A 1,144,256-nucleotide genomic window follows, 5' to 3' on the forward strand; every position below is an offset into this window, starting at 1 on the left:
GTGGCAAAGAGATTTTTATAGTACTTCATAATCTTCTGACCTGCTCGACGCATATTTTAACGGGCTTAAAGTATAATACGCATATTTTATTGTATAGTGCAGCAGTTAACCTTCAATACCGATGTGTTGTTGTAGGTGTGATCTGTGGATTTTGAAATGTCACAGAAGTGATTTGGATAAGGTGTACCAGAAAGAAGGGACGTTACGCTTATATAAGAATTATAAGATCTGTTCAGATCATTTCCAGGCCAGCGACTTTAAAAATCCTCGACTATACAGCCAAAGGTATGTTACATTTTTACTCTAATTGTACGTAAATATTCCTCAAAGCATCACTATCGACAACATTTTCATACTTTTCTTTCTTCTATCCCTCTTCTCAGATTAAAGTCGGGATTTTATAGATTTTCTTTCTGATAGTAGGCTTCATGTTAAGAGAAAAATTGCCCAACTTTTCAATATTAATTCATTGCACCATGTGTGTAAGGAATGTGCCGGTATTTTTATTGACAAGTGTCTTATTGTGATGATACAATGTTTTTTAATGAGAAGAAGGACAAATCTAACCGTGGAAGTTCAGGCAGGAATGCTAAAGCAAAAAAAAGAAAGTAATGCGTAAATGAAAGATCGACCCATTTCACAGCCGTCCATTTCACATCTTGTTTATATGTCCATTTTCAGTCTTTAAATAATAACCTTTTAAATAATTCTTCATTAATTTAACCAGAATTGCTTTAGCAACTTCGAAGTTAATATCTCAATAGTACGTTCTTTCTAGGCGTAATTTATTTATCCATTTTCGTATATGCATTTACAATAATATTTGAATTTAGCGCGACTTTTCAGGTCAAGTCACTAGGAGCGCTACCGTCGAATTGTCTTCCATTTTAACAAGGCTAAATCTGTAAGTGTTGCGTATTGTCTCTACTGTATTTGGAGTTACCAAGGGTGGAACGTGCAACTATAATTCCAAGCATTTCCGACAATAGTTGATAGATGGCGTTACTGCATCAGTGGAGTCGAGAGTGTCGGTTCCAGAGGTAGCAGTCTCGACTCTTCGCAACTCCGTTCGCAGCCCATCCCTAGTAGTGGGGGAGTCACTTGACTGCCGCTTCCTGCTGACGTCCTCTCCTCCTACACGTCATCGTCTGTGGAGTTCACGTTTGTGAATGAAGCTAGCAGCACCAAACAGTCTTTGATTGTAGAATGTTCTGAGCGCAAAGTGTGTTTAACTACCGAAGCTTCTAGATGAGGGTGACAAGCATGAAAATACGACTGCCGTTGATTACTACGCCCTACTTAAGACTAGAATTTCTAGACACGAAGCACATTATTATTATTATTATTATTATTATTATTATTATTATTATTATTATTATTATTATTATTATTATTATTATTATTGACGTTACTCAGTTCATCTTTCTCCTAACGCATCATCTTAGCTTCAGTTGTTTGTCTCTGCAACTCCACACTTTATCTTTGCTATTTTTCCCTTTATTTAGTCCTTTTGTCGTCCTCGCGGAGTTTTAGTGCATTGGATGATCGGCTCATTTACAATTCGTTCATTTAACACAGGAAATTCATAGAACCTTTGACGATCGAAGATTCTTTTCAAGTGAGACTTCATATTTTTTTGTTCTTTCGAGGGATATCTGCTGAAGATGATAGATGTAGCAAAAGCGATGGCATAAACTCCACAATCGGTCATGTTAGGTTACACGGTAATAAAAACATTGGGACAGGAGGTAATCTTTTTGTCCTGGAAACAGAATATTGTAAATATTAAGCCATCATGAGAAATACATATACAGTGCGTAAAATAATCAGCGTTTCCTCTCATTTTCTGTATAGAACTCCTAGCTGCAATGGAAAGAAACAGAGTTTTGTGACTTTCTCTAGAGACAACATCGTGAAACAAAATTAACTTGTCTGATGAGCAGTTTGGGAGACATGCAACGATAATGGCACTAGAAAACTTGATGACATGCATTCGACAAAGGCTGGATACTGTTCTCAGAATCACTGGCGGGAAGGTCTGTAATTTTCTGGCAGAAAATTCTGTGCAACTGGATGATAATGTGGGGAGTCTTAAAAGGGAGCGCATGACGTAAGGAACAGTAGGGTAGGGTGGTGGGATCGGATACCAGTAGCTGTCAAGTTGGGCGCGTGACGAGAAGACAGAGTGACTGTAAGCTAACGATCCAGACAACCCATTCGCGTCATACGTAAAATTTAGTACCAAATGTTGATGTCACTAAGCAATAATAATTGTTCCGGGGATTGGTGAAAGAGATGCGGCCAATTAGAAGATTGATTTAAAACTTTAAAATTATTGTGATATTTTTCCCAGCTCTTTTTTTCTTTTTTCCGAAATAAGACTTCACAAAATTCAGGTACAAAAGATCATAAGATAGAGTAACAATTTTAGAATATCGAATAACAACAAGCTTGAGCGTGAGGCTCACAAATGATACATTCTCCAATAAGCGCTGCGGATCTTTTCAAGGAGACGACCCTCCCAATTTCGTTTACAGAATATACAATGTTTCAAGAGCACCTTATAACACCCAGAGCGTCTGCGCTCTGTACAATGTCCAGGCCTATTAAAGGCACGATTTACATTTTTCAATTCCAACAGTATTTATTGTCTTAGATGCTCAACAGTCTAATCTAACGTTTGTACAAAGGATGGAATAGAATTTCACAGGGTTATCGAATACCGGGCCTAACAGGTTAAAGTTACTGACACATGCAATTAAAAGATTAAAACTCCACGGCACGAAGTTACAGAGGCTACTGAAGTGACTAGATAGTTACAAAGTCACAGTCACACTCTCTATTCCCCGGCCAATTTCTTTTGCCTAGTTTCAAAGTTACATTTTAGAAAATTACAGTTACATTAGTAAACCTTCCCCTCGAGCTAGGACTGCCATTACCTTGAGCTGCTGGTCTGCTGGACGATGGACGAGGCCCTCGCCTCCTTAATAACCACACACAGTAAACCGCAGCGATAAATAAGACAGTCTGGTCGAAAATGTGACAGATTTATTCCCGAGAGGAAGGTTCTAGAGAGCTCTGCGCTAAGGCCCGACACCCCCAATTTCTATCGGATAATTAAATAGTAACAAGATAAATGTAATTGGACGAAAAATAAATACACACAATTTTTCAATCGGCGGAAAGAGATTGAAGTATTGACAACTTCAACATGCCAAAAACAAAGAATAATCAGCTCAGTGTAGTAAACCTTAAAATAAAAAACTTTAGGATTTTAGTAGTTCCTCTTCACACCAGAGGGCATAACATAAGTTTTTTTTTTGGTAGAGACATCTGTAGAGAAAAGTCCAAACTTCTTGCGCTAGTTGTTGCGAGTTTTACATTTAAGATGGCATTTTCCACGGAGCTTCACTTAAATGAACGGGGCAGGGTGTACATCCCGGTATAATAATAATAATAATAATATTAATAATAATAATAATAATAATAATAATCGCGTTGGGCCCCCGAAGAGGCCTGTTTCCGCCGTATAGGCGACCTGCGCGTTTATAAGGATGGGGCCCTACGTATTATGGTTAACTAATTCAAGTTAAAATTCTCCACAGGACAGGGAATCGAACTTGAGAGCCTTTGGACCAAAGGCCAGCATGCTATGGAGCCAGACAGTAATGTAATGAAACTATTGGAAGCAAAAGTATGCCCGACACTTGGGAATACTTCTCTACAAGCCAGCTGAGATCAATAGGAGGACTAAAAGTAAGATATCTTTATCGAAATTCGCTACTTCGAGACTAGTTTATCCTCGAGCAACGGAAACATACGTTGTGGAGGATCTGAGGTAAAATCCCTATTACACCTACAGACTGCTGCAAGCGGAAATTTGGGAACCGAGCAGGGTCACGGCTATACGCCTCTACATTCCGGAGACGGGACAGCGCTGGTCCCACCCGTCGGCTGTCCTGATAATGGTTTTCCGTGGTTTTCCATTCTCCTGCACTAAGGCGAACGCCGAGATAGTTCCTAGTATAGGCCACCGCCGCCAGCCCCTTCACTTTCTCCGAGCATCTCCTTCACCGTAACAAACCTCCCGGCCTGAGAGACGACGTCACCGTCTAAGAGGCCCACCTCCCCCTTCAGGGGTGGAATGGAACATTTTAGTAGTAGTAGTAGTAGTAGTAGTAGTATAAACAGTATGAAAAAAGAATCAGTAGCAGGCAGCGGTAACCTTTCAGTTAGCGTTCTCAAACTTGCTGGTGATGAATAAGCCACTTGGCAAAAATATTCACGTCTTGTCTACACAATGCATTCATCCCTCCATCTTGAAACAGAGCAATGATAATTCTCCAGCACAAAAAGGGGAACGTACATGACATCAGAAACTATCGTCCTATTAGCTTGCTTTCTGTCCTTTACAAGGTTTTCACCAAGGTACTGACAAATAGAATCAGTTCAACGCTTGATTTTGCCCAACCAATTGAACAAGCAGGTTTCCGCCGAGGTTTTGGAACAATCGACCATATACTCACCCTTCGTGAAGTTATCAGCAGAAGTAATGAATATCAAATGCCGCTCTGTCTAGCCTTTGTGGACTTTGAAAAGGCTTTTGACTCGGTGAGCCATGCTGCTGTTATGCAAGCCTTAGCTGAACACGGCGTCGATGCTGCCTTCATAAGAGTACTCCAGCATATCTACGAAACCTCTTCAACCTTCGTGAACGTCAAGGTGCCGAGTACGGATTTTCCAATTCAAAGAGGTGTAAAGCAAGGCGACCCCATATCTCCCAAACTGTTCTCAGCAGTATTAGAAATGCCCATGTTAAAAATCAACTGGCAAAATACAGGAATCAAAATCAATGGGAAAAGGCTGAATAATTTAAGGTTTGCAGACGACATTACACTTTTGGCCAACGACATCGATGAACTACAAAGTGTAATACAAGATCTTGTCTCAGCCTGTCAAAAAGTGGGACTATCCATGAACCTTTCTAAAACCAAAGTAATGCTCAACAAATGGGCCCCAGCAGGAAAGCTGCATCTGGGAAACTCCACATTACAACAGGTCAATGAGTTTGTCTATCTTGGGCAGCTTGCAAATATGAAAGGGGACTTAAGACCGGAAATCTTCCGACGTATCAAAATAGGACGGCAAGCTTACGGAAGAAATTCTTCAATCTTCAAATCCAACATGCCAACCCATCTGAAGAAGATAGTCTTTGACCAGAGTGTCCTCCCTGTACTAATTTACGGTTGTGAAACCTGGACATTGAGCGAGTTTGTTAAGCAAAAACTCAGAACAACCCAAAGAGGTATGGAACGGTTCATGCTAGGCTTGACGAAGAAAGACAGGAAGAGAGCAGATTACATCAGATCAGTCACAAAGGTCAGTGACATTTTAGAAAGGGTGTTTACCCTAAAATGGCAGTGGGCAGGCCATGTGGCTCGGAGAACTGATGGTAGGTGGACAAAGCTTGTGTTTGAGTGGAGTCCAAAAGATCATCTGAGACCTAGGGGAAGACCACCGGACAGATGGGATAAAGACATCCGTAAGAGTACTGGGATCAGTTGGCAGAACATAGCTCAAGACCGTCCCAGATGGAGAGACCTCATGAAAACCTACCTTGCTTCGGAGTTAAAGAGACCGCATCGTAAACACGATTGAATATGGCTGATAGTGATAGGAGCAGTAGTAGTAGTAGTAGTAGTAAATTTGGGAAACGTTCTGTTCGATGGACGAAATGGTGCTGTGGGAGTGGACGCTAACTACGAGAGTGATCCAAGCTGATGTGTGGGAGGTGCCATTGTGTTTAAGGAAGTGTTTGGTTAGTGACCTAGCTAAGCACATTTTGCGCATTTCTACTAATAAACATAATATCCCAATAAAGAATCACCAGATTCATTACAGTGCGAGTACATGGAGATGATGTGGCTTCAGGTCGTGGAAGTGGCTCAGCGTTGTTTCTAGAGAGAAATTTCCCAAATAAGCTCGTTAATTTCTAACGAAATAACTACACCACAATAATTCTAAACTGCGTTCAGAATCCTAATTACAAAAAGTTATTGCATGACCTCATCATCGAGAACACTTACTTGACCATCGCACCTCATTGCATATAGGTAGTGATGGCCGACTATTGGTTACTCCGTCGGTGTGAGCTCAAGAGATTGTCCGCTGCCAAAGTCATCCCATCAGACAGCAACGCGCCTCAGCCACAGATTTCTCACCCTTAACTTCATGCGGAATCAACAGGACCATGTCGTACGAAATGGTGGAAACTTGCTAACTGCAAGGAAGATCTACGAGCTGCCCTTCTCAATGCACCATATTCAGATACAGGTCAGCCAGCTAATTTGGTTTGGGAAGACCTCGCCGCATCTAATATCCTGAGAACTACAAAACCAGACAAACCACAAACATGGTGGTGGAATGACGATGTGCAGGCTGACACTGGCATTGACGGCGACCTCAAACAATCCTGAGACCCAAAAGGATGCTTATTTAAGGATCTGTATTAGCGTTTGGATACGCCAGGAGAGAAAGGTATTTACCGTCTGGCTTGGTCACGTCATCACCTAAGCCGAGATATTGTCCAGGCTTTTCAGTCTGTCAAACACACAGCAAATACAATGTAAATTAAAACACTATAAACATATCTGTAAAACACACACTAACATACAAAGAATGACATGTTTCGTTCTACAAGAACATCCTCAGATTCTATCAAATCACTTAAAAATAAGCTTATATATGTACAGTATTGTTTACGTAGCGTAAACACTGGGTGTTTGGTGACAACAGACTTAACATCGGCAGTCTAGATAAATACGTAAGTTTTCATTATATTAATAATTGTATATATATTATTTTTGTCTTTACTGTTTCATGTTATCACTAATCTCTCTATCATTGACAAGTTTACGCTACGTAAACAATACTGTACATATATAAGCTTATTTTAAAGTGATTTGATAGAATCTGAGGATGTTCTTGTAGAACGAAACATGTCATTCTTTGTATGTTAGTGTGTGTTTTACAGATTTGTTTATAGTGTTTTAATTTACATTGTATTTGCTGTGTGTTTGACAGACTGAAAAGCCTTTGTTACGTTTAACTAAGTCAACACTGGAAAACATGGCTTCATTTTCTTTTTTAACAAACATGTAGACCTAATACATATCAGGGAGGAAACGAGCAAGCCCAGCGCTCGAACAGGCAGTTTTCCGAGATGTGCAGCGAAAAATTCCCGCATCCTCCAATAACAGTGCAACACCAATCTCAGGACCTGTCAGTACGGAGGCTACAGGATACCAGATCCAGCGCTGATTGGCTGTTGCCAGTCTCGTGACTGATGACGTCTCAACGCGTGCTCGCTCCTGATTGGCTGAGAAGCGTGACCTAAAAACGCGGGAAATTTGAAATTGTGTTGACGGGCGATTTGAAAAGTGGGCGCGGTTGTGTTTGACAGCTGTCATGCCACGTGAAGGGGCGTGTGCTGCGATCTTGTGGACGATGTTAAAACTAGATAGGTGCATGTGTGCCAACATTGCAGAGGGATTGCCAACTTTACAGGTTTGGGTGCGGGTAATTTGAAAAGTAGGATGACTGGCTTGTACAAGCTCGAACTCGACCCAACTTGTCAACTTGATAGAGGGATTGAAAACCTTGTAGACCCTAATTCAATGCTCATAAGACTGCTTAGCCGGCTTACTGAGCCAGATGGCTACTGTACCGCCCCAGCAGCTTCTTGTTCATAACCTATACTGGCTTGTAGGGTTCTGGCGCTACGCTCCTAGGCAAGGTGGCCGCTATATATTACTGTATGGAAGGTTTCATGCTTTCTTATGAACGACCTTTGAAGTTGATTTTAGGAGCTTTATAACATCGTGGTCATCAGCCCTGTGTACTGGTTTGATAACCTGTGTTACTGCAGTAACTGTAGTAGTGTGTTAAAAAGGTTTAATGTGCATGTATTGCTTATATACGAATAACTTTGGAGAGCAACGTCAGGGATTCGGAGCTGAGTTCCAAAATGGCGTCTATGCCTGGTTCGTATGGAACTAGAGAGGTGGTGAAAGGTGTTGCTTATAGAAGAATAACAAGGAGGGTAACTTCAGGGTTTCAGAGCTGAACTCCAAGATGGCGACTATACCTGGTTCGTACGGGACTAAGGTACGGGTGTAAGGGGCCAATTAGTATGCACTGCTTACAGAAGAAGATCTGAATGACTTGGAGTGACTAGCGACTATACAAGGTTCGTATAGGAGTTGGGAGGTAGTGTAAGGCAGGGTATCGGAGCTATGCTCCAAAATGGTGACTATACATGGTTCGTATGGGACTTAGAAAGTGGTGTAAGTCTAATACGTAAGCATTACTTATAGAGGAATAATATGGAGGGCAACGTCATGGCATCGCAGTTCCAAGAAGGCGACTCTTCATGCTTCGTATGGGACTAGGGAGGTTGTTTAAGACTGTATACACATATGCGTTGCTTATAGGAATACTTTTGAAGGATGGTTTCAGGAACCCGGAGCTGAGCTTGGAATTCGGAACAAGGTAGTGACTATACATGGTTTTTGTGGAAGGTGCTGTAAGGAGCTAACTTAGGGGCTTACACTCCAGCCTCAACTTGCAAACTTGTAGGACCTTGCTTGTGTATTATACTGAGGATCACAAGCTTTGGGACTTGTTTGGCCATGATTGGATCTTAGTGAGTGCTATAGGACATCATATAGGCGCTACAGAGCTTTGTGCGGCAGGGTAGTGCCGTCACGACCGGTTGAGAAGTTAAGGGTTCTTTTCACCATCACTCTAAACATTATCTAAAGAGTCATCCAAACCCTTTTTAACATTCAAAGTCATTCTTACACCAAAAGTTTGAAAAGAAACAGTTTGAAACAGTCTGCAATCACGACATCCACCTGAAGACGTCCACCAGCTTCAATGCTTTGGAGGAGTGGAAAGGCCGTTGACTTGCCCCTGCATAACATCTTCAGAGGGGAAAATTGCGACAAGTGCAGCGAACTTTGTACCATCTCCAGAGGCCCTCGCCACACTAGCTGTTTGAAGTAAGACACTTGGGGTGGGTTCACATGTTAGAGGATAATTTTTGGTACATTTTAAGCTAAAAACCATTTTTTTGCGACCAAGTGTTTAGGAGGTAAGGGATGAACCTTATTTTAAAATTAAAATGTACTTCAAGTATCATTTGAGAATTTGTAACGTTAGAAGTTATTTTACGCTAATATTTAGAAAAGTAGCAGTGAGTTGATATATATCACTTTTTAGAGCACATACACACTCGATAGGTTTAAACATAATTTAAGTTAGTAAGGAATCTTTGAATAATAATAATAATAATAATAATAATAATAATAATAATAATAATAATAATAATAATAATAATAATAATAATAATAATAATAATGCCGTAATAATAATATTCAAAAAGCTACAACTTCAGTTGGGTATCGAGCCTTGGCTACCAATAGACTGTCGTAGCCAGTGCTGCCTCTATATCAAACACACGGCAATGGGTTACTCGTATGTGTAGGTTTGAACATAATTCAAGTTAGCAATCCAAACTTTTGGACTCCGCCCATCCAGACAAAGAAGAAATAAAATAAATTATTAAGAACCTAAAAAATCATAAAACGTATGGTAAAGATTCAATCGTGGTGGAACTTCTAAAATACTCAGGGGACAAAGTATTAGAACAGTTAGTGAGACTCTTCCAAAAGATTTGGGAAACGGAAAATATATCAGATGAATGGAAAGATGCTATCATTCACGCATTACATAAAATAGGAGACAAAACTAATGTTAATAGGTTTAATAACTATAGAGGTATATCACTCCTGTCAGTCGCATACAAGATATTGTCTAAAGCGCTCCAGAATAGAATAGATCAAGAGTTGGGGGAATATCAAGCAGGATTCAGGAAAGAACGGTCCTGTGCGCAGCAGACAAGAAGGTCGCTATGACATTTGTAGATTTCAAAAGGGCATATGACTCCGTCTACAAAGTCACATTAATAAAAGTGCTGAAAGAATTTGGAATTGATGACAAAACAACTAATATAATACAACAGACATTAACAAACACCCAGTCGCAAGTAAAATTCCTTGGAGATCTATCAAAACGGCTTGAAATCAAGACAGGTGTGAGGCAAGGAGATGGCCTCTCCCCAGTCCTTTTCAACGGTGTCTTGGAGAAGGTGAAAAGGCAATTACGAAAAAGAAATGAGTCAGAATAATGTACCGAACGGAATCAAGATAGAACAAAAAAGGCTGGACTTAAATTTGAATGTCTTGCATTTGCAGACGACTTAGTGTTCTTTGCTAAAAATATAGAGGCTGCCACTACGCAAACAGCAGGAAACAGCAGAAAAGGCAGGACTGTAAATATCCTTTGAAAAAACTAAGTACATGAACATACATCCCAAGGAACCAAGTATGATGACATAAAGAGAGTCCACAAGGGGAGATTCTGACTCCTAACAGTAACCAGAAGCCAGCTACCGAAGAAAGAGCAAAGAAGATGTAGATTGCATTCAGACTATGCCAGGAAACTTATAAGTCCAAATCACTCTGATATCAAGCCAAACTCGGACAGTATAATACCGTGGTGAAATCTGAATGCCTCTATGCAGCAGAGAGAGACAATTGCCAGAAAGGGCATTACCGAAATAGAAAAGAAAGAGCGTCAATTTCTGAGGAAAATTATGGGACCCAAGAAAGCAGCGGGCAATGAGTTTGACCTTCTATGAACACCTGAGAAGAATGGGACCGGATCGCCTAGCAAATAAGATCCTCGTCTTCCAGGAAAGAGGAAAGACCCAAGTACCATGGCTGAAAGAAATATATCAGGATCTTAAAAACTGTGGCATTGTGGAGGGAGATACTAAAAACAGAACAGTGTTCAGAACGAGGGGATGGCGGATCTGTTCGTAGAGAAACCCAGGAGAACAAGAAGGGTGGGCGAAAGTGAGCCAGAGAATGAAGAAGTATTGGCGAAAAAAGAAAGAACATCAACAGTGAAGGAAGTTGTGTAATCGTACCCCATAGAATGTTGAAACGATCCTAACAACAACAACAACAACAATAATAATATTATTAATAATAATAATAAGAAGAAGAAGAATAATACCCGTGTGGGGAATTACCGGTTACCTCCGTCGGGCGCGTCCCATTGGAATTGGGGAAGCTCGCTGGCTCTGCCGCCAGCAGAGTCAGAGGGTAGTAGGGAAATAAAATACCACCGTGAGAAAAAAACTGGTCCCTTGCCAGGGTTACAGCGAAGACTGGTAAATGACCAGAAGCCAGAAAACATCTTGAGGCAACCTCTAGGGCTAACAACCCTAGTTGTAAAAGGATGGGTACCCGTCCAAAGCAAAGTCAAGTCAAAAAGCATGATGGCACAACATTTCCAGAAACATACCCCAGGGGTAAATCTTCGGATAAATCCCTCGTCGTGAACGCCACGGCGCACGAGTCTCGTTCGGATTCTGGGGGAGACTCGACATCATGCAAGAGACGAGTCGGAGCGTCTCGGTGTACCCCGAAGAGTCAAAAACTCAGGCCAAAATCTAAAACCTTTCTAGCAACTTTCAACATAAATTCACTTACACAAACTGGCAAGCTGAAAACCCTCACCAAAGCTCTTCACGAAAATCAGATATCCATAATGGCCCTACAGGAAACAAGGTACCCAGATGAAGAGATTTTTGAATCCGAAGGCTACCGATTTTTCAAGAGCAAAGCGCAAAGAGGAATCCTCAATGGAGCTGTGATGCTTGGAACCGCGTTTGCTGTTAGAACCCAGATCCTTAAGTCGGTTGCAAATTTCGAACCTGTGAATGACAGATTGTCTATACTCACAATTAAATGCGCAAACAAAACCTACGCCCTAGTTAACGCACATGCTCCTACAAACGATAAGAACAAGTCTGATGCAGACGAAGTTGATAATTTCTGGGACCTACTGGATGAAAAATTAAACAAAATCCCCAAACACCATGTCAAGCTTCTTTTAGGTGACTTCAATGCCCAACTAGGTGGTGAACAGAAGTACGAGAGAGTTATAGGAAAGTACCCTGCTCACAAAAGAACCAATCCCAACGACAAAAGACTGGTGTCCATTTGCGAAAATCACAACCTGCAGGTCATGTCGACCCACTTTCGCCATCTACCCAGAAATCAAATGACTTGGCGTTCTCCCGTCCAAGCTCTCGGAGAGTTACAAATTGATCATGTTGTAATCTCCAGGAGAAACAGCCCTGAGATTATGAATGTCAAGGTAAATAAAGGCATCAATGTGGCCTCAGATCATTATATGTCTCTTATCAAATTCAAACCAATTCCCGCAAACACAAGGAAGACAATCAAACAGATCACACGCTTCGACAATGTTAAACTTCGGCAAAGGGTCGAGGAGTTCCAGGAGAAGGCTAGACCAAATGACTGTGACTTTAACGCCAAAAGTCTCCTTGTTGAGGCCGCCAAAGACGTTGCAGAAATCAAGAGAGGCAAAAAGCATGCCTGGTGGAATGGTACCTGCGAATCAGTCCTCCAAGAAAGACTCAATGCGTGGAAACAGTACTACTCTACGAAATCAGAAAATGATTGGGAAACCTACAAAACCCAACGTGCCCAAGCAGCTAGGGTGTTCAGAACTGAGAAACGTAAATACGAAAAATCTCTCATTGAAAAGATAGAACAAAACTTTAGGAAGAATGAAAGCAGAGAGTACTACAGAGCCTTCAAACGCAAACTCACTGGCTATAAACCACCATCTCTATGCTTTGAGCGAAAGGACGGCACACTGGCGAATCAAATGAAGAAAATTGCAGCATTCTGGCAGATTACTTCAAGAATTTACTTAATTGCTCTAAACCTCAAAGCGCCATTGAGACCAAGGAACCCTTACTCAGGTACCCAGATCCCAGACCACCCGACAGAGATGAAATCACGCGCCACATTGCCCGTCTCAAAAATAACAAAGCGCCGGGTGAAGACTCAGTAGTAGCAGAACTATGGAAATATGCCCCAGAGGAATCACTTGATATCTTGCAAAAGCAAATAGAAGAAATTTGGAACAAGGAGACCCTACCCGAAGATTGGAAAATAGCTTTGATCCATCCATTACACAAAAAAGGCAGCATGAAGACCATCAAAAACTACCCGTGAATTACAAAATTTTATCACTTGCCATTGTGGACCGTTTGGAAGCACAAGTCGAACATCAAATAGGTGAATACCAAGGAGGGTTCAGAAAAGGTCGCTCAACAGCTGAACAGATCCAAAATCTCAAAACGATCATCAGATATTGTACACTAAGGTCCAAGCAGTATGTGTCTGTCTTTGTGGACTTTAAGAAAGCGTACGACTCCATTGACCGGGAAGTCCTGCCAAACATCTTAAATGGATTTGGAGTTGATTTGAAACTGCTAGCATTAATTAGAGCCACCCTGACCGATACAAAATCCAAGGTGAAGTTCCACGGATGTCTCTCGCATTCCTTTGACATCAAAACAGGAGTCCGACAAGGTGATGGGCTATCCCCGATACTCTTCAACTGTGTTTTTGAAAAGATCATCAGAACCTGGCGGGTGAGATTACAGGAAACCAACTACAGTCCATTTAGAATAGGAACCAAATCCAAGGGGATCGCAACAGACTGCTTAGCATTTGCCGATAATATTGCTTCTCTCTCAAACGACATAGAAACCGCTAGAGCTCAAGTTGAAATTTTAAAGGAAATTGCCGAACAAACTGGTTTGCAGATATCATTTGAGAAAACAGAAGTAATGACTAACATCAAAGAGGCTCCACCAAAACTCCATACGAAATACGGGGACATCACCCGAGTAGATAAATTCAAATACCTGGGTGAGATCATAATGAAAAATGGACTGGACAAAGAAGCACTTCAGGAGCGAGTACGCAAACTGGAAATAGCAAACTGGAAAACATCCCGCACAATCTACAACAAAAAATGCCTTTCCCAAAACACCAAGATACGTCACTATGAAACAGTTCTGCAGCCAGTAGTTCTATATGCAGCCGAAACCCTGTCTCTGAATGCCAACAAAGGACTCCTTGAAGAACTGGAGAAAAGAGAACGCAAAATTGTGAGAGGAATCTTGGGATCAAAGTACAGAAGTGGAATCCATCAAAAGAGATCCAACAAGGAAGTCTACAGCAAAATAGAGAAAATTACCGACACAATCAGAAAAAGACGGGCACGATTTTACGGTCATCTGAAAAGAATGGTCGGAAGAAAGTTAACTAAAGAAATCTTTCATTTTCTTGATTCAAACCCCAAAACCACAATTCCCTGGTTTAGAAATACCAAAGAAGACCTGCAAATGCTACATTTCTCAGCTGAAGACGCCCTTAACAGAGATCTCTTCCGCATACGAGCTCAAAGTGTATAGAGTGCCGCTTTCAACCGGTTTATTAGTGATCTGCGCCTGGTTCATTTCGAGAGGACTCTCTTTCGGGCAAATCGTACTCAAATGACATGAAATGTTAAAGGTCATGTGTTCAAGTTGTATAATATGGAGTGCAAGATGCTCATATGTTAGACCACTCATGTATTCCTTTCTATTGTTTCACAGTGCCCCCCCCCCCAGACTACAAGAGATTCACTCTGCTGTTGAGCGCTTATTTCTTAAACGATTATTATGTTCAAACATAACCTAAAAACATGTGCATGCAGAATGTGTTCTACTACATTTAACAGACGTGCGTCATGAAAACTCTCGTTCAAAACTTTTGCTATGTGAAATTTGCGATACCTATTACCGTAATGTAGAACAGTATCTCTGTCATATAGCAGATGTCCACCATGAAGACGGAATATGTGAAATCTCGAAACCAGGGAGTAAAAGTGATCTACCAGTAAAACGCTAAAAACTGACTCTAAATGTCAGCAGCGTGATCTAAATGAACTAAGGTACGAGAGAGGTGTAACATCGTGCTACACGTCCTCTCTCCAGAATGAAGAACATGATCATAATTTCAATCTCTCTTTACCATTAAAGTAAATTAATATTTTACCTACAGACGCCATACAGTTTCACCATTTCCTACACACGAACTATCTGCATGTGCACTCAATTTTAAGAACACGCCTCTGTTACCCGATGTAGGTGTTAGATACTATAAAGACCCCAACCTACTCGTAAAACGTTTCCGAGGTAGAGTAGATAGTTTAGAAATAGAGCACGAATTACGTCGTGCGGGTATTATTGAGTACCTAATAGCTCTTCAGAGTGAAGACGTCACCTGTAAGCTATCTCTATCTAGAGTACATTCCTACATTACACACCCCACCCTCACCGAAGTCTTCCTTTAATAGCATTTGGTGGATCGAGTAGCTAACCTTTCTCTCCTTAGGGTGTTAACTCCGCCTCTACCTGTACAGCCGGTCTCACGTCCGGATAAAGGAGGAGAGACACCCTACCAAGGTCGAGCCCTCACCTGAGCTACTCAGCCTAGCATTAGTCAGAGTTCAACTCTGCAGCCTGTTAGGCCAAGAAGTAGAGGAGGAAGAGGCATACGATACTAAGTTTATCAGGAGGAGGAAAAGGAGAAGGTTGGAGCCTTGTGAGAACAAAGCCCTTTGTCAGGAGAAAGAGGTCATACGTTACTTTTATGGGGAGGAACAGTAGAAAAGACTATGAGGAGGAGGCTAAAGCATCTTGTGAGGAGGATAAACCCCTTTGTCAGAAGGAAAAGGAGAAAAAAGAGAATGTAGCCTCTTCCAGCAGCTGTAGTCTACAAGAATCGAACCCTTAATCCCAAGCTCAAAAAGCGTACACTACTTCACCGCTGTCAAACTCGAACATGTTAGGTTAAAGAAGAAGTCGAACTCTAGTCTACAATGTTAGCCGAGCTGTCGATCCCGAAGTTAAAAGTTCCTAAGGTAGCTCTCTAGGGTTAGGCTCTGAAACATAGTGGATATCAGCGTCTGGCCTAGTAGCCCTTCCCTCAGTTCCTAAAAGTTAGGCTGATAAAACGAATAGGTCCCAAGCTACAAGTTGTGAGGCCCTGAGCTACCTAGGCCCGTAAGAATAGTGTATAGGCGTCATCTTGTCTGCGGTTAGCCCGTTTGTCAAACTTTAAGCCTGTTAGGTGCTTGCATTCTTTGAATCGAACTTGAGTATGTAAGTTTAAAGCTGGAGTTGAGCCCAATATTGTACAAGCCTGCACACCTAGCAAGGATCCTCTGAGAAGGTCTCAGGTAATCGGGGGTGGTTGCGCGCGGCAAGCGAATGAAACTAATAGGTCATAAGTTACAAGTTGTAAGACACCAGTTGTAAGCCCATAGTACATAGAGGTCAGGTGGGATATTTCATTCGTGTTAACTGTAAACTTCTTCACCAGCCTAGAAGCTGTAACCGTCAGTTAGCAAGCGGATATCCTCTTCACATGTTATTTAATCCTGATACTAACTGATGCAAACTTCACTTTGCGTTACACTTCCAAAAATTCAGGCGAGCTGGCCCCATTACATATCACACTCTATTCGAACAAAGTGCCTAGTCCCCGAGTGCGTCGTCTCTACAAACGCGGACAGCATGTGCTGTTTGTGGGAATCTGCGTGTCATTGTAGTAGAAGATTATTATTGAGTGAGGAGAGTTAAAATCTACCACCCAGCCGAACCCTCGTTTCCCTATTCAGAGAAGGTTAAATATTAAAAATAATGCCAGACTCGACTAGGAGTCCTATAGCCGCTAAAACACGCTCGGATGTTAAGATCCTCTGGAGCCCATTTTAATCGCTTCGTACAGCAATATTCCATCACTCTCCCTACCCAGAAAGGAAAATGCCACAGTTACTACACCACCCCAACAGTTGGGAAGGGCAGTCGGTTAGAAGACTGAGGCCACCAAATTAGCCTAATACACATTAGCCCACAACTCCTTAAAGTTAGTCTCATATAATCAATGTGATCTTGCCTCGGGAACCCCAGCACAGTTCTCCCGGGTTAGTCACACATGAGCCCATATAAACGTACTGTACTAGCCTCTGTGACATCTCATACTTATTATAAGTACTCCTGTCCCACGTAAAACTTCCGCGGAAATTCAGGAGGTCATGCAGAAAACGTAACCAACCTTGCAAGGCCACTATATTCCAGCTGAAACATGGAAAACGCTTGAATAAAACATTGCAACCTTGTTCAACCAGTCTATCAGAGAAGAATTACTGCCGTCTTCGTCGTCAACGAGCACTACTGTGCCTAATTGGAAGGGCAAGGGCGACGTCATCGACCTATTCGCCTACTATGCCATGCCATGAAGATCTTCGAACGCATCATAGATCAGCGCCTACCGGGTATTGCCGACGTGACTCTGAACCAGTGTGGATTTGTGTAAGGATGTGGAACGATTGATTCCATTCATACAGCTCGATTGCATATGGAAAGACACCGAGAAAAGAACAACAGGCCACTCCACATTGCCTTCCTGGATGCGGAAAAGGCCTTTGACTGCATTCCTCATGAACTGATTTGCATGAACTTAGATCACGCGGCCTCCCTGAAGAGTATGTCCGTTGGATAAATTTGCTCTATCAAAGCTCTAGCAGCGCCGTCTGATGCCCTGCTGGAATTTCATCGCCATTCCCCATTCGGGTTGGTGTCCACCAGGGATCTGATCTCTCCCCGCTTCTCTTCATTTTGTGTATGGACACAGTCATCACCTCCATGGTCTCTTCTGTCCTACTGGATGCTCAGGAGGGTCAACAGCAGGTTAAGAAGAGGAACATGGACTCCGACTGAATACCAAGTACATGGAATGCGGTCCACAGGATGGCCAATATCGCAATTTAGTAGAACAGTTTACGTTCTTTGGTCAACGCTGAGTGCGACACTATTTCAGACGCCCGTGCACGAGGACAAACCACTGGTGTTCTCTGCGATCGTCGGATACCAACCACAAAACTGACGATTACGGGCTTCACACCGTTTTTAACCAAAGAAGAAACTCTGTGAACAGTGTCGATATTTCTGGATGTATTGGTACATCCAGGATGTCTCCAATTTTCTGGGTAAGTTCAGTCAAGTTTTCTTCTGAGTGGTATGGAATCGAGGATATTTTCAGATTAGTTGCTCTTGAGTATTGTTTTAATTCTTCGACGTCGAGTTTCTGCTGTGTCACTTCTCCGGAAAGGGTGCAGTTATTTGTACCGTGGTGTTCAGCACTATCAGTTGAGATTGCATTCTGCCCACGTCAGTACTAAAATCGTCAAATTTGTCACTGACAAATTGCGACAGGAGTTTTTAGTTCCTTATACGCTGACTCCAGTTCAACGAGTTTGCTTAATATTGCATTGGATTTTGCGGAAATGGAGTCCTGCAAATTCGAGTCTGGTGGAACGCCAAGCTCAGATTCGAGTGTCGCCGAGTTGCAGGTCAAACATATCCGGAGCCTATCCCGTTTTGGAAGACTAAGGAGGCGATCTATTTCATGTTTGGTTTATCTAATGCATTCTTCCTTCATGTGAAACCACTTTAGGCACTTTACGTTCATATTATTATCTTTAAATTTCTGGGAGCACTTCACACATCTATCCGTCATGTTGAACCTCAACAGTAACGTTAAAAGTTTAAATTCGGAAGAACTACACAAGAATTTCACAACGGAGTTAAATACGTAGACAGATTATTAGTGCTATTTCTCCCTACTATGGTCTAATGGAAATTGAAACTGCTGAAATATGGAAAGGGTTACCGTACGCAAGGACAACACACGAATATAGCAGGCAAAGTACTAATAAAATAACTGCACTTAAGCGTATCCTAATTACAAGTTTACTGAAACGTAGAACTAGAGTTAAAAGTAAATACATGTTAAGTACTCTAGTACTTGAGTGTCTTTGAAAACCGTAAAGCCATGTTGTACTGCAATAACACGACGATGAGAGTGTGCTGACGTGTACAAGGAAATGTAGTTCATAACCGCTACGAAAACTGAATGAGATGCGGCTACACAATGCTCTCCGAGGGAATTTCGACAGAGAAAAAGGTTGACAGTTTACCAACTTTACTGCAATAAAAATACTTTTTTTAAAGTTTCGATTCAATACTGTAGAGTAAAGTTTTGATTACTCATGTGCGAACTAAGGTTTGTGCCATCAGACACTAATCGCGCTGAGCTGTGTCCAATGACATTTTGTGAGTATTTCCGGTAAATGAGAGAATTAGCTAACAGCCAACAGGGTTTGCATATACCGTATTGCTTTCTTTCATAATTCCTAGTTTTAAGTTGCAAAAATGGAATGTATTTTAAATATTTCTCCACAAAAATTGAGAGGGGAACGTCTCACTTCGCTCTTCTAATCACCACCATTGGCTACTCAATGCTTCTTAAAAGTATCTACTTAGCTACACAGGCAGGTTGACTTCTCTCATCAAGGGTAGAGGGTTGCCTACAGAGTCACATTTGACTAAACAGAGGTCTGGGTTGGACTCTCGCTTCCAAGCAGCAGATCTAAACGTGCCTTTGTCTTTTGCATCAAATATAAGATGTGCATTTCGGTCTTCTGACAATTCTACTACAGCCATACTGCAATAATCGTTTCTTGCATATTTCCAAGTTTCATTATGGCTGTTGAAGTCGCCAGCATAGATAGTTGGATGACTTGCATCTGGAAGAGCTGGGGTTGGCCAGCAGATGGCTGGAGGTTTGTAGATATTTATGATGGTTACATCTTGCAGTATTATTGTTAGCTATGAATATTATTAATAGTACTAGATGAGATGAATTCAAACTGCTCCAAGTTGTTTCGGGCATATGTAGCAATATCATATACATTGTCAAAGGTAGCACCAATAATACTATAACCATAAATCTTCCCTCTCTTGCTTACCTCATCTACTGTAGCAGCATATGTTTCTTGAATGAGTACCGGATCAATGTCATTATTACGTACCAATTTTGACAAAACGTCACACTTAGATCTACTGATGCCTTCAATATTCAGTTGGCAAATTTTAGTACCATGTTCAAGCTTTCGAGTCAGTTGGCTCTTAATAGAGCCGTTGAGTGGATTACTTCGTACAGTTTGCATATTTGCTGGGAGATCTTTAGAAGATAGGTCCAGCAGCCAATGTTGTTTCTTTCTTAGCACCACCCAGGGGTCAGGTGTAGGGCTTTTTAAGGTTTAATCTACGGACGTGAAGCAACAGTATACCCCACAATCTGTGATAAGAATCGAGGGCTTTGGAAAAGGAGTAGAAATACAGAAAGGAGTGACGCAAGGCTGCAGTTTTCCCCTCTACTTTTTAATGTTTACATAGAACAGGCTGTAAAGGAAACCAAAGAGGAATTTGGAAAGAGTATCAACATCCAAGGAGAGGAAATCAAAACCCTGAGATTTGCCGATGATATTGTTATTTTATCTGAGACTGCAGAAGATCGAGAAATTGCTGAGTGGTATGGACAGAGTCTTGGGGAAGGAGTACAAGATGAAAATAAATATGCCCAAAACAAAAGTAATGGAGTGCAGTCAAACGAAGGCAGGTGATGCAGGAAATATTAGATTAGGAAATAAAGTCTTAAAGGAAGTAGATGAATATTGCTACTTGGGTAGTAAACTAACTAAAGATGGCAGAAGGAGGACATAAAATGCAGACTAGCACAAGCAAGGAAGAGCTTTCTTAAGAAAAGAAATTTGCTCACTTCAAACATTGATATCGGAATTAGAAAGATGTTTTTGAAGACTTTCGTGTGGAGCGTGGCATTGTATGGAAGTGAAACATGGACGATAACTAGCTCAGAAAGAAAGAGAATAGAAGCTTTTGAAATGTGGTGTTACAGAAGAATGCTGAAGGTGAGATGGATAGATCGACTAACAAACAAAGAGATACTAAATCGAATTGGTGGGAGGAGATAGATTTGGCTAAATTTGACGAGAAGAAGAGATAGAATGATAGGACGCATCTTCAGACACCCAGGACTTGTTCAGTTGGTTTTTGAAGGAAGTGTAGGTGGTAAGAACGGTAGGGGTAGGCCAAGGTATGAATATGACAAGCAGATTAGAGCAGATGTTGGATGTAATGCAAAGGTTAGCACAGGATAGGGTGGCATGAAGATCTGCATCAAACGAGTCTATGGACTGATGATCCATTATTATTATTATTATTATTATTATTATTATTATTATTATTATTATTATTATTATTATTATTATTATTATTACATCCATTTAGGAAGGCTTGGCTTGTGCTGGTAACATAATGGGCTGACTCGGCCTAAGGAAGGTGTCACCCTCTTCATTATGAAACTATAGAGATATCTACAAATATTCACAACAAATGCCCATAAATAATGTCGCTAAACAACATTTTGTTTCCCCGTTCCTTCAGTATCAATAGAACTGCTGTTTGGTGTAACTCAGAGGAAAAGTCGTTCCTAGAAGCTTTCTCACAATGTTGCAGATGCTCAGGAGGGTGGCTTTTTGTAGTTGAACGTACCGTACGTGTGATGATGCAGATTAAATGAGGCCAGAGAGATATGCAAGCTTTTAGGAATAACACCAGTACATATTGAAACAGGCGTTGCATTTCTAATGCCAGTTCTCTGCATTTTGATATCTTTGTTGGTATCGTTGTTTGCAGATTGGGACAAGCGGATCCTTTTGATTTATCGATTAGAGCAATATATGGCCTATTGTTGCTGAGCGTGACATCGGTTACGTCTTCTCGGTCCCATAGAAGCTTGTATGAAGAGTTTTCCAGAACAGGTGGAGGCGTGTACTTCCAATATGCAGTTGACTGAAGAAATCCACATTTTACAGACAGCTTCTGGTGAATGATTTTAGCTACGGGACCTGATCTTGTCGGTATGGTCAGCCAACAACAATTGTCTGTGACAGATATTGGATCATTCCGTGGAGCAATTACTTGATGCTGGATGGCCAGAATTAATCTTCCTGTTTCTGGGAAAAGGCCAGCCTAGCATGCGATGCAGGTTTGTCCAGTTCGTGCGTGCTATTTTCCACGTTCACGTCGCAATAGTTTTCTCCTTTAAAGGTGGGGTAGATAGATTATTATTATTATTATTATTATTATTATTATTATTATTATTATTATTATTATTATTATTATTATTATTATTATTATTATTATTATTATTATTATTATACAATCATCGTACTCATATTCTGTTTTTAACATACGTTTTATTATCGTGTGCAAACCACAAATGGCGAATCAGAGTCCCGTGCACGAGCCGCCATCTTGCGCTCACCTTTGCTTCCGCGAATTGATCTAGTACTAATTTTTGACTAGGGTAAGTGAATTCCAGGGCCATATACACCTCCTGAAGTAGAAATCTCATTTCTTAAATTTTTCGATTTCCTGACGGGGCTCGAACCCACGTCCTTCTGGTGAACCGTGAGTACCTCGGTTAGGCAGTCCTCATTGCGTTTCACCGTCGCTGTTAAGAATTGAGAATTGCGACTTAAAGACTATCCGTAAGCGAAAGCGAAGAATCGTCACCTACAAGTCCACATATACAGACTAGAGTCGATCCCTCCGTGCAGCTGCCACACGCATCAAGAGAGGAAGTGTTGAACACCCCGTAATGTTAATGACTTCCCTTAGTGTTGCACCTCCAAGAAATTAAAGCGGGGCTAACTTCCAGTAACAGAATTACCGAAATCTAACAAGAATCGGAACTTTTGAACTTGAGGTCAAAACTCTAACCACTAACCTTCTTTAGCCGGGATCAAACCGCAATAATAGACCGCTGGCGCACACACAACGGTCATGTATCTCCTATGAAGAGTCCATAAGAACAATATATACGCATTAGCCTCCTGTCAGCTCCTCACAGTTAGTCAAATAAGAGCATTGTGTAGCCACCGTGTTCTTCAGTAGTCCTAGCACCGATCCGAGACCCTGGGGTAGCCCTGTGGTAGGTCCCTACGATTAGTTCCATGATACCAATCTATACGCTTTGGCTACTGTGCTAGCTTCCTAGAGCTGAACCATAGGAGCAATGTATAGCAGAAGCTAACTTCAAAGCAAGCGATTTGTCTATGTAACTTGATTCTCTCTAACGAATTTAGTGTAAACATCAGGCGGGCGATATCTTCACGATTAAGATCTTCCTCGACAAGGGTCCATGTTCTTTTGCAGTATTATTAGTTTTACTTTTTACGGTTTTCAGAGACGCCGAAGTACTAGAATTTCATTGCACATGAGTTCCTTTACCTGACACCAAGCTAGCACCCTCAATTATCACCAGAATGAGCCGCTAATTACAGTTCTAAAGGCTGGGATCGAACTAGAGCCCCTTCAAGTAACATATTAATCTCATTCCTACAAGAATCAAACCCTCAATCCTCAGCTCAAAAAGCGTACACTACTTCAACCGAGGATCTAACTAGAGCTCCTTACAGTAATAGAACTCGCTGAAGCATACAAAAATCGAACCCTTGAACTAGAGATCAGAAAGCGTACTCTACTTCGGCCGAGGATCGAACTAGAGCCCGTTACAATAATAGAACTCACTAAAGCATACAGGAGTCGAACCCTTCAACTAGAGATCAGAAAGCGCTAGCTATTAATCTATTACCACGTTTCCATGGGGATTGAAATCGATGTGAATACGCTCTCCGTACTCAGTACGTTACCTGTTTCCAGGTAAGATTCAATCCGTAATCAGATCTATTTGAATACGTTAGTTTTGACACTCGTGCGAGGCCGTACGAGAATACTCCGAGATGTAGCGCTCGACAGCAACGGCCAACCCTAACCAACGTAGACTAAATAAAGAAGTCCTCGTCCATTATTACCAAAGGAATTTGAAGTCCATGATACAAATTTGCTTTTTATGTAGCCTACAGCCCGTACAATCACCGAAAGTTGTGGTATTGTGCCTAATAGTAAATCAGTTTTTTGTAAGTTTAGTCCTTTAATTTGAGAGATGGGAGAATGAACGATTGGAGCGGCGGATGGAAATGGTATTCTTCCTGCAGCAGTTGCAGGCACATAACATGGCTTTCCGTCAGTCTAAACTAAACAAAAAGAAGCGTATGAAGAGAAGGTGCTACTGTATAAAAGAAAGGAGGAAGGAGTGGTGGGAACGTGTAGTATAACGTTACTCCACAGAAGATGATTGGTTGACAACTACGGGATGAGTTATTCAATATTTAAGTTCATATGAAGACATATCTGTGTCGGTGCGACGTAAAGCCACTAGAAAAAAAAGTTCATATATCTGTGTCTTAAACACACCTCAAATCAAACACGTTTTTCGCGAACAGACCAATATCTGTTGAGAAACAAAGTTGCAGTCACTTCTTACGTACTAACTTCATCTGCTGAATATGCAGTAGAATTCCTGCAAATCATTTTCCGTCGAAGAGGTTCAACATTTCCTTTTCTCGTATTATTTCCAATAACGTTATACTCTCCTCCGGCGTCCACAGATTTATATTAACACTACACATAGTAAAATGTATTATAAGGAGCAGTAAGCTGAAATCAAATGAACACGAACGGAATTACAGGAAGCATATGATAAACAAACTACAGTCGAGCATCCGTAGCATTTTCAGATCGATTTCAATACGTACGATTCGATCCCACTTTCTAGGAAGATCGACTCTGAGACTCAATCCGAACTGAGTCCCCGTTTCCATGAGGTATTCGATACGGAAAGCGTATTCAAATCGATTTGAATTCCCCATGGAAACCACATATCGAGCTCGTGAGGTTAGGTGTAGCCAAGGAATCGAACTCGAGCCTGGGAGGTTGAGGTTAGCCAAGGAGTTGAACTCGAGGCTGGAATGTTACGCGGGATGCCGAACTTGGCCCTATGAGATTAGGGTTAAGCTGGACGTTGAATCCAATCCTGTGAGGTTAAGCTTGCACTCTTAAGCATCACCGTTAGGTTATGATGTCAAGTGAGGTTAAGGTAGCATCATGTTTATGCGGCAGAGGTGGCCTCTCACACGCTTCTGGTGGTGGTGGTGGATGTGCTTGCACCTAAGATATAAATTGAGGTCACAGCACATGATTGCTTTGAATAATAAGTTCAAACGCAAAGGTGAACCGCCTCACCGAGTTGCTACCAGCTAAAACAAACAGTTCAGAAACGCAGTAGAAATGCTAGTGAATACAGACCGGGGGTTTATGACATCAGTAATCATCAAAAATACAGAGGGGTCCAGAAAAATGAGACACTGTTTGATAGTTAATATCTTTGGAAAAAAACACATATCGTTGCAATTCTTGCGGATTAGTGTATTCCATTGTTTTCTCAACAGATGTTGGAGGTCACGTGAATGGAGCGACAATCTTGGCGCGCGTTTTCCAGCAGACGACAGTGCAGCAACGAATGAAGTAAGATTGTCGTTCGAGCAACGCAAGGCCGTATTGTAGTGGTACTGGAAGTACGAAGACAACGGCAATGGCGTACTCGCCACCAACACGTATCGTATTCGGGACGGTACTGTTCAGGATATGCATAAGAGAAGATCTGGCCGACCAAAAACATCAACAAGTCCAACTTCCAGCGCTGCTGTGTTACAACATTTTATAATCAGGGTGCACGTCAAAGCGGGGTAAGCCGATCAGCCGTGCGACGAATTCTGAAGGCTGCAAAGTGCAAGGTGTACATTCCAAGATCGCTGCACTTATGAACGAGGACGACGCGGATAGAAGATTGGAGTACTGTGAGTGGTTTGAAGGCATGCTTTGCGAGGATGAACGGTTTGCAGGGATGGTTGCCTGATCTGACGAGGAGCAATTCAAACTGAACGGTACCGTGAACCACCACAACTGCGTGTACTGCGCTCGTCACATTCACGTGGACAAACATGTCAATGTGTGGTGTGATCTGTCATCGCGCGGTTTGATTGACCCATTCTTCTAGTGGAGTGTATCTTCACATGCTGCAAACATCTATTTCACGTGTCACCGAGAGGTGTTTGAAAATGAAAGATTTTGCCTACAACAAGATGGCGCTCCGCTTCACAAGCACAGAGACGTCAGAGCCTACTTGGATGAAAATCTACCTGGACGATGGATAGGTCGAAGAAGAGCTGTTGAGTACCCACCACTTCTCCAGACCTTACATCTCTTGACATCTACCTACGGGGAACCTTGAAAAACGAAGTTTATCGACAGAAGCCAGCTAAACTGAACGAGCTATATGAAACCATCGAGGCGTCCTATGAGGCTATCACACCGGCAACACTCGACAGCCGTAGTTAAGCGACTTCGACGTTGTTTGGCTGCTAATAGCGATCACTTTCGACACAGAAAATAACATTCCCCACGTGAAGAGTTGTAACTATCAAAGAGTGTCTACATTTTTCTGGACCCCTCTGTAAAAAGAAGAGTCACTTAACTAGGAAAGCCTAACTACCAAATGAAAGAGGATGTCCTATAAATAAAAAGGAATCATATATAAAGGGAGAAAACTCCTGTGCACATATAAACATTTAGTTACTCTTAGACGTTCAGTAGAAACTTTGGTTTGTGGGCAATAATGGGAGACACATACCACACACATACAAGAGCTAAGATTCGAGGAATCTTTCAAATGTCAAAACAATACAGTTGCAGTAATCGCAATATATATTGCAAATATTACAATCAAATATAGGATGAGTGGTCCAACAGCGATTATGTAATTACCACGTCAAACTGCGCCCACACAACGAAACACACTTCGGGAAGAATCTTAAAAACAAAAATGCACCGAGGGGAAAACTGATGTAAGGGAGGGTCATGACGCGAATAAATGGTCTATGAAGGACATAAAAAACACGGAGGACAGGAGCAAGTAGCAGAATTCATGAAATCGGAATCTTTCACGTATATTCTAGAGAACCCTGTGCGGCAGACCAGACTCATAATAGATACCTTGTCGAAAGACAGCACGAACATAACCCTGCAGATCAGTCCATGTTCAACATACATCGTCAATAGCTTCTTGCCGTCATCCCCGAAGGCCACTCAAGGTATGTTCCAGCAATACAATCAATCCATAGAGACATAAAGAGCACAACAAAATATTCAGATGCAGAGATGATGGAGCTCATGGAAACGTACGCCTTGCTTAACGTCATAGGAAGTCCAATTAAACACACATCTAAAACGCGAAGATACGAGTAAGCTAGTGAGAAATGCGTGTCCTACACGCCAATGAGACCTTTTGCCAAGAAAATCACTATAACATTACAGAACACAATATACGACCATCACAAGGAAAACTAAAATTGCATCTCATGTGAATACGGACACTAAAACTCTCCGGTGGCCCCAGTTTTCCTTCGAAGACCACACACAAATCCCCTGAAAAAATGAAATACAAACCCATCTTCTTCTTATGGATATTTATGGACTCTTGACGTATCGCCCAGTCACAAAAACATAATTTTAAAACAATAGACACATTATAACACATTATAGAAACGTTGAGGTACCGATATTCGCACACAGACTTCTCAAGGGCAGTAACATATCGACATCATTGAGTCAGATAACCGTATATTGTTATCCCATCCAAGAGATACGTGTATATAAACAAACTACAAGTGCAAGTAGGAGCAAAATAGCTTACAGGGAAACAAATGCATTTGTAATGATTACAACGTTAGACGGGAGTCGTCAAGAAAACGATTGATTATCTGAATCATTACAGGGGTGGGGTCAAGCAATATACAAGAAACACTGGTTGGGAAAGGAGTGTGTATGAGTGCTAATCGTTCTAAAAATAATCTCCATGCGGAAGAATAAACAGGACATTGGAAAAGTAGGTGGTTAATGTCACCATCTCGATCTCCACATATACAGTGCGCTAGTGTGGCGAGATGAAAGTGATATTTATATTGTGGGGTAAGCGTAACCGGATTATGTTGGTAATGTGTCGTCTAGTGTATGAACCTTGTGTGTACCAAGACTGTGAGGTTGAAGTTGATAATAAAATTTTCCTTTATGTCGGGCAGAGTTACACCATTCCTGTTACCAAGCACGGTTGGCTGAGTCCTTGAGAACGTTACAATAGTCCGTGGGCGGGATTACTACATTAACAGGATCTGTCTGAAGATGGGCCGCGTATTTTTCTGCAGAATCCGCTCGTTCATTATCTATGATTTCGGAATGTCCAGGGGTCCATACTAGGGGTAAGGAAACTCCAGATTGTTCAAATTGATAAATAAGATGTTTGACATTGTACAGGTACCAATTAAATGATGACTTACAGGACGTTATTGATTGTAACACACTTAATCATCAGTATATATGGTTGCCTTCGGAAAGGAGTGGTTTTCAATATAAATTAACGCTTGACGGATCGCGAATAATTCAGCGGAGTAGCTGGAGAAAGTTTGTGGTAAGTGATAATGCTCGGTAACAAAGGTGTTGGAAACAAAGAGTGCAGCTCATACTCCCTGTTTAGTTTTGGATCCATCAGTGTAAATGTCAATACCACAATCCGTAAGAGGTACTTTGAGTTTTTTATACCTGGGTGTAATATTTTGCGACGAGTGAGAACGTCCTGGAAAATTCTCCGCAGGAGGTATTATAATGTAGGCTTTATAACAAAGACTATAATAGGAAAAGTAATACATAGGCAAAGGGGTTCTTAATAAGGAAGTGCGGTAGATATGTAATTCCTTGTATGTAAAATATAGTGCTGGCGCTCGCGCATTTCTAGGAGGTCTTGTATTGTAATATTCATTCAAAATTTGTAGTTTTGGAATGAGTGGGGAATTCAAAAGGGCGACTTTTTTAAGGAGGTATTTTTGGCTATCATTTGACGTCGAATTAAAAGTGGGTGTTCACCCGATTCTACAAGTAATGCGTTAGTAGGTGTAGATCGAAGGGCTCCTAAGCAGATACGTATAGCTCGACATTGTAAAGTATCAAGGTGTTGTAAAGTGGCAATGGGTGCAGTGTCAATTATAGTTGCACTATAATCAAAGTATGCCCTAATGGTCGCGCGATATAAGGAAATAACTGTTATAGAATCTGATCCCCAATTACGTCGTGTGACTGTTTTCAATATTTTGATATTCCCGTTAGCCTTTTGTCATAAAATATTGATATGGATCTTCCAATTAAGTTTATGATCAATGGTAATGCCTAGGTTGGGTGGTGGTGTCCAGCAAACGTGATAAGGAGCGCTCATAAGAGCAGCATCGCCGAACTTTTAAACCATCAATCAATCAATCAATCAATCAATCAATCAATCAATCAATCAATCAATCAATCAATCAATCAATCAATCAATCAATCAATCAATCAATCAATCAATCAATCAATCAATACTGATCTGCATTTAGGGCAGTCGCCCAGGTGGCAGATTCCCTATCTGTTGCTTTCCTAGCCTTTTCCTAAATGATTTCAAAGAAATTGAAAATTTATTGAACGTCTCCCTTGGTAAGTTATTCCAATCGCTAACTCCCCTTCCTATAAATGAATATTTGCCCCAGTTTGTCCTCTTGAATTCCAACTTTATCTTCATATTGTGATCTTTCCTACTTTTATAAACGCCATTCAAACTTATTCGTCTACTAATGTCATTCCACGCCATCTCTCCACTGACAGCTCGGAACATACCACTTAGTCGAGCAGCTCTTCTTCTTTCTCTCAGTTCTTCCCAACCCAAACATTGCAACGTTTTTGTAACGCTACTCTTTTGTAGGAAATCACCCAGAACACATCGAGCTGCTTTTCTTTGGATTTTTCCAGTTCTTGAATCAGGTAATCCTGGTGAGGGTCCCATACACTGGAACCATACTCTGGTTGGGGTCTTACCAGAGACTTATATGCCCTCTCCTTTACATCCTTACTACAACCCCTAAACACCCTCATACCCATGTGCAGAGATCTGTACCCTTTATTTACAATCCCATTTATTTGATTACCCCAGTGAAGATCTTTCCTTATATTAACACCTAGATACTTACAATGATCCCCAAAAGGAACTTTCACCCCATCAACGCAGTAATTAAAACTGAGAGGACTTTTCCTATTTGTGAAACTCACAACCTGACTTTTAACCCCGTTTATCAACATACCATTGCCCACCGTCCATCTCACAACATTTTCGAGGTCACGTTGCAGTTGCTCACAATCTTGTAACTTATTTATCACTCTATAGAGAATAACATCATCCGCAAAAAGCCTTACCTCCGAATCTACTCCTTTACGCATATCAGTTATATATATAAGAAAACATAAAGGTCCGATAATACTGCCTTGAGGAATTCACCTCTTAATTATTACAGGGTCAGATAAAGCTTCACCTACTCTAATTCTCTGAGATATATTTTCTAGAAATACAGCAACCCATTCAGTCACTCTTTTGTCTAGTCCAATTGCACTCATTTTTGCCAGTAGTCTCCCATGATCCACCCTATCAAATGCTTTAGACAGGTCAATTGCGATACAGTCCATTTGACCTCCAGAATCCAAGATATCTGCTATATCTTGCTCGAATCCTACAAGTTGAGCTTCAGTGGAATAACCTTTCCTAAAACCGAATTGCCTTCTATTGAACCAGATATTAATTTCACAAACATGTCTAATACAATCAGAAAGAATGCCTTCCCAAAGCTTACATACAATGCATGTCAAACTTACTGGCCCATAATTTTCTGCTTTATGTCTATCACCCTTTCCTTTATACACAGAGGCTACTATAGCAACTCTCCATTCATCTGGTATAGCTCCTCCGACCAAACAATAATAAAATAGAGTGATAATAGAGTGATAAATAAGTTACAAGATTGTGAGCAACTGCAACGTGACCTCGAAAATGTTGTGAGATGGACAGCAGGCAATGGTATGTTGATAAACGGGGTTAAAAGTCAGGTTGTGGGTTTTACAAGTAGGAAAAGTCCTCTCAGTTTTAATTACTGCGTTGATGGGGTGAAAGTTCCTTTTGGGGATCATTGTAAGTATCTAGGTGTTAATATAAGGAAAGATCTTCATTGGGGTAATCACATAAATGGGATTGTAAATAAAGGGTACAGATCTCTGCACATGGTTATGAGGGTGTTTAGGGGTTGTAGTAAGGATGTAAAGGAGAGGGCATTTAAGTCTCTGGTAAGACCCCAACTAGAGTATGGTTCCAGTGTATGGGACCCTCACCAGGATTACCTGATTCAAGAACTGGGAAAAATCCAAAGAAAAGCAGCTCGATTTGTTCTGGGCGATTTCCGACAAAAGAGTAGCGTTACAAAAATGTTGCAATGTTTGGGTTGGGAAGAACTGAGAGAAAGAAGAAGAGCTGCTCGACTAAGTGGTATGTTCCGGGCTGTCAGCGGAGAGATGGCGTGGAATGACATTAGTAGACGAATAAGTTTGAATGGCGTTTATAAAAGTAGGAAAGATCACAATATGAAGATAAAGTTGGAATTCAAGAGGACAAACTGGGGCAAATATTCATTTATAGGAAGGGGAGTTAGGGATTGGAATAACTTACCAAGAGAGATGTTCAATAAATTTCCAATTTCTTTGAAATCATTTAGGAAAAGGCTAGGAAAACAACAAATAGGGAATCTGCCACCTGGGCGACTGCCCTAAATGCAGATCAGTATTGATTGATTGAAAATAAGTACTTCAGATATCGTACTATATCCCAAACCATTGTCTTTAGTATATCCCCAGAAATCTGATCAATTCCAGCCGCTTTTCTAGTTTTCAACTTTTGTATCTTATTGTAAATGTCATTGTTATCATATGTAAATTTTATTACTTCTTTGGCCTTCCTCTATCTCGACATCATCCTTGTAACCAACAATCTTTACATACTGCTGACTGAATACTTCTGCCTTTTGAAGATCCTCACATACACACTCCCCTTGTTCATTAATTATTCCTGGAATGTCCTTCTTGGAACCCGTTTCTGCCTGAAGGAACCTACCCATACACTTCCGTTTTTCACTAAAATTTGTATGACTGCCAATTATGCTTGCCATCATGTTATCCTTAGCTGCCTTTTTTGCTAGATTCAATTTTCTAGTAAGTTCCTTCATTTCCTCCTTACTTCCACAGCCATTTCTAACTCTATTTCTTTCCAGTCTGCACCTCCTTCTTAGTCTCTTTATTTCTCTATTATAATAAGGTGGGTCTTTACCATTCCTTACCACCCTTAAAGGTACAAACCTGTTTTCGCATTCCTCAACAATTTCTTTAAACCCATCCCAGAGTCTGTTTACATTTTTATTTACCGTTTTCCACCGATGATAGTTACTTTTTAGAAACTGCCTCATGCCTGCTTTATCAGCCATATGGTACTGCCTAACAGTCCTACTTTTAAGACCTTCCTTTCTATCACATTTATTTTGAACTACGACAAAAACAGCTTCATGATCACTAATACCATCTATTACTTCAGTTTCCCTATAGAGCTTATCTGGTTTTATCAGCACGACATCCAGGATATTTTACCCTCTGGTTGGTTCCATCACTTTCTGAATCAGCTGTCCTTCCCATATTAACTTATTTGCCATTTGTTGGTCATGCTTCCTGTCGTTCGCATTTCCTTCCCAATTGACATCTGGCAAATTCAGATCTCCCGCTACAATCACATTTCTTTCCATGTCGTTTCCCACATAGCTGACTATCCTATCAAATAATTCCGAATCGGCGTCAGTGCTACCCTTTACCGATCTGTACACTCCAAATATATCAAGTTGCCTATTATCTTTAGAAATGAGCCTTACACCTAGAATTTCATGTGTCTCATCTTTAACTTTTTCGTAGCTTACAAATTCTTCTTTCACCAGAATGAACACTCCCCCTCCCACCATTCCTATCCTATCTCTACGATACACACTCCAGTGCCTTGAGAACATTTCTGCATCCATTATATCATTTCTCAGCCATGATTCAACTCCTATTACAATATCTGGTAAATATATATCTATTAAATTACTTAATTCTATTCCTTTCTTTACAATACTTCTACAGTTCAACACTAACAATTTTATGTCATCCCTACTTGATTTCCAGTTCCCTGTTCCCTTATCACCGCTCCCTAGGCCATCCCGTTTCCCTGAATGTACCTCCCTATTACCCTTCCAAACAAATTTCCTAACTTATACGTACCACTGCGGTTTAAATGAAGGCCATCCGAGCGCAGATCCCTATCTCCTACCCACCCATTAGGATCTAGAAATTTCACTCCCAGTTTCCCACATACCCACTCCATAGTCTCATTTAAATCCCCAATCACCCTCCAGTCAGTATCCCTCCTACACAGTATTCCACTAATAACAATCTCCGCTTTCTTAAACTTCACCCGTGCTGCATTTACCAGATCCCACACATCTCCAACTATGTTGGTACTTATATCAGCTTGCCTTATGTTGTTGGTACCAACGTGAAACACTACCACCTTCTCCTTCCCCTCCTCCCTCTCTTCTACTTTCCTCAACATCTGTCTCAACCTAATTCCTGGATAACATTCTACCCTGGTTCCCTTTCCTCCACACACTTTCCCCACGTGTCTAACGATGGAATCCCCCATGACCAGAGCCTCAACCCTACCTACCTCATTTGATCCCCTCCCCTCCTGGTCAGCCCTATCTTTCCTGATAGCTGCAGAAGCTACTTCCTCCCCCCTTTTCTCCTTCCCATGATCCTGTTCCACCTGTCGTTTCCTATCCTCTACTCTACATTTCCCTTTCCTACCTTTTCTCTTCCTCCTACTTCCACACATCTCAGCAACAGTTCCCTGTCCCTCATCTTCCTTCTGTTGTTCTACCTGGAGTGACTCGTACCGATTTCGCACAGACACCTGTCCTGAATTCTGATCCTGAATAGAGCCCTTAGCCTGCAATCTCCTTCCCCTTAGAACATTAGACCACCTGTCTTCTACAACTCCTCCCTTTCCTTCCCCTCCTCCTTGTACACCTACTGTAACCTGTACATTGTTTGAGGGAGTCCTCTGTCTTCTGTGAGAATCCTAATTATCTCCCTCAAACTTTCCAACTCCTCCCTCATACCCCTCAATGCCTCGCCACACCCACAGTAAGGACAGTCGCGCTCTTTAGCCATTCTTTACGGAAAAAATGAAATTAAAAATAAAATAACTTATTTCCAAAAAATAAATGAACGGAGGGATATATTGTCTGGGATAGTACACAACAATAAGGTAATTAATATACGACTACACTACAATACTACTTAGTCGTGTTCTATTTTTTATCCTACAACCCCTAACAGGATAAAAACTGCTGTTAATTACTGAATATCGAAAGTAATACACAAGAACTACACAATTCCAAACTGCAATTAAGCCTATCCTAATTACAACAACAGTATTTTAGTAAGAGTTTCTACGGATACCTCTACTACACCAGTACTACACAAATATTTTACAATAATAAAATAAGCACACTAAATTCTAATAGGATATTACTCGTATACTACTGTACAGTACACTACAGTAATTTTAAACTACTTTCAGACGTAGTAGTTTGAGCCAGGTGAAGACTTTACTCATGACACGCATCTATACTATGATGAGAGAAATATAAAACAAAATTATCCGTATATACTAGTAATCTAGTAGATTGTAAGATAATTTGTTTAAGGTCACATATATAAAGGGCAAAAAGTAGCCCACTTAGTATGTCTCCTTGAGGGTGCCCATGTGACGATTGGTGACTAGGAATGTGGTGTGTAGGGGATTTCATTTCAGTTTTCGATAAGTACATAATTGTTTCATAAGATATACGAATTTGAGAGGGAAGCCTTTTAATGCAAGTTTTCCCAAAGAAGGTGAAGGGGAACAGAGTCATAAGCTCCTTTAATGTCCAAAAATATTGCAATAGTACTTTGTTTTCGATGTCTGGCTAATGGGATGTCAAGAATAAGAGTATTTATTGGGTCTTGTGTGCTTTCCCCTTTGAGAAATGCATATTGGGTTTTAGAGAGCAGATCGTAATGTTTTAAAGCCCAAACTAAGCGTTGGAGTATTTGTAAGAAGGTCTTACGGATGCACGACCCTAAAACAATGCCACGATAACTGGCGGGGTCAGATGATATTTTAGGGGTTTTTAAGATAGGTAGTAACAAGAATTCATTCCACGAGGGGGGTTGTATGAGTAGTTATTAAAAGACAAAGACACCTCCATACAGGCCATCAAAGCCCTTGGAGGAGTGGAAGGTAAAGGCTTCCACCATTGTTAACCGCGGCACGTGATGGGGTAGAGTGGTTAGCTCTACGCCCGGCCGCCTTTGCCCCCAGGAATCAACCTGGTACTCATTTTTGGCGATGAGTAGTTATTAAGATAGTATTATAGAAGGTAAGAAAAACCTGTTTAGCTCGATCGGGCAATAAGCGCAGCATATTATTCGTAACATAATCCTGGCCAGGTGAAGAATTAGAGGCATTAGTGAGGGTCATGTCTAATTCCCGTAAATTAATAGGTTGGAGTAAAGTTTTAAATTGAGGGCGTGATGAAGGTTCAGTGAAGATGGAGGTTGGTACTGTCTAATCAGGAGTTAAAGAAGTAAGGAATGGGGATAGAATTGAGCTGGGAACTGGTTTTGGTATTGAATGTTGTGATGCACGGGTAAGGGCACGGATTGCATTCCGCAGTTGAGTGGATGGGATAAGGGTAGAAAGGGACGTAATAAACTCTATCCAAGCTTTTCTGCGTTTAGAGTTGAAATTTTTTTTGAATACGCAATATGTCGTTTATGTTTGATATAATTGGAAGGTGTTAAATCGTTTCGATATGTTCTAAATAGCGGGCGACGCGTCTGTATCAGATGATGTCCCACCAATAAATACATTGGGAGGGGCGAGTGTTATAGTGTGTTACCGATTTGTAGGGGTGAAACTATTTATATAATCGTTCAGAATTGTAATTAATGTTGAATACGTTAATGGATGACCATTTCATTGGTTGAAGTGGGTAAAGAGATAGGTGTTGTATATTTGAGGATCGAAGTTACGGAGTGTTTGGATATTGCCCACGCGTGCTGGTGCGCAGGTGTGAGGAATAGGGTTGCCTAAACCATATGTGATAAAAATAGGAAACTGGTCGCTAGTAAAGGCATCGGATAAAGTGTTCCATGCGATGATGGGAGCCAGAAACCTATGACATAGCGTGAGATCAACCGCGCTTGGAGGGGAGCCGAGAGGAGATAGTCGTGTGGGGGAACCATCATTTAAAATAATAAGATCACGTTGTTGAGAGGCTATGAGGAGATGAGTGCCCTTAGAGGTACCTATAATACTTCCCCACATCGTATGATGGCTGTTTAGGTCTGCGAGAAAAACAACATGCGACAAATGATCGAATTGGTTATAAAATTGAGACCACTGTGATTCGGAAATAAAAATATCAGTGGGGCAGTAGATATTAATAAAATGTAAGTTCTTGTATGTTATTCCTAGAGCAAAAGTATTGGGGATGATATAAGGGAATAGTAGTATGCGATAAGGAAGGGTATGATGAATGAAGATCGCTACACCTCCACAACCTTGACCATCCTGTCGTTCAATGTGATAGCCTGAGATACGAAAATTGATATGGGGGAAAACCAGGTTTCTTGTATTGCGAGAGTTTGCGGGGAGGTGTCTTGGATAATCAATTGCAATTCATACTTTTTACGAAGGACGCTCCTAGCGTTCCCTTCTATGAAGTTGATCATATAAATTAATTATATGGGATATACAGTCACGAAGTTGGTAAATTACGGAGAATATCTGGGGTTGATCCCCTAATCTTTGTAAAACAAGCATCAATGTTTGCTGTATTTGGTTTTGTAAAAAGTCTTTGTGGCGCTGGACGGGGCAAAGGGGGCTTGTCACATGCCGTGGACGTTTCTTTCTTTCTTTCTTTGCTAGTTGCTTTATGTCGCACCGACACAGATAGGTCTTATGGCGACGATGGGACAGGGAAGGGCTAGGAGTGGGAAGGAATTGGCCGTGGCCTTAATTAAGGTACAGCCTCAGCATTTTCCTGGTGTGAAAATGGGAAACCACGGAAAACCATTTTCAGGGCTGCCGACAGTGGGGTTCGAACCTACTATCTCCCGAATACTGGATACTGGCCGCACTTAAGCGACTGCAGCTATCGAGCTCGGTGTTGTGGACGTAGAGGGTGAGGATTGGGAAGGAGGTGATGGGGGTAAATGGGGTCACTACTGGTTGTGATGGCGGTACGTTCCGCTCTTTTGTTCGGGACATTCAGAATAGCCGGTTGAATGAGGTTCTTTACAGTGTGCACATTGACGAAAGTTTTCGTAACACTGATTGGGTGCATGCTGTAAAGCACAGGAACCACATCTGCGCTCTACAATTTCTCTCAGTGTGCCCATACCGCTGGCATTTTTTATATATTATGGGAGCAAATATAAATGGTTCAACGTTCAAGTATAATTGAAATAATAAAACTTGCTGGGGTAAGTTCTGGGTGCGAAGCACGACTTTTACGGATCCTGTGCGAATGTATTCAATATTATCATTTTGAACCACTTTCCTATTAATTCGTTGTACGGATTTCACCGGAGCTAATGATTTCAAGTTTTTGAGAATTTCAACATCCTTCAAAGACTTATCAACACCACGAATAATGCCAACACGAAGAACATATGAACTACGGAGTAGTAAGTAGAGGGTTACGTAAAAATCATTTGCTTGGACCGCGTAGTTAAATGTGACCTGCAAACGATTACGCCCCCTGCGTGATATGGACCTCACTTAAACATCCCTATCATAAAACATTCGTCCTAAAACTATAGGGTGCAACTGACGAATGTTTTTGTCATTGTTGGATTCAACAAATACAACAAATGGGCCACAATATGAGTCTGGATAACATTCTTGATCAAAATTGGATGGGGTCTATTGACTATCACTGTCTGTCTGATTAGTGAGAGGTTGCACATGATCGTTTTCCCTTTGATTAATGGATGATTGAGCTTATTCGGGCTCTCCCTGATTAAGTGGAGTTTGCACGTGGTTAGAAGTCACAGAGAGAGGATCCACGATAGCGTCTTCCTCCATATTCACTATTTCTTCATGACTCACTAGTAGGGCTAACTGTACAGGCGGTTTTAACCCTCCATTGGAGGCCGCCATCACTCACACTTAGCACAATCAATAGGTATGTTACAACACTCGCACCGGTCATTACACACACACTTCCGACCTCGTACTGGACCAACCGACTTGTAGCGCTGTTCAAACCTGAAGAGGACCGTTGGTATGGTGAGGTGAGTCTAGCTACTGCGTCCCTAGAGGTTGTGTTAGATGCTATCCGCCATAACACACGGGCGTCTCTTATGCGGATATCACATACCCATACCATCTGCACTTATACCAGAAGTTCCATGGTCATGATTTCGAAGCCCAGGCGGCAGTTTGTCAATGGACCCTTCAGCATGAGGACACCGATACTGCTTTTCTAGCGACCATTTTATTTACGGACGAAGCGTGGAACCGTTATTCATTACTGGAGTATAGATAATCCACATTGGGTACGACAGGCAGCTTTTCAGGTATGTTGGGACGTGAACCTATGGTGTGGGATCGTGCGGGATCACCTTGCTCCCCATTTCTTTTAGAGCTACCTGACGGGAGAACACTATCTGCGGTTTCTCCAGTATGAACTACCACAGCACAGAGCTCGATAGCTGCAGTCGCTTAAGTGCGGCCAGTGTCCAGTATTCGGGAGATAGTAGGTTCGAACCCCACTGTCGGCAGCCCTGAAAATGGTTTTCCGTGGTTTCTCATTTTCACACCAGGCAAATGCTGGGGCTGTACCTTAATTAAGGCCACGGCCGCATCCTTCCCACTCCTAGCACTTCCCTGTCCCATCGTCGCCATAAGACCTATCTGTGTCGGTGTGACATAAAGCAACTAGCAAAGAAAAAAAGAAAAAAACTACCACAGCTTTTGGAACATGTGCCATTCCTTGACGGCTGCAGGATGCGGAGCTCCACCGCACGCGGCAGTGGTCGTCCGAAACCATCTCCATGCGACGTATCGTGGTAAATGGATAGAAAAGGGAGGACCTGTCCCCCTTACCCGTAAGATCACCCGATCTTATGCCCATGTAAGGCTTGTTTCACACCTACCCGGCTGCCGGGTAGGTGTGAAACAAGCCTTAAACAAGTGGTGTATGCACAGGACCCGGCCGGTCCCAACAAGTCGATCCGTTTTGCCGGATATGGTCTTGCAACATTGCGCGCAGCTCTGTATTACGACGGAGGTCGTCAGTTCGAGCACGTGCTACGTTGTAAAGCGTGGATAATGAAAATCCTGTCACATGTTTTCTAACATCTTCTAACCCAGATCCATAACCATATGTGACCATACAAACGGCCCCTTCCAGGGCAAATAAACAAATCGGTCTGTGGAAACTATTAAGTATGCAACCTTGCTACACCCCAGGAAACTGGCTCTTAAAAATACTTGAGTGGGATTCGAACCTCCTACCTCTTAACCCACTGCGCTCTTGCGAGACTTGACATGCTCGTGGTCGGTGTAAGGTACGAGTTCATTCGAGGTACCCAAGGCGCTCTTTGAAGCCCGTAAACATACATCCCCCGTTTAGTGAGCGGGACCGATGCATTTCAGAATTGAATAAAAGCGGCGGGATCCATAAAACTAAACCGACCGGACGAGTTGGCCGTGCGGTTAGGGGTGCGCGGCTGTGAGCTTGCATCCGGGAGATCGTGGGTTTCGAATACCATTGTCGGCAGCCCTGGAGATGGTTTTCCGTGGTTTCCCATTTTCACACCAGGCAAATGCTGGGGCTGTACCTTAATTAAGGCCACGACCGCTTCCCACTCCTAGCCCTTTCCTGTCCCATCGTCGCCATAAGACATATCTGTGTCGGTGCGACGTTAAGCCACTAGCATTCATTCAAAAGTAAAACGAAATGGGGTTGGTGAACCACCCGGTCATTGCTCCTCACTGATGTCCATGTTATTAGCAGTTAAACTGCATATCCAAAATTGAATGAAATACAATAACATGTTATGCGATACTGGCGGAGACCAAGTAGTGAATGTAACGAAACATGCCATGTATAAAGCGCGTATTAAAGATACGAAGGTTAATCAACAAAGACTGGGACTGCTTTTTTCCACAGATGTTTATTTCTCAATTTCAATGTTTACATGATCTTTTTTAAAGCAGTCCCCTCTTACTTCAATGCAATTTTATAGCGTCTCCGCCAGTCCTTGAACACATGCTGCAGACCATTCTTTGTTAGGACCTTGAGAATCGCTTCACTTTTATTGAGCACTGCTTCAGAGTTCTCAAATCGAATGCCCCTAAGCTATATTATCTAGGACAACATGCGGTGAGGCCTGAGTGTGCTTCCTAGCCAATACTGACGTGTAAGTGGGGACTGCATGCTGGTAAATCATTCCATTACATAATTACCATCACTTTCCCTGCAGATGGAACAACTTTTCCTTTTTTTTTTTTTTTTTTTTTTTCGATTTCCACACTGTGCTGGCTTGTTTTCATTCAGGATCATAATGATGCTTCAGCTTTTCGTAAGTTTCAGTGGCTGTATGGTTTAAACGAAAACAGAATTTGATTGCGCTGTATTGCTCCTCTCGAGTCACCTCCATTGTCAGGTATGCGAAATGCACGTACCGATACGACAGCGCTGCCGCCTACGTACATTATACATAAAAACCCGCTCTTTTCAAATATCTATGTTACAGACAGGAAACTATCACGGAAGCTTTGTTGGTCAGCCCTCGTAGCTGAAGTGGCATTCTCACATACCTACGTGTTTCTATCGAAAACTAGGACATAATCAATGTTGTAGAAAATACATTTTGTCTTAACATATCTCCTATCCAACTCACTGACTAGCACCAACTACTGTAGCCTACCAGAAAAAGTCAGTGAGTCATGCATGACACTTTGCTTGGGGCTTAGCGCACCGGACCAACCATTCTGTAGTTTACATTGAAACAGGATACTTCGGTTTTTGTTGCACTGGTTTATGGTAATATCTCCGAACTCTAGCGAGGTTGTTCATAGCCAGGACTATATCATCAGCATAAAAGAGGCCAGTACTCGGCGTTCAGCTTCCTCCGTTTGCTGACTCTTGCTCTTAGGATGACGCGGAAAACGCTGAGCCGTCCGTCCCTCACTTCCTACTGCAGCCATGTTCAGCTGAAGTTGAATGCCAGACGCTATGTGGAATATTAAAGCAAGAACTTGATCTCAGCAACTACGATTGGACCTGAAATCTGCCTGCTCCACAGAAATATGCTGCATGATGGTAGGACTTATCCCATCAGCCTTTCAAGAAGATCGTAGCCGCAGCTTTGGGGTAGGACTTCAAGTTTCCCACATTTCAAGAGAGCAATTATTTTACTTTAATTGAACTCTTTGGGTAGAGCCCCTGTGCTTAATGTCAAAATCATTATTTTATTTGTTCTAAAGAGATTATTTCTGAGAAATGTTTAAAAGTGCTAAGGGTCATCATCTACTGGGAAACATTTATTTATTTATTTATTTATTTATTTATTTATTTAATCGTATGGTGATTATAACTACAAATTCATAAGTCCAGGTCCAAGTGTTTCAGCCATTCTACAGCACTTTCTGAAAGATGAAATAGGTCGCTGGGGCTTCCGGAGTAGGCATGAAGAGGGCAGCGCAGGATGACATGGTCCATGGTCTGCTCCTCCTCACTGCATTCACACATTGGAGAATCCAGCCAAACCCACTTATGGCGTAAGAAATTGCAGCGTCCATGCCCAGTTCTCAGTCTGTTGAGGCGACACCATAGTTTATTGGGAGGTTGGTGTTAGGTCATGAACATTTGTTCCAGATGTTGAAATTGACCACTCATCCCGCCAGCTCTCGTTTAGATTAAAATTATCCCTCAAGAGTCGGCCGGCGAGTATACTTGTTGGTCTCCTAGATCGAAGTCGTCGTGGCGATGGGTAACAAAATTCCTGATGAACTGGTAATGAGGGAGATGACCAGATCTTCTTTGCTTCTCTCAGCAGAGCTTCCTTTCTTCTCAGGTGGGGTGGTGGGATATGACTAAGTACTGGTAACCAGTGGCGAGGTGTTGACTTTACAGTACCAGTTATGCAGCGCATGGTATCATTCAACTTAGTATCCACTTTATGCACATGTGCACTTTCCAGCCATACCGGGGCACAGTATACAGCTGAAGAGTAGACAAGACTGATACCCGTTAATCGTAAGCAATCATCCGAGGCTCCCCAAGAACTGCCACAAAGCTCGTGTAGGATGTTATTCCTTGTAGCGATTTTGTCAGAGAGCTTGGTGAGATGTTCTTTGTGGCTCAGAGTTCTGTCCAGTGGGACTCCTAGATATTTCGGGAACGGGTTGTACTTTACACCAAGGAATAAGACAGATAGCTCATAGTTTTTGAGTCGGTTGCTGAGATGAAAACATGAAACCTCGGTCTTAGAAGCACTTGGGATCAAACACCAAGACTTGAAGAATGTTGCCATTTTGACCAAGTCTGCTGAAAGAATGCCTTCTCCATCCTCAAAACTTCTGCTTTGAGCCACCAGGGCAATGTCGTCCACATAGATGAACTTAGTAGCTGTGGTTGGTGGTAAGTCATGGATGTAGAGGTTGAAGAGAACTGGGGCCAATACTGATCCCTGTGGAAAACCGTTATTTAATTTTCTTTTGCGACTTTTAGAATCACCTAGGAATACTACAAACTCTCTCTCACAGAGCATGTTGGAAATTAGGTTTGCAATTTTCAAGCAGGGAATTACTTCCAGCACATTAAGAATTAGTCCATGTCGCCAGACAGTATCATATGCACTTGTCAGATCAATAAAGACAGCTGTTGATTTTAACTTCTTTTGGAAGCCTGCCTCGATGTGAGTGGTAAGAGACAAAACTTGATCAGTACAGCTACGATTTCTTCTGAAACCAGCTTGCTCTGGGGGGATTACAGCGTCAATGAGTGGTGTTATCCTAGTGAGGAGGACTCGTTCCAAGAGTTTATAAATGCAACTGAAAATTTATATTGGGTGGTAGTTTTCTGGTCTCTCCTTCGACTATCCAGGTTTAAGAAGGGGGATCACCTTTGACCGTTGGAACTGCTTCGGCAGGTTGTTAGTCTGAAGGATGTAAGTAAAAAGAGAAGTGATCCACTTTATGCTATGTGGATCCATATTTCGAAGGAATTCGTTGTAGATATTAGCAGGGCCAGCAGCCTTACCGGTTTTCAGCATTTTGATAGCAGCTTCAACTTCCTGAATAGAGAATGGCCTAGACAGTTCCTCATTCTTCTTTGTTCCATGTTTGAGCTCGGTGAGCATACGTTTCACAGTTTTCGTATGGCATTTATTTCTCTTGGCTCGGGTGACTTCAACCATTCTATTTGCAATGACATCCGGGCTCAAGTTAGTGGACTGCTTTTTAGAATAATGTTTTCCAGTAAGTCGATTTAAGACTCTCCAAGCTTTTCTGCTCGATTTTGCAAAGTCCATGTCTTTCACTGTTGCTTCCCACTTTTCTTTCCTACTCTTGTCTAATGACTGTAGAAGCTGTGAACCTACTTCATGGCTGCCTGTTATTTGATATTCTTCATACAGGGCCTCACTTTTTGGATTCCAACCTGGCACATAATATTTTCTGAAACCTCTCGGAATGTTCGATTTGGCAGCTGAAATGACGAAGTCATCATAGGTCCTGGCAGTTGGTTCTAGATTTGTATCACACAGCTTCTGATCAAGATCTTTAGAGAATTTATCCCAATTTGCACGATTAAAGTTCCGCCTGGGTAAAGGTACTGAGGTCACCAGGGGTATCTTCCAACAGGACAGGTCGATACTGGCTGTTTGGGAAACTCGACAATATTGTACGTGTAATACTGAGAGGTTGATCAAAGCAATTCTTGTACTCTCTTCTCCAGCGAGCAGAATTGAAAGTGCCCTTGTCTTTCGTATCAAAAACTAGGTGCAGATCGGATATTTCAGCCCACTGCGTTAATGCCTCACCATTTTCATCAACTGTTTCATATCGCGAATTAGTATGGTAGCTGTTAAAATCTCCAGTGTAAATGCAGGGATGGCTGAATGTTGTCAAAAGGAGGTCACCTGATGCTAGGAGGCTTAACAACTGTTACGTTATTAACCTGTATTACTGTAGAGATCCTTTACACTTGATTCAACAACACGAACTCCTGTAAGACTGGATTTAGCATAGGTGGCAATTCCATACTGTTGATGGTGGATAGCGTCGACTATCAAAGTCCTGTTCATCTGTTGTGTGTGTCTCCTGGATGTTGACCATATCAATGTCGAGGTTGTTCAGCTAAGATATTCACACTTGGCACGACTTAAGCCTTCAATATTTAGTTGGTAAATACGGACTGAAGGTCCAATGTCTATTGTTGAGTGGTTATGAAAAGAACCGTTTTTTTTGCTAGTTGTTTTACGTCGCACCGACACAGATAGGTCTTATGGCGACGATGGGATAGGGAAGGGTTAGGAGTAGGAAGGAAGCGGCCGTGGCCTTAATTAAGGTACAGCTCCAGCATTTGCCTGGTGTGAAAATGGAAAACCACGGAAAACCATCTTCAGGGCTGCCGACAGTGGGATTCGAACCCACTATCTCCCGAATACTGGACACTTGCCGCAATTAAGCGATTAGAACCGTTATTACCAAAAGTTTGATGCATTAGGTAGTTGAACCTGCCCGGGGGACACGTGCAGGGCAATCAATAGGCACAATCCTGGGGACATGAGTAACGGTCATGATAAGATAAGCAGAAGTTACAAGTAGTCATGTACATTATCTCTAACTTGTAGTGATGCATGCAATAGGTTCTATTTATTTCTTTTACTCTTCACTCATTTCCAGATGATAGTCACCTGTTCGATTCTTCCTTACAGTATATTTTGCGCTATGTCCTGCGGATCAAAGATGAATCTCTCTTAGCGAAAACGTTGTGACTCCTAGGATTGTCGTGTTCTGTTTATTTCTATCTAGAATACGTGCCACTTTGCGCAAGACATTGATTGCTGGCGCACCTAGCGGGACGGCGTATGCACTATGAATTGTGCCGAAAGAGTCTTTAATTAAAGAGTGCTTACAGGAGTTTCACATCGGTTGGTAAGATTTTATTCTGTGACGTTCGTAGCAAAGAGTTGAATGAAAATGGTTTTATATTTCCCCCAAACGAGTTTAGGAAAGTAAACATTGACGCATATTAACATGCGTAAACACGAAGCTGTCTAGAAATATTTTAGAACCTACTTGAGGGTATTAGTCCGCGGTTAGTATTAATCATTCTGTGGTGGTCGGAAGTGCAATGTGTTGTCTGAATATGAAGAGGACCTTGTTTCGGTACAAACACAAACACAAACTCCCAGTCCCCGAGCCAGAATAATTCATAAGACGCGATGAAAATCTCCGATACAGCCGGGAATCTAATCCGGGACCTTCTGAACTGAAGGCCTCAACGCTGATCATTCAGACAAAACGAAATCATTATTTAGTTTCATTATTTCTATTAACATGCAACTTTCAATCTTGCCGCCAGGTGTGCCACTATCAACACGTATCTCAGTTTAGTACGGGAGTTGGGGCCGATGATCTAGATGGCATCATCATCAGTACATCCAGTATTGTTTTTGTTTCTATTCATGTTTATATCTAGTTCCAGACTAAACATTACACCATGGCTTCTTCGCACACAGTTACCAGAACAAGTACTCCAACGGGCACTAGTTACTTGATATAGATTTCTTATAACTATAATTCACAACACATTCCAACACTCTCCCCTTTTCTCTAAACAAATTAGAGACTGCACTTCACTCATCGTAAGCCAATAAGATTACAGAAGCTACGTCTTAGTAAACAGATCTGCAGCATTTCTCTCTGATGCTACACACACAAACTCAATAAACCATTTTTCTACAAACATGATACATGATCCCAATATGTTTTGACTTTTCACCAGAGCCATCTACAGTTAAAGCCGGAAGGTACGATCGCCAACGCTGTATCTATCTGTCAAGCGGAGGCCGAGAAAAAAGGGGGCGTGTCCGATTTAGAATGACTTCACCCATATTCACTACATATAGTCTCCAACACGATGATTATGATACATGCAAACTCTTCGTAAAATGGTACTAAGAAACACACACATCAGTAAATGCATTCACTGAAGTTAGAAATACACATTTTACATGAATAAAAACAGAACACTTTAGGAACAGTACTCACAAGCTCTGCGATGACATACCTCGTGTTCTTCATCTGCTTTCAGCACTTATTTAACACGAAATTGGAAAATGTTTATCGCACCATTATTGTTACGCCCACAATGACGGCGTTCAAACCAGAACTGTTGATTGTCATCTCTTCCTAAAGCAGCTCAGGATAGAGAGAACATAAATTCTTTATAATTTTCACAATCCAGATGGTCTTCGTATACCACTGTTCTGCAGACACACACAACACAATGTGATGGCACCACTAAAGCACCTCTTTCATTACTCTGCAGGAGACCTAAACAAGTGCCACAGCTTGTCCTTAGTGCAAATCCAGAAATGTACAACATATTACCCCTGACATCTCAAACTGCCCACCAAAAAAAATTCACGTGATAAAAGTGAGCCTAACTTGTTTATTACTTCCATACTGAGCCCAATAACATCTGTCTTGATGAAATCAGACATTTCTAATTGGCTGCAACCAAACTTCACTTTTCCGTACTATCACCACCACCACCACCACCACCACCACCGCCGCAACCCTAAAACACCCTTAATCCTAATTTTTATCTCACTTCCTAAGACTTGAAGTGCAGTAACATTGTAGTTACAACAAATTAGCTGAGTAAACCTTCTTTATAAGTTATCACTTTGAAACTTTCTTGACAGTATATAATTTGCTGTCACAGTTCCAAACGAAACTCTTCTTCCTTTTAGTGCAAATAATAATAATAATAATAATAATAATAATAATAATTATAATAATAATAATAATAAGAAGAAGAAGAATAAAATAATAAGAATAGGAGTCAACCTAGGAGGGGTCTTTACGGCTCTGGCAAATGGGAGTGAAATGCGTCGTTGCGACCATCTGCAACAATAAACTATTGGATTCAGCAAGAGAATCCAACTAGCCTCTTTCACTCCAACTCCAGCACGTAACCTACAAGAGGTGCCCCTGTTAAGCCGAGCAACCCAGTGGAAGGTTGGGTAACCAATCCCAGCGGGAAACTGGGTCGGTGAACCGATCAGTGCTGGGGGCTCCAAGGCTCACAACCTTGGTAGTACCTTGGTCGGTGAGAAATATCACCGACCCCAATCTACAGTTTTTCAACTGTGAAAAGCATGGAGGAAATTTCAGCTAAAGCTACTACCCCAGGTGGTAACCAATCCACCGTCGTCTTGTACGACGTTAGCGGGCCTTCGGATTCTGGGGAGCCTGCACCGACATGCTCGGAGGTATCGGAGACTCCACGAAAGATCAAACATAGAGCCAAGAATTTCTTTGCCACCTTTAATGCCAATTCTCTCCAGAAGGTAGGAAAACTGAAACAGCACACAGATTGCCTATCGGAACAGCAAATTTTGATTGCAGCAATTCAGAGAATGAGATTTACAGATAAGCAGGCCTTTGAATCTGAAGGTTACAGGACCTTAAAGGGTAAACCTGGTAAACGTGTCATACAAACTGTCCCCCACTTCGACACAGGATTTGTAGTCAACAAAATGATTCTGGACTCAATAACAAATTTCACCTCTGTGAATAGCAGAGTCTCGACTCTGTCATTTCGAAGCACAAACAAAATGTATACCATTGTGAACGTTCATACGCCGATCAACCAAGCGAACAAGAGAGACCCAGAGGGAACTGATGGATTCTGGGAAGAACTTGAAGAGATTTTATCCAAGATTCCAGACAAACATACCATAATCGTGCTTGGAGATTTCAATGCCCAGGTAGGCAAAGAGAGAAAGTTCCGAAACATCGTTGAAAACTGTCCTGCTCTCCAGAGAACAAATCGTAATGGAGAAAGGCTAATAGAGCTGTGTAAGGCATTTAATCTCGTAATGAGGTCTACTGCTTTTAAACACCTGCCCAAGAAAGAGAAGACCTGGAAATCCCCAAATCACCACCTTGGTGAATTCCAGATTGATCATGTCGCGATCGCGCGGAAGGCTCAAAGAGAAATTCAGAATGTGAAAGTTCTAAGACAAGCAAAACTAGACTCAGATCACTATCTATCCAAGATAAAAATCAATCTACTCCCGAGAAACACAAGGAGAGTTCGAGCCAAAAGGACTGAAAGAATTGATAGAGAAAAACTAGGATCTAACCATGAGTTCTCTCAGAAACTACAATCGGTGGATGCAGAGAACTGGGAACAACTGCGCGAGGCCCTCGTCAAAACAGCTAAAGAAACGGTTCAGCTTCCTAAGCCCAGGAAGCATGCTTGGTGGAACAGTGAATGCGATGCAGCGATAAGGCAAAGACAGTTCGCCTAGCAGAAATGGAACTCAATAAAGAACTAAGATAACTGGACAAATTTCTTGAATGAGAGAAAGTGTGCAGCAAAAACCATCCGCAGCGTTAAACGTGCTTTTGATAAACACCAGCTGGCTCAAATTGAGCAGGATTTCAAGACGAACAATACCCGCGACTTCTATAAAACATTTAAAAGCAACTTTCTACAGTTCAGAGATTCCAATGGAAAACTACCCCATAACGACAAGGAAAACTGTCGGATCCTAGCAAAATACTTCGAATCGCTTCTTAACTGCGAGGCCCCGATGTCCAGATTCACATTTGAAGATAAAACAACTGTCCACCGAGATTCAGCTCCAGGAAGTCAAACAGATTATCCAATCCTTGAAGAATAATAAAGCGCCGGGTGAAGATTCAATAATAGCTGAATTGTGGAAGTTTGCTAGTGACAATGTAGTGGAGAAATTAACGGACATCATACATGAAATCTGGAACACTGAAAGACTTCCAAGTGGCTGGACATCTGCCCTAATCGACCCGCCCCAAGGGCTCTGAACTTTGGAGCGTGGGTTGGCGACCACGGGGCCCTCAGCTGAGTCCTGGCATTGCTTCCACTAACTGGTGCCAGGCTCCTCACTTTCATCTATCCTATCCGACCTCCATTGGTCAAATCTTGTTCTTTTCCGACCCCGACGCTATTAGGTTTGCGAGGGCTAGGGAGTCTTTCCATTTTCACGCCCTTCGTGGCCCTTGTCTTGCTTTGGCCGATATCTTCATTTTTCGAAGTAACGGATCCCTTCCATTTTTCCGTCTGATTAGTGTTATATAGAGGATGGTTGCCTAGTTGTACTTCCTCTTAAAACAATAATCACCACCATCACCACCTAATCCACCCACTTCATAAGAAAGGCGACAAGTCCGATGTTAACAACTATCGCGGCATCTCCCTCGTACTTATAACCTACAAATTTCTCTCGAAAGCTCTTCAAATCAGGGCAGAAGAACAGCTAGATCCAGAGCTGGGTGATTACCAAGGAGATTTCAGGAAAGGACGGTCATGTGTGGAGCAGATTACGAATCTGAAATCTGTCCTTTCATATATTAAACTAAGGAGCAAGCCTTCTGTAGTAACGTTCATCGACTTTAAGAGGGCCTATGATTCAATTGATAGAACTACCCTACTTCAGATCTTAAAGGAATTTGGCTTGGACGGTAAAACAAGAGTGATCATCCAACAGACTCTCACCAACACCATCTCAAAAGTGAAGTTTCGAGGAGAGACTTCAGATGCCTTTTTAAAATTCGGACAGGAGTTGGGCAAGGATATGGTCTCTCACCTCTGTTGTTCAACTGCGTTCTTGAGAAAGTGATCCGTGAATGGCGCAGAGAAATGAGTTATGAACGAGTCGAAAGCGGAGTCAGACTAGGCCACAAAAACAAGAACCTTTCAATTGACTGTCTAGCATTTGCAGACGATCTCGCGGTTTTCGCTGACTCCTTGGATGTGGCCACGAAGCAGATCACCAGCTTCAAAAACAAGCTGCAGAGGCGGGCCTCCAAATCTCCTTTGAGAAAAGGAAATTAATTACAAAAATCAAACTGGCGCCAAGTGAGCTAGAAGGGACTCACGGAAAAGTCAAGCGAGTTGAAAAATTTAAGTATCTTGGTGAATGGATAGAACCTAACTTGTCCGAAAAAGAAGCGTTTTCTTCACGCATGAATAAAATGGAAATGGCTTACCATCTGACTAAAAATGCAAAATCAAACACTATTGCAGTGTCGTACGGCCAGAGGCTCTATATGTCTCGCTTGATGGAGAAATTGGAGGCCAAGGAAAGAAAGACAACGGCGAGTTTAGGAGACGACACAGCCAGGAGTTGTACTCGCATGTGGCGAAAATAACTGATGTGATGCGAAAAAGGAGGATTACTTTTTATGGACACATGGCCCGAATGAATTCAATACGGTTAACCAACCGCATTTTCACTTTCCTCCAAGAGAAAAGGCAAAGTGGGCATGGTTCAGTGAGGTACAGAAAGATTTGCAGTAGATTGGGATCTCATTTGAAGATATCCAGGAGTGTGTCCCACTTAAGAAAAAACTCCAAAAACATCAGAGTTTCCTACCAAAGCCGAAGATGAAAACTGCAAAGTCATGGACGGTAGAGTGAAAGGAGCAACACCGTATACGAATGAAGGAATAGTGGACCAACAGTTGAAATGACGTGGTCCTTAGTTGGCCGGAACGAAACAAGAAAATAATAATAATAATAATAATAATAATAATAATAATAATAATAATAATAATAATAATAATTACGGGGATGCCCGTAAAGCAGAAAGATGTTGAAGGTGCTGTGGGAATGGGTCTATCAACAACCCAAGAATAGGGAATTTAACAATTTTGGGCTTCAGCCCTCGATTTACAAGATCCGAGCTACAAGATCAAGTTTACAAAATTTACAATTCAACATGAGGAATAATTTAGTCAAGGGCAGAAATCCCCCAACTGAAGGGCACTTGCTCCAAAATTTGCAATTTTTATCCTTCCATAGGCACCTCACACTATAACAAAACTTATGAAAGAGCTTACATGCTGTCGATTTCTTACAGCCCACTCAAGGCAACACTACCACTCTCTGGCCTCACACAGGGGTATCTAGTACCCAACCTACTGGGCCTTTGCGGAAAAAGAACAGGTTAAATAAATGGCCCGAACACAAACTGAATGGAGGCGAACACTGCGCTCCTAGATAATGAAATATTAAAAACCTACAGGGCTCTCGGCCGATGAAACTGGGGCTAGTCCCAAGCTATTGAGGTGACTCGCATGGAAATAAATTTAATACATTACAGGATGAAAACAGTTACGAAAACGTAGTCGCCTCAAACCAAGATGAAGGGGAGCTCGAGAGGGTAACTCACTCTCTATCCCCGATTTAGAGTTAAAGAGTTCATGAAATTTTACATGAAAGGAAGAAGTTTACTTTAAAACGGTTACATAATTAGAAATTCGGACCTTCCCCTCGGATAAGCATGCGGAAACAGCAAGAAAGATCGAATTTATGTGGCCATTACCTGGTAGATGTTCTGCCGGCCGAACAAAGAGGCGCACCGCCTCCTCCATTAACACATACACACTCAGAAAGACGACGATCAATAGGCAAGGAAACTCGAAAAGCCGCAACCTATATGCCCTCAGTGAAGGTTCGAGAGAATGCACATACACCCTCTCAATTTTATTGGCTAATTCAAAGTGAACAAGAAATGCGGGATTGGTTGAAAATTAATTACAAAAATTCGTGATTGGCCAGATTCAAAACTGGCGGAAAGGAAAGGAAAGGAAGTGTTGCCAACCCAAAAATAAATGAACATAGATTCAGTAATGAAAGTCTAGAAATACGAAACTTCTTTAAGTTATTTCTTCCACCTTGCACCAGAGTGCATGCCTGTAGTTTTTTGTAGTGCCATCTGTGGAAAAATGTCCAAACGTCTTGATGAATAGCGAAACAAAACAAGGAGAAACTCAATCAGTTTAGGAAACTTCACAATAACACAATTATTTAATATTTCAGTAGTGACATCTTCCGATTGAAGTTCCAACTTCATGTAGTATCAGTTTCACCTTTTGATCGATAGAGGAGTTCATTAAGGCGCTTATTTTGAATGAGCGAAGTTGAGGTGTACCTCCCGGTATAATAATAATAATAATAATAATAATAATAATAATAATAATAATAATAATAAATTATTATTATTATAATTATTATATAATATATAATTCCTCCTCTGCGAAGCATGTGACCTTGCCGCGGTGGGGAGCCTTGCGCGTCCGAATGATGCAGATAGCAGAGCCGCAGCTGCAACCATATCGGATGGGTATCTGTTGAGAGACCAGACTAACGAATGGTTCATCGAAAGGGGGGTAGCAGCCTTTCGGTAGTTGCAAGGGCGGCAGTCTAGATGATTGACTGATACGATCTTGTAATAATACTCAACATGGCTTAGCTGTGTTGATACTGCTACACGGCTGAAAGCAATGGGAAACTACAGCCGTAACTACCTCCCGAGGACATGCAGCTCTCTCTGTATGAATGATGTACTGATGATGGCTTCCTCCCGGGTAAAATATTCCGGAGGTAAACTAGTCCCCCATTCGGATCTCCGGGTGGGGACTACACGAGAGGGGGCGATCATCAGGAAGATGGATACTGACATTCTGCGAGTCGGAGCGTGGAATGTTAGAAGTTTGAATCGTTGTGGTACGTTAGAGAATCTGAAAAGGGAGATGGATACACTAAAGTTAGATGTAGTTGGTATAAGTGAAGTACATTGGCAGGAAGAACAGGATTTTTGGTCAGGCGACTACCGAATTATCAACACGAAATCAAACAGGGGAAATGCAGGAGTTGGTTTATTAATGAATAAGAAAATAGGGCAGCGGGTAAGCTACTACGACCAGCATAGTGAAAAAATTATTGTCGTCAAGATAGACACCAAACCAATGCCCACCACAATAGTGCAGGTCTATATGCCTACTAGTTCAGCGGATGATGAAGAAATTGAAAGAATATATGAGGAGATAGAAGATTTAATACAATATGTAAAAGGTGACGAGAATCTAATTGTAATGGGAGACTGGAATGCAGTGGCAGGCAAAGGAAGAGAAGGTAGTACAGTAGGAGAATTTGGATTGGGACAAAGGAACGAAAGAGGAAGTCGGCTGGTTGAATTCTGCACTGATCATAATTTAGTCCTTGCCAACACTTGGTTCAAACACCACAAACGACGGCTGTATACGTGGACGAGACCTGGAGACACTGGAAGGTATCAAATAGACTTCATTATGATTAGACAGAGATTCAGAAACCAGGTGTTGGATTGCAAAACTTTCCCAGGAGCAGACGTGGACTCTGACCACAACTTGTTGGTCATGAAATGCCATCTGAAGTTGAAGAAATTGAAGAAAGGAAAGAATGCAAAAAGATGGGATCTAGACAAGTTGAAAGAAAAGAGTGTGAGGTATTGTTTCAAGGAACATGTTGCAGAAGGACTAAATGAAAAGGCTGAAGGAAACGCTATAGAGGAAGAGTGGAGAGTCATGAAAAATGAAGTCAGTAGGGTTGCTGAAGAAATGTTAGGAAGGAAGAAAACGACGAAAATACAAGAATGCTAGAAATGAAGAGGGCAGAAAAGAATACAGGCGATTAAAGAATGAAGTGGATAGAAAGTGCAAGGTAGCTAAGGAAGAATGGCTGAAGGAGAAGTGCAAGGATGTCGAAGGTTGTATGGTTGTAGGAGAGGTAGATGCTGCATACAGGAAAATCAAGAAAACCTTTGGAGAAAGGAAATCTAGGTGTATGAATATTAAGAGCTCAGATGGAAAACCACTTCTAGGGAAAGAAGACAAAGCAGAAAGATGGCAGGAGCATATCCAACAGTTGTATCAAGGTAAAGATGTAGATAATTTGGTTCTGGAACATGAAGAGGCTGTTGATGCTGATGAAATGGGAGACCCAATTTTGAGGTCAGAATTTGACAGAGCTGTGAGTGACATAAATAGGAACAGGGCACATGGAAGTGATAACATTCCCTCTGAATTACTGACTGCCTTAGGAGAAACCAGCATGGCAAGGTTGTTTCATTTAGTGTGCAAGATGTATGAGACAGAAGAAGTCCCATCCGATTTTCGGCAGAATGTTGTTATACCTATTCCCAAGAAAGCCGGTGCTGACAGGTGTGAAAACTACCGTACCATTAGTTTAGTATCTCATGCCTGCAAAATTTTAACACGTATTATTTACAGAAGAATGGAAAAACAAGTTGAAGCTGAGTTGGGAGAAGATCAATTTGGCTTCAGAAGAAATGTAGGAACACGTGAAGCAATACTGACTTTACGTCTGATCTTAGAGGATCGAATCAAGAAGGACAAGCCCACGTACATGGCATTTGTAGATCTAGAAAAAGCATTCGATAATGTTGATTGGACCAAGCTATTTATGATTCTGAAGATGATAGGGATCAGATACCGAGAACGAAGAATTATCTACAATCTGTATAAAAATCAGTCTGCAGTGATAAGAATCGAGGGCTTTGAAAAAGAAGCAGCAATCCAGAAAGGAGTGAGGCAAGGCTGCAGTTTGTCCCCTCTCCTTTTCAATGTTTACATAGAGCAGGCAGTAAAGGAAATCAAAGCGAAATTTGGAAAAAGGAATCACAGTCCAAGGTGAGGAAATCAAAATCTTGAGATTTGCGGATGATATTGTTATTTTATCTGAGACTGCAGAAGATCTCGAGAAGTTGCTGAATGGTACGAATGAAGTCTTGGGCAAGGAGTACAAGATGAAAATAAATAAGTCCAAAACAAATGTAATGGAGTGCAGTCGAACGAAGGCAGGTGATGTAGGAAATATTAGATTAGGAAACGAAGTCTTAAAGGAAGTAGATGAATATTGTTACTTGGGTAGTAAAATAACTAACGATGCAGAAGTAAGGAGGACATAAAATGCAGACTAGCACAAGCAAGGAAGAGCTTTCTTAAGAAAAGAAATTTGCTCACTTCAAACATTGATATCGGAATTAGAAAGATGTTTTTGAAGACTTTCGTGTGGAGCGTGGCATTGTATGGAAGTGAAACATGGACGATAACTAACTCAGAAAGAAAGAGAATAGAAGCTTTTGAAATGTGGTGTTACAGAAGAATGCTGAAGGTGAGATGGATAGATCGAATCACGAATGAAGAGATACTGAATCGAATTGGTGAGAGGAGATCGATTTGGCTAAATTTGACGAGAAGAAGAGATAGAATGATAGAACACATCTTAAGACACCCAGGACTTGTTCAGTTGGTTTTTGAAGGAAGTGTAGGTGGTAAGAACGGTAGGGGTAGACCAAGGTATGAATATGACAAACAGATTAGAGCAGATGTAGGATGCAATAGTTACGTAGAAATGAAAAGTTTAGCACAGTATAGGGTGGCATGGACTGCTGCATCAAACCAGTCTATGGACTGATGACTCAAACAACACAATATATAATTATAATATTATAATTATTATTATTATTATAAATTATAAATTATTATTATTTGGAGAAATTATTCTGCCCTCTGGTTTAAACCGCAAAGCAAATAAAGAATTTCCAAATTACAGAAAGCATACAGGATCACTTGGAACAGGTATAATAAAAAATCATTATCTCGGAATGCAAAACTTAGACACTATAATACAGGGATCAAACCTGAAGCGTTATATGCCTCAGAAACCTTAATCATTGGTGGTGGATCTTTAACCAAAGACATTGAGAAACAAGAAAGGAAAATTGTACGAAAACTTTTGGCCCAGTTTGTATAGATGGAATATGGAGAAAAAAATCATCCCAGGAGATATATTGTCATTCTGAAAAAAATTCTCACACTTTTCGGAAAAGACGATTGAAATTTTATGGACACATTATCAGAATGAACACTAACAGGCTAACTAAAAGAATTTTCAACCTGGCCCTTTCGTCTAAAAGCAAGAACAGCTGGCTTCGTGAAATTGAAACAGATCTCCAGTAAATCAACATCTCAGAAGACATTGTACAGGACAGATGTAAATTCAGAACCAAAATCCACAATCACCACTTTGAAGACAAACCCAACACCGGAGCTACTATAACTTGGACAGAAGAACGAAGGAAGAAGCTCAGCGAGAGGATGAAGAGATTTTGGGAGGAAAAGAAGGCCAACACATCAGCTAAGCAAGTTCAAGCGTGCTCCTGAGTAGGGCATAACGATGTAAATAATAATAATAATAATAATAATAATAATAATAATAATAATAATAATAATAATAATAATAATAATAATAATTTATTTACAACAAACTCTACTTTTACGGTTTTTGGAGACGCCAAGGTGCCAGAATTTAGTCCCACAGGAGTTCCTTTACGTGCCAGTAAATCTACTGACACGAGGCTGACGTATTTTAGCAACTTCAAATACTACCGGACTGAGCCAGGATCGAACCTGCGAAGTTGGGGCCAGAAGATTAGCACCTCAACCCTCTGAGCCACTCAGCGCGACCCTTTTAGTGCAAAGGTCGAATTGTTCCCTTAAAAATATGAGGCAAGACAAAGAGTGAGCTTACCTCACGATACTTTATGAGATTGTGAAGCATTTATCACTAACACTACAAGAAGTGGTTCCTATATAATTTAATAACTATGCATTTAGTTGAGACCACTTTGATATTTTACCATCTGGTAAAGATATCATTTCTTTCATTAACACCTGATAACTTACCATATACAGTGACATTCATATCTTGCTGAATTTTTACTAAATGGGTTACATTTGGCATATCATCCATCTTGTTGTTTACCAGGCTCCTACCTTCAGTATCTTTTCTTTTAACACTTTTCGATGACAAATATTTTGGCAAGATAATTGAACATGCATCAGGGAGAAGCACAAATGTTATCTCCCTCGTGTGTGACATGTTCCTTCCCGTTTAAAATGACAAATTCATTTTTTTAAATTCCCCGTCTGACAAACCCTTTCTTAATGCTATAGTAGTTACGATACATGGAAGCTCAACATTTTCTCAGCATCTGCAAATACACGAAATATTTTATTAATGAGCCAAATTCAGTCCGCACCTTCACAAATAATAACGTTATTGTCCCAGTAACTACTTTTACGGTTTTTGGGAGACGCAGAGGTGCCGGAATTTTGTCTCGAAAGAGGTCTTTATCGAGCCAGTAAATCTATACCGACACGAGGCTGACGTATTTGAGCACCTTCAAATACCACCGGACTGAGCTGGGCTTAGAAAAACAGCTCTGCAGTCCAAGTTACTCAGCCCTACTTAGCCTTCACATTATTTCGATAATAAACTCTACGTATGCTTATTCTATCACTTATCTTGTTATATATACTCGAACCTATCCGTGAAAAATTAAACGAAACACGAGACGTTGCCAAACTTACTTGACTCCGGCTTGTAACTGTAGTCGGCTATGCTTTTCACTCATATTATCGCTTTTTATCTTAATTGCTGCTGCATTGTCAGAAAACATTTCGCAAGGAGTATCCATAAACCTTTCCAGCCCTAGCTCTGATAGCCATTGCCGTGTGTTCAGCATCCATAGTTGATCTAGGAATACAGCTATCCCTGCCACTGTAGCTACATACCCACTCACCGATTTCCTTGATTCAATATCCCCTCCCCAATCTGCATCGTAAAATACTTGCGCAGACTGTCGACAAACATTAAAACTTATGCCTCTAGTATCACTTCCCTCCAATCTCTAATCTTGGGCTTTTGATAAAGGTCTAGTATACTGCACTGCGACAGATGGTACAAATTCCTGCTCTATGTACAACCGCTTGATCAAACAGAGAGTTGCTTATGGAAAAATCACCAAGTTATTTGTCTATGTACAGACTTTGACTCAACATGAATCCTTCTTTGGTCTGTTCCATTTTGATTGATAGTAATTTTGTGACTTTCCCTAGATCTTTAATATCTAGCTCATCTGCCAACCTTATTTTCACAACCTCTTACTTGCTTGCACAATATGCAAACCAATGATACAACTCTTCTTCACATACACACATGAGACATCTCTTAAAATTTAGCCTTATTATTATAGCATCAACACACAAATTACAGTATTTACCGGAATTTGATGATCCATAGATAGTTTTTTCAACTTACATACATAGTTCTGGGCATCATTTTCTACAAACAGCACAACTGATTTCGTCATAACTAATGTCCATCTGTCCCTTAAAACCTTGGGTAACCAATCTGCCCTTATGTTTCTGAATATTACCCTCACACTCATATTTCAATGAAAACACCCACTTGGAACTAATTACCTTCGTATTATCTCGTCCCTTTACAATCTCCCAAACATCTCATCTAAAGAACTCGATCCCGATCCTTATTTAGAATCCCGGAATTTCAGGATTACACTAAGTCAATCGCGGTATTCCGGGATTATTCCGGTATTGATGGTTACAAATAAAACATAGGAAAATCTTACAGAAACCAACTCTTTAATCAACATATCAAAGTTTTGTCAGAAATCAACGTATTTTACGGTATACATCTAGCTAATCAAATCACTGTAACAAATTAGACTTAAACTCACTCAGTCTCTATGTTAAAGTGGTGAGATATCTTCAAATTGAATAAACTTTTATGTCACAAACCATACAAATAAACTTTGAAAATTACCAAAATTCTCTCTTAACATCCACTGAATAGACAGACGGCTTTCATGTAACAATATATCAAGTAGGTGGTAAGTTTCTTAGCAAAAAGTATTTAAAAATAATATTAATCAGTCACATTTCTCTTAAATATAAAGAAAAGGAATCTAATAGAACATTCTAATTTGAACTACAAATATATGATCTGAGAAATAACAACGTGTCCAGTGTCTCATCACCAAGGCAGCTTCTCAATTTGTTGCCGAGAAAGCGCGTTCAGGTTCGATGGAACTGTTTTTTTATCGGGATTTTCTTTGAGTATCAAATCACTTTTTTCTGTATTTGTAGGCTCGACTTGCATTTTTTCTTCCTCTTCGTCATTTTTTACCATTTAATCTCTGAATTAAAGAAAGAATCTGGTTTTTATCAGGAATCCCAATACTCACTTTTCATTTCCTTGGAAATGGGAAATTGGTTACTCCCTGGGGGTAAAGTCTCTTACAAAGTTCATATCAATAGTTGATTGCTTGGTGGGTTAAGGGGACAAGTCCCTTAAAAATTCTACTCGAGGTTGTTAGCTCCAAGGAAATAATTTCAGCCGCACCTCTGGTGAACAGACGCTGACCATTTAGCCACTTGTAACAAGTCATACGTGAAAAGGATTTTGCTTTTTTAGCTGTCTCTTTCGCTAATTCCACTGTATCGAGATCCATTCCCTCCGTCTCCACTACCGTTGAGATTAGCGCCCTCCATATGTATAACCCCTGGAGGGAGTGTGACTCAGTATTTTAAATCACCCAAGATTAGGCTACCTGTTGGTCCGCGGGTCCTAATACCATCCCAGCAGAAGTGCCTATGACTTATTGTAAGTTAAGCCAACCCATCGAAGCTTCTTCCTTTCATTAATATTTCATCAATAATGAAGTCTGTTCGCTAATACTTGCGTTGAAATCACCCGTTATAATTATTCCCGCTTCTTCATTTTTTAAAATTTAATCTGATTTACAACTTCAATAAGACCTTCAAAGAATTTTTTCTTCAGACGGGAACCCCGGTGGGTGGTTGTAGCCAAAATATATGAAAATCTCTCTCCCACTCTGATTTCCGTTCTTTATTTTTGCCCAAATCATTTCCTCACTTCCCGATTCCCACAGCTCTACCTGATTGCATATTTTATCTTTTATGATAACTGATATACTTCACGGGTAACGCCCTTTTAGGCTCCTTTTATGTTTCATTCTACTCCAGGCCTTTGTACATAGTTAAACCCCGGCAACCATGTCTCTACCATCCCAGTAATCCCGTTATTCCGCATTAGATCTCTAACTTCCCAGTTTACTCAATATACCCTCGATATTAATAACCCTACGACCAGTCTAGTTATCTGCTGTAGCCAAGGTGCTTTTTCTAACACTGTATAACAGATCCACTGCCTCACGTTCCTTCTCCGTGCGTTGTCTTAAAGACCCCTCTTCTTCGTGAGTTGTTTTTCTGGATTGATGGCGCCGAGTCTAACACACACTGCTGCTGTCGTCACTAACTAGCCTTCTGTATAGCTGACAAATCAGGCCAATGTTCCGGATCCATTTCCTGCTCCAAGAATCGCCCTTATTATAAGCCTGTATAGACGGATAAATGCTTTCAGACCCTTGATAAAAACGTAACTTAATGTTCTCATATTTCCCATTTCTTCTTGATCTAATTATTTTTAAATCCATATTCTTGTTCCACTTGTCTTTACACTCGACCTTCAATTTCTCCCCGATTAAGGAAAGCACTCTGTCTAACATGTCATTAAAGTTCTCTTTGTCTCTACCAGTCCGTTAAATTATTATATATCGCTTCCTGTCTTCCTTCACTCGTGTCCGTTCCTTTTCTTCGAGTTTTCTTAGTTTTTCTTCTAGATCCAGGACTTTAATCCTCATTTCATCTATTTAGTTCTTTTTCTGCAGTAGGGTCTCCTTGATATCCTTAAGTTCTGTTTGTGTGAAGGTCTTCAAATCCTTAAATTTATTTTTTGTTCCATTAACATTTCCTCGGTCTATTCCACTTGACATTCTTGCATGACCTCCTTAAGCTTCTCTATATCTTCCTAGGATAACCCAGGGCCACCCCACCGATCAGCACAACTTGCGTGATGTTGAAGCTATTGCCCTGCCACCTGCCTATATATTGCTCAATTGAAACTGCCACACTCGCACACTGCGTCCTTTCACCTCGCAAGCTGAACTGCAACTGATACGTCTTTATGTCTATCGCCCTTTCCTTTATACACAGGGGCTACTATAGCAACTCTCCATTAATTTGATATAGCTCCTTCATGCAAACAGTAATCAAATAAGCACTTCAAATATGGTAATACCCCAACCCATTGTCTTTAGTATTTCACCCGAAATCTTATAAATTTCAACTGCTTTTCTGGTTTTCAAATTTTGTATCTTATTGTAAATGTTCTTATAGATAAATTTTAATACTTCCTCCCTTATATGGATATTATCCTTTACATACTGCCGACTGGAAGATGCCCGCATACACACACCCCTTGTCCAGCAATGATTCCTGGAATGTCCTTCTTGGAACCTTAAATTACCTATACATATTATCCCATTCTTCACTAAAATTTGTATGACTGCCAATTATGCTTACCATCATGTTATCCTTAGCTGACTTCTTTGCTTGATTCTGTTTCCTAGTAAGTTCCTTCAATTTCTTCTTATTTCCACAGCCGTGTCTAACTGTTTCTTTCCAATCTGCACTTCCTTCTTAGTCTCTTTATTTCTCTGCTGTAATATAGTCCCCCCGCGGGTGGGGGTGGTAGAATAACACCCACAGTATCCCCTGCCTCCCGTAAGAGGCGACTAATAGAGGCCCCAGTGGCTCTGAAAATTGGAGCGTGGGTTGGTGACCACGGGGCCCTTAGCTGAGTCCTGGAATTGCTTCCACTTACTTGTACCAGGCTCTATCCTATCCAACCTCTCTTGGTCAACTCTTGTTCTTTTCCGACCCCGACACTATTAGGTTTCCGAGGGCTAGCGAGTCCTTCATTGTCACCCCCTTCGTGGCCCTTGTCTTCCTTTGGCCGATACTTTCATTTTTCGAAGTGTCGGATCCCTTCCGTTTTTTTCCTTCTGATTAGTGTTATATAGAGGAGGGTTGCCTAGTTGTATTTCCTCATAAAACAATAATCACCACCACCACCTGTTGTAATATAGTGGATCTTTACCATTCCTTACCACTTTTAAAGGCACAAACAAATTGAACAATTGCTTTAAACGTATCCTAGGGTCTGTTCACATTTTCATTTGCCGTTTTCCACCGATCATATTTACTTTCTAAGAGCTCCCTCGTGCCTGTTTTATCAGCCATATGGTACTGCCTACTAGTCCTTCCTTTCTGTCACATTCATTTTTAACTACGACGAAAACAGCTTCGTGATCACTAAAGCTGAGATCTGTGCGGAGTCTCTTTTAAGGAATGTTTACTGTATGATGTGGAATGTTGTAAAATATTTTGTTTGCATTCCCTTCACCTACCTAGCCTGTATGGTGCAGAATATTATTGTGGAATGCTTTGTTTGTATTCCCTTTATCTACCTAAGTAGCTACTATAATTATAGTAAGCGATATTTTGTAACCCTCCGCGGACTTGTCTTGGGCCCTGTCTATTCTAGAAGCATGTCCTTACTAATTCTGGAAGATGGAAAGTTCGCGATTAATGTCTGACTATGTTCTGAAATATTGTGAAAACATCGCGACTTGATGAAGAATTTTGATTGGTGGATCTGGGTGGCGATAGGGAGGCTCCTGTGCTCTGATTGGTCACTCGGTAATCACACTGGGGCCAGCTTTGCCCTTTTAAGAGAGTGAGGCAAGATTTCATGGTCTTTGGTTCTCTCGTCAGTCCAACGATCAGACGCACCTCGGCGAATCCTTGGGGTGCGCACTCAGTACCACTTTAATTCATATTTAATGTTCGCTTGTATTTTCACATAGGAGTTTGCCCAGACTCGCCGCTCAATCTCTCAATCTTGTGTTTCGTCTTACCCTCAACTTGGATTGTGCTAATAGTTAACCTCTTGTCAAACAACATCTAATCTGTAAGTGGATTGTTTGAAACTTACCTTGTAATGTTTATTTTGGAAAATAATATCTCAAATCAAGGGATCAGCGTTGATTTTCTGGAAACCCGAAACTTTCCCATCCCAATGCCCCTGGTAGGTTTCCCAGCCCCCGCTCCACATTCATAGCCGTCACGTTGTCCAGCCTGATACTGGCGTATGTGGTGTGTTAAGGTGTAACCACGGAATACGGTTACAATACCATCTACTGTAATACTTCAGTTTCTGGTTTTACGAGCAATACGTCCAGAATATCACTTTCTGAATCAGCTGCCCTTCCCATATTTACTCATTGGCTATTCGTTGGTCATCCTTCTTGTCGTTCGCATTACCTTCCCAATTGACATTTCGTAAACTGAGATCACCCGATACAATCACGTTCCTTTCCATATCGTTTTGCCACATTGCTGGTTATATTATCAAATAATTCTCAATGAGCATCAGCGCTACTTTTTCCCGGTCTGTACACTCCAAGGACATCATGTAGCCTATTATCTTTAGAGATGAGCCTCACACCGAGAATTTCATGTTTGTCATCTTACTTCTAAAAAACTTACTACAGATGCTAATTGGGTGGTATTGTCAGTGATAGTGGATAGAGCCTCATCAATTTCCTTCTCCCCTAAAATTGGAATACAAATTGGCAATTCTAATGACTCTTTAAGTTTGGCAATATCTGCCGCAACCGTGCCTCCAGATTAAATATTTCTAAAGAGTAACTCATAGATCAATTCCTCCTTGCGCATGTACATGGGAGCGAGGACTTCCTCGAGGCCCAGACATGTTGACAGAAAGTTAATAATTTGGAAAAATTCCCAGCAACCGAGAAAATTCTTAGGGTTCGGCACGGATTCGGTTTTAGCCGTCAAAGATGACATCTCTAACGCTTTCCTGGATTATTCTTCTTTCACCAGAATGAATACTCCCCCTTCTACCATTCCTATCCTATCTTTACGATACAGATTCCACTTCCGTGAGAAAATTTTTGCATCCATTATTTCATTTCTCAGTCATGACTCAACTCCTATTACAATAGCTGGTAAGTAGGTCTACATGAATATAAAAATGACTTAATTCTATTCCTCTCTTTATGATACTTCTACAGTTCAACACTAACCTTTTATGTCATCCCTACTTGACTTCCAGTTCCCTGTACCCTTATCACCGCTGCCTAGATCACCTCGGTTCGCTGAACGTACCCCTCTATAACTCTTCTTTCCTAACTTGTACGTACCACTGCGGTTTAAGTGAAGGCCATCTGAGCGCAGATCCCCGTCTCGTACCCACCCATTAGGATCTAGAAATCTCACCCCCACTTCCCCACATACCCACTCCATAGTATCACTTTAATCCCCAATCACCTTCCAGTCAGTACCCCTCCTACATACTGATAACACTGATAGCAATCTCCGCTTGTTTAAACTTCACCCGTGCTCCATTTACGATATCCCACATATCCTCAACTATGTTGGTATTATGCCTGCTTGCCCTACGTTGTTGGTACCAATGTGAAAGACCACCAACTTCTTCAGTCCATCCTCCTTCTTTTCTACTTTCTTCAACATCTGCCTTAACCTAATTCCTGGATAACACTCTACCCTGGTTCCCTTTCCTCCACACATTTTCCCCACATGTCTAACAATGGAATCCCACATAACATACCTCAATCCTACCCAACTCATTTGATCCCTCCTCTCCTGGTCAGCCCTATCTATCCTGATGGCTCCAGAAGCTACTCCCTTCCATGATCCTATTCCACCTGTCTTTTCCTATCCTCTACACTACATTGCACTTTCCTACCTTTTCTTTAATCCTACTTCCACACTTCCCTGTTCCTCATCTTCCCTCTGCTGTTCTACCTGCAGTGACTCGTACCGATTTCTCTCAGACACCTATCCTGAATTCTGACGCTGAGTAGAGTGCTTAGTCTGCAATGTGCTTCCCCTTAAAACATTAGACCAGCTGCCTTCTGCAATTTCCCCTTTCCTTCCCATCCCTCTTTTACACCTACTGTATCCTATACATTCTTTTGAGAGAGGCCTACTTTCCTTCCTGTCCTCTGTGAGAATCCTAATTATCTCCCTCAAACTCTCCAACTCCTCCCTTTTACTCCTTAACGCTTGGTAACATCCACAGTCCCTACACTTGCACTCCTTAGCCATTCTTTACGGAATAATGAAAAGGGAAAAAGAAAAGCTTAGTACACAAAGATCATATGATAGTAAGGTGATTAATGTACTACTACACTACTTAGTCGCACTATATTTTATCTTCCAACACCCTAACAGTCCCGTCAACTTCAGATATTTATTTATTGTCATTGCTTCCTTGACAATTTATACACCTAAGCCTTCATATTTGGACGAATGCCCTTTTTCTGAAGGTGATCTCTGGCATCCAGTGAAAATAAGAAAGCCTACTAAAACCCTTAGTTCGTGAGAGCTGAGAGTACAATCTGATATATTATTTTACTTATAAGATATTGAACAGTCTCCATTGCAATATGTTAATGGTGTGGGTTACTGTTGTCACGTCCTAGTTCGTGAACCATGGGCAACGACTGAGTGGCCTAGTAAGTGATCCTGAGAGTCGGGATACCAGTTGCTATGGAATGGGAGTGGGCATCTCGGACATATTCTGAGCCATGGCCCTCCTTGTGCTTAGGCGGCCAGGACTATACAATTCACCGGTGGTCCATAACCCGTTAGAGGAGAGATCATCACATGGACTATGTGCAAGTAGGATAGCATCCTGCTCCATGAATTTACCGAGCTCAGAACATTTCAAGCAAGCCTCGGACTTATGGGAGTAATGGAGTCCCACTCCAATGTGACAGGCGAGGGACTCCTTGGAAACAACTTGGCAAACGAAATGAAATTCGATGGGGAGCTATCAACATTAATAGGGCTTATGGAAGAAAGAAGATAGTACTGGCTGAGTCAGCAAAGAGGATGCATCTGGATGTGCTAGGAGTAAGTTATGTTCGAGTAAGGAGGAAGAAGTGTACCTCTCGGTTGTTGAAAAGGGAAAGGCAGAGTGTGGGGTTGGGCTGCTCATCAGGAATACTATTGCACGCAACATAGTTTCTGTTAGGCTCGTAAATGAGCGAATAATGTGGGCAGATTTGGTAGTTGGAGGAATTAGGGCGAGAATTGCCTCTGTATATCCACTATGATGTACGTAGATGGAAGAAACAGAGTGAAACAAATAGTTGTTGAATTCAAAAAAAGCGGAAGGAAGATTTTGGTAATGACCTGGAGAGGCTAGGTCAAGCAGCAGGGAAATCTTTCTGGACAGTAATAAAGAATCTTATAAAGGGAGGAAAAAAGGAAATAAATAGTGTTTTGGATAATTCGGGTGAACTCATAAGTGATCCCAGGGAATCACTGGACAGGTGGAAATAATATATTGAAAATCTTCTCAACATAAAAGGAAATCTTCCTGGCGACGTCACGAACAACCGAGGTCATGGGGAGGAGGACGATGATATTTGTGAAATGACGCTTGAGGAAGTGGAACGGATGGTAAACAAAATCCAGTGCCATAAAGCAGCAGGAATAGATGAAATTAGACCTGAAATGGTGAAGTTACAAGGCAGGGATGAAAATATCATTCATGAGTATAGCAGGCAAAGTGCTGGAAGAGAGGATGCGATCCGTGGCTGAGAGTAAGTCGGATGGAAACCGTTGTAGTTTCAGGCCACAGAGGGGCTGTCAGGATCAAATTTTCAGTATGCGGCAGTTAATTGGAAAATGCTACGGGATAATTAGACAGTTTAGTTTATATTTCGAATATATAGAGAAAGCATATGTCAGAGGGAAAAGGTGCTCGCCGTATTGAGGGACTATGGAATAAAGGTATGGTTATTAAAATCAATCAAAGGCATTTATGTTGACAATTGGGCTGCAGTGAGAATTGATGGTAGAATTAGTTCTTGGTTCAGAATACTTATAGGGGTTAGACAAGGCTGTAATCTTTCACCCTTGTTGTTCGTAGTTTACGTGGATCATCTGCTGAAACCTATAAAGTGACAGGAAGGGATTCAGTTGGGTAGGAATGTAGCAAGTAGTCTGGTCTATGCTGACGACTTGGTCTTAATGGTAGATTGTGCCGAAAGCCTTGTCTAATATCTCGGAACTTGAAAATAGGTGTATCGAGTATGGACTAAATTGATGACAGTAGGTAAGAAATCCAAGAGGACTCAATGTCAGATTGGTGATACAAAGCTGTAACAGGTAGACACTTTCAAGTTTTTAGGATGTGTGTTCTCCCAGGACGGGAGTGTAGTAAATGAGATTGAATCAAGGTGTAGTAAAGCTAATGCTGTTAGCACAGATTTCACCGAGAGAACCAGTCGTGATGTAAACATAAGCACGTGCTTGGGTTAACGTTTATTGGTTAGTGCTGCCGCGGGACACCTACGCGGAGACATGAAACTAGTTCGTTAGCCACATCATGGCTAATGCGATCCTAGATGCAAAATGTCCGAAATATAATTCCTCAAATAATTTAAGTCAGAGAAATATACAAAAACTATTTGTATTCAATGTTATTTAAAATAAACAAGCGTTTCAACTTGAAGAGCACGAGGGACGCATTCGCTCATGCTTGACCCGCCATTTTGTTAAGCTGTGAGCTTGGGAAGCAAGCAGTACAGTGAGTGAGACATTACTTGTTCTTGTGCAATGTGGATCACCGAGTTGAGTTCGTTAAGCATCGCAAAGGGAAATCTTTGAAAAGCGGCGAGAAGGCAATAGCATTGAATGTGTTTCAGAAATTTTGTAAGAAATACCCGACTTTAACTTTAGAGGATTTGCGAAGCTGACATCCGAGTTCACTTGTGTTTCGGAGTGGAGCATTAATACCGCACGCAGCGAACGACAGCACCAAGGACTGGTAAGAACACCTGGGAAATCGAAGAAGCGCTTACTTGGAAGGCGTTCGTCCTTTATCATATTCTGATTAGGTAAAGTACCGGTACTGTACATGTTATTGTTTTAATATTGCCTCTTCTAAGTTCCTCGCTAGAATTTTACTTGATTAGAATATTAAATGTGTGAAGTTTTACTTATATGCGCTGTTATGATTGAATTATTACGTATTTACGTTTCGGCCATAAATTCAAATCTATCTTTCTTTTCTGATATGTTAAATATCGAGATGCCATTTATCATTCATTGTTGTTTATTTTTCGCGGACAGTGAGTATAATTTGTGCCGTAATCCGCAACACAATTGCCTGTCAACTACTGTACATGTTGACGTCAGTGGTATCCGGAAACAATCTATGTAGAGCTAATCCTGATGTAATAGCCGCAGTCAAGCGAAGTAACGGCAGTTTCAAGACTGCCCACGTGGTTCCTGCCATGTGTCCGGAACTAGCCCAGTGATTCTCCAGTCAGCGTTTAGACCGCGGATGGATACATACGGATACACATTTTTCTTTGTTTACATCAGGTTCGGTTCTCTCGGTGACGCGAGAATCGCAGTTGCGGTCAGCAGTACTCTGTAACAAGGGAATCATCTCCTGGACGAAACTATTTTTACACCGGTCTGTTTTCTGACCAACTTTTCTGTACGGAAGGCTGGGTGGACTCAAGATACCTTATTCACTAGCTTCCTCTGTGGATCAGTTGGTAGAGTGTCGGCCTCCGGATCCCAAGATAGCGGGTTCAAACCCGGCAGAGGTAGGCGGAAAAAGTCCATTAGACACTCCACGTCGTACGATGTCGGCATGTAAAAGATCTCTGGTGACCCATTTGGTGTTTACCCGACAAAATTCGTTAAATCTCAGCCATAGACGCCCAAGAGAGTTTCGGTTTACTCGGTCTGCCATCTAGTGGGCCTACAGTAAAACGGAACGTCGAAATTGACGAGCAGACAGCCAGATGGCGTCAAATTGAAATGTCTGCATACGGTAGCTGAGGCCATACGATTATTATTATTATTATTATTATTATTATTATTACCTTATTCACTACTTAGAAATAACAGACATGAAGGTAGCGAGAATTATTGTTGGCACAAACGGGTGGGAACAGTGGCAGGAGGGTACTCGCAGTGAGGAGATAAACGCTAAGTTAGGAATGAACTCGATGGATGAAGCTATACGCATAAACCGCCTTCGGTGGTCGGGTCATGTATGGCGAATGGAGGAACTAGGTTAACTAGGAAAATAATTGACTCCGTTATAGAAGGTAACAGAAGTAGAAGGAGACAAAGATAACGATGGTTAGATTCAGTTTCTAATGATTTAAATATATGAGGTATAGATCTAAATAAGGCCACAGCACTAATTACACATAGAGGATTGTGACCGCATTTTTGTAAATTCACAAAGTTGCAGACTAAACTCTGAAAGGCATGACAGTTTACAATGAAGATGTATGTATGTTTATTTATATGTAAATGTATGTATGTATGTATGTATGTATGTATGTATGTATGTATGTATGTATGTATGTATGTATGTATGTATGTATGTATGTATGTATGTATGTATGTATGCATGTATGTATGTATGTATGTATGTATGTATGTATGTATGTATGTATGTATGTATGTATGTATGTATGTATGTATGTATGCATACCTTAAAAGACTAGAGATAGGCAGGACATGTTCATTAGTATGTTCTGCAGAAACGATTAGCATTTCAGTCACCTACGCTCAGCATGTGTCCTGTTGCCGAGTAGGAACTGGGTCCTCCATGGGCACTGATAACTTGTTCCATACGTGATGGCATCGGCGCCTATAAGGTGCGAATTGCGTTATGAGGTATAGCCATCCATCCTGCATTCACCTGGTTCCACAGTTCATCTTTGGTGGTTGGCACTGGGTCACAGCACCTCACCCGTCATTTCACCATATCCCACACCTTTTCGATTGGTGACAAGTCCGGTTATTGGGCAACAGTCTCACATCCTGTGACAAAAGGATGGCGGGTGTTCGTGCAGCAGAATGTGGTCGCGCATTGTCCTGGGGTGTCGTGAAGAAAGGGTATGGCTACGGGTCATTAACGTAGCTCAAATTGGTCACAGTGCCCTGGACACGCACCAACTGTGATTTGTGGTTGTACCCAATAGCACCCCACATAATAAGGCCTTGAGCTGACTCTATATGTCTTCTGCGAATGCAGTCAATGTGATGCCTCTCCACCTATCTGCGGCGAACCAAAATGGGGCCATCATTTTCAAACAAACAGAACCTGGATTCGTCCGAAAATACTGTCTGCTGCCATTGCTGTCCCCAGTGACGTCGTTCCATACACCATTGCAGTCCAGCATGTGGGCGGCGAAGTAGACGACGCGCCGGAAACCCAGACTGTTATAAACGGCGATAGACTTTCACTCCTGGTAGTGTACGATGTATTACACTGTTCCACTGTTGCCCCAAAGCCGAGGAAGACGCAGATCTGTCCTGCAATGCCATTCGGATAAGGTGTCGACCTTCTCGGGCGTAGCCGAACCAGACGCATCTCGTCGTGTTCTACGGCCTTGTGTGAACCATTCTGTAGACACCCTTCGCAATGCCGACACACTTCGTCCCACACGAACAGTAATTTCTCTGATGGATGCATCTCGTTCTCTCATGCCAATAATGTGCCTTCTTTCAAACTCACTCAATTGACGGTACGGTTCTCGCATACGTCTGCTCAAGTCTTCGGTTTATAGCGACATTGATGTGCACCTTGAAACTATGACGTGATGTGTTTGGCTACCCTTTCTGTACGGTGGAGCCACCTAGCCGCGTGCAGCGAACTTGTCAACTCATGTGTAGTCCGACAATTACTAGAGTTGCAGTTCACTTTACAATGGCGAAAAATGAAAGTATCCTCCTATTCAATACATCATATATTCCGTCATTAGACGGAGTCACTTTCATTTTTCGCCATTGTAAAGTGAAAACCGTCAATACGGAATGATTCTAATATCTTGTAATAAGAGTTGCAGTTGTTATTTTGATCGTTTAAAGGGAAGCTTCAGCCCTTGCTGTGCTGGTGAACGCAAAAAAATTGAAATTTAAATGAAACAAGAGGAAATGGAGATGGAGTTTGATACTGGATAAAATTATCGTCGCCCGGCGAAATGCCAAATATATATTGGATTATTTTTATTTAATTTGTTTCCAGCCAGTTGTTAGTTACATAGCCAGTTCTTCTTTGTCCCAAGATGAAATGAGTTTCTTCTGAATATCGGCGTCTAAACTGTATTATGGTAATGCTGAATTACTTCGGTGATAAAGAAATTACGTTTGGGCAATAATGATATTGTGTTTCTGGTCACCAAATTCTTGTAGATTTATTCCTAGTTAATTCTGGGGTTTATTTTTTGATGTAATTGTTAGATGAATGATTTTGGACGGATGACGGTTCGAAATTGGTTAAACTTTGTGTTATTTGTTAAATATTATATACACTACCGGGTCGTCGAGACCGGCATAACTCGTTGCTGTAACATCTAGAATGCCTATCCTGTTATTAAGTCAAAGGTGTTTAAACCTGGTAGTTCGTTAATTATTTTGTAAGCCATCCAAAGAAAACACCGAGCTCATGTGTAAATGAATGAGCTGAAATCCTGCTTCTTTTGACTAACTCGGCTTGTTTTGAGCAGCCATGTTTCTTTTCCGGTGTCACGTGATTTGGTTTCCGTGGTTGCTTTTGAAAAACTGTTTGTGGATGTTTTGACATTTAACGTGCAACTCCTCTGTTATGGGTTTGACGTTCGACGATTGAACAATGTGATATGCTTCGTGGTAACGGATGTTCATGTGGAACGAGTCTGTGTAGAGCCGTGCTTTTCGCTATTGCTGTTCTGGAGTGTTAACTTCTTGTGTGTCCCTTGAATTACTTTCTGATACTTGCTCCTTGTAGAACACATCGTTATTTGGTTTGGTTTTAAGGTTCGCTAGGGATAGCCATAATGAGACTGTTTCCTACTCTAATAGTCAAATCAAAGAATTTTCCAAGGTCATTAAAATATTACTAACATCCGTTTGGTTACCTATTTGATTAATTGGTTATATACCCAAAACGTGATGTGGGTATAATTTTCATCGGTTCTGCTTAGGGACTGCTGTGCGAAAAATGGTTGATATGTGAATTCATTTTAAGTAGTCTTGAAGACTTAATATTCGAGTTAATTTGAAGTGATGGTTAATTTATTTTATTTTCTGAGCTAATGATTGTTGGAAACTACATAAGCTTATTTCACTTTAATTAAAGTTATTTGCTTTCTTGAATCTGGTATCCTTATTTTAGTCAGTATATCTGAATTATTTTTTTTCGTCCACCTGACCTCTCGCACCCAGTTTGTTTCCACATATTAGTGCGACTTATTTATGGAACTGTGGCGGTAAGTGTTATTACTAATTTATGTTATTGTTTATTTATTTATTTATTTTTTTATTTATTTATTTATTTATTTATTTTCTTTGGTCGTGCGACAACTATCGCAGGAAATATCGTGGAAACTACGCGATAAAACTGAACGCCATCATGCTAATCATTTCTTCAGAACATAGTAACGTACGTGTCCTGTGAATATGAACTTCATATCTATACTCTCTCAAGGTGTTCTTGTTTTTATGAACATGCGTGTGTGTACGTATGTACTTTCGGTGAGAGAACTGGAGTTCCTACTTCATTCTCTCCACTTTCTCTTATCTCGCAGTTTTGTGTATTGGGCCAGTCTGCGTTCTCCTCAGTAAAGATGCACCATTTTCTTGATTTAACTAAGTAACCAGCTGGAAACTCGGAGCAAACTCTTCTCTCTCACCACTTGTGTCTGTAGAAGAAGCAACATGCAGACACAGTGAACAGAGTGGTGACTAGTTCTCACATGAGCATGAGTCCTCTCTCAGGTTAGAACAAAAACTACTCAACAACAACGCAGAAAACAATGGCTGTACAACAAACTAGAGGCGTTATCTGCAATATTTTAGCAGTATATGAGTCGCAGACGGAAATCACGGAAAACAGTACTCTAATATATGGGGACGTGCAAAACACTTCTTTACATGCCATGAGAAAATTTCACTTGAGATATCTCAATAGTTTACTTCATAATGATTGAATGAACGATTGCCCTAAAATCTCTAACGAAAGTCAAGAAATATCGAATATGAGGACACGCTATTCTTTCTCTAGTATTCTTAGCCACATTTAACGTCTGGCAATCTCATTGCTCTCTTCTTCCCCAACGAATTTCCTTCAAGTCTTCAAAAAAAATTAATCTACCCTAGTTGAAGTTTCTCTTACTTTCTTTTAGGAATGTTTCTGCGAGTGGGAAGAGCCGCCATACATTGTCGCAAGGCGAAGAACAAGTTCTGTCTGGGATTAACGACGACGTAAGCCTTATTGGTCTCCATGCACTAAAGAAATTCTTCAGGAAAAATCAAAACGCGAAGGAAACGAAGCTGCATCCATCTACTTCATGGCCGAACACAGAGGATCACAAATACTCAGACGAAAATGAAACCACAGAACAAATGGTTACGACCCATGTTACAACCCATGTTACACGGGATGAAACAATCACAACTAGCTCTTTCACCACTGCTCAAATTGAAGTGAAAATGCCCAACAGCTATTGCCTGAATAGAAAAAAGGTAACTTCTCCCGTCCCAAGCGAAGAAAATGTGTCCCACTATCATCTGAACAAAAATAAGGCAACTTCTTCAGTCTCGAGCAAAGAAAACATGTCCCACTGTCGGCTAAACAAAAACAAGTCAACTTCTCCTGCCATGAACAAAGAAAATGTATCCCACTGCCACTTGGACAAAAACAAGTTATCTTCTCCTGCCCTGAACAAAGAAACCTATCACCTACATTCTGCTGTCCTGTGCAAAGGGAACTTGCCCCACTATCACCTGTACAAACACAAGGTAACTTCTGCTGTTATGAGCAAAGAATATGTGCCCCACTACCACCCGAACAAAATCAAGGATAATTCTCGTACCTTGAGCAAAGTAAACGTGCCCCACTATCACTTGAACAAAGTCAACGGAAGCTCCCCTACCTCGAGCAAAGTTGCTCCATCGCACAGAAGAAACAACCTGCCATACGGAACACCAATGTTCAACTGGACTGAGGGTGAGATGCAGTTCAACTGGAAAGAATTCTGTAATAAATTTACTACATTTGATGATGAAGATGAGTGCACCATGAAGACCAACCTCATAGCGCGTTATGGTGAGGACGATAAATTCACAACCAGAATGGAGTATAACAATAAACCCGCAGGAGATCTGGGACACTACGATGTGGGGTTCAGAACTAAGGGTGTTGCCAACATGTTACATAGCACACCAACTACTGTCACTGAACAAACAATTGACCAATATGATTACATCGTTCACTGTGGTGACTTAACACCAAACACAGAAGACTTTGAAACATATTCTGAAATCATAGCTGGCAAGGCAGTGCAAGAATCAGCCGCTATAATAGGAAACAACTTAGGAACTCCTGGCATAGTTAACATTTTGTCAGGCGATTCTGGCAGTACGAACAAAGTCATGACAAACTTGTTACCATGCACAAGTGCGACGTGTTCCTCCACCTGTAGTGCTGAAATCTCCAGCACAGAGTCAAACACGGCTTGCAGCAGTTCGAGCACTGAAACCTGCAAGAATGAAACTAGTGTTATATTTCCTGAAGGAATGGGGGCAACTAAAAGTCGTGAAGAGATTAACTACTATGAAAATACTTACGACAAATGGAAAAAGTACTGGAACATTCATGGTGCAGAGGAACACACCTCCTTACAAAGCCCAGAGAAGACAATTCCGGTGATTTCCTCCACCTGTGATACTGACACAAATAACACAACAGATGCCAGCTTATGTCAGAAAAATGTAACCTTGCCAATTAACGCTATGAATGTAACAGAAAATGAGAAGTCAACCAAGGCGGAAGATATACACAATTCACGATCAACAAAACTTGACGTCTGGAAAGATATTACAAGATCCTGGACAGACGAGGGAACTCCGCCACTAGCACGCACTGGATATACAGAAGCTGATGCCTACAAAGCAACAGATACTGGTATCTGCCGGTTAAATGACGACAAAACTAACATTCATACCGTGGAAATAATTCCTAAGGAAAACTGTCGAGAACCAGTGAATCATACGGATAGAACACCAATGAACTTCACTGCAGGATTTCTTTAGAATTCACCAAGGTAAATTGTACAGAGTTCTACACATGTTCTGGGATGTACGAGTACCTGCAATCTAGTTAACTGTTTGACTTATGGAAGAAGTCCTGGTAGAGTATCGTGAGTTCAGTTACCTCCTTTTAAATTACGGAATAGGAAAACGTCCGCCAGGATTCTGTCAGATATTCACGGTGTTGTCATGGTGTTGCATCTCTCAAGATTTCGAGCCCAAGTCTGAAGCAGAAGTGAATGTTTATACTGAACACACTGCTGAGTTATGCAGAAAACTAGTTAATTAGGCGCCAGTGCCACTGAAGGCTTAACCTGGCGCGGTTATCTTTCGAACAACCTTGGTTGAGTGGTTGGTGTAAACACGTTTGAGAGAAATGCCCAACACGAAGATAACTGTAACCACCGTAAAGTAGCACTGGCGACATTTTCCACTTCCCCAACTGAATAAAGTTAAGTAGGAGCAAGTACCTCACGTAGACCGACGGTGTTACAACAACAAACTGTAAAAAAACAACTTTGTTTCAGCAGAAGAAAGAAGAAGGAAATGGAGAAAGCGATGGACAAGGGGAGGGGTTCGCATCATTTGATGCCAAACGTTTTATGAAGATGATTTCAAAGACGAAGAGGCTGAGCCTGCCATGAAGAGGAAATCTCTTAAAGAAGCTGCTCGTAGCAAAGGTCAGCGGACGATTCAACGACAAATACCTTCTAGAAGATGTTGGTAGGACATGAAAGACAAGCTTCGAAACATATTCATTATATAAAGTGCTAAGTTTAATGCAGTATCTATTTGTAATGACGAATATAATAAAGTAGCTAAACTCATATTACTGCTTACCTGTTTTTTGTTTATAACAAATAGCTCGGGACTAGTTTATACCCATAGTGACAGTTTCAAACCTTTGAAATATTTTTACCTCTGGTGTATAGAATGTGAAAGCTGCTTGTTCTGGAGGAACAATTTCTAGGAAGAGACATTCGTATTTTTCGTGGTAAGTTCATTGTTATTGATACGGACTTACTTTTCATAAGTTATACATAGCTTTCAAGCAAGAAGCAAGGAGAGACGTGCGAGCGAGAAGCAAACTCCGTTCCATCATATGTAAACAAAAAGAAAATCCATGTGACGAGGTCAGTTGTTTACCTAACGTTTTCAAAGAATTTGGAATTTTATCGAACATCTCCCGCGGCAATTTATTCCAATCCTTTACTCCTCAGCCTATAAAATAAAATTTGCTCCAATTTGTCCTCTTGAATTTCCAACCTTATCATCATCCTACATATAATAGGTCCGTTCAAGCTCTAATGCCATCTCTCCGCTGACAGCTCGGAACATACCACTTAGTCGAGCAGCTCATCTCCTTACTCCCAAGTCTTCCCAGGCCAACACTACTCCTACACTTCGTGCTGCTTTCCTTGGATCTTCTCCAGCTCTGCTGGTTACACTCTGCCATCCTATCCTTAACATCTTTACCTCCAAATACTCTCATAACCATTTGAGGAAATGTGTAAGAAGCTCGTTACAACTTGTCCTCTTGTGGTTCCTTATCGGTGATACTCATCGTGCTTGCGCTCCTCTCGACCTTGCCGGGAGCATTTTCACTGTTTACAAGTTGAACTACTTTATAATGAAATGATGGGTGCGAAATGCTGTCCAATAATATTGCCCTGCGGGACCTCCCCCTCCCCCGCACACCCCTCTTAATCATTACGAAATCACATAACTCTTCAACTACGTACTGTAATTCTGTGACATTTAGGCCCTCTTTCGTCTAAAAGCATTGGATAGGCAAGTAGCACTACAGTCCATTTGACCCCTGAATCTCAAATATCTGCTATATCTTGCTGGATTTCTACAAGTTGAGCTTCACTGAAATATCCTTACCTAGTCATTTCACATAAGACACTATATCCCAACACATAGACTTTAATATATCTCCACAATTCTCATCAATCCCAAATGCCTTTCTAGCTTTCAACTTTTGTATATTTCTGTAAATGTCTTTATTATTACGGCAGTATTACTCGGCTCCTCTATCTGGACATTATATCCAACTACTTTTACACACTCCTGACTTCTGGAAGTCCTATATGTTACATGGAATGTCCTTCCTGGAACTTGTTTCAGCCTCGCACCAAATAAGTGATTCCGGGAATAATTTTCACATCGACGAAACCTTCACTTACATGGTGATCTTCTCGACATTATATTTTAATAAATATTAACCTTCATAAATGAAATTATTATCAGTAATGAGTAAGGAAAAAACTCGATAAAGCACACTTAACAGTTGTACGTACACCCTTACACCAAGATGACACTCAAAGTCCAACATCACAGCTGCCAACGAGTACGGAATCGCAGATCAAATCCTTACACCAGAGGTGCATGACAGGACGTAACAACGACCTCTTCACAAGCACAGCACTCAAAGGGTCAATCACAAATTTTTAAATAATAATAATAATAATAATAATAATAATAATAATAATAATAATAATAATAATAATAATAATAATAATAATAATAATAATAATAATAATAATAATAATAATAATAATAATAATATTTTACTTAACTCCGAAGAAAAATGGCCAAGGGAATAATCTAATACCGGTATAAGCAACTCAACTAAAAAAATATTTACAGCATGAATAACTAACCTCTCTAATAAAACATACCAAACGACAATAAAACCTACGATATGTGATTATCCAGAATATGAAATTATTATTATTATTATTATTATTATTATTATTATTATTATTATTATTATTATTATTATTATTATTATTATTATTATTATTATTATTATTATTATTATTGTACCGGGAGGTACACCTCTACGCCGCACATTTAAATTTTGCGCCTAAAAGAACTCCTCTACAGGAGAAACACTGAACATGAAACTAGACCTATTTAAACCTTTACTCAGAAGATGTCACTACCGTAATTTTGTAATGGTGAAGTTTCCAGTACTGTGTGAATTTCAACTTGTTTTTGTTTTCCGTTCATCAAGAAGTTTGGACACTCTCTCATACATGTCACGGCTAGAAAACTATAATCGTGCACCCTGGTGTGAAGTGAAATAACTTTTTTGAAGAAGTACTGTATTCATAAATTAATTTTTTACTAAATTATGTTCATTCATTTTTGGGTTGGCAATATTGATCTTTCTTTCCTCCAGTTTTGAATTTAGCCAATCACGAATGTCTGTAATTAATTTTCAGCCTATCACAGGCTTCTTCGATTTTGTGTGTAACTTTTATATCCACCAATAAAACCCTGTGGGTGTGTCTTGATTATTCATGAAAGGTCTCGAACCTTCCCCGAGGGCTTATGAACTGCGGATTTTCACGTCTCTTGGACTTTTGATCAACATATAACTAAGTGTGTGTGCGCGTGTGTGTGTGTCAAGCAGGAGGCGGGAGGCGCTTCTCTCATCAGGAAGCAGTTCTTCAGCAAGGTAATGGCCAGTTAATATCTTTATTTCTTGCTAGCTCTGCAGTTTAACCTGAGGGAAAGGTCCGAAAATTTAACTATGTAACCTTCTTTTCTACAAATGTAATTTTCTGCCGGCTTATGTAAAAACTTCATAACATCTTTAACTGCTAATCATGGATAGAGAATGATGCATCCTCTCGAGCTCCCCTTCATTGTGGTTTGAGGTGACTACGTTTTGTAATTGGTTTTCTTCCTTTCCGTAATGTCTTAAATTTCTTTCTTAATCGAGTCACCTCCATAGTGTGGGAATAGCCCCTATTTCATTGTCCTAGTGCCTTTTAGGTTTTAAGAATGCATATTTAGGAGTGCAAGTTCACGCCTCCGTTCAAGTTGTGTTTTGGGCCATTTACTTAACCTGTTCTTTTCCGCTACAGCCCAATAGGTTGGGTACCAGATACCCCTGTTTCAATTGGAAAGTTGTGCCTTGGTGGCAAATGATAGTAATTTTCTGATATCGCCTTGAATAGGCTGGGAAAAGGGAGAGCACGTTAGCTTTTGTTTTAGTACTGCTAAAGTGCGTCTAGAAGGCTTCATATTGTAAATTACGGAGCAAGTGCTTCAGGTAGTAGGGGATTTCTCCCTTTTGTAAATTTATGTTCTTTGGTAAAGTTGGAGCTGCAAGCTCAGAAATTGTAAAACTAGGGGCTTATAGGCCAAGTGTGTTAAAGTGTCGAAATCTTGAATTTTTTCTAAGTTTTGCTTCTCAATTGCTATGTCATCGTCATCTCACTAAGTGAAAAGTTGTTAAAGTTTTGTTGTTGATTGTCGAAATTCAAAAAATATAAACTTTGTTAAAGTTTTAAATTAAGTTTGATTTTATAGTTAGACCCATTCACCCCGGCACCTTCTTTCACCTCTGTTGGTCCACGGGTAACCCCGAAACAAGTGGTAGCAGGGGACTATTTCGAAGGACAGTAAGGTCACTGTCGTGCATCGTCCATCTATGTTGATAGTTCAGGACTATTCACCGAACTTTATTGTCACAGGTTGTTTTTAAGTGTTAGTCTTTGAAAGCTAGCTCGAGGGGAATGTTTCGAATCTCTACTAATGTAACTTTCCAAGAAGTCAATAGAACTTAGCCGAACACAGCGAATAGAGAGTGTGATACCCTCTCGCGTTCCCTTTCAATTTGATTTTGAGGTGACTGTTTCACTTTGAAATATGTGTAATTTAAATTTTCTCTCTGTCTAGTCACCTCGGTAGTTTAGGCTGAGCCTCTGTAACTCCGGAAAAAAACCAAATAGAGTTTTAGACTTTTAATTGCAAATTTCAAGGAGTGCAAATGTCCGCCCGCACATCATTTTGATTTTTGGGCCAGTAACTTGAACCTGTCTTTTTCCACAAAGGACGAGCACTGTAAAATTCAATGTCATTATTTTATGTAAAGAGGTTAGACTGTTGACTGTTTGTATTGTCGTGCCTTTGACAGGCCTGGAACTAGGTTTCCATGTGGAGCAAGGACGCTCCGTCTCTGTAACGGTGTGGAGAGTGCTCTTGAAACATTGTATTCTTTGATTACTCTATAAAAGAAATTGGGAGGTTCGTGTCCTGGAATAAGGAGCAGCAGTGCTCATGGAGAATGTATAATCAGGGAGCTTCAAGCTCAATGTTGTTGTTACCGAGCTCGATAGCTGCAGTCGCTTAAGTGCGGCAAGTATCCCGTATTCGGGGGATAGTAGGTTCGAACCCCAGTGTCGGCAGCCATGAAAATGGTTTTCCGTGGTTTCCCATTTTCACAGCAGGCAAATGCTGGGGCTATACCTTAATTAAGGCCACGGCCGCTTCATTCCCACTCCTATCCCTTTCATGTCCCGTCGTCGCCATAAGATCTGTACGTGTCGGTGCGACGTAAAGCAACTAGCAAAAAAAAATGTTGTTATTCGATATTCTACAAGTGTACCCTATCTTCTGAACTTCTGTGCCTTTGAGAAAAGAAATATAACACTAATTTTAAAATTTTAATTAATCTTTTGACTGTCTTAGATAAACCGCACCTTCTTTCACCTTTGACCACTACGGTATCCCGTAATAATAATAATAATAATAATAATAATAATAATAATAATAATAATAATAATAATAATAATAATAATAATAATAATAATAATAATAATAATAATAATAATAATACATTTACAGGACACGAGCTCAAAACAATGGTAGTGAGTTGATGCCATTGGTGCATAAATAGTTCATGTTTAAGAATTTTAAAAATTAAACTCTATTCTTAGTATTAAATTACGATAGGGCTACCACGGTTTTTTGACTAAATAACTGTTTACGGCCTTGAATCTAACATTTCAAATCTTCTATAAAAATGAAAGGAAGTGTCTGCCTGCCTGCCTTTGCAGGATGCCTAGCCAAGGCACACAGCGATGTGAAATTTTTAACATGGGAGAGGTCCAAATACACCCCGAAGACAAATTTTTATTTAAGCGGTCGTTGATTTATGGAGGGAAAGTGTCTGGCAATCTGTCGTGCTGTAGGATGTTGTGAGGACGGGAAAGTTTCAGCCATGATGATGTAGCTACGTGCTACAGGTACAACAACAGTGCAATGATCACCATAAGTGGAGAGTTCTGCCGCAGAGATTTGAATTTGCAAACAAAGCCACGTGCTTTTTGACAGCTATCCTTAAGCAACAACCCATCGCTAACCTCACTGCTGCCATCTTGACGGGTCTAAACCTCAGTGCTGCCAACTAAACCCCACTAGCGCGAGATTTGAATTGGTACACAAAGCCACGTGCTTTTTGACAGCTGTCATCGACAACAACGCATCGCTAACCTCGCTGCTGCCATCTTGACGGACCTAAACGTCAGTGCTGCCAACTAAACCCCACTAGCGCGAGATTTGAATTGGTAAACAAAACCACGTGCTTTTTGACAGCTATCCTTGAACAACAACGCATCGCTAACCTCACTGCTGCCATCTTGACGGGCCTAAACCCCATTGCTGCTAACTAAACCTTACTAGCGCGAGATTTGAATTGGTAAACAAAGCCACGGGTTTTCTGACAGCTGTCATCGACAACAACGCATCGCTAACCTCACTGCTGCCATCTTGACGGGCCTAAACGTCAGTGCTGCCAACTAAACCCCACTAGCGCGAGATTTGAATTGGTAAACAAAACCACGTGCTTTTTGACAGCTATCCTTGAACAACAACGCATCGCTAACCTCACTGCTGCCATCTTGACGGGCCTAAACCCCATTGCTGCTAACTAAACCTTACTAGCGCGAGATTTGAATTGGTAAACAAAGCCACGGGTTTTCTGACAGCTGTCATCGACAACAACGCATCGCTAACCTCACTGCTGCCATCTTGACGGCTCTGAACGTCAGTGCTGCCAACTAAACCGCACTAGCGCGAGATTTGAATTGGTAAACAAAGCCACGTGTTTTTTGACAGCTGTCATCCGCCATCTTGCATCGCTATAGTGCTGCCCTCTCTACGGCACTGCTGGTAATTTGAAAAAATCCACGTGCTCTTTTGACAGCTGTCATCCGCCATCTTGCATCGCAAACCTCAGTGCTGCACTCTTTAGCTACTTACCTTTGAAATGTAGTGCCGGGTAATTTCAAAAAATTCCGTTAGCTAATCTTTAAGGAGACCATCCTTAGTTTACGACAAGATGGCCTTTCCGACGCTAATTAGAGCAAGATGGCGGCGGCTGTTATGGCTACCTCCTCCACCTCCATCTCCTCTACCTCCTCCGCCTCCTCTACCTCCTCCTCATCCTCTGTCAAGGCATAGCTTTATCGAACATGCATCGCCAAGGCAAGAGTGTGCAGCGATAACATCGTTGTGCATGTTTAGACTTGTAGATTACAAAAGAAACATAACAAGACTAGAATCGAACACTGCACTCGATACAACATGTGTTTAGAACGTGTCAGGGAATACCTTTGTTCGAAGAAAATCAGATTACAAAAGAAGTGATTAAGACTAGAATCGAACACTGCACTCGATGTCGTTAAGTTCAACATGTGATCAGAACATTGATTGATGTGTTCAGATCGCTAAATATCAAGACTAGAATCGAACTCGATACAACATGTGTTTAGAACATGTTAGGGGGTACCTTTGTTTTAAGAAAATCAGATTAAAACATAACAAGACTAGAATCGAACACTGCACTGGATGTTGTTAACTTCAACATGTGATTAGGTTATTGATTGATGTGTTCAAAACACTAACTAGAATCGAACACTGTACTCGATACAACATGTGTTTAGAACATGTCAGGGGATACCTAAGAAGATTAAATTCAAACGTAACAAGACTAGAATCGAACACTGTACTCGATGTCGTTAACTTTAAGATGTGATTAGAACACTGATTGATGTGTTCAGAACACTAAATAAGTGATCAAGACTAGAATAGAACACGATACTCGATACAAAATGTGTTTAGAACATGTCAGGGGATACCTTTGTTCTAAGAAGATTATATTGAAACATAACAAGACTAGAATCGAACACTGCACTCGATGTTGTTAACCTCAACATGTGATCAGAACATTGATTGATGTGTTCAGATCACTAAATAAGTGATCAAGACTAGAATCGAACACTGTACTTGATACAACATGTGCTTAGAACATGTCAGGGGATACCTTTGTTCTAAGAAGGTCAGATTGAAACATAACAAGACTAGAATCGAACACTGCACTCGATACAACATGTGATCAGAACATTGATTGATGTTTTCAGAGCCAAAGTACAAATTCAATGATTTGCCTAGTGTGAAAATCAAAAACACACTGTGCCATTATCGCGTATCTAACTCGCCCAGTAAACGATATATATCTTCAATGATTTGCCTAGTGCGAAATTTAAAAGACCATACTGCGTAGCTAACTCGCCCAGTAAACGATATAGCAACACTTCAAATGATTTGCCTTTTCTTGTGCGAAAATCAAAAACCATACTGCGTAGCTAACACGCTCACCGCACTGGTAAGACGCTCAGCAATTGCAAATACACGGGCAATCGACTAGAACACTAATATACGTTATGTAAAAATAAAAAACCATACTGCGTAGCCAACTCGCTCGGTCACTCGCTTAGTAATTGCAAATACATCACAACACGACTAGAACACTGATATTCGCATACAAGTTACTCGAAACACACATGGGCAAGAATGTTGCGAGATACTACACCTACCATACTTACATGTTAAAAAATGGGACGAAGAAAAATCATAAATTATTATTAACGCATGTTGTCTCCTCCAAGTTGTAAGAGCAAATGGAAGCAGTACTGTGAGTTTCTGCTAGCTTAGAACGTGAACGGAAGTGGCATGTTATCTCAGCAAAAAATACGCATGACCTTGTTCCTGCATACACGCAAGTCAGACACAATGATGGATACCGCGATTTAAATCCTGGCAACTATTGCCGTCAGGAAGGGCATCCGGTCAGATCCTTATGTTTTATGTAATTACGCGTTGCCAGGAAGACTGACGATCGCGCAGGAAAGGGCTAGGAGCAGCTAGCTACCCCCTAGCATTTGCTATTTTTAGGGCTGCTGACAGTACGGGTTCGAACCCGCTATCTCTATATTTCATTCACAAACATGATAGAAGTAGTGAGAATGATTGCGGATACAAGATGTTGCCGGTGATTCATCTGTCGGATGGGGGCGTCAAGCCTTGTGCAGGCTTCTTCGACAGGAGTAGCCTATGTGCCTGCACCGGGTTTTACTAGGACATCTAGTTATAAAACCCGCCACAACAGATTTATCTTATTTCATATCGCGTATGAATCCTAGTCTTTGCGTTAGGAAGGGTATCCAGCTGCAAAACTACAAAACCATGCTTTAACTGTCTGTTCCTTGCTACGGCATTTTTTCGTAAAGTCAGACATTAAATACTGCGATTTAAAATCTTAGTTGCGTCAAGAAGGGCATCCGACAGTAAAACAGATACTTGATCCCGATTCATGTGTTAAGAAGGGCATCCGGCAGTAAAACAGATTCTTGCGATTTAAAACTGCGATTCTTGCGTCAGGAAGGGCAACTAGTTTTAAAACAGACTCTTACGATTTAAAACTCCGATTCTTGCTGAGCAGGAAAGGTAGAAAGGTAGAAAGGAAGCAGCCGTGACCTTTACAGCCCCAGCATTTGCTTAGTGTAAAATTAGCAGAGCTGACAACCATGTAGTTCGAACCCTGCTAATTTATAACGCTGTAAATCCTAGTCCTAGTATCAGTAGGGCAACTAGTCGTCGTAAAACAGATTCTTGTGATTTAAAATCCTGCGTCAGGAAGGACATCCGACTGTAAAACAGGTGTAGTATCTCGCAACATATGTAAACTGCAATGTCGAAATAACCTTAGTGTAAAAGAAACATTTGTAGAGTAAAGACATCATGTCATTTCTAACAGATACTAAGTGTAACGCAGTTGAAAAGGCAATCGTAAACTTTTATGCATGCAAAAAAAACTAAACACTTTTACTGAAGAAGAGTTAAATGGTTTACCAAAGGCATTTTTGGTTAATGTAGCTGCGAATTCTGTAAAGAAGATTTGGGATACGGTGCCTCGTGAGTGGACTCAAGATCCTGTTTTGTCAGAGCTTCAAACGTGTAGTTTACATCATGAACACGTGAGTTTAGGTAGAAGATCTTCTGTGAGACAGTGCCGTACATGTCAACTAATTAAACTGTATCACGGACCTAAAACTAACGAGTTGTCATCGCTTATAAACACTTATCATGGCTGCGGAGAGAGTAAACAAGGAAAAGGTGAAGAAAAGTGCTGGGAAAAAGATGAGGAAGCATGTTGGGCGTGGACTCATCAATAAAGTGATTGATCTTCTTTTCTTCGTGCTTCATCTTCCCTGCGGCCCTAGAACACGTTCGCCGGACCCGTAGTTACATGCTGCCTGCAAAGAGTATGTCGACAAAACAATCCTAAACTAAGACGTGTAGCTGATAAAATCTGCTTCGTAAAGTTATGCTGTGTGTGATATTACCTAGTGCTTCAGCTGTTCAGAAGATAGCAGCACTTGTTGTTGTTGGTGCAATAAAAAGATAACTGAGTGACAAAGACTGTAAGGCAAACAAAGGATAAAAATGTATATATATTCTAAAATAAGTACACTGACTGACAGAGCAAATGCAACACCAAGAAGGAGTGGTCAGAACTTTATGCCAATTGCAGGGTAGACTGACGTCACTGAGGTATGCTCATGATGTGAAATGCGCCGCTGTGCTGCGCACGTAGCGAACGATAAATGGGACACGGCGTTGGCGAATGGCCCACTTCGTACCGTGATTTCTCAGCCGACAGTCATTGTAGAACGTGTTGTCGTGTGCCACAGGACACGTGTATAGCTAAGAATGCCAGGCCGCCGTCAACGGAGGCATTTCCAGCAGACAGACGACTTTACGAGGGGTATGGTGATCGGGCTGAGAAGGGCAGGTTGGTCGCTTCGTCAAATCGCAGCCGATACCCATAGGGATGTGTCCACGGTGCAGCGCCTGTGGCGAAGATTGTTGGTGCAGGGACATGCGGCACGTGCGAGGGGTCCAGGCGCAGCCCGAGTGACGTCAGCACGCGAGGATCGGTGCATCCGCCGCCAAGCGGTGGCAGCCCCGCACGCCACGTCAACCGCCATTCTTCAGCATGTGCAAGACACCCTGGCTGTTCCAATATCAACCAGAACAATTTCCCGTCGATTGGTTGAAGGAGGCCTGCACTCCCGGCGTCCGCTCAGAAGACTACCATTGACTGCACAGCATAGACGTGCACGCCTGGCATGGTGCCGGGCTAGAGCGACTTGGATGAGGGAATGGCGGAACGTCGTGTTCTCCGATGAGTCACGCTTCTGTTCTGTCAGTGATAGTCACCGCAGACGAGTGTGGCGTCGGCGTGGAGAAAGGTCAAATCCGGCAGTAACTGTGGAGCGCCCTACCGCTAGACAACGCGGCATCATGGTTTGGGGCGCTATTGCGTATGATTCCACGTCACCTCTAGTGCGTATTCAAGGCACGTAAAATGCCCACCGCTACGTGCAGCATGTGCTGCGGCCGGTGGCACTCCCGTACCTTCAGGGGCTGCCCAATGCTCTGTTTCAGCAGGATAATGCCCGCCCACACACTGCTCGCATCTCCCAACAGGCTCTACGAGGTGTACAGATGCTTCCGTGGCCAGCGTACTCTCCGGATCTCTCACCAATCGAACACGTGTGGGATCTCATTGGACGCCGTTTGCAAACTCTGCCCCAGCCTCGTACGGACGACCAACTGTGGCAAATGGTTGACAGAGAATGGAGAACCATCCCTCAGGACACCATCCGCACTCTTATTGACTCTGTACCTCGACGTGTTTCTGCGTGCATCGCCGCTCGCGGTGGTCCTACATCCTACTGAGTCGATGCCGTGCGCATTGTGTAACCTGCATATCGGTTTGAAATAAACACCAATTATTCGTCCGTGCCGTCTCTGTTTTTTCCCCAACTTTCATCCCTTTCGAACCACTCCTTCTTGGTGTTGCATTTGCTCTGTCAGTCAGTGTATTATTTGTCAAAACATACTACAGGTGTTGTTTAATCCTACAGCATGTCCTAGTGACTTAGAAGACCAGAGAGCTAGTGGACTAAAAAACACACATAAGATTTAAAGTACATCGTCTTTAATAATCCATGAATTAAAGCTGTTATTAAAACCAAGCCATTTAACATACAGTTTATTCCCACGACGTCGAATAACACATTCAACTAAATGGTGATCAGGATATTTTGTTTTCTGCAGTTCTTCGATGTAGAATCCTCCTTCAATAGTTTGTCGACTGAGATCGCGAAGTAAATACGTTACTGGATTAGTAAGCTTAACACTTCTGATTTGGAAAATTTCAGTGCTCCAGTTAGGTGTGTATCCTTTTGCAAATATAGACTTGTGTTAGCTGATGCGAACAAAATCACCTTCTTTAAAACGATAGCGACGTGGATCAGCTGTTTTAATTACAAGATGAATAGCATCTAGACGAGGTGTATTCCTTCTAACAAGACGTGGCTTTGTTCCGATAGTGCGATGAGGTGTGTCGTTGTAGGTAGATAAAAGTCTAGGTAGCAGATCAATCCAACGATATGAACCTTGTGCTGTAAATTCTCGCCACATCATTGTTTTGAGTGTACGATTAAAGCGTTCTACAACACTTGCCTTGAGATTGCTCAACGTAGAGTAGTGTTGAATGCCAAGTAACTTGAGGTAAGAAGAAAAATCCTTGTTGTAAAACTCTGTACCTTGATCAGTTTGAAAAAGCCTTGGGCAGCGTTTCGATTCTTCAACAATATGTTTATATTCTTCTTTAACTTGAGCTGCTGTTTTAGAACGTACGGGTTGTGCAAAAGCAAACATCGAGTACACATCGATAACAGTAAGTAGATACTTATACCCCTTATTACTAGAGGCATATGGAATCATTTCTACTAAGTCTGCTTGCCAGAGATCATCTTTTCCTCGTGTAATAACGCGTCTGCGACAGTAGGTGCGACGTGCTGGTTTACGTAACTCATGTGCGATGTTTACCTTTACAGGAGAGATCTTCTCTTGACGAGCCATTACAAAATAATACCGGCATAACGTAATTCTCTTTCTATTTCTAGAATTTCTGATTCGTGACCTGTGTAACCAGCCTCTTACGATGCTCTTAAAAGGTGTAATCGTTCAACGAGTAAGTTTGGGTCATTCCAGTATCTTACATCCACATACGGCAACAAAGGCTTGTAGAAAACATCTAGACTACGTGCAGTCGGAAACGGCTTAGAAATAAACTCACGATACTTGTAACTCTAATTTGCATTTGAATTTCCTATCCAGAAACAGTCATCTTCGTAGCGAATACTGTAGGTAGTGTCAGTTTTTCTTGTAAAACGTTTTTCTATATAAGGTGCAAAGAAAGATCCATAGGTACCTTGAATAAAAGTTCTAAACTGATTGCGATACTCTGGTGTTATCATAACCTCAGACAAAGATGGTAGATTTTGCGTTGATGTAGTAGGTGTTTCAGCAATAACATTTGTATTGAAAAACTCAACACGCTTAGATGGTGATGTATCATTAAGTTCTTCTTCCCTATCCTCCTCTTCCTCTGCTTTATCTACATCCTGCTTCTTCTTTTCCTTATCTTATTCATGCTTTCCTTCTTCTTCATGCTTCTCTTTATGATATGATGTTTGCATAGAAGCGGTAATGAAGTAGAATTCAAAATTTCTTTGTGTGGTGTACTGAGTTGTGTTTTGAAAAATAAATCCGTGTCTGCTTGAATACGTTTAAGCTCTTTAAATTTCTGTGAATATTGTTTCGAGCTTGGATGATATGTTTTGTAATCTCCTTGCTGGATGTTAACATTATGATGGTTTTTAATCAAGTAGTTACTGTAATTCTGTGTTAGTGCATATAAAAGGATCGAAACCCATGCGATATCGTCCATGCTGAACATCACTTTCTTTATCAATAACTAAAAAGCTGTAACTGTGTAATGACCAACATTTAGCACACATACGTTTAAAGTCATCGAATGTCATATCAGTGTTAACATGATCGTTATACACATGTCGCATGTTGCGCTCATCTTGCCGAAAAAGCACAATGACATTTGCGTTGTCGCGTATCAACTGCTTAGGCACACGAGAATAGGTTTGGCACAAATAGATGCAATCAACATATTTATGCCGATCCATACTAAAGAATGCACGAATAACGTTTTGCTGTTCTGTTGCGACATCATCAAGGATCATGAGAGATTTAGGAAGCACATCGTCTGGTGATGGTACATGTTCATGCGAATTAAATTTAAAATATATTATTCCATCTTTAACTAGATCGTGCATTACAGTTTGTAGAATAGCATATAGCGGTTGATAGATTGACTTTGCAAAAACGTAAATATTCTCGAAGTGTATACCATTTACAGAAGTAATAAGTGTAAGTAAAAGATGTGTTTTCCCGCCTCCCGACGGACCTCATATAATAAATCGAACAGTAAAAGGAAACAATGTTCCATGACGTTTTCTTGTAGTTGTAGTAGAACTAGGTAAGAGATGTGGTACAATGTCGGTAACAGGAAGTGTGTCTTACTGCTTTATAATTTTCATGATAATGAATCATTAAGTACGTAATAGTAATATATATATTTATATTAAACGAAACAAGAGGTAACGGTTAGTTCATGATTTTCTCTTGACCAGTAAAGTCGTGTACTGCATGGTGAAACAACGATATCCAAACGACATGAAGAAGAAGAAAGCAAAAACTCTTGGATGGAAAGATGTTATAAAGGCTGCGCAAAAAGCTATTCGAGGGGAATACAATCATCGTGTAACTATTACTAAGGCATTACGCGCAGAAAGAGCGAGAATTTCTCCAAAGTGCAGAGCAATATTTAGTAAACGTACACGAATTATTCCAGTACCAAAACGAGGAGGATTTCTTCCTGCGCTGTTTGCTGGCCTAGCAGCTTTAGGGTCATTGCTAGGTGGTGCTAATGTTGTAGCGAGAACTGTTAAAGCTGTAGAAGAAGCGAAACAACAGTTACAAGAGAGTGAACGTCATAACAAGACGATGGAGGCAATTGCATTACGAGGTAAAGGTGTGAACATGAAGCTAGCACTATACAACAAAGGGCTTGGTATTTACAGTTCTCCAAAAAACGTCTACTGAATGCACTACCACATCGAGCTCTCGCGCATGATGAAGTTTTTACGTTTGCTAAACAACTAGGAATTAATTATTTTCGAGGTGTGTATATGCGCGATCAACTACCAGCGCGCCCACGTGAACGTGAAAGTGCCGTAATTAACTTGGACGACAGTCGTGGACCTGGAACTCATTACGTTGCTTATGTAAAACGTAAATTTAAAGTATGGTATTTTGATAGCTATGGAGACTTACCTCCTACTTTTGAGCTCATACGTTATTTCGGAAGCAGTGCAGACATTATTTACAATAAAAACCGTGCGCAAAACTTTAATACACGCATATGCGGACGATTGTGTCTTATGTTCTTATATCAAACCCAGACAGTAGAGAAAGTGCATTAGTGTCTACGTGATGACGAACAGTGAAAGAACGTTTGCTGGACGTGGAGAAGGACCTGAAACAACCGTCTACTTTAATCCGCCCATCGAACTTGGCTATCAGCCGCATAGTCTTGGACCAGTATCGTTTGAAATCTACAATAATCTATAATGTGCGTGATGGTGTAAACAAGTTCTATTACGATGAGTATGTGGTAACACTACCCTCAGGTAGGTATTCAGTAGACGATATTCATGACTATATTGAAAGTACGTTAATTGATCAGTTTGGAGAAGATAGTTTTAGTAATCATAATTACAAGTTCTCAATCACTATAAGCAACATTACACATAAATGTGTTATTGAATCATCATTTAAGATTGACTTCAAATCACAACCTGATTCGATTGGACCACTGCTTGGATTTTCATCGAGGGAGCTCCTACCGAACGTACGTTACGAGTCTGATCAACCTATAACACTCTTCGATGATTATCATGTGAACATTTCTTGTAATATTATTGCAGACTTGGATAGTAATCTACAACCTTCGCATGTCCTGCACGACTTTATTGTTACAGAGGAACGTGTATATACTATTTGTGAGAAACCAGCAGTAGTTCTTTATCATCCTGTGTCTGTAAAACACATTAGCAACATTACTCTTAGACTTGTAAATAAACATAATCAGCTTATACATTTAGATCGGCATGCGTACGTAGCTGACAAACTACATCTCAAACCAGTATGAAAAATATCCATAAAACATGGTGTACATTCCGGAGACATACTACATGTGTGCAGAGACTAATCGAGTTAACAGATACCCATACGCAGATACTCCAAGATTTAGGATATACTCTACTACAAGAGAATGGAAGAAATGCCAGACATTACGAATACAGTAGAAACTCGTGAAGGTGTAGTAAAAAGTGAGCTTCATTCCTATCAACCTTTTACGTCTGGATTAAATAACAATGATGAAATTCATTTTATTATTAATCAGCAAGATGTATACACCTTACCACACGAAAGCTACCTTTATATTGAAGGACGACTAGAAAAGTAGGATGGAAGTGGACCAAGCACATCACAACTATACAACCATGCCCTAGCTATTCTCTTTTCTGAAGCGCGATATGAAATAAATAATGTTGAAATAGATCGAACGAAGAATGTTGGTATTACAAGTGCAATGAAACTCTACCCTTCTTTCTGTGATGAAGAAAGTAATCTTTTGCGGATGGCTGGATGGTGTCCAAAAGCTACTAACAACTGGATGATTAATGAGGATAGTACTTTAACGGGTATGTTATCACTGAAACATATTTTTGGATTCGCAGAAGACTTTACACGTATTATAATCAACGCAAAACAAGAGCTTATTCTAATCCGTCATCGAAGTGATTACAATTCTCTTAAAGCAGTAGAAACACCAGTGGAATCGAAAATTACACTTCATCGTATACTGTGGAGGATTCCACATGTAACCTTATCTGATCGTGGAAAACTTCGATTGCTCAAGATTGCAGAAAATGATACACCATTACCTATACATTTTCGAAGTTGGGAACTGCATAAATATCCTGTGTTACCACCTACAAACAAGCATAGCTGGGCCGTTAAAACATCACGTTTTACTGAGAAGCCCTTGTATATTATTTTTTAATTTCAAACTAATCGTAAATTCAATCACGAAAAACATAGCTCACTGTTTGATCACTGTAAATTAAGACATGTTAGACTATATCTCAACAGAATTACGTATCCCTACGAAAACATAGACATTCACTTTGAGAAAAATAAGTTTGGGATGCACTATGACATGTTTTCGTAAATTTCAATCATCGTATTATCAGAAAGAAGGTCATCCGCTATTTACACCTCAAGAATTTAAAAATAAAGCACCGATTGTTGTTATAGACTGCTCTTATCATGAAGAATCTATAAAATAATCTCCAGTTGATCTTCGTTTAGAATTTGAAACATCTGAAAACATTCCTGCTAACACAGCAGCCTATTGTCTTATTATTCATATGAGTGATGTTACTTACCATCCGCTAACGAATATTGTTACGAGACTATAAATAAGGATAGCTCTTTATCATTAACATTAGTGTGTGCTTCGACATCGTACGTTATGGAACAAAACTGTAAATGTGCGTGCTGTTTACATGCTCATACGCAACATCTTATTTACCTTACACGAGTGAGTGACGCTATTATGATGTACTATAAACATAGATCGTCGATGCCGAAACATCTTATTTAATACTTACCACCAGGATTGTTATCTACGTACGCTGCCTCTTACGTACATAATTTTTGGGGCATCCTTCCTCTACACAGTAAGATGTCGATCAAAGTAGCTTTATGCAGAACTTGTCAACGACATTACAAGCATCGAGGAGAAAATGGTGATGATGATTGGAATGGACCATGTCCGAGGATTGAACACTGTAAACAGTGTATGAATGAACTTTCTCTTGTACCTCATGATGATGATGATGATTCCGAAAAGAAATAACAAGGTAAGAAGTGTATGATCTTCTCTGTAAAGCATAACATACTTAGTATAATATATTTCTAAATGTTTTGTTTAATTTGAATGTTGCAGAAGGCATTTCAGAAGCATACGTTCTTAAGAAGCATACCAACCTTGTCAGGAGCAAAACGAACACTGTTGTAGTGCATTGTAAATAAATATTTGATCGCATTCAAAATGTTGTAAGAAAACGATCAAGTCTAAACATGCGAAATGAAATCATCACTGCAGCGCGTGCTTAATCTAGCTATCCCAATGCATGTTTAAACTTGTCCGATAAAGCTATGCCTTAACAGAGGAAGAGGCTATAACAGCCACCGCCATCTTGTGTAGTATTGTCTAGGTGGTAATTAGCGATGTAGTAGCTGTAAGGATAGCAGCACGGTGCTCTGTTGATTAAAGATGGCAGCATGTCAAATAGAATTTTTTAAATTGCCGCCACCACATTTCAAAGGTATGTAGCTAAAGACGGCAGCACGGTGCTCTGTTGATTAAAGATGGCAGCTTGTCAAATATAATTTTTCAAATTATCCGCCACCACATTTCGAAGGTAAGTTGCTAAAGAGGGCAGCACTGTGTTTCGCGATGCAAGATGGAGGATGACAGCTGTTAAAATATCACGTGGATTTTAAATTACCAGCAGCGTCGTAAAGAGGGCTGCACAAAGGTTAGCGATGCAAGATGGCGGATGATAGTTGTCACGTGGAATTGCCCGCCACCACATTTCAAAGCTAAGTACCTAAAGAGGGCAGCACGATGCTCTGTTGATTAAAGATGGCTGCTGTCAAATAGAGTTTTTCAAATTGTCCGCCACCACATTTCAAAGGTAAGTAGCTAAAGAGGGCAGCACGATGCTCTGTTCATTAAAGATGGCTGCTGTCAAATATAATTTTTCAAATAGTGCACCACCACATGTTAAAGGTAAGTAGATAAAGAGGGCAGCACTAAGGTTAGCGATGCAAGATGGCGGATAACAGCTGTTACGTAGAAACTACCCACTACTACGATAAAGATAGCAGCACGGTGCTCTGTCGATTAAAGATGGCAGCATGTCAAATAGAATTTTTTAAATTGCCGCCACCACGTTTCAAAGGTATGTAGCTAAAGACGGCAGCACGATGCTCTGTTGATTAAAGATAGCAGCTTGTCAAATAGAATTTTTCAAATTGCCCTCCTCAAAGGTATGTAGCTAAAGAGGGCAGCACGGTGCTCTGTAGATTAAAGATGGCTGCTGTTTTCCCGCTACTACGATAAAGATAGCAGCACGGTGCTCTGTTGATTAAAGAAGGCTGCTGCATACTACTTTAAATTGCCGCCACCGCATTTCAAAGATATGTAGCTAAAGACGGCAGCACGGTGCTCTGTTGATTAGAGATGGCTGCTCTCAAATAGAATTTTTCAAATTGTTCGCCACCACATTTCAAAAGTATGTAGCTAAAGATGACAGCACAGTGCTCTCTTGATTAAAGATAGCGGATGACAGCTGTCAAAAAAGCACGTGGGTTTGTTTCCAAACAAGAGCACGTAGATTTTTCAAATTGCCGACACCACATTTCAAAGGTATGTAGCTAAAGAGGGCAGCACGGTGCTCGTCGATTAAAGATGGCTGCTGTCACGTGGAATTGCCTGCCACCACATTTCAAAGGTATGTAGCTAAAGAGGGCAGCACGGTGCTCTCTTGATTAAAGATGGCTGCTGTCACGTGGAATTGCCTGCCACCATATTTCAAAGGTATGTATATAAAGAGTGCAGCACGGTGCTCTGTCGATTAAAGATGGCTGCTGTCAAAAAGCATTTGGATTTGTTTACCGATTCAAATCTCGCGCTAATAAGGTTAAGATGGCAGCACTGTGGTTTAAGCCCGTCAACATGGCAGCACTGAGGTTAGCGATGCGTTGTTGTAGATGGCAGCTGTCAAAAAGCACATGGATTTGTTTACCGATTCAAATCTCGCGCTAGTGAGGTTAAGTTGGCAGTATTGAGGTTTAGGCCCGTCAAGATGGCAGCAGTGAGGTTAGCGATGCGTTGTTGTCGATGATAGCTGTCAGAAAGCACGTGGCTTTGTTTACAAATTCAAATTTCCCGCGGGAGGAGGAGCGGGCCCCTCGGAATCCCCCTCGGCTCCTCGGAACGCCCCTCGGACGGCCTCCAGTGCGGAGGAGAAGGCTCCTGGGAGCCCGGTGGGGACCGCGGCGGTCGAACCATCCAATATACCTATTAGCGTCGGAAAGGCCATCTTGTCGTTAACTAAGGATAGTCTCCTTCAAGATTAGCTAACGGAATTTTTTGAAATTACCCACCACTACATTTCAAAAGTAGTAGCTAAAGATAGCAGTACGGTACTCAGTAGATTAAAGATGGCAGCTGGATAAAATTTCTAATTGCCGCCACCACGTTTCAGAGGTAAGTAACTAAAGAGCGCAGCACTGAGGTTTGCGATGCAAGATGGCGGATGACAGCTCTCAAAAAAGCACGTTGATTTTTAATTACCCGCAGTACCGTTAAGATAGCAGCACTGAGGTAAGCGATGCAAGATGGCAGATGAGAGCTGTCACGTGGAAATTACCACTACCACATTTCCAAAGGTATGTAGCTAAAGAGGGCATCACGGTGCTGTGTTGATTAAAGATGGTTGCAGTCAAATATAATTTTTCAAATTGTCCGCCACCACATCTCAAAGATAAGTAGCGAAAGAGGGCAGCACGATGCTCAGTTGATTAAAGATGGCTGCTGTCAAAAAAGCACGTAAGTTTGTTTCCAAACAAGAGCACGTGGAAATCGCCGCCACCACATTTCAAAGGTAGGTAGCTAAAGAGTGCAGCACTGAGGTTTGCGATGCAAGATGGCGGATGCCAGCTCTCAAAATAGCACGTGGAATTTTTCAAACTACCAGCAGTGCCGTAAAGAGGGCAGCACTAATGTTAGCGATGCAAGATGGTGGATGACTGCTGTCAAAAAACACGTGGCTTTGTTTACAAATTCAAATCTCGCGCCAAAATTCAAATCTCGCGCCAAAATTCAAATTTCCTGCGGGTGGTGGAGGCCTCTGCGGTGATGACGGCGGAACTCTCCACTTATACTACTCACCATCATGTTTATTATCTGTTAGTGAAATGAATGATTTTTTTCATTTAGGGCATCAAAACACATTATTTTCGTCAACAAGTACAGCGCGTCTGACACTGTATTTAGAGAGTTCGAGGCCTGGAGAGGTTCAATCTGTAGATTGCGTGTCAAAACCCTGGATTATGTTCCGAACCTTTTCGCAGTGTTCATATGGAGTGAGGGAATATGACTCTGGTGATTGTGATTCGTCCGTCCGATGCAGACGTCAAGCCTTGAAGAGATCTTTTGGTGCTATTAGACAGGAGTAGGCTATGTGCCGGCACGCTTCCTACTATCATATGGCACGTCATCTGACGCCAGGAAGGGCATCCGGTTGTAAAAACTCGCTATCTCACTTCATACCCGAGCCCGTATTGGTTGGGATAGGAATGATATATTATCAATGTTGATCTTGGATGATTCGTTGTAGGTAGAGAGGTGGTTCGGCTGAGATGGAATTTCGTATGCCTTGTTCTTTCGTGATAAAATGCCTCTCATTCAACGCGGTGAGATTGTCATTTTCTTGCAGATAACATTAACGCCATATATTTGCATAAGACTAAAAATCAAGTTGTTCTCTCTGGTTTGAAGCATTGGCTATAGCTCCACAGAAATCCGTCCGGAGAACATTACGTCCATTAGGTCTCATCTCAAAAGAATCTTTGATCGTCAAAGGTTGTATAACATTCATGTGTTAAATTAACAACCATCTAACGTACTAAAACTGCACGAGGAAGAGAAAAGGTGTAAACAAAGGCAAACGACTGAAGCTAAAACGAGTCATGTTCCCGTCAAAATAGTGCTCTCCATGTCGTGTGCGTCATTTGGAAGATATTAGTGGGAACAGGTGTCGCCATTATGTTACAGTATGTTTCCACTCTGCATGCGAGATCAAGTCTACCGAGTGTGCGCCATGTTGGAAGCAAAGTGAACCAATTGTGTAGTGAAGACGCTAATCATAATGTGCCTTCAGACCAAGGGATATTTAACCCCAGTTAAAACGACCGGACCTTCCTTACATTCCAGTTATTCTTAAACTATTCATCGTAAAGGGGCGTGGCAAGAACGTGTCGTAATTCTCGTTTGTCACTTTCACCTTACTAAATCATCTGGAAGAGGAATGGATTAACAATGCCATCTTTAATTCCAAGAGGGCCACTTTAATCAGCGAGGGATTCATCGCCAATTGCAAAATTGTTGCACTAAAAATGTAAGCGCCGACAGCACTGAAGGGAGGAACATAAAAGAGCAAGGAACCTAGCAGGCCGCAAACGGGAATCGAGTTTCATCATTTAAAAAAGTACTCTTTCATGAACATATGTGTCGATTTATTTAGAAAATCTAACGATCTTCTTCAGTAGAATTGTAATTCTGTTATTTTGTTGTAGTTTTGAAATATCTTCTTACTTCATTGTCACCGAAAGTGAACGTGTTATCTTCTGAAGTGTTATCATCGTAATAATGTATTGCCCTCACGAATAAATGAGGTTTTAAAGGAACGTTTGTGAATTTCATGAAACATGGTGGGATAAACTCTAGCACGGAGTAGTTGAGCTTCATTCATTGCATTGCAACGTGTGTCATCTTCTAGTAATGTGTATTTCAGACCTCTACAGTAAATTTACAAAATCAAGAATAATAATAAAAATAATTGGAGATGGGGCTAAAATAAGATACAAAGTTCGTGAGTGATAAATGAAACTAGATTTGCTTCTGTGGAATAAAAATGTGCTCAGCTGTAGAAATACTATGTTTAGGGTCAAATTGAAACAGGTGATAGTGGGGAACCAATGGTCGAACAGGTTAGGGACAGCACGTGTGACACCGCCGGGGCCTTACTGTGTACAGTGTGCATAAAGCAGCACGAATCAGGCGTCATCCTAAGTTTATCTCCGTGGATACCAACTTACGAGGGCCGGCCAAGTTTCCCGACAAAGACATATCCGAACACCAGACTTTGAAGAGATGGCCGACCACCCAGCAATAAGCACACGTCAACTTGCCCGTGAAGGATGCAGGGAGGAGAGAACAGCTATTACACCCCTATCATAATGAAGGTGTGCAAACACTCGGACCAACGGATCTTGAACCCACGTTCATTTCTTTCAATGGATTATCCACCGCGATCCATTAATGCCAAACTTTGTACAGTTTGTGTTGTTCACGGATGAGGCCTCATTCACCCGCAACGGCCATTTCTGAACTGAGGACAATCCCACGTCACCCACGTAGGTGGCCACTAGCAACAAGTACGGGCGGGCATAGTCCAAGTTCACCTAACACGCCCTTATTTGCTGCCTTCCCGTTTGACTGGTGGTCCTGCGAGATGTGCTCCCATAGTTCCTGGAGACCGTGCCCCGTGTTGTCCGCAAAAAGGATGTGGTTTCAACACGACGGCGCACCAGGCCACTTCGATGTTAATGTCCGCAAGCACCTGATCGCTGGATTGGAATGGGAGGTCCTGTTCCATGGCCAGCGCGATTGCCGGATCTTACACCTATGGACTTTTTCCTCTGGAGTTACGTCAAATCTCTGGGGTATGATACCCCGTTAGTAGTATAGGTCAGGGATTCTGCCGCCGCCACCGCCACCGGCTCTCCGAAGAGGCCTCCACCGCCACACACTCTCGGGAGGGGCCTCCTCATCACGCTGGCTAAGAGCGCAAGCCTAACCTCACATCCGCCATATTGGAGGGGCTTAACCTAACTTTTTATCCCTAAGAGAGCTAGCCTAACCTCATGGAGGGGCTTAACCTCAGTTATACAGCCGGGTGCCCTTCCTGACGCCTAAGAGCGCGACCCCAAATTCATATTCGCTATCTTGGAGGGGCTTAACCTAACTCTTATGCGTAAGAGAGCTATTATAACCTCACGGAAGGACCTAACCTCAGTTTTGGGGCCCGATGCACTTCTCGACGCAAATTGCACAAGATGGCGGCTATACATGACTCCTTATGAGACTCCCTAAGGGTGCTTGCGCAAGATAGTGGCTGCAAGATGGCCGCTACACATAGGCTCTTATGAGAACCCCTTGGGATGCTTGTGCAAGATGGCGGCTATACACGGCTCCTTATGAGACGCCTTAAGGGTGCTTCCGCAAGATGGCGGCTATACATAGCTTCTTACGGGACTGCTTAAGGGATCTCGCACAATCGTGCTGCTACCTTTAGCTACATACATTTGAAATGTGGTGGCGGCAATTCGAAAAATTCCACGTGCTTTATTGTCAGCAGCCATCTTTAATCAACAGAGCATCGTGCTGCCAGCTATTACCTTTGAAATGTGGTGGCGGCAATTTGAAAAATTCTATGTGTTTTTTGACAAGCTGCCATCTTTAATCAACAGAGCAGCGTGCTGATATCTTTAGCTACTATCTTTGAAATACGGTGGCGGGCAATTTCCACGTGACAGTTGTCATCCGCCATCTTGCATCGCTAACCTTAGTGCTGCCCTCTGTAGCTACTTACCTTTGAAATGTGGTGGCGGACAATTTGAAAATTCCACATGCTCTTTGACAGCAGCCATCTTTAATCAACAGAGCATCGTGCTGCCATCTTTAGCTACTACCTTTGAAATGTGGTGGCGGCAATGTGAAAAATTCTATGTGTTTTTTGACAAGCTGCCATCTTTAATCAACAGAGCACCGTGCTGCTATCTTTAGCTACTACCTTTGAAACGTGGTGGCGGGCTATTTCCACGTGACGGCTGTCATCCGGCATCTTGTATCGCTTACGTTAGTTTTTTTGCTAGGGGCTTTACGTCGCACCGACACAGATAGGTCTTTTGGCGACGATGCTTACGTTAGTGCTGCTATCATTACGGTACTGCGGGTAATTTAAAATCCACGTGCTTTTGACAGCTGTCATCCGCCATTTTGAATCGCAAACATCAGTGCTGCCATCTTTAGCTACTACCTTAAAATGGTGGCAGATAATTTAAAACATTCTTTTTGACAGCAGCCATCTTTAATCAACAGAGCACCGTGCAGCCATCTTTAGCTACTACCTTTGAAATGTGGTGGCGGAAATTCCCACATGATAGCTGTCATCCACCATCTTTAATTAACATAGCAAACAAATCCACGTGTTTTTCTGACACCTGTCATCCGCCATCTTACATCGCTTACCTCGGTTCTGCTATTTTTAGCTACTACATTTGAAATGTAGTGGCGGACAATTTAAAATATTCCACATGCTTTTTGACAGCAGCCATCTTTATTCAACAGAGCATCGTGCTGCTATCTTTACTGCTTCTACCTCGCTAATTAGCACTTAGAGGCTACTACACAAGATGGAGGTGGCTAGTATAACCTCCTCCACCTCTATCTCCACCACCTCCTCTACCTCCTCCTCCTCTGTTAAGGTATAGCTTTATCGAACAAGTTTAAACATGCATCGCGATAGCTAGAGTGAGCACGTGCTGCAGTGATGACGTCATTGTGCATGTATAGACTTGATCGTCTTCTTGAGAGTAAGTAGGTGTAAGGAATGCAATAAATAACGACACTAAACCTATCCTTATACATGTGGTAGAGGGTAATTAAAAAAATTCCACGTGCTTTTTGGCATCTCCCATATTTAATCAACAGAGTATAGTGCTGCTATCTTTACAGCACTAAACCTCATACCTTTGAAATGTGATGGCGGATAATTTAAAAAATTCTACGTGCTTTCTTGACGGCTGTCATCTTTAAACAATGGCGGCTATACATAGGCAGTTAAGGCCTCATCCTTCTCCTCTTCCTCCTTATCCTCCTCCTCCACCTCCTATGTCAAGGCATACCTTTATATCTCTTTAGAACAAGTTTAAACCTGCATCGCGAGGGCAAGAGTGTTCAGCGATAACATCATTGTGCATGTTTAGACTTGTAGATCACAAAAGAAGTGATTAAAACATAACAAGACTAGAATTAAACACTGGACTCGATGTCGTTAACTTCAAGATGCGTTCAGAACATTGTTTGATGTGTTCAGATCACTAAATAAGTGATAATACTAGAATCGAACACTGTACTCGATACAGTATGTGTACAGAACATGTCAGGGGATATCTTTGTTCTAAGAAGATCAGATCACAAAAGAAGTGATTAAGACTAAAATCGATCACTGTACTCGATGTCGTTAACTTCAACATGTCATCATAACATTGACTGGTGTGTTCAGAAGTGATTTTAACATAACAAGACTAGAAAAGAACACTGTACTCGATACAACATGTGTTCATAACATATCAGGGGATACCTTTGTTCTAAGAAGATGCATTCGAACAGAGAAAAAATAATAAGAATTCTGTACAGCTTATGCAAGATAGCGGCTGTTATAACGTCCTCCTCCTCTTCCCGCTCGGTTAAGGCATAGCTTTATCGAACATACAACGCGATCTTATGCATATAAATTTGCACATACTGCGTAGCCAACTCGCTCGGTAAACGATAATCTGATTTAATTACAATAGAAAAAACATAGATTCAAACCCTGTTCTATTATCGCAAACACGGAAAGTGAAATTAAACAGAACCATTGGTGCTATAAGAAATACATTGGTTACATTTAAGCCCCTAGCAGTCGAACAAGTTACTACATAAACATGTAACACGAAATATCGGATCGGAAACATATTGTTTCAATCTGTTGGCATGGGTTACAAGCATGTAGCTTGTGCAGGAGAGGACTACTATGCAAAATGCTGAATCGAAAAAATAATCGTGCTACACACATGATAGAGAATGGAACACAGGGGTTACGTCTTATCATAAGGGAAAAAGGATGAAAGGACTCTTCTTCCACCTCCTCCTCCTGACTGCGTCCTCCTCCTCCTCCTCTCCTAGGGCTAATGGGCTATAGGGCTAATGGACTAAACGGCCAAAGGGCTCCTTCACCACCTCACCACGCCCTCCTCCTTCCGGAAGGAGTTAGCTGAAGTTGGTATATTTTTAACAGCAGCAACACCCTCATCGATTGTTATGAGCAAGAACGCTTCTACGTTCTTAAGTGTAGCAAATTAATCTCTATTCGTAAATGGTTTTGTGTTCAGAATCGAAGACATTCATATCACACATAACAGGTAATGGAACCCAAGGGTCACGTCTTATCAGAATTACCTAATAAAGAATAAAATCCCCGACCTATTAGTGGTGCGATGAGTTGCGTTTTCCTAACAGAAATCAGTATTTGATTGTTTTAAGTGTTTGGGACACTGAACTTTTGAAGATGGCAGCAGTGAGGTTAGCGATGTTCTGTTGCTGGATTTTAAATTCAGCGCTACAACATGCATAAGGTGGCAGCTTTGAGGTTTAGTGCCGTAAATATTGCAGCAGTGAGGTTAGCGATGCTCTATTGTCCTTAAAAGTGACGTTAAGGTCCGTCAAGATGACAGCTGTCAAAAAAGCACGTGGCTATATTTACAAACAGTAGCACGTGGTCGTGACGTTACGGTCACGTGGTATGCTACGTCAGCACGCGAAGTTCAAAATCCACGCCTACGTGGTTAGAACTTTGCTATGTTTACAATATTTTTACACATAGTTATTCTTTATGCTTTAAGTTCGTGCACATTCGTTATGTTAAGATAGCAGCACACACAAGCGATGGTCGCACGCTCTAGTGGAAGAATTTTAGTACGATAGTACGCTTTTAAACCTTGTTATTCTTATTGCTACTATGTTCGCAAGATTTTTAAACATCGCTATTCTTACTGCTGCTATGTTCACAAGATTCATAAACATAGCTATTCTTTATGCTTTAAGTTCGTGCACATAGGTCATGCTAAAATAGCAGCACACTTATACGATTTTAGCACAATGTAGCGGAAGAAATTTAGTATGATAATCGATGCATGGATAATCGACAGGTGATGTGTACACGCTTTTTAAACATGGCTATTCTTTGTGCTTTAAGTTAGTGCGCATAAGTTATGGTAAGATAGCAATGCGATTGCCGCATGCTCTAGCGGGAAAGTTTAGTACGATAGTCGATGCATGTATCATCGATACGTAATGTGTACACGCTTTAAAACATAGCTATTCTTTCTGCTTTAAGTTCATGCAGATAGGTTATGCTAAGGTAGCAGCGATCGTTGAACACTCTAGCGGAAGAAGTATTATAGTCGATGCATGCAAAATCGGTAGGTGATGGGTACACGCTTTTAAACATCGCTATTCGTACTGCTGCTCTGTTTACAAGATTTTTAAACATGGCTATACTTAATGCTGCTCTTAAAGACGTAGAGCTTAGAATTGATTACCTTTGTGCTTTTAGCGAGTTCTAAATACGTAGGCGTGGATTTTGAACTTCGCGTGCTGGCGTAACATACCACGTGACCGTAACGTCACGACCACGTGCTCTTGTTTGTAAACAAAGCCACGTGCTTTCTTGACAGCTGTCACCTTGACGGACCCTAACCTCGCTTTTAAGGACAATAGATCATCGCTAACCTCACTGCTGCCACCTTTAAGGCGCTAAACCTCAAGGCCGCCACCTTATGCATGTTGTAGGGCTGAATTTAAAATCCAACAACAGAACATCGCTAACCTCACTGCTACCATCTTCAAAAGTTCAGTGTTCCGAACACTTAAAACAATCAAGCAGATGCTCATTTCTGTTAGGAAAACGCAACTCATCTCACCAGTAATAGGTCGGAGATTTTATTCTTTATTAGGTAATTCTGATAAGACGTGACCCTTGGGTTCCATTCCCTGTTAGGTGTGATATGAATGTCTTCGGTTCTGAACACAAAACCATTTACCAATAGAGATTAATTTGCTACACTTAAGAACGTAGAAGCGTTCTTGCTCATAACAATCGATGAGGGTGTTGCTGCTGTTAAAAATATACCAACTTCAGCTAACTCCTTCCGGAAGGAGGAGGGCGTGGTGAGGTGGTGAAGGAGCCCTTTGGACCTTTAGCCTTTTAGCCCATTAGACCTTTAGCCCATTAGCCCTAGGAGTTGGAGGAGGAGGACGCAGTCAGAAGGAGGAGGTGGAAGAAGAGTCCTTTCATCCTTTTGCCCTTATGATAAGACGTAACCCCTGGGTCCATTCCCTATCATGTGTGTACCACGATTATTTTTTCGGTTCAGCATTTTTTTGCTAGGGACTTTACGTCGCACCGACACTGATAGGTCTTATGGCGACGATGGGATAGGAAAGGCCTAGGAGTTGGAAGGAAGCGGCCGTGGCCTTAATTAAGGTACATTTGCCTGGTGTGAAAATGGGAAACCACGGAAAACCATTTTCAGGGCTGCCGATAGTGGGATTCGAACCTTCTATCTCCCGGATGCAAGCTCACAGCAGCGCGCCTCTACGTGCACGGCCAACTCGCCCGGTGGTTCTGCATTTTGCAATCATCTTGCATAGTAGTCCTCTCCTGCACAAGCTACATGCTTGTAACCCATGCCAACAGATTGAAACAATATGTTTCCGAACCGATATTTCATGTTACATGTTTATGTAGAAACTTGTTCGACTGCTAGGGGCTTAAATGTAACCAATATATTTCTTATAGCACCAATCGTTCTGTTTAATTTCACTTTCCGTGTTTGCGATAATAGAACAGGGTTTGAATCTATGTTTTTTCTATTGTAATTAAATCAGATTATCGTTTACCGAGCGAGTTGGCTACGCAGTATGTGAAAATTTATATGCATAAGATCGCGTTGTATGTTCGATAAAGCTATGCCTTAACCGAACGGGAAGAGGAGCAGTATGCTATAACAGCCGCTATCTTGCATAAGCTGTACAGAATTCTTATTATTATTTTCTCTGTTCGAATGCATCTTCTTAGAACAAAGGTATCCCCTGACATGTTATGAACACATGTTGCATCGAGTACAGTGTTCTATTCTAGTCTTGTTATGTTTTAATCTCATATTTAGTGTTCTGAACACATCAAACAATGTTCTGAACGCATCTTGAAGTTAACGACATCGAGTCCAGTGTTTAATTCTAGTCTTGTTATGTTTTAATCACTTCTTTTGTGATCTACAAGTGTAAACATGCACAATGATGTTATCGCTGTACACTCTTGCCTTCTCGATGCAGGTTTAAACTTGTTCTAAAGAGATATAAAGCTATCCCTTGACATAGGAGGTGGAGGAGGAGGATAAGGAGGAAGAGGAGAAGGATGAGGCCTTAACAGCCTATGTATAGCCACCATGGTTTAAAGATGGCAGCTGTCAAGAAAGCACGTAGAATTTTTTAAATTATCCGCCACCACATTTCAAAGGTATGAGGTTTAGTGCTGTAAAGATAGCAGCACTATACTCTGTTGATTAAATATGGGAGATGTCAAAAAGCACGCGGAATTTTTTAAATTACCCTCTACCACATGTATAAGGATGAGGTTTAGTATCGTAAAGATAGCAGCACGATGCGTTGTTGTTTAAGGATGGTGGTCGACAGCTATCAAAACCACGTAGAATTTTTCAAATTGCCGCCACTACATTTCAAACGGAGTAGCTAAAGATGGCAGCACGGTGCTCTGTTGATTAAAGATGGTCGCAGTCAAAAAGAACGTACCTTTGTTTACAAACAAGAGCACGTGGAATTTCAAATTGCCCTCTACCGCATGCATAACAGCAGCCGCCATCTTGCGCTTAGCCTCTAAGCTAGCTTTCTTCATAACAGCCTGTGTATAACCGCGGTCTTGTGCGAGCACCCCTAGGACGTCTCATAAGAGCCTATGTATGGCAGTCGTCTTGTGCAAGCACCCTTAAGCAGTCTCACAAGAAGCTATGTATAGCCGCCATCTTGTAGCCGCCATAATGCGCAATCATCCTTAGGGAGTCTCATAAAAGCAGCAGGCATCTTGTACAAGCACCCTTAAGCAGTCTCATAAGAAGCTATGTATAGCCGCCATCTTGTAGAATTAGATGGCTGTCAATGCGAAAGGGCTTGGGTATTGGATGGAGTAATTTTGTCCGTTTTGCTCTACGATGCACCGTTTTCGAGATATTTAACGTTTTGCATTTAAGCCCCAAATTTAATGAATCGAACTGGCACGGCACGTTAGCCTCTAAGCTACCTTTCTTTATAAGAGCAGCCGCCATATTGCGCAAGCACCCTTACGACGTCTCATAAGCAATAGAAAAGCCTCCATCTTGTAGCCGCCATCTTGCGCAATCATCCGAAGGGCGTCTCATAAGAGCGGCAGCCATCTTGTTCAAGCACCCTTACGCCGTCTCATAAGAGCAGCTGCCATCTTGTTCAAGCACCCTTAAGCCGTGTCATATGAGCAGCAGTCATCTTGTTCAAGCACGCTTAAGCCGTCTCATAAGAGCAACCGCCATCTTGCGTAAGCACCCTTAAGCCGTCTCATAAGAGCAGCCGCCATCTTGTTCAAGCACCCTTAAGCCGTCTCATAAGGATCCATGTATAGCCGCCATCTTGCGCAAGCATCCGAAGGGCTTCTCATAAGAGCCTATGTATAGCAGCCATCTTGCAGGCACCATCTTGCGTAAGCACCCTTAAGCCGTCTCATAAGAGCAGCCGCCATCTTGTTCAAGCACCCTTAAGCCGTCTCATAAGAGCAGCAGTCATATTCTTCAAGCACCCTTAAGCCGTCTCATAAGAGCAGCCGCCATCTTGTGCAAGCACCCGAAGGGCTTCTCATAAGAGCCTATGTATAGCAGCCATCTTGTGCAAGCACCATTAAGCCGTCTCATAAGAGCAGCAGCCATCTTGTTCAAGCACCCTTAAGCCGTCTCATAAGAGCAGCCGCCATCTTGTGCAAGCACCCCTAAGCCGTCTCATAAGAGCAGCAGTCATATTCTTCAAGCACCCTTAAGCCGTCTCATAAGAGCAGCCGCCATCTTGTGCAAGCACCCGAAGGGCTTCTCATAAGAGCCTATGTATAGCAGCCATCTTGTGCAAGCACCATTAAGACGTCTCATAAGGATCCATGTATAGCCGCCATCTTGCGCAAGCATCCGAAGGGCTTCTCATAAGAGCCTATGTATAGCAGCCATCTTGCAGGCACCATCTTGCGTAAGCACCCTTAAGGCGTCTCATAAGGAGTCATGTATAGCCGCCGTCTTGTGCAATTGGCGTCGAGAAGGGCATCCGGCCGTAAAACTGAGGTTAGGTCCTTCTATAACGTTAGACTTGCTGTCTTGCGTGTCAAAAGTTCTTGCGCAAGTACCCTTAAGGCGTCTCATAAGGAGTCATGGATAGCCGCCATCTTCTGCAATTGACGTCGGGAAGGGCATCCGGCCGTAAAACTAACGTTAGGCCCTTCCATGAGGTTAGGCTTGCTCTCTTACGCATAAAAAATTAGGTTAAGCCCCTCCAAGATGGCGGATGTGAGGTTAGGCAGCGTGCGGGGGAGGCCTCTCCCGAGAGTGTGTGGCGGCAGAATCCCTGACTTATACTACTCCCGTTAGAAACGGATGAAGACATGCCTCTCTTGCGACAGCAGACACCGGGTGCAATGAGCTACGTTGTTGTTGTTATGCTGTGTATGTCCATAACAGTATTTCCTACCATCGGTTACCTATCTTATAATAATCGGTTCTGGACCCACTGACCCCAGCTGCTGCGGTAAATAACTTTTTATTTATATTTTCTTGTCATTCCTTATAACGCTTCATATACATTTTTAAAAACTGCGAACATGTAAGCCAAGCCAAGTACAGCTCGCACTAGCGCAGTTCAGCTTCTCCAGCGAGCCGGCGTGACAGAGCGCTTGTCCTGGGAGCGGGGCGGGGCTGTGGGCCCTCTGCCGACGACAGGCCAGCTAGACTGGGTAAGAAGTGTTCAGCGCTGCGCACTAGAGACTACAAGAACCTGTTAACTTGCACATCGTCTTGCTAATACAAATCGAGCCAGTTTATGAAATCAATCGTAATAGCGGTACTGAAGAATATACCGGTATTTTATTTTTTATTTCGGTATGCACAAAGTTTTTCCGAGCAATTCATTGATGGCATATGTAGAGTATATTTTCCGATAACAGCAGAAAAATATATCGGTTGCACAGCGTTAACACAGAGCTAAGCGCAAAGTGAAAGAATTATGTATTTGGTTGTGTTAAATGGTGGGATGTAGTGAATATTTGGAGTGTTCCTCTTGGATTATAGTTGAAGGTTTCGCGAGTTCTGTGGAATTCTTCATGAATATGACGTGTGTCATACGTCCTGCCCTCGTTAGTCGCTGATGCAAGTACACATAAAACCTCGGCGACAGTTACATTTTGATTAGTCAGTTTAGGCTGGGCTTTTAAAATTAAAAACAAATAGTTAATTCGAGTGTATGTCTTTGTGAAAACCGAAGCGTTACCGGGTACAACTCTGCTATGAAAATATGTGGGGCTACGGTTACTTATATTTAAAACACATGTCTGAACGTGTTCACCGCACGCCATTGAGTTTCAGACACTCTGTATTCGACAAAGGGCCTAAATCTAGGGGAGAATCTGAAATTTGAAAAATTCTATCTTAGTACACCTTCAGGGCAGAAGATGAACCTACGTACCTAATTTCAGCTTTCTAGGTATTTTGGACCTGGAGATTTGATGGTTAGTGTATGGTATTTGGCTTTTATATATATATATGAGGTGCCTAGTATCAACCATGGACAAAAGCCATTTTATTAATTTTTCAGTAAAGCCACATTTTTTTCCCTCTCTGTTAAAACCCTGTTATATGTGTGAAACTTTCCAGCCCTATGAACAAGAAAAGCATGGCCGACACTTCAGTCTAAGTCCGAGATTGGCTTTTCTCCATGTAATTGTCCACCTTTGAAACGAGCTATCCCAATATTTGGAAAAAAAAGTTGAAGGATGACACTGAAGTAAACTTCCATTTTAAAAGAAATAATGCTACGTTTTAAATATTTATTTCAGTTCTTTCTTCACTGTATTTCTGGGCAAATAACCTCTGGTTCATCACAAGGGTCTTCAAAACAATCAGATTCATAACAGCTTGTTCATTTTCACTACAAATGTTTTTATTGATGACTTCGACATACCACTTAGGAGAGGCATTAATTTCCAATCTTTTCCGAAGTGCTTTCCCAGTAATTTGTCAACATCTTTAAGTTTCTGTGTGTTTACATTCATGCCAATATCAGTAGGTAAAGGATTCATTAACATTAGATTTATCTGTGATGCTTTCGTGATCTTACGCTCAATACCTGTTCCCAAATAGTAGCCTACCTCATCTTTAACTGCAACAATGCCTCTTTTCGTGCTCCTGAGTACAATTCTTTTACACTGTGAAGTCTTGAAATGTAGTTGACTAGCAGATTTCAGATAAATCTGTGTTTGTTCTTTCCAATTCAGTGGTTCCAAGGTTTCTCCAATAACTTTCACTGTGCCGTACATTTTGAACACCTCAAAATATTCATCAGGACTTACTATGGTCATCATCTTCTTAAGGTCTTTCTCAATGAGTGCAAAAATCCTATCTGGAGGAAAATGTGAGTGTTCAGTAACTGGAAATAACAGTTTTAATTTGTCAACAGGGGATGGTGCCACTTTGCACACATCGCCAACATATTACTGTTTTTATTTTGGCCGGCGCAGCCATCAGCAATCAACTCGACTGAAGTGAAGCCTTGTAAATCATTAGATCGTAACTCATTGACAACCGCTGATGCCATTTCGTTTGATGATTTCTTTTCCTCATTCTCCAGCCACGTATAAACAGACACATTATCAGGGCGCAGTTTGCTTTGAGATGTGCCTATTACAACAGACAGATTGTAATACTAGAGTTGTCTGGAATAATGAACCGACTGATCACTTAATTTTGGCAAAACAAGGTTCTTTTGGCAATCATAGGACACTAAAAAGCAGTCCTCCCCTTTTTTCATTAATATGTCGAAAAATATTCTCTGGTCGCCATGACAGTTTGATGTAGCAATCTGATTTGCTGACACGTTCATACAAACTACGTCTGCAGGTGTCCGATTATGAAAGAAACTGCATATTTCTATGTTAAAATTACGTACAAATATTCGTTTACGAAAGACACGGACCACTAATTCAGAGAGAGCATTAAAAATACTATAAGGATCAATCCTTAACTCAATTGTGATATAGGTGGCGCATGTGCATGTTTGATATTAGTCACCTCATATATATATACACTCATGTTCATAAAAAAACAGAACACCTTGAAAGACTAAAGATAGAAAGTTCATATTCACAGGACGTGTTCATTAGTATGTTCTGCAGAAGCGATTAGCATTTCAGTGACCTATGTTCAGCATGTATCATGTTGCCTAGTGGGCACAGGGTCCTCCACGGGTAGAAGGCGTGAATGGCGTCCTGGGATATCACCATCCATTACCTGGTTCCACTGGGTCACAGCGCCACACCCGTCGTTTCACCATATCCCACACATTTTCGATTGGCGACAAGTCCGGTGATCGGGTGGGCCAGGTCGAGAGTCTGACATCGTATGACAACATGTGGTCGCGCATTGTCCTGCTGAAATATGGTCTCTGGGGTGTTGTGCAGGATGCCATTCACGTAGCTCAAACTGGTCACAGTGCCCTGTTCTACACAATAGCACCCCGAGCTGGCGCTGTGTCTGCAGGGAACCAAAATACGGCTATCATTTTCAAACAAACAGAACCTGGAACAGTCCGAAAACACTATCTGCTGCCATCGCTGTCCCTAGTGACGTCGTTCCATACACCATTGCAGTCTAGCATGTTAATGCACATTAGTCAAAGGTAGGCGGAGAAGTGGACGGCGCGCTGGCGGTAACCCAGACTGTAATACACGGCGACGGACTGATAGTGTGCGATGTGTTACACTGTTCCACTGTTGCGCCAGAGCTGAGGAAGACGCAGATCTGTCCTGCAATGCCATTCGGATCAGGTGTCGACCTTCTCGGGGGTGGTCTGGGTGGTGTGACCAGACCCATCTTGTCGTGTTCTACGGCCTCCTGTGAACCATTCTGTACACACCCGTTGCATTGCCGACACACTTCGTCCCACACGAGTAGCAATTTCCCGGATGGATGCACCACGTTCTCTCATGCCAATAATGCGCCCTGATTCAAACTCACTTATTTGACGGTACGGTTTTCGCATACGTCTGCGAGGTATCCTGCATGTCTGCTCAAGTCACACTGATCCATTACATTCGGTTTATAGCGGCAGGCACATTTTACCAGCCGGTGCTGGTCTGCCGGGATATCGATGTGGACCTTGAACCTGAGGGCCGAGATGGTTCAAATGCTAATCATTTCTTCAGAACATACTAATGCACATGTCCTGTGAATATGAACTTCCTATCTCTATTCTTTCGAGGCGTTCTGGTTTTTAACAACACGAGTGTGTGTGTGTGTGTGTGTGTGTGTATACTCATATATCTATATATATATATATAGATAGATAGATAGATAGATAGATAGATAGATAGATAGATAGATAGATAGATTTCGTTATAATTTTCTAATAAATATGTACGGCAATTTTATCTCCTCTTGTCATTAAATATCGACTGAAAGAATGATTTAAAACCTCCAGAATCCGGAGGAAAAACAATTGTAATGAATGAGACTGCACGCGACCTGCTGCTACATTGTTGCACATTACTATGACTGAAACTATGGTTTTATTCTTATTGTTAAAGGAAATGATGAGAAGAAAACTTAGGAAGCTTGTTGTTCTACTCGTCGTCTTGTGTACTGAACTGTAAGTGTTTATATCCAATCAGTAGCTTTATTCACCGTTAACGTTTATCTGAAATGTTGAGTGGTACAACTTGACGTTCAGAATGTCTTTGTGTGGTGGTGGAGAGGAGCGTCCAGTCCCGTCCCTGATATGGGGTCAGTGAACGTGTCCTTTCTTGAACGAAGTGTGGATCCATGTTAAGAATATTGAGTAGAAACTTAATTTTCTAACAAAATGAAACATGTCCTATCAGAGTTCAACACGTCCATCCGTTTATTCTTTTAGTAGTAGGTTTATTACTAACGTATCCCGTGCCATGCAAAATTAGCATCACGGGTCACCAGTTGTGTAACAAACATCTATGCGCGAAACGACTGTCGTTTGTTTCCTTCTGGTAAGAGGGCGGTGCACAAGGCTGCCTACTTACGAACTTGCGGACAGAATGGAGGCGCCGCTGTCTTCGCATTCTATGTGTGGGTCTCTCTGGTTAGTGTTACATAGAGGATGGTTGCCTAGCTGTACTTCCTCTTAAAACAGTAATCACCACACCACCACCAATAGTGGTGAAAAGCTGAATTTACAAAGCCATTCCTGTGGGTTCGTTACAAAATGTCACATTGTTTTGGGCAGGTTACTTTTCCAGCTCATTGTTGATTCATGAAATGTCTGCGTGCATTGGATGTGTTATTAATTCCAGAGGTTTGCACAAGATTACAAAAACAATTTGAATGGTTTACTCCAGTTGTATCAACGTCACGATATAAATTGTCAGAAGTTTGGCTGTGAGGTTAAATTGTCTGTGAATATTCTATGCGTGTCGTCGCCGAGTCCAATAGGGTGGCGAACGCCGTTGATGTGTGAATGCCAGTAAAATGACTTTCTTTGAAGTTCAAATTTGAACTTGTATAAACAGGTTATTTTGCATTCTGTAGTGTATTTTACCTAAAGACCTGAGCTCTGTTGTGAAGCTCGAGTTCGGTTTTATTAATAATGTTATTGTCGATAATTGGTGCGGGTGTTTGGGGGTTTGTGTAGTCTGCGTCGAGGTCAATAAGAAAAAATAGGTGGTCGGGAGTTGTCGTTGAAATTGATGGAAGTTAACATACCATAGAGGGAGGCATTGGTTATTTACAGAGGTGCAGAGAGAAAGCCACAAAAACTGATTTGTTATATCTGTAGATAATAGGGCCCAGGATATTTTCCTGGCAGTGATTAACGATTGGAACAAAGATTATATCCGACTGTAGGAAGGCCTGGAGCACGAGGGATTCGGGAGCCACTCAATTCAGTTAATCGACACAGTGAATACAGCGACAGGTCTGCGTGTATAGTCAGGCGACGGCATGGTTCTAGGGTTCGGCAGGAGAACGCATCATTTTGTGGGATTCCGAGCCGATTGACTGTTCCCCTTACATACGAGGGTGGCCTCCACTGTATTCTACATTGCTTCCTTTGCACATTCCATCTAGGTACTTGTAATTCTCATTAATCCTGGGAATGTCATCACGACGCACCGAGCTCGATAGCTGCAGTTGCTTAAGTGCGGCCAGTATCCAGTATTCGGGGGATAGTAGGTTCGAACCCCACTGTCGGCAGCCCTGAAAACGGTTTTCACACCAGACCAATGCTGGGGCTGTACCTTAATTAAGGCCACGGCCGTTTCCTTCCCACTCCTAGCCCTTTCCTGTCCCATCGTCGCCATAACACCTATCTGTGTCGCTGCGACGTAAAGCAACTAGAATCACGACGCATTTTACGTTACCGAATAGCAATGCTAGTAGCTACTTCAGCAGTGGAGAACGCCGTGTGTAGGTTATGACAGTAAATGTGCACATCTCTCCCCTGAAAGTAACATTAACATGATACTGGCTTATGCCGTGTCAAAAAAATATAAGGTGAAGTTCTTTACGTTCCGCAGAGAACTGAGCTCTATCCACGAGAAAGGCTTCTTAAACAATGAGCTTTGAAATTTAGACGCTAAATAGAAGTGGAAATGGTACGTTCATTCGTCACCAGATGGCTCCACAGCGCTAGCGTTCGAAGTGGAAGCTCACCGAACCATCAGAATCAATCTGAGAGGGTCATGTAGCGTGTGTACGTACCATATGACATTGACACAAGCCTGGAGTGAAACATCTGGCGACGGGAAACGTACGAAATTGGAAAACACCGAGACGAAATAACAAAAATGAAGGAACAGGGAAGGGAACTACCTACATAAATCCTTAATGGCTGGCATCTAGGTATTACTTAATAGATAGCCGGTGTCCCTGTAGAAATTGTTAGGATTTCTACGTATTTCCACAGCTTCCCGTATAATCCTGGACATGTAGTGTCTAGTGTGGGTAAGAGCTCGACCATCTTGGAACATGACATCATGACCCGACAATAGAGCGTGCTCAGCTATTGCCGATTTGTCTGACTGGTTGAGACGAATATTACGTTCCTGTTCCTTGATACGAGTACCAATGGACAGGCATGTTTGGGCGCTGTATATCTTACCGCAAGTACAGGGAATTTCGTATACCCAGGATGTAAAAGTGCGGACAATTTGTTCTTGCTTTTACTCAGACTGTGAGCAATTTTAGTGGCGGTGCCAAACACAGTTTTATATTGTGTTTGCGGACCTTGGTAATTCCATCTGTGGTGTTGTGAATGTAAGGCAAGTAGGCAGTTCCCTTCACTTCTTCCTTCTGTTAGTTTGCATGGTCGTTTCTCTAGGATGCAGGGCTCTATGAATCTGCAAATCGCCAAAACCATTACATTTGAAAGTGAGCGTGTCCATCTCTACCTGTATACATTATGGCTCACAAATTCGTCTCATCCTCTTCGCGATTGTCGTGAGAATGCCTTGTTTTTGTTCTGGATGGTGGTAAAAATCTATATGAAGATAGCGATTTGTATGGGTAGGCTTACGATGGACGGTATATCCTAAGGAGCCGTCTGGTTTCTTTCTTACTAGAACATCCAAGAAAGGAAGGCATCCGTCCGACTCCATCTCCACAGTGAATTTAATTCAAGGATTTTGCTGATTTAGGTGGTTTAGAAATAGATGAAGTTTCTCATTACCTTCTGTCCAGACCACAAATGCATCATCAACATACCTCCACCATATCATAGGTTTGACGGGCGCCGAAGCAATTGCCTCCTCCTGAAAATGCTCCATAAAAAAATTAGCCACTACAGGAGAAAGTGGACTTCCCATAGCCACTCCGTCCGTCTGTTCGTAAAAATGCCCACCCCACAAGAAATAGTCGGAAGTCATGCAGTGGTAAAATAGCTTACTAATGTCCTCAGAGAAAAGGTGTTCAATGAGAGACATGACCGAGTCAATCGGCACTTTAGTGAACAAGGACTACACATCGAAACTCACCAAAAGTGCATTACATTGAAGGGTTATGGTAGACAGCCTGTTGACGAAATACCGACAGTCCCTGACGTATGATTCAGTGTGTAGCTGAAGCAATTTGCTTAGTTATTTAGCCAGAACATACGTAGGAGGACCTATTGCACTAGCAATAGCTCCGAGAAGAACTTCTTCTTTATGGGTCCTAGGCAGTCCATATAATCTAGCTGGCACTGCATCCCCCGGGGACAGGGTGACACTGTATCCACCGGGAACAGATGTTTAGCCTCCTCTTTTGGAACTAAAGATTGCCTTAAGAGCTTCGCAGTGGCGTTGGACACATGAGTAGTGGGGTAACGTGAACTCACTTTGTAAACAGGTTCTAACAATATCGCCGAGATCTTATACACATCAGTGTCCATAACCACTGTCGCACAACCTTTATCAGCTGAGAGAATGGTCAGTTCAGAATCATCTCTAAGTTCTTTCGGAGCTCTCTTTTCGCCTCTTGTTAAAATTGGGCGTGGGTACAACAGCGGACCTTACGAGTCTCGCACATTTCTATCTTAACTCCTCAGCCTCATCCGTAGGTAGTTTGTGGATGGCTGCCTGAACGGAAGTAATTAACTGCTCAGTGGGAATTTTTGAGGAAGCGGCTGCAAAATTAATACCCCTAGCTGTAACTGCCATTTGGTTTTCGTCCAAGGATTCCTTGAAAAGTTGAAGACAGTTTTGCTAGCATCCGGGTTCATGCGAGAGACGGCCTGTTTCTGAGCTAGTCAGAGGAACTTCGATTTCTGTCCGAATGACATCTGGTTGAATTTTCGTTCAGCCTGTATAGCAGTAATGCGATCGAAGGTCAACCACAATTCCTGCGAGAGAGTGTTGCTTAACAGCAGGTGTAAACGAAACAACTCTCGAGAGACTGAGTCCAGTTCCTTAAGAGTGTAATGCACTCTCTCGATCACGAGAGCCTCGCTAGCCCGTTGATATGCATATTCCCCTAGCCTTCGGTGTATTTACATGTGCTTCAGATTCACACAGTTGGGAATGATGTTATGGTCCCTGCATCTCAGTAGAAAGCACAAAGAAGAAAGGAGAATAGAATTCTTTCACCTTAATTTGCTGAGTTTTGAAGCCTTCTTAGAAGTATCCTCCCCATAGAGGGTTGTAATGTTGCCATTAATGCTTTCACGGCCCGTAATTATAGACATGATACTGTGGGCTTAAGTAGTGCCAAGAAAATAAGGTGAAGTTCTTAACATTCCGCAGAGAACTGTGCTCTGTGTTATCAGAAAGAAAACCAGACTGTCCATGAGGAAGGCTTCTTAAACAATGATTTTTTGAAATTTAGACGTGAAATAGAAGTGGAAATAGTAAGTTAATTCGTCACCAGATGGCTCCCCGGAGGTGGCACAGCGCTAGCTTTCGAAGCGGAAGCTGACCGAACCATCAGAATCAGTCTATGAGGGTCACGTAACGTAAGACAATGACAAAAGCCCGGAATGAAACATCTGGCGATGAGGAACGTACGAATATGGAAAACACCGAGACGAACAAACGGTAGTAAAGGGACCTACGTAAATCCTTAATGGCTGGCAGTATCCGTGTTGAAATTGTTAGCATTTCCACGTATTTTCACAGCTTCCCGTATAATCCTGTGTGGGTAAGAGCTCGAGCATCTTGGAACATGACGATAGAGCATGCTCGCTCAGCTGTGGCCGATTTGTCTGGCTGGTTGAGACGAATATTACGTTCATGTTCCTTGATACGAGTACCGATGGACCGGCATGTTTGGTCGATGTATACCTTACCGCGAGATGGAAAAGTGGCAGAACTAACGTAAATATGCCCGGTCATATACATTTTTGGACCTGGGTTTTATTCCCATTGAAATTCATCGTCAGTAGTATAAGTGGACAGTTCAGCAGCCTCCTTCAACAGGCTCTCGGGAGAGGCCTCCTCCTCCTCCACAGACCCCTCCGCAGAGGCCTCAAGGTGGCGTTTATACATCGCTCCATATGAGACTCTTTAAGGGTGCTTGCGCAAAATGGCGGTCGCAAGGTGGCTGCTGCTCTTATAAAGAAAGCTAGCTTAGAGGCTAACGTGCTGTGCTAGAAACAACGGGTCGATTCGTTAAATTCGGGGCTTAAATGCAAAATGTTACAAATCTCGAAAACGGTGCGTCGTAGAGCAAAACGGACATTTTTTGCCTAATATTCAGGTTAGCTGTATCAGGAACATGATACCATAAGAAGAAAGTAGTCTAATGATGAGATCAACGGTTCGGTTCCTACTTAGGCCCTTTGGCGTTTGTCTGCTTTAGCCTGTTATGTTGTGTCTTGAAGCAAGTTTTCGTAACTTGATCAGGTCTTGCGACGGTAGAGAGTATAACGTGCGTGCTAGAAACAACGGTTCGTTTTATTAAATTTGGGGCTTAAATGCAAAATGTTAAATATCTCGGAAACGATGCGTCGTAGACCGAAACGGACAAATTTTTTCTGCCTAATACCCTGGTTCGCTGTATCAGAAACATGATAGCATAAGAAAAAGTATTCTAATAATGAGGTCAACGATTCGGTTCTTAGTTCACCCTTTGGCATTGACAGCTATCTAATTCTACAAGATGGCGGCTATACATAGCTTCTTATGAGAAGGCTTAACGGTGCTTGCACAAGATGGCTGCTGCTCTTATGAGGCACCGTAGGGATGCTTGCGCAAGATGGTGGCTATCAAATTCTACAAGATTTCGGCTATACATAGCTTCTTATGAGACTGCTTAAGGACGCTTGCGTAAGATGGCGGCTATACACAGGCTCTTATGAAGAAAGCTAGCTTAGAGGCTACTGCGCAAGATGGCGGCTGTACATGGGCTGTTGTGGCCTTCTCGTCTATCATGGCATATCCCTATCGAACAAGTTTAAACATGCACCGCGAAAGAAAAAGTGAGCACGTGTTGCAGCGGTGACGTCATCATAGTTGTGCATGTTTAGACTTGATCGTTTTCTCAAGAGTAAGGAGGCAAAGGAATGAAATAAGTACAACATTTTGAATGCAAAATTATTTATTTACAATGTACTACAACAGTGTTCGTTTTGCTGCTGACAAGGTTGGTATGCTTCTTAACAACGTTTTGCGAAGAGGTAGCATGCTTCTGAAATGCCTCCTGCAACATTCAAATTAAACAAAACATACAGAAATATATTATACTAAGTCTGTTATTGTTTACAAAAAAGATAATGCACTTCTTACCTTTTTGTTATTCATGCGGTTTATTCCTTTTATGAATCATCGTCATCGGGCACTGGAAAAAGTTCATCCATCCACTGTGTACAGTGTCCATCACCATTTTCCCCTCGATGCTTGTAATGACGCTGCATAAAGCTACATCTTACTGTGTAGAGGAAGGGGCATTGAATCAGAACATCTTAATAGCCTCACTTACTCGTGTGAGATGTTGCGTACGAGCATGCGAAATTGACACGCTGTATGTCTTTATCCGACAAGACAAAACATGTTGACTATTAAACAGATCGCTGCTGTGCTTCATCAAGACAAGTTACAATTAACGCACACTAGAATTGATTGTTTAACAAGACAAAACATGTTGGCTATTGATGTTCAGGGCAGAAAAACTTATAACGTAAAACTTTATAAGATGAATCTCTTTGTTGATACAGTCGCAGATGTTGTACATCTCTAACCGACATATTTCTCCATCTTAATCACTGCAGAGAAAATAATTACTACATAGCAGAGGATACCTTTGTCCTAAGGAGATGGATTTTTGTCGGATTAGAACACATGCAACACACAAAATCTGTATAGATTTCGAACTCTGAAGGATGAAAAGAATCTTCCTCCTCCTTACTGCACCTTCCTCGTAAGGCTAAAGGCCTAATAGGCTAAAGGGTTAATGGGCAAAGGGACTAAAGGGCTAATGGGCTAGGGAGCCTCTCCTCTCTTTATCCGGGCTTGTGACCGGCTCTACAACTAGAGGCGGAGTTAACACCCTAAGGAAGGGAGAATGTTGGAAAATAATATATACGGATATAGCTACTCGATCGACTATATACTACAGAAGGACGGCTTAGGTGGGGGTAAGCGCTGGGATTGTAGGAAGGTGTTTAAGCTGTTGTACTGTCGAGAGAGAGCTATTACATAATAATACCTACACGACGTAATTCATGCTCTATTTCAAAAATATCTGCTCTATACTGTGTGTAACCAGCCTGATGATAGGCTCTTAGCGGTTGCAAACGTTTTACGAGTACGTTGGGGTCTTTACAGTATCTTATATCTACACAGGGTAACAGAGGCTTGTTGTGAACTTTGAGTCTATATGCAGACAGTTGATGTGTAGGGACTTGTTTTGATGTAATACGTGCTTCAGCAGTAGCGTTTCTAGGTACAAACTTAACTTGTTTCGATAGCAATGAAGCGTTGAAATTTTCTTCTTCTTCTTCATCTTGCATCTCTTCTTGAGATGTTTGCACTGCGACAGAACGGGTAGTAGGCTTAGGAAATGAACTGTAATGGCAATGAAACATTGAGATATTCGTTTTCTTCTTCTTCTACTTTCCCTTAAACATGCACAACTATGATGACGTCACCGCTGCAACACGTGCTCACTCTTTCTTTCGCGGTGCATGTTTAAACTTGTTCGATAGGGATATGCCTTGACAGAGGAGAAGGCCACAACAGCCCATGTATAGCCGCAATCTTGCGCAAGCGTCCCTAGGGAGTCTCATAAGAGCCTGTGTATCAGTGGCGGCGCGTGACTTTCGTCACTGGGGGTTCAACAACCCCGTCGCGGGCCGTAACCTCCTAAAATAAGATGATAGAAGTGTTGAAAATGTGATCGAATACGAGAGAAGCAGACAATACATGCCGTCATTTACCATGCAAAATAAGAAATGTTTCACAATCTTCTGGGAAGACGCGATATCCGGCAGCAACTTGACTGTGCAGATTGTGGAAAGTCACAACGATCAAGTACGGAAAAAATCGTTATGTGCTGTCAAAAATTATCGACTGTGTAAAGTTCTGTGGCGCGTTTCAGTTGGTATTGCGCGGGCATGACGAAACAAGATTTGAAGACGATCTTCGACGATTGTAACTTCTTTATATCCTAAAAATTAAGTTTCTGAACGGCACAACAGTGCAGAAAAACACTCACACGCTTGCACAGCGTACAATAATATTACGAATTATGATAATTACTACGTACAAACACTAGTTTCACACTCGAAAAACACGAGGAAATGTTCGCAATTTTCACAATGTTGGTAACTTCATGTTAAGAACTAGTGTGAGCTGGTCAATTAGCGTTTTTATTGGTATTACCTTCCCGCTACGTTTTGCTTCAATGATTTTTAAGCTTTGTTTCTCTCCAAAAAAAAAATTATTCCAAAGAAGGCAAATGAATAGATGTTTAGTAAGTATTGATATATTTGGGACAAGGTATCGATTGGAATTTGGCAGTTTAATATGACTTTTGGTGGTAATGATGCTGTTCAACACTAGCGCTAATTATGTGCACTATTCTCTGCTGCCTGGTTAAATTCCTGTAAGGGCAACAGATGGCAGGTACATACTATTACAGTTTTCTTACCCCAACAACACTACTTGCGACAGACTTGAGAGAGTGGCATACTGCGCATGCTTACAGCACGGATATTCAGGTCTTGCCTTAATGTCGACAGACCTTTCCCCGCACCTCACTGGTCCCTTTGCCTAGGTACGGATGGAGATGTCGCCTAGTATGGGGGTTCATTCCAGACGAGTCTCCAGCCACAGACTATGCGCAGCTCACATGAATTGAAAGCCAGTGCGAGTGTATTACGGACAGATGGGCTTAGTACGAGCTTTGAGAATGACAAGGGAATCGTGAAAATTAAGTAGCTGAGTACAATGTGATATAAACTGGAGGTGCATTGCGCTATACCACCACTGCTGTGTATAGCCGCCATCTCGTGCAAGCGTCCTTAAGCAGTCTCATAAGAAGCTTTGTATAGCCGCCATCTTGTAGAATTAGGTAGCCATCAATGCCAAATGGCCTAAGTAGGAACCGAACAGTTGATCTCATTATCAGACTACTTTTTTATTATGCTATCACGTTCCTGATCCAGCGAACCTGGGTATTTGGCAGAAAAATGTTGTCCGTTTTGCTCTACGACGCACCGTTTTCGAGATATTTAACATTTTGCATTTAAGCCCCAAATTTAATGAATGGAACCGTTGTTTCTAGCACAGCACGTTAGCCTCTAAGCTAGATTTCTTTATAAGACCAGCAACCATCTTGCGACCGCCATTTTGCGCAAGCACCCTTAAAGCGCCTCTTATAGAGCGATGTATAAACGCCATCTTGCGACCGCCATCTTGCGCAAGCACCCTTAAAGCGTCTCATAAGGAGCCATGTATAGCCGCCATCTTGTGGCCACCATCTTGCGGAAGCACCCTTAAGTTGTCTCCTAAGGAGCTGTGTATAGCCGTCATCTTGTGTAATTGGCGTCGGGAAGGGCATCCGGCCGAAAACCTGAGGTTAGACCCTTCCATGAGGTTAGACTTGCTGTCTTGTGCGTTAAAAGCTAGGTTAAGCCCCTCTAAGATAGCGGATGTCAGGTTAGGCTCGCATTCTTAAGTGTCAGGAAAGGCATCCGGACGTCAAACTGAGGCTAAGCCCTTCCATGAGGTTAAGCTGGCTCTCTTACGCATAAAATGTTAGGTTAAGCCCCTCCAAGATGGCGGATATGAGGTTAGGCTCGCACTCTTAGTGTGGAGGAGGCCTCTGCGGAGGGGTCTGTGGAGGAGGAGGAGGCCTCTCCCGAGAGCCTGTTGAAGGAGGCTGCTGAACTGTCCACTTATACTACTGACGATGAATTTCAATGGGAATAAAACCCAGGTCCAAAAATGTATATGACCGGGCATATTTACGTTAGTTCTGCCACTTTTCCATCTCGCGGTAAGGTATACATCGACCATGCCGGTCCATCGGTACTCGTATCAAGGAACATGAACGTAATATTCGTCTCAACCAGCCAGACAAATCGGCCACAGCTGAGCGAGCACGCTCTATCGTCATGTTCCAAGATGCTCGAGCTCTTACCCACACAGGATTATACGGGAAGCTGTGAAAATACGTGGAAATGCTAACAATTTCAACACGGATACTGCCAGCCATTAAGGATTTACGTAGGTCCCTTTACTACCGTTTGTTCGTCTCGGTGTTTTCCATATTCGTACGTTCCTCATCGCCAGATGTTTCATTCCGGGCTTTTGTCATTGTCTTACGTTACGTGACCCTCATAGACTGATTCTGATGGTTCGGTCAGCTTCCGCTTCGAAAGCTAGCGCTGTGCCACCTCCGGGGAGCCATCTGGTGACGAATTAACTTACTATTTCCACTTCTATTTCACGTCTAAATTTCAAAAAATCATTGTTTAAGAAGCCTTCCTCATGGACAGTCTGGTTTTCTTTCTGATAACACAGAGCACAGTTCTCTGCGGAATGTTAAGAACTTCACCTTATTTTCTTGGCACTACTTAAGCCCACAGTATCATGTCTATAATTACGGGCCGTGAAAGCATTAATGGCAACATTACAACCCTCTATGGGGAGGATACTTCTAAGAAGGCTTCAAAACTCAGCAAATTAAGGTGAAAGAATTCTATTCTCCTTTCTTCTTTGTGCTTTCTACTGAGATGCAGGGACCATAACATCATTCCCAACTGTGTGAATCTGAAGCACATGTTAAATACACTGAAGGCTAGGGGAATATGCATATCAACGGGCTAGCGAGGCTCTCGTGATCGAGAGAGTGCATTACACTCTTAAGGAACTGGACTCAGTCTCTCGAGAGTTGTTTCGTTTACACCTGCTGTTAAGCAACACTCTCTCGCAGGAATTGTGGTTGACCTTCGATCGCATTACTGCTATACAGGCTGAACGAAAATTCAACCAGATGTCATTCGGACAGAAATCGATGTTCTTCTGACTAGATCAGAAACAGGCCGTCTCTCACACGAACCCGGATGCTAGTAAAACTGTCTTCAAACTTTTCAAGGAATCCTTGGACGAAAACCAAATGGCAGTTACAGCTAGGGGTATTAATTTTGCTGTCGCTCCCTCAAAAATTCCCACTGAGCAGTTAATTACTTCCGTTCAGGCAGCCATCCACAAACTACCTACGGATGAGGCTGAGGAGTTAAGACAGAAATGTGTAAGGCTCATAAGGTCCGCTGTTGTACCCTGCCCAATTTACCAAGAGGCGAAAAGAGAGCTCTGTTGCTTCAGCGCCCGTCAAACTTATGATATGGTGGAGGTATGTTGATGATGCATTTGTGGTCTGGGCAGACGGTCCTGAGAAACTTCATCTAAACCATCTAAATCAGCTACATCCTTCAATTAAATTCACTATGGAACTGAATTCGGACAGATGTCTTCCTTTCTTGGTTGTTCTAGTAAGAAATAAGCCCGACGGTTCCTTGGGACATATCGCCTATCGTAAGCCTACCCACACAAATCGCTATGTTCATGCCGATTCTCACCACCATCCAGAACAAAACTCACGACACTCGCCAAGAGGGCGAGATGAATTTGTGAGCCGTCAAATATCCAGGTGGAGATGGGCACGCTCAAAGTCACTTTCAAGGGTAATGGTTACAACTATTTGCAGATTCATTTAGCCCTGCATCCCAGAGAAACGACCAAGCAAATCTCACAGAAGGAAGAGGTGAAGGGAATTGCCTACCAGCCGCACATTCACAACCCCACAGCTTTATCTCTTCCTGTTAAAATTAAGAGGGGAATTCCTCAAGGCAGTATTATTGGACCTTTATGTTTTCTTATATATATCAATGATATGTGTAAAGAAGTTGAATCAGAGATAAGGCTTTTCCCAGATGATGTTATTCTGCACAGAGTAATAAATAATAAGTTACAAGATTGTGAGCAACTGCAACGTGACCTCGATAATGTTGTGAGATGGACAGTAGGCAATGGTATGATGATAAACGGGGATAAAAGTCAGGTTGTGAGTTTCACAAATAGGAAAAGTCCTCTCAGTTTTAATTACTGCGTTAATGGGGAGAAAGTTCCCTTTGGGGATCGTTGTAAATACCTAGGTATTAGTATAAGGAAAGATCTTCATTGGGGTAATCACATAAATGGTATTGTAAATAAAGGGTACATATCTCTGCACATGGTTATGCGAGTATTTAGGGGTTGTAGTAAGGATGTAAAGGAGAGAGCATATTTGTCTCTGGTGAGACCCCCATCTAGAGTATGGTTCCAGTGTATGGGACCCTTACCAGGATTACTTGATTCAGGAACTGGAAAAAAAATCCATAGAAAAGCAGCTCGATTTGTTCTGGGTGATTTCCAACAAAAGAGTAGCGTTAAAATATGTTGCAAAGTTTGGGCTGGGAAGACCTGGGAGAGAGGAGACGAGCTGCTCGACTAAATGGTATGTTCCGAGCTGTCAGTGGAGAGATGGCGTGGGAGGACATCAGTAGACGAATGTTTGGATGGTGTCTTTAAAACTAGGAAAGATCACAATATGAAGATAAAGTTGGAATTCAAGAGGACAAATTGGGGCAAATATTCGTTTATAGGAAGGGGAGTTAGGGATTGGAATAACTTACCAAGGGAGATGTTCAATACATTTCTCATTTCCTTAAAATCATTTAAGAAAAGGCTAGGAAAACAACATATAGGGAATCTGCCACCTGGGCCACTGCCATAAATGCAGATCACTAGTGACTGATTGATTGATTGATTGATTGATTGATTGATTGATTGATTGATTGATTGATTGATTGATTGATTGATTGATTGATTGATTGATTGATTGATTGATGGATGGATGGATGGATGGATGGATGGATGGATGGATGGATGGATGGATGGATGGATGGATGGATGGATGGATGGATGGATGGATGGATGGATGGATGGATCGATTGATTGATTGATTGATTGATTGATTATTGATTGATTGATTGATTGATTGATTGATTGATTGATTGATTGATTGATTGATTGATTGATTGATTGATTGATTGATTGATGGAATTGCCAAGGTCCTCCGCAGATGCAGTATAAAAACCGTGCATGGGACCGCCATTAAAATTGCTCTCAATCTGAGTAAAACCAAGGAAAAGTTGTCCCCAATTTTTCATGCTGGGTTATACGAAATTCCCTGTACTTGCGGTAAGGTATACATCGGTCAAACATGCCGGTCCATTGGTACTCGTATTAAGGACCATTAAGGTAATATTCGTCTCAACCAGTCAGACAAATCGGCAATAGCTGAGCACGCTCTACTGTCGGGTCATGATGTCATGTTCCAAGATGCTCGAGCTCTTACCCACACTAGACACTACATGTCCAGGATTATACGGGAAGCTGTGGAAATACGTAGAAATCCTAACAATTTGAACAGGGACACTGGTTACCAGGCATTAAGGATTGATGTAGGTAGTTCCCTTCCCTGTCCCTTCACTATTGTAATTTCGTCTCGGTGTTTTGCAAATCCGTACGTTCCTCGTCGGCAGATGTTTCATTCCAGGCTTGTGTCTATGTCATATGGTAAGTACACACGTCATGTGAACCGCTTAAACTGATTCTGATCGTTCGGTGAGCTTCCGCTTCGAATGTTAGCGCTGTGCCAGGTCCGCGGAGCCATCTGGTGACGAATGAACGTACCATTTCCACTTCTATTTAGCGTCTAAATTTCATAACTCATTGTTTAAGAAGCCTTTCTCGTGGACAGAGCACAGTTCTCTGCGGAATGTAAAGAATTTCACCTGATTTTCTTGACGCAGCATTACAGTGCGGGCCGTGAAAGCATCATTTCTACTTCCTTACAATGAATGTGGCATAAGTTTTGAATTGCGATATGGAGAAATTAAGTGAAAATTATTGGCCTCTGACTCAATGTGTGGGAAGAAGAGACCGTAATGTCGTTTTGCTACTGAACTCATGTGGAATAGAAAAATGCTGTATTCTGCTCAAGGAATAACGCATTTCTGGCCGTATCTACAATGATCGACACAGGAAATGGCTACGAAAAGTGTGACTGAAATAGTTCCTGAAAGTCTTGGTGTTCATCTGCTTTGTTTTGGGAAGGGACTGCTGCGGGATGGTAACAGAGTAATGCGAAGAACAAACAACTCGAATCTTGGAAGAAAGAAGAGTTTTCGGCTAGAAACGGCAGCCTTACATTTTCCCACATCTTTCTCTTGACCTTCGCAACTTCGACAGAAAAGAGAAGAACAAATTAAGTATCGCATTAATAATGTGTTCGACCTTATGAGCCGTGTTTACATGTACACCGTACACAAACTAGAGTAGGTATTCAGTGTCGAACGTGATTGGTGTGCGGCAGCACGCATCAGGACACCCAGCAATAAGCACACGTCAACTTGCCCGTAAAGGATTACACCCCTATCATAATGAAGGTGTGCAAACACTCGGACCAACGGACCTTGAACCCACGTTCATTTCTTTCAATAGATTATCCACTGCAATCCATTAGTGCCAAACTTTGTACAGTTTGTGTTGTTCACGGATGAGGCCTCATTCACCCGCAACGGCCATTTCTGAACTGAGGACAATCCCACGTCACCCACGTAGGTGGCCACTAGCAACAAGTACGGGCGGGCATAGTCCAAGTTCACCTAACAGGCCCTTATTTGCTGCCTTCCCGTTTGACTGGTGGTCCTGCGAGATGTGCTGCCATAGTTCCTGGAGACCGTGCCCCGTGTTGTCCACAAAAAAGGATGTGGTTTCAACACGACGGCGCACCAGGCCACTTCGATGTTAATGTCCGCGAGCACCTGAACAACACGTACCCTCATCGCTTGATTGAAAGGGGAGGTCCTGCCCCATGGCCAGCGCGATTGCCGGATCTCACACCTCTGGACTTTTTCCTCTGGGGTTACGTCAAGTCGTTGATGTATGAAACCCCCGTAGAAACGGATGAAGGCATGCTTGCTAGGGCGCGCGTTACCTCTCTTGGTACAATAGACACCAGGTAACTTTGAGAGAGTGCATGCATTGAGACTGGCCGTCGTAACTTTGGACAATTACTACGAGCTAAATGCTGTGTATGTCCATAACACAATAAATAACCACTTCCGACCATTGGTGAACTATCTCTTTATAATCGTTTGTGGATCCACTATCACCTGCTTCAACCTGATCCAAAATATTTGAGACATCCTATATATGTCATCCCGTAAAGGAGGAAGACCAGCATCACATGACACAATGCCTTTAAGATAAAGAGATTAAGATGGTAAATTCTTTCAAATGTCTCTGAATTACATTGCAGTCGACATGCTATACATTAAGAAAAGGTAACAGCAGCCATCAGAAGAATGTATGATATAGAGAATATCTCCAGGCATTCAACCATAATCGTATTTCATACCAGAAACCTTTTGAGAGACAAAGCGTCAAATGCAGGGGAGTATTGAATTCAACTAGATCCTGAGTGGTCTACGAGTTAACGAGGAAACCACTTCATATAGAAGATCAACTATTATAAGCCTCCTGATCGCGCAGGGAAAAGATGACTAGATCTGGAAGACTCTTACCCTGTAACTACGAGTAAGGGTTCGAAAATTGCTAATGTTTGTCATAAACCTCTGGAACCCAAATTTCCCACGAATGATAATCGTATCTCTGCTGGTATTTCTATGTGTGAACTAATTGTAGCTATCAAAATTAATAACGAACCTTCAACCGCAACATATCATTTTATGGTACGTTTGCCTTTTCTGAAGTCTTCACGTTCCTAGCGAACTCTTGTATTTATTGTGAACTGTTAATCTTTCCCATCATATGTTGTTACCACTACGTAATCTTTCCTTATTCCGGTAAATGGCATCTCACGCGTTAACATAGTTCAAAGCATTTATTTTCTGCCCCGTCTTGTTGGGTTCTCTTTGTGGTTGGTAGTGTGGAGAGTTTTGAAGATGGAAGGATTGGATTTCCAAGTTACCTTTATGACATACAAAGGATGTTTTAACAGATTCAAGATGTCTTTGTACACATCTCGGCCTTTTGAGAATGTTAATTGCTTTTGTAATCGAGGTATTTATTTTTCTTTAATCTTCTCTTGTTCTATTATTGCTTCGTTCTGTGCTTACCATGGTTGGGTTAGAAATGTTTCCCTCATTACGTGTGTTGCTAATTTATTTGTTTATTTGAATTTCCTTTCACGATTCGCTATGTTTGTTTTCAGAACAGAAGATGATAGGGATTCGTGTGTGTGTGTGTGTGTGTGTGTGTGTGTGTGTGTGTGTGTGTGTGTGTGTGTGTGTGTGTGTGTGTGTGTGTGTGTGTGTGTGTGTGTGTGTGTGTGTGTGTGTGTGTGTGTGTGTGTGTGTGTGTGTGTGTGTGTGTGTGTGTGTGTGTGTGTGTGTGTGTGTGCGTGTGCGTGTGTGTGTGTGTGTGTGTGTGTGCGTGTGTGTGTGTGTGTGTGTGTGTGTGTGTGTGTGTGTGTGTGATTGTTTGCTGTGTGCCGTCCGAGACCTTTTACTCGTGTCGCTTCATTAACATTCCGCTTGAGCTCATGTTGTGTCATGTTCTGTATAATTGATGTTCACTACATAGACTTGGTATGAATACAAGCTAACAACGCGATTGGCCAGTTTCTGTGTGTTTTGGTGTTGGAGTCTCTCCCTCTCTTTAAGATGGACCACTTTCTGGTTCATATTGTCTGAGCTCGAGAGCAGTTGTTTATTTTGTTATGTGCTGTGCGTTGACGTTCTTATACGTCCATTTATTCTTCGACCTAACCCCTTGGTCTCTGTGTGAGCGTGTGTGGTTCTGACGCTTGGATCTGTGATACCTTTTGTGTCTAGTTTACTTATTTATTGCTCGTTTTACTTTGCCGGCGTTGGCTTTCTTTAACTATTTTCTAGTTTAATATGTTTTATTCTTTGCGGGATGGCTTTCCATTTTATTTTAGTTGTTTGGCGTAAAACGATCGTAACTTGCCCTTTTCTCTTTGCTTCAATTTTATGAGCTCGGTGCACCGTTCCCTCTTCTCCCGTTTATATTCTCGGGGGACGTGGGTTTTGATTGTTGAGAGCTTTGTGTCTTACCTTAGAAATTAAAAAGGGAGAATGTTACGATAAGGTGCTCTTACTCCCTAAACTTATGGTTGTTTAGACCTGATGTGCATAAAAGAAATACTTTGTGCCCACCTGAATTTATATTCTTCAATTAATGATGGTAGATGCCAAGCCCTTGCACCTTTTATCAAGGTAAGCGAGTGCGAAGGTGAATCTTGTGTATTCTGATAACGAGCCAGGTGTGATTAATATAATCCAATTTATTTTGGCCCCTTTGTTTCGCGTATGCGACCTTTTCTTGATTTTCTCTTTATAATAAATTTATGTTCTTGCCCCTATTCCTGTTATATTTTTATTTCCTTGCGTCTCTTATATATATGTTATCTGTAAGAGGCCCGGTTCCAGTTCCTGGCAGTCTTTGCTAGTTTTGACCAAATCCACCGCACTGGGTCTTGGTCGTGTTCTTAGTGTCAGTTCAACCTGTTGGGGCTCTTTTTGACACTGGTAGCATTGTATGTCTGAATGTAAACTTCCTTCCATTAAACCCGAGATCCTCAATTGTATCAGTGCTGATGGTAGACAGCTAGAAATGCTGGGATCTATTTTAAATTCGCTTCTTCAATTTCTCTTGGAAAATTAAAAGTTTTGTGATTCAGAATCTATATTGTCCTTTCATCATTTATACCCAATGCAGGGATGTTGTTGAATTTACGAGACAAGTGTCTCAGTTTCAAATTTTGCCCATCTGCTAACTTTCCAATGCGTGTCACCTCTTTATGTACCGCTATGTCTATCATGGATGTGGATGATCTCGATGGGGTGGATCTAGATTTAAGTCATCTGAATGATAACCAGGCTAGTAAAATTCGTGAAATCTGTGATCAATTTAAAGATGTATTCACTGATCGCTTAGGTTGTACCAATGTACTTAGTTATAACATTGATATTTCTGATAATATTCCGTTAGATATGCACCACATAGTTTGGTTCCTCGCAAAATGAAAATCCAAATGACATGCTCCTCAATGGCATTATTCGACCCTCCACATCACCATATGCTTCCCCAATATTGTTGGTACCGAAACCTTCTGGTGTGTTCCGTCCGACCATTGAATATAGACAGTTGAACAGAAAAGTAATACTTCTGTACCCCTTCCTTACCTAGACTCATGTTTATCTTGGTTTCATGGTGCTAATTTTATGAGCGTGTTTGATTTGAGTAAGGCTTATCATCAGATCCTCCTCGATGACGAAAGCAAACATCTCACAGCCTTCTTTACGGATTGGAACTAGTATTAATTTAATCGTTTGCCGTTCGGTTGTCGGTGGTCACTGCTGTCCTTACCATACTCCTGGATTCTATCTTGGGATCATTTGATTACGAAAAGCACTATCTTGATGATGTCATTGTATACAGTGAAACTTTTAAAGCTTATCTTGTACATATCAAGGAAGTGTTAAGCTGGATCTCATTTCTAGGGCACATTGTATCCAAAAAACGACGTCTCAACCCTCCTAAAACGCAAAAGGTATAAGCCGATTTATTGGCATGGCTGTATTTCTCCGGAAGTTCATACGTAAATAGTAAATTTGCAGATATTCCTGCGCCCCTAAATTTACTCCGTAAGAAGAGCCAGAAGTTCATCTGGGGAAACCCCAATAAAACGCTTTTGACCAGCTGAAAATTGCTCTGCCTAACGCTCCAATTTTGCCTATTCTGACTTTTCCAAAACCTTTTGTATTCAAACTGATGCTTCAACTAAAGCTGTTGCCGCGATCTCGGTCGTAGAATAATCTCCTATGCTTCTCGATGCTTGTCACCGCTCCATCTATGAATAGGAGGGATAAGCAGTCCTTTTTGCACTCGATAAGTTACGCATGTATGTCAAACATGTCCACTTTGAGCTTACAACCGACAGTATGGCATTTTCATGGGTTCTTAGCCGACCCATAGATTCAGTAGATTGACCCGATGGGCCGTTAGGATCTCTTCTTTTAAATTCGCTGTCCGGCACATCCGACGATCAGAAAATTTTGTCGCTGATAGCTTAAGCCGCATGTTCAACTTCAAGTTTTCTAAATCTGCCTAAATCTTGTTCCGGCGCAACTGTCCCTATTAATGCCATTCTTACAGATGTTCCGGTTCTGTATCAGAACATTAGTAAGTGTCAGGCTAATGATTGTATTCTTGATCAAATTTCTGCTGGTACTACCATTAAACCGTATACCATTGTCATTGGTGTTTTGGGTTGCACGTCACGTAGTAACATGTAACTCAAAAAAGTTGTTGCAGCTGATCTCATTTCTGCTATCTTCAAATACTACCCCGAGGATGTTTTTGGAGGACCCCTCGGTGTATTTAAAACCTGTCAAAGTATCAGATCCTATTTCATTTGGAAGGGTTCGTACTTTGAGATTCGTAAAAGGGTCAAATCTTGCTCCATCACGCTCTATGGAGAGGTTACACGTCTATACTCGTCTTCCCAACTCGTCTTGCTAACGCTCTTGTAAGTTCATTGTTTCTGATAACGCTAGAGCCTTTCGATGTAATACATTTCAGAAATTCTCCTTCGACCTGTCTAATCTCCCATGTCACTACTACCGCCTACTCTCCTTAACCCTCCCTTGCGGAGAGATTTGAGATCAGCCCTCGCTGCATTCTCAACGCTCTGATCAATCTAAATGGGACACCAGTTTTCATTGGTTGCAATATGCATTCAACACCACTGTTCATGAATCCCACAAGCAGTTTCCAGTTAATACGATGTTGAATTACGAACTATATTCACCATTGTCCAATGCATTGAAAGTCAATGATATTCTTCCTGAAAATACGTGCGCTCATGACATGCGCAAGGTATGGGACTGTGCCAAGGGTAGGTTAGCAGGCAGGTGTTAAGACTTATAGCAAAATGAATTGGCTCCTCGTTTCAACGGTCCTTGCACTGTCTTATTTTTCATCCCTGTCTCTTTCCTTGTCAGTGACCCTGTTGCCATAAGAATAAAAGGATTCTTCTGAGTCAGGTGAAGACTTTGTAAGGATTTTATAAACTCCTCAACGAACAGAAATTGTAAACACACCATTGTAAACTTCTTGTAATTGTAATAAGTTAAGTCATGTTACATTTTCCATTGTATAAGCGTCAGGCACATCGGACCACAGTACCGTAAGAAGTTCATTTCTCCAAAGGTTTAATACTACAGTAGTGAACTTACATTAATGAACAGTATCCGTATGGCTGACTGATGGTTGCTGTGTTACCGCTGCTCTCATAAAAATGTGACTCGATCGTTTCGAGGAGAAACTCCATCATCTATGCTGTTATGTGGACGAGGTAACCCTTCTATTATGCTTAAGGTTGACTGCATGAGGAGCCTTAATCTGCGTAAGTTTCTCACCGGCACTTCGTGGAGGGGGGGGGGGCAGACCTGCGGTGCTGCTACGGTTTTACACGGTGACGGTCCTCTCCAGAACTGTGCGACTTATGCCTCAGCATCAAAATCTACGCTGAGCCTTTTAGACGGCATTCACCGCAGTGGAGTTAGGCTGGCAACGGGAGCTTTCCGTACTAGCCCCATTTGCAGCCTACTCGCTGAAGCGGGAGTTCAACCTTTACGGGTATCGAGGCGGCAGTTAGTCCTCACGTACGCTGCCAAAATTCGTGAAATGGACTTCAATGTAAGCAGTGTATTTCTGATAGCACTAGCGTTCTGTTTAATTTTACTTTCAGCATGAGCTACATGCGTGTAACCCACAGACTGAAACAATGTGTTTCCGAACCGACATTTCAAGTAACACGTTTATCCGATAATTTGTTTGACTGCTCGGGGCCGTCACCTTAGGTCCTATGTCTCCCCTGAGCCAGATTTCCCCGCCGCCATCTTGTTCCAAGTTCAACTCCAAGTCCTGGGAGGTTAATGCGTGGTCAGCGCAACGTTAGACCTGCAGGGGGTATCGAACGTTAAGTGCAGGTGGGGGATTTATTCTGTATTTGTGAATTCTGATAATACGTGAAATCCTACAGAGCTGAATTCCGCCACCACATTACTTTTACGAATTTTATTGAGTATTCAGCGTGAAGATAGGTTAGGTCTTCCTGCGTGATTGTACCCAAGTCGCGAACTTGTAAAAACAATTAACTTTGTATTTCCATTGTGAGCAAATATTTTCAAGGCTAGCCAACTTACCTGTGCAGTCTTGCTGATATGTTCATGCTAGTCTAAAAGGTAAAAAAAACAAAAAACAATAAACTCGCTATTTCATGTCCCAGCAAAAACTCCTGACAGGTACTTTTCCCGTTACGACTTGATATTAGCAGCCAAAAGCTGCTTTTCCCCACCGAGACCCGATCTAATCTTTCTGTACGTTAATAATATTGGCTTTACGTCCTACTAAATACGTTTCAGAGTTGGAATTTAGCCCCGCAGTAGTTCAAACTCAATCTCCGTTTTAGAACTTCAAAGATACTTCCCAGTATTACACCCGCTATAAATAAAGCATTCGTATTACACCTTACACTATATCCCTAGTCCTATATGTAGCGGTCAGTTTCTACCAATCTCGACACCAAAGTCCCTGGACCACGTCTCATTTCCTCTAGTTAGGTTGAGCCTCAAGCGTGAGACTGTAACGCCCTTGTAAAGTTAAGTCTGGCGTCGAATGCGTGGGTTAACCTAGCACTCTTAACCATAATCACGTTAGTACTTGGGTTAAGCTTGGCGTCAAATCCGTGCCTATAAGGTTACGCTTACATTATAATCACGATGGCAGTTGAGTCCAGATTTTTAGCCTCTAGGCAAGCTTTCTCCATATACCGTAAGCCTGTGTAAAGCCGCCATCTTGCGCAAGCGCCCCTAAGCCGTCTCATAAGAGCCTATGTATAGCCGCCATCTTGCACAGTAAGCTCTGATCCGGGTTCTAAGAGTTAGTCTCATAAGAGCCTGTGTATAGCCGCCATCTTATGCAATTGACGTCAGGAAGGGCATCTAGACGTAAAACTAACGGTACTCCGTTCGAGATGGCGGATGTAGGGTTAGGCTCGATCTCTTAGGCGTCGGGAAGGGCAGCTAGCCGATCGCTACCACGTGCATAATGTAGTAGCTATAAAGTTTAGTGACGTCAAGATGTCAGCAAGGGAGTTTGTGATCGCCTGTTGTTTAAGGATGGCCATTGACAGCTGTCAGAAAAGCACGTGGCTTTGTTTACAAACAAGAGCACGTGGCTTGTCAAAAAAGCACGTGGAATTTCAAATTGCCCGCTACTACATGCGTAAGGTGGTAGCCTTAGGTTTAGTGCCGTAAAGATAGCAGCACGATGCTTTTTTAAAAAAGATGGGAGCTGTCAGGTTGACAGCTGTCAAGAAGCACGTGGGTTTATTTACAAACAAGAGCACGTGGTCATGACCTTGACAGAGGTCAATGCGGCGGAGGCCTCTCCCGACGTCATGTGGCGGCTGAACCTGTGTAAAACATCAATTCACCAAGACCTTAAAAGAATGTATTTCATAGTTAAAGGCAGGCATAGAAGTGCGAGACAAGGCAAGCTCTGCCTCTTCTTTGGAATGAGAATCAAACATAGGGTAGGCCTATGCTAACGGCGATGTCCTTGTTCTACAGCAAAATAAGACATTTATAAACTCGAGCCCCAAAGTTAGACAAAATTCTTTTTTTTAATTTGGGTGTTTATATTGAAGCATCAAATGGAGACAAATATGTTTGGAAACGGTAGGACCGGTTTTTATCTTGCTTTTTGTGCCTATTTTAGTTTCCGTTGCCTATTTAATAGTTTAATGCATTTTCTTGTCTCCTTTTGAGTTGCTGTGAATATTTTCTGCTGTTATTTATTGCACCCATAGCCTAAGAATTTAAAGGGTACATTCTAGGCTACAGTAAAATTAGTCAATGGAAAGAGAATATGATTCCAAAGTACTCTGTTAATAGAGAAGGCAATTTTATTTTAATACATAAGAAATAATATTCACGTAAACAATATTTTAATATGAAACAACTTTCTGCTGAAAAAACTCACCCCACAAGGCAAATGGTCCGGTCCCGTTCCTACTACGTGGTGGTGCTGATAGTTGTTTTAAGAGGAGAGCCCTGACACTCGAGCGCTCTAAGCACAAGAGTTGATCAACGGTGTTAAGGTATCGAGAAACCCGACACAAGTAAGTGGAAGCAACGCCAGACTCAGCTAGGGGAACCGTAAGTAGTATAATTGGATGGTTCGCCCACCACCTCCACCTCCGGCTCCCAGGGGCCGGCTCCACCTCCTCCTCCCGCGGGATATTTGAATTGGTAAACAAATCCACGTGCTTTTTGACAGCTATCATCAATAACAAAGCATCGCTAACCTCACTGCTGCCATCTTGACGGGCCTAAACCTCAATGCTGCCAACTTAACATAACTAGCGCGACATTTGAATCGGTAAACAAATCCACGTGCTTTTTTGACAACCACGTATTTTTTGACAGCTAGCATCGACAACAACGCATCGCTAACGTCAGTGCAGCCATCTTAACGGGCCTAAACCTCAGTGCTGCCAACATAACCTCACTAGCGCGAGATTTCAATTGGTAAACAAAGCCGCGCGATTTTTTTGACAGATACTATCCGCCATCTTTAATCAAGAGAGCACCGTACTGCACTTTTTAGCTACTTACCTTTGAAATGTGGTGGCGACAATTTGAAAAATTCCACGTGCTCTTGTTTGGAAACAAAGCGACGTGCTTTTTTGACAGCTGTCATCCACCATCTTTAATCAACAGAGCACTTGCTGCCCTCTTTAGCTACATACCTTTAACATGTGGTGGCGGACAATTTGAAAAATTCTTTTTGACAGCAGCCATCTATAATCAACAGACCACCGTGCTGCTATCTTTATCGCAGTAGTGGGCAATTTCTACGTCACAGCTGTCATCCGCCATATTGCATCGCAAACCTCCGTGCTGCACTCTTTCGCTACTACCTTTGAAATATGGTGGCGTATAATTTAAAAAATTCTACAGCAAACATCTCTCGACGCTAATTGCATAAGATGGTGGCTATACATGACTCCTTCAGGGTGCTTACGCGAGATGGCTGCTATACATAGGTTCCTATGAGACTCCCTTGGGATGCTTGCGCAAGATGGCGTCTATACATGGCTCCTTATTAGACTCCCTAGGGATGCTTGCTCAAGATGGCGACTGCTCTTATGATACGGCTTAAAGGTCCTTGCACATGATGGCTTGAGACGCCCTAAGGGTCCTTGCGCAAGATGGCGGACAAAAGATGGCAGCTATACACGACACCTTATGAGACGCCTTAAGGGTGATTGCGCAAGGTAACTGCTGCTCTTATCAAGAAAGCTAGCTTAGAGGCTAGCGTGTCGTGCTAGTTCGATTCATTAAATTTGGGGCTAAATGCAAAATGTTCAATATCTCGTAAACGGTGCGTCGTAGAGCAAAACGGACAAAATTTTTCTGCCAACTACCGAGGTTCGCAGTATGAGGAACATGATAGCATAATAAAAACATAGTCTAATGATGAGATCAACGGTTTGATTCCTACTTAGGTCCTTTGACATTTGCTTTGTTTTAGCTTGTATTGAAGCAAGTTTTTGTAACATGATCAGGTCTAGCTATGGTAGAGAGTATAACGTATCATGTTGGTTCGATTCATTAAATTTGGGGCTTAAATGCAAAATTTTAAATATCTCGAAAACGGTGCATCGTAGAGCAAAACGGACAAAATTTTTCTACCCAATACCTAGGTTCGCAGTATCAGAAGCATTATAACATAAGAAAAAAGTAGTCTAATGATGAGATCAATGGTTCGATTCCTAGTTGGCCCTTTGACAAGCCAGCTATCTAATTCTACAACATGGCGGCTACACATAGTTCCTTATGAGACGACTTAAGAGCGCTTGCACAAGATGGCTGCTGCTCTTATGAGACTCCCTAGGAGTGCTTGCGCAAGGTACCGGCGACAAGACGGTGACTATACACAGCTCCTTATGATATGGCCTAGGGGTGCTCACACAAGATGGTGGCTGCTCTGATGAAGAAAGGTAGCTTAGAGGCTACTGCGAAAGATGACGGCTGCTGTTATGCATACGGTGGAGGGCAATTTGTAATTCTACGTGCTCTCGTTTGTAAAATCCCACGTGCTATTTTTTACAGCTCTCATCTTTAATCAACAGAGTATCGTGGAGGTATCTTTACAGCACTAAACCTCATACCTTTGAAATGTGGTGGCGGGTAATTTAAAAAATCGACGTACGTTTTCTTGACAGCAGCTATCTTTAAACAATAGCGGCTATACATAAGCTGTTAAGGCTTCCTCTTATGTCAAGGCATAGCTCTATCGAACAAGTTTAAACCTGCATCGGGAAAGCAAGAGTGAACACGTGCTGCAGTGATGACGTCACGGTGCATGTTTAGACTTGCAAATCACAAAAGAAGTGATTGAAACATAACAAGACAAGAATCGAACACTGCACTGGATGTCGATAACTCTATCAAGAGATCGGAACATTGGTTGAAGTGTTTAGAACACTAAATAAGTGGTCAAGACTAATATAGAACACTGTACTCGATACAACATGTGTTTGGAACATGACGGGGGATACCTTTGTTCTAAATAGATTAGTTCACCGCACTTTCCTTAAGGGCTAAAGGGCTAATAGGCTAAAGGGCTAATGGGCAAACGGGCTAAAGGGCTAAAGGGCTAAAGGCTAATGGACTAAAGGGCTAATGGGCTAAAGGGCTAGGCTGCCTGTCCTCTCCTCTCCTCTCCTTATCCGGGCTTGTGACCGGCTCTACAACTAGAGGCGGAGTTAACACCCTAAGGAAGGGAGAATGTTGGAAAATAATTTATACGAATATAGCTACTCGATCGACTATATACGAGAGAAGGATGACTTAGGTGGGGGTAGCGCTGGGATTGTAGGAAGGTGTTTAAGGTGTTGTACTGTCGAGAGAGAGCTATTACTTAATAATACCTAGACGACGTAATTCATGCTCTATTTCAAAAATATCTGCTTTGTACTGTGTGTAACCAGCATCATGACAAGCTATTAGCAGTTGTAAACGTTTTACGAGTACGTTGGGGTCTTTACAGTATCTTATATCTACATAGGGTAACAGAGGCTTGTTGTGAACTTTGAGTCTATATGCAGACATTTGATGTGTGGGGACTTGTTTTGATGTAATACGTGCTTCAGCAGTAGCGTTTCTAGGTACAAACTTAACTTGATTCGATAGCAATGAAGCGTTGAAATTTTCTTCTTCTCCTTTATGTTGCATCTCTTCTTGAGATGTAATGGCAATGAAACATCAAGATTTTCTTCTTCTTCTACTTCCCCCTTACTACTGTTTTGATCAACATCATTATCCTTATTATCATAATCATGAAATTGCCTCTCTTTATTTGAAGTTTGTGCTTAGTAACAGAACTTGTAGCAGGCATAGACAACAAGGGAGAATTAAAAACCTCTCGCAGAAATGTCCTTTTTAAAAATAAATCAGTGTTCGCTTGAATACGGTTGAGCTCTTTGTATTTTGTTCCCGATGAAGCTACATTACACGCGGCTTCATGACGTTGAGCGTTGTATGCGTTCTTAAAATCTCTTCTACAATGTTTGCAATAACAAATTGTCCTACACGTGTGATAGTACATATATCACACCCCCGAATTATATGTAGAAGTTAGAGATATTATTGTCAGTATTCGATTTATTATTATTATTATCAGTATTTCATTTGTATATTTAGCCATTTATATTCGTAAGCTGGAAGATATCCACATATGTAGGTATGAGTAATTTGTTTTGCACGAGTGGAAAACATTGCTTTAATAACTCTGGTAATTTGGTTGAGTCATGTGGCTACTCCAGTGTTTGTTGTGATGTACTTGTGTCGGGATATTCAATGAGTCATGTATATATCCCAGCCTGATGAGATGAGCTTGTTGTTGTATTAGGGAAGTTCGTTGACTCATCCGAGGCAAACCCCAGAGTTTGTTTATCTCTTGGAAGCAAGGAGAAGTTCAGGGCTTGGTCTTGACTAGAGATCACTCATGATTGGTGGGCAAGGACCAATCCAGACGTATCATCTGAGAGGAGGGGGATGTTGATGTCTATAAAGGTTGATCATACGGCGGCAACCGAGGTGTTTGTAAAAGAACGAGAAGGAAGGTAACTACAACCTGTGACACTGTATAAGAGAACTACAACTGACGCACTGTACGGGAAGGAAGTGGTGCTGATACACGGTACTGGAGTGACACGGCTGCAATGGACTGGACTTCAAACGTTCGTGGAGCGTAGTCTTGTTATGTTCGTGGAAAGTGGATGATTGTGGAGAGTGCTTGCGCATTAAGTATTGTAGCACTTGTGGCGGCCTAGCATTATATGTTGGTGAAAGCTATCTCAGACTTTCCATAATTTATGTTGAGGATCGACAGACGTGTGTATATATCTTTACAACAAGTGTTAAATATGTGAACACAGTAGTACAAGGTACAGTACCTGTGTGATGTGATAACTGCCGATTATGAGAATCGGTAAGTCGAATTGATATAGAGACAGTGAAGGGTATTTATCTTCATACATGTACATCGTTCATCGGACTATCTACAAATGGTAGCTTAGTTCTCGCTTTCGTTTTCCCACGATTTTCATTATTGTTGTTGTTATAAATATGGAGTCTTCCAGCAATATTTTATGTGTGTATTATATGTATAATGTTGTATGTTGATGAGGTGCTCATGTACGGAATTTGTTATGAATATAGTTAGCTACTTTAGAATCAGTGTTATTGATGAACCTAGGTGCAGTTCCTACTTAATTAGTCGTTTTAGGAGGTTAGGTAAGGCCTGCAGCAGATGTACCAGTACGCAGCATTATGTACACGCCCTGAGATATACAGTTTATCATGCTCTTATCTAAATTCGAGGGATCCATTCTGGTGAACTCTGGCGCCCATACTACGGAAATTTCGGTTAATTATGCTTAGTAATTTTATTAAGTTTTTGAGTAATTTTAATTTTATATATTTATTCATGATTTTATATATTATTATCATCTAAATGTTACACATGATATCTCATGACGTCTCTTGTGATAGCTTAGGGAAAATGCTTTCCCACACTCTTCGCAAATATACCTAGAAATAGGTTTTTTCATGACGGACTTTTATCTTCTACTAACAGATTCTTCTTTAAATCTACTTGACACTTGTTACTCTCTACTTCGATGATGCGAACAGCTTAGCGATTAACAGTAAACTAACACAAAAGTGTATAACCAAGGTAGCAACAGTAAGGTTTAAGCCCGTCAAGAGAGAAGCAGTGAGATTAGCGATGTTCTGTTGTTGGATTTTAAATTCCGCGCTACGACATGCATAAGGTGGCAGCCTTGAGGTTAGCGCTGTAAAGATGACAGCAGTGAGGTTAGCGATGTTCTGTTGTTGGATTTTAAATTCCGCGCTACGACATGCATAAGGTGGCAGCCTTGAGGTTAGCGCTGTAAAGATGACAGCAGTGAGGTTAGCGATGTTCTGTTGTTGGATTTTAAATTCCGCGCTACGACATGCACAAGGTGGCAGCCTTGAGGTTTAGCCTCGTAAAGATGGCAACAGTGATGTTAGCGATGCTCTATTGTCCTTCAATTTGAGGTTAGGGTCCGTCAAGAAGACAGCTGTCAAAAAAGCACGTGGCTTTGTTTACCAACAAGAGCACGTGGCTGTGACGTCACGGTCACGTATTCAATTTTTGGCTCTACGTCGTTAAGAGCAGCATTAGGATTAGCTATGTTTAAAAATCGTGGAAACAGAGCAGCAGTAAGAATAGCCATGTTTAAAAGCATGCACACATCACCTATTGATAATGCATGCATCGACTCTCGTACTAAACTTCTTCCGCTAGATTGTGCTGCTATCTTAGCATAACCTATACGCATGAACTTAAAAGTACAAAGAATAGCCATGTTTTAAAGCGTGTACACATCACCTATGATTTTGCATGCATCGACTATCCTACTAAACTTCTTCCGCTAGATTGTACTGCTATCTTAGCATAACCTATACGCATGAACTTAAAGTACAAAGAATAGCCATATTTCAAAGCGTGTACACGTTACCTTTCGATTTTGTATGAATCGACTATCATACTAAACTTTTTTCATTAGATTCTGCTGCTATCTTAGCATAACCTATACGTACGAACTTAGAGCGCAAAGAAAAACGATGTTTAACAGCGTGTACGCATCACCTATCGATTTTGCATGCATCGACTATTTTTTCCGCCAGAGTGTACAACGATCTCAATTGTGTGCCACTAACCTATGTGCATAAACGTAAAGGACAAAGAATAGCGTGTACGCATCACCTATCTATTTTACATGCATCAACTATCGTACTAAACTTCTCATGCTAGAGTGTACAACGATCGCAATTGCTATCTTAACATAACCTATGTGCACGAACTTAAAGCCCAAAGAATAGTTATGTTTCAAAGCGTGTACGCATCACCTATCGATTTTGCATGCATCGACTATTTCTCCCGCGAGAGTGTTCTGCTATCTTAGCATAACTTATATACATGAACTTAAAGCACAAAGAATAGCGATGTATAAGAAATCTTGTGAACATAGCGGCAGCAGTAAGAATAGCCATGTTTAAAAGCTAGTATGCTAATAAATGCATCGACTATGATACTAAATTTATTCTACTAGAATGTACAATGATCGCATGTGTGTTCTGCTATCTTAGCATAACTTATGTAAGCGAACTTAAAGCACAAAGAATAGCTATGTTTAAAAATCTTGCGAACATAGCAGCGGTAAGAACAGCAAGGTTTAAAAGCGTGTAACCATCAACTTTTGATAATGCATACATCAACTCGAGCGTGCGACCATCGCTTGTACGTGTGCTGCTATCTTAACATAACCTATGTGCATGAACTTAAAGCATAAAGAATAGCTATGTGTAAAAATCTTGTGAACATCGCAGAGTCTTAACTACGTAGGCATGGATTTTAAACATCGCATGATGACGTAGCATAGCGCATAACCGTGACGTCACAGCCACGTGCTCTTGTTGGTAAACAAATCCACGTGCTTTTTTGACAGCTGTTTTCTTGACGGACCCTAAACTCACTTTGAAGGACAATAGAGCATCGCTAACCTTACTGTTGCCATCTTTACGGCGCTAAACCTAATGGCTGCCACCTTGTGCATGTCGTAGCGCGGAATTTAAAATCCAACAACAGAACATCGCTAACCTCACTGCTGCTATTTTGACGGGCTTAAACCTTACTGTTGCTACCTTGGTTATACGCTTTTGTGTTAGTTTACTGTTAATTGCTAAGCTGTTCCCTTCATCGAAGTAGAGAGTAACAAGTGTCAAGTAGATTTAAAGAAGAATCTGTTAGTAGAAGATAAAAGTCCGTCATGAAAAACCTATTTCTAGGTAAATTTGCGAAGAGTGTGGGAAAGCATTTTCCCGAAGCTATCATGTAGGACAATTTGTATTGCAAACATTGTAGAAGAGAGTTCAAGAACGCATACAACGCTCAACGTCATGAAGCCGCGTGTAATGTAGCTTCATCGGGAACAAAATACAAAGAGCTCAACCGTATTCAAGCGAACACTGATTTATTTTTAAAAAGGACATTTCTGCGAGAGGTTTTTAATTCTCCCTTGTTGTCTATGCCTGCTACAAGTTCTGTTACTAAGCACAAACTTCAAGATAAAGAGAGGCAAGGTCATGATTATGATAATAAGGATAATGATGTTGATCAAAACAGTAGTAAAGGGGAAGTAGAAGAAGAAGAAAATCTTGATGTTTCATTGCCATTACAGCTTGATGATTTTACTTTATTTCATAAGCCTACTACACGTTGTGTCGCAGTGCAAACATCTCAAGAAGAGATGCAACATAAAGGAGAAGAAGAAAATTTCAACGCTTCATTGCTAACGAATCAAGTTAAGTTTGTACCTAGAAACGCTACTGCTGAAGCACGTATTACATCAAAACAAGTCCCCACACATCAAATGTCTGCATATAGACTCAAAGTTCACAACAAGCCTCTGTTACCCTATGTAGATATAAGATACTGTAAAGACCCCAACGTACTCGTAAAACGTTTACAACTGCTAATAGCTTATCATGATGCTGGTTACACACAGTACAAAGCAGATATTTTTGAAATAGAGCATGAATTACGTCGTCTAGGTATTATTAAGTAATAGCTCTCTCTCGACAGTACAACACCTTAAACACCTTCCTACAATCCCAGCGCTTATCCCCACCTAAGTCATCCTTCTCTAGTACATAGTCGATCGAGTAGCTATATTCGTATAGAATATTTTCCAACATTCTCCCTTCCTTAGGGTGTTAACTCCGCCTCTAGTTGTAGAGCCGGTCACAAGCCCGGATAAGGAGAGGAGAGGAGAGGACAGGCAGCCTAGCCCTTTAGCCCATTAGCCCTTTAGTCCATTAGCCCTTTAGCCCTTTAGTCCTTTAGCCCGTTTTCCCATTAGCCCTTTAGCCTATTAGCCTATTAGCCCTTTAGCCCTTAAGGAAAGTGCGGTAAACTAATCTTTTTAGAACAAAGGTATCCCCCGTCATGTTCTAAACACATGTTGTATCGAGTACAGTGTTCTATATTAGTCTTGACCACTTATTTAGTGTTCTAAACACTTCAACCAATGTTCCGATCTCTTGATAGAGTTATCGACATCCAGTGCAGTGTTCGATTCTTGTCTTGTTATGTTTCAATCACTTCTTTTGTGATTTGCAAGTCTAAACATGCACCGTGACGTCATCACTGCAGCACGTGTTCACTCTAGCTTTCCCGATGCAGGTTTAAACTTGTTCGATAGAGCTATTCCTTGACATAAGAGGAAGCCTTAACAGCTTATGTATAGCCGCTATTGTTTAAAGATAGCTGCTGTCAAGAAAAAGTACGTCGATTTTTTAAATTACCCGCCACCACATTTCAAAGGTATGAGGTTTAGTGCTGTAAAGATACCTGCACGATACTCTGTTGATTAAAGATGAGAGCTGTAAAAAAGAGCACGTGGGATTTTACAAACGAGAGCACGTAGAATTTCAAATTGCCCTCCGCCGTATGCATAACAGCAGCCGTCATCTTTCGCAGTAGCCTCTAAGCTACCTTTCTTCATCAGAGCAGCCACCACATCCTGGAATACCAGGTATGAAATTGGCAGCAGAGAGACCGCATGGACTATATGGTAGTGCAGTCTTCGTCAAGCCAGATCTCCAGATTCTCTCTATAATCAATTACAGAAGAAAATGATATAGAATTGATCGCAGTGGAATTGAGCAATTCGGTTATAGTTTCCATCTATAAACCTCCTAATGTAACATTCTCATTCATGCCACGTAACAATCTCGATGATTGGAAGGTATCTTTCTTCATTGGTAACTTCAATAGCCATAGCAGTATTTGGGGCTACGAACAAGACAACGAGAGTGGTGAGAATGTTTTAGAATGGGCTGAGGAACACTATCTGTCTCTTATCCATGATAGCAAGTTCCCTTCTTCTTTTAACACTGGTGGATGGAAGCGGGGTTATAATCCAGACGTAATATTTGTGAGCGAAAAGATAGCACATCAGTGTGTTAAATCTGTATGTGCTCCTATTCCGAATACGCAGCATCGCCCAATAATGTGTCAACTGGTAGCTGCCATTAGACCTCAAGAGGTCTACTTTAAAAGGAGGTATAATTTTAAGAAAGCTAACTGGGAAAGATTCACCAACTTACTGGACGAGAAGATCAAACCACTCAATCCAATTCCAGAAGCATATGAACAGTTTAATAATATCATCAGGGAGTGTTCTAGAGCTACAATCCCTAGAGGATGTAGAACAAACTACGTACAAGGTCTAACTCAAGAAACCTCTGCCCTCTTAACAGAGTATCATAAACTCTTCGAAGAAATCCCTTTCAGCAATGACACCATCACAATGGGACAACAAGTAATCTCTTCTATTTCTGAAGTAAAACGGGCACAGTGGTTAAGGTTGATGGAAGAGATTGACATGGGTAGAAGTAGTCAAAAAGCTTGGCGAATACTTAGACGACTCAGTAGTGATCCTAATAAAACTTCAACACATTCCAGTGTCACAGCAAACCAAATAGCACGTCAACTTCTACGAAATGGACAACCATCAAATCCATGTCGGCTTCAGAATAAAGGAATTGAGAGGGATTATGAGCAGGAGACAGATACACTCACTAAACCTTTTACTTTATCTGAGCTGAACAGAGCAATAAATCAGTGTAAGAATGGTAAGGCTGCCGGCCTAGATGAAATATGTGTTGAGCAAATTAAGCAATTTGGACCTGTTGCTAAACAATGGTTACTAGAACTGTACAATTGTATAAACACCTGCAAATTACCACGTGTGTGGAGGAAATCCAGAGTAATCGCAATTCTCAAACCAGGAAAAGACCCAAATTATCCAAAAAATTACAGACCTATCTCACTGTTGTGTCATCTGTACAAGATCTTAGAACGGATGATCCTGGAAAGACTTACTGTGATCATTGAACCACTTCTTATTCCAGAGCAAGCAGGATTCCGTAAAGGAAAAAGTTGTACTTCACAGGTCCTCCATCTGACACAGTATATCGAAGATGGATATGGAAATCATAAAATCACAGGGGTGGCTTTTATCGACGTATCTGTTGCATATGATACAGTTAATCATCGTATACTTTTGCGCAAATTATACAACATGATAAAAGATTACAAGATGACTCAAGTAATTTGCAATCTTCTCCAAAATCGTAGGTTCTTCGTTGAATTTCAGGGTCAGAAAAGTCGATGGAGGAAACAAAAGAATGGTCTGCCACAAGGCAGTGTTCTCGCCCCTATGCTCTTTAATATCTATACGAATGACCAACCTCTTCCAGTTGGCACCAGAAGCTTCACATATGCGGATGATCGGGCTATTGCTACTCAAGCAAACTGCTTTGAGGTTGTAGAAGAAAAGTTATCAGAGGCTCTTTCTGAACCATCCTACTACTACAGAGGAAATCAATTGAAGCCTAACACATCTAAAACTCAGGTATGTGCCTTCCATTTAAAGAACAGACAGGCGTCAAGGAAATTGCAGGTAGTATGGGAAGATACTCAACTAGATCACTGCCCAACACCTAAATATCTAGGTGTAACATTGGATCGTGCTCTCACCTACAAACAACACTGCGTGAACATCGAGCAGAAAGTGTCGGCTAGAAACAACATCCTTCGCAAGTTGTCTGGAACCAATTGGGGTACACATCCAAAGACGTTGAGAACTACAGCCCTGGCTCTGTATTACTCCGCTGCAGAGTACACTTGCCCTGTTTGGTACAGATCAAGTCATGCTAAACAAGTTGACATTTCTCTAAATGAAATATGTCGACTCATTACTGGCTGCTCGAGACCAACTCCACGAGATAGAATCTACTGTTTGGCTGGAATCGCCCTACCAGATATAAGAAGAGAAGTTGCATCAATGAATGAGAGAACTAAAGCACTTACCTCATGTGGACACCCATTGAATGGATATGAACCTGCCCACCGAAGATTGAGGTCTAGGAGGAGTTTCCTGAATACAACCGAAGATTTAAACGAATCTGCTCAATCCACAAGGTTGAGATTATGGAGAACTAGAAATCCTCAACTTGCTGATTGGATGCTACCAATTGTACATCTCCCTCCAGGACACGAGGAACATTGGTCTACGTGGAAATCGTTGAACAGGCTTCGCACTGGGGTTGGTAGATCAAGAACCAATATGGTTAAGTGGGGCTTTCCTGGCACATCCAGACAATGTGAATGTGGTGAAGACCAAACCACAGCCCATTTCATGAACTGTAGTAAATGTCCTTTAAGTTGCACAATAGAGGACTTGATGGCTGTGACACCTAATGCCCGTGATTTGGCAAAATTCTGGGCAGACACTATTTGATATGTATGTCATTAAGTACCATCATGCCATGTAAAATGTATGCTTCTGATACGCATAAATAAATAAACCCCTAGGCCCTATCATAAGGAGCTGTGTATAGTCACCGTCCTGTCGCTGGTACCTTGCGCAAGCACCCCTAGGGAGTCTCATAAGAGAGCAGCCATCTTTTGCAAGTGCTCTTAAGTCGTCTCATAAGGAACTATGTATAGCCGCCATCTTGTAGAATTAGATAGCTGCCAATGTCAAAGGGCCTAAGTAGGAATCGAACCGTTGATCTCATCATTAGACTACTTTTTTCTTATGCTATCATGTTCCTGATACTGCGAACCTAGGTATTCGGTAGAAAAATGTTGTTTGTTTTGCTCTCCGATGCACCGCTTTCGAGATATTTAACAGTTTGCATTAAAGCCCCAAATTTAATGAATCGAACCAACATGGTACGTTATACTCTCTACCATAGCTAGACCTGATCATGTTACAAAAACTTGCTTCAGTACAAGCTAAAACAGAGCAAATGCCAAGGGACCTAAGTAGGAACCGAACCATTGATGTCATCATTGGACTATGTTTTTCTTATGCTATCATGTTCCTCATACTGCGAACCACGGTAAGGGGGTACGGAATGCCCTATGCTCCCAATGATAAAATCGGCTGTTTATATTGTACCTTTTCTCTGAAACCACTGGAGGTAGACACTTCGAATTTTTGCAGCTTATAGTTGAATATCTTGGTTTTCTACTGAAACAAGCATAATTTTTATAACGACCTACTAAGGAAGAATTTTTTTATTTTGAAACTAGATATTTTTGGTATTTTTAGAATATATTTTTGCTAATACAATTTGTAATATTCAGACAAATTAAAAACTGTTGTTTCAGCAATTGAAAGAGGTATTTGTAAGTATGTCCTACAAATTTCAAGTTCATGTATTCAAAACTGGCTGAGAAAATGCACCGTAAGTATTAAAAAAGTAAATTTACAGGAAACGGGCTTCAAAGTTAACACATCAATGCATGCCAGGTCCATAGCTTGGATTATCTTTATCTTCTTCAAATTCCTCTTGTAGTCTCTTCTTGGCACCTCTCCTGTCCTTTTTGTCTTGAAAAGCTTTTCTTTTAAAGGGCATTTTCATCAGACCTTAGCCTTACCTGCATCAACAGTACGACACCCAACATTCAACCCTAACACTTTCAGAACTTTGCAACTTGTGATGTTTCCCTGGTTAAAACTTGAAACAGCATCATATACACCAAAATGAAGAGTGCTGATACCCACAAACACTGTTTTGGGTAGGCGGTCCCAGATGACACTATTGACACATTCCTTTGGCTTTTGTGTCCTGCCGTGCAGGCATTTTGTCAAGAGATTTTTGTCAAAAAGATCCCTGAAAATTGGTTTGATTTCATCCATAATGGCTGGTGGCAAACTATGAGAATGGTTATATTTCTCCCCTGTTACTTTGCTCCTCTTATATTTGCACCAGCTGTCTGTGCCTGAAAGACGCAAGCCATGTACAGGATATTCATTACTGGAATAAATGTTGAAATGTGATGCCCTGACAGCTTTCCTCATTGCTTCCACATTATCAGTATTTTTCCTGATGGTCCGACCACTGTAATTATGGAGAGTATCAATGACTGAATCAGTCAATCTGTTCTTACCCTCTAATATTCTACCATCACTAAGTTTCTTTCCCTTTATGCTTGATTTTAGTCTTCCCAATCTTGTCCCCAACTTTTCCGAACGTGACCAGCACATTCCAGTTTGGTTATATTTACATCATTTCCATAGGGCTTAGAATCCTGAACAACTTTGTAAGCCTTAGAGTCACCATCCCGTAAGTAATACAAATACCTAGCATTGTACCACTGAATAGAACGTTGATCAAGTGACTTGCAAGAGACCGTCATGTCTACTCACAGCAGAAATCTAGCGTGCATCATCATATAAATTATTTTTAAAAGCACACTTGTAGTTATCATATCATCATAATTCATACACCATTTTAATGAGGGCATTTGATATATTAAGAAATAACAATAATATAAAAATGACAATTTTTTGGCAAATTACCCATTGCAGAAAAATTTTGTCCGTTTTGCTATACGACGCACCGTTTTCGAGATATTGAACATTTTGCATTTAAGCCCCAAATTTAATGAATCGAACTAGCACGACACGTTAGCCTCTAAGCTAGCATTCTTGATAAGAGCAGCAGCCATCTTGCGCAAGCACCCTTAAGGCGTCTCATAAGGAGTCGTGCATAGCCGCCATCTTGTGTCCGCCATCTTGCGCAAGCACCCTTAGGGCGTCTCAAGCCATCTTGTGCAAGGACCCTTAAGCCGTCTCATAAGAGCAGTCGCCATCTTGAGCAAGCATCCCTAGGGCGTCTCATAAGGAGCCATGTATAGCCGCAATCTTGCGCAAGCATTCCAAGGGCGTCTCATAAGAACCTATGTATAGCAGCCATCTTGCGTAAGCACTCTTAAGGAGTCATGTATAGCCGCCATCTTGTGCAATTAGCATCGAGAGATGGTTGCTGTAGAATTTTTTAAATTATCCGCCACCATATTTCAAAGGTAGTAGCTTCGAATTTGCCGCCACCACATTTCAAAAGTATGTAGCTAAAGAGTGTAGCACGATGCTCTCTTGATTAAAGATGGCGGATGACAGCTGTCAAAAAAGCACGCGGCTTTGTTTCTAAACAAGAGTGCAGCACTGAGGTTTGCGATGCAATATGGCGGATGACAGCTGTGACGTAGAAATTGCCCACTACTGCGATAAAGATAGCAGCACGGTGGTCTGTTGATTATAGATGGCTGCTGTCAAAAAGAATTTTTCAAATTGTCCGCCACCACATGTTAAAGGTATGTAGCTAAAGAGGGCAGCACGGTGCTCTGTTGATTAAAGATGGTGGATGACAGCTGTCAAAAAAGCACGTGGATTTGTTTCCAAACCAGAACGAGTGGAATTTTTCAAATAGCCGCCACCACATTTCAAAGGTAAGTAGCTTAAAAGTGCAGCACGGTGCTATCTTCATTAAAGATGGTGGATGTTAGCTGTCGAAAAGAAGCACGTCGGATTGTTTCCAAACAAGAGCACGTGGAATTTTTCAAATTGCCGCCACCACATTTCAAAAGTATGTAGCTAAGGAGTGTAGCACTGTGCTCTCTTGATTAAAGATGGCGGATGACAGCTGTCAAAAAAGCACGTGAGTTTGTAAAGCACTTCGAATTTGCCGCCACCACATTTCAAAAGTATGTAGCTAAAGAGTGTAGCGCGGTGCTCTCTTGATTAAAGATGGCGGATGACAGCTGTCAAAAAAGCACGTGGATTTGTTTACCAATTCAAATTTCCCGCGGGAGGAGGAGGAGCGGGCTCTGGGAAGGCCTCCCGGGAGGAGGAGGAGGAGCGGGCCCCTGGGAAGGCCCCTCGGGAGGAGGAGGAGGAGCGGGCTCTGGGAAGGCCCCTCGGGAGGAGGAGGTGGAGCGGGCTCTGGGAAGGCCTCCTGGGAGGAGGAGGTGGAGCGGGCCCCTGGGAAGGCCCCTCGGGAGGAGGAGGAGGAGCGGGCCCCTGGGAAGGCCCCTCGGGAGGAGGAGGTGGAGCGGGCCCCTGGGAAGGCCCCTCGGGAGGAAGAGGAGGAGCGGGCCCCTGGGAAGGCCCCTCGGGAGGAGGAGGTGGAGCGGGCCCCTGGGAAGGCCCCTCGGGAGGAGGAGGTGGAGCGGGCCCCTGGGAAGGCCCCTCGGGAGGAGGAGGAGGAGGAGCGGGCCCCTGGGAAGGCCCCTCGGGAGGAGGAGGTACAGCGGGCCCCTGGGAAGGCCCCTCGGGAGGAGGAGGTGGAGCGGGCCCCTGGGAAGGCCCCTCGGGAGGAGGAGGTGGAGCGAGCCCCTGGGAAGGCCCCTCGGGAGGAGGAGGTGGAGCGGGCCCCTGGGAAGGCCCCTCGGGAGGAGGAGGTGGAGCGGGCCCCTGGGAAGGCCCCTCGGGAGGAGGAGGTGGAGCGGGCCCCTGGGAAGGCCCCTCGGGAGGAGGAGGTGGAGCGGGCCCCTGGGAAGGCCCCTCGGGACGAGGAGGTGGAGCGAGCCCCTGGGAGCCGGAGGTGGAGGGGGCGGCCGAACCACCCAATTATACTACTACCGTGGTTGCCCCTTGTTCCGTTTTTAGTCGCTTGTTACGACAGGCAAGGGATACCGTTGATGCCATTCTATCACCCCCAGTCACAAAGTGGGATGCATTAAAGCATCTTGCCCGTTTTTGTCATTACACATGCATATTTTAATTATTTTATTACTTGTTTACTAAATTTTAAGTGTTTATTTGCCTGCCTCTTTAACCTGTAGTCATGTACAGGTACTACTGGTTTGCTTCTCGTCTACTATAGACATTGAGAGTTTACAGTGCCGTTCACTGCACGGCGAGAAGAACTGTGTGTCACAACCACAAACACCCAGCTAGACATAAAAAGGAAGGACGTGACTGAACCTGAATTTTTAAACTATATGCATTTATTTTGGTGGAGGTGACTTGGGGCATTCCATTCAGGAATGGCTACGTAAGAAGTTCTTAAGGAAACAGGGATTTTATTCTCTGGGTAACTTTGGTCGGGAGGGGATCGTCATAAAACCGACCTAGGTCCCTGATTATGCAAAAATATGACTCTAAAATATCTCGGATACATCTCGATGTTAGTCGATATTGATATCCTTCAGATTTTACGTTTCGAGATAATCCCTACAAACTACAGAGCCAGAGGGTTCCTTTCGTCTTGCCGTTCACTACCAGTTAGCAAACGTTGTTCGGTTATTTTGTGAGTGAATCTTTAAGTCCGCAATTTTCTGGTACAGTACTAAGTCTATATATACCTCATGAAACAGTTTTGCCAAATACAAACGTTGGTCTAACAGATGGTTTCTTATTAACTGAAGATGTGAGGAACGTCACACGGTCATCAGTAGATGGACTTCCCTGGACTTATCCCCAGATCGATGCTTAATGTTCGGTTGGAACCACCCATACCACTCTTAAAAGTCGTCAGTACGTTGCTTTTTTTTAAAGATGGGAGCTGTCAGTTTGACAGCTGTCAAAAAGCACGTGGCTTTATTTACAAACAAGAGCACGTGGCTTTGTTCATTTACAAGAGCACGTGGCTTTGTTCACAAACAAGAGCACGTGGCTTTGTTCACAAACAAGAGCACGTGGCTTTGTTCACAAACAAGAGCACGTGGCTTTGTTCACTTACAAGAGCACGTGGCTTTGTTCACAAACAAGAGCACGTGGCTTTATTTACAAACAAGAGCACGTGGCTTTGTTCACAAACAAGAGCACGTGGCTTTATTTACAAACAAGAGCACGTGGCTTTGTTCACAAACAAGAGCACGTGGCTTTATTTACAAACAAGAGCACGTGGCTTTGTTCACAAACAAGAGCACGTGGCTTTATTTACAAACAAGAGCACGTGGCTTTGTTCACAAACAAGAGCACGTGGCTTTATTTACAAACAAGAGCACGTGGCTTTGTTCACAAACAAGAGCACGTGGCTTTGTTCACTTACAAGAGCACGTGGCTTTGTTCACTTACAAGAGCACGTGGCTTTGTTTACAAACAAGAGCACGTGGCTTTATTTACAAACAAGAGCACGTGGCTTTGTTCACAAACAAGAGCACGTGGCTTTGTTCACAAACAAGAGCACGTGGCTTTGTTCACAAACAAGAGCACGTGGCTTTGTTCACAAACAAGAGCACGTGGCTTTATTTACAAACAAGAGCACGTGGCTTTGTTCACTTACAAGAGCACGTGGCTTTGTTCACTTACAAGAGCACGTGGCTTTGTTTACAAACAAGAGCACGTGGCTTTGTTCACAAACAAGAGCACGTGGCTTTGTTCACTTACAAGAGCACGTGGCTTTGTTTACAAACAAGAGCACGTGGCTATATTTACAAACAAGAGCACGTGGCTTTATTTACAAACAAGAGCACGTGGCTTTATTTACAAACATGAGCGCGTGGCTTTATTTACAAACAAGAGCACGTGGCTTTATTTACAAACAAGAGCACGTGGCTTTATTTACAAACAAGAGCACGTGGCTTTATTTACAAACAAGAGCACGTGGCTTTGTTTACAAACAAGAGCACGTGGCTTTATTTACAAACAAGAGCACGTGGCTTTATTTACAAACAAGAGCACGTGGCTTTATTTACAAACAAGAGCACGTGGCTTTATTTACAAACAAGAGCACGTGGCTTTATTTACAAACAAGAGCACGTGGCTTTATTTACAAACAAGAGCACGTGGCTTTATTTACAAACAAGAGCACGTGGCTTTGTTCACAAACAAGATCACGTGGCTTTATTTACAAACAAGAGCACGTGGCTTTGTTCACAAACAAGAGCACGTGGCTTTATTTACAAACAAGAGCACGTGGCTTTGTTCACAAACAAGAGCACGTGGCTTTATTTACAAACAAGAGCACGTGGCTTTGTTCACAAACAAGAGCACGTGGCTTTGTTCACTTACAAGAGCACGTGGCTTTGTTCACTTACAAGAGCACGTGGCTTTGTTTACAAACAAGAGCACGTGGCTTTATTTACAAACAAGAGCACGTGGCTTTGTTCACAAACAAGAGCACGTGGCTTTATTTACAAACAAGAGCACGTGGCTTTGTTCACAAACAAGAGCACGTGGCTTTGTTCACAAACAAGAGCACGTGGCTTTGTTCACAAACAAGAGCACGTGGCTTTATTTACAAACAAGAGCACGTGGCTTTGTTCACAAACAAGAGCACGTGGCTTTATTTACAAACAAGAGCACGTGGCTTTGTTCACAAACAAGAGCACGTGGCTTTATTTACAAACAAGAGCACGTGGCTTTGTTCACAAACAAGAGCACGTGGCTTTGTTTACAAACAAGAGCACGTGGCTTTGTTCACAAACAAGAGCACGTGGCTTTGTTCACTTCCAAGAGCACGTGGCTTTATTTACAAACAAGAGCACGTGGCTTTGTTCACAAACAAGAGCACGTGGCTTTATTTACAAACAAGAGCACGTGGCTTTGTTCACAAACAAGAGCACGTGGCTTTGTTCACAAACAAGAGCACGTGGCTTTGTTCACAAACAAGAGCACGTGGCTTTATTTACAAACAAGAGCACGTGGCTTTGTTCACTTACAAGAGCACGTGGCTTTGTTCACTTACAAGAGCACGTGGCTTTGTTTACAAACAAGAGCACGTGGCTTTGTTCACAAACAAGAGCACGTGGCTTTGTTCACTTACAAGAGCACGTGGCTTTGTTTACAAACAAGAGCACGTGGCTTTATTTACAAACAAGAGCACGTGGCTTTATTTACAAACAAGAGCACGTGGCTTCATTTACAAACAAGAGCACGTGGCTTTATTTACAAACAAGAGCACGTGGCTTTATTTACAAACAAGAGCACGTGGCTTTGTTCACAAACAAGAGCACGTGGCTTTGTTTACAAACAAGAGCACGTGGCTTTATTTACAAACAAGAGCACGTGGCTTTGTTTACAAACAAGAGCACGTGGCTTTATTTACAAACAAGAGCACGTGGCTTTATTTACAAACAAGAGCACGTGGCTTTATTTACAAACAAGAGCACGTGGCTTTATTTACAAACAAGAGCACGTGGCTTTATTTACAAACAAGAGCACGTGGCTTTATTTACAAACAAGAGCACGTGGCTTTATTTACAAACAAGAGCACGTGGCTTTATTTACAAACAAGAGCACGTGGCTTTGTTCACAAACAAGAGCACGTGGCTTTATTTACAAACAAGAGCACGTGGCTTTATTTACAAACAAGAGCACGTGGCTTTATTTACAAACAAGAGCACGTGGCTTTGTTCACAAACAAGAGCACGTGGCTTTATTTACAAACAAGAGCACGTGGCTTTATTTACAAACAAGAGCACGTGGCTTTGTTCACAAACAAGAGCACGTGGCTTTATTTACAAACAAGAGCACGTGGCTTTATTTACAAACAAGAGCACGTGGCTTTATTTACAAACAAGAGCACGTGGCTTTATTTACAAACAAGAGCACGTGGCTTTATTTACAAACAAGAGCACGTGGCTTTATTTACAAACAAGAGCACGTGGCTTTATTTACAAACAAGAGCACGTGGCTTTATTCACAAACAAGAGCACGTGGCTTTATTTACAAACAAGAGCACGTGGCTTTATTTACAAACAAGAGCACGTGGCTTTATTTACAAACAAGAGCACGTGGCTTTATTTACAAACAAGAGCACGTGGCTTTATTTACAAACAAGAGCACGTGGCTTTATTTACAAACAAGAGCACGTGGCTTTATTTACAAACAAGAGCACGTGGCTTTATTTACAAACAAGAGCACGTGGCTTTGTTCACAAACAAGAGCACGTGGCTTTATTTACAAACAAGAGCACGTGGCTTTATTTACAAACAAGAGCACGTGGCTTTATTTACAAACAAGAGCACGTGGCTTTATTTACAAACAAGAGCGCGTGGCTTTATTTACAAACAAGAGCACGTGGCTTTGTTCACAAACAAGAGCACGTGGCTTTATTTACAAACAAGAGCACGTGGCTTTATTTACAAACAAGAGCACGTGGCTTTATTTACAAACAAGAGCACGTGGCTTTATTTACAAACAAGAGCACGTGGCTTTGTTCACAAACAAGAGCACGTGGCTTTATTTACAAACAAGAGCGCGTGGCTTTATTTACAAACAAGAGCACGTGGCTTTATTTACAAACAAGAGCGCGTGGCTTTATTTACAAACAAGAGCGCGTGGCTTTATTTACAAACAAGAGCACGTGGCTTTGTTCACAAACAAGAGCACGTGGCTTTATTTACAAACAAGAGCACGTGGCTTTATTTACAAACAAGAGCACGTGGCTTTATTTACAAACAAGAGCACGTGGCTTTATTTACAAACAAGAGCACGTGGCTTTATTTACAAACAAGAGCACGTGGCTTTGTTCACAAACAAGAGCACGTGGCTTTGTTCACAAACAAGAGCACGTGGCTTTGTTTACAAACAAGAGCACGTGGCTTTGTTTACAAACAAGAGCACGTGGCTTTGTTCACAAACAAGAGCACGTGGCTTTGTTCACAAACAAGAGCACGTGGCTTTGTTCACAAACAAGAGCACGTGGCTTTATTTACAAACAAGAGCACGTGGCTTTGTTCACAAACAAGAGCACGTGGCTTTGTTCACAAACAAGAGCACGTGGCTTTATTTACAAACAAGAGCGCGTGGCTTTATTTACAAACAAGAGCACGTGGCTTTATTTACAAACAAGAGCACGTGGCTTTGTTCACTTACAAGAGCACGTGGCTTTGTTCACAAACAAGAGCACGTGGCTTTATTTACAAACAAGGGCACGTGGCTTTGTTCACTTACAAGAGCACGTGGCTTTGTTCACAAACAAGAGCACGTGGCTTTATTTACAAACAAGAGCACGTGGCTTTATTTACAAACAAGAGCACGTGGCTTTATTTACAAACAAGAGCACGTGGCTTTGTTCACAAACAAGAGCACGTGGCTTTGTTCACAAACAAGAGCACGTGGCTTTGTTTACAAACAAGAGCACGTGGCTTTGTTCACAAACAAGAGCACGTGGCTTTGTTCACAAACAAGAGCACGTGGCTTTGTTCACAAACAAGAGCACGTGGCTTTATTTACAAACAAGAGCACGTGGCTTTGTTCACAAACAAGAGCACGTGGCTTTGTTCACAAACAAGAGCACGTGGCTTTGTTCACAAACAAGAGCACGTGGCTTTGTTTACAAACAAGAGCTGGTGGCTTTATTTACAAACAAGAGCGCGTGCTCATGACCTTGCCAGAGGTCAACGCGGCGGAGTCCTCTCCCGACGCCATGTGGAGGCGGTGGCGGCTGAATACATCAGACCGGTCGAACCGATAGTAAATCAGCTGATTTCATTTATTAGCTAAACTTTTTATTACAATAACCACCGGATGAGTTGGTCGTGCGGTTAGGGGCGCGCAGCTGAGAGCTTGCATCCGAGAGATAGTGGGTTCGAACCCCAATGTAGGCGGCCGCAAAGATGTTTTCCCGTGGTTTCCCTTTTTATACTAGGAAAATGCTGGGGTTGTACCTTAATTAAGACCAAGGTCGCTTCCTTCCTACTCCTAGCCCTTTCCTATCCCATCGTCGCCATAAGACCTGTCTGCGACGGTGCTAATAGAGCCATATGACATTTCTCTTAAAATCATCATTCATAATATTTGCTTCGCCTTTAGACAAGCGCCGCGTTATTGTTGTTCCCTTAACAAGCTTTGTTTGGAGATACTCCGAATTGTAACAGCCTTGGCTACATCTTCAGGTGACCAGTTTTTACAATTTCCCTTTAGTAAACATTATTTTTGACATTTAGAAAGAATCCTTATAGCTTTTTAAAATTTTCTCCATGTTTTAAATTTTTTATTTGAATTTTTATATCTTCAGTAAGTAATTGGATTCTTTCCTTTAATTCTTCATTTTCGACCATCACAACCAGTTCACACTTTGGAGGCAGTGACTAGTCCTGAGAAAGCTCATTTCATTCCTTTACCCGCCTTTCCGCAAGTGTGTTTCTTTCTGTTTTTTGTTGATGCGAAAAATGTGGGAATATTTGAGAAGGAACTGCACTTTTTATCAACATTTGCTTAGGGGGTAGGCCTAGCAGTTCGGACTGGGTATGTCTTTCAGCATCAAAGGGCAGAAAATATTCGAGGCATATACGTGCGATTTCAGATTTTAAAACATATTCTCTTTTACAAAAATGTACCCAATATTTGTGCAGGGTTGGGTCTTTTGGAAATCGATACAAGGGCAACTTACATTTCTTCGCATCGTTGAGATGGCTTGTACAGCCTGCAACCGCACAGGAATTAATTTCATTCACGAACGGTACACATTAATTCACGACTTGTAAAACATTCGCAAATCTCGAAATTAATTAAAGAAACAATGTGCAGATCGCAGACGAACAGTAATGCACGGAACTTCACAGCTGGCACCGAAGAGTATATACACTGACTGAGCAAATGGCATGGGATAGCGGAGCACTGATGCGCAGGTGTGTTGTCTGCGCACCACACGCCCCCTGTGCCAGCGGCAGTTGTATAGGAGACCTTGTGAGCAGCGGCTGTGCATGTGACAGGTGTAACATGGAACGTCGTCGTGAGCTGACACCGTTCGAACGGGATATGGTGGTCGGTGCCCGACGGATGGGAAGTGCGATTTCGGAAGTGGTGCGGGAATTCGGCTTCGCACGATCAACCGTGTCCTGGGTGTATCGTGAATGGTTGAATGCGGGTGTCACCGTCCACAACAGACGAACGACCGGCCGTCCAGCCACCCTCGATGACCGTGACGAGTGAGCTCTGAGACGGATTGTCAATAGTGACAGGCGGGCAACCGTGCAACAAATCACGGCTCAATTCAACACAGGCCGTGCTAGACACGTCTCCAAGTGGACAATCCGTAGGAACATGGGTTATGTGGAGAATACGAGCCGGCGCCGAACACGGGTGCCACTGTTAACCCAACGTCAGCGGGCACAACGACGCGCATTTGTCGCCAGTCACCAGGGATGGACACTGGAACAATGGCGTAACGTGATATGGTCGGACGAATCACGATTTGAACTGCAGCATGCCGATGAGAGGCACCGTGTATGGCGCAGATCACATGAAGCGATGAATCCCGCCTGCCTCGAAGGTGTGGTCCAGGGCGCTAGTGTCACTGTTATGGTCTGGGGTGCATTTTTCTGGTACGGAATTGGCCCCCTAGTTGTTCTGGAAAAGACTTTGAATGGTACACGGTATGTTAAGCTGCTCGGAGACCATCTCCACCCATTTTTGGCCTTCCAGCGCCCAGACGGTTCTGTGGTGTTTCAAGATGATAACGCGCCACCACATCGCTCCCACGTCGCCCGGGAATGGTTCCAGGAACATGCAGCGGAGGTCCAACGGCTGTCATGGCCACCCAGGAGCCCCGATACGAACCCTATCGTGCATATCTGGGTTGTCCTGGAACGCAGGCTCAGTGCCATGGATCCACCACCCAAGAACAGACCAGCATTGGCGGCCGCTCTGCAAACGATTTGGTGTCAGCTGCGTCCAGAGGACTACCAGGGACTTATCGACGCACTTAACGGCGACTCACTGCAGTTCGCAGGGCCAGAGGAGGCCCCCCACACGCTATTAGGTGACTATCCCATGACATTTGCTAAGTCAGTGTAAGTAGTATAATTGGATGGTTCGGCCGCCGCCTCCGCCTCCGGCTCTCGGGAGAGGCCTCCGCCTCCCGCGGGAAATTTGAATTTTGCCGGGAAATTTGAATTTTGGCGCGAGATTTGAATTTGTAAACAAAGCCACGTGCTTTTTGACAGCTGTCATCGACAACAACGCATCGCTAACCTCACTGCTGCCATCTTGACGGGTCTAAACCTCAGTAGTACCTAACTAGCGCGAGATTTGAATTGGTAAACAAATCCACGTGCTTTTTGACAGCCACGTGCTTTTGACAGACAACAACGCATCGCTAACCTCAGTACTGCCATCTTGACGGGCCTAAACCTCAGTAGTACCAACTTAAACTAACTAGCGCGAGATTTGAATTGGTAAACAAATCCACGTGCTTTTTGACAGCCACGTGCTTTTTGACAGACAACAACGCATCGCTAACCTCAGTACTGCCATGTTGACGGGCCTAAACCTCAGTAGTAACAACTTAACATAACTAGCGCGAGATTTGAATAGGTAAACAAATCCACGTGTTTTTTGACAGCCACGTGCTTTTTGACAGACAACAACGTATCGCTAACCTCAGTGCAGCCATCTTGACGGACCTAAACCTCAGTGCTACCAACTTAACCTCACTAGCGAGAGATTTCAATCGGTAAACAAATTCACGTGCTTTTTGACAGCTGTCATCCCCATCTATAAACTACAGAACACCGTGCTGCCCTCTTTATCGCAGTAGCTGTAAATTCGTCACCTGTCATCGGCAGTGCTGCCATCTTGGCGGGCCTAAACTTTAGTGCTACCAACTTAACCTCACTAGCGCGAGATAAACAAATCCACGTGCTTTTCTGACAGCTGTCATCCGCCATCTTCAATCTATAGAGCACAGTGCTGCCCTCTTTAGCTACTTACCTTTGAAATGTGGTGGCGGATAATTTGAAAAATGCTTTTTGACAGCAGCCATCTTTGAGCACCGAGCTGCCCTCTTTAGCTAGATACCTTTGAAATGTGGTGGCAGACAATTCCACGTGACAGCAGCCATCTTTAATCAAGAGAGCACCGTGCTGCCCTCTTTGTGGTGGCGGATAATTTGAAAAATTCTTTTTTGACAAGCAGCCATCTTTAATCCAGAGAGAACAGTGCTGCCCTCTTTAGCTACTTACCTTTGAGGCGGTTAATTTGAAAAATTCTATTTGACAAGCTGCCATCTTTAATGAAAAGAGCATCGTGCTGCTATCTTGCGGGTAATTTTTACGTCACAGCTGTCATCCACCATCTTGCATTGCTAACCTTAGTGCTGCCCTCTTTAGCTACTTACCTTTGAAAAATCTATTTGACAAGCTGTCACCCGCCATCTTGCATCGCAAACTTCAGTGCAGCACTCTTTAGTTGAAATGTGGTAGCGGATAATTTGAAAAAAACCTTTTTTGACAAGCGGCCATCTTTAAACTACAGAACACCGTGCTGCTATCTTTATCGTAGTAGCGAGCAATTTAATACCTAGATGCTTTTCTAACAGCTGTCATCCGCCATCTTGCATCGCAAACCTCAGTGCTGCTCTCTTTAGTTGAAATGTGGTGGCGGCAAATTCTACGTGCTCTTGTTTGGAAACAAATTCTACGTGCTCTTCAGCTGTCATCCACCATCTTTAACCAAGAGAGCACCGTGCTGCCCTCTTTGTGGTGGCGGATAATTTGAAAAATTCTTTTTGACAAGCAGTCATCTTTAATCCAGAGAGAACAGTGCTGCCATCTTTAGTTACTGCTATCTTACATCGCTTACCTCGGTGCTGCACTCTTTAGTTGAAATGTGGTGGCGGTAAATTCGAACAAGTGTAAACATGCATCGGGGGAGCTAGAGTAAGCACGTGCTGCAGTGATGACGTCATCATGAATGTTTAGACTTGTCCGTTTCCTTAAGAGTAAGTGGTGTAAAGCAATGCAATAAGTACGACATTTTTAATGCGATCAAATATTTATTTACAAATGTACGACAACAGTGTTCGCTTTTGCTGCTAACAAGGTTGGTGTGCTTCTTAACAACGTATGCTTCTGAAATGCCTCCTGCAACATTCAAATTAAACAAAGCGTTTAGAAATATATTATACTAAGTGTGTTATGCTTTACAGAGAAGATCATACATTTCTTACCTTGTTGTTATTTCTTTTCGGAATCATCATCATCATCCTGAGGTACTAGAGAAAGTTCATTCATACACTGTGTACAGTGTTCAATCCTGGGACTTGGTCCATCCCAATCATCATCACCATTTTCTCCTCGATGCTTGTAATGTCGTTGACAAGTTCTGCATAAAGCTACTTCGATCAACATCTTACTGTGTAGAGGAAGGATGCCCCAAAAATTATGTACGTAAGAGGCAGCGTACGTAGATAACAATCCTGGTGGTAAGTATTGAATAAGGTGTTTCGGCATCGACGATCTATGTTTATAGAACATCTTAATAGTCTCACTCACTCGTGTAAGATAAATAAGATGTTGCGTATGAGCATGCAAACAGCATGCACATTTGCAGTTTTGTTCCATAGCGTACGATGTTGAAGCACACACTAATGAAAATGATAAAGAGCTATTCTTATTTATAGTCTCGTAACAATATTCGTTAGCGGATGGTAAGTAACATCACTTATATGAATAATAAGACAATAGGCTGCTGTGTTAGCAGGAATGTTTTCAGATGTTTCAAATTCTAAACGAAGATCAACTGGAGATTCTTTTATAGATTCTTCATGATAAGAGCAGTCTATAACTACAATCGGTGCTTTAATTTTAAATTCTTGAGGTGTAAATAGCGGACGATATTCTTTCTGATAATACGATGATTGAAATTTACAAAACATGTCATAGAGCATTCCAAAATTATTTTTCTCAAAGTTAATGTCTATGTTTTCGTAGGGATACGTAATTCCATTGAGATATAGTTTAACGTGTCTTAATTCACAGTGATCAAACAGTGAGCTATCTTTTTCGTGATTGAATTTACGATTAGTTTGAAATCCAAAAATAATGTACAAGGGCTTCTCAGTAAAACGTGATGTTTTAACAGCCCAGCTATGCTTGTTTGTAGGTGGTAACACAGGATATTCATGCAGCTCCCAAATTCTAAAACGTATAGGTAATGGTGTATCATTTTCTACAATCTTGAGCAATCGAAGTTTTTCACGATCAGATAAGGTTACATGTGGAATCCTCCACAGTATACGATGCAGTGTTATTTTCGATTCTACTGGTGTTTTTACTGCTTTAAGAGAATTGTAATCACTTCGATGACGGATTAGAATAAGCTCTTGTTTTGCGTTGATTATAATACGTGTAAAGTCTTCTGCGAATCCAAAAATATGTTTCAGTGATAACATACCCGTAAAAGTTCCATCCTCATTAATCATCCAGTTGTTAGTAGCTTTTGGACACCATCCAGCCATCCGCAAAAGATTACTTTCTTCATCACAGAAAGAAGGGTAGAGTTTCATTGCACTTGTAATACCAACATTCTTCGTTCGATCTATTTCAACATTATTTACTTCATATCGCGCTTCAGAAAAGAGAAAAGCTAGAGCATGGTTGTTTAGTTGTGAAGTGCTTGGTCCACTTCCATCCGACTTTTCTATTCGTCCTTCAATATAGAGGTAGCTTTCGTGTGGTAAGGTGTATACATCTTGCTGATTAATAATAAAATGAATTTCATCATTGTTATTTAATCCAAACGTAAATGGTTGATAGGAAAGAAGCTCACTTCGTACTACACCTTCACGACTTTCTACTGTATTCGTAATGTCTAGCATTTCTTCCATTCTGTTGTAGTAGTGTATATCCTAAATCTTGGATTATCTGCTTATGGGTATCTGTTAACTCGATGAGTCTCTGCACACATGTAGTATGTCTTCGGAATGTACACCGTGTTTTATAGCTGGTTTTCATACTGGTTTAAGATGTAGTTTGTAAGCTACGTACGCGTGCTGATCTAAATGAATAAGCTGATTATGTTTATTTACAAGTCTAAGAGTAATGTTGCTAATGTGTTTTACAGACACAGGATGATAAAGAACTACTGCTGGTTTCTCACAAATAGTATATCCACGTTCCTCTGTAGCAATAAAGTCGTGCAGGACGTGCGAAGGTTGTAGATTACTATTCAAGTCTGTAATAATATTACAAGTAATGTTCACATTATAATCATCGAAGAGTTTTATAGGTTGATCAGACTCGTAACGTACGTTCGGTAGGAGCTCTCTCGATGAAAATCCAAGCAGTGGTCCAATCGAATCAGGTTGTGATTTGAAGTCAATCTTAAATGATGATTCAATAACACATTTATGTGTAATGTTGCTTATAGTGATTGAGAACTTGTAATTATGATTACTAAAACTATCTTCCCCAAACTGATCAATTAATGTACTTTCAATATAGTCGTGAATATCTTCTACTGTATAACTGCCTGAGGGTAGTGGTAGCACATACTCATCGTAATAGAACTTGTTTACACCATCACGCACATTATAGATTTTATTGTAGCTTTCAAACGATGCTAGTCCAAGACTATGCGGCTGATAACCAAGTTCGATTGGTGGATTAAAATAGACGGTTTTTTCAGGTCCTTCTCCACGTACAGCAAACGTTCTTTCAATGTTCGTCATCACGTAGACACTAATGCACTTTATCTACTGTCTGGGTTTGATATAAGAACATAAGACATAATCGTCCACACATGTGTGTATTAAAGTTTTGCACACGGTTTTTATTGTAAACAATGTCTGCACTGCTTCCGAAATAACGTATGAGCTCAAAAGGAGGAGGTAAGTCTCCATAGCTATCAAAATACCATACTTTAGATTTACGTTTTACATAAGCAACGTAATGAGTTCCAGGTCCACGACTGTCGTCCAAGTTAATTACGGCACTTTCACGTTCACGTGGGCGCGCTGGTAGTTGATCGCGCATATACACTCCTCGCAAATAATGAATTCCTAGTTGTTTAGCAAACGTAAAAACTTCATCATGCGTTAGAGCTCGATGTGGCAGTGCATTCAGTAGACGTTTTTTGGAGAAATGTAGATACCAAGCCCTTTCTTGTATGGCGCTAGCTTCATGTTCGCACCTTTGCCTCGTAACGCAATTGCCTCCATCGTCTTGTTATGACGTTCACTCTCTTGTAACTGTTGTTTCGCTTCTTCTACAGCTTTAACAGTTCTCGCTACAGCACTAGCACCACCTAGCAATGACCCTAAATCTGCTAAGCCAGCAAACAACGCAGGAAGAAATCCTCCTCGTTTTGGTACAGGAATAATTCATGCTCGTTTACTAAATATTGCTCTGCTCTTTGGAGAAATTCTCGCTCTTGCTGCGCGTAACGCCTTAGTAATAGCTTACACGAGGATTGTATTCCCCTCGAATAGCTTTTTGCGCAGCCTTTATAACATCTTTCCATCCAAGAGTTTTTGCTTTCTTCTTCTTCATGTCGTTTGGATATCGTTGTTTCACCATGCTGTACACGACTTTACTGGTCAAGAGAAAATCATGAACTAACCGTTACCTCTTGTTTCGTTTAATATAAATATATATATTACTATTACGTACTTAATGATTCATTATCATGAAGATTATAAAGCAGCAAGACACACTACCTGTTACCAACATTGTACCACATCTCTTACCTAGTTCTACTACAACTACAAGAAAACGTCATGGAACATTGTTTCCTTTTACTGTTCGATTTATTATATGAGGTCCGTCGGGAGGCGGTAAAACAAATCTTTTACTCACACTTATTACTTCTGTAAATGGTGTACGCTTCGAGAATATTTACGTTTTCGCAAAGTCACTCTATCAGCCGCTATATACTATTCTACAAACTGTAATGCACGATCCAGTTAAAGATGGAATAAGATATGTTAAATTTAATTCGCATGAGCAAGTACCATCACCAGACGATGTGCTTCCTAATTCTCTTATGATCTTTGATGAAGTCGCAACAGAACAGCAAAACGTTATTCGTGCATTCTTTAGTATGGGTCGGCATAAATATGTTGATTGCATCTATTTGTGCCAAACCTATTCTCGTGTGCCTAAGCAGATGATACGCGACAACGCAAATGTTATTGTGGTTTTTCGGCAAGATGAGCGCAACATGCGACATGTGTATAACGATCATGTTAACACTGATATGACATTCGATGACTTTAAACGTATGTGTGCTAAATGTTAGTCATTACACCGTTACAGCTTTTTAGTTATTGATAAAGAAAGTGATGTACAGCATGGACGATATCGCATGGGTTTCGATCATTTTATATGCATTAACACAGAATTACAGTAACTGCTTGATTAAAAACCATCATCATGTTAACATCTAGCAAGGAGATTACAAAACATATCATCCAAGCTCGAAACAATATTCGACGGAAATTTAAAGAGCTTAAACGTATTCAAGCAGACACGGATTTATTTTTAAAAACACAACCAAGTACACCACTCAAAGAAATTTTTAATTCTACTTCATTACCGCAGTATACTTCAAGTTTTGCTTCTATGCAAACATCATATCATAAAGAGAAGCATGAACAAGATAAAGAAGAGAAGAAGCAGGATGTAGATCAAGAAGAGGAAGAGGAAGATAAGGAAAAAGAAGAAGAACTTAATGATACATCACCATCTAAGCGTGTTGAGTTTTTAACTACAGATGTTATTGCTCAAATACCTACTACATCGACGCAAAATCTACCATCTTTGTCTGAGGTTATGATTACACCAGAGTATCGCAATCAGTTGGAACTTTTATTCAAGATACCTATGGATCTCTCTTTGCACCTTATATAGAAAAACTTTTTACAGGACAAACTGACACTACCTACGGAACAATCAAAGGCATGAACAAAGGAAAGGCCATGTAAATAAGCACACACGGAAGAGACTACACATAAACAGCCATAGGGTACCAAGGAAATCTTCACCTTACACAATTTTTTCACAAAATTACCAGATCACATACAACATCTGACCCATAGATACAAATCCAAAGAGACATAAGCTCTCATATCATAAGACATAAAATGAAGACATGATCAAGCCAGTGTACATCCATACAATGACAACGTTTACTAAGTACACTCCCATCACCCATAGAAAAATAAACAAAAAGGAAGATTTAATGTAAAAGGTTAATTTTTAAACAGATTCCATAATTATTAGGCAATGAAGTATACCGATGAGAACATGGTGTTTACGAGACCCGCAACGAAACTCCAGAATGGAAACACAGTAAAAACGAAGGACGTTTCAGCCATGCGCCATGAGACCACACAACAGCAACGGTAAGTAAATATTTGAATGACAGGTATGAAGGACCAGGAATTTATACATGCAACGACCAACCAGCACGAACAATGAAAAATGAGAAAGAATGAGAAATACATGCAAGCACATGGCTAAACTGATATCCGTCAACCAGGACAAGAAGATCACATAACACGCATGACACTAGTCACTCATCATAAGTAGCAAAGAATATAATACCAGACAATAAATTCGATACACAGACAGTGATAAGAAGGGATGAAACACAATGCAGAATTACATGGCAAGAAGTAGAGACAATCAGGTCGAGACAGGTTACAGTTTAAATAAAGACGCTAAGCTGGTAACTACCAAGGCTGAAGAATCAAGGCAAGTAATTCATCTCCATATACAATTAATTTAATTAAGCACAGCCACAACACTTGTGTACCATCACAACCCGTCAGATACTAAAAATAAGTCCCTGGATATACCAGGGCTAATAATATGGGGGCTTAACGAAGACGCACTCTATGCCATTTGGGACAAATGCACATAGACAGCCTTCCTAACACTAGGAATACTAGGGATATAATAAGTGAACTAAGAGACAGAGCAATGAATATGTACACGATGAAATAGGTGCAATAGTTAATGATGAATGATTTACAGTGGACACAGAAGATCCCGTATTCACAGCTGACACAAAATTTAAGCAGTAGCTGACCGACATAGATAATACCAAGCTGACATGCGTACGATTCAACAAGCTGACCATAGAGCAGTCCTGAATAAAGACAGATTACCAATGAGGAAATATTACATTAGACAACAGCAAAAGATGTACAGACTGGTTCACCATACGGCTGAAAGAAATACAATTTAAGGATTATGCAATCAACGTTAGAGGACAATCCCCTAATTTACCATCCGTCCTAATAAGGACACAGAGAAACTAATTCAGTACTCGAAACACAAAATGTGAACCCTGTCCCTTCAACCAATCAATTTAGTACTACAAGGGTACCAATACATGTAAACAACTCCATTAAATCATGCAATAAATTCCTAATAAGAACGTTTCTCACTAATATCCACAGCACTGGAAAATAGTGCGACATCACAAGCAGTGGCACCTGGGCAGCGGAGCTCGTCATTCATCTCAGCTCTCCTCAGCAAACAAGGATCAGGTATAATGGATCAACATGAAACACAAGTTGCCAGAATGCATGCGGCCAATATATACCGTTAATTTCATTGAATTGCTCCACCAATGTAATGGGTGAGGTAAACATACAGGCAGAAAAGGTTAGGAAGTAAGAATGAGGAGCGTACCACCAATTACTGACTTTCAGTGATAATCATTTCTCAAGGTGATAATTATATCGCTCACTTCGGTAGTCATAGCAACAGCGTAGTCAGAGCAAACCACGCTCCTGCCGCTACCATTCACTCCCTGCGGCATACTAACAATCGAAGAAGTGGGCAATCAAACAACTGAAGCCACAATACCGCAGCCCAAGTCTTCGACTGCCAGCATAACCACCAAAGAGATAAGCGGCGCCTCCCAGAGCGGATTCACGCCAACTACGGAGAGAAGGGTGTCGATAAAACACAAACACGGAAAGGGAAAGTGATGGAATCTGGGCAACGACCATAACAGACGGTGGAAGAGGTTAAAAGGGTAGAGAAATTCACTATAATAACACTCTCTGTCACACTTAAAGACCAAAATTTAATATAATATAAGAAAGACAATGAGTCGGGTGGGTGATGCAATTTAAGTAAATAAAACAAATTAAAATCAATTCAGTTTAAAAGGAAAACTAATGACAGGGCATATTTTCAGAGAATTACTACCAAGCTAGAATACCGACAATCTCAGCCAATTTAAAAGGTTCAATAATATTTTTCAGAAGGATTTGACCTTTAATTTCATAACAAACTATTGTTCGAGCTCGAACCCCTTCACTTCTAAAAGAATATATAATGCTTTTTAAAGTCATTTGTACCTAAGATGCACCAATCTCGCTACGCACGCGCCCCTATTAATTTACTCATTTACAATTTTTGGAATTGTTAATAAACAATTAAAAGCCAACAGGCATTAATACAATTAAAAATTACATTGTTTGAGATCCCTCAGTGAACACGGAAGCGTTTCAAATGAAAACATCTATCTGCGTACGCCAACAGAACGACAATGTCCTCAAGTAACAAAAAGTAGGCTAAAATAAAATTAACAAAGAGCACACATCAAAAGAGAAACAAAAAGATTGAATGAAATCAACAATACGGTATTAAAAATTATTTAAGTAATTAAAACTCATCTAGTGACCCAGTTCATCACACCAACGGCATGAGTTCACGTCATAACAACGAACGTCAGAAGATCTCAAGTATTGTTACAACACTGACTACGCCGCGATAATGCCAGCTAATCAAACCGTTATCAAAAAGACGGAAGCATACCACAACAATGCAGTTAAATGGAGTATAGCTTCAGAAACCGTAGCCATACATCAAAATTTAAAGAAGGGAAATTTTAATAATAATAATAATAATAATAATAATAATAATAATAATAATAAAAGAAGAAGAAAACAAATAATTTTAAAAAGAAAATGAAATAAAATTCAATTCAGCCCAAAGCACGCTTCAGTATTCACGTGGGTTTAAAATCAGGAAACGTTACATTAATTTTAAATAACCAGTCGCCTTCATGAAGGCTAGTTATACCAACAGACTACACACTATTTTACTTGTCACAGCTCCTGTTAAAAGAGCAGGTCATTTGAAACCACACTGTTCCCGTGACGAAGAAGTATGTCCTTTCAATTTAAAAAAAATCTTGCTCAAATATAACGTAATTGGTAGGGCATATTTAAATTGGCGGAATTCCATAATGTTAACCACAAAAAACTTCAGTTCCTATGCTTTAACATGGTTGTAAGTGCGAATGGATCTTCAGTCCACCCCAACAAAAATATTTCATGTCACATGGCGAGCAGACATGTTGAGTTGCGTACAGCAGCAGCTGACGAAGTGTCGCAGGACAATTTGGCCTAAATATTTATATGGTATACAAGGTTATACTTACCCACGGTGCTGAGGCCTTTTCACAATGTACAGATTTGAAAACTTACGACCCTGGCGACGTTATATCTATGTATTACGGTATGCTTCGATGGCGAATAGAACGGTCTATTAAAACCATTAAAATAAGAACTGCACACGAATAATTGTATCAACCACCCACCACAAATACTAATTCAACTTGCGTCGAAAACACCTGTTAGGGTGGTTTGAATACACACACCGACCGTTTGCTGGCCATTATAACAGGAGGTCGTAACGTAGACATCTTTCCTCAAGCGAGGATGGCCCACACCTACCACGGTATTAGTAGCTTACGCCAGGGCGCACTGTAGAAAATAGACAACAGTCAAGTGGCGCGGTAACCAATACCAACTTCATAACAACAAAGCTCCACGGAATATTCAATGGTGAGGGGTCATCCCACCATTATAAGTTATTACAATTTACACCAATAAAAACTTTAAATGTACAACAATTAGCAATCTCAGAGCTGCGATACATTAGGAAAGTTAAAAAATAGTTTCCTTTCTCTTTTTCTTTTAAATTCCACACAAACTGATTTCCGGTGTATCGGTAATTTCACATAGTCCCCATAATTATACCGCTACAGTGACTGTAGGTTTGCAACACATTAACCATTTTCAATATTATCAAAGTCTAAAACCTCTTTAACTAGTGCGTAAAGACTGTTTACTAATATTCGTAACAGACCATACCATCTGAAGCCAATTCGTGTGAATAGACTCTTTAATAAACTATAAATAGGTCATAGTACATTACACATACTTCTTAATTCAGTGACATTGTGAATTATAGGATTCGTACAAGAATACTTGAGGAACTGTGACAGTGAGAAGGTACATTACGATATATTACGAGAGAGAGCTATTTATTTATTTATTTACTCTGAAAGTGAGTCATGGTGAACGGTGGTTCGAATGAGAGTTATTTCTGACAACACGAACGGTGTGCAGTGAGTGTAAAGATTTCCAATTATTGCAACTTATGAAAATAAACAGTGCTTCGACACATTTCTCATCTAGTGAATGGTGATTATTTCTGAAGCAGTTACTGTATAATCAGTTCTAGTGCCACAAATCAAATTGTGCTCGTTTCAACAGTCAGATGGTCTTTCTCGTGTTAAAGCCACTCTTTTGTTAACATGAGAAATCCTGACTCAAGACGACGCAGATCGACGGAGATTGATGCAGATCAACGCGGAACGTGGACTTGGTACTACGAGGGACGGTTCCTGGGACGTGGTACTATGGAACATCGTGGTGTTAGCTGAGTTCCAGATTGCTGCTTGCAGAGCAATATTCAACAGTTCGAGCTTAACAAGAAGACATAATTCAGGTGATATAAGTGTCTTTCCATTCAGAAACATAATTCAGATTTCAACAAAACTCTTATAGACGATGTCATTGCTGACAAGGAACATTAACTCAATTCAAAATCTCACTTCCCTAATATTTTGATGAACAATTATTAGCAGAACGCAAACTTTAAAAATTAACGTTTTACAATACTTAAAAATAGACAGACAGTGCGCTCTCGTATGCTCCCACTTGTTGGGACTTTAGAATTTCAATTCAGTGCTTTATTTATAGTGAAAGCGTACAATGAGCTCTTAATTCGCAATTTAAAGAGTATTATAAGTTACGTAAAATAGGACAATACTTAGAACCTTCTACCCGAAGATCGAATATAAATAGTTTGAGAATTTCACGAGAAGAAATTTTAAAATTTACTTTGTTTAATTTACGTAGAAAACATACTCTGAAGTCACAAATGACAGTAGAAAGGACTTTAGGATTTTGTTAAAATGGAATATTAACTTACTTTCAAAATGCTTTATTGTTTTACACCAAGAAAATCATAATGGACATAACTGGTTGAGAAAAATATTACTCATTTGGAGTTTTATACGATCATAATTTTTCGTAATTTTGTTATAGGAATAGGAATATATTTTCCAATAGCCTTGATCACTAAAATTCAGCGATATAATAAATTTCATGGATTGAATAAATGTAAGAAAGTTATGATATCTATTATTTGGCTTTCTACCTGAAGGACTAGGCACCCCTTAGAAAGATCTCATGCTCTTTGCAAACAATTTTTCCTGGTACAATATCTTGTGTTAATTGTAAGATATCTAAATTAAGGTTATGTGTTGTAACCCAGGTGTATTTGTGCCGCGTTGCCTACCTTCAACTGTGGGGGCAACAGAAGATGATGCTGGTGTTTTTGTCATAAAATGTGTTTTTCTGAACTGGTGTTATGAGCTAAAAATGAAATAACAACATAAAATCTCCTCCGTAGTTGATGTTTAGTTATAGAGCCAGTGACTGGATAAACCGCTATCAGCGATGCCCATTAAATTATAAAGAAGAAGGAGATGAGGAAGAATTTTCATGTGTATGTCTTAGTTTTGTTCTAGTTGTGTATTCCCTGTGTACTGTGAGTATTTCTATTTTATTCATTTTGTAAATTTGAAGAAGGAACGTTACACGCTGATTACCCAATTGATGATTTGTACCTTTATAAAATTTTTCTAGTCTCGTAACTTTGGTAGAATTTAAATTAGTAAAACTGTTATCGAAATTCTATTTTGTATCCTCTTTCAAATATATATTATTCTCAAATATTATCTAATGAAGGTTCCCCTAGGTTGTCATAATGGCGGTGAGGTTAGTTTTTGTAACATCCTGTACTCTTTTTGAAACAGTTGTTCACGGCCCCCTCTCGGCTGAAGGCATACAATCATTATGTGCTTCCACTTTTATGGGAGTTTTTCAAAAATGAATTGTATGATCGGACTTCTTCCTCGTTACGAGATTATCTTTGGATTTACCAACTTTTGTTGCATTTACTATATTGTGTAATGAGCTCATATTATGTAGGTGCTAGATTTACAATCCGTGGTATTTTTACTGGCATTCTGGTGTGCATAAAGACACTTGTTTATATTTATAGCAGCATTGGCTGCGAATTATTCCTTACAGTACAATTATCTACTATATGTATGTGTTTGTTCTAATTTTGTATCCTCTGTGTACTGTGAGTAATTCTATTTTATTCATTTTGTAGATTTGAAGAAGGAAAGCTACACACTGAATACCCAATTGATGATTTGTACCTTTATAAAATTATTCTAGTCTCGTAACTTTGGTAGAATTTAATTAGTTAAACTGTTATCGAAATTCTATTTTGTATCCTCTTTTAAGTATATATTATTCTTAAATAAGATACCAAAGATACCAAAGATTGTCTGTTTCATGCCTGTAATTGGTTGATAATGCTGATGGTATTCCAATCTCAAACTCGACCTTTATGAGTGGAGAGTGCCGAGAATATAATTTCGGATTGATAAATCTTATCATGATGAGTTACTATTTATTTTAAGACTACCTGTAATGTTTTATTTTCCAGGGACCTATCTATTAGTAGAAAGAACAAGATCAGCGTCGTCAGAGAAATTATCGAGGACGTGAATGAAGGTCCGCTTCGCTTACATCCAGTTAATGGTAAACATAGGTTTAAAGAAGAAACGATGTCTTCTACCACAGATCAACTAAATAAGGGCGCAACGCTTATCTGGATGTGGAATTCGCACATAAATGAAGACAGCGTAGCTCCAGGTGGAGTCGTGAAATCATTAGAGAATGAACATTTGATTACGACTAGAAGTCACAGGGATTCCTTCACTAGCTCTGAGGTTGGAACAATTAAAGTAGTTACAAAATGTAAAGACAAGCCAAACAAAAGAGGATACCATTTGAAACGCAGGACAGTACGTGATACGAGTACCAAAGATACTGAAATATTCTCCGCTGAAGAGAAGCTAATTGAAGACGAGGAATGTAGAAATAACACACGTCCGCTATTCGAGGACCACGAAATGACAAGCGGAGAGTTTGGGGACACGCAGGCTTCCACAGTGGTCCTTATCGACAACGAAACATCGTCAGAATTCCAGAAGAACTTGGCAACAACTGATTTAATAAACTGTTCAAACTCAAATGCGGAGGAAGCAGAGGATATCACACTGTCAGTGAAGGGAGAAGGCACTGCATCCAACATAGCAAGACCAGTTATAAGTGCATTTCATGCAGAAAGGAGGACTGATTTAACTACTAAAAGACCAGTCATCAGTACACTTCATGGAAGAATGAGGACGAAATCTGAGGATAACTCTTCTGTATTTGACGAGAAAGACAACACTGCGCTAACTACTAAAAGACCAGCAATTACTACACTTCATGGAGGAAGGGGGACAATATATGAGGTCAATACTGGTGTATTAGCCAAGGAATACGACACTGTGCCAAGCATCACAAGACCACCTGTCGGCAAACTGGATGGAGAAAGGAGGACAAAATCCCGGGTTAATACTGCAGCATTAGCCAATGAAGAAAACGCTGAGCCAACCTTTACAAGGCCAGCTATGAGTACACTTCATGAAGAAGGAGGGGCAACATATGCTGTATTAGCCGAGCTAGACGACACTGTGCCAAGCATCACAAGACCACCTGTCGGCAAACTCGATGGAGAAAGGAGGACAAAATCCCGGGTTAATACTGCAGCATTAGCCAATGAAGAAAAGGCTCAGCCAACCATTACAAGGCCAGCTACCAGTACACTTCATGAAGAAGGGGGAAAATCATATGAGGTGAATACTAGTGTATTAGCCGAAGAAGACAAGACTGTGCCAAGCATTACAAGATCAGCTATCGGCAAACTCGACGGAGAAATTAAGACAAAATCCCAGCTTAATACTGCAGCATTAGCCAATGCAGAAAACGCCGAGTCAACCACAACATCCCACGAAGAAAGGAGAAGTAAATCTCAACTGAATACTGCTGTAACTGGAAATAAACTCAGAGCCAGTCAATATCATCTAAGGACAAGAAATCATCACGATTTATACACGAATAAATTAGGCTGGGAATGGAGTGGACTTTTTGTTAGGTATGAGATTCCTCCGATGATAGCAAGTACTGGTGTAACACGTCTTCAGTGTACAGACAGACAATCTGTAACATGTTTGCACAATGAAGACAAACAAAATCACAGGAGGCCCTCTCTGTCTATTAAGAATACTAGCAGCTATTTGAAGTTTACGGATCAACAAGATACAAGAGGAACAACTGTTAGAAATGACGGTGAAAACTTTACGCTCAGCTACGAGATGTGCGACATAGACAGAAACGCGACAGACCATACAACTTCCACCAACAAATTGAATAATATAATCACAACTCCTTCGGACCAGTACGAGTCACCTGTTGAAAGTTGTCAACGAAATTTCAAGACGAAACACCAGAGCAGCAATAATTTCACAACTCCATTCGTTCCGACAGTAAGCAATGAACCTGAGCAGTATGATTTTGAAGGCGAATACGCAATCTTGAGTGAAGATGAAAGTCATTCAGATCACACAACTTGTGAATGGAACATCGTCAACGCGTCTACGAATGGAAATTACAACAGAACCGGAACTCTTCGTATGCCAAGCACGAAGCGTGTAAACAAATACAGCAAGCTTTCTACTGCGCAAGATCAATACGACTATGTTATCATCTATGACGATTTGAATATGAATCCTCATAGAGGAAGCCAGCAAGATCAATGTGGTGAAACAAAACCTGAACTACCTGCGCAAGAGATTCTGCAGGCAATAATTTGTACACGCGAGAAATTACAAAAGAATAATAAAGATGTGAAAAACAATACATCCCAGAGTTACAAGAGAACAACTCATATTCCACAAGCAGCTTTGGAATGAAAACAATTGGTTATTCAATTATGAGCAAAGCACCAAGTGAAATAAATTGTTTCGCAAGATCAAAACGTCGTTACTACAGCTTACTCTGCTGCATGGTAACAACATCAAATGATATCCCTTGGATAAAACCACACGAACGTCTAATGAGCGACAAAAATGAAATCTAAGAAACACAACATAAAATCTACTGCAGAAGCAGCAGTACATCGACTTGAATAAAACTCGAGAATGAGTCAATAAGTGAGATCTATTCTAACACATCGGATGAAAACGAGTGAATCCATCACATCAAGTATACCATCAGAAGTACATGATATCTCGATGAAATATTTCAAAACACTTTACTGATAGTTAAAAGTTCCATTGTACTTTATTTTATTAATCAGAGATGAACATCGATCGATAAAATGAGCTTTAATATTACGATGAGAGGTGAATTGGCAGGTTTGTTAAGAGATTGTAGTGTATGTTCAGCCAAAAATACATTCCAATTAAATTATCACAAGAACAGCCACTCTTCGTATCACACGTCAAAAAAATCTCAGCTTGTAATGTAAAACCTTCGTGTGGTATACAGTTTGTAAGCGACAAGTGGGGCCGTACCGCGGCGACTCTTGATTCACCTTGTGAGTGACAAGTGGGGCCGTACCGCGGCGACTCTTGATTCACCTTGTGAGTGACAAGTGGGGCCGTACCGCGGCGACTCTTGATTCACCTTGTGAGTGACAAGTGGGGCCGTACCGCGGCGACTCTTGATTCACCTTGTGAGTGACAAGTGGGGCCGTACCGCGGCGACTCTTGATACACCTTGTGAGTGACAAGTGGGGCCGTACCGCGGCGACTCTTGATACACCTTGTGAGTGACAGGTGGCGTCGTACCGCGGCGAAAGCTTTACTTACACATTTACTGCATAAGTCCGGGGCGACGCGTCCGCCTGTCATCCGGCGGCCCCGGGTTCCATTCCCGGCCGGGTCAGGGTTTTTTAATTGTATTGATTAATATCCCTGGCCTGAGGACTGGGTGTTTGTGACGTACTTAATCTTCCTTTCCTCAGACACGACATTCCACACTACCGCCATTCCAATTTCACACAGGTTCGTACAATATGGTGCCAGTAGGGGCAAAAGATCCACATGGGTCGACGCCCCGAAGAAATAGCAAAAACAAAAAAGGGCTGTATAATGTCGACAAATATAGCACGAGGGTGCTGCGCCTGTGTGACCTGGAACATGTAACCCGAGCAGCAAAGTATGAGGATACTGTGCTTCACTATCGACAACCGTAAAGTAGAGAGCAGCAGTGCCCACTTATAGAACAGGGAGTGGTGATGTTAAGATGCATTCCAAAAGCGATGGCGTTTCGTTGGAAAAGATGCACTTTGGGAAGGAGGCTTTTAACAGACAGGGAAGATATTGTACATTGGAGGCGTTCCTACCTAGAAAGAAGCTGGAATTCTGCGAGGAAGGTATGCTACCTTTTTTTCTGCGCGAAACTTGGGTGGATGGAAACTTCACATTTCGGAAGCGGGTTGTGGATGTAAATGCCAGTACCCAGTTGATTGTAGCACATCTCTTTGAAGATACTTGCTTTTATGAAGAAGGACGCTAACTCCTACAGCTGACTATCACGGTGTTGAACATACAGTTCAACAAATGACACAACATGGGTACAATTCCACAATACTCGAACACGCTTGTTCAAGCATGGAACACATCTTATAACACAACAAGAAAATAGCTCAATGCAAAGAAATTCTACGCACATAAACCGTTGACAATGATTGAAAAGTACTATTCAAATCATATAATTATTTCTATATCTTCTTCTGCCTAAGGTAACGGGGGTCAGTCCAACGACAACTTATGCGACACAAAGATTAAGTTTTAGGGGCTGAGCCGCACCCTCTCCCTCATCGACAATCTACGTCACCATAAAACACGCCCGTCGGGAGATTCGAGGCGTGGACCACGATTAGGAAAGGCCGAAGACACAGCCCCGAACGGGAAACGACCCTCACTTCAATCCAGAACAGGAACGAGATTAGGGCTACTAGCAATAAAATTCAAACTAAATTTAAATGAGGGTTTATTGATATAATAAAATTCAAAACAGAAACAAGAAATGAAGCCAGCAGTTAAAAGATAGGATACGTACATGTGCAGAGTTCATCCAATTGGAGTCCTAACATTAATGCCTGAGCACAGCTTTTCAAACACCAAGCTTAAATTATTCATACGATGGGCTCACCGTCTCACTAGCAATCTCGCTACATAATGTGGTAATGTGAATACAATCCACACGGATCAACTCGGTCATTCTTTCCGCGAGATTAATAAAATGCTTTACATACGCGTCTATTTAACTTCCACATCGTCTCAACAATTACCACAGATCAAGGATCCCACGCAGCAAGGTGAAGAAAAAACCCAGAGAAGGTAAAATAAAATGTGAAAGATCACAACATAGCACAGAGAGAAACATCTCCGGACCAAAGAAACAATATTCAAACCCAAAGAGAAACACAGGCATGTGGATAGCCTGAATATAAGAAAACAAACATGGCGGCCTCGTGGGCAAGCAAACGGCCATGACGGAGACCAAGGCAAAATAAATATCACCGTACCGGCAACAAGCATGAGGCTCAGAAACCAAGTCAAAAATATAAATCGAGCTGACCGATACGTCATCCGTTCTCTCCTTCCACTCACCAACACACCCAAACATTCAGACATTGCCGGTATCGGCAAACAACACGAGCAGTTGCTCCAGTTAATAAGATGAACAGCAACTAATATAGTATGACTCTCATGGTCACAAACAAAGATCTCACATATGTCAGAGATAGCGTGCACGGCGCAGACAATTAGCAGTAGGATTAGAGGGTCCCAGTGGTCACGCATAAACCCATGAGCTTCTGCACTTCGTACGACACGAATGGACCTCCGCGTCGACGGGCAGGACGTACATTCATTCGATGGCAAAATACTTTACAATGTAGTGCACGTAAATAAAATCAGTTAGAGACCCAGCTATGAACACATCACAATCACGTCAACAACAGACACACAGCTCATTCTCGCTGTAGAGCAGAAGGATGCATATCAATCGGCCATCATTAAAAGAGGCGAATGGCGAAACAGAACCGTAGAAATAATATTAATACAAGGATTACCATACCTGTAATATCAATAATCAAAATAACAAGAAGGATGGTAGTATGGGTCAAGTTTAAATCTATTAAACCCTCAGAGTCGCAACCATTTTAGGAGCTTCCTACCCCGCGGCCGGATGAGATTTCAACTACGCGCGACTGAAATACATTGATTCACTTAAAGCGTTACTACAAATATAAGAGTAGCCCGATATTCACGAAATTTTGAATTCCTTATGATAGAACCATGTACATGCAGATAATGACATAATTACTTCACATTATCTTAGTAATTTAGTTTCATGTGATAGAGTTCGAAGCACTCTTCGAGACAGAGACCTACGTCACACTCCTGGCAGCAGTACACCGACGTCGTCTTTTCTCCGTGTTTTGAACACACGATACAACGTCTCTGAGGTTTGTATTTCTTACACTTGTGTGATAATTTCATGATAAAATGTCTTTCCTGCAACCTTGGAACTGTATTATCTGATGCGCGCCGGCCTTGAATATTTCGTTTCCCGGCCCGAGCGAGTATATTTTGTAAACAAACCTTCCATCAGCTGAACCCGATAAGATAACTGCTCAATGTTTGTCCCTGTGACTTGTCTGGATGTTATTAGAGAATTTAGGAATCCTAATTTACTGTTGAAAACGTCCCTTTGACCTGTATAATTATATATAGTCTCCTACACGAAATTTCCAAATACTGGTTCCTCCTCATCGTCACTCTCGTCATTTACCACTGCATCCGCCACAGCCGCATCATTTATTTAATTTTCACTACTACTAATACTGTCACTACTACTTCCGACTAAACTCTCATCTGAATTATACAATATTTCAAGCACATTACTGTCAGTCAAACCACGTCAGAGCGCGACGCGTCACACGGACTGATGAAGCTGCAGCGAGGCCAAAAGCAGCAGGACGAATCTGAATGAGGGGAATAACATTCATGACGAAACAAACCAACTCGATACATATATCAGATAAAAGGTCGAGACATCGTCTTTCATGCGAGATATATACCATGAACAACTGGTTCTCGTATCGTATGACAGAAAGCAGCACTAACTGATGTCTCGTGGAGAGTTACGAAAATATTACAAGCTGAGAAATAAAGACAATATGATAAATAAACCGCACTCCCAATGTACAAATAGAGCAAAGAACATCACACGAAAAGACAAACTTCTCAGATCATCATTTGTTTATTTTATTACGTGGGAAAGAATGAAGCAAACAGGCTTTAAAAAAGCAGAGATTACTAGTGCTCAGACTTACTTGACAAATATTTACCCTTACAAAAACAACTACATTTTAACGATCTTCATTCTTATTTTACAACACTGATAAACCCCAACATTTCATCTTGGAAACAAAACAATTTGCAAATCCATAACTCCAAAACTCTTCGCGCTATAGCCGTAAATGCGAAACCATGCATGGGTCTATACCACGTATAGAGGTCGGCGGCTACGGAAGAAAAGAGGGTCTATACAACGTATAGAGGTCGGCGCTGAGGGGTTAAAAACCCATTTATGGCATAAAATCGCCACTCCAATCTGCGTGGGATCCATGTTTATATTCCACACACATAACAATGCAAAGATTCGCTCCAAAGAGATAAAACAACAGTCTCGCCGAAATAATGATCTTCCGTGCTCATGACCGAGGGAGCTGCTCCCTCTGGTACAATCATGGAAACACTTAACTCGAGCTGAGGCCGATACAAGCCCTTTTGTAATACGGGAAACAAACTTTTTATGAACATGCCATTTTAGGATGGCTCATCATCTCACTGCCCCTTTTCAAAATATGTCTTTTCTTTGATCAGACAAGGAGACACATTTTAAAGCGAGGATCAAACCCTTAAACCTAAAGTGCGCGCACTGATAAATACTAAAGGACTTAAAATCTAACCAAAACTAGCAATATACACGTTTCATACATAATTACAAAAATGAGTTACAACAATACACAATAAAATGCAGTACGCCTCGATCTGAGGTCCTGTACTGAAAGTGATAAATAATCTCTTCTCATTTTTGATCCTACATCTAGTATTATAAATTTATCCCTCAATTGATTAAGAACATTCCTTGGACTTTTAATACTACCCCTTATTTACTGATTAATTCCATCACGTCTCACTATTACTTGATTTTCAATTACAAATACCCTTCATAATGAGTTCAAAACTTTAATTGGACCAGCTAGTCATAATGGAAGAACTTTCATCTTCATTTCATTGTTCTCACTTATTTTATTTAATATTTTTCTAGTGTTATTTCCATATATTTTCACAAGCTCTAGTCATTTAGTTTTGACACTTACATTAGCACTACCTTGATGATTATCTTTCATATTGTATGGGTGAATCAACCATACAACTCATATATTCGGACATAAAGTCCCCCAAGGCACTCCCCCAGTTCTTATCCCTTTCATAGTTTGTATTGAAACTATTAGAAATATCACGCGCACCAATCAGTACTTCCATGAGTTGGTGTCAGGTAGCCAAGGGAAATTTGTAATTAAACATAACATCCTCACGCCTCCGAGGGATTCGCAACTTATTTCGTCTCATCTTCAACCAATGACACCGATATTCCTCTCCATTCCCCCTTTTCTTCCTCTATATTATTTTCCCTGAAAGAAAAAGGACTTTAGAACACTGGTAATTATACAACAAGCAAAATAAACATGTGTTACTACTAAAATAAAATGGAAAATACATAAAGCTTTACTGGCTCCGTTGATGATATGGCTTCAATAAAGACACATGAGCCTTCGATAACTCGTCAGATCCTCCAATTCTACAGTTACAGGTCCCAGGAACCTTAAAATTCTTTTGGGATTAAACCATTTATGGCAGAGTTTGGCCGCAATTTGGTTCGCTGCCGAGCTTATAGGGAACATTTTTACCACAACCAGGTCTCCAACTTTCAGGGTGACCATTTTCCTCCCCTGGTCTCGGGCTGTGACCATGTGTGCAACGGCTTACTTCCATTTTGCCTCCATATTCATGTTTCTCGATGGCTCGGGCAGATACCCAATGTCCCATTTCAACTGGAGCGGGTCAGCAAGGCTTCTCCCTAGAAGCAAATCTGCTGGGGTGCGGCAGTGAGATTCGTGCACAGCACTGTTGAAGGCTAAAACAAAAAATTCCAAATTATCATCACAGCTGCGCTGATCAGCGCTATGGAAACCACTCAGACACGATTTCAGATTACGGTGAAATCTTTCATCGAGAGAAGGTTTGGGGTAGTGGGGACTCAGAAAAACATGCTTCACTCCCCGCCCAAAACACAGGTGACAAAATTTACGACAGCTAAAGGTAGACGCGACGTCCGAGACTAAGACCTTCAGGGGCCCATAAACTCCAAAAATATGCCGAGATAAAATGTAGACGGCGCTGCTCGAGTTTATTTTGCGGATTGGGAACAACCATACGGATTTAGAAGAAGCGTCGACAACGGACAGGATTTCAACGTTGCCATTCTTGGATTACGTGAGAAACCAAAATAATCATCAAATAACTTTCCCCCGGGTACATCGCGACGTCAGCGGAGTGGGGTCCAATTTGAGACGATTGCGCAGGTTTACACCGTTGGCATACGTCACAGCTCCTCACATATTCTAATACGCCCTTTTTGAGATTAGGCCAAAAGAAATCACGAGAGATAGGATGAAGGTTTTCTATTACCTAGGTGAGCACCCAGGTACGAATCATGATGATAGTGCAACATCATGGATCTTAATTTGAGAGGAACGTAAATTTTGTCATTACAATTTTTACGGTTACGACGAACCAACAACCCTCGTTTGATACCAAACGACTTGTCCCGAAGAGACCAATCAGCGATTCCTTTCAGCAGTTCTTGACACTCGGTGTCATCCTTTTGGTGCTCAGAAATGTCCGTGAAGGACCGAGGATAATTTTGCAAAATGTTGATACTTTCAACACTATCAGACTGACGACAGTTTTCCTCGGACTCGACCTCACACTCATTTACCCAGTCGAACATACGCGACAGACAGTCGGCCACAACATTCTCCTTACCACGAACGTGCACAACTGTGAATTTGTACGCTGACAACCGGAGGATCCATCTAGCTGTCCTACCAAGACGCTTGACGTTGGCGCTCATCCACGATAGGGCTTGTTTGTCCGTATGGACGAAGAAATGACGGTGCTCCAAATAAGAACGGAATTTCTCTGCACCTAAAACTACGGCCAGGCATTCCTTCTCGTAAATGGAATATCGTAATTCAGCTCCATGCAACAACTTGCTGAAATACGCAATAGGGACTAGCTTCCCGTCCTCATCGGATTGTCCAAGTACAGCAGAAACGGCAAGTTCGCTGGAGTCACATTGCAGGACAAAGTCAGGGGAAAATTTGGTCTGTGGAGGGCAGGGGCTTGGCAAAGGGCATTCCTCATTTCATCGACGGCACGGTCTTGGGTATCATCCCAGACAAAACGGCAGTTTCTCCTTTTCAGGAGATGTAAGGGGGCCAAAATTTGGGATTTTTTGATGAAACGGCTATAAAAACCAACCATACCTAGGAATCTTCTCACCCAGCGAACATTCTTGGGCCGAGGAAACTCTTCCCCCTGTGGGTGGGAGCGGTAGAATAACACGCACGGTATCCCTGCCTGCTGTAAGAGGCGACTAAAAGGGGCCTCAGGGGCTCTGAACGTTGGAGCGTGGGTTGGCGACCACGAGGCCCTCAGCTTAGCCTTGACATTCCTTCCACCTACTTGTGCCAGGCTCTTCACGTTTATCTATCTTATCCGATCTCCCTTGCTCAACTCTTGCACTTTTCCGACCCCGAAGGTATTACGTATGGAGACCTAGGGATTCCTTCATCGTCACGCCCTTGGTGGCCCTTGTCTCCCTTTGGCCGATATCTTCATTTTTAGAAGTGACGGATCCCTTCAAATTTTTCCTCTGATTAGTATTATATAGAGGATGGTTGCCCAGTTGTACTTCCTCTTAAAACAATAATCACCACCGCCACCACCACCACCACCACCACCAAGGAATCTCTATGATACATTTAACCCCGCCGGGATTCACAGAGATTCCGGAATCGGATATGTCATGACCAAGGAAATTTAAGCGCTTAGAGCAATGCGACAATTTGTTCGAATTTATAGTGAAACCGAGCCTGCGCAAGGGACCAAGAACTTCACGCAGATGAGCTAGGTGCTCGTCAAAGCTTGGTGAAAAAATGAGGAGATCGTCCAGAATATTGAAGACGTACGAAAATTTCAGATATCCAAAGATCGAATCCATCACGCGGCTGAGCGCTTGTCCGCCAATAGAGATGCCCATCGGTACTTTATTGAATTCAAATACTCCAAAAGGAGTGGCGAAGGCAGTGCAAGGGCGGCTTTTGGGATCCAAAGGGATTTGGTAATACGCTGAATTAAAGTCAATAACGGTGAAGAATTTAGCGCAATGAAAATTTTGAAAGGCACTTTCAATGGTGGGTAAGGGGAAGCTGTCGAAGATAATATTCTTATTGACCTTCCGATAATACACAATAAATCTAAATCTGTCATCCCTTTTGGGGACAAGGAAGGCGGGACTACTGAAAGGAGACTTGAAGGGACTAATTACCTTCTTTTCCAAGAGGTCGTTAACACATTCTCTCATAGCAGATAGTTTTGGGGGCGAGCAAACGAATGGAGGCGCCGTATTAGGGGTATCACCTTTCAGTTCGATGGAATAGGAGAAATTCTTAGCACAACCCAAATCATCCGTTAAAACATCAGAAAATTCTTCCAACAGACCGTTTAACATCAAGTTTTGGTTGTCAGTCAAATCACATGAGGCGTTGGGAAGTTCAGATTTCGAAAGGACGCATACGGTTGCACGTTGGAAGGGGGCTTCAAAAGGGTAACTTACGCCTCATTTGAATCGAAACGAAAAGGTACGAGTGATAAAATCAATAGATAGACCAGTAGCCAGGATAAAATCGGTTCCTAAAGTAACCGGGACAGATAGATCGGGAACAATATTAAATGCCCAATCACACGAAAGATTATGAATTTTAATATGACATTTGATTTGACCCACGGGACATACCTGGCGGCCATCAGCAGACATTAACTTTCCCAAGCTCTCACAGGTTTGGAGATATTTTAAATCCATAGAAGACACAAGGGATTGGTTCACGAAGGAAACGCAGGAACCGGTGTCTAATAAGGCATACAGTACGCGCGATCCAACATAAATCTTGGCCCAGGGTGTAGACGAGGGAAGGCCCCAGATCCTTTTATTACCACCAACATCAGGCGCCAACGACGGGCCAACACGCCCATTTAGTTTCCCTGCCGAGAGTTGCACCGAGGACACACATGCTGAGTGACACCATTAAGACCACACTTCGAACATTTCAGAGGAGGCTTAGACCGACAGTTCTTTGAAACATGCCCTAGTTTCCCACAATTCCAGCACTTCCTTGCTGCAGTATCGCTTACTATAGGCGAGTTAGAAGGTTGAACAGCGTTTACACAGCGTTGAGGCGGAGACACAACGCTGGACCTGCGATCGGGACTACCAAAGGGGCGAGACGGCGAAGGGATTGCACCAAAAGAGACCGATCTGACGGGCGTACGACAGGCAACGTCGGGAAATGAACAATCGGACGGAGTAGGAGGCGGACGGTACAATTTATTCTGACTGACTGTCGACACGAACTCACGAACTAAATTGATAATATCTTCAACACATTCAACCTGAGATCTTTTTTGTATAGTTTATAATCAGGGGCTAGATTTCTGTAAAACTGGTCGAAAATTTCAGATTCAGGCACCTTGACACACAAACGGTTGAACAAGAGTAGTATAATAGGACAGTTCGGCTGCCGACTCCGCCTCCGGCTCTCGGGAGAGGCTTCCGCCTCCTGAGGGAAATTTGAATTTTGGCGGGAAATTTGAATTTTGGCGCGAGATTTGAATTTGTAAACAAAGCCACATCTTTTTGACAGCTGTCATCGACAACAACGCATCGCTAACCTGCCATCTTGACGGGCTTAACCTCAGTGGTACCAACTTAACCTAACTAGCGCGAGATTTGAATCGGTAAACAAAGCCACGTGTTTTTTGACTGCCACGTGCTTTTTGACAGACAACAACGTATCGTTAACCTCAGTGCAGCTACCTTGATGGACCTAAACCTCAGTGCTACCAACTTAACCTCACTAGCGCGAGATTTGAATTTGTAAACAAATCCACGTGCTTTTTGACAGCTGTCATCCGCCATCTTTAAACTACAGAGCACCGTGCTGCCCTCTTTATCGCAGTAGCTGTAAATTCGTCACCTGTCATCGGCAGTGCTGCCATCTTGGCGGGCCTAAACCTTAGTGCTACCAACTTAACCTCACTAGCGGGAGATAAACAAATCCACGTGCTTTTCTGACAGCTGTCATCCGCCATCTTCAATCTATAGAGCACAGTGCTGCCCTCTTTAGCTACTTACCTTTGAAATGTGGTGGCGGATAATTTGAAAAATGCTTTTTGACAGCAGCCATCTTTGAGCACCGAGCTGCCCTCTTTAGCTAGATACCTTTGAAATGTGGTGGCAGGCAATTCCACGTGACAGCAGCCATCTTTAATCAAGAGAGCACCGTGCTGCCCTCTTTGTGGTGGCGGGAAATTCCACGTGCTCTTGTTTGGAAACAAACTCACGTGCTTTTTTCTGACAGGTGTCATCCGCCATCTTGCATCACAAACCTCAGTGCTGTACTCTTTAGCTAGATACCTTTGAAATGTGGTGGCGGCAAATTCTACATTCTCTTGTTTGGAAACAAACCTATGCGCTTTTTGACAGCTATCATCCGCCATCTTTAATCCAGAGAGCACCGTGCTGCCCTCTTTAGCTACTTACCTTTGAAATGTGGTGGCGGCAAATTCTACGCGCTCTTGTTTGGAAACGAACCCACGTGCTTTCCTGACAGCTGTCATCCGCCATCTTTAATCCAGAGAGAACAGTGCTGCACTCCTTAGTTGAAATGTGGTGGCGGAAAATTCCACGTGCTCTTGTTTGGAAACAAATTCTACGTGCTCTTCAGCTGTCATCCACCATCTTTAATCAAGAAAGCACCGTGCTGCCCTCTTTGTGGTGGCGGCTAATTTTAAAAATTCTTTTTTGACAAGCAGCCATCTTTAATCCAGAGAGAACAGTGCTGCCCTCTTTAGCTACTTACCTTTGAGGCGGTTAATTTGAAAAATTCTATTTGACAAGCTGCCATCTTTAATGAAAAGAGCATCGTGCTGCTATCTTGCGGGTAATTTTACGTCACAGCTGCCCTCTTTAGCTATTTACCTTTGAAAAAAATCTATTTGACAAGCTGTCACCCGCTATCTTGCGTCGCAAACTTCAGTGCTGCACTCTTTAGTTGAAATGTGGTAGCGGATAATTTGAAAAAAATATTTTCTTGACAAGCAGCCATCTTTAAACTACAGAACACCGTGCTGCTATCTTTATCGTAGTAGCGAGCAATTTAATATCTAGATGCTTTTGTAACAGCTGTCATCCGCCATCTTGCATCGCAAACCTCTTTGCTGCACTCTTTAGTTGAAATGTGGTGGCGGCAAATTCTACGTGCTCTTGTTTGGAAACAAATTCTATGTGCTCTTCAGCTGTCATCCACCATCTTTAACCAAGAGAGCACCGTGCTGCCCTCTTTGTGTGGCGAATAATTTGAAAATTTCTTTTTGACAAGCAGTCATCTTTAATCCAGAGAGAACAGTGCTGCCATCTTTAGCTATCGCCATCTTACATCGCTTACCTCGGTGCTGCACTCTTTAGTTGAAATGTGGTGGCGGTAAATTCGAACAAGTTTAATCATACATCGGGGGAGCTAGAGTAAGCACGTGCTGCAGTGATGACGTCGTCATGCATGTTAAGACTTGTCCGTTTTCTTAAGAGTAAGTCGGTGTAAAGGAATGTGGTGGCGGTAAATTCGATCAAGTTTAAACATGCATCGGGAAAGCTAGAGTAAGCACGTGCTGCAGTGATGACGTTATTGTAGGTGCGCATGTTTAAATCGGTTCGTTGACTAAAAGCTTTAGTCTTCGAGAAACAGTGATAGAGAGTGGAGTGCAAGCATGACGAAAACATTAATAGTTGATGTGCAAGGCTTTAAAGTAAACGGAAACAAATTTGTGTTTAAAGAGGTGGCTGTGTTAGATTGCAGTGTGTTGTGGGCACCAAAACTTGTTAGTTTAGTATTTAGCCCACCGTTCCCTTACTGTTTGCAAACAGATGAAGATAAAAAGCAGATTCAGTGGATTGAAAACAATTTAGGTTTGAAGTGGGAAGAAAAAGGAATACCTTATCGTTTTCTTCCTTTAATGACGAATGCACATTTGTCAAGAGCAGATCTTGTTCTTTTAAAGGGTTGTGAAAAGAAAAAATGGTTGCGTGATTTTCTACCATCATCGTGTGAAATTATCGACATGCATGAATTGGGGTGCCCATCATTTATAACTCTTCCGAAAGAGCATAGTAGAGAAACAAGTAAACAGTCTTTACAACATGTATGCATGCTCTTTGATTGGTTGTGTTGCAGTGCGTGCCGGGAAGTGAACAACATATGTAAACTGCAGTGTCGAAATAACCTTAGTGTAAAAGAAACTAGGTAAATCATTGAAGTTGTATCGTTTACTAAGCGAGATAGCTACGCGATATGTGTACATTGTGTTTTTGATTTTTACACTAGGTAAATCATTGAAGTTGTACTTTTGCTCTGAACACATCAAACAATGTTCTAATCACAAGTTGTATCGAGTACAGTGTTCGATTCTAGTCCTGCTATGTTTCAATCTAATGTTCTCAGAACAAAGGTATCCCCTAACATGTTGTATCGGATCACATGTTAAGGTTAACGACATCGAGTGTAGTGTTCGATTCTAGTCTTGTTATGTTTCAATCTAATTTTCTTAGAACAAAGGTATCCCCTGACATGTTGTATCGAGTACAGTGTTCGGTTCTACTTGTTTAGTGATCTGAACACATCAATCAATGTTCTGATCACATGTTAAGGTTAACGACATCGAGTGCAGAGTTCGATTCTAGTCTTGTTATGTTTCAATTTGATCTTCTTAGAACAAAGTTATCCCCTGACGTGTTGTATCGAGTACAGTGTTCGATTCTAGTCTTGTTATGTTTCTTGTTATCTTGTTATGTGTCTTGTTATCCCCTGACGTGTTGTATTGAGTACAGTGTTCAATTCTAGTTGTTTAGTGATCTGAACACATCAGAGAATGTTCTAATCACATGTTGAAGTTAACAACATCGAGAACAGTGTTCGACTCTAGTTGTTTAGTGATCTGAACACATCAATCAATGTTCTGATCACATGTTAAGGTTAACGACATCGAGTGCAGTGTTCGATTCTAGTCTTGTTATGTTTCAATTTGATCTTCTTAGAACAAAGTTATCCCCTGACGTATTGTATTGAGTACAGTGTTCAATTCTAGTCTTGTTATGTTTCAATCTGATCTTCTTAGAACAAAGGTAACCCGTAACATGTTGTATTAAGTACAGCGTTCGATTCTACTTATGTAGTGTTATGAACACACCAAACAATGTTTTACTCACATGTTGAAGTTAACGACATCGAGTACAGTGTTCGATTCAAGTCTTGTTATGTTTCAATCTGATCTTCTTAGAACAAGGGTATCCCCTGACATGTTGTATCGATTACAGTGTTCGATTCTAGTCTTGATCACTTATTTTGTGTTCTGAACACATCAATCAATGTTCTGATCACATGTTGTATCGAGTACAGCGTTTGATTCTACTCTTCTTATGTTTCGCAAGTCTAAACATGTACAATAATGTTATCGCTGCACACGCTTGCCCTCGCGATGCAGCTTTAAACTTGTTCGATATAAAGCTATGCCTTGACATAAGAGGGGGAGGAGGAGGAGGAGGAGGAGGTAGAGAAGGAGGAGGAGGAGAATGATAAGGTCTTAACAGACTATGTATAGTCGCCATTGTTTAAAGATGACACCTGTCAAAAGAATTTTTCAAATTATCCGCCACCACATTTCAGCTAAAGAGGACAGCAGGGTGCTCTGTTAATTAAGCACATAGAATTTCAAATTGCTCTCCACCGCATGCATAACAGCAACCGTTATCTTGCGCAGTAGCCTCTAAGCTAGCCTTCTTCATAAGAGTAGCCGCCATCATGTGCGAGCACCCCTAGACTGTCTCATAATGAGCTATGTATAGTCACCATTTTGTGTCCGCCATCTCGCGTAAGCATCCCTAGGACGTCTCAAGCCATCTTGTGTCTCATAAGAGCAGTCACCATCTTCTAGAATTAGATAGCTGTCAATGCCAAAGGGCTTAAGTAGGAATCGAACCGTTGATCTCATCATTAGACTATGTTTCTATGGTTCTATTCCTGTGATTTTATGTTTTTGTTGTTCCTGATACTGCGAACCTAGGTATTAGGCGGAAAAATTTTGTCCGTTTTGCTCTACGATGCACCGTTTTCGAGATATTTAACATTTTGTATTTAAGCCCTAAATTTAATGAATCGAACTAGCACGACACGTTAGCCTCTAAGCTACGAGCGGCAGCCATCTTGCGCAATCACCCTTAAAGCGTCTCATAAGGAGTCGTGTATAGCCGCCATCTTGCGTCCGCCATCTTGCGCAAGCATCCTTAAGGGCGTCTCTAGCCATCTTGTGCACAAGAGTCTAGCTCCTGAGGGAGCAGTAGTTTCGTGTTTTGCCGCATAGCGCTGTACGAAAATAATCGGAAGACATCGGTAACTTTCGTGAGGGAGCTTTAGTTTCAAGCTATGGCACGTTACGTCGGGAGCGCGCTGGTGTAGTGGATCTTGCGAACCAGCTATGAAACGGGTCGTTGTCTACGAGGCCTCTGCATGCGCGGTCTTTTCAAGCAGGCCTACTAAATTGACAGAGAAGCAACAGTTAAAGCAGTGCCGCTAAGTATACGGCTATCGCTCCATTCCTCAGCGCGATTCCAATTGGCAGTGCGAGAATGACTTGCACACAAAAGCAAATTATTTTTCATCACCTTTTTATCATCATCATCATCATCATCATCATTTCAATGGTTTCTTCGAAGATACAGGCGACTCTGAGTGCCTGTGTTGTTGTAGAGACGAAGTCTCGGTTCGCTCCAATGTCCTGGTCTCCCCATGAAAGCACATTAGAAAGGTTTTTTAAAATGCGTTTTGAATAGAAAAGTTATATTCCTATGACGATTAATGAAGAAGAGTAAATGTATCACACAATAATTCAAGAAGAGCCCATACGAATCAGGTCGTTGCGACTGCAAAGTTCACGTCCTGGTAGAAATTAAAATACTACATAGTGTATATATATTTACAATTGGCTTTACGTCGCACCGACACAGATAGATCTTATGGTGACGATGCGATAGGAAAGGGCTAGGAGTTAGGAGGCGGTCGTGGCCTTAATTAAGGTAGAGCCCCAGGTTGTGGTGGTGATAATTGTTTTAAGAGGAAATACAATTAGGCAACCATCCTCTATATAACACTTATCAGAAAGAAAAAATGGAAGGGATCCGACACTTCGAAAAATGAAGGTATCGGCCAAAGGAAGATAAGGGCCACGAAGGGCGTGAAAATGAAAGACTTCCGAGGCCTCGAATGCTCTAATACCGTCGGGGTCGGGAAAGAACACGTGTTGACCAAGGGAGATCATAGGATACATAAAAGTGAGGAGCTTGGCACAAGTAAGAGGAAGCAGTGCTAGTACTCAGCTCAGCGCCCCGTGGCCGCCAATCCACCCTTCAAAGGTATGAGCCCCTGGGGCCCCTTTTAGTCGCCTCTTACGGCAGGCAGGGGATACGTGAGTGTTATTCTAAAGCCCCCATAGCATTTGCCTGGTGTGTAAATGGGAAACCACGCGAAACCATCTTCAGGGCTGCCGACAGTGGAATTCGAACTCCCGAATGCAAGCTCACAGCTGTGCGCCCCTAACCACATTGTTCCCACAACGAATTACTTTTTCTTCTTGGTCGTTATTGGAATCCGCATCTACGGCATAACCACAGTCCAGCCACAGAAACTCTTATGTTATACTGTTAGTTTGCTTTCGTGAAGGACATGAACGATCGAATTTGCTAGTTGAACTGTAGGTTTATATAACAGGCAAGAAACATTCAAGGGCAGTTGCAAACCCAAATTCATTCATTTCGAAAGAAATTTGTTCCGTTAGTGATTGAATTTTTCAGACTGGAAAAGAATCTGTGTATTTGCCGCCACGAAGTGCCGTAGGAAAATAAATGCCATTCTTCGGGAGAGCCATAGTTTCGTGTTTCACCGCATAGCGCCGGAGGAAAATAGTAATCGTAGCCCTTCGGAAAACTTCGGTGAGTTTGGCGCCGCGTAGCACCGTAGAAAAATAAAAGTAATTCGGGTGACAGATTAAATAGTATTTTCATTCTGTTTTCGTTCTTCATTAGTCCGCGCTCATGTTTGAATGAGGGATTAGCTAGAGTAGTGCCATGTAAATGTATGTTACAATTTAGGAAGTGCATATAACGCGTCTAATTTAAAGTGATTATACATCAGGCGATAGATTATGTTTATCCGCGCTCGTGTTTGAAGGAATGTTGCGGTGATTAGCCAGCACTGTAACATGTAAATAAATGGGTATTACTGTTTTATAAGTGTATAAATTTATGTGGATAATTTCAGGCGTCTTTTTACAGTGTTCAAGTGTAGTGACTGTGGTTTATTATACAGGCATAGACAAAGTTTAAATAGACACATTAATAGTACACATAAGGAAATTAACTCAAGTGGCCCTAATGCTTCTAGTGCCGGTAATTTTACATGCAGTGTATGTTCACATACATATTCTAAAAAGTCAGATATATTGTTACATTTCCGAAATATTCATGACATTGTTGTGATAAGTGAAAGCAAGTCATTTAATTCTTTTGAAGAGTTTAAGGAATGGAAAAGAAATTATGAAGCAAAAAACCTTGTGAAATATGTTTTAATGTTTGGTTCTGAGGACATTGCAAAAAGTGGAACAGTATATTACGATTGTCATCGTTCAGGACACTTTAAATCAAAGGGGTCGGGTGCCCGTCATTTAAAGAGCCAAGGCACCAAAAAGACTGATGGTTTCTGCCCTTCGACAATAAAAGTTTCTTTAGTTGAAGAGGGAAGGTGTGAGGCTGTGTTTTCACCTACTCATGTGGGGCATCAAAATGATTTAGAGCTTTTATTTTTAACTCAGGATGAAAAGAGTTCTTTGGCAGCTAAAATAGCATTAAAAATTCCTTTTGATGTCATATTAGATGATATTCGAAGCAGTCTGAAAACTCCAGAAGAACTGCAAAGAATTCATCTCCTCACAAGAAAAGACTTGCATAACATTGAGAAGTCTTACAATTTGAGCTCAGAAGCTGTGAAGCATTCTAATGATGCAGTGAGTGCTGATGCCTGGGTGAATGAGGTGAGAGCAGGAAGTGGGGATTGTGTGTTATTCTATAAGCCTCAGGGGAAGGTTTCTGAAGAGTATCCTTTCTTGGCTAAAAATGACTTTGTGTTAGCATTAATGAATGATGCACAAGCTTTTGTGCTGGAGAAATACGGAGGGGATGCTGTATGCATTGATGGTTCCCATGGACTCATTGCATATGATTTTGAATTGATAACTCTCATAATTATTGATGATATGCGTCAGGGTTTCCCATGTTCATTTTTATTTACAAACAGAACTGATAAAGAAGTCTTAAAGATTCTATTTTCAAAAATCAAAGACCAGCTTGGCAATTTGTCTCCAAAGATTTTTATGTCAGATATGGCAGATTCATTTTTTAATGCTTGGATTGAAGTTATGGGGGAACCAAATCAAAGGCTGTATTGCTCCTGGCACATTGACAGGGCATGGCGTAAGAACCTTGGCAAAATCAAATCTAGAGACAAACAAGCAGAAGTGTACAAAATGATAAGATCACTTATGCAAGAGCGAGATGTGAATACATTCAGTATTATTTTTGAGCCAGCTGTTCAGAAATTAACTGATGACCCTGACACCCATGATTTTGGTAAATATTTTTTAGAAAATTATGTTCCCACAGCCAGACAGTGGGCATATAGCTATCGGATGCACTGTTGTTTGGACACAAATAGGCCTATGCACATTGAGAACCTGCGCAAGTGCATAAAACATATCTACTTGCAAGGCAAGAAAATAAAGCTCCTGGACAAATCCATTTGTGCAATAATGAGATTCCTCAAAGATAAGATGTTTGACAGGGTCATCACCATGCATAAAGGTAAAGTGACAAGTAAGCTGAGGGACCTTAGGCAAAGACACAAAACTAGTCTGACATTAAGAAAAGATTTAGTTATACAGGAAGGCAACATATGGACTATTCCATCAACATCCAGTTCTGATATATACACAGTTGTCCCCCTGAAACAAAACTGTGAGTGCCAGTTAGTATGTAATGACTGCAAGTCATGCATTCACAGCTACTCTTGCACATGCATCGATTCTGCCATATGATTCAACATGTGCAAACACATTCATCTTGTATGCCAGATTATTTCAAAGGTAGAGGTCCAGCCTAAGGAATACCAAGAACACCTTCAAATATGTTCTGAAAAAGAGTTACAAGTTGTTGAAAAAGAAGTATTATTGAAACAAATCTCTACCAATGCCTTTCAAAGCACCAGTACTACAGAAACCAATAATCAACCATGGTTAGATATCAAGAAACAAAAATTATTATCTCAGTTAAATGAAATCAAGGAATTGGTGCAAAATTTTACAACCATTCAAGAAGCAGATGCTTTAGAGAAGTTATTGTTACCAATTAAGCCTACATTAGCAGCAGTTCAAAGTTTTAACATGCCCTATAATCAAACAGACACATCTCAGAAAAGAAAAATTGAACCTCAACGGGGACTCATCTCAACCAAGAAGAAAAGATCGACAAAAAGTAGTACAGTGACCAAACCATCTCCAGCGGAGCAACAAGCTATTACGTTGGATTTAATCAGTTCTGTTGACAATGAGGGACATTCTGCATGGAACCAATAAATGCCCTATGAACAATACCTACTGCTTCTGAATGCTCATGTTTAGATCAATTCATTCAAGTGCATTATTAACCATCCTACATCTAAGTTAAGACTGACTGAGACACACACCTCAGTAAAAAGTATTTTATAGGTTAAGAAACTGTCTTATGGTACCACACTGAACTAATATTTTGTAGTACAGTAGCATTAGGGCATCTAGTAAGCTTAGAAATGCATATTTGACAGTTATCCGAACTTAATTTTCGGACAATGACAAGTGTTTTATTGCCTATAGTATGTGCGCGTTTGTAATGTGCTACGACAAGTCGCCGTTCTCCCATACGCTAGTCGTCAATGGTGAGTATTATATTTTTATTATAATTTCTTCTTGTTCTGTTGACAAAAGTCCTTACTTGGTGACTTCACTGTAGTTTCATTCGGTATATTCGTTTACGAAGTTATTTTATAGCCCTAGTATTATATATAGTAACGACGACCGAGTCGCACTCCGTATCAGCTGTTTGTGTTTACGTTGTACCAAAGAGAATACAAGCATGTCTCTCAGCTGCTCGCGCTTCACCAACGCGCTCGCAACATTACGTGCCATAGCTTGAAACTAAAGCTCACTCACCGAACTTTCCCGAAGTTGTCCAATTATTTTCTTACAGCGCTATGTGGCGAAACATGAAACTATTGCTCCCTCAGGAGCTAGACTCTTGTTCTTGTGCAAGGACCCTTAAGCCGCCTCATAAGAGCAACCGCCATCTTGCGCAAGCATCCCTAGGGAGTCTCATAAGGAGCCTTGTATAACCGCCATCTTGCGCAAGCATCCCAAGGGGGTCTCATAAGAACCTATGTATAGCGGCCATCTTGCATAAGCACCTTTAAGGAGTCATGTATAGCCACCATCTTGTGCAATTAGCGTCGATAGATGGCTGCTGTAGAATTTTTCTTTTTAAGTTATCCGCCACCATATTTCAAAGGTATGTACCTAAAGAGTGTAGCACTGAGGTTTGCGATGTAAGTTGGCGGATGACAGCTGACAAAAAGCGCGTGAGTTTGTTTACTAAACAAGAGCACGTGGAATTTTTCAATTTGCCACCACCACATTTCAAAGGTATCTAGCTAAAGATGGCAGCACGGTGCTCTCTTGATTAAAGATGGCGGATGACAACTAACAGAACTTTTCAAATTGCCCGCTACTACATGTCATAAAGAGGGCAGCACGGTGCTCCGTGGATTAAAGATGGCGGATGACAGCTGACGAAATTACCCGCATGATAGCAGCACAGTGTTCTATTGATTAAAGATGGCGGATGACAGCTGTCAAAAAATCACGTGGCTTTGTTTCCAAACAAGCGCACATAGAATTTTTCAAATTGCCGCCACCACATTTCAAAGGTATCTAGCTAAAGAGTACAGCACTGAGGTTTGTGATGCAAGATGGCGGATGACAGCTGTCAGAAAAATGCACGTGAGTTTGTTTTCAAACAAGAACACGTGGAATTTGCCACTGGCACAAAGAGGGCAGCACTGTGCTCTCTGGATTAAAGATGGCGGTTGACAGCTGTCAGAAAAGAACATGTGTTTGTTTCCAAACAAGAGCGCGTAGAATTTGCTACCACCTCATTTCAAAGGTAAGTAGCTAAAGAGGGCAGCACGGTGCTCTCTGGATTAAAGATGGCGGATGATAGCTGTCAAAAAAAGCGCATAGGTTTGTTTCCAAACAAGAGCATAAAGAATTTTTCAAATTGCCGCCACTACATTTCAAAGGTATCTAGCTAAAGAGTGCAGCACTGAGGTGTTTGCGATGCAAGATGGCGGATGACAGCTGTGACGTACCACATTTCAAAGGTAAGTAGCTAAAGAGGGCAGCATGGTGCTCTCTGGATTAAAGATGCCTAATGATAGCTGTCAAAAAAAGCGCATAGGTTTGTTTCCAAACAAGAGCATAAAGAATTTTTCAAATTGCCGCCACTACATTTCAAAGGTATCTAGCTAAAGAGTGCAGCACTGAGGTTTGCGATGCAAGATGGCGGATGGCAGCTGTGACGTAAAAATTACCCGCCACCACATTTCAAAGGTAAGTAGCTAAAGAGGGCAGCACTGTGCTCTATGGATTAAAGATGGCGGATGACAGCTGTCAGAAAATCACGTGGATTTGTTTATCTCGCGCTAGTGAGGTTAAGTTGGAAGCACTAAGGTTTAGGCCCGCCAAGATGGCAGCACTGCCGATGACAGGTGACGAATTTGCAGCTACTGCGATAAAGAGGGCAGCACGGTGCTCTGTATTGTAAAGATGGCGGATGACAGCTGTCAAAAAGCACGTGGATTTGTTTACAAATTCAAATCTCGCGCTAGTGAGGTTAAGTTGGTACCACTAAGGTTTTGGCCCGTCAAGATAGCTGCACTGAGGTTAGCGATACGTTGTTGTCTGTCAAAAAGCACGTGGCTGTCAAAAAGCACGTGGCTTTGTTTACAAATTCAAATCTCGCGCTAGTTAGGTTAAGTTGGTACCACTGAGGTTTAGGCCCGTCAAGATGGCAGCAGTGAGGTTAGCGATGCGTTGTTGTCTGTCAAAAAGCACGTGGCTGTCAAAAAGCACGTGGCTTTGTTTACCGATTCAAATCTCGCGCTAGTTAGGTTAAGTTGGTACCACTGAGGTTTAGGCCCGTCAAGATGGCAGCAATGAGGTTAGCGATGCGTTGTTGTCGATGAAAGCTGTCAAAAAGCACGTGGCTTTGTTTACAAATTCAAATCTCGCGCCTAAATTCAAATTTCCCGCCAAAATTCAAATTTCCCGCCAAAATTCACATTTCCCGCGGGAGGTGGAGGCCTCTCCCGAGAGCCGGAGGAGGAGGTGGCGCCCGAACCATCCAATTATACTACTAATTATGTATGGAAAAAAGAACTTAACTTACGATATTAAACATGGTATAGTAACAAAAAAATTATAATTTTTATGAGGTTTAAATGAATAAAAAGTTGACAGAATTTCTTGATTTCTGTTTGTTTTGACTCTTTAAATAAATTGGTTAGGTATCAGAAAAAAATAATTTTTATAAATATTTTTATTCCCGGATATATTAATTTTTTATTCTTTAATATAATGCGCTTTTTAATACATAGTTAAATAAACTTTTTTCATCAAAATGGGTCCATAAATGGTTGAGTTATAGGCATTAAAATTTTTACTCGCTTTTAGAATCGGACTGATGTACTGCCGATATTGGAATACACATAAGTGATAATAAATACTCATATTTTTGTGGTAATAGAGATTGTAACTCACCAACTTCCGCAATTATAATTAACTGATGCGCGAGCGGAGCAATGCAGTGGTTGACCGGAAGAGATAGGCCTAAGAGATAACAGCGAGCATAAGGAAAAAATGAGATTTCTGGAAATCTCCACGCACGCAATTACATTCCTACATTTATTCTGTCTGTTTCGCTATGCGAACATTTCGCGTCTGTCCAGAATTAACTTACATTATTCCGAAGAGCTGTTAGCTTAGTGTGCTCACTGCTTCATTCATTTGATTTCCTGCCTTTCAGCCATTTTCGCATCCTAACATTCGCATTCGCATCTACCTATCCTAACAAGTGCTCAAATTTTCTGGAACTATTGGGATTCGAACTTCAATATACGGGCGCCTCATACATTAAAGAACGGAAGCCAACAGATTCCTGCCTCAACCAACTGAGCTATTGGAGAGGACGAGAATCGAATTTGCAACAGCGGTTTTATTAAGTTACATTTAGTATTGAAACTGATATAGTTCTGAACTTTGGCCTATAGAGGGCTCTGATCAAAACATTATTTATTTTTGCTAATCGATCGCGCTATATTAATTGAAACTATTATTTTCTGAAATATCCACCAGATGCCAGTAGCTAGTTGGTTGTCAGCCGGCAGACGGCGGCCATCATAAATCTGCGGTTATCTGTTATCAGCGAGCCACTTCCTACTTGAAAATAGCTCCACCTTCTTGGTGAAAAGGAAAATGGAGGATATATACAAGCTTCAGTGCAAAATCTGACGGCGCATAAATCTACGTTTATACTTTTTCATTCCTTTTTCTTGTCTCCCCACGTGAAGTTAGTAAGAGTCATAAATTTTAGTATCTTATCGTGGATTTTCATGTATTTTTGTTAATTTTTACAGTTTTTAGCAATTTTCCCACGATTTTAGCAATTTTTGCTGATTTTTAGGGGATGTTTGTGATTTTTTTAAATTTTATAGAAATATTAATTTTTGGTCTATCTTACGTAAAATTTTAATTTTTGTAATTTTTGCTGAAATACGCGGTTTTTGGAGGAAAAGAAGCGATTTTTAGTTGATTTTTTTATTTTTTTGAAATTTAAACATTTGTAATGTTTTGCTAAAATGCGTGATTTTTGGGGAAAAGATGTAAAATTCTAAAGAAATGAGCGGAAAATCATGAAATATTGAGAAAAGTTGCGAGTGCGCTAGAACCCGGGATTTACATCTACTTGTGTAAGAGCTATCTCACAACATTCTTGTGTTCCGTTTTTCAAAAAAGTAGTGATGTGTATGCGTATATCAGAGTTCTGCACGATAACCCGTGTTGTGATGTATTCATATTTTAAAATTTGCAATCACCGAGCGCGTTAGCTGCGCGGTATGTGTTTCCGCGGTTTCTAATTTGCAAAATGATGGAAGTTGTACGTTTGCTGTATTCATATTATGTAAATTAGCGTATACCGAGCGAGTTGGCTACGCAGTATGAGTTTCCGTGGTTTCTGATTTTCGCACTAGCTAAATGATGGAGGATGTATCTTTGCTGTATTCAGATTTTGTAAATTTACTGTCCATTGGTGACTGAAGAAAAATTTCTCACTTATATTATCTATAAAGCCTTCAGTTAGTAAGTAACATTCATAACGATGAAATCCAAACATGCATAACTATGATGACGTCATCCCTGCAGGTTATAGCACGTGCTCACTCTAGCCTTATGCATGATATCGCGTCGTTATAGTAATGCATGTTTAAACTTGACCGATAGAGACATAAAGCTATGCCTTGACAGAGCGGGAAGAGGAGGAGGAGGTCATAAGAGCCTATGTATAGCCACTATGTTGCGCAAGCTGTTCAGAATTCTAGTCTTGTTACCATTGCAGTATGCGATATTTTTGTTCTCTGTTCGAATATTATAAAATCCATCTTCTTACAACAAAGTGCTAAGCAGTAAACATGATTTAATCAGGTATTTAGTGTTCTTAACACAACAGTGTTCTCAAAACCTGTAACGGCAACAGCAGATTCGTTTTAAGACAGTAAGTAAGTAGTATAATTGGATGGTTCTGGCGCCTCCTCCTCCTCCGGCCCGCACAGGCCTCCTCCTCCTCCTCCTCCTCCTCCCGAGGGGCCTTCCCAGAGGCCTCCTCCTCCTCCCGAGGGGCCTTCCCAGGGGCCCACTCCTCCTCCTCCCGGGAGCCTTCCCAGCGGCCACCTCCTCCTCCTCCCGAGGGGCCTTCCCAGGGGCCCACTCCTCCTCCTCCCGGGAGCCTTCCCAGCGGCCACCTCCTCCTCCTCCCGAGGGGCCTTCCCAGGGGCCCGTGCCCCTCATCCTCCTTCCGGGAGCCTTCCCAGCGGCCACCTCCTCCTCCTCCCGAGGGGGCTTCCCAGGAGCCCACTCCTCCTTCTCCTCCTCCCGAGGGGCCTTCCCAGGGGCCCGTGCCCCTCATCCTCCTTCCGGGAGCCTTCCCAGGGGCCTGCTCCTCCTCCCGCGGGAAATTTGAATTGGTAAACAAAACCACGTGCTTTTTGACAGCTGTCATTGACAACAACGCATCGCTAACCTCACTGCTGCCATCTTGACGGGCCTAAACCTCAGTGGTACCAACTTAACCTCACAAGCGCGAGATTTGAATTGTAAACAAATCCACGTGTTTTTTGACAGCCACGTGCTTTTTGACAGACAACAACGTATCGCAAACCTCAGTACTACCATCTTGACGTGCCTAAACCTTAGTGCTGCCAACTTAACCTCATTAGCGCGAGATTTGAATCGGTAAACAAATCCACGTGCTTTTTGACAGCTGTCATCCGCCATCTTTAAACTACAGAGCACCGTGCTGCCCTCCTTATCGCAGTAGCTGCAAATTCGTCACCTGTCATCCGCAGTGCTACCATCTTAACGGGCCTAAACCTTAGTGCTACCAACGTAACCTCACTAGTGCGAGATTTGAATCGGTAAACAAATCCACGTGCGTTTTTGACAGCTGTCACCCGCCATCTTTAATCAACAGAGCACAGTGCTGCCCTCTTTAGCTATTTACCTTTGAAATGTGGTGGCGGATAATTTGAAAAATGCTTTTTCACAGCAGACATATTTGAGCACCGTGCTGCCCTCTTTAGCTAGATACCTTTGGTGGCAGGCAATTCCACGTGACAGCAGCCATCTTTGAGCACCGTGCTGCCCTCTTTGTGGTGGTGGTAAATTCCACATGCTCTTGTTTGGAAACAAACTCACGTGCTTTTTTCTGGCAGCTGTCATCCGCCATCTTGCATCACAAGCCTCAGTGCTGCCCTCTTTAGCTAGATACCTTTGAAATGTGGTGGTGGCAAATTCCACGTGCTCTTGTTTGGAAACAAAGCCACATGCTTTTTTGACAGCTGTCATCCGCCATCTTTAACCAACATAGCACCATGCTGCTATCATGCGGGGAATTTCGTTAGCTGTCATCCGCCATCTTTAATGAACAGAGCACCAGGCTGCCCTCATGCGGGGCAATTTCGTTAGCTGTCATCCGCCATCTTTAATGAACAGAGCACCGTGCTGCCATCTTTATGGTGGTGGCGAATACCAAGTGCGCACTCTTCGTGGTGGTAGCAAATTCCACATCCGCCATCTTTAATCTACAGAGCACCGTGACGCACTCTTTGTTGTGGCGGACAATTTAAAAGAATATGTCAAGGAATACCTTTGTTCTGAAAGAAAAAATAATAAAACTACAGTTCTGAACAGCTTGCCTAAGATAGCGATTGTTATAACCTCCTTTTTCCCTGCTCCGTCAAGACATAGCTTTATCGAGAATACAACGCGATCTTATGCATAAGACAACACACATATTGCATACCCGCAGTGATGCATGTTTAGACTTGAACTCACATACTACTGTTCAAAACTTATTACAACTTGAACCGCATACTAGAGTTCGATGTTGTTGAACACTGCATTGTATGACTAGAATCAAACACTGTTTAGAAAGAAAAAATGTCTTCTCAACATACTTACTAAGCTGCTCTTCCTCCTCTATCAAGGTACATCTCTATCGAACGTGTATCGCAAAAGCAAGAGTATTGCAAGTTTAGACTTGAACACATACTACCGTTCAAAAAACATATATACATACTACAGTTCGATGTTGTTGAACACTGCATTGTAAGATTAGAATCAAACACTGTTTAGAAAAAGAAAAAAATTCTCTTCTGAACATACTTACCGAACTAGACAATAACATACTTACGAATCTGCTCAACACCTTTTTTCTTGCTTTTCTTCTTTGAGTAATAAACAAAACTCTATCTTGCAAATAAGGAGCGGGAAGAAGGTAATACCTAATCTAAAATAAAAGAATATGCCAATTCTACATTATTTATTTACATCTTGTATGTACAAGTTTTATCTCGAATCATTTTACCGTAGTGATGTTTGCGTACTTCTCCTATCCTCGACGCAATTCTTGAATGTACAAGTTTAAACTTGCCGTACTACGCTCTCAGCGTACCTCTCCCTATCTTTATACAATATGTACGGTGAATTGTGATGTAAGACAGTTTAACGTATATATTACAAAGTACACACCTCTAGCATAATGTTTTTCACAAACACACACACACACACATATGCATCTGCTTTATGTAAAGTAGTACCTATCAATACTACTATGCCCCCAGGCTAGAGTGTTGGTAGAATTTGGAATGACAAACCGCTTGCAATCAACATTATTAAGGGCTGCCTTACTAATTAAATGAGTGTACAACTGGCGCTTCTTGCTTCTAATGACAGACATTTACTTATGCAAAATAGGTGGATTACTTTTAATGCAATTGTTATAGTTTTCAAAACTTAGCTGATTCTGAACGACATTCTATTTAATCCCCTTCAATCTCTTTATTTGTAGTTCATTTAAGAGTTTTATGCAATATGACTTGGATTTAGTACCTACAAATGAATCAATAATATTTCCAGCACATTCATCATTCATTTTACCTAGAACCTTTTTGTTCACTAGCGGTAGATGATATTGATTATTTGCAGGATAGTTACTAGTATCAAACCTACCCAAGTCTGGCTTTATATAATTGTAATAGTCATCAGTTTTGATTTGATAAATAAACGAATCGGTATCTGTATAGAGCAATTGCGCATTATGCGCGTACTTCTTCATCATATAATCGTAATGGAATTCATACATGAGTGTTTTAGCCAATTCAAGTACTGCAAAGCCGAAGTAGGTAGGTTTGTCGTACTTAACCCTAACACGATTCATCTGTATAATAACTAAATTCTCATGTATGATGGTACAGCTGTGGAAATTTGGTTTACTTATTAAATAGTTAGCACCATACCTTTTCTTAATATTTTCCCAGTTTGTAATCAATTTTACATCAACGCGTTTGTCAACATTTTCCATAGTCTTCCCAAACACACTGTTATTCATGAGCTTGTAGAAATCTCTCTCAAACTCGTTAACTGCATTTGTTCTTAAATTATTATTCAGATCGATATATGGCTTTAGCCACGGTGACTGATTAAATTCTAGTACGCGATGAATTTTGGATAACTTCAAACCATGCTGCAAACACTGTTTTTTAAATTTCGGTAATGAATGATATACTTAGATTTATCACACAAATTAGCAATTAGCATTTTCGTCGTTGATGCGACGTACGGGGGCTTCATATTTTCAGGGCAGAACGGTAAGTCATTATGAGAAGTGTGTAACTCTTTACGATACTGTAAGTCAACTTCGAGGAAATAGCCTTTATCAGCTTCATCGCCTAGGGCGTGCAGCTGTAAAGCATCAATTTCGCACTGCGTTAGCCAGCGGAAACCGCTCACCGGTAGATGCTGACTCATTGCCCACCCATACTGATTATTAGCATCGAAATAAACAATATACTGAGATTCCTGACTAGAATCGAAACTCGGCATGTACTTATTATTTGCCTTAGAATACCGCCCGCTGCACTGACTTAGACCGCCTCGAATAGACGATTTTATAAAGTGCACCATATCAATATCAGTTAGCAGTTCCAAATTCACCTGCGTGTATTTTAACATCGCATCCCAACTTAACCCAGGCGCTGTAAAATACTGACATGGGTCAAGGCTGTAGGTTTTCTTGCAAACACAGCGAAAATTTTCAAAAACATCAGCTAACAAAAGTACATCCGTTTTTAAATATAAGTCTGAGTATTCACCTAGCGTTTGAATGTGGAACTGCTCCCAGATATGTTGTGCATGTATTAGTCATTATCACTAATATCTGCTGAATTCAGCGAGCTGTAAAAGGATTGTTTCGATGGTAAGGCAGGTTCTTCGAGGCGTTCTAAGCAGTCAAGATATTCATAACAAAAACACCCTTACGCCGAAGTAAATTAAACTGCGCTTCTTCAGGGAAAACGTATCGAATTTCTGTAAATTGTTCTGACTGTAAATGACTAGAAAGTTTATCGAGGCTACTCGCCATAAAGCGAAAAGTGTCAAGGAATATCAGTTTTATAGAATGCTCCGCATCTACTTTTACAGACTTTGCAAACGCAATGTACCGCTCTTTATTCTGAGGGATTATATCTACTTTTTCATCTGAAGCTCCAAATTGTGAAATGATGAAATGTGAGTCGTAACCAGATAAGTTATGAAAAATTACAGGGATAAATTTTGGAACTCTGTACTTAAGATTACAGCTATAATGAGCGGCACATCTGTAGAAACCAGTTAAATGATCATGATCAAAAACTTTACTGTCATTTTCGGAAAATTCCCCATTACAAATACTACATTTTGTAGCACGTTCATGATCATTTAACTGAATTTCGGTGAGTTGCTTCATAGGAATATGACTATTTAGAATACGACCAAGATGTACTGCATCACTTTCAAGTCTTTCTAAAAATACTTTAGCAGCATCAGGTCCTCGATACAGCTCTAACATGTTAAGCGTACTATCATAACTACACTTGATGTAAACGCAAAGCTATACGGGACATGCGTGTGTGTAGTATTAGTGAAAGAGTTGTCAGGGTTAGGTGAGCATGTGCTGCACGGCTTGAGGATGGCTTCAAAGTCTGCGTAAATCACGAAAGGTACCCACATCTGCTTGTCATAATTTGTAAATTTTAAAATATTATTGCCTGAAGTAGGTATCTCTGTATATACATGATTGCAGTCATTCTTGGAATGGTTCGTTAACTGATCTTCAGTTCTAAAATACTGCAAGCATCCATCGCATAGCCACTTTTTACCATCATGTTTTGACAAGTGACTACTAACAAGTCTACTCAGATTTTTAATCCAGCAAAAGTGGCTATTCTCACTGTTTTCGATATAGAGTAAGTTAACATGAGTACTCTTCTTATGACATGTATAATACAGAGGACCCACTACAGACTTTTTCCTACACCATACACATTAATGCTAATGTTATTTAGTTCTTCAAAGCGCTTAATGTCCTTCAACTGCACAGGAAATTCTATGCTATCTAAGTTTAGTTGCGTTGAATAGTGTGGATAAGATGATGTTCTCTTAGCTACGTCTGATTTCGCAGGATTTAAAGCCGACATCACCGCCCATGCAAAACATGCTTCGTCATTGTTTTAGATGTTTACAACAGCTTTTCTTTGCTCAATCCATGTCGGCAGCTCGATGTGCGAAGATCCTCGCATAGGATTGTACTTATTGATGTTAACTTCTAGACACATTATTTCAACTAAAGCCCACCCTGATTCCTTTTCCTGAAATTCCTCGCTCTTAGTTGAAATAATGTTCGAGATATCCCTAAGTACATCACCAAAATTATTTGACTGACTTATGACGAAATGTTTCGTATTAAATGATTTAATGTCCGTTATTTCCGATTCATCCGTGCTTTTAATGTACAAGGCGAAAAGTTCAAAATTAACTTTAAATAAATTTTGATTGCACAAAGTTTTAGCGAGAAGCTGTTGTACATCCAGTTGAACACAATTTAAAAAGTTTGAAGTGCTCTGAAACTTTTGACTGGCACGAATTCTACAACTAAAAATCCTGCTTTTAAATGCAGTATTAATTTCCCCGATGTTTGCATTACAGCCACTTCTACTAGCATTATTTTTATGCTCATTACTGCGTAAGTGCCCCTGAAAATGCGAAGATGGTACATCAGTGTTACAGTGCTCGCAGTGAATAGTTTGAAGTTCATGATTTTTTCTAGGTTTTTTACTACTAGTACTTTCTACAGCTACATCCGTTTTTTACGCTTTTCTCCTATTACCTGAGGGTTATAATTGCAAGTAGATACCTGATGCGCTTCTACTAAGTGAGCCTCGTATCGCTCTGCGTTAGCGAAATACACACCACAAAATTTACATAAAGCACATGTTATGCTAGGGTGTTTTGATTTCATATGGCGCATGAAGTTATCTCGCCTTGTAAACGTTACATTGCATTCCTCACGGCAGGGGAATATCTGAAAAGAGACCAACCAATAGAGATTAGGCGAAAGTTGCTATGTTCGAAAGAAACCAAGTTTCAACCTATAGAACTCAGACATTGCTGAAAGTTTGAAATTATAAGATTAACCTCTTCTACAGTATGTGGATTGAAGAGAATAACTATTTATCAATAGACTAAAGTTACGATGTTCGGAAGAAACCAAGTTTCAACGTATAGAGGTCGGACATGACTGTGAGTTTGAAATTATAAGATTAACCTCTTCTATAGCATGAGGATTGAAGAGAACAACTATTTATCAATAGACTAAAGTTGCTATGTTCGGAAGAAACCAAGTTTCAACCTATAGAGGTCAGACATTGCTGTAAGTTTGAAATTATAAGATTAACCTCTTCTACAGCATGTCGATTGAAGAGAATAACTATTTATCAATAGACTAAAGATATGATGTTCGGAAGAAACCAAGTTTCAACGTATAAAGGTCAGACATTGCTGTAAATTTGAAATTATAAGATTAACCTCTTCTACAGCATGTGGATTGAAGAGAATAACTATTTATCAATAGACTAAAGATATGATGTTCGGAAGAAACCAAGTTTCAACGTATAGAGGTCGGACATGGCTGTGAGTTTGAAATTATAACATTAACCTCTTCTATAGCATGAGGTTTGAAGAGAACAACTATTTATCAATAGAGATTAGCTTAAAGTTACAATGTTCGGAAGAAACCAAGTTTCAACCTATATCCCTTTCCCACCTGAAGAATTCTTTTTAGAAATTTTTGATTTTAACAGTATATTTGGGGTCAGAATAAGGTTTAGTACATGGGAAAAATATGCAAAAAATTCTCTCTCGACTCACCTTGTCACAATAGCACCAGCACAATTGTGGTGGTCAGGACTTAATTGAGTAAATATTACCTACATTTGGAGCTCAAAACAAAGTAATACCAATGCTTGATTCGCAAACAGAAAAAAGATTTCACTTAATCCAATCACTACAAATCAAATACAGCACACATATAACATTTCTTTTGTAACTGTTCAGGTTTTTCCACCGCAAATTTAAATAATAAAAAATGAAATTTTTAAAAATTAAAATAACAAAAATAGTCTACTACTTTCGTCCCAGAAGAACATTTTGATTTCCATTCACTTAGAAGTATGGAACACCACAAAACAGTTCTTTTCTTTAGAAAGACACAAATAAACATCACACTTGGAACATCGTGCTTTTGTACGACTCTTACATCCTTCAAGACGGCAAATTCTTGGAGATTTAATGTCGTCTATGACTGGCCAGTGGTCATACCCATCAAACCTCTTGTCACATCCGGGTTTTAGCCATGGGGTGTAAATCTAGCAGTTCTTTGCAGATTCATTGTCATTGACATAATTCCCATCTTCTTCAGGAGCACACAATTTTCTCTTTTTCTCTGGTGTCGAAATAAGAGCTTCAGCTACGTCCATTCGAAACTGCAATAGGTCCTTCCTTTCTCTTCTCTTTTTCTGATTTCTTAACCAATCTCTCCTGTATACCATCCAACTGTTAACAGTTAACAGTTGCCACATCAAGGAAATGTAAAATACATTTTAAGGTCCATTTCCTTGTCCTAAACCAAGTGCGGTAATATTCAGTTTGTTGATTGCTAACATCAACACCACCCATGCACTGATTATACCTAAAAACAATAGATGGGCAGTCTATATCAATGTATTTCCCCTCTGCCTTTGACCACCTTCTAACTTTCTTTTCTGGTTTGATGCCAGAACATGTGGAAGCCATAATAACCTTCTGACTGTTTTTCCACTCTACTACTACAACCTTTTCATCGCTTCTGACGTATTCATGGCTCTCACCTCTGCTCATTTTATCAGATTTCAGTTTCACATCCCTAATTCTATTGACCATTATGGTCCCTGTGCCCTCAATACCCCTGTCAGTTAAATACCCTAGCAGGGGAATGGTAGTGAAATATCTGTCAAAGTAGACAAAGCTACCAATTGGCAGATTCTACCAGACGTATCACAACAGATGGTCCTAAACCTAGTTCTCTACAAGGCAGAAGTGTGGTTTTTCCCTGGTATACTTCAAAATCAAGCAGGATTCCTGTGGAAGTTGTTAAAAGAAAGTTCTTTAATCCCACAGGACAGGGCTTATTTTTAACGTATTGTTTTAATTTACATCTGCCTGTAAATGGAATCATTTGCTCATCGATGGAATATGTACCATGGTCCCTAGGAATCTGTAAGCATGCTCCCCTAACACAGTTAATAATGGGTTGAATCTTCCACAGAGCATTGTTTTCTGAATCATGTGGTTTATTAACTGTATCCACAACATGCAAATTTTTTCTGAGAGCAAAGAACCTATCTCTGGACATGGTAGTACTGACTAATTTTAATTCAATGCCCTTCTGCCAATACATTGAAAGTCTAGGATAAGGGATGCAACCCATGTACAAATTAATGCCAAAAAACTTTTTTAACTCAACAGCTGTGGTCAGGAGAGACTTGCCAGTTTTGGCTACAGAATACATGTTTGCCTTTTCTGCAGCATTTTCAAAAAATTATAACCGAAGTACTCTTGAAGGTATTGCAAAGGTGATAATATAGCAGGAGGGCTCTGGGAATATAAAACATGCATTATTACACTGTTCTTGTCTCTTTGGAAACATATCCAGGCTGATTAGAGTAATAAGCATTTTACTTACTTGTAAGTTTCTATCAATGTCAGGGGTGGGATGCAGCTTTTCAGAAAATTCCTTCTTTTTCCAAATAAGCTTACGTAATGGAGCTGTTGATTTGCATATTTCCGGCACATCTGATGTGACATCTTCTGTAACCCCTTCTACCTCACCCTCAGAAGAGATATTGGAAGCATGAGGATCATAACTTGGAGGAAATGAATCTTCAAATTCATCAACCTCACTAGACAGATCATCAACATCAGAGTTTTCAAGTACGGTAACTGTAAAATGTAGTCGTCATTCACTGAAATAAAACCAAATACATATTAACATTATCATTTCAGTACCGGTACCTACAACACACTTCATAAAAGTTCCGTAACGCATAATCCCAGAAAAAGTCATGGAAACAGCACTTATTATTGCTGGCGCCATGAGGCTTGGATGCAGTCAACGAGCTTAACCTAGTTCTGACCAGCACAATCGTGCTACTCTAATTTGATGAGCTCGTAGCATATCATACAAAAATTATCTCTGGTTGATATTAGTTTTATTCCCTTCTGCAGTATTTTCACACTGTATTCAAATGAAGAAAAGACATATAGAGCAAGTAATAGTGATAAAATCTAACTTACCTTCAGCACGCGCCATACTGTTGAACCAACGTGATGTTTACAAGACTCTTCTGCCATCTGAAGGTTGTAGTATGGAACTAAAACAGATGAAATACGTTACGCGGGACCCGCACAAGCGATGTATTCCGTTCGGACGCGGTGAAAGAGTTTCATTCGCTCACAAGGATTTTTTGAACTCAACCCGCACGATCGTGCTGGCTAGGTGGGAAAGGGACAGAGGTCAGACATACCTTAAAATCTTCGCGCTGCAAACTGTTACTCGGATGAATAAAATGCGTGCGTTCAAGCCTGAAACTCGAATGATAATATTCTGGTCGTACCTAAAAAGAACAAACATATATGAATGTAGTGTAGGGTACGTCAGCTAGCCTAGCTATCTTTACAACTCAAAGTTCGAAACATACCTTAAAATGTTCGCGCTGCAAACTGTTACTCGGATGAATAAAATGCGAACTTTCAAGCCTGTAACTCGAATGATAATATTCTAGTTGTACCTAAAAAGAAAAGAAAATATATATGAATGTAGATGTTTATTACCTAGCGTAGAAGTTGCTTTACAAACACCAACTAACAGTTCAGGCTTACCTTAAGTTGAAGGCTGAAGAATAATATTCACAGCCGACGGAAATTAGACGGTTGGTAAAAAAGTAGAGGTTGTGCATACAATTAACGCACACAGAGAACTGTGAGCGCTTCACGCAGACTGCAACGAGTAAATATGCTGCTTGTTACCAAGCGGATGTGAAAGTTGCAGACGTTTGCAGTACAGTTGGAACGAAATGTTTATGCAACAAGAGCTCTCCTGAGTGCCTTACGCTGAGTTCTGCAGGCTGACGTATTTAAGCCGGGATCGAACCTGCTGTTGATGCCGAGGTGTCAGAATTTAAGAGTTCTGCAGCGGATCGAGCCTTGGAAAGTTAGCGCGCGATCCTCGACCTCAGGACTTAAACGGGAGGGTACTAAGCTAAGCAAGAAGCCGACATCCGCGGTATTCCTTACCTGTAGGCACTTAAAGGTATTGAGCTAAGACCGCATCCGGCTAGATCATGTAATTACACGTTATGACGATCGCGCAGGTCCCTCGCCTAGCATTTGCTTTTTTACGGCTTCCGACAGTAGGGGTTCAAACCCGCTATCTCCCGAAGTAGCGAGAATGATTGCGGGTACAACAGTGTTGAGGGTGATTCATTTGTCGGATGGAGGCGATCCTACTGTTGCATATTACATTCTCAGGTAGTTTCGAATAACCAGAGGGCGTGCAAAAAGCCAGCATTAAGTAAGGGCATATAACGCTGTTGATAGGGGCGTTAAACATTGTGCAGGCTCCTTCGAAAATGATTGTGAGTACAAGATGTTGATGGTGATTCATCTGCCGGATGGAGGTGATAAGCTATGTGCAGGCTTCTTCGGTAGGAGTAGGCTATGTGCCGGCATCGAGTTTTACCCTCTCCCTACTGTTGTATATTACATTCTTAGGCAGTTTCGAATAACCAGAGGGTGTGCAAAAAGCCAGCATTAAGTAAGGGTATATAACGCTGTTGATGGGGACGTTAAACCTTGTGCAGACTCCTTCGAAAATGATTGTGAGTACAAGATGTTGATGGTGATTCATCTGTCGGATGGAGGCGATAAGCTGTGTGCAGGCTTCATCGGTAGGAGTAGGCTATGTACCTGCACCGGGTTTTACCCTCTCCCTACTGTCGTATATTACATTCTTAAGCAGTTTCGAATAACCAGAGGGTGTGCAAAAAGCCAGCATTAAGTAAGGGTACATAACTCTGTTGATGGGGACGTCAAACCTTGTACAGGCTCCTTCAACAGGAGTAGCCTATATGCCGGTACCGTGCAGGCTCTTTAAATAGGAGTAAGCTATGTGCTGACACTGTGTTTTAACCTCTCCGTACAATCATAATTTTATCTTAGGAACTTACACCAGAAGGAATTACTAAAACGATTAAGAAAATGTTCCGTGAGTTACAAGTAGCTTATCATACACGCACTGTCCTCGCTGAAGGTTACTACAGCCGGAAGACTAGCGTATAATTTCAGTCAACGCATGCATTCCGCACATCGCTCTAACTACACAGGTACAACTTCAAAGACAGTGTTCTAAGCAGCGGAACAAAAATGTAACCTGGTGTGAGCACGTAGCCTATTCCTAAAGCTTAACACTGTAAATGTTTGGAGCTCCTGTTTTTACAGCTAGATGTGGTTCCTAACATAACATGGCCGGGATTAAAAATATGTTTTACAGCAGAGTGCCCCCTCATGACGCAAGAGTTTAAATTGCAAGAATCTGTTTTACGGCTAGATGCCCTTCCTGACGCTGAAAGACCAGGATTTAGCCAGTTACCCTTCTTGATGTAACAAGACTAGGATTTATTTTTAGACTGCACTTGGCTAGAAATAGCCACACGAAATTATTATATAGAAAGAGAATTGCCGGCTCCTACGGTTTGGTTTAGTGTGCTTGCCTCTTACCCGGCAGTCTCGGGTTCGATTCTCTTAGAACGAAGGTGCACCCCAAACACATCAATCAATGTTCTGATCATATGTTGTATCGAGTACAGTGTTCGATTATACCCTTAATCACTTCTTTTGTAATATAATCTTCAAGTATTCGATAAAGCTATACCTTAACAGAGCAGGGAAAAGGAGGTTATAACAATCGCTATCTTACGCAAGCCGTTCAGAACTGTAGTCTTTTCTTCTCCTATATCAAAGGTATTCCTTGACATGTTCTTTTAAATTGTCCGCTACTACGATCAAGAGCGCAGCACGGTGCTCTCAGATGGCGGATGTGGAATTTGCCGCCACCACATGTCGAAGAATAAAGATGCCAACACGATGCTCTCTTGGCAGCTTTTCAAATTGCTCGCATGACAGCAGCACGATGCTCTTTTGAATAATGATGGTGGATGACAGCTGTCAAAAAAGCACGTGGGTTTGTAAAGCACGTGGAATTCGCCACCACCACAAAGAGGGCAGCACGGTGCTCAGAGATGTCTGCTATCAAAAAGCATTTTTCAAATTATCCGCCACCACATTTCAAAGGTAAGTAGCTAAAGAGGGCAGCACTGTGCTCTGTTGATTAAGGATGGCGGATGACAGCTGTCAAAAAAGCACGTGGATTTGTTTACCGATTCAAATCTCGCACTAGTGAGGTTAAGTTGGTAGCACTAAGGTTTAGGCCCGTTAAGATGGCAGCACTGCGGATGACAGGTGACGAATTTGCAGCTACTGCGATAAAGAGGGCAGCACGGTGCTCTGTAGTTTAAAGATGGCGGATGACAGCTGTCAAAAAGCACGTGGATTTGTTTACCGACTCAAATCTCGCGCTAGTGAGGTTAAATTGGCAGCACTAAGGTTTAGGCACGTCAAGATGGTAGTACTGAGGTTTGCGATACGTTGTTGTCTGTCAAAAAGCACGTGGATTTGTTTACCAATTCAAATCTCGCGCTTGTGAGGTTAAGTTGGTACCACTGAGGTTTAGGCCCGTCAAGATGGCAGGAGTGAGGTTAGCGATGCGTTGTTGTCAATGACAGCTGTCAAAAAGCACGTGGCTTTGTTTACCAATTCAAATTTCCCGCGGGAGGGGGAGCAGGTCCCTGGGAAGGCTCCCGGGAGGAGGAGGAGGAGGAGGCACAGGCCCCTGGGAAGGGCCCTCGGGAGGAGGGGGAGGAGTGGGCCCCTGGGAAGCCACCTCGGGAGGAGGAGGTGGCCCCTGGGAAGGCTCCCGGGAGGAGGAGGAGGAGTGGGCCCCTGGGAAGGCCCCTCGGGAGGAGGAGGAGGAGAAGACCTCTGGGAAGGCCCCTCGGGAGGAGGAGGAGGCCCCTGGGAGCCAGAGGAGGAGGAGGAGGAGGTGGCCTCTGGGAGCCGGAGGAGGAGGAGGCGCCAGAACCATCCAATTATACTACTTAAGTACGTCAACAAAAACAAAGTCTTAGAGTGTTGAAAAGAGCAGCTTGGTTTAAAAACTAGGTTCTCTAAGATAATAGTATGCTGAGAAGAGCAGCTGGTAAGTATGTGTCGACAAGGGCAGCTTGATTTATAACTAAAACAGTAGTAAGTTCAGAAGGGCAGTTTGCTTGTCCGCAGCATAGCTAAGTCCCGTTAAATTCTGCGCTTAAGGAATACTTCCGTCAAGAGAGCAGCACTGAAGTAAGTCATGTGCACGTGGTTTAAGATGGTGGCTGTTAACTTGACAGATGTCAAAAAAAGCATATAGAATTTCAAATTGTCGCTACCACGTGCATAAGGTAGCAGCCATGAAGATTTAGACCAGTCAAGATGCCAGCACTGAAGTTTGCGATAGTCTGTTGTTTAAAGATGTCACCTTGACAGTTGTCAAGAAGCACGTAGAATTTTTCAATCTGCCTGCCACTACATGCCTAACGTAGCAGCTATAAGGTTTAGTGCCGTAAAGATGGCAGCACTGAGGTTAGCGATGCTCTGTTGTTTAAAGATGGCAGCTGTCAGCTTGTCAGCTGTCAAAAACGCACGTGGCTTTGTTTACAAATTCAAACTTCGCGCGCGCCGAACTCAAATTTCCCCCTTTGTTGACGTCAGCAGACATGTGACCCGCTCTGCGGTCTCTGATTGGCCCGCTGTGGGACGCGCCTAGCCCTACTACTATAGACGTAGAAATGAACGAAAATTATCACTTCATTACAATGATCGAACAGTTACCAGTGTTGTTAAGTAAATCGCAAACTCTTTCGAAGAAAGCAGCTGAATTACGTGAGAAGACTCTTGGGCTGCAATTTACAGCAGATCCATAACATGAAGACCGAAGTGAAAAAGAAGAGAGACCGTAACACTACAGGTAACAGGAAATTACAGTCGAAGAAATGAGGAGGAACTTCTCAATTTATTGGGAGGACAACAAAATCCAACATTCACTCCTGTACCAGGTATGTTCATTAATTAATTTTAAAATCAATTTGCTTTACGTCGCTCCGACAAGGGTAGGTCTTATGGCGACGATGGGATAGGAAAGGCCTAGGAGTGGGAAGGAAACGGCCGTAGCATTAATTGAGGTTCAAACCCGGCATTTGTCTCGTGTGAAATGGGAAACCACGGAATACCATATTCTGGGCTGCCGACAGTGGGTTTCGAATCCACTATCTCCCGGATACAACTAAACAGCTGCGCAGCCCTGACTGCTCGGCCAGATTGCCCGGTATTAAACTTTACTAGACTCATTGATGAAATACCGTACCATTCCGCAAGCTGTGTGGTAATTAGAAAAGGAACAATTAGGTCTAACGTATTTCTTTCTTTTATGAATCATTTATGTTGAGTTAGTTTTATTGATCTGATCAAGGTCAGTAAATCTATTTCATCAATATTTCAGGAGGATGTGCTGTAGGAGGTAGTAAGGAACACGCAGTTGATATCAATGATGACAGCATACCGCTACAGAGGATGACACCACCACCAAGAAAATAACGTTAGCTGCAGAGACTGGAGCTCGCATCGAACAACAGGAAGTAGAAGAACGGAAATTGGCTTCAGTGAACAAACCTGCAAACACGTTGAATGAGGTGTGGAGATAAGTGTTTGTATTTGTATTCAACTGAGGCGAAATGATGCAACATGAAGTGAATCACAAGTTAAACGAGCCACACAACTGTTAAATATTGTTGTCTTTCCAGATCACAGTGCTTCACTACTTTCACAGCAACTTGTTGAAACAAAACATTAGCAATTTCATTTCTTCTCTGAGCACCACGTCTTCTGGTCAGCTAATGATGGAAATCTATAAGCACATTATAATGTACGCATCTGACACATTGTTCCATTTAAAAAATTGAAAGAAGTGAGAAAAAACGTCACAAGTACTTCTGCGAGGAAGGCATCGGAGACTGACATTGCAGCGCAGACTCTCACCCATAGAGTTAGTAAATAATTCACTAGAGGTAGCATTGGCGCTGCAGTTGAACGAGAGCGCTGGATTGTTTGCAACTGTCACTAATGGAGATTTCCGAAACATTTCTCTGAACGAAAATGACAGTCTCCTGTGCAGCTTGTGGCTTTATAGAGAGGTTCATAAAGTACAATGGCGTATCATTTCACAGGTATTTCCCTTGAAATTCATTTCCGTGCGTATAAAATAATACTTTGCGTGGCACTTATTGTCATGTGAATTGGCCTACTTGGGCTGACTTTGCGACTGATTCCCCTGTCGGCGTGAATGAGATACTTGGATCTTACCTTAAATTAATGTTTTACGGAATGGCCATGCCTTTGAAAGCGAATGCCCAGAAAAATCATGTGCATGATAGCGAGCGATTGGCTGGTCAAGTAGCTGTCAGCTTGCATTCGGGATATAGTGGGCATGATCCTCACTGTCGGCAACCTTGAATATTGTTTTTACTCCATGCAAATGCCGGGGCTCTACATTAAAGTCGTTTCCTCTCTGGCCCCATAGTCATCGTATGTCGGCGCCACGTAAAGCGAATGTGCACGATAACGTGGAATTGTGGTCCGTTTTTCACTTTCTGTGTGTGTTTATAGCAGGCCTGATAAAAGCTATTGAATATACTTCTGTATATACAGTTTGTAGCTTTCCCTTCGTACAATACGTGTAGCAGTCCACATTCATACCAGAGACTAGATGTGCAATACCGTGTGAACATCTAAGCCCTTTAATTTCGTCAATATTATTACTCCTTTAAATGTCATACAGGACTATATACAAGCATAATAAAATATTGACCGAGTGAGTTGGCCGTGCGGTTAGGGCCACGCATCTGTAAGCTTGTTTTCGGGAAATAGAGGGTTCAAACCCCACTATCGGCAGCCCTGAAGTTGGCTTTCCGTGGTTTCCCATTTTCACACCAGGCAAATGCTGGGGCTGTAACTTAATTAAGCACACGGCTGCTTCCTTCCCACTCCTAGAAATTTCCTATACGATCATCTCCATAAGACATATCTGTGTCGATGTAAAGCAGATTAAAAACAATATTGTAAGTCATTTTTCAGTTCTCTTCAGTCATATAATTTACCACTCTCCCTTTCCATTAACGAAAATCATTTTACAACTTAAAATCTTAAAGCAAATCAAAAATATCAGTAAAAGCTAAATAAAACATCCATAATAGGCTGAAACCACAGCCGAGTGTCATATTTCCACTTGTAATCACGTTAATAATGTGCCCATTGCATTTTCAGACGTATTACAAAATGGCGTCAATTAATGTATGGACCACACAGGCCAAGAGCAGGACGAATAGAAGTTCATAGTGTGACGACTTCTGCTGTTTGATATGTTCCTACACTACGCGGCGCTGGTGTAGGTAAACAGGTATCAGCTGTCCCTGAACATGTGATTTTAAATGAGATCTGATGTGACTTAATTCGGAATTTATTATTTAAATAAATTATTTAAAACCGTGTGTTTATTATTGTTATGTTTCAGGACTGTGCATTCTGTTTACTGACCGATAACTGTGTTTATGTGCGATCTGTGTTTCTTGCAAATTAAGATTATAGTGTTCCTTGTTTTGAAAGTAATATGTGACAAATTCGTAGGAAATATTTTACATTTAGTAATGATTTAATGGCATTACTTCTGAAATTGGTTCGTCAGTGTCGTAACGAATATCTCAAACGGGTATGTGTGTACAGAGCTAAGTCATATTTCATTAATTCACCACGAAATCAAACTCAGTTGCTATTATTAATTATAACCTTAAAAATACACATGTTCAACTGTTAGTGTACATGCGACGTAATATAAGCATATTAAAACTCTGCAGGCACCCACATGATGTAACGTACCGTTATGTCATACATATGTAATTCCTACATGACTACTTAAGCTAAATTATATGTTAACATGCTCAGATTAATGAATCTTACCAGCACTTCACCCCATCAGTCAGTTAACTGGACACCTTGGACATTTTCCGAGTATGTTTTGCGGTCGTACAAGCTTGCATTTCTTTGCGTACTTCTTTTATTCGGAAATACAATCGGCATCGTATGTAATGAAAAATTAATTTTGGTACCAAGTCCTGAGCATGTTCAGTACAACACCCAAGTCCATGAGAAACATGGCAGATGCAACTTCTGGAAACACAAGTGGAAAATTATCAGCGACCCTTACTGCGACTGCTCTGACGTGCCTCGGACCGTTCAACATATCGTCACTGAGTGCCCACTCCGAAGATTCAGTGGGACAATAAAGGACATTCACGAGGCCAGTGATGAAGCTGTGAGTTGGCTAACAAAACTGGACATTCAGCTTTAGCAGCTCAAATGTGCAAATATTGTTTGTTTTATTACGTACTTGTTCTGTGTGTATAGATGAAACTTTTTTCCTGTAATTGTACATATTTGTAAATAACCAAATTGTACCAATGTATCCTCATGCCATACGAAATATATATATAGTAATTGAAGGTAAACTATCCAGGCATTCTTGAAATATTTCGTTCCATAGTGCTTCTTGTACAACTTCCCTTACATGAGAAAACATCAATAATAATTCACTTGATGGGTAAATGAGATAGTTGGATGAGTTACAATATTCCTGTAGACTTGTTAAGGCTGAAAACAGGCTACATTTTGCCTCCTCGGTATTGTTTTGCAGAGATCCAATACATGCTGTACAGTCTGTCACTTTGCTTGCATGTTTAACAATATGCCCACAGAAGTGATGACTAGCATTCATTTTTGAACTGGCGAAAGGAACTATTTGTTCATCTTCCCAACTTGATAAGGATGGCTGATCAAAGGTAAGCTTGCTGTAAATTTTCTCCTGGGCTGTACTTATGATTTTGGCATTACCTTTGGCAAGAGCTTTTGCCATGGTTCTGATCTGACTGAAAAATGTTAAGGGTACTTCAACTTCAGACGTCCTTTAGGTATAGCATTGCTTAGTGGGACATACACTGATTGTAACATCTGCAGGTGCAAAAAGTCCACAGTAGAAGGGTGATCATCACAGCTTATGGATCGTAGGATACCAAAGTGCTTTTCCAAGGGGTCTTGGTTGAATTTGCCTGCAAGCACATAAGAAAAACCGCGGCTCCACAAATACTGTGTAAGTTCTATTGTGCTTTTAAGTGTCACACGCATGGACTCAAGAGTTCTCTCAGAGGCGAATGTATTGTTTGGTGCTTTTAAGATCTCACTCATTTCACATAAACGATAAAATTTCTCACAATCAGGAAATAATGCTTCGTCAGGAGTTTTGGCATTCAATGCATCAAAAACATCATTGAGGTCCCTTGTTAAAATTTCTGTGGCTTCACTTCCTTCAAAACCATTGGTGTGACTGTTTCTAAAAATGAATTGCGTTTGCCATAGTCCTGCTGAATAACTGGAACGCCAAACGAGCATTCGTTTTCTGAAAACCTTTAGGGTTGATATGTGATGATGTTATTTTTTGGACATACTCGCAAACCTGCAGAATCCTGGAGGGTGTCATTTTCATAAACTAGCCTGTAATAGTTGAAGCTGATATTGTGGTCTTGACAGGTAGAATTTTCTTTGGCAAGAAAATAGTTTCTAATGCATTTCAGGACATGAACTGCATCTGAAAATGCCCAAACCTTTCTGGAGGAGCTCACAGGATTGGGAATGCTTACATTTAAGTTATTTAGTTTACCACTGATATCAAGATTCTGCCAAGCTTTCTTGTTTGTCTGACTCCCATCGCACACAAATCCCAGTATTTTCCAGTTGAATAATAACTTGGATTATTATTTTTGACAGTATGTCACCAGGTGTGAAATTGTGACTTGCATATATTGCAATAGGTTGCACCCAGTGCTTTAAGGATGGTACACACATAAACACTAGGGCATGATTTTCAATATTTGCTTGTTGATCTTCTGGTGTGAGATCATCAAAGTCCACGTACCCATCTATTTTTAAAGAAGTGACATTAAACTGTATTTCTTCTTTTAGTTTAACTTCATCGAATATTAATATTCCTAACGAGTTTTGTCATCATCATAAGTGTTAAAAGCTTGAGAAATGGCACTGACTGAATGATTATTGATACCGTATGAACACTTCAGGCCTTTCAACAGACTGCGAAGATGTGATGGTGATGGCAGTGGCAGAAGGTCATGCTGTCTGCAATGCCTGTAACCTTTTGGGGACTTAATTTTCAACATGAGTGCTTCCAGTAGAAGTTCCTGATCATAACGCATGCCTTTTGAACTTCTGGTATTGCTCTTCTTCAGTATGGTATCAATTATTATCTTCTGCTTCCTACTTAGTCTTTCATTAGGGGTATTTGCCTGTTTTTTGGGTGATTTAATTTCTTCAAGTTATATTTCTAGTTCAGCATTCTTTTTCTTTTCTTCTTTTAATCTTCTGCTACAAAAGTAACTTTCCTCTGGAGATGTTTAATTCTGTTTTTTTAAAATATAAATACCCTCTTGTTATCAGCACTAACCTGTGATTTATCACCAGCACTAGGGCATAAAGTGCTAAAACTAGGGGAGTCTATTATGGAGTAATCACCTGTGGAAGGAACATCGAATTTGGTAGACTGGCGTTGATATGGAGATCTTCTTACTGTGGTGTTTCGTGATAAATATTTCGGAAGACTGCTGTAGGATACAGTTTCCATCTCTGTCTTGGAATTTCCACTTTTTCACCATTAATAATGAAACTGTCACATTTTTTGATAAGTTCGGCCGCAAAATGCAAATCACAGATGCGACTTTTATCACTTAAAGGCAGATCTTGACGTGGGATAGCTTTCGACCACTTCGAGAACAGAGTGGGATCTTTCGGGGGTGAAAAATAAATGCCGCTTCTCATTCGATTTTTTATCGTAACCCGACTTGCAACCCGGGACGTAGCAAGTTGGAGGCATATTCAGATGCGGAAGTAAATTGAAGAATATGCCCAAGTATACGTCCTACTTCTCAAATGCCTAAATATTTTTAACTTTTTAGTTCACGGAAAGTTAACACCGGATATTTTGCACGTATTAAACTGGAAAACGTGTAAAACTACCGAAAAAGACCACAAACTGTTTACACACTTCCACATAAAGCCGACAAAATGCGCGCGTACTTGGACCTTTTATCGACAGCAGGTGGCGGGGAACATGTAACATGTGATTCAGAGGGAGTCGTCACACTATTCATTTCTATTCGTCCTGTACAAGAGAATTTCAAGATATAAGTATATTAGGAGGCCATGACTAACTTGGGACATACACTTTTAAAAGGCTGTGAAGAACAGAGCAATATCAGATGAATTGTTTCAAAAAACAAGTAAAATATTACATATTATTAATATTCTCAGTTACAAAATCGAACTGAAGACGATAGGAAGTAAGTCGTTACTACTATGTCGGAAAGGAGGAATACGGTAGTTACGATTATATCGGAATTTCAGAAATATTACTGCTTCTAAATAAGAAAATACGGCAAGATACTTGCTATAGTACAGTAAAAGTATAAGGACGGCGTAAAATACGAGTATTTAATTTAAATACATTCGCCGATACGCAATATAGCAACACATCGGAGCTCATTAACTAGAAGTGTTAAAAGAAGAGAAAGATAAGCAAAAATCATTCCTTGAGAAGAAGAATTAAGGAATAATTAAGTTTTTTAGAAGATAAATAATTTAAAATAAGGATATACTTGGAATACAAGACCGCAGATACAAAGCAGATGTAGATTGACCATAGCACAAGGAAAAATAATAGAATACTTTAGAGGAAAATATTATTTTAAGAAATCTGAATGGTTACTTGTCGAACTTGTTTGATGATATTGACAGCTGCAGTATGAAGAAGATGATGTCTTGCTAAACTCGAGATGGAGTGAGAGAAGGACTCCAGCCGATGTGACGGAGAAAGGAAGCTACGAGCTAAGTTCTAAATTTAGCTAGGCATATGCATATATTATAGATTACTATAAGTGATACAGTGAGGTGATATGTGAATACATAAAGTTTGTTGATATTATATTAAGTTAGCATGTAACTAGATCGATATCTCGAAGGAAATGGCTGTGCATAAATCAAGTGGATAATCATTGTAATTAAGTTTACGAGAAGGAACGTAGACTATCGAACAGCTAAATATGAATATTTGCGTATATTAAATATTATTTACGGATATTCGTGAAGCCATTCACGTTAAGATTACGTCACAAACGGGTGATATGAGAAGAAGTGAGATATATATATATACACGAGTTATTCCTTGTCAAATAACGTCACTAGATGCATGAATGAAATATTCAGTTTAAGCATCGATATATGAGAAGAGAATTGATCCATATATGGAAGAATTAATGCAAAGAGCAATGGCAAAAAAATGTAAATACCGATATATCGATATTGCGATATATTGAAAACTTATTTTCGATAATCGATATTTATTGCACATAATATATCGGTATATTCAAACGATATCGATATATTGTTAACGATAATCTAAGAGTCCAAGACCAACAACAATATCACCAGACCTCAACGCATATTTATCAATATTGGTATTCTGCCTGTGCACGCGACTGGTTGGTTGAGTTTATCTTGCTACTGGAATTCGCGGTTTAATTATCCATGGAATATATCCATCAACGGCTGCTAATTTCAGATGAGCACCAGCCTGCACGGTGCTAGGGTTATACTTCCGACTACAAATTTTCATTGACCCTCAGCCACAAGATATACTTATGTCAATAGGCGCTAGGAGTCGAGGCACAGACCCTGAATAATTAGCTTTTTGAAAGAACTAAGTACACCTGTGAAGGAGAGTGAAAAAATAGTGTCAGTAATGCTTGATGAAGTCCGTATAAACCTCGTAAATTAGTAGGAATGGCCGAAAATAGTTAAGAATATGATGCAGAATCTACCGTGCAAGTATTTATGGCTTTATCATTGCATTCTGGGAAAAAGATATCATTGTTTTTTTTTTTTTCCTGGTGAATAACAATAACTCAGACACTTAACGTGTTAGAATTCATGGTTGAATTAGGTTTTGATGTTTTATACTTTACTGCTGATGCCATTTTACAGAAAATATTTTGGTCATTATATTTGATTCCCTTAATTATCTTGTTTTTCTTGGAACTGTCGTGGTCCCCGTTTTATAGAACTTCAATATAATTTCAAATCCTTGTATTATGAAAAAAAAAATGATATCGAGATATATCGATATTTTGTTTTGATAGTAGTAATCGATATTTTAGTATGGTATATCGAAACGTCCCTAGATGTTATCGTTACCTACGAGATAAGTAAAGGCCTCCGCATGCACGGTCTCTTCAAGTACTAAACTGACAAGAGTAGCAGCAGTTCAAATAGCGCCGCTGGGTGTCAGGTTTTCCCTCTATTCCTCAGCACGATTCCAATTGGCATTACGAAAATAACTTGCAGATAAAAGCACATTACAAATATAAAACATTGCGTTTTGAGTAGGAAAGTGATATTTCTATGACGTTTAATGAAGAAAAATAAATGTACCACCCAGTAATTCAAGATGAGGTAGTATGATTGCAACCGGAAAGTTCACGTCCTAATAAAAATGAAAATACTCCATAGCATATTTTAAAACACTGCAGTATCAAAGCCTACTAGATACTAGAAGGCCTGGACAGAGAGCCAATTTCTTGAATTAAAAGCGGGGTAATAGTTTTTCTCTTTTCCACCGCTAGGTTCGCGTTTATGTTCTGTTGTTTGGCGCGAATTCTGTGATTACCTGTGTTACTGCAACATGTTTTATGAGAAGAAAGAACATATTAAACTTCATTTTATAAGGAAAGGCCTTCTCTAACATGAAATATGAAGAGTTTTGTCGTTTTTTAATTTATTTGTTCTCACGATTTGCAATATATGGATGGTTGCTGAGATGCGCTTAACATTTGTTTAGTTATGTGCTTCCAAATTACCGTGAAGGTGGTGGTGGTGATTATTGTTTTAAGAGGAAGTACAACTAGGCAACCATCCTCTATATAACACTAATCAGAGAGAGAAACTGGAAGGGACCAGACACTTCGAAAAATGAAAATATCAGCCAGAGGAAAATAATAATGGCCACAAAGGGCGTGAAAATGAAAGACTCTCTAGCCCTCGGAAACTTAATAGTGTCCGGGTCGGCAAAGAACCAGAGTTGACCAAGGAAGGTCGGATAGGATAGATGAAAGTGATGAGCCAGGCACAAGTAAGTGGAAGAAATTCCAGGACTCAGCTAAGGGCCCCGTGGTCGCCAACCCACGATCCCAATTGCCGTCAAGTTTCTCTTTCCATTCTGTGGGTTAAGGTGGTTTATTGTTGCGTGCCTAACTGCACATCTGATACAGCGAAGAAATATACACAGATATAAATTTTCATCTTTTTCCTAAAGGTCCGAGTTTAGGGGACAAATGGAGGCTTGCTATTTTTCGACAGGGCAGCAGAAAAGGATCTCTTTGGGCTCCTAATGATAACTCCAGAATATGTAGCTTGCACTTTGTCGAATCAGATTACAGTATAAGTACAGTGAGGGGAATTCTGCTCCCCGACAAAGTGCCGGCGCAAATTCGTCTTCTTCTTAAAAATGTATTAATATTTACAATGCGGGCGTTAGGATATCTCGGAAAATGTAACCTTGTCCAAAAGCTGAAATTCCTCACCGCTCCAAAGTTTAAAGAGACGTTTCAGTGCCGCGGCTGTGATCAAGCACACATCACATACGTTATACTTACAAAAATTTTCAGGCCTGTTCTTGATACTAATGCAAAGAAAGAGACTAAAGACTGTGATTTATTAAACAAATTCAAGAGCAAGTCTCCGAGCAGAAAAGTGTTGAAATTATAGAAATAGGGAAAAATCTTGTGAGTACTTCTATTTAGGCCTATTTCCCTATTCTTTATTCTTGTACGATAATCAAGTGCTAAAATATATGTAGTGTAGTGTGTTCTAAGTTGTTTTATATATTTATATTTGATTCACACCGGGCATAACGATAATAAAATGTATTATTTCGCGTTATTGTATGAATTTTCAATATAAGGATATAGACAGAACATGAGAACAACAGAACATAAACGCGAGCCAAGCGGCAATCGCCTGAACTACTTTGTTCGCCCAGAAATGTGTCGGCTTGTCCAGGCCTTCTATTATAGCGTAGGCAACGGCAGTATTCACATAGCGTACGTCGATGAATGCAGAGTAGGTCTCGGTCCGCAAGTGGCCACGGCTGGCCCGTGGTCCCACAGCTCTGCACTCCGACCGGCCAACCGAACAGAGGAGGGGTGGCCACGGCTCTACCGTGGCTCTTCACCTCTGTATTCGGAAGACGGGACAGGGCTGGACCTCACGGCTGGTCCCCACTGTCGATTGTCCTGAGAATGGTTTTCCGTGGTTTTCCTTCTCCTGCACTAAGGCGAATGCCGGAACAATTCCTAGTATAGGCCACGGCCACCAACCCCCTCACCTTATCTGAGCATCTCCTTCAACGTGACAAATCTCCCAGCCTAAGAGACGCCGTAACTCTAAGAGGCCCGCCTCCTCCTTCAGGTGAGGAATGAGAACATTTTAGTAGTAGTACATAGCCTGGTCTTGCCATGTAAATATGATGGATACCCTGAAAAAAGTGCTGGCATTGATTGCGGCTAGTTTTAGTGGAAATGCTAAAGCATGTGCTTTCAAAATGTTCACTACAGACTACAGACTTCGAGGAAGGTTGCCACATGCTATTCTTCTCGTCACCCCGACATGATATAATTTTGACCCATTTTTCTCGTAGTTCTACATTTGCTCGCGGAAAGAAATGCCACTACTTTTCTGAAGTTTACTTTGGCAGAATGGTACACAGCAATAAACCATTGTTTATCACGCGCAATAACCATCCTGTGAATATAATGTTTAAAAAAAACTCTTTCGGCTCTTGCATATTTATCAATATGCACAAAACATTTTCTTAATGTAAATCCTCAGCTTGTTTAACATATAACCGGGTCAGGAATGGAACGAATAAGGCCTCATCTAGCGGCGAGGATGGGAACTGTGTCGGCTGCCGAAGCCCGTCGTACTTCTTGGGGCAATGATTAATGGCTGACAGATGAAATGAAATGATAGTGGAGGGTGTTGCTGGAATGAAAGATGACAGGGAAAACCAGAGTTCCTGGAGAATAACCTGTCCTGCCTCCGCTTTGTCCAGCACAAATCTCACATGGAGTAACCGGGATTTGAACCACGAAACCCAGCGGTGAGAGGCCGGCGCGCTACCACCTGAGTCACGGAGGCTTCTATTTTCTTAATGTTACGTTTAAATATAAACCATATACTCATCCCAAGCTGAATACACAAATCAACGCCTCTTATAATTAATTTTATGGCTTATCTCACCTAAAAACTCACTGACACCTTTTTGCCTTACAGTTTCCTTATACGTCTGTGTTGTTAAACAATGGAGGGCTAACACGATGTCTAGCGGCAACACTGGAACTAGAACGTATTTCGCGCTGTGTAAACTGCCATGCGGAGGCCTTATTACTAATCACGTAGGCAACGGTGTTACATATTCCACCGTTTGTATTCGAATTATAATCCAGCCTATCAGAGGCTCAGAGCAAGGTATTGATTAAATTGGATATTTCCAGGTTGCAATTCCACTTTCATTAGCACCATTTCTTGAAGAATTATCGGCGTTCTCTAGTGCGGATGTATTTATGAAAATAATAATTTAAAGAAAAATACATTTACGGAAAAACCGATATATTATTCGGTAAATTGAATCAAAATTTCGGTATCGATGTACCGATAAATCGAAAGGAAAATATCAGTATTTCGTAAAAACCGATATATCGTTGCCATCCCTAAATACGTCTTAATAAATGCATTTATTTAGGAAGAGGTTATGAGATATGTAATGTGGTATTGGTAATGATGATATTGAATTGATGGGAGGTTAAATAGTTGAGAATGAGTTACGTGAAGTAATTTGAGAAAGGTAATGTGAATTTAGGTGGTAATAAGACGTAAATATAGTCGGTAAATGTCGAGATATTCATAGAAGGATCAAATAAGCGATGCAAGCACAATGAAGGATACACGTCGTGGGAATAATATAATGCAAGGTATGAATGGTGGATATATGTGTTTAGTTAAGAATAAAGGGTTACCATAATGTCAAATACAGCTGTTGATGTTAGAATATTTGTAAAATATGGCATATTCTCGTAATATGTATGCAGTGAAAGATATATATTAAGTCGATATAGCCATCGTAAACAACGTAGATAAAATTATATCGGGATGTCTTCATGCAAATTTTTGCGAAGTCACTTGGACAAGCTTGGTGTAATAAATATGAGTCTAGTGAGTGAGTGTATGCATACTGAGCCATATAGTAGCGAATTAAGAATGATTTAGTTAGAAATGTGTTGTAGGTTATTTCTATATTTTTGAGTGGAGATTGATAATTTACTTAATATTTTAGATGTTAGGCTAGGATGCTGGGAGCCTAGATTTTGGTAAGCAATAGGGATAGTAACCTTAGCCCGTCAATCATCAGAAAACATTTCTACGCCAGTGAATGAATTAAATAACAAATTTAGATTGCAAATATTCAAAATGTATCAATTTTTAAGGAAATATTTGAGTTTTAACTTCAATGTTATTGTGTTATTTATATGAATCATGAATTGTCTTTCAAGTCAATTATTTATCTACTCGTCAATTGAATAATTGAATTAATTCTCAGACATGATGAAATGTTAGAAGGCACAAGTTCATTTCAGAACCAATGAATTCATTATTTTTTATTAGGATATTGTGAATAGTGATTTATTTCAAACGTCGATGATGGAATTTACAACAATTCGAGTTCTCTATTCTTTCATTCGTGATCAATTCAATAAATGTTTTCCTTTAATATTTTCTTAATTAAATGAGTTATAATTTATAGAGTTTGGTTGTAGATAGGCTTAGTTGATAAGACATATTCATACGATTTTCTTCGAATTTTTGTTGTGAATGAATGATTTATTCGAGAATTCGATAGGATGCAGGCGTTCATCGATAATTGTCGCGTGTGGTCCCTATCTTCTCCTTGGAGCTCACGTTAAATTAAGCCTAAAAAGAAAAATTAGATATTTTTCTTGCAAGAAGAATTGCCCTGAGATTACATCTGACTGTCGGGAAATTCTACTGAGTCGAGTCGTACCTGGACGCGGGAAGGGCAAAATAATAATAATAATAATAATAATAATAATAATAATAATAATAATAATAATAATAATAATAATAATAATAATAATAATAATAATGGTTTCACGTCCCACTAACTACTAGCACGGTTTTCGGAGACACTGAGTTGTCGGAATTTTTATCCACGGAGTTCTTTCATGTACCGCTAAATCTATCTACAAGAGATTGACATATTTGAGCACCTTCAAGTATCACCGGACTGAGCCAGGCTCGAACCTGCCAACTTGAGCTCAGAAATTTAGGGTCTACATCGGCGATGACAATATTTTGTCTACTTTACTCCAAAATTTCCCCAACGTTTTTAGACCTAAAAACTCGCTCATCCGCTTCGTACGAGAGAGGATATTTTCGGTCGTTGGGCAGAATTATATAAAATTCTTGGCCATTTACACAAAAGATAGCGAAATATACGTGCCCAACTTCTAAACGTATGTTGTTAGAAGACTCAATATGAACGGTAAATTGATTTTGTGTTACTGAACTGCACCTGAACACCGTTCTCTTTTATCACGCATTTAGTACTGTATTCATGCTTTTTGGGCTTTCTTTTTTACTGGAAAGAAGCATGGCAAGTATACTGTAGTATCTGACAAAATTTACATGTAAGAATTTTAAACCTTATCTATATCCCCACAAGTAGATAAAGTCAGGGATTCTGCCGCCACCTCCGCCTCAGGCCCTCGCAGAGGCTTCCTCCTCCTCCTCCTCCTCCGGCCCTCAGCAGAGGCCTCCTCCTCCCGCGGGAAATTTGAATTTTGGCGGGAGATTTGAATTTTGGCGCGAGATTTGAATTTGTAAACAAAGCCACGTGCTTTCTGACAGCCGTCTTCCGCCATCTTTAAACAACAACGCATCGCTAACCTCAGTGCTGCCATCCTGAAGGGCCTAAACCTGAGTGCTGCCATCCTTACAGCACTAAAACATCACTAGCGCGAGATTTGAATTTGCAAACAAAGCCACATACCACGTGAATGTAACCTCACGACCAAGTGCCCTTGTTGGTAAACAAAGCCACGTGCTTTCTTGACAGCTGTCATCTTGACGGACCCTAACCTCACTTTTAAGGACAATAGAGCCTCGCCAACCTCACTGCTGCCATCTTTACGGCTCTAAACCTCAAGGCTGCCACCTTATGCATGTTGTAGCGCGGAATTTAAAATCCAATAACAGAACATCGCTAACCTCACTGCTGCCATCTTCAAAAGGGGTTCGAGCCATCTATCTCTATATTAAGTTAGAAGTAAAAGTCATGATAGAAGCAGCGAGAATAATTGTTGGTACAGGATGTTGATGGTGATTTATCTGTCGGATGGGGGCGTTAAGCCTTCAGCAGGCTCCTTCGACAGGAGTCGACTAAGTGTCGGCAGCGGGTATTACTATCTCCCTACTCTCGTATATTATATCCTCAGGGAGGTGGTAGCATATATAACTAGAGGGTGTGCGAGAAGCCTTTAACTATTCTTGTGCGGCAACTGTAAGAACGTATTGAACATAACAGGAGAGATAAGCATGTAGAATAAATCATATGCATTCTGCTCTTTGCTACTGCATGTAAACAGATGTAACTTAAGACACTAGATACTGCGATTTAAAATCCTAGTCCCTGCGTTAACAAGGGCATCCAGCTGTAAAACAGATTCTTGCGATTTCAAACTCCGATCCTTGCGTTAAGAAGGGCATCCGGATGTAAAACAGATTCTTGATCCCGATTCTTGAGTCAAGAAGGGCATCCGGCTGTGAAAAAGATTATTGATCCCGGTTTTTGCTCCAAGAAGGGCATTCGGCTGTAAAACAACAACAACAACATGCTTTAACTGCCTGTTCCTTGCCACTGCTGTTTATCGCAATGTAAGACATTAGATTCTTGCGATTTAAAATCTTAGTTGTTGCGTCAAGAAGGGCACCTGGTTGTAAAACAGATTATTACGATTTAAAACCCCGATCCTTAGACTTTTGACGTTAAAAAGGGCATCCGACTGTAAAACAAATTCTTGCTGAGCAGGAAAGGTAGAAAGGAAGCAGCTGTGACTTTAATTAAGGTATAGCCCCAGCATTTGCCTGGTGTAAAATTAGCAGAGCTAACAACGCTGTGGATCTTAATAGGCGTTCAATGCTTGCAAATCCTGATCCTGGCGTCAGGAAGTGCAACTAGTCGTGAAACAGATTCTTGTGATTTAAAATGTTAGTTGTTGCGTCAAGAAGGGCATCCGTACCAGACACTGGCAGTACTGCTCACTACTTGGAGGAGACAACATGCACACACATCCACCCTGTAAGTATCTCGCGACATTCTTGTCCGTCTATGCGTATATCAGTGTTCTAGTCGTGTTGCGACCGAGCGAGTTGGCTACGCAGTATGGTTTTTATTTTTACATAACGTACATTAGTGCTCTAGTCGATTACCCGTGTATTTGCAATTACCGAGGGTGTTAGCTGCGCGGTATGTGTAAGCGAGCGAGTTGGCTACGCGGTAAGGTTTTTACTAGTTTTTATTTTCGCACTACGCAAATCATTGGAATGTTGCTATATCATTTACTGAGCGAGTAAGCTAAGCAGTATGTGCATAGTGTGTTTCTATAGTTTTTGATTTTCGCACTAGGCAAATCATTGAAGTTGCACTTTCGCTACATCGTTTACTGAGCTAGTTAGCTAAGCGATATGTGCACAGTGTGTTTCTATAGTTTTTTGATTTTCCTACTAGGCAAATCATTGAAGTTGCACTTTCCTGTATCGTTTACTGAGAGAGCTAGCTACGCGATATGTGCACAGTTTGTTTCCATATTTTTTTATTTTTATACCAGCAAATCATCGAAGTTGTACTTTTGCTCTGAACAATGTTCTGATCACATGTTGAAGTTAATAACATTGAGTACAGTGTTCGATCATAGTCTTGTTATGTTTCTTTTGTAAACTGATCTTAGAACAAAGGTATCCCCTAACATGTTCTAAACACATGTTGTATCGAGTACAGTGTTCGATTCTAGACTTGATCACTTATTTAGTGATCTGAACACATCAATCAATGTTCTGATCACATGTTGAGATTAACGACATCGAGTGCAGTGTTCGATTCTCGTCTTGTTATGTTTCTTTTGTAATCTAATTTTCTTCGAGCAAAGGTATCCCCTGACATGTTCTAAACATATGTTATATAGAGCACAGTGTTCGATTCTAGACTTGATCACTTATTTAGTGTTTTGAACGCATCAATCAATGTTCTAATCACATGTTGAAGTTAACAACATCGGGTGCAGTGTTCGATTCTAGTCTTGTTATGTTTCAATCTGATTTTCTTAGAAGGAAGATATCCCCTGACATATTCTAAACACATGTTGTATCGAGTACAGATTTCGATTCTAGTCTTGATTACTTATTTAGCGTTCTCAACACATCAATCAATGTTCTAATCACATGTCGAAGTTAGCAACATCGAGTACATTGTTCGATTTCAGTCTTGTTATGTTTCTTTTGTAATCCGCAAGTCTAAACATGCACAATGATGTCATTGCTGTACACTCACGCCTTAGCAATGCATAACCGATAAAGCTATGCCTTGGCAGAGGAGGAGGAGGCAGTGGAGGTATACGAGGCCATTACAGCCACCACCTTCTTGTGTAGTAACCTCTAAGTGCTAATTAGCATCGGGAGGGGCATCTTGTTGTAAACTAAGAGTAGTCTCCTTCAAGATGGTAGAAGAGAGGTTAGTTTCGCTAATGCATTAAATTTTTACTGTTTAATGATGATAGCTAAAGGATTTTTTTCAAATTATCCACCACCACATTTCATAAGTAGTACCTAAAGATAGCAGCACGGTGCTCTGTTGATTAAAGATGGCAGCTGGATAGAATTTCAAATTGCCGCCACCACATGTTAAATGAACGTACTAAAGATAAAAGCACGATGCTTTGTTGATTAAAGATGGCGGATGACAGCTGTTTAGAATGTTTCAAATTACCCGCTACTACGTGCTTAAGGTAGTGGCCGTAAAGATAGCAGCACGCTGCTCTCTTGATTAAAGATGGCTGATGACAGCTGTCAAAAATCACGTAGAATTTTTCAAATTATCCGCCACAACATTTCAAAGGTAGTAGCTAAAGAGGGCAGCAATGAGGTTTGCGATGCAAGATGGCGTATTACAGCTGTCACGTAGAAATTGCCGCCACCACATTTCAAAGGTAGTAGCTAAAAATAGCAGCACGGTGCTCTGTTGATTAAAGATGGTTGCTGTCCAAAAGCACGTGGAATTTTTAAAATTGCCGCCACTACATTTCAAAGGTAAGTAGCTAAAGAGGGCAGCACTAAGGTTAGAGATGCAAGATGGTGGATGACAAATGTCAAAAAAGCACGTGCCGGGCTGAGTGGCTCAGACGGTTAAGGCGCTGGCCTTCTAAACCCAACTTGGCAGGTTCGATCCTGGCTCAGTCCGGTGGTATTTGGAGGTGCTCAAATACGACAGCCTCGTGTCGGTAGATTTACTGGCACGTAAAAGAACTCCTGCGGGACTAAATTCCGGCTCCTCGGCGTCTCGGAAGACCGTAAAAGTAGTTAGTGGGACGTAAAGCAAATAACATTATTATTATCATCAATAAAAGCACCTGGCTGTCAAAAAAGCACGTGGCTTTGTTTACAAATTCAAATCTCGCACTAGTGAGGTTTAGTGCCGTAAAGATGACAGCACTGAGGTTTAGGCCCGTCAAGTTGGCAGCACTGAGATTTGCGATGCGTTGTTGTTTAAAGATAGCGGCTTGACAGCTGTCAAAAAGCACTGGCTCTCAGTAAAGCACGTGGCTTTGTTTACAAATTCAAATCTCGCGCTAGTAAGGTTTAGTGCCGTAAATATGACAGCACTGAGGTTTAGGCCCGTCAGGATGGCAGCACTGAGGTTTGCGATGTGTTGTTGTTTAAGGATGGCGGATGACAGCTGTCAAAATGCACGTGGCTTTGTTTACAAATTCAAACCTCGCGCCAAAATTCAATTTTCCCGCGGGAGGGAGAGGTCTCTCCCGAGGGCGTGAGGAGGAGGAGGCCTCTGCGGAGGGCCTGAGGCGGAGCTGGCGGCAGAATCCTATCGTCATGTAGTCCAGATCCTATGGGACCGCACCTTCTTATGGTTTTTCCAGTGATAATTAACGGTACAATAATAATAATAATAATAATAATAATTTTTTACGAGGGATTGTAGAAAATCTTCAAAAGACACTTGTGAAGGGTCCGCACTCCACAAGTGTGTGGGATTCTTACCCACTAAAAACCACACACCCTTTTCCCACGATGTGAGTCATCACCCCCGAAACCGCTCTCACATTACTTCAGGATGATATCATGCTTTGTCTTTCAGACTTCTTCTTATTTTATTTCTCCTTTACGAACGTCCGTATGCTTCCAAATCCTTCTTCATCTGACGAAGGACATCCTCCACATACACTGCCACGATATCGCAGGATTCCTGATTTCGCAGCATCGCCGAAATAATGTTATCTGTTGTCAATTCTCCTAGTTCAGTTTCCACGCATCTTCTCTGTATCGTCCAGTGGCCGCACACAAAGAAGGTGTGAAATACGTCGTCGATGTCATCACAGTATATGCATGCTGAGTCAATCGCTCTGCTCACTTCATGCAGGAATTTCCGAAAATATGCATGTCCTGTTAGGAACTGCGTGAGATAGTAATTTACTTCACCATGGACCCTTTCAACCCAGATATCCAAGCGTGGTATCAGTCGCTTGGTCCATTTACCCCGAGGGTCGCTATCCCATCTGACTTGCCAGCGCCTGATCCGTTGATTGAAGGCACGCTTCTTTGCACATTTCTTTCCCAGCTCTCCTTGGGTACGCCAGATGCGAGTAGGTCTATTGGGGCTATTGCTGCCACCGTGAGGATTGCCGGTTCGGAAATCGTGCGGTATGCACAAGCCGCTCTCCGTAGTACGGCAGCGATCCTTCTCCGATGCCAAGCAAATCTCAAGGATTCAGCCGAGATTTCAGAGCCATATAGGAACACTGACTGAACCGTTGTCATGAGAAGACGCCGTTTACTGGATTTCGGACCTTTAATACTTCCCATCAGTCTGATAAGTGCAGCCATGTATTTTACTGCCCTGTCTGTCGCTGTCTGAATATGATTCCAGAATGTCAGTTTGGAGTCAAGAGTCACTCCTAGATATTTTGTGCTCGCAGATGTTTCATCACTAACTCTCCAACAGTCATTGGTACAAGAGTTTCGATCCTTTATCTCGTCAGAAGAACTATCTCCGTTTTGTGTTCGGGTAATGTTAAACTGTGGCTCATCATCCATTCTTTTACGCGCCGCATCACCTGGTTCAGTTTGATTTGAGCCATTTCAACATTACGAGCTACTATCAAGGCGGCCACATCATCAGCGTAGCCCACAAGCTTCTTGTCCTCGGGCATCTCCAAACGTAACAAGCCATCATACATTATGTTCCAATGATCTGGACCAAGGATCGATCCCTGCGCTGCACCAGCCGTCAGACGTTTTGTCTTTTGTCCATCTTTCGTATCATACAGCAGAGTGTGATCTTTGAAGTAATCTCTCATTATGCGCATAAGATATTGTGGTAGCTTGAAAGTTTCTTCAAGAGCTACCAACAGGTCGCTCCACCTTGCCGAATTGAAGGCATTCTTCACATCCAGGGTCATAAGAAGTGTCAATTTACGGGAATGATGGTTGCCCGTTTGTGCTCTTTCTTCTGTATTCACCACCTCCCACACTGCATCTAGCGTCGAGTGTCCTCTTCGAAATCCATGTTGGCGAACAGATAGATCCCCTGCTAGTTGAACTGCTGAGATGATTCTGGGCTGCAGAAGTTTCTCCAGGCGTTTTCCAGCTGTGTCCAGCATACATAAAGGTCTATAACCACCAAGTTTTCCTTTGCTGATCAAAACCAAACGAGCCATTTTCCATAGGGAACTAAAAACACCCGCTTGCAGGCAATGATTGTCCATATTCAGCAACAGTTCTGGACATAGTTCTGATATTATCTTTAGTAGCACTTCTGTAGGTATACCATCTGATCGTGGAGTTTTCTTGTTTCTAAGAGAGCTAATAGCTCTATTCAGCTCTTCTACTGTGAAGAGGGGTATATCATCCAGTTCGTTTTCATCGTCACAGTCAATCCTCTCTGGATGGTCCGGGAATAGTGTATCCACAATTTGTTTAATGGTTTGCGGATCCGCACTCGGGGTTGAAAATGTCCAGAGTTTCTTCATTACAATCTTATAACCTAGTCCCCATGGATCATCTTCTACTTCTTTAGCCAGTGCCCACCATTTATCGGCTTTACTTTTTCTAATTGCATTACAGAGTTCCTTTTTCGCTGACTTGTACTCCGCTGTGACTGAGGTATTCTCTGGACTGCCTCTCATCCTCTGAGCCCTGCGTCGAAGTCGCAGACAATTCCTTCTCAGTTCAGCAATCTCCTCGGTCCACCAGTACGCCGGGCGCTTGCTATTTCGCAATCTCTTTCGGGACATTGACGCGTTGCATGCTTGATGGATTAGCTGCATTGTGAGTTCAACACATACACCAGCTGCTTCTTTCCCTCTACGATCAAAACATTTTTCAGTTATGTTCTCCATTCCATTCCGTATTACATCAATGAACTTTTCCTTGTCGATACCGGCTACGTTCCACCGTGCTGGCCTGCGGAATATGTTTCTTTATTGAGGAGATTCTTGGAGCACTCGAAAGATGATATATTGATGATCAGTCTCCGCGTAGTTCTCGATCACTTGCCATTCAGTAATCTTAGGCGCGATATCCTCTGATGAGAAGGTCACGTCCGGTATTGTTCCCTGGCATCCAGGCCGTCGAAATATTGGCACATTTCCAATGTTGTTGACCACCAAACCCGTTCTGGCTGCCATCTCCATTATACGCCGTCCTCTGGAGTCTGTTTGTGGCATGCCTCATTCCGACGCTTGAACATTTACGTCACCAGCGACCACTAGATTTTTTCCACTCTGCGTATTACATCCTCAAGGCCATCAAGTTTCATCTGAAAGTTGGAAACAGATTCATTTGGCTTAAAATAACAGCTTACAATAGTGATTCCCCCAGTCTATACCCAAATAAAACCGTCATCGCATCCATGCTGTGTTACTGGAAATTTTCCTAGATCTGGTATCCAAATTGCAGCTGTTCCGAGGTTATCCACAAACCACCCTAGATGGTCCCTCTCTTGATATGGTTCGCTAATAATAACGATGTCTACTTCCATCTCGTAAATCAGCTGTGTCATAAGATCGTTAGCTGTTTGACTCCTGTGCATGTTTGCTTGAAGTATTCGCATCATTTACTGTGATTTTTTGCCTTTTCCAGACCTTCATGAAATATTGCACATGCTTCCGATCCAAGAACATGATTTAGTTTAGCTTCATTGACACCCTTGTCTGTGCAAAGCATGCATCGTGGATTGTTCTTTTTACAGTCAACTGCCTTGTGGCCAGATTCTTCACACTTAAAACAGAGCTTACTTCTGTCGGGGCCTGTGCAGTTTCTTGCCACTGTGTCCATATGATAGGCATCGAAAGCAGCGAGGTAACATGGTTCTAGCTCGTACTCTGCAGTATAGCCATTTTATCTTAATTCTTCCTGCTTCCAGTAGTTTCTGAGCATCCTCGTCTTTGGTTTCGAAGATGGCAAGTTTCTGTTCCCAGCTGTTTGGTTTGTGGACCGATATTTTCAGCTCTCCATGGGGATTATCGGAATCTCGTCTTGCAGCTTCCTCCACGTCTGCAGCAGTAGAGACGCGACCCATGTCTCGAATCTCCAGTGTAGTTCGGGGGGATTAAAGCCTTTACATCGCCATCTCGTCCGAGGGCATCCCTCCGAGAATTACTGAATATCTCGCTGTTTTCAATCTTTGTTGTTTTATTGAATTCAAGAAGAACGTCTCCAGCTCTTGTTTTGCGGATAGATCGAATGCCTCCTCCACTGTCTTCCGGCTTCACCCTGTTCCTTATATCCTTCAATACATCAGCGAAAGTCTTACCGTTCATTGGTTTGATGATTACGGCTTCTGAGCGACTCCTAGATTTAGAATGAGGTCGTTTCCCGCTTTCGCTAAACGCTGTACTTTCAGGATCATTACTGGCCTGTTTCGTTGGAATATCTTCGTGCTTCCTATCCTCACTCTTCTTCTTGGATAGAAACGTTTCCTATTTTCCTTGGTCTTCCTCTGAATCATTTGTCACTGGTGATGTTTTGGACAATTCCTTATTCTCCGCCGTAGTTGATCTCTGCTTTAGTTCTTCTGCAGATTTCTTCAACGACATCCTGCATGTTGCTTCAGCCTCTAAAGCTTCTTCCAGCTTCATGAGGCCATTCTGTATTTCCGTTTTAGGTTCTTGAGAGGAATAGCCGTTATGTTCTTGAACAGTGATCTTGCAGTCTCTAGATGCACCTCTTCTTTATATTGATTCTCCATTATCTGCCGACTGATATTATCAGTCAGATTTAGGTCAATACTCCTACCGTTTCGGCCATTGTGGATGCTTTCCCTTGATATTCGAGGGAGCTCCACTGTATCACACAGAATGTTTGCTTCTGCCATCATGCCAGTGAGGGAGTCTAGTTGGCCGTGTCTTGAGTCAAGGGGATGATGTGAGTGGGCGCTGGGAGCGCTTACACTAGAAAACGATCGTCTATCCACCGCAGTATTCCTGTTCCTTCTACGTGATTTTGATCTTTGGCAAGATGGCTGCTTACAACAGGATTATTTCGCCGCAAACTATTCAATATTTCACTCAACATTCTGTCGTTCCAGTTGTAAACAAGCACATCTACCGTGCATTGGGGCTTAAAATAACCATACAAACTTGTTTCGGTAAGTACTTTCACAATATAAACCCGCTTTTTGAGCTATCTTGCAGCTGCGAAGTTCACGCGTCCTTTCATGTCCAACAATCCCAATAACAATAAAAAAATAATCGTATGGCCTCAGCTACCGTCTGCAGACATTTCAATTTGACGCCATCTGGCTGTCTGCTCGTCAATTTCGACGTTCCGTTTTACTCTAGGCCTCCATTAGATGACCGACCGAGTGAACCGAAACTCTCTTGCGCGTCTATGGCTGAGATTTAATGAATTTTGAAGGGTAAACGCCAAATGTGTCACCAGAGATCTTTTACATGCCGATATCGTAAGACATGGAGTGTCGAATGGACTTTTTTCCGCCCTTCAAAAATCCGACTACCTCTGTCGGGTTTGAACCCGCTATCTTGGGATCCGGAGGCTGACACTCTACCACTAATCCACAGAGGCAGTTATAATAATAATAATAATAATAATAATAATAATAATAATAATAATAATAATAATAATAATAATAATTTATTATTGTGATTATTATTAAGGGTTGATTTTCTTAATATAGTTAAAATATAGTCAAACGTCATTTTTGATACTGCTAAGGGGATATCCATGGAGCAGAAAGAGGTTAAAGAAGGTGCCGGGGTGAATGGGTCTATCTATAATATCAAAATCAATTTAAAACTTGAATTAAAGATTTTATTTTTAGAACTTCAAACTTAACAATTTTTCATAACAATGAAACATCAGGTACAATGGCAATCTTGAAACAAGTCAAGGAAAATACAAGATTAGTGAATTCTACAGGTCCTGGGCTTCAAGACCCTCGCTTTAAAATTCCTGAGCTCCCAGCTCAAAATTTACAAAAGGTACAAATTTATTCAAGGGCAATATTCCCCTAATTTACAGATCACTCGCTCCCAAACTACTCGTTAATCGTACACAACCTTTGAAAACAGCAAAAAGGCTCTCAGTTCCTTACTGCCTACTCAAGACAACATTACATCAATCTCTGGTCTCTCAAACCACCATTTACAAACTGAACCTACTTTTACAGGGGTATTTAATACCCAATCTACGGCGCCTTCATCCAAAGAATAGGTTAAATAACTGGCCCATACACAAAAGGAATGGAGGCATACACTGCGCTTCAAGATAATGAAAACTTAAAAACCTAAAGGGCTCAAGGCCGATGAAACAGAGGCATTCCCAAACTACCGAGGTGACTCGTATAGAATTTACTTTAACACATTACAGAAGGAAAAACAGTTACAGAACGTAGTCACCTCAAACCAAGATGAAGGGGAGCTCGAGAGGGTAATTCACTCTCTATCCCCGATTCACAGTTAAAGTTTTTATGAACTTTTTACATTAGCCGGAAGAAAGTTACATTTTACAAAAGTAGGTTACATAACTAAAGATTCAGATCTTTCCCTCCGATTAAACTGCGGAGGTAGGTAGCAAGAATGAAGTTATGTGGCCATTACCTTATAGATGTTCTGCTACCGACGAAAGAGGCCGCCCGCCTCCTGCTTAAGCACACACACACTCAGATAGACGAGGATCAATTGGCAAAGAAACGTAAAACACCGCAGTTTATAAACCCTCAGCGAATGTTAGAGATCCTTCAAGATTAATTAGGACACGTCCACTTAATTTTTATTGGGTAAACACAAAGTGAACAAGAAATGTTGGATTGGTTGGAAATTAATTACAAAAATGTTTCATTGGCCTGATTCAAAACTGGCGGAAAGAAAAAGGAACTATTGCCAACCCAAAAATAAATGAAAATCAGTCAGTTACAAAAACCTAGAAATACAAAACTTCTTTAAATTATAACTTCTTACATCTCGCTCCAGGGTGCATGATCATAGTTTTTTGGTAATGTCATCTATGGAAGAATGTCCAAACTTCCTGATGAATGGCAAACAAAACAAGAAGAAATTCGCTCAGTTTAAAAATTTTACAACTAAACAATGATTTAATTTTTCAGTGGTGACATCTTCTGATTAAAGTTCTAAGTTCCTCGTGTAGCAGTTTCCACTTTTGTTCGATGGAGGAGTTAATTAGGGCGCGGCCTTGAGATGTACCTCCCGGTACAGACACTGGCAAATAAGATCAATGAACATTTCAGTAGTGGAAATACAGGGATTCGGCCGCCGCCTCCGCCTCCGGCTCTCGGGAGAGGCCTCCACCTCGCGCGGGAAATTTGAATTTTGGCGGGAGATTTGAATTTTGGCGCGAGATTTGAATTTGTAAACAAAGCCACGTGTTTTTTGACGGCTGTCATCGACAACAACGCATCGCTAACCTCACTGCTGCCATCTTGACGGGCCTAAATCTCAGTGGTACCAACTTAACCAATTAGCGCGAGATTTGAATTTGTAAACATAGCCACGTGTTTTTTGACAGCCACGTGCTTTTTGACAGACAACAACGCATCGCTAACCTCAGTACTGTCATCTTGACGAGCCTAAACCTCAGTGCTACCAACTTAACCTCACTAGCGCGAAACTTGAATCGGTAAACAAAGCCACGTGTTTTTTGACAGCCACGTGCTTTTTGACAGACAACAACGAATCGCTAACCTCAGTACTACCATCTTGACGGGCCTAAACTTTAGTGGCTCCAACTTAACCTCACTAGCGCGAGATTTGAATCGGTAAACAAAGCCACGTGTTCTTTGACAGCCACGTGCTTTTTGACAGACAACAACGTATCGCTAACCTCAGTACTACCATCTTGACGGGCCTAAACCTTAGTGGTACCAACCTAACCTCACTAGCGCGAGATTTGAATCGGTAAACAAATCCACGTGCTTTTTGACAGCTGTCATCCACCATCTTTAATCTATAGAACACTGTGGTGCCCTCTTTCGCTACTACCTTTGAAATGTGGTGGCGGATAATTTGAAAAATGCTTTTTGACAGCAGCCATCTTTGAGCACCGTGCTGCCCTCTTTAGCTAGATACCTTTGAAATGTGGTGGCAGGCAATTCCACGTGACAGCAGCCATCTTTAATCAAGAGAGCACCGTGCTGCCCTCTTTGTGGCGGTGGCAAATTCCACGTGCTCTTGTTTGGAAACAGACTCACGTGCTTTTGTTCTGATAGCTGTCATCCGCCATCTTGCATCACAAACCTCAGTGCTGCACTCTTTAGCTAGATACCGTTGAAATGTGGTGGCGGCAATTTGAAAAATTCTATGTGCTCTTGTTTGGAAACAATGCTACGTGCTTTATTGACAGCTGTCATCCGCCATCTTTAATCAATAGAACACTGTGCTGCTATCATGCGGGCAATTTCGTCAGCTGTCATCCGCCATCTTTAATCCACAGAGCACCGTGCTGTCCTCTTTATGACATGTAGTAGCGGGCAATTTGAAAAGATCTGTTAGCTGTCATCCGCCATCTTTAATCAAGAGAGCACCGTGCTGCCATCTTTAGCTAGATACCTTTGGAATGTGGTGGCGGCAAATTGAAAAATTCCACGTGCTCTTGTTTAGTAAACAAACTCACGCGCTTTTTGTCAGCTGCCATCCGCCACCTTACATCGCAAACCTCAGTGCTACACTCTTTAGGTACATACCTTTGAAATATGGTGGCGGATAATTTAAAAAGAAAAATTCTACTGCAGCCATCTCTCGACGCTAATTGCACAAGATGGCTGCTATACATGACTCCTTAAAGGTGCTTATATAAGATGGCCGCTATACATAGGTTCTTATGAGACTCCCTTGGGATGCTTGCGCAAGATGGCGGTTATACAAGGCTCCTTATGAGACTCCCTAGGGATGCTCGCGCAAGATGGGGGTTGCTCTCATGAGGCGGCTTAAGGGTCCTTGCACAAGATGGCTAGATACGCCTTAAGGATGCTTGCGCAAGATGGCGGACACAAGATGGCGGCTATACACGACTCCTTATGAGACGCCTTAAGGGTGCTTGCGCACGATAGCTGCTGCTCTTATGAAGAAAGCTAGCTTAGAGGCTAACGTGTCGTGCTAGTTCGATTCATTAAATTTGGGGCTTAAATGCAAAATATTAAATATCTCGAAAACGGTGCATCGTAGAGCAAAACGGGCAAAATTGTTCTGCCCAGTACCTCGGTTCTCAGTATGAGGAACATGATAGCATAAGAAAAACATAGTCTAATGATGAGATCGACGGTTCGATTCCTACTTAGACCCTTTGGCTTTGGCAGCTATCTAATTCTACAAGATGGCGGCTATACATAGCTTCTTATGAGACAGCTTAAGAGCGCTTGCACAAGATGGCTGCTGCTCTTATGAGACGCCCTAGGGGTGCTTGCGCAAGGTAGCAGCGACAAGACGGTGACTATACACAGCTCCTTATGATACGGTCTAGAGGTGCTCACACAAGATTGTGGCTGCTCTGATGAAGAAAGCTAGCTTTGCATCGTGCAGGTATCTTTACAGCATTAAACCTCATACCTTTGAAATGTGTTGGCGGGTAATTTGAAAAATTCTACGTGCTTTTTCTTAACAGCAGCTATCTTTAAACAATAGCGGCTATACATAAGCTGTTAAGGCCTCCTCTTATGTCAAGGCAAAGCTCTATCGAACAAGTTTAAACCTGCATCGGGATAGCTAGAGTAAGCACGTGCTGCAGTGATGACGTCATTATGCATGTTTAGAATTGCAAATCACTAAAGAAACATAACAAGACTAGAATCGAACAATGCACTCTATGCCGTTAACTTTATCGTGTGATCGGAACATTGATTGAAGTGTTGAGAACACTAAATAAGTGATCAAGACTAAAATAGAACACTGTACTTCGTACAACATATGTTTAGAACATGTCAGGGGATACCTTTGTTCTAAGAAGATTAGATTACCGCACATTCCTTTTAGGGCTAATAGGCTAAAGGGCAAAAGGGCAAAAGGGCTAATGGGCAATAGGGCTAATGGGCTAAAGGGCTAGGGTGCCTCTCCTCTCTTTATCCGGGCTTGAGACCGGCTCTACAACTAGAGGCGGAGTTAACACCCTAAGGAAGGAAGAATATTGGGAAATAATCTATACGAATATAGCTACTCGATCGACTATATACTACAGATGGATGACTTAGGTGAGGATAAGCGCTTACTTAATAATACCTACACGACGTAATTCATGCTGTATTTCAAAAATATCTTCTTTGTACTCTGTGTAACCAGCATCATGATAGGCTCTTAGCAGTTGTAAACGTTTTACGAGTACATTGGGGTCTTTACAGTAGCTTATATCTACATAGGGTAACAGAGGCTTGTTGTGAACTTTGAGTCTATATGCAGACAGTTGATGTGTAGGGACTTGTTTTGATGTAATACGTGCTTCAGCAGTAGCGTTTGTAGCTACAAACTTAACTTGTTTCGATAGCGATGAAGCGTTGAAATTTCCTTCTTCTTTACCTTCAATCAATCAATCAATCAATCAATCAATACTGATCTGCATTTAGGGCAGTCGCCCAGGTGGCAGATTCCCTATCTGTTGCTTTCCTAGCCTTTTCCGAAATGATTTCAAAGAAATTGGAAATTTATTGAACATCTCCCTTGGTAAGTTATTCCAATCCCTAACTCCCCTTCCTATAAATGAATATTTGCCCCAGTTTGTCCTCTTGAATTCCAACTTTATCTTCATATTGTGATCTTTCCTACTTTTATCGACGCCATTCAAACTTATTCGTCTACTAATGTCATTCCACGCCATCTCTCCGCTGACAGCTCGGAACATACCACTTAGTCGAGCAGCTCTTCTTCTTTCTCTCAATTCTTCCCAACCGAAACATTGCAACATTTTTGTAACGCTACTCTTTTGTCGGAAATCACCCAGAACAAATCGAGCTGCTTTTCATTGGATTTTTTCCAGTTATTGAATCAGATAATCCTGGTGAGGGTCCCATACACTGGAACCATACTCTAGTTGGGGTCTTACCAGAGACTTATATGCACTCTCCTTTACATCCTTACTACAACCCCTAAACACCCTCATAACCATGTGCAGAGATCGGTACCCTTTATTTACAATCCCATTTATGTGATTACCCCAGTGAATATCTTTCCTTATATTAACACCTAGATACCTACAATGATCCCCAAAAGGAACTTTCACCCCATCAACGCAGTAATTAAAACTGAGAGGACTTTTCCTATTTGTAAAACTCACAACCTGACTTTTAGCCCCGTTTATCAACATACCATTGCCTGCTGTCCATCTCACAATATTTTCGAGGTCACGTTGCAGTTGCTCACAATCTTGTAACTTATTTATCACTCTATAGAGAATAACATAATCCGCAAAAAGCCTTACCTCCGATTCCACTCCTTTACTCATATCATTTATATATATAAGAAAACATAAAGGTCCGATAACACTGCCCTGAGGAACTCCCCTCTCAACTATTACAGGGTCAGACAAAGCTTCACCTACTCTAATTCTCTGAGATCTATTTTCTAGAAATATAGCAACCGATTCAGTCACTCTTTTGTCTAGTCCAATTGCACTCATTTTTGCCAGTAGTCTCCCATGATCCACCCTATCAAATGCTTTAGACATGTCAATCGCGATACAGTCCATTTGACCTCCAGAATCCAATATATCTGCGATATCTTGCTGGAATCCTACAAGTTCAGCTTCAGTGGAATAACCTTTCCTAAAACCGAATTGCCTTCTATCGAACCAGTTATTCATTTCACAAACATGTCTAATATAATCAGAAAGAATGCCTTCCCAAAGCTTACATACAATGCATGTCAAACTTACTGGCCTGTAATTTTCAGCTTTATGTCTATCACCCTTTCCTTTATACACAGGGGCTACTATAGCAACTCTCCATTCATCTGGTATAGCTCCTTCTGCCAAACAATAATCAAATAAGTACTTCAGATATGGTACTATATCCCAACCCATTGTCTTTAGTATATCCCCAGAAATCTGATCAATTCCAGCCGCTTTTCTAGTTTTCAACTTTTGTATCTTATTGTGAATGTCATTGTTATCATACGTAAATTTTATTACTTCTTTGGCCTTAGTCTCCTCCTCTATCTCGACATTATCCTTGTAACCAACAATCTTTACATACTGCTGACTGAATACTTCTGCCTTTTGAAGAACCTCACATACACACTCCCCTTGTTCATTAATTATTCCTGAAATGTCCTTCTTGGAACCTGTTTCTGCCTTAAAATACCTATACATACCCTTCCATTTTTCACTAAAATTTGTATGACTTCCAATTATGCTTGCCATCATGTTATCCTTAGCTGCCTTCTTTGCTAGATTCAATTTTCTAGTAAGTTCCTTCAATTTCTCCTTACTTCCACAGCCATTTCTAACTATATTTCTTTCCAGTCTGCACCTCCTTCTTAGTCTCTTTATTTCTATTATAATAAGGTGGGTCTTTACCATTCCTTACCACCCTTAAAGGTACAAACCTGTTTTCGCATTCCTCAACAATTTCTTTAAACCCATCCCAGAGTCTGTTTACATTTTATTTACCGTTTTCCAACGATCATAGTTACTTTTTAGAAACTGCCTCATACCTGCCTTATCAGCCATATGGTACTGCCTAACAGTCCTGCTTTTAAGACCTTCCTTTCTATCACATTTATTTTTAACTACCACAAAAACAGCTTCATGATCACTAATACCATCTATTACTTCAGTTTCCCTATAGAGCTCATCTGGTTTTATCAGGACCACATCCAGGATATTTTTCCCTCTGGTTGGTTCTATCACTTTCTGAATCAGCTGTCCTTCCCATATTAACTTATTTGCCATTTGTTGGTCATGCTTCCTGTCGTTCGCATTTCCTTCCCAATTGACATCTGGCAAATTCAGATCTCCCGCTACAATCGCATTTCTTTCCATGTCGTTTCCCACACAGCTGACTATCCTATCAAATAATTCCGAATCCGCATCAGTGCTACCCTTTCCCGATCTGTACACTCCAAATATATCAAGTTGCCTATTATCTTTAGAAATGAGCCTTACACCTAGAATTTCATGTGTCTCATCTTTAACTTTTTCGTAGCTTACAAATTCTTCTTTCACCAGAATGAAAACTCCCCCTCCCACCTTTCCTATCCTATCTCTACGATACATACTCCAGTGCCGTGAGAAAATTTCTGCATCCATTATATCATTTCTCAGCCATGATTCAACTCCTATTACAATATCTGGTGAATATATATCTATTAAATTACTTAATTCTATTCCTTTCTTTACAATACTTCTACAGTTCAACACTAACAATTTTATGTCATCCCTACTTGATTTCCAGTTCCCTGTTCCCTTATCACCGCTCCCTAGGCCATCCCGTTTCCCTGAATGTACCTCCCTACTACCCTTCCAAACAAATTTCCTAACTTATACCTTGCATCTCTTCTTGAGATGTTTGCACTGCGACAGAACGTGTAGTAGGCTTAGGAAATGAAGTAAAATCATCAAGCTGTAATGGCAATCAAACATTAAGATTTTCTTCTTCTTCTTCTACTTTCCCTTTACTACTGTTTTGATCAAAATCATTATCCTTATTATCATAATCATGATCTTGCCTCTCTTTATCTTGAAGTTTGTGCTTAGTAACAGAACTTGCAGCAGGCCTGGACAACAAGGGAGAATTAGAAATCTCTCGTAGAGGTGTACTTTTTAAACATAAATCAGTGTTCGCTGGAATATGGTTGAGCTCTTTGTATTTTGTTCCCGATGAAGCTACATTACACGCGGCTTCATGACGTTGAGCGTTGTATGCGTTCTTGAACTCCCTTCTATAATGTTTGCATTGAAAAATTGTCCTACATGATATCTCATGACGTCTCCTGTGATAGCTTCGGGAAAATGCTTTTCCACACTCTTGTCAAATATACCTAGAAGTAGGTTTTTCCATGACGGTCTTTTATCTTCTGCCAACAGATTCTTCTTTAAATCTACTTGACATTTGTTACTCTCTACTTCGATGATGCGAACAGCTTAGCAATTAACAGTAAACTAATACAAAAGCGTATAACCAAGGTAGCAACAGTAAGGTTTAAGCCCATCAAGATGGCAAGAGTGAGGTTAGCGACGTTCTGTTGTTGGATTTTCAATTCCGCGCTATAACATGCATAAGGTGGCAGCCTTGAGGTTTACCGCCGTAAAGATGGCAGCAGTGAGGTTAGCGACGATCTATTGTCCTTCAGTGTGAGGTTAGGGTCCATCAAGAAGACGGCTGACAAAAAAAAGCACGTGGCTTGATTTACTAAACAAGAGCACGTGGCAGTGACGTCACGGTCACGTAATCAATCCTTAGCACTACGTCTTTAAGAGCAGCATTAGGATTAGCTATGTTTAAAAATCTTGGGAACAGAGCAGCAGTATGAATAGCCATGTTTCAAAACGTGTACACATCACCTATCGATTTTACATGCATCGAACCTCGTACTAAACTTCTTCCGCTAGATCGTGCTGCTATCTTAGCATAAGATATACGTATGAACTTACAGTACAAAGAATAGCCATGTTTCGGAGCGTGTACACATCACCTACCGATTTTACATGCATCGACCCTCGTACTAAACTTCTTCTGCTAGATCGTGCTGCTATCTTAGCATAACCTATACGCATGACCTTAAAGTACAAAGAATAGCCATGTTTCAAAGCGTGTACACATCACCTACCGATTTTGCATGCATCGAATCTCGTACTAAACTTCTTCCGCTAGATTGTGCTGCTATCTTAGCATAAGCTATACCCATAAATTTAAAGTGCAAAGAATAGCTATAGCGTGTACACATCACCTATCGATTTCGCATGCATCGACTCTCGTACTAAAACTTCTTCCGCTAGATTATGCTGCTATCTTAGCATAACCTATGGGCATGAACATAAAATGCAAAGAATAGTCATGTTTCAAAGCGTGTACACATCACCCTGAACTTCTTCCGCTAGATTGTACTGCTATCTTAGCATAACCTATACACGCGAACTTAAAGCACAACAAATAACGATGTTTAACAGCGTGTACACATCACCTATTGATTTTGCATGCATCGACTATTTTTACCGTTGGAGTGTACAACGATCGCATATGTGTATTGCTAACGTATCAGTTCAGCTTAAGCCACGAAGGAGAGCGGACGCATGAGTAGAGAGCTCGGGAGTGGGAGTAAGGAGTGAGAGCTGAGTGCAGGAAGCTTGTGAGGAGTTTGACAACAACGATTGGAGTAGATCAATACAGGGCGGCTATTGGAGGATGGCAGAGGAGAATCAAGAAAGAAGAAGTAAAATCAGGTGGTTGTAAAGTGGATTTGGTAATCAAAGGAGAAGTAGTGTTAACAGCGGCGGTGGTTATAATGTTGCTACTGATTGGAGGTGTAGAGCCGAACCCAGGCCCGACATCTAGTGGAAATGAGGGATGGGAAGACATAGAAGAATTCAAAAAATGGGTAAAAGAGACGGTGGTAGAAGTGTGCCCCTTTGAGCAAATTAAGAATATGATACAAGAACAAACCAGGGAGTTTGGAAAAATGAAGTTATGGCTGCGAGAAATGACGGACGATATAACATCACAAGTGAGAAAGAACGACGAGGAAGTGGCAATATTAAGAGAAAGAATAGGACGACTGAAAGAGGAGACGTTGAAATTGAAAGCGGAAGTGAATGCCAATACATTGAATCGCAGGAAGAAGTGCTTATTTATTTATGGGGTGCCTGAGGAGGTGAGAGAAGACAAAGTACGTCCAATTTACAAAGTTTTCGACTTAATACAAGGGAAATTGAAACTTAACTTTAGCGAAGTGGACATAGATGACGTACAGAGCGTGGGAAGAACTAGGGGCAACAGGCCTATCAAAGTAGAACTGTTTTCTACGTTGATGGCTGATGCAGTGATAGGCAATTCGAGTAACATGCAGAGAGAAAAAATATGGATCAAGAGAGACGTGGGATGGGAGGCTATTAGGAATGAGAAAATACTCAGAAAACACAAGATACGTGCGATAAATCAAGGACTGAGAGCTACTATTAAAGGACAAGAGCTAGTGGTATCAGGCAGAAATTGGAAGAGGAACTGGTCTTTGAATAGACTGCTGGACTTAGAAATGAAGATTAAAAAAGACGAAGAAAAAATGAGCAGTGCAACGAGAGATGGGGAAGTGAGGAGAGATAACAGTAACAGGGTAATGTGTGAAGAGGGTCAGAGAGAGGCGCTAAGTGAAAATGTAACCATTAACAGTGAAGAAGTCCAGGAAGAGGCGACAAGTGAAAGGGTGACCATAAGCAGTGAAGAAGAAAGGCAGGGGAGTGAAAGCAGTGAAGTAAGGGAAGTGACGGGTAAAAAGGTGACGTCAGAGGCAACCGGAGGATGTCTCAATAGGAGTTGGGAAAGAGGCAAGGGCAGAAGATTAACGAAGATGATGGGAGCTGAAGGTGGAGGCAAAAGTACACAACAGAGTGAAGATGGTGATGAAGCGGCGGCCAAAAGAGGTGGCAGAGAAACAGGAAGGTATAGAAAACTGACAGACATGTGGGATTCAGGTAGAAATGAGAAGGGTGTAGTCACTAGAAGTAAAAAGAACAATAGTATAGGGAGTAGTGAAAATAAAGATTGTTAGATGTAAGAATGTAGTGTTGAGGAATGAGTGTTTGGTATTTGTAGGTGAATATGAAGTGATATTTTGAAGGTTGTGATGGTGTGTGAGTGTGTGGTATTTGTAGATGGAGATTTATTTGATGGTAGACGAGTGTGTGCTAGGGCTGAAATGTGGTGTTGGAAGTAGAGGTGGTATATGCTGAAATGTGGTGTTGGAAAGGTATGGAGAAGTGGTGGTGCACTCATGAGTAAGTTGTATTTAATGTGATGGTATATGATTGTGTGGTATTTGTAGATGTTGAAATGTGGTGTTGGAAAAGTATGAAGATGTAGTAATGTAATTTGGCTATTTGTAAATTTTGGTTTGGTGGAAGATGGAGTTTTCGGTAGGTAATTATGATGGGTATTAGGATGAGTATGAGTGTATGGTAAATTGAGTATGGTAGATGAGTGTGTGCTAGAGATGAAAGGTGGTGTTAGAAATAGAGGTGGTATATGTTGAAATATGGTGTTGGAAAGGTATGAGAAGTAGTGGTGCACTCATGAGTAAGTTGTAAATGAAGGTGGTTTGGTATTCAATGTGATATGAAATTTGAAGATGGAGAAGTGGTGGTACTTTTCAATGGCAGATTTTAAGTGTTGAGAGGGACGAGAACTGAGAAGTGGTGTTTGTTTAAGTGTTGAGAGGGATGTGAACAGAGAATTGATGTTTGTTTGTAAACTTTGGTTTGGTGGACGTGATGACAAATGGATGGTGGACGTTTAATTATTGCTATATTATGTGAGCGTTAAGTGATGATGTATTGGTATTAAATTGCAGTAGAGACGGTAATTTATTGCTGAAATGTGGAGATGGAGAAAGGGTGGTATATGTAATGGCAGAATTTAAGAGCTGAGAGGGAGGAGCATTGAGAATTGGTGTTTGTTTGTAAACTTTGGCTTGGTGGACGTGATGACAAATTTCAGGTGGAGTATGGTTTGGTATTTAAATTGATTAAGCATGGCTGACAAGGATAAAATTGCAACGTGAACATACGTGAGCATGAATACGCAATGGCAGAATGTAACGTAAGTCTGGACTCATCAACCTAGAGTGGGTCAAGTAAAATAAGGTAGCAGGAATGGAATGTGCAAGGGTTTGCGTGTCTAGTTAAGAGAGGCATGAAGGTCTTTGACATTCTTAATACTGCTGATTTTATTTCAACTTTATTATGTATTTTAATTATGTTTATTTAAACTACACATTCTGGGAAGACAACAGGAATATTCAGCAAGGACGTTGGACGTGGCATGAAAGGGCCGAGGATGACTACCGTGGTGACCCTCACTTTGGGGGTTACGTTTCCGGAGTATCTGAGGAATTTCATGGCATGTCCATGGAGTACGTTTGATTTTTTTATTAATATTGTTTTGTTTGCTCATTTTTGTTCTCCGCGTGTTTTATTTTTCTTTTCTTTTTTCTGTACAGTATGTAGAGTTTGAAAGAGTGAATTTTGGCATGGGCTGAACATGTTATTTTTCTCATTTAAAGGATCAAATGGGTATTATTACTGTAGATCTAGAGAAAAATAATAAAGTATCAAAGTATCAAAGACTATCGTACTAAACTTCTCCCGCTAGAGTGTACAACGATCGCAATTGCGTGCTGCTACCTATGTGCGTGAATTGAAAGTATAAAGAATAGCGTGTAAACATCACGTATCGATGATGCATGCGTCGACTATCGTACTAGGCTTCTTCCGCTAGAGCATGTAGCAATCGTTTTTGTGTATCCCTAACCCATGTGCACGAACTTAAAGCACAAGGAAGAGCTATGTTCCAAAGCGTGTACACATCACCTATCGATGATGTATGCATCGACTATCGTACTAAACTTCTTCCACAACAGCGTGAGCTCATCGCTTGTGTGTGCTGCAATCTTAACATAACCTATGTGCACGAAGTTAAAGCACAAAGGATACCCCAAGTTCAAAGCATGTACACATCACCTATCGATTTGGCATGCATTGACTTTCGTATTAAACTTCTTCCACTAGAGTGTGCGACAACCTTATAAGTATGCTGCTAACTTAGTATAACTTATACACATGAACTTAAAGCATAAAGAATACTGATGTATAAAAATCTTGTGAACATAGCAGCAGCAGTATTTATTTTGTATTTATTTATTAGTGAACAAAACAGGCGTTCAGCCCCGAATACATGTTCACAATAATAATAATAAATAACAAATAAGATTAATAAGAATAGTCCAACCTGAGCCACCCCTCTCCACTATATACTAAATAACATAAAATGAAATAAACAATACCGTCCCGGTTTTATACCAGAACCAACTCCATCTACATCAATTCACAACAGCCTGGTCAATGTTTACATTCTACTGCTGGTGTTACAACTCCATGCTTGTTATCACTCTCACGTACGCAACCTTCTTACTTCAGCATTTTCATCACCTCTATTGTTCCCTGACCTACTCCAGCATAAGCTGCAACAGCAGCATTACCACGTTACATTCCAAACCAGCCATTACATGATTGCATACCAAACCGGCCATCTTATTCCGTCATTACGTTCCAATCAACCATACCGCAACTTTTACCAATCTGCGTTAACATTGCTTCATTTCATTTCATTCCGTCATAACACTCCATAATAAAATTACCTCTCATCTCCAGAAATTTCGGCAATGAATAACAAATACCAATCACGCCTCCAAACATTTTGGCCAGCAATACTCCAACACCACATTTCAGCAATACCACACTAACCCTACCTCATATACCACCTCTACTTCTTCTACAAATACATTCACCTTCTGCCATCCACCATCTTATACCACCACTTCTCCAACACCACATTTCAACCCTATAACATATCATAATTTAATACTTCCAACACCACACTTCAGCATACCAGCTCTACTCCTTCCACAAATACACTCACCTTCTGCCATCCACCATCTTATACCACCACATCTCCCACACCACATTTCCACCCTATAACATATCATAACTTGCATTTACCATACACTCATACTCCTCCTACCCGTCATAATTACCTACTGAAGACTCCATCTTCTACCAAACCAAAATTTACAAATACCACCTCTACTTCCAACACCACATTTCAGCCCTAGCACGCACTCGTCTGCCATCACTCAGCATTTATACCAGTCACCAATACAATACAAAATGATAATAAACTCACCTGTTTCCAGCTCCAAAAATTAAATAGCCATCAACACCACATTTCAACCCTATAACATATCATAACTTGAATACTAAGCCTTCAATACTTCCAACACCACACTTCAGCATACCAGCTCTACTCCTTCCACAAATACACTTACCTTCTGCCATCCACCATCTTATACCACCACTTCTCCAACACCACATTTCAACCCTATAACATATCATAACTACATCTCCATACCTTTCCAACACCACATTTCAACATATACCACCTCTACTTCCAACACCACAATTCAGCCCTAACACACACTCATCTGCCATCACTCAGCATTTATACCAGACACCAATACAATCTCAGTACCACCACCTCTACTTCTTCTACAAATACACTCACCTTCTGCCATCCACCATCTTATACCACCACTTCTCCAACACCACATTTCAACCCTATAACATATCATAATTTGCTCAATTTGCCATACACTCATACTCATCCTAATACCCATCATAATTACCTACCGAAAACTCCAACTTCCCCCAAACCAAAATTTACAAATAGCCAAATTACCACACTTATCCAACACCACATTTACCATCACTCCTCCAGCTCCAAATATCAACAAACTGCCATCCACCATCTTATACCACCACTTCTCCAACACCACATTTCAACCCTATAACATATCATAACTTATATACCACTTCTCCTTCACAACATTTCAGCCTCCACGCCCTTAATTACTTACTCACTCGCTATATTATTGTTTTTTACTTCTTGTAACAAAACCCTCACTACTTTTCATTGCTCTCATCATGTCCGTATATCTTCTATCTCTCCCTGCGCTCATACTCAAATTCTGTGCGAGGTACTCACGGGTTAACACTGGCCTTACTTTTATACCCTGATCTTGTCTAACTACACCACTACACTCAGCTCTCTCAGCTTCTTGTTGCTCACTCTCCTTTCCCCCATCACCCCTTTGATCTTCAGCCTCTCTCCTGCATTGCCCGTCCACTGCTCTTTCCTTACCGTTGTTCATACTTCCACTTAGCACCTCGCTCTGTCTCTCTTGACACTTTTCAGTACTACTTCCTATAATTACACTTCTACCCTCGTTATCTTTCACTTGCCTATTATCTTCCACTCGTTTGTCATCCCCGTTATTCACTACACTTCTCTTAGCCTCCTCATCTTGTTTCATCCTCCGTTCTAGGTCCATCAGTCTATTCACCGACCATACTCTCCTCCATCTGTTGCCTGTCCCCACTAATTCCTGTCCTCTGATGACTGCATTCAACCCTTGCTGCCTAGCTCGTATCATGTGTTTTTTAAGAGTTTTTTCATTCCTCCACTCTTCAGCTCCTATGTCCCTCCTTATCCATATTTTTTCTCCTTGCACGTTACCTGCATTACGCACCACTATATCAGCCATCAGTGTAGAAAATAATTGAACTTTGATAGGCCTATTACCTCTAAATCTTCCCACTCTTGTCACATCATCAATGTCCACTTCACTGAAATTTATTTTCATTTTACCCTGAATTATGTCCACTACTTTATAAACTATACTCGTCTTATCTTCCTTCTTACCCTCTTGCACTCCATATATAAATAAGCATTTATTTCTGCGACTTCGGGTGTTAACAACTACGTCGGCTTTCAGTTTCGATATCTCCTCTTCCAATCTCCCTATCTCCTCTCTTAATGCTGAAACTTCTTCACCATTTCTTCTCACCTGTGAAGCAGCAGCAGCAGTAAGAATAGCAATGTTTTAAAAGCGTGTACGCATTGCCTATCGATTTCGCATGCATCAACTATCGTACTAAACACATCCCGCTAGAATGTATAACGTTCACATGTGTTTGCGCTGCTATTTTAGCATGACTTATGCGAACGAACTCAAAGCATAAAGAATAGCGATGTTTGAAAATCTTGCGAACATAGTAGCAGTAAGAATAGCAAGGTTTAAAAGCGTGTACATATCACCTTTTGATAATGCATACATCAACTATCGTACTAAACAACCTCTACACGAGCGTGCGACCATCGCTTGTACTTGTGCTGCTAACTTAACATAACCTATGTGCACGAACTTAAAGCATAAAGAATAGTTATGTGTAAAAATCTTGTGAACATAGCAGAGTGTTAACTACGTAGGTGTAGACATTGAACTTTGCATGCTGAAGCAGCATACTACGTGACCGTGACGTCACGACCACGTGCTCCTGTTTGGTAAACATAGCCACGTGCTTTTTTGACAGCTGTCTTCTTGACGAACCCTAACCTCACTTTGAAGGACAATAGAGCGTCGCTAACCTCACTGCTGCCATCTTTACGGCGGTAAAACTCAAGGCTGCCACCTTATGAATGTTATAGCGCGGAATTTAAAATCCAACAACGGAACATTGCTAACCTCACTCTTGCCATCTTTACGGCGGTAAACCTCAAGGCTGCCACCTTATGCATGTTGTAGCGCGGAATTTATAATTCAACAACAGAACATTGCTAAACTCTCTGCTATCATCTTGAAAAGTTCAGTGTTCCAAACACTAGTTCGAAAAAGGTAACTCATCGCACCTCGAGGATTTTATTAGGTAAGACGTAACCCCTAGGTTCCATTCCTTGTTCTGAACATGAAACCATTTACAAATAAAGATTAATTTTCTACACCTAACAAAGTACAAGCGTTCTTGCTGATAGCGATCGATGAGGTTGTTGCTCCTTTAGCCCTTTAGCCCTTTGGCCTATTAGCCCTTTAGCCCATTAGCCCTTTTGCCCATTAGCCCTTTAGTCAAGGAATGTGCAGTAAGGAGGCGGAAGAGTCCGTTCATCCTTTTTTGCCCTTCTGATACGACGTAACCCCTTGGATCATTGAAGTTGTAGTTTTGCAATATCGTTTACTGTGCGAGTTAGCTATGCGATATGTGCACAGTGTGTTTCCATAGTTTTTGATTTTACACTAAGCAAATCATTAAAATTGTACTTTTGCTCTGAACCCATCAACAGTGTTCTGATCATATGTTGAAGTTAACAACATCGATTACAGTGTTCGATTCCAGTCTTGTTATGTTTCAATCTGATCTTCTTAGAACAAGGGTATCCCCTGACATGTTCTAAACACATGATGTATTGAGTACAGTGTTCGATTCTAGTCTTGATCACTTATTTTGTGTTCTGAACACATCAATCAATATTGTGATCACATGTTGTATCGTGTACAGCGTTTGATTCTACTCTTCTAATGTTTGGCAAGTCTAAAGATGCACAATAATGTTATCGCTGCACACGCTTGCCTTCGCGATGCAGGTTTAAACTTGTTCGATATAAAACTATGCCTTGACATAAGAGGCGGAGGAGGGGGAGGAGGAGGAGGTAGAGAAGGAGGAGGAGGAGAATGATAAGGCTTTAGCGGCCTATGTATAGTCACCATTGTTTAAATATGACAGCTTTCAAAAGAATTTTTCAAATTATCCCCCACCACATTTCAGCTCAAGAGGGCAGCAGGGTGCTCTATTGATTTTGCACACAGAATTTCAAATTGCCCTACACCGCATGCATAACAGCAGCCGTTATCTTGCGCAGTAGCCTGTAAGCTAGCTTTCTTCATAAGACTAGCCGCCATCTTGTGCGAGCACCCCTGGGCTGTCTCATAAGGAGCTATGTATAGTCACCATATTGTGTCCAACATCTTGCGTAAGCATCCCTAGGACGTCTCAAGCCATCTTGTGTCTCATAAGAGCAGCCACCACCTTGTAGAATTAGATAGCTGCCAATGCCAAAGGGCATGAATCGAACCAGCAAGGTACGTTAGACTCTCTACCATAGCTAGACCTGATCATGTTACGAAGACTTGCTTCAATACAAGCTAAAACAGAGCAAATGCCAAAGGGCCTAAGTAGGAACCGAACCTGTGATCTCATCATTAGACCATGTTTCTCTTGTTCCTGATACAACGAGCTTGGGTACTAGGCGGAAAAATTTTGTCTGTTTTGCTCTACGATGCACCGTTATCGAGATATTTATCATTTTGCATTTAAGAACTAAATTTAATGAATCGAACTAGCACGACACGTTAGCCCGTAAGCTAGCTTTCTTCATAAGAGCAGAAGCCATCTTGCGCAAGCAACCTTAAGGCGTCTCGTAAGGAGTCGTGTATAGCAACCATCTTGTGTCCGCCATCTTGTGCAAGCATCCTTAGGGCGTCTCTAGCCATCTTGTGCAAGGATACTTAAGCCGCCTCATAAGAGCAACCGCCATCTCGCGCAAGCATCCCTAGGGCTTCTCATAAGGAGCCTTTTATAACCGCCATCTTGCGCAAGTATCCCAAGGGAGTCTCATAAGAATCTATGTATAGTGGCCATCTTGCATAAGCAAATTTAAGGAGTCATGTATAGCAGCCATCTTGTGCAATTAGCGTCGAGAGATGGCTACTGTAGAATTTTTGTTTTTAAATTATCCGCCACCACATTTCAAAGGTAAAGAGCGCAGCACTGAGGTTTGCGATGTAAGCTGGCGGATGACAGCTGACAAAAAGCGCGTGAGTTTGTTTAATAAACAAGAGCACGTGGAATTTTTCAATTTGCCGCCACCACATTTCAAAGGTATCTAGCTAAAGAGGGCAGCACGGTGCTCTCTTGATTAAAGATGGCGGATGACAGCTAGCAGAACATTTCAAATTGCCCGCTACTACAGAGGGCAGCACGGTGCTCTGTAGATTAAAGATGGTGGATGACAGCTGACGAAATTGCCCGCATGATAGCAGCACGGTGCTCTATTGATTAAAGATAGTGGATGACAGCTGTCAGAAAAGCACGTGGCTTTGTTTCCAAACAAGAGCACATAGAATTTTTCAAACTGCCGCCACCACATTTCAAAGGTATCTAGCAAAAGAGTGCAGCGCTGAGGTTTGTGATGCAAGATGGTGGATGACAGCTGTCAGAAAAAAGCACGAGAGTTTGTAAAGCACGTGAAATTTGCCACCGCCACAAAGAGGGCAGCACGGTGCTCTCTTGATTAAAGATGCCTGCTGTCACGTGGAATTGCTTGCCACCACAGGTATCTAGCTGAAGAGGGCAGCACGGTGCTCTCTGGATTAAAGATGGCTGCTGTCAAAAAGCACTTTTCAAATTATCCGCCACCACATTTCAGCTAAAGAGGGCAGCGCTGTGCTCTATAGATTAAAGATGGCGGATGGCAGCTGTCAAATAAGCATGTGGCATTGTTTCCAAACAAGAGCACGTGGAATTTTTCAAATTGCCGCCACCACATTTCAACTAGAGAGTGCAGCACGGTGCTCTCTTGATTAAACATGGCGGATGGTAGCTGTCAAATAAGCATGTAGCATTGTTTAGAAACAAGAGCACGTGGAATTTTTCAAATTGCCGCCACCACATTTCAACTAGAGAGTGCAGCGCTGTGCTCTCTTGATTAAAGATGGCGGATGGTAGCTGTCAAAAAAGCACGTGGCTTTGTTTCCAAACAAGAGCATGCGAAATTTTTCAAATTGCCGCCACCACATAGAGTGCAGCCCTGTGCTCTCTTGATTAAAGATGGCTGCGGTCACGTGGAATTGTCTGTCACCAGAGTGCAGTACGGTGCTCTGTCGATTAAAGATGGCTGCTATCAAAAAGCATTTTTCAAATTATCCGCCACCACATTTCAAAGGTAAGTAGCTAAAGAGGGCAGCACTGTGCTCTGTTGACAAAAGATGGCGGATGTCAGCTGTCAAAAAGCACGTGGATTTGTTTACCGATTCAAATCTCGCGCTAGTTAGGTTAAGTTGGTACTACTGAGGTTTAGGCCCGTCAAGATGGCAGTACTGAGGTTAGCGATGTGTTGTTGTCTGTCAAAACGCAAGTGGCTGTCAAAAAGCACGTGGCTTTGTTTACCTATTCAAATCTCGCGCTAGTTAGGTTATGTTGGTACCACTGAGGTTTAGGCCCGTCAAGATGGCAGCAGTGAGGTTAGCGATGCGGTGTTGTCGATGACAGCTGTCAAAAAGCACGTGGCTTTGCTTACAATTCAAATTTCCCGCGGGAGGCGGAGGAGACCTCTGGGAAGGCCCCTCGGAGGCGGAGGCGGAGGCGGAGGAGGCCTCTGGGAGGGCCATCCGTGAGGCGGAGGCGAAGGGGGCCTCTGGGAGGGCCTCCCGTGAGGCGGAGGCGGCGGCCGAACCATCCAATTATGCTAGTCATTTCAAATTTTTTTTAAAACGACAGATGTTTCAAAATGATTATAGGTCATTCGCATCTTAGGGGAGAATTGCACACAAAATGCTTTCATTTTCCGAGTTGGGAAGTAAATGGGTAAAAGTTATTGGATTACTTGTAACGATTACATTCATAGCAAATTTTACTTGTAACCGTACGAGTTGCAAAAAAAAGTACGGTAATTCTTACTTGACATTTACTCCTTGAAATAAATTGTGCCGGGCGGAGTAGCTTGGTCGGTACAGCGCTGGCCTTCTGCCCCAACTTTCCAGGTTCTATTCTGGCTCAGTCCAGTGGTATTTGAAGGAGCTCAAAACGTCAGCCTCGCGTCGGTAGATTTATAGGCACGTAAAACAACTCCCGCGGGTCTAAATTCCGGCACCTCGGCATCTACGAAAACCGTATAAGTCGTTAGTGGGAAGTAAAGTAAATCTAGTATTAGTAGATTTACTGGCCAGTTGAAGAACTCTTGCAGAACAAAATCCCGGCACCGGTCTCTGAAAACCGTAAATGTAAATATTGCGACGTAAAACAAATAACATTATTAAGCGTGTATTTATTATTTGAAGATAAAAAATCCATTTTCGAGTCTTTAAACCTACCACCAATGAGACAGGCCTGAACATGACACCATCAAAGAACAGAACAAATCGTGCATCCCGTGGCTACGTAGGCCTGCTAGGCTCCTCTTGTGCTTGTAACGGGAGCGTGTCACCGTGCTATGCCATGCTCCTCAGCTCCATCTGTGGTTGGACAGGCAGCGTGTCACCGTGCTATGCCATGCTCCTCAGCTCCATCTGAGGTTGGACAGGCAGCGTGTCACCGTGCTATGCCATGCTCCTCAGCTCCATCTGTGGTTGGACAGGCAGCGTGTCACCGTGCTATGCCATGCTACTCAGCTCCATCTGTCACTGGACAGGCAGCGTGTCACCGTCCTATGCCATGCTCCTCAGCTCCATCTGTGGTTGGACAGGCAGCGTGTCACCGTCCTATGCCATGCTCCTCAGCTCCATCTGTCACTGGACAGGCAGCGTGTCACCGTGCTATGCCATGCTACTCAGCTCCATCTGTCACTGCACAGGCAGCGTGTCACCGTGCTATGCCATGCTCCTCAGCTCCATCTGTGGTTGGACAGGCAGCGTGTACCCGTCCTATGCCATGCTCCTCAGCTCCATCTGTCACTGGACAGGCAGCGTGTCACCGTGCTATGCCATGCTACTCAGCTCCATCTGTCACTGGACAGGCAGCGTGTCACCGTGCTATGCCATGCTACTCAGCTCCATCTGTCACTGGACAGGCAGCGTGTCACCGTCCTATGCCATGCTCCTCAGCTCCATCTGTGGTTGGACAGGCAGCGTGTCACCGTCCTATGCCATGCTCCTCAGCTCCATCTGTCACTGGACAGGCAGCGTGTCACCGTGCTATGCCATGCTACTCAGCTCCATCTGTCACTGGACAGGCAGCGTGTCACCGTGCTATGCCATGCTCCTCAGCTCCATCTGTGGTTGGACAGGCAGCGTGTCACCGTGCTATGCCATGCTCCTCAGCTCCATCTGAGGTTGGACAGGCAGCGTGTCACCGTGCTATGCCATGCTCCTCAGCTCCATCTGTGGTTGGACAGGCAGCGTGTCACCGTGCTATGCCATGCTACTCAGCTCCATCTGTCACTGGACAGGCAGCGTGTCACCGTCCTATGCCATGCTCCTCAGCTCCATCTGTGGTTGGACAGGCAGCGTGTCACCGTGCTATGCCATGCTCCTCAGCTCCATCTGTGGTTGGACAGGCAGCGTGTCACCGTGCTATGCCATGCTACTCAGCTCCATCTGTCACTGGACAGGCAGCGTGTCACCGTGCTATGCCATGCTACTCAGCTCCATCTGTCACTGGACAGGCAGCGTGTACCCTTCCCATGCCATGCTCCTCAGCTCCATCTGTGGTTGGACAGGCAGCGTGTCACCGTGCTATACAATGCTCCTCAGCTCCATCTGTCACTGGACAGGCAGCGTGTCACCGTGCTATGCCACGCTCCTCAGCTCCATCTGTCAGTGGACCTGCAGCGTGTCACCGTGCTATGCCATGCTCCTCAGCTCCATCTGTGGTTGGACAGGCAGCGTGTACCCGTCCTATGCATGCTTCTCAGCTCCATTTGTGGTTGGACAGGCAGCGTGTCACCGTGCTATGCCATGCTCCTCAGCTCCATCTGTGGTTGGACAGGCAGCGTGTACCCGTCCTATGCCATGCTTCTCAGCTCCATCTGTGGTTGGACAGGCAGCGTGTCACCGTGCTATGCCATGCTCCTCAGCTCCATCTGTCACTGGACAGGCAGCGTGTCACCGTTCTATGCCATGCTCCTCAGCTCCATCTGTCACTGGACGGGAAGCGTGTCACCGTGCTATATCATGCTCCTCGGCTCCATCTGTGGTTGGAGAGGCAGCGTGTACCCGTCCTATGCCATGCTCCTCAGCTCCATCTGTGGTTGGACAGGCAGCGTGTCACCGTGCTATGCCATGCTCCTCAGCTCCATCTGTGGTTCGACAGGCAGCGTGTCACCGTGCTATGCCATGCTCCTCAGCTCCATCTGTCACTGACCTGCAGCGTGTCACCGTGCTATGCCATGCTCCTCAGCTCCATCTGTCAGTGGACCTGCAGCGTGTCACCGTGCTATGCCATGCTCCTCAGCTCCATCTGTCACTGGACAGGCAGCGTGTCACCGTCCTATATCATGCTCCTCAGCTCCATCTGTGGTTGGACAGGCAGCGTGTCACCGTGCTATGCCATGCTCCTCAGCTCCATCTGTCAATGGACAGGCAGCGTGTACCCTTCCCATGCCATGCTCCTCAGCTCCATCTGTGGTTGGACAGGCAGCGTGCCACCGTGCTATGCCCTGCTCCTCAGCTCCATCTGTCAGTGGACCTGCAGCGTGTCACCGTGCTATGCCATGCTCCTCAGCTCCATCTGTGGTTGGACAGGCAGCGTGTCACCGTGCTATGCCATGCTCCTCAGCTCCATCTGTCACTGACCTGCAGCGTGTCACTGTGCTATACCCTGCTCCTCAGCTCCATCTGTCAGTGGACAGGCAGCGTGTACACTTCCCATGCCATGCTCCTCAGCTCCATCTGTGGTTGGACAGGCAGCGTGTCACCGTCCTCTGCCATGCTCCTCAGCTCCATCTGTCACTGGACCTGCAGCGTGTACCCTTCCTATGCCATGCTCCTCAGCTCCATCTGTGGTTGAACAGGCAGCGTGTCACCGTGCTATGCCATGCTCCTCAGCTCCATCTGTCAGTGGACAGGCAGCGTGTACCCTTCCCATGCCATGCTCCTCAGCTCCATCTGTGGTTGGACAGGCAGCGTGTCACCGTGCTATGCCCTGCTCCTCAGCTCCATCTGTCAGTGGACAGGCAGCGTGTACCCTTCCCATGCCATGCTCCTCAGCTCCATGTGTGGTTGGACAGGCAGCGTGTACCCTTCCCATGCCATGCTCCTCAGCTCCATCTGTCACTGGACCTGCAGCGTGTACCCTTCCCATGCCATGCTCCTCAGCTCCATCTGTGGTTGGACAGGCAGCGTGTACCCTTCCCATGCCATGCTCCTCAGCTCCATCTGTGGTTGGACAGGCAGCGTGTACCCTTCCCATGCCATGCTCCTCAGCTCCATCTGTGGTTGGACAGGCAGCGTGTACCCTTCCCATGCCATGCTCCTCAGCTCCATCTGTGGTTGGACAGGCAGCGTGTACCCTTCCCATGCCATGCTCCTCAGCTCCATCTGTCAGTGGACGGGCGGCGTGTAGCCTTCCTATGCCATGCTCCTCAGCTCCATCTGTGGTTGGACAGGCAGCGTGCCACCGTGCTATGCCCTGCTCCTCAGCTCCATCTGTCAGTGGACCTGCAGCGTGTCACCGTGCTATGCCATGCTCCTCAGCTCCATCTGTGGTTGGACAGGCAGCGTGTCACCGTGATATGCCATGCTCCTCAGCTCCATCTGTGGTTGGACAGGCAGCGTGCCACCGTGCTATGCCATGCTACTCAGCTCCATCTGTCACTGGACAGGCAGCGTGTCACTGTGCTATGCCATGCTCCTCAGCTCCATCTGTCACTGGACCAGCAGCGTGTCACCGTGCTATGCCTTGCTCCTCAGCTTCATCTGTCACTTGACCTGTAGCGTGTACCCGTCCTATGCCATGCTCCTCAGCTCCATCTGTGGTTGGACAGGCAGCGTGTACCATTCCCATGCCATGCTCCTCAGCTCCATCTGTCACTGGACAGGCAGCGTGTCACCGTGCTATGCCATGCTCCTCAGCTCCATCTGTGGTTGGACAGGCAGCGTGTCACCGTGCTATGACCTGCTCCTCAGCTCCATCTGTCAGTGGACAGGCAGCGTGTACCCTTCCCATGCCATGCTCCTCAGCTCCATCTGTGGTTGGACAGGCAGCGTGTACCCTTCCTATGCCATGCTCCTCAGCTCCATCTGTGGTTGGACAGGCAGCGTGTCACCGTGCTATGCCATGCTCCTCAGCTCCATCTGTCAGTGGACAGGCAGCGTGTACCCTTCCCATGCCATGCTCCTCAGCTCCATCTGTGGTTGGACAGGCAGCGTGTCACCGTGCTATGCCCTGCTCCTCAGCTCCATCTGTCAGTGGACAGGCAGCGTGTACCCTTCCTATGCCATGCTCCTCAGCTCCATCTGTGGTTGGACAGGCAGCGTGCCACCGTGCTACGCCCTGCTCCTCAGCTCCATCTGTCAGTGGACCTGCAGCGTTTCACCGTGCTATGCCATGCTCCTCAGCTCCATCTGTGGTTGGACAGGCAGCGTGTCACCGTGCTATGCCATGCTCCTCAGCTCCATCTGTGGTTGGACAGGCAGCGTGTCACCGTGCTATGCCATGCTCCTCAGCTCCATCTGTCAGTGGACCTGCAGCGTGTCACCGTGCTATGCCATGCTCCTCAGCTCCATCTGTGGTTGGACAGGCAGCGTGTCACCGTGCTATGCCATGCTCCTCAGCTCCATCTGTGGTTGGACAGGCAGCGTGTCACCGTGCTATGCCATGCTCCTCAGCTCCATCTGTCAGTGGACAGGCAGCGTGTACCCTTCCCATGCCATGCTCCTCAGCTCCATTTGTGGTTGGACAGGCAGCGTGTCACCGTGCTATGCCATGCTCCTCAGCTCCATCTGTGGTTGGACAGGCAGCTTGTCACCGTCCTCTGCCTTGCTCCTCAGCTCCATCTGTCACTGGACAGGCAGCGTGTCACCGTGCTATGCCATGCTACTCAGCTCCATCTGTCACTGGACAGGCAGTGTGTCACTGTGCTATGCCATGCTCCTCAGCTCCATCTGTCACTGGACCAGCAGCGTGTCACCGTGCTATGCCTTGCTCCTCAGCTTCATCTGTCACTTGACCTGTAGCGTGTACCCGTCCTATGCCATGCTCCTCAGCTCCATCTGTGGTTGGACAGGCAGCGTGTCACCGTGCTATGCCATGCTCCTCAGCTCCATCTGTGGTTGGACAGGCAGCGTGTCACCGTGCTATGCCATGCTCCTCAGCTCCATCTGTGGTTGGACAGGCAGCGTGTCACCGTGCTATGCCATGCTCCTCAGCTCCATCTGTCAGTGGACCTGCAGCGTGTCACCGTGATGTGCCATGCTCCTCAGCTCCATCTGTGGTTGGACAGGCAGCGTGTCACCGTGCTATGCCATGCTCCTCAGCTCCATCTGTGGTTGGACAGGCAGCGTGTCACCGTGCTATGACATGCTCCTCAGCTCCATCTGTCAGTGGACAGGCAGCGTGTACCCTTCCCATGCCATGCTCCTCAGCTCCATTTGTGGTTGGACAGGCAACGTGTCACCGTGCTATGCCATGCTCCTCAGCTCCATCTGTGGTTGGACAGGCAGCGTGTCACCGTCCTCTGCCTTGCTCCTCAGCTCCATCTGTCACTGGACAGGCAGCGTGTCACCGTGCTATGCCATGCTACTCAGCTCCATCTGTCACTGGACAGGCAGCGTGTCACTGTGCTATGCCATGCTCCTCAGCTCCATCTGTCACTGGACCAGCAGCGTGTCACCGTGCTATGCCTTGCTCCTCAGCTTCATCTGTCACTTGACCTGTAGCGTGTACCCGTCCTATGCCATGCTCCTCAGCTCCATCTGTGGTTGGACAGGCAGCGTGTACCCTTCCCATGCCATGCTCCTCAGCTCCATCTGTCACTGGACAGGCAGCGTGTCACCGTGCTATATCATGCTCCTCAGCTCCATCTGTCACTGGAACAGCAGCGTGTCACCGTGCTATGCCATGCTCCTCAGCTCCATCTGTCACTTGACCTGTAGCGTGTACCCGTCCTATGCCATGCTCCTCAGCTCCATCTGTGGTTGGACAGGCAGCGTGTACCCGTCCTCTACATTGCTCCTCAGCTCCATCTGTCACTGGAACAGCAGCGTGTCACCGTGCTATGCCATGCTCCTCAGCTCCATCTGTGGTTGGACAGGCAGCGTGTACCCGTCCTATGCCGTGCTCCTCAGCTCCATCTGTGGTTGGGCAGGCAGCGTGTACCCTTCCCATGCCATGCTCCTCAGCTCCATCTGTGGTTGGACAGGCAGCGTGTACCCTTCCCATGCCATGCTCTTCAGCTCCATCTGTGGTTGGGCAGGCAGCGTGTACCCGTCCTCTACCTTGCTCCTCAGCTCCATCTGTCACTGGACAGGCAGCGTGTCACCGTCCTATATCATGCTCCTCAGCTCCATCTGTGGTTGGACAGGCAGCGTGTACCCGTCCTCTACATTGCTCCTCAGCTCCATCTGTCACTGGACCGGCAGAGTGTCACCGTGCTAAATCATGCTCCTCAGCTCCATCTGTGGTTGGACAGGCAGCGTGTACCCGTCCTATGCCATGATCCTCAGCTCCATCTGTGGTTGGACAGGCAGCGTGTACCCGTCCTATGCCATGCTCCTCAGCTCCATCTGTCACTGGACAGGCAGCGTTTACCCGTCCTCTACCATGCTCCTCAGCTCCATCTGTCATTGGACCGGCAGAGTGTCACCATGCTATACCCTGCTCCTCAGCTCCATCTGTGGTTGGACCGGCAGCGTGTACCCGTCCTATGCCATGCTCCTCAGCTCCATCTGTGGTTGGACAGGCAGCGTGGCCCGTCCTATGCCATGCTCCACAGCTCCATCTGTCACTGGACAGGCAGCGTTTTACTGATCTGGTCGTGTCACTGGAGCAGTTGGTGTAGAGGTAGCTTATTTCTGGACCGTCACACCTCTGATAAGTATGATCAAAATTGTCCTCATCTCTTAAATATTTAGGGTCTATATGCAACACAAAGAAGCAGATGATAATGCCTGACATTTTCTGTAGAGAAGTTCTGTCATTGTTTGCCGGTACAGTAGAGGGCAACGTCTCTTCAGCTGATCAAAGCATCTTTCAATAATTACTCTGTTTTTAGCATGCATGCGATTGTAATGTTCTTGCTGTGGATTTAGAGGGTTTTCGTAAGGACTTAGCACCCGAATCACCCAACAGTATTGCGGTTGCTGCGTGGCCTCGCAATCCTTCATACACAAGTGAATTCTTAAATATGCGACTCTCGTGAACAGAACCAGAACACTTGTAAAATGTTCACTTGAATTGCATGTTGCTTGTACATTGATAGAAGCGATTTTTTCGAGTTGGCTGTAGCGGTGGCTTTTAAATTGGTCAAGAGCACCGATCACACAAGGAAAGTTAAAGCGCTGCTGCCGATCGTCTCTATCTATATTGATTTATTGTGGCCGTGATGGAAACTTTATCCAATGATGTGCTTTTTGAAAAATGTTCTCGCTGACAGAATTAATGGGTCTACTAATAGTACTTTGAGGCACTCCCATATCTTCTCCTAACCCGACTTGGAAATTCGGATCGCCAAAAAGAAACGAAGAAATATCTGCATTCGTTCCTTCGATGTTAATGCACCAGCACGCGCCTCGTCACTTTCTCCCAAGAAAGAGCTCGAAATTAATTCAACATTTTCTTCGTTAAATCTATACAAATGCTTATACGCACGTTCATCACTACGCCTTCTGGGATTGTAGAGTTTCCTGCGTCGGATATCCCCAATTTGCGCCATTAAACCAACCAGAAGGCAACACTAAGTAGTCACAGAACAAACTTCAACCTAACTGAGACCGGCTTGGTAAATCTTAAGCAAACGGTTGCATACTACTAGCACGTGCTAGGTTTTATTCATGTAGAATTCAGCATTTACTGGAAAATTAAGCAAAAATTCTTGCTGGCAACTACTCGTAAATGCCAGTAAGTTAAGCAACTGTTAGGTGCATACTTATTCCAGCATATGCTTACAAAGGAGGTTGCAAAAGCTTAATAGACTTTTGAAATTGCGAGTTCATTGTACATTATCTGCCTCTACAAAGATCTTTCTCAAATTTATGTATAAAGAGGGAAATATTGCCTGACATAAAACTTGGTGTAACTTGAAAATGCCATTGCACTGCTAATTAAGCTACTTAGAGCTAGAATCGAACTTTGAGTTACAGGTGTGTAAACTGTATGCCTACAGCCGGAAGAGCAGTGTATGTGTTTGCTCTGACTGACTGTGTAGCACACAAAGACAGTGTTCTAAAGAGTTATACTTTCGGTTGGGAAATAAAACTAGTACCTGCCCTAAGCGGCTTTACCTGCTATGCGGAACAAGGGCCTTTACAAGCTAACGCTCTATATCTTCGAACATTCACCCGGATGCCCTTCCTGACAAAAACCCTACAATGTAATTACTATTGAACAGAAACAAACCCAAGTTCCTGAACCAGAATTATTGTGTTTGCGTCCTACTTACTACTTACGCGGTTTTCGGAGATGCTGAGATTTTTTCCTACGGGAGTTCTGCTAGTAAATCAACCAACACGAGGCTGACCGTACAGAGCTAGGATGTTGACACCCGGTGGCGGGACTCCAAGGTCTGCTCAAGTCCTGTGCTGGCACATAGCCTACTCCCAAAGCTTAATGCCTAAATACCGGAGTTCGAACTACACTGTAAATGCTAAGAGGCGGCTGACCGCTTCCCCGCTCCAAGCCCTTTCTTCTTAAGAATCTGTTTTACGGCCGGATGCCCTTATTAACGCCAAAAGTCTAAGGACCGTGATTTTAAATCGCAGTACCCATCATGTGTAGGCAATAATCTGTTTTACGGTCGGATGCCCGTCTTAACGCCAAAAGTCTAAGGACCTGGATTTTAAATCGCAGTATCCATCATGTGTGGTTGAGCCTTTTTAGCAAGAAACAAAGATAGCTTTGTTGACTACAACGCAAGGATCTGTTTTATAGCCGGATTCCCTTCCTGTCGCCGAAGATATAAGGACTGGTATTTTGCAAGAATCAAAGATAGCTTTGTTGACGACACGCAAGAATCTGTTTTACGGCTGGATGCCCTTCGTGACGCTAGGGATGGGATTTTTAAATCACAGTATCCAGTGTCCTACTTCACGAACAACGTCATGTGCATTTTTTTACATGCAGTAGCAAAGAGCAGACTACATATGATTTATTCTACATGCTTATCTCTCCTGTTATGTTCAGGTCTAAACAATACGTTCTTACAGTTGCCGCACAAGAAAAGCTAGGCATGTTGTTGTTGTTCTGACGCCAAAGATATAAGGACGTTAAGTTACCGGGATTTGCATCGCAGTATCCATCATTTCATTTCTGTAAGTGTCTGACTTGTGTATGCAGGAACAAGGTAATGTGTATTTTTGCTGAGATAACATGCCTCTTCCGTTCACGTTTTCGCAAGCGGTAGCTGAAACTCACAGTACTGCTCCCATTTGGTCTTACAACTTGGAGGAAACAACATGCATACAAAAAAATTACGATTTATTCTTTTTCCTCCTCCCTTTTTCTACATGTATGTATCGTAAGTGTAGTATCTCGCAACATTCTTGTCCGTGTGTTCCGTGACGTGTATGCGTATATCAGTGTTCTGGACGATAACCCGTGTTGCGATGTATTTGCAATCACTGAGCGTGTTAGCTCTGCGGTATGTATGACCGAGCGAGTTGGCTACTGAGCCATGTTTGAATGGCTGTTTCATAAAGTCACCTTTCTATTATTACTAAAGGCCTCTTGCGGCTTATCATTGATTGACTTAACTATTTCCAAGGTTGTACTAGAGAGGGCAGCACCCTCAGTTGTGAACACGGAGGGTCATTCTTTCCGGCGAGACTGTAACTTTATCTCTTTGATTCGAATGTTTGTTGAGGTTATAAGAGAGGAATATAATATGGACTCCACACCGATCGGACTGGCTTTTCTGAGCTATAGATGGGTATTTATTATTATTTAAACTCAGCCAATACTGCCATCCTTCTTTTTATTTTGACGGCTACTATTGCAGGTATGGTGAACCTTGTTTTAATATATTTTTCTACGGTTCTGTAGTGATATTCTCTGATTGATATGCACCTTTCTGCTCTGCGGTGTGAATGGGCCGCGTGTTTGTTGCTGTCATTGTGATTGTGTGATGTTGGTAACTGGGTCTCTGATCAATTCTACTTATGCGCACTGCGATCTAATGTACTTCGCCATCAAATGAATGTATGCCCTGCGTGTCGACGCGGCGTCCATTCGTGTCGTATGGAATGCGTAAGCTGATGGGTTTATGCGTGACCACTGGGTCCCTATTATTCTACTGTTAATTGTCTGCGCCGTGCACGCTATCTTTGACATATGTGAGACCTTTGTTTGTGACCGTGAGGGTCACAGAATATGAGTTTGTGTTCAACGTATTGACGGGAGCTACTGCTCGCATTGTTTGCCGGTACCGGTAAATGTCTGAATGTTAGTGTGTTAGTGAGTGAGGAGAGTGAAAATATGGCATATCGGTCAGCTTAATTTTTTCCCTTTGATCTTTTTCCGGTACCTTGTGTTTGTTTTCGGAACGGTGTTAATTATTTTCCCTTGGTCACTGTCTTAGCCGTTGGCTTGCCCACCAGTCCGCCATGTGTGCTTTCTTATAAGTAGGGGAGCAGTGGGCGTTCTGAACCTTCCTCCTCCACCACCGCCACACGCACTCGGGAGCGGCCTCCTCCTCACGCTGGCTAAGAGCGCGACTCTAAACTAACATCCGCCATCTTGGAGGGGCTTAACCTAACTTTTTATGCGTAAGACAGCTAGCCTACCTCACGGAAGGGCCCAACCTCAATTTTACAGCCGGCTGCCTTCCTGACGCCTAAGAGCGCGACCGTAACCTCACATGCACTATCTTGGAGGGGCTAAACCTAACAATGAGAGCTAGCCTAACCTCATGAAGGGGTTTAACCTCAGTTTTACGCCGGCTGCCTTTCCTGAGGCCTAAGAGAGTAAGCTTAACCTTACATCTGCTATCTTGGAGGAATTTAACCTAACTTTTGACGCACAAGACAGCAAGCATAACCTCATGGAAGGGCCTAATCTCAGTTTTACGGTCGGATGCTCTTCTCGATGCCAATTTCACAAGATGGTGGTTATACTTGACTCCTTATGAGACCCTTAAGGGTGCTTGCGAACCTCAGTTTTACGGTCGGATGCCCTTCTCGACGCCAATTGCAAAAGATGGCGGTTATACATGACTCCTTATGAGACGCCTTAAGGGTGCTTGCGCAAGATGGCAGCTACAAGATAGTGTCTATACATGATTCCTTACGAGAGGCCTTAAGGGCGCATACGCAAGATGGCGGCTGCTCTTATGAGACGGCTTAAGGGCTCTTGCACAAGATGGCTTGAGACGCCCTAAGGATGTTTGCGAAAGATGGCGGACACAAGATGGCGGCTATACACGGCTCCTTATGAGACACCTTAAGGGTGCTTGCGCAAGATGCCTGCTGCTCTTATCAAGAAAGCTAGCTTCGAGGCTAACGTACCGTGCTGCTTCGATTCATTAAATTTGGGGCTTAAATGCAAAATGTTAAATATCTCGAAAACGGTGCGTCGTAGAGCAAAACGGACAAACATTTTCTGCCTAGTACGCGGGTTGGCAGTACCAGGAACATCATAGCATAAGAAAAAGTAGTCTAATGATGAGATCAACAGTTCGGTTCCTACTTAGGCCCTTGGGTATTGACAGCTATCTAATTCTACAAGATGACGGGTATACATAGCTACTTATGAGACTGCTTAAGGGTGCTTGTACAAGATGGCTGCTGCTTTTATGAGACGCCCTACAGATGCTTGCGCAAGATGGCGGACACAAAATGGCGGCTATACATAGCTTCCTATGAAACTGCTTAAGGGTGCTTGCACAAGATGACTGCAACAATATGGCGGCTATACACAGCTCTTTATGAGACGGCCTAGGGTTGCTCGCACAAGATAGCGGTTATACACAGGCTCTCATGAAGTAAGGTAGCTTAGAGGCTACTGCGCAAGATGACGGCTGCTGTTGTGTATGCAGTAGAGGGCAATTTGAAATTTCACGTGTCGAGATAGAACTATTACTTAATAATACCTGCACGACATAATTCATACTCTATTTCACGTTATTTTTGACAAGCTGCCACCTTTAATCAATAGAGCACCGTGCTGCTATCTTTGGCTACTACTTTTGAATTGTGGTGGCGGCAAATTCTACGTGTTCTTGTTTGGAAACAAACCTAGGTGCTTTTTTGACAAGCTGACAGCAGCCATCTTTAATCGACAGAGCATCGTGCTGCCATCTCTATCGTAGTAGTGGGAAATTTGAAAAATTCTAAACAGCTGTCATTCGCTATCTTTAATTAGCAGAGCACCGTACTGCCATCCTTAGCTACTATCTTTGAAATGTGGTGGCGGCAATTTAAAATTGTATCCAGCTGCCATCGTTAATCAACAGGGCACCGTACTGCTATCTTTAGCTACATACCTTTGAAATGTGGTGGCGGGTAATTTGAAAAAATCCGTTCGCTATCATTAACTTTAGTGAATATGTGAACCTAACCTCGCATCTACCATCTTGAAGGAGACTATCCTTACTCTACGACAAGATGCCTTTCCCGACGTTAATTAGCACTTAGAGGTTACTACACAAGATGGTGGCTGCTGTCATGAACTTCCCCTCTGTTAAGGTACAAGTTTAAACATGCATCGCGAAGACTACAGTGAGCACGTGTTGCAGTAATGACGTTATTGTACATGTTTAGACTTGATCGTTTTCTCAAGAGTAAGGAGGCAAAGGAATGCAAAAGCAAGATTGTGCATGTGCTGCAGCGATGACGATCATAGTTGTGTACGTTTAGATTTGCAGATTAAAAAATAAGTGAATGAAACAACAAAACTAGAATCGAACACTGTACTCGATGTCGTTAACTTCAACATGCGTTTAGAACATTGTTTGATGTGTTCAGATCACTAAATAAGTAATAACAAGACTAGAATCGAACACTGCACTCGACACAACATGTGTTTAGAACATGTCAGGGATACCTTTGTTCTAAGAAGATCAGATTGCCGCACATTCCTTGTAGGGCTAAAGGGCTAAAGGAGTTAAAGGAGTTAAGGGCTAATGGGCTTAGGGGCTAATGGGCTAAGGTGCCTCCTTCTCTCTATCCGGGCTTGAGACTGGCTGTACATCTAGAGGCGGTGTTAACACCCTAAAGAAGGGAGAATGTTGGAAAATAATCTATACGAATATAGCTACTTGATCGACTATATACTCCAGAAGGATGACTTAGGTGAGGGTAAGCGCTGGGATTGTAGGAAGGTGTTTAAGCTGTTGTACTGTCGAGAGAGAGCTATTACTTAATAATACCTGCACGACATAATTCATACTCTATTTCAAAAATATATGCTTCGTACTCTGTGTAACCAGCATCATGATAGGGTATTAGCAGTTGCAAACGTTTTACGAGTACGTTGGGGTCTTTACAGTATCTTATGTCTACGTAGGGTAACAGAGGCTTGTTATGAACTTTTAACCTATATGCAGACAGTTGATGTGTAGGGACTTGTTTTGATTCAATACGTGCTTTAGCAGTAGCGTTTCTAGGTGCAAACTTAACTTGTTTCGATAGCAATGAAGCGTTGAAATTTTCTTCTTTTTCTTGCATCTTTTCTTGAGATGTTTGCACTGCGACAGAACGTGTAGTAGGCATAGAAAAATGAAGTAAAATCATCAAGCTGTAATGGCAATGAAACATTGAGATTTCGTTTTCTTCTACTACTACTACTTTCCCTTTACTTCTGTTTTGATCAACATCATTATCTTTATTATCATAATCATGATCTTGCCTCCCTTTATCTTGAACGAATTCTTTTTTAAAATTACCCGCCACCACATTTCAAAGGTATGTAGCTAAAGATAGCAGCACGGTGCCCTGTTGATTAACGATGGCAGCTGGATACATTTTTAAATTGCCGCCACCACATTTCAAAGGTAGTAGCTAAAGATGGCAGCACGGTGCTCTGTCAATTAAAGATAGCGGATGACAGCTGTTTAGAATTTTTCAAATTTCCCACTACTAAGCTAAAGAGGGCAGCACGATGCTCTGTCGATTAAAGATTGTTGCTGTCAAAAAGCATGATAGTTTTTTCAAATTGTCCGCCACCACATTTCAAAGGTAAGTAGCTAAATAGGGCAGCACTAAGGTTAGCGATGCAGGATGTCTGATGACAGCTGTCACGTGGAAATTGCCAATTACGAAGATAAAGATAGCAGCTCAGTGCTCTGTTGATTAAAGATGGCAGCTTGTCAAAAACAGCACGTGGAATTTCAAATTTCTGTTTACCGCATACATAATAGCAGCCGCCATCTTGCGCAGTAGCCTCTAAGCTAGCTTACTTCATAACAGCCTGTGTATAACCGCCATCTTGTGCGAGCACCCCAGGCCGCCTCATAAGGAGCTGTTTATAGCCGCCATCTTGTCGCAGCCATCTTGCGCAAACATCCCAGGGAGTCTCATAAGAGCAGCAGTCATCTTGTGCAAGCACCCTTAAGCAGTCCCGTAAGAAACTATGTATAGCCGCCATTTTGTGTCCGCCATCTTGCGCAAGCATCCCTAGGGAGTCTCATAAACGCAGCAGCCATCTTGTGCAAGCACCCTTAAGCAGTCTCATAAGAAGCTATGTATACCCGTCATCTTGTAGAATTAGATAGCTGTCAATGCCCAAGGGCCTAAGTAGGAACAGAATCGTTGATCTCATCATTAGACTACTTTTTCTTATGCTATGATGTACCTGATACTGCGAACCTGCGTACTAGGCATAAATATTTTGTCCGTTTTGCTCTACGACGCACCGTTTTCGAGATATTTAACATTTTGCATTTAAGCCCCAAATTTAATGAATCGAACCAGCACAGCATGTTATAATCTCTACCATAACAAGACCTAATCAAGTTACGAAAACTTGCTTCAATACAAGCTAAAACTAACTAAATGCCAAAGGGCCTAAGTAGGAATCAAACTGTTGATCTCATCATTAGACTACTTTTTTTATGCTATCAGGTTCCTTATACTGCGAACCCTGGTATTAGGCAGAAGAATTTTGTCCGTTTTGCTCTACGACGCACCGTTTTCGAGATATTTAACATTTTGCATTTAAGCCCCAAATTTAATGAATAGAACCAGCACGGTACGTTAGCCTCTAAGCTAGCTTTCTTGATAAGAGCAGCAGTCATCTTAAGGTGTCTCATCAGGAACCGTGTGTAGCCACCATCTTCCGTCCGCCATCTTGCGCAAACATCCTTAGAGCGTCTCAGTGGTGGTGGTGGTGATTATTGTTTTAAGAGGAAGTACAATTAGCCAACCATCCTCTATATAACACTAATCAGAGAGAAAAAATGGCAGAGGTCCGACACTTCGAAAAATGAAGATATCGGCCAAAGGGAGACAAGGGCCACGAAGGGCGTGAAAATGAAAGACTCCCTAGCCCTCGCAAGCCTAATAGCGTCGGGGTCAGAAAAGAACAAGAGTTGACCAAGGGAGGTCGGATAGCATAGATGAAAGTGAGGAGCCTGACACAAGTAAGTGGAGGCAATGCCAGGACTCAGCTAAGGGCCCCGTGGTCGCTAACCCACGCTCCAAGGTTCAGAGCCCGTGGGGTTTAGAGCGTCTCAAGCCATCTTGTGCAAGCACCCTTAAGCCGTCTCATAAGAGCAACCGCCATCTTGCGTAAGCGCCCTTAAGGCGTCTCATAAGGAGCCATGTATAGCCGCCATCTTGCGCAACCATCCTAAGGCAGTCTCATAAGAGCCTATGTATAGCAGCCATCTTGCAGCTACCATCTTGCGCAAGCACCCTTAAGGAGTGTCATAAGGAGTCATGCATAGCCGCCATCTTGTGCAAATGGCGTCGAGAAGGGCATCCGACCGTAAAACTGAGGTTAAGCCCTTCCATGAAGTTAGGCTTTCTGTCTTGTGTTAGGTTAAGACCCTCTAAGATAGCGGATGTGAGGTTAGGCGGTGTCTCATAAGGAGCCATGTATAGCCGCCATCTTGTGCAATTGACGTCGGGAAGGGCATCCAGCCGTAAAACTGATGTTAGGTCCTTCCACTAGGTTAGGCTTGCTGTCTTGTGCGTTAAAATTTAGGTTAAGCCCCTCTAAGATAGTGCATGTGAGGTTAGGGTCGCGCTCTTTGGCGTGAGGAAGGGCATCTGTCTGTAAAAATGAGGTTAGGCTCTTCCTTGAGGTTAGACTAGCTCTCTTACGCATAAAAAGTTAGGTTAAGCCCCTCCAAGATGGCGGATGTGAGTTTAGAGTCGCGCTCTTAGCCAGCGTGAGGAGGATGGCTCTGCGGAGGGCCTAAGGAGGAAGAGGGTTCAGAACGCCCACTGCTCCTCTTCTCTTATATTCAGGCTATGTGATTGCCTGTGATTCTACTTGGGTTTTAATTTTGTTTCCATGGTCCAGAGATGTTTTCTCTCTGTGCCATGCTGATACCTGCATTCCATTATTTCTCTGCTCTGAGTTTTTCTTCCGGATGCTTGGGGATCTTTTTTCTATAGCTATAGTTGTTGAGATGATGATGGAGTTTGAAGGACGCGTATGTAAACAATGATTTAATCTCGTGGAAAGAAAGACCGAACTTATCCGTGTGGATTGTATTCATATTAGCTAAATATGTAGTGAGATTACAATTGAGACGGCGAGCACGTCGAAAATTTAATATTAAGGTTGGTGTTTTCAGAAATGCTGTGCTCACGCATTTACGTTAGTACATCGACTGAACCAAATGAACTCATGTGCGTATCTTTTTAATCCCCAAATTGCTGGCTTCATTTTCTTTTCCTTTGAAAAATATTACATCAATCCTCATTTAAATTTAATTTGGATTTTATTGCCACTAGTATTAGTCTCATCCCTGTTGTGCATTGTTGATTAGGGTCATTTCCAGTTCAGGGCTGTGTCTTAGACCTTTCGTAGTCACGGTCCATGCCTCGAATCTCCCGATGTGCGTATTATATTATGTCATATATTATCGGTAAGGGAGGGGTGCTGTTCACTACGCAGTAAGGTTTTCTCAGTAGTTTTTGATTTTCGAACAAAACAAGGCAAATCATTGAAGTTGTACATTTGCTATATTCATATTATCTTTTACTGAGCGAGTTGGCTACGCAGTATGAGCACAGTGTGTTTCCGTAATTTTTTATTTTCGCACAAGGCAAATCATTGAAGTTGTACTTTTGCTATATTCATATTATCGTTTACTAAGCGAGTTGGCTACGCGATTAGTGCACAGTGTGTTTCCGTAGTTTTTGATTTTCGCACTAGGCAAATTATTGAAGTTGCACTTTTGATATATTCATATTATCGTTTACTGAGCGAGTTAGCTACGCGATATGCGCAGTGTTTTCCGTTGTTTTGATTTTTACTCTAGGCAAATCATTGAAATTGTACTTTTCTTGTATACATATTATCATTTACTGAGCGAGTTAGCTACGCGATATGAGCACAGTGTGTTTCCATACTTTTTTTACTACTATGCAAATTATTGAAGTTGTACTTTTGCTGTATACATATTATCGTTTACTGAGCGAGTTGCCTAAGATTGCGTTATATGTTCGATAGAGCTATGCCTTGACAGAGCAGTTAGAGGAAAAGGAGGTTATAACAGCCGCTATCTTGCGCAAGCTGTTCAGAATTCTAGTCTTATTATTCTTTTCTCATAGAACAAAGGTATCCCCAGACATGTCGTACCGTGTATCGTGTTCTATTCTAGTCTTGTTATGTTTTAATCACTTATTTAGTGTTCTGAACTCATCAATCAATGTTCTGAACGCATGTTGTATCGAGTACAGTGTTCGATTCTGGTCTTGTTATGTTCTAATCACTTATTTAGTGTTCTGAACACATCAGTCAATGTTCTGACCACATGTTGAAGTTAACGACATCGAGTACAGTGTTCGATTCTAGTCCTGTTATGTTTCAATAATTTCTTTTGTAATATGATCTTCTTAGAACAAAGGTATCCCCCCTGATAGGTTTTAAACACATGTTGTATCGAGTACAGTGTTCGATTTTAGTCTTGTGTTTTAATCATTTATTTAGTGTCCTGAACACATCAATCAATGTTCTGATCACATGCTGAAGTTAACGACATCGAGTACAGTGTTCGATTCTAGTCCTGTTATGTTTCAATCACTTCTTTTGTAATCTACAAGTCTAAACATGCACAACTATGATGACGTCATCGCTGCAACACGTGCTCACTCTAGCCTTCGCGATGCATGTTTAAACTTGTTCGACAGAGACATATGCCTTCTCTGAGCTAGCTTTCTTCCTATCTATCTATCGAACTCCAACTGTAGCATGAGCCAATTCTCCAGCATACATAGGTAGATGTGCCCTGCAATGGATTTTTCAGCGAAGAAGAAAAGACCGTAAACTTTACATTTCGAGATGGCACAGAAAATATTGAGCTTGCGAGAGTCACGAACGTGCTGCACACAGGCACGGGGATTTTCAGTCCCCCAAATTCGTACATTGTGCCTGTTAACTTCACCACTCATAAAAAATGCTGCCTCATCATTGAAGACAAGGTTGTCACGAAAGATTCATCTTCCATACGCTCCTGAAAACTTGAGCAAAACCCAAAACGGTTCACTTTGTCAGCTGGCGACAATGCTTGGAGCAGATGAAAACGGTAAGGGCGCATCTGCAATCTTTTCCTTAAGACTTTCTAAACGGTCGAATGAGGCATGTTCATTTCCCTGTTTGCTCGACGAGTTGACTTTCACAGGCTACGTTCAAAACTGCGTCGCATACGCTCAACCGTTTCTTCAGGCACACTAGGCCGGCCTGTTGATTATCCCTTGCACAGATATTCCGTGGTTTTGAACTGTTCATATCATCGGCGAATGGAGTTGACACTGGGCCGATCTTTCCGATACTTTGTTCTATAGTTTCGCCGCACAGTTGTCACAGATTGGCTGGCATAAAATTCAAGAACAGCATACACCTTTTCACTGTTAGTGACCATCTTTGCAACTGTTGGAGTAGAGGACGCATCATGTCTGCTGGATGTTGCAACTGTTGTGCTCTCGTGGGCGTTGAGGGAAGCACAATGTATGCATGGCTCTTCAAACAAAACAAAACAAAACAAAACAAAACAAAACTTTGAGGGATACTTGCCTTACAACATCAAACTCCATCACCATATCTCTAATAATATGGCTGGATATAATTGACAAAAAGGCTCAAATCATTTATGCGCACCCTGTAAGTTGTTAGAATTAGAACACTTTTGCCAAACCGAGCAAGTTGATGTGATTCGTGTACCTGAGCATTGGCTTTCTGAAAATCAAGTAGAATATTTCGTGCCCCAACGATATACTGTTGCAGATATATTTTGTAGGAGTAAAAAGAATGGCTCTAGTAGGAGTAACCCTAAATCCTGGGAGGTTTGCCATTTTGTGTTGAGTTGCTGATTTTCTCAGTCTGAAGCATGTGTAGCACGAATGAATGCATTTTTCACGATTTGGCGAATCCTCGGTATCCAATATCTCTGTCGCAGCGATGAAATGAGTAATTGAGGTCCTGCGTGTAGTAATCTTACATGTTCACTCAGGCAGACAAGTTTGGTGAGGTGATGTTCAGGAGGAAATATAAGTTAATGCTTGGCTTCGTATGGAACTGGTGCGTTTTGTAGTCTTCCTCCGACTCGAAGATAACTATTCTGGTCCAGAATTGGGCTCAGACTCTTCAGTGTGCTATTTGCATCAACAGCTTTGCCTTGTTTGAGGCAGAGTATTTCTCTTTGATAAGAGACCGATTGTACGATTTTGATACAGACTCTGAGGGCATTATTTAACTCTTGTGGTTTCAGTGGTGATGTATCGCGCTCACTGCGAGTTTTCTTGCACTTGGAAGAGAATCTGAGACACTGACCAACTGTTCTGCGTGATCTGTTTAAGGATGAGAATCTATTCAGGAATGTATCATCGTATTTTATGACAATAAGTGATGTTATAATTCTTTGGTCAGGGATCTTCGAGGTGTCGCATACTGATTGTGCTGGCCATGATGCAGGGTCTAGACGCAGCCAGCTGGGGCCTTCCCACCATAGTGCACTGTCTTGAAGAAGCCGTGGCTGTACTCCTCGTGATGCAAGATCTGCAGGATTGTCCAGTGATCCAACATGACGCCAATGGGAGGCTGGTACAGTGTCTTGAATTTCTGCCACCCTGTTTGCCACGAATGTTTTCCATTTTGTAGGACATGCGCGTAACCAAGCTAATACGATTGCTGAATCAGTCCAAAGTAGCACACCATCGGGGATAGTGCGTAGAGTTTCAAGCGTTTTCTTGATGAGGCGAGCCAAAATTAAGGCACCACATAATTCGAGACGGGGAATTGAAATCTGTTTTAGAGGTGCAACCCTTGATTTTGCACAAAGAAGTTTCGTGAGAACCTCGGCTTTTTGGTTAACAGATCTTATGTACACGGCAGCCCCGTAAGAAGTCTGTGAAGCATCGCAGAAGCCATGTATCTCGATATTCTTCACTATCCTTTCACTGAGGACCAGTCATCGAATTTTGAAATTATTAAGTAGTGGTATTTGTTGATATAGGTCGATCCAGGCATCGAGCACATTCCCGAGTAGTTGATCATCCCATCCTGAACCTTTTTGCCACAGGCGTTACATTAAGACTTTGAAGAGAACAACTACGGGAGTTATCAGCCCAAGTGGGTCGAATATTAATGATATTATGGACAGCACCATACGTTTTGAGCACTTGGATTCCCTTGAGATCGATTGATGTGACTTCAGGCTACAGTTGATTTGAAATTGGTCCGTTGAAGGGTGCCAAGTTAAACCCAACGTTTTTACTACGCTGCTCTCACTGTCAGTCAATGAAGTTCTCTGGGATGCAATCATCCACATAAAAATCATGGCGAAGGACTGAAGCCGCTCGAGCTGTACCAGGCTGCCGATGATGTGCCATACGTGACGGTAGTGAGGGCGTTCGTCCTGAGGGTTTTCTCCCCATAATATGCATTGCAGGGTGCACTCTTACTTGTCGGTACATTTTCTCTATGCCAGCTCATGACCAATGAGCGTAAGTCGTCTTGTACTGTTGGCCCTACCATTAAAATGTAATTTAGTGCCACGCCTTTGTCAGTTCTTGTAGAGGCATCAAAAACCACCCTTGTCTTGGTAGTACTGCTCGAATGCTTGTGAACCGCGTGATGAGGAAGGTAATATTCTGTTTGTCTTAGCGTGGAATGTGGTTGAAGTTCGACCATGTGTCCAAGTGCTTCATATTCCCTCATAAACTCGACATAATCTTGACGAAGTTTGCTCTTCACTTGCAATTTTCTCTCCAGAAAATGAAAACGTTGTCTTGCAATCTCCTTTGAGCTTACTAGGTTTATTTCCTTTTTCTGGGTTAATTCTACTACATATCTTCCACTCTCATCACTTAAGGTTGTGTCGATGAAATTTTTCTCACATTCCGCATGTTCCGGTGAACGAATTTCATAACTTATTTCCTCTATGGACCAGAATCGTTGTATTTGAATCTCAAGACTGAGGTCAGACCTAATAAAGAATGAATTAGATCTTTGCCCATTGTCTTCTCCTTCATTCATTTGCTGTGGATACTCCCCGCTTAGAATCCATCCTAACTGAGTGTTCTGCAGTGTGGGATATCGCCTGCGCGAAATTTCCTCCCCCTCCTTCATGGGATGCAAAAAGAACTGAGCTCCGATTAGTAAGTGAGTACTCTAAGGAAGGTGGAAATCTGCATCAGGGAGGATGGCATCCTTTGGGATATTCCATTCCCTGAGGTCGTGTTTGATGCAGGGATATTGCCAGTTATCCTAGATAGTACTATACATTCCATATTGAAATGAAAGTCACTGACTGTCGAGTGCACTTCTACGTTTACCGATGAATCAGCTTCGGATGTCAGTTCACCGAATACTTTCAGGGATATAACGTTCGTTTTTTTCTTCTTCTTGAGTTTAAGTTGTTGTACCGCCTGCTCGGATATGAAGTTGCTTTGGGAACCGCTATCTAATACGCCTCGCATGCGATGATATCTTCCGTTTGAGTCCTTGATTTTAACCGTGACTGTGCTTAGAAGAACCTGAGTGTTTGGAGTACTTCTGAGAGAGTGATAAGACGATTGGAGTGTGTCGTTACCCTGTGGATTTTGTGCCGTAGTGTTGTTTATGTTAGTTTTTCCTCATTCTGATCGTTTTGGTGTAGTAACGTGTGGTGGTATTTCTTGCATACCTTACATGTAGTACTGGATCTACATGCCTTCCAAGTGTGTGGTGAAGTAAGGCAGTTACTGCAGTGCTTGCTGTCTTTGATCAATTTGAACCTTTCACCAGAACTCAAATTCAGGAAATCAGGACATTTATACAGTCTGTGCTCTTCTGAGCTGAGGTAACCTCTCTCTGCTGTCGAAATGTGACTGTTGCTGTGTTAACAAGCATGGCGCTGATTTGGGGTAATTGTTAAGATTGACTGCAGGTGATTGGGTAGAAGAGCAGAGTTGTAGTGTCTGACAGCGTGGTTTTCCGTGGTTTCCCATTTTCATACCAGGCAAATGCCGGGGCTGTACCTTAATTAAGGCCACGGCCGCTTCCTTCCAATTCCTAGGCCCCTCCCATCCCATCGTCACCGTAAGACATATCTGTCGGTGCGACGAAAAGCAAATAGCAACAAATGACAGCTTCTCTAATGAGCTCCTCGAATTTAATGAGAATGCTCCTTTTCAAATTCTAACCTTAGTTTTTGTCTAGTCGAGAGAGTAGGAGTTCATTAAGTAGTAAATCTAGGATACTTGGTTGGGCGTTTAGGGCATTAAGAGCATCTATACTGCCCTTGAATATATTGATCAGTTTGCGTATTTCACTCTCCGTTGAACCTATTTTATGTTAAGTTCCCGTAATTTGCCTAATGTGTTCAGCTGCAATTAATTTGGGTGAATGATAACGATTGACCAGAATGTTGTAGGCTACTTGAAAGTTGGAGTCAGAAATGCTGATATTTCTTACGCTGTCCTTGGCTTCGCCTTTCAGAGAGGAGAGCAAGTAGTGGAATTTCTCTATGTTTAAGAGGTTATTATTGTTGACCACCAGGCCTTCAAACGTGTCTTTGAAATGCAGCCAGGTAATTAGTCTCACTAAAGGTAGGGAGATTTATTTTCGGTAATTTGATATTTCTAGGCATGTCATGTGATGACTGAGTGAGCACTTCAACATTACCTGACATGTTTTGTAGATTGGTGGCCTTCCTTAATTTAGCCTCCAGCAAGTTGATTGTGTCTTCGAATTCTTCTCGGTAGATCGTGTTAGATTCCTCATTTTCTTCATCATACGACTCTAGTTGGCTTTGAACTTACTTGAATTCTTCGCTGGTGGAGAGCAATCTGTTTAATTTAACCTGAATGAGGTTGATATCGGCAGAATTTATTTCCGACTCAACGAAGTGTTGAATGCGAGTTACACAAGCCTTCAAGGTTGCTCTCCTTTTGGTTAATGTTCGTTTGTTGGAGTCTTCCATATTTATAAAATATCGTGGTGCTATAAAATGAGTAAGATTTCGATAAGTTATCAGTGTAGTGGATAATAATTCCGAGGTAACACGTAACTTTCTGGATGAACGGAAGAGTAAGTAGGAACTAATTACAAGATTTTATAAAGGTTCGTGAATTTGTTAATAGATGGTACTAGCCAGTGTAGTTGTAGCAGTGAACGGTTGTGAACCTTGTAAGAAGTTATGACTTTGGGCGGAAGGTAGCGCTAGTTGTACCATAACCTAGCTGAAAGTTCCTTGATAAGTTATGACTTTGGGCGAAGTTTGTGCTAGATTAACTTGGTTAAGCATCTAATATTCGTTTGAATTCGATTAGAACAATGAAATTTTATACTTAAGTGACTGTAATCCAATGGTTGCGTTAATTACCTTACATAGGACGGTGGATTGTAGGAGTTTGAGGCATGTTCATCCGGGCTGCGAGGACCAGTAAATAAATGTGAACTAAGCTTTCCGACATCTTGTATTTTTAATAATGCACACATTTTGTACAGCTGCCAACCTACAAAACAAAGACTATTATAGGGAATAAATTTACCTAACAGAAGGTATAACGAAGATAAAAAGTCTGACTCAATATTATGAATTTATCAATCTAGATACACACTATAAGCAATAAACATGTAGTTAAAAGACAGTTTGCCCCTTTCCTACTTATATTTCTTTTTCGTGTGGTACTTCTCGAAGCAAATTCCAGGATGAAGTCCAGGTTTCTTTGTGCAGGTGTTGTAAAAATACACTGTTTCTCTTCTTCTGTCCTTTTTCCGCCTGTTGCTGCACAATCTTTGGAATTTCCCTTGGTGTTTGAATATATGAAGTGAGGCTTCCCATTCAGCCGTTCTTCTTCGTTGCTGGTTGCTGGTCTTCGTCTCTTGTTGACATTTCGGTTACGGACATCACCAACCAACTCTCGTACCAGTTCTTTCCTGTACTGCCTTTGCTTCAGTGGCTTATGCTGCTGCGATTTCCTCTCTATGTCGAATAATAAGAAGCTATTGACCACACAAACACCCAGCAACCAAAAGAAACGTTTACGCCACCATTTTTAAGATTTCCTCCCAAAATTATATGTTGACGTGTAGTGGTCGGATATGTCCACTCCTCCCATATTGTCAGTGTAATGGCAGATCTTCACAGGCTTCAGAATAGGATCAACATCCTTCCTACTTTTAGGTATGTACTGCTGCATGCTGATGTGCCATGTGCCATGTACTAAAAATTGACACAGTCCTTTTGTTCTTCCATGAAAGAGCAACCATTTTATCCTCCTTCCTGAATGCCACAACATCATGCTTCTTCATCTTCTTCAAAGCGGTTGATTACATTTGAGTTGGCAATCCTTTCCTGTTTGTATTCACTGTTCCCGTTATGTGAAACCCTATTTTCAGCAGTTCCTCTGCCAGATCACAACTGGTATAGAATCTATCGGTGTAGATGTGGAAGGCAGCAGTACCATTGATATTATGAAGCATCTGTTGGCATAACTGAAGAACAATTCTTGTTGTAAACGGATGATTCGGATGCGCTAGTGCATTTGTTGTGGGAGCAACGTAGTATGAAATGAATGAACATACAAATGCTGTCTTTGAATCTGCTGCTACAAATATGTGCAGTCCCCATTTAGTCGGTTTCTGGGAAGCCCATCTTACTTTCATCTATAGAAATTTTACGCCCTGGAACATAATACTCTCTAAATTTCCCTTCCAAATAGTCCACTATATTACGTATTTTGTCGCCCCTGGTTATAGCAGCAGCAGGAATAGGAGGGCATAAGTGAAACATCCAAACCATGGTCAGAAAACGCTCTGGAAAACACATCTTGCAAAAATGAGCATTTGTCTACCAATCTTCAGCAAAATAATCCTTTATATCTGGTTGAGGATTCATGCCCATATTGATTACCACACCGAGAAAAGCCCTCATTTCTGCAATTGTCACAATCAGTCCAATGAGCCCAGATGCTCCTCTCCCTCAATGGTGTATTCGTATTTTTTTTTTCCTGCATAGCGGTTAGTCTCATCAACAATTTGTTGTACCAATTCTACCGTAAAGAATAGTGTAAAAAATTCAACGGCAGTAGATGGCTTTTTACCTGCGAAAGGTGAGAAACCACTAATCAAAGTATGTATTTCTTTACAAAGTTTGGATCAGATGGGCGATATGGTACTCTCCAACCATTGTCTGGTTCGCTACTATTTGTATCGCTTTCATTCTCACTTTGAACTACTTCCACTTCACTAAAATTGTCATCATCACTCTTAGAAACATCGAACTCACTGTCCATAACGGATAATTCGTCATCACTGCTGTCAATTTCATCTAAAAATCGAGGTATATCAGACGGAGTAGCCCTACCCTGTCTGGGCGCCGCCATTTTCACAGCTGACCAATGTAAACAACAGCTTGTTCTTGATTTACCTGTAAAACTCGTAAACAAATGTTTTAACGCATCTAGAAGGCTGTGGCATTCCTAAAGATTCTATACAATAACTACAGATAGCAGCAGCACGCATAATTGCTTCACACGCGTATATATTTTCCGTGAAAACAGCTGGCGGGTATATCCAACACCTCCTAGTAGATATATAAGGCCTCACAACTGATCTGGGAATATATTGTGACGTCAGCAAAAGGAGGCAAGCTTGAACCTTTTCAGTAAATAACACTGCAATGAGTTTGGTCATGTAACGCTGAAATTAGAAGAGTTTTAATTCGTTTAATGATGCCAATTGCTAATACCATTGTACGTAATGGTACTGATGTGTTGCGTACTCAACTGTAAGGAGAATTCCGACAGTGATAACGAAGTGCATGCATTAAGTTTACGAAAGACGAGGTTATGCGGCAGATATGTGTACGTGCAATTCCAAGACAAGACTACAGATTTACTAATAACTCAATGGTGAGTAACTATTATCATCATTACATTTTCACACAATCATAATGAGTATAGGCCTACGACGTATTTAACTACACGCAACATCTGGTGATATATAGACCTATGCATATTTACTCTTCAATGATATAAGCTTATGATAGCTCACAATCATGGGATACATTATTTCAACGGTATTTTTATTTTTATTATACGCATTAAAACATACACCTACGAGAGCTGCTGGTGCAGGCCGAATCACTCTGTAAATGCACGAATTTCGCTCACGGTGATACATTATTTCACAGGTATGCCACAGACATTTCAAAGCCGCTGATATTTTATGGGAAGTAACTGGTACTGATCCTCAGAAAAAAAAAAAAAAAAATTTTTTTTAACTACTCCTCTTCCAAGACCATGACTGCCAGAGACTGCAGTGGCTTATATCTTTTCCAACTGCCCATCATATTTATATTCACATTCTGGGAGGTGAGGAGAAAAACCAGGCAAAAATGTAAAATAGAATGAGGAGCAATAAACAGAGCCACTGAAGATAGTACATATCTCATACACAGAATTTCAATCCACAATCTTACACAGCTGAAAAGTACAATATACATGTTGTTACCTGATGGTTGTTGTACTGTGATGAAGGGAACGTAAGTAGTTTTTCTGTACGTCGATACATCAAGGCAACCATACTGCATAGCATATGTAATCAACTTATAGGGCAATGCCTTTGTTCTAAACGGGTTTTATTAAAGTATAAAATATTTCTAATGTATATGTGGACAAATTTACTGATACAAATGCGGTATATTCTTTAGTTACAAAACATCATAGCTTCATCACAAGGAATGAGTGTAACAATGTGTAGAAAGATTCAAACAATAAGTTAATTCTAGTCCAAGTTGGTGAATTGAACACCAAGGATGATGTCTCCACAGTTCATTTGATAGACATAGTTCAAACATTTCTTAGATCATAAAGGAGTATGTGTATGATTTTCTTGTTATTTGTTGAACCTTCTGTTTGATATCTCCTCATGTTTACAAATTTATGGCCAACCCCGTGGCGAAGGGGTATAATGCCTGCCTCTTACTCGGAGGCCCCGGGTTCGATTCCCAGCCAAGTCAGGGATATTTACCTTTATCTGAGGGCTGGTTCGAGGTCCACTCAGCCTGCGTGATTACATTTGCGAGCTATCTGACGGTGAGATAGCGGCCCAAGTCTAGAAAGCCAAGAATAACGGCTGAGAGGATTCGTCCTGCCGAACACAAGACACCTCGTAATCTGCAGGCCTTCGGGCTGAGCAGGGCCAAGGCCAAGCCCTTCAGGGATGTTGCGCCGTGCGATTTTTACAAATTTATGAGACATAGTAGCAATTTAATGTTGCCACGTGTCAATACTTAGGCTCCAGTCTGAATGGTAGTCCAATATTAGGACAGAAACTTACATACTTTCTGGAATACATAACACATAAAGTTCAAGGTTTCGAACAGAATGTCAAATTGGTAAAATCGATGGTAGGTGAAATTCTCATCAAACCATACGTGAACTTCAAGGGAGGAAATACTGCAAATACTGCCAGTGACGTTTCATCAGCTTAGATGTTAGGCCTATGCTAATATTATACGTGCTAAATTTCTTTTAAGATCATGTAATGCCTCTTTAAATTGAAATATGTTTGTAACACCCTGTTGTGTTGTGAGCAATTCGGCCTAAGTAAGTTAACATTGCAAAATGCTGTCATGTTTTACAACTGTTTGCTTTTTTTTCTTTAATGGCAGAGTCACTAAAATACGGTAATAACGACAGTATAATTCAATATCCTTTAAATTTGAAATGCTATTTGTTAGTAAATAAATTATTCCATTGGCAAAAAATATTAAAATCATGTCTGTGTTTAACCATGTTCCGCGTTTCTCTGCATTGCCATCGCCTCCTTAGCGTGACGTCACCACGCCGTTGTTAGGCCTTATTATCTAGGAAGTGTTGGTATATCCCGACATACATCCAGAACAGGAAACTAGGATGTCGGGAAATGCCCGACAGTCTCCGCTGAGGGTTAATCAGATATTAACAGCTTTTGTCAACAAGCAGGCCATCTCTTAGGTGTTATGTGATCTAAGTAAAGCTTCCGATTGTATTAATCATGAAATTTTACTTGCAAAGCTTGAAATGTATGGTGTCTAATATCCCTCACTGCACATAATTAAGTCATACTTAAATAACAAATATAAGTTTGTCTCGATTAAAAATTGGTATTCCACTTTGAAGAAAGTTGCAACTGGTGTGCCACAGGGCTCTGTCCTCGATCATTTTTATTCATTCTGGCAATCAACGAATAATCGCAAAATGTCACAGCTCATGCTCTTATATCCTATGCGGACGATACAATGTTAATTACAAACACCAGAGTATCTCGGGTTTGCATCAGATATCGCAGGAAGCTCTTGCAACTACATTGCATTGTTTTCATCCAATAGGCCATTGTGCAATCAGAATAAAACTCAATTTCTCACACTAGGTTTATCCAAAGATATTGAAAGTAAGTCAGTCAAACTGTTGGGTTTTCATATTGATACCAAATTGAACTCCGAAACACACACTGATCATGTTTGTAAAAAAAAATCACAAGTGGCCTATTTGATATGGAAATTGAGGGATTTAGTTAGCAGTGACTACCTAAGGATGGCATATTTTGGTCTCTTCCAGTCACACAATACTTATGGACTGTTGTCATGGGGGCATTCTTCTTACGTATATAATATTCTTCTAATACAGAACACGGTTATCCGAACAATGTGTAGGGCTGGTGCAATTGACCGTTGTCGACCCTCTCTTCATTATGCTTAAAATACTGACAAGTATAAATTTGTATATTTATAAATTTTTCACATTTGTTAAAAACATAAATGAATTCAATACTAGGGAAAACATTCACCTTCATGATGCTCAGGACATCCCAATTCACATGCTGTCAAAAACTGCTCACTCACATAAAAATCATTTAAGATTATTTAATAAATTACCACATTCTGCATGGTCCACTCCTTCAAGTAATTTTAAAAGGAAATTGTGATTGGTTAATAGAAAATCCATTTTATAATACCTCTGAATTCTTAGAAATGCATAATGTTAGTATTAAGTTTTAATAAAAGGTGTATGTTCACTTAGCCTTAGTAATATTAAGTACCAAATTATTTTCAGTTGACGAAGCCTATTTCATTGCATATAGTCAATGGCAAATAAAGATTCTTGATTACATCGTCTTCAGAATTTTCACTTACAGTTCCAACAGCATACCATCATTTTTATCCTTGTCATTGCATGAGTGTTATATGTTTGGATCCTGTGAAAAAACAAGTTTAATTTTGGTGTTTGAGAGAACAATTTTCACTTTCCCTCTTCTCTACTGCTAATCTGCGATAATTTGCGGCACTCACCGTAATCGTTTTCGACCATCTATGTGTACATGACACGAAACACACGTGATAAAACTCGCAAAATGAATAAAATGGCTTTCACTGTCACGGTATTTTGGTATTATGCGAAATTAGCGGTCTTCTCGATTCACTCAACAGCAAGCGATTGTGTCTAGCTGGTGCTGATTTGATGCCTGCTTGACTAAGATGCAGCCCCAAGTCCTCTTGATATTGCTACGCAGAACCGAGAGGGCTATGTTTCAACATTGAGGTGGTATTTATAATATCAACGACAGCTTTCATATAAGCGGAACGAAAATTCCGCTATCCATCTCTGGAGCTTTCGCTTTTGAATACTACAAAATGCGGACATTTTAAAAACTAGTTTTCAAACCTTTTCATTTGTGCCGCCCATTCGACTCTGACAGATCAAAACATTACAAATATGATCGATTGATTGTAGTCGCTTCTGCTTGCTATCCACATAGCTTATCGGTTACTTCACATTCAAGATCACTTTATTTTTGTTTATTAAGTTTTCTAAACAATTTTTTCCTGGTATAAAATACATGCCTTATATTCATATTATAAAAACTGAAAAAGTTGTTCTATTACGCAGATAAATACGGTATATCCATTTTATCTGGCAGAAGAAATAATTTAGAGATTTTTCTGAATTCCCTGACATTTCCCAATTTTTCTGTGATTTGTCTAATTCCCCAGTTTTCCATACGGGTGGACACCGTGACATATGGTTATGATACTGCAGGCTGTGAAGTATTTATTATTTATTTATTTATTTGGCGTATGATGGATAATGACAACCTATAAACTATTTACACAACCAGTGAAAGATGAGTACAAAGTAAATACAAATTATCATATCTATACAGTCAAAGAAAACAATTTACAAAGTTAAGAAAACACAATATATTTACAACACTACCTATCAACTCTGACAGTTCGTCTATACACATTGAGTGTGAGTGATAATAAACCCGCCACCCACTTCACTGCTTCAGGTGTTGCTGAGTTGAGATCTCCCATGGTGCCAGTGAAAGCACGGAGTGGGCATTCCTGCACTACATGTTTCATTGTCTGTCGAACCTCCCCACAATCACAGTATGGAGAAACTGACCAGTCCCAGATGCTGATCTACCTACTCCACATCTCATGCGATTTAGTCTACTCCACGTGCAGCGTGGCAGATCGAAGCCTGCCAGTTTTGTGGATGGGTTATTAATATCCACTATTGCCCGAGGTGGGGTTGAAGTCACTGGATGTTATCTTCACGGCAGTCTTCCAAGCAGGCTGGCGAGATTTAAGGCGTGTGCATTTCTGTCTGATATCCTCACGAACAGCATTCTTCAGCATTCTGGTCCAGGGCCTTCTGTCTCCTGATATGTGGAGGTAGTATATTGCTGAGAACCGGTAACCACTGGGTCGGTGTAGCACGAAGTGTACCAGTTATGATCCGCATGGTTTGACGAAGTTGTGAATCTACTAGCTGTGTGTGAGCACTGTTAAGCCAGACACCAGAGCAGTATTCTGCTGCAAAATAGACCAAAGCCAGAGATGTTGTCCTTAATGTGTTTCCATCCGCTCCCCAAGAAGTTCCAGCCAGTCGTTGAAGTATTAACGGACGGCCATAACAGACACTTGTTGAAGGCCTCATCTTATTAGAAGAAGCTGCAAACATACCTTGGTATAATGTACATATTTTAGGTAATATAGATGATAAAGTGGAGTTTTTAAACACACAACTGCTAGCTCTTCTTAATAAACACGCGCCAAAACGCACTGCTCGCGTAACACGCCTAGCGGCTCCATGGATGACTCAGAAAATACGAGACTTAATGACAGAAAGAGACAAAGCTTTCAGAAAATTTAAAACTAGCCAAATACTAAACGATTTTGATCTGTACAAGACCCTTCGTAACAGGACCACACAGGCCGTAAGGAATGCTAAAATAAGACACTCACAGAACATTTTGCTAACCCGAAACACGACAACAATCTGGAAAAGCGTTAAAAAATGGGCATAGGTGGAAATAAAATACATACTGCTGACATTAAACTATCACTGGATGATTTAAACCAATACTTTACTACAAGACCCGTTAACATTGACGAGACAACAATAGAACAGACGATTAACAAAATTCTACACAATGGCAATACTAACAATGGAGGAGAACAGTTATATTTTTCCCTCGTAACTCCTGCAGAAGTGAGACAAATTGCACGATCAATAAAGACAACGTATAGACAAGATATGTGTTTTTCCACCCATCAATACACGATTTATTGTAAATAGATTACACTAGTACCGGTTTCGGCCCTTAACGGCCATCATTAGCTAGTACATGATTAGTTTCCAGTCATTAGACAAAATCACAAGTTGTTATTGTGTTAGACATCCGGATGTCTAATGGGGGATGGAAATGCAGTATACAGTAGCATGAAGTTAAAATATCTGTGGTCAAAGGTAAAAAGTTACAATGAGTTAGAACATGAGTATACAAAACACATTAAAACATATGGGCCACAATATAAAACACTTTAAAAGTTTTAACACATTAAAATGCTTATTACAAGTTCATGTTGCTTAGATTCCATTCTTCTATCTTTTGTGTGGTTCCTTTGCTTCTATGTCATGTTGGTTTAGCTGTGTGAGGTAATCTCCGAGAATGTTCTGAGGCTGATATGTGTCATGTTGGTATGAACCTTCGTCATGAAAAAATTTTGTGTTATATAATCCAACTGTGATGTACTCCAGTAAATTATAATATAATAAACTGTACGTCTTGAGTTTGAATTTAGAAGCTGTTGGTGGAAACACCTCTCTCGTCTATGTTCGTTTGTGGTGTAGTCTGTAAAGATAAGCTAATATAAGTAAAGTGTATGTATGAAGGAATGTCTGGTGTGTATATGGAAAGAGTACTTACTATTGTTGTTGTGGAGGTCTTGTACCAATATGTCTGAAGGCTTGCTGTGTTCTACTACGAGTGCGTCTGGGGCTCAAGTTAGCTGTGGAGGGGTTTGTAGGTAGAGGGGAAGGAGTGACTACTGGGGAAGTCGGGGCGGGATCAGGCTTGTGATTCGTTGGTTTGTTAGAGCGTGTGTTTACTATTTTGAGGTAATTATTCTTTAATGCCGGAATGGCTTTATAAAAAATGATGCTGGTTTTCTCTGTAATATCGTTAATGTTATGATTAGGGTTAGCGTATTGGTCCAAAGAAATATAGAAATCTTCAGTTATTTTGAGCAGGGGGCCCTTAGAGTTTATGTTTAGTATCTTCATATCGTTAATGATGTCTGTGAAGCTATGCTTAGATTCTTCTACATGATGGCCTATTGATGAGAAATGGTTATGTTTTACTGCATTTATATGTTCATTATAGCGGATGGTGAAGTTTCTGCCTGTACGTCCAATATAACTTGTGTCACAGTTGTTACATTTGATACGGTAGACACCTGATTGGTTGTATTTGTTATTATTGACTGTTTTAGTGTTATGTATAATGTTGGTGCTGTTGTGTGTGGTTTTGAATGCTATTTTCATGTTGTGCTTCTTATAAATATTAGTTATGGTATATATATGGGTGTTGTTAAAGGTAAATAGGGCATAATCTTTTTTGGGTTTGGCTGTTTTTCATGACGAAGGTTCATACAAACATGACACATATCAGCCTCAGAATATTCTCGAAGATTACCTCACACAGCTAAACCAACATGACATAGAGGCAAAGGAACCACACAGAAGATAGAAGAATGGAATCTAAGCAACATGAACTTTTAATAAGCATTTTAATGTGTTAAAAATTTTTAAGTGTTTTATACTGTGGCCCATATGCTTTAATGTGTTCTGTATACTCATGCTCTAACTTATTGTAACTTTTTACCTATGACCAGAGATATTTTAACTTCATGCTACTGTGTACTGCATTTCCATCCTCCATTAGACATCCGGATGTCTAACACAACAACAACAACAACTTGTGATTTTGTCTAATGGCTAGAAACTAATCATGTACTAGCTGATGATGGCCGTTAAGGGCCGAAACCTCTATTTACAATAAATTGTGTATTGATTGGTGGAAAAAACATTTCTTGTCTATACATTGAACCTATCAATACGGGAAATGAAATGTATAAACAACAATAAAGACAACTGCGACAGGATGTGACGAGATTGTTCCATAGTTACTGTTAAAAACTCTAGACGTAAGTCTACCAACTCTAACCCACATCATTAATACCTCACTGATAACCGGCACACTGCCTTCCCTTTGGAAATATTCAACTGTTCGCCCACTCCAAGACCAACAATCCCGTGTAACCCAAAGACTTTCGATCCATTTGCATTTTACCATTTCTGTCCAAAATTTTGGAGAAAATAGTTCACAGACAAATAACCGCATGTTTAATTAACCCTTTGGCACTCAGCCTATATGCAAGGGTTTCCTCGAAGACACTCAGACTAATTTCTGTCATTTTCCGAACCAAATTACAAAAAAATCAACACGCAAAAAGTTTAACACACATTAAAATAAAATAAATCACACTAATACAGGAAACTAAGAGCATTTCAGAAATGAATATACTGTACCAGGAACTGTTGCAGCCCTGTACATTGTTTTATAATTGCGGGAACATGTGGAAACGGCACGGCGATAATATCTATTCGTATGCCCGACATCTTGTGCTAGCGCAATACGAAGTTCCTCGTGGAGAGCTGGACACGTCACGAGCAAGGAACCTGCGGGTGACGTCACTGCCACATGTTGCACACCTCTCTATCGAATGTGCTGGAAGGAAATATCTACCATTTCAGCCGATTAAGTTACGGAAATGAGACATACATCATCGTATAGCTCATGTTCTAAATGTAAACATATGTTAATTTCAATAAAATCCATCACGGCATTCAAGAGATATAAGCACATTTCCCCTCCGTGACGTGGTAAGCAGCCTTGAGTCGTACGAGATATAAGCAGCAGGCCAGACCACAGCAATTCAAAGGAGCAGCTGACTGTCGTAGCGAGAGGTCGTACGTGCCTGTCGCTCCGCTGTCTCTCTCCTTTCACCGAGACCTTCAAGACTTCGAGAGACTACACTACCTGTCCCAATCGGTTACCGCTTCTCGGTACCTAGGGTTAGATAGGGAATCTGTAGGCCAGGGACCCGCTTAACAACGGATCATCCCGCGTCTACTAGCTCGCTCTAGAATGTCCCCACACAGAAACACACGGCAACAGACTCGTAACCTCCAAAAGAGCAATTGTCATGCACTTAGGAAAGAGCAATTTGTCAGCGAGTCTGGAGCCACTACAGACATATGCGACGAACTTCAAGAGCTGACGGAGAGTGAGGAGATGCCGTTATCACGGCTCCCTACCCACTCTACGGCCGTCAGTCCATCAGCGGTGGGTACAGCGCTGTTCTCACAGCGCAACCCTCCGCCAACCACTCACAGTACGGTGGGGCTGACCAGCCCCAGATCACTACACAAGGGCACTTTTAAGGACTACCTCCATTTCCTGCCTTCAGGTAGCCCTACCCAGGCCGCCAAAGGCCATACCATGTTGTGCTCCACGGTGCTATCACCGCAGTTGAGCAACATAGGCCTTGGTTAGTGCTTGGATGGGTGTCCACAAGCGCGCAGCTCAGCGCTAACGGCCCCCGCTACGGCCACGGACCCGGCCGAGCGGGGACCGTTGGCGACCCACCACTGCGTGCCCCCCGTGAGCAGTGAGCGAAATGCGCCAGAGGAGCACAGAACAGTCTTCACCCCCTGATTCTGTGCAAGTAAACCTGACGCACGAACCTCACGTAACGGGGTGCGCCACGCAGTACTTTGCGCTTACCACCACCACCACCACCCCCCCATAACCACCCCGTCAGTAGCCGCTGGCAAGCACATACCTGTGCAGCTGCTGCCCACTCGGCCGGCTGGCTCTATTCGAGCTGAGCCCCGAGAAAGGAGCGCGCAGCGCGGGGAAAGCGAATCAGGAGGCCTGACGTTATGTGCGAGTGAGCGGGAACCGGGGTTCGACCCTGAAGTGCCGGAACTCGCACTTGGGAAAGTGACTGGGGAGATACCTGAACACAAACAGGAGACTACCTCTCCCCCTAACACAAATCTTGCCACCAAACCCAACCTAGCGGCAAGCCAGGCGGACGCCGGGAAAGTGGGACCCAGTTCCGCCAACCTGTGTGATGAGGCGGCGCCCAAGGTAAGGAAAGAGGGCAAGAATAAACGGACTGGGCGAAAGGCGCAACGTAAAGTTCAACCCCACCACAAGCAGATGAGGAACAACTGGTGATAGATGCATCAAGCACATCCCAGGATGCCGACTCTGAAGGCTCGGAGGGAGAGGAACCGTGCGAGCGCGTGACGACCGAACCCGAGGTCCCAGCCACCTGGCCGGGAAACCAGGGCGACGGCTTCAGGGAGGCAAAAGGGAGGAAGAGGGGAAGGGGAAAGGCAAAGTAGCCCAGCCCCTGAGCCGCAAGGCTCAGAAAGGCGGGGTACGTAAACCAAGTACCCAAGCCGATAGCAACACACAAACACCTATCGGCTCAACCCAGCCCCAACACGCCACACACACGAGGCAGGCTCGGCTGAGCCCACCTCAACCACCACCACCACCACCACCACCACGAACACAACCAAGCACCCGTAAGGTGACAACCCCCCACCCCTTACTGTGTACACCAAGAACACAAAGTCACTTGAAGAGGAGCTCCTCAAAAAGCTAACGCATGACCAGAGAAACTACTACTTCTCTAGGCCGAGAGTTGACGCGCACGAAGCGATCCGGCTACACATGACTAGCTTTGAGAGCTATGAAATCGCTATCGAGGTGCTGAAAAGGCTAAATATTAACTTTGTAAGAATATTGCCCAACAGCACTATGAAGCGGTTCGTAGTGAGGACTCCCATTAATGGAAGTAATGCGGACGAAATCCAACTCGCCCTGAAAGCACAGGATATCCCCGCATTATCCGTGGTGCGAATGAGACCAGGAAATAGGCCTGCCAAGGGCAACCTATTCCTAGTTGCCGTGGCGGATACCCCAGGAGCGGACAACCTGCGGAAAATGAGGATGCTCGCGAACATGCTGGTGTCAGTCGAGCCGTACCGCCCCCCAGCCACTGACCCCCAATGTGGAGTGTGTCAGAGGCATGGCCATCCAGGGGCGGGGTGCCAACTGGAGCCTTGGTGCTGCAGATGCGCCGCCTCCCACTTGTCCCGCGACTGCCCCCATGGCAACGACCCTGCGTACTCCAAGTGCGCAAACTGCGGGAAGAAACACGCGGCTAATTTCAGAAACTGTCCCAGCCGCAGGACCTTCGAAGCCGTCAATCAAGGCAAAGGGCCAAAGGGTAATAAGCGTGGCAACCCTAAAGCCCAAGCAGGCCCTTCAGGCAAAGGCGCATCACGCAAAAATAAACCAGGCCAGTCAGGCAAAAAGGACCCTTCAGGTCCTGCAGGTCCCTCAGACACAAAGGGCCAAGAACAAGGCCCTTCAGGCATAAGAATATTAAATTTTAAACCCCTAAGGACGGTGGGTGAACACAACCCCGGGCCCTCAGCCCAACCAGCCCCCACCACCGTTCAAACCAAGACCTCCAATCTGAACAAAAAGAAGGCCCAGACCCAGGCAAGAAATCAAAGGCAGGCTAAGCCCACGCAAGCACATCCCGAGCAGCCACAGGCCCCCCCCCAGGCCAGCTCCACCCTCCCCCCGCAGTGAACCTGCCACTAGTAAACCGGCATTCGCACCACCACCCCCAACGCCCGCCCCCAGCACCACACCAACCACAACACCTACACAAGAACAGGCACAGAAGCCAGAAGGGAAAATGGTACTAAAGGCGTTCAGGGAAAGGATCGAAGAAATCCTGAAAACCTTCTTCCCGAACCTGAACCTCACGGCAGCCATAACCACTGGGGTTATGATGGCCAGCATGCTACCATTCCCCTGGCTGAAGGACCTGATTAATGCCATTGCTGACCTCCTAACCCTAGATGGCTGAACAACCAAACGAGGACGATGATAATATTATTATTATTATTATTATTATTATTATTATTAATAATAATAATAACACGCAGGAGCTTCGAGTTCTAATATGGAACTGCCGGGGCGTTAGGTCTAGGAAATACGAACTCGAAGCCTTCCTAGCCGCGAACACTATACACGTAGCCCTCCTAACCGAAACCTTCCTCCCACCGGGGAAGAAGTTCACTATAAGAGGCTACAAAATACACAGAAGCGATAAGGCTAATAAGAGTCGGAGGAGTGGCAGTTCTGGTAAGGAAGGACATTAAACATATGGAAATATACTTACCAGAACTGGTAGAGCTGGAAGCGTGCGGAATTGCCATGCCAGTGCGAGGAACACTCGTCAATGTAATATCGGCATACTCCAGACCTAAACACCTTAACACACAAGATATAGAATCGGTATTAAGGCAAAATCGAAACACGATCCTAGGAGGAGACCTAAATTCAAAACACGCCAGCTGGGGGTGCCTGAAACCTAACGCAGACGGCGAAAGGCTGTACAACCACATGCTATCCCAGGACTATGTGGTAACAGCCCCCAGTGAACCCACGTTCCTAGCACCAAACGAACAGGTCGACGACATATTGGACATCGCCCTACTGCGAAATATTCCTCAAAGACACACCATAAAGGTCATTAACGACCTAGGGTCGAGGCATCAACCAGTAATATTTACACTGGAAGCGAACCCGGAGGAATATGAGAATAACCCCAAGCGCCGACTCAACCATAAAGCAGCCAAATGGGGTAAATTTGAAAGAAAACTCGATTCACTCCTACAGGGGACTGAGGACATACAAATAGTAAACCCAGCCCAAACGGACGAATCCCTAAAAACTCTCGTAAATGCGATCCAGGCAGCCACAACTGCGAGCATCCCGGTACACAAACCTAGACAAAACACTAACATTGAAATACCGGCCCACATTAAAGATCTAATACGCCAGCGCAACTGGGCCCGACACCACCGCGATGAAGACCGGATACGTAAAAATGAACTCAGGGTCGAAATCGAAACCGAAATAATGGAGTATAGGTCTCGGATCTGGAATAACAAACTGAGTACGTTTGACACAAATACCAGACCGGTGTGGAACTTAGCGAGATATTTCACGCGAGAACCACACGTGATCCCAACAATTAAGGGACCTAACGGACCAGTATATGAAAATCAAGATAAAGCTGAGGTGATAGCCGACTCACTCGAAGAGGCCTTTAAGCCCAATGACGAACCGTCGGACCCCGCGTTCATTAGGCAAACAGAGGCCAAGGTAGCGGAATTCCTAACAAACGCACCTAAGCCTGAGGTTAAGAAGACTAATATCCGCGAAATTAAGTGGATAATAGGTCACCTTAACCCGAAGAAGGCACCCGGCCCAGATGAGATTCAGAACATAATACTCAAAAAGCTAACCCCAAAAGCCCTCCCACTACTCACTAAAATATACAATGCAATGTTCCAATTGCAGTATTATCCGGAACAGTGGAAAAAGGCGAGAATCCTTGTATTCGGCAAACCAGGCAAGGACAAATCCAACCCTAATAATTACAGGCCCATCAGTCTCCTGGACGCCCTCAGCAAAGTATTCGAGAAAATACTGCTGAAAAGGCTCATAGCACATATCAAGGAAAGAGGAATCATTCGAAACGAACAATTCGGTTTTAGAAACGGCCACTCCGCCCCGCAACTGCTTACCCGGGTCCTAGAACAAGCGACCATCGGACTAAACAAGCGGAGAGACACAGGCACGGTATTCCTTGATATCCAGAAGGCATTCGATAAAGTCTGGCACGAAGGCCTATTAGCGAAATTAATAGACTTCGAATTCTACCCAGGGTACATAAGATTAATTAAATCATACCTGGAAAGCCGAGAGTTCCAAGTAGATGTTCATAACACACTGTCAAGCACGCGACCGATCAGGGCGGGCGTAGCCCAGGGGTCACTAATAGGGCCACGCCTGTTCATTTTATTTACGAATGGCATGCCGACAGCGGAACTCACTACCACGCACCTCTACGCGGATGACACTGCTATCACAGTACAACACTTTCAGCTAGCATGCACCCGAAAGAGACTACAAGTAGCACTGCGAATTCTCGAGCCCTGGCTAACCAAATGGCGTATCAAGGTCAACGTTGACAAATGCCAAGCTGTGATGTTTACTAGGAAGAACAGACGCACACGTAGGCCAGCCAACATAAAACCGCTCAAACTATTTAATCGAGATATAGCATGGCACGACAAGGTCAAATATCTAGGAGTAGTCCTAGATAGAAAACTAACCATGCTATATCACATTAAAGACATCCAGCGGAAAACAAACGCACAACTGTCACAGCTCTATCCGATACTGAATAAAAGATCCAGTATTAACAAGCGAGTAGCAATAAAAATGTACAAGGCCCTAATTAGGCCGATAATAACGTACGCAGCTCCCGCCTGGGGCTACACTGCTATGACGAACCTGGATAAGCTGGAACTAATACAAAACAAATGCATTCGAGCAGCGGCTAGACTCCCGTATGACACACCAATACGGCACCTACGCGCAATTGCGAAAGTCAGCTCGATAAGGCAACACATACGAAAGCAAACACTCCGAATGTACAAGAAGTCATGGGGTAGTAAGGTCAACCCACTAGTCAGTGGAATAGGACGCTATGACGTCGACCTATACACCAAATACCCCACACCGAAACACATTCTGTTCAGGCACAGGGCTAGGAGGCCGGGGGCCCAAAACCGCCCTCGCTCTTACTGACACCAACTCACTACACCGCACCACTTAACACTATGCACACACACCACAACACCTGTATATATGTGCATGCTTGTTTACTACCTACATCCTTGTCCTAGATTATGTTATTGCTATGTTACAGATTTAGCCAAGCGAGGGAGGATTGAGAGAAGAAATACAACACGAAGGCAACACAGCCAAGAAAGAGACGATCCAATCCAACCCCGCCCCCACCAGCGACAAAGGAGTGGACGAAAACCCCACCCCTGCTAATAACATTAACTATTAATCTACTAATTGTACTTGTACTTGTGCAACAGGACACGAGAGCGGAAAAGCGGCCCGCACTCTACAGAAGAAAAGTAATAATGTATATATAATAGGATGTGTGTATATATTTACAGCGAGAAGTGTGTGACACCAACACCGTAATGAAGGGACGTCATCAGACGGGAAAGAAGATAAGATGCCCCTTACAAGTAAGGCTTGGCACTACTCCCCTTCTCCTTAAAAGGAGACTTGGCACCAGGGACTGCTGGACCAAGGGACTAACCTGTGGCCCAAAGCCCAGACGCCAGCGGACCCGAGCCGCACCAGGCAGTGACAAGTAGGACTGATCCCCCATAATAATTGACAAAAGCTAGGTAAATGGTTATGATTGCATGACACATATTCCTAACAAACACAACCTCTGGTCTTTATCCAGCCCACATCCTTGCATGTGCTATCAAAAGATGTCAGGTTTTACATGTAGGCTCTTTCTTCTTTCTGCCTATGTGGTTTTTCCCTGACCCTTCAATACCATACTTCAACACCATATACCTAACACAATCTCGCCTGGTAACGTGTCTTGACATGGAAACAGGCAGATACTCCTTGTATCACTTCCCACTCTACCCAGCTATCTCTTTTCTACTTAGAAATTAATAGCATGTCGGAGGCCATGTAGATTGAGTCGATGGTCACGGCGGGGGAGCGGGCTACGGGGGCCCCCCGTAAAAAAAAAAAAAAAAAAAAAAACACCACACAGCAATTCAGTTCACATTCTTCACAGCTGGCTAGCATGTCACGCTGCACGCGACGAGTCGAACTCAGTATTCCTGCTGCCGGACATCGTAATACTTAGAAAATTTCGACTACAAGTTGACACTTAGTTTCTGTGAATACCAGTGAGTAATTTATAAATTGTGGGACTTGCATTTCGTCACACATTCGGACTCAGGAAATTAACGTGTGTGTAACATCAAAGTCATAAAGACTGGTAATATTTCACCAATATTTGAACTCGACAAATATCTTAGTTTTCGTGTGAATAACCATCACCAACTTGAAGTGAGCACGGCTACTTCGCATTGTAATGATCTTGAACTATTTTAAATTTGAATATCATGAGTGTAGGTTGCAACACGCTATTCTGAATATCATTAAAGCCTAGAACACTTTAATTTGTGCCGAAACAGACTGTACCATTTAAAACAACGCGTGTGGATAGATTGTAGAGTGAACTTCGTAATTCAGTGAAGTATAGGACTTATACATGAATAATTGTAGAACTGTGTTAGTGAGAATTAACATTACGAGAGAGAGTGAGCCATTTATTTATTTCTTTGCTGTGAAGGTGAGCCACAATAAACTGTGCTTCAGATGAAAGTTATTCTGACTATACGAACAGTGAGCAATAAGTGTCTAGACGAACTGTGCAGTGAAGTGTATGTCTCATTATCGTGATTTACGATAATAGACAGTGCTCCGACGTATTTCTCATCGAGTAAATGGTGATTATTTATGAAACAGTCATCAGTTCTAACAGTGCAAAATCAAATGGTGCACATTTTCAACTTAGTCAGTTGGACTTTCTCGTCTTAAAGCCACTCTTTTAATAACATGAGAAATCCTGACTCGAGACGACGGAGATTTGGTACTACGCGGGATAGTTCCAGGGACATGGTACTATGGAATATCTTGGTGTCTGCTGACAGCTGAGTTCCAGATTGCTGTTTGCGGAGCAGTATTCAACTGTTCGAGCTCAACGAGAAGGCGTATATCAGGTGATATCAGTGCTTTTTCCATTCAATTCTGACTTTGAGCAGAACTTTTACAAACAGTGTCATTACTGACAAAGAACATTAAAAGTTCACTTAATATTTTACTTGGAAGACAGACTTTCGTATATTCTCATTCATTGGAACTTTGAAATATCAATTGAGTGCATTATTCGTAGTGGAAGTATATCAAACTCTTAATACACAATATTTTCATAAAGTGTACAATAATTTACAAAAGAGTAGGACGATAAACTTTATGCAAGAAGACTAGATTTGATTTCAAGTGTTTTCATATTTGAGTTTGATGTGTTCTCGAGAAGGAATTACCAAATTTACTTTATTCATTTCATGTAGAAAGTGTAATCTGAAATCGCAAGTGCCAATAGAAAGACTTTAGGATTTCTTATTTACTTAGAACATTCTCTATTATTAATTTATGCCTTGAAAGTTATAATGGACATAATGGATTGAGAGATATTATTCAGTTGAATTTCACTTGAATTTCGATATTCTGTTGTGGAAATTGGAATTTATTTTCTACTAGCTGTAGTACCCGGCGTTGCCCGGATAGTTTTTGAATGTTTATATTTAATATTTGTATTACCAGTTAGTTGAGTGTGAAGTGAATGCTTATAGAATTCTTTTTGAGATGTTGATTTTACGACTTATGTAGTTTTATAGTTATTTAGATGTATCTGACTTCAAGTTTTAGATTATTTAATTATCGAGTAAACACTAATCTCGGTCATTTTATACTATTTACTTTTAAGCCCTTCTCAGCTCCTGCCTCGATGGAGGCTGAACGTGGACTTAAACGCTATCCACAGCGTCGCGGTTCGTATCAGCGACACATAAGCAATGGATTTCGACATTAATATTGGTTATTTTCCTTATTTTTGCACGTCAGCCCCTCTCATTCCCCAACACCAGCGGGGGCTAGGTGTATCTGACCTCCACAGTAATTTTTTCTATATAGTAAGTCATGTGTATACCAAGTTTGATTGAGAGATATGCTAAAACATACACACATCCTTAAACTCTGTCCCTTTGGACGTTTTCAATTTTTTGCCAGTTCTCATCCGCCTGCCGAGTAGGACTGAGCTTTATCTTAAACGGCATCCAGAGTGTTACAGTTCATCTCAGAGACCCCGAAAACTATGGATTAGACACAAATTTCGGTCATTTTCTGTTAATATTTACATTTCGCCCCTACTTTAGTGGCTAGGAGTCTCTTACCCCTAGGGTATATTTCTCGAGACAGTAGGTCTAGTATACACACATGCGTCCATTCTCTCGGTCATTTTCGAAATTTTGTTTTTCACTTTTTCTCACCGCTATGCGAAAGGAGGCAGAAATTTGACTTCTAAAAAAATTTGAGCGTTACTATTCATCTCAGCGACCCCGAAAAGAATGGATTCGACACTATTTTCGATTATTTCTAAATCGCATCCCGTCGTAGGTGTGCTAGGGTTGTCATACCTCCACGCAGTTTGTCTCCTGATAATAAGTCATAAGGGACCAAGTTTGTTTGAAATTGTTCCCGTAGTCCCGAAACGTATGGATTCAACACTAATATCGGTCATTTTCAGTCTTAATTACATTTCGTACTCTTATCTAAGGATTCAAGGGGTGTCTTTCCCCCTTAGTATTTTTTTCAGGTAGTAGGTAATATGTGTATTAAGTTCTGCTGACAGTTATACTGGAACGTACAAAAAAACACCCTTAATCTCGGTCATTTGGATATTTTCTGTTCTTGACTCCTTCTCACCCGCCTGGCAATTGGGGATGAATTTGGACTTAAACGACAACCGGAGTGTCACTCCTCATTTAAGCGACACCTTAAACCATGGATGTGACATTATTTTCGATTATTTTATATCTAACTCCCTTCCTAACCACTCACCACAAAAGGGGCCTTAATTTGGACTTTAAAAGTCCAGAGTGCCACTATTCACCTCAGCGACCGTAAAAACTGTGGATTCGACACTAATTACGATTATTTTTATATATCACTCCCCCCTTGCCCCCCACCCTAGAGGGGGCTGAACTTGAAATTAAGAATTTCCCGGGATGTCACTGTTCATCTAAGCGACCCCGAAAAGTATGGATTCGACACTATTTTCGTTTATTTTTATTTATGACCCCCCCCCCCTTGCCCCCCGCCCCTAATGGTTACTGGGTTGTCTTATCCCCATGTGGTTTGTCTCCTGATACTAAAAATCCGGAGTGTCGCTATTCACTTTGGCGACCCCGAAAACTACGTATTCGACACAATCTTCGATTACATGTATATATCACTTCCCCCTCGCTCCCACGCCAAAGGGTCTGAACTTGGACTTAAAAAAATTGCAGTGTCACTATTCATCTCAGCAACCCGAAAAAGTATGTATTCGACACTACTTTGATGATTTTCATATCTCAAGCCCCCCGCCCCCCACTCCTAATGGTTTCTGGGGTGTCTTATTCCCACGTGGTTTGTCTCCCGATATTAAAATTCCGGAGTGTTACTATTCACCTCGGCGACCCCGAAAACTGTATATTTGACACTAAATACTATTATTTTTACATCTCACCCTCCTTGCTCCCCGCCCCAAAGGGGGATGAACATGGACTTAAAAAATCCCGGGGTGTCACTATTCATCTAACCGACCCCAAAAGTATGCATTCGACACTACTTTCGATGATTTTTATATCTCACCCCTTCGCCCCCCGCCCCTATGGGTTCCTGGGATGCCCTACCCCCACGTGGTTTGTCTCCTGATAGTAAAAATCCTAAGTGTCAGTATTCATCTCAGCGACCCCGAAGAGTACTCGACATTCTTTTCGATTATTTTTATACATCACTCCCCCCTTGTCCCCCATCCTAAAGGGGGCTGAACTTGGAATTTAAAAATTCCCGGGATGTCACTATTCACCTAAGCGACCACGAAAAGTATGGACTCGACACTATTTTCGATTATGTGTATATATCACTCCCCCCTCGCCCCTACTCCAAAGAGGGCTGAACTTGGACTTTTAAAAAATTCGGAGTGTAACTATTCATCTCAGCGACCCCGAAAAGTGTGGATTCGACACTATTTTCGTTCATTTTTATATATGACCCCCCTCGCCCCCCGCCCAAAAGGGTTCCTGGGGTGTCATACCCCCACATGGTTTGTCTCCTGATACCAAAAATCCGGAGTGTCGCTATTCACTTTGGCGACCCCGAAAACTATGTATTTGACACTATTTTCGATTATTTGTATATATCACTCCCCCCTCGCCCCCACCCTAAAAGGGGGCTGAACTTGGGCTTTTAAAAAATCGGACTGTCACTATTCATCTCAGTGATCCCGAAAAGTATGGATTCGACACTATCTTAATTTATTTTTATATATGAGCCCCCTCGCCCCCCGCCCCTAAGGGTTCCTGGGATGTCTTACCCCCACGTGGTTTGTCTCCTGATACCAAAAATCCGGAGTGTCGCTATTCACTTTGGCGACCCCGAAAACTATGTATTCGACATTATTTTCGATTATTTGTATATATCACTCCCCCCTCGCCCCCACCCCAAAGGGGGTCTAAACTTAGACTTTAAAAAAATTGGAGTATCACTATTCATCTCAGCAACACCGAAAAGTATGGATTCAACACTATTTTCATTTATTTTTATATATGGCCCCCCTCTCCCCCCGCCCCCAGGGGTGTTTGGGATGTCTTACCCCCACGCGGTTTGTCTCCTGATACCAAGTCATAAGTGTATCAAATTTGGTTGAAATCGCTCCAATGGTTTGGGAGGAGATGTGGTACAAACCCACCCACCCACATACATACAATGACTTTTATATATATATATATATATATATATATATATATATATAGATTAAAAATTTATGATTCGGCGACATAATAGGGTGGCCTTCAAGAGATTGAATAAAGGAAAGAAAAGATAAAATATCCATTTCGCCTTCTCTCTCTGTACCATCTCCTAAGGACTAGGTACGGTACCCCTTTGAAAGACCTCATGCTCTTTAAAGTCAACTTTTCCTGGTACAATACCTAGGACGTATTGTTACTGATAAAGCCAAAAAAATTATTAAATTTTGAAAATAAATTTAAAAAATAATTTTTGGTTTTCAATGACTGAAAAATCAGGCATTATTGCGTCTTCCTTCTTTACTCTTAGACATGAAAGAAAAAACATTTAATTCTGTATAATTTGATATCAGTATTGTATATGCTGCAATTCACTCATGAAGCATGGCAAAAAAGTTATTCAGTGTACATGTAACGGTCATCGATGTCAGGTCCTCGCGGTCCGATGCACGGTGAGCAGCTGTGACTGTCATTTCCCACATAATGCGAATCACTTTCGGCAAAAGAAGGTCATTATCATTTGAAAATTCAAGGATATCGGCCTTGAATATGGCCCAGCCATTACGATAAAAAAAAGATGACGCAACACGTGCAACAACGGAGTTATGAAAAGGAGTAAAATTATAGTTTGTGAAGTGCAGCGAACACACGATATATCAAAGAAACGAAATATACTCTAACCTAAACTCATATCAAGATCAAATTGTTGTATTCATAAGCCAACCAAAACAGATCCACGCAATAACTTCAAATAACCACAACATAAACATTCACGGTCAACAGATTTCATTTATCGAAAATAAAAATATTTTGTATGGCTGGTGGATATATCTGTAGAGTAAAACACAAATTCAACGCTTTAAGGTACCGTCACGATTAACTGTTACGATTTAACAGCCACGCAAATGACCAAAATCCCTAACTACGACAGAGCCGATGTATCGGCGCCGTGAGCTTTCTCGCCATAACCTCTTACGCTTATAGATAGCTATCAGCGCGCTGAGTGCGAAAAGGTTAAATAACAATATGCTTCTTGACAAATACCAGTCTGGTTTTAGAAGCAATCACAGCACAACTACTGCACTGCTTAAAGTTACAAACGACATAGGAGTAGCTATGGATAAGGGAGAAATTACTGTTTTAACTCTTCTAGACCTTAGTAAGGCCTTCGACTGCATTGACACGGATATACTAATAGCAAAATTACGTGCTCTTAATTTCTCACAAAGCACACTATCCTGGATGTATTCCTATCTCTCTGATCGCCGGCAGTGTGTATCTACAGGTGAAAATTTCTCTTCATGGCAATCTGTAGCGACTGGAATACAACAGGGGTCAGTGCTAGCACCACTCCTTTTTTCGATCTTCATTTCAGGACTAACAAAAGTAATTAAACATTGTCAATATCATGTGTACGCACACGACATACAGATATATACACATGCACATCCTTGTGACTTACCGACTACAATAGATAATATGAATGACGACCTAGGAAGAATAGGTAGGTGGACCGATGACCATGCACTAAAAATCAATGCCCAAAAATCGCAGTGTATTCTTTTAGTTACCCAAAAAATCCATGCATGCCTCACAGACGTGCATACCCACTCAGTAACATTAAGAGGCACTCGGTTACAATTCAAAGACACAGTTAAAAACTTAGGGATGATAATGGATAAAAACCTCAGTTAAAACGATCATGTAACAGGTATATGTCAGCGAGTGTTTTATTCCTTACATTCCCTTAAAAAACTGATATTTACTACCCCAAAATGTGAGAAAACTGCTTATCCAAAGTATGGTAATGCCAATATTCGACTACTGTGACGTAGTATACAGAAACCTGAACGCCTCACTTTCCATCAAGCTCCAAAAGGCACATAACGCATGCGTTCGATTTATTTCAGATATACCAAGGTTTAGCCATATTTCCCCCACATTTGGTAGGCTTCCATGGCTACGCTTCAGAGTGTGACAAAATTTACACACTCTTTCCCTGTTACATTGTATACTGAACCTTAACACACTTGAATACCTTGCCACCCAATTCCATTACCTAGCATCACCTTCTAGTATTCCTACCAGATCATCATCCACCACAGTACTAAGCATTCCCATTCACCGCTCAACTGGCTACAATAGATCATTTGCAGTCGCCGCCAGCCGAATTTGGAATTCCCTACCTGCTGAAATTAGGAGCGTGTCAAACCACCTCCACTTTAAGACACTCTGTCAAACCTGGTTAACTATAATCCATTAGTTTCATGGTCCGTATTGATAGTTCAAGTACAAGTATGAATAAAGTATTGATTAGGTGGAGAACTCATCCTTCATACTTAAACCTAGTTATTATTTATTTATTATTTACATATTTTACGCCCACATTGGAGCACTGAAATCAATACATTTGAGTTAATTTCTTCTTCTTCTTCTCCCAGAACTTTTTCATCCTCTCCGACCTGGAAGCCCTTTGTGTGTCCGATATAGTATATTGTTTCCGTTCAACTGCTTTTAGTTTGAGACTTATGCTTTTGTTCTTCAAAATCCTCTTCTCTTTTCTGTCTTTGATTTGTTGCCGAGTTATACCCAATTCTTCCAAATCGTCCTGAACTTCTTTGAACCAATTATTATTGATTTTATTCTTCAAAAAGTAATCGAATAGTTGTTTCAATATCCTGGTGTCTGCTAATCTTGATATGTGACAGAAAAAGGAAATTCTTCTTTTACGCATTGTAGATATTATTGATTCACATTCACGATAGACAATGTTGTTAGGCAACAATCTCCACTGTCCATCAACTTGGTGTTTTTTATTAATAATTGTTCTAAGAATTCTTCTCTCAGTTTTCTGTAATTTGTCTGTTGTAGATTTTACATTTAATTTGAATAAAGTTTCACTAGCATAGGTTGCCTCTGGTTTAACTATGGAATTATAGTGTTTCAGCTTAGCGTTTATCGAAAGAGATTTTTTTTTATAGGTTGGCCAGGTAAGTCTTTGTGCTTGTTTAAATTTAGTTGTTCTGTGTTCTATTGCTTCTTTTTCATTTGTGTTCCATGTTATTATTTCCCCAAGATATTTGAATTTCTGAACAATTTTAATCTCTTTATTACTGTTCAGCTGAATAACTGGTAAATCAACTTTAAAAGTTGGCATCATTTCTGTTTTTTCAAATGAAATTTGTAATCCCATTTTTTTAGCTATAATTTCTAGTTGTTCAATTTGAAATTTAGCCTCTTCTATTGTATTTGCAAGTAATGCTAAATCGTCCGCAAAAGCAAGGCAGTTGAGTTTAATATTTCTACCGATCTTGATAGTTGGTTGGCATTTCTTGTTCCATTCACGCATAACCTTCTCCAATGCACAATTAAATAACAATGGTGAAAGTCCGTCTCCTTGTCGAAGTCCAGTTCTTATAGTGAATGATTCTGATAATTCACCTCTAAATTTAACTTTTGCCTTCGTATTTTTAAAAGTCATATTAATGAGGTTAACAAGTTTTTGATGTAAGCCAAATTCTTTAAGGCTTTTTAATAATGAGTCACGATGAATACTGTCGTATGCTTTTTTAAAATCTACAAACGTGATGACCAGACCCTTACTTCGAACTCTTTGGTGCTTCATTATCCATTTTAAACTAATGATTTGATCTGGACAGCTTCTACCTGGTCGAAATCCTCCCTGATATTCTCCAAGTTCTTGGTCGAGTTGTTCTTGGATTCTTGTGTATATAATCTTGGATAAAATCTTGTATGTAATATCAAGTAAGGATATCCCCCGATAATTATTTGGATCGGAGCGATCACCTTTCTTGTGCAGCGGGTGGATTATAGCTGTATTCCATTCCTCAGGAAGCTTCTCCGTGTTCCAAATATCAATGATGTATTTATGTAGGTTTTGAATAGTCTGATCATTAGCATTCTTCCATATTTCTGCTACTATTTGATTCTCTCCTGCTGCTTTGTAGTTTTTAAGTGCATTAATTGCCGTTTTCACTTCATTGTAAACTGGTGGTATAATCTTTTGTAATGGAGTTTTATTTTTTGGGTTAGGATCAAATTCTAAATGTTCCACAGGATCCTCACAATTAAGTAACTCTTTAAAGTATTCTGCAAGAATGTTAGCATTATCCTGATTATTGTGTGCCATTTTACCATTTTTATTTCTTAACATAAGTGTGGGAGGGGTAAATTTAGATTGATATTGCTTGAATGTTTTGTAATAGTCTCTTGTTTTATGCTGATTGAATGTTTCTTCTATAGTGCTAAGCATTTCCTTTTGATAATTCCTTTTAATTGTCCTAATTTCTTTAGCTGTTTGTCTTCTGGCATTAATTAGTTCTTCTCGAGATTTTTCCGTTTTCCTCTGTTGATCATTTATCCATGCCTTGTGTCTTGCTTGAATTGCTTTGTCACATTCCTCGTTCCACCACGCATGTTTCTTTCTCCTTTTGATTGGGGCAATTTCTTCAGCTATGGTTTTAAGTTTGTTGATCATTGTCTCTAATTTGTCATTTAAAGGTGTTTTGGATCTCTCTAAATATATTTTATTATTTATTAAGTAACTGGGATCATAATTTCTCCTTGCTTTGAGATGATTATGTTTGTGTTTCTTTTTTGGTGTTAACTTGATTTTTATTTTTGAGATATAATGATCCGAGTCAATGTCTACCCCACGGAGGACTCTGACATTATAAATTTCTTTATGATAATCTTTATCCATGGCAACATGATCAATCTGAAACTCTCCCAATTTTACGTTAGGGCATTTCCATGTCATAAGTTTATGTGGTCGCCTCATGAATCTGGTGGTTTCCAAAACGAGTCTATGATCTGCACAAAGTTCAATTAATCTTTGGCCATTTTTGTTCGTTAATTTATGAGCTGGCCATTTTCCTACAACTGTGCGATACTTCTTTTCTCTGCCTATTTTAGCATTGAAATCTCCAAGTAAGATTTTTATATGCTCATCAGGGATCTTCGCTAATATGTAATCAAGTTCCTCCCAAAAGTTTTCAACTCCTTCTCTATCTTTATTGTTTTTGTCATTTGTTGGTGCATGGACATTTATTAAAGTATAAGTTTTATTCCCTACTTTAATTGTTAGAAGTGCCATCCTCGAAGATTTTGAAGAAAATTCTTCAATTGAGTCTATTATGCTACTATGAACAAGAAAACCTAGTTAATAAATAATAATAATTTCTTTCTTATAACATAGGATTAGATCATAGCTAAGTTATTAGGTTAATTAAAACATTTAATTGATGCCTTAAGATATTAAACTGTAGATAATTTAGTGTACTCTTCATGTAGGTGTATGTATGGTTGGACAGAATAGCAGGCTTCATAGCCCAAGTCCCGCCATATAAAACAAGACAATAAATAAAAATTACGGTATACTCTACAGAACTGATTATTCATTCATGGTAATTTCATAGCCACTTTACTCCAAATTCGATATAGATATCTCTTGAAAACAATTTGTTAGATGCAAATATATTTTCCTCAAAGGGACATTTCTTTAACTACTAAATTAAACAAATAACCTTCTCATTGAAAACTTTTATTTACAATAAATTCATTCACATATATATATATATATATCATGATTTATACACAACATTTTCTACAATTTGTACACTATACAAAACTATGAACAAATGCATTTTTTAAATCATTTGCCCAAAACGGAGAAATTTATTACATGCTGACCGCTCTGCTACTAAGACTGTGTTCATGTCGTGATGTCAGTTTATGATTACAACAGTGAATTTATGCCACAATTGGTCTGCTTGATATGTTGAGCTACGCAAAGCATACAGAGTTAAACATCGACAGAGTGCGTGTGTACTTGTTGCTTCAACACCATATTGACTCTTGAGCAGCAGTATTATATAGCGTTCTGCAAGCGTTTAACCTCACAAATGTACAAGGAATGAAAAAGCAATTAGTACATATCATCGTATATTAGAGATATACACGGCATGACCTGGTGTCAACATTCCATTTCTAACACTGAGTTGTCTTAACAGCTTGGTGTCATAGACCCGTTCAACTTCTAAGATAGTGAAACAACACTCAAATATGTGACGGACAGAATGTCAACAGGGTTTGCAGAGTTATAAGGACAGGAACAACAATATCAGAAATATAAGGTCTTCTCACTTAATTCCCAGTCTGTAGTTCCCATACTTTTAAGAAGCATTGTTATGTCAGCCGCCATAAATAATACTGCTGTACTATGATGAGTTCATGCTTGCTGGGAGTGACTCTGCACGTGTCTACTAACAGAGAAATGGAAGATGTACATGAACTCCTGTGTGTGACAAATACTACTTCAAGCTTCAAAATGTGATAAAATACTGCAGAGCAGGGAGAGAGCACTTCAACATGAAGACAGCCAAACAACTTTCTGCATCTAAGTTTTCAAACCACCTGAACAGTGGTGAACATAAAGCATGACAATGCACATACCCATCTGCTACCCTGACTTGCTTTTTGCTCAAGAATAACAGATTCCTGGTGTCACTTCTCCCTACCTCCCTATTCATCTGACATTCTACCCTGAAACTTCTTCCTATTCACAAAACTGAAAATGCAGCTGAAGTGGCAAAAACTTCAGACTGTGGAACAAATTCAAACTGAACAGTAGTCCTTTTTCGAACACACTGTCAGAATATTACTTCCTGGAATACTTTAGATCAAGGCAGTGCCCTAGAAATCTGTGCCCCAGACTCAAAAGGGAACTACTCTGAAGGTGAAACGAGCCAATAATGTCTACGGTAAACAATGAACTATTTATGAGAACAGTCCAGGAATTTATTGACTTGACCTTTTATCTTTGAAATTCTTGTGATAGTAAATGCGAGAACTAAAAATATACCGAATACTGAAATTCTTTGCTACCACTGTGGCCTGCATTAAAACTGATGTCCAGACAGCAACTGAGCTACAAAATGCAGTCACCATTTCAGTAGAGAGATTCATTTATGAAATATATTCATTTTGTAAAAATATTGTAAAAAATATAATGCATACCTGCCAACTTTTAGAAACCAAAAATACGAAGATTTTTTTTTTAATTCTTGGATTTCATCAGATATATACAGTTACAATGTGAACTGACCATTAAATTTTAAACTAAGAAAACACAAAAATGGTTACAAGAAAATGTACCTAATCATTCTCATATATGACATGAATAATAATATTCGTCAAACTGACACATGCAACAAAGTGCGTAATACCGTATTTTCTAGCGTAATTAACGCACTTTTCTGACGAAAAATACAGGCGAAAACTTTGGATGCGTAAATTATTCAAGGAATTCATATATTTTAAAAAATTTACTATCCATTTACATTTAAAAGATACCTACATCAAATATAATATAAACAAAACTGGTTGAACTCATTTGCGGTTATCGTCATTTGGCATAAAATTCCGGCGTGAGATTTTCCCTGAAAAGTCAAATAAGGGCACATTAGGTAAGTTAGACACGTGGGTTTGAAGTACCGACACTGGAAAATATTCTCCCCATTACAAGCTGACAATACGACCTGAAGTGAAATAGGCCTAAACATGAACTAATAAAAATACACTTCATGTAATGTCGTAACTGACATACCGCCAAACACTGTCCAACACTAGAAGGGCCGGGCATCGAAGGAGGGACCCTGCTAGATTACACCAAGTGACATGTACAAGTTAGGCGTCCATCCACCCTTTTTCTTGAATAAGAACGTGGATGACTCGCAGAAATTTTGTTTTACGCACTGTTTTTCGTTTTAGAACAATGTAAGATGCAAGCTTTCTGCCATCAGTTGTTACTGCAAACACTGCAGTACATCGTTGTTTTTCGCTTCCGGTAGCGCGTACGATAACACTCTAGGTTCCTCTTTTCATAGACTGTTCGACTTTGTGGCATATGGAAAGTGATTGGAGTCTAACCTGCGGTTCCTATTTGGGAGATCAAATATTCCTTCACCTTACGCTTCTCAATCACAAAGCGATGAAAATGGTTGAAATCATTCGTCATTTTTTGGCATAATATTGTTCTTCGTCGAAGGGAAAGTCCATTTTTCTTCATATAATTAATCAAGCCTCGGCTAACCTTCAAATCCGAGGCAGCGGCTATTTCTCATTCTTTAAAATACAGCATTTCGTGAGAAACAGCTTACCCAACGTTGTGTAACAAAATCATATATTTAAGCAGATACTCCTCTACTTGCAGAAACTTGCCGCTTTTTGGTCCGCGAAATACTTTGCGAGATTTGTTAGTCGCTCGAGGTGCACTTCTCTGTTAACATGGTAGCGCACGTTGTATTTGGACACTGAATACTTGCTGCCCATTGCCCTATTCCAACATGTTTCGGCGTAACCGATCACAACGAGTTTGTACGATGCAGTATTACTCGAATACTGAGGACTAACTAACAATGTTGATATCACAGAATGTCCCATAACCTAAACACTCGCAAAATATGTTTGTATCAGACTGGAATAGTGTCACTACTCACTTCTGGGCTGATTCTCTCACTGAAGGAGTGCAGTGGGATTTCCTGCCGGCTAATAACAGCACGTTGCCTTGTATTTGGAATGCCCACTTTCGCAATAGGAAGCCTGCTACTTGAGTAGTTCACATCTTTATTTCGAAACGCATCTGGAGCTGCGGGGTGGATGTTCGAAGTTGTAGGTGCGTCAAATACACGAACATTTCCTTTTCTCCACTTTGGACCCAAAAATATTGGGATGCGTAAATTATATAAGGGCGTTAATTATGCGAGAAAATACGGTAGTTTCCTTTATCAGACGGTAAAATGAACGTAAATTTATAGGTATCTCTGAACACTTGGAGATAACATTTATTATACGAGTATTTTTTGGCCATAACGAGAAGAGAAAATACCAGGAACTGTCACCGACATAACGCTCTCAAAAACATTCAACTCATTCAAATTATGCACTTAAATATGCGAAACTACCACATACAAAACAATTTAATATATCCCATATATTATTGACACACGACTTTGACAGAGGGGGAAAGCACAGAAATGCAAGAAAAAAAGCACGTGGCCTACAACTCCGACGAAACTACACACAGAAACAATGTCAACAGCGCGCGAACAACACAATAACAAACGCATTCTTTCGTCCCGATTAACTGAGTCACTAGCGCGCACTACCTCTCTTCCTTGCAGGACGATTGCCGTCCCAAATCCTCAGCTGTATAAATCGCACATGCTGCTGTGGTGAGCGGTGAACATGATACACGAAGGCGAAGGAACACTCGCGAAATAAAGCATCAAATAAATACGCTTGAAAATGAGGTTTCGTAAAGTACACAAGCTCATAAGAATGTATCTTTTATCCTAGGGGATAAGAATTGGCCATACTGGAGGTTATATTGGTCAAAAATAGGAAGTAAAAATAAATTGGAAAATGAATTTAAAAAACGGAAAGTTTTCGGGTAAATCGGAAGGGTTGGCAGGTATGATAATGGATGATTCCAGATTAACAAAAAGGATTTTCAAGTACCTTTGGGACAAAAAGGCAACAACTAGCTGGATTCAAGAAGTAAGGAAAGATTTAGAAAGAAATAATATAAGAGAAGAAACTATGGACAGGGAAATGTTTAGAAAGAGGGTAGTAACTATGGAAGGATTCCAAGGAAGTTTGAAGAAGAAGCCTGGTGCGAAGTGGTCCGAAGACAGAAAGAAACAGCATAGTGAAAGGATGAAAGAATATTGGAAGGAGCAGAAGAGAAAACAACACAGTATGAAGAACTGAATTGAAATTGGAACGTGGTCCTTAGCAGGCCTCATCGGAAAGAATAATAATAATGGTTAAGGCTTGCATAATTGTGCGCTTTAATGTTGTACATATAACTGTTTTATTTACTCACATATTTTTCTATTATTGTGTATTTATTCATAAGTACATATTACCTATATTGTCTCCTGCCCATATGTTAATTCTAGCAATTGGCTTGTGTGTTTCATCTTCAAGAAGGGAAAGGACAGGAGGGGGCTGTCCTTTGCCCCTCCACTACATGCAAGGCACAGACTGACAGTCTGAAGTTCTGATCTCAATTCATAATGTTCCTCCTAAAAATATGAAGAGTTGCTCTGAATCGTTTTGTGCAGGACTTTGGAGAAGTTTTAAAAACTGACGGAACTACATTACTTTGCAACATTTAAGAGAAACCCGTAGCTGCAGACATACATTCCTTCATTCATAAGTTATGTAACACATGAAATGTTCGTTGTTAAAGTTTGCTTCCCAAAACACAAACTGCCAGTTCTCACAAGAAAGCTTTACTCTGAGAATTCGTAGTGAAACTGGTGATAACAGATTACAACGTCCTAGTTGGTGAATTAAAATGCAATCCATCACAGTTGTGTACTGACAAATATACATCCTGAGAAAATTAACAGTCATACACTAGCTGAAGCTTTACATAATACTGTGGTGCTTCTGTCGCCTGATGGCATCCAATATGATAAAATGCATTTAATACAGAACCTCGATGCATTGTTCTCAGGACTGCCATTTGTCCATATTCATTGTTCAATTTATTAGGTTCCAAAAATTGTTCCATATCAAATAATGGGAAATTTCCCCACATCTATCCTTCCTTGAACTATCATTTTGCCATACCGATTGTGAAAAATATTTGTCATCCATTACACATTAGCTTTGATCTGACATTTTCAACTGTGAAATGCATTTGTGTGTTCAACTTTAATAACATTTACTCTAAAAGTTTTCAAGTGCGATCAGATTTCAGTGACATTCTGTCGTAACTAGTGATTTACTTTGAAACCATTACTACTGATAACTTTGTTTGTGCAGAAGTCAAACGAGTACATTTCGCATTGCCGTATTCTATTTCCACACCTACAAGAGCTTCTGGACCTTCTAGAATTTTGAGAACTTCAAGACCTCCATCGGGAAATGGTGCAGGGATGAACAAGTAATAGCAGGACCGCAGTGTACATTACCAGCCCAGATCAAGCAGAGCACACAAAATCTACCGTACCAAGGTGATGTGGAATGTAACATTTATTTTGTTAATAAAAATTCTTCAACAATTTTAAAACGGATTCTATTATACTTATTTCATGCAAACCTCTCCTCTCTGTAATGCTTCAGATAGGGACCGGGTACACCGTGTCAATCTCATGCTTAGCTAGCCGACTTTAACAATAATTCCGGTTACAATATATAAATTAAGAGTTTTGTCTGTACATTGCTCAGAATTAAAAAAGAATGGTATTTCTGTATTGGTCGTGTCCACAGTAACAAGGAAATGCACTTTTAATTTTCCGGAATTTCTGTCTGTCTATATGTACAAGCATCACAAGAAAACGGCTGGGGGGAATTTATGAAAATCTGTATGTAAAGTCTGGGAATAAGTCGCTACAATCTAGGCAATAAATAATTTTATTCACGCTGAGTGAAATAGTAGTTTAGGGGAAGGTCTACAATTTAATTCACAAATATTCATGTTATTAGTGGTCCTATCGATAAATACTACATAACTAAAGTTATGTACAATTAAATTTTCGATCATTTATGTCTTATACATTTTTAATGTACCGGGTATGATAACAGATATTCATGAATTTGGATTTTTGTTGCTAAGTCCATATTGTACCTGGGTGAGAGGGAACATAGTGTCCCCTTCAAATTTGGAGATATTTAGAATATTTACGACAAGTTAACATTAAAAGTTTTATTGTTCGCCGGGAGCTGTATTTGTCATTTGGGAAGCAGTGAGCGAACTCCAAACCAGGTTTTTTTTTGTCGTTCAGAGGGGCGATGTATTGATCCACGTTCGACTGAGTGTAAGGTAGATCACATGACGAGCCTGAGTTTCCAGCCTGCCATGCACGGACGACCTGGACTGCGAGCAAGCTTCGAGAACAGTCGTAGCCAATTATAAGAGACCCCGTGAACCAATGATCGTCTTAAAAAGATACACACCTCCCGCGCCTAGGCTATAAAAAGCAATGCTCAAAGTAAATCGTTCTCTACTCTACTCTGCACTGCTCCGCTGTTCATCGTAACCACGTGGAAGGAGAACTTTGCCATGCAAGCAGAATTCTGCTGAATTTAGTGAAGTTTATTAACAACTCTTATGGAGTGAATTCCAACTTAGGAGATCCAAGTTAAGTGTATTTATCCAGGAGAACATTCAGTAATTCTGCATGTGTGAGCACATCTTAATATTTGTCGTCTTAGTTACAGCCCGCACTTCCGGAACGCGACTGAATTCATCCCAGTGATTGCTGTGTACATCAAGATGGATTACTCCTCTACTATGTGCATCTTAATTTCATCGTGGGACGTCTACTGCCATGCCTCCATGATCTTCTAAGTATGTGAGGCGCTTCTGGACAGGGAAGGTGACTGACCGGGCAAATGCCGGAATGATTGACTGCAACCAGGGATCGAACCTCATCTAAAACTTGAGTACCATCTAAAAATTTATTTTCTTTCTCATCTTTGTAAAACTAGAGGATCTTTCTTCTTTAAATCGTAGCTCTATTAGTTCTTGTTGTAGATAGAAATATTTCATTTTTCCATTTCTTGAGGTATAATGGTAGTCGAGTTACATGTGTGTGACTGAAAATTGGAACCTATTAGATTAGATGTGTAGTCTGTCTTTGAGTGAGATCCCATGCATTTATTTGCCTGTGATATTGAATTTAATCTGGATTGGAGTTATGGGTAAAGTTTGTGAGATAGGATCGAACCTAGTGTCATTTTAAGATCACTTGTATTCTTTAGGATTGAGTCATCTGATTTATGATATTTCAGGAGGATGGATAGATATAATAACCACTTGAATAATAATAAAATCAAGTAAAGATCGGGTTAAACGGTCATGAGCTATAACTTATTTAAGATTCCTTATATGTGAGATTTAATGTGCCTGGAATGCGGCTATCCTGCGGGATGTTAATTGAGTAATTTATTAATTGGAGATTTTATTATTGATAAATGACTTCTTGTGTCTTTGGGAGCACAATAATTTATTGTAAGTGGAGCACATGTTGTGTACGTATTTCGCGATTAGGGAATAATAATAATGCGATTGAGGCTCACGAACGCGATGTTTGCGACTTGTAACCCATGTGATGGTGATGATTATGGAATCTTATTGGAATCTTCAAATAAATTTTGGAAATTTAGATGAATCTCCATCGTTGCTCAAGGAATATTTCAACCCAAGTGATATCACGAATTTCGATCACTAGCCACTATTGGAGAAGAGTATTTTCCAAACACGAATTCATTCTCTGGGAACTATTGACGTGACCATGCTTAAAAATAAAGAATAAATTTATGAGGGCAGGATTCGCTGTAAATAATGTATATAAAAAGTACATGTTACCTTGTATGAATGTGGTGTGTGTGTGTTATAAATATAAATATTTTCCATGTATTTTGATTGTTCAATATGATTTAATCTGGTCGTGCATTTATGGCAACGGCACAGATTGTGTTCAACGTTGTTTGCCACCATGAGGATTTATTTAGCACCTTAAAGAAAAGTTTAATGAGATTAGTGTCAAGTAAGACTAGACTAGGATTTAATTTGTTGTTTATTAAGATTTAAGGGAAAGATCGTCTCGTTATTTTTCTGCAAAGGCAAGCGATTTGTAAATTAATTTCCAATAAACTCACATGGATAACAAATTTTCCAATACACTTATATTTAAATTTTGAAATATTTTCAAATTAATTTGAAATTTTGAACGCTATGCAAATGTAAGAATTAAATGTTCACGAATGACATAATCAACTTGGATTCTGTGATAATGAGTAATAGTAATTAATTAATTGAAGAATAATCATTTTAAAATGTGAATTATTATTATTATTATTATTATTATTATTATTATTATTATTAGGTTCGTTACGACCCCTGAGGATCACGAGTGACTTGTTCGGTACGTCTTCTTTCTTCCCAATACCTCTTCATTCTCTCACTCCTCCTCTTCTCTCGGCTTCCGTGATCTGAATCTGGATCCTGGTGTCTGTCCATCTGCAACCTTCCACGAGCTTTTTGTATTTGGACCTATCCTGTACTGTCATCAGTGGATATTTTTCCTTTATGCCAATAGTCTCCCAATCTTCTCTGACTTCCTTCATCCACTTATTTCCAGTTAAGCAGGTTGCATTCCATATCTTCTTCGTCAGCCTACTGACATCCATCCTCATGAGATGTCCAACAAATCCTAACCTTCTCTTTCTTATCACACTCGAGATTGGTTCTACACTCGCATATAGTTCCTGCCTTGATCTGTGTACCCAAATTTCACCTTGCTTTTTGGTGCCATAAGAATTATTTAGTGAGATACACTAGTTGGAAAACATGATCGTGTAATTATAAAGTAAAATATTACACAGACAAGGTTAGAGATTATTAATAATAATAATAATAAATTAATTATAAAATTTTGGAATTAATTTTGATTTTCATTAAACTTCTACTGGTGTTATTGATGAGTATTATACACTTTAAAGAGTGAGATTCATCAGAATTCAACATTCACCACGTGTTGAGATTAATAAAAATTCATGGAGCCTTTAGTAAATTTTTCTGTGGAATAAGAAGCGAGATAGCTGTCTACTAATTTTGTACAAACCTTTATTGAAGTCTTTGGACTCTTTCAGTTAAATACTTTAATTTTTAAAGGCAGTAAAGGCCTAATTTTGTTTGTTAATTTTCATTCCAGAACAGTAATGCTGGAGGACGAAAAGTACGTTTGGTTAGAAAGTGCTACTGGAAAATGAGACATTATGAAAGTTCGTTGTAAGAAATCGAGCAAGGATATTTTTATGTTATAAATGCTTGTGTTATTAAATGTAAGTGTGTTGTTTTAAAAACATTTATTTTATTTTGCTTGGTCGTCAACCCCTTTACCTTTAAATGCCTCTAGAAAACGGAAAGCCAGGAACGAACAGTCCACCTCGGGATCTCTCGCTCACTGGCTGGGCTTAGCCAGGCAATAATGGGGGCAATAGGTATCATGATTTGATATTATAAAATAAATTCAGGGATATGAGAACACTGAAATAAACACTGTCAGTCTTGTGTGGACGGAAAGATTTCAACATTGTCAGGCGTACTCGCGACAATCTGGTACCAAGATTTAAGCCTGTATAATAGGTGATGTACAGTGGTGGAAATATTTATTGCATCCCCTTTTATAATTAAGAATTTTTGTTATAATCATTGAATAACTGAGCTCAATTTGCCTGATTCCTCTCTATTTCTATCAGAAATGAATATGCACAATATTTTTTGTCAATTTCATTTTATTCTTAATTTTTTATATCTATAAAAAGGGTTTTTTTTTAGTCATTTGACACTTTCTTGAAAAATGGATGTAAGTGGATGTGTGAGCTATTCTGTTTGCTCTTCTGAAAAATGAACACTAATTTTGAAAGAAACACTGCATATTAATGTTGTAACATCACACTGATCGATTTTAGTGTTTGTAAAAGCACAGTTGCCGCATATGAATGCACTGTTGCCATTTAATACTTTGTTGTTCCACCACGCACCTTAATCACCGCTTGACATCATGAAGGCATTGAATGAATTTACTTTTTCATGTAATCCTCACTCAGTACATGAGGTCACAGACACACAAGGGTCTCCAACAGTTCCCATTCATTCCGTGGCTTGTTGTAGGTGACAGCATTTCCCATAACCTTCCAACAGTTCTCAACAGGATTGAGATCACGACTATTTCAAGGCCACTCTAACACTTGAACCCAATTTTGTCTAAGAAAGGATTTTACCTGAAATGTAAAAATATGTGATAATAACCACGAACGTCGTCTGGTTCGTGCTTGGTACAACTATTAATCTTAGGGCTCACCTCCAAAGCTCTGTGGCAAGGAGCAGATTCATCCTGAAAAATCCAAGTGGAAACATCTCCAGACTGGTCTCTTATTGTTGGCATAAGCTTCTTTTCGAGGATGCTTATGTAGGAATCTGCGTTGACAGTGCCATTTATGAAGTCCAGACGACCTACTCCGTGACTGGAGATGCACCCCCAGACATCTGTCCTTGTGGGTCTTCGACTGTATGTGTTATGCATGATGGCAAAAATTATTCACCTTTCCCTTGACGCACAAACACTTTTCCATCTGAGCCATGCAGATTCAATTTGGACTCGTCTGATAAGATAACTCTGTTCCACATATCTGGTGTCCATGTTGCATATGCGTTTGCCCATTTTAGCCGCTGTTGGCGCATTGTCTTGGTCAATTAAGGCTTCTTTCTAGGATGACAGGCTGAGAGTCCAGCTTCCAGTAGTCTATTTTCTACAGTTCTACTGTTTACTGAGATGCTATACATTTCTTCCCAGTCTCGCTTTAGTTCAGGTGATGACAGGCGACGATCCTTGAGTGAATGCCTTTTTAATACCCTGTCCTGTTTCGTAGTAGACGCCCTTTTTCGACCTCTTCCTTTCTTATTCCTTTATTATTCAGTAACCTGAAAATCGTAGACTGAATAAAACCTGTCTTAGAGGCTATCTCTAAACCAACAGATCAATAAGCCAGTATAGCAGCTTTCTTTTCTGGCGTTAATTCAACTGATCTACCCATATTCTCGCTGCAAAGTCCCAACTCAAAATGACTTTATAAACACTGGCTTAATTGTAAAAACAAACAACAACAACAAAGACTTGTGTATTGTTGGAATGATATGAGAAGAAGTCAAACTTTCAAAGCAAGAATATGTCAACAATGTATAACAACACTGGGACTGGTATAAACTAAAGCAAACAGCTGAAAAAGACAAAAAAATTCATGGTGATGCAATAAATATTTCCACCACTGTATTTCCATGTCGAAAGTTAAGAGGATTAAATCAAGCACTCATAACAACAGGGCTGAATGCTACGAGGAAGTGACGGAGCGCTTATTTCTGAACAAGGCTGCAACCCATACGTCACCAATACGGAGAAATGTCACAATAAAATTTCCCGTGCCTCCAGGCACGTTGTTTTCAAATTGTCGAGGAGAGATATTTAAAATACCCGCTGCCCTTTCACCCAATGACAAAATTTCAAAAGGGTCCACAGAGGCACCAACATAACAGAATAAAACATGAACTCCAATTATTTTTTCAAATAATGATAATTAAAATATTCTAAACAGAGGGGAATTTTTAGATATCATTCCCATGTTTATTAATTGCAAGTTTGATGAATTAAAATATAGAATTCCAGGAACAGATCCACACTGGATCGCTATTGGTCAGAACGATCACGCTAGCATAGACACCGACTTAGTGCGTGAAAAGTGGAAGACAGAAATCGAGTAATATATCCGTGATCTCCGAACGATATGAGATCAGAATACGACACGGGAATGTTTATCGCCAGTTTATTAAGTGGAATAAATTAAGAGATCCAAATCAACGTGCAAGTGCCGATTTAGGATAACCAACCCCCCTCCCTCTGGTATGACCACGAATGACCCACGCGGGAAGGCACATCGTCCATAAATACATGGGACTGGAAACTCAAGACAACAGTTTGATACTCTGACACGTTAACACTGCAAGTCAGTACCTCAAGACGCATTCTCAGTTAGAGCTGAAAGTACACGAGTCGTTATGAAAGTGAAGACGGACAGCGATATTATTCGTAATACCGAGTGTTAATATCAGTATAATTTCATGATGGATTTTATACAGTTATAAAAGTTTAATGTGACTGAAAATAAATTATCAACGGAAAGCCGATAGCAGTTTATGAAGGCAGTGTGCTGTGTCTGAATTAATAAGTTTCAAGATAGAGGGTAAAACAATTATCCGGAGCAGGGAACTGTAGGAGCGTGGTGAACACTAGACGGCCTAGGAAGATTTCGGGAAGTACCGCTTGAAAATCGCGGAATTGATTATTTTCACCATGTTGGTCTTTTTTCACCGCCTTGTCAATACTTATACATTTTATTTTATTTAATTACCGTACATGTACATGTTTCGAAAGCGGTGCCAAACATTAATTGATCCTTGGACTCTGGTACCATGGTATAATATAACAAGTATATATGAATTTTGAAAACTGTTACAACAATTTCTCTTAGTTTAACCTTTCCTATTTACTATGTCATTTGTTGCAGATTTTAATGGAAATTTCCTAACTAATGTAATCTATTAATCTCTATTTGTTAATTTATGTCCTTATTTACATAGAAAGAATAATTATTTCTTCTTGTCTAAATTTAACATTTACTTGTCATTTAGTGGAAATTCTTAAATAAATCAATTTGTAAAATAATAGATAACATCTATGTGTTCATTATCATAGATGAGAAAGAATTAAGCCCGATAGAAGTATTAAAAAGGTTGAATGAAATAGACAAAGATATCAAATTCACAATGGAATCAGAGGAAGGGGGTTCACTGAACTACTTGGACGTCAAAGTAACGAGAAATGATAGAGAATTAGAGTATCAGGTTTATAGGAAAGAAACGACCACTAGTACTATTATTACGAAGGACTCCAATCACCCAGGCCAACAGAAAAAGGCAACATTTTATAGTATGATCAGGAGGGCACTTAAATTTCCCTTAAAAAGACAAGTGTTCGAAAAAGAGATGACCACCATATATGAGATCGCGAAGAGAAATGGATATACGAAGAAATACGTAGATAAAATAAAGGACAAATTAATAAATAAACAGATATCAACCTTGGAAAAAGAAATTTTTTCTTTTCTTTTTTGCTAGGGGCTTTACGTCGCACCAACACAGATAGGTCTTATGGCGACGATGGGATAGGAAAGGCCTAGGAGTTGGAAGGAAGCAGCCGTGGCCTTAATTAAGGTACAGCCCCAGCATTTGCCTGGTGTGAAAATGGGAAACCACGGAAAACCATTTTCAGGGCTGCCGATAGTGGGATTCGAACCTACTATCTCCCGGATGCAAGCTCACAGCCGCGCGCCTCTACGCGCACGGCCAACTCGCCCGGTTGAAAAAGAAAAGAAAGAAAGGAAGAATGTAGTGGCAATAACATTTCATAATAGACACTCATACGAAATAAAAAAAGATATTTAATAAAAAGGGCCTTGACGTGGCGTTTAAGACGAACCATAATAAGAGAATTTTATTTAATTCGCATAAGGTTAATAGAGCCAACAGGTTTAATAAATCTGGAGTATATTGCATCAAATGCCAAAATTGTGGGGAAAAATACATTGGACAATCAGGGAGGAGTTTAGAGACGAGATACAAGGAGCACGTGAATGCGGTGAGACACAGGAGATTCTCAGCAATGGGAGAACACATGGAAGAACACAAACATAATTTTACGGAAATACACAAAGATATGGAAATATTGCACACGACAACGAAAGGAAAATTAATGGACGCTTTAGAGAAAATAAATATATATATGGATCAGAGAAACGATAATGAAAATAACTTAAACAAACCACTGAATGAAGAAAATGCAATGTACCAATTGGTATACAATCATATAAGAAGAGAGAGAAAGAAGGAGCGAAAGAAATAGTTCCGGTCAGAAGTACACGTCCCCTCCATCCCCTACATTACATAACCGGCAGCACAACGACAGGCAGCAGCAAGCCTAACAAGGTCATTGACAGCAGAGAGCAGAACACTTTTGTTTATTCAAACTAGTACAAGAATACTTTGGTCAAGGTTAAATTTTGGCAACCAGTCGAGCTGAAGTAAGTAAATACAAATTTCTCTAAATATCTGAGATATCATTCTTTTATAAACACATCACTAAAGATTAGTTTTTGGTTTATTATTATTTAAAGGAGTTTGGCGGTTAAAAAGCGACCAGCATGGTCATCGCGTGACCAGTAGCAGAGTAGCAGATTGACAAGGAAGGAGGACACATTGTTTGGGTTCAGACCAGTATCACATCATTTTAATTTTTGGATAAATTAGATGGAATGAAGTAAGTAGGCCTATATAATTTCTCCAGACATCTGAGTAACCGTCTTTTTTCGCAAAAGGTCTCTAAAGTTAGTTTGTTTGGTTTATTTATTTAAGGAATTGGACGAGATTAAGAAAAGATATTCTGATATGAGAGGTCTAGAAAATTATAGCAGACTTTAAGAGGAAAAAAGAGAGCAGAAACATTTTAAAGGATAACTAATTTTATAGATGTTATTTCTTATTTTACGAATTGATATTTATTATTTATGATTTTACGATTTTAGGATAAAGACTAAGACAAGAAGAAATAATTATTCTTTCTATGTAAATAAGGACATAAGTTAACATATAGAGATTAACTTAATAGATTACATTAGTTAGGAAATTTCCAGTAAAATCTGCAACAAATGACATAGTAAATAGGAAAGGTGAAACTAAGAGAAATTGTTGTAACAATTTTCAAAATTCATATATACTTGTTATATTATACCATGGTACCATAGTCCAAGGATCAATTAATGTTTGGCACCGCTCTCGAAACATGTACATGTACGGTATTTAAATAAAATAAAATGTATAAGTATTGACAAGGCGGTGAAAATATTTTACAGAAATTTGAAAATCGCGGATCGCGTCGGGTCGAATAAAACGATACCTCGTCGTAAGTGTCAAAGGTTATGGCACGGGCGTAAGCGAAGAATAGCAATATGAAAGTGTAATGGGTTTTAGGCACCTATAAGTGCTTGTTGCATAAATTATTGTAACTTCATAATTAAGGTGTTAATAATGGTTAATCGCCCAGGAGTGGTTTTTTATGTTAGTGTTATAAAGTTCCGCAAGATGAATGAGTAGACAGATATGGGGCCATGAGGCTTCTCAACCGCCACGAGACAATGGAATTCTACACAGGAATGAGAACACATATTTGATACATTTGGGGATGTTATCGCGATAAGACGGGGATAAGTGTAAATTAATCATGGTTACTTAGCGTAATGCATGGATCGCTTCACGAATCCATGATTTTATTTAAGATAGACGGATGAACTAATTTGCATTAACGTAATTATGGGTTAGATTAACTGATTATTTGTTTGTTGTATATAATGTAAATATGGGGTATATCTTTCAAATAATGCATGCTGTTTGTAATACAATGATTGAAGTTCATTTCAGGTGTCAGGTTTTTCTTTACGCTAACCCATTTAAATTTGATTTCTCAATCACTTCGGTGATTATTTGTACTGTAGTTATGCATATTTGTTATCAGACATCCAGATATATGAAAGTGCCAGTGTGTGCAATTATGTATTTGCGTACAGAAGGTCATGAGAAATAATAATAATGCTTTGTGAGTTTGCAAGTTAAAGTGAAGGAAATAATAATAATAATAATAATAATAATAATAATAATAATAATAATAATAATAATAATAATGCTTTGTGAATAAAGGCATGGGCTAACTTTGATAGAATGATTGCAAGTTAAAGTAATTTCAATGTGAAGATAACATGTGGCGTGGAAGACTAATTCGGGCAGTAAATTGGATTTTAACATAAATTGTTGATTTAACGTTTTTGGACTACATAACAATCATAAATATTTGTTTAGAAGCAATCGAGTCACTTGTATATGATGGTCACGCTATGTTGAAGGCCCAGAGTGGTTTGAGCCTATTTTTGATGTTTGAATTCATGCGGGACAAAAATCCAGCATGCGGTGAAAATTGAGCCGTACTGATGTTGATGAAGAAATAGATTAATCCCAAGGCATAAGTTGATATAATATGCTGAATCCGGTGTTATGAGTGGCAGAATCCACGCACCGAGGATTAATTAGTGAAATAAAGGTTTGAAGAGTTCCAGTGGAATAAACGGACTTCAAATGAAAAGGAAGGAATAATTTAGCAATCGCAGGCATTGGATGCATTTGCCCAGCCCCGATGTGCCATGAGATTTGAGATTTGTCTTGGGAGGACATGGTGTTCCCATAAATTAATGGCAGTACGGAAATGAAGGTTGCGGTTCCGAATACCGTTATGTCCCGACTGATGTGAAATCGGATCTTGGTGGTTCATATCGGGATTTAACGTATGTGACTAAATTCTAAAGACTGTAAAATAAAATATAAAATTTTCCAATTAATAATAATATTAACCCAAGTAAATCATGTCTTAATTGATTGCCGAGTGCCGAACTTATGCATTAAACATAATAATTGTTAACTGCAGTGTAACAAGTGAAATTAATTTAACATAATAATTTGAAGAATAAAAAGAAGTTATATTATTTTGGAGAAGAATAATGATGAAAAATGAAAATTAAAATATTAAATCAATGATGAATAAGTGTTACCATAATGATAATCTCCACTGATGAAATTAATAACAACAATAATAATAATAATAATAATAATATGATCAAAACAGACTGGTAGAAATAGAAGAAGATTTCAAGAAAAACAATACACGGAACTTCTACAGAACATTCAGAGAAGAATTATCCAATTACCAGGCACCTAGTCTCTGTTTCAAACGTACAGATGGGACTTTAGAAACAAGTAATAAGGGAAATTGTGAACTCCTAGCAAACCATTTCATGGACCTTTTAAACTGTGAATCTCCAAAGGAACAATTCACCTATGAAAAACCAACACCTAATCCAGATTCAGAACCCCCCACATTACAAGAAGTCAAACAAATAATCAAAGATTTAAAAGACAACAAAGCACCAGGAGAAGATGGAATAATCGCTGAAATGTTGAAAATTGGTGGTGACAAACTGGCCCAGAGTATTCAAAAAATCTTACAGGACATTTGGTTTTCTGAAGAAATTCCGGAGGATTGGAAATGTGCATTGATTCACCCACTTCACAAGAAAGGAGACAAATCAGATATTAATAACTACAGAGGAATTTCTCTCCTCTCACTCGTATATAAAATCTTCTCTAAAGCTCTACTTAATAGATTAGAGAAACAAACAGACCACCTGATCGGAGATTATCAGGCTGGATTCCGAAAAGGGAGATCCTGCGCAGAACAAATCCTAAACCTAAAAACCATACTACAGATTCGCAAAACCAAACAAACAGTAATCACCTTTGTTGACTTCAAAAAAGCGTATGATTCCATAGATCGGCAGACCCTGTTCAACATACTAGAGGAATTTCAAGTCGACAGGAAAACGAGGGAATTGATTAAACAAACTCTGACCAACACAACATCAAAAGTTAAGTTCTTGGGAGAAATTTCTGAACCGTTCGAAATCAGAACTGGCGTCCGACAGGGAGATGGACTATCCCCACTACTATTCAATTTAGTTTTGGAAAAAGTGATTCGTGAATGGAGAAAAGAAACTAAAGGTATAAACATTGGCAGACTTCTTAAAGACAAAATTCACCTTGACTGCTTAGCTTTCGCAGATGACCTTGCGATCCTTTCGAACAACAGACAAGAAGCAATCCAATCCATAGAAAAATTGAATGAAATAGCCGCAAAAACCGGACTTCAAATTTCATTTGAAAAGACGCAGTTTATGGAAGGAACTAAATCAAGATTCGACAATCAACCATTAATCACCAATTGTGGAATAATTTCCCAAGTAGACAAATTCAAGTATCTAGGTGAAATTATTCAGCCAGCAGGGTTAAATCAGGAAGCTAACAAAGAAAGAACTGCTAAACTGCAAAGGGCTTACAAAATCACATGGAACAGATACAACAAAAGATGTATATCAAAAAATGCAAAATTACGACACTACAATACAGTCATCAAACCAGAGGCACTTTATGCATCTGAAACACTGATCATTGGCGGCAGGTCACAAATAAAAAGCATTGAGAAACAAGAGAGGAAAATTCTCAGAAAAATCCTAGGACCAAAGTTCGAAAATGGAATTTGGATGAAAAAGAAACCACACGAAATTTTTCAATTCACAGAAAAAATCACAGATACCATCAGAAAGAGACGACTAAAATTCTACGGACACCTACACAGAATGGATAACAACAGGCTGACAAAGAAAATTCTAAACCTAGCTCTAACCCTGAAAATCCGCAACAATTGGTTGGCAGAAATACATGAAGATCTACAAGAAATGGGTATCGAGGACGAAACCATTCAAGATAGAATGAAATTTAGAAGCTTAGTAAACAAACATAAATTTGCAGAGAAACCAACAAGAAAAAATACAGGCTGGACAGAAACACGCAGAAAGGAACACAGTGAAAAAATGAAGAGATATTGGGAAGAAAAGAAGAAGAAACATTGTGCAAAATAAGTTCAAACGCGCTCCACAGCTGGGCACAACGAATCAAAAAAAAAAAAAAATAATAATAATAATAATAGTAGAAGAAAAACTTACAATATTATTTCTGAGAATAATAACGGTAAAATGAAATTAAAATATTTAATAGATGATGATTCAGTGTTACAAAAATGATGATCTCCATTAATAATAATAATAATTATAAAACTGATCATTAATTTGTGCAGTTTAATTACGAGGAGACACGACCCTTAGTTGAAACGTCGGCGAAGGTTTGCATCTAATCATCCCGGATGATAAATGATAATCAAATATAGGATGATAATAAAATAATTGATGGTAATCAAAATAAATAATAACAATAATCAGATAATGATAATTATATAATAATCATATGAAGATATAAGGGAGCCGGTCGCCATGTGTCGGATTGGTCGGAACCAAACTGGTACTCCACACGGGAGATAGTTGACAGTATGTGCGAAATAACCCATGGACGGCACGTCATAATTGTGCGAGCATAATAAATAACCTTCCCGTACGTCATTGTCGTATTGACAAATGTAAATATTGAGTTAAGCTTTGAGTTGACGAGCTATCTCTAGCAAGTTTGTAGATCTGGTTATATAGGCTAAGGGTTCATCCGTCCTATTAGTTCCCACTTTAGATACGGTAACATTTCCACGGTGGGAATCTGGCCTACTAGAATGTAAATATCCGGAAGTTACTCGTATCCTACGGAACGTGGAGATGGTGGTAAATCAGGTTTACTCCCATGCCCACGTCTCCGAAAGAAGATTTCCAGCGGTGAAATGTCCACCCATACGGACGTGGATTTGATCCCCAGTGACCAATGGGGTGAATTCACCAAATGTTATTCACACTACAAAAGTAGTTAGGTGAATCCAAATTCATGTGTTCTTTTTCAGGGTGGAAGTTTCTAAAGTGTAATGATTGTCATCACTTACAGTTTGCGAATTAAATTAATAAATTGCTCCTTACTACAAATTCAATAGGAAACAGTTTTCATATCTTTTTATTGTAGTTAGTCCAGAATGCCCATGGAATTTAAGTTGCCACTTCCCAGTCCTATTGTGGAGTCCTATAATTTGTGTCTATGAATGAGCCTTCCCCCTACCTTAATTTGCATGCCCATTCATCCCTGTGTTTATTTGTGTGCCTATATTTTTTTTAAAATTATATTTTGACATCTATTAAAAACTGATAATCCCTGAGATTAATGCTGGTCTGGGACTCAGAAGGTGAGCAGGTGCAATATGAACACCGAGCCATGAAAAAAATGGGTAAACAAAATTTACTGAAAATCATATGTAAAGTCCTGAAATAAGAAACTACAGTCTACACTATAAATGATCTTATCCACCCTGGTTAAAATGGTAGTTTAGGGGCAAGTGCCTAAAATTTTAATTTTTTATTACCTATGTTATTGCTCCTATCGAAAAGTACTAAATAAGTCAGAGAATACAATTTCCAATCATTTATATCTTATTCTCAGGCAGTATTAGAAATGGCCATGTCAGAAATCCACTCGCAAGGTACAGGAATCAAAATCAATGGGCAAAGGCTGAACAATTTAAGGCTTGCAGACTACATTACACTTTAGGCCAACAACATCGATGAACTACAAACTCTAAGTCAAGATCTCGTCTCAGCCTGTCAAAAAGTGGGACTATCCATGAACCTTTCTAAAACCAAAGTAATGCTCAACGGGCCCCAGCAGGAAAGCTACATGTGAAAACTCCACACTAGAACAGGTCAATGAGTATGTCTATCTTGGCCAGCTTGTAAACATGAAAGGGGACTTAAGACCGGAAATCTTCCAACGTATCAAACTAGGATGGCAAGCTTACGGCAGATTACATCACGTCAGTCACAAAGGTCAGTGACATTTTAGAAAGGGTGTTTACCCTAAAATGGCAGTGGGCAGACCATGTTGCTCAGAGAACTGATGGTAGGTGAACAAAGCTTGTACTTGAGTGAAGTCTGAAAGATCATCTGAGACCAAAGGGAAGACCACCAGACAGATGGGATAAAGATATCCGGAAGATTACTGAGATCAATTGGCAGAACACTGCTCAAGACCGTCCCAGAAGGACAGCCTACCTTGCTGTCCACATCGCAGAAACGATTGAATATGGCTGATACTGATGTCTTACCGTGCCAACTATGATAAGAATCGTGGTGGTGATTGCTTTAAGAGGAAATACAACTAGGCAACCATCATATAACACTAAGAGAAGAAAAATGGAAGGGGTCTGACACTTCGAAAGAAAGAAGGACTCACTTTATATTTGATGCCCTAGTATCATAGAGTCGGAAGAAAACTAAATGTGAAGGCCAACAATATTGAAAGCTCATAAAATTGGTCAATAATAACATTAAATTGACCATTGTTTCTTGCGATGTGCTTTGTGTCTTCTGTTGACTCATCTCCAATAGTTGGAGTTACTGCAGCATATCGAGTACAACCTCCTGCTTGAATATAAGCGGCAAGTAGCTGGGGAGTTACATAACTCTCTTCTTTACACGACATTCCTCTGGTTCATAAGTTTGCTGATAACTAACGGTACATAAAACACTGATTCATCATAGTATTCCAGTTATTCGATCCCTAAGCTGAGGCACTGACTGTAATGAGCAGTGTGCACACTTAACAAAATAATGGCAGAGGAGTGTTCACGGCTTTCTGCGGCCCGGTAATTCAAGATCTGGAACTTTGGACTGTTAGATCATCAGTGTAGTACTGTTCGTTAAAAGTGAGAAAATGTGCAGTTTTTCATTTGATCAAGTATTTATATGGTAGCACTGCTTTTAATCGTGATCTTCCTACTGACGCCATTGTAACGACCTTTGTTGACTTCAGTTGGGAAAACCACAAAAGACAGTCTTTGTGAGGATGTAAAAAGGCAGGTGGGGAGTGCGCATCTGCCATTATAATGAAAAATGGCCAACTCGATTCTGACTGGCAGTAGACAAGTGGGCCTACCATCATACTGAAAACTCCCCAACTTGATTGTGAAAGATGTATGGTGCCTCCCCATCGCGTTTCTGGAGTAACGTTAAGAGCTATTTAATGCACTCTTATACTCGCAACGTGTACACTACTTACGAGAATTCTGTATACAGGGCAGAATTCCGTTGCGAAGCACGGGTACATCAGCTAGCGGAATCATATGAGAAATCAAAGAAAAGACCTGCATCAAACAGATGGATTGCTAGATTTAAAGAGCGACAAGATAAAGGAGCTGTGCCATCCCTGCTGAAGGGGTACGAGCCACGTAGTGCGGACAAAACTTGACCGACACATCCTTCCGGACAGAACAATGGCGCTAAAGGGGGAAAGAAAAAGTTTGAAAGATCGAATGACCGTTCTGCTGTGTGTTAACAGTGATAAGAAAGGTCACAGTGGGAAAGTCATTAAAACTAAGTTTCTTTAAAAACACAAAAAAAAAGCCATTGGTTGTAGCATCCATTAACCCGGCTCAAGGGAGATAGGGTCATCGTCCCTATCCTTCACTTGAGTAATTCTTGTCTGGAGCATCCATGTTGCAGGGGTGGGTATCCTCCATATCAGTAGGCCGGTGTGAAGGAGAGCTAAGTTCAGGCAGGGACTATGTCTCACGGGGAATAATGTGGAACCCATGCCCAGAGTTACGGGTGAAGACCTTAACAGCATCTTAGGCAGGGAAGGAGACCTTCGGAATGGTGAGGAAAATTAGAAGAGGAAACCACTGCCTTGTGAGGAAGAGGGATCTTCAAAGGCTAAGGGAGTAAACCCCGAAAAAAAATCCTCAGATGCGTTAGGCTTAGCATGTCAGCAAATGAGTAAATTTCTACTTGCTTTCAACTATTACACAAGCCTCGGATTGAAGTTTAAAAATGAAAATGGAATTGACAAGTGTCTGGCTACAGTTGCACAATATGATGGTAATGCTGATGTTCGTGCAAGTGTGAGATCAGAGAACAAAACCCAATTTGGAACAATAAATATTTTAACAATGAATGGGAAGGAAAATGAATTGACTGACCTAATGGAGAGACAAAAACTCGACATTCTGGGATTAAGTGAAGTAGAACGGAAAGGGAAAGAAATTAAACTAAGAAAGGGGTTCAACTTGTACTCGATGGGTAACAGTAAAGAGAAAAGAAATGGAATGGGATTTATAGTGAATCAGAATGTCGAACCAGTAGCTGAAGTTGAATATGTAAATGAAAGAATTATAATAATGCACATACATGTAAACAAGGAACTACTGAAGATAGTACAGGTGTATGTTCCACAGACAGGATGTAGCGTGGAAGAAAAAGAAGAGTTCCTCAATGAACTGGAAACACATTGTTGGAGATGGGATCATGATAATGAGAGATCTGAATGCCCATGTGGGAACTGATACAATGGGATATGAGAATGTTCTGGGCCCACATGGGTATGGCAATAGAAATGAAGATGGAGAGAAATTGTTGGACTTTTGTATCAGAAATAACCTGATGATGAAGAACACATGGTTTAAGAGGAATAGCCATAAGATCAGCCAATATAGTTGGGACGGACAGTATGGAACACTCATCGATTTTATAATAACAGACCGAGAATGGGAAAGATATGTCATGAATACGAAGATAATCCCTAGGGAAAGTATGGAATGGGATCGCAGATTATTAATTGTGGAATTAAAACAAGTAAAAATCCCTAAAATTGTACTGAAAAAGAAACCAAAGATTAGGATTTGGGAATTGGAGGAGGAGGATAAAAGAATGACATTCTAAGATTGTATAAAAAGGAAGTTGCCTAACATGGAAATACGAAATGGAGAAGAAGAATGGGACAATTTAAGACAGACATTTGTGGAAGCAGCAACTGAGGTATGCAGGAAAACAAAAGCAAAGGTTAAGGGAAAGGAGACATAGTGGTGGACAGACAAAAAAGAAAAGAAACAAGGTGAAGAAAGAAATGGGTAAGGAAAAGCAAAAAACGTATCAGAGGGATGCGAATAAGATAGAAAGGTTACATGCGGAATACAAAAAATTGAAACTACAAGTAAAGAGAAGTATCAAGGAAGAAAAGGAGAAATGTTGGGGAGAGTTTACGAACAAAACTGAGCAAGATAGTCGAAATCAGAAAATATTATATAGAGTAATTAAATCGAAAAGAATAAATCAAGGAAAATCAAGGCATTAGAGAGAGAAGATGGATCCATAGTACATGACGAAAAGGGTCTTCAGAAGGTGATGGCAAAGTATTTTGAAAAACTTTATAATGAGGATGACTGCTCCGAGGAAGAAGGAGATAAGAAAGAAAATGGATCTAATAAATGGAGAAAAAGAAGAGAACCCGATAACAGGGTTGGAACTTGAAAGGGCAGTGGAAGCAATGACGAATGGTAAAGCAAGTGGAAAAGACAAATTCAATGCTGATATGATTAAGGCAACAGGAAGCAGTGGACTACAGTGGCTATACCGAACCCTCAATGCCATATGGAAGGATGAAATGATAACTGAAGATTGGCAACAAGGAAGCACTGTACCACTGTTCAAAAAAGGAAGTAGGAAGAAATGTGAAAATTATAGAGGTAAAATCCTATTATCACATGGGCTAAAAATAATGGAGAAAGTCATAGACAAAAGACTGAGGGATATAATAGAAACACAGTTGGAGGAAGAACAATATGGCTTTAGACCAAATAGATCTAACAATAAACTTGACATTTACAGTGCAAACGATAATGGAAAAACATCTGGAAAGGAACAAGGAAATCATCTTCATATTTTTGGATTTGGAAAAAGCTTATGATACAGTTAAGAGAAAACATGTAGGGGAATGCCTACTGAAAAGGAATGTACCAAAATCATTAATTAGCAAGATAAAAATGTTGTATCATGAGAGTAAAAGCAGTGTACAAGTGGGGAGTGGTGACTCTGAAACATTTTATACAAAAAAGGTCTCGAGCGAGGAAGTGCATTGTCGCCATTATTGTTTATTATATTGATGAATGAAATCATAAAACGTGTAAAACAGAGTATCAGTAGTGATGAAGTGATTTGGGGAAAGGGAGAAAAGGAAGTACAAAGGAGGACATTTGGATGAAAATTTGAAGGAGTTTGGAATGGTAATTAGTAAATAGAAAACTGTAGTCATGCACGGTGGAAAAGAGAAGCCAAGTGAAAATAGACTGAGAACGGTTAGAGAATGTAGAACAGTTTACATATCTATAAATCAAGGAAAATCATTAATGGAAGTAATGAAATCAACACTGAAATTAATAACAGACTAAGCAGAGGCACAACATTTTATCATCAAGTCTGAGAGCTTTCATGGGATGACAAAGTACCCAAGAGAACGAAATTAACATTATATAAACAGTATTTCATACCAATTGTAACATACAGACTAGAAACGCTGGTAACTAATAAGAGACAACATAGTAAGATCCAAGCAGCAGAAATGAAATTTTTAACAACATCGGTTAAAAAGAAGAGATAGAATCCAAAATATTAAAATCAGAGAAGAGCTAATATAGCACCGTTAGTACAGAAGATACAGAAAGCAAGACTGAGATGGTTCGGACATGTAAAAAGAATGGAAAAGGAATGGGTAGTAAGAAGGGAATTGGAAAGAGAAGTTAAGGGAAAGAGACCAGTTGGAAGACTGAGAAGGTGGATGGATCAGATCTGGAAGGACATTAGGGAAGCAGGATTGGATGTGGCAGAAGTCACTGAGCAGGAAAAGTGGAAGGACAGAAAGGAGTGGAGGAGGCTTGTTAAACACATCCGGGCGACTGGAGTACGACATTGATGATGATGACAAAAAAAAAACTACCTGTGAAATATGCAAACAAAAAGGCCTGGATGACTACTCAAAATTATTCACAATTTTCAAGGTCATTCGATACATCTATGGGTCTACAAGGAAGAAAAGCCATGCTCTTTGTGGAGAACTGTGCTGCTCATCTTCTTCGTAACGTGGACGTAGTGCATTCCAATCCCCCAAATTGTACAAGCATGATGCAGCCTCTTGACCTTGGGGTAATAAAATGTTTCCAGCAACAGCTGTATCTTAAACGTGTAGTGCAAACTGCTCTGTGCTTGTTGGATGCCAGGGAAAAAGCAATCCATTTCACAATGCTGCATATGCAGCCGTTTCGATAAAGGTGGAAATAGACACCGCTGTGCTAATGATGAAGATAGTGACGATTCCTTTAATGAAGACTGAGAACAATAAAGGAGAGAGAATGGAGTCCCTGTAGATTTTGAAGACTATGTACTGGTCGATTCTGATGTAGCCACATGTGGAGTAGAAACAACTGAAGAGCTGTGTGATAAAGGGGTAGGGTAGAGGAGTGATGAAAGAGAAGATGATCATGATCCCCAAGTTGTCAAACTGCATGCCGCCTTAGGGAAGGTAAAATTCTTCATGTATTTGTATGGTATCAGTAATCTTGAAGAAGATATCATTATGTGGGTAGAGAAGGCTTTATTTCATCGGAAAGGAAAGACAGATTGAGAAACGTCATTGTGAGGAAGGAAAACCTAAATGACAGAACTGATAGGAGTAAATTAAGATGGCTTGGACATCTGAAGAGGATGGAGGAGGAAACGGATAATGGAGATGAAGTTAGAGGGAAAGAGAGTGAGAGGGAGAACTAAAAAAAAGGTGGATTGATTCGATAAAGAAGAGTACAAGAAGAAGAAACCTGAACTGAGACAAAATGATGGAAGGAGAAATGAACATGGAGAAGTGTCCTCGTACTTGTAACATTTTGATGCCTCTATGTACCGTGCGAGGTTCACATGCTGGGACTATGCCTTAAGGGCATAGTTGCTTCCTGTCCCATCGTTACCATAAGACCTATCTGTGCCGATGCAACGTAAAGCAAATTGAAAAGGAAAAAAGCCATACCGGTATACAGTACCCATATTTTACTATTTTGCTTTGCTCCCTATTTTTTAGGTTACCTGCATCCATCGTCATTTTCCCCATCGAAGTTTCGCTGTAAATACAGTACAGAATATTCTTCCAAATGTGAACAGCAAGCACCCAGTCACGGTATTTGGCTGGATGCAGCACGATATTTTGTGAATAATTTTGAGCGTACAGAAACAGTCCCTGAAAGAAATATGATGCCGTGTGTCTAAGTGTGAAGGGAGTTCACGGAGATTTTCCTTCTTAAGTTCCACAATCAATAAAGTTTAAAAAAAAGATGTTCCTGTTTTGTCAGCTGTGCAGGCCATTCTTGAAGTCTGCGAGAAGCTTGAGAATTCTCTCGAATAGCCCAGGAAACAAGTTTTGGTAAAATTAAGAAATATCTCATCCGGGGAACAATAAACTTGTGGAAATAAGTAGCAAACGGAGATCTGAAGCCCAACTAAGAAGAATTTTCAGTGTCAGACAATGTGCATTTTAAATAATTTTAAGTAACTTCATCCAATGTGGAGAGAAGTTTTCCACGTTAGGCAGTATAAACAGTTTTGTGTATGGCACCGCTACAGTCAACTAATGGAATTACTGGTACATTTGTTGTGTATACGTTTGTTCTTGGAAACCTTCTACATGTCTTGCATATGAAAATATTCTTTTAGTATCTTATGCACAAATGCAAGTTGCTGATGAAAACCTAATAGTGACTTTACTACATCTGAGGCCTATTCATGGATAAAGGTGCTGCTGTGTTGAACTGTGAAAGAGCGAGTGATGAGGCAAAATTTAATTTATGATTTATGACAATTGGACATCTCAGCAGTGCAAGACAAAACAATCAATGCTATCTGAAGCGACCTCTTCTTTCAGTATTCAGAATAAAATTTGAAACCACCAATTACATGCTTTCGTATCGCGCATTCACAGCAAGTACTGCAGGATTGGGAAACGCCAGCCTGCTAAGCGGGACGGGAAGTTTTTACTATATTTTTAAGTAAGGGGAATATAATAGTATATTTAAGCACATACGTAAATACAGATTTCCGGGAAGTTAAGCGCACAGTTACCTGAGCCCTAGCAAGGACGTGCCAACTCTACCTGTAGCTGATGGTGTTAAAACTACAAGATCTAATGATTCTCTTGTCAAAAGCTGAGGACATTCTGACCTTTGTCTAACTGTTGTTTCTGTAGTACGTTATAGTTCATAATACCACTGTATTTGCTTCAAGGAAGAGTCTCTGACTCCCTAGCTCCTGTGAAAGTTCATTTGTATTTAACGAAGAAGGAAGAGACACTGTGGTTCCTTATCTTGTGCATTTCTCAAAAAATATTGTCACGAGAGCAATCACTCACTGCTCCAACCATGAGACAATATGGAGTTCGTGGGAGAAAACCTTTCTCATCTTGCATTAGGCATATCATGGCAAATAATCATGAACTGTACACTATAATTAAAGCAAATCACTGCCAACTACAAAGTAACAAAGAAGACATAATACCCGATCTAAGTCTGAACTGTAGTGAAGTTCCATTAAAAGTGCTTTGCTCACAAAAGGCGGCTAACAGAGGAACATACAAGCAGTCAGAGATCAAATCACGATTCGTTAACGTCTTGACCACTTCCATGATCTTTGCATCTTGGAATGATGAGTTTCGAGAGATATAAAATATAAGGACCTCTTCATTTCAATTCTCTACAACTCCAGCTTCATCTCAATTTCCGACGCCTCCAGACTGCATCTTGGGAAGAGTTCCTGGACATTGGCTGTAAAATTGAACAAAAACAGAGCTTAAGTTCACAAATTGTTTGTTAGCAAGAGAGATGTAGAAGCCAAATTAAAGTATGTATTGTAATGAAGTTTCTTGCTTCAAAGAGTTTAAAAAACAAGATCACTGGCTGCAGATAAAAACAATGAGCAATTTCACTAGTGGCACAAGAGACTTGACGAGGGAGCAGAACTTACAATATGCAACTCATGATAGAAGTACGATTTTGAAGACCTATAAATTATCAAAAAATTACCAATAAATTACAAAAACCCAAAAATACATTTCAAGTTCTATTTTTACTTAGTAGGAAAAGTGGTTTCGAACCATTTATTATTTAGACTAATAATAATAAACTCTGCCTGCAGCAGTCACTGCATTGACTGAGTAGTTCAGTGGTGGTTGTTGCTGGTCCCAAGTCTGGGTAAAGGAGGTGGGTTGGTTTTGACTACATATTTGGTCAACTGTAAAAGAGAATTTAGTCGAAAGACACCAAGATGCACCTCTTGATCTCAACAAAGAACAAATAACATGAAAATCTAGACATGATATAGGCTCTTGGGCTTATGCTGTGTCAAGAAAATAACTCAACACTAAAAACTTCATCTCTGGTCCGTATTGAAAGGAGATAACACACAAAAGAAGGAAATTTGATTGATCCACCTTTTTTCAATACACAATATGTTGTTAATATGATCAGGTGGTGGTGGTGGTGATTATTGTTTTAAGAGGAGGTACAACTGGGCAACCATCCTCTATATAACACTAATCAGAGGGAAAATATGGAAGGGGTCCGACACTTCGAAAAATGAAGATATCGGCCAAAGGAAGACAAGGGCCACGAAGGGCGTGAAAATGAAAGACTCCCTAGCCCTCGCAAACCTAATAGCGTCGGGGTCGGAAAAGAACAAGAGTTGACCAAGAGAGGTCGGATAGGATAGATGAAATTGAGGAGCCTGGCACAAGTAAGTGGAAGCAATGCCAGGACTCAGCTGAGGGCCCCGTGGTCGCTAACCCACGCTCCAAAGATCAGAGCCCCTGGGGCCATTAATATGATCACATTTTTATTCAGTATGGGTTTCGGTGTCTATGGACACCATCAGCCGAAACAGGTTGTATGAACAAAATATACATGTATGTAGTACATATTTATAATAGACCGTTGGTCATAATTGACATTAATAGGATGAAGTAAAAATATTATGCTTAAAAGAATATAAACAGGTTGTGTGCTTGTTGGTCAAAGTATAAAATGAAAGTGAAGATATTAACAAATGTTTAAAAACTTGATCACTTTGGAATGGTTAAAAGGTCTCAAGTGTAGCGCTGCTAAACACTAGGTGAAAATAAAACATGGACATCAAAAAACAGATGTAGTAAGCAGTTCTTCCATAGAATATTGATAATAATGTAACATAAGTAAGTTTGATGGTGGCTTGTAATGTCAATTCATAAAAAGAAGCCGTCAATTATGAGGTACTCAAAGAAGTGCATCATGTGACAGGCAAAGAGAAAGTAGAAATGTGGCCAATGCGGAACCTGAAGTATGAAAAGAAAGTTAAGAGTTAAAATAAAATATTGGAAATAGGGCAAAAATCTATAAAGTTAAGTAGAAGACTCACGTCAAGCAGCCCGATTTATGCATGCAGAGTGGCAAGGAGCAAGTGCTAGAGTTAACTGGAAACGTAGAACATCGTTTAGGGGGGAGGGGGGGGGGGGGGAAGAGTGGGTCAGGAAGGAGGAAAGGTGGGGTGATGGAGGGGGCAGAGTCAGGTGGGCGTTGTAGGGAAGGATAACATGATAACGTGCGATGTATAATCTGGAATAACAAGCTGATTTTAGCGAGTTTAACACTGTTGATAATTGAAATAAGAGAATCAAATAAAATTCTAGGCTTTTCGAAAATGTCGTCCAAATCGAGATTTGGGTTGAAGTATTGGTCTAGATCAGCCCTGTCCAACGAGGTGCCCGAGGTGCCCTTTTATGCTGCCCTTCCCAATTAATTTCCAAATTAAATTTTATTTAATATTTGAAAACAAATGGTTCATGTTTGTGGGTTACTGTAGTCACGTTCTAGTTCGTGAACCATGGGCAACGGCTGAGTGGCCTAGTAAGTGGTCCTGAGAGTCGGGATACCAGTTGCTATGGAATGGGAGTGGGCATCTCGGACATATTCCGAGTCCTGGCCCTCCTTGTGCTCAGGCGGCTAGGACTGTACAATCCACCGGTGGTCCATAACCCGTTAGAGGAGAGATCCTCACTTGGACTATGTGCAAGTAGGGTAGCATCCTGCTTCATGAATCGACCGAGCTCAGAACATTTTAAGCAAGTCTCGGACCTAAGAGAGTAACGGAGTCCCACTCCCATTTGACAGGCGAGCGACTCCTTGGAAACAACTTGGCGAACAAAATGGAATTCGATGGGGAGCTATCAATATTAATGGGGCTTATGGAAGAAAGAAAGTAGAACTGGCTGAGTCAGCAAAGAGGATGCATCTGGACGTGCTAGGTGCAAGTGATATTCGGGTAAGGGGAGATAACAAGGAAGAGATAGGAGATTATAAAGTGTACTTGACGGGTGTTAAAAAGGGAAGGGCACAGTCTGGGGTAGGGCTCCTTGTCAGGAATTCCATTGCACGGAACATAGTTTCTGTTAGGCACGTAAACGAGCCAATGATGTGGGTAGATTTGCCAGTTGGAGGAATTAGGACTAGAATTGTGTCCGTGTATTCACCATGTGAGGGTGCAGATGAGGATGAAGTTGACAAGTTTTAGGAAGCATTGAGTGACATCGTGGTCAGGGTCAACAGCAAGGATAGAATGATGCTAACGGGCGATTTCAATGCGAGAGTTGGGAATAGAACTGAAGGATACGAAAGGGTGATTGGTAAATGTGGGGAAGATATGGAAGCTAATGAGAATGGGAAGCGTTTGCTGGACTTCTGTGCTAGTATGGGTTTAGCTGTTACGAATACATTCTTCAAGCATAAGGCTATTCACCGCTACACATGGGAGGCTACGGGTACCAGATCCATAATAGACTATATCTTAACAGACTTCGAATTCAGGAAATCTGTTAGGAATGTACGAGTTTTCCGGGGATTTTTCAATGATACAGACCACTATCTGATCTTTAGTGAACTAAGTATCTCTAGGCCTAAGGTAGAGAAAGTGAAATCTGTCTGTAAATGAATAAGGGTAGAAAATCTCCAGGACGAGGAAATTAGACAGAAGTACATGGATATGATTAGTGAGAAGTTTCGAACAGCAGACAGTAAGCAGGTTCAGGATATAGAAAGTGAATGGGTGGCATACAGGGATGTTGTAGTAGAAACAGCAAGGGAATGCGTAGGAACAACTGTGTGTAAAGATGGGAAAAGGCGAACATCTTCGTGGAATGATGAAGTGAGAGCAGCCTGTAAACGTAAAAAGAAGGCTTATCAGAAATGGCTCCTAACAAGGGCCGAGGCAGACAGGGAGTTGTATGTAGATGAAAGAAACAGAGCGAAACAAATAGTTGTTGAATCCAAAAAGAAGTCGTGGGAAGATTTTGGTAACAACCTGGAAAGGCTAGGTCAAGCAGTAGGGAAACCTTTCTGGACAGTAATAAAGAATCTTAGGAAGGGAGGGGAAAAAGGAAATGAACAGTGTTTTGAGTAATTCAGGTGAACTCATAATAGATCCCAGGGAATCACTGGAGAGGTGGAGGGAATATTTTGAACATCTTCTCAATGTAAAAGGAAATCATCCTGGTGGTGTAGTGAACAGCCAAGCTCATGGGGAGGAGGAAAATGATGTTGGTGAAATTATGCTTGAGGAAGTGGAAAGGATGGTAAATAAACTCCATTGTCATAAGGCAGCAGGAATAGATGAAATTAGACCTGAAATGGTGAAGTATAGTGGGAAGGCAGGGGTGAAATGGCTTCATAGAGTAGTAAAATTATCATGGAGTGTTGGTAAGGTACCTTCAGATTGAACAAAAGCAGTAATTGCACCTATCTATAAGCAAGGGAACAGGAAGGATTGCAACAACTATCGAGGTATCTCACTGATTAGTATACCAGGCAAGTATTCACCGGCATCTTGGAAGGGAGGGTGCGATCAGTCGTTGAGAGGAAGCTGGATGAAAACCAGTGTGGTTCCAGACCACAGAGAGGCTGTCAGGATCAGATTTTCAGTATGCGCCAGGTAATTGAAAAATGCTACGAGAGGAATAGGCAGTTGTGTTTATGTTTCGTAGATCTAGAGAAAGCATATGACAGGGTACCGAGGGAAAAGATGTTCGCCATACTGAGGGACTATGGAATTAAAGGTAGATTATTAAAAGCAATCAAAGGCATTTATGTTGACAACTGGGCTTCAGTGAGAATTGATGATAGAATGAGTTCTTGGTTCAGGGTACTTACAGGGGTTAGACAAGGCTGTAATCTTTCACCTTTGCTGTTTGTAGTTTACATGGATCATCTGCTGAAAGGTATAAAATGGCAGGGAGGGATTCAGTTAGGTGGAAATGTAGTAAGCAGTCTGGCCTATGCTGACAGATTGTGCCGAAAGCCTACAGTCTAATATCGTGAAACTTGAAAATAGGTGCAATGAGTATGGTATGAAAATTAGCCTCTAAGACTAAATTGATGTCAGTAGGTAAGAAATTCAACAGAATTGAATGTCAGATTGGTGATACAAAGCTAGAACAGGTCGATACTTTCAAGTATTTAGGTTGTGTGTTCTCCCAGGATGGTAATATAGTGAGATTGAATCAAGGTGTCGTAAAGCTAATGCAGTGAGCTCGCAGCTGCGATCAACAGTATTCTGTAAGAAGGAAGTGAGCTCCCAGACGAAACTATCTTTACATTGGTCTGTTTTCAGACCAACTTTGCTTTACGGGAGTGAAAGCTGGGTGGATTCAGGATATCTTATTCATAAGTTAGAAGTAACAGACACGAAAGTAGCAAGAATGATTGGTGGTACAAAAGGTGGGAACAATGGCAGGAGGGTACTCGGAAGGAGGAGATAAAGGCTAATTTAGGAATGAACTCGAAGGATGAGGCTGTACGCATAAACCGGCTTCGGTGGTGGGGTCATGTGAGGCGAATGGAGGAGGATAGGTTACCTAGGAGAATAATGGACTCTGCTGTGGAGGGTAAGAGAAGTAGAGGTAGACCAAGACGACGATGGTTAGACTCGGTTTCTAGCGATTTAAAGATGTATAGAACTAAATGAGGCCACATGACTAGTTGCAAATCGAGGATTGTGGCGACGTTTAGTAAATTCACAGAGGCTTGCAGATTGAATGCTGAAAGGCACAACAGTCTATAATGATTATGTATGTATGTTTGAAAACAATACTTTTGCATTTCAATAAATATTCTTACTTTTCTCTTAAAAATACCATCCTCAAAGTCAGGAAATTTGTTATACCCGTACCTCCAAATACACAAAGAGCTTTGAGTAAGCCATAAATGTGATCTAGGCCTAACTGACTCGTGTCTGCAATTAGTGAAGACATAGAAGAAAGGTTCAGATAGTGAGCTATTCAACATGTAAGTAGTTGCGACAAAGGGAAATCCTCCACAAACCTCTCACCGTGGGGGGGGGGGGGCTAGCGCCAGGTATAAAGCCCTCTCTACTCACGGAGCCAAACATAGCCACATATTTATTCTGCCAAACAGAACCGCTTCCTTATGATTCACTTGATTGCAATGCCATAAACTACCTACCATGACAGAGTTTCACCAGGACGACAATGGGACACCCGATTTGCCCACAAAGTAACTTTAATCCGAACAAAGCTGTGCCGTAAACAATGAACAAACGATTTATGGAAGTCTTGCAACTGGAATGTTCCCAGTTCCTAGCTTTCAGGCTAACACTGAGTATTACTTGTGAGCGTATGCAGGACTTATGGAATACGTTTTGAGTGCCTTGTGTTGTGATAAGTTGTACATTAAACATGTTTTGTGTGCTTTTTCCATTACTATTTAAACTTTAAATTATTCAGTTTATAATGTTATATTTCATTAAACATAACTCTTCTTAACATGGATAAAAGGCAAAGAAATCATAACTTTAACAGTGAATGGGAGGACCAGTATTGCTTTATTGAAAACAAAGGAAAGTCTGTTTTTATTGTATAATGCTAGCGTGTCTGTTCCTAAAAGAAGTAATGTATAGTGACATTTTTTGACTAATCACAAAAAATTTGACAGTGAATTTCCTGTTGATTCTGAACTAAGAAAACACAAAGTGAAAGACCTAAAATCTAAATTAGCATTGCAACAATGTGAAAAGTGGGGCAAATATATATATTTTTTTTAGAAGGGAGTTAGGGATTGGAGTAATTTACCAAGGGAGATGTTCAATAAATTTCTAAATTCTTTGCAGTTATTGAAGAAAATACTAGGCCTATCGCTGAAACTACATCTTCCACCTGGGCGACTGTCCTAAGTGCAGATCAGTGGTGACTGATTGATTGAAATTGACTGGCACTAGATCGGAAGTGGCATTATAACTTACCGCTCATTGGGCTCTGTATGTGGTTTTTTATTTTGACTTCTCCACTGTTAAGGGATCTCTTGGTTATTAAAAAGACTTGCAGGTATTCACTTTAGACCTATGATTAACCTCAGAGAGGTACATCAATCAAAACTTCCCCAGTGTATTTTCATATAATATTACTGGATATTTGTATCAGTAAATTACTTATATTGTAGGCCTATTTATTATGTTTATTCTGCATTCGACAATCTCCACCTGAATCAGTGCTTGATACCTGACTGTTGAACACCCTCCAAGCTTCTTATTTCTTACTGCCTGATATAGATTCAGTGTTTGCAGTTATTACATTATTTAAACAGAATTAAGGATTTGTTGTCTCGCGAATTGCCGGAAGTTGAGCGGCAGAAATGTCAAACCTTAGTAAAACAGTTTTACACAGTTTTCCACACTATTCAACAGAATCAGCTGTTTGCTTGAAGGCAATAAGTTAAATAACACCGTTTCTCAAATTCAAGTGTCAATCCCATCTGGAATGAGTGACAGTGTTAATTGCGGTGAGGCATCTGTTGCCGCTCAAGGGTGCGATCTGACACCTAGTGCCGGTGTTAAGGCCTATTCAGGAGTCTGAGGTGACTAATGCTGCCCTGGGATCTTCTGTTTCATTGTATGGAACTAGGACACCTGTAAGTCATTCTAATGATACATCTCTTTTGCATGTTGGTACCCTTACAAGTTTTCGTGTGGTTCCCGCTAATTCTGTTGTAGCTCAGGGTTTGCCCTGTGTTCCTAATCAACCCGGTTTTGATTCAATGGTGCAAAACCACCCCCCTGTCTTAGCGCCACCGGTATCAAGTTGCATAACCTCTACACAACCGGTTAATGCCCAAATGGTCTCTCAGCTTAGTGAGAATCTTCCTCAAATGAAGTTGTCTGAGCCCGTAACGTTGCAGGCTAACGTTAGCTCTAACCTATCCTGTACTACGTCCTTTTCACAAGGGCACCCAAATCAAAGGCACGAGGGCTCACTAAACCCTCTGGACTATTCTAAGCCTTCCCAAGCACCCCCTACACCTGTCTTTCCCCAGATTTTCTCCAATCTGCCTCACCCATTGACCACTGTGATGAAGTTATTTCCTTCCTTCGCTTTCTAACTGAGTTCAAGGATCAGGCAATAGTGTATAATCTCAGTAACGACAACGTATTTCAAATTCTATACCCGCATGTATCTGGAGCCCTTTCTGAGCACATTGTCAGGGCCATTTCGGAAAGTTGGTCTATAGATCAGTTTCATGCCCATGTGCTTGAATATTTCATTCCTGCTCGTGCCCTGTCTGCATTAGTGCAGAAGCACTATTTCAGAGTACAACAGCTTAACGAGTCATTATCTGAATATGTCCAAGACATTAAGCTCCAAGCTAAGATTTTCCAGCTCCACTATTCAGAGGCTCAGATGGTTGCCAACATAGTTGAAGGTCTCGCCCCGAATTATAGATCATATCTGGCTCTTTCACCCCGACCTGCAACGTTCGCCCAGTTGGAAGCAATTACAGTGTCCGCTGAAGGCATTCGATATGCTGACCAGCTACGCCTGGCATTAGCCCCACCTCCTATTAGCATGCCCCCTCCTTACCTGCTTCCAACTCGCGTAATCCCCGTTCATGTTTTTGTTACAAGTGAAATATGTAAGGCGAGTGGAATGTATTTTTCTTTTTTTGAAGTCTTTGTTTTATTTTTATTGACCTAACCTGTACTGTATAATGTTGTAACATAGGCATTTGTAAATAGTAGAATTCTGTCTATAGTTCCTGGAAAGATCTAGAGAGTTACATAACTTTTGTACAGGTTGTGTTACTTTGTTGGTATGTGTTCTAGAAAGCGTGTTCTGTCTATTCTGGAAAAATACGACTTTCGCGATCATGCGTATTCTAGAATGTTAGTCAAAATTCTCGATCGAAAGTAAGGTTGTGATTGGCGAGTCTAGGTGGCGATAGGGAACACGTGCACGCTGATTGGTTGCCTCCAAGGCCAGTAATTCCTATATATAGTGAGCGAGGCAGTGTTCGAATTAATTCTGTATCCTGGATTCTGTTGGTCTCGGTTTATCTGTCTGCAAGCAGCCTATCTGGATGACGTCCCTCCGGTTTTCGGGATGGCGCACTCCTCGGGTAAGCACTCTTGAATTCCGTTCCTGCTAAAAATTCCGTAATGTTCCGATTTGGTTTTCATACAGGAGTCTGCCCTAACCTCGCCTAGACTCACCAAATTAGTTACTTCTGACGCCTTAGTTTTTCAGCTAGACTTACCTGTTCGTTTCCGAGGCATTCCCATTTTGTTTCACTAAAATATGCATACTGTAGTTTAATAGTATTTCCCTTGGGGTTTGCCTCTGATAGTTCTGTATCACTTTAGGTACGCTAGATTTTGGATAACCTGTAAATTGCATTGTACTACTGCATTGGTAACTAGATGTACAGTTGATTTGTAATTTGAATTTACACTGCTACGAATAACCTATGTATATCACTGAACTTATAGCTCATAACTTGGAATGTATATGTAGAATTATCTTGTAAATAATATTTTAAAAACTAAGGATCACGGTGATTCATTTCGGAATCCGCTATCTAAGCCATGTCCATGCCTTTGGTAGGTTCCCAGCCCTTCCATCTTCCCGTTTTGTCGTTCACTAGTTGGCCCTACTGATAGTTACGTACTTGTTTTGTTGGAGATCCGCGTAAAGGCTAGTTACTGTTTTTCCAAGTGTGTAGTGTTTCCTTATATTGAGTATTGTACTCTTATCTTCCCCTTTTAACTGTGTTTGCACCTTGTTTGGTGTTACCACTGTAGTAGAGGTAACAGTTTTAATTGTGGCTCCACGGCTCATCTCAAGCGGGATTGTCCCAAGGCAGGGACATTAGGCAATAGGAAACCTGCGATGGGTGGAGGCTCTTCCACCAATACTTCTTGCCGTAACTGTGGATCAACTAGGCATTTCTCTAGGCAGTGCCCACGTAACACTTCTGGCTCTGGACCCCCAGGCCATAGTAGTGCTAGATGACTAACCGCCGGTTCTGCTCACAAATCCCAAAGCATGGCTTCTTGTCTTGTCGATCATGACTGTACCTTGGTTAATTTACTTAATTCTGAGGCTAATGATTGCTCTCAGTCTGACTCGGGTCTTCATTTCTTACAATCTTGTAGGATTTCTGCCATACCTTCTTGTAAACTACCATATTGATGCATAGAGGTAAATAATGAACCTGTCTGTGCGTTACTACGCTCTGGGAGTAGTGTCAGCTTGATGAGTGAGACCTGGTAAGATTCTATGAAAACTGTTTGCAAGTTACCTACATTACAACCAGTGTCCTTAACCTGCCATACTGCTAATTCCTATTCATTGAATATTGTAGGATCACTAGAGGTCAAGATTAGAGTCCGTGATTTCACCTGGAAAATGCCAGTACTAGTGGCAAGAGATTCATCCTGCCAATTCATATAGGGTGCAAATTTTATTGCTAAAACAGGCATGATTTTGGACCTCCAGCTCAACAGATTCCATTTTAAATTTTGTGCAAGAACCTTTGAGCTGTGTGATCGCTCCCCTATTCTGCCCTGCCACGTTAACGCTGTTCCTGAAGATTCTGATGAATCCAAGGCTTTTGATTTTAATCACTTACCCGAAAAGCAGGCCAATCAACTTAGGAAACTCTGCAATAAGTTCCTGGATGTCTTCACCAACAGGTTAGGCGTCACCAATGTATTAGAATACAGGCCAATCAACTTAGGAAACTCTGCAATAAGTTCCTGGATGTCTTCACCAACAGGTTAGGCGTCACCAATGTATTAGAATACAAAATTGAGGTTACAGATAACATACCTGTTCGCTCTCCTCCATACCGGTTGTCACCTCCCAAAATGAAAGCCCTGAAGGCTATCATTGATCAAATGCTCGCTGACGGAGTGATACGGCCTTCCAAGTCAGCCTATTCTTCTCCAATGTTTCTGGTTCCCAAACTGCAAGGTGGGTATCGGCCTGTAGTCGACTATCGGATGTTGAACCGTAAGGTAGTCCTCCAATCTGTCCCACTTCCTGATTTGCACTCTTGTTTTTCTTGGTTTGCTAATGCAAAAATTTTCACCACTTTCAATTTAAATCAGGCTTATTACCAGATACCCCTTGCCGAAGAATCCAAGCATCTCACTGCATTTGCAACCGATTGGAACCTGTATGAATTCGAACGCGTCCCTTTTAGAGGTGTACAAACTCCGCATTTAACTTGCCCATGCTTGCCTGCTTTCAAGACAAGCAAGCTAGCCGCACGTAAACAACAGTACAGGCAGGCTGCTGCACTCCTGGCCAGGTCAAGCTCAGCCCAACTTGGGCAGGCTACAGGTTAGCCTGCTTGCTTGCTTTCTTCTTCCTGCTGCATTAATCAATGTTTGTTCGTTCATTGTGCTGATATGAGACTCGCGTGAATGCAGGCAGGAAAGGAGTTGTTACATGCCAGAATTTATATAGGATTCGTCAACAAATATTATTTTGTATGGTTATTTAGTATTATGTTAATCATTACAAAGTTATGTTTAAATTTATTTCGTAATTCAGACGTCTTATGTAACTAATTAACAAATAATATTTCTCTCTGTCGAACATAGTTACTTAATAAAAAGTAGTTTCTCTGAACAAAATATTTGAATATAAATAAACATAATGACAGCTGATGGAAGTATGACCATAAATATAATGCATTATTTATTATTCAAGAAAATTAAAAACAAAGATATACGTAATGTACCTACAGGGCATAAATATTCTTTTAAAGATATTATATAGGTAATTTTTTGAAATACATTTAATAATTTAGGAACCCCTTCCCCACAAAACCAAAAGAAATAACTATAAAACTAATCAGTTTAGAAGTGTAATTTTACCATTTGCTCTCTTAGTTTGTGGTCGCCTCATACTATGCATACTGCATACCAATATTTAATGCATGGACACATTATCGCTTGTGTGTATTACTATGATGCCATTAATTCTTTATAAAGACGGGAATGTTTTCACTGATAAAATTTCCTGAACAGCTGAAGACCCTCTCGCTGGAGAGACTCGTAGCGGGTATGTTAAGCACCTTTTTCGGTACACAGGCAAGTCTGAGCAGCCTGTGCGAATTATTTTTCCACCACCGCAGTATATTTTCATCACTAATAAACCCTTCAAGCAAGTACCTACTGACCTCATCATGTATCATTGGCAAATTTTCTGCCCAATCATCAAATTTCGTTTTCTTACGTTGCACTGAATTTTCTTCATATGAAGATGGGACTTCTTGTCTATTTTGATTTGGAAGCTGCTCTGAAAATATATCTCTCTAAGTTATTGATATTTTATGATAATAACAGAATGTTAAAAATATCTAATTTGCATAGGTATAATAACAACAACAACAACAACAACAACAACAACAACCAGAGAACCTTACCTTCAGCACACATTTGTCGAGCTGCCTCGAAAACAGACATTCGTTCTCCTGCATTTAGTTTCTTTAATGTGCGATATTTAGGCACCAAAAGTGTTGCAATTTTGTGTAACATAGTGACTTCCATTTTCTGCTCCAGGAAGACACCACCGGTTTGTTTCAAAAGCGTCAAGTAATGAAAATTCATTTAGTATGAAAACATTAAAATTTAAAAGAAATGAAATATTAGCTGTTCATCGTCATCCTGTGGAGTACAATGGGCTTTTAAGGCGTAAAACCACGGAAAGACCAGATGTAAAGTCGGGTCCTCATCATCCTCAAGATCAATTGTGGCTTCCTTAAATAGCTTAAGAAATGTTATAAGCAGGCCAGTAATGTCCTGATCATAACCGAGCATTTTATCAGAGGCACCCTCCTTCTCTAAACTAGTTCTCGCAGCACCTATTTGGGAGTGAACTGATTGCAGCACGTCAAAATAACTGTTCCACCGGGTGGAAACATAGGGTTTCAGAGATGATTGTAACCTCACACACATGCCTCTTCTTTTAAAGTACAAAACCAGAGATTGCAATGAATGGATAACAGCTAACACATTAGGAACAGTTTCTTTCAAAAAGGGTTCACTCAGAACATGCTTCACGACCGTATTAATAATATGAGCCATGCATGGAAGACGCTTGTATATGCTGAGGGCCTTAACAAAATTGCTTCCCTGGCCTGTTACAAATTTAATTTTGCAAATATCTTCATGAGCAACGCCATGTCCTTTCAAACGATCTTCCAATTCACTGCGAATATTTTCACCAGTTTTTGAACAGTAAGGGAAGGCCGAACACATTAATACATACCGTACTTATTGAGAGACCAATCTCTATTTATATAGTGCATTGTGACAGACATATAGTGCACACCCTTGTACTTATCTGTCCACAGGTCAGTGGTACTCGCACAGATACCTGATTTAATAGCACATACTATATTAGGAAGCGTTTTACTGCGCACTTTGTCCGCGAAAGTTGTACCTTCCTAGCAACTGTGACTCGAGATAATACTTTAAATATCCACCAAGCCATACTTTTTGCCCATTTCTATCAGCGTTTGCCCTAAATTTAAAAATCCTTCACCCTCAATAGTTGTAAACGGTCTCAAGTCCTTGGTGCACATTTCCACGCACCTGTCAGTCACCAAGTCCTTGTCCTCTTTCAAAATATTTTTAGACTGTGGAAAATTTGGGTCAAATTTGCAGACATGTCGCAACATACTTGAGGTCCCTGAATGGGTGTTGAGTAGCTTTTTGCAAAAATTGCATTGCGAGTAACCTACTGGCTTACTTGATACCTGTTCATAAACACCTGAAAATTTTTCCCATGCTAGACTTGAGCCCTGTTTTATTGCTGGAATAAATCCACCACTTTTTAATTTTTCTTCGATTTCCTTTACGGTTGATTTGTTCATTTTCCTGCTGGTTGCACCTCTAACTACAACAGAGCTGCACTCGACGCAATACGTAGCTACACTAACATATAAAGGCACAATCACGTCGCATCGATAGCAAACTTCACGTTCACTCTTGTCAAGCCCGGCAGTCCGAACGGGTCCCAGGCAACCTGTCAGGCTTAGGGAAACCCAGGTTTTGGTTTGCTATGACTAGCAGCTCAGTACGCATGCACTCTTGCTTCGCTGACGCTCAAGCTAAGCTGCTTTGCTTGCTGCAGAGCAGCTTAGGGCAGGCAAGCCTGAAGTACAATTTGTACCCCTTTAGTCCCTTTTGGTCTGGCAACTGGAGCGGCCGCCCTTACACGGTTACTAGATTATGTCTTATCGGACATTAAGTTCAAGTTTGTTTATAATTACCTCAATCTGGTAATTTTTAGCGAAACCTTCGAGGAACACCTACTCCATCTCAACGAAGTGCTGGAAAGACTGCATAAAGCAGGTCTAACCCTCAAGGCATCCAAGGTTTCCTTCGCACAACCCCAGATGTCCTTAGGACATACTGTGTCAGGGAGGGGTGTCTCAATCAATCAGTCTCGTACTGCTGCCATCCAGAATTTTCCCCCTCCAAAGGACGTCAAGGCTGTAGCCAGATTCATTGGCATGGTGAATTTCTTTCGCAAATTCATTCCTAATTTTGCTGAACGTGCAGCTCCGTTAAATGATTTGAGAAGAATGGATGCCAAATTTGTGTGGGGTGATGCCCAACGTGAAGCCTTCATGGACTTTAAATCTGCCTTATGTAACGCCCCTGTACTGGCTATGCCAGACTTTTCTAAACGCTTCATTCTTCAGACTGACGCCACTTCCTCAGGCATATCCGGAGTTGTTCTACAGGAATTTCAAGAAAGGCGTCGTCCTATTTCTTATGCTTCCCGTGCCCTGAATCCTGCTGAGCGCAATTATTCCATTTATGAGTTGGAAGCCCTGGCTGTTGTCTTCTCCTTAGAACGCTTCAGAATGTACCTGGAACATCTCCCTTTCGATCTGGAAACTGACAATCAGGCGTTGAGTTGGGTACTGGCCAAACCGCGAAAGACCGGTCGTCTAGCACGATGGGCATCTCAGCCTTCCAATTTGAAGCCCGCCACATTCATGGCACGGAAAACGTTGTGGCTGATGGCCTCAGTAGGATGTTCCATCCAGACAGCTCTGACCCTCAATCCGAGCCAGTTAACTCATCTCCCGAACAAGTATCAGCTTTTGTCAATGTAGTTCTCACTGACTCTCCCTTCCTTTTCAAGGATATTGCCAAACATCAAGAGGATGATCCTGAGTTAAAGGCCACTGTCGACAGGATTAAAACTGGTGACCATGTTAAGCCCCATATTTTGAAGAATGGTGTCTTGTGTTGTCCTGCTCGTAGTCGCAGAGACCCCAAAATTGTAGTCCCAACTAACCTGGTCCCGGCTCTCTTCAAATACTTTCATGAATCCCCAGTGGGCGGTCATCTGGGCGTTTTCAAAACAAGAGAAAAAAATCCCTAACCACTTCATTTGGAAATCCTTGGATAGTGAGATCCGTACCCTTGTCAAGTCCTGTAAGACTTGTAACATCAGTAAACCTGCCCCGAATACTCGTCTAGGTCTCTTGTCTGAGCAAGCTTCTCGCCCCATGGAAAGACTGTTCATAGACCATATTGAGCCTTTCCCGAGATCTCGGAATGGTCATCGTTTCATACTCGTGTGTGTTGACGCCTTTTCACGTTTTACGTGGCTGTTCCCCACTCGGATGGCTAACGCCAACACCACCATCTCGTGCTTGAAACAGATATTCGCCTCGTTTGGACCCTGTCAATTCTTGGTAAGTGATAACGCAAGAGCCTTTACTTCTGCCCAGTTCCAGAATTTCTGTTTTGATCTATCCATTGCTTATTACCCGAAGCTAAATTATGCTGAAAGAGTGAATCGTAATCTGCGATCTGCCCTCATCGCTTATCACTCCTCAGACCACTCCAAGTGGGATTCCTCATTGAATTGGTTGTCATTTGCATTTAACACTGCTGTCCATGAAAGCCACAAGCAAACTCCTGCTTCGTTAATGTTGGCTTTGACCCCAAATTCCCCTCTATCTAACCTATGGTCAATTAATGATCTTCTGCCCAACGATCCCATCCCAGAAAAGATCCAAGCTAATTGGCACCGTGCACGAAAGAACTTGAAGGTTTATTACGCTAAGGTGCAGCGTAATTACAACCACGGGCGAAGACCGCACAAGCTCTCTGTGGGTGACCAGGTGTTTATTAGAACACATCCAGTCAGTAGTGCTGCGGACCATGTTGTTAGTAAGTTGGCCCCCAGATTTCGAGGTCCCTGCACCATCTTAAAGTTCCTTACCCCGGTGACATTATTGGCGAGCGATCCCGAAAGCAGAAGGATCAGCAGAGTCCATCTCTCCCAGGTCAAGGTACCTTAAGTCTGGTAGGGAAGGGTAAATACCATTGTTGGTGACCTTGTAGATTTAGTTGTAAACTATTTATAAGGGTTTAGTTATAAGATGATGATGATAAGTTTTATTGTAAATTAGTTGTAAGTAATTGTGTAAGTGAATACTTTTGGTATCCTCTAGTGTAAATGATTTAGTATTATAAGTTAGGTAGGTTTTAGTCTAGGGTCACTCCTTGGAAATTTTTTCCCTTACTGTCAGGTTTAGGGCACCCTCCTGTAGTTTTTCACCCCCACCATAATCTTGTCACGTGAATTGTAGATAGCAGTGCTTACCCCGGGGCTAATGCCCTAATATCCCTGGTGTGCGAGGGAGAGTCCCTACTGCATACTTATTAAGCCACCCATCGGGTGGCTCTACGCGAGATTTTGAGCCCAGCAGCATACTTTTACCTCAAAGTATTCCCCTGTCTGCTGCGGTTTGTGTGTGTTACAGCGGCTGCAGTGACCAGCTTCTTCGGACAGCAACCTGAAGTGCCAAATTGGGAGGCACAGTGTGTGCCTTGGGCGTTACCATCCGGCGCCACTATCCTGCAGGGAACATCCTATTGGTGGCAGGCGGACTGGACGGTGTCTCACCCCTGCTTATTTGGTGCAAGAGACCACTGAACTGCATCTCACCTAGGTGTCGGTTTTGGACTGACATTGAATGAAGGCTGGCGGCAAACGGCCGTGTCGGCAGCCGCATCGTCAGCAAGAACCTGTGGCCTAACTGTGCTGTGACTGGTGTGGAAAAGTAGTGCAAAATTCTTAGTCCATGACTCGCCTAATAGGAGGCTTTGAACGCTGTTTAGCAACAAGTGAGAAGTTTTGGTATTTCTAACATTTGGCAGAAAGTATGGTGTACATGATTTGGTGGACAGAGTACAAATTGTCTAATCATCTGTGAAAGAAGGCATTTTGAAGTGCAATGTGACTATCCACGTGGATTTTGTGATATTTATTCAAGAGGTGGATCTATATTATTTTTGAAAATTATGTGACAGTTTGTGTTGTTTGTTATCCGAAAGTCTACTTCAAGAAATCGTGTGTGTTAGAGTGAGGTACCCTTACTATCTGTACTGTGTGAGAACGTTTTATCGCTTGCTCCCCAGTGAGGTTATATTAATGGTCGAGCATGGCTCAACTACATAAAAGTAATTGAGAAGTCTCCACCTTATCAATACATTAATTTATTTACTAAAGTAGTAAATTCTGTCAGTACCGGTTTCGATCCCTAAGGGATCATCCTCAGCTGACACATAAAAAGATTTATATAATTACAAAAACATCACATATGGGAGATTGTACCTTCATTAATAGTCCAATTGAATCAGACATTGAAAGATTGTTTGTTGATATATTAGTCGATTATTTATTGGCTTAAAAATACCATTGTGTGAGGTATATAACTTTGCTGTGTTCAGGTTATTGAACATCAAGTGGATTTTACACTTGTTCACATTGATTATAAAACTGAGATAAAGTTTACACTTATATACACTAGCGTTTATAATTGCTGTACAGGCTTAAAAATCTATAGTATTGAGGCATATTGTTTTATTGTGTCTAATCTAAGAACACCAAGTAAGTTTTTACATTTCTTGCATTAATTCTGGGACGTTACATCTTTGTAAAACTAGTCCAATGGACCAGGAGTTAAAAATACTTATTAAAATAGAAAGGATTCTGAATTTAAAATTCCTTGTTGTATGATATATCTTGCCTCGTGGGCCTATTTTTAACGTAAAATGGGGTTTTTACACTTGTTTACATTAATATTATACAATATGTATCAACATTATCGTCTTATAGTGTACAACATAAAAAGTTTTGATCCGACATGGCAAGCCGGTTAAAAATGTTTGTAAACCAGGTGAAGTAGTAACAAATGGAAGGGTACAATTCCTTATTCTAATTTTGACTGTTTACATTACTACACTGCACTGGTGAATTAATAAGTATATTGTAAGTTGAAGCTGATGTTGCTTTATCATTAGTTGCGATTTTCATTTTTAACGTAAAATGGAGTTTTATACTTGTTTATATTAGTATTATACAATATGTATCAACATTATCGTCTTAACCGGTACTGACAGAATTTACTACTTTAGTAAATAAATTAATGTACTGATACGGTGGAGACTTCTCAATTACTTTTATGTTGTAGTATCTATCAATACGGACAAAAATCAAATCAAAATCAAAATCTCTTTATTTGCAAATGAGGTGTCTACCTCGGTGGCAAATGGTACACTAAAATACATTATTGTCAAGCACTAAATATTACATTAACAAGAGAAGAAAATTTTTCCTATAATACAATATTATACAATTTACGCTAACAATGTTTTCTATTAAACACACAGCTCATCCTTAATAAATTTATATTGTTTACAAAATTCTAATTATAATATCTCCTGTACTACTTACAAATATAGTCAACTGATATACAGTATGTGGAATTGCTTCAAATGATACTATAAAACTGGTATAACATTAATATTTACATTGCATTTATTTATTTACTATTTTTTTTTTTACCCGTTCTGGATCCTAAGTAGCATAACGACCTGCTGCGTCTTAACCAGAGCCCCTTTTGCCACCACTTTTCAGAGTTCCTGAAGGGCCTTCACAGCTACCGTAGCGGTCCCAGGGCCCTCGAAGTCCCCACTGTACTTCACCCCTACAGGCAGTCCCCTACTTTGGCTGTCCAAACTCCTTAGACCAGGGGATGGAATTAATTTATTCACACACATTTTTTTATTTACAATAACCTGCACCGGTCGAATGCCCTCTAACACTTCATTTATTTTCTCTGTTGCTGTTTATTCTCTTCTTGAATATCTGTACAGATTTTGGAAAAGGAACAAACACTACCCCTGGTAAACTGTTCCACTCCTTCACACCCTTCCCAATGAATGAAAATTTACCCCAATCGCTTCTGCTAAAATTCCTTCTAATTTTATATTTGTGGTCAGTCCTGCCGATATAATTATTTTCCAACTGAAGCCTCTCACGGATATCTCCCCTTGCTTCTTCTCCTGTATAGGCTCTATATAATCCTATAAGTCTAGTTTTCTCCCTTCTCTTACTTAAAGTTTCCCACCCAAGTTCCTTTAACATTTCTGATACACTACTCTTTCTCCTGAAATCCCCTGTTACAAATCTTGCTGCTTTCCTCTGCACACTATCTATTTCTTTTATTAGGTATTCTTGGTGAGGATCCCAAACACTGTTTGCATATTCCAATAATGGACGAACCATACTCAAGTAACTTTTTTCTTTTAATTCTTTGTTGCATCCTTTAAGTAGCCTCATTATGACATGTAATGATCTGTATGCTTTCCCAACAATGTCATCAATATGACCCTTCCAGTGCAAATTACTTTCAAATCTCACACCTAAGTATTTGCACTTGCCATCTTTTGGGATAACTACCTCATCCAAAGTATATTCAAATTCAGTTTTAAAGCTCCTGTTTGTAAAAGTTGTAACAGTTGATTTGCCTCCATTAACCTTCATATTGTTTTCTTCAACCCATTGTTGGATACTTTCAAGGTCCCTTTGTAATTCTGAACAATCCTCAATGTTGTTTATTTCCCTATAAACAATTATGTCATCTGCATACAATCTTATTTTTGATGTTATATTGTTCCCTAAGTCATTTGCGTATATTAAGAAAAGTAACGGACCGATTATACTACCCTGTGCAATTCCCTTCCAAACTTTCTCTTCCTGAGATACATTATTTCCTACTTTGACTTTCTGAACCCTTGAATTTAGAAATGCCTTTATCCAACGTGTAACTCTTACGTCCAATCCTATTCCCTCCAATTTCTTTAATAATATTCCATGTTCCACTCTATCAAAGGCTTTGGAAAGATCTATGGCTATGCAATCTAACTGACCTCCTGAATCCAACTGATCTGATATGTCCTGCTGAAATCCCACCAGTTGTGCCTCACAAGAAAATTTCTTTCTAAATCCATACTGGCTCCTCATGAACCAATTTTTATCATCACATATCCCTCTGATGTACTTCGATATTAAACTCTCCAGAATTTTACAAACTATACTGGTCAGGCTGATTGGTCTGTAGTTCTCTGGTTTCCTTTTATCACCCTTTCCTTTATAAATTGGTATTATTATAGATTCCTTCCATTCCTTTGGTATTACACTATTATTTATGACATAGTCAAAGAGAAATTTTAAATAAGGCACTATGTACCACCCCATTGTCTTTAATACCTCCCCAGTAATTTGATCACTTCCTGCAGCTTTTCCTTGCAGAAGCAGTTGGATTTCTCTGAAAATATCTTCGTTTATGAATGAGAAGCTTCTTGTTTCCCTCTGTCTCTCTCGCTCTCTATCTTCTGTTTCGGTTTCCAACTCTTGACAATCATCTACTGAATCTCTAAATTCCCTACTAAATAGGTTTGCTTTCTCAGTATCTGTTAAATAGTGTTCACCCCCTTCTCCCACCATTGTAGGAATTTGGACTCCTTTTCCTTTTTGATTCCAGATATATGAATACAGCTTTTTCCATTTCCCTTTGTGGTCATTACCCTCTTGAAGTATGCCATTCATATAATTCTCTTTTGCTTCCTTTTTCACTCTATTCAGTTCCCTCATTAGCTGTTTTCTAGTTTCTCTACTCTCCCTACCCTCTTTGATTTTCCTGTTTACTATTCTACATTTTCTTTTTAATTTTCTTATTTCCCTTGTGTAATAAACAGGGTCTGAGGTCATTTTACCCTTCTTAACAGGTACAAATCTCTTCTCTCCTTCCCAAATAATTCCTTTAAATTTAGCCCAAAGTGTATCCACGTTACTCCCTTCACTTATCCAACAACTGAATTGTGATTTAAGGTAAGTCCCAAATTCATCAACTTTAGTTTTTCTGTACAATTTCTTGTCTTGTGTAACCCTCTTATCAAGCCTTTTTGGTACGAGTCCTACATCCATTATTACAGCCTTATGGTCTCCTATTCCTTCAATTACCTCAGTTTTATCAACAATTTTCCATGGTTTAACCAAGAATACATCTAGTAAGTTATTGAGACGAGTCGGTTCTTGTACCACTTGTGTAAATCCTCCCTCCCAAATTAACTTATTTGCCAGTTTCTGTTCATGGGCTTCACTTGCAGCTCCTTTCCATTCAACTTCAGGCAAATTTAGATCTCCCCCAATTATTACCATATCATTATTATTGTTTTTATGAGTATAATCTATTATTTTTTCAAAGATTTCCATGTCTCTTTCCTCTCTTCCAGGCCTGTATGTTCCTATAATTCCCACCTCCTTCATATTATCACAAACTAATTTTATCCCTAATATTTCATCCCTTTCATCGGTAAACCACTCATGTGAACAGTAAGTTTCCTTCACCAGAATAAACACCCCCCCTCCCTTTTTATCTCCTCGGTCTCTACGATAGACTGTGTACCCTTCTGGAAATACTTCTCTATTACCCACCCCTTCTTTCAACCACGATTCCACTCCTATCACCACATCAGTCTCATAAGATTCCATCAATGTACCGAATTTTAATTGTTTATTTACTACACTTTGACAGTTTACCAAGAGCAATCTCAGACCCCCTTCCTCCCTAAAACTTGACTGTTGCAATTGGGTAACTTGAAATTCCTTACTATCCTGAGTTTTTTTTTCTAGTTGACTGAGCCAGCTTGAAGTACAGCTAGATCTTTCTACTAGTTTTCCTGGTCAGTATTATAACTCAAGGGAGTTGCCTGTTTTACAGTACATATCAATCCTAATGGAGCTAATAGATTATAATAAAACATGGCTCGACTTTCGGGGGGGGGGGGAAGATGTCACAAGTGAACTATGTAGTGCAAGTGGAAAGTGTTTTTTTTAAGACTTTATTTGTGAAGTACAATACGATGTTTTATTTATTATGACCTAACCTGTACTGTTATTTGTAAAGCATGATATAACGTAATGACCTAACCTGTACTGTGTAAGATTGGTGACGTGCATTTGTAAATAGTAGAATTCTGTTCTATATTTCCTGGAAGGATCCAGAAAGTCACATGAATTATGGAACAGGGTGGGTTGTTTTGTGGGTAATGTATTCTAGAAAATATTTCTGACTATTCTGGAAATACGACATTCGCGATCAGGCGTATTCTAGAATGTTGGTCAAAGTTCGCGACCGAAAGTAAGGTTGTGATTGGTGAGTCTAGGTGGCGATAGGGAACTCGTGCACGCTGATTGGCTGCTCCAAGGCCGGAATTTCCTATATATAGTGAGCGAGGCAATGTTAGAAAAAATTTGGTATTCTGAATTCTGTCGGTCGTGGTCTATCTGTCTGTGAGCAGCCTATCTGGTTGACGTCGCCCGGTTTTTGGGATGGCTCTCCTCGGGTAAGCACTCTTGAATTCCGCCCCTGCTAAAATTTCCGTAATGTTCCGATTCGCTTTTCACACAGGAGTTTGTCCTAACCTCGCCTAGATTCGCCAAATTAGTTACTTATGACGCCTTAGTTTTTCAGCTGGGCTTACCTGTTCGTTTCCGAGGCATTCCCATTCCCTGTTTCACTAAAATATGTAGATTGTAGTTTAATATTATTTCCCTTGGGGTTTGCCTCTGGTAGTTCTGTATCACGTAAGGTATGCTAGATTTTGGAGGAACTTTCACTTCACTGTATATTGCATTGTACAACTGCATTGGTAACTAGATGTATAGTTGATTTGAAATTTGAATTTACACTGCTACGAAAGTATTATCAAAGAACGTCTAAGCTATGTATATCACTGAACTTATAGCTCGTAACTTGGAATTGTATTTGGAAAGGATTTTTTAAAATTATTTTGTAATTAATATTTTTCAAATCTAAGGATCACGGCGATTTATTTCAGAATCCGCAATCTAAGCCATGTCCTTGTCTTTGGTAGGTTCCCAGCCTTTTTCATCTTCCCGGTTTGTTGTCCACTAGTTGGCCCTACTGATATTTACGTACATGTTTTGGTTGGAGATCCGCGTAATGCCAGCTACTGTTTTTCCGAGTGTGTAGTGATTTCTTATATTGTGTAGTTTGCTCTTACCTTCCCCTTTTAACTCTGTTTGTGCCTTGTTTTGTGTTACCACTGTAGTAGAGGTAACAGCAATAACAGACAGATAACATTACTTACATAATTTTTTTATGAAAGTAATCTATGTAAATAAAACAAATGTTTCACAATTTAACCTGCTTTTTCCTTAGAAAATTCAAGTGATCCATTAATTTTGCCAGTCAGTGCAGTACCACACCTCATAAAACTGCCTCTCTCTACTTCTCTTAGTTGGTTAAGAAATTGCTTTCAATATAATTAAGGAATATGTCCACTATTATTCCTGATAATGGTGAGCCCATGGTTAACCCTTCCTTTTGACAGATATTTGTCGGCGAATGCAAAACTGCTTCGGTTTAAGTTTGTTCTTATAACGTTATACATGATTTTCCATAAAAGTCGGGAAAGATACCAAACTCGCACAAAAACACACAAAATTGGTATGAAACAGCAATCTCTTTTTTAAACATTTTTGCAGATGTTTTCAAGCAGCGGCTTACTCATTAGCAGCTTATTTTCTAATTCCAATAATCTGAACACGTACATTCAGTTTAATTATTAAAAATTGTAATACAGCATCACTCCAGAGGCTTGTGACAAACACTTCCATTTTCTTATTTCAAACAGCATCACCTAACCTAGGTTTACCGTGTACATAAATAATGATAATCTTTTCACTATAAATTTACATGGGAACAGCTTTTCTGAAATTTAACAAGCGTACATAACCTAACCTCTGAAATTAGTTATGCACACCACTGTACCTTGAGAAGGAGAAGTATCATTTTATTTCAGCACAGTATTAAAATTAAGCAATTGTTTACTTCAGCCTTTATTTCTAAGGAGTTAACAACTGCTGTCTTTGCACTTATTGCAAAAACATGTTCTTCCGATGTTTGTTTACGAAACTCAGAGTCATGAGAACTTCTAGTTTTAAGTAGAGATGTGTTTTATCAAGTAATTTTAAGACCTTAATTAAACACACTATTTTAGACACACAATGCATTGTTGCACATAGTGACATATACACCAGTTCACGTTACGACATGCCCCATTTGGATGTGACCTAATGTTTATTATCGTATGGCATTCCTTTGACAATACAATCTTAATCATAGCTTCATCACATAGATATGTACGCATGCATGGTTCAGCTGAAGATGACCTTATGTAAAGGATCGAAACCGATCCTGTAGCATAATAAGTGCAATAAACAAGTACTGATAGGTGGAAATCCTTTTCTATTTCTAATTGTGTAATTCATCAATACGGAAATGAAGATTATGGATTACGATTATTGTTGTCTGTCAACCCATTCCATGTATTTGCTGATGTGCTCGTATAAGAGGTCTTTTCGCTCATTCATTTCGTTAAGATTCCGTTCCCCATTTTCCAATTTATCAAGAATAATGTAGATGTTTTCTAGGTTGTTCATTAGTGTTCCTTTATTGATCTTACTTATGATTTGAAGGTCCTGTTTGATATTAGTGAATTTGTGGTTCGCTTCTTTCATATGAGCTCCCATAGCAAATATTAGGCAAAGGGCCAAATCACAATTGGCATAGTTTCAACAACAGACAGGAGTTAATTCAAATTTTGGCAGAAACAGAAACAGCCACACAAACCCTTCCAGTCAACATTCAAAATGACATTCGACACGAAGCAAAGAAAAAAAATTTCCTCCGTAATTACAGGTTTTCTGACTACAGCGAAACCTCGATTCTCCGTTTTTCGAGGGACCATGAAAATAAAACGTACAACACGGGAAAACGGAAAATCCGGGAATGAATGAAAACCATCAACAATTTGGCTAAACATCACAAAAATGAAATATGTATAATTATATTCTTACAAAAACTCCTGAACTAAACCAAACCAAACTACAGCCCCAGTGGAACTTTGCTTGCCAAGCGACCGCTGCTCAGCCCGAAGGCCTGGAGATTACGAGGTGCGCTTGGTCAGTGCGACGAATCCTCTCGGCCGATAATCCCGGCTCTGTAGATCGCGGTCGCCATCTCACCATTAGATAGTTCCACAATTAAAGGTAATCGCGTAGGCTGAGTGGAGCTGGAACCAGACTTATATCCAGGTAAAATTGCCTGACCTGGTCGCAATTGAACCCGGGCCCTCTGGATGAGAGGCGGGCATGTTAGACCGCGAAACCGCATTAATTACCGGTACGCGAGTTCAAAATCTCGATACTTTATATTCAGTTTTACAGGGGAATCTTCGTCAGTTTCCCTTGAAAACTTATTTCAGTTCAGCAACTTTGATTAAGCTAGCCAAACTCTTCGAAAAATCTAATAACGCCAAGCCAAACGACAAACGACCACAAGTAGTTTTTAATTCTCTCATCTAAGAAAATAAAGCACATTAGATACAAAAGCACCCAAAATGATGGCGAAATCCTTTCATTTCTTAATCTTTCATTGTAATTTGGTCTCTGGTATACTGTTCGTAGTCAGTTTCTGGAAATCTCGTACCGCGCAAATTAGGCCTACATCGACTTTTAAAGGTTATGTTGAACTCGAAAACACAGTTTCGAATGTAAGTATCGATTCTTAAAAGTTCTCGAATGCATTATATTCAATTCTGCGCGTCACAAATCCAATCAAATTGGAAAGATAAAAGAAATATCAAAACTTCAGAAATTACTGTTATTCGTGACCTTGAGGTCATCTGGAAAGCGCGCTCGCTGCACGTCAGTACGAGTTTGAAATGATACCAACCATTTAAAACGTAACGTGCGCAAATAAAAAGACTGCGGTTTTTGGTATTTTAACACGAAAACGTAAAATTCCCAGTCTTTCATTAGGACCTAAACAGTAATAGGCAATCCCAAGACCTCCCATAGCTTTCTTTTTTTTAATGTAAGGTGCTACATCTATTTTGGTCTCGCTAACATAATCATGTACGATAATATCAAAAGGTACTGAATTTGTATTAAGAAGGAGCAGTTTCGATTCCTGCCTGAAAGCCCAGTTACTCTGCAGTGCCCTGAGCAAAGTGCCGAAAACCTCTTCGACAGTACGATCGAAAAAATGTAAAAATATAAACATCTAACCATGGACATAATATGGACGTTTTATAAGTGCGAACATTTGACGAAACTCGTTCCGTCTTCAAGCAGAGGTCGTAATCTATAATTTTCATTTCCGTATTGACAATTGCACAATTAAAAATAGGAGAGGATTTCCACCAATCAATACTTATTTATTGTATATATTAAATTACAGGACCGGTTTCGACCTCATATTCAAGGTCATCTTCAGCTGAACCATACATACATATTTATATAATGAAGCTTTGATTAAGATTGTGGTGTTGAAGGAATGCCATATGATGATGATGTACATTTAGATTTCGAAACTTAAAGATCAAACTAACGAATGCGATTAAGAGCATTGTTTTTCTGAAGGAATGTCTAAAAAATGACCTAACACCTAAATTCCTGAGAAAATATAACAATAAACACAGGCACACCAAACAAACTCATAATACGCAAAAAAGAACAAACAAAATCTGGCTGAAAGAAGAAATAAAGTTTTTATACCGTAAAAAACAACATCTTAACAACGAACTATACCGAATACATTTAAAGGCATCTAACGAGTTACCACAGAGCTATTGGGATAATTTTCAGCAGATCACGACAGAAAAAATCAGGAACTTAGCCACCAAAAAACAGAATACACTAAATAAGAAGTTAGAAGCACTTAAACAACCATCCAAACCAAACCCAAAAACCGAAACTCCGAACACGAACTCTCCTACCTTTCCCAATGAAATCACTGAACACAAATTCCACCCACCCGTAAAAAATCTCACAAATACGTCTTTTAACGAAATGGAAACTGTTATCTTGAGCAAGGGACCCAAGCACAATTGGGGTAACACATCAACTTTCCAGAACATTACAACTACTATCACCGAAATAGAAAACGCCATACAGAAAATCCCACATGAGCTACGAGACGAAGTCAGATATGATATTAAAAAAAGGCTCCCACAATATATTGACAAAATTCACAGTAACTCCCAAAATAATAAATCAACCAATAAAGTACACATAAACAAACTCAAAGACAAGATAAAACAGAATAATCTACTAATAACGAAAGCCGATAAGGGCAATACCACAGTTATTATCGACAAAGACCAATACATATTGAAAACCAAAGAATGTTTTCAAGATAATACTTTCCTCATCAAACGTAAAGACCCGACCAATAACATACAAAGGAACCTCAAAACCTTATTAAAAAATACACACTTTCTTTTAACAGAAGTAGAATCCTCTAAACTTATAGCAATGAATCCTCAAATACCTACTGCTAAAGCTTATCCCAAAATACACAAAGACCATATTCCAATGAGACCTATTATTAATTACAGAGCAAGCCCAACCTATAAACTTTCGCAATTTATTCAACGATTTCTCAAAAAGCACTACGTATTCTTAGCTAATAAAACAGTACGGAACTCAATAGAATTTTGTAATAGGACAAAAGGATTAAAGATTGAACCATATCACAAACTCGCATCATTTGACATAATAAACATGTACCCAAACATTCCCACAAAACGAACAATAGAAATCATTGAATCTAACCTAAAAAGTCATAGCAATCTAAGCACTTTGGAAATAGAAGAGTTCATTAAATTACTTAATTTTGCCATTAGTAACAACTACTTTAAATTCCATGATACTATCTATCAGCAACAGGGTTTACCAATGGGATCTCCCGCTTCTGGTATAATTGCCGAAATTTACATAGACTATTTAGAGCACACATTCATCAACAAAATAGACCATATATTTTTTTGGTGTAGATTTGTTGATGATATCTTTATTATCCTCGACAATAGGTCCACAAATGAAACTGATATATTAGATAAACTCAATACAATAGATTCCCATATAAAATTTACCATGGAATCCGAAAACAATCACAAACTGAACTACCTGGACATAACGACAACTAGACATGATGACCACCTTTCTTACAGAATATACAGAAAACCCACGCATACCTCAAATACAATTAAAATAGATTCCGTTCACCCCAACATACACAAAAGAGCAGCCTACTATAGCATGATACACAGAGCATTCAATATACCGTTAACAAAAGAAGATCTAAACAAAGAATTACAATTAATTCATGACATAGCTAAAAACAATGGATTCAAGAAAGACATGGTTAACAAAATCATTCATAAAATAAAATCCCAACCCAAAACCAAACTAACAAAAGCAAACGAACCCAAGAAAGACTATGCACTATTCACTTTCAATAATGTACACATATACCCCATAACTAATATTTTTAAAAAACATAACCTAAGAATAGCATTCAGAACTACACACAATAGTACCAACATCATACACAATGTCAGGACAATCAACAGCAACAACAAATACAACCACTCAGGGGTATACCGCATCAAATGTAATAACTGCGAGACCAGCTATATCGGACGTACCGGTAGAAACTTCCTAACCCGATATAACGAACACATAAACGCAGTGAAACACAATCATTTTTCCTCAATAGGACAACATGTCGCAGACTATAAACACAGTTTCACAAACATCGATAACGATATGCAAATCCTAAACATAAACCCCAAAGGCCCCCTGCTCAACATAACAGAAGAATTTTACATCACTTTAGATCAGTATACCAATCCAAATTACAACATAAATGAAATCACAGAAAAAACTAACATCATCTTCAATACAGTTATCCCCGCCCTAAAAAACCCTTACCTTAAGTTAATCGATAAACAGAACGCAACAAGCAACAGAAAAACACCAAACAACACACCCAGCTCCATCCCTACCCCCACAACAACAACTCTCCCTACCCCTCCTTCCCTTCCCCTCACAGCAGCTAGTATAAGCCCAAGAAGAACACGAAGTAGTACATTACAAGCTCGCACGTCAAACACAACTCAGCTACACCAACAACAGTAAGTACATATTCCAATTCACACACATAACCCTTAGACATTCCTCCACACAATATCACTTATAACTTAATCTTATCTTCCACAGATAAACATAACATCATTGCACAGCTACAAATGGGAAAGGAGCCACTACTTTGAAACCAATGTCATCCAAATTTACGGACGCCAAAAAGACAACATGAATTGGTTCTAATAAAAGGGCAACACACACAGTAGAGCTGAACATATTTTACTTGAATTTCATCCATACATTTGGCACCTATTTTAAATTGAAAGTGTTTTATCTCACATACGCACAGGAAGACAAAACTTTTATCCATGCAATTTTACAAACTCTACGAATAGCAGCTGAAGTGCACAACTGTGAATAAGACTTAAATACGGAAGTTAGTCGATGTATTGACCACCAAGCAAGAACGAATGTTCATATGCATGAAGTGTTTTTATATATTGTTTTTATCTTGTACGTATATATAAGTTAGTTTAGGAAAAGACGTGTTTTATACACTAGTTTTAAGACCTTCAACATTTTAGACATACAGTTGCAATATTGTACAGAATGACATATACGCCAGTTCACGCTAAGACGTGCCCCATTTGTATGTAACTAAATGTACATCATCATCATATGGCATTCCTTCAACACCACAATCTTAATCAAAGCTTCATTATATAAATATGTATGTATGGTTCAGCTGAAGATGACCTTGAATATGAGGTCGAAACCGGTCCTGTAATTTAATATATACAATAAATAAGTATTGATTGGTGGAAATCCTCTCCTATTTTTAATTCAAGCAGAGGTGTCGAAATCCGCCGTGTCTCCTTGCAATTGTCGTGACCACTCTCTGCTTTATGATTTTCCGAGATTCTCTGAACAATACCACCCGAATGCGACGCTAAGATCGTCCCTTATGCAAGTTCACCGCCGATCGCTTTTCCAGTACCGGTACAGTACTTCCTTTAATAACGCCAAGATCCATAAATATGCCACAGCCGTCCTTTCGTGAGATACAGTTTATTAAAGAACGATTGATCGAGGATTTAGCGTTGATGGGACTGGAATTTCTGGACGGTTGATCCGGGAAATCGTTTCTCCGAGGAACGGATAATGCAGGACTTTTACAATGTGATTTAATTACGATGCTCGCGGGACCACGTAATTTGAACGCATATTCCGGGAAAACGTATTTTCCGGGAACGGATAATCGAGGTTCCACTGTAATTCCATTAATAGTAAGATTGAGAAAAATCTTCAGCATAAAATTAAACATAATGTTGTAATTATAACTAAAGCCGATAAAGGTGGAACAGTGATACTTCTAAATAAAACCGATTACATTAAAAAAACGACTTTTTTTAGTTAACAACAAGTTTAAGGTAAATGAAAAAGACCCCACCCAAGAAATTCAAAGGAATTTGAAAGGAATATTGAAGCAAAGCTCCTTCCTTTTTAACGACGAAGAAATTCAAGAACTCATAAATATGAATCCAGGACTTCCTAAAACAAGAGCTATGCCTAAATTACATAAAAAGGACATATCAATCAATACTGATCTGCATTTAGGGCAGTCGCCCAGGTGGCAGATTCCCTATTTGTTGCTTTCCTAGCCTTTTCCGAAATGATTTCAAAGAAATTGGAAATTTATTGAATATCTCCCTTGGTAAGTTATTCCAATCCCTAACTCCCCTTCCTATAAATGAATATTTGCCCCAGTTTGTCCTCTTGAATTCCAACTTTATCTTCATATTGTGATCTTTCCTACTTTTATAAACGCCTTTCAAACTTATTCGTCTACTAATGTCATTCCACGCCATCTCTCCGCTGACAGCTCGGAACATACCACTTAGTCGAGCAGCTCTTCTTCTTTCTCTCAATTCTTCCCAACCCAAACATTGCAACATTTTTGTAACGCTACTCTTTTGTCGGAAATCACTCAGAACAAATCGAGCTGCTTTTCTTTGGATTTTTTCCAGTTCTTGAATCAGGTAATCCTGGCGAGGGTCCCATACACTGGAACCATACTCTAGTTGGGGTCTTACCAGAGACTTATATGCCCTCTCCTTCACATCCTTACTACAACCCCTAAACATCCTCATAACCATGTGCAGAGATCGGTACCCTTTATTTACAATCCCATGTATGTGATTACCCCAATGTAGATCTTTCCTTATATTAACACCTAGATACTTACAATGATCCCCAAAAGGAACTTTCACCCCATCAACGCAGTAATTAAAACTGAGAGGACTTTTCCTATTTGTGAAACTCACAACCTGACTTTTAACCCCGTTTATCAACATACCATTGCCTGCTGTCCATCTCACAACATTTTCGAGATCACGTTGCAGTTGCTCACAATCTTGTAACTTATTTATCACTCTATAGACAATAACATCATCCGCAAAAAGCCTTACCTCCGATTCCACTCCTTTACTCATATCATTTATATATATAAGAAAACAAAGGTCCGATAACACTGCCCTGAGGAACTCCCCTCTCAACTATTACAGGGTCAGACAAAACTTCACCTACTCTAACTCTGAGATCTATTTTCTACAAATATAGCAACCCATTCAGTCACTCTTTTGTCTAGTCCAATTGCACTCATTTTTGCCAGTAGTCTCCCATGATCCACCCTATCAAATGCTTAAGACAGGTCAATCGCGATACAGTCCATTTGACCTCCAGAATCCAAGATATCTGCTATATCTTGCTGGAATCCTACAAGTTGAGCTTCAGTGGAATAATCTTTCCTAAAACCGAATTGCCTTCTATCGAACCAGTTATTCATTTCACAAACATGTCTAATATAATCAGAAAGAATGCCTTCCCAAAGCTTACATACAATGCATGTCAAACTTACTGGCCTGTAATTTTCAGCTTTATGTCTATCACCCTTTCCTTTATACACAGGGGCTACTATAGCAACTCTCCATTCATCTGGTATAGCTCCTCCGACCAAACAATAATCAAGTAAGTACTTCAGATATGGTACTATATCCCAACCCATTGTCTTTAGTATATTCCCAGAAATCTGATCAATTCCAGCCGCTTTTCTAGTTTTCAACTTTTGTATCTTATTGTAAATGTCATTGTTATCACACGTAAATTTTATTACTTCTTTGGCCTTAGTCTCCTCCTCTATCTCGACATTATCCTTGAAACCAACAATCTTTACATACTGCTGACTGAATACTTCTGCCTTTTGAAGATCCTCACATACACACTCCCCTTGTTCATTAATTATTCCTGGAATGTCCTTCTTGGAACCTGTTTCTGCCTTAAAATACCTATACATACCCTTCCATTTTTCACTAAAATTTGTATGACTGCCAATTATGCTTGCCATCATACATCATACCTATGAGACCTGTAATTAATTTTTGGAAAAGTCCCAAATACAAAGTCTCCCAATTTATTCATAAGAACTACGTTTTTTTATACCGAAACCTTGGTAAAAAAATTCCAAGGAATTTTGCAATGCTGTTAAAGATTTCAAATTAATTTCTTCTCACGTAACATGTTCCTTCGACATTAAGGATATGTACACGAACATTCCTATTAAAGGCACTATTAAGATTATAAAAACAAATTTATTGGATAACAAACGTATCAGTAAACCCGAAATAGAAAACTTTTTAACTATCCTGGATTTCATATTGAACCATAATTTCTTTCCTTTTAATAATAAAATATATCAGCAGGATGGATTACCAATGGGAGCACCGGCTTCTGGAATTTTAGCTAACATATGCCTCGATTATTTGGAACACACTCAGATAGTAAGCCACATTGAAGGACTGGATCTATGGCTATGATATGTTGATACCTATGCCATAATAAATGGAGAAATCAATGACAGTCTAAGTATTCTAAGTGTTTTAAATGGTTTAGACCCTAACATTAAATTTACAGCCGAAGAAGATGGTATGCTCAATTTTCTAGATATTCAAACAATTCGGAAAAACAACATTTTCCAGTTTAAAATTTACAGAAAACCTACTTTTACACTGACCACAATAAAAAGCGATTCTTTACATCCCATATCACAAAAGAAATCTGCTTACTATAGTTTTGTCAACTGGGCCTTTGAAATACCGTTAACAGAAACTGACAGAAAGAAGGAACTATCTTACATTCGTCAACAAGCCCTACATAATGGTTTCAGTCTGAAATTCATCAACAAAATCATCTCTAAATGCAAACAACAACAGATTAAACTTAAACAGCAATCAGAAAAGACTAAGAGGTACATCAAATTCACTTTTAATAACCCGAGGATTCATGAAATCATGAATTTGTTTAAGAAATACAACGCCAAAGTAGCTTTTTCAACCAAAAACAATACAAAACATAGATTTTTTTAATCACAATAGAGTCAAACTTCAAGGTGACGAATTCACAGAATCTGGCATTTATAAGTTGACATGTACTCAGTGTAAGAAAACATGTGGGACAATCAGGAAGGAGTTTCATAATTAAATATCAAGAACACGTCAATGCAGAGAAATACAGAAGATTCTCTGCTATGGGAGCTCATATGAAAGAAGCGAACCACAAATTCACTAATATCAAACAGGACCTTCAAATCATAAGTAAGATCAATAAAGGAACACTAATGAACAACCTAGAAAACATCTACATTATTCTTGATAAACTGGAAAATGGGGAATTAAATTTAATTTGGGCAATAGCTAGACACAATGGTTTCAAAAATGTTTTCATTGAGAGAAACATCAACAAGTTTAAGTACCGTCCTAATACCACCCTTCTGAGAAGAAAACCCGAAGTTAATACATTTACGACTTTCACCTTTACAACTAAAATACACAGCGTCACCAATGTCTTCAAAAAGCAGAACAATAAGATTTCTTACAGAACTAATAATAGAAGTATTGACATCCTGCATAACTCCACTTCAATAAATAGAAATAATGTTTTTCATAGTTCTCGAGTGTACAGATTATGCTGTCATGACTGCAGCAGTTCTTATCTTGGACAAAACAGGACGTAACCTTATAATCAGATACGCTGAACATGTTAATGCCGTTAGATAAAATAGGTTTTCGGCAATAGGGCAGCATATGAAAGATTTTCGGCATAATTTTACTAACATTGATCATGATATCACGGTTTTACAGGTTCTTAATAAAGATACTTTGCTTGACATCACCGAGAGCTGTTTCATTCACCTGATCAATATTTTAATGCTGGTTTAAATCTCAATGATATTTCTGAGAAACTAAAAGTATTGTTTGATTTTTTGATGGCAGTTTTCAGACTCAATAAAGCTCCCAATAGCAAATCAGTCTTTCAAAGCATACAGAAAACTTTCTCACGCCATGCCTTCTCACCACATCGCCCTGCATAATTCCCCTCCCTCTTCCCTCCTTCCTTCATTGCCATCAGCACTAAGCCCCTCCTTCTCCTCCCCACTTTCCCTACCTATCCTGCTATCTCCCCTCAGTACCTCCCCTGATCTACTCCCCCCCCTTTCCCCTCCAACACAGGTACATTGGTCAAGGTGTTTTGCGGCTCTCAGTGTCTTCTCTAACGTCTGATTAGACACATCACACACGCTGCCAGAGGTGAGTCTCATATTCATGTTAATTCTTACGACAGGACCATATCTTTTTTCAAAAGCCTTTCTTAACATACTCCTCTTTCCCTTTATCTGCTTCAGGTCCCATTTTGAACCGAGAACATCGTTTAGTACCCTGGAAACACGGCGTCTGCCTCATTTTCATGTAAAAATAAAACTTTATATATAATACTTAGCAGACCGAATCCAGCCACAGTTTTTTAGGTTAGAGAAGACATGCATTTTATTACGGAAAATAGAGTTTGAAGTTCCTTCATGTTCTTTTTAGTTCTAGAAGTTGTTACGTCTTACGACTGGTTAAGCTATTTTAACGACAGACATTTTTAACAAATGGTAAAATAATTTCTTAATATTTGCACCTTTTATTTCAAGATTCAGTGGATGTTCAGCAAGAAAACTTTTATACAAATATTCTTGGACTTTTAAGATAGTGAGATATTAGTTTTTGTCCTCGACTCAATTTAATCTGCTCACATATCATCCAACATTTTTAGATTCAGAGGACTCTTGCCAACAGGACGTATAAACAAAGTTTTAAGACGATTGGTGCTATATTTTTATGTTTAGGTTATAAGTTAATGTTTACGGATCATGTTTTTTAATCAAGTCATGCCTAATTTGTAAAATTTGTGTACACTTTTAGGCATTGTTATTTGTAAACTTGTATTTTATGTTTTTTCTAATTTTATGGCCGATGATGATGCACACACAGCATCGAAACCGATCCTAAGAATAATAAAATGTTATACATTATTTTATAAGATTGTATGGTATTAAATAGGTGGACCTTTCTTGTTCCCATTAGATTCTCGGTTCAATACGGAATTAACATGAAGATTTTAAACTTTAACCACATAAGCCTTTGATACCAGATTACAGCGAGTTGCACCGACACACATAGGTCTTATGGCAACGATGGGATAGGAAATGCCAAGGAGTGTGAAGGAATCGGCTGTGGACTTAATTAAGGTACAGACCCACAATTCGCCCGGTGTAAAAATTGGAAATCAGGGAAAACCATCTTCGGGGCTGCCGACAGTGAGATGCAAGCTCACAGCCAACTCGCCCGGTATTGGGCGTCTTTACAAAGTCCCTGGAATACAGGTAATAGACAATAGAAGAGAACGTATTGAGACTAGTTGTGGAACACAACGGGAATAGATCGGATGAAGTATAATCTGATCATGATTATTCTATTTAAATGAGAAGTGCGAGATGATATGTCCGGTTTCTCTACCGGGTCGGGTATGAGGCGAGATGAATCTGTTGTGGCAGGTTTTTATAAATGGATACCCTTCCTGGTCAACCTCATCAGAGGAGTTAATGAATGACGTGATATATGTTAGTAACAAGGGAGAGCGTGAAACCCACATAGCCTACTCCTACTCTGCTCAAAGGGTTAAAGTCTCCATCCGATGGACGAATCACGAACAGCGTGATATGCCCTCCCACCACGAGCACTGCGGAGAGGTTTGGAAATCTTAACACCACCTGTCCTACCCTGCTGGCCAACATTCTGATGGTGACGGGACTCGAACCGGGTAAACATGGTGTCAAACCATTTAGACTTCATGGCCACCAGGTGGGCTTAAATGTGAGATGATACAGCAGCTGTTATTGCCGTTTCAGTTGTAAATTATTTCTGCAGTAAATGTGTCTAAACAATACAAAAAGCTATGGCAATTTACCCGAGGGTTTGGATCCTGTCCTAACATTTTCTCCCTCACGCTCCAACGCAGTCCCTGATGTGAACACTCTCCTGGAGCCTTCTGTTGCTTCCAAATCTCCTGGTACTTGTGGTACAGTGCCACAGGGTCACTGCGAGGCTGAGGCATTGGTTCTAGGAGTCGCCATGGCTTGATAACTGAAAATATACACACAAAGTTGTTAACATTTCCTTATACAGCAAAATATCATTTAAAACAATCCCCTAACAAATGAACAAAACTTACAGTTTAAGAAAATGACTTTAGTCCACTACATTTGTTTAATAAACCTTGTACAATGAAAATGTCAGTTTAGTGAAATATGATTATGATGAAAATGATTGTTGTTTAAAGGGGCCTAACAGCTAGGTCACGGACCCATAAAGGTACGAGGTGTAATGAAATGAAAATGAAACTTCAAAATGTATCCACTGATTAAATTCCAGAACGAATGATGAAGAAAATAATGATCATGAAACCAAAACAATCAGTGGATCAAATTCACACCTGGGATGATTAAGGGATCCAAAATCCAGGTCCCCAATCCCCCTGAATGGTACTAATCACAGGTACACAGTCTCATTGGATCCCGCACATACCGCTACTACTCTCTGGCCTCGCATAGTAGTACTAATCGCAGGCGATGCACAAACCGTGGGGTTCCTCACATAGCGGCACTAGTCACAGGGGCAACGTAGATCCATGGCGTTCCTCGTAATAATGGTGCTACTCTTAGGTAAAGCTGGCCCGTTCTGAACACTGTGGAACCAATCCATTGCAGTGCAGCGCTCTGCACCTACTGGCGTCTAGGGAACCGAGCGCCCGCTCCCCAGCCACGGTAGAATGCACGTGATGGTACTAATCACAAGAAGTTTTATGGCTCTAATTTCATCATCCCTTGGTCGCCTCTTACAACAGACAGGAGATACTGTGGCCGTAATCTTTGTTTGCTTTCCCCACCCACAAGGGGTGTTTAATGAACTAAAACCTTTATCTCATTCTTAAGTGGAAAAAACTGAGAATATTCACAAAAATCATATGCATCAATATAAAAACAAAGAACCTATTCTTCTGATTAATGATTAAAAACAGTCAAGCTAATTTGCAAGCCCCTGTCCAAACACCTGGCTAGGTATAACCATCTTGTCCACACATGCTTCAACAACTTCTTAGTTTCTTTTTCACACATACTTTGAGATTTTTGAAGACATTCTTTTCTATTGGTACTCTTCTCCAAGTAAAGAAAATACCAACAAGAATCTCATCAATTTTAACTGGTAAAGTTGCAGCAACTTTTTCAGCAGCTAAGTTATTAAGACGGCAACTGCAACCAATACCAAAAATATCCTGATGAGCTTCTTTCAAAACTGCTAGAACTCCATTTTTCCGTCCAATCGTAACATGAGCATTGTCATAACAGAATGCCAGACAGTTTTTAATTGGCACAGTTTTTAATTGGCACTTAAAGTCCAACTGCGACAATAGCAGCTTTCCTATGTTGCTCCCTGTCGAATCCCCTTTCAATGCTGATTCCAATAGAACAGTACTTACAATACTTTCTCGAACAGCACCATAAAAAGTCATCACTATATGATACAACTTTGAATCGGTATCATTGTTTCAGTCAGTCGACAAAGAAAATGGACTATTCTGTAGACAAGTAACAATGTCCTGTGTTGCAGTACATGCCACTTCGTTTAGGAGACACATTGTTTCTGTGCGACCACAACCATACTTTTTTGCTCCTGCATGATGAGCTGCACTCAATAGAATGTTGTGTTCCACAAAAAAAGGAAGTAAACAAACACTCTGCCTTTATTACACCATAAACAGTATCTCCAGCTTTGGCAAAAAAAAAAAAAAAAACTGTTCCCTACATTTCCAATTACCAAGGTCGCTTTTTGTCGCCATGTGCTGTGTTAATATCACAAGAGCACACAGTACAAAACGCTAATTTATCACCTTTTCTCGATTTCAGTATCCATGGGAAACTCAAAGAACACTAAACACTTGATTATAATGTTTTATCATAGATTTACCCATGATTACCGATAACTAACTTCCCCCCTGTGGGTGGGGGCGGTAAAAAAAAAAAACACCCATGGTATCCCCTGCCTGTCATAAGAGGCGACCGGAAGGGGCCAAGGGCACTGAACTTAGAGGAGTGTGGGTTGGCAAACACAGAGCCCTTAACTGAGTCCTGACATTACTTCCACTTACTTGTGCCGGGCTCCTCACTTTCATCTATCTCATCCGACCTCTCTTCGTCAACTCTTGTTCTTTTCTGACCAAAACTATTAGGTTTTCGAGGCCTAGGGAGTTCTTAGCACATTATGTAGATTACTTGAACCCCCCTTATTTCACTGAAGATGGCTCAAACGAGTCAAACATGTTTGAATTTTATTGCTCCATGGAATTGTGTTTTGCACTGAATTAAGAGACAACGAATGCATTCATGATTGGGTTCTCACAGTAACCGAAGGATAGTACACAGTTTATTAAGGTAATTTTCAAGGGACAGAATAAAACTGTTGTTACAACGGAGTTCTCGCTATTGCGGACTTCTGTTGTACTCTTCACTTCAGTTTTAATTACTTTACAAAGGAAGTGGTCACTAATGAAGGGAATGGATGACTTCCTGAAACATGTATGGTAAAATAGTTTTCTTTCATTATAAGGTGTACTGACAAGGCGGACTCAAATAAAACTATTTTAAATAGGTCTGTAATCGATTCAGACAAGTCAATAGGGATCAAACGACCATATTAACCTAGCATGGTTAGGTTTATCAACGGTGCATTAATTATTATAAGCAATTAAGCATGCGTTATAACTACATCAAGATTGTGACAGTAAATGTCCTGACACTGACGGGAAAGACAAGAACGGGTCGACTTCATGATAGAAAAAGATATAGCCATACTTAGACTGTGCGAGACCAAGAAGAGGGGTACGGAGGAGATTCCTCTGAGAGAAGGATACAGGCTGTATTACAGCGAAGGACCTGAGACAAGAATTGGAGTGGCCATCATACCTGGGAAAGATATCCCAGAATATGTGGAACATACAAAATGCGTCAGCGATAGGATGATTGTGATGAGTTCCCAGTTTGAAAATGGCAAGAAAGATCTATTTCACTTGTATGCCCCAAAAACGGGTTGCATAGATGAACATCTACAGAACTTCTTAGAGGAAGTGGATAGACAGAAGATAAGAAAGTGCTAATGATAGAAGATCTAAACGCACAGGTTGGAAGGGAAAGACAAGGAAAGGAAGATGATGTAGGGCCTTTTGGATGTGGAAACGTAAATCCAGAAGGCGAGTTGTTGGTGGATTTTTGCATGAGGAACCAAATGATTATTGGAAACACCTGGTTTAGGAAGAACAGTCAGAAAATTACAATGTATGGAGACAAACAAAGACCATGATTGATTATATAATCAAAGAGAAAGAACATCAGAAGAAACTTTTAGATGTTACAGCCATGCCTGAAGAAGCCTTTGGTGGAAATCATAGTGTGGTGACAGGAAGATTGATAGTGGGAAAGATTGAAAAACTCCATTAAGAAGAGAGAAAAGAATCAAAATATGGAAGTTGAAGGAGAAAAGCATACAAGAAGAATTTCAAAGGGAAATAATACCCTTGGTACCCAGGACGGAGGTGGGGAATGTTGAAGATGAAGGGAAAAGATTTAAGGATTTAAGGAAGCACTGGTTTCGATGTGCAGAAAAGGTATGTGTTAGAACATCAGAAAATGTGAAAGACAAAGAGACCCACTGGTGGAATGATAGGGTAAAGATTAAAGTGAAGGAAAAACAAATGGCGTGGAAAGCACGGAAAACATCTAAGAATGGGGAAAATAGAAGTAAATATGTGGAGGCAAAGAAGTTGGCCAAGAAAGTACTGGAGGAAGAAAAGAGGAAAAGCTGGGCCTTATTCACAGAAATTGAGAGATGATATGCAGGGCAGCAAGAAATTACTGTATTTTATCCTAAGAAACAAAAAGAGAGATCAAGTAAACACCAGATTTGAGAAGGATTAAGGCATCATCATCATCATCATCATCATCATTTCCCAACTCCAGTTTCCCGGGTGTGGTGTACAAGCACTCACCATCTCCTCCTGTCTTCATACATCTTCTGATCCAGTACATCCTCCCATTTGTATCCTCTCTCCTCCACATCTGATCTTACAGTCTTTATCCAACGTTTTCTTGGTCTTCCCTGTGGTCTTCTTCCTACGAGATTAACGTCGAAATATTTTCTGGCAGGTCTTTCCCTGTTCATTCTCATTACGTGCCCATACCACTGAAGTCTGAGTTCCTTTATGACACTGATAATAGGAACCTCAATACCAGCTACTTTCCTATTCACTTCATTTCTGATGTTGTCCTTTCTGGTAATTTGGTTCATGGTTCTAATGAATCTCATTTCAGTTGCTTGGATTCTACTGAAGTCTTTATTTAGTAGGGTACATGTCCCTAAAACGTACGTGAGGATTGGTATGAAGTAAGTGTGGTACATGACTGCTTTCGCTTTCTGTGGTATTTTGCAGTCCCAGAGGAGATTTCTGACTTGACTGTAGAAGTTTGATAGTTTCTGTGTCCTGCTGAGTATTTCCTGCCTAACAGTGTTGTCTTTCGATACTGTGCTTCCGAAGTACTTGAAGTGGGAAGCTGAATCGATCTTTGCTCCTTCCAGAAATATATTTGAGCTTGTTCCTTCCCTGTTGATGGTCATTTCCATTGTCTTTGTTTTGCTCATCTTCAGTCCAAAATTTTTGAGTGTGTTGTTCCATTCATTAAGTTTCTTCTGAACTTCAGCTTCTGTCTCTCCCCATAAAAGCACACCATCAGCAAATACCAGGGCGTTTGGTTCACTGCCTATTTTCGATAGATTTGATGAGCTTGTCCATTACTATTATGAACAGGAGTGGTGACAGAGCACTTCCTTGTTGGACACCTCTCTTTCTTTCAAACCATTTTGATCGTCCGTTGCCTATCTGGACACAACCGTAGCACTTCTGGTATAGCATCTTGACTTTGTCAATTAAGTGGCACCTTTAGGTCTTCCAGGCATTCCCATATCTTGTTTCGAGGAACACTATCATATGCTTTTTCAATGCCCTCAAATGCAATCACAAGAAATAAATGGAGAGAGAATTTTCAGAAGTTGCTGAACATAAGAACTGATGACAGTCATTCAATGGACGACTAGGAAAGGCAATTAGTTGATGAGAAATGGATAAAGAAATTACAATGAATGAAATTGAAATGGCAGCAAGAAAGATGAAGAATGGAAAAACTGCTGGAATAGATGAAATTTCAGTGCAGATGATAAAGGCAACTGGAGCTGTAGGCCTGCAGTGGACATATCGGATTCTCAAGAATGTCTGGGAGAATAAGAAGGTCCCTGAGGATTGGCAAAAAGGAATAATCATCCCAATTTTCAAGAAAGGCAATAAGAAAGTTTTGGAGAACCATAGGGGAATTATTCTAATATCCCATGTTGCTAAGATAATGGAAAGTAGATAGTAGATAGTGGAAAGTAGAGTAAGGTTGAGAATCAGATACAGGAAAATCAATTTGGTTTCAGAAGTGGAAGGTCAACAATAGAGCCCATCTTTATTAAGAGACAAATTATGGAAAAGCAATGGAAGTACAGGAATGATATGGTGACGACATTCATTGATACTGAAAAGGCATATGACAGTGTCCCTAGGACGAAAGTTTGGGACAGTCTGGTGCAAAAAGGAATTGGACAGAGATTAATAAAAATGATCATGGCAATGTACAAGAAATGTTGTAGCTGCGTGCAAACACAAGTTAGCAGGACAAGTTCGTTCAAAATAACTAGTGGGCTGAGACAGGGAAGTGTTCTATCACTAATCCTGTTTCCAATAGTAATGGATGACATCATGAGAACAGCAAAAACATATGGAGGAAGAGAAATGAATATGTTATTTGCAGATGCTATTGTGATTTGGGGAGAAGATGACGGGAAGGTTCAAGAACAGTTGGATGTGGTGAATGGGAAGATCGAAGAATGTTGACTGAGAATTATTGTAGAAAAGAGTACAACTCTTGTTATGACTAGAGGGGAGAAAGAAGGGAAAGGTCAGATTAGACCTGCAGACAAACCCCTGGAAGTAGTGGAAATGTTCGAATACCTGGGGAGTGAATTAATGGAGAATGCTCGACTGGATGCTGAGATTAGTAAGAGGATTCAAGTTGGATGTTGTTTCTATCATAGTGTAAGAAACATGTTATGGGACAAAGATGTGCCAATGGAAATGAAGGAAACTATGTACAAGATGTATTACGTACCCATAACAACTTACGGAGCAGAAACTTTGACAATGACAAAGAACGATGAGAGTCGAATACAGGCAGCCAAAATGAATTCTTGAGGAGTATGATACAGAAGAGTATAGAGACAAAATAAGGAATGAGAGAATCCTGGAAGGAATTGGAGTGGAAAAATGAATGACAGTATAGAGAAGAGCCGACTAAGATGGTTTGGGCACATAAAACGAATACGTGACGAAAGAATGCCAAAAAAAGGTGATGGAAATTGAAATGCAAATGCAAGGAAGGAGAGGCCATGGACAACCACGACTGAGACGGAAGGATACAATCCAATGCAGTATTATAGAAAGAAACCTTGACTGGGACACAGTGTTGGAAAGACCGAAGAAAGTGGAGAGGAACCATATTTGCCCCTACACGGCTACAGCTGGATAAAGGGAAATGATAATGATGATGATATAACTCCATTATCAATATTATTTTATGCACCCCAGAGATTATATTAAATGTGAATGATCATCTTCATCATAGTTCTCGCACCATGTACACTGGCAAGATCTCTCGACAATCAAACTCGAAGGTGATGTTGGAGTCAATTAGTAATGCTCGTCAACTGGTGTTCTGTACACACAATTCAAAATGAAAGAACATACTTCCGTAATAAATATGTAAATAACGTGGCCAAGAGCAGTAGTTAACTGATTAGAAATAAAGGCTGAATTAAAGTAATGCTTAATTTTCATGCTACTGTACGTATTGAAATTAAATGTATATATATATATGTATATATATATTTCGTATGGCATGAGGATACATTGTTACAATTTGGTTATTAACAAATATGTACAATTACACGAAAACATTTTCATCTATACACACAGAACAAGTACGTAATAAACGAACTATATTCATACATTTGAGCTCATCAATATCTGCATTGCTGCTAAAGCTGAATGTCCAGTTTTGTTAGCCAACTCACAGCTTCATCACTAGCCTTGTGGATATCCTTTATTGTCCCACTGAATCTTCGGAGTGGGCACTCTGTGACGATATGTTGAACGGTCTGAGGCACGTCAGAGCAGTCGCAATAAGGATCGCTGGTAATCTTCCACTTGTGTTTCCAGAAGTTGCATCTGCCATGTTGAGTCCTGATCCAATTAAATTATATACATACTCCTTGAATTAAGATCAGATAAAGATGTGCTGAGAAGTTTATGGATTTATTAAGAACTAATGCCTCAGTTGTGGTTTTAAGAGCTATCCGTGGTGTTTATATGTGATGTCCATGTGGTGGTGTTATCTTGTGAATACATTCTGTTACAAGCGATATTAAGTTCATATGTTTACTATATTTATGTGCCCTAAGTGTCAGACATCTTGTTTTCCTACAATCCATCCATAGTAAACACTAGTCAGAGGGGCAATTTATTGTTCTTTCCATATTTCTTTTTTTTTTTTTTTTTTTTTCTGTCAATCTTACTGCCCTAAATGTCGGCCATTTTACACAGCCATGGAAACCACGATGCAGATGGGAACTCTGCCCTACATTTTATGCGTTGCCTAGGCCACAGAGCTTAAAATGAAATTAAGTAAGAATGTGATACAACTCAAAATATGGCACAGAGTAGATGACTGGTTATAGAGCATAGTTCATTCAACATGCTGTTAAATGGTGATGGGGGCACCACCACCACCACCACCACCACCAATGATTGTAGTGTAGATGAAGCCAAAAACAACAAATACCCATTAACATGGCTTGAGGTAGAAATAGCACTAAAGAGCATGCGAAATGGGAAGTCCCCAGGCTTTGATAATCTCAGCTCAGACATGATAAAGGCAGCTGGAATACCAGGCTTGAATTGGCTATATAGAGCGTTATCAGTGATTTGGGAAAGTAACAAAATTCTAGAAGATTGGAGTAAAGGAGTCATCATTCCACTGTTCAAAAAGGGCAACCGACGGAAATGTGGAAATTCCAGAGGCATTACGCTGTTGTCACACTCCCTGAAGCTGCTGGAAAAGATCATAGAAACAAGACTTAGGAAGATAGTGGAACATTTCCTTGAGGAAGAACAACACAGGTTCAGGAAAGGTCGAAGTACTGTGGATCTTATTTTTGCAGTAAAGATGCTGACAGAAGTACTGGGAATACGGAAGGGGGTAGTGTGTTTATTTCCCTCAAGTCCGCCAGCAAACTTGTTAGGACCCCCCTATCCGCCACCTGCAACGCACCACGTGGGAATATCACCTCTCCCACTGCTACGCCAGCGTAGTAGGTTCGTGGTAGCTGAGTACGGAGCGGTACTTCGCTATAGATGTCTGAGCGAACTAGGGTACAAACGCCCCCAGTTGGCGCGCCATCCATAGCTACTCTATCTTTGGAATAAAGATGATATCCTCTCGTAGTCGTGTCGTGTCCAGGTCTAACGAGATTCCTATAGACAGACTATGGAGGCCGCATAGACGGATATAAATTGACATAACTCAGCTAGGCGATAGTGGTAACTACTGCAGTTCCACTGCAATAGTGCCATTGTGTGGATCGGTAAGGCTTCGAATTTAGAGCATTTTCTTGCCCTTTGTTAGCTCCATTACCTGCCAGGTTCTGCCGTCTTTGTCAGTGTCATTTTTGTCACAATCACCATCCATGACAATGAATGGTTCAGTCTCCATTGTCTCCTCAGAAGAAGGAGGCGCGGTGACTGGACCCTCCGGGGACGGTGTTCTCATTAATCGGTTACAGTAGGCCTTCTTCCTGGGAGAACTAGGTTCTCCAGAAAGTGATCGAACAAGAGGGCGTCAGGGCCTCTCGTTCTTGCCAACCGTTTCTCTCTTTTTTGGAGGAGAGCCGGCAGACGGCTTACCGGATTTCTTCAGGGATCCTGTGACCCCCGATTGAGTTGGAGAAGGCTTCTTCTCCAATTTCTTAAGGGAGCTCTGTGGCTCCCCTTTCTCCTCCTTTGTAATCTGGGCATTGGAGGGAGGGCTGGATTTTTCCAGCCCTATTTGGGGAAGTCTTTCCCCCCCGCCCTGTTGGGAGAGGACTTCCCAGCCAAGCGTTCCTGGGAAACAGCCCTCCCAGGCAACATCGGCAATAACGCACTTTTCGATTCTTGAGCTGTTAAAACTCCAGTTTCCTTAGCGATTATCTTTTGTTGCTGACTTTGACTTATCGATTCGTTTTCAATACTGCTGTTCTGTACAAAACTCTGGAGTGATCCGCACGTTTGCGACCTTTTCAGCAAAGGAGATGGAGATCTCCGGAGCAGCCATGGATTTGAACTTCCTCCAGGCGTCTGGATAAGATAGCTTATCCAGCGTTTTTATCTCCTAGATCTGCTTCTCCTGCTTGAATGTGGGGCACTCCTTAGAGATTGGAGCATGTGCACCCGGGCAGTTGACGCACACAGGTGGTGGTGTGCAGTCAACACAAGGATGCTCACACTTTCCACACATTTTGCAGGTCATCGTACCTGTACATCGCAGTTAGGTGTGGCCAAAGTTTTGACAGTTATAACACCTCATTGGTGCTGGAATATACGGACGAACAGTCAGACGATACATTGCCACTTTTATCCGTTCAGGTACGGTCTCGGCGTAGAAGGTAAGGATGAAAATACCCGTATCGAGTAGCTTATCACCCACACACCATTTCAACCTCTCCACGTCGGTTACACCCCGACGTGCTAGGTACTGGATCATAGTATCATCGGAAGACTTAATCAAATCCCTGTGGAATATAACTCCCTTGCAGGAGTTAAGGGTTTGGTGCTTCTCGATTTTCACCTCTACCTTTCCGAATAGCTTGGCTTTAAGTAGCCGTCTGGACTGCTCAGCCGTAGATGTCTTCATAAGTACGGATCCATCTCGGAGCTTGCGCATCTCATCCACTACCAGAAACAATTTCTTCGATTGAATTACTTATCATAAAAGGACATTCGTCAAGGAAACTTTTACCACTGACCCTGGAAGCAACCAGGAATCGAGGAAGACGTTCGTCACTTATATAGTCTACAGGAACTGGAGTATACCGCTTACGTTTCTTACTAATTTTAGACGCTGTTTTTTGAGGGGTGCCACCCTTTGAAAAAGAGAAAGAGGTTCCGTCTTTAGTCCCACGAGTACTCCGGAAATATGAAGTCGACCTCCGGCAGAGCCAAGGAGATGTACCGAGTGCAAGGCTATTTACTCCAGAGGGCGCCCGGTATCTGGAGGGGATCGCTTGGAACTACTCTCCCAGTAGCCATGCATCACCTTTCCATGACCCGAAACTTGTGATTGGGAGAGGATAAAACCTCCGTACTAACCTAATCTACCCGAGGCAGAGAGGGTGGCCAGACAGGAAGAGGAATGAAATTTAGATGGTGAGAATAGAAGGGTGGAAATGGAATTTAAGAATAAAGAGCACAGACACCTTTCAAACAACTCGGGGGACACCTTGTTAGTCTGGCCCTACACCGAGGCCAATCCAGCATGGGTAACCCTAAGCTAGCACAGCCCTTGGGATCAACAAGCACACACACCGACGTCAAGGTCATGGTGTCCCTAGAGGGGGTGGCTGAGAATAAGGATGAAAAATGTGCCACTTCATTAAGATAACGGTATTCTGAAACAGAATAAAAGAACATTCCTTTGCAAAGGTTAAATACCATAATGCTGTTAAGGTCAACAATACGGCTTTAGGCAGTAAAACTGGAGGTCATTAGTGTTATGACAGACTAATTTTCGTCCAGACATGGTTAAAGCACTATGCAGTGGTCATCAGAACACCAAGCAGAGAACAGTGGAGTGAGAGAGTGCACTTTGCACTTAATATGGTTCAGATATTTACAGGAAGAAGGTGGTAGCGATTGCTTCAATGGGATTATCAATGTCACTTGAGAGTTTCTCTTCCGCTTCAGCAGCACTGCCACAAAGCCCTGAATTACTGACTTTATCTTTTTTTTTTTTTTTTTTGCTAGTTGCTTTACATCGCACCGACACAGATAGGTCTTATGGCGACGATGGGACAAGGAAGGGCTAGGAGTGGGAAGGAAGCGGCCGTGGCTTTAATTAAGGTACAGCCCCAGCATTTGCCTGGTGTGAAAATGGGAAACCACGGAAAACCATCTTCAGGGCTGCCGATAGTGGGGTTCGAACCCACTATCTCCCGAATACTGGATACTGGCCGCACTTAAGCGACTGCAGCTATCGAGCTCGGTTCTGACTATCATCTTAACAGAAAGACTACAACATGCGCTGGTGACTGGCTACTTACAAGAGGACCTGGGTTTTGGAACTTCATGAAGGTTCTCAGCAGAGGCACATCTAATCTTCTGCTTCCCCTTGGGATAATATTTAAGGGGCACATCATACGTGCCGAGAGAACTTGAACTTGGTGAGGAACTCAGTGTGCCAGAGCTAGACGAGCTGTCATCTGAAAGAGCAAGCAACAACTGTGTTCATTGTAGTGGCTTAAAAACGTATTTAAAAAGTACGAAAAGGGACAATCAATATTAAATGGGAACCTTTCTTATAAAACAAGAACAAAGTCACTACTTTATCTTAAAGTTAATATTCAATCAGCCAGACACTACTACTAGAGCTGAGACGGGCAAAGCGTACCCAGCGGCATTCAAAGAGTTCGGCAAACGTTTGATCTCCCTGGCCACTCACTTGCCTAGCAGGGGGTGATTTATGACGGCAGTGGGCTTTAAAACGGAAGTTCGCATTCCGCTTCAGAAATCCTCACAACTCTGTTGCCAATGCACCTCTTGTTAAATAGACGTCAGTCTCTTTTTTCAGCTCAGACAATTCACACTTGCTTTGTTCGCTGTTTGAAAGTTTTGGATTATTTCTTTGCTTCGTTAATATTTGTGAAGTGTGTTGCTTTTCATTTCACTTCATGCCGTGATGTGGAGACCATGGGAATCACACCTGGAAATTATACAACTGGGGAGAATGACCAGTACCTCGCCCAGGCGGCCTCAACTGCTAAGCTGAACAGGGACCTTGGTGGGGGATTGGAAGATTGGGATAGGCAGGGAAGAGGGAAGGAAGCTGCCGTGGCCCTAAGTTAGGTACCATCCCGGCATTTGCCTGGAGGAGAAGGGGAAAACACGGAAAACCACTTCCAGGATGGCTGAGGTGGGAATCGAACCCACCTCTAATCAGTTGACCTCCCGAGGCTGAGGGGACCCCGTTCCAGCCCTCGTACCACTTTTCAAATTTCGTGGCAGAACTGGGAATCGAATGCGGGCCTGCGGGTGTGGCAGCTAATCACACTAACCACGACACTACAGAGGCGGACAATTAATATTATTATTATCCCAGTCCCTAGTTCGTGATTTTACTTTTCCTTTGTTGGGCGAGTTGGCCGTGTGGTTAGGGGCGCGCCGCTGTGAGCTTGCATCGGGGAGATAATGGGTTCAAGCCCCACTGTCGGCAGATCTGAAGATGGTTCTCCGTGGTTTCCCATTTTCACACCAGGAAAATGCTGGGGAAGTACCTTAATTAAGGCTACGGGCACTTCCTTCCCACTCCTAGGCCTTACCTAGCCCATCGTCGCCATAACACCTATCTGTGATGGTGCGACATAAAAAGGAATTGTTAATAATTGTTGTACTTTTCCTTTCTTTACTGAAAGCGAGACACTGATATTAGCAGCATGAAATTACATATAATATTTTAATAGGCCTACTTTGGTATCAATTTAAGTTTAGTCTTTGTCGAGTTTATTTGCCAATTCCTTCTTCCTGTTTTTTATTTCTTTCTTTCAACATCTGCGACCACCGCACGTGTTAACCACGAAACAAATTATTCTGCGATATCGGTGTGTGCTGTGGTTCATGATCAAGTTTTTATATTTATATTTTGACTTTAGAATAAATTAAATGTTAACATGTTTAAATAATCGACGCAAAATATGACAACCTTGCTTTTGACAGAACTCGCCTTTTAAACGACACGCGCCTCTTGTGTCCAGAGGAAAGAAACCGACTGACAACCCTCATTATCACTAGGGCGGGCAGAATGACAACCGTCACTATTACCAGGGTGGGCCAAGTTTTGAGATCAGAGGATACCGCGTGGGTATGCTTTGAGCGTCAGGACTATACTATGTGTTTTTCCCTATTTTAAGGGCCTCTTCAGTATATTGAATTCTTTAGGTCACGATTATAAATATAATTCAATGATAACACAACATATATTGCAGCTTATACCTCAATCACACACACAACATTGTACAATGAGAAGTTATTAAAATTAAAAACTTAAAATAAAAAAGATGAAATAGGACTATTGCATGCCAGTCAAAAACTGCATATACGTTAAACTAAAAGAGAAAACCAGAAGTCTGATTTTAAGTATTTGTAATACTTAAAAACTATTAAATGGTCACGGAGAGTGACACTCAAAATGTTACTCAAATGGATATCATTTACTGTACCGCGAATTACTGTGTGTGTGAGGGTTTCTTTTTTTTTTTTTTTTTACAACCACCACAAGCTCTGCCATAAGGCTAACAAATCAAATCCAAAATCTACATCAACATTACAATGTCCAACGAATACTACTAGTGATACAAATGTGGTCTCAAAACACAGGAAATGCCATTTATTCCTACTAAGCAGTGGTGGTAGGCTCTTGGGAGAATAATAGCAAATGAACACCCATTTCAAAGGCATATTCATGCATCCATGGATGCAATGTCATGGTTTATGCACCATACGCGAGGAGCACGCAAACTTATGTGCCTTTCCTACTACAATCAACCTCCAACCAGAAATAAAGACAATGACAGTATTAAAGTTGACCACAAGGTTCCACCACCTCTCATTACTGCTAGTTGCAGCCTCGTAGGAAGTACAACAGTATCTATTGCATTATACTGTCAAAAGATTTCACTAGTAATTTTGAACAGGTGTTTATACTTGCAGGAAAGTCAGGCGTGAATCATAAAATGACTGAGAAATCTCCACGTTTGAGGGACAGACTGATTGCATTCCTGTACAAATAATCATCATTTTCACAAGCTCCTAACCTAAACGATATCTAGGGTAGGGTTAGGTTAACCGATCATGGAGGTTAACTAAACCATTCCAAAATTTTATTGTTCCACCTTCTCAATACTTAAAATCATTTAAAGTTTATCAAAACATTACAATATAATAAAAACAACAGGTACTAGTTTCGGTCCATTTTTTGGACCATCATCAGCCTAGCCAAAATTACAAGCAAAAGACAATCTAAAAATGAAGTGATGTGGATGAACAAGGGGATGGGATGGTGATGGAATGACATACAAAAGTAAAAGCTAACCAAGCTAAAAGAAAAGCCTTCCAATATCTAGGCATTAAATTAAAAATAGCCAAATTAGGCAGACATAGATTTTCTCAAGAAGTGCATTCAGTTTGATCTAACACCAAATTTCTTAAGACACAACAAAAAGAAACATCGTAATTCGTTACAAACCTCTAAAACTCAAACCAAGACTAACAATCTGGTTGAAATATGACAAAGTTTTTGTATAAGAAAAAATCATTCCTCAACCATAAATTATACGAGTCTCACCTCGCGGTGACTAAAATGTTATCTAAAGCACATTGGACAATCTTTTTCCAATCAGTTGAAGACAAATTATTTTTTGACCTATCTAGAAAACAACATACTTTGGATAATAAAATGGAGAAATTAAAGAAATCTAAATTGCAGGACCATCGAATCAAACGCAATAATAGACCAGCAAATGACTGTAACCAATTCCATTCACCCGTTATCAATCTATGCAATACTCCCCTAAATGCAAATGAAGAAATAATTTTATCCAAGGGACCCAAACATAACTGGCCCGATTCGAACACAACCAACTCAATCATCACAATGATAACTGAATCGAAACTGGCCATTTCCAAAACACCTTCAGACACACAAGATGAACTAAGATACGAAATCAAAAAGAAGCTTAATAACATCCTCTCTTGTAAGAACTCACCTAATTTTTCCAATTCTAACAACAAGAACACACACAAACTGATCAGAAACTCCTACATGCCCTGAAAAAGAAAATTAAAGACAACGACCTAATTGTAACCAAGGCTGACAAAGGTAACACGACTGTCATCATAGATAAAAAAGATTATATCAGCAAAACATCTGATTTCTTTTAAGATAGTTCTTTCTCCATAGTTAAAAAAAGACCCCACACAAAAAATCCAGAGACTCATAAAACAAACCTTAAAAAATTCTTCCTTTCTGCTCACTGAACAAGAAAAAAAGCCAGCTTATTAGTATGAACCCCGGACTTCCTACGGCTAGAGCTCTTCCTAAAATTCATAAAGCCGGTGTGCCCATTCGCCCAATCATCAATTTTAGACCGAGTCCCCTGAATAAAACTACGCAATTTATCCAAAAGTTTCTAAGTAAAAATTACCTTTTATCATCTAAGAAATCTGTTAGAAACTCCTTCGAATTAATAGACAAACTTAATAATTTCAACATGTGACCTGACTATTCACTTCATTCCTTTGACATTGTTAATATGTACCCCAGTATACCAATTTCTAAACTAATTCCCATCAAAAATAATCTACAAACAAATGGTCACTTGAGTAAACTGGAAATCCAAGATTTTATTACATTGCTCAAATTGGTAGTTAACAACTTTTTTATGTTTAATGGTACTATTTACCAACAAAACGGTCTAGCAATGGGTTCACCGGCTTCCGGGATTCCCGCAGAAATCTATTTAGACTTTCTCGAGAACACAAAAATCAACAATAAATTTGATAACATCCTCTTTTGGGCTAGATACGTCAACGATGTCCTTGTAGTTATTAACGAGAACCTGCAAGATGCTAATAACACACTTCTAACATTAAATAACATCGATCCTCAACACTAAGTTCACTTTGGAGTCAGAAGTAGATCAAAAAATCAATTTTTTCGGTCTCACCATTACTAGACAAGAGGAATCCTTAACCTACAAGATATACAGAAAACCCATCCATTCGGCCGTCACAATCCGACAAGATTCATTTCATCCCTTCCCCCACAAAAAAACAACCTACGACAGTCTTATACATAGAGCATTCAACATACCCATGAATAAAAAAGATTTCCACACAGAATTGAATACTATCCGTCACATTGCTAGATTCAATGGCCTTAATAATCAATTCATAGAAAATATCATTAGTAAACACAAATTCCGACCTAAGACCACGCTTAAAAAAGAACCATCCAAACAAGATTCTTTCTCCACTTTTACCTATGTCAATGGAATTCACATGATTACTAATGTTTTAAAGAAGAAAGGCATGAAAATAGCCTTCAAAACCACAAACAACAACATGCACATCTTACATAACACCTCGCATATTAATAAAATAAACAGGTACTCAAAATCGGGTGTCTACAGAATTAGATGTAACACATGTTCAAATATTTCCTACATAGGGCAGACCGGTAGGAGCTTTAATATTGGATATTCTGAGCATTTCAACGCAGTCAAATACAACAAATTTTCAGCCATCGGCCAACATATGGTCGATTATAACCTTAGTCTTACGAACATTGAAACAGACATGGACATACTCAAAATACCTAAAAAGGGACCTCTATTCAACATAGAGTTTTTACATACATTTGGATTAATATTTTAATGCCAACTACAATCTTAATGAAGTTACCGAGAAACCCAATACTTTATTTGATTTTCTTATTTCCTATTATAGGAAAAATCAGCTGTTCATAACCCTTTCTTTAAATCAATTAAGAGTCCCCCACCACCACAAATACCATTTTCTTCCCTCTCTCCTAACCCGCCCTGAGCCATTCTCCCTGCCCTCCCTCCCGTCTCCTTCCACACCTATGTCACCCTTCCCCTCCGCATCCCCCTCTCCTCTTTTGCTGTTCTATTCTGCGTGACGCTCACTCTGCGCGTTGCACTCATTCCAGCAGCTTGTTCTACAAAAAGCGCAACGTGAGTACTCGTACACCTAGGCTGATAAAATAAGCCGATAAGTGGTGCGAACAAAGAGAGAGGTTGAGCCCGGAGGTGGTGGAGATCAGCCAGTCAGTACCATGACTATCTGAATCACACTTACAGCACAGATAAGCTGATTACGTAACATCGACTGTGTCTGTGCTATAATTTCGTAACTAGGAAAATCTCCTTCATCGACGATGTGCTAGTGGTTTCCGGATTAGTTCGTAATTTGGGCATTCCCTCCGATTGCTCCATAACTCCATCTAGTTCACTACCAGTCATTCACACTTTGAATTAGCAGTGAGACGGATCATAGTGCTCTTGTACGTTCAGTGTGTGCTGTTGTATATTGATATTCATTGAAGACATTAACGTTGTTACAATATGCCTGAAGTAGCCGGGTCAACCAGTTTAAAATTGAAAAGTTATGTATCAGAAATTAAAGAAGATGGTTTATCAACTAACAGTAAGATATTTTGTAATTTGTGCCATTGTACAGTGATATCTACTCAAAGGTTCCTTGCGCAACAGCACTTTTCAGCCAGTAAACACCAGCCCAACAAAAGAGATTCCAAGCAGACAGTTGTTTTTGACACAACCAGCAACTTCCAGTGTAACGTGCAAGTTCAACACCAATCTCTGCCGTGCTCTCAACTCTGCTGACATACCTCTGAGCCGCACCCCCTCCCTTACCAACAATCTACGTCACCATAAAACACACACATCGGGAGATTTGAGGCGTGGACCGGGACTAGGAAAGGCCAAAGACACAGCCCTGAACTGAAAACGACCCTCATTTCAATGCAGAACAGGAACAAGACTAGGGCCACTAACAATAAAATTCAAACTAAATTTAAATGAGGGTTTATTGATATAATAAAATTTTTAAAATAACAAGAAATGAAGCCAGCAATTAAAAGAAAGGATACGTACATGTGCAGAGTTCATCCAATTGGAATCTTAACATTAATGCCTGAGCACACCTTTTCAAACACCAAGCTTAAATTATACATACAACGGGCTCACCGTCTCAATTGCAATCTCGCTACACAATGTGGTAATGTGAATACAATCCACACGGATCAACTTTGTCATTCTTTCCGTGAGATTAATAAAATTCTTTACATACGCGTCTAACATCCACATCGTCTCAACAATTGCCACAGATCAAGGTTCCCACGCAGCAAAGAGAGGAAATAAAACCCCAGAGAAGGTAAAATAAAATGTGAAAGATCACAACAAAGCACAGAAAGAAACATCTCTGGACCAAAGAAACAATATTCAAACCCAAAGAGAAACCCAGGCATGTGCATAGCCTGAATATAAGAAAACAAACATGACAGAGACCAAGGCAAAATAAATATCACTATACCGGCAACAAGCATGAGGCTCAGAAACAAAGTCAAAAATATAAATTGAGCTGACCGATAAGTCATCCTTTCTCTCCTTCCACTCACCAACACACACCCAATCATTCAGACATTGCCGGTATCAGCAAACAATACGAGCAGTTGCTCCAGTTAATAAGTTGAACACCAACTCGTATAGTATGACTCTCATGGTCACAAACAAAGGTCTCACATGTCAGAGATAGCGTGCACGGCGCAGACAATTAGCAGTAGGATAATAGGGATCCAGTTGTCACGCATAAAACCATCAGCTTACGCACTTCGTACGACACGAATGGATCTCCGCGTCGACACGCAGAGAGCACATTCATTCGATGGCAAAATATTTTACATTGCAGTGCACGTAAATAAAATCAATCAAACCCCCAGCTATGAACACATCACAAACACATCAACAACAGACACACAACCAATTCTCTCTGTACAGCAGAAGGATGCATATCAATTGGCCATTACTAAAAGAGGCGAATGGCAAAACAGAACCGTAGAAATAATATTAATACAAGGATTACCATACCTGTAATATCAATAAGCAAAATAACAAGAAGGATGGTAGTATGGTAGTATGGCATACAAACACCACTCCAATCTGCGTGGGATCCATGTTTTATATTCCACACACATAACAATGCAAAGATTCGCTCCGAAGAGATAAAACAACAGTCTCGCCGAAAGAATTATCTTCCGTGCTCATGACAAGGGAGATGCCCTCTCTGGCACAATCATGGAAACACTAAACTCAATCAAGGTGAGACCGATACAAGCCCTTGGCAATACGGGAAACATCATTATGAACATGCCATTTTAGCATTGCTCATCATCTAACTGCCCCCTTTTTAAAAAGTGTCTTTTCTTGTTGATCAGACAAGGACACATTTTAAAGTGAGGTTCAAACTCTTAAACCTAAAGTGCTTACATTGCTAAATACTAAAGGACCTAAAATCTAACTAAAAGTAGGAATATACATATTAAACACATAATTACAAAAATGAGTTACAACAATGCACAATAAAATGCAGTCCACCTCGATCTGAGACCCTGTACTTTCTTAACCCCTCAGCGCCGACCTCTATACGTGGTATAGACCCTCCTTTCTTCCGTAGCCGCCGACCTCTATACGTGGTATAGACCCATACATGGTTTCGCATTTACGGCTATAGCGCGAAGAGTTTTGGTGTTACGGATATGCAAATTGCTTTGTTTCAAAGAAGACATTTTCGGGTTTATCAGTGTTCTGAATAAGAATTGAAAATCGTTAAAGTGTAGTTGCTTTTGCAAGGATAAGTATTTGTCAATTATGTCTGAGCACCAATCCCTGCTTTTTTAATAGTCCGTTTGCTTCATTCTTTCCCACGAAATAAAATAAGGAAATGATGATATCAGAAGTTTGTCTTTTCGTGTGATGTTCTTTGCTCTAATTTTGTATTAAGAGTGCGGTTTATTTATTATATTTGTCTTTATTTCTCAGCTTGTAGTCTTTTTGTAACTCTCCGCGAGTGCTCTGTGTAGGCATCAGTTAGTGCTGCTTTCTGTCATACGACACGAGAAGCAGTTGTGCAGGGTATATATATATCTCGTTTGAAAGGCGATGTATCGACCTTTTAATCTGAAATATGTATCGAGTTGGTTTGATTCGTCATAAATGTTATTCCCCTCATTCAGTTTCGTCCTGCCGCTTTCGGTCCCGCTGCAGCTTCATAAGCTTGTGTGACGCACCGCGCTCAATGGCTAGCTCCTGCTGAGAGTAACGTGCTTGAAATATTGAATAACTGAAATGAAAGTTTAGTAGGAAGTAGTAGTGGCAGTATTAGCAGTAGTGATAATGAAATAGATGATGTGGCTGTGGCCGATGCAGTGGTAAATGATGAGAGTGACGATGAGAAGATACCAGTACTTGTAAATTTCGTGTAGGAGACTATAGATACGCATACAGGTCAAAGGGAAGTTTTCAACAGTGAATTATGATTCCTAGATTCTCCAATAATACTTAGACAAGTCACAGGGACAAACATTGAGCAGTTATCAGTTTCAGCTGATGGAAGGTTTGTTTACATAGTACAAAATATGCTTCTCGGGCGGGAAACGAAATATTCAAGGCCGGCGCGCATCAGATAATACAGTTCCAAGGTTGCAGGAAATACGTTTTATCAGGAAATTAGCACCCTAGAGTGAAAAATCCAGATCTCAGAGACGTATCGCGTGTTCAAAACACGGTGAAAAGAAGACATCGGTGTACTGCTGCCAGGAGTGTGCCTTGGGTCTCTGTCTCGAAGAGTGCTTCGAACTCTATCACACGGAACTAAATTACTAAGGAAATACGAAACAATTATGTAATTATCTTCATGTACATAGTTCTACCATACGGAATTCCAAATTTTGTGAATATCGGGCTACTCTTATACTAGTAGTAACGCTTTAAGTGAATCAATGTATTTCAGTCGCGCGTAGTTGAAAACTCATCCGGCCGCGGGGTAGGAAGCTTTTTAAACGGCTGCGACGCTGAGGGGTTAAACAATACCAAGCTGAATCAGTCTATTTCAAGCAATTCATTCAATACTTCCATGAGTTGGTGTCAGGTAGCCAAAGGAAAGGTTTAATTAAACATAACATCCTCATGTCTCCAAGGGATTCGCAACTTATTTAGTCTCATCTTCAACCAATGACACCGATATTCCTTTCCATTCTCCTTTCTTATCTTCCATATCAGACATGCCAACTTTCAAAAGTGAAAAATCAGGAGAAATTTCGCAGCGAATCGCGGCATATTACGACACATCACTGATGGCAGTACATGTACAAATTCATTATAATTCAATACATTAACAATACTATTTGCCCATATATATTTTTTTCATCATTTACATGTGAATACTAAATACTGGACATACCTGAACTGTAGGAACATGTGACTTCTCATCCTTTAACATGCTGATCACATTATGACTAACTGCTGTTCAACACACCAGTAGCTGACTTAGCCCTCTTCAGAAAATCTGAACTAAATTTTTGCTCAAAGCACTTGCCTTGCTGAACTGATTTCAAGGTTAAAAGTTTCTCCAAAAATTTGTTCAGACAGCAAGGATCTGAACTGTGTTTTTGTCTTTGTGACTCTGCTAAAAATCCTTTCGCATTCTGCATTGGTATGTGGAATTGATAAAATAGCAAGCATCACCTTAGAGAGTCTGTCATATTTAAGTACACCATCAGCTGATTTCATCTGACCTACCAATGCCCATTGAACATCAATCCTTCCTTTTGCCAGGTCTGTTTCTTCGAGCTGAAGGTTACAGAACTGGGAGTGCAGAATATCAGTTTATTTATCTAAATGTTGTGTTTCACTAGTCAGAATGTTCGGAAAGTTGTTAATGAAAAATCTAAGGCTAGAAAATGATGCCTGACTTATAGCAGAAATATTTGCAACTTCTGCATTAATTAAAACATCTTTGAATGGAAATTTGTGTACCATGTAGTCACACGATGAAGAGAAACACTTTCTAACAGACTTAAAGAATATGCACTTTTCCTCAGACTTCAAGGTGTTCACTAAAACGCAGAGTTCCCTATCATCAGATCACAATCATCCTTTCGATTTGCTGGAGTGTGATAATCTACATCAAGGAGAGAGGAGGATCTTTTAATAACGTCTGGTTTCACAAACTTTGCCATCACATTCTTCAATAGTTCCTCCAAAACTGACCTCAATAAGTGGATGTGCAGCATACTTGACTGAAGAGCTACATTTGGATTCTCAAAGATATCCATAAAACTTTATGTAAATTTGATGAAAGGAACATGAAAAGTCGTTCCTCACGTGACAATGCATGACTCTTAGTGTCATCAGTAGTTTCTTTTTTTTTTTAGTGAAACTGATGACTGGGTTTTCCTTTTAACTGAGGAGTGAGGTGAAATGTTATGACAATCCTTAACGTTTTCATACAAACAAGACACATGTGCACTTAAACTGTGCTTAGGAATTTTGTAAGTCTTCAAAGTTCCCTTCTGAGAATCCTTACTCACAATTTCGCACCTGAGTAATGTAACCAAAGGGTCCCACTGCAGCAAAATCCTGTCTAAACACCTTCTTAGTGATAATCATCGCGTAGGCACATGCTTCAGAATTTTCCTGATCTCTGTGTTGTGTAAAGTCTGAAATTCTCTGAACTTTTCTTTCCTCTTTGCACACCTTTCCAGATAATAAAATATATCAATTATACTTTCATCTATATTTATGGGCACACACGCCGCACCCTTCTCGGCAGCAAGATTAATTAGGTGACAAGAGCAGCCTACGATGATTATGTTACTATTTTCCCGCTTCAAACATCCTGCCACACCATTCTTTAATCCTACCATTACTGGAGCATTATCAGCACCAAGAGCTAGGCAGTTTTTTAATGGAATGCAGAATTCCCGAAAAGTTGAGAGCAAAAGATTGGCAATGTTAGCTCCAGTAGCATCCCCTTCTAAATTAGGCACAGAGAGTAGAGAACTCTGAATTTCACCGAGTTCAGGCCTAAAAAATGTTACAACAATGGGATATACCTTCAAATTGCTTTTATTGCTACCATCAGTAGCAACAGAAAATGCACTCACCTGCAAATGTGATACAATTTTCGCCCTTTCTTCCATGCACATTTCTGTAATGATATCCGCTGTTTCTGTTCTAGCACACCCATATCGTTTAGCGATTTCCGAACCAGAAAACATTTTGCGAAACAAAGGTCCGGCGTGATCGGCACAATTTACAGGCAGGTTATGTTCCACTATAAACGACGTAAATAACGTCTCGGCATTCGTCACAGGATTTACATCTTGGTTTTTACATGAAAAGTTCAGTTTCTGGTTTCTTTCTACACACTGGACACTCCCCTTATGTTTTTTCGTTTGCATATCCTTGAGTATATCGCATTTCCCGCCATGTGCAACTGAAAAATCACACCTACCTATAGTACAGAATGTGAACGTTGGTCCCTTTCTGGATTCACTCAAACACTGAAACTCTTCCCTATAAGCACTTTTAAATACTGCATCATATTTCTTTTTTTGAAATTTTGGCCAAAACAAATATTAAGGCACAACACGAGCACTTCTACGGGTAAAAAAACTATGGTGTGCTACTTCTGAGGTTAGGTTACTCCAAAGAGAATGACTGTATTATAGACCAAAGAGCAGCACATGACAGGCCACCGTGCGCCATACTGCCATCTGGTATCATTATTAGAACTACTATCGACCTGCCATACTCAGCCATATATCGATAGAACGAGGAAATCCGCGGGAGTTTAAGATAATACAAAAATTACAGATATTGCTCTGAAAATCGGGAGATCGGGAGGATCGATGAAAAAACGAGAGTCTCCCGCTCAAATCGGAAGACTTGGCACGTCTGCTTTATATTATTTCCGTGAACGAAAAAGGACTTTAGAACACCTGTAATTACACAACAAGTAAAATAAACATGTGTTATTACTAAAATAAAATGGAAAATAGATAAAGCTTTACTGGCTCCGTTGATGATATGGCTTCAATAAAGACACGAGCCTTTGATAACTTCTTGCTTGACAGATCTTCCAATTCTACAGTTACAGGTCCCAGGAACCTTACAATTCTCTTGGGATAAGACCATTTATGGCAGAGTTTGGCTGAGATTTGGTTCGCTGCCGAGCTTATAGGGAAAATTTTTACCACAACTAGGTCTCCAACTTCCAGGGTGACCTTTTTCCTCCCCTGGTTGAATCTTTTAGCCACCCGGTTTCGGGCCCTCGCCAAGTGTGCAACGACTTCCATTTTGCCTCCATATTCATGTTTCTCGATGGCTCGGACAGATACCCAATGTCCCATTTCAACTGGAGCGGGTCAGCAAGGCTTCTCCCTAGAAGCCAATCTGCTGGGGTGCAGCAGTGAGATTCGTGCACAGCACTGTTGAAGGCTAAAACAAAAAATTCCAAATTATCATCACAGCTGCGTTGATCAGCGCTATGGAAACCACTCAGACAGGATTTCAAATTGCGGTAAAATCTTTCGACGTGAGAAGGTTTGGGGTAGTGTGGGCTCAGAAAAACATGTTTCACTCCCCACCCAAAACACAGGTGATGAAATTTACGACAGCTGAAGTTAGATGCGTTGTCCGAGACTAAAACCTTCGGGGCCCCATAAACTCCAAAAATATGTCGAGATAAAATGTAGACAGCGCTGCTCGAGTTTATTTTGCTGATCGGGAACAACCATACGAATTTTAAAAAGGCGTCAACGACGGACAGGATTTCAACATTGCCATTCTTGGATTTCGTGAGAGGGCAAAATAATCGACAAATAACTTTTCTATGATATAATAACAATTTGTTGGTTATTTTGATCCACCTTTTCAATACTGAAATGATTAGGTGTAGAAGTTTAATTAATAAGTCTGTTCGACTTTTGAATCCTTACATGATCTGAGTTCAGACCGGCGTAAGCCAGGTCGGTTTCTATCTTTATAATAAGTGAAATACTGAAAAGGTGAATCAAAATAACCAACAAATTGTTGAAAAGGTGGATCAAAATAACCAACAAATTGTTATTATATCATAGCATAGTTCAATACGGGCCTAATAATGAGATTAGTTACATGTAATAAAATAACTTTTCCCCGGGGAACGACGCGACGTCAGCGGAGTGGAGTCCAATTTGAGAAGATTGCGCAGGTTGACACCGTTGGCATATGTCACAGCTCCTCACATATTCTATTACGTCCTTTTTGAGATTAGGCCAAAAGAAATCACAAGAGATACAATGTAAGGTTTTGTATTGACCTAGATGAGCACCCAGGTAAGAATCATGATAATAGTGCAACATCATGGATCTTAATTTGAGAGGAACGTAAATTTTGTCATTACCATTTTTACGGTTACAACAAACCAACAACCCTAGTTTGATACCAAACGACTTGTCTCTACGAGACCCATCAGCAACTCCTTTCAGCAGATTTTGATACCCTGTGTCATCCTTTTGGTGCTCAGAAATGTCCGTGAAGGACCAAGGATAATTTTGCAAAAAATTGATACTTTCAACACTATCAGACTGACGACACTTTTCCTCGGACTCAACCTCACACTCATTTACCCCGTCAAACATAATATATAAGTAATAATAATAACATAAACGTTTCCACCTTTTCAATACTAAAATATATTCACAAAATTATAAATTACACGGTACTAGTTTCGACCCATCTAGGGGTCATCATCAGCCGTATTGGAGCAAAGATCACTTTTGGCGAAATCCTAAGAAAATGTTATTTTAAAGAATAACAAGTGAAATGAGATGTTATTATGGTAATAGTTAATAATACAAGGAATATACATACTAAGAGGTTTTTAACAAAGAATAAAGTATAAATGGGGTGTTGTAAAAATTATAATCATGGAAATCAGTAAATTCTTGTATTGAAATGAAATATGGCTTAGGAAGAGGGCTTAAGGTGGGGCTGAAGGGTGCGGGAGAAAGTGTAATTGTCTTGGAAAAGTACCTTTGATTAAATTTAGGATTGAGTTTAGGTTGGCTGCATTATTGTTTCTGAGGAAAGTGATAAATAGATCGAAGAGTATGTTGGGTTTCTCTGAGATTTCATTGAGATTGTGACTGGCATTAAAGTATTGGTCTAGGTGTATGTAGTAATTTTCCATTATGTTGAGTAAAGGGCCCTTGTTTGCTAATACGAGGATGTCCATGTCTTGTTCAATATTGGTGAAATTATGGTTATAATCTTGCATGTGTTGGCCGATGGCTGAAAACCTGTTGTATTTTATTGCGTTAGTGTGCTCGTGGTATCTGATAATGAAGTTTCTCCCGGTTTGCCCGATGTAGGTTTTTTTACAGGTGGTACATTTTTTTTTAATCAGAAATTATACGACACTCACCTCGCAGCGACTAAACTACTTTCAAACGCACAATGGACACTATTCTATCAAGAAGTAGAGAACAAATTATTTTACAAACTAGCCAAAAAACAGTCAAATTTGGAGAATAAACTCAACAGGCTAAAAAACTGCCAACTACATAACCAACAAACTAGAAACTCCAATAGTAACACGTTCGATCGTACGCAGTTTCATCCAGCTGTTGTAAATCTATCTAACACGCCCTTAAGTGAAAGTGTACATTTAACCTGGATCCGCCCAGCGTGCCATATATGGCACGGCAAACTACACCGTCTTCTTGGACTCTTATTATTGAAACTGCGCGCACTGTTTTGTTTACTACAGTATTGTCGTATTCAGAGAAGTCTCGCCGAACATCTTATGTAGTTTATTTTAGTATATCGTACTCATTGGTACGATAAAGCTATATAAAAAGGAAGTCTTGTTTTCACGAGTGCCAGTAATGGCTGCACCCTTTGAAGTAAGTAATTCCTGGTTCACTTCTATAGTTATGTATATGGACCCAGTTGTGCTATATTTTTCTCTAAGGTCCTTATATGTATGAGGATTAGCTAAGATATGTCTTGGTGATGATAGGTGTCCTTTCATTTGAAGTAGAAATTTGGTGGTACTTATCTGGCACGCTGGGCGGAAGTGCTGTCTTCCTGTCCGGCACAACTCAGCGTATAATTGTTATAGTGCTGATGTTCCTTTCCGTTCATTTAACTTTTCTTTATCAACCTAGCAAACGCACGATAGTGTAGGCTGTAAATCATATGATTTAATTTAACAATTTTTAATCACACAGAGTAAGTATTTCACATAAAATTGACACTACGTTGCGGTTTTCTTGTTGAAATGTATCTTTTATGCAGTTATTCATCCTGTCTTTTCATATGCTTCACATTTATGGGTTCATACATTTTTCTAAGAGAATTTCATTGCGAGACGTACTCGACTTGTTGGAAAATTATGAACTTTCCGACATAGAAAAGGTATTTATGGAGCCTCCAGACACTGCAGTTTTGTCGGATGATGACAGCGGAGATGAAACTGGAGGTGGCTTCGCCGACAATTTACCTAGTACCCAGCTTCAGCGAACTAATGCATAATGCATGGCAGCTGAAACACATGTCTCGAGAAGACATTTTTCACCTTGATTTTCGACGAGCAATTGTCCAGACTTATCTTACATGCTACGAAGCTGCTCCCTTGTTCAGCAGATCTAATTGTTTTGGACATAATGCAGTACAGGTACTTTGGTACGATGGAATGCATCATTGGTTTTCTATAATTCCAGGAGCGAAGAGAAAATTGCCTTGCTAGGCCTAGAACCCAGTGTACCAAGTCCAATGTAGGTTTATGTGTAGACTGTTTTACTTATTATCACTCGCACAAAAGTAATAAGTAGTCTGTACTTGCCTTTCAAATCATCACCGTTAGTGCAGTACTCACATAAACAAGTGACTTATCTCTGTACAAACCGCTGCTATAATTCCTCATACAGACTGATTGCGATGTAATAAGTGATTTAGGTAGCTTGTGATATTTTAGCATTATTATTTTAATTATAAATTCATTTCCTCATACAATTAACAGCTCAGGTCATTTACAACCCCTATAAAATCATCCCTAGCACCAAAAATCTAGGTATTTTTAATAGTTCTGGAACATTATTTTTGTAATATATGCAAATATTGAAGAAAAACTTGTATACTGATGATTTACAAGAGAAAGTGTTGGACAAAGGCATATCTGTAAGCAATATGCGGAATAACATCCAAATTCTCATCTGTGAAACGAAAGACAGCACTACTGCCCAGCGTGCCATATATGGCACGGGCCTTTTCTCGGAAGTTACATGTCGAATAAATAAAATTAAAGCTTTTCTGGGATCTTCATATGCACATTATCCAACGCTAAAAGTTGCAAGATGATTCTCAAAAAATAAAATCTTGGGCGGATCCAGGTTAACTTTATCCAAAGGACCGAAACACAACTGGCCAAACTTGAACAGCCTCAACATAGCCGCTACTATGATCACAGAATCAGAGCTAGCCATCAGCAAAATGCCGGAAGACACGCAAAATGAGGCTAGAACCGATGTTAAAAGGAAACTGACCGATATCCTCCCCAATTTAACCAACCCCGCAAATAACCTCAATAATAGAGAAAAAATTGCTGAACAAAAGCGCATATACGCCCTCAAGAAGAAAATTAAAGACAACGAACTCATCGTAACCAAAGCTGACAAAGGCAATGCAACAGTTATCATGGATAAAAAAGTATATATTGAAAAAACAAAAAACTTTTTCACAGACAGCTCATTTTCCATAATCAAAAAAGACCCCACCCAAAAAATTCAAAAACTACTTAAACAAACTCTTAAAAACACTTCATTTTTATTTACCGAACAGGAAAAATCCAAACTCATACATATGAACCCAGGACTCCCCACTGCTAAAGCTCTTCCCAAAATTCACAAAACCGGAATTCCCATCCGGCCAATTATCAACTATACACCGAGCCCGTTATACAAAATATCACAATTCATCCAATGTTTCTTAAGAAAAAATTATCAATTCTTATCCAAAAAGTCTATTAAAAACACATCTGAGCTAGTAGAAAAACTAAACAAGTTCAATTTGCAACTGGATCACTCCATCCACTCTTTCGATATTGTAAACATGTACCCAAGCATACAAGTATCAAAATTAATTCCGATAATTATAAACAATTTAAACAAAAACAGCCACTTAAGCAAACTAGAGATACAAGACTTTATCACAATATTAAAACTTATCATCGACAATAACTTGTTCACTTTTGACAATGCCATATATCAACAAAATGGTTTGGCAATGGGGTCACCGGCCTCAGGTATCTTACCAGAAATATACCTGGACTTCCTCGAATACACCAAAATTGACAACGAACTCGAAAACATTCTCTGTTGGGCCAGATATGTCGACGATGTCTTTGTAATCATGAATGAGAAATCAATTAACGCACCCACCACCCTCTTAAGACTCAACAATATTGATCCTCATATCAAATTCACACTAGAATCCGAATCAAATCAAAAAATCAACTTTCTAGATTTAACCATCACTAGAAACTCAAGATTCTTTCAGTTATAAAATTTTCAGAAAACCCACTCAAACAGCCTCCACCATTCGCCAAGATTCAGTGCACCCCCAGTCCCACAAACGAGCCACATACAACAGCCTAGTTCACCGAGCCTTCAGCATACCTATGTCCAATAAAGATCTAAAAAACGAACTCAACACAATCCGCGGAATCGCAAAATTCAACGGCTTCAGCAATCATTTTATAGAAAGGATAATCAATAAACACAAACATCACCCAAAAACTACCCTCAAAAAAGAAATAACCAAACCTCTAACATTTTCCAATTTCACGTTCAACAATGATATCTAAAAGTTAACCAACATCTTTAAGAAACAAGGCGTTAAAATAGCCTTCAAAACCAACAATAAGAACATGAACGTTTTATACAATACTTCACACATCAACAAGACCAGCAGTTTTTTTAAATCAGGAGTTTATAGGATCAAATGTACCACCTGTAAAAAAACCTACATCGGGCAAAACCGGGAGAAACTTCATTATCAGATACCACGAGCACACTAACGCAATAAAATACAACAGGTTTTCAGCCATCGGCCAACACATGCAAGATTATAACCATAATTTCACCAATATTGAACAAGACATGGACATCCTCGTATTAGCAAACAAGGGCCCTTTACTCAACATAATGGAAAATTACTACATACACCTAGACCAATACTTTAATGCCAGTCACAATCTCAATGAAATCTCAGAGAAACCCAACATACTCTTCGATCTATTTATCACTTTCCTCAGAAACAATAATGCAGCCAACCTAAACTCAATCCTAAATTTAATCAAAGGTACTTTTCCAAGACAATTACACTTTCTCCCGCACCCTTCAGCCCCACCTTAAGCCCTCTTCCTAAGCCATACCGTATATAATTTTATATATGTCATTTCAATACAAGAACTTACTGATTTCCATGATTATAATTTTTACAACACCCCATTTATACTTTATTCTTTGTTAAAAACCTCTTAGTATGTATATTCCTTGTATTATTAACTATTACCATAATAACATCTCATTTCACTTGTTATTCTTTAAAATAACATTTTCTTAGGATTTCGCCAAAAGTGATCTTTGCTCCAATACGGCTGATGATGACCCCTAGATGGGTCGAAACTAGTACCGTGTAATTTATAATTTTGTGAATATATTTTAGTATTGAAAAGGTGGAAACGTTTACGTTGTTATTATTATTACTTACATATTATTCTCAGTTCAATACGGACCAAAAACATGAAATTCATAACCGTCAAACATACGCGACAGACAGTCGGTCACAACATTCTCCTTCCCACGAACGTGCACAATTGTGATTTTGTAGGCTGACAACCTGAGGATCCACCTAGCTGTCCTGTCAAGTCGCTTGACATTGGCGCTCATCCACAATAGGGCTTGATTATCCGTATGGACGAAGAAATGACGGTGCTCCAAATAAGAACGGAATTTCTCAACACCTAAAACTACGGCCAGGCATTCCTTTTCATAAATAGAATATCGTAATTCAGCCCCATGCTACAACTTGCTGAAATACGCAATAGGGACTTGCTTCCCGTCCTCATCGGATTGGTTAAGTACAGCTGAAACGGCAAGTTCGCTGGAGTCACACTGCAGGGCAAAGTCACGGGAAAAATTTGGACTGTGGAAGACAGGTGCTTGGCATAGGGCATTCTTTAGTTGATCGAAGGCACGGGCTTTGTCTTCGTCCCAGACAAAACGGCAGTTTTTCCTTTTCAGAAGGTTTAAGGGGGCCGAAATTTGGGAAAAGTTTTTGATGAAATGGCTGTAAAAACCAACCATACCTAGGAATCTTCTCACACAGCAGACATTCTTGGGCCGAGGAAACTCTTTGATACATTTAACCCTGTCGGGGTTAACAGCGATTCCGGAATCTGATATGACATGTCCAAAGAAATTTAAGCGCTTAGAGTAACGCGACACCTTTTTCGGATTTATAGTGAAACCGTGCCTGCGCAAGCGACCAAGAAATTCACGTAGATGGGCTAGGTGCTCGTCAAAGCTTGGTGAAAAAATGAGAAGATCGTCCAGAAAATTGAAGACGTATGAAAATTTCAGATATCCAAAGATCGAATCCATCACTCGGCTGAGCGCTTGTCCACCAATAGAGATGCCCATCGGTACTTTATTAAATTTACATAGTCCAAAAGGAGTGGCAAAGGCAGTGCAAGGACGGCATTTGGGATCCAAAGGGATTTGGTAATACGCTGAATTAAAGTAAAAAACGCTGAAGAATTTAGCGCCATGAAAATGTTAAAAGGCACTTTCAATGGTGGGTAAGGGGAAGCTCTCGAACACAATATTCTTATTGACCTTCCGATAATACACAATAAATCTAAATTTACCATCCCTTTTGGGGACAAGGAAGGCGGGACTACTGAAAATAGACTTGGAGGGACTAATTACCTTCTTTTCCAAAAGGTCGTTAACACATTCGCTCATAGCAAACAGTTTTGGGGGCGAGCATCCGAATAGAAGGAATAAGAGAAATTTTTAGCACAACCCAAATCAGCAGTTAAAACATCAGAAAATTCTTTCAACAGACCGTTTAACAAGTTTTGGTTGTCAGTCAAATCACATGAGGCGTTGGGAAGTTGAGATTTCAAAAGGGCGCATATGGTAGCACGTTGGAAAGGGGCTTCAAAAGAGTAACTTACGCCTGATTTGAATTCCTAAAATAACCGCGACAGATATATCGGGAACAACATTAAATGCCCAATCCCACGAAAGATTATGAATTTTAATATGACATTTGATTCGACCAACGGGACATACCTGACGGCCATCAGCAGACATGAGCTCACACAGGCTTGGAGATATTTTTAATCCATTTCCTGACAACATCAAAAACAGGGTTAACATTAGCGTTACGATCACTAGCGGGTCTAGAATTGGGGAAAATGGGCTCCACACGATTCTCGTCGAGGGCACAATTTCTACTTGCAATAGCATTCATACCGTCAGGGCATCTACCACTATTGCTACCAGACACGAGTGATGCATTAACCTCGTCAATACCTTCCCTCTTTTCTCTCTCAAGGCTGAAGATTTCCCCGGTAAAAACTTCACTTTCGTTACTCATGCCTAAAGCTTTCTGACTTTCCATATTCTCAGCAAAGTTTCAGCGGTAACAAACACGACACACACATGCAAATGGTCACAAGAATACATAAATTATAAATAACACTCAGGATTAAGGTCAGAACATAATGGCTTCACAAGACTAAATCTAGGGAGAATTAGGACTCACTTAATATATCCAACATAAATCACCACTTCCAGTTCTACCTCATCTGATCCTTTTTCAGGGGAGATATCCAAGTCGATCTTGCATCTGCTACCATTTGAGCCGCACCCCCTCCCGTACCGATAATCTAAGTCACCATAAAACACACACGTCGGGAGATTTGAGGCGTGGACCGCGATAGAAAAGGCCAAAGGCACAGCCCCGAACTGAAAACTACCCTCATTTCAATGCAGAACAGGAACGAGCCTAGGGCTACTAGCAATAAAATTCTAACTAAATTTAAATGTGGGTTTATTGATATAATAAATTTTTTAAAGAAACAAGAAATGAAGCCAGCAATTAAAAGAAAGCATACGTACATGTGCAGAGTTCATCCAATTGGAATCCTAACATTAATGCCTGAGCACACCTTTTCAAACACCAAGCTTAAATTATTTATACGATGGGCTCACCGTCTCAATTGCAATCTTGCTACATAATGTGGTAATGTGAATACAATCCACACGGATCAACTCGGTCATTCTTTCCGCGAGATTAATAAAATTCTTTACATACGCGTCTAACATCCACATCATCGTCTCAACAATTACCACAGATCAAGGCTCCCACGCAGAAAGGAGAAGAAAAAAAAACCAGAGAAGGTAAAATAAAATGTGAAAGATTACAACATAGCACAGAGAGAAACATCTCTGGACCAAAGAAACAATATTCAAACCCAAAGAGAAACCCAGGCATGCGCATAGCCTGAATATAAGAAAACAAACATGACGGAGACCAAGGCAAAATAAATATCACTATACCGGCAACAAGCATGAGGCTCAGAAACAAAGTCAAAAATATAAATTGAGCTGACCGATAAGTCATCCTTTCTCTCCTTCCACTCACCAACACACACCCAATCATTCAGACATTGCCAGTATCGGCAAACAATACAAGCAGTTGCTCCAGTTAATAAGTTGAACACCAACTCATATAGTATGACTCTCATGGTCACAAACAAAGGTCTCACATGTCAGAGATAGCGTGCACGGCGCAGACAATTAGCAGTAGGATAATAGGGATCCAGTTGTCACGCATAAAACCATCAGCTTACGCACTTCGTACGACACGAATGGATCTCCGCGTCGACACGCAGAGCGCACATTCATTCGATGGCAAAATATTTTACATTGCAGTGCACGTAAATAAAATCAATCAGACCCCCAGCTATGAACACATCACAAACACATCAACAACAGACACACAACCAATTCTCTCTGTACAGCAGAAGGATGCATATCAATTGGCCATTACTAAAAGAGGCGAATGGCAAAACAGAACCGTAGAAATAATATTAATACAAGGATTACCATACCTGTAATATCAATAAGCAAAATAACAAGAAGGATGGTAGTATGGGTCAAGTTTCAATCTATTAAAAACCCATTTATGGCATACAAACACCACTCCAATCTGCGTGGGATCCATATTTTATATTCCACACACATAACAATGCAAAGATTCGCTCCGAAGAGATAAAACAACAGTCTCGCCGAAAGAATGATCTTCCGTGCTCATGACCAAGGGAGCTGCCCTCTCTGGTAAATCGTGGAAACACTTAACTCAATCGAGGTGAGGTTGATACAGCCCTTGACAATACGGGAAACATCATTTTTATGAACATGCCATTTTAGCATGGCTCACCTCTCTTCGAACTGAATAATCAGTGCTTCAGGGAATTACTCCAGAAATATACTCAACGATCCATCCCGGATGAGTCAACGTTCAGAAAAACGTACTTTTCAGCCATTTACGATGAAACTGTTCGGGAGATAAGGCAAGAGATTAAAGACTGTTTCCATTGACAAAACGAAGAAGCCAGGCTAATTGGCAACGTAATATTCGGTTTGTTAAGCGAAGATTATTGTACACGGATTCTCTTACACTGTGATGTTCTAGAAAAGTGCGATAACAAAACTATAGCAAAACTGTTTAATGAGGCTATGGGTATCCTCTGTCCACAAGTCGTTAAGTAGAATAAAGTGTTACTTTTTATTAGCGATGCCGCAATTTATATGATAAAAGCTAGAGAAGCATTGCGTGTTGTATATCCTAAGATGACCCATCATTTGGCAGAAGTGGTAAGAGGCAGTTATCCCAAAGTAGATTTATTGATTTCCTCAGTGAAAAAAGATTTTCTCAAAGCCCACAGAAGAGTTCATCTTTTGAAAGAAATGCACCCAGAGATTCCATTGCCACCTAAGCCAATTATAACTAGGTGGGGTATGTGGCTGCAAGCGGTTGAATATTATGTTGAATATATAGATTATATTAAGAACGTTCTGCATGCCATGGACTCGGAAGATGCAGCCTCAATTGAAGACGCGAAAACAGTTGCCTGTGATACAAGTGTGAGAAATGACTTATGTTACATTCAGCATAATTTTTCATGCATCACAAAAACACTGAAAAGGCTTCAAAACTTGCATTTCTCACTTTCACGAAAAGCAGAGAACAGTTAAATGAGCCAGACTGCATACACCGCCAGGCACAAAGTCACAACACAATCCAAATATGAAGATCTAAAGTCATGAAGAAGCCGAAGATGAGCAGCTCAACCGAAGTAACTTGCAAGCTCCAGAAGATCGGCGCGGTGTTTACATCAAGTGCCGCAGTTTCATACGCTGACGGAGATTGAAGGATACATTAATGATCAAGTATTTGCTTAGTTCACGAAAATGTACCTATATATATATATATATAAACTTATAATACGATTCAATATAATTGAATACGTAATTACATTAAGAAATACATCGTTATTTGAGAAATATGAAAACATACTTAAGTTGAAGCTGAGTTGGGAGATGATCAATTTGGCTTCAGAAGAAATGTAGGAACACGTGAAGCAATCCTGACTTTACGTCTGATCTTAGAGGATCGAATCAAGAAGGACAAGCCCACGTACATGGCATTTGTAGATCTAGAAAAGGCATTTGATAATGCTGATTGGACCAAGCTATTTATGATTCTGAAGATGATAGGGATCAGATACCGAGAACGAAGAATTATCTACAATCTGTATAAAAAACAGTCTGCAGTGATAAGAATCAAGGGCTTTGAAAAAAAAAAGCAGCAATCCAGAAAGGAGTGAGGCAAGGCTGCAGTTTGTCCCCTCTCCTTTTCAATGTTTACATAGAACAGGCAGTAAAGGAAATCAAAGAGAAATTTGGAAAGGGAATCGCAGTCCAAGGAGAGGAAATCCAAACCTTGAGATTTGCCGATGACGTTATTTTATCTGAGACTGCAGAAGATCGAGAAGTTGCTGAATGGTATGGATGAAGTCTTGGGTAAGGAGTACAAGATGAAAATAAATAAGTCCAAAACAGAAGTAATGAAGTGCAGTCGAACGAAGGCAGGTGATGTAGGAAATATTAGGTTAGGAAACGAAGTCTTAAAGGAAGTAGATGAATATTGTTACTTGGGTAGTAAAATAACTAACGATGGCAGAAGTAAGGAGGACATAAAATGCAGACTAGCACAAGCAAGGAAGAGCTTTCTTAAGAAAAGAAATTTGCTCACTTCAAACATTGATATCGGAATTAGAAAGATGTTTTTGAAGACTTTCGTGTGGAGCGTGGCATTGTATGGAAGTGAAACATGGACGATAACTAGCTCAGAAAGAAAGAGAATAGAAGCTTTTGAAATGTGGTGTTACAGAAGAATGCTGAAGGTGAGATGGATAGATCGAATCACGAATGAAGAGATACTGAATCGAATTGGTGAGAGGAGATCGATTTGGCTAAATTTACAAAAAACAATATAAATATGAGTCTCCACCTTATCAATACAAAATTAATTTACATTAAGCTGGTAAATATAGTCAAGACTAGTTTCGACCCCTAGGGGGTCATCTTCAGTTGACATGCATTAAAAATGTATTTTTTACAAAAACATCACATGTAGTGGTAAAAGCTTAAATTAATTTGAACCGAGCATAAATGTTGGTATGTCTGGTACATTTGGGCTATTGTATGTGTCAATTTTGAGTTTTTAGCACACAGTGTGAAGGTAGTTGATTAACTAGTGTGCATCATCCATGAAGTCACATGTTATTTTTTATGCTACTGCCATCCAATTTTTTTGGGTTATACAATGTGGAATATACATATATTTGTGAAATCAACAGTGGCAAGTTTAACAATATACATTTAAAGTTGGTTCATAAATTACACAAATTGGCTATTGATTAGTCATATGAAAATGTAGGACATTGGTTTGAACACTTTTGACTGAAATATCAATGTAACACCTTACTGGCATATATCTTAGATGCTAAAATCAGTTTATAAAGCCTGTTATTCTTGATTGAGTCTTGGAATAGGGTTAAAAAAATTTTAAATAAAAACTATTTGCTTTTTTTTTTTAACCAGGCATATATGGCATACATATACCACTGTTTTATTTATATGTCCATTTTAACAGCATTATTTAATGCCTATACTAAGCAAATAGTTTTTATTTAAAAAATTTTAACCCTATTCCAAGACTCAATCAAGAATAACAGGCTTTATAAACTGATTTTAGCATCTAAGATATATGCCAGTAAGGTGTTACATCGATATTTCAGTCAAAAGTGTTCAAACCAATGTCCTACATTTTCATATGACTAATCAATAGCCAATTTGTGTAATTTATGAACCAACTTTAAATGTATATTGTTAAACTTGCCACTGTTGATTGCACAAATGTATGTATATTCCGCATTGTATAACCCAAAAAAATTGGATGGTAGTAGCATAAAAAATAACATGTGACTTCATGGATGATGCACACTAGTTAATCAACTACCTTCACACTGTGTGCTAAAAACTCAAAATTGACACATACAATAGCCCAAATGTACCAGACATACCAACATTTATGCTCGGTTCAAATTAATTTAAGCTTTTACCACTACATGTGATGTTTTTGTAAAAAATACATTTTTAATGCATGTCAACTGAAGATGACCCCCTAGGGGTCGAAACTAGTCTTGACTATATTTACCAGCTTAATGTAAATTAATTTTGTATTGATAAGGTGGAGACTCATATTTATATTGTTTTTTGTAAAGTAATATCTATCAATACGGAAATGAAACTTATAAACAACAGTTGGCTAAATTTGACGAGAAGAAGAGATAGAATGATAGGACACATCTTAAAACACCCAGGACTTGTTCAGTTGGTTTTTGAAGGAAGTGTAGGTGGTAAGAACGGTAGGGGTAGACCAAGGTATGAATATGACAGGCAGATTAGAGCAGATGTAGGATGCAATAGTTACGTAGAAATGAAAAGTTTTGCACAGGATAGGGTGGCATGGAGAGCTGCATCAAACCAGTCTATGGACTGATGACTCAAACAACAACAACAACAACAACAACAACAACACATAAGGCTTGTAGACAGGACTGGTTTATGTCATACTCAATTGCTGGTTCCGTCTTTTGTTACTTTCTTCAGGTCCAGGGCTAGCACCGTGGAATGGGAGTGCTATGTCTGTAGATTCTCATTGGGACGTATGCATAAAGTCTAGCAAATGCTTTTGCTACCTCCTTTGTAAGCATATGCTGGAATAAGTATGAATAACAATCTAGCAGTTGCTTTACTTACTGGTATTTACTTGCTAGCAAGTATTTGCTTAATTTTCCAGCAAATGCTGAATTGTACATGAATAAAATCTAGCATGTGCTAGTACTATGCAACCATTAAGATTTACCAAGCCAGTCTCAGGTGGTTTGAAGTTTGTTCTGTGAGGACTTAGTGTTGCCTTCTGGTTGATTTAATGGCGCAAATTTTGAATATCCGACGCAGGAAACTGTATAATCCCAGACGGCGTAGTGATGAACGTGCATATAAACATTTGTATAGATTTAACGAAGAAAATGTTGAATTAATTTCAAGCTCTTTCTTGGGAGAAAGTGACGAGACGCGTGGTGGTGCGTTAACATCGAAGGAACAAATGCAGATATTTCTTCACTTTGTAGGCGATCCGGGTTTCCAAGTTGGGATAGGCGAAGATACGGGAGTGCATCAAAGTACTGTTAGCAGAAGCATTGATTTCGTCAGCGAGAAAATTTTTCAAAAAGCTCATCACTGGATAAAATTTCCGTCACGTCTACATGGAATCAATATAGCTAGAGACGAATGGCAGCAACGCTTTAACTTTTCTTCTATGATCGGTGCTCTTGACTGTACACATGTATCAATTTTAAAGCCACGACTACACGGCGATGAATATATTAACTGCAAAAATTTTGCTTCTATCAATGTACAAGCAACATGCAATTCAAGTGAACTTTTTACAAATGTTGATGCTAGCTGGCCTGGTTCTGTTCATGACAGTAGCATATTTAAGAATTCACGTGTGTATGAAGGATTGCTAGACCACACAGGAGCTGCAATACTGTTGGGTGATTCAGGTTACGGGCTTGTACCTTGGCTGCTAACTCCTTACCGAAACCCTCAAAATTCACAAGAAGAAAATTACAATCTCGTGCATGCTCAAAAAGAGTAATTACTGAAAGATGTTTCGGCCAGCTGAAGAGACATTTCCCTCTTCTAGCAAACAAAGTCAGAATCTCTCTACAGAAAATTTCACGCATTATCATCTGTTGCTTTGTGCTGCATAACGTCTCTAAGCAGTTATGAGATGGGGACAATTTTTATAATGTTTATACTGAAGAAAAAGATTATGATGACATGAGAAGACGTGGTGCACAGGGAAGAAATGAAATCGCTAATATTTTGCTTCAACAAGTTGCTGTAAATGAACTATGAAAGTAGTGAAGGCAGTGATCTGGAAATGACAACAAAATTTAACAGTTGTGTGGCTCATATTTTTCATTTAACTTATACTCTTACATCATTATAAATTTGTGATTCACTTATCTTGTACGCTACTGTATCATTTCGCTCACTTGAATACAAATACAAACCCTTATTTCTCTGATTTTATGTTTCACACATCATGCAAACTGTATGTAGGTTTGTTCACTGAAGTTTAAGTTTGAAGTTAATTTCCATTCTTCTACTTCCTGTTGTTGCATGCGAGCTAACACCAGTCTCTGAAGTTCCATGATCGAAAGTCTTTCCGTCTCCTCAGTCTCTGCAGCTAACTTTATTTTCTTGGTGGTGATGTCATCCTCTGTAGCGGTATGCTATCATCATTGATATCAGCTGCGTGTTCCTTACTTCCTCCTACAGCACATCCTCCTGAAATGTTGACGAAATCGAATTACTGACCTTAATCTACAGATTAATAAAATGAACTCAACTTTAATGATTTATAAAAGAAAGAAATACGTTAGGCCTAATTATTGTTTTTCTAATTACCACACAGCTTGCGGAGTGATACGGTATTTCATCAATGAGTCTAGTAAAGTTAAATACCGGACGAGTTGGCCGTACGGTTAGGTCCGCGCAGCTGTGAGGTTGCATCCGGGAGATAGTGGGCTCGAACCCCACTGTCGGCAGTCCTGAATATGGTTTTCCGTGGTTTCCTATTTCACACCAGACAAATTCTGGGGCTGTACCTTAATTAAGGGTATGGCCACTTCGTTCCCACTCCTAGGCCTTTCCTATCGCATCGTCACCATAACACCTACCTGTGTCGGTGCGACGTAAAGGAAATTGTTTTTAAACAAATAATTAATAGACATACCTAGTACACGAGTGAATGTTGGATTTTTTTGTCCTTCATTAAATTTAGAAGTTCCTCCTCCCATTTCTTCAACTTTATCTTCCTGTTTCCTGTAGTGTTACAGTCACTCTTCTTTTCCACTTCGGTCTTCATGTTATGGCTCTTTTTTTTTTTTTCACCTGATCTGCTGTGAATTGCCGCCCGAGATTCTTCTCACAACTCTCGCGTAACTGTTCAACAGCTTGTAATTTGGCTGTTTTCGTCAAAGGAGTTTGCGATTTACCTAATAACACTGGTAACTGTTTGATCATTGAAATGAAGTGAGAATTTACGTCAATTTCTACGTCTGTTTCTGATATCTCTGACATCGTAGAACACTGAATATGCACTGCAGAGAATGGAAACGAGCTGTGAACACCAGTAACACCGAATGCAAAACTCGTATGGTTACGGCGGTCAACACGTGTTTCTATACTAACTTAACCTCTTATGGGCAACCAGCATGCTTTGCACGATAGAATATGCTAGTTAGAATATTCTCAGAAGTCAGCATATGCTGGAAAAACTTGCAGCACTTTCTAGACAGCACAAGCAAAAGATTATTCATATCAATTTAAGCAAATGCTTTTACTTACCAGTATTTGCTGAAAGCATTTGCTTTTACTTATTGTTTGTGCTTGTATAGTACGCGCACCTTTTCTTGAGCCCGGATCTCCATAGTAACGAATGGGAACCAGGGCTCAAGAAAAGGTGCGCGTACTATAGAATGTTCTACATTTTTATGCATATGTCCCATTATCTTTGCCCATATGACTAGAGCGGCCAGTTCAGACAGCAAAATGGAGGTCAAGAGAAAAATAGCATGATCCCTGAACCAATAAATCACTAGTCCACTGAATTTTTCTTATGTACATTGGCCATACCATTTTGTCGCCTATTAAATATTGCATATCGCGATACAATTCATGAAATAATGTCATTGACAAGTGAAGCAATGAAACTAAAACAAAGAACTTTAGTGAACACAGATATCACACACAAAATTGTTGAAAGTGTAAGACAAAAGACATACTGTGAGCACAACACCAAATGTACTTGTAAAGTGGTAAAGTACGTATACATAATATTGTCCAAAAATCAAATATTTCTTAATTTGCTGCAGATTTTTTACTTGATATGTGTAAAAGCAATTATTATGTTCCATTTGTGATAAATTTTATAGTGATATTTGGGTGATACCAATGCGCACTATACCTCTCTTAACAAAAGTGTAATCAACAATGTTAAATTTCAGAATAAGTCAAAGCTTTTAGGAATGAGGCATAATACAAAATGCAAACATAGGATTCTAATGTAGCTGAGGATGACCTTGTAAGAGGTCGAAACCGGTCCTATTATACATGTGATATTCCATCATACATGTGATAATAAATAAGTACTGATTAGGTGGAACCTTTATTTCTTTTTATGATATTTGGTGGCTATCAATACAGAACAAAAATGAAATTTATAAATCAAGATGACCCAAGAATAGACGAGATATCATAGTTTCAGCCATTTAGGCCACTAAATCCGGCGTCTTATGGTATAATCCTTTGTTGATATGACGTATGTTTAGCAGCAGTTAATCTGTAAATGAAGGTCTGGAATATTGTAAACACGCATATACTTTCGTATGTCAATCTATATATTCACTGATGTCGATTTGTAGTGATTGAGAAATAGTGTCTGCTATTGTAATCAGTATTCCCCAACCGACTGACTGGTAGTAGGAATGAGGCCCTTCTGCAACTCCTGTGTAACTGGCATTAGTACGGAAGGCCTACCATTGTAATGATTAGTTCACTTATCGATTTGACTTGAAGGCAAGGATGCATGCAATTTTGTTTAAAACTCCCCTATCCGACTGTGTTTAGCAATAGGCAAGGGTGCCCGCCATTATAAACAAATATCCTCATCTAAAATGTGACTGGCATTAGGCATAGTGGCCTGCTATTTTGATAGAAACTCAGCTACTTGGTGTGACTGGCAGTAAGGTGGTTGGCAGTAGGAAAAGGGGCCTCACATTATAATGATAACTGCACAACTCAATTTCGACTGATAGTAGGGTACTTGCCTGCCATTATAATAAAAACTCAACTGTTATCTGTCTGGAAGTAGGAAAGGGGGGCTGCCGTTGTAATGAAAACTCCCCAAATCGATTGTGAGCACGCAGTAGGAAATGGGGCCTGCAATTATAATGTAAACTTCCCAACTCGAATGTGAATGGCAGTAGGCAAATGAGCCTGCCGTTATATCACAAATTCGTAACAAACACTTTACAGTGGAAACAGCATATGGGGACCTCCCCATGCTGTTTCTCGGTAACGCTAAGAGACATGCAATTTTAAAACAATCTTATTCACTGCATGTAAAGTATTTACTTCGATATTCGAATACAATGTAGAATACCGTAGCGAAGCACGGGTACATTTGCTAGTTATAAATAATGTGGGAATTCTTACCAGATTCATCTCGCCAAGGAGAAAAGAATGCCGATTTTGGTCGGGTCTGTTTCTGAGGAACACTTATTTCATCACATACATTTCGAAGTCTTCCACCGACTTTTGACTGATAACTAGCAGATTCGGAAGCCGAGTGAGAACGTATAACCTCCGAAGGCACTTCAGCATACAATACTCCATTACCCTTGTTCTCTCGAGGACAACTGCAGTGAAGTTGATCATATTTCATCAATTTTTTCAAATCTGTAACAAAATAAAGCCTTTCATGAATAATTATCACTACGCGTATGGTACTGTATAAAACGGCTGATACACAAATTGCAATTACATAATTTACAAAATAATACACAGATGTAACACACACAGTTACTACAGATATCATTAACATAACTATATTACAAATAAGTACCTCTTGTAAAATCTCGGAGTTGTTCGGTCGTTATGTGACGATATCCCATTTTATTTAAATGAGAAAGCACTTCTCTAGGATCCAATTTTGACTCCATAATACAAAAATGGTTTTCAATATGAAACTGAAAGCTGAAAATAGCAGTTTCCACGGACTTTCCAAAATGAATAATACCCCGTAGTGACAAACTGGTTGCGTAATGTATACACAATACGACTCACGATCAATAGTCGTTCTAATTAATATAACTATTAGTCAAATTATATGGGACTGAACCAGCCCGAACCAGACTACGTCCTTTAAACCTGGATCCGCCTGGATCTAAATCAAATTTAAATCGTTAAACCGCAAGCGCCTCGATATTTTTTCTCATAGCAGTGACATCTGGTAGTAAAATGGAGAACGTGATAAACACATGATAAGAGTGCTGCTATCTCTTGGACGAAGTGCAAAGTAGCAGAGAGAGCAGCTGATTTTGTTATGGAACAAATTGACAGCTCGAGAGGTAGGTTGCCGTAGCCGTAAGTCACCTTACAGTATTTACATATTTACACAACGAGGTTCGCCACTTAGGGAAAAAAAAAAAAAAAAAAGAAAGCTAGTTCGTATAAATACAGTTACGTGGAGAATATTACCACTATAACGTTCTTTACTTTAAAAATTGTTTATTATGCTTAATTTTAGGTCAGTTGGCGAAAAATCATTTTAATATAGGAAGTATCAACAAGGTCACTGGTGCTATTCTCTTTGTCATTTGTAGCGTAACCCTTTTGCCCAGCTGGTGATAAATATCGGAAAGGAAGAAGAAAATTACGATCATCATGAGGAATTTTGCAGTTTGTATGATTGTTGCAGTTGGCTGTTCCACATTTGGATGGTATGTGAAGTACAATTAAATTCTGTCTGTTGTAACAAGGAAGTGTGAGCACTTCACATCTGTTTCTGTTATCATAATAAAGTTAAGCTTCTTGTGTAAAGGGGCCTAACATCCAGGTCATTGGCTCAACAAAGTTATCACAAGGAGTCAGAAGCATTGTTCTGGTGTCCGGATGTTTTAAAGTTATCCAGTAAACTCTTATATTCGAGAACTTATTAGAATGTTATAAAATTGTATTGTCTTGCAAACGAGTTAAGGATTTCCATCCAAACAACAAATAGCTTAAGCAGGAGCTGACACAAAATGCAAGGATGAATTTTGTTTGGTGAAACCAACCTCATACTTTGCAAAACACATTTAAACAGCCTGCCTCAACACATCTTCTTTCATTAGATGGAAAGTAACTCTTCCTTACTTGCATAGAAATGCAGTTGTATGACACTATGTACAGCCTTTCTTACAATAAGCCAAGTTTACTGGACACATGGATGTAACAAAGTACAGCTTCCACCCTGAAATGATGCTATGCATCTTTTCAATATTATTATTATTATTAGCGATTATATTCTATGAAGAGATACATTACCTGAAATATTGATCATTGTTGTGGAGATTGAGAGCCAGTGAACTGGACAACCATCTTCTAGTAAGCAGAAATGAAAAAAGGAAGAGTTGTGACCATCGAATAATGAAGATAGTGATAAAAGAAAGGGAAGGGTAGGAGAAGAACAAGAGTGAGGATGTGAGCAGCTATGTCAGAGTCAGCTAGGGATCCCATGGTCGCCAACCCATGCCCTTGGTCTCTTAACATACTACTCTCTCAGTTCCATCTCCATACAGTAGCTGCAGCTGTCTTTAAATTACAAGGAAAAATTACCACAAAGTTGAGGTCAATATGGATTATCGTAGCTAAGAACACATATTTGATATCTATCGCACAGTTTTCCACAAGAGTAGGATGTTGTCACTGTCCATAGCTCGAAATGCAAACCATATTACGCGTTATAATTCTCATGTTAGGTCTGTATTGAAATGTACGTAAATACAAAGTATGTTACAAGTGTTGTTATTATTTTTTAAATATTGTATTGAATATTGAATAGGTGGATATTAAAAAATAATAACACTTGTAACATACTTTGTATTTATGCAAATCATATACGGAGTATTGTTACCAGGGTGTGGTACGTGATATATAGAGTGGAAGTGCTGAACGATCCATGTACCAAAAAGCAGTTTTTTAAGAAAAGGTTAAAACCGTATACTAGTGAAGAAAAATACATTTATTTATTTAGCAGTGATAACACTGCAAAACATGTGCATCAATATTACTGTTTCAATACAGTAAACAAAAGAGGAAAAGGAATTATAAAAATGAAAAGTGGAAATGATCAAACTCCGTCCAAATATTTCCTGTTAATTGAACTTGTGCTGAACATTAAACACTCAAAATATCATTGTGAAATTCCCCATTTTCCTTAAAGTTGAGTGTAGTGGTTATCACGGTCACCCTCAAGTTGAAAGATAAGAGGTTCGAATGCAGTTGGCTTCTACTGTAAAGAAAAAAAATAATTTCAATGTTTTATTTGCGTAGGACTGAACACGTACAGAGACCTTATTCTCACATAACTCCTATATGTGTTACGTATTTCCGTCTTCAGAGTCTGGGGAGATCGACCGTATCAAAGAAGTGAACAAAATAATCAACCAATACTCCTATCCTTTAGCTTTTCTTTTCCAAAACCTTTATAAATCATGCACATTGTTAAGTTTTGGCTGAAGAGTCAGGATGGGGCCCCAGGTAATCTTCCTGTGGCTTGAAGGCTACATACACCACAGAAAGAAGCATAGCATTGGCATGTGGCCATTCAAAGTGAGAGAGACATGATGAAAGGCTCATTTGCTGGTTTGTGGAGGTATTCCATAATTTAACATTTTATTCTTAATTATTTTGATTGTTCAATTATTTTAACAACATACAGTATATCCAATGAGTGGAGATGCATTTTTTCAACTGTAGGAAAGGTGAGTACGCAGTTCCTGGGCTTGCCACTCCATACTGCTGTTCGCACTCCACTCACTGAACTGAACCATCCCCTCCATCACAATTATCCTGGGATTGAACGCAGCATTTCCAGTGATTTTTCCCAGCACTCATAAGTAAGCTGAATCTACTCGGATCTCTTCAATGGAGTTTCGTATACGGGAAAGTAAGGGGGTGTTTATATTGTCCCTCACAGTAAGTGAAGTGAGTTCAGACACACTATCACGATGTTTTGTCTTCATGTGTACTTTTGCCATCATTTCCAGAATTGTGCCCAATTCCACAGGTTCCCGCCCTTAAACCACTGACATGTTCTTGCTTTAGAATTCAGTCACAGTTTTATTGAGCCTGAAGCAAAATTTAATGTAGGTCCTTAACATCAACCGTTTAGGAATTCCCTAGAATGTGGTGTAAAGAAAACCACCAAAATTCGCAAACATGCGCACTTGCGAGGACGTTAAGCACCGCTCGGCAGACAAATAGTTGAAACACACGCAGCGTCAGAATTTGGTACCGCTGCTCGTTCATGCTGGATATTCAAATTCTAAGAAATTCTGGGCATACATCTGGTATGCCCCCAACAGAACACCAATACAGGCATACTTCAATTTCACGGAACAGGACAGCAAACTGAATTGAATATCCAAAATAACTTACATACAGATAACGTGAGTACTTGAATATGGTGTCGTGTGGCTTAATGAAAATACTGTACAACTGTAAAGTGGTGCTGGATAGTGCTGCACAAGATCTTCAGAATGGTTCTCGTAGTAACATAGGGATGTGAAAGCACTATGGTGCAGTATATCTTATTTTGGGCATAATATGAAGGAGTCTGAATCCTAGGCCGTCATGTTTGGAATGGTGAAAGGAACTTGCCTCTCCGTACTGATAGGCGATGTCTTGTGGAGACAGAATGAACTTCAAGTTTATTAACACATGTCACTAGTTTGGTTTGGGGACTTGGAATTATCATTCTTTAGTGGACCTGTTGGGGGTTGCTATAAGATAGTGCAAGTCTTCTGTTTCTAACTTGTCACTACCGTGATTTCAAATTAAATGAACGAATCATCACTCAGCTCGTCCCTATAAATAGGAGCAATCTTGGACCTTATGAATCTATCTACCTTCATTATTCCTCACAGAAGGCTACAGGTGAGTTGGGGCAACTTCTAAGGCAGACGGCTAAATTTTATTCTGTCATGTGAACTGACCTGTGTGTGGCAGCAGGAAGATACCAGATATTCTTGTAGGGTCAAGCTGCATTGACCATATTTTAATGTAGGTTTTCCATAATGTAACTTAATTTTGTAAAATATAGGTTCCTTTTTTTTTTTTTTTCCGCTATTTTGTTTTACGTTGCTTCGACACAAGATAGGAAATCATTATTTATAAGTTTCATTTCCGTATTGATTGGATGCACGTATATTACTATAGTTTAGTTCTTATGAGTTTCGACTTGAAGTTTGAACGCTGCTCTTTGGCGGAGGGTAAGTGAATTAATCAACAGCCGATCGCTCCGATAGAGTACGTTGAACTCCAGTTCCAGTTAGCAGCATTGTCGATCTGTTGTTTACTATAACCACGTGCTATCAGCTGTGTGTTGTATTGTGCTCAATACTTTCGGCGGGCTTTGCGCTAGGTTGTTCGTTTATATTTCATAGTGTAGAATTTATAATTTTTTTTTAGTAGTATTGCACATTATATTGTAGTGAATAGTGTGTAACAGGATACAATAGTGATCTAGTTTATAAAGTAGTTTAGTTTAATATTTCGTTCGGTAGTTACATAGTCGTCCTCTGCGAAGCATGTGACTTTGCCGTGGTGGGGAGGCTTGCGTGTCCCAATGATGCAGATAGCCGAGCCGCAGGTGCAACCGTATCGGATGGGTATCTGTTGAGAAACCAGACTAACGAATGGTTCATCGAAAGGGGGGTAACAGCCTTTCGGTAGTTGCCAGGGCGGCAGTCTAGATGATTGACTGATACGGCCTTGTAATAATACTCAACATGGCTTAGCTGTGTTGATACTGCTACACGGCTGAAAGCAAGGGGAAACTACAGCCGTAACTACCTCCCGAGGCCATGCAGCTCTCTTTGTATGAATGATGTACTGATGATGGCTTCCTCCCGGGTAAAATATTCCGGAGGTAAACTAGTCCCCCATTCGGATCTCCGGGAGGGGACTACACGAGAGGGGGCGATCATCAGGAAGATGGATACTGACATTCTGCGAGTTGTAGAGTGGAATGTTAGAAGTTTGAATCGATGTGGTCGGTTAGAGGATCTGAAAAGGGAGATGGATAGGCTAAAGTTAGGTGTAGTTGATATAAGTGAAGTTCGTTGGCAGGAAGAACAAGATTTTTGGTCAGGCGACTACCGAATTATCAACACGAAATCAAACAGGGGAAATGCAGGAGTTGGTTTAATAATGAATAAGAAAATAAGGCAGCGGGTAAGCTACTACGACCAGCATAGTGAAAGAATTATTGTCAAGATAGACACCAAACCAATGCCCACCATAATAGTGCAGGTCTATATGCCTACTAATTCAGCGGATGATGAAGAAATCGAAAGAATATATGAGGAGATAGAAGATTTAATACATTATGTAAAAGGTGACGAGAATCTAATTGTGATGGGAGACTGGAATGCAGTGGTAGGCCAAGGAAGAAAAGGTAGTACATTAGGAGAATTCGGATTGGGACAAAGGAACAAAAGAGGAAGTCGGCTGGTTGAATTCTGCACTGATCATAATTTAGCCCTTGCCAATACTTGGTTCAAACACCATAAACAACGGCTGTATACGTGGAAGAGACCTGGAGACACTGGAAGGTATCAAATAGAGTTCATTATGATTAGGCAGAGATTCAGAAACCAGGTGTTGGATTGCAAAACTTTCCCAGGAGCAGACATGGACTCTGACCACAACTTGTTGGTCATGAAATGCCATCTGATGCTGAAGAAATTGAAGAAAGGGAAGAATGCAAAAAGATGGGATCTAGACAAGTTGAAAGAAAAGTGTGTGAGGGATTGTTTTGAGGAACATGTTGCACGAGGACTAAATGAAAAGGCTGAAGGAAACACTATAGAGGAAGAGTGGTGAGTCATGAAAAATGAAGTGAGTAGGGCTGCTGAAGAAATGTTAGGAAGGAAGAAGAGATCAACTAAGAATCAGTGGATAACTCAGGAGATACTAGATCTGATTGATGAACAACAAAAATACAAGAATGCTAGAAACAAAGAGGGCAGAAAAGAATACAGGCGATTAAAGAATCAAGTGGATAGAAAGTGCAAGGTAGCTAAGGAAGAATGGCTGAAGGAGAAGTGCAAGGATGTCGAAGGTTGTATGGTCCTGGGAAAGGTAGATACTGCATACAGGAAAATCAAGGAAACCTTTGGAGAAAGGAAATCTAGGTGTATGAATATTAAGAGCTCAGATGGAAAGCCATTTCTAGGGAAAGAAGACAAAGCAGAAAGATGGTAGGAGCATATCCAACAGTTGTATCAAGGTAAAGATGTAGATAATTTGGTTCTGGAACATGAAGAGGCTGTTGATGCTGATGAAATGTGAGACCCAATTTTGAGGTCAGATTTTGACAGAGCTGTGAGTGACCTAAATAAGAACAAGGCGCCTGGAATTGATGACATTCCCTCTGAATTACTGACTGCCTTAGGAGAAACTAGCATGGCAAGGTTATTTCATTTAGTGTGCAAGATGTATGACAGGTGTGAAAACTACCGCACCATTAGTTTAGTATCTCGTGTCTGCAAAATTTTAACACGTATTATTTACAGAAAAGTTGAAGCTGAGTTGGGTGAAGATCAATTTGGCTTCAGAAGAAATGTAGGAACACGTGAAGCAATCCTGACTTTACATCTGATCTTAGAGGATCGAATCAAGAAGGATAAGCCCTCATACATGGAATTCGTAGATCTAGAAAAGGCATTCGATAATGTTGATTGGACCAAGCTATTTATGATTCTGAAGATGATAGGGATCAGATACCAAGAACGAAGAATTATCTACAATCTGTGTAAAAATCAGTCTGCAGTGATAACAAACGAGGGCTTTGAAAAAGAAGCAGCAATCCAGAAAGGAGTGAGGCAAGGCTGCAGTTTGTCCCCTCTCCTTTTCAATGTTTACATAGAACAGGCAGTAAAGGAAATCAAAGAGAAATTTGGAAAGGGAATCACAGTCCAAGGAAAGGAAATCAAAACCTTGAGATTTGCCGATGATATTGTTATTTTATCTGAGACTGCAGAAGATCTCGAAGTTGCTGAATGGTATGGATGAAGTTTTGGGTAAGGAGTACAAGATGAAAATAAATAAGTCCAAAACAAAAGTAATGGAGTGCAGTCGAACGAAGGCAGGTGATGCAGGAAATATTAGATTAGGAAATGAAGTCATAAATGAAATAGATGAATATTGTTACTTGGGTAGTAAAATAACTAATGAAGGCAGAAGTAAGGAGGACATAAAGTGCAGGCTAGCACAAGCAAGGAAGAGCTTTCTTAAGAAAAGAAATTTGCTCACTTCAAACATTGATATCGGAATAAGAAAAATGTTTTTGAAGACTTTCGTCTGGAGCGTGGCGTTGTATGGAAGTGAAACATGGACGATAACTAGCTCAGAAAGAAAGAGAATAGAAGCTTTTGAAATGTGGTGTTACAGAAGAATGCTGAAGGTGAGATGGATAGATCGAATCACGAATGAAGAGATACTGAATCGAATTGGTGAGAAGAGATCGATTTGGCTAAATTTGATGAGAAGAAGAGATAGAATGATAGGACACATCTTAAGACACCCAGGACTTGTTCAGTTGGTTTTTGAAGGAAGTGTAGTTGGAATGAACGGTAGGGGTAGACCAAGGTATGAATATGACAAGCAGATTAGAGCAGATGTAGGATGCAATAGTTACGTAAAAATAAAAAGGTTAGCACAGGATGGGGTGGCATGGAGAGGTGCATCAAACCAGTCTATGGACTGATGACTCAAACAACAACAACAACAGTTACATAGTAGGTTAATTTTAGACCCGTGTGTGAATTTGATATTCTATCATGACGACGCCTACGTCTAAGGACGAAGTTCCCAAGAGAAGAAAGCCCTTCGGACGCGGTACTCGACTAAGGTGCGATGCCTGGAACATTGTATGTAATGTTAGGGAGTCATTCTTGACAAAGCATCAACAATTGCGGCTAGAAAGAATGATTTGATTGAGCACAATATTACGGTTCGCGATGACATGAGGAAGGGGGACTTCATGCATTTTGTGAAACGAAACAGGCCCAAATGTCCAGTTTTTTGGTGGCTGAAATAGCTAGAAGGCATGGGCATAATGTATTTCGCCTTCCACCATACCATTGCCGTTTTAACGCCATAGAACTGATTTGGGCCCAAGTGAAGGATTATGTACGGTATCTAAGAATAACCGCCTCTTCACAGTTCTGGAAGTTGAAAGACTTATTTTTCGAAGTCATAGGCCATATAAGTGCGGAAGACTGGAGCAGCGTTGTCAGACACACGAAATCCGAGATGATTAAAGCTTGGGAGAAAGAGTCTCACAGACGATTATGGTGAAGACTTTATTATCTCTTTAGGGTCAGGCTAGAGTGAAACCTCAAAAGACGATGACAATGCCGATAGTAACTCAGAAATGAGTGGTCTGCTCGCTTTGTAGGATTATTTCCTTTCTTACGGGAAACTGAATCTAACAACAACGCGAGGTATTCTACATGGTGAGTAGAAATTTTCCTTTGAATTCCTCAAGGCAGTATTATTGGACCTTTATGTTTTCTTATATATATCAATGATATGTGTAAAGAAGTGGAATCAGAGATAAGGCTGTTTGCAGATGATATTCTGTACAAAGTAATAATAAGTTACAAGATTTTGAGCGGCTGCAGGGTGACCTCGATGGTGTTGAGATGGACGGTGGGCATTGGTATGATGATAAACGAAGTTAAAAGTCAGGTTGTGAGTTTCACAAATAGGAAAAGTCCTCTCAGTTTTAATTACTGCATTGATGGGGTGAAAGTTCCTTTTGGGGATCATTGTAAATACCTAGGTATTAATATAAGAAAAGATCTTCATTGGGGTAATCACATAAATATGATTGTTAATCAAGGGTACACATCTCTGCACATGGTTATGAGGGTATTTAGGGGTTGTAGTAAGGATGTAAAGGAGAGAGCATATTTGTCTCTGGTGAGACCCCAACTAGAGTACGGTTCCAGTGTATGGGACTCTCACCAGGATTACTTAATTCAAGAACTGGAAAAAATCCAAAGAAAAGCAGCTTGATTTGTTCTGGGTGATTTCCGACAAAAGAGTAGCGTTACCAAAATGTTGCAAAGTTTGGGCTGGGAAGACTTGCATACCTGCCAACTTTACCGATTTAGGCGGAAGACTCCTGATTTTCAACAGTTTTCCCCGCCTCTCGATTATTCTATTATTTCTCCCGATTTTAGCTTATTTTTTGCTGAACTTCTAACATTTGTTTTCAAGTCCCGCCATTTCGGCTGTTTTACGCCAGTAGCTAGACGTCCTTCGCTCATTGGCCACTTTCAAACGAAATATCAGCGTTTATTAATGCGAGAAATATGCCCGAATGTTCATGAAACCTGTATATCGCGATGCATACAGCGATTGTTATTCTCGCGTGCTATGTTCGTCTTTGTTCACACACAGTCTAATAGCGTGTCTGTACATTGCTCGGAATTTAAATGATATTTCTGTACCGGTCTTAACCACAGTAACAAGAAGTGATGTTTTAATTTTCCGTGATGTATGTATGTCTGTCTGTATGTACGCTCATCACGAGAAAACTGTTGAAGAGAATTTCATGAAAATCGGTATATTAAGCCGGGGAATAAGTCGTTACAATCTAGACCAGTGGTTCCCAACCTGGGCGCAATCGCCCCCAAGGTGGACGATTTGGGTTATCAGGGGGGCAAAAAATAAGTGGGGGGGGGGGGGGGAATGACTATTCAAAGGGGGGAAAATTAAAATAGTACTGTACAGAAGTTGCCAGATAGCACGAGTCACTGGCTATTCTCAGCCGGCGAGTTCACTGCACTCACCCCTCTCCACAGTCTCCAACTTTTGTTGCTCAGCGTGACAGACAGGTGACTCAACCTCCACCCCTCCTACCATCACCAAAGTCTTTGACCATTACAACACAGTTGCCATTGACTTACATTCCTCTTCAATCCTAACTAGCCTTTGGTGCCTCACCATCAATTCTTGTGGATGTCTTTTCTGTTTTTGTGCATTTGTTTTGAAGTGTAGAAGTTCATCCACAATGGATTTAAAAAAAGAAGAAATGTCATAAATACTCAGCTCAGTATTTAAAATTCGGTTTTATCATGTCACCGCAAAATGTGCAGTTTCCACATTGTATTTTGTGTGATAATTCATTTACTAGTAATGAAGACTTTGTGAATGAAAGATCATTTATCCAGACTACACAGTGATAAAGTGAGTAAAGAACTTAGGCCTCAAAGGTAAAGCTGATAAACGACCTAATGTGAGTGAATTATTTAAAGAACGAGCAACCGATCCTGATAAAGGTCTTCTTGTGTGGAATACCGTGAGTCTTCACTACTTTTGATTAGTACCACAACATGACAGATACCATGGTTCTACTTTCCTAGCGATAAGTACCATTATGAGGGGCCGATGACATGAATTTTGGACCCCTTTTGGTCTACAACCATCATCGATTCAGGATTGTGCTCTAGAAGCAGTCCCTTAGTCAGTAATACTATTCTTTAACGCTAGTTTGTAGGAATGCGGATCCACTGATTGTTTTAACCTGCCATCGGTATCGTTGTTAGGTACCTCCTAACAAAAACATTCCTTATTAAGCAAAGTTTTTTGGTTTAAGACTCAAACTTTTCAAACTGCAGGTGTTCTCAAATGAGTACATGAGTCGCATGTTTTGCTTCGTTATACGACGATTGACACACACGTGTCACAGTGTGAGAAATGCGTTCTGTCTAGCGTGTTAGGCCACGCCTTGCTACGATACTGGTCGCGTCGTAGGCAGTGTTAGGGGCATTCTAGCCTCGATACCTTTGGCGTCACAGTTTTTTTGCATTCCGTGCTTGTGTAATGTTTTAGTGAAAAGGGTCACAGTGAAATTATAATGGCTAATAGGCCTAGTGAATGTTCTTTTGAGCTGGACTGAAGAAGAGGATGACGTATTTATTGATGTTGACGACCAAGGCTTTGCTTCTGACTGTCTAAGCGATGCTCATACTGAACATTCTATGCATCAAACTCATACGGAGAAATCCAACAATTCGGAAAGTGATATTGATACAGAACTGACACCCAAATTCTTCATCCTATACCCTCCACATCTTTCAACGCAGTCACCTGGGATTTTTGCACCTGAAAGAACCACAGTGCAGCCCTCAAGACAACGGAAAAACTCAAAACGTCCATGCGCTACAACCATAACGCAGCCTTCTGGACTTCAGTACATTGGAAAGAATAAATATGCCAAATGGTACATACACAAACAAACAAATAAGAAAGGAAAAACTATAAGCCAAATATAGTTAGTAAATTACCAGGTGTCAAATGTAACGCAAACAATTGTAAAACAGCTATAGATTGTTTATTCCTAGTGAAACAATCAGTGACATTGTTTTGAAATGGTCACTTCTTATAAAAGCATACCTGCCAACTTTACAAAACCAAAAATCAGGAGATTTTGATTTTTAAATCAGGAAAAATCAGGAGAAATCAGGAGATACAATTGGTCAAAATTGCTTATTCTACATGTCTTGCGCAACACAGTACTACGATATATTTATAACACTTATTGTCTCAAAGCCCGACTGTTGCTATACGAGGCTACAAGGCTAAAAATTACACATCTCTATTCCCTCACAGGAAGTGCGTGAGTGGGATGATCGGTCTCTGATAAGCCTACCGAAAATAGTATGAACTCATGCTCCAGATGTGTGAATCAGTCATGCACTTAGATGCCATTACTTAGCAAATGTTTGTTGTTGTTGTTGTTGTTTGTCCAACCCTTGTCCCGTTTCCCTACGGGGTCGGGTATGAGGTGAGATGAATTTGTCGTGGCGGATTTTATGACCGGATGCCCTTCCTGACGTCAACCTCATCAGAGGAGTTAATGAGAGATGAAATGAATGACGTGATATATGATAGTAGGGAGAGGGTGAAACCCAGTGCCGGCACATAGTCTACTCCTGTCGAATAGCACCAAGGGGTCTGCTCAAGGCTTAACGTCCCCATCCGACGGACGAATCACCATCAACAGCGTCATATGCCCTCACTCCATATGAGCACTGCGGAGAGGTTTGGAATTTAATCCAGGCTTTTGGCACGCAATCTAGTGATTAGAAATTGTATACCACCACCTCCCCTACCCTGCCGGCCAACATTCCGATGGTGAAAATTTTTTCGACCAACGGGACTCGAACCGGCTAACCTCGGTGTTAGACCGTTTTTAGACTTCAGCGCCTTAACGATCATGGCCACCAGGCGGGCCATTACTTAGCAAATGCATAGATTAATATATTGCATCAAGCACCCGCGCAATTATGCGAAGCGCAATGCTATTTGGATCAAATAACTAGCTGATGTACCCGTGCTTCACTACGGAATTCTCAGGAAGACTGTTCTTATAGTTTTCCCAACTGAAGTCAACATCTCATTACAACGACGCCAGTATGAATGTCGTGATTAAAAGCTATGATTTCATACGAAATATTCGATAAAATGAAAACAGTACATTTTCTCAATTTTTGCGAAAGGTACTACAGTGTCAATCTAACAGTTCAAAGTTTCAGAGCTAGAATGACCAGGCTGCAGACAGCCGCAAACACTCTTGTGTAATTATTCTGTTTAAGTGTGCACACTGCTCATTCAAATCACTACCTCCGAGTAGGGATCGAATAGCTGGAATACTATGATGATCCAGTGTGTAACGTACCAGTAGTATCAGAAAATTTATGAACCAGAAGAATGGCATGCTAAAGAAGAGAGATCTAACTCCCCACTCCCCAGCTTCTTCCCGCCAGTATTCAGGCAGGGCTGTTATACTTGAAACCCAGCAGTAATCCCGTCTATCGTAGATAAATGGCAGCAGAATACACAAAGCACATCACAACAAACAATGGTCAATGTAATGCTATTGTTGATCAATTTTATGAACTTTCTATATTGGAGGCCTTCACATTTAGTTTTCTTCTGAATCTGTGATATTAGAGCATCTAATGTAAAGTGAGTCGTCCTTTCTTTCATGACTCCCTCTTGTGGTATTATTCAAGCGATCGTTCCTTCATGACTTTCTTCATTATTATAATCTTCAAAATTTAATCACCATCACCACCAATATTATTGTAGTCAGAACAGTAAAACTGAATAAGCAAATTATCACAAAAATAATTTATTCTATTATTACCACCTATTCAATACAAGCCACGTGCTTCGTGGATGAAATCTACATACTATATACACTTCTCAGGGACATGTTTCGCCCCTTGTTAACGGCATCATCAGCCTGTAGGTAACCTTAAGGTCAAATGTCTGAAACATTATCTATTCATATATGGATTACAATGAAAAGTATGTTACACATTAATCCATGTATGAATAGATAATGTTTCAGACATATGAACTTAAGGTTACCTAAAGGTTGATGATGCCCTTAACAAGGGGCAAAAAATGTACCTGAGAAGTGTAAGTTATATGAATCAATCATGAGAAGTGTCTCTTGCAAAACTGAATAAGACAAATAATCGGAAATTGCATTCTCTGTAACTTTTGTTATGTAGTATTTTTCAATATGACCACTAAGATAGGTAATTTTTTAAAAAAATTTGGCACCTTCCCCTAAACTACCACTTCGAACAGAGTGAATAAAATTATTTATAGCATAGACTGTAGTTCCTTATTCCCTGACTTTACATACAATTCTGTTCACCCATTTTCTCGTACATCGGCGCTGATATGGACTTAGCAAAATAATAATAATAATAATAATAATAAAATAAAAAATCTAAATTCATGAATATCTCTGTCATTACAGCCGGTACGGTAAAAATGTATAAGACATAAATGATAGGAAATTGAATAATATATAACTTTAGTTATGTAGTATTTATCATTAGGGCCAATAATAACATAAATATTTGAGAATTAAATTTTAGGCCTTCCCCTAAACTACCATTTCACTCAGCGCGAATAACATTATTTATGGCCTAGATTGTAGCAACTTATTCCCCGACGTTATATACCGATTTTCATTAAATTCTCTTCAGCCGTTTTCTCGTGATGAGCCTGCGCACGTACAGACAGACAGACAGAAATTACGGAAAATTAAAACTTATTTCTCCTCGTTAATATGGCCACGACCGGTACGGAAATAACATTCTTTTTAAATTCTGAGCAATGTACAGACAAAACATTTTATTTATATTGAGATAAATTAAAATTAGTCAGAATTGTCTCCAAATGGCTTCTAAAATCTCTAGAAGTCACCCGTCGTTATCATTGAAATTATGTCACTATATTACTAAGAAAGCGACTAGTCTCTAGAATCGACCAAAGAGGATGGAATCGACTAGACTGACGTGAACGAACACGAACATAGCACGCGAGAACGAGAGATTGACAATCGATATGCGCGTCGCGATATACAGGTTTCAATAAACATCGCACATTCGCGCACATTTCTCGCATTAATAAACTTCGATATTTCGTTTGAAAGTGGCCATTGAGCGAAGGACTTCCGGCCACTGACGTAAAAAAGCTGAAATGGAGGGATTTGAAAACAAATGTTTGAAGTTCACCAAAAAATCGGGAGAAAAGATAGAATATTCGGGAGGCGGGAAAAACTGTCGAAAATCGGGAGTCTCCCGCCTGAATCGGGAAAGTTGGCAGGTATGTAAAAGTGATGAACTCTTAGCCCTTTTTGGTGTTGGGTGTGAAGGAAGGAAACTAATGGTACAGCTCCCGAGTTTTTCAGAGGAGTCATGAGCAAAAGGAGATTTCACCAGTTGTACACGGCTATTCGGTTTGATGACAAACGTACTCGAAATTCTCGTACGATAATACTGACAACCTGGCCCCTATTAGACAAATTTTTGATAGTTTCGTTGGCAGTTGTATTTCAAGCTATACACCTGAGGAATACGTAACTGTTGATGATATGCTTGAAGGTTTCCGAGGAAGATGTAAATTCCAGAAGTATATTAGTAACAAACAAGACAAATACGGAATTAAAATCTATGCTTAGGTTAATACCAGACCATTTTTACTGTAAATATGGAAATTTATCGCGGTAAACCATCAACTAGAAGCCCTTACGCTACAGACAATTCTGCATCCGCTGTTGTGAAGAGACTAATTCAACCAATTGACAAGTCAGGAAGGAACAACACTATGGGCAATTTCTATACATCTAAACCACTCGCCATAGAATGACAACAGTCAGCACAGTAAGAACAAGCAAACCTCAATCGCCGCCACAAAGAACAGAACCGTTGGAAGTAGCATGTTTGGATTCGGCAAAGAACCTAATAATATGCTATTAGTTTCGTTTGTTCCCAAGAAAAAGAAAAATGTTCTTATGCTGTCCATTTTACATCATGATGACGCCATCGAACCACCGACTGGAGTTGTCAGCAAGCCAGAGGTCATTACATTTTACAACTTTGCGAAAGGCAGAGTTGATGTTGACAGGAAGAAAAGACTACAGCGTGAAAAGGGTAAACAATAGTTGGTCTCTAGCAGGCTTCTGTGGTCTTTTGGATCTGGCTACCATCAATGCCCATATTATTTATTTCTTTAATACAGGAGATTCGATTCCACAAAGAAAACACATCACAAACCTTGCCTTGGAAATCGTAAAGCCACATCTGTTGAGACGTGCTTCAATGGATGTTCTGTCAATTGGTCTCAGAAATTCCATCAAAAATATCCTTGGCCAAGGACTTCCCCCAGGTAATTAGTGCTAAAAGTTATCACTTATCCGTTTTTATAAAAACTCTATTGATCACTTTGTAAAAATTGTTTAAGTTATAATCATTGCAAACAAACTAGGGTATTTATATTTTTTCAGACGTTCCAGGGCAGCAACCAAGAAAGAAAAAAGAAAAAAAAGAAGAAAAAAACGATTTATGTCAGCTCACTGTGATGCATACAGACGTTCAGTATGCAAAGAGCACAATGGACTAACAATAGGAGTATGCAGTGAATGTTTCTTGCAAGAAGTTGAAAGAAATGAGTGAACAGGACAATGATAGAAAACAATAAAGTTTACAGATCATGATCAAATTTGTTTTGTACTGTAATATGTATTTGTAATGCCAAGGTTTTTTGTTCCTTTTCACAATATTTATTAATACTTACGTAGATTTATTATAAAGGGCTAACATAAAACCAGTCTGATAAAACCAAATTATAATTTCATTCTAAAAGAACGAAAAAATTGTACGAGTCAAAATTGTAGTAGCAAATATTTAGGTAATAAACAATTATGGATATATACAAATATGTAAGTATATATATGCAAAAATATACACTAAATAACCAAAGACTAGTATAATTTATTCAAACTACCAAGAAGAGCCCGTATATACCAAGCTGATGTTAGGGAGCGCCTATACACACTACCTCTCGCGTAAGTGAGGACAACGCTACCGATGGCGGGTTAAATTCATATCCATCCACTCAGTCTTCATGATCATGTTTTGAATTCTGGTCAGTGGATAATTTTGGACTTTTAAATTGTCATTTGTCATTGCATTTCGTGGCCTAGATGTTAGGCCTCTTTAAAGAACAAATGACACAGGAGTGTTCACGGCTGTCTGCAGCCTGGTCATTCTAGCTCTGGAACTTTGAACTGTTAGATCAACACCATAGTACTTTTCTTTAAAAGTGAGGATATGTGCTGTTTTTCATTCTATCGATTATTTCATATGACAACATTACTTTTAATCGTGACATTCGTCCTGACGTCGTTGTAATGATCTATGCGGACTTCAATTGGAAAACTACAAGGACAGTCTTTCTGAGAATTCCGTAGCAAAGCACGGGTAAAACAGCTAGTTATTTGATACAAATAGCATTGCGCTTTGCATTATCGCGCTGGCACTTGATGAATTTGATGGTATTTTCGGAAGGCTTATCCAGAGACCGATCATCTCAGTTACATACTTCCTGTGAGGCAATAGAGATGTTATACAGTAAGTGTTATACATATATCATAGTACTGTATTGCGCAAGACATGTAGAATAAGCAGTTTTGACCAATTGTATCTCCAGATTTTTCTGATTTTCATATCAAGATCTCCAGGTTTTTTTTTTTTTTTAGTTGGCAGGTATGGACTTGGGAAAAAGGACGAGCTGCTCGATTAAGTGGTATGTTCTGAGCTGTCAGTGGAGAGATGGCGTGGGAGGACATCAGTAGACGAATAAGTGTGAGTGGTGTCTTTAAAAGTAGGAATGATCACAATATGAAGATAAAGTTGGAATTCAAGAGGACAAACTGGGGCAAATATTGGTTTATAGGAAGGGGAGTTAGGGATTGGAATAACTTACCGAGGGAGATGTTCAATGAATTTCCAATTTCTTTGAGATCATTTAAGAAAAGGCTAGGAAAACAGCAGATAGGGAATCTGCCACCTGGGCAACTGCTCTAAATGCATATCAGTAGTGATTGATTGATAGTGATTGATATAGAGACAAGAAAGATGTTCCACCTATCAATACTATTTACACGGGTGGCCCAGATTGGTTGCGCAGTAGATGTTACTTTTCCCTCGTCCTGCTCGTGACGTCATCACAGGAGCACCGTGACTGTGTAGCACACAACCGCACGTGTATCTCATTTCGTTGTTTATATATGTCTGTCTTATAAAGAAAGGATTTCCACGTAATAACTATACGTAATTTATTTCCGTATATTGCTGTTGGTTTATCTAGTGGCCTACTGTATTTTGCGTAGCGTGTGTGTCGTAGTTCGTGTCTGTGAGATCTCTGTTAAGTTGCTGTGTTTCGTGCAGTGAGGTGTACTTATTTTCTTTTCGTTAGTTGCGTGAACAGTGTAATAGTAGCCGGAGTGAAATTTATGTGTTCATTGTACAGTATCATTGCGATAGAAAACTGTGCCGTTAATGATTCACCGACCGAGCTCGATAGCTGCAGTCGCTTAAGTGCGGCCAGTATCCGGTATTCTGGAGATAGTAGGTTCGAACCCCACTGTCGGCAGCCCTGAAGATGGTTTTCCGTGGTTTCCCATTTTCACACCAGGCAAATGCTGGGGCTGTACCTTAATTAAGGCCACGGGCGCCTCCTTCCCATTCCTAGGCCTTTCCTGTCCCATCGTCGCCATAAAACCTATCTGTGTCGGTGCGACGTAAAGCAAATAGCAAATAATAATAATAATACAAATAAAAATATTCACCGCAATCTACAGCGACACCTGATAGTTCAGCAGAGGGATTTCGGTACCTCGCCGGCTACATCACGGACCGTGAAAGAAAATATGACAGTTCAGTGTGAAGTCCCACTGGCGAAATGTTTTCCATTTCTTCTGGTACAGCCCCTGTGGGATGGATAGAAATGTTATCTCGGGGAGGTCTACTCGTTCCATCGTTACAATGGTAAACCAAATAAAGGAATTTGAGTAAATTTTCAGGGACACTCAGGGACGTCGAGAATATTTATACGCATACGACAAATGAACATTCGGGCAAGAACTGAAAAATCCATAGCAGCTCATCGGCGAAAGGTACGAAAGTGGATTTCATCTTCAAAAGTAACCACTTCATGACATCTAATCTCACAGGTAGGACTGTGTTCTAATGAAGTGTTTTTCCTGTTCTTTCTTATTGTTTAATTTTTAAAAAGTAGACTATCTATACGGAGCCTCCGTGGCTCAGACGGCAGCGCGTTGGCTTCTCACCACTAGATACCGTGGTTCAAATCCCGGTCACTCCATGTGAGATTTGTGCTGGTCAAAGTGGAGGCGGGGCAGGTTTTTCTCCGTGTACTCCGGTTTTCCCTGTCATCTTTCATTCCAGCAATTCTCTCCATTATCATTTCATAGCATTTATCAGTCATTAATAAATCACTTTGGGAGTGACGACCCCGTTGTAATAATAGCCTATATATGATTCATTCATTACATCTCTGACCCAGTCAAAGACTTGGAAAACAGGTTGTAGGTTTTCCAGGACTATCCCTGCGTGGTTTCGTATATGAACTTACTTCTGCTGCTGTTATAATATGTACTATAAACTTTAAACTCGATACCGGTACCTGCGGAAGTGAGTCAGTATATCGTATGTTAACATACGGTAATTCCATCACGGAATTTCTGCTGTAAAAATTTAATATGACAAAGATTTCATATCTCTAAATATTTATGTTTACAGATTTGAAAGCGCGTAACCTTGATCAAACTAAGTAGAGGAACTTGGAAATGTTAATAAATTTCAAGCATTGGTCAATGTGCCGTCACGTTACATTTACGCCTTATTCGTAATGGAAATAATTAAAAGTTACTACGCTGTACTCTTTTTCAATCTTATAACAGCAGTAATCTTTATGTCTGGTCTGCAATTCGTTCTGAGAAACTGTAATGTTTGCTGATATGAGATTCCTACTGATTTGCGCGCTCTGGGCTCGGCTGCTTTGCTCCTACTGTGACGTCATTTCGTTAACCAATAGCAGCTCGGCTCGCGTTGGGCCCAACCTTTAGTAGTGTTTAAGAACCTTGTACTATTTATTATGAACAGATTCACATCAGTACCGGTTTTGACTATTTATAGTCATCATCAGCTGATATATTACAATTTTACAACCATTAGACATTGGTATGTGTCACAAAGATGTTATTGTTTGTTACAGCATCTGGACGTCTAATGGGGTTGTGATTATGTGGGGTTAAAACTGTGGCTAAAACCAATATAGCGGAGAAAAGCTTAAATAAACTAAAAACAATTTGTACGTATACATTACATGAAACTTGCTGAGTTTGAACACATTAAGGTAATTAAGGAAAACCATCTTCAGGGCTGCTGACAGTGGGATTCAAACCCACTATCTCCCAGATGCAAGCTCACAGCTGCGCGCCCCTAACTGCACGGCCAACTCGCCTGGTCTCATACTCTCTCTTAGTCTTCACTATGTCACTGTTACAGTGAAATCGTAACGGTTATGGTAGGCATCTTGCTGAGCTGCGCCAGCTAATTAGTGAGTATTCAACGAGTATAGTCTGCATTCAAGAAACTAATCTCAGACCTGGTTATCATACGGTCTTGAGAAATTTCAGACTATACTCGACAGAACGACACTGTGCTAACTGGTCTTCCGGTGGCGTTGGCATTTTTGTCCGTTCTGATACCTACAGCAAAGAGATTCACTAAGAACCCGCTGGAGACTGTAGCAGTTCGCGTTCCGCTGCCTGTCATAGCAACAGTGTGTAATGTTTATTTTCCACCAGGCCAGCCTCTAAATATAAATGATGTAACTGATCCTATAGATCAGTTTCCACCTCCCTTCCTCCTGCCTGTCATAGCAACAGTGTGTAATGTTTATTTTCCACCAGGCCAGCCTCTAAATATAAATGATGTAACCGATCCTATAGATCAGTTTCCACCTCCCTTCCTCCTATTGGGGGAATTTAATGGCCATCACCCTATATGGGGCTCTGAAATGCCTTGCCCCAGGGGAAGGAATTTGGAAACATTAGTAAGAAAGCCGGATTTATGTATTTTGAGTACAGGCAAACCAATTCATTTCAGTGTACGTTACGGCACATACTCTCGCATAGACGTCAGTCTATGGAGCCGAACACTAGTTCCCCAATTTCGGTGGAATATACACGATGATCTCTGTGACAGTGACCATTTTCCCATTGGTCTTACTTTGTTGAAACAGAAATCCATCGAAGGCTCCTCCTCGATTCTTAAACATGCTGACTGACCAAAGTTCTCATCACTAGCTGTCTTTAACGACATGACCAGGTGGATCATAGACGGCGATATCAATTACGTAAAACAAGTTATTCTTGTTGCTGCTCAGGAGTTCAATCCCTCCTTCTCAGGGAATCCTCACCGAAAACTCATTCCACAGTGGAACGAAGAAATTGCAGCAGCTAGCAAAGAACGCCGTTGCGCTCAAAATGCTATTGTAGGCATCCTACTATGGCTAATATGGTAACATTTAAGAAACTCCATGTTAAGGCACAAGTTCTTATTTGACACATTAAGAAAGCTTCGTCGGAGAGATATGTCTCAATAAGGTTACAAAAGGACTATTTTATTACACCACCTATTCAATACAATTCATTCCACATTTATGTGGTTAAGTTAACATAGAAATAACTTTTTTTGCTAGTGGCTTTACGTCGCACCAACACAGATAGGTCTTATGGCGACGATGGGATAGGAAAGGTCTAGGAGTTGGAAGGAAGCAGTTGTGGCATTAATTAAGGTACAGCCCCAGCATTTGCCTGGTGTGAAAATGGGAAACCACGGAAAACCATCTTCAGGGCTGGCGGCAGTGGGATTCAAAACCACTATCTCCCGGGTGCAAGCTCACAGCCGTGCGCCTCTAGAAATTACTAGACTTAAAGGGACATGTTTCATCCTTCATTCATTGGGCATCATCAGCCTTATTTATTCTTAAAACAATCTTTGGCCTGAAGACATTATCACTTATAAAAACTGAACTGACAAAATTCTTAATAGTAATGTCTCCGCGGATTGAAAATTACATTACATAAATATTAAGACAAAACAAATACAACCTATGCTAAAATCACTTTATATGTTTGTCTAAAAAGAAAAGTACTTTTGTGTCATATTACTTCTGAAAATAACATATGTCTGTTGCTGAGATGGATCCTCTTTGTAAAAAGCTTGAACAATAAACATCGCTTGGGGATCAGATCATCAAACCCAAGGCCTCAATAGATAAGCATAGTATGATAAAATGCAAATATTGAGGCAGAATTCTGCTTTATAAGAAAAACATAGGGGCTAAAAATTCGTGGCCAGAAAGAAGGCGAGCGGGTTAAAATTTGTCTCACTGTGTTGACTTACTTTTGTTTACTTATTTCCTGTACCTCCTAAGTGGAGCGTAGGGCATCAACGAACTTCCGCCACCGGACTCTGTTCTGCGCCATCGTCCTGATCTCTGTCCAGGTCTTCCCTCCTTTCTCCATCCCTTCTGCTATTACACTCCTCCTCCATGTGTTTCTTGGTCTGCCTCTTCTCCTGCTACCTTGTGGGTTCCATTCCAGGGCTTGTCTTGCTATGTTGTCTTTATGCCCGATCCACTTCCATTTCCTACGACGCATCTCAATATCAATGGGTGTTTGATGGTTTTTTTTCCACAGTTCTTCATTGGAGATTACTTGTGGCCACCAGATCCTCTTTTCTGTTCACAAATGTTTGAAGTCTGCTAATCAGTTGTTTGTTAGTCTTTCATGTTTCACACAAGCAGTACTGACTTGACATTTGTATTGGTATAGGTGTTAAGTTCCCTTGATTCCCAGATTGGTCTCAGCATTGCAAATGCTCCTTTAGCCTTTAGCTGACTTGTTCGATCTTTTGGTTTCCTAAAAATAATAGTGCCTTGCTTCGGTTATTATAGCGCATCTCCTTGGTTTTCTTTCCATTTATCTTCAATCCCACCTCTGATGCTTCGGTTTTTAAATCATTCAGCTTTGCTTCCGTATCCTTAAAACTGTTGGCTAGCAAATACAAGTCATCCGCAAAGTCCAAGTCCTCCAACCTGCCTGTCAGTCCCCATTGAATTCCTCTTCGACGATTCATTGCCTTCTTCATCATAAGATCCAGCAACATCAGAAATAGTATAGGTGACAGCAAACATCCTTGCTTAACTCCTGTGTTTACTGGGATGGGCTCAGACAACATCCCCTAATGTAAAACTTGGCATGTGGGCGTTTCTCTTGATAAAAATGAAGCAACCGAGCTGTCCATGTAATCGTCCGATTTAATTTCCATAGAACCGGCATGGACTGATATAACTAAAACAAGCATTACCCCTCTTGAAGTGACGAAATAACAACTAAATTGTTATTTTATTATTTACAATAAAACCGCGTTTATCCGGACCCTTTTAATCTGGATATCGCTTAATCCGGACAGGCTAAAAAATAAATTCAATAAATAAATAAATTTTTTAAACATACTATTCTACAACGAATTACCGCGAAGCGATGTCTTAGTTTTACAATATGGAGTTCTTATGTCTGGAATGTAGGCTACTGACTACTGTAGAATGAAATGACGAAGATGTCTCATACCAAATCAGTCAAGATGGGCTTTATTTATAGATCAGTTATTTGCCCGTTTCAGCCCCAATTAGTCCAGTTTTACTGTATTTTCAAACTCAGTTCCTACCTCGATGCATATTAAAATGAATTTCCTCTCTTCTTCTTTGTCTTGCAACTTCTTTCGCAACTTACTCTTTACAACACCACCTGTACTTTTATTAGGTTCCATTGCAAGGAACAAAAAGCACAAACAAGCAACTCAAACACACACTCACAGGACACGAAATAGAAACAACCTCTTCCGCGTCTACAGACTGACTGACGTTTTATTGCACCATATGGCAATATACCCCTCACACGTGGCAATAATACTGAAGCCGCCTCAATATACTGACGGGCGTTCAATAAAAATCGGACAGATTTTATTTTCTTCAATATTATTGCCATCAATATTATTGTTTCAATATACTCCTTATATGGTCAATATATTGATCAATATAGATACTGACTCAATAATGTTGACCATGTAAGGTAGCCTTTAGACCTTAAAATAAAATCAGGCACCTGATTGACTTATGAACTAATGTTAAAAATAAGACTATACTAAAAAGAATCTTAAAAAGTCACAAATAAAAATTAACATGTGATAAAACTATTGAATGGATAGTTTAATAAGGTCTGTAAGTATGGGTCAAGTGAACAGTTAAATATAAACTTGTGTGATGATACACTAGCAAGTGGTTGATAACAGAAAAACATTCTGAATAATGAAGCCAAATGTCATCGTGTTAAAATGTGGTCGTACACATTTACAATGATAGTCTTAAACAATCAGTTGTATGTATAAGCTAAACGTCATTAGTATATGCTGTAAAAACTTGTAACTCTTACTTGATGTTCAAGTTAGATTTGGACTCCTTTGGACCATCTCATTTGACATGATATATTGGCATTACTACGAATTGTACGTTTGTTGACATGCTGGTCAAAAGAGGCGATGTTGAAGTTGTGTGTAGAAAAGCATATTGATTGTTGATTTTAAGGTGAAGTCTGTAATTGAAAACCAGAAGCCTGGTGTTAAACGATATATAAAAGGCTCGCTATGAAAATTACATGGAGAACATACAAACTTACCTCTTGGCTTTCAGTCAGAATGACTTACTGTGTTATGACCTAAGGGCTGCTGGCAACTGTCGAGTTCTTACTGCGCGTGTTATAGCGGTGGGATCTTGTTGGATGGGGTTGCGCTTGCGAAGGCGTGGCTAAGGGCCTGCTTGTTGTGCTTGAAGGGCAACTGCTAGCGACAGGGGGGGAGAGTGTATTATGTATAGGAATGGTGGGAATGCTTACTGATTTAAGGTCGAAAAATTTGAAAAATTTGCTTGTGAGGGGAATTGATTTTTGTAAAAGTATTGCAATCTGTTCGTACAAAGAAATTTTTTAATCATGTCACAGGTGAACAATGTAGTGGAAGTGGAAAATGTTTATTGAAGACTTTATTTGTAAAGTGTGGTAGTATGTTTTATTTGTAACGACCTAACCTGTACTGTGTAATATTTGTAACATATGGTATGTGTAAATAGTAGATTTCAGTTCCGTACTTAATGGAAATATCTAGAAAATTGTTACATGAATTTTCGAACAGGGTGTGTTGCCTTTTGTTGGTTATGTGTTCTAGAAGGCATTTTCTAACTATTCTAGAAATGGAAGATTCGGGAATGTGCGTATTCGAGAAGCTTAGTTAAAGTTCGCGACTGTGGTAGGAATTGTGACTGGTGAACCTAGGAGGGCATAGGCGGACTCATGCATTCTGATTGGCTACTCCAAGGCAAGGGTTTTCCTGTATATAGAGAGCGAGGCAGCTTTCATGATAATTCGGTCTGACTTGTCTTGTCTAGGCCTGGTCTGCCTTAGTCTGTGTTGGTCTGTCTGATGTTTGTCATAAAAGGAAAAGAAAGTTCCACCTGATCAATACTTTATATTTACATGTAATGCAGATTATCACATGTCTAGAACCGGTTTCGACCTCTTAACAAGGTCATCCTCAGCTACATTAGAATCTTATTTGCATTTTCACCTTATGCCTCATAAAGATCTTTATGACATACGGTACTCTATTGTTTAACAATATTATTTAAAATATTTTTTATACTCTTGCTAAAAAAATTAAAACATTACATCATAACTGGAATTGTGACAAAACAAGCTTGTATCTTAATATACACATGCAATTGTAGCGGAATGTAGCTTATTGAGTGTAAATGTTTACCATATTCAGTTGAAATAAGCCCCATTTTACAAATGTATAGTCTTATTTGAGGGGGGCTTTGTTTATATTCGTGAATGTTATAGCAATGAGCTACCAGTAAAATATACTAATTAACTAAAGTTGCATGTTGATAAAATGTTATATTACATGTTCACATTAAAATATTTTAAGTATGATAATGTACTTAGTAGACTAAATTGCGTGTTGACTTCAACACGCAACTTTACTTAATTAGTATATTTTACTGGTAGCTCATTGCTATAACATTCACGAATATAAACAAAGCCCCCCTCAAATAAGACTATACATTTGTAAAATGGGGCTTATTTCAACTGAATATGGTAAACATTTACACTCAATAAGCTACATTCCGCTACAATTGCATGTGTATATTAAGATACAAGCTTGTTTTGGCATAATTCCAGTTATGATGTAATGTTTTAAAATGTTTTAGCAAGAGTATAAAAAATATTTTAAATAATATTGTTAAACAATAGAGTACCGTATGTCATAAAGGTCTTTATGAGGCATAAGGTGAAAATGCAAATAAGATTCTAATGTAGCTGAGGATGACCTTGTTGAGGTCGAAACCGGTCCTAGACATGTGATAATCTGCATTACATGTAAATGCAAAGTATTGATCAGGTGGAACTTTCTTTTCCTTTTATGACAATTGGTAACTATCAATACGGAAAAATGAAATTTATAAATCATAACTGTCTGATGTTTTATGCCGTGTGCGACGCCTCGCTAATGGGATGGTCCACCTTTCGGGTAAGCACTCTTGAATTCCGTTCCGGCTAAAATTTCCGTAATGCTCGGTTGCTATTTCGTATAGATTCGCCAAATTAATTATTTATGACGCCTTAGCTTTTCAGCTGGGCTTGCCTGTTTGTTTCGAGGCATTCCCATTTCTTGTTTCACTAAATATGTAGATTGTAATTTAATATATTTACCTTGGGGTTTGCCTCTGGTAGTTCAGTGTCACTTGATGTATGCTAGAGTTTTGGAGAGTACGTTTACTTCACTGTAAATTGCATTGTACTACTGGATTTGTAACTCGATGTATAGTTGGTTTGAAATTTTCAACTTGCAGAAAAGCATTATCAAAGAACCTCTAAGTTATGTGTATCACAGAGCTTATAGTTCGTAAGTTGCAAGTTGGTGGATTTTGTTTCGGAATGTATTTGTAAAATTTCACTTGTGATTAATATTTTTCAAATTTAAGGATCACGGCGAATTATTTTGGAAGCCGCAACCTAAGCCATGTCCATGCCCTCAGTAGGTCGTAGTTCCTTCCACCTTCCTGGTTTATTGTCCACTAGTTGGCCCTACAGATATTTACGTATTATGTTGTTGGCGGAGATCCGCGTAGTACAGCTGATGTTTCGCTGATTGTGTAGTGTTTCTGATATTGTGTAGTTGCTCTTACTTCCCCCCTTATTGTGTTTAGTGCTTTGTTTTGTGTAACCACTGTAGTAGCGGTTACAAATCAATGACGTCATTTAAGTTCCTATCTTTGTTGAACTTCTGGTCAAGAAATATGAATATATTTTCGTACTTGTCATGAGTTTACCTTTTTCAATTCTTTTTAAGATATACATATAAATCCTGTTCTATGGTAGAAAATTTATGCCCTGTTTCCCTCATATGATTGGCCATTGCAGAAAATTTATTGTGTTTCAGCTTAGTGTAAAATGTTCAGCATATCTGGTTGAAAAACTGCGGCCAATCTCGCTAACATAAGAAAAATTACATTTAAAGCATTTTAATCTGTATATACCTGATGAAGAATAATGGTTATCTGTAGTATTAATTGAGTTATGATTACAAAATAAATTACGATTGGTGTTTTTTGTTGTATATATTATTTTTACATCGTGGGTTTTTTTTTTTTTTTTTTTAATAGAGAATTGGTAATCGGATGAATGCTATGGTTGGTAAATGTGAACTTAGCATGTTTAGGTTTATTGGGTTTTAATGGGGTTAAAGTTTTGGCTAGTTCCAATTTCACTTTATTGATGATTTTATTAATCATATCCGCTTCAAATCCGTTGAATTTGGCTATTTCTTTTATGAATTGTAATTTTTGTTTTCGATTATTAGATGACATAGGTATTTTTAATGCCCAATATACCAGACTATAGTAAGAGGCTCTTTTAAGTGATCGAAGTTGAACTTCTTTAGAACACACGGAAATTTAAAGACTTACTGCTCTCGTCTTCTTTAGTGAATTTTATGTGGTTATCTAAACTATTAAGGAACAATAATATGTTGCCACTGTTGTTGATTTGTTTGTCAATGATTGCTGTAGTATCATCGACATAGTGATGCCATCGGCTAAGCCCTTCGACGTTATTAGTTATCTTTCTGTGTTCAAGATCATTCATATAGATATTGGCTAAAATGCCGGATAACAGGTCGCCCATTGCCAAACCTTTTTGTTTGTAAATTTTACTATTGAAGTAATTATTGTTTAAAACAGAACTGAGTAATTTTAAGCATTCATCAATTCCAATTTGACTTAATGTGCTATGTTTGGACAGATTATTTTCTATGATGTTGATGGTGTCATTAACAGGGATATTTGTGTACATATTAGTAATGTTGAAGGAACATAGAACGTGGTTTGGTTGTAGACTAAATTTGTATAAGGAATTGCAAAGTTCGATTGAGTTTTTTATGGGGTTTGTATTGTGGAATTTGAAATGTTTAAGAATTTATGAAGGAACTGAGAGGTTTTATAGGTTGGACTATTCCTACTATTGATTATTGGTCAAATGGGGACCTCCTTCTTATGAATTTTTGGTAATGATCTTACTGTGGGTAATTTTGGGTTCATTGTGGTCATTTTCTGATATTCCTGATCGCTTAAAATGAAAGTTGAATTTTTGAGGAGGGTCTTCAAATTGCATTACTTTTTTTTTTTATTGGATCTTTATTAATTATTGAGTAGGTTTTATCTCAAAAATGTTTTCTGTTTTCTCTGTGTAATCTTGCTTGTTCATTATTGCTATGGTATTGCGCTTATCTGCTTTTGTTACCAGAAGATTGCCTTTACAGATTTTTTATTTCAATTTTTGAATTTGTTTCGAAGAGCTACAGTTGCTATTAGTTGTTATTTTTTTATCTAGTGTTGGAAGTTTCTTTTTTACTTCATATTGTACATCGTTTTGTTGGTCAATTGGAATTTGTTTGTCAGTATTGGTCTCTGTTTCAGCGATGGTGGTGATTATGTCTTCTACCTTTTCATGATTGGGCCGATTATGTTTAATGCCCTTTTCTAAAAGATTCATTTCTCGATTAGGCCACGGCCGCTTCCTTCCAACTCCTAGGCCTTTCCTATCCATTTGTCGCCATAAGACCTCTCTGTCGGTGCGACGTAAAGCCAACAGAAAAAAAATAGTAAAGATTTTTTCTTATATAATAGTTTGATTTCAATTTTTAGCCAGATGCTGCTTGCTTTGTTATGAGTGACATTAGATTTTAAATTAGGAATGCCTATCCTTTGTAAAGATTTGAGAAATTTGGGTAGGTACTAGTTCTAGTCTCAAGCAATCTTTAAAGAATTTGATAGCTCTTGAAATCTTGCCTATTTTAATTCTAAGGTACAAATATTTATTAGGTTTTATCTTTGCCTGGTTGGCATTGTTATTGTTCCAAGGTATCTGTGGAACAGCAGAGGTGAAAGAAGGTGCGGGCTGGAATGGGTCTAACTAAAAGTCCGAAAGATGAATTAAAATTTTCATAAAGGTTATATTTTCAGAACTTAACAATTTTCATATAGACTTTCAAAACTCAACAAGTAACAAGTCAACAACAAGCCAAAATCAGGTACAAAGAAATCAGAAGTGTTAGGGGATTATTACAGGATCTGGGCTTCGAGCCCCAAGTATAATTTCTGAGCTCTCAGCTCACAACCACAAATTACCAAAGGGGCAGAAAAGCCCTAATTGCATGGAGCACTTGCTCCCAACTTTTAACCTCAAGCCTCCCAGAGGCACCTTTCACACACAAGAAAGAGCTGACCCGCTCTCAATTTTTCAAGCCTATTTAAGAGGCCATAAACTGACTTTACACTAACTGCCCTCAAGGCACACTAATAATGGCACAGGGGTACCTCGTACCCAATCTACTGGACCTTCTCAGGAAGGAAAACAAAACGGGTTAAATAAATGGCCCAAAATACAAAATTGAATGGAGACGAGTACTTGCCCTCCTACACTAAAGTTTTTTAAAACCTATGTGACGCTAGGCCGATAATACAGGGGCTAATCCCAAGCTAGGGAGGTGACTCGTATGAGAAAACTTTAATACATTAAGGAAGAGAAGAAACGGTTATGAAAACGTAGTCACCTCAATTTCAAATGAAGGGGAGCTCGAGAGGGTAAAGCACTCTCTATCCCTGAATTAAAGTTTTAAAAAACCTGAAGTTTACCAGGAAAACGGTTTACTTGTTTAATAGTTTACATATTAAAGGTTTCGAACCCTCCCCGAGAGTTAAACTGCTGAGCTAGCAAGAAATAAAGATGTTAAAAGGCCATTACCTTGTTGGAGATCTGTTGCCCGAAGAAAGAGGCGCTTCCCGCCCCCTGCTACATATCCACACACTAAGCAAGATGTTACTGAAGTGGCCCGGAGACCAGAAAATCAGCAGTTTTCATACCCTCGTGGAAAATTTGAGACCTTTCAGGAATGAGTAGACACACCCACTCAATTTTTATTGGTTGACTAAGAATTACACAAGGAAATTTGAAGAAGAAAGCTGTGATTGGAGGTAAATTAATTACAGAAATTACTGATTGGCTAAATTCAAAACAGGCAGAAAGAAAGGATTAATGTTGCCAACCCACAAACCACAGAACAAAATTTAGTAAAGACAAAACTTATGGATACAACATTTCTTGTGATACAGATGTTGATTCCCATAGGGAATCTGAAATATTTGTCCTGAATGAGCAAATTTATAATACCAATATAAATGGTCCGTTATTGGACATTATAAATTTTCCAGCTAACTCATTCTTGGTTGCCAGCGTTTCGCCCTCGTGTGCTAGGGTGGGCTCATCAGTTGGTACCTAGCACACCTACCAATACGCTGGCTAGTGCATACCTTGGAGGCCACTGCGTAGGCTAACCGGAGCCACCGGCAGTGCCAATGCACTAAGAGACTTTGTCTCATCACTAAAAATTGATCCCTGCTTGGCCATCAGATGATATAGATGTTGATTCCCATAGGGAATCTGAAATATTTGTCCTGAATGAGCAAATTTATAATACCAATATAAATGATCCGTTATTGGACATTATAAATTTTCCAGCTAACTCATTCTTGGTTGCCAGCGTTTCGCCCTCGTGTGCTAGGGTGGGCTCATCAGTTGGTACCTAGCACACCTACCAATACGCTGGCTAGTGCATACCGTGGAGGCCACTGCGTAGGCTAACTGGAGCCACCGGCAGTGCCAATGCACTAAGAGACTTTGTCTCATCACTGGCACTGCCGGTGGCTCCAGTTAGCCTACGCAGTGGCCTCCACGGTATGCACTAGCCAGCGTATTGGTAGGTGTGCTAGGTACCAACTGATGAGCCCACCCTAGCACACGAGGGCGAAACGCTGGCAACCAAGAATGAGTTAGCTGGAAAATTTATAATGTCCAATAACGGACCATTTATATTGGTATTATAAATTTTCTCATTCAGGACAAATATTTCAGATTCCCTATGGGAATCAACATCTATATCATCTGATGGCCAAGCAGGGATCAATTTTTAGTGATGAGACAGTCTCTTAGTGCATTGGCACTGCCGGTGGCTCCAGTTAGCCTACGCAGTGGCCTCCACGGTATGCACTAGCCAGCGTATTGGTAGGTGTGCTAGGTACCAACTGATGAGCCCACCCTAGCACACGAGGGTGAAACGCTGGCAACCAAGAATGAGTTAGCTGGAAAATTTATAATGTCCAATAACGGACCATTTATATTGGTATTACAACATTTCTCCAAAAAGGTTCATTCCTTTACACCAGAGTGCATTATCATAGTTTTTGGTAGAGACATCTGTTAGAGAATGTCCACACTTCTTGATCAATGAAAAACAAAAGCAAATCAAAAACACTCAGTGACATCTTCTGATAAACCGTAGAGTTAGTTCAGTTGTTAAAGTTCCGGGTTTCTCCAGTAGAGAAGTTTCAATTAGCGCAAGATTTGAACTTGTGTCATAGAGGTGTACCGCGCGGTAGTTTTTACATGTGATATAAATAATTTTGGATCCGTATTGATGATGTTTGACTTTATATAATAACAATAAGATATTTTATTATTTTATCCACCTAATCAATATATTAGTCTGTGATTTATATTACATGTAATACCGAAAAGCTCTCGATTGTGCATGTCTTTCAAAACTTGCTGACCTACGTATCATCACTCACCTCTACTGGAACCAAACCAAAACCAAACCCCATGGCACTACAGCCCCTGAAGGGCCTTGGCCTACCAACCGACCGCTGCTCAGCCTGAAGGCCTGCAGATTACGAGATGTCGTGTGGTCAGCACGACGAATCCTCTCGGCCGTAATTCTTGGCTTTCTAGACCATGGCCGCTATCTCACCGTCAGGTAGCTCCTCAATTCTAATCATGTAGGCTGAGTCCTCAGGTCCAGGTGAAAATCCCTGACCTGGTCGGGATCAAACCTGGGGCCTCCAGGTAAGAGGCAGGCACGCTACCCCTACACCATTGGAACCAAACAGCAGAGGTAAAAAATATGGAAGGAGACACAACTGAGAACATAGAGGTGTGTGACTTTCCCCTCTTCTTTTTTAATATCTACTCTGAGGCTGTGTTCAGAGAAGTCGTTGAGGATGTTAACCTAAGGATTAGGATAAATGGCAACATCATTTATATCGTCCACTTTGCTGATGGTCCCACTGTGTTAGCCAGTAACCTTGCTCATCCTCAGATTATTATTAAAATTGTAAGGATCAGTGCAAGATTTGGTCTGTTCATGATTATTGGCAAGACCAAGCTGATTGCATTTTCAAAAACTCGCTGCACACACAGTTGTTCAACAAGTGTCATCCTTCAGATATCTGGGGACTACAGTGACTGAGGATTGGCCAAGCCAAAACGTTGTTCACCAGTACAGCTCCGAGTTCGCATGTTGTGATGTTATGTTTTCCCAGTCTTTCTGTATGATTTTGATCCTTTTCTGGAAAGACGTATCAAAGCTTTTGAAATATACTTGTACAGAAGAACGCTTGTGGGCAGTAACATGAGCTAATGAACTATACAGATAAGGAATACCAACTCCATGATCGACACACGGTTCACCACCAACCACAAGAGTTTTAATGTGTCATTTTAGTCTCAATTTTAAATGTCTACTTTGACTTCATCTATGTTTTAGACTTAGATTTTAAATTAAGACATACCGAATTGTATTCTTTATTGTTGATTGCATGTTTCCAATTAGATCATGGCTGCAGATCACTTGTAGGGTCAAAACTAGTACCAATTATATAGGAGACTATATTAAACTAATGGTATTGAATACTTCAAACTTTCTCTACCCTTTGATAGTGATCAATTGAGAATACAGACGAGTTTGCTGCAGAGTGGTTGTCTCATAATGTGGAGCCTTGTTTCCCATCTTAGTGATAAATATACTACGGGTTATCCTCTTCCCCGTTAGGTTTTATTGCTGTCATGTCACGGGTTTGCTTGAGTGGGTTCAGCATCCCAGTGTATGTTGCTTTTCGGCCTTTCATTAAGTGCAGTTTCAGTTACTGCTCCTGTTTATATGTTACCTTGTTGCATCCCACTGAATTAAGGGCTGCTGATAAGCTTTTAAGTGTACTGGAACCGGGCGAGTTGGCCGTGCAGTTAGGGGCGCGCAGCTGTGAGCTTGCACCCAAGAGATAGTGGGTTCGAACCACACTGTCGGTAGCCCTGAATATGGTTTTCCATGGTTTCCCATTTTCACCCCAGGCAAATGCTGAGGCTGTACCTTAATTAAGACCACGGCCACTTCCTTCCAACTCCTAGGCTTTTCCTGTCCCATCGTCGCCATCAACTCCTAGGCTTTTCCTGTCCCATCGTCGCCATAAGACCTATCTGTGTCGGTGCAACGTGAAGTGTACTGAAAAGGTGCCTTGAGGGAGTTCTAGGCGTGTTCAGACATTGAAGGCTCCTACTCCCCTAAGCTCGTTCTTATATTGCCGTTATTGTTATGTTGTTGTTGCCGTTGAAAAAAGAAAAGAAAAGAACAAAACATTTATTTGTGCAAAGGTGTTCTTATTAACTTTATTAATAAACACTATTAACCAACAATGTTAATGAGCATTTTTGACTGTTAATAAACAAAATAGCATGTTTGTTAACTTTTCGAGCATGCAGGTAAAGAAAATATCTTTACCTTTTGTGAGTGAAACTTTTCATGAACTTTCCATCTTTCTGTTAACATTTCGGTTGACAGATGCACAAGAACATAATTAGAGCATGAAAATTCGTAGTGCAGAATACAATGCTTTCTTATTTCTTCTAAAAGCTGGCTATAAAATTACAACTGAAATTTTTAATTACAGTATTTTTGGTTTAGTTATGTTCTAATATGGTTCATGGTGTGAGTTACTGTAGTCACATCCTAGTTCGTGAACCATGGGCAATGGCTGAGTGGCCTAGTAAGTGGACCTGAAAGTTGGGATACCAGTATGGAATGGGAGTGGGCATCTCAGACATATTCTGAGTCGTGGCCCTCCTTGTGCTCAGGCGGCTAGGACTATATAATTCACCGGTGGTCCATAACCCGTTAGAGGAAAGATCCTCACTTGGACTATGTGTAAGTAGGGTAGCATCCTGCTTCATGAATTTACCGAGCTCAGAACATTTTAAGCAAGTCTCGGACCTATGGGAGTAACGGAGTCCCACTCCCATTTGACAGGCGAGGGACTCCTTGGAAACAACTTGCCAAACGAAATGGAATTCGATGGGGAGCTATCAATATTAATGGGTTTTATGGAATAAAGAAAGTAGAACTGGCTGAGTCAGCAAAGAGGATGCATCTGGATGTGCTAGGAGTAAGCGATATTTGGGTAAGGGGAGATAACAAGGAAGAGATAGGAGATTATAAAGTGTATTTGACGGGTGATAAGAATAGAAGGGGAGAGTATGGGATAGAACAGTTTATCAGGAAAACTATTGCATGCAGCATAGTTTCTGTTAGGCACGTAAATGAGCGAATGATGTGAGTAGATTTGGCAGTTGGAGGAATTAGGGCGAGAATTGTCTCAGTGTATTCACCATGTGGGGGTGCAGATGAGGATGAAGTTGACAAGTTTTATGAAGCATTGAGTGACATCGTAGTCAGGGTCAACAGCAAGGATAGAATAGTGCCAATGGGCGATTTCAATGCGAGAGTTGGAAATAGAACTGAAGGATACAAAAGGGTGATTGGTAAATGTCATAAGATATGGAAGCTAATGGGAATGGGAAGCATTTGCTGGATTTCTGTGCTAGTATGGGTTTGGCTGTTACAAATACATTCTTCAAGCATAAGGCTATTCACCGCTACACATGGGAGGCTAGGGGGACCAGATCCATAATAGACTATATCTTAACCAACTTCGAATCCAGGAAGTCTGTTAGGAATGTACGAGATTTTTGGGTTTTTTCGTTGATGCAGACCACTATCTGATCTGTAGTGAACTAAGTATCTCTAGGCCTAGGGTAGAGAAAGTGAAATCTGTCTGCAAATTAATAAGGGTAGAAAATCTCCAGGACGAGAAAATTAAACAGAAGTACATGGATATGATTAGTGAGAAGGTTCGAACAGTAGACAGTAAGCAGGTTCAGGATATAGAAAGTGAATGGGTGGCATACAGGGATGCTGTAGTAGAAACAGCAACGGAATGCCTAGGAACAACTGTGTGTAGTGATGGGTAAAGGCGAACGTCTTGGTGGCATGATGAAGTGAGAGCAGCCTGTAAACGTAAAAAGAAGGCTTATCAGAAATAGCTCCAAACAAGGGCGGAGGCAGACAGGGATTTGTATGTAGATGAAAGAAACAGAGCGAAACAAATAGTTGTTGAATCCAAAAAGAAGTGGTGGGAAGATTTTGGTAATAACCTGGAAATGCTAGGTCAAGCAGCAGGGTAACCTTTCTGAACTGTAATAAAGAATCTTAGGAAAGGAAGGAAAAATGAAATGAACAGTGTTTTGAGTAATTCAGGTGAAGTCATACTAGATCCAAGGGAATCACTGGAGAGGTGGAGGGAATATTTTGAACATCTTCTCAATGTAAAAGGAAATCATCCTGGTGGTGTTGCAAATAGCTTGAGGCAGTGGAAAGGATGGTAAATAAAACTCCATTGTCATAAGGCAGCAGGAATAGATGAAATTACACCAGAAAATTGTAAAGTGTAGCAGGAAGGCAGGGATGATAGACTAGTAAGATTAGCATGGGGTGTTCGTAAGGTACCTTCAGGTTGGACAAAAGCAGTAATTGCACCTATCTAAAAACAAAGGGGAAAAATATATATATATTGCAAGAATTATCGAGGTAGCTCATTGATTAGTATACCAGGCAAAGTATTCACTGGGATCTTGGAAGGGAGGGTGCGATCAGTCGTTGAGAGGAAGTTGGATGAAAAACAGTGTGGTTTCAGACCACAGAGGGGCTGTTAGGATCAGATTTTCAGTATGCAACAGGTAAATGAAAAATGCTACGAGAGGAATAGGCAGTTATGTTTATGTTTCGTAGATCTAGAGAAAGCATATGACAGGGTACCGAGGGAAGAGATGTTCACCATCCTGGGGGACTATGGAATTAAGGTTCCGTTCCAGCAAACCAGGTGTGGGTGTTTACGAGCCTCTTGCTGTCCATCCACAGCTGATGTTCTACATTTTGCTGCCAATTTACATCACGTTTGGTGAGGTCTTTGAAAATTTGCTTTTCCCAACTATCACGACGCCTCCCTCTAGGCCTCTTACCAACAACATTCCTTTCTTAGTATACTCGTGGGGTCCTAATTGGAGCCATCCTTCTCATATGTCCATACCATCGTAATCTGCTTAATCTGAGGTTTCCAACAGGCTCCTGTCCAATCCCAGTTCTTAACGAATACTTTCATTCCTTATTTTGTCTCTCCTTGTCTTTTGAAGACAGACCGAAGGAACTTCATTTCAGTGGACTGTAGGCAACTTTGTGCAGATCTAGTCAATGTTGCTGCTTCCAGTCCTGATGTTAGAATTGGTACAAGATATGTTTTGTACAGCGTGAGCCTGCAAGCTTGCGGAAATGAGTCATCGCAGAGTAATTGACGAACGGAGTGGTAGAATTTTGATTTCTTGGTTATGGTATTGTCAGAACAAAGAAAGCTCCTTATTGATAATATCTACTTCTTCATTTTGCACTCATAGGTGGACTCTGCTTCAGGATTTCGACTCATCACTAAACCAACGGTTTTCGCTTTCAAATTATTTTTACCAAAGATCTAGTTAAGCTTGAACTTTTGCTTCTGTCTCACCCCATAGCATAACATCATCAGTTTGTTGTCTGATCCTTCTTTTTCACTGCTTTTATAACCTCATCCATTATAGTAATGATGAGAAGTGTTGATAGAAAACTTCCTTGTTGGACTGCACTCTTGGTTTCAATACAGTTTGACCTGCCTCCTTGAATCTGCACACAGCTCTTTGTCTCCCGATATAGTTGTTTCATGATAAAGATGATGATTCCCATAGGGAATCTGATGGCCAGGCAGGCATCAATTTTTGAAAAAGAGAGGAAAGTCTCTCATTATGCATTGACAGTGTCGGTGGCTCCAAGTAGCCTACACAGTGGCCTCCACGATATGCACTAGCCATGCGTCTTGCTGGGTGTACTATTTACCAATTGATGAGCCCAACTTACCACACAGGGGCAAAACACTGGCAACCAGGAATGAGTTAGCTGGAAAATTTATAATGTCCAATAACGGACCATTTATATTGGTATTAAGAGCGTTCCTGTTGAAAATTTTATTTCTAGCATTGATCTGTTTGCTCTAAATCTGTGTTGTTCTTCAAGTTTAGGTTCAACAAATTTTCTGATTTTTCTCTCTAGGGTGGTCTCAATATTTTTAACTCATGTGATAGAAGGGTTACGCCTCTATAGTTTCGTCATTAATGCTTACACGGCCCATACTTAAAGACATGATACTGTATAGGCTTTTGGGCTTATGCCATGTCAAGAAAATAAGATGAAATTCTAAACGTTTTGCAGGGAACTGTGCTCCGCATCCTCAGAAGAAATCTATACTGTCCACGATAAAGGCTTCTTAAACAATGACACTTTTAATTTGGACGTTATAATAGAAGTGGAAAATGGTACGTTCATTCGCCACCAGATGGCCCCTCAGCAATATGATCTGGTAAAGGCTTTAAAGAAGCCTCAACACCACAGATGATCTCCTCCGTCAAAAGCTTAAGAGGTGTACACCTTCATCCATCGAGTTCATTCCTAATGTAGCCTTTATCTCCTCAGTCTGAGTACCCTCCTGCCATTGTTTCCACCTGTTTGTACCAGCAATCATTCTCGCTACTTTCATGTCTGTTACTTCTAACTTATGAGTAAAATATCCTGAGTCCATCCGGCTTTCGCTCCTGTAGAGCAAATTTGGTCTGAAAACAGACCGATGTAAAGATTTTCTTTATTTCATAACTTTACCAATTCCCTGAAATTGTTGTATAAAGCTTCAAACACCAAGTCACAAGTAGAGCAGGCTTTCCGATAATCTGTATAATTTCTTGCAATTCAGGCCCAATTACTATCAACAAAAACTGAAAGTCAAATGGGGGCATTCTCAGGAATATTTTTAAAGCTTACTGCATCATGAATGAAAAGTTGTGACATAAGTGTTCTCTCCAAACTTTCCAACACACATGGCGTCTGCTGTGGACAAAATGTTTATCAACTATGTTGAGAAATGTTTTCATTAACTTTGTTTTGTTAACATTGTCATGTGGACTAGCCATGATACATGTGTGCTGGCTCTCTACTGCCCATAATGAATATGTCCCTACAAGATTTGAAATGCATTGGAGAAACTTCATCCACAGAGTCGCCAGCAGCTGTTGGTTAGTAAGAGTTGAGATGTCTCAGGGGCAAGTGTTTATGGAGACGTGTACACCAGGGCCAACAACTTGTACATTTCGAAGAACCTATAACTTGACCATATTAACGGTCCGTCTTGACTACTTACTGCACTGAATAAACTAAATGGAGATAGAGAATCTGCTTTTTCAATACTATAAATTTGAAACAATTAACTTTATTGAAGTAGTCAACCTATTCAATACAATACATTCGTGAGAATGTTTATAACTTAAACATGACACTTAAATTGGGACACGTTTTGCCCTTGTTGTGGGCATCGTCAGCCTATCTCCCAACCTCAAAATCAATTGTCACCCAGATCCTGACACATTCATTTTAAACCATCATGTACCTAAAATAGTAGTATGAGTTAAAAATACAATGTGACGGTCCTTTACTGAAAGGTAAACAAGACTTAGTGGAGTTCATGAAAAAGTCTTTGAAATAATTCATAAGATATCTGGTGTTGGCACCTATTAAAATAATTATCATGTGGTTAGGCACACTCAGTCTTATGAACAATGTTTAACATTTAAAGAATATATTAACACTTGATACAAAATAAACACCATGTTAAGACACTATGTGCAATACATTAACACTTGATACAAAATAAAACACTACATTAAGACACTATGTGCAATACATTAACTCTTGAAACAAAATAAAACACTACATTAAGACACTATGTGCAATACATTAACTCTTGATACAAAATAAAACACTACATTAAAACACTATGTGCAATACATTAACACTTGATACAAAATAAAACACTACATTAAGACACTATGTGCAATACATTAACACTTGATACTTAATAAAACACTACATTAAGACACTATGTACAATACATTAACACTTGATACAAAATAAAACACTACATTAAAACACTATGTACAATACATTAACACTTGATACAAAATAAAACACTACATTAAGACACTATGTACAATACATTAACACTTGATATAAAATAAAACACTATGTACAATACATTAACACTTGACACAAAATAAAACACTACATTAAGACACTATGTGCAATACATTAACACTTGATACAAAATAAAACACTACATTAAGAGACTATGTGCAATACATTAACACTTGATACAAAATAAAACAGTACATTAAGACACTATGTGCAATACATTAACACTTGATACAAAATAAAACACTACATTAAGAGACTATGTACAATACATTAACACTTGATACAAAATAAAACACTACATTAAGACACTATGTACAATACATTAACACTTGATATAAATGTATTGTACATAGTCTCTTGATGTAGTGTTTTATTTTGTATCAAGTGTTAATGTATTGCACATAGTGTCTTAACATGGTGTTTATTTTGTATCAAGTGTTAATATATTCTTTAAATGTTAAACATTGTTCATAAGACTGAGTGTGCCTAACCACATGATAATTATTTTAATAGGTGCCAACACCAGATATCTTATGAATTATTTCAAAGACTTTTTCATGAACTCCACTAAGTCTTGTTTACCTTTCAGTGAAGGACCGTCACATTGTATTTTTAACTCATACTACTATTTTAGGTACATGATGGTTTAAAATGAATGTGTCAGGATCCGGATGACAATTGATTTTAAGGTTGGGAGATAGGCTGACGATGCCCACAACAGGGGCAAAACGTGTCCCAATTTAAGTGTCATGTTTAAGTTATAAACATTCTCACGAATGTATTGTATTGAATAGGTTGACCACTTCAATAAACATAATTGTTTCATACAATTTTCAATAGGACGAACCATGAAGTTTTTTTACATGCAATTGTCAATGACAATTACTCGTACATGTTTCAAGAAGTATTTCACAAGTGATTGTGAAGTGCAGCACCACAAGCCTGCCGCTGAGTGACACACACTACTGAACAGTGATAAGCTTGTAATGTAAAGTCGTGTAAGAGAAGGTCCCTGTATGGCTGGATGTGGTCCTGTATGAAGATATAGATGAATCAAGTGTCAAAGTACAAGATCACAACCACAAGCTTCTGGGACAAGGTGTATGTGTCAGCCTGAATTCTGGAGACATTGGGATTGAAACCCAATTAAGATACTTTTCCATGGTTTCCCATTTTACACCAGGTACTGACAGTTAAAGCACTAGTAGCTATGGAACAGTACGTGGCCCTCCTCGAACTCAGCTGGCAAGGACTATACAATCTGGCAGTGCTCCCTAATGTACCAGTCAAAACACTTACTTGGAATATATGGAAAATTGCCAGAAATTTACCAACCTCACAATGTTTTAAGGGACTGTGTTCCACAGGTGCTTTCAGACTGTACGTTGTCTTTAATGAAGATAAACATATGTTCTTACCATTCCTGTTTTGTACTTGGCTGTATTTTGGAATCAAGTTTTCAGTTGCTGTTTTAACTGCTTTCAGCACACCTACTCTAGCAGGTCCAGACCATTCGTGGGACATTCTCATCTTCACTCAGCACTGGCCCAATACTGTCTGCATGGAGTGGAAAGAGAAACTCAAACAACACACGTGTATCCTTCCCAGGATCAAGAATTCATGGACTGTTCATGGGATATGGTGAGTAACCCGCACGAGTGCACGTTATCAATATGTTATGTGTCACGCAAAGCAACAGTACACTCAGGAGACAAATGGTCAAGTAACAGGAGAAACAAGACCAATACAGCAGAACCTCGATAATTCGAAATCGGTTAATTCAAATTCTTGTCTAATTCGAAGCAGCATGATATTTAAATCATTTAATTCGAAATATGGGTAATTCGTAATTCAAAGAACAATGTCGGTCTCGTTACCAAAATTCAGACTTTTAATCCAAAACTGCCTTTACATTTTGAAAAAAAATAGTATTTTACAGAGTAATTTAAATTCAATGTTTCTCCGCATCACGAAAGAACGCGTCTTTCAGAACATGAGGGAGTAACTTTGCGCACTTTCACCTACTTTGGCGTGTCTACAGTGTGCTTCGTATCTGCTATGTTCAAGTGGAATCATGATTATTTTGTATTCGGCGTTTTTAGGAACGCCACAATATCACGTACCGGTCGCAGGCACTGTGCGGAGAGGCAGAATCTGCAAACACTGGCGATGCCGACAGTTGGCGAAAAAGCGTGGCTTATAGCCTATAATCAATTCGTACGCGCCAAACAATACTGTCAATGCCGATGAAACTGCATTGTTTGTTTTATTTTTTTAAATGCTGAGGTCAAACGGACTTAGGGTTTTAAAGGAGAGAATTGCCAGCCGGCAAATGTACTGTGTTGCTCTGCAGTGCACACTGCACATGGAAGCGAGAAACTTCCTTCCCCTGTCATAGGAAAGTTTGAAAAGCCACAATGTTGTAAGGGCATCGGGCACTCTCCATGCCAGTACAAGGCATCTAAAAATGTAGACAGTACAGTAATCCAAAAGATAAAGCATTTGCACAGCGGAGTTAGAATAATTTTTCCTCGTCTTTGTTGTGTTTGTCGTGAGGTTATGTTTGTCATTGTTTTATACAAGAACATTATTTGAATAATGTAAATGCACCTTGTTGGATAAATTTCTGAAACAGTGTTTTTCATGGCATTTGAAAAGTTTAAACTGAGAATCAAGGTGATTGCATGCATTAATGGGTCTTAGAAGTCCCATGGCGGGAAATCGTACAAGTATAGTCACTGTACTGTTGTTGTCAGTGGACAAAAGCGAGAACTTTCCCCTCGTCATAGGAAAGTTCGATGAGGCGCGATGTCTTAAGGGCATTGGGTACTTTCTGTGCAAGCACAAGGCATCTAAAATGCATACCGTCTTACTAATAAACGGTGTATAACTTTTATACAAGGTTTATACACCGTTTACACGAAATTCGTTACTAATAAACCGTGTATAAGCCTCCTGTGTATACATCTGTTATAGTTATTCACTGAATTGCTTATACAGTCCAGGACCCTAGTATAAGCGTTGTATAGCAGCGTGTAGCGGAAAAAAAGAAACGAGTGAGCAGTTTATTTTCGTGGTATTTATTGTCGACAGTAATATAATCGTTGTGAAATATTCGACTTATCCATTTAACATTGAACACACGTTGAAAGAATGACGATAACGTTGATGATCTTCACGATATTTTAAACATAGAAGACATACGGTACCGTACACCATTCAGAGGTTATGGAAGCTAGACATCTTCGTAAAGTAGAACACTTTAAAGAGACGGAATGACAATGAATAACTATAAAAGAAATGATGTTGGGCGTATTTTTGTGTAAATATATGTTACAGCTTAATAGACTTTTGATACTGCGAGTTTATTATACACTATCTGCCCCTACAAGGATCTTTCTTAATTGAGTACCTACCGTATACAAGGGGACATATTCCTCGAGATAAAAAGTGGCATAACTTGAAAACCATACGTAATATGATTTCCATACTTTGTAGTTGAATACGTAGAAATGTGATGTATAAATGCCTAATAGAAACTTTTTTGATCTAACCTTTCGTTTAGCTACAAAACAGGTTTTCCTTTCTCCTGAAAAGTAAGGATTTTGGAATGTGTACCCTTTTCAACTCGCCGATTCAATTGCAATTGCTTACGTTTTCCGAACTACCCCAGTTAGGAGCTTTTGATATTTTCTTAAGCTTTTCCATTTCTTTTTTTAGCGTCCATTACACAAGCAAGCTGAAGAAATGTTGATATCAATATAAGTAGTCAATTTCCAGCTGCCTCACGGAATGACAATGAATAACTATAAAAGAAATTATGGTTGGGCGTATGTTTGTGTAATAAGGTGTTACTGCTTAATAGACTTTAAATTGCGAGTTTATTATACATTATCTGCCTCTACAAAGATCTCAGATCTTTCTCAAATTTGAGTATAAAAAGGGACATATTACTTGACATAAAAAATGGTATAACTTGAAAACCGTACGTAATATGATTTCCATATTTTGTAGTTGAATACGTAGAAATGTGATGTATAAATGCCTAATAAACTTTTTTGATCTAACCTTTCGTTTAGCTACAAAACAGGTTTTCCTTTCTCCTGAAAAGGAAGGATTTTGGAATGTGTACCCTTTTCAACCCGCCGATTGAATTACAATTGCTTACGTTTTCCGTACTATCCCAGTTAAGAGTTATTGATCTTTTCTTAAGCCATTCCATTTCTTTTTTTGGCGATCATTACACAAGCAAGCTGAAGAAATGTTTATATCTTCTTCTTCTTCTTCTTCTTCTTCTTCTTCTTCTTCTTGAAAGGTGTGGTTGGACTCATGTGTTATCGTCCAGTCACGAAAACATTAATTACTTAAACACTGACACATGTATCACTCGTATTGTACTTTAAAATGTAATTGATAGAAAAAAACATACCATAGGAGTCACACAAGAAACGATGATAACATATAGACAGAGGGTAAAGAGATTTATATCCTACCAAAATCATGATAAACATTTTGCAATGGAAGAGAGCATAAAGAGACTGTCAGAGGATTATAATATGATATGTGCATCATCAAGAAACTGATTTATGCTGTTCACAAGAGTAGGAGTTAGAGAGGATAATAAACACGAAATACTTGTGGGGAAGGGGATGCCCATGTTAAGTAAAGAGGATAGGAAGCGCTGGCGGGGAACATCAAAAGCAGGACATTGTAACAGAAGGTGATTACTGTCAGTATCAGACAAGCCACAAGCACAGGAAGTTGGGGGAGGAAGATGAAAACGATTTTTATATTGGAGAGTAAGGGCATGATTAAAACGTAGACGTATAATAGATGTGATATGGCGCCGAGAGTACGTACCATAATAAAACCACGGTTTAAGAGGAATAACAGGTTGTAATTGATGATAAAAACATCCCTTTTCTCGTGACGTTTCATTCCAATCGGACTGCCAATGACGATATGCTATATCCCGCACTTCATGAATGAGATCAGAAGGGGGAATCGCAAGAAAAAGAGGGGGGATTGCTGTGATGCTCGTTTAGCTGCCTGATCAGCAGTCTCATTCCCCATGATACCAGAGTGACTGGGAACCCAAACTAGAGTTATATAAACACCAGAACGAGTAAGGATATATAAGAGATACTTAACGCTATATAAGTACCAATTAGGGGAAGAGAGAGGCGAGCATAAGGCATGCAGAACATTTTGTGCATCCGTGAAAAACGTAACCTTATCATAAGCATGTGACCTGATGGTAATGAGGGCTTGTCTAATAGCAAACAATTCGGCGGTAAAAACAGAAAAGGCAGAAGGGAGGGAAAACTCAGAGAGAGTATACGGTTGGGGGATATAAAAGGCTGCTCCAACGCCGTGTGCTGATTTTGATCCGTCAGTAAAAATGCTTACTTCCCTTATGTAGAGGGAAAGTCGAATACGTTTAGTTGCAAGAGGGGAAAGAGGAGTAGAATGTGTTAGACAAGAAAATGATTCAGAAGAAGATATAATTACTTGAGGACAAAAGGACTGACTGTCTTAAGGGATAGAGTATAAAGGCAACGTGGGTAAACGGAGGAGCTCAAATTCTCTTGGTATAAGAGAACGAAATGCGGTATATAAAGCAGGGACACGGTTTCCACGGGGAGATTTGGAAGAATAATAAGAATGTAAAAGTCGTAGCTTGGGGATAAGCTGAGACCGGGTGACAGTAAAATGTTTGAGGACATACTTAGCGGCTATGGTCTGTCGCCGAATCTTTAAAGGCTGTTCACCGGCTTCTATTAATAAGGCATTGGTTGGTGTAGTTTTAAGTGTTCCTAAACAGACACGTAGTGCGCGATATTGTACTGTATTTAAACGTGCAAGGATAGTAGCAGAAGCGGTGTCGATAAAAAGAGCACAATAATCTAGTAAGGATCGAATAGTTGCTCTGTAAAGGAGAATAGCTGTAACGGGGTCAGCGCCCCAACTTCGACGGGTGATCGTACGTAATATAGAAATAAAACGATCAGTTTTACGTTGAAGAGAGACCACATAAAGAGTCCATGATAATTTGTGGTCCAATATGACTCCAAGGTAGGGATGCTGATTAACAAAGGGGATGGTAAGACGATCAAGAAGGAGAGGAGAACGGTTAGGTGCGCAAGTATGGGTAAATAGGATTGCAGCACATTTGGAAGGCGAGAGTGAGAAGCTATGTTCATGTAACCAGAGAGCAACCTCATGAAGGACACACTCTATTTTTCTCCTACACACATCAACACTATCATGTGATACGTATAAAACATAGTCGTCTGCGTAAGCTAAAACTCGTGCGTTCTTTGTAATTATACGTTCTAAATCTCGCATATAAAGCGCAAAGAGGATACCGCTTAGTATATCACCCTGTGGGACTCCATGCGAAACGTGTCTTCCTGGAAACGGGGGGTAGGGGGATTTGAGAATGAGAGTACGAGAAGTATATAGGCGTTCTAATAGAGAAATAAAAGCAGAGGGAAATCCAAGCGAATCAAGGCAAGACCATAATAGGTGTAAAGGAACGGAATCATAAGCTCCTTGAATATCAAGAAAAACAGTAATAGTGCTATGTTTACGATGTCTAGCTAGTAGGAGATCAGTCAACAAAATATTGAGTGGATCTTGTGTGCTACGTCCTTTAAAAAAGGCATACTGATATTTAGGAAGGACCTGATGTTTCTCCATAACCCAGAGAAGACGCCGTAGTAGAATTTTTTGAAAAAGTTTCCTAACACAGGAACTTAAAACAATGCCACGATAACTTAATGGAGAAGAGGGATCTTTCCCAGGTTTAAGAATTGGGACTAAATGAAAGTTGTTCCACTGTGCCGGTACCTATAAGGTGAGAAGGATATTATTAAAAAGAGAAAGTAAAACAAGAAGACCGGTATGGGGTAAAAGTCGGAGCATAGTGTAAGTGATACTATCAGGACCAGGAGATGAACTACGAACTACTTGTAAAACGGACTGTAATTCGGACAGTTGGATGGGTTGAAGTAAAACAGAAAATTGGGGGGATATGGGACGGAAGGAAGAAAAGGGAGGCGGAATTGTGAAGTCAGGTGTTATAGTATATAGAAAAGAAAGAAGGACATTAGGCAGAATAATCGAATGCGCAGGGTGTACAGAAGTAACACGGGTGAGTGCACGAATGGCGTTCCAAAGGGATGTTGCAGATACGCGATGATTAAGAGAGGAGATGAAGGCCTTCCAAGACTCGCGTCTCTTTGCATTAAATATGCGTTTGATACATGCATTATGACGTTTCAATGTTAAATAATTAGCTAGCGTCATATTCTTACGATACAATTTAAATAAAGCTGTTCGCCGCAGTATTAACTTGTGACATTCGTCGTCCCACCAATGTATTTTCTGATAAGGACGAGGACAGAGGGAGGGGATAAATTTGAATGGATGGAAAGTCTCAACATATGAGGAGAGAATGCGTAGAAGGGTAGGATAGTCTAAGCTATTGGGCGTGTATTGAAGGAAATGGGTGTGAAGGAAACTACAATACGATTGTTTATCAAAATTTCGGAAAGACCGAATATTACTGAGCTAGAGGGTGAGGATGAGGAAAAGGGTGGTTTACAAACACCAAAAGAAATAAGAATAGGGAAATGATCACTTAGATGAGTGTCACGGAGTATATGCCACACGGTATTAGGAGTCATGTGGTCATGGCAGAGCGAAAGATCAACAGAACTAGGGGGTGAACCAGGAGGGGTGAGTCGAGTTGGGGACCCGTCATTTAAAAGGGTAAAGTGATGGGATTGAGTTGCCGTAAGAAAATTTGTCCCTTTAGATGTATCTTTAGAACTACCCCAGGCAGTATGGGAACAATTAAAATCACCAAAGAGAAAAACATTGTCAATGGAATCAAATTGGGTAAGGAAGTGGGACCAGTGAGAGGTAGAGATATAAACATCAGGAGGACAATACACATTGATGAAATATATATTTCGCACGATAATACCTAAAGCAAGAGTATTTGGAATGCAATGCGTCAGAGGAAAGGGGACATATGGAATAGACTTATGAATAAAAATGGCAAGGCCTTCACTTCCGTTAGTATCAAGGCGTTCGACACGAAAATCAGGAAGATGAAAAAGGGTGTCTGCATAAAACCACGTTTCTTGTATTATAATGATGTTAGCACATGTTTCCTGAATTAATAGTTGAAGTTCATGTTTTTTATGAAAAAGACTTCTAGCGTTCCACTGCAAAACGCATATCATATAGGGTAAGGATATGAGCGATGCGATCTCGTAGTTGATAAATTACCGGTGAAATGGGAGACTCTCCTCCCACATTCTGAAGAAGCAAGAATAATATTTGTTGGATTTCTTGATGTACTTGGTTTCTTTGCATTAACAGTTGAGAGTCGTGGGATCGGGGCGGGTAACTAGGACCCGAAGTAGAGGGAGGGGATGCTGTGGGAAGAGAAGATGTTGTAGCAGGCAGAGGAGAAGAAAATGGAACCCGGCCCGTAGAACCGGCGTCAGGGCGTACCAAGGCAAGATAACCAGTTCTATCATAACCCGGAGTCAAAGGCGGAGGGGCAGATTTCTGGATTACTTGTGTAAATTTACGTTTTCTAGAAAAATCTTGAACAGGGGAAGAAGAGACTTGTTCTGGTACCAGGGGGGGGGGGAAATCCTGGGGGTGTTGAGACGGATGATAATGAGGGAGGGAAGTCTTGTTCTTAGCATCTTGAAATGAGATATGTTCCGTGCTCATGACCTTCTTTATCTCTTGTTGATATTTGTGTTCCGGACAAGTTAATGCTCCCGTTGGATGTGGGCCTTTGAAATACACACATTTTGCAATCTGAGATGTACAATGATCGGTGGCGTGCTCCATTGAGCACTTCCCGCAGCGTGCTACCTGTGCACGACATTGGGCCTGTGTATGACCATATCGGAGGCATTTTCTGCAGAGAACAGGGGAAAAAATGAAAGGCTCAACATGCAAGTAGACTTGGAAAAGAGACACTTGTGTAGGTAACTTTTGGGCTCGAAAAGTAATTTTAATTGACCCAGTGGGGACATAACCAACACCATCATTGGAAACAATGCGACGATTGAGACGTTGTACTGCTTTAACCGGTACGGTTGAAGTAAGATAAAGTCGAATGTCGTCTTCAGAAAGGAAGAAATGTTGATATCAATATAAGCGAATTTCCAGCTATCTCACTTAGTGCTGCCACTGCCTTTTCGATATGCCGTGCTACTGTGCGACTTTCCGGAAAGTTTTGCTCGTAGATAACCAGCAGAAGCGATCATAAAGGCGGTGAACGTGCGAAATACGTCAGTGAACTACAGGAAGAGATTCCTACTCCTTGGAACGAGTGCATACGTGCTGTGTAGTAATACAATGCGTATACCTCGTTTATTAGTAAGAAAAATGTAAAACGCTTATACAGGGTTTATTCACTGTATAACTAAACAAGAGTTAAACAACGGTATAAGTACTTTTTATTAGTAAGACCCATACAGTACAATAATCCAATGAATAAAGCAATTGCACAGGGAGCCAGTATAGATTTCTCCTCGTCTTTGAATCGTGTTTTCTTTCTATTGATTTCATTACGTGAGGTTATGTTTGCCAGTGAGTTATTCAAGTGCATTATTTGAATATTGTAAATGCACCTTGTTGGATACATTTTGGAAATAGTTTTTTCCATGACATTTGAGAGCTTTAAACTGTGAATCAAGGTAAATTGCATGCAGTAACGGGTCTTAGAATATATTGTGACGCCGCAAGGGTTGGCATTTCCGAAGTACATGTTGGCGGTTAATTCGAAATCCAATTTTTGCGTCGCAACGACTTGGAATTAATGAGGTTTGGCACCAAGTTCCACACATAACAGAAATGTTACAGTCTCCTTCCTTTCTGCCATTTGGCCTTGTTAACACTATGAGCCCGGACATTTCCCTACCCTATGCCGGCGTAATTTAGACTCTCAGAAAAAAAATCACAGTTCTGTCAGTTTTCGCATTATAAATTAACACATTTATATACGTATTGTGCAAAGAGTAGGCTATCCCACGAAATCAAATAAAAAATGCTCACCTTCAGCATTGGAAAGAAACTTAAGCTACAATATTGGTCCATTCTGATATCCTTGTTCACGTACTTAAATTTCTAATTCACTAGAAAAGTTCGATAGTTTTTAGTCACTGAATAACAGAATTACACATTGTTATTTCCAATACTTAGCTTTGGTATGGTAACACTCAAAACATTCTCCTATGCAAAGACCTACGTCACATTTACGACAATATATGGTTGTCATTTTCTTCACAGCACGACCGGTGTTATGTTTGGACTTGTCGTAGCAAACCTTGCACGTACGCTGCGCGTGTCCTTCCTTCTTCGCGCCTACTGCAAGTATTCTGTCTGGAAAATGATCTCTACCTATTAGCCTTCCCGCAGTTGATGCTCGTGATTCTTCAGTAATTTCGGCCCCAACACTACTCACCAAATCATCCGCTAAACATTCACAAAATTTCGAAAGGGGAAGTTTTTGTGAAGAAGCCTTACAGTACAGTATATAGGCATTCACTATGGCAAGATCAAACAGATGGAAGAACAATTTTTTCCACCACTTGGTCGATTTCCTTGTGAATGCATAATATACCAACAATTGGTTGGACTTATCAACACCAATATTGAATTTGTTATAGTCTACTACTGCTGATGGTTTGGATTTCTCGTGGCTCTCTCTTGCTGCAGGTACTTCAGTCATGTCGTCATGTGCAGTGCTCAGCATATACACGTCTCAAACATCTCACCACTTTATTGCTAGAAGGCGTTCTTTCTGCAATGGCATTTTTTCACCCTTTTTCAGTTTTTTCGCGAACTCTGATTTGGGCATTCCTTTCCAGTCTGACACTCGCACAGATGGTCATAATTATACAGTATAAATCGACTACTTGAGAGATGATTGCAGACTGTTGCCTCACTACACTTTCATTCTAAATCTGTGAAGTCATATAATCTATTATTAGAACATACGCACATAAATTTGAGCTTATCTAACCGGAGCGCGCGAGGAGTATGTATGTCAGCAATTATGTAAGACCTAACTAAGCGCACGTGGCTACGAAACATCGTCCCTAAGTTGCACCACCAATCACAATTGATCGACAGTACCACCTAACAATAGTAAAGGAAATCGACAACACGTCAAAGCAAGAACTAATTCGATAACGTGAATAGTTTTCGAGTGATTGAATTTCAAAAATTGTGGTAGTAGTATTACTAACAGGGGCACTCAGGCGCACGCCGCGTGGTAGTAATATTACTACCGGCGGGCGCATAGTGTTAAGGATGGACACTCACAATCTTCATGGCCATGTTCAGATGATCGAGCACGGACAATTTTCTTCTCGACTGTACTGGACACATCCAATATGGTCCAAATGACCAACGGAGTATTTTCCTTTCCATTTCATTCGACTGGCCAGCATTTGGGTAGTTCCGTGTCTCAGAGAATTCCAGTGAGTTTCCACCATTTCAGCCACTCGACCTCGAGCATCCAGAATCATTTTGGCATCCGAGCTGATTGGGTGGATTTAATGAGATCTTGCCAGCAGTTTGTGGGTCACATGCAAAGTCTTAATGTTGAGCCAGGGACCATTTTCAGTCAAGTATCCATTCCAGCACTGTATCCTTTCTTCTAAGCTGTGATGCGATTTATCCCCAAGAAACACATGTCCTCCATGGACGAGGTGTGTCCTCAACACTGACTGGCAAAGCAGCCATGTTGTACTGCTCCTGCTCTATGTCCTCCATGGACGAGGTGTGTCCTCAACACTGACTGGCAAAGCAGCCATGTTGTACTGGTCCTGCTCTATGTCCTCCATGGACGAGGTGTGTCCTCAACACTGTCTGGCAAAGCAGCCGTGTTGTACTGCTCCTGCTCTGTGTCCTCAACACTGTCTGGCAAAGCAGCCATGTTGTACTGGTCCTGCTCTATGTCCTCCATGGACGAGGTGTGTCCTCAACACTGACTGGCAAAGCAGCCGTGTTGTACTGCTCCTGCTCTACGTCCTCAACACTGTCTGGCAAAGCAGCCGTGTTGTACTGCTCCTGCTCTATGTCCTCAACACTGACTGGCAAAGCAGCCGTGTTGTACTGCTCCTGCTCTGTGTCCTCCATGGACGAGGTGTGTCCTCAACACTGACTGGCAAAGCAGCCGTGTTGTACTGCTCCTGCTCTGTGTCCTCCATGGACGAGGTGTGTGTCCTCAACACTGACTGGCAAAGCAGCCGTGTTGTACTGCTCCTGCTCTGTGTCCTCCATGGACGAGGTGTGTCCTCAACACTGACTGGCAAAGCAGCCGTGTTGTACTGCTCCTGCTCTATGTCCTCAACACTGTCTGGCAAAGCAGCCGTGTTGTACTGCTCCTGCTCTGTGTCCTCCATGGACGAGGTGTGTGTCCTCAACACTGACTGGCAAAGCAGCCGTGTTGTACTGCTCCTGCTCTGTGTCCTCCATGGACGAGGTGTGTCCTCAACACTGACTGGCAAAGCAGCCGTGTTGTACTGCTCCTGCTCTATGTCCTCAACACTGTCTGGCAAAGCAGCCGTGTTGTACTGCTCCTGCTCTATGTCCTCAACACTGACTGGCAAAGCAGCCGTGTTGTACTGCTCCTGCTCTATGTCCTCAACTGCTCTATGTCCTCAACACTGACTGGCAAAGGAGCCGTGTTGTACTGCTCCTGCTCTATGTCCTCAACTGCTCTATGTCCTCAACACTGTCTGGCAAAGCAGCCGTGTTGTACTGCTCCTGCTCTATGTCCTCAACACTGACTGGCAAAGCAGCCGTGTTGTACTGCTCCTGCTCTATGTCCTCAACACTGACTGGCAAAGCAGCCGTGTTGTACTGCTCCTGCTCTATGTCCTCAACACTGTCTGGCAAAGCAGCCGTGTTGTACTGCTCCTGCTCTATGTCCTCAACACTGACTGGCAAAGCAGCCGTGTTGTACTGCTCCTGCTCTATGTCCTCAACTGCTCTATGTCCTCAACACTGCCTGGCAAAGCAGCCGTGTTGTACTGCTCCTGCTCTATGTCCTCAACTGCTCTATGTCCTCAACACTGACTGGCAAAGGAGCCGTGTTGTACTGCTCCTGCTCTATGTCCTCAACTGCTCTATGTCCTCAACACTGACTGGTAAAGCAGCCGTGTTGTACTGCTCCTGCTCTATGTCCTCAACACTGACTGGTAAAGCAGCCATGTTGTACTGCTCCTGCTCTGTGTCCTCTTTCTCAGGTGTCTTGTAGTGTTTCTATAGCCTGCTCCAATCTTTGTCAATTTCTCATGGCGTTTGAGCAGAAATGACACACAATGCCAACTGGGAACGTCGTAAATGGCAGTAACAAACATTTGATCCGATGGAAAACACTTCAACTGACGAGTTGCTTCCTCTGTCATTTGATTTCGAATCAGCCACCCTTGGGACAAGGAACAGACGCTATCAGGTAGGATGAGTGGCATTTCCTCCCAAAAGAGTTCTTCCGCCCAAAGCTGTTGGCTCATACAGTTTACTCCATTACCATAGCAGCAGGGTTGTTGTTTAAGTCGTCAGTCCACAGACTGGTGTGACAAGTGTTAACCATTTTTTTTCTACGTAAGTACCGACGGCCTACATCTGCTCTATTCTACTTGTCGTATTCATACCCTGGTCTCTCCTATTGTTCTTACCACCTACACTTCCCTCAAAAACCAACTGAACAAGTCCTGGCTGTCTTAAGATGTGTCCTCTTCTTCTCGTCAAATTTAGCCAAATCGATCTCCTCTCACCAATTCGATTCATTATCTCTCATTCGTGATTCGATCTATCCATATCACCTTCAGCATTCTTGTGTATCACCACATTTCAAAAACTTCTATTCTCTTTATTTCTGAGCTAGTTATAGTCCATGTTTCACTTCCATACAATGCCATGCTCCACACGAAAATCTTCAAAAACGTCTTTCTAATTCCTATATCAGTGTTTGAAGTGATAAAATTTATTTACTTAAGAGGCGGCCGGAGTCAGTTCTAGATTCACATTTTATTTCAAAATATCGCCACTAGTCTCGTTGATGTCGACAACTAACTCCACTGATAGTTACATCGCGGGTGCATAGATGGCAGTACGAAAGGCCAAGGCCGAACGAGCGATTCCCCTCTCACCCTCCAGCGTCACATAGTCTGTCACCAGGAAGTTGTGATACAGTACTTGCACGGAGCTGATGGTGTTGACATTTGTACGGAATGCGAAACATTCCAGGAAATTATTGAGCATGGGTTAGTGCTGAACAAAACAGTCAAAATAACGTACTGTTTCCGACAAATATAAATGAAATGGCGTATGGCTTTTAGTGCCGGGAGTGTCCGAAGACAAGTTCGGCTCGCCAGATGCAGGTCTTTTGATTTGACACCCGTAGGCGACCTGCGCGTCGTGATGAGGTTTAAATGATGATGGAGACGACACATACACCCAGCCCCATGCCAGAGAAATTAACCAATTATGGTTAAAATTACCAACCCTACCGGGAATCGAACCCGGGACCCCTGTGACCAAAGGCCAGCACGCCGGACACTGTTTCCGATGATGAAATGAAGTAGAGCATCAATCCCGTCCCCGCCTCACGTCTTTCCCTGTACCGGCCAGTCAGTGAAACATAATATAATTCTATCCAATGAAAATACAAACTGATATAACAGAAGTTAATTCATTTACGAATTTTTTAGTCACACAGTGATACTTGGGACATACGATAAATATTGTAACGCGACCAAGAACGGAATTTTCCAACAACCGTGAGTTAAAAAAAAAGAGCCTTACAAATTTATAACAGTTTTTTCCTTTTGGATACAAACAGTTCTGAAATATATAAACAATGCATAAAACATCCCATTGCATATTGTGTTAAAATTTGAATTCGATCAAATAACGTGTTTTCGGAGACAAAGAGATGCCGGAATGTTGCCCCGCAAGAGTTCTTTAACGTCTCGACCTTCCAATACCACCGCCCTGAGCCAGGATCGAACCTGCCAAGGGGCAGAAGGCCTGCGTTCCCGAGCCGTTGTGAGAGTCTCTTTGTCTTTACAAAGACGGATTTGAAGTCATATGTTTTCGTATAAGTTTTAAATAATAAATGTTACAGCATCTAAATATCCATTAATTCTGTATTTCATGACTTGAGTGGAGTGTAATTAGAGTAACTACTAAGCTCAAAAATACAGGCCTACCACTTCATTCTCGCTCTCGGTGACGTCAGGCGCTTTAGCCAATAGCAACGCTGCTCACCGGAATGACCTATCTGACCTGTGAGTTATTCCAGTTACGTTGGATAACCCAATTTCCAAGAAATACAAGGACTGTAAACGACGGTTTTGTATACCTACCCGTTATGAAAATCGGAAACGGTGCTGGTAAAGAACGCAACAGCTGAGGGGCACTGCAACTTCCCTCTGTAGGTGGGGGTAGTAGAATAACACCCACAGTATCCCCTGCCTGTCGTAAGAGGCGACTAAAGCGGGCCCCATAGGCTCTGAACTTGGGAGTCTGGGTTGGCGACCACGGAGCCCTTAGCTGAGTCCTAGCTTTATTTCCACTTACTTGTGCCGGGCTCCTCACTTTCATATATCCTTCTTCTTCAAGTGACATCTCTTTTTTTTTTTGCTAGTTGCTTTACGTCGCACAGACACAGATAGGTCTTATGACGACGATGGGGCAGGAAAGGGCTAGGAGTGGGAAGGAAGCGGCCGTGGCCTTAATTGAATCGATTATTTCAGAAAGCAGTCAAGTACCAAAAAATGGAAAAATGAGTTATACGCACATTTTGGTGCTGAAACCAGTGAAGAAACGTCGTCCTATAATAGTCAGGCATTACGTTGAATTTCGTATTTAGTTCAGAAACCAGTTAAGTGACACCGCTTGGTTGGTTTCTGCGATAAACTGCTGGTACCTTTCCGGTTGGCGCTGCTGTTCTGAATCCAGAATAACCAGCTGTTCATCTGTTTTTGTTGTCATTGTTGTGTTTCTGGAATCGCATGTTCCTAGTTTTGTGAACAACTGATTCAAAAAGTGTTTCTTTTGTTCAGTGCAGTGTTTTTTTATATTCATAGTAATATGCCTCGCCTCTGTGGTGTAGTGGTTAGTGTGATTAGCTGCCATCCCCAGAGGTCCGGGTTCGATTCCCAGCTCTGCCACGAAATTTGAAAAAGTGGTACGAGGGCTGGAACGGGGTCCACTCAGCCTCGAGAGGTCAACTGAGTAGAGGTGGGTTCGATTCCCACCTCAGTCATCCTAGAAGTGGTTTTCCGTGGTTTCCCACTTCTCCTCCAGGCAAATGCCGGGATGGTACCTAACTTAAGGCCACGGCCGCTTCCTTCCCTGACCCATCCAATCTTCCCATCCCTCCACAAGGCCCCTGTTGAGCATAGCAGGTGAGGCCGCCTGGGCGAGGTACTGGTCATTCTCCCCAGTTGTATCCCCCGACCCAAAGTCTGAAACTCCAGGACACTGCCCTTGAGGCGGTAGAGGTGGGATCCCTCGCTGAGTCCGAGGGAAAAACCGACCCTGGAGGGTAAACAGATTAAGAAGAAGAAGTGATATGTCTGAAAATTCAGAAGCGGGTTCGAATCCCACTGTCGGCAGCCCTGAAGATGGTTTTCCGTGGTTTCCCATTTACACACTAAGAAAATGCTGGGGCTGTAACTTAATTAAGGCCACGGACGCTTCCTTCCAACTCCTAGGTCTTTCCTATCCCGTCGTCGCCATAAGACGGTGCGACGTAAAGTCACTACTGTAGCAAAAATAAATCAGAAGACGAACCTGTATCTAAAAAGGAAACGAGGAGTGGTAGACAAACTCACACGCGTAATATTATTCGGAATGCAAGGGTAAAAGGAGAAGGTTATATTTCTTACTCAGACAAGGAAGTACCTGGTCTGAGCCCTACATTATTCTTTGTTATTGTTTGTTTTAGGTGCCCATCAATATCAAGAAGATACGTGAACTAAATGCCTTAAAACCTTACCTGATGGAATATGAATACTTTTATGACAGCATTTTACAATGGCCTACTACAGAGACGGAATGTGCTGTGGAGTTTGTTTATGCGGATTGATTACCTCCTGTCATGATGAGCAGGCATTGCTGATTTCATCCTTTTGTATCAGCAATACAGTCTAAACCTATTAAAATATGTTTTTTTAACAAACAAGGGGTTTATGACAAAATCCCTTTAAAATTCAAGAACCATCCCATAAAAATATGTTTGCAACACTCGTTTATTTCAGAAACCAGTTAAGTGGAAATTAGTTCCGGTTTTTTTAGGGCAAAGTTAATAAGCACAACATATTTTTCCCTAGATAGAAATTATTAAGAGATATAATACTTTCAAGCTAAAATATTAAAACCCCTACCGTCAGTCCCCGATTTCAAGTAGTTAGCGCTCTGGGCAAACAATATTTAGCCGCCCGCCCCTCTGCTCGTTCTAAAAAATAATTAAATATTACAGTTTTCAAGATTATGAGTTTTTAAACAGCACATTATGCAAATACAGTTAATTCTCATAATTAAAGTTATCAAGCCAAATAAAGATAACAGCCAAATAAGAATGAGGCTGTTTTTATTGTTATTTAAAAAGCCGTTGGTTCAGTTTGATAATTTGTATGTAAGTAAATAATTTTAGAAATAAGACATGTTTTCTTCATAAAATTTAAATATATAGATTAAATTCAGGTTTTAAAGTTAGAATAGTTTAAAGTGTTTTATATAGTCTAATAAAATAATTGGAATAATTTGTGGAATGTAAAAGTAATTTGAGTGTAATGAATTTAAGACGTAATTCACGCAGGCCATAATTACTCGATCCGCCAGCCGCCGACCCTCAAAAACTGGCGCCCTGGGCAAATGCCCAGTCCGCCCATTTGTAAATCGGGGCCTGCTTACCGTAACATATTGTCTGATGCTAGACAGTTTCTTTCATTTTCCCAAAAATGACAGAGTTGGCGCCTGACTTGTTTCTGAAATAATCGATTCAATTAAGGTACAGCCCCAGCATTTGCTTGGTGTAAAAATGGGAAACCACGGAAAACCATCTTCAGGGCTGCTGACAGTGGGGTTCGAACCTGTTATCTCCCGAATACGGGATACTGGCCGCACTTTAGCGACTGCAGTTATCGAGCTCGGGTTTTAAGTATCTAGAACCGCCACTGCCCATATTGTAATAGGCTACAACTGAAAGAGGAACAACATATATTTGGAGCAATTTATTCTTATTCTACTAAACCTTAAAATAGTTTTATAAATGTATACACACAGAGATAATACAGAAACATTAGTAGCAACTACTATTCAGTATGCGGATTCTCAACCATTACTACATCTCTTTCTGTAACGTTACGCCACTTAGCCATTCTTTTAGTGAGATATGTCGTAGCTTATTCGAACTGACGATTCAGCTCCGACCTATTCACCTCCGACCTACAATTACCAATAAAAATAAGTTAATTGTCTTAGTTTGAATAGTAAACATCATTGCGTCACTAATATAACAAAGACAATTCAATAAAGTCGGATAACACCTACCTCAGATAAGGCAGCTGTTCTAAGTTCATTCGCAATTTCATGGTGTTCTTCACCAACATATTTGTCATGTTCTTCGGCGTGTTTTAAAGAATAACGTCCATGAATGTTATTTTTTTTTGCTAGTGGTTTTACGTCGCACTGACACAGATATGTCTTATGGCGACGATGGGATAGGAAAGGCCTATGAGGTGGAAGGAAGCGGCCGCGGCCTTAAGGTACAGCCCCAGCATTTGCCTGGTGTGAAAATGGGAAACCACGTAAAACCATCTTCAGGGCTGACGACAGTGGGATTCGAACCCACTATCTCCGGGATGCAAGCTCACAGCCGCGCGCCTCTAACCGCACGGCCAGCTCGCCCAGTGTTAACATTTTTAATAAAGTTTAATGTCTTATTACAAATCAAGCATTTTGCCATTCCATTGCACTCAGTAAAAAGATACGGCATAATAAAACACGACAAAATATAACGTGCTATTGAAAGGTCATACCACAACTAGCGAGTAACAAAGTATTGTCAGCGTGTCCACTGCCGCTTGTTTTGAAGCAAGGGTGAGGAAGCGACTGATAGCAGCTGAAGATCTCGCTCACTACATCTCTGCGTGGGTAAGAGCTAATCTGTCATCATCCCTCTTCAAGGACAAGGCGCTGCGGCATCTGACGGAAACTGGCTGAACTACCAGCACTAGAATTCGGCCGACACTCGGAAGTCAATAAGCAGAGCTTTATTAAAATCACGATTAAATATATAAAGAAACCCTAATTTTGAGGTATGTTAAAGTAGCCCCTTAGAGAAAAATATAAACTTCGCTACGGTATAGTTTGCTTCCAATTTGAACACCATCTTGACATAAAACAAGTTTAGGAAAACCACGGTTCAGAGCTCAATTTCATATGGAGATTCGTTATTTTAATTACCATTTTATAACTATATTTGCATTTCTTTTTGAAATGTTTTTGCACTAATGAAAAGTGTATCACAGACTACCGTGCGCTATAAAAACAAAATAATTTTACCTTGTTCCGTTTCCTTATAAAAACTCTTGGAAACTTTTGACCCATGTTACAACAACTACTGAGCTGGTGGCCGGCCGTTCCAGTTCCGGCCGCCTCTTAAGAAAGCTTTTCCTTGCTTGTGCTAGTCTGCACTTCTCCCATCAGTAGTTATTTTAGTACCCAAGTAACAATATTCATCTACTTCCTTTAACACTTAATTTCCTAATTTAATATTTCCTGCATTACCTGCCTTCGTTCGACTGCACTCCATTACTTTTGTTTTGGACTTATTTTCATCTTGTACTCCTTACACAGACTTCGCCCATACCATTCAGCAGCTTCTCAAGGTCCTCTGCAGTCTCAGATAAAATTACAATATCATCGGCAAATCTCAAGGTTTTGATTTCCTCTCCTTGGATTGTGATTCCCTTTCCTAATTCCTCTTTGATTTCCTTTACTGCCTGTTCTATGTAAACATTGAAGAGGAGGGGGGACAAACTGCATCCTTGCCTCACTCCTTTCTGGATTGCCGCTTCTTTTTCAAAGCCCTCGATTCTTATCACTGCAGACTGGTTTTTATACAGATTTTAGATAATTCTTCTTTCTCGGTATCTGATCCCAATCACCTTCAGAATCGTAAATAGCTTGGTCCAATCAACATTGTCGAATGCCTTTTCTAGATCTACGAATGCCATGTACGTGGGCTTGTCCTTCTTGATTTGATCCTCTAAGATCAGCCGTAAAGTCAGAATTGCTTGTCGTGTTCCTACATTTCTTCTGAAGCCAAATTGATCTTCTCCCAACTGAGTTACAACTTTTCTTTCCATTCTTGTGTATATAATGTGTGTTAAAATTTTGCAGGTGTGAGACACTAAACTAATGGTGCAGTAGTTTTCACACTTGTCAGCACCTGCTTTCTTGGAAATAGGTATGACAACATTCTGCTGAAAAATTGAATGCCAATTCTCCTGTCACATACATCTTACACACTAAATGGAATAACCTTGCCATGCTGGTTTCTCCTAAGGCAGTCAGTAATTCAAAGGGAATGTCATCAATTTTAAGAGTATGTGAAAATGTTCAAACGCACTATCTTCTGACAGCTATGTGCGCAGCTCCATGCTCTATAACGTGCAGTCTGCAGGTCTCTGTAACAAGCTGTGTGGCCTCGTCTAGTTCAAACGCACTGTCTCCTGTCAGCTACGTGACGCAGCTCCATGCTCAGTAACATGCAGTCTGCAGGTCTCTGTAACAAGCTGTGTGGCCTCGTCTAGCTCAAACGCACTGTCTCCTGACAGCTACGTGCGCAGCTCCGTGCTCTATAACGTGCAGTCTGCAGGTCTCTGGAACAAGCTGTGTGGCCTCGTCTAGTTCAAACGCACTATCTCCTTACAGCTACGTGACGCAGCTCCATGCTCAGTAACATGCAGTCTGCAGGTCTATGTAACAAGCTGTGTAGCCTCGTCTAGTTCAAACGCACTGTCTCCTGTCAGCTACGTGACACAGCTCCATGCTCAGTAACATTCTTTACAAGGCCATTCATCCCCTTATCATCAAGACTTATCTAGACAGAACGGCTCAACAACGAAGCACTTAGCCTCTCTCGCACACCCCCTCCACACGTCAACCAACCCAAAGCAAGCCACACCCCTTCCCCCCCTCTCCTAGCCAACAATAAGCACATCACACAACCACAGCTGAACAGATCGCAATCCACTCTTCTAATGGCAGGTCAGCGCAAGCAGGAACAGAATAAGTAATATAAATATCAATTTATAATTAAACTTGAACACACACAGCAGTTTCTCATTGCTTTCTTTTCTTTTTCCTTTTCCTCAGACACCCACCTTCAATGCATGCTTCCATAAGCCAAGGCCATACCATCACCATTTTACATCAACAACAATAGTAGACAACAGTTACAACTGCATAACCGAATGTTCCATAAAGAAGGATGTTCCCCCAGTTCTTCAGCCAATTTAAATCTACCAATAAGTATATTCCATACTATTCTAAAGCACTGCAAGATTACGTAAACTAGAACAAGAAATGTCTACATTATTTAAATGGTTCATTGTCAAACGTATTTCATTTCAACTATGTCATATACTCAAGTTGATTGAAACAGGACTGACAATTATGTTCCATGTTCCACAAACACACGGCAATAATTTTAAATCAATTCCAAGAACTTTCCTAAAATACCAAGTATTTTGAGCCAATGTATATATTTCAACTGATTCATTTATCCAAGTAGATGAAACAAATCCAACAAGTCTACTCCGCGATCTTCAAACACGTGCAGTGTTTTAGCCCAGATCCAACAATTTTCGTAAATTACCAAACGTTTCATGTGATTGTGTGGTATAATTAGTCAATAAGTTTTGTTTCAAAGGTTCACATCTCTTCAAGATGATTGTGGCAAGACTGGTAAGTCTGTTCCGAGTTATACAAACATACAACAGTATTTTTTAACCCAAATCCAAGAACATTAAAGTGCCATGTGTTTCATGTCAATGTATAAATTTTCATGTCAATGTGTATGTTTTCAACAAGTGCATTTGTTTCCAACAGATTGAGACAAGACCACACGAACACACGACAGTTTTTTAAACCAGAACCAAGAACTTTTTAAGTGCCAAGGAGTTTATGTGTTTGTGTGCATTTCATTTCAATGTGTATATTATTTCATCTAGTTTAATAGATTGAAACAAGACCAAGAAGTCAAAGAACATTCTTAGAACGCCATGTGTTTCATATCATTATATGTGTTTTATGTCGATTTGTATATTTTCAACCAGTGCTTATGTTTCCAGTGTTCCATAGTCAATACAGATATTGTTAAAATTTGTAGACATTTTCGTAATACTCAGATTATTGAATGCAGCAGTTTCGAGAGACACTGTTAGCTTTCATCTTTCATCCATCCCTCCAAACCTCCCCTCCGCTGCCGTAAACTACAGTCCTAGGATAACACGTAACAGATCTCGATAGGCAGCCGCGCAGAGCACACAGCATCAACACTCAACGTAAGTATAACATACAACTCACTTTCCACAGTCCACAATACACCATTTCTTATACTGATTATTTCTACTTGCAGATACATATACAGTACCCTACAACATACAAGAAGCCTCCACGCTATCATCACAATAAACGTGTATTGGCTAACAACTACATAATTCAAATTTCATCAAGATGCACGGCACTTCTAACGAAATTCAACTCATAATAGTCACCATTTAACTCAGCAACGACACACGCAACTTTTCTCAACGATATCTATTTATGAAAATTGTAATAAACGGAAAAACAATATAAACTTTAATTTAGCATACATATGCCATACACTTACCAATTTACTAGTACAAAGTGGTAAAAACAAACAGTATGAATAAGAAACTGGACCTATTCCATTAGTTTACTATTTTATCTACTTTTAACTGGCTTGCCATGTCAGATCCAAAATTTTTCATGTATATACTATAGACGATAGAAAATCTCATAGTACTAATGTTAACAAGTGTAAACCTCATTTTATGCACAATAAAATAGATGCATGAGGTAACACATATCATATAATAAGCATTTTTTAGCCAAGAAAGTTCCATTTCAATAAGCATTTCATGTTTCTTCCAATTGGACTAGTTATACAAAAGTGAAATATCCTAAATATCAATGCAAAAAATGTAAACAATCCTATTGACATTTCAGATACAGTGAAGTGATAAGCCTCAAATAACAAATATTTTCAAGACACTACAACAAATTTACAATTACTAGTGTGTATAAGTGCAAACTTCGTTCCATGTTCAATAATATAGCACAGTGTGACGATATGCCTTAACAACAATGTACTTTGTAAACCAAAGATAGTTATATTTATCATTTTAATAAGCAATTTTGAATGTTTGAATCAAATGGATCAATTATATTAAGTGTAATATCCTGAACACTAATGTAAACAAATGTAAAATCCATTTAATGTATAATAGTCTAGACAGTGGGGTCATATGCCTCACACAGCAGGTGCTTTTAACCAAAGATATACTCACTAATATTTTAACAAACAACTTTTAACGTCTGATTTAATTGGACTAGTTTTACAAGGTGTAATCTTTCATATGTGATGTTTTTGTAACTATTTCTTTGTGTGTCAGCTGAGGATGATCCCATAGGGATCGAAACCGGTACTGACTGAATTTACTACTTTAAAGTAAATAAATTAATGTATTGATAAGGTGGAGACTTCTCAATTATCTTTATGTTAAGTGGTATGTTCCGAGCTGTCAGCGGAGAGATGGCGTGGAATGACAATAGTAGACGAATAAGTTTGAGTGGCGTTTATAAAAGTAGGAAAGATCACAATATGAAGATAATGTTGGAATTCAAGAGGACAAACTGGGGCAAATATTCATTTATAGGAAGGGGAGTTCGGGATTGGAATAACTTACCACGGGAGATGTTCATTAAATTTCCTACTTCTTTGATATCATTTAGGAAAAGGCTAGGAAAACAACAGATAGGGAATCTGCAACCTGGTCGACTGCCCTAAATGCAGATCAGTGTGATTGATTGATTGATTGATTGATTGATTGATTGATTGATTGATTGATTGACAGATGGTGATACAAAGCTAGAACAGGTCGATAATTTCAAGTATTTGGGTTGTGTGTGCTCCCAGGATGGTAATATAGTGAGACTGAATCAAGGTGTCATAAAGCTAATGCAGTGAGCTCGCAATTGCGATCAGGAGTATTCTGTAAGAAGGAAGTCAGCTTCCAGACGAAACTATCTTTACATCGGTCTGTTTTCAGACCAGCTTTGCTTTACGGGAGCGAAAGCTGGGTGGACTCAGGATATCTTATTCATAAGTTAAAAGTAACAGACATGAAAGTAGCAAGAATGATTGCTGGTACAAACATGTGGGAACAATGACAGGAGGATATTGAGAATAAGGAGATAAAGGCTAATTTAGGAACGAACTCGATGGATGAAGCTGTAGGCATAAACCGGTTTCGGCGGTGGGATCATGTGAGGCGAATGGAGGAGGATAGGTTACCTAGGAGAATAATGGACTCTGTTATAGAATGTAAGAGAAATAGAGGTAGAACAAGACGACGATGTTTAGACTCGGTTTCTAACGATTTAAAGATAAGAGGTATAGAACTAAATGAGGCCACAACACTAGTTGTAAATCGAGGATTGTGGCAACGTTTAGTAAATTCACAGTGGCTTGCAGACTGAACGCTGAAAGGCATAACAGTCTTTAATGATAATGTATGTATGTATGTATGTATGTATGTATGTATGTATGTATGTATGTATTCATTCAATACCATGTGTACGTTACAATTCAAGGTGTATGTTTTGCAACCCATTGATGTGTTTTTAGGCAACCGCCATTAAGTGTATACTTTTTTATTATGATGTCTTATGTCAACCAATCAAGATGTATGTAGGCAAACATAATGATGATTGTTATCAGATTCCCCTTGATTTGATATTCAACAAGAACAGATGATGACTCCAAGGGAGTCGAAACCGGTCTTTGCTCAATCAATTTAATATATTTTACAATGTGTTGAATGGTGGAACATCCTCAAATTCTATTATTATATGCCTCTCCTTCTTGTGACGCACTCGCTTCCTTGCTCTCGCTGGCTCTTTGCAGTTTAATATTGTTTTGTATTATATTTTTGTCTGCCCCTCTAGTTATATCTCACATAACTTGACATGAGTCTTCTTGTTGTGACGCACTCGCTTCCTTGCTCTCGCTGGCTCTTTGCAGTTTAATATTGTTTTGTATTATATTTTTGTCTGCCCCTCTAGTTATATCTCACATAACTTGACATGCCTCTCCTTCTTGTGACGCACTCACTTCCTTGCTCTCGCTGGCTCTTTGTAGTAAAAACGTGAACATAAGAACTCACACTCTGTTTTAGTCACCGCCCCCATTATTCTGCACCCTACCATATTCCCGCAAACCCCGCCTCACTTCCGCACTCTACTTCCTTGTAGCAACAGATCTTGCATCTCGACTGCAGGAGTAAATCAGTCGAGAGCTGGACTCCGTTGTCAGAGTACACGGGCGACGTGACGTAAGTTAATTTTCGTTCTTCATAACTGAATCTAAATATTGTTCCTGTTAGTCACCATTTTTCAACCTTAATTTAATTTGTATTATCCATTTTACAGACTAAAAAATCAGACCGTTCAGTTTCAATAATGCTTATGTATATCAGCCCATGTCGAAACACAACAAATAAGCCAGCAGGATACAGATACCAGTTGATTCACACCAAAGGACAACAAAACATTGAAACAGAAAGACTTCCATCTCAAGACTGTTTTAATGATCACCATTTCAGTTTTTTAACTTTCATCATGCTTTAAAAAAAAATTTAACTGTTCATTTATGTGTTTCCTACATTTATAATGCTTTGATACGTGTCTTACAGAGGATGACCGAATGCCGGGTCGAAACATGTTTGTTTATGTTTGAACTTTCGTCTTAATTGGACGTAAAAATACATAGTATTAACGAAGAGGTTTTAACATGGTTTAGTACAATTTTGTAAGAAGCTTAACCATCTGTAATATTCAGAGGATCTCTGGTCTTATTCTTCAAGTGATCATTCCTTTATAATTTTTTCTCATTTTTTATAGTCATCTTCACAATTTTCCTTGTTGATATGAACCGCTGACTTCGCGGCTTTACATTTTGAAACCCATCACCAGTCAACATGATTTAAAATGTTAGCAATGCTTGCAAGTTGTTCACTTCATGACCGTATCGATGAGTATAATCAACAAGTATAATTAAAGAACCACCTAATCGATACTTTATTTTTTGCGTTGGGCTAAATTAAATATACATAATAACTCACAGAACATGTTTCGACCACTTAGTGGTCATCATCAGTATCGATTAGGTGGTTCTTTAATTATACTTGTTGATTAGCGTTGATTTGGACTAAGCAACAGAAGTCATGAATTCTGTTATTGTAGTCGGTATAAGACATAAATGATTGGAAATTGTTACTCTCTACAATTTTTGTTATGTAGTACTTTTCGAAAAAACCATAAACATAGGTATTTAAAAATCATCCATTTCATCCACTACCCTATCATCCAGTGTCTTATTCCCCGACTTTACATACCAATTTTCACTAAGTTCTGTTCACCCATTTTCTTGTGGTTCAGCTTTGATATGGACTTGGCAACAAAAATCGAAATTCACAAATTATCTGCAATTTAATTCTATATTACTTTAGTTATGTATTATTTATCAATAGGACCAGTAATAACATAGATACCATATTTGAGAATTAAATTTTAGGCCTTCTCCTACACACCATTTCACCCAGGGTGAATAAATTTATTTATAGGTAGATTGTAGAGCGTCATTCCACGACTTTAGTACTGATTTTGATTAAATTCTCTTTAGGCATATTAATGTGGTGCGCGTACAGACAGAGATGACGGAAAATTAAAAAGTGCGTTTCCTTGTTATTGACTGATACAGAAATGTTATTCCTTTTAAATTCTGAGGACAAAACTCTTATAGAAGATGTTATTTATATTTGAATTTTAATTGGAATAAGTGACAGTCAGAAAAAATAAGTGCTGTCTATACCAGAAACTCGCAGATGACAAAGGAATAAAATTGTGAGAAAGAGTGCAGAAATGGATGTGCTATTGAAAAAAGAAGCACAGAGAGCTTTGAGTCCAGTGTAAGAATATGGTCGGTTATCGTTTGAGTGAGCCAAATAATGCATATTAAGCATTCAACTTCTGTTGATCCTTCATTAAACAAGACCATGTTGTAGAAAACGTGGACAAGGGTAAGAACTCTGAGGTAGTATGTCCCTATATAATGACAGGAAATACGGCCAGTCCCGATTAACTGCCCTTGAAATTTCAGCTGAACAACAGAAATGTGTACTAACTTTATCATTGGAAGGACGTTTTAAAAAGAGTCGTTGCTTACAAGGCCTATCAGTCAGGGGTTTGTGATGACTCTGGAGCTAATAACAGACTTTGATTGTTTTCAAGAACTTTATGAAAACCAAGGAAAAGTGAGCACATCATGAAGAGTTTATATCAATTCTGATACGCAGTGGAGACTCGACCCCAGATGTTATCAGCCATCTTTCTCAAACTCAGGGCACAAATCATATATGCAGCATCGCAGAGTTGGAATGAAATAGTTCTGTCTCTGTAAAGCGGCCTTCAGAAACACATTGGTCATGATGTCATTGACTGGAAACCTTTCGGTCAGCATTATGCCCATGGGCGCGGCCCAGGTTGTGGACTTGTCTGCAGGGTCTGAGGGAAATAAAACACATCCATGGTTCCTCCACATGGGTGATAATGTGATTCAGGTAAAGTGGGGCTGGTGATTGAGGTGAAGGCTCACTGCGGGGTGCTGGAACCAACACATCACTTTGCTCTACGTAGCCCAGACGAGCCACGGGTTGGGAAGGGGGTGATCCCAACCTAAGAGGAAAGTGATGACTGTGACTCAGTCATGATAATGCCAAGTAGAGACCACGTGAGTATACCTACTGAACGTGGGAACAAACCTGGCTAGGTTCGGGCCAGAGGCGGACTGCTGGATGGACGACTGAGGAGCATCGTCTCTGCTACGCAGAACCTCAGTTGCGGGAGGACAATGTCTGGCTTATGCCTCACCACGGATGGTGAGAACGACGCTCAGGACCGTAGAAGGGGCAAAAGCCCTATGATTGATTGAAATATGGATGCTTATAAAGAACCAATTTCAAAAACTTCAACATCGAGGTAAGCCAAGGAAGCTCCAGTAGACCAGATCCGGGAGCAAGCCCAAAATGAAAAAAATAGAGACAGAAGTCCCAATTGGACAGGCTATCGCCGACTCGAAACAAGAAATGGCAAGAGAAGCTCCAGTAGAGCAGACTGCTGTTGGAATCGATCAGCACGCTGCCAAACTTCTAACACAAGAGTGGAGACTGCTGAATACCACTTCAATCGGCAAGACGGGAAGGACAGTCGTTTTAGCCCTTGGTGAAAGAGACTTTGAAGAGCTCAAAAAGAGAAGCTCGGACTTGGGCAGATCAAGTTTCAAGTCATCAGGAGAAAAACAAAACCCAATATTGATGAAGCTGAAGGTCCTTCAGGCCAATCGTCAGCTCCAAGTCCAAGGCTATTGACGTGGCCCTTATTCAAGAGCCATGGGTTGCAGAGTAGCAGGACTGGCAGAATCTGGAGGTAATATGATGTACGATACCCAGAACATGTCTCTTGTGAACAGGAAATTAAAATGTCTTATGTTGCAGGAACACTGTTCACAGGACTTAACCGTGGCCAAGATTAAATTTGGAAATTGAGAGGGACCCAGGGAAATAACCATAGGCTCTGCATACCTCATATGACTCAACTAATCTGCCCCCATCAGAAGAAGTTGAGAACATAATTTGCAGTGCAAAGAGGAAAGGCAAGTAAATCTAAGTATATGCATGTGACTGTTATAGAGGGCAGAAGAAGTCAAGATAATCTGACAATAAACGGACATAATTTTGAGAATGTACGAAGTTTTGAGTATTTGGGAACCATGTTGACAAATAATAATAGAATAAGTGAGGAGATACATCGTAGAATAATAGCTGGAAACAGGGCCTATTATGCTAATCTTACATTATTTAAATCTCGTCTATTGTCTAAACCTACAAAATTCAAAATATATAAGACCCTTATTAGACCTGTAGTGACATATGGCTCAGAAGCCTGGAACCTTTTATCTGATGACGCAAATAAGTTAAAGATATTTGAAAGAAAGATTATTAGACGAATATATGGCCCAATTCAAGACCAGAATGGTTGGAGGATAAGGACGAATGCTGAAATACAAAACATACTAGACCAGGAGGATATAGTTAGATTTATTAAGGCACAGAGACTGCGATGGTTTGGCCATGTGGAAAGAATGGAGGAAGATCGAATGCCAAGAAAAGTAGTTAAATCCCGAGTAGACAAAAGACGGCGACAAGGAAGGCCCCGTAATAGATGGAGTGATGAAGTTGAAGCTGACTTGAGGGCAATGAACATCCGCCCGTGGAGACCAGCCGCTCAGGATCGAAGTAGATGGCGGAATATCGTAGAAGAGGCCAAGGCTCACACTGGGCTGTAGCGCCGGATAAGTAAGTAGAGGAAAGGCAAACACCTAGTCTTTGGAGGAGATGCAAATTCACACCACATGACATGGGGCAGTACGAACTGCAATGCAAGAGGCGAGTCTTTACGAGAGTTGATTATACTAAACCTAGGAAACAAAAATAAATAAAATAAATAAAAATCTTAGGGAGGTATTAGACAATACACTAAGCACTACCGAGCTCGATAGCTGCAATCGCTTAAGTGCGGCCAGTATCCAGTATTCGGGAGATAGTAGGTTCAAACCCCACTGTCGGCAGCCCTGAAGATCGTTTTCCGTGGTTTCCCATTTTCACACCAACCAAATGTACCTTAATTAAGGCCATGGCCACTTCCTTCCCACTCCCAGCCCTTCCCTGTCCCATCGTCACCATAAGACCTGTCTGTGTCGGTGCGACGTAAAGCAACTAGAACACTAAGCACTACGCATATTGCATCCTTTATTAAAGACTGGAAGGTGCTGGAGGAACCATCATTGGCAGACCACCAGCACATCCAATTTGCAATAGATGCGAGACAATGTGGGATTGAGATGCACAGAGACCCAAAAAGAACTAACTGGGACAGATACAGTGAAATTCTAGGTTAGGCTGTACAAAAAATTCCAACTAATGTGAGAGGACAGAAAGAATTGGATGAGGCAGTGGAACTATTAGAAGAGGCCATTATAGACTCATTCCATGACAACTGCCCTCTCAAAGAAAAGAAAAACACCAAAAAAGTAAGGTGATGGAACAACAAACTAGCCAAAATGAAAAAAAGAGGTTAGGATATTTTATAGAATATCATCTAGAAATGGTATGTGGGACGTATATCATAGGAAACTCACCGAATATAACCTAGAGATACGGAAAGCAAAAAGAAAATCTTGAAGACTGTGAGAAAGTGGAATGACACACTGAAACAGCAAGGCTCCTGAAGGTTTTGAAAGCAACCCATATAAATCAAGTATAATAATTTCGTGTGGCTATTTCTAGCCGAGTGCAGCCCTTGTAAGGCAGACCCTCCGATGAGGGTGGGCGGCATCTGCCATTTGTAGGTAACTGCGTGTTATTGTGGTGGAGGATAGTGTTGTGTGTGGTGTGTGAGTTGCAGGGATGTTGGGGACAGCACAAATATCCAGCCCCCGGGCCACTGGAATTAACCAATTAAGGTTAAAATCCCCGACCCAGCCGGGAATCGAACCTGGGGCCCTCTGAACCGAAGGCCAGTACGCTGACCATTCAGCCAATGAGTCAGACTATAAATCAAGTGGGGACACTGGAGAAACCAGATGGGTCATTTACTCAGGCGGGGAGGGACACGCTGGAGATACTAATGGTGTGTCACTTTCCTGAGGCTGAGGAGATGACAGAAGAAGAAACAGTTGGAACAGAGACCGGAGCTCAAAGAGCAGACTGGAACTGTGCCAACAGAATAATAAAACATAACCATGTAAAATGGGCAATCAACACGTTTCATCCTATAAAGGCTCCGCGGCCAGATGAGATACTTCCGATACTCCTACAGGAAGGACAGGAGATACTCGTCAGTGCCTTGACGGACCTTTTCAGAGCTTGTCTAGCTTTAGGGTATGCGCCAAAATCATGGTGTGAAGCTAAAGCAGTATTCATACCTACGCCTGGAAGAGCAAATTATGCCCAAGCCAAAGCATACAGACCATTATGTTTAACTTCCTTCATGCTGAAAGCAATGGAGAAAATTCTGGATAAATATATCAGAAGAACGGTGCAAATGAACTCAACGTTACATGAAAATCGGTTTGCATATAGACCTGGCAGATCCACTGAAGTAGCACTCCACCAATTGGTTTGTAAACTAGAGGAAAGCCTAGAATATAAAGAAATTGCACTAGCAGCATTTCTAGATATAGAAGGAGCCTTCAGCAATACAGCCTATGACTCTATGATCAAAGCATTGGAAAAGAGCAAGGTGAGTAAAACCGTCGTCAAATGGATTAAATCCATGTTAGACGGAAGGAAGATAAAAGCAACCCTGTTTGATGAAATGCTGGCGGTTAGGGCCACCCGAAGCGGTGCTCAGGGAGGAGTTCTTTCTCCTCTGTTGTGGAACCTCGTGGTGAACAAACTCATAGCTATGCTCAACGAACAAGGTTTTTACACACAAGGATGCACAGATGACCTAGTGATTGTGGTACGAGGTAAGGTGATGAGTGTTATCCAGAACCTCATGCAAAGATAACTTAACCTTGTGGAGAACTGGTGTAGGGAAGAACAACTATCAGTCAACCCGTCCCTTTTAACAAGAAGGAGAAAATCAGAGGGAAAAAGATCACTGAAGCTCTTTGGGCAAGATATATATAAGGAAGAACAGGCACTGCATCTAGATGTAGTGTTGATAAAAATCTAACCTGAAATCCACATATAGAAAGGAACATAACCCGGGCGAAGAACTTGCTGTATGCATGTAAAAGAGCCGTCGGGAAGACATGGGGTGTAGGACCATCAATGGTAATGTGGTTATATGCAATGATCATTAGACCGTCGATGGCCTATGCTGCAATCATCTGGTGGCTGTCCGACTCGTTGGCTGAACGGTCAGCGTACTGGCCTTCGGTTCAGAGGGTCCCGGGTTCGATTCCCGGCCGGGTTGGGGATTTTAACCTTAATTGGTTAATTCCAATGGCACGGGGGCTGGGTGTATGTGTTGTCTTCATCATCATTTCATCTTCGTCACGACGCACAGGTCGCTTACGGGTGTCAAATAGAAAGACCTGCACCTGCCGAGCCAAACCCTTCCTGGGATATCCCGGCACTAAAAGCCATACGACAATTGATTCATCTGGTGGCAGAAAGTAAGCCAAGGAAAAGTCAGCAGTAGATTGAATAGCCTACAGAGAATGGCATGCATAGCCATAACTGGGGCTATGAGAACTACGCCAACTGAAGCCTTGAATCCTTTACTAGACCTCCCATCACTATGTAATTTCATAAAAGGACAGGCTTAGAATGAGTTCATATAGATTGGCACAATTAGACTGCTGGAATTCACAAAGACCCAATCTAGGACACTGTAAAATTGACGGAGTAATAACAAAGGAAATTTTACACATGCCTTCTGATCATATGATACCAAAGTACAACTTTGAAAAACCATTTGAGACCGAGATAATAAAAAAAGAAGACTGGGATATCAACAAATGGAATACTGAAAAAGAAGATATAGTGTGGTGGACTGATGACTCAAAGACTGGGGATGGCACAGGACGAGGGATCAACGGGGGAAGACCTGAGAGATCAATCCAGATGAGCCAGGGCAGACACACTACAGTCTTTCAAGCTGAAGTGATAGCTATCACAACATGACTTGAAGAAAATCTGAAAATGAACCATAGGAATAAGAACATTTTCATTTTTACGGACAGCCAAGTGGCCACTAAGGCACTAGAGTCAGTCCGGATAATATCCAGAATTGTCTGGTATTGCCATTCACTTCTCCTGAAGCTCTCAAAGTACAACATTGTCAAAATGATATGGGTACCAGGGCAGGCAGGTATAGAAGGAAATGAAAAGGCAGATAAACTGGCCACGAAAGGGGCAGAAACACATTTTGTAGGCCCAGAACCTATATGTGGGATTTTGTATTGATAAGCCTGACACTACATAGGAAAATGGGTACAAAAGAAACAAATGGAGAACTGGAAAAATACTCCAGGATGCAGGCTTACAAAGGAACTGATAAAACGACCAAACAAGAGGCATACTAAAGAACTGTTGAAAGTCAGCAGAGAAAATATAAGATGGGTAGTAGGACTGTTGACAGGACACCAACATAGAATTGGAGTAATAAGAGACAATATATGTAGGAAATGCAATGAAGCAGAGGAATCAGCTGAGCACATACTTTTCGAATGTGAGGTGCTGGGTAGAATCAGACTCTCCACTCTAGGACTCTCAGGTGAAGAGAGAGAAAAGATCCAAGAAAACCCAATGTGAAGGTAGCAAAAGATCTTAGAGGTCGATGCTAATATTAGGAACTAATACGTAGAGGCAACATGAAAACAAAAGATGATATTACAAATGAACTGTATTGTTTACTCGAACAGTGACATAAATATATACAAAAATAAATAAAACCTATCAAATTAGTCACTATATGCTCTGCTCTTGGAACTTATGTCCTTATTTACATCTAAAATGTTTCTTTGTGTCTAAACTTACATTTACTTTGTCATTTAGTAAAAACATTTTAAAATAGAATAATTTTCAATTCATAAAATGAACAACACTAACCAAGCTAGCCGCCACATGTTGAATTTGAAATATTCTCCGCTCAGGTCTTAAAAAGAAACATTATATTTAAATTTCTAATATGTAATTCAATTACCTTATTTAATCCAATAATTGTTGATTAACTTACTGCTATATTTCTGAAACACATCATACAAATCAGAAACTCCTCTCAATCCCGTCCGACCATGCTAGCCATTTTAACGGTCAAATTCCTTTAAAATTCCTTTAAAATATATATAAAATATAAAAAATATACAACCAACAACAATAGAACCACCTTCAGAAACAAGCTACACACATTTAAGGGTTTCCTAGAGCCAGAAACAGCGACCAAGAAGAAACAACAATGGACGGCTGAAAGAAAAGAAGCAGCAAGCAGGAGGATGAAGGAGTACTGGCGCCAAAGAAAGTTTAAATCATGAGGAGTTATTTACGTGGTCCACAGCTGGCCAAAATCGATAGAAGAAGAAGATACAACCAACAAACCAAATTATAGAGATATTTTCTACGAAAAGGAAATCAATCTATCTATCTATAGTGACTAATTTAATAGGTTTTTATTCATTTTGTGATTTGAAATTTTCTATTTTAAAGTTTGTAATAAATGACATAGTAAGTGGGCAAAAGTTGAAACACAAAGAAATATTTTAACAGTTTCAAGATTTATATACAGTATAATTGTTCTGTTGATAACTATATTTTTTACAAATGTATCAAGTCTAAAGGTTTAGTTTTGATGTTTTGGCACCGCTGAAGAAGACAGTAGTTAGCTCTCGAAACATGTACGATAATTAAGTATAATAAAATATGTAAAGTCTTCTATAGAAATTCAATATAAGTCAATACGGACAGAATTAACCAACATGGTTAAAATAATCAATTCCCAGTAATCATTCTCGCTACTTTCATGTCCGTTACTTCTAACTTATGAATAAGATATCCTGAGTCCTCGGAGCTTTTGCTCCCGTAAAGCAAAGTCGATCTGAAAACAGACCGATGTAAAGACAGTTTCGTCCGGGAGCTGACTTCCTTCTTACAGAATACTGTGAGCTCACTGCATTAGCTTTACGACACCTTGATTCAATCTCACTTACTATATTACCATCCCGGGAGAACACACATCCTAAATACCTAAAATTATATAACCTGTTCTAGCTTTGTATCACCAATCTGACATTCAATTCTGTTGAATTTTAAAAATAACAACCCTTTGCTGAGTACGGCAAAATATTATTTAACAATAAAATGGATGAAAGCACAATGGATAATTGAATTTTGTAAGAAAAAATTTCCTTTTATTTAACATAGAAAGCACTGTTTGCTGGATCTTTCTCTCAATACATCTCATGCTGTTTCTTAACACTAAGTTCTTCTTCTCTCTTCAACTCATTCACACTACAGCAGACCTGTAAATGAACAAATGAGACTGAACGTGCATGTGGTCTGTTTGAATGCTTACCAGGATTTATTCCTTTCTTTGCTAAGGATTATTTTATGGTTTGGACACATCACTGTGAAGTTATAATAGGTCGAATGGGGACACCGACCTTGTGAATCTTGGGAAGTGATCTCGCTGGCCTCAGGAATTTTGGCAGAGATTCACTTAGACCACTTAGAAAATAATGCTATAACCAAACATTTAACCTTCAGTAATATTTATTTCTGGGCCAGATTTGTGGACGATACCTTCGTAATTCTAGATGAATGGTCCACAGATGCAAAAGCTACTCTTGACAATCTTAACAGTTTAGATCAGAATATAAAGTTTACCTTAGAATCCGAGAATAATAATCGTTTGAATTTTTTGGACCTAACGATTACTCGTTCACTTTCTTCTTTTTCACATAATATCTATAGAAAACCTACTCAGACAGGTTTTCAGCAATGGGGCAGCATATGAAAGATTTTCAACATAATTTTACTAGCATTGATCAGGATCTCACAGTTTTACAGGTTATTAATAAATGTACTTTGCTTGACATCACTGAGAGCTGTTTTATTCACCTGTATCAATACTTCAATGCTGGTTTGAATCTGAATGATATTTCTGAGAAACCAAGATTATTGTTCGATTTTTTGATAGCGTTTTTCAGACTCAGAAAAGCTTCCAATAACAAATCAGTTTTTCATAGCATACCAGACAACTTTCTGTTTGATGCCTATAGAACCTTATTTGGCTATGGAATATTTTCCCTGCCCCCTGTGATTATAAACTAAGATTAAACCAATCTGCATATTTCTGATATGTCAAGGCTACAATCATCTTCCAACGATTAAAACAACGGGATGCACTTGGTACTAGACTTTTTTTATATCCTTGCTCACCAAGCTGCTCTCTTGTAAATATGTATATAAACTGTAAATTCTCAACTGTTCAATTGGATAACGTAAATTTACTGTACAGTTACCAACCATTGACAGTAATTTTTGTTACAAACATTGACGCCGAGCACTATACCCTTTCCCCCTGACTGTTATACAGTAAATAATTTTATAAACTTTATAATTTCCTATGAGTGCGTCAATTATTCTTCAGAGCACCACTGCTGAACTCTGCTATAATTACCCAGTAATTTTAAGCATTGGTGCCGACTTCTTATTCTTTAAACTTATATTGTTTAACCATCACAATTGTACAAGAGTTTCTCGTACTTAATTTTCCCATTGTAATGTGTATTAATTTGCGCATGTTAAATACTAATCAAGTACCTGATTTTTGCCTTGAGGAAGTAATTTGACTGATGATGCCCTCAATGAAGGGCGAAACATGTCTCAAGTGGAATTAATAATAAATTACTAAATGTAAAATTTATATGTATTGAGTAGGTGACAAAATAAACCATTTAGCAACCTAGTGGCTTAACGTCGCACCGACACAGATAGGTCTTATGGCAACGATGGGATAGGAAAGGCCTAGGAGTTGGAAGGAAGCAGCTGTTGCCTTAATTAAGGTACAGGCCTGCATTTGCCTGATGAGAAATGGGAAACCATGAAAAACCATCTTCAGGGCTGCTGACAGTGGGTTTGAACCCACTATCTCCCGGATGCAAGCTCACAGCCGCGCACCCCACTTGGTCACTGTGTTTTGTTCTTGACATTTCTCCCAGTGCTGACCAATTGGAAAAGCCCATAGGTGCATACTTTCTCACCTTTCATATTCTGATTTCTATAGAGGAAAACACTGCAGAGCAGAAGTGTTTCGTCTATGAGCACTGCTAACAGACATACTGTATTCGTCAAATACTTCACAAATTGGGTTTCCATGGCCAGACAGCTGCACAGTATGGAGTGAAAAATTACGTTTCATTATCTGGCAATCTCACGGATGGGTCGGAGGATCCCATTAGAACACCGCATTTCTGATTATGTACTAGCAATTCTGAAGGTTTGTGGAAGAGTCGTCATGGTATGAGGATATTTCTCATCGTATCAACTAGACCCTCTAGTTTCTTTTCAGGGAGCACCAAAGGCCAGTGTATATAAAACAATTCCAGACAATTCTGGACAACATACATTAAAGCAACAGTTCAGGATATAAGTGTTGGAAGAGCTGGACTGCCCAGAGCCACTGACTGTGGGCACAATCTGATGGCAACATACTAAAACCTGATGGACAACTTACCGAAGAAGTGTGGATCAAATTGTTATCTCTCCAGAAATGTTTGGGAGTAAAGAATATCACAAATAACAACTCTCATTAAAGAATATGTCAGCTATACTACAGTCATGAGAGAAGCACTAGCAAAGAATAATGATGACCCTCTAAAGTCGTGAGGGAACAACAACCAGTCCAGGTCCTACCCTAACCAGTACAGACCAGTGATGTTGTACAGGTCCTACCCTAACCAGTACAGACCAGTGGTCATGTCCAGGTCCTACCCTAACCAATGGCCTTGCCCAGGTCCTACCCTAACCAGTACAGACCAGTGATGTTGTCCAGGTCCTACCCTAACCAGTACAGACCAGTGATGTTGTCCAGGTCCTACCCTAACCAGTACAGACCAGTGATGTTGTCCAGGTCCTACCCTAACCAGTACAGACCAGTGGTCATGTCCAGGTCCTACCCTAACCAGTACAGACCAGTGATGTTGTCCAGGTCCTACCCTAACCAGTACAGACCAGTGATGTTGTCCATGTCCTACCCTAACCAGTACAGACCAGTGGTGATGTCCAGGTCCTACCCTAACCAGTACAGACCAGTGATGTTGTCCAGGTCCTACCCTAACCAGTACAGACCAGTGATGTTGTCCATGTCCTACCCTAACCAGTACAGACCAGTGATGTTGTCCAGATCCTACCCTAACCAGTACAGACCAGTGGTCATGTCCAGGTCCTACCCTAACCAGTACAGACCAGTGATGTTGTCCAGGTCCTACCCTAACCAGTACAGACCAGTGGTCATGTCCAGGTCCTACCCTAACCAGTACAGACCAGTGATGTTGTCCAGGTCCTACCCTAACCAGTACAGACCAGTGGTCATGTCCAGGTCCTACCCTAACCAGTACAGACCAGTGGTCTTGTCCAGGTCCTACCCTAACCAGTACAGACCAGTGGTCATGTCCAGGTCCTACCCTAACCAGTACAGACCAGTGATGTTGTCCAGGTCCTACCCTAACCAGTACAGACCAGTGGTCATGTCCAGGTCCTACCCTAACCAGTACAGACCAGTGGTGATGTCCAGGTCCAACCTAACCAGTACAGACCAGTGATGTAGTGCAGGTCCTACCCTAACCAGTACAGACCAGTGGTCATGTCCAGGTCCTACCCTAACCAGTACAGACCAGTGATGTTGTCCAGGTCCTACCCTAACCAGTACAGACCAGTGATGTTGTCCAGGTCCTACCCTAACCAGTACAGACCAGTGGTCATGTCCAGGTCCTACCCTAACCAGTACAGACCAGTGGTGATGTCCAGGTCCTACCCTAACCAGTACAGACCAGTGATGTTGTCCAGGTCCTACCCTAACCAGTACAGACCAGTGATGTTGTCCAGGTCCTACCCTAACCAGTACAGACCAGTGGTCATGTCCAGGTCCTACCCTAACCAGTACAGACCAGTGGTCATGTCCAGGTCCTACCCTAACCTGTACAGACCAGTGGTCATGTCCAGGTCCTACCCTAACCAGTACAGACCAGTGGTCATGCCCAGGTCCTACCCTAACCAGTACAGACCAGTGGTCATGTCCAGGTCCTACCCTAACCAGTACAGACCAGTGATGTTGTCCAGGTCCTACCCTAACCAGTACAGACCAGTGATGTTGTCCAGGTCCTACCCTAACCAGTACACACCAGTGGTCTTGTCCAGGTCCTACCCTAACCAGTACAGACCAGTGATGTTGTCCAGGTCCTACCCTAACCAGTACAGACCAGTGATGTTGCCCAGATCCTACCCTAACCAGTACACACCAGTGATGTTGTCCAGGTCCTACCCTAACCAGTACACACCAGTGATGTTGTCCAGGTCCTACCCTAACCAGTACACACCAGTGATGTTGTCCAGGTCCTACCCTAACCAGTACACACCAGTGATGTTGTCCATGTCCTACCCTAACCAGTACACACCAATGATGTTGTCCAGGTCCTACCCTAACCAGTACACACCAGTGATGTTGTCCAGGTCCTACCCTAACCAGTACAGACCACTGACGTTGTCCAGGTCCTACCCTAACCAGTACAGACCAGTGATGTTGTCCAGGTCCTACCCTAACCAGTACAAACCAGTGATGTTGTCCAGGTCCTACCCTAACCAGTACACACCAGTGATGTTGTCCAGGTCCTACCCTAACCAGTACAGACCAGTGGTCTTGTCCAGGTCCTACCCTAACCAGTACAGACCAGTGGTCATGCCCAGGTCCTACCCTAACCAATGGCCTTGTCCAGGTCCTACCCTCACCAGTACAGACCAATGGCCTTGTCCAGGACCCACCCTCACCAGTACAGACCAGTGGTCTTATCCAGGTCCTACCCTAACCAGTACAGACCAGTGGTCATGTCCAGATCCTACCCTAACCAGTACAGACCAGTGGTCATGTCCAGGTCCCACCCTAACCAGTACACACCAGTGGTCTTGTCCAGGTCCTACCCTAACCAGTACAGTCCAGTGGTCTTGTCTAGGTCCTACCCTAAACAGTACAGACCAATGGCCTTGTCCAGGTCCTACCCTAACAAGTACACACCACTAGTCTTGTCCAGGTCCTACCCTAACAAGTTCACACCACTAGTCTTGTCCAGGTCCTACTCTAAGGCCCTCTGCACACGGAGCTACTCATTAGAAACGTGACTGGTTTGTAACCGGGGTCACAAACTGGTTAGTAACTGAATAGTGACTCGGCTCCACACACAAAGCTACTGCATGGTGACGGATTCTTCCTGAATAGCCATTGTAAAGTTTGTTGCAGGCTCGCTAGATCACTTCTTAACTTTGCTAGAATGTCAAACACTGACTCAAGTGATGAAGAAGACATGATTGTGTTTCATTATTTCAGGGGAAAAAATAGAAGAAGGTATTGTTTTCACCCATATCTTGAAAATAACATCCACTGCAGATCATTCATTGCAGTAAAGGAGTTCGAACAAACGGATGCTAAATTTATTTCTTTTTATCGTATGACAAACACAGTTATATGGACTTGGTGCAGCTTATTGGGCCTGCCATTCGACAGCGAAATACAAATATGAGGGAATGTGTGAGTTCTGAGGAAAGGTATGAAAGGTAAGAAAAGTGAACTTTTTTGCTATTTGCTTTACGTCGCACCGACACAGATAGGTCTTATGGCGACGGTGGGAGAGGGAAGGGCTAGAAGTGGGAGGGAAGCGTCCGTGGCTTTAATTAAGTTACAGCCCCAGCATTTGCCTGGTGTGAAAATGGGAAACCGGAAAACCATTTTCAGAGCTGCTGACAATGGGGTTCGAACCTACTGTCTCCCGAATACTGGATACCGGCCGCACTTAAGCGACTGCTGCTATCGAGATAAAAATTTCATTGTTCCGTATTTAAATAATGAATTAAACACCATCCGTAACATCGCTAAATTCAATGGCTATAACAACTCCTTCATAAACCGTATCATCAACAAATTCAAACACCGTCCTAAAACTACTTTATCTAACGACAAAACCAAACCCACTGCATTTTCCACTTTCACTTTCACTCAAGAAGCTTATAAAATAACTAATGTTCTTAAAAAACATAACATGAAAATTTCCTTTAGAACTAATAAGAGAAATTTTGATATATTACACAACTCTAAATCACTAAATAAATCTAATGCTTTTTCAAAATCTGGAGTATACAGATTCAAATGTAACAACTGCAGCTCCTCGTACATCGGTCAAACTGGCCGCAACTTCAACATCAGATACTCCGAATATATCAACGCTATTAAATACAACAGATTCTCCGCCATAGGACAACACATACATGACTCCAAGCACAATTTCACCAATATTGAAAAAGACATGAAAATACTTAAAATCATTAACAAAGGCCCCCTCTTAAACACTACTGAAAATTGTTTCATTCACCTTGACCAATACTTCAACCCCAATTTCAACTTAAACGACATTTCTGAAAAACCCAACATCCTATTTGACTTCCTAATTCTTCTTCTCAAAAATTCTAAATTTCAAAACCTGAATTCAATTTTCCATGCCTTACAAAGTTCCTACCCACATTTTTTACCTCCAGTAACCCACCCTCCTAACCCACGGTCCCTAAACTACCCCTCCTTCATCCCTATCTTATCCTTTATCACCACCTTTTAACTTTAAACCCTTTTAATCTTTTCTTAACCACTAATTTTCTTTCTTTATTAACTTATCCTTTTTTTCTTTTCACCTCTAAAAAAAAAAAAACAGCTACATTGCCACCTTCATTTTGGGCCCTCATTTTCCAATTTAACCTCATGCTTTGCGTCCGCCAACTTTGACTACTTCAATCACGACCTGAATTTTTTTTATATTCAAGAAATAGTGCCCTGGGCATACACGTTTTCATTTGTTTACGGTATTGCACTTTTTACCATTTTTTCTATTCACTATTGTTTTTTTAAGTCAACTGTTCTAAAAATCTTCAAGAACATAATTACGTATTCAATTATATTGAATCGTATTATAATTATATATATATATATATATATAGGTACATTTTCGTGAACTAAGCAAATACTTGTTCATTAATCTATCCTTCAATCTCCGTCAGCGTACGAAACTACAGCCCTTGACGTTGTAAACACCGCGCCGATCTTCTGGAGCTTGCAAGTTACTTCGGTTGAGCTGCTCGTCTTCGGCTTCTTCATGACTTTAGATCTTCATATTTGGATTGTGTTGTGACTTTGTGCCTGACGGTGTATGCAGTCTGGCTCAATTAACTGTTCTCTGCTTTTCGTGAACATTGTGAGACAGTGCCAAACATTGCGTGTGCCGTGCTGATGCTCGCAAGATTACGCATTACTTCTTTTAACTGACTTACATTCCACTTCGTCTGAATTTTACAGTGCCTACCCCCCTCATTTTTATATCGCCTCTTCAACTGATATTGTGTGGACTTGACCGTTAACTTCTTTCTTACTTATGCATTGTTTTTCGAGTTATAATCGGCTGATGATGACCCAGACTGGGGTCGAAACCGGTACCATTTCCACTTTTAATTAAATAAGAATGTAATCTCTACATCTCTTATTTACTTGTATTGAATAGGTTGAACTACTATATTTATTATTTCAATTTAACTTCGCAGCTATCGAGCTCGAAAAGTGATCTTTATTTTCACAAAAACCGGGCGAGTTGGCCGTGCGCGTAGAGGCGCGCGGCTGTGAGCTTGCATCCGGGAGATAGTAGGTTTGAATCCCACTATCGGCAGCCCTGAAAATGGTTTTCGTGGTTTCCCATTTTCACACCAGGCAAATGCTGGGACTGTACCTTAATTAAGGCCACGGCCGCTTCCTTCCAACTCCTAGGCCTTTCCTATCCCATCGTCGCCAAAAGACCTCTCTGTGTCGGTGCGACGTAAAGCCCCTAGCAAAATTTCACAAAAAAATTAAAAAGCTTAGAAAATAAATCCATGCTTTCTCCGTAATGTCCTTTCTTGCGTAATCCTTCAGCGTACAATTGTACGGGGTGTTTTTTTATTTCTCCCACTAACTTTATGTTGAAAACTTGTTTGCTCGCCATCATAAAAAGGCACTTGATCACTGGGAACTGAGAAACTAAACTTGCTGGTGACTGGCTCCGCAAGTCACCTGGAACTGATTACAAACTAGTTACTAACTGATTACTAACTGGTAGCGCCGTGTGTGGCTTTCTGTTGAAATACACAGGAAGTGACACTCAAGTCATCGGCCGGAAACTTCAGTTACCAATCAATTACTAATGAGTAGCTCCGTGTGTAGATGGCCTAACCAGTACACACCTGTGGTCTTGTCCAGGTCCTACCGTAACCAATACAGACCAGTGGTCATGTCCAGGTCCTACCCTAACCAGTACAGACCAGTGGTCATGTCCAGGTCCTACCCTAACCAGTACAGACCAATGGTCTTATCCAGGTCCTACCCTAACCAGTGCAGACCAGTGGGCTTGTCCAGGTCCTACCCTAACCAATACAGACCAGTGGTCTTGTCCAGGTTCTACCCTAACCAGTACAGACCAGTGGTCTTGTCCAGGTCCTACCCTAACCAGTACAGACCAGTGGTCATGTCCAGGCCTTTCCCTAACCAGTACAGACCAGTGGTCATGTCCAGCCCTTTCCCTAACCAGTAAAGTCCAATGGAGTTTTCACAGGAAGGTAGGGGCCTAACAGATCCCCTTTGCTTGTCCCCATATGACTTTCTTCCCAGCTCCATTGAATGGCCTTAGCTCTAAGTACAGAGGTTGGCAGCCTTGTCCAGTGCTTGACTACATCGCTTGCGAGATGTAAACAAAGGACAGCCGTTCCACGTGTATGTGTATACCGCGGAAGTATTGATAATTCATACTAGCACTGAAGTGCAGGAAACGCTTCCCATTTCTATTAGCTTCCATATCATTCCCCCATTTACCAATCACCCTTTCATATCCCTCAGTCCCATTTCCTACTTTCACATTGAAATCACCCATTAACACTAAATTAATAAGTTAGTGTTTTGGTGATGGAAGAATCGGCCACTGACGATTCCACAACGTTGCCCAGGGTACGCCTGATTGTCTTTATAATCTTCATCTTCCGTGTACCCAGTGAATGTGCCATCTCGACAGTTGAATACTGGAAAAACAAACTGTAAATAGAGTAGTTGTAAATATATTGTAGTAATTTCGGACTCGGATAAATAAATAAATAAATAAATAAATAAATAAATAAACTGTTAACACATCCAGATGCATCCTCTTAGCTGACTCAGCCAGTTCTACTTTCTTTTATAAGCCCCATTAATATTGATAGCCCCCCATTGAATTCTTTTTTGTTCCCCAAGTTGTCCCTCGCCTGTCAAATGGAAGTGGGAATGCGTTACACCTGGAGGGGTCCAGGCGCTTAGAACGGAGCACAAGGAGGGCCATGACACAGAATATGTCCGAGGTAACATGGACCACTTACTAGGCCACTCAGCCGTTGCCCATGGTTCATGAACAGGACATTACTACAGTACCTAACCCACGCCATGAACCATGATAATAAGGAAACCAGAAGTTATTTTCTTAATGACAACTTGACTTGGACTCGTGCCAGAAATGAATTTCTAATTATGTTACGGGCTGTGTAAACGACACAAAGAAGTGATTAAGCGAAATGAAAAAGAAGGAAAAGTCGTAAATTGGCAGGGACAACAAAAGTACGGTACTGGTACCGAATACATCCAAACACACGGAGATGTTTAGATCCAAAATTCACATATAATGGTAAGTTGTCCAATTGTACCGGTAATATCAATTAATGAATTCACCATAGATGTGTAAGCATGAATCTAAATAAATTAATTAATTAATTAATAAATCAGTCCATCCATCAATCAATCAATTGCCTCTGATCAGAATTGAAGGCAGTGGCCCAGGTGACAGATTCGTTATCAGTTGTTTACCTAATTTTGCAGAAGTTGGAGACAACCGAAGAAAACCACCGACCGGAATAATTTGGAGCAAGAAATCCACAGCAAGAGAATGAAGTAGGCTACTGTTGCGTGGGCAACAAGAGATTTGTTATAGATACAACTGCGGCGAAAGTACCCTCCTCCCCTACAATCATCAGCGGATGAAAATGTTCGATAAACACTTCAGTTAAAAGGTAGGAATATAAAATTTAACTCGTATGTTGTTGGTTGCTACATTAATAACTCTGCGTGTAAATAAATAATTAATTGCACCTTTACGAGCGCAATACACGGCTAGAAACAAATCAAAGTCGTACTTACAAACAGCACGGCACGCAGCTGAGACTTCAGTTCGTACAACACTCGAACAGAATCGAACCAAAGAATATGCCCAACAGGCCTACATATCCACAGTGATGCAATACCATAGAACACCTCAAAGTGTACAGGAACACTTCCGGTGCGGTGGTTTACTACTGGCAACAGCTGCATCCCAGACTGCCGAAGACTCCCCTCCCTCACACTAACCCCGCCTTGCCTTAGCAACATGATGTAGATAGCAAATGTTTCCGAGCGGGCTTCATTACAAATGTAATTTACATTTTTCTCCGCACATTTTCTAATAATATAGTTACGTAGAAAAATCTGTCTAAGTTAACCTTGCGACGAGGGACTTCCCCATAGTGACGCAGTTGCCATGCCCGAGAAATGAGTCATCTTCGAGGTCAAGTCAATACTAGGAGGCAGAGGTTTGTAAGCGAGGGGAGAAGAGATGGCTGTGATACAGGACAGAGGTGTGACGGTCCAGAAATAATGTGTCACTGCTCCAGCTGCTCCACTGGAGCAGTGACACAGTGACAAACCGGTCCAACCACAGATGGAGCTGAGGAGCATGGCTCCGCGGTGACGCGCTGCCGGTCCAGTGACAGCGGATACTAGCACAAATGGAGCTGAGGAACATAGCATAGTAGGCTTACGTAGTCAGCGGACGCACGGTTTGCTCTGTTCTTCGATTATGTCATGATCACACCTCTTTTATCTGATTCGATAATGGCACACTGGTGGTAATATATAAGTAATAATAATAACAACGTAAACGTTTCCACCTTTTCAATACTAAAATTACGGCTGACCCCTAGATGGGTCGAAACTAGTACCGTGTAATTTATAATTTTATGAATATATTTTAGTATTGAAAAGGTGGAAACGTTTAAGTTGTTATTATTATTACTTATATATTATTCTCAGTTCAATACGGACCAAAAACATGAAATTCATAACCATTAACACTGGTGGTAGTTTGAAAGTATCGAAAATATTTTTTTATCTTCAATTAATAAATACATACAGAATGTTATTTGTTTTACGTCCCAATAAGTACATTTACGGTTTTCGGAGACGCCGAGGTACCGATATTTTGTTCTGCAGGAGTTCTTTAACTTGCCAGTAAATCTACTAATAATAATGTTATTTACTTTACGTCCCACTAACTACTATTACGATTTTCGGAGACGCCGAGATGCCGAAATTTAGTCCTGCATGAGTTCCTTTACGTGCCTCTTAATCTACCGATACGGGGCTGACGTATTTGAACCAAACCAAACATCTTTGACCTCAAACCAACAAATTCCTCAATGATTTCTCCACTATATTCATCCTTCATGTTTCCTAAAACTTTTTTCTTTACGCGAGGCATCTGATAAATGTCATTTTCAAGATAGTCGCTTGTGTCAAAATGATTGATCATAGTTTTTATATCTTTGTATACATCTTCAGTTCTTATGTTGTAAAAGAGGGAATCCGTATCTCCATAGCATACTTCAATATTATCGCCGTATTTCGGTTTCATGACGTCGTAATGAAAGTCATACATGAGTGTCTTGGAAATATCCAAGATGCTCATTCCTTCTCGACGTATTTGAGCACCTTCAAATACCATCCAACTGAGCCAGGATGATCGAACCTGCCAGCACTGTACCGACCGAGCACCTTCAAATACCATCCAACTGAGCCAGGATGATCGAACCTGCCAGCACTGTACCGACCAAGCTACTCCGCCCGGAAAAATTTTATTTCAAGAAGAAAATTACAATAGACTTTCTGGAAAAAATAACTATTAGGCCTACAAGTAATCCGATTACTTTTACCCAGTTATTTACAACTAGGAAAATAATATTATTTTGTGTGCAATTCTTCCCTAAGATTCTGACATGTGAATCACCTATAATGTTGTTTAGAAATCGCCGATGGTCATTTTGAAATATCTGACGTTTTAAAAAGTATTCAGTGTTGTGAATTTAAAATGTTCATTGATCATATTCGCCAGATTAAATTATTAGTTATAGTGTTAAAAGTGACGTTTAACTATACAGTATTTTAACTATGTTAAGAAAAACAGACATAATAATAATCACAATATTATTATTATTATTATTATTATTATTATTATTATTATTATTATTATTATTAGAAATGTTTTAATGCTGAAGTAGATTACTGTGGATTTCTTTCGTTCACATGAAATATTGAACACCATACCGCTATGTCTCCGTCCTGTTCTTGTCACAACCTCCCTAACGGTACGGGACGACAACGGCTGTGTCACTGGACCGTTTGCGAATAGCAGTAACAACACTTCCCGGTACAGCAAACTGCGAGTCGCAGCGCTACATTGTCACGCTCGCAGTGGACCGGTAGCAGCAAACTGCGAGTCGCAGCGCTACATTGTCACAGTCGCAATGGACCGGTAGCAGCAAACTGCGAGTCGCAGCGCTACACTGTCACAGTAGCAGTGGACTGGTAGCAGCAAACTGCGAGTCGCAGCGCAGGACTTTCACAGTAGCAGTGGACCGGTAGCAGCAAACTGCGAGTCGCAGCACTACATTGTCACAGTCGCAGTGGACCGGTAGCAGCAAACTGCGAGTCGCAGCGCAGGACTGTCACAGTAGCAGTGGACCGGTAGCAGCAAACTGCGAGTCGCAGCGCAGGACTGTCGCAGTAGCAGTGGACCGGTAGCAGCAAACTGCGAGTCGCAGCGCAGGACTGTCACAGTAGCAGTGGACCGGTAGCAGCAAACTGCGAGTCGCAGCGCTACATTGTCACAGTAGCAGTGGACCGGTAGCAGCAAACTGCGAGTCGCAGCGCAGGACTGTCACAGTCGCAGTGGACCGGTAGCAGCAAACTGCGAGTCGCAGCGCAGGACTGTCACAGTAGCAGTGGACCGGTAGCAGCAAACTGCGAGTCGCAGCGCTACATTGTCACAGTAGCAGTGGACCGGTAGCAGCAAACTGCGAGTCGCAGCGCAGGACTGTCGCAGTAGCAGTGGACCGGTAGCAGCAAACTGCGAGTCGCAACGCTACATTGTCACAGTCGCAGTGGACCGGTAGCAGCAAACTGCGAGTCGCAGCGCTACATTGTCACAGTCGCAGTGGACCGGTAGCAGCAAACTGCTAGTCGCAGCGCAGGACTGTCACAGTAGCAGTGGACCGGTAGCAGCAAACTGCGAGTCGCAGCGCAGGACTGTCACAGTAGCAGTGGACCGGTAGCAGCAAACTGCGAGTCGCAGCGCAGGACTGTCACTGTAGCAGTGGACCGGTAGCAGCAAACTGCGAGTCGCAGCGCTACATTGTCACAGTCGCAGTGGACCGGTAGCAGCAAACTCCGAGTCGCAGCGCAGGACTGGCACAGTAGCAGTGGACCGGTAGCAGCAAACTGCGAGTCGCAGCGCTACATTGTCACAGTCGCAGTGGACCGGTAGCAGCAAACTGCGAGTCGCAGCGCTACATTGTCACAGTAGCAGTGGACCGGTAGCAGCAAACTGCGAGTCGCAGCGCAGGACTGTCACAGCAGCAAACTGCGAGTCGCAGCGCAGGACTCTCACAATTAGGTCACAGTAGCAGACTGCAGTGGACCGGTAGCAGCAAACTGCGAGTCGCAGCGCTACATTGTCACAGTAGCAGTGGACCGGTAGCAGCAAATTGCGAGTCGCAACGCTACACTGTCACGGTAGCAGACAGCAGTGGACCGGTAGCAGCCAACTGCGAGTCGCAGCGCTACATTGTCACAGTAGCAGTGGACCGGTAGCAGCAAACTGCGAGTCGCAACGCTACACTGTCACAGTAGCAGTGGACCGGTAGCAGCAAACTGCGAGTCGCAGCGCTACACTGTCACGGTAGCAGACAGCAGTGGACCGGTAGGAGCCAACTGCGAGTCGCAGCGCTACATTGTCACAGTAGCAGTGGACCGGTAGCAGCAAACTGCGAGTCGCAACGCTACATTGTCACAGTAGCAGACAGCAGTGGACCGGTAGCAGCAAACTGCGAGTCGCAGCGCTACATTGTCACAGTAGCAGACAGCAGTGGACCGGTAGCAGCAAACTGCGAGTCGCAGCGCTACACTGTCACGGTAGCAGACAGCAGTGGACCGGTAGCAGCCAACTGCGAGTCGCAGCGCTACATTATCACAGTAGCAGTGGACCGGTAGCAGCAAACTGCGAGTCGCAACGCTACACTGTCACAGTAGCAGACAGCAGTGGACCGGTAGCAGCAAACTGCGAGTCGCATCGCAACACTGCCACAGTAGCAGTGGACCGGGAGAGAAGGGGATCCTGGAGCAGGTTGTCACTGTTCCATTCGGAGACTAGGTGACGCGTACCGGTACGCCAGTACCGACACACCTCTACGCTTGGCACTGGGCTGTGGAGAGGAGACTGGTGGCAGTTCGTGCGTTCGAGGTCTTAAGAATCTTCAGTCCTGCTCGGGTGAATCCGACCGCGACCAATCAGATCTCTTTGGACCTGGACAATTACAATTTCCATGGCAGTTTTCTGTTTCATGACGGCGATCAGACCTGAAGAGTGATATGCCTGATATCAATATCGTGCCGGTAGTGGCTCACCCGGTGTAGCGGTGCAGGTCTTTCCATTTGACTCCAAGGCTTTACGTCACCAGCGTCATATGCCCTCACTTCATGTTATCACGTAATCTAGTGATATACCGGTATACCACCACCTCTCGTACGCTGCCGGTCAACATTCTGATGGTGACCGACGGGTAACCACGCTGCCAGACCATTTAGGCTTCACGGCTTTAATCCTCAATCGGGCGCGCTCTTCCAACGAACACTCTCGGGCGCGCGCGGTCTTTTAGACCGCAGCGATTATTTTCATAATTTATTGTACGGCTTTGGAATCTAATAAAAATGTTGAAGTTTAATACTTTTGCATGTAAGTTTACGTTTATTTAGATAATATTTAAAACGTTATTACGTACTCAATGACCGCATTAGAAAATAAGAACTTCTTGAAAATTGAGTTGATTCACAAATAAATTTTGAAGGCTTAGAAAAATAACTTTCCGTTCTATTTTTTTTTTCTGGTTTGTAAAATGGAAGCTGTTTGAACCAGATATATATTTATCCTCTCCTTCATCCATTGTCACTGTAATATTTCTGGCATGATTAATCATAAATTAAAACACGGTTTTTTCAGAAATATTTGTATTTCAAATGAAATCTTCTAATTTTACAGCATAATAACCACCTTTGTGAAAAAATTGTATATGAGAGAATTATACATTATTTTACGTACGGTATATTTGAGTTCATATTCAAGTTGAGTTTTGCACTATTTTGTTTATGTGAACACACTGAAGAATTATTGTCATTGTTTTAACCAAATATTGGTATAGTCGACAATCTTTTGTACAATATCGTCTGGAAAAATAGCGCACATGTTTGAATTGGAGTTTCAATATTCCTGGCTAAACCTTTAGGCCCTGTAAGGCGTGTTACAATATTATGACCTGGTCCACGACCAGTCCTGGCGAATGTTGGGTGGGTACGCCATTCTGTCTTACCGTCCATGTCTGTCAAATTCACTTCAGAAACACCAGTACCGCATCCGTCATCACCAGATAGCTCACTATTTGTATCATGTCACTAACCTGAAGATTGTCAGTTTCACCTTCATCATCACTTTGTGGCTGCTGTCTGGAAGTATCTTCTGCTACCTCATCAACTTCTCCCAATAGGCATCCTACAGCTTTGTCTCTGTCTTTCAAAAATGCAGTTATTCTTTCACTTTTTTCCTTTTCAACACTCTCTGTCAATAATCGGATCCTTTCCTCTTCCGCAGGATCCATATTGAGATGTATATGCACACGAAACTAAACGAATCTAGTAAAACACAGCCGGCCGCGTACTGGTCACAATGACCGAGACTCAAGTTACACTAACGGGCGCATCAGTGTAAAAGACCGCAGACTGACTCGAACATCTACCTTCCTGTCTACAGGGCCTCTGAGGAGGGGCTACCCTATCAGGTGGCTAGATGATCCCTTGGGGGCGATAGTCTGGAGGAGGGGGGGCATAGCTGACCTTCAGACGGATTCCTTGACCAAAACTTTTAGAGGTCGGTCGTTTAGACCGCTACGCGCCCGATTAAGGGTTAACCATCAAGGCCTCCAGGCGGGAAGCAATGAATGAATGCAAGTTGAATGCGATGCACAACCGATCGACTGTTATATATGGTACGTACAAATCACTGCCTGCTCGATCTGCATCCGATGGCTGCTTATAAGTGGTACAAATTAAGCGGTAAAATCCGAAGCTGAAATTTAACCTCTATATTGTTATTAAACAGGCAATGCAGCACATACACAATTTGCTCTTTAGGTGTGAGTGAATAATTTATTCGTGTTTGTGACTCCAAGTGCTGAATTGATAATGTGTTCAGCTGATGTTTTGCTAATACGAAATGTCTCTTTGAATACAGAGTTGAAGGTTAGGTTAATCCGGTGCCTAAAACCGCGATCAGTCTCACTTCAATTTTTTCAGTAGGCTTACTGTCACTACTACTACTTCTGTTAGAGTTCGTTATACGCAAGAGAATTTGAATTACAAAACATTTACGAAAATGAATTTCCCAACATTAGAGGTTTGCTTATAAAGGACGTGGGCAGGGCTCAGTGACTTAGCCGGTTGAGGTGATGGCCTTCTGACCCCAAGTTGCCAGTTCCGATCCTGGCTCAGTCCGGTGGTATTTGAAGGTGCTCAAATAATAAGTCAGCCTCAAGTCGGCAGATTTGCTGGCACGAAAAAGAACTCATGCGGGACTAAATTTCGGCACCTCAGCGTCTCCGAAAACCGTAAAGGTAGTTAGTGGGGCCTAAAGCCAAGAACATTATTATTATTATTACTATTATAATCGTAATATTTATTTTTCTACCAGATCTACAGCGATGAAGCCTTATTGATCCTTTACGGAAGAAAAATAATAATGCCTAGCCTAGTCTGCTTAAGTTGCTGTACACATATCATAAAGCTCGTATAGTAAAAAGTAACTAACAACGAAAAAAAAAAGTTACTGGAAATGATAATAATCAATTGTCAATAAGTCACTGTTGTCTTTTCATATATAAACCAAACCTCAAAAAATCTCAATATTGCTGTTAAGAACAGGGATAAAACGAAAACTGATAGTATTTAAAATAATAATAATCAAATGTCAATGCTTCACTGATGTCTTTTCAGATATCAACGATCTCAATATTGCTATTGATAAAAAGGGATAAAACGAAAACTAATATAACTACTGCTGTAAGGTAATTCCATCTATTTGACAATATGGCAATACTAGTAATGGGAAACTAAAACTGGCAACATATAACTGGGCAGAGTACAATGCTGTGTCGGGCTGAATCAGCACTTAGGCCACAGAGTATATCGCTTCCGGCCGGGATCTCATTCAGCGCATTCTCTCTTGAACACTGACCTTTCTTATATTCTACTTATGTTGCACACCTGACTACGTGTTACCTCCACTGTAATGCCTGAGTGCCATTTACTACACCTTAAGATTCTCTACTGGTAATCACACTTCAGCATCTAGTATTTCACTATATTAGTTACCTTTAAAGCCCAAGCAATTCGTCAGCTAAGATGAAACCATATTAACTCGCATATCACTAGGCTACTAGAGCCCCAGCTCATATTCCAACCATCTCCATATATTCACTTTCTCCTTAGCACCTGTCCTAGTTACACACACTCTCTTCCTCATTCACTACACACTTCACCATCTGGTATCATGCCTCTTCAGACCCACTTGTCATTTAACCGCTCTTGTCATGGCTATGTATAACATGCACACACTCCACTATTCTCCAGAACGCAGCAATTTACTTCCAACTACAGATTACCTTTTTTACTTCTTGTCACTATGCCTTCGTCTTCTCTGTTCTTTTTGCCCCATATCTCTCTTAGGCTCAAACTTCTCCCTTTCACTAGGGCACCTCTTGCTTCTTCTTCCTGACTCCCAGTCGTATTTTCGCTTCGTTTGCGTGCTCTTGTTACATCCTGCGTTTCTACTCCCACAATCGCTTCCTGTTTGCTTCTTTCTTCTTTCCGACTGGCCTCCGTTCTGGACTCCTTCAATATTGCCCTGGTCTCCCTTATTTCCCTCCTCATCTCTGCTAATACCTCACTGTTCGCTACTTCGAATACTTCAGCTATCGCATCCATCCCTTTCTTTCTTTCTTGCTGCGAGCTTGGATCCGGTGCTTTATTGTCCTTGGTTCTTTCTTTACCTCCATGTCCGTCTTCGCCCACTTTACTGTCTCTGGTCTGTCTTACTTCCACACTTTTCCCCACTACCATTTCGTCTTTGCTGTCATTTTCCATCTCTCGTAATTTCTTCGCAGTCCACACTCTGGTCCATATACCGTTAGTCACAACTAATTTTTGACCCTTAATATAGGCTCTCAACCCTTGTAATTTAGCCCTGGCCAAATGTTTCTTCAGTGTGTTAATGTTCTTTACCCCTTCTCTGCCAATGTCTTCTTTGATCCAAATTTTTGTGCTACGTATGTTGTCTGCACCTTTTAACACTGCTTCCGCCATCAAGGTGGAAAACAGCTTCAGTTTTATCGGTCTGTCACCCCTTTTTTGCCTATCCTTTCCACATCATCAATGTCAACTTCGCTAAAGTTAATTCTCATCATTTTCTGGATAATCTCCACTACTTTGTATGTTGTCAGTACTTTATCTTCCGGTACTCCATATATAAATAGGTGTTTCTTCCTCCGTTCTCGGTTACAGTCTTCAATTTCCGATCGCAGCTTCACCACATCTCCTTCCATCTCCCTTATTCTTGTCTTGCGTGTTATAATCTCTCTCTCGTTGGATTCCACTTTGCTCATTATCTCGTCTGTTTTTCCCTGTATCCACCGTCGTATATGCTCAAATTCCTTCATTTGCTCCTCCATCATATTCTTAAGCTGCTCAAACGGGCATACTTCTTCCACCACTTCTTTCACCACTTTTTTTATGACCTCCACGTCTTCCCAGTTCATGTTGCCACTAGAAGTCGGGCCAGGGTTTACCTCTACACCTCCTATAGTTAGTAGTACCAATATCACCGCTGCCGCTAATATCATCTCGTCCATCATTCTTGCTTCCATTATACCTCCTTTATTTCTAGCTATCTCCTTTCCCTCTTTCCTCTGCCATCTCCCAATAGCTGCACGATATTGCTCCACTCCAATCATCTTCCTCTTCCCACTCGAATTACTATACCACACACCGTTCACATTCCACGCTGACTCTCCTGGCACCTCCACACAATACGTCCGTCCCCGAACGCTGACTAGGTTAGACTGTATTACTATTATGTCATATCTGTTTCATAATGCAATTATGCAGCCTACAATTTGACAAATTTGTGACCTTTTTTTACCTGCCCGATCAGAAGTTTTATGAAACTGACATTTGAAAAATCGTAAAATCCTGTTAGCTTTTATGAAACACAAAATAAGCAAACCTGTCTGACAATTTCCTGTCACCTGTAAAATTGTATCTTTTATAAAATAGTGCCCTGGTGTCAAACTGTGTGTATTTCAAATTTGAAAACAAGTATAAAACGGTGTATCATTGTATCATAAAATTTTGTGGTGTGCGTGAATGAACTTGACGGCATTGCTTTAAATTATTTGTGTACTGAATGTAGTTGCATGTTTAATAGCTCCTCAAAGAATTGGCCATAAATGTGTATAAGGAATATTATGATTAATGATTACTTGCAGCCACTGGTCATTATTAATGATACAGAAATACAGTTATTCCTCTGTACAGAACTTTGTCAGAGATTTCCCTCTCTTTTCACATCTTAACTGCGGTATCTATCGCATGTCACACCACAAAGCTTGCACACACAGTTGGGTCAAGGGTCGTGGAATTCTTTCACTCCGCATGTCCTATGGTGGAATTTGTGTACTGCTACCGTAGATGTCTAGTCAGAGCGCCATTTTCTCTTATCGCAGTTCACTTTGTCGATATAGCTGGATGTAGAAAACAGAGGCATTAGCTCAAGATAAACGGTTCCCTTGAAGTAGCATTTCCTGAACGTAAGAATCAAATGTGTGTACTGCGAGCCAAAGTGTAAGTGATGAAGGGAGTTGCAGCTCATATTGTGAAAAACCTCTATATGAACTGCTCTGGCTGTCTTGGCCCTATCTTGCAAATATTTTAATTATTTCCACTACACCAACCATGTTAACGATGGCAATGCTATGGTTCTGGAGTGATTGTATTGTTTATAAGTATTTTGATGGGCGTAGGATTGTATTTTTTTTTCTAGTTGTAGCCATATGTTTGTTTATGTACATCTATGTACTTATTGTGTTTCACATGTATCGAAAGAAAATGGCTCTTCCAGCAATGTTTTACTTGAGAAAATATTAGGTAAGGTTATGTTCCAAGTAAAATGCCCTATACACATAGGAACATGGTTCGCCAAACTTTTTTTCAAAGTTCACGAATCAAAATCGCTTGTGTATGTTGTCTCACGAACCATGTTCATAGTAAACATTGATTCCTGTCGAGTTGGTAAACTTGCTTCGTGAAGTGACCAGCGATGGTCTTCCTGTTCTGACTGGCTGATAGAGATGGGGAATCTGATTCATTTTGAAGAACCGATTCATTTGAATCGATTCACAAAAATGATTCGTTCATTTGATTCGTTCACTTGATTCGTTCATTCCATTAACACGTGACCGAAACTATGGACTCAGATGAACCATTCCGTTATGTTATTTATAACTGCTACTGCTTTACAAGTTACAAGAAGTGAAATGTAGTTAATCGCTAGTATTTTAACTAGAGTAATATCCTTTTTAGAGGTTACAGTCGAAAAATGCTACGCAACTGTCCGACTAATCCTTTCCAAACTTAAGAAACTACCATACGAAATTATACGACAATCGAATTTGAAATTTATAGTAGATATACGAACATTTTTGTGGCAATTCGAAAGTGGATATTGACAGCAGCTCACCATCAGTTCTTTAATATTTTTTTTTTTTTTACTGAAGAAATATTTTAAAAATATATAAAACCAAATGTAAACGTGATGACCTGACTGTGAAATAATCAACCGTGACAAAGCAACAGCTAAGTTACGGTTTTTTGAACTTCGATTATTCTTAACATTCCTTACAATTTTCATTATGTTCGTAAGCTATACTCACTACGTCACTAGCTAGCAACTTTAGGCAACTCTCTGTAGTAGGCAGTGAAATAATAGGAAACAAATCTGTACCCACATGGGTGTAATGTCATCCTCAAATGGATCATGGTCAAATTGACAAGATTAACGGTTCATAAACAGTAAATACCGGAAGACTATGCCGGGCTGAGCGGCTCAGACAGTAGAGGCGCTGGCCTTCTGACCCCAACTTGGCAGGTTCGATCCGGCTTAGTCCGGTGGAATTTGAAGGTTCTCAAATACATCAGCTTCGTGTCGATCGATTTACTGGCTCGTAAAGGAACTCCTGCGGGACAAAATTCCGGCACCTCGGCGTCGCCGAAAACCAAAAAAGTAGTTTGTGGGACGTAACGCCAATAACATTATTATTTAATAACGCCAATAACATTATTATTTAATAGCCAATAAGGCATTACGTCATCGACATAAAAGCATCTGACTGTCTTTAAAAGAATACAGTCTTCTTTACGTCGCACCGACACAGATAGGTCTTATGGCGACAATGGGATAGGAAAGGGCTATGAGTAGGAAGGAAGCAAGCAGGGCTGCCGACAGTGGAGTTAAAACTCACTATCTCCCGAGTGCAAGCTGACAGGTACGTGAACCAAACCGCGCAGCCGCTTTCTCGGTGATTTATCTGTTTTTAGTACGGTTGCCCCTTAATATTCTGCCGCTACTCAGAGTAACCATAGAAACCAGAAAGGCGAACGCCAAAGGGGGAAATATGGAACAATTTACGAAAAAGCCTCAAAAATACTTGAGGTTATGTGTCAGATAGTAGCTGGTTTACATATCACATTCAGAAGAATCTATCACTTGCAGGATTTATGCCTTGCTTTATTTGCTCCCTTCGTACCTTAATAGTCTTTTATTGCCTACATACTACAAAGAAGTCATGGTTAGCTGTTTCACTTCAACTTGCATATATACTTCATGACATGGCAAGATTTAAAAACAATATCGATTCTTACTAAGGGCTGAGAACGAGAACGGGGAGGCTTCCATGTTCCACAAGTTAGTTCACAGTAGTGATGGGAATATCGAATGTTTTAAACTATCGGTAGACTACCGATTGTGAGGCTTGACTATCGAATGAAAACATTCGATAGTTTTCATTCGGTTTAAAATCGGTACGGTAGTAATAGCCTATACGTTTTGTACTGCGGTAGTACGGTACTAGTAACTAGTCATTTGCTAGTAACTACCGCAAAGTGGATTGTTGTATTATACTACCGATTTGTATAGATGTTTGTTTTGTTAATATAAGCGGAAATATAAACACTACGACTAGTAACCAACGTTACACAATGTTCGAGTGAAGTAATTGGAAACTGAAATACGTTGTTCTATAAAATAAGATAAAATGTCCCGATTAAAGTAATTGTGGTCATTATGCTTCATTTTATATAAAATGAATTTTTGTGTCCCTAACCACAAGTTAATTAATGTAAGATCGTCTGTTCATAACAAATGCTAGGTAATTTCAGACGAAGGTTATGTCCTTATTGTAACGACACCACATATTAAAGTAATATGAATACAGCAAACTAAACTAAATGAAAAGACAACATATTTTCCTAGGAACAAATATAGTGGATATAATAATTTTAAAATAATTCCATTCATGTAAGGTTAATGTTCAATCATTAGAGGTTCATGGTTCGTATATGGGAAGTATTTATATAAACTATAACATGATTATCTATTGATAAAGTGCACAATATTAAAATTGCATTTATCATAATATAACTTTGAGTCAGATTAGTGCTTCTCTTTCATCTTCACCAACAAAGTAAATCTGCAAAAATTCAGGATCTTGATGAGCATTTGGCAATAGACTGCCTATGGAATGATAAATTTGAGCTTGTACTTTGAAAGTTGTCCGCCTCTGTGGTGTACTGGTTAGTGTGATTAGCTGCCACTCCCGGAGGCCCGGGTTCGATTCCCGGCTCTGCCACGAAATTTGAAAAGTGGTACGAGGGCTGGAACGGGGTCCACTCAGCCTCGGGAGGTCAACTGAGTAGAGGTGGGTTCGATTCCCACCTCAGCCATCCTCGAAGTGGTTTTCTGTGGTTTACCACTTCTCCTCCAGGAAAATGCCGGGATGGTGCCCAAGTTAAGGCCACGGCCGCTTCCTTCCCACTTCCTTGTCTATCCCTTCCAATCTTCCCATCCCACCACAAAGCCCCTGTTCAGCACAGCAGGTGACGTCGCCTGGGCGAGGTACTGGTCATCCTCCCCAGTTGTATCCCCCGACCCAGAGTCTGAAGCTCCAGGACACTGCCCTTGAAGCGGTAGAGGTGGGTTCGTTCGCTGAGTCCGAGGGAAAAACCGACCCTGGAGGGTAAACAGATTACGATACGATACCTTGAAAGTTGGCATAAAGCCGTGTTGGATGACTTGTTTAGCACCAAAAGATTGCTAATGACGCATGCGCGCCGGTCATAATGAGGAATGAACTGGTTACCAGTTGTACGGAATAAATAATTCCTTTAAACGGCTGCATAACTCACTAACGAAATATAAAACGGTAATAATTCTCCTTGATAAAACAATATTCCTATGTTAAAAACAGTCGCCAAGAGGAAGACTCGAACCTGCATTTCCACAGTTTGCAGCTCGTTGATTTACCCATTGCGCTATCAGTGTTGCTCAAAATAAGTGCTCATTAATTTACTCACAAACCCTCGTATAAGTAGGCCTGTATACTGGTAATTGCATTTTATTTTCATTAGAGATTTGGTTGATTACCGTCTTGAAATACACAGAAGCGGAGTGAATTGGCGCGTACACTTATATGTTGAAAACTACCGCAGCCATTTTTATAATAAATGACTGACCACTCCGTGACGAAAGAGGTGGCGATTTCAGCGCTAACTAGCGGAAACAATTGGAATTTGCGATCCGAATGAAAAACCGAATGCAAAAGGAAACAATCGGTTGTAACGGTAGTTGACAACTATCGAATAATTCGGTAGTTTTCATTCGATAGTCCCATCACTAGTTCACAGTAGATCACGAGAACGAGAACGGGAACCTTGAAGTAAACTTAACCTAACATTTCGCAACGACCTGGAAGTTGGATGTATATTACAGTTCCGTGAAGTGTGTGACATGAAACGACGTCATAATTTCTTATTTAAAAAAAAATCCTGTAAGGTTAGGTTAGGAGTGTTTGACTTGTGAGACTTTTAATTCTGGTTAAATAAGAAGTAACAGAGTCGTTCTTAACATGTTGTCATTGATTCAAAAATGGCGGATTCCCGATTTGGCGAATGGCGATATGAGTCAGAACGAACGAGGAACCAGGGAACGAGTTGTGGCAGCCGTCTCTCGATTCAGATTTCGATTCAAAAACGAGTCGATTCATTTCGTTCACTGAATCATGATTCAATCGTTCAGTGCAATGATTCGTTCATTATGAATCACTCGTTCAGAATCTCCCCATCTCTACTGGCTGATATGAACTGACTCTTTTGAACAAATCATTGGAGAGATCAACAGAAAGAATTATTTTATTTAGCACACAGCGTAAATAAGCAGTTCAAAGACTTTTATATATCAATAATATGTCAAAATTTTAATTATAAAATAAAATTTTGATTAATCTTTTATTGGTAAAAAACTGTATGTATTAATGTGTCACAACGTCAGTTTTAATTATGTTGCTTCTCCATTGTGTGATTAATGTGTTTTATCACTGATGATGACATTTAAATGTTCACAACGGTACCATTATTAAATAAATGTTGTAAATAATCTCTTATACAACTTGTAATTTGTATTGAAAAGGTTGAACCTTAAAAAACTTATCTCTGTGCTCTCAATGAGAGTCAACTCTTGTAAGAACTAGCTGGCTCCTTGATAGCTAGTCGTTCAGTTACAAGTCGACTCTTTCCTCCTTGCTCCTTGAGAGCTAGTCATTCATTTACGAGCCCTTACCTGCCAACCCTTCCGATTTACCCAGAAACTTTCTGTTTTTTTTAACCCTTCTTCCGATTAATTTTTAATTTTTCCTATTTTTGACCAGTATAACCTCCAGTACAGTCTTCCCCTGGAATAAAGGGTAAATTCTTATGAGCTTGTGTAATTTACCGAACCTGATTTTCAAGCGTTTTTATGCTTTATTTCACAAGTGTATCGTCCGTCGCCTTCGTGTATCATGTTTGCTGCTCGCTACAGCAGCATGTGTGCTTTACGACTGGGGATTTGGGATGGCAATCGTCCTACAAGCTAGCACTAGCAACTCAGTTAATCGGGATGAAAAAATGAGTTTCTTATCATGTGGTTCGCGCACCATTAACATCGTTTCTGTGCTTTTCCCCGTGTCAAAGTCCTATGTTATTGTATGAAACATACCGTACCGATCTGTTTTGTAGTTCCGCGTATTTCAGTGCATGTTTGTTTATTCTTACTTCATAATTTTAATGAGTTGAATGTATTTCAGAGAGTTGTGTCGGTGCCAAATTCTGGTATTTTCTCTTCACGTTATGGCCAAAAAACATAACAAACATTATTTCCAAGTGTTCAGAGATACCTATAAAATTAAATTTCCGTTCATTTTACAGTCTAATGAAGGGTACTATTATGGGAATCAGCTCGGGATATAAATTTTATTTTCAGTTATCGAAATTTCGAGATATAGAGAATACCGTTTTTGAGCATGTGTTTGTTTGTCTAACCCTTGTCCCGTTTCCCTACGGGGTCGGGTATGAGGCGAGATGAATCTGTCGTGGCGGGTTTTTATGACCGGGTGCCCTTCCTGACGTCAACCTTATCAGAGTAGTTAATGAGATGAAATGAATGACGTGCTATATGATAGTAGGGAGAGGGTGAAACCCGGTGCCAGCACATAGCCTACTCTTGTCGAATAGCACCAAGGGGTCTGCTCAAGGCTTAACGTCCCCATCCGACGGACGAATCACCATCAACAGCGTCATGTGCCCTCACTCAATATGAGCACTGCGGAGAGGTTTGGAATTTAATCCAGGCTTTTGGTACACAATCTAGTGATTAGAAATTCTATACCACCATCTCCCCTACCCTGCCGGCCAACATTCTGATGGTGAAAATTTTTTCAACCAACGGGACTCAAACCGGCTAACCTCGGTGTCAGACCGTTTAGACTTCAGCGCATTAACGATCATGGCCACCAGCATGTATAGCACATAATTGAATCATATGTATCTACTAGTTAAACATATACAAAGAAACTATTTTACGGCATCACACTACCGGGCGAGTTGGCCGTGAGGTTAGGAGCGCGTGGCTGTGAGCTTGCATCCGGGAGATAGTGGGTTCGAATCCCACTGTCGGCTGCCCTGAAGATGATTTTCCGTGGTTTCCCATTTTCAGACCAGGCAAATGCTGGGGCTGTACCTTAAATAAGGCCACGGCCGCTTCCTTGAAACTCCTAGGCCTTTCCTATCCCATCGTCGCCATAAGACCTATCTGTGTCGGTGCGACGTAAAGGCACTAGAAAAAAAAATTATTATAACACTTATTATAGTAACTTTTTAGAAGACAGGATGCAGTACATACAGTAGTGAAACAAGAAACATAGCTCCGTTAACAAGTTTGGAAAAAAAAATCCGTTAAACTCTTCTGTTTGTTGCAGTTAACCTTTCCTCCCTTCCCATTGAAACTTCGCGTCAATAATACGCAGCCGAGTTTCGTAAATGGAGCTTGTCATCCCGGACTTCTGGGCTTGCTTTCGTACAAGACCATCAATTAATTTACACCCGAGAAACGGCGAGGCTTTGCCACTTTGTCGATCACTAGAAGTTTGAGTTTTTCGGTTCCCGTCATATATGTTTCCAGCTTCACTGTAACCCTTTCTTTACTTGTTAACTGTTGCTCACAAACCACAAATGCCGTATTGCACACAATTCGAGTTACAGAGTATTTTTTGCTTCGAGAAATTCGTATAACCAAATTTAGAGAAATAAATACAGGCGAAGAATAGGACAAACGGCCGGAGAATCTAAGGTGGTTCGACTGTATGTGTCATAAATAAGTGATTAGGTACATTTTCCTGTAACCATTTTAATGGATGTTTTTAATTTAAGATCTAAAATTTAATGGTCAATTCACATTGTAACTGTAGATATGTATGCCTTTTTTCACTTAGACCGTGGCGCAGTATATGTGATGAAATTCAAGAAAAAATCTTCCTATTTTTGAAACAATAAAATGAAATAAACAACGTGTTATTGAGCAATACTTACCAGTTCACTTTCTGTATGCACTCATAACCTATGAAGGATGTACTGTAGATTCAGTAGGTTAAGAGCAAATAAACGACACCAAGTTTGGGTTAACTATCCTCAACTATTATAAGTTAAGAACTTCATTTTCCTGTATTGAACTGAGATTCACAATTAGAATTGAGGAAAGGTTCAATTTGTTCAATACTAAGTATGTGTATATGATATTTACAACATGTTATTTATTGTTTCTAGTACCGGTTTCGACGCGTAGTGGCATCATCTTCAGCTAGAAGTTACAAAGTGGGCAGGGTACATAATACATGCAATGCAAAGTACAAATGGTTAACAATATAATTTTTTTTTAACCATTTGTACTTTGCATTGCATGTGTTATGTACACAGTTTTATGTTATGTACCCTGCCCACTTTGTAACTTCTAGCGAAGATGATGCCACTATGCATCGAAACCGGTATTTTAGAAACAATAAATAACATGTTTAAACATACAATAAGTATGGAATAGGTTGAACCTTTCCTCGATATCAGCTAAAATGATATACCGTAGTTTAAATAACTCATGCCAAAGTGTATACTGAAGTATATTTAACGTGTAGTCTTGTAACGAGTCCGACTCCTTAGCTGGATGGTCAGCAGTGCAGAGGGTCTCGGATTCGATTCTTGGGCAAGTCGGGAATTTAATTCTTCTGGCTCGGGAACTGGATGTTTGTGTTTGTCCCAACGCTCTCCTCTTCAATGCAGACAACACACTACGCTAGCAACTGCCACAGAAACACGCAATATTGATTACATCCCTCCGCATACAGGAAGGACATCCGGCCGTAAAACAGGGCCAGCCGGGCTCAGACGGTTGAGGCGTTGGCCTTCTGACACCAACTTGGCAGGTTCGATCCTGGCTCAGTCTGGTGGTGCTCAAGTACGTCAACCTCGTGTCGGTAGATTTACTGGCACGTAAAAGAACTCCTGCGGGGCTAAATTCCGGCACCTCCGTGATTCCGAAAATCATAAAAATAGTAAGTGGGACGTAAAGCCAATAACATTATTAGTTATTATAGAACAGGGCCAAATCCACATGTGCGAAACAGTTCACACTTGCGACCCCACAAGTGTGAAACAGTTCGCACTTGCAACCCCACAAATGTGGGGAAAGTGGTAGAAGAAGAAGCATTATCGTGTAAGGAGTGCCAATATATCGAACATATACGTCTCCTATGGTGTAATCGGTCTTGAAAAACGCTGGTTAACAGAGCAAATGCCGGAAAAACCCTACATCTAATTTTTTATATGCTCTATTGGTGGAAATATATCTAGTTCCCTCTATGGGAACTTAGAATTTCCATTTAGATCTGAATTTGCCAGATGTCAATTGGGAAGGAAATGCGAACGACAGGAAGCATGACCAACAAATGACAAACTGGGGCAAATATTCATTTATAGGAAGGGGAGTTAGGGATTGGAATAACTTACCAAGGGAGACGTTCAATAAATTTCTCTGAAATCATTTAGGAAAAGGCTAGGAAAGCAACAGATAGAGAATCTGCCACCTGGGCGACTGCCCTAAATGCAGATCAGTATTGATTGATTGATTGATTGACAACTCTCGCTGTCTACTTAGTCTATATTTAAAAATAAAACGAGTTCATCTAGGGTTATAGGTTGTTACAGGATTTGTCTTAGTTTCAGCCATTAATATAATATTGAATGTAGATCTGTATGCATCGAAAACAAAATTGCATATATAATATGATTAAAATAGTTTATATAAAAAATCTCTGTCTGCTCACGAATATCTTCCAGTAAATCAAATACCATTGATTCTGTTTAGTCAAATCTGAAAGAAGATATTGAGGCAGAAAATTGTGAAATTTGTTTGTGTATAACGCTAACGCCATCGTGAGTTAGTCATGTCACTGCTCCCTGAAAGGCCTGTGTCAGCACGTCATTCTGTACAAGATAATCATCTTCCACCGCTTTTCCCATACGAACTGCATCACTCATGCAGATTGTCTCCTGTTTTACGGCCGGATGCCAGCCGTTATTACTATTGTGTGTTTCTGTCATGGTTGGTAGTGTGGTGTTTCACCTGTATTTGAAGAGAAGGGTCTTGGGACAGACATAAACACCCGTTCCCTGAGACAGGAGAATTAAGACGCGATTAAAATCCCCGACCTGGGCGGCACTCGAACCGAGGACCTTCTGAACAAAAGACCTCAACGCCAACCATTTAGCCAAGGAGTCGGACAGTGATAATAATAGCTTGATGTGTTTCTTTGGCAAGTCCTATTTTATTGGGATCTTTGGACGCTTCTTGTATCTCCTCAACATATTGGCAGGAACTGTCACATGGAGCTGCATGGATGAACCACAGATGTCTTAATTCTCCGTTACCAAATTTTGGAATATGGGAGTATTTGTTCTATGCCTGTCCATCAGAAGATGAATACCTGCTGAACCAGGACGAAAATTCATTTCCTTGTAATGCCTTCACAATGAAGTAGACAGGCGGAATTGTAAATGTTTTCATTAGTCCATGAATTACAAAGCACAGCAATTCATTGTCGAGTTGATGGATTATTCCAATTTATTTATAGACTCCGCCTGCTTCGACAAGTCCATAGAATCTGTCCTCTTCTTTATTATAGAGCAGCCGCTCTTTGTCATTTTGTCGCAAATAAGGAAGCAAACTTTCTTCAGATCACTCAAATTAGTGGCTTCTGCTTGCAATCCTTCCTTTATTAGCGGTGAAATACCTGTTCCCAGTGGCTGCTCGCCAAAAATCATCCTACGTACTCCAAAAAACGGTAAATACACTGTTTTCAATCTGCATATTGCCACGATGAATACCTCGTAAGTTACTTCAAATTTGTTAATAATAATAATAATTTTAACAACTTTTCTCACAATTTATAACACAGAACAAACAAAAATAACATTAATTTGGAAGCAGATGAATACTTCGACAAATGTCTACGAGATAAATATTTATTACATACAATTTACAAAAGATTCGTTTAATGTTAACCTAGTCAATACTTACTATACCACATTTTGTGGTTAAATAATTATAAAAAATAGAAAGATCGTGAACATGTTTCACCCTTCTTAATGGGCATCATCAGCACAATGGATAACCTTAAAACAAATAATTACAATTAAGGCTGTTTACAATTATTGGTCATATAAAATTGGAATGAGACGTTGTGATGTTAAAAGTTATTTTCAATATCATGATTAAAAAGTTTGACGTGAATGTTACAAACACAAGTTAAAACTATTGTAGTACAATTTTACAATATTGTCTAAATAATTGCATGTAATCACTGTTGTCAATACGGACCAAAAATGAGGTTAATGACTTGTAATAAATATTTATTTCGAGAAAGATTGTTTTTACTCACCTAATGGTGAAATACGAAGTCCCAACGGCGATATTTCTTGCTGCAAAACTTGTCGATCACCTTTTGGTTAAGTCCTTTATTTCCAAAATAAGCTTTTTCTCGATTGATAGCATCGCTCATGCATTCAACCGTTTCTGACACATAGTATTTCGAAGGAACGTTTTAATCCTTTTAAGACTCTAAAAGCATCTTTCCAGTTCAAAAGTAGTCGTTGGAATCGTAATCAAAATCCTGAGCAATTCTGTTATCTGGGCGAAGGTATCTTGCAGTTTGTTCTTCAGGATCAGTTGAAGCAAAGGAACTGCAGCTCTTTCATACAGAACGCTGATCTCAGTCTGGGAGTCTGTATACGTCACACACAGTGTTCACTCCTTTTACAGGGAACTGTTTTGAATATTTGCTAAAATTCATCGAAACTAATAAATTTGCAACCTCTAAATAAGAAAGAGACTCAAATCTACGATCTAACTCTTCAGTGATTCGATCACAAACATCCTTAGCATCAGCCGTCCTGTAGGATTCCGTTCTGCATTATTTGCTTTGTGGCATTTCTGAAGAAACTTCATTTGCTATTTTATCGACAAAATCGCTGACTGAAGCAACCTTAAAAATGCCAACAGCTTTTCCTATTTTTATTGCATCTGTCGATCTTGCTTGTAGCTGGGAGTACAAAATATCCACACGAGGCATTATTCTGTGAAAGAATGACAGCCAAAATAAGAACTCTTCGCCCTCCAAATTGTGTCCGAGTCCACGTGCTTCTTGAACTGTTCTTACAGATTTCGACTTTTCCAGGTCCAGAAAGCATTGCAACAAAGCATCTTTGTTTTCATGCACGGCATTGACGGTTCTAGACTTGAAGTTCCACCTTGTTGATGAACATCCTGGAATTCTTCGTGCTACCACTTTCTCCAAAGCTGCCAGACGTTGAGGAGATCTGGAAAAGAATGCAGGAAATGCAGATAGGTTGCAGAAAAATACGCACGCAGCTTGATTTTGATAGGCCGCATGCTCTAATACGAGGTTGAGCTGGTGAACGTAGCAGTGAATGTAATTGGCTAGGGGATAGTGAGCTTTGATTTTCTTTTGAACTCCACCTCTTTCAGCACTCATCACAGATGCTCCATCATAAGTTTGGGCGATAATTTTATCTGGATTAACCCGAAAAATGCTATTGACTTGCTGCAGTATGCACTCAGATATATCATCTGCAGTTTGTACATCTGATTAAAGAATCCCCAAAATCTTTCAAGTGGTTGTCCATTTAATACGTATCTGAATACAATTGTTAACTGTAGCTCTTCAGAAACGTCAGTAGTTTCATCTGCCATGAAGCAGTGTACTTAGAGTTATGTATTTCCTCCAGTATCTTTTCACGGCAGACTTCCAGCATACAGTCTAGCAATTCATTCTGGATGGTTTTTGATGTGCCCTTAAATACCTTATTGGATTTCATGTGTTCCTTAATGGCACTGTCTAGACTGCTCATGAAATCAACTAATCCCAAGAACACTCCTGGATTTTCAGATACGGAAGACTCATCATGACCACGTAAAGCTAGTTCGAATGCCCCACAAAAATTTATACAGTCAATGATTTTAGACAAAATATACCTATTCTTCTCTATTTCTGTATTATGTCTGTGCAAATTGTCATGATATGCCCTACTCACATTTCCTAGAGCACTTAGGTCCACTATATTATTGATGTGTTTTCTGTTCGACGAATGCTTCTTCATATACTCGTTTAAATGCCCCAGTCCTTCACACCTATCGTACTCCGGATATCATTATTTCCAAATAAGACGCAAGGAAAACAAAACAAAGCACAGCCACATATCCAACTGTTATTGGCGTAAACTTTACAGTTGAAATGCCTGATATAAGTAGAATTTCGCCCTCTCGAAGCCTTCCGAGTTAAATTTAAGACTGGAGTGGGACGACCTATTCTTTTTATGTTCACTTTTTCTTCTAATGTTCTCCTAGAAAATGGTTCATTCATCAAACTGTCCACACTGTATACTCACTTCCCAAATAGGATGATGGAAATATAAATCCTCACTAAGAACACTATTTTAATTTCACTTGATATATACTGTAGTGGATAAATAATTGGACAAATCTCCGTATGAACTTTAGCACTAACGCAGTGATAGAAAAACACGCACCAACAATATAATCGCGAGATCAAACACCGCACAAAGCAACTGAAAGTGCTGCTAACAGAATCATTGAGACCTCTTCTATTACCAGCATAAATTACATTCTAATGACATTTAGGGTCAGTCCAAGATTCTTTGACTCGCGTACGAATTCCTTATTTTTGACACAAAAGGAAGATGGATATTTTAATAAGCATTGGTTGGTTACCTTAATAACAACATTATGTTTGCGATAGATTGCCCCTAGTTACGCTTTACATTTTGAGCCCAGACGATGCTACTCTCTGGTGGCAGAATCGATTATCACGTCCAACATCATGGTAGCAAGAGGCATCAAGTATTTCTACCCCCTTTCGGGAGAAAAAGTAACTATAGACGGGATCATAGAAAGTTGATCCCGGTTGACGGTAAACTTCACCGGCTACGGGGAGTGTTTCAAACTTGGCTGCGCCTACGTATTGCTTCCTTCAGGCTACACACCCGAGCTCATTTCTCATGAGCACGAGCCAGGTTCTGCCACGGAGACTAGTCTAGACTAGACTAGTAACCGTGGGTTCCGCGGGAGAACGGCGCTAGGTTTCAGACAGATCTTGCCCTGATTTTCACAAAACACATCCTCATACCGTTCTCAAAACAAAGAAAAGGCACCAGAATAATTGTACTGAATATAATTAATTCCTTACACTTCCAAACTACGTGCTGGAGCCCGGTAGCACGTATTGATCGGCCGCCACTGCCTGTTCCAAACTTCATCGCTCGTGCATACTTATCTAACGTACTGCGCGAAAGTGACTCTATTAATTTTAATCTCTGCCCATTGCTTTTGAGGAAGCAATCCACCAACAAATAGAATACACTAAAAAGAAGTGCCTATTTTCCGCTATTTTAATTCCGACAGACTGGGGCAATTTTGTGCTGCCGCCAACACACTGCTTCATTTAGTGCCATGTTAAAATGTTGTAATCAGCCTGCAGTATAAGCAGCGCGTATTTAACCGCCAGAGTTATGTCGTTGAAACAGAGTTTCCGTAGGTAAGTGAGGAATGTCAGTAAGTTGAAAACTAAAACAGGTTCATTACAGGAAAGTGTTCATGTACCAAAATTGTGGTACTTCAACCTTTTTTTTTTTTTTTTTTTTTAGTTACTTGTTTACCGTCGTACTAATACATCGAGGGTCTTTGGCAATGGAGGGATGAGAAAGGGCTAGCGGCCATGGTCTTAAGTTACAGACGCACCATTTGCCTGGTGTGAAAATGGGAAACCACGGAAAACTATTTTCAGAGCTGCCAACCCACTATCTCCCAAATGCAGGCTCACAATTGCGTGAGCCTAACGGCACGGTCAACTTGCTCCGACCAAGAGGAAATCCAACGTTGATGTGAGTAGCGCAGCCAGGATCGGCTGTTCTAGTTGTAAAATAATGACAGAACACAACGCATGCGAGGTCACCAATACAACTTTTGAGGCTTCTTATCAGATCTGTTGCTTCTCTCTCTGAATGTTAGTTCTTTTTTGTAAAATTACCAACGGGGGTCCTAACCCTCCTGGCTTTGCCCCTGATTAATGTTCAAGCAAATACAGTAGAGATAATACGCGACACTCAGCGAGATATCGAGGGACAGCTATTAGAGCTCTCTCTAGCAGGTAGACCTGACAACTACTGATTCTGTCACAAGAGCACGTGTATTTGCGTGTGAAGTTTTTGGTGTTATTTATGCGTTTTCAGTGAGTTGACATAATTAAATAGTAGCGTGTGTCATTCCTTGATATCTCCTCTCAACATGAGGGGAAAGATATGTGCTGTGTTTGGCTGCAGTAACTATGAAGTAGAGAAGAATGCGCGGTCTTTCTTTCACCTCCCTCGTGACAAGAAAATGTAAGTAATATTGTGTTTGCTTATATATTCGTCCAGTGACAAAGAGATTTTTATAGTACTTCATAATCTTCTGACCTGCTCGACCCATATTTTAACTGGCTTAAAATATAATTCGCATATTTTATTGTATAGTGCAGCAGTTAACCTTCCATACTGATGTGTTGTTGTAGGTGTGATCTGTGGGTTTTGAAATGTCACAGAAGTGATTTGGATAAGGTGTTCAAGAAAGAAGGGACGTTACGCTTATATAAGAATTATAAGATCTGTTCAGATCATTTCCAGGCCAGCGACTTTGAAAATCCACGACTATACAGCCAAGGGTATGTTACATTTTTACTCTGATTGTACGTAAATATTCCTCAAAGCATCACTATCGACAGTATTTCCATACTCTTCTTTCTTTTATCCCTCTTCTGAGATTAAAGGCGGGATTTTATAGATTTTCTTTCTGTTAGTAGGCTTCATGTTAAGAGAAAAACTGTCCCAGCTTTTAAATGTTAGTTCATTGCATCATGTGTGTAAGGAATGTGCCGATATTTTTATTGACAAGCGTCTTAGTGTGATGATATAATATTTTTAAATGAGAAAAAAGACAAATTTAACCGTAAAAGTTCAGGGAGGAATGCTAAAGCAAAGAAAGTAATGCATAAATGAAAGATCAAGCCATTTCACAGCAGTCCATTTCACATCTTGTTTATATGTCTAATTTCAGTCTTTAAATAATAATTTTTAATTTCATTTGGCTATTTCTAGCCAAGTGCAGCCATTCAAAGGCAGACCCTCCGATGAGGGTGGGCGGCATCTGCCATGTGTAGGTAAATGCGTGTTATGGTGGTGGAGGATAGTGTTATGTGTGGTGTGTGAGTTACAGAGATGTTGGGGACAGCACAAACACCCAGCCCCCAGGCCACTGGAATTAACCAATGAAGGTTAAAATCCCCGACCCGGCCGGGAATCGAACCCGGGTCCCTCTGAACCGAAGGCCAGTATGCTGACCATTCAGCCAACGAGTCGGACAGTCTTTATATAACAACCTTTTAAATAATTCTTCATTCATTTGTCCAGAATTGCTTTAGTAACTTCGGAGTTAATATTTCAATAATACTTTCTTTCTAGGCATAATTTATTTATCCATTTTCGTATATGCATTTCCATTGATATTTGAATTTAGCGCGACTTTTCAGGTCAAGTCACTAGGAGCGCCACCGTCGAATTGTCTCCCATTTTAACAAGGCTAAATCCGTAAGTGTCGCGTATTGTCTCTACCGTATTTGGTTCAAGTTACACATAATACTATATATGTAAAAATAATAATAATAATAATAATAATAATAATAATAATAATAATAATAATAATAATAATAATAATAATATATGTTGGTAAATGGATATTATTACTCTGGCAAAGTTAGGGACATACTCCTTTCGTTGTACTTAACCAGGTTAATCTAACATGTTGGCATGAATAATAATAATAATAATAATAATAATAATAATAATAATAATGTTTCCATTAATGCTTTCACGGCCTGTACTTACAGACATGATATTGTATAGGCTTTTGGGCTTGTGCCATATCAAGAAAATAAGGTGAAATTCTTAACGTTTTGCAGAAAACTGTGCTCTGTGAAACGTTAAGAATTTCCCTCTGCGAAATGTTAAGAATTTCACCTTATTTTCATGACACGGCACAAGCCCAAAAGCCTATACAATATCATGTCTAACAATAATGATATTGGAGCCTCCATGGCTCAGGTGGCAGCGCACCGGCCTCTCACCGCTGGGTTCCGTGGTTCAAATCCCGGTCACTCCATGTGAGATTTGTGCTGGACAAAGTGGAGGCAGGACTGGTTCTTCTCCGGATACTCCAGTTTTCCCTGTCATCTTTCATTCCAGCACTCTCCACTATCATTTCATTCCATCTGTCATTCATTACTCATTACCCCAGAGGAGTGCGACAGGCTCGCCACTAGATGGGGCTTCATTTATTCTATTCCTGACCTGGTCGCATGACTGGCTGTGGATTTTCAATAATATTACAGTACATCAATAATACGCCTAATATTCACTTTTAGGTACTCGTCCTTGAGGACCTTGTAGGTAGCTTTGCAAGTTTATCTTTCCCAGAGCTTGAGAGGAACTGCCACTGAAACCTTTAAACCTTCCATACTTCTTCCGTAGCCAAATACTGAAGTGCATCTACGAGCCGTGCTCCTGCAGTGATTGCTTTTCTCATATGGGTATCTTGCTTTGTGATCAGTGGCACCATCATCTCGTATCGTAGGAAATTTGAATTGTTCCTTTGAGCATGTTTAAAATATTTCTATGCGACCACTTGTCTCATTCCGATAACCAGTCTGTACACAACGTACTCCTTCCTAAAACACCCTTACTCCCAACTTAAAAATCTAATTTTTTGTCCTGTATTGCCATTAATTCAACTAAGGTTAGATTGAATGAAGAATCCCATCTTCCAATACTTGTTAGTTTTTTTATTGCTAGTCTATGTATTTATGTAACATAATCCAGCTTAAAATCTAATTACATTATTAGCTTTATGTAGGAAGCCATCAAAGAGGATCCGGAGAAACATCCTGTACGTCTCCCTCCCATCGGCTTCTCTCCCCACGACATTCCCCTACTTTCCCCTCTTTTGCCTCATGCTTCTCTCCCAGACTTGTGTCTAGGAAATGACGAGGTGCAGCCATAATCTGCTATACTCGAAACTGCTCGAGGAATCTCAGCATTTAGCCTGTCCCACCAAGCATTTCCGCGAGGTGCAGCCAGCAGCACTTATTCAATGGCCAGTAGCGTGAGTACAAACAGCGGGTATACTGGCAATCAGTTTAATAGCCACAGAATCTCTTTTGATAGTTTAATTTATATAAGTATATTTCAGTTATTCATATGTTGGTCTCGTAATTTCCTAGACACATGTGAGAGAGTACATTCTTGACGGTCTACCTCGTGGGTCACTTGGAAATTTGAAAAGCGCTGTTATTAACTAAAGTAGGAATTCATATTATATAAGTACATAATATACAGTAGATCAAATAGAGTGAATGTGATAGTATGAAACTTACCTAAATAAAATTCTGGGCCCCTTCAGCTGAACAGTGCTTGCTGTTAGCTCCTCACTTTTAAGTTCTTTTCACGAATACTTTAGTTTATATACAGTTCACAAAATATTTACACAATTCACCCGTTACCATAGCTGTAGTCTTTCGGATTGCTCCTATAAAACAGTTTATTGTACTGAATTAGGGCCTGTAATATATTTTGTTTAGCGGAGTAACAAATTTGCAGGAGTTACGTGTTGTTTGCTCTCGACAGGCTTCGACAAGGACGAAGAAGTTTCCTTATGGGGCTTTTTCGTGGAAAATAATCGTTGCTGTGTTTCAAATTTTATCCCCCTTTGAAGTTGACGGTATTTGTGCTGTGCTGATCATTGCTTTTGTGCTATGGGCTTGTATAGTTGGAGGTGTTTCTCAGTTATATCTACATGTTCTCTCAAATTTATCTCGGAGCTTGGCATTGGGCTCCATGTCCTCACTTATATAGCCTTATTTTCAGGGGATTATGCAATTCTTTGAGAATAATTTCTTTTTCTTCGTTTGAAGGTGCTTTCTGAATGACTAAATTTGTGGCTGATTCTAAATTTTGCTCATTAGCACCACCATTATATTTAACCATTAGGTGTATATGTTTGCACATATTAAATTTGTTGGAAGAATTGTGGCATGTACAAACGACCTCATACAGTTTGTTTTTCTTCGCAAACGGAACAGTCGATACAGTACATCCTCGCCGCAAATAATTTCTCATGGTTGTAATAATAATGAATTGGCATGCCTTAGTCTTATTTGTGCAGGTTTATTTGTTATGTTAAGGCGGTCATAAAGGTTATCTCTCACAAATTGCATGACATGAGGATATGGATTGCGATATCCAGTCTCTTAGGCTTCTTACCCTCCATGTGTGTGTGTTTTATCACTCCATGCATGTTAGTGTTGAGCCCGGCATTGAGACGTTTACAATAGGCCCAGCTAGTTGCAGACTGTTTATAATTGGCCTCGAAATAAATACCAAAGTCTCTTGTGTCAGAGTCACTTGTTAACAAATAATCCCAACTATACAAGCCCATAGCACAAAATCAATGATCAGCACGGCACAAATACTGTCAATTTCAAAGGGGGATAAAATTTGAAACACAGCAACGATTATTTTCCACGAAAAAGCCCCATAAGGAAACTTCTTCGTCCTTGTCGAGACCTGCCAAGAGCAAACAACAGGTAACTGCTGCAAATTCGTTACTCTGCTAAACAAAATATATTATAGACCCTAATTCAGTACAATAAACTGTTTTATAGGAGCAATCCGAAAGACTACAGCTATGGTAACGGGTGAATTGTGTAAATATTTTGTGAACTGTAAATAAACTAAAGTATTCGTGAAAAGAACTTAAAAGTGAGGAGCTAACAGCAAGCATTATTCAGCTGAAGGGGCCCAGAATTTTATTTAGGTAAGTTTCATACTATCACATTCACTCTATTTGATCTACTGTATATTATGTACTTATATAATATGAATTCCTACTTTAGTTAATAACAGCACTTTTCAAATTTCCAAGTGACCCACGAGGTAGACCGTCAAGAATGTACTCTCTGACATGTGTCTAGGAAATTACGAGACCAAAATATGAATAACTGAAATATACTTATATAAATTACACTATCAAAAGAGATTCTGTGGCCCGTAGCGTTGATTAGGAGAGGCGAGGGGGGCACTCACCCCCGCCCCCCCTCGTGAACAAAAAATTTTCCATTTCAGCCACCTGATTTTTTTCCTTTCAAACTTTCGGCAGACTGAGGAACATGTTTACAGTCCCTATTGCTTTTTCAGCTAATTCCTTCCTTTAATGCCTATAATTAAAAAGAAAAATACTAAGCTTAAATACGCACAAAATGTAATACATTGCGGCTAACTGATTTGTACAGTGTTACAGCAAGTAGCGGAGACTCGCGCAGCGGTGAAGAAGGGTAGCAGGGTGTGTTACCGTGTAGTCACAAATACTAAATCACATTTTAAATGTGTAATCAATCCGAACTTCTATTTTATTGGCTCAGACGACAGCGCGTCGGCCTCTCACCGCTGGATACTGTGGTTCAAATCCTTGTGAGATTTGTGGTGGACAAAGCGGAGGCGGGACAGGTTTTTCTCTGCGTACTCCAGTTTACCCTGTCATCTTTCATTCCAGCAACACTCTCCATTCTCATTTCATAGGATCTATCAGTCATTCATAAATCACTTTGGGAGTGATGATCCCATTGCACTAATAGCACTAGCCAACATGATTTTGCGGTAAAATAGAAAATATGTAATTCTTATGGAAATCGCTGCCCTGATTCCGAAAATGCTGCTCTTTTTTTTGTATCACGTCTAGTTTTGACGCAATTCGGTGTTTTTGTATCTGCATGAATTCGTAAGATGTAATGTTCTCGCGCAACTTTTTTTAGAATACAATTATGTGATTTGATTTATTATTGTTTGCATTTTATTATAGGTTTATTGCTGTCTAAATTTTCATTTTGTAGTTGGGGATTTCCTGGTAAATTCATAACAAACTCCCCCAGATATGCAATAGACTGCGGGGTATGTAGGATTGAAGATAAGACAGTTGAGAGTTTGTCTTGCATCTTAGACCACTTGAATAATCAGACGTGTTAAAAGCCCCAGCCCTTATGCAATGTTTATGATGGACTGATAAAGCAGTTTCCTTTCAAAGATAATCCGAAAGTATTATACTCAAGAAGTTGAACTTGTATTTTGTACAGATGTTTCAAATCTTCTACGTCGATTGGGAGAGAAAGAGTATGATCCTAGTAACTGGCGTGTTTTTATTGACTCTTCCAAAATAAGTTTAAAGGCTGTTTTGCTTCATAATACAAATGTTCTGGCATCCGTCCACTTGCACACTCCACAAAAATGTCTGAAACATACGAGACCTTAAAGTTGGTGCTTGAAAAAATGAAATATCATGAGCACCGGTGGCAAATTTGCGGTGATTTGAAGATCATTGGATTGTTGCTGGGACAACAAAAAGGCTATACAAAATTTCCCTGTTTCCTATGCGAATGGGATAGCAGGGCACAGGATAAACATTGGGATACAATGAACTGGACACAAAGGAAACAACTACAACCAGAATCCAAAAATGTCTTGAATGTAAGTCTTATTGACCATGAAAAAATTCTACTTCCAACCTTGCACATCAAATTTGGATTGATGAAACTGTATGTCGAGGCATTAGATATAAGTAGCCTATGCTTCCAATATTTATCCACTAAATTTCCCTCATTATAAGATGCAAAAATCAAAGAAGGCGTATTTGATGGACCACAGATTCGTCAACAGATGAAGGATAAAATTTTCACAGACACGATGAACAAAATTGATAAAGAGGCATGGAACGCATTCAAAGATGTAGTGACGAAATTCATTGGCAACATTAGGACCCTCAATACAAAGAAATTACACTAACTGACAGTGACAATGCAACACCAAGGAGGAGTGGTTCGAAAGGGATGAAAGTTGGGGGAAAAACAGAGACGGCACGGACGAATAATTGATGTTTATTTCAAACCGATATGCAGGTTACACAATGCGCACGGCATCGACTCAGTAGGATGTAGGACCACCGCGAGCGGCGATGCACGCAGAAACACGTCGAGGTACAGAGTCAATAAGAGTGCGGATGGTGTCCTGAGGGATGATTCTCCATTCTCTGTCAACCATTTGCCACAGTTGGTCGTCCGTACGAGGCTGGGGCAGAGTTTGCAAACGGCGTCCAATGAGATCCCACACGTGTTCGATTGGTGAGAGATCCGGAGAGTACGCTGGCCACGGAAGCATCTGTACACCTCGTAGAGCCTGTTGGGAGATGCGAGCAGTGTGTGGGCGGGCATTATCCTGCTGAAACAGAGCACTGGGCAGCCCCTGAAGGTACGGGAGTGCCACCGGCCGCAGCACATGCTGCACGTAGCGGTGGGCATTTAACGTGCCTTGAATACGCACTAGAGGTGCCGTGGAATCATACGCAATAGCGCCCCAAACCATGATGCCGCGTTGTCTAGCGGTAGGGCGCTCCACAGTTACTGCCGGATTTGACCTTTCTCCACGCCGACGCCACACTCGTCTGCGGTGACTATCACTGACAGAACAGAAGCGTGACTCATCGGAGAACACGACGTTCCGCCATTCCCTCATCCAAGTCGCTCTAGCCCGGCACCATGCCAGGCGTGCACGTCTATGCTGTGGAGTCAATGGTAGTCTTCTGAGCGGACGCCGGGAGTGCAGGCCTCCTTCAACCAATCAACGGGAAGTTGTTCTGGTCGATATTGGAACAGCCAGGGTGTCTTGCACATGCTGAAGAATGGCGGTTGACGTGGCGTGCGTGGCTGCCACCGCTTGGCGGCGGATGCGCCAATCCTCGCGTGCTGACGTCACTTGGGCTGCGCCTGGACCCCTCGCACGTGCCACATGTCCCTGCGCCAACCATCTTCGCCACAGGCGCTGCACCGTGGACACATCCCTATGGGTATCGGCTGCGATTTGACGAAGCGACCAACCTGCCCTTCTCAGCCCGATCACCATACCCCTCGTAAAGTCGTCTGTCTGCTGGAAATGCCTCCGTTGATGGCGGCCTGGCATTCTTAGCTATACACGTGTCCTGTGGCACACAACAACACGTTCTACAATGACTGTCAGCTGAGAAATCACGGTACGAAGTGGGCCATTCGCCAACGCCGTGTCCCATTTATCGTTCGCTACGTGCGCAGCACAGCGGCGCATTTCACATCATGAGCATACCTCAGTGACGTCAGTCTACCCTGCAATTGGCATAAAGTTCTGACCACTCCTTCTTGGTGTTGCATTTGCTCTGTTAGTCAGTGTATAAGGAAAATGTTGGTAAAGTTTAAGGAACTCGGTTGTAATATGAGCCTTAAGCTTCATTTCTTAGCTTCGCATCTGGATTATTTTCCTCTAAATTTAGGAGCTGTCAGTGAAGAAGGTGAAAGGTTTCACCAGGATCTCAAAGATGCAGAACGACGCTATCAGGGACGTTGGGATGTGAATATGATGGCCGATTACTGTTGGTCGATTGCACGAGACGACCCTTCTATAGAGATTATTCAAGAACTTAAAAAACCCGGAAATTCCACGGAAAACGGGAATAGACGGAGGTGTGAATCTAACCTGCACATAATGTAAGTAACAAAACTATGTATGTTTAACCAAGTATTTTTTATTCAAGGTACGGTTATATGAATTTAAAAGCAACTGTACAGTCGAAACTAAATAGGCGCTTTATGCTTCAGTTTCATGAATTTCAATATACATTAAAAATATAATACATACTATCTACTTGCTTACAAAGCAGCATTTATGTGTATTCAATGCACGAAAAATATGATTATGTTTTGCAAGCTGAACTTCACATTAATACATCAAATTTAATCAATACTAAGTATCAACAATTTTACGTAAGAACAAAATAATATTTTGTAAAATTGCCACCAAACCAGACGTGATTCGCCAAAACTAATTTTTTTCTCGAATTCTGCGTTAAGAAATTCATAAAACCCACCTAGTTTCGTTTTTATCGCACAAAAAATTTTATTTTGCAGGCTCGTGTAGCCTATATATGATTCATTCATTACATCCCTGACCTGGTCGAAGACTGAAAAACAGGTTGTAGGTTTTCATTTTCACACGTATAATTAATTTTATTGTATGGTACTATTATTACCACACTAAAGTTGGTAGACTCAACCTCTGCGTCTCTATTGAAGTTTGTCTCAAATATTATTACAATATTATAAGTCCATCTGTTCAATACAATACAATATGATCCACTATTTCATATGGTCAAAATTTTATACATAATACATAAAAGTCAATGGTACATGTTTCACCCTCCTTACGGGCATCATCAGCCTATATCAATCTTAAAAATAATACGTATGGAGTCATTCTAATCTTATAAGTTATAGGTTAAAATGTTGAAAAATGATTTCGTAAAACATTATACAATATCATCTAAAACAACGATAATGCACCAAAGTATGTTAAAAAAGAGTAAATTAACTGTTTTTGAAGATTAAAATGTGGTTAAACATGAATTTGGAGAGTTTAAAACTAAAATCTATCTATTGAAGTTCACGCAGAGAGCATCAAAAACTTACAATTTTGTAGACTTTTTAAAATTTTTATGTCCTACCCCGTTGTAGCCATAGACCCGTGTACTCTTTGTTGTCTATACATTATTTGCCCCCCCCAATTGCCGCTACTATCTTTGGCTATTAAACTGATTGCCGGTACAACAGCTGTTTGTATTCATGCTACTTGCCATTGAATAAGTGCTGCTGGTTGCACCTCGTCATTCCCTAGACACAAATCTCTCCCAGCCACACTCAGTCAGCTGACAGCATAAGGGAGGAAGTAAACATAACGGGACCGGCCAGGAGTTCTTTAGACATTTCACCACTGTATATTGAACCATTCTGTTCATTGGTGCAATTATATCAATTTGAGTATTGGATATTGGAATAATACTAGGCCACCCACGAAGCCGATGTCTTACAGTATATGTCATAAAGGGGTCCAGAAGAAGCGTTCTTATGTGAAGTGAGCGCGAGCCTCATTATGAGAAATCTCCAGAACCCATTAATAGAAGTTATGTCCCAAGCGAAGCCTCTTGATGAAGCTTGGGGACGCGTTCCAGTTCCCGGCTAAACTTATTCTAGGAGGGAAGAATGAAATAAATTAATATCGTTGGTTACAGAAGAGTTGCATTGGATTTGAGGCAAGAATTGCAACCTGTATTGTTTCTGCTTTATTTTGATAGGCATTAGGGCTGCATTAATTAATGCATTCGCTAAGTTGCGCTCATGATAATTAATGCGGGAAAATTTTCCCGGGCACGCTAAGATTGCACGCAGCCAAGTGGCTTGATGACGCCACCCGGAATTATAAATTAAGGCCGCCAGGGCATATCAGAGTCATTCTTGGAACAAGAGGCTGCAGGAACGTATCGTCATACTGCGTGTTGGTACTGAGAACAACGCTTTGTCTTCAAGCTACAACGACGACCTGTACTGCTATTTCTGCAAAGATTTACCCCAGCATCAAGTCAGAACGAGTGTTTGACAGCATCATTCCAAAGAAGCCACAACCAGGAGCTGAAGCCAACACAACAACGGGTATCGAGCCAGGAACATTGGGAGCACCTGACCAGCACAACATCGAAGAGGACACCTTCCGACTACAGAGGGAGCTGTACGAAGACGCTACACCAGCAAGAATGTCTCCAAGTGGTCAACAGTATCTGATGCAAGCCCGGCAGTCTATCAGAATGTGGTAGATCCAGTGGTCCACAGGGATGGCCGCTCCGCTATGTCTTCTATTTTAAGGTCAGAGCTTTCCAATTCTGTTTCAAGCATGTCATTTAAATTTAGATAGGAATATGGGAACCGTCAGTCAGCATAATTGGTGGTAATAAGAGAATTTCCCTTGTAATATAGAGCTAGGCCTCAAACTCGAACCCCGTACTTTAAGGTAGATGTTATTTGTAGAGTCCTTGTTAGCGAATTTATTGTTCATTTTGATTGCGTTATTTTGAAGTACATGTTTGTGTAAGGGTCTGATCGAACTCAGTTGGGCACAGGAGGTTAGTCTACAGATAGGTACTTTTATTAGATCACATTCAGGCATTTATTTCTGCAGACGTAGAAGTGTATAATTATGACCAAATTATGACCAAGTCGTGACCAGTAATTCACCCAGATTCATTGATAGAGCGAGCGAGCCCAGGTATTAAGAGATTGGAGCCCATAAGAGGCAAAAGTAAGATTTGCAGTCGGCCTGAGAGAGCCCAACCATTGAGAGTTTATTGAGTATATTTTGGAAATGCCAAGTATGGCAATGTGACGAGCGCTTAATGATTAGTGTTTTGTAGCACCAGGATTTAGCCCATGAGAGGCATAAGTAAGATGAGCTAGATTGCTGAAGTATGGAGACAAGGGCAGATAGCCCAGGTATATTTAAATGAAGGCTTTAACAGCTGACGACGTGATGTGTTCTTTGAAAGGCAAGACTTTAGCCAGTCTTCCCGTTTGAGCTCGTAAATTAGGGGCTGCTGCAAGGGGTGGGGTGAGAATGGAGGTCATTGAGCTTGACGTCACAGGCGGGTGTGTTGGTCGTCTGCAGTATTTCAAGTATGCCAGAAGGGGAAGAAACGACCTTCTTGTTCTGAAAGCAGAGAGAGAGAGATTTGTTTTATGTCCGACGTGTTTTACGTAAGATTTTAACACTGGCCCATTTTATTCTGACACCCTTGTATGTGTTGATTGGATCTTTGATATTGTTTTGCTTAGGTATCTTGGACACCTTACCTGTCATAGGACTAGGGTTCGTGACCGTGTCAGGTCATTGTAAATTTTGTAGTGATTTTTGTTTGCACCGGGGTTCGACGGCGCGAGGCTTTGTAAATTTTTTTAAGGGAATCATTGTTTTTGGTGTCATTAGGCTGATATCCATCTTTCTAAACTTCGTTACTTACACTATGGTTACATGCTTGTTGCAGATTCACGTGTTTTTGTGAAGGCAGTGAAATGATAGTCGTCGGCTCAGCGTCTTTTTTCCATCTCATATTGAAATGATCTTTTATTTGTAAATAATTCAATTTTATGTAATAAATCCCTATTTGTTAAACTCGGAATGCAGCGGTGTTTCTGTTAGATATTTTATTTTAAAATTTTATTTAGTCGAATTCTTACCTGTGGAGGCACATGTCCTAGTGTTTTATCTTTATGTTGCCCCATTATACCCATGTTATCCTGAGAAGAGCGCTCTACCGGCTGATTGAAGAGGACAGTGTTCAGGTAAGACTATGTGCACCAGCTCACGTCTGTGAGAGTTCGTTCACTACTGTACGCTGGGTTCGAGACCGGCCTTCGCCTGGACGGAACTTAATAGTGCAGTAGGGCACATAGTATTTATGGCGCAAGCCAATCGTGGGGCCTCGATATTGCTGTAATGAGGGCTGCCCAGACAGTGGAAACATAGCGCCATAGTTTAATTGCCGAGCAACGTGATGGCCGAAATTCCGTAAAGGGCTAACCATAGCGCCATAGTATTAATGACGACGAGTAACGAATGGCCCGATATTTCTGTAAAAGGGACCAGAGCGCCTTTGTCTACATTGTGAACTTGGTGTGGCTAACTGAGGACCCGATATTGCAGTAAGGAGGGTCATACAGCTTATTTTATTATGCCGTCAGGTGATGCTTGATATTTGTGTAAACGAGCTCACACAACCAAGTGGTATTTTGTTGATTTTCCCCATGAAATAGGGCTATAGGTCATTGTGTGTATCTATAAAGGCAGGACCTGATATTTTGGTAAATAAAGGTCGTGCAAGGCTTGATTTCAGGCATAGGTTATGACAGCTGCATTCTATCACATGTTGTGCAGGTATACCAAGTTTGGTCTGTGATCTGTATTGTTAGCTTGGTGATATATTTGGGGTATGTTGTTAAACTTGTGAGGTTGAATGACTGCCAGTTCAGAGAGATATTTGGTGATGTTCTGTCTTGGATCTTACCATTAGTTTAGGGATATTGCTGTTGGTGGTGTTTAGCGAGGAAGTGCTGATTTTGTGGTTTTCTTGAAGTGATGGAGGATATTCGTGCGGGGATTTGACCTGCAAGGTGTTGTGTTTTACAGGTGTATAATCGGATAGCTGGGATTTGTGCATGTGGTAGTTTTTGCTGGTTTATGACATTTTGTGGGAGAATTTTATGTTTGTGTTGTATATATGTTTTGTATCATAGTGTTGTACTGACGGTTACCCTTTGTTTGAATGACATGATATTAGATTGAGGTAGCCAATGTAGGCTTTGAAAGTTCGAGAGTTTAGCAGTAGGAACCTTTTGATAAATTAGAAAGTGTAGGAAATTTATAGTATTTGAAATTTAATCGAGGACATACGGAGCGGCTTTTCCCGCCGGACTTTATGACAAGTGAGTTGAATGTCGGTAGACATAGGAGAGATGCTGAGGCAACTCAGCGAGCAGATAAAAGAACAGGGTGCCAAAAGAGAAGCACATTTTGCGGCGCTTAGAGAGGATCTAAGAATTATTCAAGGACAACAAACTAGGGATAAAGAGCAGATGAAAGAACAATTTGTGGCGCTTAAAGAGGAGGTAGGAGCTATTAAAGGACAAGCGGATAGGAATAGTGAGCTCTTGGTTCAGAACGGGGAACGTTTGAACGACCAAGTCAGTGCTCAATTTAAAGAACAAGAAATTAGGAACTCGGATCAGATAAAAGAACTTAAAGTACACGTAACCGAGCAACTTACGGAGAAAATCGCGGAGTGCGAAGAAAAGGTGACCGAACGAGTAGTACACACCGAAACACGGGTAGCTAACCAACTCACTGAGCTAAAGGAACACACTAGCATTCGTTTGGAGCAATTGGCCTCTGAAAATGAAGCAACTAGGGATACCATAGCAGAATTAGATACCAAGATAGAAAATGTACGGCTGTGCTGTGTTACCACGACCGAGAAGTTGAGTCAGCAGATGGAAGAATCGCACAGAACGGTAGAGAAGCAAATTCAGGAAGTAAAGAATAGTATCAAGGGAATAGAACAGCGCATGGAAGAAAAAGATAAGGAGACCCAGTCCGAACTGAGAACCGTTAAAGAAGACCTGGTAGCAGCAATAGATCGCATAGACCATACGCAAGCGAGGCTAGAAAAAAGAGAGCAGAAAGTAGAAGACAGTATGGAGGCGAGGACTCGAGAAGGAGTTGGGAGGAAAGAGCAAACCACGGAAGAGAATAAGGAAGGTAAAGTCAGCGATAAGATGTCCGAGGATGAAATTATCGAAGAAGTTCAGCGGTCTGATTCACCGGTTGAACCGCCCGAAAATGAAGTGGTGCGAATGGAGCAATCTGATACAAACAGTCCAATGGTTCAGGAGGCAGAAACAGAAAGGGAAGATACACCAGGAAACGAGAATATTACGGTAGCCTCAGAAGAAGGATTGAATAACACAAAAAGCAAGGAAGCAGAGGAAACGGCAACTTTGGTTTGGCTACAGGAAGGAGAAGAAGAGCAGATCAAGAATCACATTGTGCAGAGATCTGGCAACATAGCCATAGTCCTGTCAGAAGGGGCTGAGCTCAAGTACTACGCGACGACGTCGGAGGGCGAAAACCTCGTAAATTCTGCGGTAGAAGAAGAGAGTCTGGAATGTGTGACAGCATCCAAGGTCGAGGCCGATGATATAGGAAGGAAATTAGCGAACAACGTTAATGGGATTTCTGGACAAATAGAAATTGGAGACCCGAACAGGGACGCACAAAATAATCAAAGGGAAACGGTTGGAAAGTATCTTCAAGAAATAGCAGCCGGTAATGAAAGAGATGATCAATGGTATAACCAGCATTCGAAGCGAAATGAAGGAAAGAGAACTAAGTCATACAAGAGACGCAAGAAGAAACAAAAATACCGATACCAGTTTGGTTGGTTCGGGAAACAAGTGAGAATACGCCGTAGGTGGAAGAGTGGAACCAGCAAGAGGAAGAAGAAGCGGCGAAAAGAAGATATGAAAGAGGGACGAATGCTCGAACCGAGAAGCTACGTGGAGCAGTTGAGGAGAAAACGTGCTGTTGCGAAGAGGTGGCTTTCCGCATGTCGTGAAATAAGGCGGAAGAAAAGTGACTGGAAAACCGAGAGAAAGGAATGTCTCTTACTCCACAAAAGAAAGAGCGGAACAGAGAGAGGGAACCTCTCTAACGACAGAAGGAAACAAACACGTAGTGCCAGGAACCTCTGCAGGCTAGAAGGCCGCATGAATGAGACAGGGTGTGAAGAAAGTTGCGAAATGGCCATGAGACAGGGAACTTCCGTAAGTTTGGCAATGAGAAGAGCCATTTAGATAAACACCACTGTATATATGTAGGAATGTAAATAGAAAACTGATGATAACCAGTAGTTATAAATTTATTTTATGAATTATATTAATTGAACATCATGACGAATGAAGAGAATTTAAGATGAATTTAACAGGGATCCGCAACTAGATCACGAGTTAGTGTTAGTTAAGACACCCACTGTCTCTAACCCTACAGAGAGATACTACCATAAGTTCGCTGAGCTATACACTGGACCGTATAGAATAATTCATAGTTATGAAAATAACTCATACAAGGTACAAAGCTTGGACGCTACAGTGACTAAGGTCTTTAACTCATCAAACCTTAAGCCCTTTTTCCAACCCGGCCAATATCAATTAGACAATCAAGAAGAAGAAGAAGAAGAAGGAGGCGAAGAAGAGGAAGAAGAACCTGAGGACGAAGAGACCGAAAATATTGCCAGAGAGGAGGTTATCATTCCGGAAGAAGATGGAAATGACAGCGAAGAAGAACAACCAGAGATACCCAATGGTGAAGAAGAAGAAGAAGAAGTGAATATGATTTCTCCAGGCGACCAGAAACAGCGAGCTGAGCAGCGCAAAGAAACGGAGTGTCAAGACTGCGAGAGTAACCACCGGAGATTTCTAGCTCTGCTGGATGCCTATTACCAAGTTAGGAAGGATAGGGAGGCTATCATGTCTGTAGCTGAAGATAGTCCCATGCCCTGAAGTTTGGAATATTGACAGCGGATATAATTGCAATGAGAAAATGATCTTGGAATTTGGGAAAATAAAATTCTTCACAAAATTTTATTTTGTCGTTCACGGGGGGCTATGAACCATTCTGTTCATTGGTGCAATTATATCAATTTGAGTATTGGATATTGGAATAATACTAGGCCACCCACGAAGCCGATGTCTTACAGTATATGTCATAAAGGGGTCCAGAAGAAGCGTTCTTATGTGAAGTGAGCGCGAGCCTCATTATGAGAAATCTCCAGAACCCATTAATAGAAGTTATGTCCCAAGCGAAGCCTCTTGATGAAGCTTGGGGACGCGTTCCAGTTCCCGGCTAAACTTATTCTAGGAGGGAAGAATGAAATAAATTAATATCGTTGGTTACAGAAGAGTTGCATTGGATTTGAGGCAAGAATTGCAACCTGTATTGTTTCTGCTTTATTTTGATAGGCATTAGGGCTGCATTAATTAATGCATTCGCTAAGTTGCGCTCATGATAATTAATGCGGGAAAATTTTCCCGGGCACGCTAAGATTGCACGCAGCCAAGTGGCTTGATGACGCCACCCGGAATTATAAATTAAGGCCGCCAGGGCATATCAGAGTCATTCTTGGAACGAGAGGCTGCAGGAACGTATCGTCATACTGCGTGTTGGTACTGAGAACAACGCTTTGTCTTCAAGCTACAACGACGACCTGTACTGCTATTTCTGCAAAGATTTACCCCAGCATCAAGTCAGAACGAGTGTTTGACAGCATCATTCCAAAGAAGCCACAACCAGGAGCTGAAGCCAACACAACAACGGGTATCGAGCCAGGAACATTGGGAGCACCTGACCAGCACAACATCGAAGAGGACACCTTCCGACTACAGAGGGAGCTGTACGAAGACGCTACACCAGCAAGAATGTCTCCAAGTGGTCAACAGTATCTGATGCAAGCCCGGCAGTCTATCAGAATGTGGTAGATCCAGTGGTCCACAGGGATGGCCGCTCCGCTATGTCTTCTATTTTAAGGTCAGAGCTTTCCAATTCTGTTTCAAGCATGTCATTTAAATTTAGATAGGAATATGGGAACCGTCAGTCAGCATAATTGGTGGTAATAAGAGAATTTCCCTTGTAATATAGAGCTAGGCCTCAAACTCGAACCCCGTACTTTAAGGTAGATGTTATTTGTAGAGTCCTTGTTAGCGAATTTATTGTTCATTTTGATTGCGTTATTTTGAAGTACATGTTTGTGTAAGGGTCTGATCGAACTCAGTTGGGCACAGGAGGTTAGTCTACAGATAGGTACTTTTATTAGATCACATTCAGGCATTTATTTCTGCAGACGTAGAAGTGTATAATTATGACCAAATTATGACCAAGTCGTGACCAGTAATTCACCCAGATTCATTGATAGAGCGAGCGAGCCCAGGTATTAAGAGATTGGAGCCCATAAGAGGCAAAAGTAAGATTTGCAGTCGGCCTGAGAGAGCCCAACCATTGAGAGTTTATTGAGTATATTTTGGAAATGCCAAGTATGGCAATGTGACGAGCGCTTAATGATTAGTGTTTTGTAGCACCAGGATTTAGCCCATGAGAGGCATAAGTAAGATGAGCTAGATTGCTGAAGTATGGAGACAAGGGCAGATAGCCCAGGTATATTTAAATGAAGGCTTTAACAGCTGACGACGTGATGTGTTCTTTGAAAGGCAAGACTTTAGCCAGTCTTCCCGTTTGAGCTCGTAAATTAGGGGCTGCTGCAAGGGGTGGGGTGAGAATGGAGGTCATTGAGCTTGACGTCACAGGCGGGTGTGTTGGTCGTCTGCAGTATTTCAAGTATGCCAGAAGGGGAAGAAACGACCTTCTTGTTCTGAAAGCAGAGAGAGAGAGATTTGTTTTATGTCCGACGTGTTTTACGTAAGATTTTAACACTGGCCCATTTTATTCTGACACCCTTGTATGTGTTGATTGGATCTTTGATATTGTTTTGCTTAGGTATCTTGGACACCTTACCTGTCATAGGACTAGGGTTCGTGACCGTGTCAGGTCATTGTAAATTTTGTAGTGATTTTTGTTTGCACCGGGGTTCGACGGCGCGAGGCTTTGTAAATTTTTTTAAGGGAATCATTGTTTTTGGTGTCATTAGGCTGATATCCATCTTTCTAAACTTCGTTACTTACACTATGGTTACATGCTTGTTGCAGATTCACGTGTTTTTGTGAAGGCAGTGAAATGATAGTCGTCGGCTCAGCGTCTTTTTTCCATCTCATATTGAAATGATCTTTTATTTGTAAATAATTCAATTTTATGTAATAAATCCCTATTTGTTAAACTCGGAATGCAGCGGTGTTTCTGTTAGATATTTTATTTTAAAATTTTATTTAGTCGAATTCTTACCTGTGGAGGCACATGTCCTAGTGTTTTATCTTTATGTTGCCCCATTATACCCATGTTATCCTGAGAAGAGCGCTCTACCGGCTGATTGAAGAGGACAGTGTTCAGGTAAGACTATGTGCACCAGCTCACGTCTGTGAGAGTTCGTTCACTACTGTACGCTGGGTTCGAGACCGGCCTTCGCCTGGACGGAACTTAATAGTGCAGTAGGGCACAATATTTACAAGATTTTGTCTTATTTCCTTTTTTAAAACAAATTTTCATTTTAAGCAAGCCTCGGACCCATGGGAGTAACGGAGTCCCACTCCCATTTGACAGGCGAGGGACTTCTTGGAAACAACTTGGCGAACGAAATGGAATTTGATGGGGAGCTATCAATATTAATGGGGCTTATGGAAGACAGAAAGTAGAACTGGCTGAGTCAGCAAAGAGGATGCATCTGGATGTGCTAGGACTAAGTGATATTCGGGTAAGGGGAGATAACGAGGCAGAGATAGGAGATTATAAAGTGTACTTGACGGGTGTTAGAAAGGGAAGGGCAGAGTCTGGGGTAGGGCTCTTTATCAGGAATACCATTGCACGCAACATCGTTTCTGTTAGGCACGTAAATGAGTGAACGTTGTGGGTAGATTTGTCAGTGGGAGGAATTAGGACAAGAATTGTGTCCGTGTATTCACCATGTGAGGGTGCAGATGAGGATGAAGTTGACAAGATTTATGAAGCATTGAGTGACATCGTGGTCAGGGTCAACAACAAGGATAGAATAGTGCTAACGGGCGATTTCAATGCCAGAGTTGGGAATAGAAGTGAAGGATACGAAAGGGTGATGGGTAAATGTGGGGAAGATATGGAAGCTAATGGGAATGGGAAGCGTTTGCTGGACTTCTGTGCTAGTATGGGTTTAGCTGTTACGAATACATTCTTCAAGCATAAGGCTATTCACCGTTACACATGGGAGGCTAGGGGTAGCAGATCCATAATAGACTATATCTTAACAGACTTTGAATTCAGGAAATCTGTTAGGAATGTACGAGTTTTTCGCGGATTTTTCGATGATACAGACCACTATCTGATCTGTAGTGAACTAAGTATCTCTAGGCCTAGGGTAGAGAAAGTGAAATCTGTCTGCAAACGAATAAGAGTAGAAAGTCTCCAGGACGAGGAAATTAGACAGAAGTACATGGATATGATTAGTGAGAAGTTTCGAACAGTAGGCAGTAAGCAGGTTCAGGATATAGAAAGTGAATGGGTGGCATACAGGGATGCTGTAATAGAAACAGCAAGGGAATGCCTAGGAACAACTGTGTGTAAAGATGGGAAAAGGCGAACATCTTGGTGGAATGATGAAGTGAGAGCAGCCTGTAAACGTAAAAAGAAGGCTCATCAGAAATGGCTCCAAACAAGGGCCAAGGCAGACAGGGATTGGTACGTAGATGAAAGAAACAGAGTGAAACAGATAGTTGTTGAATCCAAAAAGAAGTCATGGGAAGATTTTGGTAATAACTTGGAAAGGCTAAGTCAAGCAGCAGGGAATCCTTTCTGGACAGTAATAAAGAATCTTAGGAAGGGAGGGAAAAAGGAAATGAACAGTGTTTTGAGTAATTCAGGTGAACTCATAATAGATCCCAGGGAATCACTCGAGAGGTGGAGGGAATATTTTGAACATCTTCTCAATGTAAAAGGAAATCATCATGGTGGTGTTGCAAACGGCCAAGCTCATGGGGAGGAGGAAAATTATGTTGGTGAAATTATGCTTGAGGAAGTGGAAAGGATGGTAAATAAACTCCATTGTCATAAGGCAGCAGGAATAGATGAAATTAGACCTGAAATGGTGAAGTATAGTGGGAAGGCAGGGATGAAATGGCTTCATAGAGTAGTAAAATTAGCGTGGAGTGTGGGTAAGGTACCTTCAGATTGGACAAAGTTAGTAATTGCACCTATCTATAAGCAAGGGAACTGGAAGGATTGCAACAACTATCGAGGTATCTCATTGATTAGTATACCAGGCAAAGTATTCACTAGCATCTTGTAAAGGAGGGTGCGATCAGTCGTTGAGAGGAAGTTGGATGAAAATCAGTGTGGTTTCAGACCACAGAGAGGCTGTCAGGATCAGATTTTCAGTATGCGCCAGGTAATTGAAAAATGCCACGAGAAGAATAGGCAGGTGTGTTTATATTTCGTAGATCTAGAGAAAGCATATGACAGGGTACCGAGGGGAAAGATGTTCGCCATACTGGGGGACTATGGAATTAAAGGTAGATTATTAAAATCAATCAAAGACATTTATGTTGACAATTGGGCTTCAGTGAGAATTGATGGTAGAATGAGTTCTTGGTTCAGGATCTTTACAAGGGATTTACAAGGCTGTAATCTTTCATCTTTGCTGTTCGTAGTTTACATGGATCATCTGCTGAAAGGTATAAAATGGCAGGGAGGGATTCAGTTAGGTGGAAATGTAATAAGCAGTCTGGCCTATGCTGACAACTTGGTCTTAATGGCAGACTGTGCCGAAAGCCTGCAGTCTAATATCTTGAAACTTGAAAATAGGTGTAATGAGTATGGTATGAAAATTAGCCTCTCGAAGACTAAATTGATGTCAGTAGGTAAGAAATTCAACAGAATTGAATGTCAGATTGGTGATACAAAGCTAGAACAGGTCAATAATTTCAAGTATTTAGGTTGTGTGTTCTCCTAGGATGGTAATATAGTAAGTGAGATTGAATCAAGGTGTAGTAAAGCTAATGCAGTGAGCTCGCAGTTGCGATCAGCAGTATTCTGTAAGAAGGAAGCAAATTCCCAGATGAAACTATCTTTACATCGGTCTGTTTTCAGACCAACTTTACTTTACGGGAGTGAAAGCTGGGTGGACTCAGGGTATCTTATTCATAAGTTAGAAGTAACGGACATGAAGGTAGCAAGAATGGTTGTTGGTATGAACAGGTGGGAACAATGGCAGGAGGGTACTCGGAATGAGGAAACAACGGCTACTTTAGGAATGAACTCGATGGATGAAGCTGTGTACATAAACTGGCTTCGGTGATGGGGTCATGTGAGGCAAATGGGGGAGGATAGGTTACCTAGGAGGATAATGGACTCTGTTATGGAGGGTAAGAGAAGTAGAGGTAGACCAAGATGACGATCGTTAGACTTGGTTTCTAATGATTTAAAGATAAGAGGTATAGAACCAAATAGGGCCACAGCACTAGTTGCAAATCGAGGATTGTGGTGATGTTTAGTAAATTCACAGAGGTTTGCAGACTGAACGCTGAAAGGCATAATAGTCTATAATGATGATTAGGGCTCGGATGATTAGGAAAAGTCATATTTTTTTCTTTGTCCCTATTTTCTTGCATGTTTGGATTTTGGTGAAAATCAGGTGATTATCGTCACAATTAAGTGATTTTTATTTGTCAAACAAATACATATTTTGGCTATTTTTTGTCATAAGGTCATATTTTGAGCTATTTTCATTTAAACGTCATATTTCGGCGCTTTGACGACAGCTGTAGCTGTGCAAAATTACCTTCAACTTACCAAATACGAACTAGTATTCACAAAACTGTTTCTCGGTATCATGTCTGCAGCTAATACAAGTAGAATACTCTGCCTCTTCTATCAAGATTGTGCAGGATTGTTTTCTAACATTTTGTCAGAAAGTCTGGTATATATTAAGGCTAATTTTGGAATTATATCGAGTGCAATTCCTCGTTTAGAAGCTGCTAGCTTAGAAATTCATGCACGTATTGAAATTTTGAGAAGTGTTGAACTTCCAGTACATCAATCACGTGGAATAGTTGGCGACAGTTTAAAACGGAATCTTTAAAACTTGCTTAATCGAAATTACACTTTTCGCTGTGTGTGCAAGATTAATTATGTTCTTAGACGAGAAGGTACCAGTACATTTCATGTTGAAGCCTACTTGACAGCAGTGATCTAACATTATTTAAATATGCACTAATAATGTCTTGTGTCGTAGAAAGGAGCTTCTCTTCTTACAATAATGTGTTAAGTGATAATCGGGTCTTTCGCACCTTATGCTTTGAGTATGAATCTTGTCATACACTCAATTCCATCCGCGGAGAAGAATGAAAAAGCTATGCGAGTTTGCACTATGTGCCCTGCCGCCCTACCATAATGTATTGAAAGACATCTGCTTAATTTTGTGGTGCTCAATTTAAACGTTAACGCATTTGAGTAATATTAATGAAATCTAGACTTAAACGTTCAAGAATATTTAAAAATAGATTGATTTCTACTTCTCTCGTATTTCAAATCACCAATGTAGGGTGCAAACATGTCTTGACGTTTAATATATTGTGTGATATGATAATCTTAGCGAACTTAGAACTTTATAGGTATGTATTCACAAATGCTTGATAAGTGAATACTCAGATTTTTTTAGCTAGTGGCTTTACATCGCATCAACACAGATATATCTTATGGTGACCCAGAAAATTAATACCGGGCGAGTTAGCCGTGCGCGTAGAGGCGCGCGGCTGTGAGCTTGCATCCGGGAGATAGTAGGTTCGAATCCCACTATCGGCAGCCCTGAAAATGGTTTTCCGTGGTTTCCCATTTTCACACCAGGCAAATGCTGGGGCTGTACCTTAATTAAGGCCACGGCCGCTTCCTTCCTACTCCCAGGCCTTTCCTATCCCATCGTCGCCATAAGACCTATCTGTGTCGGTGCGACGTAAAGCCCTTAGCAAAAAAAAAAAGAAAATTAATATGAAAGTAAGAATAAATTTAGTTAACAAATATGTATCAAAGGAATTGCCATTTCAATTGATAACTTATTTTAAAATGACCATGTTTAGATTAATCATTTTAGGGTCATATTTCATCACTTTTGAGGTCATATTTCCGCTACACATGGGATGCTAGGGGTACCAGATCCCTAACAGACTATATCTTAACAGACTTTGAATTCAGGACATCTGTTAGGAATGTACGAGTTTTCTGTGGATTTTTCGATGATACAGACCACTATCTGATCTGTAGTGAACTAAGTATCTCTAGGCCGAGGGAAGAGAAAATGAAATCTGTCTGCAAATGAATAAGGATAGAAAATCTCCAGGATGAGGAAATTAGACAGAAGTACATGGATATGATTAGTGAGAAGTTTCGAACAGTAGACAGTAAGCAGGTTCAGGATATAGAAAGTCAATGGGTGGCATACAGGGATGCTGTAGTAGAAACAGCAAGGGAATGCCTAGGAACAACTGTGTGTAAAGATGCGAAAAGGCGAACTTCTTGGTGGAATGATGAAGTGAGAGCAGCCTGTAAACATAAAAAGAAGGCTTATCAAAAATGGCTCCAAACAAGGGCCGAGGCAGACAGGGATTTGTATCTAGAAGAAAGAAACAGAGCGAAACAAATAGTTGTTGAATCCAAAAAGAAGTCGTGGGAAGATTTTGGTAATAACCTGGAAAGGCTAGGTCAAGCAGCAGGGAAACCTTCCTGGACAGTAATAAAGAATCTTAGGAAGGGAGGGGAAAAGGAAATGAACAGTGTTTTGAGTAATTCAGGTGAACTCATAATAGATCCCAGGGAATCACTCGAGAGGTGGAAGGAATATTTTGAACATCTTCTCAGTGTAAAAGGAAATCATCCTGGTGGTGTTGCAAACAGCCAAGCTCATGGGGAGGAGGAAAATGTTGTTGGTGAAATTATGCTTGAGGAAGTGGAAAGGATGGTAAATAAACCCCATTGTCATAAGGCAGCAGGAATAGATGAAATTAGACCTGACATGGTGAAGTATAGTGGGAAGGCAGGGATGAAATGGCTTCATAGAGTAGTAAAATTAGCGTGGAGTGTTGGTAAGGTACCTTCAGATTGGACAAAAGCAGTAATTGCACCTATCTATAAGCAAGGGAACAGGAAGGATTGCAACAACTATCGAGGTATCTCATTGATTAGTATACCAGGCAAAGTATTCACTGGCATCCTGGAAGGGAGGGTGCGATCAGTCGTTGAGAGGAAGTTGGATGAAAACCAGTGTGGTTTCAGACCACAGAGAGGCTGTCAGGATCAGATTTTCAGCATGCGCCAGGTAATTGAAAAATGCTACGAGAGGAATAAGCAGTTGTGTTTATGTTTTGTAGATCTAGAGAAAGCATATGACAGGGTACCGAGGGAAAAGATGTTCGCCATACTGGGGGACTATGGAATTAAAGGTAGATTATTAAAATCAATCAAAGACATTTATGTTGACAATTGGGTTCAGTGAGAATTGATGGTAGAATGAGTTTTTGGTTCAGGGTACTTACAGGGGTTAGACAAGGCTGTAATCTTTCACCTTTGCTGTTCGTAGTTTACATGGATCATCTGCTGAAAGGCATAAAATGGCAGGGAGGGATTCAGTTAAGTGGAAATGTAGTAAGCAGTTTGGCCTATGCTGACGACTTGGTCTTAATGGCAGACTGTGCCGAAAGCCAGCAGTCTAATATCTTGGAACTGGAAAATAGGTGCAATGAGTATGGTATGAAAATTAGCCTCTCGAAGACTAAATTGATGTCAGTAGGTAAGAAATTCAACAGAATTGAATGTCAGATTGGTGATACAAAGCTAGAACAGGTCGATAATTTCAAGTATTTAGGTTGTGTGTTCTCCCAGGATGGTAATATAGTAAGTGGGATTGAATCAAGGTTTCGTAAGGCTAGTGCAGTGAGTTCGCAGTTGCGATCAACAGTATTCTGTATGAAGGAAGTCAGCCCCCAGACGAAACTATCTTTACATCGGTCTGTTTTCAGACCAACTTTACTTTACGGGAGCGAAAGCTGGGTGGACTCAGGATATCTTATTCATAAGTTAGAAGTAACAGACATGAAAGTAGCAAGAATGATTGCCGGTACAAACAGGTGGGAACAATGGCAGGAGGGTACTCGGAATGAGGAGATAAAGGCTAATTTATGAATGAACTCGATGGATGAAGCTGTACGCATGAACCGGCTTCGCTGGTGGGGTCATGTGAGGCGAATGGAGGAGGATAGGTTACCTTGGAGAATAATGAACTCTGCTATGGAGGGTAAGAGAAGTAGAGGGAGACCAAGACGACGATGGTTAGACTCAGTTTCTAACGATTTAAAGATAAGAGGTATAGAACTAAATGAGGCCACAACACTAGTTGCAAATGGAGGATTGTGGCAACGTTTAGTAAATTCTCAGAGGCTTGCAGACTGAACGCTGAAAGGCATAACAGTCTATAATGATAACGTATGTTTGTATGTATGTATATATAAGATTATTAGTAAATGGTTGAGCATATAAACACATTCAATATATAAAATATGTACATCATCAATATGAGGATTACAGAGAATTATTTCTGACTGTATTTACATTCACATTTGCATAACAGTAAAGTTGCAAAGGTACAAGAATGGATTACAGAGTATTTTCATTTACATAACATAAGAGTTGCAAAGGTACAAGAATAGATCAGGACAGTTTGCAAGATTGTTCGTGAGAATGACTTGAATGACAACTGATACACTGACTGACAGAGCAAATGCAACACCAAGAAGGAGTGGTTCGAAAGGGATGAAAGTTGGGGAAAAAACAGACGGCACGGACGAATAATTGATGTTTATTTCAAACCGATATGCAGGTTACACAATGCGCACGGCATCGACTCAGTAGGATGTAGGACCACCGCGAGCGGCGATGCACGCAGAAACACGTCGAGGTACAGAGTCAATAAGAGTGCGGATGGTGTCCTGAGGGATGATTCTCCATTCTCTGTCAACCATTTGCCACAGTTGGTCGTCCGTACGAGGCTGGGGCAGAGTTTGCAAACGGCGTCCAATGAGATCCCACACGTGTTCGATTGGTGAGAGATCCGGAGAGTACGCTGGCCACGGAAGCATCTGTGCACCTCATAGAGCCTGTTGGGAAATGCGAGCAGTGTGTGGGCGGGCATTATCCTGCTGAAACAGAGCATTGGGCAGCCCCTGAAAGTACGGGAGTGCCACTGGCCGCAGCACATGCTGCACGTAGCGGTGGGCATTTAACGTGCCTTGAATACGCACTAGAGGTGACGTGGAATCATACGCAGTAGCGCCCCAAACCATGATGCCGCGTTGTCTAGCGGTAGGGCGCTCCACAGTTACTGCCGGATTTGACCTTTCTCCACGCTGACGCCACACTCGTCTGCGGTGACTATCACTGACAGAACAGAAGCGTGACTCATCGGAGAACACGACGTTCCGCCATTCCCTCATCCAAGTTGCTCTAGCCCGGCACCATGCCAGGCGTGCACGTCTATGCTGTGGACTCAATGGTAGTCTTCTGAGCGGGCGCCGGGAGTGCAGGCTTCCTTCAACCAATCGACGGGAAATTGTTCTGGTCGATATTGGAACAGCCAGGGTGTCTTGCACAAGCTGAAGAATGGCGGTTGACGTGGCGTGCGGGGCTGCCACCGCTTGGCGGCGGATGCGCCGATCCTCGCGTGCTGACGTCACTCGGGCTGCGCCTGGACCCCTCGCACGGGCCACATGTCCCTGTGCCAACCATCTTCGCCACAGGCGCTGCACCGTGGACACATCCCTATGGGTATCGGCTGCGATTTGACGAAGCGATCAACCTGCCCTTCTCAGCCCGATCACCATACCCCTCGTAAAGTCGTCTGTCTGCTGGAAATGCCTCCGTTGACGGCGGCCTGGCATTCTTAGCTATACACGTGTCCTGTGGCACACGACAACACGTTCTACAATGACTGTCGGCTGAGAAATCACGGTACGAAGTGGGCCATTCGCCAACGCCGTGTCCCATTTATTGTTCGCTACGTGCGCAGCACAGCAGCGCATTTCACATCATGAGCATACCTCAGTGACGTCAGTCAGTGTATTTTGATTTGAACAGCACTGTACCTTTCCCAAAAATAATGCTTGACTCTTTGTTTGAATTTTGCCAAAGTTGGTGCTGTTTTTATCTCCACAGGGATGTTATTAAATAACTGGATTGCAGAGAACTTCAAGCTGTTTATACCATATTTATAAGAACAAACATTGTATAAGGCAAAGTCATTTGCGTGCCTAGTACTATATGGATGGTTGTCAGAATTCAGAGTATATGTAGTGTTGTGGTGTTTAAATTTATGTTTTATTTTATACATGAGTACAGCTGTATTGAATTATGTTCTCATGCTTAGGGGTGGTATTTTGGCACTTAGGTATAGATATTTTATTGGCGTTAGGTAGGGAAGATTAAGTATATTTCTAACAGCTCTATTTTGTAATACCATTAGCTCATTCAAGTCAGACGTCTTACAGCGCATCCAGATTACATTCAAATATTGTAGGTGACTATGAATTAAAGAGTAGTAGATCTGTTTTAGAAGATGTTGTGGGATAAGATAACTAAGTTTCTTTAAAATTCCTGCAACAGGTGTGATCTTTTTTAGTAATGTATTCAACATGGTCTGTCCAGTTCAAGTTCCTATCAATAACCAACCCAAGATATTTGACAGTACTAACTAGTTTTATTTCAGTATTCTGCATATATATTTGACTGTGTGGGATTTCATGAACTGTACTTTTTAAAATAATGTAATTAGTTTTTAAAGTGGATTACATTACATAATTACATAGATTAGCAGTAAAAAACGAACAGATATTGGAAGATGGGATTGTCCATTCAACCTAACCCTAGTCATCAAGCACAATAACAGCAGCCATAACTTTCAAAATGCTCATTTCCGTGGCAAGTGAGACCGAGTTTGTCGTGCGTAGCGAAACAGAAGCGAACTTGGTTCATGATCCAACTTCAGGAACCATCTTCCTATATGTATAGGGCACTTCAGACTCGAAGGAGCAGCAATACAGTGTTTCAGTGTAGTCTGACTATGATAAAGTTCCATTCACAATGCAAACGTAACTGTAAACTTACTGATGTAACGAAGCGTAAATTTAACATCCACGGTTCACATTAATGTAATGACCAAACAGCAGCCAGAACACTGCCATGTTATTAGCAGACTGTATGTATGTTGGGTATTCAGACTGAAGGTTGGTTGGATCCTCAACAGGTCCACCATTAGCTGTCATAGATTGCCTAGGTGTCAATGAAGAGGCGTACTAAGGAAATGAGGAGTGAGGTAGTTTCCTGTTGCTTTCCTCTGTTAGCAGAAAAGCCGGGTTTTAGGCTATTTTAATACCACGATGCAATCAAAAAAGGTGCTAGCACAATTCATGTTACTTCAAACTTTCTTGCTTTGTTCCCGGGAGCTGCGTACCTGGAAAGGCGAAGTAAACATCGACGCAGAAGAATCAAAGGAGGTTATATGAGGGCGATTTCGGTAATCTACTGCAAGAAATGACCCTCATCAGTTCGTGTCCCCATTTCTAACAAAAGGAATTGCTGACATCACACTCCGATAAGATGTTTTTGTATGATGTCATTTTCAGTAATATTTAATATTAAACACAATGTGTACATACGATTTTAAAAATAGAGAAATTCACTGTCAATACAAGGTTTCACCTTTAGTATAATGAGAAAGAGGAAATGTTCTTTGTGTGCAGTCGAACAGCTGGTGAGCCACAGATTTCACAAACCCAGTCGCTGTATACGTGGTGAAAACATTTCTTATTACAAATACGGTGATGAATTGCTCCTCTCGTATAGAGGTGACGTAGCTCAAAATTGGCTGATTTCCATTCATCATTGTTCATTGCAGGAGTATTAAAGAATTCTGGGTCTATTACTGCAGTCGTTCGTCCAGGAACCTGTTGGTAAGTGGAAGATGTTTCTGCTAGGTGGTAATTATATGAGTCGATTTGGTGAGAACTTTGAGATGCAGAGTGCTCTGCAATGGTTTTCAGATTTCTCTATGAAATGTTGCGTACAATGCTACCGGTGCAACTTTGAGCTTCAATAATGACATTGTTGTTCTTAGTGAAAGGGATTTGAGATTGTGAATCTCCATTGCAGTTCTATCTTCATTGTGCCTTGTGGAAGTATCATGGGGCTCAGGGGTGACTGAAGAAGACCATCACTGATGTTCATTACATTCCCTCCCATGATGCTTCGAGCTTCTTTATACGCCTTTGTATGGTCGAAGTAATCTGTCTCAGTTTCCTGGCAATTTCTGATTCTATTCCAAGTCTTGCATGGAACTACAGTATTGATAAATCAATGACGTGCCACATGATACATGAAGTCACTCGTCCTATCTGAGACGCATTTCATGAGGAGTATCTAACATTGACTACTGAAGAATCCTTCCACAGAATTGGGCAAGACTTCTACACACAGTAGCATATGCCAAAACCGGGCTAGTTGGCCATGCGGTTAGGAGCGTGCAGCTGTGAGCTTGCATCCAGGAGAGTGTGGGTTCGAACCCCACTGTCGGCAGCCCAGAAGATGGTTTTCCGTGGTTTCCCATTTTCACACCAGACAAATGCTTGGGCTGTACCTTACTGTAATTAAGGCCATGGCTGCTTCCTTCCCCTTTCCTATCGCATCGTCGCCATAAGATCTATGTGTGTCAGTGCAACGTAAAACAAATCATTAAGAATATTAAAAATTGGACATGGCAAATTGTATTGGTGCTATGGACGGGAAACACATTGTAATTCAAGCTCCAAGTAACTCAGGAAATATTCAGCACAGTTTTAATTTGGCCGTTTGCAAGATCAATCATTGCTTTATTTATGTTGACATTAGAGCTTATGGATCACAGTGTGGAATACTTTGCCAATGTGAATTTGCACATAGATTTTACAATTGTTTGCTCCCAATCCCTACCTTTGATCTCAAATTCTTAATTAGACAAACCCCATGCTATATTGCTTTGTTTATGATGAGGCATTTCCTCTGAAAACAAACCTAATGGGACCATTCCCAAAGGCTTTCTCAACGAGTTTAAGGACAGAAATATTTAACTATCGCCTCTCTAGCACCTAACGTGTTAATGAAAACACTTTCGGTATTTTGATTTATGAAGGCTAGGACTGATTTTCGTCAAAATCAACGTTCTACAGTACTGAGGTTATCTCACTCCAGCACACAATATAGACCACAGTACAATGAATTGAGTGCACTCTTACTCATAGCATCATAAAAACAGCTCCCATTGGTCAGAACAGAGTCCTGTGTAACTTCCTTCAAAGTAGAATGCCTATTTTTAATCGAAACAAACTGGTATATGTTATTTAAAAACCAAACATAACTGCGCAACAATGACCTAATAAGCAACTGCTGCTCAGCCCGAAGACCTGCAGGTTACGAGGTGTCATGTGGTCAGTACGACAAAAAGGTGGATCCTTCCCTTTAATATTGTACATCTTATTTTCTCTATTCAATACAGAACAATCATGAAGTTTTTAACTTAAAAAAAAAAAAAATTCTCTGCCATTTTTCTTGGCTTTCTAGACCAGGCGTGTCATTTCACCGTGAGATAGGTCCTCGAGTAGACCTCAGATCCAGGTAAAAGTCACTGACCTGGCCAGGAATCGAACCCAGGATCTCCTGTTAACGGCAGACATGCTGCGGGGCCGGCGTCTGTTATTTAAGTATGACTTAATTACGTACAGCGAGGGAACTCGACACCATTTTTATTCATTCTGGCAAAATGTCAAAATAAAATCAAATCAAAATCTCTTTATTTGCAAATGAGGTGTCTACCTCGGTGGCAGATGGTACACTAAAATACATTATTGTCAAGCACTAAATATTATATTAACAAGAGAAGAAAATTTTCCTATAATACAATATTATACAATTTACGCTAACAATGTTTTCTATTAAACACACAGTTCATCCTTAATAAATTTATATTGTTTACAAAATTCTACTTATAATATCTCCTATACTTACAAATATAGTCAACTGATATACAGTATGTGGAATTACTTCAAATGATACTATACAACTGGTATAAGATTAATATTTACATTGCATTTATTTATTTACCTTTTTTTTTTTTTTTTACCCATTCTGGAACCTAAGTAGCATAACGACATGCTGCGTCTTAACCAGAGCCCCTTTTGCCACCACTTTTCAGAGTTCCTGAAGGGCCTTCACAGCTACCGTAGCGGTCCGAGGGCCCTCGAACTCATGCTCTTGTATCCTATGCACAAGATGTCGCAGGAAGCTTTTGGAACTGCAGTGCAATAGGCTGTTGTGCAATCAGGATAAAACTCAATTTCTTGCACTAGCTTTGTCTAAAGATGTATCGATGCCAGATCGAACTGGGAAGTACACATTGATCGTGTTTGAAAAAATAAATAAAAATAAATAAATTTATCACAGTGACCTATGTGATATGGAAATTGAGGGATTTAGTTAACGCAGTGCCTACCTAAGGATGGCCATACATTACTTGAAAATGAAAATCCACAACCTGTTTCGACTGGATCAGGAATGGAATGAATGAAGCCCCATCTTGCGGCAAGGATAAGAATTGTGCCGGCTGCCAAAGCATGTCACGCTCCTTTGGGTCAATGATTAGTGAATGACAGATGAAATTAAATGATATTGGAGAGTGTTGCTGGAATGAAAGATGACAGGGAAAACTGGAGTACCCGGAGAAAAACCTGTCCCTCCTCCGCTTTGTCTAGCATAAATGTCACATGGAGTGACCGAGATTTGAACTACGTGTGCTGCCACCTGTGCCACGGAGACTCATCATGTATTAGTTATGGGCTGTTATTATGGGGTCATTCTTCTTACTTATATAATATTCTTCTAATACAGGAAAAGCTTGTGCTCACAATGTGCAGGGCTGGTGCAGTTGAGCATTGTAGATTGTCAATGCCTGTTCATTAAGTTTAAAATACTGACAATTATGAATTTGCACATTTATGTCTCTCTGACAAATGTTAAAAACAACATAAATTAATTCAATATGATGCTTGCTTGTTTTAAGGGGCCTAACATCGAAGGTCATCGACCGAATTAATTCAATAGTAGGGAAAACATTCCCCTTTGCACGGCAAAGTAGGCTGTCAAGAATTACTCACTCACATTCTGCATATCCACTCCTTTAAGCAGTTTGGAAGGAAATTGTATGACTGGTTAATAGAAAATCCATTTTATAATACATAAGAATTCTGAGACGCCATGTTTGTATTAAGATTTAATAAAAGGTGTTTGTACATTTAGCCATGTTAATATCAATTACTAAATTATTATCAATATTGACTAAGCCTATTTCATTGTATATATGTTCAATGGCAAATAAAGATTTTGATTCTTGGTCTAATCAGAAAAACAAGAAAGCAGTTCTGGTCATTTTTCTCTGACAAGACCTTGGATAAACTTATAACTCTGACGTCTATTCAGAAGCCAAGTGTTTTGAGCAAGAATATAGCAAGCTCTTCTTGAAGAGGGCAAAATCAGTGGCAGTCATCTGCAGCAACGACCAATAATGTGATCTTGTATATGCTGCTAATTTTATGCTTGAATATGATAAGTTGACAGTTGGAATTTAAATTTATTCTGTGTAACTTAATGCATATGTCATAATGAGACCTCGGATTTTTAGGCGCTAAAATAGGCTCTCAAATAAGTAAAATAGGTTCTAAAAATATGTTTTAGGCAGCTTCAGTTTTACATATTTTAATAAGCATTTATCAATTAAAATACAATTTTCATTTTTCTAAATTGATAACTCTAAATGCATACAAGTAATACAATATTTCACATACACAATGGTTCGCCACATTTTTGAGTTTTTATCTCTTAAATAATTAAAACATTGAATTACAAGTACGTTACTGCCCATAATTTGATGCACAGCAAATCACTAGCTTTCTGTTGTGAAACAAGACCGCTTGTGTGACAACACTAGCTTGTAGGCTGGTTACAGGGTTGTATTTGAATTTTGGTACAAGACGAGGGGAGATGTCACATTCACCGTTAGTTTTGCCAATCAAAACATCAACCAGAACACAGTCCTGGGTTCTTCTGTAGTACTTTATTAAGCTTGTCCCCAATTCTATTCCCAGCAGGGCCTGGAGCAAAGCTGATTTTTTCTTTCACCTCTTCTAACAAGTCCAATTGTTCATAAACAGGTTTCCTGGAAGACTCAAGTGCAGAAATAACAGGGACCAAAAAAAAAGTATAATGGGACCTGATGTAGGCAATTTCTTGAGAAATGGTTACATCCTTTAGAACATTTCTGGCCTAAGTAATGCATGTGGCGTCTTCGTTTAGGGCGAGAACCAAACTTCTGATTGCATCAAAATGTTCGCTGTACTACACAATGGCCTGAAGCCAAGTCCCCCAGCGTGTAAGGATGGGTTCTGGTGGCAGTGGAAGATCCGGTAATTCATTGCGGAACAACTGGATTCATGTGGGAGCCTTTACAAAAATTTTCTTAGTGGAGGAGATCATCTTGTTGACTCAAGGAAATTCGGCACATATCTGCTCAGCCATGCGATTCATAGCATGAGCAAGACGAGTGATGTGAATCAAAGCAGGGTAAAATACTTTCAGCAACTTAGCAGCAGCAATCATGTAGGCGGCTGCATCAGTAAATATAAGAAGCACCTTATTTTCATCCATGTTATTGGGGAAAAGCATCTTGAGACCTTTATTTACAAACTGAGCAACTCTCTCCTGATTGGTTTTAATTAACTGTCTGCTGCAGATCAAATATGGCGAACACGGCGTGTCGGCATCTAATTTTCCGACTATCTGACTTACTTGACTTAATTCCTGTTGTTCCTTGTGGAACATAGGGCATCAACAAAGCATCTCCATCTGATCCTGTTGCCAGCCAACCTCTTCACCTCTCTCCAGGTCTTGCCTTCTTCCATTGTACAGATCTTCGCCACGTTTGTTTGGGCCTTCCTCTCCTCCTTTTACCCTACGGGTTCCAATCCAGTGCCTCTCTCTCAATGGCTTCATTCCCTTTCCTCAACGTATGCCCTATCCATTTCCATTTGCGCCGCTTTATCTGTATAGCCATCTCGGTTTCACCCGTCCTTCTCCATAGTTCATGATTGGAGATTACTTCCGGCCAGTAGATGTTTAAAATCTTCCTTAAACATCGGTTGACAAAGGTCTGCAACTTGGAGGTAATCACTTTAGTCACTTTCCAAGTCTTGGACCCATACAGTAGAACAGCCTTGACATTACTTCGGAAAATGTGAAGTTTGGTGCTGATATATAATTTGTTATTCTTCCATCCCGGATAGAGCCGAACAAAGGCACCGTTCGCTTTTTGTATACGTTGAGAAACATCCTGTACTACTCCTCCTTCTTTGGTAACTACACTGCCCAAGTAGGTGAAACTATCCACATCCTCTATAGGTTTATCACTGAAGACAAATGGGTCTAGTTTGTTGGTGTTCATCCTTAGGGCCTTGGTCTTCTTTGAGTTAATCGTTAGTCCCACCTTTTTTCCTTCTTTTACCAAGTCTTCAATCTTTGATTGCATTTCACCTTGTGCCTTAGACAGGAGACACACTTCGTCAGCGAAGTCTAGGTCTTCTAACCTATTAGCCAATCCCCAATGGACACCGCGTTTCACATTTTGTGTTACATTCCGCATTACCGCATCAATTACCACCAGGAACATGGTTGGTGAGAGGATACATTCTTGACGTACTCCTGAACGTACAGATATAGGCTCAGATACACGGCCCTCATGTATGACTCTGCATGTATAATCACGGTATATTTCCTGAATGAGGTTGGTAATTTGTGATGGCACTCCATACCGCTTCACTTCCTTCCACATAGCTTCTCTGTTGATCGAATCAAAAGCTTTTTCGAAATCGATGAACACTGCATAGAGGCGAGATGACCATTCAGCACACTGCTCCAGAATTATCCTCAAGGTGTTTATTTGGTCTACACACGAGCGATTCGATCGAAAGCCTGCCTGTTCCCGTCGGAGCCTCAAGTTGATATACTCCTTAATTCTGTTCAACAGAACCCTGGTGAAGACTTTGCTAGGGATTGAAAGAAGCGTAATGCCCCTCCAGTTGTTACAGTTTGACGTATCACCCTTCTTTGGCAACTTCACCAGCAACCCACATTTCCAATCTGTCGGCATTTCTCCATTAAGCCATATCTTCTCAAATAGCGGCTGCAACATATTGGCAGTGGTATCCATATCAACCTTCATGACTTCTGCTGGAATATTGTCAATACCTGCTGCCTTACCAATATGTAACTCTCTCAATGCCCGCTTGATTTCCTCCACTGTTGGAATGCCGACTTTAATCTTTGGGTCAGGCTGGGTTTCTTCCTCTTCACCTTCTCCTGCATCTACTTGCTCCTCCAAGGAGTGGTTTAACACCACAGAGAAGTGTTCCTACCATCGCTTCAGTTGATCCTCGCAGTTTGTTAGGAGGACACCATTTTTGTTTCTGACTGGACGGTTTTTCTGCATCTGCTTCCTTGCCAGAACTCTGGTGATGGTATAGAGTTCTCTAAGATTTCCCTTTCTGGCCTCTGCTTGTTGAGATAGGTCATCTCTCCTCACACTTCTCTTTACTTCCTTATCCTTCGCAGCATATTTGGACTGCAATTCTGCCTTCCTTGCTTTCCGACTATCAAGTGGGCAATATAATGACCTAGAGTATCAGTAGTCTCATCGACAGAGATCCAGATGTATGAGTCTCCTATATCTTCCCTTATCCGCCTGACTGTGTCTTCATAAATAGTATCCAGGTAGTTTTTTCTTAAAGTTGATTCGGATGGAATGTTCCGATGACAATATTTTTGTATAAAAACTTTTGAAGGAAGGATTTTCAAGTGAGTTCAAGGGAATATTTGCTGACACAAGAGCTCTGCATAAGTCCTCATGGAATTCGTCTTTGCTTCCCTTATTTAGCGATTCCGTTGTTAATAATCTTTGTTTAAGATTTGATTTTCTTTGCAGATTTTCCTGATGTTTAATCCACTAGACATGTTGCTTAGATGCGATTGCTTTTCACTGGACACCTAGAAACAACGACAACTATATATAGTCAGAAATATTGTGTAACGTATTTGGACAAGAAAGATATTCCACCTACCATTACTATTTATTATGAAGCAGACTTACATCAGTACCGGTTTCGACTGTATACAGTCATCATCAGCTGATAGGCATTGGCATGTGTTACAAAGATGTTGTCATCGAATTAGATGTTATCGTCATATCATTTGTGATTGCGTGGGGTTAAAATTGTTTCTGAGATTAAATATGGTAGAAAAAGCTTAACTAGACTTCAAATAAATTGTACATACACATTAAACACATGAAACATGTATATAAAACACTTGTTGAATTTAAAAGTTCATGTCTTACAATGTTCTTTCTTCAGGCTTTCTCGTTTTGGGTCTTGTGCGCCTATGTTTATGTTGATTGATTTTGAGCTCGTAAACAGTTCTTGAGGATGTTCTGTTTGTCTAAGTAATGTATTCATATATGCTTGTAACGAAAGCCAAGTCATTGGATGGTCAAGTATTGTGGGTAGAGATGATATGTAGCTCAGCTGTTGATGTGTTTTGATGAATTCTGAAGCTGATTATAAAGTCTTGATTTTTAAATTTGTAAGTTTTTGGTGGTGACCTCCCTCTTGTCTGTATCCGTGTATGGGAGCTGTAGTTATCTGTGAAAGATAAACTAGTATGAGTACAGTGTAAGTTTGAACGAATGCCTGAAGTTGTGTGTGGAAGTAAATAGGTACTTACTGCTGTTGTTGTTGAACGACATTCTGTTTAGGAGCTCGTTGCGCACTGCTGCGTGTACGTCTGGGTTTTATGTTCTCAGTAGTGAGGGGTATGGATGGATGGGTAGGGGGAGTGGCTATTGTGGGGGTAGGGGTGGAGCTGGGCTTGTCATTCGTCAGTCTTCTGGGGCGTGCTGTGTTCTGTTTATTTACTATTTTGAGGTAATCATTTTTTAGGGCGGGAATAGCTTTATTGAAAATGATACTGTTTTTTTCCATAATGTCATTAATATTGTAATTATGATTGGTGTATTGGTTTAGGGAAATGTAGAAATCTTCAGTTATGTTAAGCAGGGGCCCCTTAGAATTTATGTTTAATATTTTCATATCGTTTTCGATGTCCGTGAACCTGTGTTTGAATTCTTCGATATGCTGAGCTATTGATGAAAAGTGGTTATGTTTTACTGCGTTTAAATGTTCATTGTAGTGGATTATGAAGTTTCAATATAACTTGTCTCGCATTTGTTGGATTTAATACGATAAACTCCTGATTGGTTGTATTTATTGTTGTTAACTGTCCTGGTGTTATGTATAATGTTGGTGCTGTTGCGCATGGTTTTAAATGCTATTTTCAGGTTGTACTTCTTAAAAACATTAGTTATGGTGTATAAGTGTGTATTGTTAAAAGTAAATAAGGCGTAATCTTTCTTGGCTTTGTCTGTTTTTGTTAATTTGGTATTGGGTTGGAAGTTAATCTTATGAATGATCTTGTTGACCATTTCTTTACTATATCCATTGTGTTTGGCTATATCGTAGATTAATTGTAGTTCATTATTTAGATCTTCTGTTGTCATTGGTATGTTAAAGGCTCTGTATACCATGCTATAGTAAGCTGCTGTTTTATGTTTGTTGGGGTGGATGGAATTGATTTTTATGGTATTTGAAGTATGTGTGCATTTCCTGTAGATTTTGTAAGATAAATGGTTGTCATGTCTGGTTATTGTTAGATCCAAGTAATTTAAGATGCAGTTATTTTCAGTCTCTTTAGTGAATTTTATCTGGGGGTCCAATGTGTTGAGTTTGTCTAATATGGTGTTTGCGTCGGTGGATCTATTGTCTGTAATTACAAAAATATTGTCAACAAATCTGCACCAGAAGTATATGTTTTCTATTTTATTGATTGATGTATATTCTAAGTGATCGATATAAATTTCTGCTAGTATCCCGGAGGCAGGGGATCCCATAGGTAGGCCTTGTTGCTGGTATATGGTATCATGGAATTTGAAGTAATTATTATTTGTGGCAAATGCAAATAAGTTAATGAATTCTTCTATTTCTTGGGTGCTCAAATTGCTATTGATTTTTAGGTTGGTTTTGATTATTTCAATTGTTTGTTTGGTGGGTGTGTTTGGATACAAGAGTGTGGTGTTGTTCAGTCTTTAATTCTTTAGTTCTATTGCAAAATTCTATTGAGTTTTGTACTGTCTTGTTTGTTAAAAATGAGTAATGCTTTTTAAGGAATATATGAATGAACTGCGAAAGTTGATAGGTTGGGCTAATTTATGACAGGTCTCATGGGTATGTTTTCTTTATGTATTTTGGCGTAGGCTTTTGCGGATTCTGTTTCGGTAAGAAGAAAGTGTGTGTTCTTAAGTAGACTTTTGAGGTTTCTTTGTATGTTGTTGGTTGGATCTTTAAGCTTGGTTATAAAGGTGTTGTCTTGAAAACATTCTTTGGTCGTTGTTATATATTCGTTCTTGTCCGTAGTGACAATGGTGTTGCCTTTGTCAGCTTTCGTTATTAGTAAATTGTCCTGTTTTATTTTGTTTTTGAGTTTGTTTAAATGCGATTTATTGGTGGTATTGTTGTTTAGGTTGTTGTTGTGAATGTTATTCATTTACTGCAGGATCATCCTTTCAAAATATTCCCATACGAACTACTTGAAGAGGTCAGACATGAAATAAGCAAAAGGATCCAAGCACAACAGTTTAGAACATGAAATATGTTCCATGCTGGGTGCTATTGAACCCTGTTCTGTAACCACTCCTTGTATTACCATAACAACACTTGGAAACAACATACCATGTTTCAGGCTGGGTGCTATTGGTCCCTGTTCTGTAACCACTCCTTGTATTACCATAACAACACTTGGAAACAACATACCATGTTTCAGGCTGGGTGCTAATGGTCCCTGTTCTGTAACCACTCCTTGTACTTTATTACGATAACAACACTTGGAAACAACATACCATGTTTCAGGCTGGGTGCTAATGGTTCCTGTTCTGTAACCACTCCTTGTATTACCATTACAACACATGGAAACAAAGTACCACGTTTCAGGCTGGATTGTAATGGTCCCTGTTCTGTAACCACTCCTTGTATTACCATAACAACACTTGGAAACAATGTACCATGTTTCAGGCTGGGTTGTAATGGTCCCTGTTCTGTAACCACTCCTTGTACTTTATTACGATAACAACACTTGGAAACAACGTACCATGTTTCAGGCTGGGTTGTAATGGTCCCTGTTCTGTAACTACTCCTTGTACCTTATTACGATCACAACACTTGGAAAGAAAGTACTATGTTGCAGGCTGGGTGCTAATGGTTCCTGTTCTGTAGCCCAGGGATTCCAAACTTTTTTTGTTGGTGGCACACTGTTTTGCAATGCTGAATACAGCGGCATACCCCAATGTTCAGGGTACTATACTTTCTTTAGAGGAATTCTGAATGCTAGAGACCAGTCCCAAATGAAGGAAGGTTCTCAAACTACCAGAACATTAGAGGAATTTGTTGATCACTCCCGAACCCTAGAGGAGCATATATAAACCAATCAATACTCACCTGCAGTTAGTTCAGTAATTCAGTTGGAAACGGAGAGGTGTTTAAGTGTAGTACACAACTTAGTGCAATTAATTGTTGAATAAATCACAATATTGGTGTTATTATAAAACTGAAATAAATATACCAATATTGTGTTGTAATATGGTGTATTTTTTAATTAAACGTCAATGATTAAATAGCAGTAAAGGACATCAGAGTGAAAATAGAACATCGTGAATTTCCTCACCTGTAAAGAAACTGGCCCTACTGATATTTACTAATGTTGTTATCGGTGAAGCTCCACGTAGTTTCAGCCGATGTTTCACTGAGTGTGTAGTGGTTTTTGGTACTGTGTAATTGCACTTACTTTCCTCCCTTTACTGTGTTTAGTGTAACCGCTGTAGTAACGGTCCTTCGCGGCTTGGCCAACGCCTGATTATCAGTTTCCAGATCGAAAGGAAGATGTTCCAGGTACATTCTGAAGCGTTCTAAAGAGAAGACAACAGCTAAGGTTTCAACTCATAAACGGAATAATTTCGCTTAGCAGGACTCAGGGCACAAATTTGGCATCCTTTCTTCTCAAGTCATTTAATGGGGCTGCATGTTCTGCAAAATTGGGAATGAATTTGCAAAAAAAATTTACCATGCCAATGAATCTGGCTACAGGCTTGACTTCCTTTGGAGTGGGAAAATTCTGGATGGCGGCAGTATGAGACTGATCGATTGAGACACCCCTCCCCGACACAATATGGCCTAAGAAGGACATCACCGGGCTGAGTGGCTCAGATGGTTAAGGCGCTAGCCTTCTGACCCCAACTTGGCAGGTTCGATCCTGGCTCAGTCCGGTGGTATTTGAAGGTGCTCAAATACGTCAGCCTCGTGTCGGTAGATTTACTGGCACGTAAAAGAACTCCTGCCGGACTAAATTCCAGCACCTCGGCGTCTCCAATAACCATAAAAGAGGAGTTAGTGGGACGTAAAATAAATAACATTATTAAGGACATCTGGGGTTGTGCGAAGGAAACCTTGGTGGCCTTGAAGGTTAGACCTGCTTTACGCAGTCTTTCAAGCACTTCATTGAGATGCAGTAGGTGTTCCTCGAAGGTTTCACTAAAAGTTACGAGATCATCGAGGTAATTATAAACGAACTTGAACTTAATGTCCAATAGGACATAATCTAGTAACTGTGTAAGGACGGCCGCTCCAGTCGCCAAGCCAAATGGGACACGCTCAAATTTATATAGGTTCCAATCGGTCGCAAATTCTGTGAGATGTTTGGATTTTTGGCAAGGGGTATCTGGTAATAAGCCTGATTTAAATCGAAGGTGGTGAAAATTTTTGCATTAGCACACCAAGAAAAACAAGAGTGCAAATCAGGAAGGGGGACAGAATGAAGGACCACTTTATGGTTCAACATCCGATAGTCCACTACAGGATGATAATCACCTTGCGGTTTAGGGACCAGAAACATGGGAGAAGAATAGACTGACTTGGACGGGCGTATCACTCTGTCAGCGATCATTTGATCAATAATAGCCTTCAGGGCTTTCATTTTGGGAGGTGACAGCCTATACGAAGGAGAGCGAACAGGTATGTTATCCGTAACCTCAATTTTGTATTCTAATACATTGGTGAAACCTAACCTGTCGGCGAAGACATCAGGGAACTTATCGCAGAGTTTCCTAAGTTGATTGGCCTGGTCTTCGGGTAAGTGATTAAAATCAAAAGCGTTGGGTTCGTCAGAATCTTCAGGAACGGCGTTAACGTGACAAGGCAGAATAGGGGAGCGATCACACAGCTCAAATGTTCTTGCACAAAATTTAAAATGGAATCTGTTGAACTGGAGGTCCAAAATCATGCCTGTTTTTACAATAAAATTGGCACCCAATATGAATTGGCAGGATAAATCTCTTGCCACTAGCACTGGCATTTTCCAGGTGAAATCACGGACTCTAATCTTGACCTCTAGGGACCCTACAATATTCAATGAATTGGAATTAGCAGTATGGCAGGTTAAGGACACGGGTTCTAATGTCGGTACCTTGCAAACAGTTTTCATAGAATCATACCAGGTCTCGCTCATCAAGCTGACACTACTCCCAGAGTCTAGTAATGCACAGACAGGTTCATTATTTAACTCTATGCATAAATACGGTAGTTTACAAGAAGGTATGGCAGAAATCCTACAAGATTGCAAGAAACGAACACCAGAGTCAAACTGGGAGCAATCATTAGCCTCAGAATTAAGTAAATCATCCAAAGTACAGTCATGATTGACAAGACAAGAAGCCATGCTATGGGGTTTACTATCAGAACTGGCGGTTAGTCATCTAGCACTACTATGGCCTGGGGGTCCAGAGCCAGAAGTGTTACGTGGGCACTGCCTAGAGAAATGCCTAGTTAACTCACAGTTACGGCAAGAAGTATTGGTGGAAGAGCCTCTACCCATGGCAGGTTTCGCATTGCCTAATGCCCCAGCCTTGGGACAATCCCGCTTGAGATGAGCCGTGGAGCCACAACTGAAACATGAACGAGAATTTCGCGAGTTGGAAGCAGGAGACGGGGTGGTTTTAGAATCCTGCGGAGAGGGCATGTTCATAGGCGGAGGGGCTAATGCGAGGCGTAACTGGTCGGCATATCGAAAGCCTTCAGCAGACACTGTAACAGCTTCCAACTGGGCGAACGTTGCTGGTCGGGGTGAAAGAGCCAGATATGATCTATAGTTCGGGGCGAGACCTTCAGTTATGTTGGCAACCATCTGAGCCTCTGAATAGAGGAGCCGGAAAATCTTAGCTTGGAGCTTAATGTCTTGGACATATTCAGATAATGACTCGTTGAGATGTTGTACTTTGAAATAGTGCTTCTAAACTAATGCAAACAAGGCACGAGCAGGAATGAAATATTCAAGCACATGGGCATGAAATTGATCTACAGACCATCTTTCGGAAATGGCCCTGACAATATGCTCAGAAAGGGCTCTAGAGACATGTGGGTATAGAATTTGAAATACATTGTCGTTACTGAGATTATACACTATTGCCTGATCCTTGAACTCAGTTAGTAATGAAGGAAAGAAATAACCTCATCAACGGAGTTAGCTGAAAATTTAGAGACTTCCTTAAACACAGTGGTCAACGGGTGAGGCAGATTAGAGAAAATCTGTAGAAGAACAGGTGTAGGGGATGCCTGGGAAGGCTTAAAATGGTCCAGAGGTTTTACTGAGGCATCGCACCTTTGATTTGGGTGCCGTTGTGAAAAGGACGGAGTACAGGTTAGGTTAGGACTAACGTTAGCCTGCAACGTTACGGGTGCAGACAACCTCATTTGTGAAAGGTTCTCACTAATCTGAGAGACCATCGGGGCATTAACCGGTTGTGCAGAGGTTATGCAACCTAAAATAGCACTTGATACTGGTGGTGCTAAGACAGGGGGTGGTATTGCACCATTGCATCAGAACCGGGTTGATTAACAATAGAGGGTAAACACTGAGCCACAACAGAATTAGCAGTTACCACAGGAAAATTTGTATGGGTACCAACATGCAAAGGGGATAGATCATTTGAATGACTTACAGGTGTCCTAGTTCCCGACGACACAGAAAATCCCAGGGCAGCATTAGTCACCTCAGACTCCTGAATAACACCAGCACTAGGTGTCACAGTGCTCACTTGAGCAGCAACAGTTGTAGCACCAGAGTTAACACTGTCACACATTTCAGATGGGATAGACACTTGAACTTCAGAAACTGTGTCATTTAACTTATTGCCTTCAAGCAAACCACTGATTCTGTCGAAAATTCTCGAAATCTGTACTATTAAGGCTTGACATTTCTGCCGCTCAACTTCTGGCGATTTGAGAGACAACAAATCCTTAATTCTGTCCAGGTAATGTAATAACTGCCCCTTAACCCGCGCTAATTGGCCATGCAAGGGCTCAAAAGGACACAAGAATGGCATTAAATTCAGCTAACGTAGCTTTAACCATGGTCAAAGAGTCACGCAACTCGTCCGTAGTTAAGTCAGGTATGGTTATAGGTAAGTTAAGAGACTGTTTCAATAGGCTAGTGTCATCACTGACTTTGCCTGTTGGATTAATTTTTCGGATACGAAGTTCATAAACGAGTTCTGCTTTTCTCAAATGGAAAGGATTAGTAACAGCGCAAGCCATTCTGACGGGTAGAAACACGAATTTGCGGTCTTTTAGGTTAGGTATGATCACGATTCACTTTTCTTCGTCTGCAACCTAGCACTTGCTTCTGCTACCAAAATGTAACCGTTACTACAGCAGTTACACTAAACACAGTAAAAGGAGGAAAGTAAGTGCAATTACACAGTACCAAAAACCACTACACACTCAGTGAAACATCGACTGAAACTACGCGGAGGTCCGCCGATAACAACATTAGTAAATATCAGTAGGGCCAACTACATGACAATAAACCAGGAAGGTGGGAAGGAGCTGGGAACCTCCAAAGGGCATGGAGGTGGCTTAGGTTCCAGTTTCAGAAATAATCAACCCTGATCCTTAATTTTCAAAAGTATTATTTACCAAAGGACTTTACAAATGAATTCCGAACAAAATCCGCCATGCGGAAGGTACCGACACATAACGATAGTAAAATACAACCTGCATGTTCTGCTGAGACACACCAATTATTAATACACGTCCTTTGACAATAGCTTCCTATAAGTTCAAAGATTCAAACAAACTATACATCCAGTTGTACAATGCAATTTAGTAGGTAAGAAGAAACGTAATACGCTATTACAATTTACAGTGAAGTTAAACGTACTTTTCAAAAACTCTGGCATACATCAAGTGACACGGAACTACCAGAGGCAAAGTGGCGAATCTAGGTGAGGTTAGGGCAGACTCCTATATGAAAGGCAAGCAAACATTACAGGAAATTTAAGCTGGAACAAAAATCAAGAGTGCTTACCCCTAAATGGCCCATCCCGGTAGCGAGATGACGTCAAAATTTCGGACAACCAGACAGACAGCTCACAGACCACAGACAGACCAAGACCACGAAATGCTGCCTCGGTCTCTTTAAAAGGTAAACTCTGGCCTTGGAGTAGCCAATCAGAAAGCAGGGGCCCGCCTATCCCCACCCAGAGTCACCAATCACAACTCCTACTTCAGTCGCGAACTTTAAATAATATTCTCGAATACGCACGATCGCGAATCTTCCATTTCCAGAACAGTCAGAAAATACTTTCTAGAATACATAACCAACAAAAGGTAACATACCCTGTTCAAAAATTCATGTGACAAGTTTCTGGGCACTTCCAGTAGATATAGAACTGAAATCTTCTATTTACAAATACCATATGTTACCAAAATATTATACTGTACAGGTTAGGTTATTACATGGAATACAATACACTTCAGATCATACAATAAGTACTACGGAAGGTTTACAAATAAAGACTTCCAATACATTCTACACCTGTGACAGAATTTATGATTCCAAGCAAACTAAAGAGATAACTTGAAAACGAAACACGTTCAGTTGGAAAATAAAGCTTATTTCAGTTGTTTACTCTCTTTTCAAATTAAAGAAGGCAAGGCAATGAATAAAATATATAAGTATTAATAATAATAACGTAAACGTTTCCACCTTTTCAATACTACAATATATTCACAAAATTACAAAATTATACGGTACTAGTTTCGACCCATCTAGGGGTCATCATCAGCCGTATTGGAGCAAAGATCATTTGTGGCGAAATCCTAAGACAATGTTATTTTAAAGAATAACAAGTGAAATGAGATGTTATGGTAATAGTTAATAATACAAGGAATATACATACTAAGAGGTTTTTAACAAAGAATAAAGTATAAATGGGGTGTTGTAAAAATTATAATCATGGAAATCAGTAAGTTCTTGTATTGAAATATTTTTTGAATCAGAAATTATACGACACTCACCTCGCAGCGACTAAACTACTTTCAAACGCACAATGGACACTATTCTATCAAGAAGTAGAGAACAAATTATTCTATGAACTAGCCAAAAAACAGTCAAATTTGGAGAATAAACTCAACAGGCTAAAAAACTGCCAACTACATAACCAACAAACTAGAAACTCCAATAGTAACACGTTCGATCGTACGCAGTTTCATCCAGCTGTTGTAAATCTATCTAACACGCCCTTAAGTGAAAGTGAACACTTAACTTTATCCAAAGGACCGAAACACAACTGGCCAAACTTGAACAGCCTCAACATAGCCGCTACTATGATCACAGAATCAGAGCTAGCCATCAGCAAAATGCCGGAAGACACGCAAAATGAGGTTAGAACTGATGTTAAAAGGAAACTGACTGATATCCTCCACAATTTAACCAACCCCGCAAATAACCTCAATAATAAAGAAAAAATTGCTGAACAAAAGCGCATATACGCCCTCAAGAAGAAAATTGAAGACAACGAACTCTTCGTAACCAAAGCTGACAAAGGCAATGCAACAGTTATCATGGATAAAAAAGTATATATTGAAAAAACAAAAAACTTTTTCACAGACAGCTCATTTTCCATAATCAAAAAAGACCCCACCCAAAAAATTCAAAAACTACTTAAACAAACTCTTAAAAACACTTCATTTTTATTTACCGAACAGGAAAAATCCAAACTCATACATATGAACCCAGGACTCTCCACTGCTAAAGCTCTTCCCAAAATTCACAAAACCGGAATTCCCATCCGGCCAATTATCAACTATAGACCGAGCCCCTTATACAGAATATCACAATTCATCCAATGTTTCTTAAGAAACAATTATCAATTCTTATCCAAAAAGTCTATTAAAAACACATCTGAGCTAGTAGAAAAACTAAACAAGTTCAATTTGCAACCGGATCACTCCATCCACTCTTTCGATATTGTAAACATGTACCCAAGCATACAAGTATCAAAATTAATTCCGATAATTATAAACAATTTAAACAAAAACAGCCACTTAAGCAAACTAGAGATACAAGACTTTATCACAATATTAAAACTTATCATCGACAATAACTTCTTCACTTTTGACAATGTCATATATCAACAAAATGGTTTGGCAATGGGGTCACCGGCCTCAGGTATCTTAGCAGAAATATACCTGGACTTCCTCGAATACACCAAAATTGACAACGAATTCGAAAACATTCTCTTTTGGGCCAGATATGTCGACGATGTCTTTGTAATCATGAATGAGAAATCAATTAACGCACCCACCACCCTCTTACGACTCAACAATATTGATCCTCATATCAAATTCACACTAGAATCCCAATCAAATCAAAAAATCAACTTTCTAGATTTAACCATCACTAGAAACTCAGATTCTTTCAGTTATAAAATTTTCAGAAAACCCACTCAAACAGCCTCCACCATTCGCCAAGATTCAGTGCACCCCCAGTCCCACAAACGAGCCACATACAACAGCCTAGTTCACCGAGGCTTCAGCATACCTATGTCCAATAAAGATCTAAAAAACGAACTCAACACAATCCGCGGAATCGCAAAATTCAACGGCTTCAGCAATCATTTTATAGAAAGGATAATCAATAAACACAAACATCGCCCAAAAACTACTCTCAAAAAAGAAATAACCAAACCTCTAACATTTTCCACCTTCACGTTCAACAATGATATCTACAAGTTAACCAACATCTTTAAGAAACAAGGCGTTAAAATAGCCTTCAAAACCAACAATAAGAACATGAATGTTTTATACAATACTTCACACATCAACAAGACCAGCAGTTTTTTAAAATCAGGAGTTTATAGGATCAAATGTACCACCTGTAAAAAAACCTACATCGGGCAAACCGGGAGAAACTTCATTATCAGATACCACGAGCACACTAACGCAATAAAATACAACAAGTTTTCAGCCATCGGCCAACACATGCAAGATTATAACCATAAATTCACCAATATTGAACAAGACATGGACATCCTCGTATTAGCAAACAAGGGCCCTTTACTGAACATAATGGAAAATTACTACATACACCTAGACCAATACTTTAATGCCAGTCACAATCTCAATGAAATCTCAGAGAAACCCAACATACTCTTCGATCTATTTATCACTTTCCTCAGAAACAATAATGCAGCCAACCTAAACTCAATCCTAAATTTAATCAAAGGTACTTTTCCAAGACAATTACATTTTCTCCCGCACCCTTCAGCCCCACCTTAAGCCCTCTTCCTAAGCCATATTTCATTTCAATACAAGAACTTACTGATTTCCATGATTATAATTTTTACAACACCCCATTTATACTTTATTCTTTGTTAAAAACCTCTTAGTATGTATATTCCAACTATTACCATAACATCTCATTTCACTTGTTATTCTTTAAAATAACATTGTCTTAGGATTTCGCCACAAATGATCTTTGCTCCAATACGGCTGATGATGACCCCTAGATGGGTCGAAACTAGTACCGTATAATTTTGTAATTTTGTGAATATATTGTAGTATTGAAAAGGTGGAAACGTTTACGTTATTATTATTATTACTTATATATTATTCTCAGTTCAATACGGACCAAAAACATGAAATTCATAACCATCAATGAATAAAATATTTACAACTTCAGAGAAAGCGCTAGTAGCTAGCTGTAGAGTAGCAGAAATAATTGCCAGGAATATGCAGTCGCATACAGCAGCAGAAACTTTGATTTTATCTGGTTGTAAAGAAATATATAATTCCATGTTAAGAGAGGCTGCCGGGAGGGAGATATTGAAAGTACCTTTGTCAAACGATAGAATTGCTGATGTCAGCTGATATTAGACTTCTCAAAATCATGTGTCAGGAAGCAGGAGCTGTTCATGAAACTCAAGTCCTTCACACCGTAATTCGCTGGGTATTCAAAGGAAGTGTACTTTCCATATTTTATGAACTTAGAAATGAGTTATTACAAATATTTGCCACAGATCCTCTTGAGTTTTCTGACCTCATTAGCAATGAAACTTGGTGTTCGAAAGTTGCGTACCTAGCTGATATTTTTGGACATTTGAATAATCTCAATTCCAGTATGCAGGGAAAGAAAGAGAATATTCGTAAATCAACTGACAAGCTGAATGGGCTCTTACGAAAAATTCAAGTGTGGAAGTCAAAAGTTGAAAACAGTGATCTTTAAATGTTTCCTCTCAAAGCTGATATCGACATCTGTTCCAGCTGATTTTAGAACGTCTTTGTGATTTGTAGAATAACCTGCAAGAATATTTTCCTTCCCTCAACGTGAACGAATGCGAATGGGTTCACAATCCCTTTGCCATTACTGCTGAGTACACAAAACATCTACCATTAGAAGAGGCAGAAGAACTGGCTGAAGTTCAACCTGATCGAACTTTGAAGCTGAAATGTAGGGAAGAGAGACTACTTCAGTCCTGGATTTCATTGAAAAGAGAGTTCTCAGTATTATCAGAGCATGCCACAGTTTTCAACAACATGTCTGTGCGAACAGGGATTTTCGGCACTGACCCGCATTAAAGGTAAGAAACTTCTTTCTGTAGACCAACAATTACGGGTGTGATTCAAACAGTTATGCAAAACTAAAGAAGCCCACATTTCCCACTAAACTGCAACAATAGTGAGTTCTTACTGCATGTAGGCTTATGCCATCCTGTCAAATAGCATTACCAAAATATTGAATACAGAAGCAATTTTTTCGCGGCACAGTCCAACAATTTCACGGCATACCCTTTGAGACCCCTGCTGTAACCCCTCCTTGTATTACCATAACAACACGAAAACAAGGTACTATGTTCCATGCTGGGTGCATTTGGCCCCTGTTCTGTAACCACTTCTTGTATTACCATAACAACACTTGGAAACAATGTACTATGTTCCAGGCCCACCAAACTGGGTACTATTGGTCCTCAGTTCTGTAACCACTCCCTACACTTCGACCCAGAGAAGCTGCAGCCCATCAGAGGGAAGCTGGAGCAGGAGTGGCTCAATGTCTATAATGGTACCACAACGTCTCTGTGGAAGCACGAGTGGAAGAAGCACGGTACGTGCGCCGTAACTCTCCCCGCACTTGACAATGAGACCAAGTACTTTGGTCAAGGCCTTGCCTGGATCGAGAAGTACAACATGGAAAACGTCTTGGCTAGAGCCGGGATCAACCCCGACACCAAAGGCTACTCTCCACAACAAGTGTGGGATGCTGTGCACGGTGCTCTGGGAAAGACGCCGGCTGTGGAATGCGTGAGAGACTCAGTAAGTAACTCTATAGAACCTTAATATTGCCGTATTTCTCCGAATCCAAGACGACGTTTTTCCCTCAGAATTTAAAGATTGTCTTGCATTCGCGACCTAACACTACTGGCAGCTACCAGGGTAACCACGCTCCCGCGCTTGCAAAGAAAACTCATTGACTTTGCAGGTTCGCAAAGTTTCAAAGGATACCTCTAATGAAAATGATCAAGGAAGTAAATACTTGATACTTGTGTGTGTTTATTTTATTTCTCAAATTAAATTTGAAATTTGTTATAAATAAAATGATTTTACAAAGCCTGATTTAATCTTTTTGAAGGAAAACGGAAAAGTGGGGTTTGTCTTGGATTCATAGAAATATGGTACCTACATTATCGAGGAAGTGGGGTTCAGAAAGGGTGAACTGCTTGAGCACCAGTTGATAGGCTAGTCACATTGTTTGAAACAGGCAACAAAGTCGGAGGATACGTAGTGAGTTGGTCGACGAAAAGAAGAGAATATACGAACTGACAATGAAGATACAAATTTATGCGCATAGAGGCGCGGCTGTGAGCTTGCATCTGGGAGATAGTGGGTTAGAATCCCACTGTCGGCAGCCCTGAACATGGTTTTCCGTGGTTTCCCATTTTCACACCAGGCAAATGCTGGGGCTGTACATTAATTAAGGCCACGGCTGCTTCCTTCCAACTCCTAGGGCTATCCTATCCCATTGTCGCCATAAGACCTATCTGTGTCGGTGCGACGTAAAGCCCCTAGCAAAAAAAAAAAAAAAAAAAAAATTAAGAATATCAGTTTTACAGGCCTGCAAGAATGGTTCTATCTGCCTCTAATCTCAGACAAGGAATACCATCTTATCAGCCTTGAAAAGTTTTATTTCAATTATGAGACTCCATCTCTACAGCTAAGGCTCATGGCAGAAATTGTTCATTTGTTATGAGGTACATGAACGAGTGACGAGCTGCTCTTGATGCTACTTGACTGACATGTTTCAACAGTTTCCACCTCCAACTGTCACTCATTTTGCTAGTTTCCCATGTTCCAGTATGCCATCCTGTATACTGTCGTGTTTAGCCATACTTTGAGGCTTTATAACTTCGACAATACTTTAGCTAAATTAATCATTCTTTATGTATCTGAAACTACAATTATCTGTCCCAACAGTGAACTGATTTATTGTTTTGTTTTTTCCTCTGACATAAAAATATGAACAGGGACCAATATATGAGATCAGCCTCTAGTTTTCATTTTTCAATCCTCTATGTAATTAGATTTCTTTCAAAATCACATTTAACGTTTGTACTCCTTTCGTACACTTCTGATTTAGGTAAATGTCTCAATCATTTTCCGGTCTCTTTCAATGACTTTGTCATCCTGACTCTGCTATTGCTTAGACAGTGGTGGTGGTGATTGTTGTATTAAGAGGAAGTGCAACCATCCTCTTATTAACATTGATCAAAGGGAAAAAATTGATGAGGTCTCACACTTCAAAAAATGAAGGTATCCAGGACTGAGCTATGTGCCTCGTTGTGGCCAGACGGTTTTCCCCCTTTTTGTCGCCTCTTAAGACAGGCTGGGTGTTATTCTACTGCCCCTACCCATGGAAGGTATTGCTCAGAGAATCAAGATACTTCAAGGCCATTGTAGGAACGAGCAGGAAAACAGACTTTCTAATGTTCAAAACAATCATTGCATATTCTATCCAGCAGTGGTCAGCAGTCCCATCTAGAACCGGTATTATAATGCTGTCATTCATGTCTATCAGAAAAGACTCGGAAGTGTTTCTAGTGTATGATGATTTCAGTTCTCTAGTTCCAAAATGGCTATTTGCGAACAAGTCATAAGATATTACAATAATGCTTGTTTGAAAGCATGGCAAGCTTAGGGTTATTTCCAGAACTCGTCATTATGCCACAGTCAATATTGCATTTTCTGTATTATTAGATTCTGTACATTCATTAGACAGTTTGGAAACTTTCCCAAAGCATGGAAGAGGCAGAAAAAGAACTAGAAACTCTGAATGATGTGGTTACAGTTTAATGAAAAGAGCTCGTGGAAAATATTAGTAGCGGAGCGGGTTAACAAGGACTGAATGCCAAGTTACATTCGTAATCATGACAAACGTTTACAAAATTACAGATAAAGCATGTCTGGGTGGTACAGACGGAAATACATAGAAAAGATCTTCGGACAAAGATAGAGAATACAACATTCTAAGGAAACAATAGGTTAAAATGCCATAGAGACTCCAGAATATTCTCAAATGAAATAAAGACACATACTAGTAATTGTATACGACCTGTCCCTCATCATGTACTGGGACTTGTCTGTGACAAGGCCTGTTTTGGCACGACACAAAATTGGCTAATTATATACATGATTTATTTCTATCCTTACCATACAAACTTGAAAATGCAAATAAATCAGATGTATTACCAGAACTCCCAACCTTTGTGCAAAACTCTATATGCAATTAACTCCAGTAACAGAATTGGAATGTCTTACAATTATACAGTGTTTGAAGAATAAAATTTCCACAGGTGTAGATGAAAGTTCTCCTTGTATGGTACAGCCTTTAACTCATCCAAATTTCAAAGCTTAAAATCTCCTGCTTCTATAGTACAGAAGAATACATGATGAAGTGATGCTAATGATGCTATAACTTATTAGCTTGTCTTCTTCTCTCTGGGTAAGGTAGTGTAACCAAAGCCCTCCATTCCTCTTCTAGTACTCTATTGCTATCGACTCCTCTGTTTGCAACACAGTCCACAACGAGCTCCTCCATCTCATTCTAGGCCTCTTTCCAGTCTCTGTATCCATGAATGTTCTCTTTGGTATTCTCTCTGCTCGCATTCTCATCATATGTTTAAACCATTTTAGCTTTTCTATATCAATCTCTTCTTGAAGTTTACACACCCCCACGCTTCTCCTTATTTCCTCATTTTGTATTCTATCTCGTCTTGTCTTTCCCTCATTTCAGCTGCTTGTATCTTACTTTGGTTCCGCTTAGTCACGTCAGGCTGCTGAAGCATAGATCAGTATAGGTTTATAATAGGATGAATATAAAACCTTCTTGCACTTCATTGGCACATCTTTCACACACTGGTAGAAACTTCCAGACTGCTGTATTCTTAAATCAATTTCTCCATCCAAATTTCTATTTTGTGACGACATGCTGCCCAAATATTTAAAATTTTTCACTACTTCAAGAGGTCCATTTCCTATTTTTATCACTCCTCTGGATTTTCTGTTACCTCTCGTCATGATCAAAGTCTTGCTTTTCACAGTACTAATCTTCATTCCAAAATTTCGTATCTCCTCATTCCATAAATCAACTTGTGTCTGTTCTTCCTCTTCATTATCTCTCCAAACTACAATGTCGTCAGCAAGAGCATAGACGTTACTTGCTCGCCCATCATCTTCTCCTTGACATTATGTAGAATTCTATCCATGATGATAATGAAGAGTAAGGGAGACAATACACTTCCCTGTCTTAAGCCTGTCTCAACTCTGAACCATTCAGTTTGACCCACTTTGTTTCTAACACAGCTTTTGCAATTTTGATATAATGCTATTACCATCCGCATTGTTTCATTTCTAATCTGTGCCTCTGTCAATGTTTTCCATACCAGATTCCTTGGGACACTGTCATATGCCTTTCAATATCTAGAAACGTTACTACCATCTCCTTTCCATCATTTGACACAGTGTAAATATTGGGTCAAATGTGGACCTGCCTCTTCTGAATCCATACTGCTGTTCTGCCTCTACTCTGTCTCTTATTCGTTTATCCAAGATTCTTTCAAGGATCTCAGCTGTATGAGGTATCAGTGTCACTTGCTTCCTGTCTCCTCTCAATGATCTCAGCTGTATGAGGTATCAGTGTCACTCCTCTGTTGCTTCCTGTCTCCTCTCAATGATCTCAGCTGTATGAGGTATGAGTGTCACTCCTCTGTTGCTTCCTGTCTCCTCTCAATGATCTCAGCTGTATGAGGTATCAGTGTCACTCCTCTGTTGCTTCCTGTCTCCTCTCAATGATCTCAGCTGTATGAGGTATCAGTGTCACTCCTCTGTTGCTTCCTGTCTCCTCTCAATGATCTCAGCTGTATGAGGTATCAGTGTCACTCCTCTGTTGCTTCCTGTCTCGTCTCAAGGAACTTAGCTGTATGAGGTATCAGTGTCACTCCTCTGTTGCTTCCTGTCTCCTCTCAATGAACTCAGCTGTATGAGGTATCAGTGTCACTCCTCTGTTGCTTTCTGTCTCCTTTCATGAAAATTGGTATAATGACCCCTTTCCTCCACTCTTTTGGAGCAGCCTTTTCTCTCCATTTCACTCTGAAGAGTCTATACAATCTCTGTAGACCAATTGCTCCTGCTGCTATTATTATTTCTATGGTGACCTCGTCAATTAACTTGTAAACGTTCTTAATATCTTAAAAATATGGGTTTTTTTTGCTATTGACTTTATGTCGCACCGACACAGATAGGTCTTATGGTGACGATGCGGCAGGAAAAGGCTAGGACTGGGAAGGAAGTGGCCGTGGCCTTAATTAAGGTACAACCCCAGCATTTGCCTAGTGTGAAAATGGGAAACCACAGAAAACCATTTTCAATGGTTGCCGACAGTGGGGCTCGAACCCACTATCTCCCGAATACTGGATACTGGCTGCACTTAAGCGACTGCAGCTATCGAGCTCTATAAAAAAAGAAATGTTGACGTCACATTGATTATGTACATATTGTTAACACCACACTCATAGATTTTTATTTTGTATTGTAAATATTGATTATTAATATTTTATTTTTTTTAAATCAGGATGTGCTGTCCTAACATTGGTGTTCTTGTGTTTTTCCTTCTTTTTCAAAATGTTCATTATTGTGCATATATTATTATTAGTATAAAGAAATCACTCACCTCTGTGGGCATGTAATTGTACAGTGTATGGAAGCTAAATGAACGATACCAACGGTGAGGCCGTAGTGAACTGGGCAGATGAAAATAATATCCATCTTATTTTTTATGCTAAAGACCGTAGTTCCTTCCAATCAGGACGTTGGAAACAGGAATACGACCCAGACTTATGCTTTGTCACAGCTGATGATAAACATCACCTAGTCAGCGCTACCCGTAATATTCTACCAGATTTCCCTCGTAGCCAACACCACCCAGCTATAGTAGAAATTGGTACAAATATCCCATTGATAACCTCAATCCCATGACCCAGATGGAATTTACAAAAAGCTGATTGGAACGCCTTCTCTGAAAAATGCTAAATGTTTAGGCTGGATCCTACCATCTGTTTATAATTATAACAGGTTTCTTGGAGCCGTTATCAGTACAGCAAAAAAGCATATACCCAGAGGATATCATAAAGAATATATTCCAGGCTGAGACGAGAAATGCGAAGAACTCTATAACGATTTTCAAAGTAGTGGTGACAGAAAAATAGCAGATGAACTGATACATAACCTGGATGCTGCACGCCAACAGAAGTGGATAGAAACTACTCAGAAAATCAATTTCAAAGTATCCAGCCGAAAAGCGTGGTCTCTGCTACGAAATATTGCTTCACACATTGTTAAAACTTCTAAAGGAATAAATCATCATGCGGCTACAACCAATATTAAACAGGAACTCAAAAAACTAAAAGCAACAACTGGCTCTACGACAGAATATTCACACAACATCACCCCCGAAGAGGTTGCAGCAGCAATACAGGATATAGAACCTGGTAAAGCTCCTGGCTTTTATAGCATACTCCCCGAGTTTCTCATCAAATCTGGAAAATATATGAAGACATGCCTAGCAAAATTCTTCACCTCATGCTAAAAACAGGAAATATACCTCAAGAGCTTAAACGCGCCATGATAATTGCTCTCCTTAAACCAGAAAAACGTGCAGATCTTGTGCAGAGCTACCATCCCATTGCATTGCTTAGTGTGATATATAAACGTTTGGAACGAGTATTGTTTAATAGGATGGCCAAAAAATACTTTTGGCGATCCCTCTAGAACAAGCTGGCTTTTGTCCCAACCGAAGTTGTGCAGATCAAGTTTCGGCACTTACATCACATACATCACATATTGAAGCAGGTTTTCAGAAGAAGATGAAAACATCTGTGGCTTTCATTGGTTATCAGCAGTCTATGACACCGTCTGGCAGCAAGGTCTACTCTACAAACTGATGATGATTCCATGCCAACAAGTTACAAAGCTTATTGGTAACTAGGGCTCGGATCTTTATGCTCGATAAAATCTCCAGATATGCTAGAAAACCATGTGTTATATGCTTGATAGATATGCTCGAAAAACCCATTCTTCTTCTTCTTCTTCTTCTTCTTCTTCTTCGTGTGCCATGTCCATGCAGAACGTTGGCGATCCGTAGCATGATCTGTTGTTTGTTCATAGCTGTTCTGAACAGAGTAAGCTTTGTCACTCCAAACCACTGCCTCAAGTTGCCAAGCCACGATGTTCTACTTCCCCCCGGACCACGTTTTCCATTAATTTTTCCTTGCCACGAACCAACTACGCTGGCATAGCAGGGGGAGAGATGATACTCCCACGTGGCGCGTCCCAGGCGGCGGATAGGGGGGTCCTAACCGGCTTGCTGGCGGACTTTAGGGAAATAAAATACCTCTTGCGGACCAAACACAAAAACCCCTGTGGGTGGGGGACACAGAGAAAGAATACACCCACGGTATCCCCTGCCTGTCGTAAGAGGCAACTAAAAGGGGCGACCAAGGGATGATCCAATTAGAACCCTGAGACTACTTGTAATTAGTACCATCATGCAGGGAAAACCATGGGTCGCTTTTACTTGCGCATAGTAACACTATGTTAGGTACACAATAGGTTTGTGATTAGTAGCAACAGTGTGTGAATCAGGAAGTGGTCCTAGAGTACCTGTGATTCGTACCCCTATATGAGCGACACCATGGTTCTGCCTTACCTATGGTCAGTTCCCACTCTGTGAGGAATTCCACGGGATTCCCTGTGGTTAGTCCACTTATGTGAGGTCATAATTTATAAGTTTCATTTCCGTGTTGATTGTAGCTACAACATAAGATTTATTCTGAAGCCTCCACCTTATCAATACATTTGTTTACATACTATCATTCACAGTACCGGTTTTGACCCTTCAAGGGTCGTCCTCAGCTGACAATTACAAATATAGTTCTTAAAAAAGCATCACAATGGGAAATATTGTACAGTCGTGACAATTGTCCAATTCAACAGACCATCTAAAACAAATGATACAATATATATATATATAAAATAAGAGTTTTGTCTGTACATTGCTCAGAATTTGAAAAGAATGGTATTTCTGTATCGATCATGTCCACAGTAATAAGAAAATGCAGTTTTTACTTTTCCGTAATTTCTGTCTGTCTGTCTGTCTGTCTGTCTGCCTGTCTGTCTGTCTGTCTGTCTGTCTGTCTGTCTGTATGTATGTATGTACACGCATCACGAGAAAACGGCTGAAGAGAATTTAATAAAAATCGGTACGTAGAGTCGGGGGTGAGCCGCTATAATCTAGGCTATAAATTATTTTAATCACATTGAGTGAAATGGTAGTTTAGGGGAAAGCCTAAAATTAAATTCTCAAATATTTATATTATTAGTGGTCATATCGATAAATGCTACATAACTAACGTTATATAGAATTAATTTTCTGATCATTTACGTCTTATGCATTTTTACCGTACCGGTACCGGCTATGATAACACAGATATTCATGAATTTGTAGTTTTGTTGCTAAGTCCATATCAACGCCTAGCCACGAGAAAATGGGTTAACAGAATTTAATGAAAACCACTATATAGAGTCGGGGAATAAGAAACTGCAGTCTAGACTGTAAATAATTTTATTCGCCCGAGATGAAATGGTAGTTCAGGGGAAGGCGCCTAAAATTTAATTTTTAAATACCGGTACCTATGTTATTGGTGCTATCGAAAAGTACTACATAACAAAAGTTATAGACAATACAATGTCCGATCATTTATGTTTCATTCAGTTTTACTGTACCGACTATGATAAGAGTGGTATTTCAGCAGGCCTACAATATCGAAAGCGCATAACACTGTTCAACAATAACTTTACATTAACCATTGTTTGTTGTGATGTTCTTCGTTTCTGATGGTCCCGCTCAACTCCGATAAATGGGTTTACTACTGCGTACCGAGTAAAACAGCCCGACTGAACATTGGCGGGAAATAGTTGGGGAGTTGGAAAACTTTCCTCTTTAGCATGCCATTCCTCCGGTTCATGTACCCTCCGTGGTTCAGATGGCAGCGCGTCGGCCTCTCACCTCTGGTAACCGTGGTTCAAATCCCGGTCACTCCATGTGAGATTTGTGCTGGACAAAGCGGAGGCGGGACATGTTTTTCTCCGGGTACTCCGGTTTTCCCTGTCATCTTTCATTCTAGCAACACTCTCCATTCTCATTTCATAGCATCTATCAGTCATTAATGTATCACTGGGAGTGGCGACCCCATCGTACTAACAGCCTATATATATGCTTCATTTATTACGTCCCTGACCCGGTCAATGACTGGAAAACAGGTTGTAGGTTTTCATTTTCATTTTCCTCTGGTTCATACATTTTCTGATACTGCAGGTACGTAACACACTGGTTCATCATAGTATTCCAGTTATTCGATCCCTACTCTGACGCGCTATTTTGAATAAGCTGTATGTACACTTACGGCAGAGGATCGGTTAGTAGTAGTAGTAGTAGTAGTAGTAGTAGTAGTAGTAGTAGTAGTAGTATGACCTGGTCTAGAATTACTATTTAAGTCTATTTCAAATTATAGCCCCAAAATTCACTAAATAACTCAAATGTCAACCCTGAAAAGAGCCGTTTCTTAAGAAAAGCTTCTTCCTCTTCACTTTTATTAAATTCTACATTCATTTAATTCCAAATTAGCAGTGAAGAGGGGGCTTCTCCTCTGGCATGGAGGAAAAACTTGCCTCCAAATCAGATGGGTATTTCCGTTGCCATTGTAGTGAATTGAGATTTTCTGACTCATCGGGTACTCCTCGGAAACAGATTAGTAAAAAGGCATAGTTTTTGCCCTGGGACTCTCCACTGTTTGCCTTCCCCCCTACTCCACCCCGCACCGCAGAAAAAAGACGAAGAGTGTTTACGGATCAGAACTGTCTGAGATTGGTCATTCCATTCATTTGATGAAGTATTTCATATGACAGTACTGCTTTTAATCGCGCCATCCGTACTGACGTCATTGCAATGACCTATGTTCATTTCAGTTGGAAAAACCACTAAAACAGTCTTTCTGAGGATGTAAAATGGCTGGTGGAGAGTGAGTATCTGCCATTATAATGAAAACTCCCCAACCTGGTAGTGACTGATGGTAGGCAAGCGGGCCTCTCATTACAATGAAAATTCCCTAACACAGTCTTCATATGAGAAAAGACGTTTGGTGACTTCCCCGTTGCGTTTCTAGGGTAACATTAATAGCCATGCAATTTAATACAGTCTTGCTCATAACGTGCACACTACCTAGCCTAGAATTCTGTATACAATGTAGAATTCTGTAGCGAAGCACAGGTACATCAGCTAGTTAAAATAATAAAATAAGTCCTCTTTTCTTGGATTATAAAAGTATTACGTAGTATAAAAAGACATGTCATTTGCAAATGTTTTTGTTATTTTGATCAGCATAAAAATTGGAACTTGCAATGTTGTGTATGCACTGATAGTAGTATTCTTGAAGTGTCCACTATTGCGTTAAAACTTATGGCTAATTGATTAAAACATTTCGGATGTCTATTCTTGCGATAACTATATTGTTTATTTCACCGTGTTCCTCTGCTGGTAGTATGAGCGTCTTGGAATGACTTGGACACTCTTTTTTTGAGGAATTGGGTAGTTGTCTAGTGTTCAGTTCGAGGCATTGTCAATATATATATGTACAAGATTCATAATATATTGTTCCCTATAATGCTTTTGATTCCTGTCAGGCGAACACCGAGTTCGAACCAAGAACATTATAGTGACCAATACACCCACAAAAGGATGTATTTTGACACATAGCTTACCTTGCGATGCGTATCCACATTCTGCAGCTCAGTAGAACATGAATCAGGGCATCGGGGTATAAACAAGGGCGAAATTAGGTAAGATAGGTGGATACAAAATAATGCACGGTAAGAGAAAATCCTACAAAAAAAAAAAAAATATCTAACAGAAGACTTCACTGCATTCAAAGTTTTACAATAAGGGATTTTATTACATAAAATAAAATATTTACAAATGCAAGAGCTTTCCAAATATAACTGGGGTAAATAAAATGTTGAGCCGACGACTACCAGTTCACTGCCTTCACGAAACAAGCATGGGATAATGGCGTAAGCAATGGAGTAAAGAAAAAATGGATATCGGCACAAATACATGGCTAGCAGTAACCTCCTAATCATAAAATTACTATGCCTCGGAGCATCGAACCCTGGAGCTAACAAATATAAACACACTATGTACAGCGCTCCGACCCACTATAGATCCCTGGTCCAGTAAAGAGCAAAGCATCCAATAACCACATACAAAAAAAAATAATAGGAATACAACTCCATCATCCTAGGGTCAACAGATAACTGGCAAGACGTTTAAAATGAAGTAAAAGAAACGGAAATGAAATCTCTCCAAGCAGCGTAACATCAAGATCATGCTTCCCCTCAAAACACTCGACAAACCGCAGACAGCTATATTGCCGAGTTCCAAGACTGTAACGTCAGACACTACACCCCTCACCATCGGTTCGCACTAGACAGGCGGCAGCCCTTCTTATTTATGAGTAGCTTAGCTGACTGCCTTATAGGCTGACGGCAAGGAAAGTTTCGCTTTTCATCGCACCTCACATAATTTGGCTACTATAGCGCTCTCTTAATTACACATGGGCTACACGCCATCATATCAATGTCACAAACAATACAACAAAATCTCATTTCCGCCACCACTGGGCTCATCCTTGAGTATACAAGGGCACAATCCAGTGCGCCATAATCACATAGCCATAATAAGGCGTCTCAAACGCATCTAACACATTCTTAATCCATGCTGGAGCTTTCTCCATATCAATACACACAGTCAGCTACGTGCATAATGCCCAAATTTCTCAAACATAAGGACACGCCCACCCTGTCACGTAAAGCTAGGTGAGTTTAAGGGGTTAAGTCCTGATCTCCAATACACTACATATGACCGCGAAGAAATATGCCCTGACGCTGCACGCTGTCTGTCTGACATCACTAACATGACCAAGAGAGTCCCACATGACCCATGGAGACAACAGGTACACTAACATAATACTACCGAATATACAACCTACTACCTACGCTAATATACTGGGTTCGAGCCTGGGGCATAGCTATACTTTACCAAGAATATTCCTCATATAAATTTACATGTTGGCTCATGGCCAACCTTGTTCCTATCTTGGCGTTAAATTACATGTTTATTACGAATTGGAAAGCTCTGACCTTAAGTGATCGATGACCATGACGGAGCGGCTCCCCATGTGGACCACTGGATTTACCACATCATGATAGACTGTGACGCTGGCAGCAGATACAGGTGGACTATTGGAGACATTCTAGCTGGCGAGAACATTTCTTGCAGCTTCTTAGATGGTTGGAAGATGTCCCCTTCGACGTTGTGCTGAGCAGGTACGTCAGACGTTCCTGGGTCGATTCCCGATGTCGTGCCGGCTTCAGCTCCCGTTATTGCTTCCTCGCTATGAGTGTGCAGAAGCTCGTACTGGATTGATGTCGGGGCAACTGAAAAGAAATTTCTTATTACACACAGTCCAGATTCGATGCTTGTTTCCACTAAAACCATGCCTCACACGTTACGTTGACCAAGTCATGTTCTGAATTTGAACATGGTACACCACTGTTTTCTTCATCAAACTTGGTAACGCTATTATCTTATCCTTTCACTCGGACAAAACTTCGAGGTACCAGAAATACCCTGAGCCTTCATTAATTCTTGCGTTACGTTAGTTACAATTGGACCTCAAAGAAATATGAAGCTACTAGTCAAACAGTCTTTTATAGGCAGCACCTCATCTCATGACAGCAGATCAAGACATGTAATATCAAGAATTCAGCTTAATTATGCAGGTTAATTACTTACTTTCTCCCAGATTCAATAGTGCTAGGTAGGTGTACAGCTCGAAGATAAGACGTTGTTCTCGATACCGACTCGCAGCGTGACGACCTCGTTCAAGCAGCCTTACAGTCACAGAATGAGGCTGACGTGCCAGGCGGTCCTGCATTTATAATCAGGCTAGCGTTACCACGCCCGCTTGGTCGCGTATGGGATAACCCGCGCCCGCGACTCGAAGTTCTCCCGCACAAAGAGCGTCAAGTACCATACTTAACGAATTCATTTATAATTACAGCCATGTTGTATATCAAAATTTAGCGGAAATTATGCAGGTTATCAGATCCAATGCATCTCTTCCGTAGCCAGAGATATTAAATTAATTCCTTCTTCCCTCCAAATGTTGGCTTGGCCACGATCTGGCGCGCGTTTCCGCTCTCAATTAAGGAGCTTCGCTTGGGCAATAAATTCCTTTTATGAGTCTCTGGAATTTTCATAATGACGCTGCAGTTATCTTTCCACGAGAAATGCTTCTTCAGGACTCTCAAATGAAATAAACTGTTATACAATGACTTCCAGGGTGGTTTCATGTAATCCCAATATCTAGTGCTAAAATCCATACTATTGGCACATGAACTGTATGGTTCAATATACTAATGCTGAATATATAGTAAAATGCGTTTTTAAGAATAAAAGTTTGTTTTTAGTGACGTGCTTCTTAATTTGATGTATAATTTTGTCAAGTGTCAATTTGTTTTACAATACTTGATGTCTTGAATTTTGAAAGATAGTGTGAAGACTTCTTCCTTTTATGTTGTAGGCCGTATTTATGTGTAAGTAGAAACGTGTGTGGGAAGTTGCGTCTTCTAGGTTTTAAGTTAGAGGTAAAAGAGTATGCATTGTCTAACTTAAAACCTAGTAGATGCAACTTCTCACATAATACGGCCTACAACATAAAAGGAAGAAGCCTTCACGCTATCTTTCAAAATTCAAGACTTCAAGTATTGTAAAACAAATTGACACTTGACAAAATTATACATCAAATTAAGAAGCACGTCACTAAAAACAAAAAAATTTTATTCTTAAAAATGCATTTTACTATCAACTCAGCATTAGTATATATTATGAATCTTGTACATATATATATTGACAATGCCTCGAACTGAACACTAGACAACTACCCAATTCCTCAAAAAGAGTGTCCAAGTCATTCCAAGACGCTCATACTACCAGCAGAGGAACACGGTGAAATAAACAATATAGTTATCGCAAGAATAGACATCCGAAATGTTTTAATCAATTAGCCATAAGTTTTAACGCAATAGTGGACACTTCAAGAATACTACTATCAGTGCATACACAACATTGCAAGTTCCAATTTTTATGCTGATCAAAATAACAAAAACATTTGCAAATGGCATGTCTTTTTATACTACGTAATACTTTTATAATCCAAGAAAAGAGGACTTATTTTATTATTTTAATTGTATCATTTGTTTTAGATGGTCTGTTGAATTGGACAATTGTCACGACTGTACAATATTTCTCATTGTGATGCTTTTTTAAGAACTATATTTGTAATTGCAGCTGAGGATAACCCTTGAAGGGTCGAAACCAGTACTGTGAATGATAGTATGTAAACAAATGTATTGATAAGGTGGAGGCTTCAGAATAAATCTTACGTTGCACTTATGTGAGGAATGCCATAGGTCTGTGTTACCTGTGCGCATTACACTACCTGTGCATAGTACCATACTGGAATACTGCGAGTCTCCGCTACTTTTGATTAGTACCGCAACATTACACATAGCATAGTTCTACTTTCCTAACGATAAATACCATTATGAGGGACCGTTGACCTGGATTTTTGACCCATTTCAACTATAAGCATAATCGATTCAACATCGTAATACTATTGTTTTGTGCCAGCTTCTGTGCTGTGAGGCACTGTGGGTCGGATCCACTGATCGTTTTAAATTCATGTCCGTCCATCCATTCATTCTTCGTCCTCACGCTTTGAATTCTGGTCGGTGGAGGATTGTCATCTCATTTCGTACCATTAGGGGCTGTTCACCTTGATGTTAGGCCCCTTTAAACAACAAACATCAATCAGTCAATTTTCCCGTGGAGTGTTACTTGCAGAAGGTGGTATTTAGAGTTCCGCATCATATGACCAAAGTATTCTAGTTTCCTTCTCTTGATGGTAGTGAGAATTTCTGGTTCTTTGTTCATTCGGTGCAAAACATCTATATTGGTCATTTTAGCTGTCCAAGGTATCTTCAGCATCCTTCGGTACGTCCACATTTCAAACGCTTGCAATCTCTTGCACATGGTCTCAGTTAGTGTCCATGCCTCAACACCGTACAACAGAATGCTGAAAACATAGCACCGGAGTAGTCGTGTCCGTAGTGAAATGGAAAGGTCACGGCTTGTCAAAAGTTTCCTAAGTCTCTGAAAAGAAGTTCTGGCCTGCTCAATTCTGCATCGGATCTCGTGAGTAAGGTCCCAGTCATCATTGATGTGACATCCCAGGTATTTAAATATTGCCACTCTCGCGATCTGTTCCTTCGCTGTTGTGATATTACCTCAAATGTCATCTTCTTTCCACTCGGTCTTCTTTACATTAAGCCTCAAGCCCATTGTGCTGCTGGCTTCAGAGTCAGCATTAAGTAGTTCCTGTAGATCCTGGAGATCGGTTGCAAGTAGCGCAGTGTCATCGGCGTACCTGATGTTATTTACGATGAAACCATTAACCACAACTCCTTAAGTCTTTCCGTAAAGAGCATCTCGAAAAATCTTTTCTGAATAGATATTGAAAAGCATGGGCGAAAGAATACAGCCTTGGCAAACTCCTTTCATAATTGAGACTTCTTCCGAGACTCGACCATCAACTCTTATGCCAGCACTCTGGTTCCAGTAGAGATTACCAAGTCCTAATTCTCGAAGAATGTTCATAAGTTCAACCTGGCGGACTGTATCAAAGGGTTTTTCATAATGGATGAAACAAGCAAAAACATCGACATTGACATCTCGGCACCGTTCGACTAATACCTGCAGTCTGAATAATGCCTCTCTAGTACCAAAACCATGTATGAAGCCAAACTGTGAGGTTCCGATATTCTCCTCACATTTATGATAAATTCTCGCATGCAAGACCTTTAAGAATACTTTCAGAATGTGTCTCATCAAACTAATTGTTCTATATTCATTGCAGAATTTTGCATTGGCTGTGTTAGACAATATTACGAAAGTCGATTTGAGCCAGTCTCAAGGAATGGTTCCACTGCGGTGAATACTGTTGAATAGGTCAACTAATAATGAAAGGGATTTTTCTTTCTCAAGCAGTTTCAGTATCTCATCAGGGCCTGCAGCCTTCCCATTCTTTGCTGTTCTTATGGCATATTCTATTTCTGCACGTGTGATATCCACAAGCACCATGATCCACATTTCTGCGATCCAAGAAGAGATTTTGTACATATCCCATCCATTCCTTCAGTTTCTCTTCTGTGCTCACGAAGATGTCACCATTCGTATTAAGGAGGACTCCACTGCCCTTCCTGTTATATGTGGTTAAATATGCAGAATATGCTTGAAAAACACCATAAAAACTATAGAAAGGAAAGTGAAACTAAAAAAACAATAACATATCTTTATATACGAGGTTTATTTTATACTGCGAAATACTCGCATCCAAGTTTCAAGTATATATACGAGAAGTTTTCGTATAAAAGTTACAGTTTAAAAGTTAATTTACAGAATGTTCAGAATTAGGCGAGTTAATGAAGTAGATCTGCATTGCTCTGTACAACAAGAAATTTTTCTTTGCTTTTAGTTTTGAATGATTTTTTTAAATCAGTCTATAAAAGTTTCAGTGATGAGATGATCTTTCTATGTCAACTGACATGAGAGGTAAATACTTGAACGATGCTGCTTCTTGTGCAGATTAGTTCAGAAAATCCTCTGACGGTGCAGACTTGCCACGCAGCATCCTCTCCAAGTTCAACGCTGCACTTCAACCGGGATTTCGAGCCAGCACAAACTCCAATTTTTGTTTCACGGTTTTCCGAGTCTCTACAGGCCACGAGTCGGCTCCTTGTATTGTAGCGACCACTTCATCCAACTCCATACCTCGCGATTCCAACTTAAGGATGGCCTCAGGAATGACGCTCATGTAGGCTTTTATGAAAGTCAAGGATGGCATCAAGCCCTTCATTTTAAAAGCAGCCTTAGCTTTCGCGATGTACTTGCTGTCCGCCTCATCAAACGTATTGATCACCTGGAAAAAATATAATCGAAAAACATTAGCCGAGGAGAATAACTGAGAAAATTACAAAATTAGGCACCGTACGGTGGAGTAAACAAAAAAGGTATGAAAAGAATGATAGAGAAAACCTCAAAAATGAGACAATTTTAAACATTTCAACTCGTCTTACCTCATCAATTGCCCTATGATTTTCAGCGTAATACAAGACAGCCAAGATCAAAGTTCACCATCGCGTCAATATGGGCTCCGGAGCTAAAGGGAGCTATGGAGCCTTGACAAAAATTTTCTTCACTGAAGAAATGACGCTGGGCGATTTTTCGCGCAGCTCCTCAGCAACTCTGTGCATTACAAGGGCAAGACAAGTAACATGTAATATCTTCGGGTAGAGAAGCTTCAAGCTCTTCCCAGCCTTAATCATGTAGGGAGCAGCGTCAATCACCAATGCGAGTACTTTGTTTACTTCCACATCTGAAAAGGTTGGCCACAGCAAGCCTGAAAGAGGAATGCATAAAACGAAGGGTGAACCATTCAGTTAATGGGATTCTGACATGTTGAGATATTTAACTATCAGAACTATCAGAGTCTTCACTGAGTATACATAGAATGCATTGACATTACAGCCAGACTGTACTTATCCTTCTTTGGCAAAACGCTTGAAAATTACAAGGATTGAGGCAAAAGTCATTGTTTATTTTTGATTTTGAAGTAAAGGAACTTGGTGCCTTCAATACTTAATATTGCATTTGATATGTCTTAATGATGCAATATCACAACTTGATGACGGACATGACTGTTGCATGCGTAACGATTTTCAACAATACAAAATCATCTGACCAATCGGAAATAGGCTTGGAAAGTGCCAACTTCAATTAATGAAATAAATTTATAAAAATGGAAAGTCTCTTCATAACATTTTGCCCCCCTTGAAAGGAGTTCTTTCAACTAACTATTGTAAAAATACTTAAATATTCTTAATACAAAACTCTATACATACATATTTTTATCATTAAAAGAAAATAATATTGAAATGATATCTTTGATGAAAAATAACACAAAGTTAGAGATATCACAGGAAATCTTTAATTCAGGTTTCCTTGTCATCCCCTTCAATGGGAAGAGGGCATATTTTCTTGATGCTTTGAGTGAAAGTTCCACCAGTCGTCCGAACGGTGACAACCCTCACCTCACCATCTCGTCCAGGGTGAACTTGAACTATTCTACCTCTGGGCCACTCTAGAGGAGGGATGTTGTCTTCAATTAATAGCACCAAAGAATCAACATCAATACGTCGATTGGTATCATGCCACTTGACGCGTTTTTGCAATTCCTGCAAGTATTCTCGCTGCCATCTCTGCCACAACCGCTGCCGAATTTTCTGCAACTGCTGCCAACGTGACAAGTGGTTATTGGGTTCTCTTAACAAATCCCTTTGCACAGGTTGCACGATCGAGTCACTTAGAAGAAAATGTGCTGGTGTTAAGACTTCTAAATCATTTGGATCATTTGGCAAGGGAGTAAGGGGACGTGAATTTAATACTGCTTCTATATCGCAAAGAATAGTGTAGGTTTCTTCGAAAGTTAGCACACGTCCCTGTGTTTCAGTCAGCAAATGTCTTTTCATCATCTTTACAGCTGCTTCCCACAATCCCCCAAAGTGGGGTGACCGGGGAGGAATGAAACTCCACTGTATCTGCTGCTGAGCGAGTGAGGAGGTAATGGTCGTTGACCCCTTTTCCAAAAAGGATTGGATATCTTGTAGTGCGTTCGCTGCTCCAATGAAATTCTTCCCATTATCAGAGAAAAGCTGCTTGCACAAACCTCTTCTCGCCATAAAGCGTTGCAGTGCAGCTAAGAAAGCTTCGGTCGTTAGCTCCGACACCAACTCCAAATGCACTGCCTTGGTACTGAAGCATGTAAATACAGCTACGTAACTCTTGTAAGTCTGAATGCGGCCCCTTCTGTAGCTTTCTCTTACAGATATTGGGCCTGCATAGTCCACTCCTGTGGTAACAAAGGGTCGAACAACTAACGTAACCCTTTCTTTTGGTAAATCTGCAATGCGTACCTCTGGAACTGTAGGATGGTAACAAAAGCACTTCAGACACCTCTTGACAATCCTTTTCGCTTCTCTTCTGCCGCTGATAGGCCAATATCGTTGTCGAGTTGCATGTAGCAGTTGCTCTGGGGGACAATGCTTCAGACGACAATGTTCATTTTCCATGATCATTCTGGTGATGCGATGATTTGCTGGTAGAAGCACAGGATGTCTCTGTTCTGATGTTAGCTCCGAAAAACGAAGCCTTCCTCCAACCTTAATCAATCCGTCACTATCCAGAAACGGACTGAGTGACTTTAGAGAACTCTTCTTTGGGAGGTCTTGATTATTAATTAAGCAATGTAGTACTTGAGGGAATGCTTCTAATTGTGTCCATTTGACTACCTGCTTCTCTGCTTTACAAGTTTCTTGTATTTCTAGTGAATCTTTTTTCCTTTCTGGCAGTTTGAGTTTGCAATTATAAATGTATCTTTGAGAATATGCTACTATATGGCGTAACTTCGGAAATGACAAGAATTTATTCAGTGCAATGCTGGTTGATGTTGCTGTCAATGTAACTGCTGTGACGTTCAGCTCTGGTAGTTCTGTTTCAAATTCTTCTGAATTCTCTCGTTGTTGACATTGTGTGCGAAGCCAAGAAGGTCCACTCCACCACAGCTTTTTATCTTCGAGTTCAACTGAAGTGATTCCCCTTGAGAGAAGATCAGCTGGGTTTTCAGTTGATGGAACATGCTTCCAGGTGGTTGCATCAGTGGCTTCTTGAATCTTAGCAATCCTGTTTGCCACAAATGTCTTCAGCAGCCTTGGCTCAGTGTTGATCCATCCCAAAACAATTGTACTGTCACTCCATAATCTGATCTGACCAATTTTCTTTCAAAGCACTCACTGTTGTTTTGACAAGTTGTGCAAGAAGAAGGGCTGCCTCCAATTCGAGTCTTCTCAACGAAATGGTTTTTAAAGGAGCTACTTTCGTCTTCGCACAAAGTAAATTGGAAATGTAGAGACCACTTTGCGTTTGACAAACTGCATAAATGCATGCTCCAAAAGCCTTCTCTGAAGCATCACTAAATCCAAACAAATCAAAAGAGCCAGAGCAATTTCCAGAATTTATGTTTCTCATAATTCTGATGTTGTTCAGTCTTTCTAATGACGTATAGTACTCGTTCCAAATCTGAAGGTGCTCTCGTGACAATGGCTTGATCCCATTCAAATCCATCTACCCATAAGTGTTGCATCAACAACTTCCCTTTGATCAGTACTGGAGCCACGAGTCCTAGTGGATGAAAAATCTGTGCAATTTTGGAGGCGACCTCTCTTTTGGATCTTGGTGACTGCTTTGCCAGCTCAACTCGAAACTTAAGGCAATCTTGTCCCGAATCCCAGAGGAGTCCAAGAGTCTTACTAGCTTCACCTTTGTCTAAAACCAGTAAAGTCCCTTCGTCGCTTTTGCTCTCCAAATCCTGCAAGATCCCTTTGCTGTTGGACCTTTATTTCCTCAAATGCATTCCACCACTCTTGAGTATATTTTGTATTTGCCGCCGTAGCCCGATCACGTCTTCTAGAATGTCTCCTCCACTTAAGCAGTCATCCATATAAAAATCATCGCAAATAGCCTTTGCTGCTGGAAATTCATTTTCATGAAGAGTAGCCAGTTCATTGAGGCACCTCATGGCATGATAAGATGCTGATGCTGTTCCATATGTTACTGTATTCAAATGATACCTCCTCACAGGGGCTGAAGATTCCTCTTTCCACAAAACCTGCTGTATTGCTCGATCTTCAGGATGGATGAGGATTTGCCGAAACATCTTTTCCACATCTGCCGTCACTTATGTCTGCGAAATCTAAGTACAATGTGAAAAAGATCTTGCTGTAAATTAGGTCCTGTCATGAGTTTGTCATTGAGTGATGTCCCGAGTGATGTTTTTGCCGAGGCATCAAATACCACTCTGACCTCTGTGGTATCACTATAGGACGTACCACTGTTTGATGGGGTATCAAGTATGAATTTGGTACATCTTGATTTTGGTTTGTATCAATCAAGCTCATATGCCCTAGTTTTTCATATTCATCCATGAAATCTGCATAAGCAGTCTTGAGTTCTGGGTGTCTGCTTAATCTCTTGACTAATGATTCTAGTCTGTTTAGTGCGTGTTTTCTTGATTCTCCGAGGATGACATCCGGCTCGATAGGGAGCCTTACAATGAATCTACCTGTCGTATCTCTCGAGATGGTGTCCGTGAACTATCTTTCTTCTGATGTGTAATGTTGAATCTCCGGATTTGCTTCTTGTTTCAAGAATTTTTCCATCTGATCTGATAATTGTTGATTGTTAATTTTCATGCATGTTGTTGTTTGTTCTCAAAAACTTCACCGCCTATAAACCAGCCTAATCGGGTGGTTGTCCTTCAGCTTCATTCTTGGGTGGACCTATGACTATTTTCCAATAAAGTCCTGCGCCAATTAATATGTCTATGTCTCCAGGCTTGTTGAATGTGGGCTCTGCCAAGCGAATGTCCTTTGGAATAATAATCTTGTCCTTCTTGATCTCCAACTGTGGCAATCGTCCTGTTATAGTTGGCAAAACTAGAAATTCTGCTTCCACCTCAAATCAGTAATTCCTTGAAGCGAGGTATACTCTCGTAATCCTTTTTGTTTCCACTTTGGAACAATCTACTGATCTGACAGCTTGACATTCGGTAAACCAAGTTTCTTCCTTTATTAGATTCGACTGAGATCACGGATCCAATAAGGCTCGGCATGTCATTCTTCTTCCGTGAACATCTTTCACATCAATTAAAGCTGTTGACAAAAGTATTTGTGATGTTATTCCTTTCACCAAGCTCACACTAAGTGAAGCAGGTGAATGCTGAGATTCGACACATAGGTTTATGGGCACTTGATTTTCTTTAACATTTTGTTTCTGTTTGTCATCTTCCTCAGCATGTAAAAGTGTGTTGTGAAGAAGTCCACATTTCTTGCATTTTGATCCTCTGCAATTTTTTTGCAATATGTCCTGGTTTCAAACAGTTATGACACTGTCCTTTTTCTTGAAGCAGTTTTCTTCTGTCTTCAACTGATCGCTTAATTAATTCTTCACATGTAAAACTGGGGTGACTTCCACCACACAGATTACAGCTTGCCTGAGTCATCATCATAACACCTTTCTTGCTAGGTTGTTTGTCCTTCGGATTTGCCTTCATGTTCAATGCCTTGGTTTTGTTATGATTTAAAAGCATATATGATTGGGAACGCTCAGTTAAAAATTTCAAGAAATCATCCAATGTTGGCATCTTTTCTGGAGTGTTGCCTTTCACCCTTTCCTGCCAGTCTCTTTGCTCAATGAAATCCAGCTGCTTCTTTGCTAGATGAATAACCAAAGTGTCCCAATATTGTACCGGTTGCTTCACTGCTTTTAATGAAGCCATGTGAGTTTGAATATGAAATTGTAATTGCCTGTGTGATTCAGATTTGTTCTCCTTAAAAACAGTAGCAAACTTGAAAAGTTCATCTAGAATGTGTCTCGATTATCATCATTTGATTATCATATGTATCTACAAGCAAGTTCCAAGCACTTGTGTAGTTTTCTTCTGAAATGGTAAAACCTTGCGTGCCTCGTCCTGTAGAAGACCGATCAGATACTGATATTTTTGAATATTTGTTAGTTGATTATCATTATGAATGGTTGACTCAAAACTGTTCTTAAAAAGCAACCATTTTGTGAATTTGCCATTGATTTCCAGTAATTTAATTTCTGGTAATTTATTTATCCTTCTGTTATGATGTTATGGAACTTCCTGTTGATGAATGGCATTGTTTACTGCTGGTTCATTTGAGCGGGCAAATTATTTTGAACATCGTCTGCTTCATCTATTATAGTTTGCAGTTGTGTAACTGTGCTGAAATAAATAGATTCAAATAGCTCTTGCTCTCCCTCACATTCCTCTTCAAACTGTAGTGCAGCTATTTTATCAGTGATCTCCGTTTCCTCTATTTTCATTTGTACTTCTTCAGAAGAATTCCATAACTCTTCACATTTTTAAATTCTAACCTTCACCTCTGATTTTGACATGTCAGCTATAATCGACTTTATTATTCTTGTTAACGTGCCTTTTACTCAACCACGCGATTGTTTCAATTTCTTTAGTTGCGACATACTGAAATTAAGGTTATGCTGTGAAAGTGTGAAGGGATTGCATGAAGGTGATTTATAAGTTCAAAGGAATCGTGTTGCTGAATTGAGGTTATATGACAAAGGAATTTAGATCTTTTATATTTATGACTTACTTGACTTAAATCCTCTTGTTGCCACTGGAATATAGGGCATCCGTGAAACGTCTCCATTGTGGTCGTCGACTTGCCAATGCTTTAACTTCCTTCCAAGTCTTCCTAGGACGACCTCTCCTCCGTGCCCCCTGCGGATTCCATTCCAATGCTGTGCGTTCTATAGATCCCGCTGGCTTTCTCACAGTATGACATATCCATTTCCATTTCCTCCTCTTGATTTCCACTGCGACTGGAACTTGGTTTGTTGTTCTCCATAGCTCGTCATTGGATATAATTTCAGGCCATCTGATGTTTATGATGCGTCGTAAGCAGCAGTTTATAAATGTCTGCACGAGATTAGTGATAGTTTGTGTAACAAGCATATAGCAGGACTGATTTAACATTTGTATTGAACATTTTTATTTTTGTTTTCCTTGAAATGTTGTTATTCTTCCATGAAGCTGCATGAAGGCTCCTTGTTCTGGCTCTCACATCCTCTTCTCCTGCCACAAGCAATCTTTAATCAATGTTAGCATTTACTCTCATTTCCTGGTCTTAACAACATTTACATTTGCAGCCGTAATCTTGTGTTTCATATCACTAATTCTTGAAGACAAAAGAAAAATATAATCTGCAAATTCTAAATCTTCCAGTCTTTCCCCCGTTCTCCATTGTATTCCTCTTTTCCTTCCACCGAACATATTTCTCATAACATTATCGAGCACCACTAAAAAGATTGTTGGTGAAAGAACGCATCCCTGGCGAACTCCACTTGTGACATTCACATAATCTGAGAGTTTTCCCTCATGTACTACTTTACATCTACACCCTTCATACATTGCCTTCACGATATTCAAGTACAATGTGGCCTGCCATTCATTACTTTGCTCTAGAATTATTTACTGGATTGTCTACGGAAACGCTGCTCAATTGAGTCCTTTACTCTTTACTTGGTATGCTCAGTAGTGTTATTCCTCTTACACACTGTGGTGTCACCTTTTTGGGGGAGTTTCACGATCAAGCCCTCTTTCCAATCAACTGGAATTTTCTCTTCCTTCCATATTTTCCCCAGTAATGGTAGCAGTAAATTAATGGTGGCTTCTTCATCCACTTTTAGTATTTCTGGATCTATATTATCTATACCTGCTGCTTTACCATTCCTTAATTGTTTCAATGCTAACCTAACTTCATACCTTCATACCCTTCTTCTCAACTTCCTCTGCAATTTGTGCCTGCTGGTCAAGCCATCTTCTTTTATCGCTTCTCACACTCCTTTTAACCATTTTCTCAATTTCCGAAATTTCCTTTGGGCTTATGACTTCTGCTGTCTTATTCTGCTTTGGTTTACTATAGCTTTTGCCTCTTTTCATTTTTCAATTAAGTCCCATGTTTCTTCAGACATCCAGTCTTTCTGTTGATACCTCCTGTACTGGGTTTTATACCCGGTAGCGATTACAGAAAGAAGTGGTGGGCCGAGTGAATGAGACGTAAAGGCACGATAAGTTTGCCAGGTAACAATTTATTATATAAATGGAAAACTTTGCGTTACTTCGGTACACAATATTTAACAACACTAGGGACATGTCCCAGTTTAAAGCACCATTCTAAAACATGTGACCAGCACAATTTGCTAATTAGTATAATATTCGTTATAAACCGGGCCTAGCCCTGAAAACAAAATACATCGTTTACTTACAACTACCCAACTTAGGGTCTCTTAATATCCCTGACTCCTCAATAGTACCAAAAGGTTCTAGATCATACCAGAAAAATCTTTAACTTAGAAAAACTACGCAAGAGCGTATACCACAAAAGTATCATACATAACAGCAAGAAATTTAAACACACAAGACTTGCTCTATTCATCGCAACCTTCTGGTACTTTCTCGTACTCGGTAATTACACTCATTTTCTCAACTCGATTAAACTTCTGAGAAGGAAATGCTTTACGCAAATACAAACTTACAGACAATGTTTAAAGGTAATTTGTCCCATACTCAAGAACAACATTGCTAAAAGAAACACAGGTCACAAGACCCTAAAATAAATCTGACATGCATACTACGTTTTAGAGTGAAATATGCCCGGGGCGAGAAACCTATTAAAACTTTACATAAACTAGAGCTTAATCCTACCCAACATATAGATTCTTTATGATTGCATTCCGCTTCCTCAAACTGTTCCTAACGCGCTACACAAAGGGGTAACTCTCTAAAGTCTTACCTCCACGTCTGGTGAGTCCTCGGTTCGAGGCCGCGGTGGGACCGGCTGCAAAGTGCAGTGAGCGAGTAAGTCAGTCAGAATGACGGCAAGGTCCAGCGAGCGCTCGCCTGCCCAGCAGGGAGAGACACGCGCGCACACCCAAAGGGGAGGGGAGTTTTCTCACCAGATCGTGAGGACGATAGCCAACATGAGATGGAAAATACCCCAGGACGGGAAGAAACTTCCCTTTATCCTGGGGCTATGAGGGAATGAGGACAACGTTTTATTTAAGGAAAAGGGCAATCCAAAGAAAACATAATACAATATAAGATGTACAAATAAAACCTGAATTAAAACAGCTTGCAAGCACAATTACACACAAATGAAATAAGACGAGAAGTGGAAAGAAAACGTTCTTCATGGTACAGCTCCTATAACCAATTACTTTTTCACACATTTGTATTAAGTGTTCTTAACATTTTCCCCAAGTTCTTTCCCCACTTAACTCTTCCTCTTTTTCAAGACGTGAAAGGACTTCAAACCGATTTTTCAAGTCCAGACTAAATTTCTTTCCTCTTCTTTTCACTGTTTAACCTTTCTAAGTTGAACCTCTTTTTCTTGTTGCAAACTTCTTCGATGCAGCCTTTATTTTCAATTTGAACTCGGCTACTACTAGATGATGATCACTACCAACATCAGCTCCTCTTCTATTCCTCACATCTGTCAATGATCTTGCTAATAGCTACATGGTCGATCTGATTTTCTATTTTGTGACCTGGCGATACCCATGTAACCTTGTCTGTCCAATCACCATTTCCTGGCTGACACACAAATTTACAAATCTCTCTCCATTATCATTCATTTCACCTAATCCATGTTTTCCTATTGCATGCTCTAGTCCCTCACTATTTGATCCAATCTTTGCATTCATATCACCCATATTAATAGCAATCTCTCTTTTATTTCTATTCCTCATAGTTTCATTCAACTGATGATAAAACTGATCCTTCATGTTGGCACCAGATACTTCTGTTGGTGCATAACAAACTACTAATGTTACATTTCGAATTTTACTTTGGAATCTAGCTGTCATCATTCTGTCTGAAATGGGAGTCCATTCAATTAAACTGTTCTCGGATGTTCTATTTAGCAACATGCCCACTCCATTTCTCCATTCAGCATCCTCCCCAGACTGTCCAGAATAAATAAATGTATTCCCATTTTGCGTCATGATCTCTCCAAAATCGCACCACCTCACTTCACTTAAACCAAGAATTTCCAAGCCATACTTTTGCATCTCTTTCTCAACCTGCTTTAGTTTACCTTCTTCTGTCAAAGTTCTAACATTCCAAGAACCAATTCTCATTTTCCATTTTGGGCCAAAGTTCGTCATCGAGGTATCCATCCGGTTTCGTTTCACTTCAGTTTCTTTAATAAGTGGATTGAAGATGTGTGAGTTATTAGGCCACAGCACCTGAGCCTCCAAGCCTGCCATATTCTGCAGGGGTTGTCTCCCTTAGCCTTTGAAGATCCCTCTTCACCACAAGGCAGTGGTTTCCCCCATTTCTTCAACCCCGAGGGAAAAGGGTTGGCTCGTCTGCCAGATTTGCCGTTCCAAAGGTCTCCTTCTCCGCCGCATTTGCCATTGAGGACTTCACCAGAGCCCTGTTAGCCGTTACTTTTTAGGGTTCCTGTAGGGCCTTCGCAGCTACTGTAGTAGTCCTGGGGCACACACGGTCCCCGCTGTACATCACCCCTACAGGCAATCCCCTACTTCATGCCGTTGCCCACCTCCCACGACGTGGACGAGGGGTTGGAATTATGGGAGGCCAACAGGAGGATCAGTGGACTTCAGTTATTATTATTATTATTATTATTATTATTATTATTATTATTATTATTATTATTATTATTATTATTATGTTGATTAGACAGTACACTGGCAGTGTCAGCGTATACATTGGAAGTCGCTGGAAAGAGGCCCAAGGGACGACCAATACAGCGACGGACCGATACAGTGCACAACAACCTGAAAGCTGTAAGACAACATCCTGACATAGTTAATGGTTATGAATTTCATGTTTTTGGTCTGTATTGAACTGAGAATAATATATAAGTAATAATAATAACAACGTAAACGTTTCCACCTTTTCAATACTAAAATATATTCACAAAATTATAAATTACACGGTACTAGTTTCGACCCATCCAATACGGCTGATGATGACCCCTAGATGGGTCGAAACCAGTACCATGTAATTTATAATTTTGTGAATATATTTTAGTATTGAATAGGTGGAAACGTTTACGTTGTTATTATTATTACTTATATATTATCCTGACATAGACCGTGACTGAATTAAGTGGAGACAACGAATCCACACAGCGGACCCTGCCACTAGGCCCAGAACTAGGGCGGGGCAGGGGGAGCACGTGCCCCGGGCGGCAGATTTCAGGGGGCGGCAAAATTTGAAAAGTATATTAAAAAAGAATAGTAAGTTATTTAATTTTTTCAAAATAATAATACCACAATTAATATTGTTTAATTTTATTTAATTTTGTTGCACAATTCATCAACTTTATTACACTTGAGTACCAAGTTATTTTCTTCATTATAAGACACGACACAAGAATTAACGTAATTCAGGGTCTGTAGTGAGTCTTATGCTGTTATGCCTACTACCGATATGAATAATTAGTAGCGTGAGCGCTAGGCAGAGGGGTCGGGCTCGAAAACGGTCTGACCACGCGATGCGCGAGCATCTCATCTATCTCACCCCCTTTCTGCTTCCAATAAACAGTAATCTAAACAGACACCTGCAGTCATCGTTGTCGTTATCGAGGGCTGCACATGTAGCCTGCGTACACTGTTGTCTGCGTGTGTTGATAGGAACCGACAGATGTTTTATTTTATTTGCATTTAGTATTTAGTTATTAGTGTTCGGAGTGTTGATTAGTTGTTCGTGTTACCGTTTATCAGCGTTTGAAAAACGGAATTGTTCAGTACAATTTGAGCTGCGTTTTTATCAGATTCCAAATGATGGATGGCAGAAAACGACTCAGTGGAACCGAGTATAGAAAAGTTGCCAAAGAAAAAAAGGAAGAAAGAAAGCGATGTGCTGTCACAAACACCAAAATTAGAAGCATTTTTTTAAAAAAACCTAATGTTAATGAAGATGAAGGCTGAAAAGAAAAATCAGGTCAGTAAATATTAATTTTTATTTCAATAATTAAATTATAGCACATTAGGGAAGGATGAATTAATTGTGCCTTATCGGACTTTACGACAATTTTTTAATACTTCATTTTGTAATATATCATATTACTGATTGAATTTTAATCCCGGCTTTTAATATTTTAGTTGATGTTGAAACTGGAGAGGAAGGCACACAACATGTTGAACTTTGCAAGAAACTCAGTCCTACTGGTGAAGCGAATGAAGATGAATTATTATCTCGTTCAGATCCTACAACTGGTCTTCAAGAAACGTCCAAGTTTTCCTTTGATTTTAGGGATCCTGGTTCATAGCCACAGAGTTTTTCAGATTCTGAAAGATGTTACATAACAAAAATGAGCTATGAAAATCTGATCGAGCCAAATTTAAATAATAGCAGCAGAGAAGGACGTAACTTAACCAAAGATTGGTTTTATAAAGTTCACAAAAATGGAGGAAAAGTAAAGAGATGGTTAGGCTATAGTGAAAGTAAGAAAGCTCTATATTGTGTTCAAATCAAATCCTTTCATTAGCTAAAGAAAAAGGACTTACTAATTGGAGAAAACTCAGTGAAAAATTGCCCAAACATGAAAATTCATCCAACCACAAACTTTGCTTTTGTTCGTGGAAAGCTTTAGAATCTTGTTTAGGAAAGGGAGGTATTGATGCAGAACTCCTAACCCAGATCCATGAAGAAGAGTCTCACTGGAAGGCGATATTGCGCTGCATTATCGATGCTATTCTATTCCTAGCAAAGCAAGGGAGTCCATTCCGAGGAACTAAGGAAGACTGTGATTTCAGCGACCCACCCAGTGGAAAGTTCTTGAACACAGTAGAACTTATATCGCATTACTATGTCCCTCTTCTACAACATATTGAGCGGCATAAGAAAAGGCAAATCTCGTATTTCTCACATAAAATACAAGATAAGTTCCTAGAAATTATTGCCAATAACATAAGGCAAAAGATAATACAAGACATTTTGGATGGGAAATATTATTCCTTAATATTTGACTGCACTCCAGATATCAGCCACAGTGAACAAATGACTCAAATAGTTCGTTACGTCAAAACAAATACATCCAAAATTTTTATTGATTCTTTCCCAGTTAGTGACAAAACAGGTGAAGGTCTCAACCAAGAAATCCTAAAAAAATTAGACAAAGATGGACTAAACTTAGAGAACTGTAGAGGCCAATCCTACGACAATGGGACAAATATGGCCGGGAAGTGTAAAGGAGTTCAGTCCAGACTACTTCAGGAGAACGAGCTAGCATATTTTGTCCCATGTGCTGCTCACTCCCTCAATTTAGTTGGTGCTAATGCGGCCAGTGATACTATTGAGGCTCAGAATTTTTTCGGAACTTTGAACAGTATGTATTCTTTCTTTGCGGCTTCAACTTCACGCTGGGAAGTTCTCCGAAAATATGTGCCACTGACATTGAAACCTGAAAGCAATACAAGATGGTCTGCAAGATTAGATGCGGTCGAACCTGTGTATAAACATTGCGCTAAAGTTGTGCAGGCTCTAGGAGATCTTAAAAACCATGATCTCTCAACACCTCAAACTAAGAGTGAGGCCATTCCCCTTTTAAAAATTTTCGGAAACTTGAATTCATCGTTTTCACATGTTTTTGGCATGCTTTGTCCAAAATGATCAATAATGTCAATGAGTTTTTGCAAAGAAAAGATGTAACAGTAGATTTGGCTGCCCGGAACCTTCAAGGTCTTTTAACGCTCTTGAAGTCTAGCAGAGAGTTTGCTCCATCTGAGGCCAGTACTGAGGGTAAATTCTTAGCAAGCACGAGTGATCTACCATCTAAGTTCTCAGAAAAAAGAACAATGCCTGATGAGCTGTGTGGCGATGAAGCTCCGACAAGTACTGAGAATGTGTACCGACAGGTATGACCAGAGGATTACGGAACTCAGTGACAACATAAACAGCAAGTTTGGATTTTTGAATGGAGTTCGAATTAGAGAAATGCAAGCAAAAGATCTTTGAAAGCAGGAGAATTGGCAAATATCTACACTGCTGATCGCAACATTGAGAATTTAAATTTGAAATAGAAAGTTTCAAGCGCTACGCTTTATCAGTTGACGAAAATTTAAAGGAACCACATCAAGAGAAATGTTAAGTCTTATTTATAAAAATAAACTAGAGGAAGGCTACCCTAACATTACTACTGCACTGAGAATGTTTCTCACGTTGCCAGTTACAGTGTCATCTGAAGAACGAAGTTTTAGCAAACTCAAAATCATCAAAAACTACATGAGAAGTACAATGGGACAGGAGAGACTGTCTAATCTGAGTATAATATCAAGTGAATACAAACAAGCATCCGTTATCAACTTTGAAGGCATCATCATTATATTTGCAGCTAAGAAAGCTCGAAGAATTCAGTTTTGAGGTACAATACATAAGAAATTTTTGCGTAGTTTCAATTGAGTTACACTACGAACAAATTATTTGTATTAGTCATGTATAAGTGTATTAATATAAGTGTTTTTCAATACAAGTGTAATGTATGTATTCATATGTATAAGTGTATTAATGTAAATGTGTTTCATAAATAAAACTTCTTAATAGTATACATATGGTGTGTAATTTCAACAGCCATATCTAAAAAATAGCTTACGGAAGTATTATATTTCAGAGGTAGGGGAAGGGGGAGGGAGGAGAATCGGGGGATGTGGGGGGGGCAAACTAATTTTTGCTCCCCCTGACAAATCTGCTAGTTCCGGCCCTGCCTGCCACCAGGTGGGACAAATGCTAAAGAAGAAGAAGAAGAAGATTATTATTATGTTGATCACTGCATGTTTATGTTACAAAAACATGCACTGAGGGAAAGAGAGGCTAAAATCTAAGAGTACAGTATATATATTCAGGAGGTCAGACTGCATAGCCATAGATCTTTCCAAAGCCTATGATAGAGTGGAACATGGAATATTATTAAAGAAATTGGAGGGAATAGGATTGGACGTAAGGGTTACACGTTGGATAAAATCATTTCTGAATTCAAGGGTTCAGAAAGTCAAAGTAGGAAATAATATATCACAGGAAGAGAATGTTTGGAAGGGAATCGCACAGGGTAGTATAATCGGTCCGTTACTTTTCTTAATATACGCAAATGATTTAGGGAACAATATAACATCAAAAATAAGATTGTATGCAGATGACATAATTGTTTATAGGAAAATAAACAACATTGAGGATTGTTCAGAATTACAAAGGGACCTTGAAAGTATCCAACAATGGGTTGAAGAAAATAATATGAAGGTTAATGGAGGCAAATCAACTGTTACAACATTTACAAACAGGAGCTTTAAAACTGAATTTGAATATACTATGGATGAGGTAGTTATCCCAAAAGATGGCAAGTGCAAATACTTAGGTGTGAGATTTGAAAGTAATTTGCACTGGAAGGTTTCATGTTGATGACATTGTTGGGAAAGCATACAGATCATTACATGTCATAATGAGGCTACTTAAAGGATGCAACAAAGAATTAAAAGAAAAAAGTTACTTAAGTATGGTTCGTCCATTATTCAATCAATCAATCAATCAATCAATCAATCAATCAATCAATCAATCAATCAATCAATCAATCAATCAATACTGATCTGCATTTAGGGCAGTCGCCCAGGTGGCAGATTCCCTATCTGTTGCTTTCCTAGCCTTTTCCGAAATGATTTCAAAGAAATTGGAAATTTATTGAACGTCTCCGTTGGTAAGTTATTCCAATCCCTAACTCCCCTTCCTATAAATGAATATTTGCCCCAGTTTGTCCTCTTGAATTCCAACTTTATCTTCATATTGTGATCTTTCCTACTTTTATAAACGCCTTTCAAACTTATTCATCTATTAATGTCATTCCACGCCATCTCTCCACTGACAGCTTGGAACATACCACTTAATACCAATATAAATGGTCCGTTATTGGACATTATAAATTTTAATGTCCAATAACGGACCATTTATATTGGTATTATAAATTTGCTCATTCAGGACAAATATTTCAGATTCCCTATGGGAATCAACATCTATATCAACGTACCACTTAGTCGAGCAGCTCTTCTTCTTTCTCTCAATTCTTCCCAACCCAAACATTGCAACATTTTTGTAACGCTACTCTTTTGTCGGAAATCACTCATAACAAATCGAGCTGCTTTTCTTTGGATTTTTTCCAGTTCTTGAATCAGGTAATCCTGGTGAGGGTCCCATACACTGGAACCATACTCTAGTTGGGGTCTTACCATAGACTTATATGCCCTCTCCTTTACATCCTTACTACATATTGGAATATGCAAACAGTGTTTGGGATCCTCACCAAGAATACCTAATAAAAGAAATAGATAGTGTGCAGAGGAAAGCAGCAAGATTTGTAACAGGGGATTTCAGGAGAAAGAGTAGTGTATCAGAAATGTTAAAGGAACTTGGGTGGGAAACTTTAAGTAAGAGAAGGGAGAAAACTAGACTTATAGGATTATATAGAGCCTATACAGGAGAAGAAGCATGGGGAGAAATCTGTGAGAGGCTTCAGTTGGAAAATAATTATATCGGCAGGACTGACCACAAATATAAAATTAGAAGGAATTTTAGCAGAAGCGATTGGGGTAAATTTTCATTCATTGGGAAGGGTGTGAAGGAGTGGAACAGTTTACCAGGGGTAGTGTTTGATCCTTTTCCAAAATCTGTACAGATATTCAAGAAGAGAATAAACAGCAACAGAGAAAATAAATGAAGTGTTAGAGGGCATTCGACCAGTGCAGGTTAATGTAAATTTAAAAAAAAATGTGTGTGTGAACAAATTAATCTCATCCCCTGGTCTAAGGAGTTTGGACAGCCCAAGTAGGGGACTGCCTGTAGGGGTGAAGTACAGTGGGAACTTTGAGGGCCCTGGGACCGCTACGGTAGCTGTGAAGGCCCTTCAGGAACTCTGAAAAGTGGTGGCAAAAGGGGCTCTGGTTAAGATGCAGCAGGTTGTTATGCTACTTAGGTTCCAGAACGGGTAAAAAAAAAAGTAAATAAATGCAATGTGAAGTTTAATCTTATACCAGTTGTATAGTATCATTTGAAGTAATTCCACATACTGTATATGAGTTAACTATATTTGTAAGTAGTGCAGGAGATATTGTAAGTAGAATTTTGTAAACAATATAAATTTATTAAGGATGAGCTGCGTGTTTAATAGAAAACATTGTTAGCATAAATTGTATAATATTGCATTATAGGAAAATTTTCTTCTCTTGTTAATTTAATATTTAGTGCTTGACAATAACGTATTTTAGTGTACCATTTGCCACCGAGGTAGACACCTCATTTGCAAATAAAGAGATTTTGATTTGATTTGATATAGCAAGGATGGTGTATATGTCAAAGAGACTCACGGTCTCACGGAGATTCTTGCATTGAGCGGTGAGAAGAATGTAAATCTTGAAATCTTGTCTTTACTTCTTAGAATCTACTATGTACGTAACCTCGAATTGTGCTTGCCTGATTATTGACATATGCTGCACTCCGTTGAAATTGTTCGCCTCAGTGGTCTGATTTTTGTTATGAACGAGAATGCAATATCCGCGAATGATTCCACGAATTCGAGGTGTGTTGTATTTTTACTCCGCTGTTTAACCTCAATTGCGACGCTTTGTTTTCACTTCTGCATTTCAGTTTTCATGATCTTGCTTGTATTGAACATCTCAGGTTAATTAGGGCCAATATTGGGCACCATTGTTTGTTTTTGATTTTGAAGTAAAGGAACTTGGTGCCTTCAATACTTTATTGCATTTGATATGTTTTAATGATGCCATATCACAACTTGATGACAGACATGACTGTTGCATGCGTAACAATTTTCAACAGTACAAAATCATCTGACCAATTGGAAATAGGGTTGGAAAGTGCCAACTTCAATTAATGAAATAAATTTATAAAAATTGAAAGTCTCTTCATAACTGTCCTGGCAACAACTTTTTTCTTGTAGATATGTGAACGGATCACAAGCGTATATGTGTCCTGAGAATGTTCTGCAGGCATAGTGTGTATGCAGAACAACAGATGGCTCTGTGATAGCTGGTAGTAGCGGAGAGAGTGCTGTGAAATCAGTCAGTTGTTGAATTTCGAGATGGACGTAACCCGTGTTGAGCAGTGCGCTTCCATCAAAATAGCCGTTCTCTGAGAGAGAAATGCGATGGAATGTCACAGTGAATTAGTGGAAGCCCTTGAGAATAATGCCCTACCATACCGTACAGTAGCACGGTGGGTAGAAAAGTTTCAGCAAGGTTGTGAATCAACCAGTGATAAGCAACGTTTGGTACGACCTGTCAGTGTGCGGACCGACGTGGCACGTGCTGTCATCGAGTGGCTCCTGTATGAAGAGAGACGATGGGCGCTACCGGAGTTAGAGAGGGCAAGTGGCATCGAGAAACGCACTGTCCACAGGATATTGCGTAATGAGCTGCAACTGCGCAAAATCGCTTGCGATGGGTACCGCATGCACTAACGGAAGTTCAAAGGTGGGTGCGCTATGCAATATGCTCCGACCACCTTGTAGGCTGGCAACAGGATGGCGATCAATTCTTGTTACGAATAATCTCCATCGATGAATTTTGGGCCAGGGCGTATGAACCAGAACTGAAACGTCAGTCCGCAGAGTGGCAACATGCTGGATCACCAAGGAGGCAGAAGGTCCGTCAGAGTCCTTCCCCAGTCAAATTGATGGTGATCGTCGCGTATGATGTCAGGTGTGTCATTGTTTGCCACTTTGTTCCACATAGCAGAACAGTGACTGCACAGTACTACAGGGACTTCCTGGTGTGACAGGTACGACGTGGCATTCAGGAGAAACGTCTGGATCTTGTGGACAGTGCAATAATCCTGCACGACAATGCAAAACCACATAAAGCAGATTGTGTAGGGCAGCTACTGCAACGTTGGAGATGGGAAGAATTGGAGCACCCACCGTACTCTCCCGATATTTCGCCCTGTGACTTTGATCTCATCCGAAAGAGATGTGGTAGGCAGTTTGCAACACGAGGGGACATTGCTAATGCTGTGCGCCAACAGGTGACCCGATTCACACATGGTGCGGCAAATGCTGGGGCAGATGGTATTCAGCGCCTCCCGCATCGTTGGCAGCGTGTGGTGTCAGTAGCAGGGGACTACTTTGAGGGTCTTTAGGCCCAGGTTTGTCATGTCAACTTTATGTGTACTGTGTTGTCATTCTTTTGCACCGGGAAGGCCATATTGCCCTGTATACTACCGTAATAAATTAGTGTGTTACGATATTTCAGTGCTATTCATTGTCCACACATGTAGTTAACACCTTGTCCTTTCGTCTGTATATGTCACATTTTCCAACCAGACTGGTATCTTCAAGAAAAAAATAGTTGCCATTACTTTTGCCCCAACCGTCGTGAATTAACAAAATATACTTACGCAGAGCTACTTGCACTGTTCGCACAATGGTACCATTGTTTGTCACAACTAGCTCCCTGCGCAGAATTAGGTGGCCCTTCCCCGGTTCACTGGGACTGAGTTTTCCAACAATAACGTTGACCATGTATCTTCCACAACTGTCTGTGGTCTCGTCGATAGATAACCAAAATGGGTGGCTCCCGATGTCGTCCCTGATTGCGTGTACAACCTGGTGAAAAAAGTACCTGAATGAATATTCTTCATGGAATGAAGGTATTATCGAGAGATTACCTTCATTACAACAGAACCAGATCCATGTTAAAATTACTTATAAACAGTTTAAACGAGAATGTGGAATACGGCAATTGTGCATACCTTTTCATACTCTGAAGAAACGGTATTTTTACATAGGGTCAACTCATGAGGCAACACTCTTCCTGCAAAGTCCTTGAAGAGAGCTCTAATCTCAGCATGTTCGACCTTGTAGAGGGTATGTTGGCACTTAATAATGCCCTACAAACTCTGGAAGAGGTAATCCGAGTGCTGTTCTGACTGAAAAAATGTTGTATCAGCGCTTGTTTCTTCGATTTCCTTTTTTTTTTTTAATTCTTCGACTTTTGCTGAGTGCCCACTTTGGCTTTATGTTGGGAAAATTGGAAACCCTTCAAAATCTTGATCTGAAAATAAATTTAAATCTAAGAATTTCATTTTTGTCCGTATTGAACTGAGAATGGAAGATAGGAAACTTAGAAGGGTCCACCTTTTCAATACAAAAATGTTATAGTTTATTTACAACATATATTTCCACTTGGAACTAGTTTCGACGCTGTTTGGCGTCATCTTCAGCCAAAATGTGGGAAATAGGCTAGCATGTAGACATTTATATTACACAAGGCGTTACATTAAACAATACACATCTTATGAGGAGATAAAAACAGGGACGAATGTAGAAACAAATGAATCATTGAGAAAGCAAAAGTTGTAAATATTAAAAATAACCTTAACCACACATCTTGCAGTGCGAAAATATTCGCCTTGAATGATTCCTGAATACAAAACGCACGCGCACACATTTCTGAAGAGCCAGCAGGCAGGAAAAAGTAAAGTGAAACCTTAAGAGTTCTTCTGAGAAGAGTTCATCATTTTTTCTATGTTCCGACTAATTAATGACGTCTCCCTTGAGTTCCTGATAAACATACACAACAGGAAATTCTCCTTCACTCTCAACAATAGCTATAAAGACCAACGGTAAATTGCATTTTAAATATTGTGCAGAGACGTGAAAGCATGAACTTGAAGATGATATAACTTCTTCATTTAACCCAATTTTTTAAACAAGGTGTTACATTAAACAGTACACATCTTACGAGGAGATAAAAACAGGGACGAATATAGAAAAATGAATCGTTGATAAAGCAAAAGTTATACATATTAAAATAACCTTAACCACACATCTTGCAGTGCGAAAATATTTGCCTTGAATGATTCCTGAATACAAAACGCACGCGCACACACTTCTGAAGAGCCAGCAGGCAGGAAAAAGTAAGGTGAAACCTTAAGAGTTCTTCTGAGAAGATTTCATCATTTTTTCTATGTTCCGACTAACTAATGAAGTACCGAGCTCGATAGCTGCAGTCGCTTAAGTGCGGCCAGTATCCAGTAATCGGGAGATCGTGGGTTCGAGCCCCACTGTCGGCAGCCCTGAAAATGGTTTTCCGTGGTTTCCCATTTTCACACCAGGCAAATGCCGGGGCTGTACCTTAATTAAGGCCACGGCCGCTTCCTTCCACTTCCTAGGCCTTTCCTCTCCCATCGTCGCCATAAGACATATCTGTGTCGGCGCGACGTAAAACAAATAGCAAAAAAACTAATGAAGTCTCCCTTGAGTTCCTGATAAACATACACAACAGGAAATTCTCCTTCACTCTCAACAATAGCTATAAAGACCAACAGTAAATTGTATTTTAAATACTGTGCAGAGACGTGAAAGCATGATCTTGAACATGACATAACTTCTTCATTTAACCACCTTTTGAAAGTCTCTCTCTATATTACATAGCTTCATTAACACCACCATTCTGTAGATGCACAAAATAATCTTGTAATCTTCACAGGTCCGGTATTCAGCTTGACAAGAATGTAAAATTGGTATTAAGGAAGACGTTTTCTGTGCCAGTATTTGTGGTGTATTGTTGCAGCGTTACGTGTAGGGTGGGGGCAGGTTTCTATGATGTTTATTGCGGGACATAAGGCGGTAAAGCTATGGCGCGAGATGAAGAGGAACAGAGCGTGTTGGATAGTTTAGGTCTGGGGAGCGGCCATTGTTGAATTAGGAGGGGAGAGGGAAGGAGCGGTAGAGGAGGAGTGGAAGGAGGGGAAATATGGAGGGTGATGTGGTGAAAGTGTGTGGCGTGACAAAGTATTATGCATAACGTGAAAGACATATCACGAAACAGATCTGACTCAAAAGGAATCTTGGCATGTGGCTGGTGCAGCGAATCCTGCCGATCTGCCTACTCGAGGATGTAGGACACGAGAATTTATAACCTCCAGATGGTGGGAGGGGCCATCCTGGTTGTACCTTCCAGCAGAAGAAGGGCCTTCAGATCGCAGCATCAGGAATGAAGATGAAATTATGCACGATAGAAGAAAGACTGCCACAAGCCTCGTCATCACAGAAGTTCCATTAAGGTCAGACTGGTACTACAAATATTTTTCTCGATTTCACAAGATAGTGAGATTGATTGGCTGGATCAAACGGTTTATTTTTAACTGTAAGTCTAAAAGGAGAAAAAGTGGAGACCTGAGTTGTTCAGAATTGGAAGACTGCGAAAGAACAGTTATTAAACTTATCCAGAATGAGAGTTTTTGAGGACCTGAGGATCAAAAGCTGATTCAGTTGTACCAATCCTGGACGAACATGGTATTTTGCGAGTGAATACGGGAGTATCAGAGAGGGAGGATAAATTTGAGTTTAGTCAGCCCGCTGTCTTGCCGGGAGATCACCTTGCTGTTCAACGATTTATTCATGGTACTCATGTTCAGAATTGTCATGTAGGCCCACAGACTCTGTTGCGTATTCTCAGAGAAAGATTTTGCATCTTGAATGAAAGAAGAGTCGTGAGATCATGTGTGCGAAAATGTGTTATTTGCAAGAGATATAAGAAAGAGAGACTAAAGGTTTCTACACCACCTCTACCTCACGATCGCGTGAGAGATGCCAAGATTTTCGAAGTAGATGGCTGGCCCGTTGATTATGAGAGGTAATCAGAAGATGTGGGTATGTTTGTTCACATGCGCTGTGTACCGAGCATCGCTATCTACAGACTCTTTTCTTCAACGACTACGAAGATTTATATCACGTAGAGGAAGGCCTTCGACAATTTATAGTGACAACGGAACAAATTTTAGAGGCGCAAGTAACATGATGGCTAAGCTTAACTGGCAGCAGATGGAGTCTTTTTGTAGCATTCGAAGAATTGCATGGAAATTTAATCCTCCCACAGCCTCGTGGTGGGATGGTTGGTGGGAGAGATTGATCGGACTGTTGAAAGACCTACTTCCTAAAGTTCTAGGAAAATCTTTCCTGACATCTGAAGAATTAATGACTGTTTTATGCGAGTGTGAAGCAGTTATCAATAGCCGACGCTTGACTGCAAACACACAAAATCTTGATGACTTGAGACCAATCACACCAGCGATATTTCTGCAAGAGGCCCGTGAGATACGTGTACCGGATCTGGATGTGATGGGTGGACCTCAACTGAGGAAGAGAGCAGCCTATCAACTGCTATTGAGAAATGCAGTTCGTCGGAGATTTCAAAAGGAGTACCTTGGCTAACTTCAGTTGAAACAGATGCACCATGACATATTTAGCAAAGGAGATGTTGTGTTCATTGAGATGGACAATCTTAATAAACTAGAGTGGCCACTGGGCATTATCGAAGATCTGTTACCTGGGAAGGACGGTCGTGTAAGAGTTGTGAGGCTTCGTACGAAGAGAGGAGTAGTCATGCGACCTGTTCAACGTCTGATCCCGTTAGAATGTTCCCTGTCATTAGTTGAAGAGACCGAACACAAAATTGATGCCTCGAAGAGGGAGGCAGAGGTAGACCGTACTAGATGTGGAAGAGTGGTGAAATGACCTGCACGGTTTCTATAATGAATGACTGATTGTTGCAAGGTGGGAGAATGTCGGGATATTTGATGTTTTGATGTTGGTCATGTTTTATTGTGAAGTGTAATTGTAACCTTAAAAACAAAAGAAGTGAAGATTGATCAGTCCGTGTATAATTGCAGTATTCGCGAGTCTAAGTATTGCATTAAATGGATTTAAGATACCTAATTATTATACGACATATGATATGTACAAAACGTTATCAGCGGGGAAATGGGAGGTGACTAAGGTGAGGTGGTCGGGAAGGAAAATGGCGGTGTTTGTGTCAGCAGGGGACCCTTAATTGACTTGAAGAAGGAATTTTGGTCAACAGACTTGTTTTTTCTGAAGTAAGTGATGAAAAGATCAAACAAAATACTAGGTTTCTCGGTTATTTCATTGAGATTGTAATTAGCGTTGAAGTGTTGGTCCAAATGGATGTAAAAATTCTCGATTATGTTAAGAACAGGGCCTTTATTAGCTATTTGGAGGATATCCATATCTGAATCGATGTTCGTAAATTTATGATTATAGTCGACCATATGTTGGCCGATAGCAGAAAATTTGCTGTATTTGACTGCATTAAAGTGTTCCAAGTATCTTATATTAAAGCTTCTACCGGTGTGCCTTACATAGGAAATATTAGAACAGGAGTTGCATTTAAGCCTGTATACGCCTGATTTTGTGTACTTATTAACCTTGTTAATGTGTGACGTATTATGTAGAATGTGTGAACTGTTGTTGTTAGTTTTAAAAGCTATTTTAACGCCTTTTTTCTTTAAGATAATTAGTAACCTTGTGAATTTCGTCGGTGTAGGTGAAAGTAGAAAAAGACTCGTGTTAAGGTACTTCTTTTTTAAGTGTGGTTTTGGGACGGAATTTATGTTTATTGATAATGCCTTCAACGAAGTAGTTGCTGAAGCCATTGAATGTCGCTATGCTGCGGATAGTATTCAGTTCAATATGAAGGTCTTTGAATGCTCTGTTATATGTTGCTTTCTCGTGAATGTGAGGGTGATATGAATCTTGGCGAATTGTAACAGCTGATTGGGTAGGTTTTCTATAAATTTTATAGGTTAAAGAATCTGGGTGTCTAGTGATGGTAAGGTCTAGAAAGTTAATTTTTTGATCTGTTTCTGATTCCAAGGTAAATTTAATATGAGAGTCGATACTGCTTAATGCTAGAAGTGTGGTGTGGGCATGATTTAAGCTCTCGTTAATAATTACGTTAATAATCGACGTACCTGGCCCAAAAAAGGATGATATCAAAATTATTGTTAATTTGGTGTTTTCAAGGAAGTCCTAAATAAGAAAATAAAAGACAACAAATTAATTGTGACAAAAGCCGATAAAGGCAACACGACAGTGATTATCGATAAGAATGAATACATCAGTAAGACGTCAGATTTCTTCAAAGATGACTCCTCCATAATTAAAAAAGACCCAACCCAAAAAGTTCAAAGACTCCTCAAACAAACTCTAAAAAGTACTTCTTTTCTGCTTACCGAAAATGAAAAAAGTCAACTCGTAAGTATGAACCCTGGGCTCCCTACGGCCAGAGCTCTTCCTAAGATAGATAAAGCCGGTGTTCCCATTCGACCAATCATTAACTTTAGACCGAGCCCTTTGTACAAAACTTCGCAATTCATCCAAAAGTTCCTAAGAAAAAACTACCAATTTTCATCCAAGAAGTCCATTAAAAACACACATGAATTAATAGATAAACTAAACAATTCCAGCATACAACCTGACTACTCACTTCACTCCTTTGATATCGTAAATATGTACCCCAGCATTCAAATTTCCAAATTAATTCCCATCATTGAAGATAACCTAAATAAAAATAGTCGTTTGAGTAAATTAGAAATTCAAGACTTTGCAAAATTACTAAAATTGGTAGTAAACAATAACTTTTTCACGTTTAATAACACCATCTACCGACAGAACGGTCTGGCAATGCGTTCACTGGCCTCGGGCATTCTCGCAGAAATTTACCCGGGCAACTGCCAGCCACTTTACCAGCAGATGGTAGAACCGGCCCTGAATGTTTTCGTTCATAATGTCCGTGGCTCTTCTAAACACGACCTCTGCTTGGCAACTGACTTGTGTCCAGTTGAAGCACGTTCTGAGGTTCCAGGGTCACTGGTCCTCTCGTGTTAACTAAAAGTACACATTTCAACGCCGTGTTGAAACTGTCAGAAACTAGTTCTGTTCTCTGAACCACAGGGCCATAGTGTGTAGCAAAGGTGTCCGAATAATTATGTGAGTCACTGTATGTAGCAGACTTACGATCTTGACAGTGTAGTTGAAGTCTGAGCGCCGACGAGGCAGAAAAGAAAATTAAGTTACATAAAATATAAACTACATTGGTGATGTTCCAAAAATAGGTCCAGAGAAGTAACGCACTAGTATCTACTAGATTAACCACGATCCATGTTAGAAGCGTGCTTCACAGTGAACCGTGAAATAGGCATCCGTTCGCTTTCCATGTTCACAGCAGACCGCCTCTCTCTTGCTGCTCGCTCCAGTAACAAGAAGTTGGCTAGTCACGCCTGGGGAAGGATGCGTCAGAGCGCTGCGCAATGGGCTGCAGCTTGGCAAGGAAACTCAGTCTACCTCCGGTAGAGTGCAGTATCTCACAGAGGCTTACCGACACAACATCAAATCAAATCAAAATCTCTTTATTTGCAAATGAGGTGTCTACCTCGGTGGCAAATGGTACACTAAAATACGTTATTGTCAAGCACTAAATATTAAATTAACAAGAGAAGAAAATTTTCCTATAATGCAATATTATACAATTTATGCTAACAATGTTTTCTATTAAACACGCAGCTCATCCTTAATAAATTTATATTGTTTACAAAATTCTACTTACAATATCTCCTGCACTACTTACAAATATAGTTAACTCATATACAGTATGTGGAATTACTTCAAATGATACTATATAACTGGTATAAGATTAAACTTCACATTGCATTTATTTACTTTTTTTTTTACCCGTTCTGGAACCTAAGTAGCATAACGACCTGCTGCATCTTAACCAGAGCCCCTTTTGCCACCACTTTTCAGAGTTCCTGAAGGGCCTTCACAGCTACCGTAGCGGTCCCAGGGCCCTCGAAGTTCCCACTGTACTTCACCCCTACAGGCAGTCCCCTACTTTGGCTGTCCAAACTCCTTAGACCAGGGGATGGGATTAATTTGTTCACACACATTTTTTTAAAATTTACATTAACCTGCACTGGTCGAATGCCCTCTAACACTTCATTTATTTTCTCTGTTGTGTTTATTCTCTTCTTGAATATCTGTACAGATTTTGGAAAAGGATCAAACACTACCCCTGGTAAACTGTTCCACTCCTTCACACCCTTCCCAATGAATGAAAATTTACCCCAATCACTTCTGCTAAAATTCCTTCTAATTTTATATTTGTGGTCTGTCCTGCCGATATAATTATTTTCCAACTGAAGCCTCTCACGGATATCTCCCCATGCTTCTTCTCCTGTATAGGCTCTATATAATCCTATAAGTCTAGTTTTCTCCCTTCTCTTACTTAAAGTTTCCCACCCAAGTTCCTTTAACATTTCTGATACACTAACATACCTTCAGCTAGGTGCATAGGTAAGTTTCAAATGAGTGGTAACTCATACTCATATGTTCATGATATTAAATCACTTTAAAGATAATATAAATCCACATCTAGCAGAAAGATACCAGAATAATTTCTACAGAGATAATTTCCAATGCAAAAATGTCAATCAAGGAGACTATTTTGCTAGTTCTGTCTCAGAAAATACCACCGAAAGGCTTTTTTTAATGTGTACTGTTCAGGAAAAAAAATATGCTAATATGTTCGAATCCAAGCCCTATTGATAACGTGATTGGAGACAGAGGATTTCAGGTCATTATGGGAAACAAAACCAGTAGCCAGAAATTCCTCCAAAATGGCCTCCCTAAAGGTTCTGTTTTAGCCCCACTGCCCCACGCACACCCAGTTTTTTCAGCTCTACCATTGATGATTTGCAGCTTTTAAATCTCTGCATCGTGTGATACGTAATTCTCAAGAATCTTTGTTATCCTTCAACAACTATATGCATTGGTGTATACATTTTTAAACATAATCTGAAACTTTGATCACCGATGAGACCTTACGTGCAATACGTCCAACACATCGCAGCGCAACTATCAGAACTTAATAAGGAGTGATATATATACCAACCTCAAGAATCTTCAGTGCCCAAATTATTCATCTTGAATTCTTCCTTCAACAGCTAAGTGCATCAATTCATGCATTTTATGCATTATCCAAAACTTTTACAACAATTTTGACTTTTTAACATTTATAGTGTCGAACCACTGTGTTTTCACGACTTTTTTTACAATTTCTATCAACAATCAGATACTTTGTGCAACTTGCGGTTTGGCTGATGATGACCTTAAAAATAGGTCGAAACTAGTTCCAATAAATGTTTCTTCCGTAATGTAAACCACATTACTTGATTTTGTATTGAAAAGGTGGAAATATTTTACTCTTAAAAAAATTTAATTGTAAATACTCTGACATCTCGGACCTTCCTTCGAGACATCCACCTCTTACAAGTGACATCAATCACATCACAGATTCCTGGAGGGAAGAATGGATGCAAAATGCTCGAGCTTCATGGCAAGCAATGCCATGCATCAGTAAGACACTCGCAAGGTATGGTCGATGCTCAACCGCCTCAGGACGGGACACGGAAGATGTGGCGAATGCTGTCCTCACCGGTTTACGACTGCGGTGCACGCTTCAGGGCATCGCCCTCTACTATGACTGCGCTAATACGCCTTCTCACACATGTTAGCCAGCGAATACGGCGTAGTAACAAGTTCAGGCGCTTGGAGCGCTGAGAAGCTGGCATTAGTCTGCTTGACGAGACAGTCTCAGTGATCAATGCTAATAGTGCTAGTGTAATTTGAGCCTGTGTTTACCTTATTTGGCTTGTTTCATTGGTCGTGAACCGTTTTAATGTTTATGTACATAATATTGTTTACTACTGTGTGCCTTAATGTAAGATGAAAAGCAGAGCGGCAAGTGGGATTTCGTTTTATGAATTTACTTTCAACAAGTAACAACGTCATAAATGGCTAAATGTTACTTCAAAACAGAATTTCTCGCCGAATTTCAATTCAAGATCATCGAAACGATATGTTTGCCACACCAAATAAATCCACACTTTTACGCTACGTACGAGATATAAACTGCGAGACTGGAATAACTCATTTAGTAAAGGAGAGCCTCTTAGCAGAAAGTCAGTGCCTAAAAGAAGAAGTGAGATTGTGATTTTGTTGGTAGTCCAGCGAACAACAGATGTTATATGACAAGAAACTCGACACCTTCTTTCAACAGTAAGACGCTTCATTCCATGATGAGCGAATGAAAACTACTCAAGATAACTGTCATGCAAGCGAAAGTAGAAATCGAATTACACTAGTCAATAACTTTTCTGTTTTATAATTTCTGCTTTGACTACAAAATAAAGGTTACAGCAGCATTTTTCTTCTTTAAGAGGCTTTTAGGTACAGAGCTACATACTTTAACACTCAAAACAATAAAGGAATTATTCGAAGCTTGCCGTTTTTTCGTGTTGCGCATTGTGAGCGACAATCATAAGACTAATGTTAGCAGGATAAGAAGAATGTCTTCTTCAAAACATATTAAACCGAAGATCTGGTATCCTGTTGATAGTGAAATGTCTCTTCTTGCTTTCGACAAATGGCACATTATGAAAAGTAAGAAATTCCTTACAAAAAAATCTGTGTTTGATGGTTCCCAGGATATGAAAGGTGATTTTATCAAGAAACTGTATCAAAGTCATCTCCGTACAGGCCATGAAGGCCCTTGGATGGCTAGAAGGTAAAGGCTACCACCATTTGTAACCTCGGCACGTGATGCGGTGGAGTGGTTAGCTCTATGCCCGGCCGCCTTTGCCCCCAGGAATTAACCTGGCACTCATTTTTGGTGTAGGCTGAGTGAACCTCAGGGCCATATTCACCTCCGGAAGTGGAGATCTTCCTGACGGGGATTTGAACCCACGTCGTTCCGGGCGAACCGAGCACGTCTTTACCACCTCGGCCAGGCAGCCCCTAAGAAACTGTATCAGATGCAATCAAATGAAACTGTGAAACAGGTTCATTTTCCTTACATGCAAAAACATCCAACCGTCTTAAGAAAATGAATGTGCTGTGCCCGAAAGACATTTTCACGACAGAAGTAATAACAGCCCTATAATATTTAAAAGACCATCCTTATACAGATATGCACAACTTTTTAATGAAGATGCCACTGTCAAATACAGGTTATCGATAAAAAATTTATTCGACATACGTGTCAGTAGCACAAATGTAGCAACACTGCAGCCGGACAAGACGCTTGATTCTTTTAACAAGAGCAAGGTGTTCAACAGTGCTAATGGACTTAATCCGACTCGTTGGCTGAACGGTCAGCGAACTGGCCTTCGGTTCAGAGAGTCCCGGGTTCGATTCCCGGCTGGGTCAGGGATTTTCACCTTAATTGGTTGATTCTAACGGCACGGGGGCTGAGTGTATGTATTGTCTTCATCATCATTTCATCCTCATGACGACACGCAGGTCGCCTACGGGAGTCAAATAGAAAGACCTGCACCTGGCGAGCCGAACCCGTCCTGGGATATCCCGGCACTAAAAGCCATACGACATTTCATTTCACCGGGCGAGTTGGCCGTGCGCGTAGAGGCGCGCGGCTGTGAGCTTGCATCCGGGAGATAGTAGGTTCGAATCCCACTATCGGCAGCCCTGGTTTTCCGTGGTTTCCCATTTTCACACCAGGCAAATGCTGGGGCTGTACCTTAATTAAGGCCACGGCCGCTTCCTTCCAACTCCTAGGCCTTTCCTCTCCCATCGTCGCCATAAGACCTATCTGTGTCGGCGCGACGTAAAGCCCCTAGCAAAAAAAAAAAAAAAAAAATTCATTTCATTTCATGGCCTTGATTTATAAAAGAGATTAAAACAGCAGGCTGCAGTACCCATCTGATTTGCCACTGTGGATTTTGTAAGTTATTCATGATTTTATATTTAAAACACAACCATTTGTGCATAAACATCCTGTTGCATCTATGAGTGACTATTTAGTGCCTGTGTTGCGTGATTTTCCTCACTTCTGTTGTCCTGAAATCAGACATTCATAGTTATTGAGTGAAGGTATTTGCGAGTGTGCTGTTCCTGTATTCTTAAATAACACAGCCACATACATAACAGAGATATCTGAAGTTTTGAACTGTATGAATATAATTTTCTGCAGTATTTACTACCTGCCGTTAACATTATATTGTACAGTTTTTCCGTTGCAGAGAAGTACGTTCTTCACTGAATTTCTTTATTAAGGTGTAAGGTTGGATTCAAATATGTTTTTTTGAGTGATTGGCTATATATTTGAACAGAAATATACTAAACACTTAACGTGTACTGTAATGAACAATCGTGTTTCAATGCCAGTGAAGCAGCGCTCGGTGGTAGAAATGGGAAGTCTGTCGCACTCCTCTGGGGCAATGATTAATGAATGACAGATGAAATGAAATGATATTCGAGAGTGTTGCTGGAATGAAATATGACAGGGAAAACCGGAGTATTCGAAGAAAAACTTGTCCCGCCTCCGCTTTGTCCAGCACAATTCTCAACGGAGTGACCGGAATTTGAACCACAGAACCCAGCGGTGAGAGGCCGGCGCGCTGCCGCCTGAGCCGCGGAGGCTCCAACACCTTCTGAAATAAAGTGAAAAGGCACAGATGCGGGAGTAATCTGAGGATATCCAATTACTTCCTATATTAGGTCCTTGCCTAGATAAAGCCGACAGCCGCTTTTCTCTTAATTCCCTTCTAGACGGTATTTCATGGATTCGTATCTTTTCTGGCTGCGAACCACCTTGCCGAGATTGGCAAAATGGTACACAACAGTTGAATATTTCGGGGAAAGAATCTGAAGTTTTAGTTCTACGAAAAATATACCTTGCACGAACGGAAAGAAACAAGTACCAACACATTAAAATCACTTTTGAAATATCTGTAAGCATAACATGATTAATTCATTTCACAGTTCTATACAAAATATCTATTGTACGAACGGAAGTGAGCAGACACGTTTACTCAGGTTTTCACACACTTGCATGCACCAATAACACAGTGCTACACCCACACTGACAGCGAAGATTGTGCGTCTACTGCTGCACTCTTACAGCGACTTGGAGAAATATTGGTAGTCGCGCCTTCCTGTGTTAAACTAGTGGCATAGAGCAGGCAGTATAAGAGGGATATCGCTCATATTGCTGTATTAGCGCAGTCATAGTAGAGGGCGATGTTCAGGGTAGTGATGGGCAACGCTCTCGAGACTGACGTCGTAGATCTCGAGACCGATCGTCCTGTGCGACGTACCAGTAACTACGACTGTAAACTTGACAGTTATTGCGTGAAATAACGTTCTCATATGAAATCGTGTGAGTCAATACATCAATACCATTAACGAACGTGAAAACAGAATGTCAGTATCTTAAATTGTTCACGACATATTTGGGGTGGAAGTCTTAACTGAATAACCCTGCATAATTTGTGAGTAACTGTAGATACAATGTACACCTACTTCGATACTAGAAGCGTGCATTATTCGAACTTGAGACGGGGAAGATGTGCTTTGCTGCATATGCAACCCCCATTATACATGAGTGGAACGTGTAATCTAAAATGCCCGACTTTCAGCAGGGGTGATGGGCAACGCTCTCGAGACCAATATTATTGCCGTGTGCTGCGTCCCAGTAACTACGAGTGTAAGCTTGATACTTATCGTCCGCAGTTCTCATATGGAAACGTGTGTGACGATAGATTTTGTCAAAAGCCTAGGAAAGCACTGCATGTTGAACTATGAACCTCTTAACCCGCGAGTGGTCGCTATATGAGATTTTCTCTCACATTATTTTTTATTGTGATATTACTCCACAGTAATGAAAGGGAGGTGACTGTTCCCTCTTCTAGCTGAGTTTATAACTATCGTGAGTAGAGCGATCCACATTTGAAGGGTAAGCACCACCTCCCCTAGTCAGAACAAAGGTCCCCGTGTGTCCGTACGCGCTGCTTGAGTCTCCCTCATCGCGCGACTAATGACGTTGGTGTTATTTTGAAGTGGAGCGGGAAACTTACTCCTGTTGTACGCGTTAGTATTTGTATTATGAGCACTTCTTGTTTTTGAAAATGTTATTGTGTTCAGAAACCTTGCTTTGTACTAGATATAACACATGTGTGAGATTTTGTTTTTTACAATTTCAGGACGGAAGTTATTTTTATGTACATTTTATATGTTATTTTAAGTAGTAATTTGTGTCTTTAAGAAACAGCCAATCACGTCCGGTTCCATGGCTAAATGGTTAGCGTGCTGGCCTTTGGTCACAGAAGTCCCGGGTTCGATTCCCGGCAGTCGGGAATTTTAACCTTAATTGGTTAGTTTCGCTGACACGGGGTAGGTGTATGTGTCGTCTTCATCATCATTTCATTCTAATTATGACGCGAAGGTCGCTTACGGGCGTCAAATCAAAATACCTGTATCTGGCGAGCCGAACTTGTCCTCGGACACTCCCGGCGCTAAAAGCCATACGCCACTTCTCTCTCTCTCACAGCTAATCATTTCATTTTATCTAAAATATATAAGGTAAAACTTGCGTTTCATTTCAGTAGTGAATTTCAGCCTTACACCCAACAAAACTGTGAAAAATGTCATATTTATTTTAATGTGAGAGAAAGTCTCACGCGCGACCACTTACGTTACATTTCGGCTAGCGACCATGCGCGGGTTAATACCATTAACGAAAGTGAAGACAGAATGCCAGAATCTTAAACTGTTCACAATTTATTTCAGGTGGACTTCTTAGCTGAATCACTCGTATAATTTGTTATTAGGATGTAAACCTACCTGGATGTCTCAAAATCGTTGTCGACAGGGTAGCTTCTTGTGATTCAGACCGGGCCGGAGCTGTTCTCCTCTTCAATTATATTAAGTGTCGGATCATCACGACGTATTTCACTTCTTACAGCGGGCTGTGCTATGTAGCATCTGTTCCAAATAACCGACACCCACGACTTACGTTGCATTGTCTTCAAGTTGTCGTGTACAAGTACAGTAGACAATTACACACTGCACTGTCATATACCTAATTATTATTATAATCATCGTCAAACACATCGCAAATGGGAAATACACTGACTGACAGAGCAAATGCAACACCAAGAAGGAGTGGTCAGAACTTTATGCCAATTGCAGGGTAGACTGAAGTCACTGAGGTATGCTCATGATGTGAAATGCGCCGCTGTGCTGCGCACGTAGCGAACGATAAATGGGACACGGCGTTGGCGAATGGCCCACTTCGTACCGTGATTTCTCAGCCGACAGTCATTGTAGAACGTCTTGTCGTGTGCCACAGGACACGTGTATAGCTAAGAATGCCAGGCCGCCGTCAACGGAGGCATTTCCAGCAGACAGACGACTTTACGAGGGGTATGGTGATCGGGCTGAGAAGGGCAGGTTGGTCGCTTCAACAAATCGCAGCCGATACCCATAGGGATGTGTCCACGGTGCAGCGCCTGTGGCGAAGATGGTTGGCGCAGGGACATGTGGCACGTGCGAGGGGTCCAGGCGCAGCCCGAGTGACGTCAGCACGCGAGGATCGGCGCATCCGCCGCCAAGCGGTGGCAGCCCCGCACGCCACGTCAACCGCCATTCTTCAGCATGTGCAAGACACCCTGGCTGTTCCAATATCGACCAGAACAATTTCCCGTCGATTGGTTGAAGGAGGCCTGCACTCCCGGCGCCCGCTCAGAAGACTACCATTGACTCCACAGCATAGACGTGCACGCCTGGCATGGTGCCGGGCTAGAGCGACTTGGATGAGGGAATGGCGGAACGTCGTGTTCTCCGATGAGTCACGCTTCTGTTCTGTCAGTGATAGTCACCGCAGACGAGTGTGGCGTCGGCGTGGAGAAAGGTCAAATCCGGCAGTAACTGTGGAGCGCCCTACCGCTAGACAACGCGGCATCATGGTTTGGGGCGCTATTGCGTATGATTCCACGTCACCTCTAGTGCGTATTCAAGGCACGTGAAATGCCCACCGCTACGTGCAGCATGTGCTGCGGCCGGTGGCACTCCCGTACCTTCAGGGGCTGCCCAATGCTCTGTTTCAGCAGGATAATGCCCGCCCACACACTGCTCGCATCTCCCAACAGGCTCTACGAGGTGTACAGATGCTTCCGTGGCCAGCGTACTCTCCGGATCTCTCACCAATCGAACACGTGTGGGATCTCATTGGACGCCGTTTGCAAACTCTGCCCCAGCCTCGTACGGACGACCAACTGTGGCAAATGGTTGACAGAGAATGGAGAACCATCCCACAGGACACCATCCGCACTCTTATTGACTCTGTACCTCGACGTGTTTCTGCGTGCATCGCCGCTCGCGGTGGTCCTACATCCTACTGAGTCGATGCCGTGCGCATTGTGTAACCTGCATATCGGTTTGAAATAAACATCAATTATTCGTCCGTGCCGTCTCTGTTTTTTCCCCAACTTTCATCCCTTTCGAACCACTCCTCCTTGGTGTTGCATTGTCACTGTCAGTCAGTGTATCTCGGTGGCGATGGTCACTTATAGTGTGGGCAAGTTTTCCTTCCTAAACAGGACCATAGGGGATTGGAATAAATTACGTGCATTAGTCTTTGATAGATTCTCTTCCGGTATCACGTCGTTTAAGAAGAGAATGAATGCTAGTGTAAAGTAAAAGCTGTAAACGACGGACACTGAATTTGTGATTTTCTGCTGGATTTAGAATGTTAAATTAGTAGTACTTCTTGTAATATGGAATTGCTTGTACTCTTGTTGTTGTTGGCAATTATGCTAACTTTACATATGACGCGAATAGTCTATAATATTGTAAGGAATTATTTCCTTCGTCACCAAAATATCGGTACACATAAGCAGTGGTCATAATATGAAATTGAATGTGGGGTCTGATAACAATGTACATCTACCTGTCGAAAGAAGTGGAGAAAACTCAACATTTTAGATTACACATTCCACTCATGCGTACGTTATTTTGAAGAGATGCCACATAGCACAGCCAACTGTGTTGTTTATTCAAAAAGAATAAAACACGTCAGCAGAAATACTTCTGGGATGATCCGGCACTTAAAAACAGTAGTGGCGATAGGGGTGGGGGGGTGCAGTTGCTCCCACTTTGTGGAGAAAACATTGCATCATTTGTATTCCATTTTAGACGACTGAAACTGGCAATTATTTTTTAAGAGCAATTTATTCAAGCCTTGTTGTCTTTTCAGCTCTTCCTCTATTTTCTTAAGTTATTACAAACGCGTTGACGGCAATACGCACAAAATGTCGTTTGTCGTGGCTAACCAATTTGTATAGCGCCACAGCAAGTAGTGCATGTGCTGTGAGGAAGGGTAGCAGTCTTTTATTTGCCAAGTTCATGGACGCTGAGGTATGATTCACCCGCTTGCCGAGCGCATTCGTCTCCTTAGTGTCTGCTAGTTTCTTAGTATATAGTCAATTAATAAATTATTTTGTTTTATCACGCCGAACTTCTATTAAATTGTAATGCATGTGTAATTGTTCCCTTGATGAAAGTTTTATTGGATAGTATTGAATCAACATCTCAAAAAACTCTTATTACAGCACTTAAGTTCGTAAACTGTTATCTCTCTGTTGAACTCGCTCAGAGAGCTTCAAAAACTTACTATTTTGTAGATTTTTTCACTTTCATGTACACGCTCGTCGCATTATCCCACAATCCCGGCTACTTCTTGTTGTCTGTGCAGTTTTTTGTCCCCTCGCTTCTAATTCCCATTCTCCGCTACTGCTTAAAAACGCATAATATCTATGAACGGGAATCGTCACAAAAAAGCTGCGGGTGGGGGTATAATAATACCCACGGTATCCGCTGCCTGTCGTAAGAGGCGACTGAAAGTGGCTCTTAACTTGGGAGCGTGGGTTGGCGACCACGGGGCCCTCAGCTGTCATGACATTGCTTCCACTTGTGCGAGGCTCCTCACTTTCATCTATCCTATCCGACCTCCCTCGATCAACTCTTGTTCTTTTCCGACCCCGACGGTATTACAGCACTCGAAGCCTAGGGCGTTTTTCATTTTCACGCCCTTCGTAGACCTGGTCTTACTCTGGCCGACACTTCATTTTTCGAAATGTCGGATCCCTTCCAAATTTTCTCTGTGATTAGTGGTGTACCTAGTTGTACTTCCTCCACCACAATAACTGTACGTCCTGTCTACACTTACACTCTTGAACCGTTTAATATACTAACATTCTGTTAATGGTAATAAGGGGCTCATAGTACTTTTGACAAAATTTATCGGCGCACACGTTTCCAAATGAGAACTGCTACGCTCATAGTTACTGGAACGTCGCACAGAAGAATCATCTCGAGAGCATTGCCCATTACCCGTGTCGAAAAAATTGGAGCAAATCGGGCATTGTAGATTACACGTTCCACTCACGTGTAATGGTGGTTGCATATGCAGTCCCGTCCCAAGTTCGAATAATGCGCGCCTCTAGTATCCGGGTAGGTGTTATTCACAATTATACAGGGTTATTAAGCTAAGATATCCACCTCAAATAAGTCGTGAATATTAACATTCTGTTTTCACTTTCGTTAACTCTTTGAAGCATGGTGGTAAATTTCTACTACCACCACATAGTGCTGTCACCGCCGTCTCGATCCTCCTATACTGCCTGCTCTATGCGAGCCTTTTTGCGACTACGCTGCAACAAAATTTCTCCGCTAGATGGCAGACATAGACGCACAATGGTCTAAACTTATTCTAATGACGACAGTCTACAAAACACTATGCAGTATGGTCATATGTTCACTGAAGCTCGTAAATTACATCAATAATATTAAATATCGGCAATATTACCTGCACGAAGTCGCAGTTGGCCTCTTCATGCACAATTTAAAGATTTTCCTGGACGAAGGCTTGGAGTGGTACCGTACTTTTTGTGTTCTTGCCAAATAACAAATATCAAATAATAGAGGTCTTACGAACTTGGTTAGGATAATATCACTATGGCATGGTGCTATGCTATTTATACCACTCACACCAAAACACTAAGCCCGCTGTCACACAAAGCGTCGAACGATCAAGAGCAACCAACTGGCATCGAGTACTAACGACTAAATTCATTCACCTTGTCACACTGGTCATCGATCGATAGGGATCGACTGCACGGAAACAGCCGATACTCCCGCCCAGTACCGTACAGGCAACAGACGTACTCGTATTCATGAGCGGAAAATAACGTGTTGTGAAAGCGATAATTCGGGAGAAGATATGATTCTAACATATGAATATATGAGGAGAAAGGAAAGAACCAGACTATTGCAGTGGACAAGGTAAAGGACCATGGAGAATTCCACCAACGTGTGCCTTCGTTGTGGAATGACGAAGAAAAATTCAGGAACTAAATAGTACCGAATGCCCATCAATAATTACGGTGTAAGGATTAGAGGAAAAAAATGAAGCCACTAATAGATATCAGGCAAACAAATTACAGGAAAAGTATAAGTTCTGAGGAAAGGCTGACACTATCGTTAAATTCAATATTCACAACGATTTTTTACGGTTTAAAGTCAGAAGCGTTCACCTCCAAAACAACTACTGTATGTCTCTGGCCAAATATATCAAATAAAAGATTATTTGCAGGTACATTTTTTTGCATTATACAAGACTATAATAAATTATTGATAAAAAAGGACTGAAAACTGTTATGTACATCAATTTGAATTCATAATTTGAAGGTACTACAATTAATAGTGGAAATCAGGGGCGTATATAAGGGGGGGGGGCCCAGGGGGCCTGGGCCTTCCCGAAAAAATGTATAAGCCTTGAAGAACCGGACCAAAATGATGGGAATTTTCGATCGTTGTTGAGATACCGAGCCAACAGTTAGCAGTTTATGTGCCATACCTGGACGATTTTTGTAACTAACTAAAGAACGCTTTGAATCTCACAAGGAAATAGTTGCATCCTTACAAAACATCCTTCCACAATTGTGTATCGTAACAGATTTCGGTTCACTGGAGGCTGCCTTTAGTTTCTACGAAGGAGATCTGTCACATAAAGAGATTGTGCAAAGTGAGTTTATGTTGTGGAAAGAAAAGTGGAGCCAGGAAAATCCTTCAAATCTTCCCAAAATGGCTGTAAGTTCTCTAGAAGAATGTGACAAGACTTTCTTCCCCAACATTTATACCCTTCTCAAATTACTCGCACTTCTTCCTGTTTCTGTTGCAACCGTAGAAAGAACTTTCTCTAGCGTAAGGAGACTGAAGACTTACTTAAGGAACAACACATCTGAAAGTAGGCTTAACGGGCTTGCTTTACTCTCTATCCACAGAGGCATTATATTTAGTGATGAAGTTCTTGATAAGTTAGCAAATGTACCGGTACCAAGAAACCTGGACTTCGTTTTGTAACCATTGGTGTACTGTGTGTGTGTGTCAGCCCAAATCAATGTTTCCTTTTTCCTTTCTAAAGTGTTTGAAATCGTCTGACCTCTTAAAATTACTTAACCTAACCTTACATCAATCTTGGCCCCCCCCAAAAATATATTCTATATTCGCCACTGGTGGAAATAGGCCTACATGTTTCTGGACATTGGTGAGTCATACAGATTTAGGATTGGTCACAATACATCAGTGGATTTGTTCTTATTATATGTGATGCCATTCATAGAGCACTACAGGCAAAATTCTTGACAGGGTGAAAATTCGCAACAAAACCCTCACAGAAGTGGCTCATTGTACTTCAAATATAAGACAATACCATTTATGCTTATTTGTTTTAATGATGCTGGTTCTTGGGACCTAATTACTGTCTTTTCAAATGATATTTTGAGGTGTTTATTAGATGGAGGTTAACACCTTTTTTTTTTTTTTTCATAATACTTGGTGAGACCCCCACCTACCAAAATAATAGACGTCACGAAATGGTTCCATTCAAAATTTACATTACCTATTGTAGAAATAGGGTGTCAAGTTTTGTTACAATCCCGTACACGGTTTCTCTCCCTCATGATCCTCTGCAAATTTCTTGTTGGCTCTCCTCTTCTTTGTTATTGTACCATGTTCAGAACAGTAGCATATTACTTTCATGACAAGCATGTTGCTCAATTTCTGTACTGTCTTTTGTGCAAAGAATCCAGGTCCAAATCCAAACTTTGCAAGAATGACAAACCTGTCTTAATTTATATCACTGAAGACTACAGCAGCTTCAAAAGCAGCTAATTTTACCAAATGGATGTGAAGAAAGGTTGTCTATGGACATCTCTTCCAAAGTAAATTCTCATTAGGGTTCTGTGTGTTCACGTATGTGTACATTTTTTGAGGACTTCAGCTGAGGCTAGTGCTCTGTACACTAGCTTAATAACTATAGGAAAAGCTTCTGGAATATTGTTCTAATGAGTAAGTTGGCAGTGTAATAGACTGATACTTGTCTCGACTACATGTAAATTACACACAAGGTCTTGTTTATTACCCTCATCACTAAGCATAAATTACTGTCTCCCCAAACTTTGCACTGGCAAGCAGATCTAATTGCTCACTTGGCAATAATAAACCTATTAATCCAAATCGTGCACTTCCATCCAAGTTACTGGTAAAACTCCTTGGTACAGAGTGACAACTTCTTCCACAAAGGTCTGGTAGGACTCTCTTACCTCAATGGTGATTTTACCTTTCTGTATATTGTTCATATGTAACTTCTTTACTGATGTGAAAACTACCAAGCCTATCTATCCATCATGAATCAGTTGAAGGAAAATTAAAACTTTGCCTTCAATTTCACCAAAAATGAGAACCAAACACTGCAAACAATAATAGGTGCTAATAACAAGCACTTGCCTTCTACTTTTAGAAGTGAAGAGTATGCCTTTCAAACAACTAAATACTATTGCTGTCTACAGTAGAATGTTATTTAGGCCTGTTGCTCAGGTGGTAAATGATTTCATTTTGCTAATTTTGCCTGTCAAAACTGTTTGTAAATACTGATTATATAAATTAATGTTTGACAGAGTAGGGTGCATGGCTCTTGTAAGATCTCGGATTAACTTACAGGGTAATTAATCTACTTAACCTTTTATTACAAGCATTTAACTATCATATGAATATATTGTTTATAAATATGTACATTTTCTGCCACTGCCATCATATCCCCTTAATATCACATCTCATAAAATGCAGTTTTTTATTTTGTAGATTAAATTCTATAAAACTTTGTTAGAAACACCTGTCAAAATAGTTACAAATGAATTCTTCACCTTTGTTTTTCATTGTTTACATGGATCTACAGAACAAGAAATAAAAGAATGGGTCTACCTTGATACCCTCAGTAGGCCTATATGTTATTAATAAATTATAAGTGACAGACATGAAAGTAGTGAGAATGATCGCTGGTGCAAACAGGTATCAATGGCAGGAGAGTACTTGGAATGAGGAGATAAAGGCTACCTAAGTTACAAAGGTCCTATGCGAACGACTGTCGACTGAAACCGTGCAATCTAATATCTTGCAACTTTTTAAAAGATGCAATGAATATGACATGAAAATTAGTCGTTTCAAGACTAAAGTGAAGGCAGTAGGGAAGACACCTAAAAGAGAACTGAATGTCAGGTTGTGAATACAAAAGTGGAACAGGTAGATAGTTTCAAATAGGTATTTAGGATGTGTATTCTCCCAGGATGGCAGTATAGTAAGCAACATTGAATATAGATGCAGTAAACTTAATGGAATCAACAGTATTCTATAAGAAGGCAGTCATCTCCTGGACAAAACTACTTGTATCTATACACACCGGTCTGGTTTCAGGCCACCTGCGCTGTACAAACCTTGCAGTTGCGATCAACAGTATACCGTAAGAATGAAGTCGGCTCTTGCGCAGAACTATCAATACGCCGGTCTGCTTACTACATACACACAAAAAGGACCTACTACCAGTATTTCAATATACTCTTTTTTTGTAAACCATACATGTTCTACCACATAAAATATACAAATTAAGATGTTGTAATAATGCTAATAATGAGTAAAAATTGGAGTTAAGGTTACTTTCCCATAACTCACTGAGGATTCCAATAAATATTGATAGATAAGTATAACAATAACGTACAACGGGTGATGGAAAGCTAAAAAAGTAGAACATTTCTCAAGGACATAAATTTTATTACATTCTTTCTTGGTCTAACATTGTATACAACAGTTCCTGAATTTTAACTCCGAAAACCCTTCGACCTAGTTCACTCATTCTTTCCATGTCATCATGAAGACACTAAAAATAACATTTTCAGTTTTCAATATCTTTTCTAGATATTTACTTAACACATCACTGTCACTTTCACATTTCTGTTTCTTTTATTTTTAACCGCTGGCAGAGCTGTTTGTAGAGGCAGAAGTTAGACCCCTCCAACACAAATTATTTCTGCCTCTTCCTCCTATTTCAGCTTGGTGAGAAGGCTCTCCTACACCAGGTGCCACTTCCATAGAGGTGTTTGTTATGGAACTGAAAAAAATGACACTTGTATTAATGCAATTCTTCTAAATTGGAGGTACATTTTTAGTCTGCACACAAGCCTCCTGTTTAAGAAATTATTAGTTTCAATAATTATTTTAGTAAGATGATTGTTAGGTTAGATTATATTACTTTCAACTATATCTGATACATTAATGAAAAGATGGGTAGAACTTATGGCCTACAGAGTGAATCTTCCCATCTCACTCTTTCACAACTAGAACACTGGTCTGTAGTGTAGGCCTAGTTTTAAAAATAAATATTACATAATTGTACCTTCTTCCAGCAATGAAGAGTTCCAGAAAGTTGAGGGCATTGAAGTAGACCCATTTTTTATTTTCTGTACAGCAGAACCAAGTTCAATACTCAGCCCTCAGAATTTGCCATATTTTGGCACTTTTTCCTGAAACAATGAATTAGAATATTGTGACAAAGAAAATATACGTGACCGGGCGAGTTGGCCATGCGCGTAGAGGCGCGCGGCTGTGAGCTTGCATCCGGGAGATAGTAGGTTCGAATTCCACTATCGGCAGCCCTGAAGATGGTTTTCCATGGTTTCCCATTTTCACACCAGGCAAATGCTGGGGCTGTACCTTAATTAAGGCCATGGCCGCTTCCTTCCAACTCCTAGGCCTTTCCTATCCCATCATCGCCATAAGACCTATCTGTGTCGGTGCAACGTAAAGCCCCTAGCAAAAAAAAAAAAAAAAAAAATACATGTAGTACTTATGGCATACACTTATTTGTCATTAAAGCGAACAATGGTGTTCATTTCATTAGGTACGAGATGGAGGTTATGAAAGCACTGTATGTTTTCCAAACATTTCTTCAATTAAGTTATAAGAATGTTAATTACTACTCCTAGTGTAACTTTTTTTATCAATCTATTCTGTATAATATATTTTACCAATAATTAATCTAAGATAACACTACTCATAAGATAATCATACTAAATCTAATAATTACTTACCAGTTTTCGTCCCAATTCTCGATGCTATAAAATGCCATACACAATTCACGGTCTCCCTATTACTATATCCAGGGAGTCTAGGATATACAACAATTTGTTTTCATACACTAGGCAAATTTATGTTTCGATTTCATCAACAGACCACAATGTTACGTCCGCCATTATCGAACGACTGCGACTGAAAAACTGACACGTTTGTTTTCACAAACCAGTCGATCTTCATCGCTCGTAGTTGATCGCTGGTGATCGATGCTGTGTGACTGGTGCCACTGCCCTCTGTAAGTTTGTTTCCTTAGTCGGTTGATCGTAGTCGTTCAATCGATCCTGTGTGACAGCCCCCTAAGAGTTTCAAAATCACTCTTATGATACTATTCTAAGTGCATATAGAAGAAATAGACATGTTATGAACATTTTCATTACAAATACACATATTGTGCTTCAAAGAGTTAATGGTATTAAGGGGGCCATTGCTGAACATGTAGTACTTTTCCAGGCTTTTAACAAAATTTATCGGCTCACACGTTTCCACATGAAAACATTATTCCACGCAATAACTGCTAATAGTATACTATAACTTTTACACTCTTAGTTACTGGGACATGGCACAGATTACAACACAGGAGAATCGGTCTCGAGAGTATCGAGCGAGAGCGTTGCCCATCACTATTGTAAGGAATTATTTCCCCTGTCACCAAAATATCGGTAAACACAAGCAGTGGTCATATGTTATTGAATGTGGAGTCTGATAACGATGAACACCTACCTGTCGAAAGAATTGGAGCAAACTGAAGCATTTTAGATTACACATTCCACCCATGCGTAATGGTGGTTGCACATGCAGCAAGGCGCATCTTGCCTCATCTCGAGTTCGAATAATGCACGCCTCTAGTATCCAGGTACGTGTACCTACATTACCCGTCAGGTTCTGTACTTAAACCACTCATTCGTGTACCTACCAGTGCATTCAATGCCAGAATGGGCATTTTTTTATAATTATCTTAAACTGTTTCAAAATAGACCTCGGTAGAAATGAACGCCCTAGTCCCTTGTTGACACGTATTTATGAAATGGAGAAAGTCCGTGGTTGGCTATTCGCATACTCGGCACAAACAACATTCAACTCTACCTGTAGGCTTACGACACGCTGCTCGCCGCGAAATAGGGCCTGCTCTAGTCTCGAGAAATCTCGAGACCTCGTCTCAGACTGCCCAGGGAGGAATGAAGACTTGCTTGTTAGCAACCCCACAATGTTGTTTGTAGTTTAGTTTCCTGATTATTGCTGTTCATTTGTATTTGAAACTCTCATTTTCTCAATTCTTGTTGCAGGAAACAGGGAATTGGTTTTTGGCTGAAATACGCATCTGCTTTGACAAGAATCTCACGCTAACAGACTGTGACGGGATCAAGAGGGACGATGCAAGCATAAAGACAAATTGTCCATCGGAGAAGCTCGTAATATATCCTGGGAAGGTGCCAGTGTTCCAGCAAGAGGATACAGATCGAACTACCTGGTTACTGTCAGCATTACGAGTCATTCAGTGGTTACAGTGGATCACTTTATAAAAGTGCTTCAGTCTCTATACAAAATACAGCCAAGATTTAATAATTAAATATAATATATACATGCATAGTTTTCCCATAATTGAGACTATCAGGGCAGTAGTGGCCTAAGCTCAGTGTCTGTCGTCAGCAGCACAACATGTTGATATCGCACCTCTCCTAAAAGTGTTGATTAGGCTGCTGATGCAGACAACAGTGGGCTAATCAATTCCTTAAACTGTCTGTTGAAATAACATTAATGATATCCCACTGTGAGTTATTGTTCTTTGCACGATGTTCAGCTCTGGTCACGTCTGCTCTTCTTGTGCTGCTGACCCTACTGAAAATCCCAGTGGAATTTTTAGCTGAGAAATCACGTTGCATCCGGCCCGCTGAAGACCGGGAACAAAGATAAACATGGCCATTAAGCAGTAACTAAATTGACACTACCAATAACATCAACTACTACAATTATACCACCATTTTCAGGTACATCCAATGTGAAGAACTTGAGACCATTTTGCTACGCTTTTTGAGGAGCTAAAGATGATGAGTGTTTGGTAACTTCCAATGAATTATTGTCATTGTTGCATAACCTTTTAAAATATCAATTTCATTCAGTATCTAATGTTTGCGTAGTGCACATACATTCCGACAATGGGCAGTAAAAGAGTCTAGGAATGGTGTGGCTGCTACCAATGCTGCTTACAAAATGCAGACCATAAATCTTTAATTTTTTCCAATTACAAAGGTGCAGGTTCACTTAGTAACTACTTGTGGGAAGGGCAAAGAATTAGAAAGTTATGTTCCTTTAGCAAATAATTTAATAAGCAAGTTACAAGCACATGTTGTACAAAACTATCAAGTATGTATTGGTATATGTAGCATCAATGCTGATAGCGGGCTGCTGTTCGCGAGACGATCACCACAGCAGAAGGCACCAGTCCTAAAAAACAGAAACACACAGGTATCAGTAAAAGACAAGGTGGTGGTCTGTAATGCTACAAACTAAACACCACACCTCTACCAACATTTCTAATTGGAGCTCCTCATTTCTGGTCATAGCTCTTTAAACCTATCCATTCGTTACAAATTTTGCTGCCAGAAGTTTATTAATCCAGCAGGGAAGGAGCACAACTCCTGTGTATAGTTAGACCAGCCTTCAGCTGTAGAGATGTACACTCCACTAACTGTTTTCCTGTGCTTGTAACGGCAACTATATCTTGTCTTCAAAAAATTGCCATAAACTCACTGTCAGTTCAGGGAGAAACTGCATTTGTGGTAACAAATTTGTCCTCTAGATCATCTACTTACAAGAAGAGATCTTGTAAATATTTGTAGATAACAGCAAAATATTTTTTATTTGGTTTTAAATAAATATAAAGAAGTTGTATATTTTTATTGGTGATTGTTTCCTTTGGTAGTGAAGAATCCTTCAGTGTTATCAAACCAGCAGAAGAGGAGGTTCCATTCCCAAAAATGAATTATATTTAAAAATATTTCAGCTAATTTATACACACACTGACTCACCATCATACAGTGTCGTAGGTTACAAACACATTTACACATCTTGAAGACCATGCGTTACAAACTAGACGTTCCTGGCGCCAGATTTAATTTCTTTCTTTTCCCCACGCCTGTGCAGTCACGGGTGTGAACTATGTTGCACATGTGGATTTGGCCATGTTTTACAGCCAGATGCAATCACTATTGTATGTTTCTGTGGTGGTTGGCAGTGTGCTATGTTGTCTGAATACCATGATGAGAGTGTTGGGACGGACACATACGCCCAGTTCCCAAGCAGGAAGAACAAATCAGAAGCAATTAAAAATCCCCAACCCGGCCGGGAATCAAACCTGGGACCCTCTGAACCGAAGGCTAGTACGCTGACCATTCAGCCAACGAGTCAGAGCCAGGTTTAATCTCCAATATTTAGTTTAAATTAATTCAAAGCAGTTTTACCTTCTTACTAACCCTGAGGAAGTCATGCTAGGCAGCATTACATCAGTAGTCATGTGTGGAGCGTTCAATATTGTATGTATATTCACATTTGTTGTTTTAAGACTTTATTTATTCAAAACGTTCATTCCCGTACCCAACTTAAGGTAGATAGCATTTTGCTAGTACCTTAAGGCGTTTGGTGAGAAAAATTTCAAAGTTCAATATGCGTTTAGTGTCTTAGCTTAACCTTCGATGTAATACGTTAACACTCTTATGCAATGTGGTTTGCTGTAATGGAATTGTACACTAATTTTTGAAATTACTAAGCTACTGGCGATGGGTACATATTGCAAGGCAGTACGTGTTATGTAAAAACAGCAAGGTAGTTGATTGACCATGTACTCCACACAAATTTGCAGTCTGTTACTGGTATGTATCACAAGAATATGCGTTTGCATGAACGTGCCCCAGAGAGGGCAAACACTAGAAAACATTATGCTCAGGTAATTTGCTTTCATACAGGTTGAAATAAGTTACTACCACCATAATATGTGGATATGTAAACAGTGAGATCTCACTTGTTCACACACCCGTAACTTTCTGTAGCCTGTCAACTATGGCAACCTGTAGATGCACAAGTCTATTCATTCAATATAAACTGACTGAACTAAAGTAATTAATACCCTACGTTCTGATTTAAACAATTTAGTTAGAACTACTATACATTTTTAAAACAGCAAGAGAAAATAAAAATTATCAATGAATTAATTTGACCAGAATTGATATATCCACTACAATGTGCACTTTTCTTAGTGATATAGACAAAATTATAAGAAGTTCGGTGAAAGAAATAATTATGCTACCTGACGATACACCAAACTCCATGTTATATGACTTCCTGAAACTTAGGGCCTCGACAAAATTTCTCCAGCTTGTTCTATCACCTCCCTCCATGTCTTGTTAACTCCAGCTATCTCCCTGCATGGTTCTCTCTACCTTGTGGATTGCAGCTCAATGCCTGCCTTGTCTCTCTTGCTGTATGGGACTTTAACTTGGGGCTTCTCATAATGTACCTCTGGTAACGATTTATAAAAGTCTGTAAAATGATGCCTAACAGTGGCTGTTTAGGAACCGTGTATATAAGCACCTCATATTCTGGCCCAATTAGGGCTTTTGGTTTTGACATCACTGAAAATCGATCTACAATCCACTCACAATTCTTTCGAATGAATTCCTTGCTCTCCCTTAGAAAGCATGAATGCAAGTTGGACTGAAGAAGGCATCAAGCAAGGGTGGAAAAAAATCACTACTGCTTGTAGAGGATGGAAGTGGCTTGCAGAACAGAATATCTTCATGAAAAGAAGCTGAAAATTCATACAGCATAAACGTTATTAACACGGCTAACCCGACAATGTCTGTGCATTTGTCCAGTTGCAACGACAATTTTGATCGATAGGGGAAATTACCCTTAATATCGTTCAACAGATCCTAGATTCAATTGTGCAAAATTTTATTTGATAAGGGCACACATGAGAATGCAGTGTTCGTTTTTGCCAACCATTACTACCATGACAAATAGTGGTTTTATAAGAGTATCACCAAGGACATGAGGTTTACCTACAAGTGTCAGGTGGTGCCTCATGCTTTTAGTGCTTTCTCGTTATATGTCTTTGCACAAGATCATCATCATCATCATCATCATCAGCCAATTCTATCCTTACATGATGTGGCCTCTTTAAGTCGTGAACTCCGGTAAGTTTTTAGCAGAACTCTCGAGGTGAAACGGTCTTGAGCAGTTCTCTGCCAGGTAACACCAGCATGTCCCATCTGTCTGGCGCTCTTCTGATGATCTCTTGGAGTCCATTCTAACACTAGCTTTGTCCACCTGTCATCTTCCCTTCGAGCAATATGTCCAGCCCGTTGCCATTCTCTCAAGACTGTCATTAACTTTATTAGTTTATTATTTGCTTTACGTCGCGCCGACACAGACAGGTCTTATGGCGACGATGGGATAGGAGAGGCCTAGGAGTAGCAAGGAAGTCGCAGTGGCCTTAATTAAGGTACAACCCCAGCATTTGCCTGGTGTGAAAATGGGAAACCACGGAAAACCATCTTCAGGCCTGCCGACAGTGGGGTTCGAACCCACCATATTACGGATGCAAGCTCACAGCTGCACGCCCCTAACCGCACGGACAACTCGCCCGGTTGTCATTAACTTTGGTGACCGGTCTGGTGTCATCTGCTCTCTTCTCATCTTTCTGTGTAAAACCCAGCATTGACCTTTCCATGTCTCTCTGCACTGTCCTAAGTTTCCCTTTCGTAAATTCATTCAGTGTCCAGGTCTTACAGCCATAAGTCAGCACAGGTAGAATGCACTAATCATAAACTATTTTCTGGCATTTTGATCTGAAGACAGTTGAGTTTCTTCTGTACGTCTGCCATCCTAGCTTAATGATATCACCTTTCATATTCATCAACTGACCCAGATAGACATATTCATTGATGTTCACATTTCCTGCTGTGACCCACTTGTTGGAAACATTCAGCTTTAAGCTGATTGACTCACATTCCATGGCAAGATCAGTAACTAAGTCTGGAGTTCGCCATTGTCATTTGCCAGAAATGCAATGTCATCAGCAAATCTCTTCTGCCATTGATCCTTATACCCTTTACTTCCCAATTTAACTTTGACATTGCCATCTCCAAAACAGCTGAGAACAGCTTTGGAGAGATTGGATCATCTCTTTTGACAGGGAATTCTGAAGTTGCTTCACCGACATTAACAAAGACTGAAGAGGTCTTGTAGATGTTATTGAGAACTCACTGATATAGGCCACTTCAACGCCCTGGTCATCTAAGTCTTGTAATATAGCTGAATGGCTGATTGAATCAAATGCCTTTTCAAAATTGACAGAGGCATCTGGTATTCATTTGCTCTGCTAATCGCTTCTCACAGAGCCAGAATGTGGTCCATTGTGCTAAAACTGCAGCGGACTAATGCTTGTTCAAGCGGCTGGGCTGAGTCAAGGGTAGAGCTGATTCTGTATATTATTATTATTATTATTATTATTGGCATATGGCAACAAGTTAGATGCATATATACAAGTATAAAATATTTACAAATATACACAGACAGAAACATGTTTTATAGCAGAATGTCCAGTTCGGTGATCCACTGTATGGCTTCCTCTGTTCGTTCCAAAAAGTCACTCTGGCTACCTGTGTAGGAACGTCGTGTACATAAGGGGGAACGTCTGCCGAGTTGCACCACAGTCGCACTCTGGTGATGAAATATAGAGCATCCCTGCATCGTCCATGATTTGTTCTCACCTCATTCAGAGTGGTCCAAATCTTACGCGGTAGGATTCAGTATAAGATCTTCACAAAAAGTTTGCACAAAGCAGAGAGCAAGCTTATAGGGTGATGGTTTTGGACAGTGTGAATACTTCCTTTTTTATGCAACAATCCTTAGCTTTATTCCATGATGCTGGGATTGAAGCATTGTGTAAACAAGAAGTGAAAATTTTAGAGACAGTACAAATTTTACCTTTATCTCTTGAAAGAATGTGCAGTTTTATTTGTGAAGTGAAGATGAGTTTCGAAATGCCATCTAAGTTTGGCAGAGAATGCAGAACTATTGGGCAAAACTTTGTTATATATCACTAGGGCCCGGAAGTTAGGCAAAATGCCTGTTTTATCTGGGTGGATATATCGAAGTGTCACATAGAGACAAACATGTTTCCGTACATTGGGGAATGGTATACTGGCAGCGTGATCATAACAACAGCTGTGTTTACATTCCATAGTTACCGCTCCCAGTTAGACAGAACATGCATATTTCTTGATATATATTTGTGATTTTCCAGAATAATATCTTGCAATCATGGATGAGAATGATATAAGGAGGCTGATAGATGAACGGAGTGTTGATGATGATGATGATGATTATTATTTATGAGAATTACATGAGTTTCGTGATTTGTCAAGTGAAAGTGATGGCATAAATGATGATAGTGTATGGAGTGAAGAGAGTTGCGATATGGAATGTAAACCTAAATGTAAGAAACGAACTGAACCCAGCACATCAGATGAACTAATAGTGACGCCAAAGAAGAAGAGTAAGTTATAATGTTGGAGGTGGAGCTGCAGGCGAGTGATGCTAAGCTTATCACAGCTACATCCAAAGACCCAGCAAGACAGAAGTATTCAACGGGTCAAAAAATTCCTGGACCACAGATCCCTGCAAACCGTGTCACCCCACTGCAGTATTTTATGCTTTTCTTTACTTCAGCACTATTGAAAATTGTTGCTGAAACCAATGGATATGCTAGGGCACAAATAAGCAACAAAACTTTGTCAACCGAGCTCGATAGCTGCAGTCGCTTAAGTGTGGCAAGTATCCAGTATTTGGGAGATAGTGGGTTCAAACCCCAATGTCGGCAGCCCTGAAGATGGTTTTCCGTGGCTTCCCAATTTCACACCAGGCATATGCTGGGGCTGTACCCTAAGTAACTCCATGGATGCTTCCTTCCCACTCCTAGCCCTTTCCTCTCCAATCGTCGCCAAAAGACCTATCTGCATCCGTGCGACGTAAAGCAACTTGTAAAAAAAAAAGAAAAGTTGTCAAAATTCTCCACCTGGCATGATTGGGCAGATGTGGAACAGCATTCTTCACCAATATGGGAATAAGGATTAACGGGCAAAGGACTTTACATCAAGAGTACAGTTTTTCAGTGAAGTGATGATACGGAAACTGTTCCTTCAAATAGTCTGGATATTGCATTTGGAGACAGTTGCCAATTTAAATCGCTGTTTGATAACTAGAACACAAAAAGTCAGCAACTTTCTCAAAAACATTGAGAGTAGATGCAGAGAATTGTTTATACCACAACAGAATGTGTCAGTACAAGAATCTGTTGTGGGATTCAAGGGAAGAATCTCTTTCATCACAAACAACCCAAAAAAACCAGGGAATACACATATACGTTTTGGCTGACTCTGTTTGTAGCTATATCTGTACTTTTGCACCATATTATGAGAAAATTACTACAGAAAGCCTTATCAAATCATCTCTTACTTTCACTTCAAGAAACATGGCCCAATGTTTCTGGATACCATATTTTCACCAACCGTTCCTACACAAGCCCAACACTTGCCACTGAACTTCTAGCTTTGAAATGTCATCTTACTGGAACTCTGCTTCCTAATAGAAAAGATGTTCCTGCTTCTATCAAGAAACCAACTCTAAAGAAAGGAGAAAAAATAGCATGCCGCTCTAGTGAAGACGTACTAATCCTTGCTTGGCGCGACAAAAAGAGTTGTACGTGGAGAACATCAACAAGAAAGTGAAGGGACAAGCAGAAGATGAAGTTGTAAATAAACCAAGTGTACTTATATGTGTGGCATCGATGCAGCAACGTACCGCTTCATCCGTAAGACACTCAAATGGTGGATGGAGCTTTCAATTGTAAATGCTTACATACTCTATGCTCAGAATGCCAAAGCAAATCAACTAAGCCCATGGAACATGTAAATTTTAGGAGACAGCTGGTCAAGGAACTTGTTGGAGGTGGTAACTCGAGAACAAAGACTAGATGGTAAGTTGCATATCATCAGAGCACAAGGACTGTATTGTGTGCTCCAGGGGGAAGACGAGAGAAACTTGTGAACGTAAACTGGCACTTGACGTGGGGAACTGCTTCAAATGTACCACACAATGAAAAATTTAAAGTTGTGAACAGATTCTCAGGTATAGCTAAACCAAATTCTTGCTTAGGATAACCTTTATTTCATATAGATTTCACCCTTGATCATAAAAAGCAGGATTTCTTCAAAATACGCTCGCACTAGACTAGCGCTACCAGTTAAAATAGGTTGAGACTGCCTTTTTTTAAGTTTTCTACTGTTATTTATGTAACTAGCTGATACAGGATTCTTGTGGTATTCTTAACTGAAGTCAACATAGGTCATTACGAAAACGTCAGTAGCGATTAAAAGCTATGTAAGGCGTTTGCTCTATTAACCAGCAATGTTATCATATAAAATGAAAAACCGCACATTTTCTCACTTTTAACGAACAGTCCATAGTTCCAGAGCCGGAATGACCACCATGAACACTCCACTGCTCATTCCAATCAGAGCCTCAGAGTAGGGATTGAGTAACTCGCATGCTATGGTGGACGAGTAGTATCAGAACGTTTATAAACCAGAGGAATGGCACGCTATCTAACTCCCCAGTTACTTCCCGCCAATATTCAGGCAGGCTGTTATACTCGGTACGACCGGGCGAGTTGAGGGGTGCGCAGCTGTGAGTTTGCATCCGGGAGATAGAGGATTCTAACCCCACTGTCGGCAGCCCTCAACATGGTATTCCATGGTTTCCAATTTTCACACCAGGAAAATTATGGAGCTGTACCTTAATTAAAGCGAAGGCCTCTTTCTTCACACTCCTAGCCCTTTTGTATCCCATCGTCACCATAAGACCTATCTATGTTGGTGCGACGTAAGGCAAATTTAAAAAATACTCGGTACGCAGCAGTAATCTTGTCTATCGGAGATGAGTGGCAACAGAAGGCACAAGGCACATCAGAACAAACAATGGTCAACGTAATGTTATTGCTGATCAATTTTATGAGCTTTATACATTTAATTTTCTTTGGACACTGTGACATTTGGGCGTCTTATAAAATTACTCTTAGCATGTACTGCAGTTCCTTTACATACCAATTTCCATTTTCTCGCGGCTGGGCGCTGATATGGACTTAGTAGCAATGATCTAAATTCATGAATATCTCTGTGATCATAGCCGATACGGTAACAATGTATAAGACAAATGATCGGATATTTAGTACTATATAACTTTAGTTTTGTAGTATTTATCGATACAACCACTAATAACATAAATATTTGTGAATTAAATTTTAGGCCTTTCCTTAAACTACCATTTCACTCAGCGTGAATAAAATTACGTATGGCCTAGATGGTGTAGATAAGATGATCATCATGATGATGGCCAAGATAGGTCGAAACCGGTACTAGTGTAATAATTCATCCACAATAAATGTATTGATCGGTGGAACATTTTTCTTATCTATTACATTGAATCCAATCAATACGGAATATGAAACTTATAAATAATAAAATGGCCTAGATTGTAGCGCCTTATTCCCGGACTTTGCATACCGATTTTCATTAAATTCTCTTCAGCTGTTTTCTCGTGATGTGTGTACATAAACACATACATACATACATACATACGGAGAGACAGAAATTACGGAAAATTAAAAAGTGCATTTCCTTGTTACTGTGGACACGACTGATACAGAAATGCCATCCTTTTTAAATTCTGAGCACTGTACAGACAAAAGTCTTATTTTATACATATATAGATAAAATTAATCGATGGAAAGAAAAAATGTAATTCCAATGTACTTTATTAATAATAAAGAAAAATTCATTTTAACTTAACAGATAAAAAATAACATTTACATAAACAATATGAAAATCTCTACTGAAAAGTGCACAAGCCAAATGGTCGAGAGGGTTGCTACGTGGTGAACAACAACTTGCTAACCACTAATCAGGTATCAGCAAAAGAAAGGGAAGGGCTCCCATCCACCGTAACTTACTTTCAAGAGTAAGAGCGAGACTTAGACACACTCCCAAGTTGACGTTATTCTATTATCACCATCCACAGGCGGATGTGTGTTAGGTAGCTTACATTAAAGCATCTGTCATTATAAATGCCTATTTTAATTATTTTACTGCTTACTTCCTAAACGTGCTTATTTGCCTGCCTAATTTAGCCTCAACTTATGGCTTCCACATCAACAAATGCCATGAACCCCGTGTCCAAATATGAATCACAATATTTTTGCTTTTTACTTCCTTTCTGCACTTCTTGAAACAGGATCATATGCAGCACATTCCCACTTTTTCTTGTACTGCCTTCTTCTGTCCAATCTCAACCAAGAGCGTTTCCTTCGACTACGCCCATAGCACGATCAGATTTAATAGGTACTATCTTCTTCAAAAACAAGATTACAGCCGCTGTTATCCCTCTTTGACCGAGGAGTGGTTTTCCAACTGAATAATAAATGCTACCTGTCCCATGTATCAAAGAAACGAGATGTCGAAAATCATCGAGCAAGAAAGGTCTAGACAAGTCTATCTATTATTATTCTTCAAATCCCACTGTCTGGGGCTGTATGTTGCACTGCTGAACGAACACCTTTCACGCGTTAGTGCGACATACTGCTTGATAGAAGTAGTTTCGTCTTTACTGATTTTTTTTCTATTTGTTTTACGTTGCACCGACACAGATAGGTCTACATAAAATCAGTTTCATGGCACATAAACAGATTCACAACTAAGTATTTTCCACCTTGTCAATACACTAAATTGCTTAAGGCAACATTATCAACATCTTCAGCCACATAACACTGTTTCGATGAAACATTCATCTAATGACAAAGTATCAATATTTTAGAGGAAGTGTCCTCTCTCCAGTGTCATAATAAACAAGAATGGCGACAGCCTCCCTTTATGTTCTACTTGCAGCACTGGGAGTGGTAGACCACCCCCTTAAAAAGAAGAAATCATCATTAGCATCTAAAGGCAATGTCTTGTCTGTGCAACGACTGCTCTCTGTCCTCAGCTCCTCAGGAATAAAAATGAAGACTGAGCCAAGTCTAGAAGGACTTCTTTTCTCAGTCATCCTCGGCCTTTCTTCCCCATGATTTTCCCTGTCAGAAGATTGGTAAGATTGCAAGATGTGGCCAGTGAATTTAGCTCTTCAAAAAGAGGAAAAACAGACTAAAATGACAGAAAAAGAGAGAAAGTTGCCAAACTGATCAATATGGTAAAATGTTCTGTAATAGGTTCATATCTTTTAGCAAAAAAAATTTGTGATAAATAATATTTTTAACTGTGAGTAAGTATACTGCGAAGTGCCATATAAAAAAATGACTAAAGGCTGTCAACAACAGGATATCGGAATTTGAAAAGCTCATGTCGCAGTTCGAAGCTCGTTTGAAAGAAGCCATGACAGTTACTACCAACAGTGCTGCCAACCGGAAGGATGTGCTGTCCGTGCTCGGCTCGGAGTTCCAAGACTTCCAAGATTCTATCTCTGCAGAGCGGAATAACATCAAAAGTAATGTCATAGAAATTGAAGACCAAATTTCTAGGCATGAGGAACAGATTGACAAGGCATCCCAGTAGAGTAGGCAAAACTGCCTCCTACGTCACGGAGCAAGTGAAGGCTCTGGCAACAAGCTATGGTGCCCCAGAGTAGTGTAGGTCACTACTGATGTGGCGGCCTATTATGGTATCCCCAACACGTCCTAGTGTAGAGAGCCAAAAGGAACTAAGCTACTTGACTGCCAGTAGAAAAGAGATGCTCAACATAGCGGAACACCTGCACCAAGGACGCTGCATACAGCTGACGGCAAAAGGAATCAACTCAACACGCCTGAGAATGTTACGACATTGCTGAACTATCAGTAAACAGTTCTGTGTGAGCGAGTCGCATGTACCGGGAAATCCAGGTAAGTCGCAGGGTATTTTCTCTCTCTGTGCCTGAGCTAGGGATGTCAGCACCTTTCTCTCCTGGGCCCACCTCTCCCCGTCCTAACTGCTTGTTCTTCTAGATTATATAATGAACTGAAGGCTTATCTACGAGCGCTATTGTTGTGCTCATATAAACAGCCAGTCTGCTGTAGCTCGCCTAGAAGAAGGGAAAAATATTTCTGAAGGGAGTGAAATTCATGTCGCTGTAGTGAAAGTTGGCTCAGAAAATCCATTTCTTCTAGCATGGTAACACTGGAGGGGCATTGCATTCATTGCCATGACCAGGATCATGAGCGGGCCATAGGGGTGACTGTTTTGTAGGAAAGGTTTAAAGAACAAGGTAATGCATGTCAGCTTGAAGCGGAAACCACGATCCTAAATTTATGTTCGTACAGATTGTTATTAACACAGTCAAAGTTCTCAGTGCCAGCCACATAAAGCACAAACAAGAAGCATGGGAGAACTAGAAGACAGCCTAATGAAACTTTCACCATTTTATCAACATGTACTTGTTTTTTGTGACATTAACATTAACCTACTAACACAGATCACTGACAAAGTAATGAACACTGTCAAGTCTTGTGATATGAATGTATTGCCCCTTGAACCAACTAATCATGTACGGACCTCAACTATAAACTTGACACTTGAACTGATCCCATGATAACTAATAATCCACAAAAAATCCGCAAAATGGCCAAATGCCAGACCTGACATTTCTACGCACGACCTTATTTACTTAGCTTATTCGCTACGTGTTCCTAAATTCTGAACAAAATACGTGACTTACAGAGATTTAAAAAACACTGACTGGCAGCAACTGAAACACGATGCTCCAGACAGTGAACGGGAAAAAGTAATTCTGATGGATAATACAGACGAGAAAGTAGAACTGTTCAATTCTATTATGCATCGACTTTATGACAAACATGCACCTAAGAGGGAGTGTTGTAAGCAAACCTCGTCAGATACAACTAGAAACAAAATCAAATAACAGATGCATAACAAGAAATGTCAACATTTAGGTAATAACATAAATAGCGGAATCACTTCTTGGTAAACCCCACGATGGAGATGAAATCCTTCTCGAAGAGCTAAACAATCACTTTGCTATAAAACCGCACATTAATTGTTTGCTAACAAAGCAACCTTCAAATTCCGAGCAGTTACAGAGCACTAATCCAGCTGTGGGAGCAGATGACATTCCTCTCTCTTATATCATCAATATCATTGATATAATTTTGCCAATAATAACAAATCTATTTTAATGCCTGTCTCAGCACAGGCTCTTTTCCAGCTAAATGGAAAGATGCCCTTATCATTCCCATTCCAAAGAAGTCTCCTGCAAAAGCCGTACCAGTATCCATACTTTCAGCTTTCTCTACAGCCCTACAAAAACTGTTTGATCCCCATCAATCAGGTTTTAGAAAAAGAGACAGCCCTAGTTAGAATTACAGATGACATCAGAAAATTCATGGACAACAGAAAATTGACTCTTCTGGTTCACCTAGACTTCAGCAGCACATTCGAAACTCTTAATACCGACATCTTATTAGGTAAGTTGCAAGGACTTCATCTCGGTTCCAATGCAGTACTACTGTTCTCATACCTTACAAATAGATGTCAGCGTGTAGTGTTAGGCGATAAAACATCGGAGTGGAAGAGTAAAATTATAGGCGTCCAGCAGGGTTCTGTACTTGGACCACTGCTATTTATTCATTATATTAATGGTATTGCTAGTATGTGGATGACCTACAAATCTGTAGCCACTTCAAAATACAAGATATTAATACTGCCATTCAGAAAATTAATACCAATATAAATCTAATTAACTACTATGCTAGTGAAAATTTTCTCTTATTTCATCCTGTTAAATGAGACAAGAAGCAAAAACTACAGCTATACTAAAAGAAAGACCTCCGCCCCTACTCATGATCAACGGAGTGATAATACCTTTGCAAAATCTGTGAAAATCTATTCCTGCTACTTTATGATACTGGAGTAGCCTCGTCCGAGAAACAGACCAAATCGAGGAATGTGTTGTTTCCATCAATTTTTTACAGAATTGTCTCCGCGAATGCCTTCCGTAGCGACCTGTCCTGCCATTTGATTTTCTGACGAAGCTGCAGTTTCTAGGCCCGTAGGCGCAACCTTTTGTGGACGACATCGTCTACTGTCAAACGAGGTAACTATAACTGCCTACTTGCTTGTCGAATTGACTTGCGAGGGCTCCACTTGAAGGACTCCCCGATTAAATCAACAGTAGCCTCTGAAACTGCGTCCCTGGCACGGCGGCCCGACATCGACAGCAAGGTCCCAGATTCTCCAAAGCGCTCGTCACTTTTCATGATTGTTACGTAAGTGGGAACATCATCAGTCGGTAACAGTCCATACTCACGTCGAAATCTACGTTGTACTAGTGTAACGGATTTTATCTCCGCAAGCGAAAGCACACAGAACACCTTCTGCTGTACATAGACTGTGAGCCCACAAGCAGAAGTTATTGTGCAGGGGGCTCTGTGTGGACATGGAGGAACTGAGACTCAAAGAGAAGGAGAGAAAGACATTGACTCACGAACAGATCCGTTCTAAACTAAGCCAGTGTTCTCGTCGTCCGCCCACTAGCCACTTCGGGAAGGGCATTAAGTATTTGAGACCGCCGCTCGTATGATAAATGGAGGCGAAACCGGGCTAAAGTGTCCGCAGTTAAGATGTAATAACCCAAGATAGATGGTGGCTCACTCTGCGACCGAGAGTGTAGCACTTGCAGCTCTAACAATGGTGGCCTCTTCTGCTCCAAAGTGTTCCGGTCTTTGTGTCGTGTTATACATTAGCATATAGTGTTCTGTGTGCTAACCCATTCACAGAGCAGCTCCAACAGGAGAGTTTATGGAGCAGTTATTATAATTATTATATAGGTAGCGGAATATCCGCCTCTGTGGTGTAGTGCTTAGTTTGATTAGATGGAACCCGAGTTCAATTCCCGGCTCTGCCACGAAAGTTGTAAAAGTGGTACGAGGACTGGAAGGGAGTCCACTCAGCCTCGGGAGGTCAACTCAATACAGGGGGTTTTTGATTCCCATCTCAGCCATCCCCAAAATGGTTTCCCACTTCACATCCAGGCAAATATCGGGATGGTACCTAACTTAAGGCCACGGCGCTTCCTTCCGTCTTCCTTGTCTATCCCTTCCAATGTTCCCATCCCTCCAAAATACCCCTGTTCAGCACATCAGCACAGTAGGCGTGCTACTGATCCTCTACGTATCACCTGATAAAATACCTCACGCTCCAGGACACTGCCCCTGAGGCGGTAGAGGTGGGATTCCTCGCTGAGGAGAAAATCAACTCTGGAGGGTAAACAGATTAAGAAAGTAAAGATTGAAAGAAAGCGGTGCTCGACTAACACAGAGATTGTAAGCCTTAGTGTTAAAGACTGGAAAAACTTCAGTTGTGTGTGAATTTGTATAGGATGATTATGATTTAACTTTAATTTATTATTACACTGCTGTAAGTAATCATTGCCACCGGAATATTTCCAAGTTGAGTTTTATTTAATAATAATAATAATAATAATAATAATAATAATAATAATAATAATAATAATAATAATAATAATAATAATAATAATAATAATAATAATAATCAGCTAGCACTGGGAAGGTACGGTTCATAGTTTCAGTGTTTATATAGAACAAGCAGTAGGAGTCAAATAAGAATTTTGTGAAGGAATCACAATAAAAGAGATTAAAACATAGTTCTAGCATTTACGTTTTGCCACATTAGTTTACCGTTATAATATGATAATGCTCGTCCGCATACAGCACAATTGACCGAAGGTGTGATCGCTGAACTTGGCTGGGAACCTCTTCCTCATCCTCCGTTTTGCTCTGACCTTGCCCCCTCAGATTTGCATTTTTTCCTCTCTCTTTCTAACCACATTAAGGGGCAGGTGTTTCCTGACGAAGCTTCTCTTGACCAATGGCTAACAGATTTCTTTCAGTCAAAACAAAAACAGTTCTACAGGGGAGGCGTTCAACTGATACCTGCACGTTGGAAGGAGGAGGTCAGAGAGAGTGGAGGTGAATACATCACTGAGTGATTGTGAGTTACAGTGCGTGACAGTGACAGGAAAATAAAATGAAATATAAAATATAAGAACCGCACGAACGTACGCATCAACCCAAAACACATTCTTACTCACATTTTTTCTCCGTTACATGAAAAAATCATCGAATCATTCGTATGGTTTTCTTGCAGGATGAGAGAACGAGTACAGATTCTTTAATAGTTCCCCTCTTAGTAGCCTTTTACGACATGCAGGGAGTACAGATAATTCATCGCTAGTGTCACCCATTGAGGCATGTACTACATTCTAAGCTGGCAATGTTGAGGTTATGTTGTCTTGATTAGAGCTTCATTTTGCCAGTCTTTTTATTGATTGTACTGTTAGAGTGTGCTTTTAACTTTTGTGAAGTCAACAAATGACGCATGGACTGAGGAAAATTAAAGGGAATGAGTGAGATAATATTATATACTTAATGGCGTGCAGCCTACGGAGAGGCCAGGTGGACGTTATTTTAGCTGATGCTATGTGGGCGTCAGTGAAGACGGCACGAACACCCAGTCCGCGAGCGAGAGTAAGTAATTAAAGTTTGTAATTTAAAAATAATGTTATTGGTTTTATGCCTTACAGACGTGTCAAAGTTACGTAATTTTGTCCCGCAGGAGTTCTTTTACATGCCAGTAAATCTATCAACACGAGGCTGCCGTAATCGAGTACCTTCAAATACCACCAAACTGAGCCACGATCGAACATGCCAAGTTGGGGTCACAAGGACAGCACCTCAACCGTCTGAGTCATTCAGCCAGGAAAATGAAAGTTTAAATCCCTGACCTGGCAGCGATTCCAACCGAGGACTCCTTGGACCAAAGGGATTCATGAAGCCGGATATTTTATTTACTAGTTCACTAACACGCCTTTCATGGAATGATCTACAGTACGTATTTACAGTGATGAATGACTGTGGCTGAGAAACATATGACATATTTACGATGATGTGACTCTCCCAAAGGAATAGCTTACAGCATTCTTTTAGATTATAGCGGCGGGTGTCCGAGGACATGTTCAGCTCGCCACTGTTACATCCCATTGAAATTGTTTGCTGGGGGTAAAGATATAATAATACGGGCAAATAATGGGAGCGAGAAATGTACCATGTCGACATTTGCCTGTAGTTGAAATAGCAAACCACGGAAAGTCTTTTTAAGGTTGGCCGATGGGAGATTCAGACCCGCTTGTACTGTAGTTACCAAGCATAAATGGTCCTGCTGCAAGGTACTGTGATACCCCGTTATGTTTAGGTGTTAATGAATGTATGTTGTAAAAATTTATTCAAGTATGCCTTCTAATTGTTACGTTTTAAAAACTGGAATTGTTTAAAATTAAAGCTAACTGAATGTGTACCTCTCCTTCCTTGTGTTGGAAAGGTTTAGGAATTTCCCTAAATAATTCCTACTCGTTTATGTATCGAATCCCACTTCCTCGTGAGGTTTAGTGATCCATTTTTAAGAATTGAAGGCAAACACTGCCATGTGAGTAAGCGTTAGTCGTTAATCCTAGTTAAAACAAGTATTACTGATAGCATTGTGGAATCCAGAGGAAGGCAAGTGATTTTTAATTTCATTTAATCATGTCTGTCTGTACTGTGATACCCCGCAAAAACCAATGGCAGCACCAAAATGAGGCGTACTAGGCAAGACGAGGAGTGAGGTAGTTTGCCATTGCTTTTCTCACTGGTTAGAAAGTGCTATTGCAGCACGACTGACCCTATGAGCAATACCTTTCATAACACTCAGATGCACTAGTCGTGCTCTGAATGTCAATACTCAGCACCACCCATACCCCAGCAGCTTCCATATTGTCACAGCCATGGATGAGACTGGGACTTCGGTAGAAGCTACACTTTACTCTGGCCTGTGCCAAGGGATGGATACAAAAGTACTGTATCCATCAAGAAATGGCAGCAGGCAACATTTAATCATAAAGTTCAATAATAATGTTATTGGCTTTACGTCCCACGCACTACATTTTTACGGTTTTCAGAGAATCATAAAGTTCACTGGTAAAATGTGAGCAGAGGAAAACCAAGTAGGATCATCTACTATAATTAATGGCAATTAAGACTAATAACCACGATGATAATAATAATAATAATAATAATAATAATAATAATAATAATAATAATAATAATGTTATTTGCTTTATGTCCCACTAACTACTTTTACGGTCTTCGGAGACGCCGAGGTGCCGGAATTTAGTCCCGCAGGAGTTCTTTTACGTGCCAGTAAATCTACCAACACGAGGCTGTCGTATTTGAGCACCTTCAAATACCACCGGACTGAGCCAGAATCGAACCTGCCAAGTTGGGGTTAGAAGGCCAGCGCCTTAACCGTCTCAGCCACTCAGCCCGGCGATGAGGATGATGATAATGAACAGATAAGTTACGTAAAGGAAAGCACTTTAAAGTCGCGTAGTTAACACGTGTAGTGTAGTTTATGACGTATGATCATATTTCTATGTCATTTCATGATGTTTTGTGCCTGAACTCCGTGCAGTTACCGTAGTGGGAGTTTCAGATGCATTGAACAGAGGAACATTTCGGTAGAGGATCTAGAAATTGTGTGCCCTATTTAACCAAAACAGTGTGGTAAAGTTATTACTTTCTTATTAGTTAAAATCAACAAAGCCAAATAAATCGTACTTTGATCTAGGGAAAGTAAAGAATGGCCAAAGAAATATCAAACCATGTGACAGAAATAATATAATAATTTATAAGGAGTAATTAATTTTGGCCATTGATAAACAGAGATCTCTCTCTGTAATATTGGTCCCAATAATATGACAAGAGCTACACGATGTACACTCTCAGCAGACAATCCAGACATCACGGAAAAATATCATGTTAACTCTGTCACCATCTACAAATTGTTAGCGGGTGAAAGATGGCAGTTGTGGAAGAGGTTTGCCCTCAAGGGAAGCAGATGCAGCTGTGCGTGGGTGTGCGTTTCTTTTAAGGAAACATAAATATGGTACAATACTGTGTCTCGAGGGTCAGTTTCCTAAATAAAGGTAGAATGGGAAGGTTCTAAACTACACTAATAATATAATCTAGATTAATAATCATGCATGATGGTGTTACAATTTGACATCTATGTCAAAGGATATTGACTTAAGCCGAGGAAGTTAAATACTACACATGGTCAAAAAGGCCATTAATTCAGATTTGATGAAATTTGACCACACGGTTGGGTCATTATACACATTAACTAGTTATTCCAAGGATGGAGTATTTCAACTAATGAAAGCTATTTCTGGCTGAATTTCAGTTTTCTTTAACCACGACGAGGACAACTTCAAACTCTGTCCTATACACAGCAATTGAAGATTTCAGATTTTGTTAATTTCTTCATCAAATATTACGAATACAGTTGACCAAAGCTTTTATATTTTTGTTTCATTTATGTCATGAGCCTACCTTGTCACATACGTCTGCTATGGTAATGGAGTAAGTTCGTACACCAGTGTCGGGCAGCAGTAAATAACTCTGCTCTGGGCGGATGAGCCCCTTTAGGTAGGTTGATGGTGGAGGAAATGACACTGGAAACCATCACAAGTGTTTGTCCCAATGGCAAAATGAGCAGAGGAGGAATCCGTTACTCTCATGGTTCTCAACGGTCGTGGAAGCAGAAGTCATGCCAGCCGAACTGGCTGTGAAGACGCACCTCAGTAGTACTTTGAGCCTGCGTCAGTTTGTTGCAGTCTCGGTGTTCTATCCTACATGTCTCATTCCATATGTGCTGCAGGACACGACTCCGAGATCACTTCCTGGCCAAGTTGAGAACCACCCTAAACAAACCCATGCCATAGCACTTCTTCCAAATGTCACTTACTACTTCCAAAGTCCAGCGGCGATGGGATATGTATGGTGGGGGTGAGGTTACGAGTGAAACTGGAAGCCCCTAGTTCGGACCTGCATGTCATCTCCCCGAGACCCTGTGACTACTCAGGAATTGGGTCCTGCATCTGTATTTGGGCAGGCCTGTTAAGGATTACTGCTGTCCACCCCACATGGCGGGCTAAACATCGGAAGTCACATCTTATGTCCAGCTGGGCAACCGCACCCGGTGGATCACTCCTCATGCGGTCAGAAATCAAAACCAGGAAAGAGTCACACTCTGAAAATTGGAACATGGAATGCGTAATGTGAGGCCTGAGGGAAGAACAGCTCGTTATCCAGACTCGGACTGTCCACGGAAGACAAAATGGTTCAGGATAAACCTTCTGCTGGAAGGGAAAGGAGGAGCAAGAACGTCGCATCCATGGTGTGGGATCCGCTGTGAAGACTAAACTGGTTACTGATCAACTTACTCCCACTTCAATCAGCAAAAGACTTATGACTCTGTACATTCCACTCTCAGGAGGTAATTTTATGATGTTCATATCTGCCTATGCTCCAACACGCTGATGATGATGTGAAGGATGAGTTCTGCAACAATCACCAACGTATCATCTGCAGATGCCAGAGTTGGGAGAGATAATCGGCTATGGAGCTGGCAATAGAATGCAAATGGATTATTGCTTCAACACTCAGTTTCGAATGCATTAGCCCCTTCAAGACCATGTGGATGCATCCTCGATCGAAGCATAGTACACGGCATTGTGATAAGAAGGACGTACTTATTACCAGAGCAGTAAGAAGACGGTTGGATTGATCACAAACTCCTTATTTGTCAACCACCTAGGCATCTCCAAATCTTGACCAGAAGAAAGTTTAACAAGCTTTAACTTCAGGATGAATCCTTTGCCAGAAAATTTCAGAATATGATCAGTGCACAGCTACCAGTTAATCCAGTTAGCACAAATTACATTCAGCAAGAATGGGCCACTTTGCAGAAGATAATCAAGAAGTCAGCCAAGGAAACTATTGGTTTTATAAAGCAGAAGAGACAAGACTGCTTTGACGACAACAATGAGGAAATTTTGTCTCTTATCAATATAAATCCATCCCATCTTCAAGATCCATCCTCCAATATTTTTTAGAACTCAAAAGAATGTGCGAGACAAAGAGAAATTAAGGATATTTGGTGAGTTCAGGTACTTGCAACCTGAGGAATAAAAGAGCTGTATGTTCCATCACACTCTTCAACACGTACACTGACAACTCTACAATCCTGGAACGTTGGAAAGAGCATTTCTCCACCCTGCACTGCTGATAGAGGCTTTCTTTGTGGTGTTTCAACAGCCCGAACAACCATGGATGGCAGTTCCGCCTGTAGCGGTATAATTATGGGGACTATGTGGAATTACCGCTACACCGGAAATCAGTTGGTGTGGAATTTAAAAGAAAAAGAGAAAGGAAACTATTGTTTAACTTTGCCCAATGTAACACAGCTCTGCGATTGCTAGTTGTTGTACATTTAAGGTTCTTATTGGTGTAAATTGTAAAATAACGGCGGGATGACCCGTCACCATTGAATATTCCGTGGAGCTTTGTTGTTATGAAGTTGGTATTGGTTACCGCGCCACTTGACTGTTGACTGTTTTCCACAGCGTGCCCTGGCGTAAGCTGCTAGTACTGTTGTTGTTGTGGGCCATCCTCGCTTGAGGAAGGATGTCTATGTTACGACCTCCTGTTATAATGGCCAGCAAACGGTCGGTGTGTGTATTCAAACCACCCTAACAGGTGTTTTCGACGCAAGTTGAATTAGTATGTGTGGTTGGTGGTTGATACAATTATTCGTGTGCAGTTCTTATTTTAAAGGTTTTAATGCGTCCGTTCCTTTCACCATCGAAGCATACCGTAATACACAGATATAACGTCGCCAGGGTCGTAAGTTTTCGAATCTGTACATTGTGAAAAGGCCTCAGCACCGTGGGTAAGTATAACCTTGTAAACCATACCATATAAATATTTAGGCCAAATTGTCCTGCGACACTTCGTCAGTTGCTGCTGTACGCAATTCAACATGTCTGCTCGCCATGTGACATGAATTACTTTTTGTTGGGGCGGACTGAAGATCCATTCACACTTACGACCATGTTAAAGCATAGGAACTGGAGTTTTTTGTGGTTAACATTATGGAATTCCGCCAATTTAAATATGCCCTACCAATTATGTTATATTTGAGCAAGAATATTTTTAAATTGAAAGGACATACTTCTTCGTCACGGGAACAGTGTGGTTTCAAATGACCTGCACTTTTAACAGGAGTTGTCACAAGTAAAATAGTGTGTAGTCTGTTGGTATAACTAGTCTTCATAAAGGCGACTGAATATTTAAAATTAATGTAACATTTGCTGATTTTTAACCTAACTGAATACTGAAGCGTGCTTTGGGCTGAATTGAATTTTATTCCATTTTCTTTTTAAAATTAATTTTCTTCTTTTATTATTATTAGGAAATTTTTCTTTCTTTAAATTTTGAGTATGGCTACGGTTTCTGAAGCTACACTCCATTGTTGTGGTATGCTTCCGTCTTTTTGATAACGCGGCGTAGTCAGTGTTGTGACATTCCTTGGTGTGATCAACTGGGTCACGAGATGAGTTTTAATTGCTTGTGTTACCTTATAACGGTTTTCTTTCAATCTTTTTATTACTTGTGGACATTGTCGTTCTGTTGGGGGAAGCGGATAGATGTTTTCATTTGAAACGCTTCCGTGTTCACTGAGGGATTTCAAACTATGTAATAATTTATGGTATTAAGGCCTGTTAGCTTTTAATTGTTTAATAACAATGGGTAATTTGATAGGGGCACGCACGTACCCAGAAAGGTGCACCTAAGGTATAAATGACTTGGAAAATTATTATATCTTCTTTTAAAAGAAAATGTGTTCGAGGTCGAACAGTAAATTGTTATGAACGTCTAGGTCAAACTCAAGCTAATTCCTTCTGGAAAATATTATTGACCCTTTTAAATTGGTTGAGATTGTAGGTATTCTAGCCAGGTGACCATGCTAGGTAGTAATTCTTTGAAAATGAGCCTTGTCATTAGCTTTTCCTTTTAAAACTTAATTGTTTTCAATTTGTTTTATATAATTGTATTACACCACCCACCCGACTTATTGTATGTCTTATATTCAATTTTGGTCTTTAAGTGTGACGGCGATTGTTATTACAGTGAAATTCTCTACGCTTTTAACCTCTTTCACCCTCTGTTATGGTCTTTGACCTTTTGGTTTCGCCCAGATTCCATCGCTTCCCCATGCTGGGTTTGTGTTTTATCGAGGCCCTTCCCTCCGTAGTTGGCGTGAATCCGCGCTGGGAGGCGGCTCTTATCTCTTGGGTGGTTGTGCTAATGGTCGAAGACTTGGGTTGCGGTATTGTGACTTCATAAAATCAGCTTCATGGTCCGTATCGCACTTCAATAGATTCACAATTAAGTATTTATTTTCCACCTAGTCGATACAATGATTGCTTAAGGCAATTTTTAATGGTCAAAAGTGGTACATGTTAATTTTAAGGACACTTCCTCTAAAGCATTACTTTGTCAATTTTATACATTTTTCATCTAAACAGTGTTATGTGGCTGAAGATGTTGATAATATACGAAACATGTACCACTTTTGACCATTAAAAATTGCCTTAAGCAATCATTGTATCGACTAGGTGGAAAATAAATACTTAATTGTGAATTGTGACTTCAGTCGTTTGATTGCCCACTTCTTCGACCGTTGGTATGCCATACGCCAACTTACCAAGAATTCAGTTCAGCTCTCAATCATCTGAAACCCAGGAAGGCACCTGGCCCAGATAACATCCCTCTGGAGTTAATTCAAGCTGACGGTCAATCACTCAAGACAAGAATTTTCACTCTCATCCTCAAAATTTGCAAAGTCAGAGAAGAACCTAGTGAACTAAAAAATGCCACTATGATCATAATCTTCAAGAAAGGTGATCGCAGTGACAACTATCATGATATATCAACTATCTACTGTAGGTAAAATTCTCGTAAGAATGCTGCTCAATGACCTCCACGTTATCTCTGAGGGAATCCTCCCAGAGTTCCAGTGTGGGCACAACTGATCTGATTTTCTGTGCAAGGCAACTTCAAGAAAATTGCAGAGAGCAACTCTGAAACACTTTGGCTGTCTTCCATGACAGTATGACAGGACAGGTTGGCCATCAGATCGACTGAAACAGGAGTGTGTGCTGGCTGCCATGCTACATGAATCTTCTACAAACAACCCAGGTTTGGAGGTTTCGATGGAGAGCTCTTCAACCTAGTAAGCTCAACCAGGTTGCAAAATTACCGGTAACCAAAATGCTGCATCACCTACACTCGCACAGTCAGTTAACAGCTAACCCTTCCACATTTCAACATCTCCACTGGAGCAGGTAGACTACAGTATCCTACCTGTGAGCAAGATGTGGAGAAGAGAATTGGTGTTGCCCATGCAGCATTTGAACGACTATCACACCAGGCGTTCATGACCTGACCGTGAAGACCACGCTGTTGTCATCACAACATTCCTATATGGTTGTGGAACTTGGACCCTTTACAGACATGACTTGAAAAAGCTTGAGCGCTTCCACCAATGAAAATTTCGATCCATTTTTAGGATAAAAAGGGAAGACCATGTGACCAACATTGCTGTTCTTGAGAAAGTGCATGCCACGAGCATAGAATCATCCATCGTTGATCATCAGCTTAGATGGATTGGCCATATCTGTCGGATGAATGATACCAGATTTCCACGCCAAATCCTGTATGGTGAACTTCGTTCCAGCACCAGACCTCGTGGAGATGCTATAAGGACCAGCATAAGCACACTGTGAAGATGACAGGTCTCAATCCACAAACCTGGGACAGGCTTGCTCAAGACCGTACAATTTGTCGCCGCACCATCCCTGCTGCTGTCAATCTGTTTGAAGGGGAACGACGCATATGTGAAGAGGCCAGGAGAGAAGCACGAAAACTCCGTGCACAACGACCACGCCCTCCTTCAACAATTCTGTGCAATATGTGTGGGCGCTTATTCATTGCTAGAATTGGTCTTTTCAACCATCAAAAGTACATTCACATACAGAAGTTAATTACTCGTAAACAATTTAAGGCCGATGACGATTATAAATTTTACTAAATATCCTATAATAACAAAATCAGCCTTACGAATGTACCACTCCAAGGTACCTCGTGCTCGCCTGACTGAGCGTACCCGGAAAAGGGATCTTGTGCCCCTACCCTCTCATCTGCAGCGGTGAATAGACTTATGCTTGAAGAACATATTCATAACTGCTAAACACATAGTAGCACATAAGTCCAGCAAATGCTTCTCATTCCTATTACCTTCCATATCTTCCTCATATTTACCAATCACCCTTTCGAATCCTTCAGTTCTATTACAAACTCTTGCATTGAAATCGCCCATTAGCACTATCCTATCCTTGCTGTTCAGCCTAACTACGATGTCATTCAATCCATCATAAAACTTGTCAACTTCATCCTCATCTGTATCCTAACATGGTCCTAATTCTTCTAACTGCCAAATCTACATCATTCAGTCATTTACATGCCTAACAGAAACAATGTCTGAACAGCCCAATCCCACACTCTGCCCTTCCCTTTTTAACAACCGCCAAGTACTCTTTATAATTTTCTGTATCTTCCCTGTCATCTCCCCCTGCCCGAATAGCAATCATTAACTCCTAACACATCCAGATGCATCCTCATTGGTCATTCAACCAGTTCTACTTTCTTTCTTCCATAAGCTCCATTAATATTGATACCCCCATCAAAATCCACTTTGTATGCCAAGTTGTTTCCAAGGAGTCTCTCACCTATCAATGGGAGTGGGACTCCGTTACTCCCATAGGTCCGAGGCTTGCTTAAAATGTTCTGAGTGTGTTTGGTGAAAATTCTGTTAGGTAGGATGCTACCCAACTTACACATAGATCCAGTGAGGATTTCTCCTCTAACAGGTTAGTGAGCACTGGTGGATTGTGTAGTCCTAGCCGCCTGAGCACAAGGAGGGCCATGACTCAGATTATGACCAAGATGCCCACTCCCATTCCATAGCAACTGGTATCCCGACTCTCACAACCACTTACTGGGCCACTCAGCTGTTACCCATGGTTCACGAACTAAGACATGACTGCAATAACCCACACCATGAACCATCTTACTTTTGAATTTTTGTGTGAAGTTTTTGTCCTTTATATAGTAAAATATCACTGTAACGAACGCCAGTTTAACTAAATGTTCAGAACAGTAAAATTATTTTTAGACCCCTTCCCTTTTCCCTATTTAACGTATGTTAAAATATTTCGTTGTAACGAATTTCAAACTTTTAGTATAACGAATTCAAATTTAGCGTTTTCCTTCAAAATATAATTGAAATTTGTCCTGTTTTAATTGCCGAGTATTTCGCTTAACATGTCTCTATACAGCTAATACCAGATGGCACACACACGCAAAACTACCAGATTACAAATAAGTTTTTTCCTAGTTGCTTTACGTCGCACCGACACAGATAGGTCTTATGGCGACAATGAGATAGGAACGGCCTAGGAGTTGGAATGAAGCAGCCATGGCCCCTGGGAAATTACAAATCAGGGCAAAGCAAGCAAATGCTCTGACGAGTGGGTTGCCTACCCAACAGCACGTGAAGATTATCTTGTTCAGTTTAGGTATCGGTACAGTAAAGCCTTGTTAATTCAAAGTCGTTGGGACGCAAAACTTGGACTTGGAATTAACCATTAACTCTGAATTCATCTTGACACATCACAAAATATTCTACGACCCATTACTGCATGCCCACAGTTTAAACCTTTAAAAAAGGGTTATTTCCACAGTGTATCCAACAAGGGGCATTTACAGTATTCAGATAACTCACTAACAAACATAACCTCACGCAACAAAAGAAAAACAAAGTATGATTCAAACACGAGGAGAAATCTATGCTGGTTCTCGTATGAAACTGCTTTATTCACTGGATTACTGTATTATACGCATTTCATATGCCCTGCACTTGGACAGAAAGTGCCCAACGGCCTTAAAACATCGTGGCTCATCAAAATTTCCTACGACGAGGGTATAAAGTCTCTTGCTTCCGTGTGCAACACAGTACAATAACCCCAACCCTCGTACAATTTCCGCCTGGCACTTCTCTCCTTTAAAATCGTAAGTCCGTTTGGGCTCGGCATTAAAAGAAATAATGCAGTTTCATCGGCATTGACAATAATGTTTGGTGCATACAAATTGATTATAAGAGCCATGTTTTTTCGCCAACTGTCTGCATCGCCAGCGTTTGTAGACTTTACTTCTCCGCACACTGCCTGCTACATGATATTGTGGCGTTCCTTAAAATGCTGAATACAAAAGAATGATGACTTCACTCTAACCTAGCAAATATGAAGCACACTGTAGTAGACACACCGAAGTGAGTGAAAGTGTGGAAAGCTACCCTGTACGTTCCGGAACACGCATTCTATGATGACGTGGATAAATGCTGAATTTAAGTTACTCTGTAAAATACAAATTTTTTTAATGTAAAGGCAGTTATGAATTGAAAGTCTGAATTTTGGTGTTGGGACCAACATTGTTCTTCGAATTACGAATTATCCGTATTTTGAATTGAACAACTGAAATAACATGCAAAACCGTACCTCATGTTTCTGGGAATGAGATGATCTTCCAATTAGACGAGATTTTGAAATAACCGATTTTGAATTATCAAGGTTCTACTGTATGTAGGATTAATTTCTTATACATTAAAAGCAAATTAAAGGCAATTTTCTAGTAATAAAAATACTGGTATCTTCAAATATTGGGGTGCGCGGATTGGATTACAGTATTCGCGTTTAGGTTCAGGTAGCCATTTTCCATACATGTATGCAATTGGTCGAGCTGGATATCGATTTCAAAGTAATCAATCCGTAAGAAGTAACGCTATTTGCCACATTTATAATCAACCAATGAACATTACATTTTTACATCTCTACCTTCAGTACTGCATTTCGTTTATTCACGTCTCGTTGTTTATCTTTCGTTCGTGAAGCAACGCGTGCCAGTTAACTCTTTCGCCAATATGGATCAAAAGCAGTTGTCATTAAAAGAAAAATGTGAAATTCTTTGGGATGTAAAGACAAGGGGAAAAAAAGGAGAAAACTAAGAAGTATGGAAACAGCCCTTCAACACTATCTACTTTTCTAAAACAGAAAAGTAAGATAGAGCAGAATATTAAGGCTGATGCCCTTGACCCACAACGAAAGGAGATGATGTTTATACGTGGTTTGTCAAAATGCAGACCAGAAGTATTCTAGTCAATGGCCCACTGTTACGCGAGCGTGCACGATCCTTTGCACTTTTGCTTGGATATCTGGAATTTATGGGGAGTACTGGTTGGCTTCATACGTTCCGGGAAAGATATGGCATTTCCCACATGGTGAAGCAAGCAGTATCCCAAAGGAAGTTGCATCTTCATGGCAGATGGAGACACTATTAGCTGCCTTGAAAGAATATTCACTGGCAGATATTTATAATGTAGGTGAGACTGCATTATTCTACAAATTAATGCCGATGAAAACCCTTGAATTCAAGGAAAATACGTGTTTTGGGGGCAAAAGCTCAAAAGAACGGATAGCGGCTCTTTTGTGCACCATCTCCACAGGGACGGATAAACTGAAGTCTCTCATAATTGGGAAGTTTGAGAAGCCAGGGTGATTCAAGGGAGTACAACATCCACCCTGTGAATATAGGCACAACAACAAGGCATGGATGACATCAGTGATCTTCGAGGAGTGGTTGTTGTGCCTGGAATGTCGGATGAAGGCCGAAAAGAGGAGAACTCTTCTCATCTTAAACAACTGCTTCTCTCACAATTGTGTACCTCGCCATTTGGAGCACGTGAAAGTTTTATTTTGCCTCCAAATACTACCTCAGTTCTGCAGCCACTGGATCAGGGGATAATTCACGTGGTGAAGCGGCATTACCGAGCTCGTCTGGTCCTGTAACAATGCCTCAGAGAGAGACATTAATGTCAACTTATTTTTACAAGTTGCTTCACATCGCACCGACTCAGATAGATCTTATGGCAAAGATGGGACAAGAAGGAGGCGGCCGTGGCCTTAATTAAGGTACATTTGCCTGGTGTGAAAATGGAAAACCACTGGGGTTTGAACCCGCTATCTCCCGAATACTGGATAATAATGTCAACTTATTGGAAGCAATGCAGATGTTCAGTGTTGCATGGAGATTACTGAAAGAAGAGGTAATCAGGAACTGCTTTATTATGGAGAAGACAACATTGCAGAAAGTGAAGAGTTGGATGCAGAAACAGAGGAGAACTGGAAGCATTTGTGTGAAAAGTTGGATGTACTGTGACCGTTCATAATGTCACGATACCCAGGAGATGAAATAGGCCATTTTGCGCGTCATTCTACGATAAAAAGTGTCCAAGTTACGATCTTCCCACCCGCTCCAGGAAACGAATGGCAGAAATGCCAAAAACATATCAGATGTAAGGCTCTTCAGGCGTTTGCTCTATTAACCAGCATTTCGTCTTTGGTCTGACATTAGACTCATCAGAGTGGGATGTGTCAGACCCTACCCACTGATGCTGGGGTGTATGCAGGTGAACTTATAACAGGCACAGTCTGATAACTGCATACGGGAGATAAATCTCCACTCGCGCGACCCAACTCTAGTTGCCGGTAATTAGCACCGAGGCATTGCAGGAGCGCTTGTACCGCGAGCAAGATGAAAAGATACGCGTTATCACGTGACTGAGAATCTAGGTCACTAGTGGAGTTCATGGAGGATATCCACCCTCATCCATTCATCACTGCCAAATCGCCGAATTCAATTGTTTTTCACCAGATAATTCATATAAATTGCAAAATACTCAACGGAGAATCACGTGCACACATTCATTTGAATCAGAGAATTTTACACACAATTATGAAGCCAAGAAGTGCTCTACATAATTGAAGGAACGGTAATTACACCATAACAAGGGTGCACCTTAATGGTTACCAGATGTTGGGTCTCAACCGCGGCAACTAGCACAAGGATTCCCCTATCTAGCGCTCGTCATCATCCACCGACAGAGACCAAAGGACGCTTTTAAGATTGCTCGAGAATCCACAAAGCTATTTTAATTAGATTCACTCAGTGAAAATGGGAGTACAGGAGCTACAATTTGATACCCCGTTTGTTACTTTCCATTACGTATTACCGGAGCACATTTCGAGAACGGGGTGTCTTCCCCCCCCACTGCTAGCTTCAGGGTATCCTGCCTATATAGTACGGAGCTGCAGAATAGACACCACCAGTTCATTTTCAGTTCTACATCAGTTTGTTACCAGTTCATCGTGATTTGTGTGCGAGTCCTTTGTGAATAAATTATTCTGAAGTGTGAACAGTGTAATACAGTGATTGATTAAAGTCTGTGAATGTATGTGGAAGGAAACACAATCTGATTAAGCTATTTGCGTGTACAGTGTACAGCTAACAAATTAGTAGAAACGGTACAAAACCGTAATGATCGCGGTTTACTTGGTCTGCTATCTAGTGGGCCTAGAGTAAAGCGGAACTTCGAAATTGACTTAGCTATACAAGAGATTTTTATATAAAATCCACACAATGTTAAGTCCAAGTTGAATGCCTCAAAATGTTAATTAATACACATTTATGAGGAACTTCTTTCACTTGAATTACAAGCTGTAGCAAATAGCTCATCAGCATATCTATACTGATTACAAAGATTTAAAAATGAATCAAGACGTTCAAATAGATAAACCAAATTTTACATATACCACAAGAACTGGAATGTAGTGAACTCCTGCGGACACGCACACCAATATATACAATGGACTTTTTTTTTGTGGAACAAGAAAAAGAATTGCTCTTTATCCGTTGGTAAATAAAATAATCAGAAAATTCAAGCAGAAGTTTCATTCTAACCTAAGACCTGAAATAAAGAAGAAAGATAAATATTCCAGATTCACTTTCAACAATCCTAATGTATATGCAGAAAACAAAACTATAAGATTGCGTACTCAACCAGTAAACAACAGTGTTAATTCCCTAGGGAAAGATGATGCTTGCTTGTTGTTTTAAGGGGCCAGAGACAAACACTCATATTCAGGACGCAGTTTTACGGTAAGGCAACGCCATAGGCCACCATGTGACTGCACCACTATAGAGCAAGATTTGACAATATCACGTAAAACTAATACACTAGAAAATATATACGCTTATTTAGATCAACAAATTATTCAGGATAATAACCTGAATGATATAAGTGACAATAGGAAGGGATGTTATCACATCTAGAAGCATTAGGCATTAAAAACAATACAGACAATAAAAGAAAGAAATATTCCATCCTCTCGTATATCTATTCCCCCCTACCCCTTCTTCTAAAGCCGAAACTGTGACCGTAAGCGACGTGCCTCCTCTGAAGGCGGAACAAGCTTTGGAACGCACAAGACGTCGCTCCTCTGAGGACGCAACAATAAGGTATGAAACCACTCTTTTATATACTAGGTTTCCTTGTGCAGAGTTAAAACACACTTTTAAAAAGCAATTCCCCATTTTATTTCATTTCAGATTTCGGGGAAGCACTTTTTATAATAGTAAGACAGCAATCAGCTCCAAGGATCCTGAATTAATTGAATTCAAGAGACACTTTTATAAAATTAAAACAAACAACATTCGCCTTGAAAGGAGCAAATGTAGAGAACATCCTTGTAAAATATAGAACAGTGACAAAGGTAAATTATTTTTCAAAAACATTTTATTAGTAGACAAGCAGAATATCAGATATCAAAGTGAAAAGTGCTGGAAACAAAAACATATTTAATAACATCTGTTCCAGTGAATATAGTTCAACCATCCACATTGATATTAATTTATTTCATTTTTTTAAATTCACATAGATTTTCAGTAAAAACAAGGTACTTATTAACATGTTCTTAAGAAGATAAAAACTTTGTAATTTCACCGAAGTGTTGTAATACAGCTCAAGATATTCCAAATGGAATGAAACATGTACTGGATATGATTGCTTAATGAAAATATAAGTATCAAAAAGGTGGAAATTTACTCTTATTGATTCATTGTACATACCACTTAGTCGAGCAGCTCGTCTCCTTTCTCCCAAGTCTTCCCAGCCCAAACTTTGCAACATTTTTGTAACACTACTCTTGTCAGAAATCACCCAGAACAAATTGAGGTGCCTTTCTTCGGACTTTTTCCGGTTCAGGAATCAAGTAATCCTGGTGAGGGTCCGTTACACTGGAACCATACTCTAGTTGGGGTCTTACCAAAGACATCCTTACTACAACCCCTAAACACCTTCATAACCATGTGCAGGGATCTGCACCCTTTATTTACAATCCCATATATGTGATTACCCCTTATATTAACACCTAGATACTTACAATGATCCCCAAAAGGAACTTTCACACCATCAATGCAATGATTAAAACTGAGAGGACATTTCCTATTTGTGAAACTCACAACCTGACTTTTAACCCCGTTTATCATCATACCATACCCTGCTATCAATTTCACAATATTATCAAGGTCATGTTGCTGTTCTCACAATCTTGTAAATTATTTATTACTCTGTGCAAAATAACATCATCCGATCATTCCACTTCCTTACTCATATCATTTATATATACAAGAAAACAAAGGTCCAATAATACTGCCTTGAGGAATTCCCCTCTTAATTACTGCAGGGTCAGATAAAGCTTCACCTACTCTAATTTCCTGAGATCTATTTTCTACAAATATAGCAACCCATTCAGTCACTCTTTTGTCTAGTCCAATTGCACTCATTTTTGCCACCAGCCTCCCATGATCCACCCTATCAAATGCTTTAGACAGGAGAGACAGTCCATTTGACCTCCTGAATCCAAGAAATCTGCTATATCTTGCTGGAATCCTAAAAGTTGAGCTTCAGTGGAATAACCTTTCCTTTCTATCGAACCAGTTATTAATTTCACAAGCTTGTCTAATATAATCAGAAAGAATGCCTTCCCAAAGCTTACATGCGACACATGTCAAACTTACTGGCCTCTAATATTCAGCTCTATGTCTATCACCCTTTCCTTTGTATACAGGGGCTACTATAGCAACTCTCCATTCATTTGGTAAAGTTCCTTCATGCAAACAATAATCAAATAAGTACTTCAGAAATCTTATCAATTCCAGCTGCTTTTCTATTTTTCAATTTTTGTATCTTATTGTAATAATAATGTTATTTGCTTTACGTCACACTAACTACTTTTATGGTCTTCGGAGACGTCGAGGTGCCGGAATTTAGTCCCGCAGGAGTTCTTTTACGTGCCAGTAAATCTACCGACACGAGGCTGTCGTATTTGAGCACCTTAAAATACCACCGGACTGAGCCAGGATTGAACCTGCCAAGTTGGGGTTAGAAGGCCAGCGCCTTAACCGTCTGAGCCACTCAGCATGGCTGTATCTTATTGTAAATGTCATTGTTATCATATGTGAATTTTAATACTTCTTTAGCATTAGTCACCTCCTCTATCTGGACATTATCCTTGTTGTGTGGCTGATCAGAACGGGCTACAGTTAGTCCAAAGGGAAGGAGTGTAAACGGATATGTAATGATGTCGTCCTTTGTGACATAGTCCCCTTCGTTATTCAGCTCCACCCGGTACTAAAGAAATCTAGTCAAATTTCTGTCATCATCGTGAAGATTCAATTGTAGGAATGCCTGGCATCCATCGCAAACGATTGCTTTAGCATGCGAACGAAAATGCAGCAAAGTGGCAAGTATCTCAGGTTGCAGGTTTGGTGCCATTTCCATCATTGAGGGATGGATAACCTTTTTCATGTTAGGAAGCGTGAAAAATGATTCTAAATTTAGTGCTACCTTTCTTATCTTTCTTAACCACGTGATGGGGTAAATAAAATATCTCTCTGCTTGTGTCGACGGCAGAAACAATATTTACTTGTGCTTTCGAAATGTAATTAAGCATCAATTGGTGATAAATAATCTTAAATTCTTCATTTGTCTGCATCGTCTTATCCAGGCTATAGAAGTGTCTCTCTGCGATGGATAGATTGTTAGAGAGTAGGACGTCTTTCTTTCTGGGAAATTTTACAACTCTTCTGCCATCTTCAATCCTATAAGATTCATAAAATTCCTGAAGAATGGTATTGTCTTTAGTTGTCAATACACGTTCTTGATTTTCTGTGATACCGATGGCTTCCAGTTCCCAGAATGTTTGTAGGGTATCATCTGCTACATGAGAAATCTTATTGGTTGTTATTTCGTTGGAGAGAGAGATGTGCTGGACTGTAATTTGATTGACTGTAGTGTCTGATCTATTCCCACTGAGGACCCATCCAAATACCATTGGGAGGAGGACTAAAGATGACCTTACTCGAATTGGTTGGTCTATCTTCACGACCTTCCAACAACGGTCTGCGCCGATGATAATTTCGATGGGAAGCTCACATGAATCATCCTTCAGGTCGGCTAGCCTCAATTTACCTACTGATGCCAGTGCATTAATGTCATGTGGTACTGTTGGATGACGTGAATACGTATTATTGCTCTCAAAGGCCGAGAGTTTGAGGTTGGCGTTAGTGGAAAATCCCGTAATATCAAATCTGATCTGTCGTCTGGAACTTATAATGCAAGGAGATGTCTCGAATGAAGTCGCTACAAGATTTCTTTTGTCAGTAACCTCAAGTTGGAGTAAATCAACCAAGGATGTGTCGATGAAACTCAACTGGCTTCCGGCGTCTAGAATGCATCGAGTAAGTTTACTTTTCCCAGTTGGTCCCGTTATCCACACTCGTGCAGTCTGAAGAAATGTGAAGTTTGGAGTGTAGACGTCAATTTTACCCACGGAAGTAGGTAGAGTTGCTTCGTCGTCACACATGGAAACATGGTGGTGTTTCTTACATTTGGTGCACTTGCCTTGTCTCGTTTAACACACTGTTGTGCATTATGTCCTCGATTTAGGCATAGAAAACATCTGTTCGTAGCCTTCAGTTTCTCAGTTCTCTCCTTCAAGTTTGTCATTCTCTTACAGTCTTGTCCCCAATGGCCGCTATTCTCACAGAACACACAGTATGAATTTTGGTGGTCATTTGTTGGTAGATTTGGACTTACTTGCTCTGTCGGTTACAGAAACATCCCCTCTGGTCAAGGCACTCTCAATCTCGTCGTTAAGAAATTCCACTGGTCGTGAAATGTTGCTCTCTTCGAATTCTGATCTTTTGGCAAAGATCGTCGGGAAGGCACGGAGAATTTTCGGAGCTGACATTTTTCCATACGCGTCCACATTTTCTCCTAGCGAGGTGAGGGCTTGAACTCTTCGGTGACATTCTATAAATGTGGAATTGAGAACATCAGGGTTGTCTGAAATTGCGGGCTGGAGGTGTTCGATATAACCTAAGTGAGACTGAATTATTCTGTTTTTGTCTCCATAATGTGATTGAAGAGTTCCTTTAGTCTGTTCATATGTTTCCGCTGTGACGGATATTCCATCAACCAAACATTTCGGTATCCCTGTAGAAAGACGTGTTTACTGATAGTAGATACTGTCGGGTTTTTGTCCACGGGAGAGTTCCGAGAAATGTGGCCACGCTTCGATGTCCCCCGTAAAAGGTTCTAACCTGATAGTCGGCAATTTAACTTGAGGCGTGGCTGTGAATGAAGCTGACTGTGGACCTAAAGTGAAGCTATTTGCTGCTAAGTGCATGCCTGGACTCTTCGCATGTCTGAACGTCGTTTTCGTACTTGTCGTCGGCTATGAGATCATGAATGGCATCGCCCAGAAGCGTTAAATTCCTAAAACTTTCCTGCAGTCTATCCAAATTGTGTTCTACTTCGTCAGTTGGTGAGGAATTGTTAAATTTACTTATCTACCTAGAAAAGTGAGAGACGTTTGAACGCTGAGTAGAGCGCTTTTGTTTCAGTTTGTCCAGCTGCGTAGGTTGAGCCATAATTATGTGTGATAGATAGATAGAATATTAGATTCGAAGTTAACAATTCATTGATTTCTGACAAGATGACCAATGTACAAATAGTTCCTCGATTGTCCGCTAGATAGCGCCACGTGTCAATTCAACTGTGTTAGAATCCTCTTAGTGCATCGAGTTTCTACCAGATAACCTCTTTGGAGATGCGTTAACAAGATGGCTGCACGCAGGTCCGATGTAATCTAACCATATACTTAAGTCATTTTGTAATTCTACAGCTACTCGAGACATTCAAGATATAGTGCAAGGGTTCAAAATAAAATGTAGTGTTAGCTGGGAACTTATCTCTCTTCTCTTGTTGTCTGTGACGCGTTATTGTGGCACTATACTGTTAGCTCCTAGAAATGTAAATGTTTTAAGCAAAACTTCAGTGTTTCGTGACGTGAGTATCCTGACTTCCCGAGTTCGTGATTCGTGATGGGAGAGCGAGGTTAATGAAACACACCTCTCTTTACTAACGGAGACAATAAAGATGCTTCGTTCACGGAGTAAAAGAAGAGATGTTAGGCGAGATCCCAACAATCTTTACATACTGCTCACTGAATACTTCTGCCTTCTGAAGATCCTCACATACACAATCTCCTTGTTCAATAATGATTACTGCAATGTCCTCCTTGGAATCTGTTTCTGCCTTAGAGTACCTATACATACCCTTCCATTTTTCACTAAATTTTGTACGACTGCCAATTAAGCTTGCCATCACGTTATCCTTAGCTGCTTTTTGCTAGAATCTATTTCGTAGCAAGTTCCTTCAATTTCACCTTACTTCCACAGCCATTTCTAACTATTTCTTTCCAATCTGTACGTACGTGGTTTGAAAACTTCTCGGAATGTACTAGAATTAAGTATCTTACCTTGGTGGAACTGGTTTTATTTTTCAACATAGTCTCCCTGTAGACTAATGCATTTAGTCCAGCGATGTTCCAATGCCTTGATCCCATCTTGAAAATGAGATTCCTCCAGGCCTGCAAAGTACCTCTCCAATTTGGATGTCAGTTCTTCCCTTGTAGAAAATCTCAATCCACCAAAGAAAATTTTCAGCTTGGGGAATAGATGAAAGTCTGATGGTGCCAAATCAGGTGAATAAGGTGGATGTGGCAACAATTCGTACCCCAGTTCATGAAGTTTTGCCATGGCAATAACACCTGTGTCCGGCGGAGCATTGTCCTGATGAAAGATGACCTTTTTCCTTGCCAAACCAGGCCTTGTTTCGCATATCTTTTCCTGTAGTTGGTCTAGGAGGTTTGCATAGTATTGCCCCGTAATTGTTTGGCCAGTAGGAAGATAATCTATCAGCAGAATGCCTTTTGCATCCCAGAAAACTGAGGCCATCACCTTTCCGGCTGAACGCACTGCCTTTGCTTTCTTTGGTGGTGGTGAATCAGCATGTTTCCACTGCTTTGACTGCTGTTTTGTCTCTGGGGTATAGTAGTGGACCCATGTTTCATCAGTAGTCCCAAACCGGAGCAAAAAATCTTGTTGGTTGCACTGAAAATGGGCCAGACTTTGTTCGGACATTTCCAATCTGGTGCGTTTATTGTCCAATGTCAAGAGCCGCGGCACCCATCTTGCGGATAATTTCTTCATACCCAATTCTTCGGTTAAAATATAATATACCCGTTCAGAAGACATCCCTACAGCTTCAGCAATCTCCCGCACTTTCAGTCGAAGATCCTCCATGACCATTTTATGCACTTTTGTGATAAATTCTGGGGTCGTAACACTTTTTGGCCGTCCACTACGCGGATCATCATCCAAGCTCTCCCGTCCAAATTTAAACCCGCTGGTCCACTTGGCAACAGTTGAAAATGAAAGAGCAGAGTCCCCCAGTTTGTTCTGAAAGTCAGCATGAATTTCCTTTGCTTTCATACCTTTCTTTACAAAGTATTTAATCACTGCTCGAATCTCAGTTTTTTCCATTGTCACAAATCACTACGCGGAAACAACAACAAAGAGTCGTCACTACCACACTCCTGCAGCTAGAGCTCTGACGCGCCACGTGTTCACTCACAAAGGATGTGCGATTATTGCGCGGGAACCTCGTTGCTCTAGCACTGACATCTAGCGGTGATTCCAAGAACTTTTCAAACCGTCCTCGTACGTCCTTCTTAGTCTCTTTATTTCTCTATTACAATAAGGTGGGTCATTAACATTCCTTACCACCTTCAAAGGTACAAACCTGTTTACACATTCCTCAACAATTGCTTTAAACTCATCCCAGAGTCTGTTTACATTTTTATTTACCGTTTTCAACCGATCATAGTTACTTTTAAAAAACTGCCTCATGCCTGCTTAATCAGCAATATGGTACTGCCTAATAGTCCTACTTTTAAGACCTTCCTATCACATTTATTTTTAACTACGTCAAAAACAGCTTCGTGATCACTAATACCATCTATTACTTTGGTTCGTCTATAGAGCTCATCTGGTTTTACCAGCACCACGTCCAGGATATTTTTCCCTCTAGTTGGTTCCATCACTTTCTGAACCAATTTCCTTCCCATGTTAGCATATTTGCCATTTGTTGGTCATGGTTCCTGTCGCTCGCATTTCCTTCCCAATTGACATTTGGTAAATTCAGATCTCCCGGTACAATCACATTCTGAATCCGTGTCAGCGCTGCCCTTTCCCAGTCTGTACACTCCAAAGATATCAAGTTGCCTATTATCTTTAGAAAAGTGCCTTACACCTAGAATTTCATGTTTGTCATCTTTAACTTTTTCGTAGCTTACAAATTCTTCTTTCACCAGAATGGATACTCCTCCTCCCACCAGTCCTATCCTATCTCTACAATACACGCTCCAGTTCCGTGAGAAAAAGTCTGCATCCATTATATCATTTCTCAGCCATGATTCAACTCCTATTACAATATCTGGTAAATATTTATTTATTAAATTACTTAATTCTATTTCTTTCTTTACAATACTTCTAGAATTTAGCACTAACATTTTTATGTCTTCCCTACTTGAATTCCAGTTCCCCGTTGCCTTATCACCACTCCCTAGACCACCCAGTTACTCTGAATGTATCTCCCTATTACCCTTCCAAACAAATTTTCTAACTTACATGTACCACTGCAATTTAAGTGAAGGCCATCTGAGTGCAGATCCCCATCTCCTACCCACCCATTAGAATCTAGAAATTTCACTCCCCGTTTCCCCACATACCCACTCCATAGTCTCATTTAAATCCCCAATCACCTTCCAGTCAGTATCCCTCCTACACAGTATTCCACTGACAACAATGTCTACTTCCTTAAACTTCACCCGTGTTGCATATACCAGATCCCTCACATCCCCAACTATGTTGGTACTTATACCAGCATGTCTTATGTTGTTACTACCAATGTGACACACTACCACATTTTTCCCTTCCCCTCCTCCTTCTCTTTGAGTTACCTCAACATCTGCCTCAAGCTAATTTCTGGATAACACTCTACCCTGGTTCCCTTTCCTCCAGGCAATTTCCCGACATGTCTAACGATAGAATCCCCCATGACCAGAGCCTCAACCCTACCCACCTCATTTGATCCCCTCCCCTCCTGGTCAGTCCTATCTTTCTTGATAGCTGCAGAAGCTACTTCCTCCTCCCTTTCCTCCTTGCCATGACCCTGTTCCACCTGTCTTTGCCTATCCTCTACTCTACATTTCCCTTTCCTACCTTTTAGCTTCCTCCTACTTCCACACATCTCAGCAACAGTTCCCTTTTCCTCATCTTCCCTCTGTTGTTCTACCTGGAGTGACTCGTACCGATTTCTCACAGACACCTGTCATGAATTCTGATCCTGAATAGAGCCCTTAGCCTGCAATCTCCTTCCCCGTAAAACATTAGACCCCTGTCTTCTACAATTCCCCCCTTTCCTTCCCATCCCTCTTTTACACCAGCTGTAACCTGTACATTGTTTGAGGGAGGCCTAATTTCTTTCCTGTCCTCTGTGAGAATCCTGATTATCTCCCTTAAACTCTCCAACTGCTCCCTCATACCCCTCAATGCATCGCCACACCCACAGTTCGTACACTTGCACTCCTTAGCGATTCTTTATGGAAAAAATTAAAAGAAAAGGAAAAATTAAATAACTTATGTGCAAAAAAAAAAAAAATCTAATGGAGCAGAAACTTGGACAATGAGAGTCGAATACAGGCAGCTGGAATGAAGTTCTTGAGGAGTATGATACAGAACAGTAGAAGAGACAAAAAATAATGAGAAAATCCAGGAAGAAATTGGAGTGGAAAAGATGAATGATAGAATAGAGGAGGTGGTTTGGGCAAATAAAGCAAAATGAGTGATAAAAGAATGTGATGGAAATGCAACTGCAAGGAAGGAGATGGAAGGACACAATCCCGAATGCAGTATTACCTGGCTACAGCTGGATAATGGGAAATGATGATGATGAACGAAATTGCGTTTGAAGATTCTTGCAATCATAAACTGACTCAGTAGACTTCTACATTCCATTTCAATACAAAATTATCAACTTGTGTTTGCAGTGATTTATCAATAGTTGTAAAGTAAGCACTTGAGGCACCAGTATACACTGATGCTGAATGTTCTTTCACTTTAGGAAACTGAATGTTTAGCATCCACGAGTGATGACATCCAAATCGTCATCATTTTCAAGCAGATGCATTTTTAAATATAGGCACTTTTATCTGTAAGAACAGAATGAAGTTCTCTTCACATTTTTCAGTGCTGTTAACAAATACCAGATGTGTCCTATTTTCATGGTGAGGGGTTCTTTGTGAACACACACACACTTTGATTTTTCAGAATAAGGGAACAAGTTTTCTTTTCCTCTTCGTAAATAGCTTCCAATAGAAATCCATTAATTTCCCTTCTGTTTGGAAGGGAGCTGTTGCAAATCAAACAAACTGACAATGTTGCTACAAAAGCAGTATTTTTTGCGAGTTTAAAACAAGCTACTAGTTCATCCAAAGACTACTTCTGTTGGCCGTGCAGTTAGGGTCGCACAGTTGGGAGCTTGCATTCGGGAGATAGCAAGTTTGAAGCCCGTCAGCAGCTCCCTTTTTCACAGCAAGTAAACGCAGGGGCTGTACCTTAATTAAGGCCACAGCTGCTTCCTTCTCACTTCTACCCATCTACTACTGTATTGGTGTTGATCTAACTACATATGCTGAATGTATTCTGATTTATTTTCCTTTCTCTCATCAGAAGAAGTGTGAGGGCTGGATCTGGTTGAAATGGTACCTGAAAAAGAATCAAATTCATGTTAATACCGTATTTCCCAGATGGATTAGTGGTGGTATATTTATTATTTCGTTCTTACAACTGAACCAGAAGAGACGTGCAATACAGTGGGACCTAGATTATCCGTTCCTAGAAACTACGTTTTCCCACACGATTCCTTCAAATTATGTGGTCCTGCGAGCATCCTAATTAAATAGTGTTTTAAAAGTACCACATTAAACGTTCCTCGAAGAAATGATTTCCCATATCGACCGTCCAGAAATTTCAACCCCATCAACGCTAAATCCTCAATTAAGCATTTTTCAAGAAACAGTATCTCACGAAAGGATGGCGACGACGTACCTACGGATCTTGACGTCATTCAGTAGTTAGAGCAAATACAATACTGGGGAAGCGATCGGGACCATCTTAACTCAGCTGGTATTATTTAAGCAATCCTCGGAAATCACAGAGCAGAGTGGCCGAGATGATTGGAAGAAGACCGACAGCTCTACTAGAAGACCAAACGAGTTCTGTCAAATGTTCATACTTGTTATGTCCGAGGTTGTTTCGATTGTATCGCCAAACAGATTTTTGGCACTTCTCTCAGTGTACTATGGCTTTCAGACAGGAAAACAATTATGTAGGACAGAAGTTGCACGTTTTATAACTGAACTCTTGGGATTGCCTAATATAAGACGGAGATGTCCCTATAAAAGCTGCCGGTATGAAATGTTTGTATCGTTTGCTGTGAGTACTGTAGTCACGAGTGTCTCCAGCTGAGCTCAGGTCACCAATATGACAACATTTCTGGATTTTTGATTATATTTTCCTCTTCCCAATTAGCACCTGACTAGGGACGGGCAAATTCAATATAATGCATTTGAGAACTTTTCAGAATCGATACTTACATTTAAAACCATATTCTTGAGTTTAACATATGCTTTAAAAGTCAATGTAGGCCTAATTTATGCGGTACAAGACCTCCAGAAATGTATACCTTGAGTGGAAGATATTTAAAATTTAAAAAAAGAATGGATTTTGCCTTCATGATGGGTGCTTTTGTATCGGATGTGCTTTATTTGATTAGATTAGATTGTGAGCGATTGTTATTTGGTTTGGCGTTATGTATTAGATTTTTTTGACAAGCTTGGCTGAAATTGCTGACCTAAAAGAAGTTTTCACAGGAAACTGCCGAAGTTTCCCCGGTAAAACTGAACGTCAAGTATCAATATTTTTTTAAACTCCTGTAATTAATGTTTGAAGCCAGGCCCGTGGTCAACTGCCTCTCAAGCTTTTGATTCCTGGCCAGGTCAGGCATTTTTACCTGGATATGATGGCTCTAGGTCCACTCAGCCTATGTGATTACCATTAACTGAGGAGCTATCTCATGGTGGAATGCGACTCCGGTCTAGAGAGCCAGGAATAACGGTTGAGAGGATTTGTCACACTGTCCATGCACCACCTTATAATCTGCAGGCCTTCGGGATGAGTAGTGATTGCTAGCTAGGCCAGAGCCCATTAGAGCTGTAGTTTGGTTTGGTTTAGCAGTGTTTGTAAGATTATAATTGTATTTCATTACTGTGATGTTTAGTCAAATTTGGTTGTAATTCATTCCAACATTTTCCATTTTCTCGTATCATACTTTTTATTTCGTGGTCCCTCCAGAAACGGATATTCAAGGTTCCACTATATATGAATTAATGCACACTGTGTGTGCTTCCTATCAGCAATACAGCCAAAACTGGTTAGGACATTTCTGTGGGGACTGAAAAAAAAAGTCAAAGAGAGAACGTGCTAAAAAATTGAAAACAATTACACTGTTAAATTTAAGGTTACGTTTGAACATAATAATTATGTTCCAGCATTTACATTGAGCAAACAGGGAGATCCTTCAAAATCAGATACAATGAACACATTAATGCCATTAAATACAAAAGATTCTCAGCAATAGGACAGCATACGCGTGATTACAAACACAGCTTTTACAGCATCAATAATGATTTAGATATCATCGCTTCTTTTAGACCTTCATTTGGACCAGTACTACAACCCTAATTTTAATCTTAATGAACTGTCCGAAAAACCTACTATCCTATTTGATATACTCATTTCAGTTATTAGCAAGCTTAAAATTCCAAAAGATCAACCAGTATATAAAACAGTTTGCAACACGCTGGCGTATTACCCCTACCGGAATCCACGCCCCCGACCCTTACTCGCCTGTTCCTGCGACCTCCCCTCCCCCTCCACCTACCAGGCACGCCCCGATTCCCCGCTGATGCGTGCGGCTTGTTGCCTGACACACCGTTCGCCAGTTCTGCTTTAACTTCTCGCCGGTATCGTGGTGCTTGAGGTGAGTTTTTAAAATTGCCTGATTCCTTTCTCGATCCGTTTACGTCATACTTACACAGTATTCAATTTCTTTTAGGTCCGTTTGAATCGAGATCTTTCCAGAGTTACATCTGACCACCTGAAAACATCGTTTCTCATGAACTCGCACCCATTAACCTACGGCCTCAGTCCATTCACGTTTGAATATACTACTGAAATATAGGTCCAAAAACTATTTTATACCCTACTAACTCAAGCTATTTCAGTAAGATTTAAGCAAGATACATGCCATGAAAAAAAATTGGTTCACTTGCTTCTAAAGGTCCGACCAATTTATGATGGCTCTCTGATTATAATCCATGAGGAACTATTTTTTTACAAACATTGGACAACAAAATGGTCTTCCCTTTTATACTATATAGTAATACTCTGAAAAATTAGCTAATAATGTATATATGCTAAAATCTCTCATGATACAACGTTCAAAAAGATTTTATATATTGCTCCAAGGTCAATAGTCTAATTTTAATCAGCTGTTTAGATAGTCAAGAAAGAAGATTTTATACAAACTTGTGGCTACTATAATTCTATACACAATTACAGCATTTAACATTACCAGGTGATAGAAATGCAAAGAGCTGTATATAGAACTTTATTATGATATATATAGTAGATATTTGTGCAGTCAAATGTTTTATGTTGTGACGCGATTATAAATTGCTAGATATTTCAGAAGGTCTATTTGTGTATATACATATGTAATTTACTCAACGTCCTTGTTTGCTTAACCCTAGGCTGATGATGGCATAAAAAATGCCGAAACAGGTACCTAAAAATGTGATATTTTAATTATATCATATTTTAATGTAGTATTGAACAGGTGGAGAATCCTACCCTTTATCTTTGAATGCCAGAGTAATAATTCTCACAGATGTTTCCGAGCTCCGCTTGCACCTGTTATAATGTACTATCTACCACTCTCAGAAGCCTGGCGGCCAGCTGGGTGCGGAACATAAAACTTTTTTTTTTTTTTTTTTGCTTTACGTCACACCGACACAGATGATGGGACAGGGAAGGGCTAGGAGTGGGAAGGAAGCGGCCGTGGCCTTAATTAAGGTACAGCCCCTGCATTTGCCTGGTGTGAAAATGGGAAACCACGGAAAACCATTTTCAGGGCTGCCGACAGTGGGGTTCGAACCTACTATTTCCCGAATGCTGGATACTGGCTGCACTTAAGCGACTGCAGCTACCGAGCTCGGTGTAAAACATTTTGACCGGTCACGTGGTTTTAGGAGAGTGCTGCTGTAAGCCAAGTTTGAAACTGACGTACACGCACAAAGGAAAGTGATGTCGGATCCTACGACAGAAAGACATTTACAATGTGATGACTGACTACTCCGTTATCACTGCTTGAAATGTTAATAGGATATGGCCTGGGACTAATAACCAGAGGGACGTCTTAACAGTTTCGACTTTATATGCATTAATGCACATTGTGTGTGGTTCCTGTAATATCCCCCATTCTTAAAATTAACACATTCCGTAGCCTGACCCAAAACTCCCTAATTTCCCAGCGAGTCCGTTGGCAAGTCACCAAATGCCCTAGGAATTCCCCAGGTAAAGGTAGCACGGGTGATATTCAGTTTTCTGTTTTATACAAAGAAGATTACTAGTGAATGTAATGGTATACATTACTGGACATTGCATAGGCAGGAATTTTTAGAGTATTTTGAATCTTTGAACTATTTCTCTACATTTTTTAGCAAAAATTGAAAATTAATTAAATGTCTTACCTGCATCATCTTCACTTTCTTCAACTTCTATTTGTGCACATTTTGCTGAAGACTTATTAGCCACACCTTCTCTCGATTCCCTTTTAACTTCATGAAATGAAACAACATATTTTCTACCAGTGAAACTGAAGTGGCGAGCTTAAAATACTCAGATACTACACGTCTATACTCTGCCACCAAACTTCAGAAACTGTTGCAGCTCCTTGCTTCACACATGCACAAGCAACTCCCATTTGCAAGGGAGTGGTTCATTACTCATTAGGTCATCAAAAAACCATGATGGTTTATTAAGAATAAAAACACCTGGTTGAAAGCTCGGCCGCTGTAGGTATGAGACGCTAGTTATTTTGGAATTCTGACACGCTGCTCAATCCTCTCAAAAGCGCCTTCAATAAATTTGGAGCTATTTACTGCACTCCACAAAATTTGGTTTTTGCAGAAGATCACTTCTTTCAAAACCCTCTTCTTTGAAATAGAATGAACATATTCTGCAAACAAAAGGATTCTCTTGTCAGCAGCTACCCACTCTTTAGGAATATCGCAGCACAACTTGAGACACTCTTGTTGCTCTTTACAATGGGATGTTCAACACTTCTGAATGGAAAAATATCTAGATTGATACTAACATGGCAATTTACTGTCACATTTTCTTAAGATTTGAACTTTTTTACCCCCCAATGGAACACTTTCTTTACTTTTTTGCCATACACTTGTTAGTTTCAACTTTTGATCAAAATTTTTAAATATATTTACTGTAATTTCTGACAGATAAGAAGTAATGCCATCTAGCAGAAGAGAAGGAGATTGGGGTCGAGACCTCTACTTTCCTATTATCTCTCTTCCATTTTGGTCTGTTGCCGGCCTGGATATTATCGGCATTCCACCCGGGTGAAACTGCACAACTGCTTCTTATTATGTGACTGTAACAACGGAGACGAGCTTCCCTGTCTGCATTTCTCACCCTCGGTCCAAGAATCCATTCAAAGCATCTTCACCGCCATATACGAACAGCCTGCGACATAAACGGCTGCTGGGCATACCCTGGTGGTGTAAATTTTTGTTGATAGATTCTGGGGCATCTTTTTATTGCAGAGGACTGCAGTGACTTGTCACCACTTGAGCCAAATTGTGGGTATCAGAAGAGGTGACAATGGACCTTAGGTATTTAAAATTCTGCAGGTTGTGTTTGTTAATTCTGATGGTATTCAATCTTCTGGATGCCAGTGAGCGGTGTCCGTTGTGCTGATATACACCACCATCGCCGGTTGACTCATTACCACGATAGAACATAAAAGATTGGATTTTCTAATGCGTATTTTTTTTTTTTTTTTTTGCTAGGGGCTTTACGTCACACCGACACAGATAGGTCTTATGGCGACGATGGGATAGGAAAGGCTTAGGAGTTGGAAGGAAGCGGCCGTGGCCTTAATTAAGGTACAGCCCCAACATTAAATGCGTATTTTTCAGGACATACATAATAATTGCAAACATCTCCGTTATTATTTCTCCTATGATAAAAATGTATGAAATTACATTCTATACAGTTTTTTTTTGAGATGGACAACATTATGCCACTTAAAGGAATGATCCAGTGTGAAGACAAGCCACACAAAGAGAGGTAGGACGAACACACTGGGAGGTCAGTGTGAAAAGGGAGTAAATGGGACTGGAAAAATTAACATCTATTTTTATTAAAATCAGCACTTTCTATTGAAAAAGCAAGGTTGCAACTTATGTAGGGCTAGAACCCCCCCCTCCTTCCTGGTTGGAAATAAGTGGTCATAACAAGGATTGACTAAGTGAATACGACGAAATCAGACATGAACAGACCGAGGATTAATTTGGCAAGATGGGACTACATTGAAGAAAACTGTATTCATGTTCAGCTTTCTTACCACGCCAATGGACGTTAAAACTTACATAAAATGTGTTAATGTATGTTTCTGAAACAAGAATACGTTATTCACTTGTACATTTCTCACAGTTATACGCTAAATATTTAGGGCACAGAACTTTGTGCATTAATATTTAGCCCAATTATATGTTTCTAATTAATACGTCACATTGAATAGAACATGTTAATTTACGTTATGCAGTACTGATGACACAAGAGCCACAGAGTTCCCTTACACTGTCACTCGTTCAGAGCACGCAGTCCAGCAGCCGAGTATGCTTATCAACTGTGCCCATTCCAAGAACGATATGCGCAATATCGTTTCCAGCTGCCTGAAACCAACAAACTATACCGAGAGATCCGCATCCTCTCCATGGCAGCACATACTTCTCGGCTTTTTTTTGTGATATCATTAAGAATTTGAAGACTTTTTGCTCTCCTTTCAATGTGAGGTTTCAGCAACGTTTTGTAAAAAGTCTACTACGTAGTGCGTGGTGAAAGCAGCAAGGGGACTTAAAGATACTCTACATGTCTCGCTCATGGGTTGCACACAATTTTCCTCATGTTGACTGATTAATATCAAACATAATTGTATCTGCATTTAACAGTAGCGAGGCATCGTCAATAAAAACTGCAAAGGAATTGTTTTCCAATGGTTTGTTGGGAAAATTAGTATATATCACTTCAAATTAAAGAGATCTGCCGAAAACTATCTCTTGCCTAGAAAGTGCTGGTTTAGAATTATTTGAGAGTTTGGGAATAGCAGAGGACAGAATGCAAGAGGTACAGTGAAGAACGAACTTGGTAAGGTAGGGATATGCAACAATGTGCCCTCTTAGATGGTAGTGGATATGGTTTAGGTGAAGAAGCAGTGAACTGACTATGTTTAAACACCGACATACAAAAGAGCTTCTCCCAGTACAAAAAAATACTGAGCGACCTTCGAAGGAGATTTCTTTTCGACAACCTGAAAATGCAGATGGTCGTGATGTGCAATGCTGGCAGAGAAGAAAATTAAGAGGTACGTACGATAATGAACAACTTATGTTGGCAGATACCATGAAGCATGCCAATACTACCTTCCTTGGTTTACTTTTAGGAAAACCGAGCGAGACCTGCACCTCAATGAACGTTGAAAGTTCTAACGTACTGTAGCTCTGTCAGTTTGAATGATTAAATGCTTCGCTGATCACGTTTTGGTTTTGTCCAACCCTTGTTCCGCTATGAAGTGAGATGAATGTGTCGTGGCCTCATCAAAGGAGTTAATGAGATGAAATGGGGCTCAAACCTAGTGCTGGCACACAGCACCAAGGGGTCTGCTCAAGATTCCTTTGCTCCTTTATTTTTTCTAGTAATTTCTTTAGGAATTTCCTATATTATTCCCTTTTTCCTTTTTTGTTCTTCCATGAAGTCCAAGACTTCATCTATCATCCATTTTTTGATCGCTTTCCTTTTTGTCTGCTGCAAGTTGGTTTTATGTTTTGATCTGCAGCAGACATTGGCTGCACAAGTCTCCTGTTTGAACACTCCTTCTCATTAGTACTGCATTGTAAGTAGGTAAGCTGTTGGCTGTTACAAGCGACCGAGAGGTTCACTTCATACAAGTGAGGGATCTAAGTTTTAACTAATGACTGAGTTTTCAAATGTTTATACAGATTATATAAACAACTTTTACAGGCTCACTACCTACCAAGTATATCCAAAGGTTTCTCATAGTCATCATCTGTAAATATTTTTTTGGGAAAGTTCGTCATCAACGAGAACGGTCCATCACCATCGGTCCTGTTCATTTCAACATACAACCTCACGGCCGATAGTTGTTCCTTTGAACCAAAGGTTTGAGTTAAGGCCTGCCCATTCGTTAGCCTGATCTGAAAGAAGAAAATTGCATCAAATTAGTACTAAGATATGCAATGACTTACATTATAATAGTGTGGAGCAGATGTTGTATACAGTGTTTCAAAAGAATTGTTTGAAGCAAAATAACATGAGTTCAGTTAGTGATTACCACTATCATACCCCATTCCTCTCACTGTAATTAGGGCACAATGTTCCATAATACTGGTGGAGAAACATAGGGCTACAAGAATAATGCTGAAACTAAACAGTTTGTCATATGAACACATAAACACTTTATTATTGGTTACATGTGTGCATATGTCTTACAATTGTAGCGTGGCTGAAGATGACCCAAAATATATGGGGGTCAAAACTAGTCCCAGTTTTCATCATCATCATCATCATCCTAAAACATCTCCAGTTTCCCGCGTGTTGTATATGAGCCTCCTCCATCTCATCCTGTCCTTGTACCATTCTTCCTCCACCAACTTGTCCCTATCATGACTTCTCAGCAGTACATCGTTCTTAACTAAATCTATCCATTTCCTTCGTGGCCTTCCCACGGGTCGTCTTCCCTCTACTTTTCTGTCAAATTCCTTCCTTGCAGTTCTGTTAACTGGCATCCTCTCCATGTAACCAAACCACTTCAGTCTTGATATCTGAATCTTATTGAGGAGAGAATCATCTATTCCTACTTCTCTAATTTTCTCATTCCTAATCTTATCTTTCCTGGTTTTCTGGATCATAGTGCATAGAAATTTCATTTCAGCTGCTTGGAGTTTGGAATTATCTCTATTGGTCAGTGTTGTGGTTTCGAGACTGTATGTAAATATTGGTGTATAATAGGACTTGTTTTCATGAGTATTTGCTCATCCCACAGCAGGTGTCTTACCTGGTGGTAAAATTGTGTTGCCTTATTGATTCGATTGTTCACCTCATGTTTTGCTAGGTTGTCATTTGATAGAATGCTACCCAAATATTTGAAAACTGGAACGCTGTCCAGCTGGGCTTCATTTAACTTGACTACTGGTTCTGCTCCTTCCCCATACACTTTCATCACCACCGTCTTGGTCTTGCTGATGTTTAAACCATATTCCAGCTTTACATTCACTCTCTCAATTCACTCCAGGTCGCAACATCATCTGCAAATGTGAAGGCTTTGATATCTCCATGTTCTTTCCTTTCAATAGATTTCCATCACAATAATAAATAGAAGTGGCGACAATGAGCTGCCCTGCTGCACTCCTCTCTTTGTTTCAAACCAGTCCGACAAACCACATCCTACTTGAATACAGCTTCTGTTCCCACTATACAACATTTTCACTTTGTCTATGAGGCTGTCTCGCACTTGAAGTTCTTTCATGCATTGCCAAATTCTTTCCCTTGGTACACTGTTGTAGGCTTTCTCAATGTCCAAAAATATTAGAAATAAAGGCTTGTTCTTCTCCCAGTATTTTTCCATTAGCATCCTAATTGCAAATATAAGGTCTGCAGTTGACCTTCCTAGTCTGAAACCATACTGCTCTTCTTCCAAAATTGGTTCAACAATATCTCTGATTCTGGTCTATTATTTTTTTCCAATATTTTCAGGAGGGTAAGAGAAGTAGAGGGAGACCAAGACGATGATGGTTAGACTCTGTTTCTAATGATTTAAAGATAAGAGGTATAGAACTAAATGAGGCCACAACACTAGTTGCAAATCGAGGATTGTGGCGACGTTTAGTAAATTCTCAGAGGCTTGCAGACTGAACGCTGAAAGGCATAACAGTCTATAATGATAATGTATGTATGTATTTTCAGGACATGACACAGTAGTGTGATACCACGATAATTAGTACATTTTCGTCGGCTTCCTTTTTTGAACAGAGGTATAGTAATTGCCACGTAAGGAAATACCCCAGAAAGTAAATATCGCCGCCCTATGCTCTTCTTTTCTCTTTTTTGTAATGGCTGATCACTGCTGCCAACCTGCCTGGTTACATATTAAAATCACCAGACATAACCATAACAAACTAACCTCAATGTAAACACCGATAATGAATGTTTCCCTACCCTAGTAAATGATAAAAGATAAGATCAAATAAATCAAGATAATTATGAATATCTCGTCGATTTCCACGCCCAATGAGGAATTAAGAAAAATAAACACACTTTCTCACTCAAATTATCTGTCTTTATTTTGATATACAGTAGGCGTACTATAACCATATTCTTGAGAAGAGGGGCATGTTAAACGATGCAATTTATTTAATAAGTCTTTGCAGTGTGATTTTCGAAAGTTCCAGACATACAATGACTTCCCTTTCTTTTGCGCGAACATTTTCTTCTCTCTTTAATACCGGTAACCAGTAAGGAGAGAGATTATTGGGCATATTTTCAGCCTGCAGGCTGGTTATATCTTCAAGCTTATCAGGAAACATATAGGAATACTAATGTGCCAAGCTCCGTGAACGGAAATTAGGTCAGCTTTCAAGTTCACTGCAGATTTGAAAATAATAATGTTATAAGTTCTATTGCCAAAATTTCGTCCCACAAGAGTTATTTCATGTACCGGTAGATCTAGACAGGGACTGGCATATATGAGCACTTTAATCATTTCACACAAACTATGTTATTAAATGCATTATCCGAACATGCCACAATTCTACTTACTTGGTATTAGCCAAATAGATTTACAATCCCACAGAAAAAGAAAATATGCTTTAAATATTCTTGCAAATGTATCACTAGTGACTTTAACGGCGATGCGATGGCAACACGCAATTCATGCTAGAATAGTGATTGAATGTTGCCAACGTGCCAGATTAACGGTAAATGTAAGACGACGTATCGGCAAGTAGGGTCCCTAAACTGTATGGTTACCGACACTGAAAAAGACCTGCAAAATACCCAACAGCAAGAAAAGTAAGTATAAATCGATACCTTAATATTACAGAGGAGAAAGGGTAAGGTTGCACCCTTAGGGCACGTCCTTACACGGAGAGGACTATACAATGATCTTCCAGTCCTCAGGAATAGTATTTTCCTCCCATATCTTGTTAAGCAGTCTGTAGAGCCATTGGATTCCTGGAATTCCCACTGCTTTCTCATCATTTCAACCTCAAGTCATCTAATTTTTTTTACTATTTGCTTTACGTCGCACCGACACAGATAGGTCTTACGGCAACGATGGGACAGGAAAGGGCTAGGAATGGGAAGGAAGCGGCCGTGGCCTTAATTAAGGTACAGCCCCAGCATTTTCCTGGTGTGAAAATGGGAAACCACGGAAAACTATCTTCAGGGCTGTCGACAGTGGGATTCGAACCCACTATCTCCCGATTACAGGATACTGGCCGCACTTACGCGACCGCAGCTATCGAGCTCGGTAGTCATGTAATTGATGGTTCAGTTGTGGTTCTTCGACTTGGCTCTCCTCTATCCGTTATGTTTTCTATATCTCCATTCTGCAGCTTTTCTAAATAAATCTTAGTTCTTGTTTAATTTCTCTCTCTTCTTTTGCCAGAGTTCCATCATCACGTTCTATTGCTTCTATGGTCTCTTGATCCCTTCGCTTGTTTTTCACTACTTTGTATAGCAATTTCATATTTCCTTTACTGTCCTCTTCCAGTTTGTCTGCAAACTCATTCCATTTCTTCCCTTACAATGTTCTCTACAGCAAGTTTCTTGTTCCTGTATACTCCTTGGAGTCTTTGTATTTCTTGTTCATTGCGTTCTTTCCCTTGTTCAGTGCCGTCTTTATTTGGTTTCTTTCTTTCTTTCACCGCTGTTTTCACTCTATCATTCCGCCATGGAACTTGTAACTCCACATAGGTTGTTGGCTTCTCCCACAAAGGTGTCTTTGAAAGCTTTCCACTCTGTTACTTCACCCTTCGGCAGATTCCATTATTTGGACTTCTTGCAACTTCCAAGTTTTAAGCCTTGGTTTTTTCATAATAATTTTCTGCGTTTCATTAGTCTTATGTTTGAAGTCTACTACCAGCAATCTGTGGTCACTGTCCATGTATCTACCACCATCTTTATTCGTGATTATGTAGTCAATGTTCTACACTGGCCAACCCAACTGTACCTTGTTACTCTGTGACGGTCTCTTTTTTTGAAGAATATATTTTTGATTATAAGATCATTTCTTCTGCACAGATCTAATAGTTTTTCTCCTTCTTGGTTCCTTTGTCCAAATCCATGTGGACCAATGATGTTCTGAACCCCAGTCTGTCGCGCGTTTAGATCTACAAATAATAATAAAGTTTTTCCTCATTAACTGTATCTTCCAGGTCTTGCCAAAATTTCTCTTTGTCTTCCTCACTGCAGCTGTCCGACTCGTTGGCTGAACGGCCAGCGTACTGGCCTTCGGTTCAGAGGGTCCCGGGTTCGATTCCCGGCTGGGTCGGGGATTTTAACCTTAATTGGTTAATTCCTACGGCACGGGGACTGGGTGTATGTGTTGTCTTCATCATCATTTCATCCTCATCACGACGCGCAGGTCACCTACGGGTGTCAAGTAGAAAGACCTGCAACTGGCGAGCCGAACCCGTCCTGGGATATCCTGGCACTAAAAGCCATACGCCATTTCATTTCACTGCAGCTTGTCTGTGGGGCATGCACTTGTATGATGGTGTGCTTGGTGTTCTCCAGTTTCATGAACACTTTAATGATTCTATCACTTTTGCAGATAACTTCAGCTGTAGCATCAGTCCCTTTGTTAATTAAGAATCCAACACCATTTTTCGCTACCTTCTCCTGTCCACTTCAGTATAATTTGTATCCTCCACGAAGTATCTTACTTCCAATCCCTTTCCATTTGGTCTCACTTAATCCCAATATTGATATTTTTCTTCTATCCATCATGTCTAGGAGTTAATGATAGAATGTTCATAGTTCCAATTTGGTATTTGAATCTCTTATTTATTTTGGGTTTCCTTTCAGAACATTGCATATCATCAGCCTTACTGTCATCATACTTTACAATTGTCAGAGAGGACGTGTCAGTCCGGTCTATAATCTTCTTTCAGAGGCTCTTTTTCTTATTTTTTAAAATTTTTAACATTTTTATTCACAATCAATATCTTACATATACATACAAAGGTAGTAAAAGATACAGTGTGAATCCCACATAACGTAAACTTGTGTGTGGGCTTCAAAAATACAATAGCTAGATTATGTACATCATGGCATCTAGTGAATATCATTTACTCCCTTATCATGTTGGTGATATTTGACTACAGTAATTTTATGAACTGTTTTTCTGCATTTGGTGTAATAAACAGGAAGCTGGAAAGGAGGGACATTGGTTAAGGAAAAGGTTGGTTTCTTCATAGAGAGGAATAGTGTGATGGTTGCTTTAAATATTATAATGGAACTGTATAAGTTCATCTACTTTGTAATAATTGTTAATGAGCCATGTGAATAGCCTTTTCTTCAGGGTATTCTGATTACCTCCGATCACGTCCACAGGTAATGCATTGTATATCCGTGGCCCTAGACAACTTAGATTTCTTTGTCTAAGACAAGTGTTCTGGCGTGGTATACTTATTCCAGTTCTGTCTTGCAGCCTAGTGCAAATTTTTGGCTTGTGTTCTTTGCAGAAGAGCTTTAAATTTTTATGCAGTATAGGGTCACTGACTGCACAAATAGCTGCCATATGTTAAATACCATGCTTTGCTGGAACAGTTCATATGTTGGAAACATCAGTGGCTTTTTGTACATGACTTTCAGTATGTAGTTCTGGCATGTATTTACCTGAGCCAAGTGTGAATCAAGTATTCCACCCCAACTGTTAATTCCATATTCCAGTTGTGATTGAACTAAGGCAAAGTATACAGATTTCTAGGCTTTTGTCGACATAACATTTGGTAAAATATATAAATAAGTTTCTGAAGTTTAATGATCAAATTTGATGCATGAAAATTCCATTTCAGATAACTATCTATAATTATCCCTAGGTACGAAACATTTATTGATTTCTGTAAAGTATAACAGTTGCAGCTTTCAGTATTTTTGGAAGTTGGTGTGTAGAGTTTTAGTGTTAGATTGTCCGAGGATTGCATTTTTTTTTATTATGCGAGAAGCAGAGGAATTTCGTTTTATTTTCATTTAAAGTAAGTAGGTGGTTGTTTAGCCATTTCTGAACTATGACTAGGGTTTCCTGAGCTCTGTTGAAGGTATCCTCCCAAGTTTCACCCGTGACTGTGACTACCGTGTCATCAGCATATGAGTTAATTTTTGCATTTCAGTTTAGCTCACACAGATCATTGATATATAACAGAAAAAGAATTGGTCCTAACACTGTTCCTTGGGGTACTCCACATTTTACTTGAGCCCCTTTACTTAGAGTATCCTTGATTCTTACCTTTTGTATTCTGTTAGAAAGAAAGCTCTTAATTAGATTTTGATGAATTCCATGAATGCCTACTTATGCAAGTTTTCAAGGGAGTATATTGTGGTCTAATGTATAAAATGACTTTGTTAAATCCAAAAATATAGAAATAGTTCTTTTGGAGCTATCAATGGTTTTATACAAATAATCGGTTAAGGAGAATATTGCATCTTGAGTGCTAATTTTTGGTCTAAAACCAAAATGATTTGGAGACAATATGTTATACTTATTCAGGTAATTAAGTAATCTGGTTTTAATGCATATCTCTAGTAATTTTGAAAGGTGGGTTGTGAGAGAAATTGGGCGATAATTGTTTAACTCTCTTATCGCCTAATTTATGGATTGGGACTATGGTAGCAATTCTGAATGGGCCTGGAAATTGTCCTTTCATTAGTGAAAGATTAAAAATATATTGCAGGGGCTGTAGAATATGTGAACTAATTGTTTTACTTGAGATATTGTCATAGCCATTGGCTGAGTTACCTTGTAGTGCAGCTATGTGATTCATTATTTCTGTTTCTGTTATGGGAAGAAAAAAGATTGATTGTGGTTGAGGTATTGCATGAATGTCATATGTACATGTTCTTTGCTGGTATTCACTATTTTGTCAGCAAGTTCTAAACCTATACCACTGAAATAATCTAAAAAATTTGTCTGCAATGATAGTTGGTTGGGTTGTTTCTTGTGAGTCGGTAAGATTTATGCTGTCTTTCTGAATTTCTTTTCTCCTTTCTACATGTTATATCATTTATGCTTTTCGGTAGGATTTTAGAAGTGTTTGAGCTTGACATAATTTTATTAGAATAGTACTTCTGTTTTGCTACTTTAATGAGCCTGTTTATCCAGTTTCGGTATGTTTTATGTTTCTTAATAGTGTTTGTGATCTCAACATTATTTGAGGACCTCATCTTTTGTTTTACAATTGTCTGGTGTAATTTATCCCTTATTCTAATGGAAGTTAGGATTCCAGTTGTGATCCATGGTGTTATCTTTCTGAATTTTGATCTTGCATGTCTTGTGTTAGTAGTGTGTTCAGAGATATGTTGAGTTAATAGCCGCATCAAACTACCGGTCGCTTTGTTGGACACCATGTTCATTCAGGACAGATTCCCAATTTTCTTTTTTTTAAGGCTTCATAATTTATTCTGGCATTGTTCAGTATTTTTGCTTCCATTTGTGGTATATTATGTTTCTGTGATTGTTTTTGTAAGAGAAAAATAGGACTGTGATCTGTGATACTAGTACAGTAGAATTACATTAATCCGGCATCCAACAGTCCGGAACGTCCGATGGTCCGGCACCATTCCACGATATTTAAAATTTTGTTATCTCTTAATAATGATCTCTCGTGACCAATTTGATGCATTATTTGTCGAAACCAATCGAAGTGTATTTTTTATTATTTAAAAGTTAATAGTGTAAATGTATCTGATACAATCCAGTTGTTATGCATTAACTTACTTAAATATCTCTACAGTATATCTGGAAAAATTTAGCCTAGAAGGCTGTGTGCTATACTGAGTATTGGAAAGCCAACCATATGATAAAAACAGATTTTTAAAATTGAATGTATGGACCACGTTCAAAAACGGATGGGAACATGCCTTCAAAAACTGAAGTGGACAGAAGGAAAAGAGAAGTTGTAGATGGAAAGGCTCTAAATGTTAAAGGAAGACTTACAGCTAAAAACATCGATGAACTCCGGCATTATTATGGAACGACAATAAAAAACAACACGTTTAAAAAGAGGAGTGTGTTATTAAACTAATGATCAACATTTTACTGCAAACCGCAGTGTTACAGCTGTTTTCGCTGTACGCCTTAACCTATATCGTAGTAAGAGGTACCGCCCAATAATCCGGCACCGGGCCGGTCCCGAACGTGCCGGACTATCGGACATCTACCGTATGTAGAACACGACTCAAAATTGTTATTTCCGAGTTGTTAGCGAGATTACATAAAATCAGCTTCATGGTCCGTATCGCACTTCAATAGATTCACAATTAAGTATTTATTTATTTTGACAATCTTATGTTAATTTTAAGGACACTTCCTCTAAAACATTACTTTGTCAATTTTATATATTTTTCATCTAAACCGTGTTATGTAGCTGAAGATGTTGATAATATACGAAACATGTACCACTTTTGACCATTAAAAATTGCCTTAAGCAATCATTGTATCGACTAGGTGGAAAATAAATAAATACTTAATTGTGAATTTTTTGTTAGCGAGAATCGCTAGTGAAAGTCATTAGTCAAATTAGTCAAGTGTGTGAACTCATATTGTGATTTTGTTGTGTTGGTAGTTGGTTGACATGCTAATGTGGCAGTCTTCTTCTCCTTCTTCGTAGCAGTGTCTTGTTCAAGATGGCAGAGTACACAACTGACAGCATCTTTGTAAGTACGACAATCTGCTGCTCGCAGTTGAAGTGTGTGTTTGTTAACTACCACGCTGTTCTGCACATCCAGGAGCTGTGTCTGGCCACCAACACCTACATTATCACCCCCGCCCCCTCTCAGTGTAGGAAATGACACTAGAACCCATTAACAAGGAAAGTATTTGAGCTCGAACACATGCATTTACACCACTATTCCGTGGAGGATTATTTCAAGGTCCCTTCGTGCCCTGGTGATGCAAACCTCTGCAGTTGTCCACTAGAGGCCTCCGAATGCCGTGCCACATTCGACCTTTGCTGCCGCTACGCCAGTCGAGACAAGTAGAGACGGTGCGGTACGTATGTGAAGTTGCAGTTTGTGACCTTATTATTTTGTGTAATGAAACGCGAGATGAGTTGGCAATTGGTAGTCAACCCTGATAATATATTGCGATTGGTTGAGAAGAAATTACGACGAACTGTTCTCCTTGAAGATGGTATTAGTGTAGATGACAACTCATTCGCATGTTTTCTGTTATTTATTATAGTGCAAAAATATAATCACCGGTTAGAAACGAAGGCTGCTGTAACACTAACACATAATTATGATGCTTGTGATGACGACGACGAACACTTCATGTAAGCGGTAGTGATACGGCAGTTTGAGAAGAGGCGATGGAAGCAGTGAAAGTGAATTCCAACCTTCTTCTGATCAGAAGTTGAAATTTCTACACAAACACTTTCCCGCCTTGTCAATACTTTTAAATTGAAATAACAAATAACGTAGTTCAACCTATTCAATACAAATAAATAAGAAATGTAGTGTTACATTCCTATTTAATTATAAGTGGAAGCAGTACCGGTTTCGACCCCAATCCGGGTCATCATCAACCGAATAAAATGCAAAAACAATACATAGGTAAATAAGAAATCAAAGAATGAGTCTTTCACAAAACAGTTGAAGAGGCAATATAAGATAATGGGGAATGGCACTATGCGATTTTAAATCGTAAAATCTAGACTGACCATATTAGCATATTTAGTATTTGATATTAATTTAAGTTTAGTATTAAGTTCCAATGTTAATAGATTTAAGACTTTAAGATTAGTGAAACTAGGGTGAAACATGTCCCTAACTAGTGTTTATATTTCATGTAAAATTTAATCACTATAAAATATATTTGTATTGAATAGGTGGACACAGTAATTTTATTCAAGAAAGAATTTTACGTACCTCATTTTTCGGGGAATGAGAGCTGCTTCGAATTAGGCGAGATTTTGAATTGACCGATTTTGAATTATCAAGGTTCTATTGTATTTACTTGAAAATAATATCTTTAATTGTTGGAAAATTCTATTATTTTAATTTTTCGATTCTTTGTGGAAGAACGTACTAAGTGCTTTCATACTGTGATATCAAGGTTACTTCATCCTAATAGCAAAGCTCTGGGTTTTGTTTATACAGTAACTTTTACCTGAATAATTTAGGCAGTTAACTAACAATCTCTACCTGGAAATAAATGTTTCTGTATATGTAAATTGTAGATTTACAAAGTTCATGTGTACTTAAAAGATTTACAATGGAATAAATTATAAAACTCACAAAATTTTCTGTTATGTTGGTTAGCGCTTTCGAGGGATCAAGTTTATATCGCCTCCCTACAATTCATAAGTGACATAAACGGATTATATTACACTACAATACAGGTAATATTTACAATATTTACAGTCTTCACACTGTTATGTCTTTTACGGCTGTTCATTATGATATCCACGGAAGCAGGTCATGTTATATAACCTGTCTCGGCATCACTTAATTTATACGATTCCATTTCGAAACGCGATCGTTTTCTTGGTGTGTAAACTTTCCACCCTAGCTTCATTAAATTTTGCTAACAGGTGATCAGATACTGGATTTATCTTGCATATTTTGGGAGGAATTTGTCCATTATTCACCTCATAGTCACAGGTATGTAAAAAAACTGTGAAGGAAATATAATAATAATAATAATAATAATAATAATAATAATAATAATAATAATAATAATAATTTACCGGTTACCTCCATCGGGCGCGTCCCATTGGAATTGGGGAAGCTCGCTGGCTCTGCCGCCAGCAGAGTCAGAGGGTAGTAGGGAAATAAAATACCACCGTGAAAAAAAAAAAACTGGTCCCTTGCCAGGGTTACAGCAAAGCCTGGTAAATGACTAGAAGCCAGAAAACATCTTGAGGCAACCTCTAGGGCTAACAACCCTAGTTGTAAAAGGATAAGTACCCGTCCAAAGCAAAGTCAAGTCAAAAAGCATGGCACAACATTTCAAGAAACATACCCCAGGGGGTAAATCTTCGGATAAATCCCTCATCATGAATGCCACGGCGCACGAGTCTCGTTCGGATTCTGGGGGAGACTCGACATCATGTAAGAGACGAGTCGGAGCGTCTCGGTGTACCCCGAAGAGTCAAAAACTCAGGCCAAAATCTAAAACCTTTCTAGCAACTTTCAACATAAATTCACTTACACAAACTGGCAAGCTGAAAACCCTCACCAAAGCTCTTCACGAAAATCAGATATCCATAATAGCCCTACAGGAAACAAGGTAACCAGATGAAGAGATTTTTGAATCCGAAGGCTACCAATTTTGCAAGAGCAAAGCGCAAAGAGGAATCCTCAATGGAGCTGTGATGCTTGGAACCGCGTTTGCTGTTAGAACCAAAATCCTTAAATCGGTTGCAAATTTCGAACCTGTGAATGACAGATTGTCTATAGTCACAATTAAATGCACGAACAAAACCTATGCCCTAGTTAACGCACATGCTCCTACAAACGGTAAGAACAAGTCTGATCCAGACGAAGTTGATAATTTCTGGGACCTACTGGATGAAAAATTAAACAAAATCCCCAAACACCATGTCAACCTTCTTTTGGGGGACTTCAATGCCCAACTAGGTCGTGAACATAAGTACAAGAAAGTTATAGGAAATTACCCTGCTCACAAAAGAACCAATCCCAACGGCAAAAGGCTGGTGTCCATTTGCGAAAATCACAACCTGCAGGTCATGTCGACCCACTTTCGCCATCTACCCAAAAAGCAAATGACTTGGCGTTCTCCCGTCCAAGCTCTCGGAGAGTTCCAAATTGATCATGTTGCAATCTCCAGGAGAAACAGGCCTGAGATTATGAATGTCAAGGTAAAGAAAGGCATCAATGTGGCCTCAGATCATTATATGTCTCTTATCAAATTCAAACCAATTCCCGCAAACACAAGAAAGACAACCAAACAGATCACACACTTTGACAATGATAAACTTCGGCAAAGGGTCGAGGAGTTCCAGGAGAAGGCTAGACCAAATGACTGACTTTAACAACACCAAAAGTCTCCTTGTTGAGGCCGCCAAAGACGTTGCAGAAATCAAGAGAAGCAAAAAGCATGTCTGGTGGAATAGTACCTGCGAATCAGTCCTCCAAGAAAGACTCAATGTGTGGAAAGAGTACTACTCTACGAAATCAGAAAATGATTGGGAAACCTACAAAACCCAACATGCCCAAGCAGCTAGGGTGTTCAGAACTGAGAAACATAAATACGAAAAATCTCTCATTGAAAAGATAGAACAAAACTTTAGGAAGAATGAAAGCAGAGAGTACTACAGAGCCTTCAAACGCAAACTCACTGGCTATAAACCACCATCTCTATGCTTTGAGCGAAAGGACGGCACACTGGCGACGTCAAATGAAGAAAATTGCAGCATTCTGGCAGATTACTTCAAGAATTTACTTAACTGCTCTAAACCGCAAAGCGCCATTGAGACCAAGGAACCCTTACTCAGGTATCCAGATTCCAGACCACCCGACAGAGATGAAATCAAGCGCCACATTACCTGTCTCAAAAATAACAAAGCGCCGGGGGAAGACTCAGTAGTAGCAGAACTATGGAAATATGCCCCAGAGGAATCACTTGATATCTTGCAAAACCAAATAGAAGAAATTTGGAACAAGGAGACCCTACCCGAAGATTGGAAAATAGCTTTGATCCATCCATTACACAAAAAAAGGCAGCATGAAGAACATCATCAACTACAGAGGAATATCTTTGCTACCCGTGACTTACAAAATTCTATCACTTGCCATCCTGGAGCGTTTGGAAGCACAAGTCGAACATCAAATAGGTGAATACCAAGGAGGGTTCAGAAAAGGTCGCTCAACAGCTGAACAGATCCCAAATCTCAACAACGATCATCAGATATTGTACACTAAGGTCCAAGCAGTATGTGTCTGTCTTTGTGGACTTTAAGAAAGCGTACGACTCCATTGACCGGGAAGTCCTGCTAAACATCTTAAATGAATTTGGAGTTGATTTGAAACTGCTGGCATTAATTAGAGCCACCCTGACCGTTAAAAAATCCAAAGTGAAGTTCCACGGATGTCTCTCGCATTCCTTTGACATCAAAACAGGAGTCCGACAAGGTGATGGGCTATCCCCGATACTCTTCAACTGTGTTCTTGAAAAGATCATCAGAACCTGGCGGGTGAGATAACCGGAAACCAACTACAGTCCATTGAGAATAGGAACCAAATCCAAGGGGATCGCAACAGACTGCTTAGCATTTTATTATTTATAAGTTTCATATTCCGTATTGATTGGATTCTTGTCTATTACATTGCTTAGCATTTGCCGATGATATCGCTGTTCTCTCAAACGACATAGAAACCGCTAGAGCTCAAGTTGAAATTTTAAAGGAAATTGCCGAACAAACTGGTTTGCAGATATCCTTTGAGAAAACAGAAGTAATGACTAACATCAAAGAAGCTCCACCAAAACTCCATACAAAATATGGGGACATCACCCGAGTAGACAAATTTAAATACCTGGGTGAGATCATCATGAAAAATGGACTGGACAAAGAAGCACTTCAGGAGCGAGTACGCAAACTGGAAAGAGCCTACCAAACATCCCGCACAATCTACAACAAAAAATGCCTTTCCCAAAACACCAAGATATGTCACTATGAAACAGTTCTGAAGCCAGTAGTTCTATATGCAGCCGAAACCCTGTCTCTAAATGCCAACAAAGGACTCCTTGAAGAACTGGAGAAAAGAGAACGCAAAATTGTGAGAGGAATCTTGGGATCAAAGTACAGAAATGGAATCCATCAAAAGAGATCCAACAAGGAAGTCTACAGCAAAATAGACAAAATTACCGACACAATCAGAAAAAGACTGGCACGATTTTACGGTCATCTGAAAAGAATGGACGGAAGAAAGTTAACTAAAGAAATCAGGTTTCACTTTTTTGATTCAAACCCCAAAATCACAATTCCCTGGTTTAGAAATACCAAAGACCTGCAAATGCTACATATCTCAGCTGAAGACGCCCTTAACAGAGATCTCTTCTGCAAGAAAATATTGACGAACGGGATAAACCGAGACAAGCAACCGAAGAGAAGACACGGTGCCCCTTAGACAGAGGAGCGTAAACAGGCCCACTCACAAAGAATGAGGGAAATTTGGGCTCTAAAGAAGGCCAAGTTCAGTGTCAAATGCAACAAGACTTAACATGGTCCTTGATGGCCCCAGCGAATGATATATATATATATATGTAATAATACCTCCTCTGCGAACCATGTGACCTTGCCACAGTGGGGAGGCTTGCGTGTCCCAATGATGCAGATAGCCGAGCCACAGGTGCAACCATATCGGATGGGTATCTGTTGAGAGACCAGACTAAGGAATGGTTCATCGAAAGGGGGGTAGCAGCCTTTCGGTAGTTGCAAGGGCAGCAGTCTAGATGAGCGACTGATACGGCCTTGTAATAATACTCAACATAGCTTAGCTGTATTGATACTGCTACACGGTTGAAAGCAACGGGAAACTACAGCCGTAACTAACTCCCAAGGACATGCAGCTCTCTCTGTATGAATGATGTACTGATGATGGCTTCCTCCCGGGTGAAATATTCCGGAGGTAAACTAGTCCGCCATTCGGATCTCCGGGTGGGGACTACACAAGAAAAAACGATCATCAGGAAGATGGATACTGACATTCTGCGAGTCGGAGCGTGGAATGTTAGAAGTTTGAATCATTGTGGTAGGTTAGAGAATCTGAAAAGGGAGATGGATAGGCTAAAGTTAGATGTAATTGGTATAAGTGAAGTACGTTGGCAGGAAGAACAAGATTTTTGGTCAGGCGACTACCGAATTATCAACACAAAATCAAACAGGGGAAATGCAGGAGTTGGTTTAATAATGAATAAGAAAATAGGGCAGCGGGTGAGCTACTACGACCAGCATAGTGAAAGAATTATTGTTGTCAAGATAGACACCAAAGCAATGCCCACCACAATAGTGCAGGTCTATATGCCTACTAGTTCAGCGGATGATGAAGAAATCGAAAAAATATATGAGATAGAAGATTTAATACAATATTTAAAAGGTGACGAGAATCTAACTGTGATGGGAGACTGGAATGCAGTGGTAGGCCAAGAAAGAGAAGGCAGTACAGTAGGAGAATTTGGATTGGGACAAAGGAACGAAAGAGGAAATCGGCTGGTTGAATTCTGCACTGATCATAATTTAGCCCTTGCCAATACTTGGTTCAAACACCACAAACGCCGGCTGTATACGTGGACGAGACCTGGAGACACTGGAAGGTATCAAATAGACTTCATTATGATTAGGCAGAGATTCAGAAACCAAGTGTTGGATTGCAAAACTTTCCCAGGAGCAGACATGGACTCTGACCACAACTTGTTGGTCATGAAATGCCATCTGAAGTTGAAGAAATTGAAGAAAGGAAAGACTGCAAAAAGATGGGATCTAGACAAGTTGAAAGAAAAGAGTGTTAGGGATTGTTTCAAGGAACATGTTGCACAAGGACTAAATGAAAAGGCTGAAGGAAACACTATAGAGGAAGAGTGGAGAGTCATGAAAAATGAAGTCAGTAGGGCGGCTGAAGAAATGTTAGGAAGGAAGAAAAGATCAACTAAGAATCAGTGGATAACTCAGGAGATACTAGACCTGATTGATGAACGACAAAAATACAAGAATGCTAGAAATGAAGAGGGCAGAAAAGAATACAGGCGATTAAAGAATGAAGTGGATAGAAAGTACAAGGTAGCTAAGGAAGAATGGCTGACGGAGAAGTGCAAGGATGTCGAAGGTTGTATGGTTGTAGGAAAGGTAGATGCGGCATACAGGAAAATCAAGGAAACCTTTGGAGAAAGGAAATCTAGGTGTATGAATATTAAGAGCTCTGGATGGAAAGCCATTTCTAGGGAAAGAAGACAAAGCAGAAAGATGGCAGGAGCATATCCAACAGTTGTATCAAGGTAAAGATGTAGATAATTTGGTTCTGGAACATGAAGAAATAGGAGACCTAATTTTGAGGTCAGAGTTTGACAGAGCTGTGAGTGACCTAAATAGGAACAAGGCACCTGGAATTGATGACATTCCCTCTGAATTACTGACTGCCTTAGGAGAAACCAGCATGGCAAGGTTATTTCATTTAGTGTGCAAGATGTATGAGACAGGAGAAGTCCCATCCGATTTTCGGAAAAATGTTGTTATACCTATTCCGAAGAAAGCCGGTGCTGACAGGTGTGAAAACTACCGCAACATTAGTTTAGTATCTCACGCTTGCAAAATTTTAACACGTATTATTTACAGAAGAATGGAAAAACAAGTTGAAACTGAGTTGGGAGAAGATCAATTTGGCTTCAGAAGATATGTAGGAACACGTGAAGCAATCCTGACTTTACGTCTGATCTTAGAGGATCGAATCAAGAAGGACAAGCCCACGTACATGGCATTCGTAGATCTAGAAAAGGCATTCGATAATGTTGATGGGACCAAGCTATTTATGATTCTGAAGATGGTAGGGATCAGATAGCGAGAACGAAGAATTATCTACAATCTGTATAAAAATCAGGCTGCAGTGATAAGAATCGAGGGCTTTGAAAAAGAAGCAGCAATCCAGAAAGTAGTGAGGCTGCTGAAGAAATGTTAGGAAGGAAGAAAAGATCAACTATGAATCAGTGGATAACTCAGGAGATACTAGACCTGATTGATGAACGACGAAAATACAAGAATGCTAGAAATGAAGAGGGCAGAAAAGAATACAGGCGATTAAAGAATGAAGTGGATAGAAAGTACAAGGTAGCTAAGGAAGAATGGCTGACGGAGAACAAAAGAATTTTCAATGTTTACATAGAACAGGCAGTAAAGGAAATCAAAGAGAAATTTGGAAATGGAATCACAGTCCAAGGAGAGGAAATCAAAACCTTGAGATTTGCCGATGATATTGTTATTTTATTTGAGACTGCAGAAGATCTCGAGGAGTTGCTGAATGGTATGGATGAAGTCTTGGGTAAGGAGTACAAGATGAAAATAAATAAGTCCAAAACAAAAGTAATGGAGTGCAGTCGAACGAAGGCAGGTAATGTAGGAAATATTAGATTAGGAAATGAAGTCTTAAAGGAAGTAGATGAATATTGTTACTTGGGTAGTAAAATAACTAACGATGGCAGAAGTAAGGAGGACATAAAATGCAGACTAGCACAAGCAAGGAAGAGCTTTCTTAAGAAAAGAAATTTGCTCACTTCAAACATTGATATCGGAATTAGAAAGATGTTTTTGAAGACTTTCGTGTGGAGCGTGGCATTGTATGGAAGTGAAACATGGACGATAACTACCTCAGAAAGAAAGAGAATAGAAGCTTTTGAAATGTGGTGTTACAGAAGAATGCTGAAGGTGAGATGGATAGATCGAATCACAAATGAAGAGATACTGAATCGAATTGGTGAGAGGAGATCGATTTGGCTAAATTTGACGAGAAGAAGAGATAGAATGATAGGACACATCTTAAGACACCCAGGACTTGTTCAGTTGGTTTTTGAAGGAAGTGTAGGTGGTAAGAACGGTAGGGGTAGACCAAGGTATGAATATGACAAGCAGATTAGAGCAGATGTAGGATGCAGTAGTTACGTAGAAATGAAAAGGTTAGCACAGGATAGGGTGGTATGGAGAGCTGCATCAAACCAGTCTATGGACTGATGACTCAAACAACAACAACATGTAATAATATTGGCTTTACGTCCCGCTATCTACTTTAAGGGTTTTCGGAGACGCTGAGGGACCAGAATTTAGACCCGCAGGAGTTCTTTTGCATGCCAGTAAATCTACTGACAAAAGGCCGGCGTATTTGAACACCTTCAAATACCAAAGGTCTGAGCCAGAATCGAACCTGCCTTAATCGTCTAGGCCACATAATTTGGCGAGAAGAAATCTCGCCTGTGTCATCAGCTCATAGAAAATACAAGTGAATACAAGAAATACAGTGTCCTGTTTTCGGTTTCTGTAGAATCCCCTACGGCAACAGTATGGCGATGAGAAGCATTATTTCGTCCTTATTTCTTTTGTTTTCCATAAATAGTCTCCCTTTACATCATGATGGGATTTTGGATCTAAGCGGGGCCTTCTTTGTACATTTTTAGTATAAGTTGACGAAGAACTTCCACTGGTTGAATTGTAATCAGTATTATCGTCACCACTGTCACTGTCATAGTCGCTACTTGAACTGGAATCAAACTCGTGCTGTCTCTTTTGTGACATCTGAACATTCGCATCAGCTGGGCCCGAACCCTGTAAATTCGAGCCTGCAGTACTTATTCCAGGTATGTTCCTGTCACTTACGAATTCCCCTTCGGCAGAACTTACTTCACTAATATCACTATTCTCTCCAGTAAATTCCAACACTTCGTTTATCATGACCCATAAATCGTCTTTGTCTAACGGTGGGGCCCGGTAATTCCTTTTAGACATTTTAGCGGAATAAATGTAAGAAAAGTCGTGAAGGAAGAAGTCAAGACTGGGGATAATAAATCAGGTCACAGTTCTAAAATGTCATCAGAGAGGTCTGTTCAGTATCATAATCTCTAAAATACCTTCTACAGCAATATTATTACATGCAAGGGATCGTTAGGCGATGGGCTAAAGCTTCAGTGTGAAGCTATTAGGCCTTAGGTCGTTCTTGCTCGGACGTGTTCTTTATGATGCAACTCGTGAATGACACACTGGTATTGGGAGAACATATTTGAAAAAATTCACATCAGAGGGCAGACTCATCCAGAATACGCTGCTGAAAAGGAAATAAACCTCTGCAGGCAGGCAACTGAGAAAAAAAAAAAAAAAAAAAATCGGCGGATATATCCGCGTTCCCCGCCGAGCAAGCGACTTGTAGCCGCGGATCTCGCCGCATCGCCCACCGAACGGGTTAAGAATAAAAGAGAATGAGGAAATAAAACATCACTCGCCGCTAATCACTGGCACAGGAAGGAGGGGTTGTGGGCTACAAAGGGAACACTCCACTGATCTAATTACTGAAGGAAAATGCAAAAGACTGCGAAGCATACTGAATACCATACCCGCTGAGCGAGATAGGTTAACCACGTGGCGAATGTAAATATTAGAGTTGGCAACTGAGTTTTGAAATCGTGCTCTGCCGATATAAATCGATATTAATCGCACCTTGAGATTGGTTGGATATCTATGCTTCAGCACATAACCACCAGAGAGAGCCAAAATCTGCCAAAACGTCAATTTAGAAGTAGAGCCGTGCGGAGTATAAGTCTGCTATATTTATGAGACCTTTCAGATAAATTGGAATTTCCTCCTCTTAATCCTGCCCGACCATGCTAGCCATTTTAACCGCCAAATTCTTCAGTTTCAACTGGTTACCAAATTTATCCGCAAAATATCATTACACTAGTCTGAATCAAACATCTTGCTCTTTGGTTGCTGTCAATCAACAATCAGATTTCATTTTTATGCTCCAAACACAAAAAGATAAGGACGACGAAGTGCTGGTGATTGGTGGTGATTATTGTTTTAACCCTTACCCCTCAAATTAAAGTTCTCTGTGTTGGCCCTACTATTACATGTAACCAATCTCATGATTAGACCCGTATTGAATTTGCTATTATATGCTTACAATATTGAGATTTTTTATATCCCACCTTTTCAATACAATTGGTTTTATGTTGTTATTACAACACTGTTTTATAGGGACATGTTTCGCTTGAATTTCAAGCATCCTCAGCCTATATAATCATCTCAAGGTTAAGACATGTCGTATTTGATTACTTTTGACAAATTTGTGCTTAATTATAATTCTAACAATAAAGTAATAAAATATATAAACATAGGAATTTATGAACACATTAATAGTTTAACAATATGAATGACTATACTAAAATTGGAATAACCATTAATTCTAAAGATATTGACATCCAAAACACAGTGTCTTCAAATGTTGAAAATTTGGCTAAAATTGTTTTTTCAAAGTTGTAGTTTATTAAAAACAATTGTAATTTGACTTCTATGATAAAACTTAAGTCGTAATTATAGTAAAAACTTACTGGTGTCTTAAGATTAAAATCTTGGATCGTTTGGAATTTAGCTTCTTGTTTTAACTTTGAGGCTTACTACTGTAATTTAATAGTTTTGGACAGTAAAATGTTGAATTAGTTAGTTTCATCGAACTAGTCTTGTTTTTACGATCAGATTTTCCGTTGGTAGTAGTTTGCATTTATGAGGTATTTAGTCAAAAGGGACGTCAATTCAAAATCTTGAGGAGTTGATTTGTTTCTTTCATAATATTTGAATGATGGTGCGTGTGTAACAAAGGAAATTTACGTGAATAATGTTGTGTGTTATTGTGCTTTTACAGTGATCTGATGGTATGTATTCACTTACCCCTTTGACTGCTACTACGAAACCTTGTGGACTTTGTTACATTACAGTGACTTATCTGTTGTGGTTCTACTCCTTTTGACTAAATAACTCATAAATACAAACTACTCATCATCATCATTTCCCTTTATCCCGCTATAGCCGGGTTGGGGCAAATATGGTTCCTCTCCACTTTCTTCGGTCTTTCCACCACTCCTCCTCCAACACTGTGTCCCAGTCCAGGTTTCTTTCTATAATGTGGCATTGGATGGTATCCTTCCATCTCAATCGTGGTCGTCCACGGCCTCTCCTTCCTTGGATTTGCATTTCCATCACCTTTTTTGGCATTCTTTCGTCGCTCATCCACTTTATGTGCCCAAACCATCTTAGTTGGCTCTTCTCCATTCTATCATTCATTTTTTTAACTCCAATTTCTTCCCGGATTTTCTCATTCCTTATTTTGTCTCTTCTACTCCTCTGTATCATACTCCTCAAGAACTTCATTTCGGCTGCCTGTATTCGACTCTCATCCTTCTCTGTCATTGTCCAAGTTTCTGCTCCGTAAGTTGTTATGGGTACGTAATACATCTTGTACATAGTATCCTTTGCTTCCGTCGGAACATCTTTGTCCCATAACATGTTTCTTACACTATGATAGGAACATTCCAGCTTGAATCCTTTTACTAATCTCAACATCCAGTCGAGCATTCTCCATTAATTCACTCCCCAGGTATTTAAACATTTCCACTACTTCCAGGGGCTTGTCTGCAAGTCTAATCTGACCTTTCCCTGACTACTACCAACGGAAAATCTGATCGTAAAAACAAGACTAGTTCGATGAAACTAACTAATTCAACATTTTACTGTCCAAAACTATTAAATTACAGTAGCAGGCCTCAAAATTAAAACAAGAAGCTGAATTCTAAACAGATCCAAGATTTTAATCTTAAGACACCAGTAAGTTTTGACTATAATTACGACTCAAGTTTTATCATAGAAGTCAAATTACAATTGTTTTTAATAAACTACAACTTTGAGAAAACAATTTTAGCCAAATTTTCAACATTTGAAGACACTGTGTTTTGGATGTCAATATCTTTAGAATTAATGGTTATTCCAATTTTAGTATAGTCATTCATATTGTTAAACTATTAATGTGTTCATAAATTCCTATGTTTATATATTTTATTACTTTATTGTTAGAATTATAATTAAGCACAAATACGACAGGTCTTAACCTTGAGATGATTATATAGGCTGAGGATGCTTGAAATTCAAGCGAAACATGTCCCTATAAAACAGTGGGTTTTTTATTTTATTTTTTTGCTAGTTGCTTTACGTCGCACCGACACAGATAGGTCTAGATTCACAATTAAGTATTTATTTTCCACCTAGTCGATACAATGATTGCTTAAGGCAATTTTTAATGGTCAAAAGTGGTACATGTTTCGTATATTATCAACATCTTCAGCCACATAACACTGTTTAGATGAAAAATGTATAAAATTGACAAAGTAATGCTTTAGAGGAAGTGTCCTTAAAATTAACATAAGATTGACAAGATTAAAACAAACAAATAACTCATCTAAACAGTGTTATGTGGCTGAAGATGTTGATAATATACGAAACATGTACCACTTTTGACCATTAAAAATTGCCTTAAGCAATCATTGTATCGACTAGGTGGAAAATAAATACTTAATTGTGAATCTATTGAAGTGCGATACGGACCATGAAGCTGATTTTATGTAACAGATAGGTCTTACGGCGACGATGGGACAGGAAAGGGCTAGGAGTAGGAAGGAAGCGGCCGTGGCCTTAATTAAGGTACAGCCCCAGCATTTTCCTGGTGTGAAAATGGGAAACCACGGAAAACCATTTTCAGGGCTGCCGACAGTGGGGTTCGAACCTACTATCTCCTGAATACTGGATACTGGCCGCACTTAAGCGACTGCAGAAAACAGTGTTGTAATAACAACATAAAACCAATTGTATTGAAAAGGTGGGATATAAAAAAAATCACAATATCGTAAGCATATAATTGGCCCCACTATTCGTATTTTCTATCTTATATGACCTTGGAGATAGCACTTGCTCTATACTGGAGCAATATGTGCAATTGGAGACACAGTATTTTAAATTTTTATTATTATTACTATCATTATCACATACTTATTGGTTTCACTGAACAAATTATTGGTAAAAAGCAACTGAAAACTCTAATTCATTCCCTTGCGGTGGTTTGTAGCTGTAAATGGCAATTTCTTGAAATCAGGATATGCGCCAGCCGTCAGCATCAACTACATCGCCAGTTCACTTGTAGGTGCCATCAAATGCTATTAGATATGTTCTTTAGGGTGCAAGGAAGGAGTAGATGTGCGAAATTACTGGGGTTTTGTAGAATTACCTGACATACAACACTGAACAGTACACTGTGTGTGACTAGGAGAACACATGGTGACCATGTTCGTTTACTATCGCTCGAGCATTTGCGTGCGTGAGTGGACTGGACACAGCTGACCGCTGCACTGCCATCTAAATAATAGATTTTTGACTGACTGTCAAATAGTATCTGGATTTTACAAAGTTCTATGCTGAACCAAAAGATGGCAGTACAGTATAGCATGGTGTACTTTGTCAGCTAAGAGTCGAGAGACAAGCGCGAGCGATACAATGTCATGTCGACGAGACCGGAAAGGGAATATCGCAATGTCGGGCCTCATCCGACAGACGAGGAGTAAGTTTTACCAGGAAGTACAACTAGGCAACCATCCTCTAAGGGGACAACGAAGAAGAGACGACTCAAAGGACTCGAACATTTGTTGCTGAAGTCAATGTATGGAACCGTGGTCAGAGCCAGTTCAAAAGAGCTTTCTTCGAAGAGAACGCTATCCACGAAAGGAGAGAGAAACACTGTCTTGACGTTGCAATCAGTGAACACTGCAAAACACAGGTACACGATTGATGTTGCTCCACCAATGGACAGATGATTGGCAGTAAAACTCTATATACGCTTCCAAGAACCAAACAGAAAGTATAGCTTACTGTGAACGTTTATAGCCTAAATACATCATTGAAGAGCAAGTGCTATCTCCAAAATCACGAAAGTTTGGACCCCATGTGCCACGGGAAATTGAAAAACAGTGCCCTCCAAATATTTTCGTAGATGCAAGCGTAAGGGGGGAAGATGATGAAAGAACATCTGAAGACGTTTTCTCGGTCAGTTTTGGATTCACATTTGCCGACAAAGTCACTACTACTTTGTGAGTCCTGATCTGGACGTAAGGATCAACAAGTACTACTAGAAGCCTGCGGAGGAAAAGATGTACATTTAAAAAACATTCCACCTAAAGCTAAAAAATATACACAACCTCTGAACATATATGCCAAGAGAATAACAGACACTCTTAAATTACGTTCCAGTAACATGCAGCCCAAGTTGCAGGACAGATTCTTTATCATGAAATTGCATTCTGTCATTTACAACGTCATGTCGACGTATATAGACCAATGCTTCGTTATACGTGGCACAACATTGGCTATGATATTGGACAACTTCAAAAGTGTTACCAACATGGTGTTCAGAAGTGATATTATGGAATGTGCATTTATGACAAGTGATCAACTTGATTTTCTTCATTGTGCATTTTGTAGTCATTCATATTGCTTTTAGCATTTTATAGAAAGTCCTCACTTGCATTTAAAGTGGAAGACATTGGCATTGCATTTGGCCCCTGCAGTGTTTGTAAAGTGTTGCAGACAAAAGACACTCACCAGCGCTTTGAGCGGTACGTAATGGTCCTAGATAAGTTTGTTTGAGCCCAAATACTTTCCTTGTAAGTAGCAAATGACCACAGAGCTTTAGGCATGTTAGGAGCAACTTCTTCACATGCTGCTAGTACCTCTTTGGGAGTGGCAACCCCATCCTAATAACAGCCGTATCAGCTGGGTACTCAATGAGGGCGATCATCATCTTGAGTGAATTTGGAGTGGATGGTAAAATGAGAGACCCTAACTCTCACCAATCTAAAGTAAAATTCATGGGTGAATTAAAACAGGAGTAAGGAGGTACTGACGAGAATGTAGGTACACGATGAGACATACAAGGGAAGAGCGAGGGAGACAGCGCTTCGGTCAATGCAGCCACTGTCCAAATACTGAGAAAGAGAAGAGGAAGAAGAAGACTTCTATTCCAAGCTCAGTGACAAATATCTTAAACACTCATGCCATGTGCACACGCATGAATCACAGCTACTGCCACAATCTCTCTGAACTGAGGCTTTGAAGACCATGCAAGGTTTAGCAACGTGGCGTTGTTTGAGAAGTAATTAACGAGACTTTCTAAATAAACGTGATGTTGATTTGAGCAATAGTGGTGATGAAGTTATTGTGGAATTAGATTGTGTTAGTAAATTCAGTGATGGTTAATGAGAAAATTATGCAAAACAATAATAATAGCTAATGTTTTTACGTGCCACTAACTACTTTTCTGGCGGTTTTCGGAAATGCTGAGGTGCCGGAATTTAGTTCCACAGGAGTTCTTTTACGTGCCAGTAAATCTACCGGCACGAGGCTGTCGTATTTGAGCACCTTCAAATACCACCGGACTGAGCCAGGATTGAACCTGCCAAGCTGGGGTCACAAGGCCAACGTTTGAACCATCTGAGCCAATCAGCCGGCAAAACTATCCGAAATGAAAGTGCTGGTAGCTCTACTGATGGCTGGACCGATTACCATGACTTGGACTTTGACTTCAAACGAATCCCATTCACAGACGTATAAGCTATAAATTTCATGCCCCTCATAGACTCAATTTTTTTTTTTTCTTGCTAGTTGCTTTACGTCGCACCGACACAGACAGGTCTTATGGTGACAATGACACAGGAAAGGCTTAGGAATGGGAAGGAAGTGGCCGTGGCCTTAATTAAAGTACAGCCCCAGCATTTGCCTGGTGTGAAAATGGGAAACCACGGAAAACCACATTCAGGGCTGCCGACAGTGCGGTTCGAACCCACTATCTCCCGGATGCAAGATTCAAATTAAACTGAGTTACAGCACCTAAACTGATGAGGAGGTGTGTGGCATGCGCAGTAGCTCGTGGTAGTCAGTCCACGGTTGCTTGTGAATATACACTGACTGACAGAGCAAATGCAACACCAAGAAGGAGTGGTTCGAAAGGGATGAAAGTTGGGGAAAAAACAGAGACGGCGCGGACGAATAATTGATGTTTATTTCAAACCGATATGCAGGTTACACAATGCGCACGGCATCGACTCAGTAGGATGTAGGACCACCGCGAGCGGCGATGCACGCAGAAACACGACGAGGTACAGAGTCAATAAGAGTGCGGATGGTGTCCTGAGGGATGGTTCTCCATTCTCTGTCAACCATTTGCCACAGTTGGTCGTCCGTACGAGGCTGGGGCAGAGTTTGCAAACGGCGTCCAATGAGATCCCACACGTGTTCGATTGGTGAGAGATCCGGAGAGTACGCTGGCCACGGAAGCATCTGTACACCTCGTAGAGCCTGTTGGGAGATGCGAGCAGTGTGTGGGCGGGCATTATCCTGCTGAAACAGAGCATTGGGCAGCCCCTGAAGGTACGGGAGTGCCACCGGCCGCAGCACATGCTGCACGTAGCGGTGGGCATTTAACGTGCCTTGAATACGCACTAGAGGTGATGTGGAATCATACGCAATAGCGCCCCAAACCATGATGCCGCGTTGTCTAGCGGTAGGGCGCTCCACAGTTACTGCCGGATTTGACCTTTCTCCACGCCGACGCCACACTCGTCTGCAGTGACTATCACTGACAGAACAGAAGCGTCTCATCGGAGAACACGACGTTCTGCCATTCCCTCATCCAAGTCGCTCTAGCCCGGCACCATGCCAGGCGTGCACGTCTATGCTGTGGAGTCAATGGTAGTCTTCTGAGCGGGCGCCGGGAGTGCAGGCCTCCTTCAACCAATCAACGGGAAATTGTTCTGTTCGATATTGGAACAGCCAGGGTGTCTTGCACATGCTGAAGAATGGCGGTTGACGTGGCGTGCGGGGCTGCCACCGCTTGGCGGCGGATGCGCCGATCCTCGCGTGCCGACGTCACTCGGGCTGCGCCTGGACCCCTCGCACGTGCCACATGTCCCTGCGCCAACCATCTTCGCCACAGGCGCTACACCGTGGACACATCCCTATGGGTATCGGCTGCGATTTGACGAAGCGACCAACCTGCCCTTCTCAGCCCGATCACCATACCCCTCGTAAAGTCGTCTGTCTGCTGGAAATGCCTCCGTTGACGGCGGCCTGGCATTCTTAGGTATGCACGTGTCCTGTGGCACACGACAACACGTTCTACAATGACTGTTGGCTGAGAAATCACGGTACGAAGTGGGCCATTCGCCAACGCCGTGTCCCATTTATCGTTCGCTACGTGCGCAGCACAGCGGCGCATTTCACATCATGAGTATACCTCAGTGACGTCAGTCTACCCTGCTATTGGCATAAAGTTCTGACCACTCCTTCTTGGTGTTGCATTTGCTCTGTCAGTGTATAACGACCCTTGATTTCTTGATGTGAAATTCTGGGAATAAAACGCCGTCTTGGATTCAGAGAAATACGTCATTAAGGTGAAAAATCCACACATATTTTTAGGGTCAATTAAAGCGAAACACAAGTCCAGTGTTTTCATGTTTGCCAATCATATCAATGTTTTCTAATAAACTTTCACATGTTTTCATCCTGTTGTAGGTTTTATTACAAGCAAAACCAGCTTTATTTTCAGAGGAATAAAGTATGATGACTTCCACTCCAAAATGAAAAAAAGATTCCGTTATCCTTTCCTTGAAAAATAAATAAACGTGATGTTCTTTACTTGGCACAGATCCAAAGTACAGTAAAACCTCATTAATTTGAAGTCATTTGGGACTCAAAAATCGGACTTCGAATTAAGCGCCAACTCGTAATTCAGAAGTGCCAACCCCTATTTCAAAATGTATCCAACAAGGTGCATTCACAGTGTTTAAATAATGCACTTGGATAAATCACTGACAAACATAACCTCATGCAATGAAAAAACACGACTGAAAGACTAGGACAAATTATGCTGGCTCCCCTGTGCAAATGCTTTATTTTTTGGATTACTGTACTTTTGCAACTTTTAGATGCCTAGTACTTGCACGGAAAGTGCTCAACGCTCTTAAAACATCGTGGCTTATCCAACTTTCCTATGAGGAGGGGCGAAGTCTCTCGCTTTCCTGTGCATTGTAACACAGTACGATGACTCCCACCCTTGTACGATTTCCCGGCTGGCGCTTCTCTCCTTTAAAACCACAAGACCGTTTGGACTTGGCATTGACAATATTGTTCAGTGCGTAAGATTGATCCATGCCTTTTCATCAACTGTCGGCATCACCAGTGTTATAATGTCCAATAACGGAGCATTTATATGGGTATCGTCACCACTGTTCGCACAAACTGCCTGCAACATGATATTACAAGGCTCCTTAAAACGCTGAATACAAAAGAATTACAATTTCACTCAAACTCAGCAATTATGAAGCACACTGTAGACACACCGAAGTGAGTGAAACTGCAGAAAGTTACCCCTGCACGTTCCGGAAGACTCATTCTATCATGATGTGGATAAATTTTTAATTCAAAGTATTCTGTAACATACTCTTGTTTTAAAATGTAAAGGCAGTTTTGAATTAAAAGTCTAAATGTCGGTAATGGGACCGACATTGTTCTTCGAACTACGAATTATCTGTATTTCGAATTATTAATCAATTTAAATAACATGCAAAACTGTACATCATGTTTCTAGGAACGAGAGCTTCTTCAAATTAGGTGGGATTTTGAATTATCGATGTTCTACTGTAAAAGGTAACACATACTTGTAGCTTAGTCTGCGTGTAGTCTTTGGAGGGCACAGGCTCCGCGGCAGGCAAGGGGGCAGCTTCAGGTGCTGGAGCACTATCCGGCAGGGGTGCCATACCGAACTTGGCTCTCCTGGCTATCTTGTCCTGTTCTATTTGCTCCTTCACTCTCTGGCGTGCCATTTTCTCCTCCAACTTTTCTCGCTTCCTCTGCTCGACCAGTTTCTTCATCTCATCCTCCTCCAGTCTGCACAGGAAAAATTTATAAAATTACAATTTTCTCTACACTTCAAATTTTTGCACCCTACTTTGTTTTTATCTCGGATTTTAAAAAATCCAAATCCCCTGATGGACCTTGGCCTACCAAGCAGCCACTGCTCAGTCCCGAGGTCCAAACACACAAAGAGCGAGGTCTTTCTACCTCACCGTCACTTTATTTGAGTAGCCCTCAGATCCCGGCCAGAGGAAGGCTCACTATTCTTCGATTAGGTACACCAAAGTCAACAGGGAAAACTGGCTTGCCAGTAGGAGTTATACTGCTATCAAATAGCTTTAAATCATGCGTAAGTATGTACATTGTGTTGCAAAAAATCGTCACTTCCAGCAAATACGTGGTTACTATGTTCAGTGGTGAGGTCAGCGGTCATTTTATTATGTATTTTTGTGTACTAGGAAGTAGAGTAAATGCATGATAGTGATTTTGATGAAATAGAAGTGTTGAACTGATTTAAGGAGTATCTTGTAAGACATTATTTTTTGTGAGAAAACCTACTGAAATGCCTCGAGTGACGAGAGCACTGCCTAGTACAGATAAGAATATCCAAACCCTGTTTAGCACCAGAGCAGCCTTCTATGAGATTCATTACGAGCTAATGCAAAAAGTGTGAAATTAAGTTCAATAATTAACACTTACTAAGATGGAAAAATTTTATAAATGTGCCAGTGTACACTTGGCCTGCGGTGAGTGAAATAAAAGTAAAGTGTGGAAGAAATTAGTGGTATGTAGTTTCATGAGGATTGAGATTCCCTCAGATAGTGAAAATGAATCTGGAAAGCTGTTGGTGAGGTGCTGGTAATGTTAGAACTCTCCATACTTTTGCCCTCCATCTGTTATATTTATTTGCACCAGTATTTTTTGGTGAAGTCCAAACATATACCTAACTGGTGTAGTGGGAGCCGTTTTCAACTCAGTTAACTTCTGTCAAAATTAATCTATATATATAAAGATGAGAACAAATTCAGTGATCACTTTTTGTTGATTTTCAAAAAGCTTATGACAGTATCCACCGTGAATCATTATTGCATACCCTTATTGAAACTTGTTAACCTTATGCGGTCAGTCTCAGATATACAAAATCTAAAGTTAGGTTCAGAAATGAAATCTCTGAGCCATTTGAAATACTGATCTTGTTGTTTAACTGTGTGCTGGAAAAAATTACGCGTGAATGGAATAATACCTATATAATGGTCCGTTATTGGACATTATAAATTTTCCAGCTAACTCATTCTTGGTTGCCTGCGTTTCGCCCTCGTGTGCTAAGTTAGGCTCGTCAGTTGGGACTTAGCACACCACCCAAGATCATTTGATGGCCAGGCAGGCATCTATTTTTGGAAGTGAGACATAGCTCTCATAGTGCATTGGCACTGCTGCTAGCTTCAAATAGCCTATGCAGTGGCCTCCACGGTATGCACTAGCCTTGCGTCTTGGGTGGTGTGCTAAGTCCCAACTGATGAGCCTAACTTAGCACACGAGGGCGAAACGCAGGCAACCAAGAATGAGTTAGCTGGAAAATTTATAATGTCCAATAACGGACCATTATATTGGTATTATAAATTTACTCATTCTCGCATTTGGTGATGATCTAGCAAATAGTATTGAACAAGCTAAATTTCAAGTAGAGGAATTGGAACGATTAGCAACGAAGGTTGCGTTGAAATTTTTTTTTGAGAAAACAGAAATGATGCCATCTTTTCAAGTTGACACTTCACATATTATGTTAAATCTCTCTCTTTCCTAGCATTTATCCCTTTTTTTTGCTAGTGGCTTTTTCATTGCACCGACACAAATAGGTTTTATGGCGACGATGGGAGAGGAAAGGCCTAGGAGTTGGAAGGAAGCGGCCGTGGCCTTAATTAAGGTACAGCATTTGCCTGGTGTGAAAATGAGAAATTATGGGGTCCGCTGCTTTGCTACATTTCGTCCTATTGCTGACATCTTGCATGTTGGCCTTGATGTTGTCAGTCCACCGCTTTAAAGGCCTTCCACGTGGTCGTGCTCCTCCCGGATCGACTTGGAGAGCTGTTTTAGCAACTGAGCCATCCTGCTTTCTCATAACGTGACCATACCAGTGCTCACTTTCTCCACATTTGGAGCGAACATCTCCATTTCTTATGTGGTCACATCGAGTCAGTCCAAGAGTCCATCGAAGCATCCTCATTTCCAGTGTATGAAGAGTCTGCTTGTGCTTTTTTGTCATTGGACGACATTCTGCCCCGTAAATAGCTGCTGGGCGTACCACGGTCTTGCCTTTAGATGGTGAGGCATCTTTCTACTGCAGAGGACTCCGATGACTCGTCTCCACTTGAGCCAGGCTGCATTTAGTCGCGCTCAGGTATCAAAAGTGGCATCGTAGTTCGAAGTGACAACTGACCCTAGGTATTTAAAATGCATAGTTTTCTGCAAGTCCTGATTATTGATCCTTATGGTCCCCCTAGTTTGGGGGCCACATTCTAGGTATTCGGTTTTCTGGGTGTTGAGGCGCAGCTAATTTGTTCCTCCAAGGTTGTGTCTGGTGCTGGAATCCAAGGCGTGTGTGCTGGGCAAGTACCACATCATCTGCATAAAGAAGGGTCCAGGGATGCGATGTCTGTATGCCAGCCGGTGCTGTATCCAAGCAGAGGATAAATAATAAAGGCGATAGAGCTGAGCCCTGATGTACACACACGGTGATATCAAAAGGCGGAGAGATTCCACCTGGACTCCGGACCACACTAGTTGTATTATGATACATAAGTTGTACTCAGCTTAAATAGGCTTCCGGGACTTCATGACTACGAAGAGCTCGCCAGATGAGATCATGCGGGACTTGGTCAAATGCTTTTTCTAGGTTCAGAAATGTCATGTGTACACTCTTCTGCCTCTCCCTATGTTTTTCCATCAATGTGGCATGTGGCATGGATGGCATCGATTCTGCTGCAGCCCTTAACAAATCCACACTGGTTGGATGTTACTGTGACAATGTTTCTGAGCCTGTTGTCCAGCACTCGTTCAAATATCTTCAGTGTAAGGCAGAGGAGTCGAATAGTGCGGTATGTTGAGCAGTCGCTCACGTCTCCTTTACCCTTCCAGATTGGGACTGCCTATAGAGATGGCTAATTAATTGGTCTATTCTCTTTCCTATTGTTACTAAAAAGGGTCTTTTTTCACCTATTCGTCAAAGAACTTCTTCATTGGCGAGTTTTGCTGTCCATGAGATCTTTTCCATCCTCCTCCAGCACCACACCTCAAATGCTTCCAGAAGTTTCTTATCACATGCACTAATAGTCCACGTTTCTGAGCCATACAAGGCCACACTCCAGACACTCCTCTTAGTCTCCACATTTAAATTCCTTGATGTAAGTAGTATCCTTTTCTTGTAATAAGCAATCTTTGCTCAAGCAATATTGTTCTTTATGTCGACTGAACTTTTGCCATCTGGAGTGATTTTACTTCGTAAGTAGGTAAAGACATTTACTTGCCTTAGTCGTGTATCACTAATTCTGATGTCGACTGCAATATGTTGGCGGTTGCATACCATAATAACGGTCTTTTTTTGTATTGATTTTCATGTTATACTAATCTCCCAATATCTCACATTATCAAAAGCTTTTTCTAAATCCACAAATGCAATAAACAAAGGTTTTCTTACATCTATTTGTCTATAACCTGTCCTAACGTTAGAATACCTTCTCGTATGCCTCGATTTCGTCTAAACCCAAACTGATCTTCAGCCAAATGTGGTTCAATTTTATTGCTTATTCGGTTATATATTATTCTTGTCAATATTTTTTACATGTATAACAATAGACTCAAGGTGCGATGTTCTTCACATTTTCGAGTTCCAGGTTTCTTTGGTACAGGGATTATGAGAGACTTTTTAAAATATTCTGGAATTTCTCCAGTTTCATATATTTCCGTGATCATTTTAAAAATATAGCCGTGTGTTTCATCATCCAGTCTCTGTATCATTTCTCCAGTTAGTTCATCGCATCCTGGTGCTTTATTAGGTTTCAGTTCTTTCACAGCCTTAAGATTTTCTTCTTTTGTTAAAGAGGGTCCCAGTTGATCACTTTTTATGTTGTCTTCATTTTCAAGGTCATTTATGTCAGTAGGATCTTCATATTACTTCCATCTTTCTCCCACTTCTTTGCTCTCAGACAACAGTTTCCCCATTTCCACTTAATATGCTGTTACTACGGCCAGTGACTGTTCTGAATTGTTTCTTAATCAATTCATAAGTAGTTTCCATGTTTCCTTTCTCCATTCCTTCTTCTATTTCTCTGCAAACCACAGCCCATTTCATGAACTGTAGTAAGTGTCCTTTAAGTTGCACAATAGAGGACTTGATGGCTGCGACACCTAATGCCCGTGATTTGGCAAAATTCTGGGCAGACACTATTTGATATGTATGTTATTACGTACCATTATGCTATGTATGCTTCTGATACGAATAAATAAATAAATTAGCCTTCTTTGCTTCTCTGTTGACTAGGTTTCGGAGTCTCTTATAGTTTCTGATTCCTTCTTCACTCTTTGAGTTTTAAAATTTCCTCCTTTCCTCTATAAGTTCAAGCACACAATCTGTAACGCATGGTTCTTGTGCTTGTTTCGTCGTTTTCCCTATTACCTGATTTGCAGCTTCTATGATAGTGTGTTTAAAGCCCATCCTTTTCTCATTTATTGTACCATTAGGTATTTCTGCGACGTTCTGTTTGATGGTTTTCCTTGATTCTGTCTTGTTTTAGTTTCCTGGCATTCTATCTGCAACATTTTCCCACGTTTTTCTTCTTCTTTCTTAGTCTTAAATCAGATTTTAACAATACTAGGTTGTGGTCACTAGCTACATCAGCCCCTGGATAACTTTTGCATTGTCTGACTTGGTTACGGTATCTTTCCATTACCATAATATAATCTATTTGGTATCTCGCTTTATCTCCAGGTACACCTTCTTCTCTTGGGCTGTTTGAACAATGTGTTTGTAATTATTAGTCCTTTTGCTTCACAAAAGTCTATTAGTTGTTGTCCTCTGTCATTTCTCACTCTAAGACCATACTGACATACAGTCTTCCCATCTTCTCCTTCACCAACAGAAGCGTTCCAGTCTCCAAGAAAAATGAGGTTCTCGTTGTCCTTAATCGTATCCATCAACTCCTCTGACTGATCATATACCTGGTCCACTTCATCTGTATGATTCATTGTTGGCATGTACACCTATATAATTATCATGTCAACTGGTTTATTCTATCACTGTATTGTACGTAGCTCTGAACTCGTACACCTACGTTCCCACACCTGCACGGCTTCCTTTTTCTCCAGAGTATATAATTCTAAAGTTATCACTCCAAAAGTCCTCCTTCTCAGGCCACTTTATTTCACTCACTCCTAATATGTCTATAAGAAGATGTACAATATTATAAGGAAGGATCCACCTTTCAATACTCTGTAGTAAGTTGAACTAAAAAGTAGTTACAACCTGTTTATTGGGACCGGTTTCAACACATTTCAAGTGTCATCATCAGCCAATTAGCGAAGATCTTAAAACAACTAGTACATTGAATACAGGCAAAAAATTAACATTGTATAATATCATAGCAATTCAGTTAATGTTCAAAACACAATAATCACAGTCAAGAGAGTAAACAGAACATCACTATCTTGCGCCGAAAACAAATATAGTTGAAGTTCATAAGCACGTCAAGTATGCACTTATGTAAAGTCGTTGCTAGGCAGGTCTTGTAGGCATTTGTTTCTCTGGCCGAAGAGTAAAAGGTGACGTGAATGAAGTCTTAGGAAAACAGTGTAGGATTTAATTTCGTGAAATTCAAAGTCGATACATAGGTTTTAAAATAATTTAAAACGTTAAAAAAGAATAAAGCCAAATAAAAATATATTAAAAAATAGGAAGAAATAATGAAAGATATACGAGGTTCAACTCGAAACAACTTGCCGTAGTAATTGATAAAGAAATGATAAATAGAGAAAGGGGGTGGGGAACGTTTATTAGAGGGTGGTGATGATGGTGGTGGTTGAACCTCGTATTTCTTTCATTATTTCTTCCTATTTTTTAATATATTTTTATTTGGCTTTATTCTTTTTTAACGTTTTAAATTATTTTAAAACCTATGTATCCACTTTGAATTTCACGAAATTAAATCCTACACTGTTTTCCTAAGACTTCATTCACGTCACCTTTTACTCTTCGGCCAGAGAAACAAATGCCTACAAGACCTGCCTAGCAACGACTTTACATAAGTGCATACTTGACGTGCTTATGAACTTCAACTATATTTGTTTTCGGCGCAAGATAGTGATGTTCTGTTTACTCTCTTGACTGTGATTATTGTGTTTTGAACATTAACTGAATTGCTACGATATGATACAATGTTAATTTTTTGCCTGTATTCAATGTACTAGTTGTTTTAAGATCTTCGCTAATTGGCTGATGATGACACTTGAAATGTGTTGAAACCGGTCCCAATAAACAGGTTGTAACTACTTTTTAGTTCAACTTACTACGAAGTATTGAAAGGTGGATCCTTCCCTATAATATTGTACATCTTCTTATTTCTCTATTCAATACGGAACAATCATGAAGTTTTTAACTTTAAATAATATGTCTATGTCATGTTTAGCCATCTCCTTTTTTAAGTTCTCTAGTTTACCACAAATGTTGAGAGAACATATATTCCAAGTTCCTAAGATAATATTTCTTGTGTTTCCTCCACGCTTTGTCCCAGACCCCAGCCGGAGATCCGAATTGGGGACTATTTTACCTCCGGAATCACATTTAGTTCCAAAGCCCACCATCATTGCTGCATAGCAAGGGATATCCAGTGGGTCTTTAATGGAGTGGTTTCCCTCTGGCCTTCTCCATCCTATGCCATTGACCATACTGGTTCATCCGCCTTGAAGAGCAGTTTCCCCACTCCAAGGGCAAGAGAGTGCCCTACCCTATACCCGCTCATCCGCCCTCCTTGGAGGCCGTTGGCACTTGGTAAAGGGCCCCTTATCCCGTGGGGGTATTCGGTCCATATCTTCTATCCAAAAATAAAACCAACTTGGTAAGACTTGGAGTTAGTTCTTCCACCCTCCAAGCCGTTTGGAGACTTCCTCTTCCACCTTAGAGACCGTTGAGCATTTTCTTTTTAGCCTCATTTGATCCGCCGGTACTTATTTGACAAGCCTTATTCGCATCTGTCCTGCATATCTACAGGACGTCCCTTATCAGTCATTGGGACGCGCCGTGTCGGGATTGAGGCCCCCATCCCCAACACGAGCACAACAAATTATCTGGCAGAGTTACAAGAAACAATCTCTTTCGATTAATGCTAAATTTCGACATTATTAAGCCAGAAGCAACATACGCATGTGAAACATCATTTAAACTGAATACCCAATCAACGACAAACTGCAGAAACTTGATAGAAGAATTCTTCGGACAATTATTGATTGACGATTGTTGTTTAAAGGGGCCTAACATCGAGGTCATCGGCCCCTAATGGTACGAAATGAGATGACAAATTAAAAGTCCAAAATCCTCCACTGACCAGAATTCAAAGCGCGAGGACGAAGAATGAATGGATGGATTGGATCCGACCCACAGTGCCTCAGATGCACAGAAGCTGGCACAAAACAATAGTAGTACGGACCAAGGGACTTCTATAGCACGATGCTGAATCGATTAGAATATGCTCGTTCTCTAAACGGCTCCAAATTCAAGGTCGTCGGCCCTCATGATGGTATTTATCGCTCGAAAAGTAGAACCATGGTATTTCCCATGTTGCAGTACTAATCAAGAGTAGCGCAGACTCACGGTACTACTCACAGGTAATGAAATTCGCACATGTATTACAGACCTAATGTGTTTCGCACATTGTGGCACCTTTGACAGGAAATGCAAACCTGTGGTGTTCATCACCTAAGTGTACTAACCACAGGGACTCGTACTATCCCGTGGTGTTTCTCATAGAGTGGGTGGTAATCATAGGCAAGCCAGAACCATGGTGTCGCTCATATAGTGCTACTAATCACAAACCTATTTGGTACCCAACATAGTGGTACTACACACAAGTAAAGGTGACCCATGGTGTTCCCCGCGTGATGGTACTAATCACAAATAGTTTCATGGTTCTAATTTGATCATCCCTTGGTCACCCCTGTTAGTCGCCTCTTACGACAGGCAGAGGATCTATGGGTGTATTCATTGTCTGCGTCCCCCACCCACAGGGGGTCAGACAATTATTAACAAAAGAAAACCCACCAGTTTAATGTTACAAGATGATATTGACGGTTTTCACTTTACAAAGGAAATCTGATACGTCATCCTGTTCAATACATACATATCTCCATCATTAGATGGAGTAATAATAGTCAAACAAGTTTCAACTCATTTGAGCCATCTTCAGTGATAGAAGGTAAAACTTATTTACATAATTGACGCTAAAAAGTGTGTTAAAACGTAATGAAGGAAAGACTGAAAAATAAATGTGAACATGACAGAATTTAAAAATTCAATATACAGTAGAGTCTAGATAATCTGACCTAAACGGGACCTGGAGTACGTCGGATAATACAGAATAACTTTGAGAATGAAGTGAGACAAACAGGAAGGCTGTACTCTAGTACTAAAAGAATGACATGTTTTACGGTACTCTATTTATTGAATTATCAATCAATTGTACAGTACATGCAGTATTGAACGAAAACATTCCAAATGTCCTACGAAAAGAAACTTGTCAACAATGTCCGCTTGCCTGCTGATCCACGTTTTCTTGCTGCGAGATTCCGCCATCGACGAAAAATCAGCACCTCTCTTGCGCTTGCTTCCGTCTGTTGCTCAGCGTAGGTTACGGCTATTTCCAATGCACTTAATCCTTCACTCTGAATCATCGTTTTCTCCTTTTGCTCTGCAATACCTCGTTCTTCTTCATCATCCTCATTTTCATTAGCTTTCACAGAATCAATATCAGAGTCAGTTAGTTCAAACAGCTGATCCTGTGCACACCACTTACAGCATCCTCACAGCCAGGAATGCAATTCAGTAAGGGCACAATATTTTCCATGTCTTCTTGTACCACCTCCTCTCAATGTTCAACCTCACTCAACAATTTGTTCCAAGAATTTGCTAATGTCGTTGTTTCATCTTCTTCCCAATACTGCGCTATCCAGTCGATTCGTTTCAACTTTTGTATCACGTTGCCATTTTCCATTTCATGTATCAGGGATGAAAGGAGTTTCCGCCGATATTTCCTCTTCAATGTTTCCAGCACACCTTGGTCCATTGGCTGGCATAAAGACGTCACGTTAGGAGGGAGGAACATGACTTTGATGTCCCCACTTTAAGTTGCTCTTCATTTGGGTGTGATGGAGCGTTGTTTAGTAGAAGAAGAGCTTTTCTAGGGAGATTGTTTGAAGCTAGATATTTTTCTACATCTGGGAAAAAGTGTGTAAAAATCCAGTCTTTAAAGATATCAGCAGACATCCAGGCAGCCTTCTGATTCGTGTAATGGACTGGAAGAATATTAACAGAAATGTTTTTATAGGCCTTATGCTTCTTTGCTTTACCGATCATAAGCAATTATGCTTTTACATTCCCAGTAACATTACTACAGGCAAGAACAGTAACTATTTCCTTACTACACTTGTAGCCAGGTGCAGACGTCTCGGCTTCGGCTGCGAGAGTTTTTGATGGCAGCACCTTCAAATTTAGCCCAGTCTCAAGACAATTAAAAATCTGATCACCGGATAATCCTTCAGCAATAATTATTTCCTGAAATTCCTTTTTAAATTTCACAACCTCATCAGATTTAGCTGACAGTTTTTCTCCACAGATATTAAGCTGCCTAATGCCGTACCGTTTTTTCCACCGATCATGCCACCCAGCACTAGCAGTAAAATTGGGGTCCCCTTCACTTAACTCCTTCTGGAAATACACAGCCTTTTCATGCAGAATGGCGCCAGATATTGGCAGGCACCTTTCCCGGTGTTGAGTGAAACAAAGAAATGGTGCTTCACCTACTTTTTCGCACTCACATTTTTTCACTGCTTTCTCTGCTCTGGTAGAGCACCACTTCTCAATTTCTTCCCTCTTTTTTCCCAGTCTCCTACTGTAACACGTCCAGCACCATAATCTGAAGCCACTTTTTAAAGAGTTTACCCTTTGGCCAGTCTCTTTAAAGCACTAAAATTGTCTTCCATAGAACATACAATAAAGTGGAAGTATATGACGGAATATCGACATCAAAAGAAATAATCCAGACAAATGGAGTTCTGCAAGGGGACCCACCGAGTCCCATTCTGTTTAACGTCACGACAGCAGACATCACAATGATTCTAGAGGAAACAACTTCAGTTTCTCTCTATGTTTACGCAGACGACATGGTCCTGGGTTCCCCAAACCGGCAAGAGCTACAGAAAGACCTAAATAACCTTCACAATTGGGCAGTTGATAATGGTCTCAACATAAACCAGAGAAAGACAGTGTACATGGCTTTCCGAAAACGGGGAAACTAGCAGCGGAAAACAAAATGACTCTCGGCGAAGAAGAATTCACGTCGGCGTCACCCTGCAAACAACGTGCCACTCTTTCAGACGACCACATAAATAACGAGCAACAGCTGCCATCAAAGGAATATACGATCTGAAAAACATAACCAAACTCTCGCTACGAGCAGCAATGACACTCTTCCACGCCAAAATAACTCTCACTATCTCATACAGCCTAGAGATAATATGGGAAAGGCTAACCACAACAGACCTCACCACGATAGAAAAAGTAAAAGCACGATTTCTTAAGAGAGCACTTGGCGTGGCAAGATCATCACCGTCCAGACTAATCTATGAATTAGCAAGGGAACCTTTCTATATAGAAGACCTCCGATTCAACCCACACCTGCCATCTACTCCTGCAAATGGAGAACGTACTTGAGCAGAAGCATCTGAAACAACAGGACATACCACTGGATTTTTATGCAATGGAAGCAATGACCGATAGACGATGGACACAGGAAAATCAAGAACTAAGGAACGTAATCACTAGACTCGCCGTACACGGCTTCCATCACAAAAATTGCAAAAACATAAAATATCATGAACCGAACAAAGAATGTGTAATTATGTTCTCTGTGTGAGAATCCATGCGACAAATACCACATAACACTGTGTAGTAAAATGGAAAAGAGCGTAGCTGACTATAGCAAAGACTAAACCGCCTCGAGCATATGTGAATCGCAGTATGTAGTGTGACAATATTTCATGCTTACTTTGTAACCTTGAAACCTGTTGTTGTATCCCAATTATATGGCCATCTGGCTGCAATAAATTCTTATTAGAAACAATCACTTTCTCCCATTTACTCGCCATACTCCGAGGATATGAAAACTGTAACATCTGCATCCAACCAATACTACAATGACTGAAACCTCACTGCACAACGGTCGCACCTTCCACACCGGGTCTCCACCAAAAGTTCAAATCAAGTCTACCAGTGTCGGATGAGCGAGACTCTACTTTATACACATTTACATGGAGTAATAATCAACTCGTTTGACACAACTGCAGTGAAAAAAGGTTAAAGTTATTTACAGAATTGATGCTATAAAATGTGTTAAGACCTAATGAAGAAAAGAATGAAAATAAATAAGACATGACGGAAACAAACTTAAGTGATTATGGCGAGGTTGTGCACCGCAGTGTGTTATAATTAAAAACAGGACAAAATCACTGTTCTAAAAATTCAAAATGACTGTCTGTCTCCGTTGAGTCACCATCACAGTTAAGAGGGCAGCGAAAAACTTGAGAAACTAAGGTTGAGAGGAAACATGTACCAGGTAAAATGTGTGTGACACATAGCGGAAAACTGCCAATGATGATGATGATACTTGTTGTTTTAAGGGGTCTAAGATCGAAGGTCATCGGCCCCTAATGGAACAAGATGGACGACACGATACACGATATTTAAAATTTTAACATGTATCCACTGACAAGAGTTTAAAAAAAAATGGTGATGAGAAAATGAGCATGAGATTAAAACAGCAGTGAATCTAATTTGCAATGCCTTATTTCCTAATAAAATAAGAGAAAATACAGGGAAAAAAAAAGGAATAAGGCATTGCCTGGTAGTGCAGATATATATACATAATTTACATTGGACGTTAAAATAACACATTAAAATACGCAACACAAACTAAAATGAAGTCAAGGCGATAAAGGCACAATTGACACAAATTTACTTGTCAGACGAGTCTAGTGTCAGACCTAAGACGAAACACTGGTTAATAGAGCAAACGCCTGAAAAGCCTTACATCTGATATGTTTTTGACATGCTCTATTGGTGAAAAATATCTAATTCCCTCCATGGGAATTTAGAATTTTTCAACCACATTGGTACTCGGACAAGAGTCCTTGTTTCCCCAGACACCACACGAGTCGGCGATTTACCATCCTCTCAAACAGCTTACACAGGCAGTTTGTAAGACAAATTGGTCTGTAACTTCCTGCATACTTAGGATCTTTGTCAGGCTTGAGGACAGGAATGACTATGCCCTCTCGCCACTGAGATGGAAAATCACCCTCTATCCAGATTTGTTGAACACACGAAGGAGATATAGTAGACTATCATCGCTAAGGTGTTTCAACATCTGGTTATGGATGTTGTTCGGTCGAGGAGACATGTCCTTGCAAAGCGCTAAGGCGCTGCGGAGTTCCCACTCTGTAAAGGGCACTTTGTAGTCCTCTGAAGCTTGGGTGGCAAAACTAAGGTGATGACGTTCTGCCTCCCGCTTCAGAGCAAGGAAATCAGGATGGTAATTCCCGGAGCCAGATACATCCGTGAAATGACTAGCTACATGGTTAGCAATCGTGAGAGGGTCAGTGGCGACACTGCCTGCAATGGAAATTCCCGGTACAGGAGATGATCCTTGGATACCCGAAATCCGCTGAAGCTTAGTCCACACTTGAGATGATGAAGCATGTGACGTCATAGATGACATATCTCTCCCATGAAGCCTTCTTACTTTGGCAAATAAGAACTCGCGCCTTAGCGCAGATTTTCTTAAATGTTACCAAGCTGGCTGCAGTAGGCTGTCTACGGTAACGTTTGTGAGCACGACGGCGTTCTTTGATAGCTGTTGCTATTTCTTCATTCCACCAAGGAACGAGTTTTCGGCGAGGAGTCCCTGAGAAGAACAGAATAGACTCCTCAGCAGCAGCAAGAATAACCTGGGTGATGTAAGTTATTTCCTTGCTGACGGTCTGCCTGATATCATCGTTAAGGACAGCTAGTGATATGTACTTTGGCCAATCGAGGAGGAGCCTCGACGGATTTTTGTTTCATCAAAGTAAGGATGGGAAAATGGTCACTGTCATAAAGATCGTCGTGTGTGTTCCACCGAAACAGCGGAACTTACGTCTATGCGAGAATATGTGCCGTTACGTACATTGAAATATGTTGGTTTCCCTGTGTTCAAAATACATTTATCCAGCTCTGTTACTAATGTTTCCAGCTCTCTTCCCCAGGGGCAAGGTGTCTCAGAGCCCCAGATGGGGTGATGGGCGTTAAAATCTCCCAACAAGAGGAAGGGAGGTGGAAGCTGATCTAGAAGATCGGTGACATCACTGATGTTAAGAGACAGGCTTGGTGGAACATAAACATTACACACTGTTGTTATGACAGGCAGCGGAACGTGAACAGCTACAGCCTCCAGCGGGGTTCTTTTTGGAACCTCCTCGCTGTAGGTATCAGAACAGACAAAAATTCCAACGCCACCGCAGGCCCGGTGAGCATAATGTCGTTCTGTCAAGTATAGTCGAAAATTTCTCAATACCATATGATGACCTGGTCGGGAATTTGTTTCCTGAATACAGACTATACTCGCCGAATACTTGCTAATGAGCTGGTGCAGCTCAGCAAGATGCCTATCATAACTGCTACAATTCCATAGTAACAGTGTCATATTGTAGGTGTGGACTTCTGAGGTTTAGGTTAGGAGCAGCGTAATGCTACCTAACCTACACTCACATCTTCATCCGAAGATTTGTGCTCCATGTGCACGCCTTGAATTTCTTCGACGTAGTCCGGGGACGGGGTTTCTTCCTACGAGGGGAGCGCGCAGGTCTTCCAGAAGGAAGACCCGCTGGCGCAGAATCAGGCCTTCCAGGTGGAGGGCGTGAGGCCCCATTTGTAGGAGATGTAAAAGAATGCCTGTTAAGGGCGCTCTTCTTCCCCGCCGTCGATTCTTGTTTAGTTGGGCTGGGTGGTGATTTCCCAGCCCAGGTTGACGATGCTGCCTCCGCCGACCTCGTGGGGGAAGGAGATGTAGTCTTCTTCCCCTTCTGTGCCGGCGTAGGTTTCTTTGCCGGCACAGGCTTTTTTGTGGTTATTTGATTTATTTCATATGGCAAAACAAGAATACATTATAAATACTTATAGGTACATATTTCTTAAATAAGTATGTAAGTTTTAGGTCAGCATTCAAAACTTAATGTCCAGACTTTTCAGCCAGTCCACTGCTTCTTTAGAGGTTGTTTGTTTTTGATTTTGAAGTAAAGCAACTTGGTGCCTTCAATACTTTATTGCATTTGATATGTCTTAATGATGCGATATCACAACTTGATGACGGACATGACTGTTGCATGTGTAACCATTTTCAACAATACAAAATCATCTGACCAATTGGAAATAGGCTTAGAAAGTGCCAACTTCAATTAATGAAATAATTTTACAAAAATGAAAAATCTCTTCATAACATCTTGCCCCCCTTCAAAGGAGTTCTTTCAACTAAACTATTGTAACATTGTAATCTTATACCTATTGTAAAAACACTTATTCTGAACATATGCATTAATACAAAACTCTATACATACATATTTTTATCATTAAAAGAAAATAATATTGAAATTATATCTTTGATGAAAAATAACACAAAGTTAAAGATATCACGGGAAATCTTGAATTCAGTTCTCCTTGTCATCCCCTTCAATGGGAAGAGGGCATATTTTCTTGATGCTTCGGGTGAAAGTCCCACCAGCCGTCCGAACGGTGACAACCCTCACCTCACCATCTCGTCCAGGGTGAGCTTGAACTATCCTACCTCTGGGCCACTCTAGAGGAGGGATGTTGTCCTCAATTAATAGCACCAAAGAATCAACATCAATACGTCGATTGGTATCATGCCACTTGACGCGTTTTTGCAATTCCTGCAAGTATTCTCGCTGCCATCTCTGCCACAACCGCTGCCGAATTTTCCGCAAGTGCTGCCAACGTGACAAGCGGTTATCGGGTTCTCTCAACAAATCCCTCTGCACAGGTTGCACGATCGAGTCACTTAGAAGAAAATGTGCTGGTGTTAAGACTTCTAAATCATTTGGATCATTTGGCAAGGGAGTAAGGGGACGTGAATTTAATACCGCCTTTATATCGCAAAGAATAGTGTAGGTTTCTTCGAAAGTTAGCACACGTCCCTGTGTTTCAGTCAGCAAATGTCTTTTCATCATCTTTACAGCTGCTTCCCACAATCCCCCAAAGTGGGGTGACCGGGGAGGAATGAAACTCCACTGTATCTGCTGCTGAGCGAGTGAGGAGGTAATGGTCGTTGACCCCTTTTCCAAAAAGGATTGGATATCTTGTAGTGCGTTCGCTGCTCCAATGAAATTCTTCCCATTGTCAGAGAAAAGCTGCTTGCACAAACCTCTTCTCGCCGTAAAGCGTTGCAGTGCAGCTAAGAAAGCTTCGGTCGTTAGCTCCGACACCAACTCCAAATGCACTGCCTTGGTACTGAAGCATGTAAATACAGCTACGTAACTTTTGTAAGTATGAATGCGGCCCCTTCTGTTGCTTTCTCTTACAGATATTGGGTCTGCATAGTCCACTCCTGTGGTAACAAAGGGTCGAACAACTAACGTAACCCTTTCTTTTGGTAAATCTGCCATGCGTACCTCTGGAACTGTAGGATGGTAACAAAAGCACTTCAGACACCTCTTGACAATCCTTTTCGCTTCTCTTCTGCCGCTGATAGGCCAATATCGTTGTCGAGTTGCATGTAGCAGTTGCTCTGGGGGACAATGCTTCACACGACGATGTTCATTCTGGTGATGTGATGATTTGCTGGTAGCAGCACAGGATGTCTCTGTTCTGATGTTAGCTCCAAAAAACGAAGCCTTCCTCCAACCTTAATCAATCCGTCACTATCCAGAAACGGACTGAGTGACTTTAGTGAACTCTTCTTTGGGAGGTCTTGATTATTAATTAAGCGATGTAGTACTTGAGGGAATGCTTCTGATTGTGTCCATTTGACTACCTGCTTCTCTGCTTTACAAGTTTCTTGTATTTCTAGTGAACCTTTTTTCCTTTCTGGCGGCTTGAGTTTGCAATTATAAATGAATCTTTGACAATATGCTACTATACGGCATAATTTCGGAAATGACGAGAATTTACTCAGTAGAATGCTGGTTGATGTTGCTGTCAACGTAACTGTTGTGACCTTCAGCTCTGGTAGTTCTGTTTCAAATTCTTCTGAATGCTCTGGTTGTTGACGTTGTGTGCGAAGCCAAGAAGGTCCACTCCACCACAGCTTTTTATCTTCGAGTTCTGCTGAAGTAATTCCTCTTGAGAGAAGATCAGCTGGATTTTCAGTCGAAGGAACATGCTTCCAGGTGGTTGTATCAGTGGCTTCTTGAATCTTTGCAATCCTGTTTGCCACAAATGTCTTCAGCAGCCTTGGCTCAGTGTTGATCCATCCCAAAACAACTGTACTGTCACTCCATAATCTGATCTGACCAATTTTTTCTTTCAAAGCACTCACTGTTGTTTTGACAAGTTGTGCAAGAAGAAGGGCTGCCTCCAATTCGAGTCTTCTCAACGAAATGGTTTTTAAAGGAGCTACTTTCGTCTTCGCACAAAGTAAATTGGAAATGTAGAGACCACTTTGCGTTTGACAAACTGCATAAATGCATGCTCCAAAAGCCTTCTCTGAAGCATCACTAAATCCAAACAAATCAAAAGAGCCAGAGCAATTCCCAGGATTTATGTTTCTCATAATTCTGATGTTGTTCAGTCTTTCTAATGACGTATAGTACTCGTTCCAAATCTGAAGGTGCTCTCGTGACAATGGCTGATCCCATTCAAATCCATCTACCCATAAGTGTTGCATCAACATCTTCCCTTTGATCAGTACTGGACCCACGAGTCCTAGTGGATCAAAAATCTGTGCGATTTTTGAGGCGACTTCTCTTTTGGATCTTGGTGACTGCTTTGCCAGCTCAACTCGAAACTTAAGGCAATCTTGTGCCGAGTCCCAGAGGAGTCCAAGAGTCTTACTAGCTTCACTTTTGTCTAAAACCAGTAAAGTCCCGTCGTCGCTTTTGCTCTCCAAATCCTGCAAGATCTCTTTGCTGTTGGACCTCCATTTCCTCAAATGCATTCCACCACTCTTGAGTATATTTTGTATTTGCCGCCGTAGCCCGATCACGTCTTCTAGAATGTCTCCTCCACTTAAGCAGTCATCCATATAAAAATCATCGCGAATAGCCTTTGCTGCTGCTGGAAATTCATTTTCATGAAGAGTAGCCAATTCATTTAGGCACCTCATGGCATGGTAAGGTGCTGATGCTGTTCCATATGTTACTGTATTCAACTGATAAATCCTCACAGGGGCTGAAGATTCCTCTTTCCACAAAATCTGCTGTAATGCTCGATCTTCAGGATGGATGAGGATTTGCCGAAACATCTTTTCCACATCTGCCGTCATGACGTACTTATGGCTGCGAAATCTAAGTACAATGTGAAAAAGATCTCGCTGTAAATTAGGTCCCGTCATGAGCTTGTCATTGAGTGATGTCCCGAGTGATGTTTTCGCCGAGGCATCAAATACCACTCTAACCTTTGTGGTGCCACTATCTGGACGTACCACTGGGTGATGGGGTATGAAGTATGAATTTGTTACATCTTGATTTTGGTTTGTATCAATCAAGCTCATATGCCCTAGTTTCTCATATTCATCCATGAAATCTGCATAAGCTGTCTTGAGTTCGGGGTGTCTGCTTAACCTCTTGACTAATGATTTTAGTCTGTTTAGTGCGTGTATTCTTGATTCTCCGAGGATGACATCTGGCTTAATGGGGAGCCTTACGATGAATCTACCTGTCATATCTCTTGAAACGGTGTCCGTGAACTGTCTTTCACATATTCTTTCTTCTGATGTGTAATGTTGAATCTCCGGAATTGCTTCTCGTTTCCAAAATTTCTCCATCTGATTTGATAATTGTTGATTGCTAATTTTCATGCATGTTGTTGATCCTTGTTTGTTCTCAAAAACTTCACCACCTATAATCCAGCCTAATCGGGTGTTTTGCAGAGCTGGTTGTCCTTCAGCTTCATTCTTGGGTGGACCTATGACTATTTTCCAATAAAGTCCTGCACCAATTAACATGTCGATGTCTCCAGGCTTGTTGAATGTGGGGTCTGCCAAGCGAATGTCCTTTGGAATAATAATCTTGTCCTTCTTGATCTCCAACTGTGGCAATCGTCCTGTTATAGTTGGCAAAACTAGAAATTCTGCTTTCACCTCAAATCCGTCATTCCTTGAAGCGAGGTGTACTCTCGTAATCCTTTTTGTTTCCACTTTGGAACAGTCTACTCCAATGATCTGTGTGTTTGTCTTGACATTCAGTAAACCAAGTTTCTTGTACAGACCTTCCTTTATTAGATTTGACTGAGATCACGGATCCAATAAGGCTCGGCATGTCATTCTTCTTCCGTGAACATCTTTCACATCAATTAAAGCTGTTGACAAAAGTATTTGTGATGTTATTCCTTTTGCCAAGCTCACATTGAGTGAAGCAGGTGAATGCTGAGATTCGACACACAGGTTTATGGGCACTTGATTTTCTTTAACATTTTGTTTCTGTTTGTCATCTTCTTCAGCATGTAAAAGTGTGTTGTGAAGAAGTCCACATTTCTTGCATTTTGATCCTCTGCAATTTCTTGCAATATGTCCTGGTTTCAAACAGTTATGACACTGTCCTTTTTACAAGTGATGAAAATCATTTTTCGTCCGTATTGAAAGTGTCATAAACTGTATATAGGATAATATCTTTTGTTTATTTCCACCTATTCAATACATTACAAGAAGTTGGCATTTATTTTAAAACATTATTCAGATGAGACATGTTTCGCCTCTCACTGTGAGGCATCTTCAGTCATTATCAAAAACCTTATAATGTTTTAAAATAAATGCCAACTTCTTGTAATGTATTGAATAGGTGGAAATAAACAAAAGATATTATCCTATATACAGTTTACTGTCCTTTTTCTCGAAGCAGTTTTCTTCTGTCTTCAACTGATCGTTTAATTAATTCTTCACATGTAAAAATGAGGTGACTTCCACCACACAGATTACAGCTTGCCTGAGACGTCGTCATAACTTTCTTGCTAGGTTGTCTGTCCTTCGGATTTGCCTTCGTGTTCAATGCCTTGGTTTTGTTATGATTTAAAAGCATGTATGATTGGGAATGCTCAGTTAAAAATTTCAAGAAATCATCCAATGTTGGCATCTTTTCTGGAGTGTTGCCTTTCACCCTTTCCTGCCAGTCTCTTTGCTCAATGAAATCCAGCTGCTTCTTTGCTAGATGAATAACCAATGTGTCCCAATATTGTACCGGTTGCTTCATTGCTTTTAATGAAGCCATGTGATTTTGAATATGAAATTGTAATTGCCTGAGTGATTCAGATTTGTTCTCTTTAAAAACTGTAGGAAACTTGAAAAGTTCATCTAGATGTGTCTCGATTATCATAATTTGATTATCATATGTATCTACAAGCAAGTTCCACGCACTTGTGTAGTTTTCTTCTGAAATGGTAAAACCTTGAATGACTTTGCGTGCCTCGCCCTGCAGAAGACCGATCAGATACTGATATTTTTGGACATTTGTTAGTTGAGTATCATTATGAATGGTTGACTCAAAACTGTTCTTAAAAAGCAACCATTTTGTGAATTCGCCGTTAAATTCCGGTAATTTAATTTCTGGTAATTTATGTATTCTTCTATTATGATGTTGTGGAACTTCCTGTTGATGAATGGCGTTGTTTACTGCCGTGTTCATTTGAGCTAGCAAATTATTTTGAACGGCATCTGCTTCATCTATTATCGTTTGCAGTTGTGTAACTGCGCGGAAATAAATAGATTCAAATAGCTCTCGCTCTCCCTCACATTCCTCTTCAAACTGTAGGGCAGCTATTTCATCAGTTATCTCTGTTTCCTCTATTTTCATTTGTACTTCTTCAAAAGAATTCCATAGCTCTTCACATTTTTTAATTCTAACCTCCGCCTCCGATTTTGACATGTCAGCTGTAATTGACTTTATTATTCTTGTTAACGTGCCCTTTACTCGACCACGCGATTGTTTCAATTTCGTTAGTTGCGACATATTGAAATTAAGGTTATGCTGTGTGAAAGTTCGAATGGATTGCGTGAAGGTTATGTGTAAGTGCAAAGGAATCGTGTTGGTGAATTGAGGTGATATGACAAAGGAATTTGGATCTTTTTTATTTATGATAACAGGAAGATCAATGGGCTTGAATTATTATTTTTTTCTTATTATTATGTTGATCACTGCATGTTTATGTTACGAAAACGTGCGCTGAGAGAAAGAGGCTAGAATCTAAGAGTACCGTATGTATAGCAAGGATGGTGTATATGTCAAAGAGACTCACGCTCTCACGGAGATTCTTGCCTTGAGCGGGTAAGAGAATGTAAAACTTGAAATCTTGTCTTTACTTCTTTGGATGTACCAAGTACGAAAACTCGAATCGTACTTGCCTGATTTATGCTGCAATCCGTTGAAGTTGTTGGCCTCAGCGGTCTGATCTTCGTTATGAACGAGAATGCAATATCCGTGAATGATTCCACGAATTCGAGATGTGTTGTATTTTTGCTCCGATGCTTGTTTTCACTTCTGGATTTCACTTTTCATGATCTTGCTTGTATTGAACATCTCAGGTTATTGAGAGCCGTGTTGTTGGGCGCCAATGTTTGTTTTTGATTTTGAAGTAAAGCAACTTGGTGCCTTCAATACTTTATTGCATTTGATATGTCTTAATGATGCGATATCACAACTTGATGACGGACATGACTGTTGCATGCGTAACCATTTTCAACAATACAAAATCATCTGACCAATTGGAAATAGGCTTAGAAAGTGCCAACTTCAATTAATGAAATAATTTTACAAAAATGAAAAATCTCTTCATAACAGAGGTACTATGTAATTCTTGAACAGATCCACTGAATCTTCTTTTTGGGCAGTCCATAACACCGTGCTGGATGGTTTGAGGCACATTATCACAGTCGCAGAATGGGTCTTCAGATTTTCCCCACTTGTGAAGCCAGAATTTACATCTTGCATGGTTTGTCCTGATTCTGTTTAGAGATGTCCATTCCCTTCTCGGTAAGCTGAAACCACGAGGAGCTCTACAAGGATGGTGAATTAAACACAGGTGGTCAGGATTTGAAGAGGTCCATTCTTCATGCCAGATCTCATCACCATCAAAATTTGTTTCCAGGAGCTTCTCGCCTAACTTCCATGATTTCTGGACTTTAATCTCTTCGATTTCTAAGGGTTGCAGTTTTGATGTAAGGGCAGTTGAGGATTACTGCGACATTTCTGCCATTCTCTTACAAGAGCCAGTTCTCTTCATATGTGACGGGGATGGATGTTGGATAAAACGGGTAACCCGTCTTCGAGCTCGTTCTATTTGCGGTGTTGCTCACAGGAGCAACTGCCGCCTTGGGCGCAACAGTCTTCTGGGAAGATGTTGCAATGGAAAATGACAAACCTGGCAGAGGCTGTGCTATCATGTTGAAGTCTAGTGTCTTGGCCGGTGCATTCAGAGAATTAAACTTACGGTGCGCTTCCTGGTAGGAAAGACCATCCAGGGTCTTGATCTCCTGGATCTTCTTCTCACTCAGATAGGTCGGACAGTTCCAATCCCAAGGAAAATGAAGACCAGAGCAGTTAGTGCACTTGTACAGAGGTGTGCACTCCTCTGCACCGTGAGCTACTTTCCCACATGTACCACACACAGACTGATTCGAACAACAAGATACCATGTGTCCGAATCTCTGGCATTGATAGCACCGCATAGGAGGCGGGATGTACGGCCTCACATCGCAACGATAGGTTGTTACCTTTACCTTCTCTGGCAACACTGACAATTTGAAGGAGACTATGAACGCACCCGTGGCAACATCTTCACCGTTGACTTTGCGCGTAATGCGCCAGACGTGTGTCACGCCACGGTGCTTCATGTCTTCCATCAATCACGGTGGAAAATAACTCCACGGACCAGATTCAAGGTTTTGTGCGCTATCACTTTGACGGGGATGTTGCCAAAGTGGTCGCACTTAAGCAACCGATCTGCTTGGAGCGCAGTGCTCGTCTTCAGAAGCAAACCGCCATTGTGCATTTTCTTAAGGTCCTCAAGTTCACCGTATACACCTTCAATGTGTCGACTGAAGAGAATTGATTTCACCAGCTTGAAATCGTGCCCATTGGTTCTGGTAGCCACCAGGAACCAAGGGAAGCTGGAACCCAGACTAATTTGCTGCGCTTGTTCCCAAGGGGTTGCCGCTCTTAGGGAATCAAAAGTTAAAGACTTGGGTCGCGAACTACCCGAGGTGGCAGGCGGAAGTGGTTTTGACGCCATGCCCGAAATCATCCCTCCGGAATGCCACCCACTCCGATCAGGGGTCTATGTAGCCGAACCAAGCAGCCAAGGCAATACTCACCTGGTCATAGTATTGTCCGGGGTCCGATGTTGGACGATACCTAATATGGGAGGACTGAGGCAATAAGCACAAGGACTCCCTTCCTCCAGTCACCAGCAATAGCATGTACCCAATAGCGTGTACAGAGCACTAAATATAAGTAAAAATAAATTGCCGGTCCCAAGCCCGGGGCCTCATTTTGCAAATGATGGGGAAGGAGGAGTAACGCCTCGTAAAAAAACCTGGGTCCATCTGGCTCTTAGGGTTACAGGTGAAACCTGGTCAACGGTCTCGAAGGCGGATGAAGAATTTATGTCCCAATGGCGGAGAGAGCGGAAGAACCTAGTGGAGTAAAGCACGAATAAAACATCATTTCGGACTAACAATCCGATCTTATCTTGGAATTAATTTCCTACCTTGTACAATGTACAATTTCAATTGCAGAATGGAAAGTCCGCTGAATGAAAGCACTACCCCAGGTGGTAGCTCGGAAGAGAAATCCACCATTGCATTATGCAATGCATCGGGACCTAGGGTTCTGGGGAGTCCCAACATCTGCAATAAGGGTGAGTCGGAGCATCCTTGGAATCCTTTCAGACTTAAATTTATGAGGAAATTCTTTGCAGTCACTCTTAATGTAAATTCCTTGCTAAAAACCGGCAAACAGAAAGAACTGGAAATTTTCTTAGATAGACATGAAATCCAGATCCTAGCAGCTCAAGAGACACGGTTTATGGATGAGAATGTAACTGAAAACAAAAATTATAGAATCTTTAAAGGTAAACCAACAATCAAAATTATGAACGGAATGCCACTACTAGGTACCGCCTTTTATGTCCATAAAGCAATAGTTGATAATGTTATGGAATTCAAATCTACTTCAGAAAGGTTATCTCTTCTCACACTTAAATGCAAGAAAAAAAAAATATACATTTGTTAACTGTCATGCACCAATAAATGAAGATAATAAAGAACCCAAGTAAAACTGAAGAATTCTGGAGTCTTCTAGATGATGAAATGTCAATAATTCCAAAATCAAATGTTATTATTCTACTAGGTGATTTTAATGCACAGATAGGCAAAGAAAAAGTTTTCAGCAAAACAATAGGGGCATATCCGGCACACAAAAGAACAAACAAAAATGGCATGAGACTAATTAATCTCTGTAAATCCTTTCACCTAAAATTAATGTCGACCTTCTTTAAGAAACTTCCAAGAAAGGCTAAAACATGGGTGTCCCCAAATCCGATGTTAGGTGAGTTTCAGTTGGACCATGTAGCTATTTCTCAAAAAAGTATTAAGGAAATTATGAATGTTAAAGTAATAAGAAGTGGGGAGTTTGACTCCGATCATTACCTCTCTAAAATTAAGCTAAAGCTTCTACCTCGCAGGAATCAAAGAAGGCCGAGAAAGTTAATGAAATACAACATAGATAGGCTCAACATTACACAAGCAACTATAGAAAAATTTCAGGAAGAAATTAAAATAACTCGGCATGGCAAATGGCCAGAATTATCTAAACAGATTAATAGTGCAGTGAAGAAAGTATTTGGATCAGTTAAAACTAAAAAGAAAGTATGGTGGAATAACGTATGTGAGGAAGCACTTATGGAAAGAACGAAAAAGTGGAAAAAATGGAAATGTTCCGGAAAGAATGAACACTATGAGCTATTGAAACAACAAAGAAAGGAAACAACAAGAATAATAAGGCAGGTTAAAAGATCTTTTGAAAAATCGCAGCTAGTAGAAATTGAGAATAATTTTGTAAGAAATAACTCCCGAAATTTCTATCAGACCTTTAAGAATAACCTGAAAGGTTATCATTCCCGGAGCATTTGCTTCAGAGATGCAAATGGTAATATTGGCCTTAACAATGCCAAGAATTGTGAGATTCTGGCAAAACACTTCGAACACCTGCTGAACTGGCCTGAACCAAATCATAAATTAGAATTTTCAGAAATTCAGAAAAATCTATAAGCTGATTCACCTCCAACAGCGGAAGACATAAAGGAAGCATTAAAAAATCTTAAAAATAACAAAGCTAGTGGGGAAGACTCCATAACAGCTGAACTTTTAAAATGGGCTGAACCAAAAATTATAGAAGATCTACAAATAATCTTTGAAGAAATTTGGGAAACAGAAAAGATCCCAGAGGATTGGAAAGTGGCTCTAATACACCCATTACACAACAAGGGTAACAAGCAAGATGTCAACAACTACAGAGGTATATCTCTCTTGCCAGTTGCTTACAAGATATTCTCAACAATACTACTAAATAGAGTAAAATCGACACTGGACAGTCAATTGGGTGAATATCAAGGTGGATTTAGAGAAGGAAGATCTTGCTCCGAAGAGGATTTTCAACCTGAAATCTATAATTCGACACAGATTAATAAACTCCAAAGACATAGTTGTAACATTTATTGACTTTAAAAAAGCTTTTGACTGTTGATAGGGAAACCCTAGATAAAGTAATCCGTGAATTTGGAGTTAAAACTAAACTGGCAAACCTAATTCGTGAAACACTTACAGACACTATCTCGAAAGTAAAATTTATGGGTGAAGTATCTCGACCTTTCAAAATAAATACAGGTGTCAGGCAGGGCGATGGTCTATCTCCACTCCTTTCCAATTGTGTCATGGAGAAAATTGTAAGAATTTGGAATGAAAAACTGAAAGAATCTAAAATATTGCCACTCATGCTGGGGAAGAAGAACAAAGGTGTTGCAATAAATTGCCTACCATTTGCAGATGACTTTGCCATACTTTCAGAAAGCCTTACAGATGCAGCAATGCAAGTCAATCTCCTTGAAAAGACAGGCAACATGACAGGCTTGAGAATCTCTGCCAAGAAAACAAAATTTTTGACGAATATAAAAAGTGCCCCGAAGTTTTTAGTAACGTATATTGGTCAAATAGAAAAGGTAAAGAAATTCAAATATTTGGGTGAGACTATTCAAGAAAATGGTTTAGAAAAATCTGCTATAGAGGAGAGGATACAAAAGATGGAAAGAGCATACGGTATAAATAAGAATACTTACAACAAAAAGTGCTTATCAAGAAAACTTAAAATAAAGCACTACAAAATAGTAGTGAAACCAGAATGCCTTTATGCCAGTGAATGTCTAGCACTGAACTACAAGCTTGATAAATTAGAAATATTAGCAAGAAGAATTATAAGGAAAATATTAGGTCCTCTAAGAATTGCAGAGTTTTGGAAATTAAGAGGTAACAATGAAATTTACCAGAATGTAGAAAACATATCAGAAACAATAAGAAAAAGGAGATTGCTACTTCTTGGACACATTTACAGAATGGCTGACAATAGACTAAACGAATCTTCAGGTACCTTTGGGGAAAGAAATCAACTACCACCTGGATTCAAGAAGTCAAGAAAGACCTGGAAAGGAACAACATTCGAGAAGAATTATTGGAAAGAAAGATTTTTAGGACCGGGCGAGTTGGCCGTGCGCGTAGAGGCACGCAGCTGTGAGCTTGCATCCGGGAGATAGTAGGTTCGAATCCCACTATCGGCAGCCCTGAAGATGTTTTTCCGTGGTTTCCCATTTTCACACCAGGCAAATGCTGGGGCTGCACCTTAATTAAGGCCACGGCCGCTTCCTTCCAACTCCTAGCCCTTTCCTACCCCATCCTCGCCATAAGACCTATCTGTGTCGGTGCGACGTAAAGCCCCTAGCAAAAAAAAAAAAAAGATTTTTAGGAAGAAAGTCTTACAAATGGAAGGATTCCAAGGGAGGAAGGAAAAGAAAACAGGCACAAAGTGAAAAGAAGACAGGAAAAAGAAACACAGTGAAACAATGAAAGAAGACTGGAAGAAAAGGAAAGAACAACTAAGGAGGAACAATTGAAATTGTAACGTGGTCCTTATAAGACCGGAACGCAAGAAGAAGAAAAATAATAATATGTCCTTTCGGCATTTGGTTGTGCGGGGACCTGTGTTGTTAGGCAGATACTACTGCCTAGGTACACGACACTCCCACACGCTGCTTCCTGGGTGGTCACTGGGACAGGCTTTCGAGCGTAGTCGCACACGTAGGTGCTCCATCGCCGGGCAGCACGCACATCAAAATTTTGGAATAGTCCACAACTGACCCTCGGAAAAACAATAAAAAATAAAGAGGGAACCATGGCCTTCTACGAGAGGCAGGGATTACCTGCGTATGTATTCAGCCTCTCCCACCCACAGGAGGTCCGACACATTATACCAACTAAGTTTTACAATATTTAAAATTCTTCCACCGTTTTGATACCTTTTTATGCCTTTTGGCAAATTTTTTATTTGTCAGCAGTACATGTTTCGTTCCTTATTTAGGAACATCAGCTGTTATTGTAGCTTAGGTGAATTGCTAAGATTTTAAACACGTTAATTTGCAGGTACATTGATTCACTTAAAAACTACTAAAAATACCAATTAAATTAAATTATATTAAAAACAATGTAGGGGTTAGTGTGTTAATGATATGAGAACGGATGATTACATAATTGGTCAGCTTAAAAACTATGTCTATTCATTTGAATAGTTGTTAAAAATTTCATTTTGTTACATTAAAATGTCTGTTTGCGGTTAAAAGTTTTAAAAAATGTTTGACTTCGTAACACTGTTCAAATTATTGGATGTTTTATCTTCTGTTCCTTCCAGGTAAGTTGTTATATATTATGAGTTTGCTTATGGTGCCTTTGATTGAGTCTAATGTGGAACTTTGAAGCTCATTGCTGATCAGTTTTTGTGAAGGGAGCTTCGTTCAATTTCTGAAATGGAATAAAATAAGGAAATGGGAATTTGTTTAAAAAACATGTGTCTTTACGTAATAACTAAATGTATAAAAAAAAAGTTCTTTACCTTGCTATTGTTAGACTCCAATTCTACTGTGACCCTGGAGGGATGTTTGTTGCTGCTTTGCGTCTTGTATAGTAATGGTGTGTGCGTTCCGTTGTACGCTCCTCCTTACGGGGAGGCAAGGTTGCGGAGAGGGGAGGGGGCGTGTCGGTTACTGTCACGGCATCAACTTTAGGAGGTCTAGGGAGAGGGGGTGTACAAAATGGCGGAGTTTCGGTCTTATTTATCCTTTTACTATTTGTATTGCGTCTTTTGCCTAAAATTTCAGGACTTGATAGTGTCCCTTCAAATATAGGGTTTCTAATGTCAATAGTTTCATTCAGGTTATTGTCCTGATTGCTTTTTTGTTCTAAATAAATGTATAGATTTTCTAATGTATTTAGAAGAGCTCCTTTGTTTATTTTATGCAATATAGTTAAATCCATCTCTATGGTTGTGAATTGATGTCCGGTTGAACTCATGTGTTGGCCCATCGCGGAATTTTTTTTATGTTTTTCAGCGTTGACATGCTCTTGGTATCTTACAGTAAAACTGTGCCCTGTTTTTTTTACATTGGTGAACTTCAATTTATAAACTCCTGATTCAGAATGTTTGTTTTTTCCTAAGGAATTAACACTATTGTAATTAAATAATTTATGCTTTGTGTTATTGCTGGTTGAATATGCGATCTGATAATTATATTTTCTAAACAAATTGGTTACTGTGTATAAATTAGGGTTATTAAACGTGAACTTGGCGTATTTGTCTTTCTTTTTTGTTTCGGGTTTTAGGTTAGTTTGTAATTTCTGTTTGAATTTACCGATTATTTTGTTTATTATTTTTAGTTCAAAACCGTTGTATTGGGCTTGTTTGCAAATAAAGAGCAGTTCTTTTTCTCTTTCTGTGTGTGTAAGGGGTATATTAAACGCTCTATATATGTAACTGTAATAAGCTGGCCTTTTTTGCGATTCTGGGTGCAATGAGTAGTTCTTTATTGTAATGGGAGTAAAAGTGGGTTTTCTGTGTATCTTGAAGACAAACTCTTCCTTTTTCCGTGTTACATTTATGTCTAAAAAGTTAATGGAGCTTTCTTTTTCTTTCTCTAATGTAAACTTTATTCTGGAATCAAGTGTATTTAATTTATTGAGGATATCGTCACTGTTATTCTCTCTTCGATCTATTACGGCAAAAGTGTCGTCCACAAAGCGTATCCATAAATTGAGACCTTCTATTTGTCCTATTATTTTGGTATGTTCGAGGTAATCAAGATAAATATCGGCTAAAATGCCCGAAGCGGGAGCACCCATTGGGAGGCCTTCTTGTCTATATATTTTATTACTGAAAGTGAAGTAATTGTGTTTAGTAACAAATTTAAGTATATTAGTGAAATCTTCTACTTCTGGTATGCCGAGTTGTTTACGTTCTATAAGATTCTCCCTGATAATTTTTATTGCTTCATCCACTGGAATATTTGTATACGTGTCCTTGATATCAAAGGAACATGTTACTTGATGTGGTGTTAATTTAAAGTTTTTGAGTACTTTGCAAAAGTCGACTGAATTTTTTATTGGTGTCTTGTTGTGAAAAACGTAATGTTTGGTTAGGAATGTATGTACGTATTGCGATGTTTTATAAGTAGGGCTGTTACGGTTGCGTTTCTTAATAGTTTTTTTAACTCTTTATGAGTTTTAGTTGTAGGGTCTCGATCTATTTCCGAAAAAGAGCTATTATTGAAGAAAGTTTTTTTTTTTTTTTATATATTCCTCCTTATATAAAACTACTGTTGTCCCTCCCTTGTCCGCGTTGGTAATTACTATTTCCTCTTGTTTTATTTTATGTGATAAACTTGAAGTAGGTTTATTTCTGTTATGGGAAACTATTAAGCCTTTTACTAGGTTCGGAATTTTCTTTTTTCTTTTTTTCTTTTTTTTTTTTTTTGCTAGTGGCTTTATGTCGCACCGACACAGACAGGTTTTATGGCGACGATGGGATAGGAAAGGCCTAGGAGTTGGAAGGAAGCGGCCGTGGCCTTAATTAAGGTACAGCCCCAATATTTGCCTGGTGTGAAAATGGGAAACCATGGAAAACCATCTTCAGGGCTGCCGATAGTGGGATTCGAACCTACTATCTCCCGGATGCAAGCTCACAATTTTCTTTTTTACCTCGTGCCTGACGTCATTCTGAACTTCGTTAGGGAGTTTTTTGTATAGCTGTTTCTACTTCTGCAATGGTAGTTATAAGCTCTTTTTCTTTGTTTCTACCTATCCAATTGAAATTAGGGCCTTTACTTAGGGTTTTCATTTCCTCCTCAGTGAGATTAACCTTAGAAATATTCTTAACGGGCAACCAGAAGTAGAAGATTTCATTAATATACTTAAATTCGTTACTAAACACAATTACTTCACTTTCAATAATAAAATATATAGACAAGAAGGCCTCCCAATGGGTGCTCCCGCTTCGGGCATTTTAGCCAATATTTATCTTGATTACCTTGAACGTACCAAAATAATAGGACAAATAGAAGGTCTCAATTTATGGATACGCTTTGTGGACGACACTTTTGCCGTAATAGATCGAAGAGAGAATAACAGTGACGATATCCTCAATAAATTAAATACACTTGATTCCAGAATAAAGTTTACATTAGAGAAAGAAAAAGAAAGCTCCATTAACTTTTTAGACATAAATGTAACACGAAAAAAGGAAGAGTTTGTCTTCAAGATACACAGAAAACCCACTTTTACTCCCATTACAATAAAGAACTACTCATTGCACCCAGAATCGCAAAAAAGGCCAGCTTATTACAGTTACATATATAGAGCGTTTAATATACCCCTTACACACACAGAAAGAGAAAAAGAACTGCTCTTTATTCGCAAACAAGCCCAATACAATGGTTTTGAACCAAAAATAATAAACAAAATAATCGGTAAATTCAAACAGAAATAACAAACTAACCTAAAACCCGAAACAAAAAAGAAAGACAAATACGCCAAGTCCACGTTTAATAACCCTAATTTATACACAGTAACCAATTTGTTTAGAAAATATAATTATCAGATCGCATATTCAACCAGCAATAACACAAAGCATAAATTATTTAATTACAATAGTGTTAATTCCTTAGGAAAAAACAAACATTCTGAATCAGGAGTTTATAAATTGAAGTTCACCAATGTAAAAAAAAACAGGGCACAGTTTTACTGTAAGATACCAAGAGCATGTCAACGCTGAAAGACAAAAAAATTTCCGCGATGGGCCAACACATGAGTTCAACCGGACATCAATTCACAACCATAGAGAAAGATTTAACTATATTGCATAAAATAAACAAAGGAGCTCTTCTAAATACATTAGAAAATCTATACATTTATTTAGAACAAAAAAGCAATCAGGACAATAACCTGAATGAAACTATTGACATTAGAAACCCTATATTTGAAGGGACACTATCAAGTCCTGAAATTTTAGGCAAAAGACGCAATACAAATAGTAAAAGGATAAATAAGACCGAAACTCCACCATTTTGTACACCCCCTCTCCCTAGACCTCCTAAAGTTGATGCCGTGACAGTAACCGACACGCCCCCTCCCCTCTCCGCAACCTTGCCTCCCCGTAAGGAGGAGCGTACAACGGAACGCACACACCATTACTATACAAGACGCAAAGCAGCAACAAACATCCCTCCAGGGTCACAGTAGAATTGGAGTCTAACAATAGCAAGGTAAAGAACTTTTTTTTATACATTTAGTTATTACGTAAAGACACATGTTTTTTAAACAAATTCCCATTTCCTTATTTTATTTCATTTCAGAAATTGAAACGAAGCTCCCTTCACAAAAACTGATCAGCAATGAGCTTCAAAGTTCCACATTAGACTCAATCAAAGGCACCATAAGCAAACTCATAATATATAACAACTTACCTGGAAGGAACAGAAGATAAAACATCCAATAATTTGAACAGTGTTACGAAGTCAAACATTTTTTAAAACTTTTAACCGCAAACAGACATTTTAATGTAACAAAATGAAATTTTTAACAACTATTCAAATGAATAGACATAGTTTTTAAGCTGACCAACTATGTAATAATTCGTTCTCATATCATTAACACACTAACCCCTACATTGTTTTTAATATAATTTAATTTAATTGGTATTTTTAGTAGTTTTTAAGTGAATCAATGTGTCTGCAAATTAACGTGTTTAAAATCTTAGCAATTCACCTAAGCTACAATAACAGCTGAGGATGTTCCTAAATAAGGAACGAAACATGTACTGCTAACAAATAAAAAATTTGCCAAAAGGCATAAAAAGGTATCAAAACGGTGGAAGAATTTTAAATATTGTAAAACTTAGTGATTCAATTTTGATACAGAAAATGAAGTTGATTACTTGCAACATTATACCAAACCACAATCCATATCCGTGCCTAGGTCGTCCCTTACGACAGGCATGGGATACCGCGGGTGTATTCTACATGTGCGTCCCCCACCCGGAGGGGATAGTGTGTTTGGTCCGGGAGAGGTATTTTTTTCCCTCAAGTCCGCCGGCAAGCCGGTTAGGAGCCCCTATCTGCCACATGGGAGTATCACCTCTTCCCCTGCTATGCCAGCGCAGTAGGTTCATGGAAAACTGCCAATGAAGATCAAATTTTTTAATAGTTGCACTCTCGAAAGGTTTGAAAAGAAAAATTTCATAATGTTCCGTATTGAACTGTATCACAATTAAATTGAAATAAGAAATAAAATGGTTCAACCTATTCAATACAAGTAAATAAGAAATATAGTGTTGCATTCTTATCAGATTAAAAGCGGTACCGGTTTCGACCACCAATCTGGGTCATCATCAGCCGATTAAAACTACAACAAGAAATTAAAGGATAAGTCTTTCAAAAGCAGTTGAAGAGGAAGACAATAAGGATTAGCACCACGTTAACACAAGACAAAACCAAACCCACTGCATTTTCTAATTTTACTTTCACTCAAGATGCTTATAAAATAACCAATGTTCTTAAAAAACATAACATGAAAATTTCTTTTAGAAGCAATAACTGAAATCTTGATATATTACACAACTCTAAATCACTAAATAAATCTAATGCTTTTTCTAAATCTGGAGTATACAGATCGAAATGTAACAACTGTAGCTCCTCGTACGTTGGACAGACTGGACACAACTTTAATATCAGATACTCCGAACATATCAACGCCATTAAATACAACAGATTCTCTGCTATAGGACAACACATACAAGACTCCAAGCATAATTTCACCAATATTGAAAAAGACATAAAATTACTTAAAATTATTAACAAAGGCCCCCTTCTAAACACTACTGAAAATTGTTTTATTCACCTTGACCAATACTTCAACCCTAATTTCAATTTAAACGATATTTCTGAAACACCCAATATTCTTTTCCACTTCCTAATTCTTCTTCTCAAAAATGCTAAATTTCTAAACCCAAATTCAATTTTCCATGCCTTACACAGTTCCTACCAACGTTTTGTACCTCCAATAACCCATCCTCCTAATACACCCGAAACTACCCCTCATTTACTTCCTTATCCTATCCTTTCCCATCTTCTTTTAACTTCCAGTTCTTTTAATCTTCCCTTATCTACTAATCCTCCTCCTTTATTACCTTATCCATCTTCTCTTTTCACCTCTCCTCTTGAAAAATATATATATTTTCCTAATTGAACAGTACACCATATTATCACCTACAGTTCAGATTATTACAACATTCCAATTTACCTTACTCATACCTTACGCTACCTTAAGCTACCTTAAGTATGACCCGAATTTTTATCTTCAAGAAATAACATGCTATGCATCATTTGTTTCCAATATTGCACTTTTTACCATTTTTCTCATAATTGTTTCTTACGTCAACTGTTCTGCATCTCTTAAGAATCTACAAGATCCTACTAATATTGATACACACATCAATTATATTAAATTGTAGTATATATATTTCTGCGACTGAAGCATGAAAAGCCTTGATCATTAAGCTATTCACCGAGTTTCATCGGCATTTCGAAGCACAGTGCCGGACATTCATTAGGTCTATGTTGCGCTGATCTTCAGGAGCTAGCATCTCACTTTAATTAAACGACTTGTCTTCGACTTCTACACATTTTTGTGACTTCGCGCCTGACAGTGTAACATATGAATAGTAACACAGTAAAGGTTTCCACCTATTCAGTACTAATATGTATTTACAATGTTATAAATTACATGGAACTAGTTTCGAGCCACCTAGGGGTCATCATCAGCCATATTAAAGCATACATATGTTTTTGTCGAATCCTAAAACATGTTATTTTTAACTGTAATAACCATATGGATTTCTTCACTTTTGACAATGTTATATATCAACAAGATGGTTTGGCAATGGGGTCACCGGCCTCAGGCATCTTGGCAGAAATATACCTGGACTTCCTCGAACACACCAAAATTTACAATGAATTTGGAAACATTCTCTTTTGGGCCAGATATGTTGACGATGTCTTCGTAATCATGAATGAGCAATCAATTAATGCCTCCACCACCCTCTTAAAACTCAACACTATTGATTCTCATATCAAATTCACCTAGAATCCGAATCAAATCAAAAAATCAACTTCCTAGATTTAACTATCACTAGAAACTCAGATTCTTTCAGTTATAAAATATTCAGAAAACCTACTCAAACAGCCTCCACCATTCGCCAAGATTCAGTGCACCCCCAGTCCCACAAACGAGCCACATACAACAACCTAGTTCACCGAGCCTTCAGCATACCTATGTCCAATAAAGATCTAAAGAACGAACTTAACACAATTCGCAGAATTGCAAAATACAACGGCTTCAGCAATCATTTTATAGAAAGGATAATCAATAAACACAAACATCGCCCTAAAACTACCCTCAAAAAAGAAGTGACTAAACCTCTAACATTTTCCACCTTCACGTTCAACAATGATATCTACAAGTTAACCGATATCTTCAAGAAACAAGGCGTTAAAATAGCCTTCAAAACCAACAATAAGAACATGAACGTCTTACACAATACTTCACACATCAACAAGACCAGCAGTTTTTTAAAATCAGGAGTTTACAGGATCAAATGTAACACCTGTGAAAAATCCTACATCGGACAAACCGGTAGAAACTTCAATACCAGATACCACGAACACACTAATGCAATAAAATACAACAGGTTTTCAGCCATCGGCCAACACATGCATGATTATAACCATAATTTCACCAATATCGAACAGGACATGGACATCCTCGAATTAGCAAACAAAGGCCCTTTACTCAATATAATGGAAAATTACTACATACACCTAGACCAATACTTCAACGCCAGTCACAATCTCAATGAAATCTCAGAGAAACCCAACATACTCTTCGATCTATTCATCACTTTCCTCAGAAACAATAATGCAGCCAACCAAAACTCAATCCTAAGTCTAACCAAAGGTACTTTTCCGAGACAATTACCCTTTCTCCCGCACCCTTCAGCCCCGCCTTAAAAGCTCCCCACCCCGACTTCACCCCAAGCCACCCCCCACTCTTCCTAACCCGCACGCGCCTGCCCTCCTCTCTGCCCACACTTCTCTCCCCGCCACCAATCGCACACCATCAGCTATACTACACACACCGCAGCGCGAGGTAAGCGTCCTTTCACTTTATGTTAACCTTTTCCTATCTCCATTTTTTGTTTTTACCGACTTTCTCCATTTAAACAGGTCCAATTTGGTTTCCGCTAAGAACTGAGAATTAATACATCCATGCGCAGTATCCACCTTCTTCTTAACCAGAAATTCAAAAATAACTTCACGTCCAACAATCAACAACGCAACCGATCAACACAGCTTTAATACACCAAATGCCTAATTTCTCCGCTTAAGTGATCAGTGTCAAGCCGACTCGACATCAAAAGAGTATCACTCTTTACTCTCCAGACTTTGTATATACTTGTATATATGTTTATATGTGTTATTTTACATTGATTCTTTAGTACGAGGACTACTGACATCCACGAGGTTATATTTTTACAACTCTAAGCACCCCACTTGTACTTTGTTCCAAACTTGTTTGTATATATATTATTATTTACTACTCACCTGTACCATACTAACATTTCTCATCTCATTACCACACTTCACTTTATAAATTATTACAGTTAAAAATAACAAGTTTTAGGATTCGACAAAAACTTATGTATGCTTTAATATGGCTGATGATGACCCCTAGGTGGGTCGAAACTAGTTCCATGTAATTTATAATATTGTAAATACATATTAGTACTGAATAGGTGGAAACCTTTACTGTGTTACTATTCATATGTTATTCTCAGTTCAGTACGGACCAACAACATGAAATTCATAACCCTGACAGTGTATGCAGGCTGTTGACCTCTCGTCGTAAACATTTTGAAGCACAGTGCCAAACATTGCTTGCGCCGTGCTTCATATAAGCACTTGTCTTGGATTTAAAATCACACAGTGCTAATCCTTATTGCCTTATATTGCCTCTTCAACTGCTTTTGAAAGACTTATCCTTTAATTTCTTGTCTCCCTATGCACTGTTTTTGTATTTTTAATCGGCTGATGATGACCCAGATTGGTGGTCAAAACCGGTACCACTTTTAATCTAATAAGAATGTAACACTACATTTCTTATTTACTTGTATTGAATAGGTTGAACCATTTTATTTCTTATTTCAATTAAATTGAGGTTTGACCTTCTCAATTTTAGCGGTCCCGTTCTCAATGATCATGTCCAATGTTGGTTAGGTGTGTTTGCCTTATTTTTAAATAGTCAGGAGGGCAGCGAAAAATTGAGAAGCTTTGTTAGAGAAGATAACAGATGCCAGGTAAAATGTATGTTTTTCTTTTTTTTTGCAAGCTGCTTTTCGTCCCACCGACACACATAGGTCTTATGGCGACAATGGGAGAGGAAAAGGCTAGAAGTACAAAGGAAGTGGCCGTGGTCTTATTTAAGGTACAGCCCCAGTATTTGTCTGGTGTAAAAATGGGCCACAGAAAACCATCTTCAGGGCTGCCGACTGTGGAGTTCGGACCCACTATCTCCCAAATACTGGATACTGGCCGCACTTAAGCGACTGCAGCTATCAAGCTCGGTAAATATATGTGATACATAGTGGAAACCGCCAATGAAGTTCAAATCTGTAATGGAAAAAAAAAGAGGTGGTATGAGAAACTTGGGCTAATACGTGAAAAATAAGTGTGAAAAAAACTTTTAAACTTATAAGTAGTTGTCCTCTCGAAACAGCCTGACCTTCTCAAATTTAATGGTCCCGTTCTTACTGATCGTGTCTATTGACGGTTCAGCTGTGTTTGCGAGGATGGGAGGACTGAAAGGGAAGGAGTGAGGGGGGAAGAGGACGGGGGTGCACGGCTGGTGGGGAGAGGGGGATAGAGGAAGCGGTAGAGAGTTGGAGAGATGGAAGCGGGGTTTGTTTTTATTATAGAAGTTCTGACAAATATATGGAAATGTTTCAAGCAGAATTTTCTTTTTACCATTGATTTCATTTAAATCATGAGAGGGGTTCATAAACTGATCTATATCAACGTGGATGCTCTCGAGAACTTTGAGCAAGGTGCGTTTTTGCTTATAATGCAAGGATCTCAAGATCTTTATCTATTGATGTGTTATGATGCTCACTCAAAGACGAAAAACGATTATGTTTGAGTGTTGCGATGTTCGGCGTATCTTATGACAAAATTGCAGTCTGTTTGACTGACATCGCTGGAATTACGGGATTGGCATTCTAATATGTAAACTCCGGAGTTCAAGTATCTAATATTATTGCTATTTAGAGCATATTGTCGTTGCCGGGACAAAACCCCGTATGTGATAATATTTTTTGAGATAACTGACCTGCAGCACATACATTATGAAGAGCGATAATGCCTCGACAATATTCACGCAATATTGCACCTCAGATGACAGAACCTTTCCGGCCAAAGTTTCACATAGGAGGTTTTGTCCCGGCAGCGACGATATGCCATTATAACGAATGCCAGTTTAACAAAACGTTCAGATTAGCAAAATTATTTTTAGGCCCTTTCCCTTTTCCCTATTTAATGTATGTTAAAATATTTCATTGTAACAAATTTCGAACTTTCAGTATAATGAATTAAAATGTAGCCTTTTTGCTTATATCATTATTTCATGCACATATATATATCCTAATTTTCCTCTCATTTAATATATACAGTGCTAAGTTTTTTTGTGTGTGTAAATTCATGTTGAAATAACGTAGATTCTTCAACAGGTTTAGCAATGGGCGAGTTCTTAAGAACTGACTTATTTCAGTATAACAAAATTTCACTATAACACAGTAAATTCTGAGGTCCCCAAAATTTTGTTATACTGAAATTTTACTGTATACATTTTCCAGTTTGCTAACGTTTTGCCCCAGTTTGCCAATTTGGACTCATCAGTTGATAACTACCACACCTAGGAAGACGCATGGCTAGTGAATACAGTGGAGACCGCTGCATAGCTACTTGGAGCCACAGGCAGTGCCAATGCACTAGGAGAGACCTGATGCCTGCTAAGCCATCAGATGAACATTTTGTTTGAAGTTTAAAAAAATCTGGCTCTGTCCTTGCTCTGTGGCTTTAGATTATCATTATTATTATTATTATTATTTATTCGCATTTATGCGGACACCATTAGGATGTTTGTACTGTATGCCCTCCTTTTAATATGTTATTGTTGCGGCCTCCATTACAGTTGGTCATTATCACTGCCCTGGTCATCCCGTTGTTATTACTGTCTGTAACTGGTCAAGGATTGATGCGGAGATGTGGTGGTTATTGAGAGCGGAGCATCACGGGATGCGGCTTTGTTGTGGTGGAGTTAGTTTTTTGTTGTGTGGTTGACAGGCGTATGTAGGGAAAATTAGTGTGAATGTTTTTTGGGCATTCATAATTGTATAAGCACACATTTGGTGCTAGATACTACTACCACCTGAGATTATGTTCCAGGCCTAGCTACATGACAAACTATGTAAACTTTCAGTATAATTGTTTGTGATTCAATGGGTTTTATGCTTTGTTTCATTTTTTTTCTTTTACATCGCACCAACACAGATAGGTCTTATGGCGACGATGGAAGCGGTCGTGGTCTTAAGGTACAGCCCCAGCATTTACCTAGTGTAAAAATGGGAAACCATGGAACACCATCTTCAGGGTTGCCGACAGTGGGGTTTGAACCCACTATCCCCCGGGTGCAAGCTCACAGCTGCGCCCCCCTAATCGCAGAGCCGTTTCGCCTTGTGTTCCTTTACATTATGTTTTATTCCATGACTAAATTGCTTTCGCTAGCTTAGAATCTTTCGGTAGAAAAGAGAGTCCAGATCACGGCTTGTTCAAGGCCATTTTTGGTCCTCCTTTTCCTTTGGTTCAATACAGTGTCGCTCCGGGCTCGGCTACGATGTTATGCCTCGCCCTTTCCGTAGGTACAGGTTTCTTGATTGTTGTTTAGTATTAAAAACTTCATTTTTTGTCCGTATTGACTCAAGATTTTACAATGCTTAGTAAAGCTAAAGGTTCCACCTATTCAATACGTTATCGTAATGGTCTATTTAGAACATCACATATTTATTTAACTTATCATAAAATACATCTTTGGGACCGGTTTCGGCAATCCACTATGCCATCATCAGCCATTGAGTTTTTTATAGCAAGGAACATTCAAAATTTAAAAATATGCAATAGCAAGTCCTATTCTTACATGAAAAACATTAAAAATATAGCTAAATAGTTGTTCCTCACTCTCTCTGCACGCTGTTACATTCAACCTGAGGTCCGTACTGGTTCGAGATTAACATTATTTACGGCCCATTTCCATCTGGCACATAAAATAATATTCAAGATCTTAACCATAGTTTCGGCCTCAGCCACACAGTTATTTACATTGGAAAATACTAGAAGCAAGGTTCAATACTCAAACAAGAAAAAACACATCAGAATCTGCTACTTCTTACATAGTCAAACAGACTGTTGTGTCAATAAGTTTTAAGGAAGAAGAACCTGTATTTATTATCTAAAACAGTACAAGTCGCATATTATGAGGAACTAAGAAACTGTGTTTAAAAAATGACAGAGGTTTTTATAGAAACATTCATCAATTTTATAGAAAATTTCCTGTGTATCAACTATATCAAACCATAGTCTTTTTAAGCACCTAAAAAACAATTCTAGACGCACCAAATAATACTATATTTTTTAACAAGACATGTTACTTGTATAACATAACAAAGGGTTAATACTAACTAGCCAAGTTTTAATATTTTTCATGTAAAATAGGACTTGTTGTTTTAAAACTGTGGTTTAAATGGCAAAAGTAGATTCTTTTATCAATTTTACATGATTCTATTGTACATAAGGTATACCAAATCATAGACTTTGCCAATTATATATAAAAAATAATTTTAGATGCACTAAATAATATTGTATTTTTCAAAAAAGACATGTTATTTGTATAGTACAATGGGCCTATGCTATTTAGCTATATTTTTAATGTTTTTCATGTAAGAATAGGACTTGCTATTGCATATTTTTAAATTTTGAATGTTCCTTGCTATAAAAAACTCAATGGCTGATAATGGCATAGTGGATTGCCGAAACCGGTCCCAAAGATGTATTTTATGATAAGTTAAATATGTGATGTTCTAAATAGACCATTACGATAACGTATTGAATAGGTGGAATCTTTAGCTTTACTAAGCATTGTAAAATTCTTGATTGTTGGGTTTGTGTCGGTTAAAGTCACTAATGCAGGCCCCTAAACACGTAGCCAAATTGCTCCGAGTTAATGTGTAGCAATGTATAAAGATAGATATAAAAATTATAATTTGAATTCATGATGCACTTCCAGATACTCTGGAAACTTAATTTTAAGTATGAGAGAATTTTATAGCCCCGATGATACTGAAAGAAATTCCTGAAGGAGGACAAGTTGAACTGGGTGCAACATTGGGACACAGTAACAAAACGACTAAGTATGGAGTGCTGAAAACTGAGGGATATGAAAGTTAGACTGCAGTTAGACCATCCTATATGTAGAACAGGCAGAGATATTCTCCCTCTCCAAAATAAACTTACTTCTTTCTAGCTGCTATTAACTCCTTGCCAGTGAACTACCAACAGACATTCTCTTCTTTCTAGCTACCATTAACTCCTAGGAAGAGATATTATCTCTCCCCAAGATCAACTTACTCTTTTTAGCCACTGTTAACTCATTGCCAGTGGACTAGGAAGAGATATTATCTCTCCCCAAGATCAACTTACTCTTTTTAGCCACTGTTAACTCATTGCCAGTGGACTACGAAGAGATATTATCTCTCCCCAAGATCAACTTACTCTTTTTAGCCACTGTTAACTCATTGCCAGTGGACTAGGAAGAGATATTATCTCTCCTCAAGATTAACTTACTCTTTTTAGCTACTGTTAACTCATTGCCAGTGGACTAGGAAGAGATATTATCACTCCCCAACTCTTTTTTAGCCGCTAAAGGATATTCTCCCTTACACAAGATCAACGTTTTAGGCACTGTTAACTCTTTGCCAGCGAACTAGCAAGGGATATTCTCCCTTAGACGAGAGCAACTTACTTCTTTTTAGCTGCCGTTAACTCTTTCCCCGACTTTATCCTGATCCGCTCTCTCTCCAAAGCCTCTACCTTCTCCTTCTCTTCTCGCTCCATCCTCTTCTGTTTCATCTTCTCCTCTAACTTCCTCAGTTGTTCTCTCTTCTCTTCTTCTGACAGAGGTTTCTTCTCTTCTGTTGATTCACTAAAGTTGACATGACCCGATTTGGCTGCATGAAATTCTATTTCTAGTTGTGATTTGAACAACTTGCCACAGCTGCAACAGACAGATGTCCATAAGTATTAACACAACTCTACATCAGTTTTTGAAGAATGACCCAAAAATGTTACCATTTTTATGAAAATCTCATGCAACAAATAATGAAAGAATATTGGTGTAACCAAGTTCAAAACCATCTACACTAGATCTTAAAAAGTTACTACATACAAATATTATGAGATCTCAGTATTTAACTTGGAAGGAAAACTCACATGAGCTAGCAGGTTTTTTTTTTTTTTTTGTCACATATACCTCCAAACCATAACTTCATCATTCCCCAATTTATTTTTTGGCTTACCTTACCCCGTATGCAGACATGCCAACTTTCAAAAGTAAAAATCAGGAGAAATTTGGCAGTGAATCGCAATGTATTACGACATCACTGATAGAAGAGCATGTACTAATTCATTATAATTCAATACATTAACAATTCTATTTGGCCTACATATATATATTTTTAATTATTTATATGTATGTATGTATGTTGGGTAATCAGCCCGAAGGCTGGTTTGATCCTCTGCAGCTTCGCCAACAGCTGTCATAAATAGCCTAGGCAAGAGGCGTACTAGGGAAACGAGGAGTGAGGTAGTTTCCCGTTGCTTTCCTCACCGAGCCAGCAGTTGCTCTTACATATCAGTCTGCCAAGCCCACTGAAATGTATGCACCAACTGACCCTATATTTTCACACCATTCATAACAGGGACTGGCTGCATAAGGAATGGTATTACTAGCATCACTCATACCTCAGTCACTTTCATATTGTCAAAGCCAAGGATGAGACTGTGACAGGTCAATGAAAGTAACAAATTTGATATAGCCCATACCAGAAGACATAGTGCACTGTAAACACTACATCTCGCCAGCAAAGGCATATTATTTATATATGAATACTAAATACTGGACATATCTGAAATTTAGGAATATGTGACTTCTCACCCTTCAACATACTGATCACATTATGACTAACTGCTGTTTAACACACCCATAGCTGACTTAGCCCTCTTCAGAAACTCGGAACTAAATTTTTGCTCAAAGCACTTGCCTTGCTGAGTGATTTTAAGGTTAAAAGTTTCTCCAAAGTTTGTTCAGATAGCAAGGATCTGAACTGTGTTTTTGTCTTTGTGACTCTGCTAAAAATCCTTTCACATTCTGCAGTGCTATGTGGAATTTATAAAATAGCAAGCATCACCTTAGAGAGTCTGTCATATTTAAGTACATCATTAACTGATTTAATCTGAGCTACCAATGCCCACTTAACATCAATTCTTCCTTTTGCCAGGTCTGTTTCTTCGAGCTGAAAGGTACAGAACTGGGAGTGCAGAATATCAGTTTATTTATCTAAATGTTGTGTTTCACTAGTCAGAATGTTCGGAAAGTTGTTAATGAAAAATCTAAGGCTAGAAAATGATGCCTTACTTATAGCAGAAATATTTGCAACTTCTGCATTAATTAAAACATCTTTGAAGGGAAATTTGTGTACCATGTAGTCACACGATGAAGAGGAACACTTTCTAACAGACTTAAAGAATATGTACTTTTCCTCAGAGTTCAAAGTGTTCACTAAAACCAACCCAGAGTTCCCTATCATCAAATCACTATCATCCTTTTGATTTGCTCGAGTATGATAATCTACATCAAGGAGAGAGGAGGAGCTTTTAATAATGTCTGGTTTCACAAACCTTGCCATCACATTCTTCAGTAGTTCCTCCAGAACTGACCTCAATAAGTGGATGCGTGGCATACTTGACTGAAGACCTACATTTGGATTTTTAACGATATGCATAAAACTGGAGAGAAAAAGGCAAAAAGATGCATGTAAATTTGATGAAAGGAACATGAACAGTCGTTCTTCACGTGACAAAGCATGGCTCTTAGTGCCATCAGTAGCTTCATTTTTCTTTTCCCTAGTAAAACTGATGACTGGGTTGTTCTTTTTAACTGAGGAGTGTGATGAAATGGTATGACAATCCTTCACCTTTTCAGACAAACAAGACACATCTGCACTTAGACTTTTGTAAGTCTTCAAAGTTCCCTTCTGAGAATCCTTACTCACAATTTGGCTCCTGAATAAAGTAACCAAAGAAACCCACTGCAGCAAAATCCTATCTAAACACCTTCTTAGCGATAACCATCGAGTAGGCACATGCTTCAGAATTTTCCTGGTCTACGTGTTGTGTAAAGTCTGAAATTCTCTGAACTTTTCTTTCCTCTTTGCACTCCTTTCCAGATAATAAAATATATCAATTATACTTTCATCTATATTTATGGGCACACACGCCGCACCCTTCTCGGCAGCAGGATTAATTAGGTGACATGAGCAGCCTACGATGATTATGTTACTATTTTCCCGCTTCAAATATCCTGCCGCACCATTCTTTAATCCTACCATTACTGGAGCATTACCAGCACCAAGAGCTAGGCAGTTTTTTAATGGAATGTGGAATTCCTGAAAAGTTTAGAGCAAACGATAGGCAATGTTAGCTCCAGTAGCATCCCCTTCTAAATTAGGCACAGAGAGTAGACAACTCTGAATTTCATTGAGATCAAGCCTAAAATATTACAACAATTGTATATATTTTCAAGTCTCTTATTCTACCATCAGTAGCAACAGAAAATGCATTCACCTGCAAATGTGATATAATTTTCGCCCTTTTTTCCATGCACATTTCAGAAATGATAGCCACCGTTTTTGTTCTAGCACACCCATATCATTTAGTGATTTCCAAATCTGGAAACATTTTGCGAAACAAAGATCCCACGTGATTGGCACAATTTACAGGCAGGTTATGTTATACAATAAATGATGTAAATGAAGCCTCGGCATTCGTCACAGAATTTATATCTTGGTTTTTATATGAAAACTTCAGTTTCTGGTTTCTTTTTACACATTGGACACTCTCCTTTCGTTTGCATATGCTTGAGTATATCACACTTCCCGCCACGCGCAAGTGAATAATTCACAGAATGTGAACGTTGGTCCCTTCCTGGATTCATTCAAACATGGAAACTCTTCCCTATAAGCACTTTTAAATACTGTCATATTTCTCTTTTGACAATTTGGCCAAAACAACCATTAAGACACGACACGAGCACTTCTCGAGTAGACGACTATGGCGTGCTACTTCTGAGGTTTGTTTACTCGCATGACTCACTTGCAAAGAGAATGGCTGTAGAGGAGTACATGACTGGCCACCGTGCCCCGTACTGCCATCTGGTATCATTATTAGAACTACTATCGACCAGCCATACTCAGCCATATATAGACACGAGGAAATCCGTGGGAGTTTAAAAATAATACGAAAATTACTGATACTGCTCCGAAAATCAGGAGATCGGTCCCGACGATTGGGAGGAGTGATGAAAAATCGGGAGACTTGGCACGTCTGCGTATGCTATTTGTTGAGGGATGCAGTGTTTTTCGTAACTATCTCTCTGTACAAGCAATACAGCTCCCACCAAATTCTCGGTGACTGCTCGCAATGAGTGGGTGTACAGGATCTCTCCAGACCGAACGCACTGTGTATGTACTCTGCACTCCTAACTTATGTTGCTGCTTTAAGCGTGTATACGATCTTACATGAAATCTTACAAAAAAAAAAAAAAAAAAAAAAAAAAAAAAAGTGCTGGAAATGTCGCCTTTCCTGGCTGATGTGAATGAGTTCTGCCACTGTTATGTTTGTGATTTCATTTCTAATGTTTTTTTTCAGTTTCTCCAATAATTGACGATTTGTTCGATAAATTTTTTCTTTCAGTTTAACCCACACGTAAATATCTCACACTGTTAGATCTAGAGAAGGAGGGGGAAATAGACCAGCACTGATCACTCTGTGTGCAAACACTTCCGAGATTGTGAGAAGGGAATCTTCTGTTGTATGAGTAGGAGCTGAAGCTTGTTGAATCCACCCACGCGATTTTGCTTCTTCCATTAACTGATGGAACAACAAGTGTCAAAATGTCATCTTGTTACCTCCCTGCATTTACTGTTGTCTCGAAAAAAATAGGCCCGATTATTCGTCTTGCACTAACAGCACACCAAACATCCTATCATAATGAGGGACTTCATAAACACAATTAGGATTTTCTGCGCACCAATAGCGAGTGTTAGGACTGTTGTTCAGATGAAACCAGGCCTCATTGGGTCAAATAAACGATACAAGACACCGCTCACCGTTTCAAACAATCGGCCTGTGTTATGGTTTGATGTGTGCAGAAGAAACCAAACCCCTACTCGTGTGCTCATTTTTGTGAGTGATTTATTTGGTGATCGTTCAGTGTTCTTGTGCGTGCATGTTTACTTACAATTACACGAATCTGTGCTCGTGAAGGTGGCAAATCCACTCGTACTTAAAATGACTTTTACAAATGAAAATACGGTGTTGCACCATGTTAACAGGGTTTAAAAGAGAGACCCTGCCTCATTGTTCTCCTATAAGCTCAAGGCAAGGCATCGAAACTACTCTGTTATTAAGCTGTGTTGGTGAAGACAGATCAAATATAAACGTGGCAACACTATTTCAATGACGAAACCCAATTGCCTTTTTCAAGGCAAACTCAACCTATCAAATGAAAAAGGATGAAAACAAAACATGAAAAATCCTTCAATGGAATGCAGGAGGCCTCTCAAACTCAAAGAGAAACTAACAGACATGAACACAAAAATAGTTAACGAAAGAAAACATCCGGCCTATAAAAAGGCAGACAAATTGCAAGTGGAATTGGGGAGCTGACCGCCCTGTGCTCCTACGATTTTACAAGGCACACATTTTATCCCGGCTAGACTACGGCAGTGCAGCATGTGGCTCAGCAAGACCACCACCACAGCGGGCTTTTCGTACAAGCCCCATCGTCCGCCTGCTCGCCGAGTCTGGTGTGCCGCCTATACACCTGAGGCGCCAAAAATGACCTCACAGCAAACTTTCAAATAGTCAGACAGCAACGAAACAGTCGACAACCACATAAAAGCTCTTAGTGTCAGCCAACATTGCAGATCAATCCAGGACCCAGGAAGTTATCAGCATGAAACTGGAGACCTAAAGGAAAGATTTCGTGGAACTTTAAGAATGGCAACTGGAACAAATATCAAGAAATGGTGGAAAGAAGAATGCAAGACATAACCAACATAGACTCTCCATTCCAAGGTGTGTACAAGTTTAGTGCAATTCTAAGGAAAAGTAAAAAGAAATCTATACCAAGAGGAAAACTATACAGATATAAACTCGTTTGGAACGCTGAACTAACTGACAAAAAACAAGAGGACAAAGCAAGAAAAACTGCTGAAAATGCTCAAGGAAAAGAAAAAAAAAAAGAAAAAATTACACAATGTCATCGAGTGGAGACGAGAAAACACAATACTGAAAAGACAAATCAGCAAAGTCAAGAAAACAACATAGGATAAATTCATTAAGACAGACTACATAAAGCACACAAACTACTGAGCTCATTAAACAATAGGTACCCAGCCGCACTATTAAAATAAATGGCAATGTTATCACAGAAGAAGAAAGGTTTAATACATTCTACCTAAACCAATGTCAAATAGATAAGAAGTTGAAAAATAAAGAATGGAAATTAAAAAGAGAGACCGAAAACACATTTGGCAGCTGTTTACACAAGAGTTCTCCGTGGAAGAAATGGATGAACCAATTCGTAACATACAAAATAAAACACAACATGGAGAAGACAAAATCTTTCCAAAATTCGTTTAAAAAAAAATATTGGTCCCACTGCATGCAAAACACTCCTAAAAATTTACAGTGTATTTTGGCATAATGATTTACTGGACTAAACGCACTATCATCCTAATTCTAAAATCTGGAAAAGATGAAAACGAAATGGAGTCATACCGACTCATAACCCTAACTTCAATACTCACCAAAATATATGAAAAAAATGGTATCGGCACGCCTAAATTGGTATTTGGAGAAACAAAAATACCTTGTTGAAGAACAAGCAGGATTGAGAACAAACAAATGCAGTAACAAAACCTGTGCAAGACGTGAAACAAGGCTTCAACAACCAGAAGAGTACATTAGCAATATTGATAGACTTTACAGCAGCCTCCAATATCGTTTGGAGATCAAAACTCATAAGCGAGTTAAAAATCTATGCAGTAAGTGTAGCATTAATAATATAATAAATATAATTTGAACAAAGAACTTTAAAACTTTAAAACGTGTGTATCGAGCGGTGACATTATTACTGTTACAATAACCATATTAAATTGGAATCCGACGCTATTTGTCGAACTGTGTTGTTTATCTACGTATCTGTATGACAGTGATTTTCTTCAGTGCAAGGGCGCACAGAACATTTGGTCTGTATGTCTACTGCTCATTGTGTGGCTATTGGGACATTACGGCACCTAATTATCCTGAAAGTTTTTATCTGTGGTGTATATATTCGTACTGTTGACTCTGCTAAACAAACTACTACGCCATCTGTGTGCGATGATTTTAACTCCATTTTGTGTACTGAACTTGCTCGCCAGAGCGCGTACCAACACTAGACGGTGTCGCCGCTAGTGGCCGAGAGTGGAGTGTTGTTGACGACCAGTTGGCTTGATTGAAAGCGGACGCTTGCTGCTGCAATGGAGCTCTTGGGGATTCCTAACACAATGAGCCTACCTTCGGGTATAGGCTGAGAATATCACTACATCAGCCATGGGATTGTGTTGGTTAAATATTCTTAAAAAATACTAGCATAGTCTTGTAGTGTAAACAGATCGCATTTTATTATCTTATTACGGGTGTGTGTAGTAGTCTCAGTTCGAAACACGTCGCTTACCTAGGCATTTATGGCATCCGTGTTTTATTTCTGTTATTTTATTTTCCCGGTGTGTGTTATTTGTATTCTAAGTAGTGTTTTTAAAAGTGATTTGATTTGTATCCAAGTTTTGTGGTATGGCGTTCTTGCTTCAAGTAAGAGTCGTACGTAACGATGAAGGCTATTATTGTCTGGGTAACTTTTGAAATTCTCCGTTGTTTTGATTTATATTTGTTTTTCCCTTGGATTAATTCTATTTTCCTGTGTATTTGCAAGTGTTTTTCTGGTTATTTTCTGGATGCGTGTGCGGTTACTGTTTTAAAATTTATTTTTGCTGGCGTTGCTGTGCTTTTGCACGTATCCGTAGTAAATTTTGTTGGGATTCTTATTTTATTTTGTGCATCCTTACGCGTGTTTTGGCCTTATCTTGACCGTGTTTCGAGCTAATACTACGCTTGCACCTATTCTAACTTTTAAAAAAATATTATTATTATCATTATCGTCACTTTGCAAATTTTAATAATTCTTTGGGATATATAAGTTTATTTTCATCTTTACTGAAGGTGTTTTATTAGGTTATTGTCGTGATTAAATGGGTATACCCGCATTAATTTCAAAGATGTAGTACTTTGATAATGTAACTTTAGGGGTTTTAACTGAGGGTTTGGACAGCCCTAGTGTGAAGCGATCTTAAGCTTGGGTCTTACCTATCCTTCTGATTGTTATTTGCTTTTCTTATCTTATCGTGGCGTGGCAGTTACGCAACTGAATATTCATTATTGTCTCGTCTGGACTAGCGTCCACTTGTGTGTGCCATTGTGAATATAATTATGGATTGTTTGTGGTCTTGAGGCGAGACTATGTGTTTAATTTCTTGTGGTTGTGTGTACTGCCTCATTCTATTATTTATTTCGGGTTGTGTATTTGTTAATTTCCATGCCTATTATGGTTGTGTGATTTAAATTATAAATTATTTGAGTTGATACTTTTTTTAAAATTTCTGTGCGGTTTTGTGTTTTACGTATTGGTCGGTATTTGTGTGGGTTTTAATTTAAGGTTATGTGTTGTGGGACCTACGTTATGTGGGTATTGCGGGGAATGATCCTACCACTGGGTTCTGTCAGAAGCCCTCTATTAACCAATTTATTTGTTATTCTAATTTAAATTTTAAATTTTATTTAAAGTATATACTAATAACTTGTGATGTTTGGGGAGATCTGGTGCACCAGGATTTTCCTTTAAGTTGAAGAAATGATATCATTTTAAAGAATATTATATTTATTTATATCTAAATTATCTATTTACAAAACTCTTAAGTATGCTATTAATATTTCCATTCTTTCAAGTTCCTTTTTTTATTTTATCAAAGCTTTAAAGTTTTTTTTATTTTCATGCTATGTAAATTTATTTACTTAATTATACATTTACTTTAAATTTTTTGAAAGTTGGTGTCGTTTTTTGGCGAGTGCCTCAGTAATTCCATCGGATCCGTACCTCTTGTTTTTTTTTTGTTTTTTTTTATATGGGTAGGTTACAGCACTCTTCCTTGCACCTAGTATATTTGTTGAATCGTCACCCAATTGTTCTGGTCTGTTTGCTCAATTTTTTCCTTTTTTCTTGTGTGCGCACTTCCCTATAACGTTACACTAGCCTAGCATCATTTACTATAATTGTTAGGGGGTGTTGCATAAGAAAGAACAGGCTGAATTGGTTTGAAAGATTCCTAAACCAGAGATGGATAAAAACAAGATGGGAAGACATGGAATCATGTTATATACAGTCTAAAATAGGTTTACCACAAGCAGCGATATCTACCACTACAATTTTCAAATTTTATATTAATGACCTACAAAACAAATTTAAAAAAAGTCAACGGTCAGCACGTTAGCTGATGGCGTTGTTATCTGGACGTCAGCCAGTAACAAAAGAAACGATCAGAAAGAAAGACTAGAACAAACCATGATTGCAGCTTTGAAGAACTTATCTCTTGGACAGCTGAGAACAATATGATTGTCAGCAAGACAAGTTTTTAATACTTAAACATGAAAATACTGAGTTCAAACTGAAACTGGAGGACAACCATCTAGAAAAGAGCAACAGCACTAAACATATAGGTGTTACACTGGACAACAAATTAAATTAGAAAAACCAAGTAAGGAAAACATCTGAAAAAGCGAATAAACAGATGAACCTGGTGAAGAGACTAGCAGGGATGGGGATGTGAAACCTATAATTAAATGTTGAAGTGAGGTAATAGTCACAGGGAGTCTATAATGCCAGTTAAAACAACACCTAGCACAGTACTATATACAAATAAGCTGCAATAAGCACAAAAAGTAAACTGGATACCCAGAATAAGAAACACCTGTAACCGCTATTTTAAAAGCGCCGAAATTGAAACCACCCCTGAACCCTGGATTACACCTCAATACAAAGTAACCTATCTTTCAGTATCCCAGTATTGCTATTTATTTATCGTGTCAGAAAACTAGACAAATTAAACAGAAGAAATTTTAAACACTGGTTGACCAAAAAATGGCCACGAGAAGCGGATTTGGAGTTGCCCTCATTAGGTCTTTAATGGTACATGTGGCTGGAGAAAGATGATCATTAATCTGCTTAGTACCACACTTGCAGTAAACTGTCTCCACGGGAGGGCCCCATTTCTGTAGGTTGGTCTTGCATCTCGTGGTACTGGAGCGTAATCGATTGAGAGCCTTCCATGTTGTCCACTTTTCAGAATGTCCAGGGGGAAGTTCTTTCTTTGGAACCATCCATTCTCTCAAATGTTGACACTGAGATTCTTGCTTGCTGTGGTGTTCCTTTAAGAGCTTCAGTGGTTGTCAAGAAGCTCTTTCTTGATTTCAGCCTAGCATGTGCTGGTTGACAGGCATACAAAGGGTGGGCTTCCATAGTCATAGCCTTGCTTTTCTCATACCTAGCAGCAATCTTACGTCGGATTTCAGGTGGTGCTATACCAGCGAGACAGTGGAGTTTATCTATGGGAGTAGGGTGAACAACCTGTGATAATATGGCAAGTGTCATTTAGTGCCACATCTATGTTTTCGGCATGGCTGGACTTGCGTCACACAGAGCATGCATATTGCACAGTGCTAGCGCACTTGTTCTCACAGTGCAAGGGTGAGCTCCCCAGGTGGTGCCTCTCAGTTTCTGGCAGACACTTTTTGTTTCATGTTTAGGCAGTGTTTCTTATACTTAAGCCTATGGTCCAGAGTCACTCCCAGATATTTTGGAGTCGAACAGTGTTGAAGAGGGATTCTTTCCCAGGTGATTTGTAGGGTTTTAGCTGCTTATTTTTTATCGAGATGAAATACACAGCTCTGAGTTTTGGCAGAATTTGGTGCAAGTGATTTTCAAGTGATTTTAATATGAGATCCCAGTAATGCTGAGCACTTAATATGCTAAATGAAGAATATCCTGCAGATCAGTCTCCACAGAGGACAAAGGAGCAGGCGCTGAAGTTTTCTTCCAATTATTCTCACAATTTGCTCCAGTAGGCAGATATCATGACAACATCGATGGACAAATAGAAGCCATCTATCTTGCTGGCAAAACTATAGAGTCCACCCTGCAATGTTAGTAACATGAGACACCACTATGTGACTGTCCTATACTTAGGTTTCCACTAGTAGCACTGAGGTAGGTAGAGGTGAGTAGAATAGCACTGCTGCCAACTGTCGGTTGTTGGTTTCATATGACTATATTTTTAAAGGGGCGGGTGGGTTGGACCCTGGCAGGCATAATGAACACATCTCTCCTCCAGAATCATTTCTACGTAAGTTTAGCAGCATCGAAATCAACATATTACGTAATAATGCTTGCGCAGCAGCCTCTATATTTCTACCATCTTGCCCTACAAAATCATCTTTATGGAGTCATTCATTTGAGAAAGCAGTCCTACTCACAGATTCACTAGCTGCCATACAAGCAAGAAGCTTTTGTCTTATTGACTGATGTAATATATTTGCACGTGTGTATTATTACAGCAAATTTCAATAAGGGAGCTGCAGAAATGTTGTTGTTTGAGTCATCAGTCCATAGACTGGTTTGATACAGCTCTCCATGCCACCCTATTCTACTACATCTGCTCTAACCCCTAACGTTCTTACCGCCTACACTTCCCTCTGAACAAGTCCTGGCCCATTATTCTATCTCTTCATTTGTGATTCGATCTCACCTTCAGCATTCTTCTGCATCACCACATTCTCTTTCCGAGATAGTTATCGTCCATATTTCACTTCCATATAATGCCATGCTCCAGACGAAAGTCTTCGAAAACATCTTTCTAATTCTTATATCAATGTTCGAGGCAAACAAATTTCTTTTCTTAAGAAAGCTCTTCCTTGCTTATACTAGTCTGCATTTTATGTCCTTACTTCTGCCATTGTTAGTTATTTTACTACCCAAGTAGCAATATTCATCTACTTCCCTTCCTTTTAAGACTTCATTACCAGAGGGCCTTGAATTAAGATCAGATATAGATGTGCTGAGAAGTTTATGGATTTATTAAGAACTATTGCCTCAGTTGTGGTTTTAAGAGCTATCCGTGGTGTGTTTATATGTGATGTCCATGTGGTGGTGTTATCTTGTGAATACATTCTGTTACAAGCAATATTAAGTTCATATTTTTACTATATTTATGTGCCCTAAGTGTCAGACATCTTGTTTCCCTACAATCCATCCATAGTAAGCACTAGTCAGAGGGGCAATTTATTACTTTCTAAATTCTTTTTTTTTTCTATCACTCTTACTGCCCTAAATGTCGGCCATTTTACACAGCCATGGAAACCACGATGCAGATGGGAACTCTGCCCTACATTTTATGCGTTGCCTAGGCCATAGAGCTTAAATTGTTTATTTAAACCTTCTGCCATCTTTAGAGCAGGGTTTTCGTTGCTACACGTCCGTAGGTTTAACCTCATATTACCCTACACGTGACCCCTGGGTGGTGCTAAGAGAGCAACAACTTTGGCTGCTGGACCCAAAGCTCTTCTTTGTGGATATCCCAGCAATTCAGAGGATTCATCAACTCAATATGAGAAAAATGATTAAAATTGTAAATGGCCCTTTTCAGAGCCCCACTGAAAATCATGATCCTACTCTAAACATTCTGCAGCTCAATATCGAAGGAGCAAGTTGACTAAAAAGTGACTAACAAAAATACTGACTAATCACAAGGTGGACATTGTTCTACTGCAGGAGACCCATTGTGAAAACCAGGACCAGCTTTATGCCAGATGTAGGATTCCCGGATACAATCTGCTCAATGCCACGTTTCATAAACAGTACGGAACAGCAACATATGTAAAAAATGATATAGAGGAAGCTGAAATAATAAGCACAAATACTGATAACATGTTTTGCTCCAAAAAAAAAGATTGCAAATGCAAAAATCGTAAACATCTACAAACCACCTTGTCAACCTTGGAGACTAAACGAGACCATCCTGAATATACAGCACCCAGCCGTAATCCTTGGCGATTTTAACAGTCAGAACACTAAATGGGGTAATAACTATACCAACAAAGAGGGACAAGATGTGTCTGAATGGGCTGATGCCGAAGATCTTTTTCTATTGTTTGATGCCAAAGAAAAGGGCTCCTTCCACTCTACCAGATGGAATAAGGACTATAACCCTGATCTGTGTGTTGTATCAAAAGACTCTCTTGGAAGACCTCGACACTGTACTAGGAAAATTCTGAACAACTTTCCCCGAAGCCAACACAGACCAGTGCTTGTCAAAGTCGGCCTGGAAATACCTGCCATCAAATCAGTCCCACTTCCCCGCTGGAATTTTTTCAAAGCCAACTGGTCTAAATTCACCAGCGAACTGGAACATAATGTACAGTGGATTCCTCCTACAACAGGAAATTACAAGCGCTTTGTCAAACTAACATCCGCCATCGCGAAAAAGCATATCCCAAGAGGATACAGAAAGGATTATATTCCTGGATGGAACCCAAAATGCAAAGAGCTATATGAGGAATATATGCTCAGCAGTGACCCTGAAATTGCAGATAAACTGATCCAGTCTCTAGATTCATCTAGAAAAGAAAAATGGTTCAATTTCATGGAAAATATGAGTTTTCAACATTCCAGTCGAAAAGCATGGTCACTTCTAAGGAAACTTGGCAACAGCACTCCCAAATTCGGTCCCAAGAGCTCTAAGATAAAACCAAACGAGGTGACAAACAGATTAGTTAGCCTGACAAGAAAACCTGTCGGCACAAATAAGAAAGAGTCAAAAAGAATTCAACAAGAGCTAAAATAGAGGATAACCCAGGTCAAAGCAGACTCTCAGTTTTCCTCCGATTTCACAGCTGCTGAGATCTCAACTGGGCTAAAAGAAATAAAGTCAGGAAAAGCAGCTGGATTGGATGGAATATACCCAGAATTCCTTATACATTGCGGCCCCCGAACAACCGAATGGCTTACCAAATTTTACAGCAATATCTTACATGTTGGACAACTACCATCAATACTCAAAAGAACAAAAATAGTAGCAATCCTTAAACCAGGGAAAAGTGGAGACAGTGCAGAAGATTACAGACCCATAGCCCTTTTAAGAGTCTGCTACAAACTACTGGAGAGAGTAATATACAATAGAATCTCAGTCAAAATCCTAGAGCACATACCACTTGAACGAGCTGGCTTCAGACCAAGCCGCATCAGTACCGACCAGGTGTTAGCCCTAACCACCCATATTGAGAGGAGATTTCAAGATCGGAAGAAGACCGTAGCAGTGTTCATAGATCTGTCATCAGCTTATGACACAGTCTGGCGAAAAGGAATGATCCTCAAATTCCTGAAGTAAATCCCTTGTAAGACGCTTGCCACCCTGCTAAATAATATGTTGGCTAATAGAATGATTGAAGTACACCTACACGGCAACATAAGTAAAACTTACAAACTGAGTGACGGATTACCACAGGGATCGGTACTGGTCCCATTGCTCTTCAACGTATATACAGCAGATCTACCTTCAACTAATGCTAGGAAGTTTATATACGCTGACGACATCTGTTTGGCAGCCCAGTGTGGTGTGGAGCAGAAACCACACTCACTAAAGATCTCTGCAGAATTGATAATTATTTTAAAACCTGGCGACTGAAACCAAACATAACAAAAACAGAGGTCAGCTGCTTTCATTTGAGCAGCAGACAAGCCAATTATGTCCCTCAGGTTCAATTCAGAGGTCATATACTGAAGTTCAATCATCATCCTCACCCAAAATATCTAGGCGTTACCTTGGATCGATCCTTGACTTACAGCGAACATGTACGCAAAACATCCGCCAAGATCAAAACCCGCAATAACATCCTGCACAAACTCACAGGAACAAGCTGGGGCCCATCAGTATCCACCCTCCGAACTACAGCACTTGCGTTATTATACGCAGTAGCCGAATACTGCTGCCCAGTATGGCTCAACAGTGCCCATACAAAGAAGATAGACACTCAGTTAAATGATACAATGAGGACTATATCAGGATCCATCCAATCCACACCTTTGGATTGGTTACCAGTTCTTTCAAATATTCCACCTCCTCATCTCGGAAGACAAATGGCACTGAAGAAAGAATGGCTTAAATGCTGTGACAATCCTCTTCTACCAATACATCAAGACTGACTGCCTACGTGAAGATCTCAGGCTGAAATCTACGAACCCTTCTTGGTTACTAGGAAAGAGACTAGCCCAAGATGAATTTCATACTAACACTGCCTGGCGCGACAGATTAGGTCTAATTTCGGATCCAGTTATGCAACCTCATGGTTTCAACTTACCCAGAAAAATCTGGTCATCACTTAATCAGATCAGAACTCAACATGGCAGATGCAACCTCTGGAAACACAAGTGGAAGATTACCAGCGACCCTTATTGCGACTGCTCTGACGTGCCTCAGACCGTTCAACATACCGTCACTCCGAAGATTCAGTGGGACAATAAAGGATATCCACGAGGCCAGTGATGAAGCTGTGAGTTGGCTAACAAAACTGGACATTCAGCTTTAGCAGCAATGCACATATTGATGAGCTCAAATGTATAAATATTGTTTGTTGTGTATAGATGAAACTGTTTTTTGTGTAATTGTACATATTTGTAAATAACCAAATTGTAACAATGTATCCTCATGCCATACGAAATATATATATCATCTGATGGCCAGGCAGGCATCAATTTTTAGTAGTGAGACAGGGTCTCTCATAGTGCATTGGCACTGCCGGTGGCTACAATTAGCCTACGCAGTGGCCTCCACGGTATGCACTAGCCAGCATCTTGGTAGGTGTGCTAGGTACCAACTGATGAGCCCAGCCTGGCACACGGGGGCGAAATGCTGGCAACCAGGAATGAGTTAGCTGGAAAATTTATAATGTCTAATAACGGACCATTTATATTGGTATTATAAATTTACTCATTCGAGACAAATATTTCAGATTCCCTATGGGAATCAACATCTATATCATTGGACCGTGTCGCCGTACAATTTGCCGACATTGTAGTATTCTATGTCAAGGCAACTGAAATACCCCTACTCGATCCGAGGTAATCAGTTTTCCAGGCAGGAGGGTGGTTCCTGACCTACACTTTCTGGCTGTCTGGTGAGAATTCTGGAAAGTGTGTGTCACAGCCAGGTAGTAGGACTTGCCCACACTGTTATGTAATTAGAGGTTGTCCTGCATGTACATATGGTTCCTGACCTTGGTCTTATACAAATGCTACACTTTCTGGCTGACGTAAGCTCCATGTACATGTGTACACGCAGTGGGCAAGTCCCACTACCTGGCTGTGACACATACTTTCCAGAATTCTCACCAGACAGCCAGAAAGTGTAGGTCAGGACTGCTGCCTGGGAGACTGATTACCTTGGATCAAATAGGGGTATTTCAGTCGACTTAAAGAATACTGCAATGTCAGCAAACTGTACATCACCACGGTTCAACCCGGAAAAAGAACTAAATAACCCTATCATCTGATGCAACTGATGGATATCTTCCTGCCATCTTTCTGACTTGTCTTCTTTCCCTAGAGGTGGTTTTCCATCTGAGCTTTTAATATTCACACACCTTCTTCTCCTTTCTCCTAAGGTTTCCTTGATTTTCCTGCATGTAGCATCTACCTTTCTTAGGACCATAGAACCTTCAACATCTTTGCACTTCTCTTTCAGCTATTCTTCCTTAGCTGTCCTGCACTTTCTATCCACTACATTCTTTATTCACCTGTATTCTTTTCTGCCATCATTTCTTGCATTCTTGTACTTTCATCGTTTTCAATCAGGTCTGGTATCTCTCGAGTTATCCACTGTTTCTTAGTTGATCTTTCCTATCCTCCTAACTTTTCTTCAGCAGCTTTACTGATCTCATTCTTCATCCTCTACTGTGTTTCCTTCAGCCGTTTCATTTAGCCCCTGTGCCACATGTTCCTTGAAACATTCCCTCACACTCTTGTCTAGATCCCATCTCTCTGCATTCCTTCCTTTCTTCAATTCCAGATGGCATTTCATGACCAACAGGTTGTGGTCACAGTCCACATATGCTCCTGGGAAAGTCTTGAAATCCAAGACCTCGTTTCTGAATCTCTGCCTAATCATAATGAAGTCTATTTGATACTCTCCAAGGTCTCCAGGACTCGTTCATGTATACAGCCATCGTTTGTGGTGTTTGAACCAAGTTTTAGCACGGACTAAATTATGATCGGAGCAGAATTCAATCGGCCAGCTTCCTCTTTCATTCCTTTGTCCCAATCTGAATTCTCCAACTATGCTATCTTCTCTTCCTTGGTCTACCACTGCATTCCAGTCTCCCATCACAATTACCGTATAATCCCGAATACCACCCGCACTTTTTTCCCCAAAATACTGGTTCTAAATCTTGGGTGCGGGTCGTATTCAAGCCGTTCATTCTCATAAATATTTACTACGTTTACATGGAGTATTGAAATAGATTTGAATATGGTTACCATACTCAATATACCACATGTCAACTGGCATTCAGGTCTTATTGTGTTTTAGTTGTGTTCTAGAAAACAAGATTGATTTTTCTCAATATGGTTACAGTGGCATGTAAACACGAAATGTAAGGTAATGAAATACAATAAATCAAAGAATATGGGTAAATATGCGGTAAATATGAAAGTCACTGCTGCGGATGCTCGATCGTCATTTGTTTCACAAGTGTTGCTGGCATGCTGGGTACGCGAATAACTCATCACGCGGGATATCATACTTTGTGAGAGTCGAGAATGTTTGTTACGGAAGTCTACCTCGCTCACATTCGAGTTCCGAAGCTGTCCCGTGAAAGTGCTGTCTCGATAGTGAACGAAGCTGAAATATCCTGAAACAGGAACGCCCGTACTTCAGTTTTGTGGAGAGCATGGATAACGCCAAGGTGCGTACGGTTCATGCTTTAGAGAGTACGAGAGAAGGGTAGTGAAATGAGTTCATATTTAAAGTGGAACTTGCAGTTTATTCAGAAAAATGCATGGAAATTATATCACCTTTTACAGACGAATGGTTTGAATGTCCTCGAAGATGTGGCATCGGCGTCGTCCCACGTCGTCGAAGTCGTCCCACGGCGGTTGTTAGCCCTTGATGTTGAAGGAGACTCGAACCTGGGGTGGTCATCTGATGATAGTGCAGCGTGGAGTAGTTGTTGAGTTTTGTATTCCACTAAGTCCCATGAAAGGAGCAGAGAAATGTAAAACTTTTGCACAGAATGTCAATAGAATCTGATCCGACACTTCTCTACCGCACTGCACTGCAAATTATGGCGAGACACTGTTTACTGGCCGAATAAGTTCCACTATAAATGGTGTTGGACACACATTTGAAAATCACAGTTCTGTGAGAATGATTAATTTTTCATGCAATAGTCACTATCGAACTTGAAGTGGCAATAGCTGGTTCTATTCATGTAATTGTAAGATCTGCGGCCGTGAAAGCCATTTTTGATATTCTAACTCCATGGGGAGTAATATTTTTGGAAACGGAGAATTCACTTCTCCTTTAGCAGGTTAGCAATCCCTATTTGCTATCACGGCAGGACCATGCTCTTGGTCTGCCACTGCGAAGCAGAGTCCTGGAGGGGTGTGCAAATCCAGCTGATGAGCCCAAATGGCATGTCTGGGCGAAACTCTGCAAAATGCACACGGCCTAACCACCCAAAAGCTGGTTCTATTCATGTGATTGTAAAATAAATTAAGTCCTTCGGACAGAGTCTCTGCTCTGTTTGTAATGAGTACACATTAAAATTTCTGCAAAAACAGAAAAGAAATAGCTTATGGCACAGTCTTGTGAAAGAGAACCAAGTTCTGTTACGACTCAGTCTTAACAAAAATCACGTAATTTCTCAGAGGTAAATTTTCCACTGAGGCACAATATTACACGTAAATGTAGACACAGTCTTTACGAGGGGAATTAACATAGTCCCTTGAAAAGAAATAAAGGTACTGTATTTCACGAATCAGCACAGTCCTTGAAAGGAAATATCGGCAGAGTTTTATGAAAGTAAATGTTATCACAGTTCAGTGAAATGGATTGACAGAGTCTTTTGAAAATGAAGGTTGGCACAGTCTTATGAAAGAAAATGTCGACAATGATTTTTCACGGGGTGAATTGACACAGTCTTTAAAAGGAAGGTTGGCATTGTCCTTTATGAAACAAACTGACACTGTCCATAAAAAGAATTGTACTTTCACTAGGGCACAGCCTAACACAGTCTCTTGTAGAGGAAACAACTAAAACACAGTCTTTATGCCCTAAGTCCTTTAAGCACAGCTTCAAAATATCAAGCGATTACTATACAGTCTCTTCAATTGCACAATTCACAAAACGAAATAATGTTAATCGGCTCGACAGACCGATATTATTAGTGAATAAGCTTTCGCTTACACGCGAAGTTAGAGTCCACAGAGAAGGCTTTCAACACTCGTATTACGTACTTTCAAACCCCGGTCCTCAGCCGGACAGAGAAACGAACCGTATCACATTGGCGAGACGACTGGTTCATGACGAAGTACTGTGACACACTGACACACACTGATCTCCTCGAGGCTGGCAACCCCCTTATATTGCTCAAGGTTGGACTGAGAGACTGGAAATATGAGCTTCTAAAAAAATTCACATCTTGGCCATCCTTCCACCGATTTTAATGAAATTTTGGGTAGGAGCGTTTGTTGTCCAGGCCTACAAGGTAACGTTCTCGAAATTACGATTTAACCTTCCATTCATGTTGAAATGCCATAGAATCGAATAGAACTTTCGGTGTGACATCACTTGGCCTTGGCTGGCACTGTGTAGCAGCGCTTGCTTGCATGCTGTCGCCCATGATGCCTGCGCGCTCGGCGCTCGTTTTGAATCCATACAGTCAGGTGTTAGTACGTTCTTCTCAAGAAATATAGGAACGCGAATGCTCGCAGGGCATTCTGGTTTCAATACGGAAATCGTGCCGTTTGCAGAAAGTACGATATTGATGAAACATGTATTCATGATTGCGGAAGAAGGAAAAATTTCTAAAAAGTAACAGCAACTGCAGAGCGTTCTGAGGTATAGTGCAGCGTTTCCGAAAATTGAAGAACGACTCCACAAATTTGTGATAGAAAAACGTGAGTTAGGATATGGTGTTTCAAGTGAAATGTGTCAACTGAAAGCACAGGGTTTTACTGCAAGCCGCAAATGGATCTGAAACTTTTATCGGAGAAAAGGATTGTGCATTCGGAGACGTACGTCTATTTCACGTCTCCCTGGGGCGTATGAAGAAAAATTAACGGTCTTTCAGCGTCACATTCATTTGAGGAAGCAAAATTCTTACTTGCTGTCGCAAATTGGGAATGCTGACCATACACCTGTCTATTTTGAAATGCTGTTGGAAAATACAGTGAATACGAAGGGTCTAACAGTGTAACCATCAGAACAGGTGGTAACGAAAAGCAATGATGCATGGTAATGTTGTGCATATTAGTGGATGGAACCAAACTCCCTCCATGTGGGGTTCTGAATAGGAAAACACTTCCAAAAGGAAACTTGCCGTCCGGTGTTATTGTTAGAACACGAGTCCGGCTGGATGGACAGTGCATTCGTTGAGGACTGGGTGAAGTGCGTTTGGCAATGTCATCCGGGAGCTTTGTTACAAAAACGAAACATGCTTGTGTTGGACAGTTACCGAGGACATACAACTGATGCTGTAAAAGATATGATGAGGAAAGGAAAAACCGATCTTGCAATGATTCCTGGAGGACTCACGTCTATTCTACAGCCATTGGATGCGTGAACCGGCCTTTCAAAACTGCACTGAAACAGTAGTACACCGAATGGATGTCTGATGGTGATCACACGGATGAGTGAAGAGGCCTGAAGTGGGGCTAATATGCAGCTGGATCAAGACAGTATGGGTGCGCATTCCCAACGATCTAGTGTCCAAAAGCTTCAAGAAATGTGGAATTTCAAATTAAGTGGACGGTACTTAGGACAACTATTTATGGAAAGATGCCAGCGACGAAAGTTCCTATGGTAAAACTTCAGATGATGGTGAATTGTGAATGATCTGAGTATTGGATCAATTTTATTTGTGATTTTTGTGATGATTTTATTAATTGTAAGCTGTTTGAATTTATATTTGTGGTATAGTTGAAGAAAATTTAATAGGTATGCAAGTTATTTGATTTTTTCGTATTTTGGCGTCTCAAATTTAGGGTGTGGGTCTTATTCAGTGGCGGGTGGTATTTGGCATTTTACGGTAGGTTTTCGTCTTCTATATCTTTGTACATTCTTTCGATTTCTTCATCATCCGCTGAACTAGTAGGCAGATAGACCTGCAGTATTGTGGTGGGCATTGGCTTGGTGCCTATCTTGACAAAAATAATCCTTTCATTATGCTGGTTGTAGTAGCTTACTCACTGCCCTATTTTCTTATTCATTATTAAAGCAAATCCTGCATTTTCCCTGTTGGATTTTGTGTTGATAATTCTGTAGTCACCTTACCAAACTCCTGCTCTTCCTGCTAACGTACTTCACTTGTACCAACTACATCTAACTTTAGTCTGTCCATCTCCCTTTTCAGTTTCTCTAACCTACTACAATGATCCAAACTTCTAACATTCCATGCTCGGACTCGCAGAATATCAGAATCCATCTTCCTGATTGCCCCCTCTCATGTAGTACCCACCCAGAGATCCGAATGGGGCTATTTTACTGCCGGAATATTTTACCCGGGAGGAAGCCATCATCGGCACATCATTCATACAAAGAGAGCTGCATGTCCTCAGGAGTTAAATACGGCTGTAGTTTCCCGTTGCTTTCAGTCATGTAGCAGTGTCAACGTGGTAAGCCATGTTAAGTAATATTACAAAACCATACCAGTCAATCGTCTAGACTGCTGCGCTTAGAACATCTGAAAGGCTGCTACCTTAAATTAAATCAAGTGAGGGTGAGTGAGAATGTGCATATTTCGTTAATTCATCACTGAACTTGGAAACAGACTTAATTATAAATACTGTATCTTGATTGATCATTTATTGATACACTGAGGTTACTTTGTTGATGGTTATGTCTCATGATTTTAATATGTAACTAGTTTATTTGGCAACAGTGATTAGTCATTAAAAAAATAAAAAGAGAATAGGGCGGCATACCTGCTTTTGACGAGTAATTGCACGCGAGCACAGAATTCGACATGACGTCACACCACAGCAACTGAGTGGTAAGCTCTAGTGTACGAGCAGTAGAACTTCAAAATATTCTGTTATGTCTTGTTCGTCATAACAAAAAAAGTTCAATTTCACTGACAGTACTGTTAATGCCCTGACGGGAATAAACTGAAATTTGATCACTTTCATTTTTACTTAGTATTGGCCTCCCAGCTAACGAAAATCTCTGGGGAGAACACTGCTCTTTAAACTATATATTCAACTTTAGATTGCTGCAGACAGTTTTGCCAAGTAGTTTGAAATTAGTGCATTGTGGAATTATATTTTTTTTCTTCGTTTATTGATGACCTAATCATTCTCATATATTTATTTCTCCAGCAAAGTGGACCATTGATGATGAGGAGCAGTGCCTATGCTGAGCTGCGAGCGATACAGGCAATTAAACTGCCAGTCATCAACGATCTGACCATGCTGATTGAAGTTAAGTAAGGTATTCTCCTGTAAGAATTTGAGCACACTGTTTACTTCCAGCCTCTCCATACATTTACAGACAATGTATGTTAAAGACACTGGCTTATAATTTTTAACCATTTCCTTATCACCCTTTTTGTACAGCCGCACGGCTCCTCTAATGATAAGAGTAGTCGAAACAGCACACACAGAAAGAGCACACTGCAATAAGGCAAGTTCGCAGCATGGGGGTCATATTTTCCGTAAGCTGGCAGTCCTTTCAACTTGCAGACAGGAAAGGGTGGAAGCGATGACCTAGCCAAGTGCAAGTTAACGGCTGTATTTGGCTAAATATAATTCTCTTTAAAACTGTTACTGAACGCCTCGCAGATGTCTTGTGATTTAAATCTAAGAATTTCATTTTTGTCCGTATTGAACTGAGAATGGAAGATAGGAAACTTCCACCTTTTCAATACAAAATTGTTATAGTTTATTACAACATATATTTACATTTGGAACTAGTTTTGACGCTGTTTGGCGTCATCTTCAGCCAAAATGTGGGAAATAGGCTAGCATGTAGACATTTATATTACACAAGGCGTTATATTAAACAATACACATCTTGCAAGGAGATAAAAACAGGGACAAATATAGAAACAAATGAACCGTTGAGAAAGCAAAAGTTATACATATTAAAAATAACCTTAACCACACATCTTGTAGTGCGAAAATATTCGCCTTGAATGATTCCTGAATACAAAACGCACGCGCACACATTTCTGAAGAGCCAGCAGGCAGGAAAAAGTAAAGTGAAACCTTAAGAGTTCTTCTGAGAAGAGCATCATTTTTTCTGTGTTCCGACTAACTAATGAAGTTTCCCTTGAGTTCCTGATAAATACACACAACAGGAAATTCTCCTTCACTCTCAACAATAGCTATAAAGACCAACGGTAAATTTCATTTTAAATATTGTGCAGAGACGTGAAGGCATGATCTTGAACATGATATAACTTCTTCATTTAACCCAATTTTTTTACACAAGGTGTTACATTCAACAATTTACTGTTAGAATAAAAAGAGGTAGGTGTTGAGTTGCCACATCTCCTTGTTATTGCCGCTCATGTTATCAAAGTAATATTTGTAGGATTCATGAATGAGCTTCTTTGTGTCATTCTTCACTCTCCCATACAAGCTCGGTGGTCCAACCTTTCCATTTTTTATACAATTCATTCCTTTTCTTGATCATTTTTATGTTTCTTGTGGTCCATGGAGAATTTAGCTTCTGGGAAATGGTTACTTTCGGTATGGCCTGGTCTACACAACAAAAGAAGGTGACACGCCATTTGCTCCATACAAAGTCCATGTCTCTGGGATCCAGTGAGCTTAGAGTGGGAAGGTTTTGAACGAACCAAGATCATAAGTTCCAGTCAGCCTTCTCATAACTATAGACTGTCCTTACCGTGCTCTTAGAATGTGGCTGTAATAGCTGAGTGATCACTTAAACCTGGTTTTCTGCACTGAGTATGGCTGGTTGGTAGGTTCTGTTATATGAAACAGGTAATAGAATACAATATGGGACTGAACATTGCCAGTCTATATCTAGGTTGAAGTCGACTGTAGCAGTTGATAAACTGATCCTACGAGAATGGCGCCAGTCTTAGATGCACGCGTTGAAAGGTAAACATGTCATTAGTTAATGTTTATTTTTAGGTTTACGTGAACAGTTCCAGCATATTTTATGTGGGAAGAGTGAAGGAACTGACATCTCAATATGCCCCCAAGGACATTTAATGCTGATGAGACAGGTATTTTTTTTTTAAATTTAATGCCTGACCATTTGGGGGAAGGGGGAGCATATAAGGTATGTGTGATAATATGTGCAGATAGTGACAGAACAAGAAAGCTGCTTCTTTCAACAGTAGAAAAATTTGCAAAATTGTACACGTATGTAACCCTTGAATCTCTTCAATAGGGAATGCATTACATCACAGCTTTGTGGCAATGCGTGCCGCACACACAATTGTTTTCATACAGATGTTGATAATGCTGTTCGTGGTGACGAAGAATGAGTGAGCATTGTTTCATTAATACATAAACGTCGACAAAAACGCACCAGAAACCCATGGATTACAACAAAATTGTTTGAAGTTTGGTTGAGGAGAATTGATGCAAACAGGAGTGCGAAAGGTAGAAAGATCTTCCTGTTAGCAGATTGATGTACACTGCACACTCCCAATACATCATGTCTCAGAAATGTGACCGCAGAATTTTTCCTGCAAACTGCACGACTGAATTGAAGCGATGCGCCGAAAAGGGATCTAACCGACATTTTTTCCAAAAGCGAGATCTCATCGGAATAAGGATCTATATGGATGTTCTTGCATAGTGGCGCAGTCATGTGGAAGAATTCAGAACTTGTTGCTGTGCTAGGGGGTGGAGAACATCTGTCTCGCGTGAAAAAGGGATCTAACTCCAGTCCAAGATGGCAGAGCATAGTTCTTTGCATGTGACAATGAGTACATTAAAGCACGAAAATTCAACTAAGAAACGCAAACGTAATTTGAATGAATGGAAGGACGTCTAGCGCAAACATTTTAGTGATGCTGGATTGGCATATACTTCAAGGAAAGGTGTTGCAGTTCCAGCGAGGAAAGCACCAGAACCGGTGAGTATGCTTGCATGGAATAAAGATCTATATGTACGGAGTGGAGTTGGTCAGTCAGCCGAGTACGATTTTTCAAGCTCCCAATGACTAGTGCCGCTGTTTACCGAGCTCGTGGTTTACCGTGTTTCCCAGGCAACTGCATGGATAGTCCCCTTCGAACAGGCCATGGCCGATTTCTTCGTAACTCTTGATCCCAACCAATTTTAAAAAGAGTTTTGTGTATGCTTATTGGAAAGTAGAGACAGAATATTGTTAACCAAGGCATTATTTCTCTATGACTATTTAGAACAGGGCCGGCCTCGTGGTATATGGGTAGCGTGCCTAACTCGTACCCGGAGGCCCCAGGTTCGATTCCCGGCCAGTCCAAGGATTTTACCTGGATCTGAGGGCTGGTTCGAGGTCCATTTAGCCTACGTGATTAGAACTGAGGAGCTATCTGACGGTGATATAGCAGCCTCGGTCTAGAAAGCAAAGAATAACGGCCTAGAGGATTCCTTGTGCTGACCACGTGACACCTCGTAATATGCAGGCCTTCGGACCGAGCAGTGCTCGCTTGGTAAACCAAGGCCTTTCAGGGCTGTAGTGCCATGGGGTTAGGATTATGTAGAACAAGACGACACATTATTTAGTGTAAATTCCTCTATTGATTTATTCATTATAGCCTACTTAGTTCCATGCGTATGTTTATATGTAATCGCTAATACATTTCAGTTACATAATAGTATACAGCGCATATTTCAAAACTAAAACATTTTTCCTGTTTTATTGTTACAGAATACAATATGTATGAAGGATGTGATACACTCACCCCTGCACTGAAGGACGATCTCTTTAGAGAGTACTATGCCAGGAGCTATGATCAGCAATCCTTATTGCTTGCATGTCACTTGTTCCAGTTCAACGTAGAACAGGGGCAGATTCTGACAAATCCAGACGAAGTGCCACCGACATGTATACAATTTCTGTAAATGGAAACCGTTTACGAGTGTGCCATGAAATATCGTATGACGTTTATGCTGTTAGTCATAAAAGTGTACAAAACTTACAGAAGAAAATGAAAAGTGGAATATGCAGCCCGAAAGATGGACAGGGATTAATAAAAAGTGGCCACACCGAATGTATGAAAACCATTATTCCCGCAGGAAGAATATTGGGAACTCTGAAGATCTCAGCCCAAACCTTTCATTGAAAGCATTGTACTGACTATTTTTAGAAAAACATAGTAATTCTAAAGTAAAATTTTGGCTCTACCGAAATGCATTCCACAACAATTTTCAGCTCAAGTTCGGTCAGCCGAGATCGGACACTTGCAAGTACTGTGATAAGCTGTATGTAAAACAGCTTGCCGCAGAGACACCCGAGGAGACGGAGAAGATAAACAGAGAGAGTGAGCTCCATCATAGGAAGGCTGAGAAAGGCTACACAGCATTAGCAAATGACACAATTTGTGCAAAGGAAAATTCGAACGTCATTGTACTGTGCAATGACCTGATATTTTTACCCAAACTGTTCGATGTTATACCAACGCCAGCATTCGTGCTACAACATGGCTGTCCATAATGCAGGTACATGTGGAGCGAATATGTTTGTATGGAATGAGACTATTGGAAAATGAGGTTCCAACGAAGTTGCATCCTGCCTCTTAAAATATGTGAGGTCTCACTTCTCCATTCTTACCCCTCATACCGAAAGGAACTTAATCCTTTGGTCCGACAGATATGTTGGACAGAACAACAACTGGCGGACTGTGCCTCTGTTCTACTTAATTCGACTGGGGTATTTTACTACACCTGAACAAAAATTCCTTGTATCGGGACATTCATTTCTACCGTGCGACAGGGACTTTGCCCTCTTGGAATGGAAACTCGTTTGAGTTCATTGCAAATTCCAACTCAACTATTGGAAATATTTGCCACTGCGAGACCATCAAATCCCTTTGAAGTGACAATGATGAGCAGAGACGACTTTTTTGATTTTGGCCACATCGAAAAAGGGATAAAGAGAGACCCGCACCTCAAAATCTTCAGTTAAGTGCAGATGACCGTAATTCAATACGTGTGCGTAAAAGTCACAACGTGTTTGAGCCGTGGAATTTGCATCACTTAGTTTCACTGAGAAAAAGGAATGCGATCACGAAAACTGAGGAACTACCTTACCTCTCAGAGAGGAAAAGAAGAAAGACTTGACTGACATGCTGCTTGCCAGAACATAGAAATGTGAACAGTGTCTAATGATTTAGTGATTGCTATTTGGGCATTATACTCTGTGTTTTATTTCAATTTTTTCTATTATTTTTTGTGTTTTTGTTGTTTTGGCTCTAAAGAAACTTATGCAACCATGAACATGGTCAATGTTTTTTATGAAAGGAGGAGAGATAATAGCCCACGTTGGAGTATCCCTCCTCTATGACATCTAAATCAGCACGTATCGGTTGGTTTCAATAAACAGTACTTGTTTGGGTAAAAATAAGTGTGCCACTTAGAACCCTCTTCCATATTTTTTTTCCTTTTGTCATAAATAATTTCTTTTGAACGTAGTTGGTGGACTGCCTAATAGTCTCAATCAACAGACTAGTTATCAATCTGGACATAATGGCACAATTTTTACCTAAATTTGGTTTAACTACGTTTCTTGCAATTTACTCATAATACAGTTTTTGGTGGATAGACCCCTATTCAGCGCACTGCTTCAATTGCAACTACTGCATTGGGATCATAAGCAATTTTAACATGTACTGTGTAGATACAGGAAAGAAGGATGCAATAAAAATTCTTGTTTTACAGACAATAGTAACCATTCTTTTCTTTTCTCTCTATAATAAACAATGATGTAGTCGTATATATATCAGATGCTTTCACATGATATCCTTTTGTCTTACTTTTTTCTTACTATTGCCTCCTGTTTATACCAGATACCCCAATCAACGGCATTATTAACAGCTAAAATTAACAACAGATAAGATGAAAAACTAATTTACATATAAATGCTTTCTTGAAAATACAGTAATTGTAGTTCCAAACTGTATGCTTGAATCTCTTCAACAGGGTATGCATCATAGCAATGAGCACTGCAAAAAAAAAAAAAAAACCACCCACACATGCACACACACACACACACACAAAACGTTTTCAAGAAGCGAGATACAGCGACGCGGATGATGATGATGATACTGCCAGTGGTCACATAAAATTAGTTTCATGGTCCGTATCGCACTTCAATAGATTCACAACTAAGTATTTATTTATTTTTCACCTAGTCGATACAATGATTGCCTAAGGCAATTTAATGGTTAGAAATGGTACATGTTTCGTATATTATCAACATCTTCAGCCACATAACACTGTTTAGATGAAAAATACATAAATTGACAAAGTAATGCTTTAGAGGAAGTTTTAATGTTGTCAATCTTATGTTAATTTTAAGGACACTTCCTCTAAAGCATTACTTTGTCAATTTATGTATTTTTCATCTAAACAGTGTTATGTGCCTGAAGATGTTGATAATTTACGAAACATGTACCACTTCTAACCATTAAATTGCCTTAGGCAATCATTGTATCGACTAGGTGGAAAATAAATAAATACTTAGTTGTGACTGCCAGTGGTGACGAAGAATGGGGCAGCATTGTTTCATGGGTGGCACTTCCATACCCGGTGGGCAAACAATAAATAATGTGTAATGATGCCTTTAACTCACTCTTGGATGTATTATTATAATTTTTTTTTTACAATTGGCTCTATCTGGCATTGACACAGATAGGTCTAATAGTGATGATAGGATAGGAAAGGCATAGCAGTCAGGAGGAGGCAGCCATAGCCATAATTAAGGTACATCCATAGCATTTGCCTGGCATGAAAATGGGAAATCATGGACAAACATCTTCATGGCTGCTGACAGTGGGGTCAAACTCACTATCTCCCGAATGCAAATTCACAGCTGTGCGCCCCTAACCACATGGCCAACTCCTTCGGTCCCAGAAGTATTCATACTTACATAAAGGATTTAAAACCAAGACTGCGTAAATCAACTGAATGCGACCAGGTCCTGTGTTCGTATTGGCCAGCCAAGGTCAGTGCTGTGTACCTATTTGCTGGTCAAGTTTAGTATTGTCTCTGATAGACTGCGCATCGCATGCAAGTGCAGGGCTGCCGTATTCGGTAGAAGTAAGCGAACTGCCTATGTGGAAGATGCCCAATGGTTTTTTCACTAACCGGACCTAAGCTATCCAGACGAATGGTTTCATCACTAGCCAAACCTAAGCTATCCACACGAATGGTTTATCACTAGCTGGACCTAAACTGTCCACACCAATGGTTATATCAATAGCATACCTGCCAATTTTTGAAAAGGGCTATCAGTAAAACTCACGTGCGACAAAAATCTAACACGGGGGAGAAATGCTGGCAACCAGGAATGAGTTAGCTGGAAAATTTATAATGTCCAATAATGGACCATTTATATTGGTATTATAAATTTACTTATTCAGGACAAATATTTCAGATTCCCTATCGGTATCAACATCTATATATTCCGGTTTGACGAAAATAATAATACTTCTGGGCTACAAAATAAAATAATTCATGCTTTATACAGGATACTTAAATAAAAAATCAAATCTACTTACTAGGCCAATGATTTGTAGATGAATATAACAATGAAGAAGAAATGGATGTTAAACAGCAGCAGGCATGGTGAATATTGGTTTGGAGTATACATAACAGACTTCCTTGATAAATTAAGCAGATATGCGATAATTGAAAAAGGCTTTACACAATAAAACTTGTTTAACGTTACACAGACAAGAAACAATATAATACACACTGAAAATCACATGTTAATTTGACTTTGAAGTCATAGTTGTGGCCTTTTTAGCTTCCTGCAGAAAGTCTTGAGAAAATACTTTGTCATAACAGGGACCAGAACTCCTGGTCTTCAAAATAGAAATAGACTCCAGAGATTCATTGGACATGGATGATCTGAACTCTGTTCTATGTTTGTTCACAAGGCTGAAAACACGTTCAGATTCTGCACTGCTATGGGGTATGGTGAGAATAGAGAGCATTTCTCTAGAAATTAGGTCTTTCTTTTTTCTTTATTTGTGTCAGAAGAACCAACTTTACATACAGATATTTTTTAAAACATGATATCTGCATTCATAATATAGAAATATTACACAAACACTCACAGATAAAGCAACAGTTCGAGAGCCAGTATTGGGCGATGTCAATAGCGTTGGGGGAGGCTGCAATCAAGTCTTTCATAGTGCATATTGAAGGACATAAACCACACTGACATTGATGTTGGATCATCTGCTGTTCTCTGCAATCAGAGTGATGAATCGCTTGAGAAACCCGACTTCCGCAAATTTACATTCGTTCTGCCGACTTCTGTACGGAGTCTGTTATGGGCTTTCCATACTGTCCACTTCTCCTGATGTCCACATGGAAGAATTTCCTTTGACTCTATCCAGTTCTCTGCTCTCCCCTCAAGGTTAACTAATGTGCGGAGAAAACTTTTTCTAGATTTAAACCTCTGTGTGGCTGGATGGTATCCATAGAGTTGATGAGCTCCTGAAGAAGATGATTGGAGCCTTTCTTTGTTAGCTGTTACCTCCCTATGAATCTCACCGGGAGCAATACCAGCTAAAAGTTGGACCTTCTCAATGGGTGTAGGTTTCAAACATCCAGTAATGATCCTGCAGCTTTCATTTAGAGCAATGTCGACCTGCTTCGTATGAGCTGACCTGTACCAAACCGGGCAGGCATATTCTCCTGCAGAGGTGCATAGAGCTAGAGCTGATGTTCGAATTGTTTGTGGTTGTGTTCCCCAACTTGTTCCTGACAATTTTCGTAGAATGTTGTTTCTAGCAGCTATCTTTTGTTTTAAGTTTTGGAAATGTTTCTTATATGTTAATGTGCAATCCAACTTCAGATGATGCATTTCTAGTATCTAGAAATTACGTTATACTTAAGAAGTCCATTGGCTCCACGAATTCTTGATATTTGTGCCCAACTGGAATCACTTGCAGCATCTTGATTTGCAGCCAAAGGGTCATCTACCTCATCTGTAGTTTCATTCTCTTCCTTGCATAACACAATAGGAAACTTTTCCAATGAATGGAAGAAAACTGCATCTTCAAAATTTTGTCTAACCTAGCAACTTGAGCATGCTTGAGTGGAACTTGTTGATGATATAGTCACAGGCAGTACAAAAGTAATTCCTCACTGACGAAAATAAAAGGGATTTATCTGTATCCTGGAGATCATTCACTATGTTAGAAGTCTGAATGCCAATAATTAACTCATCATCATTTCTTTGATTTTCAATTAAGTTGAACTCTACTTCAAGTAATCAGGAGCTTTTGACAATTTTGGGCTTAACAAACTTTGTGAATAACTGCTTTAGCAAGTCCATTCGAAGTTCTAATAAAGTGCAAAAGGCCTGGTTCAAGTTTGAGGACAGGAACATAAACAATTTTTCCTCACGTCTTGTAGCAGAAGTCTCACTTTTTAGGATAGGTTTGTCACATTTGGAAGAATATTCTTTTGGGGGCATGTGTAACAGCAGAATCAGGAATTCTCTTCTTGTGATACTCTTTGATCCACTTTGTTCAACTCTAGGTACAATGTTAAAAAGAGAGGGGTTCCACCTATTCAATACACTGATATACAGTTGCACAAACTTATGTTACAACATGTTTAATTTCTGGACCGGTTTCGACACATTTTGTGCCATCATCAGCCGACTGAAAAAACAGAGCCAGAAGTACACAATTATCAACACACACAAAAACATGTTAAGGGATAACTGTAACACAAATAACACTTTCATGAAGAATGAAGTTCATATAGTTTTTACACTCTTGCTGTGAGTGTTAAAAGAACTGAAGTAAAATGTAACACTTTTCCACTAAGATAAAAAAATTTTGTGGACATCGTAAACAATGTGACGGTCTTGAGCACTCTTGCTGCAAGCTTTGAAGTCATCCTTGAAGATCCTTTTTAACCTCAAGATCTAATATATTGACTTCAAAGCTCGCAGCAAGAGTGTAAAAACTATATGAACTTCATTCTTCATTGAAGTGTTATATGTGTTACAATTATCCTTTAATATCTTTTGTGTGTGTTGATAATTGTATATTTCTTGCCCTGTTTTTTCAATCGGCTGATGATGGCACGAAATATGTGTCGAAACCGGTCCCGAATTAAACATGTTGTAACATAAGTTTGTGCAACTGAATATCAGTGTATTGAATAGGTGGAACCTCTCTCTTTTTAACATTGTGATTCTCAGTTCAATATGGAACAATTATGAAGTTTTTCACTTTAAATAACAACTCTAAGTATTCTGAAAAGATGTCAAGTTTGTGGAAATGTTTGGGTACATAATACTACTTCCTCCTTGAAGAAAGAAAGAAAGAAGGAAAGAAAGAAAGAAAGAAGGATAGAAAGAAGCGGATCCCACTGGTCCAGTAGTCTATATAAACATCTGCCTACAGATAACCAACTAGTACATACATGCTTCAGAATTTTCTTTGCCTCTGAATTGTGCAAGTTCTGAAATATCTGAAGGTGTTCTTTTCTTTTGACATTCTTCTCAAGAAACGAATTATATCAACAAGGATCTCATCCACTTTAAGTGGTAATTTTCCAGCACCTTTTTCAGCTGCTAGATTAAATCAGGTGGCAAATGTAACCTTATTAGGGGAATTGTCAGAGCAAAACGCCACACAGTTTTCAATTGGTGTGTTATAAGAATTCCCGTCTAATGCTGGTATGGATAGCACAGTGCTCACTGGTTTTTTCTAAGGAATATCGTAGTATGTAATAACAATATGATGCTTCCATCCGTTGGCACTTAACAACTTAAGATGATGCATTTTTTTCATTTACATTCATGTCATTTTACTTTACAAAGGTAAAATTAAGTGTAACCTCCTAATTCAATACACCATATGATTCCATCATTAGATGGAGTAATCAAATTCAAACATGTTTTGGCTCGTTTGAGCCATCTTCAGTGAGGAAAAGGGAGGGGTAGAACTAATTTACATAATACAAGTGCCAACAGTCTCTTTGAGAGTGGATGAGGGCACTCTATTGTCCTGGGGACAAGAAATTGTTCCCAAAGGCGGAGGAACCAGTTTGGTCAACGGCATTAGGATGCAGAAGGCAACGGGAAACCACTGCATTAAAGATCCTGAGAAATATTCCAATAAATTCACATGGCATGGCTGCAACGTCAAGATCGGAGCTGGCCGTGTGGACCGTCTACCTCCGTTTGGAGATGACGACTTAAGAAGAAGAATATACAATATTTATGTAATGTAGAACAAAAAACAACCCATTGCGTTAAAATTCAGTGACAAAAGGGGTTAATACAAAACATAACTGAATCTAAAAACTGTGTTACCTAAGAAGAAAAGAAATGAAAACAAATGATACAGATGGAAAATAACAGTAAGTGCACATAGCAGACCTCTTAGTTTATAAAATTTGCTTTTATAACAATTGAGTCGTATGCGTGAACAAACATGTATGTTATATTGAGAAAAACAGCAATAATGATGATATGGCTGCACGAGAGACTTTTGTTCCGTAAACCAACAGGTTATTAGAGCACACGCTCACTCATTCGCACATAATGTATGCATGCAGAGGAGAATAGTGTTATTTTATAATGATTTGGTGTGTACATCTTTCCACTCACTAGGGTCATTTTCCCTCTTCCTGCATCTGTTTTTCGTCAACTTGTGAACACTGCTTGGGGACAACAGTACATTACGATCACTACTGTGGTATAGATGAGTAACTAATTAAACTCAGTAATATAAGACTGAACCATCTTCGGACTAGAATGTGTTCATTACATTGCATTCAATTCGTGACATTGTCGAGCGCTCGCGCGGGGAAATGATGTAACATAGACTTTTGTTCCATTATTTTTCTAGTGCCTTTCTCTTTACAATTTCCAGAATACTATAGCCATCTGTTGAGATATGCTCAAACTACCTCCAAATACATATCCAGGACACATCATAGATGATTGTTCCGTGAATATCTCAAATGCCACAAAAATGTAACAGATGTTTGTTTGCGCATACGACTCAATTCCTAACAGGATGAAATCACTGTATCGAAAACTCAGGTTGAAAATCTGCCTTGGTAGAAACACCATCACATCAAATTGCTAGGAGGGGAGCAGGAGCAATAAAGTTTGAGAAACCAAGCCTGAGATAATGTCAAAAACTTCATAACTGGTCCGTATTGAAAAAAGATTTACATTCAAAAATAAAGGGTAGGATTCTCCACCCGTTCAATACAACTTAAAATGTGATAAAAATTTAAATGTCACAATTTAATAATAATTTTTTTAGGTACCGGTTTTGGCATTTTTTATGCCATCATCAGCCTAGGTTTAGCAAACAAAGACATTGAGTAAATTACATATGTATATACACAAATAAACCTTCTAAAAGTCTAGCAATTTATAATTGCGTCACAATATAAAACATTTGACTGCATAAAACTCTCATATATACATCATAATAAAGTTCTAAACAAAAGGTAAAATTGATCTATGTACAGCTCTGTGCATTTCTATTGCCTGGTGATGTTAAATGCTACGATTGTGTATAGAGTTACAGTAGCCAACAAGTTTTTGTAAAATCTTCTGTCTAGACTATCTACACAGCTAATTAAAATTGGAGTATTGACCTTGAAGCAATATATAAAATCTTTTTGAACGTTCTATCATGAGAGATTTCAGCATATACACATTATTAGCTAAATTTTTCCGAGTATTACTATATAGTATAAGAGAGAAGAGCATTTATTGTCCGATGTTTGTTACAGATAGCTCCTCAATGGATTATAATCGGAAAGCCATCATAAACTGGTCGGATTTTTTAGAATCGAGTAAAAGGCTTTCATGGCTTGTATCTTGCTTAAATCTTACTGAAATAACTCGAATATCAGGGTATAACATGGTTTTTAAACCTATATTTCAGTAGTATATTCAAACATGTGAATGGACTGAGGCCGTAGGTTAATGGGTGCGAGTTCATGAGAAACGATGTTTTCAGGTGGTCAAATGTAATTCTAGAAGGATCTTGATTCAAAATGGACCTAAAAGAAATTGAAAACTGTTTAAGTATGACGTAAACGGATCGAGAAAGGAATCGGGCAATTTTAAAAACTCACCTCAAGCACCACGATATCGGCGAGAAGTTAAAGAGGAACTGGCGAGCGGTGTGTCAGGCAACAAGCCGCACGTATCAGCGGGGAATCGGGGCGTGCCTGGTAGGTGGAGGGGGAGGGGAGGTCGCAGGAACTGGCGAGCAAGGGTCGGGGGGGGGGGGGGGGGGATTCCAGTAGGGGTAATACGCCAGCGTGTTGCAAACTGTTTTATATACTGGTTGATCTTTTGGAATTTTAAGCTTGCTAATAACTGAAATGAGTATATCAAATAGGATAGTAGGTTGTTCGGACAGTTCATTAAGATTAAAATTAGGGTTGTAGTACTGGTCCAAAAGAATGAAGGTCTAAAAGAAGCCCTTTATTCATCACTTCGATGATATCTAAATCATTGTTGATGCTGTAAAAGCTGTGTTTGTAATCATGCGTATGCTGTCCTTTTGTTGAGAAGCTTTTGTATTTAATGGCATTAATGTGTTCGTTGTATCTGATTTTGAAGGATCTCCCTGTTTGCTCAATGTAAACACTGGAACAGTCATTACAGTGAAACTTGTATACACCTGACCTGTAGAAAGGGTTGAGAAGGTTGACACTGCTAGAATTATGGAATGAATCAAGATTTCTGTTATTGGTTTTAAAGGCAGTTTTAGTGTTTTTCTTTTTAAATATGTTAGTTACTCGGTAAATATCCGGGTTAAATGTAAAGGTTGCATATGTTACCGATTTCGTGTTTTCTTTCTCTAAATTGGTTTTGAGTCAGTGTTTAAACTTACGTATTATACATTCTATAAAACCATGATTAAATTCATTGTGAAGTGCAGTGCTATGTATAGTATTAAGTTCTTTGTTATGATCTGCTTTTGACATGGGAATATTGTACGCTCGGTGTACTAAACTGTTATAGGTGGCACGCTTATGGCAAGGGGGATGTAAGGAGTGTTGCTGGATGGTTATAGTTGTCTGCGTTGTTTTTCTGTAGATTTTATATTTAAAAACAACTGGGAGTCTGGTAATAGTTAAGTCTAAAAAGTTGAGGGCCTTATTAAGTTCAGATTCTATAGTGAACTTAATATTCGTATTGATGTCATTGAGGTGTGCTAGGGTGGTAGATGCATCGGTGTCGCGTTGATCCATGATGATAAACGTTTCATCTACAAACCTAGACCATAAGACTATGTTGTTAAATTTCTTATCTTTTTCTATTTTGGTGTACTTTAAGAAATCAAGATATATATTGGCTAGAATGCCGGATGCCGGCGAATCATGGCTAGTCCATCCTGTTTGTATATTACCTTGTTGAACATGAAATAATTATTGTTAGTTAAAAGTTTCAATATGGGCATGAAATCCGCTATTTCAAGTTGGCTGAGCTGGCTATGAGATCGTAAGTTTTTTGAAATACTTGGTATAACTTTTTCTGGTTTAATATTTGTGTACATGTTGGTAATGTCAAAGGAATGCATGGTATTGGAATGGTTGTAATTTGAAGTTGTTCAAGCGTTGTATTAATTCAAGGGTGTTTTTAATGGATTTATTTGCCTGGAAAGTGTAATGCTTGCTCAGAAACTGTTGAATAAATTGAGCGGTTTTGTAAAGTGAACTCGGTCTGAAATTTACTATGGCGTATAGGGATTCCATCTTATGAACTTTAGGTTGCACTTTAACAGTTGGCAAGCCAGGGTTCATATTAATCAATTTGTTCTTTATGATGTGTATATGAGAGTGTTATGCAGTCAAATGTTTTATATTGTGACGTAATTATAAATTGCTAGACTTTTAGAAGTGTATATACATATGTAATTTACTCAATGCCCTTGTTTGCTAAACCTAGGCTGATTATGGCATAAAAAATGCCAAAACTGGTACCTAAAAAAATTATTAATAAAATGTGACATTTTAATTTATATCACATTTTAAGTTGTATTGAACAGGTGGAGAATCCTACCCTTTATTTTAGAATGAGATAATGTGCAGGCGAAATGCATGTGACAAGTGATGGAAAAACGCTGATGAAATTAAAAACTTTAGAACAGCAGCATCCTCAATCTAATGGTTCCATTTTCGATTATTGTTTCACAATGTTGGCTGGTTTGCCTTAATTTAGAAGGTCGGTAGGGCATGACAAAAATTGAGAAGCTGTGTAATGCATGTAATACTTGTTGTAACGTGAAAATGGCAACAAACATTTATTTGGCATAATGGAATTGTAACATGAAAACATCTACGAGTATTTTTATTTTTTTTATTTGGCATGTCTACTTGTGTATCACCCATTATTTGGAACTGTTGTCTAATTGTGGAATTTACCATGCACATTTAATTCCAAAACTATATCCCCTATTAATACATATTTGCTGGATTAATCTCATTCGCTTGATTACTGATCGAGTGCCATGCGAACTTTGAATGCTGGGAGCTGGTGACTTCCACATTGTCTGTGGTGTTTGAGCATTCAACATGGCTGTGTTTAGCCGCGCTCGTGAAAAGAGAGTGCCAGCAATGGAGTGTTACTCGCCAGGATAAGTGTGAGGACGTTAGGGCTATGCCCTTTACTCTTTTGAATGCTTCTCAGTGTGCTCCAACCTTAAATACTTCATTAGTGTAAGAAGAAAACTTTGTGTGTGTGTTAACCGTTACCGGCATGGCAAGTTGTAAATGTGTTGTAAGTCTTACCCCACTCCAAGTAAGTACTGGAAATTATAAATAATTCCGGCGATCTTGTACGACCATGCATTAAAAGTGTGTGATCTTATCGTGGATTTGACCAACATCATAAACGCACCCTTTCGGCATTGTATAAACCTTCCTAAGCAAAATCTTGTATCGGCTTTGGACTGAATCCGTAGAGAAAAAAAAAAACAATAAGCATGTAACTGAAATGTGTGGGAATTTGGAATCGCTAGTTATGTGTCTATGAGGTTTTATTTTGTGAGAGTTGTAACTTACTGTGTTATCATTCGTACTTCGTTTGCCTACTCATTCCTTGAGATTATTATTATTTTTATTATTGCCGTGATGTTTCTGTTATTTACTTTGGTATGGTTTTTCCTCCCTAATTTTTCTTCGTTGTTTGAATTTGCCTTCTAACTGTGTTGGTATTGTCTTCACGGCCTATTATTTGGATGTAATCGTTATTTGCATTGTTTGGGACTAATTAATGACACCTCATGTACATATCCTAGCTTAATCCAATGCCCCCTTCATTCTACATTATCTAAGCTGTAGGCAAACTGTTTAACAAAAGCTAATGTAATTTCGTACTATCACCTACTGGATAAATAATAATAATAATAGTAATTTTTTTTAATAACGTCAAGTCTGTGAAAAATTGAAATTTGCTGGTCGATATTTAACTTAATATTTGTTATTCTCTTAACGTTTTCTTGTCACATGCTACTCATTGTTTGTTATTATTATCATATCTTATCTGATGGACATGTTTCATTACTATTATGGGATAATGGCTGCTCCTGTTGTGTGCTTCTGTGTTCTGTTATTATGTGGGAACGTTTATAGTATTTTTCCCTTGATGTTCTTCATTTAGTTGGGATTGCTTTGCACTATTATTTTATTATAATATAATCTTGTTTGGTTAATTTGTGTAATTTTAATTTGCGCTTGGAGCCACTATTTTATTGTATGTTTGTCCTTGTGTGTGACCTTAAGTGTGACTTCTTATTTGTTTTGGTAGTGTAGCAAATTTCATTTTTAAGCAGTATTAATAGTCGTGGGCCCGGATACTGATGATCATCAAACTAATTTCTTTTAATGAATTTCCGTGTAGTAATTACCTAGTGTTTTTCGTTTAAATATTATGGTTGCAACCAAAGTTTTCCTTTTTTTTAACATTTCAATCTCTCTATATCTTAAGTAAACGTTATTGACAATTGTATTTAATGATATCTGTTTTGAGTTTATCAATGCAGTTGAACCTCCCGTCTGCGGACACCGTTGGTTCCGAAGAAAAATATCCGTTACGACAGGTGTCCGCTAAAACAAGTTTGTAAAAATAATCGAACATTTTAATGGCAAGAACATCCACCTTAAATATAAGCATAGGCATCTTTATTTTTATTATTCTAAGTCATTTCTGTGTTAGTATTTCATAGAGATTTATTATAAGTGATTTTACATCATTTACAAACATTACAGCTTTGTGAAATAATCCCTTGTTACTCATGTTTAACGGACACGTGAAATGCTACGGTATTTCGGTCTCACTAATTAGCGCCTGTACTGTCTTTTCCTTCTCACGTCGACTAGCTGAGCTCAACCTTATCAGCGACAATCCGAGTTTAGAATGATGCAAGAAGGGAAGAAAATCCCCAGGTAACTTGTGAGTCAACAGTCTCTGGCAGCATTTCTGGGCAATTGAGACTTCTCGGAATAGGCCTATACACCACTAGACAGAACTGCATTCTGATGTACCTTCTCTCCCCTTGCACGCGAAATAGTACAAACATTCAAAAAGGATTTCCTTATGTCTCAAGAATGGTTTCAAAAAAAAAAAAAAGGATGACATGTGGTCCGGCGGAATAAATTGTCCTGCAACGAGTAAAGTGGCTGCTTAAGTCAAGTGGACGGGACAAATGGCGATGTCCGCTGTCCGTAGTTTGAGGTGTCCGCTTAAATGAGGTCAATTTAACACTTGTCTTATGTAAAATAAAATCAGTTCCGAGGAAAATTGTCCGTATAGGGAAGTGTCTGCTGAATAAGGGTGTCCGTTAGGGCAGGTTCGACTGTATTTAATTATTTGAGGAAGCCTATGTTGATATCAACTTCATTTTACCTTAATTTAAAATTCATTATAAAATAGTGTTTCTCCTTTTAGTTTTAATTGCGTTTTGGTTTTTAAAAAGAAAATTTATATATTTAACTGTACTTATACATTTTTTTTTTTAAATTCATATTTAATTTATTAAGTAAAATTTCTTTCTTTTAAATTTAATCTTGCTTCTTATTTAGTAGCTAGTGGTATTGACCTGGCAACCTGTCAAACATTAATGTAAAGATCCTGCCTTTTTTCCTTCATGTTTTTGCCCTCCACGCTTCGTATTTTGAGCTAATGCCCTTACGGTAAGTACTAGCATTTGTTTTCATTTTGTTCTTTGTGCATTTGCATTGTTATGTGTACATCCTGATGAGGTTGCACTTGTAATGCATGTCGTTTTCGTGTGACCAAAGCTATATTTCTTTGCAACTTCTGACGTGGGAAACATTTTCTTAAATAAAGCACCAGCATGATCAGCTGCACATTGTGTTCCACCAAAAAGGAAGTAAACAGACACTCGGTCCTAATTACGTCACTGTCAACGTTTGCAGACTTGTTGATTATCTTGTTATCTTTCTTCAATTTAATATAACTTACGTGTTTACCGCACTTCACATGATTACTTCATCGTTTCATCCATCACGTGCAATATTAATATCACACCCACATACCGTACAAAAGGCTAATTTTTCTCACTTTCTTGGTTTTAGTATACACGGAAAATCTACAGAATCCTACAATAGGAATATAGCGTATGAAAATGTCTGAGAACAAATGTCTTGATATCTACTGAAACATCAAAAGGAACCTGGACCACTGAACATCACATAAAATTATAACAAACATTCAAGGCAGTCAAACACTTCATTAAAACATGTCAAAGCACACAAAGCCTTAAACCATTAAATGAACACGACGCCAACCTCGTGAACAAAGAATATGCACATGGTAAAAACACACACATGTGGAACGAATGTAATTAGTCCAAGCAATAGAGGAAACTGCGAAGCACGAAGTTATAACAGAAATACTCGAACACTTCATTAAAATATGTCAACCTTAAAAGGCCAAAACATTCAAGGAATGCCAACTTCGTGAACAAAGTACAGCTCTCAAGTGATCAAAGACTATGGGCTAAATCATAACAAGCAAACGGAGCGGAACAAATAACTTGCGGAGCAGAGCCTGTCGACACCTAAGATTCACATGGAAGAACTGTTAAACCGGATTTAAATTCATTTTCAATCATGGCACAAATATTACACGGTTAAAAGTACCAATTATATCAAAGAATGAGTTTTTGAATATCGTGGACTTTAAAGTCAAAGAAATATTAATGTTTATTTATTCCACCTATTCAATACATAAAAAGTGATTTTAAATTATAGGGACATGTTTCGCCCTTTATTTAAGGGCATATTCAGCCTAAATCTCAATCTGAAAGATAAGAAATCAGGATCCTGATTGTTCTTAATTATGGTTGATTTTTTAAAAATAAATTACAAATGAAAGTGAGGATGATGTAGGAAATAGTTAAGATATTCTTAAAAATAAAGTCTTACAAACAAATAACCATAATTTATACACTTTCTTGAATGAAAATGCAAATGGGGTTGCCACTCCCAAGGTGATTTATTAAAGAGTGATAAATGCTATGAAATGATAATGGAGAGTGTTGCTGGAATGAAAGATGACAGGGAAAACCAGAGTACCCGGAGAAAAACCTGTCCCGCCTCCGCTTTGTCCAGCACAAATCTCACATGAATTTGCTGGTCGATATTTAACTTTATTTATGCCATTCTCTTTACGTTTTCTTGTCACATTCTTCCCACTGTTTGGGGTTCCTTGCCTTTGTTATTATTACGTAATGATCATCCCTTTCTTATCTTATCTGATGGACACGTTATTAATTTTGGTGGCTTTGATGATTATATGGAGATGATGGCTTGGCGTCGGTAAATGGTCACTCCTGTGGTGTGTTTCCGTGTTCTGTTATTATGTGGAAACATATATAGTACTCTTCCATTGATATTTTTTTATTTAGTTGGGATTGTTTTCTTCCTTTGTTTTATTATAATTTAATCTGATTTAATCTGGTTTGACTTATTTATGTAATTTTAATTCGCGGTTTGGAGCCACTGATTTATTGTACACGTGCCTTTGCGTGTGACTTATTCGTTGGTAGTGTAGCAAATTTCAATGTTAAACACTATTTATAGTCGTGGCCCCACATACTGATTATCCTCTGACTATTAAAAAAATGAATTTCCATGTAGTAATTACCTAGAGTTTATAGTTTAAAAAAAAATTCTGGTTGCAACAAATTTTTCCTTTAAAAATTTTTTTTAATCTTTCTGTACATTAAGGTAACACAATTGACAATTTTATTTAATGGTATAAGTTGTGAGTTTTCCAACTTTGATTTTTTTTTGAGGAAGCGTATGTTATTGTGAGCTTCATTTCATCTTAATTTAAATTTCACTGTAAAATACCGTTTCTCCCTATAGTTTTAATCGAGTTTTGGTTAAAAAAAAAAAAGAATATATATATATTTACCTGTTCTTATATTATACTGACTTTCAAACTTAATTTATTAAGTAAAATATTCTTTATTTTAAATTTAATCTTGTCTGTTATTTAGTAATGGTTCATGTTTGTGGGTTACTGTTGTCATGTCCTAGTTCGTGAACCATGGGCAACGGCTGAGTGGCCTATTAAGTGGTCCTGAGAGTCGGGATACCAGTTGCTATGGAGTGGGAGTGGGCATCTCGGACATATTCTGAGTCGTGGCCCTCCCTGTGCTCAGGCGGCTAGGACTATAAAATTCACCGGTGGTCCATAACCTGTTAGAGCAGAGATCCTCACTTGGACTATGTGCAAGTAGGGCAGCATCCTGCTTCATGAATTTACTGAGCTCAGAACACTTTAAGCAAGCCTCAGACCTATGGGAGTAATGGAGTCCCACTCCCATTTGACAGGCGAGGGACTCCTTGGAAACAACTCGGCGAACGAAGAGGAATTCGATGGGGAGCTATCAATATTAATGGGGCTTATGGAAGAAAGAAGGTAGAACTGGCTGAGTCAGCAAAGAGGATGCATCTGGATGTGCTAGGAGTAAGTGATATTCGGGTAAGGGGAGATAATGAGGAAGAGGTGGGAGATTATAAAGTGTACTTGACGGGTGTTAGAAAGGGAAGGGCAGAGTCTGGGGTAGGGCTCTTTATCAGGAATACCATTGCACGCAACATAGTTTCTGTTAGGCACGTAAATGAGCGAATGATGTGGGTAGATTTGTCAGTGGGAGGAATTAGGACAAGAATTGTGTCCATGTATTCGCCATGTGAGGGTGCAGATGAGGATGAAGTTGACAAGTTTTATGAAGCATTGAGTGACATCGTGGTCAGGGTCAACAGCAAGGATAGAATAGTGCTAATGGGCGATTTCAATGCGAGAGTTGGGAATAGTACCAATATAAATGGTCTGTTATTGGACATTATAAATTTTCCTGCTAACTAATTCTTGGTTGCCAGCGTTTCGCCCTCGTGTGCTAGGGTGGGCTCATCAGTTGGTACCTAGCACACCTACCAATACGCTGGCTAGTGCATACCGTGGAGGCCACTGCGTAGGCTAACTGGAGCCACCGGCAGTGCCAATGCACTAAGAGACTTTGTCTCATCAGCAAAAATTGATGCCTGCTTGGCCATCAGATGATATAGATGTTGATTCCCATAGGGAATCTGAAATATTTGTCCTAAATGAGTAAATTTATAATACCAATATAAATGGTCCGTTATTGGACATTATAAATTTTCCTGCTAACTCATTCTTGGTTGCCAGCGTTTCGCCCTCGTGTGCTGGGGTGGGCTCATCAGTTGGTACCTAGCACACCTACCAATACGCTGGCTAGTGCGTACCATGGAGGCCACTGCGTAGGCTAACTGGAGCCACCGGCAGTGCCAATGCACTAAGAGACTTTGTCTCATCAGCAAAAATTGATGCCTGCTTGGCCATCAGATGATATAGATGTTAATTCCCATAGGGAATCTGAAATATTTGTCCTGAATGAGTAAATTTATAATACCAATATAAATGGTCCGTTATTGGACATTATAAATTTTCCTGCTAACTCATTCTTGGTTGCCAGCGTTTCGCCCTCGTGTGCTAGGGTGAGCTCATCAGTTGGTACCTAGCACACCTACCAATACGCTGGCTAGTGCATACCGTGGAGGCCACTGCGTAGGCTAACTGGAGCCACCGGCAGTGCCAATGCACTAAGAGACTTTGTCTCATCAGCAAAACATCTATATCATCTGATGGCCAAGCAGGCATCAATTTTTGCTGATGAGACAAAGTCTCTTAGTGCATTGGCACTGCCGGTGGCTCCAGTTAGCCTACGCAGTGGCCTCCACGGTATGCTCTAGCCAGCGTATTGGTAAGTGTGCTAGGTACCAACTGATGAGCCCACCCTAGCACACGAGGGCGAAACGCTGGCAACCAAGAATGAGTTAGCAGGAAAATTTATAATGTCCAATAACGGACCATTTATATTGGTATAAATTTACTCATTCAGGACAAATATTTCAGATTCCCTATGGGAATCAACATCTATATCATCTGATGGCCAAGCAGGCATCAATTTTTGCTGATGAGACAAAGTCTCTTAGTGCATTCGCACTGCCGGTGGCTCCAGTTAGCCTACGCAGTGGCCTCCACGGTATGCACTAGCCAGCGTATTGGTAGGTGTGCTAGGTACCAACTGATGAGCCCACCCTAGCACACGAGGGCAAAACGCTGGCAACCAAGAATGAGTTAGCAGGAAAATAAGCTTATCTGGACTTCTGTGCTAGTATGGGTTTAGCTGTAACGAATACATTCTTCAAGGTTAAGGCTATTCACCGCTACACATGGGAGGCTAGGGGTACCAGATCCATAATACACTATATCTTAACAGACTTTGAATTCAGGAAGTCTGTTAGGAATGTACGAGTTTTCCAGGGATTTTTCGATGATACAGACCACTATCTGATCAGTAGTCTAAGTATCTCTAGGCCTAGGGTAGAGAAAGTGAAATCTGTCTGCAAACGAATAAGGGTAGAAAATCTCCAGGACGAGGAAATTAGACAGAAGTACATGGATATGATTAGTGAGAAGTTTCGAACAGTAGACAGTAAGCAGGTTCAGGATATAGAAAGTGAATGGGTGGCATACAGGGATGCTGTAGTGGAAACAGCAGGGGAATGCCTAGGAACAACTGTGTGTAAAGAAGGGAAAAGGCTAACATCTTGGTGGAATGATGAAGTGAGAGCAGCTTGTAAACGTAAAAAGAAAGCTTATCAGAAATGGCTCCAAACAAGGGCCGAGGCAGACAGAGATTGGTACGTACATGAAAGAAACAGAGCGAAACAAATAGTTGTTGAATCCAAAAAGAAGTCATGGGAAGATTTTGGTAATAACCTGGAAAGGCTAGGTCAAGCAGCAGGGAAACCTTTCTGGACAGTAATAAAGAATCTTAGGAAGGGAGGGAAAAAGGAAATGAACAGTGTTCTGAGTAATTCAGGTGAACTCATAATAGATCCCAGGGAATCACTGAAGAGGTGGAGGGAATATTTTGAACATCTTCTCAATGTAAAAGGAAATCATCCTGGTGTTGTTGCAAACAGCCAAGCTCATGGGGAGGAGGAAAATGATGTTGGTGAAATTATGCTTGAGGAAGTGGAAAGGATGGTAAATAAACTCCATTGTCATGAGGCAGCAGGAATAGATGAAATTAGACCTGAAATGGTGAAGTAGAGTGGGAAGGCAGGGATGAAATGGCTTCATGGAGTAGTAAAATTAGCGTGGAGTGTTGGTAAGGTACCTTCAGATTGGACAAGAGCAGTAATTGCACCTATCTATAAGCAAGGGAACAGGAAGGATTGCAACAACTATCGAGTTATCTCATTGATTAGTATACCAGGCAAAGTATTCACTGACATCTTGGAAAGGAGGTTGCGATCTGTCGTTGAGAGGAAGTTGGATGAAAACCAGTGTGGTTTCAGACCACAGAGAGGCTGTCAGGATCAGATTTTCAGTATGCGCCGGGTAATTGAAAAAATTCTACGAGAGGAATAGGCAGTTGTGTTTATGTTTCGTAGATCTACAGAAAGCATATGACAGGGTACCGAGGGAAAAGATGTTCGCCATACTGGGGGACTATGGAATTAAAGGTAGATTATTAAAATCAATAAAAGGCATTCATGTTGACAATTGGGCTTCAGTGAGAATAGATGGTAGAATGAGTTCTTGGTTCAGAGTACTTACAGGAGTTAGACAAGGCTGTAATCTTTCACCTTTGCTGTTCGTAGTTTACATGGATCATCTGCTGAAAGGTATAAAATGGCAGGGAGGGATTCAGTTAGGTGGAGATGTAGTAAGCAGTTTGGCCTATGCTGACGACTTGGTCTTAATGGCAGATTGTGCCGAAAGCCTGCAGTCTAATATCTTGGAACTTGAAAATAGTTGCAATGAGTATGGTATGAAAATTAGCCTCTTGAAGACTAAAATGATGTCAGTAGGTAAGAAATTCAACAGAACTGAATGTCAGATTGGTGATACAAAGCTAGAACAGGTCGATAATTTTAAGTATTTACGTTGTGTGTTCTCCCAGCATTGTAATACAGTGAGTGAGATTGAATCAAGGTGTAGTAAAGCTAATGCAGTGAGCTCGCAGTTGCGATCAGCAGTATTCTGTAAGAAGGAAGTGAGCTCCCAGACGAAACTATCTTTATATCGGTCTGTTTTCAGACCAACTTTGCTTTACGGGAGCAAAAGCTGGGTGGACTCAGGATATCTTATTCATAAGTTAGAAGTAACAGACATGAAAGTAGCAAGAATGATTGGTGGTACAAACAGGTGGGAGCAATGGCAGGAGGGTACTCGGAATGAGGAGATAAAGGCTAATTTAGGAATGAACTCGATGGATGAAGCTGTACGCATAAACCGGCTTCGCTGGTGGGGTCATGTGAGGCGAATGGATGAGAATAGGTTACCTAGGAGAATAATGGACTCTGTTATGGAGGGTGGAAGTAGAGGGAGACCAAGACGACAATGGTTAGACTCGGTTTCTAACGATTTAAAGATAACAGGTATAGAACTAAATGAGGCCACAACACTAGTTGCAAATCGAGGATTGTGGCGACGTTTAGTAAATTCTCAGAGGCTTGCAGACTGAACGCTGAAAGGCATAACAGTCTATAATGATAATGTATGTATGTATGTATGTATGTTATTTAGTAGTTAGTAATATTGACCTGGCAACCTGTCAACGTTAATGTAAGACCCTGGCCTTTCTCCCTCCATGCTTGGTATTTTGTGCTACTGCCCTTACGGTAAATATTGTGTTTGTTTTCATTTTGTTGTTCGTGCTTTTGCACTGTTTTGTGTACTTCTTGGTAAGGTTGCAGTAGTGTTTGGTAGCATTTCGCTGTGGTTTTTGTTGTTGTTCTTCTTCTTCTAACGACTTGATACGTTGCCCAGGTCAACATTGCTAGTTGCTACAAAAATAAATAAATAAATAATAATAATAATAATAATAATAATAATAATAATAATAATAATAATAATAATAATAATAATAATAATAATAACAGGTATTTAAACTTAAATTTGTAAGACCAAGTGTAATGTCTAATCCAACTGTGTCTGTTGCATGTCAATCATGGAGTCTCGCCCCTTGCCAGTTCCTAGAATGTTGCGGAAGCTGGAGTTAAATTACGAGGTGCAGATTTGTGGTAGGAAGCCATCCGGCACTATTCGGGGTGACGTAGATTTACTCTCTGAAATTGCTGATCAACCCATTGTTGTACCTGACATGTCAGAAGCAGTGATTGGCGAGTCTGTTTTGTTCATTACGGATGCCTTAGATGAAATAAGTGAATTAACTGAAGCCTTTAAAACGTCTCAACCTTCGGAGTACCAGGTACAGAGACAAATAGCTCCTGTAACGCAATACACGAATCGCTTCCAGGATCAGTTCACTTTAAAACTGGATCAGTCCACTCTAAACCAATGTACTGTGTTGCTAACTAAAGCTGTTTCAATATCTGCTGATTTTAATGTCATCATGCAAACTCTTAAATTGAGGAATATTAAGATTAATGTTGGTCCTCAAGATAAAAATCCCAGTGTTTCTGCTAATCACGATCTTAACCAGCACTTTTCTAGCACTGTTTTGGGTAAAAAGTCGTTAGCTGCTTTTCAGGTCCAACCTGTTTTCTTGGTTGATAATCCTGGCATGCTAAGGTGCGATAATGTGAACCCTGTTAGTGAGTTGCTTAAAAGAGTGAACAAGTTGTCCATTGATTCGATTGACGAAACAGGATCCTTTTTAAGATTACTGGTCGAAGTAAAGGAGACCGCAAATTGTTTTAACCTTAGCTCTTCCAGTGTAATTCCGAACCTTATTTTCCCATTGTGTTGGAATCCTAAAATCGGAAATCTTGGAAGCTTGTTCGAGTGATACTACCTTCGACCAATTGCATGATGGAATTTTAAGGAAGTTTATTCCTTTCCGAGCGCTCAAGGATTTGACAGCAAAACATTGTTTTCGGGTGCAGTTGTATTCTGAAAGCCTATTTAAATATGTCAATGACCTAAAGTTTTATTGCAATATATTCAGGCTACCTATTGATGGAGCAAATATGGTAGATAGTATAATGAGTGGAGTATCGCCTGAGTACCGTTCATACCTGTCCATTAGGAAGTGTCCTGAAACCTTTAGTGAGTTAAAACTTGCTTGTTTTAAGGTTGAAGAAGCTAAACATAGTGATAGCTATAGACCTGTTAATGTACCCCCTCCAAGTGGTCCTTCTCCTAGGCAGTCCTCTGGTCTGAACACCAGTAGTTTAGGTGCTATTTCAAAAAAAATGTTTTGCTTGTGGGTCTAAGGACCATTTAAGAAACAAATTCCCATTGGTAAAGAAAAAGAGTTTGCCGACTAATAATTTTCCAAGCCCCCAATTTCAAAGTGTTGCTTATCCTGTACCTAATTATCCTCCTCCATCTGCTAATTTCAATCTGGGTAATACTAATCAGCGCATCTGACTAGATGAATGTACTGATGACGCAAGCCCTCTATCAATAATTTGGATAACCGTGATAATACCTATGTCAATGATGATGATGTTTGTCCTGGTGACTGTAAAAGTATTTCAGGGAGTGTGCATTCTAAAATTCCGATTATTCCTGTAGAAATCAATAATGAGCCTACGTTTGCATTGGTGGATTCTGGCAGTGTTACCTCTGCTATTAATTGGACTTGGTTTTCTAAAAATAAATCTATCTGTAAATTTCCGAACCTTGTACTCATTTCAACTTTATTTCATGCCGCCAATGGCTCTATCTTACATGTTAAAGGTTATATAAGAGTCAAAATTCGTATTAATCATTTCACCTGGAAATTTAATTTCATTGTAGTTGAAGGGTTATCGCATGATGTAATTCTTGGTTACGACTTTGCTGTTCGCGTAGGATTAATCCTAGATGCTCATAATTGTTGTCTGTCTTTCAAATTTCGTACCGATTATGCTCTGCCATTGGTCGATTACCTCCCTTATTCTGGTAAACATCTCTGTTCTATTGATGCACATGACCAAGTTACTGAGGAAAAGTGTGACCTGAGTCATTTGACTAGTGAACAAGCTCAACTGATACATGAATTATGTGATGAATTTCCTGAGGTCTTCACGGATAAGCTAGGGGTAACTAATGTGCTTGAGTATAAAATTGATGTGAGTGACACCATTCCTGTTCGTTCTCCTCCCTATCGTCTGTCTCCCCCACGTATGAAGGTTCTGAAAGAAATTATTGATAAGATGCTTTAAGGAGGAGTTATCAGGCCTTCAACTTCTGCTTATGCGTCCCCCATCTTCCTAGTCCCTAAGCCTCAAGGTGGCTTCAGGCCTTTGGTCGACTAACGATCTCTCAATAAGAAGATTATCTTGCAATCAATTCCACTACCCGACTTGCATACTTGCTTTTCATTCTTCTATGGTGCTAAATTTTATTCTGTATTTGATCTCAATCAAGCGTATCACCAGATCCCTCTGGCTGAGGAAAGTAAGCATTTAACTGCCTTTATCACGGACTGGAACTTATGAGTACGAGAGAATCCCTTTTGGCCTCAGTACTGGCGCAGCCATGCTGATGAGACTATTAGATTCCATACTATCTGACATTAAAATTCAGGTCCGTGTACAATTATCTCGATGATGTCGTTGTGTACTCTGAAACCTTTGAGGAACATCTCTCTCATATCAGGGAAGTGGTTCGTCGCTTTAAGCAAGCTGGTCTCACTGGCAAACGATCTAAAGTTTCCTATGCGCAGCCTCGCATGTCTTTCCTGGGTCATATCGTATCACCTAATGGTGTAGCTGTGGATCAGAGTAGAACCCAAGCCATCTATGATTTTCGCGAACCCAAGGATCAGAAGGGATTAGCCCGTTTCGTTGGTATGGCCAATTTTTTTTTTCGCAAATTCATCCCGAATTTTGCCCAAATTGCTGCTCCCCTTAATGCCCTTCGGCGTAAGGATGTTAAATCTGTCTGGAAGGAACCTCAACAAATTTTATTTGATAAACTTAAATCCGCTCTGGCTAATGCTCCTGTTTTGGCGATTCCTAACTTCTCAAAACCTTTCATAATTCAAACTGATGCTTCTGCATCTGCCGTTGCTGGTGTCCTTCTCCAAGAAGATGAGTTAGGTACCGAAAATATTGTAGCTGATGGATTGAGTAGGATGTTTGGTGAAAAGCCTCCCGACCATTCTGATTTTGACGTCAATAACCTCATTAACCATTCTGCATGTCAATTCAATTGCATTAATGCTATTTTGACTGACTCCCCGTTGCTGTTCCATATGTCAAAATTGCAAGTTAGTGATGCTGAAATTAGTTCCATTGTTGAACAACTTGAAGATGGTAACGTTGTTAAGCCTTATAAGCTTGTTAACAATGTCCTATGTTGCAAGGCTAGATATGACAATAAGTACAAAATTGTGTGTCCTCAAATCCTCATCCCTGAAATATTCAAGTATTACCATGACTCCCCCTTGGGAGGACATTTAGGTGTTTTTAAAACTCGTCAAAAGATTTGAACTCACTTCATATGGCAGAATATGGATTTTCACATTAGGGAAATGGTCAAAGCTTGTAGACTGTGCAGTATAAGTAAACCTAGTTTGAATACCCGTGTTGGTTTGTTGTCCTCATCTCACCCTACTAAACCAATGGAAAGACTTTATTGATTACGTTGGAGCGTTCCCATTAAGCTCTAAAGGAAATCGATTTGCACTAGTGTGTGTTGACGGTTTTACCCGTTTCACTTGGATTTTCCACTATATCCTGTCTCAATTCGATCTTTTCTATATTTGGTCCTCGTAAGTTTATTGTGTCTGACAATGCTAGATCTTTCGCCTGTAACCTGCTTAGAAAATTCTGCTTTAGTCTATCGATATCTCATGTCACCACCACACCTTACTATCCCAACCCCAGTTTTGCTGAAAGAGTTAACCGCAACTTACGAGCTGCTCTCATTGCATATCATCATAACCGACAATCTAAATGGGATTCTTGCATTCATTGGCTTACTTATGCATTTAATTTTTCAGTTCATGAATCTCATGGCCAAACACCCATGTCTTTAGTGCTTGGATTTACCCCATTCCACCCCCCCCCCCATCTCTAATGTGTTTAACATTGATTCTCTTCTCCCCGATGATCCAGATCCAGAGGAGATTCGTAAAATGTGGAACAGAGCTAGAGCTAAAGCTAAACTTGTTGTTTCCTTTGATAATGTGCAAAAGAAGTATGACAAAGGACGCAGGCCTACCAATCAATCTGTGGGTGACACTGTTTTTGTCAAATCTTATCCTAGTAGTAAAGCTGTAAATAAATTTTCTGCTAAATTAGCACCTTGTTATCACGGTATTAGAGTTCTTAACTCCAGTACCCTTGTTAGTTAATGACCCTATTGCCAAACGCAATAGACGTGTACACTTGAGTAAAATTAAGTCCACTTAATCATCAAAATTTTGTAAACATATTTATGGTCATGTAAACTTAATTTCTTTCAAAATTACATTTAATAATTTTGTTCATAATTATGTAACTTATTCATACACAAGATACATTGTCAGATATTACTATTGTTGACAGACTATGTAAATTATTGCAGTTGTAAACTTCAAGACATCGAAACTTATACATCTAAATTTTCAACTGTATCCTCCTAACATTTTTGAGTGCTACTTAGTTTTGGCTGTTCGAGTGACTAGTTATGTGCCATGACACTATGCCATTAATGTGTGTATTGTGTATTTCAACCTGCAAAATTATTACGGTCTTTTGGAACATTATTCTGTGCTCCCACACATTTTGTTGCAGACTGTTTTGCGCGCGCCCTCTTCAGTCCATGCAACTATTTTAAGAGAGCAGGAATGTGTGTAATACCTATGGTTGCCTACTGCACTCTGTACTGGCATGATCATCTACTGTGTCATGTACTATCAACTTGTATGGTGTGTGATGAGATGTTGGCCACGTTGCATCCCATTCTGTTCACACTCAACATGTTAATCTGCTGGTATTGTGTGAAGGTCAACATTCCTGCAACCAAGTAAGACCATTTCTTGTTATTTGGACTTGAAAAATTTGGTGTGTCTCATCCTGTATCCCACGTATGAAAATTTGGTTTGGATTTTGAAATTATACCATATGGCATGATATCCTTGGTTTTGGACCTGCACCTCCCCTGTGTTCTGGCTCAGGGAGAGGAGGAACTGTGACGTGAATATGGGCACCTAATATTTCTTTGGCATAATGGAATTACAACATGAAAACAGCTACGAGTAATTATTTATCTGGCATGTCTACTTGTGAATCGAGACGTTATCTATCGTTCATTGTTTGAAACTGTTGCCTAGTTGTGGAATTTACCATGCTCATTTAATTCAAAACTCTCTCATATTGTTACGTATTTGCTGGATTTATCTGATTCGCTCGATTTTGATCGAGGGCCGTGCGGCCCTGCGCAGTGTGTGAACTTTGAATGCTGGGAGCTGGGGACTTCCGCTTTCTCTTTGTGAGAGCGGAGGAGTCTGTCTGTTGTGTTGGAGCTTTTAACATGGCTGCGTTAAGTGGTGCTCTTAAAGAGACATCTTTGCATAATGGGAGAGCCTTATTAATGGAGCCTGACACTGGTGGATAACTCCGAGGATGTTAGGGCTATGCCCTTTACTTTATAAATGCTTCTCAGTGTGCTCCAACCTTAAGTTTTTCATAGGTGTAGGAAGAAAACTTTGTGTGTGTATTAACCGTTAAACAACATGGCAAGTATTAGTATTGGATAACTCTACTCAAGTAAGTACTGGAAAGTCTATATTATGCCAGTGATCGCGTACAGCCAAGGACCACATCCTTCGAAACTAAAACTGTAAACGTCTGCAAGCAAAATTAATTGTATCGGTTATGCAGTAAATTTGTAAAAGTATGTAACTATATTATGTGGGAATTTGGAATCGCTAGTTATGCGTCTATGAGGTTGTATTTTGTGTGAGTTGTTTAATCTTACTGTGTTATGGTTTGTACCTTGTTTGCCTACCCATTCTTTGCGGGGTTTACTATTTTTATTATCGTCGTTATAATAATAATAATAATAATAATAATAATAATAATAATAATAATAATAATAATCATTATTATTTTTCTGTTATTTAATTTCGGTGTTGATTTTCCCCCCTAATTTTTCTAATTTTTCTAACCTCTTGCATAAATAATATTAATCTCTCTCTTTCTTAGCATTAATCCCGACTTGCAGGGTCTGCTGCTTTGCTACATCTCCTCCATTTCTGTCTGTCGTTGACATCTTCTGGTGTTAAGCCAACACTGTGCATGTCTGCCCTGATGTTGTCAGTCCATCTCTCTGCCGGTCTTCCTCGTGGTCTTGTTCCCTCTGGGTTAATGTGGAGCGCTGTTTTGGCAACTGAGTCGTCCTGTTTTCTCATGACGTGGCCGTACCAGCGGAGACGGGCTTCCCTCACTTTGTCTATGATGGGCGCGACACCAAACCTTTGCCGGACGTCCGTGTTCCTTATGTGGTCACATCGGGTCAGCCCCATGGACCATCGAAGCATCTTCATCTCCATGGTTGTCAACATTTGCTCCTGTTGTTTCGTCATGGGGCGACATTCAGTCGCATAGATCGCTGTTGGCCGTACCACACTCTTATAAACTTTTGCCTTTAGATATTGAGGCATCTTTTTATCACAGAGGACTCCAGTGACCTGTCTCCACTTGAGCCAAGCTGCATTTACCCTCATCCGAGTATCAGGAGTGGTGTCACAGTTTGAGGTGATGACGGATCCCAAGTACTTAAATTGCATGGTCTTCTGCAGGTCTTCTTCACTGATACTTATGGTACCTCTGGTTTGGGGGCCACATTCTAGGTATTCTGTCTTCTGGATATTGAGGTGCAGTCCATTTTCAGCCAGTCTGTCCTTCCACGTTTGAACCTGATGCTGGAGTTCAGGACGGTTTTCTTGTGCAAGTACCACATCATCGGCATAAAGAAGGGTCCAGGGATGTGAAGTCTGTATGTCAGCTGTTGCCGTATCCATGCAGAGGATGAATAGCAATTGTGAAAGGGAAGAACCTTGATGAACACCCACAGTGATAGCGAAAGGCGGAGAGATTCCAGCAGAACTCCGGACGACACTAGTGGAATTGCGATACAGAAGTTGCACCCAGCTTACATACTCTTCAGGGACACCATGACAGCGAAGAGCTCGCCAAATAAGTTCGTGTGGGATACGGTCAAAAGCCTTTTCTAGGTCTAGAAATGCCATGTGTACACTCTTCTGTCTCTCTCTGTGTTTTTCCATCAAGAGGCGTGTGGCATGGATAGCATCGATGGTACTGCATCCCTTAACAAATCCACACTGGTTTGGTGTTACAGAGACAATACATCTGAGTCTGCTGTCAGGTATATGTTCAAAGATCTTGAAAGTATGACAGAGGAGTCGTATAGGGCGATAGGTCGAGCAATCACTCACATCTCCTTTTCCCTTCCAGATTGGAACTGTTGTGCTAGTTGTCCATGAGTGTGGAAGCTGTTTCTCGGCGATGATTTGGTTGAAGAGTGAGACAAGGAACTCTGAAGCAGGCTTTCCGAGCATTTTCCAGATTTCCGCTGGTAAGTCATCTGGACCAGTTGCTTTTCCATTTTTCATTTTGCTAATGGCAAGCATTACTTCCTCGGATGTAACTGAGGGAACAGGGCCTACGATAGGATCAGGACTAGAAATTGGTGGATGCGTAAATTCTTTGTTGCTGATGTTATTCAAGTAATCTGCCCAATGCTGGAGAATAGACTGTTGATCTCGCAGCAGTTTGGCGTCGGCTCCCTTGATGTGCATGACGTGTCCAATGTCCTGAGTTGAACGGTGACGGGACTTAGCAAGGCGATATATATTGTTTTCTCCTGATGGTGTGTCAAGCTGGTCGTATAGTGACTGGTAATAATGGTCCTTTGCTGCAGCTACAGCTCTTTTTGCTGCAGATTTCAGGTCGCGATATTGCTGAAGATCAGTATCAAGACGTGAGTTCCACCAAGTCTTGTGGGCTATTTTTTTCTCCTTGATTGCTTGCTTGACTTCGTCTGTCCACCACCAGGTTTGTTTATCAATATATTTTCGTCCGGGTAGGGTTTTTCCCAAAGTTTTTGTCGCCGCCTGATGTATCTGTTCCACAGCATCTTTCCACATGTCTTGAACCAATTGATCGGACTTCACGGAGAAGTTTGCTAAGGCTGTCATCAACTCGTTTCGTTGGGCATTCATCCGCCACCACTTAATTCGGTCAGGCCCAGTCTTAGGTTTAGGTTTGGGTTGTGTAACATTGCTACGAATATCGAGGACAAGCAATCGGTGTTGAGGGGCAATGCTGTCATACGGAATTACTTTAGTGTCAGTTACCAGCTTAAAATCTTGTTGACGGATTAGCCAATAATCAATCTGAGTAGCATGACCACCGCTTGTATAAGTAGCCAGATGTGTTGGCCTCTTTTTAAAATATGTGTTGGTAACAATCAGATCATGAGCCTCTGCGCAATCGAGTATCCGACATCCATCATCGTTTCGCACACCAAACCCATGTCCTCCATGGCATCGCATATATCCTTCTTTGTGAGACCCGACATGTCCATTTAAATCTCCTCCAAAAATAATGGACTCATCCTGGGGAATTGCTCGAAGGAGGGCATCCAGACTGTTCCAAAATTCATCCTTCTCATCCTCAGTGCATCCAGTTTGAGGTGCATAGCAAGATACAATGTGGGCAGTGATGGAAGTTGAGTCAATCTTGATAGACATAAGCCTATCTGACACCCCGTTGACACTGGTGACATTGTTGCAGTAGTTCTGGTCGAAGACTATTGCTACACCATTTCGTGTACTGGTACCATGATAGATGAGTTTGTAGCCATCTCCGATTTCTTTTGCCTTTGAACCTTTCCACTTGGTTTCCTGGATGCAGGCAATGTTGACACGTCTGTTTTTAAGCATTTCTGCTAGTTCACAATGTCGGCCTGTCAACGTACCAATATTGAGAGTAGCAAATCTCAGTACTTGTTTGGGTTGAACTAGCTTCTTTAGCCTACCCCGTCCATGAGTAGGTAACCCTTGTTCATTTATCACGTCACTCGGGCGTAAGTGGCGCGTGTCACTTTGAGGGGACGCCCTAGTATGTTCTGAATTTAGAAGAGACGTAGTCATAGATGCAACAAATGATTCCTCAACCGACGGGTCGCTTCGTCTGTCGTTGAGGGCATTTTATAGCTGCTGCCAGCATATAATTAGGCCGCCCCTAACCTGGAGAACAGACGCCTTTTGCAGTCGCCCCTCTGGGGTACAGACGCTGCAGCTCAATGGTATTTCAGCAGCATTTCCTCTGCTGAGGGCCCATTATCCTCCCACAAGAGCTCATCCACCCGAAGCCATTGGCTCTTGTGGGGAGTCAGGTTATTTTCCGCCGCCCAACACTCGGCGTCGAGTCCCTGGCTGTACGGTCTACTCGGTTGCCGTAGCATGGCAAGCATGGCCAGACAGGACATAAATAATATTAATAATTATGATTATTAATTTTAATAACGTCAAATCTGTGAAAAATTGAAATTTGCTGGTCTTAACTTTATTTACGCCATTCTCTTTACGTTTTCTTGTCACATTCTCCCCATTGTTTGGGGTTCCTTGCCTTTGTTATTATTACGTAATGATCATCCCTTTCTTATCTTATCTGATGGACACGTTATTAATTTTGGTGGCTTTGATGATTATATGGAGATGATGGCTTGGCGTCAGTAAATGGTCACTCCTGTGGTGTGCTTCCGTGTTCTGTTATTATGTGGGAATGTATATAGTATTTTTCCACTGATATTTTTTTTTATTTAGTTGGGATTGTTTTCCTCTTTTGTTTTATTATAATTTAATCTGGTTTGACTTATTTATGTAATTTTAATTCGCGGTTTGGAGCCACTGATTTACTGTACACTTGTTCTTGTGTGTGCCTTTGCGTGTGACTTATTATTCATTGGTAGTGTAGCAAATTTCAATTTTAAACAGTATTTATAGTCGCGGCCCGCATACTGATTATCCTCTGACTATTAAAAAAAATTTTTTTCGTGTAGTAATTACCTAGTGTTTATCGTTTAAAAAAAAAATTCTGGTGCAACCAATTTTTCCTTCAAAAAAATACTGTATTTTAATCTTTCTGTACATTAAGGTAACGCAATTGACAATTTATTTAATGGTATGAGTTGATGGTTTTTGTTTGTGGATTACTGTAGTCACGTCCTAGTTTGTGAACCATGGGCAACGGCTGAGTGGCCTAGTAAGTGGTCCTGAGAGTCGGGATACCAGTTGCTATGGAATGGGAGTGGGCATCTCTGACATATTCCGAGTCATGGCCCTCTTTGTGCTCAGGCGGCTAGGACTATACAATTCACCGGTGGTCCACAACCCGTTAGAGAGATCCTCACATGGACTATGTGCAAGTAGGGTAGCATCCTGGTTCATGAATATACTGAGCTCAGAACATTTTAAGCAAGCCTCAGACCTATGGGAGTAATGGAGTCCCACTCCCATTTGACAGGCGAGGGAGTCCTTCGAAACAACTTGGCGAACGAAATGGAATTCGATGGGCAGCTATCAATATTACTGGGGCTTATGGAAGAAAGAAAGTAGAACTGGCTGAGTCAGCAAAGAGGATGCATCTGGATGTGCTATGAGGAAGTGATATTCGGGTAAGGGGAGATAACGAGGAAGAGATAGATTATAAAGTGTACTTGACGGCTGTTAGAAAGGGAAGGGCAGAGTCTGGGGTAGGGCTCTTTATCAGGAATACCATAGGGAGCGTGCACGGCCGCTCTTAGCGCCTCTAGCGGAAGAAATCGGTAAGATTTTGGTGATCTTGTCTTGAGCAGTCAGTCCAGGCTGTGTAACTGTGGGTGTGAAATTGTAGTGGTAGTAGTAGTAGTGTATCAAAATGCCTAAATCAAATAGAAACTGTTGTGCAGTGAACTGCCACAACAAACAAAAAAAAAAAGCATGGAAAAGGAATTACATTTCACACATTTCATATCACACAATTCAAACATACCAGGTATGCCAAGTCAAGAACACGTTCATTTAAGTACACTTTGAAATAGTACATTTCATTTCAATTATGTATTGCAGCAGGTTCGTATGTTTACATTCATGTCCTTCCATGTGCACGTGTCTTGACTACGCCAAATAATAATAATAATAATAATAATAATAATAATAATAATAATAATAATAATAATAATAATAATAATAATAATAATAATAATGTTTTCCTGCTTTTCAGTGCAGATGGAACTCCATCAGAATCCACTAAATGCTCCGTTATTTGCAGTGAACATTTTGTTGGAGGAAAGCCAAGTAATATTGAAAATCATCCATCATATATACCATCTGTGTTTCATGAGAGCTATAAGAAGAAACTGAAAAGAGAATGTGATATATCCCTGTTTTAAGAGCGAGTAAACTAATGAAATGCTCAAATATACATATGTCTTCTAATCAGGAAACTCATGAATTTATTGTTAAAAATGAGTGTGTGAAAAAATACACAAGTCGGTGCAAGCAGCATTTGAGATTGAAGCAACGACTTTCGAATTCACTTGTGTTTTTAGTGGGAATGATTTAGGCACACAGTGCTACTCAAGCACAGTACCCTCAAGTATTTCGGGAAAGGTGGATAAAAGTTGTGATTCCAACAACCCCTGGACATATGCAGAGGATTTCATGGATATCAAAAGTGAGGCACAGTTGAAGGATTTAACAAGTATTTGTAACATTCAGTTTTTTACTTACTTTATTTGTTTCTAAAGTGTCTATAAATATAAGTAATAACTATGTTTGTTTACTCTTTTTAATGAAAATGAAGTTGGACCTTGGTAGTCATATTTGGTGTACATCGGACTACTGCTGCGCGAATAATTTTTACTGCTCTCGGAGTAGTCAAGAAACTCGCTTCTAATTCTATTTTCGGGCCTAGCAAACTATCTGTGCAAAATATTTTGCCTCGCGCTTTTAAAACATTTTATCCTGACGCACAAGTTATAATAGATTGCACAGAAATGAAATCAGAAATGCCAGCTAGAATAGCTGAGAGATGTTACATGTATTCTTCATACAAGTCATGTTATACATTTAAATTTTTATTAGCTGTGGCCCCAAACAAAACTATTATTTTTATTTCCCCTTGTTATGGTGGAAGAACTAGTGATACTTTTATTGCTAATAATTCAGGCTTCCTAAATCTTTTGAGTGAAGGGGACATTATATTAGCCGACAAAGGATTCCCAGGTTTTAAAACACAGTCAGCTCATTCTTTACTTGTTATGCTGCCTTTTCTTCACAGTGGGAGATTTACAGAAGATGAAGTGTTACAAAATCAGAATGTAGCAAGTGTGCAAATTCATGTTGAAAGATACATACGGAGGGTGAAATTTTTCAAAATCTTGAAAAATATTCCGTATATCAGCGACATTGTTTACGTAGCTTGTGTGCTAGCAAATTTCTTGCCACCAATAATAAAGAACATAACCCACTGGTATAAATCTATCTTATCAGAACTTGACGTGTTATCTACTTATTCCAACTGAATTCCTGTTTATTCGCTTACCGGATGCTGTCTGTCAATAGCTTGTCAAAAGCACAGTCAATTTCACCGGAAATCTCACTCGCAAAATTTTTCGCGAGTTTTCACAGATTCACAGATATGAGGTAGTTACAATATTGTTATTAATTTCGCCCTGTGACAACTATATCAGGTTTAAATGTATTTTTATATGTACAGCATTACAACTTCCATAGTATTACTTCATATTTAACTTTTAAAGATAAAAATTTCATTGTTCCGTATTGAAAGTATTAACGTTAAAAATTAAATAATTGAAAAAGAGGTTCAACCTATTCAATACATAAAAGAAAGAAATGTAGTGATTACATTCTTATTTAATAGTACCTATAAATGGGACCGGTTTCGACCCTAGTCCAGGTCATCGTCAGCCGTAAAAACACGTAAAACAATGCATATGAAAAAGAAAAAGATTAAGTGAACTCAAGATGAAACATAAACTAACGATGGGGGTAGAAATTGTGAGTCGCTTAAAAGAAAACAGTACGTAATATTAAGAATGGTAGTATGGCACACGCAATGATAGGTGAAGTCTCACAATGTTTATGAATATTGGAGAACGGTCAAATGGGTCAGTTTCCACACTCTGTCATGCACAAAGTCACAACACTATCAAATAATACATGAAGATCATAAATAACTTGAAGTCGCAGACGAATAGATTTGTAGAAGCAAACCGCCAGCTCCCGGTGATCAGTGCGGCACATTCAAGGTCATGCACTGCGGTCTCGAACGCCAAAGTAGAATGGAGAATATCCTGAAGGTCCAGTATTTGCCTCGGTTGCGGGAAGTTAAGTACGTATATACAAAAATATACAACGCAAATCAGTATAAATGAATGAGTACTTGTGCTCCTGCTAAGTTCTTGGAAAACAGTTGATTGTTTTTTCAACCAAGAATGAGTTAGCAGGAAAATTTATAATGTCCAATAACAGACCTTTTATATTGGTATTATAAATTTACTCATTCAGGACAAATATTTCAGATTCCCTATGCCAAGCAGGCATCAATTTTTGCTGATGAGACAAAGTCTCTTAGTGCATTGGCACTGCCGGTGGCTCCAGTTAGCCTACGCAGTGGCCTCCACGGTATGCACTAGCCAGTGTATTGGTAGGTGTGCTAGGTACCAACTGATGAGCCCACCCTAGCACACAAGGGCGAAACGCTGGCAACCAAGAATCAGTTAGCAGGAAAATGCATAATGTCCAATAACGGACCATTTATATTGGTATTATAAATTTACTCATTCAGGACAAATATTTCAGATTCCCTATGGGAATCAACATCTATATCATCAGTTGGGAATAGAACTGAAGGATACAAAAGGGTGATTGGGAAATGTGGGGAAGATATGGAAGCTAATGGGAATGGAAAGCATTTGCTGGACTTCTGTGCTAGTATGGGTTTAGCAGTTACAAATACATTCTTCAAGCATAAGGCTATTCACCGCTACAAATGGGAGGCTAGGGGTACCAGATCCATAATAGACTATATCTTAACAGACTTTGAATTCAGGAATCTGTTAGGAATGTACGAGTTTTCCGGGGATTTTTCGATGATACAGACCACTATCTGATCTGTAGTGAACTAAGTATCTCTAGCCCTAGGGTAGAGAAAGTGAAATCTGTCTGCAAACGAATAAGGGTAGAAAATCTCCAGGACGAGGAAATTAGACAGAAGTACATGGATATGATTAGTGAGAAGTTTCGAACAGTAGACAGTAAGCAGGTTCAGGATATAGAAAGTGAATGGGTGGCATACAGGGATGCTGTAGTGGAAACAGCAGGGGAATGCCTAGGAACAACTGTGTGTAAAGAAGGGAAAAGGCTAACATCTTGGTGGAATGATGAAGTGAGAGCAGCTTGTAAACGTAAAAAGAAAGCTTATCAGAAATGGCTCCAAACAAGGGCCGAGGCAGACAGGGATTGGTACGTACATGAAAGAAACAGAGCGAAACAAATAGTTGTTGAATCCAAAAAGAAGTCATGGGAAGATTTTGGTAATAACCTGGAAAGGCTAGGTCAAGCAGCAGGGAAACCTTTCTGGACAGTAATAAAGAATCTTAGGAAGGGAGGGAAAAAGGAAATGAACAGTGTTTTGAGTAATTCAGGTGAACTCATAATAGATCCCAGGGAATCACTGAAGAGGTGGAGGGAATATTTTGAAGATCTTCTCAATGTAAAAGGAAATCATCCTGGTGTTGTTGCAAACAGCCAAGCTCATGGGGAGGAGGAAAATGATGTTGGTGAAATTATGCTTGAGGAAGTGGAAAGGATGGTAAATAAACTCCATTGTCATGAGGCAGCAGGAATAGATGAAATTAGACCTGAAATGGTGAAGTAGAGTGGGAAGGCAGGGATGAAATGGCTTCATAGAGTAGTAAAATTAGCGTGGAGTGTTGGTAAGGTACCTTCAGATTGGACAAGAGCAGTAATTGCACCTATCTATAAGCAAGGGAACAGGAAGGATTGCAACAACTATCGAGTTATCTCATTGATTAGTATACCAGGCAAAGTATTCACTGACATCTTGGAAAGGAGGTTGCGATCTGTCGTTGAGAGGAAGTTGGATGAAAACCAGTGTGGTTTCAGACCACAGAGAGGCTGTCAGGATCAGATTTTCAGTATGCGCCAGGTAATTGAAAAAATTCTACGAGAGGAATAGGCAGTTGTGTTTATGTTTCGTAGATCTACAGAAAGCATATGACAGGGTACCGAGGGAAAAGATGTTCGCCATACTGGGGGACTATGGAATTAAAGGTAGATTATTAAAATCAATAAAAGGCATTCATGTTGACAATTGGGCTTCAGTGAGAATAGATGGTAGAATGAGTTCTTGGTTCAGAGTACTTACAGGAGTTAGACAAGGCTGTAATCTTTCACCTTTGCTGTTCGTAGTTTACATGGATCATCTGCTGAAAGGTATAAAATGGCAGGGAGGGATTCAATTAGGTGGAGATGTAGTAAGCAGTTTGGCCTATGCTGACGACTTGGTCTTAATGGCAGACTGTGCTGAAAGCCTGCAGTCTAATATCTTGGAACTTGAAAATAGCTGCAATGGGTATGGTATGAAAATTACCCTCTCGAAGACTAAATTGATGTCAGTAGGTAAGAAATTCAACAGAATTGAATGTCAGATTGGTGACACAAAGCTAGAACAGGTCGATAATTTCAAGTATTTACGTTGTGTGTTCTCCCAGGATTGTAATACAGTGAGTGAGATTGAATCAAGGTGTAGTAAAGCTAATGCAGTGAGCTCGCAGTTGCGATCAGCAGTATTCTGTAAGAAGGAAGTGAGCTCCCAGACGAAACTATCTTTACATTGGTCTATAGTTTTATCACCAGCTGCACCTAAGCTATCCACACCAGCAGTTTTATCACTAGCCGGACCTAAGCTATCCACACCCATAATTTTATCACTAGCCAAATGTAAGCTATCCAGACCAATGGTTTTATCACTAGCTGCACCTAAGCTATCCTCACCAGCAGTTTTATCACTAGCCGGACCTAAGCTATCCACACCCATAATTTTATCACTACCCAAAGTTAAGCTATCCCAACCAATGGTTTTATCACCAGCTGCACCTAAATTATCCAGACCAATGGTTTTATCACAAGCTGCACCTAAGTTATCCAAACCAATGGTTTTACCACTAGCTGCACCTAAGTTATCCAAACCAATGGTTTTACCACTAGCTGCACCTAAGCTATCCACACCAATAATTTTACCACTGGCCAAACATAAGCTATAAACGCCAATGGTTTTACCACTAGCCAAATGTAAGCTATCCAGACCAACGATATTATCACTAGCTGGACCTAAGCTATCCTCACCAATAGTTTTACCACTAGCCAAACGTAAGCTACCCAGACCATCTTGTCTCTCCCCAGACCTAACCAATTCAGGCCAATGGTCTTGTCACTAACAATGCAGACATTGGCGACCCTACCGAGTTTTATGCGATGTCCTTTGGGCCACGCCATATTGGAGTTGAACATCTAGAAAAAGATAGGAGAAGATTACAAGCTGAGAGGATGAACCGCAGGAAAGACTGAGCGAATGTGAGGGATGGCATTCTTGCACTACCATCTGCTGCAACTACTAGTTCGTGTAGTCACTGCAATAAAACCTGTCCATCCAGAATCGGACTGTTCAGCCATCTGAGACGACACAATATCTCCAAATGACATTGTATTGATATACTACATATTCGTTGATGAATAAATGCCTATGACGATGATTGGACCTCTACTCTAATTTTCGCCTGTGGGTTTGGAAGTTATACAGTTTCATGAATACACAGATGTCAACAAATACCCATGACCATCAGTGAAACTGTTGAAGGCATTCAGCAGGGGTTGGGTGAGGAAGATAACAACAATGATGTCAGCCATCAAATAGTCCAGTGTCTTTTAACCCTCAAATGGTTAAACGACAATACATCGCCCTTTTTGTACACGTTGTTGTGGTCAATGACGATACATCGACTGTTTTGCAGCCGTTCATTAGACACGCTCTCGTTATGCGTAGTAACACACAAATGTGCTCTATGTAGTATAATTTTAAACAGCAGATTACAGTCTCTCTTTTTACTCTAGTTGCTAGGTTGTAGAATGCCGTTTAAATGTACTGCACAGCCTTAAAATTCAGTCTTTAGGCTCACTACCTTAACTGCGCAGTACAATAGGGTGCCTTGCCCCGTCACGGTGTCGTTTTGTTGTACAAGCTGTTTTTAGCAGTGTTTTGCAGAAATGGCGAGTAATTTAGTTTCAAGTCCCAAGAAATTGGGTTCAAGTTCCAGTTGGAAGATGTTGGATGAAATAATGAGTGACGCGTGTGATATGAATGATAATGACAGTGACATTGACAGACTTCCTGGAAAGCTGGAACGTTTATGCGTAATATGTGGACCAACAAAAAAGGGAAAGGACCCGGCACTTGTGCCCTGGTTGTAACTGTGCAGTTCACGGGGGGTGTTACCCCAATTTACAGCACTATTGGAGGCCTGAAAAGAGAGGAAGAAAAAGGAGAGAGCAGTCTAGTTCTGGTTGCTCCTCTGAGTGACTTTACAGGGGCATTCTGGTGCTTGTGTATATATGTATTGAACCCATGACCTTTGTGCCCTAAGAACATTATGCATAAATTAACAATTAAATTAAAAGTTGGATTCTTGATAGCATGGATTTGACACGTAACGAGGGGGTGATTACCTTCGGTCCCACGCTCTGGGGTACGTGACGTCAGCCACACGTGTCAATGGCGGAAGAATCTCAAGCCATTTTTGTGAACTATTTCAAAGCGCGTGTACATGACGTGTCCCAAGCCAAATCAAAAAAATATAGTGCCTATCAAAGGGGGTCAATCATGTCATAAATCGAACCCGTATAAATTTTGAATGTCCATGAACACTACCGCCAGAAATGTAGCAAGCATGTAGTCACTTTCAAAACTCTTGAAATTACAGTTTAGTTAAGTCAGAAAATTTATAGAAACTTTTCTTGGCGGCAAAGGGAAATATCCGAAGAGAGGGGGTAACTGCTATAAATATGAAGGGACGTCATGACGAAGTCTCCTTCTCCGGCATTTGTGATACACAGCAGACGAAAAATTGTTGAGCTGCTCTGTGAAATCAAACAACAAAAGTAGACTGAGTTCAACTGCAGATTTTAGCCATTGTGGCTAGGTCTTGACTCCATGAGGAGATAGTTTTCTTGAGTGAAATAATTGTACCAGATAGGACGGTCAAAGTACTGAATAAATTCTAATGTGATTAAGTAATTCGTCTGCGGAAATAATTATAGTCCATCGTGTGCGCTCAGCAAACAAGTGAAGGGTATTCTCTTTTTTTTTTTAATGCTTTATTCCAGGAAACCTGAAGAAAGATAATAATGATCTGTACAGCTATGAATGTAAAAATGGCTAAATAAAATGCCAGGGTCGCAGGTGAGCCCTATGACGAACAATGGTGTGACTACATGAGGTAGGTGACTTTCCATCTTACTACCTATTATATCCTGTTTCATGATCTCTAAAAGTGTATTTGAATGGGGATATACGACGCAGTGGTCACCCCTACTAAGTTTTGTAAATGTGAGAATACGACTAAAAGAGTCATTTGTTTTATTTTTCACTTGGATAAAATTTTTGAAGTCTTGCGAGTGCCGTATAATGTTGTAAAAAGTTATTGAATAGGGTTTCGAAGTGATATCACGTCCAATGTAGATCGTCATCCGTGTGAGTGTACTGCCTATATTTTGTGATGTCAAATTAAGATGTTCATTCGACGTAAATTTTTCTGTCTGCAATTTGACGTTAATAATGTAGGAATCCATGGTTACTCATTTTCAATCGAGTGGAAGCGCGCTGTCGGGTGAGAATCTAGGGTGATGAATTTGGTCACGGAGAGAAATGTTTTTCTAGGCCCATTTTAAACTGTGTCTGACTGACAATAAAAAGATCTAGTAGAATGTTTCAGTCATTTTTCGTAAAAATCAAGTTATTAAATACGATATCCTTTATGCGAAGTTATTCTTGATTAATGCATTGTGCGATATTAGACGTCGAGATTTCTAGTAAGGATTTTATTCCAGTTCTTTGTCGATGATAATTGTGGAGCTGGGAAACAGAGGTTAGTTTTGTTGGTATGAGATTTGTGAATCAGGTTGGACCTGTCATTGAAGCCGGGACATGATAGCCCGAGGAATATTTTATAATGTTGAGAATGGAAACAAATACATAGAAATCCATAGCGGTATTAATCGGCGACGCGTATAATTAGTGTGGGCATCTTGAAGCATAATCCGTGCATTTTTGGTGGTTAGAATATCGTATTTGTTTAATTATGTCGGCAGAGTTTAAAGGTGAGCATTTTGAGAAGCCAGTCAACTGGAACAAACCAGATGTTACTGCCAAGCGAACTTGGGGACGAGAGGCCTCAGCTGTGATAACGGGACAGGCGTGGAATTGAGATTGTACTGTATTCTCGGCCGAGGAGAACGTTAAAATGCTGGATTTAGTTGAAATTCATAGCCGGTAATAATCTGAGTATTGTGAAATACTGTAAAATTTGTTTAATTGGGGACGTAATGAACATTTGAAATCACGAACTTTGAGTATAAGGAACAGAGTAACCAAATTCAGGGTTGTCCAAAATATAGAGCGATGGTTGTGATGATTGGTTTGTCTGTGAGGGGTGTGCAAAATTCATAAATGGTATGACGAGATATGACATCGTAATTATATGGCGAGTTGTTTGGTTAGTACGTAGATTATTAGGATATCCAAGTGTTAATAACGGTTAGGACTAGATTAGATTTTAAAGTGTGAGATCATGAGACAAGATATATAACTGGACATGAATTATGTAACAATTCTTTTCCAGCCAGATAAATATCACAAGATTGAATTCACATCACAGCTGCGTAGGAATTTGTAAAGAAATCAGAGTCCGCGGAGATAAAATTTACTGTTCTTTAACATTTCGTTAAATCATTTAAATTTATTTAATTATTAAATTCAGTGAAACCGCATTTTGAAACAACTTTAATCAAGCGAATAACTTGGAGATGCATTCTGGAAATTTTAGTTTGTTTTCTGGGGAATATTTAAATGTAAAGTAACGATTAAGGGGACATATCCGAAGAAAATGGATTTTACTGCCACACAGTTTGTGAGCATTGCTATTGTTGTAATTATTGAACTTTGATTGATTGAGCAGTGAATGTGCTGGGGATAGTAAAGTGGAAACTTTGGTCATCAACCGATGTAACTTAATTGTGTTTAGCCTTCAGCCTAGAAACTTGGATGGTCAGGGGGTCATCAACCTCAGTGACTTAGATTAGGGCCATATGCCATTGTAGCATCATTTCCTTGCGGTCATCATCCACAATGACTTTAAAGTAACTTAGAAGAGCAGATGTCGGTCCATGACATAGACGCAGGTCACATCGATTCAATTAAGGGTCCATGCTGGAGAACCACTGTGTGGCACACACCGATTGGACGGCCTTAATTATACCCAGAGTCCAGAGTTCGCGTTACGAGGGCTGGACCATAACGAATCACTATGATGGTACATGTGGTCTCACATGGAAGCCGAATTTAAGGATTTCCAGACGTTCCTTTCTTAAAAACTTAATAATTGAGACAATGGTTTCTAGTAAGAATGCCCATCAGGCAGTTACGTTAAAGTCTCACACCAGTGTTCTGACCTTTATGTAAAATGATTGTGGTGTCCAGTGGACACAATTGACTTCTATGATACCGTTGACATATCAGATTGCTTCAGAATTTTCCTGAATAAATAGGAATCTTTTAAACAGACCTTTCATTCCAGTAGATAGATTAGAATTACTGAACCCTACCTTTACCTCAGCAAGTGACGAAGAACCCGATACGACCCAAGAGACAGATCTCATGAACTTTGCTGATAGGTAAGTAAGGTAGGTATCCCTCAATATGGACCAAAGGGTTCAGTATATATATATCCTTATTTGTGTATATAACATCTAAAGTGTTTATACTTTTTTCAAGTGCATAAAATTGTGTACAACATTGTGATTTGACTTTCTCAGGTAAGTCGAGTATTTTAGTGTTTGGTATGGGCGCAAACATTCTGATAATATCATTTTGGAACACTTTTTTGGAAACTCAGGATGGCTGTAAAGGTACAAAACAAAAATATATTTATTTCAATAGCCTATGATATTATGATTTAATAAAATGTATTACACTGCATGATTTCCTTTTAAAACCTATTTTTAAGAATTTTTAGTGAAAGTATACAAAAAAATCCTGAAAATCGTGTGACCGTAACAGTCGTTTACATAGACCATTTGAACGTTAATGAGATTGTTAGGTGCCTTAGAAACTAATATATATCCTGTAACACATTATAACATGAGTGGCAAAATAATCCAACACTAATAGAGATTTGGGGGTGTAACATACAGTCTAAAATAACAGATATTTTTCTCTGAGAAGTTTGATACAATATTTTGTACAATGTATGCTGTGGGTTTATATTATTCTTTTCTTTCTTGTATTCAGTCCTAAGACTGACCTCCAGATGGCAGCTCTCTTTACTGTTACATATTTATTTGTACCCTTGTCCTCTATGACCATAGGGTGACAGGCATAGGTTTTTAATTACTCTGAGCAGTGATTTCCTCTGCTTCATCATTTTTAAGACTTGGTCTGCTGTCTGAAGCCCCGTATTTCAAATGCCTCAAGTTGCTGATCTATACGAGATGCAGATGTAGCGAACGTTTTATGGTGGAAGTGGACAATATGCTCATTTGAGATTTTTGGCATCTGATTTCAGTCGAAAGTCTACCGTCTTATGTGATATTTTGGCCGAGGTAAATAAATGATTTTACTTGTTGAATATATGTTCTACTGACTTTAAGGTGAAGACTACTGGGTGACAATACATTTAGTTTCTTAAGCGTAGTTTATATTAACCCAAATATATCATTTTCAATGCAATACCGTAGGCATACTTTCAGTTACACATATTTCTTCCTTTAGGCATCTGAGAAATGTATAAATTAGAGCTGTATTCTTATTACTTCACTCCACATGACCATTTCAAGAACACAGTTGAAAAGAATAGGAGAGAGCCCATTGCCAATCGTAATCTCAATGAATCTAGAGCTTTTCAGCAAAAATTTTACTTGTGAGCAGGTGTTGGTCAGAGTTGGTTTGATGATTGAACAAGACTACTTGTCATCTCCTTGAGGATATAAAAAAGACTGAATCAGTCCACTGAGTTGTAGGTCTTCTTGAAATCAACTAAAATCAATACAAGTGGTTTGGTGCAAAGAGATTTGGTTTTGATTACATGACTTGACATTCACCAATCTGCAGACAATCTGCAGGTGCATTTTTGACAGGATGTTATACTCAACTGAACATAGTTTTACTGCCTTCTTTTTATGGAGAGGACGTATTCCCATATATCATCATGAGAGTGTTCTTCCATTTTAGCAACAAAACTGGGCCCAGCAATTTTCAGATGTTCAGCAACTGTGGAATCCTTGCCTGGTGTCTTATGCAATGATCTGGGTGATATCTTCTCCATTACGTGGAAGAGAATCAATATCTGATGCTGGAGGAGCGCTGAGTAAGGACTTCACAATTGTCATGATTATTCAGAACAAGATTACCATTCTTAGCCTGAAAACATACTGAATGGCTAGGTAGCTGGTAAGTTTACATCCAAAATACGAGTGTTGTTCCCCATGAAGATTTCTTCAATAATCTCATCATGAGCCTTTTCAAAAGCATGTTTTGATTTACGGGTCAATTTAGCAATCAGTTTAATTTGGATGAGGAATTCTTCAATTTTTCATGTCTTATTCCAGGATCTTCATCACACTGATCGGTCCCACTAAATTAATCATTATAGTAAGAGCATCTATGGCGGAGAAGATGGACTTCGGTACGGCGGAGATGGCGGAAGAGGCAACCCATCCTTCTGGGGTGTACAGATGGAACCTACTGCCTTGTAGGACGAGGAAGGCATCCTCAAAGGCTAAGGGAGTAAACCCTGAAAGAAAATCCTCTTATGCGTTAGGCCTAGCAAGTCAGCAGGAGAGTATTGAGTACAGTTGCTTTCAATAAGAAAAAGAGCCTTGGAAAGAATATTATAGACCGGACTGACACGTCCTCTCAGACAATTGTAAAGTATGATGACCGTAAGGCTGATGATATACAATGTTCTGAAAGGAAACCCCAAATAAAAAAGAGACCCAAATACCGAATTGGAACTATGAACATTCTATCATTAACTGGAAAGTTAGAAGAACTCCTAGACATGATGGATAGAAGAAAATATCAATATTGGGATTAAGTGAGACCAAATGGAAAGGGATTGGAAGTAAGACACTTCGTGGAGGTTATAAATTATACTGGAGTGGACAGGAGAAGGTAGCGAAAAATGGTGTTGGATTCTTAATTAACGAAAGGACTGATGTTACAGCTGAAGTTATCTGCAAAAGTGATAGAATCATTAAAATGTTCATGAAACTGGAGAACACTTAAGTACACCATCATACAAGTGTATGCCCCACAGACAGGCTGCAGTGAGGAAGACAGAGAAATTTCGGCAAGACCTGGAAGATACAGTTAATGAGGAAAATATTATTATTATTGGAGATCTAAATGCGCAAGTTGGGGTAGACAGACTTGGGTACGAGAACATCATTGGTCCACATGGATTTGGACAAAGGAACCCAGAAGGAGAACAACTATTAGATCTGTGCAGAAGAAATGATCTTATAATCAAAAATACATTCTTCAAAATAAGAGACAGTCACAGAATAACAAGGTACAGTTGGGATGGCCAGTATAGAACAATGACTACGTAATCACAAATAAAGATGGTGGCAGGTACATCACAGATGTAAAGGTCATCCCTAGTGAAAGCATGGACAGTGACCACAGATTGTTGCTAGTAGACTTCAAACATAAGGCAAATGAAACGCAGAAACTTATTACGAAAAAACCAAGGGTTAAAACTTGGAAGTTGCAAGAAATCCAAATAAAGGAAGAATACAAACTAAGGATTCAACAGAGTTTGCCGAAGTGTGAAGTAACCAGCGTTAATGAAGAATGGAAGGCCTTCAAAGACACCTTTGTGGGAGAAGCCAAAAACTTATGTGGAGTTACAAGTTCTATCAAAAGAAAAAAGGAGACACCATGGTGGAATGATAGAGTGAAAACAGCGGTGAAAGAAAGAAACCAAATAAAGAAGGCACTGGACAAGGAAAAACAAAAACAGGGACAAGAACGAAATGAACAAGAAATACAAAGACTCCAAGGAGTATACAGGAACAACAAACTTGCTGTAAAGAACATTGTAAGGGAAGAAAAAGAGAAGAAATGGAATGAGTTTGCAGACAAACTGGAAGAGGACAGTAGAGGAAATATGAAATTGATACAGAGTAGTGAAAAACAAGCGAAGGGATCAAGAGACCATAAAAGCAATAGAACGTGATGATGGAACTCTGGCACAAGAAGAGGGAGAAATTAAACAAGAACTCAAGATCTATTTCGAAAAGCTGCTGAATGGAGATACAGAAAACATAACAACGGATAGAGGAGAGCCAAGTCGAGGAACCACAACTGAACCACCAATTACATGGCTTGAGGTTGAAAATGCGCTCAAGAGCATGAAGAAAGGAAAGGCAGTGGGCATAGATGAACCAAGTGCAGATATGCTGAAAGCAGCGGCAGTTCCAGGAATCCAATGGCTCTATAGACTGCTTAACAAGATATGGGAGGAAAATACTATTCCTGAGGACTGGAAGATGGGCATCATTGTACCTCTGTTCAAGAAAGGAAGCCGACGAAAATGTACTAATTACCGTGGTATCACACTACTGCCTCATGTCCTGAAAATATTGGAAAAAATAATAGAGACCAGAATCAGAGATATTGTTGAACCAATTTTGGAAGAAGAGCAGTATGGTTTCAGACTAGGAAGGTCAACTATAGACCTTATATTTGCAATTAGGATGCTAATGGAAAAATACTGGGAGAAGAACAAGCCTTTATTTCTAATATTTTTGGACATTGAGAAAGCATACGATAGTGTACCAAGGAAAAGAATTTGGCAATGCATGAAAGAACTTCAAGTGCGAGACAGTCTCATAGACAAAGTGAAAATGTTGTATAGTGGGAACAGAAGCTGCATTCAAGTAGGATGTGGTTTGTCGGACTGGTTTGAAACAAAGAGAGGAGTGCAGCAGGGCAGCTCATTGTCGCCACTTCTATTTATTATTGTAATGGATGTAGTAATGAAATCTATTAAAAGGAAAGAACATGGAGATATCAAAGCCTTCACATTTGCAGATGATGTTGCGATCTGGAGTGACTCAGAAGAGGAATTGGGAGAGAGAATACAAAGCTGGAATGAGGAGTTTAAGAAATATGGTTTAAACATCAGCAAGACCAAGACAGTGGTGATGAAAGTGTATGGGGAAGGAGCAGAACCAATAGTCAGGTTAAATGAAGCTCAACTGGACAGCGTTCCAGTTTTCAAATACTTGGGCAGCGTTATATCAAATGACAACCTAGCAAAACATGAGGTGAACAATCGAATCAATAAGGCAACACAATTTTACCACCAGGTAAGACACCTGCTGTGGGATGAGCAAATACCCATAAAAACAAAAATGACATTGTACAAGTCCTATTATACACCAATTCTTACATACAGTCTCGAAACCACAACACTGACCAATAGAGACAATTCCAAACTTCAGGCAGCTGAAATGAAATTCCTACGCACTATGATCTAGAAAACCAGGAAAGACAAGATTAGGAATGAGAAAATTAGAGAAGAAGTAGGAATAGATGATTCTCTCCTCAATAAGATTCAGATATCAAGACTGAAGTGGTTTGGTCACATGAAGAGGATGCCAGTAAACAGAACTGCAAGGAAGGAATTTGACAGAAAGGTAGAAGGAAGACGACCCGTGGGAAGGCCACGAAGGAAATGGATAGATTTAGTTAAGAGCGATGTACTGCTGAGAGGTCATGATTGGGACAAGTTGGTGGAGGAAGAATGGTACAAGGACAGGATGAGATGGAGGAGGCTCACATACCACACCTGGGAAACTGGAGATGGTTTAGGATGATGATTATGAGTAAGAGCAAGCTGGAAACGTGTTCCCACTTGCGTGATTCTAGAGACAAACTCTTTCTGGTAATCAGGAATGATATATCAAGATTTTCTTGATCTTGTATGTTTGGGATCGGTGAGCAGACTCAACAGTAGCCACACCACTACCTTCCTTCTACAGGATACTCACTCATTACATTTTAGAGACTTGGCCTCTTCTGCATTAACAGCTGAGCTGGCGTCCTCCTCATCCTTCGCTACTTCGCAGGTGTCCATTGATGGGTCACCGTTTCCTTCCTTGTTTTGAGAAGACGCCTGCTCTGTAGCCACTGGTGGGATGGCCTCTTCTGCGTGCGCCAGCAACCTGCAAAAACATCATCGCTCTGTTCAACGACCAGTCTTTGATGTCAGCTAGTGAGCTAACTAAACTCCCTAGAGAAGTAAACAAAGAATCAGGTACATACTGACTAAAACTTAGTAATAGGACGCCTGTTCAAAAAATCGCAACATTTTAAGAGTACCATTCAAATCCGAGTCTAAGTGCTTTCTTTACTTTTTTCCCTAGCAAGTAGCAGGTAGGGACCCACTTTGGAGGCAGCCCTATCCAGAGAGTGGCATCCCTGCCTATGTGAGTCCCAGAGCACAATGACTCACTGTGTAACATCTGCTAAGGGTCCCAGCTCAGGGTTACGGGTGAAGACGTCAATGGCATCTACGGCGGAAAAGGTGGACTTTGGTACGGTGGAGATGGACTCCGGGATAAATACGAGTACAATACTGTATAAGGAGGCCAATGGCTTCGGGCAGATGAGGCTCTTTAGGAGGGCTGATGCCTGCAAAAGGTTTTGGTTTCTCTTTGTTAAGGGTGAGTTGAAAAAATCCTGGCACTAGATATAAAATGCCATTGGGTGTGGCGAGCCCATTGTACTAATAGCCTATAAAATGATTGAGAGTGAGATGGAAACGGTTGGCACGTTTCCCAAAAGCGACACGCAGTTCCTCGTGTTCTCGTTCTGGGGGAACTGTGAAAAGTGGGCAATCAGAGATGAATATTGCAACCATAAATGTCTCAACCCTTAATGGCAAGACAGAAGAACTGATAGAATACATCAAAAGGGCACTGCATTGTTGGGATTGAGTGAAACCAAGTGGAAAGGAAAGGGACAGAAGAGACTGAAGAAGGGGTTTCAGTTGTTTTGGAGTGGAGGTGCGAACTGCAACAATGGAGTAGATTTGTGAAGGAAGACCTGGTACAGTACATAGAGGTAAATGACAGAATCATGAAAATCAGACTTGGTTTGGACAGTGGAGTGAAGTATATGCACCTCAAACAGGTAATGTCGAAGAGAGTCTAGAGTAACTGGAGAGGTGCATTGAAGATACAGTGGTGATAATGAATGCCCACATAGGAACGACAGGCAATGTAAAGAAGAAATAATTGGTCGTTTTAAATATGGAAATAAAAATGCAGAAGGAGAGGTACAACTAGATTTTTGCGACAGAAATGGATAATAATAGGCAATATATGATTCAGAGAGGAGGGTGTACGGGTAAATGCCACGCTATTAGTGTGCACACATCACTTCCAGGGCACAGAGTTATTCACCTCCAAGAGCAGTGTAGCATTGGAGACATGCGTGTGAAGTGTTCTTTCAACAGAATTTATATGATGAAAGGAGGGTGTACGGGTAAATACCACTCTATTAGTATGCACACCAGGGAATTCGATCCTGGCCCTTATTTCTAATCCTGGGATTTTGAGATTAAATTGGGGCAGTCCGGGATCCCGGGATTGAGGTTTACAAATTAAACAATAAGAAAATCTTAATGAAATCAGTTGTTTAATAAGCAAATCGAAATTTAGACAAAATAAACCTATTTTACGGTATACACCCAACTAATCTAATTACTCTATCTAATTAGACTTCAGACTAACCAGATTTAAAATCAATCACTCAGTCTCTATGTTAAAATTCTTCTTTTCCAAGAATCAGTGAAATCTCTTTAAACTTACATAAATTTAAAAAAAACCTTATGTAACAAACTATGCAAATAAACTTTGGAAATTAACAACAATCTCTCTGAACACAGACTAAATAGACGACTTTCATGTAACAACATAATAAGTAGGTAGAAAGTTTCTTAGCAAACAGTATTTAAAAATAACATTAATCAGTCACATTTCACATTTCCCATGAATATGAAGAAAATTAATTTAATAGGAACATTCAAATTTGAATTTGAAAATATTATCTGAGATATAACAACGCATCCAGTGTCTCATCACCAAGCCTGCTTCTCAATTTGTTGCACATATATGCAGCTGCTGAGAAAGCACGTTCTGGTTCGATGGAAGTTCGAGGAATCGTCGGTTTAAAAGCCTGCTCTAGGTTAAAGCTCCGAGTAGAATTTGAAGACTCGTATAGGTTCATTTCCTTCTTAACAATTCTGGAAAATTCATTTTTATTTAATGCTTCAGGAGACATAATTTTCATGCTGTTTTCTATTTCCAGCTGAAGCCCTCCTTTGAGCTTCAAATCACTTTTTTCCCTATTTGTGGGCTCGACTTGCATATTTTGTTCTTCCTCTGTCACTTTTTTTACCATTTAATCTCTCAATTAAAGAAACAATCTGGTTTTTTTATCAGGACTTTGCTCGGACTTGAAATTGTACGCTTTATTTCGTCATCGAACGCCAACACCACATTGTCACTATGAGGATTTTGTAGGTAGCATAATACGCCAATCAACTCATTTCTTCGGCGATCTTCCATGCGCTTTTGTATTAATGTATCTCGAATTTAGAAGCCAACTCGAACTTGGAGGTATTGTCATTTAACTGCTTAAAAATAAACTTAAGGGTAGCTTCACCTGTGCATAAATTCACATCAGTGCGACAGAATGCTTCTACAGTTAATTTGACTGGAGAAAAGACTTTAATGATTTCATCGATGAGCTCAAAATCTGACTCTTCCAACTGTACTGGATTATTCAAACCTATCAGCGCCTTTTTGATCCTCAAAATCGGAGTCTTACAAATTCAGATGTATGTTTACCTCTACAGGAACTTCCAACTGATAGGACATGCGGTAAGGAGGACGGAGGCAAAACGCTTGAGCATAGTGTAGAGGCTGTTCCACCTGGTTTTGCAATCAAGTAATAAACTTACCTCCTTGCCATGCTCTATCTTTACATATTTTTGAAGAATGGTATAATTCTTCACGGACGCTCTTTTGAAAATAAAAAACACTTTGTGAACTTTTTTTATTACATCCCTGATGTTCTAGTCATTCGTCAAATCTAGGCAATTTTCTCTTTCTTCAAGGTCTAATCCTGATTCAATTTCGTCATCGTCGTCATCATCATCCGAGTATTGAACCGCACCCCCTCCCGTACCGACAACCTACCTCACCATTAAACACACACGTCGGAAGATTCGAGGCGTGGACCGCGACTAGGAAAGGCCAAACACAGCCCTGAACTGGAAACGGTCCTCATTTCAAAAAAGAGAACACGAATGTGACCAAAACTACCAGAAATAAAATCCCAACTAAATTTAAATGAGGGCTTATATAATAAAATCAAAAAGAAACGAGAAATGACGCCAGCAATTAAAAACAAAGGATACGTACATGTGCAGAGCTCATCCAATTGAAGTCATAACACATGCGTGAGCACAGCTTTTTCAAACACCAAGCTTAAATTGTTCATAAGACGGGCTCACCGTCTCAACTGCAATCTCACTACATAATGTGGTAATGTGAATACAGTCCACACGGATCAACTCTGTCATTCTTTCCGCGAGGTTAATAAAATTCATTATATAAGCGTCTACTTAACTTCCACATCGTCACAGCAATTACCACACAGATCAAAGCTCTCAAGCGGCATGGAGAAGAAAAAGGGGGCCAGAGAAGGTAAAAATACGATTCGAGAGATCACAACATAGCACAGAGTAACATCTCTGGACCAAAGGAATACATTTTAAACCCAAAGAGAATCACAGGCATATACATAGCCTGAATAAGAAAAGAACATGGCGGCCTCGTGGGCAAAAGGCCTTGATAGAAATCAAGGCAAAATAAATATCACCGAGCCGGCAACAAACATGAGGCACAGAAACAAGATTAAATTATATAATGAGCTGACCAATACGTCATCCTTTATCTCCTTTCACTCACCAGCACACACCCAAACATTCAGACATGGCCGGTATCGGCAAACAATCTGAGCACTTGCTCCAGTTTATAAGTTTAACACAATCTCATATAGTATGACTCTCATGGTCACACACAAAGGTCTCACATATGTCAGAGATAGCGTGCACGGCGCAGGCAATTAGCAGTAGGATAATAGAGACCCAGTGGTCACACATAAACCCATCAGCTCACGCACTCCGTACGACACGAATGGAGCAGAAGGATGCGTATCAATTAGTTATGGACGATAGCGAAGAATGTCATAACAGCACCGTAGAAATAATATTAATACAAGGATTGCCATACCTGTAATATCAATTACCAAAGTAACAAGAAGGATGGTAGTACGGGTCGAGTTTAAATCTATTGAAAACCCATTTATGGCATAAAAACGCCACTCCAATCTGCGTGGGGTCCATGCTTACACTCCACACACACGTAACAATGCAAAGAATCGCTCCAAAGAGATAAAGCTACTGTCTCGCCGAAAGAATGATCTGTGCTCATGACCGAGGGTGCCCTCTCTGGTACAATCATGGAAACACTTAAGTCAATTGAGGTGAGGCCGATACAAGCTCTTCGCAATATTGGAAACATCATTTTTATGAACATGCCATTATTAGCATGGCTCATCACCACACTGCCCCCCTTTTAAAATGTGTCTTATTGTTGATGAGACAAGGAGACATTTTAAAACGAGGTTCTAATCCGAAAACCTAAAGTGCGCGCACTGCTAAATACTAAAGGACTTAAAATCTAATTAAAACTAGGGAAACACATATTATACACATAATTACAAAAAATCAGTTATAACAATGCACTATAAAATCCAGTCCACCTCAACCTGAGGCTCTGTAGTTTCATAAACAGTATCACGCTGAATCAATCAGTCCATTTCAAGCAATTCACTTAATACTTCCATGAGTGATGTTAGATAGCCAAGGGAAAGTTGTAATTAAACGTAACATCCTCAAATCTCCAAGGGATTCGCAACTTATTTCGTCTCATCTTCAACCAATGACATCGATATTCCTTTCCATTCCCCTTTTTTCCTCTATATTATTTTCCCTGAAAGAAAAAGGACTTTAGAACACTGGTAATTATACAACAAGCAAAATTAACAGATGCTACTACTAAAATATAATAGAAAATAGATAAAGTTTTACTGGCTCCGTTGATGATATGGTTTCAATAAAGACACATGAGCCTTCGATAACCTCTTACTCATCAGATCCTCCAATTCTACAGTTACAGGTCCCAGAAACCTTACTATTCTCTTGGGGTTGGACCATTTATGGTCGAGTTTGGCGGCGATTTGGTTGGTTGTCGAGCTTATAGGGAACATTTTTACCACAACCAGGTCTCCAACTTCCAGGGTGACCTTTCTCTTCCCCTGGTTGAATCTTTTTGCCACACGGTCTCGGGCTCTGACGAAATGTGCAATGGCTTCCTTCCATTTTTCCTCAATATTAATGTTTCTCTATGGCTTGGACAGTTACCCAATGTCCCATTTCAACTGGAGCGGGTCAGCAAGGCTTCTCCCTAGAAACAAATCAGCAGGGGTGCGTCGGTGAGATTCGTGTACAGCACTGTTGAAGGCTAAAACAAAAAAAATCTAATTATCATCCCAGCTGCGCTGATCAGCGCTATGGAAACCACTCAGACACGATTTCAGATTACGATGAAATCTTTCATCGAGAGAAGGTTTGGGGTAGTGGGGACTCAGAAAAACATGCTTCACTCCCCGCCCAAAACACAGGTGACGAAAATTACGGCAGCTGAATGTAGACGCGTTGTCCGTGATTAACACTTTCGGGGGCCCATCAACTCCAAAAATATGCGCTGCGGACGGGGAACAACCATACGAATTTAGAAAAGGCGTCAACGATTCCAACGTTGCCATTCTTGGATTTCGTGAGAGGACCAAAATAATCGACAAACAACTTTTCCCCGGGGTACGACGCGACGTCAGCGGAGTGGAGTCCAATCTGAGAGGATTGCAAAGGTTTACACCGTTGGCAAACGTCGCAACTTTTCACATAATCTAACTCTTCTTTTTTGAGATTAGGCCAAAAGAAATCACGAGAGATACGATGCAAGGTTTTGTATTGACCTAAATGAGCACCCAGGTAAGAATCATGATAATAGTGCAACATCATGGATCTTAATTTGAGAGGAACGTAAATTTTGTCTTTACTATTTTTACGGTTACGACGAACCAACAACCCTCGTTTGATACCAAACGACTTGTCTCGAAGAGACCAATCAGCGATTCCTTTCAGCAGTTCTTGACACTCGGCGTCATCCTTTTGGTGCTGAGAATTGTCCGTGAAGGACCAAGGATAATTTTGCAAAATATTGATACTTTCAACACTATCAGACTGACGACAGTTCTCCTCGGACTCGACCTCACACTCATTTACCCCGTCGAACATACGCGACAGACAGTCGACCACAACATTCTCTTTTCCACGAACATGCACAACTGTGAATTTATAGTATGATAGCCGGAGGATCCATCTAGATGTCCTGCCAAGTCGCTTAACCTTGGCGCTCATCCACGACAGGGCTTGATTGTCCGTATGGACGAAGAAATGACGGTGCTCCAAATAAGAACGAAATTTCTTAACACCTAACACTACGGCCAGACATTCCTTTTCATAAATAGAATATCGTAATTCAGCTCCATGCAACAACTTGATGAAATACGCAATAGGGACTAGCTTCCCGTCCTCATCGTATTGGTTAAGTACAGCAGAAACGGCAAGTTCGCTGGAGTCACATTGCAGGACAAAGTCACGGAAAAAATTTGGACTGTGGAGGACAGGGGCTTGGCAAATGGCATTTTTCAGTTGGTCGAAGGCATGGGTTTGAGCTTCGCCCCGCACGAAACGGGAAGTTTTCCTTTTCAGAAGGTTTCAGGGGGCCAACATTTGGAAAAAGTCTTTGCTGAAACGGCTGTAGAAACCGACCTTACCCAGGAATCTTCACACACCGCGGACATTCTTTGGCCGAGGAAACTGTTTGATACATTTAACCCTGTCGGAGTTCAAAGCGATTCCGGAATCAGATATGACATGACCAAGGAAATTTAAGCGTTCAGAGCAAAGTGACACCTTCTTCGGATTTATAGTGAAACCGTGCTTGCGCAAACGACTGAGAACCTCTCGAAGATGAGCAAGGTGCTCCTGAAATCTTGGAGAAAAAATGAGAAGATCGTCCAGAAAATTGAAGACATAGGAAAATTTCAGATCTCCAAAGATGGAATCCATCACGCGGCTGAGCTCTTGTCCACCAATAGAGATGCTCATCGGTACTTTATTAAATTCAAATACTCCAAAAGGAGTGGCGAAAGCAGTGCAGGGGCGACTTTTGGGATCCAACGGGATTTGGTAATAGACTGAATTAAAGTCAAGAATTTAGCGCCATGAAATTGTTGAGAGGCACTTTCAATGGTGGGTAAGGGGAAGCTGTCGAAGACAATATTCTTATTCACCTTACGATAGTCTAGAATAAACGTAGATCTACCATCCTTTTTGGTGAGTAGGAAGGCGGGACTACTGAAAGGAGACTTGGAGGGACTGATTAAATTCTCTTCCAAAAGCTTTTTAACACATTCTCTCAAAGCAGACAACTTTGGGGGCGAGTAACCGAATGGAGGCGACCTAACAGGGGTATCATCTTTCAGTTCGATGGAATAGGAGAATTTTTAGCACAACCTAAATCAGCAGTTAAAACATCAGAAAATTCTTCCAACAGACCGTTTAACATCAAGTTTTGGTTGTCAGTCAAATCACATGAGGCGTTGGGAAGTTGTGATTTCGAAAGAGCGCATACGGTAGCACGTTGGAAAAGGGCTTCAAAAGGGTAACTTACGCCTGATTTGAATCGAAAGGCTAAGGTACGAGTGATAATAGATAGACCAGTAGCCAGCATAAAATCGGTTCCTAAAATAAGCGGGACAGATAGATCAGGAACAACATTATATGTCCAATCCCACGAAAGATTATGTATTTTAATATGACATTTGACACGACCCACGGCACATACCTGACGGCCATCAGCAGACATGAACTTTTCCAAGCTCTCACAGACTTGGAGATATTTTAAATCCATAGAAGACACAAGGGATTGGTTCACGAAGGAAACGCAGGATCCGGTGTCTAATAAGGCATACAGTACGCGCGATCCAACATAAATCTTGGCCCAGCGTGTAGACGAGGGAAGACCCTAGATCCTTTTATTACCACCAATATCAGGCGCCAACGACGGGCCATTACGCCGGGGCGCATTTAGTTTCCCTGCCGAGAGTTGCACCGAGGACACATGCTGAGTGACACCACCTAGACCACACTTCGAGCATTTCAGAGGAGACTTAGACCAACAGTTCTTTGAAACATGCCCTAGTTTCCCACAATTCCAGCACTTCCCTGCTGCAGAATCGCTTACTATAGGCAAGTTAGAAGATTGGACGACATTAATTCAGTGTCGAGGCGGAGATACAATACTGGACCTGCGATCGGAACTACCAATGGGGCGAGATGGAGAAGGGGTTGCACCAAAAGGGACAGATTTAACGGGCGCACGACAGGCAACGTCAGGAAACAATCAGAGGCAGTCGGAGGCGGACGGTATAACTTATTCTGACTGACTGCGGACTCAAACTCACGACCTAAATTAATAATATCTTCAACACATTCAACCTGAGATCTTTTTATGTATAGTTTATAATCAGGGGCTAGATTTCTATAAAACTGGTCGAAACTTTCAGATTCAGGCACCTTGACACACAAACGGTTGAACAAGTTTAAAATACCGGTGGCGTAATCAATTCCTTCCCCTACTCCCTGAATCCTTCTGAAAATTTCTTGTTTTAAACAGTAGTCTATGTCGGACAACCCAAAGCGCTGTTTGATACGAGCAGCAAAATCGTCCCATGACTGAATGTTAGCTTTGATCAGCCTGAACCATTTTAACACTGGCCCTTCCAGCATCCCCGGGATGACATGAACGAATAGGTCAAGGGGTAGTGAGCTACATTCGGCGATATTTTCCACCCGTTCAAGAAATTATATGACACTGAAGCTGTTCCCTTCTCCAGAAAAATTTAGCTTCCATTTCCTGACGACATCAAAGACCGGGTTAACATTAGCGTTAAGATCACTAGTGGGTCTAGAATGGGGGGAAATGGGTTCCACGCGGTTCTCGTCGAGGGCACAATTTGTACATGCAATAGTATTCCTACCGTCAGGGCATCTACCACTATCGCTACCAGACACGAGTGATGCATTAACTTCAGCATTACCTTCCCTCTTTTCTCTCTCAAGGTTGGAGATTTCCCCGGTAAAAACTTCGCTTTCGTTACTCATGTATAAGGCTTTCTGACTTTCCATATTCTAGGCAAAGTTTCAGCGATAACAAACACGACACACACATGCAAATTGGTCATAAGAATACACAAATTACAAATCACACTCAAGATTAAGGTCAGAACATACTGGCTTCACGAGGCTAAATCTAGGGGAAATAACGACCATCTCCTGTTTTACCTCGTCCAATCCTTTTTCAGAGGTATCCTAGTCGACCTCGTATCTGCTACCTCCCTTACAGACTACCTACCTCACCATTAAGCACACACGTCGGAAGATTCGAGGCGTGGACCGCGACTAGGAAAGGCCAAACACAGCGCTGAACTGGAAACGGTCCTCATTTCAAAAAAGAGAACACGAATGAGACGAAAAGTACCAGAAATAAAATCCCAACTAAATTTAAATGAGGGCTTATATAATAAAATCAAAAAGAAACAAGAAAACGCCAGCAATTAAAACAAAGGATACGTACATGTGCAGAGCTCATCCAATTGAAGTCATAACAATAATGCGTGAGCACAGCTTTTTCAAACACCAAGCTTAAATTATTCATAAGACGGGCTCACAGTCTCAATTGCAATCTCGCTACATAACGTGGTAATGTGAATACAATCCACACGGATCAACTCTGTCATTCTTTCCGCGAGGTTAATAAAATTCATTATATACGCGTCTACTTAACTTCCACATCGTCACAGCAATTATCACACAGATCAAAGCTCCCAAGCGGCACCGAGAAGAAAAAGGGGGCCAGAGAAGGTAAAAATACGATTCGAGAGATCACAACATAGCACAGAGTAACATCTCTGGACCAAAGGAATACAATTTAAACATAAAGAGAATCACAGGAATATACATAGCCTGAATAAGAAAAGAACATGGCGGCCACGTGGGCAAAAGGCCTTGATAGAAACCAAGGCAAAATAAATATCACCGAGCCGGCAACAAACATGAGGCACAGAAACAAGATTAAAATATAAAACGAGCTGACCAATACGTCATCCTTTCTCTCCTTTCACTCACCAGCACACACCCAAACATTCAGACATTGCCGGTATCGGCAAACAATCTGAGCACTTGCTCCAGTTTATAAGTTTAACACAATCCCATATGTTATGACTCTCGTGGTCACACACAAAGGTCTCACAGATGTCGGAGATAGCGTGCACGGCGCAGGCAATTAGCAGTAGGATAATAGAGACCCAGTGGTCACACAAACTGATCAGCAAACGCACTCCGTACGACACGAATGGATCTCCGCGTCGACACGCAGGGCAAACATTCATTGATGGCGAAATACTTCACAATGTAGTGCACGTAAATAAAATCAGAGACCCAACTAACATAATAACTCAATCACAATACAGACAACTAGCACGCAGCTCATTCATGCAGCAGAGCAGAAGGATGCGTATCAATTAGTTATGGACGATACTGAAGAATGCCATAACAGCAATGTAGAAATAATATTAATACAAGGATTACCATACCTGTAATATCAATTATCAAAGTAACAAGAAGGATGGTAGTACGGGTCAAGTTTAAATCTATTGAAAAACCATTTATGGCATAAAAACGCTACTCTAATCTGCGTGGGGTCCATGCTTACACTCCACACACACAAAAATGCAAAGAATCGCTCCAAAGAGATAAAGCTACTGTCTCGCCGAAAGAATGATCTTCCGTGCTCATGACCGAGGGAGCTGCTCTCTCTGGTACAATCACGGAAACATTTAAGTCAATTGAGGTGAGGCCGATACAAGCTCTTTGCAATATGGGAAACATTATTTTTATGAACATGCCATATCAGCATGGCTCAGTATACATCGTGGAGCTCAGTGGACTCATTTTCTGAAGCCGGTATACAGGGTAGGCCTATACTTTCTTTATAAAGTAAATTGCAAACGGCTAAGTGAATGTCATGAGCAAAACAAAGTTGGTGCTCTGCAGTGAGAAGTTTTCCGACTCTGAGCATGGCATTTGGGCCGTCGGTTACGACTGCCACGATTTCGCTGTCCAGTGAAATATCGGATTGAGAAATGCGCTGTTTTAAAAACATCAACACATTTTTCCGAATTCAAAGATGCCTCAATATGAATAAGACGTGAAGTCCAAAACTTTTTCTCGGAATGAATATTTACGTTCATGTACCTTTTGTTAGAAGTCGATGTCCATTCATAAAAGCTCAGTTTTAAAACAGTTAATTCAGCTTTTATATGTTGTTTAATTCTGTAGCTGTAATTGACACATTACGAACTGTTGAAGCAGCTTTCGGTAAATCTGAATATCCTTTTGATGATGATAATAAAGCTCTCAAATCTCTTGAGTTTACAAAGACACTAAAAGGAAAGCCATTTAAGGCCGTCATTCGCGCTAAAACGTCGTCTAAACTAACAGATGTAACAAAAAATTCTTCAAGTGAACTATGTTTTCTCTTCAATGCTGGTGGTTCTTCACCACTTTGGCTAGTTGATGAGGACGGCCTTGCAGTAATAACTTGTTTGCCATGTTTGGTTGAAAGATGAGTGTGTAATCGTTTGGTAGACCCTCCTACGATTTTTAATATAGCCGGGCAGTATTTACACTGGGCTGTTTTGCTATCTTTAGCGACCAAAAAATGGCTCCACACCGACGTTGCATCCCCGTCTTTTTTATGTTTGATGTAAAAACTTTCTTTTGATAGAGACATAATCACTATAGTCGGTCATAAATACCTTTAAAGAGAAAAAACTACATTAGTGGAATATAAACACAACTTCTCAAAACTGCAGGATTTATATTCATCCATAAATTCAAGTACCTACTAATTATTACAAGTTAACTAAGCAAGTCACGTAATAAGAAGCGCAGGTTTTCACAAACAACCTCTCAATCTGCTGGTGCAAACGCTAGAGTTACATGCCGGTCTGCTGAACAGTGAAGCACCACCAGCATCCCGCACGAAGTTCGTTTATTTTCCGGGCTGAACCGTGGCGTTGTACAGTTTTGTCCACGTTACCCTACTCGATCCGAGGTAATCACACTGCTGCCGCTTGAAGAGCGACAGCTGTACTGACCGACTGATTTTGATAAGAGGCTCGTAGAGCGTGCAACTCATGCTAGTGTTTGGTAATAAACAAATTTAATTTGCTACAGTAGATTCTTTTCTGCTGTCCAGGAGTGTTCTAGGGAATATTTACAGTATTTATCTTAACATTAATCTAAGCCTATTACTAGTTATATTTAGCTTAATACATAATATTAATTGTTCATAGTGTATGCGAAATACGGTAGATATATACAGGTGTATTTTCTCGAGGTGGTGACGTATTTGGCCCTTTTCGAGTTTGATCGCCTCCGTTTACAGGCGGGAAAACAGATTGCCTGATTATAACAGGGTAACCACGGTGGTTGCCCTTGCAGTTTACACAGGTAAACTTCTTACTGTCTGTGAGGGTACACTCTGCAGTGCTATGCGCCCCTGGACATTTGACACAGCGCGGCAAAAGGTTACAACTTTTGTGTGTGTGCCCTGTGCGCTGGCAGCGTTTGCACTGTGGCGGTCCTATAGGTTTCTTAGGTCTTTCTACTTATATGATCAAGTCCATCAGCGTATTCTCATTGAATACTTGTCTAGATTTGTCCGAGTAATGTAGTGTTACGGCGAACAGTGGGATGGGCTTCCTTTCTCTGGTTACCTCCTCCTTTGTACCGTTTCCTGCAGGTCTTCGTACAATGTACGATTTACTCAGTTGTACTGTCTGACAGACCGGGTAGCCTTTTTCAGACAGTGCACTGGTGATATCTTCTGGTTTGGTATCAAGCGGGAGGTTTCTGATGATTGCTTGTAGCTTACCGGTCGGTTCGAATGGATGCGTGTAGAAAGCCACTCCTTGGTTCTTTAGGGCCTTCACTGACGCATGGTAGTTCCCATAGGGGTCATTTGGTACTTGACTACGTTATTTCGGACTACCCGCGCAGTGAATTGCCCATTGATACACGATTTAATAAATCCTCCTCGTTGGAAACAAGGCATGGTGTCCTCTTTGATGGTGGAGGTTTTCGCAGTGCTGGTCTACCTGCGGTCTCCACGTCCATTTCTTCTGCTAATTTCTGCAGCTGTTCGTACCTGTTATTTACAGGTACCGGTTTCAAGGGTAGATTTCTCTTTCGCTTGAGCTGTTTTCCTGCTCGGTGGCATCACGCAACCTTCAGCGTCCTTTGTGGTGTGGACTCTCTTGGTTTAAAGCTGGGGTTCCTCTGTGATGACCGGTGATGTATCGGTGTGTACTGGGCGCAACAGTTTCTCCCTGAGTGGAGGTGGTGGGGCCCTGCAGCTCGGTTCTCGGGTCTGGTACCGCTTCTGATACCAAAGTCTTCTTTTGCCTTACGGCCTTAGGTATTTTTGTTCCAGATTTCTTCTTCTTCTCATGGTTGAGGAGACTGACAAGCTTATGCGAAGGTTCGTTCCTTAGATACACTTCGCATCCTTCGTCAACATACTCGTAATTGTCCTCTTCTTCCCACTGGGAGGAGTCAGTGGTCATCGGTACGGATTTTAGCCTGGGGTCCCTCGATGGCAGGTTATACGCCTGTTTAAAGCCCTCGAGTTTATAGGATAGATGTGAGACTGGTGCATTTCCCACAGAACTAGGACAGCCCGAGGCTACTCGATCCACCACAGACCGGCCACGCTTGCCGGAAGCGTTATGGTGAGTGCGGCCTGAGATGGCTTAGCAGTGTAGGTGAGTGGTGTGCACCAGGTTGTGTAATCCTACCTAGTTGCACGCTCTATGAGCTATCGATATGACCAAGGGCACGGGGCCGGTCTGATAGCAGGGGAGGGCAGGTCAAACGCCCGTAGGCGGACCTCGGACAAGGCAAGAGAGTGTGCCTGCTCAGAGCCATTGCTTCAGGGAATTGTTTCTTAAGGGGTGTCTCCCCGGCAAGGAGCAAGCAGACACTGTGACAGAACACCGCGAGAGACCGACAATTTGCTCTTTTGGATAAATGGTTGGCATGCCAACCTTACAGGTCCATACTCTTGACGTGCTGCTGTGACTCAGCGGGGAAGGCACCAGGGCAGCCTCGTCTTCGCTGCTGGCTGCGAATTGTGAGTCAGAACGTACCTCTTCTCAGAGCTCCTTCTTCCTCGCTCGCTCGGTCAGTGGCCATGACCTTGGGCTTTTATATCCTAGCCATTCTGCCTGACATAAGCCCTGGCTGTCTCGTGAGCATTCTGGAAGGCATGTGTCACAGCCAGGTAGTGGGGGCTTATCCGCGCTGTTATATTACTGGAATATTTCGGCCTGCGTGTTTATGTTGTGGCCTGTATGTCTTAAACCATGAATGATAGGCATCCAAGAATTACTTATTTTATATCCTTCTAAATTTATATTGTTCGGATGTTTCTTGATTCCGATAGTCTCGCGGATTTTCCTTTCCAGAAGCCAAGGGCTAGCTGCTAGGATCTTGATCTTGTCAAATTATATTCCGTGCCTTGTTTCGTAGGAATGCTTGGCTACCGCTGAAATATCTGTTTTGGTTCTTGGTGTGACGGATATGTTCTTTTAGGCGGGTGGAGATCAGACGTTTTGTTTCACCAATATAAAAAGCTCCGCAGCTACATTCAATGTGATATGTGATATACTCCTGGAGCCTGTAATTCTATTGTCTTTTACTGGTGGAAGATAACGGGCTAGCTTCCGGTGAGATTTATAGATGGTTTATATGTCGTATTTGTCCAGTATATTGCCGATCCTGTCTGTAGTGTTTTTAATGTATGGCAGTATCGCTGTTTTCGGGCGGGTCGGTTCTTTTCCGTTGTTTTCTCCTACGGCGGCCTTTTCTTTGTTCTCTTGTGATTTTTTAAAGACTCGTCGGATGTTATTAAGCGAGTAGCCATTTTCCTGAGGGTTCTCGTGAGGTGTTCTTTCTCTTCCTCGAGGTGCTCTGCGTCTGATATCGCTATGGCCCTGTTCACCAGTGATGTTAGGACAGCTGCTTTTGTGATGGGTGATGATGAGACGAGGCATGCAGGAGCCGTCTGTGTGTGTGGGTTTCCTGTATACTGCGTGACTTAGAGTCCCATTGGTGTTGCGTTTTACTAGGACGTCCAGGAACGGTAGTTTTCCGTCTACTTCAATTTCAATGGTGAACTGAATATTTACGTGAATAGAGTTGAAATGGTCGAGAAATAGCTGTAGGTTATTGCTCCCGTGAGGCCAGATTACAAATATGTCGTCCACAAAACGGAGAAAACATTTCGGTTTCAGGGAAGATGTGGCTAGGGCTTTCTGTTCAAAGTGTTCCATATACATGTTTGCCATTATTGGAGAGAGTGGCAACCCCATCGCGGCCCCTTCTGTCTTTTCGTAGAACTCGCCGTTGAAGTAGAAATAAGTGGCGTTAAGGCTTTCTTCAGCTAGTGTTGACTGGTCTTCTGGAAGTTTCCGGTCTAATAGCGGAAATACTTGTAAGCGCCACCTTGGTGAAAAGTGACGTGACGTCAAAACTTACTAATAAGTCCGTACTTTCAATCGATTGGTCCTTAGGGAGCTGGATGAAATGTCGGGAGTCCTTCACGTAGGTTTCAGTGTGTCCTGTATGTGGCTGAAGTAGTCCGGCTAGGTATCGTGCGTCGGAGATCCTATAGCGCTCACGATAGGTCGTAGAGGTATGCCTTCTTTATGGATTTTAGGAAGGTCATACAATTTAGCGGGTATCGGGTCCGAGGATATCAGCTACTTCTGTATTTTGGCTGGGATACTGGAATTTTTTACTAGTATGTGGAGTTTGTTCTTAATGCAGTTGGTAGGGTTTCTTATTTGTATGAAGAATCTGTGAGTAATTGTTCTATTTTCCGAGTGTAGTCGGTGAGTGTCTTTATCACCGTAGCGTTGCCTTTATCTGCGGGTAGGATAATAGTTTCCGTATCTTGACGTGGTGTTTTGAGGGCATGCATTTCTTCTTTGGTCAAATTGGATGACGGCAGCTTTGCGGTTCTCAGCAGACATGATATATCCTGTCTGTTCTCCTCTGCAGATTCGGTGGCGTGGTTTCGGATTGTAATTTCAACTTTGCTAATTATTTCTTCCACCGGTATACTATTAGGAGCTACTGCGTAGTTGAGTCCTTTTTTCAAGACCGAGGTAGTAGGTTCACGGAGTGGCTTGTCTGTGAGGTTAAGTATCACATTATTCTGCGGTGGAACAGGTGGTTTCTGTTTTTGTAAGAGGCGGTTGAATTTCTTGTTTTGTTTGGCAGTGGCTAGTTGCAGTGTACGCTGGGATTGTGTGTTGCTAATGCTGTCTAACGTGGTTCAGTCTTTGAGAAACAAAGTGCTGGCAAGTTGCAGGTGGAGGTGAAATAATTTATTGTTGAGGTGGTGCAGAGTCAGTCTGGTGTCTCTGAGGAGTTTTATGCTGGTTTCGTGAATAATACGGTCTGTCCGTCGGTTCTTGGTGTGATATTTCAGTCTCACATATGCTGGTATAATGCTGTTGTGTCCCTGCAGCGTTTCGGAATGCTCACAAGACAGACAGGGCTTACGTCAGGCAGAAAGGCTAGGATATAAAAATCCGAGCTCAGGGCCACTCTAGTAGTGTGATTAATGCCTGGGAGACTGATTACCTCGGATCGAGTAGGGGTATTTCAGTCGCCTTGACAAAGAAAACTGCAATGTATTCGAAACGTCTGTAAACTGTACGTGATATGTGTACAAGTACAACACGGTTCAACCCGGAGAATAAACTAAATCATTCTTCACACCGTGGAAGCTCACCTCTAGGATACGAAACCTTTACGGGGAGGATATTCTCAAAGCTACTAGGCAGTTCGACACCCTTCGAAAGAAGATGAGTAACTACCTGGCTCGACTCGCCTTTCTGAAACACTGCAGGGAAAACAGCATTATACCAGCATGTGTGAGACTGAAATATCACACCAAGAACCGACGGACAGACCGTATTATTCACGAAACCAGCATAAAACTCCTCAGAGACACCAGACTGACTCTGGACCACCTCAACAATAAATTATTTCACCTCCACCTGCAACTTGCCAGCACTTTGTCTCTCAAAGACTGAACCACGTTAGACAGCATTAGCAACACACAATCTCAGCGTACACTGCAACTAGCCACTGCCAAACAAAACAAGAAATTCAACCGCCTCTTACAAGAACAGAAACCACCTGTTCCACCGCAGAATAATGTGATAGTTAACCTCACAGACAAGCCACTCCGTGAACCTACTACCTCGGTCTTGAAAAAAGGACTCAACTACGCAGTAGCTCCTAATAGTATACCAGTGGAAGAAATAATTAGCAAAGTTGAAATTGCAATCCGAAACCACGCCACCGAATCTACAGAGGAGAACAGACAGGATATATCATGTCTACTGAAAACCGCAAAGCCGCCGCCATCCAATTTGACCAAAGAAGAAATTCATGCCCTCAAAACACTACGTTAAGATACGGAAACAACTATCCTACCCGCAGAAAAGGGCAACGCTACGGTGATACTGACACTCACCGACTACACTCGGAAAACTGAACAATTACTCACCGATTCTACATACAAATAAGAAACCCTACCAACTGCATTAAGAACAAACTCCACATACTAGTAAAAAATTCCAGTATCCCAGCCAAAATACAGAAGTAGCTGATATCCTCGGACCCGATACCTGCTAAATTGTATGACCTTCCTAAAATCCATAAAGAAGGCATACCTCGGCGACCTATCGTGAGCGCTATAGGATCTCCGACGCACGATACCTAGCCGGACTACTTCAGTCTCATATAGGACACACTGAAACCTACGTGAAGGACTCCCGACATTTCATCCAGCTCCCTAAGGACCAATCGATTGAAAGTACGGACTTATTAGTAAGTTTTGGCGTCACGTCACTTTTCACCAAGGTGCCGCTTACAAGTATTTCCGCTATTAGACCAGAAACTTCCAGAAGACCTGTAAACACTAGCTAAAGAATGCCTTAACGCCACTTATTTCTACTTCAACGGGGAGTTCTACGAACAGACAGAAGGGGCCGCGATGGGGTCGCCACTCTCTCCAATAATTGCAAACATGTATACGGACCACTTTGAACAGAAAGCCCTAGCCACATCTTCCCTGAAACCGAAATGTTTTCTCCGTTTTGTGGACGACATATTTGTAATCTGGCCTCACGGGAGCAATAACCTACAGCTATTTCTCGACCACCGCAATTCAATTCACGTAAATATTCAGTTCACCACGGAAATTGAAGTAGACGGAAAACTACCGTTCCTGGACGTCCTAGTAAAACGCAACACCAATGGGACTGTCACGCAGTATATAGGAAACCCACGCACACAGACGGTACCTGCACGCCTCGTCTCATCATCACCCATCACAAAAGCAGGCTGTCCGAACATCACTGGTGAACAGGGCCATAGCGATATCAGACGCAGAGCACCTCGAGGAAGAGAAAGAACACCTCACGAGAACCCTCAGGAAAATGGCTACTCGCTCAATAACATCCGACGAGTCTTTAAAAAGTCACAAGAGAACAAAGAAAAGGCCGCCGTAGGAGAAAACAACGGGAAAGAAGAACTGACCCGCACGAAAACAGCGATACTGCCATACATTAGAACACTACAGACAGGATCGGCAAAACACTGGACAAATACGACATAAAAACCATCTATTAACCTCACCGGAAGCTAGCCCGTTATCTTCCACCAGTAAAAGACACAACAGAATTGCAGGCTCCAGGAGTATATCACATTGAATGCAGCTGCGGAGCTTGTTATGTTGGTGAAACAAAACGTCTGATCTCCACCCGCCTAAAAGAACATATCCGTCACACCAAGAACCAAAACGTAGGTGGATCAAAAGTTTAGTTGCACTAACGCGCCGCAGCATCGCGCTGTGTGTCGCATACGTGGGCACAGCGGAGAAAGAGACAGACACTGCCCACACGTCTGTTAGGCAGTTCGCTGTCGTGTCTCGTCTAGTATTGTGTGAATAGCGGCCAAATGCGATGGCGCGTCTACTGGACGTTCACTTCAAATAGAGGTGCGTGCGACAATCCGATTTCTATGGGCCAAAAGGAAGAATTACACGGACATTCATCGTGAAATGAGTGCTGTGTATGGGGAGCGGGCCATTTCCCGGCAAGGTATCGTAAAGTATCAGCAATTCGAAGCCGGACGCACGAATATCACGGACAACCATCGCGAAGGTAGGCTCGCAACGTCCAGGACCCGTGCAAAGGTCAACAGTGTGAATGCGATCATTAGACAGAACCGGCGCATTAAACTGAGAGAAATCGCGATGCAGCTGAACATGTCGTATGGCAGTGTGTTCGCCATTGTTCACGAGGACCTTGCATATCGTAAGCTGTGTCAATGATGGGTCCCACGTCTTCTCACCGATTAGCACAAGGAACAACGTTTCCAGTCCTCCCTGGCATTTTTGCAACGTTATGCCGCAGACGGCAACGGGTTTCTGCGGCAAATCGTCACAGGCGACGAAACGTTGGTCGCACCACTTCACCCCCGAAATGAAACGAACATCAATGGAATGGGTGCACCCCTCATCACCACAACGAAAGAAGGCCAAGGTTCAACCTTCAGTCGGTAAGGTTATGGCGACAGTGTTCTTTGACATGGAGGGTTTGCTGCATGTGGAATTCATTCCGAAAGGAACGACGATCACCGCGGCGTCGTATTGTCAAACGTTGCACCGGTTGCGTAAAGCGATTAAAGAGAAGTGCCGGGGGAAATTGAGCACCGCACAGTGGGTCAAAATCGAAATCTAGGGGGACAAAATTATTTTTACGTTTTAATCGTGAATTTAGAGTAAAAGCAACGTATATATTTGTTTACTTCATAATAAACATGAGTTAAGACCTTTTTTAAGCTACATCTACATCTACACATGCAAGAAATTGTCTATGACTAGGAGTTGGATAGAGCCTAAACTACAATAAACTACAATAGATTGTACTCAGTTTACCTTTAATTTGGAAGACTGCAATTGTGGATAATTGCAGACAGCACTTCAGTCACTATCACTAATCGATGACCCTGACCTTGATGACTCATCACATGTGTCATCTAAAGCATCATCGTCATTCACTGCCGCATGCTGTTCATGATGAGCCGGTACATGTGGTTCTTTCAGGAGTCACTGGATAATGCTCTTCTCGTTTTATGTTGAATTTTGGTTTTATGAGATATTGCTGGGTCCGAAGACATCAGCAGCATATGTAATATGTCCTCATTTGTATGTTTTCGTGAGGATTTCCTAGAATATCCAAATCTGTATTTTCTCAAATCTTTGTTACGTGTTTCTTGGGGTTCTTCTGACAATTGCCCGATAGGTATAATACAAAAATCAATTATATCTGCACCATGAATTAATGCTTTATGCACAGTGACTGGCATATAATACCATGGATACAGATTTAGATACAATTTTGCTGTATCCTGGGTGTAGGTTTTGCAAGCGGGTGTATTTATAGGAAACTGACAAGAAAGAGCACACAAAATTGTAGAAAAACGTCTGATTACCTCTTCATTTATACCCGTAATTTTGGATGACAAGACTGGATCCTCAAAAAACGGCGAGCAGTGTTGCCATCATTCGAATTTCCGACGCCTCCAGATCTTGGTTTGTCAACATGCAGACCCATTTCTGATCGAAATTTATTTTGTATTACTTTCTTTCTGTTTTCTATTTTTGTCTTATCTTCATCCCCTGTTGCTTGCAATTTCTTAAGTTCTATTTTGTAAGATATATGTAGCAGGCATTAAAAAAACGGATCCAACAATGGAGGGTAGATAATCCAAATTTACAGCTCTCTTCAGGACAAACTGTTTTTGTGAGTGTGTTATTCATTTCTCTGAGACCAGCACCACACACATAACACCTCTGTGCTGATGAACCTGTTATAGAATTGCAGACTTTTCCATCCACTATGGTCAGCAACAGAGTTTGATTAATATATATGTATTGATCATCAATTTCTATTTTAATTGGTTGGAAGGACGTTATTTCAGCTTCAACAAATTGAACCTCTCGCCTAGTCAATTCTACAGTCTCCTTTTCAAACAATAATTTAAGAGGTCTGCAAAATCGTGTCGAAGAAAGTCGTGGGTTCTGCCATAAAATGTTCTTTTCATTGTTGCTTTCTACATTTAAAGAATAGATTTGTAATGAAACAACTGAAACTACAAAAATATCATTGTCACTGCCGTCATCATCTGTAAACTTCTGCTTATACTGACTACGTCCGCTTGAACCATCACCCCATTTTAAAATAATATAAACTTTATCATTGCTAGAAATAGACTGTTTCAAAACATCTTCTTGAACTACTGCAAGGCGCTCAATTGTATGGTCGACCAGTGATTGCAATGTTATTGTGGCTCATATTTCTGTTATTGTTATTGATTCGCTTGGTGGATAGCATTTCTGTTTTGTTTCTCTAATGATGTGGTAAGGTGGGAAAATATTACAGTTCCTATTTTTGCATTCAAGTCGCATATTCATATATTGGCTTTTGCTGCAATTGTTATCTACAAGGAATGATAGAGACTCTTCACCGGTAAGTGGTACAGGTTTTACAGCTGGTGATATATAGGATTTTTTAATTTTAGTAGCTCTATGTGGAGACTTAAGAGTTTCCTTAACCATTTTTGCAGACATGTGCAATGATACTAGTGTGGCATGAATAAGTTCTTGTTCTGAATGTGCAGAGAGTAGCGGTTGAATTTTTCGTCTCTTTGATTTTTCACTACTTTCATGAAAAAGCTTTCTAGGCCTTCCGACTTTCGATGCGGATGGAATAGGAGGATTTAAATTTTCTGTTCATTTAAAATCATACACAATTTTCGAAAATGTTATCTCCTCTTTTAACCACCAGAATATTTTGAAATGAATTTTGCTTTACTTCTATGAACCTGCTTCCACCGCCTGGTAAAATTATCAACAAAATCCTTTAAATCTCCTTGTAGGCATTCAGTTATCTCTTCAGAACAATTGTCTATCCCTAATTTACTTTTGACAAAGTCACAAAGTTCCACTTTTGACACAATCTTCGAACCCAGTGCTTCAAACAGTTGTAAACGTGGGAGAACTGGTTGCGCGGCATCTTCTAAAACGTAAAATAATTAAGTAAGTTGCAAAAATTCTTATAACAGGCGTAAACTACAAGACTTTATCTACATTTTAACATTAAGTAGACAGTGACGCAGAGTGACGCGACATACTAAAACTCTAAGTGAAAAAATAATTTTAAAAATAATGGTTAAATATTACATGATGCAAATATAGCTAAAATTACGTAACAATTACGCCCATTAATAACTGAAACCCGTTACAAATGTAAAGATCATACCTTCAGCTGCAATGTTCCATCTTAAAGCATCACACTAACCTCAAAGACAACCAAGCCACAGTCACTTACATTCACTCTCCAATTCAGACTGCGAGATACGCACGCACAGCGCAGGAGGTAAGATAAGATTCCGCCTCGAACAGCGGTGACAGATTTACACTGAGATGCGTTTATATCCCAGAATAGTGCGCGGCAATTATATGAGAATGCTGTAGAAGTAACAAATTTTTATTTCTTAATTATGAAAAAAAATAATTTTGTCCTCCTAGATTTCGATTTTGACCCACTGTGCGCCGGTGTGATTTTGTTGCACGATAACGCAACACCTCACAAGGCCCGCCAAACGAGAGAACTGCTGCAGCTGGGAGGTCTGGCAACATCCACCCTACAGTCCCGACCTAGTGCCATATGACTCATCTGTTCGGTAAGCTTAAAACCGAGCTCGGTGGTCGACGTTTCCAGACCGATGAGGAGGTGAAGGCCGCTGTCTCCGAGTGGTTGCAGAACGCTGGAGGAAATTTCTATGCATCCGGCAACGACAAGTTGGTTGTGCGTTCGCAGAAATGTTTGGAGTCTCTTGGAAACTATGTGGAAAAGTGACGTTACAATGTATGTCGTTATAGTCGTGTTGCTGTTGTATAGGCGGTGTAATAGATGGCCATAACTGGAAAGTGCGACTTATTTTCTGACTGCCCTCGTATTTCAGCGGTAGCCAAGCATTCCTACGAAGCAAGGCACGGAATATCATTTGACAAGACCACGATCCTAGCAGCTATCCCTTGGAATCTGGAAAGGAAAATCTGCGAGGCTATCGAAATCAAGAAACATTGAAACAATATAAATTTAGAAGAAGGATATAAAATCAGTAATTCTTGGATGCCAGTCATTCGTATTTTAAGACATACAGACCATAAAATAAACACGCAGGCCGAAATACTAAAATTACATAACAGCGCGGGTAAGCCCCCACTACCTGGCTGTGACACACGACTTCCAGAATGGTCACGAGACAACCAGGGCTTACGTCAGGCAGAAAGGCTAGGATATAAAAGCCCAAGGTCAGGGCCACTCTAGTAGTGTGATTACTGCCTGGGAGACTGATTACCTTGGATCGAGTAGGGGTATTTCAGTCGCATTGACAAAGAATACTGCAATGTATTCGAAACGTCGGCAAACTATATGTGACGTAGATACTACAACACGGTTCAACCCGGAAAATAAACTATATAATTCTTCACACCGTGGAGGCTTCACCTCTAGGAGAAGAAACCCTTGCTTGCCTTCTGCATCAAGTGCGGTAAGGCATTCACTCATCTAAATCACACGTGAGAGGAAAATGTATTAATGCACGTATTGTGGCCAGATTTTCACGCACATGAAGGATGAACACTACAGCAATGCGCTGAACGAGAACAGGCATTTACACACCGAAAAGACGCATAAATAATGCATTGATAGTTTCGCATCACGCAGTCTATTTTACAATTTTTTAAAATGATGTCAATCCCGAAAATCCCGCGATCCAGAAAACTTAATCCCGAAAACTATGGGATTGAAAAGCGGTCGGGATCCTCTAATGCACACCATCATTTCCACGGCACAATGTTGTTCACCTTCAAGAGCAGTGTAGCACCGGAGACACCCATGCAAAGTGTCCATTAAATGATGAGAGGAGGGTCTTCAGGTAAATACTATGCTATTAGTGTGCACACCATCATTTCCACGGCACAATGTTGTTCACCTCCAAGAGCAGTGTAGCACCGGAGACACCCATGCAAAGTGTCCATTAAATGATGAGAGGAGGGTCTTCAGGTAAATACCACGCTATTAGTGTGCACACCATCATTTCCACGGCACAATGTTGTTCACCTCCAAGAGCAGTGTAGCACCGGAGACACCCATGCAAAGTGTCCATTAAATGATGAGAGGAGGGTCTTCAGGTAAATACCACGCTATTAGTGTGCACACCATCATTTCCACGGCACAATGTTGTTCTCCTCCAAGAGCAGTGTAGCACCGGAGACACCCATGCAAAGTGTCCATTAAATGATGAGAGGAGGGTCTTCAGGTAAATACTATGCTATTAGTGTGCACACCATCATTTCCACGGCACAATGTTGTTCACCTCCAAGAGCAGTGTAGCACCGGAGACACCCATGCAAAGTGTCCATTAAATGATGAGAGGAGGGTCTTCAGGTAAATACCACGCTATTAGTGTGCACACCATCATTTCCACGGCACAATGTTGTTCTCCTCCAAGAGCAGTGTAGCACCGGAGACACCCATGCAAAGTGTCCATTAAATGATGAGAGGAGGGTCTTCAGGTAAATACCACGCTATTAGTGTGCACACCATTTCCACGGCACAATGTTGTTCTCCTCCAAGAGCAGTGTAGCACCGGAGACACCCATGCAAAGTGTCCATTAAATGATGAGAGGAGGGTCTTCAGGTAAATACCACGCTATTAGTGTGCACACCATCATTTCCACGGCACAATGTTGTTCTCCTCCAAGAGCAGTGTAGCACCGGAGACACCCATGCAAAGTGTCCATTAAATGATGAGAGGAGGGTCTTCAGGTAAATACCACGCTATTAGTGTGCACACCATCATTTCCACGGCACAATGTTGTTCTCCTCCAAGAGCAGTGTAGCACCGGAGACATCCATGCAAAGTGATGACAATGATGATGCTTGTTGTTTAAAGGAGCCTAACATCTAAGGTCATGGCACCTAAAGGTACGAAATGGACATGAGATGACACTGTGTCCACTGACTAGAGTTTAAAATAAATGGTGATGAAAAATGATTATGAGATAAAAACAATCAGTGGATCTAATTCGCAATGCCTTATGTTCTAATAAAAGTATAGCAAATAGAGGTGATAATGGAATAAGGCAATGCCTGGAATACAGATATATATTTAATGTCTGAAATTAAAATAACACATAAAATACGCAAACACGGACTAAAATGGTCAAAGGGATAAAAGCGCAGTTAACACAAATACACTAAGACAAAGTACATTATTAATCGCGATAAAGAAGACCACTACCCCTCAAAAAACGGACGACGAGGTCTGCTGACTGCTTGTCATCGCGCAGGATGAGGGAGATTGTACTCGGGAGATTTTGGCTACGGCGCAGACCGACCAGGTCAACGCACTCTGTAAAAATGTGTACCACGGTAAGATGATCGCCGCAAGTACACACCGGAGGGGGTTCTCTTTGCAATAGATGGGAGTGCGTCAGGCCGATCCGAAAACGACATAATACCACTGCTTCCCTCGGAGAAGCCCGAGGACAAGTTCTCCATACTTTCGTTGTTCCTTTTATTGCTCTCAGCATATTTGGAAGAAGAGAGGCCTGAGGCCACTCCATCTCCAAATGGGACATAAACAGATGTCTCAGCTGAGAGCGAAAATCACTTGTTGGAACCTTGAAAGGCAATGGGGACAATGTTACTGCCTCCTCGGCAGCCTTATCTGCTAACTCCTTTCCCTTTACACCCATGTCGCCTTCGAGCCACACAAACGTGATTCTGGTGCCGGCATCCGAACACCCGGCCAGCAGATCCTGGATCCGCTGCACCAAAGGGTTGTAATCTATCAGTTTAATGTCCGCATTGATATTGCATTCACAATTACAAAAAATGGGTACCGTCCACCTCTCTCTCTCTCTCTCTCTCTTTCTTAGCATTAATCCCGACTTGCAGGGTCTGCTGCTTGGCTACATCTCCTCCATTTCTGTCTGTCGTTGACATCTTCTGGTGTTAAGCCAACACTGTGCATGTCTGCCCTGATGTTGTCAGTCCATCTCTTTGCCGGTCTTCCTCGTGGTCTTGTTCCCTCTGGGTTGATGTGGAGCGCTGTTTTGGCAACTGAGTCGTCCTGTTTTCTCATGACGTGGCCGTACCAGCGGAGACGGGATTCCCTCACTTTGTCTATGATGGGCGCGACACCAAACCTTTGCCGGACGTCCGTGTTCCTTATGTGGTCACATCGGGTCAGCCCCATGGACCATCGAAGCATCTTCATCTCCATGGTTGTCAACATTTGCTCATGTTGTTTCGTCATGGGGCGACATTCAGTCCCATAGATCGCTGTTGGCCGTACCACACTCAAACTTTTGCCTTTAGATATTGAGGCATCTTTTTATCACAGAGGACTCCAGTGACCTGTCTCCACTTGAGCCAAGCTGCATTTACCCTCATCCGAGTATCAGGAGTGGTGTCACAGTTTGAGGTGACGACGGATCCCAAGTACTTAAATTGCATGGTCTTCTGCAGGTCTTCTTCACTGATACTTATGGTACCTCTGGTTTGGGGGCCACATTCTAGGTATTCTGTCTTCTGGATATTGAGGTGCAGTCCATTTTCAGCCAGTCTGTCGTTCCACGTTTGAACCTGATGCTGGAGTTCAGGACGGTTTTCTTGTGCAAGTACCACATCATCGGCATAAAGAAGGGTCCAGGGTGTGGCGTTATTAAAATAGAAACTCTTATTGAATCATATACCTTCGACCATCTACGGATATTGGACATTTATTTAAATTGTGTCTATTTTTGACACTTGTAATTCTTATTCTCTGCTAATGACCCTGGCTTCCCAGCCTAGTAACTGAGTTGAACTATTATTTTACCACGTTCATATGAGGCTGGAGTTCGACTATATTTGAAGTATAAATTAAGAAAGACTTCATATTTTGTGAACTTGGATTATATCTGCCCTAGCACCTTGGACGTTTGGCTACTAAGTACCTGCTCTGCATATACGAGGAGAGATGAACTTTCCGTTGTATGGTTACTCTATGTGTGTAGTTTCTAAATGTGTTATTGCACTGTAGGCCAGCTACGGGGACTGCTACGCTATCTATCAGATTGAATGTAGTACCAAAGAGTGTGATGTGACTGTTGCTCGCCAGGGCGCGTATCGAGTCTGCCAGGTGTCACGCCTAGCGGCGAACTTGGTAGCGCGACATTTTGCGCAGGATGTCTTGGAGGCTGGTTGTAGCAATGATGGCTGCGGAGACTGTTACCAGAACGATGTGTAATCCAACTGGTGTTGGATGATAAACAAAATAGGCCACATCGAGTGATGGGAGTTTAAGTATTTTGTTTTGGTGTATAATATGTGTGTTAATTTGTAAATATGTAATTATATAGGTAGTTTATTTATACTTGTGGAGTGATATTGTTAGGTCGAACTACGAGGTGAGTTATCTTGGTATAAGGCTTGCTTGTAAGTATTTTAAAGTATCATTGCTATTAATATTATTTTACTGCGTGTGTGTAATATTTGAATTTGTGGTCGAATATGAACATTGTGGACATCTAAGTTTTAGTGATGCCGTGTTTTGCTTCTAGTGTACGTGATGTACATAACGGTGAGCTATCCTTGTGCTAAGATAACATTTGAAAATTTTTATCGTGTCCTTGTTCTAAATTTGTCATTCTCTTCGCTCGGGCTTTACCTTTTGGTGTTTTTGCTTGTGATTTTCCTTGTAATGCCCATATGCGTGTGCCGCCTTCCTTTTATACTGTGGTATTTTATCGTTTTCTTACGTGTTGTATTTTTGGCGTATATTCGTGTTTCTGCTTGTCTCCTTGTGCGAATTGTGTTGGTTGTCGCATGTTTTGGCTATCCTGTGCCCGTATTTTGGCCTAACAATGCACTTACATTTCTCTCCATAATTCTCTTTAATCTTTTTTTTTTCATTATTATTATTATTATTATTAGTCACCTTTGGTAAGTTGAATTATGCTTAATTTTCTTGGTGAATAATTGAGTTGAGTCTGTTTTAGTTATATTCCTTCCCTTTGAGGGCTTTAAAATTAAATATCATTCCATTGTTGGTGTAATATCGTATAAATGTTATCAGTTTCAACAATACAAGTAACGTTTAGTAGGTCGAGGGCTGGACACCCCTGGAGAATGGGATGGTTCCTTATCTTATCCTTTTGTGTGGGTATTGTTGTTATTATCACTTCGGGCCTGACAGTTATGTAACATAGTTAGTGTGTGATGGGTGTGTGCATTGTGTCTGCCCCGATGACTGCATCGTGTATTATACTCCATAAATTATTCGTTGTATTGAGTTTTTTTCTGAATCTGTTGGTTCTATATTGTGTTCTGGGTTATGCTAAGTGATCTGTTCGTGCTTTTCTTGATGTTACTGTGGCTCATGTTTACGTTTGTTTGCCAAGGTTTGGTGATTGAAAATTTATTGTAACTTGGGATATTTCTTTTAATCGGTGCCGCGTGAGCTTGTGATTGTAACATGTTCGTAATCGTGGCTTGATTTGACTGTCACGTTCCGTGGTGATGCCTTCGTATCCGGGTTTGGTGCGGGCCATTTACTTCTACCGGGTGCTGTCTCAGTCCTCGATTTGCTAACCCTTTTTCCCCTTTCGGGCTTAAATGTTAAAATTTCATTTAAATTTTGTAATACGTCAAACATGTGCGTACCATGGTACCTACGTAGTTTTCCTGATGCATCAGTATATAGGTGTATGAATATGGTTGTTCTTAAAGAAATGAATGATTTTATTTATTAGCAATGAATTTCTTTCTACTTATATAATTCTGTGATTTTCTGTATATTTATTTTACCCTAATGTTGGGTGTTAATTGTAAGCTTAATACCTTTTTCAGTTTATTTAAATTTGACCCAAAGGTTTAAATTGTAGTGTAAAAGATTTATTTATTATATTTTATTTTAAAATTTGAATTTTTCTGGTGTCATTTCTTGGTGTGTTTGCTAAGCAATTTCCTGATCCCGTCCTCTCTCATTAAGTGGGTAGGCTCCTGGTCCCTACATGCTTCCTCTTGTCTATTTCCTTGGGTATGTTTTACTATCTTATATTATTTTGCTCTGTTGAAAATTTATTTGTAAGCGCTCGTCCCTATGACCATCGTCATTTACTCATACTTATTAGGGGCGTTGCAGTTGTGGTAGCGTTGTCGCGTGGTTTTCTGTGTTGAAGCTACGCAGTACAGCTAGTTATGAAATTGCCACGCAGGCAGCCTGAATGACACCAAGAAATAAGTAAATATTTATGTATGTCTTTGTAAGCTGAGGTGAACCCCACTGATTATTTTGGCTTTTGTTTCATGTACACCCCCATGATGGCTGGACGGTCGATAATGGATCCGAGCATGCTGAGAAGCGAGGAGCTGTCTTACGAACTGAACATTCGTGGATGCGAGTCCAGTGGAACCAATGCTGTCAAAGTTCAAAGACTGAGGGAATCCGCCCACTTTCCCATCATGGTACCCGAATTGGACCGGCAGGCGGTTGGTGAGTCGATTACCCTTATTCATGATAACATTGATGAATTGAGAGAATTATGTTCTTCTTTTACTGACGTTACGCCTTCTAAGGCACAACTGAAAAGAATTAAAGTTAGGGTAGATCACTATTTAAATCGAATCAAGGATCTGCTTACTTTAGAACTTAATCCTTTCCATCGCCAAGAAATTTCTGAACTATTGTCCGTGGCCATTGCCTTGTCCTGTGATGTTCATGCAATTGAGATGTTTATCGATGTACAAAAACTTACTATCATTGATGCTGATCCACAGGCGAGTAGGGTCGAACTGGTTGATGCATCATCCTCCCTCCCGTCTCGTACATTGACTCCGCAAGGAGAAGGCAAATGTCAAGCATGTTTACCGGTGAACTCCTTTGTTGTACCTCCTCCTGTTTTAGAGTTATTTAAAGGCTTGCCTGATTTCTCGGTGGACTCTATCGAAGAAACGATTCGATTTTTAAGATTCTGGATAGAATTGTTGGAAACCGCACATGTTTTTGAACTAACTTCGCTAAATGTTTTCCGTGTCTGCTTCCCTCACTGTCAGGGCATGCTGAAGGATGAGCTACGGGATGCCATTACTGAAAACGTCACTGTAGAGGACTTTCATGACACGATATTGAATAAGTATATTCCTTGGACTGCACAACAGTCTCTCGTCCAAAGTTGTTGTTTCCGTAGGCAATCCTTAAATGAGAAATTGTCCAGTTATATAAAAGATGTGAAATACTATTGCAAGGTCTTCAGGCAATCCATTTCGGAAACGAATTTGGTGAATCATTTGGTAAGGGGTATCTCGCCGCGGTACCGTTCTTACATGTGCTTTACTCCGAGACCTGTAAACCTTAAGGAACTGGAGGCGGCTTGTGTTGAGGCAGAGAGTGTGCGTTATGAGGATTCGTGCCGCGTGGCGGACGTTCCCCCACCCTCGCTTTGCACTCGGGATGGTTCTCTAACATTACCTCCGGCTGTACAGCCCGTTAAGAAGTGTTATGCATGTGGGGCCAGAGATCATCTTCGGGACAAGTGCCCGAGCCTAAAACAATCAAGTGCATCTCAGAACTTTAACAACAACCATCGTACATGTTTCATTTGTGGGTCCAAACAACATGTTAAACGTTATTGTCCAAATAAGCCCAGTCCTTTAACAAATTCTCCTCAAAATCAACCAAGAATATGACTAGCCGAAGCAAAAGTACCTGTGAATTTGTCTCCTGTTTCAACTAGACATGTGAACTTGGGTAATCAGTATAGTGATATCCTGTGTCATGTTGATTGTCAGTGTATTTCTGCCCAGGTATGTGTTAACTTACCTTTTATTCCAGCTGAGGTCAACGGAGAGCCTGTGTCTGCTCTCGTGGATTCTGGGAGCGTGTACTCCTTAGTCAACATGTCCTGGTATGAAAGGTATAAATCCCCTTGTAACCTTCCTGAACTCCAACCGGTAACTATAAATTGTGTCACAGCTAACAGTTCTACCGTATGTGTTGTTGGATCTATTCTTGTCAAAATCAGAATTGTAAACTTCACGTGGAAATTTAAGTTAATAGTAGTTAGGGAATTGTGTTGTGATCTTATTTTGGGAGCTGACTTCTTGACCCATGTTGGTTTAGTGATTGACCTTCAGGAAAGAAAATTATTTTTCAAGTTTTCTCCTGATTCGAATGTTCCTTTAATTGGCAGGCGTATTATTCCATCCAGTTTAATTTCTTCTGTTGAGAGTGCTTCTAATGTTGAAACCGCCCAAATTAACTTGCAGCATTTACCTGATGACCAAGCTGTACAGATCCGCGATTTGTGTGCTAAATTTCCCGACGTTTTCACCGATAAGCTTGGGTTAACTAACGTCCTTGAGTATAAAATTGATGTGTCCGACGATATCCCTGTCAGATCCCCTCCTTATCGCTTGGCTCCTCCCCGTATGAAAATTTTGAAAGACATTATCCAAGATATGTTGAATGAAGGTGTCATACGTCCATCCACCTCTGCCTATTCCTCCCCCATCTTTCTTGTGCCCAAACCTAACGGCGGTTATCGTCCTGTCGTGGATTATCGTGCATTAAACCGCAAGGTGGCTCTGCAGTCTGTACCATTACCTGACATTCATTCTTGTTTTTCCTGGTTTCATGGTGCTAAATTTTATACTTCATTTGATTTGAACAGCGCGTATCTTCAGATTCCTCTTGCTGAAGAGTCTCGTCATCTTACTGCCTTTGCGACGGACTGGAATCTGTATGAATTCTGTCGCGTACCGTTCGGCCTATCGACTGGTGCTGCTATTCTCACACGTCTCCTAGATTCCATCCTTTCGGACATTAAATTTCACTACGTGTATCATTATCTGGATGATCTGATAATTTATTCTGAAACCTTCCAGGAACATGTCCAACATATCCATGAGGTACTTACTAGGTTAAAGCAAGCTGGCCTGACTGTCAAAATCGCTAAGGTGTCCTTCGCAAAACCCCAGATGTCCTTTCTCGGCCACATTGTATCTCCCGAAGGGGTTGCTATCGATAAAAGTCGAACTCAAACCATTCACGACTTCCCTCCTCCCAAAAACCAAAAAGATGTTGCTCGTTTCATTGGCATGGCTAACTTCTTTAGGAAATTTGTGCCAAATTTCGCTGAAATTGCTGCCCCTCTCAATGCGTTAAGACGCAAAGATGCCAAATTTATATGGGACCTACCCCAAAAAGAAGCTTTCCAAAAATTGAAAACCGCATTGGCTAACTCTCCCGTCTTGGCCATTCCTGACTTCTCCAAAAAATTCATAGTACAGACCGATGCTTCTTGTTCGGCTGTTGCTGGTGTTCTTCTTCAGGAGTCTGAACTGGGAAGACGCCCCATTGCGTATGCATCTCGTGCATTAAGTTCATTAGAATCTAAGTACTCCGTGTATGAACTTGAATGTTTGGCAGTCATCTTTGCCTTAGAAAAATTTCGAATGTATATTGAGCATGCCCCCTTTCTCTTGGAAACTGATAACATGGCCTTAAGTTGGGTTCTGAATCGCCCGCGTCGTACTGGTCGTCTTACTAGATGGGCAATTCGCATTTCTGCCTTCAAGTTTGAAGTACGTCACATAAAAGGTACTGATAATGTTGTTGCAGACTGTCTAAGTCGTATGTTTGGTGACTCCCCTGTTGAGAATATTGATCCTGTAACTGTCGATCTCCCTCAACCATGTCTTTGTGTCTCTGGTTGTGTCAATGCTCTATTATCCGACTGCCCTCTGTTATATCAAGACATCAGTAAGCATCAGAAGGATGATCCTGAGTTGAATTTGATCATCAATGACATTAAAGCTGGTAAAATGGTAAAACCCTATAGTATGCGTAGGGGTATCTTGTGTTGTAAGGCTCGTAACGATAAGAAATGGAAAATTGTTTGTCCTCAACTCTTGATTCCGGTTGTTTTTCAGTACTACCATAATTCTGCTATTGGTGGACATCTTGGTATCTTCAAAACCCGTCAAAAGATCAGACATTTCTTTATTTGGAAGGGCATGGATTTTCAAATTGCTGAAATGGTAAGGTCTTGTCGTGCGTGTGCTATTAGCAAACCGGCGTTGAACACTAAAATTGGTATGTTAGCATCATCCCAAGCTTCCTCCCCCATGGAAAGACTGTTTGTGGACTTCGTTGGTCCGTTACCCCGTTCGAGGCAAGGCTCCAGATTCATACTTGTGTGTGTAGACGGATATTCCCGTTTTTCGTGGACCTTCTCGACTCGGTCGGCTAACGCTCCTACGGTTATTAAATGTTTAAACTCCATTTTTAGTTCTTTTGGACCTCCTAAATTTTTGGTAACGGATAATGCTAAGTACTTCTCATGTAATCTGTTCAAGAAATTTTGTTTTGAGCTATCTATCTCCCATGTCACTACTTCTCCCTACCATCCTGCCCCATCGTATGCTGAGAGAGTGAATAGGAATCTTAAATCAGCGTTGATTGCGTTCCATCATAAGGATCATCAAAATTGGGATTCCTCTCTGCACTGGCTAACATATGCATTAAATTCAGCTGTTCATGAGTCTCATATGCAAACTCCTATGTCACTGATGTTCTCCTTCACCCCCTTTTCACCCATTTCTAATCTGTTGAGGATTGATGAATTGCTTCCTGAGAAAAAGGATCCTGAGGAGATTAAAAGAGTGTGGAAGAAAGCTAAAGATAGATTAAAAGTTTCACATGCTAAAGTGGAAAAGCAGTATAATAAGGGCCGTCGACCCACTGACCTGGCTGTTGGTGACGAAGTCTATATCAAGACTCATTACCAAAGTAAGGCGGTGGATAAATTCAGTCGTAAGCTTGCTCCCCGTTTCCATGGTCCTTGTACTATCTTAGAGTTTTTGACCCCTGTTTCTGTTTTGGTAAATGATCCCATTTCTAAAAGAATCAGGCGAGTTCATCTCAGCCAAGTAAAACCAGCTTAAATTATTAATTTATGTCCGTTGTAAATGTTAGACTCTTGTTGTATGTTTTAATATGTAACATTTCATGTGTAAGGCCTTGATGGCAGAAGTATTTCCTATGTAACTAGTGAGGGTTAGGTGCTCCTTATCACTCCATGCAATAATTTTCCCGTGCTATGTGCACGTATTTTTTTAAAATGAAATTTTGAGATGTAATCTCATGTCACTGTAAGTGTTGGAACTTACTATTGCCCCGTGATTTTTCTAAAACCTTATCGTTACACCGGGTCATGAGAACCCAATTCGTATTAAATGTACTGGACCATTTTGCATTTATTAGTATATGTGTGGTGTGCTTGTTCCCTCGTTGTCTGCTTCCTCGTTCATGTTGCAGCTTGTGCGCACATTCTCCATCCTGAAGCTGCTGTTTCCTGAAGCGCCCGAGGACTGGTACATCACAGGATGTCATGGAAGCTCAACATTTGGTGCTGCTGATTGCAAGTCATGTGTCTGTTTTCCACCTGGTGCGTTGTACGCTGTCCTTACTGGCCATTTGAACACCGTCTTCTTGCACATTGAACAGTCCATGTGTGCCCTGTGTTGTTTCTTCTATGTCACTCCATGACCAAGTAAGACTGTTCCTAAGTTATTCTATATGCATGAAAGGAAACATACTCAACGTCAAGAAAAGTCGATGCTAAATTGGTGATGCCTAAATGCATTATGAACATATCTTGTGGACTTATATCCATCCTTGAACGTTCTTGTACTCTGCGACGCAGTGACACCTTCCTGAGTGCACAAGACTGTATGCTACCTGCTTCGTCTCGGCCCCCAGTGGTCCTCTTTCGGCGGGGGGTGACGGTGGCGTTATTAAAATAGAAACTCTTATTGAATCATATACCTTCGACCATCTACGGATATTGGACATTTATTTAAATTGTGTCTATTTTTGACACTTGTAATTCTTATTCTCTGCTAATGACCCTGGCTTCCCAGCCTAGTAACTGAGTTGAACTATTATTTTACCACGTTCATATGAGGCTGGAGTTCGACTATATTTGAAGTATAAATTAAGAAAGACTTCATATTTTGTGAACTTGGATTATATCTGCCCTAGCACCTTGGACGTTTGGCTACTAAGTACCTGCTCTGCATATACGAGGAGAGATGAACTTTCCGTTGTATGGTTACTCTATGTGTGTAGTTTCTAAATGTGTTATTGCACTGTAGGCCAGCTACGGGGACTGCTACGCTATCTATCAGATTGAATGTAGTACCAAAGAGTGTGATGTGACTGTTGCTCGCCAGGGCGCGTATCGAGTCTGCCAGGTGTCACGCCTAGCGGCGAACTTGGTAGCGCGACATTTTGCGCAGGATGTCTTGGAGGCTGGTTGTAGCAATGATGGCTGCGGAGACTGTTACCAGAACGATGTGTAATCCAACTGGTGTTGGATGATAAACAAAATAGGCCACATCGAGTGATGGGAGTTTAAGTATTTTGTTTTGGTGTATAATATGTGTGTTAATTTGTAAATATGTAATTATATAGGTAGTTTATTTATACTTGTGGAGTGATATTGTTAGGTCGAACTACGAGGTGAGTTATCTTGGTATAAGGCTTGCTTGTAAGTATTTTAAAGTATCATTGCTATTAATATTATTTTACTGCGTGTGTGTAATATTTGAATTTGTGGTCGAATATGAACATTGTGGACATCTAAGTTTTAGTGATGCCGTGTTTTGCTTCTAGTGTACGTGATGTACATAACGGTGAGCTATCCTTGTGCTAAGATAACATTTGAAAATTTTTATCGTGTCCTTGTTCTAAATTTGTCATTCTCTTCGCTCGGGCTTTACCTTTTGGTGTTTTTGCTTGTGATTTTCCTTGTAATGCCCGTATGCGTGTGCCGCCTTCCTTTTATACTGTGGTATTTTATCGTTTTCTTACGTGTTGTATTTTTGGCGTATATTCGTGTTTCTGCTTGTCTCCTTGTGCGAATTGTGTTGGTTGTCGCATGTTTTGGCTATCCTGTGCCCGTATTTTGGCCTAACAATGCACTTACATTTCTCTCCATAATTCTCTTTAATCTTTTTTTTTTCATTATTATTATTATTATTATTATTAGTCACCTTTGGTAAGTTGAATTATGCTTAATTTTCTTGGTGAATAATTGAGTTGAGTCTGTTTTAGTTATATTCCTTCCCTTTGAGGGCTTTAAAATTAAATATCATTCCATTGTTGGTGTAATATCGTATAAATGTTATCAGTTTCAACAATACAAGTAACGTTTAGTAGGTCGAGGGCTGGACACCCCTGGAGAATGGGATGGTTCCTTATCTTATCCTTTTGTGTGGGTATTGTTGTTATTATCACTTCGGGCCTGACAGTTATGTAACATAGTTAGTGTGTGATGGGTGTGTGCATTGTGTCTGCCCCGATGACTGCATCGTGTATTATACTCCATAAATTATTCGTTGTATTGAGTTTTTTTTTCTGAATCTGTTGGTTCTATATTGTGTTCTGGGTTATGCTAAGTGATCTGTTCGTGCTTTTCTTGATGTTACTGTGGCTCATGTTTACGTTTGTTTGCCAAGGTTTGGTGATTGAAAATTTATTGTAACTTGGGATATTTCTTTTAATCGGTGCCGCGTGAGCTTGTGATTGTAACATGTTCGTAATCGTGGCTTGATTTGACTGTCACGTTCCGTGGTGATGCCTTCGTATCCGGGTTTGGTGCGGGCCATTTACTTCTACCGGGTGCTGTCTCAGTCCTCGATTTGCTAACCCTTTTTCCCCTTTCGGGCTTAAATGTTAAAATTTCATTTAAATTTTGTAATACGTCAAACATGTGCGTACCATGGTACCTACGTAGTTTTCCTGATGCATCAGTATATAGGTGTATGAATATGGTTGTTCTTAAAGAAATGAATGATTTTATTTATTAGCAATGAATTTCTTTCTACTTATATAATTCTGTGATTTTCTGTATATTTATTTTACCCTAATGTTGGGTGTTAATTGTAAGCTTAATACCTTTTTCAGTTTATTTAAATTTGACCCAAAGGTTTAAATTGTAGTGTAAAAGATTTATTTATTATATTTTATTTTAAAATTTGAATTTTTCTGGTGTCATTTCTTGGTGTGTTTGCTAAGCAATTTCCTGATCCCGTCCTCTCTCATTAAGTGGGTAGGCTCCTGGTCCCTACATGCTTCCTCTTGTCTATTTCCTTGGGTATGTTTTACTATCTTATATTATTTTGCTCTGTTGAAAATTTATTTGTAAGCGCTCGTCCCTATGACCATCGTCATTTACTCATACTTATTAGGACGGTTTTCTTGTGCAAGTACCACATCATCGGCATAAAGAAGGGTCCAGGGATGTGAAGTCTGTATGTCAGCTGTTGCCGTATCCATGCAGAGGATGAATAGCAATGGTAAAAGGGCAGAACCTTGATGAACACCCACAGTGATAGCGAAAGGCGGAGAGATTCCAGCAGGACTCCGGACGACACTAGTGGAATTGCGATACAGAAGTTGCACCCAGCTTACATACTCTTCAGGGACGCCATGACAGCGAAGAGCTCGCCAAATAAGTTCGTGTGGGATACGGTCAAAAGCCTTTTCTAGGTCTAGAAATGCCATGTGTACACTCTTCTGTCTCTCTCTGTGTTTTTCCATCAAGAGGCGTGTGGCATGGATAGCATCGATGGTACTGCATCCCTTAACAAATCCACACTGGTTTGGTGTTACAGAGACAATACATCTGAGTCTGCTGTCAGGTATACGTTTAAAGATCTTGAAAGTATGACAGAGGAGTCGTATAGGGCGATAGGTCGAGCAATCACTCACATCTCCTTTTCCCTTCCAGATTGGAACTGTTGTGCTAGTTGTCCATGAGTGTGGAAGCTGTTTCTCGGCGATGATTTGGTTGAAGAGTGAGACAAGGAACTCTGAAGCAGGCTTTCCGAGCATTTTCCAGATTTCCGCTGGTAAGTCATCTGGACCAGTTGCTTTTCCATTTTTCATTTTGCTAATGGCAAGCATTACTTCCTCGGATGTAATTGAGGGAACAGGGCCTACGATAGGATCAGGACTAGAAATTGGTGGATGCGTAAATTCTTTGTTGCTGATGTTATTAAAGTATTGATTAGGTGGACGGTACCCATTCCTTGTAATTTGAGCACCAGAAGGTGCCGAGGGTATCGCGTAATTTCCTGCCATTCAAGCGATAGTTGTTACGCGACCAAGGTCAAACAGAAATAAGAACATTTTTAAATAACTTACCTTCACAGCCCAAAAAGGTCGGGAATACGTGTGAGCGAACAAGACCCAAGAGTAAGTAAAATTCTTTCAATACAATTATATTCTGTAGTGGTTAAATTCTACATGAATTATAAACACTAGTTAGGGACACGTTTCGTCCTAGTTTTGGGCATCTTCAGCCTAATACTAATCTCAAGGTTAAGTCTTAAATCTATTAACATTGGAACTTAATACTAAACTTAAATTAATACTAAATACAATGGTTATGCATTTTACAAAGTTGTGTTTTAGGTCATATTTACATATTTACAATATGTACATTAACTGAAACACAAAATTTGTGAACAGGAAGTAAATCAATTTATTTTACATGACCAGAAAACGTCCAAATGTAGATCGGATTTAACCTACTGTATGGACGAAAGGTTATGCAAATGTGTATATATTGGTTAGAAATTGATCACAGCGTGAAGTGGGGCTTCTCCAACTTACAGATGAACATTAGGTTGGAGGTTTTACAGCTGGTTCGTTCAGAGGTGGTTATGGTCGCTATCGTAAGTCATTGTTACAAAACTGGAACCGTGGTTTAAGTCGATCATGTAGGATTTGAATATTCCTTTAGAAAGAAGCATGGTTGGACTGTAATGTTTAATAGGTTAAAGCATGTATGTTGGAAATATATTGTTGGTATTGTTCATTGGTGCTCACGTGATGAACATGTTGGAATACTGTGCCATTCTTGTCGATTAACGTTCCCATTGGTGCATTGTTCAACCTTGGGAGGAATTATGAGTTGTCTGTAATTGAATAAGATAAAAAAAGGGAATTTAAAATGATGAATGTAGAACCCAATATAATCATAAATGTAAAGTGAAAGTGTTTACCCCATAAAAGTGGACTTGTGTTTTAGGTCATATTTACATATTTACATATTTGTCTTGTCGATGTTAGCTGGAACCACCTGTCTGAACGACTAACCTTACCACTTCTAGTGAAGTAATGATGCGGTCACGGAGGGGTGGAGCGTAGAGGGGAAGGGGGTGAGATTCAATTTTTGCGTCTGTGTTGTTGCTTGAGAGGCGTTACTCGGATTGGATTGGGTGGGCTCAGCACTAGGCGAGGCTATTGGAGCGCATGCATACTGTGATTTAAACATACTGGGGACTTTATTCTGATTTACCGCCTGGATTAACCTTTGAGTTGCCTGATATAACTGATTTTTGTTGTCAATGGCGTCGTTAAGATTATGATGTTTGTTTTTGATTTTTTGAAGTAAAGGAACTTGGTGCCTTGAGTACTTTATTGAATTCGATACGTCTTAATGATGCGATATCACAACTTGATGACGGACATGACTGTTGCTTGCGTAACCATTTTCAACAATACATCATCATCTGACCAATCGGAAATAAGCTTGGAAATTGCCAACTTCAATTAATGAAATAAATTTATAAAAATTAAAAGTCTTATCTAGACTCACAGAGCGCGCTGATGCTATGCGGAATATTGAACACTTTCGCGCATCGCCATGTTGCGGGCGCTTCAGCTTCGAATGCATGGGTAGCACGTGATGATGTTTACAGTCCCGTGCATGTTTTCGATTTTAATCATGTCTGTTAGTGGATCTGTTTTAGTATTATATATGACGGAGTGACAATATATTGTCAAATATTTTCAAGAAATGTGGGAGCTGATACATTACGGCACGTGTCCGGGAAATGGAGAGCTTCATGTTGGCGAGGAAGTGAGATGTGATATCAGAGTGAAATAAAAGCTAATTCGAGTGAGGGTGTAAGATTAGGACGACTCGCGAGATGCAGTCAAACGTTCTGAATATGAGGATGTGTTAGCAAGTGCTACAGAGTGGATTAAGTGGGGTAAGAATCGAAATAGTGGTTACACGTTCATACGGACAAACTATGAGGTTAAGCACCTCAACAGAGATCCTGATAATGGCTAGCAATTCACTTATGTGATACCAGCAAATGTCTTACCGCACACATTACAACTGTGGATCTTCTCTCCAGGATGAACGTCTGCCTGCTAACATTGCACCTGTTTATCTCCTTTCCAAAGTGTGTCATCGCATGCAATATCGATGAAAGTCTATCAGCACTTACTACAACTCAGTCCAACTCAAACTACGGAAGGAAGCGGAAGTGCTGAGTGAAGTGTGCAGAACAATGACTGGCGTGGAGCAGTACCGACCAGTGATAGGAAGGTGGCTTAGGAGAATGAAATGGAGAAAAACTGAGAAGAGAGTGCATAAGACTGACTTATGGAAGATAGGAGAGATGATCCTGGTGGCTGTGGTGGTTTCGACGCTGTTAATGGTTGGGGGCGTGGAACTTAACCCAGGTGCGAATGAGAACGGCAATATGACTTGGGACGACATAGAGGTTATTATTATTAAGAGAAGAGGTGAAGGATATCTGTACAACAGAACAACAAAGTTGAACTTATATACAAGGCGGTCGTTGTAATTCAGGCTAAGATGATCAACTTTAGCGAAGCCGATATCGACGATGTGGAAAGGGTTGGAAAAGTGAGAGGGAGCAGACCGATCAGAGTGAAATTGATATCAACACTCATGGCGGAAATTATAGTAAGAAATGCGAACAATCTTCAAGGTGAGAAAGTATGGGTGAGAAGAGACATGGGAAGTGAAGGTAGTAAGTGCTTCAATACATTAAGATCCCACCTATTTAGAGCTAGAAGGCAAGGGCTCAGAGCACACATCAGGGGACAGCAGTTGATAGTTTCTAACGGAAAATGGGTAAGGCGATGGACAGTGGAGAAGCTACAGGAGATTGACGAAAATCTAAAACGAGAAGAAAATATGTCAACAGACAGGAAGCCGAAACAGCGCGGGGCAGGGAAGCAAGTAAGGAACGTAAGTCTGGGGTCAGTGTACCGAGCAGTCCAGTACGCAGTGCGGAAGCCGAAATGGGAAGTCAGCAAGTGCCGGCAGAACTCGACTTACAAGATCAAGGCAGTTTAAATATAAATAGACAAGTGCCCAATAAAGAACAAGGAACTCGCGAGGAATCAAAAGGTAGAGATGTCTTGAATAGAGGGAGAAGTTTAAGCCTAAAAGATTTATGGGGTAAAAAAATAGACTTGCAGAAGACAAAGATGACAGGCTGCGTGCCAAAGGGCAAAAGAAAAATGGAATGGGAACAGATGAGGAAAAGGCCATAATAACAAGAAGCAAAAATAAAGGAGATACTCGAGAGGGGCGGGAGGGGAAGTCAGAGCTAGACTGGAAGGTAGGATTTATAAATATTGAAGGGCTATTAAATAAACTGGGTAATGAGGCAGTTATTAAAACGATAGAAAGTTTTGACATTGTGGCCCTATTAGAGACCTGGCTTGAGTTTGGGAAAGTGATAAAATGGAAAGGGTACGAGGTAAAGTATAAATCTAGGGTAAAAAAAGAGCAACAAAGGGAGAGTTCCAGGAGGAATAGCGCTATTAATAAAAGAAGAGATTAGCGAGCTAGTAGAAGTGATTGACAATCAGATGGAAGAAGTAATCTGGGTCAGGTTTAGCAGGGGGAAGGAAAGGAAGATATGTATGGCCTTTGCTTATTGCCACCCACAGAACTCTGCCTACGCGAACGAAAATTTCTATGAGGAATTAGTTATAGAAGTGAATACCATAAGAGGGAAATTTGATGAAGAGGGGTTGTTATTCGGGGATTGGAATGCTAGGATAGGAGAATTGTGCCCTGTATACAGTAAAGAAGACGAGATGACGATGAGAGTAAGAAGGCAAAGTGCAGACAAAGAAAGGAATGGGTATGGATCAAAACTATTGGAGCTATGGCTGGTGGGAAGGAGATCGACGGGGTAAGCTAACCTTCATTACGGAACAGGGGGAGAATGTGATTGATTTAATATTGTGCTCCGAGGACATGTTAGAGTATATAAAAAAGATACAGATTGGAGACTGTCATGCAGCAGTATGGGTAATGTTAGAAAGAAGCGAGGGGAAAATAGAGGACAAGAAGGAGGTAAAGGGATGCATGGGGAACGGCATTAGTCTCACTAAGTACAGGTGGACGGAAAAGACATCACAGGAGCTAAATGCCCTTTTAGAAAAGGTGCTGGATATAATTAGGTTTGGATGGGAAGAGGCACTGAGAGAAGGTAAGACTGATGAAGCGCTTGAATTAATCGAATATCTAATTAAAAGAGTGGCAAAGGTGAACAGAGTCCCAAAAAAGATCGAAGAACAATGAAGAGTGCTGGTATAACAATGAATGTAAAAAAAAAGAAAAGCAGTAATAGTGGCACTAAAAGAGTTTAGAAAGAAGGAAGGGTGCCAAGAAAGAATAGCATTCTGCAACCTAAGAAAAGAATACAAATTAATAATCGCAGAGAGAAAAAGAATATGGATGAAAGAGCAAACAGAGCTAATAAGCAAGGAATGTAAAATGAATCAAGTGGAAAGAGTATGGGACAGAATAATAATAATAATAATAATAATAATAATAATAATAATAAATTATTATTATTATTATTATTATTATTATGTTATTTGCTTTCCGTCCCACTAACTACTTTTACGGTCCTCGGAGACGCCGAGGTGCCGGAATTTAGTCCCGCAGGAGTTCTTTTACGTGCCAGTAAATCTACCGACACGAGGCTGTCGTATTTGAGCACCTTCAAATACCACCGGACTGAGCCAGGATCGAACCTGCCAAGTTGGGGTTAGAAGGCCAGCGCCTTAACCGTCTGAGCCACTCAGCCCGGCATGGGACAGAATTAATAAAATCAACAAAGGAGGGAAAAAGGTTAGCAAACCGAATATAGTGGAGGAGCAATGGTTGGATTATTTTCGGGAGCTGTTAGGTGGTGAAGGTAAATGGGAAAAGGCAGATATGGAAATGGCAGGAGGACAAAATCAAGAGGTACGCATCCAGGAACTGGATAAAGAGATCTCGAGGGAAGAAGTGATGAGGGTACTGAGTAAATCTTAAGAGTAAATCAACAGGAGGATGTAATGGAATAAATAACGTTTTTTGGAAGGAAATAGGTAAGCACGTTCAGATAGTAGATGGTATAGTTAAACTTTTTAACAAGATTTTCGAAGGAGGGAACTACCCAAAAGAATGGGAAGTTGGTGTAGTATGTCCTATTTACAAACAGAAAGGACACAGAAATCTACCAAAGAATTATAGAGGAATAACACTGCTAGACTCGTTAAGTAAGGTGTACACAGGGATACTAGGGAATAGGCTAAGCGACTGTGCGGAGAGTCAGTCGATATTGTCAATCTACCAAGGGGGATTTAGGAGACGTCGCAGAACCGTCAAGATGATCATAGAAAAATATCTGGATAGAAAAGGAGAAAAGTGCACCTAGCTGCAATAGACTTTGAGAAAGCATTCGATACGGTTAGTAAAAGAGCTTTAAGGGAAAAATTAGGGAACGTAGGGGTATCTAGGAAAATTATCTTAGCGATTGAAGCTATATATAGGAAGGGTTAGATTGGAGGACAATCGGTTGAGCAAACTAATAGAGTGTAAGGTAGGTCTGAAACAGGGCTGTAAATTATCGCCCATATTATTTCTCCTGTTCATTAATGACATCCTCCAGGGCCACGGTAGAGATAGCTAGGCGGTGCCAGCGGTAAATGGGCTTGAGGTACCAGGCTTAATATTTGCAGATGGTGTGATCTTACTAGCCCTGACAGGGGGACGCTTACAAAAAAGCCTCAACATGGTTGATACATTACAGTAGGTAAATTGATCGGCAATATTAAGCATAAAGTTAGGCCTTACGTGTGGAACAGAAACGTATTCACGAATGTGAATTCGTTTGCAGCCTTCATTTGTACAGATTACTATCAGAAGGGATCAGGTATTTCTTTTCACATGGGAGGAGAAATTGAACTGTTAAAAAATAACTTTCAATTACCATAATCGAGAACTGAACAGGTGATTCAGATAGCAGGAGGACATGAAATTAGAATTTTTAGGCTGCTTTTTTTTCTTGTTTGTCCTTTTCCAATTCATCGGGGATAATGGTTTAGAACTAAACAGCTGTTCTGAAAAATACTACGTGATTTTCATACAGACTGTGTAGACCTACCGTTATTACAAATTTGATAAACCTGAGCCTAGAATCCGTAAGACATGATTGACAAAGCTTTAATATTAGGGTAAAGTGCTGCTTCAATTATATGAAAAATGATATATTAGTATCGTACGTCTTAAGTTCTCAAATTTTTTACACTTGCTCTTTAATAAAAGAATACAATTGTTAATAAGCTATTCCGTAAAAATTTGACAATGAAAATAAAAATGAAGATCCACAGCGGGTCAGGAATGGAATGACAATATAAAGTCTAAATAAATTTGTCAGTCCTAGTCTGCATTAGAAAACGCTTATCAAAATAACTGTTTAACTATGATATTAATCTTCTTGCAAGAGTTTTACATTCAACTTCATTTTTTTTCTGGTGTAAATCATGGTGCCCATATTCGAGAAAAATTAGAATGCACTTACAAATTTTTATTTGTGCTCACATAATGTTAATTCGGACAGTTTGTAAAAGCAGTAATACGGGTATTTAAAAATATAATATTATGAGGAGGGTTTCACATCTTAAATTATAACTTTCTTACTTAAGCCTAAACGACTCAGAGAAACTCAGACTAACCCTAGACATTCACACAATAGAGGTAGACTAGCGCCAGGCAGCATTTACCTAAGTCCAAATTACACAGAAATGACAATTTAACTTCTACTATTCCAATTAAGTTATTTCATGTCCGAACCGTACCAAACCAAACCCCATGGCCTACGAAACGACCACTGCTCAGCCTGAAGGCCTGAACGAGGTGTCGTGTGGACAGCACGACGAATCCTCTCGGCCGTTATCTCACCGTCAGATAGTTACGCAATTGTAATCACGTAGGCTGAGTGGAATTCGAACCAGCTCGCAGATCCTGGTAAAAATCTCTGACCTGACCGGGGATTGAACCCCGGGCCACAGGGTAAGAGGTAGACACGCTACGCCTACACAGCGAAGCCGGCATTTCATATTCAGAAAATGTATCTGATCGTTTTAGAAATATTTCTGCAGTCATGCACTTTTTAAACAATATGTTCAAAGAATTGAGTAAAATTTGCTGTAATGACTTATAAAAGAGGAATCATAGCCTATGTACCTTTCATAGAAAGATTTTATTTCATAGGTTTCTTTTTGGTTGATATTGAAGATTATAGCTATATGTACAGGAGTTTTTAAATATTTAATGTGCCCTCCAATCTGCTAAAAGACAGGCAATTTTTATCTCACGATATGTAATTGTACTTAAGTTGTAGACTGCTGACATTTGAACATGTCTTCGTCTTTTTGAATAAATCAAAAGTGTAGAGCGTAGGTTTCAATTACATGTATCTGTTCCGAATATTCAAACAAAACAGTTACAACATGACCCTTATATTAAAATGAGCGACATTATGATTTATGAGGTACCCGTAGGCCTGAATAGTGTTTTTTCTGTTTTCCGGGACTGAAATTCAAATACGTGTTTATTTATATATATTTTTGTAGTAGAGTATTTTTCAGACTTCTTATTCAGTCTCCTAAAGAGTTTAATATTTTATGTGCGCCATCTATGGGCTATCTACAGGATTTGTGTAGACTGTTCAGATTTTTTATACAGAAGTACCTTTTAATAATACCACAGTCTTGATATTATGTATACTTATTGCGTGTGTACAACACAGTAGTCGGTATAGGCTGTCATTAATTTACTAGGGCGGGTGATGTGCGAAATGTAAGTTCATGCATGAATTCCATACGATCTCCTCGTCAAGCTGAGGAGCGCCCGCAAACATGGCGGTACTTCCCCCGTCACAGCGGCGTGGGGCCTTGGTCATGGTAGCACATCCATGAGTTTGGCTCCACTATACAGTCAGGCGCTCAGCGGCGCACAAACACAGGGCAGCATAATGATTTTAATTACAACCCGCTGACAGTTGAAGGGAACGGAAACATGCAGAATAATGCTCCTTGTGACATTTTAAAGTATGCTTGGGGGGCAAAACACCTCTAAATTTAGTATAATCGCCGTAAGGGAAAAAGGTATCAATAGACTGTAGCGAGCTGCTCAAGGAGTCAGTACACAGAAGAAAGTGTCGGCGCTCATCGGACAGTGCATGCCGCAGAGCTTCACACATGGCATAGCACTCTGCTGTGTACACACTACAAGTTTCCCGGAGAGCAAAACTAAACCTATCACTGTCAACGAACGCACAGCCCACTTTTGCGCCTGTTCCCGAGACTGAACCTGGACACCGGCCAACAACGGACAGGAAGAGCCTCCGATAATTCTAAGGGTCCGTGTTTTCCTTCGGGCCAGTGTGCAGATCCAGGATTATTTCAGGTCGTCGTACTACCCACGGAGTACCCCACTTGGTTGTCGGAGAAGGCAAGGAACTGAAGGTATGTGAAACAATCTGTGACTGCTATCCAAGCGTAATCCAACCGGCCGTGTTACTCGAGGACAAGCAGCGTACAGCCAACGGTTTCCATTGTTAAATACGCAAGGATAGCTTGGGTGAAGTGGCATCTCGCATATTTGCAGCATACAATAGAAGCATTTGCTGGCGCCCCATGTGTAAAGGCGGCACACCAGACTCAGCGAGCAGGCTAGCAGTGGGGCTTGTACGAAAAGCTCCAGTCGCCAACCTAACTCCGCTGTGGTGGATGGTGTTCAGCTTCACAAGGACGCTTGGTCTTGCTGAGCCACATGCTGCACTGCCGTAGTCTAGCCGGGATAAAATATGTGCCCTATAGAATCGTAGGAGCACCGTGCGCTCAGCACCCCTGTTAAGAAACTTCAAGATATTCAGCTTCTTAGTGCACTTAACATTTAACTGCCGCGCACGTGTGACTCCCACGATTATTTGCTATCGAAAAGGACCATAAGAAATGGGTAAGTGACAACAACGGGAAGAACGACATTTCCTAAATAAACCTCAGGTTGTGGGTGAAGAGTACGGAGCCGACAAAAGTGGACAACAGAGGACTTTGCGGTGGAAAACCGATAGCCATGTTTTAAGGCCCACTGTTCCACTCTCCTAATAACTCGTAATTGTCGCTCTGCAACTGCCATATTACACGAGCTATACTGGAGAGCAAAATCATCCACATATAGCGACGGTATTACTGCTGAACCAGCAGCAGCGACAATACCGTTTATGGCAATCGGAAACAGCGTGACATTAAGGACCGATCTCTGTGGGACTCCATTTTCCTGAACGTGGTATTGCGAATATGCCCTTCTGACTCTGACACGGAATAGACGGAGGGACAAAAAATTCGCAATAAATACCGGCAAGTTACCTTGGAATCTCCAATGATGCAGGACTGAAAGGATACCATATCGCCATGTGGTGTGATAGGCCTTTTCTAAGTCAAAGAAAACAGCCACCAAATGCTGTTTGCGAAGAAATGCATCCTGGATAGAACTCTCCACGCGTGCCAGGTGGTCAGTGGTGAGCGAGTGGCTCGAAAACCACATTGGTACTCGAACAGAAGTCCGCGTTTCTCCAGACACCATATCCTCTGAAATAGCTTACACAAGCAGTTTTTGAGACAAATAGGTCTATAGCTTCCTGCATACTTGGGATTTTTGTCAGGTCTGAGGACAGGAATGATTTTGCCCTCTCGCCACTGAGACGGAAACTCACCTATCCTGAGTCGGTTGAACACTTGAAGGAGATATAATAGACTATCCTTATTAAGGTGTTTCGACATCTGGTTATGGACAATGTCTGGCCCGGGGGACGTGTCCTTGCAAAGCGCCAAGGCGCTGCGGAGTTAACACATTAGTCTTCTGACGCTCGAGTGGCAAAACTAGTGATGACGTTCTGCGAGGAGCCAGACATCCGCAAAATGGCTAGCTAGATGGTGATTCAGTGACGATACTGCCTGCAATGGAACCCTGGATACCCGAAATACGTTAAAGTTTAGTCCACACTTGAGATGGAGTATGTGACGTCATAGACGACACACATCTCTCCCATGAAACTTTGTTACTTTGGCGAATAAGAACTCGCGCCTTAGCGCGCAGTTGTTTAAATGTTACCAAGTTGGCCACAGTACGCTGCCTACGATAATGTTTATGAGCGCGACGGCGTTCTTTGATAGCTGCTGCAATTTCTTTGTTCCACCAAGGAACGAGTTTTCGGCGAGGAGTCCCTGAGAAGTAGGGAATGGACCCCTCAGCAGCAGCATGGATAACTTGTTTTTTATAAGTTATATCACAGTCTACAGTCCGCCTGGTCTCGTCGTTAAAGATAGCGAGTGATCTGAACTTTGGCCAATCAGCATGTTTAAGAATCCAACGAGTAGGACCCTCGACGGATTTCTGTTTCAACAAAGTAAGAAAAATGGGAAAATGGTCACTGTCACAAAGATCGTGGTGTGTATTCCACCGAAACAGCGGAACCAACGCTCGGCTTAGGTCTATGCGAGAGTATGTGCCGTAATGTACACTGAAATGAGTTGGCTCCCCTGTGTTCAAAATTGCATAAATCCAGTTCTGTTACTAATGTAGCCAACTCCCTTCCCCTGGGGCAAGGCGTTTCAGAGCCCCATACGGGGTGATGAGCGTAAAAATTACCCAATAAAAGGAAGGGAGGAGGAAACTGATCTATTAGATCAGTGACATTTATGTTAAGAGGCTGGCCTCTTGGAAAGTAAACCTTAAACACTGTTGTTATAACAGGCAGCGGTATCCACACAGCAACAGCTTTCAGTGGGGTTCTTATAGGAACCTCACCAGTATAGGCATCAGAACGAACAAAAATACCCACGCCACCGGACGCCTGGTGACCATGTTCTGTCGGGTATAGTCTGAAATATTTCAAGACCGTATGATGACCTGGTCTGAAGTTTGTCTCCTGAATAGACTATACTCACCGGAACTGACTAATGAGCTGACGCAGCTCAGCAAGATGCCTGCCATAACCGTTACAATTCCACTGTAACACTGCCATAGTGTGGACTATAAAAAGAGTGTTAGGTTGTGAGCGATAAGATGCTCGTGAACCTCATCCGTAGATGCAGATGACAGCTCGACGTCCATTCCGTCATCGACAGACGGCGGGGTTGACGCTCAGAACTTCGACGCTTTCCGGAGGCGGAAAGTTCCCCTACGAGGGGAGTGCGCAGGTTTTGGAGCAGGAGTATCTGCTGGCGCAGATTCATACCCTCCGGTAGGGGCGTTCTTCTTTGCCTTCTTTTGAGTTTAGACGGGCTGGGAGATGATTTCCCAGTCCTGGTCGACGATGCCGCCTCCGCCGGCTCGGACACGGCTTTCGTCGACCTCTTAGGTGGGGGGAGAGGACTTAGCCTTCCCCCCTTGCTGTGCCGGCTTAGAACTGCCAGCCGGCGCAGACTTCTGGGTTGTCGAAGGTGGGGTAGTCTCCCCTTCGAGCTTTTACTCTTTGCGACTTTGCTCTCAGGAGCAACAGCCGCCTTGGGCGCAGTGTTCATCACGGGTAACGATGTCGTGAAAGATGAACCTGGGAGGGTCTGAGCTATCATGCTGTAGTCGAGGGTACGGGCAGGTGTATTCGTGAAATTAAACTTACGGCGCGCTTCCTGGTAGGAAAGACCATCCAGGGTCGTGATCTCCTGGATCTTCTTTTTACTCAGATATGTCGAGCAGTTCCGATTCGGAGGAGAATCAAGACCAGAGCAGTTAGTGCACTTGTACGGAGTTGTGCACTCCTCCGCGCCATGAGCTACTCGTCCACATATAACACACACAGACTGATTTGAACAACGACATACCATATGTCCGAATCTCTGGTATTGATAGCATCGCATAGGAGGCGGGATGTACGACCTCACATCGCAACGATAAGTTGTTACCTTGACTTTCTCTGGTAACACTGACAACTTGAAAGATACAATGAAGGCACCAGAGGCGACGTCTTCACACCGTTGACCTTGCGCGTAATGCGCCGGACGTGTGTCATGCCATGGTTCTTCATGTCTTCCATCAACTCGTCGTCAGTGTTCAAAATAAGGTCGCAGTGGAAGATGACGCTGCGAACCAGATTCAAGAATTTGTGATCCTCCACGTTGACGGGGATTTCGCTAAAGTGGTCGCACTTAAGCAACTGATCGGCTTGCAGTGCTGTACGAGTCTTCAAAAGCAAACTACCGTTGCACATTTTCTTGAGATCAAGTTCGCCGTAGAAGCCTTCAATATGTCTACTGAAAGGGATCCATCTGACCAGCTTAAAATCATGCCCATCGGTTCTGGTAACAACCAGAAATCTAGGGAAGCTGGATCACATACCTTCACGCTGTACATGTTCCCAGAGAGTTGAACCTCTCAGGGAAGCAAAAGTTAAAGATTTCGGTGGGGGACCACCTTGGGATGGGTGACCGTTTCGAAGCCATGCCTGAAATCATCCTCCCCGAATGCCACACACTCCGATCAGGGGTCTCTGTAGCCGAGCCAAGCTGCCAATTCAATACCCACCTGATCATAGCCGGTACTGCCCGAGGTCCGATGTTGGATGATGCCTAATACGGGATGATTGAGGCAATGAGTGCTAGGACTCCCTTCCTCCAGTCACCCGCAATAGCATGTACCCCACAGCGTGTACAGAGCACTAAATATAGAGAAAAAATAAATAATTAATAATATGTCCTTCTGGCATTCGGCTGTGTGGGGACCTGTGTTGTCAGGCGGATACTAATGCAAGGGCACATGACGCTCCTACCTGCAAGATCCGTGGGTGGTCAAATGCGGGCTTTTGGGCGTAACCACACACATAAGAGGCCCATCTCCGAGCAGCACGCACATCAAAAATTTTGAAATGATCTACAACTAACCCTCAAAATACAATAAAAAATAAAGAGGGGACCATGGCCACATGACCGTTTTAGTTGCCTTCTACGATAAGCAGGGATTACCTGTGAATGTATTCAGCCCCTCCCATTCACAAGAGCATATAAATTATACACAGGAGAGGTTTCCACCTAGTCAATACTAAGTTGCATTTACAATGCCTTAAATGGGACTAGTTTGAACCCTACTTGTCCCAACCCTCTGTACAAACTCCGTACTTACAGTAACTTCCTTCTTAGTAATAACTAACAGCTGACTTTAACCTTTTCCTGTAATCGCCAGAATAGGTCTAGAAGATGATTATGTAACATACCAACCTCTTTCAGAGACGAGAAGGGACATCAAAGATTGCACGAGTAGACTGCAGAAGCATGCGGAAGGGAAAAGTACATAACAAATTTTTCATACTAATATTAGAAGCATAAGGAAAAATAAGAACATTTTAGACGTTGTTTTGAAAGCATATGATCATAGGTTTGATGTCGTAATTTTAACAGAAAGTTGGTCACTGAGTAATGTAAATATAAGTAACCATGCCTTGTATAAATCTTATTACAATGAGGGTTCAGTTAACAAATGTGATGGTGTTGTATTAATGGTAAAAAATGGTTTGGAGCACGAAATGGAAATTATTGAGTACGATGACTTTAAATTTCTCAGAGTAGTAATTAACTATGACAACAATAAAGTAGCTATTACAGGAGTATATCGGTCACATGAATATCACAAACAGCGGTTTCTCAGTGCGTTAGATCATTATATCCAAGATAGATGCCATGTTGAAACCGAACTGATAATAGGGGACACAAATATAGACCTTTTAAATGAACACGACTGTGACGAATATCTCAACATGGTACAAGAAAGAAATTTTCAGTCCTTAATAAACAATCCTACTAGAGTATCTGGTACAAGTAAATCCTGTATTGATCATGCTTTGATTAAAAGTAGGTTGAGAAATGACGACATTCTGTCTATCATCTCTCAAAGTAAAATTTCGGATCATTATCCTATAATAGTAAGTCTCAACATTCAAAATGCCTCGGTCCCTAATAATATACCAAATTTTCGACGTAACTGTTTTCAAATAGATCATTTTGAGCTTAAAAATCATTTAAGTAAAATAAATTGGGGAGTCATCTTAAACAGCAGTGATTTAGATATCAAACTTGATAAATTCGTGAATACAATTAAAAGCTGCATGAGCCTGTCCACTGTTAAAATGAAATCAAAGGAAGTCAAAAGAACAGAATGGATTTCTTACGGTTTGGTAAAATCTATTCACACAAGAGACCGACTTTATCAACAATATTTAAAAAATAAGGATAACTTGGAAATTAAAGAACAGTACAGGAAATATAGGAACAAACTAAATGATCCAATTATGAAAACGAAAACTGAGTACTATAGGAATCTGATCAATCGCAATTCAAATAACCGGGGTAAGGTCTGGGGCATAGTCAATGAAATAACACAAAGGTCAGTTAGAAAAGAAGAGATCAAGGAAATCAGATATAAAGGTGAAATCTGGAAAGATGACATAAATATCTCTAATAAATTTAACAATTATTTCATTAACGAAACCACTGAGAAAGCAAAGCATCACAGACAGATTTCCGACTCCACATTAAATATCGCTCGCAACCCTCATACTTGCTTCCTTGCACCGGTAACAGAATACGATCTGAAGAGATGTTTGAGTGAAGTACATGAAAACAAAGCTGTAGGAATAGACAATATTTCGGCTCGAATTATTAAAGAAAATATAGAGTCATTAAAGGAACCGTTGCTGAATATTATCAATGATTCCTTCACCTTAGGTTACTTTCCAAAACAGCTTAAAACAACAATAGTAAAACCTCTTCACAAGTCTGGAAATATTTATGACATTAGAAATTACAGACCCATTTCGATAACTACAACAATATCAAAAATATTCGAGAAATGCTTAAAGAACAATATTTACCAATTTTTAGAAAAACACCAAATACTTTCGCCCAGACAGTTTGGATTCATTAAAAATCTCGGAACGACTGATGCTATATCCGCCTTAACAAATAGAATATACGAAAATCTTAATTCTTCTCTGCTCTCCACAGGGATATTTCTCGACCTTGAAAAGGCATTCGATAGTGTGTCACACCGCTTGCTCCTCCAGAAATTGGAAAAATACGGCTTTAGGGGTAATGTGCTGGATTTGCTTGAGAGTTATTTGACAGATCGAGTACAGTATGTCAAAATTAATCAACATCTAAGCACACCAATGAGGATAATAAAGGGTGTCCCACAAGGCACAGTATTAGGTCCTTTATTGTTTATTCTATTTATTAACGATCTAGAGAAAACAATAGCAAATGCCGAACATACGCACATCGTAACATATGCAGATGATACAGTCATTTATGTTGAGGGTGATAGCTGGAATCTCGTCAGACAGAGAGCAACTCGAGCACTGCTTAAAGTTAAAGCATGGTTAGATAATAATGAATTATTTCTAAACATTAAAAAGACAAAATTTATGAATTTTTCTGTAACAGATACACGAAACGATTTTAATGAATTAATTGTACACAACATCAACTGTAAATTTAATTGTAACTGCTACAAAATTTATAAAGTAAATAATGTTAAGTATTTGGGATTATTAATTGATTCGAACATGAAATGGAAAAGTCACATTACCGATTTAAGAAAGAAAATCAGAAGAACTGTTTATATATTTCATAATTTAAAATACATATCCAGTATAAAATTGTTAAGAGAGGTTTATTACGCTTTAGTTCAGTCTATTCTTAGCTACGGAATTTTGGCATGGGGAGGAGCCTACAAAAATGTAATCAATAAAATACAGGTTGTTCAAAACCTTATATTACGAATAATGTACCAGAAAGGAAGATTATACCCAAGTAGTCAATTATATGCTGAAGCAAATATATTTAATGTAAAACAGCTGTATGCCCTTGAAATATACAAATATATTAACAAAAACAAAAATATAATTGAGAACATTAAACATGAATATTCAACACGCAGTAAGATGAACCACCGTTGTATGTTATACAAACCCAAACTTAGCATAACAAAGCGCAATTTGTTGTACTTCATTCCAAAATTCTTTAATGTCCTTCCCGGTTCTTTACAAACTACTTTATTAGGTCAGAAAATGAGTCTGAAGTGTCTTAAATCCTTTGTCAGGGATAATAAAACTGTTATGGAAGAAATAACTAAATGAGAATATCACGTCACCATATCCAATTTCTATTCAATGCTCCACCATGTGCTGTTGATCATATCCGTCATTCACTCATACCCATACTCGTATTTCAGGCATCATTTAAAATATATTTCTCACTATGTAATTAATATTCTAAATTACCACACACAAGGTTTCACCTTACGCGGTATTTTACTGATATCTACTCGACTCTGATGAGGTTGGTGTGATTTTGTATAATAATAATAATAATAATAATAATAATAATAATAATAATAATAATAATAATAATAATAATAATAATAATTTATTTATTTAATGTGTGCAAGAGATAGTTAGTAGTTCAATTTATTTTAAGTATTAATATGTTGATAATATGTCCTACTACTTCTGTAATATATGTGGTTTAGTTATAAGATTAATATTTCTCAAGTAATAATGTTATTAGAAGAGTTATGTATATATAAAACAGAGTCCTGTAAATATGTAAACGACATGATGAATGAATAAATACTACTACTACTACTACTCGGGGTCATCGTCAGCCATATCAAACATACACAATATTTGGCGAAATCTTAAAACATGTTTCTAAGCAGTAAGAATCTTATGAATATAGATTTTACAATATGAAGTGTGGTTGAATTAGGCAATGTCTGAGTAACAAAATGTGTAGTTGATACTCTCTGCTTAAGCTGATATAGTCAACTTTTGTTACTCAGATATTGTACATACTTGTATATTTTTATATATGTGTCAGCTTACATTGTGTTCATTCTTAGTACCATAACACTCAGTCCAGTACCGTTATGTATTTCCAGGACCTACTGAATTCCATCAGTCTAAATTCATACTAAACATTTTAAATCTACAACACAGAGTACCTCATTTATACTTTTATTCCAGACTTTTTATCATGTTTAGTGTACTTGTATTATTTATTGCTCACCTATGTCACACACAATATTTCAATTTCATTTGCAACATTTTGAGCGCAATAGCCCTTGCCTAATTCAACCCTATTCAACCTAATTCACATTGTAAATTATATATTCATTCCTTACTGCTTAGAAACATGTTTTTGGATTTCGCCAAATATTGTGTATGTTTAATATGGCTGATGATGACCCCAAGTAGGGTTGAAACTAGTCCCATGTAATGTAAATAACATAGTAAATACAACTTAGCATTGAATACGTGGAAAACTCTCCTGTGTATAATTTATATGTTATCTCAGTTCAATACGGACCAACAACATGAAGTTCATAACCCTTGATCATCCACAGGAGGTCCAACACATTATACCAAACGGCAATCCATATCTACGCCTAGGTCACCCCTTTTAGTCACCTCGTACAACAGACAGGGGATACCGCGGGTGTATTCTACATGTGCGTCCCCCACCCGCACGAGGTTCCGTGTAAAGTGTTCTTTCAACAGCATTTATATGATAAGAGGAGGGTATACAGATAAATACCACGCTATTAGTGTGCACACCATCACTTCCATGGCTGACGATTCTGGGTGACTTTCTGTTTAATGAGTCTCCATAATGCATTATACCATCACTTCCATGGCTGACGATTCTGGGTGACTTTCTGTTTAATGAGTCTCCATAATGCATTATCACAGGATGCGAGATAAAAAATTCGGGGTGGCCACTTGAAAGGCGACGGTAAAATTCGCGATCCTCTTCCAATCCATTTTTTGGAAGACTCCGAGACTCGTGACACCGTGCAAGTGAATCAGGTAACTTATGCTACGTGACTGGTTTATACCGCAATTGGAACGTGTGTAGAAGAAACAAACTGGTTCAGTGTAGAAAGAGGACTTCTAGAAGGAACAACAACAATGGTAACACAGAAGGAAGCGCTACAGAGTGCAGCCATTAACAGAGCAACACCTCGCAGTAAATGCCGAGGGAGGACAACAGTAGGATAAGTTCCAGATTTCAAATTCCTATTTATTTCTAAATATTAGAGTGTGATTTGGAGCCTCTGTGGCTCAGGCGGCAGTGTGCCAGCCTCTCACCACCGGGTTCTGTGGTTCAAATCCCAGTCACTCCATGTGAGATTTGTGCTGGACAAAGCGGAGACGGGACAGGTTTTACCCCGGGTATTCCGGTTTTCCCTGTCATCTTTCATTGCAGCAACATTCTCCATTACCATTACACTTCATCTGTCATTCATTAATCATTGCTCCAAAGGAGTGTAACTGGCACAGCTCCTATCCTGGTCACTAGATGGGGGCTTCATTCATTCCATTCCTGACCCGGCCGAATGACTGGTGGATTTTCATTTTCAGACTATGATTTGATAGAATGTGATTATGTTCTTTCGAGAACGAAACATTTTAAGTAAGTTTTTTGCAGTTGTGATACTATTACCATATGTTTTCTCTTACAAGCGGTTTATAAATGTATTACTCAAAATTAGTTTTGACAGACTGAAAAACTAAACCATTATAAATTAACTCAATCAAAACTGAAAAGAGAAGAATTCGGATATTTAAAAAACTACCTATCATTAAAGGAAAACAATTCAAACTGCAATAAATATCATTAAAACATGAAAGCTGATAAATACATTGTATTTAAGAAGAAATGAGAGTTAAATATCATCCCTAAATACATCCCCATAAAAACAAAACCCATCACATTTTCTGGTAAAATCTTATGAGGGCAGATCAAATATAAACATGAATTATATTTTAAAATTTATTACACGAAACAAAAAACACACACATGTATAGAAATCACTTTTCTACATAGTGTCCTGCCTTCGATACATATTTTCTCCATCGGAATGGTAAGTTTTTGATGCCGCGCTGATAGAAGGAAGAGGAACATGTGCGGAGCCAGTTGCACACGAACTGTTCTACACTTACATCTTCAAACCGTTGTCCTCCTACGTCTTGAGTGGTCCAAACAAATAGCAGTCGCAGAGCAATAAATCTGGACTGTGTTCCAGAGCTGTCCAATGAATTTCCTCTCCAGTTTTTCCCACATTAAAGCGGTACTATGCAGCCTTGCATTGTCATGGAGAAGAATGACGTTTCGGATTGTTGTCAGCGTCGTTGGTTGCGATTCGCAGCTTTTCTTTCATCCAAAAGGCGACAGTAATCGGCTGCATTAATTGTCCTTTCTTCGTAAAGAAAATCCACAAGCAAAACGCCTGCGCAGTTCCAGGAAACGGTTGAAAGCACCTTTCCAGCAGATGGGCGTGTTTTGTTCTTGACCGCTCCTGCTTCGTCTCTTAGCCACCACTCCACGCTCGCTTGCTTCAGACTCTGGGGTGTAATGATGCACCACAACACAAGAAATGCTCTCCTTCCTCATCGTAGCGACGCAGGAGTCTCTGACAAACTTCCTGGCGTAAATTTTTTCCTGGTTGAGGAGACGAGGAACCCACTTGGCAGACAATTTTCCGAAATGCAGTGCATCTGCAATGACGGTTTGAACACTTCTGTAACTTATTTCTATGGCTACAACAATCTGCGAAATTTTATTCTCCGATCTTCATCAATAATGTCACACACAAATGGCAACAATGTTGTCTGCAGTGATGCTTGTCTGTGGTCTCCTTTCATGAGGTTCATTTCCCACAGCGTCTCTTCCTGCCACAAATTTTTCAGCCCACTCAATACACTCGAGTCTGCGAAAGTGTTCCTTCCCCAAACTGTGCGAGGAGCCGTCTCAGAATTCTGAAAGGGATCGTGCCCTCTTTTGATGATGCGTTGGGCAACAGATGTACGCATCTCTTGATCAATCGTGGCGTACTGAAGCCGCCCAGCTCTCCACCGTCGTTCGTGCGCGCAAAACCCTTCTCCAGACACCCCCACCAACATCCTGGCAAAGCCCCGCCTCAGAATTATTACTAACAGCATCGGTACATTCAAATTCTTGCTTATATTTAATCCGCTTTCGTAACAACTCAATCATAAAATTTATATATTTTTTTCCTTTGTCTAGCGTATCGCTATACAGAAACAACTGTTGATAAATTGAACCATAATATGTATTTCATTTGATCCTGTACTGACTTGTCTATATCTATTAAAGAAACTATTGGAAATAGTGATGAAGGGAATGCATATTGCTCTTGAAACATGTATGATAGAATAAAGTGTATTGACAAGGTTTAAATAGTTTCTTTAATAGATTTATTACAGATACAATACATATGCACATGGAAAGCAAACCATACCTTTATGTCCAGGTTGTTCATGTAACTAACTGTCTCTGGAAATGTATTAGCAAAATCACTGATGTCGCCACTGTACTTTGATTTTGGACACTCGATAATATGTTGGATGGTCTGCTTAGAGGCACCACAATCGCAGTTATGTTCAGAAATTATTTCCTATTTGTAGTGCAAATCGTGCATGACCTGATCATATCCTGTTAAGAGTAGAGCAGGTTTTACGTGGAAGCTCAAATCCAGATGGCAGCGATGAACCAATTTGTGGCAGAGTTGACTTGGGCCTAGTATCTTGTCTTCCCTGCCATTCTTTAGTTATATGGAAGTTGGTATTCTTCAATTCTACAGCAGTTCTTATCGGTGGATTTCGAGACCTTAGATGATTCAGATGGACATTAGCGATGTTGCCAAGTATTGGTAATTGGGGATTAATAATACCGGTATAAATGGTCCGTCATTGGACATTATACATTTTCCAGCTAACTCATTCCTGGTTGCCAGCGTTTTGCCGCAGTGTGCTAAGTTGGGCTCATCAGTTGGTAAATAGCACACCCACCAAGACGCATGGGAGTACATACCGTGGAGGCCACTGCGTAGGCTACCTGATGCCACCGGCAGTGCCAATGCACTATGAGAGACTTAGTCTCATTACCAAAATTTGACGCCTGCCTGGCCATGGTATGCACGAGCCATGCGTCTTGGTGGGTGTGCTATTTACCAACTGATGAACCCAACTTAGCACACTGAGGCGAAACGCTGGCAACCAGGAATGAGTTAGCTGGAAAATGTATAATGTCCAATGACGGACCATTTATATTGGTATTATAAATTTACTCATTCGGGACAAATATTTCAGGTTCCCTATGAGAATCAACATCTGTATCAATTATTCATTACTTTTTCGAATTCCCTGAGGAGAGTGTTTTTGCATTGAACAAGCAGATGATATGTGGGTGTAGACCGTACTGTGCCAGTAATGAGACGAATCGTGGTGTTGAGCTGGTGAGAGGGCTGTTCAACCAAACAGGAGCACAGCATTCAGCAGGCGAAAACACAAGTCTCAAAGCTATGCATCAAAATAAAGTTACTGTTGAACCCCATGTTGCACTACATAAGTTATGGTTACATTGTTGAGTTCTTACTTTGGATTGATGTTACGAAGGTATTGTCGAAACGAGAGTGTTCTAGGTAAGGTGACTCCTGGATATTTAGGGAACCTGTAATGTTTTAATATCATATCTGATTTCCAATGTAGCCTACACTGCAATTATTTATTAGCCATCTTGTTGTTTAGATGGGAACATCTGTTTTTATGGCAATGGTATAATTCTCCACAACTTCAAGTACTGTGTCAACTTTTTAAGGTATCCGTTAGGGTCATCTCGGATTGCTCGAATGATTTACCTCTGGTAGCAATCGCCCAATCATTAGCATGATAATTTTCTTGAAAGCATGACAGGCATATCTGAGATATATATGCTATATAAGATTGGTGCTCACAGTATTCCCCATATGCACTTGGAAAAGTTTTTGGCTCAACATGTTATTCAAGAACCACGTACATAGTATCACTTTCATAAACTTGAAGAGTAGACTGTATCAAGGCTGCTTTCTCTGATGGCCTGCTTCTATGGAAGTTGTCTGTAGAGCTTCTGTGCGGTCTGAATCCTGCCTGCTCCACCCAGGGCCAATTCTATTCAGAAGGAACCTTTCTAGTAATGTATGCGTCACACTGAGCTCTCCGGTTTATCACTAGCATTGCCCTTCTACAAGACGGCTATGATTTTTGTTCGAATAACTTTGGCACTGCCCACTCTGTAAGATGTTTGTGAAGAAGGTGGACAGCCATACTCTACCGTATTTACTCGCATATTAGAGCCCTTTTTTCACTACATTTACAGCCAAAAAAGTAAAGGGGGTCCAATATGCAATAACCTCAAATTTTGTACAGTGAACATATGACTTCTAGGTTATTGAGTACTATAAATTTTACACGTGAACATTGTACGAAAAGCTGTGTTCGTTGCGCATGTGATTACTACTGAACGCGGCAACACTGCGCCAGATTTCACCATCCGGCCTGTTGTTAATCGCACGGTCCGGCGTGCACAAAACCTCCCTTCAATATTACTCTTCATAAATTCAGGACCACACTGTACGGTTACAGTTGTTATAGTTCCTGATAACCATGACTGAGTGCTTCAAAACAGGCCCAAGTTTGCTGCTGTGCGTTTATCCTGGGCTGAGAAAGAGTTGCTTTAGGAAAATAATAAGAACTTTTTTCGGGGTGGTTGAAAAAAATTGTAACTTGAACATTACACTACAAATACATGTGGTTATAAGATATAAAAATTTCATTACCGTCAGACAAGTAGTTTTCCTTATATATATTCCTAAGTGAGCGCTTCCTAGAGAAGAAGCCAAAAACCAGGGCAATATTTATTACAACCACAAATAAAAAATATTTAATGCACATCAAAAACAATGTGTCTTATATACACTAATGTAGAATTAAACAAGGAAAATATTGGTATAACTCCAACTGCAATAGGCCTATTGGTTCATTTGTAATTAAAGCCTAAACTCTAGTGACCATAATAAAAAATCCGACAGTAGTTGATAAATGCGTTCTGAAGCTCTTACGTGTTTTGAAAGCAACTACAAATAAGCTCTTTTACTGGCTTGCTAGGCCCTACGTAACTGAGGATTTTCTTTCGGGGTTTACTCCCTTAGCCGTTGAGGATCCCTCCTCATTCCACAAGGCAGTTGGTTCCATCTGTACTACCCCCAGAGGAATGGGTTGCCTCCTCTGCCAGCTCCACCATACAGAATTATATTCTCCACCTTTGCTGCCGTTGAGGTGTTCACTCGTTACCCTGAGCTGGGACCCTTTAGCAGTGTTACATACCGGGTCAGTGTGCACTGGGACTGACACAGGCAGGCGCGCCACTTCCTGGGCAGGACTGCCTCTAAGAGGGTCTCTACATCTACATCGCGCTAAAATCCTGATGTATTTCAACTTATTTTTTACAAGTTGCTTTATGTCACATTGACACAGATAGGTCTTATCTCAATGAAGGGCTACAACCGGGAAGGAAGCGGCCGTGGCCTTAACTAGGGTACAGCCCCAGCATTTGCCTGGTGTGAAAGTGGGAAACCATCTTCAGGGCTGCCAACAGTGTGTGCAAGCTCACAGCTGCCCGGCCAACTCATTGCCAGCAGTAATATTTGCTGCTCTAGTACTCTATAGCAAAAAATGTACTTCCATATATGATGGATACTCCGTACGTGGACTGAACATCCCTCTCTCATAGTACTGGGAGTGCAGTAATAACGCGGCGCTGTCAACAGTAGCCCACACCCCGAGACTATATGCATACAACTTTCCACCGCTGTTTTTTTTATTTATTTTATTTTTTGCTAGGGGCTTTACGTCGCACCGAAACAGATAGTTCTTATGGCGACGATGGGATAGGAAAGGCCTAGGAGTTGGAAGGAAGCGGCCGTGGCCTTAATTAAGGTACAGCCCCAGCATTTGCCTGGTGTGAAAATGGGAAACCACGGAAAACCATCTTCAGGGCTGCCGATAGTGGGATTCGAACCTACTATCTCCCGGATGCAAGCTCACAGCCGCGCGCCTCTACGCGCACGGCCAACTCGCCCGGTCTGTTTTAATTTCTGATGATGGAATGTTAAATAAAGTGAACCTGAAAATTATCTTATAAGTAAAGAATTTTCACACGATTGCAAATTTTGTCAAGAATCGGAACAAAGGTCTGTGACACGTAGAAGAGGCCTCCCCTAGAGTTAGACTACACTTTGGACTTTTGCTACAGTGGCATCTAGTGGTGAACCGCTGAACTCTGTCCTACTACCAGTATTCTTAATTCTGTTTTTGTACGTGCCCCATAGGCATATGCCTGGTGTGAAAATGGGAAACCATGCAAAGCAATCTTGAGGGCTGCACGGCCAACTCGCTGCCAGCTCGGCGCACTTGCCTACTAAATGTTTACTCATTATCGTGTGATGGACTATGGGTGGCTGCTCTTGCCATAAAGTAACCGTTAAAATCTATTGGCTGACGTAGAGCAATCTTCTTTTCTCAGAACAAATGTAGATGACAAATTATGGCTTCTAAAGGAAGATGATATATGGAACCTGTCCTGAATGAGTAAATTCTAATATAATTGGTCTGTAATCCACAGTTAGCTGGAAAATGTAAGGACCCATTATATTGGAATTCTGAAGGAAGCACAAGTGTTTCCCTTTATCGACTTTTTCTCGTTGCATCTAGAGTATTAGTTTTCTAGTACTTTCTCCCTCCTTCCTAGTCGCAGTTTAGCACGTCACCGGGCTTTTGTCCCCGGTTAGGTTTTGTTGTCATGGTTGTGTCACTGGCCTTTTCTAAATATAAATTACTGCTCTGATACTGGATTTAATTTATTATTGCCTGCTTAGCCTTCCTTATCTTGTAGAACAGGTAAAAGTACCTGAAGGCATCAGGGCCTTGTTTCTCTTATAAAAAGGTGGGAACTTAAACTCTTCCTTAGAATCTTCTGGTGTTCTGAGAACACCGAGCCTGTTATTCGTTTTAAAGATTTACGACTATTGCTATTTATTATTATCAAATTACAAATTCATTTTTTGGTATCTGTGACAACAAAATGCCAATTAATTAATTTCGACCACTCAAAGGCCCCGTTTTCAAGAAAACTGAAATAAGAGGTTACAGGAAGATTTCTGGGAAATACGCTAAAGAAACAAGATTCATTACCCATCGAATGAAACAGTGGTGAGAGAGCCACTACATACCAGTGTTTTGCCCCAGTGTGCCGACTGGAAACATGTGAATTCTGCTTTGATTACTTTCTAAAATCAACAATAAAATTTAATATTGCCATAAAACTAAACAGAAGGTTAGATAGTTAGCATATTTACTCCCGTATTAGACACTTTTCTCCCCCACTCTTACATCAAAAATATCTTAAGGGGGGTCCAATACGTGATAACCTCAAACTTTGTTCGGTGTACATGACTTCTAAGCTATAAAGAACTATAAATTGTACATGTAAACATTCTACACTATTCTTTAACAAACTCAAACTGGCTATTTTCGTTGGACGTCAGTATTTCTAAATTTTAAATGACAATAAAAGATTAATACATGACTTTCAGGCATACATATGAACTAAATATAGTCCGTTTTAGTTACTCTTATATCACGTCATTCATTTCATCTCATTAACTCCTCTGAGGAGGTTGACGTCAGGAAGGGCATCCAGTCGTAAAAACTCGCTACGGAGATTCGCCTCGCTTCTCACTTAACCCCATAGAGAAAAGGGATAAGGGTAATGCATATGCAATATTAATCAAAAGGACTTAATGGCCAGTCATTTGTCTCTTATCAGTTGACCAGTAGGCACTGTTTTCATTTGAATTATACTCATCTTGTACAGCCTGCTACTGGAGTGTTATCATTCCAAACGACGTCATCTTCACTATCTTTTAAAGTTAAAAACTTAATAATTGTTCCGTATTAAACTGAGAATCACAATACTAAAAAGAAAGTATAGAGGTTCCACTTTTTCAATACACTGTTATTAAGTAGTACCAATATTAAGTTACAACATAATTTTGGGACCGGTTTTGACACATTTAAATTGTCATCATCAGCTGATTAAGAGAACAGGGCAAAAGGATTAAATCATAAACAATTATAAACACACATAACAAATACAAGACGTTATTCACAGTCAAAAGGGTGTACGTAGAAAAATCAACACTTTATATGAAGACGTAAATTCAGTTGAAGTTCATTTGTAACGTGACAGTCGTGTATATTCCTGCTCTGCTGTAATCATGTAAAAAGACGTCGAATTGATAGTAAATAATGAGTTAAAAAGCTTGATCCAACATAAAATCTTGGGGGATGACTCGTTAAAAGATTGATCTTGAGAGATGCAGCTTGTGTACAGTTGTTGCTAAGCAAGGTCTTATAGGCATTTGTTTTATCGGCATGTTGAAGACTGGAAAGCGACATCCATGAAGTCCTAGGATACAGTGTAGCACTTAAGTTCAAGTTTGAAGCTAATATATGAAGCCTAAAGAAAAGGAGACTTAAATAGAAATGAAACAAGGGGTAAGAAATTTAGAACAAATTAAATTATGAGGTTCACCTTTATCAGCGTGCCGTGATTATTGACGTGTAGGGGAGGCAAAATGTGAAGCAAATATGGAAGTAAGGAAGAAGTAGAGGTAGGGGAGGGAAAAAGGAGAGTTTGTGAGGGGGTGGCGGGGAGGAGGCGCAGTGTCTAAAGCTGGGTATCGACTGCGCGCGGCTGCCGCGCGTATCTGTTCGAGCACGGCAAACTCTTTCGTTTGTGCTAAGCGTAACACCATGTTTGTGATACCGAAGTTAAGCGCGGCAGGTGATCGACACTGATTCCTCAGTTCTCGCGCGAATACTATGAGTACTGCACGTGCATACGTATTGTAATGAAAAATATACGTACATCACACACATTATCTACAGTATCGTTGGGTGTATTTTTGTCGGTCGTGAAGTCGAATTCCTTGAAAGCAAATCACTTGGATACGTAAACAGTACCTGCATCTGTTAATAAACAAGGCAGGATTACAGCATTAGCATAATTGCATATAATAAGAGTGGTATACGTAAGTCATTTTAATAAATATGTACGTACCAGAACCAGTCATGAGAGACTTCTTAATCCGAGACTTTTCTCTTCTGTATCACGCCAATAAAGTTGTCATTTTCTTTTTAAACTCTTGAACTGGTATTTTCATTTCCTCACCCATGTCCTTCCAGGCGTCATCGCGCATACCTTTGTTGTAATAACTAACACTTTTAGGATTCCACAAGATCTCTTTACATTTATACAGTTGTATCAGAGCTATACAAATTTCATTGTCCAGTTCGCCGCGGTAGAACCACCGCAACACCCGTCTCAACAGAACGAACACAGCGCACTGAAATCCCTTTGCCGCGGGACAAAATACCGCTCCGATTTGGCTCGACCCGCGCCAAGTTCGAGCGCGGCAGAATTCGTCTTGCCGCGCGAGGCAAAGCAACGAACATTGCCGCGCGCAGTCGATACTACTTTCAAGAACTCAATGGGACTTATTTCAAACCCATGTTGATAAGTTGCTCAATGTATAATCCAGGAAACAGATAACTTGACATAGAAACCTCAACATATAAAAACAACTCTATGTCAAGAAAAATTGTTGAAAAAGTATCCAAAGAACCGAATAATCCTGACAGTATAATAAAACAATTCCACTCCCCTGTAGTCAACTTATCAAAAACAACCCTAGAAAAAAATGATAGGTATGCTGAAGTTGAAGAAATTGAAGAAAGGAAAGAATGCAAAAAGATGGCATCTAGACAAGTTGAAAGAAAAGAGTGTGAGGGATTGTTTCAAGGAACATGTTGCACAGGGACTAAATGAAAAGGCTGAAGGAAAGACTATAGAGGAAGAGTGGAGAGTCATGAAAAATGAAGTCAGTAGGGCGGCTGAAGAAATGTTAGGAAGGAAGAAAAGATCAACTAAGAATCAGTGGATAACTCATGAGATACTAGACCTGATTGATGAACGACGAAAATACAAGAATGCTAGAAATGAAGAGGGCAGAAAAGAATACAGGCGATTAAAGAATCAAGTGGATAGAAAGTGCAAGATAGCTAAGGAAGAATGGCTGAAGGAGAAGTGCAAGGATGTCGAAGGCTGTATGGTCCTGGGAAAGGTAGATGCTGCATACAGGAAAATCAAGGAAACCTTTGGAGAAAGGAAATCTAGGTGTATGAATATTAAGAGCTCAGATGGAAAACCACTTCTAGGGAAAGAAGACAAAGCAGAAAGATGGCAGGAGCATATCCAACAGTTGTATCAAGGTAAAGATGTAGATAATTTGGTTCTGGAACATGAAGAGGCTGTTGATGCTGATGAAATGGGAGCCCCAATTTTGAGGTCAGAGTTTGACAGAGCTGTGAGTGACCTCAATAGGAACAAGGCACCTGGAATTGATGACATTCCCTCTGAATTACTGACTGCCTTAGGAGACACCAGCATGGCAAGGTTATTTCATTTAGTGTGCAAGATGTATGAGACAGGAGAAGTCCCATCCGATTTTCAGAAGAATGTTGTTATACCTATTCCCAAGAAAGCCGGTGCTGACAGGTGTGAAAACTACCGCACCATTAGTTTAGTATCTCATGCCTGCAAAATTTTAACACGTATTATTTACAGAAGAATGGAAAAACAAGTTGAAGCTGAGTTGGAAGAAGATCAATTTGGCTTCAGAAGAACTGTAGGAACACGTGAAGCAATCCTGACTTTACGTCTGATCTTAGAGGATCGAATCAAGAAGGACAAGCCCACGTACATGGCATTCGTAGATCTAGAAAAGGCATTCGATAATGTTGATTGGACCAAGCTATTTATGATTCTGAAGATGATGGGGATCAGATACCGAGAACGAAGAATTATCTACAATCTGTATAAAAATCAGTCTGCAGTGATAAGAATCGAGGGCTTTGAAAAAGAAGCAGCAATCCAGAAAGGAGTGAGGCAAGGCTGCAGTTTGTCCCCTCTCCTTTTCAATGTTTACATAGAACAGGCAGTAAGGGAAATCAAAGAGAAATTTGGAAAGGGAATCACAGTCCAAGGAGAAGAAATCAAAACCTTGAGATTTGCCGATGATATTGTTATTTTATCTGAGACTGCAGAGGATCTCGAGAAGTTGCTGAATGGTATGGATGAAGTCTTGGGTAAGGAGTACAAGATGAAAATAAATAAGTCCAAAACAAAAGTAATGGAGTGCAGTCGAACGAAGGCAGGTGATGCAGGAAATATTAAATTAGGAAATGAAGTCTTAAAGGAAGTAGATGAATATTGTTACTTGGGTAGTAAAATAACTAACGATGGCAGAAGTAAGAAGGACATAAAATGCAGACTAGCACAAGCAAGGAAGAGCTTTCTTAAGAAAAGAAATTTGCTCACTTCAAACATTGATATCGGAATTAGAAAGATGTTTTTGAAGACTTTCGTGTGGAGCGTGGCATTGTATGGAAGTGAAACATGGACAATAACTGGCTCAGAAAGAAAGAGAATAGAAGCTTTTGAAATGTGGTGTTACAGAAGAATGCTGAAGGTGAGATGGATAGATCGAATCACGAATGAAGAGATACTGAAACGAATTGGTGAGAGGAGATCGATTTGGCTAAATTTGATGAGAAGAAGAGTTAGAATGATAGGACACATATTAAGACACCCAGGACTTGTTCAGTTGGTTTTTGAAGGAAGTGTAGTTGGAATGAACGGTAGGGGTAGACCAAGGTATGAATATGACAAGCAGATTAGAGCAGATGTAGGATGCAATAGTTACGTAGAAATGAAAAGGTTAGCACAGGATAGGGTGGCATGGAGAGCTGCATCAAACCAGTCCATGGACTGATGACTCAAACACACACATGCTCTAGAAATCTCGACAAGTCAGTACTTTCATATATATCACATGCAGTTATTTTAGTTTTTGGTGACGCGACCCTTGACAGTGGTGTGGAAGAATTATGGTATACAAAGAGCAACATTCCTAAGAACGATGAATGAATGTGTATTCATTTTATAATGCTCAATTTTTTTAGGAGCCCATGAGTAGAGCCTTGAACGGACTATAAAGCTGTAAATCTGACCTAAGGCTAACTGGCTCCTGCCCGCAATTTATGGAAGGAAGGAACAAAGGTTAATACGTCGGTAGTTGTCGCAAGAGAAAATCCCTCATAAAACTGTGACTGTAGGGGTTCTGGTGCCAGGTGTCGGGCCTAGTATACTATATTGAAAGATCTGTCTGTTTCAATACCTTGAGTAGTTGAATATTTACAATATCCGCTGTAGTGATTACTTGGATTTGATTATTTGGACTCGGAAGACGGCGATGAATTGTATATGTAATGTATTTATTCATTTGGTTTTTTTGTCTCTCCTCAGTATGTGAATTTTGAGATTGTTTGATTTTATTATGGCTTTAAGTTTGGTTCTTTATCATGTAAAGTAAGATGTATTAGGAAACACCACTTCCTGTTGTGTACACGTGCCAGATTGGCGTGGATATGTCCGGATATTGCATCAGTTTCATAATTTCTTGAGGCTTCCCAAATGTTCTTGGTCAGCACTAATTTCTGCGCTCGTATTGGAGAAAATAAAAGTAAATGTGATTTGGAAGCTGAAGGAAAACACGGGTAAGCTCCGGCAAAATAAATTAAATGAAACACTACATTTGAAACTAAATATCTGAAAGGTGAAAAACAATTAAGTGCTTACCTGATGGCGGGGCCAAGAAGACCCGTACCCTTGAAGGCAACCTTTCCCTTCACTGGTCAAACAGAAAAGACGCCTTGGCAGAGCAAGGCTCTAGCGGCAACGCTTCTCCCCGGAAATTAGGAAATCTTACAACGGCCAATGAGCGTCCGATCTTTTTCCTTCACCTATCAATCACATTTACTTCTATTTTCTCCAATACAAGCGCAGAAATTAGTGCTGACAAAGAACATTTGGGAAGCCTCGAGAAATTACGAAACTGATGCAATATCCGGATATATCCACGCCAATCTGGCGCGTGTACACAACAGGAAGTGGTGTTTCCTAATACATCTTACTTTACATGATAAAGAACCAAACTTAAAGCCATAATAAAATCATGCAATCTCAAAATTCACATACTGGGGAGAGACAAAAAAACCAAATGAATAAATACATTACATATACAATTCATCGCCGTCTTCCGAGTCCAAGTAATCACTACACCCCGGATAACCATTTGCGGATGCGGATAATATTTTGTACATCCGCGCAGGGCTTATGCCGTGTCCACAAAATAAGGTGAAATTCTTTACGTTTTGCAGAGAACTGTGCTCTGCGTCATCACAAGAAATCAATCAATGAAACTTAAATATTATAATTAAGCGGTCCGCCTACTCAACACAATATATAATTTATTAAAATCTAGGACATGTTTCGTCCCCTAAGGGACATCATCAGCTAATAATAAATTGATATTAATATATCAGAAATAAATATTAAAATTGGAAAGACACATTAAAATTTTTGACAATTTAAAGTACGATCTTCAAATTTTGTTAAAATTGTAAGTCATAAGACACGTAAAACAGTCAAATTGTCCATATTTCTCTTGTTGATGTTCTTGAAAAATACCAGTTTTGCTTATAAAATCTTAAAATATCATTTGTTGTAAAAAGCACACTTGATTTGTATTCCTTGGTGAAAGATTTGTTGCAAACTTAATAAGCCTTCGTTAGATGGTATACTAAAATTTAAATGCTTCAGAATTTAAAGTCAGATGGGGCCGTGATGGTAAAGTTCTGTGTGGTAATGGATATAATTTTATCTGAAATAAAATGAAAAAATAAAAAAATTATATACGTGTAAGTAACGTGAAATGGAAGATAAAATAAAGATAATGTAATGTAATAAAATCGTATTACTTACTCCTCATTATTGGCCCCGATGTGCGGAGAAGGACTCACTTCTACCGAGGTAATTGTGCATCTGCTTTAAAACAAGTACTGGTAGTTGCTACGCTGAGCGGGGGGTGTGGAGGGGAAGTAGGAGAGTGTGTCCTAAGTTGAATAACCTGAGTGTCACTGAGCGTGTGACGTGTTAAGAGTCTGGCGTTTCTTCCTAACTTTCGCTTTTAATAGTTCTTCATATAAAATGTTATACTTCTCAGAAAGCTCATTGATATTATTTGTTGGATTGTTTCTCTGGTCCAGATAAATGTAGATTTCCTCATATATGTTTAATAAATGGCCTTTCTTTACGATTTTCAGTATTTTGAGGTCATTACCTATGTTTGTAAACATGTGATTGGAGTCGGTCATGTGTTCGCCCATGGCCGAGTATCTGTTGTATTTCTTGGCTCTGGTGTGTTCCTGATATCTTATAATGAAGTTCCTACCTGTTTGTCCTATGTAACTTTTTAAACAACTAGCACATTTCAGTTTATAAACACCCGAATTTTGGAATTTATTATTATTATTAACGATACGAGTGTTATAAAACAATTTCGAGTTTGTGTTGTTAGTCCTAAAAGCGATTCTTAAATTACGTTTTTTGAATAGATTCGTAATACTATATATTTTACTGCTATTATATGTAAATAGGGCAAATTTCTTGTTCTCTTTTTCTTTTTGTTCTTGCATTAACGTTGTCTTAGGCTTACTTTTTACTTTATTTATAATCCTGTTTACAAACTGTTTATTATAGCCATTCTTGTATGCTAAATGGTATATAGTATTAATTTTTTTTTTAATCCTGGGTTGAAAGCGGAATATTAAAAGCTCTGCAAATCACGCTAAAGCTCCCGGTGTAAAGAATCATTTTTGATCATGTTGACACTCTGCGTTGGTTTTCTGAAGATGTTAAAGGAAAGGTTTTGACTATTTCTAGTAATTTTCAAGTCTAAATAATTTAAAGTGTTATTTACTTCAGAGTCAAGTGTGAATTTGATATATGGATCAAGGGAGTTAAGTTGGTTTTAAAAAGTCTGGCCATTAGTAATTATTTCATCTAGTATTACAAAGGTGTCATCTACAAATCTAGACCAATGGTACAAACCATCAAGTTTGTTGATAATTTTAGTTTTTTCCATGTGATAAATATAAATTTCGGCTAGGATGCCTGATGTTGGGCACCCATCGGGAGACCTTTTCGTTGGTAGATTTTGTTGTTAAACATAAAATAGTTATTGTTTAAAACAAAATCTAGGACTATTAAAAATTCACTTATTTCTTGTTGGCTCAAGTGGCTAAACTGGATCAAATTCTCTTTAATAATGTTGATGGTTTCTTTTATTGGAATACTAGGATACATATTTTTAATATCATACGAGTGTAAATTCTGATATATGTGAGCGTATTTATATACTTGGCTAGCATCTACATTACAAGTGATCAGCTTTAACAGTTTCATTTCAAGTAATACAAATCCCGTATTGACTATAATCAATCAATGAACATTCAAGATAAACTTTATTTGCAATCACACAATAGCGTGATTTACAGAGCTTTTAATATTCCGCTTTCAACCCAGGATTTAAAAAAAGAAATTAATACTATATACCATTTAGCATACAAGAATGGCTATAATAAACAGTTTGTAAACAGGATTATAAATAAAGTAAAAAGTAAGCCTAAGACAACGTTAATGCAAGAACAAAAAGAAAAAGAGAATAAGAAATTTGCCGTATTTACATATAATACATATTGTTACCGTGTTTTAGCGGTAGGTAGAGGTGAAAGAAGGTGCGGGTGTGAACGGGTCTCAAGCTACGAAAGTAAAATTAATTTAAAATTTAACAAGGTTATATTTTCTTTTCAAAAACAAAGAAATAACAAGCATGGCAGGTACAAAGTAGCAAGTCCAAAGGGTAGTTACAATATTTACAGGATTTGGGCTTCGCGCCCTGACTTCACAATGCTTGGGCAATCAGCTCAGTTTTACCCCAAACACAAGTTTCAACAGAGGGGCAGAAAACCCCATTCATGCCTAGGAGCCCTTGCTCCAAATTACACTGAAAAGCCTCCACGAGGCATACAACACTCAATTTTCAAAAGAGCCACTCGCTCTCAACTTTAAGCCTCTCCCAGGCCACACCAAACTCCACCTTCAAGCTGTCCTCAACGGACATAAACACAGGGGTAAAATACCCAATCTACTGAGGCCTATTAAGTGAGAAAAGGTTAATTATATGGCCTCTAAAATACCAACTTGAAAGGAGGCTCTCCGCACTCCTAATACACTTTATTTAAAACCTACTTGGCACTAGGCCGTTAACACGTTGAGTGCCATACGACCCCATATGGGTACGTGAGAGTAGCCAAGGTTTTGAACTTCACGTCCCCATATGGGGTCGTACGTTCGTTCTAAATCGAGAATTGTGCGAACCCATTTGGGTGCGCAGTAAGTATGTGTTTCGAAGATGTATAAAGTCTCTTCCTGTCATCTGCTGGTCGTCTATTTAAAGTACGTGCATAGTCCACCTTCCATTTCTCAATTCCTGTTTTGGCGCGACCCCATATGTGTACGTCAAGAGTGCTTTGTAGGGTGACAAAGTCATTGTCTATCTCACGCACGGGTTGTTTATGTAAGTGTGCAGTGCTGTGAGTTTCCTTTTCTTTTTTAAGTCGTTACGAGTAAATCGAGCAGTAAAAGACTTAGTGCAGACTGTCTGGACGATATGTCGAACAAGTCGGACAATGATGATGTAGACGAAGTATATAGGCTAGTTACAGTGATTTTGAAATCAGTATACAGCAAATACCGATCTCGCACGTTCAACCACATTCATGAATTACAGTCTTCAGCACACACTTCCCCACTGTACTCCAGGTTTCCAAGTCAGCTGTTGCAACAATTATGACCGTCTTCAACGATATAGTCACTGGTTTCCCGTGTGCACAACCAGCGCTGCCAGCTTCTCTTACTCAAATTGAAAGTTATATAAAATTTAAAAAAAAGTATACTTATTCAATATTCCGTAACTACTAATTCTTCTTATAATATTATTGTGTACATCCTAATTTACCAAATTCACATGATTTTCACTACTTTATAACTATATTCTATACGAAAATTTCCTAACCTAAAATCGGAAGATCGTCATTTACAAACATTTCCTGACCTTAAATCGGAGATCGTACTTTTTAACGGCTCCAGTATGAACAAGATAAAATATCTATCATAATCAACAGCATATAACGCGTCCCCACAAAGGAAAATGTAAGTATGACCGAGCGTCGGGACAGTAACTACTGTATAAGTACGACCCCATATGGGGGCGCGTGTACGTGTACAGTTCGTAATGACCAATACGACCCCATATGGGGTCGCAATATTTTACCTAATATACATCATAAGTTAACCTAATATATCATAAATACATCCTCATATCAGCGATCATCTGCTTGGTTAAGCCTGTGAACATTTTGGCACCAGGGAGTAACTCGATGTTATTAGCTCACGGCACTAGACGGCAAGCCTGTGAAAATCGGTCTGGCACTCAACGTGTTAATGCAAGGGCTAATCCCATACTACAGAGGTGACTTCAGAAAAGAACATTATATTAACGAAGAATAGGTTGAGAAAAATAAGTTCACCTCAAAACAATATGATTGGGAGCTCGAGAGGGTTAAGCACTCTCTATCCCGATATGCAGTTTAAAAGATGAAATAGATACAAGTTTCTTTACATTTTAAGGAAGGTTACATAATGGAAAAAGCTTCGGACCCGCCCCGAGAGTTAAACTGCTGAGCTAGCAAAGAAAGAAGTTATTAATTGGCCATTACCTTGTTGTTGACCGCTGCCGAAGAAAGAGGCGCTTCCCGCCCCCTGCTATGTACTTTACACACTGAAAGATGGAACAGAAGTGGCGCAGAGACCCTAAAATCAGCAGTTTATATACTCTCGCGGAAGGTTCTAGGCGTTAGGGGAATGAGAACACCCACCCACAATCACTTTATTGGAGAATAAAGAGAAACCCCTACACAAGATGAAGAAGAAACACATTATTGGTGGAAAATTAATTTCAGAAATTCGGGATTGGCTAGATTTAAAACAAGGGGAAAGAAAGGGGTAATATTGCCAACTTAACCAATGACTGAAAGAAATTTAACAAAGAACAAACTTTTGAAATAAAATTTTCTCCAAGGAACAGTTCTTTTTCTTCGCACTAGGGTGCACTATTGTAGTTTTTCAGTAGTGTCCTCTAGAAGAGAAAGTTCACACTTCTTACTTCAAGCAAAACAAAAACACATCAAAAATGACACAGTTCTAAAACTCCAAAACTTACAGGTAGTGACATCTTCTGAGAAGGTAGAAAATTAATACCGTCAATAAAGTTCAGACTTCCTCCAGCAGAGGATTTTCAACTGGCGCACCTTTTAAATTAGCGGCGTGGAGGTGTACCGCCCGGTACACATATACTATATAGTATTACGAATCTATTCAAAAAACGTAATTTAAGAATCGCTTTTAGGACTAACAACACAAACTCGAAATTGTTTTATAACACTCATATCGTTAATAATAAATTCCAAAATTCGGGTGTTTATAAACTGAAATGTGGTAGTTGTTTAAAACGTTACATAGGACAAACAGGTAGGAACTTCTTATAAGATATCAGGAACACACCAGAGCCAAGAAATACAACAGATACTCGGCCATGGGCGAACACATGACCGACTCCAATCACATGTTTACAAACATAGATAATGACCTCAAAATACTGAAAACCGTAAAGAAAGGCCATTTATTAAACATATATGAGGAAATCTACATTTATCTGGACCAGAGAAACAATCCAACAAATAATATCAATGAGCTTTCTGAGAAGTATAACATTTTACATGAAGAACTATTAAAAGCGAAAGTTAGGAAGAAACGTCAGACACTTAACACGTCACACGCTCAGTGACACTCAGGTTATTCAACTTAGGACACACTCTCCTACTTCCCCTCCACACCCCCCGCTCAGCGTAGCAACTACCAGTACTTGTTTTAAAGCAGATGCACAATTACCTCGGTAGAAGTGAGTCCTTCTCCGCACATCGGGGCCAATAATAAGGAGTAAGTAATACGATTTTATTACATTAAATTATCTTTATTTCATCTTCCATTTCACGTTACTTACACTTATATAATTTTTTATTTTTTCATTTTATTTCAGATGAAATTATATCCATTACCACACAGAACTTTACCATCACGGCACCGATCTGACTTTAAATTCTGAAGCATTTAAATTTTAGTATACCATCTAACGAAGGCTTATTAAGTTTGCAACAAATCTTTCACCAATCAATCAATCAATCAATCCTGATCTGCATTTAGCGCAGTCGCCCAGGTGGCAGATTCCCTATCAGTTGCTTTCCTAGCCTTTTCCTAAATAATTTCAAAGAAATTGGAAATTTAATGAACATCTCCCTTGGTAAGTTATTCCACTCCCTAACTCCCCTTCCTATAAATGAATATTTGCTCCAGCTTGTCCTCTTGAATTCCAACTTTATCTTCATATTGTGATCTTTCCTACTTTTATAAACGCCATTCAAACTTATTCGTCTAAGGAATAGGCAGTTGTGTTTATGTTTCGTAGATCTAGAGAAAGCATATGACAGGGTACCGAGGGAAAAGATGTTCACTATACTGGGGGACTATGGAATTAAAGGTAGATTATTTAAATCAATCAAAGGCATTTATGTTGACAATTGGACTTCAGTGAGAATTGATGGTAGAATGAGTTCTTGGTTCAGGGTACTTACAGGGGTTAGACAAGGCTGTAATCTTTCACCTTTGCTGTTCGTAGTTTACATGGATCATCTGCTGAAAGGTATAAAATGGCAGGGAGAGATTCAGTTAGGTGGAAATGTAGTAAGCAGTTTGGTCTATGCTGACGACTTGGTCTTAATGGGCAGACTGTGCCGAAAGCCTGCAGTCTAATATCTTGGAACTTGAAAATAGGTGCAATGACTATGGTATGAAAATTAGCCTCTCGAAGACTAAATTGATGTCAGTAGGTAAGAAATTCAACAGAATTGAATGTCGGATTGGTGATGCAAAGCTAGAACAGGTCGATAATTTCAAGTATTTAGGTTGTGTGTTCTCCGAGGATGGTAATATAGTCAGATTGAATCAAGGTGTCGTAAAGCTAATGCAGTGAGCTCGCAGTTGCGATTAGCAGTATTCTGTAAGAAGGAAGTCAGCCCCCAGACGAAACTATCTTTACACCGGTCTGTTTTCGGAGCAACTTAGCTTTACGGGAGCGAAAGCTGGGTGGACTCAGGATCTCTTATTCATAAGTTAGAAGTAACAGGCATGAAAGTAGCAAGAATGATTGCTGGTACAAACAGGTGGGAACAATGGCAGGAGGGTACTCGGAATGACGAGATAAAGGCTAATTTAGAAATGAACTCGATGGATGAAACTGTACGCATAAGCCGGCTTCGGTGGTGTGGTCATGTGAGGCGAATGGAGGAGGATAGGTTACCTAGGAGAATAATGGAATCTGCTATGGAGGGTAAGAGAAGTCGAGGGAGACCAAGACGATGATGGTTAGACTCAGTTTCTAACGATTTAATGATAAGAGGTATAGAACTAAATGAGGCCACAACGCTAGTTGCAAATCGAGTATTATGGCGACGTTTAGTAAATTCACAGAGGCTTGCAGACTGAACGCTGAAAGGCATAACAGTCTATAATCATAATGTATGCATGTATGTATGTATGTATGTATGTATGTATGTATGTATGTATGTATGTAGACGACACATTAGCGATCCTAGATGATAGAATTGTTAATGCAACCTCCACTCTGAATAACCTCAACAAGATCAATCCACATATTAAATTCACCCTAGAAACCGAGTCTAACAAATCAATCAACTTTCTTGATATAACGATTAACAGGCTACCTTCCTCATTATCATATATGATTTACAGAAAACTTACACAAACAGCTAATACCGCAAGACAAGATTCTTCACACCCACAAACCCATAAATGCGCCTCTTATAACAGTAGGCCGGGCTGAGTGGCTCAGACGGTTAAGGCGCTGGCCTTCTAACCCCAACTTGGCAAGTTAGATCCTTTCTCAGTCCGGTGGTACTTGAAGGTGTTCAAATACGACAGCCTCGTGTCGGTAGATTTACTGGCACGTAAAAGAACTCCCGCGGGACTAAATTCCGGCACCTCGGCGTCTCCGAAGACCGTAAAAGTAGTTAGTGGGACGTAAAACAATTATTATTATTATTATTATTATTATTATTATCATTATAACAGTAGGGTTAACCACGCTTTCAAAATACCGCTGTCCAATGATAACTTAAATAAAGAACTGAATATCATCTACTCCATCGCCAAATTAAATGATCTATTCTCATTTTAGATCCTGTATTGAAAATCAATTGAAAGCAGAATTATAAAACTTTGATTTCCATCTATTCAATACTTAACCCTTCGTATTTTAAACTTGAGATTTATGGATCTGTTTTTAATGTTTACCTAAGCATGGTTGGCCATTACATTGCAAGAGACTATTCTCATTTTAGATCCCAAATTTTAAGTGGAAAACAAAGTTTTATTATTCTCCTTTCAAGTTCAATGGTTATAACAGATTTAAACATCGTCCAATAACAACACTCTTAATTGATGTTGCTTACTCCACCTTAACTTTCAGTATCTTCAAAAAACAATACCAAACTAACAATGGAAGTATTACATAACTCCAATTCAATAATTCTGGCATATACCGATTTAAACGCAGTAACTGCAACTCTTCTTACATATGGCAAACTGGTCGCAACTTCTAAATTAGATACTCTGAACACGTTAATGCAATAAAATATAACAGCAGTAGGGCAACATATGCATGACGTAAAACATAGTTTCACTACGATAGACCAAGATATCGAAATTCTCAGCACCCTAAACGAAGGCCCTCTCCTTGACATCACTGAAAACTGTTTTATACATCTTGATCAGTTTTTCAATCCCAAACTTAACATGAATGATATTTCTGAGAAGCCAAACACCCTTTTCGATTTCCTCATCTCAATTTTCAATAACCTCAAGTTGACAAGTAGTCGATCGATCTTTCACGTCTTACACAACACTTTTTCATGCTACTTGCCCCTAATAGTTACAAATTCTTATTTTTATATCCACCTTATTCACTTATGCACTACTTGCCCCTTACAAAAAGCCCCCGCCCCCCCCGTGACCTACCTTAGACGGCCCACCAGCCCCTCACAAACTCTCCTTTATCCCTCCCCTGCTTACTCCTTACTTCCTTATTTCTTCACATTTTACCTCCCCTGCACATGTCAATCATCACGGCATCCTGATAAATGTGAGCCTCATAATTTAACTTGTTCTAAATTTATTACCACTTGTTTAATTTCTTTTTAAATCTCCTTTTCTTTATGTCGCTTTCCAGTCTTCAATGTGCCGATAAAACAAATGCCTATAAGACCTTGCTTAGCAACAACTGTACACAAGCTGCATCTCTCAAGATCAATCTTTTAACGAGTCATCCCTCAAGATTTTATGCTGGATCAAGCTTTTTAACTCGTTATTTACCATCAATGCAATGTCTTTTTACGTGATTATAGCACAGCAGGAACATACAAGACTGTCACGTTACAAATGAACTTCAACTGAATTTACTTCTTCATAAGAAGTGTTGATTTTTCTACGTACACCCTTTTTTCTGTGAATAACGTCTTATATCAAATCAAAATCTCTTTATTTGCAAATGAGGTGTCTACCTCTGTGGCAAATGGTACACTAAAATACATTATTGTCAAGCACTAAATATTAAATTAACAAGAGAAGAAAATTTTCCTATAATACAATATTACGGTATACAATTTACGCTAACAATGTTTCTATTAAACACACAGCTCACCCTTACTAAATTTATATTGTTTACAAAATTCTACTTATAATATCTCCTGTACTACTTACAAATATAGTTAACTCATATACAGTATGTGGAATTACTTCAAATGATACTATACAACTGGTATAAGATTAAACTTTACATTGCATTTATTTATTTACTATTTTTTTTACCCATTCTGGATCCTAAGTAGCATAACGACCTGCTGAATCTTAACCAGAGCCCCTTTTGCCACCACTTTGCAGAGTTCCTGAAGGGCCTTCACAGCTACCGTAGCGGTCCCAGGGCCCTCGAAGTCCCCACTGTACTTCACCCCTACAGGCAGTCCCCTACTTTAGCTGTCCAAACTACCTAGACCAGGGGATGGAATTAATTTATTCACACACATTTTTTTAAATTTACAATAACCTGCACTGGTCGAATGCCCTCTAACACTTAATTTATTTTCTCTGTTGCTGTTCATTCTCTTCTTGAATATCTGTACAGATTTTGGAAAAGGATCAAACACTACCCCTGGTAATCTGTTCCACTCCTTCACACCCTTCCCAATGAATGAAAATTTACCCCAATCCCTTCTGCTAAAATTCCTTCTAATTTTATATTTGTGGTCAGTCCTGCCGATATAATTATTTTCTAACTGAAGCCTCTCACGGATATCTCCCCATGCTTCTTCTCCTATATAATCCTATAAGTCTAGTTTTCTCCCTTCTCTTACTTAAAGTTTCCCACCCAAGTTCCTTTAACATTTTTGATACACTACTCTTTCTCCTGAAATCCCCTGTTACAAATCTTGCTGCTTTCCTCTGCACACTACCTATTTCTTTTATTAGGTATTCTTGGTGAGGATCCCAAACACTGTTTGCATATTCCAATAATGGACGAACCATACTCAAGTATTTGTTGCATCCTTTAAGTAGCCTCATTATGACATGTAATTATCTGTATGCTTTCCCAACAATGTCATCAATATGACCCTTCCAGTGCAAATTACTTTCAAATCTCACACCTAAGTATTTGCACCTGCCATCTTTTGGGATAACTACCTCATCCAAAGTATATTCAAATTCAGTTTTAAAACTCCTGTTTGTAAATGTTCTAACAGTTGATTTGCCTCCATTAACCTTCATATTATTTTCTTCAACCCATTGTTGGATACTTTCAAGGTCCCTTTGTAATTCTGAACAATCCTCAGTGTTGTTTATTTCCCTATAAACAATTATGTCATCTGCATACAATCTTATTTTTGATGTTATATTGTTCCCTAAATCATTTGCGTATATTAAGAAAAGTAACGGACCGATTATACTACCCTGTGCAATTCCCTTCCAAACTTTCTCTTCCTGAGATACATTATTTCCTACTTTGACTTTCTGAACCCTTGAATTTAGAAATGTTTTTATCCAACGTGTAACCCTTACGTCCAATCCTATTCCCTCCAATTTATTTAATAATATTCAATGTTCCACTCTATCATAGGCTTTGGAAAGATCTATGGCTATGCAATCTAACTGACCTCCTGAATCCAACTGATCTGATATGTCCTGCTGAAATCCCACCAGTTGTGCCTCACAAGAAAATTTCTTTCTAAATCCATACTGGCTCCTCATAAACCAATTTTTATCATCACATATCCCTCTGATGTACTTCGATATTAAACTCTCCAGTATTTTACAAACTATACTGGTCAGGCTGATTGGTCTGTAGTTCTCTGGTTTCCTTTTATCACCCTTTCCTTTATAAATTGGTATTATTATAGATTCCTTCCATTCCTTTGGTATTACACTATTATTTATGACATAGTCAAAGAAATTTTAAATAAGGCACTATGTACCACCCCATTGTCTTTAATACCTCCCCAATAATTTGATCACTTCCTGTTGCTTTTCCTTGCTGAAGCAGTTGGATTTCTCTGAAAATATCTTCGTTTGTGAATGAGAAGCTTCTTGTTTCCCCTCTGTCTCTCTCTCCATCTTCTGTTTCGGTTTCCAACTCTTGACAATCATCTACTGAATCTCTAAATTCCCTACTAAATAGGTTTGCTTTCTCAGTATCTGTTAAATAGTGTTCACCCCCTTCTCCCACCATTGTAGGAATTTGCATTCCTTTTCCTTTTTGATTACTGATATATGAATACAGCTTTCTCCATTTCCCTTTGTGGTCATTACCCTCTTGAAGTATGCCATTCATATAATTCTCTTTTGCTTCCTTTTTCACTCTATTCAGTTTCCTCATTAGCTGTTTTCTAGTTTCTCTACTCTCCCTACCCTCTTTGATTTTCCTGTTTACTATTCTACATTTTCTTTTTAATTTTATTTCCCTTGTATAATAAACAGGGTCTGAGGTCATTTTACCCTTCTTAACAGGTACAAATCTCTTCTCTCCTTCCCATATGATTTCTTTAAATTTAGCCCAAAGTGTATCCACATTACTCCCTTCACTTATCCAACAAGTGAATTGTGATTTAAGGTAAGTCCCAAATTCATCAACTTTAGTTTTTCTGTACAATTTCTTGTCTTGTGTAACCCTCTTATTAAGCCTTTTTGGTACGAGTCCTACATCCATTATTACAGCCTTATGGTCTCCTATTCCTTCAATTACCTCAGTTTTATCAACAATTTCCCATGGTTTAACCAAGAATACATCTAGTAAGTTATTGAGACGAGTCGGTTCTTGTACTACTTGTGTAAATCCTCCCTCCCAAATTATCTTATTTGCCAGTTTCTGTTCATAGGCTTCACTTGCAGCTCCATTCCATTCAACTTCAGGCAAATTTAGATCTCCCCCAATTATTACCATATCATTATTATTGTTTTTACAAGTATAATCTATTATTTTCTCAAAGATTTCCATGTCTCTTTCCTCTCTTCCAGGCCTGTATGTTCCTATAATTCCCACCTCCTTCATATTATCAGAAACTAATTTTATCCCTAATATTTCATCCCTTTCATCGGTAAACCATTCATGTGAACAGTAAGTTTCCTCCACCAGAATAAACACACACCCCCTCCCTTTTTATCTCCTCGGTCTCTAGGATAGACTGTGTACCCTTCTGGAAATACTTCTCTATTACCCACCCCTTCTTTCAACCACGATTCCACTCCTATCACCACATCAGTCTCATAAGATTCCATCAATGTACCGAATTTTAATTGTTTATTTACTACACTTTGACAGTTTACCAAGAGCAATCTCAGACCCCCTTCCTCCCTAAAACTTGACTGTTGCAAGTCCTTACTATCCTGAGTTTCTTTTTCTAGTTGACTGAGTCAGCTTGAAGTACAGCTGGCTCCTTCTACTAGTTTTCCTGGTCAGTATTATAACTCAAGGGAGTTGCCTGTTTTACAGTACATATCTTAAGATTAATAAAATCTAGAACAATATTTGCTATCTTTCGTTTACCTGAATTGTTTAGATGGAGGCCATGTTTTGTATAACAGTATCTCTCAAAACTGCTGCATTCAATAACCTGAGTATTCCGAAAATGTTTACAAATTTTAACAATATCTGTATTGACCTTGTCCACTTCAATGTTCACACATGAGGCTCTACTCAAATCATGCCTGTGGGGCACGTTCACTACAAAAACGTTAGTGTGGGTCAGCTTCCCTAGTGTATGTTTAAGTTGTGATCTTACATTCTTGGCGTCGTCGCGAGCTACGTCGTTCGTCCCACCGATGATAAGCACTGCATCGCCGCTCCCGAAGTTCCTAGTTGCTGCTTCTACGTTTTCCAGAACACTGCTGATAGAAGCTCCTGGATATATTTCTCCGGTTGCTGCTATATTCTCGTCGTTAATCACTCCCGCAATTCCCCTTTCTTGCCTATCACCAAACACAGCTACCTTTGCTGATTTAGGCCTAACTGGGTCTTCAATCTGAATTCTAGGCCTAAATTTTAAACTCGGCACGGCAACGCATCGCGATGATTTGGTTTCACGCGCGCGATCACTTTCTTCCAGAATTAAATTATTTAGGGCAGAAAACCTATTTGTGATGTTTATTTCCGGAAATTCAGTTGTAGATTTCTTCTTAGCCGGCCATCCACGAACTACTTGACACCACGTGCTCGAGTTTGTTACTTGTATCGGTATATCACTCGAAGAATGGTCAGTCCCAAATTCTAGCGATCGCAGTCTTTCTTTTAATTCTTGATTTTCAACTTTGAGAGTCTCATTGTCCTTTTTTAGAATGTTTATAATTTCTAATGCACTTTTATATTCCTCACCGACTGTTTTCGGTGCTTCGTCAACGCCGTCCCCAACAACAACATTCCGAACACACTGCTCACAAATCCAGTCAACATTTTCATTAGTTTTTACGTCTCTACGGCAATTTCCGCACTTATAATGCTACCATTGATCACATGAATCACACAACATTCCATTTTTCACTAATCTTCGACATTTTCCGCACTTTTCGTCACATTTTACGGTTAATTTACTCGGAGAATAAAACACTACGTCGTCATTACCGGGCGCCATTTTGAAAAAAAATTGTTATGTGTGTTTATAATTGTTTATGGTTTAGTCCTTTTGCCCTGTTCTCCTAATCGGCTGATGATGACACTTTAAATGTGTCAAAACCAATCCCAAAGTTAACATGTTGTAACTTAATATTGGTACCACTTAATAACAGTGTGTTGGAAAGGTGGAGCCTCTATACTTTCTTTTTACTATTGTGATCTTCACTACGATCGAGAGCATTCGAGATCTCATTCTTTTGAAAATTGTAGAAATAGTTTTATTCCTGACTACAGAATCCAAACAGTAAGAATCCATTCCCAAATGGTTTTTGGAGATGGTCTCTGTTATTCCCAGTTGGTGTATGTGTAGCAGAAGCCACCCCTTCCAAATAAAGTCGTGCTGTAGAAAGCGTGCCAACCCACGAGCTGGTAACTAGCGTATGTTACAAATTGTCCTTCCGAATATAATACATAGTGACTGGAAGCGTTCTTTGGATAAGTGCGGTTGTTGAAAGCCAGACTTTTATTTTTAAATATATTTCATATTTGTTCTCTACATTTATCACAGCACGATTTACCTAAACAGCTGTAATTGAGATAAGAGAGACTGCATTGTTTAGGTTAGGTATACTATGAAGTACCTGGATAGTGGCAGAAGTTCCACAACAGAAAAAATAAAAATAAATAACAGGAAAGCTTGCTGCATTTATGAATATCTACGAGGGGCGTTTGAAAAGTCCGTGCATAAATAAACTACTTACGTCTTTGGGGTAAACCCTTTTTTATTTTTCAACATAGTCTCCTTTTAGGCTTATACACTTTGTCCAACAATGTTTTAGTTTGCTGATCCCTTCCGAATAATAGGATTTGTCCAAGTCTGCAAAATATCCATTAGTGTTTGCAATCACCTCCTCGTTTGAATAAAATCTTTGTCCCGCCAGCCATTTCTTCAAATTGGGGAACAAATAGTAGTCCGAGGGAGCCAAGTCTGGAGAATAGGGGGATGTGAAATGAGTTGGAATCCTATTTCCATTAATTTTGCAAGCACAACTGCTGAGGTGTGTGCTGATGCATTTTCGTGATGGAAAAGGACTTTCTTGTGGGCCAATCGCGGGCGTTTTTCTTGCAGGTCAGTTTTCAAACGGTCCAATAATGATGAATAATATGCACCTGTAATAGTTTTACCCTTTTCCAGATAGTCTATGAGGATTATCTCTTGCGAATCCGAAAAGACAGTTGCCATAACCTTTCCGGCTGAAGGAACGGTCTTCACCTTTTTTGGTGCAGATTCCCCCTTGGTAACCCATTGTTTAGATTGTTGTTTGGTCTCAGGAGTATAGTAATGTATCCATGTTTCATCCACAGTGACGAAACAACGCTTAAAGTCCTCCGGATTCTTCTGGAACAGCTGCAAACTATCCTTGCAACACTTCACACGATTCCGTTTTTGGTCAAGTGTGAGCAATCGCTGCACCCATCTTGCGGATAGCTTTCTCATATCCAGATGTTTATGCAAAATATTATGTACCCGTTCAGACGAGATGCCCAAAGCACTAGCAATCTTACGTACCTTAACTCTTCTGTCATCCATCACCATATCATGGATTTGATCAATGATTTCTGGATTGGTAACCTCACAGGCAGTCCAGAGCATTCAGTGTCACTTGTGGCCATGTGGCCAGTCCGCAAATTTTGAAACCACTTATAAACTGTTCTAATCGAAGGTGCAGAGTCACCATAATCTTTATCAAGCTTCTTTTTAGTCTCCTGAGGCATTTTGCCTTTCATAAAGTAGGCTAATGTTTAATCACCACACGAAATTCTTTTTCGTCCATTTCTTGAAAATAGCTCGACTTCCTTGATTCACATGAATGCCAAACACAAAGAAATAAGACCAATATGGCTGAAACTTGGGGTGCTTTCATTCAAGAGATGCTACTAACTAAACATGAACTCGATACGCGCCTGTGGTGCCATCTCTCGGACTTTGCACAGACTTTTCAAACCACCTTCGTATAGGTGTGGCGGTAATGCATTTTATTAATCATAATGTTTAATTTCTTATGTTTGTTAAACGCATAGTATGTTTTGTTTGGCGTCTCCGAAAATCATGAAAGCAGTTTGTCAAATCAATAATATTATTTGTTAGGTACGTTGGCGAGTAAAACAATAATATGATTGGATTGTTTTTATCATGTTTTAAATCTACTTCTCTCCAAAAATTATGCACATTGGCCTGAGTCATGAGATAGTTAACAATCACTTTGTTAATGCTATATTAATAGCAATAATGGTGTCACTACAGTAAACTCATTTCCTCATTCCAGGGTGGTGCAGCTCTTTTTAGGCACATGTAGCATTTTTACTGTATATCAACATTCCTGCCGTTCTTAAATCTCTGGCAGTATGCTACCGGGAACATCAGCTAATTGTGCTAACCATTATGCTGGCAGACATTCTTAACTACAAAAAGCAGACATATAACATGACTGATGTGCGCTTGCAATGCGTGAGACGGACACGAAAATATTCAACCTATTTGTACGAGTAATAATAATAATAATAACTTAAATGTTTCCACCTTTTCAATACAATATATTCACAAGATTACAAAATTATACGGTACTAGTTTCGACGCATCTAGGGGTCATCATCAGCCGTATTGGAGCAAAGATCATTTGTGGCGAAATCCTAAGACAATATTATTTTAATGAATAACAAGTGAAATGAGATGTTATGGTAATAGTTAATAATACAAGGAATATACATAATAAGAGGTTTTTAACAAAGAATAAAGTATAAATGGGGTGTTGTAAAAATTATAATCATGGAAATCAGTAAGTTCTTGTATTGAAATGAAATATGGCTTAGGAAGAGGGCTTAAGGTGGGGCTGAAGGGTGCGGGAGAAAGTGTAATTGTCTTGGAAAAGTACCTTTGATTAAATTTAGGATTGAGTTTAGGTTGGCTGCATTATTGTTTCTGAGGAAAGTGATAAATAGATCGAAGAGTATGTTGGGTTTCTCTGAGATTTCATTGAGATTGTGACTGGCATTAAAGTATTGGTCTAGGTGTATGTAGTAATTTTCCATTATGTTCAGTAAAGGGCCCTTGTTTGCTAATACGAGGATGTCCATGTCTTTTTCAATATTGGTGAAATTATGGTTATAATCTTGCATGTGTTGGCCGATGGCTGAAAACTTGTTGTATTTTATTGCGTTAGTGTGCTCGTGGTATCTGATAATGAAGTTTCTCCCGGTTTGCCCGATGTAGGTTTTTTTACAGGTGGTACATTTGATCCTATAAACTCCTGATTTTAAAAAACTGCTGGTCTTGTTGATGTGTGAAGTATTGTATAAAACATTCATGTTCTTATTGTTGGTTTTGAAGGCTATTTTAACGCCTTGTTTCTTAAAGATGTTGGTTAACTTGTAGATATCATTGTTGAACGTGAAGGTGGAAAATGTTAGAGGTTTGGTTATTTCTTTTTTGAGGGTAGTTTTTGGGCGATGTTTGTGTTTATTGATTATCCTTTCTATAAAATGATTGCTGAAGCCGTTGAATTTTGCGATTCCGCGGATTGTGTTGAGTTCGTTTTTTAGATCTTTATTGGACATAGGTATGCTGAAGGCTCGGTGAACTAGGCTGTTGTATGTGGCTCGTTTGTGGGACTGGGGGTGCACTGAATCTTGGCGAATGGTGGAGGCTGTTTGAGTGGGTTTTCTGAAAATTTTATAACTGAAAGAATCTGAGTTTCTAGTGATGGTTAAATCTAGAAAGTTGATTTTTTGATTTGATTCGGATTCTAGTGTGAATTTGATATGAGGATCAATATTGTTGAGTCTTAAGAGGGTGGTGGGTGCGTTAATTGATTTCTCATTCATGATTACAAAGACATCGTCGACATATCTGGCCCAAAAGAGAATGTTTTCGAATTCGTTGTCAATTTTGGTGTATTCGAGGAAGTCCAGGTATATTTCTGCTAAGATACCTGAGGCCGGTGACCCCATTGCCAAACCATTTTGTTGATATATGACATTGTCAAAAGTGAAGAAGTTATTGTCGATGATAAGTTTTAATATTGTGATAAAGTCTTGTATCTCTAGTTTGCTTAAGTGGCTGTTTTTGTTTAAATTGTTTATAATTATCGGAATTAATTTTGATACTTGTATGCTTGGGTACATGTTTACAATATCGAAAGAGTGGATGGAGTGATCCGGTTGCAAATTGAACTTGTTTAGTTTTTCTACTGGCTCAGATGTGTTTTTAATAGACTTTTTGGATAAGAATTGATAATTTTTTCTTAAGAAACATTGGATGAATTGTGATATTCTGTATAAGGGGCTCGGTCTATAGTTGATAATTGGCCGGATGGGAATTCCGGTTTTGTGAATTTTGGGAAGAGCTTTAGCAGTGGGGAGTCCTGGGTTCATATGTATGAGTTTGGATTTTTCCTGTTCGGTAAATAAAAATGAAGTGTTTTTAAGAGTTTGTTTAAGTAGTTTTTGAATTTTTTGGGTGGGGTCTTTTTTGATTATGGAAAATGAGCTGTCTGTGAAAAAGTTTTTTGTTTTTTCAATATATACTTTTTTATCCATGATAACTGTTGCATTGCCTTTGTCAGCTTTGGTTATGATGAGTTCGTTGTCTTTAATTTTCTTCTTGAGGGCGTATATGCGCTTTTGTTCAGCAATTTTTTCTTTATTATTGAGGTTATTTGCGGGGTTGGTTAAATTGTGGAGGATATCAGTCAGTTTCCTTTTAACATCGGTTCTAACCTCATTTTGCGTGTCTTCCGGTATTTTGCTGATGGCTAGCTCTGATTCTGTGATCATAGTAGCGGCTATGTTGAGGCTGTTCAAGTTTGGCCAGTTGTGTTTCGGTCCTTTGGATAAAGTTAAGTGTTCACTTTCACTTAAGGGCGTGTTAGATAGATTTACAACAGCTGGATGAAACTGCGTACGAACGAACGTGTTACTATTGGAGTTTCTAGTTTGTTGGTTATGTAGTTGGCAGTTTTTTAGCCTGTTGAGTTTATTCTCCAAATTTGACTGTTTTTTGGCTAGTTCGTAGAATAATTTGTTCTCTACTTCTTGATAGAATAGTGTCCATTGTGCGTTTGAAAGTAGTTTAGTCGCTGCGAGGTGAGTGTCGTATAATTTCTGATTCAAAAAATATTTCTTCCTGTACAAGAATTTAATTTCGTCTCTTAACCATATTTTGTTTGTTTTGTTTTGAGTTTTGATGGTTTGAGGTGAAGTCCGATGTTTCTTTTTATTGCTTCTTAGAAAATTAGGTGTCAAGTTAAGTGATATACATTGCTTTAGGAAATCGATGTCTTTGCGTAATTTGGCTATCTTTAATTTTAGGCCTAGATATTGAAAGGCTTTCTGTTTTGCCTGGTAAGCTACATCATTGATGGTTATGAATTTCATGTTTTTGGTCCGTATTGAACAATATATAAGTAATAATAATAATAATAATAACTTAAATGTTTCCACCTTTTCAATACAATATATTCACAAGATTACAAAATTATACGGTACTAGTTTCGACCCATCTAGGGGTCATCATCAGCCGTATTGGAGCAAAGATCATTTGTGGCGAAATCCTAAGACAATATTATTTTAATGAATAACAAGTGAAATGAGATGTTATGGTAATAGTTAATAATACAAGGAATATACATAATAAGAGGTTTTTAACAAAGAATAAAGTATAAATGGGGTGTTGTAAAAATTATAATCATGGAAATCAGTAAGTTCTTGTATTGAAATGAAATATGGCTTAGGAAGAGGGCTTAAGGTGGGGCTGAAGGGTGCGGGAGAAAGTGTAATTGTCTTGGAAAAGTACCTTTGATTAAATTTAGGATTGAGTTTAGGTTGGCTGCATTATTGTTTCTGAGGAAAGTGATAAATAGATCGAAGAGCATGTTGGGTTTCTCTGAGATTTCATTGAGATTGTGACTGGCATTAAAGTATTGGTCTAGGTGTATGTAGTAATTTTCATTATGTTCAGTAAAGGGCCCTTGTTTGCTAATACGAGGATGTCCATGTCTTTTTCAATATTGGTGAAATTATGGTTATAATCTTGCATGTGTTGACCGATGGCTGAAAACTTGTTGTATTTTATTGCGTTAGTGTGCTCGTGGTATCTGATAATGAAGTTTCTCCCGGTTTGCCCGATGTAGGTTTTTTTACAGGTGGTACATTTGATCCTATAAACTCCTGATTTTAAAAAACTGCTGAACAAAAGCGCATATACGCCCTCAAGAAGAAAATTAAAGACAACGAACTCATCATAACCAAAGCTGACAAAGGCAATGCAACAGTTATCATGGATAAAAAAGTATATATTGAAAAAACAAAAAACTTTTTCACAGACAGCTCATTTTCCATAATCAAAAAAGACCCCACCCAAAAAATTCAAAAACTACTTAAACAAACTCTTAGAAACACTTCATTTTTATTTACCGAACAGGAAAAATCCAAACTCATACATATGAACCCAGGACTCCCCACTGCTAAAGCTCTTCCCAAAATTCACAAAACCGGAATTCCCATCCGGCCAATTATCAACTATAGACCGAGCCCCTTATACAGAATATCACAATTCATCCAATGTTTCTTAAGAAAAAATTATCAATTCTTATCCAAAAAGTCTATTAAAAACACATCTGAGCTAGTAGAAAAACTAAACAAGTTCAATTTGCAACCGGATCACTCCATCCACTCTTTCGATATTGTAAACATGTACCCAAGCATACAAGTATCAAAATTAATTCCGATAATTATAAACAATTTAAACAAAAACAGCCACTTAAGCAAACTAGAGATACAAGACTTTATCACAATATTAAAACTTATCATCGACAATAACTTCTTCACTTTTGACAATGTCATATATCAACAAAATGGTTTGGCAATGGGGTCACCGGCCTCAGGTATCTTAGCAGAAATATACCTGGACTTCCTCGAATACACCAAAATTGACAACGAATTCGAAAACATTCTCTTTTGGGCCAGATATGTCGACGATGTCTTTGTAATCATGAATGAGAAATCAATTAACGCACCCACCACCCTTAAGACTCAACAATATTGATCCTCATATCAAATTCACACTAGAATCCGAATCAAATCAAAAAATCAACTTTCTAGATTTAACCATCACTAGAAACTCAGATTCTTTCAGTTATAAAATTTTCAGAAAACCCACTCAAACAGCCTCCACCATTCGCCAAGATTCAGTGCACCCCCAGTCCCACAAACGAGCCACATACAACAGCCTAGTTCACCGAGCCTTCAGCATACCTATGTCCAATAAAGATCTAAAAAACGAACTCAACACAATCCGCGGAATCGCAAAATTCAACGGCTTCAGCAATCATTTTATAGAAAGGATAATCAATAAACACAAACATCGCCCAAAAACTACCCTCAAAAAAGAAATAACCAAACCTCTAACATTTTCCACCTTCACGTTCAACAATGATATCTACAAGTTAACCAACATCTTTAAGAAACAAGGCGTTAAAATAGCCTTCAAAACCAACAATAAGAACATGAATGTTTTATACAATACTTCACACATCAACAAGACCAGCAGTTTTTTAAAATCAGGAGTTTATAGGATCAAATGTACCACCTGTAAAAAAACCTACATCGGGCAAACCGGGAGAAACTTCATTATCAGATACCACGAGCACACTAACGCAATAAAATACAACAAGTTTTCAGCCATCGGCCAACACATGCAAGATTATAACCATAATTTCACCAATATTGAAAAAGACATGGACATCCTCGTATTAGCAAACAAGGGCCCTTTACTGAACATAATGGAAAATTACTACATACACCTAGACCAATACTTTAATGCCAGTCACAATCTCAATGAAATCTCAGAGAAACCCAACATACTCTTCGATCTATTTATCACTTTCCTCAGAAACAATAATGCAGCCAACCTAAACTCAATCCTAAATTTAATCAAAGGTACTTTTCCAAGACAATTACACTTTCTCCCGCACCCTTCAGCCCCACCTTAAGCCCTCTTCCTAAGCCATATTTCATTTCAATACAAGAACTTACTGATTTCCATGATTATAATTTTTACAACACCCCATTTATACTTTATTCTTTGTTAAAAACCTCTTATTATGTATATTCCTTGTATTATTAACTATTACCATAACATCTCATTTCACTTGTTATTCATTAAAATAATATTGTCTTAGGATTTCGCCACAAATGATCTTTGCTCCAATACGGCTGATGATGACCCCTAGATGGGTCGAAACTAGTACCGTATAATTTTGTAATCTTGTGAATATATTGTATTGAAAAGGTGGAAACATTTAAGTTATTATTATTATTATTACTTATATATTGTTCAATACGGACCAAAAACATGAAATTCATAACCATCTATTTGTACGATGTCATCAGAGCTGCAGTAGGCCTATGCCACAGAGACGGATATTTCCTAACTATGAAACACAGATGTACCACATAACTTTGACGTGTGTTTGCGTTGCGTGGGTTGTATGGACGAAACTATTCACAAATTTGTGTGATGTCATCGGAGCTGCACTAAGGTTTGTATGCGCTTCAAAGCGGAATCATTGTTGTTCAATTCTCTGACTAATTACATTGAGGGGTCTTGTATGCAAGATTTTTTAAATCAGTCTCAAAAAGCCAGGGGTGTCTAATATGTGACGGGGTCTAATACATGAGTGAATACGGTATGTTCTTCACTTTCTGTTTCAGTTTGTTAACTCTAAAACCAGGGGAATTACAATTTTTCCAGAAAGCCTGCATTCTTCACAGAAGCCTTGTGGCACTTGCACTGGTGATAATGTTCATACTTGTACTCACCACTCCATGGCAGGCTCCACGCCTTGGTTGCCAGTCACCTGGAGGGCTCTCTCGCTGCAACAAACACAGTGGGATTAGGTACAGACCAGTTCAAAATGTGTCTGTTATCTGAAGTCAGTAATCCTAATTGTCAAATATTCAAGGGGACATTTTCTTTGTTAAAATTTTTAGTGCGTTTCTTTCCTAAAAAATACAGTATGTAGAGTGAAAGAGTCATGTAGATGACAATGACTAAGGTAGTGTACTATCCACTGAATGTCACTGCCTTGATTTAAACTATGGAGCAAGGTGTAATCAGATAACTAAAGAGACTTTATAAGAAATAAGTTCTTTAGCACACACTTATTATTAGCAGACAATGATCCAGAGTGTGGTGTTGCTTTTTCTAAAATGCTGATTGTTAAGGACTGATGCTACATGTTAGCTGAATTGTCAGATTCTATGAGAAAAGATATCAGAATTTTGAAAATGCACAGAATAAATTCTGGTCAACAGAAGAACTGGAAAGATGATCAGCACAGCATTGAATTAACAGACCTGTTTTAGTCAATCTCAGGATTTGAAGACTGTGATGAAGATGCTAATGAGTGGCTACACCCACATTTTCAAACTTCAAATGCAGATGAGATTATAAAATGTGTGCAAGAAACCTCAGATACAAGTGATAATGAAAGACAAACTGAATGATGTTCTGCTCAACTTCTGATGAAGGGCATTAGAAGAAGAAAATGGAGGTTTACTTTCAAAGAACAAAAAACGTAATGTAATAACATACTGTGCCATTTCTTTATGTAACGTACTGTATTGTAAAGACAACATTATCTGGAAGAAAACCTTTAAATTTTATTAACTTTGTGGGCTTAGTTCAGTTACCTATCCAAACAATTGAATAACCAAACTGCAGCTGGTGCAATTACTTCCAATAACTGACATTCCACTGAATTTCAGTATTATGTGAAGTCAGTGAAAACATTGAAGAGGTGAGGTTGCGTGCAGCTACATGCAACACCAGGCAAGGACTATCTGATCTCTGTCAAACTGCAAGTACCAAGGACTGGTGTGTTAATCCATGCATATTGGTAAAAGGAATAGTTTCTTTCCTTTTCTGTGACCGAAAGAAAGTGCAGGTTTCCATAATCTAGTAGCTCATACAAAATTCTACATTGTACCCATATACAGAATTCTAGGTAAAATTCTACACACATTGTGAATAAGATTTAATTACATTGGATTGCTCTTGGAGATTGCCAAGCGTTATTTCTCATGTAAAGTCCAGACTGGAGAGTTTTTATTAGAATGGCAGGCCATTATTTCCTATTGCCAGTCACAATCAATTCTGAGAGTTTTCTGCTTCCAGTCAGACTCAACTTGGGAAGTTTTCATTATAATGTTGCCTACCTCTGGTTACACTCAATTTCTCAATATAATGGCAGGCTCCCTTGCCTACATCCAGTCATGACTGGATTATACTGACATCAAATTATGTTGTCCAAGACGGTTGTTGAAGTCAGACTGTTTTCTAAAACTACATTTTTCGTTCATTCCTGTGGCTGCAATCTGTCAGGAGAGCTTACACGTGAACAGGTTACGTACAACTAGCCATGAGAAAAACATACCATACCAGCAACTTTTAAAGACTGCCCCTGAGCTTTTTTTTTATTTTTATTGCGAAGCATACTTTAACGAGAAATTGCAGTTGTTTGAATGGGAAGTGATACAGGGAATCAAAGGAACACAGGGGATGAAAACTGTTTCTCCCACACCATACCCTGTGAAGATTGTTACTATCCATGCAGTGTTTTCCCTAGGACCTTTATACCAGGTGCACCACCCTCCCGTTGATACAGACCGCTCGGCATGTGCTACATACATAATATTGATACATATTTGAGTCACTGGGTACTCCAAATTAAAAGATGAATATTGGAAATATTGTCAGCATAATTGCATCCATTATAATGGAGTTTAAATGTTTAGCTTGACTATCACATAGTATTGTGTACGATCGGTGTCCGGATTGGCATGCGAACACTCGAATCCGAGAGACGTCAGAAACTCGTATGGCAATGGTGAGCCCCAGTGTTACATGATTAAGAACAAGCAGTAGAACACTCTTATGTCTTGTTCGTGATAACACTAAAATAGTTTAATTTTGTAGTTAACGTTTAGCTAGCTGAGATTGTTAATACCCTGAGGGGAAGAAACTGAAATTTTATCCTATTCATTTTTATGTAGTATTCCCCACCTGGTTACTGATTCCTAGACCCGGCTGACGAGAACACTGTGATGCCATTACAAAACTTTTTTTACCTATTTTGCTTTACGTCGCTCTGACACAGATAGGTCTTATGGTGACGATGGGATAGGAAAGGCCTAGGAATGGGAAGGAAGTGGCCGTGGCCTTAATTAAGGTACAGCCCCTGCATTTGCCTGGTGTGAAAATGGGAAACCACGGAAAACCATTGAGGCTGCAGCAGTTCGGCGCCTCCAGTTGTCGTAGTTGCTATACCACTGGACAAAGGCTCTGTAACTGTCAAGGATCATGTGTCTGTTGGTGTGCAACAACAGTCCCACAATAATAGACTTCATGCACAGGCGTCATCTGAAGAACTGTACCATCTCTTCATGCACGACTGCAAGGCCTGCGGCGATCGGGGAGTTGTGACAGGTGTTATCTGGGAGCTCCTAGCAACAAGCCGGCAAATAGGCGGCAAATGTGTGATCTTTGCTTTGCTCGAGGATGGGCTGTAGAGCAATTTGTACACTAGTGTCAGAAAGTTTAGATTCACCCATGAATTTGCACTTACCAAGAAAGATAGGGGCTATTTATTGAAAATCAACATGGAAATACCTATGGTTTTAGAACTAACTAGTTTTATTAACACATTTCACTACATTTTCCTTTACACTGATCATTCGCAGGAAGCTAGAAACACAATCACAACATCTTAAGCAATCACACTGCCTGTTTATCAATGTGTCTACCCTTTGCTTTGATTACTGCTGTACAGATGCATGGCATTCTAGCTGTTAATTTTTCCAAAGTCTCGGTATTTATATATCCCCAGGTTTCTAACAGACATTGCCACAACCCATTCACACTGCCTGGTGCCTTTCCTTTCCTGTCAAGTTCTTCCCACAAAAGTTCAATAGGTGACAGATAGGGTGATTGAGGAGGCCAGACCATTAATTCCAATTTTCCTTCAGCTTGTTTCCTTTCCAGATACTGCTTGCACAAATGAGAGGTGTGTTTAGGATCACTCTCCTGCTGTAGAACAAATCCTTCACCAATCAGCTTCATTCCAGATGGCACGGCATTGCATGAAAGGATACGGTGATATTGTTTCTTTTCTAGTATTACCTCTACTTTCACTAAATCACCAACCTGATTATTTCCAAAACATTCCCACATCATCACATTTCCTCCTCCATGCTTCACAGACTGAATTATACAGGATTCCATAACCCTTTTGACGGTGTGGCAACGAACGTATTGGCAAAGATTGGAACCAAATTTTTCAAAGTTAGATTCATCCATCCAAAGCACCCTTTTCCATGGTTCAGCAGTCCAGTTAGCATACATTTTGGCCCATTGTAGCCTTTTCTGCTTGTGTACAGTTTTCAAAAATGGTTTCTGTGCTGCTACACGATCAAACAATCCCGCCTCAAGCAGACGATTTTTCACTGTTGTCACAGACATAGGTTGTTCTCGTTTTATTTATCTCTGAGCAAACATATACCGCCATATGACTTCTGTCACGCTTGCTGAGGATTAAAATACGGTTACCTTCAATTTTAGAAGTCTTCCTTGGACGTCCACTGCGTGCTCGTTCCTCATGACTACCCGTTTCCTCTCTGTGTTTCACTGCTCTGCGAACGCTGCACTCTGAAATTTTCAATTCTTCCGCAATGTTTTAGTTCGACCACACAATTTCTTTATAAGCACAAGCCTTGGCTCTGTTTTCTTGGGTTATATTAGCCTTCAAGGGGCCGATGACCTCGATGTTAGGCCCCTTTAAACAAGCATCATCATCGTCATCATCATCATCATCATCATCATATTAGCCTTCTTCTCCATATTCGAATGTTTGATGTGTGTTGTTACCGTAGTTATGCCCAGATAACAACAATGTAGAAAATAAAAAATCTGGTACAGAGATTAACATACAACTGCTCAACTTCTGTAGGCTAACTGTCGACTTCCAAGACAGCGAGGAAACAAGAAGGACAAGTAATCACGTGAGAGATGCATGTTTATTACCTGGGAAAGGGCCAGAAGTTATCCTGGTAGAAGCAGGCAGTAAGAGCTGGGGACTATAAATCTGTCAACTTCTTTGAAAAGATGAAGTATAATCTTGCAGTATGCACTGAAATAGCTTTATGAAAGTGATGCGACTGGCGGTTGTCACTTTGAACAATTACTATGACACAATGTATTGTGTTATGCTGTGTATGTCTATTGTAACTGTACGAGTGTATGACTCAATTTTAGGTTAGGAAATTTTCATAAAATAATTTTTAATACAAAGTAGTAAATATCTTGAGAGTTTTGAATTGAGATATAAGAACATTATATTCTAACAAGAATTTGGTTGTAGGGAATTATCTATATTTTCTTTATATTGGTGTCTCCTAAATTTGTGTACGAATCTGCACATGGCATAACAGTAAAGTTTATGCAACCAGGAAAACAGCTACTATATCGATAAAGACAGTTGAAGTTGGTTTAAAGTGTTGCAACGTGTGGATTTTGGCGGACGCTGTGCTGCATGGAGCGAGTCTCTATATGTGTGTGCGTGCTATGAGTTTATTGCTACGAGGACGGTTTGAAAAGTTCTCGGAATCACCGCTAGATGTCAGTGCTAGAGCAACGAGGTTCCCGCGCAATAATCACACATCCTTTGTGAGTGAACACGTGGCGCGTCAGTGCTCTAGCTGCAGGAGTGTGGTAGTGACGACTCTTTGTTGTTCCCGCGTAGTGATTTGTGACAATGGAAAAAACTGAGATTAGAGCAGTGATTAAATACTTTGTAAAGAAAGGTATGAAAGCAAAGGAAATTCAAGCCGACTTTCAGAACACACTGGGAGACTCTGCTCCTTCATTTTCAACTGTTGCCAAGTGGACCAGCGAGTTTAAATTTGGTCGGGAGGGCTTGGATGATGATCCGCGTAGTGGACGGCCAAAAAGTGTTACGACCCCAGAATTTATAGCAAAAGTGCATAAAATGGTCATGGAGGATCTTCGACTGAAAGTGCGGGAGATTGCTGAAGCTGTAGGGATGTCTTCTGAATGGGTATATTATATTTTAACCGAAGAATTGGGTATGAAAAAATTATCCGCAAGATGGGTGCTGCGGCTCTTGACATTGGACAATAAACGCACCAGATTGGAAATGTCCGAACAAAGTCTGGCCCGTTTTCAGTGCAACCAACAAGATTTTTTGCGCTGGTTTGTGACTACAGATGAAACTTGGGTCCACTACTATACCCCAGAGACAAAACAGTAGTCAATGCAGTGGAAACATGCTGATTCACCACCACCAAAGAAAGCAAAGGCAATGCGTTCAGCCGGAAAGGTGATGGCCTCAGTTTTCTGGGATGCAAAAGGCATTCTGCTGATAGATCATCTTCCTACTGGCCAAACAATTACGGGGCAATACTATGCAAACCTCCTAGACCAACTACAGGAAAAGATACGCGAAACAAGGCCTGGTTTGGCAAGGAAAAAGGTCATCTTTCATCAGGACAATGCTCCGCCGCACACAAGTGTTATTGCCATGGTAAAACTTCATGAACCGGGGTACGAATTGTTGCCACATCCACCTTATTCACCTGATTTGGCACCATCAGACTCATCTATTCCCCAAGCTGAAAATTTTCCTAGGTGGATGGAGATTTTCTACAAGGGAAGAACTGACAGCTGAATTGGAGAGGTATTTTGCAGGCCCGGAGGAATCTCATTTTCGAGATGGGATCAAGGCATTGGAACATCGCTGGACCAAATGCATTATTCTACAGGGAGACTATGTTGAAAAATAAAAGCAGTTCCACCGAGGTCAGATACTTAATTCTAGTACATTCCGAGAACTTTTCAAAGCACCTACGTATTATCAGGTATTATTGTGCATGACTCTTACAGTTGCTGATTATTGCTATCGAGGTTACTGTTGACGGCAATTGATACCGTGAAGTGGGTGCTGCACGAGCATTTTATTACTGCATTGCATTGCTCGTTAATGGACATTCCCAGTGAGCGGTTGGTGGGAGATGGTACACGGTGATGTTTTATAAGACTGTCGATTTTCCCTCTTCATAAAAGGAAAGAAAAATTCCACCTAATCAATACATTTATTTTCTTGTAAACTATTACAATCTAGTAATAGATGCTGATGTGTCTATGTTAATACCTCATACAGTGACATTACTTGGTAATCTCAAATGGTGATGATGCTTCTTGTTCAGTGTATATATGAGATCAAAATGGGACGAAGATCTCGTAGCCTACTTCTAAATTACATATAATATACAAAATTTATTCCACCTACTCAATACTGTACAGTAATTGCAATGTTTATAAATAAATTACAATATATTATATTGATAAATGTATTGATTAGGTGGAATTTTTCTTTCCTTTTATGAAGATTGGTAAATGTCAATACGGAAAATGAAATTCATAAATCAAGACGATTTTCCCTCGCCGAGAAAATACACATTTTGGGCAGCCTTTAAATGTGCAGTGTGGAGGTAATATGTGGTTCACAGAACTAATTAAAACTTGATGAAATATAGCCCAATTGTTCATTACCTGCATATTCTTGGAAGAATACCACATGCTTGTTGCTGGAGAGAACTTTTATAAACTTCACGAGAATGGAACTGGGGTCTTTATTCTATTACATTGTCCGAGGTGCATTCAGATTCAGTAACCAGTATGGACTTAGTGTGTGAACAGTTTTCATTCATACTTGTTTGGCTGAGGTTCTCTTTGCTTCACGTAATTTGATATTTTCTTCACAGACACTTGAGTTGACATTGTACGTAGCTAAGATTTGATTTGATATCACCTAGCATGCTGATGTGTCTATGTTAATACCTCATACAGTGACATTACTTGGTAATCTCAAATGGTGATGGTGCTTCTTGTTCAGTGTATATATGAGATCAAAATGGGACGAAGATCTCGTAGCCTACTTCTAAATTACATATAATATACAAAATTTATTCCACCTACTCAATACTGTACAGTAATTGCAATGTTTATAAATAAATTACAATATATTATATTATTATTTAGATATTTTACGCCCACATTGGAGCACTTAAATCAATACATTTGAGTTAATTTCTTCTTTTTCTTCTCCCAGAACTTTCTCATCCTCTCCGACCTGGAAATCCTTTGTGTGCGATATAGTATATTGTTTCCGTTCAACTTTTTTTAGTTTGAGACTTATGCTTTTGTTCTTCAAAATCATCTTCTCTTTTCTCTCTTTGATTTGTTGCCGAGTTATACCCAATTCTTCCAAATCATCCTGAACTTCTTTGAACCAATTATTATTGATTTTATTTTTCAAAAAATAATCAAATAGTTGTTTCAATATCCTGGTGTCTGGTAATCTTGATATGTGACAGAAAAAGGAAATTCTTCTTTTATGCATTGTAGATATTATTGATTCACATTCACGATAGACAATGTTGTTAGGCAACAACCTCCACTGTCCATCAACTTGGTGTTTTTTATTAATAATTGTTCTAAGAATTCTTCTATCAGTTTTCTGTAAATTGTCTGTTATAGATTTTACATTTAATTTGAATAAAGTTTCACTAGCGTACGTTTCAGCTTAGCGTTTAGCGAAAGAGATTTTTTTATAGGTTGGCCAGGTAAGTCTTTGTGCTTGTTTAAATTTAGTTCTGTGTTCTGTTGCTTCTTTTTTATTTGTGTTCCATGTTATTTCCCCAAGATATTTGAATTTCTGAACAATTTTAATCTCTTTCTTACTGTTCAGTTGAATAACTGGTAAACCAACTTTAAAAGTTGGCATCATTTCTGTTTTTTCCAAATGAAATTTATAATGCCATTTTTTTTTTTTTTTGCTATAATTTCTAGTTGTTCAATTTGAAATTTAGCCTCTTCTATTGTATTTGCAAGTAATGTTAAATCGTCCGCAAAAGCAAGGCAGTTGAGTTTAATATTTATATTATATTATACATGTACATACATACCTCATGTGGTATCCCTTATAACAGATTCAAACAGTGTAAATATAATGTTGTTTGTGAGGTGGGCAAGATGGAAATGTAATTGTATATTGTGAGTAATATTAGAATTTTTGATAAACTTTAATTCGCAGTAAATTTAATAGTTAAACATATGATAACTTTTACTCATGGAGTAAAAACCTGGCATTTTACCTAAATTTAATTTCAGGGGAGGGGGAGTTCTGTCATGCTCTTTGAGTCAATTATTCCTGTAAATTGTTTGCAGGTGGCACCTATTTATACCTTGTCATTCATGTAGTATTTTCTGTTACAGTATAACACAACCACTGGTTCTCCATTAAATTGTGATACAGTTCAATACGGAACATTATGAAATTTCTATCTTTAAATTGGTTCTCTATCTCAATATAAAGAGTTGTGGACCCACTTCGCCTGTTTGACCCAAACGATTTGAAACACCCTGCAACTTTTTTTCCCCTAAGAAGGAAACCATACTTTCCCATGTTAACTCATTTGTGCAACTCAAAATCTTTCCAGAGTGTTGAACACACTATTACACTATATAGAACTTGTGTGTTCAACAAATTGAAAAGCTGTAAGAACTATAAAAACATTTACGCTTATAATAAGAGCTTATCTCAACTAGTCCATTGGAGTGAGGCCAGCTGCATACTTTCTGTCACGCTCCAGCGAGGCCAATTATTATTATTGTATTTTAAATGGTTTTTGGACGTTATTTAATGAACGTCAGTTCCGCAAAAAACTATGTCACGAGAACATCAAAGGGATAATAGTGCAGCAAGACACAGCCATTTCTGATATTCTTATAGCGGTTTGGTCGCTGGAGCCATAAAGTAAATAGTTGTTAGTAAATCATCCTTTTGAATTCTAGACATCGGAGGTAAACTATTGTAAATGCAAAGAAGACTATTTTGATGTGACCTGCAAAACCCTCTTATGGCTACACTATCGTATGTGTACGTTTTGCAGGAACGAAGATAAGCTACGTTTTAGTTTTCTTATTCAAACAGAGTCATCTAACTTAACTAATTGGAATTTTCATTTCTATTTGTGCTTAGTTATAACCCATTGTAATTAGGATATGTCTGATCGTAGTTTGTAATAATAATAATAATAATAATAATAATAATAATAATAATAATAATGTTATTTGCTTTACGTCCCACTAACTACTTTTAAGGTCTTCGGAGACGCCAAGGTGGCGGAATTTAGTCCTGGAGTTCTTTTACGTGCCAGTAAATCTACCAACACGGGACTGTCGTATTTGAGCACCTTCAAATACCACCAGACTGAGCCAGGATCGAACCTGCCAAGTTGGGGTTAGAAGGCCAGCGCCTTAACCGTCTGAGCCACTCAGCCCGGCCAATCGTAGTTTGAAATTATTGTAGTGTATTATAGTATCTTATTAGGGAAACGGAGTGGTGATAAGGAAACAGGGAACTGGAATTCAAGTAGAGATGACATAAAAAAAATTTAGTGCTGAACTCTAGAAGTATTATAAAGTAAGGAATAGAATTAAGTAATTTAATAGATATATATTTACCAGATATTGTAATAGGAGTTGAATCATGGCTGAGAAATGATATAATGGATGCAGAAATTTTCTCACGGAACAGGAGTGGGTATTGTAGATATAGGATGGGATTGGTGGGAGGGGGAGTATTCATTCTGGTGAAAGAAGAATTTGTAAGCTACAAAAAAGTTAAAGATGACAAACATGAAATTCTAAGTGTAAGGCTCATTTCTAAAGATAATAGGCAATGTGATTTCTTTGGAGTGTACAGACTGGGAATGGGTAGCGCTGACACTGATTCAGAATTATTTGATAAGATAATCAGCTATGTGGGAAACGATAAGGAAAGGAACGTGATTGTAGCAGGTGATCATTTTACCAAATGTCAATTGGGATGGTAATGCGAACGATAGGAAGCATGACCAACAAAGGGAAATAAGTTAATATGGGAAGGGCATCTGATTCAAAAAGTGATGGAACCAACTACAGGGAAGAATATTCTGGATGTGGTGCTGGTAAAACCAGATATGCTCTATAGAGAAACCGCAGTAATAGATGGTATTAGTGATCACAAAGCTGTTTTTGTGGTACTTAAAAATAAATGTGAAAGAAAGGAAGGTATTAAAATTAGGACTATTAGGCAGTACCATATGGCTGATAAAACAGGCATGAGGGAGTTTTTGAAAAGTAACTATGATCGGTGGAAAACGGTAAATAAAAATGTAAACAGACTCTGGGATGGGTTTAAAGCAATTGTTGAGGAATGTGAAAATAGGTTTGTACCCTTAAAGGTGGTAAGGAATGGTAAAAATCCACTATATTATAACAGAGAAATAAGGAGACTAAGAAGGAGGTGCAGGTTGGAAAGAAATAGAGTTAGAGATGGCTGTAGAAGTAAGGCGAAATTGAAGGAACTTACTAGGAAATTGAATCTAGCAAAGAAGTCAGCTAAGGATAACATGATAGCAAGCATAATTGGTGGTCATACAAATTTTAGTGAAAAATGGAAGAGTATGTAAGGCAGAAACAGATTCCAGGAATCATTAATGAACGAGGGGAGTGTGTATGCGACGATCTACAAAAGGCAAAAGTATTCAGTCAGCAGTACGTAAAGATTGTTGGTTACAAGGATAAGGTCCAGATAGAGGAGGAGACTTAGCTAAAGAAATATTAAAATTTACATATGATAAGATAACAATGACATTTACAGTAAGATACAAAAGTTGAATGTTGGATTGGTGATACAAAGCTAGAACAGGTCGAGAATATTAAGTATTAAGGGCTGGTTTACACGGGTAGAGTAGCGAGGTGAGTAGAGTAGATAGTACTGTAGAGTAGCCACGTTACTCTACTCTACCACTGTCTGGTAGAGTTGACACTTTTATCGTTCATACGGGAGTAGAGTCATACAGTAAAGTAGAGTAGTAGCACCATGTCAAGACGCAAGCACACAGTAACGAAGAGTTTAAAGACATTTGCAAACATATTAATGCAAGAGGTTAGTGAAGCATTAGAAGAAGCAAATGAGGAAAGAAGGGAATGGGTAAGAAGCTGGCTTAGGAGAGATACACTCAGGGCATCAGCATTAATTCTGAGAGAACTTGCGACAGAGTATAAAGAAGAATACAGAAAGTGTATGAGATCGAAGCCTGATAACTTTCAGACACTGTTAGATGCTATAACACCGCAAATTCAAAAACACAACATAGTGATGAGAAATGCAATAACACCGAGATTTAAGCTTGAGGTGACTGAAGTTCTTGGCCAATGATAATAGCCATCAGTACACTGTAAATCATGCTGGCGTAGGCCTAATTTGTAGTAGCTTCTTTGCCATAAATACCCCAATTACTGATCTATTTATATACGGTAATTCGTTTGTTCGTTGCTTGTGCGGCCCAGGTGTAGAGATTAAGTTTCAAGACCTGACATTGTACTGTAAACAATAATTATTTTGGATATTCCAAATAAAATATGAAAATTATTCTATTTGTTGTGGGCATTACTGTTATTGCTTAAAATTAATGGCATTGTCAAGTGATACGAGGTAGAAGATCCCTATGTATGTTATTAATATGATTAAAGTACACAGTCCAGCATCATTATCTAACTTAAACACGTCGAGACACATGATGAACACGCTGTGTAATACTGAAACTTGAGAAACCTTCATCTAAAGGGACAATCCAGCTGACACTTGTTTATATTTGTTGTTGCATCTTCGAAACTATTATAGGTTTAGGTATTTTTTAAATCCTTCCATCGAAAAGAGGGAGGTCTGTTCTCCATTATAGGACAATACACCTGCATTTGTTTGACCTCCAAAGGTGTACCTCCCCTTAATATCACAGAGCTATAATATTACGTTGTGGCTTTTATTATTCTTTTTTCTTTATTAATCTGCTCACCCTCCAGGGTTGATTTTTCCCTCGGACTCAGCGAGGGACCCACCTCTACCACCTCAAGGGCAGTGTCCTGGAGCATGAGACATTGGATCGGGGGATACAACTGGCGAGGATGACCAGTACCTCGCCCAGGCGGCCTCACCTGCTATGCTGAACAGGGGCCCTGGTGGGGGATGGGAAGATTGGAAGGGATAGACAAGGAAGAGGGAAGGAAGAGGCCGTGGCCTTAATTAGGTACCATCTCGGCATTTGCCTGGAGGAGAAGCAGGAAACCACGGAAAACCACTTCCAGGATGGCTGAGGTGGGAATCGAACCCACCTCTACTGAGTTGACCTCCCGAGGCTGAGTGGACCCCGTTCCAGCCCTCGTACTACTTTTCAAATTTCGTGGCAGAGTCGGGAATCGAACCCGGGCCTCCGGGGGTGGCAGCTAATCACACTAACCACACCACAGAGGCGGACGGCTTTCAGTATTACCTTGCAAATTATACTTTACTAAACCACGTAAGAGAGGGAGTGTAGATGTCGGTGGCACCACCTCCAGACTTCTTGGATTTATGAATTTTCGTCAGTTCTTGGTTGTAGGTATATCGTATTTAAAAAAAAATTCTGTTTAAGTTCCATAAAACCAAAACCCTCTTTACCCATTTTCGTAATCAAGTCCTCTTCCGCCGCCCGTCTCATATTTTAGTTTCTGTAAATAATGCTGTTTATGTTCCATAAACATTCTTTTTTCACTGTCAGTTCTACAAATTTACATGTTTCTTCTTCCGTACACTTTATTTTGCCACCAAATAAACGCACAAAAATGCTCAGTTTATTCAGCGGAATACCGTCAGTACACACATGGAAATAGGCGAATGACGCGCCAACTGAAAAATCAAGCGTCCTCGGCCTTCTCCGCCAGCTCTCGGAGCTCGGCACCGGTGGAGGGGGTAGGATAGTGGTAGAGTTACTTTACCACAGCGGAAACCCACTCTACTCTACTGCGTACTAGCTGCTCTACTCTACTTGCTACTATCCCAGTCGTTTACACGATGCTACTAGCTCTACTATCCACTCTACTCGCCTCGCTACTCTACCCGTGTAAACCAGCCCTTAGGTTGTGTGTTCTCCCAGGATGGTAATATAGTAAGTGAGATTGAATCAGGGTGTAGTAAAGCTAATGCAGTGAGCTTGCAGTTGCGATCAGCAGTATTCTGTAAGAAGGAAGTCGCTCCCAGACGAAACTATCTTTACATCGGTCTGTTTTCAGACCAACTTTGCTTTACGGGAGCGAAAGCTGAGTGGACTCAGAATATCTTATTCATAAGTTAGAAGTAACAGACATGAAAGTAGCAAGAATGATTTCTGATAAAAGCAGGTGGGAACAATGGCAGGAGGGCACTCGAATGAGGAGATAAAGGCTAATTTAGATATGAACTCGATGGATGAAACTGTACGCATAAACCGGCTTCGGTGGTGGGCTCATGTGAGGCAAATGGAGGAGGATAGGTTACCTAGGAGAATAATGGACTCTGTTATGGAGGGTAAGAGAAGTAGAGGGAGACCAAGACGACAATGGTTAGACTTGGTTTCTAAGGATTTAAAGATAAGAGGTATAGAACTAAATGAGGCCACAACACTAGTTGCAAATCGAGGATTGTGGCGACGTTTAGTAAATTCTCAGAGGCTTGCAGACTGAACGTTGAAAGGCATAACAGTGTATAATGAATGATACTGTATGTATGTATATATATATAAAGATGGCGGTAACTGGGAACGGGCGTGTTTTTGTACCTCCGACATATTACTTTCTTTTCTTAGTCTTTCTTGTGTATAGAAGTGTGTCGTACTGTGCTTTCATATCTACAACCATCCCTGAAGCAAGTGAAGTGTTGTGTGATTCAGTGCTGCAATGGTGCTTCGCTGAACGGCATTATATTTTCTCTGCTTTGTCCGTCTCTGATCTCCCTGTGCTTCGCCATGCCCCTGTCTCTTCCAGTGAAAGGACGAAAGGTTGCCATGCTTCCTCACGTGCTGTGTTCGCTATCTTACTACTTCTTTCCGGTGACGTTCATTTAAATCCAGGACCGCTTAATGTTTATTATCAGAATACCCAGAGTCTGAAAAACAAATTGACTGTGTACTCAGTGAACCTGAATTTAGCGAGTTTGATATCTTATGTTTCACTGAAACTTGGTTACCTGATTTTGTCTCGGACAGTGAACTTCCATTCTCGTCTAACTTTTCAGTGTTCCGTAAAAACAGAGGTACCGGTAAGCGTGGGGGTGGTGTAATGATTGCAGTAAGTAATAAACTTAAAGCCCGTCACAGGTCCGACCTAGAAACTGAATGTGAGATAACCTGGGTTGAAATTACGATCCCCAGAAGTAAAAACTTATTAGTTGGCTGCTTCTACCGCCCACCCTCCGGTGATATCACAGCGTTAGAAAATTGCTTTAATTCAACAGTTTTGGCTCTAAATAAATTGTGCTAATCGGTGATTTCAATTCGCACATATCCTGGCAATCTACAACCACTGGAACAGTAACCGACCCTGTGGACTCATTTATTTTGCCTAATTTCATAAACGGTCTTCATCTACATCAGTTCTGCTTAAAACCCCCCAGAAATCTGGCAACATTGGACCTCCTCTTCTCTACAGTAACTAGTGTTAGTGTATCTGTTGGCAGAAACATCCTTAGCGCTGACCATGACTATCGAGGCTACCCTCGGCCTACCTGCTTGTCAACATAAAGACTTCCCACCCGCTGTGAGGCAAACATTTCCGCTCTGGAGTAAAGTGGACTGGCTAGTCGTCAACCAGGACTTGTCATCCCTCCCTTGGTGCTGGTTATCAGCTGAGCGTGACGTCAATAGTGCGGTTTCCCTGTTTGAGGATTTAATATTTACCACCATTAAACAACATGTACCTTTCTCCAAACCCAGAACACACAAATATCCCCCCTGGCTGAGTGCCGAAACTAAATTGCTACTAAAGAACAAAACCCGTGTGTGGTCACTCTGGAAGTCTATCCCCAATTCACACACGTATAATACTTTTAAACACCTCAGGAAAATCTCAAGATCACATCTTAAAAATGACTACAACCGGCACATCACTTCTATAACTGGAAACCTTAAAAACAACCCTAAAAAGTTCTGGACCCTAATTTTGTCACGCAGAAAGTCACCCCGGATACCACTCAATCTTAAACTACATAGTGATGATGTCCCAACTGAATTAAGGTCTCAAAAATTCAATGAGTACTTTCACTCTATCTTTAGCCCTCCTGCACCTATCACAGAACTACCACAGATCAATAGTGTTTGCAGTTACTCACTGTCACAAATATCAACGACCCCTAACGAAGTACAAAATATTCTCAATAGTCTCCCAACAAACTGCTCCACCGGGCCCAATGATATTAGCCGTACATTCCTAAAAAATACTTCTGCATCTCTCTGTGCACCGTTATCTACAATTTTAAACCTGTGTATGGCTACTGGTACATTCCCCGACAGCTGGAAACAAGCTGATATCACACCTATTTTCAAATCTGGCAACAAATATGATATCTCATCATACCGCCCTATATCTATCATTCCAATACTATCCTCTGTCCTCGAAAGAATAATCCACCGCTGACTCCTCTTTTTCACACAGCCGTACATATCTGAAGAACAACACGGATTCACTACTGGAAAATCATGCCTCACTAACCTCACTGTTCTCAACCACCACATCATTTCAGCAATGGAAAATAAATCTCAGTTAGATGCAATCTATATAGATCTGGCCAAGGCATTCGACTCAGTGGATCATGCACTTCTTCTTCATAAGCTCGCTACAAGATTTAATATCCAAGGCCCCGTCTTGTCATTGATAACAAGTTTCCTCTCCAGCAGAAAACAAAGAGTGGTACTCCCTGAATCTGCCTCATCATGGTTATCTGTGTTATCAGGAGTATCTCAGGGCAGTATTCTGGGACCCCTACTCTTTGTTCTCTATATCAATGACATAATTTTTTGCACCCGAAATAGTCAGTGTTCCCTCCTCTTGTATGCCGACGACCTGAAAATCCTAAGAGAAGTGTCGACGCCTGATGACTGTGACAAATTACAGACTGTTCTCAATTCGTGTGGTGACTGGTTTAAGAAATGGAATCTTTCTCCCAATTTTAAGAAGTGCAATACAATCTCTTTTTCATTGTTAAAGCAAGGAATGAACACTGCATATTCCATCCACGGAAATACATTGCAATCGGCTTCTCAGGTAAGAGACCTAGGTGTTATAATAGACTGTAAACTAACCTTCTCTGCTCACATTCACTCCATAAAATCCCGTGCTATGCGTACTCTAGGCATTCTTTACAGGTTTACTGAAATTAATGATATTAACGCCTTAAAATTATACTTTGTCTCTTATGTTCTCCCCATTATTGACTTTTGTTCCCCTATTTGGTCCTCATCTGCTATCACAAACATATCTCAACTAAATAGTATTTTTAACCTTTTCACTTTCATTGTTAAGACTCGCAATCCTGTTTTTAAGAACAAAACTAAATCTGACATTATGAACTACCTGGGTATACTTGACCTGAGAAGCCGTTTACAGTTCTCTGATCTATGTTACCTTCACAAAATAATCAATGGCTACACCAGATGTAATTCTCTTCCAGCATACTTCCCTATACACGTTCCTCCCCGCCCTACACGCAACCGGCGCACCCATCATGTGTCCCATCCGCGCCTAACCTTACAACAACGCTCTATCTTCCACCATCTCCCTACACTTGGTAATTCACTACCTGATATCGACATATTCACACCTTTCTCATCCTTCAAACAAAAAATTAAAATATTCCTTTGAAGTCCTCTCCAGGTTTTCACTTTCTTCCGTCCCACCAACCCTAGACCTTTCTTCTTCCTAATTTCTGAAACCGACACTTGCCAGTTACCGTTGTCATTGTTGTCACATTGTTACTGTTAAAATTGTTAATTATTTTTGTTACTTAATATTGTTGTTTATACCTTTGTTATCTTTTATACTTATTTAAACTTATTATTATTATTAGTGTAAAATGGCCCTCCATAGGCTGTATCTAATAATTAAATAAATAAATAAATAAATAAATAAATAAAGAAGTGGAATCAGAGATAAGGCTGTTTGCAGATGATGTTATTCTGTACAGAGTAATAAATAAGTTACAAGATTGTGAGCAACTGCAAAATGACCTTGATAATGTTGTGAGATGGAAAGTAGGCAATGGTATGATGATAAACGGGGTTAAAAGTCAGGTTATGCGTTTCACAAATAGGAAAAGTCCTCTCAGTTTTGATTACTGCATTGATGGGGTGAAAGTTCCATTTGGGGATCATTGTAAGTACCTAGATTTTAATATAAGGAAAGGTCTTCACTGGGGTAATCACAAATATGATTGTAAATAAAGGGTAAAGATCTCTGAACATGGTTATGAGGGTATTTAGGGGTTGTAGTAAGGATGTTAAGGAAGAGAGGGCATATAAATCTCTGGTAAGACCCCAACTAAATTATGGTTCCAGTGTATGGGACCCTAACCAGGATTACTTGATTCAAGAACTGGACAAAATCCAAAGAAAAGCAGTTCGATTTGTTCTGGGTGATTTCCGAGAAAAGCGTACGGTTACAAAAAATGTTGCAAAGTTTGGGCTGGGAAAACTTGGGAGAAAGGAGATGAGCTGCTCAACTAAGTGGAATGTTACACGTGATAAAATTCATTCTTGGGTCCGTATTGAAAGCATTTGTATTAAATAACACTAGAATGTTTATGTAGATCTCCCACCTATTCAATACAATACAATCTTAAAAGTTAAGATTTTGTCCTTATTAGCATAAAATTGATACATTAGATGGTACATGTCTTGCCTACCAATTGTATTTATTTATTTATTTATTTATTTATTTATTTATTCATGAAGCACAAGATACAGCTACACTGAGCAAATTTCACTTGCACTGTCAACAGACTATTTAACAAACGTAAATTTTCATAATAAAATATAACAAACATAACAAAATATAACAAGATCAGGTACACAGCCTACTAATAACAACTGTCCAAATCGAAAACCATGAGAATGTCCACGTTCATAGCCAAGTCGTCATGGGTCAAGATGGCGGTATAATCCCTTCACATCAACTTATCTTTAAGAGACTATTTACACACCTCTCGAATACACTTTTATTTGATGCTATATCAAGCTCGTCTCCTATTAATATTGTTAAAGAGTGTTGGGAGGCGGATTAGGAAAGATCATTGAAGTATTGAGTGCTGAGTGTGGGGAATGTGGAGAATGTCTTTGGTTCTGGTGGAGCGGGAAGGAACACGGAGAGAGAAGAGTGAGACAAGATGTTCCAAGCGGTAGGCATCATCCATATGGCTGATGATGCCTACAATTGATAGGCGAAACATGTACCATCTAATGTATCAATTTTATGCTAATATTTTGATAACGAGAAAGCCCTAACTTTTAAGATTGTATTGTACTGAATAGGTGGGAGAACAATATAAACATCCTAGTGTTATTTAATAAGTGGTATGTTCCGAGCTGTCAGTGGAGAGATGGCGTGGAATGACATCAGTAGACGAATACGTTTGAGTGGTGTCTTTAAAGGTAGGAAAGACCACAATATGAAGATAAAGTTAGAATTCAAAGAGGACAAATTGGGGCAAATATTCTTTTATAGGGAGGGGAGTTAGGGATTGGAATAACTTACTAAGGGAGATGTTCAAAAAAATTCCAATTTCTTTGCAAACATTTAAAAAAAGGCTAGGAAAACAACAGATAGGGAATCTGCCTCCTGGGCGACTGCCCTAAATGCAGATCAGTAGTGATTGAGCTATGCGATACCATGTGAGGGTTAGGGATCGTACAACATTCCTTATCGTATTGGCTCTTACGACAGTTTACAGTCAATTCGACTTGCCTGAAAAGTAGCAAAATATGCTTGTCAGCAGCTTCTTTCTGCTCTCCTGTAAAGTTAGTGAAATGTCCTCACACTTCCAATAGGGTGCTAAAAGCTCCAAACTGGGTGAAATGAAATTAAAAATCATGACTTCTGTTATAGTTTTAGTTTATCATTTGAAAATGCATTAGGAATTCAAAATTTAAAACGTAGTACATTAAACTTAGTAAATTTGCAAATAATTATATCAATGATTAATATCAGGTATCTTACCTACAGGGTCTTTATTTATGCTTGGCAAGGACTTTCTCGCTCGACCTTGGCCGCCAGTGACGGTTCAGTTGCCGGCTACCGCGTGTGCATATGTACGACAGAATATGGTGCTCAAAATTATTATCATGCATTTTATTCACCATGTTTACAGTTTATGCTCAAAATCATTATCATGCATTTTACTCACCATTCTTACTGTTTATGCTGAAAATGTTCCCCATGCGCTGCCAAACATAATCGGCATCTCCTAATGTTTTCAGTTACTGTACCAAGTTCTTCAGCACTGATGGATGCAATTGCAGCTCTTATGTTGTCTTTAAGTTCATCTAGTGTGGGAGGGTTGTTCCCATAAACTACATTTTTTAACATGTCCCACAAATAAAAAATCACATGTTATTAAATCTGGGCTACGAGGGGGCCATGTATTTTTACTTATGATCCTCGTACCAAACATGCTTCAGTAAGGAGATAAAGACCTTTACGTCTATTTTTATTGTTTACTGAACCTGTACGTTTGAATCTCTTGGCCAGTTGGTTTATAGTCCGATTGAAAGGAATGGGTCTCCCTGGAAATTTTGCTCAAAACATTTGTCTTGTCCTAGCACACGATTTTCTGCACTTGATGCAAGTATTGTGCAGATATACACGTTCATGTAATGAATATTTAACATACATTACAGCACTTTACACAATCACGATAAGACACTATACAATACGACACAGTATGCAGTAGCTCCATTAAATACCCTACTATCTTGAACCTAGCTCAGCTCTCAGCAACTGCATGAAGTGCCGGAAACTGCGCGCACCAGTGGCCGGTCATCGGCTGCCAAGGTCGAGCGAGAAAGTCCTTGCCAAGCATAAATAAAGACCCTGTATATATTATAGCTTTTTAAATGAACCCATTTTAAAGTGTTGCATAAGAAAATGTTACAGATTTAGCATTACATTTTTATATACCTACTATATAAAGCAACCAAGCAGCTATCAGTATGTTTTCAGATCAACTTTGCTGTATGGAAGTGAGAGGGTATCTTATTTGCAAACAAACATGACAACAGAGAGAAAGATTGCTGGTGCAAATAGGTGGAAGAATAGCAGAAGGTTACTCAAAATGACAAGATGTTACGAAATAACTCGATGAATCAAGCTGAACATTGTAACTGGCTTCATGTGAGGTGAGTGGAGGAGGGTAGGTTACCTAGGAAAATGATGGGTAAGAGAAATATATATATTGTAAGAGGAGTGGGTATAAAAGACCTGAAAATATAATATTCAAGAATGATTTCTTTTAAATCACATAATTTATAACTCAATCAAGCCTAAACTACTGGACCAAGTAAAGACACAATTCTATTCACGGGAGACCTCAATGCGCAGGTTGGAAATGACAGAATTGGTAAAGAAGAAGTGAGTGATAAGATTTCTGAGAGAGAAATGGAATGACTGTGAGTAACACTTTGTTGAGAAAGAAGAATTGTAGGAAGATCACTAGATATGGCTGGATTGAAAGAAGGACAAAATGAGTTATTTTTTTGGCTGAGAAAATAAATCGTTAATGGATGTAACAGCACTGCCAGGTGAGGCGTTTGATGGAGACCACAGAGTAGCGGTAGTAAAATTGAAAATAGGTAAAATTCTGAGAGTAAAAGAAATAAGACAGAAGAAAATAAAAGTATGGAAGTTAAAAGAAAAAAGAACTCAGGAGAAATTTCAGGAGGAATTAAAACAGCACATCCCTATATCAGAAATAGAAAGTGTAGAAGAAGAATGGACCAAATTTAAAAACCGGTTTGTAAGCTGTGCGGAGAAGATTTGTGGCAAAACTTCGGCGAGAGTGAAGGAATGAAAAGATGAAGGAGGTTGTTAAACAAAACAAGAAAGCATGGCAAGAATGGAGTAGAGATAGAGAAGAAGAAAGCAAGGTTAAGTATCAGGAAATTAAAAGTGTAAAAAAAGTGGTAAATGAGGAAAAGAGAAAATGTAGGGAGAGATTCATACTAGAGTTGGAAAAGGATGTATGGATCAATAAAGAACAAGAGAAAAGAAAAATATCTACATAAAACAAGTGAAGGAAGAGTAACAGGCCGAGGAGTTAAGAATGGCTGAAAAGATAATTTCGATAAACTCCTGAATGTGAGAAATGATGCAGAAGCGAGTGTAGTGGTAAATAAAGATGATCCAGAAATAGTGATATTGCAAAGGAAGTGGTGAAAATGGCTGTTAAACAAATAAAAACAGGAAAAGCAGCAGGGATGGATGGAATGTGTGTGGAAATGATAACGGCAGGAGGACTTATTGGTCTACACTGGCTATATACGCTGCAAGGTATATATGGAGGAAAAAGCAAGTACCTGAAGATCGGTGTAAAGGTGTAATAACACCAGTATTTATGAAAGGTGACAGGAAGGTATGTGACAATTATCGAGGAATTACACCGTTGTCACAATACTCGAGAGAATAACAGGAAGGAGGACGAGAGGAAGAACAGCAAGGCAGGTCAACGATAGACCCTATACTTACCATGAGATCACTGATGGTATTCCTTGATCTAGAGAAGACATACAAGTGTTAATAGAGAAAAGGTATGGGAAACCCTGGATAGAAAAGGATGTGGAAGCCAATCAAGGGAACTAGTGAAAACAATGTATAAGAATTGTTCTAGCTGTGTCCAGATTCCAGTGGGGAGAACAGACTGGTTTAGAAACCAAACAGGGCTAACATAGTGTATTGTCTCCACTTATGTTTAAAATGGTGACAAATGAAATTCTACAGGAAAGAAAGGCAACATACGGAGGGGATTTAACCCAATGAACTCAGTTGACAAGTCACGCCCGCTTGCGAGCACATGGCCTACAACTCGGATGACGAGCTGGGCCCGCGCAATGCCAGTGCTCATATAGTCCACTCAGTTTGTAACAGATGGCTCTTGCGTTAAGATTTTCATATACTAGAATCATCAACACAAACTCAAACAGAGGAAATGCAGGAGTTGGTTTAATAATGAATAAGAAAATAGGGCAGCAGGTAAGCTACTAAGATCAGCATAGTGAAAGAATTATTGTCGTCAAGATAGACACCAATGATTCATGGTGTGGGTTACTGTAGTCACGTCCTAGTTCGTGAACTATGGGCAATGGCTGAGTGGCCTAGTAAGTGTCCTGAGAGTCGGGATACCAGATACTATGGAATGGGAGTGGGCATCGCAGACATATTCTGAGCCGTGGCCCTCCTTGTGCTCAGGCGGCTAGGACTATACAATTCACCAGTGATCCATAACCCGTCAGAGGAGAGATCCTCACCTGGACTATGTACAAGTAGGGTAGCATCCTGGTTCATGAATTTACCGAGCTCAGAACATTTTAAGCAAGCCTTGGACCTATGGGAGTAACGGAGTCCCACTCCCATCTGACAGGCGAGGGACTCCTTGGAAACAACTTGGCGAACAAAATGGAATTCGATGGGGAGCTATTAATATTAATGGGGCTTATGGAAGAAAGAAAGTAAAACTGTCTGAGTTAGCAAAGAGGCATCTGGATGTGCTAGGAGCAAGTGATATTCGGGTAAGGGGAGATAACGAGGAAGAGATAGGAGATTATAAAGTGTACTTGACGGGTGTTAGAAAGGGAAGGGCAGAGTCTGGGGTAGGGCTCTTCATCAGGAATACCATTGTACGCAACATAGTTTCTGTTAGGCACGTAAATGAGCGAATGATGTGGGTAGATTTGCCAGTTGGAGGAATTAGGACGAGAATTGTCTCAGTGTATTCACCATATAAGGGTGCAGATGAAGTTGACAAGTTTTTTGAAGCATTGAGTGATATGGTAGTCAGGATTAACAGCAAGGATAGGATAATGCTAACGGGCGATTTCAATGCGAGGGTTGTAAATAGAACTGAAGGATAAGAAAGGGTGATTGGTAAATGTGGGGAAGATATGGAAGCTAATGGGAATGGGAAGCGTTTGCTGGACTTCTGTGCTAGTGTGGGTTTAGCAGTTACGAATACATTCTTCAACCATAAGGCTATTCACTGCTACACATGGGACGCTAGGGGTACCACATTCTTAATAACTATAGGCCTATCTTAACAGACTTTGAATTCAGGAAATCTGTTAGGAATGTACAACTTTTCCGGGGATTTTTCGATGATACAGACCATTATCCAATCTGTAGTGAACTAAGTATCTCTAGGTCTAGGGTAGAGAAAGAGAAATCTGTCTGGAAACGAATAAGGGTAGAAAATCTCCAGGACGAGGAAATTAGAAGTACATGGATATGATTAGGAAGAAATTTTGAACAGTGGACAGTAAGCAGGTTCAGGATATAGAAAGTTAATGGGTGGCATACAGGGATGCTGTAGTAGAAACAGCAAGGGAATGCCTAGGAACAACTGTGTGTAAAGATGGAAAAAGGCGAACATTTTGGTGGAATGATGAAGTGAGAGCAGCTTGTAAACATAAAAAGAATGCTTACCAGAAACTGCTCCAAACAAGGGCCGAGGCAGACAGGGATATGTACGTAGATGAAAGAAACAGAGCGAAACAAATAGTTGTTGAATCCAAAAAGAAGTCATGGGAAGATTTTGGTAATAACCTGGAAAGGCTAGGTCAAGCAGCAGGGAAACCTTTCTGAACAGTAATAAAGAATCTTAGGAAGGGAGGGAAAAAGGAAATGAACAGTGTTTTGAGTAATTCAGGTGAACTCATAATAGATCCTAGGGAATCACTGGAGAGGTGGAATATTTTGAACATCTTCTCAATGTAAAAGGAAATCATTCTGGTGGTGTTGCGAACAGCCAAGCTCATGGGGAGGAGGAAAATGCTGTTGGTGAAATTACGCTTGAGGAAGTGGAAAGGATGGTAAATAAACTCCATGTCATAAAGCAGCAGGAATAGCTGAAATTAGACCTGAAATGGTGAAGTATAGTGGGAAGGCAGGGATGAAATGGCTTCATAGAGTAGTAAAATCAGTATGGAGTGTTGGTAAGATACCTTCAGATAGGACAAAAACAGTAATTGCACCTATCTATAAGCAAGGGAACAGGAAGGATTGCAACAACTATCGAGGTATCTCAATGATTAGTATACCAGGCAAATTATCCACTGGCATCTTGGAAGGGAGGGTGCGATCAGTCGTTGAGAGGAAGTTGGATGAAAACCGGTGTGGCTTCAGACCACAGAGAGGATGTCAGGATCAGATTTTCAGCAAGCGCCAGGTAATTGAAAAATGCTACGAGAGGAATAGGCAGTTGTGTTTATGTTTCATAGACCTAGAGAAAGCATATGGCAGGGTACTGAGGGAAAAGATGTTCGCTATACTGGAGGACTATGGAATTAAAGGTAGATTTTAAAATCAACTTACAGGGGTTAGACAAGGCTGTAATCTTTCACCTTTGCTGTTCGTAGTTTACATGGATCATCTGCTGAAAGATATAAAATGGCAGGGAGGGATTCAGTTAGGTGATGTAGTAAGCAGTAAGGCCTATGCTGACGACTTGGTCTTAATGGCAGATTGTGCCGAGAGCCTGCAGTCTAACATCCTGGAACTTGAAAATAGGTGCAATGAGTATGGTATGAAAATTAGCCTCTCGAGGACTAAATTGATGTCAGTAGGTAAGAAATTCAATAGAAATTCAATTCACTTCCTCAAGCGTAATTTCACCAACATCATTTTCCTCCTCCCCATGAGCTTGGCTTCCTATAATATAATCTATTAGAATAGTAATTATTAATAAAATAAAAAGTGTATGATCAACGATGATTTCCTTTTACATTTACATTGAGATGATGTTCAAAATATTCCTTCCACCTCTCCAGTGATTCCCTAGGATCTATTATGAGTTCACCTGAATTACTCAATACACTGTTCATTTCCTTTTTCCTTCCCTTCCTAAGATTCTTTATTACTGTTCAGAAAGGGAATGCCTAGGAACAACTGTGTGTAAAGATGGGAAAAGGCGAACATCTTGGTGGAATGATGAAGTGAGGGCAGCTTGTAAACATAAAAAGAATGCTTACCAGATTGGTAATACAAAGCTAGAACAGGTCAATAATTTCAAGTATTTAGGCTGTGTGTTCTCCCTGGATGGTAATATAGTAAGCGAGATTGAATCAAGGTGTCGTAAAGCTAATGCAGTGAGCTCGCAGTTGCGATTAACAGTATTCTGTAAGCAGGAAGTCAGCCCCCAGACGAAACTATCTTTACATCAGTCTGTTTTCAGACCAACTTTCCTTTACAGGAGCGAAAGCTGGGTGGACTCAGAATATCTTATTCATAAGTTAGAAGTAACAGACATGAAAGTAGCAAGAATGATTTCTGGTACAAACAGGTGGGAACAATGGCAGGAGGGCACTCGAATGAGGAGATAAAGGCTAATTTAAGAATGAACTTGATGGATGAAGCTGTACACATAAACTGGCTTCAGTGGTGGGGTAATGTGAGGCGAATGGATGAGAATAGGTTACCTATGAGAATAATGGACTCTGCTATGGAGGGTAAGAGAAGTAGAGGGATACCAAGACGACGATGGTTAGACTCAGTTTCTAACAATTTAAAGATAAGAGGTATAGAACTAAATGAAGCCACAACACTAGTTGCAAATCGAGGAAAGTGGTGACATTTAGTAAATTCACAGAGGCTTGCAGACTGAATGCTGAAAGGCATAACAGTCTATAATGATAATTTATGTATGTATGTATGTATGTATGTATGTATGTATGTATGTATGTATGTATGTATGTACGGTATGTATGTATGTATGTAGACAGACACCAAACCAATGCCCACCACAATAATGCAGGTCTATATGCCTACTAGCTCAGTGGATAATGAGGAAATCGAAAGAATATATGAAGAGATAGAAGATTTAATACAATATGTAAAAGGTGACGAGAATCTAATTGTGATGGGAGACTGGAATGCAGTGGTAGACCAAGGAAGAAAAGGTAATACAGTAGGAGAATTCGGATTGGGACAAAGGAACGAAAGAGGAAGTCGGCTGGTTGAATTCTGCACTGATCATAATTTAGCCCTTGCCAATACTTGGTTCAAACACCACAAACTACGGCTTTATACGTGGACGAGGCCTGGAGACACTGGAAGGTATCAAACAGACTTCATTATGATTAGGCAGAGATTCAGAAACCAGGTGTTGGATTGCAAAACTTTCCCAGGAGCAGACGTGGACTCTGACCACAACTTGTTGGTCATGAAATGCCATCTGAAGCTGAAGAATTTGAAGAAAGGAAAGAATGCAAAAAGATGTGATCTAGACAAGATGAAAGAAACGAGCGTAAGGGATTGTTTCAAGGAACATGTTGCAAAAGGACTAAATGAAAAGGCTGAAGGAAACACAATAGCAGAAGAGTGGATAGTCATGAAAAAGGAAGTCAGCAGGGCTGCTGCAGAACTGTTAGGAAGGAAGAAAAGATCAAGTAGGAATCAGTGGATAACTCAGGAGATACTACACCTGATTAATGAACGACGAAAATACAAGAATGCTACAAATGAAGAGGGCAGAGAAGAATACAGGCGATTAAAGAATGAAGTGGATAGAAAGTGCAAGGTAGCTAAGGAAGAATGGCTGAAGGAGAAGTGCAAGGATGTTGAAGGCTGTATGGTCCTAGGAAAGGTAGATGCTGCATACAGGAAAATCAAGGAAATCTTTGGAGAAAGGAAATCTAGATGTATGAATATTAAGAGCTCAGATGGAAAGCCACTTCTAGGGAAAGACAAAGCAGAAAGATGGCAGGAACATATCCAACAGTTGTATCAAGGTGAAGATATAGATAATTTGGTTCTGGAACAAGAAGAGGCTGTTAATGCTGATGAAATGGGAGACCCAATTTTGAGGTCAGAGTTTGACAGAGCTTGAGCGACCTAAATAGGAACAAGGCACCTGGATTTGATGACATTTCCTCTGAATTACTGACTGCCTTAGAAGAAACCAGCATGGCAAGGCTATTCCATTTAGTGTGTAAGATGTACGAGACAGGAGAAATCTCATCCGATTTTCGGCAGAATGTTGTTATACCTATTCCCAAGAAAGCCGGGTGCTGACAGGTGTGAAAACTATTGCACCATTAGTTTAGTATCTCATGCCTGCAAAGTTTTAACATGCATTATTTACAGAAGAATGGAAAAACAAGTTGAAGCTGAGTTGGGAGAAGATCAATTTGGCTTCAGAAAAAATGTAGGAACACGTGAAGCAACCCTGACTTTATGTCTGATCTTAGAGGATCAAATCAAGAAGGACAAGCCCACCTACATGGCATTCGTAGATCTGGAAAAGGCATTCGATAATGTTGATTGGACCAAGCTATTTAAGATTCTGAAAGTGATTGGGATCAGATACCGAGAACGAAGAATTATCTATAATCTGTATAAAAATCAGTCTGCATGATAAGAATCGAGGGCTTTGAAAAAGAAGCAGCAATCCAGAAAGGAGTGAGGCAAGGCTGCAGTTTGTCCCCCCTTCTTTTTAATGTTTACATAGAACAGGCAGTATAGAAAATCAAAGAGGAATTTGGTAAGGGAATCACAATCCAAGGAGAGGAAATCAAAACCTTGAGATTTGCCGATGATATTGTTATTTTATCTGAGACTGCAGAAGATATTGAGAAGCTGCTGAATGGTATGGACGAAGTCTTGGGTAAGGAGTACAAGATGAAAATAAATAAATCCAAAACAAAAGTAATGGTGTGCAGTCAAACGAAGGCAGGTGATGCAGGAAATATTAAATTAGGAAATGAAGTCTTAAAGGAAGTAGATGAATATTGTTATTTGGGTAGTAAAATAACTAACGATGGCAGAAGTAAGGAGGACATAATATGCAGATTAGCACAAGCAAGGAAGAGCTTTCTTAAGAAAAGAAATTTGCTCACTTCAAACATTGATATAGGAACTAGAAAGGTGTTTTTGAAGACTTTCGTGTGGAGCCTGGCATTGTATGGAAGTGAAACATGGTCGATAACTAGCTCAGAAAGAAAGAGAATAGAAGCTTTTGAAATGTGGTGTTACAGAAGAATGCTGAAGGCGAGATGGATAGATCGAATCACAAATGAAGAGATACTGAATCGAATTGGCGAGAGGTCGAATTGGCTAAATTTGACGAGAAGAAGAGATAGAATGATAGGACACATCTTAAGACACCCAGGACTTGTTCAGTTGGTTTTTGAAGGAAGTGTAGGTGGTAAGAACGGTAGGGGTAGACCAAGGTATGAATATGACAAGCAGATTAGAGCAGATGTAGGATGCTGTAGTTATGTAGAAATGAAAAGGTTAGCACAGGATCGGGTGGCATGGAGAGCTGCATCAAACCAGTCCATAGACTGATGACTCAAACAACAACATACTAGAAGGTTGAGGAGAGGATATGTCAAAGTTTCCCCTTGTTTGACCTCCACACCACGTGTATAGGGTGACTCGGAAATATTCAAATTCCTTTCAAGCCAGTAGTCAATATGGCAAATAACAGTGCGCGCGTTTCTGAACATGTATAATTAGTGAAGTTAATTAACAGTGTTTTAGATAGTGATTCCAACGATATTGTAAGTGAAGATCTTCAGGAATCAGCAGACAATTTGTGTGATGAAGTATCGAGTGTAAATAGTGTAAATGAGTAAGGAAATGTATATATCACTAGAGACTCGGAGAGTGATGATGAGCAAAACCTTTGCGTCAGGCCTCCACAACTAAAATGTGCGAAACAGGATGACTGGGTGTGGGTAAGTGGAGATAATAATCCTGTTATTCACCCCTTCACTGCAAACAGCGGTGTTTCTGAGTTTTATTTCAGAAATATGCGGCCGCAGCTCCATCAGAACTCTCCGTCTTTCTAGACTATGTGGACCCATTATTTTCCGTAATTGCTACAAAGAAAAATAATTATGCTCAGAAGCACCTTACAGATGAGTATAGGAAAAAGCAAAAAGATGACGAGAAGTGGTTTAACACAACGGAGGACAAAATAAAGGCTTTGTGTATCCTGATGTCCGAGGTATGGAAACCACGTATCCAGGTGTTTCAGAAACCATGAGAAGGGAAAGATTTCTCCTTATTTCTCGTTTCCTACACTTCACTGATGACGTTTCAGGTGATGCTAGTGACAAAATGAGGAAAATTCTCTGACACTTTCTTCCTTGTTTGAACTGTCAAAAAACGTTGCCTCAGATGAATCCGTTATGAAATTTCAAGGTAATTTCAATGTAATCACAGTAAGACGGCCAGATTTGGCATAAAGATATATAAAATTTGCGATGCAAATGCAGGCTACTGCAACACCTTTCGTATATACACAGTATATATATACTTTGACAACTGGTACATGTCTACAGACCTTTGTAAAAGGATTAATGAAAAACAAACAAATACAGTAAAACCTCATTAATTCGAAGTCGTTGGGACTAAAAAATAGGACTTCGAATTACGTGATTTCGAATTAACCGCCAATTCGCAATTCAGAAGTACCAACCCTTGCCGCGTTACGAAATATTCTAAGGCCCGTTACTGCATGCAGTTAACCTTGATTCAAAGTTTATACCTTTCAAATGCCATGAAAAAAGAAATATTTCCAAAATTATCCAAAAATGTGCATTTACAGTATTCAAATAATGCACTTGCATATCTCACTGGCAAATATAACCAAATACAGTAGAGAGAATACGCAACACTGAGCGAGATATCGAGGGACAGCTACTGGAGCTCACTCTAGCGGATAGACCTGAACGGTACTGATTCTCTCATAAAAGCCAGTGTATTTTTGTGTGAGGTTTTTGGTGTTATTTATGCGTTTTCAGTGAGTTGACATAAATAAATAGTAGTGTGTGTCATTCCTTGATATCTCCTCTCAACATGAGGGGAAATGTATGTGCTGTGTTTGGCTGCAGTAATTACGAAGTAGAGAAAAATGCGCGCTCGTTCTTCAGGTTCCCTCGTGACAAGAACATGTAAGTAATATTGTGTTTGCATATCTATTCTTCCAGTGACAGAGATTTTTTTAGTACTTCATAATCTTCTGACCTGCTCGACCCATATTTTAACTAGCATAAAATGTAATACGCATATTTTATTGTATAGTGCAGCAGTTAACCTTTAATACCGATGTGTTGTTGTAGGTGTGATCTGTGTGTTTTGAAATGTCACAGAAGCGATTTGGATAAGGTGTACAAGAAAGAAGGGATGTTACGCTTATATAAGAATTATAAGATCTGTTCAGATCATTTCCAGGCCAGCGACTTTAAAAATCCTCGACTATACAGCCAAGGGTATGTTACATTTTTACTCTAATTGTACGTAAATATTCCTTAAAGCATCACTATCGACAACATTTTCATACATTTCTTTCTTTATCCCTCTTCTCAGATTAAAGCCGGGATTTTATAGGTTATCTTTCTGTTAGTAGGCTTCATGTTAGTAGAAAATTGTCCAGCTATTAAATGTTAATTCGCCGGGCTGAGTGGCTCAGACGGTTAAGGCGCTGGCCTGCTGACCCCAACTTGGCAGGTTTGATCCTGGCTCAGTCCGGTGGTATTTGAAGGTGCTCAAATACGTCAGCCTTGTGTCGGTAGATTTATTGGCACGTAAAAGAACTCCTGCGGGACTAAATGCCGGCACCTCGGCGTCTCCGAAAACCGTAAAAGAGTAGTTAGTGGGACATAAAACAAAAAATATTATTATTATTAAATGTTAATTCATTGCATCATGTGTAAGGAATGTGCCGATATTTTTATTGACAAGTGTCTTAATGTGATTATACAATGTTTTTAAATGAGAAAAAAAGACAAATCCAACCGTAAGAGTTCAGGCAGGAATGCTAAAGCTAAAAAAGTAATGCATAAATGAAAGATCAAGTCATTTCACACTAGTCCATTTCACTTCTTGTTTATATGTCTAATTTCAGTCTTTGAATAATAACCTTTTAAATAATTCTTCATTCATTTATCCAGAATTGCTTTAGCAACTTCGAAGTGAATATCTCAATAACACTTTCTTTCTAGACGTAATTTATTTATCCATTTCCGTATATACATTTCCACTGATATTTGAATTTAGCGCGATTTGTTCAGGTCAAGTCACTAGGAGCGCCACCGTCGAATTGTCTCCCATTTTTAGCAAGGCGAAATCCGTAAGTGTCGCGTATTATCTCTACTGTATTTGATATAACCTCACGCAACAAAAGAAAGAAAAAAAAAAAAAAAAAGCACGATTCAAAGACGAGGAGAAATCTATGCTGGCTCCCATGTGCAAGTGCTTTATTCATTGGAGTACTATACTGTATGCATTTTAGATGCCTTGTATTTCCACAGAAAGTACCCGATGCCCTTAAAATCAAACTTTCCTATGACTATCTAGAGGTGTGACGGTCCAGTGACAAACCGGTCCAACCACAGTTGGAGCTGAGGAGCATGGCATAGTGTGCAGAGCGCGGTGACACGCTGCCGGTCCAGTGACAACCGGTACAAGCACAAATGGAGCTGAAGAACATAGCATAGTAGGCTTACGTAGTCAGCGGACGCACGATTTGCTCTGTTCTTCGATTATGTCATGATCACTCCTGTCTTATCTGATTCGATAATGGCACACTGGTGGTAGGTTGAAAGTATAGAAAATATTTTTTATCTTCAATTAATAAATTCAGACATAATAATGTTATTTGTTTTACGTCCCAATAAGTACATTTACGGTTTTCGGAGACGCCGAGGTGCCGGGATTTTGTTCTACAGGAGTTCTTTAACTTGCCAGTAAATCTACTAATAATAATGTTATTTGCTTTACGTCCCACTAACTACTATTACGATTTTCGGAGACACCGAGATGCCGAAATTTAGTCCCGCACGAGTTCCTTTACGTGCCTCTAAATCTACCGATACGAGGCTGACGTATTTGAACACCTTCAAATACGGTACCACCCGACTGAGCCAGGATCGAACCTGCCAGGTTGGGGTCGGAAGGCCAGCGCTGAACCGACCAAGCTACTCCGCCCGGCACAATTTTATTTCAAGAAGTAAATTACAAGTAGACTTTGTGGAAAAAGTAACGATACCGGTATTTTTTAAATGTAATCGTTACAAGTAATCCGAACACTTTTACCCAGTTACTTCCCAACTAGGAAAATGATAAAATGATAACATTTTGTGTGCAATTCTTCCCTAAGATTCTGACATTTGAATGACCTATAATGTTGTTTAGAAATCGCCGATGATCATTTTGAAATATCTGACGTTTTAAAAAGTATTCAGTGTTGTGAATTTAAAATGTTCATTGATCATATTCGCCAGATTAAATGATTAGTTATAGTATTAAAAGTGACGTCTATATTTTAATTGTGTTAAGAAAAACAGTCATTAATAATAAATTATTATTGTTTGTAGAAACGTTTTAATGCTGAAGTAGATTACTGTGGATTTCTTTCGTTCACATGAAATATTGAACACCGTACCGGTATGTCTCCGTCCTGTTCTTGTCACAACCTCCCTAACGGTACGGGACGACGACGGCTGTGTCACTGGACCGTTTGCGAATAGCAGTAACAACTAGAGGTGGGGACGGAGCGAGTAATACCGATGAGTAATCCGGTTGTAGCGGTAGAGCGCATCACCGATCCCCTCCGCTTACAACTGTAAGTACTCGCGGAGGACCAGAGCACAGTGTAGCGCACGACAAGTGTTTAACAAGGGCAGACCACGACGTTGAGATCACGGATCATCTTCAAATTTTGTAAACTTTTAGTAGTCTATTAGGACAAGATAATGTGCAAATAGTAAGGCGTACTATTAAAGCGTTTTCAAGAAAATAGCAAGAGAATTTTCGCGTCGAATGTGTACCGGTGCGTTGCAGTCAGGAGCACGAGGTGGCGATGGTCGAGTGGTTAGCGTTCAAGCTCCGTAATCGCTGGATCACTGGATCGAGTCTCGCTTTTCACTTTTTGTTTTTCAACACTGGTCATATTCTTTCATATATATTGCAGGTCAGAGCGTCCAGGTGCAAAGCAGTTCCGGGTACCTTACTCGATTTCACTGTCAGGTATGAGGGATTTCACAAATCGCGACAGGCATACCTTTTCAGGAATACTTTATGCATTGGGCCGTTTACTTGTTGATAATTATAAATGATATATTTGTTTTGTAGTCCACCTCTGTCGTGGAGTGGTTCGTGTGATTGGCTGCCACCCCCAGATGCCCGGGTTTGATTCCCGGCTCTGCCACGAAATTTGAAAAGTGGTACAAGGGCAGGAACGGGGTCCACTCAGCCTCGGGAGGTCACCTGAGTAGATGGGGGTTCGATTCCCTCCTCAGCCATCCTCGAAGTGGTTTTCCGTAGATTCCCATTTATTTCTCCTCCGGGTAAATGCCGGGATGTAGGCCCCTACCTAATGTAAGGCCACGGCCACTTCCTTCCCTCTTCCTTGCCTATCCCTTCCAATCTTCCCATCTCTCCACAAGGCTCCTGTTCAGCATAGCAGGTGAGGTCACCTGGGCGAGGTACTGGTCATCCTACCCAGTTGTATACTCGACCCAAACTCTCGCGCTCCAGGACACCGCCCTTGAGGCGGTAGAGGTGGGATTCCTCGCTGAGTCCGAGGGAAAAACCGACCCTGGAGGGTAAACAGATAAAGAAAGAAAGAAAGAAAGAAAAATATTTTTTGTAATGATAAACATTAGTAAAGAGCCAAATAACATTGGAAATCCAATAACGTTCATGCAAATATACCTTTTTTCAGTATATTACCTTTGAATTGTAATGTATATGAAAGAATTTGACCAGTGTTGAAAAACAAAACAACACGCGGGACTCGATCCAGCGAGCCAGCGCTTACGGAGCTTGAACGCTAACCACTCGACCACCACCGTTTCACGCAATGATCGAAATGCACCGGTACATATTCGACGCGAAAACTTATCTTCAGATTTTATCGAGAACGCCTTAGTAGTACACCTTACTACTTGCACATTATCTTGTCCTAATGGACTACTAAATGTGTACAAAGTTTGAAGATACTCCGTGATCCGAACGTCGTGGCCACCCCTTGTAAGAGTATTATGCCTGTATTCAGTCTGTGTTTCTTAATTTGCGTCTATATTTCCTCCGCTTGTTGTGGTTTGTAGATAATACAAAGCATAGTAGATAATAATTGTGGCATTAGTTTGATATTTAATCCCATTTTGAGATGGTATTCATGTTTTAGAAAATTTAAGGAATTGCATAAATTTTTACAGAAATTTGTACCACAAATGCCACGAAAACCGTCTGATGCATGGCATTTCTTTGAAATTACTGGTGATAAAAATAAGCAAAATGCAAATTTTGCGGCCGCATTTACTTGACGGGTGGTGGCGTATCAAATTTGTGGGATTATATCAAGAGGCATCACAAGGATGAAATGCGCAGGTCGGCTTCTCCAGCAGAAAGCAACATTGCTGTATTCAGCGAAATGGTTATGTTGTGAGAAAAGGGCATTGAATTTACGTTGCCATACCAATAGCGTATTTAAACGTGCCGCCACATTACATTCGCTCGGTACTACCGGGTGATGACGTCACAACAACTGCTCCGCTCCGTCCCACCCACTGGTAACAACACTTCCCGGTACAGCAAACTGCGAGTCGCAGCGCAAGACAATACACGACACTGAGCGAGATATCGAGGGACAGCTATTGGAGCTCACTCTAGCGGATAGACCTGAACGGTACTGATTCTGTCATAAGAGCACGTGTATTTTTGTGTGAAGTTTTTGTTGTTATTTAAGCGTTTTCAGTGAGTTGACACAATTAAATAGCGTGTGTCATTCCTTGATATCTCCTCTCAACATGAGGGGAAAGGTATGTGCTGTGTTTGGCTGCAGTAATTACGAAGTAGAGAAAAATGCGCGTTCGTTCTTCAGGTTCCCTCGTGACAAGAACATGTAAGTAATATTGTGTTTGCATATCTATTCTTCCGTGACAGAGATTTTTATAGTACTTCATAATCTTCTGACCTGCTCGACCCATGTTTTAACGGGCTTAAAATATAATACGCATATTTTATTGTATAGTGCAGCAGTTAACCTTCAATACCGATGTGTTGTTGTAGGTGTGATCTGTGGGTTTTGAAATATCACAGAAGCGATTTGGATAAAGTGTACAAGAAAGAAGGGACGTAAGGCTTGTATAAGAATTATAAGATCTGTTCAGATCATTTCCAGGCCAGCGACTTTAAAAATCCTCGACTATACAGCCAAGGGTATGTTACATTTTTACTCTAATTGTACGTAAATATTCCTCAAAGCATCACTATCGACAACATTTTCGAACTTTTCTTTCTTTTATCCCTCTTCTCAAGATTAAAGCCGGGATTTTATAGATTGTCTTTCTGTTGGTAGGCTTCATGTTAAGAGGAAAATTGTCCAGCTATTAAATGTTAATTCTTTGCATCATATGTGTAAGGAATGTGCCGATATTTTTATTGACAAATGTCTTAAAGTGATGATACATTGTTTTTAAATGAGGAAAAAAGACAAATCCAACCGTAAGATTTCAGGCAGGAATGCTAAAGCTAAAAAAAGTAATGCATAAATGAAAGATCAAGCCATTTCACAGCAGTCCATTTCACACCTTGTTTATATGTCTAATTTCAGTCTTTGAATAATAACCTTTTAAATAATTCTTCATTCATTTATCCAGAATTGCTTTAGCAACTTCGAAGTTAATATCTCAATACCACTGTCTTTCTAGACGTAATTTATTTGTTCATTTCCGTATATACATTTCCATTGATATTTGAATTTAGCGCGATTTGTTCAGGTCAAGTCACTAGGAGCGCCACCGTCGAATTGTCTCCCATTTTAGCAAGGCGAAATCCGTAAGTGTTGTGTATTGTCACTACTGTGTTTGGCAAGACTGTCACAGTAGCAGTGGACCGGTAGCAGCAAACTGCGAGTCGCAGCGCAACACTGTCACAGTAGCAGTGGACCGGTAGAGAAGAGGATCCCGGAGCAGGTTGTCACTGCTCCATTCGGAGAATAGGTGACGCGTACCGGTACGCCAGTACCGACACACCTCTAAAAACTCTATCCTTGTACGATTTCCCGCCATGGCACTTCTCTCCTACTTCAGAAATGTAAACACTTGCCGCGTCACAAAGTATTCTAAGACCCATCCATACATGCAATCACCTCGATTCACAGTTTAAACCTTTCCAATGCCATGGAAAAACTATTTCCGAAATGTATCCAACAAGGTGCATTTACAATGTTCAAATAATGCAGTTGGATAAATCACTGACGAACATAACCTCACGCAACGAAAGAAAAGAAAAATCACACAATTCAAAGACGAGAATTATGCTGGTTCCCCTGTGCAAATGCATTATTTTTTTAGATATCTGTACTGTTTGCATTTTTAGATGCTTTGTACTGGGATGGAAAGTGCCCGACGCCCTTAAAACATTGCAGCTTATCGACGAGGGGATAAAGTTTCTCGCTTCCATATGCACTGCAATTGCAACGCATTACAATGACCATCAACCCCGACCCTTGTACGATTCCCCGGCTGGCACTTTCTCCTTTAAAACCATAAGACCGTTTGGGCTCGCATTAAAATAAAGCAATGCGGTTTCATCGGCAATGACAGTATTGTTCGGTGCCTACGAATTTATTATACGAGCCACGCTTTTTCGTCAACTGTCGGCATCGCCAGCGTTCGCCCGCACACTGCCTGTTGCGTGATATTACGGTGTTCCTGAAAAGGTTGAATACAAAAGATTTCATTCAACTTGTTTTAAAATGTAAAGGCAGTTTCGAATTAAAAGTCTGAATTTCGGTAATGGGGCCGACAATGTACTTCGAATTACGAATTATCCGTATTTCGAATTAAACAATTTAAATAACGTACAAAACTGTATCTCATGTTTCCGGGAACGAGAGCTTCTTCGAATTACGTGGGATTTTGAATTAACCGATTTCGAATTATCGAGGTTACTGTAGGAACTGTCAGGCCCAACAGAAATAACATGCCACCTGATATTTCATCTAAAGTACTACAAAGAGATGAATACCAAACATGGTCGTCCAACAAGATTTTGTGCTTCAAACAGAAGGATAACACCGATGTTCATTTCCTTTCTTCAAAACACACAACAGTAAATATGATATCAACGGGAAAACTCAGGAGAAAGCGCGGACAAGTGCCACCGGAAGAAGTAAAAAAAAAAAAAACTGGCCCTTGATTACCAAGATGGGATGAAGGGAGTAGATTTACAAGACCAGGTGACTGCCCTTTTTCCCCATTATGAGGCAGTCAAAGGGTATAGAAAAATATTTTTCTATCTTCTGGATAGTGTACTGTACTTTCTCACAGTCGGAGAGCAGGAAATCCTACTACACAGACTTTCTTGTGGCTGCAGCGACATACTGTAGTTACTTGCAACCATTCAGCTGCCTGATTACAAGGTCAGGGAACAGCCTTCACCTAATGCAACCCCTCTTAGGCTAGAAGCTAGAAATTGGACACATTTTCCCATGCACATCCCTAGTACTGAAAAGAAGAACAATCCCACTAAGCGATGTTTTGTGTGCTCAAAGCAGAAGAAAAGAGGTGAGAGAACGTGGCAGTGCAGGAAGTGTGAAATTCCACTACATTTCCCTGATTGCTTTGAAATCTATCACACAAGAACATCATCTTAGGTGAGTTACATGTATTCATTCACCTAATGACAAAATTTCAGGTTAATATCTTGTGTGTATGTATGTATGTATGTTCAGTCTTCAGCCCGAAGGCTGGTTGGATCCTCAACAGCTGCCCCTACAGCTGTCATAGATGGCCTAGGCATCACTGAAGAGGCGTACTAGGGAAATGACGAGTGAGGTAGTTTCCCGTTGCTTTCCTCACAGAGCCAGAAGTTGCTATTACATATCAGTCTGCCAAGCCTACTGAAATGCATGCACCAGCCAACCCTATGAGCAAAATTTTCACACCATTCATAGCCGGGACCGGCTGCAGAAGGAATAGCATTACCAGCATCGCTCATACCTCGGTCACTTTCATATTGTCAAAGGCAAGTATAAGACAGAGACACATCAATGAAAGTAACAAAGTTGCTCTAGCCCATACCAGAAGACATAGTGCACTCCTGCCAGCAAAGGCAGTTCTCTTTTTACAATATATTTTCCATTGTGCTGCACAAACAGCTCCTCCATTGGGATTTAAACCTGAGTCAGTGTGACACGCAGGGGTATTTAAATGAGAGTCCATTGGGTTAAAAATATTGTTTGCAGATGACAGAGATCTGGAGAGTCAACAATACAGAGGCTTTAAATGACAATATTGAAAATTCTGGTATGAAAATCAGTGTGGAGAAGAGCAAAACTGGTGATGACAAAAAGAGAAAGAGAAGGGAAACCGTGAGATGCAAGATTGGATAAGGAGATCAGCAGAAGGGTACAAGCCAGAATGTAAGGAATCTGGTGTGGAACAGCAAGAAATGAGAGTAAAATTCAGGCCAATGAAGACAAGAAGAGACTGAGTAAGAAATGATTAGGTCAGGGGTAGAAAAACTGAGTGACAGGGTGGAGAAGGATATGGACATGTTATGAGTATGGAAGAATACCAGAAACAAATGTTGGAAGCTAAGATAGAAGGAAAGAGGGAGGCCTAGAGCAAGGTGTCATGAACAGTGTAAGAAAAAGAAGACTGGACTGGAATACAATTACTGAAGAGGAGTGGTGGAGGAGAGGCAGAAGCTGGACAAGGAGAAATTAAAATGACAATTCTATTTCAAATTTCTCCGTAATTAACCTTTTATAAATGGCAGCTATTAATATGTAGGAATTTACTGAATTTTATCCACTAAAAGCCTAAATAATGGGCAAAGGGTTAGTCCTATCACCTGTGTAGAGTTTTATACAAACTTCTTTTTAACTAGTGGTTCTCAGGGCATGTACATGTATTTCGCCAATTCCTGCTAATTCAGCGTGTGAAACTATCGACCTGCTAATGATGGGTATATTCTGCTAATCAGAAATACATTTTTACTGTAATTTGACCAAAGGTGATGTGCTCAGGACTGCAGTGGTCGTTACAGCCGCCAATGACCCAATGATTTTAGACGTCACTACTGTGAATGTGTGGGTAGAACACGTGATCTGAAAAAACAGGAAAATCACTAAGAACACTCCCGATTGTCTGATGCTGAGACATGGATTGTCAAGATAGTTGATAGTAAAATGATATAGAAATGTGGGTGTGCCAGACAGAACACCACATCTTGAAGAGCTAAAAGTCAAGGATAGGCTAATGGAGAACATCTCGAGACAAACGGGAAATGGGCACCAATCAGATTGAGTAGATCAAATCATGATGCTAGCAGGGACTACACAGTTGGCTCAGGCCCACGAAACATGGCAGAAACTTTCCGTGGCACTACAACCTGTCAAGGCTACAAAGATGAAGAGAATGAAATGAGTCTTATAAAAAGAATAGGCTTACATCCCTGTCCAGACTTGAATTTAAGAAAATACTGGCAAAAAACTAGCATTTTCACAGGTGAGGAATAGAATTTCAGAAGATTCATCTGTCCCAAACTCAGGTCCTGAATAGAAAGAATTTTGTAAGTAAAGATGAGTTGCCTCTACTTGAAGAGAAGATATCAATCAATCACTACTGATCTGCATTTAGGGCAGTCGCCCAGGTGGCAGATTCCCCATCTGTTGTTTTCCTAGCCTTTTCTTAAATGATCACAAAGAAATTGGAAAATTATTGAACATTTCCCTTGGTAAGTTATTCCAATCCCTAACTCCCCTTCCTATAAAAGAATATTTGCCCCAATTTGTCCTCTTGAATTCCAACTTTATCTTCATATTGTGATCTTTCCTACTTTTAAAGCATCTAAATAACATGTAATAATGAAATGAATTTTAAAATCTTGAAGAGATTTGAAATAAAATAACATTAAAAATAACAATGATGGTTTAAAAATACAATGTGATGAGATATAATAGTGGAAGTATTAACAAAATTAACATTAGAAGGCTGCTAAAATAAGTGCAATGGATAAAACAACAGATTGTTATACAACAAGTAGTAAGATTGCATTAAAATAAAGTTGATAGTCTGGCGGTTATAATTAGACGATGGCGAAAAATCGTATATAATCAAAGTAAAGAAGAGACAATAAAAGTCAAAGGTTAGTCGAGAGATCCGAAATTAATCAGGATCTTGAAGATAAAAGACAAAAGTCAGAGGCATATGGTGAAGTAGAACACGTTGAGGATATGAAGTTGTAGAATAGAAGTTGAAGAACAGTTTCAAATAGGATCTCTATTGACCATCTCAAAATTTGAAGTAATGCTCAAATGTTGCAAATTGTGAGTTTATAGATATTCTAGTTGGAAAGACATATAATAGTGGAATCTGTAAAAGGAAGCAAGAAACGTAGAGTTAATTGTGTGAAAAGATATTTGAAAATATTGAAGTAGAATCGTGTGCACTTACCATTTGATGGCGACAAAGATAGTTTGTAACGTTATGTGTTAGAAGTATTTGCAACAGTAGACTTCTTGCTACGTGTGTTATAGCTGAAGGTTTGTGTTGGAGGGGGATCTGTTTGCTTTGACGTAACTATTGGAGGGGGGGCTGCTATTGGTGGGAGGGAAGGAAGAGAGTGTATTACTGTGTGTGTTGTATCGGTGTAAGGCCATTGGAGGGAGCGATGTTACGGTGGGTGTGGCTATGGGTTTATTGGTTGTACTTGAATTAGAGGTACTAGCGGCGGGAGGAAGGGAGAGGGGTATATATACCAAAATCGTCTCAATAGTACAAGAAAAATCTTGCATTTCTTGAAAAGCCAATGGAAAGATATTTATTTTATGTAATTCATCTATACTAATATAATAAAGAGAGAGGGTGAATTTTGTGAGTTTGTGTATATCTGGAGGGTAATATCAGAAACTACTGGAATAATTCTAAAAATTCTTTTACTAATGTAAATATACATTATCCCTGAGGGACATGGGCTGTATTTTATTTTCAAAACAATTCAAGGGGGGAGCAGGCGATGGGGGGAGATATAAAAATACTAAGCTAATACAGTCGAAATATCAATTTTGTCCTACAAGGATGAGACAAAGCTCATTTTAAGCCCCTTGGCGTAAAGAACAAAACTTGGCAAGCCCTACGGGCCTGAAAACCATTTTTCAAGGGCCTGAAATCAGCCATTATGGAGATATTGGCACCACACTACCCTGCTCTAGGAGTCTGATAAAGAAATGAACTGCCATAACCAAGGCAACGTCAACTCCAGGATTCTATAGCAGCGAGATTATGCATGTACATTTGGGCATAGCTGCTAACCAAAATTGGTACACATATGACTCACCATTTGGAAAAAATATACTGTTGTGTAAGACACTGACAGGACTCCTTTGGACAGGAGTGGATAGAAGGTGAAGTATAAAAATAATAGAAAACAACCTATATTAATGCAGAATCCATAGTTTTTCGGGTCGCTGAGGTGCATAGTCACACTTCAGATATAATTTAAGTCCAAGATCAGCCCCATTGGCAAAATGATCGAGATTACAGGTGAAAGTATGTATGTTCCAGCATAGCTCTCAACCAAACTTGGTACACATGACTTACTATCTGAAACAAAAAACGACTGTGGAGGCGAGAAACCCCTAGCTCCCAAATATTAATGTCGAATCCATAGTTTTCAAGGTCCCCAAGAGGATGCTGTTTAAGTCATAGTTCAGCCCCAGTCAGAATGTCCAATATAACCAAGATTATGGATGTATGCATGTATGCTCAAGCATACTTTTTTCATCAAGTCGTAGCAGTTGTATGACTGAGCTTGGCATGGTCTATCGTGTTGTGCTGAGTGTAATCAGCAGTACGGTAACGTAGTGAGTGCTTCAAAACTTAACCAGATGGGTTAAGAGGGGAGGACTTGGGGAGGAGGATATGAAACTCCGTGGTTCGCCTTATGCTTGGTTTGGTATGGTTTGATGTTCTTACGGAAATAATGACCCATGTTTGTTTTAAAGCATAAGGCATGCAAAATACACCGGGGTAGTTATGGTTAAATGGTACTTGATACCAATGATACAACATCAAACATTGTATGCAAAGAAGCTTAATAAGACAGAAATAAATTCACCCAATATAGATGGTCCGTTATTGTACATTATAAATTTTCCAGCTAACTCATTCCTGGTTGCCAGCGTTTCACCCCACTGTGCGAAGTTGGGTTCATCACTTGGTAAACAGCACACCTACCAAGATGCATGGAGGCCACTGCGTAGGCTACTTGGAGCTACCGGCAGTGCCAATGCTATAATGTCCAATAACGGACCAACTATATTGGTATTATAAATTTACTCATTTAAACAAATATTTCAGGTTCCCTATGGGAATCAACATCTTTATCATAAATTCACCCTTCATACATATGTGGGGAGAAAATGGAGGTGGGAGTGGGGAGGCAGATTTCTACATGCGAGAGTTCTTGCACGGGTATGCTAGTTTGATCTAATTCATATTCTATGCCTCCAATGCAGTCTGATTTTCTCTTTATGTTTTCATTTTAACCCATTCGTGCACAGCGTCAGAAAAATCGGGCGTAAAAAAAAAGTGCAATATTTATGCATAGTTCTAAGCCCGCGATACTTTCTTGTGCTTCAGAAAGGCTGTAGCTAACAAGAACCAAGAATGCATCATTCTTAATCCTTACCATTCATTGCTGAATCACACTTACTGCAAGCATAGCAGCAAGACATTACAGAGTTTTGTGCAACACTCAAGATTTTTATTTATAAATTAACAAATATTTCCAATAATTCTAAACTTTGGTATAGACCATATTGATGACCCTCCCATGAATCACCAACACACAAAGATGTCAATTATGTCTTCTTATTGACGTGACAGAGGCTTGTAAATATAGCTGTCTTGAAAATCTGACGCTATGCACAGTGAGTCCTACTGTCTCAAACATTTGTATTACATGAAATTTGTAACATGTAATTCCATTACTAGTTTGATGGCGAGTGAAATATTGAAAGTTTTGGAGGAAGAACCAACATTTGGAGAGGAGCAGCACATCAAACCTCCTGATGACAGAAGTGAAACAGTTGATGATAATGACAGGCGAGTATTAGGGTAATCACCTTGGTACAAACCTACTTCTGGGTAAATTTGAAAGGCAAATTGCTTCAACAAAATGTGAAACAGGAAAGGCCAGGTCCAGTGCTAGTCAAAATACTACTGAAAGTTTACAGATGGAACTGAAAAACCAGAAAACTGTGCAAAAAAAAGCTATTATAAGAAAATAAAGTAAGACATACATGCGACTGGGCAAGTACCCACGTTTCCGATATCCCTGATAGAAAATTCAAAAGCAATAGTAGGTCGAATTGTAACACAAACAAAGCAACCCCAAAGTGGACAAGATCACAATCTGTGACTGTCTCCTCCTCCCCCCCCCCCCCCCCCAAATGGTGCGCGAAATGGTAAAATTCTTTCTCTACCGGTGGCTATAGGATACCTTTCCAAGTGTACAGCAATATAAAATAAAAGGCTGAAAGAATTTGGACTTTGAGGAAGTCCTACCTCTCTTTGATGCAGGTGGAACTCAAACAAGGGGCATAAAATATTTTTTGACAACTATTATATATTCCTGAAATTGGTTAGACTTTCAAAGAAAGATGGACAGGAAAAAGAAGAAGGGGATCATATGACTGCAGGAGTTTTGGTGGTGCATTGCTGGTGCACTGTAATGACAACAATGTTTTCAATGCTGGTACGAACTACAAACAGATGGAAATAAGCAGTACATCAAGGTGGTCCAGCGTCAAAAAATTTGCAAAGTGCATGTACTGCAATGAAAGCTGTTCAAGTCCTATAGTGGCATCCAAAGAGTGGATCAGCTTGACCAGCTTGAACTTCACCTGAAATGCTTCTGTGGATACCATCAGTAAATGTCTGTCTGTTAGGTCATCAGCCCAGAGGCTGGTTGGATCCTCAAATATGCGTTATAAGGAAACCGGAAAAACCAATGGGAGCATCAAAATGAGGCGTACTAGGCAAGACGACGAGTGAGGTAGTTTGCCACACCTTTCATAACATTCAAATGCACTATAATAATACAGATGTTGATTCCCAAAGGGAATTTAAAATATTTGTCCCGAATGGGTAAATTTATAATACCAATATAATGGTCCGTTATTGGACATTATAAATTTTCCAGCTAACTCATTCTTGGTTGCCTGCGTTTCGCCCTCGTGTGCTAAGTTAGGCTCATCAGTTGGGACTTAGCACACCACCCAAGACGCAAGGCTAGTGCATACCGTGGAGGCCACTGCATAGGCTACTTGAAGCCACCAGCAGCCTATGCAGTGGCCTCCACGGTATGCACTAGCCTTGCGTCTTGGGTGGTGTGCTAAGTCCCAACTGATGAGCCTAACTTAGCACACGAGGGCGAAACGCAGGCAACCAAGAATGAGTTAGCTGGAAAATTTATAATGCCCAATAACGGACCATTATATTGGTATTATAAATTTACTCATTCGGGACAAATATTTTAAATTCCCTTTGGGAATCAACATCTGTATTATCTGATGGCCAGGCAGGCATCAAATTTTGGAAATGAGACATAGTTCTCATAGTGCATTGGCACTGCTGGTGGCTTCAAGTAGCCTATGCAGTGGCCTCCACGGTATGCACTAGCCTTGCGTCTTGGGTGGTGTGCTAAGTCCCAACTGATGAGCCTAACTTAGCACACGAGGGCGAAACGCAGGCAACCAAGAATGAGTTAGCTGGAAAATTTATAACGTCCAATAACGGACCATTATATTGGTATTATTCAAATGCACTAGTCGTGCTCTGAATGTCATTACTTAGCACCACCCATACCGCAGCAGCTTTTATAGTGTCACAGCCATGGATGAGACTGGGACTTCGGTGGAAGCTATACTTTACTCTGGCCTGTAAATATATAACCGTAAATAGTGTATACATTATTATAAGTTTTTAGTGAAAATTGTAGATCTACTTTACACTGTAAACTGGATAAGGTAATCCAACTCTCTAGCAATGCCTAGCTTGCAACATTATTGTACAATATAAGGCTGAGTAACCAATGTTGTTGTACTGACCTGAGTGCATAGTGTCCGATATATCGGATGGCCTGTGTAAATAAAACTATCATTTGTATGAACATTCTGATTGTTGGAATGTCTTTCTGCAATTATTAAGAGTAGAAATGTGTAGATAAATTGAATTAAAACACAAAAAATTAACTTTATCCACCAATGGGTTGTGTACTTATCTTCCTATACCAGACTAGAACCATGACTAGAATTTACATCATAAGTACTTCACATTATTTCTGAGTAAAAAGAAGTCTTTCATTGCCAGTATCTGCTCTCAGAATAAGAAAATAGAGCCTACTTTTAAAATCGTGCAGTGGGTTTGTATCTTGAATGGTGCTGTACTGTTGTTTTGCATGTAAATCCAAGATATGAAGTTTCCTGGTTTTGTTTTCTGCATAATCTCACAAGGTGTATATTGGACCTGTTTTAATAATTCAATTGTCCATAATATGTTGAAATATATGTAATATTGTATCTATTCACTCACCCAGTCCCGCCTACTGAGAGCATTATCAGCGCAACATTCAGTTTAGTCAAGTTTTCATGTGTTTAGTGATCAGTGCGTTGTTCCAATGCCATTTTCATTACGTTACCCTATGTACTGTACCTTCATAAAGTACTGGAAATCTTGTGTGAAAACGCTCAATGACTCTGCGCTGGCCACATTACGGCAAAGAGCTTGACGAGAGACAGGCTTGTAGTGCAGGCGAGTGGGAGAGCAGCAATCCCCTGCAGTTTAATGACTGTTAAATGCACCACCCACAAGACTTTGCCTTATGTGGTATTATCTATTAATGGTTATTTTCATAATTTTCAAGTCATATTTTATTAACTTATTTAAGTAATGTAATTAAGTTACTAAAAATAAATTAAAAATGACTAAATGTCCTTGAAATATCACCCGTGTAAATGAAGGTTGAAAAGGTAGCGCTAATCAGGATATTGCAGTATTTCATGTCTTACAGTATTGGCATCTTGATCTGGAAGGTGGAGGTGAGAATGAGGCACTAACTCCACAGTCCTATCATCAACATGGAATACTATGACACAGTTCCGCAAGCAAAGTTGTAAACAGCAAGACAGAAATTCCAAACAGCAACCACAGATCACAGTGTTATAAGTGCCCAGGACTAACAGTCACTGTTAGTAACTATGATATACCATTTGGAACTCTTGCACCGGATGTTCACATTCGAACCAGGGAGATACAACACCGCCCCGTGGTTAGCACAGTCGATTTACAATGGTTTGATCCTTTTAGCCATTAGTCTTCAGGTTGTGATGGTTCTTTAAGAGGAAGTACAATTGGGCCATCATTCCTAAACACTAATCAGGAAAAATGGAAGAGGTATGAAAGACTCCCTAGGTCCCCTGTCAGGATCGGAAAAGGACAGTAGTTGACCAAGGGAGGTTAGATAGGAAAAATTAAAATGAGGAACGTGGCAGAAGTAAGAGGAAGCTATAGCCTGCCGTAACGTTCGTACACAGCAAAGAACTGCTAGAGGTTTAACCTGCAGTTTTAACACGTAGCTATTAAAACTTAGTGAGTATGGACAAACATGTGTTTTAAATCTGGGTACTTTACACAAACTGTGCCCTTCCAGTCTGACCAAAAGGTTGATAACAGTTTTGTTTTAACCTTGAAAATGCTAGTCTACTAAAGATGAAGCAAGCAGCAATTTATCCTATGGTTTTCAAATTCCAAATGCAGTACTCCTTGATTTCAATTTCCACAAAGCTGGACGAGTCTTATATAACTCAATAAACTCTTTCAGAAATTATTTGCTCGCAAACCATGTGTCGATATCACACATATTTGTAGCATGTGCATGGATTGTAACAGACATGATAATACTGTGGGTAAAATTAGTGGAAAATAGTTGGCGTTACAAGGGAGTGCATTTATACATACACAGCAAGATGTTTACCTGCGATCTACCCAACAACGAGGCAAAAACCACCAAAAAGCCATCAGACTCAGATATGGGAACTGTGGAGCCCCTGGTCCTCCTTTAACAACAGGCAGAGGAAACCGCTCTCCGCCCACAAGGGCTGAAATGGATTTCACACACACATATACTAAGTCCCTCTGTAAAGCAAAGAGGCTCTGGGGGTGTAAATGGAGGAACTGAGAAAGCCACACCATCACAGTTTCAAACTTCACAGACCTAGTTGGTAATGAAATCTCTGCGTCTTTATTTGTGGAAATGACGTCAAATCTATGGTAACTTGTTTAACGTGACACTAACACATTGAAGGTTTTCAGCGAAGGAAGGTAGTGGCCATGGTAAGATATAGCCCCTGAATTTGCCCGGTGTGAAAATGGGAAACCATCATCACGGCTGCCAATGGTAGAATTTGAATCCACTATCTCCCAAATGCATGCTCACAGTTGTGCGACCCTAACACACGGCCAACTTGCTCGATCTATGATATTTTAGCCAATGACAGTGGCAGTAGGTACAGATGCTATAATGCACCATTATATTAGCCTAGGTAATAAAAGTCAATATACTTTTAACAGCACGTCAGTTGGTCCCGGGCAAGCGTAATGAACACATCTCTTCTCTACAATGATTTCTAGGTAAGAATAGCAGTACTGAAAATTAAATAATATGCAATGTTATAAACCTTGACAGGGCAGATACTATACTTCTACTGAAAAAGGAATAGTTGTACTCTTCAATGAAGCCATATTAAAAAGATGAGCAATGAACTAAAACAAAACAGAAATTATGACAGTACCAGCAAGTGTTATAATCCCAAAATTGTTTTACGAAAATATTAGTTGGAATATGCTTGGATATCCACTATCCATCAATAAAACAAAAGAGATTCTCACCACTGAACCCATCCTTTTCACACGGCACTCTTTGAAATCGTTTAAAACATTTTTTTAAACCACACCAGAGATTGTATAATTTTATTTTGCACAGTGTATGATGGAATTCATGCCTTTGCTGGCAAGATGTAGTGTTTACAGTGCGCTATGTCTTCTGGTATGGGCTAGAATAAAATTGTTACTTTCATTGATCTGTCTCAGTCTCTTCCTTGGCTTTGACAATATGAAAGTGGCTGAGGTATGAGCGACGCTAGTAATGCCATTCCTTATGCAGCCAGTCCCTGCTCTGAATGGTGTGAAAATGTCGCTCATAGGGTTGGTTGGTGAAGGTATTTCAGTGGGCTTGGCAGACTGATGTGCAATAGCAACTTCTGGCTCGGTGAGGAAAGCAACGGGAAACCACCTCACTCCTCATTTCCCTAGTACGCCTCTTCAGTGACACCTAGGCCATCTATGACAGCTGATGGTGAACCTGTTGAGGATCCAACCAGCCTTCGGGCTGAATACTCAACACATGATGGAATTCATTAAACAAATTCTCAATATGAAACTACTGAAACTTCTTGCAATATCACAGCAGAAGGCGAGTTCAATAATGACCAGCCAAATATTCCCAGATAATTTAACAGATTTGTTAGAAAAATACCAGCAGTGCAAAGAGAGAGAGGGAGTCTGAAACACCCTGCAGAAAATAGGTACAGACCAAAACCTGGAAAACCGTAACTCCACCAGTAGAAATTACATTGTGTGACAACTCTGAGGCACTATTATTATACTTAATACGAATATAAAAGCAAATCAAAAGGTTTTTTAATGCCGCGATTTCACTGTCGATTCCTTAACCATATTCTGACGAGTCATGCACCAAATCTACCTCAACAAGAAAAGAAACCCGCAACGCTTGATCCGTTATAATTAGGATTAAAAAAAATAGACTCATTCCTGCACATAGTCGTTACCAAATACACAAAGATTTAAAAACAGGCAGTATAAACAAACCATTTAGCACGCCCTAAATGTATTTATTCTCAGTATTGTCCCACTATTGTTCTTTCTTTATTTCAATTATAGGACTTTATTTAAATGGTAGTTTCCTATGCAGTGGCTCGAGAAATATTAGCTCTTTTTCGACTAGATCATAACCAAGAAAAGCTGAGCATGCCCCAAAACAAAAGTGTATAAGGTTAGGATAGGGCCGGGGGAAAAAGCACTTTGAAGTGTTACAAAAAACTGTTAGTAGATGTTTCAACGAATACTACACAGACATTGATACATACGCTTTACTTCTTTCAAATCCCATGTCAACAAGTGTTGTGATATCCTCAAGTGACATTTTGGTATTTGATTAACGTAACACGCAGAAACAATCTCTAATTGACGGACGTTTGCCTCATTACTATATACATTTCCACCAGAATTCTCCTACTTTCTCATTGGCTGACAAATGACTACTACCAAGGTTGCCACCGGGCAAAAAATGTACGTACTAAATTTTCCCGTGAAAAGGTACTAGATTATGGAAAAACGTACTAAATCATCCTTTTTACAATGGAGTAGGATTATTTATAATGGAAGTATAGAAAAAAAGTATACTTATAAAAATACACCTTTATTAAATGAAAAGAACCGAGCTCGATAGCTGCAGTCGCTAAAGTGCGGCCAGTATCCAGTAATCTGGAGATAGTGGGTTCGAACCCCACTGTCGGCAGTCCTGGAAATGGTTTTCCGTGGTTTTACATTTTCACACAGGCAAATGCTGGGGTGTACATTAATTAAGGCCATGGCCACTTCCTTCCCATTCCTAGGCCTTTCCTATCCCATCGTCACCATAAGACCTATGTGTGTCGGTGTGACGCAAAAAAAAAAAAGAGAGAGAGAAAATCGTAATTATCAGAAGTTATCGGTTCTGATATCTATAATGGGAAGCAGCAATGTTGCAGGTTCAATACCCACCATCCTAACATTTCCAGTTCCAAGCTGACTACGTGATGAGATTCTTCTATTTACGTTTAGAATGTGAAAACTATGAATATTCTCACGCATTTCTATTCAACATTCACACCTTTTAGAACATATTAATATGCATTTCACATTGCGCTCTTCTCTTAATCCTTGGAAAATATTGCCAAAGCAATAAACTATTTTGAAATTTGAAAATTTTGGGCAGACGCGTGCTTTAGAAGGAGCCCATTCTCAAAGACCTTTCTTTCTCAATCTGGTCTTATTAACAGAAAAAGCAGGAAAAATCCTCTTCTGTTTCAGCAGGAGAATGTGGTAAACAGTCGCAAAAATTCTTCAAATTTGAAAAGTTGTAGTCGCCTACAGAATTTTTCAGTTCAATTAAAGCGTTCTAAAATTCCATAAATGCTTAGTTCTCTTTCAGCGATTCTGTGGAATTGTTTGTAAAGAAGGAAGCTGCACTTTCGAGTGTCGACTCAAATAAATGTACCTTAAAAGCGGTTCAGTCTGTCGAACACACAAGTTCAATATAAATAGGGCCTGTTGTTTAGTGTGTTTTTCTCAGGTGTGTTATAGCGTAATATTTATATTGAGCCTGTATGTTCGGCAGACTGAAAAGATTTTCAGTTTCTTTGGACTTTGCTGCCCACCATTTCCTATCTAACTTCATGAGCACTCTTGTTATTGCATTAGGGAAATATATAGCTAATGAGATTATACTGATGAAACTGCCATCTCTTTTGCAATTTTCTAGTTCGACATGGAGAGATTTCTCAAAATACGATCACTAAAATCTACCCTGTTAAAAACTTGTTCACAAAATTCAATATGAAAATATAGACACTTGGCTCTGAAACTTCTTATCAATATCTTTCTTGTTCTTCTGCTGCAGTAGAAGAGCGTCTACTCTAGCTCCGTAAAAGTTAAAAGATTTCCATAAAAAGAACTAAAGTACTAAAAATGTCCATGAAGTACTAGATCTAGTACTAAAGTACTAACGGTGGCAACCCTGACTACTACTCTTGATACGTGCTCTTCTTCTGCCACTACTCCTTGAAATATTAATGGGCTTGTCAATTTCACCCAGTTTCAAAACGTATCAGTAATAAACACAATAAATGGCCCCATACACGTGCAGAATTAGTCGGAGGTAAGTGTAAGCAAATACTTTAATATGATAATACCGGACAGCTTGCTGTTTTCATCGAGAAAAACGATAGTGCTGCTACCTACATGGCTTGGTGTGACCAGCTCTTCAAAAACATATGGCCATCTGCATGATTCTTGGCGCACTGCCGTGTTGTTTATAATGTATCAGTGTTTGTCACTAAATAATCTTACATTGCAGTTATATTCCAAGAAAAGTGTTATACGCTGAACAAATTACCCAGCAAGATAATGGGCGTGGGAAATGATAAGAACCGCAAGTATTACAAAAAGTAATGACCTCGCATCTGTGTTGAGGTTACATTCTATGCCCCTTATATTAAGAAATTCAATCAAATACCCTACTGAAATGTTAGTAGGATGTAAAATCAATAATATTAACAAATATGGAACTGTAGTATACTCAAGCTTGAGGGTCCATATTGTTAAACAGTGCCATAAATTTCACAATCGAAAACTTGTGGGTCTGTAGCGTAATGGTTATCGTGGTAGTCTTGAAATTGAAAATTCAAAGCCATGAGTTTCGAATCCAGTCACCTTTTCTTTTACTGTAAGAAAATAGTAATAATTTTCTTTATGTCCCACTAAGTACTTTTACGGATTTCGGAGACGCCGGAATATAATCCCGCAGGAATTCTTTTACATGCCAGTAAATCTACCTACACGAGGCTGACGTATTTGTGCACCTTCAAATACCACCAGACTGAGCCAGGATCGAACCTGCCAAATTGGATCAGAAGGCCATCGCATCAACCGTCTGAGCCACTCAGCCCGGCGTAAGAAAAATATTTCAGTGCATTATTGGCATAGGCTTGAGCACCAGTCCAATTAATTTAAAACGTGTGTATGGTAATTCTTCATGCATTAATTTGTGAAAGAGACTTTAGGAAATTCTGGACCCTTCATCCTTGTCAGGAACATCGTAGTTCACTCACGTAACCCCAATATGTGTTATATATTATGTATTTTTGTCTTCAGAGGTAAAACAGAAAATTCAAAGAACGGCAAATGCGTGAGGTTGAGTTGCTCTGTAGAGTTCGGGAAGATCGGCCGTACCGAAGAAGAAGAAGGAGAATAAGAAGAAGAAAAAAGAAGTCAACATAATGGACCAAACTACTGTTTCTTAATTACAGCTTCTTCTCTTTCCCAAAATCTTAATAAATCATGGATGTTGTTAGGTTATCTGCCCCCGTTGGCTCTTTGGCTGATTGGTTAGCTCTTCGTGCCCCCTCCCATTTATGATACCTTCATTCTTTGGAGTGTTGGACTTCATCCATTTCCCTTCTAAAACCAAACCCCTTGGCACTACAGCCCTTGAAGGGCCTTGGCCTACCAAGCGACCGTTGCTCAGCCCGAAGGCCTGCAGATTACGAGGTGTCGTGTGGTCAGCACGACGAATCCTCTCGGCCATTATTCTTGGCTTTCTAGACCGGGGCCGCTATCTCACCGTCAGATAGCTCCTCAGTTCTAATAACGTAGGCTGAGTGGACCTCGAACCAGCCCCCAGGCCCAGGTAAAAATCCCTGACCTGGCCGGGAATCGAACCCGGGGCCTCCGGGTAAGAGGCAGGCACGCTACCCCTACACCACGGGGCCGGCCCATTTCCCTTCTGATTAGTGTTAATAGAGGATGGCTGGCCAGTAGTACCTCCTTTTAAAATAATCACCACCACGGAATGGTCAGCGTACTGACCTTCGTTTCAGAGGGCCCTGGTACGATTCCCGGCTAAGTCGGAGATTTTAATCGCGTCTGTTAATTCCTGTAGATCGAGGGCTACGGGTTCGAGTTCGTATTCATACGCATCTTCAAGTATATACAACAAGAATAGAATAGATAACTCTTTATTGCCACCCTAGTTTGCACCATCGGTTACAGACAATAAAGAGCATAAAATACACATGAACCCAAAAGACCAAACAAAACAATATAAACCAAACAAAACAAAACAATATAAACTAACATACTATTATATATAATATAAAGCTCTAACTATCTACACTAAACCTATTAACTAAGAACCCAAAAAAACCGCACAAAATAATATAAACCAAACAATACAATTACTATCTACTCTACTTATTTAGTGGTGTCAATGTCGGCGGAATCCAGTCTAACACTGCACCAACTTGTCTAAAACTATTGAGATGCCTCTGGTATGCGAGGAACTCCTCCGCATGTAAGGGCATCCCCTATCTACTCTCTACAGCTAACTAAACATAAAAAAAACCTCGGCTGCATGCGGCATTCCCTGTGAGGAGAGAGCCATCCCACCCTAGCCGCTATCAGCCACTCCTCCCGGGTTAGATATTACCCCCACCTATAACTCGTACTTCTCTCCTCATCTTACGTGGCGAATCGTAGAGGCGGTTTCCGGTCCATCATACGATCCGTCACGTATTTTTCTACTGCTCCGCCTATAATCGTGTCGTCTTACTGCCACCATCTTGATTCACTTGTTATTCTGTGAGCGGACATGTTTCCTCTTTCACCTAGGGATGGGACTGTACCATCCCACCCGTCTGTCTCTTATACCCCTCCCCCCTTCCATCCCCAATCTTCCCCTCTTACTCTTCCTTGCCTCTGTCCATCTCTCTTATAATACTTATTCGCTAACTATTGTCTACTTTCCACTATACCGTATAGTTAATATTTATACACTATATACAAACGCACTTGTTGACAATTTCCAGTTTCTTGCTCATCGCTTTTCTTCCTTATTCTTGCGTCTCTTAGACTAAAGCTACTTCCTAATTGCATTTTTTTTAATAGTTTAACTTACATATTAAACCACGGAATTGCCACAAAACAAATCTGTCTTTTCCTTGTTTCCTCACATCACTTATCAATCCTTTCCATCTCTAAACAGTCCAACAGTTCCTCTTCCTCACGACCACTCATTACTTATTAATTTTTTTTAAGCCAGAGTTTAAAATTATCTACTATTATGTTATCCAAACACCTTTTCTTGTCCACTAACCCTATCATTCATATTCTAACACTGTTTACAAATGTATTTGTTGACAATTCTATAGCTGCTACGAGTCTTAGACTAAAACTAAAAACTAATCTCTAATTTTTGTTTTGAACTTACATCTTAAACCATCGAATTGCCAACAATCAAACCTGGCTTTCCCTTATTCCTTCTCTTTCTTCCGCTTATTTCCGTTTCTAAACAGTCCAACAATTCCTCTTACTCACATCCCTCGTTGCTTTATTATTCTTTTTTTTCTAACATTAACTACCACCTCCGTTCTCTCACACATGCAATCCTCTCCAAATATATACAAATCTTCTTTTCATCATACAATCAGATTGTACTTCAAACTCCTCTTATTGTCTTCAATTTTTATATAACCTAGCAGTTTCGTCTACCTCCTTCCTCTCCTTCCTCTGTAACCCTCTTTTACCCCTTATTCTCTTAATTTCTTTATAAATCTCATTCTAACCATATTTAAATATTTCGAAATATTTGTTCCTCTTCCCCATTCTCTGGCCAGCCAAACCGTCATCTTTTCAATTTTTTCTACTTTTTCTATCTCTTTTTTACTCAACGCTTTCTTTTTTAACTCTTCTAACTCCCTACATTCGATGAATATATGTAGGTCCGACCATTTTTCTCCACACAGAATACATCTACCTGCATTTTCTGTACCTATCCACCCTCTGTTTGTAGGAGTTCCAAAAATCCACCAGTATAGACCTCTCTTGCACTTCCGGTCCTCCACTTCGAATTTCGGGTTCATGATTTCTAACAATTTATTAAATACTGATAGTGAGGCTCTTTCTCTACATTCCATTATTAAACTCTGTCTCTCTATATCGGCAACTCTCCTTATAACCCTTCTCCATACGAATTCTTTCTTCTCTCTCCACCTCTCATATCCTATATCTCCTAACCCCAGTTTTCGTAATTTATTTTTGCACTTATTTACCCAATACCTCTCGTTCTCCATATTTTTCTGGAACCTATATGTGTCTTGTACTAAATCCCCTCCCTTCCCTTCTTCCAATCTCATCCAATACTTCATCACACTCTTGGCTATAGTAGTGTCTATCGATTCTTTACATACTAATCTAGCCCCCACATTTGCAGTACAGTTTGGGACTCCCATAATAATCTTACTAAATTTCGCCACCACCTGGTTTAGGTTTTCCTCTAATCCCCATATTTCTACCCCATATAACATTTTCCTTTGACCATTGATTGGAACACAAATCTCTGTATTTTGTACTTTATATCCGGAAATTTATTTTCTAATATCCCCACTACTGCCAGTGCTCCCCTCGCTTTATATCTGGCTCTTCTAATCTGATTTTCCCACGTGCCGTTACTACCAATTATAACTCCTAAATACTCCATTTTTTCTGGTCTGATTTCTTGCTGCTCGACTGTCCAGAATTTCTTTTCTTTTTTGGCTTTCCTCTTCCTACATATCATTATCTGCGTCTTCCGTACATTTATCTTGAGTGCCCATCTTCTAGTATATTCCACTACCTCATTTAGTCCTTCCTGCAACCCCTTTGCTGTTAATGCCAAGATCAATAAATCGTCTGCAAATAGCAGCCCCGGTATCTCCCTCTTCCCAATCCAAGGGCATTGCCATCTCTCGCCTCCATGTCTATCCAATATATTATTTATAAACAGTAGAAATAATATGAGTGATAGCTTACAACCCTGCCTCACACCCCTTTTCGATTCCATACACTTACTCCAGGTTAGGGGCGGCCTAATTATATGCTGGCAGTAGCTATAAAATGCCCTCAACGACAGACGAAGCGACCCGTCGGTTGAGGAACCATTTGTCGCATCTATGGCTACGTCTCTTCTAAATTCGGAACATACTAGGGCGTCCCCTCAAAGCGACGCGCGCCACTTACGCCCGAGTGACGTGATAAATGAGCAAGGGTTACCTACTCATGGACGGGGTAGGCTACAGAAGCTAGTTCAACCCAAACAACTACTGAGATTTGCTACTCTCAATATTGGTACGTTGACAGGCCGACATCGTGAACTAGCAGAAATGCTTAAAAACAGACGTGTCAACATTGCCTGCATCCAGGAAACCAAGTGGAAAGGTTCAAAGGCAAAAGAAATCGGAGATGGCTACAAACTCATCTATCATGGTACCAGTACACGAAATGGTGTAGCAAAAGTCGTCGACCAGAACTACTGCAACAATGTCACCAGTGTCAACAGGGTGTCAGATAGGCTTATGTCTATCAAGATTGACTCAACTTCCATCACTGCCCACATTGTATCTTGCTATGCACCTCAAACTGGATGCACTGAGGATGAGAAGGATGAATTTTGGAACAGTCTGGATGCCCTCCTTCGAGCAATTCCCCAGGATGAGTCCATTATTCTTGGAGGAGATTTAAATGGACATGTCGGGTCTCACAAAGAAGGATATATGCGATGCCATGGAGGACATGGGTTTGGTGTGCGAAACGATGACGGATGTCGGATACTCGATTGCGCAGAGGCTCATGATCTGATTGTTACCAACACATATTTTAAAAAGAGGCCAACACATCTGGCTACTTATACAAGCGGTGGTCATGCTACTCAGATTGATTATTGGCTAATCCGTCAACAAGATTTTAAGCTGGTAACGGACACTAAAGTAATTCCGTATGACAGCATTGCCCCTCAACACCGATTGCTTGTCCTCGATATTCGTAGCAATGTTACACAACCCAAACCTAAACCTAAGACTGGGCCTGACCGAATTAAGTGGTGGCGGATGAATGCCCAACGAAACGAGTTGATGACAGCCTTGGCAAACTTCTCCGTGAGGTCCGATCAATCGGTTCAAGACATGTGGAAAGATGCTGTGGAACAAATACATCAGGCGGCGACAGAAACGTTGGGAAAAACCATACCAGGACGAAAATATATTGATAAACAAACCTGGTGGTGTACAGACGAAGTCAAGCAAGCAATCAAGGAGAAAAAAATAGCCCACAAGACTTGGTGGAACTCACGTCTTGATACTGATCTTCAGCAATATCGCGACCTGAAATCTGCAGCAAAAAGAGCTGTAGCTGCAGCAAAGGACCATTATTACCAGTCACTATACGACCAGCTTGACACACCATCTGGAGAAAACAATATATATCGTCTTGCTAAGTCCCGTCACCGTTCAACACAGGACATTGGACACGTAATGCACATCAAGGGAGCCGACGCCAAACTGCTACGAGATCAACAATCCATTCTCCAGCGTTGGGCAGATTACATTAATAACATCAGCAACAAAGAATTTGCGCATCCACCAATTTCTAGTCCTGATCCTATCGTAGGCCCTGTTCCCTCAATTACATCCGAGGAAGTAATGCTTGCCATTAGCAAAATGAAAAATGGAAAAGCAACTGGTCCAGATGACTTACCAGCGGAAATCTGGAAAATGCTCGGAAAGCCTGCTTCAGAGTTCCTTGTCTCACTCTTCAACCAAATCATCGCCGAGAAACAGCTTCCACACACATGGACAACTAGCACAACAGTTCCAATCTGGAAGGGAAAAGGAGATGTGAGTGATTGCTCGACCTATCGCCCTATACGACTCCTCTGTCATACTTTCAAGATCTTTGAACGTGTACTTGACAGCAGACTCAGATGTATTGTCTCTGTAACACCAAACCAGTGTGGATTTGTTAAGGGATGCAGTACCATCGATGCAATCCATGCCACACGCCTCTTGATGGAAAAACACAGAGAGAGACAGAAGAGTGTACACATGGCATTTCTAGACCTAGAAAAGGCTTTTGACCGTATCCCACACGAACTTATTTGGCGAGCTCTTCGCTGTCATGGCGTCCCTGAAGAGTATGTAAGCTGGGTGCAACTTCTGTATCGCAATTCCACTAGTGTTGTCCGGAGTCCTGCTGGAATCTCTCCGCCTTTCGATATCACTGTGGGTGTTCATCAAGGTTCTGCCCTTTTACCATTGCTATTCATCCTCTGCATGGATACGGCAACAGCTGACATACAGACTTCACATCCCTGGACCCTTCTTTATGCCGATGATGTGGTACTTGCACAAGAAACCCGTCCTGAACTCCAGCATCAGGTTCAAACGTGGAAGGACAGACTGGCTGAAAATGGACTGCACCTCAATATCCAGAAGACAGAATACCTGGAATGTGGCCCCCAAACCAGAGGTACCATAAGTATCAGTGAAGAAGACCTGCAGAAAACCATGCAATTTAAGTACTTAGGATCCGTCGTCACCTCAAACTGTGACACCACTCCTGATACTCGGATGAGGGTAAATGCAGCTTGGCTCAAGTGGAGACAGGTCACTGGAGTCCTCTGTGATAAAAAGATGCCTCAATATCTAAAGGCAAAAGTTTGAGTGTGGTACGGCCAACAGCGATCTATGGGACTGAATGTCGCCCCATGACGAAACAACAGGAGCAAATGTTGACAACCATGGAGATGAAGATGCTTCGATGGTCCATGGGGCTGACCCGATGTGACCACATAAGGAACACGGACGTCCGGCAAAGGTTTGGTGTCGCGCCCATCATAGACAAAGTGCGGGAATCCCGTCTCCGCTGGTACGGCCACGTCATGAGAAAACAGGACGACTCAGTTGCCAAAACAGCGCTCCACATCAACCCAGAGGGAACAAGACCACGAGGAAGACCGGAAAAGAGATGGACTGACAACATCAGGGCAGACATGCACAGTGTTGGCTTAACACCAGAAGATGTCAACGACAGACAGAAATGGAGGAGATGTAGCAAAGCAGCAGACCCTGCAAGTCGGGATTAATGCTAAGAAAGAGAGATCACCAATACTTTCTCATATATTCCTTCTATTGCCATCCTCATTTTTTCCGATAACCCAACCTCTCTTAATCTAGTAAATGACGCCTCTCTATTCACTGCATCGAAGGCTTTCTCTAAATCTACTGCTGCTACATATAATCCCTTCCCTGCTATTTTCACATATTTCCTAATTAAAGTATCAAAAATCCATATATTATCCACAGTATTTTTCTCTTTACGAAATCCATTTTGATAGTCCGAAATCCTTCCATATTTCTCTGCCCAATTTATAATCCTATTAGCTAAAATTCCTGTATATACCTTCGACAGCGAGTCCAGGAGTGTTATTCCTCTATAGTTGTTTGGATCACTTCGACTTCCTTTGTTCTTATATATAGGACAAAGTACTCCTTTTCTCCACTCGCTAGGGAATTTATTCGTTTCCCATATCTTGTTAAAAAATTTTACCATCACTTTCAACATTACTTCATTTGCTCCTACTTCCTTCCATATCCTGTTAGTAATACCATTTGCCCCACCCGCTGTTTTGGTTTTTACTTTACTTAACACCCTAACTATTTCCTGACTTGTTATCTCCTCATCTAGTAACTGTACTCCTGTTTGTACTTCCTTTACAATATACGTCCTTTCCATATCCCCCTGACCTTCTCCCCTCCCACCCAAAAGCTCTGCAAAATATCCTATCCACTCATTTTCTGTTATCATTGTTCCTCCCCCTGTCGATCTAGTTCTCTTTATCTTATTTATAGTTTCCCAAACCCTATCAAATCTTTTCTCTTTGCAATACCTGTTCACTCTCTCAGCTTCCGCCTCTTTCCAGCACTTTTTTTCTCATTTAGTAACTTCTTGTAATCTTTTCTTAATTTACAATAATCCTCTCTTTTCCCTTGTTCCCCTCCTGTCTTGAAGTCCGCTAGAGCTGTCATTACAACCATTCGTTTCCTCTTACACTCTTCATCAAACCACCCCGCGCCTATGTTTCTGTCTATCTCTTCCCTTATTCTCACTTTCTTACCCACCTTCCATTCTGGGCGTTCTATTAGTTTTAAAACTTCATCCACATCCCCTCCTTCCAACATCCTTTCACTTTCAACCCTTATACTTTCTTCACTCTCTTTTAAGTCTGTTCTCAATCTCTCGATCGTGGTATCATTCCAAATGTACTTCCATCCCTCCTTATACCTATCTCTTTTTCCTACCCTTCTCTTCACTCCATCATACTCCCCCCTTAATTTTATCTTGATGGGCATATGTTCTGTTATCACACATTCTGTCACCTCAAAACTTATTATCTTCTTTAGAGCTATTTCCGTGCTAACTCCTATATCTACTACACTCCCGCCCTTCGATGAGATGAATGTCAGTTCACCATTACTATCTCCCTTCATCCATCCATTTAAAATATATAATTTTTCTATAGCACATAACTCTAATAATCTTACCCTATAGCTATTTATATCTTTGTCTTTACTATTTCTTCTGTACTAACTCACTTCCTTATCCTCTCTCCCATAATCGGGTACCCTATTACTCACTCTTGCATTCCAATCCCCTAACAATATCATTCCATCTTCCACATATAATCCTTTCATTTTGTTTATTTCTTCAATCAGTTCTTCAAAAAATGTTTTATTAGCAGAAGTTGAGTCTTTAGGATGGTTGTATAATAGAGCCAGGCAAATTGCCTCCTTCGCATCATTTCCCATTTTAATTCTCAACCATACCACCCCTTCTACCTCATTCTGTATTCTCTCTACTCTCTCTACTAACTCATTTTTTATTAAAACTGTTATCCCACCCGGATTTCTTCCCATTCTCCCCCTTTTTTCTTTTATCACGTTGACTACTCTATACCCATCCCATTCAATTTCTATCCCTTTTCCTAACCACGTCTCTACTAGGGCAATAATCTCATACTCCTTTACTGTTTTCTCCAATTCTTTATTCCCTATCTTCCCCATCAACCCCTCAATATTCCACAACCCTATCGCCATCTCTAGTTATTTATTCCCTCCCACTCTTTGCACCTGTGCTTCTCCATTTCCACCTCTACTCCTTGTCACTCTTCCCTGTGAGTCCTCTCCAGATCTCTCCTCGTTCTCTTTTCTCCCGTCATCCTTCCCTTTCTCCATACCTACGCCTTTTTTCTTTCCCCACAGATCTTTCAAACTTAATGATCTTTCCTTATTTAGCGCCTGTCTTTTTTCCATTTTATTTTCTGTGTTCCTCTTACTCGGAGAGGATGCATTCTTACCCTGCCTACTGTTACCTTCATTCACAATTTTCACTGTACTCCTCACCAGTTGTGGCACATTACTTGCTTCCTCCATCTCTGTGTTGTGATGACTCTTCAAGGACTCTCCATTTCCGCCCACCTGGTTGCTGGCACTGCTGTTCAGCACATCCCTACTTCCCGCACCTGATGTGATGTGGACTTCGCTCACTTCCGTAATATCACTCCTTTCTACGTCACTGATCTTCCTTGCTACTTCCACTGCTGCCAAGGACACGTTCTGCTGCTGTTTGTGTTCTTCATCAAGTTTTTTCAGCCTTCCCGCCCCCACACTCCTTCCGTTTCCAACCACCAGCTGCCCTCTAATATATGCCTTAAGACCTTGTTTTCTTGCCTCTCTTAAATGTTTATTCAGAATTCTGTTCTTCTCTATGGCTTCCCTGTCCATCTCCCGTTTTATCCACTATATCCTGTCTCAATTCGATCTTTTCTACATTTGGTCCTCCTAAGTTTATTGGATTTTTTCCAGTTTCTGAATCAAGACATCCATACATTGGAACCATACTCAAGTTGAGGTCTCACCAGAGACAAATATGCTCTCTCCGTTACATCCTTACTACAACCCCTAAATACTCTCATAACCATGTGCAGAGATCTGCACCCTTTATTTACAATCATATTTATGTTATTACCCCAATGAAGATCTTACCTTATATTTGTACCTAGGTATTTTACAATGATCCCCAAAGGGAACGTTCACCCCATCAACTCAGTAATTAAAACTGAGAGGACTTTTCCTATTTGTGAAACTCACAACCTGACTTTTATCCCCATTTATCATCATACCATTGCCTACTGTCCATCTCACAACATTATCGAGGTCATTTTGCAGTTGCTCACAATCTTGTAACTTATTTATTACTCTGTACAGAATGACATCATCTGCGAAAAGCCTTATCTCTGATTCCACTTCTTTACACATATTATATATATATATAAAAGAAAACATAAAGGTCCAATAATACTGACTTGAGGAATTCCCCTCTTAATTTTTACAGGGACTCATAATGCTTCACCTACTCTAATTCTCTGAGTTCTATTTTCTAGAAACAGAGCCACCCATTCAGTCACTCTTTTGTCAAGTCACGATTGCACTCATTTTTGCCAGTAGCTTTCCATGATCTAGTCTATCAAATACCTTAGATAAGTCAATCGCAATACAGTCCAATTGACCTCCTGAATCCAGGATATCTACTACATCTTGCTGGAATCCTACAAGTTGGGCTTCTGTGGAATAACCTTTCCTTTTTCATTGGTGTAAGAAGAAAACCTTGTGTGTGTTAACCCTAACCGGTATGGTCAGTTCTAGAAATGTTTTACCGGTAAGTCTTAGTATTGGGTAACTCTACTCAGGTACCGGTAAGTACTGGAATGTCTATATTATTCAAGTGATCCCGTACAGCCAAGGAGCACATCCTTCTAAACTTTGGTTCGTTAATTAAAAACTGTAAACGTCTGCAAGCAAAATTCATTGTATCGGTTATGGGCTAAATACGTTAAAGTGTGTAACTAAATTACGTGGGAATTTGGAATCGCTAGTTATGCGTCTATGAGGTTGTATTTTGTGTGAGTTGTTTAATCTAACTGCGTTGTGGTTCGTACCTTGTTTGCCTACTCATTCTTTGAGATGGTTATTATTATTATTATTATTATTATTATTATTATTATTATTATTACCGTCACGATTATTTTTATTATTATTATTATTATTATTATTATTATTATTATTATTATTATTATTATTATTATTATTTTCTGTTATTTTATCTTGGTGTTGATTGTCCTCCCTGATTTTCCTTAGTCGTCTGTATTTCCGTTCTAACCGTTACTGTTGCCTTTGTCGGCTAATTATTTGGATGTGATCGTTATTTGCATTGTTCGGTCTTTAATTATTGACACCTCATGTACGTATCCTAGCGTAATCCAAAGCCCCCTTTATTCTAAATTGCCTAAGCTGTAGGTGAACTGTTTGACAAAAGAAAACGTAATTTCTAGCTATCACCTCTTGCATAAAGAATAATAATAATATTTATTATTTTTTTAATAACATCAAATCTGTGAAAAATTGAATTTTGCTGGTCGATATTTAACTTAATTTATGCCATTATTTTTACGTTTTCTTGTCACTTCCTACTCATTGTTTGGGTTCCTTGTCTTTGTTATTATTACGTAAAGCGTCGTCCCCTTCTTATCTTATCTAATGAACACGTTATTAAATTTGGTGGCTTTGATGACTATTATGGAATGATGGCTTGGCGTCGGTAAATGATCGTTCCCGTGGTGTGCTTCCGTGTTCTGTTATTATGTGCGAACGTTTATAGTATTTTTCCCTTGATATTTTTCATTTAGTTGGGATATTTTTCCAACTTTGTTTTGTTATTACTTAAGCTGGTTTGGTTTATTTATGTCATTTTTATTCGCGGTTGGAGCCATTGATTTATTGTACGTGTGTTCTTGTGTGTGCCTTTGCGTGTGACTTATTATTCGTTAGTAGTGTAGCAAATTTCAATTTTAAACAGCATTAATAATCGCGGGTCCGCATACTGATAATCCTCTGACTATTTTTAAAACGAATTTCCATGAAGTAATTACCTAGTGTTTATCGTTTAAAAAATCTGGTTGCAACAAATTTTTCCTTTTTAAAATATTTTAATCTTTCTGTACATTAAGGTAACGTAATTGACAATTTTTTAATGGTATTAGTTATGAGTTTTCCAACTTTGATTGTTTGTGGAAGCCTATGTTAATGTCAGCTTTGTTTCATCTTAATTTAAATTTCATTATAAAGTACGGTACTGTTTCTTCCTTTAGTTTTTATTGCGTTATAGTTTTTATAAAAGAATACAGTATATATATATATATATATATATATATTTAACTTTTCTTATACTATTTTAAAATTTCACATTTAATTTATTAAGTAAATGTTCCTTTTTTAAATTTAATCTTGTCTGTTATTTAGTAGTTAGTAATATTGACCTGGCCACCTGTCAACGTTAATGTAAGACCATGGCCTTTCTCCTTCATGTTTTGGCCCTCCATGCTTCTTATTTTGTTTTACTGTCCTTACGGTAAGTATTGTGTTTGTTTTCAGTTCGTTCTTTGCGCATTTTCATTGTTTTGTGTACGTCTTGGTAAGGTTGCAGAAACAACTCTTTTCAGAGCCATCCATGACGATAATATCCATAAATATTTAAGGCTTGTCAGCTGCCAAAGAAGCTCTCACAAAAACTATGCCAAGGTGAGAAATGTGACGTCTTGTGCATTCAGGAAACGCATGGGGATGAACATCAGACCCGTCCAAAGATTTCAGGAATGATTTTAGTTGCAGAAAGGCCACATGCGAAATATGGCAGTGCTGTATTTGTAAAGCCAGATCTCCAGATCAGCAGTGCTCATTATACTGAAGATAACGACATCGAAAAAATCACCGTGGAGCTAAGCAACATGGCCACTACACCTGTGTACAGGTCTCCAAATGAAAAGTTCTCTTTCTCGCCAGCTGCGAATTTTGGTAAACACACAAAGTCAATAGTAATCGTTGACTTTAACAGCCGTAGACACATCTGGGGATATGCTCAAGAAGATGAGAATGGAGAGATCGTCATTTCATGGGCTGAAACTCAGAATCTTTCCCTTATTCACGACAATAAGATTCCCTCCTCCTTCAACAGTGGAAGATGGCACCGAGGGTATAACCCAGATCTTCTCTTTGTGAGCAACTGCTTCGTCCAGCAATGTTCTAAAGAAATGGGCTCACCAATCCCAAGAACACAACACCGGCCACAAATATGTCATCTCTCTTCATCCATAAGACCACACGAAGTTCTGTTCAGACGGAGATATAACTTTCGAAAAGCTGACTGGAAAAGGTTTTCCAGTATGTTCGATGAGAGGAAAAAAACTGTCTCTCCTATACCCAAAGATTATGAAAAATGCATTGCTATCGTGAAATTCTATTCACGGACATCAATTCCCAGAGGCTGCAGGACACGCTACCTTCAAGGTATAACTCGTGAAACAACTGCTCTGCTGCACGTTAACTACAGGCTTCACAAAGAAGACCCATTTAGTGAGCAAACTATTCAAGCAGCACGAAGTGTTCTTTTCTCTATCTCCCTGGCAAAGAAGGAGACGTGGATGAAGTTGATGTCTGAAGTCGATATGGGTAGGTGCAGTCAGGAAGCTTGGAGACTTATAAGACGCTTGAGCAATGATCCTACTCCAGCTAACACGCATGCAAATGTAAGTGCAGATCAAATAACACACCAACTTTTGCTTCATGGAAAACCAAAACTTTCCATAAAAATAGGGAAGAATCCTATAGTCAGACAACCAGACGAGAACAATGAGTTATCTAATCATTTCACACTAACTGAACTGGAATTAGCTCTCAGTAAGATTAAGATTGGGAAGTCAACAGGACTTGATGACCTTCGAATGGAACAAATTAAAAACTTTGGTCCTACTGCGAAGTGGTGTTGGTGGAACTCATGAACATCTGCGTTCAGTCATCCATGATACCTAAAATATGGAGGACGGGTAGGGTCATAGGCATCCTAAAACCAGGTAAGGATAAAAATGACCCTAGATGCTACATATCAATCTCCTTATTGTGTCATCTTTTTAAGATTCTGGAGAGAATTATCGTCAATAGGTTGACTGATAAAAATCGAGCCACTTCTGATTCTACAGCAAGCTGGTTTCAGGAGAGGGAAAAACTGCACATCGCAGGTGTTGAAATTAAGTCAACATATAAAGATGGTTTTGAAAGCCGAAAAATCATAGGAGCTACATTTATAGATCTCTAGGCAGCATATGACACTGTTAATCACCGAATTCTCCTAGAAAAGATATATAGCGTGACAAAGGACTTCCATCTGACTTGTGCCATTAGAAACCTACTTCAAAATCGAAGTTTCTTCGTCGAGTTCCAGGGAAAAAGGAGCAGGTGGAGGATACAGAAGAACGGACTACCTCAGGGAAGCGTGGTGGCACCAATGCTTTTCAATATTTACACCAATGATCAGCCTCTTCCCGCCAGGACGAATAGTTTCATCTATGCTGATGATTGTGTCATCACTTCTCAGGGGGACAACTTGAGACGAATGAACAAACATTGTCCAAAGCTCTCGCTGACTATTACAAGAAGAATCAACTAACACCAAATCCAACTAAGTATCAAGCCTGTGTTTTCCATCTAAACAACAGAGAAGCTTCCCGAACTCTGAAATTCACTTTGCAAGGCATAGCATTACAACACTGTCATACCCCGAAGTACTTAGGAGTCACTCTGGATCGTGCCTTAACCTACAGAAAACATTGTTTGAACATCAAACAGAAAGTGGTCTGTAGAAACAATATTGTGCAGAAGCTAACTCGAACATCTTGGGGTTCACAACCAGACACAGTGAGGATATCCGCCTTTTCGCTCTGCTATTCCGCAGCTGAATACGCATGCTCTCTGTGGTACAAATCTTGCAATGCCAAAGCAGTTGATGTAGCACTCAACGAGACCTGCCGCATTATTACTGGATGTTTGAGACCTACACCTTTGGAAAAACTGTATTGCCTTGCAGGGATAGCACCTCCCAATTTCCGCCGTGAAGTGGCAGCCAAGAAAGAAAAGAGAAAGACATTGACATCTGAAGCCTACCATTTGTTTGGATATGAAACACCACGCCAGCGCTTCACGCCTAGGAAAATCTTCTTGAGAGTAACCGAAACAACTGCAGGAACAGCGCAGCAAGTAAGAATTCAAGAATGGCGCCCCAGGAGTCAAACATGCGAGTATCAGTCGATGGATGACCCTAAAAGACGAACTCCCTCCTGGCCATGTTATAGACTGAGTGAATTGGAGAGGCCTGAATAGACTGCACTCTGGTGTTACGCAGTGTAGGGTCAATCAGAAGAAATGAGGTTTCGAAGTGGACAGTAGCTCGTGTGTATGTGGAGAAGAGCAGACCACAGCCCATTTGCTGCAATGTAGTTCATGCCCATTCAGTTGCACAACAGAAGACTTGGTTAAAGCGAAGCCAAATGCACTTGACATCGCAAGGTATTGGGCTCACATAGTTTAAAGTGGTTCTTCATCACTCAAGAATTTATATTTTGTTTTACGTTTTATGTTCTTTTCTCACATTTAATTTAAAACTATAAGCACCTAGCTGTATGTGGTTCGTGCATAAAATCAATTACTGTCGAGGAAGACTACATCATCTGTGACGGTAAGTGTCATAGAAAACATCACAGAGCTTGTATTAAATTAAATAAACGGGAATTCAAGACACTAATTGAGGACAAATCAAGGAAGTGGTACTGCGGCAAGTGTGATAGTGTGAATGGCGATCTGGCCACAGGGCCGAGTGACCATAAGCTTGGGGATATGGAATCTGTACTTAGGGACATCCACAAAAGGCTATGTAAACTAGAAGGGATCGAAGCTGAACAAGCGGAAATTAAAAAGTCGGTAACCTTCTGTGCTGAGAGTTTCGACGATATTAAGCGTCAGCTGCACAAAATAACTGATGACTTTAAAAACGCTATGGCAGAAGTAGCGGCATTGAAGTCTAAGGTTGCTGTCCTCGAAAGGGAAAAGACAAGAGCAGTCTCTAAGCTTAGAGAGGAAAATAAAGACCTCCAACAGTACGTCCGGAGGAACAACGTAGAAATTCATGGACTGCCTCAGCTTGGTGGCGAGAATCCAGTCGCAGTTGTGAAAGCACTTGGCAATGCGCTCGGTGTCGAAGTGACCGACGGTGATATTGATGCGTGTCATCGCCTGTCCCAAAAGAAGCAGGAACTCCCTCCTCCTCTCCTTGAAAAATTTTGTAGCCGGTTAAAGAAGGATCGGCTGCTCGCAGCAAGGAAGAATAAATCAACACTAAGCTCAAAAGATTAAGGTATCCAAGCAGCTAACCGAGCTGTATATATCAATGAACATCTGACATCGGGGAATAAATGTCTCCACAAGATGGCCAGGGATCTACGACATTATGGATATAAATATATTTGGCCAAGAGACTGCAAAATCTACGTAAGAAGGATTGAAAACCATCGATCAGTGCGAATTAGGAGCACTGATGATAATAGAAATTTGCAGAGCGAAGACACAAGTGTAACGGCACAGCCAAGATATCAAACCAACACTCGTTAATGGCAGTACCTAAGTGTTACAACAAACATTCCGTTTTTCCATTAGGCTGTTATGAAATACAATACGATTCCATAAACAATTTTGTTTTACATAACATCAGTTCATATATAGTTGCTCCTCACCTGGACGGAAACAGCTCTACTGGTCCGTCAAAATCTTACAGTGCGGTTAGGTGCTTGTACCTAAACAGCAGGAGTATCCGAAACAAACTTGGAAATAGAAATTCTTTTGCACATTATAGGTCAGGTAGATATATTGTTTGTGACAGAAACCTGGGTAAAAAGTGGGAAGGCGAAATACTATAATATACAAAATTACAGAAGCATCATTTCACATAGAGACAGCAAAGCTGGAAGTGGCTTAGGTATTTACATTTCGCACTGTTGGAAAGTAAATGTGAAAATGAATTGTGAACTTGATCATAGCTTCATATGGGTTGACATTTATACGGATAAATTTAGTAGTAGTAAATATAAAAGTATTGATTTAATTGCAGGATATAACCCAAATATGAATAATGCCACACCATTTCTAGCATTCCTTGATAACAACTAACAATATTTATGCCTATTTTTGGGTTACAAGATATTAGAATCATTCCGTTTTTGGGTGACACGAATATTGATACCTTAACTAGTGACCAACTAAAAAGAAAATATATGAACTTGCTTTCTTGCTATGATTTCAAGCAATGCAATAATGTATATCCAACACGAATATGTGATACCACAAGCACTTTAATAGATCATGTGTCTATAAATAATTCTGGAATATATTATTATTTATCAAATGTTGGTAGCTATATAAGTGACCATAATATATTAATATTTGATATTCTTTTGCCAAATTCTAAATCTCCATCACATTCGCTTGAACTGAAAAGGCAGAAAGCAACTAATGTAGACCGAAAAGATGATAGACCTGAAGGTAGTAATATTCATTCATTCATTCATTCATTCATTCATTCATTCATTCATTCATTCATTCATTCATTTATTTCAATTAATTCCAACGAGCCTGCAGGCTCAAACATAGGAATTGTACAGGACATTACATACTGGCGGGCACTTACACATCAAAATATAGTTTGTGTATATAAGGTAATTAGTAAACGTTGAACATATAAACACATACAGTATATAAAATATGTACATCATCAATATGAGGATTACAGAGAATTATTTCTGACTGTATTTACATTTACATAACATGAACGTTGCAAAGGTACAAGAATGGATTATGGTGTATTTTCATTTACATAACATAAGAGTTGCTGAAGTACAAGAATAGATTTCAGATTATTTACGATTACATAACATAAAAATTGCAGACGTACAGGAATTGATTACAAAGTATATTCAGTATATATACATAACACAGAGTTGCAGAGGTACAAGAACAGATTACAGAGTATTTACATTTATAACATAAAAGTTGTAGAGGTACAAGAATAGTTCCGGACAGTTTGCAAGATTGTTTGGGAGAATGCCTTAAATGACAACTGATATTTTGATTTAAACAGCACTGTACCTTTCCCAAAAATAATGCTTGACTCTTTGTTAGAATTTTGCAAAATTTGGTGCTGTTTTTACCTCCACAGGGATGTTATTAAATAACTGGATCGCAGAGAACTTCAAGCTGTTTATACCATATTTATAAGAGCAAACATTGTATAAGGCAAAGTCATTTGCATGCCTAGTACTATATGGATGGTTGTCAGAATTCAGAGGATATGTAGTGTTGTGTTGTATAAATTTATGTTTTATTTTATACATGAGTACAGCTGTATTGAATTCTGCACTCATGCTTAGGGGTGGTATTTTAGCACTTAGGTATAGATATTTTATTGGTGTTAAGTAGGGAAGATTAAGTATATTTCTAACAGCTCTATTTTGTACTACCATTAGCTCATTCAAGTCAGACTTCTTACAGCGCATCCAGATTACATTCAAATATTGTAGGTGTCTATGAATTAAAGAGTAGCAGATCTGTTTTAGAAGATGTTGTGGGATAAGATAACTAAGTTTCTTTAAAATTCCTGCAACAGGTGTGATCTTTTTAGTAATGTACTCAACATGGTCTGTCCAGTTCAAGTTCCTATCAATCAACAACCCAAGATATTTGACAGTTCTAACTAGTTTTATTTCAGTATTCTGCATATATATTTTACTGTGTGGGATTTCATTCTGACCTTGTTTTGTCATTATCATATAATTAGTCTTTTGCACATTAATAGTTAACTTATTTGCTTGAAACCAAAAGCACAGAGTATTGAGGTCTTCCTGCATATCCTTAACAATGGAGTCTATATTACAACCAGTATAGAACAAGTTTGTGTCGTCGGCATACAGTGTGATACGTCCTTTCAAGCGGCAAGTTGCAATATCATTGATGTAGACTAGGAAGAGAATCGGCTCTAATACTGACCCCTGTGGAACGCCATGGGTTACCCTAATTGCTGAGCTCCTACAGTTATTCAGCACTACATACTGTATTCTATCGGACAGATAATTATCAAACCACTTCAATGCAACACCACGAACTCCTGTTCTCTCTAATTTAGCTAACAGTCTTTCATGGTCAACTGTATCAAAGGCCTTCTTTAGATCTATAAACAACCCACCAGCAAAACTATTAAAATCTATTGACTCTTGCAGCAGATTTATGAGATCTACGGTTGCTATTTCAGTGTTAGAGTTCTTACGAAAGCCATATTGTGCATTGTAAAAGAAATTATTTTTGTTTAAAAAAGTGAGAAGTCTCTTTTTAACAATAGTTTATAATATTTTGGAGATTATGGAAAGAATACAGATAGGCCTATAGTTACTAGGATTCCTTCCGTCCCCACCCTTGAAGACAGGAACTACTTTAGCTATTTTTAGCTCACTAGGTAACGTACCAGATGCCAAGGATTTGTTAATGATATCTGTTAGCATCCCACTTAAAGAATCCTGAAATTCTTTTAGAAAGTTGCCAGTTATACCATACTGCCCACAGCTACTTTTGTTTTTTAGATTTGATATTATAGATCTTACTTCTGTTTCATCAGTTGGATATAGGTAAAATGAGTTCAAGTAAGTAGGAACCGCAAGTGTTTCAGTGCTCTGGGGAGGGAATGCTGAAACCAGGGTTTTAGCAATATTTGTAAAATATAAATTTAATGATTCACATATTTCCTGACTGTCTGTAATTATCTTGTTATCTATTTCTAGAGATGTACAATTATCGCCTTTTGTTGTTTTTCTGTTATGTATGATTTCATTGATTATTTTCCACGTTTCCTTTGGGTTCTTGTTATGAATTCTAAATTTTTCAGAGTAATATTTATTTTTAAGCTCTTTTTTAGATTTGTCACATTGTTTCTACACCTGCGATATTCCTGATTGAGATTGCTGTTATTCTTTAGGGTGGGATTTTTAAGTTCTGCATGTAAAATGTCACGTCGCTTAATAAGGCTGAGAACTTCAGAAGATATCCATGGCAAGGTGAGAGGACTGAACCTTGCTCAGATTGTTCCCGATGATAACTTGAAGCCTCCTGTCACTCAGCATATTGTCTTGCTATCTTCATGTATGGTATGACCCGGAGAAGTTTATAGACCATACCTTCCCTCCGCACAGTATCAAATGCAGCAGTGAGATCAACAAAAGCAACAGATGTCTTCAATTTTCTTTGGAACCCCATTTCTATGAATGTTGTGTCAAAAATTGATCACAACAGCTGCGACCTGGTCTGAAGCCTGCCTGATCCATGGGAATGTGCTGTAAAATGGCAGTGCTTATTCTGTTAAATATGAGTCTTTCAAAACGTTTATAGCAACAGCAAGGGGGGGGGGTTGGGGCGATAATTTTATGGCTTTTTGTTGGGTTTCCCAGGTTTTAATATTGCAGTTACCTTAGCCGTTTTGAACTCCAATGGCAAGTGTCCAGTTCGTAAAATGTCTGTAAAAATGTTGCCAGCCATTTCTTCGCATTTTGTCCAGATTGATCAAAAACTCGGGATGAATTCCATCGAAGCCAGGAGCTTTAAATGGTTTTCGATCTTTGAGTGCTGTATCATTCTTGGATACTGTGAAGGGATTTGCATATTCTGAAGACTGAGATGCTGTTGACGTCAAGACTTGTAGTTGTCGTCTAATATTTTTGGTGTGTTTCTTTTCACCTTGAACTCGTGATGTTGCAATGATTTGAGAGGCAATTTGATCTGATTTAACTTCAGACTGTTCTCTGCATACTGGTGGGCTTCCTCCCAATTTTCTGAGAAGACTCCAAGCTTCTCTACTGGAGCGAGTATAATCTATCGTCTCAACTGTTTCTATCCACTTATGCCTTGGATATGAGTCCACAATGGACAGAAGCCCGGTTGCTGTGTTAGAACCTCCACATCATTGAACGTCTTCTTCTTCTTGTCGTTTGGGCCTACTGAGGACCACGGGGCTCGTTTAGACTTCTTGTATTTAAATTTTGTTTTTTCTTCGGCCACGAAGCTTTCATCTTCAGGCTGTGTGCTTGTTTCCTTTTCTCGGTCCACTTCGGTCGGGTGGAGCCTGTAATCTCTCTGCTGGTGAGAGGCTCTGGAAAGACACCTTGAACGGTCAACTGCCGGAATAATGCACGATCCTGTATAGTTTGTTCTGAAATCCCCAGCTGTTCTAAGTCGGACTTCACTGTGGTGATCCATTTATTTTTGGACGCTTTCCCTCTGCCTGTAGTGGTAAATATCTTGCTGGTAAGTCTGTAAGTACTCATACGTGTCAATCGCCTCTTTCTCATGGATGTAACTATGTCTTCTTGATGGTCATAGATCTCATTGTTTATCCTGTAAGTACCATCCCCTTCTCTAATTGGTCCTAAAATCCTCCTAAGTATTTTTCGTTCCTTGAGCTCTAGCTTCCTCAGTGGACCTATTCTGTTCATCAGAAGACACTCAGACGCGTACAGTCCGGACGGTCTTACTACTGAATTGTAATGTTGGAGTTTAATGTACTTAGAGAGGCAATAGATGCTCTTACAGGTATGGTAGATCCTTTCCAACTTGGTGTATCTGGTGTCTATTGCTAATGTCTCATTCTCGCTTGCTGAAATCTTGTAGCCGATTTTCAGTCCACTTCCTGGAGGTAATGTGGCAGTCCATTCCCTGATAATCTTCTTTAGAACGCAATTGAAAAGAATGCAAGAAATTCCATCACCTTGTCTAACTCCCGTTTATATAGAGAAACTCTCTGAAAGCTCGCCTCTGAACTTTACTTTGGAGGTGGTGTTCTTCAGCGTAGCCTGGATTAGTCTGGTGGTCTTCTCATCCAGGCCTAATTCCCATAAGGTGGAGAAGAGGGTCTGCCTATCTATTGAATCATATGCCTTATGGAAGTCTACTAGTATGACTACCCATTAGTGTCCGCCACGATTCTTGTACCTCAGGATTGTCTTGAGGTTCTGTATCTGCTTTGTGCAAGATCTATTTGCGCGAAAACCGGCCTGATATTCACCTAACTGGGAATCCAGTTAACTGACCACTCTGGTTTGCAGAGATGTTGTACGTAACCGATATTAGAGAGATGAGGTCTTGTGTAGAGGATGGATCACCACTGAGGTCCATTCCTCAGGTAAGGTCTCCGTTGCTCATATATCCTCTATGATCTGATGGATGCTTTGTATGGATTGTTCGTCAGCATGTTTGCACATCTCCGCTACTATACCGTCTTCGCCTGAGACCCGGTTGTTCTTTCGGCTTTTGATAATCTCCCTTATTTCTTCAATGGTAGGCGGTGTGGAGTCTCGGTTTCTGGAGATAGGCTCAGAGAATGCGAGCCTCTCTTTAGGTTCCTCTGCATTGAGGAGCTGTTTGAAATACCCTGGAAGAGTATCGGTACACTCCTTGTTGTTGAACTGAAGTTTCCCATCAGGTCCACGCAGATGAATGGGTGGGAGCTGTGTACTTCGTTGTCTGTTTTCTGAGTTGTGCCTCTTAAAGTCCTCTTCCACCTGTTGTATTAGAGCCTTGTTATGGTTCCTCTTAGCCTGTCGTACTATATTGGCAGTTGTTTTTCCTTTGAGTAAGGAAGGCCTGATAGTTAGCCTCATTTTTTGCATTGGTTCCATGTGACCCAGGCTCTGCGTCTATATTCTATAGCATGGTCACATGTAGTGGTCCACCATGGATGTTTATCTTTATTGGATGAGGCAGGCATGGTCTCCTGAGCAGTGTCCAGTAGAGCTTTTTGTAGGTTGGGCCACCCTTGCTTCTGTGTGTTTTCTTTCAGAGTGACTTTGAAATTGCAGTCTTCATCACTCAGTCGGAGGATGTTGAACTTCGGTATTTTAGCCTTTCTGCCGACATCGGGTGGCATCCTCAGTGGCTGTAGGATGGTTTTTACCAGAGATAGGTAATGGTCCGAGTCTAAGTTAGCACCCCTTAGCACCTTGACATTCTGAATCTCATTGTGATGCTTCTTGTCCATGGCCACATGGTCTATCTGGAATTCACATAGTAGTGGATTTGGGCTCTTCCATTTCTTCGTCTTCCTAGGCAGGTGTTTGAAGGCAGTTGATTTTAGGACAAGACCATATTTGTCACAAAGGTCTATAAGACGTTCTCCGTTCTTATTTGTCCTCTCATGGGCTAGGTAGAGGCCCACTATCCTGCGATATTTTTCTCCTTTTCTACCTGTGCATTGAAATCACCCATCAATATGGTGGTATGATGTTGTGGGATCTTGTCCAGGATTTCTTCTAGAATGTTCGAGTATTTTTCAACTGCTTCCAGGTCATTCCTATTTGTGTCGCTGTGGGTGCATGGAAGTTCATTATGGTATATGCCCTATTGCGGAACCACAAAGTTATTGCACAGGTCCTACCATTAGGTGAAGTGAACCCTATTATGTGATCAATCATGCTATGATGAACAGCAAAGCTAGTGCCAAGATGTGGGAATGCCTTCATCACCCTGATGCCTGGTTTCCCCTTGTATATTCTGCATCCTTTGGATTCAAATGCATCTTCGTCCGTGAACCGTGTTTCTTGTAGTGCTGCAATCTTGATGTTGTATTTGTTCAGCACGTCTAGAGTCTATTTAAGTTTACCAGTCATTAGCAACGAATTGATGTTCACTGTAGCCAAGTAGGTGATATTTTTCTTTCTTTTCTGCTGTTATTTGCATGATGGAGTACATAAAGGTGCAGGCTCCCCAGAATCCGATGACCTCCTTGCCCTATCATAAGTGGGGGTGGATATGTTACCACCTGGAGTATTCTTTGTATTAATATTTCCTTTCATGTTGAGTCCTTCGAGAATGTAGATGAGGCCACCCTAGCGGGTGACGGTTTGTCTACTCAAGGTTGTTAGCCCTGAGGATTGAGTGTTTGGTCTGCGAGAGCTATTTTATTTCGCTCAAGTCCCCCGGCAAGCCAGTGATGACCCCCCTATCCGCCACCAGGGACGCGCCACGTCGGAGTATCACCTCTCCGCCTGCTACGACACCGTAGTAGTTTCGTGGATTGTTTAAAGTCTTGATATAAATGTAACAAAGGCTTTTCAGTCTGTCAAACACACAGCAAATATAATATAAATTAAAACACTATAAACATATCTGTAAAACACACACTAACATACAAAGAATGACATGTTTCGTTCTACAAGAACATCCTCAGATTCTATCAAATCACTTAAAAACAAGCTTGTATATGCACAGTATTCTTTACGTAGCGTAAACTTGTCAATGATAGAGAGATTAGTGATAACATGAAACAGTAATGACAAAAATAAAATATATACAATCATTAATATAATGAAAATCTTACGTATTTATCTAGACTGCCGATGTTAAGTCCGTTGTCACCAAACACAGTCCTGAAATAGATGATAAAGCTATGTTCACTATAGAGACTGATGCTTCAGAACACACCATTCGAGCAACTCTAACACAAAATGGACGCCCAATTGCGTTCTTCTCACGCACACTAAACCGATCTGAACAACGACATTCATCCGTGGAGAAAGAAGCGCAGGCTATCGTTGAATCCGTGAAAAAATGGAAATCTGCTAGGAAGACATTTTCGACTCATCACTGACCAGAAATCAGCAGCCTTTATGTTTGATACTAGACATCTCGATAAGGTGAAGAATGAGAAGATACTGCGCTGGAGACTTGAACTCTCGTGTTTTGATTATGAAATAATTTACAGACCAGGACAACATAACGAAGCTGCAGATGCCTTATCCAGAGTTTGTTTGGCTATTGAGTGTTGCGGACCTAAACTGAAAATCCTCCATGAAGCTTTATGTCACCCTGGTATAACACGGCTTAATCACTTTATTAAGTCGAAGAACTTGCCTTATTCGCTAGAAGATGTAAAGAAGGTTATATCAGCTTGTAAAATTTGTGCTGAATTGAAACCTAGATTCATCGGGCATGAATGTCATCTCGTCAAAGCTACCCGTCCCTTTGAGCGCATCAACATGGACTTTAAGGGACCTCTACCATCCAAATCTAGAAACCGTTATCTCCTCATATTAGTTGATGAATATTCCAGATTCCCCTTCGCCTTTCCTTGCCCAGATGTCACCTCGTCCACTGTTATTTCTAAACTTAAGCAACTTTTCTCCATAATTGGATTGCTTTCATATGTTCATTCCGATCGAAGCTCAGCATTCATGGCCCAAGAACTGAAGACATTCTTCACGGCTGTTGGTGTGGCGACAAGCAGAACGACTCCATACAATCCAAGAGGCAATGGCCAAGCAGAAAAATATGTTGGAGTTGTGTGGAAAACTATAGAACTAGCTTTGAAATCAAGAGGAATGCATGTTAAACGGTGGGAAGAAGTTGTACATGATGCCCTCCATGCCGTCAGATCACTGCTGTGTACTACTAGCAATGAAACTCCCCACGAGCGGATGTTTAAGCACCAGAGAAAATCCAGTTATGGACACTCAATCCCCTCGTGGCTTCTGACTCCAGGTCCAATACTCCTAAGGAAGCATGTCAGACAATCTAAGTCGGACCACTCGTGAAGCAAATCCCGAGTATGCTCATATACAACACCAAGATGAAAGGGAAACTACTTTTTCGACTAGAGACCTGGCACCATTGCCTACTTCAATAGGCATTTCTGAAGAAAGGGGCGAAGAAGATGCCGGAGGAGTAATAGATGGACAGCATTCCCATGGAAGCCCAGAACATTGCCACACCCCTGTCTCATCACACGGATCTTCAGATCCAGCTCCATGCGAGACGGTATCTCCTGAATCATCAAGGTCATAAGAAAGGTGTCCAACCGCCTCTTCCACTCCTGACCAGCTACCGAGACAGAGCACAAGAATCCGTCGCTGTCCGGCCCACCTTAAGGACTATTATCCAGGTGGGGGTGAATGATATAATTTATTTGTGTGATCTCTTTGACATGTCTTAATCTAGATTTAAAGTTGCCTTATGTGTATATTTTCTCTGACACTTTCTAGTCAGATGTTACTGTTGCCACTGAATTTATTTATGCGCCAGTTGGTTGTCTTAAGTTTAATAAAACCTTATAAAAGGTGATTACATGTTCCTTTACTAGACCTTTTAAAAATAGTTTCGTTCCCGCCTGTAGTGTCCAAACTGTGTGAAGCTATTCCCAAATGATTTCTGGAGAAGGTCTCTGATATTCCCAGCTGGTGTGTTTGTAGCAGAAGCCACTCCTTCTGAATAAAGCCATGTTGTTGAAAACGTGCCAAATTACCAGCTGATAACTAGCGTATGTATCGAGTTGTATTTCCGAATGTAATACATAGTGACTGGAAGCATTGTTTTTGATAGCTGCAGCTGTTGAAAGTCAGACCCTTATTTTTAAGTATATTTCATGCCTATTTCTCTACATTTATCACATCAATATTTACCTAAACAGCTGTAAATGAGATAAGAGAGACCGCATTGTTTACAGTAGGCTAGGTATGGTATCACCCGAATGGTTACTAAAGTTCCGAGACGGAAAGAATAGAAATAAATAACAGGAAAATTTGCCGCTTATCTACAGGTGTGGCGGTAATGCGTTGTATTATCATAATGTTGAATTCCGTACTTTCGTTTTCTCCCATTTTTATTAACGCATACCGTAGTATGTTTTGTTTTGCGTCTCCAAAAATAAGGAAAGTATGTGGGAACATTAAAAAAATAATATTCTTATTTGTTAGGTACCGGTACATTGGCGAGTAAAACAGATGTGATTGAAGTGCTTTTATCATGTTTTAAACACACTCTCACAACGTAAGGTAAAAGTCAAGAGTGTTAGCACGACCTGGGATAAATAAGCAAATTTAAAGGAAATACTAACAATTATCCCAACCAAAAGGCCGTCGCTGATTGAGGAAGCACTGGACACAGAGGCCGAGCGAATCAACTTAAAATAAGCTTAACTGATTGGCTGAAATAATAATTCCTTTATCAATTTCAAGAAAAACTTTAATAATTCAAGACATTCATAATTTACCGACCTCAAAATTACCTTTTTTTAAAATTTAATAATACGATAAATACTGAATACTATTCTGATCAATAAAAAATAACCCAGTTGAAAATTAAATTCTTACATCAACAATTATTGAATGAAAACAGAAAACCTTTTTAGAATAATAAATAAACGTGGTTCAATTGAAAATAAAATAATTGAATCAACCATCACAGAATGGACAATGAAAACCTATCTAATGGACTATCTCGGTTTTCGAAGGTTGCGTGAAAACAGTAAGAACCCAAAAGGCACACTATGTCAGAAATAGAAGAAATAATTCAAGAACGTGCAATAAAATCCGGAAGTAGGATAAAATAATCCAATATCCAGAATCGAAAGAGTAAGTCAAACACAGCAGAAATCATCACATGCACGCAAACAATTCCAATTCAGATGAATGTCAAGACCACAATAATAAGCTGATACTCAAATGTCAGATCCAACACAGCAACGCCCCCATAGCGTTTGCATTCTATTACACAGCTGTGTTATACAAGACGACCGCCATGATCAAATGAGAACACGATGTACCGAGTAAGCCATTAGATCAGCTTTCATTTAAACCACTAGTTTTTCTTTTAATAGCCCGAAATGGTTTGAAAATATTTTAAATAATAAATATTTGATTATGTTTTAAAACAGTAAATGAAATAAAACCAGGCTTTTAAGGTTATACAATTAATTCGTACACCATCTTGTCGGAGCTCCTTCAACATAATTATTCCTTTCGTGCACGAAACCTAACATAACTGAATGCAGAAGCTAAAATTAACATATAATTATCTTCTTAAATTGAATTGAAACCCCAAAGATTTTCACATTACAAGTTGACGACGATGACCTGTTTTAGACTCTAAATTTTTAAACCACAAATGACCCAAAAATCACTTTTAGAAATTCTCACATATCGCAGACTTAAGTACTCAGCGTCTTAACATCACCAAATAACAGGATTAGTCCCTCAGGTTAAAACAGTCATGACATCAAATGAAGCTACTTACAAGGTCGGTGTTTACGAGAAATTAAATCATTCAAAAAAACCACATCTTCGGCACTTATGCCAGATTGAGAATCCATCAGCCGGGGTCAAATGTCCACACCATCTTCCCTTCTTGTAAGATAATTTGTATCTTTAAAGCACAACCAGCAGAGATTAGCTCAACGCGTCTTCCAGTTAAAAGCCAAGAATTAGAACAACTGCCCACGTTGATTGTTAGAGACACCGTTCACGGCCGAGCAAGCTTATCTTTTTGGCGGCCAGATAGCAGCACCAACTAGTCACTTCGAATTTTTAGTACTAAATCCACCACTAGATGGCTCACCATCAGCAATTAATGGAAAGGCCATACAGTCACGATATTCAACACGCGGAGATGCAGACAAATGATATGAACGCATGAATGTAATGGAGACAACATAGTACCATGGTGAGTAGTTATTCAAACTCCATTACAGCCATAAATTCCACAAGAATTTCGAAAACACTTCTTTCTTCAGATCCACAACATGGCGCATCCAGGGAAGAAGACTACTGTTAGGCTGATGACTTCCATGTTTATCTGGCCTGGTATCAAGAATGACGTCAGAAAATTGACGCAAGCTTGCATGGGATGTAAAAAATGCAAAATAACAAGACATACAAATCTCCAGTCAGCCATTTTCAAAAACCTGATGAGAGGTTCAGCACTGTTCACATAGACATTGTTGGCCCCCTTTCACTTTCTGATGGCTATTTCTACTGCCTCACATGTATAGATCGCTTCACCAACTGGATGGAAGCAATACCATTGCAAAATATAACAGCAGAGGTGGTAGCAAAATCATATTATGATCATTGGGTGACGCGGTTTGGAGTCCCAGCAAATCTAGTTACTGACCAAGGCCGACAGTTCGAAAGTCAGCTCTTTAAGAATCTTTCCCAATTGTGTGATGTGAAGCTTAAACGTACGGCACCCTATCACCCGCAGAGCAATGGTAAAGTTGAACGTCTGCATCGAAAAATAAAAACTGCTATCAAAGCCCACAACTCTATAAAGTGGACAGACACCCGTCCGACTGTGTTGCTAGGTCTATGCGCATCACTCCGGGAGGACTCGAACAGTTCACTTGCACAAATGGTGTATGGCACGCATATTAGGCTTCCAGGTGAATTCTTTGATAACCCTCCATCTCATATCGAACCAGAAACTTTTGTCTCCAAACTTCAGCAGCATATGCAGCAACTCAGGCCTTGGGAAGTTAAGCACAAAACTCCCGAACTGTGTTCATCCATAAAGACTTGAGTAAATGTACTCATGTATTTCTGAGAATCGATAGAGTGAAAAAACCTTTGCAACCCCCATATGAAGGTCCTTTCCTGGTAACTGCCAAAACGGATAAATATTTCACGGTTACCATAAAAAATAAATCTGTGAATGTCTCCATTGATCGCCTGAAACCAGCCTACTTCATAGCAGCAGATGATGAAACTTCTACAGCTCGTCACGAAGAACGACCAAGTGTCTTGCAAGGACTCTGCCCCCCTGATGGATCAACCGCGGATTCCCAGGACAAACCCAGCAAGGAGAAAGTGGTAACAAAATCACGTAGTGGAAGGACTGTCAGGTTTCCCGCTCGTTATTTAGATGATGTTGTATATATTTAATATTCTTGTAATTATGGTATATTTTGTTTATGTTTATATTGTCTTAGTATCGTAACTTGGTTACTGGAGGGGGAGCGGTGTAGGCCGCCCCTAGTGGACTTTGAGTGAACTAAAAACCGTAGATATCCCTTCTTTGCAGAGAGAAAAGCGGCAAAAAAGTAAAGATGGAGTGAGCTGTTTTTGTACATTTGTGTAGCGATAATTGTGGTGTAAAATAAAGTGTAGTTAAAGCAGATTCAGTGTGTTGTGTACTTCACTACAACTGTAATGTGTGTGAAATTAGAAACTGCTCTAACAGTCAAACTTTGAGATTCAGCTGATTGAGAAACCGATTGAGTGTTTTCTTTGCAACTCTCTTAGCACTTTCATGCACTTTTATTGGCAATGTCCTGTGACTATTTTGGCATTTGTTTTGTTATTCCAACAAGTTGATTTTCACACTTAAATTATTGTTGCCTTTGAGAGTTATACGAAGTATTATGCTGAGGATAAGTGGCCTCCCCCGACTTTATTTGTGAGATTTAATTGGCTTTTGAATATATAGGGTGGTTGGTAACAAAGTGAACCAGGTGCATGAGCATTATAGTGTTGGCCATACTGATAAATAATTCCATATTCCTCACCGTTGTCAATTTAGCAGCTGCCAAAGTTAGCAAATCAATCACCTCATGGGGAAATTCAAATGGACTTTAGGAGAAGGTGTTACTAAATCTGCACATGGTTAAGACCAGTTCGACAGCACCAGTTGATGAATCGATGCTGACAGGACGGCGGTCGACACTGACTAGGTTTGCTTTACAGTGTGAGTCCATGTTCACTACTGCTTAATGAACATTTTCTATTGCTCCTCAGGTACCGATGATGAGAAATCAGCATCAGAGAGAAACACACCATGGTTTCAGCTGGTGCCACTTTAGCATACAATACACTGTCCGTTCCGGGTTTCAGGGTCTAATTCCTCGCCTGGCGAATTTTTGTCTTCGATTGGTGCTTTGAAGCAGTATCAAGTCGTGTGCAGATTTAGCGACACTGCCTCGCATATCCCATTTGAATTTGCTTGCGAAGTGACCTTCAACAGCTGATAAAAGGACGACGTGAGATACTGAATCAGGTTGACCAACACTCAAATGCTCATGTTACCGGTTTTCGACCACCCTGTGGTAGGCATTACCTGACAGCAGAATGCTTGCAGGGAATGAAAAACATTGCACCCATGAGGAGCTGAATCACTGGCTATTGTACGTCTCTGTGACCACGTGACCTTTTACTCTTTTTTCGATTGCCTTTTTGTCACACCGACACAGGTAGGCTTTATGGCGACGATGGGATAGGAAAGGGCTAGTAGTGGGAAGGAAGCGGCCGTGGCCTTAGTTAAGGTATATCCCCAGCATTTGCCTGGTGTCAAAATGGGAATCCAGAGAAAAACCATCTTGTGGGCTGCCGGCAGTAAGGTTTGAACCCACTACCTCCCGAATGCAAGCTCACAGCTGCGCGCCCCTAACCACACGGCCAACTTGCTCAGTCCCTTTTTCCTTTTCCTGCTTCCTGTATTAGCTTCACTTATTAAAACAGGAGCAGAAATTTCAAGCAGCCTGGACACCAGGCACCTCAATTGCCACAATGTGGTCATCCAATTGCAGTCCAAAAGATTGTTACCTCAAAGCTAAGCAAGGTATAACCGCAAACATGCCCGTTTGATTGAAATATTGCCTTTACTTGATTTTCTAGTGAAGAGTCATGTTTAAAATCAAAGTAACCTCACAAGTTAAAAGTCCTTAATAAGCTGAAAATAATGCTGTACATTACTATTTTTTCAAATATTATATTTGGGAGAAAATATGATTTGAATGTTCGCTCCCCATGTGAATTTAACAGTTGGTTATTTGCAGGTGTAATATAATTTTTGTTTGTAAATTTCGGGTATGTGTATTTGAACTTTCATATTTGCTGTAATATTTTCATTCTCTGTAAATAGTGTATTGCTGAATGTACTTAAAGCTAGAGTATTCTGATTGCTTTTGTAATTAACTATAATGTATATATGTCTGTATAATACATATATATATATTAGGGGCTGCCTGGCCGAGCCGGTAAAGGCGTGCTCGGTTCGCCCGGAAGGACGTGGGTTCGAATCCCTGTCAGGAAGTCGAAAAAATTTAAGAAACGAGATTTCCACCTCCGGAGGTGCACATGGCCCTGAGGCAAAGGCGGGCGGGCGTAGAGCTGACCACTCTACCCCATCACGTGCCGCTGTTATCAATGTTGGAAGTTTTTCCTTCTACTCCTCCAAGGGCCTACATGGCCTGTACGGAGGTTTCTTTGACTTTATATATATATTGTTAATGTCCCTGTAAAAATACACATCAATCAAAAAATATTCAATTTATACCAGATTCTGTTGCTTTCAAGTAGAATCGATATCATATTGCTTCATGTGAAACTTAGAATAATTAGTACAATTGAAATATACTCAATAACTTAGGATCCAGTGTGAAAATGAAAACACTTGGTATTTAACTAAATCCCGCAAATTAAAGACAGTTTTTAATGCATCCACAAGTCAATAGAGTGTTTGTCCTCTATATACCCTGTGGCACTCTTGAATGCAGCGGGACATGTTCAGTACCAAATTATTGAACATTTCTTGAGGCAAACAATCCCACCTCTTGATGGCAGCAGGTTTTAGGACCTGAATCGTTAGTGGTGGATGTTGATGGTTTGAAATTCCTACTCTAAGAAGGGATCACGCATGCTTTATGCAGTTCCTGTCCAGGGAAGCTGCTCTCCAGTCCATTCTGTCGATCACATATCCTTCCAGATGTTCACAGCAGCTGCACGATGTGGACAAGCATTATCGTTTTATAGAGTAAATACATCTCCTACAGTCTCTGCAAAATGACTTGCTATGGGTCGGAGAGTGTTGCGTTGTACACATCAGCCGTCACGTTGAATGTGAACCAGTGGTGAAACAATGCCTGTCCAGGATAGCGCCGTACCTCCAAGATGTTGGGGGCCTTCTACCGAGAACAATTCATTGTAACGTTCCTCTCTTGCCCTCCACACACGCGGGGAGTTATCATCAGGGTGTAAACCAATTCTTACTTCATCAGTGAACCACGTTCGGGATCATTGATCTCGTGTCCAAGTCTGATGTGCTCTAGCCCATCGAATGCAATCCACCATGTGGAAGAGTCCTGAGGGGGTTATCTTGATTAGTTTTTTATTTTATTTATTTATTGGGTATAGAGTGTCCCAGTGAGCTAGTGGCTCAAGGAGGGACTGCCCTTTACAATCACAGCTTGGCAGCTTTAAGTTTCATTTAACAGATAAGGCATAGGCCTACATATATAACTCCCCACCATGGAGTCTCTTGTGCACAGTTTGGGTACTTACAATAACTCTTCTGTTGTCTCAAAGCTCGTGCCACAGAGTAGCAGCTGTGTGTATAGGGTGTTTGAGGTGGTGGTGTTTTGCGTGAATGGCCTGCGCAATGCCTATCTGTTACTGAATGTGGGTCTTGGAACTTTTCCCACAAATAGGAACCAACACTTTGATTCATGTCAACAATGTTATCGTCAGCTTATCTAGTGTGATACGATCTACCGTAGACAGTGTAGGATGAGGTATTTCAGTTCATAGGAGCGAGTCACACTGACAAGTTTAATTGTACGCCACTTCAGTTCTAGTGTACTGGATTTATTTACCAATTCTGAGTCAAATGCCCCTAGCTGTGAAGAAGGCAGGGCTGCCATCATAGATTTAAACAATGTACGTACAATGTATGTACATATCTACCGGCTAATTCTTCCATTCCAGAAGTGTTGAAAGATGATTTTAAAAAGGTCCTTTTCAGGACCACAGTTGTCGATTATGTCTATAAACATCGAAGGAATGTCCCTTGTAAAAGAAGAACTCTTGCAGTATTTATGTAAGGAATATGGCTGTGATGTCCTTTGTGTACAAGAAACCCATCGAGACAATAATCAGAGCAGGCCAAGAATTTCTGGCATGCGTTTAGTGGTAGAGAGACCAAATCAGCAGTATGGAAGTGCAATATTTGTCAAACCTGGTATAGCGGTTCTATCCACTGATATATCTGACTGTGCTGACGTAGAACTCCTTACAGTTGAGTTAAATCATTGCACTGTACCAAATTCTGCATTCCATTTTCAGAAACCAAGGAATTTCGACAATCAAGCCGTCCACATTGTAATTGGAGAATTTAACAGTCAAAGCAACATCTGGGGTTATGAAGATGAGAGGCTGAGACCCACCAGATGCTACTGTTACACGATGTTGAACTACCTCCTTCTTTTAACAGCGGGCGTTGGCAACGAGGTTATAACCCTGATCTAATCTTTGTTAGCGAAGGAAGTGCTCAGCAGTATGTAAAGAGCATCGGCACCCCAATACCACACACACAACACAGACCCATCATGTGTCACGTAGGTCCCATGAGCGTACCTTTCCGCAGGCGATATAATTTTAAGAAAGCAGACTGGAACAAGTTCACTGCATATCTGGAAGATGCTGTTTCTGATATAGGTATTTCTATGACTGACTACGACCTGTTTGTAGAAACAGTGAACAAGAGCTCCAGACAGTCAATTCCCAGAGGTTGTCGAAAGAAATATGTTCCTGGAATCAGTCAACAGTCCTCAGCTCTGATGGCTGAATACATTGGTCTATTCGAGACGAATCCCTTTGGCGAAGAGTCTGTGCAGAAAGGTCTAGAGTTGACAATAATGTTAGCGGAAGAGAAACGAAATCATTGGATATCTACCCTTGAAGAGCTGGATATGTCTAAAAGTAATCAGAAAGCCTGGCGAATCTTAAAGAGGCTTAATAATGACTTCACAAAAGCCCCTGTACACGTCAATTTGTCCCCAGATGCCATTGCTCATCAACTTTTGATCAATGGAAAAATAGGGGGTTATATGAATAGAGTTAAAATAGAACGCCAAATAGATAAGGAGTCTAGCGACCTCACTAATAATATCACCCTAGAGGAATTAGAGAAAGCCATAAACAAATCCAAAAATGGCAAGGCTGGTCTGGATGATATGAGAGTGGAACAAATAAAACATTTTGGTTCCAGAGCAAGGAAGTGGGTTGGTGATTTTATAAACAATTGCCTGCAGAGTAAACAGATACCTAAGGTATGGACGAAGTCTAGAGTGATAGCTATTTTGAAGCCAGGTAAGGATCCATTAGATCCTAAGAGCTACAGGCAAATATCATTACTTTGTCACCTATATAAGATATTTGAGAGGATCCTACTTGAGCGCCTCACATCTAAATTAGATCACCTTCTTATTCCAGAACAGGCGGGCTTTAGATCTGGAAGGAACTGCACTTCACAGGTGCTCAATTTAACTCAGCACATATAGGATGGGTTTGAAAGACGTAAAATCACAGGTGTGGTATTTGTGGACCTTACAGCAGCATACGACACAGTGCACCATAGAACATTGATCACCAAGCTCTATAACTTCACCAGAGACTATGGTTTCACCAAGATTGTTGAAACTCTGCTGCAGAATCGCCGGTTCTTGTTGAGTTTCAAGGAAAGTGCAGTAGGTGGAGGGACCAACGGAACGGACTTCCTCAGGGCAGTGTCCTCTCGCCAATCCTCTTTAACATCTACACACATGACCATCCAAGGCCTTCCTATACAAGAAGCTTCATTTATGCCGATTTCCTGGCTTTAGCTGTCCCGTGCGACGACTTTCAAACCACTGAAATGCAGCTCTCAAATGCACTTAAGGAACTTTCAGTGTACTATCAGAAGAACCGGCTACTCCAAAACCCGACTAAGACCCAGGTGTGTGCATTTCATCTTCTACATCGAGAAGCTACTAGACAGCTGTGCGTGACGTGGGAGGGTAAGCAACTGGAGCATTGTTTTACACCTAGGTACCTGGGTGTCACTTTAGACCGGACCTTAACATACAAGAAACACTGTGTTAATTCTGGACAGAAAGTCTCAGCCCGAAATAACATCCTCCGTAAACTTGGCTCAAGCAAATGGGGAGCCCATCCAACTTTGTTAAGAACCTCAGCTCTTGCTCTGAGTTTTTCTGCAGCTGAGTATGCGTGTCTTGTATAGTTTAGGTCAGCCCATACGAAGCGGGTGGATGCAGCCCTTAATGACACATGTAGAATAATAACTGACAAACTCAACTGCTTGGCTGGTATTTCTCCTCCAGACATTCGGCGAGAAGTGTTTGCAAGGCAAGAGAGGTCGAAGGTGGATCTCACAAGCAACCACCCGTTATTTGGACATCGACCTCCACCCAGAAGACTGAAGTCCAGGAAAAGTTTCCTCACTGTCTCCAAGGCTCTGGATAAACCAACAAGAACAGCACGTTGGCACGTTGTGATATGTGGCGAGCAAAAATGGAGCATCTTTCTGATTGGATGGTGCCTTCTGAATCTCCACCCCCTGGTCATCATTTGGAATGGACAACCTGGAAGGCACTTAATCGTTTGAGGAGTGGAGTAGGTAAATCCAAGGATAACCTTAAAAAATGGGGTTATCTGAAAGATCAGTCAGACTTCTGCGATTGTGAGGAGCAACAAACTACCCAACACCTGTATGACTGTCAGTCCTGCCCTGTTCGTTGTACACTTCAAGACTTGATTCAAGCCACTGAAGAGGGAATTTCTGTTGCCCACTTCTGGGCAGACATTGTGTGAAACATGTTTTGTGACATAAAATGTATTCTGTTTTATTTGTATATAATACCTTATTTACATTTTTAAGTTTTCTCAACACTCTGACACGAAATAAACAAAATAATTACGTTGTGTGGCCCCCGAAGAGGCCTGATGCAGATCTTTTAACTTGATGCCTGTCAGGCGATTCGCTTGTCTGAAAGAATGGGGCCTTACCTATGACGAATTCTAATGCTGGAGACGGCACACACATGCCCATCCCCCGAATCATGGGAATTGACTGTTGAAGGTTAACACCCCGGCCCATCTGGGAATCAAACCCGAACCCTTTGGACCATGCTAACTATTTAGTCGTGGAGCTGGACAATGTACTTTATAAATATTTAAATCCATTGCCAATCACCCATTACATGATGTTATGTAGTGTCTGGTGAGCCAGAAGCAGGCAGGACTTTCTAGCTTATGCTTATGGGCGACTTGTGCATCTGCGTATGACGATGGTAGGCAGAGGATGAAACCCGGTGTTGTCACTTATCTTACTCCTATCAAGGGGTCTGTGCAAGCCCCACATCTCCATCCAACAGATGAGTCACCATCAACAGAATCATATGCCCTCACTTCACATAGAAACTGCTCTAAATGCAAATTAATGATGATTGATTGAAATTAAGGTCTCCACAGTTAGCACACCAGTAGTTGGATTGGTTCATCATGATCTGTATTGCATAGAAATAAATGTACCGAAAAGAACTATAGATGAAGGAATTTTTGTTCATGGCTCAAAATGGTTTTACATTGATTTAACATGGTATATGCCATGGTAGCTCGGACGTATTTACAGTATGTACTATAGGCCAATATCTGAGATACACTGAGAATCTAACCCCAGATCATGTTTGATATTTTTTCCGATAGGCATTTGTCTTGTCCGTCAGTTCAACATCATCGCTTGTAAGGTTGGTGGTATATAGACAGCATGTGTAGGACTTGGGTAAGCACGGCAAGAGTACCCATTTCTGCTACTGACCATATTCAAATTGTGACACGGATGTAAAAGTGTGTGTCGCTAGCGTTGGAGTGAGTGAGGGTGATTTCTCTAATATTTTAAACAGTTTCATGGAGATATAAACTGTTGCTGGTCGACAAAGTGAAACAACTCGCTGGAAGAATCGGTATTTGTTGCTTTCAGCATGCTACTGCCACCTTATTCCATCAGGACCTTCAGAGATGCGCGTGAGTGAAGGTGTTAGATCGCCCAGGTGGCAGCTTCCCTATCAATAGTATACCTAGCCATTTGTCCAATGTTTTCAAAGAACTTGGAAATTTATTGAACATTTCCCTTTTGCCCGAGTCCTAACGTACCGCACATTTCACAACATTGAATGTATGAGCGACAGAGGTTTGCCTTTGTAATAAACCACCAGGCAATTTATAATATTTTAAAAGATAGGCCTATAGGCCTATGTCCAGTTAAGAGATTTAAATATAAAACCATTTTTCTGGAGAACTTTAAAATGAACGTGAGTAGAAGTGGAAAAGGGACTCTGGACCACGGGGAGTCTGGACCAGTGCTGCCTCTGCGCATGCGCGTGTGCTTCTCCCCCTGCGGGCGCCTCTCACTTGCCAAGGCGCGTGTGGAATGTACTCTCCTGTACGGGTCCTCTCGCTGTCAAGGCTACACACAAGTGTGGAATGTAGCTCCTTGCGGTAGCTTTCTACTGCTAAGCCTAGGTGGGTGGGTGTGATGGGTAACAACACTTGTTATGGTGCGTGATTGAGTATTCTTTACTGAAGGGTATTGTAAGAGCAAAACAAGTTAACTATTAACCTTAATCTCCTAGTAGAGATAAAAAAACCCTATTGAGTGTAATTAACTGCTTAGTTCAATCACAATTATTTTTCTACCCTACTTACCTATAATTATTTATGATCTTGATTAGCTGTCAAATCGTGTACCTTGGTGACCGGAAGGACATCCAGATATAAATCATCATGTTAGATAATCGCATTGTCTACTAAATTTATATTTTTAGGGTCTCTCACTTGCCAGGACACATGTGGGAAATGTTAACTACACTTACCCGGAGATCTTTATGTAAGAGGTACATATTTCTTGAAAGGTGTGGGCGAGGTGCTGTGAGTGGATTTTCTTCAAATAGTCACTTGCTGGAGTGCCTCTCACTGCTCAAGGAGGCCAGCCACATGTGAAATGATAACTACACACTCAGAGGTCTTTACGTAAGAGGCAATTATTTCTTGAAGGTTACTGTTGTGGGCGAGGTACAGTGAGTATGCGGCAACTGGAATTGCTTTGAAAGGTTACTTGCTGGCGAAAGGTGAACAGGATGTTAGTTTATGTAAAAAATAAAATAACCCCCTCTCCTCCACCCCTACTGTAAGTGAGGGGGGAAAACTAAGGAGTGGTTCAGCGCAGCTGTTACTAGGCAAGATTTGCTTTGCAGCTCGTTTAAGGTTATCTCTATCATGAAAGGTGAACAGGATGTTTATGGCAGGTTGTAATTTTGAGTGAAGGTGAACCACTAACGACGCCAGCCTACTGGTGAGGAGTGAAGGTAGAGACATAAGTGCTTAGTTTAATAACAAAATACACTACTTACCTATAATTACGTATGACCTTGATTAGCTCTCAAATCGTTCATGTTGGTGACAGGAAGCACATCCAGCCGTAAATCTTTACGTAAGATACACGCATTGTCTACTAAATGTATTTTTTCTCCCATACTATCCTTACACGAATAAATGATATCCATGAAATATCACTGTACTAGTTAAAACAAATAAATAATTAATTTACTCAGATGAAGTCTGAAATCGGAGGTTGATTAAGAAATTCCATCGTTACGAGCGCGATAGTACGAATTTTTACATACGGAATTAAAACAGGTCGCCATTTTGTTATAGTGCGCTGGATACATCGTCAACTGTTTGTACTCTTCGACGTCAAACAGCCCATACATGGGAGTGTCATGTCTGTGATTTCTTATTATCTTTGTCCAAGATGACTTGGACGAGTATTTTGTTGAAAAAATGCATTATCTTTGAACTAATAAATTAGTTAGGAGACATGATGCGCTATCTCATCAAAAAGTATATCAAATATATATGCTTAGCACGGAAGAAGAAATAATAAATCGTTTAATGAATCAGTTAGGGGCACGTGAATTGACCGCGAGTTAAAATGACGTTGAATAAGAAACATGCAATAAAAAAAGACACCAAATAACTTCGGTAAACAAAGACATCAAACACAACAGTGTACGACAAAACAAAACAACGCGCTGCCACGTAGCAGAAATATTGGTTGAAAAACTGTAAAGCATGGCTTCTTTAATATAAAATATTACGAATTATTCCTTAATCAACCTCTGACTTGAGACATTATGTGAGTTAAAACTATAATTTGTCACACCCACAGAGGTTGCTCTTTTGATGATAGGAAAAAAAATATTCTGGGGGGGGAAGGAATGGTGGCTATAGCATTTGCTTGGTGAAAAACAAAAATATTTGTATGCATATATAGGTTAGGAAGAATTATTCAAGCAACTCGAATAATAAGTGGAACATCACACTGTTATATTTACCTGTTAGTTCAAAATACATATTTAAATTCTTTCTTGCACGCCTTACAGTCCTTAATCATTGGATTCGGACCGTCAAAATCAACTTCATCTTCTCCTCTATGGCAAAAATGTCTGACACAACGTCTGCAAACTGCTATTTCAAGTGATGCTTTTGTATAGTAGGAAAGTTTCTCCCATGCCTCATCTAAATCTTTAGTGGCATATGTTGAGAGAAACCCAGATGGTAAATAGTTAATTAGATGTTTTGGCATTCGAAGTAAACTGCCATGTGTATAGTATGATGTAATAGCCTCAATTACTAGTGAGAAATGTATTGTACGTGACGCGTCAGGTTTAATATTTGGTGTACAACTTCACATTTACACTGGATAATACTGTTAGCCTCAGGGTTTTTCTTCTCAACTCATTCTTTACTTGTCGTTCCATGATCGTAGACACACACACTGTTGCCAACGCTGATAATACCTTACTATTTATTCACACACTTTTTTAAATAGTATGCAACAATTGACATTACGTCACACTAACATGTCGTATAGTGCAGTTAGCTTTAAGGTACACCGCCCTTAGCAGTAGCCTAGTGTGAAAATAGCGAACTAGAGATAATTACTTTATGATTGCCAACGAGGAGGATCGAACTTGATCGCTTCTGGGTAGCTAACTGAAGATGTGAACGAATTCGCTTGGTTAAAAAAAATTAATGCTAGGTGTAAGATAATCTCGCATCATATTACCAGACACGACTTTATTGTGTGTAAAAATATTATTTCGTACATATATGTTTGAAGCAGACCGTCGCTTCGTAGTGAATATCAAACCGGATGTTTCCTGCAAGCAGCTTTCGCCTAAACCGGTTAAAGACTTGCCTCTTTCGCGGTCATTTGTGGTCATGGCCATGCTTTGACTACGGTTTCACTCCCTCAGGCTACTAAGAAAAATGCGTAAACTGAAGTGCGGCACGCCACGCAGATGTTGAACCCAAGCAAGTTTTTTGAATCTAGTTTTCTTTCAAATTACATGTCGCCGTTAGAACGGGTATATACAGTGCGGTTCGCATGCTGTAAGTTTCGAAGAGCTTGGCATCATGTCGGCAGTGCAAAGAAGTCTGTTTAATAAAGTCATCAGGGTAAAAGAAATGTGTGAGTTAAATAATATTAAGGAAGTGGAGGGTGCGTTTGAACGCGTTGTCGCAAATAGAATGAGAGAATTGACCAACGAAGAGTTTCAGCTCTTTGTTCGTCTGTACTCTCACGTTATTTCTCAGCGCGAGAGTCCGCACTTCCCACTATTCTCTCTCCACGGATTCTGCTACTTTTCCTGCAGCACTATATTAATGGAGCTAGGGGAATTGATAGACGCCTATAGAAGTAACGAAGAAATAATTGGTGAGTTTCAACTTTCTTTTAATTTCAAGAAATCGTCTATGGTAGGATCGGGAAAGATTTAATTCTATATTAACTTTTTCTTTCGATATAGTAGAAGAATAAGAGGGAGAGCCTGGAGGAGGAGGATAATTTAATTTATTCGAACCGTTATAGGTGAGTGTAAATATCTTTTATTTTCTTGCTTTCTTTTTTCCTGCTCTTAGGAAGACAAACTAATCAAAGAGAATTTTTTTATGTCGCACTAACACAGATACGTAAAGGAGTAGGAAGAAAAGAACCGTAGCTATATATCAAAATTTCTTTTTTAGGTAAGAATGAAGGAAGGAAGGGAGTGTAATTTTAGGGGATATATATATATATATATATAAGGTTATCTTTAGTTAAATTTTGTTTAATCTAATTTATTAAGATACATGTTACATAAATGTTTCGAATAAATTATGCAGAGTTGAGGCGAAAATATCGTCTTGCTTGAGGTAATGTCCAACGTTGTAATCATCAAGACAAACAGCACTGTTTCTTGAGCAAGGGAAGTCTGCAACATTAGAGAGAGGTCACTATATGATGGTAAATCTATTAGATATTAGAGTAAAAAAATGTATTTATAAATGTATTATACTAGCGTACTTACTATTGATTTTTTTAGAATACGTATTCCTTCGGAATCCATGAATTATGCGAGGCGTCAAAACCTAGCCAAGAGACTAATACCTTGTCATTCTTTCTGCGTAAAATTTTATCAATGAGGTATATTTTAGGATGTTTTGTCTTCTGCAGTTCTTGTTCATAGAACGCTCCATATATTGGTTTATTTTGATAGTCATGAAGCAAGTAAGTTCTCGGTAACGTTTTTTTACTTTTCCTACAGTAAATAATTCATTACTCCAATTAGGAGTATAGCCCTTTGTAAAATATCGCTTAATTTTACTTATTGGTAATGTGTCACCTACTTTAAATTTTGGTAGATGAGAAGACTTCTTTTTCTTCATTTCTTGTAATTTGTACACAGTTGCAAGTTGTTGTGGATTATTTGTGACGTCTATAGGTTTCATACCAATCGTACGATGTTTTCGATTATTATATTCATCTAATAATTTTGGTAGCATACCAAGCCAGTGGTATGATCCACATGCCGAGAATTTCCTCCACATCCACTGCTTCAGTGTTCGATTGAAGCGTTCAACTACGCTTGCCTTCAAGCTGATCCCTGTCGAATAGTGTTTAATTTTTCTGTTTGTAATCCACTGATGAAAAATCTTATTATAAAATTCTTTTCCCCTGTCAGTTTGAAGATGTTTTGGATAGCGTTTACATTTTGAATAGATGCGTTCCATATATTCTACTACCTCGTTTCCTGTTTTTGTTTAAGTGGAACTGCTCATGCATACTTTGAATAAACATCAATTGCAGTTAACATGTATTTATATCCACTATTAACTTTCGAAAACTGAGACATATCAACAAGATCAGTCTGATGCAGATCTTCCCTTGCCCGGCTAATAACACCCCGTCTTTCAAAATTATTTCGCACTGGAGCGTGGAGTCCTTTAGCTATTTCTTCTCTGATTTTGTTCATAAAGTATGGGTAAAAGAATTCGTTCTGTGTCGTCTATTTGTTTCTTGAATCGAAGTCGATCTATAGCCAGTTGTTGCCGGTTGCTTCTTCTGTCTTCACATCCAATTTCTTAGATTACTGAAATATCCTTAGAGAATCTAACCGCTTTAAATATATTTGCGAACGGAAGTTCGTCCCACCGCGCAGTGTTCATTTATTCGATAAACATCGATTTTCGAAGTCCTTCTTCGATTGTCAAGATTTCGTTTTCGTGTGATGAATGACCTGCACTTCTAGATGCTATTAACTTTTTCAGTCTCACCACTAGATTGTTTGGATCATTCCAATGAACTAATTCGATCTTCTTTCTTTGTTCATTTTTCCACTTAGCTACTTTTGATCCTCTTAATGTACGTTTGTATTTGTGTACACTCACGAATTTTGCTAGTTTATTCTTTACACGACATTTTTCCATTATGTTCGCCTACATTTTTAAACTGAAGTGTAACGTCTGTTGTTTTACTCATTTATAGTATATTCAAAGAGTATATGGAGCGGAAGATCGTTAGTATTCCATTGTTCTGGATTTTTTAGGTGGAAAGGAATTTCATCACCTTCCTTTACAGCAATTGGTGTACCTACTTCTAATTCGATTGGATTCAGGATCTGCTACACCCGATCTTCTCTTGTTGTTCATGTTGAGGTTATTGTCAGTTAATGGAAGGTGATCTTCCACAATATCACATAAAAGGGAGTCAACATATTCTATGCGTGCAGAAACGTCTTTAACTCGTTTCTTTAAATTTATCTGCACATGGTTAGTGTGCGTACGCATTGTGTCAGGCGAAACTGCTTCTTTTCCATTCATCGCTGGAGCTATTCCTTTCAGCCTTTTGTTCATAAAATCAACTGCATCCTCTTCTAGTTCACATTTGTCATGTATTTCATTTTGAAGATCTAAAATGTCACGTTATATTTCTTCTTTATTAATACTGTCCTTAACGGTTTTTAACACATAATTTTTATTACAAGCATCCTCAATGTTTATAGGATTGCCGACGTTCCTTAACCGTTTACCATGAATACTTAAGTTTCCGTCAGATGTTGATGTTACGTAATTTGTATTAACTAACATTTTTTCATCCACATATGATTTAGTAGCAATATCAAGTCATGATGATGGTCGCGTTACATACATGTTACCGGTTCTGTTGTTTGATGCCATCGTGATATTCTTTCTCTACTCAACAATTCGAAAATGAGTTCGTTAATGCATACACTGTCTTATTTATATCTCATAAAATAAACTCTCAGGACGCATCATCGGGAGCAAGAGCAGCTGCACTGGTAGTTACGGATATTATGAAAGCGAGATCTCAAGTAGGTGGGGGTAGACGAAGAAGAAAATCAAAACATCGAAGAGAACGTGTAAAACCGAAAAAAGTACGCATGCTGTAAAAAAAAGAAAGGTGGTTTTCTTCCACTCCTTCCGATATTTGCAGCCTTGTCGAGCTTGGGCGGTCTAGCAAGTGGAGCTGCGGGCATAGCATTGGGTGTAAACAAGGCAAAAGCCGCACAGGAAGAATTAAAAGAAATGAAGCGACACAATCGGGTGCTAGAAGCGATGCGTGGGAAAGGGCTTTCTACTCGAAACAAAGGAAAAGGCATTTACTTAAATCCTCCAGCATATAAGAGATAATGGAAGGCCTGTCGAATAGAGCATTAACTAACATAGATCTATATCGTTACGCATTTCGTTTGAAAATTCCCTTCTTCAGAGGTGTGTTTATGCGAGATACGTTACCGAAACTTTCTCGTAAAAATGAGAGTTGTATTTTGAATTTAGATCCGATAAGTAAATCTGGGTCGCACTGGGTTGCGTTCAGTAAACGAGGTGCATATGTGGACTACTTCTATAGTTTAGATAATTTACGTCCCCCTAAAGTGGTATTGGAATATTTAAAAAACTGTTACATTCAGTATAATTTTCATTCATATCAAATTTTTAATTCATCAATTTGTGGTCATCTTTGTTTACTATTTTTATACTGTATAAATAAAGCACGACCTTAGTATGTGTGTTCAGTGTGCACGATGGCATATGAAAGGCGGATTACACTCGAGGGTAGAGGCTCAAAGATTGACATAGTATTAGAAACCCCGATTTATTTGAACAGAGCTTCATTCTAAGAAATAGGACTTGCCGCACTATTTACATCTAATAGTATTCGAAATGTCACTAGTAAAAATAATAAGTTTGCTATATATTTGAATGGTAAAAAAATTATCTTGAGTGTAGCAGAAGGTATTTATGAATTCGAAGATCTCGTTGCAAAAATAGAAAGTTTGCTAACTATTAAAAATGTGAAACTATTTCTGCAAGAGTACACTCCAAAACTTAGCTTTTTTATCTCGACTATTAACAACAAACCTACTATGCATTCTCCGTTTGACATTGATTTCAATGTACCGAATAGTGTTGGTAGTAGCCTAGGTTATCTGTTAAATGTATATGAGAAATATGCTAACCATGAATCACAGCTGAATGAAATAGGTAACGTGAGCGTTAATAGCACAAATAACCAGATTGGTATTAAAATGAAGGGAGACAAAACAACTGTAATGGCATTACCTGAGGGTAGTTACACATTTTCGGAAATAGGAGCTCTAGTTCAGGAATCAATAATTAACAACTTTCCTATTCTCGAAGAGGAGAATGACCTACTAGAGAGAGATAGTAAACTTATTACTATTACTTATGAAAGGACCTATCTTCGCTGTAAAATGTCTTCAAACCTAGACGTAGACTTTATTGTTTCCAACGCAATTGCTGATTTGTTAGGATTTTCACGTCAAAAATATGAAGCTAATAAATTACATATTTCAGGGGAGATTATTAAAATTAATTACGTAAACTCGATTCGCGTATGTTGTAATCTCGTGTTAGGTTCCGGTTCCTACCTCAACGGTAAACAAACACATTTGTTATACAATTTTAAACCGCTTGGTCCAGCAGTAGTTCAACCGTCAACTATAAGCTTCTTACCGGTAAACACTAGTGTTATTCAACATATATCCGTTGTACTCGAAGGTCAGTTCGAAAACCCAATCGACTTACAAAATGAGGATGTAACAGTAGAGTTAATTATTCGTCCAGTGAAAATACAGTAATCGTATATAACATAAAGCGTACTCTTATGTACTATCATTCGAGTAAGGAACAGTTGAACAACAACATCATGGTAGTAATTTACACAAACCAGTCAAAAACCGAGGATTAAAAGAGGAAGCAGCCAGAGTAGTAAAATATAGAGTAAAGCTCAAAAACAATCTCATCGTGTACGCTACAAGAAAAATTAACCGCAAAAAATAAATACTTTTTACAATCGCTAGGCTATCGACTACTATAAGTTCTATTTCTCCTACGGAAACTACTTTAGTCTCTTTTCGTGTGTAATCAAGGTAACATCAACAAGAAATATGTTTAACGTAACAGACAAAGTTCTATTTGATAACGGAGTAGCCAGGCAGGAGGTAAGATGCTATCGTTCAAATGCAAGCACGAAATATAAAAACAACGATGAAATTCGAGTTCCTGTACCTTCTGAAGCCGATGTTCACATAGAAGGTGGTATTGTTAAATCAAACACAGATGATGCACCTTCCAACTTCAACAGTTTCCGATCAAACTTTCGCAGCAAATCTTTCCGATGAAATTTGTATTAAATTAAATGCGAAGAAAATTGAAAGAACACGGGAAGATTTTCTACAATGCTACCGACTACTATAAGATAAAGCAAATAAATTCTATTTCTCTATCAAAAACTACTTTAGTCTCTTTTTGTGTACAATCATGGTAACATCAAGGAGAAATATGTTCAACGTAACGGACAAAGTTATATTTGACAACAGAGTTGCCAGGCGGGAAGTAAGGAGCTATCATCCATATGCGGGCACAAAATATGAAAACAACGATGAAATTCGAGTTCCTGTACACAACCAAGAACATATCCTTTTACCCTGTGAAGCTGATGTTCACATCGAAGGTGAAATAGTTAGATCAAGCGCAGATAATACACATTCATCAACAGCCGCTCGCGATCAAAACTTTGCAGCAAATCTCTTCGATTAAATTCGTATTGAATTGAATGGGAAAGAGGTGGAAAGAACTCGGCGTGTAGGTACGACTAGTGCTATAAAAACTTTTGCCTCTTATTCTAAAAATAAAATGCTAGCGCTGCAAAATGCCGGTTATATTCCTTCAATTTCCACAACACCAAACGAAGCTAATATTGCCCACGCAACTACAAAGCTGTTGCATACAATCATCCCACTGCGTGTTCTTTGCGGTTTATTTGAAGACTACAGGAAACCAACTGTAAATTTGAATTTATCTTTATTCGTTCTAGAGATGACAAATGTCCACTATTTTTAGCCAAAGCGGAAGATACAGCTAAGGTCAAAGCACGAAAAATGTATATAAATCTACCAACTCTAATACTGTCCGACGAGGAAGAAGTTAAACGCATAAAGTTGATCCAAAAATCCTTCTATTCCTGTAGCATTTCGATCGTGGAGTTATCACGAGTTACCTGCTATTCCAAATGCAACGAAAATTAATTGGACTGTTATGACTACGTCACAAATAGAAAAACCAAGAGTTTTTATGTTTGCTTTCCAAACCGATCGTAAGAAAATGAATGCTCCTTCTTTTCTGTTCGATCACTGTAATATTCGATCAGTTAACGTATTCTTAAATTCAAACTTTTATCCCTAATAAAAGACTGTAGCTAATTTTAACAATAACGACTGCAGTGAATTGTATGATATGTTCATCAAGTTTCGTAATGCGTACTATCAGCTTGATGATATTCGTTTCGAACCGAATATATCACGGAGTGAATTTCAATCGCATTGTCCTATTGTTGTTATTAATTGCACGGAACAGATAGAATCGATAACATCTTCCTCTGTAGATGTTCGCGTTGAAATTGAAACAAACGAACCTATTCCAGCCAACACTACTCTGCATTGCATTATTATTCATGACCGCATAATAAATTATAAACCACTAACGAATGAAGTACTTTTCTTCCAATGATCTTGCGCGAGTTTTTCTTCCTTTTTTACAATAGTGTATATAAACGAGAGAGAGAGGATTCTCTGCTTCAGTTCTTCGATATCAAGCACACCATGAGTGAAAAACCCAGAGGAGTGACAGTTGACATTAAGAAGTTACCTACTGCAGGTTACGAGATAGCCTGTTGTAATATAGATTCGTCTACAAGTGTGTTATCTACAGCTCTATTAGGTATGAGTGTACCTAATTTAGATTTCACGCTTACGTCGTTTTTCAGTTTTCTCAGTGATCAACAATACCAATATCTGCTTGTGTGCAACTGTGTTAATGAATTACGTCTATTAGCACTGCGAGAGTTTCCTCGTACATGCATAATTGACTTGAATACTATAGCAGGTGTACCCGATTTAAGAACAATGCGTAACGAGTGTTTCCCTGTTGACTGTCCGCGTCATTTACCACATGTTGCAAGACATTCAGGCAGCTGTGCTATGTTCAACGTTCACGCAGTTCATAGTTGGTTAAAATCGTCAGTTGGTGTGATGAGAATAGTGTGTTCAGTAATAAACAAATTTAAGAAAGAAGGTGTGAGCAGATTCAATAAATTTGAGTGGGCTTTCTTCTCTGAAAACATACTATCTATTTACGAACAACATCAGTTAAGTGCGCTCTGGCAGTATCTACCAGATCATCTGAAGGCGAACTTACAGCATGCTTGTCAGGATTCAGGAGCTACTACTAATTCAACAATTATTAAGGTGAAGAAAAAAATAGATATAATGGCATCCTTTTTTATTCTGCTACCAATTAATTTTTTCTCCTCTGCAGGTCACTACTCATGGTGCCAACAACAACAACAACAACGCCCGAGCTTGATATTAGTTACTATTTCAACAATTATTAAGGTAAAGAAAGATTAAATATTAGTTTCCTTTTTCTTGCTTGCTTTTTCTTTTTTATCAACGAATTTTTCTTTCTTTTTTCCCACTGCAGGTCTCTCCGCGCGGTGGCAGTCAAGGATTCAGTCTCTGCAGATCTCTCCTCGTGGTGGCAGTCAAAGATTCAATCGAAATTTCATATCAAAAAACTCTCATTTAATAAATTTGATTATAAAAAGTTCTCATTCAATAAATTAGATTGTAAAAAGAAATATGTTCTTTTTCATTCTCCTACTCCTACTTTAGTAGAGTACAAGGAATAAAAGGAGAGGCAGCGCAGGATAATTGAAAGAAAAAACTTTTTAACAAGTTTTTGATCATCTAGTTTGGATTTTATTTTTTCGAAAAAGAAAAAGATTAAATAAAGGTTTACAATGCGGTTTAATATATATATATATAAAGTTAACTTACAATACAAAACATGGCGCCTGCCGGTCATGTTGCTCCTCAAGCTGTTGAAAATTTACAGAAATGTAATAGTTTAATAGAAAGTAGTGAGTGCATAGAATTTAAGGACGAGAGGAAGAAGGTGTCAAATACCAGTGGTAGTGTGGATCAGGTCATAGGCCAAAGGGAAAATAATTCGCGAAATGTTTGTGTATGTGACGCACGCATTGTGCATGCGGAAGCGGAAAAGTGTGTTGACTGTGTTAATTTATTATCCGAATCGGCCTCAAGGGATGAAATTATTCGAATGTTAAGGGAAGACATTGAAAGTATTAAACGTAATAGACTTAGTTTAAACGGGGTGACTGAAGTGCAAACTGAGACATGGTCGGAAGTAAGTACGAGGAGTTGCAACAGTAGGCCTAAAACTAATCATGATCGGGGCGTAGGCCTAGGTATTGAATTAAGGAATAAGTTCCAGGTCCTTGAATCAATTACTTCTAGTGAAGAAGAATGTGTAAAGGTTAATAACGTTCCAGCCATTACAAGGAAGCCTGCACTGGGGTTGAAGAAGAAAAAATGTAAGGTAGTTGTGTACGGGGATAGCCATGGTCGGGGTATTGCTGTCGAACTTGGTGATATGCTACCGGAGACTGAAGTTGTAGGTTTTGTCAAGCCAGGTGCTCTGTTCAAAGAGGTTCTTCAGTCAGATAAGAAAGAGATGGGAACACTTAATGAGAGTGACTACGTGGTTATTATGGCAGTATTAACTATCAATACAGACCTTTCCCTGGTGCGCTTTACACGGGGTAGTGGTGGGGGTAAGGTTCGGCAGTGTTCGGTTATTGGTGGCGGGGAGGAAGGGGCGTAGGCGTTGAGGGAGGGATTGGACGTAGTGGTGTATAGTAGCCATTACTGATTGAAAACAATTATTGAATTGAAGTGTTTTCATTTAGGCTAGTGTGTTTACATGCGTAAGCGAGTATTGACTGGGTGAAATGTCGTAGACACAGCCCAATAAGCATCAGCAAGCAAGCAAGCAAGCTGATTGAAAACAGCTGATTTGCGAGCTTTAATCTGAAAATTCAACAACCCGATCAATAAAGTCAAATTGTGAGTTTCACAAATAGGAAAAGTCCTCTCAGTTTTAATTACTGCGTTTATGGGGTGATGCCAATATGCAAAATATCACGAATGGGCCGTCGTTTAACAACGAATAAACAGTACAATGTAGGTTAATTTGAAATGTCACGAATGGGCAAAGTCTTTTACTCATAACAACGGATAAACATATTACTTAGTACTATTTAGGTTAAGTTTTAATCCTAATTATTGCTTTAGGATGCTTGTGTAAAATGCTATGTATTAAATTATAAGTTGGGGTAGCCTAGGCTATATGAACTTGTTAAAATCCACAGTTTCTCTTTATATAGGCCTACATTGGTGGAGATTCCTTTTTATAGGTTGATATTCGGTTAAAATCCACAGTTTCTCTTTATATAGGCCTACATTGGTGGAGATTCCTTTTTGTAGGTTGATATTCGGTTTCCTTAAATTGTTATTTAAAGAAAAAACTCGCCGTGTTGAGTACCTCCGTGCTCAAATACGTCAGCCTCGTGTCAGTATATTTACTGGCACGTAAAATAACTTCTGCGGGACAAAATTCGGGCACCTTGCCGTCTCCCAAAACCGTGCAAGTAGTTAGTGAGGATGCATGTGTAAAATGCTATGTATTGAATAAAATTATAAGTTGGGGTAGCCTATATGAACTTGTTAAAATCCACAGTTTCTCTTTATATAGGCCTACATTGGTGGAGATTCCTTTTTGTAGGTTGATACCTGTAGGCCTATTCGGTTTCCTTAAATTGTTATTTAAAGAAAAAACCGCCGTGTTGAGTACCTCCGTGCTCAAATACGTCAGCCTCGTGTCAGTATATTTACTGGCACATAAAATAACTTCTGCGGGACAAAATTCGGGCACCTTGCCGTCTCCGAAAACCGTGCAAGTACGGTAGTTAGTGGGACATAAAAACAATAGCATCCTCACTTTATTATTACTGGCACGTACCCGAGGTTTCGCCTGCGTTTATTAATTTACCCATTAGATGTTTTTGAACCATGTACTTATTTTTTAAATTTAGTAATACACATCATTTTAAAATAAATTGTATGAAGTACATTATTTTAATTTTAATTTCACCCCTTCTCACTCCCATAACTATAGGGACCGAACTTGGACTAAAGTGATATCAGAAGTTTCCTATTCATCTTAGCGACCCCGATAACCATGGATTCTACATTAATATTGGTTGTTTTCTATTATTTTTATATTTCACTCACTTTCTTCCCCTGCCCCTTGGGGTGTCTTACCCCACAGTACTTTCTTTCCAGATAGTAAGTCTTATGTGTACCAAGTTTGGTTGAGAGCTGTGTTGGAACAGACACAATACACACTTACATCTGTAATCTCTGTCATTTTGACATTTTCTTTTTTACCCCTTCTAATCCCCATTCCGATTGGGAATGAAATTTGACTTAAACGGCATCCAGAGTGTTACAGTTCCTCTCAGCGTCCACAAAAACAATGGATTCGACACTAATATCAGTCGTTTTTATTTATTATCATATGTTATCCCCTCCCCTATGGTTGCTAGGGTTTCTTGCCCCCACAGTATTTTTTTCTGGATAGTAAGACATATTTTTACCAAGTTTGATTGAGAGCTATTCTGGAACATAAACACATTCATCTGCAATCTCGGTCATTTTGGACATTTTCTTTTTCACCCTTTCTCATCCCCCCACTGTCGGCAGCCCTGATGATTATTTTCCGTGGTTTCTCGTTTTCACCCCAGGCAAAATCTGGAGCTGTACCTTGATTAAGGCCATTACCGGGCAAGTTAGGCATGTGGTTAGGGGCGCGCAGCTGCGAGCTTGCATTCGGGAGATAGTGAGTTTGAATATCACTGTCGGCAGCCCTGAAGGTTTTCCGTGGTTTCCCATTTTTACACCAGGCAAATGCTGGGGCTGTACCTTAATTAAGGCCACAGGCGCATCCTTCGAACTCCTAGTCCTTTCCTATCCTATCGTCGCCATAAGACCTATCTGTGTCGGTGCCACTTAAAGCCACTAGCAAAAAAAAAATGAAGGCCATTGTTACTTCCTTCTCAATCCTAACACTTTCCTATTCCTTCGTCGCCATAAGACCCATCTCATACCCTCAGAACTGGAATCTGAGCTGCTGCGCCGATGGCCTGTTGTATTGTGTGTTGGTTTATTATAATGTTGTTTGTCCCTAGTCCTTCAGAGTTCTTGGGGCAAACACAGCACAGTGGGGCTCCTCTTAATTCTGTGCTTGAAAATAGGCTACCTTTAACCTATGGAACAGATTCCTTTGACAGCCACTTCTAACCTGGAGAACAGCGGAGAGTAATGAGGATGTGAGGAACGTAATTATGTTTGTGAACTCTAGAGCTGTTTTAATATCCATGTCTATTCGAGTATTGAGCCTGAAGCCTGGTCCGACCCCTAATAGCCCCTCCATCAGCCATCACAGACGGCCTAGGTGTCACTGAAGAGTTGTACTAGGGAAATGAGAAGTGAGATTTTTTAGTTTCCAGTTGCTTTCCTCACCAAGCCAGAAATTGCTATTAAATATCAGTCTGTCAAGCCTACTGAAAATGATACACCAATTGACCCTATGAACAACATTTTCACACCATTCCTAACAGGGACTGGCTGCATAATGAATGGCATTACTAGCATCACTCTTACCCAGTAGCGGCGAATGGGGGAGGCAAAAAAAGTACAGACAACAAAATGTACCTGGGTTTGTGGGATATAGTGGCACAGGGGGAGTATAGACATCGAAACTGGAAAAATGCTACAAAGTGGTAAGTTTTTTATGCTCTCTGAGCAAATTTCGACAGAGAGTTAAAGGTTGACAGTCAACCAACTTAAGTGCAGTAATAATAGCTTTTTGAGATTTTGATTCTATACTGTACAATAAGTACCTCTAAGCCTAGAATAGAGAAAGTGAAATCTGTCTGCAGATGAACAAGAACAGAGAATCTCCTGGACAAGGAAATTGGACAGAAGTACATGGATACGATTATTGAAAGGTTCCAGGCAATAGACTGGTTCAGGTGGCATACAGGGTTAGTAAAATGACTCTTAAGGAGGTGCAAAGGATGGTAAATAAACTCCATTGTCATAAAGCAGCAAGAATAGATGAAATTAGACCCAAAGAGGTGAAATGGAGTGGGAAGGCTGGGATGAAATTGCTACACAGAATAATAGCATTACGGGTAGCGGGTAGAGACCCTCTTTGAGGCAGCTCTACTGTAGGGTGTGGCGACTCCACCGACGTGAGTCTGAGATCACACTGACCCGTTGTGTAGCATCTGGTAAGGTTCCAGCTGACCGTTACGAGCGAAAACCTCTACGACATCTGCAGTGGAGAAGATGGACTTTGGTACAGTGGAGATGATGGAAGGGGCAGCCCATTACTCAGGGATTAATAAGAGTGCACTAAATTAATCTGCCGCCTTGTAGATGAAGTAGAGGACTACTAAAGGCCTGACAGAAAATACCTCGATTGTGGTAGACCTAGGAAGTCAGCAGAAGAGGATTGCTTTCAAATGTTTTTAAATGTTTGATAAATTTCCAAGTACTTTGAGAACTTTTAAGAAAAAGCTGGCTAAACAATTGATTAGGAATCTGCCATCTGGGTGGCAGCGTTAAATGCATTGATTATTAATTGATTGATTGATGATTCAACACAAAAACGAGCCTTGGAAAGAATAGTAATAATGATGTTATTGCTTTACCTCCCACTAACTACTTTTTCGGTTTTCGGAGAGGAAAGAATAGTAAAACAGACTGCGACCAACATTTCTGATACAGTTGGAATTAATTATGGCTCTGTAGGATATGATGTTCCTCCAAAGTGTACTAAAAGAGACACTTTTAAAAAGACATAAAGAATACAATTTAAGAATTGGCACATTGAGTATATTAACCGTGACCAATAAAGTCAATGAAATCACTGACATGATGGACCACAGGCATCTAACGATCTCAGGCCTGAGTGAAACAAAATGGAAGGGTTGTGACACAAACACATTAGCTAATGGCCTTTAACTTTGTTAGAGTGGAAATAAGACCACAGCAAGGAATGGTATGGGGATAGTCCTACACCAGAACAATGACTGTATTTCTGATGTAACCTATGTTATTGAAAGAATAATTAAAGTAAAGGTTTTTTAAATGATGAATATCTTACAATTGTTCAGGTCTATGCTCCCCAGCAAGGCTGTAGTGAAGAAGAAAAGATAAATTTCCTACAGCAGTTGGAAGACATCGATGAAGAGAACCTCATAATGATATGTGACTGTAATGCCCAGTTAGGAACAGAAAGAACAGGATACGAGGCAACCATGAAAGCATTCGGGTATGGAAGGAGAACTTTTACTTGACCTGTGCTTGAGAAACAAACTCTTAGTCAAAAATACATGGTTCCAGAAGAAAGAAATTCATAAGGTGACAAGATACAGCTGGGATGGCAAATCAAAATCTCTGATAGAGTATGTTATTAAGGACATAGGTAGCGGAGCTAAAGTGCAAGATATCAAAGTCTTTCCAAGTGAATGTCTTGAAAGTGATCAATCAATCAATACTGATCTGCATTTAGGGCAGTCGCCCAGGTGGCAGATTCCCTATCTGTTGTTTCCTAGCATTTTCTTAAATAATTTCAAAGAAGTTGGAAATTTATTGAACATCTCCCTTGGTAAGTTATTCCAATCTGTAACTCCCCTTCCTATAAATGAATATTTGCCCCAGTTCGTCCCCTTGAATTCCAACTTTACCGGGCGAGTTGGCCGTGCGCGTAGAGGCGCGCGGCTGTGAGCTTGCATCCGGGAGATAGTAGGTTCGAATCCCACTATCGGCAGCCCTGAAGATGGTTTTCCGTGGTTTCCCATTTTCACACCAGGCAAATGCTGGGGCTGTACCTTAATTAAGGCCATGGCCGCTTCCTTCCAACTCCTAGGCCTTTCTTATCCCATCGTCGCCATAAGACCTATCTGTGTTGGTGCGACATAAAGCCCCTAGCAAAAAAAAAAAAAAAAAAAGAATTCCAACTTTATCTTCATATTGTGATCTTTCCTACTTTTAAAGACGCCACTCAAACTTATTCGTCTACTAATGTCATTCCACGCCATCTTTCGGCTGACAGCTCGGAACATACCACTTATGATATAGATGTTGAGTCCCATAGATATTTACATAGATATTCCCATAGATATTTATTTACAATCCCATTTGTGTGATTATCCCAGTGAAGATCTTTCCTTATATTAACACCTAGATATTTACAATGTCCAATAACAGACCATTTATATTGGTATTACATACCACTTAGTCAAGCAACTCGCCTTCTTTCTCCCAAGTCTTCACAGCCCAAACTTTGCAACATTTTTGTAACACTGCTCTTTCGTCGGAAATCACCCAGAACAAATCGAGCTGCTTTTCTTTGGATTTTGTCCAGTTCATGAATGAAGTAATCGTGGTGAGGGTCCCATACACTGGAACCATACTCTAGTTGGGGTCCTACCAGTGACTTATATGCCCTCTCCTTTACATCCTTACTACCATCCCTAAACACCCTCATAAGCATGTGCAGAGATCTGTACCCTTTATTTACAATCCCATTTATGTGATTACCCCAATAAAGATCTTTCCTTATATTAACACCTAGATCCTTACAATGATCCCCAAAAGGAACTTTCACCCCATCAATGCAGTAATTAAAACTCAGAGGTTTTTCTTATTTGTGAAACTCACAACCTGACTTTTAACGCCGTTTATCATCATACCATTGTCTGCTGTCCATCTCACAACATTATCGAGGTCATTTTGCAGTTGCTCACAATCTTGTCACTTATTTATTACTCTATACAGAATAACATCATCCTCAAAAATCCTTATCTCTGATTCCACTTCTTTACTCATATCATTTATACAAGGTGTTCGGGTTAAAGGTATAATAACATAAAATTTAATAACTTGAGAAGTAGTGGAGATATTTACTTTCAGTTTGTTTCTACAAGTAGGGTAACTCAAAATGTTTGTTTACATACCTACTAAACCTTGATATGCGCACCATTAATAATGCAACAGACATCTAATCGGTATTCCACTTCTCTCCAAGTGTTCTGCAGCATTGTAGGCATAACATATGCGATAGCTGCACGAATGCGATGACGCAGATCTGGTAGATCAAGAACTGGTGTCTGGTACACTTGATTCTTGACAAACCCCCACAGAAAAAAAAAAACAAGTGGCGTAATATCGGGGCTTCTCGGAACTCCTGATTCAAGAAATCCCTCACAACTTCCGCATAATGGCATGGTGCACCATCTTGCTGAAAGATCACGTCACGAGGAAGTTGTGGCAAACATACTGCTCCAACATGTCTAGGTAACGTGTTCCATTAACTGTAGGCTCCGCGAAGAAGAATGGGCCAATAACCCTATCCTTCAACAATCCACACCACACATTCACTTTCAGAGAGTCCCGTTCCAAATCTACCACTATGTGGGGAGGGCGGTTCAGATCCCCATATGCGGCAATTGTGCTTGTTTACTGTGCGGGAAATACGGAATGTAGCCTCATCTGAGAAACAGACCGAATCGAGGAATGCCTCGTTTTTCATCAAGTTTTGCCAAAATCGTCTCCACAAATGCCTTCCGTAGTGGACTGTCCTGAGGTTTGATTTTCTGATGAAGCTGCAGTTTGTACGCCTGTAGGCGCAACCTTTTGTGGACGACATCGTGTACTGTCGGACGAGGTAACAGTAACTGCCTACTTGCTTGTCGAATGACTTACGAGGGCTCCGCTTGAAGGACTCACGGATTAAATCAACAGTAGCCTCTGAAACTGCGTGCTTGGTGTGGCGGCCCAAAATCGACAGCAAGGTCCCAGATTCTCGAAGGCGCCTGTCCCATTTCATGATTGTTACGTAAGTGGGAACATCATCAGTTCGTAACAGTCCACACCCACGCCGAAATCTACGTTTTACTAGTGTAACGGGTTTTATCTCCGCGAGCGGAAGCATGCAGAACACCTCCTGCTGTGGAGTCCACATGGTTACTGGCGCGCTTTTCGTGACCAATGCAGTTATGTGCATGCGCACGTGGTACCACCGCCACGCAAGCAAACACAGAAGACATTTTGAGTTACCCTATTTGTAGAAACAAACTGCCAAAGATATCTCTATTATTTCTCAAGTTATTAAATTGTATATTATTATACCTTTAACCTGGACACCTTGTATATATAAGAAAACATTAAGGTCCAATAATACTGCCTTGAGGAATTCCCCTCTTAATTATTACAGGGTCAGGTAAAGCTTCACCTACTCTAATTCTCTGAGATCTATTTTCTAGAAATATAGCAACCCATTCGGTCACTCTTTTGTCTAGTCCAATTGCACACATTTTTGCCACTAGTCTCCCATGATCCACCCTGTCAAATGCTTTAGACAGGTCAATCAAGATACAGTCCATTTGTCCTCCTGAATCCAAGATATCTGCTATATCTTGCTTGAATCCTACAAGTTGAGCTTCAGTGGAATAACCTTTCCTAAACTCGAACTACCTTCTATCGAACCAGTTATTAATTTTGCAAACATGTCTAATATAATCAGAAAGAATGCCTTCCCAAAACTTACATATAATGCATGTCAAACTTACTGGCCTGTAATTTTCAGCTTTATGTCTGTCACCCTTTCCTTTATACACAGGGCTACAATAGCAACTCTACATTCATTTGGTATAGCTCCTTCATGCAAACAATAATCAAACAAGTACTTCAGATTTGGTACTATATCCCAACCAATTGTCTTTAGTATATCCCCAGAAATCTTATCAATTCCAGCCGATTTTCTAGTTTTCAACTTTTGTATCTGTTGTAAATGTAATCATCGACTTCTTGTGGCAATTCCCAAGTAGGAGAAGGAAACCTAAGATTAAGAACTGGAAACTAGAGGAATGGGATAACATGTAACAGTTTCAAGAGAAGAAAAAAATAAACTACCAGTTTCTGAACCAAAAAGTGGTAGGTAATGAAAAATCGGACAACATGAAGAATGCTCTAGTAAGGAGTGCTGCGAGCTATGTGGTAAAACATACACTAGAGTTAATGTAAGAGAACTACAGTGGTATTAAACTTCTGTCCCTGAGTTTTCGTACAAGTGATCAGTGCAGTTAACATGTACAATCAAGAGAGGTAAAGAATAACGAGTTATAGGAATACATTTCGTAAGTGTGAGTTAATGCAACATGGCCAGAAATGGATGTACCGGTATTCGAGCAAAGATAAGTTCAACCGTGTTGTAAGATCAATTGAGAAATTATTTTAAACAGTGTAATAAGAAACGTGCGTGACGAGATATGTGAACTACCGTCAAAGTTTGAAAGAAAGGACAGACCGATACTTGGTGACGCTAAGCACTTGTTTGATTGTTTAATAGGGGGGAATAAAAAGAAACATTGCAGCCAAGTGGAGAAACTTGCTGCCTCTGCCTAAAAATATGCAAGTTCATGGTGCTCTAGCCTTTATGGACGTAAGATCCAGCTTTGAAGATAATATGTTCCTTGCAATGAGAGAGAGAATGACATTATTGTGTTTTCTTCTTCTTCTTAATCTGTTTACCCTCCAGGGTTGACTTTTCCCTCGGACTCGGCGAGGGATCCCACCTCTACCGCCTCAAGGGCAGTGTCCTGGAGTTTCAGACTTTTTGGGTCGGGGATACAACTGGGGAGAATGACCAGTACCTCGCCCAGGCGGCCTCACCTGCTATGCTGAACAGGGGCCTTGTGGAGGGATAGGATGATTGGAAGGGATAGACAAGGAAGAGGGAAGGAAGCGGCCGTGGCCTTAAGTGAGGTACATCCCGGCATTTGCCTGGAGGAGAAGTGGGAAACCACGGAAAACCACTTCCAGGATGGCTGAGGTGGGAATCGAACCCACCTCTACTCAGTTGACCTCCTGAGGCTGAGTGGACCCCGTTCCAGCCCTCGTACCACTTTTCAAATTTCGTGGCAGAGCCGGGAATCAAACCCGGACCTCCGGGGGTGGCAGCTAATCACGCTAATTGTGTTTTGTACTGTGAAATTTGAAGTACCTGTGTAAAAGAGAAAGGATTCACATCCAAGCCGCTCGCAGAAAAGTTAATGTTACGTTGCTCTCCCTTAGCTCAACGACAGTATGAAATTGAATTCCATCAACATACCGAGGATTAGTACCTATTGATGCTTGTAAAAAATAAATGAGGTAGCAAATACAGTACGTCTGATAGGTCTTACCCATAGTTGAGCATCAAGTCCTACAATAGTTCTTGGCATGTAATGGTGTATAAATGTCAGACACCCGTATGTGGGGTGGGTAGATCCACTGGCACATTATGGTGCGTAAAATTCAGGCACCCAGCATCTCTAAAAATACACCCGATGAAAGGATTGCTATTATTATGTAAGCCTTGTGGTGTATTGGTTAACATTGTTGGCTACACCCCGTGGTCCGGGTTCGATTCCCAGCTCTGGTAAGGAATTAATTCTGGTTAGAGGTACAGGTGATTTGATGCCACACGCCCAAATATGAATATTTCCATTCAAAGTTTGGGAGGGATTTGAAGAAGTACCGTAGGTTTTATGTCGGCTATCAAAAAGAAAGAAATAGATGAGTATATCGGTCTTTAAAAACAAAAGTAAGCACGAAGAAAATGATTGAACTTAAGATTTCTTTAAGTGCAAAGCTGAGGAATTCTGGGAAACTCAAAACTTGCTGATGAGTAGGATTCAGTAGGTCTGTGAGACAGGAGTAGGTACTTAATGAAGAATAACTTTCAATTTTTATAAACCATCGACACTACTTACCTTCACGGCCAGTATAGAGTGCAGTGTGATGAAGTAAGCCCGAGGCGATTTTCCCTGTCGTTCCACTTGATTTAGGCTATTGTTGGGTACGGGATGGAGTACTATTTGTGTATAGTTCTGTGGACTGAGAACTGTCGTAGAGTCAGTGGCTGGAGCAACTAATGTGAGTAATACAGGCAGTGTTAATGATTGTATTGTCCTGATGTTCAGCACTGTTGAATAGTTGCTGTGTAGTTGTTCATTGTATGCGATTGTGGAATTTCTCTGGAGATGAACCAAGGACCGATCATCATGTGTTGTGTGGAGCGTAGCCATGCGCTGAAACCTAGCCATTGCCTTGTAACTGCTGTGTGAGATGACAGACTTGCGAGCGCAAGTGAAAGGCCTGTCAATAAGGAGTAGACAGCCTTCAGGTAAAGACTGTCCATCCGGAGTCCCACTGTGAGATACTTGTAAATAGACAGCAATTAGTGAGTGTGGCCATTCATGGTTGAATATAATTATGTATATATGTGCGTGTGCATTTATTGGGTTATCCTGAAATAAATTAGAGTAATAAAACAGACGCGGTTTTATTTTTAACACTATTAAGCAGGTGACTGATTTGTGAAACTAACAACAATTTTATCTCAGGTGAACTGAACCTAGTGTGTGTCTTACCGCTACAACCCTTTCTGATAGTACAAGTGCCTTAAGCATTGCAGCCAAACCCCCTACTTAGGCAGCCCAGTTGGCAGATTCCCTATGAGTTGTTTTCCTAGCCTTTTCTTAAATGATTGCAAAGAAATTGGAAATTTATTGAACATCTCTCTTGGTAAGTTATTCCAATCCCTAACTCCCCTTCCTATAAACGAATATTTGCCCCAATGTGTCCTCTGGAATTCCAACTTTATCTTCATATTGTGATCTTTCCTCACTTTAAAGTCACCACTCAAATTTGACAGAGGTATTCTGAGTTGGAGTTTACTTGCGGTGGGATCGCTAGTTGCTTTCTCCTCCTGTAGCCAACAGCTCATAGGCCACTCACCCATCGAGTACTGACCAGATTCCGATTGTTTTCCATACAGACCGCATTGTACCAAATATATATCAATATATTAATCTTCTTATAAGCTATAAATTTTCTTTTGCGTATTGAAGTGCAATTACAAAAAATAAATTGACAAGAGGGTTCACCTTTTCAATACATCAAGTAAATAATATTACATCAGTCTTGAGACTAGTTTCAGCTACTTAGTGGCCATATTCTTCTTCTTTATCTGTTTACCCTCCAGGGTAGGTTTCTCCCTCGGACTCAGCGAGGGATCCCACCTCTACCGCCTCAAGGGCAGTGATCTGGAGCTTCAGACTCTGGATCGGGGGATACAACTGGGGAGGATTACCAATACATCGCCCAGGTAGCCTCACCTGCTATGCTGAAGAGGGGCCTTGCGGGGGTTGGGAAGATTGGAAGGGATAGACCAGGAAGAGGGAAGGAAGTGGCCGTGGCCTTCAGTGAGGTGGGAATCAAACCCACCTCTACTAAGTTGACCTCCCAAGGCTGAGTGGACCCCGTTCCACTTTTCAAATTTCGTGGCAGAGCCGGGAATCGAACCCGGCTCTCCGGGGGTGGCAGCTAATCACACTAACCACACCACAGAGGCGGACGGGCATATTCAGCCAAATAAAATTAAACAGATTATGGAATAACCACCTTACAAGGACTCCTTTGTTTACATTGCCTGCTTCCTCCAGCAAGTCAGTGCTTGTTCTACAGGTGGCGTGCCGGATGCGACCGGCGTTGACAAGCAAATTGTCATTTGATAAGTTGTGTCATCACCCAAGATAAGGTAAGCTAAATGAAGTGCAATGCCATTTCAATAATTCCTATAAGCAGCTACTGCCCCTACTTTACATAACACTTCTGGGGGAAACTCGTTTTACAACACGAAACATGGTGATGCGTTTACGTCTTTTCCCACTGGGCGAGTTGGCCATGCGGTTAGAGGCGCGTGGCCCTGAGCTTGCATCCAGGAGATAGTGGGTTCGAATCCCACTGCGGCAGCCCTGAAGATGGTTTTACGTGTTTTCCCATTTTCACACCAGGCAAATGCTGGGGCTGTACTTTAATTAAGACCAAGGTCGCTTCCTTCCCATTCCTATCCCATCGTCGCCTTAAGACCTGTCTGTGTCGGTGCGACGTAATGCCACTAGCAAAAAAAAAAAATCCGAATTCTCTGAAATGATTTACGACCGACTTAGGCCTACTTACTTATTGTGTCCTATTAGTACTTTTTTTTTTTTTTTGCTAGTTGCTTTACGTCGCACCGACACAGATAGGTCTTATGGCGATGATGGGACAGGAGAGGGCTAGAAGTGGGAAGGAAGCGTCCGTGGCCCTAATTAAGGTACAGCCCTAGCATTTGCCTGGTGTGAAAATGGGAAACCATGGAAAACCATTTTCAGGGCTGCCGACAGTGAGGTTCGAACACACTATCTCCTGAATACTGACCGCACTTAAGCGACTGCAGCTATCGAGCTCGGTCCTACTAGTACCAGGAGTGTCCGAGGACATGTTCGGCTTGCCTGGTGCAGGTCTTTTCACCTGACACCCGTGGGCGGCCTGCGCGTCTGGATGTCGGATTATGATAATGAAGTAGGGAGAGATGAAACCCGGTTTCGGCACGTAGCCTACTCCTCTCGAATAATACCAAGGGGTCTGCTCAATGCTTTACGTCGCCATCCGACGACCGAATGACCATCAACAGCATCATATCCCCTCACTCCATTTGAACACTGCGAAAAGGTTTGGATTTGAATCCAGGCTTTTGGCATGCAATCTAGTGATTAGAAACTGTCTACCACCAACTTTCCTACCCTGCCGGCCAACATTCTGATGGTGAAATTTTTTTTTCATCCAGGTAAGTGGCTCAGACGGTTGAGTTGCTGGTCTTCCAACTCCAACTTGGCTCAGTCCGGTGGTATTTGAACATGCTCAAATACGTCAGCTTTGTGTCGGTGGATTTACTGGCACGTAAAGTAAGTCGTGCGGGACTAAATTCCGGCACCTCGGCGTCTCCTTAAACCATAAAAGTAGTTACTAGGACGTGAAGCCAGCAACATTATTATATTTTTCTTTAGACCAAAACTTACAGACATCATATTATGTGCTAGCAGCTCTTTTCGCACCGACACAGATAGGTCTTATGGCGACGATGGGATAGAAAAGGCCTAGGAGTTGGAAGGAAGCGGCCGTGGCCTTAACAGCCCCAGCATTTGCCTGGTGTGACAATGGGAAACCACGGAAAACCATCTTCACGGCTGCTGACAGTGCGATTCGAACCACCATCTCCCGGATGCAACCTCATAGCCGCCCGCTCCTAACCGCACGGCCAACTCGCCCGGTCATCATATTATAACAATAAAGATTGTAACCATAATTTTTGTTATTATAGGCCTATGTATTTTAATGCTATAATTATTCCTGCAACAATGTCTTTGTCTGGTATACATATATTTCAGATATCAATATATTTCCTGTAATGTTAATCTTCTTTTGAGGCCTAATCATATATTTAATTCGTTTTCATATCATAATATTTAAAATTTCTAAGTCCGACTCCTTGGCCGAATGGTCAGCGTTAAGGCCTTCGGTTCAGAGGGTCCAGGTTCGATTCTCGGCCGAATCGTGGATTTTAATCGCGTCTGATTTCTTCTGGCTCGCAGAGTGGGTGTTTGTCCCAACACTTTCATCTTCACATAACATACTACACTACCAACCACCACAGAAAACACGCAATAGTGATTACATCCCTCCATATACGGTTGGCATCAGAAAGGGCATCCGGCCGTAAAACAGGGCCAGATTCACATGTGCGACCCCAGAGGTGTGGGAAAAAGCAGTAGAAGAATATTTAAAATTACTTAACCATTTCATACGCACAGGAAATTTCCTGGCATCCTCACTCCTCATAGGAGTACGGTACGTAAGTTCCGCACCATCGGGTCCATTCTTAACAAGAAATCACGCAGGAGACGAACCGTTTTAACAGAGGAAAATCTTGGCGAAATAGGAGCTCTCTTGGAAAGAACTCCAACAAAATCCCTGTCGCGTCTCGCCGTACAAGCTAATGTGTAGAGACGGGAATTTGCCTATTTTATTCCTGTGTTCAGAAACGTAGGCTTTTGAGATATAAATCCGTTTTAGGGTTCTTTAAGCTAGATTTCGTTGGTTTTATTGTGCCTATAAATGCCTGTTTCAGGGGTTTGTGCCTATTTGGATTATAATTGCCTATTTGATGTCTTTTGAAACTATTTTAAAGAAGCCGATTTTCTTACAGTGCATTATATACTGTAAATGATGTGCTCGACAGTATTATCCTCTCATTTCTCAAAATCTGTTTACCCCACGAACAAAAATGGGAATTCTTGGAAGTCACCAGGAATAGTTCTTAGGAAATTTCCGTCAGGAGAAACAAGGAACAATATTTGACCTGGAAGCCTTCAACCCCTCCAACTTCTAAGATATATGTGAGAACCAATCAACGTCGAACCCTTATACCTCCTTCTCGATGTGAACTGTTGTACGCGTACGCTTTACCTTCAGAACACGTTGTGATTTATTGTGAAGAAGTGTGTCTGTGACAATGCCAGAAGAAAAATCAACGGGTGAGTTGGCTGTGCGCTTAAGAGCGAGCAGCTGTGAGCTTGTGTCCGGGAGATAGGGGGTTCGAGCCCCACTTTCGGCAGCACTGAAGATGGTTTTCCGTGGTTTCTCACTTTTACACCAGGCAAAAGCTGGGGCTGTACCTTAATTAAGGCCACGGTCACTTCCTTCCCACTCCTAGGCCTTTCCCATCCCATCGTCCCCATAACACGGCGTCGGCGTGACGTAAAAAAAACTCTCATTGCAAAGAAAAATCGTCGAAGTCGTATTGGCTGAAGCGGTGGATCACAGGGGATCCCATTTTCACTACGGATGGAAAGGTAGTCTTCTGCCAAGCTTGCTGCAAGGAGGTAAGTTCGTTTGTTGCTTTTCTCTCTTTTGTGACTGACCTACGATCCCATTTCATTGTAGCATTTATAGGCCTATTAATTTACGTATAGTCGTGAAATTTCAATAATTTATATTGCTAAAATGTAAATAATCATTTAATTACCGAACGAGGAGTTAGAACATGCCGGTGGTCTCTTGTGATAGAGTGGATGCAAATTAAAAATCAGCATTTTGAACTCTGATTCAATTCCCGTGAAAATAGAGATTTACGACTAAAATATTTTTCTTTCTTTCTTTCTTAATCTGTTTACCCTGCAGGGCAGGTTTTCCCTCGGACTCAGCAAAGGATCCCACCTCTACCGTCTCAAGGGCAGTGCCTAGGAGCGTGAGACTTTGTGTCGGGGATACAACTGGGGAGGAGGACTAGTACCTTGCCCAGACAGACTCACCTTCTATGCTGAACAGCGGCCGTGTGAAGGCATGGGAAGATTGCAAGGGACAGGCAAAGAAGAGGGAAGGAAGTGGCCGCGTCTAAGTTAGGTACCATTCCGGCACTTTCCTGATGTTGACCTCCCGAGGCTGAGTGGACCTCGTTCCAGCCCTCGTACCACTTTTCGAGTTTGGCAGAGCCGGGAATCGAACCCGGACCTCCGGGGGTGGCAGGTAATCACGCTAACCACTACATCACTGCCAGATTATAACTGAACATTTTTGAGGGCATATTTCCTTGTAAATTACGAATTCTCTTGTTCCTACTTTAAAGTTTTGTACTTCCAGAAACATCACCTCTAATAGTCTTTCTCTTTTTTATGAAAGAAATGCATGCTTATACTGTCCGACTCGTTGGCCGAATGGTTAGCATACGGCCTTCGGTTTACATGGTCCCGGGTTAGATTCCCGGTCGGGTCGGGGATTTTAATCTTAATTGGTTAATTCCAGTGGCTCTGGGGCTGGATGTGTGTGGCCTAATAGGCCGTCTACGAGAAAAAAGACCCGCACCTGGCCTATACACCAATAATATGTTTATACTAAGCATTATTGCCAATTAGCCCAGCTGTAGAAATATAAAAACATTGTAATTTAAGCCATTTTTTAATTTTTCAGATCAAATATGAAAAGATACCATATAGATCAACATAGAAATACTGCTATGCATTTGACACGAGTACAGAAAGCGTTATCATCGCAGATTTTCTACCAGTCCACTGTGAACAGCGACCAACAGCAATTTTCTATAGACCTGTGCACTGCAGTAGTGGGAGCTAATATCCCCTGCATAAACTGGAGCATATTCAAACTTTAACAAGCTGCCGGGAGCAATCACCGAGTTGGAGACGAGTGGCTTTCCCCCGGTGGAGTCATTTAGGGTCGTGGAAGAAGTCAATAATAATGTTATTTGTTTTACGTCCCACTAACTACTGTTTTACGGTTTTCGGAGACGCCGAGGTGCCGGAATTTAGTCCCCCAGGAGTTCTTTTACGTGCCAGTAAATCTACCGACACGAGGCTGACGTATTTGAGCACCTTCAAATACCACCGGACTGAATCAGGATCGAACCTGCCTAATTGCGGTCATAAGGCCAGCGCCTTAACCGTCTGAGCCACTCAGCCCGGCCGGAAGAAGTCAGGAGAAGTTTTGACCGAACCTCTGGGAAGGTAGCCGCTGTCAGCAAAATGTTCCACAAGAGTCCTGCAGCAGAATCCATGATGGAAAACGACGGTAAAAGTTGATGCTTGTTGTTGTAAGGGGCCTAACATCGAAGGTCATCGGCCCGACGGTAAAAGTAGGCAGGGTGCTACGAGGTGAGGTAGATGCAGCGGTTGAACTAAAACCAAATGAAGTGGCTTCATTGAAGTTTTGTCCAATCACTTCCTGTGATATTGAGCGATTTCTCTCAGTACAAAACATTCTGCCCGACAGGGGAACAAGATAGTTACCGGAAAACATTAATTGTTGTAAATACCTTTTACAGTAATTGAGGGTGTTATTAAATTATAAGTATTTTTCATGCCTATTTTGGCTAATTTTAGAGCCTATATACCTGCCTATTTTAACTGTTTTTAGTGACTATTGTAATTCTCGTCTCTACAAATGTGTCCTTGCCCACAGAGCAACAAAACTGTTCAAAGCAAAACCGTACAAACCCACCCCTCCTCAATATTTAAGAGAACCTGACAGTTTCGCTAGGGTTCGGTATTGTAACTGGTTGCTTCAGTCAGTTCACGATGGGTACGTTGACCCAGAACTTTTATTTTATAGTGATGAAGAATGGCTACACTTAAGTGGCTATGCAAATAGTCAAAACAGTCGCTACTGGTGTGCAGAAAATTCCTACCAACTGTATGTCCGTCCACTTCATGATGTGAAAATAGGAGTTTGGTGCGCAATAAGTGCTCGCAGAATTATAGGGCCTATATTTTTCCGCGAAACAATAAAGGCTGATCGATATATAGATCTCATTCTCAGACCACTTACAAGAGTTGACGGAAGAAGAAAGGAGTAATGGTTACTTTATGCAAGATAATGCGACGGCACACGCTGTTAATCGGTCTATGGAGGTAATGCGGGAAGTTTTCGAAGATCGTGTGGTTAATTATCCCCCTAGATCTCATGATTTAAATCCCTGTGATTATTACCTGTAGGGGATGCTGAAGGGAAAAGTGTATGTGAACAACTCTCACACACCGGGCGGGTTGGCTGTCCAATCAGGGGCGCGCAGCTGTCAGCTTGCATCCGGGAGATAGTGGGTTCGAACCCCACTGTCGGCAGCCCTGAAGATGGTTTTCCGTGGTTTTCCATTGTCACACCAGGCAAATGCTGGGGCCGCTTCCTTCCCACTCCTAGGCCTTTCCTATCCCATCGTCGCCATAAGACCTATCTGTGTCGGTGCGACGTAAAACAAATAGAAAAAAAAAACCACTCTCACACAAGAGAACATTACACAAGTTATTTCGAACATCACAGGGCTGAGATTCGCCGAGTGTCTGCAAACCGATTTACGAGGTGTCAGGCGTGTTTGACAGCTGAGGGGTAACATTTTGAACATCCAGTGTAATGCCAGGTAGGTTTTAGACCAATAGTTTCACTAGAAATGGATTTATATAAGTGTGAATTGCCGTGAGTAGTGGTGAGGAAAAGCGCGCATTATACCGGCTAGCGACCGAGTGTCATTGCGCCAGCCGTGCTCTGAGTGGTGCTGCGGAACCAGCTAAAAAAGAAAGACCTTTTCTTTCGATGTTAAGAGCTGTCCCGTTTGACTGAATTCATTTCCCATTTTATCCTGAAAGGATTTCAATAATGGTATGTTGTGTGGCCTCCGGAGAGGCCTAGTGCAGGTCTTTTGATTTGACTCCCGTAGGCGACCTGCGCTTCGTGATGATGGCCCCGTGTCAGGGGAATGGTTAAAATTCCCGACTGTGCCGGTAATCGAACCCGGGACCCCTGTGACCAAAGGCTAGTACGCTAACCATTTAGCCATGGAGTCGGACAGGTCTGAAATAAGATGTACTTAGTCCTGTAAAACAAAGAATGTGTTTGGCAAGACTGCTTCCTACCCAAAACTAGCTCTCGGTAATTGCAAAGAATAAAACAGTTCATGCATCATATTACTTTATTTGGCTTCACAGATACTAAGAGTACGGTAATTTTAAATAAGCAGATAGTGACAATGTTGAATGTTAAGAATAGCTGCCAGTGTGATTCAAAGAGCCGGCCCCATGGTGTAGGGGTAACGTGCCTGCCTCTTACCCGGAGGCCCCGGGTTCGATTCCCGGCCAGGTCAGGGATTTTTACCTGGACCTGAGGGCTGGTTCGAAGTCCACTCAGCCTACGTGATTAGAATTGAGGAACTATCTGACGGTGAGATGGCGGCCCCGGTCTAGAAAGCCAAGAATAATGGCCGAGAGGATTCGTCGCGCTGAACACACGACACCTCGTAATCTGCAGGCCTTCGGGCTGAGCAGCGGTCGCTTGGTAAGCCAAGGCCCTTCAAGGGCTGTAGTGCCATGAGGTTTGGTTTGGTGATTCAAAGAACATTACTGCTTTTATACTTTGAGGACTTTAAAAAGAAATAATTTTGAGTGTTGCCGGTAATTTTCTACTGACAGGCTATATGGGATTGTTTTAAAGCCAGATTTGTTTCAGTTTAGCCCATTTTATGCATCACTTGTTTATTCTTCAAATTGCTGTTGCTACATTCGGTTTAAACACTCATACCTGTAAATCCTGGTGAAAGGTATCTTGTGTAATCTTCAGTGGCACCGACTTTGGTAGGGGCAAGGTGTTTTCTGCCCCCTCCCCTACCAAAAATGATCTCAGGGGGCAGAGTGTCATTTTTCGCCCCCCACAAGAATTATCCTTCTAGATTGTAAGTCCCCTTACACTACCTCCCTTGAAATGTTGGTTGAGCGATGATTGACGGGTGACCCGAGTCGACTGCTCCAGGACTTCCTGAGTTTTCGTAGAAGTGATCAGTGCAGTTAACATGTACAATCAAGAGAGGTAAATAAGTTCAACCGTGTTGTAAGATCAATCGAGAAATTATTTTAAACAGTGTAATAAGAAAGGTGCGTGACGAGATATGTGAACTACCGTCAAAGTTTGTAAGAAAGGACAGACCGATACTTGGTGACGCTAAGCACTTGTTTGATTGTTTAATAGGGGGGAATAAAAAGATACATTGCAGCCAAGTGGAGAAACTTGCCGCCTCTGCCTAAAAATATGCAAGTTCATGGTGCGCTAGCCTTTATGGACGTAAGATCCAGCTTTGAAGATATGTTCCTTGCAATGAGAGAGAGAGAATGACATTATTGTGTTTTCTTCTTCTTCTTAATCTGTTTACCCTCCAGGGTTGACTTTTACCTCGGACTCGGCGAGGGATCCCACCTCTACCGTCTCAAGGGCAGTGTCCTGGAGTTTCAGACTTTTTGGGTCGGGGTTACAACTGGGGAGAATGACCAGTACCTCGCCCAGGCGGCCTCACCTGCTGTGCTGAACAGGGGCCTTGTGGAGGGATGGGATGATTGGAAGGGATAGACAAGGAAGAGGGAAGGAAGCGGCCGTGGCCTTAAGTGAGGTACATCCCGGCATTTGCCTGGAGGAGAAGTGGGAAACCACGGAAAACCACTTCCAGGATGGCTGAGGTGGGAATCGAACCCACCTCTACTCAGTTGCCCTCCCGAGACTGAGTGGACCCCGTTCCAGCCCTCGTACCACTTTTCAAATTTCGTGGCAGAGCCGGAAATCGAACCCGGACCTCCGGGGGTGGCAGCTAATCACGCTAATTGTGTTTTCTACTGTGTGAAATTTGAAGTACCTGTGTAAAAGAGAAAGGATTCACATCCAAGCCGCTCGCAGAAAAGTTAATGTTACGTTACTCTCCCTTAGCTCAACGACAGTATGAAATTGAATTCCATCAACATACCGAGGATTAGTACCTATTGATGCTTGTAAAAAATAAATGAGGTAGCAAATACAGTACGTCTGATAGGTCTTACCCATAGTTGAGCATCAAGTCCTACAATAGTTCTTGGCATGTAATGGTGTATAAATGTCAGACACCCGTATGTGGGGTGGGTAGATCCACTGGCACATTATGGTGCGTAAAATTCAGGCACCCAGCATCTCTAAAAATACACCTGATGAAAGGGTTGCTATTATTATGTAAGCCTTGTGGTGTATTGGTTAACATTGTTGGCTACACCCCGTGGTCCGGGTTCGATTCCCGGCTCTGCCAAGAAACTTAATTCTGGTTAGAGGTACTGGTGATTTGATGCCACACGCCCAAATATGAATATTTCCATTCAAAGTTTGGGAGAGATTTGAAGAAGTACTTTAGGTTTTATGTCGGCTATCAAAAAGATAGAAATAGATGAGTATATCGGTCTTAAAAATAACTGTAAGCACGAAGAAAATGATTGGACTTAAGATTTCTTTAAGTGCAAAGCTCAGGAATTCTGGAAAACTGTCAAAACTTGCTGACGAGTAGGATTCAGTAGGTCTGTGAGATAAGAGTACCGTAGGTAGATAAGAAATGAAAATTGTTCTTCATTAACTTTCGACACTATTTTCCTTCACGGCCAATATAGAGTGCAGTGTGATGAAGTAAGGGCAATATTCTGGAGCTTCAGGCTCTGCATAGGGGATACAACTGGGGAGGATGACCAATACCTCGCCCAGACAGCCTCACCTGCTATGCTGAACAGGGACCTTGCAAGGGGGGATGGGAAGATTGGAAGGGATCGACCAGGAAGCGGCTGTGGCCTTAAGTTAGGTACCATCCCAGCATTTGCTTGCAGAAGTGGGAAACCACTTCCAGGATGACTGAGGTGGGAATCGAACCCGGGCCTCCGGGGGGTGGCAGCTAATCACACTAACCACTACACCAGAGGCGGACGGCCATATTCAGCCAAATAAAATTAAACAGATTATGTGACAACCACCTTACAAGGACTCCTTTGTTTACATGGCTTGCCTGCTTTCTCTAGCAAGTCAGTACTTGTTCTACACCAGACATTTACTTCTTTACCCGAGGTCCTAAGTCAATTTACAGACATGCTATGTGCTACTGGTCTTATGGCGACGATGGAACAGTTAAGGCCTAGGAGTTGGAAGGAAGCGGTCGTGGCCTTAACAGCCCCAGCATTTGCCTGGTGTGACAATGGGAAACCATGGAAAACCATCTTCACGGCTGCTGACAGTGCGATTCGAACCACCATCTCCCGGATGCAACCTCATAGCCGCCCGCTCCTAACCGCACGGCCATCATATTATAACAATAAAGATTGTAACCATAATTTTTGTTATTATAGGCCTATGTATTTTAATGCTATAATTATTCCTGCAACATTGTCTTTGTCTGGTATACATATATTTCAGATATCAATCTATTTCCTGTAATGTTAATCTTCTTTTGAGGCCTAATCCTATATTTAATTCGTTTTCATATCATAATATTGAAAATTTCTAAGTCCGACTCCTTGGCCGAATGGTCAGCGTTAAGGCCTTCGGTTCAGAGGGTCCCAGGTTCGATCGCGGCCGGACCGGGGATTTTAATCGCGCCTGATTAATTCTTCTGGCTCAGAGAGTGGGCGTTTGTCCCAACACTTTCATCTTCATATAACATACTACACTACCAACCACCACAGAAAACACACAATAGTGATTATATCCTTCTATATAGGGTTGGCGTCAGAAAGGGCATTCGGACAGATGTGGGAAAAAGCGGTAGAAGAATATTTAATATTTCTAAATCATTCCATACGCACAGGATGCGATGGGTATATCCCTATGGTAATGGAATGGATGATACTGCCAGCAACTCTACACTGAGTGTCGGGTAGTTGACGGAATATCCTCTAAGGTAGTTGCTTTACGTCGCACCGACACAGATAGATCTTATGGTGACGATGGGACAGGAAAAGCCTAGGAATGGGAAAGAATCGGCCGTGGCCTCAATTAAGGTACTGCCGCAGCATTTGCCTGGTGTGACAATGGGAAATCACGGAAAACCATCCTCACGCCTGCCGACAGTGGGATTCAAACCCACTATCTCCCGGATGCGAGATCCTAACCGAACAGCCAACTCGCCCGGTATATCCTCGAAGCCAAGAGATCGATGTAAGTGCCAGTTCCATCAGCTAGTGGGCAAGACGAGTATGACGTTACCGATATAGTGAAGCGCAACAGCCATAGCCGGCTGTTAACCCTAGGACAATTTACTGTACAAATAAACAAAATCTATCTTACCATATGAAGTAATGAATATCCTGTTCAGATGTGATCACAAAGCTGTATAGTAGTACTCTGTCACGTTCAGAGTTTGAATCACTACAACTGCCTACCAACAGGTATGAGTTCTTCAAGCTGCCCATTCCTCTTCCAGTACTCAACTTGTAAAGTTCATACTCATCTGTGGTGATGCGCTCTTTATCCTCGAGTAACTGGTACATATTTTTGTCAGCAATTAGGTGCTTCACAGGACTCTGTCATTAGCCAGTTCTTTTAAATTGTATTTCCTGCCAGATGATGGTACTTCATTAATCTCATGGGTGTAGTACAACACATTGTCCATCACTAAGACACATCTGACATGTTTGGTACAAGCTGTTTTAAAGTCAAGTGATGAAGTTATAGACCTTCATAGTTTATTTCAACATGCATAGTCCAAACCTTTCCTTACTACCTGCATATAATCTCCCTGACCTGTGCTGTTCAAATACCGAAAACCTAGTGCATCGTCCTCCTGAAACTTCATTAAAGTATATGATGGACGGATACAAGTTTCATAAAAAAATAGGACAGATCTTGTTATCCTCTGTTCTCCGGTACACCACTCTTAAGCAATGTAGTTTCTTTCATCTTCTTAAATTTAAACCCTATTGAATGCAATACTTACCTCAGATGTTTTGTGACTCGTCTTGTTATACAGCAACCTTTAAAAGAAATGATTCTAGATCCACCTTATTCAACACCAATATTGGTGGCAATACAGAACAGCGAATATGAGATGTATAAACTGCAGATTGCCTTGTTCCGTCCGATGATGCACTTACCTGTATCATCTAGTATAATTTCCTTATTTAATACTCTGTTTTTGCCCAGAGTGGATAACTTCATCCCATTATCACATCCCTTCTGATATTCTTAATAGATGTCTGATTTTTCCTTACCACTGAAGTTCATTTACTTGCTTGAAAGGCAAGCTAAAGGAAATTGCACTCTTTTCTGAATCACAAAAAGGAATTCCATTCCCTATGAACAACTTTGTTTTAGCACTTGCCATTACCTACCATATGGAGAAAATACACTTCCAATAAAATACAATATATTCAATTAACGGCATCAGCAAAAATCTTGCACAAGACAGGTCAACACTGTGTACAAAAGCCGATAGCACAGCTAATTGGGCACCATTCCTGCCAGCACATACCTCAGTATTGCCAAGCTGTGCACAGTGGAGATGGGAATTTCTCATGCTCGAGAAATGGCCAAAATCTGGAGGATCTCAAAGCATCCTGAGAGAAAGCGAACAGTGCCGCATTCTCTTGAGCGCCTTTGCGAATTACAACAAAAGGCTGGTGTTAGAATTTCTTGTTCAAAGTGCAGTATTCGGGTTATTTTAAATGACTGCAGTTTTAGTCGATCTGCCTTGGAACACTTCGAATATTTCTTTTGACCTTTTATTTAAGTTCATATGACCACATCTGCTTATTTACAGAAAGGAATGACACAGAAACTAAACTTAAAAAATGAACACAAAAACCAAACAGTTCATTCCTAACCCTCCTAATACGTTCTTGGGTTGTGAAATAGTGGAACTACGTTAACTGTATCACATTCACGCCAGTCCAATGATTAGGCTAAAATAAAGCAACTGATTATTGCTCGTGGGTCGAGTGTGATGTCGCAAACTTACTTACAGCTTCTTCATGTATAATTTCCTGTGAACAGAAGGGCAAACTTCTGTTCATAACACAACCTATTGTCCAGCTATATCAGTGCAGAAGTATGGAAAATCACAATGTTGATCTGAAAGGAAAGAGGGTTTGGCTAGGACTGAGAAAGAAGAATGCCTCATACAGTTTGTGATTTAGACAATAACACTCCTTCAGTTCATCTTTATTACCATTAATTTGAGACATATAAAAGAAACAGAAGAAAAATTCTGATGAAATATCACTAAAATACAAAATGAACTAAGATTAGCACAAACTTTCACAATCTCATGTCACAGAACAACCACCTTACAAGTTAATTGCAGAGAGCATAATACATCTTGTTCCATAAGCTGTGAAAATTCTTCTTTCTTGAGAAAACTACTTTTCATTACAAAAATGAACATGCATTGCTTGGAATTTAAATCATGACCTCCTTGGTGACCAACCAACAGTAATGTTATCCAGATACCATGCCCCACTAAAAAGAAATTGTAAATGTTAATTAAAGACCACTACTAAAATAAGTATTTTTTTTAGATTCACACAAAATATTATTCCTCATTCAATTCTGGAGTTTGAAAGAAATACCCCACATAATTGAGTGTTTTAACCTGTTGGCTCGGTGGGCCGCACAGGCCCCACTAAATTTAAAAGCTAAAGGTAAAGTCCATTGGGATTTACCTGACCAACTTAAGGATAGTGCTGCACTCTGGTGGAATTATTGTGAACTGCACAGAGAATGATCAGTTTAACACTGTACACATTTATGGACCTGTGACAACAGTTGAAGTGTAGTCTGCACAGTAATGGCAATGTCCGACTTTACTCATATGGTGCGGCAAGATGAAGGTAGGTCGATTGTGTATATTATGAAGGTGTGATTAATTCTGAATATTGTGGTGTAAAATTTATGGATTTCACCACGAAATGTAAAGTAATATGCATTTCACTTAGTGGGACGTATTTATCCAATGAACTGTAGGCGTCATGAGGTCGGTGTTTACCAGACCACATCATGCACATTTCTTGGGTGTTTAAAGTGTCTTATTTCTGAAGGAATGTTTATGCCATTAATTTGTCGTACTTGTTTACGATCAAAGCATGGTTCCACAACAATGGAACCGTTGGAGTGTGGATAATCACCATTCGGTACAACAGGCAACATTTCAGGTACAGTGGGGCATGAATGTATGTCGCTGAGAGGCACAACAGTCTGACAGTAATACTGCAAAACCTCGTCAATTCATTGCGACGCAAAAATCCAACTTTGAATTACGCGATTTCAAATTAACCGCAAACTCTTAATTCAGAAATGCCAACCCTTGCTGTGTCACAAAATGTTCCAAGACCTGTTACTGCATGCAATTAACCTTGATTCACATTTTAAACCTTTCAAATGTCATGAAAGAAAACTATTTCAAATATGTACCCAAGGTACATTTACAGTATTCAAATAATGCACTTCGATAACTCACTGACATACATAACGTCACGCAATGAAAGGAAAAATAAGCATGACTGAAAGACGAAGAGAAATCTATGCTGGCTTCCCTGTGCAAGTCCTTTGTCCATTGGATGACTACTGATGCATTTTAGATGCCCTGTACTTCCACGGAAAGTAAACGATGCCCTTAAAACATCGTGGCTTATCAAACTTTCCTATGACGAGGGGAGAAAGTCTCTTGCTTTCGTCTGCATTACAACACAGTACCTGGGCACACAGGAATCAGTGGAAATGAAGAAGCTGACAAACTAGCAGAACAAGGCTCAGAAGGTCCTTCCATACAACCAGAACCGTTCCTGGGAGTATCACTCCGAAGTGTGAAACTGGTAATATCCCAGTGGACAAACCAGCCTCACTTAGACATTAGGAAGAGGCTAACCACAGCAAGGCAGGCACGTGGACTTATCGAAGGGCATAGCCAAAGATATAAAAAGGCCCTAATAAACCTGAATAGGACCAGAATAAGAATAGTAGTTGGACAGTTGACAGGCCACAATATCTTACAGAGACACCTACACATCATGAAAATCAGTCAGGATCCGATGTGTAGAAGATGCGGTATGGAGGAGGCTCTTGCAAGCACTAAGACATTGATATCTTGGCTCATTTTGTGAACCTGGAAGACCTCAGGAATGCCAACATCTGGACACTGGTATCCTGTATAGGAGCACTAGGACTGAACTAGGCAAACCGGTTTAAGGGACACAAAGGGTCTTCACAGACCTATGTGTGGAACCCTGCGAAGGCAGGGCTCAACAATTCCTAATCTATCTATCTATATACAACACAGTAAAGTGACTATCCTTGTACAATTTTCCACCATGGAACTTCTCTCGTAATTCAGAAATGCCAACCCGTGGCGCATCACAGAGTATTCTAAGACCCACTAATGCATGTAGTTTCAAATGCCATGGAAAAAAATATTTCCAAAATGTATCCAACATGATGCATTTATATTATTCAAATAATGCACTGTGATAAATCACTGGCAAACAAAACCTCACGCAATGACAGGAAAAAAAAAAAAAAAAAAAACCACTTTTCAAATATGAGGACAAATTATGCTGGCTCCCCTCTACAAATTCTTTTACTTTTTGGATTACTGTACTGTTTCCATTCTTTAGAGGCTTTGTACTTGCACAGAAAATGCCCGACGCCCTTAAAACAACTTGGCTAATCGAACTTTACTATGAAGAGGTGAGGACGTATCTCGCTTCTGTGTGCACTGCAACACAGTACAATGACCCCTACCACTGTACGATTTCCCAGCTGGCATCTATCTTCTTTGAAACGATAAGCCAGTTTGGGCTTGGCATAAAAAATGCAGTTTTATCGGCATTGACGATATCGTTCAGTGCGTACGAAATGATTATATGAGCCATGCTTTTCCGCAAACTGTGGGCATCGCCAGTGTTCATGAATTCTGCATCTCTGCACACTGCCTGTTACGTGATATTGTGGTATTCCTTATGGCGCTGAATGCAAAAGAATTACGATTTCACTCATCTTAGCTAATATGAAGCACACTGTAGACAAACTGGAGTGAGTGTGTGCGCAAAGCTACCCTTGCATGTTCCGGACGACGCGTTCCATCATGGCACAGATAAATTTTGAACTTAAATTACACCGTAAAATACTAGTAGAACCCCTATTTAGCATTTTTGTAGGGACTGGAATTTTTAACCATGAGTGAGGGTTAACCTTAAATCGAGGTTTCAGTAGAAAGAAACCTTTTTCCAGAAATCTTTGACTGTATTGACAAATTGCACCAACACACATTACTTACACGACAACAATATATTGACTTACTTTACCTGTACAAGTACATATTCACGCAACCGTTAGTGTCTCATATTTTTAAATAATCAAAGATGGTAGTTTGCTTTTTAGCAGAACTTTTCCAGAAAACCTTGCCTGTATTGACATAAACTGCACCAACAGACGTAATTTACACAATAATAACAATAAAACAAGGAGATACCTACCATGTCCACCATACTGTAATTAGGCGTACACTATTTTATGTAACAAATTAATACAGTAGTCAAAAACCATAGATTCCCAGCACACAACAAAAATTAAAACATCCACAAATTATTTACACAATGACAAATATATAGTTATTTTGCCTATAAACAGTACATAGACCTATTTACACAACTGTCATTTTTTGAAATAATTGAACATAGTAATTTGCTTTTAAGCAAACCCTTTTCCAGATATCTTTGACAAACTGCCAACACGCATACATACAGTAATTTACACAATAACAATAAAACAAGGAGATACCTACCCTACACATTATACTGTTTTTAGGTCTACAACATTTTATGTAACATTAAATTAATACAGTAGTGAAAGATCATAGATTTACAGCACAGTACAAAATCATAACACCCACAACATATTTACACAGTAACAACAATATACTGAGTTACTTTGCCTGTATACAGTACATACTTACACAACTGTCAGTGTCTCATTTTTTACATAATCAAAGATTGTAGTTTGCTTTTTAGCAGAACTTTTCCAGAAATCCTTGCCTGTATTGACAAATTGCACCAACACACATAATTTACACAATGACAACAATAAAACAAGGAGACACCTACCCTATGCACTTTACTGTAATTAGGCCTACAACATCTCCTATAACATTAACCCCCAGAACTCCTAATGGAAGTCCCCGAGACTCTACCATGTCATATTTTGTACTGTTTACGCTTTCCTTTTCTTTACAGGAAATTCTCGCATTATGCTCAGGAAAATCGTCTTGTTATGATATAATGGCTTCGTTAATTATTTCATTAGTCATTCTTCATTATTGTGCTGTTTATTTTCACTTTGTTATGCTGATACCTAGGCTGAGACTAATGGTCTAGCCCATCGAGAATATATCGACAGTATTCTGTTGGCTGTTCTGCTGCGACAATGAGCTAGTTTCTACTGTGACAGTACCAAAGTAATAACTGGCTCTTACAAGTGATTTTATATAGCGAACATGATTCAAGTGAAGGTGTTTTCAGTGAAGACGAATCAGACTATATACCAGAAAGTGATGTAAATGGCAGTGAGGAGGATGATCATGTCAGTGCAGTGAGTGAAATAAACTATGTGAGTACAGTTGCTGATATTGATCTTATTGATTCTGATAGTACACTTCAACCAATATACAGTGTGTATATGGCCAATTCCAGGCGTCGCGTGTTAACATTTGTACATTTCCTTTTAACATATACATGAAACTTACCATCTAAACAAATTGAGTTTGCATAATGTCTAGGTGATACTTAATAAACCCCACAAATGTCATTGTTATAAACCCGATGTATGCGATTTTACAAACTTTTAAACGTAGCGATCGGTGTTTACATGGGACGGATTTTAACTTCGCATACCTTTACGTTTTTTTCTAAATTCTGCGAATTGTGGCAACTTAACTTTTATTAGTGATGTTAATATATAGTAGAACCCCTATTTTGCATTTTTGTAGGGACTGGAATTTTTAACCATGAACCTTAAATTGAGGTGTCAGTAGAAAGAAACCTTTTTCCGGAAATCTTTGACTGTATTGACAAATTGCACCAACACACATTACTTACACGACAATATATTGACTTACTTTACCTGTACAAGTACATATTCACACAACCGTTAGTGTCTCATATATAGCACACATTTACACAGCTGTCAGTCTCATTTTTTGAAATAATCAAAGATGGTAGTCTGCTTTTTAGCATGCTTCAATTTTAAGTTCAAAATGTCCATTTCCAATGGGTTTCTCGGTCTATAACAGAGCTGTCCACTTTAAACACTGCAACAAATCTCCTAACAATGTCTATGCTGGCAACAGCTTCACTGAATGATTGTGGTTCAATTTCTTTATTCCTATTATCAGCAGCATCGTCATCTTCATTATTCTGCGTTACTTCCTCTTCGCAAATTTCTTCAACATCCCGGATACCTGTAGTGATGACACCATAACCCACAAGTTCGTTGAAAGTGATGGGCACATTACCAGATACCTGCACCCAGTCATGCATGTCCCTTCCTGCTTCTTTACAGTTTTTGTCATCTGTACCCATTCCATCAAGTCCAGCCTTACGAAAGCAATTTGAGATGGTTTCCTCAGTAACCATCTTCCAAACTCCTGTGAGCATATGCATTGCTTGGCGAATGCCCAATTTAAGAACTTCATTTCTTTCAATAAAAGCAAGTGCCTTAAAGACAAGAGCTTTCCCTTACTTTCTGTTCAGGGTATGAATAATTCCTCGATCCATAGGCTGGAGTCTGCTAGTACAATTTGCTGGAAAGAAATGTACTTTCACATTCTGCAAAAATGCTAAGTCTGTTGGATGAGGACACTTGTCCTTAAAGAGAAGCACCTTCCTGTTTCTAGCACCCAGTGCTTCAAAAGCTTGAAAGAACTTTTTGAATAAGTCCGCATTCATCCAAGCACTGTTATTGCTAAAATATTTACACAGCAGCGTAGCATGGTTTCTGGAAATTTCCAATAACTATGGGATTCAGTTTGTCGATGCAGTCTGTATTACTACATAAGAACAGTAACTCCCTGCTTACTCATTCTTCCCCAATGGCATGGCGCTCCTTTAACACTTAAGGTTTTAGAGGGCATGAGTTGATAAAACAGGCCAGTTTCATCCACACTGTACAAATCCCAAAGTTCAAAGATTTGCAACAAGGATGGCAGCAGCTCTTCTTTCCAGTGATCCACACTTTCGTCGCTAACAGCGGAACACACTCCACATACCACCCTACAAGTAATCCAGCCATCCATTTGAAGCATTGAATTGTTTAAGCCCAACTTTCGCTGATATCGCACATGCTTTTATTTTTATAATTGCCCCATCGATTGGTATGTTTTCCGCACATGCTCCATTGAACCACTCCATCAGCCTAGATTCCAATTCTTCGTACGGTGACATTTCAACAACCCCCCGCTATTTTGCTTTAAAACCACACCGTGCTTCTTGATCCACAATCTTTTCCTTATTCTTTAATATCCCTGACAATGAAGACTGTGCAAGTCCCAGATGTTGAGCCATTTCATTTCCCGAATAGAGTTCACTTCCTGAACATTGTGCCATCATTAGTCTTCGGCCGCAGTCGGCTAAGTTCGAGCTCGCTCATGCGTGTAGCGAGGAATCGATATGGAAGATGATCGATCACGTTATATAAACACTGGGGTCGAGAGTATGAATATTGATAACGGAGAAACACACCTAAATTTGCCCACAACAACGAATGAATCACTGAAAGGGTTCTTATTGTAACCGGAGGATATTGCACATATTAATACAGGAATTTTCGATGGGCATAATACATTGTCATTACTTCTACTGTACTGCAGTGGCCAGATGTGTATCAGAGTCTGACATTTCACTTTTGTTCGCGCTCTAAATTCCTATCATGCCTTGAATCACACTTAGCAAGCTTATGACATCTTTTTCATACATTCTTACGTCCCATAACCGTAATGAATAGAAATAAATACTTGCTAATTTTAAAAGGTCCTAATTCCAAATACGGGTTTTGCCGTAATTTTAATTACATTAAATCGAATATAAAATTGTATTATTCTTATGGTATCATTTCCGGGACCTGAATTTTCTTCTGTTAAAACGTGGGTTTACGTTAAATCTCGAGGTCACGTCAATCGGGGTCACACTGTATTTTTTTAAATGTTAAGGCAGTTTTGAATTGAAAGTCAATTTCGGTAATGGGAGCGACACTGTTTTTTGAATTACGAGTTATCAGTATTTCAAATTGAACAATTTAAATAACAAGTAAAACTCTACCTAATGTCTCCAGGAACAGGAGATTCTTTGAATTAGGTGGGATTTCGAATGAACAGATTTAAAATTATTGAGGTTCTACTGTACTGCAATTTGGAGCATACGGCAAGTGTTCCAACATTCACTGGCCAAGCAGATGATTCTTCCATTCCAATATTTCTTCATCTGTTGGTTTACTTGACTGCTTTTCCATAAATCTTGGCTTCTTTGTTGAGAAGAAACGTGGTTGGCACTCTATACTTCTCTTCCGAGTTGCAGGTGCATTCAAGTGGGAAGAACTGCTCTCACTGTTCTTCAAGGCTTCATGCACCATGGTCATGAGTCTTTCAGCACTTCTGATGATACGTGGCAAGTGTGGATTGTCTACACTTTGTGTAGCACCAATGCAAATTTCAAGGAGCCTCTTAACTTTCTTCTTGTCGTCGACGACTTCACCTACTTCCTCACCAACGGCAGGCAGACACATCGCCATTTCCTCACATAATGCACCAGCTTTCACCTCTTCTGTACTAGGCCCAGTATGTACTGAATCAACCAAATTTGAATAACGTAGGCAGGCGTGAATATGTTTGCAAAAGTTACCACGAATGAGGTGATCCACACATGTACATGTGAACTGATGGATGCATACCTTGCACAAATGACAGCTTAAAGGACAACCATCGCAAGCAGCTGTTTTACTGAAATTTACCCAGTATGGACCTCGAGACTCTGCCTTTGAGGACTGAACTCTCCATGAACCTTCTCCAACATTTTCAATAGCTTCATCCTTCACAAGGACACTCTTTTTGTGGCTTTCAGAGATCATCGCCATACGCATTGTGGGTTTCCCTTTCACCAGTCGTATGAATCTCTCATACATCATGTCTTTGGAGAACCGAAGCAAAATGGACACGCATTTATCAACTCTCCTATTGATCTTACCATCAAGGTAACAGTACTTCAACTTCTTGTGGAAAGCTTCCAAGTACATATTCGTATTTAAACCCAAGCCTTTCCTATAACAAAAGGCCCACATTTCATATGAATGGGCATACTTGGACGAAAAGTACTCATGAAAAGACTGAAGCTCGTCATCGTTGGAACATATCTCTGAAAATGCTTCAAGAAGCTGGTGGAAGATTTCCTCATCCAATTCTACTAGGATGACAATTAATGCCTGCCAAACTTGAACTTGCTTTTCATCATTTCTTATTTTCTTCAAGTTGTTCTTCCACGATCTTAGGATATGCCAAGAGCACAGGAGTTTGTGATTGGGGACAGACATGACTTGAGACCATGAATTGTAATAGGCTGGATAATCATCAGACATAAAAACCTGACACATCACACGATGTCCAACAGCATCTCTAACAGCAACCAAGAATCTCTTCATTGCAGACTGATCGGTTTTATTACTGATACAAAATGCAATGGGCACTCCAGCACCAAACTCATCCACTATCATTACTGTAGTTAACTGAAAGTCATAGGCATTTGTTCCATGGGTGCTATCCATCAGTACTTTGAAGTTTGTAAATTTCGAGAGCATCATCTTCTGGTATGGTGTCATAATCACAACCAAGAAGTCTTCAGTGTTCAGTTCACCAGTCTCATCCTCTTCCTCTTGTTTCTTATAACAAATTATAGGACAGTCAGAACCCAAAAGCTGTTGCTGGGTTACCCACATGTCCAGACTGACAAAGTCATTTGGATGTGCTCTATCACTGTCAAGATTATAATCTCTAATGATATTATAAATGTCCACCATATCAATAGCATGTATGCGCTCACTTGGAACACCACTCCTAATCTCTTTTAGAATCTGTTTCTTAGGAAGTCCATTCCTAAGTTTCCCAGCAATCAACTCCTTATCAGACCGAGTTAAACGCAGATACTTCAGACAGTTTGTATGCCCTACGTGTGATTTATGGAATATTACAAAAACACCATTACCACTTTCACACACTATGAGTCGAGATGGACACAGTTTTCCTATTTTAACGCTATTTACAGCATTAAAGAGTCTTTTACCTTTCCCATGAGTACGGCGCTCACCTGAACGATGACATGCAAAATAATGCCTTAATGACTGCTGGCTACCTCTTGTGCCTGTCGCTTTGGAATAAGAAGACAAAGTTTCTTTTTCCATCTTCTCCTTCCATTGATAGAAATCTACAGAGGAAAGAAGATAGAATTTTCCAATCAGAATATTACTATAATACATTCAGGTGGTCAAAGGCATTCTATCTGAAGAATTCATTATTATCTCAATGAAATATGCACAGAATTTGATAAATATCAGTGTACCTTGTGGAAATAATTACCTGCCATAGAACTGAAAGATAGTTCCTCAATATCCTCTTCAATGTCATGTTCTGACTTCAGGTGTTTACTGAAATCACTACCATACCTGACATGGGCATCACATATGGAGCAGATGGAGGATGGGATTTTCTGCTCTTCAATACCATGCACTTTGGTGACATGCTGTTTGAGCGAATAGGCTTTACAATATATTTTTCCACAGTATGAGCACAGATGTTTGGCCTTATTATCCGGGCTATTGTCTTCAGTGCTGGAATCTTCACTCGGAGATGTAAGAACTGAAAGAACATCAAAATATCCAGTTGCAATTTTTCACGACACAAATAAATACACTACTTAGATTTAAGTCTATAAGGAAAATTACAGAATTCTCAGAAGGAGACTGAAGGATGTTTGACTCTTACAATGGATCTGTCCCATTCAAAAAAAAACAGCTTCAACTTAGAAGTCAGCACTGATTATGTCTGTTTAAACAACTCGAGGTGAAGTTCAGGTTTACCTCAGGAATGCAGGCTTCTCAATTCTCTGAACTGACTTGTGAGTAAAATATCAACAATGCCTGTCTGTTAGCCAGGTTGTTCTAAACATGAAAGAGTGATGGAAAGGAGCTAACAGTGCAAATCCCATTATGTGTTCCTTTAGATGTTCCTATCTTTCTTTATATGAAAAAAATATGCTCTTTAGATGGGCCCAACATCTAGGTCATCGGCCCCTAGTTACATGATATAGGATACATACATCTTCATTATATGGTGCACATAACAATCAAACACAAGAACAGCAAAACAAATAACAGAACCACACTGCAAGCACATAGTGTCTATTATCAGTACAACCACATGAAAGTTAGGAGACAAACCAGTGCAAAAACACACCAACTATGGAGGGAATGTCCTGAAGCACACGAACAGGAATAACCCTTTCAGACCGTGTTCGCCCAATCGTGCGGGTTCATATTTTATTTATGACTGAGCTTAGATGTTTTGTTGCCGCCACACTGGACTGCAGTGCTTGTGCGGGTCACGTAGCATGTACTTCAGTTTTTATTTAGCCCTTGACCACCAGGGGGCAAGAAGAAGAGTTAGAAAATACAGTTCATCGGCAAGATGGCAGGAATCAGTAATGCCTAAAGTAAATATTTATTTATTGCATTAATATTAATCTAGAAGCTTTACTGAGTATCAGGGTTATGTGAATGATGTTGATCCCTGAATATCACTAATATTTGTCACAAATGGAAGATAATCATTGATTTTACTCGAATAGTCTCAAATCGGACGTTGATTAAGAAATACTGTCATAACTAGCAAGAAATATGTATACGTATTTACTGGCTTTAAATAGGGACGCCATTACATTGCATTCCGCTGCTTGCGCCGTCTTTTGTTTCTTCATGAGGTCCAGGGCTGGCACCGATGAATGGGAGTGTGGGTATTTTGTTGAAAGGAAAATAGCATGATCCCTGGACCAATAAATCGTTTAATGAATCGGTTAGTGCACATGAAGTGACAGCCCATCAAATTACATTGAATGAGGAAAAACAAAAAAACGACACCTAAGAACCTCAGTGAGCAAAGACATCACACACAACAGTGTTAGACAAACAAAACACTAACGGAAGAGCTGCGACGTAGCAGAAATAGTAGTTGTAAGGCAGTAAAGTATGTATTCTCTATAATAAAATATTTCGTATTATTTCTTAATCAACCATCGATTTGAGCCTATTTCAGTAAAAGCAATTACTATCTTCCATTTGTGACAAATATTACAGTGATGAATATTGAATTTTCACGTCCGCATTGTAATCGAAACAGACTTTCAACGTAACATGACCTAATACGTTGAAAGTCTGTTTCGATTACAGTGATATTTCGTGGATCAACATCATTCACGTAACCGAGTATCAGAATGTAATCAATAAAGAGTGTGAATTATTTAGCGAACGTAAATTGTGAACTTACAACATCGTTCATAATACCATGAGGTTTTGAATGTTGATACGCACAATTGTGCGGGCTATGTTTCCTTACAGGCAATGCATATGGGAATGCTGGGTGCTGCCACCATAAGGACTGTGAAAGCAGAACTCGTACACTACATGAGAAATTTAATGTATAAGATTTTAATGGTTTAAAATGTTAACGTCAGTTTTCTTTCAGGTCTGAAAGGGGTAAGGAAGCAATGGTCTCTGGGCAAACCAGGAATATAAGGTCCAACAGAGGAGTGGATCTTAATAGAAGGATGATGATGCTCATTGTGTAAAGGGGCCTAACATAGAGGTCATTGGCCCCTAATGGTACGAAATGAAATAACAAAGTTCAAATTCATCCACTGACCAAAAATTTAAAAAAATTAAAAAATTTAAAAAATGAATGGATGGACATGGACCCAAGAAAAAAAAAACAAAAAAAAAAAACAAACAAGAAACAATCAAACAGAAAACAAGTGGGATTCGACTGAAAAAAAAAAAAGATCATAAATAACAGTATTAGACCAAGGGATCACTTATAAAGCACAACCCTGAATCAAGGATGCTTGATGTCTAAAGTGGTAAAAAATCCAGGTCTAGGGCCCCTCAGAATGGTACATGTCGCGAGTAAAGCAGAACCATGGTATTTGTCATGTTGGTGTACTAATCAAAAGTAGCAAAGACTCACTGTTCCACACAAGATGGTACTACTCACAAGTATTGTACTTCGTACAGGTAACGCAGACCTATGGTGTTTCTCACACAATGGCACCAATCATAGCCAACGCAAACCGATGAGGTACACCTAGGTGTACTAACCACAGGGACTCGTACTATCCCGTGCTGTTCCTCACATAGTGGGTACTAATCACAGGCAACGCAGACCCATGGTGTCGCTCATATAGTGGTACAACTCGCAGGCAACACCCAGACCCGCGGTGTTGCTCACATGGCTACGACTCACGGGTACTGGAAAACCCATACTGATTCACCCCTCTGTTGCTACTAAACGCGAACCTATTTCGCACCTAATATAGTGGTACAACTCGCAAGTAAAGGCGACTCATGGGTTCCCCGCGTGATGGTAATAATCAAAAGTAGTTTCATGGTTCTAAGAAAACCATCCCTTGGTCGCCCCTTTTAGTCGCCTCTCATGACAGGCAGGGGATACCGTGAGTGTATTTTTCGTCTGCATCCCCCACCCACAGGGGGTTGAGAGAGAGAAAAAAGAGGAAAGAAAGGATCAGTCACTTCGAAAAATGAAGTAACGGACGAAGAAAGGCAAGGGCCACAAAGGGCGTGAAAGTGAGACTCTCTAGGCCTCGAATGCTCTAATACCGTCGGGGTTGGAAAAGAACAAGAGCTGACCAAGGGAGGTCGGACAGGATAGACGAAAGTGAGGAGCCTGGCACAAGTAAGTGGAAGCAATACCAAGACTCAGCTAAGGGCTCCGTGGTCGCCAACCCACACTCCCAAGTTGAGAGGCCCTTGGGCCCCCTTTTAGTCACCCCTTACGACAGACACGGGATACCGCGGGTGTACTCTACACGTGCGTCCCCCACCCGCAGGGGGTTTAATAGAAGGAATAGAACACTGTAATTAAAAGTAAAAATGTAAATGGTGGGTGGATGTTGATGTTACTGTGTGCTTTAACAATGAGGAATGGTGGATGAGAAATCACATTAGGTTATAAAAGTAAACGTTCTTCTGGAGCCTAGCGGGTGGGGTCCCTGGCTGTCGCAGTGAACAGATCTCTTCTCTACAAGGTATTCCACATAAGATTTGTGACACTTCAAATCCATTATAATGTTATAAAACATACACTGAACATACTGAATTTTACAATTGTTTGATCAAACAGAACAGGTTCTAATTCACTTTCAAGACTTTTGAATACCAAGATTTGTCGAGCACTGCAAGCGATGTGACAGGTAAACTTTTGAAGTATTGAAAATTCTTGTTAAGTCTTAAATTTGACCATGTACAACAGGCTTTAATTTTGTGTTACACTGTTTCCTTGTTGCACTCAAGATTGTCTGGGAAGAAGTTAATCCTTCCAAACATACAGTATAATAAAAGTAAGTTGAACACTTGAGCTTACTTTTATTGTTTGAAAAGGTCAACTACTACCATATGAGGAAAATGCACTAAAGCAAATCAAAGAGGAATTTGGAAATAGAATCACAATCCAAGGACAAGAAATCAAAACTGAGATTTGCTAATAATAATAATGTTATTTACTTTACGTCTTGCCAACTACTCTTTTACGGTTTTCGGACACGCCGAGGTGCCGGAATTTAGTCCCGCAGGAGTTTTTTACGTGCCAGTAAATCTACCGACACGAGGCTGACATATTTGAGCACCTTCAAATACCACCAGACTGAGCCAGGATCGAACCTGCCAAGTTGGGGTCAGAAGGCCTGAGATTTGCTAACGATATTGTTATTTTATCTGAGTCTGTAGAAGATCTGGAGAAATTGTTGAATGGTATGGACACATTCTTTGAGGAGTGCAGTCGAATGAAGTCTGGCGATGCAGGAAAATTAAGATTAGGAAATAGTCAAAGTAGGTGAATACTGTTACTTGGGTAGTAGAAATAATGATGGCAGAAGTAAGGACATAAAATGCAGACTAGCACAAGCAAGGAGTGCCTTTCTTAAGAAATCTGCTTACTTCTAACACTGATATAGGAAACAGAAAGATGTTTTTGAAGACTTTCGTCTGGAGTGTGGCATTGTATGGAAATGAAACATGGATGAAAACCTGTTCAGAAAGAAAGAGAATAAAAGTTTTTGACATGAAGTGTTACAGAAGAATGCTGAAAGTGAGATGGATACATAGAATTATGAAGCTTATTACTTTGCGTCGCACTGATACAGATAGGTCTTATGGCAAGATGACACAGGAAGGGGCTAGGAGTGGGAAGGAAGCGCCCATGGCCTTAATTGAGGTACAGCCCCAGCATTAGCCTGGTGTGAAAATGGGAAACCATGGAAAACCATCTTCAGGGCTGCTGACAGTGGGGTTCGAACCCACTATCTCCCGAATACTGGCCGCATTTAAGCTACTGCAGCTATCGAACTCTATGAATTACGAATGAAGAGGTACTGAATCAATTGGCAAGAGGAGAACAATTTGGCAAAATATGACCAGAACAAGAGATAGAATAATGGCACACATCTTAAAGACACCTAGGATTTATTTGGTTGGTTTTTGAGGGAAGTGTGGTGGTGGAGGGTAAGAATGGTAGGGGTAGACGAAGTATGAATATGACAATCATATTAGAGTAGGTGTAGTAGTTACGTAGAAATAAAAGGTTAGCACAGTATAGGGTGGGATGGAGAGCTGTATCAAAACAGTCTATGAACAGATTTATATTTATATGCCACCCTCCCCCCACGTCTGCCCCTAGCAGTGCTAGGGATGGCTTACCCCACAGTGCTTTTCTCCAAACATTAAGCCATTTAGCACCAATTTATAAGTTTGAAATAATTAAACAGAACCTCTTATAAATACCGAATTTAACGCCTGCATGCTTTTCACAGTCATTACCGTAATAATGTAGTATGGAAATTCAGAGAGTATCTCGGCAGATTAACTTTGTCAATAAGTTTTAAAATATTTTTGGTGCTATTTACTATGATCATGCTAATAACAGTATGGAAATGTGTATCAAGTAGGTCATAAGTATCTTAACAGATTAACACTAGGTATGAGATTAAAATGTTTAAAGTAGAATCTCTCCTTGGTGGTGATGGTGATTATTGTTTTAAGAGGAAGTACAACTGGGCAACCATCCTCTATATAACACTAATCAGAGGGAAAAAATGGAAGGGATCCGACACTTCGAAAAATGAAGATATCGGCCGAAGGAAGACAAGGGCCACGAAGGGCGTGAAAATGAAAGACTCCCTAGCCCTCGCAAACCTAATAGCGTCGGGGTCGGAAAAGAACAACAGTTGACCAAGAGAGGTCGGATAGAACAGATGAAAGTAGGAGCCTGGCACAAGTAAGTGGAAGCAATGCCAGTACTCAGCTGAGGGCCCCGTGGTCGCCAACCCACGCTCCAAAGTTCAGAGCCCCTGGGGCCCCTTTTAGTCGCCTCTTACGACAGGCAGGGGATACCGTGGGTGTTATTCCACCGCCCCCACCCACAGGGGGAGAATCTCTCCTTGGCCTAGCCTGTATTCACGCACATTCCTACTTCGAACACCAGACCTTTATTCTACTGTAGAATCCTTGAGCTGACATATGGCCTGTCATTTCTTCATCAGATTCCTGATGCCAGTATCTCTGATGGTTTGTTTTAGAGCCTTAAAAACAAGGTTTTCGATGCCCCATTGGAGCTTTGTCCTGTCCTTTTACTGTATGCCCGATTCATTATTTTGCCTATATTATCATGCCAAAGGGCCTAAATGTAGGGAATGGGTTCTTGTAGACAGGGTTATCCGCAGGGTCCTAAAAGGTAAGTAAACAAAATTGGATTCAGATTGACGGAACTGTATGGATTTTAATATGGAGCGGACGGACAGACATTCTGCTTTATATACAGTATATATAAGTATACATATTGCTACGGCTAATATACTTATCACAAGATTATTTACGCAGACAATATAATTCTCACCTCTAGATCCAGCGCGGAACTACAACAGACATTTAACGTGCTGGTGAAGTGGACAGAAGAAACCCTATCTGTTGTTTCCCTAACTTTCTTAAATGATTGCAAAGAAATCTCCCTTGGTAAGTTATTCCAATCCCTAACTCCCCTTACTACAAACAGATATTTGCCCCAATTTGTCCTCTTGAATTCCAATTTTATCTTCATATTGTGATCTTTCCTACTTTAAAAGACACCACTCAAACTTATTCGTCTACTGATGTCCTCCCACACCATCTCTCAACTGACAGCTCGGAACATACCACTTAAAATACGAGACTCAGAGCCAACAGAAGGGCGGCTATCAACGCAACAGTACCGGTAGATAGCAAATGATAGCTTTCAACAAACATTAAACATTTTCCAGTATCTACTGACTTTTCCTGACAAGGTCTCAGACAACAATATTGCATACCGGTGCTAAGGGCCCTTTCTGCAATAATTCAACTGATGGTTCAGTTTCACCTTATGTTCATGAATCCATCAGCGGCCTTGAACATGTTGTATTTATGACATTCATTTTTTCTGCTTGTGTTTCACGCCCTCATCTCGTTGGCATTATGTCATTGTCACTTTGGTATTCCACTTACAATTTTAAATGAACCATTTTAATTATAATTTTAAAAGGAATAAGTTTTAGTCTCTGACAAAATAGTTTATGGTTTAATCATTGACAGTTTCCATTAACATGTTTGTATAATGCATCATTTTTCACATTTTTATGTTCTGAATTTTAGTAACTGGTTAAACTTTTAGCTTCCATATTAATATAAGGTATACTCTTGAAGATCGTTTTAGGCTGAAGATGCCCTAAATTGAGGGCAAAACATGTCCCATTCAACTGATAGTCTGTTTATGTAACCACTAAGTGGAAAGTACTGAATAGGTGGATTAAAGAATACCTTTATTATTCTTGAACTGTAATTTTCAATACGGACCAAAAATGAGATTTGTAACGCTCCTGTTTTGTCGGAAATTGCCCAGAACAAATCGAGCTGCTTTTCTTTGGATTTTTTCCAGTTCTTGAATCAAGTAATCCTGGTGAGGGTCCCATACTCTAGTTGAGGTCTTACCAGAGACTTCTATGCCCTCTCCTTTACATCCTTACTACAACCCCTAAACATCCTCATAACCACATGCAGACATCTGTACCCTTTATTTACAATCATATTTATGTGATTACCCCAATGAAGATCTTTCCTTAAAATACCTAGGTATTTACAATGATCCCCAAAGGGAACTTTCACCCCATAAACGCAGTAATTAAAACAGAGGACTTTTCCTATTTGTGAAACTCACAACCTGACTTTTAAGCCTGTTTATCATCATACAATTGCCTACTGTCCATCTCACAACATTATCAAGGTCATTTTGCAGTTGCTCACAATCTTGACTTATTTATTACTCTGTACAGAATATCATCATCCGCAAAAAGCCTTATCTCTGATTCCACTCGTTTACTCATATCATTTATATATATAAGAAAACGTAAAGGTCCAATAATAGTGCCTTGAGGAATTCCCCTCTTAATTATTACAGGATCAGATTAAGCTTCGCCTACGCTAATTCTCTGCAGAAGTACCGGTACGTAGAGAAATAGACACAGAAAATGAGAAAATCTACGCTTATGCAGACAATAGGGTCACTGTAACAAAAAACTTGTAAAACATTCGAACAGCCTTCAACAAACTTACAACATGGGCAGAAAAGAATGAGCTCACTATAAATAGTAGCAAAACTGTAAAAATGACATTCAGAAGAGGAGGCAAACTATCGGCAAATGACATCATGTATATGAATATTCCGATGAAAAACGTACCATATTTCAAATACTTCGGAATTACACTACAGACGAGTGGAGATGTCTGTGACCTTCACATAAAAGAACGAACCATCGCAGCAAAGGTGGCAATTAATAGCATAAAGAATCTAAGACAACTATCCCTTCCCACATCTATCACACTGTTTCGCTTAAAAATTGCTCCCATCATAACATATGGACTGGAAACCATCTGGACACACCTAAAGAAGAAAAATTTCGAAGACATAGAAAAAGTCAAAGCCAATTTCCTCAAAAGAGCACTATGTCTGTCAAAGTACACATTATCCTGACTTACATATGTACTGGCAAGAGAGCAATTTTTTTATCGAAGACCTCCGCCTCAACCTGCTTCTACCAGCTACCAAACCCTACTTAGATGTACTGCAGGAACTCAATAAGAACAGACAAGAGATATGGCCAGCGTTTTATTCAACGGATGCGACGATATACAGGGAATGGACACAAACCAAATATGACCTACGTCATGTACTGACAGGATATGCCTAACAGATAAATTTCTTGACTCGGACGATAACTGCAAGTGTAAATTATGTGGAGCCTACTGTCACCGATATCATCTGATACTGTGTAAATATCATATTATAACAAATCATACAGCCCTAACAACTTTAAGAGTAAATTAATTACCGCATAGGTCTAATTTAGCGATTCCCAAACTTTTGCATTTGTTGGCCCCCTTTATAAGATCTGCAAATTCCATTCCCACCAAATACCATTATTACACTTATTTTGTCAGAGAGGATTTCAGAAATACCATATCATAGTTCCCAAACTTGGGGGGGGGGGTTTACAAGAGGGAACAGGCAACTTTCTTGGAAGAAAAAAGAAACATGCGATGTGATAAATAGAAAAATGAATATGCATATGGCATTAAAACTTGAGTGACATTCCAATCGACCTGTCACAAAGTACCCCAGTTTACGTTATACGGAATAATGCAAACCAGAATTAGTTTATGTAAAACGCATTTTTATGGAACATAACACAGTAATAATACGGTGTTAACTAAATGAACATCCTTGAAGAGAATGTTACATTTTAAGTGATAAATTTCAAAGTGACCTATTTTTTAAACGTATTCTTTCTGTTCATTTTCATAATATAATATGGTGTATGGAATTTCTGAGCAGTGTTCTTCCTAAATGAAGGGCATAATATAAGTTCACTTTTCTCGTGAAAAAGTTGTGTTATACACCATGCGAGTTGTATAAAAACTCAGGACATATACAACTCACGTGACGATCTCTTTCATGTACCGAGAGCCTTTTTGACAAAGAGAATGCTTTCTGATCTGTTTTCCTCGGGCCAAGAACAAGGTCTTGTCCGACACATTGCAACACCTATTATACAAGAGTTACAGTTGCACCACGTGGCTGCTTCCAACACACAGCTGAGCGCGAAAGACTTCACGTGCCTCGTTAGCAAAAAAAAGAATTAAAAAAAAAACATGCCTGTGACTCACATGGCGTTGAAAATGGTAAGCAACTACAATGCTCCTGGGAAGAATAATAATTTAATGGTGGTGCTTACTTAACTAAAGGTGGTGATTATTGTTTTAAGAGGAAGTACAACTAGGCAACCATCCTCTATATAACACTATTCAGAGGGAAAATATGGAAGGGGTCTGACACTTCGAAAAATGAAGGTATCGGCCAAAGAAAGACGAGGGCCACGAAGGGCATGAAAATGAGACTCCCTAGCCCTCGCAAACCTAATAGCGTCGGGGTCGGAAAAAACAAGAGTTGACCAAGGGAGGTCGGATAGGATAGTTGAAAGTGAGGAGCCTGGCACAAGTAAGTGGAAGCAATGTCAGGACTCAGCTGAGGGCCCCGTGGTCGCTAACCCAAGCTCCAATGTTCAGAGCCCCTGGGGCCCCTTTTAGTCGCCTCTTACGACAGGCAGGGGATACCGTGGGTGTTATTCTACCGCCCCCACCCACAGGGGGATTACTTAACTAAAGGGGCTTTTTCAAGAGCACTCAATAAAAAACACCATAAAAGCCAGTCTCTTACGGACTATTTTTGAAAGAATAATAAATTTAAAACAGTACATGAATTAACTTTTGTAATAAAACAGTAAATTTTCAAGTTTAGTTTGAAAACGAATGTTACATACCGGAATGTTGCAGACGTACATGATGAGCCAACGATTTCTTAGTAACATACGAAACCGTACAATGTGAACATTCGAACTTCTTTTCACGAGCTTCTGGTTCAATACCGTGAACAACCTTCAAGTGGCGATCAAGAGAAGATTTAGCAGAGAGCTCGTTACCACAAACTTCACACAAATACAACGTTGGAGTATTTTCTCCAGTCGAAGGGTCAATACCATGAATATTTCGGACATGTGTCATGAGATTTCTCTTTGCCGAACATTTTTTACCACAATACTCACAGACTGTACTTTCGCATTCATAATCAACGTTTTCGGTAGCCATTGTTCGTACCATACAAAATTCCTCTCAATTAATATTCCGCCGTAACTCCGAACATGCAACACAAATAATTACGAATCAGCTACACCAAGCCACGCTAAACTAACAATGTAGCACGCGGTCAGTCAATGCGTAAAATGAGCCTGTGGTAGGCTCTCCACTCGACTTGTTCCCGCCTTCAACAACTCCTCCCCTTCCATCCCTCCACCTACAACCGAACTTTGCCGAACCGTGAAGCCGGCCAAGGGCTGGTCTGCATTGATTCAAACGTTTATGGCAGGGACGAATGATATTGCTAGAAATTAAGCATCAAATGTGATTTCTGGGGTGAAGAAAGCACTTTGCAAATTAAAGACCACCAATGTAATATTATGTAATATTCCACATCGACATGATTTAATTGAATGGTCTTGTGTAAATAAGTTAGTTAATGATACAAACAGGCGACTACAGAAAATAGTCAAATGCTTTCGAAATACAGAAATAATTGATATGAGCAATATGGATCGAGGATATTTCACAAATCATGGCATGCATCTTAGCAGAAGAGGGAAAAAGCAGCTATGTAATATGATAAGAAAGAAAATACAACAGACTCCAGGAACAACTATCATGAATAATGCCATACCACTGCTGTTCGATAAGGATGAGGAAGTTGCAGAACATTTGCAGGTAATGAAAGTAAGAAGAGGTGAGGAAGTAGTTGAGGTGAGTGCTACCACTAAAGAAGGACGCATAGGAGAAGAAAATCAGCTGAAAGGGATTAATGTGATTCTACCACAATCATCGAGACACCAATACCAGAAAGCACCGAGTACTCAGGGAAAACTTGTGAGGAAACCATTGAGATTGTCAGTAGCAGTCAGTTGGATGAACGAGGAGAGGAGTTACTGGAGAAGTTGGATGTTGGAGCACCATCAGGACGAACTGAAAGAGGGCAAGCTAAACAACCAGAAATAAGAACGTCAAGTAGGACAATGAAACGACGAGTATTACTAGAGCAGGATTTTTAAGGTAAAAGGTAGCAATAGTTATAATCTAAACGGAGAGCTAAATTTGTTCCACCAGAATGTTCAATCTTTAAGAATTAAAATTCTAAGTATGGAGGTACTGTTGGCAGATAACCTACAAGGGTATGATGTTTTATGCTTAACTGAACATTGGTTGATAGAGGATGAGGTTTCAAACTTTGTATTAGAAGGTTATGCTCTTCCAAGTAAGTTTTGTAGAAAGAAAATGAAGTGTGGAGGTTCATGTATATATGTGAATAATAATATCAAATGTAAGCAGTTGGATAAATTTGAATATCTGAATGTAGAGGAGCATTTCGAGGCTAGTTTAGTTGAACTAGTGGATTATAAGTTAATACTTATATGCATTTATAGAAATCCTTCTAGTAATGTTGAAACTTTTCATAAAAATATTGAAATTATTTTAGACGACCTACAGAATAAGAACAAAAATGTAATAATCATGAACGACTTCAATGTAGATTTTTAGGGAATAATGGTGGGCGAGATAAGCAAAGGCTACACATGTTGTTTTCCTTGTACTGTCTAAAGGCAGTTGTAAATCCACCAACTAGAATATCTGGGGATACAAAGTCAGCAGTAGATCAACTTATATTGAATGAGGAAATGTGGAAATATGAAATAGAAGTTTATGATACAGGTTTTTCAGATCATTTTGCTCAAATTGTGCATCTAAATTTTAGGGTAATAGGAAACCATAATTTAAAAAATAACAACGTAATTTACAGGGAAACTAGAATGTATAACAAGGAAAATATTTCATATTTTAACCAGTTATTGGCCAAGGAAACATAGGAGAGTGTATATAGAACTAACTCAACTAATGAGGCCTTCAGTGAGTTTTTGGGTTTGTTCTATTATTATTATCAAGTGGCAATGCCAGTCAAAAGCGTAATTGTAAAGAATTATAGGAATGGGTGAATTACAACAGGAATTAGAAATTCAGAATGAAATCCCACACAGTAAAATATATATGCAGAATACTGAAATAAAACTAGTTAGTACTGTCAAATATCTTGGGTTGGTGATTGATAGGAATTTGAACTGGACAGACCATTACTAAAAAGATCACACCTGTTGCAGGAATTTTAAAGAAACTTAGTTCCCTTATCCCACAACATCTTCTAAAACAGATCTACTACTCTTTAATTCATAGTCACCTACAATATTTGATGCCTTTGCTGGCGAGATGTAGTGTTTACAGTGCACTATGTCTTCTGGTATGGGCTATATCAAATTTGTTACTTTCATTGACCTGTCACAGTCTCATCCTTGGCTTTGACAATATGAAAGTGACTGAGGTATGAGTGATGCTAGTAATACCATTCCTTATGCAGCCAGTCCCTGTTATGAATGGTGTGAAAATATCGCTCATAGGGTCAGTTGGTGCATACATTTCAGTGGGCTTGGCAGACTGATATGTAAGAGCAACTGCTGGCTCGGTGAGGAAAGCAACGGGAAACTACCTCACTCCTCGTTTCCCTAGTACGCCTCTTCAGTGACGCCTAGGCTATTTATGACAGCTGTTGGCGAAGCTGCAGAGGATCAAACCAGCCTTCGGGCTGATTACCCAACATACATACATACAATATTTGAATATAATCTGGATGCGCTGTAAGAAGTCTGACTTGAATGAGCTAATGGTAGTACAAAATAGAGCTGTTAGAAACATACTTAATCTTCCATACCTAACGCCAATAAAATATCCATACCTAAGTGCTAAAATACCACCCCTAAGCATGAGTATAGAATTCAATACAGCTGTACTCATGTATAAAATAAAACATAAATTTATACACCACAACACTGCATATACTCTGAATTCTGACAACCAGCCATATAGTACTAGGCACGCGAATGACTTTGCCTTATACAATGTTCGCTCTTATAAATATGGTATAAACAGCTTGAAGTTCTCTGCGATCCAGTTATTTAATAACATCCCTGTGGAGGTAAAAACAGCACCAACTTTGGCAAAATTCAAACAAAGAGTCAAGCATTATTTTTGGGAAAGGTACAGTGCTCCTTAAATCAAAATATCAGTTGTCATTTAAGTCATTCTCCCAAACAATCTTGCAAACTGTCCGGAACTATTCTTGTACCTCTGCAACTTTTATGTTATATAAATGTAAATACCGTACTCTGTAATCTGTTCTTGTACCTCTGCAACTGTCTGTTATGTATATGTACTGTAAATACTCCGTAATCAATTCTTGTACGTCTGCAACTTTTATTTTATGTAATTGTAAATAATCTGAAATCTATTCTTGTACTTCTGCAACTCTTATGTTATGTAAATGAAAATACTCTGTAATCTATTCTTATACCTTTGCAACTTTCTTGTTATGTAAATGTAAATACAGTCAGAAATAATTCTCTGTAATCCTCACATTGATGATGTATGTATTTTATATATTGTATGTGTTTATATGCTCAACCATTTACTAATAATCTTATATACACAAACTATATTTTGACGTGTAAGTGCCCGCCAGTATGTAATATCCTGTACAATTCCTATGCATGAGCCTGCAGGCTCGTTGGAATTAATTGAAATAAATGAATGAATGAATGAATGAATGAACGAATGAATGAATGAATGAATGAATGAATGAATGAATGAATGAATGAATGAATGAATGAATGAATGAATGAATGAAAGATAGACGATTAAGGTTTTTAAGCAAATGTGTGAAAGGGAGTAACGCCTTATCTGAATTGAAGGATTATTATAAGAAATATATAAACATATATCAAGAAGTTTTGAAGGCTGCCAAAAGATTGCATAATGAGAATGAGTTAAAAATTCTAAAAACAGGTCTAAATGTATGTGGAACATTATAAAAAGGGAGGAAGGTACTCTAGTTCCATTAAAAAATAATATTAATCTTACAAATGCAGGGAAAGAAGTCAGTGATCCAGAAGAAGTTGCAGAAATATTTAGTAACTATTTTCTAGAAGCAGTTTTGAGGTTAACGGAAAATTTTCAAACATCAGTGACAAGAACAAACTTGAATACAGTTCACAGGAATGTATCATCCATGTTTCTTACTGCTGTGACTGAGCAAGAGATAGATAAGATAATAAAACAGGTGGGTAAAAAGAAGTCTTCTGGTTTAGCTGGTTATTCAAACTACCTTATTAAATGCTGTTACCAATACATAATCAAGCCTCTCTGTTATTTGATAAATTTGTCACTAACCACTGGTAAATTTCCAGAAAAATTCAAGGCAACCAAAGTTTTTCTTGGACTTAACAAAAGCTTTTGATATAATTGACCACAGCTTGCTTTTAAAAAAGTTATACATGTATGGAGTTCGGGGAATGGCCTATGACTGGTTCAAATCATTTTTAGGGGATAGAAGACAGCTTGTTGAAATATCATATACCGGTACTGATTTCAGCAAAAATGTAATTAAGAATGTGTATTCCTGTGCCAGAAACATAGATCATGGTGTTCCACAGGGTCAGTTTTAGGACCATTATTATTTTTAGTATTTATTAATGATATCGTCCAAATTGTTGATGATATTCAAGGAGTGCAATTAACTTTGTTTGCAGATGATATTACTGTTTTTGTAGCTGATGAAAGAAAGTTCTGTAGGGTTAGAATTGAAGGCAGGCAATATAGTGAGTAATATCCTGAGCTGGCTTGAAGATAATAAATTAATTTTAAGTAAACAGAAAACTTCTGTGATTAGATTTCACCATAAGATTAATTTAAATATGGAAATTAGTCCAATATCATTTGGAGAGACCATAATTGAATACTCATCATCAACAAAGTTTCTTGGCTTGTGGATGGATGAATCATTAACCTGGGAAAACGTACAGAGTTTATAGGGAAAAAGCTTAGTAGAATTTACTTCATGATAATATCTTTGAAAAATAGTTTTAATTTAAAGGCTTGCCAAATTATGTATTTTGCATATGTCCATCCCATACTAACCTATGGAATCATTTACTGGGGGAATTCACGATATAGCAAAGTCATCTTTAAGTTACAAAGAAAATAATTAGAGGAATTGCCGGTGTCGGCAGGAGGACAAGCTGCAAGAAATACTTTAAACTTTATTTTATTTGCCATAGCCTAGCTTTTATATCTTCCATACACTTGTATATACAGTACGAACGAGAATGTAAACAGCTACACCATAAACTCTGATGTACATAGGTATAATACTAGAAATAGACACAGTCTGCACATAGAACCACAAAAAACTAAGCTATATGAATCAAGTTTGAGTTATGCAGGAGTACATTTATTTAATAAATTACCAGACTACATTAAGCAGATAAAACCATGTTCAAAATTTAAGAAATAATTATTCAAATTTGTTTCTAACCATTGTTTTTATTCTATTGAAGAATACTTAGCTCTTGAAAATTAACTTATGTATCACTTTTTAATCTGTGCCTCTTTACCACATTGTATATTTCTCTTTATTTATCATGGCATGTATATTACTGTTTTATCCTTTGTTACTGTAAATATGAGTATTGACGTGTCCCATATCACTGTATGATCAGTTGGACGAAATACAATACAATACAATACAATACAATACAGTGCACTATAAAAGAGAAAGTATAAATACAGTACAATACATCGAATAAAGGAAACAGCGAGTGAAATGTTTATCTAGTTTGAAATTCTATAAGATCACATTTTTTCTTAATCAAATACAGAAGAAAACAAAAGTTTCTAAAATAAAATGATTAAAGTAAACAGAAGAAACAAGTGCTTCTCCTCCTATTATTTAATAATCGCCTACAGAGTAAATTACATTAGTTTTACATACGGAAGGGTAAACTGATGAGGAAGTGGAGGAGGTGCTCGCATAAAAAGCAAACCTACTATGCAAGATAGCTATACATTAGTTATACTTCTTTTCTCTGCGAGACTGTAATGTCCAAATGGTAATGTATTAATTTTGTTGTCTGTGATGTACCTTTTGTCATCATTAGCTGTGAGTGCTAGTTTGTATTGACGAACCGTGAACACAGAATGAGAAGTGGAAGTGATGCACACTTGTAGTTTGGTCTCTCGCTCACTTTCAAACAGACAACGTCTATACTGATCAATTGTAAGGTGATCAACAACAGTTTCTTACACCCTTAGCTTTACATGTAGGTTCCTCTTTTTCACACAACTTAATAGCATACATCTTTGGTCGCAAACCTACAAATTCTTCAACAATACGTCCACCGTTTTCATCCTTCATTAAACCGATTTCACCTGATTTTTTTCTTTCAATTTGGAAAGGATCATTTTCATCATAATTTCCTGTGTCAAACAAAACTGAATTTTCCTTCACAAACTCGTATATATCAAATGAAAAATTCTATATCAAACTCTCGGTGTCAGTGTATAGTAGTTGTGAGTTTGAATCTGTATTTCTCAAAATGAGGTTGTAGTGAAAATCGTTCATTTTCATTTTTGACAAATCTAAAATTGTAGCACCGAGGTAAACCGGTTGATTGTGAAGTATGTGAAGTTTCTTCATTTCGATAATCATACACTGTTCGTCTACTATAATACGACGTTTGAAGTTTGCCCTTGAGATCAACGTACGTGCACCAGAACGACCCTCCCACTGTGTGACCCATCTGACGTCGCCCAGCTTCCTTACGTTCATTAATGAACGACCAAAGGATCTGACGTCGCCCAGCTTCCTTACGTTCATTAATGAACGACCAAAAATTGCGTTATTGATTAATTTATAGAAAATGTTCTCGAATTCATTTTTTGCTAACTTTCGTTTCTCTGTGTTCAAATCAATGTAGCATTTAACCATGCGTTCTGATTAAACTGAATCGCTCTGTAAATGCGAGCTACTTTCATACCTAATTCTACACATTGTTTTAATAGCTTATAATGAAGAACATACCGTTCCTTGTTGTAAAGTGTGCTCATTAGCTTCGTAGATTTTTCAGGGCACAATGGATAATCGGCATGTCATCATGAAGTTCTGGTGGGGGGGGATAGATTAAATCAACCTCTACCATAAACCCAACATCTGCTTCATCTCCTACATTCATAATGTCTAAATTCTCGACGTTCTTTACCCATTGAAAGCTGCCCGTTGGAAGAAACTGTTGCATAGTGAAACCATACAAATTGTTCACGTCAAAGTACATTATGTATGATTCCGGTTTGGACTCATCGTATGTTAACATGTACTTGTTATTTGCTACTGCATGCCGCGTAACGCACTGCACATTACCACCGCGTATGGAGCGTTCGAAAAACTGCAGCATGTCGACATCTTGAAATAATTCTAGGTGGAGAGCTGTTATTTTTTTCATAGCACTCCATGCCATAGACGGTACCGTGTAGAAATGAGCGGCATCAATACCATATGTCTCTTTTCCACTCAATCTAAAGTTTTCAAATACATCGGCCAAGAGTAAAGTATCGATTTTCAAGTAAAGATCAGAATATTCACCAAACGATTTACAGTTAAACTTATTCCAAATAAGGTAAGCAAACGCGTAGTTTTCTTCCGACACAGTTTCACCATTTAAAGAGCTAAAGAATGAAATCCTTGGCTGTAAACTAGTGTCGTCTGACACCTCCATACTAGTGATATATTCGTATGAAAATATCCCTTTCCGAGAAGCGAGTTTAAACTGTAAATCATCGGTGAAATACCGTCTCGTTACAAGCTTTGACTCGTCACTAAGTAATAGTGCCATTTTGTCTAGCGAAGTAGGAATGAAGTTGTAAGTGTCTATAAATCTTAGTTCAAAACATTGTCTTTGGTTATAACGTATGAAGTTTGAAAATCCTTTGTATCGCTCCATGTTCACTGGTAATAGTTTAATGTTCGCCCTGAGATTTGTCACAACATCCCCTCCCTTCCTATGCAGTTCTCTAATTATAAAATGTCCATTATAGGCTGTCAAATTATGGAATGCTACCGGCAAGATAGAAATTTTACGATACTTTAAGTTACACGATTGATGTGCTGATCCCCTGTAGACACCCGTTAAATGACAATGATCGCGAACTTTAATTTCATTATCTGCGATTTCCTTCTCACATATGTGACATAATGTAGACGAGAGAAAATTATTTTGTTGCTCAACAGTCAATGGTAACATCGGTTTCGTTTCAAAATAATAGGGCGCAAGCGTGTCCACTAAGTTATACGTCTCATCTACGAACCGTTTAACACAATCACTGCCTCGATAGAGTTTGATAGAGCACAAATCTCTGTCAAAACTACAGTGTAAATAATATGCTACGCTGTATGGCACATGTTCGTGAATTGGAGTTGAATGCGACGTGTTATCATTTGAAAAACAAGTAGACACAGGTTTCAGTATGCATTCTGTGTCAGCATACACAATAAGAGGCACTGTCTCTTTAACCTTATACTCTGCAAAGTACACTAGCCGTTCCCTATCCGAAGGCGTTATACTTTTGCACACCGGAAATTGTATACAGTCATTACTGTGCATAGCTAATTTTTCCTCATTTTGGAAGCAAGACAAACACCGTCTGCAAATATAAATTCTATTCCGGCTCTTCGTAAGAGATGAGCGCACAAGACGTGGAAGATTCTTAATTAAACAGAAGTGATACTTCTCACTGTCGCCAATCTGAAGCATTAGAAGATCTACTTTCTTTTCACACGTTTTATGTGGAAGTACAAAGGTACAAGAGTAAACTCTTTTTTGTCATCTTTCTGTCCTATGCTCACCCAGTTGTTCTCGTCATACTGCGCTCCGAATACATTCACGGAGATTTCGTTTTGTTCTTCAAATTCTCATGTATCTCTTTTCCACCGGGATTGGTATGTCTTTTAAATTTAGAATTAAATTATAATGTGGATAAGAAGAAACTAACTGGAACTAAGCCAGCAACTACACTCCACGAAGAGCAAGCATCCCGTGTGTTCTGCAGATTAATAACTGCTTTCTTGTTTCTAACTGCTGTGGGCAACGTTAGACTAGTTGGCGACTTGCCCACGTGAAAACCTACATTTTTATTAATGTTTATCCTCAATTCGCGAATTCGTAGCAGAGAGCAACCCGAATCACGAGCCTCGAACTCTGTTAATTTTTTCAGAATCGGTTTAGTTACATGCTCGTTGTACCATTTTCTTAAATTAGTACCTTCGGTAATTTCAGCATTCCTTGAATGAAAATATTTGTTATCGATTTTATCGTTAAGAACATGTTGTGTGCAGAGAACGGTATTTACTTTTAATGCTTGTGTGTTAAGTGCTTTCTTCACATATTTATTAAACCACACGTAAGATTTATCTAGGAACTCTTCGGGAAGTAAAAATCATTGTCAACATTTACCACCGCTAGTGGGTACACTCTGCGCCGAAAAGCTTCCTTGATTTGTTTACACTTGAAAGCAGACAAGTCTTCTATCTGAAAAGTTAGCCCATTAACAGTGCGAGCGTGAAAATAAATTTCTAACATCCGAATACGCATTTCCTCTAGCTCGTTAAGATTATCAATCAGCTCGAACTGAGCTTCTTCTTCTTCTCGCTCCTCGCTAGGTTCGAACTGATATGAAATTAGTATTGATCCATTTACCTCCCTCATAAACTCACGAATGCGTTCAAACGCTCTACCAAAATGAGCTTGCATTCTTCCCTCATCTTCATCTGTCTGTAAATTAATGTCTAATTTTCTACGTTTGCTCGAAGGAAATTCCATTACTAAAAAAAGTGACCGAAAATTACGTTCTGGTGCTAAATTTTTCTGCGTTCTCAAGACAAGTCCAGCAGTTGCTGTAGCAACGACTTATCAAGAATGTACAATCCGTCATCACACAGTATAACCGTCGAGCTAACTCAATCCCTACTACATCTAGTTAACAGTGAACAGCTTCGCTTGGAACCTCGTCCTGAAGCTTCCCTAACAATAGGAAATAGGAAATTTTATTCGATTCTTGTGAAGAAAAGGAAAATTCAATCTTGTAAATTTCTTCGAATGTATTATACCCAACAAATAGTAAAAAATGTTCATTACTTGAAAATTCAGTCAAGAGAAATAGCACTACAGCAGCTGTCACCTCCTGCTGGCTTTGATATGCTTTACTCAGGTTCGTCACATATACTGTAAAATTAAAAAGTGCACACCCTCTGTTCCATAGTTCAATACAATTACCACTCAGTTCTTGTTGTTGTTGTGCGCTCAGTTGTCCCGCTTCATCTTGAACAGGCTGTGAACTGGCGACGACTTCCTCCTCTAGATGAACTTGCAGACGTTGACTCTGTATGCTTGGATATGCTTGATGATCAGTTCCTGGCTTAATCTCAACTTTTCCACTTCATCATAGCAACACCGCAGACCTGAAAAGAAGCAGCACATACTATTTTCAATTAACAAGACAATTATACAAATACGGTGAAAAGAAGTTACATATAAGAACGAAAATACTATCTGCATACTTACTTAGTTAAAATTAGTGTCGTAACTGTTGGCATTCTACTGTATTAAGCACACTTGATGATAGCCCCTGTCCATGCCTTTGTACATCAATTTCAAGTTGTTTTTTAATGAATTTATTTCTTCTATTTCTTCTGCTGAAAGTTTCGCGAATTGCGCCGGCAGGAAAACACTCACGGTCTCCTCATCTTCCCCTTCTGTATCAACGATTATTTTCCTTCCGAAACGTGTTTCCACCGCTCTCAGCGCTTTAACCTTAAATGGATGGTTAATTTGCAACTCGTTTAGTTTTCTATTATGAAATTGTGGTGCCTTTGCAATTTTATTTAACTTCATTAGCATATCCATTCTGTTGAAGCTGCTATGTCTTTTACAATTAACAAAATAAATAAACTTAAACTCACTTACTGAAGAGGAAAGAAAAGTAGTAGTAGTAGTAGTAGTAGTAGTAGTAGTAGTAGTAGTAGAGAAGTACTCTTCCAACTAGATGATAGTTTTCATGTCGTGCTCTGCTCCTTAAATACTCCCTGCCACCACCTTCACTCCTCACCACTGGGCTGGACTTGTTGCTGGTTCACCTTCACTCAAAATTATAACCTGCCATAAAAATCCTGTTCGCCTTTCGTGACGGAGATAATCTTCAACAAGCTGCAAAGCAGATCTTGCCTAGTTACAGCTGCACTGTACCACTCCTTAGTGTTTTCCCCTCGCTCACAGTAGGGGCGGAGGAGGAGGGAGGGTTCATTTTGACATAAACTAACATCCTGTTCACCTTTCACCAGCAAGTAACCTTTTAAAGCAAATCCAGTTGCCACATAGTCACTGTACCTCGCCCACAACAGTAACCTTTCAAGAAATAATTACCTCTTACGTAAAGACCTCTGAGTGTGTTGTTCTCATTCGACATGTGTTTGACCCCCTTAGCCAGTGAGAGGCACTCCTGCAAGTGACCTTTTAAAGCAAATCCAGTCACAGCACCTCGCCCACACCAGTAACCTTTCAAGAAATAATTACCTCTTACATAAAGACCTCCGGGTATGTGTAATTAACATTCCACACGCGCCTTGGCAAGTTAGCGGCGCCCGCAGGGGTGGGTGGGGGGGAAGCACACACGCATGCACAGAGGCAGCGCTGGTCCCGACTCCCCGTGGTTCAGAGTCCCCTTTCCCCTTCTACTAACATGAAACGGCAGTTGTACTTACGAAGAAGAAAATACATTCCATATTTTGTAAAATAAAAAATAAAAATACATTTACGAGTCGGTTATTGACAGGCACAACGAGGTATAAAGATGTGTCCTTTTTCTAAATCGTTGGACTGGCCTAATGTACATTTAATACCGGTAATAGGTTTATTTCGGGGCGCGCGGCTGTGAGCTTGTATCCGAGAGATAGTGGTTCGAATCCCACTGTCGACAGCCCTGAAGATGATTTTCCATGCTCACACCAGAAAAATGCTGGGGCTGTACCTTAATTAAGGCCACGGCCGCTTCCTTCCAACTCCTAGGCCTTTCCTATCCCATCGTCGCCATAAGACCTATGTGTGTCGGTGCAACATAAAGCCACTAACAAAAATGTTTATTGCAGCTAATGTACACTTAGAGTGTATGTATTTCGTACTTTTCGTGGTTTCTATTCTATTTTCATTCTCCATGTGGTGTAAGGCCTTTCCTATCCCATCGTCGCCATACGACCTATCTGTGTCGGTGCGACGTAAAGGCACTAGCAAAAAAGTTTTATTGCAGCTAATGTACTTTTAGAGTGTATGTATTTCGTACCTTCAGTGATTTCTGTTCTATTATTTTCATTCTCCATGTGTTGTAATGCTCAATGACAGTGTAGGCCTAATCTGATTCCTTTTGTAATTATGGAACCGTACTGGAAATTCGTTGATTTCTCTTCTTTGTTTAATACGTAATTATGTATGCACTTGCAGAATACATTATGCTCCTATGAGTACTTTCGCAATGAAGAAAATGTGACGATTATTTTTCGTGCACTTTGTATTCTCAATCAGCAACGAGTTGTAGCTCGATCGCCACGTCCACTTGTTTTGATCGCTAATAGCTTCGATCATATATTAATGCTCTAAGGCTAATAGTATGGCGGACGCGGCGTTTAAGAAGATTCAAATATGGCGGTCGAATAGCCACTCTATAGTCCTCTTCCTAGCTTGTTGATATATGTCTTAATTCACAACCTCCTTGCATCCACTCTCAATTAATCATTGCGTCACTGAGGTAAAAATCGTCCGATATGTTGTTCCTCTTTTGATGAAGTTCCTGTAGTTGTGTCTTATACGGCGTGGTGGTGAGGAGCAGGAACTTCAGACGCAGCTCTTCCACATAGAATATTTCTCTTGTCAGCACGTAAGCGAGGCGCGAAGGAGTGTAAATGGATAGACAAAGTGATAGTTCGATGTCGCCCATTGTTTTAATGGCCGTTTTTTTTCTTTTTTTGACATGAAGGGAAAATGATTTTCAGCTTATTGAAATGTTATTCCCAAGTACCGGAAACTTGATACTGATTTTAACTACCGGTTCCCACAGTAGAATGTTATCTTCTTGCCTCCTCTCCTAAATGTCATCGTGACGGTCTTATCCTCATTCAGTCTCAGGTTAGTTTCTTCTGCCCATTTACTCACTTTGTTAAAATTACTTTGTAGGTTAGACTCTGAGATGGACGTTAAAGCCATGTCATCTGCATACATGAGTAGTTTGACAATACTAGACGTTATCGATTTTGTAATTCTGCCGTTGCAATAATGAAGAGCAAATGACTCAACTGGTCGTCTTGGAGTACCCCAATAGTTTGAAAAATAGGAGCTGATCTGGCAATTCTGTCACTGATTTCTAATCAATTGCTGGTGAGCAGATCTTGTATTAGTGGTCGGTGATCTTTTGTTATTTCGCTAAAAGGATAGTCCTGTCAATCCTGTCAAAAGCCTTTGAATCATCAATGAAGATGGCATGAAGTTTTCCTCTAGGTTGATCCAAGGCTTCCTCTATGTCCTGTTGATGGCATTGAACTGCCTGAAGTGTTGACCTACCACTCCTGATTGGGAATCTGGAAGTTTGTCCGCAATGAACTCCGTAATGCGTTTATGAACTAAAGTAGTCAGGGTCTTTGAGGGATTACATTCCGGTGCAATACATCTTAATATTGTGGATCGTTTCCAACTTTCTGATACTCTACCTTGACGCAAACATTGGTTTAGCAGTAGTGATATCGAGTTGTGTAACACTGGGAAAGTAGCTTTCATATGTTCGTTGATTAGGAGATCAGGGCCACATGCTGTGTTAAGGGATAGCATATATGGATTCTTTCCGACTACTGTGGATGCTTTTAACAATCGTATCTAAACTTAAGGAGAGAAAATTCATGTTTGTTTGTTGGTAGTGAGTTGATTGATTTTTTAATTCTACCACTAGGTGGCAGCTCAATAATGCACGAATTCTCTTAGGAAACAAGGCCGTCGGATCATATCTGGGTGTTTTCGGAGGTAAGAGGTTTAGCTTGTTTCCTCTGTAATTAATTGGGAAGCTGTAAATAAAATCTTTTCACGGATTTTTCACTTCATTTTTCTGATTTCATTGTTATTTTTCGAGTCGATTGGGATATTAAATTTGAACCACGTGGTGATTTGTTAGTGACCACGTTTCACGTTCGGATCTATTTCAGCATGTGAGTCTTATTTCATGATACATTACAGTTTAAAAAGTTATTTTAAGCTTCTATGATCAATTTGTTTGATGTTAAGGTTGGAAAGTGATAACTATACCTGGAACACTTTTAATATTAGTACTATAAATTCTGTTGGTTATGGGACGTCGGGAGTGAGCGTTCATTCACTGTAACTGACCCTAACTTCGCAGGTTCGATCCTGATGCCCGAATACGTCAGCCTCGTGTCTAGATTTACTGGCACGCGAAAGAACACATGCGGGTCACAATTCTGGCACTTCGGCGTTTCCGAAAACCGTATAAATAGTGTGGCGTAAAGTATATAACATCATTGTCTACTTTCACAGCCTTTTCTCGGTTGGGGGTCGTCACTAATGTAGATTGAGCCCGATTTTACGGCCTATTGCCTCTCCTGATGTCATCTGTAGTGAAAGGATGTATTCACTGTTGCGTGTTTTTGTATAGTTGATTGTGTGATGTGTTACATGAAGATGAAGACGTGTATTTAGACTATCACTAAAATGCAGCCCCTGAGCCTGAGGAATTAACTACATGATCAAAAAATCCTTGGCCCGGCCAGGAATAGTACCCGGGGCCATCTGACTATTTAGCTCAGGAACCGGACAGTGAGTGTTGTTCAGTTCAGGAAATTCAAAGGAAGCTTTGTTAGTTTCCTTGTAAATGACAGGTTAGGCATTGGAAGCTAATCTATCCTTGTGGTTAATCCATTCATGCCCAAATTACTTTTTAGTTTACAGACAAGATGTACAGTTGTATGTTCACGTCAATATGAACTACAATAGTTTTATTCTTTTTTAGATTGTTCGTTAACGACTCGCCGAGCACTTGCTCGGAGATGAGGGGTTGAAATTTGCTGGAAAACTTTTATCAGGCATCAATTTATTTTTACGAACCTACGTTGTATCTATTGACATGAACAGTGTAGAAAGTCACTAAGCGCAGTGTAAGTTTTATGGCATTATAATAGATTTGAAATAGAATAAATCTTGCATAGAATACCTTGTAGAGGATAATGTGTTTCAGCCGATGACCTAGATGGTAGGCTCCTTAAAACGATAAATGTATTCACTGTAACATAAACGGACCCATCCAACACCCCCCAGAATTGCATTTACTTTTATTACCTAATTTAATTTAGCATATACAATTATTCATTGCTGGTGCATGCGGTAGCATTTCCATTGGCTGAGATACAATCTGATAAGATGTGATTTCCACCAGTCAAGTGAAATGCATTCCGTTACCAACCCATGTGCAATAAAAACACAACTTGTAATCTGTAGCGAAACAATGTACAATACAGAACATAATTATTTGTTATTAGCTGCATGTAATGAACGGCTATGTCATTGTCATCTTTTCGTCACTGTCCCCACAGAGATTGCGCTGCTATCATGGTACAAAATGCTAGAGGTCTTAACATCCGCATCACACCTTGGCTGAATTACAGTCCAATGGTTCTGTCACTAACCAGACATAACACTCTCACATTAATAATAGAAATTGTTCCATTTCATAAGAAAATAATATTTTGTTCACGGATCACGTAAAGGCATTTTCATAATAATAATCATCATCATCATCATGCAACTCCTCTGGCGTGCCGAATATTCACACTGGCTTTCTTCCTTTCAACCATACTTTCTAGGCATGCATGTGGTATTCTTGTGCCAGGCATTCGCTTTACATGTCCATACCATGTTAGTCTCGAAGACCTTAACTTCTCCTCTAGGCCTTTGAGTCCACTTCCAGTACTGACTTAGTCATTTGGTTCCCATGGGCATTTTATCTCAAAGTAGATGTCTTACTAGGTTGTAGAAGCTGGAACTGGTAGACACACTTTATCTGCAGTACCCCTGCTGGAAATCATACTCCCGAGGTATTTGAATACCTGTACACATTGAATGTTTTCACCTTCCAGCTTTATGTGGCAGTCAGTATCTTTCCTACTCATTTTCAGTGCAACAGTTTTTGTTTTACTAACTTTCATCAGATACTGTTTGAACTTTGCTACGGAGATGTGGTATTCACAGTTTGTATCCCTACCTTTGTCTCCCTCCTGATGTATGAAAATTAGACTTTCGAAGACTAAATTGATTAGAAATAGGAAAGGATTTCCACTTATCAATAATTATTTATTGCACTTATTATGCTTATTATTATTATTATTATTATTATTATTATTATTATTATTATGCTTATTATAGATTACGACTTATTATAGATGTCAGTAGGTTAGAAATCAGCAGAATTGAATGTCAGATTGGTGATACAAAGCTGGAACAGGTAGATAATTTTAAGTATTTAAGTTGTGTTCTCCCAGGATGATAATATAGTAAGTGAGATTGAATCAAGGTGCAGTAAAGCTAATGCAGTGAGCTCGCAGTTGCGATCAACAGCATTGTGTAAGAAGGAAATTGACCCACCCTAAGAAATGTTATTACTTATACCGGAAAATAGAAACGGAGACATTACATTGTGTGTTCAAATGGTCCTGAAATTACTATAAAAGGTTAGTGTGATATCCGCTGCATGTACTGTTGAAATTGTCTGCTAACCCTGCATACTTGAATTTCAGATCACTCGTGAGTAGTTTCATCGCACTGTCGTATGCTCCACTTAAAACAAGATGCATACATTCACTCTGAATATATAGGAATCATTCGTTAATTAATTAAATACAAAAGACCACAATGTGCATACATGAGCTTTGAATTAAATAAATATAAAGTTTTTTGTGGTTCATGGTGTGGGTTACTGTAGTCATATCCTAGTTCGTGAACCATGGGCAACGGCTAGTGGCCTAGTAAGTGGTCCTGAGAGTCGGGATACCCGTTGCTGTGGAATAGGAGTGGGCATAAGATAGGAAAACTTAAAAGGGTCCACCTTTTCAATACAAATAAATGTTATAAGTTTATTTACAACATATATTTACACTTGGAACTAGTTTTGACGCTGTTTGGAGTCATCTTCAACCAAAATGTGGGAAATAGGCATAGGCGTAAGCGTGCAGACATTTACATTATACAAGATGTTAAATCAGTGTGATTAAATGAGAGACATGAAATAGTGAATTACAATGTCAGTTTACAAAATGGTCATGAAGGGCGAGTCAAAATTGTATAAACATGAGTTACGGCTCAAAAACATAATCGCTTAAAAAACATATAAACTGCAATAAAACCACGCAGAAGTTCGAGATGAAATTGGCATTGGAGATTCAAATTATTTCAGACAGTCTTCCATTGAATGTTGCCTGCCGCGAGTGTAGTAAAAAACTTCAACAAACATACGGACAAAAAATGAAATTCTTAGATTTAAAAGGAGTGGGCATCTCGGACATATTCTGAGTCATGGCTCTCCTTGTGCTCAGGTGGCTAGGACTATACAATTCACCAGTGGTCCATAACCCGTTAGAGGAGAGATCCTCACTTGGACTATGTGCAAGTAGGGTAGCTGCTTCATGAATTTACAGAGATCAGAACATTTTAAGCAAGCCTCGGGCCTATGGGTGTAACGGCGTCCCACTCCCATTTGACAGGTGACGGACTCCTTGGAAACAACTTGTCAAACAAAATGGAATTCGATGGGGAGCTATCAATATTAATGGGGCTTATGGAAGAAAGAAAGTAAAACTGGCTGAGTCAGCAAAGAGGATGCATCTGGATATGCTAGGAGTAAGTGATATTCGGATAAGGGGAGATAACGAGGAAGAGATTATAAAGTGTATTTGACGGGTGTTAGAGAGGGAAGGGCAGAGTATGAGGTAGGGCTGTTTATCAGGAAAACCGTTGCACACAACATTGTTTCTGTTAGGCACGTAAATGAGCGAATGTTGTGGGAAGATTTGGCAGTTGTAGGAATTAGGATGAGAATTCTCAGTGTATTCACCATACGAAGGTGCAGATGTTGACATGTTTTATGAAGCATTGAGTGACATGGTAGTCAGGGTTAACAGCAAGGCCAGGATAGTGCTAATGGGCGATTTCAATGCGTGAGTTGGTAATAGAACTGAAGGATACGAAACAGTGATTGGTAAATGTGGGGAAGATGTGGAAGGTAATGGGAATGGGAAGCGTTTGCTGGACTTCTGTGCTAGTATGGGTTTAGCTGTTATGAATATATTCTTCAGGCTCAAGTCTATTCTCCGCTACACATGGGAGGCTAGGCGTACCAGATTCTATAATAGACTGTAGGCCTATCCTAACCGACTTCAAATTCAGGAAGTCTGTTAGGAATGTATGAGTTTTCCGGGGATTTTTCGATGATACAGACCCCTATCTGACCTGTAGTGAACTAAATATCTCTAGGCCTAGGATGGAGAAAGTGAAATCTGTCTGCAAACAAATAAGGGTGGAAAATCTCCAGGACGAGGAAATTAGACAGAAATACGTGGATATTATTAGTGAGAAGTTTCGAACAGTAGACATTAAGCAGATTCAGGATATAGAAAGAGAATGGATGGCATACAGGGAAGCTGTAGTAGAAACAGCAAGGGAATGCCAAGGAACAACTGTGTGTAAAGATGGGAAAAAGCGAACACCCTAGGTGGAATGATGCAGTGAGAGCAGCTTGTAAACGTAAAAAGAAGGCTTATTAGAAATGGCTCCAAACAAGGGTCGATACAGACAGCGAATTGTACATAGATGAAAGAAACAGAACGAAACAAATAGTTGTTGAATCCAAACAGAAGTCATGGGAAGATTTTCGTAATAAAAGGCTGCAGCAAGGATAACTTTCTGGACAGTAATAAAGGATCTTAGGAAGGGAGGGGAAAAAGGAAGTGAAGGTTTTGGGTAATTCAGGTGAACTCATAATAGATCCCAGGGAATCACTGGAGAGGTATAGGGAATATTTAGATCATCATCTCAACATAAAAGGAAATCTTCCTGGTGTTGCGAACAGCCAAGCTCATGAGGAGGAGGAAAATGAAATTACGCTTGAGGCAGTGGAAAGGATGGTAAATAAACTCCATTGTCATAAAGCAGCAGGAATAGATGAAATTAGACCTGAAATGGTGAAGTAGAGTGGGAAGGCAGGGATGAAATGGCTTCATAGAGTAGTAAGTTTAGCATAGAATGTTATTAAGGTACCTTCAGATTGGGCAAAAGCAGTAATTGCACCTGTCTGTAAGCCGGAAGGATTACAACAACTATTGAGGTATCTCATTGATTAGTATACCAGGCAAAGTATTCACTGGCATCTGGGAAGGGAGGGTGCGATCAGAGGTTGAGACGAAGTTGGGTGAAATCGAGTGTGGTTTCAGACCGCAGAGGGGCTGTCAGGATCAGATTTTCAGTATGCGCCAGGTTATTGCTATGACAGGGTACAGTGGGAAAAGATGTCCGCCATACTGGGGGACTATGGAATTAAAGGTATGTTATTAAAATCAATCAATAATTAATGTTAACAATTGGGCTTCATTGAGAATTGATGGTAGAATGGGTTTTTGGTTCAGTGTACTTACAGGGGCTAGACAAGGTTGTAATCTTTCACCTTAGCTATTCATAGCTTGCATGGATCATTTGCTGAAAGGTACAAAGTGGCAGGGAGGGATTCAGGCAGGTGGAAATGTAGTAAGCAGTTTGGCCTAAGCTGACAACTTGGTTTTAATGGCAGATTGTGCCGAAAGCCTACAGTCTAATTACTGAAAATAGATGCAATGGGTATGGTATGAAAATTAGCCTTTTGAGGACTAAATTGGTCAGTAGGTAAGAAATTCAAGGGAATTGAATGTGAGATCGGTGATACAAAACTGGAACAGGTAGATAATTTCAATTATTTAGGTTGTATGTTTTCCCAGGATGGTAATACAGTGAGATTGAATCAAGGTGTAGTAAAGCTAATGCTGTGATCTTGCTGCAATTAACAGTATTCTGTAAGAAGGAAGTCGGCTCCTGGACGAAACTATCCTTACATCGGTCTGTTTTCAGACCAACTTTGCTTTTACGGGAGCAAAAGTTGGGTGGACTCGGGATATCTTATTCATAAGTTAGAAGTAACAGACATGAAAGTAGCAAGAATGATTGCTGGTACAAACAGGTGGGAACAATGGCAGGAGGGTAATCGGAATGAGACATAGGCTAAGTTAGGAACAAACTTGTTGGATGAAGCTGTACGCATAAACCGGCTTCAGTGGTGGGGTCATTTGAGGCGAATGGAGGATAGGTTACCTAGGAGAATAATACTCTTATGGAGGTAAGAGAAGTAGAGGGAGGCCAAGATGACGGTGGTTAGACTCAGTTTCTAACGATTTAAAGAGGTATGAACTAAATGAGGCCACAACACTATACTAGACTTAACTAAAGTTGGCGTCTGACAGGTAAGGTTGGAGGGAGGACCACTGCACGTGCCATTTCACGATGTTGCCACATTCCAGCATTCCTTTCTACATACTCTTACCCCTCGCTTCCGGCTCACTTGTTCCCTCCTTCATTCTGACCGCTGGGATCTGTTGTAGACTACCTGGCCAGGCGGTGTCATCCCATTTGCGATCACTCTTATACGAACAATCAGGTTCTTATCAGTGACAGTGACAGGTTTAGCAACTCCCAGCAAGATGAGCTGCCCTGAAGTTTTATCTCCATGGCAACCGTAGTTGCCCCACCCTCGTTTCCATGGCAACAACACAGCCACTCCCTCTATCCCGCCTTGGCAGGTAGTAAACGGACCTCCCTGTAAGAAATGTCAGATGCCAACTCTTATTATTAGCAGTATAGTTGCAAATGGAGGATTGTGGCAACATTTAGTAAATTCACAGAGGCTTGCAGACTGAACGCTGAAAGGCATAACGGTCGATAATGTAATGTATGACAGTAGTGGTACCGTGATCACAAGCGCGTGTTAATGGCAAACAACGTGTCTGATACTGACTTCAGCAGTACCACCCTTAAAAATGGTTACTAGTTGGAGTTACAAGATGTGAAGGCAAGGATTTTGGACTCCAGCTTGTTTCAATAGCATGGAAGCAGAATGTAACAAGGAGCTTAATCACCTTATTGATGTGCTCAACCCCTAACAGCACTACTTACCTGTTCAGCGATTTGGAAGATAGATCATGTAATTATAGTTTTTCAAATAATTAAAAACTTTATTATTTTTATGCATTTTTTAATAATCCGTTATGTGCCACAGATAATTATGTGCATATTTAGATGGGCCCAAGCACATAAGGACCGCAGATGTTAGGCCTCCTTCCTTCCGTGAGAAGGCTTGGCGGTCCTGGCTTATATAGTGTTCTCGCAGGTTCATCTCATGCTGTCTATAGAAGGAAAAGGGATAGTGTAACGTCGTAATTATCTTGTCACAAGCATTTTTCTTGTCCATGGTAAAATGTTAAATAATTAAATTTGTCTCGCATATGCAGTAGCGAAAATTCGGGCATAGGTGAAGAAGTAGGGGACTGGAAATAATGATAGTATTGCATTGAAAATTACATGTGTTCAACACTCTATGTAGACCGTATCGTAACAAGTTCAGACCAGTGGTCTTATCCAGGCCCTACCCTAAACAGTCCAGACCAATGGTGTTTGCTTTGCAATCTGGAGGCCTAAGACTGCTTCGTGGCTTTCGCCCCCAGACCCCTTTTGCTTGTCCCCATATGACTGACTGGTCTATCCAGACCAATGATCTTGTCCAGCCCCTCTCCTAACCAGTCCAGACCAATGGTCTAATCCAGGCCCTATCGTAACCAGTCCAGACCAATAGTGTTTGCTGTGCAAACTGGAAGCATAAAGCTGCTTTGCGGCTCTTAACTGGGGGCTTGCGGCCCCAGACCCTCCTTTGCTTTTTCCCACATGACTAGTTTATCCAGAACCGAGCTCAATAGCTGCAGTCGCTTAAGTGCGGCCAGTATCCATTACATGTTACAAACTTCATATTTGGTCCGTATTGAAAATGTACATCAATTTAAGATTATTAAAATTTTATTAGTCAACCTATTCAATACAAATGATATTTGCAAAGTTAGGACTTACATCCTATTAAACTAAGGTCTAAAGGGACATGTTTTGCCCTTTAAAAGCCTTTTTACACTCATGCTAAAGGTAAAAATCAGGATCCTGATTGTCGATATAAGAAAAAGTATATAAAATGAGAATAAAAATTAGAATGAATATTATAAAATATGTGCAATCATGAGTTCTTAAATGACAATTGACAATTTAAAATGTTTGCGAAGAAATAAGAGTTGGTATGGTAATTACATCAGCAATCTTAAAATGATCGTATAAAACTGTACGAACTAGGCCTTGACCAAATAAATAATAAGAAAGTCTATGGCTAAAGTTGCCGTGTCAGCCCTTTTAAAGGGCGAAACATGTCCCTTTAGACCTTAGTTTAATAGGATGTAAGTCTTAACTTTGCAAATATCATTTGTATTGAATAGGTTGACTAATAAAATTTTAATAATCTTAAATCAGTATCCATTATTTGGGAGATTGTAGGTTCAAACCCCACTGTCGGCAGCCCTGAAGATGGTTTTCCGTGGTTTCCCATTTTCACACCAGGTAAATGCTTGGGCTGTACCTTAATTAAGGCCACGGCCGCTTCCTTCCCACTCCTAGCCCTTTCCTGCCCCATCGTCGCCATAAGACCTACTGTGTTGGTGCGACGTAAAGCTAATAGCAAAAAAAAAAGTTTATCCAGACCAATGGTGCTTGCAGTGCAAACTAGAGGCCTAACGCCACTCTTATCCCCAGGTCATTGTTCTTAACACCATACCATAACCTATGAAAATATATTGCCTTACGTCAATAACAAACAAAACTTGTAACATCCATTCTTTGCATTATAAATTCCATGCTTTGCTGTAAAGTCAAAGTGACCAGTCTATCCCATAACATCTCTGGAAACAAAGATGGCTAGCATAAATACATCCTCCTACTTCGAGTAATCATTACCCATTACACACAAAATCACTAAAAGATACATTTTGGGACCTAAAAATATTCAAAATGTAGTGCTGAACACACGTGAGTAATTTTCAATGCAATAATATTATTATTTCCAGTTCCCTACTTCTTTACCGGAGCCAAAATACGTACTTAGTTTTTGTATATTTATTCCCAGCCTCTCTAATACCCTATGACTTAAAGGTATGAAATCATCCCTCAGTCATCAAGTAAACATGGTCACCATGTGCTCTCCTAGTCATATATAATGTACACTTCAGTGTTGCGTATGTCAGGTAATAGTACAAAATCCCAGTATTTTTGCACCTCTATTCCTTCCTTGTATCGTAATGAATAGCTGGCCATACACGGAAAGGAATTCTGACAGGCGGGGTCTTTTGTGACGCGTACCGACAGGCTAGGGCTGCTCGTTAGTGAGCAACGTCAGTTTGAGGCGTAATCTGCTACAGGCCATATCTGTTGTCAGCACCTCAACGGAAAGACCTCGCCTCACAGATCAAGCCTCTTTTAAGGAAAGCATGGAGTGGACAAAGGCACTGCTAGAGAAATGTATTGAAATGTACAGAGAGCAGCCGTGTCTCTGGTAATTAAAACATGAGGTGTACATGAATAAAAATTTAAGAAGTAGGGCATACAATGATCTAGTTGAATGCGTGCGGAAACCTTTCCTAACGCAGATCATAGTTTTGTGAAGAAGAAAATTCAGAATTGAAGAAGCAGCTTCCGAAAAGAAACTAAGAAAATCTAATCCTCTGAGAGAAGTGGAGTGGGAGCAGATGTCTATGAACCAACATTATGGTGAGTAAAAATTACTGACCCGCCTCCGTGGTGTAGTGGTTAGTGTGATTAGCTGCCACCCCCGGAGGCCCGGGTTCGATTCCCGGCTCTGTCACGAAATTTGAAAAGTGGTACGAGGGCTGGAATGGGGTCCACACAGCCTCGGGAGGTCAACTGAGTAGAGGTGGGTTCGATTCCCACCTTAGCCATCCTGGAAGTGGTTTTCCGTGGTTTCCCACTTCTCCTCCAGGCAAATGCCGGGATGGTACCTAACTTAAGGCTACGGCCGCTTCCTTCACACTTCCTTGTCTATCCCTTCCAATCTTCCCATCCCCCACAAGGCCCCTGTTCAGCATAGCAGGCGAGGCCGCATGGGCGAGGTACTGGTCATCCTCCCCATTTGTATCCCCCTACCCAGAGTCTGAAGCTCCAGTACACTGCCCTTGAGGTGGTAGAGGTGGAATTCCTCTCTGAGCCCGAGGGAAAAACCGACCCTGGAGGGTAAACAGGTTGCGATACGAAAAATTTCTGACTGCTACTGTTGAGTACACTTGAAACTAAGTCTGTCTGTTAGGTTATCAGTCCAGAGGCTGGTTGGATCCTCAAATAGCACCACCAAAGGCTATGCAGTTATATGAAAATCGCAAAAACCAATGGCAGTACCAAAATGAGGCGTACTAGGCAAGACGAGGAGTGAGGTAGTTGGCTATTGCTTTCCTCACTGGGCCAGGCAGTGCTATTGCTGCACGACTGACCCTATGAGCAACACCTTTCATAACACTCAGAGGCACTGTTTGTACTCTGAATGCCATTACTCAGCACCACCTATATCCCAGCAGCTTCCAAGTATATAGTTCTACAGTTTTATCGGCCATGATTTATCGGTTAATAATTAATAATTATTGTACTACGTAGGTATTATGGTCCACAAAAGATCAAGATCGTCCTCAGTGTAGTGCAACAGCAAATTTTCTTTTTCTCTGGACACTGTCTGCTTCGATGTCCATCACACAGTTCTAAGTACGGCAGACCCGACTGGCAAGGATTTCAAACTAGTTTGAAAGGCCAGCGGATGAGACTTGACCTGCCGAGAACACACAAATCGTCCCATTAACGGGAAGGTCTGGAATGTTGACAGATCATGTTGCACAATACGACAGGCTGGGTGTCACAGTTGGTGGCGAGCAGCAGGCCGGGTCTGTGAAGGTCACGCCTGGCAGGCGGTCTGTCGGATCTGGCCGCAAAGGCGAGGCCTGCCAAAAAAATCTTTCCATGTATGGCCAGCTAATATGTCTAATAGCATTCTATGGCGCCTTCAAGTTAAATGGCGATGGTCGGTTAATGTACCCTAACCATATGTGAAGAATGTTGTGAAAATTATAATGTAAATGATTCCAAACACGTGAAGTCCCATATTTCACCAACACTGGTCAAAACTAAAAAATTATGTTAGATTATATACGGTACTTTAATAGTAGACTACTTCTTTCCTTGTGTTTAGCTCTGCATTGGTGCAGGGTTCACTTTTAAACATGCCATCCTCCACTTCCTGCGGTCAAGGGTGTCTGTTTCAGTGATGCCTACAACACAAGTCTTCCTTGATGCAGTGGGGGGACCGTGGGATCGAGAACCTCCAGGATCATGTTGGAGGGCTGTATGTGTCTAGTCTGCAGGGCTTCAGATGATACAACCACACCATTTAAGTCTTGCTTCTCACATCTGCTCTGGAATAGGTGCCACTCCCAGTCACCCTCGAACATCTTCATTTCTGACATGGTCCAGTTTTATTTGTTGCTATTTGCTTTACGTCGCACCGACACAGATAAGTCTTATGGCAACAATGGGATACGAAAGGCCTAGGAATGCGATGGAAGCGGCCGTGGCCTTAAGGTACACCCCCAGCATTTGCCTGGTGTGAAAATGGGAAACCACGGAAAACAATCTTCAGAGCTGCCGATAGTGGGGTTTGAACCCACTATCTCCCGGATGCAAGCTCACAGGTGCGTGCCCCTAACCGCACGGCCAACTCGCCCGGTAGGTGCAGTTTTTTAAGATGTTGGTAGTGATTGTTGTTTTACGACGAAGTACAACTAGGCGTCCTTTACAATCTTGTAAGACTCGGTGATCATCTCCATACCATGTAGAACAGAGTTGCCCATTGAGACTAGCTCAGTGTGGCCTGGCAGACTTGCGTATCAAGCATACGTCCCAGTCAAGTGAAAGAGCGAACACATTTTGTACGACAAAGGAGTTCCTTTCGATTGTGACTACAGAACTCTCCTGGCACAGTGTTCCTCAAAATGTTGGGGTATAGCATAAAGACAAACACTATAATTGCAAGAAAAACCTATTTCTTTAAAATATTAGTGTGTGATTTATACGGATCTTGATATTAACAAGTATGGTCTTATTTTTCCATATTTACACTTTCAAAGAAAACTGACACCTTGCAATTTTTGTTACAACGCACAGAGAATGAACGCATGGTATTGTAGTTTCTTGCACCTACTATTTAATCAAAGTATTCTTCACATCCCATGGAGATAAGAACCCTGTGTGGTTCAGTTGTTTCCGAAAAACAAATATCTGCGAGGAGCTTTTACAACACCATGCACTATAATAATTAAATTAATGTCATATGGTCTACCTTTTTCAATACTATATGGTATTCAATTTTTTCAATATGGTTATGCAGTATTATTGAATTACATCACTAAAGTAGGGACTAGTTTCGGCCTTGGCTGGCCATCTTCAGCCTTAATGTAATACATCTAATAACTAAAAATGAAAAATTATATACAAACACACTATTAACATTAAAATATGGATGAACTAAGTGTAAAATCTGAAAAATAAATTAGGCTCTAAATTTTTAGCATCTGCAGTATGCTCATCATCCAGGCTCTCTCTTGTATTGATATTCATAGAATTGTTAGTTCCATCCCTGCTAATCATTACAATTTCAGTTGTAAAACTGGGACTGAAATGTTGATTCTGTAGTCAGATCATCAATCACCAAATCTACTTGAGTGGTGTTAGCAGTATGCAAGCCACTGTAAATAACCACCAGCTGACGCAGAAATGCTATATGGTGTTTCCACATCGACCAACGTAAATAGAAATGTTCCCATAGTGCTTGTTAAAAATATGCTGAAATGATGTTGGACATTGTCAGGATGGCACATGAAGATATGGTTAAAACTGACATATTCTTAATTTGTGGCTGGTATAAATTTGCAATTCATTGCGGTGTCCATGAAGTTATAACTGATAGATAAAATTAGATAAAATAAATGAACCGAAGGGGGGGGAGAGAGAGAGAGAGAGAGAGAGAGCGTGTTAGTCAAAAGGCATAGGGTATATGAGTCTTACCTCTCATTGCGGCATGTGATGCGTGGTGTATTGTTGTGTGCCTCATACTAACGGTTGTGAGATTCAAAGGAAAAGGGGCGGGGCACAGCAGAGGAGGGATTTTACACTTAGTTCATCCCAGATTTCAATGTTAATTGTGTGTTTGTACGTTACTTTTCATGTCATTTGTGTGTTTTTACATTTGTTTACTTGTGAGATGTATTACATTAAAGCTGAAGATGGCTAGCCAAGGCCAAAACTAGGCCCTAGTTTAGTAATGTAATACAATAATATTGCATAATACAGTATTGGGAAAGGTCGAAGTAGCAGGTAGGGACCCTCTTCGGAGGCAGCCCTACCCAGGGTGTGGCGCCCCTGCCTATGCGAGGCCCAGAGCACACTGACCCGGTGTGTAACATTTGGTATGGGTCCCAGCTCAGGGTTATGAGTGAAGACCTCAACGCTATCTACGGCAGAGAAGGTGGACTTCGGTACGGTGAAGATGGCGAAAGGGGCAAACCCGTTAGCGTCTCTACTCCAGAGGGGCGACTACAAAAGGCGTCTGTCTCCATGTTAGGGGCGGCCTAATTTTGAACCTGGCAATAGGTATAAAATGTCTTCGGGTGTGGCGAGCCCATTGTAACAATAGCCTATATAACTAAGCTGATACGGTTCCAATTTCCTAGATGGAGGCCTAAGTCCACTTCATGTACTAGAACTAATGGTTCCCTGCCAAGACACACTTGAAATGTGTGAACTTCTTGAATACATTCCCAATGTTCGGGCAAAGATGGAATACAGTGAAGATGACAAAGCCTTTGATTTCACAGATGATGGCGATTGCAAGTGTAATGGGAACATGCGGCCAGATGCTAATTTAGACTAGTTCATTCTCCTTCTGAAATTTTTACATTTTTTAGTGAGGTATATGATGTGGTACACCCAAAAATTTACAAAGTGAAGAAAAAGGTTTTCGACAAACTAAATTTAAAAACTGTTATATTCTGTACGGTCATATATCTATAGACAAAAGTCTACTGATATGGAAGGTTTGCGTAGGTTGGAAAGCATTCATTCCAAAGAACAGATCCCATTTTAGGATGGAGTCTTTTAAGCTATCTGAGGCAAGCGCAGGGTATGAGCGAAACATGCTTTGGTATACTGGTAAGGAGACCAAGCTGTTAGATGAGGTTTGTGGGAAGGATAAATCTTAGTTTACTAAGCAGTCAGCTGAATAAGGGATATCTAATTGTTCTGGACAATTATTACAGTAGCCCAGAGCTCTTTGACCAACTGAATGATCTGAACACTGATGCTGTTCGAACAGTTTGTCTTTAACAGGAAAGGATGTCATGTGGAAGAAACTGAAGGTGAGGCGGTATTTTCATTCAGGAACAAACTCATAGCTCTAAAATGGAGGGACAACAGAGATGTATGCATGTTGAGCAGTATCCATGATGCAGAAATACAAACACTATGGGACATTAATTTTATATCGTAAGCAGAGTGGGGAATCTAGTCGCTTGCAGTTTTGACTGCATATTGTGCAGAAAACATTCAGTGGATTGACTCCTATTGAAGCTATGCCAATCAGAGTGGTTAGACCATTACCACGTGACCCGGTTCTCAGGAAGGTATTTTCAGACTTAAATCCTCCAATAAATACCAGGAAACATGCCAGCAAGAGGTGCTTGGTCTGAGTTTACAAGAAAGAGAGACGAGACACTCAGTCTTGCTGCAACTCTGTGCCCTGCCCCATGTTTCAGAATCTACCATACAGTTCAGAACTAAGCAGTAAAAGACTGAAATGTGTGTGTAGTGTAAAAAAATGTAGTAGTGTGAAATGAACAAAGGTTATAACAAGAATAAACTTCCAGGGTGCTATTCATTAAAATTCACTAGTCCTGCTTTAGTTCAGACTAAAGATAGACCTGACTTATATGTGGGCTGGCATAAGGTTGCACGTAACAGCTGCGCAAAATGTTGGTCACACTGCAGTGGCTCACGAAGCGATGTTGCCACCCTAACAACAGCTGATTGCACGACACGCGAGATTTTAGAAACATGAGAGAAATGTTTTTAATGTCATTGCGATAATACACTATACAAATTAATTCGGCCTACAACATTCACACTTTCAAGACACCGATTAAGTTTACAATAAAATATGTAACCACATGAAATGATACGAGAAATCTACTATGAAGTTCTTATTATTGCGATGTTAGATAATACGGTAGACATTGGCAGACAAGAATCTGACTAAATACACCAATAAATGTTACAATATGCACCAGTGCTAACACAAGATTTAGAGTAAAATCTATTAAATTTACGAAAATTCAGAAACATTATTCTTCTTAGCTTATTCATATTGTTAGAGGCTCTATACACTCCAGATCACTGCCATCACTACAGTCATCGTCGTCGTCCAGGCAGATCAACTCCTGACGGTCATGGATGATGCTATCTATTGCCATTGCCGAGTTAATGTTGTGACTTGGCTAACTTCCTCCACGACCCCCTGTGGGTGGGGGATGCAGACGAAGAATGCACCCGCGCTATCCCCTGCCTGTCGTAAGAGGAGACTAAAAGGGACGATGAAGGGATGATTATATTGGAACCATGAAACTCCTTGTGATTAGTACCACCATGCGGGGAACACCAAGGGTCGCTTTTCCTTGCGGTTAGTATCACTATGTTAGGTAACCAAATAGGTTTGTGATTAGTAGCAAACGAGAGCGCTACGGCTTTTACGGTACCTGTGATTAGTAGCACTATATGAGCGACCATAGGATGACGGAACCCATGATTAGTACCCACTATATGAGGAACACCACGGGATAGTAAGAGTCCCTGTGGTTAGTACACTTAGGTGAACACCATAGGTTTGCGTTGCATGTAAATGGCGCCGCAATGTGCGAAACACAGTAGGTCTGTAATACATGTGCAAATTTCATTACCTGTGAGTAGTACCATAATGTGTGGAATACTGCGAGTCTGTGCTACTCTTGATTAGTACTGCAACAAGACAAATACCATGGTTCTACTTTTCTGGTGATAAGTACCATGACTTGGATTTTGGACTCCTTTCGACTACAAGCATTATCGATTCAGTATCGTGCTATAGAAGCAGTCCCTTGGTCAGTAGTACTATTGTTTTACGCCAGATTCTGTGCATGTGAGGCACTGTGGGTCGGTTTCACTGATCGTTTTAAATTCATATCCATTCATTCTTCGTCCTCACGTTTTGAATTGTGGTCAGTGGAGGATTTTGGGTTTTTAATTTGTCTTTTCATTTTGTACCATTAGGGGCCGATGACCTAGATGTTAGGCCCCTTTAAACAACAAGCATCATCACCACTTCCTCCACGAAGCCGCATCCAGTGCCCTTCCGGAACATTTCCATTTCAGTAATTGCGAAAGACTTGTCATTTGTGCGTACGTAATGTTTCACTTCGCTCCACACCAACTCAATAGGGTTGAAGTGACAGTGGTACGGCAGCAACCTAACAACCTCGCGTCCTTGATCCTTCGCTACCATATCGACTACATGTCGGTGAAACCGGTTTGTTTTGTTTCACCCGTGCATATAAGGCTAATTTAGTCCTACCCATATGTGCTCGGGTGTTTCTTGCCTGCAGCCATTCTACTAACAGTTCTTTACGGGCGCTTGAAGTAGGGGTCTTGTCCATTGTTACGGAATGGTAAGGTGCATTGTCCATAACAGTGACAGAAGGGCTTTTGAGCTGTTGCAGGAGCTTCTTAAACCAATCTAAAAAGCGAACATGGTCCATATCTTCGTGATAATCGTTTTTTTTTTTTCCCTCGATCAGAACATTAGAAGGCCGCCATTCAAAATACACACAAAACCGCGGATGAACCTGCGTGCGCTATTATTAATCTGGTGCCCTTCCCAGTTGGTTGATTACTGGAGCTTTTAAGACTGTCATCAGTCCAAGATTTAGCAAGGCACTCCCCAGCATTCACCCTCCTACCGACAAGTTTATTAAAAAAAATACTCATAAGCAGTCACGATGTGAGACTTTTCAAGCAGCATTTTTCTTCCGTTCAGTTTTTAATATCTGAAATTATGGCTCGCACCCAATTTTAAGGAAGTTTTACATCTGGAGACAAGGTTTTCCTGCCTACGGGAGGCTAGTAATTTTGCCACGATAGGGTATTCCTTCTGTACGATTGTTACAAGTGTCTTCGTATTGCGTCAGCGTGGAAAGAATCAATTCCTGTTACAGGAGATGGCTTAAATAGTTTCTTTCCTGGAGTGCTAAGAAACAAGTCCCAACTATCAGCCCCGTTTCTGCTATTGCTAGGTTTCCCAGTCCCTTTTTCCTTCAGTTCCTGGAGCGTATGAATTCCTTGTCTCTCCCCCCCCCCCCCCTCTCTCTCTCTCTCTCATAAAACTTGTGAGTTCTCCCCACTAATTCACATGCCTGACTATTAAGGGGCACTCGCCGGCGCTAAGGATTATCACTTCGCGATTCATCACTATATTGTCGTATCCGTGACATCGCATTGCACGTTACAAAATTCACATTTATCTCACAAAAACCACCACTTTCTTCAACGCGCAAATCACATCTGACCACGTGCTAGCAACGACAGACAAGCAGCTACACTTCAATATGGAAGTCAAGGTAGATATAGATGGCATCACTATAACTTACTAGCCATATTGCCAACAACCAAATGAAAATAGTTTGTCTTTATTTTACAGCTTGCTTAAACATTATAATTTTTAAAAATTTACTAATGTTTGTGTAAGTAAATAAAAGGTTATATGCACTATGCGAAATTAAATACGAACTAATATGTATAAAATGCATAATGGTATCTGACATAAAACGTAGCGGCTTGGTCGTTCTGATTGTTGGGTAGTTTTTTGTAGTAGTGGCAACATGAACTGCCAAGTGGAACCTTGTGCCTGCCCACCTATAGGCAGGACTAACTATGGACCAAGAACCTGGTTTATCTGCATAATCAGATATTCCAGAGATCATCCTTGCACATTTCTGCCAAGCGTTGCCACTAGCTAGCGCAGTGTAGATCTAGTCGACCGTGTTCCGAGGTTTCATAAAAACGTTTCCTATTCACACGTGATTCCCAAGGACTGATAATGGATGGCTAAAAGAAGTTTGGGACACCTAAAATAATTCCAATTGTCATGTTTTTTATATATATATTTTTTTCAATTTCTTGTAAACATATTTATTATTTTACATTACTTATAAGTAGGGAGCAGATTTCTATGAAATATGTATGCATTTGACTTAGAAACATAAAAGTATGACCAGTTAAATTCAGAATATGACTTAATGAATAGTATCTACATTACACACAGAAACACTTTGATCACAATTGCTACAGACTGCAATTAATGTAGTTAAATAGTTTTAATTCTTCAAAATCCTTAACGTAAAAATCAACTATAATGCATGAATTCATTAGATTAAGGTTACACTTCATCCTCCTAGGCAAGGATGGATTTTGCAGTTACTTTCACTGTTCAGTATTCAATTCTAGTCTCCATTATCAGGATTCTTGCAATTTGTGGCCACATTCCTATTTGAAGGGCAGGCGACACACTTTGTAACCACCTAATATTTATTGGTTGCTCTTCATGGGCAGAAACTGTCATTTGAAACCACTTTCCAGATAGTTTGAAACAGAATACAGAGAAGGCAGCAGCAGTCGGGTGCTCACACGTGTTTCAAGCCACTCGTAAAATACAACTTCAACTGTGCTAAGCTGGTGGTATTTCCTTCTTTTCTTCTTCTTCTTCTTTTATGACCACATAGGATCACTTTAGTCAGTCCGTCGTTCAGGTCTCTTTGAAGGGATTGTTCGGGCTTTGCGGCCCTCCCAGTACTTCTTCAGACGCTCCGATCTTCGTGCCCTTTCCTCAGTTGAAAATGTGTGTGTTGTTGGTTTGTTTTGTGTAAGGGTAAAGCGGAGGTTTGTATTCTTGAGTTTTGTATTCAATTTTATCTTATTTTTGGTGTCTTCTGTTGTAAGGCCTATTTCCTTCAGATCCTCCCTTACTTCTCTGATCCATTTACATCCTTCTTTTATGTAACAAAAGTGAAATTTAGCTACATTTATCAGTTTTAGAACATCAGTAATAAATAAAGTGAATTTGAGTATAATTCTAATGTTCTAAGCTTCTGTGCTTGGTGGTTACGGTATGTGACCACCACTCGTAATAGATTTGTCACATAACCTCACTTTGTTTCAGTATGTTTTGTGTCATAATCTCTCAGTAAGCTTTATATTTGATGTGTACAGAGTATGACGAGCTGAATAATGTGTGGTTTGAATGAAGGAGAGATTATGGACTCCCGAATTGAAGAAATACCTTTTGGTGGAGAGAGTGGGGACATGGATAGTGACTTTAATTCACCTTTACTTTTTGACAGAACTAGTACTGTAATTCCTCATGGTATGATAATTGAAAGTGATGGAGAAGATGCAGCTGATCAAGCTTTACCTTTAGGAGAAGTACCTGATGTTTCTAACTCTATACACTGTACTCTGATGTGGAGTAAAGTTAATTCTGTGCAGTCTGTTCCACATTTCACAGACTCCGTTTGCTGTTGAGATACTTCCTTTTGCTTTCTTCTGTTTGATCTCGGTTCCATTCTCGCCAGGCTGTCCTTTTCTTTCATCACTTTCCTCACTTCCTCATTCCATCATGGTGTCTCCTTTTCTTTCACTCTTGTAGATGTCCTGCCACAAGCATTCTCTGCTACACTAACAAATGACTTTTTTAAATTGGCCCACTCCTCTGGCTGCTGGACCTGTTGGTATGCAGTGGTTGTTCTGATTACTAAAGTGTATGTGGAAACACAAATATGTTTGAGAAGACTGGAAAAAAGGGATAATGCCAGTGTTTAGGGAAGGGGACAAGAAAGTTTGTGGTAACTATAGAGGAATCACATTTACATCATAGTAGTTAAAATACTGGAAAGGATATTTGAAGAATGAGAAGAAAGATTGAAGGAAAATTACAAGACGAACAATATGGCTTCAGGAGTGGAAGTTCTACAGTGGACCCAATCTTTAGCATGAGACAGCGGTGTTTGAAAGTGCTGAAATACATTAGCCTCGTATCGGTAGATATACTGGCACATAAAACTCTTGCGGGACTAAATTCTGGCACCTTGGCTACTCAAAACTGTGAAAGTAGTTAGTAAGACATAAAGCCAATAACACTATTATTATTATTATTATTATTATTATTATTATTATTATTATTATTATTATTATTATTATTATTATTATTAGATGCGAAAAAGACCAGAAAACTGATCATGCAAAGCTTGCTTAGAAGTTGTGCATTTCGTTCTTTGCCAGGCAGCCTTCAATTTTTCTCTCATCGTGGTTCTCCGTTCTTCTGTCCACTTGGCTCCCGTCTCTTCTTGTGGTTTCCTTCCGACTCTACTTCCCACTTGCTGATTTTGTCTGTAGCAGGTTCGGTCTGCGATGTCGGAAACCTTGATTCCTGATTTTTCCACGTCTTGGCGGATGTCCACATATTCGTTGTGATGTTTTCTGTTGCCTCTAGTAAGATTCTTGTCAGTCTGCTTTCTGGAAGGCGTTTGATGTGTCTGTAAAATGTCGGGAGTATTTTTCTGATGTTGGACGCAAGGTTTGAGAACTCCTCGGTTTTTGTATGAGATTGCAGTCGGTATCGTTCGTCAGTCAGTTTTGGTGACATACCGAATTATCAACACAAAATTAAACAGAGGAAATGCAGGAGTTGGTTTAATAATGAATAAGAAAATAGGACAGCGGGTGAGCTACTACGACCAGCATAGCGAAAGAATCATTGTCGTCAAGATAGACACCAAACCAATGCCCACCACAATAGTGCAGGTCTATATGCGTACTAGCTCAGTGGATGAAGAAATCGAAAGAATATATGAAGAGATAGAAGATTTAATACAATATGTAAAATGTGACGAGAATCTAATTGTGATGAGAGACTGGAATGCAGTGGTAGACCAAGAAAGAGAAGGTAATACAGTAGAAGAATTCGGATTGGGACAAAGGAACGAAAGAGGAAGTCGGCTGGTTGAATTCTGCACTGATCATAATTTAGTCCTTGCCAATACTTGGTTCAAACACCACAAATGACAGCTTTACACATGGATGAGACCTGGAGAGACTGGAAGGTATCAAATATACTTCATTATGATTAAGCAGAGATTCAGAAACCAGGTGTTGGATTGCAAAACTTTCCCAGGAGCAGACATGGACTCTGACCACAACTTGTTGGTCATGAAATGCCATCTGAAGCTGAAGAAATTGAAGAAAGGAAAGAATGCAAAATGATGTTGAAAGAAAAGAGCGTGAGGGATTGTTTCAAGGAACATGTTGCAAAAGGACTAAATGAAAAGGCTGAAGGAAATACAATAGAGGAAGAGTGGATAGTCATGAAAAATGAAGTCGGCAGGGCTGCTGAAGAAACGTTAGGAAGGAAGGAAAGATCAACTAAGAATCAGTGAATAACTCAGGAGATACTAGACCTGATTGATGAACGACGAAAATACAAGAATGCTAGAAATGAAGAGGGCAGTAAAGAATACAGGCGATTAAAGAATGAAGTGGATAGAAAGTGCAAGGTAGCTAAGGAAGACTGGCTGAAGGAGAAGTGCAAGGATGTCGAAGGTTGTATAGTCCTAGGAAAGGTAGGTGCTGCATACAGGAAAATCAAGGAAATCTTTGGAGAAAGGAAATCTAGATGTATGAATATTAAGAGCTCAGATGGAAAGCCACTTCTAGGGAAAGACAAAGCAGAAAGATGGCAGGAACATATCCAACAGTTGTATCAAGGTGAAGATGTCGATAATTTGGTTCTGGAACAAGAAGAGGCTGTTGATGCTGATGAAAAGGGAGAGCCAATTTTGTGGTCAGTTTGACAGAGCTGTGAGCGACCTAAATAAGAACAAGGCAGCTGGAATTGATGACATTCCCTCTGAATTACTGACTGCCGTGGGATAAACCAGCATGGCAAGGCTATTCCATTTAGTGTGCAAGTATGAGACAGAAGTCCCATCTGATTTTCGGCAGAATGTTGTTATACCTATTCCCAAGAAAGCTGGTGCTGACAGGTGTGAAAACTATTGCACCATTAGTTTAGTATCTCATGCCTGCAAAGTTTTAACATGTATTATTTACAGAAGAATGGAAAAACAAGTTGAAGCTGAGTTGGGAGAAGATCAATTTGGCTTGAAGAAATGTAGGAACACGTGAAGCAATCCTGACTTTGTCTGATCTTAGAGGATCGGATCAAGAAGGACAAGCCCACGTACATGGCATTCGTAGATCTAGAAAAGGCATTCGATAATGTTGATTGGACCAAGCTATTTAAGATTCTGAAGGTGACTGGGATCAGATACCGAGAACGAAGAATTATCTACAATCTGTATAAAAATCAGTCTGCAGTGATAAGAAACGAGGGCTTTCAAAAAGAAGCAGCAATCCAGAAAGGAGTGAGGCTAGGCTGCAGTTTGTCCCCCTCCTTTTCAATGTTTACATAGAACAGCCAGTAAGATAAATCAAAGAGGAATTTGGAAAGGGAATCACAATCCAAGGAGAGGAAATCAAAACCTTGAGATTTGCCGATGATATTATTTTACCTGAGAATGGAGAAGATCTAGAGAAGCTGCTGAATGGTATGGACAAAGTCTTGGGTAATGAGTACAAGATGAAAATAAATTAGTCCAAAACCAAAGTAGTGGAGTGCAGTCGAACGAAGGCAGGCGATGCAGGAAATATTAAATTAGGAAATGAAGTCTTAAAGGAAGTAGATGAATATTGTTACTTGGGTAGTAAAATAACTAACAATGGCAGAAGTAAGGAGGACATAAAATGCAGATTAGCACGAACAAGGAAGAGCTTTCATAAGAAAAGAAATTTGCTCACTTCAAGCATTGATATAGGAATTAGAAAGATGTTTTTGAAGACTTTCGTGTGGAGCGTGGCATTATATGGAAGTGAAACATGGACGATAACTAGCTCAGACCGAAAGAGAATAGAAGCTTTTGAAATGTGGTGTTACAGAAGAATGCTGAAGGTGAGATGAATTAGATGGAATCATAAATGAAGAGATACTGAATCGAATCGGCGAGAGGAGATCGATTTGGCTAAATTTGACGAGAAGAGATAGAATGATAGGACACATTTTAAGACACCCAGGACTTGTTCAGTTGGTTTTTGAAGGAAGTGTAGTTGGTAAGAACGGTAGGGCTAGACCAAGGTATGAATATGACAAGCAGATGTAGGATGCAGTAGTTACATAGAAATGAAAATGTTAGCACAGGATAGGGTGGCTTGGAGAGCTGCATCAAACCAGTCTGTGGACTGATGACTGAAACATGAACAGATGTTGATTCCGATAGGGAACCTGAAATATTTGTTCCGAAAGAGTAAATTTGTAATACCAATATAAATGGTCCGTTATTGGACATTATATAAATTTTCTAGCTAACTCATTCCTGGTTGCCAGCGTTTTGCCCCAGTGTGCTAAGTTGGGCTCATCATTGGTAAATTGCACACCTATCAAGACCCATGAGACAGTCTCTCATAGTGCCTTGGCACTGCTGATGGCTCATAGTAGCCTTCGCACTGGACTCCACGGAATGCACTAGCCATGTGTCTTGGTATTTTGCCGTCATCGAGAGAACCGAAGCTGATGTAAACAAAGAACATCATGTGTCCATCCGTGGTCCTTCACGTTGATTGGGGAATGACCGAGCACACGGTGTGAGCTGCGTGGGGGTTATATTGGAACAGTAATTATTACCTCACCTGATTACCGCGATTACATCAGACTGTTGCTGGACATCGCTGATGCCAACGTGTTGATGAAATGCAGTGTTGATATTATGAATACGAAGCAAATTGAAGCAGGGAAATAAAAAACCCACTAACTCCAGTAAACCTAATTTTACAGGAGAGAGAAAAAATGATAATCTCCCTCATTGATTTTAAATCTAATGCGCGTATGTGCTCATGTTAAGTAAAATTATATTCTTTATGAATTAAATACTTCATAACTTAAGTGTTTATATTACTTTATGCTTCAATTAGAATTAAATAGTGGTGCAGTTAGGGGCTTTTTGAATTCCGGAGTGTATGAAATAAATAAAAAAAGTGACAGAAAAGGAACCAGTATATCATAACTACCGTATGAAACGATAGAATATGAAAGTTTATTACAATAATTAGCATTCTTACACTTTTAAATTTCAAAGGTACAGCGTGAGGCTAATATCCACTAAATACTCTAATCTAAATTGTACCAAAATGCAAAATTAATCCACAAATAAACTTAAGAATTTCATTACAGATATTCTCTTTCACTTTCGTTCTCTTGTTCAGTCTGTGAATCAGGGTTATTACTCTCAGCAAACAGTTTTTGTAACACATCCTGCCTTCCTCAGAAATGAACTTCATTAAATTTTGCAAGTCCTTTTGCTTCTCTATTTTTAGTGGCAAGTGTGAGTTGTACTTTTGTTTAGTGGGAAAAGATGCAGTTGTATTGGGTGTCTGGATGTTGAATCGATCCCCCTGTTATGCCCTGCCTGTCGTAAGAGGCTCAGAACTTGGGATCGTGGGTTGGCGACCACGGGGCCCATAGCTGATTCCCGGCATTGCTTCCAATTACTTGTGCCAGACTCCTCAATTTCATCTACCCTTTCCGACCTCCTTTGGTCAACTCTTGTCCTTTTCCGACCCCGACGCTATTAGGTTTCCGAGGGCTAGGGAGTCTTTCATTTTCGTGCCCTTCATGACCCTTGTCTTCCTTTGGCCGATAACTTCATTTTTCGAAGTGTCAGATCCCCTGCATTTTTCCTGTCTGATTAACGTTATATAGAGGATGGTTGTGTAGTTGTACTTACTATTAAAACAATCACCACAACCTGTTAAATCGACTACATATTGTACCTTTCACAGTTTTACTCACATTGATTTCATTTTTGTGGGATGCCGAATATTGTATTGCTTTACTTTCTGATATGGGGAATATCTCGGTTCAATAATGTGTTGCTTTACTCCATCAGGGAATTTAGAAGGGCATTACTTTTGCACCTAGAAAATTATGAATGCTATTACTAACGCATTTATTTAAAGCACATGTTTACATATATTTATACATAAGAAAATTCCTATTTCTTATCTCAGCAGTAGTATATTGTTTAATGTTCAACTTTTCTAATAATACAGTATCAAATTAAACAGTCGAGGTTAGCTACTTGCCCTTTGCTTTAAGCTTTTAAATAATGTTTCGCTTCCAAGTTGCCTTAATTTCTTTGTTTCTTTCCACTAATTTCCCTGTCGGAACTTGAATCTGGTTCCGTATTAACCTCTCAATCTCTGTTCAGCTGGTTAAGCGATGGTGTTGTCGCCTACCTGGAAATAAAGTATGGAATGGAATGCAAGAACTGTCTAATTCCATGGAGTAAGAGGTGTTCTGCTTTCCATGGATTTTTAAAACATCTCCTGTATACAGATGAATGACAGAATTAGAGTATTCCTGCCTTCCATCCATGCGGAACAAACTCAAAAGCCCCATCCAGCCCATAACTCAATTTCGCCAAAAATTGGAGTTAGTGGGTTTTTTATCTCCCTGCTTCAATTATATTCACTGTCTGCAAGGAATAAACAAGCGAATTACATCACACCCAGATATTTAACACCTCAGAAAAGAAATTATGAAAGGTTGATTGATTTGAGGTTATTAAATCATTCACAGCAGCATATGTAAGGAAATTCCTCACTTTTGATATTTAATTTTTCAATTAAATTCTAGAAGGGAAATATAGTTTTGAAAAGGAAATATGAAAAACAGTTTAAAAAAGCAGCTTGCCTAATTATAATCTGATAAAGGACGAACTCCAACTCTGATTCCTCTCTCTCTCTCTCTCCTTTAACACTGTTGCTCATATCATTCATATTAACGACAAGACGATCGACAGTCGTATCACACAGAACGATTCACAACCAAGTATTTTTTATTTTCCACCCTGTCGATACATTAATATTGCTTAAGGCAAGGACACTTCCTTTCAAGCATTGATACTTTGTCAATATATGAATTTTTTATCTGAACAGTCTTATGTGGCTGAAGATGTTAATAATATACGAAACATGTACCATTTTTAACCAATAAGTTGCCTTAAGCAATTAATGTATCGACAAGGTGGAAAATAAAAAAATACTGCGATACGGACCATGAAGCTGATTCTATGTAATCGCACAGACCGTACGATTCTCAGAATCTCAGCTCTTCCGGCTCCAGGTGATAAATGGCACGCCACATTTCAGCTGTTACGTTCACCAGAGTCTCGTTAATATCCTGACTTCGAGTTTTATTATTACGTGCAACGTATAAATTTACCAGGTCCCATACAAATTCTATGGAGGTGAGTGGAACTAAAGTTTCCATCGAACCTTCACGAACGGACCGTGTCGCTGTGGTTAAAGATCCAATACGGTGCGAACGGACGATGTCATGTAAAATAGAGGCTCGAGATTCAACATGGCAGGTCAAGCATGAGGGCATGGATACCTGGCATTGTTCAGATTGAATTACTTACATTAATGACAGTGAATTGGTTCTTGCATATTATTCTGACTGAAATTATTTGATAAATTATATTTTGGACATTGTCCACGTAGGATCCCATTATACTATGATCTGGCTAACAAACTATTTTGATGGCTCTCCGCAGGCATTGTGCGGTAGAGTCAACCAATAAACGTTAACATGAACACGTGCTCATGTTTACAGCATGACTTGTTTTCTCGCTGACGGCGGTATAGGTGTGCTGTTTACCAACTGATGAGACCAACTTACCACACTGGGGCGAAACGCTGGCAACCAGGAATGAGTTAGCCAGAAAATTAATCATTTCCAATAATGGGCCATTTATATTGGTATTAGTCAGTTTTGGGCTGAGAATTTTCCTGATGACTTTACATTCCTCTTTCAGGATGTCTTTGAGTACTGTTTTTCTGTGGAGATCAGTGTTTCACTCGCATGTAGTATTTCAGGTTTGATCATGGTGTTGTAATGTCGAATTTTGGTGAAGGCTGAGAGGCATTTTTTGTTGTAAATTTTTTGCATTCGGCCGAGGGCTCTCTTCATATTCTGGATGCAGACCTCGAGGGCCTTCTGTTCTTTTCCTGTTGGTACTAGAATTTCCCTTAGATATCTGAACTCGATTGTGCCAAATTTTATGTTCAAATTCTGGAGGTTGCAGTGGTTGCACATGACCTTGGTTTTTGAGGAGGAGATTTGTACACCGAATTTTTGAGCATTTCCTGAGGGTTTTGATTTGGCTGATCGCCTGTTGTTAGTTTGTTGCGAGGATTGCAAGATTATCTGCGAAAGCAAGACAGGAGATTTTTACATGTTTTCTTGTCATACATACATACATACATACATGTGTTATGCCTTTCAGCGTTCAGTCTGTAAGCCTCTGTGAATTTACTAAACGTCGCCACAATCCTTGATTTGCAACTAGTGTTGTGGCCTCATTTAGTTCTATACCTCATCTTTAAATCGTTACAAACCAAGTCTAACCATCGTCGTCTTGGTCTACCTCTACTTCTCTTACCCTCCATAGCAGAGTCCATTATTCTCCTTAATTTCCTTGAGCTTTTAGTGCTTGTTCCCATTCTCTCATAATCCAGTGAATCATGAGACTGAGTAATCATAAAATCAAATCATTAAATGATCACTCCAATAATTGCAGGGGAAGGCTTACTCTAACCCGCAATACATTATGTAAGCAGGTTGCTAAGTGATCAACAGTTCCATTAATATTCATATTTATTGTGTGATTTTACCAGTGACTTAGTATTCCGTTGAATTTCAATGGGTTTAGCCCAGTTTTTATTACTATCATTAAATATTATGGAACATTTGCAATTCCTTTATTTCAATTAGTTTTGGAATACTTGAATAATTGAAGAGTTCTTATAACATTAATACTTCTGTTTTCTCTTCAATGCAGATAGGCCACAATGCAAATTTTCGTGAAGACTCTGACTGGGAAAACCATCACGCTCGAGGTGGAAGCTTCTGACACGATCGAGAATGTGAAGGCGAAAATCCAAGATAAGGAAGGAATTCCTCCTGATCAACAGCGATTGATCTTTGCTGGAAAGCAGTTGGAAGATGGTCGCACACTCTCGGACTACAACATCCAAAAGGGTGAGTTACAAATTATGTAAGCAACCTTTATACACCCAAGCACCACCCCTTCAATCCCAACCGTCTTTTAAACATTTTAATCTTGTCGTACCTTAACTATTTGTAACATTCTGAATGCATTATGGTGTTTCCTAGAATAAAAATATGGTGGTTAAGATTTGCAGTGTTGCAGTATGAAGTATGTTTATAAGTAAGGGAAGTTTTTTGTAATCCCTTCGTTAGCTCACACGAGACAACAAGTGTGTGCACTACCTTCCGCCTGCCGGCATAGTTTGCGAACAAACAGGTGTCGGTTGCAGCTGTGTAGGTAACCTGTACGTTGAACTGTTCATCTTTAAAATGTTCAAGCTTATTGAATCGCCTGCCGCTTGTGAGATATGGACTGTAATGCACTTTTTGAGTGCAAAAAACATGTTGGCTGCTGGCATTCGTTAGCCTTGTGAGGTGTATGATGAGAATGCAGTAAGCAAAGGTAAAAATGTGAAAATTGGTAAGAGCTCAGAAGTGGCTGTAAAAATGTTTGTGACTAAGAAAGCTCAGGTCGACCAATTGGTGACTGCTGGTGGACTTTATGCCACGAGGAACGACGATCAACTCGGAAGCCTACTGTGGACCCTTGACCAAACTCAGGCGTCTGGTTCATAACAAAAGACGCGGCATGCTAACAAAGGGAATTTTCCTCCTTCACGATAACTCATGGCCCCGCACTGCTCTCCAGACTTGGGAACTGATTGACTCGTTCAGGTGGGAAGTTTAGGATCCCTCACCGTATAGCCCTGACCTTGCTACAAGCTATTTCCGTCCTTTTTTGGCAGCTGAAACATCATCTTGGCGGGAAGGTCTTCAACGACGTTGAAGAATTGAAAATGGCAGTGAACTTATGGCTCTCATTGCCTAGATAAACAAGGCAACTATGTAGAAAAATAAACTTACGTAAAACCTAAACATAAATATGGTTTGAAAATAAAATATTTGGTTATGTTTATATATAAAAAAATCGCCCTTAATTAAAAGCAACCCTCATATATTACTGTATTTGCTTGCATATAACTTGCACTTTTTTGACCAAAAATAAGTGCAAACTTTTTCAGTGCATGATATATGCGGGGATTTGTGAGCAAAAGATCGTATTTTGGAGAAGACGTAAAATTATTTGCATTAGGCTATTGAAACCAGACAACTGGCATACTTACCTTTCACTGCCTTCAATCTACGAGCATCATTCTGGTCACCTTCCCACACTGCATCATCCTGACTTCCGTCCAACGCATTTGCAATGTCGGTCTTCAAGAAGCTCTTCACAGTAACATCTCTCGACACCATAGCCCAAGATAGGCGCTGCCAGAACAGGCATGTCCCCCTAGTATGAATTGAACAAATCTTAAGATCCCTCCCAAAGACCAAGCAACACATCAGTGGGAATGATATTCATACAAGACTGTATCAAGTGTCTAGGATGCTCCTTCTCAATTAAGCAGCAGCCTAAAACTAAGAAACAGCCTAATATTGTACTCTTTACAATTCTTTGTTATTACATAAGACCCAAAGTCAAGACACTTACAGTTTCATTTAAAACAACGTTCTTGTCCAGTCTATATATAACAATCAGGTTTAAATCTCCACTAGTGTTTGACAACACATTTCAACATTAGTTACGTCAAGAACTGAAATTGAAATACCGTATTTACTCGTGTATTAGACCCCTTTTTTCCCCCACTTTTACAGCCAAAAATAATAAAGGGTGGTCCAATATGCGATAACCTCAAAATTTTGTGCAACGAACACTACTTCTAGGTTATAAAGAGCTATAAATTGTGCATGTAAACATTCTATACTATTATTTAACAAACTTAGTCCATTACTACTGGGTTGTGGTCACTGTTAGTGTCAGTACCAGGATAGGTTTTTACTGATTTCACGAATTTCTTCAGCTCTTGTTTCACTAAAATTAAATCTGTCTGATTTCTGACAGTCTTTTCTTCATTATCTGCAGGTGAAGTCCATGTGTATAGCCTCCTAGGGTGAAGTTTGAAAAGGGTATTAGAAACAAAAACTTCATGTTCTGTGCAAAACTGCACCAATCTGTCTCCCCTTGAGTTTTGTTCACCAAGACCATAGCTCCCTACAATATCACCTTCAGCACCGAGGCCAGTCTGAGTTGAAATTACCCATAACCAGTATTCTCTCTCCTTTCTTTGTAAGTTTCAGTACTTCATTCAATGTATCATAGAACGATTGTATCTCTTCATCATCTTTGTCAGAAGTTGGTGCATGAACCTGGATGATATTAATAGGTCAGTGTGTCGTTTGCAACCTTACTAACAATACTCTTATCACTAATTGGAACGAAATCTAAAACTGATTTTGCAATCATTGATGACACAATAACTCCAACTCCATACCTGTGGTTAATATCATCTCCCCCTGAAAAGTACAAGGATCGTTCCTTCATAATCTGAATCCTTGATCCAGGCCATCTTACTTCACTTAACCCAAGAATGTCAATTTTCAGCCTGCATCTTTCTGTTTCCACGTTTGCAAGCTTCCCGGTCATATACAAGCTGCCAAAATTTGAAACTAAATATATAACACCGTAGGGATGGTGACCAGAATGATGCACGTGAGAATAGCCCACAGATTGAAGGCAGTGAAAGTGATTAGGGTAAGTATGCCAGTTGTCTGGTTTCAATAGCCTAATGCAAATAATTTTGTCTTCTCCTGAATAAGATCTTTCGCACACAAATCCCCGCATATATCATGCACTGAAAATGTTCATTAGATCACGGGTAGAAACACCTGGCACTGCAAACTGTTTGTGATTTAAAACTTTCTAAAGATTGTTAGTTATGATCAAGTCAATGTGTGAGCCGTCCGGTTTACTGTATGTAGATGATTAGCAGCATTTAGAGGTAGGATGTGTAGGTCTAAGCTAAAGAACATATCTTGTAAATGTACTGAGTCATTTCTTGCACAGTCAGCAGATTTGTGTTAAAATCTCAAAGTATAATTATATTTTCATACAGTGGACTTGGCTAAGCAAAGTTCAGGTCAGATACGTGTCTTACGTCTTGGGGTTTATAAACTACTCCGATCAGTACTTTTTGATTGTTAGCCGAAACTTCTACAAACATAAATTATGGTCGATAGGGAACTGTCAAGTCTGAAGTAGCCACTATTTTACTTTTGAGCGTTGGTGTAAATTGGCAGCTATAGGTAGAACATCAGCTGTGGATGGACAGGACGAACTGGAAGAGGCTCGTAAACACCCACACCCGGCTTGCTGGAGAGGGAAATCGATTTTGATTTTTAAGTATTATGTTTGCAATTGCTCTATAACTGGTGTTTCCCACATCGATTATTAATGTGCATGTATCGGGGATTTTTGCGATCCTACCAAAAATAATGAATCGAGGTTCCACTGCAATAACGTACTGCAGTATGAGCGATGATGGGGTAAATGGTGTGAAAAGGCCACCTCATTTCTCTGATGGGATCCAATAACTCTTAGTCCTGAAGACTCAGCATGCTACCATATTTCTGTTATTGGATTGAAGGCTTGTAGGACTAAGTTCAGGAAAAGAATTATCTGCCTGATAAGCAAGGAAAGTGAAGGGTTCAGAGGCAGTAAGAAAGAATTGTGTAATGTCTTCTTACAGTGAAATAGAAGACACTGAAGATTAGTGTGAGGAACTGGAAGAGAGCAATGTTCACTATAGCCATATTTGCTTGCACTAACAGTATAAGCTCTGTTCAGTGTTGCACAATTTCTTTGTTTCCTTGTGGTGTATGAGAGCATTCCGCTGGGCTAACATAACCTAGACATCACAAACCCATGTGACACTCCACAGCAACGGTGTGGTAAGCCCCGATGTAACATTATTATGAACAAGCTGTAGAACACTAGAAGTTCAAAATACTGTTATGTCTTGTTCGTGATATCCACAGCCTTTTTACAGTTATTCGACCGGGTCAGGGCATGGATAGGAATTGTGCCAGCTGCCGAAACCTGTCGCACTCATTTGGGGCAATGATTTATGACTGACAGATGAAATGATATTGGAGAGTATTGCTGAAATTAATGATGACAGAAAACTGGAGTAGCCGGAGAAAAACCTGTTCCGCCTCCGCTTTGGTAAAAATCTTGCATGGAGTGACTGGGATTTGAAACACGGAATCCAGGGGTGAGATGCTGGTGCGCTGCCACCTGAGCTACGGACCCTGCTTTTGTTTGTGATAATAAAATAGTTCAGATTTCCAGTTAATATTTACTTATCTGACATTGTTAATGTCATGAAGGGAATAAGTTGAAATTTTATCATATGCATTTTTACAAATATTCCCCACCCGGCTACTCATTTCTGCCACCCGACTGATGAAAATTTCTGGGGAGAACACTGTGTTATGTATAAGTCATTGTTTAAACTTTCCAGTTGTTAAGTTAGAATAATAACAGTAAGTTATTTATTAAATTGACCACCTAATCAATACAATAAGTCATTGTCTTGGATGATTTACATTGGTCTATTAACTAATAATGGTACATGTTTCGCCTATTATGATGGCATTATCAGCCATTGTCTTAACCTCAGAATAAAAATAGCACTTGATTGACGTATAATAAGATGAAATTAATTTTAAAAATCTTGAAGAGACTTAAACTAAAAATAACATTAAAAATAACAATGTTGCTTTTAAAATAATTTTTTACAATGTGAAGAATTACAAAGGTGAAAGTAATACAATTATTGACATTAAAAGGCTGCTATTACAAGTAAAATGGACAAAGCAACAAATTGTGATAAGTAGTAAGATTGCTGAAAAATTAAGTTGAGCGATTGGAGGTTACAATTAGACTCTGACGAGAATGACGATCAGTCATATTTATTCAAAAAGTAATATTGAGAAAATAATGTTGAAGGTTGGTCAAGAGATCACTATATTCCTTTCTAGGAGATAAAAGTCATAGGCATGTGGTAGATACGTAGAACACATTGATGAGAAGGTAAAAACTTGTAGAATAAAGGTTGAAGAACAGTGGACCATCTCAATTTGAAGTGATGTTAAAATGTTGTCAAGAATATGAGTTTATTGACAGTTGAATCATTTGATGAGGTGAAGGTAGCTTGTACGTTATGAATTGTCATTTTTAGTTAATAGATCAATGTAAATCTTCCAAGACAATGACTTATTGTAGTGATTAGGTGGTCAATTTAATAAATAACTTACTGTTATTATTCTAATCAGATATCATCAATACGGACCAAAAATGATATTTCTTACATGTAATACTTGTGGTTTTCGAGCCACCGACCACTTGGTACACCTGGAGAGCTCTATCCAGGATGCGTTTCTCTGCAAACAGCATTTGGTAGCTGTTTTCTTTGACTTAAGAAAGGCCTATGACACCACATGTCGGTATGGTATCCTTTCAGTCCTGCATCAATGGAGATTCCGAGGTTACTTGTTGGTATTTATTGCAAATTTTTTGTCCCTCCGTCTATTCCGTGTCCGAGTAGTCACTCTGTTCGCAATTGCCATAAACGGTATTGTTGCTGCTGCTGCTGGTTCAGCAGTGGAGCAGTGGACCTTCAGACATGGCTTTCATTTTTCCACAACTAAGACCTCTTTTGTCCAATTTTGTCGCCAACGTACTCTTCACCCTCCTGAACACTTAAAAAATGTTGCTATTCCTGTAGTTTACACTTACAGATTTCTTGGGCTCCTTTTCGATAGTACGTTATCGTGGGAGCCACACGTGCGGCAGCTAAAAGTGCAGTGTACCAAGAGGCTTAATCTTTTGAAGTTTCTTTAGCAGCACTAATTGGGGAGCTGATCGCACGTTGCTCCTACGATTCTATAGGTCACATATTTTATCCAGGTTGGACTACGGCAGTGCAGCATATGGCTCAGCAAGACCAAGCGTTCTTGTGAGACTGAACAGCATCTACCACAGCGGGGTTAGGTTGGCGACGGGAGCTTTTCGAACAAGCCCCATAGCTAGTCTACTCGCTGAATCTGGTGTGCCACCTTTACACGTGAGACCTGAGGCGCTACTAGCTCCTTGTGTCGTATCTGCAAATTTGCGACAGATGCTACTTCACCCAAGCTATCCTTGCATATTCAACAATAGACACCGTCGGCTGTACACTGCTTGTCCTCGAGCCACGCAGCTGGTTGGAATACGCTTGGATAGCAGTCGCAGATTGTTTCACGTACCTTCAGTTCCTTGCCTTATCAGACAACAAAGTGGGGTACCTCCGTGGGTAGTACGACGTCCTGAAATAATCCTGGATCTGCAAACTGGCCCGAAGGAAAACTTGCACCCTTAGATTTATCGGAGGCTCTTTCTGTCCGTTGTTGGCCGGTATCCAGGTTCATTCGTCATTTACACGGATGGCTCGAGAACAGACATTAAAGTGGGCTGTGTGTACTCTCCCAGAAACCTGTAGTGTGTACACAACAGAGCTCTATGCTATCTGTGAAGCTTTGCAGTACGCACTGTCCGATGAGCACCGACACTTTCTTCTGTGTACTGACTCCTTGAGCTTGCTACAGTCTTTTGATACCTGTTTCCCGCGGCACACACTAGTGCAGCGGATACAGGACCTGCTGGCCAGGTGTAGAGATGCCGATCATGTTTCTGTGGCTCCTAAGCCGCCTGGGGGTGCAGATGGAAACTAGTTAGCAGATAAGGCTGCCAAGGATGCAGTAACACTACCCCCGTTGCCTTACAAGGTTCCAGCAAGTGATATTTACTCTCAGCTGAGACACCTGGTTATGTCCCATTGGAAGATGGAGTGGCAGGTCACGCCTCTTCCAAATAAGCTGAGAGCGATGAGAGGTACAATGAAGGTATGGAGGACTTCCCTTCGGGCTTTTCGGAGAGAAGCAGTGGTATTATGTCGTGTTCGGATCGGCCATGGTATACTAACGCACTCCCATTTATTGAAAGAACCCCCTCCGGTGTGTACTTGTGGCAGTCATCTTACCGTGGTACTCATCCTGTGCGATGGTGGGCAGTCCGCAGACCTCGTCATCCGTTTTATGAGGGATTGTGGTCTTTTTTCTCTTGTGTAATATTGTTCTCGTCTTACTGTATTTTTTGTTGACTGCGCTTTTATCCCATTGACTCTGTTTTAGTTTGTGTTGCGTATTTTTATGTGTTATTTTAACTCATAACTTGAATTCTATGTACATACCTGCCAACCCTTCCGATTTACCCGGAAACTTTCCAGTTTTTAACTCCTCTTCCGATTTTCCGATTTATTTTTATTTCCTATTTTTTGACGAATATAACTTCTAGGATTACATAAGATCAGTTTCATGGTCCGTATCGCACTTCAATAGATTCACAATTAAGTATTTATTATTTTCCATCTAGTCGATACAATGATTGCTTAAGGCAATTTAATGGTTAAAAGTGGTACATGTTTCGTATTTTATCAACATCTTCAGCCAAATAACACTGTTTAGATGAAAAATATATAAAATTGACAAAGTAATGCTTAAGAGGAAGTGTCCTTAAAATTAACGTAAGATTGACAACATTAAAACAAACAAAAACTCAAGAGAAAATATATAAATTATTACTACAATTGAAAGCAGTTGTCAAGGAAACACTTGTACAATATTCCATAGAGAGTATGTCCTAAATGAATATTCTTTTCTTAATAATTCATGAAAAAAGATCAAATTATAAATTATACAGTTTATAGGTAATTGTCGAAATGAAGAAAAACAGATATCACAATGTGGTTCTTATTATTAATGCAGATGAAAATATAACTAATTCTTAGTTGTCAATTCTTATTAAGCCTGCTTTCCTTTGGAACAGTAACTCCTGTCATTCTTTCACAGTCTTGTGTCTGGTGTAATATTGATGATGCGTTCTTCCTTGCTCTTGCACCTGAGGAGGTGGGGGATATAGGTGTGTCAAGAACCTCCTTGCTGCCACCTATAGCTTCAACTGTGGAGGAATAAGTTGTAGGGCTATCTGTAGATGGAGAAATTCCAATTCTTTTTTCATGATCTTAATCAAGCATTTTCAAATATACTAGAATTTGATAATATAAAGGATTCTTATATTCTACAGCCTCATTCATCTAGACCAACTTATAACGAAAAATGATAACCTTAATGTCATTCATCTAGACCAACTTATAAAGAAAAATGATAACCTTAATGAGGCTGTAGAATATAAAAATCCTTTATATTATCAAATTCTAGTATATTTGAAAATGCTTGAGAAGGATCGTGAAAAAAGAATTGGAATTTCTCCATCTACAGATAGCCCTACAACTTATTCCTCTTCAGTTGAAGCTATAGGTGGCAGCAAGGAAGTTCTTGACACACCTATATCCCCCACTCCTCCACCTCCTCAGGTGCAAGAGCAAGGAAGAACGCATCATCAATATTACACCAGACACAAGACGGTGAAAGAATGACAGGAGTTACTGTTCCAAAGGAAAGCAGGCTTAATAAGAATTGACAACTAAGAATTAGTTATATTTTCATCTGCATTAATAATAAGAACCACATTGTGATATCTGTTTTTCTTCATTTCGACAATTACCTATAAACTGTATAATTTATAATTTGATCTTTTTTCATGAATTATTAAGAAAAGAATATTCATTTAGGACATACTCTCTATGGAATATTGTACAAGTGTTTCCTTGACAACTGCTTTTAATTGTAGTAATAATTTATAATTTTCTCTTGAGGTTTTGTTTGTTTTAATGTTGTTAATCTTATGTTAATTTTAAGGACACTTCCTCTTAAGCATTACTTTGTCAATTTTATATATTTTTCATCTAAACAGTGTTATGTGGCTGAAGATGTTGATAAAATACGAAACATGTACCACTTTTAACCATTAAATTGCCTTAAGCAATCATTGTATAGACTAGGTGGAAAATAAATACTTAATAGGGAACATGCATGATCCGGTGTTTTAATTATAAATATGCTAATCTGATTCAAAATTGCATGCAGAATTCAAAAATGTGATCAGAATGTACAAATAACTCCAAACATGATAACAATCTATGAAAATGTCACGTCACGCAAGTACGCGATCTCATTGGCCTGACGTCATCGTACAGGTTGACTGAATTAGCAGACGAAATAACACATAGTGTGCTGTGAGAAGCAGGATACACTTCGCGTATTTCTACTTTACGTTAGTGTCTAGTATGGTTAAATTCGAGGTCTATACATTGGATAATAATCTGAGTGGTATATTTTAGACTTAAAATGAATCCTGCGCAGGCAGTGAGGCAGAAAATTTATAAATGGTGTAGAGTTCCGATGTGCAATAGCACTTCGTATACCACACAAAACAAATTGTTTATAAACGTTCCAAAGACGCTAAAACTAGGGAGAAATGGATTTTGGCGAGCTGGAGAAATGCTGGTGATATATCGGAAAAGTCTACAGTTTATTTTTTTGAAGATTTTAACGTAAGATGAATTTGTTTGAATTTTCAAATCACTTTTCCATGTCAGCTGTTCTAGTGGTAAAACTTTAAATTTTAATGTATGATGCTTTATTTAAATGCTTCAATTACATCTTGGAATATGAAAGTAATAAACAGTGCATTAAATAATGCTGATTATTAAAGTATTCTCCAAACCTAACCTATGTTTTGGGTGATCCATGTCAAGATAATAAATCAACCATTTTGACAGCTCTAATTCTACCAATATATCTTGGCATGGGACAGTTATGTATGTCTTTATTGAAGAGCTTAATTGGTAAAGAAATTTAGGCTATATCTAAATACTCTATAATGTAACAAAGAATAGGCGTGTACATCATGAAAGGAAACAACGTGAATTTAACAAATGTATAACTACACAAAACCAATGCTTGTCTGTTGGGGTCTTATAAGTTAACAATGCTCAATTATAATAATTATCATAATATTAATGAAATAAATAACATAATTCCACACAGGTGAAAATAGTGATGTAGGTGTTTAAAATATTATCCAACTTAACCTAAGTTTTAGGTTATTTAAGCCAAGTCAATAAACCGAAGGGTAAAAATACCGCGCGAGTTGGCCGTGCGGTTAGGAGCGCGCAGCTGTGAGCTCGCATCCGGGAGATAGTGGGTTTTGAACCCCACTGCCGGCAGCCCTGAAGATGGTTTTCCGTGGTTTCCCATTTTCACACCAGGCAAATGCTGAGGCTGTACCTAAGGCCACGGCCGCTTTGTTCCCATTCCTAGGCCTTTCCTGTCCCATCGTCGCCATAAGACCTATATGTGACGGTGTGACGTAAAGCAAACAGCAAAAAAAAAAAGAAAAAAAAAGTAAGTCACAGCACCCAAAGACATTCCTGTATTGAGCGACTAAAATGTCACCAGGACACTTTTCTTTCCTGATGCTCAGCTTGTTAAAAGCCAAATGTAATTAATGTTACTGGCTTCACGCCTTGCTAACTACTACTACGATTTTCGGAGACGCCGATGTGCAGGAATTTAGTCCTGCAGGAGTTATTTTACATGCTAGTAAATCTACCGACACGAGGCTGACGTATTTGAGCACCTTCAACTACCACAGGACTGAACCAGGATCGAACCTGCCAAGTAACAGTCTGAACCACTCAGCCCGACTTGTGAAAACTAGATGAAGTCATATTTATCTTTATCATGTTTAACTTCTTCCCTCCACAAAGATATTTAATCCTCTTTCATGGGCCCCGGAAGTGGGTAGGCCAGTTGTCCCAACCATAAATATATATTTTTTTGGGAATGATAGATTATAGCCCTATAGTACTATGATCTTTCTTTCCTTCTTTCTTTCTTTCTTTCTTTCTTTCTTTCTTTCTTTCTTTCTTTCTTTCTTTCTTAATCAGTTTATCCTTCAGGGTTGGTTTTCTCTCGGACTCAGCGAGGGATTTCACCTCTACCACTTCAAGGGCAGTGTTCTGGAACATGAGACTTTGAGTATGGTGATGCAACTGGTGAGGAGGGCCATTACCTCGCCCAGGCGGCCTCACCTGTTATGCTCAACAGGGGCCTTGTTGGAGGATGGGAGGATCGGGATAGACAAGGAAGAGGGAAGGAAACGGCCGTGGCCTTAGGTGCCTGGAGGAGAAGTAGGAAAATACGAAAAACCACTTCGAGGATGGCTGAGGTGGGATTCGAGACCCTTCTACTCAGTTGACCTCCCGAGGCTGAGTAGACCCCGTTCCAGCCCTCGTACTATTTGTTTTCAACTTTCATGGCAGAGCCGGGAATCGAAACCGGGCCTCCGGGAGTGGCACACATTAACCACTACACCACAGAAGCGGACTAGTACTATAATGCTACCTATATGTTTATGTTAGTGCTGAAATCCGATTTCTTACTTTACTAATGCTGAAAGCCCGAAAATGTAATGTTATTCTTTAATAGGGGAATCAGTCTAGAAGGAAATGTTGAAAGTGGTGTGATATCTATCCAGGTTCATTGTTATCCTAATACTATGGGTTACAGTACATTGCACGTATATAAAAGACGCCACTTACAAACTTGCTTGTTATCCGCGAATTTCTGCGGCCACAAAAGTCACTATTTTTCAAGAATGATGACATTTACACATGATAGATTGTCTGATTGTGCTGTTTTGAACCTTCTGTCATTTTGAAGTTATTCGCGATCATGAATAATAAACAATCAGCTTTTAGCAACGGCTGATGCACAACGGCTGGTAGAGCTCCATGCGGTACTGGATCGTGACGTCACAGCGCGCCGCTTACGTCAGAGACCGTTTCACTTGCCTTGCGGAAAGGCACTATTAAGTATTAATGGTAGAAAACAAGGCAACATACCACAATGTAATACGTTTACGTACTATTTCATTGGTGTACTTTTCAAAAAAATATTTTTGAAAATGATGTATGTTCCCAATTGTGATTATAACTTCTAGTACGGCCAATACTCTTTCCCTAGGATACATTCTTATGTGCTTGTGTAATTTACGAAACCTCGTTTTCAAGCGTATTTATTTGATGCTTTATTTCGTGAGTGTTTCGTCCGGCGCCTTCATGTGCCGTGTTTCCCGCTCACCACAGCAGCGTGTGCGCTTTATACAGCTAGGAATTCGGGGCGGCAGTCGTCCTGTAAGCAAGACATGCTGGCGCGCGCGCTAGCGACTCAGTTAATCGGGATGAAAGAATTATTTTGTTATTGTTGTTCGCGCGCTGTTAACATCCTTTCTGTCCGTAGTTTCGTTGGAGTTGTGGGCCACTTTTTTTCCTTGCATTTGTATGCTTTCCCCCACTGCCCAAGTCGTATGTTAATAATGTATGGGACATATTGAATTGTTTTGTATGTGGTAGTTTCGCGTATGTAAGTGCATAGTTTTAATGAGTTGAATGTTTTTAAGGTGTTGTGTCGGTAACAGTTTTGGGTACTTTATTTTCTCGTCATGGTTAACAAATATAACAAACGTTATCTCCAAGTGTTCAGAGATACCTATAAATGTTCGTTCATTTTACCGTCTGATAAAGAAACTACCGTATTTTCTCGCGTATTTTACGCATTCACAATTAAGTATTTATTTATTTTCCACCTAGTCGATACAATGATTGCTTAAGGCAACTTTTAATGGTCAAAAGTGGTACATGTTTCGTATATTATCAACATCTTCAGCCACATAACACTGTTTAGATGAAAAATATATAAAATTGACAAAGTAATGCTTTAGATGAAGTGTCCTTAAAATTAACATAAGATTGACAAGATTAAAACAAACAAATAACTCAAGAGAAAATATATAAATTATTTCTACAATAGAAAGCAGTCGTCAAGGAAACACTTGTACAATATTCCATAGAGAAATTGTCCTAATAAATATTCTTTTCTTAATAATTCATGAAAAAAGATCAATTTATAAATTAAAAATTATACAATTTATAAGTAATTATCGAAATGAAGAAATCCTGATATCACAGTGCGGCTCTTATTATTAATGTAGATGAAAATATAACTAATTCCTAGTTGTCAAATTTTATTAAGCCTGCTTTCCTTTGGAACAGTAACTCCTGTCATTCTTTCACAGTTTTGCGCCGGGTGTAATATTGATGATGCGTTCTTCCTTGCTCTTGCACCTGAGAAGGTGGAGGAGCGGGGGATATAGGTGTGTCAAGAACTTCCTTGCTGTCACCTATAGCTTCAACTGAGGAGGAATAAGTTGTAGGGCTATCTGTAGGTGGAGAAATTCCAATTCTTTTTTCGTGATCCTTCTCAAGCATTTTCAAATATACTAGAATTTGATAATATAATGGATTCTTATATTCTACAGCCTCATTAAGGTTATCCTTTTTCTTTACAAGTTGGTCTAGATGAATGTACAGGTCTTCATAAGTAGAATATAAGAATCCATTATATTATCAAATTCTAGTATATTTGAAAATGCTTGAGAAGGATCACGAAAAAAGAATTGGAATTTCTCCACCTACAGATAGCCCTACAACTTATTCCTCCTCAGTTGAAGCTATAGGTGACAGCAAGGAAGTTCTTGACACACCTATATCCCCCGCTCCTCCACCTTCTCAGGTGCAAGAGCAAGGAAGAACGCATCATCAATATTACACCCGGCGCAAAACTGTGAAAGAATGACAGGAGTTACTGTTCCAAAGGAAAGCAGGCTTAATAAAATTTGACAACTAGGAATTAGTTATATTTTCATCTACATTAATAATAAGAGCCGCACTGTGATATCAGGATTTCTTCATTTCGATAATTACTTATGTTTGTCCAGCCCTTGTCCCGTTTCCCTACGGGGTCGGGTATGAGGTGAGATGAATTTGTCGTGGCGGATTTTTATGACCGGATGCCCTTCCTGACGTCAACCTCATCAGAGGAGTTAATGAGAGATGAAATGAATGACGTGATATATGATAGTAGGGAGAGGGTGAAACCCGGTGCCGGCACATAGCCTACTCCTGTCGAATAGCACCAAGGGGTCTGCTCAAGGCTTAACGTCCCCATCCGACGGACGAATCACCATCAACAGCGTCATATGCCCTCACTCCATATGAGCACTGCGGAGAGGTTTGGAATTTAATCCAGGCTTTTGGCACGCAATCTAGTGATTAGAAATTGTATACCACCACCTCCCCTACGCTGCCGGCCAACATTCTGATGGTGAAAATTTTTTCGACCAACGGGACTCGAACCGGCTAACCTCGGTGTTAGACCGTTTTAGACTTCAGCGCCTTAACGATCATGGCCACCAGGCGGGCTCATTTCGATAATTACTTATAAATTGTATAATTTTTAATTTATAAATTGATCTTTTTTCATGAATTATTAAGAAAAGAATATTTATTAGGACAATTTCTCTATGGAATATTGTACAAGTGTTTCCTTGACGACTGCTTTCTATTGTAGAAATAATTTATATATTTTCTCTTGAGTTATTTGTTTGTTTTAATCTTGTCAATCTTATGTTAATTTTAAGGACACTTCATCTAAAGCATTACTTTGTCAATTTTATATATTTTTCATCTAAACAGTGTTATGTGGCTGAAGATGTTGATAATATACGAAACATGTACCACTTTTGACCATTAAAAGTTGCCTTAAGCAATCATTGTATCGACTAGGTGGAAAATAAATAAATACTTAATTGTGAATCTATTGAAGTGCGATACGGACCATGAAGCTGATTTTATGTAATATTTTACGCATCCCAATATTTGTAGGTCCATAGTGGATAAAAACAAATGTTCACGTATTTGACGCACCCACAACTTCGAACATCCATCACGGAGCTGCGGATGCGTTTCGAAATAAAGATGTTAACTACTCAAGTAGCAGACTTCCTATTGCGAAAGCGGGCATTCTAAATACAGGGCAACGTGCTGCTGTTCGCCGGCAGGAAATGCCACTGCATTAGTTTCGGGTACCGGTACGGGACATTCTGTGATCTCAAAATTGTTTCAGTATTCAAGTAATACTTCATCATACAAACTCGCGGTGATCAGTTACGCCGAAACATACCGGAATGGGGCAGCGGGCAGCAAGTATTCAATGCCGAAATGAAACTTGGGCTACCGCGGCGACAGAAGTGATCTTCAAGCGGACAACAAGTCTATCAGCATTTCGCGGACCAAAAGGCGGCGAGTTTCCGCAAGTAGAGGAAGATCTGCTTAAATATATGATTTTCTTACGCAACGTTGGAGAAGCCATTTCTCACGAAATGCAGTATTTTAAAGAATGAGAAATAGCCCCTGCACATGGAATCATTGTCTTAGATTTGATGGTTAGCCGAGGCTTGATTAATTTTATGAAAAGAAATGGACTTCCTCTTCGACGAAGAACATGATCATGCCAAAAAATGACGAATGATTTAAACCATTTTCATCGCTTTATGATTGAGAAGCGTAAAGTGAAGGAATATTTGATCTCCCGCCTTGGAACCACAGTTCAGACGCCAATCAGTTTCCATATGCCACAAAGTCGAACAGTCTATAAGAAAGGAACATACAGTGTTATCGTACGCGCTACCGGAAACAAGGAACGATGTAGTGCAGTGCTTGCTGTAACAGTTGATGGCAGAAAGCTTGCACCTTACACTGTTCTAAAACAAAAAACAATGCGTAAAGCAAAATTTCCGCGCGTGATCCACGTTCGTATTCAAGAAGAAGGGTGGATGGACACGTCACTTGTACAAGATTGTATACGAACGGTTTGGAGTAATATAGCAGGGTCCCTCCTTCGATGCCCGGCCCTTCTCGTGTTGGACAGGTTTTTTTGTCGGTATGTCATTATGACATTACATGAATTGTACTTTTATTAGTTCATGTTTATTTCAGGTCGTATTGTCAGCTCTTAATGGGAAGATTTTCCAGTGTCGGTAATTCGATCCCACATGTCTAGCTTACCTATTTGACTTTTCAGAAAAAATCTCACGCCGGAATTTTACGCCAAATGACGATAACCGCAAACGAGTTGAACCAATTGTGTTTTTATTATATTTGATGTATCTTTTAAATGTACAGTAAATGGATTGTAAATATCTGAATTCCTTGAATAATTTAAGCATCCGAAGTTTTCGCCTGTATTTTTCGTCAAGAAAGTTCGTTAATTACGCGATAAGATACGGTATTACGGTATGCATTTTGTTGCGTGTGTCGGTGTGACATAAATATTATTATTCGCTTAAGTGTCATAAATGAGAATGATTAGGTACATTTTCTTATAACCATTTTTATGTTTTGTTAGTTTAAGATTTTAAATTTAATGGTCAATTTGCATTGTAACTGTAGAAATGTATGCCTTTTATCTTGACCTTTTTTCACCTAAACTGTGGTGGAATATATGTGATGAAATCAACGAATTAAAATCTTCCTATTTTTGGCTTCTAAAAGTTGGCAGGTATGTATGTATATGTTATGTGTATATATGTATATAATCTGAATGTCCAGGCAGTACCTTATTCCATTATCACCTCTATTTTCTATTCTTTTATTAGAAAATAAGTCGCTACAAATTAGATTCACTGATTGTTTTAATCTTGTAATCATTTTTCATCACCATTTCTTTTAAACTAGTCAGTGGATACATATTAATATTTTACTTACATCATGTCGTCCATCTCGTACCATTAGAGGCCGATGACCATAGATGTTAGGCCCGTTTAAACAACAAGCATCATCTAATTAAATCAATCAATACTGATCTGCATGTAGGGCAGTCGCCCAGGTGGCAGATTCCCTATCTGTTGCTTTCCTAGCCTTTTCCGAAATGATTTCAAAGAAATTGGAAATTTATTGAACATCTCCCTTGGTAAGTTATTCCAATCCCTAACTCCCCTTCCTATAAATGAATATTTGCCCCAGTTTGTCCTCTTGAATTCCAACTTTATCTTCATATTGTGATCTTTCCTACTTTTATAAACGCCATTCAAACTTATTCGTCTACTAATGTCATTCCACGCCATCTCTCCGCTGACAGCTCGGAACATACCACTTAGTCGAGCAGCTCTTCTTCTTTCTCTTGATTCTTCCCAACCCAAACATTGCAACATTTTTGTAATGCTACTCTTTTGTCGGAAATCACTCAGAACAAATCGAGCTGCTTTTCTTTGGATTTTTTCCAGTTCTTGAATCGGGTAATCCTGGTGAGGGTCCCATACACTGGAACCATACAATAGTTGGGGTCTTACCAGAGACTTATATGCCCTCTCCTTTACATCCTTACTACAACCCCTAAACACCCTCATAACCATGTGCAGAGATCTGTACCCTTTATTTACAATCCCATTTATGTGATTACCCCAATGAAGATCTTTCCTTATATTAACACCTAGATACTTACAATGATCCCCAAAAGGAACTTTCACCCCATCAACGCAGTAATTAAAACTGAGAGGACTTTTCCTATTTGTGAAACTCACAACCTGACTTTTAACCCCGTTTATCAACATACCATTGCCTGCTGTCCATCTCACATCATTTTCGAGGTCATGTTGCAGTTGCTCACAATCTTGTAACTTATTTATCACTCTATAGAGAATAACATCATCCGCAAAAAGCCTTACCTCCGATTCCACTCCTTTACTCATATCATTTATATATATAAGAAAACATAAAGGTCCGATAACACTGCCCTGAGGAACTCCCCTCTCAACTATTACAGGGTCAGACAAAACTTCACCTACTCTAACTCTGAGATCTATTTTCTAGAAATATAGCAACCCATTCAGTCACTCTTTTGTCTAGTCCAATTGCACTCATTTTTGCCAGTAGTCTCCCATGATCCACCCTATCAAATGCTTTAGACAGGTCAATTGCGATACAGTACATTTGACCTCCAGAATCCAAGATATCTGCTATATCTTGCTGGAATCCTACAAGTTGAGCTTCAGTGGAATAATCTTTCCTAAAACCGAATTGCCTTCTATCGAACCAGTTATTAATTTCACAAACATGTCTAATATAATCAGAAAGAATGCCTTCCCAAAGCTTACATACAATGCATGTCAAACTTACTGGCCTGTAATTTTCAGCTTTATGTCTTATCACCCTTTCCTTTATACACAGGGGCTACTATAGCAACTCTCCATTCATCTGGTATAGCTCCTCCGATCAAACAAACTTTTGCTATAGTTGCAACATTATAGCCATATTCATATGATCTTGATTCATGTAATTGAAGTTCTCTTTCTGTTACACTTTCATAACCCATGATCTTGATTCATGTAGGGCCTAACTGAACTGTTATTTTTTTTTTCTTTCTTTCAGAATCCACTCTTCATCTGGTGTTGCGTCTCCGTGGGGGTGTGATTGAACCGACTCTGCGAATCCTTGCCCAGAAATACAACTGTGATAAAATGATCTGTCGCAAATGTTATGCTCGTCTGCATCCCAGAGCTACGAACTGCCGCAAGAAGAAGTGTGGCCACACCAACAATATCCGCCCCAAGAAGAAGTTGAAGTAGGCTGTAATCGCCCATTATGTACAGTACAGAAAATGGCAGGGAGGATATTTCACGATAAAATTCATTGTATAAACATGTAAAAATTCTTGGAATCCTTGGAGGAGGGGTCTGAATTGTCCTGCTTAGTATCCAAATGATACTGTACATGTTTTGAAATAAATGAACTGATTTTTTTCATTTATTTTCATTCAGCCAGTTACTGTCTTTTATATATTACTTGTTACGTTTAGTTATGAAATTAAAATACTTGGAGGGCCTTATCCAGTTCCTGCCGTGCACTTTACCACCTTCTTTCCTGCCATCATTCCTCTTCCATCATTTTGTCCCAGTCAAGGCTTCTTCTTCTCTTTTGTAAGTCCTCTTCATTGAATCGATTCTCTTTGTTCTAGGTCTCCCTGTCGCTGTCATTCGCTCAAACTTCATTTGTCATCTGTGTTGGTATTCTTTTCTCCTCCATCCTCTTTACATGTCCAGACCATCTTTGTTTAGTCCCAGTCATTCTCTCCTTTAGGTTGTCCATTCAGACCTTTCTGACTGTCTCCCCTATTTGTCAGCTGCATAATAAATTTTATGCACTATCTCGTGTATGTGTTAAATCAAGTCGCAGGAAGGGGGGTGGGGGAGTAAAGAAAATAACACATCTAATGGGTCAGTATGGGAAGAGGGGAAACAGGAACACAACACGAGGACAGTCTCCACAACTTCACACACTGCAGTCTTCAACAAGATAGGTTCTCTTCTCAGTCCCCGACGAGCTCGTTCCTGCTTCACCAGGGGAGCGGGCACCTTCAAATACCACCGGACTGAGACAGAATCAAACCTGCTAATTTGGACTCGAAGGCCAGTGCTTACCTGTCCGAGCCACTTAGCATGGCTATTGCGGGACTTGTGTCGTTCTTGAAGGACCTCGTAAAGTTGTCAATTATTCTCTACATTAACATGATACCTTAATATAGCCCATTGTAATCTACTTGTTCTGCACAGTTTATCTTGTCATAATCTCTATCCTCTTGAAGCTATCTTGCCATCTCCATATAACATAATAGTTTGTCAGAATTTCTGTTCTCAACTACATTCTTGTAGTTTGTCATTGTCTAGACAACAGACCTTTCACTTTTACAAAGTAATCTATCGTGAATACGTATTATGGTATTGATGTGAGGTGTGTTTATATAAAATATTCCACTTCTGTACAATTAAACTTTGTTCTTACATAATGAACCAAGAGGCTGAGAGTTGATTCCGGGCCCTGATTTTGAAAAAGCCGCATAGTATTTGCAGTAAAATCCTTCAGCAGCAGAATAAGCACTTTCATCTAGACAGTTACTTGCGTTGATACCGTCAACGGGATGATTTTGGACGGTTTTGAGGTTATTTCCATCTTAACTCATGAAGGGAACCCTAAATTGTATTGCTTATCATCCAAATAATGGGGTATATATCCAATGATTACGATACACTAAAAACGAAAAATATACGCCAATATATGTGTTTGTAAGAAAACAAAAAGAAGTATCCGGATTCACCCCGTACATCGGGGTGATTTCGGACGCACATACTTTTTAAACAGCTGTCCGAAGTTTCAAAGCTTATTAGGTGATTTCGGACACAAATAGTCCCTTTTTTTTAATTCCACGTTTCTGCTTCCGTGCAGTGTTATTAAAAGTGTGCTAAGGGTGTCCAAAATTTGATTAGCTGGTTAAAATCATTGAGATTATTAATTTAATGTGTTACTGATCAATCTTTATTTTCTAACAAGGCAAATGTAAAATGTTCCAGTGTAAATTGTAAGAACTACACAGAAATCCTGCTGAAAAATCTATAAGTCTAAAACACATTTTCTCTGAAAATAAACATTCCTCTCTTCTCAACTGGGGCTGGAAGTATTTTTGAAATTTGTTCTTTAGCTATTGTATCCTCATCAGTGATGTTAGGGAACACAAACACTTTTGCTGTTTTTATGTGGGCGCAAGAATTTGACATCCACATCCCTTGAACGAATATTTGTGGCCACACCAACATACTGCCTCATATCCTCTTTGCTCTTCAATTTGTATTTTTAATCTGCAACTAGAAAAACCTCTTCTTGCAACAGCAGAACGTCATTACCTTCGTCATTGCCTTTATTGTGCGTTTCTTCGGATTCGCTTTCACTGCTGTTTCGAGCACTATCACTTGTTTCTGTTCTGCTTTAATCTCGGCGGAAGTCATGGCCCAAAATCGACTTCCCAGGAAGAACATTTCATTTGCGGCGGCGGGAAGTAGCAGGTTTGGTTGGAGGGTAACGGGCTTCCTTGAGCATTTCCTCGAAACTGGAAGTCCATGCCTCTGTGCTGCATTGCCGAACCTCTTCATTATCTGGCAGTTTAAGACGTGAGCTGGATCAAATGGAATTAGACCGGTGGCTCCTCGAAACCCGTTCTTTATGTTATCAGCAGAATTTGCTGATATCTTACGTAATGTTTGGTTCAGAAGAGACGGAAAAGCGTTCTTAGAAATGATCCCATGAGTACTTCTTCCATTCAGTTAATATGGCTCGCCATGTTGCTTTCATAGGTCTGAAGAAGCTTACATCCAGCGGTTGGAGGAGGTGCGTGCTGTTTGGTGGGAGGAGAGTGAAAGATATATTGTTCCGCTCACACTCCTGGATGACCTGCAAAGACACATGACTTGATAGGTTGTCTCCGATCATCACTGTTCGTCTATTTTGCTTCTTCAAATAGGATAACGCAATTGTGAAAAACCAGTCTTCGAATATTGGCAGATCGAACCACCGATTTATAAAGAACGTATGGTGGGAGCAGTTTCCCATCTCCACTTGCTGCCATCATTAAAGAAACACTAGATTTCGATGAATCCATCACTTTTCAGCATGCTTACTCCCTCGTTTTACAATTATTTGTTGCTTGCCTGGGTCATCTGACATATTGGTTTCATCGAAGTTTACGATATTGCTGGGGGGAAGATTTTCCAGCGTTGGCCTTATGTTGGCGAAATACGTTTCAACAGCTGCTTTATTCACCTCCGCGTGAGCTCTTTTTATATTTTCACTAAAGCGAACAGCGAGATCTTCTGAATGCCTCTTGAGAAATAACTGAACCCATTCTTCTCCTGGTAGATTGTTTGAAAATCTCTTCTCTTTCCGGCCAGCTTTATCAAGGTAACCTTTCACTAAATACGTAATGTCCAGTTTAGTGAAAGGAAATCCTCAGTGTGCAGCCCTGATAACACCCTGTTTTAGCATTTCCTCTTCTTCCTCATTTAGCACTGGTTGTCCTCCCAATTTTTTCGGATGTACTTTCTGCACTTTATTTTGTAGGGTGGACCTAGGTATACCATACAAATCACATGCTTTCCTATAAGACAACTTGCCACTTTTAATATCACGGACGGCTTTTTGTAATACATTTGGTTCGTAATTACACCTTGAAGTAGCTCCTTTCTGCTTCTGATAGTTTCTAGGCATTGTCCGAAATCACCCAGACTACTTTGTTTTCAATAAAATGTGCATAGAACACTACTTTTCCCTAAATCACACCAGAATTCCACAGCAATGGCTCATAAACACTTTAGTCAGTTTATCTCTTAATGAACTGTAGTTACAATGCGTTCCTTCTGGTCGCGACAATAGAAAGTATCAGCTTAATGATAATGCATGAACATTCAACAATGAAAGTGCACATTGTAAAATTTTCAAGATATGAAGTCGACTCGTAATAAAAAACGTGGGAAACAGAACCTAATGTTCAAAATAAAACGCGCGCGGAAGTGAAAAGCAGCGGCGACTCGTTGCTATGCAACAAAAACCGGCAAAACTACCATATTGTCCGAAGTCGCCACGTTTGACGGTACCTAAGATTTTGTCCCTTTGCAAATATTTTGAGAGCAAGTTTTATCTGGCACCCAGACAATATTTATCCTTTCAAATATTTCAGCATCACTAATGCTGCCTACCTTCACAAAATAAGGTGTCCATTTTATTGATATAGTTGAAGAAATTTTTTTTTTTTATAGACAAGAAAAGTGTTCCACCTCGATCAATACTTATTTATTGTGAATGAATTATTACACTAGTACCGGTTTTGGCCTGTCATGGCCATCATCAGCTAGTACATAATATTTATAGTCATTAGACAAAATTACAAAGATGTTACATTAGATCATCCGGATGTCTAATGAAAAATGGAAGTAAAATATATTGCATTATTGTTATGTTAAAATATTTGTGATTAAAGGTGGTGGTGATAAACTAAAACCTATTTAGTGTATATGGATATGAGTACATTAAACACATTATAACATATAGGCCACAGTATAAAACACTTAAAAAATTATAACACACTAAAACATAGTATATATTTAAAAACGTCTATTAAAATTTGAGTTCATGTTGTGTAGCACTCATTCTTCAATCTTCTTGTGGTTGTTGTGTTAATGTAGTTGTATTAGGTGATCGTCGAGAATGTTCTATGGTTGATATACTTTATATTGATGTGTTTTAAGAACTCTTGTCGTTAAATTTTATTTATTTTTTTAATTGAGTACTGTGCAATTCAACTATTGATGTACTCCAGTAAGTTTTATATATACTGCGAGACAGGGTTTGGTTTTAGAGCAGTTGGTGGCGGCACCTCTCTTGTCTATGCACGTTATGTGGTTGTTATCTGTAAAGATAAGTTAATGTAAGTATAGTGTTCGTATGAAGGAATGCCTGGTGTGTGTATGAAAATGAAAAGAGTTCTTACTATTGTTGTTGTGGAGGTTGTGTGCCGATATGTTTGGAGACTTGCTGTATTCTGCTACGAGTACGTCTGGGGCTCATGTTAGTTGTGGGGAGGGATGTAGGTGGAGGGGAAGGAGGAGTGGCTATTGTGGAGGCAGGGGCGGGGTTAGGCTTGTGATTAGTCGGTTTGTTAGGACGAGTGTTTACTATTTTGAGATAGTCATTCTTCATTGCAGGAATGGCTTTATCAAAAATGATGCTGGTTTTCTCTGTAATGTCGTTAATGTTATGATTGGGGTTAGCGTATTGGTCCAGAGAAATATAGAAATCTTCGGTTATGTTGAGCAGGGGGCCCTTAGAGTTTATGTTTAATATCGTCATATCATTATTGATGTCTGTGAAACTATGCTTAGATTCTTCTACATGTTGACCTATTGATGAAAAATTGTTTTACTGCATTTATGCGTTCGTTGTGGCGGATGGTGAAGTTTCTGCCGGTACGTCCGATATAACTTGTGTCACAGTTACATTTGATACGGTAGACACCTGATTGATTGTATTTATTATTATTATCATTGACTGTTTTAGTGTTATGTATAATGTTGGTGCTGTTGTGTGTGGTCTTGAATGCTATTTTCAGGTTGTGCTTCTTAAAAATATTAGTTATAGTATATATATTGGTGTTGAAGGTAAATAGGACATAATCTTTTTTGGGTTTGGCTGGTTTAATTAATTTAGTTTTAGGTTGGGATTTTATTTTGTGAATGATTTTGTTGACCATTTCTTTGCTGTATCAGTTATGTTTGGCTATATCGTGGATTAATTTTAATTCATTATTTTGATCTTCTATTGTCATTGGGATATTAAAAGCTCTATATATCATGCTATAATAGGCTGCTCTTTTGTGTGTGTTGTATTGTATACAAAACTCAATAGACTTTTGCAACAGAACCAAAGATCGAACAACAACATACTCTTGCTTCATTTGACATAACAAACATGTACCCTAACATTCCTATCAAACAAACAATCAAAATAATAGAATCTAACCTAAAAAACCATAGCAACTTGAGCACCTTAGAAATAGAAGAATTCATTAATTACTCATTCGCCATTAACAATAACTACTTCAGATTTCATGATACCATATATCAGCAACAAGGCTTACCTATGGGATCTCCTGCTTCCGGAATATTAGCAGAAATATGTATAGTTTAGTCATGTTTTATTTTACCTGGCAAGATTAAGGCCTTCAGGCCTTCTCTTCCATCTAACCAGGAACTGAAATATATGTATATTGCATTGTATTACTTACAATAACTAGATCTAATACAAATTAAATTAATAATACAAGAATGGTGAGATTACATTAAGAATAAATAAATTAAGATTAAATTAAGATGAAATAAATCAGATATAAAAAGGGATAAATTCTTAAAACTAATATCCTACATGTAAAAAAAAAAAAAAAAAAAAAAAAAAAAAAAAAAAAAAGGCAGTACATAAAATTTGATTTTAAAGACAAATCGGATAAGAATTTTAGACTCTCTACCAGGACATCCGTAACAATAGAATGGTTGTAAGTAGCAGCATCAAGTTTACAGATGATCCTTACTGGTGTATAAAAGGTCTCCAAAGTGCTTCCTTGAAAGTGCGAATAGCGCTTAACCCCCTGATATTTTCGGGAAGGAGGTTCCACTCACGGCAGGCAATTACTGTGAATGATTTATCATAGATGGCAGTTCTATGGGTAGGTAAAGCTAGGATGGAATTATTAGTGGAACTGGAGTTAAGACTGATAAGAGGATAAGTATTTGAAATATGAAGTAAGGTAAAATGGTTGTGAAGAATGAAGAATTTTATGGAGATGGCATAGGGAATGCACAGTGTGACGGATTTCTAGTTGGGGCCAAGATAGATGGTTATATGAAGGAGTTACGTGGTCATAGTACCGTAGGTTACAGACGTATCTCACACAAGCATTTTGACCACGTAATCTGCTCAATAACTTGCCTCGAGCGTCTCTATAAATCGCGTCACAATTGTCGAAATGAGGGAAAACCAGACTTTCTACCAGCATTTTTTTTAGTTTTTCAGGAAATAAGTATTTATACCCACGCGGCATGTGCACCTAGAACACACATCAATCAATAAAATAGATAATATATATTTTTGGTGCAGATTTATTGATATCTTCGTAATTATAGATGATAGATCCACTGATGGATCCACTGATGCTGATACTATACTAGACAAACTTAACACTTTAGACCCCCAAATTAAACTCACTAAAGAAACCGAAAATAACCGTACCTTAAATTACTTGGACTTGACAACAGTAGCGTAGCCAGGATTTCAGTTTGGGGGGGGGCCCGTTCATCCAGAATTTTATTTTGATAGGTGTCCAAACTTCCATAGTTTATGTGGTGTAGAATACTGAAAAAGGAAATGGGTGTGCTTGGATCCATGTAAGAGTGGTGGATTCGTGCGGATTCCAGAAGCTAATAGTAGTTTTCTTCTTCTTCCCCAGCTTTTCCCACACGTCTGTGGGGTCGCGGGTGCTATGTCGCCCATGTAGATTTGCACCTGTTTTACGGCCGGATGTCCTTCCCGACGCCAGCTCTATATAGAGGGATGTAATCAGTGTTGTGTGTTTCTTTGGTGGTTGGTGCTATAGTATGTTGTCCGAATATGTTGGGACACACCTAGTCCCCAGCCAGAAGAATTAATTATACGCGATTGAAATCCCCGACGGAGCCGAGAATCGAACCCGGGACCGTCTTAACCGAAGGCCTCAACACTGATCATTCAGCCAATGAGTCGGACTCCGTAAGCTAATATTAATGTTAATATTAATCTATCAATATTAATATTAATGTCTCACGGCTACCTCTGTTACTCCCATCCCAACATAACTGCAGCATTTCATATATTCCGAGTACAAGTGAAATGAATGCAAGAATAAACAGTTTGAGTAAGGATGTAATATTCTGGTTTAGAATAAATACGGTAATGTTATTATAATAATGGTCATGTGATAAGCAATAAAGAAGTGACATTTTATACAAATAATGCGGCAAAGATATACACACACACGCGTCGAATACAGGTTTCTCGTCCTTCTTGTCCATGGCTAGATGATGAAGGCAAGAGAATGATGGCCCACCGTGACTCGTTATTTCGACATTATAAACAAACCCTAGATGACAGACTTCGAATCTTACCGCATCTTAAGAAATCGCACAAAGCGGTTAATCAGAAATTTTAAAAAATGTATATATTTTTCGGAGTTTAGCTAACAACTTAAATTCTAATCGCGCACGGGACCAGCTTAGAGCTCTGGGAATAGTAAAACAACAGAGACAGACAACTCCTGACATTCCACTTGACAAACTGAACGATTACTTTAGTAGAATAAATAATCAACCTACCCAAATTAACTGCACCGACTCACTGCCCTCTCCTCAAGCCAATCCACCATTCACATTTCACAGTGTCACAGAAAATCAGGTTAAAAGGCTTTGTACTCGATTAAATCAAAGACTACAGGTGTAGATGATATTCCTGTTACTTTTTACATAACATTATGGGTGCTATCTCGCCTATACTGACGCACATACTGAACTACTGTTTACTAAACGGAACTTTCCCTACTGTCTGGAAAACAGCCAATATTATATCGGTACCTAAGAGTTTAGACCCACAATCACCCTCTGACTATCGTCCTATGTCCGTACTCCCTGCGCTTTCTAAAGACTTTGAACGTTTAGTATACGAGGAAGTTCTGGAATACCTAAATAAAAATGCTCTTTTGTACTCTTTACAATCTGGATTTAAGAAGGTCACATTACCGCGACAGCACTTTTGAAGGTTACTGAAGACATTAGAAACACTAGGGACAAACGACTGCTCACTATACTTATCCTTCTTGACTTCAGTAGCGCCTTTGACACTATAGTAATTCCGACTATGATTAAAAAAAGAATGGAACGGCTAAATTTCGACCTGGCTGTGCTTAAGGTTTTTAGTTCTTATTTGAGTAACCGTCAACAGCGTGTAATAGTAAACAAGGCCTCTAAAAGGAAAATGAAACTTAGTGTTGCCCCACAGGGCAGTATTCTGCGGCCCCAAATTCAACAGCGTGTAACAGTAAACGACAAGGCCTCTAAAAGGAAAATGAAACTTAGTGTTGCTCCACAGGGCAGTATTCTGCGGCCCCAAATTTTCTGTATTTTTATCAGTGACTTACCATCTCTGACAGGAAATAACACACATGACCTCTGTGCTGACGATCTTCAAATATATCGACACTGCAGGACAAGATATTAACAGGGACCTCCGACGACTCAGTGTACTGTATATGCACAACGAAGCTCTCTTATACTAAACTGCAAGAAAACTCAGACAATTATAATTGGATCACGAGATTACTGAGCTGATCAAACAATGTCGCTATCCCGCCAATCGTACTGAATTATTCCCTACAGTAAAACGGTTTAAAATCCCGGCGTATAGATGAATGAAGCAGCTGATTGGTCTGATCAGACGAAACAAATGCGTAAAAAGATTTTTGGAGTTTTTCACCCTCTTAAACGGCAGAGGGATGTATTTCCATTTGAGCTACGGGTCAAACGAATACAGACACTCATTCTCCCTATTCTTGGTTATTGTGACGTTGTTTTAGTTGACATGACGAGAGAAGAAACACTTAAACTTCAACGAGCACTGAATTCCTGCCTGCGATTTATTTACAATATCGCGTACGATGTTCATATCACCCCATACTATCAGGCTGTCTCATGGCTGATGTCTGATAAACGTCGGCAGCTACACACTTTAACGATGGTGATCAGAGTGATAGCTGAAAGTCAGCCAATGTATATTTCTTCTAAATTCATCTTTTCATCACCATTTCACAACTTAAATACACGTTTTAGATTCATTCTTTCTATTTCACTGCACCGCACAAATAAAATTAATAGACAATTTGTGGTGACTGTCGCCAGATTATGTAATTCCCTGCCAGTTCAGGTCAGAGAAACTAGCTTTTTTTAATCACGATTTAAGGTCACCTGCCGAGACTACCTGCTGAGGACAGCTGACTGAATGATTGAAGTATGAATGTGTGTGTTCCTGAGGATTAGCCATTATTAAGAGTTTTAAATATTAATTAGTTCTAATATTAATTTAGTAATTTATTTAAATGTATTTTCAATTCTATTAATTTATGTAGTTTTAACTATTTTAAGTATCTCAGTATTTTATTTAAGATTCTGATTAGTATGTGCTTAAGTGTACGAGAGGGCCTGGAACCCTAACTTCGCCACTGTACTGAAGACACTAATAAATAAATAAATAAATAAATAAATACATAAATAAATAAATAATGTAAAGCGTATGGGTATATATATTTTGTTAGTTGGTAAAGAAAAACACGCGTTACAACATATGCTATGTAGGGTTTACCTTGTCTTATTAGTTCCAACGCGGTTAGGGCCACGCAGCTGTGAGCTTGCATCCGGGAGATAGTGGATTCGAACCCCACTGTCGGCAGCCCTGAAAATGTTTTACCGTGGTTTCCAATTTTCACACCAGGCAAATGCTGGAGCTGTACCTTAATTAAGGCCACGGCTGCTTCCTTCCCACTCCTAAGCCTTTCCTATCCCACCGTCACCATAAGACCTATCTGTGTCGGTGCGACGTAAAGTAAATTGTTAATTACTTTCCTCGCAAGCCTGGGATACAGAATATAGTAGTATAAAGTTAGAGTTTTGTGACGCTAATATTCGTACATATAATTTTTATTAACGTATCAGAAACGACATTGAGCTGTTGCCATTTCAACACCGTTTTAAGGGTTACCGATCCAAGCCGGGATTTGAACCTGCGAACTCGGACTCAGAAGGACAGAAACACAACCAACTGAGCCACATGAAAAGAAGGCGTTTGTGATTATTGTTATAAATAGATGCAGTTAGTATTTTTACAAAGGTTTATGAGGAGCATGTATTAAGTCGTACGTTTTCTTACTGTCCTAAATGCACGAGGCCGGGCAGAAGAACTAGCTGGAAGCTAAGGAGCCTTGCAGGGGTGTCGCTTCCTTCTCTGTTCACTTTTCCAAACCAAACTCCATGACGTAACAGCCCCGAAGCGCCATCGCCTACCAAGTGACGGCTGTTCAGCC

General features: G+C 40.3%; 4 protein-coding genes and 1 long non-coding RNA gene across 9 annotated transcripts; 2 read left to right on the forward strand and 3 right to left on the reverse strand.

Moving 5' to 3' along the window:
- Window positions 1–337,833: 337,833 nt before the first annotated feature.
- On the reverse strand, window positions 337,834–504,680 carry Hyls1 (Hyls1 centriolar and ciliogenesis associated). Of its 4 annotated transcripts, none has more exons than XM_067153875.2 (5): window positions 504,549–504,680; window positions 419,152–419,394; window positions 387,557–387,715; window positions 375,972–376,147; window positions 337,834–339,732 (listed from the first exon to the last, which is right to left on the reverse strand). In XM_067153875.2, exons 2-5 carry the CDS (start codon window positions 419,378–419,380, stop codon window positions 339,676–339,678), a joined length of 621 nt encoding a protein of 206 aa, XP_067009976.2. In that variant the 5' UTR covers window positions 419,381–419,394; window positions 504,549–504,680; the 3' UTR covers window positions 337,834–339,675. The 4 variants fall into 4 exon arrangements, with proteins under 4 accessions (XP_067009976.2, XP_067009977.2, XP_067009975.2 ...); XM_067153876.2 differs by lacking the exon at window positions 504,549–504,680 and adding an exon at window positions 463,285–463,343; XM_067153874.2 differs by lacking the exon at window positions 504,549–504,680 and adding an exon at window positions 419,561–419,863.
- RNaseX25 (Ribonuclease X25) lies at window positions 420,012–641,413 on the forward strand. The gene is made up of 5 exons (XM_067153873.2): window positions 420,012–420,065; window positions 420,321–420,437; window positions 460,602–460,757; window positions 578,818–579,187; window positions 639,808–641,413. The coding sequence occupies exons 2-5, from the start codon at window positions 420,382–420,384 to the stop codon at window positions 640,042–640,044; spliced, it is 819 nt and encodes a 272-aa protein (XP_067009974.2). The 5' UTR covers window positions 420,012–420,065; window positions 420,321–420,381; the 3' UTR covers window positions 640,045–641,413.
- Window positions 640,822–974,901, reverse strand: LOC136881187 (UBX domain-containing protein 1). Its single transcript, XM_067153870.2, has 7 exons — window positions 974,753–974,901; window positions 925,152–925,205; window positions 832,278–832,451; window positions 758,446–758,697; window positions 716,965–717,193; window positions 688,459–688,639; window positions 640,822–640,966 (listed from the first exon to the last, which is right to left on the reverse strand). Exons 1-7 carry the CDS (start codon window positions 974,806–974,808, stop codon window positions 640,908–640,910), a joined length of 1,005 nt encoding a protein of 334 aa, XP_067009971.1. The 5' UTR covers window positions 974,809–974,901; the 3' UTR covers window positions 640,822–640,907.
- An 86,378-nt stretch (window positions 974,902–1,061,279) lies between these two features.
- On the reverse strand, window positions 1,061,280–1,072,565 carry LOC137502191 (uncharacterized). The gene is made up of 3 exons (XR_011018711.1): window positions 1,072,157–1,072,565; window positions 1,061,569–1,061,847; window positions 1,061,280–1,061,416 (listed from the first exon to the last, which is right to left on the reverse strand). It is a non-coding gene; the product is annotated as an uncharacterized lncRNA (long non-coding RNA).
- A 13,714-nt stretch (window positions 1,072,566–1,086,279) lies between these two features.
- On the forward strand, window positions 1,086,280–1,133,530 carry LOC136881191 (ubiquitin-ribosomal protein eL40 fusion protein). Of its 2 annotated transcripts, none has more exons than XM_067153883.1 (3): window positions 1,086,280–1,086,427; window positions 1,114,714–1,114,913; window positions 1,133,153–1,133,530. In XM_067153883.1, the coding sequence occupies exons 2-3, from the start codon at window positions 1,114,724–1,114,726 to the stop codon at window positions 1,133,347–1,133,349; spliced, it is 387 nt and encodes a 128-aa protein (XP_067009984.1). In that variant the 5' UTR covers window positions 1,086,280–1,086,427; window positions 1,114,714–1,114,723; the 3' UTR covers window positions 1,133,350–1,133,530. The 2 variants fall into 2 exon arrangements, with proteins under 2 accessions (XP_067009984.1, XP_067009985.1); XM_067153884.2 differs by lacking the exon at window positions 1,086,280–1,086,427 and adding an exon at window positions 1,086,500–1,086,609.
- Window positions 1,133,531–1,144,256: the final 10,726 nt, after the last annotated feature.

The sequence above is a fragment of the Anabrus simplex genome, chromosome 9 (assembly GCF_040414725.1).
Source record: "Anabrus simplex isolate iqAnaSimp1 chromosome 9, ASM4041472v1, whole genome shotgun sequence".
Classification (NCBI taxonomy): Eukaryota; Metazoa; Arthropoda; class Insecta; order Orthoptera; family Tettigoniidae; genus Anabrus; species Anabrus simplex.

Coding starts and splice junctions, on each gene's coding strand:
- LOC136881187 (XM_067153870.2), bottom strand. CDS start 974,808: ATGTCACTTGAGGATATCACAACACTTGTTGACATGGGATTTGAAAGA. Junction 832,452..925,151: donor GTGGAGCCTGCCATGGAGTG/GTGAGTACAAGT, acceptor ATGTTTTTGCAG/GTTGCTGGCGCACGCAGAAG. Junction 717,194..758,445: donor TTAACGGCAGCTAAAAAGAA/GTAAGTTGCTCT, acceptor TTTCCTGTGCAG/ACTGGAGGAGGATGAGATGA.
- RNaseX25 (XM_067153873.2), top strand. CDS start 420,382: ATGAGGAATTTTGCAGTTTGTATGATTGTTGCAGTTGGCTGTTCCACA. Junction 420,438..460,601: donor GGCTGTTCCACATTTGGATG/GTATGTGAAGTA, acceptor AACTGCTTTCAG/CACACCTACTCTAGCAGGTC. Junction 579,188..639,807: donor TGGAATGCGTGAGAGACTCA/GTAAGTAACTCT, acceptor TTCTTGTTGCAG/GAAACAGGGAATTGGTTTTT.
- LOC136881191 (XM_067153883.1), top strand. CDS start 1,114,724: ATGCAAATTTTCGTGAAGACTCTGACTGGGAAAACCATCACGCTCGAG. Junction 1,114,914..1,133,152: donor GGACTACAACATCCAAAAGG/GTGAGTTACAAA, acceptor TCTTTCTTTCAG/AATCCACTCTTCATCTGGTG.
- Hyls1 (XM_067153874.2), bottom strand. CDS start 419,657: ATGGAGTCAAAATTGGATCCTAGAGAAGTGCTTTCTCATTTAAATAAA. Junction 387,716..419,151: donor TCCTTGGCGAGATGAATCTG/GTAAGAATTCCC, acceptor TTGCTCTTTCAG/ATGACAGCTCGTCTAGCTCT. Junction 376,148..387,556: donor TCCAAAACCCAGGTCCTCTT/GTAAGTAGCCAG, acceptor GTATATTTTCAG/TTATCAAGCCATGGCGACTC.